The sequence below is a fragment of the Miniopterus natalensis genome, chromosome X (assembly GCF_054644295.1).
Source record: "Miniopterus natalensis isolate mMinNat1 chromosome X, mMinNat1.hap1, whole genome shotgun sequence".
In the NCBI taxonomy this organism is placed as follows: Eukaryota; Metazoa; Chordata; class Mammalia; order Chiroptera; family Miniopteridae; genus Miniopterus; species Miniopterus natalensis.
This window is the reverse complement of record NC_142103.1, coordinates 94,987,832-96,141,264: the sequence shown is the minus strand read 5'-3', so window position 1 is coordinate 96,141,264 and position 1,153,433 is coordinate 94,987,832. Positions and strand designations below refer to the sequence as shown.

At 39.0% G+C, this 1,153,433-nt stretch overlaps 6 protein-coding genes, 1 long non-coding RNA gene and 2 pseudogenes across 11 annotated transcripts; 5 read left to right on the top strand and 4 right to left on the bottom strand.

Moving 5' to 3' along the window:
- Positions 1-171,820: 171,820 nt before the first annotated feature.
- On the bottom strand, positions 171,821-173,574 carry LOC107526808 (lysine--tRNA ligase pseudogene; annotated as a pseudogene).
- Positions 173,575-198,905: 25,331 nt separating this feature from the next.
- Positions 198,906-639,859, bottom strand: LOC148090631 (uncharacterized). Its single transcript, XR_015713686.1, has 3 exons — positions 639,835-639,859; positions 624,185-624,228; positions 198,906-198,934 (listed from the first exon to the last, which is right to left on the bottom strand). It is a non-coding gene; the product is annotated as an uncharacterized LOC148090631 (long non-coding RNA).
- Positions 639,860-640,317: 458 nt separating this feature from the next.
- Positions 640,318-877,192, top strand: CNKSR2 (connector enhancer of kinase suppressor of Ras 2). Of its 4 annotated transcripts, XM_087829496.1 has the most exons (22): positions 640,318-640,717; positions 686,253-686,416; positions 696,269-696,471; positions 708,728-708,815; positions 729,648-729,689; positions 743,160-743,279; positions 749,980-750,039; positions 753,853-753,921; positions 768,192-768,338; positions 778,083-778,216; positions 781,623-781,834; positions 793,233-793,322; positions 794,892-795,106; positions 817,155-817,203; positions 818,950-819,122; positions 821,896-821,969; positions 822,254-822,325; positions 828,893-828,960; positions 834,914-835,014; positions 838,056-838,590; positions 872,286-872,482; positions 874,814-877,192. In XM_087829496.1, the coding sequence occupies exons 1-22, from the start codon at positions 640,654-640,656 to the stop codon at positions 875,027-875,029; spliced, it is 3,093 nt and encodes a 1,030-aa protein (XP_087685622.1). In that variant the 5' UTR covers positions 640,318-640,653; the 3' UTR covers positions 875,030-877,192. The 4 variants fall into 4 exon arrangements, with proteins under 4 accessions (XP_087685622.1, XP_087685624.1, XP_087685623.1 ...); XM_087829498.1 differs by lacking the exon at positions 768,192-768,338; XM_087829497.1 differs by lacking the exon at positions 793,233-793,322.
- A 1,040-nt stretch (positions 877,193-878,232) lies between these two features.
- Positions 878,233-880,173, bottom strand: KLHL34 (kelch like family member 34). Its single transcript, XM_087813402.1, has one exon. The coding sequence runs from the start codon at positions 880,171-880,173 to the stop codon at positions 878,233-878,235; it is 1,941 nt and encodes a 646-aa protein (XP_087669528.1).
- Positions 880,174-919,599: 39,426 nt separating this feature from the next.
- Positions 919,600-967,178, bottom strand: SMPX (small muscle protein X-linked). Its single transcript, XM_016199384.2, has 5 exons — positions 967,006-967,178; positions 963,559-963,615; positions 952,252-952,338; positions 946,314-946,462; positions 919,600-920,009 (listed from the first exon to the last, which is right to left on the bottom strand). Exons 2-4 carry the CDS (start codon positions 963,595-963,597, stop codon positions 946,328-946,330), a joined length of 261 nt encoding a protein of 86 aa, XP_016054870.1. The 5' UTR covers positions 963,598-963,615; positions 967,006-967,178; the 3' UTR covers positions 919,600-920,009; positions 946,314-946,327.
- Positions 967,179-1,021,085: 53,907 nt separating this feature from the next.
- MBTPS2 (membrane bound transcription factor peptidase, site 2) lies at positions 1,021,086-1,064,074 on the top strand. 2 transcript variants are annotated; one of them, XM_016199374.2, is made up of 11 exons: positions 1,021,088-1,021,266; positions 1,028,584-1,028,732; positions 1,030,519-1,030,750; positions 1,036,995-1,037,098; positions 1,038,900-1,039,027; positions 1,047,288-1,047,406; positions 1,048,301-1,048,481; positions 1,058,753-1,058,847; positions 1,059,209-1,059,404; positions 1,061,325-1,061,400; positions 1,062,662-1,064,074. In XM_016199374.2, exons 1-11 carry the CDS (start codon positions 1,021,192-1,021,194, stop codon positions 1,062,882-1,062,884), a joined length of 1,578 nt encoding a protein of 525 aa, XP_016054860.2. In that variant the 5' UTR covers positions 1,021,088-1,021,191; the 3' UTR covers positions 1,062,885-1,064,074. The 2 variants fall into 2 exon arrangements, with proteins under 2 accessions (XP_087669478.1, XP_016054860.2); XM_087813352.1 differs by lacking the exon at positions 1,061,325-1,061,400 and having other exon boundaries at positions 1,021,086-1,021,266; positions 1,062,682-1,064,074.
- YY2 (YY2 transcription factor) lies at positions 1,039,035-1,044,124 on the top strand. The gene is made up of 3 exons (XM_016199375.2): positions 1,039,035-1,041,095; positions 1,041,513-1,041,906; positions 1,042,339-1,044,124. Exons 1-3 carry the CDS (start codon positions 1,040,733-1,040,735, stop codon positions 1,042,980-1,042,982), a joined length of 1,401 nt encoding a protein of 466 aa, XP_016054861.2. The 5' UTR covers positions 1,039,035-1,040,732; the 3' UTR covers positions 1,042,983-1,044,124.
- LOC107526799 (thioredoxin domain-containing protein 5 pseudogene) lies at positions 1,048,864-1,051,069 on the top strand (annotated as a pseudogene).
- A 40,285-nt stretch (positions 1,064,075-1,104,359) lies between the features above and the next one.
- Positions 1,104,360-1,150,321, top strand: SMS (spermine synthase). Its single transcript, XM_087813328.1, has 11 exons — positions 1,104,360-1,104,429; positions 1,125,746-1,125,866; positions 1,129,291-1,129,381; positions 1,130,121-1,130,185; positions 1,134,562-1,134,737; positions 1,135,485-1,135,639; positions 1,136,317-1,136,406; positions 1,143,056-1,143,170; positions 1,143,955-1,144,034; positions 1,147,796-1,147,911; positions 1,149,770-1,150,321. The coding sequence occupies exons 1-11, from the start codon at positions 1,104,381-1,104,383 to the stop codon at positions 1,149,807-1,149,809; spliced, it is 1,098 nt and encodes a 365-aa protein (XP_087669454.1). The 5' UTR covers positions 1,104,360-1,104,380; the 3' UTR covers positions 1,149,810-1,150,321.
- The last annotated feature ends 3,112 nt before the right edge of the window (positions 1,150,322-1,153,433 follow it).

The following is a 1,153,433-nucleotide window of genomic DNA, read 5'->3' as shown; positions in this document are numbered from 1 at the left end:
ACCAATGTTACACCTAAACACATTGCACATACAGAGAAGTGTTACCAATACTGTTTCCACAGAGCTGAGAAGTTGTAAAATGTTAATTGAATGGAAGAATTTGTTCTTTATAACTTCAGTTATCTCGGTTATCTCAGAAATTGAGATTTAAAATTCTTCTGCCCTACATATTGTCCCTTGAAAATGCAAAATGAAAGTAGTAGTTGTTGCTGCTTTAGTATATGCAGGTAAATATTAGTTCAGGTAAGGAAGGAATGTATTACCTAAGTGGGGGGGTGGGTAGTGTTCTCATTACACTGGAGAGGAATTTTAACTGAAAGAGCACTTTCTAAATTTCCGGATGAGCCCACAGAAATAACAGACAGTGAAGAGTCACAGACTTTTTTGAACAGAATTTTGTGGCAAAACATGTAAAACAGGGAAAGCGTTTCATGTTTTATCCATGTGCTCGGTTGTGCCAATATTGGCTGAATGTTGCATAACAACACAGTAGCTGTACTTACCGCAGCTGTCGTTTAAGGAATGTGGCAGATTTGCTCAACTTAAAAACTCTTCCAGCAAAAATTCCATTTTTACTTTAGGAATTTTACTTAGAAATTGGGGGGAAGGCTCAGAAAAATGCAGAGTTGAATGCTCACTGCTATTTACTTGTCCAGTCCATCTCTCCTGATATTTGGGCTAGGGGAGAGCACAGCTAGGGCAGGATCCCAGGGGGTTGGACAGGGATGGGGGAGGGGTTGCACTGTGTGAAGTTAATGGGCAAATAGAATGAACTCTGTTGGATTTGGAGGGAGACACTCACCCCAAAACAAGACGAAGTACAGAAAGAGGCCATCTGCCCAGTGAGGACTTAGGAAGCCAGTGGCAGGAAAGTGAGCCTGTAGGAATTCTGCAGTCCAAGTGCTCTTTTTATACACTTGCCTTGCAGGCTCTCATGGGCAGTTTGTGCATCCAACTCTCCTCTCTCCCTTTCTTCACAGCTCCCTTTCACCAGTTGACCTGGTGTGGAACTCTGAAAATCTAAGAGCTCACCCATCTGGAATGTTAAGAGGCAGCATCTAGATAAGACGGGTTTGGATTACACGAGAGGAACAAGGCTGCTTTTTCCTCATCATTTCTTTTTCTTCTATAGACTTAGGTTTTGTTTTTTAAAAATATATCTTTATTGATTTCAGAGAGAGGAAGGGAGAGGGAGAGAGAAACATCAATGATGAGAGTCACTGATTGGCTGCCTCCTGCACGCCCCCCTCTGGGGATTGAACCCGCAACCTGGGCATGTGCCCTGACCAGGAATCGAACGGAGATCTCCTGGGTCCTAGGTTGATGCTCAACCACTGACCCATGCCCGGCAGGACTTAGTTTTTTTTTAATGTTGTAAAATACACATAACGTAAATTTACCATGTTAACCACTTTTGCTGCTGTGCAAGCATCACCACCATCCGTCTCCAGAACATTAAAAAATATATATATATCTTTATTGATTTCCGAGAGAGGAAGGGAGAGAGAGAAACATCAGTGATGAGAGAGTCATTGATCGGCTGCCTCCTGCATGTCCCTGACCAGGGATCGAGCCTGCAGCCAGGGCAGGTGCTCTGACCAGGAATCGAATCAAACCGCGATCTCCTGGATCCTAGGTTGATGCTCAACTGCTGAGCCATGCCCAGCTGGGCCATCTCCAGAACATTTTCATCATCCCAAACTGAAACTATCCCTATTAAACACTAACTCTCCAGTCTTCCTCCCCCGAGCCACTGGCAAACACCCTTCTGCTTTCTGTCTCTAGGAATTTGATGATTCTAGGTGCTTCACATAAGTGGCCTCATCATTTTTTTAAGAGCATAAAAATCTTTCACAGTCCTATTTGCTATGTACTTGCTGGCTGAGGGCTACTGATGGGGACATACAGGAGGGGAGTGTCCAGTTGGGTCAGTGCTAAGTGAGGACACACTGTATATTGACAACACACACACACACACACACACACACACACACACACACACGTGTTCATGCAGACCACTAGGAATGGGTGAAGAGGAAGCTGCCATTTTAGACTGGTGTTTGGGATGGAGAGTCTCTGTATTTCAGTTACTCACTGGTCGACAGAGGAAGCTGAATTTTAAAAGCTGTTTAATGAGGGAATGGTGAGGGCTGGGCAAACAGGATTAGTCACAGAGCTCCCAGCCTAGGTTATTTATTCTCTGGAGGAGCCCAGCGCTTGTGAGTGGGATGGATTGCCGACTGGGAAGCTGAGTAAATTTGACCAAGAGGCCTAAACCGAAGGGGAAACTGGTCTCTTTATGAGCTCTATTGACACTGAATAGAATTGTGGGCTTAATTCCAATTTGTTTCCTAGCAAAATAAATACACAAATATCAAGGGCACTTCCTTGTTTTCAGAAAGAGGAAAGAGTTGAAGTTATTATAAGTATAAAAGGCAAATGAAAAGGAGATGAGTGGTTTTGAGGATACGATAAAAATATCTTGGTAGGCAGTTCCACGTAAGTGTAAAAGGATACTCTGAAATCTTTCCTGGCTGCAAGGGCGAGGAGGAGTGAATTACATTCCCCAGAAAGGTTGTGGGTGTGATTATATTCGTGAATATGCTGGGCTTGGACATCAGACCAAGTTACAACATAAACCTTAGCAATAACGTTTGTTTTTGCCAAAATCACGACAAACTCATCTTTTAAAATGCCAACATTACGCTAAAGTCTAGATCCATATGTGCATGTCAATATTTATTGAGTGGATGAGTGAGCAATTCATATACTTTAGAATGATAAAGAGTTCCTAGTTTAAAGAAATCCTATACATTTTAAGATGCATTGACAAATTCTGTTTCTGAAAATATTTAGTTCTCAGATCTCATTGCTGCATTTGCTTTAATTAGGGATCTTAAGACTATGATGCAGGCCCCTTCTTGTTAGGAGCTAAATTGTTACAAGCAACATTTTGCACTTTCAAGCAGAGAATAGCCTGTCCACAGGCAGTGTCCATCTGATATTACATATAATAAACCAAACATTTAAAAGTGAACTGAGAATTCAAGGTCTGTTCACACTTCTAGTTTCTTGTAGCAGTTTTGATCATTTATTATTCATTTAACATTTTCATGTCCTGATCCCTAAAAAAATAGCACATGTATATTATAGGAAATTTAAGAAATAGTTATAACAAAAAAATCACTGGTAATCCACTATACAGAGATAAATATTGTCATATTCTAATGTAGTTTCTTTAGTTTAATTGGACATATATAGATGTAGATGCACACTTTTATATTTCTCTTTTTAATTTAACAGTTTCTCATGAGCATTTTTCTCACCCATTAAAAAGTTTTTAAACATGGTTATATAATGGCTGTTTCATTCCATTATGTGGCTGCACCATACACTATTTAACTATTCCCCTGGTGCCAGACATTTAGATTCTTTCAAGTTTCTGTTATCAGAAATGGCTCTTTGATGAGCATTTTTGCCCCCAAATCTTTGACTTTCTCCTGAGGTCAGAAACCCTATGACTGGGAATGAATAGTTTTTAAAGTTCTTAAAACATTGTGCTACATTCTTTGCCTCACTTACACTCCCACCAGCAGAGCATGAGAGTGCCTGTTAGTGTTATCCTTAGTACAGAGTAAGCACAAGAATTTGAAAATAAACTTTTCCACTTTGGCAGGTGTAAAACGATTATCTTAGAGTTGCTCAAATTTGCATTTCTTTGCTAGTTAGGTTGAAAAACTTCAATATGTTAATTGGTTGTGCTTCTCCTGAAAATTGTCTATGTGTGTCTTGGCCCACTTTTTTCTGTTTGTTTGCCTTTTTTATGCTTGATAAGAAGTTTTTTTGACACTAAAAATATAGTCATTTGTCACCAGTACTAACCAACAGAAAACTCAATAGGAAAAACCAGATGTTCATAATACCAGTACAAATTAGAATGTTCCTGGGAGGATTTTATGGAGAAAGAATTTTAAACTTTATTGAAGCATCCAAATACATGCAAAGCTTGCTACATTTATACTTAGGAAGACTTAATATTCTGTAGATATAAATTCTCCCTAGGTTAAGTTGTAAATTCAGCATAATTAAAAACAAAAAACTTTATAGGATTTTTTTGGGAGCTCAACAACTGAATCTAAATTTAATATGAAACAAAGTACACAAAAATCTTAAAGAATTTTGAAAAAGAAGAAAAGATGGTGGTGGTGGGGGGAGAGACGCACTCTATCAGATATCAAGACATATCCCAAAATCACAAGAATTTGAAAAGAATGGTATTGCCATAGGAACAAACTAATCTGTGAAACAGAATAAAGACACACCCCACCCCCAAAAGAGGCATTGATATATTAAATGGCTTGTTTCACAAATCAACTGGAAAAAGTCCAACTATATTCAATAAACTGTGTTGGAACAATTGGCTCTCCATATGGAAAAAAGTTAAAATTAGATTCCTACATCATATCCTAAAATAAACTTTGCTACAGTATAGTCCTAAAGATTAAAACAACAGTAACAACAATAACAACAGCAAAATAAATAATGCTCTAAAAGAGAAGAAAATGTAAGAACAAGGTTATGATGACCTTGTGTATGCAGTTATTATCTCTTGCCTGCACACTACAGTACTTTCCAATTAATCTCCCTGGTTTCTCTCATGCATCCCTGCACCTGTTCTCTCCACTGAAGAATTTAGTGACCCTTCTAAATTTAAGTAATATAAGGTCTCTTTCCTGCATTTCTATACTGGCCCACAGGTGGTCCCTGCCCTGACTACCTCTTTCTTTTCATTTCCTACCACTTGCCCATGATCACTAAATTTCAGCTCCACTGGCTTGCTGATTGTTCCTCAAATACTTTAAACATCTTGACTGTCACAGGGCCTCTTCTCTGGCTTTTCTCTCTGTCCTTGATAAGTGCATAGCTCTCTCTCTCTCTTTCTCTCGATCTCACTCTCTCTCTCCCTTCCTCCCTCCCTTCCTCTCTCTCCAAGACATAAAAAGCACAAACCATAAAGGAAAAGATTGATAAACTTGTGAATAAAAATGTAAAGTGTCTGGCACATGATATCACAAAACAGCTGAAAGCCATATGATGAAGGACAGAAGATGTTCAAAACTGATAAAGATTAGTATCCAGAACATACAAAGAGCTCTTACAAATCAATAAAAGACAAATAATGGAATAGTAATGAATAAAAAATATGGCTAGACAATTCACAGAGGAGACACTAAGGAGTATCATCCCCAGGGATGGAAGAACAAAGGGAAAAGGTTGGAATTTTTAAAATGTAGTGTCTTTGAGCTCAAAGATAGCATAACGAACTTGTACTGGGAGTGTTGAAATAACTGCAATCTGGATCTACTATCACTACTAGTATGAATCATCACTACTGGGGTAAAGAAACATTACTAGATAAATGCTGACAGGCACAGGAAGTAAATGGGAAGAAGCATTGACTAGTCTTTCTTCCTAGACTTTTAGTATTCTTCTTCAGTCCTCTACTGGCAGAGTCAATATAGGGAGCTGCTGGCAAAGGACAAACTTGGTTTATGTATCTCAGCCTCACAAAGTGGTATACAGGAGACAGGGTTTGAAGTTGAGAAAAAATAGCTTAATAACTTACAATCTCCTATTTTGTTAGTCTTTTTGGGAGACAGGGTCTTGCCTTTAAAATGGGGTCAGATATACCCTCTCCCCAACCCTGGCAACTAGAGTGTGACCTAAGCTATTTGAATAGACTTTGAATCTTGAGAGAGTGATGCCAAGACTGAGGAATAGTTGAAAAATTACTCAGGGTTGAAATGGCCATATTGAGAGTCCAGAGGTGGGAGTGTCTAATGCGTGGGGGTGGTAGGACCAGCGGTGGCACCTACTAAGATTGTTTTTGTGCCATAACTTTGCTGAGCTCCTTCTTGCCTAGTTGCCCTTGTGCTTTCCCATCATATGAGGCTATTTCCAGACTTTCTTTCTATACTTGAATGACCCAATAACCAGTATATTCTTTTTCTGCTTACTTACATTTAAGTATTCAAACTGATAAAAATATCATGCATGTGAATCTTTAACAAATGACTGGAAACAAACATTATAAAATGTCACCAGTTAGTTGTTAATGCCAGATGATGGGACTATAGGAGTTTCTTATGCTTTTTTTTGTTTTGCAACTTAAAAATCTTTCAAGAATATACAAAATTAAAAATTAACACCTGAGAATTACTTTTAAAATCTCATAAAAGGCAGAAATGAGCCCAATACCCATATATTTTGCTATATTTTAAAAAGATGGATTTAACCTCAAATATATCTGAAAATTAATTGGTAATATAGGAGGTGAAGCCTATTCTGGAAAATTTCCCCCCAAATAGTCAATTTTCCCAGTGTCTAATTTCCTAGTCCCATTTGCCAAGTAACACTAACTCGAATTAGTTTTTGAAAGTCATTATGCTTTTTAGGGATATTTTTCTGGTGTTTTATAAATCTTTTAGTAATAGGTTTGGACAAGCTGTATTTGTACCAGCCAGAGCTACACACCTTTTAAACTCTGAATTCCCACTATTTCTTTATTTCTATACTCTCCGATTGCATGTTGGGTTGTCCAGGAAGCAGGCTGGGAGACAGAGTTTAGTGGGCAGGATATTTATTAAGTGTGCCCTTGGAATCAACACCCATGGAAGGGAGAGAAGGAAGCAGGAGAGGACAGAGGGAGAAGTTGACCTACAAAGTGGGTCCAATGACAGCTTAGGCCAACCCCACAGGGAGCTGTGTGACTAAAATTGCCCATCTAGTTGTCCTGTGTTGGACCCAAATAGTCAGGCCTTTATACCCCTGCCCTTCCAGGGCATGGGCCTCCCTGGAAAGGGTGTGCCTCAGCAGAGAAGCTCTCTGAAGCTGAGGTGGTCCCCTGGAGGGGCCAGCAGCCCTCTCAGCAGCAAGGGCATCCAGCCCTTCTTCTGAAGGGGACTTTGGATTGTGAGGTTCCCTGTCCACCACATGCTCTAACATTTGAAAAGCATATTCTGTGTCAGGCTTGTGCTGAGGCATGTTCACATTAGTTATATCACACAATTCTCACAGCACTTTGAGGTACAGGTTGTGTTTTGTATTTTACACATGAGGAAACTTGGCTTGTGTTTGTTTTTCCTGATGAAAACCCAGCATGGGGCAATATTTCACAGGTGGCCAACTACTTGGAGCAGCCTACTTGCTTATGGAGAGGAAGAGAGACAGCCAGCTCTTTACTGGGGAGTGTCACAAATTTGGACTTGATGTTCTGCTTTTAACTTCCTCTTTTACCCTGGGGTAATCACTCTTCTCTCCTTGACCTCACTCCCTCTTTCATTTTAGTTTCTAATTTTAAAAAAAGATATATAGTTGAGCCCAGCTGGGCGTGGCTCAGTGGTTGAGCGTTGACCTGGGATCCAGGCGATCCGGGTTCGATTCCCGGTCAGGGCACATGCCCGGGTTGCAGGCTCCATCAATGACTCTGTCATCATTGATGTTTCTATCTCTCTCTCCCTCTCCTTTCCTCTCTCTGAAATCAATAAAGATATATTAAAAAAAAAAAAGATATATAGTTGAAATAAGACTAGTGTGAGCTGTAATTCTCCTTTCTCTTTTCCTGATAAGGTTTCTGTAATGGGGTGCATTGTCTTCATCTGATAGGTTGCAAGCAGGTTTGTACCAAAGAATCAACGTCTGCTCCTCTGACTTGTTGCCCCAGAATTGTTTCCCTGCCCTTTATTGTATTTCTCATTAGTCAGCAAATGGATGTCCCAGCCATATGGAACACAGAGGTGACTCAATTTGTTATCTGATGATCCGGAAAGTTAACACCAGCAGGGCAGTGCTTTAGTATCATCAAGAAAAGCAAATTGGTGCTTATTAGAATGTTGGAAGCCATTTCTGCTAGGAAAGCGGCAAAATCAGCTTTCTATGTGAGCAGTTTGACAAGAGACTGAAGAAAGCCAGATATCAGGAGAAAACCAGTGAGAATGAGGCAAATTCAAGATGGCATAGAGCAGGAGAGAAGACTGGAGTGAATCTCAGGACTGGTTCTCACATAGTTGTGAGGCCAAAGATAGCTTTCTGGGCCTTGATTTCTTTCTTTGTAAAGGATCCTCAAAGCTCTGTATTTGTACAGAGAGTCACTTGGAGTCAGGCATTATATCGGTGAAGACACAAAATTAAAAAAAAATTGTATAAAAGCATGAAAAACAAAGCAAAGGGATTGTATTAGATGTTCCTATTACTTTTGTTCTTTTAATCATATGAAACTGCTAAAACAGTCAAATTCTTTTCATATTAAGATTTGATGATCATGTGAACTGATGGGAGAGGGGGGATTACTCAGTATTCAGAAAATGAAGACTCAGTAAATTTTATTTCTGTGAGTGTTATAAAGTTCAGTCTTGAGATAGCCATCTTTACACTTGAAAAAGGTATTTTCACACTGAAAGATTCTGAAGAACTTGGCACACTATAGAGAGAATTATAAATTCTTAGACATAGCAGATTGTGGCTCATGTTTACTAAAAATGCTAAGTTGGCCCAAACAAAATAATGAAAAAATAATCATTCAGATGAACAGAGGCACAAGAAGTGGAATTAATTTAAAAATATACAAAGATAAAGACTTTGTAGAGATTCTCTGCTACAATAATTTAAAGGAAATCTAGGCTCTATCCTTTATTTAGCAAAGTAATGCCAATGAGCTCAAGGACATTAGTGCAGTGCCCTAGCTTCAGATTTTAGCTCCCAATTTACTAGCTTCATGTCTTTGGCAAATCTACTGAAATCTCTTCGAGCCTTAGTTGGTTCAACCATAAAATAGAGATAATATTAGTACCTATCCTTTTGAGGAGCAAAAACTCCTGCACAGGGCCTCACAGAAAAATAGGTGCTCAAAAATATTAGAAGAATGTAAGTCTGAAATGAATGCCTTCATTTTTCTAAAGCTATTCTGAAAATGGTAGCAATTGTAGAACAGAGAGGGATGCAAAATGAGGATGCCTGACTAATGTGACTAAAGTCATCTACAAACTCAATCATGGAGATTTTAGCACAGGGAAGAGAAGCCAAGACTGGAAATTCTATATTCTAGTCATTATGCCATTTTCTGCCAGAACCCCAAAGCTTTATTACTATTTCCTGTCACTTTAAATATTGCACTAATGGCTATGTCCTCTGAGAATGAATTAACAAAATTCTGTCTAGACTCCTGAGCGTAGAAATCACCTATTTTTATAAAGATTTTAAATGGTTACATTTCGAGTAGACACACATGCAGCAGGACATTCATGTAATTGATTTTCTTATCTTAGGAAAAAGGTTAATCAAATGCCCTGTTTGAGAAAGAGAGAGAAAAACAGTCCTTACTGTTTGTGCTTTTAAAAAATGCTTTCCTGGCATTATCAGTTGGTTGACTCAAAATATGACCTTATCCTGTGGGCTATGAACCAAATCCTTTTGATCTAACTCAAAAATTATATGTGTATATTCCTCCCTCCCTTAATTTTGGCTATTTCACTCTGTAGTATTCTAAGACAACATACCTGTTCTGAATTATACAGAATGGAATGTTTCTTTTGGCTCCTTCCTTTTTCCTTGTTGCTTAAGTAGTTTGTTGTGTGTAAATATGTATGTACGAGTGTGTGTATGAATAAAATCCTATGATAACACTTCACCTCAAATGAATGCAGTGATGTGGCAACCTGACCTTTCAGGAACTTGGTTGAGAGCTAATAAATAAGTAAAAAAGACCGCTGAGTGTCTAAACTAGGTATCACTCAACCCCTGCACAAAAGCCAGTGCATTTTACTTTAGCAAAGCTTCCCAGACCCTTAATCAGTGCTGCTTATTTATTTGTACTTAACACCCAATTCTTATCCACATGATTATCTGCCCTCACTCCTACCCACCAAGATTCACAACAGATTAGAAGCAGTAAATAAGAAGTGTTGTTCTGGGAAAGTAGATTCATGGGGTGGGGGTGGTGTGAAGTTGGAGCTGGGGGCATGTGTCACTGCTGATAACTTGTAGGAAGGGAGGGAGAAAGACAAATTTATAAAGCAGTCACAAGGACTAAAAATGCAGAACAATCTAGGACTATTTATTGTTGGGAAAAATAGACTCTGAGGGCATCAATTTTATTTGGAAGAGAACAATTGTTAGAATTCATTATTCTTTTTAAATCTGAAATCAATAAAGTTCAGGTGATGTTTAGAGGTTAAAAATGCATGACAGTAGGTAATAAGATTTCAAAAGATTTCAATCCGAATTGCTGAAAAAATTTTAGAAAGGCTTATGGAGCCATAATTTACATATAGTTAAATTCATCCTTTTTAGGTGTACAGTTCTATGAATTTTAAGAAGCATATACAGTTGTGTAACTACAGTATGTAACCCTTCAAGTCTGGCTTCTTTCACTTGGCATAATGCCTGAGATTCATCTATGTGACCTGATTAAAATTATAAAAAATGTTTTGTACTTAAAACTGGAAGAACCTGCTCATCACCAAAGGTTTTCTGATAACTGAGATTTGTTCTACATAAAACATAACATAACATAACATAACATAAAAATAGTGAGTTCTCTCACGATAAATCCACACTGTGGGAAAACAGGCAGCAGCATTCACCATTGGTGGGGAGAGTGAATTGGTACAAACTTCCTTATTCTTTCCTAAGATTTTCCTTTTCTCCTTGCCTAATGAACACACCAGAAGCCAAGTGCCAAGCATATTGTCTGACATAAAATAAGTGTTCAATAGATATTTCTTTCCTCTAAACTTTTCTGTTCATCTGTTTATACACCACTTTCTCTTTTTCTCCATACCCTTTAATACTCTCCCTTCAAGCTGCTTTATAGGTCAGCCAAGGTAAGTAATTCTGATAAGAGTTGCTCATTATTGCCCCAATTTCCTTGACTTGTAAGAGGTGTTGTACAAATGTTAGTCTTTTTCCAAGCCTCTGAGTCTTAGTCACCTGTTGAAAAGTTATCCAAAGAAAATAGGGCTCACAGTTTTGGCCTTTCATACTGTATTTATTTACATGTATGTGTCAGGTCCATTTTAGGATGCCAACTGACTCACCCTCCTTTGAAACTGCCCTTGCGGAAGGAGAGGGCGCAGCCTGCCATGACTGTATTGTGTAACCTTTGGCCTCAGTTGATTAGGCTGGGAGTGGACACCTGATCTCAGGGGAACCAACCATAAGCTTTGATGGCTTAATCAGATAATCTCTCTTGAGAAGTGAGACAGAAGAATCCAGAGACTCTGTGGTGGACTTCTGAATTAAAAAGTTATATAGACCTGGCTCCCAAAAGTGGTGGCTGAAAGAAACTGGAGTATGAACCAGATTTGCTGCGAGATCTTTGGGGCCCATGAGAGGTCCCAGAATTAGTACCTGTCCCTGACATGCTAGTTGCTGCCTCCTATGGACAGACTCTACTTCCTCTTTGGATGTCTGCCTGTGGGCTTGCCTGTTGTATCCTTAGAGTCACTACTTCCTCTTATTCATGTGAATGTCAATGGCTTCCAGTTCACTACAGCCAATATCAAGTAGGATAATTGCCTTGCATTTAGGATTTTTTTGTATCTTCTGATAGAAATGTACTCATGTATAATAGAATCTTCATGGAACATTTAAAAATTGCAATGTAATGAGTGTATTATTTCTTATTACTATTGTCACAAGTTACCACAAATTTAGTGTCTTAAAAGAACAAAAATTAATTTTCTTACAATTCTGGACATGAGACATCCAGAATCAGTTTCACTGAGCTGAAGTCAAGGTATTGGCAGGATTGCACTCCTTCTGGAGGCTTCAAGAAAGAATCCATTTCCTTGCCAGGCCAGTGTGGCTCAGTTGGTTGGGCAACCTGAAGCTTGCTGGTTTGCAGGTTTTGGGCTCAATCCTTGGTAGGGGGCATGCAGGAGGCAGTCAGAATCATATCTATGTTTTTTTCCCCCCTCTTTCTCTCCCTCTCCTTCCCTCTCTCTGAAATCAATAAAGATATATTTAAAAAATCAATTTAAAAAATCAATTTTCTTCCTTTTTCAACTTCTAGAGGTCACCTGCATTCTTGACTGTGGCTGCTTTCCTCATATTACTCTAACCTCTTGCTTCACTTCAACCTCTTCCTTCTGTCATCATATCTCCTACTACCTTTGTTAACCTTCCTGCTTTCCTTTTATAAGGACCCTTGTAATTATATTTAGGACCCACTCAGATAATCCAGCATAATCTCATCATCTCAAAATTTTTAGCTTAATCAATCACATCTGCAAAGTTCCTTTTGCCATATAAGGTAACATTCACAGGTCCCAGGGATCTGGATGTGGACATATCAGGGGCCATTATTCGGCCTACCACAGTGGAGACTGTCAGTCTTACAAGGTCAGAGTATATCAGGAAGAAGGATATATTACTGAAGTGTGTGAAACTGAGTGAAAAATGGGGTAAGAATTAAGGGACAAGCAGACAGGAAGTCTTATAGATTCTGAGCCCCAAAGGCCAAAAGGGAGAAAATGGAAGTATATTGTTGTACAGTTTTTATACGATACATGAAGTGGCATATTACTTGAAGGTAGTCTGTGATAAGTTAAAGAAAAATACTATAATCCCTAAAGCAAACACTAAAATAAAGACTTAGCTAATGAGCAAATAAAAAAGGATGGAATAGAATCATAAGAAAACTGAACCAAAAGAATGCAGAAAAAGAGGGAAAAAGGAACAAAGCACAGATGGGAGATATAGAAAACAGCAAGATGATAGATTTAGACCAAACTGTATCAACAATAAGATTAAATGGTAAATGGTCTCAATGACCCTATTGAAAGGCAGAAATGATCACATTACATTAAGAAAAGCAAGATCCAACTATATCAGAAATATGAAGAAGCATGTTAGTTATATTTATTTGATTTTTTAATTATTTATTTTGTTATTTCCTTTTAAATATGGCTAAGTATACTAGATGTAACTTGAAGTGAACATCTTATGCATGTTTTGTATTGAAATTTTACTCATTGGGTGAAATTTAGATGTATATTTATTATTACAAGACTGTAAGATCTAATCATTTTAAGTACAATAATTATTAATAACTTTAAAATAGCTAAATAAGGAAACAAATGTACTAATAATAGGAATATTAAGAGTGTGTTAGCTTAGTAAGTTTAGAGACTTCATTATATCCTTTTTGAGTCAATAAATATTTACAAAAATGTAAATAATAATATAAGGAGAAACTCCAAAATCACAATTCATGAGATATCATCCTCAATCCCTACACAATGAAGAATGTAAAGAGCATGAAGATAAGAGGAAATTATGTTAGAAAAAAATGAGTTACCTGAAAATATCTTGCTTTTCCACCAGCCTCAGCTGAAAGTGAGCATTTACTGAATACCCCAAATTATTATTCCTATACTATAATGGCAACTTTAAACTTTGACAACTAAAATTTCTTAATAATAAAACTATAATTATATTAAAATTTTGGATTAAAGTCTTGATTTATTCTTGTATTTCAGAAGTTCATTCTGTGATGGTGAAAAACAATTTCAGCCCGAATCAGCTTGGCTCAGTGGTTAGAGCATTGGCCCGTGGACTGAAGGGTCCCAGGTTCAATCCAGCCAAGGGCACATACCTCAGTTGCAGGCTTGATGCATGGCCCCAGTTGGGCAGTGTACGGGAGGCAACCAATCAATATGTCTCTCTCACATTGATGCTTCTTTCTCTCTCCCCTCCCCCCCCTTCCACTCTCTTTGAAAAGCAACGGAAAAAATATCCTCGGGTGAGGATTAAAAAAAAATTCAAACAAACAAACAAACAAAACAATTTTAGCCAAAACACGCATTCAGTGTGATTCTAGTACATGGGTATATGTCCATATCCTGTTTTTAAACTAAACATTATAATATGAGTATGAAATACCCTAAGTCTCTAAAATGCTTTTATAATATGATTTTAAATAACTTTAAAATGGAATCATTTGACTATATCACAATTTAATTATTCGTTTATCTGGCCATTTAGTTTTTCCCAAATTTCTGAGTGATTATAAATGTTCTGAATGTCTAGTACAGCATATCTTTAACTTCATCTCTGAACTGTTTCCTTTACAGAAACCCTGTGCTAATTTCACTCCTACAGCTAATGTATGAGTGCCATTTTTCTAAAGCCTTGCCAGCACTGACTATTATTTATTTTATAACTTCTGACAATTTGATAGGCAGAATGGGCATCTCATTATTAATTTAGTTTGTATTCTCTTTGGTTACTTGGTCAAATTCATTCTTTTGTGTCATCCCTATTTATTTCTTTCCCTGTTGTCCAATTGATGTTAGGATTTTTCAGGTTTATTTACAAGAGTTCTCTGTTTATATAGTAAGGATATTAACATTTACTCATCAAAAATGAAAAATGTTGACTTATAAATGCCTTCCATATTCTCATGTGTTAGCTACTTTGATAAGGCTCGGATGGAGTGGGTAGAGAGGGAATGTGAGGGTGTTTACTGGGAACATTATTAATGGGGGAGCTTGTGAGAGCAAGCGGAAATTCAGTTCATCCTCTATACACCTCCAGAATGATTCTCCTAAAATAATACTGTCAACATGCCTTCTTCTGCTGAAAATCTCAACAGTTATCTTTATCAGCCATCTAGCAAAGCATAATTTCACCTACCAGGCACTAACATTTCTTCATTTTTTGGCTCTAAATATTTATTTTCAAATTGTGTCCAACCCAATCTAACTCTGTCCAGACTAGTGTAATGTGTAAATGCTGAAGGTATACAGAAGACAAGGTCTTTGTCTTAAAGGGGCTCAGAGATGAGATGGAAGGGACAAATAAACAGAAACATTGCAATTCATGATATAAATGTCATGCCAGAAACATGCAAAGTGCATTGGTGATTGGTGGCCTGAATGGAAGAGAGAAGTGAGGAAATCTTACCAGAATAGAGGATGACTAAAATGCATCTTGATGGATGGGTGGTTTTCAGTCATCCACCCATGGGTTGTGTTGGGGGGAGGGATAATTTAAGAGGGAAAATCAGGTGAGACTTGGTTCAGGTCCAGTAGAGGGATATACGGGAAAGTGGTCAAAGATGAGGTGGGCAGAGTCCAAATAGCCTGTTTTGTCAAGGGGGTTGGATTTTAACCAGGATAGTGGAGAGCAACTTGAGAGCTGTAAACAGAGGACTGACCTGATCAGGGTTATGCTTTTGAGAGGCCACCCACCCTGGCAGCATCCTGGAAAATCAATCAGAGGAGAATATTTAGAGTGACTATAAGTTGGCTTTAGACGGTCTCAATTTACACCTGTTGTCTAGGGATTCTGATCAGTTTAGCGTTTGTCCTGGGTTTTTCATTTTTATATGAAGTATTTTAATTACAGAGCATTAAAATAAGTCTGGGTGAGTTTGGTAGACATCCATTTTGTACTTCAACTTCTATCAGGGTGTTGTCTAGTAGTGAGATACATATCCACTGAGCAGAGGTCTTATTTTATTGTGCAGTTAAATGTGGAATAAGACCAATGATAACCTACTTCTCTTTTCCGAACCTTTTCCAAATGCAAGGTAGAGTTAACACCTGGCTTTCAAAGAAGAGGAGCATGCAGGCTGCTCCTGGATAAAACAAAGTGGGTTCAGACATTAGCAGCCGGGGGGTTTGAAGTCCTTCTGGTCTTAGGTGGTGGTGGGAGAAATATTTGAAACTACTGTCCCTGCCAGCCTCTTTGTGTGCCAGACAGTTGCTATGACTCATGATGAGAGGCCATCTCTTGGCAGTGTCAGTGGGAAATGTGGGACATTACCGGTGAGATGTATGTGAAGCATGTGCAGGAAATAGGAGCCAAACAGTGTTGCTGAGGATGTAGAAAGGGTAGTTTGAATACTTTTGTAACAGGGGTTTTGCTCTTCATTGTACAGTACAAACCTACATGTATTTCCTCATTTATTGTAATATCTGCTAAAGCTTATTTTTTCTTAAAATAAACCTTTCTGATATCAATGAACTTAAGGGAATGTTAACTGAAAATTTAAACATTGAATCTGAACCTCTGAAGAATGTTGATGTTGAATGTAAAAGCTGCACCAAGTATTTGTGCACATTTATCACCTGTTGTGGAGGCCACAGAGATGTCACTCACTACGTGGAAAACAGAAGACCCAAAGCTGCTGAAGAAGCATTATCATCTCCTTCAAAAGGTAATCGTCACTGTGAGGAGTCTGCCTGGAGATGGTGATTTACCACATGCAGCTGCAGATGGTGTGCTCTGACTGCTCCTAACATTTGTGGGCCCCGGCAAGAGGACAAATGAAGGCCCACATTCCATTAGGTTTAAATATTTACAAGTTATAAATCAAGCTGGCAAACTGTTAAATAAAATATGTTCTATGCTCCTACCTTGACAAAATACCTTCATTAAGACAAAAAAAAGTGTAAAGCTATGGTTTTTATATGGAGTTGGCAAAAACTCAAAGCTGACTGAACTTAAATATTAAACATGTCTGAATGTTGTCTTGATGGGCTGACAAAGTTAGATGAGTAATACAAGTAAAGTAATATGTAATTCATGAATTATTGTATATTTATTCCATAAAATTGTTTTTTTCTTTCATTTCAGAAAACCCACTAATGATATTTTTATATTTGAAATCTTCATATAATTTGTTTTCTATTGACAGTAAAGCTCTAAAGGACTAAAGAATAAAATCTAATTCTATTAAAATGTATAAATCTTGAATATATGTTCATTCAAATATATAAATTATGGAGAATTAAAAATAGAAAAATTTAAAGTTACTCTTAATGTTTTCAAAAAAGATATTTTTCTTTTAAAATATTCAAAATTATCAGTTAAAATTAAAAGGGAAAATACAAGTTATAATTAATGCATATCATTAATTTTATAATCAAAATTACATAAAGATTAACATTTCAGTTTAAGTCTGACATTGAAATTAAAATCCACTATATTAAGGAATTTTATAAAAATAGAACTATTCGCAATTTTAGGGTTCACGCTTCATTCATGTTATAGCTAGATTTGTATGTACTTATACATAAATACATAAAACTAAATAAATAGACATGTATGTATAGATATATGTATACACACACCAATTTAAGAATAATATGAATTGTTTAACATTGGAAAACATTACAAGTACACATTAAATTATTAGTACCTTTGGGACCAAGAAATGGAACAAAAAGAAAAGCAAGGCAATGGATGCTCAGTACTAATTGGAAATAATACTCAATTAAGCATAAATCTACTGCATTCTTGCTATCTGCAGGGAAACATTTGACAAGTTAATTAATTTGCCTTTTCTCTTAATAAGTCCTTCTACTGCTCAGCTTCTTGCACTCTGTAACTGTTTCTCTGATTTTAGCAAATGCATTTGGATATAGTTGCTTTTTGTTTCTAAAACACTGGGAAAGAGCTGTGGAAAAGAGATTCTTGAACTTTGAAAGGTGTTAGTCTTCAGTGTGAATTTTCAGGGGTTTGGTTCATAGTCTAGCAGCACTGAGTTTTGGATCTTGAGTGACAGAGCTGTCCGTGAGTTTTGAAATGTACTTATTTTTGTATCTGTTTGTGATATGCAGGGCCTCTAACATTTAGAGCCCAGGGTAGAGGTCTTTCTTGTCTACATCTTAGGGTGTTTACATATCACTTTGTGCAGCATGTATTTTCATTTAGATCAAACAGCTGAACCTCATTCCAAGTTTTCTTGTGCACACAAGATTAGTGAAGCAACAGCTATCAATGTGTTGGCTCCATTAGAAGATGAAGTTCACAAAGAGTTAAGTGATACGTTTTAAATTAGTGTCATCAGATATTTCGAGTAAAAAATCAGTTCATTCCAATTATAGTTTGAACTTGCATCTGACTCAAATCAAATACAGCTTTTGGAGGTTTATTTAAAAGTGAAAGATGATCACGGGTGTAAAGTACAACATAAGGAACATAGTCAATAATAGTTTAATAACTGTGTATGCTATTAGGTAGGAACTAGACTTACTGGGTTGATCACTTTGTAAGTTATAAAAACATCTAATCACTATGTTGCACACCTGAAACTAATATAATATTGCTTGTCATCTGTAATTAAAAATATATTTTTTAAAATGTAAAAGGTGAAATGTCTGCCATTATTGTTAGTAAAGTCATAGTAAATTCATTTAAAAAGCTCAATATTTGAAGATAAAATATTTGTTTTTAGGGTAATGGTTAAAATACAAATTTTGGTGCAGCACAACATCATGGTAAAAACAATGTTCTTACTAAAATTAAGAAATCTATGGAACGAAAGTATACTTGGAATTAATAAAAGTGCATACATAATTTATAATTAATTATATACAAGGAAGCTGTAATAGTCTACCAATCAAAATAGAAGATGCAGTTGTTAAACTTTACAAATGCTTCTATTTATACAATGTTAGAGTAACTACAATGTAAGATTTTTATGAGAAAGTTGAGGTTGAATGAAAAATACTTAGTGTGACAGTATGTGCTTTCTCTTTTTCCTGGTAATCATCAGGTGGATTTTAGAAATGTTTGAGGCTTTGAAGAACTACTTTGTAAATCAATCTAAGTGTCCTACATTGTCACTGAGTGTTTTTGTGAGTCTTCTAAATCCTATTTCATTGTTTTCTCAAAGCCAGTTGGAAATCCTTAATCAAAGCATTCAAAGAATGTTCATATTTGAAGATTTTATAAAAATAAAATCATTGCAAACAAAGCTTGCAAACAGAAAAACAATGAGATTTATCTATTCAAAACAAGAGGGGAACTAAACAAACATGTGGAATTTAAGATGCCTGAGTCAAACTCTTCAATGATTTCCCAGTGACTTTCCATTATCCTTAGAATTAAGACTGAAATCCTTCAAATCCCAAACAAGTGACCTATAAACAGACTTAGAAGAAACCCATTCTCAAATTAAAGAAAAGAGCTGGGAATAGGCAATACCTAGTTTTTAGGTGATACAAGGCTAAGATGTGGTCACCAAGGAGGCATGAGACAGGAATGTGGGTGCTGGGCTGGGCTAAAAGCACAGGACTAGCAGCAAAAATTCATTCAAGGTTGGCAAGCAAGTGGCCTGGTGTTAAATTGGGGTGGTTTGGAGAGCGACCCTGGAAGTGAAGTGGGACAGGGAATCAGGCAGAGCAGAGAGTCCTGCCTACACTTTCACTTTTTCTGAATGCTGAAAACCAGGGCTAGGATTAGGCAAGAGAGCTGCCAAGGGCACAAAATTTAACGTGGCATTCACTCTCAGATATGTGCAAGTACACCTGAGACCCTGAGAGTGAGTGCTTCCTTAAATGCTGTACTCTAGGTGCTTCTCTTTCTTCACTAGTCCAGGTTCTGCAGAAAATACTTTCTATACCTTAACAAGGGTTACCAAGTCTAGTTGAACATCAACTTCACCTCGGGGGAGTTATTCTTAAGTTATTTTTTAAGGCTGATTTTAAAATGCAGACTCCTATATCACCACTTCAAGTATACTGAATTAGAATTTCTGAGGGTAGAATTCAGGGACATGTATTTTTTAAAAGTACTTAGGTGATTCTGATGCATGAGGTCTATAGAATCATCTGGCCTTTAGCACTTAAATGGTGTTCTTCATGTCTAACCTCACCCCTTGATCCTGTCAGGTAATTGAGTGAAGTATATTAAGCACACCCTTTTGGCATATGCAGTCTAAACCAACTGAGAAATAGGTGCAGGATCCATTGAAGAATAGCATCACTGATAAAAGAAGAAACCACAAAGGAAATTTAAAAATACTTGGAATTGAATGTATCGAAAATTGTGTGATGCATATAACACAGTACCTAGATAAAAATTTATAGCATTAAATGGTTATGTTAGAAATAAAAAGATTCTCAAATCAATGGGCCATGCTTCTACCTTATGAAATTAGTAAAAGAAGAGCAAATTAAACCCAAAGCAAGTGGAAAGAAGGAAATAATAAAACTAAGAGCAGAAATCAATAAATTAGGAAACAGAAAATATTAGAGAAAATCAAACTAGAAGCTGGTTCTTTGGAAAGGTCAATAAAATTTATAAGCCTCCAGCCAGACTAATGAGAAAAATAATAAAATGCAAATTGCCATATCAAAAATGAAAAAGGAGACTTCACTAAATAAATATAGACATTAAAAGGATAATAACCAAATATTTTAGACAGCTTTATAGCAATAAATTTGATAAATTATATGAAAAACTTTGAAAGGTATGAATTACCAAGAGCTCACAGAAGATATAGAGGGTGGCGCAAAAAGTAGGTTTACAGTTGTGAGTATGCGAAACACAGTTTATTCTTGTATTATTATTTATTAATTATTGTATTATTTTCCATATGAACGACTGTAAACCTACCTTTGTCCCATCCTGTAGATAATCAGAATAAGTTTATAGCTAATAAATAAATTGTTTTTACAGTGAATCCTCTTCTACCCAAAAAGCTACAGGTGAATTCCACCAAGCACTTAAGGAAGCAATAATACCAATGCTATACAAAGTCCTCAATCACATAGAAGAGGAAAAAGATTTTCTCAACACATTTCAGATGCCATTGTTATTCTTATACTAAAACCACTCAAATACATGACAAAAAACTATAGACTAATATCCTTAATAAATATCGATGCAAAATCTTTAACAAAATAGTAGTACATCAAATTCAGCAACATATGAAAATGATATTATACAGTGAAGAAGTGGCATTAATTCCAGGAATACAAGCCTGTTTCAACATTTGAAAACAAATCAATGTAATTTACCATATTAACAGATTTAAAAAGAAAAAGAGATCATTTCAATGTTGCAAACAATTTTTGACAAAATTCAACACCCATTTTTATAAAAACTCTAAGAAACCTAGGAATAGAAAGGAACTTTCTCAATAGCTAAACTTAATGGTGCAAGAAAGACTGAATGCTTTTCTCCTCAGGCCAAGGACAACACAAGTATATTTTCTGTGATCATTTCTATTAAACGTTGTACTGGAGGTCCTAACTAATACAAGAAGGCAAGTAAAATAAATAAAGGCATGCAGACTGGATAGGATGAAACAAAACTGTTCTTATGAGCAGATGAAATATTCATCTACATAGAAAATCTATCTACCAAAAGAATCTACCAAAAAAGCTACTAAAATTCATAAGTGAATTTAGCAAGGTTGCATGATATAAGGTAAAAATGCAATATACTAAAAGTAAACAACATTATTTACACTACCATAAAAACATGAAATACTTAGGTATAAGTCTAACAAAATATGTACAAGATTTTAATGCTGAAAATTATAAAACACTGTTGAGAGAAATTAAAGCATACCTAATAAATGAAGAGATATCATATTTATGAATTGAAAAACTCAATATTAAGATGCCACTTCTCTCTGACTTAACCTATAGATTCAGTGCAATCCCAACCAAAATCCCTATAGGATTTTTTGATAGATGTTTGCAAATTGATTCTAACATTTGTATTCATGTGCAAAAATCTAACATCAGCTTTATTGCTAGATAAAATAATGCTGGAAAACATTTATTGAATGTTTACTGTGTTCCAGGTATTGCTTCACATATTTTGAATGTATTAAGAAATTGAATTCTTACAACTCTCTAAGGGAGGTGAAATAGTGTTACCCCATTTTATGTATATGCAGACACAAAGAGGGCAACTCGCTTGTTTGAGTTTACCAGTTTTTGGCTTGGGAAGTTAGCCATTGAATCCAGGCAACTGGACTCCAGAGTCTGGCCATGTAATAACATGGAATCACTACTTTCTGTACCAATTAGCTATTACTACAAACCACCACAAAATCTCAGTGGCAAATAATAATAAGCATTTAGTTTTCACATGCCTTCAGGCATGGCTTTGCTAACTTTGGCTAGGTTTATTTGGGTAGCTCCAACTGTAGGTTGAGTTCATGTCTGCTCCACATGTCTCTCATCCTCCTTGAATTATTGGCTTAGTCATGGACTACTCTACATGGCAGTAACAGAAGCAAGAAATAGGGCCCTCTGTTAGAATTAAGGCCCACATAAATCTTTCTATCATTTTTACCTTTAACTGCCCAAGCAAAGGGGTAGCAAGAGCAAGTAGAAAACTGCAGGTCTCTCATGGCAGAACAAGGAAACCTCACCCTAGTATGCTTATAATGGGAAAGAGACAGCAAGCTCTGGAAATTCCTCCCATAGGCAGGATGTCTCCAGAAAGTCAAATACAAGAGGAGGGGCCATTTCTATCAGTGACATTCATATCACCTGAGGAAGATTAACCGATGTCAGATATTTGTCTATATTCCTAATTATCTAACAAGTAGAGGAGTGAAGGGTGCAAGCATCCTGTCCCCCACTTTCCTGAGGACATAAAATTGTTAGAACTTTCTATTAGGGCCAAGGAGGAACACAGAGAGGAGCTTTTTGTCTTACAGAAGGTGAGAACTGGGTTTTATTCTTCATAACATCCCCTTTCCAGTACCTAACTGAACTATTAACATAGAAGGGTCTCAAGAAATATTTGTAGTTGAAGAATAAGAGAAGCTATTGTGTTTTCACTCTTGAAGAAGAATCTCCAAAATTTCCTTCTCTCAAACTTCACTTCATGGAGATTCTTCTTGGCTTGTCAACAGACACACTTGTTTGCCTTCTGAAGAGTATTTTGGTCTTGTTTCAGTGGCCCCAAGTTCCTCCAATATGGCACAGAAAGAACTTGTCGTACTGGGGTTTAGACTTGATTGCAAAACTAGCCCTGGCTAGCAAAACTGGCAAATCCTGCTTAGTGCGTGTGTACGTGTGCATTTTTTGTTGTATTTGTGTTTGTGGGGTGTGTGTGTGCGCATGCATGCAAGCTTTGATCGGGGTTTATGCAGGAAAAAGAAAGGCAAGATGTGGTCCAGCTGTATTGTTGTGGCAGGACTTTTTCACGTAATTATCCATGGAGGTTTCTGCAGTGTTCCTTTCCCTCCCTGGCTTCCTGTATCTATAGAATGGCAAAGATTTACTGAGTCTCTCTAGCTGTACTAAAGTCAGCACTGAAACAGTTTTAGACAGCCCATTCTGAGGTGGGAGGGTGTAGGATGGGAGGTAAGGAGGCCTGTGCCCTATAATATAAACAAATCCTTAGTGGAAGGAATTTGGTGTAGGGAACTAGTAGTGCCTACTCCAGATGTTTGGTTATTAGCAATAGCTTCCAGTATGAATTTTCTAAGAAATCATGACAGAAATGCTAAGGTTTTCAGGATAGAAATGTAGTTTCCATTCCCTCTGGGTTTTATTTTTAGTTAATGGACTATACAAGCTCACTGTGCATCAGACCCCTCTTATCCTCCTCTCCAGACTCTCAACCTCACATTTCCTGGCTCTTTGCCATTTGCGTAGCTATGGCAATCGTCTCTGTGGGCCCAAGTGGTCCGCTTTGTGGAGGCTAAGGCCTAGACTCTTTGGTTCCTCTCACTGTTCCCAACTCAAATACAACCAAAGGGTGTGGGATCTGGTTTTCCCAGTGACAGTCACAGAACTTGGGTGAAGCAACAGGGAAGTGCGGGTGAGTTAATGCCACATGGAGTGAACTTCGATCTACAGGAAACAGGAGACAGAGGTAAGCTAGCAGCAAATCCCCTCTCCATTCCTTCTTTCCATGGACTGTTCTTTGACATCACTTTTTTGTGTAAAGCCTGTCTGGAGGCCTCGTGTATGGCTAAGTGATTGGCTGTGTCTTTCTGAGAATCAGTGTCAGCTCAGAAATGCATCCTTTTATATTTGCTGTTAATCTTTCCCTGCCTCACTTCCCTTTCCTCCTCTCTGTGCTGTCCTAGGATTGCACCCTCTAATACAGTATTAGCAGTTAAGCCTTGATTCAGGCTCTCTTTAATAGAGAATATAGGCTAAGATAATATGGTTCAAAGTTTCTTAAAAGCAACATTTCTGATGAATTGTGTGGCTAATGTGGCCTAGATCTGTGGCTTCTTACTTCCTACTCCAAATGTATATACTTTGGGGTTCACATTAGGGTATGCTCATATGACTGAGCTTGCAGAACAGACTCAATAATCAACCAGTTATGAGACCAGAGGCCTGCCTCTGACCTAGTCACAGATTGGACAGACAGTAATAGACAACACAGGTATCCCACTATGGGGATACCTTGCTTGGTGTTTCTTTTGCATAGAGTCAGGGAGTTAAAAGGTAGGCAAGAGCTAGAGGTGCCCATGTGCCTGAGTCCCAACAAATGAGAGGGAAAGAATAATGGGAAAGCCCTGTTGGGTGGGTTTATATAGTGGGAGCTGGAAGCATAAGTGAACCCTGGCCCCCATATCTGATCTATGAGATGGGCCACAAGACAGAAGTGTGGAGCTATGTTCTCTCACATTAGAGGCTTGGTGGTCCTGCCCAATGGTAAATATGGCCAGATTAGGCTACCACCACTCAGATTAGCCTCTCCTCTCCTCTTGGAGAGAAACAAGAGATTAAACTTGAGATGGGGGTGGAAAGCCCATTCTCTGGGGAAATCTAAGGAGAGAAGGATAAGCAGTGCTCCTCTAGGAAATGATAATCTCATTTCTTTCTTTGAAATGGTACCTAGAATTTTAAAAAACATCAGAGATATATGTTAGAAACAGTATATCTGGATTTCATTAAGTCATGTGACAAAGTCTCTCAGGATATCTTTGGACTAGGCTTTGTCATCTTTGGCACTATTGACACTTTGGGTAGAATAATTCTTTTTGTGGGGCTTGTCTTATACATTGTAGGATGTTTAGCAGCATCCATGGCCTCAACACATTAGTTGTTAGTAGTACCCCTCCCCTAGTTTTGACAACTAAAAATGTCTCTAGACATTGTTAAATGTCCCCAAGTGTGCAAAATTGCCTATGCTTGAGAATCAATGATTTCAATGTTGATGTGCCCCACAGTTTTATCTCTGGTCATCCTATTGTTTCTCTGTACACTCTTGGTGATTTATTCACTTCCTGTATCTCTTCACAGTGCACACTATCACCATGTAACCAAATTCCCCAAGTGAGGAAAGGAGTCATCTTTCCATTCCTCTCCTTTATCACCACCACACTGAATTAGTCACTCCACTTTCAATCCTGCTTCCTAATAGCTCTTTAAGCATCCGTTGTCCTCCAACTCCAAGAATCCTGTCTTAGATAAAGCCATTATAATTTTTTGTCTAAATTAATCTCCCTTTCTCCAGTCTTACTTCGTTCCTATCAATTCTCTACACAATGGGCAAGAATTTTTTCTAAAACCTGTATCCCTTGCTTAGGCTTCTTCAAAACTTCCCCATAGCCTTCAGAATAATAACCCAAGCTTCATACTTTGAAAACAAGGCACCTTGTGCAGGATTGGAAGTAGGGTGAGGCAGGCAAAGCATCTTGGGTGTAAAATTTAAGGAGGCACTCACTCTCAAGGATTGTGCAAATGCAGGGCTGACACTTGAGAATAAGTACCACCTGCAATTTTACTCCCTAGGTAGATAGCTAGCCCTAGTCCTGTTGCTTTGTCTTTGCGCTGACCCCTGTGGGTCTCTCTGGTCACATCTCTCATCACATCCCCACTCAAGTCCTCTTTTCTAACACAGTGAGCTGCTTGCAGTCCCCTGAACTCATCTTATTCTTTTTTGTTGTTGTTGTTAATGCTCACTTGAGGATATTTTTTCTATTCATTTTTAGAGAGAATGGAATGGAGGAAGAAAGGAAGGGAGGGAGGCAGGGAGAGAGGGGAAGAGAGAGAAACATTGATTGGTTGCCTCCCTAATGCACCACACCATGACTGGGACAGTGATCCAACCTGCAGCCCAGGTGTATGCCCTTGACTGGAAATCGAACCTGTGACCCTTAGCTATGCTGGCAGGCACTCAACCCACTGAGCTACACTGTCCAGGGCTGAACTCACCTTATTCTTATCGTTGCTACCATAATACCTGCCTGAGCAGTGGATTCTTCCTGATGCTTCCGGGTAACGATAGAGGGACAGAAACAAAGAAGATATTGGTGTCATGATGAATCCCAAACATTAAGTGTGCAGTAAATGTGATTTTTTTCATTTTTAATGGTTAAATTAACATAATATAAAATTTATCATTAAATGTACAATTCAGTGGTATTAAGTGCATTCATATTGTTGTGCCATCATTACCGCCATCCATCAACAGAACATTTTCCAACTTGCAAAACAAACCATTCCCTCCATCCCCTAGCCCCTGGCAACTACCACTCTACTTTCTGTCTTTATGGTTTTGACTACTTTAAGTACCTCATATAAGTGGAATCAAACAGTGTTTGTCTTTTAGTGATTGGCTTATTCTACATAGCATAATGTCCTTAATATTCACCCATGTTATAGCATATATCCCATTGTATGCATATTTCACATTTTCTTTATCTATCCATCTATCCACAGATACTTGGGTTGCTTCCATGTTTTAGCTATTGTGAATAATGCTGCTATAAACATGGGTGCGCAGATATCTCTTTGAGACCCCGCTTTCAATTCATTTGAGTATATACCCTGAAGAAGAACTGCTGGGTCATACGGCAATTCTGGAAAATGTGATGCTTTAAGCCTAGTTCAAAGGTATTCATTTTGATAAAAGCTCATACAGGTAAAACAAACAAAAGTATTGAAATCCACCTTTTATTACAATCATTGCCATAGCAACATCATATCTCGTAGCATATGGTTGCCATGGTATAATTTACTTTAAAATACTTCAGCGAGATAGTATGGTATATATTTGTGCATGTTAGTTTGGATTTATACCGTAGGGGCAGTTGTTAACATTCAAAGTCCTCTAATTGAGGATATTAATTCCAGGGATTATTCTCCCTTGAAAGACACATATCAGAAATCAACATTCCCAAAGCAACTACTATAAGCCTTAAAATATCTTTATCTCAGGTCAATATTACAGCCTCTGTTAATTAGCCTAATGGATGTTAGAAATAATTTCTCATTGGTGAAATGAGTGGTATTCAAGTGGTATTCATTAGCTAGAAATATTGTTTAGGACGTCTGCCCTTGCACAACAGAAGTACAAGAATCCAGTGAAGCCAATAGCCCACAGCCCTTTAGAATGGCCCACTAGGCATCAGATTCCAGACTGGTCCCTTGTTGAGCCACTTATGAGGGGACTTGGTTTTCTGATTCTGACTATAATTTTTGGTAAATTCAATAGTCCCAGTATCACATGTGGACCTTTCATGAAAGGTGCAGCAGGAAGAGGCAAAGGGTCACTAAACTGGGATTTCGCTGAACTTCCAGAACAGATTGTTTGGCTGCCTCGGTGTCTCCTTGGTATGAATGTCTGTACGAGCGTCAGAATTTTCTCTGACACTTTCTTTTAGTACAGCACACTACATGATACTGAATTTGTTGGAGAGGAGACCTATTGCCCTCACCTACTTCCAACTATTATAGGCTACTTCTTTCTATCCCAAAATCCTAAAACCTATGACTCACCAATTGCACAGGTCAATTTGCAGTAGGTGCCTTATTGGAAGCAAATGAGAAGGCAAAGCTGGCCAAGCAAACAATCTCTGTCCCAATTTGCATATGCTTGTCTGTTTGTCAAGGAGATCTCACCTATCCTTTGGCCCTTAGCATCTTGTAACATATAGCCCCTGCCCCAAAGAACTGGGGAAAAGTCATCCCTGTGAAGCTAGGTACTCCAACACCTTGATAACTTCTTCCCATATATTGGCTCCCCAAGGAAAAAATAACGCTCAGGTAAATTAAAAAATTACATATAGATGAAAGGTGAAGGTAGAATATTCTACATGTTTCTTTTATGGCCCTAGGAAATATAAGATGTTAGCTGTACTAAGCTTAACTGAAGAGAGACACTGCATATTAAAAATGTGCCTGAAAGAAAGAACAGACATTTTATGGTGCCATAGCCAAGGATCATTGACTTACTTAAATGGAAAATCATAGAATTTTTAAAAACAATTAAATGGAGAAAAAGCAATATATGATTCAAGTCATAGTTAACATTTTCTTTAATTGCTTAATCTGTGACCATATTTTTTGAGCAGCAAATTACAAAGACTGAAAATTCATGATATAATTATAAAGTGAGAAGATTGACTTTCGTATATTGCTCGTAGAGTAAGTCTCATGGATTACTGTCATAATTAAAAATAACTTGAAACAGCATCAAGAGGACACATTTTAATGATATGCACATAACTGCTATTGTGCTGTGTGGTGATTTAGCTTAAATAGTAAATAGATCACTTAAAAGATATAATTAGTATTACATTTACAGAGTTGAATCAATTTCTGTGCTTTTCTCTTCTCACTCTGATGCAGATTATAGATTTTGGAGAATCAAGGCTGACAGTTTCCTCTCATCTTTTAAATTGCCTCATGCGCACATAGAAAATGGTACCTACTTAAAACTGAGGCTGGGCCCTGGCTGAGTGGCTCAGTTGGTTGGAGCTTTGTCCTATACACCAAAAGGTTTTGGAGCCAATTCCTGGTCAGGGCACATACCTAGGTTGCAGGTTCAGTCCCTGGTTGGGGCATGTATGGGAGGCAACTGATTGATGTTTCTCACATCCCCCCCCCCCCCCCCCCCCGCCTCTCATCAATACACATTTCCTCTGGTGAGGACAAAAATAAAACAAAACTGGGCTCAAACATACCAACATTTGGGTTCCAATGACCCTCATTCATCAACCTTAGAGGGCTCAAGGTGGAGGCTCCTATGCTGCCAATCCCCACCTTGGGGTCCCTGTGTCAGTTTTTAGTCTGAGTTTTAGCATCAATACAGTGAGTGTGTCATAAGAAGGAAGGTGTACCTCTGGGGTACAAGGGAGATTGCTAAAAATAGGGAGAACCTGAAATATGAGGAATAGTAGGCCCAAGGGCAATTCAAGTAGGCACTCTCTTCTCCCTTTTACTCTTTGTTCAGTCTATCCCCAAACTATCTTGGAACCCAGTGCAGGGAAAACACAAAATGAAATTGAATATTCAGTGTACTTGTTTGGCACCAGACAGCTATGAAAAGCCGCCAAAGTAAAATTTTTATGTCAATATGTTTTAACAGTTATTTATGGATAGATTAAGTGTCTTGGTAAGTTTTGGGAGCATCAATTAGTTTTTTTTTTTAAAAAGCCTTCCCTGGTGGCTCTCTTGGGACTCCTACTCATGGGTCCCAGACTCTACACCCTCAGGTGCTTTCTACTCCTTTGAGAATGCCAGTCTAGGCTTATCACCTTCAGCTCAATGGCCCAGAGTCTGTAACCTCAGGACCTCCTTGATGCTACCACCTTGGCTAAAAGCTGATACAAGAAACCCAAGGTAGAGAGCGACAGCAGAATAGTATATTTGAGGAGTATGGAGAGCCTTCATCATGGGCTATGGAGGATTTGGGAATCAGGGACAAAAGAAGCCCAGATAGGTGTGTTTGAACTCAGCCTTAGCTGTTAAGTGGGTATTGTTGTGTGTGGCAGTGAGTGCCATTAACTTTGTGCCTGGAAAAAATCAGATGGGTATTACCTCTGAAATATAAATTGCTGAAAGTCCTGGAGTATGATAGTATTGGGGTGGAGGCTAACGGGGAGAGAAGGGGAGATGAAAGGGTGTTTTTGTTTTACAGTTCTACCAGGGAACATCCAATGGAAACACCTAATGAATAATTTCCAGGAGCTAAACTTAGTTGCATGTATATTCCAAGGCTAGTATGACAACCTATGGCTAGTTAATTGAGCAACGCTTTTGGATTCAAATCTAACTGGGTAACTTTGGAATAGTTTCTCAGCTTCTGTAAGCCTCACTTTCATCATCTACAAAATAAGGATGCATCTAAATTTATTTAATGAAAGAATGTACTAAATCACTGAAGATTATAGTATAGGGGAATTGTGGTAGTCTATTATATCCTTAGCCCCCATGTACCATGTCTCCCCATGTTCCTACTCTTGTGTAGTTTCATTCTTGAATCTGGGGTGGCCTTGTGACTCACTTTAATTAATGGAGTGTGCTCAGCATCTAAGCCTTAGGAAGACCTGGTAGTTTCCATGTTTGTGCTCTTAAGAGTTCTGAGCCACCATATAAGAAGTCTGGCTACTTTAAACTGAGTAGAACACATTGAGAGACTATGTGAAGTGAGAGAAGCCTTGAGACTACACGGACAGAGGGTGATCCCAGCATCCTAGTGTTCCAGCTGAGCCTAGCCCTCAACCAACCTGCTGGTTGAATGCAGGCATATGAGTGAGTGCTGGTAAGACCAGCAGAAGAACCTCCTAGCTGAGTCCAGCCAAGACTGTGGAATTGTGAGCAAACAAAATATTTGTTGCTTTGAGACATTAAGGTTTGGGGTAGTTTGTTACATAAGAATAGATAACTGAAACAGGGAACAGGAATGTTATGCCATTCATAAGGTGTGTATCCCAGGCTCTTCTTGAATACGTTAGGCCATTTAAATGCTCATAATATGCAGTTAGGTAAGACTAAAATATTTGAGTAGCCCCTTCAGACTTATGATTTTTGAATATAGTGTATTTGTGGTCTACTGATAAAAGACCATGTCATTTCTTCACTAACATCAATAGTCGCTATCATCAGAGGAAAACTATCACTAAGGAACAAAATTTTCCTATTAAGGCTTTCTGTGTAGATGCAGGAGAGAAGAACAAAGCCACTGAGATGTGGTTGGCAGGTGGTCAGCTAGGCTCATTCACCAGGTCAGTACCTTTTCTTTGCTCTCTGGCCTTGTAGCATGGGAAATGCAGTCTTGTGCCTTAGCCTTAGCCCAATTACATATTATGAATGCCATGGGTATTTAGGGTGACTCAGGAATAGTTGTAACCATAAATGTTAAACCCATGAATGAAAAGTATAGTAAACTGGGGTAGGTGTAGTTATTGTCTACTTAATATAACTGCCCTTGCCTCCCCAATATTCTTGTAGCAGAATTTATTTTGCTTATGGAAAATCCATTCTGGATGGATGTTGTGGAGACAACCCCTGATCTTTGCTACAGAGCTGAGCACATGATCCATTCCGGCCATTCAGCAAATGTTGGGTTCCCCTGGTAAATGTTGGCAGCCTGTTAGCAGTTGGTGGAAGTCATGTGTCCTTTCCCCCATAACCTGACTCCCAGATAGTATCCTACAATGAAGGCAAGTCTTAGACTAACTACTACAAAATGTACAAGTATTTATTAGCAAGCTGCCCCGAACACAGCACTGAGTCTATTCTGTAGTTCAGGGAAGTTCCATTCTTTCCTACACTAAAAATAGCACCTTGCATGAGAGTCGTTTGTGGATGCCACAATATTCTGACAGTAGGCAGGTCAGCCCTGTAAGTGGGCCTGGGGACAGGTTCTCCTTGAAGGGGAGTGATACAGGGCAGGGGTTTCCATCCATCAAGTGCTACCTGTGGCATTAGACTGCTGGTCTTGCCAGGTTCTCATGAAAGGGTGATGAGGCTGCTGCAGCTTTTCTAACCATTCTTTATGCTAATTAGAAAACATTCTATGTGTAGATACTGAGCACTACATCATCATATCCTTTGCTGAATATTTTCTGTTTGCCTGTCCAGATTGCACCCTCCACCCTTTCTCCCTCTGCTCTCTGGGCTGACCTACATGGATTATATGGATGGGCTTACATACCTTCTGGCTTCTAGTTGGGTTTGACTAATGGTGAGCCCATCAGGTGACTGGGAAGAGAGAGGATAGTGGGGTTAGGGTATTTGTTCCCCCAATTCTATTCCTGAAGGGCTTCCTCAAGCAGGCTGTGCTCCATCTTGAAGGTCACAGCTCCTGTCAAGGTGGCAATCTCTACATGACTTCCTCCTTCCAGGTTCTGGTAACTGCTTCTTTCTCTTATCCCTTTGAGCCTAGGGTGAAAACAGCTCTGTTGTTACTAGATCCCAAGTACTATACTATTCTTTGAGGTTTCCCTACACCCTATCCACACCTTTGTATACCATACCTTTATTCAACCCTTCTTGAATTATTTTAATTTAAATGGGCTTTTTCCTGCTAGAACCTTGGAAAGGTGCTGATTCCTAATTAAAGTACTTCTATGGTAGTTAATCAGTCCTGGGGTGTTGATTCCAGATTAGAGGATTTCAAATGCTAACCCCTAGGGTGAAAATTAGACTTGATTTACACACATATTTCACATGATTCATACGGAAACAAACAAATCATCATGTAGATAATTTAACACAAATCTCTGTGGCAACAGTGATTGGTTCAAAGATTACAATCCTAGATAGACCAATTGGATCTTCCCCAGGAATTTTTGCCAGGACAAATAGTAAATGCTGTGATTGCTAGATATAAGGTAGGTAGGTTGGTCTTGAAATTCTAATGGATATATCCGCCACCCAGAGAGAACTACGTACCAGAGGTTGAAAGTCAGTAAGAGGAAGACAGAACCGAGAGATATATAAAAAGAGAAGAATTCTTGGTTATATAAGGTGGAGCAAAAATAGGTTTACAGTTGCGAGTACCTGAAACACAGATTGTTCTTGCATTATTATTTATTAATTATTGTATTATTTTCCATACAAACAACTGTAAACCTACTTCTGCCCCACCCTCTATTATTGGACTCCTGGATCCAGCTATGCTTGAAGCTGAAGATATCTTTTTGAATCTCTCAGTTATGAGAAAAAATATATTTTTTTGGTTTGTGTATCTAAGCTGATTTGAGTTGGAGTTTATTTCACTTGCGACAGAATGAGTCTTGACACATACATCAAGGGTCTATTTCATAATGTTCTCATATCTTTTGGAGAAAAGGCTACACCTGCACAGATACCTGAAATGAGTTCAACCAATGGAGGCAACTGTTAGATTTTGAAAGAAAAGATAGATATGTCATCAAGGAAAGATAGCTAGCTACCCAGGCTGGGGTTTAGTAGGCTGGTAAGATCATCAGGAATCTGCACATTGAGACTTCAATGTTGCAGGTCCATAAAATTGATTGTTAGTGTGATGGAGGCTAACCAAGTTTGGGAGGGTTGGCTTCTGCTAGATATTCTCACAGAGACTGATACATAAATCTAAAGAGAATTTACAATAAAAAAATCTGACTGTTAAACAAACCAAAAAGTTTGTGTCTCTAGTTGGTGTGGTCTCTTTCTTTTGGTGAATCTGTTTAAAAAAAAAAAAAAAAAAAAAGCCAACTTATTATTATTCAGAAGCCTATGGAGAGCAAGGAATCAGAGCTTGTACTGCAGGGATTGAAGACCCAGGGTAGGGGTGAAGGAACAGGGAAGAGAGGGTCAATTGCTTGAGTGCAATGGATAGTGTTTCTAAGCTCAGACTACCTGAGGCACCCATCCTGAGATAGGGGTTGTATATAAATTCCTTGTGGTCACTGTAAGAAATCACCACAAACTAGATGGCTTAAAACAAGAGATATTTAATCTCTTACAGTTATGGAGGCCAGAATTTCAAAATCATTATCACTGGGCCAAAATTAAGTTGTCAGCGAGGCCACACTCCCTCTGAAGGCTCTAGGGAAGAATCCATTCCTTGACTCTTCCAGCTTCTAGTGGCTGCCTGACATTCTTTGGCTTGTGGCCACATCACTCTAATCTCCACTTCCACCTTCACATCACCTCTTCTGTGTGTGTCAAATCTCCCTCTGCTTCTCCCTTAGAAAGATACATGTGATGGAATTTAGGATAATCTCCCCATCCAAGATCCTTAATGTAATTACACCTGCAAGTCAATTTTTCTCACATAAGGTAACATTCACAGGTTCCAGGGACTAGGATGTGAATATCTTTGAGGTAGAGGGGCATTTTCCAGTCTACCACAGGGTAGATCTGTTGAGTGGGGTAGATACCTATTCTGGCTGTTCAGAGCCCCTTTATCCCTGAACAGTTGTAGAGACATTAACTGATTCTTGCTTTCTGACTCTTTTTCTAGGCTCCAATCTGAGCATCCCTTTTCTGCTATTAAAATCTTCTAAACATAGAATAATCCTTGAGATCATTCTTAAAATCTTTTTGATGGGATGTGGGTGTCTTTAAATACAAGTTTTTGGGTCTATATGGGTTACTTTGGTGAATGCTGATCACATCTGTTACTTAGCCTCATGCCTTTCTGGATGTGCCTAATTGTCACCTCTCCATATATTGACTGCAACAGACACTCTGGAATATCTAACGTGAAAATCTCTTTCCATCCATGCTGCCATTTCCTGCCTCCCTACTCCAAGACACACACATGCATACAGTTTCTTATGATTCTGAAACCTTCTGGACAATTCCCCAACTTCTGTAATTCTTTTGGCTTGTTTAGCTTTATAGTCAGAATTTCATGTTCACCTTTATTAACTGTCAGTTTGAATAAGATTTGGCTTGTTGAACATTCCCAGCCAGCTTTGAATTAATTAGGCCTACAAGCATATGAAACAGGCACACTTGTTATGTTCTGATTTTCTCCTCCTTAGCATAGAAAATTTAAGATACCTATGATGCTGGGCAGCTTTCAGAAAAAATACAAGCCATTCTTTTAACCTTGGCAGGCATGATAGCCACAAGGAAACTGCCAGCATCTGCTTGCAAACTGAAAGGGTAGAAAACAGAAGCCATAAATTTGACAAGCTCTTTATGTTCCATGCATGAAGGTTGACAATAAACAAATCTTGATTAAATGCTTACTTGTGCTGCTATTGGCTTTCAGAAGAAGAACATATTTCATTCCTCTCTGATTGTAGACTACTCTTCTTGGGACTCATGCTTCCTATGATCAACGAACAGGGCAGGTTTGATTCAATATTTAATGTGTAAACACACGGCTTAGTGTCAGGGGTCACCACTTCTGGTCACCAGGCCCCAGTTGAATGCAGTATCTCCATTCAACAGAGGTCTTTGTATTGGTTTACAAAGGTTGAGGGACTTGAGCTAATTTTTGTTCTCTCTTCTACTACATACTATTGTCTCTATTAAGTAAATAACTTAAATCGTATTCAGGTGACCTTGGAATGCATAGTTTTACCTGTCGACAAAAAATAACTTCTAGAGAGAATTTATCTGATGCTACCTTCTTGCTTAAAATATTAATCTTTGGCTCTTTGTGACTTACAGATAGTGTGTACTTGTTTTCTTATATTCATGTTTCTCGACCCCCTGCCCCCAGGATACCTCTCCAATCTTATCCTCGCTAACTACTTGCTATTATGCAATGATCCCTGAATATTAACTTCCACCTCCTTCTTTCCCCCCTCTTTTGCCTTCTCTCCCTCCCTCCCTTTCACCCCTCCCTCTACTCTCCTTCAATCCCTTCTTCCTCTCTATTCCTTTCTTCCTTCCTACTTATAGAATTTATAATGGTAGACAAATTACCCAGCTTGGCTTGAGGGGGTCAGAGAAGTCTTCAGGGAAATGGTGACTTGTACCTTGAGCTTTGAAGGATAGTCATGGCTCATCAGGTAGACAAAGCCAAGGTGTTTATTGTTAGCAGACGCACCACCACCAATGGAAGAGCAGGGTAAGAAACACAGCACCTTTCCTCCCTCCTTTCTCCCTCTACACATATTTACTGAGTACCCATGAAGGGTGAATACCACTCTAGGCCCCAGAGATATAGCACTAACCAAGAATGACAATATCCCTGAACTAGGGTAGCTTATCTGCTAGTGCTGGAATGGCAAGTGATTTACTGAGACCAGCATGTCTTAAAAATGTGTCCAGGGGCACATGAGACACTATGAAAAGTGTTTGGGAAATGTTACATTGTGAATACTCCTTTGTGCTGGAAGTTCACAATGTATAATTTCATAGTCAAGCTCCTGGGAAGTTCTACATCAAGGCCCTGTTATCTTCATTTACTCAGAGTTTCCCAAATGTGCTTAAGCAGGGGAGAATCATTTTAAGTAACAGTTATTAATATCACACAAAGCTAGTCTTCTAAAGGCATCTCTGCAGGAAATACTCTAGTGTTCCATTTTTCCAACCTCTTTGCCTATTATATCAGTTGCTTATTTCATAATAATGCTGCATAAAAAGTCACAAAAGTGCAGTGGCATACAACAATAAGCACTTAGTGCTTGCGCTTCTGGGGCGGCAGGCTAGGTAGCTCGGCTGATCTAGGCTGAGCTGGCTCATGTGTTTGGGGGCTGGCTGGGGCAACTAGGGTGAATTGTCTTGGCCCTCCTTGTCTCTTAGTCTCCAACAGACTAGCCCCAGCATATTTTCCTGGTGGTGACTGAGGTATAAAAGGCAAGTGGAACTGTGTAAGCAATTTTTAAAATCCTTGCTTTGTGAAGTCTTGCAACATCCCAATGTCCAAAGCAAGCCACATGGCTGACCCAGAATCAAAATGGCCAGGGAAGGGGGGGCTACAAAATTACATGACAAAGGGTGAGGATACAGGAGGGGGGAAGAATTGTGGTCACTTTTATAACCCAGCTCAAGTGTCACCTCTTCCATGAAGAATTTTCTGACTTCCACACCCATTTTTTCCTTCTGAGATTCCTGACTGCATGGCCAGTCCTTACTGCAAAGTTTAGCATTTTCTAGAACTCTCTTAAGTTCTCAGTTTGCTTCACATTGGCTCCCCCGATTAGATGACAAATCCCTTGAGGGTAGAGATCATATTTTACACTTCATTTTTATTTCCCACACCACCTAGCACAGTACTAGGCACACAGGGGACATTTACCAAAGATGAATTAATTGATGTCAGAAATCTCACAGACACATAGGAGCCAGGGCTCCAGGTCAGGCTGGTGGGTGCCTGGGGGGCTACTCCTGAATGCCCATGCCACTCAGGTGCTACCACCCAGATTTGTACCCAACTACAGGGCCTGGATCAGCTCTGGTGGGTTGGGGGGGGTAGCTCTTGCGTCAGAAAATTGCCAGAAAAGCCCTGCTGCTGAGCCGGAAATTGCTCCTGTGTGTGTGCATCTTTGCTCTTGTTGTGTTCTCAGCCCTCACAGGGACTCTAACCACTTCCCCTGAACTTCAGGCCATACGCAAACCTCACCCCTCTTGTGGTAGTGGTCCTCCTAAATTTGGGCCACTCAGCTCATTCCTTCCTGTCTTATTGTGGTCTTCCTGTCTCTTCTGACTGTGGAGGCCCAAAGGCCTGCTCTCAGTTTCCCTCCCCAGCCAAGCTGCATTTCTGACTGTACAGTTGCATGGTTGGAGAGGAGAGTAGTATGAGAAAAGCACTATAGGTCTGTGTTCCCTAAAGTGACCATGGACCAGCAGCTGGGGCTACCCCAGAGTTCAGGGGTAGCCCCAGGCAACAGCCTGACTGGGGGCTCTAGTTCCCTAAGAGCTGGTTAGAGATGCAGGCTCTCCTGAACCAGGCTCTGCATTTTAACCAGACCCTGGAGGCACAGCCCGTTCTGAGAAGCAAGTCTGAGAAGAGCTAGCATCTGGTCACAGCTGCCCAGCCCCCAGCTCCCCAGAATTCAGCAAGTCACTTGGCTTCTCTGTTTCTCATTTGTAAACTGAGGGAGTTGGACACACTGATATCCCTGATGTCAAATTAGATGCAGGTCATTATGCTTGCAGTAATTCAGATTACTTTGTCAGATAAGTATAAAAGTATGGAGAGTGGCAGAAAATTATATTCTGTACAAAATCAACAACTTTTAGAGTCAGAAGGTACTTGATTAAGCACCTCCTTTAGCTCCTGATTTTTTTTTTTTTACAGAAAAGGAAACAGGTCACACAACTACTTAGCAACAAGCCTTATTGGGGTGAATGTCCATCTCCTGCTGCCTGGCCCCTTGCTACTTGAAGTGTGGTCCCTGGTCCAGGAGCACCACTGCCATCTAGACACGTGTAACAAATGTAGATTGCTGGGTCTCGGCCCAGGACTTCTGAGACAGAATCTGCATTTATCAAGCTCCCTGGGTGATCTGTATGCACAGCCAAGTTTGAGGAGCACTGGGCTCAATAACCCAGTCACTGGGAATGCTTGAAGACAATGGAGGCCCAGAACAGAAGTGTCAGTTATTTCACAAGCAGTAAGAATGCTGGTGCTAGAAGCAAAGAAACCTGGGTTTTGAATCTCAACTTGCCACTTTCAGCCTTGTGATTTTCAGGAAGTTACTTAACCCTTTCTGAGCTTCAGTTTCCTTTTCTGTAAAATATGTAAAGCACTAACCTGATGCCCAGCACTTGGGAAGTACTTAGTAAATGTTAGCACAACAGGACTGAGTGATTAAAAGCACAGATTATGTAGCCAGACTGCCTGGGTTTATAATCATTACTAGCTCTGTGACCTTTAGCAAGTCACTTAACCTCTCTGTCCCCCAGATTCCCCTCCTGCAAAATGGGAATAACAATAGGGTTATGATGACAATTTCATGGGTTAATATTTGTAATGCATTTAAACAGTGTCTGGCATATAGTAAGAGCTAAGTGTCTGTTAAAAAAAATGATCATATTGTTATTTTATAGACTTGGTGAAAGGAGGAAAGCCAGGCATACATAAATTGTTTTTTAGCTTCAACAGGAGAAGAGTCTATTTCTCCCTCATATAAAGGACTTCAGGAAGTACACAGCCCCACGCTGGCCTTCTGGTATCACCAGGAGGACCCAGGTGCTTATCTTCTTTTGTCATCCTTGTCATGTAGATTCTATCCTCATGGTTGACATTGGCTTCTGCTCCTCCAGCTCTCACACCATGTGCCATGGCAGCAGAATGAAGAAGGGACTCTCTATTAGTTACGTATTGCTACATAACAAGTTACCCCAAAAGGTAGGAGCTGGAAATAACAAACATTTACTATCTCAGCAGGTCATAACTGGGACCAGCTTAGCTGTGTGACTGTGGCTCAGGGTCTTACAGGCCACAAGTAAGGCAGCAGTTGGGGTGGCAGTCATCTCAAAACTCAACTCAGGAGGATCTGCTTCCAAACCCACTCACGCAGTTGTTAGCAGGGATTAGTGGCCTTATAAAAAAGACCCCAGAGAGCTCCTTTCTCTTTTTACCAAGTGAAGTTACAGCTAGAAGGCACCATCTATGAACTAGGAAGTGAGCTCTCACCAGACACCAAATCTGCCAGCCCCCTGATCTTGGACTTCCCAGTGTCCAGACGTGTGAGCAATAAATTTCTGTTATTTATAAACCACCCAGTCTCTGGTATTTTGTTATAGCAGCCCAAACAGACTGAGACACTGGGAGACAAATAATTTACAAGGAGGTTGTTGGAAGGCAGCCGCATGGTATGGAAGACAGGACGTGGTTTGTGGCCCAATTCCATTTGTCCACGCGCCCAAATTTCAGTAGGATTCAGGATCTCTGAGCTCCATTTTTCTCCTAAAATGGGTACAGTAGTGGCTACAGGTTTATTTGGTAGATGAGAGGAAATTCTCTGATGTCCTCAATAAAAATCTGTGAACTCAATCCCTGGCAGGGAGTAAGAGCCAACATTATGATGTGGTCTCTCTTCTTTCCTTTTATCTAAATAATATGTAGAGAGATGATTCATAGTCATAATACTTTAAAGTAGTTTCAGAACTTATAGGGAACTAAGGTATTCTAAAGTTGGTTCTGATTTCATTGAGTATTTGTATTTTCTTTTGTTTTATTTAATTTCTCTCACTGTGTCAGTTTACAGCAAGTTACATGATTCTTGCTCCATTCGGTGTTTATTGTCAATCTTTATTTTTTCTTTATTGTTGTTACATTGGTTTTTTTTTACAAATGGATTTTGTCATTTGAACACTCTGGTTCTTTTTGGTTTTCTTTTGTTTTGGCTCTCCTTTTAATTAAATATTCCTGACAACTTCTTGCTTCTGAAGATCTGAGGAGATCAATCAGAATCCATCATTTCAGGTGTGCCTCTACCATAGGGAGGAACTATGACTTTGTGCTGAGGTGGCACGCTGCTGAAAGCAACCCTGTATCTTTCTATTCCTGCATGTGTGTGTGTGTCCCCCACTCTTCTCCCCACCTACCTCTGCTCTAGCAAAATGTGCAGCCTCCCTGTTTAGCTCCTTGTTTGAAATGCCTGCCGTTGCGGGGGGAGGCCCCCGCCCCCCACTCCAACCTCAAAGGGAGTTATTCTTTTGGCTGAATGTAAGGCCCCTTCTCTGAGAGTGGGACTAGATGGTGGTACAGAGGAGTTGGGGAAGAAGCTCAACGGTGAAAACTAGCAGGCCTTTTGAGGGCCCTGGGCCTCCATAGGCTGATGACCCAGAGGCCTCTGTCTTGGGCCCTCTTCTCTGCCCGGGCTTGTTTGGTTTTAGCTTTGGCACTTACGAGGAGTTGGAACACCCTCCTGGGAAGAAAGGGCCTTTTCTTGGTGGCTGTGGAGTGTGTTGTTCTTTTTTGTTTTTCCTTGTGGTGAGGGGGGGGGTATAAAAAGTCATCTGGTCGCCTTGAGGGAGCAGCCTGTCCTTGGTCTAGTTCTGGCATATCACTTGGGGCCTGGTATTAGGCAGGAGACAGAAGTCACACCAGTTATTTAAACAGTGAGGTTTTCATATGAAGACATTGCTAACTAGGTATAAAGTTGTTAACTACGCAATAGAAAGGGTAAAGGGAGAACTTTAAGGTGTCATGGGTCATGGAGGTAGCAACTGCGGGAAACAGCTCCTACCCTGGAGGCCCAGGGAACAAAGGAAGCTGCTGGAAATAGGAAAGCCTAGAAACAGGGGAGGGGTCCCACATGCTGCAACTCAGACCTCTGAGGAGGGACACGGCTCAGCTGATGCTGACATCTTTAATGTCAGAGGAGGGTCTTGTGGAGCCAGACATGGACCCCTGAATGGGGGGATGTCGTGTTGGCAGAGCCGAACAGCGAGCAACTGGCAAAGCAGAAATATGGTTTGTAGAGTCCCACTCCCGGCATCAAAGAGCAGAGCATGGAAGGGCAGCTTTGGGGCTGAGAGGGAATGAATGGACACCACCAATGAAGGCATAAATAAGTGGAACAACAAACTGATGTCTCTCTCTAAAGTCAATAATAATAAAAAATACAGGAAGGGGGCCCATTTAGGCTAATTTCAGGTGGTTTCTCCTGAAGGTGATGCTGTATTGATGACCACCATTTTGTGACAAGCCCACAGGGTGTTTACTCTCCAATTTTCTATTTAAGAGGTGAGGAAGAACCCCAAACACACACATGATCACCACACAGGCTCTCAGTACCATATCCATGTTTTTCGAAGGGGATCATCTTGCCAAATTAGTTTGATGAGAAAGAACATTATCCTCAAATAGCCTGAATTACAAGACCACACTTTATAAATTGAAGGTATAACAAACAGGGTGGTGGCCTCAGTCAGAAAGTGGAAATCTGGGAACATCTTGAGAAAACAACAGCCAAAGAATGAAGTCAAAGCAGCTGTGGCCAACATCAGCTCTTGGCAGTCTGCTGTGGGATCTCAGGTTGGTGTTGAGCCCAGTAGCTCCAATGGTGGACCCAACCCCCAAATTCCCTCTGCAGCAGGCGTTTGAGGCTGTCCTTATGCTTCCTCATCACGAGTGCTCTCAAGAGAGTGGATGCAAAGGTGAGCAGGTAGTTAAAGATAAATACTGCAATTCAGATACCTCAAGTTGCAAAATGGAAGCTATTTCTTGCCTAGGTCATTTATGCTTTTCATTATGGTGTCCACAGGAAAACCTTCCTCTTGGCATCTGAAGTTATAGGGTTTTAATTCCTTTCCCCATTCATATGCTAGGAATACTATTTCATGTATGCTCACCACAGCCTTCTGAAATAGGAGCAAGATGACTTTTTGTGGGTCAGATTTTGCAAATGAGAGACTGTGACAGAGAGAGATGTTAAGTGACTTCACAGGATGCTAAGGTGGCAAAATTGTGATATAGTCCCCTGGTCCAGAAAGATAAGCATCCTGAAGACCCTGGAAATATGGATGCTGGATTCTGGGGCCCATTGCTTTAGATCAGAGTTCAGCAAACTTGCCCTGTAAAGGGCCCGATAGTAAATATTTTTCACTTTGTGGACCATATGGTCTCAGTTGTAGCTACTCAACTCTGCCATTTCGGCAGGAAAGCAGCCACAGTGTGTAAACAAACACGTTAGGCTGTCTTCCAACAAAACTTTATTTATGAACAGGCAGAGGGCTGGCTTTGGCCAGAAGGCTGCAGTTTGCCGACTTCTGCTTTAGACCAATGGCAAAAGTGGAACACGTGATGCATTTACTTGATTTAATTCTTATAGGAATAGAGAAAGAACATGAGACAGAAAGGGAGATGGGAGGTGCAGGGTACACACAGGTAGGCGGGAATAGGAGAGGTGGATGAGAGGGAAGAGTGGGAGATAGATAAAACTGATGGAAGGAGACAACAGGGGAAAAGAAAAAGAAGGGATAACTTAAAACAACTTCAATTTTTTGAGACCAATAAAAGAAAACTGAGTTTTGAGGCTTCCCCAGGACTGTGTGAAAGCCAATGAAAATTTTTTTATCATAGTTTTCCCATATAAGATGAGTTCTCTTTCCTCAAATCATTTTATTTTCAAATGGCAAACTTAATCAGAATAGGCACAGTGAAGTCTGTGATATGAAATTGCTGTCGAGTTAGGCCTGTGTAAAAAGAATTGTCCAACTGACTCTGTCAGCTTGCTCACAAAAATTTAGAAATACATAATTTATGACCAGGAATGATGAAACCTAGAAAATATTTCCTAGGAAAAAAATATGTTTTTGCTGCCTGAGATAAAAAACACGTCCTTTGTTATTAACACACTGGTGCTATGATGTCTTTACTATTTCAGAGATTAAAGAAGTGTTTTGGAGATGTCAAGTGGTTGGTGTTGCTAAAGCTTTTGGAAAGTTTTGGAGACAGTTCTTATTGTTTTGCAAACATGTCCCCCCTTCTCCATACTTTGAAAGATGATTTCAGATTTCTTTAAAAAGCTTTTTTTCTTCATAGTTTCCTTATTGGCTTGATTGCTTTCCTGCGCCAGCAAGAAAACTATCTGAGCCAGCAGCACAGAGACTTAAAAACATTTGAAGAAGCAATTCATGCTGCTACTTTAGACAATGTGTTTTTCTAAAAACACAGGAACCTGGGGGCTGGGACTTTGGACAGTGAGCCAAATCAACGGGACATTTATCATGGTTGCACTGTTTTTCCATCTCTACTTTAGAATTTTGGAGTATGCCCTGTATCCAGAAGTCCTGTGGGTATTAATGCTTCCTTTTGCTGGGGGTAGTGAGTGCAGTGGTTATGGGCACTGGCTTTAGAGACAGACCACCTTGTTTTTTAAATGAATAAATGCATAAATCCATCTCTAAACTGACTTAAATTATTAGTTAAATTGAAGTGCTGTATGACTGAAATGCTGATATACATATGCTGGTCACATTTTATTTTATTTTTATTGACAATGGTTAATAAAATTATCTAGGTTCAAATGTACAACTCTATGATACATCATCTGTATAGGGTGTCTTAAAAATGTATACACACACTTTGGATAATTATAAAGGCAGTGTTTATTAAAATACATTTCATTTTCAAAATTGAGCTATTAGCTATTCAAGTGTGTATACATTTTTTTTTTTTTGGACGCCATGTATATTGCATTGTGTGCCCACCACCCAAACTCAAATCATCTTCCATCACCATATATTTAACCCCCTTTACCCTTACTAACCCACACCCCCTTCCCTCTGGTAACCACCATAAGGTTGTCTGTGTCTCTGAGTGAAATTGTGATGTAGATATGCTTATCACATTTTAAAGTAAGCAGAATTTGTTCATTTCTATAAAAATTTCATTGTTTTACAAAGTAAGTACCTCCTATTTTATAAATGTACCAAGCCCTCTTTTCAAATCGTTTGACCACCATTTTTACAATACTTTAAAATAAAGCTTTATAATCTAAGATCTAATTCTTTCTGGTTTGTTATCATTCTTTTAGAATTTAAAACAGTGTCTGTTTACACTAGTCCACTGGGCATTTAGTGATTACAAGAGAACCAAGGATGATAGGAGAAAAGGGATGACAGGAGGCAAGGCTAGCAGCTTGGAATCATACTCTCTGTCTCACAAATGTCAATGCCCCATAGCAAATGTCCTTTAAATATAGTATCTTAGAGTTATACATTTCTTGACAGTTTTATTACTTATTATGACTATCAAAGCTTCTAATAATAAATGTAAGTTTCATTTGGGGACAAAGGGAAGAAAAACCTCAACAATCCCAAAGCACACCCCCCTCCCAAAAGTTTGAAGCACCAACTGCCCATTTTATTAACACTTTTGCCTCGAGTTAAATGTGGCACAGCCAGGGTGGTTTTAGCATTGAATTTGTACATCCTACAATTATAGAAAAGTATATGTATACTATCAACCACGGGGCACAAGCTGTGCCTAGATTTCCAGACATTACTTGGCACTCTGGAATTTAAGAGGACAAAGGAGGCAGCACGAATAGTAGAGGTGTCATTGTTGACCCCCTTCAAGAAGCATGTCCCTGTCAGGTGGGATTAAGGCTAACTAAATGTCAAGGCACTGGATCAAGCAGGCCTATTCTCTTCCTGATGGGAAGCAACTATTGATTTCTATGAAGCCTTCTTTTGGCTGGTGGACACATGAGTAGGTTGTTAGCTTCATTTTCATTCCCAAGAGCTACAGAGAGGAGGAGCTTGGAAACCAATCAAGAAAGGCTATAATGTACATTAGCAGATAATGACAATAACAATTTACCATTTATTAAGCACCTAGGACATCCCAGGCACTTTACCTATATTACAGCAAATCCTTATAACAACTTGGTATGGTAGAGATTCCTAGGTTCAATTTATAAACAGAGAAACCAAGGCTCAGAGAGGTCAAGAAACTGGCCCTAAGTCACACACAGCTAGCAAATGTCTTTTAGAATTGGAACCCAGCCTGTCTGCTTCCAAAGCCACATGTTTTCCACTTGGCCAAGCTGCCTCCCAGTTTTCTCTCTAAGGACAAGTGTTAGTCCTTTGGTGACTTATTGCTATGACAGCCTCAGAGAGCACCTGGACTTCTTTTTCAAACTGAGATATTTGAACCACAAGGCATACGTGGTGACACGCCAGGGTAAGCAGAACCACATAATAAACCTGATGCATCTTTAATGTCAAGTAATTCATGATGCATATTTTTATAAAAATAAAAATTTTAACATGATAAATATATTTGCTGCTTTTGGAGACTGCTTTGGGCTAAATCATCAGATGCCAGGTATGGGGGGGGGGGGGGGAAGAAATCACATTCATCCTTCTCTGTCTTTAGAGGTTTTCTATAGGAATTTTGCAAATATTGCAATAGTACAGGAAAACCTGGTTGTGTGGGTGTATCAACCAGCAATCAGTCAGGAAGACAGAATCCACTCTAGGTCTTTTACAGGGAACTTAATGGTTTATCAAAGTGTTGGTAAGGCACAAGAACCTCAAGGGGAAGATGAGAAAACCCCAAGAGCAGTACCTGCAAAGGGCTACCCTAGAGATTAGAGGAACCGTTGCTGGGACTGGGGGAGCAAAAAGGAAGAGGAGCATACATTTCACTGAAATTGTTCAAACACTGCTTTTGCTTTTGGGATCCTGTCACTCCTGAAAGCGCCAAAGGCTACTGGAACCTGTAGCTGCCCATGATGTCAGATCTGCTACTCTCACTGTAGCCCTGTTGCTGGCAGCCACCAGCAACTGGCCATCACCACAGCTGCTGGAAAGATAGAAATATCTTTCTGCTGTGCCAGAGATACCACCGGAAGCAGGAAAAAAATGTCTTCTCCCTGTCTTCCACCTCCTGATCTCCTATTGTTTTCTCCCATTGGCAGAACCCAACCAGAAGCCAACAGTCAAGGGAGTCTGGGAAATGTAGTTTGCATGTTTCTAGCTCCCTCCAATAAAGAGATGAGTAAAAGAAGGGAGGGAATGGTGAAATTAGGTAATTGAGCAGCCATGGCCGATTATGTTAATATTAGCATAATGTATTTTCACAAAGGTTCCCTCTATTTCTTCCTCATTTGAGAGAAGCAATTACAGGTATTCCTTGTCTTTTCTAATCTATTTGGTTTCTGAGTTCACATAGTGAGGGTTTGTATAACAAGTTCAGATAGTGAAGGATACCTATTTATTTTAATGGCCAGCCTTTATTAAATGCTCCTCATACATAGAATAATGGAAGTCTTCATATATAGAATAATGAAATCCTAGACATCCAATGGATTCACTTCTAAGTCCAGCAAGCAATCATATGGTGACCTTATTGAGAATAATTTCCTTAGGGGAGAGTTTCACGCACTATACCCTACAGTTATATATATTCTGAAAACCAAAAACAAACAAACAAACAAACTTTCCATGGGCCAATATTTTCTTTTTGGTAAATGATGTCTATTACAGCCTCCTTTTGTGTGTGTGTCTGTGTATGTGTGTGTGTTTGCATTGATTCTTCCCCCTCCCCAGTTTTATTGATATATCATTGACATCACATTGTGTAAGTATAAGGAATACAATCTGATGATTTGATAAACTTAAACATTGTGAGATGATCACCACAATGTTACTTAACATATCCATCACTTCACATAGTTATCATTATCTTCTTGTGGTGAGAAATTCTAAGATTTATTCTCTTAGCAACTTTCAAATATATATTACACAGCATTATGAACTGTAGTCCCCATGCTGCACACATACATTACAGGCTTTGAAAAGTTCTGCAGGAGACAACCCAGTTTAACCTAATCCCCAATCTTGTTCCTTGAAGCCTCTTTCACTAGCAGCTGGCAGGATCCTATGACCTACTACCATGGGAAATCCCCCATCAGGTATGTCTCAGCCAAACTGTGAGATATGTCCAAATTTTCCTTCAAGGAATCATGTTAGCTCTGAACTTTATTCCCTAGCTCCAGCTTTTCTTGTTTTGCAACTTCAGGAAAATTATTCTTCACCCTCTGAGCCTTCATTTCTTTTCCTACAAAACAGGGCAAGTAATATCTACTTTCTAGGTTCATTCTAAAGGCTAAGTGGGAGTAGATGAAAACACTATGGCAAAGTGTAAAGCACCACACAAATGTAAGGATCCCAAGCTTCTCTAAGGTCTATTTGAGATCCCCAAACTGTAAGGTTGTTTGTGATGCCTGTCTGTGGCAGGCTATCTTGGGCAGAGTCTCAATTCTGGATCCCCTTCTTCACCTTCCTGTGATTCAACACCTACCTGGGGCTTCTCACACTCTTCTGGCTCCAGGCCTCAGGTGAATCCTGACAGCCATAACTGATTTCCTGGCCCCTCTTCTCTGTTCCACTCTAAACCATCCTAGACACTGTTGCTACTGACATCATTCGAAAACAGATCTTTTCATTCTCATATTTAAGATAAAACTTTCATGAACTTCCCTTTGCTTACTACATCAAGTCCAGCTGTTCTTAGGTAGACAGTCAAGACCCTTCTCTAACCTCATCTGCTCCTCACCTCCAGGACCAAAGTTCTAGTCATATGGTCCATCGCTTGCTCTCTGGTAAACATCTAAGAGACCTGGGATCAAATTCTGACAGAGCCACTATTTGCTATGTGACCATGCACATGTTACTTAACCTCTCTGTGCCTCAGGTTTTCTCCATAAAAGGGGATAATAACACTTGTTTTATAGGATTACTTTTCAGCATTACATGAAGTAATGCATATTAAGTTCTTAGGACAGTGCCTGGCATTATTAAGTGGTAAAAGAAATGTCATCCATTTACTATGAATATTTTTGTTACTATTAGAACCTTATAATGTCTTTCTCTTCTGCTACTGCCTCTTCATTTGGGGATATCTTTCATCTTAGCTTCACCATTTCCAATCTCACTTATTTTCTTTTTTTAAAAAATATGTTTTTATTGATTTGAGAGGAAGGGGAAGGGAGAGAGACATAGAAACATCAATGATGAAAGAGAATCATTGATTGGCTGCCTCCTGCACGCCCCCTACTGGGGATTTAGCTGGCAACCTGGGAGTGTGCCCTGACCGGGAATTGCACTGTGACCTCCTGGTTCATAGGTCGACTCTCAACCACTGAGCTACGCTGGCCAGGCTCACTCATTTATTTTCAATGTAACTTTAGCAAATTATTTTGGTTCTCTCAGCCTTCATTTCTTCATTTACAAAATGGAGAAAGTCACATATACTTCACAAGATTATTCTACAATTTCCTGACTATTCATCTCCACTTTGACACTCCATGAATACTATAATCTCCTAGGACTTTGTACTTCATTTTTAGTCTTTGTCATAGCACAGTCTAATTATAATTTACTTTGTTGTTTCTGTACATGTATAGACTGGCATCTCCTTAAAAGTGAAACTGATGTCTTCATCAGAAACAGTGCAAGGCAGCAAAGTAACTTTGCTGAATTGAACTGAAATCCAAATTCATTACATAGTTTTAGTTGACAACATAGGCTAGTATACTTTATTTGCATATTTTTTTACTGTGGGAAGGGAATCTCCAAAGTTGACATTTCAGTCTTCAGTAAAGAGGCTTCTAGGGGTTCCCAGCAGCATCAGCATTAATGGGGGGCTTGTTAGAGTGGCAGCATCTTGGGCTCCACCCCAGCCCTATTCAATGAGAGTCACTGGGGTGGATAGGAACCTGCATTTTGATAACATGCTAAAGTCTGAGAAGCACTGGTGTAGACAGTTTGAAGGAGGGCATCTTAATTTTCTTCATTTGACATTTTATAGAGGACTGGCTATTTGTAAGTGTACCATGTTTTCAAATAAGCACATTTCTTAGAATCCAACAGAATTTTCTCTATTTCCTCAAGGTGTGAGGAGCACTAATTTTTATTGGTTTATTTCATCTGTGGAAAATTTTAGTTTAAAAAAGAGAGGAAAAAAAAGGGTAAGAGGGAAAAAACCCCCAGCCTCCACTGGTACGTTGTAGATCAGGGCTATAAAACTGCGACTTGTTTTTGTAAGAATGCAAGGCTATTGACTGTATCCTTGAAAGGGTTATTTTAAATTGTTAGATAGGAGAAAATATCTTAGGTTTTCTCTTTTAGTACTCTGAAGGCTTTATCCTTCCATATTGAAAATGAGGATTATATATTGTAAAGAGTAATGGTTCATAGCTGGAACCTGTTATAAATGTCATCTTCTCGGCTGTGGGAGTAAACACTTCAGAGCTTAGATACTAATTACTGTCACATGAAAAGCAGGAGACATATTGTGACGTCTCGGGCTGTCAGAAAGCCCTTCTTCTTGCAAATGGCAGCACTTCACAGGGACATTTACACAGTACAGTTTATAATTTCCATGGGTGATCTGTTATTTTAAAATACCAACAGGAAGATTAAGAATGTGTTGACACAAAACCAGCACCAACCAATGCCCTTTGGCCCTCCTGAACTTGAACCAGAAATCTTCCTCACCTTTTAAGGAAAATTATAATCTGCCAAAATAGAAAAAGGGCCTATAAACAGAGTATGTTCTGTAAGAAGTTTAAGATAATCCAGAAGTTTCCTCAAGCAATTGCAGGCTGCAGCATGATTTGTTTACATATGTTCGCACTGACTGGATAATTTGGGCATAGTTTGTTTTTAATAGAAGAGTAGGACAAAGGATGGCTAGCTCTAGAAATATTTTTGCCCAAAAGTTTGATCTGTTCCTGAATTCTGGACCATTTTGGGGTCTCATCCTTTGGTAAATTTCCAATGGAATTATACAAGGTTTTTTGGTGTGATATGCATTACCTAAGGACATTGGACTTCACTAAGCAGATAGAACTAAGTGGGATTAAATGAATTAATATTTGTAAAGCAGATTGCACAATGTCTGGCACGCAGCAAGTGCTGTATAAATGTTTGATAAATAAATGAGAAGCTCTACTTTGAACTAAGGAAGGTTTTATTTGTGCTTCTAGGAAGATTTTGGATTACAAAATGGATGGATCTTGAAAGAACGGGTCCATTAGGGTTTGGACTGTAGAACCCCACAGTTCAGTTGGCACCAACAATCTTTTTTCTTTTTTTCTTTTTTTTTTTGCTAATGAATGCCATATATGCCAAATTTCTACCTGGGATTCCTTGTAGCAATGCAGGAGAGCAGAAAGCACATTGCATCTGTGGTCTCATTCTTGATAGTACACCCACTTATTAGCTTAGGAGTTTGGGCAAGTCACTTCAGCTCTCCATTTTTCTCAGATGTAGAGGCTAACATGAGATAATGTGTCAAAGAGTTTTATAAACTTGAAATCAGTATTTACATGAGTGGTTTCATCCTTAGATATTTACTTCCAATTCTGCTGTGAGGGGCAGCCCACATATTTGGTGAGTCACTGAATAGCTTAAGAGTTAAAATATTTCTCAAAGGGGTGGGGGGATGTCATAGCAGGGATGTCAGGAAACTCCCTTTGGGTGAAATGGCATGGAGGTAGGGAACAGAATTAATCAGTTACTACCAGTAAAACCTTGTCAGAAGTGTTATCTAAGATATTTCACAAGTGTCTTCTTCACTCACAATAAAAGAAGTTAATGAAAAACATCTATTGTAATTGTCCCTGCTTTTTGTCTACCCAACATCCATTCTGCCTTCTTTTCAAACAGAACCTCAGTTTTTTCAGCCACGTAACCTGGGGGAAGCTGATCTCATCCACATCTCATCAGGGATAGCCTGATGTGTTTAAGATTATTCCCATTCTCCTTAAATAGACATGTGACCTAAGCTGGCCAATGAGACTGAGGAAAGCCTACTGGGAGTCTTATTGAAAAAGTTTCCTCACTCTGAGAGAGCCACAAAAAGATACACTCTCTTCCCCCTGGAGTTGCTGTGCTGTTGGACATGCTTTGCACTGCTGCAGCTACCTTGCTGCTTGCCCAGGGCTGTAGCCAACACTGAAGATGCTAAGGGGTGGGGTTGGGTGGCGGGGTGGGGAGTAGAGTTGAAGACATTATGAACTGAAACCACTCCACTGACACAGAACTTCCCATGTTATCTCATTAATTACCACAGTCATCTTTGAGGGGGTGGCATTATCACACTGTATAGGATGAGGAAACTAAGAGGTTAAATTGCTTAACGTCACCCAATATGTAGGTCGAAGATTTAGAACTCAAAACAGATCTGTTCAACTTCAAAGGCTTTGCTCAAGTTGTTGTGGTCTCCTAAACCTTGCCTCTGATGAAAAATGGTCAAGAGGCAGTCTATTTACTGTAGCCATGAAGCTAGCAGATCCTGGGAGTTGGACAGCGTGAATTTTTTTTCTTCTTAATGTTGGCTTTGCTGCCCAACATTTGACCTTTCTGGACCTTCATTTCATCATGTGTAAGACAGTTGGACCAGATGTTTACTGAGGTTCTTTTTGGCTCTAAGATCTTTTGAAATGCTTGGTAAACCACAGGGAGGGATACGAGAAAAGAAATAGCATACATTCAGTATCTCGAGAAAGGGCACTGGGCAGAATTTCCCCTCTCAGCCTGAGGTTCAGGGTTGCAATGCCTGAGTGATGTTGCTGAAGAACAACAGAAGGTTCTATGTGGCACTAAACAGGACAAGCCAAACCCAGATAAGTGTTCTCACTATGGCAAGAGGAAAAGAGTTAAGAAGAGGCCAGATGAAAGATATTTTCTCTAGGGTCCTCCTCATGAATCCAGCCAGCTTGACTGCTGAATTCCTGATGAGGGAATGAGGTTCTGAACAGCATTTGTGCCATCTTTTACTTCCTTCTTATTCCTGCAGTGCTCAAAACAAGGAAGGGCACGGTGTACCAGGCACTTTTAAATACTTGACTTCTGTTCCCTTTTTATTGCAAGAAAAGTTGTTTCCATGATATTATCATCAGAGATAGCCATAGTGCTTAGAGAATCTTAGGTCAGGAGTCATCAGGGAGTGATTCCTTGGAGGAGACACTGTAGACCCTCACCGGAGCTAAGAAAGGACATGGGACACTTAGAGACAGTGTATAAGCCCCATTAAGCCCCTTCCCCACTTATATTAGTTTCCTAGGACTGCTGTGACAATGTGCTGCAAATTGGGTAGTTTAAAACAACAGAAGGTTGGAAGGCTAAAAGTTCCAAACCAAGGTGTCGATAGGCCTATGTTCCCTCTGAAACCTGTAGGGGAGAATTCTTCCTTGCCTTGTCTAGCTTCTGTGGTTTTCCAGCAAAATTTTAGCATTCCTTGGCTTGTAGATACATCAGTTTAATCTTTACCTCCATAGTCACATGGCCATATTCTCCCTGTGTGTGTCTTCTTGTTATAAGGACACCAGTCATATTGGAATAAGGGTCCGCCCTACTCCAGTATGATCTCATCTTAATTAATTACATCTGTAATGGCCCTATTTCCATATAAGGACACATTCTGAGGTATTGGGAGTCAGAAATTCAACATTTCTTTTGAGGGGACACAATTTGACTCAGAACAGCACCCATCTAGGCAAAATCCTACCCCTACCTAATCAAGCTCCTGCTATATGAGGCTGCATGTTTGTCTATTTGCGTCTACTTTTCTTCCTCAAAGTAACTTTTTATGTTTCTTGAAAACTGAATCTGCCTACAAGAAATTTTGGGGGGGGGGGGTTTGAACGAGGAGCTGGATGTTCCTGGAGCAGCAGCCAAAGGATGTGGTCCCCCAGACCAGCACTTCTCAAATATTAGTATGCACACAAATCCCTTCAGGATATTGTTAAAAAGCAGATTCTGATTCACTAGGTCTGAGGTGGGGCCTGCAATTCTGCATTTCTAACAAGCTCCCAGGTGATGCTGATGCTCCTGGCCCACAGAACAGTAAGGCTCTAGATCTAGATTAGATGGTGGTCATATCTATTTATGCAGAACAACTAAAAATTATCATTTTGGGGAGGTTTCAAAACTTCAACTGTATGTTAGCCAGAAAAATCCCAGTAAACTAAGTCAGAGTATCCCAAAGTGAGAAAGAACAATTCAGTGACTTTTTTCATTTAAGAGTAAGTCAGAAACATCTGCACATATTCATCTGGATGGATACAGTCTTTTCTAATTCCTGAACTGTGGAGATGCACATGTCAGAAGCTTTCATTCTTAGGACTGACAAACTTCAAGGTTTAGGGAAACCAAACAACTTCCCCTTTCAGTGTGCTAGAAAAACTGCATTTGGGGAAGCTTCAGGCCAAGTTTGACGTGGACTGCCCACTTCCTGCTGTGAGAAGTCAAATGGCCAGATTTTCTTGGGTCTCTGTCCTGTTGTAGGCTCAGTGCTAGGGCCCACCCAGAAGACCTCTGAAGGCCACATCTGTGGCTTTTCTCCCACCCACACCTGTGACCTTCCTCACCTTCCTTCCTTACTGCTTTCCTTAGACCCTCAATGACTCCCAGACGCTTCCCATCCATGCTGGTTAGGGCCTAGGCCAGCATGTAGAAGGACCAGGTGGATGAACCAGGGTATATCCCTTGGAGGGCCCAGCCTCTGGATGAACTTGTACAGAGAAGGTTCCAGAGAAGATGTGATGTCAGGGGCTGGCAATTTGGTTTTCCAAAATCAATAATGACCTAATTATTTCCAGCTCAGAAACACCCATGCACTATTGGCTCTCTGACAACACTTAGTGGGAAGTTTCTAGGAAGATAGCTTTCTGAGTGTTTGGCATGATGCACCTTTTGGGTCAGAATGTTTGTTAGTTTACATGGTCAGCATTCTGACTATAGGGTTTGTAATAAAAAGCCAACTGTGTCAGACTACAAGTCCCTGTAGCAATTTCTTATAGTGGAGAGAAAGGGGAGAAAAAGAACAGCACAGAGAGTTTTGGCTACCTAGTGCTGAGTAACAAACTACCCCAGAACTTAGTGGTTTAAAGCTATAGTTATTTTACTTGCTTGTGATTTTGTGGGTCAGAAATTTGGAGAGGTAGAGTGGGGATGGCTTGTTTCTGCTCCACAATGTCTGGGTCTTGGCTGGGTGGCTTGAACAACTGGGAATTGGATGAGATGGTTCAGTTGGTGTGATATGTCTGGGCCCTCAGTTCTTCGTCATGTGACTTTCCACATGGCTAGTTGGGCCTTCCCATGGTGGTCTCAGGATAGTCAGATTTCTTAACCTATTGTTGGCTTTTCCCCTAGATAGTGGAAACTGCCAGTCTTTCAAAGGCTTGGCCTAGAACAAGTACATTGTTTTACTCTGCCATGTTCTATTAGTCAAAACAAGTCACAGACCATGCTTAGATTCAAGGGGAAGGGAAGTAGATTTCATCTCTTCATGAGAGAAATGGCAAAGAATTTGTGGCCATCTTTAACCTACCACAGAGAGAGAAGTGGAAAGAAAATTTTTTATTCATGTTCTATCCAGGTTCTGATCAGGTTAACTTCAGCCCAAGCAGTCAATGCAATTCCCTGTGATTCTTGACCTCTTCTTCCCCGTGACCAATTTTTAACTTTGTGGTAGCAAATCAGCAAGTGGTCTTTGAACCCTCAGCTACACACGGTCACTCAGTCTTTTTATTTTTACTTTTCAAAACTTTCACTTTTTCTGCCTTCCAAAAGCAAGTTGTTTCTAGATGAAGGCTTTAAAAAATCTTTGTCATGTATTTTTTCTTGTTTTATAAAAATCATTTAAGTGATACATAAATACATTTTCACTTGATAAATTATGACAATATTGTAGCACACACAGTAAAATGTAAAAATGTCTCTTCACCTTGACTCTCCACCTACTTGCCTTCCCAGAAGTAACAACTACAAACAGTCCGTTTCCCTTTATATCTTTTTCTATACATATATATTCAAGCATATGTACATACGCATATAGAATTTTTCTTTCCTTTAATGAGACCCTACACTATGGGTTATTATGTAAGTTGCTTTTGCCATCTAACAATGTCATGGTGATTGTTCCATATTAATATATCTATCCACTGCTTTCTTTTAAACTGCTGTGTATTATGTCATTGAATTGATGTGGCATAATTTATGCAATGACTCTCCTGGTAATGTACCTTTAGTTGTTTGTAATCGTTTTTCAGTGAAAATTGAAATAAGTATTCTTGTATATATACCTTTTTGTACATGTGCAGATACTCTTATAAGATAGATGCCTGGATATGTAATAGCTGGGTCAGAAAGTATGGGCATTTGCAAATTCAACAAATACAGACAGCTGTCTCTCAAAATGTGGAGTACCAAATTACATTCTTCCAATATATTTCTCCACACCCTTGACAACACTGGCTGTTACTAATGTTTTTAACTCTTCCAGGCTGAATGATGGATGAAAATGGTATGTTACCTTTGCACTTATTTCTTATAATTGTTTCTTTCTCTGAAACATCTTCTGTTAAAGTCATTTGCCAAGTAGAAAGATATGTTCTTTATATTTTTGATAAACATTTGTGGGAGCTCTTCATATATTAATCCTTTGTTATTTCCTAAAGGTAAAATCCCAGATATGGAATTGCTAGGTCAAAGGATTTATCTAGGCTTTGACATTTCCTAATTGAGTTTCAGTAAACCTTCTTCCTTCAGATTGTACTCTTGGAAGGGAATAATTTTATACTGTTGATAAATTCAGTCTCATTTCTTGCCAGTATACAAGCTCTCTGTATAAGGGAAATAAAGCTGTGCACTGTACACTAATACATTTTAAGGCTGTTGGTGCCTACCTGTGTGGAGCTACTTCACATGTAATTAGCAAACTTCTTCCTCAATGTAGCTGAGCTGATAGGTGGATCATTGGCCAGGAAAAGAGCTGAGAAAGATTGTTCATTCAATGATTGTACACTTTTATTTTTGTTCCTGAAGATTTATGAGGGGAATATAGACTCTGGTTAGTCACTGAGCTATTTGCTGAGTACCTACTATGAACCAGTTACTGCTGCTAGGATGAGCTGAATCTCTGAATATGGCAGTACAGTTGAGGAGGCCATTCATAGTTCCAGGTTTTTTTCGGTGTGATTTGAATTTTATGCTTTATTAGGCTGGGTTAGAGAACTGTATCATTTAACCACTAAGTGTAGCTGACTAGCCTCCTAACTTCAACATGGCTCTTGTTTTCTCTATTCACATCAGGTACAAAGGCAGTTAAAAGTGTTTCTTTGTTAGACATAGCCGTAAGTGAAAGAGAAAACATTAGTAAAAGTTGAAAAAGCAGATAACTTGTGGTGTGTGGACATGCACAGGAAATAAGCTACTCTTAAAGGAAATATGATTTAGGAGATAGCCAGTAGCTTGCACAAACCTTTTTGTTGTTTGCAAATTTAGAAATCATTTTCTGGCTATATTTTAGATACATTTTATGAAAAACTGTTCCTATAAAAACAACTGTAGTTAAATGATTTGAGTTTCAGTTGTCTGAAAGTTTAAAAAAATCTAGAACACTAAATTTTGTACCGTGAGTGACTGGAGAGTTGTTACTACTGGAGGTGGTTTGTGTTGTTGTTTGTTGGGTAGATTAGAGACCTGTTCAGTTCACACCTTCGAAGCAAATGTGGGTAACCCTGCACATACACAGCATGGGTGTATTTGCAGTCCATGCTCATTAATTGGAGGGACACAGCTAATCTTAGTATGATGCAGGCACATGGGATTTGAAGTACGAGTATTTTGAGTCCTGGCTCTCTTCCTAATTGACTGTCACCTTTGGGAAGTCACCTAAATCTCAGAGCCTCATTTTCTTATCTGTAAAATTGTAGATGCTGGCCATAGAATATTGTAAAAAACCTAACAACTTTTGGATGGAAAAATACTTTATAAACATAAAAGTGCTTTTCCAATGTGAGTTTATTATTTTGCCATGGGCTAGGCACTGGGTTAAGTGCTGGAGTAATGAAATAAACAAGACCTGGTTTCTGCGTTACAGGAGTTTATAGGCCAGTGGAAATGATGGTCAAGATAATGTCTAGTCCAGTCAATGCTGTGCTGGAGGTGGCTCATTCAGGCTCAAGAGCCAACTGTTAAATTTTCAGGAATTCTGTGAGTGGGTTGTTAAACAGAACCATTATTTAAAATTAAGTTATATAGTTGATTCCCATTATTCATGGATTTCATATTTGTGAATTTGCTTACTTGCTAACATTTACTGGTAAGCCCCAAATCAATACTTGGGGCACTTTTGTGGCCATTTGCAGACATGCGTGTACAGAGTTGTGAAAAACTCGAATTGCCTGATGTGCACGTTGCCAGCTGAGGTTGAACAAGGCCTTCTTGTTCCAGTTCTCATACTGTAAATGAGTGTCCTTTTCGTGGTATATTTAGAGCCAGGTTTTTTTACATTTTTGTGCTATTTGTGGGTTATTTCACGGTTTAAAATGGCTCCTAAGTGTAGTGCTGAACTGTTGTCTAGTGTTACTAAGCACAAAAAGCCTGTGATACGCTTTATGGAGAAAACACATGTGTTAGATAAGCTTTGTTCAGGCATGAGTTACAGTGCTGTTGGCCGTGACTTCAATGTTAATGAATCAGCAATACATACTAAATAAGGTGTTATTAAACAGAAACACACATAAAACAAAGTTATGCATTGATGGGTTGACAAAATGTTTTGACCAGAGGCTTGCAGGAACCTAACTCTGTATTTCCTCTATAAGCCGTGATTCAATATTTGCTAATTCAGTGTTTATAGCAACTTTATAGAACACAACTATTGTGAATAATGAGACCTGACTGCATATATTTACATAAAATGCATTATAAGTATATCCTTATATAAATAAAATATATTATGTTAAACAAAAGGTAATAATTACTCAAAACTTCATACTTCCTAATTATTTTGCTGCTTCTTACTGTTATCTATGCTTTTGAAATTATTTATGTGTACTTTATCTGTATAGAAATACTACATAGTGGAGGGTGCTACTGTGTATCTCCTTCTAAGCCCCCATATTCAGTGCTGTCAAGTTAGTAGTTTGACATTGGCCTTGTTGGGAGTATTTACACCATGGAAATCAGGAAATGCTACAAATCAAAGCTCTGTTCCCCTAGCCCCCTGCCAGTTTTTAAACATTTACCAGTACACAACTACCTTCAACTTTCTTTAAGAGCCTGTCCTTGGGCTACTGGAGCCAACCTTCTGACACTAGGAGAGAGTCCAAAGTTATTGATAGTTTATTTCCCCTACCTCTACCTCAGGTCCATTAGCCAATGACTGACTGGTGCTCTCATGCTTCGAGGTATGATTTGTACTCTAGAGCTCTCCATGGAATTCACAGGAGCTGAGAGTCCTTGATGCCTGAGATCATACCCTTGTTAGGCTTCCTCCCCTTCCCTGTCTTGCTTCCCTCTTATCCTTACTGGTTTCTCCTGGGAAGTCCTCCTTGTAGACAAACACGAGTCTCAGGGTCTGCTCTTAGAACACCCCATCTAACCTTAGAAGAAAGTCATGGGGTCAGTAATGGGTGTGTAGGTATCTTATATAGGCCCTGAAGATCTAGTGGTAGATCTTAATTTTCTGGTTCTAACTCTTCCTTAAGAAGGCATTGCTTTTCAATGTTATCCAATTTATATGTTCTGATGGCCTGCAAATAGTGTGAATTAAAAGTTCTTCAGGTTTTAAAGTTGCAACTTACGTGCTTAATGCATTTACATTTTCATAAAATATAAAGGATTTCTGGAGTGTCCTTTCCTCAGCCTAGCTTGTGGGTTTGCCTCTGCTGAGCTCAGCTAGTGGCCTTGAACTCTGACATGCAATGATAAATCAAGCTTTCATCAAGTTCTTAGCCTGTTGAGAAACAAAAACCGTGTAAGCAATGCTGCAATAACTTCCTTTGAAATTCTAATTTGTTTTACAGGGCTAAAAAAATGTGATAAGCAGTCAAGAAGCCCATTGTGCTGTTGTACACAACTGGAGTATAATTTTCTAAGTAGTTTCTTTATTTTCAAATTATTCTTAATATAGAATTAGCAAGTGCCATTTCAGATGCAGGATCTAGGGTAATTGTGCAGTAATTAAATGCTTGCTTGGAAAAACAATTTTAGATCACTGAATTGCATTATTGCATTTTGAAAAGCTGAAAGGGGCATTCAGTCAGGTAGAGCCTGTGTGTTTGTCTTCTAAACCAGACTTCTTATAAATTATTCACACCGGCAAAGACTGAATTTGAAAAGGAAGAAACTTGGGGCATAGGGCAATTATTGCTCTAACAGTCATTGTAGAATTCAGTAGGCCTCATAAAAGGAGGCCTATCTTGATGATTCATTGCAAGGTTTTGAGGATTAGGAATAAGTGCCTCCTTAGTAAATCTTATTTTAAATTGAGACCACTAACAAATTGGGAGAGGGTGTGGGGGTTTCTTACTCTCTTGGATGCTGCCTTGGCTCAAACAGTCCTACAGAAGAAAGAGTTCCCATCAACTTCTGTTCAAATACATAATTTAGAAGAAAGTATAAAGCTATGATTTCACAAAGTATAACAGAGGTGAGAGAAACATTAGTATAAACATTGGGCATCACATATATTGTTGATTTCAAATGCATCATTGAGGCTTCTAACTACTTTTCATTTTCTCTGGAATATTTTTATTGAGGAATAATTTACCTACAGCAAAATGCACAAATATTAAGTGTGTACTTGATGAATTTTCATCTACACACTCATATAACTACCATCCAAATAAAGATATAAAACAATTCCATAAGCCTGGTAAGTTTTATCTTGATCCTTCCCAAATAACAGCCTCTCCCAGAGGCTTTTCTGACTTCTAACAGCACAGACAGTTTCACCTGTTCTTGAAATTTATATAAATAGATGTACTCTTTTGGTTTGGCTTCTTTCACTTATCATAATACATTTGAGACTGCTGTTTATTCCTTTTTATTGCTAGGTAGTATACAACTGCACAGATGTACCTTAGTTTATTCATTCAATCTTTTGTTGATGAATTTTTCACAGATTTTGCCTACTACGAGAAAAGCTTATATAAACATTTGTGTAAAGGTATTTTTGCGAACAATGTACAAAAAAGACTGTTTGGATACTTATTTTTTTGGATGTATATGCCCAAGAGCAGCATTGCTAGGTCTATCTTTGAAATTTACCAAAAAAAAAAAAAAAAAAAGATACCAGTTGGAAGGGTGTAGAAAAAGTAATTGTCTCTCCAATATCTGTTCTTGGCAAGGTGAGAGTACAACCTTGTAATGCCTGATAATGCTGTTCTAGCAGTTAGACTTGAAATATAGCTCAAGTTATTGCTTAGCCATGGGGAATCGGAGGAATGGAATTTAGATTCTTTCTTGGTGAGATGAATACAGGCACTGTGTGTCTGAATAGAAGTATTCAGGAACCCTTGCAAAGGAATAGTACCTTGTAAAATTGGGTTAATTTGGGGTTTATCACTTGGAAACAGGACAGTTGGTTCACCTTGGGATCACTCATGGCCAAAGATAAATTGTGTTGGGGGAAGGGATCAAAGCAGGATGGATTATGAGACCTCAGTGCACCCAAAGTACCATGGGGCTACCAGAATTGCCTTGGTTGGTCCCCAGGGGATCACATTCAAGACTTGTTCTTTACTACCAACCCTCTGAAAATGGAACTGGGCTGTAGACCAGCCTAACCTCAGAGCAGAGGGCTGGTAGGCTTGTGAAGGGGTAATGGCGCCCCCTGGGGGATACTGAAATGTTCCACCTGTAGACATAGCTTCCTTGTTTGAGGTCAAATTCAAATTGTGTTGAGTAATACTTCAGGCATGACTACTTCAGTAACCCTCTTCAAAGTTTTCAACATAAATTTAAAATATTTTGGAGTTTTATTGCAAACAATTTAATTCAGGGAAGGTTTAAGAGGAATATATATGATGTTTAATCTCTCTCAAGAGGGGAGGGGCAATCCTTTTTGGTTGATTTCTTGTTATTTCTGGTAGAAAGGCTTCACATGATTGGATGATTTCTAATTTTTTGCTTTGTTAATGAAGGTGATAGGATAAGGTGATAACTTCAAAGTTCTACAGGCAAAATGCCTCTACAAAATGACTATGAGCCTTTTCGTGTCTTGCTTGCTAGGGTGTAAAATTGAGTGTTTCTGAACCCACGCCAGTACCACCCTTCCAGTGAGCATTTGGAAATGAGTGGGAGCATTTTTCATTGTCACAATGCCTGGGGGGCGTGCTAGTTCCATTTGCTGGGGTAGGGAAGGGAGAGAAAAGGTCTAGCACGAAGAAGGGTTGCCTCATCCAAAGAGCCAACAGGACCCCTGTTGAAAAACACTTTTTTTCTCCTCAGGCGACCTGGAGACGTTTACATGCAATTCATATTCAGAAGGTTTAACAACATGAGTAAAATATGTCAAGTAAGTGAAAGTTAGCAGACTTAAGGAACTTCTTGAGAAGGAAGGAGTAGAAGTCAGTCAATTCTTGGACATTTTGCAGAAATGGGGCAGTACTTAGCAATGACCTTAAGTAGGATATGGAATTGGGGAAATTTGTTTTCCATGCTCCTCAGCATTTCTTTTTTAATTTTTCTCCAAACTTGCACTGATCCTGCTCTCCTCCCATGTTTCTTGGGATTAGGAAGCAGCTGATAAATTCATTAAGTTGTAAGAGTTTTCTCTTACTCCTCTGAGCAGGATATCAGGAAGGGGGAAATCTCAACTATTGGAATTTGGGGTGTGGGAGAGGAAGGTAGGTGTTTTGGCTGTGAGATCTTTATAGAACTTCTTAAATTATTCCTGGGAAAGTAATAACTTACTTTCCTGTGAGCTTGGCTTTCCATGTAGGAACAAAAGTATTCGAATTTGCTGTAACCATGGCAAAGAGAGGGAAGGACGGACTAAATACCTTGGTAAATTTATTGGTATATGAACTAGTTAAGCAAGACTTTTGAAGTATTGAGTTTAGAATGTGCTATGTACTTTGTAAACATTAAATACTATGAAATTCTGATGCCCTTTTATTATACTAAATTTTCCTTATATTTCTCATAGCATTTATCTTAGAATCTTACACAAAATATCCATTCAGTAAATTTGTTCCAAATGAAACAGATGATCAGCATAAGAAGTTATAGTGGAAATTATGGGATAAGGTCTCATGTTGCCATATTTATCAAAGGGCTGAAATGCCTCAACTTGGATGGAGTTATCCACTGAGAAGAAAATCTTGCTGCAGCCTTCTTTCTGTTTCCATTAAGCATTTACTGGGAGGGAATTGTTATTTCATTGTGAGCAGGATTGATGATGGATCCCCCTCAGGCTTCCAAATGACATGGAATTATTCTGTAGACATTTACTATACAAAGGAAGGGTTGGGAAACCATCGCTAGTGTCATCATTATTCAGTGCCCAAGCAAACTAGTGATTATGAGGATCTAATTCCAAGAGTCCCTGGGATTATTGGACCCAAGATTCTAGGATCAAACTTTTAGGGATATCCTTATCACTTTCTTCCTTAGTTGGAAGAAAATCAGAAATGACAAGGTATTAAATATCTACCTACATTTATTGAGCAACTCTTGTGCCCTGGGATATATGCTATATCCCAGGGGCATGAGATTGAGTATGACCTAGTCACTGCCTTCATGGTGCTCACAGTATAAGGAGGGTGTTGGCCAGTGGGTCTGAACTTTGGTAGCAGATTACCATCACCCGGAGAGCTTAAAAAATCCTCATGCCTAAGTTGTACCCCTAGTTCAATGAAATCAGAATCTCTTGGGGTAGAACCCAGACCTCAGTATATTTTAAAGCTCCCTGGATGATTCTAAAATGCAGCTGAGGTTGAGAAACATTAGGAAAGGAGGAAAAAGACAAATCTATAAAGGAAAATGTTAGATTAAAACATGAAAAGTGCTGCATAGAGGTAAAAACAAAGTACAGCTAGAGAAGCCCAGAGAAAGAAACTAACTCTCACACCCTTCAAGAGAAACTCTACCATCAGGAGAATTCTCAGAGTACTGATAAATGGTGATCCCTGTAAATAAGAATGAGGGTGGCATCCAAATAATTTTCTGATGGATCACATTTCCCTTTGAATATGAACCTTTATTGGTGATTTTGGGAGCTTAAAAATGAGTTTGTAATTTGTGCAGTACACTTCCCACTCCTTCCTTATTCTTGCCTCCCTGACCTTTCTTTATTACAAACTCTGGCACATACGTGGTATACTGAATGCTACGGATCGGTTAGTGGTTACTAATATATTAAAATAAAAAGGGGAAATGAAAGATTACTGTTTATCTCTGCTTGTGAATAAAGCATATTAACATAGTATGTGGTGTGATCACGTGGCTAAGCCTAGACCTGAAAATAATAATGAAAGACTCATTTGATGTATTAAATTGTCAGCTCTAAATACATTAACTGTGATGCTTGTAATACCCCTCTAAGAAAAGTATGATTATCTCTGGTTAATAGATGAGGAAACTGAGGCCCAGAGAGGATAAATCACTTGACAAACCCACATGTCTATTTGGTGGCATAGGTAGGATTCAAATCTACGTCAGTCTGACTTGAAAGTGCTGATTACCATTTTGCATTTGAGCTTGTTATATCTAACTGACTTAGTTGAGGTGGGAATGTTGATGTATTTATGGGATACATCTCAATATCACACTGAAAAATTGGAGTTTGTAACAAATTTAGCATTTTTATCAAAACCACCACCACCACTATCACTGAGTGTATGGGTCTGTTGGATGAACTCTTGAATAACTCTCAATGGAAGGGGGAGGTATCTTGTAGAGAGAAGTGATTTGAGGATTCACTGGATGGTGAGATTATAAAAATGAGAGTTATAAAGTATCAACTGGATTTTTAGTTAATAAAACATAGGACAAGATTTAATTGTCCATTAGGAGGAACAAGCTTCCAGAATCTGGAACAATTTGGCTATAAAGTAACTGTACTAACTTTTCTGTAGAGACTCATTGCCACATGATCGTTAAAGTGATCTGAGCTTTTGAAAAATAAAAGCAGAATGAAAACCAATGTAAACTCTAAAAAGTAAACAAATTAATAATAATAAAAAAACAGAAGCCAAGTGCTATGGACTGAATGTCTGTGTCTCCTCAAAATTCGTATGTTGAAATCCTAACCCCCAATATGATGATATTAGGATGTTGGGCCTTTGGGAGGTGATTTGTCTGTGAGGGTAAAGCCCTCATGAATAGGATTAGTTTTTTATGAAAGAGAAACCACAGAGAGCTCCCTCAGCCCTTCTGCAATGTTATGATACAGTAGGAGGATACCTATGTATGAAGCAGGCCCTTACTAGACAAGGAATTTGCCGGTGTCTTGATCTTGGACATCTTACCCTCCAGAACTGTGAGAAATCAATTTGTTTTACCGTATCCAGTCTATGGCATTGTTATAGAAGCCTGAACTAATTAATGCTTAGGTGTACCCATTTTTCCTTTTCCTCTTGAAGAATGCAGGTGAATCTAGTTTTTAAAGCTTTGTTTTAAATTCTTTTAGGCAAGTAATACTTAGACAGTAACCCCTGTGTTATTCTAAGGAATTTACATTTCCTTCTCTCTTTCTGGCACTATTCAGGCAGCAGTGAAACCTTTCTCTACAGATCTCCCACAGGTAGGATGGTCATAGCAAGAAAATAGACAGACATGACATCTCACAGCTTTTGAGTTTCTAAATAGACTTGGAGAAAAGGCTTTGAGTTTCATCAGGATCATTTTTAATACTAATAGAGCCAAAATTTATGCTATAAACTAGTAGTTTGCAATCTTCTCCTGGCATCAGTATCACCTGGGGGTGTTTTAAAACCTACCAGTGCCTGGACTTCTAAAGAATCAGTTTTAGTTGATTTTGGTGGGGATATACATATATACATGTACATGTACATATACATATACATCATATACATCTCCAGATAATGCTAATGCACAACCAAGGTGGAGAACCAATGCCTTAAAACAGTTGTTCTCCAAGTTTGTTGCATGTTAAAAATCACCTGGAGCTTTTAAAATCCACAGTGCCAAGGTTGCACTCACACCAATGTAATTAGAATGAGTGGAGGTAGGAGGTAAGTGCCTTAAACAGCAGATTTGGGAAGAATTTCTGATGAGAGTTTTATTGAATTATACTTAGATGTTTCCACAGGTTGGCAAATGAGAGGAGAGGTAAAAAGCAGAGAGAGAGCGAGAGAGAGAGACCAAAAGCTAGTGTGAGCCTAGACACTGATGTGTTATTGAGAAGGAGCTCTGTGACAACTGTATCCTGCATCCTCCATCCCCATCAAGTTGTGTAGTGAGTATGGACAGTGACATGCTGGTAAATGTTTAATAGAAGACTACCCAAGAAAAAAGCCCTGATTTTTTAGTGTTTTCCACTTTATGTGGCGCAAATACTCCCACCATGCATGGCCAATTTCAAGTTGCCAACACAGCATCATCAATTGTGGTGCTGGAAAGAGATATAAACAATTGGCTCTAGGAGGTACCTATAAGCTGCTCCAGCATACCACTGGATATAAGCATGATAAATCCTTCAAGCAAATTTGGGAATCTGAAGGCAGGAAGACTTGTACTTTATTTCCAGGCTTGAACCAGAAAAGAGATGAAAAAGACTAAGGTTTCCTCATAATGTGCCATCTTGAGTAGAAGTGGGGGCACGTCTAGGAGGGTCTAGGTAGCAAGGGAATGACACCACTTTGCACATTTCTTGTCACTTCCTAGTGATATAAGAGAAGATCCAGATTTTTCTGTACTCTTGAGAGGATTATGGAAGTGGATAAATATGAGCTGGAAGAGCTTAAGGGGCCTTGAAGTTAGGATGAGAAACCCATGAAGAATTTTGAATGTCTGGCTACTAAAGGGCACAGAGAAATAAGCTACAGATGCAAATGTGGAGGGTGCCAATAAGGACAAAAGCCAACAACAATTGAGAATCAGAGACCTCCTTCAGAAGCCATGATGCTACTAGCCTCTATGATTTATAGTCAGAAAGGCCTGAGGAAACAGGAAAGGTGACAGCTGTTAATCATTGCAGTAATTAAACGTTATTACAGGAAATACAGCCAGAATCTCTCTTGCTATCTCATTTCTTGGCAGAACCAAAAGGGGAAAAAACACAATTTTAGGTTTGTCTTGTTAGAGCTATTGAAATGATGCAGTAGGACACTTTTCTCTTTTCTTGCTTCTGAAAGAAATAACTAGCAATCTTTTGCTAATTTACTCTGACAAAGAACAGCATGACCCAAGTTCATTGTGGCGACTTTACCGGAAGGTTGATGTAAGTAGGACAAGATGGAACATGTTCTGGCCTTGTACACTGTGATTCTTATATACTGTCAGTGGTAGGAGCAATTTTGTTAGGAGAGGCTGAACAACAGAAGGAACACCAGATTGAGGATGGGTAGGTCTATGCTGTCATCCTGGATCCATACCAGCTCTGTGATCATGAGCAAATCTGTTTTTGTAAAGTTTTATTGGAACACAATCATGCCCATTCATTTACTTATTATCTATGGCTGCTTTCACAGTCCAACAACAGAGTTGATGAGCTGAAAAAGACTGTCTTGTTTGTAAAGCTGAAGATATTTACCATCTGGCCCTTTATAGAAAGTTTTTTGACTCCTGATCTATAATGAGATTATAGTCCATACAATTATTTAGGTCCCAAATTGGAGTTATCCTTATTCCTCTCATACTTCCTTACCAATTCTTCAGTAATCCTTTGAGCTCTTAGAAAAATATTCTGATTCTGATGTCTAATCGTCATCACTGGACCAAATCACCATCATTTCTCTTTATCCCCTATCATCTTTTGCCTGGAACAATGTCCCTGCTTTTACTTGTGTTCTGTTTACAATCTGTTCTTAACATAGCAGGTGGAGTGATCCTTTGAAAATGCCATTCAGATTACGTCACTTCCTTGTCCAAAACCTGCAATGGTTTCCTACTGCATTTAGAACAAAATTGAGAATTCATGTCATGGCCTCTGAGGCCCTACATTATTTTCCCTGCCCCAAGGCCATTCCCACCATGTGACTGACCTCATCTCTTTCCATTCTTCCCTTCCTTCTCTCTGCTCAGCCACATTGGCCTCCCTGCTTCTTAACTCTCCAAGTATGTTCTTGCCTCAGGACTTTTGCTTTTGCCATTCTCTCTAGCTTGAATATACTTGCCTTGGATATCCACGAGTTAACTCCTTTACTGCCTTCAGGGATCTGCCTGAATAGCATCTTAGACAAGACCTCCTTTACTGGTTTATCTAAAAAAAAAAGACCCCCAGCCTTCTCTATCCCCTTTCCCTGTTCTTTCTTCGGAACACTTATCTATTTGGTTATTGCCCACTTTCCTCATTAGAGTGCACTTCTAGATTCTGTATCCCAAGCACAGTGCTCAATAAATATCTGTTGAATGAATCTGTTGAGTGAATGGATCTCAGTTTCTTCATGTGTAAAATGAATGAGAGGGCCATCTGGCTGGAGCATCTGTTACTGAACTGGTTGCCAGGATTGTTTCTACTGATCTGACAGGCTAAGTGGGCATCCCTTTCTCCTTATGTCAGTCCCTCCCAAAGCCTATGGGCAAAATGGTCAAGAGTATCTGAGTCTTGATGCATGCTTGCTTGCTTGCAATTCAAAACAAGCTCTTTTCTCAAGGGGCCACCACAGTAATGCCTTTTCTGCCTACCACTTATAGAGGTAGAAAATAGGTCTCAGTCCATTCTGGGATGGAATGGGGCGGGGCACATTGGTACACAGGGAACTGGAGGCAGAAGCAATTGAGATTCCTGTCACAATATTCTTCAGTGGTTTCCCATGTAGCAAGATACATGCCCTATAATTATGCTTCTCAAGCTGCAACGTGGTGAGGAATCCCCAAGGGATTTTGTTGACATACAGAATTCAGTAGGTCTGGGCTGCATTTCTAACAAGGTCAATGTTGCTGGCCCATGGACCACACTTAGTTCTAGGCTTGGCTTGTACTACACAGCACTCTAAATGAGCTACTGAGGATGCATCTTAAAAAAATATCTTGGGCAATATAACATTATCACACTTAAAGTCGAAATTATGCTGACCTGATATTTAGTTAATATTCAAATTTCTCCATTGGTTTCCAAAATGCCCCTTAATGAATCAGAATCTACTCTAGGACCACCCATTGCATGTGGTTATTTCTGTGAAGTCTTTTTATTCCAAACCAGTCTATTTTTCATGACCCTGACTTACTGATGGGCAAGTGATCCATAAAAATATTTTACTTTCTAGATTTATGTGGTTGTTTCCTTGTGGTATCACTTTGTTGAATTTAGCTGTATTTACTATAAACTAGAAGTTGACTCTAAAAGCCTGATGGGTATACATTAAATATTTGCCACTGGAATAGTCACAGATGATGGGTACATTATATCCATCACTTAAGGTGACATGTGATATCTGCTTGTTATACCATTAGTGATGCAAAGGCTGAGGCCTGGATTAAGGTGAGGACAGCTTGATCCCTCTACCTCAGAGATTTTCAAGTGGTGTGCCGAAAGAATTTTTAAAACATACGATACCTGACTATTTAGTCAGGGACACTGAACTCTTTTTCCTTAGATTATCAAATAAAAAATGACAACAGCCAACACAACAATAGCCATCCAGTGTGAATGAATCAAAATTATACCTATTTTTTTGTCGGATTGGTAAAAAATATATTTTTTGGTGTGCCACAGAATTTTAGTAATTAGTTTATGTGTGCCATGAGATGAAAAAGATTGAAACCACTGCTCTACCTATACTCAAGTTTTACCCTTTGAGACCAGAGCTGTAAGATTGCTTGGTTTTTCTTTGGCACCATATGAGTGTCTCATTCTTCATCAACCATTCTCCTTAGTTTTTTCCTTTTTAAACACCAATTGACAATCCTTGCCTGAATCAATAATTTCTTTGGGGGCTGCAAAAATGATGATCATATAATTCTAGTATTCCTTTTATATGTATTAACCAGTATTGTTCTGGGATGAAGAGCTGTCTTTTATCAATTGGGGTTATTTGGCTACTTTCCAGAATAAATGCTTAACTCTTTTTCTTTAATCACCAACTTTCAAAGGAAGGCATTGTTAAAGGGCTGCCCCGAATGGTGCCAAATGAATATTTTTCTGGCTTTCTCTATTTTGATTTATGGATTTTCATAGATTCAATATATTTCAAATAACTGCATTGTTCATTTTGATGCTCATTTGTCACAAGTTTGGCCAATAGGCGGGGCACTTTCAATCTGATTCCTGTGTCCTTTTGACAGGACCCAATTAATCTTTAAAAGCTCTCTTTCTTTCTTGCTCATAAGGTGTCTTAGACTCTAATTGTACCTTCTCTGCTCCAGGCCTGGAATCAGCCATTTTTCCAAGGACTTGCTGGTTCTGTTGAATGAGGAATGGGGTATTAGAGGGGAAAAAAGAAGCATTTCAAGGTTATGTATTATAACTGGGGTGACATTGCTTCTAGGGCATTTTAATGCAGAGCCAGAATGACTTCATATTGATATATCCAATTAACTTTAACATCACTGTGTTTTTACTTAATTTTGATTTTATAATTTTCTTTCTTTTACTCTGAAAATCTTGATTCTTAACATAATTACTTTTTAAAAAAATCTTACAATATTAAAAATAGTTTCTGAATAAAAATACCAATATTATTTATATCAACAATACCAAATGATTTAAAATTTCCTTATGACTCTTTTTCACCTTAAATAAAATTTCCCCCTTAGACTGAGCTTTTAAGAACTGAGTTTTGGTTAGATATTAGAAACTGTCAATGTTACTTGAATGAATAGTTTGTTGAGTAAATAAACAGTTTTCATTCCTACATATTTCATACAACAGAACAAAAATGTGTTGGGGACATAGGTGAGTTTTCAAGTGGAATTTTTTTTTTTGTTAATTGTCACCCAAGGACATTTTTTTCCATTGATTTTTAGAGAAAATGAAATTGGAGGGAGGGAGGTTGAGAGAGAAAAAGGGAGAAAGAAATATCGATGTGAGAGAGATACATCAATTGGTTGCCTCCCATGCCCACCCCTGCTGGGGCCAGGGATTGAACCTGCAACCCAAGTATGTGCCCCTGACCAGGAATCAAACCTGTGACCCTTCAGTGCATGGGTCAATGCTTTAACCACTGAGGCACACAGGCCAAGGCAAGTGGATTTTTAAAAACTCAGTTTCATTTGGTAATCAGTAGCTGTTTGAAATCCATAAGCCTGTTTGCATAAAATTTTAATTTATTTCAAATATATTAATGTAATTTAAGAAGACGGTTTATGCATAATCCTGAATTTGGATTGAATCCCTGTTAATAGGATTGTGGATTGAAACACTTTCTTCCTCTTTTCTGTTCCCATTAAAAGGCATGAGGAAAGAAGTCATAAATTGGGAGGCTGTGAAAGACTAGGGCAGGGTTTGCCCCATCAAGGTATAAAGAATTGTGAATGATGCTGAAACTGCATATACTTCACTTATCTATTTCTATCTTCATAAATGAGTTCTTATCTTAATCTTCTTCTCAAATGGAGCACAAGCATTTAATCATTGGTCTTACATAGAAATATTAGCTTTCATGTGATAGAGGAGAAGAAAAGAGAAATGGCTTTAAGAGAAAAGGATTCCGGGATCCTTCTGATATTGGTAGGGTGTTGGGGATTTTTCTTCCTATCCCATAGGGGTCAATAATCTAGCAACTGCTTTTTGTTTTACTCTGCTCTGAGTCAGGAAGGACTTTCATAGTCATATCACTCATGCTTCATTTAGCAATAAGGTTTAAGAAAGGAATGTCAGTTTAACATGTAATTTAACTCTCTGTTCCTGACAATAACCAGTGGGTGCAATTTATTCATCACACATCAATACACCTAACTCATAACAACAGGAAGTTTACCAAAGACAGTCATTTGAGAATTAAAGGAGTCTATACATGCTGACAGAATAAGCAGCTTGAAGCATTTTCTGCCAATTTATTATTGACCCAATGACTCTTTTGAAAATTCTCCACTCAGCAAGAGAATACAAGGAGATGTGAAAAAGAAATTGTTCATGGAGGCAATCTAGAAGCTATTTTACTTTGGGATATTTTTGGTGTATTTACCGGGCTTGAGGCATCCATCCCTCTCTCCAAATTCAGATTCTCTTCACTTCCTTTATAAGCATAACTTTGGGTCATAAGCTGTGTGGCTAATTGGAGAATAAGAATTCATTTTATGTACCCTGGCATAATTGTCAGAGCCTGACCAGGATAAAAATACTCATTGCTTTTTTTTCTTTTTTAAACAATGCCTTTCTTGTGTCTCAGGGTTGTTGCTCTTTGATTAAGTGCATTGCTTACAAGAGGCAGGAACTGTTTCTCATGCTTTCAGAATCCCTACCATGATGATAGACAATGTGGTCGACTTTCAGGGGCTCAGAGGTTCAAAAGTGAGAAGCATCTCTCAAAATGTAAGGTCACAAAGAGCAAGTGCTACCTTCTTTCCTTGAGACAATTGTCCACTCAAGGTGGGATTCCTTATCCCTAGAAGACTTTCTCTAGGAAACTCCTCCTACAGTGAGATTTGGAGATAGCCAACTGATCAGAATCCAGCACTTCACTCTACGTATTGTGACCATATTTTCCGAACTAAAAATCAGCACCGGATCTGGCAAGATGATAAAATATTTGAAATTGGGACTACTCTAGAAATCCTCCACATATGGTTGCCATACCTTGATGTCTTCAGAAAACCCAAACTCGATTTGTGTTTGATGTCATCTGGATATCATATGATATCATATTCTTTGAATTTTCCAAAAGTAAGTTGGGCTCTTTTTGATTTGAGGGTTAACTATCATCATATAGAATTTGCAATAAGTAATATATGCGATAGTAGAATATCTGTAGTGTCCTTATTTAGTTTTAGTGTTTTTATTTGTATATTTGTCTTATGTTTTCAGTTATATTTTAAACTCCTCAAAGGCAGGTCATTTTGGATCTGCCATAGAACCTAGAATGGTAGACTTACTGTTTAATGATTTAATATACGTGTTTTCAGCACCTACACTCCCTCCCCAAATCCTCAGTGACTGAAATTTCTAGCCATACCTTTGTTTTATGTGGCCATTCTCTTCCAATATAACTTCACTATGACATAAATGCAAGTAGCTTGTGGAGCTTAGCATAGTAAGGTGGCTAGTAAGTGCAGGCTGAAACAAACATTACTCCTTTTATAGGAAAGAGTCTCTGTGCAAAAAATTAGGCCTTTGGAGCTGGTGGTCTTTGAATAAGTGTCCTTGTCATCTCCAGTGAATGGATTGCTCTCATAATAATCCATAGATGGAAGAAATGGGCTAGAGCTGTTAGTCATCCATCTAATGCTTTAGGCATTTTAGAAATGGTAACAAATTGGGCCCTGTTATTGCACAATTTTTCTATTAGGTGTTTGAAAATGTCAGACAGGAGATGGAAGGCAAGGTATGGCACACCTGCCTCCATTTATGCTCAACACCATTCATTGCTTTCTCTCTTTACAAGAAACTGAACAAGGAACCAAGGCAGAGGCATAATATACCTTTGTGCTGATGCTTTGAGCCTAGATGGGACAGGAGATGAAAGAAAGATATGAAAAACTGAAGTGTCTGTGATGCAAGAAAGAAGGCTCAGCATGTAGAGGAAGAATTCATTTGAGCATGAATGACAACTTAATGTTTCTATTAAACCTTCACTGAAAGAGATGTGACTTGGGTTTACTTTTTCTTCTAGTTCTTGTGTCTTGGGGATATGCAGAGAATTTGCTAGACTACATTCAGATTAATAGGAATTCATCATTACTTAACTAAGAGCAGCTGCACCTTTGAGAGAGGGAGCTGATGAGGGCTAGAAAGGGAGTACAGAGGGAACTTCATGATTTCATTGGAGCTATTTAGATTCTGTTCCACAGTGAAAAAGCAAAGTGAAAATTAACATGTTTTTCTGAGTATTACATTGAAAAGAAAAAAAAAAATCATGCTTTTTAAGCTTTGAGGAGGCATAAAGATACTCATCATCTTACCTGTAATTAGCCCCTGAAACAAGAAGTACTGTCCCTTCACAGAGGTGGCACATTTGCTTTGCCTTCCCCTGAGCTGGGTGATGTTTCCATGGAGAACACTGATTGATCTTTGTGAGATCCTGAGAAAGCAGCGTGGGTTTTATTTGCCCCATAAAAAGCACCAAATGTGGAAAGTGTACTTAGCATATGTGGATGAGCATGCAGTCTCACAGCACCTCTGTTTTTGAGTCAGAGCAACTGCATTTAGTTCACAGCTTCCTGTGCTGATCTGCAGCTTCATTTATGAAGTCAAGAAACCCAGCCAGACCCCAGCCACATCACACATGTGTTAGAAAAACCTCTAACGAGTAAAAGTTATTTCAGGAAAAGGTGATATATAAATTAGGTGATAGAAGATTTTCAAGTTTCATTAGAACAGGGTTTTTCAATCCTGGCACTATTGACATTTGGGGCCAGGTAATTCTTTGTTGCGAGGCAGTCCTATGTATTCATTGTAGGATATTTAGCAGCACCCCTGGTCTGTACTCACTAGGTGTCAGTAGCATCTCCTTACAAGTTATGACAATCAAAACTGTCTCCAGACATTGCTAAGTGTCCCATGGAGGGCATAACTGTCTTCAGTTGAGAAGTACTAAATTAGAATTAGATATGGAATAAACATTTGCTCCCAAAGGCAAGTGACTCACCTGAGAAACATAAAATTCTGAAGGCTTAACTGATGATGATTATTTATCTTTGTCAAAACCAGACTCTTGCCAAAGCATAAGTAAGTAGATGGATAATTTTCTTTCAAGGACTGAGAATTGACAAGAAGCTGTATGGTTCATTCAGCAATGTCAGGACATCATTTGGTTAGGCAGGTGATCTTGACACTACCTTTGAAGGAGAGCAAACTCATCTCTGTTCTACACTTAAGGGAAAAATCAATATTCACTGTGGAAGTACTAAAGGGAACAAATTCTATTCTCTTAGTTTGCTCACACACACACACACACACCCTTGCCCTTTTTATTCAGCTCTCTTCTTCCCAGCCTTTATTTCTTGAAGAACAAAAATTGGGGGCTATGTAATTGGCTTTTAAAAAGTGTCATCAATAAAGATATATTTAAAAAAAAAAAAAGTGTCATCTCACCTGCTCAACTTTTGGAATCAGTGCTATTATGGTTCTGAGTCTCAGAGTTGTTCCTTGGGCAAAAATGTGATGTCAGGAAACTCCATGGTTTCCCAGACTTCATTTTTCTTAGCTCTTTACCCTCCCTTCACTTATGCCTTTTTTTTTTTTTTTTTTTTTTTTTTTTTACCTTGTGTTAAATATCCTCTGCAAATCCACCTCCAAGTGCCTCAAGTGCCTTCTTAATCTTTCTTTTCTCTCACTTTATAAAAATCAGATTTTGGGGAAGGAGGAGAATCTGATTACCCTTACACATTGTAGCTAAATAATATCTCTTTTGTCTTTTGGAGACTGGCATGCACAGTCTTTTTAAAAAAGTCTTTAAAATTGACATCATAAAATTACTTTTTTATATATAGTTCTATGAGTTTTAATACATGTATAGGTTTGTGTAACCACCACCACAATCAGAATACAGAACATTCCATCACTTTTAAAAAAACACCCCTTGGGCTGCTCCTTTGCAAAACCCTGTCCCCTACTCTGGAACCCTGGCAATCAAAGATCTCTTCTCCATCCCTATACTTTTGCCTTTTTCAGGAGGTCATGTAAATTAAATTATACAGAAAGTGACCTTTGAGAGTGGCTTTTTTTCACTCAGTGTAATGCCTTTGAGATTCACCCATGCCACTGTTTGTATCATTAGTTATTTCTTTTTCTTGTTGGGTAGCAGAGATGTACCATAGTGTGATCACCCATTCTCCTGCTGGAGGAATTTGGGTTGTTTGCAGCTCTTGGCAATTATGAGTAGAGCTTCTATAAAGATTCCTGTATAGATAGATCTTTGTGGAAACATACGTTTTCATTTCTCCAGGGATGGCAATACCGGATCACATGGTAAATAGCTTTTTTTAAATTTTCCAGAGGAATTTTTACTTTAATTAGGTCCAAGAATGAATTCAACATTTAAACTGTAATGATCCTGTAAGTGTGGAACTTCAGACTATGCTTTTGAGATTTAGAGTAAGATTGTGTGTATGTAAATGAGTGTACATGAGTGTGCCTGACTGTGAATGTGTGTGTGTGTGTGTGTGTGTGTGTGTGTGTGTGCATATGCTGGGCATGTTAAAGCTTGGGAGCCCTGAAATCACTTCACCTTAAATGGGTGGTCTATTCTTGCTCACCTTGTGCTTGTGGGTCAACATGCCAATTTTTCTCCCAATGCATAAATCCTGACCCATAGTGTCAGTACAGGAAGAGCTATTTAAATTGGATGAGTGTTTGACAAACCACGGTCTGTTCTTGATGAGTGGATTTCCTTCCATCTCTAAATCCCATAACTATGACTGCGACTCTGTGCTTGAATCATTCTCTAGCTACATCAATTTCATGGTTGTCAGCAATGCCTAATCCATCTTCCATAGTCTGGAACTACTCAGGCGGCAGACTCCCTTGAGGTGGGAGTACTCCTTGTATTCACTAAAGTACCTGCCATCCTCGGGGTGCTTACAGTTTGTGTCCTAGAGAATTATTTAATTTTAATTTTTACTTCAAGAAAAGTCTTTGCTGAAGGAAAATATGAGCAATGCATCAAACAATTCTATTGATATAATTTCTTTCTTTTTAAAAATGGCTTTCATCACCAAAGGTTTTGTTCCAAAGTTCCACATTCAGATTTTGCCCACAAAACTATTCTTTTTCATCCTAAATATCATTGCCATGTGTAGCTTATGATAAGTGGTCAGAAAATGTTTGTTGAGCTGAATGGGTGAGAAAAAATAATCTGGTGAAAAACAATAAGATCGATATAATTATAATAATTTTCTTCCTTCTGTTACTGTTATTTATACTATATCAAGCCCTCTCTTTTTTCTGAGCAAGACTTGGCTTTAGATGCCAAATATGTTTATTACCTATGTTTTTTTATTAGGTATTTAAAAAAACAGTTTTAATATGACCCAAACTCCTGAATTGATTATGTTGTGACCAATTCAATATATAGTCTAAAGTAGACAACATTAATACGTTCATTGGAGGGGGGGAAAAAAGATGCCAAAGTCTATAATATTGATAACATACTATTTTTTCCTATAGAGAATAGTAAGTACAGAAGCTTAAAACAAAATTTATTTAGTAGTTTGTATGAATATTTTCTGTTTGGGGGAAATGTGACTAAGTGGTCAAAGAAATTGAAGTTAAATGTTATTTTGCAAAACAAAAACAAAAATAAGACCAAAAAAAGAGACAAAACCCTCCAAATAAATAAATAAGCAATATTTCTAGCTTCATCTTTTTAATGACTAGTTTTTCCCTAAGTGAGTAAAGTTACAATATTTATTTTGAAATTTTTAGTAAAATTTGATTAGGTAATTTATATTGTAAGTTCCAGAGCTCACTTGTCTTTGTAGTGACTCCTAAATTTTGAAAGATGGATTCATGATTATTCTATAAATTGGGACATTTATTTTACTACTCCAGTTACCAGATAATACCTACTCATCCTTTAAACTTGAGATAAAATGCCACCTTCTCAATGAGATTTTCCCAAACCATCCCACATAAAATTGTTCTGTTATCTATATAGCACAGTTCTACAGTAACATGTTTGAATTCAGGCCCATCTCTACCAATGGTCTGTGAGCAACTTGAGGGTGGGACACGTCTTATTTTCCTTTGCAATCTTAGTTAGCACAGTGTCTGGCACATTGTGCTAAGTACATATTTGTCACATTGAATAAGATACCTGAGGTATAATGATAATCTTAGCCAACATTTCAGGTTTTTGCAATGCATTTATATATGTATGTATGTATAATACATGTATCTGAGAAACTGATAGGTGGTAGAACTGAGTGAAAACAGAGCTGCTTCCTGTAGTTGTATAGATCATATGGGTGGATTTTTTTTTAAATGTGGCTGATAAATTATTAGCAAGGAAAACAAGTGAGTTTTACAATATTTTGTTATAGAGAGAGGTAGGTCTTCTTTGATCAACTTGAAAAGACAAGGGCCCCACCCAATTCACTCTGTTAATTTGATATCAAGAGTTCTCTGAGCATGCCTTGAGCCAAAATTTCTTCATGAAATGGCTTTTTACATTGCAAAAATAATTCTGTCACCATAACCCAAAACTACTCTGGAAAGTGATGGAAAAGGTAGCTACATGGGAAGCATTGCACCATGTGGACAGTGATGTTAGCAATGCAAACGGTTTTCCCTTCAGTTTTTAAAATTGCTTTTAGAAAGGGGAAGGGGGAGGGAAAGGGAGAAGGAAGGAGGAGAGAGATTGATTGATTTGTTGTTCTACTTATTTATGCATTCATTGGTTGTTTCTTGCATGTGCCCTGACCAGGGATCAAACCCACAACCTTGAAGTACTGGAACACCGCTCTAACCAACTGAGCTAACCGATCAGGGCCCCTTTAATTGTTTTTTGTTTTAAACGCTCACCTGAGGATATTTTTTGCCTTTGCTTTTCAGAGAGAGTGGAAGAGGGAGAGGGGGAGGGGAGGGGAGGGGAGGGGAGGGGAGGGGAGGGGAGGGGAGGGGAGGGGAGGGGAGGGGAGGGATGTTGATGTGAGAGAGGCCCATCGATTGGTTGGCATCAGCACGCACCCCGACAAGGGCCAGGGATGGAACCTGCCTTTGGCCGGAATCGAACACAAGACCCTTCAGTCTGTGGGCTGACGCTCTAACCACTGAGACAAACTAGTCAGGACAGGGCCCTTTCAGTTTTATTTTGCAGATCAAGTTCACAAAATTCCGAATGAGATAATAGAGCTAAGGGCTATGTCAAATTATTTCAGCTGAAATGAGGGGATAGTGATGACAATTTAGGCCGACACCTAAATATTATTGTTTTAATTCTAGGTAGAGATTTGGCCTTTAGCATTAGCCTTCCTCAGGTGGCTTGCTGTGATGTATATGTCTGTCTGATATGACCTTGGACTAGCGGTGAGACTCCCTGGGTAGCTATGCCAGGCAGCTGGCCAAACTGTTTTGGAAAGAAGTAGTCTGGTTAGATTCCTTCTGAAGGAGAAGGCCATTCATGGAAAAGTAGACTTTTCTTACTGGAGGATGACTCTTGGTAGAATGGGGTAGTAGGCTGTTGGTGCTCCACTCAGGTGCTCTTTACTGGGTTGGGGCATTATAGTGTGAGATTTGGCAGCTATGGCTCATAGTTGTACACTTCTTTGAAGAATTATTCTTGGTCAGTTGGAGCTGCTTTCCTTGGAGTTGCCTGGAATATTATGCCCTTTTCCTAAGGGCTGCCTACAGCCAGTGACTGCCTGCTTTGGGGGGAGGGCAGAAAATTCTGTCCCCACTTGCCTCAAGGTAGGGCAACTCTGTGGTGCCATTCACACTTCAGAGTTCCTTGTGGGATCAACCCAAGGCTAGACTTCAGCTGAAACTACATCTTCACTTGTCTTCTTCTGTCCTACCCTGTTTCCCTTTCTTCCTTACTCCTGAGAATACTAATAAAGTAAATCACTTGCACAAAAATCTCCATTTTAGGTTCTGTTTCTAGAAAAGCCAACTAAGACACATAGTTCTGACTAAATGAGCTAGCACAACAGGGTACTAAAAGGATTATCTATGTGGATACTGAAATTTCCAAGAATTACAACAGGAGTGATGTTGTAGAAAAAGAGTTATCTGGGTGTAAAACTCACTGAGGATGAGACAAAGAGACTTGGGGTTCAAAACAGGACTCTTCTTACTCTACATCTGCAGTGAGAAGCTTAACATGGATGAAGAAAAACCTATAACTATACCAGTGATTTGCACTTTGAGTTAGTGATTGCAAAAGTCATGTGAGTTCTAGGTGCAGCCTGGTCATCTTACCACAATTCCAATCAACTTGCTGTCTCAATTATCTGAATTTGTTATTCTACCTACTGAAAAGATAAACTCCCAATATTAGTGGCTTAATCCAATAAAAGTTTATTTCTTCTTATATAAACCCACAAAGACTATTTCTGTTGGCATGTGGCTCTATTCTAGGTGAAGGTTTAGGGATCCAAGACTCTTTCCCTCTTGTCACCTTGCAATCTTTGATTCATGGTTTCCAAGATTTCAGCTTAGGGAAGGAGCATGGAAGATAACATGTAGGAGGATTTTATGGGTGCATGTCATTCTCACATTTCATTGGTTACTTGATTACTGCATACCAGATATTCCACTCACCAAGTGACAGTTTATAAGTCCCCCGTGCATTTGACACAACCGTGGGGAAGGGGCACCAGTAAATTGACTGGAATTAATTTTCTACTATTGACTGAATGGGGACCAAAAAAGAAAATTAAGTTTAGCTACAGAAAATAAGTTAAATGCCTTGGCAACCTGGGTTTGTATACTAAGATTCATACATTCTGTGTGTGTTTGAAATGGTATCTAGAGGGGGTGGTTTTGGAGTAGAGGGGATAAATGAAGTAGAAGGAGCATAGAGCTGAAAATCCTGATGAGAAAGTCTATAATTGCATCCAGTGGGTGGACAGTGATACAGTAGTTTTTGCAGCCTTTAATAGTGAATTTCTAACAAGGCTCCCACTAATTGATCTAATGCTTTTGTTAGAAAAGGATACAGCCCCACACCAGAGTGCATGGCTTTGGGGAGTGGATTGTGGGCTGGATTCCAGCCCCTACCACCCCTTTCACCAGGTGCTGTTGTGCAGGATACACAACATATGTGCATGGTATGTGGCAGTCCTGTTACCATATGTGGCAGTTCTGATATCGAAGTAACTGCTTTGGCTCTTCCCTTGTGCTAGATTGAATTAATGGCCATATATATATATATATTTTACTTCTTCTTGTGTCCACACCCTTTGCCATGTGACTTTGATGTTCTTCCCACTAAAGAGGTGGACTATATTTCTTTGATGCTTGACATTTTTGGCTATGTGGTGAGCTTTTGTCAAAGGAATGTGACCAAATGTGAGATGATCCAAAGGTGCACTTGCATGACTGGGCTTGCCCTCTTATATCTCTGCCAACACTTGGAGAAGCACGTGTCCAGGCTAGCCCACTGGTCCCAGGAAGAGCATGAGAGACATGTGGAGCAGAGCCAAGTCACCCAAGCCAAGCCCAGACTGGATCCACTGATCTTCAGTCACCCTTACAGATGTATAAACAAGCCCAACAGAGATCAGAGCCACTCAGCCAAAGCTTAGCCTAGATCATCTGAATTCCTGTTGACTCATGGGCTAAATAAATGCTTATTGTTGTTTGCCACTGGGATTTCATGGTTGCTTGTTGCACAGCATTACTGTGGCCATACTTAACTGGTACATCCTCTTTCTCCCCAAGAAGCCCTAGGAGCATGGAGCATACACATTGCTGCTTCTGCCATGACTGCCCTATTTTATTATGAATTTTCATTCCTTTTCAGAATCAATGCCTATCTACATCTGTATCAGAATCAGATAAAAACACACATTAGAAAAGATTTAGGGATGCCTGATTTAAATGGCTCTGATGAGAAATTAAAGCTAATATTAGGTTCTAGAACTAAAGGAAAAAAGCAATCTGAACTTATGATCAGATAATTCTGATAAAAGCAGTGTGGGTAGTGAAGAATAGGTGGAGGGGAAACAGGTTAACCTCTCTATTCTTGGTGATGAAGATTTCTCAGTGCAATAGCATGTCAGTTCATAACCTCTATTTATAATTCCTTTCATGTAGCATTTGGATATATAGTGTAATTTTAGCAGGCCATAATTTTCTATTTATGGATAGAAGAGATGTTATTTTTCCACCTTGTTAGAATACAGGAAATTAATATATCTAAAGTCCCTACACATAATGAGGAAAAGTAAAGGGACTCAATAATTCTTGACATGTGATGCCTTACAACATTTCTATTTCCGTCCTATTTTCTTTGCCGGCCTATGCTTGTAAATGAAACAGTCGATGATACTTTTCTTGTCACTATTCTCATTAAAATATATCTCTGTCATTCTATCTAGTGACATTGAATAAATTTATTAGCTAAATAAACATTTTAGTCATCAGTGAAACTCTTCCAGCAGCAGATAAAATACATTAGATTGTTAGGTCAGAAGAGAGCACCCTGTAATAGCTGTCACCACCATGGAAAATTTCAAAAATGACTATTATTTTTTTCTTTTATAATCTTGAATGCTTTGGGGACCAAGTAGCAAGTCCACCCACAGCTATTGTCAAGCATATTTCTTTTCTCATCAGTAATGAGGAGTGATCTTTCCCTTGCCTAAATTTATCATCTTAGAAAAAGATTTAGAGATTTGTTTTGCAATGTTAAATTTCTTCTTTTTGAAAATTCAGTTTCTAATCTAGTCAGGACCTCTAATATTAATATTAAAAGGGAATGTCTATATTTTTAAAACCTAAATATGTTTACTACATTGAATTTTCTTTCCTATAAGATTTGATTTTAGCATATATGTCTTTTAAAAGTCCAGTTTTTCCATCTTTTCTGGTTATGAGCCAGTGTAGCTCATGAGAAGAGATGGTTATGCCCATAAAGGAAATTGTGCTCTTCTTGCCTTGTGGATACCTTGGGTTAAATCTTGCTGAACCTAAGGTCTGACCATACTCAGACCTTATTTAAGCTGAATGGACATAAACATTTTATTTCCGTATGCTAAGTGCTATAATGCATAGCAACACTGTTGTAGGTTGGGTTTCCCAGGAAGCAGTTCCTGAGATGGAGTTTAGAAGGCAAGTTATTTATTAAGTAGTGCCCTAGGGATCATTATATTGCCGCTCAATTTCTCCCTCTGTCCAATTCTGCTTCCTTCCCCTCCCTAGCACTCAAATTTCATTAGTTTGCATAATATTTAAAATTAAATAACATATCTACAATTACAACTGAAATAAACAGATTTGAGAACAAAAACCCAACTAATTTTTTTTTAAGCACATAACTTAAAATATGGGAGCTGAATTGTGTGAGTGGACTGGAAGGGAGCCTGTTATTTGTGGGCAATCTAAGTGTCATGGGCTTTGAACACCTTGATTCGCAGAGGGAATGACAAGGTCAGTCAGTCAGTCAAACTGAAGACTTGTAAGGAGACTTCTATTCTACCTCTAGTTCAGAGGCAAATTGTGTTGTCTTCAGCTGAATTCATGCTTGGATACAACATAAAGCACTCATAATACGATTTTACCTGTTTTAAAACATTAGTAATTCAAGACATTAATGAAAGAAATTGAAGGCGGTACGAATAAATGGAAAGATGTTCCATGCTCATGGATTGGAAGAATAAAGAAAATGTCCAAACTACCCAAAACAATAAACAGATTCAATGCAATTCCTATCAAAATTTCAATGGTATTTTTCACAGAAATAGAACAAACAATCGTAAAATCTGTATCTAACAGGAGATCCTGAATAGCCAAAGCATATTGAGAAAGAACAAAGTTGAAGGCATCATACTCTGATTTCAAACTATATCACAAAGCTATACTAATCAAAACAGTATGGTACTGGCATAAAAACAGACACATAGATCAAAGTTTGAGATTGACTTGGAACAGAATAAAGAACCCAGAATAAACTCATGCATATGTGTTCAATTAATTTATGACAAAGAAGGCAAGACTATACAATGGGGAAAGGACAGTCTCTTTAATAAGTGGTATTGGGAAAACTTTACAGCTACATGCAACAGAATGAAACTAGACTGCTGAAATTATCTTACCCAACACACAAAAATTAACTTAAAATGAATTAAAGACTTGAACGTAAGACCTAAAACCACAAAGTTCCTAGAAGAAATCATAGGCAGTAAGCTCCTTCATTGGTCTTGGCAATGATTTTTTTGGATCTGATGCCAAAAGCAAAGGCAAGAAAGGAAAAATAAACAAGTGGGATTACATCACACTAAAAAAGTTTCTTACAGCAAAGGAAACTAGCAACAAAATGAAAAGGCAACCTATGGAATGGGAGAAAATATTTGCAAATCATATATCTGATAAAGGAATACAATCCAAAAAATATAAAAAACTCATGCAACTCAATAGCAAACAAAACAAACAAACAACAAACAATCCAACTTAAAATGGGCAGAAGATCTGAATACACATTTTCCAAAGATGACATACAGATGGACAACAGGTACGTGAAAAAATGCTCAATATCACAAATTATCAGAGAAATGCAAATCAAAATTACCATGAAATATCATCTCACACCTGTTAGAATGGCTATTATAAAAAAGACAAGAAACAACAAGTGTTGTGCACTGTTGGTAGGAATGTAAATTGGTGCAGTCACTATGGAAAACAGTTTGAAAGTTCCTTTAAAAATTAAAAATAGAGCCCAGCCGGGCATGGCTCAACGGTTGAGTGTCGACCTAGGATCCAGGCGATCGGGGTTCGATTCCCGGTCAGGGCACATGCCTGGGTTGTGGGCTCGATCAATGACTCTCTCATCATTGATGTTTCTGTCTCTCTCTCTCTCTCTCCTTCTCCTTTCCTCTCTCTGAAATCAATAAAGATATATTTTAAAAAAATTAAAAATAGAGCTACCATATGATCCAGCAATTCCACTTCTGGGTATTTATCCAAAGAAAGCAAAACACTAAGTTAATAAGTATAAGCACACCCATGCTCATTGCAGCATTATTCACTATAGCCACAAAATAGAAAAAACCTGTGTCCACTGATAGATAAATGGATAAAGATGTGATTTATATATATAATATGGAATATTATTTAGCCATAAAAAGAATAAAATCTTGCCATTTGTGATAACATGTATGACCTTGAGGGTCTTATTGTAAGTGAAATAAGTCAGAGATAGACAAATATTGTATGATCTCACTTGTATGTGCAATTTAAATACAAAAACAAGCTCATAGATACAGAGAACAGATTGGTGGTTGCCAGAGGCAGGGGTGGGAGTAGGTTAAATGGGTGAAGGGCGTCAAAAGGTACACGCTTCCAGTTATAAAATAAATAAGTTCTGGGGATGCAATGTAAGCAAGGTGACTATAGTTAATACTGTATTGTATATTTGAAAAATTGCTGAGAGTAGATCTTAAAAGTTCTCATTACAAGGAAAACAATTTGTAACTATGTGTGGTGACCGATGTTAAGTAGCTTGTTGTAGTGATCATTTTGTAATACATAGAAATATCAAATCATTATGTTATACACCTTAATCTAATATATGTAAACCACACCTTAATAAAAATTAGAAATTCATTTTTCTTATTGTTGAGTAGGAATTCTTGTGTTAAACAGTTTCTAGCATCTGAGGGGGCCATGGAGTAGAAGTGAAAGAGAAAGACATTTTAGAGAGAGAAGCAGAATGGGGAAGGCTGACAAATGGGTCATGCCTAAAGTTCAAGTTTGACTTGAGTAACAAGGCAGAAACATACAGGACCTTAGGGCTGGAAACACATTGGCAGGGATGTAGGAGGGTGTTGTGATTGTGGGTATGTGAGCGGGGAGGCGGTCTGAGATGGGGGTAACCTTAATTTTTTTTATTAAGACTACTTTTTTGGGGTTTTATTTATTAAACTATCTTTGTTGAAAATATTACAGATGTCTCCCTTTTCCCCCATTAACCTCTTCCACTCCCACCCACTCCCCACCTTAACCACACTATTCTCTGTGTCCATGGGTTATGCATATATGCATATAAATTATTGGTTAATCTCTCCCCACCCCCCCACCTTCCCTCTGAGATTCATCAGTCTGATCCATGCTTCTGTGTCACTGAATCTATTTTGTTCATCAGTTTATTAAGTTTTTTAGATTCCACATGAGTGAGATCATGTGATGTTTGTCTTTTTCTGCCTGGCTTATTTCACTTAGCATAATACTCTCCAGATCCATCCATACTGTCCCAAAGGGTACGAGATCCTTCTTCTTTATAGCTGCATAGTATTCCATGGTGTAAATGTCCCACAGCTTTTTTATCCACTCATCTACTGATGGGCACTTGGGCTGTTTTCAGGTCTTAGCTATTGTAAATTGTACTGCTATAAACATAGGATAGAGGTGCATATATTCTTTCTGATTAGTGTTTCAGGATATATTCCTAGAAGTGAGATCACTGGGTCAAAAGGCAGCTCCATTTTTAATTTTTTGAGGAACCACTATACTGCTTTCCATAGTGGCTGCACCAGTCTGCATTCCCACCAGCAGCGTACCAGGGTTCCCGTTTCTCCACATCCTCACCAGCATGTGTCATTTGTTGATTTGTTGATGGCAGCCATTCTGACAGGTGTGAGGTGGTCTCTCATTGTGGTTTTAATTTGCATCTCTCTGATGATTAGCAACACTGAGCATTTTTAAGAGTAGTTTTAGGTTCACAGCAAAATTGAGGGGAAGGTACAGAGATTTCCATATACCTCCTACCCCCACACATGCATGGCCTCCCCCATTATCAACACCCCCTACCAGAGTGTATATTTGTTACAATTGATGAGCCTATGTCAATACACGGTATTATCACCCAGACTTCATAGTTTACATTAGGGTTCACTCTTGGTGGTGTACATTCTGTGTGTATGGACAAACACACAATGACATGTATCCATCATTATGGCATCACACAGAGTATTTTCACTGTCCTCAAAATCCTCTGCATTCTGCCTATTCTCCTCTCCTCTCCCCACCGCACCCCACCCCACCCCACCCCACCCCATCCCCTCCCCTCCCATCCTATCCCCCTTCTGCAACCTCTGGCAACCAGTGATATTTTTACTGTCTTCATAAGTTTTTCCTTTTCCAGAATGTCATATAGTTGGAATCATACAACTTTTCAGATTGGCTTCTTTCACTTAGTAGTATACTCTTAAGGTTCTTCCATGCCTTTTCAAGTTTGATGGCTCATTTCTTTTTAGTGCTAAATAATATTCCATTTTCTGGATATACTGCTGTTTATTTATCCATTGACCTACATGTTGGTTGCTTCCAAGTTTTGGCAATCATGAATAAAATTGCTATAAATTGTGCAGTTTTTATCGTGGACATAAATTTTCAACTCCTTTGGATAAATACCAAGGAGCAGACTTTAATTTTTAATTTCATTTACTTCTAAATTGTTTGAGACTTTTAATTAATGATCTGCATTAATTTAATAATTAAAGTTATTTAAACACTTAGTTGCCATATTGAATAAAAATGAGTGAAAAATATACATTATCTTGTGAATGTACCATACCAGGAACATGGGATAGAATCATTGCACTGGATTTTAGCACGAAAGTGTCAGCTTAGCCAATTGATCAGAAAACACAAATAATGTCTTACAATGGGCAATAAGGCATTATTCTCTCAAATACACATTTAAATTAAATGATTATGAATGGAATCATTTTTGTACTGAGCTATTATCTTAGAGATCAGATTTTACAAGAAACAAAAAGCCCAAGAAAGCATAAAATTTGACTAAAGCAAGTTCCTAAAATCATGGAAATTTTCATATTTAATAGGGAAGCAAATAAATTTCAATTAAGAATGAGAAATACTACAGAGATCAAATGCTACCCTGAAAGTACAGTTCTATTCAGGCAATGATGCTTGTTTGTGAGATGGGACGGGAAAAGGCAAACGGCTCCATTAGATGAATGAGCACTCACTGTGTTTTTTTAGTGCATTTAAAAAAATATTTTGAGAGAGCTGCTTTCAATGGCTCTTTCCCTTCTCACTTAGCGACTTCTGAGTCATCTTTTTTTCCAGGTGGAAAAGCTACAAGTATTAGCATAGTATTTCCTCTATACTTAGTAAGGGTGTATTTTTGATGAGATCATTGATCCTCCTCTTTAGCAGAGGGAGGCAAATAAACTTACCAGAGGCAAAATATCAAGGGTGTAAGGGCAGGGGCAGGGTGACAGGAAATGAGGCATGTGTAAGTAGACACGGAGGGGAAGTAATATTACTGTGTGCTCAACTACATGTGCCTGGCATTGTATTTACTTTGCTTCACTTAATCTTCCTAAGAACCCTGATCTAAGTGTTGTCTCCATTTTACACACGAGGAAAATGAGTCTCAGAGCATTTAAGAAACTTGTCTAGGTTGCACAGGGAGCATCATAACAATGTGCTGCAGATCCAAAATTCTAACCCAGGTGGATCTAGTCTCCAGCACATCCTTTTCCACTACAGCAGGAGGCTCTGGGTAAGAAACTGAAGGTGGAAAGTCAGGTAACACGTGTATCTGGGGCTGGGCATTTGACAATACCTCATTTAAAAGCATTTAAAGTCTAATATTTTAAAGACACCATAGAGGTTAAACTGGATGCATTTGCAGAGCTGAATTTGCACCAAGAATTAGATGCAACTTCTGCAAATAAGGCTGAAAGAAAAATTACACAGGACATTCAATACTTTTTTCTTAAATTATTTAAGGAACAAGATGGGGGTGGTGGTGTAAGTAAATACCCAGGCAAATGAGAGAAGGCAGCTTTCACTTCACAGAAGATATTTAGTGCAGAATGATGTGTCATATTTTAAACACACATTAAGTGATATTGTACAGGTTAATGGATAAGGGGTGACAATTTCAATGGCTGTCAATGGCTCTTTTATTTTAAGGAACATATGACATAAAGTTTAAATAAAAAATATTTTTGATTTATGGGACTTTTGGTGAATGTGACTTATACCAACCAGGGTTACTGAAAATGTGGTCCCTGGACCAGCCCCAGTCTACAAAGTGTTACTGGTGTGTGATAACTACAGAGACTGAGAATCAGCAAGTAGAAATATGTATAAAAATTGACATTACTATAATATTGTGTGATCATTGGTTTGCATTTTGTATGCTTTTAAATATTTTTCTATTAGTTTCCTTTCACTGTCCTTTATAAAGTTATTGGTCTATGACAATAATAGCTTCAGGAGCACTGATATATGTGACACTTGAATATTCTGACTCTTACGCAGCTCTTTGTTAAATGCCTTGAAGGTGTTATTGTTTCTCTTGTTTTTTTGTTTCTTTTTAATATATCTTTATTGATTTCAGAGAGAGGAAGGGAGAGAGAGAGAAACATCAATGATGAGAGAGTCATTGATCGGATGCCTCCTGCACGCCCCCGACTGGGGATCGAGCCCGCAACCTTGGCATGTGCCCTGACTGGGAATCGAACTTCGATCTCCTGGATCCTAGGTCGATGCTCAACCACTGAGCCATGCCTGGCTGGGCTCTCTTGTTTTTAAATGGAGTTTTATTTTTATCTTGTGTCTGGCTAGAATATATACTTCATATTTACTTATCTAATTTTTTATATAACAATGAATGATTTCAGTATCCATAATAAAGCTCTTTGCTGTTCAACTGTAACACAGAATTTGACTTCAAATGATTACTTCAACCCATAGCTAAGTGCTCCCTAATTATGTTTAAAAGTCTCAGAAGTTGTTCTAAAATATGTCTACACCATTGAAGGGCCTAGCACCAACTATTTCTCTTCTCAAAAAATTCTAGAGCTCTTGGCTGCTGTGTTCTCGCTGCGAGAGGGCTGATACAGCGCTGGGGCAGAGAATGATGGCTCACCCACAGGCCATTAGGTCACAGCAAGCTACATAATGATATTTCTTCTTTTATGAAGGTGCCCAACAAGGTCATGGGCCAACCACTAGTTATATCTCTGGGCCACTTCTAAGGGACATGATGTATCACCCTTTTCTTCTTTTTCTTAAGGCCTTCCTTTCTTTTACAAAGCTAGCACCTTCTTCAGGAGTCCCTCCCAAACAGGTTGAGGGGTTGGATGGGGTCTCTTCAGCTGCCACTGGTTATCACTGAAAGCAAGAAGTCAGATTCTTTGCAACTTAAAGGGTCTTTCTTGCCCCAGAAATGATTGCAGGGCATTACCCAGAAGCTGCAATCCTGCTCACCTTCAGTACTTGTCCCCTGCTGGTCTGGGGGATCCCTTCTTCTGAAAACCTTCTATTTGTATGTTTTCTAACTAAGAGTAATTTGATGTTTGGACTGATACTGAATTTGTTTTGGTCCATGGTAATAGCATTATTTCAAATATATATATTTCTGAAAGTAGTCCGCTATTTTTGTGTGTGAGTGATAACAGTATATTTTAACTTTTCGTGGAGTGTATTTTCATAGTAATCCTTTCTAATCAGCTTTCTATCTCCGTTAGCCTTTCAGTGATGCAATTATGGTAAATTTACAGGATATGGACAAATTAAGTACTGTGGTACAGTATTTTATAAACAGCTGTAATGCTAAGAGTCGATGGGCGTATTTTTAAAAATTCTTTGGAAGGGAGCACATGAAATGTGATTATACATTGAACTCCGGTGATTCATCAGAGTAAAGGACACAATTGTACAGAATATCTGTGTCAATCATGGGGCCTACTTTTAGCAGTCAGAGCACTCTGGTAAAACTCTTTCTGACCTTCAGATTGTCATGTTTTATTTACAAGACAAGAGTGTGGCATACTTAACTGATAATATCGCTTCAGGGACTCTGGGATCTGAGCACATGAAGACATAATACAAAGAACCTATTCTTTTAACCAATGATCTTTGTACTCTCAGTAAGTTTGTCCAGTGCTCAAAGCCTCTGCAATTTGCATGGAATCTGTAACACAAATCAAGTCTATAATTTAATTCAGCAAAGAGGGCAAATGTGTGTTTAACATGTAGTGATTCAAGTCAGATTAGAACATTTGTCTTTGGAGAAAGGCTCAGAGTCATATTCTTTTTTTCTTATATTGAAAGGCCCAGCATTTTAAAATCTAAATTGTTGAGTTTCCTTGAAAAATACTTATACGTAGTGTGAATAACTGATCTCAAGGATTTACACAGCCAGTTAGACTACATATCCCATGAGTTCAACCAATATGCATTATTCTAATATTTCAGAGGTCTTAAAAACTCAACATCTGATATGAAAATAAGGCTTTTCCAGAACAGAAAATATCAAAGTTGTTACCATAGTATTTGTTAGTAGAAGTAATTGATCACAGGGTGATTTTTTTAATCTTGGCTTTTTCAAGGAGCTGGATTCTGTGATCCTTCTTAAAAGCTTCTACTGTGAGCATTGTTACTTTAAATGGTCTGCTTGCTATGTTTAGCTACAAGATGCTTGACAAAGAACAGTGCACATGCTTGATAAGCTCTTCATAAATTTATTATAAAGCAATATCTCCTTGCCAGTCCTTGAGTCATTACTTTCAACATCAAGCTAAGATACAAATGGAAGGTGAATATAAAGCTTATGCAATTATTTGAAATGACTAATATATATCATAGGGAGGGGATGTTAATGAGAGTAAATGAAATAGCATTTGCTGGCAATTTAATGTGTGCTTTTATAAAAACAAGAAGTGTTTAAAGTTGATTAGGATCTGCTAAACCACAGGTGAGCAAGTGATGTCAAAATAAATCTAGATTAAAAACTATTTTCACTGCATTTTCTAAATATCATTATATATCCTTTACACAAAATTTAATCAAGTCTCTCATTTGCAGGTGCTGTTAAAATTACATTCAAATAATATTCATTGATTACCCCTGTACTAGGTACCACTGAAGATATGATCTAATGCTTAGCAAACAGAATTTTAAGTACATGGTTGTGATCATGTTTAGTGATCTAGGGAAGGGACTGAATTCCTATTAAAATTCAACCCTCATTAAAATTAGAATTTGTGGTTTCAATAAATCACTTTATAGATTATCAAGCTAATGTGGTCACAAATCATATATCATCCATCTCTACTGGTCTCTGCCCTCCAGGATCTTAAATATAATTGGGAAGACAAGACATACAGACATGAAAAGTGAAATAATCACCCTAGACAGTGATATAAGAGCTATCCCAAAGAAATACATGATTGAGTATCAAATGATGCTCCCTGTCTCTGAACTAGTGACATTTATTGCTGTATACAGAAGAGATCAAGCCAAGAAGTGCTACAGGAGTCGGGGGGGGGGGGGGGCAGGGAAAGAGGGGGAAGGGGAGAGAGAGAGATGGCTTGAAGTACACAGAGAATTTCATGAAGAAGGCAGGGACTGGAGATGGCCCTTTAGGGTGGGTGGACTTTGCAAAGATAAAAAGGATAAATTGTGTCCAGTAGCTCTATGGTTTGAACCCAGGTTCTCAATTATATTTCTGCCTGGTTTTATTCTTGGTATTATTCTTTCTACTCCTGTGGAAGTCTGCTGACTGCTTAGCAACATCCACATTCTACTCTTCTTTTTGGGCTAGAGTACATTTCCCAGCCTCCATTGCAGTTCTGTGTGGCCATGTGGCTGATATCTAGCCAATGAAATTAGTGAAAAATGTATTAATTATTTACCCTGAAACTCAGCAGCTTAAAACAACAGACATCTGTTATTTCAGTTCCTGAGGGTCAGGCATTCAGGAGTATATTATATTAATTAGGTGGTCTGGCTTAGGGTCTCTTATGAGACTGCAGTCAAGGTGTGGGCTGGGGCTACAGTCATCTGAAGGCTTGCTCAGGACTGGAAGGTCCATTTCCAAGCTGGCTCACTCACATGGCTGTTGGTGGGAGGCTATGGACCTCTCTGTGGTGATACTTGAATGTTCTTATAATATGGCAGTTACTTCTCTCAGAGTGAGTGAGTCAAGAGAGTAAGAGTTAGCCGTGGAAGTCACACACTGTCATTTCTGCACTATCTTATTTGTTATACAGGCCAACTCATTCTGTGTGGGAGGGGGCTGTGCATGATCAGGAATACCAGGAAGTAGGGCTCACGAGTCTATCCTGAAGGCTGGCTACCACAGGAAGTGATATCTGCTACTTTCATGCTCAGTCCCATCTCCTTTCACCTTCCACTGGCTGAAATGAAATGACTCTCAGGGTAACTTGGGATCCACACGTTGAAGGTAGTAGTGCTGCCATCAGCCTGTGTCCTGAGTGACTGCATGGAGGAGAATACCCTGTTGATCTGTTTACCTGCTGAGTACCAGTAAGTGAGCAAGGCATAAAGTTCTACTGTATCTGAGCCATTGTACAGTTTCTGGTCAATTTGGTTCAGTGGTTAGTCGTTCCTAACTAGTATAATTCCCATGCCCCGAATCTTTACAATGTCCAATATTGAAGCAAAGTCAAGCACCACAGAGTGTTGAGGGAGTGATTAATTATCTGTATTACTAAGTTCCTTTGTCCTGTGGCACTTTTTCTTATGCTTGTTAAAACTTTTCAACAAGTTTCAGTTGAATGCCCACCCTGTGTCAGTCCTATTTCGAGCAGCTAAGGTCACAGCTGTAACAACACAACACAAAGTCCCTGCTTCACAGAACTCACATTCTTATGGAATATCTAGTGGATGCCTCTTGAAGAATGTACCAAACAAGTTTGCTAATGTTCTTATTCAGAGGTTCAAATATATAAAAGCATTGCTAAATCTACTGATTTGATGGGGACCTGATAGATTAATATTTCCTCTAATTGCGCTCTAAACCAGTACTAGCGCTTTCAAACTTCAATGTGCACATGAATCACCTGGGGATCTTGTTAAAATGTAAAATCTGATGCAGTAGGCCCGGGGTTCTGCCTGAGACTCTGCATTTTTAATAAGTTCTCAGGTGATTCTGTTGGTCCATGGATCACACTTTGTGTAGCAAGGCTCCAAGAAACACTAGTTACTGGATGTTAAAGATATCCTACATTAAAAGGATTTAATGTTCAAATAAATGAAAAAATGTAGTCCCCAAGGAGAGGCCAGGCCAAATTACCCTGGTTCCTGATTGCTTTCTAATTCCTGGTGCCAGTCCTGTCAGAAGCCTAACAGTACTTTGTACCATGTGTTCTGTGAGCTAACCCTCTATCTTTTTTTTTTTTTAAATCCTCACCTGAGGATATTTTTTCCATTGCTTTTCAGAGAGAGTGGAAGGGAGGGAGAAAGAGTTAGAAACATCAGTGTGAGAGAGAGAGAGACATTGATTAGTTGCCTTCTGCATGCTCACTGGGGCCAGGGATCTCGAGTCTGCAACTGAGGTATGTGCCCTTGGCCAGAAATGAACCCAGTACCCTTCAGTCCACAGGCCAACACTCTAACCACTGAGCCAAACCAGCTAGGGCCTAACCGTCTATCTTTATAATAAATTTACCTTTTAAAATTTTGGCTACTTTGAGAGAGTTTCTGTACGTTGTGGCCTAAAGAAAACTTGAGTAAAGGCCAAAAGACTCAGGCACAGGGAATGAAAGAGAAATGTAGCCATGCGCAGAGCTGGGGACAAAGTCAAGCACAATCAAGCCGCAAGAGCAACATAAACCAATAGCCTTAAATACCCTGCACTCTTCTGCCCTCTCCAAGCCTATTTCCTTATTGATAATAGGATTTGCTGTGAAAATCAAATGGGATAATGTGCTGGGACTACAGAGCACTGATATTCTATTTATCTCCGGTAAACTATTACCTACACGCTAGGGTTTGTGAGAATAACATGCGATAATGACCATAAAGCAATTGGCTGGCTCTCAACAAATGTTAGCTGCTGGATTTGAGAGAGAAGGATTAAATGGCTTTCCCCTTAGACAGAGGAGCCTGGCTTGTTGGAAACAGAAGCGAGCAAAGATGTCCCCGGAGAGCTAGTGAAGGTCATCGACAGAGGCTGCCAGAGAGAGTAGGGATAATGAAGGGACAAGGTTATTCACATTCTATGCTAACGCTGGCATCTTGGACACACTATAACAAAGTCAATTCCTGAAGGAATATCCTACTTCAACCAAGTAGTAGTTGCTTACCAAGAAGAAACTGTTCAGTTATTCTTAAAACATGTATGCTCACATTATTATATAAAAAATTGTCAGTCCTCTATAATTCAAACTTATAATTTTAATATATAATTTTAAATTATATATAATTTTAATTTTATATAATTAAAATTATATAAAATTATATAAAATTATAGGGCTATAATTTTAATATATTAACTATTTTCTGTTTATATACGTAGAAGAAACAGCTGAATTAATAGAAAAAACATTTAGTGAAGATTCTTATATGATAGTTTGTTTACCTCCTATTGCTTAAACTCCCAAGCAAAGATTCAGTTTCAATTTTCAAGTATTAACTTTATTTTCCATGCTTGTGTATCTTTGCATCCCCAACTCATCAACAAAGAGAGAAAAAAAAGATATCAGGTGTTCTCAAGGATACATGTTCTGTGTCTTGACTGTGGGGGAGGTAACACTACAGTGTGGGTTTGTCAAAATACACCTAAAATGTGTGAATTTTACTGTATGCAAATAATACCTAAATAAACCTAATTTAAACAAAGAAAGAAAACACACCCTTGGAATACAAAGTTTGATGTTGTAAGAGCCCATAAACAAATTTTAAAAATCTGGGTTTTTTTTACTGAACTAGGAAAGAAAAGTTCCAATGTTATAATCCAAATTACCATAAAGGAAAATCTCCTTGACCACTACATTTCAGTTTGACATTTCAGTCATAGCCTTTTGCACACTTGGCCCTCACCAGCTAGGCAAAGCACAAAGTGAGGGCCCTCGCTTAGAGCCTTCTCAGCAAGATGAGACACAGAAAGAATGCTTCCTTAGCCAAGGAGGCCACCATAGGTCTGTTCAAATACAATCTCATGAAACATGATGTTTTGAAAATAGTCATTATAATTTTCAAGACTATTCTGGTTGTGACTGACAGAAATTCAACTCCTGCCTAAGTCCTCGCCTAGCTCACACCCTCTCTTCATTCAGTTCTCTGCTCGAATGTCCCTCTGCAGAAAGAACCCCCCTTGTCAATCCTATTCCAATAACCTCACTCTATCCGCTTACTCTGACTTGCTTTTTTTCTTCATAGCACTTGTCCCTATGAGACATTGCTATATATATATATATTTGTGAGTTTAAAGTCTAGTGAGGCAGACAACTAACTCACAAATATAATTGGTGCTCTCCCCCACTAGACTGTAAGCTACGTGAGCGCAGAGGGCTTTTTCCCCCTAGTAGCATCCATAGCCTTAGCCCTATAGCAGTGCTACGTATAGAGAGGCAAATTGATTAGCATCTGAATCCAAACCATAGCAAAATGTAGGAATAACAAGAACTAGGGACTTGAACACACCGAAGGCTCACTTTCATCCTTCATCTGCCATTCTATCTGGCATCCCCTCCATTTTCTCAATAATCCACATACTGGCCGCTTTTGAAGCGCCAGGCCTACCTTATCACAACTCCACAACCAGAGGACAAAGCGCTTCTCTCTCAGCTCCACGTCGCAGTACATCTAGGAACTGTTCTGATTGTAGCTTCCTCCCAGAGACATCCAGAGAAGGCCAGGACAAAGCCGCAGTATCTCATTTCTCACTCTCTGATCCAGCTTACTCTGTCAATTGTGGAGATATTGTCCATTTTAATAATGATGCTTTCGAGCTCTGTAGTAGATGCCATTAGAGCTCTGCATGTTATCCCCTTGGATCCCTTCAGCAGTTTTGCATACACGTGCTCCCTGAGTGCGTTCTTGCTCTGCAGCAGCACCTGTATCTCCTTACTGGAGGCCTGTCCCCTCTGCCAGCACCTGCTGTGCTATGCAAAGAGACAGATGGAGGTGGCCCCATGGGTAGTCCTTGACCAACCAGTGATAGTCCAGGAGTAGCAATGCAGACAACTCTGAGGTGTGACTTCCACTGTCCCCAGAGCTCCTTCGGGGCCAAGCCCAAGTTACCTTCCGTGGGCTTTGCTGGCTGCTGCACCCCAGCTTGGTCTCCTTCTCTTCCTAGGCCCCCTTCCCACTTCCCTACTTCGGAATGCCTACTATTAAATCACTTTCAGGCTAATTCTCATCTCAGCGTCTAGATCTGGGAAACCCAACCTACAAGCTCCACCTGGGCACTTAGCTTTCCACCTGTTTGTCATAAGTTGTTTTGAGAGTAGGTATCTTTTCACAGATTTGTCTCCACTCCACACATGTGCACTACAGAAATGTTTACTATTGCTTTTAATATGGTCCTATCCTTAGAGTTCTTTCCCATTTACCCTTTTTAAAGTTGAGATCCTTTCATTGTTTCTCAGATATGCTGCTGATTTTCCCACTATGCTAATTACTGATGGATGGCTCGTCTAGCCACCTTAGCTAATTCAACATGTTAAAGAAACATTCTTTGTATTTTCCTGTCTTACTTTCCATATCTTTCTTCTCGATCTCTATCTCTTCAATATTAGGTGCTTGCTCAAGATATCTCAAGGTCATAGTTGACTTCACCTTAATTTAACAGTCAAATCATTATTAATCATACTACCTTTGCCTAGTTGACATCTCTCAAATACAGAAATGTAAAAGAGGGAATGCAAATGAAGCCATCAGAACACCCAGGGGTGTCTTCGAGTTTTAGCTAGTTCCTAAAACATTATTTAATTTAGTTGAATTCAGTGGGACTTTTAGTAATTATTATCAGATGAATTTATATACACATCATTGTGGAGAAAAAACACACAAGTCCTTAGTATCTTTGATTGAGCCTCAATTAAGATAAACATTGAAACTGGAGGCTACAAGTTTCAAACAGCAGTATGAGAAAACACGAGGAGAAAGTTTAAGATATTGATAAGCATTTTTGACAATGCGAAACACTGGATTAACCATTATCTTTTGCTTAAACATATAAGGAAGAAGTTTAGCAAGTATTTATTTACATACCAGTTTCACAACATTTAAGCTAATTTTTTACTTCTATAATATCATCATTATGAAGTTGAATTTCTAAGGCTACTTACTTAAAAAGACAAAGAGCATATCTATAATATTGCAAGGTTTGTTTTGGCAACTCAAAAGACTGCTGACTTGTAACCCTGAGGCTATAAATGTTTATGAAAGAAACTGCAAGTTACAATATTTTGGGGTATAAAATTGCACTCATTTGCTTAAACTTATAAACTATGTTTGTTTTGTCCCAGGAGGTTGATTTACTCACCATCTCTTTGATAATTGATCTGCCATTTTTGACTTTACTTATACAGCTCTAATTACCTCAACAAAAGAGAATGTGCTAACTAGCTTGGAATTAAAGATGTATTAGAAGGCATTCCTTGGGAAAAGTGATTTTACCAACAAAATAAAAATTACTCTAACGCAAGAACTTTAAAACACAAATACAGATCACTGCTCTGTGTAAAAGTCCCAAGCCAGAAACAATCCAAATACTGCCTGACTATAATAGGCTGGATAAATATACTGTGGTATATTTACACAATGGAATACTATACACAACTGAGGATGAACAAACTACAGTCAGACATAAAACGTTTTGTCTCATAAACAAAACCTTGAGTGAAACAAGTCAGACACAAAAGAGAACATACTGTACACTTCTGTTAATTTAAAAGTCAAAAACAGGCAAAACAAATTTTTAGTGTTGGGATACTGCTTATCTTGGGGAAGTAATGCCTGAAAGGGGGCATAAGAGGGGTATTCTGGAGGTGCTGATACTGTTTTATTTCTTGAATTGTAGGTTTATTTGAGTAGTTTTCTATATGCTACCTTTCAATAAATGTTTTTAAAAACCCCATGCAATATGAAATCTCTATTTTCAATGGCACTTTATGTACCCAAAAGAAGTTGATTAGTCTTTCAGACCCAGGAAGGATGCCAGATACCAGGAATATTGAGGTGAGTCCAGGAATCAGTCTAATTCTTTGTTCCAACAGGATTTAGCAAGTTGTTATCTGTCAATAAATATCTAGGTAAAGATGATTCCTCTTTGGAATATAAGGGGAGGGAAAGATTAGGGAACAACTTCTTATCCAAAGAAAATGCTAGAATTTACAGTTGGGTGCTCTCATCACCACATTTATCAAAGGCTATTTCTGTAAAGAGCAAAACAAAGACTAACCCACAGCGTTTTAGCGATGCACAATAAAGCAAAACGGAAATTATGGTTTTGAAATCCAAGGACAATGATGTTTCGAGGTTAATGCTTTTTCTCACTTCTACAAGCAAAAAAGTTTGCTAAAAAATGAGAGGGAAAGGAGCCTTCCTTAGGTGTTAGAGTAGGAATAAGACAGCGCTTCTAAGATTCTTTGTGTCTCCAAAATCCAGACACTCCAAATGCTTTATAGACTAAGAACTTCTGCCTGTTTTTAGTTTACCAAAACGCAAAACCTGCATGGAGAACTGTGACATGATTTGATGTCTTTTGGCAAAAGAGAAAATACTCCATGAAGTCCTTTTCAACTAAGCTTTGAATGTAGTCAGTGTTTATGCAGAATGAGAATTCATGACTTAAAAAAGTTGAATCACAGCATGGAATTTTAAAACTAGGTATTTATTGACGGATAGCAACTTGCTCAGTCCTGTTGGAATGAAGAATTAAACTGATTCCTCCTGGAGTCACAGCCCAGGCCTGGTGAACTGACATTTTACCCGCTGAACTGGAGGGTGGGCAAGTACTTCATGACATGACATTAAGATGTCACCTTCTCTCACCCCCTTCTGCACTACGTGTGCTCAACTGGATATATCATGCCAAACTTGGGGTTACAGCTTAAACTGGTAACCCCATTTGGCAAAGTGTTAAGTACGTAACTGGAATTTCAACATCTGTGTAATTGTTTTGTCTTTCCTGAACTCATTTTCTGAATTAATTCATCCTTGCAAAATGGAATCTTCAAAAGATGCTGCTGAAGATTTAAAGTTGGCATTTTCTACAATCCGTTAGTTGTAACACATTTTCTTCTTGATCACTAAAAAGTAAAGACAGTGATCCAAACTATCTGAGCAGAATAATGTCTCCCATGGTACACACAGGGACTAGACTGCAGGATTGTGCCACCTGGCATGTAGTAGGCACAAACAAATGTAAAATATCTGGACTTCCCTAACCCTCACTTGGGTTAGGCCCCTGGTTTCACAGGTCAGTGCAAGCTGGTGAAAGCTATGTTGTTTGCTGGTTGGCTTGGCAGTGCCTGTGTATACACTAGGGAACAGGCCTACCTTGGGAGGCATTAGGGTGGGGAAGTTTTGTTCTCTTCTTCCAGCAGCAAGCCATGGTTTATCATCCTGTCTTTAACAAATAAAGTTGAAAAATGGAAGCAATCGCAGTTTTTAGAATCAACAGAAGCAATTTTTTTTGTTAATCCTCACCCAAGGATATTTTTTCCATTGATTTTTAGAGAAAGAGAGGGAGGGAGGGAGGGAGGGAGGGAGGGAGGGAGGGAAACATATAGATTGGTTGCCTCCCACACATGCACTGACCTGGCTGGAGACCAAACCTGCAACCCAGGTCCATGCCCTTGAGTCGGAATTGAACCTGAGACCCTTCAGTGCACAGGTCAATGCTCTAACCACTGAGCATGCCAGCCAGGGCCAGAGATTTTTTCCCACCTGGATTAAGGGTGTAGAAAGGGCAATAAGCAACTATTTTCTGGGCACTTAAGCTGAGGGAACTGCTTAAGCTTGGAATCATAACTCTGGAACCAAAAGATGGTGATTCAAGGCAGAGGAAAACTGTAGGCAGCAAACAAGGGTGGGAAAGGGGGTTGGGGAGGTGCACTACAAATGGTGAAACTGTAGGAAATGGAGGTATTTACAAGACTAGGGGGTGAGGTGATCTGTTTACTTAGCTAACTTGCAGACTTAATGTTTATAATATTGCTGTATGTTAATCAACTCTCTCTGTAGCTTTGAGTTGAGAAGGCATTTCCTAGGAGTTGGTTACCTGCCTAAACAAAGTGAAACACAAGCTAGACTCCTCCTTTCACAAAAATAACTCAGGCCTTTGGTGTCAGAGGATCCTCAAAGCCAAGGGTTACACTAGTAAGCAGTCTCAGCCCCTAAGTTCTGAATTTCAATTCTTTTCTCAAAACAGAGGCACTATTTCTAAAAGTCATTTGTCCTAGCTTTAATATTTACCTAAATCAATCTTTTGGCTTTTGGGGGCTCAGCCATTCTCTTTGTCTATATAACAGACTTACTGGCTCATCTTGAAGAGATTCAGACTAGATGAATAATTGCCTTGAAAAAAACAGAAGTAATGACTCATCATTCTAAAAATCCATACTGCTTGGCATTTACAGCACTCCTACTCTGTATCACAGGAGATGAAAAAAGAAGTTGTTGTTTGTGCTCTCTGAAGAATGAATCTTCTTCCCATCCCTGGAAGAGTAGGTGCATTATCAATGGAGCAGACCATTTCAGACAAAACTTCCAGTCCTTTCAAGGACTTTGGCATCAAAAAGTACAGGTTACCATAGGTTTCAGGTTTTGGGCCCACAAGAACCTTTTGGGTACAATGCTAAGGATCCAGCAATGGCTTTAGTGGCAGTGCTGTAATTAGGATACACAGCTTTTGCTTCCTGCTCCTTACAATTGGCCTATCCTCAGGCTCTTCTCAGAAATCAGAAAGATTAGTAGAATTAAAAAGGCATGAGTATATATGCACCCCTATGTTCATAGCAGCACAGTTTACAATAGCTAAGGTCTGGAAACAGCCCAAGCGCCCATCAGTAAGTGAGTGGATAAAAAAGCTGTGGGACATTCACACCATGGAATACTACGCAGCTGTAAAGAAGGATCTTGTACCCTTTGGGACAGCATGGAGGGACCTGGAGAGTATTATGCTCAGTAAAATAAGCCAGGCAGAGAAAGACAAGTATCACATGATCTCACTCATATATGGAATCTAATGAACAAAATAAACTGATGAACAAAATAGATCCAGAGACATGGAAGCATGGAACAGACTGATGAATCTTAGAGAGAATGGGGGTAGGGGGCGGGAAGAAATTAACCAAAGAACTTACATGTGTATATGCATAGCCCATGGACACAGACAATACTGCGGTGAAGGCCTGGGGTGGGTATGGGTGCAGGGTATAAGGAGACAAGGGGGGGGGGGGAAGAGGGACATCTGTAACACTTTCAACAATAAAGGTAAGTTTTAAAAAAATGCACATGCATGTATTCTAATGAATTAATAATCATTAAAATTTGTAGAACTATAAAAAAAATAAAATAAAAAGGCAAGAGAAAAGGCATAAAGATTAGAACTTGGATCTTAAAGAGATCCACTGGGGACACATTGCATGAGCCAGGAAGGTCCTAAGAACTTCTCTATATCTCAGTTGTGGTAAAGAAAGGTGAGTGGGGAAGAGGAAAAGAGATGGATCGCAAATACCCTTTGTGCAGCAATTGACTAGGTGTTCAGCAAAGCCTCTTCTCTTCCCTCTGTCACCTTACTATACTACACTTCCCAGCCTCCTCTACAATTGTGTAATCCCATATGACTGAGTTCTGGCCAATGCAATGTGGGTAGAAAAGCCACATATGCCACTTCTAGGCCTGGGCCTTTTAAAACCTCCTGTGCAAGCAACCTCTCTTAATCTCTTTCTCTCTCCATCTCACTCCTCCCCACCATCTGCTCATTGAATTGATGCTCAGAGTAATCTTGGAATGCCTTCTTTGAAGATTTTAGAGCCTTTTTCTGCCTGAGGTCCCAAATGACTGAGAGAAGAGAGGCCTCCAACCCCAACTCCCTGCACGAACTCTACTTTTTTATGATGAAGAAATAAACTTGTTTTGTTTAACCATCAAGATTATGGGGTTTATGTACTATAACAGCTAGCTTTACCTTAACCAGCACGGAAGTCAGTGTAACAGAAGAAACACTTTCATACGGCTGTTGAAATTATTATTCACATATACTTGAAGACCTGTTTAGACATTTTTTCTAGTTTTTGACTGTGATGACATTTATGATTCCCCAGAAGGAAGGGACTTCAGACACAGGCTAGGACCAAGGCCTAAGTACCTAGAGAATGGGTGGAGTTCCTTTGAGCACAGAAACATGCCAGAAAGAAAGAAGACCAAAGGTGAACACATTTCTCCTGATTACAGAGATGCAGGAAGAAAGGGTGGCAATCCCTTAAATTAAGGAAAAAGAGATTATTCCCAATGTAAACAGCCAATATTTAGTGGAAAATGTATATTTTTAAAGGATAAAAACACACCTACATAACACATGATCTTGACTAATCTCCAAAATTAGTCTGATATTTAGCATTGAGATATTGAATTCCCAGATACTTTTTGGTATACTGTACATTTATTTCTCTGTTTCACACCATTAATTATAAGCGAGGTTCTGCTGTTCTAAATTGTCACATCCTCAGACTCATTTGTTTATCCTGCTTCAGGGTGCCAGCAAGCCAAAGCCAGCCCATAAGACTTGCATCAGAAGCTACCCAAGGCATCTGCAGCCCTTTTGGGGCTTCTGTAGATCACCTAGATTAGTCTATCCATCCTCATCACTTTTCTTGGTTTCTTAACCACTTTTTAATTTAATTTCTCAGTTTCTACTTTCTGCTTAGCCTTCCTAGGTCAGTCATCTAATACTGTACATCTAATACTGTACTGGGGTCTGGCATGATCCTAAAACAATGTTCAATTGTCAAAAAATGTACAATCGTCAAAGCCAGAACATAGGCTGGCCAGTGGAGATATTACCATGTGGTCACAGCATGACATGTGGCAGCAATGCTGATTATAATGAGCTCAAAGAACATGGTCAGGCTGTGCTACTTCAGGCACATTTCAGTGTAAAGGATACAGGTCATTTACAGAGCTGCCTAAGCTTCAATTTTAGCCATTAACTCTATCCGACAACTATCACTAGCCTTTTACCAATGCTATTACAGAGGAGCAGAGCCATAATTTGAGTTTCCTGTGTCATGCCTTTCTGTGCCTTACTGTAGCAGGTGCTATCAGTGCCCTGACCATTTCTCTTTCACATTACTGTTATTTTCTGTTGGCTGCTTACGGTGAACACCCGTGACTCTGCCTGAGGGCTTGTTTTATGGCTACAAAGTGCTGAAGAGTTAACGTCCCCACAAGTAGCCTTCAACCAACAACTTATTGGGAGGTGGCAGACGAGTGCCACAGTTGCCTTAACCCTCAGGTGGAATAAGTCTGATATATGTTCCACATGGTCTCCAAGCTTTTTCTAGTGGGATTGAGCTCCAGTTGCCCAGAGTGGTGACTGGCTTGCTAACACACTATTAATTGGCTTCCTTTCCTTCTCTACCTCGCTTCCTCAATCCCCTGCTGATGCTTCCTGAAATCACCTTTCAAATAAACCACTAGCGCCCAAATCCTTGTCTCAGGGTCTGCTTACAGAGGTACCCAAGCTAAGAAACCTATTCTCTTCTGATTGTAAAATGAAGCAGAGAAATGACCCCTAATAAGTTAACAAAAGAAGGAAGGAAGCAGTGACAGAGGTCTATACAGGGTGGGACAAAAGCAGGTTTATAGTTGTGAGTAAGTATAACACAGAATTTATTCTTGTATTGTTATTTATTAATTATTGTATTATTTTCCATATGAACAACTGTGAACCTACTTTTGCCCCATGCTGTATATTACATAGAACAAACAATGGAGCTCCTTGATAGTGGTTATTTATTTTTCTAGACTTGTGCTGTCCAATACAGTAGCTACTATTGACATATAGCCATTGAGCACTTAAAATGTGGCTAGAGCAACTGAGAAGATAAATTTTAAATTTTATTTAAATTTAACTCAAATTTAAATAGCCATTCATGGCTAGTGGTAGTGGATTAGACAGTACAGATTATGTAACACTTTCATCATCACAGAAAGTTCTATTGGGCAGCAGTGGTGTGGAGCAAGGGTAAGAAATTTTTTTCTGTAAAGGACCAGATAGTAAATATTTTAGACTCTGTGAGCCATATGATCTCTGATACAACTACTCAACTCTGATTTTGTAGTGTGAAAGTAGCCACAGATAACATGCAGATGAACAATCATGGCTGTGTCCCAATAAAACATTATGGAAACTATAATTTAAATTTCATACAATTTTCACATGCCACAAAATGTATTATTCTTCTTTTGATTCCCCCCACCATTTGAAAGTATAAAACCATTTTTAGCTCATGGTACTGTACAAAAACAGGTGGTGGGTCACTGTTTGTCTTGTTCTAGACCAACTTCATTGTTAACTGTTAGTGGGGGAGTTATTATTAAGTTGCCTCAATAATACAAAACAAATTTTGACATCAGTGACCAAAGTATCAAACAAGCTGTTTATTCTAAATTAAATCAACCTTTGAAGACAAAAAGCTTTGTTCAGAGTGTGGATTACTCTCAACTGAAGCTGGCAGGGGTAAATTTTTTCTGATGTTCCCCCCATGGTGGTCACTGAGAATCATTAGGGCTGCTTTTGAGAAAATCATTGAGGCCCAGGTTGTTCCTGTCTCCCTCCTCTGGCTATTTTGCTCCTCACATAGAGGAACCCAATGGTGTTCTTTAACCTCCTGATTCCTATTTGTTTGTTCTGTCTGCTACATTTCTTTCTTTACCTCCTGCCCTTGCCATAAAGATCAATGCTTGGGCCTGGCAAAGATTCGTGTAAAGCTTTAAATGGCTCCCAGCATGATAAAAGGTTAGCTTTCAAAAACACAGTGTTCTCAGCATACAAAGCCATCAAATAGCTAATTTAATCTTGAGGTACCAGGAATTAAAGAAGTGTTATCTATACAACACAGACAATTCTTTATTTTCGAGACCTGATTCAGAGCCAGCTCAAATCAAAATGGGGAGGCGATGGGAGTGGGACTGGGAGTGTTTCCAGCTGGCTAATTTAACACCACAGATCTCTGTAACTCAACAGAAAATTGGCCACATCAAGCTAACGGATAAAAAATGAGGTACCTGGCAGGGATCAATAAAGTGGTAGAGGAGAACTGTTTCTGGAAAAGACTGAGCTATCTGCTTTGTCAGCTCTCAATAGCTTCCAGAAGAAATGATGGGCACTGACATTTTGTCAGTTTTGCCAACAGAGCCCAGAGATCCAGCTGTTGCCTCTGATGCTAACTCTTGCTGCAGAGTCAAAGGTCTTGAGGCATGAAGAAGCAGGCTTTTTTTGCTTCCTTTAAAAAAAAAAAAAAGCACGGTGTTTCAGCAAAAAAAAAAAAAAAAAAAAAAAAGTAAAGGTAAGATCCTCTTCAGTTGGGGTTTAAAACAGCTACTGAAAGCTCTTTATAATCAATAATATAGATCTCATTATGGGGCCTGCATTAAAGAGGTAGGAGCTATGTTAACTTTATAACTTCCTTGTGGGAAGAACAAGCAGAGGTTGACCATGTGTGTTTTTCTCTCTCATACTGAATGCACATAGGACAGCAGAAGCAGCACATAGCACATGTAAGCTACTTTACACACTATTATGTTATCATTCAGCTCTCACAACAACACTATGCTTTTTTCAGAGGCGGGGAAGTGGAGCCTGGAAGAGGTCAATTTGGCCAAGCCTCTTGATGAATGGATGGTGGAGTCAACCTGAAACTCAAGTCTTAACCAAAACTCCAAAACCAGCCCTAGCCTGCTCTTCCATGCTGGGTGAGAGATTCTATTGTGGATAATGATGAAGAATGGGCCTACCTTTGGTGCAGGTGCTGGTGGAAGGCCATGGGTAGACCTAGAGAGCCCAGGCTGGGTGCTCCTCAGCTAAACCCTCAAAATATTATGGAAAATCCATGAACACATGAAATAGGTGTTGTTGTTTTTTTTTTTTTTGAAGTCCTTACCAATACCAGATGCACCGATTGACTACTCTGTTAGCCTCCAGGAAAGCAGTTTACCCCAAAAACGTACAAATGAGATTCCTCATCCCCAAACTATGTTTTCTAAATTTAAAGTTTGTCATTTTGAGATAAGGGTAGATTCACATGCATTGGAAGAAATAATAGGGAATTCCTTTTTGCCCTTTAGCTAGTTTCTTCGATGGTATTGTTTACTTAAAAAAAAATTTCTTTAAAAAATTTCAGCTTAATTGAGGTATAATTGATATAAAATTATAAGATATTGAAAGTGTACATCACGGTGATTTGATATATGTTTACATTGTATACATATATCTAGTTAATGATCAGGTTCACCACTTCACATGTTCATCTTTTTTCCTTTTTGGTAGAACACTTGAGTTCTACTGTCTTAGTGAATTTCAAGTATACAATACAGTGCTGTCAAGTATGGCCACCGTGCTGTACCTTAGGTACTCAGATCTTATTCATCTTACCGCTGAAAGCTTGTGCCCTTTTACCAACCTCACCCTATTTCCCCCGCCACAAACCCCGGCAACCACTTTTCTACTCTCTGTTTCTATGAGTTTGACTTTTTTTTAGATTCCACATATGAGATACCATGCAGTATCTGACTTTCTCTGCCTGGTTTATTACACTTAGCATAAGGCCCTCAAGGTCCATCCATGTCGCAAATGGGAGGATTTCCTTTTTTCTGTATTTACTTTTATAGTAAGTGAAAAATTGTTTCATTGCTAAGGGGAGAAAAGAAACAAGGGGGCAGCTGGGGATAAATGTGAAGTCATGAGAATGGTCTGCTAATTAATTTAGCAGAGTTGAGCAAGTTGAAATGATTACAGGAAGTAATGAAAGTCAAGAGAGGGGACTGAGTCCTGTAGGCCAGAAAGTTTCCTGCTACTCTGTATTCTGTACATGCTCTGCTCAAATAGCAGAGAAGAGATGCATATTTCATTTCTTTTTGGGGGAAAGAGAGATTTCCTGATTTATGTAAATGTAAATGGATTCCCTACTGGACAGAAACATGGGTGGGATAATAGTTCTGGTGTGCTAGCTTCACCATCTCTCTTTTCTGTCCTCCCTCGACATTTTAGCTCATGGGTGAACTCATTTGGCCACTTCATGCCCAAGTGGGTGATACTTAGCAGGCCAACTTTATGCCACTGATTTGTTCATTACCCCCAGTTATCGTCTAAACTATATCTAAAAAATAAAAGAACAGGCCGACTCTCTGTAATTTCCTTTCCTCCTTCATCTTCACACAGAATATTTCATTAACTCCCTTTATCATTGCGATATAACAGCAACACATTTCTGTTTCATTTGCTCATCTTTAGTTCTAAAGCAAGGGGATATTTTAAAAGGCCATAATAAATAACTTTCTTTTCAGATGAGACTTTAACTATTACTCAACTCTTACAGCATTTTCTTGTTTACAAAGCATATAAATATTCCCACTGGGTATATAAATATGCTGAATATATATTCCCTCTCACAGGAGGGTCACACTGGATAAAGTCACTCAGGAAGCTTTATTCTGATCTATTTTTGTGAATTTATTCTACATATTCTACATTCATGTTAATGTGACGATTCCCCTGTAGTCTAAAATAGGACATACTTATTCTTCCTAGAATTGAGGGACACAGTTCTACCTGAAAAAAATGTATCAAGATATCCAGGGATAGCACCATAGGAACAAGATTTTGAAGCAAACCACACTATTTACCTTTTTCTTCCAAAATTCAATACAAATAAAATATAAAAGACATCAGGGAATTCCACCCCAGGCCCTGAAAAAACCCCCCTTTGTCCATAATTAAGAGTATAAGAACCCACCTCTCTCTCTTCACCCCTCATCCCATTTTGCCTTTTCCCAGTTCAGGTACGTGGTCACCTATTGCACTGGGGTGGTGGGAGGTACAATTAGATTTGAAGGGGTAGAGGAGAAGCACAGGACCCAGGCAAGCATCTTAATTTACAGTATCCTATGAACAATTCTGATGTGAATTCTCAAGTTAAGGCTTCAAATCCACTCTTCTTAATCATAATCTGGAGCTTGTAGACAAATTGAAGGAAGTAAGGAGAAAATAGTTGTGTCAGTTAGCACTACATTGGACTGTGTGTAATAGTAACTTCCTATAATGTAAGAGAAATAAGAACTCTAGAGGTAGGAGTACAAGATGCCACCAGGGATACAGGTTTCTTTCATCTTTCCATTCTGTCATCCTTGGGCTGTGGCTGTCATTTTGAAGCTTGCAAGATGGCTGTTCCACCTCCAGATGCTGTGTCCACATTCCAGAGAGGAAGAAGAAAAGACACTGAGTTTGTCTTTCTAGTTTGCATCTTCCTATCAGGAAAGCAATAGCTCTTAGGGAAGCCTCATCCAGTTGACATCTGCTTACATTTCATTGGACAAAACTGGGTCACACGTGCACAGCTGTAAGGGAGTCTGGGGAGGTATTTTTAACAGGACACATTGCAGCCCTGAACAATAACAGGCTCCTATCAGCAGAAAAGTATGGAGAATGGGTAGGCAGCTATTAGTACCCAGTGAAAAAGCTAAGACAATGTCGGTCTTCATGTCTACAATTTTAGAGGGTTAAAAGAGAGGCCTTGAATTCATTCTCTACAACTTTTGGGAAACATGCAGGGCAGTATAATGCATAGTGTCTAGAGCTAAGGCTTTAGACTCTGGAACATGTGTATTTAAATCTCAGCTTTACTTGTTATCAACGGTGACCTTGAATAGATTACTCTGTTTCTGTATTGTCAGGAGTACATTTCTTATGCCTACACGAGAGGGCTATTTAAGGATTACATGAAATCATGTTTTCACAGCGCCCTTTCCTCCATTCTCCTACATGACTAATTCCAGCAGGCACACACTCATGATTTCAAAGAGGAGAACAAAATTATCAGCAGCCCATAAACAAGAGAAGATTTAGATAAAGCAAAGTAATTCACCCTTAGGTTTCATTCTCATGTAGTGTGAAGTCAATTAAGTACTGAAGACATGATGAAATGACAACAGCATCTACCCTACAATGTCTGGTCTCTGTGTGTTTTGATTCCATGCAGAAAATGTTTAGCTGAAGACGATGAATATAATGGTGCCGAAATAGGCTCAGATACTCTAAAGTCCAGAACTTTCTAGCAAATAAAGTTTCCTTAATTTCTAACAAAACTGTTTCTAACAAGTATTATGACATAATATAGTGCCCAACTTAAGTGAATAAACATTCCTCATTATCTTCCATGCAATTTTCGAGAATGATAATGAACCAATTGACAGAGGAACATTGTCCAGGGAAACCAAAAAATTAACAAGAGCTTTGAAATGCCCCCAGTGGCTTTGATCCTCAGTGACATATTCTGTACTCAAATACACACGAAAACTTAATTAGGTTACTTAGTTAGATATAATTCCACCAGTTCTAAGTTCCTTATATTTTTATATTTCTATTAAAGTAATTTTATTCTACATCACAAGTCAGGAGATGGTTTGCTATGCATTTAAAGGAACAAACAGCCTGGCCGGGCGTGGCTCAGCGGTTGAGCATCGACCTAGGATCCTAGGAGATCGAGGTTTGATTCCCGGTCAGGGCACATGCCTGGGTTGCGGGCTCAATCCCCAATGACTCTCTCATCATTGGTGTTTCTATTTCTCTCTCCCTCTGCTGCCCTCTCTCTGAAACTAATAAAGATTTAAAAAAAAAAATAAAGGAACAAACATTCTTTGACAGTATAATTTTAAATGATTAAAATAGATTTATAATTTTGAATAGTCTTCACAAAATTTCCCATGGCTAAAGAATTGCGTCTCTGGGTCACGAACTCCATAGTCCCCCATAGTAAAGAACAATTATGCTAGAGCAGCTACTAGTGGTCAGCCATAGGCCAAACACCTGTTAAGCTTCTCCAATGGAACTGCCATATAGAGTGTGTTCTGTGTGTCTGTCATGCCCATAAATAACACGGTGTTTAAGGGGTGGATTAAACTTTAAGAGTTTTATTGGTCATTTTGAATGCATCCAGGGCAGGGTCTGAAAACTGTATCAAGGAGCAATGATGGAAGAAACTAGGGATGATTAAAGTAGGGAAGCAGAAACTAATGGGAAATGTGATCACTGTCTTTAGATATTTAAGTGGCTCTCAGACCCAAAAGAATAAAATATAATCCTATATTGCTTCAAAGGTCAGGAGGAAGACGGATGAATACAAGTTACCCAGGGAGGGCTTTCAGTTCAGGGTAAAAAAGCACTTTTCCAACAAGGAAATGAGCAGCCTTATAAGGATTGAGCTTCTGTGCAGTAGATAACCATCCAGAGGCGTGGGGATCATTTGTCAGGGATATTGCATTTGGTGGGAGGATAGATTAATCTAAACGTCTCTTCCAATCCTGAGTTGATTCTAACAGTCACAGCGCTTGGTGATTCTGACTTTCCAAATTCTGAAAGAAAATGCCTCTAAATCTAAGATAGGAGCCACACTGATCTTCCTTTGTTTTCAGTACACTTTAGGCTTGGAGAATTTTTGAGCATTATTGTTAGGGTTATTGGATTCTAGTGGCAAAAATAAACTCTCTTACAGAAGTCCCCAGAGCCCTTTAAGAAAGTCTACTTTGTTTTGATGAGGTTTTGGTAAGTGCTCTTTTTTATTATGTGAATCATAGACATCACTTTTCCATGTCCACTTTTCTGTCTGCTACCCTGTGCTCTGAAGAGAGAGGACAGGGGGCACCTCACCAGGGTCCCGAAATCTTACCCTTTAGTCCATAGCTCAATGTCACAGATGTATGACATTTTCTTGTGATCTATAACTTGACCTACAATGGGCCAAGAAGGACTGGATGAAATAGAGGCTAGAGGCTGTCAGTTCAGAATTCAGGCTGTCACCTCACTCTCCCTTCTCCTCCAGGCTCAAAATGTTTTTGCAGAAACAGAGAGGATACGTATTCTCAGTAACATTAACACAGAATGCCAAGCAAGACATACATTATACATGTGAGTTTATAAAATAAGCACAATATAAAAGGAATGAGTAACCTTGTCTCCTGCCACCAAAGAAGTAAAGGAGAGTAAAAATCCTTTAGTGGTTTGAGCCAGATCAATACTGAACTCTCAGGCAGGAAATTGTGGTGCTCTCACACACAAAGCTCCTCAGACATCGCCCGCACCAGACTTGGAGCCAGACATCCTGACAGAGGCTAACATAATGGCTCATAAGCGGCGAACGGCTCCTCAAATTGCAGCGTCAATTCTCCCACAATATCTGTAACTCAGAAGCCCCTTTGCAAAGGAAGTCCAAGATGAAAGAGCACTAAATATTTCCAAACGGGTTTTAAATCTGATTTGGAAGAATTACATACCAAGGAACCGAGAGAGATGAGAGAAAGAGAGAGAATGGGACAGAGAGAGATAGAGAGAGATATCATGTAAATGAGATGACAAACATTGTTTATTTCTTTGGGGAATTGGCAATATAAAAAGTCACAGAAAACTGTTAAGTAGAATTCCCATTTTCAAAGGGTGGAAGATGATAGCTTTCACATAGTATGGTTGGGTGAGCTTGATATTGATTTTCAGAAACATTCTAGAACACATTGTTAAAAGAATGATTTGCATGTCCTTAGAAAGTGATGCAGTAGTTTTTGGACTCAGCAGGGGTTCATGAAAAAGTCAAGTGAGACTAATTTTTTTCTTTAATAAAGTTGTTAGATCATTATAATAAAGCAAAGAATGCAGTGAGCACTATTATTTTTAAAAGAATCATCTTTACTGAGGTATAACTTATGTAAAATCAACTGTACCCATTTCAAGTGTATAGTCTGGTAAGTTTTGAAAAATCTGTACACCCATGTAGCCATCCCAATAATCAAGATATTGAACACTCCATCACCCCAGGGGTTCTTTCATGCCCCATGGCAGTCAAATCTCCCTCAACTTCTGGTCACAGGAAAGCACTAATCTGCTTTCTGTTACTATAGATCAGTGTAAATTTTCTAGAATTTCATATGTGAATATTTGTGCCTGGCTTCTATCACCCACCACATTGTTTCTGAAAGTCATCCGTGCTGCTGGATGTCAGTTTTATTGCAGGTCATACCCCACTGTGTGACTATGCCATGTTGTGCTTACTCACCTGCTGATGGATATTTGTGACTGTTTTCCGTTTTGAGGTACAATGAATAAAGCTGCTTTGAGCATTCAGCTGTAAGCTTTATGTAGACATATGTTTTAATTTCTCCTGGTAAGCAATGGTCTTAATGCCAAGAGCACTCAAAACCTTTAAGCATCTTATATGCAACGGTGAGCAAGATGAAGATATGTGAGCCAAGTGAAAGAACGGTTCACATATACATATGTATGTGTGTGTACACATATGCACATATATATAAACATCACATAATAAAGTAACTTTGTCAGTGACTATGCTCGTGGGGTGCTAATTAATGGATCAATGCCAACACGATGAGAGGTTCCTGCTCATCTGTTGCGGGAACCTGCCCTCAATATTATCATATCCGGTATTCTTATTATGACTTGTGGGGCCAGAATCACAAAATTTATACATTCTGTGAAGCTAGAAGGATTAGCTTAATCAGTAGCAGATCCAGGACTTATAAAAATCTTAAGATGATTAAGTAATGCTTTTAATCAACTAAAATTAAATTTGACAGGGATAAATGGGGAGGTATCAGGTATGAGTACCAAAAAACAACTATCCAAGTTCAGGGTAAAGAAAATATGACTCAGGAGCATAAGTGTAAAGAAACTTGAGGTTTTCAGTGGGTAATAGCTTCAATGTTAGTTGACAGTCATACCATCAAAGAAACCAAGCTGATTTGGGACTGCGTTGATAAATGTAATATCTGGATGCAAAAAGTAGAGTTTCTTCTCTACTCTGTTCCACCCAGAGCACACGTATTGGGTGGAATTCTGAAATCACACATACTGAAGTACATATGGAGGAAATGGGCCAAGATGGTGGTTATTCAGGACTGTGTTATAGGAAGACAGATTGAAAGAAAACTGAAGATTTCTGTCTTAGGAAAAAGAACATTGTGGCGGTGGGGAGGGGAGGGTATGGTTATAACAGCCTTCAAAATCTCAACAACTAATCCATGTAAATGGCATCGGACTCATTAAATGGCTCTGAGGGCTAGAATCACAGCTTGGGAGAAGTTAGTAGAAGACATAAGAAATAACACCCCAGTTATTAGACTGGTCCAGAGAAAAATGTTTTTTCCTCAGAAGAAACAGAATTATTGATTACTGGAGATGTTCAAATATGGATCCAATGACCTGGAATGTTACCTCACCTGTAGAATGGGCATAATGATACTAGTATAAGTGGACCAAGGATAATGTATGTGAACATACCTCTAAAAATAGCTGCCATATTTTATTAGACTTAATTGGTTGACACGTCTGTCTCAATTCAAGGAACACATCCAATTTATATTTTTATCTGGAGCATCAACTATTGTATCTAGCTTATGAAGGCATCCAATGAATTTTTTTGAATGGGGGAGGGGGGTGAATGAATCACTAGAGGTAACAGATATAAGAGTACTTTAGAAATGAAGAATGCACAACACCAATGTTGTACAATAAATTATTAATAATTAATTTACTCCTAAAATTCCTGTCAACTCAGGTTATCTATATTCATAATTATAACAACAATTTATCCTCACCATATGGCTTTACTGGTGAGTTCTTTCTATCTAGCAAGAAACAGATAATTTTCATGCTATATAAACTGTTCAGTAACAGAAAAAAAGGGACAAAAACCTTTCCCATTAATTTTTAGTACCAAATTTATTTTATGAAGTTACCATTAAACTTATCCTAAAACCTGATAAAAGCCTCAAAAACAAAAATTATAACCTAATCTCAGTATGAATATAATGCAACATAGTAATATAGTAGTAAGTCAAATTTAATACCATATTAAAAGAATAATTCACATTATCCCATGGATATAAGGATAATATAATATTAGCAAATATATTAATATAGTGTATCATATCAAAATGACAAACAAGAAAAAAACCACTATTACTGTAATAAATGCTGAAAAGGGAATTAGTAATTCAATAGCCATCTCTGATCTTAAAAATAGTTTTAAAAAAGAAAGAAAAACTAGCACAGCATTAAAATTAATATTAATCTCAGAATAGAAGTACATATCCAATTAATTGTGATACACCAAAAGAATTATTATTTAACATTGTTTTAGAAGCTCTGGAAAACTAAAACCAAAATGCCAAACAACAAAAGCAAAAGAGACGTAGTAGGAATAGTTATGAAAAAAACCCCAAAGAATCAACTAAAATGGTTATAATTAATGAGATTTCAGCGTAGTGGCTGGAAAAAAAATGTACAAAAATAGACAGGAGAAGAAATAAGATGGCGGCGTAGGTCACAGCTGCCCCCGCCGCCTCCCGCAACCACATCAAAATCACAACAAAACACAGAACCACCATCGCTCAGAGCCTCCTGAGACCCGGCTGCACAGAAGCCCCGCAACCAGGGAGCTGAGGCAGCACCGAGACCGGGAGGAGGGGGAGACGCGGGCGGGGCGGGGCTGGATCCCGGAGACGCGGCCGCGGGCCCACAGCCGGTGCCGCAGGGAAACCCGGGAGGGGATCTCGGCGGCGGGGGTTTCCCGGAGGAGGGAAGGGTCCCAGCCCCACAGCAGGCCCCAGCCCAGGGCTCCAGGGCCAGGAAGAAAAGTCCCCACAACTCCAGGGACTGTCCCTGAGGGTCGCGGAGGCTGCGGGAGCCCCAGGCTTTCCTCTCAAAGGGCCCGGCACGGACTCACTCGGACGCTCCCTCTGAGCCCAGCGCCGGGCAGCGGCCTGAAAGGACCCGGGACACTCGGGGAGGAACTAACCTGCCTGAGATCCGGGCGAGAGGTGGAGGGCGGCTTCCTCCCGGGCAGAAGGGCTGGCGGAGGCCATGGCTCCTGTGGCGAGTCCTCCCCGCACAGCCGGCGGGCAGGCGCCATGTTTGAATCGCCAGCACCTGACCCTCACCCTTGGCCCCGCCCTGTGACTCCCGGAGGCCCCGCCCTCCCCACCTGCAGCTCATCCAGGCCATTTCCAGGGGCTTTTCTGTGCAAGTGGCCTATCGAGCCTCATGCTTAGGACTTTCCTAAAATCTCTCAAACAAGCAGCAGCAGGCCCCATATGGCTGGATGGCGGCCCCAGGCCTGGCACTAGCGGCAGCTGCACTGGCTCATAGCTGGGCCTCTCCTGGGCACCTCCAAGCCCAGCACAAGGAGCAGCCAACTACGGTTTGCTGTGTAGCTCATGCTGGTGGCCCTGGGCAAGGCACTGGCACAGGCTGACTTTGCACCTCCCGGGAGGCCCCAGAGACAGTGCACCTGGTGGTCAGACTCGACCACGCTGGATTACAACCCTACCGCATCCACGAGTGACACACTCAAGGGGCGCACTTGGTGAACACCAAAGCCCCACTGAAGTAAATCCTGCTCCATAGGGGTGTCTCCAGCACAGCAGCTCTCTGGCTGTAGCTGCAGCGGGTCCTCACAGCTGATTGGCCTGGGGGCCAATTCCTCCCAGTGATGCCAACAGCAACCAAGGCTCAACTACAACAGGGCAGTGCACACAGACCACACAGGGGAGCACCTACAAGGCCCAGCTCAGGTGACTGGGGAGGCTGAGCCATTGGACCCTACAGGACACCTACTACACAAAGCCACTCTACATATTCCAGGAAACATAGCAGCTCTACCTAATACATAGAAACAAACACCAGGAAGCAGCCAAAATGGGGAGGCAAAGAAACATGTCACAGAGGAAAGAACAGAAGAAATCTCTAGAAGAGGAACTAAATGAAATAGATCCAAGGAAGCTAACAGATACGGAGTTCAGAATTTTGTTTATAAGGATGTTTAAGCATATTATTAGGGAAATAACTGAGAAAATTGATAACATAATAAAGTACCAATTTGAAATGAAGACTACACGAACTGAAATGAAGAATAATTTACAGGGAATCAACAGTAGAGTAGAGGACACTGAGAATCAAATCATCAATTTGGAACATGAGGAAACAAAAAACACCCAACCAGACGAGCAAAAAGAAAAATGAATCCAGAAATCTGAAGATAGTATAAGGAGCCTCTGGGACAACTTAAAGAGGCCCAACTTTTGTATTATTGGGGTGCCAGAAGGGGAAGAAAGAGACCAAGAAATTGAAAACCTATTTGAAAAAATAATTACAGAAAACTTCCCCTACTTGGGGAAAGAAATAGACTTACAAGTCCAGGAAGCACAGAGGGTCCCAAACAAGAGGAACCCAAAGAGGCCCACAGCAAGACACATCATCATTAAAACGCCAAAGGTGAAAGACAAAGAGAGAATCTTAAAAGCAGCAAGAGAAAAGCAGTTAGTTCCCTACAAGGGAGCCCCCATACGACTGTCAGCTGATTTCTCAACAGAAACCTTGCAGGCCAGAAGGGGGTGGCAAGAAATATTCAAAGTGATGAAAAACATGGAACTACAACCAAGATTGCTCTACCCAGCAAAGCTATCATTTAGAATTGAAGGTCAGATAAAGAGCTTCACAGATAAGGAAAAGCTAAAGGAGTTCATCACCACCAGACCAGCACTACAGGAAATGTTGAAGGGCCTTCTTTAAGAAGCTAATGAACAGAAGAATCTGACAAAGTAAATAGATCCAGAGACACTGACACATGCAACAGACGCATATTTCAGAGGGAAGAAGGAAGGGGGTGGAGGGTGGGAAGAGATTAACCAAAGAAGTTATATGCATATGTGCATAACCCATCCACACAGTCAATAACAGGGTGAGGGCCTGGGGAGGGGGTGGGAGCAAAGTGGAGGGGGTCAATTGGGAGGGGAAAATGGGACACCTGTAATACTCTCAACAATAAAGATAAAGGGGAAAAAAAAGAAGAAAGATACATAAAATTTTAATAAATTTCTTAGAGAGATTTAAAATAAAAAATAAAAATAAATAGACCTGCTCTATAACAGAAATAACCAGTCAAAAGAGATTATGGGACAAAAGAATCCTTTTGAAATAGGAAAAAGAACATCAGTACTAGCATAAACCTAATAAGAAATGTTTAGGAGCTTGTCAGATATAAAAGAAGAGATTAATGAATTGAGAGACCATTATCTTAATGGATGGAAAACACTAAATCTTTTAAATATATCCATTCTTTTCTAATTATTATTTAAATTTGATGTAATTAACATAAGCACATTGGAATTTTTGGGTAAGATGATAAAATGATTCTAAAGTTCATATGAAAAAATAAATAGATGAGAATAGCTGAGAAAATATTGGGGGGATTATAGTATTGTTTCTATGACAGATATTAAAACCTATTGCAAAGCTTCAATAATTAAAACACTGTGATCCATTACAAGGAAGATATCATATAACAATGGGCACAAGAACTCAATAAATAAAGAAGTTGGCTAGTAGGTACCGCATTTGGGGGAGTGGGCAAATCAGTTTCATGTCAGATTTTACTAGATGTAAAATAAATGTGATGCAGAAATACAAACCATAAGACACTAGAAGAAAATATATTTAACTATTTACCTAATCTCTGGATAGGAAAGACTTTCAAAGTTCAAATATAACAGTAATAATCTTAAAGAGAGAAAGGTTAGGTTTGACTTCAGGAAATATTTGAACTGATTTTTTTTTTTCTTTTTTAAAACCCTTGTGTTGAGGGCTGACTTGCAATAAATCACAGTGGGGGAGCTGCTCTGTTTTGTCTTTTAAACTGTTTCACTCATGTGGAATCTAATGAACAAAATAAACTAACAAACAAAATAGAAAAAGACTCATAGATACAGAGAACAAACTGAGAACTGTGGGGGTGAGGGCAGTTGGGAGGGACTGAATGAAAGAAGGTGAAGGGATTAAGCAACAACAAAAATGACAAAAACTTCGTAGATACAAACAATAGTATGGTGATTACCAGAAGGAAAGGGGGGTAGGGGGAGGTAGAAGAGGGTAAAGGGGGGATAAATGGTGATGGAAGGAGACTTGACTTAGGGTAGTGAACACAATACAATATATAGATGATGTGTTATGGAATTGTACACCTGAAACTTATTTTATTTACCAATGGCACCCCAATAAATTCAATAAAAAATTGAAAGGACAAATGGCAAGATGGAATTTTTTTGCATAAATATAGTAAAGACAGCATTAATTTGTAGAAGTGATTAGAAATACTGCAAGAACCAGTAGAAAAATTGGCAAATGATGTGGACAGTTTACAGAAGGGAAAGATAAATGGTCAGCAAACAGGTAAAAAAAAAATTAACCTCATTGGAAACTGAGGTAACGAAAGTAGAACCAATAGTGCAATTTTTTCTTACAGATTTAACAAGTTTCTAAATGGATGAAAATCCTCATTGCAGCAAGGGTGTGGTGGAAGACACTCTTGTATTCTCTTGGTTTTTGATAGGTTCATTTTGAACATGTACATTTGAGATGCCAGTAGAAAACTGGTGAGGACACCCTGTTGGCAATTGGAAATTAGAGCTTGGAGGAGCAATATGGGTTTCAAATAAGTGCAGAGACATCAACATATACATGTTTGCTAAAGTCACTAGTGTTGTAACGTTGGACAATTTAGTCCCTCTGATTCTCAGTTTCCTCCTCAACAAAATGAGGATGACAATGGTGCCTCATAGGGCTGTTGTAAGAATTAAATGAGCTAATACCGGTAAAACACCTAACCTAATACATAAATGTTAGCTATTATCATTGTTAATTTTATTATCATCGATTATAGTAACCCAGGGAGGATGGTTAAGGTGAAAAAAGGAGGTAGCAGATGCTGTTGGTGCGCCAACAAAATCCCTCAGCCCTTACATTCTAGCACACCAGCCTGACTTCCAACTATTGATTGGCACCTGCAACTCTTTGCCTGCGAGCAAGCGAGAAGTATCAGGGAATTGATAGAGCCTTCAACCAATATCTGATGGGGCTGGTGGAGAAATACTTTAACTCTCACTCCACAAGCAGGATAATTCTGAGGGATGTGTTCTACGTGCGAGTATGCTCCAGGTGCCCACAGTTGCTAATGGCTCGATATCACACCCTTTATTGGCTGCCTTCCCTTACCTGTCTCACTTCTTTACTCCCCTACTAAGATCATCTCCTCGAATAAATGATTTGCATGTAAATCCTTGTCTCAGGGCCTGCTTCTTGGACAACCAAAATTAAGACAGACAAGAATGAAACCTGGTCTGCAATAGTATTGGAAGGATGATTGGGGGAAGAGAAGCTCATGATGGAACTAGAGAAGAAATGGATAAAGAGAGGTACTGAAAAAAGGTGGAACGTGTAGTCTAAAAACCCAAAGTAAAGGACAGTTTCCCAAATGAGGTAGGAGGAAACAGTAGCAAATGCTATGGAGATGAGATGCAAAAAGAACTGGAAACTGTCCATCTGAGTTGGCATCTATGAGGTGCTAGGTGACCTCTGCCAGAAGATTTTTGGTATAGTGGTAGAAGAAGCCAGATGGCAGTGGGTTGAGGAAGTGAGTGGGAGGTGGAAAAGTGTAGGCAGCAAAAGTGTAGGCTATTCATTTAGGAAGTCTGGCTGTGACAGGAGAGAGGAGAGAGAGAGAGAGAGAGAGAGAGAGAGAGAGAGAGAGAGAGAGGGAGAGAGAGAGATGAATAGAGGCACACAACGGAATCTTATCTTTACCTTTAAGATGGAAAGACTTGAGTATACTCTAGTTTGATGATGAGGGGGAAAAAAAAACCCCAGTTGAAATGTGCTTAAAAACATTTCATTCTTGATATAATGCTTTAACCACTACCACATTCCAAAAGTTGCCCAATATTCTCATTTTCACCAACAACCTTTTATTGCGCACCTATTCTCTGCAAAGCACTGGTAAGTATTGAGAAAACAAAGAAATATAAGATATAATTCCCTACTTCAAAGAAGTTATACTCTAGTAGGGGAAGTGAGCTATCAACATATCAACTTATTAAAAATTTAAGAGGTTATTAAAGAGTTTATTAAAAATTTAGATGATAAAATGAGAGGTACAGTTAATAATTACTTTAGCAGTTCAAAGGAACATAGGACAGGTGGGGAAGCTTCATGGGTTTGCGGTACAGATGATTTGGCAGAAAAACTCACTGGGGAGAAGGGTCCAAAGGGGGAAATTTAAGAGAGGTAGAAGTCAGTAACAAACATATCTGGAAGGGGATTGAATGTTAAACTAAATTTTAAAACTTGGACTTCATTTAGTAGGCAAAAAAAAGAGCCATTTAGAGTTTGTGAGCATAGTGAAAAACAGTATTTTGGAGAAAGTCTTTTGAAAAGCGTGTGTAGCATGGTTTGGAGAAGAAAACAAAGGCAGAAGGGCTAGCCAAACAGGGAGGACACGCAAGCTTGCACTAGGATAGGAGAGGAGAGAGGGAGATGACAGAGAAGGGACCTTTCATATTGTGGACATTATTCAATTTTTTAGATTATAAGCTATTTGTGCTATGTGTTGGTTATAACTGGAGCCCATATCATGTCTCAAAATGGCATGTAACATAAATGTTTCTGAAGAGTTGAGTAGAGAAAGTAACACATGAATAAACGAATGCACAGCAAATGAATGAATATTATAGGAGATGAGCCACCAGGTGGATCTGGGGGCAAAAAGAAACCAAAGAACTGAGGGCTTCCAAGCGTGGTTGACTGGGGAAAATAATAGCATCATTGACTGAATCGACTGTCACCTAGCAAGTGTTCAGTGAATGTAATCATATGTATTTATATGGTGTAACCCTATTATTTATGATAATTATCTTATCCTGTGGATTTATAAACATCTTATATATTTATCTTATATATTTATGATACTGAAAAGAGACAAAGTTGGAAGGCACTTCACCCCTTTGATGGTTTAATAGAGAGGTTGCCTGGCAGGTCTGAGTTAACTCAACAAATGCCAGTTGCTAAGTTCCAGAGGTTCCCCCTTTCTAACCAGGCCACTTCCTCAAACATCAACATTCTATTGTTACACAATTCCTGAGGATTCCCTACACCCCATTCTTTATAAGCATGTAGGGTATAATGGGAGGTGGGATCTCTCTTTTGGAACCCTGCCTCACCAGCCCAGCCAAGGCTAGCCTAAGGTACACTTGTCTATGGGGTAATGAGAGCTTCAGGGATGGTGTTCACTCTTTACTTCTCTGATGTAAGTTTTTATTCAAGAAAACCTTAATATATATTTAAGTCACATGGTCCTCGTGTGTGTGGGACTGAAAAATCTAACACATCATGAATAATACATAACACACATATAGTTGAGATTTTAGAGAGAGAATGCTTTTGAGGGAAATTTTAATTTTAGACATGATCCAGAGAGCTATCATCTACAAAAATAAACACTAACCTGATAAAAATAATACAATCCTATTTAAATCCATTTGTAAATAGTCAAATCTTTTTTTTTTTAAAACCTCACCCAAGTATATTTTTTTTTCCATTGCTTTTCAGAGGGAGTGGAAGGGAGAGAGAGAGGAGAGAGGGAGGGAGAGAGAGAGAAGCATTGATGTGAGAGAGACACACCTATTGGTTGTCTCCCGCACTCGCCCTGACCGGGGCTGGGGATCCAGCCTGCAACTGAGGTACATGGCCTTGGCTGGAATCGAACCTGGGACCCTTCAGTCCGTGGGCTGATGCTCTAACCACTGAGCCAAATTGGCTAGGGCTAGTTAAATCTTTTAAATAGAGAAATTCTATAAAACTTTTTTATGAAAAATAGTCATTAAACATGAATTTCAGATCAAATCAACTTATACCTCTTTATTGAGTGCATGTTAATGCTTGGCGCTGTTTCATAAGCAACAAAGGCAGAAAGAATGACAGAATTAGAAAATCACCCATTTTCAAAATTTTAATGAAATAATAAATCTAGAAAAATGACAATCAATGGATGCTAAAATCATTAGGTCTGAGGTTATCAACTTTGGCTGCTCTTTGGTATCACTTAGGGGATTTAAAAAATGCTAATGCCCATGACACCCCCACCCCCCAGTAATTCTGATTTAAATGATGATGGGTGTGGTCCTGGCATTGGGAGTTAGAAAATCTCCGCAGGTGATTCTAATGTGTAGCCAAGGTTAGGTAAAAAGTCCATAGAAACCAGACATTATATGCCTGGGTGATGCTGTGGGATGTTCCAAGTACGCCCTAGGAAGTCATCTTGCCTAAAAATGATTGAACGGAAATGTAATCAAGTCTCTAGATATAACTCTCAGCTTATAAGAAGTAGCTGTCTGGTAGAAATCATAATTATATTTAAATGCATCTGTAGATATATGAATCATTGTTATACAGAAATTATATAGGGGATAAAAGAACAACTTAAATAGAACCAAAAGGAAGCAAACAACCAAATCCTAAATGTTGGACATTCTATAAGACCAAAAACTCAGTTTCTCCATTAATGGCATGTCAAAATAAATAAAAGAAAGAAAGTCAGGGACTGTTATAGAACCAAAGAGCCTTAAGAAACATAACAACCAAATCTAATGTGTAGGCCTTGTTGGCTCCCATGCCAGAGATCTCTTTTCTCCTCCAGATCTTCTCTCTACACTTCTCTCTAGTCTGGGAAGTTAACCTGCATGGGTTGTACCTTTAGGCTCCCTTGCTCTCTGGTTTCTGGTTGGGTTGGGCCAGTGGAAAGTCCTAGCAGGAGATCAGAGAGGGGAAGAAAGGGCATTCTGGGGATTTATTCCCCTGGCTTCCTCTCTGTGAGGTCACCTGGGCTGGTTGGATCTCTCCATGGAAGGACACTGTTCCTCTCAGTGTGGCTCACCCTACAGACTGTCACATTACATTCTCAGTCAGTAACCTTGATCTTGTCTTCCTTACTCCTTCACACCTAGTTGTGGTAACAGCTCCATTGTTGCCCCCCCCCCCCCGAAGATTACTGCACTATCCTCCCTCAGTGCTTTTGTAAATAAACCCTCCTTGAATTATCCTAGTCAGAGAGTGCTATTTCCTGATGGGACTGATACAGATCCTCATTGAATGAAATTAATTATCTGATACAATGAAGGAATTTTGAAAGTGAAGTAAACATTAAAAGCTATTTAGAAATTATTGTTAATTTTACGAGGTGTGATGACATAGTGGTTAAGTAAAATAAAAAAGCCTTACCAGCTAGAGATACATACTGAAGTATTTATTGATAAAATGATATGTGCAGGATTGTTTTAAACCTCCTGCATTGGAGAATTGGGCAGTGGGATGGAAGGTAAGAGAAGAGTGTGGGGTGGGGGATATATGAAATAAGATGATAAAGATGTTGATAACTGAAGCAGTCAACATTTGGGTAATCTTGGTTTATCTTTCTCCCCCACCCCACTTTTTTCTTACCTTCCATCCCACTGATAGAACCTAAATGGCTGAACCTAAATCTGATCAAGGGTATAGATATGAGGGCTTATACTATTTTCTCGATTGTGTGAACAACTGAAAGTTTCTATAACAGAATGTTAAAACAGAGCAACCAATTTTCCTTATTCTTTTCTTAGATGAGACCTAGTTTGCAATATTCCACTGGAGAGAAAGGAACATGGAATCTACCTTTACATCAAATGAAGGTTTTAAGAGGTGTATTTAAAGTGGGGCAATATCAATATGTTTCTACACTTTATTCTTTTCTGCAGAGAAAAACTGATGAGGAAGCTGCATACATATACTGTGTGTGATTTTCACTTGTTCTTTAGATATTCAGATGGCCACCAAATTTCGGCAATCTGCCTGTGAGCATCTACAAAGGGAGGGAGAGTGAAGAGGGCCTGATGGGCCAAATGTGCTAGGCCTGAGTTCCTATTGTCAGCAATTTGTGTGCTATTCAGTCAATCTGCAGCCTCAAGGACAAAATCTATTATTGCTCAGAGCTTCCTTTGTGTTTTGTTTTGGATTTTTCTGGTAATAGACACTAGTAATGCATAAAAATCATTATTATTTATAATCCTTTCAGGGGATTTAGTTGCTCCTGGGGCAGTACAGGAAGCAAACATAATTTCTTCTGCAACAAATTTTGCCCTAACCAAAGAAGCAAGGTGTTGGATTGGTTCTACTTCGGTAGTATTTTTACTTCTCAAATACCGTAGATAAAAGAATTTTGCAGATATTTGAGAAGAATGAATAAATACAAATTGAAAGACGTACATATGTTGCCGCTTCCTTTTATATGAAGCAAGTAGTCAACAATAAGAAAAATCTGAGTGTAAAGAATTCTATTGCATGCTAAAAAATAAAACAAAATAAAAATAAAGCCAAGGGATAATGTTTGTTGGGTTAATAAAGTTGCTTTGTTTTCTTATAATAATAAAAGTTGGCAGGACTCCACTTACATTAAAGTATTTCCTGGCATAATGTTCTTCACTCTGCTTCCCCCACGCCCGCTTTGCTAAGCTTGTTTTATTGACGTTTCTGTTAATTGATGGTTACTAGATATAACCACAAGGCAGACAGATTAGGAAGGAAACGTTGAAGCTTGTTTATACAACAGAAAAATGCTGCTTTTTAAATTGCAATATTAATATAGCAACCTCAATTCACCAAAATAAATGTAGTATGAACACAAAATCCTCAATTCACCAAGATATAAAGCGTACTTACTGCAACTACAATGTAAGTTGTAAATGTGGGCAATAAAGATCAATACTGGGGAAAACAAGTTGATCCAATGGTATTTTAAACACTTACCCTCCAGAATACAACCAAAAGAAAGCCTCTATCTTCAAAATATTTCTCTACCAACTATCATTTGCAAATGCTGACTAGGATATTGGACTGGATAATATGAACTTAGGCATCTGGTGAAGGATTTTGGACTCAGTCTGCTTGGGTTTGCATCCTAGCTCCATGACTTTATAACTGTATAACTGTTGTCCAGTTATCAGATCTCTCTGAAAAACTCACTCAAATTCTTTATATGAGAAACAGGAATGGCAATAGGAGGCTGTTGGGAGAATTAAATAAAATAAATAACTTAGATGATGGGACTTCAGATCCTCATGAAGGAATATAATCTAGAAAGGGAAGAGCTAGACCAAATTAAAGAGTTGGCTACTTGCTTGTTTGAAGGATAAAACTATTATTTTGTCATCTTAAATAATTTATGGAACAAGTTGGGGAGTAGGTAAGTAGCTAATGAACTAGCAGGACAGGCGAGATCAATCAGAACAACCAATATATCAAAACTAGCAACAGTTTTAGAGGCTGATCCCATAAATAGGTCTGCTCCTCTCTTCAAAAGAAAATGGTCAGTCGCACTGATTTTGAAGTTGTTTTGGCATCAAGAATTATGGAATCTCATCAATTCAGTTAATCATTATTTGGGATCAGCAGGTAATTTTAAACTAAGGTTCAACATAAAAAGTGATAGACATTCTGGCTGATTCTGAAGCAGGAATGAAGTTATCAGAGTGAGTTTGAATGTCCTGCCATAGTTATTTTATTAAACAAAGGAGGGCTAACATTGAGTCAAAGTACACTAATACTTAAATAAAAACCCCAAATGAATCACAATTCACATTAATTTTCAAGCGCTGCATCACTGTGCCTTTCAACATCAAGACCAAGCCATGATTCAGAGGCAGTCCACTGGTGAGTCATCCTCTGCTGATATCTGGATGGGTCAGAACAGCGTGCGTGGGTTGAGAAGGAGGAGGGAAAGAGGCCAAGAGCTTCCTTTGGTGTGGCATGGCAGAGGCCAGGGTCCAGGATCAAAGCCCCATGACCTAGGAGAAGGACCTACCAAGCAATGTCCCTGGTTCTCAGAGAAATCAACTTCCAATTGTCCCCTGAAGGAGACTTTCACATGCCCAAAGGATGCATAAGTCCTTTGACAAATCTGGAGGCTTTCTGGGTAGAGAAAGATACCGTTTCCAACCTAGAGGAACAGTCAAATGGTTCTGATCCCTGATGTTAGAGAAGGGGAATGGCTGAGCAAAGAACACCCAAGACACCATGGCTAGAGGTGCCTACAAAGTGACACATCCCACTTGGTGCTATAACACAGCCAAATGAGCAAATAAACTACTGCAATACAAAGGTCCTCTGAGAGAGATCCCAGTTGTCTCATTTCAGCTTGGCATTTCACTTTTCCTCTTCTTTCCTCCCTGATCTTTCCTTCATCACACTCTATCCCTTCTACCTCTGCCCGGCGGCCCTGTTCTCTGGGATCATCTCTCTGTCTACTCTAATGGTGAGTGCTTCCAAGTGCTACTCCCAGCCCACTATCTGACTACACAACAGGCCAGTCTCTCTCTCACACCTGTATATACTGAGAGGCTTATGGCCTATGAAAATTTTGATTCCTCCATGGGTCATAAACCTATGTTAAACCAGTCACCTCCACAGAAAATCAGGACAAGAGGTACTTCCTGAACCTCTACTGTATCAGGCAACAAAGAGTGCTTGCCATAGTGAATTCAAACACAGGCCACGATATTACAATATCTGGCTATAGGAAACCAAACCCTGAAAAGAGAAAGTATCACAGCCTTCAGTTTGAACGACCTTTGCAATTGCAATTCTAGTTTTTCAGTTACTAGAATGCATATACCAATGCTTGAGCTTTTGGGCACTACTTCTGTGTATTCCATTCTGTGTACCAGCACCCGTCAGAACACTGAGCCCACAACAGATATTTTGTAAATTATCTTTGATGTATTATAGACAAATAATTAATCATTGAGGCGATAGTTGGATAACTTCCCCATTATAGAAACCAGACCAGCTCTATATTATATGTATTTATAGATCACAACCTAGAGAACTTGTTATAGTATTATGTGAGTTAACTACTGTTGCATCACAAGCCAGCCTAGACATTGGTGGTTTAAACAACAATTATGTTATTGCTGACAAGTCTGCAGCTACCTGGGTTGGCTGATCTAGGCTGGGCTCTGCTTGGGAGCCTCAGCTCCCCACGTCTCATCCTTAGGCATGTTCTTCTTATGGAACAGTAGAACCGCAAGTAGGCAAGCAGAAACATGCAGGCTTCTTAAGGCCAAGGCTTTGACTGGCACTCTGACACTTCTACCCACATTCCTTTGACCAAAGAATGTCACATGGCCTAGCTCAAGGACAAGGGGTGGCAATATACATTCTACCTTTATGAAGGAACTCAAAAGTCACAGGACAAAAGGTATGATACAGGGGCAGTGAAAAATTAGAGCTAATAGCGCACTTTATCACAATTACAATTTCTGAGAGCATGGAAAATTTGACTACAGAAGAATACTTTGTTGATAAACTAGGAATGAGTTTTGGATGACATCAGTTGCAAGGTACTAATTTCCTTCAGCTGTTTATTCATCAACTTCTCACTACTTCCAGGAGAGTCACAATGGTTGAAGCTAAAATTTGCCGTGGTTGAGTAAATGTGTCTTGTAAGAGAGTAATGAGGTATCTGGTTTTGTATTGCATTTCCTCTCTCCCCACCGCCACACACTAGGTAATGCAAAAGATGTTGGCTTACTTGTCCAGAGAGATGGGTTTAGCATGAAATCCTAAACCTCCTAAAAGTTCCAACTGCTAAATTATAGCAGCTTTTCTATAGACTTTAAAATTTGTTCAGTCAGAAGCCCATAATAACTAAAACCTTTGAAATGTTTTATTGATCTTTTCCTAGTTTAATTAGGTCATGGTCTTCCAAAGTAACAATACAAGTTTGTGTTTCTTTAATCTACAATTCTACTGAATCTACCAATCTGATATACAGATGTAGCAAAATGCAAAGAAAGTTTATCCACAGTTTTCATGGTTGGTATTTTCAATTTCACGATAAGATGCAATGTGAAACAAACTCGAATTAAAGTACCTTCAGAAACATCTTGCTTTGGCACTGGAACTTATATAGATAGCTACCTTGCTTCTTGTGGCAACTGGGATATTTATATATGCCAAAGAAAAAAACTTTCTCCCTGTGCTCAACTTTGAAAGCTCTGTGCTCTACATGAAACAAGTGAAAGATGGCGTATGGTGATTAATTAGGGGTTAAGATAATTAGAAATGCTACAAAACAAATTATCCTGGCAACTTTTCTGTAAGAAGTTAGTTTATAAATCTCTTGTCTTATTTGTATACAGGACAAAGAGAGTACTTTAGCTCCAGCAGTATTCATGTTCTCCCCTTGAGAAGGATGGCCTCTGCAGTAGCACACACATTTCAGGTAATAGTAAAAGGACATCAATGTCACCCTTTAACAGAAAGACAAGCTGAAATATTCACCCATCCAGCTCTTTCCAGAGTGCTTTACTTCAGGAAGATCTACAGGACTGCAATAAGAAATTGATGTATTAAAGATCCTACTTATGTTACATTTACAGCCAAACTCAGGGAGAGAGCTAATGGCACTCTAAAAATGGTCATTTTGTCAGATCTTTGGTGTAAATTACAGATTACACACAGGAAACCATGACATCAAAAACCCAGTGACAGCACAGACAGTACCTGGCCAGGGCCTAGCATGGATGTTTGGTACATAGTTATATTGGTTCATTTGATTAAAACTCCTGGTACCATCAGCCAGAAGGGAGAATTAGAACTAGGCATCTTTTTAATTTTTTTTTTCAGTTCAATATATAAAAATCTATTCCCATAAGTGTAGCCATGAGGAATGAGGCAAACATGATTAAAATTCATGAGAGGATCATACAACGTGGGAGAGATACGGAAGAATGCTGGTCTGAGATTCAGAGCACAGCTAATAACAATAGCTAGCGTTTAATTAATGCTCATGATGGTACCTGGAACTGTGCTGAGTGCCGTGTGTGCCTTAGTCGATCTCATCCTTCCAACAACCCTATGACGTAAGTGCTGCTGTCAGCCCCGTCTTACAGGTACAGCTGAGAGATGTTGAGAAACCCAACCCGTTCAGCCCCACAGCTGGAAAAATGGCAATACCAGCATCCATCTCCAGAGGGCAAGCCCTTCCCAATTACACCACAGTGTCAAAGTGTGCTGGACTCCAGCCCTGATACGTTGCTAGCTAGAAGTGTGTCCTTGAACGAATCAGTTCTCCTTCGTGCGCCTCTGTGTCTTCATACAGAAATGAAGTAGTCGGACTAGATCGATGGTTTGCAAACTTGGCTGCAAATTAGAATCTTTTGGGATGATTTTATGAGGCAATTTGTTGAATACTTACTGTATGCCAGGAGCTTTATATACAACATCTTATCTGATTCTCTCAACAGTAGTCTGGGGTATTAAGGAAATGGGGAATACCTGATCTCATGGAGGAAAAATTGAGGTTGAGAAGTTTGGTACCTTGCTCACAGGGGCAGGCAGAACTGGATTCAGGCATTTTGGACTGGCGATCCTGGGCTCTGGTCCTGGAATGAAATACTCTCATCTTTTATTGCTTGGTTCTTTTCTCCCTGTTTCCAGGCTCGCCCTGTTCTAATCTATCCTCCCCATTATTTCCTAAATGCTCTTTCTAAAATGTGTACATCTTATTTATAGCTGGAAATCTGACATTATGACTTCAGAGCTTTCTGGATATTTTAAACGCCTTACTGTGGTGCACATGACACTTCAGGATCTGGTTACTTCTCTAATCTCATTTCCTGCCAGCACCCCCACCCCCTACTTTGTTCAGGAGAAGTGTGTCATACAGCATCTGTGTCTTCACATATGTTGCTGTTTCTTCCCAGAGTGTCCTTTTCATCCCCTCCCCCTCCCCCCCATTCCTAGCTTAAGTCCTACTCGTCCTAAACTCAGCTCAAGCATCTCCTCTTTCTTGAACACTTTTCTGGCCATGATGGGGAATGTAGCAGCCTGCCCTTGTTTGTTCCCACAGCACCCAAGGGCCTCTGTTAAGTTAGTTGATTTAAAAGGTCACTTCTTGCTGAAGCATCTTCTAACCCTTCCATGTATAATCAACCCATGTGTCTGAATCAAAGACAAAGAAGGGGAACTGGAGAGGAGGAGGATCGGGCCATTTGTCCAAGGGTCACTATGTCTGCCTCTTGCACCTTGATCCCAGCCCCATCATCTTGCGCCTACCTCACTCGCGGTGGTCACTTCCTGACTGCTCCTTCTGCTCCTAGCCTACAGGCTCTTCCCAGCACACAGGGCCCAGTGAGCCTTTCAAATGTAAGGCAGACAATTTGACTCTTCTGCTCAAAATCCCTCAATGATTTCCATCTCCCTCATAGGCAACATCCAGGTGCTAACATGGGCCTTTAAGGCTAGACATCAGTGTTTCTCAAACGTTCGCTTGCATATGAATTACCTAGGCATGTCGTTACAATGCAGACTCTGACCCAGTAGGTCTCGGGTGGGGCCTGAGATGCTGCATTTCTACCCAACCGCCAGGTGCAATGGATGCTGCTGGTCCTTGGACCCCTCCCTGAGTAGCAAGCTTCTCCTTGACCTGCCTTCCCAGCGCTCTGATTGTCGGCCTTACTCTCCCCGTGCTCTGCACTCCAGCTTCACTGGCTTCCCTGTTGTTCAAAACACACACTAGAGATGTTCTCCTGCCCAGGGCCTGTGCACTAGCGACCCTGTTGCCTCGCCCCACCTACCTACCCGGCTAACACTTTCTTCGCACCTTCGCCCAGCTCCCGCCTTTCCAGCGAGCCTCACCCTGGCCAGCTGACTTAACATTACAGCCTGCCTTCTGCTGCTTCCCGCTCTGGGTTCTGCACCCCTGAAACTGCTTCTCTTGCCCTTCTGCTCTTTGCTGTGTTTCTGCATAGCTCTTATGACTTGGTGACAAACTTTATAAATCTACTTATGTGCCGCATTCATTACATTGTTATCTATCTCCCCCTCAGTTCCACAAAGCCAGTTCCTGAGGGGCTCCCTCTTTGTGTGTCGTGTTCCCTGATGTTCCCCAAGAGTCCACAACATCTGCCAACGGATACTTGAATTTTGAATCAGAATGCAGTGGATGAGTGAGGAGACATCCAAACAACCTGGCGTGGCCGCGGGTCCTCGGCTGAGTGTATTTTCCCCGAGTGCATTTTGCTGGCTGCTCGGCATATTGATGTGAGACGCTGCTGGGCACATTCCAAAGGCTTTTCTTGGTCAAGCCGCGCCCGAGCATGTTGTGTTTGAGGCGTTTCACGGCTTTCTTTCTTTATTTCCAGATGACTTGAAATAAAGTGTTATCTTCTCCTAACAAACTTGCCATTATCTTCAGAGACAAATTCCAGGAAAGAAATAAAGAAATAGTGTTTTCCATTACTGCCTTCCGCCTTACCCATGACTCAGACATGTAAGTGCCTCTTCCGTGCTTCACTGTCTTTAAATTTAGGAAAGCAGTTAGGTGCGTCTTCCACGATGGCAGCTGATGCCCTATTAAGCCATCCTCCTCCCTTCATTTTCCTCAGTCCTCCCACATCACTAAGCCTTAACCAGGCGCTGTTTGATTGGCATCACAGTCATCATTTTTATGTAACTAAGATTATACCATGGAATACTGACATAAGCTAACTTCACTGACTTAGCTCTCGAATTGATCTCGTGCACAATGCACAAAGATCATAAATTGCCTCGAATTTTGTTTGTATTTTCTACTTGTCTGTCCTCAAACGAGTCGACTCTTAAATATTAGGCTGAACCATATGAAATTGCCAATATTCAATGATTTTGACTTAGAAATTTCATATGGTTCAAAAGAAACATAATTAGGAGAATTTCTTCCTCCCTTCAGAGAACAATCAATTCCTTAAAAAAATACATGAGCCTCGTGAGTTGCAAAGCAAAAGTTTTCTGAAAAATAGGGCGCTTAGCCTTAGGGAAGAGAGATCACTCTTGTCCTGGTCCCTACGCATGGTTTCCATCCTGACCGCCATGGGCCCTCTGAGCAAGCTCCGGGCAGGTAATGAAGCCTATCTGACAACCAAGGCTAAGTGAGGCCAGGAGGGGGTGGGCTTGTGGTGATCTCTCACACAGGATAGAAAGACTCTCAGTCTCTTAGACCGCTCAGAGAAATTAATCCATATATATACTTTAAACTTTGTCACCAGTCTTCCAATTTTGTTTTCTTTAGGTTATGTTTACCTATATAGATTTTTAGCCATTGCCAAGGAATTTGTGCAGATGCTAACCTCAGGCCGTCTCCCTTTCCAGGCAAAGTAGACAGAGGTGTGCTGCCTGCAAGTCTATTGTGACAGCATTTCTCTGCCTCCCTGTTCTTTTGGGCCATACTGGACTGATGCTATGTTCTATTTATATGCCAATGTGTAGCAAACTACCTCAAACACAGTGCTGGAAAACAACTGTTTTATTATGCTTATGGATTCTGTGGGCCAGGAATTAGATGGAGCAAAGCCCAGATAGCGCCACAATGTCTGGGGCCTCAGCTAGAACACTCGAAGGCCAGAGTGGACTCCACAGTTGGGGTCTGAAATCATTTGAGAGCATCTTTAGTTATATGTCTGATGGTTATTGCCGGCTCTTGGTGTGACCTCACCCAGGCTATCAGCTGCAACATCTACACATGGCCTCTCCAAGCACTCTAGCCTGTTTCTCACAGCACGAGCACCTCAAGAGAACCAGGTGGAAGTTGTATCACCGTCTATGACCTAGCCTCAGAGGTCACACGGCACTGATTCTGCTGCAGTAACAAGCCTACCTAGATTCAAGGGAAGAATACAAAGGTTTCCCACTTTCAATGGGGGGAGTGTCAAAGGCACATCATAAAAGAACTATGTGGGATGGGTAATACTGTTGTAGCTCATAAACACTAGCTGTTATTATTAGGCGGTCCTAGGAAATTTTGGTTCTTGAAATAATTATTCCCAATGATTGACTTTCACTTATTGAACATTTTAAAGCATAATAGGGTGATTTTTGCAAACTTATGTGCCATTAAGCATTTTTGTTCATTTTTCAAAATTAGAATGATTTTTTACTCTATTTTTACAATTTCTAATTCTTTGAGTGCTTAACTGTGTGTAGAGGTATCAGCTGTCAGCTACAAAAGTGGCCTTCCATCAGAGAAAATATCAAGGTCTATTTTTCATTGAACTCAAACAATAACTACATTGATCACTGATGGCCCAAAGCCCATGGAAATCATATGAAGATCAGTGTTTAGATACAGTTATTCTATCTTTCTTATAATTCAGGAAGAGATTTATGTCTCCTCTTAAGCAGCAAGGCAAATGTCAGATCAATCCACCTTCAGGCCAGCAGTGTAAGCAACCCAAAGCTTGTCCTTGCATTCACATTGTGCTTGCACATGCTTTGTATTATAGCTTCAATCCTGACAGCAAACGTTGTCTGAATGCTGGATACATAATGTCAAATACGGCTAAGAAAACTTTAAATATAAAATAAATGTTTATGCAAGGGTAGTAAAAACAGTTTAAGCAAACTAAATGAACAGTGATGGCTGAAAAGTGAAAGGATGAAAGGGCAAATGAGAAGGTAGACAAAATTACTCTTATAAGTATGTTTAAAATGTGTGCAATTACCCTAGGTTGCACAGAAATGACAAAAACGAACTAGGTATTGTAAATTTAATTCTTACACAAATTTGCTTTTAGACAATTCATTTAGAGCTAAAGGCAAATGCGCCCGGCCGGCGTGGCTCAGTGGTTGAGCATCGACCTATGATCCAGGAGATTGTGGTTCGATTCCCACTCGGGGCACATGCCCAGGTGGCGGGCTCCACTCCGGGTGGGGGGTGTGCAGGAGGCAGCCCATCAATGACTCTCTCATCATTGATGTTTCTCTCTCTCTCCCTCTCCCTTCCTCTCTCTGAAATCAATAAAGATATATTAAAAATGAGTAAATAAAGGCAAATGTAATATTTTATTAAAGCATTTGCAAACTAGCATAGCAGGAATAAATTGGTGAGTATGTATTATAAATGAAAAGAAAAAAAGTAGTGTGAGTGTGTGTGTGTAGACTCAAACTTCTGGAGAAGAAATGCATAAATATGGTTTAAAACACTTAATGGAACATAAACCCACCCATACTGTAATCTCTATACCATATCTGTCTCGTTTAATATTCTATCACCATTCTATAAATATTTCTTTAATTATTAATATTGTATCAAATTATCAATATTTGAAAAAACAAATTTGGAATATTCAGTTTAATTTTTAATCTATATGTTTCTCTAATTGTGTTCAATGCAAACTTTTTTCAACCATTTATTTTCTATCAATTAACCTGTACCCATGATAGGCAAAACACTATCATAAATAAAAGATTGTAAGATATAATTCCTGGCCTTTTTTTTTTTTTGGTAATTTAAGGAGAAAATATGGGGAAAAATTCTTAATATTTAAATAATAGGTCAAAATACATAATATACTATAATGTATTCAGTCATTCTCCTGTTGACATTCAGATTGCTTTTCTTCTTTGCCCCTATGACAATGCTGTTTACATATCATTAAATATCATCTTTTTTATGCAAAAAAATAGGTCAAAATAACAATAGGAGGTCTGTCACAAAGCTCTCTATGATTAATTATTGAATCATTTATGACCTTCCATTTTTTATAATGTGGTATATTAGGTAATATTAAGCATTCCAATACAAAACACCGAAAACCAATGCTTTAAACATAATAAATATCTTTTTACATAAACAGAGATAATAGGAAACTTAGGGAATTCTCCCCAAGAACCAAAAATGAAGAGGAAAACTGAAAAAGGAGAATTGCAAGGGGGGTTACTCCCAAATAGGAACAGGCACCTACACTTTAGTCCAGAGCAAAGCATGAAGGAATGACTGCATAACGCTACAGCCCTCAAAGTGCTATGCCATGGTGAAAGGGTGAACACAAGTAAAATACACCCGCTGCCAGCAAGAGGACCACTCTGTTCTCCAGGTCTCTGAAAAGTTGGGATCTTAGCTTTGTTCTCCATTGATTTTCTGCTTCAAATATATACTCCCTTTATAGTCCAGTAAACCTCAACCTATGAAATGAATATAAAAAGTGATCCTCATCCAGTGATTCCCCTGGCAGAAGTAAACACCAATCTTGTCTGAAGAGCCACATCCTGGAACCAGACCACAAAGGATTCCTACGGATAAAGCCCCACTAAATATGGAGTCACTGTGCCGGCCCCCCAAAAACATTAAGCTACATTAGCAGCCAATATGACCAATGGTTAGATTAGATCTTTGAATCTTTCGGATGATGAGATTATTAAATGTGTACTGTGAAGTATGAGTAAACATTTTCAAAAAGAAGAAAAACATGACAGAATATTAAGGTACCAGGCAAGTTTTAAAAAGAACCAATTGCTTTGCTTTAAAACGAAAAATGTAATTATAAAAATACAAACTCAGTGGATAGATTAAACCACATATCAGACAGAGCTAAAGAGTGAATTAGTAAAATGGAAGCTAGAACTGAAGAATTGATTCAGAATGTAACACATTTTAGCAGCATGGGAGAAATCACTGTAGATTGGCACAGAGGAAGCATTGCATAGGAGGTGGAAATTTAGTTGAATCTTAAAGGCTGTGTAAGAATGGATAAAAGAAGGTATTTCAGGGCAGAGGTGTGACATGAGCCACGTTTCAGAGACTAAACTCAAAGCTTATTTAGGTCACAGTGAGTTGGCCACTTTGACTGAAATGGAGAGTTTGTGCAGGGAAGCAGAGAGATATAAAGGCTGATTGTGAAGGTTAGGGCTTATGCCTAAAGCCACATATGGAATTCTATAATCACATAAAATTAATTTGTTTAAAAATAAAGGAGACATAGTGTCTGCTATGCTGACACTGTGGTCCTTTTGACATGCAACACTCAAACTTGGCTAGCCTCCCTCCACTGAGCATGCACTGTGTATACCTTCTTAAAATAGAGGGGTCTTGAAGTCAGTCTCCTCCTTGCCTTCCCTCTCTCCACACAGCGGTACATCTCAAAACCTTTCAGGTTGAAATCTGCATGGAAAGAAAAACAGAGTCCATGGAACTTGTAGTTGTGCCAGGCTCAGACTGGTGCTAAGCAGTTTATAATATCTTTTCTAGTTTTTAAAAAACTTTGTTATCTCCTTAAATTAATTTACCAAAATATAGAACGCTTGATTATCTCTAAATTCCTTTCAAATGTGATGGGAAAATGGATCCCAGCACTGGAAATTTAACAAGGCCTCAGAGAGGGGGAGAAAGCAGATTTGAGATTTCTTAACAAGGGGTTAACTCAGCTCTAGGTGAATTATTTATTCACATGGCTTCCACCTGTACAAAAGAATGTAAGAGCCAGCCCTCCGAAAGGGAGGACAGACTCACTCCAGAGAAAGTGGGAAAGGTGTCAGTTAAAACTTACTCAAACAATTTCTGAGCAGACCGATTTGCACAAAGCTGCTGACACTGAGCATTAGCAAGATAAAATCAAACGGCAGGGAAACCATGCACCCATATTGGGCAGATAAATAAATGGGTAGGTGAGGAAATAGAGAAATCAATAATAGAAAGAAGGCAGTTAGAAAGGAACACAATAATGAATGAATGAAAGGAGGAGTAAAAGGCAGAAGGCCCCGTAAGTCTGAAAGAATAAGGAGGATATTCCTTGGGTGTACTACAAGTTATAAAATACTTTATAAGGATATAAACTCCATAAAACAAGAACTAGTAGGTTAGGTGATAATACAATAGAGTGAGAAGGAAAGAGAGATTGCAGAGATTAAGAAATTTACTTATCATTACACTTTAAAAATTGATTTGGGACAGCAAGGAGAAGAATGCTTAGGGTTGAAAATAGGTGAAAAATATTTGAGAAGGTCGTAGTATATGCAGAGGTGGAAAAATGAGTAGAACAGGTGATAGATATGGAAGGACAGACAAGGTAATCCAATGTACTAAACAATTATGTTCCTGAAATGCAGAAGGATAGAGTTAGAATACAGGAACATTTTCTTGAAATGAAGGTAAATGGAAATATTAATATTTAAAAGGGTACCCTTTTGTACCAGGGGAAAAAAGATACAGAAAAACTGACATACAATATTGAACTCCAAGTTTTAAAAAATTCAGATAATTAAAAATAAAGAAAGTCATCTACAAGGTGAGGATGGGGTAGAGTAATCAGACTTCAGCTTTTTCACAGCTTCATTAGGGTTGCCCAATACAGCAAATTAAAATACAGGATGCCCAGGTACATTTTAAAATTTAGATGCAACATTTGGAACATTTATAATAAAAAAAATTCACTGTTCATCTGAAAGCCAAATTTAACTGGGCATCCTGTATTTTATCTGGCAGTCCTAGCCACATTTAAACATCAAAAAGCAATGGAACAAGTGTGCAAAGTTCTGTGCAAAAGAAACTGGGACTTGAGTATTGTACACAACTGATCTTTTAATTAAAAAGGCAACAGACATCCCTGTCTTGTTTCTGATCTTAAGGGGAACACTTGTAGTTTTTGTCCATTGAGTACGATGTTGGCTGTGGGCCTTTATTACTTTGAGGTAGGTCCTTCTATTCCCACTTTGCTGAGAGTTTTTATCACATATGGGTGCTGGATTTCATCAAATGCTTTTTCTGAATCTATTGGCACGATCATGTGGTTTTTATCCTTCATTTTATGTGATGTATCACACTTATCGATTTGCACATATTGTACCAGCCTTGCATATCCACAAAAAATACCACTTAAAGGACCTGAATATACACTTCTCCAAAGAGGACATACGGATGGCCAAGAGACACATGAGAAAATGCTCCATGTCACTAATCATCAGAGATGCAAATTAAAACCACAATGAGGTGTCACCTCACACCTGCCAGAATGGCTCCATCAACAAACCAACAAACAGTAAGTGCTGGCGAGGGTGTGGGGAAAGGGGACCCTAGTGCACTGCTGGTGGGAATGCAGACTGGGGCAGCCACTATGGAAAGCAATATGGAGTTACCTCAAAAATTAAAAATGGATCTGCCTTATGACCCAGAAATTCCCCTTCTGGGAATTTATCTGAAGAACCTAAAACACAAATTCAGCATTATTTACAATAGCCAAGATCTGGAAACAGCCCAAATGCCCATCAGTAGATGAGTGGATAAAAAGCTATGGGACATTTACACCATGGAATACTACTCGGCCATAAAAAAGAAGGAACTCTTACCTTTTGCAACAGCATGGATGGGCCTGCTAAGTGAAATAAGCCAGCCAGAGAAAGACAAATACCATATGATTTCACTCATATGTGGAATTTAATTAACAAACTGAACTAACAAACAAAATAGAGACAGACTCAGAGAGAGCAGGTGTGTGTGGAGGGGCTTGGGGGTGGAAGGATTGAGGAAAAAAAAGTACAAGAGAGAACACATGGACATCGACAACAGTGTGGTGATTGCAGGGGGGCGGGGGTTGGAGGTGGGAGAGGGTATGGGGCAGTAAATGGCGATGGAAAAAAAGAAAAGAAAGAAAAAAAGGCAACAGGCAGACACGAGAGAATCAAGGACTATAACTTCTCAACGAGGAAGTTCTGTTAACCGTGTGGTGAGTAAAATAAAGAGCTCAGGAGAAGCCAGGGTGAAAAGGGTGCTGAATCTTGCAAGCTTTACAGCACTTTGATTTAGAGCCTCACACATTGCCATCAGTTTCCCAAGTCTCTTTCTCTCTCAACCTAGCCTCCCTTCCACCGGTAGCACCATTCTCAGGACACTTTCTTCACATGGTGCCCTCTAGTAGCTCTAGATTGACCCTCTAGCAGTTTGGCAACAGCTGTGGAAAGAGGGTGCTTTTTCTTAAAAGCATTTCCAAAAACCTCCTGCCCTGGTGCTCCTTTGCTTTTATTGGCTGGACTATGCAATGAGCCCACCCCTGGCTCAATGATCATCACCATGGAAACAGGTTACTGCGCTTATTGGCCAGACTGTGTCAGCTGGGCAGAGGAGGGATCGGCTCCACAGAAATCACTGAGCGGAGGAGGAATGGTCTGCCCAAAGAAATTCAGGGTACTGTGACCAAAAGAAGGGGAATGGACTCTGCACAGATGAGAAAAGCAACCATTTTAAAAATTACAGATGTCCTCCATTTTCCCCCCACCGTTGCCCCCTCAACTTCATTCCTGCCCCCACCCGAGGCCTTCCCCACACTATCGTTTGTCCATGGGCTATGCATATGTGCATATAAGTCCTTTGATTAATTTCTTTCCCTCCACCCTCCCTCTGAGATACATCCATCTGTTGTATGTTTCAATGTCTCTGGATCTGTTTTGTCTATCAGTTTCTTTGTTTATTAGATTCCACATATTAAGTGAGATCATGTGATGTTTGTCTTTCTCTGACTGGTTTATTTCACTTAGCAAAATCATCTCCAGGTCCCCCCATGCTGTCCCAAAAGGTACGAGATCCTTCTTTACAGCTGCGTAGTATTCCATGTGTAAATATCCCACAGCTTTTTACCCACTCATCTAGGGATGGGCACTTGGCTGTTTCCAGACCTTAGCTATTGTAAATAATGCTGCTATGAACATCGGGGTGCATATATTCTTTCTGATTAGTGTTTCAGGATTCTTAGGATACATTCCTAGAAGTGGGATCACTGGGTGAAATGGAAGCTCCATTTTTAATTTTTGGAGGAGCCTCCATACTGTTTCCCACACTGGCTGCCCCAGTCTGCATTCCCTCCAGCAGTGCACTAGGGCTCCCCTTTCTCCACACCCTCACCAGCATGTCATTTGTTGATTTGTTGATGGAGCCATTCTGACAGGTGTGAGATGATACCTCATTGTCATTTTAATTTGCCTCTCTCTGATGATTAGTGACTTTGAGCATTTTCTCATGTGTCTCCTAGCCATCCATATGACCTCTTTGGAGAAATGTCTATTTAGGTCCTTTGCTCATTAAAAAAATATCTATCTTTATTGATTTTAGAGAGAGGAAGGGAGAGGGAGAGAGAGAGAAATATCAACGATGAGAGAGTCATTGATTGGCCGCCTCTTGCACGGCCCGCACCAGGTACCAAGCCTGCAACCGGGACATGTGCCCTGACCGGGAATCGAGCCACGATCTCCTGGATACTAGGTCGACGCTCAACAGCTGAGCCATGCTGACTGGGCCCATTTTTAAGTTGGATTGTTTGTCTTCCTGTTGTTAAGTTGTATGAGTTCCTTATATATTTTGGATATTAACCCTTTATCAGATGTGTCCTTGGCAAATATGTTTTCCCATACAGTGGGCTGCCTTTGCATTTTGTTGATGGTTTTTTAAGAGCAACCATTTTATACACTGTACTGTTACCTCCCCAACTGAATTATAAATTTCATGAGCATACAAGCTCTGTATTACACTTCTTTTTATCTCACACAATGACCACCTCAGTGTAGGTGCTCAAAATATTAATTCCCCTTGATATAACTTCCTTTATTTGTGAAATGAAGGGCTTTCAACACTTGAACTCCAACATCTCTCCAGGTTTAACCAAGTTCTATGGAAAATTCCACGAAAGCATATCACATGGGGCCCCACATCAAGCACTTTTTGTATACTCTAGAGTAAAACATTTGAACATTACTTGTAGGTATAGTTCACCACAGACAGTTTTACTTTCAGAAATATCGAACGTTTTACAAAGTTATATTGGAAGAGTATATTCTTATATGTCTTCAAGTCGGCGATTCACAGTATGAAGGAATAGTTTTTCTAATCATGCACAGATATTTTCCTAATATTCACATTTTCATTGAAATATGTGCACTTTTCATCACTTCTAAGCCTCTCAACAAGAGAGCCTTACGTTTATCCATTCCCCTCCCACTAATGTCTATTTCAAAATTCACTGTCTTGATTGATTACCCTGCCCCATTTGCTCAGCCAGAAACTTTACCAACCACCTTCCTCCTTTCATCCCCATCTGATTGTCCACCAATTCCTATTAATTCTACCCCCTAAATATATTTTAGATGTCTCCCCTGCTCTAAATTATTGCTGCCATCCTCACTGCCACGGCTCAACTCCTATATCCCCCCTGTTGTACTTGTCATGTGAATATACAGCGCTAGGAGAACAGCTTGAGCCAGTCAGCTTAGTTCCAACCTGGCTCCAGGGCTTCCTCTGTGTGTGTCTGGGAGAGTTAATATAACCTCTCTGAGCCTCAGCTCCTTCTTCAGTAAAATGAGGCTAAAAATAGTGCCTCATAGAGTTATTGAGAACATTAGGTGGGTTAAAACATGGAAAGCACTTAGATCAACGTCTGGCATGTAGTGGGCATGACATAAATATTAACTATTATTATTGTTATTGGTTTTGTTTATAGCAATTTAATTGGCCACTCCCTCCAATATACTGAGAACTTATCAACGGCAGGTTCATACTGTTATTCATAGTATTTAAAATAGTAACATTAATGTTCTAATCACTAGCTCTCTGCCCAGTGGAGGGGCATTCAAAAATCGAGTTCAATGAATTTCACTTGTCAGACTACGACAGTTCTACAAAATGACCACTAGGTGGAAGCAAAACCTTTTATAAAATAAATTCTCACCAGAAACTGCTGCAGTGCACAAAGATCTATGCCTTTTGTCTCATGTATTCGTCCATCCCTTCATTGTCGTCAATAACAAAATAACCCCACCACCACCATCATCATCAATAACAACGGCTACAACAAACGCAGCTCATAAAGAGGTCCAAAACTTTGTATATTAAACACAATCCAGAATAAAGGTTTGGAAAGACTTTGTTGCAGAATTTAGAAATTATTAGTAAAAAAATGCTGAAAAATATCATTGAACCAAAAGCCAGCTGCCACGCACCCATATTTACATAACAATAATCTCCAAAGGCCAGTCATAGGGAAGATATAGACCCCAGCTCTATAGGGAGTGGTACCGACCAATTGTCCCTGTGAATGACGCACCCGTCTTCGTTACTAACAGAGACTTGTTATTTTCCTATATTGTTTCAGATGGAGGTATTACAGGTATTTGATGACTTAATTTCTAGGTTTATTTCCCCCTTTGAGACTTTCTCTCTCATCTTCAAATATGTATTTGGTGTCTTTCATTTGTAGCGAGAGGATTCATTTCTTTCTTCCTTATTTCCAGGGGTCCCCAGCCTTTTCTTTCCCCACATGATTCTCATGTATGAGATCCTCGCATCGGTGACAGCTTCCATTACATCACCGTCATTACTATTGCATTATTGTCCCCGGAGGTTCTCAACGAGGAGGGGCAGTGCCAGCGGGATCCTCCGAACGTGCCCGCGATGCGCTGGGCGGGAGCCCGCAGCTTCCCGCAGTTGGCCCCCTCTGGCCGTCAGCAGGCCGGCACTTTCTCTTACAGTGGGACTTGCTCTCTCTCTCCCTTTAAATATTCCTGGACTCGTTCACTTTTCTACTTTTATTTTTCCCCCTCTCTTTTCTTTTCTCTCCCTCTTAACACTGCAATTGTCTCCTTCCTACAACGCAGTGCTATCTCAAACGCATAACAAGAGCGCATCGATATAAATTTGATTTCAAAAGTGAAGGGAGTTTTCCTGCATACTAAATACGAGTGTGATACCTTCGTGGGAAGGGGTGATTTGCACTTGAAAGCAATGCTCGGTCACTGCTGTCAGCCCCCCAGACTGAATGAGCATCGACTGGACGCGCAACCAAAGTGCGGCGACCTACTTAGGCTCGGCTCCAGTCACGCGCTTGAAAAATGACTTGGACTCCAGGCTCGCGCTTTTGTTTTCTTATCACAGTCTCTTTCCCAGCAGAGAGAGGTTTTAGTTGCCTGCTCATTTCTCAAACCAAATCTCCATCTGAGATGAACACTTCTTCCTTTTTAATTTCTTTATTGTTGAAAGTATTAGAGATAGCCTCCCCTCTTGCCCCCACTGACCCCCTCCACCCCGTGCCCCCCCCCCCCAATTCTAGTCCAGAATCTTGGCAGCTGTGGCTCAGGTGAAGGCAGAGGAATTCCATTTCTCGCCCTGCCCTCTTTTCTTCCCACACATGGGCAACTGAGGGGGCTCGGGCAAGGAGCAGGAAGGGTGGGTGTGGGTCACCCTCCTGTGACCACAGCCGCTCCGTTCGCCCCAGTCACCGAACACGTGCTGCTGGGGACGGAAGCAAAGCAGCTAAAGCCACCCCCGCGCCCTGCCATCCTGAAGGAGCTGAGGAATTTCAAAGGAAGGCACGCTTCTGTGTTCCCTGGGGCATCGTGAAGCCCGCTCCGTGCTTCCATTTCAGATACACAAATGTGCAGAGAGCGTGCTCCACAGCGTGCTCGCCGCCCCGCACAGGGTATGCCCAGCGGGGCGCGGGAGGCTCTCCAAGCGCGTGGGTGAGGCCGCGCCGCTGGCCGCTGCTGCCTTATGTAACGCGGCGCGCTTGCCGAGGGCCCTGCGGGATCGCTCGCGGGTGCGTGCTGCAAAGCCTGCGCGCAGTCCGCGTGGGTGCCAGACTCGGGCAGCCGATTTGATTTTGGATTCCTTCTGCACGCAGAGGCTAAGCTGAGCATCGCTGAGGAAATCAACGTGGGCGCCTGTGCGCAGCGTGGTGTGGAGTGACTGGGCCGAACAGTGCAGGCCGTTCAGGTGGCCCGAGCCAGGCGTGGGCGGGTGGGGACAGTGAAACCCAAGGAGCAGGGGAGGCAATTGGGACGGGAAATTCTCTGGCGATGGCAGCGAAGATAGATCATTGGAATTCTCTCCTTATCAAATGGAACCAGGGACCGGAGAATGGGAGACTGCGGCGTGGAATGCCTAATAAAGGAATTGTTTTTCTCTCACTGCCCTTTTAATCTAAATACAGAAGTAAACACATGCAAGCAGATTGCAGAGCTTTTACAAGGAGGCAAAAAAAAAAAAAAAGTAGACAAGACACAACAATGGAAGATTTGCAGCTGAAGGCATAACTCACTGTACTGTATTTTTAAAAAAAATCCTCATTCATTTTTAGTCAAAACAGTTTTTAAAAGTATGTCTATTTGCTCCCGAATTCTTGTCTATCTTTCCAAATTGAAGTGTCTTCGCACTGCTTTTCACAACTTTGGCAAGAGTTTAACATAAATAGCCCAAATCTTTACACCGATGCCCCTTTGAAGTCGCCTTATTTGCACTTCTGGGTAACTGTGCCCAGCAACACGGTATTCGGAGAGCTCCCCAAGTAACTGAAGGGTTTTCGGTTTCGCTTGCACAAAGCTCCGTGAGAACTAACACAGTTCTCAGTGGGTCCTCCATAACCGCTAACTTATGACTATAAAGTTGAACATTAATGAGCTCTCTACAGATCTCTCCCCAACCCCACCCCAAGAAGTATTGCTTTGAGGTATGATCATTCTGTTTACTCCTCCCAAGAGCCAAACGTTTCTGAGGTTCATCAGCAGAGGGTGCGCTTTCACAGAAAATGCGCAGGTTCTCTGCTCCGGCTGATCGCTTCCCCTCCCGTTGGCAGGATGGAAGAAACAGGTTTTATTTGGAGGTATTTTCAGTTCAAATTCAAGTTCTAGAACTTTGGTTTATTATTAGACTGTTCTCTTACTTGGGTGGAAGGGAGGAGAGAAAAACAGGTGTGTCTGCAACCATTGTGTTCCATCCCAATTTGGGGATGGCCTCAGAAACTGTTTTTAAGTTTTCAACCATAATCAAAATGAGCTTGAAGTAGCATGGATCTGAGAGCTCAGGCTCCAGCTCCTCTAAAATGACAAATTGCTTCACGTTACACAAGAAACCACAAAAGATTCACACCCACCCTCGCCTCCCCCAGGCCTTGTCCTTTTGCAAGTGATTTGCAATCCGAGACAAGTGTTACATAACCATGAAGCAGAAGCCTGGAGCTTTGGCTTGTTATTTCTTTCGGAGAAAAGACATTAAAAAACTGTAATTATAGCACTATCCTAAATGCCTGTGAGAAAAAACATTTCTGAGGGTTGTTAGAAACGTAGGGCAGTGGAACTGATCAAAATTTGCATCAGTGCTAAAAACTGTGACCATCTGCAGTTGCAGGTGGGGGGGCAATTTGAATGAAAAGACACAATCTGGTGGGGTGAATGGAAAAGCTGCAGACCTTAAGTCGGGGAAAGCCGGATCTAATCCTAGCTGACTGCTAACTAGTTAGCTGAGTGTCCTAAAGTTAGTTACTTAACTTCTCTGGCTTCAGTTCTGCAAGCTGGCAAGTAGATGATGTCAGAATTCCTTCCATTCTAGCAAGTTATCCTTCTTCCAAAAACAAATGTAGATGACATTATTAATTGGATTTCTCATGGAGGATACAGAAGTACCACTAATAAAGCAACCATTTTGCAGGATATTATATTATCTCAAACTTTCTGAAGTACTCTATATTTCATATTTATGAAAATAGCCAATTATTTAGCAATAACTTCTTTAGTATTTTTTTTTTTTTTTGACAATGGGCCCTGGGGCATTTCACTTCAGAGAATGCTAGAAAGGAACTGTAGCATGGTAGAAAAAAACATGCTTGGGTTGGGACCATGGATCTCACTTTTATTTGCTGTCTGACCTTGGACAAATTACTTAACCATCCAGACTTTTGAATTTTTTTTTTGCGGGGGGCAAAGTGATGGAAGGAGGAAAAATGATGGGAGGAAAGTTTGAGGGAAATAATGAAAGGAGATGTGACAAAAACTTGGGAATCAAAGACAAGAGAAGATGATTAATTTTAATTTTCCCTACCTGTCTAGGCCAGCCTAGACCCCTCTCTTGCAGACCTCACTATTATCAATCTAACTCTGAGCCACTTTTCATTCCATCCCTGTTACTGTTGTCTAAAGCCTATAAAACTTGGGGCAAATAGGAATGGGTGCTTTGGAAGGGCCATGGACACACCCATGAGCTTTTGATTTTTAAAGTGCAAGAATCTCCTAGGGCTATAGTGAGAAATAATGAGCCACTTGGATGGCCTGGCACATAGTGAGCCATCAATACATGGGAGCGCTTGAGTACCATTAATATTTATCATTATTACTACAATGTCCAACCTATAAAATTGTTTAGAGAATTAAACCCCAAAGACTATGCAATGTTTAGCTCTTTTGGTTATACTGACTAACTTAGCAGCTTTAGAATTGCAAAATCTTGAATGAAGAAATTTAAGGAGGGTTTCTCAGAGGTAGGATCCTGTCTTTGAAAATGACCTCATCTTGGTCTGCAGAAGTTGGAGTTTGGGGACTGTTAAGAGCATCTAGCCTTTGCAGCCTAAGGAAGCAGTGTGGGAAGGTCGGTGGGGTCCCACAGTTTCTGGTGGTAGCACCCCCACTATCATTCCTGTGTCTTTTTGAAAGTGCACATTGCTCAGCTACAGACAGAAATGAGGGAATTACTGAAAAGAAAAAAAAAAAGTGAAAGCCAGTAATGAGAAATCCCAAGTGGTTAAGCTGAGTCCAGAGGATGGTGTGTGCAGCAGTGTAATTGAATGTGTGTGCCCGGGGGATGGCGATTTCTCTCTCTTTTTAGTTTCCAGGGCCATATGCATTTATACGAGGTGTCCTTCGCGCCCTGCACACATCCCTTGGTACTCACATTTACTCGATGCAGCTGCTTTCTGTTAAACATCTGTAACTTTGTGGGGTCTTTTTCTGACCAGGGAGTGTGCTCAGTCCCGTGCTCAGAGCCAGCTGCAAGTGCTCCCAGCTCTCGACCAGTGCTGGACATGGGAGCTGTTGGAGAAATGCCTGTTTCCTCGCCCACTGGTTGGGTTTACTCCGAGGTGTGTTCTAGGCTGCCTCCCAGAGCTCCTCAGAGGATGCACATCCTTTGGGGCTTCCTTCCCTTCACTGTGCCATGTCTTCCCTCCGCTCTTGGTATATATAGAGCACTGGCACTCTAATCCTTACTTCTGGGTTTGCTTCTGGAAGAATACGACCTAAAGATACCAGGTATAGACTTCTATTTCGAAATTTTTATGTGATTTTCTGCATACAGAACACGAGTTATGGTGCCATGCAGATCTATGTCTGAAAGTAGGTACTGCCACTTATCAGCTTTGAGACCTTGGGCCAAGTTCTTTAACCCCTCCAAGTTTTGATTTGCTTGTCTGAAAAATGAGAACTGTATTAATACCTGGTCATCAGATTGATGTGATGATTGTATTTGATTCTGAATGTGAAGTGCCTAGCACAGTGTCTGGCTCATGTCAGCTTTCAAATAAATATTGACAATCACTGCCTATTATTGTTCTTATTCCCCTTCCTAATGTACATAGGAAAGCTCTTTCGTGGGCTGCAAAAGATGTCTTCTGGGCTACTATGGAAATCAGAGGAGAAAAATGATGATTTGTAGTCTTTTCATTCCCGTGACGGAACATAATTTCCACAGTAGCATTAAGCTTCATTTTTAAAAAGTGCTATATGAGCAGGAAGAAATGTAGACACAAAAAAGAAATGTCAGTGAAAGTCATGTATCCCAGTTGGGCTCTGAACATGATAGGTGTGCAAGTGGGAGCTAGAACAGTGAACAAAGCCAGCATCTGAGGTGTTATTTTTAGAAGCCTGAGAAATGCTGGGGGAGAAGTAAGAGGGGAAATACTCAGCATTTATGTAACACATTTTCAAGTAGCTCTGAAAGGAAGCTTTATAGTTAATAGAGTTGTTAACAATTGGGATTTAAAGCTTAAAACATAAATAAGAACATTTAGCCAATTTGGGGGTATTTTGTTTGGTATGCTGTACAATATCAGGTTTGGAGAAGCTGTATGCAAGGATAAGTACTATACATGGAAATCAACATAGAACTGTTAATAAATTCATGTTGATTTTGTTTTAAGACTTTTACTAATGATTTTTTCTCCATCCTATGGATTGAATTTTATCTCTTCCTGCATGACACCACCATCCTTCTTTGCCCATTAGCTTATCTCTTCTTTGTCTTCCCTTTAGAAAAATAGCATTTTAAAAATATATATCTTTATTGATTTCAGACAGAGGAAAGGAGAGGGAAAGAGAGAGAGAGAGAAACATCAATGATGAGAGAGTCATTGATCGAGCCCGCAACCGGGGCATGTGCCCTGACCGGGAATCGAACCCCGATCGCCTGGATCCCAGGTCGATGCTCAACCGCTGAGCCACGCCCGGTTGGGCTAGAAAAATAGCATTTTAACTTTAGTGCCTTTGTTCCTGTTGCTTCCCTACTTACAGCATGCCTTTCTGTTCATTTTCCTCTGATAGAAATTCTACCTTTCTTCAAATTTCTTCTATTACTGGGAGCAGCAGAGACTCTTTACTTTGTTTAGTAGGCTAGAAAGAGAAACTGAGTCCGTGACATGAAGGGCTTTGTGTACTGTTGTCTTTAGCCTCCAGCCATTAAAGCCACTGGAAGTCTTTCAGGGGGGTAGTCACATTACCCACTGTGTGTCCTAGGAAGATAGTAATAACCATGGCAGCGATGTGAACAACAGCTTTAGAGAGGAAGACACTGGCCCAAAGTTGGGAGGCAACTGCGATGGTTCAGGTGCAAGGAGGTCAGAACACAAGCTACGCTAAGAGTAGAACCAAAGAGGCAGAAGGGTTGACTTTGAGAGACCTCTGGAGCACTTATTTGAAAGAGGCTGATAACCAGTTGGATGTGGGGAAATGGGAAGAAGAGAGGGTAGAGGTTACTGTGGGGGGCAGCGGTAAGCATTTTATTTAGATGCCTGCTGATTGCACGTTCATTTGCAGCTGCCCCAGGATGCAGCCAGAGATGTGAGCATGAACTCCCAGGTCAGGACAGAGGAAGAGATGCTGATTTGGTAGTCTTCTCCCAAAAGCTGGTAATGAAATCATTTGGAAAAAGAGTGAGCAAGAAAGGAAGGGGTCTTTGGCCAAAGCAATAGAAAAATGCAAGATTTAACAGGCTGACGAAGGAAGAGATAACAGCAAATGAGACAGAGAAGCAGTTTGAGAGGCGGAAGGAGAACCAGGAGCGTGTAGCCTCAGATGTGGACACGGGGTTTTCCAAAGGAAGGGGCTGCCAGACAGCATGACAAGTGCCACACCGTCACAGGAGATGAGAACTGGGGACAGCCCAGTGGATTTGATATGTTGGTGACAGACGCCACTGCTCGGTAGATAAAGGCATAGACATCAGATCACAGGAGACTGAGGAGGGTCTGAGAGGGGAGGAAGAGAGAGGGTGGAGCTGAACTTCTCAGAGGACTTTGGCAGCAAAGGGTCACGGCCGAACCAAAGCTAGAAATAACAAGCTGGGGGCGTTTCTATGTGTAGAACCAGCTTCTATATTGACCTCTGCTAGGTGGTGATTTGGCCCTATTGTCTAAGTCTGTCCAGATCAACAGAAAGGCTGGGGTGAGGCAAAACAGGATCAAGAACCCCCAGGGCGATGAGTCCTGCCAGGTGCTGTTACAATAAATTGTTTAAAAAGTAGAACAAGAGAATTTGAAGGTGTCTCCTACGTTGTGTGAACCACATTTCCTTTTGTTCCTCATCACGGAGGGGAGGAAAATATAATCATGCCCTAAATTCTCAATTGTGTAAGTAGGGATATAATTTGCATACACAGCCCAGGTAATGCTACTGGGAAAATTGTGTCTGAAGTCTTAATGAGGAAATTTAAACAGATGTGATGAAAGAATTAAAAGTAATGTTAGCCTTTGCAGCCACTCAATTCCAGGCATAGCAATTTCTTCTTTTATGAATGTGCGGAGACTTTGATGACTAAATTAAAAGGAACAGGCAACCTAGGTGTTGGGGTAGCGGTGAAATCCTTGACTTTATAAGAGCTAATGATGAAAGTAGAAAAACATACACTTTCTTTGGATAAATTACATTTTAGAGAAATTATTGGTTTTCCCAATTTAATTTGACGAACAGTTTTAGAGCGCCCGTGGTGTCACAGGCACCATGCTCTCTCTCAGCACTGGGGACATAAAGAAAAATGAGACACAATCTCTTCCCCAAAGTGTTTAGATCCCTGCCTTAGATGTCTAGCTCCTAATCAAGTCACATCTCGTTTCTAAAAAATATTGGGATAAAAACAAAAGTAACATCTTGCCTTAAAAATACTGAATCTGGACAATGACCAATAGCTACTATATCAAAAAGAGGCAACCAGATATTAAAAGCATCCTAATGGGAGCACAGAATACCATCTATAAAGTTTTCTTGTCAAAATATCAACCAGAGTCTGACCAAGCCTCTAGATTTAACTACAGATTTATAGAAAACAGTGAAATGCATTAAACGATTCCATAGAGATGCAATTAGCAAAATACAGACTATCAAAACTCTAAGAAAAAACAACATGCTTTCTTGAACAAACTTGCACTGAAAAATGAGGGAGGGAGGAAGAGAGAATGAAATAGAGGCTAGAGACTGAGAAAGTCTTAAAAAACATATTTACTAATTGCATAATATGAACCTTATTTTGATTCTAACTCAAACAAATTGTAAAAAAGACAAGATTAGAGAGAATTTGAATATTTGGGTATTTAATAATATTAAGGAATAATTGTTATTTTTTTGGTGGGAATAATAACAGTATAGCTATTTTTTTTTTTTTAAACAAAAGAATAACTGTTTAGAGTCACTTGCTGAAATAAATAAGGGTAAAATAATATGATGTCTGGGATTTGCTTAAAAATAATCTCAAAAGAGGGGGGGAGTAGGTAGGGGAATATAAGAAACATATTTGGCCTTGAGTTGATAACTTAAGGGCCCTTCTTTCAACTTTTGCTTGTTTAAAAGTTTCCGTAATAAAAAGTTTTCGAAAATTGGCAAAAAATAGATCTAGTGTCATTCAAGATGATTAAATTTAGACATTTCCCCCAATCAGTGCAGTAGTTATAGATCTACTATGTGGCAGGTACAAGGCACTTTTGTTCACATGGGTTGGGAAGAATGACAAATTTAGCTACGTTTCCCATGGCTCAAACCGCGACATCACTGGCAACCTTTTATCTGTTTTTCTTTCATCTTGAAGATGTTACTTCAGACGGCGATGTGAATTTTGGCATCAAGTGGGCTGAGAGCAGTGTTATGAGGCAAAACAAACTCAGAAACAGGGAGTATGAAGAAAAGAGGGAGATGCTCTGCCCTCACATTACCCAGGTCTCTTTTCCCCTTTTCCTGGGAGAGCCTTAGAGCCTTTCAATACAGTGACAAGGAACATTCCAGTCATTTAATTCTGGGTTAAAGATTTTTACAATATAGAATGAAATATCAATAATAGTGCTAAATATTCAACAGGCATAGTCTAGTTTATTCCTCAGAAGAAGCCTATGAATTCGATATTATTCCAGTTATTATTATTTATATCTTACAGACTTGAAGAAGATAAGTGTTCTGTGCAGGGCCATATAGCTAGCGGTGGAGCTAGATTTTAACCTGGATCTTTCTACCTCCTAAGCCTTTGCTCTTTATTACAACACCAGAGGCCTCTTAGCCTTTCTTTTCTATATCTTAGGAGTTCTGATGAAGACAACCCAATAGATTTAGGAGGTCAGTGTTGCTCCAATTTTCCTGCTTTATGCTATTTGCAAGTTCTCCAAATGCTATTTCAGCAGGAAGCCTGGCTCTTTGGACAGAAGCCTCCCAGAAGCTCTGTATGGAGCATGACCATTATGCAAACACAGCTTACACGCTGGATGTGAATTTCCAAACATGTCTTTGGCCCAGCGTGGGGCTCACTGCTCAAGAGAAATCTGTTAGTTTGTGGTCTGCACACGGTAACCAGGCTTTGGAAATCTGCTGTATCTAACTGGGTACAGAATTACCAGGACATTGAGGACTTCCCTGTGGAAACTTGTTCCCCACCATCTGCATTTGAATTCGTAATATATTTTGCACACTTACATTTATAGAATGAATGTAACATGTTATCATTAGAATTATCCTGTCTAAATGTGACAGTACACGGTTCAGAATGTGGGCTTTGGGATCAGACAGGTCTGGTTAATACACACAACTTAATAGCTGTATGGCCTTGGGCAAATTATTTAACTTTTCTGAGGTTTAGTCATTTTATCTGACTAATGGAGATAATAACCTAGTGCAGTATAGTTGTGAGGATTAAAGGGCATGCCATGGTGCCTAACACATAGTATGAACTCAATAAATGGTTGTCCTTGTTTGGTTTAGAATTACTCTTTACTGCTATGTTTGCTATTTCCTTGGCTTCTGGCCGAGGACTTTAAGGTTGAAGATGTTCTCTGTGCAAAGAGCCAAATACCCAGGTGTCAGGTCTGGGGATGAAGGACGTGGTTGGGGTAAATTTAAGTGGAGAAAAATGAAGACAAATTTAAGGGAAAGGTTAATTTTTTAAAGGTGAGGTTCAGTAATACTGTGGATCCTGATTCAGCCAGGGAGAGGGAATTTAGAGGTGAAGTTCCCTCCCTTCATGATTGTTCCTTAGAAAGCAGGAATTGCCAGCCTCCATTTGAGTCTTTATAAAGTCTGAACTAATTTAGTTTCAATGGTAAAGTACTGTTTGGAGGAAGATTAAAACAACCTAAATCAATATTAATTTGTGAAGTTTATACAGGTCTCTTTACAGATTAGGTAAAAGAAAAGAAATGTAACAGATTTAGTAATTATAGCTGGGGTCAGGACTATATTATAATCATTTCATATTAAACAAATCTTTTCATCATCACTTTATAGAGCAATGTACTCAGATGATACTTTGAAGAGCTTGTGATCATAACGCCCATAGGAAAAATAAGTTTTAAAAAGGTCTGCAAAGGGGTACTTTAATTTGAGATGAAATTCCAAATATATGAAATCAAAAGATGCTGTATGTCAATTGCTCAGAATGAATTGAAGCAGATGTTTTAAAAAAAATAACTATAGTGACTATGATGACTCTGAGGCATAACTATATAAAACTGTCCAAGATGAATAAATTATTTTCTGACATGAGTTTGGAAAAAAGCAATATTTTAATAATACATCATTTTATTTGTTAAATATGTGTGTAAAATTTAAAAATTACAACATTATAAGAAGACATTTAACTACTTAATCTGTGGCTCTACAAGTTTGTTATTTAAATTAGCTTGATATTTTTGGGGGGTCAGAATTTTCTCTTTGGAAAACAAAGGTGTAGCTTTAGATTTGGGCATATGAAATAAGCAAAGTTCATGGTAAACTAAGGGGACAACCAAAAGGAACACACTCAACTGGTTAGGATGAGCAGTTATTCAGGGCCTGAGTATTCCAGAAAAATAAAGAGAGCATAATGTGAGGTCAAGGGCATGGACTGTGGAGCTAGTCTGCCTGGATTGGAATCTCTACATTGTCACCAGCTCTATGAGGTTGAGTTAGTTACTCAGCTTCTCTGCATCTCAGTTTCCTCATCTGTAAAGTCAGAATAACAGTAATGTTTATCTTATATGTTGTTGTAAGAATGGAATGAATTAATATTTTTAAGGGGCTTATAATGAATTAATATTTTTAAGGGCTGCATACATAGTAAGAACCTATGCATTAGATAAGATGGAGAAAGTAAACCTGTATCTTTCCTTGATACAATTGGCCTTACCCAGGAAGAATTTGTACTTCTGTTACCTGGTCTCTGTGTTAAAGGATATATATATGTTTGTTTACTTGTTTATTTATTTGCTTTAGGAGAACTAAAGTAACTTCTTTTGCAATGGAGAAGATTGCATATGTGCATGAGGCTAATGGCTTAATGCAAGATGGAGTACAGGGGATAAGGAGGGACTTGGGCTTCTGGGGTCCGACTTGAGCCCCCCCAGATCTGGGCCGCCTCTGCTCAAAGCTATGCTCTGTCCGTGTGTTGCCAAAAGCTTGTCCTGTGGAAAATAGCGAACGCCGGCAAGGACGCGGGGTGGCTGAGCACTCATATACTGCTGCTGGTGGGAGGGCCAAGTGGCACACGCGCTTTGGAAATCTGTATCTTCCACAGTTGAGCACATGCCCACCCTCTAACCCAGTAACCGTATATGTAAATGGCATATGTACGTATACACGTGAATGTATACAACAGAAATGTATGCACGTGTTCACCATGAGTCGTGAACTTGAATGTTCACGATAATGCCACTCATCGTCTCTGGATGTTCATCAATCGGGAAACGGGTAAAGGCATTTTGTAATATTTACACAACAGGATGCCATACAAGAACAAGAATGAACTATAACTCTGTTCAACCACATGTGTAACTTTCTCAAACTTAATGGTGAGGAAGAGAAGCGAGACACAAAAGAATGCACACTGCGGACTCTATTTATATAAGGGATAAAAAGCAGCAACATGGATCTTTGGGGACAGGGGTCAGGGCAGGGTGGCGGCAGAGAGGAGTGACTGGAAGCAGCACACGAGGGGCTTCCGTGACGCTGGCAATGTTCTTATTTTTGACGTGGGTGTCGGCTACTTGGGTGTGTTCAGTTTATGAGAACTCCCAGAGCTATATACTTACGATATGTGCACTTTTCTGCATGTATATTATATTTCAACAAATGTTTTAAAGAGGGGACACAGGTAATTTTTTCACATTCTGCAAACTGGGCATTGAGCATCTGGAGTTATTAATGCTGCCGCAATCTCCACCTTCTATTCTAATTTCGTAAATGTTTTTGTTTCTATGTGTTTATGTCTTGTCTCCCTAATTAAATTTTAAGCTCTTTGATGGGATGACTGTGTCTTGTTTTTCTTTGTATTCCCGCAGTGGAGGAACAGTGTGCATGCTCATTAAATATTTGCTCATTTATCAGCGGGAAAAGCGGTCGTGCCTAGCTACCCTGTAGAAGGGTATGGTTTTCCTGTCCAATTGCAGCAAAATCTTTTAATAATTATGTTATTTAATTTAAGACAGTCTTGGAATAGAGTGGCTATTTTGAGCTCTTAACCTTGTGTTTTAGACAATCTGATGTGCCAAATGCTTTGACTAAATTCTCCTGAGGTAAAGTGCCAGCTTTGGAATAGATTTTCTGAGAAGCCAACTTTGAATGCTGGCAGAATGGAGTGGCTGGCTGCCAGCTGGGGGTGGGAAAACTTACTCTGAACTTCGGTTGACTACCTCGTTAAGTTACTGTGCCATGGATGAATTCTCTAGGGTTCTCCAGGCAGGGAGGGAGAGGGAGAGAGGGAGGGAGGGAGAGAGGGAGGGCAGGCGGAGAGGGAGAGGGAAGGGAATGAGGAGGGGGGGAGAGGGAGAGAGAATAGGCAGCTTATTTGAGGAGCAACTCCAGGGCCTTAGTCACAGTGGGAAATGGTGCTGGCTTAAGACACTCTCTATGAAATGAGTCAGCCTGTCAGCTTACCCATAGGACCAAGTTTCCACCAGTGAGCTGTAATTGGAGAAAAAATTTACATTAAAATGAGAGCAATCACTTATTCTACCCCCTTAAGGTAAAAATAGCTCTTGGTGGGAAAATTTTATATCACAAATAATGCACAGGAAGTTACACTTGTAAAACTGTGAGGACCTACAGGTAGGAATTTTTTTTAAAAATCTCCTTTTTTACTTTGCTTTGAACAAAATGGTTGATTCTTTTCAAAGTGACATGTAAAGGAATCTTTCCAGATCCTGGGTCACTAAATATTTATGCTGGGGAAAAAATGTAGACAAATACAGATTTTCCTGAAATCTGTAATTCTTTTAATGGATTCCAATTTGAGGTGCTATTGTGATTCTCTAGGATAATATTTTTCACTTGGAAACTCAGAGCTAACTCTGCCTGCTTTTGTAGTCAGCTTGTAGGAGCAGCAGAAGGAAAAAGAATGGTGTCCAGAGTGATTTTGTAGAATGCTGCATGGATTTCTTAGTTTTGTGGACATTACTTCTGAGGACATTACTTTTAGGTTTCTTTACAATTCACTATTTATTGTCCTTTTCTTAAAAATACTCTCTCTCTCTCTCTCTCTCTCTCTCTCTGAAGGCAGAATTACTGTTGGCAAAAGTTCAGTTGAAGCTGCACTGCCTTTATTTGGGACCTGGGGGGAATTCCTAGAGTGCCAAAATCTTGAACAAATTTCTAGGAGTCTGGAAAATTCTGGAAGCCATTAGAGAAGGCAGAGGGGCCCTGAAAGTGCAGTGAGAGCTAATCAGCAACTGTGTACCGCTGGTTGACACTGCCTCCATATTTCCTTCTCCGTATTCCCCATCCAGAAAGTGTGACTTTGACAGTTGCTAGGCCAAGGCATCAATGCAGGTTGAAGATGACTAACTGCTCCTCCCTTCAGAAAAAGGGAAACTTCAGCTGATGTGGAAACACCTATGAACGCAAATTGTTTTCTTCTTTTTAGGTAAAGTAGGAGAGATTTTAATTGATTCTTGACTCTTCCCTTATACTTCCAAAGCTTACCAGACTTGTGCCCTAATGTATAGCTTTGGATTTTATTGTTAGTTAGAACAATGCATTTAAAGAGCTATGCTTTTGAAAACCATCTTTCAAGAGAGCCTATTGTCACCTCTGTAGTCCCAAATGCTAATGAATGGGCAGTCTCGTGGTCGGATGAATAGTTATTTAAAAAGCATTGTGTATATAAAGCAAAAACATGACAAATTCACCAATTTACACAGCTTAGGACTCTGAATATTCAGCAGTTAGTAATGAACTTCTGGTTTTATGGATTTCGTAGAAGATGAAACAACTGAGATGAGAGCAGACATTTCAGGGTGGAGGTGGTGGCAGGTTTTTTGTTAAGTTCAGGGGCTTTTGAGGTGGGGTGTGGGGACAGAGGGTTGCTATAATTATCAGGAGACAGCACTCTGTTCCACAGAGGTGTGTATGGAAGAGTCCATCGATGCCATGTGTCTTTGACCCCGACGCCATGCCATCAGAAGGAACCTACCCACCCGGGGTCCCTTGCGTGCTCTGTTTTCACATCTACCACCCTTCTCTTCCACAGCCTACTCTCTCCTTTCTCCTCAGTCCTGCTTCTTCTCAAACTTACCTGCCTCACCCACATTACCCTGATAGAGGACTCAAGCAGACAGAAGCTTCAGGGTCATTTAGATAGCTTTACTCTGTAGTTTTCTTGATTATAAAATAAGATGCCAGAGGATTGTTTCCTAAAATAACTATCTACAAGGTTAGATGGGTTTTCCATGCTACCTTCAGATTTAGATGAGACTGACACTCATTCCCTGCCACGGGGATGCGCAAAGCAGGTGACCCCATGGTCCAAGGGGTTTCAGGATTGCTATGGGCCAGGGAATGCCATGTATTTGTCAGTCTTCCTCTTTCTAAATGGAAATGTCTTTATGGTTGTCCTGTCACATTCTACTCGTTCCTAGGTATGTTAGAGTAGGGTTCAGCCAACTTTTCAGAAAATAATCAGATAGTAAATGTTTCAGGCTTTTGGGCTATATGGTCTCCTAGCAGCTACTCAATCTGCCATTGTAGCATGAAAGCAGCCATAGACAACACGTAATAGGCCTGTGCTTTCACAAAACCTTCTTTACAAAAAATAGGCTGAATTTTTCCTGCAGGCTGTATTTGCTGAGTCCATACACATTTTCCTTTTCATTCTGAGACTTCTATTATCAGGATTTTATCTTTAAACCTCTATATCCTGTGATTTTTATTTTATAATTTTATGATTTCTTTTTTTCTTAGCCTTTTCTGTTGTTTTATGGCAAAGGACTCCAATCTGATTTATAGTTCAGTAATTTGGGTCTATCCTGCTCCATATCCTAGCTATTAATATCCTCTTTGCTATGATTATATTTTTGGTACTTAACCATTTTCACTTGGTTCTTTTTTAATATTTTTATTGATTTTAGAGACAGAGAGGAAGGGAGAGAGAGAAACATCAATCGGTTGCCTCTCGCACTCTCCTTACTGGGGATCGAGCCTGCAACTCAGGCCTGTGCCCTGACCAGGAATCAAACCAGGGACCTCTCAGTGACCTCTGCAGTGCATGGGATGATACTCAACCAATTAAGCCACACCAGCCAGCACCACTTGATTCTTTTTAAAGTCTTACTTTTACTACTTCATAATTCAAATAACCCTCCTTATCTATTTGACAGTATTTAATATGCCATCTGTTCCAGTAATTCTGCTTCATGTGGTACACATTGTTTAACTTGCTGGCTTTCTTTTGTAGATGTTGTATTACTCAGAAATAAAATTATTTTGGTCAGTGTGACTATGTTCCTTGGGTACCAGTGTCTCTCTCTAGTAATGTATACCAGGGATGGATGAAGCCCAGGCTCTAGTTGTTTATGTCCCTCAAAATTATTTTAAGGAGAGAAGAGTAGATGAACCCAAGTCTGGAATACTTCAGAAACCACAGAACCAATGCTGGCCAACTCCATTTGCTATCACTCCACAAGGCAACTCTTCTTATCCTTCTAAATCCTTTCTTTAATTACTTAAAGAAGCCACACTGGGAGGTGGTGGTCTCCTTAAATTGTAGTCTACCAGTTCTGGAAATGCAGAGAGGAAGAAGGGAGGAGAGACTTCCTCTGTGGCTCTGGCCAATCCATACCTGTTTATCAACTCCTTCCTGCAAGGATGCCTATGCCCTACCTTGACACGGTCACTCTAGGCTTTTTCCACCTTTTGTGTGTGAAGAGGCATGATCATATTGAGAGGATGTGGGCAAACAGTAAGAGGAGAACTTAAAGGCTCTCCCTCAGTTTATGTAATTCCTGCTGTGTTTGCCTGTCCACTTCCCCAGGCCGTCACCATTCCCAGAGGTACAAATTCATGACTGCCTATGGCCTCCCAAGGCAGTCCAAATAGGTTTTTTTCTGTTAATTCCTTAGTTCCATCCTTTCCTCTCACTTGTGAAGTTTCTCCATGGTGATTTTGGGGACGGGGAGCCAGCAGCCTGTTTAAGTTCTCCATCTTGTTAAGAATCAAAAACTCTCTGAAGCTATCTTTTATATCTACTTTAAGACCTGTTTGGCCAAATAATTAATTAAGGGATGTGTGACAGCTACATTAGTCCCTTCTCCAAAAGAAAACTTGACTTATCATTGGTAAGTCAGAAAGGAGAAAACAGGAAAAAAGAAAAGAAAGACGGTAGATGGATAACAAAATATGAGAGCAGAAATAAGTCTTTAAAAAATTGTTTTAGACCTTCCCAAGGAAAAGCTCATGCTCACTCTTTTCTCTGACTCAAACTCCTAGGACTCTGAAAGGAGGCATGAAGCCATGGAAAATCCTACATAAGATGATAACATTGGTTAATGTGCTCATGAGCTACCTTTCTTGTTAAAACTATTAGGATGGAAACTTGGGAGATACACTAGCTCCCAAGAGTGTATAGTGAATTTCAGGCACCGGAATCAGGATGTGGAGACAACATTCTGGGCTGGGCGCCCTTTTATTGGTACCCCTTAAATTATACTTCAGGTGAGTATCACTCCATTCATTGAGAACACTGGTTCTCATTACACATTTGTACCTTAAAAAGCTCTGACTGGAAGAGGGTTTATACACGTTTACAGGACCTTGTTTTCCATACCCTTGAGCCACTGGCCATCTGAGAGAGAACCACATTTCTAAGAATGAAGTAGTCTTAATATAAGAGTAACTGTAATAAATGTAAGTGTTCTAAAGTCACTATTAAAAGCCAGAGACCATTAAATTGAATTAAAAATAAAAAGGATGAAAAGATATACCAAGTAGGTATGAGCTAAAAAATCTGGGGCAGCAGTCTTGATATCTGATAAAATAGAAATAAAGAAAATCTCTTGTAAGAGACAAAAAGCCCTTTGTATACATGCAAAAGTTACAATAGAACCAGAAGGAAAAAGGAATTACGAATATATACTTTCTAACAATGTATAAAGGAACTACTCACAATACTAATAAATTATTTAACAATTTATTGAGCTGTTTGAATATACTCCTTTCTAAAATTGATAGATCAAGCAATCAAAAACAAGCTGAGACATGGGAGGTTTGAATATCAAATTAATAATCTTCAGCCATTAGACATTAATTAAATTCAACTCAATGTATTTTTTAGCACATTCTCAAAAATTGACAGCATAATAGGCTGCAAAGGAAGCCTCAATAAATTCCAAAGTATCAATATTAAAAATGTACATCTCCTACAATAATATAATAAAATGAGAACATAAAATAAAAGAACTGCTAAAAATTCCTGTGGGACTAGAAACCGAATAGCATACTAAAACCCACTTTGGTTAATAAGTAAAGCATTAAAATAAAATTCAAGCGGATTACAATGAAAACACTACTTGTCGAATTTTGTGGGACAGAGAACAATGTCCTCACCTAGAGGGAGACTTAGAGCTCTTAATGCATTTATCCAGAAACTAGAAATGTTGAAATGGAATGAGCTACAATTTTGTTTTTAATCCTTACCTGAGGACATATTTTCATTGACTTTAGAGAGGAAGGGAGAGAGGGAGAGAGAAAAACATTAATCGGTTGCCTCCCGTACCTGACCAAGTGGGGAATGACCCTGCCACCCAGGTGCGCACCCAGACCCAGGACAGAGCCGCCACCTTTCGGGGCAGGGGACGGCGCTCCGACCAGCGGCCACCGGCTGGGGCAAAATGAGCTACACTTTTAAGTCAAGAAGTCTTTAAAAACTATGGCTAAAATAGAGACTAAAAATAATAAAAGGGCATAATGAATAACTCTAAGCAATTAAATTTGAAAACTAGGACAGTAGATTATTTTCTGTGAAAAAATTTTAAATGCTAAATCTCACCTAAAAAAGAGAAGTTGGTGAAACAGAGCAAGAAGCATTAAAAAATTATGGCAATTAAAAACTCCCGTTCCCTTTCCAGGACCATATATTTTTATAGGTAATTTCTACTAAATCCTAAAGGAATAGTTAATTTTTATTTTAGATACATTGCTCTGAAAGATAGAAAATATGTCCATTTTATATTATGAGGCTAATGAACTCTGGTTTCCAAAACTGAACATGGACAATAAAGGGAAAATATTACTTATGGGCCTATCTCACTTATAATTATAGATGCCAAAGTCCTAATTGAGGAAACTGATGCAGAAAATGCATTTGATAATTCAAAATCTTTTTATGATGTATGTATTCACAAAGTAGGAAAAAAATAACTTTCTTTACTATGGTACAGGTTATAAACCAAATTCCAAAGCAAATATTATAGTTAATTGAGAAATCTTAGAGAAACTTTTAAGATCAGGAACAAGGGAAGGATGCCTCCATCACAGCTACTACTGAACATAGTACTGGAACCTGCAAAGTTATAAGAAAAAAAAACAAAAACAAAATAAGTTCATAAAAATTGGAAGGTAAGCAATAAAGCTATCTTTATATCTGTAGAAAAACCAACAGAACCAAGAGACAAGCTTACTAAACACAAGATCAACTCATGAAATCAAAAGTGTTTCTCTATACCAGCAATAACTGCCTAGAAATGATTTTTTAAAAAGATACTGCTTATAATAGCAAAAAACCCCCTCAAAAATAAAATACCAAATACACACAACAAACCTAATAATAAACCAAAAAATTCCCATGAAGCTGGGGTTGACAAACTATGGCCTATGGACTAATCCAGCCAAACATCTGTGTAAATAAAAATGTATTGGAGTACTAGACACACTTGTGAAATATTGTCTATGGCTGCTTTCACCCAACAGTGGCAGAGTTGAGTAGTTTTAACAGAGACTGTATGGCCCATAAGGCCTAAAATATTTACTATCTGGCCCTTTATGGAAAAAAATTTGTTGACCCCTACTCTAATGTATCTAGGAGTAGACATAACCAAAAATATGCAACGCCTGCATGGGAAAAATTTTAAGCTCTATTAAAGGACAGAAAAGATCAGAATAAATGGGAAGACATATCTTGCTCTTAGATTGAATGACCAAATTTTATTAAAATGGCTGTCACCTCCAAATAATTAAAATCAATTATGTAATTGATGTGAAATAACTGTTTATTATACAATTAATTATATAATGTACCCCAAATCCAGAATGAATCCGGATTTTTTTCGAGCTACTCAATAACTTTACTCTAAAATTAATATAGAAGAATAAAGTTCTGCAAATACCTAAACCAACTTTGAAAAGAAGAATAACGAAGTGAGTACATTCAGATATTAGGACACACTACGAAGCCATAGCAAGAAAAATAAATGTAGTACTGGTGTAAGAACAAATAGATCAATGGAATGCAAAAGAGAACTCGGAGACAGACCTTGTATAGATGGGAATTTAATATATGATGCAAATGGCACTGGAAATTAATAGAAAAATAACGGAATGTTTAGCAGATAGTATTGGGAAAAACAGCTCATTATATGGAGAAAAAGGAAACCGGGACCCTACTTAATACTATGTTCAAAAATGAACTCCAGATACACAAAAGAACTAAATGCAAAAGATAAAGCTATAAAGTTGAATTTAATTATATAAAAATTTAAGACTTCTGTGCAATGAAGAAGATACGGACAAAGTAAACAGTCAGATATATGATAGACTGGGAGAAAATATTTGCAGTGCCAAATTTAGGAGAAACTCCTGGTAATAATAGGAAAATGATACCATAGTAGCAAAGGAAGCAAAAGGAAAAGAGGAAAGCAAATGATTCTATCAGGAATATGAAGACATGCTCTAGATCATTAGTAATTAGTAATTAGAGAAATGCAAATTAAAACGAGGGATATCATTTTGCACCTATCAGGTTGGCAAACACGAGAAAGGTGGATAACACTAAGCCTGCGTGGAAATTGGAAGCGTTATACACCACTGGGGGGGGGGGGGGGGACTGTTGCCAACATTCTAGAGCAATATGGCATCTTTTACCCAAATTAAAAGTCTGTATCTATTATAACCTAGAAATCCCACTTTTGCTTATATATCCCAGAGAATTTTCACAGAGGTCTGTAAGGCAGCCACATTAGAAGGGGCTCATCAGGGCGTTTATTTGTAGGGGAAGTGGGGGGTAATCCGGATGGGAAAGCCCCCCCAAAGGCCCTTGCCCTTGCCTGCGCTGTGCATGGTTAGGGTTTCCTGCACTGCCCAGCGCTTGTGGGTGTCAGTGTCAGTCTGAGCCAACCGAATTTATAGCTCCCACAGATTTCTTTCTCTTCTGGTCTATTACTGACACCCATCACAGACTCCTGATAGACCGTGGAACGGTTATTTTTATATTTCTTCTTCAATGGTTTTTGTGAGAAGTAAATGTGTTCGCTCAATTATCTTGAATCAGAAGTCTGAAAGATTTATTATTTACTTTTTAATTTTGTGCTTCAACACTCCTAATCTAAATTTCAAACTCGGAGTTGTTGAAATAGCTTTCTTAAATATTTTAAGCTTGGCTTCTGAGAAAATTGCTTTAAATTCAGAACTCCAACAAGTTGAGACAGATCTACTATTTGTGGGTTTTTAATATGCCCTCACAATCAACATCCTTGGTGCAAATTTGAGAAGACTAAGCTATCTTCAAATTGCTTTAGTAGTTGAAGTGAAATTAAATTCATAAATCAATAAAGAAAGCAAAATTGCATAAAAGCAGTGATTTATTTATGCATTAAATGCTAATATTGACACATCTTATACTTCTTTAAATGTCAAAAGTTTTCTAAACTTGTTGATTATTTTAATCTCATTGCTACTGTGCTTGTAAACGTATTTTTAAAAAATGAACTTTAAAAATTAAAATATAACATTTTAAAAAGTGCATAAATTGAATTGTAAGTATGCAGCTTGATGAATTTTCCGAGTAAACAGACACATATGTAATATCCAACTAGATCAAGAAGTAGACTTTATCAGCACCCTACAAGGGCCCCTCATGTGAATCACAGTCACTTTCTTCTCTTGTCAAGGTAGCCAATATCCTAAATTTTTAAACTATAGATTTGTTTTTCCAGTTTTTAAAGTTTAAATAAATGGAATCAAACCATACATATTCTTTTGTGTCTGGTTTCTTTTATACAACATTATATTTATGAGATTCACCCATGTTGCTGCGTGTAGATGTAGTTTATTAAAATTAATATTCTACTGTATTAGTGCACCACAATTTATTTACCCTTCTAACATTGATGAATATTTGGGTTATTTCCGGTTTTGAGTTATTAAAACCAGTGTTGCTCTAAATATTCTTGAGATATCTTTTGGTGCACATGTATAGTCACTTCTGTTAGTGATGTACATGCCTAAGAGTGAAAGTTCTGTGTACAGGAATACATATGCTCAGCAACTGGAGATGTCAAACAGCTTCCGCAAGTGGTTGTATCAATGTGCATTCCCACCAGCAGTGTATGAGAGTTCTAGTTGTTCACATGCCTGCCAATACTTGATATTGTTAGTCTTTTAAATTTTAGCCCTTTTATTAGGTATATAGTTGTATCTCATGGTGGTTTTAATTTATATTTTCCTGGTAACATTGAGGACATTTTCGTGTTTATTAGTTATTTGGATATCCACCTTTTGGAAATGTTTATCCAAGTCCTTTGGCACATTTTCCATTGTATTGTCTTTTGCCTACGAATTTGTAGAAGTCTTCTTTCTCTTTTTCTTTCTCCTGCCCCCCTTTCTCCCTCCTGTTTCATATTCTTTTAAAAATATAGTCCGAGTTTGAATCCTTTACCATTTATATGTGTTGAAAAATATTTTCTCCTGGTGTGTGGATTTCTTTTCACTATTTTAATGATGGAGAAGCTCTGAATTGTAATGTAGTCCAATCTATGAATAATGTAGTGTAGTTTTTTCCTCTAGTTTCCAGATCTCTGCCAAAATTCTCCCCTTGCAATTTAATTTTTTGAACACATTATCTGGATCATTTAAAGCCTGTGTCTTATAACTCCATTCTCTAGATTTCCTATGGTCTTTTCCCATTGTGTTTTTTAAAAAATGGTTTTTAGTTACATCTTATCTCCTTAAATACCTGATTACTTCTAATTGAGTGCCAGGTATTTGCAATAAAAATGTTATAGATGTTTTGATGCTCTGTATAAAGCAAACTTTCTCCAGAGGGGATTTATTTTTACATTTTTCAGGTAACTAGGTTTGGGGATGTTCCCCCTTTCCCAATCAGGAATTGAGATGACTTAAAGTTATGCTTTAATCCTTCTGATGGCTGTTTTATTTCCAGTTCACCCTTCCTCCTAGAGTGTAGCCATTTGTGGTCTTGACTGACAGCCTGAGATATTTACCAGAGCCCCTTTTCCTGGGCAGTCTGAACTCCAATTTTGTCCCCTTATGCTCTGTTTTGCTTAGCTTTTCAGCCTCTCAGCTGCTGCTTTCATTTTTGTAATTGGCAATTGCCTTAATGGTAAAAGTATTCCCAAATGCCTGTCTCAAGTCTCTTAATTTCCATCTTTTTCTGGACCTTGACTCTGCAAATTCTCACTGCCTTGGTAGTTCTTTGATTCATTCAAGCTAAGTTTTTTAAAAATCTTTTTTATAGCCAAGCTTTTCTAATTGTTCTCAGCAGGATTGTTGGTCGGAAACAACACAGTCAGCTATTGCTCCAGAGGAAATGATTGAAAGTAAAAATCTGGTCATGCCACTTCTTTCCTCAGAAACCTTTAGTATGTCCTAACTTCTACTCACTATCCACTCCTACCTTTATTTTTGCATATTTTTCTGAACCAGGCATACTATTTTATGTTTCCATGACTTTTCCTATATTTTGTACTCTGCCTGGAGTTTTCTTCTGTCCTTTCACTGCCTCAAAAACAAACAAAAAAACCAGAGTCAATTTCTTCATAAATCATGTTCTATTTTTTTCTTTTTTTAAAATCCTCAACTGAGGATATGCTTCAACTGATTTTTAGAGAGAGAGGAAGGGGGAAGAGAGAGAGGGAGAGAGAGAGAGAGAGAGATGTGAGAGAAAAACATTGATTGGTTGCCTCCGGTATGCACCCCGAATGGGGATCGAACCCGCAAACTTTTGGTACACGGGATGACGCTCCCACCAGCTGAGCCACCCGGCCAAGGCAAGCCATGTTCTATTTTATCTCCTTCCTTAAATTCCTTTTCGTGTTGGACCTCTTATTTCATACATTCTATTCTAGTTATAACTCTCATGCAACCTTATAATTGTTTGTTCATATGTTTGTCTTCCTCACTAGAATGTGAGCTCTTTTTTGGCCCAGACCATATATTATTCATCTTTTTTATTTCCAGCTGCCTAGTACAGTATTTAGCATCAAAGAGGTATCACATAAATGTTTCTTTACACTGAAATGAGTTGGGCTGCAAGAACACATCCTCTAAGCATGGTTTGGTGCTGGGGTTACCCTCCCAGTCTGTCTAGTCTCAGGAGTTAGTGAGGGCCTTGCATGGGCCTGGCCAACCTAAGCGCCTCTCTCCCTCCTGACTGGTTTTACAGAACCGGTTCATTACTACCCCTCACTGTGGATTGTGTCTAAAGGCATCGGAGGCTGGTCGATGACTTACACCAGGCCTGATACTAACTTTACGGACATTTTGGCCTCTGTCTGAATTGTTCAAAGTCCAAACTTTAAAGTACAAAGTCCTTAATTTTATTTCTCTGTTTCAACACATTTGTTCTTATTAGATCTCTATGGTTCTTCACAAATATTTTTTTTAGCCCATCCTGGTTTTCAGCAGAAAATGGACATCATCTAGGTTGAGTATTACCTGAAAAACTCTTCCCTACTGTGTAGAAGTCATCTTCTCTGTGCTTATCCCCAATATCTTGCTGTGCAATTTGTCCCCTCTGTATCCTTTCAGCCAGCAAGGGTCTGGTGATTTCCTAGTTCATCATTTCATGGCATATGAGCGACATGGCACTCAAAAAACTTGGATGCTCATCAAGGCAGAAATAAATATTAAAGTTAGAATGTGGTTCAATATATTATTTATTGATTCATTTATATTCTTCTAACCTTCAGAAATGGTTTGAAGCAGGCTAGGTAATATAAAACAATGATCACAAGATAAAAATAAATGAATTTTCAAAAACAGAAAAGGAGAGAAACTCTAGCAAGAACCCCTTGCTATAAGAAGCCACAGATTTCACATGCCAAATTTAGCTCTGTGCCTCCTGGTGGCTCAGGGGAAAGAGAGAAACTCAATAGGCATTATAACCCACATTTTCTCTAGTTAGAACCCATTCGGTATCTCCTGAGAGACTAACAATATCTTTATGAAGACACCTGAGAGAAATAGATCACTGGATTCTTTGTGTTAAGGGGTTTTCAGTAATGTCAGAAAATTTTGTTTAAATGTTTTACCAAAAAAAACAAACAAAAAAAAAACACAAAACACACATACCAAAAAAACACCTAGGATTTCTTGATTTATCTCTTCCTTGGTCTCAGTGGAGGCTAATGTTTAGTGTTAAAATATTGTTCTATAAACACAGTTCTAGAGTGACGGAAAGGTAGGCCAAACATGTAGGTTTCTGATGATTTAGTTTAACCCAAGGATGGAAGTGGAGCAGCTTTGGAGGCCTGCTAACATTCCCCAGTCTATCAGTTTCTAATCCCAGCTAAATCATCTGACTTTTTAAAAACTGAAGATGTTACGAATCTCCAATTTTGGTAAACAGTAGTAGAAATATTTACACAGGTGACTAAAGAAACATTGAATCTGATTTAAATCATAATAATTAATTTTCTTCTCTTACTGTGAAAATGAACAATGGCAGATATGGTTTGGATTACTGTTGTGTATTCTATAGGATTTGGATTACCTTTAATAATCACCACCAGTGTGAACAATGGGTAGATGGCACTGTGACAGATACTGAGAATGTGGTAGTGAACAGGACACATGGAACCTGCAAGTCCCATAGTTAAACATAAGAACACATACAGATGTTAAAAGGATGTACAGTGTATCAGATTCTTATTGGTTCTATCACAAATTACCACAAACTTGGTGGCTTCAAAGACATATTTATTACAGTCATGGATGCCGGAAGTCTAAAATGGGTCTCAGTGGGTAAAATCAAGGTGCTGGCTGGGCTGCTTCCTTCCAGAGGCTCTAGGGGAGAATCTGTTTCCCTGCCCTTTCCAGCTTCTAGAGGCGGCCTGCATTCCTTGGCTTGTGGCCTCCTTCCAGCAATTGTATCACTGAGATCTCTGCTTCCATCATCATGTGTCCTTTTCTGACAGAATCACCTGCCTCCTTCTTATATAAGGTCCCTTATAATTACATTAAGCTCATCTGGATAATCCAGAATATTCTTTAATTAGTCACATCTGCAAAGCCCCTTTTACCATTCAGGCAATACATTTGCAGGTTCCAGGGATTAAGATGTGGGCATTTTTGGAGGGCCATTGTTCTGCCTTCCACATAGTGTAAGCACACAACAATTGCTATGGTCTTTATATTCATCTATGTATATCTCTATCTGTCTGTCTGTTAGTCTATCTATCTACGTATCTGTCTGCTGGCCATGGCCTTTATAAATATGGTCAAGTTACTTAAAGTTTAGTTTTCAATTTTTCCATCTCTATAATAGGGCAATAACATCCTATTCAGAGGAATGGTTATGAAAATTAAATAAAGTGAGTATGAAAGCATTTACCACTATACCTGGCACACAGTAGGTACTCAGTAAATTTTATCTGAATGAAAATTTAAATCTAATACCTAAAACCTATATACTACAGAGAGTCTAAATTCAACTTGTCAGACTCTTTTGACAGAGAAAAAGATTTTATTCTTCTTTTAGGTTGCTGCATATTTGCAAAAGATAATACTAGCTTTGTGCCCCTTATTTGAGAGCTAATCATATAGTGAAATATCAAACACTTTGGCATTATCTTCCACAAAATGTAAGGGTAAAACTTAAAAATAGGAAACTAGAAAATCTCAGCAATAGTTCTGGTAGAAATGACTTGTAACTATGTAGCACCTTGCTTTTATTTCTGGGACACTTTCTGTCTGAAGAGCTTCAACTCCTTGGGGCACATCAGCTAATTCTTACGGCAGCAGGTGTATCTGGTGCAATGAGGGAACAGGTAGTAGCAAAGGGAAGAGGGGGACATGGGGCAGGTGTGACAAACTAAACTTTGTGTTTGGAAGCAGTTCTTGGCAAAGGTGAGAATATTTTTAGGTAATCTTTTCTTTTTCCTGTGGAAGTCTGCAATACTCTAAAATTTGCTCCATTCTTACAGCCTAGAAATAGAACCCTAGAAATAAAATAACTGCACGTTGGTGGTTATTGTGGGCTGAGAAGTGAAAACCAAGAGTGGTGGCTCTAAAACTTTTACTTTGTGATTTCTATGCCTCACCTCCTCTGGTTTCTTTGAGTCCCAGTGGCACATGCCGACACTTTTCTGCTTTTTTCTGTTTTCCCGAATGCTCCTCCCCCATACCAAAATACCTCCATTTAAACTTTTATTTGGACCACCACTTAACAGCAGTTCAGAGTTCTATTGGGCTGTGCTCTTTCATGAGATCTCAGTAGATTTCAAACCTTGGTCATAAGACAGTACTGATAGACGATTCAGATGGCAAAGGAGACACATTGTCTCCATTTTCATTGTGTTCAAATTGCTATTCCCTTTAAGTCATTTAACAAATTTTTATTGAGGATCATTCCAATAAGCTATTGGTGCTAGATATTAAACATACAGCAGTGAACAACCTAGACATGGCTTCTGCCCTCATGATCCTTATAGTCTAGTGAAAGAGACAAATAATGAATAAGGAAACTAATATGTAAATTAGATAATTAAGGTTGCTACAAGTACTAAGAATGAAATTAGTAGGGTAACAAGATGGAATGCAATAGGATGTAGTTTAGAAGAGGTGGGGACTTGGTTTGAAGAATAGGAAGAAGGCTAGTGTGACTGGAACATGATAAGGTGGGGCAGGGTTTTATGAGATGAGCTTAGGAAGGTAGACACTCAGTGATGCTTAGGAGTTTGGATTTTCTTTTAAAAACAATGGGATGTTATAAGAGGGTTTTAAATGGGGGATAATAACATTATCTGTATTATGGTTTAAAGATCACTCTGACTTCTAAATAGAAAACAGTTGAGAAAGGGACAAGAGTGGAAGCAGGGAGATCTACTAGGAGATGTTGAAGGTGAGAGATGTTGGTGGAATGGACCAGGGGAGGCAATGCCAGTGGGTAGAGTGGGGATGTTTTTGAGGTCGAGTTGGAAGGAGTAGCTGTCAGATTGGTCATGGGGGTTGAAGGAGAGAAAGAAAACTTGGGTAATCCAAGATTTGACTTGACCAACTGGGTGACTGATGGTGCCATCTACCAAAGTGGGAAAGACAGGTGGAGAAATGGATTTTGTGGAGGAAGGGAATTATGAGTTTTTGGTCTAAGTCAGTAATTTAAAGAATCTTAAAGCAGCCTACCTGATTTCCAAAAGGAGATGTCATGTCAGCACAAGATACAGTTTGGGATTATTAATATATCAATGGTATTTAAAGCTATAGGACTGCATGAATCCATCAAGGTAAGACAGGGAAGAGGACTCTGGGGCTTATAAACATTTAGAGGTCAGTTGGTGAAGGAGCAGCCAGTTAAAGAAAGTGTGATGTCATTGAAACCACAAAAGGAAATTATTTTGGGGAGGGAGTGATCAACTGTGTTGAGTGTTGCTGAGGGCACATTAAGTTTGAGGACAGAGAGGTGACCCCCAGATCTGGCAAAATGGAGCTTGCTAGTGAACATGAATAGAGTGGTTTCAGTGATGTGGTGGGGAGAGAAGCCACGCTGTGGAAGAGTGAATGGGAGGGGAAGAAATGGGGTAAACAAATATAGACACCAGTTTGAGCTTTCACATCCTTAGTGTTATTATCTTTTTGAAGCTTGTTGGGATGCCTTGGAGCAATCCTGGGGGATGAGTAATGGTATGGGGGAAAGGAAGAATGTCTATCCCTAATTGAGCAATATTTGTCATAAAAGACTAATTCAAGTATATTTGTCAATCATATTTGTATTAGAAGCTCTTATTACCTTATTTTTAGGGTAACAGGTGAATCTTGTCTTAAACCCTCTGTCCTCTCTCTCTTCTTTCCTAATTTTCCCCACTTATCCCTTGAATAATATATATATATATATATATATATATATACACACACACACACACACACACATATATATATGTGTGTATATATATATTTTAAATATATCTTCATTGATTTCAGAGAGAGGAAAGGAGAGGGAGAGAGAGAGGTAGAAACATCAATGATTAGAGAGTCATCGATCAGCCACCTCCTGCATGCCCCTGACTGGGGATGGAGCCCGCAACCCGGGCATGTGCCCTGACCAGGAATCAAACCCCAATCACCTGGATCCTAGGTTGACACTTAACCACTGAGCCATGCCCAGCAGGAATGAATAAAATATTTTTGGCATGTGCTCTATATGTATTATAAACGCTCTAGACTGTCTTTTAGTTGTTCCATTTTCCTCTCCTTTCATAAACTTAAATGAAATTCTCTTTCTTGTGGTTTCCAAGTATGAGCCTATTACCTTTCCCTTTTCTGCCTTTTTCCTCCTGGGCTTTGTGCAGAGTTCCTTTGGCTAGGTCATTTTTGTATGTCCATTATATTGCTGTCACATTTTCCCAAATGAGAACACAATGCTGGAGTAATGTAGATATTCATGGAACAGATTGAAGGGATTGTAGGTGGTTGCTGACTCTAGGGTGAATATTATGTTTGATTACTACCCTTTCTCAACTTTTACCATCATGATCAGTGATTAATGACAAGATTAGACTAGAACTATAAGAGGAGAATAAGAGCTTTCTATGGGACATGAAAGAAGGTTAAGTTTGCATACTGTAGTTGAGATTGCCATGCATTGTCTTCTTCCCAGGCACACTGCTAGATTACATTTCTAAGCCTCCCTTGCCATGAGACTCTTATGTGGCTATGACATTGAGTTTAGGCCAGTGGAATAAGGGTGGAAGTGAAGTGATCATCTTCCAGGCTTGACCTATAAAAACTTCTAGAATGATTCTCCATGCTATCTCTTCCCTCCCAAGGTTCAGATAGAGTATCCTGCAGTACACACCAAGATTTTGGAGTTGGTAAAGCCACAAGATGGAAGGAGTTTGAGTATCTGAAGACCATAAGGAAGGCATTCTTAGACCTAGGAACATAATGTTTGGACTTACATGAACAAAAAATCAACTTACTAAGCCATTGAGATTTTGGGGTCTGTGTTACAGTTGCTGATATTTCTGACTCTAATGCACATTTCTTGTATGGTTTTTCTCTCTATAAATTTGGTCATTCCTCCTCATTCCCCTGGAGTCCCCTCTTCTCACTTTATCAAATTTGACAGCTACTTTGATGACCTGTTTTCTATTTTTTTCTAACATGAAATATTTTCTGACCATTTCAGCCTGAGGCAGTCTCTTCCCTCAAAAAAATTTTTTTATGGGCAAGAGACAAATGGTTTATTTAGTAATATGAAGTAAAAAAGGAATTCTTAATTCCCTTTCTCTTCCCCAGAGACTGAACTGTGATAGTCAGATAGATAGCAACATACTAGAATTTCCTTGCAGTCCTTGATCTTTTGCAAAAAGGTAAAGATGCCTGAATTATAGCACTTGCAATTATTTTCTAGACAGAAGTACCAGCTGTTGTGTTTTCCAATGTACCAACATTTTATTTCCTGTCTTTGGGTTTCATGGCAGGAAACAGAAGTACTTCCTTGATGTTATTTGGGTCTGTGAGAAACATGGTGACTAGGTTGATGCCCATGCTCCAGCCAGCTGTGGGGGACTGACGTATTTCTGGGCAGTGCAGAAGTTTTCATTTATGAACACATATTTCAGGGCAGTGCAGAGTTTTCATCATCACCCGTGGCCTTAGCCTTGGCCTGTTCTTTGAAATGCTGCCACTGCCTTGTGGGGATCATTCAGCTTGGTGTAGGCGCTGCATATTTCTTTCTTCATGACAAAACGCTCAAAGCACTCAGTCAGACCCTCAGTGCCAAAGGGGCTCATTATCTGTGGGTGATCACGGATGAATGTAGGATTGATGCGTGTCACCTCCAGGAACTCCCAACAAGCTTATCAAGGAGCCTGGCTATGGTCCGAGGTGGAGGGCATTCAACATATTTTGGCACACAAATATCATCAAGAATTTTGTGTCTTTAGTTTCAAGGTTAGTTTCTGGCAGCTTCACCCCCGGTGCTTTCTCAAGCTCTTCTACTGCGCTGATTTTCCAGGGAGGTGGGGTGAAGTCAATCTTGTAGGCTTTGCCCTCAGGGCCATCTGGATGGTAGGTGACCTTGTAACGGCTGGTAATGTGATTTTCATCCCTGAAATTATCCTCTGCATGATTTCCATGAGATCATGATAGCCTGCATAGACCATGTAGAACTCACAGGTGGTGAACTCAGGATTGTGAGTCAAATCAATTCCTTCATTCTGGAACTGGTATCCAATTTCATAAACCTGGTCAATGCCACCAACCACCAGCATCTTATGGTGGAATTCTGGAGCAATCCTCATATATAAATTCAAAGGTTCAGCTTATTGTGGTAGGTCATAAAAGGTGTGGCCACAGCTCCCCCTGGAAGATGTTCATTATAGGAGTTTCAGTCTCTAGGAATCCCAACTCATCCGAGAAACTTCTTATGTATGTGATGATCTTAGAGCAGATGATAAATTTCTGCCTCACAAAGTCTTTCAGGATCAAGTCCGAGTATCTCTGACAGTATCTTGTTTCCTTTCTTTGAGGGCAAAGTGAAGATGAGGCAACATGCAAGTATGTTCTCATAGGGAATGTTGCTCAGCTCACCCTTCTTGGTTTTTCCAGGATTCCCCTGAACTCCAATTATGTCTCCCTGATGCAGTTTGTTATTGATATGAATGAACTCTTCTTTCAGATATGTAATACCTGGAATTGACCATGACTTGCAACTTGACCCCCCTCTCCTCAAAGGTCATAAAAGATGAGCTTTACCCCAGAAGCTCTTTTGGCATGGATCTTACCTGCCACCTTTAAGGTGATTTCATTCAGATAGTCCCCAGGCTGCAGGTAACTGTGTTCTTGGATTAAGTAAGTTAGCGAGACATCTACATGGAACATGTGTGTTACCCACTGACCTTCCGTTGGTGCACTGCTTTGCTGCAGATCTTGTAGAACTGGTTTGGGCCCAGGCTCTCCTCCCTGGTACCCACATCATTGTCAGTGGTGTGGTTGGTGGCAGCAGCACTGGCCTGGCTTAGCTGATTCTCACCAAGCTCCTCCTGCTTGGCCTCCTCTGGTACTTCCTTCTCAGCTTTCACGTGTCTCTTTACCTCATTTTTGCTCAGTTTTAGCTCACCACTGTTCACGTTCACCTCAGGCCCCTGCGCCACAGCCATCTCTCTGGAGGGCCTGACCTGAAAGGTTTCCCTCCAAATTTCTACTGTGACTATCAGCTTTAAATAATGAAAAGATCACAAGCTCTGAATACCTATGTTACTTTGGATAGGTTACTTAACCTGCCTGAGGTCACTTTTCTTTTTCTGAAAAATAGGCAAGATAACAGCCCATACCTCACAAAATTGTCGTGAGGTTTAGATGAGGTGATAAATGCAGAGGGCTTAGAACAGTATGTGGCATGTAGCAAGCACTCTATCATTAGGGTCAGTCTCCTACCAATTTAGTTTAATTCTATATACAGAACTCCTAATTATGTCAAACACTGGGCTAGTGCAGTGGATATCACACTGTGTACCAAAGATTGGGTAATGTATTATTGGGGATATGAATATGCCCCCAAGGAGGTCAATTACTTTTCATGTCCCCATAAGTCAGCAGACCAAACAATTAATATTGCTTGAAGAATTGTTTAGGAATATTTTTATTTCTTCTCCAAAGCGGAATTCCTATAGGCTGTAGGGGCATAACAAAACCCCTTACCTCACAGGGCTACTGCACAGGTCAAATGGTAGAATATATGGAAGTGTTCTGTAAACTTGAAAATATGAAGCAAATGTTTATAAAGATGTCAATTTTCAAATCATTAAAGTTCCTAAATGAAATGTTCAACTTTGTATGATTTTGTCTTTTCTCCAAACAGAATATAAAAGCTTGTTGTAGGTGAGATAGGCATTATTTCATCTTTGTAAATCCCTGGTATCCACCTTGGTGCTCAGTAAAGAACAAGCACTTGATAACGTTTTATGGCCTAAATTTTTGCACAATGAAAACCTTTGACATTTTCCCTTTCTGGTGATATTCTGTAAAGTACTACCCATATACTGGGTGGGGGATTTGGTTGCATTGGTTTCAAGAGGAGAAACCTGTTTAAGGCATGTTGTTGCTAAGCAGAAAATACACTTTCAAAAAAATATTCTTAATTCTCTGAGCAAAACTATCTTGAGTTTTAAACACCAATTTTCAATGAAAAATCTGACAGGCAAGGAATGCTTATTGAGCTCTTGGTCTGCTCTGTGCATCTGTACACAGTGTTGACTAAGCTGTTAATCCTTCCATCTTTACAGGATATTTTAGGGATGCTCATGGTGAGGTCATGCATATCCATTTTTGTAGTGTTCTCCCACTCTACCCACTCACCATGTGTTCTGGTGCTGTGATATTTTTGTCCACTCTCATAGTACTCTCTCCTTCTTACCTTCTTTCCTTCCCTCAGACCCAGGAAAAAGAAAGTTGGTTCTTCAGTGTTTTCCCCAAATTGAAATGTGACTGAGATTAGGAAGTAGGGCAGTGCTATTTTTCTTCCCCACCTCAGGTTGATGTTGAAATGACTCAGAGGTAACAGCTTAATATTCCGTAAAAAAACAATCCTTCAATTGAAGAAAAATTATATCAATGATAAGAAAAAATATTTGTTTATCTGGAAGAGATTTTCTTATATTCCCAACTTTCACTTTTAAATTCTTTCTGCTGTTCCTGCCTTTCATGCAACTTCAGATATGCAGAAGGATTTTCTAAAGGAAAAAAGTATCTAGTCATGCTCTTTACAATGATTCTAGGTGTGATTTAAATTAAGATGTATTTGTATAGAATTGAAATAAAATCTCTTTGTCGTTGGTCCAGCACCAAGGACAGAGAAATGACTTCTAGTTTATTTCTCTCAAGAACAGTTTGTTAAGTCCTCAGTTCACCTTGCCCTGATATTACATAATTTCATGCCAGGCTTAACCCAGAACTACTGCCTCTCTGCATTTACTATTTTTTTTTAATATTCTAGGTATCATTTTGAGATCAATTAGACTCTCATTTCATGAAACAACTTTTCAAACTCAATTCTCTCACTTAAAAATTATTTTGAAATTATTATAGATTCACAGAGAAGTCCTGAATAGCCTTTACCCAGTTTCTAATGCAGGTTTGTCAGATAAAAAACAGAATGCTCAGTTAAATTGGAAATTCAGAGAAATAACGAATACTTTTTTTTGTATAAATATTTTTAGTATAAATATGTTATTCTAATATTTGGGACATATTTATACTAAAAATTAGTTGTTTATCTGAAATTCAAATTTAACTGGGCTTTTTAATTTTATTTTTTTTTAAATTAGGCTATATCTTGCTACAGATATAGTCAAATTATTGTGTGTTAAGGTTACTTGGGGTAGTTGTTCTTTGTCCATGTTTTAACACCAACTGGATAGTTATGTTCATGTCATTTTACTTTTTAATATTTTAGGAATTTCTTTTAATTTTAATTTTGTTTTGCAGAATATCTAAGTGTTTCTAAGGTTGGATTTACATGAATACAATTTCAATGCATTTGTTCTCTAAACTAATTGAAATTAGTTTGCTCATTTTCATGTTTTTAAAAAACAGATGCACTATCATTTCCCTAGGTACCACACTTTTATGAATATTTTATGAAACATCTTTATGAAATAGAATGATTCCATGAAGACAGCCTGTATAACACTGCATAACCTTCTTTTGAGTTGCTTTAAAACAAGTCACCTTGTATTCAGCCTAGAGATAAACTGGAATTTCATGCTAATTAGCCTCCTAGGTCCTTTCATTTTGTACAAGACCAAAAATATTTTCACAAAGTCCTTAAATGGGAAACCAACAAGGGAATTTTGCAAATGTAATCCTAATTAAGATATTTAGATTTTATTTTTATTTTTTACATACAGTTGTTTTAAAATGAAAACTTTATGAGGACCTGGCTACTCCTGCGTTGACACTAGAATCTCCCTGGTGACTTCAGCACAGGCCAGAAAAGCCACCCAGGCAGACCTGAGGAGCAGTTTATAAAATATGCCCTAATGTGTTTTTGTTATCTATTATCTATCTATTATCTATCTATCTATCTATCTATCTATCTATCTATCTATCTATCTATCTATCATCTATCTATCTATCTATCTATCTATCTATCTATCTATCTATCTATCATCTATCTATCATCATCTATCTATCTATCTATCTATCTATCTATCTATCTATCTATCTATCTATCTATCTATCATCTATCTATCTATCTATCTATCTATCTATCTATCTATCTATCATCTATCTATCATCTATCTCTATCTATCTATCTATCTATCTATCTATCTATCTATCTATCTATCTATCTATCTATCATCTATCTATCATCTATCTATCTCTATCATCATCTATTATCTATCTATCTATCTATCTATCTATCTATCTATCTATCTATCTATCTATCTATTTCTCTATCTATCTATCTATCATCTATCTATCTATCTCATCTATCTATCATCTATTTATGTTAATCCTCACCTGAGGATATGTTTATTGATGAGAGAGAGAGAGAGAGAGAGAGAGAGAGAGATGTGAGAGAGAAACATCAATCGGTTACCTCCCTTACAGGACCCTACTGGGAATCGAACCAGAAACCTTTTGGGGTATGGGATGACGCTCCAACCAACTGAGTCACCAGTTAAAAAAAATCTGAGTTATTTTAAACAACTCTATATGTAGTTTTTCTGTTTTGGAATTGTGAGAACAAGCAATGGATTAATATTTCTTAAAAAACTATTTGTGGGGATAGGAATAAACTTAATGATAATTCAATTAAAAAATTAAACATGAGTTTTTAGTAAAAGTCTTTTGGGTATTTATGAATATTTTAATTTTAACAAGAGAAAATGACAGTTTAGGTATAACCAATACTTGTTATCATTTGGGTAGTTTTCTGACTATCTTCTTGCCTTCCATCTTTGACTCTTTACCCTTTCTGAAAAGATAAACCTTAACTTTTGAAGTAAAGGTATATTTTTACCTTTCTGGTCACTAAAGAAATATATCCTTATTGTAGAAAAATAAAAAGTGATTAAAAACCAAAACTTCTTATAATAATTCCATTACCCAAAGAAAATTGTAGCTATCATTGATGAAATTCTTTCTATGTTTATTTTACATAGATGAGATTAAATTTGCATGTATTCAATTTTACTTTCTTTTTCTGTTTAACATTGAAACATAAGCATTTTTATTTTTTATTTATATATATTTATTGATTTTAGAAAGAGAGGAAGGGAAAGGGAGAGAGAGAAACACTGATGTGAGAGAGAAGCATCAATCGGTTGCATCCCTTATGCACCCGGACTGGGACTTGAACCCGAAACCTGGGCATGTGCTCTGAGCAGAAATCAAACCTATGGCCTTTTGGTGCATGGGACACAATGTTCAACCAACTGAGCCACAGTGGCCAGGGCAAAACATAAGCATTTCTAAATATTATTAAAAACTTTGTAAATAATTTACTGGTTGACCAAGTTAATATGATCTGTGTGTGAAAAATTTAAAGAAACTTTAAGATAAACCAAAGAACTTATATACTTATATGCATAGCCCATGGACACAGACAATAGCGTGTTGTAGGGCTGGGGGTGTAGGAGTTGGATGGAGGGGGGTTAAGGGGAGGGAAAATGGGGGACATCTGTAATACTGTCAACAATAAAAACATATATGTTTAAAAATATATTTTAAAAAGAAACTACATCTAAGAATAATATGCCAACAAATTTGGAAACAAATTTTAAAATGTGATTATAATCTTCCAAAGAAAACTTTTGGAAAAGTGCACTTACTGATTATTCCCATCTTGGAGTTTTATAAATTGTGAGAAATCCGTACTGACTTTTTTTTTTTTTTTTTTTTAATCTGGATAGTGTTTAAAGATTTTTTTAAATTATTTTTTTAAAATTTACCTTTAAAATTGTAAAAAGTATTTCTTGTTGAAAGTATTACAGATGTCCCCTTTTCCCCACTGATCCCCTCACTCTGCATCCGCCCTACCCCCAGGCCTTCCCCACACCACTGTCTGTGTCCACGGGCTCTCTGATTAATCTCTCCCACCCACTCCCCACCCCCACCTTCCCTCTGAGATCCCTCAGACATACTGATTTTTAAGTCTTTTTACATCATAAAATTTCAGCCATATGTCTTTACACCAGTGGCTTTCATTTTGGTCCCTGAACCAGAAGCAGCAGCAGCATCTATGAGCTTGTTAGAGATGCAAATTTTTGGGCACCATCCCAGACCTACTGAATTAGAAACTCTGGAGGAAGTACTCACAGATCTGTGCTTTAACAAGCCCTCCAGGTGACTCTGATGCACACTCAAGTCTGACAGCCACTGCTTTAAACTTTAGAGTAATTCATAAAAAGATGTCCTCTTTTATCATTTCATTAAAAGATATTAATTAACTAGTCAGTTAATTAATCCATCAAACATTTATTGTCTATAAAAACACGCATTGTTCGGATATATAGTAGCAAATAGAAACAGTCCCTACCCTTATAGTTCTAACACTGTAGTTGGGGTGGGGTGTGAGACAATAAACAGATAAGTAAAACACGTAGAATATCAGATAGTGATAAAGTACAGTAGAGAAAAATAAAACAAGAAAAAGGAATCGGGAGTTCTGGGGGTGCTTTACAATTTAAGCGGGATGGTTAGGATGGGCTTTACTGAGAAGGTGATGTGAGGGAGCTAACTGTGCCAAGACGTGGGGGAAAAAACATTCCATGCGAAGGGAACAGTAAGTGGAAAGGCTTGGAGGTGGGACGGCACTGACCAGTTTGAGGAACAGCAAGGACGTCGGTATAGCTGAAGGTGAAAAGGGTAATAGGAGATGGGGTCAGAGGGAAGGGAGCTATGGGGGCATCTTGCAGGTGGCTGTCTGAGTAGGATGCTCAAAGCTGGGATGATGGAGGGGCGATGCAGTAGATGCCATGGGTGCCGCACCCAGATCTCCTCTGCCAGCTGATGCATCTCTTCCCTAGCTGTTTCGGGTGCTGCCTGCTACAGCTGCTCACAGTTGCTCCTTCTGCAGCAAATTTGCTTAGCAGGAAGCACCTTTCCAGGGAGGTATATTCTCCTTACCCACTAATAGGGGCATCGCACAGCCAATGACTGACACAGGGGTATAAAAATCCGAATCCCTTTCTTCAAGGTGGGACTAACTCTGCGGTGCCATTTATGCTCCAGAGCTCCCTGTGAGTCAGGCCAAAGCAAGTTTCCAACTGAGACTATGTCCCTGCTTAGTTGTTTTACCCCTTTCCTAGCCTGCCCGCCTCATTTCCTTTCTCATAGGGCTCTCCCTCAATAAATCCTGTGAAGAACAATCCTTGTCACAGCTTCTGCTCTTAGGAATCCCAACCCAAGACAGTTGGTAGCAGGAGTGGTCCTAGAAAACAGACTCTAAGGATGGGACTCTGGAGTTGGATCACTCAGCTGCTCGATGGCAATGAGGACCTCAACGTGGTGGAAGGTGGAGTACTGACAGTCCCTGGCATGCTGGAGCTGCATAATTGCTAAGTCAGAGAGTGGGAATCTTAGAATTCTATCCGCCTCATCAGTATTAGAGCACTTTCTTGTGACACAGCTTTTAAAACCCAGGTGCAATCCCAGGAGAACTTTTTAAAAATATGTATCTTTTATTGATTTCAGAGAGAGGAATGGGGGGGGGGGGGAGAGGAGAAACTTCAACGATGAGTAATCATGCACGGAGGAAAGGGGAATACTAAGATCTTCCCAGGGCTGTTTGACAGAGAGTCCTAGTTGACAATGATACTCCAGGGCCCAAGTGTCATTATGACCTCCACATATTAGTGTAGGGGTGTATGACGCCAGGTAATAAATGGAGTCCTGGCTCACAGTGGGTCCACCTGAAAAGCGTAAACAGTATGACATACACAGTAGTTGGCAGCCTTTACATTGGGTCACTGACCTGAAACTACACCCTACTCCCCAGCTAAGACAGCCAATCACAGACAATATTGGATCTTGGGTGGAAGGGATCAAATTATGGGAAAAAGAATATGAGTCTTTTAAAAAATCTTTCTGGCAGGGGGAACTGTTTTATTTTGTGAGGAAAGCATGGATAGGGTACCAGTTGCTTTTTTCTTATTTTTCCCCCGCCATCCATCTGTTTTGTACTTAGCTGCAACAATAAGGGTTCTGCCAATTTTAGTTTTTTATGGCATGTGTGTGTTCTTCTTGCATCTTCATAGACATTTTCATGGGGATCTGGAGGGTGCTGTCTTTAGACAGGATTGTTACCCAGATGTCATTTAAAAATATGTGACTTAAATAGCTTTTAAAAGAATTTAAATTTATTATTAAATCACATAAAAGAATGAATTCTGGCAGGTAGATATAAATGGCTATAGTACTATATTCTTTTGACATGCCACAAACAAATCTCCAGGGAACTCAATTCACCATAAAATAGTTGCAGTTAAATTCCTTCCACCTGCATTCACCTGAAGCTTTTGCAGGACTGTAACAAAATATCTTAGAAGTATTGTCTAAAAGTCCACGATTATGTGATAAAGCCAAAAGGTGAGGAATATTTGAACATTATTCTGCTGTAGCTTTTTTGAGACCTACTTGTCAGCAGCCTGTGCCGTGAATCATTCTCAGATGCCTCTTGTCTTAGCTTGGGGTAGTCTTTCGTTTTTCACACTTACTGTGGGCATGGCCATGGCATGGCAACTAGCCAATAAGAATTTATTAAAAACTTACAGGGGAGTCAATACTGTGTGTAGATGGTGACTGGTCCAGGAAATGTAAGCCTTTTGAAGGTGATGATTTGTCAGAAATAGAACCCTTTAATTCCTCTGTGGACATATGATAAAATGTTTCCAGTTTGGGTGCCTCCCATGACTCTGTTCTTGCCATTTACTTAGTCACACCGCCAAGTTAATGTTACATGCTTGTCGGGAGTGAGGCCATTGAAAATGGTTATAAATATGTGTTAGCTGGCTAGGGCTGCCATAACAAAGCACCGCAAATTGAGTGGCTTAAGAAACAGAAATTGATTGTCTCACAGTTCTGGAGGCTGGAAGTCTGAGATCCAGGATGTCAGCAGGGCCATGCTTCCTTTGAGGGACTAGGGAGGATCTGTTCTAGGGCTTCCCTCCCGGCCTCTGGTAGCCCCCCGCCTCATGGCAGTCTACCCCCAACCTTTACATGGTGTTCTCCTTGTGTGTATGTCTGTGTCCAAATTTCCCCCTTTTATAAGGACAGTATTCATATTGAATTAGAGATCCATCCTACTTCAGTATGACTTCATCTTAACTAATTACATCTATAACAATCTTATTTCCAAATAAGGTCATTTTGTGGTACTGGGAGTTAGAACATTGACATGAATTGGGGGGGGGGGGGGGGCGGGACTCATTCAACTCATGACAGACTCCCTTCCTTCATATTCAGACCAGTGGTTCTCAATATTGGTTGTACATTCAGATCTATTGGGGAGTTTAAAAAATTCTGATGCCCAGATTGCACCCCAGGCCAAGCACATCAGAGTATGTATGAGCCTCAGGCACCAGCACATTTTAAAGCTCTCCAGGTGATTTCAATGTGCAGTCAGTGTGAAGATCCACTGTACTTGAGCACCCCTCACCAAGAAGAACAGAAATTCACCCAATTCTACAGATAAAATCTTAAGAAAATAAAATTACAGTAACATATTTAAAAATGTCTCCTTGTTGTTAGTAGAAGTAAGATTAATTTTAGAATCAGGACAAAAGTTTTTGGAAAAGTGGGATTATAGGTGTTTTTTTTCCTTTTTAATTTTTTTCCTACAATTAACATGGAATTCTTGAACCAAAATCCACCAATCAATAAACCTTATTCAAAATAAGAAACACATCACCCTGGCCTGTGTCGCTCAGTTGGTTGGAGCATGTCCCACGCACTGGGAGGTCGTGGGTTTGATTCTCAATCAGGGCACATATCTAGATTGTGCGTTCAATCCTGGGTTGGGGAGGGGGTGGGAGGCAACCAATTGATGTGTCTCTCTTTCCCTTCCTCCCTCTCTAAGATCAATAAAAAAATAAAATGAATAAAAAACATCCCTTTTTCTTATTCTTAACTATCATGTACATACATACATATAAGCATTCCTTCTAGATTTAGTGTCATAAAGGGACCTTGATGAACTCTTGGCCCTACTATCTAATTACTGATAAGTCAAAGAACTATAGGTGACTCTTTTTAAAACAAAATGATCATTTATGATAGCAGTTCACCAATATTTAACTGATTTATAGGTAACAAACTATGTTGCAAATCAGCTCAGATACCTAGGCATACATTTCAAAACCAGTTTGTTGTAAAGGTTATTATAGGAAAACATATTGCAGCATTATTTACAATCACCAAGATATGGAAGCAACCTAGGTGTCCACTGATGGATGACTGCATAAAGAAAGTGTGATATAAATACACACACACACACACACACACACACACACACACACACACACACACACACACACGTGGTGTCCCTCCAAAAAAGTATACACACTTTAACAGCTGATAACTCACTTTTCACTCCTTTTGGGGTTTAACTGACACTGACTGTATAATCATTCAAAGTGCGTACACATTTTTTTGGTAAGATTTAGTGGGGATACATTAATCTTGCCATTAGTGACAACATTGATGGACCTAGAGAATTATGTTAAGTGAAATAAGTCAGACAGAGAAAGAAAAATACCTCATGATTTCACTTATATGTGGAATCTAAAAAACAAAATAAACAAAACAAACAAACTCAGATACAGAGGACAAATTGATGTTTGCCAAAGGGGTGGGAGTGGGGGTGGGGGTGGGGGTGGGGAGATGGGCAGAAAAGGGTAATAGGATTAAGAAGTACAAACTTCCATTTATAAACTAAGTCATAGGGATGTAAAGTATAGCAGAGAATATAATTAATAATATTGTAATAACTATGTATGGTGACTGATGGGTACTAGACTTATTATGGTAATCACTTCATAAGGTATATAAATGTGGAATCACTGTCGTACATCTGAAACTAATATAATATTATATGTCATACATAATTAAAAATAAATTTGAAAAACCAGTTGTTCATATATCTGAACTATATTTTTTTCTAATAATCTATTTGTGTACCTTGACAGAAATACCACACTGTCTTGATGACCATGGCTTTATAACAAATCTAAGACTTCATAAAAATTAAAAACTTCTGTTCTTTGAAAGATACAATTAGAGAGTGAAAAGACAAGCTGCAGGATGAGAAAAAATATTTGCAAATCATATATCTGATGAGAGACTTGTATTCAGAACATATAAAGAACTCTAAAACTCAAAAATAAGGCAACCCAACAAAAATGGGCATAAACTTTGAACAGATTCTTGTCTAAGAAGATACATGGATGGCAAACCAGCACATAAAAGATGCTAAACATCATTAGTCTTTAGAGAAATGCAAATTGAACCTACCACGAGACAATACCATAGCCCCAGTAGAATGGCTGAATTTAAAAGGACTGACCATACCAAGCGTTGGCAAGGATGTGTAGGTACAAGAACTGCCTTACACTGCTGACGGGAATGAAAATCATAAAGCTAATTTAGAAAACAATTTGGCAGTTTTTAAAAATATTAAACGTATACCTAGCATATGATCTAGCCATTTTACCCCTAGGTATTTGCCCAAGAGAATGCCTTGTCCATACAGAGACTTACGTATAAATATTCATAGAAGCTATATTTGTAACAGCCAGAAACTGGAAACAACTCAAATGTCCCTCAACAAGTTAATGGATAAACAAACTGCAGTATACAATGTGGTACATAATGGAGTACTACGCAGTAATAAAAAGGAACAAATCTTTGATATATACATCATGAATAAATGTTAAATTTGTATTCTGTATGAAAGAAGCCATACAAACAAGAATATTTACTGTATGATTCCATTTATATGAAGTATCTAGAATTTCAAACTGGTCCACAGTTGACAGAAAGCAGATGGGTGGTTGACTGGGCACATGAGGTGTAGAGGGCCGGGGCAGAATGGGCAGAGCGATGGCCAAGGGGCACAATAAAACTCTTGGGGGTGATATATATGTTCATTATCTTGACTGTGGCTATGGTTTTGTGAGCGTATACACATGTCAAAGTTATCAAATTTCACACTTTAAATATGTGTAGTCTGTTGTTCCTTTTTATAGGTACAGTATAATCATACCTCAATAAAGCTGTAAAACCAAAAGCAAACCAAAACTATTGGAAACAATCCAGTGGTATATGGTGGGGGACTGGTTACATAAATTATGGCACATTAATACAGTGGAATATTTTATAGCTATACAACGAATGAAGAAAACTTTACATGCTATATAGAAAGTGCACTGAGATACACTGTTAGGTAAAAAAGTAAACTGCAGAACAATGTCCATTTTGTATAAAAGAGGGGAATAAGAATATGTACTCACATTTGGTGATATAAAGAACAGAAACTCTGGATGGATCTGCAAGGAACTAGGAGTGCCGGTTGCCTGGATAGGAACATGTGGGCTGAAAACTGGGAAGGTGGAGGAAGGAAATAGAAACTCTCACCATAAACCCTTTATGGGCTGCGCATTTTCCCCTTCAAAGAATAAAAATGCTATTATCTCTAACTTCCTCCCTCTGCTCCTCCCTCTCTTTCTTCTCTTCCTTCCTTCAGCAAACATTTATAGAGTGCCTACTGTGTGCCAGTATGCTGATACAAATAGAGGATACAAATACGGGATAATTCTGTGCTGATGTAGCCTTGTAGTCTGTGGGAAGAGAAATATTAATCAAATATTCACATGCAAATGTGCAATTATGGATTGTGAAGTTCCCAGAAGGGAAGGAAGAGGGTGTTATAGTAATGTGTATGAGAGAACCGGCCTTTGTGGGGTTGGGGGTGAAGGCAGAGAAAGCTTACCCAAACGACTGAAGCGGAATCTGACTGGTTGCTGCATGGGGCTGGCCACGGCGAGCATGTGGGAGAGCGAGGTACGAGATGAGGCCTTGTTGAGTCTGAGTCTTTACCTTGAGGGCAATGGGTGGCCACTGAAGGATTTCTAGGAAGAGAGTGGTGATGTGTCAGTGGGACCTACAGATCAGACAATAGATAAAAGGGAGGCAGCAGCTGGCACAGGATATGAGTTGGGAGGCTACTATAATAGTCCAAGCAAGGCCAGAATTTTTGCTTTACAGATCAAGGCTAGGTCTGGTTTGAGGGCTGCAATCAATGGGGGGAGGGGGACATATGTAATACTTTAAACAATAAAGATAAATTAACAAAACAAAACACTTTGCTTTTAACAGTGCCATTGGATCCTGAGAGTTCTCTGCAGACCTGGCTTGGAGAGATTTCCTCCACAGGTCTTGCTGGAAATCCACAGGCTGGTTTGTTGTAATAGTAATTCACCTAAGACACCTTTCTTTAGAGTTGCAAAGATCTACTGCCTCCTGTACACCCACCAGCGCCCTTGAGAGCTGAGGGACTAAGTTGTGCTCTTCAGATCATTATCTCCTTCCACCTTGGAGGCATGCTTGAAACAAATGGGAAACTTATGACTTCTTTTTCTGCATGACTGGAAACTTCGTATAGTTTTTTTAGTGCTTTACAATTTCCTACTAATGGTTCTCCAGGCTGCAGGGAATGCTTTATATTGTTAACATTCTTACCTGCCAGGATCTTATATCCTTTAAAACCTGGTTTTTGCCTTCTAGGCTGGATCTGAGTCTGTAACAACTGATACGGCTAATCAGATTTCCACAAGACTCCCAAACACAGTTTCCTTTTTCTGAGGCTCTCCTGGTTCAGGAGAAAATTGGTAGGTTCCCCATTTGCACTCGTTGCATTTCAGATTGCTTTAGCAATTTTAATCTTTCCTTAGCAAGGCCTGCCTTGGGAGCCAGGTACAGGCATAGATTAGTGAAGCCCCCTAGGTTGACATAGTGATTCACTTCGGTTTCTCCTAGGGTGACCAACCACCCTGTTTTGTCCATGACTGAGAAGTGTCCTAGGATATGGGACTTTCAATGCTCAAACCAGGAGAGTTGGTCATCCTATTCCCTTTTATCATAAAACCACTTTGAGTATATGATATAAAAAGGTATATAAGGTTACATATATTTGAGAGAAAACCAAACCAAGGCTCCGAGAGGGTGACTTATTCAAGGTCACACAGAGCATTCTTGGTAGGGCAAATAGGACATAGTTTTTGGCTTTATCTTTTGAGAAGACATAAAAAGATAATATGTAGTAACAAAGGTCCATATTATATCCATGTGGCTGCTTAAGGAAAATCACTTTCATTTTCATTGTACATTTAATTAACATACTTATGATGCCAATATTTCAGAGACAGAGATGGAAAGAGGAGTGAGGGAGGGGGGGAGGGGGAGGGAGAGAGAAGGATATATCATGAAAAACAGCCCTACTCCTTACCCTACATACCCTGTCAGCAACTTCCGGAATTGACTACCCATCAGAAACACCAGGGGAGCTTCTAAAACACAGGGGTATGTATATTCCACTCCCAAAGACTGCTTTAATTAGTTTGAAGTGGGGCCTGGATAGCTGCAAGGCTGAGAACCTCCCCAGGTAATTCAAATACACAGCCAGGACTGATAATCACTGTTCTAGATCAGTGTCTCTTAAACATCCATGAGCATATAAATCACCTGGGGATTTTTGTAAAATGCAGATTTTTAAAATTTATTTAGCAGGTCTGGGGTGGGGCTAAAAAGCTCCCCAGAGATGACCATGCTAATATAAAATGATTGCATTGCTATAAAAATAGTTTGAAGTGCTTAGGTGATGGGTCTAGTCAGAAGTATTGCTTTGTCAAGTATATTTAAATAGACGCATTCAAACTGATGGGTCTGTCCTCTGTGGCCACTAACATGGATTTTTAAAATACCCTGCCTTCAAGTTATCACTGGTAGCTCCAATGTGGTGTCCATCGTTCCTTGGATTCTTGTGTGTGCAGAGTTTATCCTACCTTTGCTCCTTGTAAATCCATGTGGAATTGCACACACTGTTGCAATTCAGCAGGCCAGCCTCCTGTTTGACTGTCTCAGGGTTGGCCTTTTCCTCTTGGATACCACTGAGCTACTCAAGATCCTGGAATGAATGTGTTACCCATGCTAAGATTGGAATCTAGAGTACAAGTGTACAAGAATTGTGTACTTGACCTAGAGGGAGGCCTCTCCCAAAGACCAAATTGGGTGGTGTAGACATCTCTTTCCCCTTTCCTGGTTCCAAAGAGATATTTGGCTACCACTTGCTCCTTTATGGGGTCTTTTAGACTAAAGCCATCGGGAGGTGATTCAGAGAAGTGCTTTTCATTTTCACCCCCAGCTCCATTTGGGTAATGGGGTGTAATTCTGAATAAGTCTAAATAGAGGAGTGAATGAGACTGCAATGTAATGGAGGTGCAGCTCAGACATTCGAGAGCCCCTCCACTCTGACTGCTCAGAGTGAAATAAAGGAATGAAACTAAATAACATTTAATCATCATAAATCTAAGTAAAGGTCATTACCATTTTTTGCTTGGGCTCTCTTTTGTAGTATTCAATATGTTAGGCATAGAAGATCTGCTAACTTGCCCACCATTACATCTCTGTAATACTATTTCTTGTGTTACTCACCCATCCCCATCACACTCTTTGCTTTCCATGTGAGACAGGGCCTATTTTTCTCAAATGTTTCTTTTAAAAAAATAACAGTGCCCCTGGATAACGTTAATACTAGTTCCAGTTCCTGAACTCTGCCAGCCATTTCCAGGAAGCACACCCCCCAGTGACAGCCTTCCACGGCATCTATTTTCCCCTTGGCTGATTCATAGCCAGATGTATATCTTCAGCTGACATTTAATAACACCAGAATGTTCTTATGAGTAGGAGGAGTAGGTGACTGCTTCTGGGGACATGACTCAGAGGACTGGGGAAACCCTCCTTTTACCAAAATGCTTTCCTATCTTTTGTCTGATGCCTAAAATTCTTGCTAGAGAGCCCTCTCCTTTTTGTTAAGGTTCTAGTTCTTGTTAAATGCTCTGAGAGGGGGCACCACTCTAAACCAGAGCTTCTCAAACTTTAACATGTTTATGAATCATCTGGGACATCTTGTTAAACTGCAGATTTGATTTCAGTAGGTCTAGGGTGAGGCTCGTGAGTCTATGTTTTAACAAGCTTCCACGTGGGGCCAAGGTTGCTGGTGGGTGGACTACACTTTGAGTGGCAAGGTAGGATCAATGGTTCTCAAACTTGGCTGCACATGAGAACCTCCTGGAGATATTTTACCAATCCAGAAGCCTAGACTGTGCCCCAGACCAATTAAATGAGACTCTCTGGGGGTAGGACCCAGACATAAGTATTTTTTAAAGCTTCCCAGGCAATTCCAATATGCAGCCACATTTGAGAACAAGTGCTTCAAACCAGTGATTCTCAGCCCTAGCTGCTGATTAGAATTATCAAGGGAGCTTTTAAAAAATACCAACGCCTAGATCTGCCTGAGATCAATTAAATCTGAATCTCAACCGGTGGGATTCATTAGTGCTTTTCAAAAGCTGCCTGAATGATTTGAATGTGTGGTGAGTTTTGAGAACCAATGCTCTGTTAATCAGTCTTTGTAACTTCATGTAGATAAAATCTCTGATAGGCAAGATTTGGTGGTAGTGGTGGGGGTGGGGGAAGGCAAGAGGTGGAAAGCTCAGAAAACTGGGGCCACACAAAGGGCAGGAGTGTGAAGAAATCTTTAAAACGGGGAAGGTGGGAACCTGAGGATTTTGCACACTGTATAATTTTGCCCAGGGCTACCATGGAGGGTGTTGGCATTGGAGGATTTGGGAACATCTGATGATGGTACTGTCTTGCTGGCTAGTTGGCCTGAGTAGTGGGCAGGGTATAATGTAAAAGGAGAGCCTACTAAAATTTGAAATTGTTCTCTGAATTAGATGCCTTATGAGGGTGATCAATGACCCTAATTTACCCAGAACTGTCCCAGATTTAGCACTGGGCAAACCTAGACAGTTGATCACCCTAGGCTCACCTTTGCGGCTGTGACCCAGATTTTGGAGTGTGGCCACCACAGAACAGTGTTTCTGGCTAGTCAATTGGAAGAAAATTGACCTCCTTGAGTTCTAAGTGCTTTTTGTTTATTGTTAATGATGAGGGCCAGACGTTGTGAGGGTGGTGGGGAATTTGGAGAAACCTGTTCCTGGATGCCTGCTTGAGGACAATTGGATAGCTGATCTTCATTCTTTTAAGTTATTTTTATAAAGGACTTGTGGTGCCAACATACACATACCACTGTTGGGCTGCCACAGCATTGACCTACATAGGCATCGAGGCCAAAGAGATTCTGAGGAGATGAGAAAAAATCATGGTCTGTGCCCATGAGCTCTCGTCTGACAGATGAACGTAACCTATTCAGAGAGTATTTTCAAAGTACGTGGCTTGAATGTAGATTAATGCCATGCAAAAATGAATATGCAAATGTTAGCAGGACACCGAGGCCCAAAGTAAAATGCCACATCAAAGGAGGATGGGGTTAATTGGGAAAGACCTTTTTGAAGACATGAATGTCACTTTATGAAATGAGGATAATGTCACATTTCTAAAAAAAGAAAAGGCCCAAACACCAAAACTAAAACCAAAACAACTCAAAGTGCTCATTAAAGGAAGGAGATAAAGACTGGATGATTCAATGTCCATGTTCTAGTTTATAGACTTCAGAATATAATCTGAGGCCATCTACCCTCAGCACAATCGAAGCCCGATTTTAAAGCTACTTCAATTTGTATGATCAGGTTGCTGGTAGTTAGTTTCCTTGCCTTAGAAGCCACCAGGGATTTCTTACCAGAATTGGCACTTTGGGGTAGACTCTAGAGCAGTGGTTCTAACATTTCAGTGTGTGTCAGAATCATCTGAAAGACTTGTGAAAGAGAGGCTGAGCCTTAGCATGCCTCCTCCCCACTACATTCTGATTCAGTAGGTGTGGGGTGGGGCCGGACAATCTCCAGTCTAGGTGATGCTGTTGCTTCTGGTACAGAGACCACATTTTGAGGAAGAATGGACTAGAAGAGCATTGTCTATAAAACTACTCTTCTAGTAGTTTTGAAGAGTAATGAAGCTCTTTCTAGAACAGACCTTGCCACTTAGAACATCACAACTAAAACCGAAGGATGTAAAAGTCGAAAGTCAAGAAAGCTAGATGGCACCTGGGGAAACAACTGAAAATACCGTTATTTTTGTTTGTGCCTAGAACTATAGCTATCCACTAAAAGCATGGTGTTTCTGGATTTTATGTATGTGCAGTTAAAGTGACTCCTACCATTGTGGCTTAAAAGTAAGGAACATCCTACTGTTTAAAATGAGGAAATAGTTTTTTCATGAGTGATAACATGGTCACCAAACTCTATTCTGAACATATATATCAGAATGTGTCATAAGTCCATTCTCTCCTTGAGAGGGTCATCTTATTTGATAATGATTGGGACCAATGGATTTCTTAGCAGTTTAATGATGCCAATGAGGTAATCAGTTGCTCAGGAAACATTGCAAGACACATTTCAATTAAAATGGTATATTTTGAATTAATGCAAGATAGAAAGCTCTGCTTACTCTCTTAGGTTAGCTCAACTACAATACCTAAAATAAATGCTTCTAACTCCTGCGGGAGAAATGTAAGCAAGGTAGCAGGCTTTTTGGTCACTGATACCCCATTCATTTTCTCATTTCTTTCTTCCCAATGGCATTCCAATTTTGTTCAGGTATCTGCAAGCTATTTATTTGGGAGGTGATCTCTGTTAGAGAGTGGGGAAGTGAGACAGAGAAAGGAAGGAAGCCAATAATGGAAACATTATCAAGTGAGTGAGCACTGTGGAGCTCAGTCCTGCTAGGGAAGTGTGATGATGATAGAGAGCATACTGTTGGGAGACAATTCTCCATGCTGTTTATACACATCTTGTGGCAGCTTTTGTCCAGCTCTATGTTTTCAAGGTTGTTTGCACAGCAAACAGCCTTGGAATATAGAGACAGTGTCTCCATCCAGGGCCAGAGAGCAGATGTGTTTCCTGACCAGGAGAGTAAAGATAATGCTTCTCTGGGACAATGGTTGGGTAGGTTTTGCCTGATAGCCCCTTATAAGATTAGCAGGTTCTAAGCTTGGGGTCCTTCAGCTATGACACAGACCCTCTGTGTGCATACCATCCACCTAGACCACTTCACATCACCCCCATGGGATTTGTGTGTCAGGGGGAACCAATGAGAACATGAAGCTCATGCAGCTTGCTCTGCAGAAATGAAATGTTTTTTCTCAGACCCAGAGGACTCCTGTATTCTGCCAGCATCCATGGAACTGTGGCAGGTTAACCTGCTAGTTTGCAGGTGGGAGTAAAATCTCATACCCTTCACAGTCCTTGACAGATGTCTCAGACTAATCTCTCCTGAGCGATGATAAAGCTGGGGTATATAATAACTCTTAGTCATTGGTTGAAGCTGATCCCAGGAGGCATCAAATCTCCAACATGTCCAGCTTTCTGCGTAAACAAACTGAGTGACCCTCTGCAAGTTTGGAGAAAGCCCTCAGACAAAGAGATGTAGATGTTGCCATTTTGAACTGGCTGTTGCACACTGCAGTGGTAAGGCCTGGTGGATATAGGTAAGGCACAGAAAGGGTCTGTTATACCTCCCCTGGGGCCACATACCTCAACTTAGAAACCGCCGGCGGATAGTACAAGAGGGGAAAGTTACAAGATAAAGTCATAAGAGGTAAGGGTCACCAGATCATGACAGATTTTGAAGCCATGTTAATTAATTTGAGTGAATGGGGAGCCATTAATTTTTAAAGATAGGGTAGCTACTACGTTGTATGTTAACTGTAGTTGAAAAATAAAAAAATAGTAAATTAGAGTAGCTACTATAATATTGAGCATCTACGATGCATCAGGCATCATGCCAAGGACTTTAAATATACTAACTTAAATATTAATTTTCACACCACTATTTTCATGATTTTACATATAAGAAAAAAGTTTAAGAGAATTTAAGAAACTTGTTCAAAATTAAACACAAATATTCATTTTTCCATTTATTCAATAAGTGAATGTGCCAGCCTTCAAGTCCAGCTGCATTTTGTCTGAAGCCAATGGTCTTTCCACTGTGCCATAGCTACCTCTTTTCTTCAAACATTCTACACATATGAAGAAATGAGGTACAATTTGCCCAATATGAAATGATTCATTTTAAGATTTGTGACTTTACATTTTATTTTTGAATAAGAGAAAGCTTATGTCTTCATTAAATTGGTATATATAATGTGACTATGAAATAACATTTATTTTTTATTTAATATAAACATTAAGCTAAAGCCAAAACCAATTTGTAGTTGATCAATAAGTTCCTTTAATTCAAGCTCAAATATTCAACTATTATATTTTTGAGAAGCATTCCAATCCAAGTTACCTTCTTATGTTAAAAAAACTCTAGATATATAATGTATGTTTAAATAGAAAAACTCCAAACATGTCCATTTTCATGTTTATCTAAGTGAATCCTATGATTTTATTGTCATTAGTCATATCTTATTTATATAATAAATGATTATGCCCCAAGAGCAATATCCATTTATTCTGCTAATGGCTCATAAATAAATTTCTTCTCCATTCCTAAACACCAAAAAATCCTTTTGAGATGAACTCTTCCATGATTTATCTTAGCTCCCATGTGAGAATATTGAGAAATGTTGGCAAAAGAATAATCCAGTTATTTTTGAGCTAAATATGGAGATGAAAGTAAATAGTGTCCACATTTTGAAAGCTAGCTAGGTGTTGGATTTTTTTTTTAAACATTTCCCAAAAGTATTTAAAAACAATGTGGAAATTCAAATGGAAAAATTCTCTATATAAATATGCTTAGTGCAAAAATTTTGGATTTTTTAATGAAAGCCTTCTAGATTACAAAGCATTTCTTGGAGTGTTTTTCCCTTCATGCTTTTCTTAGGGTGACTAAATGTTACTGCTACATTGAAAAGGAACATTAAGTATAAAATTCAAGCTTTTACAATGAAGCCATTACTGAAGCTATCCATTTGGTCACCTACATAGTTTTGCAAAGTCACATTTTTTTAAAATTTGCAAATGAGAATATGTCCAGACTCTATTAGTTTAGAAAAATTTATCTATTTTATACTGAAGTATAAGGTATACATTTATGACAGGTTCCAGAGTTCTTCTGAGGAATACATTTACAGTAGGCAGGAATTAAAGTTTGCCTTAAAAATTAATTTTCAAAATGTCTGTGTTTGCTTTGTCATTTCCAACTTTGTTGAGGTAGGGGCCTGGAGGTGGTAGAGCTAACAGGAATTAAGCATGCATATTACGTCAAATAACTTAAAAATTACTTACAAATGCCTGTGGAATTTGGTTAAAATCTACATCTGCAAGTGAAAATTATGCTGTGAAATGAAGGAATGTAGCAAAGGTCAAAGCTTCCTCAGAAAACTGAGAAGTCATGGTTGGCCTTCAAGAATACCAATTTTGTTAGATTGTCTCAGTTCTATAAAGGAACTAGGATGTGTACTTGGGATCTTGAGGTTAATTCTCCAGACACTGGGATTATCACCTCCCTCTCTCCCTCCCTCAAGGGAAGAAAAGCTAAGGTTGCCTTTCATCGTTTGGGCCAGCTGTTCTGGAAAGCTGGGAAGTTGTCTGAGGTAAGGAAGCATTAAAGGATAACTGTCTGACTTTGTGACCTGAGGTTATGTTTTGGGAAGGAGGGCCATTAACTAAGGATACAAGGTAGGGCCACGTGAAGAGTATTCTAGGTGATGTCTTGGGACCTTTGTCTTAAATGTCTGAGAAACAGAACTATAAATTCAGAAGAGGTGGAATTACCTAGGGTTGCTGGCCAGGGTAGCCCTGCCTTCAGAGGAAGTGTTCTACTTGAGGCATAAAAATTTGTGAGAGTCATCAGAAACTGACAGAATAAGTAGTCAGCAACAGAGGCTGCGACTCCAAGGATGAGAGAGTGGATTTGGCCAGCAGTGCCTGGTCAGGACTCACTTAAGTGACTGGAGCCATGGAGACTCCCAGATTTGTCTGGGCCTCATGCCTACGCTTCACATCCATATATACAACTGCCCAATCCCTCAGAATTCTGAAATTCAATGTTTCCAGAAATGAACTTGTTGCCAAAATTAACTTTCATTCTGGATTCTCCAGCTTGATTGGTGTCTGGCTCAGCCATCTGCCCAGTCAACCCGTCCATCAATCCTCATATCCAATCAGACAAACTCTTCAATCTTTCCATTCCCCATACTCATGTCTGCCACCACTGCCTTGGTCCAGGACCTTTTATTTCTCTAAACTCCAGGTAGCTATCAAGTTGTTGGATTAAAAATTCTGTATCACTCCAGTGCTAAAAAGTCAGTGGCCTTCCCATTACTGCCTTTGCATCGAAAAGTAGTGTGCTGGTAAACCAGTTCTATTTTTAAAAAGGCCCTAATGTGTAGTGTTTGCAAATTTCCATAGTTTAAATACTCCCAACAAGGTCAATTTCAAGCTACCACAGTTTAACAGCCAGATCATAACATTTCTGAATATTTAACAAGGGGCTGCTCACTGACTCCAGCAAACCCAGTGCATCAAGCCTTTGAACATGTGGTACCTGCCCACTTATCACTAGCGAATCCTTCCCTCAGACTTTATGTTCTAGGATGCAGTTGTAGCTACCTGCATATTTTAGGCTATTTTTTACCTGCATGCTTCTGTTCATGCTGCCTAAAATTCTTTACATAGCCCTCCTTTTTCACCCTCTCTTCGGATGAATCTCTTACCCTTTTCATTTAGCTAAATTCTTCTATTCCTTCAGGACCTGGTTTAAAGACTTCTGCCCTTTACTCTCTCTGTCTTTTTAAAATGAAAGTATAATTGACATATAACATTATATTAGTTTCAAGTGTGCAACATAATGATTTGGTATTTGTGTACATTGTGAAATGATCACCACAATGTCTAATTACCATCCATGACCATATAAAGTTACAAAATTTTTTCTTGTGATATACTATCCCTGTCTTAATTGGGGGTAGCCCAGAAGTAGACCCAGAGGTGGGGATTCATGTCATTTATTAATAGTTGCTCCCCAGGAAAAACTAATAGGGCAGTGAGGAAGAGGGACTGAGAGAGGAAGGAGGACAAGCGAGGATGTGATACTGCATGGAGAGGATCTTTGGCTCTATTCCATTGGGGGACTCCTGGAGACACAGTAGGGTACACATCAGTTATCTTGATCAGAGCAAAGGGGCTGGTGTACTTATATCTCCACACCTGTCAGTCATAGGGCTGCCTTGGGGAAGTAAATTCCCAGACACTTCAGCTCCCTGTGCATGGCACAGACAAAGTGGGCTCCTGCAGCCTGAGACACAGTGCTGGCTGCTGGGAATGAAAGCAGCCTGAAACGGATGTGCACGAAAATGACAAAGGGATTCTAGCAGATACTGACTAGTGCCTGTCATGTCCCCTGCTCTCCAAAACACACATGTATGTACGTGGGGACACACACACACACACCCCCCTCAGGCTGGTTTGGGCTCCCCTCCGCAGTACTTCTATAATGTGCAGGCTATATCACCATCATTGTAGTTACCTCATGTTTTAAATAATTTCTTCATGCATCAGTGTCCTTCATTTTACTGTGACCATCTTGAGGAAATGAATCATTGTTTTTGTAGTACAGTGCCAGGCACACAATAGGCATTCAATAAATATGTATAGATTAAAAGCACAAGAGAGGAGAGCATGATGGGGTTGGGGTTGGGGTTGGGGAAAGGGCATGAATGGAGCAGAGTCTCAGAAAGGCTGGATGGGAAGCTAAGGCACATGAATCTTGGAGAATAGCCTTGGTCTTAAGCTTTGTCCAAATCCCCAACGTTCGGCATGACCTACAAAGATAGCGTTAACAAAATAAATTTGGAAAAACTGGGAAATGGTTCCCCAGGCCCTCTGGGGATTAGCTCTGTTAATTTTCCTTTCAAGAAGCATTTTAAATTATCAGGGACAACTAGAAATTATGGGTAAAATGTTGGCATTGTAAAAGAACCTATGCCTGGCCTCCAAGCCAAAGGTTAGAGGAGGTTTGAACGCATTGTTCATGGGGATTTCCCTGAAGTCTGATTAGCATCTAAATATACTTCAATCTGCAGCTTGACTGCTTGCAACGTGTAATTATGGATATTACTAGCATGTCTAATTTGACAAGTAATGCCGGGGGCACACGTGAAATGGGAGCTGTACCATTTGGCCAATATATGCTGCAGAGTACAGTTTTGCACGGCCACCAGGACCACCTGTGTGTGCCAAACAAAACCTTATGAAGATGACAGGTACGGGGAGAGTCAGGAGAGAGTAGTACTTGTTCCTCCTTCTTGCCTCGCAAATTAATAGCTTTATGTAATTGGTTAAACTACAAGATCCATGAGGAAAACCCAATTCTAATTGCCACTGTTAAGAAACCATTCACTGTCTGCTGTCAGATATCGGGATGTTTGTTTCTTGCCAATTCTGTTCTGGAACTCAAGGCAACTGAACCGATGGGAGGTGAGTGGTGTTTGAGTGGCATGGACTCAAGGAGGACAAGAGGAGGTATGATAATTATTTGGGGAAAATTATAAGTATCCTAACAAGAAAAGACTAAAAAGTATGAAAAGAGAAATCTGAGATTAGACCTAAAATAAATTATAGTATTTTAAATAAATTTTGCTAAAATTCTACCTTTAGTAAAAATCCATTTTCTCCTTGGCCCTAGTTGACTAGTGGCCTTACCAATTTCTCAAGGACTCAGCGCTGGAACTTTGAGGCCATCCATCTCTTTTAGCCTCTTAGCTAGCTATGGAGGGCTTCTTTCCTATCCCTTCAGAATGTCATGTGCACAACTCTGGCCTTGGGAGAGATGGAGCAGGGGTGTGTTGCCATGGACTTGAGGGTTTGATGGGCTATCCTTGCTGTGGGTCTGGAAGGTGGTTTGGTCTTTATAGTCCGCAGTCAAATTCAGCCTCCTTAAGAAAGCATTACAAGTCTATTGGTTGACATCTACAGGCCTAAAGGAATTGGTTGGACAGATATTAAACTAGGGCTTTGAATGTGGGTTTGAGGAAGAAACGGGAAGAAGCGGGGGGAAGGCAGGGGCAGAGATAGGATGCTGGCAGCACAATATCTATTTCGCTGTTTTGATAAGGTCTGGTTTGATGCTGCGTAACATCCACCCTGGCGTGTGCTCTTCAAGAGCACATCTCTCTATCCTTTCAAATCCACTAACCTGCCCAGAGATGTGGGATTAATTTATGCCCATACTTCTTTCAACCTCTTTCATCATTTCACTCCCATGTTCAATATATCTGATCTCCCCCTGGTTCTTTACCTGGGCCCACCCATTAGGCACTGGAAAATAAAAATCAAAATAGTGGCTTTAATCTAGAGTGGCTACCCCCCAACCCCAAGACAACTCCCTACTCCCACCCTTAGTTCTTTATCAAGATCCCACTGCCTTTTGCCCTTCTGGTCCCAGGTACCTGGCAGTACATCATTCTCCTCTCCTCTCTTACAGTTTTGTGCCCTTGAGTTTCCTCTGGCATCTGTATCTTGGCACCCCTTTTCCAGTTTCAGTTCTGTTTACTCTTGGCCTCAAAAGTGCTCCCTGTTGCATGTTCTAGCCCCCATCCCTGCATCTTGAAGGAAAGGAAGGAGAAGATGTTCTTGTCTAATTCCCACTGTAAATCTGGGAGCTAATTATGCCAAAAGAGCCATGTGGCATTTCAGTGAAAGACTGAAAGTATAAGGTATGGTGTTCCATGGTTGGTTCCATTGAAATACCTGTCTTCATAATTAGAGCCACTCTTGTTATATCACCTGCCTTTTGACCTCAGTAAAGGGTATATTAGCTTTAATAAACTGTTGTTTGCCAGCTTGTTTTCAATATTCACTAAAAATGTCACATTTTCTGGCTTAGTATTTGTAGCCCTGTTGAGCTTTTTGCTTCTCAATCTGTTTCCTATTAAGAACAAAACCTGATGAAAATGACCTCCTTAAGAGAGAGAATCTCGAGCAGTACTTCTTAAACTTGGAAACCTATAAAGATCACCTGGGGGATCTTGTTAAATGCAGATTCTGATTCTGTAGGTCTGGGGTAGGGCCTGAGATTCTGCATTTCTAGCAGGCTCCCAGATGCTGCTGCTGGTCCAGGAACCACACTTTAAGTAGATGTCAGACTCTTCAGCCATGATTAATGAACAATAACGAAGCTAAGGAAGGTTGGGTTTAAGACCCAGAATTTCAACAAACACATATACTATATGTACCTTGTTTTGGAAAGGATCTCGTAGAACTCTGCGCCGCAGGCAGATAATGGCTAACTGGAAAATTTCTTTATGCATCTTCTCAGAGATCTCTTCTGATGGTTCTGAAAAAGAGGAAGGAAGGTCAGAATCTTGATCCAGAAACATTTCTGTCTGCAGGAATATTTTAAGTTGATGTTGCCTGCAGAGTTAGAGCTGAACTAGCAACTTCCTCAAGAGATTGGTTTAGGTGTTTTAGATCCGAGACCCTAATAGGCACAGAAGTAATCAGTACCAGTCAAAGGTTCCTCAATACAGCATTCTTCCAAACGGTAAGTACATTAATATGTAATTAGAATTGGTGGCAAACAAGTCAGTGACTGTTTCTCATCTTTTTTATTGACGTAACACTGGTTTCTAACATCATGTAAGTTTCAGGCTGTGCAACATTATGGTTTGACATGTGTATGCACTACATTGTGCTTACTACCTCAAGTCTAGTTCTCATACGTCGCCATGTAATTGACCCTCTTAATCCATTTTGCCCCTGCCCCCGTATCTCCCTTCCCTCTGGTGTCCACCAATCTGTTGTCTACTTCTATGAGTTTGTTTTGGTTTGTTTGTTTATTTGGTTTTATATTCAACTTACTAGTGAGATCACAAGGTATTTATCTTTTTTCATCTGACTGATTTTGCTTAGTATAAAGAATTCACAATAGATGTCACGACGGAGCTCAAGGAAACTCAGACAGTTCAATGAGTTCAAGAATAAAGTTAATTAACAGAAGAATACTTTACCAAAGAGATTTTAACTCTTAAAAACGCATCTCCTATTTTTGATCACTCAATTCCCTCCTTGAGATATTTCTTTTAATTTCAGCTATTGATCACAGATATTTTCAAAGTCACTGCAGAGAACCTAGTAAATCCTACCTTAGTCTAGCAGTGAAATTAGCCTTAGGCATGGTAACTGCCTTTTCAACTCCCTCTCACCTGCTGCATATCCAGGTGATATAAGCAGTGGAAATATCAGAAAACAGGACATGACCCAGAACTGGCCACAGGGCCCACTTTTCATGACATTGTATTATAATCAGTTCTCTCTACTACTATGTCCCTCCCTCCTCCTCTCCCTTTCCTCATTCCATTCTCATCTCCCAGAAACAGTTCTCTTTTATCTTCCTGAGCTCAGCAGATAGCACAGTGGCTGGAAACTCAATAAGAGTGTGATGATGAAGTCAGGCTTTTCCTCCCAAGTCTTTGCTGAAGGTGCCCGAGTTGCCCAAGGCAAAGTGTATCATGCAGTCCCAAAGTGGAACCTCTTCCTTTTCTCTGTCTCATTCATCACTGTTAAAAAGGTGCCTCATAATGGAATTAAATGAGAAAAATCTCTTTAGGTTATGAATGGTGAAAGTACGAGTTTAGAAACTTGGAGTTTCAGGGAATTTTGCTGACCTTTCAAATTTGTAGGGGTGATTTAATTTGTTGACCTTGTCTCCTCCCTCCAGGCTGCTTTATCTGTTTTTCTCTCCATGCTTTAAGCAGGAAACAGAGGCAATATAGTCCCACAAACGTTCAGTTTATTATCTTCCATGATTACAGCTAAAGTCAGTGGGAGATACCACAGGTCTGCAGTACCCAAGAAATTCCCAAGAAAAGAGACCCTGTTTAACCCAGATTCTTACCCTCAGGAGGTCATCTATCCTCTGAAGAACAAAGCCTCCGAAAACTTCACTGAGATCTTTGTTCCATGCCTAGTTGCTGTTTAATTATTTGCATGTGGCAATTCTATTGTATTAGTATCATGAGGAGTAGGTCCTAGGGCAATGAGAAATGGTTCTATCTTTGATAAGGTCTCAGGGTTACTTACTTAATCTCCAGCTGAGCTCTTGGTTCATCTCATTGTTATAGTTGCAAGAATCTTATCTTTCTGTAGCATTAAATTGTTTTTTCTAGATCCCTCTGACCCATACACTTCCCTCCAGAGCTATTTTATTCATACTAATTAACCTTGATAAGTTTTCCTCCTTTAATATACTAAACTCCTCTTTAGTATATTAAATATACTAATTTAATATACTAAACTCAATAACATACACTTGGGATCCATTTTGGACTTTTGGACCAAATGCCATTCCCGGCAGGCGAGTATGGGGCCACCTACCTGCATATCTTTAACTCAGGATCCATGATTCTGACAACTGCATATGTGAGATTCTTGAAGAAAGGGCCTGTATCCTACGCCTCACTCTGTCCCCTATAGTACTTCAGCCCCAGTGATCCCTTGTTTTTGTTCCCCCAAATTAAAATGGCTTCACTATTTATTTCTCATTATAAACATAATTCATGCTCAGTTTAAAATGTTCAAACAGTACAGATTAGTATACTGAAGTAAGGAAAACAATACCTTAAATTTCACCACCTGGAAATTAATCCGGTTCACAATCTTCCAGGTCATTTTCCATACATAGACACAATTTTAGGCAATTAGAATACGCTCTTTTGGCCAAATAATATCTTGTTATCATTTCAGCAAGCACAGATATCTAAATAGGTATTTATTTGCATTGAATTGAATTGCTATATGAACAGAAACCTAAGGCTGTTTATAATTCCTATAACTTCACCTTATTTTTCGAGTTATCCCCCATTTCTTTCTCTCCAGTCCCTTCCCTCCTCTCTAACGGCCCCCCAGCAGCCCTGAGGGGCTGCCTTGGCTGCTGCCGTTGCCAGGGAAAGGAAGGGAAGGAAGGAGGTGCAGGTGGTCAGGCAGCGGGAGGCATGTTCCATGCTGTCACTTCCAGGAGAATTGGCCCTCTTTACTCCTGCCAGGTGGGAGTTGAAGTGACGTCAATCTCCATTTTTATACTGTCTCCTTATTTTTCTCTTCTCCCTCCACCATTTGCCTCCTTCCCAGGCAGCAGAAGGGAGGTATCTGCAGAGCGCTATCTGCACAATCGTCAGGCTCCTCAGGCGATGATGATTTAGGGGGTGCGCAGCAACTCTTTGAGCCATGCTGGTCTACTCATTGCAGACCAGGTGCAGCTTATGGCTGAATAGGAATCACCTGGGGAGATGGTTAATAATACAAACCCCTGCACCTCATTCCCGGAGATTCTGATTTTGTAGAGCTGGGATGGTGCCCAAGGCTTTGCAGGTTTTTGTTTGTTTGTTGTTTTAACAAGGTCCCTAAGTGATCCTGATGAGCAACCAGGTAAGCCCATGCTCTACTCCCTGGCTACTCAAGGTGTGGTCCATAGACCAGCAGCAGCAGCACCACCACCTGGGAGCTTGTTAGAAATGCAGAATCTCAGGCCTTACCACAGACCTACTGAATCAGAGCTTGTATTTTAACAAAAGCCCAAGGTGATTCGTATTGCATATTCAAGTTTGAGAAGCACTGCCCTACCCCAGGGTTACAGAATTGGCAAATTCTTTGTGGGGTTAAACTAAAAATATTGTAACTTACTTGATTCCAGCCTATTGATCTGTTGGTGGGACTTCACAAAACATACCTACAACTTATGGCAACATTTTCCCAAAAGAGAGGTGGTGATATATAGTACAGGTAATTCCAAGTTAAAGGAAACTCTCCATCATTTGGAACCTTGGCCTATCTTTGATTTTATGCATGAAATCATGAAAGAAATCAAGGTTTGCATGAGTATTTTAGATTAATGGTTAAAATTGGACCATGTTTTTCTCTTTAGAATAATTTGACCTCTTAGTTCTTAAAAAAGCTCTTGGTAAAAAATTCAAGCGGTTCCTAGGTAATGTTTGCACCAACTTATGCATTGCTGATGTCTAGCCAATAATTGCATTTCAGGAGAACAAAAACAGCAATTCAACATTCATTTTAAATCAATGACCTCATGCCCCCCACCATTTCCTGTGGAGACATCGTTCAGGGAAAACTTTGGCTTTCTATGTGGCTTATGAAAACCTTTTGACAAAATTTTGATTCACCTCGATTTGTCCCAGAAAATTTATCCTTTAGCATTAGCATGTTGAGCATTCAAATTATTGTTCCACTTCTGGTTTTGTTTTCTCCTTCAGGGACATCTTTTTTTTCTGTACAGTTTTTTAGTTTTTTTTAAATCCTCACCCGAGGATATTTTTTCCATTGCTTTCCAGAGAGTAGAAGGGGGAGAGAGAGAAAGATCCATGTAAAAGAGACACAGCGATTGGTTACCTCCCGTACGTGCCCCGACCTGGGCCGGGGATCGAGCCTGAAACGGAGGTACATGCCCTTGGCCGGAATCCAACTCAGGACCCTTCAGTCTGCGGGCCGACGCTCCAACCATTGAGCCAGACCAGCCAGGGCTCTGTACAGTTCTTAAAGTCCATAACTTCTCTGTGCCTTTGTGCTTGTTTCAAAACTCACTCTCTGGATAATTTTCCAAACCTTTGCAACACTGCATCTGTTAGAGATGGAGACCTAATAGGGTGCCCCCAATCTGGGAGGAGGTAGGGTGACTATGGTGCCAATACAGTGGCTCTGTGAGGCCATCAACATATTAGGCTTCTTTTATCTTCCTGCTATGCCATTCGTAATGTGTATCTCTTGTCCTTGGGTTTGCAAGATGGCTTCTGTGCTTCCATCAATTGCATCCATCTTTTGTGAAGGAAGAATACACAAGGGAAAGGACCAGTTTTTAGAAGTCTGCTCTTTTTAACAAGCTTTCCAGGCAGCCCCTCCCAATAATTTCCACTTATATTTCAGAAGCTAGAGCTGGGTCACCTGACTACCCCTAGCTGAAACGGAATCTGGGCACATTGCTACCCCTGACTCCAGAATCGGAGTTCTGTAACCAGAAATAAAGAGAAAATGGACATTAGGTAGGCAGTTAGCAAGACCTGCCACTACCACTAAGTTTAAGTAACTCATAAGGCATTTGTATTTTAAAGGGGAGCAAAGCCTTAAGCCAAATAGAATTTCTGGCGTTAGCTACTGTGTACTCAGTCTTCATGTCTAGAGATGAGAACTTTCTGTTGCCTCTCAGCTCTCACTCTGCAAAATATGTGCCTGCTCTGCCAGGGTGTAGGTTATAACCTGCTTAGATAAGAAACCACAGACTGTGAAACTTACGTTTCCTTGGCTCAGCCTCCAGCTGTGCCCTGCTCTGATCGGGGAAGTGATGTTCCTAATTGAAATCTCTAAAACAGAAAGATCCTGCAAACCCCTGCTTTTATTTTGAGACGGTGTTAGAATAATTATCTTGAATTGTGTTTTACATGGCCAGTTCATTGTTTTTATCTGATTGAAATTCTAATGCAAAATGATATATACTTCATTTTGAAAAATGCCATGTATTTTGATCTCACTCATATGTGGAATCTAATGAACAAAATAAACTGATGAACAAAATAGATCCAAAGACATAGAAGCATGGAGCAGACTGAGGAATCTCAGTGGAGAGGTGGGGGTGGGGAGAGATTAAAGAACTTATATGCATATATGCATAACCCACGGACACAGACAAAAGTGTGGAGAAGGCCTGGGGTGGAGGCAGGGTAGAAGGGATCAATGGGGGAAAAAGGGGGACATCTGTAATACTTTCAACAATAAAGATAAATTTTTAAAATAAGACATGTATTTAGGAACAGATTGATAGTTTCCAGAGGGGAGGGGTGTTGGGGGACTGTGTGAAAAAGGTGAAGGAATTGAGAAGTATAGATTGGCAGTTACAAAATAGTCATGGATATGTAAAGTACAGCATAGGGAATATAGTCAATAATATTGTAATAGCTATGTATGGTGCCAGGTGGGTACTGGAAATATCAGGGGGATCACTTTGTAAAGTATATGATTGTCTAACCACTATGCTGTACACCTGAAACCAGTACAATATTGAATGTAACCTGTAATTGAAAAAAAAGAAAGAAATGACATGTATTTAAAGTAAGAGCTTAATAAATTAAATTCTTACTAAGTCTCAATGATTAATAAGGATGCTCTGCCTTTTCTGTCTGGATGGGTCCTTAATCTGGCACTTATGTTCTTTCTGGGGGAGAAGACCCTACAGGAGAGAAGGATTGATGCCACCCAGGCCTCATGCATAGTGTTGAGAGAATGGGAGGCAGGCCTCTAGGGTGAGTAGACTTGGATATCTGTGGAATATAGTGACTTCTATTTAAATAAGTTTGGTGATCAGGTCTTAAGATTGACAGCAAGAGAAGCTACTTTTTTTTTTTTTTCTTTCTGATTTTAGGGACGAGAGGGAGAACTGTGAATAATGAACATAGAAATCTCAGTGCTAAAAAGGGTCAGAGGGCTAGGTAGGGTCAGACTGGCACAGGATGCTTTGCATGACTAAGACAAAGCACCAGGTAAAAAAAGATACTTGAAAGGTCTATCAAGAAGGTGAGAAATTGCTGAGGCCAGAGTTTCAGAAACAAAGCTCAGGTAAGGGTTTGGGTCAGAGTCCCTGTTTTCTGCTACCCTGTAACTTTGAGGCATCTGGGTGGAACTCCTGGAGTCTCGGAGTCTGTGGGACTTAATGGAATTGTACTTCATTGCAAGTACACTGAATATTTCAAGTTTGAGGAAAGGTCATCATTAAAGTTAGTATCACCGCTTAACAAACCATCCCAAATTGGTGGTGTAAATTAAAACCATCATTTTTTTATGCTCAGAGCTTTTGGGGGTCAGGAATTCAGAGAAGGCACATTGTGGATAGTTTGTCTCTGATCCATGAGGTGTGGGTCCTCAGCTGGTGTCTTGAGTGGGTGATGGCTAGAACCATCTGGAGGCTTCTTCCCTCACCTCTCTGGAGTCTGGGCTGCAATGATTCAACGACTGAGCTCAGCAGAACTGTTGATCAGAGGACCTACGCATATCCTTTCTATGTGACTTAGGGTTCTCATAGTATGATGGCTGGGTTCTGAGAAGAGCCTCTGGGTGATAAGACTGCTCCAATGGGCAAGCTGCATGGCCTTTTACAACATAGCCTTGGAAATTACATAGCATCATTTTCACTCTTATCTTTGTGGTCCAACCAATTACAAGCCTGACTATATTCAAGGCAAGTAATCTTAAAGCAGCCCCCTCCTGACAGAAGTGTCAAAGAATTTGAGGCCTTTAAACAAACAAACAAACAAAGAGACAAACTAATGCCCACTTCCTGAACTTGGAATCTTGGCTGTATATTTTCTAGCTATTTGACCTTGGGCAAAAGATTCAACTTCTCTGACCTCTACTTTTCTCATTTCCAAATAGTAGGTGCCCATCTCACAGGGTTTGGGTTAGGACTAAACGAGATAAACTTATATTGAAACATCTAGCACACTGCCTAGAACATAATGGGCTCAATATTGCTTGAGTCTAAACCTGAAGAATGCTTGGGGAACACCAAGCCTAAAGTGGGGGTTATCTTCTCAGTTACAGAATCAGGAATTAAGTTAAAAGATGTGTTGTGCTTTTAACAAATGCACACCCATTTAATACATACTACATGCCAGGCATGTCCTCCGGGCCAGGGACATTCCTCACTGAAGAATTATACTTGCATCCAAATATACCAGGCATAATATTTCAGGTGGTTATGGACACAAGTATTTTCTAAGCATCTTCTCCTACCTCCCACCATAAATACTGCCCAGAAGTAAACTTCTGAATCAGGTTCTTCTCCTGGTCTTGATAATTTATGAATCTGTAGTCCTTTAACAGCTCAACTGGGGCTCAAGGGGCTTAGATGGCCTCAGTTAAATGTCTGGAAGTTACTTCTAGCTGTTGGCTGAATCACATTTCTCTCTCCTGATCATGGCCTCTCATCCTGAAATATATGTTGGACTGAGCTTCTTCACAGTCTCAGGGTTCCAATGCGATGGCAAGACTGAAAAATGCAAGGCTTCATAGGCCTAAATTCCAGAACTAGCAAAGATTAGTTTCTACCACAGTCTATTGATCAAAGCAAGTCACAAGGCTATCCCAGCTTTAAGGGGTAGGGAAATACATTGACTTTCTTCTTGAAAGGAGTATTAAAGTCACATTGCAGTGGGGAATGGACCCAGAGAAATGTGTCATTGGGAACCATTATTATGATGCTCTACCACACTTGTTATTTAATTTGATTATGAATGGAGTTATCTTCTAGCCATTTGCATTTCCTCTTTTTTAGATTGTCCTTTGGCCAATTTTTGTGTCATATCTTAGGGTTATGTTACCAATTTTAAAGAACTCATTATATACTATGGATATTAATTTTAGTCTCTCATTTACTGCAAATATTTTTCTCAATTTGTTGACTTACTTTTTATGCTATGTTTTATATTTTATATTTCTTCTTAGTCATTTTAAAAAGTACTTTTCAACTTAAGAAATCTTTCTTCACTCAAAAATCAGATACCTATTCTAGCTTTTATGTAGTTTAACTATTTATGTTAAAAATTTCAATCTACTAAAGTTAATTTTGGTACATAATATAGTAATAGTTTAACATGATTTTCTTATATAACTGTCAATTTCTACTCTACACTCCTTACGGAAAAAGCCACCCTCTCCCAAGTAATTTGTAATATCTACTCAATTGTATGATAAATACTTATGGCATCCCAGAGTTTCGTTCTTGTATTATTTCTTCTGTTTCATTGCTCTCTCTATAAACCTTTTACTGGTATCTTATTATTTCAATTATTTGAGGTTTATAAATAGCTTTAACATCTAGCAGAGCCAGCGTGCTCTCATTTCACTTAAAAAGTTTTCTTGGTTATTTTTTGCTTATTTGTTCTTCCAGATGAACTTCAGAAATATTTTGTCAAATTAAAATCGATCCTCATGAGATTATGATCAGGACCACATTACCCCTCATTTGGGAAGAATGGACATCTTTACAAGATGAAGTCTGCCCAAGCAGGAACATGGTATCCAAGTCTTCTCTTATTTCTCTTAATAAAAGAAATCTGTATATATTCCATGCATTTCTTATTATATGTTACTTCTAGGGTAATTTTTAGGCTGTGCTATTGCATTTTCATTATATTTCTATCTGCTTATTACCTAAACTATTGATTTTTTTTATAATTACCCTGCATCCAGTCACTTTTTAGAATGTGCTTATTAATTCTAATAGTTTTCCTATTGATTCTCTTGCCTTAACTAGGTGTGCAATCTTAATGTCTGCAATTAATAAAAATTCTTTCTTCTGCCTGCCAATAGTCATACCTCCTTTTTTTGTTTAAAGTCTTATTGTATTGGCCAGAAACTCCAGAACAATATTAGAACTTGTCTGATTTTGCAAGCAATAGCAAAGAGGTTTTATAACCAGAAACTCATGCCAATGTTTCAAATCTTATTCTGTAATATAGAATATGTATGTAATATGTAATATGTTCTGTTTTGCCTTTCCCAATGCCAATCCTGTTGTTTATCATTTTATTGACTTTTTTTATTATTCCTCTGAGTATATGAAGAATATTCACAAATTCTCTAAAAAAGACCTACAGTCACATAAAGAAATTATTAAACATTTCTTTATTTTTCTCCTTTCTTTTTCCTTTCACTTATCTACTTCTTGTTTATCAAAGCTTCTCATATTTGTGATTTTCCCTGGATCACTTCCAAATTTTCCACATGTTTGTTTAACTATGGAATGTGGAAATGGACCCCATGATTTGGGAAGGGATTTAATCTTGTGACTAATTGGAAGGATTAGTTCACAGTTCTTACTAGTTATCATTTCAGTGTTTTGCTTGTTTTCTAGTGTATACTGCCTAGCCTTTTATTCGTTATGGAAACTGGGTCTTTATCTGACATAAAATCACATCTGGTTCAACTGACATTTACTTCCCAGTGACAAATAGGCTTATTGCCAAAAGCTGTCCTTAGATCTTCAGTCCCTCTTTTACCTCACTTCTCTGGATTTTACTCTTTACAGCAAAACTTTCCTAAAGGTTAGTTTATACTCTTTGTCTCTACTTCCTCAGCTCATATTCTCTCTTTAACCCATTTTAATCTGGGTTAAATCTTAACTCTCCACTGTGTCACTGGAACTGCTCTTATCAAGTGGTGGTAGACTGGGCTTAGTTGTGACTCTTGAATGGAATGCCTGCATATGGCCTCTCCAGTGTGACAGTCTCAGGACAGTTGAAGCGAGTAGCAAAGAGACCAAGTGGAAGCTGCATGGTCTTTTTATGACCTCACCTTGGAAGGCATCTAGTTTTACTTCCACAGTATGTTATTGGTTGCAGCAGTCAAAGCCCACCAGATCAAGAGGGGGGAACTTAGACCCCACTTCTCAATGACAGGAATGTCAAAGAATCTGTGTCCATTTTAAACAACTATCACAGTGCTGTGTGACCTAGCTCTTAGGGTGTCTCTGACCTCATCTGCAGCTTTTTTTCTGCCTTGCGCACTCTGTTTGAGTCACACTGGAACACTCCAAGATGGTCTGCACTTCAGAACTTTTGTTCTTGCTGTTCTCTCAGCCTTGAATGTTTTTCCTTCAATCCTTGAAAAGCTTACTCCTTCGTTTCTTTCAAATCTCTGCTTGAATGTTACCTTCTTATACAGCCTCCCCTGACCACGCTGAAATAGCACCTCCTCTCAATGACTATCTCCTTACCCTCTGTTATTTTCTTTACAGACACACCCAGTCCTTTATTCTATTTATTTTTTTTAGTTGTCTATCAGTATGGCATTCACCAGCATATAGGTTTTATGAGGACAAACATTTAAACTGACGTGTTCACTTATGCCTCTAGCACCTTGAACAGAGACTGACACAGTTGCTCCATCCTACTTGTGTGTGTGTTTAAATATCTTTACTGATTTCAGAGAGAGGAAAGGAGAGGGAGAGAGAGGGATAGAAACATCATTGATGAGAGAGTCATTAATCGGCTGCCTCCTGCATGCCCCCTGCTGGGCATCGAGCCTGCAACCAGGGCATGTGCCCTGACCGGGAATCGAACCCTGATCACCTGGATCCTAGGTCGATGCTCAACCGCTGAGCCACGCCCGGCCGGGCTCCATCCTACTTGTTAAATGAATGATTGAATTCGCTTGCATGTTTTCCATTTTCTCTGATAATCCTTCTTTTTCATTTCACTGAGGAGAAATGTATTTCCAGTCCTTCGTCTTTGGGGGAGGTTTTCTACCACTGTGGCTCTTTATAAACTGGCAGGCATTTGATTTTGAAATATTTCTGTGGCATCCCTTAAACTTTTGGACAAACACTGGATTTGAACAGCAGAGTCTATTTATCTGGTCTTTGATTTGTGTTTTAGTTTGTGCTTTTGTTAGGCTTTGTTTGTGCTTCTTCTTTAAGCCCCAGCTAGATAATAGCTTTCAGTTTTCTATGTGCCAAGTAAAAACCTGAAAATGATTTTAAAAATTTCCACTAGAAATATATTTACAAAAATAAAACCTTATGGTAATTGCTTACATAAGACTGTGTTAGTCTTAATTAAGTTGCCTCAGGCCCTGTTATAGCATGTGCTTTCTCTTACCTGAAGAATCCTAGGAAAAAATGTATATATTTATATCCTACTTCATTCCAGCAAAGGATTTGAGGCAGATTATACTCACAATCCAAGAAAATTAGTAAATTGGGGCAAGGTAAAGTAAAGTTCCAAAAAGTAAAGTAAGCATTTGCCTTCATAGAAATATTCCAGTTATTACAGTGAAACGTAAAAAAAGACCAGTTTGCAACAGGATTTTTTTAAATTGCAAAAGTGCCATTTGGGTGTTTTAATTACAGGAGAAAGACAATAATGAAAATGAATCTATTTGTGCTCTGATAGATTAGACTATGAATGGAATAGACTGATTTTTTAAAAATATGCTTGAGAAATATTGGGCCTTTCAAAAGATTTCTGGGTATCCTTATTTACTCATTTTATGTAGATCAATTGATAATATTTTTATTAGCCTTCTGAAAATAAGCATTCTGAATATTCTGAGCGTTACCTTTGGATCCAATATATTTTATTGTCTGTACCAACATTTGCAATTCTATTGTATGAGTCTTTATTGAGTGCTTGCTTTGTGCCTAATTTTTGGCTATTGCTCTATTTATGGATTGACGTGACATAGAAATTAAAAGAAAATTCAATAAACAAACCCTAATTCAGTTCAACCACAATTTGGTGGATACTTACTGTATGAATCATAAACTCAAGTGCATCTACAGACCAAGCAGATAAATTAGTGAAGCAAAGAAGGTGTATGAAAAATCAGTTACCAGAAATGTAAGCAAGCTTTCTTTATTTTTACTGAAATATATAGATAACATAATAAACAGATATACTAATGAAGATTATATTTTACCATATATGTGAGGAAATGCAAATTGAAAATAGGCATAGCTATTATGAATTATTTTCTTTCATGTTTCATTACTCTTTTGATTTGGAACTGAAAAACAGATACCTTAACTTCTGCGAAAACATGAAGTGTCAGGTCTTATATTTCACATTGTGAGATACTGGGTAGAATTCAGCCTTGAAACTTCTAACTGATTTTGATATTTAATTGAATTCAGTTTCATAACAGAAAGAAGCTCTTCACAAATTGATAATTCATTTTAGACATGGATAGGATCGTTGCACAGTGTTCTCATATTTAGGACAAATAAATGTCATTATTTCACTTTTAGTATTATATTACACTGCAGTTCAGTAACTTTCTATTTGAAGCTCTCAATTCACACTATCAATGCTAGTTAAGGAAGATGAACTGAACAATGCTAGCTTATTTTCATAAAGTTTCAGATCAAAAACATATATTTGGAATTTGTGATTCAATTTCACACTTTTGGGAATGTACACCTGGTGCTGGCATTCACTATTTTTAATAAAGGAGAGTAGGTGAGATTATTCTCTGACAAATGAAACTACTAAAGATCCATTTTTGTGTGATTAATGAACAAAACAAACTGCTCCATTTGCTAATGCCTTTGGTGAGAAATATTCAAAATATTTAGGAAGGTCATAAGGTCAAGTTTTGATCCAGTTTTTGCCACTAAGTTGAGATGGGCATTTTTCCTTAGGTGACATGAACCAGAAGATATCATTATTAAAAAAATATCATTCAAAATCCATTCATGATTTTAAAACAATTTTCAGCAAACTAGGAAACTATTGAAGCAATACAGATCTTTTTGCCCCTGCAGTTCCCTAACATCATTTACATATGCTGGTGACATCATTACATATTAATGATGCATCATCCATCTGCTGACCATGTCTCTTTCAGCTACTGTAACTGTGCTTTGTTAATGGTGGTCACAAGTGAAAGTCTTGCTTAGAGTATGCAGGAAAATGTGAATGAGCCATTTTCTGGCCATGTTAAATTTACCCCCCAGAATTTTATAGTGCAAAGGTAAAATAGCATATCAATCAACCGTGTCTTTTTTTGAACTCTTTAGGCCATCATTACTATATTACTAGAATTAAATCTTCATCAGTGTGGACTATACCCCTGCTGTGCATTCACAATTAGCAGGGGGCAGGAGAGTGGAGAATAGGTGAGGGGCCGAGGGCTGAGCAAGAGGAGCAGTCCAACTTGTACAAGGTTATGTCTGTCCCCCATTCCACATGGCTTGAGACTGATCTGGGACAGCAAAGAATCACCACAGAGTTTGATCAGAGGCAAGAGAGGACATGGATGTAGTGTGTTGGCATTGTGGCACGACCTCCCTTTGTGTACCCCAACACCTTTGCAGGCTGCAGTGTTGGGGTAGGGGGTCACCTTGGGTCCCAGCAGAAGGACATAACAGGGTAATGGGTTAGTGCAGACAACCCTGCCACCCTCAAGTAGTCTGTACTGGAAGAATCATTGCTCAAGGGTCAGTGGTAGACCACTGGTAGCTCATAGATACTTGTCCTGTGTGTGATATGAGTGAGAGCCGCTCCAAACCAGTGACTCAGCACCAATCTTGTACAATTTCATGATGGAAATATCATGGTGGCTGGTGGGAGCATTATGTTCACCAGGCTGCCCTCCTGGAACTAAGACCTCAATACCAGTCATAGATATAATTCCCCAGAGCTCTTTGGGGCACCTGGTTGACCTCATGCAAGACGTAAGACAGCAATTCAAAAAGCAACCAGAAGGGAGAGACAACAACCAGTGACCCGGTTACACCATGGTCTGGGCAGCGCTACTGGTTGGGCCAGTACTGGCCCTGGAGGGGAACTGAGAAAATTTCCAAGAAGGCAATCCTGAAACCCAAGGCCTTTTATATTTAATATACATTCTTTTATAAAATTCCCAAGTTGTTTGGTGTCAGACAATTAAATTAATATATAACTATTTCATAGCAGCATTATTGATCACATCCTCTCAAAATAAATCCTACGGAAATCACACTCCTTTTCCAGTTTACTAAATGCTTACACAGTGTGTTGGTTAAGAGCACATATTCTGAAACTAGAATGCTTAGATGGAAATCCCAGATCTTCTACCTACTGGCTTGGTGACACTGGGCAAGTTACTTAACCTCTCTAGGTTCTAGCTTTCCCATCTATTTAATTGGAAAAATAATAGTACGTACCTCATACAGTTGTATTGAGTATCAAATGTGTGGATACATGGAAATACCTAGAACCCTGCTAGGTGCATGAAAAGTATTTTGTAAGTGTATGCTATTTTTGTTTGCCAGTGGTTGTCAGTGGGAGCGAGTTTGCCCTTCAGGGACATTTAGCAATGTCTGAAGACAGTTTTGGTTGTGTGTGTGTGGAGGGGTGCAGGAAGTGTTACTTGAATCTTGTGGGTAGAGGCAAGAGATGCTGCTAAATATCCTACAGTGCGAGGACAGTCTCTACAACGAAGAGTTATTTGGCTCCAAATGTCAATAATGCCAAGGTTGAGAAACTGTTGTATACTATTGGCAGTTCTTACTGTGGTCTGTTTCATAATGGGTGTCTTTGGCTATATTCTTTCAACACAGGTGCACTTTCTTTGCAAAATAAACGTTACAGTCTTCATTTCTATAGGGAAATACGCTCTGTCTCATTTATCGTGAAATAGGCTACCCTCTTATTTAATCTATCATATAAATAGTGGGTACAAGAAATATTTCTGGATCCTCTTAACTCTATTACAAATGCAATAGAGCAAGAACAGTAACAATTGTGAGCTAACAATTGGCTTCAGTGACAGGAAGAAAATAGAGAGTGATGGGGTGATAGGGTGGCCAAGAGCTCGCCTTAGGTCCTCGAAGCACTCGAATCTTGAAATAAACCACTTACTTTCTTTCCTGCCCCTCCCTCTTATGTGCTAGAGGGCTTAGTGACAGTTATTGTTTGAAGGGGGGAAAGGTGATGGGGGAAAAGGTGAACTAATGGACAAAACTCCATCAGTTGATATTTCAAATAAATGTACTGTTTCATGCAATTGCAAAAAAAAAATCAAAAAAAAATCATGAGAGTGAATCACAACAGCAACCAAAAAACGGTATGTGTGTCAAAGACTGGGTAAATTTCTGGGAGTTCTTTGGTCCTGAATGAAGCCTACTCATAGGGCAGAATGTTCTCTATGTCCTTGCTACTCAAAGTGTGGTCTACAGACAAGCATCATTATCTAGAGCTCGTTAGAAAGGCAGAGTCTCAGGCCTTGCCCTGCACTTGCTGAATCACAATCTGCATTTTAACAAGATCTCTAGGTGATTTATATGCCCATTAAAATTTGAGAAATGCTGGAATGCTCTGTCTCTGGCACATATGGTGTGCAGGTTAGCTTTTAATTCAGGAATAGACCTATTAATAAGCTAAAGGTGACAGGGGGACGCATTTTTAATCAATGAGAAAGCTATTTCCCCTTCCATTAAGTAATTTACATACCATTGAGTTTATTTAAAGATTCTCAAATGATCTGATTTTATAAGATATGATCTTTTCATTAAACTGATGTTATGGTTAATGATTTGTGTCATATTTGTAATTTCAAAGTTAAGAATGAAGAGTATCAATGCTTTGAAGAGGTAACAAAGTGTGTTCTGCTATCTTTGTAACTTGCAGATGGAAAGAACCCCACTTGCAATCCAGCCATGGCATCCTATATTTCTGATCTCTGTAGTGTGCATTTATTTTCAGATATCTAGATATGATAACTCTAATCTCCTATACACTTAGCTGACTGCCAGAGGCTGAGACTGAAAGAGAAGTTACAGTAAAATTGAATGGTGTTAGAAGAAAAGACACATTACTTCAATTAAGTGCAACTTCCTTATTAAATGAATCGGACTTGTAGACTAGCAGACTGAAAACCACGTTTCCATCAGAAACCCAAGTGTGAGAGTGTCCCTTCACTCTCAGGGACATTTGAGCCATTACCAGATGCCTGCTTCTGACTTTCATTGCCTTCATTTTTTATCATGTCCCTACTCCAGGGAAGGAGAAAAGGGTGGGTATCTCAATCTCTGGCAAGGGGGCCAACGGGTGGGGTGTGCAAATGATGAGCTGCATATTAATAATTGCATGCCAGGTCTAACATCACTGTCACTTTCTCTCCTACAGTTCCTGATAACTCTCCATAGCCTTTTACTCATATTACTTACTGAAACTACAGTAGATCCCAGAGAACTTGACACAACTGCAAGTTGTGCAAAACTTGAGGCAGATATAGAACTCTGGCTTTCTAACCAGAAAACAAAAATATTCCCATACACTTCCATATTGGGTGATTTCCAAAATACTGTAATCTGTGTGCCTGGGAAATGGTTGCGTGTTTTGGGCTGCAAGCCACCAGTGAAATAAATTTTAACTTTATCTGCTGCTGGTGAAGGATAATGAACATTTTCTTGTGAAATTTGGGGCCTCTCTCTACCCAGCAGCTTATACACTTCTACTGTGCCAGCCTCCATATACTTTCATTATCATTATTAGACACAACATCTAAAACACTATTAAAATAAATCTCATCTCAAATTGCCTTCCTGAAGTGAAGTGAGGAGATTCTGGCATCCATAAATGCAGAAATGTACACTGCAATCGGCTGTGTGTTGTATCAGACCAAAAAAATAAAATGAAGAACATATCAAGCTTGAAGGTTCATCAGGAGCTTCTAGATAATTCTGCCACTGTTTCCATTTTAGTAGTCTCTCATGAAACATTGGATCTCATTAGGCTTTCAGCTCTTGAGCCCCAGGATACATTGTATTTAATTAATTCTTCTTGGCATAAAACTTTTCAGAAGCTCTAAGCACTGGTAGCCAAATAAAATTTCTCAAAGGTAATCTCATATTTTCATTTATCTTTTAATATGCAAACTCAGATCTTGGAGGAGGTGTGGGTGCAGAGAAATGTCTATAGATATCTTAGAGCCAGTATGAAATCTGGTTTAGAGATAGTCTTTATTGCTGTTAAGTGATTGTGAGCAAGATGCATGCTCATCTTTAGATAGGGTAGGTAGCATGGCTAAAGATTGTTGAAACCTTTCTGAAATAACAGAAATCTGGGCTGAATATGCCCAAGCTGTGGCCTGTCAACTATTTATAGGATTTTAATAACCTCTTTGTTATGGGTTCTTTTCCTGTCTTGTCCACTTGAAATTGTCACAGACTGGACTGTCATTTGAATATAGGGTTTTAAATAAGTAACAGCAATAATAACCAACAGTGCTCATTTCCCTCTTTTGAACTTATTTCACAAGATGCAAGAGATGAGAAAACATTTTTTCTTTAATCAAGGTCTCTAAAGTTAAAGCTTCAGAAAATTAAAAAATCTCCCCAAACAAATTATATTGGTTGAACATGTTTATCATAGGAGATTAAAGAGAAGAATGGGGAAAAGGCAACAAGGTGGAGGTAGTTATGGAAAAGAGCATGAGGCAGCTTTTGAGGTGATGATAATGTTTTCTTTCTTGATCTGCACCAAGCTGGTAACAGGGGCATGTTCAGTTTGCAAAATTTTATTATGCTATGCACTTATTACTGCTATATTTTTTGATGTGTGTTTCAATAAAAAGCAGCAAACAAACAAAACACCCAAACATGTAACTTATGAAGGTGGTCCAGGTAGAACCAGGTATCTTGAAGGCAAAGCCATGGTGAGGGCAAGGGTAGGATAATGTCACTTAAAATGGAGAGAGGATGCGTTAAACAGGCCTGACCAGACCAGTAGCCAGAGTTTCTGGAGGAAAGTTTGGGATGGGAATGATGGCTTACAGTGGGGAGGGAGAGTGACTCGAGATGCTAGAACTCAAATGGACTTGAAACCAGACGTTGAAACAGGAAGCCAATTTAGGAGCCAAGTATGCCTGGATCACAGAATATTGCTAAAAGGAGTTTAGCAGGAATTAGCACAGATCTGAGCAGCAGAGGAAGTAGGGGTGGGTCTCTTCTTCCCAATTTAGTAAGTGGCAGAGACCCTAGCTAGGGTCTTGGATGGGGCAATACTCATCTAGAAGGTATAATTATCAGTTACACAGAAAACATTGGTTCTCTAGACAGTATGTTCTCTGTGACTCAGTCTGGTTTATCTTGGCATTTCCTGGAGCACTCCCAAATGAGAAAGAGTCCCTTTTGGGTACCATTTGATACTCCAGCCCAGGCAAGGATCAGATTTTGTGGCCATCCCTACCAAACAAGATGTTTGGATGGTTCTGCCAATATGTCGCTCAACAAATACTTGTTGAGCACCTACTATGTGCCAGCAGCTGTTGTATGTGTTGAGGAGGCAATGAACAAAGCAGAGAAAATCCCTACCCTTTGATGCTTACACCATGTTGATGATGTCTAATATACCACAGCTGAAGGGTTTGACTTAGAGTTTAATAAGCAAAGAAAAAAAAAATCTGAGAATCATCAAAACATGACAATGGCTAAAATATACACAAGTGTGCCCAATGGTTAACCTAGGCATGTGTACACATAAAAAGGATATCATACATAGGGATGTTACTTGCTAACCACCAGTCCAAGGAGAGTGTATTTCATAGGGTCAAAAAGACCCATGTTTAAGGCTTAAGGTTTAAGGCCTCTCCCCCTTTCTTGCTGAGTGAGAGTGAGCAATTTGCTTACCCTCTCTAGGTCGCATTTTTTTTCTCAATGAAATGAGAATGATTTGGTAACCTATATTCTAAGGTTGTGATGAGGGTTAATATGTTTATCTTAGTTACTAACTCATAATAATTATATTTATAATTATGCAATAAAAGGTAATACATCCTGAATCCCCAAACACTTTCAAGTCTTCTAGCTCTCTTCAGCCCCTCTTTTCATATGAGTCCCATGTAAACTTTCTCAAGTTCTCACGCTCTCTTCTCCATGCTGTGGGATGCTCAGGGTCTGTCAGACTATTTGTAGGGATTATTCCAGTGGGGAGACCTATAGTTTCCTGGGTCCCTTTCTTTTTGAATCCTTACTCCATTCAAATTCTTGGTCCACACTCAGTAGGCCATAGTGTTGCCTCCTGCATCCTGTCCCATGCTCAGGCACTTCCGTTTCACCTTCATTCCCTCCAAATATCACTAACACAAGGTTGTTGGGTGCAATAGACTGTAACAGAAGATTTGGAGACAACCAAGGGAGCTCAGTTGCCCAGACAGGAGCACTCTCTTCACGGGGAATTCCTCACTGACCATCTGTCCTTCCCTAAAACTTGTCTTCATCCCTGACTTCTCTTTATATCACTCTTCATATCCAATCCACCAGGAAATCCTGTCGCTTTTATCTTCAAAATATACAAAGCATGAACCTTTTTGTAAAACTCATGTTTTCCAAGTGCCTAGGACAATGTCTGGCATAAAGTAGGTGCTCAATAATTATTTGTTGAGTAAATGAATAAAAAAGTACTCAGAACAGTGCCTGGTGTGAAGAAATATGCAAATTTAAATTTTTATTAATATGAGTTTTTATAGTCTGTAATTTAGCCTTTCAAGTGGTTTTGTCAGGAGTAAGTTTTCTCTGTAGAAAACTGATTGTCCTAAACCTCACACTTTATTAATTAATTAGCACTTGGGTGTACTATCCCGGTCTTGCTTCCCCAGGATTGGTCATCTTGAGTGTTTAGTAAAGTCAGTTTCCCAGGTTTGCAGACCTACAGAGGAGAAGCTGAGCCCTTAGTGACCCCCTCATAAGGAACAGGTCCCTTGTTAGGATGAGCTTGAGACTAGACGAAAAGCCTCTCTCTTTAGCACAAGTGTCACATCCATAGGTTTAAATAGTATCTGGTTGACTGAAGAAAGGGACCATCTGAACTGTCAGGTGTTTGCAATTAAAAATAAAATTCTATAACCAAGACGCCATTATCACAAGTTCTACATGTGTTAGACATTTTAGGTTCTACCAAATACATTGCAAAAGGCATCAAGAATATGAGAAACACACACATTTGAATTTTAGTTCAGTGAGATAGCTTTTCTTATGGCTCTCTCAATGAAAAAATTTAGACACATATTAACATTGCTCTGCTTAAATTCTTTTTTATAATTCTCTCTAAAATATATGAAACATGCTTCCTTAGTCTAACATTTCAGGACCCCATATACACTACAGGGGTAGAAAATGTTGGACCTGAGACCCCAAGTTGTATTTTCATTCCTTCCATGTGTGAATTTCATCTCAGCACTCTTCTCCATGGAACATTCCAAGCAGTTGGTATCGATTGATCCTTTGCCTCCCTATATAGTCTATATGGCAGCCAGAGAGAGCCCCTCTAGAATGTAAGGCCCACAGGGGAAGAGGACTGTCCTCCTCTGATCAATGTGCTCACCCGAAACGATCTTTCTCTCTCCCTCGCCCACCATATGCCAGCTGTGCTGACCTCCTTGTTCCTTCAACACACTAGAAACATTACAGCCTCAGGATCTTGGCACTGGTTGTTACCTCTTTCCATAATGCTCTCCATAAGCGTAACTTCATAGGCAACTTCCTTCAGTTTTTGCTCAGATCTTACCTTTTTAATGAGGCCTATCATGACCAACAATTTAAAATTGTAACCCCTTTGTGGTAGGCAGAATAATGCCGCTCCCAAGATGCTCACATCCTAAGCCCCAGAACCCGTGAATATGTGACCTTACATAGCAAAAGGGGCTTTGCAGATATTATTAAGTTAAGGATCTTTAGATGAGGATATTATACTATCTGTGTGGGCCTGATGTAACCCCAAAGGTCCTTATAAGAGGGAGGCAGGAGAATCAGAATTAGAGATGTCAACATAGAAACAGAGGTAAGACAGGATAACAATGTGAAGATGTTATCTTGCTAACTTGAAAGATGCAGGAAGAGACCATGAGCCAAGGAATTGCAGGCATTCTCTAGAAGTTGGAAAAGGCAAGGAAATGAATCTCCTTTAGAGCATCCAGAAAGGATGCAGTCCTGCTAATACCAATCCCTAGATTTTAGAACTTCTGACCTGCAAACCATAAGATAGTAAAGTTGTGTTTTCAAAAACTATTATTTATGGTAATTTGTTACAGCAGCAATAATAAGCTAACACACTCCCCACTCCATGTCATTCATCAACATCTATTGTACCATGTGTTTATCATGCCTACTGTTCATAGTCTCTCCTGCCTCACCCTCTGCCCCCCAAAAGGGGAGATATCCTTGTCTGTTTTATTTATTGCTGTAAACCTGCACTTAGAACCTGATATATAGTAGGTGCTCAGTGAACATTTGTTGAATTAATTAATTGGTTAGTTCTTAATCTATTCTTACCCTCTGAAATTACTTCTCACCACTTAAAATGAATCATCATTATTAAGCACATGTACTGTACATAACTGTATGTGCTATACTTTTTTACAACTGGCAGTGCAGTATCACCACAAACACATGAGTAATGGCATTGTGCATTATGATGGTTATGTCACTAGGGGATAGGAATTTTTAGGCTGCATTAAATATTATGGTACCACCACTGTATATGTGGCCCATTGTTGATGGAAATGTCGTTATGTGGTGCAGTTATATAGTTATCCCCCAGTTTTGCACTTAAATTCTCTTCCCTTTAGTATCAATCAGTTTTTAGTCAGAAGGCAGAAACCACATAGTAATTAGAAGTTTTATATAAAGAATCATTAACTAATAAAAGGGGACTAACTACTAAGGGTAAAGAATAATTCTAAAGAATACAGGAAAGCAGATAGTAGGGGCAGCCACCACCCTTAGGGCTGAGGCAGAGTACCTAAGACAAGAACAAATTTGGAAAAGCCCCCATCAACTCCCAAGACTTTCACTGAGGTGCTGCAGACAGGGGCCAGCAAGCAGGAAACCGCTGGCTGGGGTGCCAACACAACTCACTAGGAAGCTACTTACTGGATGCTCATGAGACTCATGGGAAGTTGCCCACGTGGTGCTACAAAACCACTCTGACAAGCTGCTCTCTGGTCTGCTAGTGGAATTTTCTGGGACTCTCCCTGTAATAATGCCACTGAGCCTGGCTAGGAAACCACCTGTGGAGGTGCTCTGAACCTCACTGAGGAGTGAGCACTTCTGGGTGTTCTGTATGCCACTGGCCACTGAGTGCTGCAGAAGCAAGCAAGAAACAAAACAGCACATTAGGAAAAGGACCCCCCCTTTGCCCTGCATGTACCTCTAGCACCTTTATTGACAAAACCTAATACTGCACCATCTGGCAAAGGAGAAATGTTTATGGGGTCCAGCTCCAGTGTCACAAAGCAGGGCAAAGCAGGGCAAAGAAGGGTAGATTTGGAGCTGAGGGGCAATACACTGACAACTGGCACACCTTTGTAATTTCTCTTGAATGTCAGAATATGGTAAGCTCCTTCTCCCAACCTCCCACCATGGTTTATATTAGCATTTAACATAGTACTGACCAAATGTAGTAAATTCTTGATTGACTGTAAATAAGATTTTCCTGAACTCTTATTTGCTCAATAGCTGAGGAAGGTGATGGCATCATCCTCTCCCTCTGTGTTATCCTATATCTGAAGTCTAATGACAGAGCAGTTCAACCCTGAGTGAACAACAGCTGCCACCAAGCTAGCAATTTCCAACTGCAAACCAGGCTGTGATTTTCTCCTCAGCGATTATGCCATCTTGGATGTCATTTTCAAAACGCTGAAGCCAAGCTGGGGTGAATTTAGATTTTGTTTATTAAACTCTCACTTGGTGGGAAGCAGTCCTGTCAGCTGCTGATTTTCCCAGAGTCAATTTTTACTCAGGCTTCCAAGGCCAACCCATCAAGAAAGTATGTTCCAATGCATCTCACCTTCTTCTTTTGTCATAAGGACTTAGATGGTTCACAGACAAATCCTTTCAGAACCAGAATTACTCAAACTGCACAAATCTGCTTTGTGTCTAGAAGGAGAGAGTACAGTCTAAGAGTTATGTTCATTTTAACCTATTTCGTGGCTTCTAGAGGCCTTCAAAAGCCTTATTTTATGTGATTTCAAGCATCACCTCACTCCAGGGGCTCTAGTAAGTGGCCTAACCCAAAAGTAAAATTTCCTAGCCCTGGTTTTAACACCAACCCTAGTCCTCTCCAGTCTTCCCTTGCCTATGATTAATATATGATTGTATTCTTTCCTTACCCTGAATATAATGTTTGCCTCAAATATTAGGCTGACGTAAGTAATTGTGGCCCATATTTGTTTCTTTAGAGGCAAAATGGTTCTAGGTCTTGAGTTAGACAAATTTGTATGAGCTCAGAGTCTATTATTTATTACTTATGTGACCTTGAATATGTTACTTTGCTTCTTTAAATTTCAGATTTTTCTTTGGTAAACCAGTGCCAGTTGAGGGAAATGGGGCAAGTTATACTCTTTAAATATTAGTTTCCTACTTAGTAAATAGGGACTACTGATGATATTTACTTCAGAGGGCTGTTATGAAGATAATGCTTATAAAGCCCTTAACCAGTGAATGTTCAATAAATATCAACTGTGAATATATCACAAACCAGACTGTCAATCTTTCTAGTCCAAGCTACCATCACCTCTTCCCTGAACTACTGCAGGGGCTTCCTAACTGGTGTTCCTGCTTGCACTCCTGCTTAGAGTCTAGTCACCACACAGCAGCCTGAAAAATCTTTTCTAAACATAAATCAGGTCTAGTTACTCCCTTATTCAAAGCCCTTTGTTGGTGTCTCATCACACTTTCAACAAAATCCAAAGCCTAACAAGACCTATAAGGCCCTATGTGATTTGGCCTTGGTCTAGTTCTCTGATCTTCTCTCTTATTGATTTCCTTTATCCCTCACTTTCATCAATTCATGATTTTGTTGTGGTTCCTTGACCATGTAGGCATGTTCCAGTTCAGGGACTTTTTATATGCTGATCTCTCTCATTGGAATGTTTCTAATCCCAGACATTCGCATCACCCATGATTTACTCCGGCCTTTTATTCAGGTCTCCCCTCAAATGTCTTCTCAAAAGGTCTTCCTGGGTCACTGTATGTAAATGACTCCTATCTCCCATCCATTATTCTCTAGCCCCTTACCTTATTTTCTTCATGCCATTTATTGGTACCTAACATTATGCTATATATTTATTTATGATCTTTTGCTCCATTAAAATGTAAGTTTCATGAAGGCAGGGACTTTGTTTACCATGGTCCAGTACTTGCCATATATTAGGTGCACAATAAATATTTGTTGACATAATGAATATTATTGTTATTATTCATGACTTTGAGTCTTGTGGAATTTTGGATCTTTTGTGAAGTTCTCGTTAGAGTGCTAATGTTTCTAATAGTGGCCAATTCATCCCCTTCTTGGTAAATGGTATAAATCTTAGCTGAGATGCCCAGAAATGAGATACACAGCTTGACTCCAAGTGGGGAAGAGAGAAGTGAAAAAAAGAGTAAGGAAGGAAAGAGAAGCCCAAAGAAAAATCTTCACCCAATTTATTATTTTGTCTAGAGCCATTCCTGTATCTTTGTTCAAACCAGGATTTTATATGCGAGAAAACCTCATTTTCTCTGCCTCCTTTTCTGAAATATACTTTTATTCTGCCAGGACAGTATAAATGTAAAGTCAACTGCTGAAGAGAAGCCAATTCTAACATTTTTCAAGTTGTCTGAAAACAAAAATGGAAGAACTCAGTTTTTGTTCTTGCTTTAGCAATGGAAAGCGTGGCCTGGTTTATCACCAAACAAAACAAACTAAAATACTAAGTCATAGTGAAAAGTATATACCTGGGTTTCTGAAACTTCATTCCTAGGAATACTATGGTTGAACTGTATGAAACTGCTGATGTTCAACTCTTTTTGACCTCCTAAAATGGCAATTTCATATGGTGTATTATCATATGTGTGACAGTATTAAAATTTAGAGATTATAAAACTCAGAGAAATAAAGTTGTGACTCTATTTCTAACTAGGAAAATTAGCTTATATGAATAAGAATAGACTAGGTTATGCTGCAGCAACAAACACCCCCAAATCTCAGTGGCTTAATATAATAAAAGCATATTTCTTGCTCATGCTTCATGTTCCAATACAGGTCAGCAGGGGGCTTGGTTTCACGCAGTCACTCAAAGATCCAGGCTGATACAAGTATCACCTTCTTGTAGCTGTACCATTTGGAACACGTGGACTTTTTTGGGGGGGGATGACATGAATTCAAAAATGAGGGAATTTTAAGTGTCTCAGTCCAGAAGTGGCCTATCCCACTTCTGTTCTTATTTTATTGGCTACAGTTGGTGGTACGGTTCTTGCAGGCTCATTTGCCTCCTTCATACTATCTGTAGCTGAGGCCATCCTCTCCACAGCTTTTTCTTTTCTTTTTTGAGTTCTCAACTCACACCACAGTGCCACCCTGGAAGTCCTGGATGGCTCTTATTTCTCAGAGGGCTCCTGAGGCTTATTCTTAAACAATGTAACATTTATGGATCTACTTTCACACTCCTTAGCTGGAAAGCAAGGGAGACTAAAGCTTGCTGGGAGTGGGAAGTGTGGAAAGGAAATTAGGTGTACAAAGCCATTTTAGTTCTTTCTGCTTAGATACATTCTACTGTCATTTCAACCCTCTGTGTTTGTCACATGGTGGTCCAGGGAGCTTTGCAAGCACGTGTCAAAAAGAGGTGAAGTGGGATATAAACCTTTTTCTTTACTAATTTCTCTGGGGAGTTTTATCATCCTTTCTCTATAGATTTTTTAAAAAAATGTATTTTTATTGATTTCAGAGAGAGGAGGGGAGACGGAGAGATAGAAACATCAATGATGAGAGAGTCACTGATTGGCTGCCTCCTGCACGCCCCCCACTGGGGATGGAGCCCATAACCCGGGCATGTGCCCTGACCAGGAATCGAACACCGATCTCCTGGATCCTAGGGCGATGCTCAACCGCTGAGCCACACCGGCCAGGCTCTATAGATTTTTTTTGTAGCAGAGAGGGAAGCAGTGAAGAAAATGAGAAAACAAAATCCCACCTTGGCTCCAAACTCTCTTGCCCTTTCCACCTATTATTACTCAAGTTCATCATGTCTTTTCTATATAGCTGGAAAATGCTCCTATCATTACACAGCCTTCAACCTATGATTCAGATAAAGTCTCTGGCCTTTCCCTGTCAGACTTTGGAACATGACAAGGAAAGCCAAGTTGTTATAATCTCCAAACTCTTTTTCTCCAGAAGCCTAGCTTTTGCAAATAGAAAGCTCTTAGGTAATTCTCCCTGCTAAAAACTTTAAAGCTTCTATTTTATAATTAAAGTTGAATAGCAACTTCTCGGTCTAAGTTGGTTCTACTATACTTTTGGAGCATGACTGACAATGATTAAATGGGTTAAAAGCAAGTCATAGGACTGCCAGGAACAACGGAAAATTACTGGGAACTAAATACAGTAAACTTCATGACACCAAGACCTACAATTACTTGGATTTGAATTAATGACTGGTACTCACCGTCCTCACAGCTTGTTTCTCACCCAGAGATGGGCTAAGTTTCTATTCTCCTCAGAGTGGGGCTGGGTGGGTGCTGTTATGGTGAGGGCTGGTAAGAAATGGCAGCCTACCCTGTCTGAGGAAACTATGAGTTAGACGGTGGGTGCCTGAGTTTCCAGTGTACTCCTGGCCCATTTCTCCATAATGGTCCAACAAAATTTGGGCTAACAGACAGGAAAATGCTTTAAAAATTCTGCTGTCCTATGTACTCACAAGACCCAGTATCATTCCTATGAGTTACTAAGTGGACAATGAAATTAAGAGATGCTAAGACATGGCCTAAAGTGGGACAGATTTGGATCATACAGCTGAACTCCTGGAACTCCCATCAGGCCAGCTGCATACGTTTACCCCACACTTTTCATTAAACCTGCAACAATATGGCTCTTCACTTCACAGTGGATGTAATTACCTTATCCATTTATTTGTTACTTGTTTAATGTCAATTTTCCCCACTTAGAAATGCAAGCTCTATGGTGGCAGAGACGTTGTATATTTCTAATGCCTATCACAAGCCTTGGACATGGTGGGAACTCAATCTATATTTATTGAATGAATGAAAGAAATGAGTATAAATGAATGAATATCAGGAACTACATTGGAGTATGAAGATTAGTTAAGCAGGGTTTCCTGCACTTTTCTTTCTGGAGTTCTTTGGAAAATGGGTGAAGTTTAAGAGGAGAACAAATCATTTAATCTCTCTGGATCTCAGCCACCTCATGTGTAAAATAAAGAAAGTTGACTAGAGAAGTGCTTCTCAAACTTTAATGTATATCACCTGGAGAATCTCCTTAAAATAAAGACTGATTTAGCAGATCTGGGGTAGATTTTATTACTAAATATTCCAGCTTCCTTAGTCCTCAGTTGGACTATTCTGAGACATGTTACATGCAATTTCTCTGAGGGTCTCCAGGGGGGTGGAGCCATAGCTGCCCATGGTGCACTTTCTACTGGTTTCCCTCTTTTTCTTTTCTCACTCTACCTACCTTCTCATTTACGCTCTTAGGGAACACCTACTAAATAATTACAGCCAAATCCTTGCTTCAGCATCTGCTTTTTGGAGAACCCGACTAAGGCAATGCTCATCAAAATTTCAGCCACTCCTATGGGCAGCTGGCTCTGGGACTCCAGTGTGCATCCATGAGGTCAGAGCTGGGCTGGTGGCCCAACTGTTCTGTGCTCAGGAGCAATTCTTGATTGTGGTCACTGACCTATAGTCCACAATTGCACTTCCTCACCTCTGCTTCCTGAGGCTGCAGGGACCCCCTTGTACATCAACTTCTGGGAGCCCCTAGGAGTTGCTGTGCCAATTATGGCCCTCATAGGGCTTTCCTATCTGCTCTCAGATCCTAGCACGGCCACATTAGGGCTCATACTACATCTCCTACCACACATGTTTCTTTAACTTATTTTTCCTTTAGAGGTGAAAATGGTTGACTCACACCATCCACACAGAACATGTTCTCTGAAAGAATTATCTGGTGGTGGTTCTGGTTAAGGGCTTTACTTTCCATACCACAGTGTAGGGAAGTAATTACAAATGCAAGATCTGGAGTTAGACTGGGTTCAAATCTCATTAGTACCACTTTCTGGCTGTATGAGTGTGGGTAAAATAATTAAACTTCTGTGTGCCCTTTCTTTCCTCTACTGTAATATAGAGATGATAATATCAACAACCTTACAGTATTATGAAGATGAGATGTATTAAAATATGTAAAGCATTTAGGATAGTGACTGATATGTAGTAAGCTGTCCATAAATGTTAATGATTATCTTAGTTTGAGTTCCCCCAAAGTACATCTTGAAATAAGGATTTCAAAAATAAATTATTTTGGAGGTGATTGTGAAAAACAATTATTTTGGAAGTGATTGTGAAAAACAATTATTTTGGAGGTGATTGGTGGGGAAGTAAGACAGGTAAGGAAATAAGGCCATAAAGGGTACATTATCAAGCCAGTTATCATTGTGGGCAACTGAAGCTCAATCATATTGGGAAACTGTGGGACACAATGTAGAACATGCCTCAGAGGTATCCCCATTAGGGTAACCAATTGTCCTGGTTAGAATGAGGCTGAGAGGTTTCCTGGAATGTGGGACTTACAGTGCTAAAAGCAGGAGAGTTCTGAACACACTGCAATGAGTTGGTCACCTTTAAAAGAAGGAATATTTATGCACCAGCTCCACATACTTCATTGGTTAAAGACTGATTCCAGGGGTAACTTTCTGGCACTTACAGGTTACCATCCATGTAGACTGACCAATCACCTATGACCAGAGAGTTACAGGGATTTACACTAAGTAGCATTTGACTTTTATAGGTGAGTGCAAGAAGATATGGGTGGGGCACCAACAGCATCTACTATAGCTCTTACTATTACCCAACTCCTTCTGCAACACCCTTCCCCCACTCCTGGAGTATTTGGTATAGGGTGGTAGAAACTTGGGATAAGAAATACCACCTTTTAAACTGGCTCTCTTTTTCTATTGATTTAGAAAACAGGGGTGCACTTGCATTTTTTAATGATCGATGATAAAATTCCCCTAGGCCTCAGTTTCCTCACCTGTAAACCAAGATGAGGATTGGATGATCTCTCAAAGACCCTTTCTAACTGTATACATTTCTTACTTAAGTATTAATTGAAATTATTTGATACTTTTGTAAATGTACTTTCAGGTTCACCATGTTACAAAATATAGAGTACATTCATTGTTTAATCAGAATGTGTGTCCACTGCTGGGGAATTCAAAGAATTCTGTCACCCTTGAAAAGTAAATCATAGTCATCAGTGTCTTCTGCAATTAAGGCTATTACAGAGAGTACAATATAATTTACATCTGCAAACTCCGAACTAACTAAAGTAATGGGATGTCAACGTTCATAAAGTATCCAGTGAAGGCACTTTTGTTGAAACAGCAGTAATATAAATAAGGGTGTGGAAGGTCTGTGTGTCAGACCAAAAGAGTTGTAGAGCTGCTATTGACAGTGTGAGCTAGCTAATCGAGGATGGAAAGTGAGCCAACCAAGTAAATATTCTTATTTCAAGAAATGGTTCAGCAATATCTTTCCTGAAGTGGACCAAAAAAATGTTTGAGTAATAGACCATTTATTCTTATTCTATTCCTACACTCCCAGCCCTTGGCCCACTCACTGCCTTAGCAAAGATTCAAGTATGCCTCTATGTTTTCTGATCATACTCTGGGGTAGTATAATGTGAAAAACAAGTAATTCTGAAAGTTATTTTTATTGTAGCAACTAAGAACTCAAATAATATATCTTTGTATTTCATTTTTTCCTATTACTTTCTATATCAGTTAGGAATGCTTTTAGGTGCAAGTGACAAAACATTCATCTAATAATATCTAATATCATGATAATAAATGTTGTATATTCAGTCAGAAGTGCGTGACCAGTTACGCCACTCAGTGATGTCGCCAAGGTCTCGGGTCTTCCCTGGCTTCATCTGCCCTGTTATCTTTAGTGTATTCAGTGATGTCTCCTCTCATTGCAGCATGGCTGGCTCAGCTTTGTATGACACCGTCCTAAGCAAGAAACCTGGAAAGTGGTAGAAAAGGAGGCTTTTTCTCTAATAATCTCTCTTTCAGAGAAAGAGGGGTTTTCCTACAAAGCCCAGCAGATTTCTCTTTATGTGTCATTGATCAGAACAGGTCCATATGCTCACTCATAGAACAATTACTGGTAAAGGGGTAAGGAAATTCCACGTTTGTCTGAGATTAATCACAATTCATTCCCTGGGGTAGATACTGTCATACTCTAAATTTCAAATGGTTAAAAACATGCCTCTTATCAAGCTTAAAGTGAACACATGTCAAAGGTAACTCCTTAATGAGGGAGCCATCAAAACAGTAAAACTGGTTCAAAGTTGGTTAGGAGAAAGTGATAGATGGGGTCAAGGAAAGAAAGAATGTTGAAATGCAATTGCTAAATTAGTTATAAAATTTATTAATATCCTAAACTATAAAACTAACCTTAGAAGTTATCTTTTTTATTAGACAGAAATTCCTTGCAACTTATTAATGCTCTACAAATCAATATCTATTTTTACAGAGCCAAGATTTAATTGTAACTCAAATAAATGTACATTTCCCTAAAGAATTAGGTACTCTTTGGTTGAGCCTATTAGACAGCGAAAGACAGGCAGTCATTATTTTCCTTTTTTTCCAAGTTTGGGATACTATTTCTTAACAGCACATAGCTAAAAGAATCCAACTGTGAGGTTTTCTTAGCAAAAACGGAGGATGTGTTTCTTGGGAAGGCAATCAATAGCATCTGCCACAAATCTCTTATTTCAAATGACTAAATATCATCAGGTGGTTTTAATAGTTTTTCTCTAATATTGCTTTTAACATGGACAACGATGTCAATCCCTCTCTAGCTGTTATCATGATATCTTCTATTTTTAGTATTATTAGAGTATTATATTTTGAGTAGTATTTCAGTGTCACCAGGAGTAATTTTTATTGGCATTTCAATCTAGGTTGTAATTTTGGATGGACATGCTGATTTCTTTACTCAGCTTCCTTGAAAGTAAAGCATTATCACTGATGAAATGATTATGACAACAGGAGGCATTTCTTGATTTTCATTAGAGCATGTTTTCCATTTTGATTTATTTTCTTTGAAGATGACCCTTAAAATTTATCTCCAAGAAGAGATTGCTTTTTTCTCTCCACAAGCTCATCTATGGGTAACTAAATCCCAATGACACTGAAGTTTCCCAGTGACTTGTTCTGTGAAGGCTTGTTTTGTTTTTCTTTCATTATTTCTTTCCCCTACTGACTCAGTAAAGCCAAATCTAGGCCTGTATTTAAAGACTACCTGTGAATTCCACAGTGACCATGTTGATCTTAGGGAACAACAAAACTTGCCTCCAGTTTCAAATGGCTCAAGCAGAACTGGAATACTAGTTATAAGAAACCAATGCTGTCATATATTCCATTTAGGATAAGATCCACTGTTAAGGAATTTGTCTTACAGTGAAGCTTAGAATTAGCAGCTGCTTATGATGAAACAGGTGACCCTCTCTCTCTAGTAATTTCACTTGCAAGTGAGCCATGCCACATGGGTTCTATAGAAGCATGTGAGAAACGTGTGCTTAGTGTTCCTTCTATGGCACCTCTTAAGTCTGCCATTCTATTTTTGTGGCTTAACAAAGAAGATTCTAATAAATGAGAATTAAAATCTTGTTTCAAACACCCAAAACCAGTTAGGCAACATTTGGGGGAGGGAAACATGGATGGTGACTCTTTCCTAAAATCATATTTCTATATTCACAAGTGAGGTAGGCTTCTTTTCAATGGAAGGAAGAGCTAGAAAAATTTCTGCCTTTAAGGAAATTCTTCCTGAGGATGTTTATTGTGTCATTTCTGGTTGCGCTTTCCTCATTAGACCAGGTGACTATTGTGTCAAGAGAAATGTAAAGAATAAAATTGGAAAGGATTTAGGATAATCTCAGCAGGTGTGACACTAAAGGAGGGAGCTTACCGGAGAAATAGTTTCTTGACTGGCCAATATGAAGGGAAATGGACGTTTAATCTTTCAAGGTTTGATTTCTTTTTTCTTAGTTATAAATATGAAAAACAAATATTGAAGAAACTTAAAACTCTCCTTTATATCAACCTTTTTATTTTGGTTTTCTATTGTTTTCCCTTAAGAAATGCATTATTTAAAAGAAAGTATTAATTTGATGTGAAGTGTGGGGAAAGGATCAATTTTAATAACATTCTTTTATAAACAACATCATAAAATAACAATGTCTCTCCTGCCTTCATATTACATTACTTATCAAAATACTGCTTTTATTTTTTCCAGGTCTCTTTATGGTCCCATATGTACATATAGACACTTTGTGTTAGACTGCATGTCAAAGATAGAGTTTGTATTCTACTTTCTTCATTTAATACTGTATCATGTCACAATTATTTTAATTGGCAGTCTTACTATCTGGTAACTTGCATAATAGTTTATTTGACCATTTGTTAGACATTTATGATCTTAACTAATATTTAATGCTGCAGTAAAAACTCATACATGAAGTGTTTTTCTATTTAATAGTATTTGTTATTTAGCAGATGTATTAGGATAGTCTGGGTTATGTTTCAGTAACAAATTGACCACCTAACATCAGTGGCTTAATGCAATAATGTCTTGTTTCTTGTTTATGCTACATATTCATCATGGATCAATGTGGGAAAGGTCACACCGTCCTTAGGGACCCAGTCTGATAGAGTTATCACAGTGTTGTAGCTGCCATCTAGAACATGTGTCTAGCTCAATTATCATGGCAAAGGAAGAGATGCTTTCACTGCTTCTATCAGGGAGTGACACATGTCCCTTTGTTCACAACCCATCAACCAAAGCTAATCTGTAAGGGAGTTGGGAAATAGAATGGAGCAAATAGAATATTTGGAGAACATTACAGATTCTTCAAAATAAGGGGTTTTGGACAGGGAAGATTATTTTCTTTCAATGAATTCCTGATTTGTTGGAACTGCTTATTCAAACAAAGGAGACATATATGTACTTTTGGAAACTTGTTTGCAAAGTGCTTTACAAAGAGATGTTTGTTTTTTGGGGTGGCTGGTGGTATAGAGAGTTAGTAAAGAGCATGGACTGTTTCTTTGTGATTTTATCAAATAGGTTTTATTTATATGATACACCATCTGGGTGTCTGATATTGAATAAATGTTAATGTTCTTTTTATTTTTGTGGTACTAATAAACATATTTTAAAACATTTTTGAGAGCATTTTATGTAGTTTCACTCTGCCAAATGCTATGGTATACAAAACTGATGGTTCTGATCTAAAAGGAATATATCTTAGAGCTATGGAGATAAATATGTATGTACATAGATAACTATTATTAACAGTAGGATAGGATAAAGGTCAAAAGTAAAGAAGAAATGTATGGCTCTGAGAACATAAGAATAAGCCAATTTCACCTGGGTGTTTGGGAAATCTTCAGGGAGGAGAGGTTTTTGAATTGGGCCTTGAAGTGTAGGGAAGGCTTCAGTTGGTGAGGCAGGAAGAAGAACATTATAGAAAAAGGGCACAAAATGAGTCAAGACATGGAGAGGAAGAAAGGACCTTTTGTTTTTATGCTCTTCTATAGGCATTAGGAAGACAAGAGAGGATTTCGAGTGGGATAGTGACATAATTTGATTAGTGTTCCAGCCATATGGAGGGTGGATTAGATGGGAAAGGATGGGATAAGAGAACCTACTTGGAAGGCACTTGTAATGATCCAAGAGAGAAGGATGAAAGGAAGACAGGTTTGTCAGCACTGGTTAAAGTATTAGTATTGGCAACGTAAAAGGCATGGCTCTGACTATGATTTGGTGTAACAAGCAGAAGATGGATGAAGAAGAAGACAGATTATGAGACAAAGCTTGTTGGGTAAATTCCATTTGCTTAGAGAGGTAAGAAACTGTTGAGAGTAAGAGGATTGGTTGGAGACTTGAGGAAACCATTAAAAGTTTGGAACTGCAATTTCGGAGAATGGGCTAGAGACATTGCTAGGGATGAGTGAACAGCTGGTCAAGAAGCTGAAGGAGGAAGTTGGTAGTACCAGGTGTGGGTCGAGTAAACAGGCATCTCAGGCACTGTTGGTGAGAGTGGAAAATGGCAGAATATCCTTGGAGGACAATTTTATATTTACCTATTGAAATTTAAGCAGTGTATTTACTTTGATGCAGAAGTTCCTCTTGCATGAATTTATCATGTATAAATAATTCTGCAGAATTATTCCACAGAAATCAATGTATGAGATTGTTCATTAAAGAATTATTTAAAACAGCCCTGGCCAGCATGACTCGGTGGTTAGAGCATCGGCCTGTGCACCGGAGGGTCATGGATTTGATTTCCAGAGTCAAAGGCATGTACCTGGGTTGCAGGTCCGATCTCTGCCCCATGTTGAGGCAAGAGTGGGAGGCAACCAATTGATGTATCTCTGCCACATTGATGTCTCTCTCTCTCTCTCCCTTCCTGCTCCCTTACACTCGATCTAAAAATCAATGGAAAAAGATCCTCACTCCTTGGGTGAGGATTTTTTTAAAAAGAATTATTTAAAAAATAATTGGAAATAACAAAAATGACTATTCAATAGGGAATTGGTTTAAAAGCTGCAATACAGCCCCACAATGGGATCCCACTCAGATGGGGGTCTGTGTTAGATGGTGTGGAGATATGTATTGATATATAGAGACAGGGACAATATGTTGTAAAATAAGATTAATTTACAGTATAATGTGTGGTATGTTGGAAAAAAACTCACCTAACAAAACCATGTGTGCTTATATATGCATATTTATAATTTTGAAGATCTGCATACAGGGTGAGGCAAAAGTGGAGTTTTGACATTATTCTCAGGCTGAGAAAAAGGAGAGAAAAGGAACTATCTCCTCCTGTGGTCCTCTCTAAAGAGTGAGAAACCTTTTCAGTGGTATCCAATCAGAATCACTGGCCAAAATTAGGTCACATGCCTATTTTTAAACTAATCTCTATCAAGGGGAATAAGGTTATCCTGAGATCATGCAGATCTTCCCTTGGAGTTGGGCGGCGGTACTCATGTCCCCTGAAGCACATGGCTGCATGGGGGCAGGGTGAGTCCCTGAACAAAACTGAAGTTCTACTATGAAAGCAGATGGGAGAAATGGATCTTGTGTAGGACAGAAGTATTGGTTATTTTTTCATCTTCAAACCTGAAGCTCTGCATATTTTCCCTGAGAAAAAATAGTAGCCCCTGGCATCTGGGAGCTGGTCTGGTACCATCAGCTGGGCCTTGGTGTTGTGCCAGCTGGCTGGGCACTCAGAGCTAGGTTGTTATATTCTTGTTGAATATAAACTATTTCCCAGAACCCCAACATCAGATGAGCCTTCTCTATGGCCACAGTGGATCAAAACAAAAACAAGATCACCCAATAATCATGTTTGAACACAGACAAAACATGAACGTTGCCTAAGCTACAAAAATGACGAAACATGTCCCTCTCCCAGCTAGCATGAATGACTACTGCTTCTTCACCAATCATAGCTTTATTCTCACCTAGTCTTCCCTCCTCCTAGATAAGATTTATTATGACACACAATCATAGAATTACCACTGTTTTCTGAAAGCACCCAAATTAGAGCAAAGCCTTGCTTCCTGAAACTCCCCTTCAAAACACCTGACACAGGCACAAATCTTAAGATAAGTCTTTTCTAACATTCTTTCACTGACATTCCCAAAAGTTCCCCACGGTGCGCATTTTTCTTATTGCAACAAATAATAAACCCAGTTTGTTCAATTACAACTTGGCTCCTTTTGGCCACAATTCTCATGGAGACCTCAGCTGTGCTATTCTATGTTGCTTTGGGGAAACACCACTCTGAATTATGGACCCTAGTTTATCCTATTGTCTGCTTGCCATGGCCCCAAGAATTGACTGGTCAAATAGAGAGACAAGAGAAGTAAGGATACATTTGACAAAATGAAGCATGGCAGGATCAAGGGCAATGGATTCTTGAATTAATTCACATGATTACTTAGAACAGTGTCTAGCACATAGTAAATACTCTATAAACCTTATACTTCATCTTTGTACTTATTACTATTATTACCACTATAAACATAATGGCAAAATGCTGATTCAGTTTTCACTGAAGAGTGGGAGAAGTTGAAGGTAGATGGCTATAGCCACAGATGGAGATTTAGACATTGTAGGCACCCCAGTTCCAGATGATGAGATGTAGAGTGTTTCTATGCTTGTGAATTGCCAAGCTGGAGTTGCTAAGCTGGAGCTGAAGAACAGATCAAGAAGCTATATGAGCATTGCCCTGGCCGGGTGGCTCAGTTGGCTGGAGTGTTGTCCCGTACACCAAAAAGTTTCAGGTTCGATCCCCAGTCAGGGTGCACAGGGAAGGCAACCAATCCTCTCCCCCCCTCTTCCTCTCTCCCTCTCAAATGAATTTTAAAACACACAAAAATATCCTCAGGTGAGGATTTCTTAAAAAAAGAAGAAACTAATCCTAAGAATCCTGAAACACCCATCAGAAAGACCTTATGCACCCCTATGTTCATAGCAGCAAAATCTACAATAGCTAAGATCTGGAAACAGCCCAAGTGCCCATTAGTAGGTGAGTGGATAAAAAAAACTATGTACGTTTACACCATGGAATACTACGCAGCTGTAAAGAAGGATCTCGTACCCTTTGGGACAGCATGGGGGGACCTGAAGAGTATTATGCTAAGTGAAATAAGCCAGGTGGAGAAAGACAAATATCACATGATTTCACTTATATGTGGAATCTAATGAACAAAATGAACTGAGACACAGAAGCACGGAACAGACTGATGAATCTCAGAGGGAAGGCAGGGATGGGTGAGGAGAGATTAACCAAAGAATTTATATGCATATATGTATAACCCATGGACACAGTCAGTAGTGTGGTGAAGACCTGGGGCGGGGGATGGGTGCAGGATAAAATGGGTCAATGGGGAAAAAGGGAGACATCTGTAATTCTTTCAATAATAAAGATAATTTTTTTTTCAAAAAAGAAGAAATTATGTGAGTGTCTAAGTTTAGGTTCCCTCAGAAGGAGACCCTGAAAAGAACTTTAGTGTTTAACATAAATGGAGGATGGGATGGAAGAATTGAGAAAGTCAGTAGATAAGTACAATGAGGGGAGTAAGACTATATTATAGACAGATGACATGTATTAAGTAACAGTGGATTGAGATAGATGATCCATAATTTGTGCCATTTTTGTAAAAAAGTAGAGGGATAGTGATATGGGAAAAGCATGAGGAGTGAGGAGATTCCCCATTGCACATCATGGGGCAAAGGAGAACTGACAGCCTCTCATGGAGATGGTCCCAGGAGGAGAGGTGTCCTCTGGGGCAGGGTCTGAGAAGAGAAGAAGGCAGAGGGTCAAGGGGATTTGTTTACTATCGAAGGGAGGGTTTCAGAGGACACAGGGTGGGGACTTTGAAAGGGAGGGAAGGGAGAGTGGCCATACCAGGGAAAATGTTAGAGCAGTAGGGAATGAAAACGCTGAGTTCAGATGACCAGAAGGGCTTCTCTTTTGGGTAGTGCACTTGGATCACAGCAATGTGTGGCAGGCTCAGCTGTCCTCTGGGTCTGGGGAGGGGCAAGGACACTGTGATTGTCCCTAGGAGGCAGCCAGGCCTGCATAAATTTTTATTTTGGAGGGAGTCCTGCTCCAGGCAAACAGCCTGCAGCCTTGCACACTGTACAATAATTAATTAATGAATTCATTCAATATAATTCAACATTTAGAAAATGTTGGCTATGTGCAAAGCTGGGTTAGGGACTACCATTTTATCAACAACAAATGGGTGGCCTGCTTTAAGGAAAGCAAGCGCTAGTATGTGAAAATGAAATTCAAGGTTGCATTAGCACAGAATTTTTTATTTGTGGAACTGATTCATGGTGGGGTTCCTCCCTGAAACTGTGTTTTGGATGACTTTTAAAAATCTACCTATTGTGAAGAGATGCCTTTATATGAACTAGATTCCAACATTGCCCCTCTTTCCCCCACAGTCCTGTAATGGGCACATATTAAAATACAACTGGTGAGGGAGTACTGCATGGCAGTTGAGAACACAGATTGGAATGTGGCTCCACCACTCAGCTGTTGGCCTTGGGCAGCTTACTTTGTTTATATATGCCTGTTTTCTCATCTATAACATGAAGATAACATTACCTACTTCACAGGATTGTTATGAGGATTAAATTAATTTAAAATTATTTGTAAAATTTTTAAATGATTTGTAAATAATTAGTTAAAATTACTTGTAAAATGCTTAGAGCAGTAAGTGGTAAATAGATGTTAAACAAAATTGAGACATATAGAAAATTTGCAAGCAGGAGCAACCAGCTCACGTTTACTTAAATTTAAAAAGGAGGTTTTTACATTTGTTTACTTGTCAACTGTTTGCCAGGCTCTGGGGTAAATAGCGGGGAATATAACAGGCATAGAACCTGACCACGGAGTGTGGGAATGGTGGCTGTGGCAATGGCCATTCTTTTCTTTTTACAGCAGGGAGCTCCCCTTGCCCCCGTACCTCCCCCAGCTGTTTGAGAGCAAGAGCAGACACTGTGTTCTGTGAGGCTGAACAGCAAGATTCTGATGTCAGGGGTGACGTGAGGACACTACACAGATATGAGCAAGTTCATTGGGAGCATTCCCTGGGGCCTGCTGTCTCCATTCACTGACACTGATGTACAGTGACTGCCCTCTGTTTCCCCTCCCTAACCAGTGCTAACTGTCTTGGTCTGAGTGTTTCTGTGACTGTGAAGGCCTTGACATCAGTGCATCTTCACAGAGAATCCAAGTATAACAAGGAGAAAACAAAGAAAAAGCAACTCAATAATAAAAAGATAAATAACCCAATTTAACAATAGGCAAGGAATTTTAATAGATGTTTCTCCAAAGTGGTGAAGATGTGGAGAAATTGGAACCCTCATACGCTGCTGGTGGTAATGTAAACTGGCTGTGCCATTTTGGAAAAGAGTTTGACATTTCCTCGAAACATTAAAAATAGAATTACCATAGGACCCAGTAATTCCACTCCTAGATATATTTCCAAGAGAAAGGAAACATGTCTACACAAAAACTTGTACAGAAATGTGTTCATAGCAGCATTATTTATAATAGTAAAAAGTGGAAACAACCCAAATGTCCATCAATGGATGAATGGATAAACTTACTGTGATATATGTGTACAATGGAATATTTGGCAATAAAAATGAATGACTTACTAATACATGCTATACCACGAATGATCCTTGAAAACATTATGCTAAATGAAAGAATCCAGACACAAAAGACTATATATTCTATGATTCCATTTTTATAAAATACCCAGAATAGGCAAATTCATAGAGACAAAAAGTAGACTGAAGGTTGCCTGGAGCTGGGGTAAAAGTTCGGGGCAAATGGGGAATGACTACTAATGGGTATTGGCTTTCTTTTTGAGGTGATGAAAATGTTCTAAAGTGGGTTGTGGTGATGGCTGCATAACTGCAAATATACTACAAACCACTTTGAAAAGATGAGTTTTATAGTAAATTACATCTCAAAAAATTCCTAATAATAAAGAAAAGAAACATTACATCTGATTGAAGCCATGCTAAGCTACCATACATAAAGATTAGAAACCAAAGCTCTCACCATTTTCCTTCCTTGTTTTTATTTGGGGAATGTTAATGACCAGAAGGAATCTAGAAAAGTCCCTTACTCCATTCTCTTTTTCTAGACAGAGAGGTAAAACATCTAAGGATGTGGATTTTAAAATGCAGCCCTCCAATTTTTAATATCCCCACATAATTAGATTATGAAATTCCCCCAAAGCAGTGGAATATAAGAACAGTATAATAAGGGTGTGGGGCGCACTTAAGGTAGGTGCAATATTGAGATTTACAAGAAACATATATTTGGTCATTCACAGGACCAAAATATATCCCACATATATTTGGTCTTTGTCTACAATTCCTGGCTCATGACTCCTGAAAACACTTGGAATTTCCCATGTTGAAAGTATAAAGGTATTTGTTGTTATTATGAATAAAGTAACTTTTGGCAGCACCTAAGAATGCCAGGAAAACCAACTATGTGATTGGGTTGGAACTTTCAGTCCCACATCTGATCCTGGGGAGTGGGAGGGAGTGGAGGTTGAATCAACCACCAATGGCCAATCAGTTGGTCAATTATGCTTATGTAATGATGCCTCAATAAAAACCCAAGAGGATGGGTTTGGAGAGCTTCCAGGCTGACCACATGGAGACGCCAGGAGAGTGGTGCAGTGGACATGGAAGCTCTGTGCCCTTTCCCACATAACTTGCACTATGCTTCTCTTCCATCTGCTGTTCCTGAATTATATATCCTTTTGCAATAAACCAGTGAACTACAAAGTAACGTATTTCTCTGCATTCTGTGAGCCATTGTAGGAAATTAATTGAACCCAAGGAGCAGGTGTGGGGGCCTCTGATTTATAGCCGGTTGGTCAGAAGTACAGGTTACAACTTGGATTTGCGATTGCCATTCTGAGTTAAGAGGGGTCATTAGAACCTCCAATCTGTAGCTAGTTAGTCAGAAGCACTGAGAGCCTGGGCTTGCAGCTGGCATCTGAAGTTTGTGTGTATGTGGCGGGGGGGGGGGGGGCAATCTTGTAGGACTGAACCCTTAACCTGTGGAATCTGATGCTTTCTTCAGGTAGATAGTGTAAGAATCAAGGTGAATTCTCAGACACCCTGCTAGTGTCTTGAGAAGTGTTTGTTGTTCTGGAGGGAACCCCCCTCCCACATTGGAATTGGGTCCAGGAACCCAATTTAGTAGGGAATTCCTCATGGGATACTTAGGTTGCTGCTACTGGGGAATTTCATTGCAGAAAAGTTATTCTGTTGCTAGGCAACACTGCAGCTTGAATTGAATTCAGTTATCAGAATGCATCACATAAACTCATGATTCATATTCCGATCTCCAGTAAGACGAGTGCAGATAAAAAGCATTCTTTAAATTAAAAAAGGATATAATCACAGCATTAAAGAAAATAAAAGCCATGACTCACTTATATACCCCTCATTTAAAGAGAACTATTATAATTTCTGTATATATTACCAGATGCCAATTGTTCACAAGCACACATTTTTCATGATTTTAATTGCAATGCTCATACTATCCAACAATCTGTTTTTTCCTTTCATGTATTATAAGAAGGTCCCCCATATAGTCATGAAGTCTTTCTAATGATTATTTTAAATGGTCTCATAGCATTCCTTTTGGCTCATGTTCTATAGTTTAAAAACATTTGCTTTGTCACTGGACATTTATGCTCTTTTTTATTTTCCCCCTTTTGTAGAAAATTCCAGAGCACATAGCTTCTTGGAGAAGAATGTATAATACAGGAGCTCGACAAGTTAAGTACCGCTCTTCAATGACTATATTTAATTAGCCTCTGTTTTTTTATAGCCATTTGGAAATCACTTCGGAAGCACATTTAATCCATCCAATCAGTCATTTCTCCAGAGTGGGAACAGTCTCAATGCTTGGTTGAGTCTTAAAGCTGTCTGTGGGCCTGGCAGAGGACTGAGGGAAGCTTTACATTTTTGAGATTGCCAATTCCGTGGAATGTGGCATTGCACAGGAATGAAAGGGAATTCTCTCCACCGAAAGAAATAGTGCTCCCTCAACACATGAAATTAAGGTGCAGAAAACTGGTCAAACACAGATCCTATGAAGTTTTAAGAGTGTGTGTTTGTTTTTTAAGGGATTAAGGAAATAAAGGGAATTTTATTGCCTTTAGTTTCAAGATTGTCACAATTGCTAATTAGAGGTCTCAAAAGGTTTGTTTAAGATTGGGGCTTTTCTCGTAAATATTTTATGGTGTAACTGCCTCATCTCCTTGCTTCACTTAAAAAAAAGGTACAGATTAGCCATCTAATAAAAGTGCCAACTGTTTCATTTAAGAATGTTTGATGGCTGGGGATTTCAGATATATAACTTCAATTATGGCCATTATCAAGGCTTTCAAAAAGAAATATTTGAAAATCATGTAGAAAAAATTGAAATTGTTTCTGCCAAGTTAAAACAAAAATGGAAATCCTCAATTAGAATGTGTGTGATATTTTTGAAAAATCTACTTTGTATCAGAAAAGTAATATAATTCTGTTGTCAAAAAACCAAGCTCTTATCCCTTTGGCCTTTACCTTTCAAAACTAAAATGTTGCAAATTGATTTTGAAGTGGGAAGCCCTGCTAATGTCAGCTGAATGCTTACCCTGGACATTTTTGCCATTTCAAATAGAAAAACTCTATAGGCTTTCTTCTGATTCAGCAGCAGCCTGCTTAGCATTAAGAAAGGGCAAGCCAGACTCTGGAGTCAGGTAATTATGGCTGAGCTCTTGGATATTCTCTTTGGGAGATAACAAGGTCGGGTCTTCCCATGTTACAAGAAGCCAGGACGAGCTTGCTGGCTGGCTGCATCCTGCATTTTGAAAGCAGTTCAACCTGGAACACTTTCCAAGCATCAAATAAAGGTACAACGCTTGCCAAACAGAGATTGCTTTGAAAAGAAGCTGAGCAGGAAAATGGCTCTCAACAAAGGATCTGCAGACATCTTTGAGCAGGAGGCATGTTAATCATCCATGATCACAAAGATGCTTTCTACCTCAGAGCAAACATTGGTGAAGGAGCTAAAGCGTCTTGTGTACTGGAATGCAAATGGCTCCCCAAATACATTGAATTAGAATTTTATATCTAGTTAGCAGTAAGTCTTTAGTACCTTTATTTTACTTTTTTTTAAAGAGGTAGAATCCACCCTTTTTATGTGTACAATTTTGTATTTTGATAAACACATAAAGTCATGTAACCACCACTACGATCAAGATCTAGAGTATTTCCATCACCCCAGAAAGTTCTCTCATTCTGTTTCATAGTCACTCCCTTCCTCTTCCTCCTGTCTCTGGCCACCACTGATCTATTTTCTGTCTTAATAATTTTGCTTTTTCCAGAATGTCATATAAATGGAATGCTATAGGATATAGCCTTCAGAACTCTGGCCTACTTTTATTTAGCATAATGCACCTGAGATTCATATATGTTGTTACACATATCAGTAGTTTATTCCTTTTAATTGCTTAACAGTATCTCATTGTACGTATATACCTCTTTGTTTATCCATTTACCAGTTGATGGGCATTTCAGTTGTTTTCCTCATTTTACTTTGACACTATTTTCCTTTTCCACAAAGGTGTCAGTTTACAAAGCTCTTTTACCTTCACTTATGTCCTGTTAGAAAAATATTGGCATTTCAGTTTTTTCTGATAACAATTAATCAGGGCCATGGGGAGCTTAAATGGCTTTAGATATTTACCAGCTAGAGGTAACCAATTTCTCTCTCCCACACTAACGTTCTATCCACTATACAATGCCACTTCTCTGGTCTGAGATGAATATTGTCACTTGAAGATCTCTATCCACTGGGATATAACAATGCACTCGATGTTTAACAGTCTTGGGAAAACAGGGACTCTAATTTCTCAGAGAAATGAGGATCCAAATGCTGTCGATCAGTCTTGGTTACATATCCTGGCTCTATCAGTGATTACCTCTGTGACCTGGAGAAAGTGTCTGAACCTCCCCGTGCTTCAGTTTCTGTATCTGAACAATGTTTTCTACCATAGTGGCCTTTGAGCCTTGTGATAATGAAGTGAAATAATGTGTACATGATGTGTCTCACATAGCGGCTGTGACATACTAGGCATTTCTTATATGTTAACTTTCTTCTCCCCATTGTATGCACACACACACACACACACACACACACACACACACACACACCTGTCCATTTGTCTAAAAACAAAATGCTGGCAGACTGTGGTGCAATAAGGGAAAAGAATTGGTGGGTAATAAAGCCTATAGTTGGAGAGAAGAAGAAATGAGTCTGGAATAGGGCTCCCAGTCTTTCTTTTCGAGCTGCAGTACTGATTGATGTGAAAGCCTTTCCCACAGACTGCCTCAGTTTCCTCTAGTGGCTGACCTGACTTGGGAGGAAGCCCTTATGGCTGCCATCTTTGGCTCCTTCCCATCTTCTCTTACCCATAGTCTTTGTTCTCTTCAGAATGAGGCTCAGGGCTGATCTTGGATGGAACTGTGGGAAAGACTCAGTTTGCTGTGGTTCTTTTTCCATTCTTACGGTGCCTTCTACTCTCAGTTCTTGGAGGTTGGTGGGCATTTAGGGTTCCCTGACTCCCCAGAGTACTTCTCCATGTCTTATCCCTGGAAGGCCCCTGGCTCTGTGCTCAGACTCCCTTTTGCCACCATCAAAACTGCCCAATTCTATCATTGGAAAAGACCCGATAAAATAATTCACAGGAAGCTTTTGACTTCCTGTATATAACTTTCTGTAATAACTAATACCTGGTTTATGTACCTATCCTTTTCATGAATACTTGCATTTTACCAGTAGACACGCTAAAGGAAAGGAATGCTAATGGTAGAATTTCAGGCAGTGTGTCATAGTAGAAAGAACACTGGATTAGACATCAGGAGATCTGGGCTCTTGTCTTTGCATTTTAACCAACTCACTCTAGGATCTAAAACAAGTGTCACTTCCTATCTAAAATGGTCATATAATACCTGTCTTACCTCTTCCTTAGTTCTTTTTGGAGCATTTCACATAATCCTATAAGTCAGCCACTTATTCAGCCCAGTCCCAAGACCAACTCTGTTTATTCACATACCTAAATACTCTTTGGATGTGGCATTTTCATTCAAGAGTACCTCTTTCCAGGTACTATGTTCTGCTTCTTTGTTCTGTGTGGGTAGTTTGACCCTAAGTGCCACAGTTACCACAGTTTTTTATCTCTTTTCTGGGCAGCAGCCATGATGGTCTCTCTACAAGGCCACTGACCACTCAGAGGAACTACTGGTCTTTCTCCTCTTAGTCATCAGCTGTGACTCAATGTCCCAAGTCTCACCTCAGCAGGGTCTGGGGCATTTCTACCCCCCACCTTGTCAAATGAACAAGGAATTTGTACTACAAAAAAATAGTGATTTGTTGAAAAAGGAAAATAAAAATGAAAATTGACAAACCAGAGAAACTTTGATTTTTTTAAATGGAGGATTAGAGGGATAATTTTTCCACAAATGTGTGATAATAGTTTTAAGATTCATGTTTGAAAAATAGGCTTTTGGAATAAAGATCTGTGTACTCTTAGTACATTTTTCTGTATAATAAATCCTGTCCTTTTGAATAGAATGGAATGTAATTTAATACCTTAGAAAAAAGTCCTGAGGCTTTTATTTTAAAGGCAGTGATATTGCTACAGGCAAAGTAATTATAACCATTAACTTCTCAAAATGTCAGTGGAGGCTTTGGCATCAAAATCCCAGAGGAATCCCAAATTGTCTAACCAGTTTTAAAATTTTAAGAATTGTATTCTTGGAAGGAAAAGAAGTACTTAACAGAGAAGGTATTCAGAAGTCTACATTATTTAATGCAAAAAGTCATAATAATTTAAACTTCTTTTTAAAGAATTCATTCTTCCATTGCTTTGCGGCTTTGTCTTTAGAGTATGTTTTATATGGTTTGCAAATAATTAACATAACCCCTGAACATTACGAGCAAATCACCATTTGGGCTGTATGATGGAGTGTACCACATTTTATTAATAATTTTTTATTACAAAGATTACCCCTTTAGTAAAATAAAGCAAATATATTATGGGCAAAAACCAAATTTTTAAATAGAAAATAAAAATAACTTGATTATTACTGTGATTAATTACACTCCTCTATGATTTCTTGTCCTATTTAACTAATGATAACCTAAAATGCAGTGATTAAAACTGAGGTGGGGAAGAAAATCCATTCATTCACTTTATATTTACTAGGTATTTAACTAAATATAATGGTGGATGTCAAGCAGGATTAACAACTTAGTTTACCTGGTACTTTTCTGGTTTTAACACTGAGAATCCCATATCTGGGACACCTCTGTCCCAGGCAAACTGACGTGGTTGGTCACCCTAAATAAAGTTAAAATGCCTCATAAAACCCTGCTCCCAAAGGGAGGGGGTGGGGGTGACTGAATAAAGAAGGTGAAGGAAATAGCTAAAGAACATATATGTATACCCCATGGATATGGACAATAATTTGGTAAAGGAGGATTCCTGCAATAATGTCAGCATTAAAAAATTTTTAAGCCTGGCCGGTATGGCTCAGCGGTTGAGTGTTCACCTATGATCCAGGAGATGACGGTTCAACTCCCAGTCAGGGCACATGCCCAGGTTGCAGGCTTGATCCCCAGTGGGGGGCGTGCAGGAGGCAGCCGATGAATGACTCTCTCATCATTGATGTTTCTGTCTCTCTCTCCTTCTCTCTTCCTCCCTTACTCTCTCTGAAATACATACAATTTTTTAATAATAAATAAAAACAAACAAACAAAAAATCCTACTCTCAAGAAGTCTCATCTATGGAGAAATGAGATATGTGTAATGAAATGTTTATTAACAAAGTAATATTTAAATAATAGTACTGATAACATACTGTTGACATTAATACAGATTATCATTATATAAAATAAGTAACACAGTTTTTAAAAATATTGAATCTTGGGGAGGCAGTTCAAGAATTGAACATCTGCAGTGTAGTAAGTAGTAAGGTAGTTACTGTCTTCCCCAGAAAAATTATATCTTCCTCAGAAAACTGGACTTCAGATAAATTTAGTAACTTGTAGAAGTTATAGTTTCAGTAAAGGGCTAAACTAGAATTTGAACTCAGATCTTTTGGATTTTGAAATTCACAGGCTTCTCACTGTCCCAGGAGAACTTGGAGATCACAGTTTTAACCCACCCACCCCCTCTCCATGTATATATATAATATCAGCTGAGGCCTGGCCTAGTGGCCTACACGGCTCCCAATAGCACTGCAGTGACAGAGCTGAGAAAAACAACAACCCATTTCTTAGCTTACAGTCCAGGGCTGATAGCACCATGAAGTGACAGGTCACACGGCCTAGAGTAGGCAGTGAAGACTCAAGTGAAATAATACTATTTGGGCTGTGGCTCTTGTTTTTCTTCTCCATCTAAGTCTCTCGGTTGGTATCTTCATCCACCTGGTGGCCGGCACCATCCAGGGGCTGCATTTGTCCACCTGCCAACTAGCCTTAGGGCTCACCAGGTGTGGCCTCTCTGGTTTGAACCCATTATCCTGTTTAGGGGTCTGTTTCTGCCTTTAGGCTAGTGTTTGCTAAATGTGAAATCTGACGTCCTGAGTCATCATCAACTGGGGTATATATTAACAATGCTGATTCTTGCACCCCCACCCCTAGTAGACTAGAAAGATGAATTCAAATTTTTTTCACTATGAAGTTTAAGATACTTAGCTCTAAGGCCAAGCACCCTTTCTTGATTCATGTCCTAAACTATGGAGAACATAGCTGCTTTATTGAAGTGCTCAATCCTACGGTCACCCAACCAGTGGGATCCTGACACCTATGAACAGGTTCATTTATCATTCATTCATTCATTCATTCGGCCATGGAGCAAATATTTTGTCAATGCCTTTTATAAAGCAGTCACTTTGTTCCCCAAACATCTGCATTAGTCCCTTAATTAAGGCTTTAATTACTGCTCACTGTCTGGATTTCTTCATGCAGTGCTTCTGGCTTCATGGTCCTTAATCCTAAACTTGAACTTGCCAGAATGGCCTTTTCGGTCATTGCTTTGATTATCTGGCTCCCTGTAGTGTCAGTTCCTACAGTTCTTGAAGTCCTGGTCATACCAAAATGAGTGGGTTTGCTTCAGATCCCTTCTTGGGCCCTTTCCTCAAAAACTATGTTTTTGTAAGTGACCTAAATTTTATCAAGAATAAACAGGGTACAATGTAAGCCTGACTCATGTGTTTGTAGTGATACTGGTGTAAGCAAACCTACTGCCTTGCCAGTCATGTAAAAGTATAGCACATACAATTATGTATAGAACATACTATTTGATAATGATAACAAATGGCTATGTTACTGGTTTATGTATTCATTATGCTAGACTTATTGTTATTTTAGTCTACTCTTTCTATGTTAAAAAAAGTGTGATGTAAAGCAGTATGCCATGTTCCATTTGCAGCAGCCTCATACATCTTGTATTTACCATGTCTCTTGATGGCATCATTTTCTCTTGTGGTTAATTTAATCTCATGTTGTTTTGTACAGTAACATGCTGTACAGTCATTTAGCCTAGGAGCAATTGACTATATCACAGAGCTTAGGTGTGTAGCAGGCTATACCATCTAGATTTATGTAAGTGTACTCTATGGTGTCCACCCAATGATGAAATCTCCTAATGATGCATTTCTTAAAATATATCCCCATCACTAAATAGTGCATGACTGTATAAGCGCATTAGCAAGATAACTTTAAGAAGGACATTATATTATATTTGAGTTAAAGTGTTTATGAAAATTTAAATAAAAAACAAGGAAGAATAATGGAGTTGAAAATAGGATACTTTTTTGTCTAATTAAATTGTTATGAGAGGAAGGAAAGCTTAAGGCCTTGGGGGCAACACCACTGACAACAATTCTCTATACAGGATGAGCTAGCTACCCCCAAATCATTTTTCCCTCACAAATATTGATTGTAACTAAGTGTACTGGGTTGAATAGTGTTTCCCTCCCCCCCAAATTCATGTCTATTCAGACCTCAGAATGTGATTTATTTTGAAATAGGGTCTTTGAAGATGTAATAAGTTAAAATGAGGTCATACTGGATTAGAGTGGCCCCTAAATCCAATTCATTGGTATCTTTATAAGAAGACCATGCAAAGAAATACAGATACACACAGAGGGAAGATGGCATGTGAAGCAGATGTAAAGATTGGAGTAATACAGCTACAAGCCAAGGCATGCCAAGGATTGCCAGCAACTACCAGAAACCAGGAGAGAGGTAAGGAAGCCTTCTTCCCTACAGCCTTCAGAGTGAATATAGCCTTGCTGATACCTTGGTTTCAGACCTCTAGCTTCCATAGCCAAAAGAGAACAAATTTTCTGTTATTTTAAGTCACCGAGTTTGTAGAACTTGGTTATAGCAGCCCTAGGAAACACACTGAGTATCTATTTCATCTCACAGATGTGCAGAATAGTGACTGAAGTAGGAATCCAGTAACTGACCAGTTTTAGAAGTTATTATTTCTGCCCCCAAATTTCAGGCATTTAATATCACACTATGAATTTTTATAATTAAAGTGGAATTCAAGTTACATTTTATTTGAAACATTTAAGATTTAATTCTTGTGTTCCTAAAGTTCTTTCTATAATGACTAATTTTAAGTTTTGCCTAAATATTGGTTTAAATACTTGGCCATTTTTAGTCCATTACATTGCAATTATGGAAGCTGCAAGAATCTGAAAGTGTGAGCTCTCATGCTCTTTGGCATTGAGTGTATTCCTGGGAGAAAAACATTCTGCAAAAAGGGAATGAAGGCCAATTAACAAAGTCACTGAGCATACTACTGCTTGAATACTGTTGGAAAGGTGATAGGAAGGCATTGACAGGCAGCTCTGACCAGAAATATGATCCTTGAGACTTCTGGGAGGGTCATTACTTTCATTATTTACATTTATTTGTAGCACGTAGACAGCTCAGATAGTCTTCATAAATCCTTCTGATATAAGTGGATGTTAGGAAAGAACAGTGGGCAATAAAACAGGCCACTGCACCCTGGCCGATTTGGCTCAATGATTAGTGTCGGCCTGCAGACCAAAGGGTTGTAGGGTTCGATTCCCAGCCCTGGTCAGGGCATCTGCAGGAGGCAACCAATCTATGTGTTTCTCTCATGTCCACGTTTCTCTCTCCCCCGTCCTCCCTCCCTTCCACTCTCTCTAAAAATCAATGGAAAGAATATCCTCGAGTGAGGATAAAAAACAAACAACAACAAAAAAACAGGCCACTGCTTTAGTTTCTGAGCATGCATAGGTTGGTTCCACAGGGCTGCTGCTGCTGGGCTGAAGCAATTATCAGAGGGAGCAATGGGAGGAAGCGTGCACCACAACACCCACACTTTATTGCCTCTTCCCAGAAATAATGATGTCCACAGAGGTTCCCTAACTCTCTCAGTTCACACCACCCTTGAGCCTCGGTAATTTTTTCACAGGGCATATAAGTGAAAACAAATACCTGACAGTTTCATTTATTAAGTAGTTATGTGCAAATAACTTAATAAGTATTTATATTCTAACAACTTAGCACCTGTTGGGCACTAAATAGCTTTTCAACCTTTGGAGTCACATTAGACACTGCAACCCTCATTTCTTATTTCACATTGATTTTCATGTAGTACTTGCTTTTTATTGCAGCAACCACTGGAAACGCAGCTTAGCAAAATATGATGCCATCAAAAGGAATGTAGTGATCTAATGATGACACTGAACTATCCCAAGCTAAACATTAACATGGTGTCCAACAGATGTCACAGAGATTCTGTTGAAAATTTAAAATCTCCCATGGCAGCAGTGTAAATTTGCTGTGGTACCCTGGGGAACCACGCCACATAGTTAAGAATATCTGCGATGTCCATAAGGAGATACTTATGACATGAACTATGCCAAGGTCATAATTTCAGTCTTGATGTGGTCAGTTCTGTCTTCTACCTTAGAGACTGGCGCTGTATCCCCAGTAGGAAAATACACAGTGTAGGGTGATCCCAAGAGAGTATGTGGTATGTTTTTGCAATTCATCAATGCCTGTCCAATGGTAAGCTCTCAAAAGATGGTAGTTAATATCATCACCACTCTTTGACAATACAAGCACAGAAGCATATCAACTCTTTTTTTTCTCCCCTTGGATTTTTTTTTTTAATTTTATTTTTGTTTAAAATATTACAGCTGTCCCTTTTTCTCTCCAATTACCCATTCCACCCCGTCCCATCCCCCTCCCCAGTCCCTCTCCCCACCATTGTCCACGTCCTTGGGTTGTGCATAAATGCATATAAATTCTTTGGTTACTCTCTCCCCCTCCACCCACCCGCCCTCCTCCATCCCTCTGACATTCGTCAGTCTCATCTATGCTTCCATGTCACTGAATCTATTCTGTTCATCAGTTTATTAAGTTCTTTAGATTCCACGTATAAGCGAGATCATGTGATGTTTGTCTTTTAATGCCCTGAGTGTATATGTCCTTATCATAGAAAGAGGTTCTTTTGTTTGTTTGTTCCTTCTCTGATGGTTAAGAAAAATGGTTCATTGTGATGTAGAGAATGTAACTGAGACAGATTGTCTTAAGGTGAAAACATGGGCAAGGTTCACCTCCACTTGGTGATGCACATTTGAGCAGGCATTACTGGCCCCTTTTCACTACCCTTCCCTCCTGACTTCCTAGCTCTGCCAGGGATAGTTACACAGATAGGGAGTCATGTGCAGACCTATAGAGAAGAATGGCAAGAGGTAGAGAAGGTAGGCATTGGGATGGGGTGGGGGCAGAAAATCAGTGGCAAAAAAGAGAAAATATCAAAGAGAACACAGATGAAGTTGCAATGCCATGACATAAAGGGGTTTAGCGATAAAGGGGTTTTTAGAAGTAGAGAAAAATAAATGAGGATATTTTTATAGAACCTCACATATAATTGTTTATATTAAGATATAACAATTATCTAATAATCAAGTGGTTATATAGCATATAATTATATAATAATTATGAGGATATAAATTGACCTATTTCTCTATAATTTTCTGCCTAGAACCACTATGCTATCCATACCCACTGAGATGAGAACTGAAGAGACTTTAGTTCTTATATGAACTGTATTCATTACTACTTATGTGGCCTTGAATAAAATACTCATAAGAATATAATTTAATTTTCTATAAAGTGAGAAAATTGGTAGATAATTTCTGGAATTTTTACTGGATCCTAAATATAAGATTCTTTAATTTAAGAAATCTTTTCATTTATACATTTATTAAAAAATACTGATGAAACTCAAAATGGATAAAAGGCTTAAATGTAAATCGTGAAACCATTAAAAATCCTAGAAGAAAACATAGGCAGTAAAATCTCACACATCTCACATAGCAGTATTTTCACCAATACATCTAGAGAAGGGAAACAAAGGAAAAAATAAACAAATGGGACAACATCAAACTAAAAAGCTTCTGCACAGCAAAAGAAACCAGAACCTACTGTATGGGAGAACATATTCACCAATGACACATCTGATAAAGGGGTTAATTTCCAAAATATATAAAGAACTCATACAACTCAACACCAGGAAGACAAACAATCCAATTAAAAAACGGGCAAAGGCCCTAGCCAGTTTGGCTCAGTGGTTAGACTGCTGGCGCATGGACTGAAGGGTCCTGGGGTCAGTTCTGGCCAAGGGCACGTACCTCGGTTACTGGCTCGATCCCTGGCCTCAGGGCGCTTGCAGGAGGCAACCAATTGATGTGTCTCTTTCACATGGATGTTTCTCTTCCCCCACCCCAGCCCTTCCACTCTCTATGAAAAGTAATGGAAAAAATATCCTCAGGTGAGGATTAAAAAAAAAAATGGGCAAAGGACCTAGACACTTCTCCAAAGAGGGCATACAGATGGCCAAGAGACACATGAAAAAATGCTCAAAGTCACTAATCATGAGAGAGATGCAAATTAAAACGACAATGAGGTATCACATCACACCTGTCACAGCAGTATCAAGATCAGTGTTTGACCAAATATATGTGTACTGTGACCCAGTCAAGTTGACACAAAATTAGCCTTCACAGAGGACAACTACCTGTTGATTAGGGACAGGTCTTTTAGAACACAGGTTTTAAAGAAAGAAGTTCTATATCATTTGAACCATTATACTCTTGTTCCAGCAGCTAGTATTACCTTAACTAGCAGACTACAAGAAACCCACCAATTACTTTTGGTAATTCCAATTTATTTATTTGCAAATGTTTACAGTTTTGTACTGGCTCCCCGATGTGGAAAGCTAGAAAAGGGGCAATTTTATAAATCTAATAAATAGCAATGATGATGATTTATTGCATCTTTCCCTAGAAATGTTAAACATTTTAGAGTAGCATTATCTGCGTGGTCACCAGTAAGCACAAAGAGGCAATCTGTTACTAATTGGTAGCCTAGTGGTCCAAGGAAGTTAATGCACTTTCTAAAGTGATTTGCTCCTAGACAGTAATTGATTTACTGGCATTCCATGTCTCTACATTTGTGGAGCCCTTGGTGCTAATCAGGATAAAAGTGCTGAACTAATCTTTACTAAACTGCCAGAAACATTTTATGTGCCTCCCTTTTAGATGCAAGGCCTCTAAATTCGGTCATTTACAATATGTTTTACAGCATATCAAAGCATTTACTTTTCTGATGTGAGCTCTTGTGAAGGGTAGTATTTTGCGCAGGAAGGTGATGAGATATAACAAAAAGTCAGTGACCAAATGGCTCCTTATTTAAAGAGAAATGAGGGGACATAACAGAAAGGATAAGTAAGGGCTAAGACAGATTCCATATTTGTAAGATGGTGATGTTTTCTATTGTCTGTTTTGTGCAGGACTGAGATGATAACACTAAGGTTTTACATCATTTAAATTAAATTGTCAACTCAACTCCTTGATAGAGGCTTCCTCTTAACTATTCAGTGTGCTATTAAGATTGCTCGTAGATTTCCATAGTGACATGGTAACTACTACTTGCCAGCCATCGAATTTGTGTAAACATGTGTTAATCCTGAAATAATTTCTTTTCTGTGTGTTGGGTCAGAGACTGGCTGTTACATAGACCTCGTAAGTGGCATTGCTGAAACTAAAGACAGTTGGAGATAGAGTTTGCTTTGCTGGTGGGGAAATCACTTAAATTGTAGGTTGATTCAAAGGACCTTCTGTTCTCTGATGTCTGTAGGGGCACAAGTGAAAAAATACAAATCGGCATCCCTCTTCTAGACAAAAAAAGAGAGAGAGAGAATAGCCAAGACACTGGTCAAAACTCATACATTAAAAGTAATTCTTTTTCCAAATTGTTGACCTAAAAAATGGGGGTCATGGTGTAGCGTGTGGTCCTCACAGTGTGATTCCTGGACCAGCAGTCTCACCATCACCTGGGAACTGATTAGAACTGCAAGTTCCCGGGCCTCACCATCGATCTACTGAATCAGAAGCTCTAGGAGTGAGGCCCAGAAAGCTGTTTGAGAACCGGACTTTGCAGTTAGATGAATCTGTGTTAGAATGCAGCTCCATCACTTAATATATGTATGATTTTGATCAAGTTTCTCCCTCTCCCCAACCCCTTTTTATTTTTTGTTTGCTATTTTAAAAAATAACTGTGTATGCTAAAAAATTAAACCACATAAAAGGTCTTAAAATGAAAAATAAGTTTCCCTTCCCCTAGTGCTTCTCCCTAGAGGTAAACACTTTGGACCAATTCCTTTTTTAATGTGTTTTTCTGGTGTTTAATAGTATTACTTTAGATAATAAGCATATAATTGTATTACTTGGTTTATTAGTCTTCAATATATAATCTGTTAATGCCCCCTTCTGAAAAATGAGGAATTTGGCTCACTTATACCAGCTGATAGCAACTGATATTACTATGTTATTATTTTCACATAATCTAGGTTTATACAATTGCATTCTGTAACTATAATTGTCTTTGACTTTGCCCTTAGATTAATTCTAAAATATTAAAGAAAAGAAAATCACACTTGCAGTTTTAGATTTATGTAAATATTATTCACTACAGAGGATTCCTCCTATAAAAAAATCCATATAACCAGACTTCAGAGAGGATTTTAAAAGCATCAAATTCTAGTGCTTCCTTCAGATCAGAGTCAACTGCCATTGTTTCTTCTATCACAAGTTTTGATATAATTCTTTTTTTGCTAGAATAACTTTTGTAAGGCATTTTTTTCGTACAAATGCACAGGTAGCAAATTATCTGCATTTTCATATGTCTTAAAATGTATTTCTATAAGTAATAAGCATAAAATATAGGTTCCTAATCATTCCCCCTCAGTTTTAAAAACATCATTCCACTGTTTCTCGAAGGTATTTTAACTTATTTTTAATCCTTGGAATTCTGAAATTACAATAATTCACCTCTCTCACAGAGTAATTTTATGAATATACTGCTAAATACACCTGTATTAGTAAATAAACCTTCTATATTCTTTCCTTCTTTTTTATTTTTTACAAATGGTAGTATTCTTTTTTATTTAACATTTCTTAGCAACTTTCCAGATCATTACCTGAAAGACTTGCCCCTTATTTTGACAATTTTATAATATTGTTTATATGGGTGTGCCTTATTTAACAACCAACAAAAAGCTGCATGTGTTGGTCTCCTTATTTAAACTCCCTAGATCTGTTTCCATATCTTCAAAACAAAATTAGTAATATTTACCTCCTAGTTCCATTGTGGGAATAAAATGTTTTGCACAGCACTTAGCCCACATAGCACTCTATAAGATTGAGCCCTTATACTTTAAGATGTGACTTTGCTGGCAGGCAATCTAGACTTATAATTCCTAGGCTCTTGTATCCCCAATGGCTGACTCTTCTCATTGAAACAGGATTATTCAATCATTTGAAGAATATTTGCATTAATATCATGTGATCACAAGCATCATCCCTCAATTTTGCCATCCTCACTGATATTAAGGCTATATTTAGCTCCAACTTTTTCACTCTGCCAGAATGTGTTTACATATTTCCATATTTAATTTCAGTATTTTACATTTCTCTGTGTTATTATTACGTTTATCTCTAGTGATTTTTTTCTTTCCAAAGTAATTTCTTAAAGACAAGGTAGATCACTCTTTTGGATGTTTAATGTGTGGTGAGATAAACACTGAGATGCCTTCTGCTGTTTGGAAATGTGTCCATTTCACTGACAGACGCCTTCCTTGTTGGAGAAAATTACACATGCCATGTGTCTACCTCTTTAATTTACACCTAGGGCACCCAAGGAGCTGGGAAGAAGGTCATTTGGATAAACTGAAGTGGTATTTTCAGTCTTCTTGCTGCTTTCTTACACAAAACGGTGGGTGCTACCCTCTGCTCAGAGACTGCAGTACTCCTGGGAAATGTAAAAGAGGGTACTTACTGCTTTTGCCCAGTTAGGGTCATTTTGGGGCCAGTGTCTCATGCAGTAATTTCAACCCTACCTGAACATCAGAATCACCCAGGAGTTTTAAAAAATCCTGATGTTCAAAGCCCCAGATTATTTAAATCCAAATATCTGGAATTGGGCTACAGGCATCAGTATTTTTTTGTAGTTCTCAGGTGATTCTACTATGCAGTGAAGGCTGAGAATCCCTGCTCTAAATCCTCTGGTCCTGTTGAATTTAGTTTGATATTAAGATGCTACAGGAATATATTAGCACTGATGACTAAGAAGGAGGGAAATCAATTTGCAAATCCCTGCGGAATTATTGTTAGGTACCCACCTGCTAAAGACAGAGGGATAGGTAATAATGTCTTTTCAAGATGCCTTCTAGTTGGAGGGCAATCTGGCAGCTTTAAAAATCTTCATTTTAAATAAGGTCATTCACAGTGCAAATGAATTAGCAGCAATTTGGGGGAAATCATCTTTTCCTTCAATATGTCATTTTCCAATCTTCTCGGTGCTTGTTCACTTCATATTTATTTCAGCTGCCTTGACCTTGTTTGATCTGGCTGACTCCAGGCCTCTTTTCTTTCATCAGGGGAGTAGGAGCCTGCTCACAACTCCCGTCCCAAATGTCTCTCACTTTGTAAGACCTGTCTTCTAAGTTCCATGCTTCTAGGTTCGTCTGCTAACATAACTCTTGGAGATCTCCCAACTCTTGAGAAAGTTCCGTGTGAGCCTAGTGTCCTTCAGGATGAGAGCTCAGATACAAGGACCAATGTTTGTGGTCCATTGTGACAGCTAATGCTTTGTGTATCACATATTTTGAGGTAAACCATACTACTTTTCAGATGTAATGATTTTCTTTCTAAGTATATCTTTTTTCATTGAGCTATAATTGACATGTAACTCTTTGTAAGCTTAAGGTACACAACGTGTTGATTTGATACGTTTATATATTGCAACACAATTACCACCATAGCTTTAGCTAACACCTCGATCATGTCATATAATTAGCATTTCTTTTTTTGTGGTGAGAACATTGAAGTCTCTTAGTAATTCTGAATGCCCCCCTTCTCTTCATGATCTCAAATCTAGATTATTACCAATCTCCTGGTTGGTCTCTTTTAAATCCAGTCATCTATGCTGTTGGCAGGGTGGTTGGGCTAAAATGAAAACCTGCCTCTATTGTTCTCTCACTTTGTACTTAAAATGAACCCTTTAACAGATCACCACCAAAGATGTCCAAGTATTTTAACATGGCACTCAAGGCCTGTCTTATCTCTCTTTTATCTACATCTCTACCCTCATTTCTTCCCACTTCTTACCTTGCACTTCAAGCTTGGTTCTCAGGGCAGTTTAACTCATTTGGCCTTTTCTTTGTCCTTTCTGTCTGTAGTGGCTACTTTTTTGGATTCACACAGGCATTACTGCCTCTTTCTGACAGGCTTAGAAAAGTAACCAATTCTCTGTGTTCCTAAAACACACTGGACAGATTTTGACAATTGTACTTACTACATTGTTTTATACTGGTTTCTTTATGGGTCTTACTTACCTCTCTTAGTGAGCTAGCTCCTTGATGCAAAGGATTATATTTTATTCATTTTATTTCACAGTGCCTGAAGATAGGCACTCAACAAACTTTTGTTGAATTAATAACTAAAGGTATGGATATGTTTTTTAAATTGTATATATAGTCTCCCGTTTAAAGTCTCTGGGAAGGCATTTATTTCAGATCTTAATAGGAGGAAAAGCTAAGCTTCTGTAAAATTGATTTGTCTTTATCTGTGACTAGTTACTTGATAATAATATCATATAGCTGGTCATAACTTTCATGGGCCTTTAAAGCCTATTTCTCTGCTAAGGTATAAGCAACCTGAGGTCAGGGGCGATATGCCTCCAGATAATTCTATATCCACCTCTAGCTCAGTGTCCGATACAGAAAGGTGTTCCATAAATGTGTAGAAATATTAAATTACACATCAAATTACAAACCATAGTATACAAGAGGGGAGGCCATGGAGGTGAGTGTCTTAGGTTTGAGTTCCCCAGAAACAGAGCATGAGACAAGAATTCATGTGACAGTGAATTAGTAGGAAACAGTACATAGGCCACACTTCAGAATTGTCCAGTTAAGTCCAAGCCCAAGGGGTCTGGAGTATTTGCTCTCCCCCAATCAGGCCTAGGTTAGGGGCTGTGGACAGAAGCCCTAAATCCTGAGGCACTCCCGGCTTTCCATGCACATAGGCAAAGCAGGTTCTGACAGCCGGGGGGCAGTCAGCCAACAAGGACACACAGGTGCTGGCTGTTGGGAAGGAAAGCACGCCCACCAGGAGCAGGTGTGCATAAAAACGGTACGGGCACAGCACTGTCAACATGTGCTATAATGATTACTGTCTAAATCTAGACATGGAAAATTTTCCAGGACTCTGGATCATTTGGACCATTCAGGGTTCATGCTTGGACCCCTCCTGCAAAACCAAATGGCCCTGGCTCGATGCGGTGCAGGAAGAGTAGAAGGGATGGGGCCAAAGTTCAGTGAAAGCATTCTGAATATGGGACAGTTGTCACGTTGCCTTCAGTTATGAAACCAAGTTCCTTCAATTGGGGTCATGGGATCACAAAAGTGTCCATGATGATTAAGTTTAAGTTTTAAGCCAAAGGATTCACCTGTTCTCCCATAGAGTAAATGCTCCTGGCCTAGAGCAAGGAGACTATGTGGTATATACAATCTCTATTAGGAAGCCCTTGGGTATATGAAAATCTAATACCTCCACTTGCTGTGGTCAAATTCAGTTCAGAGGGTGTAGAAATCACCTGGTCATGATGTTAAAATGCAGATTCTGATTTAACAGGTCTGGGCTGGGGCTCAAGATTCTGCATTTCTATACACTCCCAGGTGATACTGATATTGCTGGTCCAAAGGCTACATACACTTGGAGTAGTAAGGTCCTGGGCATGCTTAAAAATTAAAATACAACACAACAAAAACACAAAAAGAACCTAAATATATGATTTGAAGTTTAGAAAGAAAGGAATCCAAAGGAGGGTGCTTCCACCTTTTATTTTAGCTTTATTCAATGTCCTAGGGACTGCTGACCTTGTTTTCCAGGAGAGGGTCTTTAAGAAAAGATGTTCTCAGGGACCATTAATATATGCAGTTAAAAGCCACTTAGTGGGGGATGGGTGTGGGGGGCTGGATGAAAGAGGTGGAGGGATTAAGAAGCACAAATTGGCAGTTACAAAATAGTCACAGAGATGTAAAGTACACCACAGTCCATTCTATTGTGATAACTATGTATGGTGCCAGTTTGGGTGCTGGAAATATCAAGGGGAACACGATGAAATGTATAAATATATATGTTTGTTTAACCACTATGCTGTACACCTGAAACTGAAACAAAATAAAAATGAAAGTAAAGAAAAGGCACTTAGTGAACTCTCACTAATATGTTCCCAGCCAGAGTGTGCAAACTGAGTTACGAAGGTTATAACTTAGGAAACTTAGTTTACAGTTTCCATGTTGCCCATATGGAAGGCCTCAGAAATGGGAACAATGTAAAAGGATTCTGGGGTTTGCTTTTCACAAAGTGCATGAAGGCTCTTATGAAACAGGAGCTCCTTTGCTTTCTGACTGATCCTGGAATAAATTCTCCATCAAGGCTGTGACCTGTGTAGGCTGTGCCTGGATTAATAGGTATCCCCTATCCTGGGTAATGAAGACTAGAGAGAATAAAGCTGACCATATGCCACATATTATTCTGAGTTCCCCTAAATTCCCCCACTTCTAAGCCTACTCACTGGGCTTTGTCTCTTTTCCATAAACACTGATCACATTGGCTTGAGCCACATCCATTGTACATGGAGAGGACATGCATGCCTATTTTTTCCCAGAGGCTCTACTCAGAAACAATGATTTATGTAGAGAACAGAAGGGCATTCAAGCCACCTAAAGTAGGGAGAGATAATGAGGACAACCATGACTCATGGATTTGGGCAGATGAGCTTAATTACTTGGTTTCGGAGTTGCTCTGAATTGTCTGAGTAAACTGGCTCCACCACCAATCCTGTCTAAAACAGGGAACTATATTTCCCACAATATTTTTTCCTGTATGATTCTGGGTTAGAGTTTGCTAAGGGAAGGTACTCCTGTGAAATTTGGAGGGTAGAAATGAAATAGAAGCTATAATTGTTGGGATGTTGTGGAGCTTAGTGAAATGTACTGGATTTTACTAATTTGGCAGCTTCACAGATCTTTCCATGAACTCCCACATTAGTGGCCAGAGTGGTGGCTTCTTGGATTCCCTCACTTCCTCCTTCTCAGCCCATTTCACCTACTTCAGTGCTTTAAGTGAAGTCCTTAGATTGTCCACCCTCTGGCTATAGCCCCTTCCAGATCTTCACTCCCTCAACTCCTCCCATGTTTGTTTGTCTTGATTTCCATGTTAAATTTTCTAGTCATAAATGTGGTCCTCTGTTTTCCTCAATAAACCTAGATTGACACAGGAGTTCTTAATTTTATTGGGTTTTTAGCGGATGAGAAAGGTATTTAAATGTTTTGTTGAATTTCATTGGTGGTGAGTGCTTAGTATCTTCTTCTCCCCCATTTTATTACTTTCTCCCTCTTCTACTGGGCCAGAAGTGTCCCAAATTAGATTCCTGAAGAAGCAGACCCTGTGATGGAGTTTACTATGCAGGATGTTTGTTAAAGAGTCCCCATGAGATAAACACTTGTGGGAAAGAGAGGGTGGAAGGAGAAGTGAGTAAAGGAGAAGTCAGCTTCAATGCAGGTCCAAGGGTAGGTGTGGCCAGCTCCATGGGGAGGTCTGGATGATATAGGACCCTTCATAGTTGTCCCTGTTTGGGCAAACATGGCCAAACTATAATAGTTTTACACTGATCAAAACTATGCCACTATAGGAAGGAGCACTAACTGGGGTAAGGAAGCTTTTTTTCAGGTGAAACAGTCCCTGAAGTGGCTGCCAGCCAAAGGCTGGTGCAACAGCACTCCCAGAGCTGGGACAAGTGCCTCCTTGAAGGGGAATCTGGGTGGTGCATCATACAGTTCACTCCAAGAAGTAAGTTGGACTGTGTTATAAGTCAGTATTAGAACTGTAGTTGTGAGGAAACGGAAATGGGGTTTGTGAGAGAGGGAGAAATATGCATAAAAGTCTGAAGACAGAGAACACTTGACATTTTGAAAAATAACCAACAGTCCTAGTCTGACTAAAGTATGAAGCGAAAGACATTTGACTGCATTCCATAAAGACAGGAGATGATTCTTGGGAACTCAGGGTCTGGATCTAGATGTTGATCATGACTGTGGTCAAGTTGTTCTTGGAACACTGGAGTAAAAGTGAAGTCTTCATAGAGGCCAGCCCAGATCATCAGCCCCATTTTTGTCAATGCCAAGCTCTCCATACCACTTTAAATTCTCTAGCTCTCTCTGCCACGGTATGAGGTAGGAACAGGACCACTACTCTTGGCGAATTCCTCTGAATTCAATATGTTTCTTCATCTCCCTGATCGGCTGCGTGTCTCTGACCCTGTACTTCCCAATAAAGACCACCCTGGCATGTGGCTCTGGTATGGAATTTGTCAGTACTTTCTGGGCTTTCCCCTCCCCAACCACGCACAGGTTCCTTTTCTCTTTCATACACTTTGCTTCAGCTTTTGATGACAACCACCCTTAGCTTTAATTAAGGATGGTTTTTTCTGATGCAATACAAGAGGGCTCATCCTCTTGCCTGCTATAAGCCTTTTCTACTACCCTTTTACCTCATTCACTTCCTTAGACACACAGTTTGCATGATGTAGTGGAAAGAAGACAGTCCTTGAATTCAGACAGACCTGGACCAGAATTCGAGGAGCCTCACTTTCTACTGATGCAATATTGGGCAATTACCTTAACCTCTCTGAGCATCAGTTTACTTATTTGTAAAACAGGGAGGGATGTTGTGAAGATGAAATAAAACCATGTGTGCAAGCATTTGGCATAGGATAGACACAGGAAAGGCTACTGTCCCTTTCCTTTTCTAATCTGGGGTTTTAGAAACTAACCCCAAACTTAGGCTGGGTGAGGAGGGTGTTTCCTTTCTTGAGAGCTATTGGCCCTGCTGTTTTTGTCTTGCTTCCTTTCCTCTCCCAGTGGCCATTGGCAGAGCTCAGCTCTCTTGCCCCACTGGAGCTCATATTATTAGTTCTTTGACATTAATCCTAGCTGCATCACTGAGCTGGCTTTATTCCCCAGTCCAGTTCTGTTAACAGGATTACTCTAGGCATTTCCTAATCTTGATGTGTGATCAGTACCTCTAGACACAAGCAGCACTAACCCTCCAAATGAAACAGGCACTACCGAAGTAGCACTTCAGGTCTGTCAAAAGAAGGAGAACATGTTTGTATTCTATGGCCAGATAGGTCATGATGGTTCTAATTGGCTCTCCTGAGTGTTCTTGTAAGCTAATGTTCTTCAGAGTGCTGCAGAATTGCAGCCTAATTTAATTTCCCCCCTGATCAGTTTACAGATCTTTATAAATGTAGTCTGGACAAATCAATGTTAATAACAGCTAATGTTTTGAAGCTAGACAAGTGGGAAAAACAAACTGAAGCTTCACTTTTCATGGGCATGATTTAGATTTCCCAAGTGCTTTTCAGAGGCTGCTAAAGCTCCAATTAAACCTTATCCCTTGCCACCTATATTACTCAGGGATTTTTAGAACCGATAGGATAGATAAATAGATGTATAGATAAATTAAGGAATTGGCTCATGCAATTATAGAGTATGAGGAGTTCCAAGATCTGCAGTTGGCAAGCTGGAGACTCAGGAGAGCTGATGGTGTAAGTTCCAGTCTAAAAGCTGGCAGGCTTAAGACACAAGAAAAATCAATTGTTCAATTTGTGATCAAAGGCAGAAAAAGACCGATGTCCTAGCACAAGTAGGCAGGCAGGGCAAGTTCCTTCTTACTAAGATATTTTGTTCTGTTTAGATCTTCAGTCATTTGAATGAGACCCATATTAGAGAGGGCTTTACTCAATCTATCGATTCAAATGTTAACCTCGTCCAGAAACACCCTCACAGGAACACCCAGAAAAATGTTTGATTAAATATCTTGGGACCCTATGACCCAGTCAAGTTGACACATACAATTAACCACCACACTGCCCCACCCACACTCCCCAGTAATGAATAACAATTGCTTATGGAAACTTTGGTCCCAGGGGAAAAGCCTTCCCCTTAAAGTTGTGAGTAGTTTAAAAGTAAGCCTATATTTCAAATGTTCTTTTCTAATTAGAATTAAAACAGCAACATCATTTGCACAATCATTTATGTTATAAAGGATGACTAATGCTTGCCAATAGATAGGCAGCTTTGACTCCCACCAGCCAATATTGTTTTCCTGTTTGCATGTCTACTGTGGAGACTGAATATTGGGAGTAATTAGAAGTCAAATTACTCATTCTCATCAGAAATGTAACCATCAAAAAGATATTTCAAGCAAATGGTAACTAAAAGGGGAAGGGTAGCTTTACTTATATCAGACAAAACAGACTTTAAACTAAAATTGGTAAAAAGAGACAAAGAAGGTCATAATATAATGATAAAGGGGTCAATACATAAAGAAGACATAACAATTGTACTATTTATGCACCCAACATTGGAGCACCTAAATATATAAAGCAAAATATAACACAGCTAAAATGAGAAATAAACAACATTACAATAATAGCTCGGGGCTTTAAGACCCCACTCTCAACCATGGAGAGATCATCCAGACGGTGACTCAATAAGGAAATAGTGTATCTTAACAACACTATAGACCAAATCAACCTAACAGACTTATATAGAACATTCTGTTCAACTCAGCAGACTACACATTCTTCTCAAGTGCACATGGAACATTTTCTAACAGCATCTTGAGACAAATGAAAATGGAAAAACAACATACCAAAATATATGGTAAGCAGGAAAAGCAGTTCTAAAAGGGAAGTACATAGCAATAAATGCTACATCAAAAAACAAGAGAGATCTCAAATAAACAACCTAACTCTAGGCCTTAAAGATCTAGCAAAAGAAGAAACTGGGCCCAAGTTAGCAGAAGGAAGGAAATAATAAAGGTTACAGCAGAAATGAAGAGAGAACAGAAAAACAATAGATAAGATTAACAAAAGGTAGAGTTGGTTCTTAGAAAAGATAAACAAAATTAACAAACTTTTAGCCAGACTAACCAAATAAAAAAGAGAGAGGACTCAAATCAACAAAACTATAAATGGAAAAGGAGACATTCCAACTGATACCACAGAAATACAAAGGATCACAAGAGGCTACTATGGGCAAGCATATGCCAACAAACTGGACAACCTACAAGAAATTAAGACATTTGAGAAACATGCATCTTATCAAAATAGAATCAGGAAGAAACAGAAAATCTTAACAGACTAATTACTAGTAAGAATGTTGAATTAGTATGAAAAAAATCTCACAGCAAAAATAGCCCAGTATCATATTGCTTCAGTGGTGAATTTTACCAAACATTTAAAGAAGCATTAATTAATGTTAATCCTTTTGAAATTCCTTCAAAAAATTAAAGAACAGGAAACAGACGAGAGACAAGATGGCGCCGCAAGGAACCACATACCCGCCGCCTCCCGCAGCCACATCAAAATCACAACTAAAATACAGAACCACCATCGCTCAGAGCCTCCTGAGATCCGGCTGCACAGAAGCCCCACAACCAGGGAACTGAAGCAGCATCAAGAGCGGGAGGAGGGGGAGACGCAGGCGGGTCGGGGCTGAATCCCCGAGATGGGGCCGCCGGCCCACACCCGGTGCCTCGGGGAAACCCAGGAGGGAATCTTGGCAGCGGGGGTCTCCCAGAGGAGCAGCGGTCCCAGCCCATAGCAGGCCCCAGCCCAGGGCTCCAGGGCCGGGAAGAGACATCCCCACAGCTTCAGGCTGTGAAACCAGCGGGGACTGTGGCTGAGGGTCGCGGAGGCTGCGGGAGCCCCGGCAGCTCCTCTAAAGGGCCCGGGACGGACTCACTCGGACGCTCCCTCTGAGCCCAGCGCCGGGCAGCGGCCTGAAGGGACCTGGGACACTCGGGGAGGGACTAACCTGCCTGAGATCCGGGCGAGAGGCGGAGGGCGGCTTCCTCCCGGGCAGAAGGGCTGGCGGAGGCCATGGCTCCTGTGGCGAGTCCTCCCCGCACAGCCGGCAGGCAGGCGCCATGTTTGAGTCGCCAGCACCTGACTCACACCCTTGGCCCCGCCCCGTGATTCCCGGAGGCCCCGCCCCTCCCCACCTGCAGCTCATCCGGGCCATTTCCAGGGGCTTTTCTGTGCAAGTGGCCTCTCAAGCCTCATGCTTAGGACTTTCCTAAAATCTCTCAAACAAGCAGCAGCGAGCCCCATATGGATTGATAAGCGGCCCCAGGCCTGGCACTAGCGGCAGCTGCATTGGCTCATAGCTGGGCCTCTCCTGGGCACCTCCAAGCCCAGCACAAGGAGCAGCCAACTACGGTTTGCTGTGTAGCTCATGCTGGGTGGCCCTGGGCAAGGCACTGGCACAGGCTGACTTTGCACCTCCCGGGAGGCCCCAGAGACAGTGCACCTGGTGGTCAGACTCGACCACGCTGGATTACACCCTACCATATCCACGAGTGACACTCAAGGGGCGCACTTGGTGAACACCAAAGCCCCACTGAAGTAAATCCTGCTCCATGGGGGTGTCTCCAGCACAGCAGCTCTCTGGCTATAGCTGCAGCTGGTCCTCACAGCTGATTGCCCTGGGGGTCAATTCTTCCCAGGGATGCCAACAGCAACCAAGGCTCAACTACAACAGGACAGAGCACACAGACCACACAGGGGAGCACCTGGAAGGCCCAGCTTAGGTGACTGGGGAGGCTGAGCCACTGGGCCCTACAGGACACCTACTACACAAAGCCACTCCACAAATTCCAGGACACATAGCAGCTCTACCTAATACATAGAAACAAACACCTGGAGGCAGCCAAAATGTGGAGGCAAAGAAACATGTCACAAAGGAAAGAACAGAAGAAATCTCTAGAAGAAGAACTAAATGAAATAGATCCAAGCAAGCTAACAGATACAGAGTTCAGAATTATGGTTATAAGGATGCTCAAGAATCTTAGCAAGACTATTAAGGAAATTAGTGAGATTATCAATGACATAATAAAGTACCAATCAGAAATGATGGGTACACAAACTGAAATGAAGAATAATTTACAGGGAATCAACAGTAGAGTAGAAGACGCTGAGAACCAAATCAGCAATTTGGAACATGAAGAAACAAAAAACACCCAACCAGAAGAGCAAAAAGAAAAAAGAATCCAGAAATCTGAAGATAGTATAAGGAGCCTCTGGGACAATTTCAAGTAGCCCAACATTTGTATTATTGTGATGCCAGGAGGTGAAGAAAGAAAGAAATTGAAAACCTATTTGAAAAAATAATGACAGAAAACTTCCCCTACCTGGGGAAAGAAATAGACTTACAAGTCCAGGAAGCACAGAGGGTCCCAAATAAGAGGAACCCAAAGAGGCCCACAGCAAGACACATCATAATTAAAATGCCAAAGGTTAAAGACAAGAGAGAATCTTAAATGCACCAAGAGAAAAGCATTTAGTTACCTACAAGGGAGCATCCATACAACTGTCAGCTGATTTCTCAACAGAAACCTTGCAGGCCAGAAGGGAGGGGTAAGAAATATTCAAAGTGATGAACAACATGGAACTACAACCAAGATTGCTCTACCCAGCAAAGCTATCATTTAGAATTGAAGGTCAGATAAAGAGCTTCACAGACAAGGAAAAGCTAAAGGAGTGCATCACCACCAGACCAGCACTACAGGAAAAGTTGAAGGGTCTTCTTTAAGAAGAAGCTAATGAACAAAAGAATCTGACGAACTAAATAGATTCAGAGACATTGAAGCATGCCACAGACGGTCATATCTCAGAGGGAAGGGGGGTGGGAATGGGATGAGATTAACCAAAGAAGTTATATGCATATATACATAACCTATGGACACAGACAATAATGGGGTGAAGGCCTGGGGAGGGGGTGGGAGTGAGGTGGAGAGGGTCAATGGGGGTGAAAATGGGAAACCTGTAATACTTTCAACAATAAAGATAAATTTTTTTAAAAAAAATAAAGAACAGCTAACACTCCCAAACTTATTATATGAGGCCAGCATTACCCTGATAACAAAGCCCAAAAAGGACACTACAAGAAAAAATATTGACAGGCCAATATTTCTGATAAATGAGGATATAAAAATTCTCAATAAAATACTAGCAAATCAAAATCAGCAGCACATTAAAAGGATCATTTACCATGATCAATTGGGATTTATCCCTGGGACTCAAGTTCGGTTCATCATACACAAATCAATAAACATGATACATCAAATTAATAGAATGAAAGAAAAAGTCACATGATCATCTCAATAGATGCAAAAAAGCATTTGACAAAATTCAACATCCATTCATGATAAAAACTCTTAACAAATTAGGTATAGGAGGAAAGTACCTCTACATAATAAAGGCCTAGTAGGGCAAGCTCACATCTAAGATCATATTCAATGGTGAAAGGTTGAAAGCTTATCCTCTAAGATCAGGAACCAGACAATGGTGCTCACTCTCACCACTCCTATTCAACAAAGTACTGGAAGTCTTAGAGCAATAAAGCAAGAAAAAAATTAAGGCATTATAACTGGAAAGGAAGAAGTAAAATTATCTCTATTTGCAGATGACATGATTATATATATATATATAAAATCTTAAAGACACCACCAAAAAAACCCTGTTAGATCTAATCAATATATTCAATAAAGTTGTGTGATATAGAATTAACTTGCATAAATCAGTAACATTTAGCCCTAGCCAGTTTAGCTCAGTGGTTAGAGCGTCGGCCCACAGACTAAAGGGTCATGGGTTCCATTCCAGTCAAGGACACGTACCTCAGTTGCAGGCTTGATCTGTGATATGTGCAGGAGGCAACCAATCCGTGTGTCTCTCTCACATCAATGCTCCTCTCTATCTCTCTCCCTCCCTTCCACTCTCTCTAAAAATCAATGGAAAAAATATTCTTGGGTGAGGATTAACAACAATAACAACAAAGCTGCCTGGCTGGTGTGGCTCAGTGGTTGAGTGTTGACCCATGTACCTGGAGATCACAGTTCCATTCCCTGTCAGGGCACATGCCCTGGTTGTGGGCTCGATCCCCAGCAGGGGGCGTGCAGGAGGCAGCCCATCGATGATTCTCTCTCATCTTTGATGTTCCTGTCTCTCTCTCCCTCTCTTCCTCTCTTTGAAATCAATAAAAATATTTTTAAAAAAATCAGTAACATTTCTATACACCAATGATTTTCAACCTTTTTAATCTCATGGCACACATAAACTAATTACTAAAATTTTGTGGCAGACTGAAAAATACATTTTTTTGCTGATCTGACAAAAAAGGTATAATTTTGAACCATTCACACTGGATGGCTATTGTTGCGTTGGCTGTTGTCATTTTTTATTTGGCAATCTAAGGGAGAAGAGGACAGTGTCCCTGACTATGTAGTCAGGTATTGCATGTTTTACAAATCCTTGTGGCACACCAGCTGAAAATCGCTGCTACACACTAACAATAAATTATCTGAAAAAGAAACAAAGGAAATTATTCCATTTACAATACCATCAAAAACAATAAAATTATTAGGGATAAATTTAAACAAGGAGGTGAAAGATCTCTACACCAAAAAATACAAAACATTGATAAAAGAAATTGAAGAAAAACACAAATGAAAATGTATCCCTTGTTAATGGATTGGAAGAATTAACATTGTTAAAATGTCCACACTACCCCAAACCATCTACAGATTCACTGCAATTCCTATCAAGATTCCAATGACATTTTTTAGAGGTAAGAAAAACAATCCTAAAATATATATGGAACCACAAGAGACCCCAAATAGCCAAAGCAATTCAGGGAAAAGACAAAGCAGGAGGCAACACACTTCCTGATTACCAGCTATATATAAGGCTACAGTAAAGTAATCAAAACTGTATGGTATTGGCATGAAAACAGGCACATATATTAATGAAAAAGAATCAAGATCCCAAAAATAAACCCATGCATATACAGTCAACTAATATTTGACAAGGGAGCCAAGAATACTCAATAAGAAAATACAGTCTCTTCAATAAATGATGTTGAGGAAATTGGATATTCACATGTAAAACAATGAAACTAGACCCACATCTTACACCACTCTCAAAAATTAACTCAAAATGGATTAAAAACTTAAAAGATGAGAAACCATAAAACTCTTAGAAGAAAACAGGAAAAAAAAAAAAAGCTCCTTGACATGGGTCTTAGCAATGATATTTGAATATGATACCTAAAACACAAGCAATAAAATAAAAAATAAATAAGTAAGATTATATCATACTAAAAAGCTTCTGCACAACAAAAGAAACAATCAACAAAATGAAAAGACAACCTACGGAATGGGGAAAAATTTGCAAAACATATATCTGATAAGTGGTTAATGTCCAAACATAAAGAACTCATACAACTCAATAGCAAAATAACCCAAATAATTCATTTAAATAATGGGCAAAGGAGCTGAATAGACATTTTTCCAAAGAAGACATACAAATGATTAACAGTTACTTGAAAAGATACTCAAGAGCACTAATCATCAGGGAAACGCAAATCCAAATCACAATGAGATATCGCCTCACACCTGTCAGAATGGCATAAATAAATAAACAAATAGCAAGTGCTGAAGAGGATGTGGAGAAAGGGGAACCCTTGTGCACTGTGGGTGGGATTGTAAATACAGTCACTATGGAAAACAGTATGGAGTTTCCTCAGAATATTAAAAGTAGGACTACCATATGATCTAAAAATTCCATTTATGGGAATATATCTGAAGAAAATGAAAACACTATGTTGCAGAGATATCTACATCCCATGTTCATGGAAGCATTATTTACAATAGCCAATATATGGCAACAACCTAAGTGTCCATCGATGGATGAGTAGATAAAGAAGATACATAATTGATATTATTTGGCCATAAAAAGACGGAAATCCTGCCATTTCTGACAGCAACATGGATGGACCTTGAGGGCATGATGCTAAGCAAAATAAATCAGAAAGAGAAAGGCAAATACTGTATTATCTCACTTATATGTTGAATCTAAAACAAAAAAGAATCCCCCACCCCCACTAAAGTCACAGAAAAAGAAATGAGATTTATTGTTACCAGGGGAGGAAGGGGGGGAGGCGGATAGGATGAAGGTGGTCAAAAGGTGCAAACTCCCAGTTATAAATAAGCACTGGGGATGTACAGCATGGTGGCTACAGCTAACGCTGCTCTATGGTATATTCGAAAGTCGCTGAGAGTAAATCCTACGAGTTCTCATCACAAGGGAAAAAACATTTGTTTTTCTTTTTTGTATCTATATAAGATGATGGATGTTAACTTATTGTGGTGATCATTTAACAATATATATATAAGTTAAACCATTATGCTGTCTACCTTAAACTTATACAGTGTCATATGTCAATTAAATGTCATAATTGACAAAAAGAAATATAATTGCCAATGTCTCCTTTGAGCATAATTTCTGTCAGGGTAGTTTCAGTTGGAATTGGGGGAATGTGGTAAGTTACATTAATGGCCCCATTATTTAGCCCTTTCCTGTATCCATGTCCTTTACCTGGCACCTTTGCTGTTCCTTCCATTAGAGTCAGTCTATTTCCCCACCTCTTGAATCTGGGCTCAGCTATGTGACTTGCCTTGGCCAATAGAATGAGATAGGAGTGATGGTGCCCCAGTTCTGAGCTCAGACCTCAACAGGTCCAGTTCTGAGCTCTGTGTGTTTCTGGTAGCTCTCCTTCACATCGCCATCACTGTGAAAAGGACATATCCAGGCTATCTCACTGGTCCCAGGAGGCAGATAAGAGGCATGTGGAGTAGAGCTGCCCCCTAAGGTGCCCAGCCTAGTGCAGCCTAGCAGAGTTCCCAGATGACCTGGGGACATCTGAAGACCCCAGCCAACTTGCAGGTGGAGATGCATGAATAAGTCCAGCCAACATCAGATGACCCTGGCCATGTGAACTGTAATAATAAATAAATGTTGTTTTAAGCCACTCCATTTGGAGCGGTGCATTATGCAACAAAAGCTAACTGAAACAGGAGGACTATTTTAGACTCAGTGTTTTAGAAGTAGAGATTTTGAGTCAGCATGCAATGGTGAATTTTCCTTCCATTTTGCTTTCCTGGATTGGACACATGCCTATCATATTGCAATTTATATCAATTGTGGCACAGACTGTTCCTTAATCATCAGCTTTGCCCTCTCTCTTTCTCTCTCTCTCTCCCTCCCTCCCTCCTCCCTCCCTCCCTCCCTCTCTCTTGTTTGTTTGTTTATTAGCACAAATACTACATTTCCTATCCTCCTACCCTCTTTTGCAGTTATGTCTTGCCATGTGATATATTCAAGTTAGTGGAATATATGTTTCTCTACCAGGCTGATCATAGAAACGTCCCAAGTGTTTCTCTGTTTCCTTGTCTGCATGCCTGGGTGTTGATATTCAGAGAGACTTTGAAAGCTGCATATAAAAGGTGTCACGGTCTACGTTAGCCTGGTCGCTGACAGACTGCATGGCATAGTGCCCACTGCTGCCTGGGAGAAACAACCGTATTGAACGGCTATGTGAATGAGAACTACGTTTTAGGATGTTAAGCCATTGACACTTTAGGGTTTACTTGTTAGTGTTACCTTTATTAATACATCAGTTAAATAGGCAAAATCAGGAAAACTTGCTCCTTTATTTTTATTTCCCTCCTCCTGCCATTAGTATATTATATATGAAGTTAGGATATTATCTAATATATTGATGTCCATGTGCTGATGGAGAGGGATGGGCATGAAATCTTCAGTATCAAAATCTTGCATTATAAGCTAGGCCCTTCCCTGGTTATGTGTTGGGTATGTTTTGGGTCCTAAATGTTATAGGGTGTTGTCTTAGTCAATTTGGGCTGATTTAACATAATATCATAGACTGAGTATTTACGGTATTATGAGAAGTTTATTTCTAACAGTTTAGGAGGGTGGGAAGTAAGAGGTCAGGATGCCATTTCCCTAATAATTCTGTTGTTCTGGAATTGGGCATGGGGTTTTAAAACGTGGCAGTGTGAGAAAAGATTTTCGTAACTTACATACATTTTTTGCAAGATGCACTCTTTTGAATAAGTTTGCAAGTACGCCTAATCTTGATTTCCTGAGGTGTCCAGTAAGACAATATTTGACAAAGGAGGCAAGAGCATACAATGGAGTAAAGACAGCCTCTTCAATAGATGGTGCTGGGAAAATGGGACAGGTACATGCAAAAAAAATGAAACTAGATGACCTTCTTACACCATACACAAGAATGAACTCAAAATGGATAAAAGACTTAAATGTAAGTCACGAAACCATAAAAACCCTGGAAGAAAACATAGGCAGTAAAATCTCAGACATCTTACATAGTAATATTTTTGCTGATACATCTCCTAAGGCAAGGGAAAAATAAATAGGATGACATGAAACTAAAAAGCTTCTGCACAGCAAAAGAAACTATCAACAAAATGAACAGGGAACTCACTGTTTGAGAGAACATACAGTGTATCACCAATGATCATCTGATAAGGGTTAATCTCAAAAATATATAAAGAACTTATGCAACTCAGCAAGAGGAAGACAAACAATCCAATTAAGAAATAAGCAAAGGATGTGAATAGACACTTCTCCAAAGAGGACATACAGATGGCCAAGAGACACATGAAAAATGCTCAACGTCGCTAATCATCAGAGAGATGCAAATTAAAATGCTAATAAGGTAACACCTCACACCTGTCAGAAAGGCTGCCATCGATAAAACAACAAACAACAAGTGCTGGCGAGGGTGTGGAGAAAAGGGAGCCCTCGTACACCTTTGGTGGGAATGCAGACTGGGGCAGCCACTAGGGAAAACGGTATGGAATTTCCTCAAAAAATTAAAAATGGAGCTGCCTTTTGACCCAGCAGTCTCACTTCTGGGAATATATCCTAAGAATCCTGAAACACTAATCAGAAAGAATATATGAACCCCTGTGTTCCTAGCAGCATTATTTACAATAACCAAGATCTGGAACCAGCCCAAATGCCCATCAGTAGGTGAGTGGATAAAAAAGCTGTGGCACATTCACACCATGGAATACTATGCAGCTGTAAAGAAGGATCTCTTACCCTTTGGGACAGCATGGGGGGACCTGGAGAGTATTATGCTAAGTGGAATAAGCCAGGCAGAGAAAGAGAAGTACCACATGATCTCACTTATATGTGGAATCTAATGAACAAAATAAGCTGATGAAGAAAATAGAACCAGAGGCATGGATGCATGGAACAGACTGAGGGATCTCAGAGGGAGGGGGTTGGGGGGAACTGGATGAAAGAAGGTGAAGAGATTAGCCAAAGAACATATATGCACAGCCCAGGGACACAGACAACAGTGTGGTGAAGGCCGGGGTGGTGTGGTGTGGGGCTGGATAGAGGTGGGCAAGAGGGGGCATGGGGGACATCTGTAATAGTGTCATCAATAAAAAGGCAATATCAATGAATTTTTCTAAGTGTGTTTTGCAAGTCAGCCTGGATTCTCTTTCTCATCAACCCTGGAACACCTCAAAGTGCTTCTCAAAGGCGATTCTGTTTCTAGTCAAATACCAGCACCCTTGATGTTTACTGGATTGTCACAAATGTGGGCCCAGTAGCGGTTCATGTTTTCTCTCCTGTTTGGCTGCTGCTCATTGGCTTTCCAATGAAAATGGAAAACTTCCTCTGCCTTTAATAACAAAAGTCCTGTTTTCCTTGCCTTCAGCTCTGTGTTAGAAAACACCAGATGTGTATGAGGCAGTGGGAGGTCCAATTCTGTTCTAGGCTGGCTGGTTATTGAAAAGCAGTGAAAAGGAGTCTGAAAACCCAGCTTCCCAAAGAATCACAAAGCCTTTGTTTCCTTACCTACAAAGCTAAGTTATTTTCTTACGAAATACAGTAGCAGTGATTTCCAATGAGAACTATAACTTAGGACACTCAAAGCCAAATTTTATGTGTATATGTTAGGGATTGTAGTGGCAGAGCCATCATTACTTTGTAATATAGTAATTGTGCTCCATTACCCCATTGGAAATGAAAGGACACATATGGCATGTGAATTAGGAATAACATATGAAAATTTTTCATATAATTAAAAATTAACAGTCTTCCCTATCAGAATAATTGCTATAACTTTGTTATATTTTTTATGGGTTAGATTCAGTGCAGTCAATTTCTAGTTCTGTTTGCCCAGCACTCTATGGTTTTCAAAGTGCATTCTTATACAGTTTTATGCAATTCTCATAAACCTAGAAATTTTTTGCCACCTGTTACATATGAGGGAACTGAACCTGAGGTGAACAAAAAACTCCTGGTTAGTGTTGGTACTGAGATTTGAAATTCACAGCCCCTCAGTCTGGGGTTCAAAACACCACCGCTCTCATTAAGTGACCAGGGACACAGCAATTAAGGTCGAGCCTTCTAGTATGTGTATTTCAGTGTGTATGCGTGTGTCTGTGTCTACATGTGTGTTGTGTGAGGCACTTAAAAGTACTTTCTTATCTTTTTAAGTTCAAACTATGGTCAGGAAGTTACTGAGCTATCACTGTTATAATTATCTTTTCAATATAACCCTCACTGTCATATTGAATGGTATGACAGGGAGTGGTTATACAGGCTTTTTAAAAATATATGTTTTTATTGATTTCAGAGAGAGGAAGGAAGAGGGAGAGAGAGAAACATCAATGATGAGAGTCATTGATCAGCTGCCTCCTGCGCGCCCCCTGCTGGGGATCGAGCCTGCAACCCAGGCACGTGCCCTGACCGGGAATCGAACCGAGATCTCCTGGATCCTAGGTCGGTGCTCAAAAACTAAGCCACGCCAGCAGGGCAGTTATACAGGCACTTAAAGCTCAGGCTCTGAAGCCAGGTTACTAGTTCCCACTTCCTTATTTTTCTCGCCCATAATGTAGGGATAATAGTAGTATATTAGTTTGCTAGGGTTGCTGTAACGGAATACCACAAGCTGAGTGGCTTGAAGGACAGAAATTCATTGTCTCACAGTTCTGGAGGGTGGAAGTCCAGGATGAAGGTGTTGGCAGGGCCATGCTCCCTCTGAAGCTGATAAGAAGGATCTCATCTAGGGCTTCTCTCCCAGCTTCTGGTAGTCCCTTGGACTGTGGGAACACAACCCCAGTGTTCTTCCTGTGCCTGTCTGTCTCTTTACATGGTGTTCTTTTTATAAGGACACAAGTCATATTGGGTTAGGGACCTACCATACTCCAGTATGACTCATCTAAATTAATTATATCTGCAACAACCCTATTTCCAAATAAGGCCACATTCTCAAGTACTGGGGATTAGGACTTCTACATATAATTTTTTAAAATCCTCACCCAATGATATGTTTACTGATTTTAGAGAAAGAGGAAGGGAGAGACCAACAGAGCAGCATTGATATGAGAAACATGGATCAATTGCCTCCTGTACTCGCCCTGACCAGGGATGGAATCTGTACCCTGGGTATGTGCCCTGACCTGGAATTGAACCCACAGCCTTTCGGTGTACTGGATGACCCTCCAACCAACTAAGCCACGTGGCCAGGGCTACATGTGATTTTTTTTTGGGGGGGGGGCCACAGTTCAACCCATTATACATAATATCTATTTCATTTGGTTATTGTGAAGATTCAATAAAACAATGTCTGAAAAATCCTTATGGGAATATAAATGGAGTGCCACAGTTCAGAAAAGTTTGCTCTTATTATTTTTGTTGTTGAGAGTTTGCATTTATTTGATTGAAGATGGCAGAAAGTACCAAAGTTGTAGTCATTTTGAGAAAACCAAGCTGCTTGGCATCTCTCTCCTCAACCTTAACTGTCCGCCCTTTCTGTGCTCTGAGTCAGTGGGAACAGTAAGGGATTGCTGGGGATTGTTGTGTCCAGGGCATCATGGTGGGAATCACCAGACATCTGAGAAGCTTCACTCTTTCTGTCTATTATTTCTTTGAAGGGTATAGATTTGACGTGGCTATTTGAGATGAAGCCCACTTCAGACGTGGCCAGTTGATTTCTATTTGATTCTCAATGTACATGAATGACCTTGAGTGAATTAACCAGCCCCTAAAAGTCCTTCTAGGAAATCATAAGTCTGAAAGGGAAATAAAACAATACATTTTATTCCAATAAATTTATGCAGGTCCACAGTTACACCTCCTCAGACAAATAAGAATCAATTTTATTTTTGAAAAAGTCGAGAGGAGATTTTGTAGCTTCTCTCACTGTCAGCAAATATTGAATTTAATCTAAATCCCTCAAGATCCACTTTAAACCCATTTTTTTGTTTGTTTAGTTCCAGTCTACAAACAGAATAACTGGTCATTGTAAATTATATAAAACATCCTCCAGGTACATGAGCTGTTTCTTCTGCTTTTGAACTCACCGCCCTTTATGCTGCGGACTGTCCACTTTATCATAACCCATATGTGTACGTGGGTTGCATATCTTCATTTCCAGGCCTGAAATTTTCTCCTTTCTTTGAGTATCACTTTCTCCTTCCGCCCACAGGCAGTTTCCATTTGGACATTCCACTAATATGTTAATTTAAACACTGAACTTGGATAACCCTATTAGTTCTCAGATCCTATGGAGTTTTTCTCCTTCCCCAGATTCATCACACTGAAGTGGTGGCTTGTTCTCCTCTTTTGTCCTTAAATCGAACTTCAGGTACTGCAGATTCTTCCTTTTATTTTCCCCTTCTTCCATTTCCTTACCATTTCTGCCAACGGTGCTGAAGTCCAGGGTTGTTTCTGCACTCGGGCAATAGTTCCTAGCTGTGTCCGAACTTCCCATCCTCCTGTTATACTTTCGGGCATCTTCTTCCAGAATCCTGGCTCCTATTATTATGAACCTGCTATGATTCTGAATTGTCATGCACAAGTAAAACTTCCAAAGGCAAGATTACCCAACCTCTCCACACCAACAAAACACACCAACTCAGTCACTGAGTTCAATAATCATGCAGCTATTTATTAATCATCTCCAATGTTTCATGCTCTGTGCTAAGTGCTGGAGAAGAAGTTAATGATGAAGTACTGTCCTAGTATCCTTGTATATGTGACTCATTTGTTTTTCCATTTGAGCATATGCAAATGCCATTGCCCATACCAGAAACGACCTTCCTCCTCATCTCTGAGAAATTATATCACTCATCCCTAAAATTCATTTCCTTCTTGAAGTTTTCTTCAACTAATTACATGGCTTGGATCACTCCAGCCACAGCTGGTCCCAATTCTTAAAACATCGGTATAGCTGCCCTTAATAATATATATGTGTTACAAATGCATATGGTTTCCTTTATTTGATTGGTCTCCTTAATTACAAGCCCAACTGTTAGAACAGAATAAAGTTGCCCAATAATTCTTATTAATAATGTGACCTCACATTTTATGAGACTGAATTCTAGAACTGTATCTGTCAGGTCTAGTTAGGAGACAGAAACATCAGCTGTTTCAAAAGAGAGTATTTAATAAACAAGTTGTTAATCAGATATTGGAGATCCAGAAAGGCAAAAGGGGGACACTGAGATATTGCAAGGTTGTAATTTCAGGAAGCTGCTCCTACCCCTAGAACTGGGGAGCACAGGGAAGAGGTTGGGATTGTTAAAATTTAGTAATTCGGAGGAAGGGGTGTTGCTCAGCTGGTACTGATATCTCTGAGGGAGCTAATATCACTGTCAGCGTGAAGAAACCTCACTGGACTGATGCTTACAGAAACAGAGAGCAAATGGGGGTGAGCAAGCCCCTTCTCCCTCCTCCATCCTCACGGACTCCCTCATGCACCCCTTATTGGCAGAGTCTAACAGGGAGCAGCTGGCCAAGCAGAAATGTAGTTGGCAAAGTCCCAGCCCCTGCCTCAAAAGAAAAAAAAAAGAACAGGGAGAGCAGGGTAGGGTGGGTTTAGAGCTGAGAGAGAAAAGCTTTATAGCTAAGCAAGTGACTTGGGAAAATGATTTAATGCGCATTTGCCCATGGAAATCTAAACTATCCTACCCCTCACCCATGACCTTAAAGCATTTTCTATGCGTTTTACTCCCCCGAAGATATTCATCATGTTTGTGTTTTAAGAGAATAAGAGCAATGTGCAAAATCAGCACCTAGTAGGAATCTTTAAGAATTTGTTAAAGGGGTTTTCATGTGTTCTTGGGAGCAGAATCAGTGGGGGGTACCCCGCAAAGTTTAGCCTTACCTGCTGCACTGCACTGCACAGCCACTGTGTTCGGGGTGAGCTTGGAGGGGGGCTGGTGTCACCTCACTGCAGGGAGCCGGTGACCGGACAGCGTAAGCCAGGCCACAAAGAGAAAACATGTGCTTTTCTGCTGAGCCGAAAGCGGCTGTTGGAGAATTTCCCTGAGCCTTAATTTGTTGCCTTTTCATCTTTATACTGCGTGTTGAGGAAAGGTGACGATTGTTTATTCTTTGTAATTTTTTCCATTTCTGGTTATGCTCTGCTCAGAAGACTGCAGCTTTCAATTACTTAGGTAGGAGGTTTTCAGATTACCTTTTAAAAGACCTTTTTCTTAGTACAAAAAAGATACATGTTCATTGTAGATAATTTATAAAATAGAGTCAAAGCAAACAGAAAAGAATAAAAATCACTTGTAATTCTGCTTCCCAGAGATAACCAGTATTAATACTGTGAACATTGTTATATGTAATTTCATATGTGTATATAAATGTATACATTTTATATATACACAGATACTTTACAATATATACTTTAAATATGCTTAATTATATATTATATACTTAAAAGTAGTATATATATTATAAAAATAATTATTTGCTGTTTCTTTTGTAATCTTCCATTTAACAAAGTTTACTTCTGTACTAAAATTTCTAAATTGTTTTCTGTACTAAGTGTTATTCCTGTTCAGTCCTCTGGGTTACATTCTGCTAGCTATGAAGTGAAAATAATCACACAAAATAGTCATGTGTACTCCTTAGTACCTTATATAAATTTGTTTCAACAATTTTCTGCATATCCCAGTCATGATCTGGTATCCTAAATAATTAAGAAATATGTAGGTGAATGAGAATTTTTTAAAAGTATCAAATATGTAGGTGAATGAGAATTTTTAAAAGTCACAACTTAAATTGGTTTTAAACCCTCTCCCATTTGTCAAAATTCTACCAACTTCTCATCTTCATGAAGATCTCTCTATCTGGAGGTGCACGGGGCCTAAGCAATCAGTGAGTCAACAGATAAGTTACAATTTTGGCAACTTATCTTCATAACATGCCTGCCATCATATTTTAGTTCATTGTGGTTCTTTATACAGAGAATTTTGCTCCCAGTGTCCCCTTAACAATATAGATCAAGAGGTAGGTCCAAGATGGCAGCGGAGAAGGACACAGAGCTTACCCCCTCCCAAGAACATATCAAATGTACGCCTATATTTAGAGTAATTCCTCCTGAGAGACTACGAAGGGTCTATTGAACAGCTTCTGCACAACAAACAGAGAGAACCAGCGCGGGAAATGGGGCACCATGAGAGCTCTCCAGGAACTGAGAGAATGCTCCAGGACCCAAGGGACTGGTGAGCACCATTGCTCATATTTCCCCTGCACTTAGATAGTGGTGGGACCTCTCTCCAGGTGTTCTAACTGACCTGCAAGGATGTTGTAGCATGTCCACAGCCACCCCCTCCCAGAGCTAGCTCCAGCAGTAACAGGATGGCACCACAGCACGCACACACAGGGCCTCTGCAGCAGGAAACTGACCCTGGTACAACAGGCCACTGCTGTGCATGCATAGGGCTGTCCCACCTGAAGGGAGGGTGTAACTAGCAGGGTACTGTGGGGCCTGCACACAGGGCTTCCCTGTCTGGAGAAAGTGTGAAGCTAGTAGGACACTGCTGTGCATGCATATAGGACTGCCTCAACAAGAGGAACTGTAGAACTAGCCAGACATTGAGGTGTACACACACAGGGCAGCCCCAGCTTGGGCAACAGACAATGAAAGCAACAGCATGTGCCATGCACACACTGGGCAATCCCACATCAGAAGGGCAAGGAAGCATGCCCACATTAGGCTGGCCCTCCTGATTCCATTCTGGCGGTGAACAGCCAGAAAAACAGGGAGCTACCAGATGCACAAGTACACCAGGTTGCCACACCTGGAACCTGCTCCTGCCCTCGCAGCCCACCATTCACCACACATGCCTGCCCTGACTCCAGCTGGTCTGCCAAGACCAGCTGGCCACAGTCTACACAAAGGCCACTTCTTACAAGACCAGTTTTCCAAGATTGGCAGAGAGAGCTATTTAATCTAATTCACAGGAGCAAACACCGAAGGTCAGACACAGCGGAGAGACAGAACAATGTGTCGCAGATGAAGGAACAAGGCAAAATCCCAAAGGGAAATTCTAATGAAACGGAGATAAGTAATTTAACTGATAAAAAATTCAAAGAAATGGTCATAAGGATGCTCAACAAACTTGAGAGTAGAATAGAGGAACTCAGAGAGAACTTCAACAAACAATTAGAAAATATAATAAAAAAATCAATCAGAGCCTGGCTGGGTGTGACTCAGCGGTTGAGCATTGGCCTAGGATCCAGGAGATCAGGGTTCAGTTCCCGGTCAGAGCACAGGCCCGGGCTGTGGGCTCGATCCCCAGCAGGGGGCGCGCAGGAGGCAGCTGACCAATGACTCTCATCATTGATGTTTCTCTCTCTCCCTCTCCCTTCCTCTCTCTGCAATCAATAAAGATATATTTTTTAAAAATATATGCTTAACATCACTAATCATCAGGGAAATGCAAATCAAAACTACAATGAGATGCTGTCACACCAGTTAGAATGGCTGTTATCAAAATGTCAATAAATAACAAGTGTTGGCAAGGATATGGCGAAAAGGGAACCCTTGTGCAATGTTGGTGGGACTGCAAATTGGGGCAGCAATTATAGGAAACGTGGAGGTTACTCAAAAAATTAAATATAGAACTACTATACAACCCAGCAATTCCACTCCTGGGTATTTATCCAAAGAAAATGAAAAAAGTCATTAGAAAAGTTACATGCACCCCAATGTTCATTGCAGCATTATTTGCAATAGTCATAATATGGAAGCAACTTAGGTGTTAATAGATAAATGAATACACACACACATACACACACAATGGAATATTATGCAGCAATAAAAAAGAATGAATCTGTAATTTCTGATAATGCAGATGGATCTAGAGGATATTATACTAATTGAAATGTCAAACAGAGAAATACAAATACCACATGATTTCACTTATATGTGGAATTTTTAAAAAAATAAAAAAGGAACAAACAGAACAAAACAAAAACAGACTTGTAGAAACAAAGAACAAACTGATGGTTGCCAGAGCAGAGAGGGGTGGAGGGATCATGTAAAAGATGAAGGGAAATATAGTCAATAATAATATGATAACTTTGTGTGGTGACAGATGCTTACTAGACTTAGTGTGGGTTTCACATCATAAGATATAGAAACGTCGAATCACAACGTTGTACACCTGAAACTAGTATAATATTGTACGCCAACTATATTTTAATTTAAAAAGTAAATCAAACACTTAAATTAATCATTACATAGAGGAAAAAGAAATAGATCAAATTAATGCAAATGACAATTTATTTAATCCAGTATATGCAAACATCATTTCAATATATAATCAAAATGAAAAATATATTATTGAGATATTTTATATCATTCTTTCATGTTGAATCTTTGAAATTGGCATGTGTTTTATATTTACAGGATATTTCAATTTGCCTGCTAAATTTTCATTGGGAATACTTGATCTGAGTGTAGATTTTATATAATTTACAGTTGAAAAAGTAGATTCACATACCTAAATTGTTCCAAACTTACTTAAAAGTTTTCCAATAACTGGAATCACGCAAGTACCAACAAATCATCTGCTTTTAATATTTGCATCCACAGTGACAAAAGTGGTTTATTGTTTTTAGAAGAATCGATTTGACTTGAATAAAAAGCATGTCAGTTTCAAAACTACATCTGTCCAAGTTAAGTAAATTCACTGAATCTTGTGTCAACTCAGTATGATTAGTAAGTTCAAAGGGATATTGTATAAATTAAAAAAACTCTTAATTTATAAAAATGAAATAAATTTTTCAACATTTTCTGTAGTTTTTTGTAGCCAACTTACACAATACTGTCAATTACAATGTAAATCCTCTGCGTATTTTCCATGTTAGAAAAATGTGAAAAATCATTCTTAGTGATTTCTATTATAAAAAGTTTTAATTTCAACATAAATTCTCATACCTATCTATCTCACAAATAAGCTTTTCCTTTCCTTGGAGTTTCAAACTGAGCTCATTCCTCAACATCATTAGCCATCAGAGAAATGCCAATCAAAACCACAATGAGATACCACTCCACACCTACTAGAATGGCTATAATAAAACAACAACAACAAAAAAAAAACAGAAAATAACAGTGTTGGCAAGTATGTAGAGAAACTGGGCCCCTCATATGACTCAGCAATTTCACTTCTAGATATATATGCAAGAGAAATGAAAACATATGTCTACCCAAAAACTTGTTCGTAGTGGCATTATTTATAACAGCCAAAATGTGGAAACAATACAAGTGTCATCATCAACTGATCAATGTACAAATAAAATGTTGCTTATTTACATAATGGAATATGATTCAGTAATAGAAAGAAATGAAGTACTGACACATGTTACAACATGGATGAACTTTGAAAACATTATGATAATTGAAGGAAGCCAGTCACAAAAGACCACATATTGCAAGATTCCACTTATATGAAATGTCCAGAATAGGCAAATTCCTAGAGACAAAAAGTAAATTGGTAACTGCCAGGGGCAGGGGAAAGGGGAAAGTTGGGGCAAAATGGGGAATGACTACTGATGGATATGGGACTTCTTTTGAGGTGATGAAAATGTTATAAAATAAGGTTGTAGTGATGACTACACAACTCTGTGAATATGTGAAAAAAACACACACTGACTTGTTCCCTTTAAATAGGTGAATGGCATGGTATGTGAATTATATCTCAATAAAGCTGATATAAAAAGTTTATTCATGTGCAGTGTGATATTGGTGAAAAATGTAAATCCCACTCCCATTTTTGTCTTTGGTTATTGACTATTTGGCAAGTATTCCTTTTGCTTTAAGAAAATCTTGAATTTGATTTAAAAGTACAGTATAATAAATCTTCGCAAAGCTCTTCCATAACTCAGCCAATAAGCACTGGCAAAGAACATACAATCATTGTCTTCTATTTCTGTCAACAGTTCTATAAACTGGCAATGATTCATAGCATTTGCATGTGTACCGAACAATTTTAATAACTGTATCCATGACACTTTTCTTAGGTTTGCTTCAGAAAACTGAGCACAAATATTTTCAATATGTATTATATGGTGGAACAAAGCAATAAGAGAAACATCAGTCTTTTGTTTAAAAATTCAATAAATCCCTATTTTCTAAACTAACACAGCTGGGGCATCATCTGTTATGATATGAATTTTTCATATCTAGCTGAAATTCTTCTTTGACAGATGTAAAAGATTTAAAAATATCTACACCATGAATTTGAGTTTTAGGCTACTAATGGATATAATTTCTTTATAAATTTGTTAAGTCTTTTGAGACAAACTATACCCAAATAATTATTGGGCAGTGTCACATATATTTCATGACTCACGTAAAGCTACAGAAAAGTGCATGCAAGTTTTCAAATTTTGCATCAACTGACCTTTGAAATTCCTAGAAAGTTCTCGTATTCCACAGGTAATTATTTGGTGGCATAACTGACAACCTTTCACTTTTTGTAAAACATCATTTTTAATATTTTCCTCATAATTTGCTAACAATCTCCAACACTGAAATAATAAATCTTTTACTGTTTCTCTATCTAAAAATGGAAGATTTTTTGTGGAAGAATCCAAGCAATTATATAGCTGGCCAAAGTTATAAATCATTAAAAAATTTTTGTTCGACATTTCATTCTGATTTCAGGTGAACCATTTTAATGTATCTTCTTTTTAACAATTGATACAAAACTTCATATCAAATTTGCTATGTATTTGCTGAAAATGTCTCTTAATATTTTCTACTTTATTTCCTTCTAAAGCCTTTTCATTTTGTTCTTCTGCAGCAAATTGCAATAGCCATTTACTGTGAAATTTATGGCATACTTCTTTCAATTTGTTTCTTTTCTGTTCTGGTCATAGTACTAGTTTCTGCATCTCCTCTCAATTCTGTTTCAGTTGTGTGCCTTCATATTAAAAAGGAAATTTTTTCCATACTTTTTTAAAACTGGAAATGTAACTTGATTATAATTAAAATAAGTATTTCAATTTAATTACCAATTATTATTTACACAGCTATTGCTGTAACTTATGGTGTCCACATAAAATATTAAAATAAGCAACATGTTCATTCAAACTGTAGCAATTCACTGACACTGACTAGATCGGTGATATGTGAGTGTGTAATACTAGAAACTGGACACACGCCCACCACGTTCACTACAACACAAATGATAACATGATGCAATGTTAGAATGAAATACATTACTTTCTCATTCTACCTTATTACTTGGGAAATTCTTGATTCATCCTGTAGCCCTTAGCCTGTGCATGCCTTCCTGTAGGATACTTTCTCTGCTTTTTTTCCCACAAGGATGCACCAAACTGCTTAACTAGTACATAAGTAACAAGGGTCCCAGATTGATTCTTAGAAATTTATAAATATGTCTGATCATGACTTTCCAACTGGTGGACAGGCCCTTTGGGAGCCTGATCACCCTAATGGGAGAGAGAGGCGGGCCTAATGAGGGCAGTTCAATGAGTAATAACTTAGGGATTTCGAGGACATGGGGATTTTGAGTATAGCATGGTGTTTGCCATTCAGATTTGTCCCTTAAACTAGTATAGGCTCATAGGGAAAGGAGGGCTCATACGGTAATTAAAAATATAGAATCCTTAAATATCTGTACGATATTGGAGAAACCAGGATCCCACCCAACAGAATGTTATGCAGAGGGCGTGTACTACTGAGCATCTGCCATGAGAACTTCAGTCCATTGGGCCGGGACACAATGATCCCTGGTCAGAGTCCATATCTTCACAAGTATATGTAGATATCCCAAGAGGACTTCTGGAGATCTCCAAGGCATACTTTAAGGAAGCCTGAGGTTCCAAAGAGTATGTGAGAGTAAGATCCAGTGGAACCTTGTACCACTGCTTCGTGGCTCCCTTTGAACACAGGTTTTACTCTTTAATAACAGATTACCAATGTACGTGTCTGGTCATACCTGGAAAAACCTAAGCTCCAACAATTTACATATATTTTCCCTACTTGGCTCTTAGCTCCTTAAAAATAGGGATCCTTTTTTTTTTTTTTCATTTCTAAAAATTAATTGTGATATTCTTGGTGTCAAATATTGTTGGGAACACAATAGGTATAAAATAAACGTTTAATTGAATGAAAGAATGAGCACATTTTTTTTTAAATCCTCATGGAAGGATATTTTTTTCCATTGCTTTTCAGAGAGAGTGGAAAGGGGAGGGAGAGAGAGAAACATCGATGTGAGAGAGACACATCAATTGGTTGCCTCCTGCTCGCACACCTACCAGGGCCGGGGATCAAGCCTGCAGCCCAGGTACGTGCCCTTGGTCGGAATCAAACCCAGGACCCTTCAGTCTGTGGGCTGATGCTCTAACCACTGAGCCAAACCCACTAGGGTGAGAATGAACACATTTTAATTGGAGCCATTTGAATCAATATCCAGCCTGATTGTTTAATCCAGAAAAACCAGTGTTAGTGGACATTTCCAGCTATGTGGGAAGAGAGATTATTGACATGGTAGACCAAGAGAGGGATATATTTTTCCACAGGCTAGATTTGCCTCAATCCTGAAAGAATATTGTCTAGATATGTAAGTTTTCTCCCTACACATATAAAGCTTTCCCTGACTCTTAATGAAGGAAGGGAAGATGGCCCTTGTGCATATTTTATGTCCCCAGGCTTTGTTATCTGAACCAAAGATGCTTTGTTTGAGAGAAAAAGGACTTTATCTGCGTTTCATTTTTTTATAAAACCCCTTTCACCTAGCATGCAAGGGCTTTAAAAAAAAGACCAAAATATTATAGAAATGAAAATATTATTTTTCACTTCATAAACACCACAACAGGGGATGACAACAATGCCCATACACTTTCTTAACCTGCCCATGAGTGTGTTTGAATAAAAAACCCTAAGAATTTCCTCAGTAATGATTTCAATTCCAGATTCCATCTCTGTGCTTTGCACTGAGGTAGAAAGAGAGTCTCATTCGCAGGGATGAGTTTGATGATAGGATTGAAAAAGGTATTTCCACAGGAAACCAGTCTGGTTCTACCAATATGAGTCCCAGGTCTCAACAGCTGCCAGGAGGTAAGAGCTGTAGCTTTCTCCTGACAATACAAATGGAGTATTTCTGCAAAACTGCTATGGCTGATGAAACAGATTCATTTTCCACTGATTCAGTCATTGAAGGCTTCAAATTCTCTGTGGGCGTTAGAGCTTCTGTTTCCTAATGGTGGAGAAGAGAATGTTTTGTTTTTTCAGGATTAGCTTCTGTAGGGGTTTTCAGATACTCAGCTTTGAATAGTGTTGGAAGACAAAACTTTTCACCGACTGTACATGCTCAGAACTCTTGTGTTCTCCGGGGTTAGGTTACTGGTTCCTTGGATCCTTGGAATTTTTAGTTGGCTTATGCCTTCAGATTACTTTGTTTTTCCAGAACATCACTTGTCCAATTAAATTTAATTACCATTTTTATCCTTCTATGTGTCTCCTTCATGCACTCATTAATTCATCCACTAGATAGTTATTAATACCTACTATGTACAAAGTGCTACAAGATCTCAAGATGTGTTGGATACAGTGCCTACCTTCCAGTACCTTGAAACCCAGAGGTCAAGAAAAACATATGCACAATAGGTATTCCAAAAAATAAATGAAAAATACCCACAAAGAAGTGCCAAGGAGAGAGGAATTACTTATAGTTAGGGAAGCAGAGCTCTGTGCAAAGTTGGTATTTGAAAGGTGGAGGAATTTCAGTTGAATAGAATGGAATGAAACATTGTTTAGGGGAAAATATGTAAGGATTTGGTTTGACTGATTTATAGAGCCATTGCTACACTGAAGCTGATTGGTACTGACTGAGAGCCCATTGTGTGTATCTTTCCCAACTTCATGTTCAGTGATGTCATGTTGGTAGCTTAAAGTTAACCATGGAATATTTACACCATAAAAATCAGGAAGTGCCATAAATCTTTTTTCTGTTTGTTTTATTCTTGTTTGTTTTTTGAAAGCTGGTCTACCAGCACACCACCAGGTATATGGCATTATTATTTTTATTACTTCAACCCTTCTTGAATCTATGCTCTTTGCCCTGAAACTCTGACATTCTTCCCACTAGAGGCAGGAGATACTTTACTGCCCCATCGATCTTGGGCATGGCCAGGTAAGCTGCTTTGACCAGTGGAATGTAAGCAATGATGATATGAGCAAATACTTGAAATGTACTTGCTTAGCTGAGCTTTGTGCTTGGGCATCCCTTTCTTTCAACATGAGAATAATATTTTCTTGGCAACTTGCTATTTCTTGAAGAATGAGAGATACATGGAGTAGAGGTGCACTGAACCAATAGCAGGGAGCCAACAAAACACATCCAAGATTAGCAGAGCCCAGCTAACCTATAGACATGTGAGCCAGAAGTAAATGCTGAGATTTTGTAGTTGTCATTTACAGATCAATAGCTAAATTAATTGTGTTAGATTCCTATTACTGCTACAACAAATTACCACAACTTTAGTGGCCTTAAAAAATACAAATTTATTCTTTTTACAGGTCTGGAGAAGTCCAAGATAAGTTTTACAGGGCTAAAATCAAGATGTTGGGAGGTCTGGATCCTTCTAAAGGCTCCAGGAAAGAATCTGTGACTTGCCTCTTCCAGTTTCTAGAGACTGTTGGCATTCCTTGATTCATGGCTGTATCACTCCAATGTCTGCTTTTGTTGTCACATTGCCTTCTCCTGTCCCTGATCTTCTGTCTCCTCTCATGACACTTGTGATTACACTGGACTCACCTGGATAATCCATGATAATCTTCCTACCTCAAGATAGTTAACTTAATCATATCTGCAATATCCCTTTCACTATGTAAGGTAACACATTCACAGGTTCTGGGGATTAGTATGTAGACATCTTTGGGGTCCCACTGTTCAACCTACCATACTAATATAGATGGAGACTAAAACATGCATTTGGAATGGTGGAAAATATACTGGAAAGATAAACTGCAGTCAGCTGGTACTGATTCAAATACACACTTTGTGGCATTCATTGTGGTTTCATCTACGAGATTGATTTTCTCAATGTCGTGCTTGAGGAAATATAATTTGGTGGCCTTGAGCAGAATGAATTGAATTGGGAAAAAACTGAAAGGAGGGAGGCTAGTAAGAACATTAGTCCAGTAGAAAATTAATGAAGAGCTGAACCAAGGGTATAGTCATAGAAAAGGATGGGAGGGATGCTTATTTTAGACATTGAGGAACAAATCTAGAGTTGTAAGCTTGGGAAAATGTTGATCACCTGTAATAGAAATAAGAAAATCAGGAACTGGGGCTAGGATAAGTAGGAGTTGGGAATTACATGTGGATTGGAATGCATGAATTATTTTTAAATGTTGAGTTTAAGGTGCTTGTAAGATATACATTTTTCATTAATAAGACCATGAGCTACTTCAGTTTGGTGACCCGCCAGTGTCTATAGAGTAATTGCCATTTTCTAGGCTCTCAGTACGTGTTTATTGAAGGATGGAAGGAGGGCAGGAGAAAGAGAGGAGGAAGGGAAGAAAGTGGTGAGTGCCTGCTCTCCCTTTCCCCACTCTGGCTGTCAACCAAATGGATGGTTTTCAGGGTGTGGGGAGCAGTCTGAAAAGCAGATACTCTAGTTACTCTAATCCCAGTGTGGAGAAGTGTTCTTCTGGGGTGTGTGTGTGTGTTTCCCAAATGGAGATTCCTTATAGGCAGCTAGGCCAATGAATACTATAAATGAATATGTAGCCAGATGGTACTTTACCAACACTGACTTTGCCAACACAGAGGGAGAATCAAGGAAAGTGTTGGTTCCGGAAGGTATTACAAGTGTGCAGGTCCAAGGTAATCTTTATGCATTTAACCTAGATTTTTTCACTTCTGATCTCATCCTTTGTCTGAGACACAAACCCTTCCCAAACTCATTTCAGCCCACCAATAGCTTTAGCTCTAATTATTCTGTTATTTGAATTTTTAAAAGGGCAATACCAAAAAAACTATTTGAACTAATAAATAAATTCAGTAAGTTGCAGGACACAGAATCAATATAAAGAAATCTGTTGAGTTTCTATACACCAATAACAAATAACCAAAAAGAGAAATTATGAAAATAATCTCATTTACAATTGCATCAAAAAGCATAAAATAACTAGGAATAAATTAACTAAAGAGGTGAAAGACCTGTACTCTGAAAACGGTAAGACATGAAGAAAGACATTGAAGAAGATACAAATAAATGGAAGGATATACTTTGCTTATGGATTGGAGGATTAATATTGTTCAAATGTCCTTACTACCTAAAGCAATATACAGATTCAATGCAATCCCTATTAAAATAGGAATTACATTTTTCTCAGTATTAGAACAATTAATCTGAAGATTATGTGGAACCACAAAAGACCCCAAATAGCCAAAGAAATCTTGAGGAAGAACAAAATTGGAGGCATCACATTCCCTATTATAAAACTATACTACAAAGCTCCAGTAATAAAAACAATATGGTAGTAGCATAAATACAGATATATAGACAGATCAGTGGAACATAAAAGAGAGCCCAGAAAGAAAACCTCACTATGTGGTAAATTAACCTACAACAACGGAGGCAAGGATATACAATGGGGTAAGGAACAGTCTCTTTAAAAGTGGTGGTGGGAAAACTGGACAGATACATGCAAAAAATAAAATTGGACCAGTTTCTTATACCACATACAAAAATAAAAATAAAAATGGAGTAAAAACTTAAATGTAAGCCCTGAAACCATAAAATCATAGGAAGTAAACTCTTTAACATTGTTCTTAGCAATATCTTTTTTGATATGCCTTCTGGGGCAAGGGCAAGAAAAGAAAAAACAAACAAATGGGACTACATAAAACTAAAAAGATTTTGCGTAGCAAAAGAAACCATCAACAAACGAAAAGACAACTTACTGAATGGGAGAAGATTTTTGCAAATGATACATCTGATAAGGGGTTAATATCCAAAATGTATAAGGGACTCATGCAATCTCACACACACACACACACACACACACACACACCAAACAACCTAAGTAAAAAATGAACAGAGGACCTGAATAGACATTTTTCCAAAGAGGACATACAGATAGCCAATACACATTTGTAAAGATGCTCAACAGCACTCATCATCATAGGAATGCAAATTAAAACCACAATGAGATGTCACCTCACACCTGTCAGAATTGTTATCATCAATAAATCACCAATCACAAGTGCTGGCAAGGGTGTGGAGAAAAGAGAACTCTTGCACACTGTTGGTGAGATTGTAAATTAGTGCAGCCACTATGGAAATAGTATGGACTTTCCTCAAAAAACTTGAGCTGCCATATGATCCAGCAATCCCACTTTTGGGTATTTACCTAAAGAAAATAAAAATATGAATTTGAAAAGCTATATGCACCCCTATGTTCACTGCAGCATTACTAGTAATAGCCAAGATATGAAAACCACCTAGATGTCTATTAATAAGTGAATGGATAAAGAAGATGTGATATATATATATATAATGAAATATTATTCAACAATAAAAAAGAATGAAATCTTGCCATTTGTGACAACATGTATGATCCTAGAGGGTATTATGCAAAGTGAAATAAGTCAGACAGAAAGACAAATTGTCATATGATTTCACTTATAATCTAAAAAAACAACAAATAAATAAAATAAAAATCCCCAAACAAATGGATAAACAAAACAAAATAGAAACAGACCCATAGATATAGAGAACAACCTGATGGTTGCCAAAGGGGAGGGTTTGAGGGATAGAAAAAAATAAAATAAAAAATAAAAAAACCAACATGATGGCATTACTGAAAGGTGGGCGGCTCCAATGCCAGGGCATCTGGGGTTGGTACATACACAGTTTCAGTTTCCACTGGGACCTTAATTCTATTTGGTTAACCAGCCACTCTGGTTTTCTTTCTTTGGTTTGTCTATCTTCAACAACTCACTCACCAAAACACTCCCCCTTCTAAATGTACTGTTTTATCTCATTTTATTTCTAATTAATATTGATGTTTTCCCCTTCTTCAAAATTAGAGGTCCCCATAGCTCCATACTCTGATCCACAGTGTTGTTGATACAATAGGATGAAGGAACCCTGATAGTTTAGCATTCTAGATGACAAGGAACAATATCAACAATGTCAAATGTCATGGATAAATGTCAGTAAGAGAGACAATTGAGACAAGACCAAAAGATTTGGTTAGTGGCAGAAGAAGGCCAGCCATTCACTAGTGACCTTTAAGAGTAGTTTCAATAGAGGCAGGGGCTAAAATTGACTGGAAGCCAAAGGGAGAGGATACTTTTCTGAGATGTTTGATGTTGAAACATAAATAAGACTGTTTAAAGTGGTAGTAAGATAGTTGAAAGATTTTTTTCAGGACAGTTAAAATCATATTTCATATATATTAGCCAATCATATAGTCTCAAAATGAAGCAATTTGTGTCACCAATAATTTGTGGGTTTTTAAAAAATAAAATAGAAATATTAGAATGTTTTAAACCATATGTGGTTATTGTTTATTTCCTATGTGAAAGAAGTCTTAAATTAAAACATTCTGATCTATTGACATTTATAGAACTCCATGTCTGTTTTTCAGCATGAAGGACTGAGGTGACACATAGGAATTTATTTGAACAGACATGATAAATATAATTCCCCTTCAAAAGCTTTTAACAAAATCAAGTACAAATTAATCTTGCCATTTCTTTGGTTGGCTTTATACTTGAAAAAAATAACGAACACCCTGTTTATTATTTTCTACTGCTTCAGGAAAAGTTCCTCTGATTTAAATTTGAGTGAAGGTTACATGAGAATGCAACCTAAGATTGAATTTGTGAGGTTTTCATCAAATTAGTACTATTCCACCACAGAAAAGTCTTTCTCAGTACAATATAATTACCAAAAGAAGTTTTGGTTTGCTTCATGCTGAGAGAGAAAAACATTGATTGAACATTGATGTTAAAAGAAATTGAAAACTGATATTAAAAGAGATAAACAAATGTAACTGAAAAATAAAAAAAGATTTAAAAAAGAGATAAACATTTTCCTTCCAGAAAATACTAATTGAATAAACCATTATTTCTTCACACACCATTAGCTTGCTAGAAACTCCATGAGGCTTGAAGCTCAACAAAGCTTTAGGATTCTGCAATGTGGTAAAAAGAGTAGAGCCTGGGCATCCAGAAGCTGAGTTCTTGTTCTGGCTCTGCCATGCAATTTCAGAAATCACTTGCCCCCAAATTAAGAATAGTTATCATATGTCCCAACAAACCCCCTTCTGGGTATCTACCTGAGACATTTGAAAACATTTATTCACAAAGATATATGCATCCCGATGTTCATTGCAACATCACTCACAGTGGCCAAGACATGGAAACAACCAAAGTGTCCTTTAATAGATGATTGAATAAAGAAGATGTGGTACAGAAATACAATGGAATACTACTCAGCCATAAGAAAAGATGAAATGCTGCCATTTGTGACAACATGGATGAGTCTTGAGAATATTATGCTAAGTGAAATAAGTCAGACAGAAAAAGCCAAGAACCATATGAATTTAACTCATATGTGGGATATAAAACTGAAAGCAACAAATGAACAAACAAGAAACACAACCAAACAAAAACTCATAGAAATAGAAAACAGTATGGTAATTACCAGAGGGAAGGGGGGTGGGGATAGTAAAGGGTAAAGGGGTCCAATAAATGGTGATGGTGAAGTTGAGGGTGAAGGGCACCAGGGAAGGGCCAACAGCTGCAGTAGGAAAGAAAAGAAAAGGCTTGGACCAAATCCAGGGTTCTGACAGGCCCTCCTCAATCACAACCCCATGCTCTACCCCGCAACCGATGTTCTGTAGAAACATGAGGCCCTTCTTCTGGACTAAAAAATCACTCACTTTTTTATATGATCCTGTGATTGCTCATTCTGCTCAGCAATTGGAGAATACCATCTGTGACATGTGGGGAAGAGATCTCAAATGATGTCTAGTGTGACTGTCCGACTCTCTGACTATAACTGAAGCTCGGGGATTGTGTCTGCTTCCTTCCCTGAGTGATGCTAAGTGTCTCAGAAAGTGCCTGCATGTAGCATGTGTACCATATATAGTTGAATGAATGAACTCAATCCAAAATCATCCCATATATCTGAGTGGGCCCAGGGCTTCTCTGTTGCTCCCAGAGATCTCTAATCTGGCCACACCAAGGTCAAAAACCAGGACCAGATAGATAGCACCTCAAACTCCTTGACAGGTTGCTTTCCAAGTAATTTTCCAAACTCAAAATGGTCACAGGCCAGTAAGGAAGGAGGAAGATGGCTTTTCACGGACTAGTAGAAATTCATAAAGTAGAACAACCACAGCAGGTCCAGCAGTATATTCTGCAGGACTGGGCAGCGGGTAAGCACCAGCCACACCTAATCCAATTAATTCCACCAAAACTACACAAGATTCATTTTCTATTACCCACTTTTCAGAGAAGCAAACTGAGGCTCAGAGAGAGGATTGGATATTCCCAAGACAAAAGCTGGGTGGGCAGAGTCACCTTGTGCCATGGAGGGGACCAAAGCTAGGCCAGGATGTGTTGAGTGGTGTTGAATGCCAGATAGGTAAACACATAGGTCGTTATATAAACCATGATTCTACATGGCAAGTCTGGTACCATAGACACTATGGGACAATTCTGTATTATGCCTTCTGGAAGGTCCCTAATGTGCAAGTCTCATCCAGGGACAAGCTGATGTTGAATTCATACTAAGTGAAACAAGAAGAGACATAATGTAAGCAACATCATCATGAACCACACACACACAAAATCAAGATCAGGAGCTCACTCAGGAACTGCCAGCCATTCCAGGTTGTTCCTCTAGTTCTCAAATCCAATCAGTCTCCAAGTTCTGTTGATTTTACTCCTCATGATCACTAGGTTTCATCTCCTTTGTTCTATCTCCATTACTTTCACTCCGGTCCAAAGCACCATCATTTCTAACCTGGATTATTTTTATAAAGTCCTTTATTGTCTCCCTGCATTATTATTGCTGTCTTGTCTGTTCTCTACCTTATAGCTAGAATGTTATTAAAATAATCATAATTTTAAAAATAATAAAAATAAAATAATCACAATAAAATATTATTATTCATTTCCCCACCCCTCATTTAGACTCACTGAATGGCTTCTTATTTTTCTTAGGATAAAATCTTTACAAGGCCTAAATCAGAGTCACCATCTGCTCTGGTTTACCCAATTCAATACGTGTTTATGCCTGTTGTCCCTGTTTAATTATTATCAGCACCTGGTTCACTTTCAAAAGTATCCTGATTGACTAGGTGATGTAACCCCTGCCCACTAGCTCTACCTCATTACATGCCACTGTCTCTCTCACTGGGTTACAGCCTTACTGACCTTTCAGTGCCTTAGATTTTATTTTTCTTACCTCATAGCCTTGGTGCAGGCGTCCCTGAAATGTGTTTTCCTCTTTTCTTCACCAAGGTAACTGTTACTCATCCTTCAGATTTTATTTGATCTCATTTTAAATGTCAAGTCCTCCTATTACATGCTCTTAATACTCTCAGTACTTTCCTTCAAAGCTACCACCTTTGTAATTGCATATAAATGTGTGTTATTATTCAAATAATGTCTGACACTTCTCTCCCTCCATAAAACAGCAGAGGAGGTACCTGTTTTGCTCTCATTAAATTCCCAGTATCACCCGCAGAACCTGGCCCAGAGTACACAATCAATATAAATTCATAACGTGAATAAGCTGGTGACCATGCTCAGGGCACTCTGTACATTACACCTCCTACAAGGTCTAGATTGAGATTAGAATTAAATGATTACAAATTGATTAATGTCTTATATAAGTCTTTGTTGCTCACCACAATGTAATCTCCAAGACAACAGAGCAATAGGGACTAGGGCTGGCTACCTGGGAGGCAGCACATTGTAGGCTTCAAATCCCAGCTCTAGCCCTAACCGTCTGGATGGCATTGGGCATACAGACCCACCTTTAAAAAGGGGGTGGCAAGGATACCTATTGCATAGGTGTGTTGTGTGAGTCTTACAAATTAGAACAGTGTCTGGCACATTGCAAGCACCATGTGAGAATTCTTTTCATTATTGAATACTATATTTTTGGTGTTCAGTGTGGTATCCTGCTATCATATGTATATATCCAATAAATATTTATTGAATTATTTGAGGGACTAAATCCTCTGCTGTCTAAAGTGGCTATAGCCACTCCTGTATTTACTTACTCATTGAGCTAAAGTGAGAGCAAAAATTGTCCCTCGCCTAGGTTATATATATATATATATATATATATATATACACACACACACACATATATATATATATATACACATATATAATTTTTAAATTTTATTTTTGTTTAAAATATTACAGATGTCCCTTTTTCTCCCCAATGACCTGTTCCACCCTGTCCCATCCCCCTCCCCAGTCCCTCTCCCCACCATTGTCCGTGTCCTTGGGTTGTGCATAGATGCATATAAATTCTTTGGTTATTCTCTCCCCCTCCACCCACCTGCCCTCCTCCATCTCTCTGACATTTGTCAGTCTTATCGGTGCTTTCATGTCATTGAATCTATGCTGTTCATCAGTTTATTAAGCTCTTTAGATTCCACGTATAAGCGAGATCATGTGATGTTTGTCTTTCTCTGCCTGGCTTATTTCACTCAGCATAACTTTTCCAGGTCCATCCATACTATTTCCCTTACCTGGTGAAAGAAATAGACTTACAAGTCCAGGGAGCACAGAGGGTCCCAAATAAGAGGAACCCAAAGAGGCCCAAACCAAGATGCATCATAATTAAAATGCTAAAGATTAAAGACAAAGAGAGAAACTTAAAAGCAGCAAGAGAAAAGCAGTTAGTTACCTATAAGGGAGCACTCATAACACTGTCAGCTGATTTCTCAACAGAAACCTTGCAGGCCAGAAGGGAGTGGCAAGGAATATTCAAAGTGATGAAAAACATGGAACTACAATTAAGATTACTCTACCCAGCAAAGCTATCATTTAAAATTGAAGGTCAGATAAAGAGCTTCCCAGACAAGGAAAAGCTAGGGTTCATCACCACCAAACCAGAATTACAGGAAATGTTGAAAGGTCTTCTTTAAGAAGAAGAAAAAAAGATAAAAAATATGAGCAATAAAATGTCAATAAATACATATCTATCGACAACTGAATCTAAAAATCAAAATAAAAGAACAAGTAAAACAGAAACAGACTCATAGATACAAAGAACATTTTGATGGTTGCCAGATGGGGGGTTGGGGGGTTGGCGAAAAAGGTAAAGAGATTTAGAAGTACAAATTAGTAGTTATAGTGTAGTCATAGGGGTGTAAAGTGTAGCATAGGGACGATAGTCAATAATATTCTAATAACTATGTATGGTACCAGATGGGTATGAGATTTTTCAAGATGATCACGTAGTAAGTTTTATAATGTCTAATCACTGGGATATACGCCTGAAACTAATATAATATTGTATGTCAACTATAATTGAAAAAATAAAAAATACTGATTAATAAATAAATAAATAAAATAAAGCATAAAAACCAAATTAAAATGAATTGTCATCACTCCTTCCAGTCTGGGACTCTTATAAATACCCAATCTGCCTTGGACATATCATTGTATCTGGGAAACCTCTTCTTTTATTAAATTTCTTCTATTGTTTCTCCTGTGCTGATTGGCCCTATTAGATTGCAAAAGGATTCTTTCCATGGAAGAGGTCCAGCTGGGGAATGAGCGGTAGTTACCAGTCATCTTTTGTCTGTTATCTGGGCTGCTCTTGATGCTATTGCAGTGAGTGGGCACAATGCACTTCAGATGCTGGCCATGTGTGAATGTGAATAGAAGTTTGTTTTGGTCGGGTTGCCCCAGAGGCAGGCTGTCAGACAAGAATTGAATGTACATAGTATATTAGGGAGGTACAGGAACATTGGCTGAGAATGGGGGTAGGGTAATACAGGAAAGGGAAGATAGTTAATCAAAGGCGTGTTTTTTAAAAACCAGCTAACATTGTGGACAACTGAAGTTTATACTCATTGGAAAACTTGGGAAATGGGATCAAACACACATCGCGGTATAACCCACCCAAGAAGCCAGGTATCTGAAGCATTTATACCCACCAGCCATTTGTTCAAGGCTGCCCTTGGAGGAATATTGGTTCCTAGGTAACTATTGGGGGGGGGGGGCAAATTTGGTTCCAGCAGCCCCAGGCCAGCCCTTTTGTAAAGGTACATGTAGCAGCCATTGGAGGTCAAGCTGGTATGCATGGACGTGGCAAGGAGCTCAGAGAGGATGTGTTAGATATAATGTGACTGTGGCAGAAAAAACCATCTCTTACTCTCAACACTGTTGTGAAATCAGGTTTAAAAAAAAATTTCTAGCTCTTTTTGTGTAGCTCTTATTGTGCCACTTTTCTCACTGCCATTTCTTTTTTATCCCTTTATTCTACTCTCAATTCCACATGCCCTCTTCTTTTCCATCCCTACTGGCATAACTGCGCTGCTTACATCACATTTTTCCTCTTGGTTTTTCCCAAATGGAAACCCCAAGCTTTTTGAGTCTTCTCTCAGAACAAAACACCATTATGATGGGTGATAACATGATTATTATTGTGGTGATTATAACATTTGTTGACTGAATGCTCCATTGGTCACTGCTCCCGGCTGTCACAGAGATGGCTGAGGAGCCACTAAGTCAGAGTAATGAGTAATAAAAACTGAAGGCTCTTTCCAGCCCGGGCAGCTAGTGGCCCTGCGTGACTTTGCTCTGGATCTGTGCCACTCTGCCTCATCTATAGGGCATTGCTTGGAAGGAGACGGACTCTTGTGTCCGATTAAACTGATGATTCTTGGCTAGAAAAGTAAGATTCTTGAATGATTAGGACACTGAGGCCCAATTTCATATCTGACACTTTATCCAGGACTTCTGATCTGCATTCTACTTTCAGGACGATGACGCCTGTTAAAATGCCCTTGGGTGTGATTTTCATCATTTAATCATGCTGTCATATCTGTTTGCTCAAGAATGCTGACCTTGTTTAGAAATTACAGTTGCAGTGTTACCAGATGCACATACTAATAGTCCACTAGGGCGAGTTCTCATGTAAACGGAATGCTGTGATATGATCTCAGGGACACTGGGATCCCCACAAATATATAGTGCTCACTTGCTTCTCAATGCCTGAAATTCCTTAAAAAGAAAGAAATCCTTTCATGCTACAATGAGGGGGGGGGGGGGAGAGACAGAGACAGAGAGAGAGAGAGAGAATTGTAGAAGAAGATTTGCCTGTATTTTTATCAAATTGATAGATGTACTCAATTTTAAAAAACACAATTAGTACTAAAAAGCTTGTAAGAAAATATAGCTAGTGTTCCGCTCCTTCATACACACAAGAACCATTCCTTAGAGAAAACTTTCAATTCTTTGAGCTATTTCTTCTATTTGCCTACATAATTATATACAAAATGTTTATAGTGTCATTTCTTATTTATCTATTTTATACATTACCTATTGACTTCCTAAATGGAAGATCAGAATTTAGTATTCTTACACATGCCCATACTGTCCCTCTCCTCATCTTTCCAATATAGTTGTATCATAACTTTTGATGAAATGAATATCCTGTTAAACATTATTATGACAATGTAAAATTGTTCACGGTTGAGGCATATAGTACGTAATAGTTATATTTTCTTTATTGCACATATTTTCTCTAGGTAATAATTGCCTTGTCCTTATATTTGCTTAGCTTTCTGTGAACCAATCACTAATTCTTCCCCAACTCTTCTATCGAGTTGTAGATGCTTCTTAATACCACAAGAACATCTGGTAATCTATCAGTACCATTTCTCCTCTCACCTCCCACAAGACATCTGTTCTAGAGTCTCCCATTATCCTAATTCATTCTGCACTGATTATTCTTTAGACCAGCTGCATGGCTGTCCTTTCACAATTTCCTGTTAATAAAGGAATTCTCCTTTCTCTACTTTGTTGACTTCCATGTTTCCTGGATCCTGTCTTGCACTTTAAAAAAAAAAAATTATCTTTATTGATGAAAATATTACAGATGTCCACTTTTTCCCCCATTGACCCCTTCTACCCTCACCCACTCCCCATCCCAGGCCTTCACCTCACTATTGTCTGTGTCCCTGGGTTATGCATTTATGCACATAAATTCTTTGGTTACTCTCTCCACCCCCCTCAACCCCCCCCCACCTTCCTTCTGAGATTCGTCAGTCTGATCCATGCTTCCATGTCACTGAATCTATGTTGTTCATCAATTTATTAAGTTCTTTAGATTCCACATGTAAGTGAGATCATGTGATGTTCGTCTTTCTCTGTCTGGCTTATTTCGCTTAGCATAATATTCTCCAGTTCCCTCCATGCTGTCCCAAAGGGTACGAGATCCTTCTTTACAGCTGCGTAGTATTCCATGGTGTCCTTATACACTTTTAATCATTTTTCTGATATTCACTCTACCTTATGAGATATTTGTGCCTCCAGTTTGCCAGACTTTCTGGGGTTCTACAGGGCAAATTAGCTTGCTTCTTGTTGGCATTTTTCTTTGAAGCTTTCTGCTCTAGTGTATTGTTGCCCTTATAGAGATGGTCAAAGCTGTTTCCCCAGAACCCCATTTGTAGTTCTTCCCTCAAGAAAAAGAAAAGGAAGGAAGGTAGGCCAAACAGTTTCCTTTTAAGGAAAGGATGCAGAGACAGAGGTATACATACCTCTTTGCTCCCATTCCATTCGGGTAATTTAGTGTCATGACCACACTCACTTGCAAGGCAGCATGATAACTGTAGTTTCTGGCTAGACTATGCCCTGAAGAACTCCATGTGCGGGGGGAAGTGAGTACTAAAAGAAGGAAAAGGAAAATGCAGTCTTGGCCACATGTAGGACTAGTGTCAATCCCTTCCGCATACAGTTGGTTGCCCTGCCCACCAAGCAGAAGCCATGTGCACTTCTAACCATCTGCTGCCCTGGGCTTATGGCTGGGCTATACTGACCATCAGTATCCATGATTCCAAGCACTCCTAGTTTCCTTGGAGGCAATTTGTTTTGTCTTTTTGACAGAAACATGAATCTAAACAGATGAGGCTTCCAGTCACATAGGGAATTTTAATAGGTTGCCTCCACTCATAACCTGCCAAATACAGTAGCTTCTCTCTTTTCTATACTTGGAGAGAATGAGGCTACAATCTCCAAACTGGTACCTATTTTGCATGCTATAAGAAAGAACATACTATGTTTAATACAAAATGGGGGGAAATTCTGTCTACTACCCTTAAACATGGATGTGTGTAGGCATTATCTGAGGACATTGTTAAAATGCAGATTCTAATTCAGTAGGTGTGGGCAGGGACTGGGATTCTGTATTTCTAACAACCTCCCAGGTAATGCTAACTTCGCTATCCAAGAACCACATTTTGGTTAGCCAGGCACTAAGTACTTTCTCTGTTAATATCCAGTTACTCTCTGCTTTGAGATCAGACAGCTCACATTGGATGAGAATTCATATATGTCTAAAGAAGACAACAAATACATTTCCTCTGATAAACAAAGGAATTTTTGCAGCTTTTACTGTACCCAGGAAATTTAACAAATAGTAAAACTGAATGATAAACAATGATGGGTAGGTTACAATCCCAAAAACGATGCCTTATCACCGAAGTCAGAGAAATAATAATTGTCTAAAGGCTCCAAAGATAAAAACTTCAGCTTGCTTTTCTCTTCTCTTAATTAATAAACATGAACATGTATTCAAAGACAAAGACTTTTTAAACTACTTTAAGCAACTAGTCTCTGGTTTCAGTGTGTCTACATTCATGGGCAGTTCTGATGGCTGTGGTGGCTGCTGATTTTTGGAAACTGTAGTTCAATATTAGAGAACATTACTTATCAGTGGAGTCAGGCCAAGATTAATGAATTTTTCCCTTAAAAACCTGAAGTATAAAGTATTCTTTTAATACATTGTTCGCTTCTTTGCTTTATGCTGGCTGTATGACTTACTGACTCCTTCTATAAGACTGTCCCCTTAGGACTAACTTGCCAGAGATACTAATTTCTACCTAAAGACACTGTTGAGTGCAAGTCTCTCATTTTTATTTTCAGTTCTTATTTTCTGTCCTCATATTGAGCAACAGGAAGGAAGGGAGACAGACATTTGGTTGTGGGAGAGGGAATTTGTTAAATTCTTATCATTGGAAAAACTGGTTTTATTTGCTTCTCATGAAGTAATCTTTAAGTAAATGCTTGAGAAAATGGCCATTGAAAGAAAGCTCTACTTATCAGCAGTCTTGCAAAGGGTTTTGTGTTATTTTTAAGGTGGGACAGAGTAAGGGGTTAATTTCCTTTGAATTTTAAAACTGAAGTGTAACATAAGAAAGTACAAAAATAAGCATGCAGCTTGATGAATTTTTACAAATTTAACACCAATAATGTAACCAACATTTATAAAAATAAAAGATTACCAGTATTCTTAGAAGCCTTGCTCATGCCCCCTTCCAGGCACTTATACCTCCTACCTCCATTAACAAGGGAAACTATCTGACTTTAAATGCCATTAACTGTTTTTGAACTTTATATAAATGGATTATGCTGTGTATACTCTTGTGTCTGGTTTCATTCACTCAATATTATGTTTCTGTGATTGTTTTGCACATTTGTCGTATATTTTTGCATATGGTTATATTTGTGCATTTTCATTGCTGTTTATTATATTTTGTATGACTACCACACAATTTACTTATATATTACTGATGAACTCTTATTTTTTTCCCATTTTGGCCTAGTACAAGTACAGGCACTATGAATATCCTAATATATTTCTTTTGGAAAATATATGTAATCACTTCTTTTAGGCATCTAGGAATGTAATTTCTGGGTCATAGGGACAGATGTATGTGCAGTTTAGTAGACACTCTCAGACAGTTTTCCAATTTTGTAGGCACCAATCTCAAGCAGCATTTTAGGTAGAGGCTGTTCTAGAGAAGGGTTAGACACTAAAATGGAGTAATCAACTGTTGGGACAATTTTTGAATGGAACACGGGGGCAGGTGAGATATTGGATATAGGGAGTTATTTCTCTCCATGACTTTCTTTAGATGCCACAAATTTAAAAAACAGAATGGGGCTTGAGCAGTTGAAACACAGGGCAGATAGAGGGTCTATCAAAGAGAAAGTAAGGCAGTATTGTGACAACTGGGATAGATCGATGAAAATAACAATGTACCTATATTCATTCTTAATCTTAGAATGCACGACCAGCTAACAGAACATGGTGCTTAAATGCTTGAGCTTTGTAATTACATTGCCTGGGTTTGGATTCCAGATTCTCATTCATTCACTGTTTGATTTGTTTTTTAATTCTCACCTGAGGATATTTTTTCCATTGATTTTTTAGAGAGAGAGGGGAGGGAGGGAGGGAGAGAGAGACAGAGAGGGAGAGAGAGACACATCTATTGGTTATATCCTGCACATGCCCAACTGCCCCAACCAGGCTGGGGGATCGAGCCTGCAACCGAGGTATATGCCCTTGACCAGGAATCGAACCTGGGGCCCTTCAGTTGCGGGCTGATGCTCTAACCACTGATCCAACCTGGCCAGGGCTGGCTGGCTGTGTGATTTCTGAGCAAGCCATTTAGCCATTCTGAATCCAGTTTCTTCATCCGCAAAGTATGCATAACAAAGTATGCATCACATTTCAGGGTTGTGGGGAGGATTAAATAAGATGCAGAATGTAAAACCCTTAGCAGTCCCAGGCATATAGCCTTAATAATACAGAGATAATAATAGTACCAGAAAACATTTATTGAGATCTCACCATGTGCTAATGTTTTTGTAACTATATTTCATTTGAACATTAAAACAGTCCAGGGAGATAAGTTCCATTCTTATTCTTATTCTCCAGATGCAGAAACAGACTCAGGGAGGGTAAACAAAGAGCTCAGTGCCAAACCTTACTATATAATTACTATAAGTTAGTTTGCTCTGAGTTAATTTCTTTAAGTAAATAATAAAATGCATGTTAAGGAGAGTCCCCCAAACTGGGACTCTCACACATTGCTGGTGGCAGTGTAAAACAGTACAGCTACTTTGGAGAATGACTTGTCGGTTTCTTATGAAGTTAAACATACACCTACCGTATGACCCAGCCATTCTACTCCTAGGTATTACCCAAGAGAAAAAAATAACACATCCACAAAATGACTTAAAATTGTTAACAGTTTCATTTGTAACAGAAAAAAAATGGAAACAATTCAAATGTTCATCAATAAATGAGAAGACAACCAAAGTATAGTATACTTATATGTGGAATACTATGCAGCAATACAAAGGAATGAACTACTGATATGTGCAACAATACAATGAAGCTCAAACACATTATGACTACTGATGGGAGCTAAACAAAAAAGTTATACTGTATGATTTACTTATATAAAATTTTTAAAAACACAATCTAATATAGAAATCGATCTTTCGTGATAGAAAACACATCGGTGGTGCCTGGGCCTGGGCAAGGAAGGAGAGATGGAATGCAAAGGGGCACAAAGAACCTCTGGGTGGAGAGATGGAAATGCTCTATATCTCATTATGGGGGTGGTTTCATACATGTATATTATCAAAATTCATAGAAATATTCACTTTAAATGAGTGCAGCTTATTTCACGTAAATAACTCAATAAAGTTGTTTTTAAAAGTGTCTCTAGGAGCTGGCATTGACCCTGTATCCCAATCCATGATGGTGGTAAATAGTGGCAGGGTCATTGCTACTCTCATGAAGGCTGAGGTTGCCAATTTTACCAAATTATTGAGTAAAGTACTTTGCATTATGGCATTTTCCCCCTGCTGCCTGCTGCAAAGCAGTCTCCAGTTTCCGATGGGGGTTGGGGGAGGCCTATCTTTCAAAGTAAACAAGAAAGCAAAAGAGGCATTCTTTGTGATATAACCCATAGTCCTGTAAAGTAGTTGCCAGTGTTTACATTTTTATACCTTTTTCTGTGCATGTGGAGAAGAACTAATTACAAGTGTCCCTAGGCCCATATGTGTCCTTTGACCTCTCATAATACTTATGCATATGCTATGCATTTTTATTTTTCCAAGGGTAAGCAAAATGCTAGAATTCTTCCTCATATGAAATTCAAATTAGCTCATAAATATTGCATTCTGAATTGGGTACTTTACTCTAAATAACTTGTGCTTTTTTAATGGCTTATTTCAAAGAAAGTTGAACAGTGATGCTGGAGTACACATACAAGACAGGCATGAAGTACTTATGCTTTAGATGCTGTGAAAAGACAGCTGAAATAATGCTTTCCTTCCTTTCAGTCCTGTCTATAACAACTGCAATATGGCTGTCATTGTAGTTTCTCCTTGAAAATTTTGAAAGGAAGAATTAGATCCACAAAAGAAGGAAGAGAAATGGCATATATTGAGCAGCTATTATGTACCAAGCACTGCATCATTTGTTTTACAAAAGTTATTTCATTCAAGTGTTCCAACAATACTGTAAGGTCCGTAGTGTTAGCCCCATTTTACAGGTAAGGAAACTGTAGTTCAAAAAAGTTAAAGGACTTATCAAGACACCCTAAAGCATTTGCCAATTTGAAGGCAGCAGTTGAAAGGCTGAGGTACTAAAAAGAAAATTTAGGAATTTCATGGGTTTGGGGGACAAAAGCTGGAGTTCAGGGCTTTACAAGGAGGAGGAACTGTTGTAAATACTCATGAGCTTCGGTCAGAACTCTTGAGGAACTATGCCTTAGGTATAAAGCGTGAACTGGTACATCAGCAAGATGGTGGAATGAGAGGTTCCTAAATTTTCCTCCTCCCATGGATGCACTGAATAGATAGCTACACATGGATCAATTCACTCAGAAAAATCCAGAAGCTAATTGAGTGACTCCCATGAATCAGAGGACTGAAAAAATACCCACATTGAAATGTGCAGGAAAAGATGAGACACACTCATACCATAAACCCCACTGTTGTCACGGTGCCTTACAACTGGGAGGGAACCCCAAATTCCCAGCTTCTCCAGAGAAGAAGTTTTACAGATGCCACCCAAGGGGCTGGCTCCCAAATCACACAGCTCAAAGAATCAAATGCGCTTGGCATTCAGTAGTCTTCCAGGACAACAGAAAAAACAAAGAAGCAGTTTTTAAATGGGTGCATGAGCTTGTCCCACTGGTATTCCACTGGGCCCAGCCTCTAGTTTCTCCCTGCAAGGAGTCTGACTGCACACTTTCCGCTGCTGCCCAAGAGTCAGGCTTCTAATCAGATTGCATCTGGGAGCTGATTAGGATCCTCCTGGAGCCCGACAGGGCTTGTGGGCAATTCATGTGTTTTCTCCCCGTCTCTCTTCATCCATAAAACCAGGTCTCTAGCCTCTCCCTGGAAGAAGCTTGTCTTTTACAGCTGCCACCTGAGGGACAGGCTCCTAAATTACCGAGCTCTGAGTGCTGAGAGGGCTCAGCATTTGTGAGGCCCCCAGGACCACAGAGAACAAAGTACTGGTTTTATATGAGCACAAAAGTACCCAGCATCTATTCTCCTTGGATCAATACTGAGCAAGTAGGCAAGAAAGGCCTGTTCCCTATCTCCATGGTAGGGGCTAGACTGCATGGCTGACATCCAGATATTCCCAACAGCTGCCTGAAGGTTGGGCTTCCAATTAGCCTACATCTGGGAGCTGACCGGGCAGGCAGGTAATAGTCCTTCAGAAACCTGAATGGGAATGTGGGCATTTCCCCCACTTTGGGCACAATGATGGGACTTGGCCCACCCTAATCTCCTAGAAGAACTAAGAACAAACATAGTATTATGGACAAACACAAAGGTTTGACAAGCACCAAAAATTTGGGCCAAATGATTGGCAAGGTTTATCTCCCATGTGAGGCCAGTCTATCAAGATGGGGAGAGCTGGATGTTTTGTTTAATATGCAGAAAACAATACAGAGAGTTAACAACATTGAAGAAACAATGTAATACGTTCCAAGCAAAAGAACAAGGTAAATCTCCAGACTCTAGCCATAATGAAACAGCTAAGTAATTCACACAAAAGAGAATGAAAAATAATAATCATAAAAATACTCACTGAGGTCAGGAGCAAATTCATGAACAAAGGGACAGAATATACTAAAAAGTACCAAATAGAAATAATGTATTTGAAGAGTATAATAACTACATGGAAAAATTTGATAGAGTGGTTCAAAAGCAGACTACATAAAATAAAACAAAGAATCATCAAACTCAAAGATAGGTCAGTGGGTTCCTTTTTCTCCACATCCTCACCAGCACTTGTTGTTTGTTGATTTATTGATGATAGCCATTCTGGCATGTGTGAGGTAGTACCTAATTGTCGTTTTAATTTGTATCTCTCTGATAATAGTGACTTTGAGCATTTTGTCATATGTCTCCTGGCCATTTCTATGTCCTCTTTGGAGAAGTGTGTATTCAGGTCTTCTGCCCATTTTTAATTGGATTCTTTGTCTTTCTTTTGTTGAGTTGTATGAGTACTTTATATGTTTTGGAAATTAACCCCTTGTCAGATATATCATTGGCAAATATGTTCTCCCATACAGTGGATTCCCTTTTCACTTTGATGCTGGTTTCCTTTGCTGTGCAGAAGCTTTTTAGTTTGACGTAGCCTCATTTGTTTCTTTTTTCCTTTGTTTCTCTTGCCCTAGGTGATGTATCTGTGAATATTCTGCTATGTGAGATGTCTGAGATTTTATTGCCTATGTACACAGTGGAATACTATGCAGCTGTCAAAAAGGAGGATCTCTTACCCTTTGAGACAGCATGGAGGGACGTGGGGAGTATTATGCTTAGTGAAATAAGCCAGCCAGAGAAAGATCAGTTATCACATGATCTCACTTTTATGTGGAATCTAATGAACAAATAAACTCACAAACAAAGTAGACCTAGGGACATTGAGGCATGCAACAGACTGACATATAGCAGAGGGAAAGGGGTGGTGGAAAGAGATTAAAGAAAAAACTTATATGCATGATGAGAATACCAGCAGGAGAATAAGGAGAAAAATGAGCAGAAAACTTATTCAAAGAAATAATGGCAGAAAACTCCCCAAATCTAAGGAAAGAAACGGACAACCAGATCCAGGAGGCCTAAAGAACACCAAACAAGATGAATCAAGGGACTCACACCAAAACACATTATAATCAAATTGTGAAATGTTAAAGAAAAAGAAAGAGCTCTGAAAACAGTAAGAGAAAAGCAACTTGTTACATACAAGCAAACTCCCCTAGATTATAAGTGAGTTTTTCAATGGAAACCTTGCAGACCAGAAGCAGAGTTAGACGATATATGCAAAATGCTGAAAGAATATAAAATTACCAACCATGAATAAATTAGCTAGAAAAACTGTTCTTCAGAAATGGAGAGAGAGGGTCATTGGGGAGAAAAAGGGACATCTGTAATATTTTAAACAAAATAAATAAAAATTAAATAAATAAATAAATAAATAAATAAATAAATAAATAAATAAATAAATAAATGAAATGGAGAGAGAAATATATTCTCAGACAAACAAAAGCTGTAGGAGTTCATGACCACTAGACCAGACTTACAAGGAATGCTAAAGGGATTTCCTTCAGGCTGAAACAAAAGGCTATTAAATAACAACATGAAAACATATGAAAGTATAAAACTCACTGGTAAAGGTAAATATATGGTCAATTTCTGAATACTCTAATATTGTAATGGTGGTGTGTAAAACACTTATAAATGTAGTATAAAGGTTAACAGACAAAAGTATTAAAAGTAATTATAGCTACAATAACTTGTTAATGGATACACATATAAAAAGGTGTACATAAATTGTGACATCAAAAACATAAAATGTGGGCAGGGGAGTAAAATTGTAGTGCCGTCGTATGTTATGAAAGCTAAAAGAACTTGTTATCAGCTTTAAAATAACTGTTTAAGATGCTTTCAGCAAGTCTCATAGTAACTACAAACCAAAAACCTATAGTAGATACACAAGAGATAAAAAGAAAGCAGAAAATCATCAAATAACAAAGGAACACAGCAAGAGATAAAGAAAGACTTTACAAAACACCCTCAAAACAATTAAAAGTGGCAATAGTAAGCCCTTACCAATCAATAATAACTAAAAGTAAATGGCCTGAATTCTCAAAAGACACAGGCTCGATGAATGGATTAAAAAATAAGACTCAATTGTATGTTGCCTATAAGAGACTCACTTCAGCTTAAGGTTACACATAGATTGAAAACAAAGGTATGAAAAAGATATTTCATACCAATGGAAACCAATATAGAGCACGTGTAGCTGTACTTAGACAAAATAGGCTTCATGTGAAAAACTGTCACAAGAGACAGAGGAGATCATCATATAATGATAAAGGGATCAATTCATCAAGAGATTATACCAATTGTAGCCTGGCCAGTGCTGCTCAGTGGTTGAGTGTCAACCTATGAACCACGAAATCACAGTTTGATTCCCAGTCAGTGCACATGTATAGGTTTTGGGCTCGATCCTCAGTAGGGGGCATGCAGGAGGTAGCCAATAAATGTTTCTCTATCATCATTGATGTTTCTATCTCTCTCTCTCCCTTCCTCTCTCTGAAATCAATAAAAAACATAAAAAAGTGAGATTATAGCAGTTGTAAACATTTATGCACCTATCACCGGAGCACCCAAATATATAAAGCAAATAAAACACATCTGAAGGGGTAAATAGACAGCAATACAATAATAGTAGGGAACATCAATACCCCACTTTCAATAATGGATAGATCATCCAAACAAAAAATCAGTAATGAAATATTGGACTTGAACTACACTTTAGACCAAATGGACCTAACAGATATATATATATATATAAATAAAACATTCCACCCAGTGGAAACAGATAAACATTCTTCTCAATTGCACATGGAATATTATCCAGGATAAATCATTTTAGGCCACAAAACAATTTTTAACAAAGTTAAGATTGAAATCGTATCAAGTATTTTTCAACCACAATGGATGAAACTAGAAATCAGTAACAGGAGGAAAACTGGAAAATTCCCAAAGATGTGGAATTTAAATTACACACTCCTGAATAACCAATGGGTCAAAAAAGAAATCAAAAGGAAAATTTAAAAATATTCTGAGACAAACAAAAATAGAAACACAACTTATGGGACATACCAAAAAACAGTGCTCAAAGTGAATTTTATGGTGATAAATGCCTATATTAAGAAAAAAGAAATATCTCTAATCAGCAGGGAAATTCAAATTAAAACCACAATGAGATACCACTTCACACCAGTCAGAATGGCTATTATCAAAAAGACAATAAAATAACAAGTGTTGTTGAGGATGTGAAGGAAAAGGAACCCTCATATACTGTTGGAGAGAATGTAAACTAGTACAGCCACTATGGAAAACAGTATGAAAGTTCCTCAAAAAATTAAAAATAGAACTACCATACAACCCAGCAATTTCATTTCTGGTTATTTATCTGAAGAAAATGAAAACACCAATTCGAAAAGACATATGGACATCTATGTTTATTGTAGCATTATTTACAGTAGCCAAGATGTGAAAGCAAACTAAGTGTCCATTGATAGATGAATGGATAAAGAAGATACATATAGGCGTGGGCAAAAGTAGGTTAAATTACCAGTCATCATTACCTAAAGATAAATCATAAGGATATAAAACAATAACAACATAATCATACAAATAAATAATACAATAATTAATAAATAATAATACAAGAATAAACTGTGTTTTTTTGTACTCACAACTGTAAACCTACTTTTGCCAACCCCTTTATATATAATGGAGTATTATTCAGCCATTAAAAAGAATAAAATCTTGCCACTTGCAACAACATGGATGGATCTATTGTCAACTATACTTCAATTTAAAAAGTAAAGAGATTGCAAATAAACAATCTAACTTTACACCTCAAAGAACTAGAAGAAGAACAAACTAAGCCCAAAGTTAGCAGAAGGAAGAAAATAACAATAATCAAAGAGGAAATAAATAAGAGACTAGAAGGACAACAAAAGATCAAAGAAGAGTTGTTTTAATAAGATAAAATTTGACAAACCCTTAGCTAGACTAAGAAAAAAACAGAGAAGACTCAAATAAATAAAATCATAAATAAAGAGGACACATCATAACTGATACCAAAGAAATACAAAGGATCATAAAAAACTATTACGAATAATTACATGTCAACAAATTGGATAATCTAAAAGAAATGGATAAGTTCCTAGAAACATACAACCTATCAAGGCTGAATCATAAAGAAATAGAAAATATGAATATATCAATAACAAGTAAGGAAACTGAATCAGTAATAAAAATTCTCCCAATAAAAAGAAAGTTCAGGACCAGATGGCTCTACTGGTAAAAATATATCAAACACTTAATCTTTCTCAAACTCTTCCAAAAATTGAAGAGGATGGAACTCTTCCAAGCTCATTTTACAAGGCCAACATTACCTTGATAGCAAAGCCAAACAAGGATACTACTAGAAGAAAAGAAAACTACAGGCCAATGCTCTTGATTAACATAGATGAAAAATTCCTCAACAAAATATTAGGAAAACAAATTCAACAGCACATTAATGGGGTCATACGCCATGATCAAGTGGGATTTATCCCTGGGAAGCAAGGATGTTTCAACAAATACAAATGAATCGAAGATTAACAAAAAGAAAAATAAACATCATACAATCATCTCAATAGATACAGAAAAAGCATTTGACAAAATTCAATATTCTTTTACAATAAAAATTCTCAGCAATTAGGTATAGAAGGAATGTATCTCAATATTTAAAAGGCCATATATGACATGCTGACATCATACTCAATGGTGAAAAGCTGAAAGCTTTTCCTCTCAGTTGAACAAAAAAAATTAAAGTTATCTTAACCTCTGTATATATTATCATATCTGAGCTGGAAGGAATATAAAAATTTGACAAATTCTAAACCTGTTGATGAAAAGGCAATCTACAGAATGGAAAAAAATATTTTCAAACTATCTGGCAAGGGGTTACTATCTATAATATATAAGGAACTGTACAACTGAAGAGCAAAAAACCCTAAACAATCCAAATAAAAAATGGGCAGAGGACCTGAATAAACATTTTTCCAAATGGCAATAGGTACATGAAAAGATGCTGAACATCACTAATCATCAGAGAAATAAAAGTCAAAACTACAATGACACATCACCTCACACCTGTTATGATAGCTATTATCAAAGTGAAAGATAATTAGTACTGGCAAGGATGTGCCAAAGGAAATAAAATTATATCTTAAAGAGATATATGCATTTCCATGTTCATTTCAGCATTATTCATAATCATCAAGATTTGGAAGCAACCTAAATGTTCACCAACCGATGAATATATTTTAAAAATGCCCCCCCCCCCCCACGCTGCTATTTCTGACAATATGCATGAATCTGGAGGACATTATGCTAAGTGAAAAAAGGCAGACACAGAAAGAGAAATATTGCATGAGCTCACTTATACGTAGAGTATATATTTTTAAAGAGCTAAACTTACAGTAATAGACATTGGAAGAATGGTTACCAGAGGCTGTGGTATGCGTGTAAAGGGGAAATTTTTTTAAAAGAAAGTAGAATGGTAGCTGCTAGGAACTGGGAAGAAGGGGTCATGGGGAGTTGGTTAAAGAGTTTAGAGTTTCTTTTTTGTGAGATGAAAAGAGTTCTGGAGATGGTAGTGGTGGTCGCACAATATGAAGGTACTTGATACCACTAAACAATATACATAAAAATGCTTAAGACAGTAAGTTTTATGTTACCTGTATTTTGCAACAATAAAAAAAGAGTGAACTGGTAGTGGACCAGCTCTCACAAAATTTAAACCAACTTCAAATAGGCTCAATCTCAGACAAAATTAAGACAAATTGTCCCTATCTTAACTTCCTGCCAGAAGCCAAAGTAGATAACCTCTGGAGGAAGATAACACCATTTAAAGCCCCAAATTATTTCTTAACCATTTAACAATCACAATGTTCATGGGTCAATTAGTACATGTGCAACCAAACATGATAAAAGACAACAACTTATTTGAAAATATATCAGGAAATAGGGACAGGCCCACTAGAGATCCAGAAATTGAGTTTTTAGCTATATTTTAAAAATAACTTTAATATGTTCAATAAATTACATGACAATGAATTTCTGGAGCAAACTGGAAGCTATAATAATCAATTAGAAATTCTAAAACTGAAAAGTGTAAATACTGAAAATAAGAACTCAATAGATGGGGGATTTTCACAACAGGTTTAGAATTTGTCAAATTTTTATATTCCTTCCAGCTCAGAAATGATAATATATACAGAGGTTAAGATAACTTTAATTTTTTTTGTTCAACTGAGAGAATTTTATTTTATAGCGAAGCCTCTGAGTGTTAATTTTCCATCTTTTGAACATTGGAGGTAATTGTGTTAATGCAGCTACCCGTGAGTGGAATAATAAAATATATAGTTATAAACACATTTAAAAATGACTATGCTCATTACCGAGCCTTCAGAAGTTTGTCTTGTCTGATGTTTTGCAGTTGGTTTAGCCAAGAAATCTGAATTACTCACACAATGCCACTGAAATGATAACTCTTCATGATTGCTGTATTCATTTCCATTATCGGTAGCAAAAGGAGAGAAATTGCTCTTGCTAACACTAATTTGTAGGGAAGTTAAGTGTGAGCTCCGAACCTTGAAATCAGATTTTTTAAGAAAAAGAATTTAGCTTTACAATCCTTGAAGAAGTGCAATTTTCCAAAATTACCTTTTAAGTCCATTCAACTAGTCCATTAATCTCTTTCCTAATTAAAAAATTAGAACTCATGAATGGTTTTTAAATCAAAGGTATATCCAATTCTTAAAATCTACAGGTTCAGAATTACTTTTATATATTAAACCATTCTTGTTGACATAATATCAAAATTATACCATCCTCTCCACTTTCCCCCAATAAAATGCCTCTAGTTCACAGTTTCTAATGTCAGCTAGCTGAATCAGGTGATTGCAGGTGACACACTCTATTAAAGGCTTATGATTTGATTGGAGATTATGTACTATAATTGAGGCACATCTTATTTAATCCTCAAAACAAATCTGAAAATTTAATATTATTGTCATCATTTTGAGGATGGGAAAATGGAGGGGTTCCAGACCCCTTCTTATCATTCCTAATGGCACCTAGTTAATTAGAGGTAAACCTGGGATTCAAACCTGCATGGGAATAGTTAAATTCTACCCCTGTGCTTGAATGCCTATTTCTACTCCACTGTCAGTTAATCACTAGAAACATTTTTCCTCCTCGGGTCTACATTTCTTAGAGAATTTATAAAGATGAGTAATTGAATGGCACTAAGTAAACACCATCCTAAAGAATATAGTTCTGCAGGCCATGTTTTCATTCTGAAAACCATTTTGGGTCTAGAAAGCCAATTTGAATGACTGTTTCTTTTCTCACGGTTTATAATAATTGCAAGGAAATCATTCAGTTCAGAGTTGGGCAAGTTACATTGCCTCAGGTGTATAACTTTACATCATGGGCCCAGTAGGCTGACAGGGAGAACAGAAATCTGTTCGAGAATAAATTAAATCACTGTCCTCAAGGAAACTGCAATCTAGTAGATAGAACTTGATTTTCAATATATATAGAAACACAGATTTAAACATGTAACTTAGGATCATTTTTAAGTCCAATTTACATCTTCTCCTTGGGGAATCTTGGGGTTCTTGAAGCATAACATAGGGGCACAATTTGCATGAGGTTTTCTAAGCATTAAAGTCAAAGGGGGATTTTGTTAGCCACCTTTATACCCACACCCAGCATATACTTAGATTGAAAAACTTCCCAGGAGGCAATAATCTTCATGTTGTTGTTCCTATAGAGAGACCCTTGGGAATGTCTGAGGAGCAAGCTCATAATGCCCAGTGATTTGCTGCTAAAGGATAGCCCTGGTTTCTTTCTGTGAAGGGCCATTGCTGGCAGCTTCCTCACCATTAAACTGTGAGTTATTTAATTTCCTCAAAAGTAGAGGCAGCAAAATGAAAGTGACTCGAACCTGGACATTTTTAAAAGAACAGTAAAAGACCTTAACAACATTGCCCAATGGAAATGGCCTAGAGTGTATCCTCAGCTACTCATCCCAGAAGAAACAGCTATGGAGAAGGTGTGTGGGACTTGTAAAAAGTGTGAAAGAGGTAGGCCTGAAAGAATCAGGATCCCAGTACATCTAGGAGGGCAACTGAATATATGTAATAAAAAACTTTATTATTTGGGTCTCAGAATTTTCAGTAACTGAGGCTAAGAGAAGACATAAATAGATTTCTTCTTAAAAAAATTATTTTATTGTTGAGAGTATTACAGATGTCCCCCATTTCCTCCCCTTTTGTCCCCTCTCCCCATCTCCCACCTCCCCCCAGGCCTTCACCTGTCTATTATCAGTGTCCATGGCCTATGCTTATATGCTTATAAGATATCTTTGGTTAATCTCTTCCTGCCCTCCTTCCAGCCTTCCCTCTGAGACCTGTCAGTCTGTTTCATGCTTCCTTGTCTGTGGTCCTATCTTGCTAGTCAATTTATTTTGTTCCTTAGATTCCACAATATAAGTGAGATCATGTGATATTTGTCTTTCTCTGCCTGGCTTATTTTGCTTAGCATACCTTCCAGTTACATCCATGCTGTCCCAAAGGGTAAGCGATCCTTCCTTTTTACAGCTGCATAGTATTCCACTGTGTAAATGTCCCACAGCTTTTTTATCCACTCATCTACTGATGGGCAGTTGGGCTGTTTCCAGATCTTGGCTATTGTAAATAATGCTATGAACATAGGGGTGCATATATTCTTTCTGATGGGTGTTTCAGGTTTCTTAGGATATATACCTAGAAGTGGGATCACTGGGTCAAATGGCAGTTCCATTTTTAATTTTTTGAGGAACCTCCATACTGTTTTCCATAGTGGCTGCCCCAGTCTGCATTCCCACTGGCAATGTACTTGGGTTCCCTTTTCTCCACATCCTCACCAGCACTTGCCATTTGTTGATTAGTTGATGGAGCCATTCTGACAGGTGTGAAGTGATACCTAATTGTGGTTTTAATTTGCATCTCTCTGATGATTAGCGACATTGAGCATTTTTTCATATGTCTCTGGGCCATCTGTATGTCCTCTTTGGAGAAGTGTCTATTCAGGTCCTTTGCCCTTTTTTAATTGGATTGTTTGTCTTTCCAAAAATTTATATGGAACCAAAAAGACTCCAAATAGCCTCAGCAATCTTGAGAAAGAGGAACAAAGTTAGAGGGATCACTATACCAGATATCAAACTATACTACAAAGCCATCGTAATCAGAACAGCCTGGTACTGGCTCAAGAACAGGCATATTGATCAATGGAACAGAACAGAGACTCCAGGAATCAACCCATACCATTATGGTCAATTAATATTTGACAGAGGAAGCAAGAGTATACAATGGAGTAAAGATAATCTCTTCAATAAATGGTGTTGGGAAAATTGGACCGGCACATGCAAAAAAACTGAAACTAGACCACGAACTTTCACCATACACAAGAATAAACTCAAAATGGATAAAAGACTTAAATGTAAGTTTCAAAACCATAAAAATCCTAGAAGACAACATAGGCAGTAAAATCACAGTCATCTAACATAGCAGAATTTTTGCCGATACATCTCCCAGGGCAAGAGAAATGAAGGAAAAATACAAAAATGGAAGTATATTACACTAAAAAGCTTCTGCACAGCAAAAGAAACCAAAATGCAAAGGGACCCCATGGTATGGGAGCACATATTTGCCAATGATACATCCGATAAGGGGCTAATTTCCGAAATATACAAAGAACTCATAAATAGATCTCTTGAGAAATGGATAGGATTGTTCAGGAAAAAAACTTCCTGGACAAGATGAGCCTTCAAATATAATATGATAGACGCACACAGAGAGACACACAAAATACCTTGCTTCATATATTGATAACTCATGCAGAAGGTAGGAGAAAGGGGGGAGAACTAGAGGCCAGGAGTGGGAAGAAAGAAGCCTTCATTGTAACAAAGAGCAGCCAGTTAATGAGGCAATTCCATGGGGGCAGGCTGGATGCAACTTCCTGATGTTTGCATACATTCTGAGAGCTTCAAAGTACCATTGACAGTTTTAAATAATAAATAATGATAAGAGGAGTTTAAAGGCATGAGGTAGACTAGAAGATCACTCTCTGATAATGCGTGTCCTGGCTATTGAATTCCAAATAACCACAAATTTGGGACTAGACTCTTAAGGTTTAGAATTATCTATTAAACCCGTATTGTCAACATAATTTCAAAATCATGTCATCCTCCATTTCCTCCAATATAATAACTCTAATTTAGTTACTAATGTCAAGAGAGAAATTATATGTTTTCAATTTTAATTAAACAATAGAAACTATAAAAGTTCCACTTTATGCCATTACAAAATAACTGATCCTTGACTTACTTTCTTGTCAAGAACAAACAAATTTGGACAAAATATATGTAGCAACTATTTTCAGGCAATGAATAGGCAGTGCAGTACTATAATCCTTGAGAGAAAGGAAATACACAAGGTAAACCCCATAATCATCTCAGCTTTCTGTCTTGCCTTACACTAGGAGGTGGAGCCCAAGCTGAACATCTGCTTTAAAGAGCCAGAAATTAGAGTTCTGGGCTGCTAAAGAAACTGGAATTTGTGGGACTGAATTAACAACAACAACAAAAACAGCAACAAAAAGCTGTGAAAAAGGGGGACATCGAAAGTTTGCATGGTTCCAGGGTAAGAGCTGGGCTGCATATAGGCAGAATGTGACTCTGCTGCGCTTATCAGAGGTTGTATGTTATTGGGTTCATTGCTAAATGGAGATACCAGGGCTTATGCATAAAAGATATTGGTGCTAAAAGATATTGGTATTCTGGCCTAGTCACAGAGGAGAAATCCCACTGAGCACCTCAGGCATTCAGTGAGAAACTCACACCGCAGGAATAAGGCAATGCCTTAAAGTAAGAGATAGGAAGTTAAAGATTCATTCTACCAGAATAAAACTAAGCCTAATAGAACCTAAATATTCAGTAATTAAAGAGATTTTTCAGAACAAAATGCAATGCTCTTTCAAAGATGACATAATCTAGACTCTATACAATTTATCACTTACAAGTTCGAGCATACAAAATAAATAAATAAATACTATGGCAAAATAAAAAAAGCAAAAGGGCAGGAAAATGTGTCCCATAGTCACAAAAGTAGAAAGGTAGCAGTCAATAGAAACATACCACGAGAAGATACAACTGCTAGAATCAGCAGACAAGAAATTTAAAGCAGCTGTTATAAATATATTTCTTAAAACCTAAAGGAAAAGATGTTCATAATGGGCGAATATATGGGAAATCTCAACAGATAAACAAAAATGATAAAAATGAACACTAAGTGTTTTATAACTGAACAAAATCACTACTCTTGTGCTTTGGGGCCATTATTAAATAAACTAAGGGTTATTTGAACACAATCAGCACAATAACAGGACAGTTAAATCAGATAACCAAGATAGCATATGAAGCATGGGTACCCTGGACAAAGGGGTGATTTACATCTGTGTGGGATGGAGCAGGACAGTGCAACTTTTCACCACACTACTCAGAATGGCACACAATTTAAAATGTATGAGTAGTTTATTTCTGGAATTTTCCATTTAATATTTTTGGACCATGGTTGACCGCGGGTAACTGAAAGTGCGAAAGTGAAATTGTGGATAAGGGAGGGTGGTGGGCTAATGTAGATGAAGAAAGATATTTGACAATAAATAAAACAGCATAAATGAATCTCCAAAACATTATGTTCAGTGAAAAAAGAATACATACTTTATGTTGAGGACAGACAAAGCTAATCAATGATGATAAAAATGAGAACAGTGGTTGTCCACTGGAATGTGGAAACTGATTGAAAGGGGGCATAAAGGAGGTTTCTAAAATGATGAAAATGTTTTATATTTTAATTGAGGCACTGGTTACATGGGTGTGTGCATTTGTCAAAACTAAGCAGAGTGTGCCCTTAATATCTGTGTGTTTCACTGTATGTAAATTTTACCCCAATTTTCAAAGTCTCTAAGGGAAAATGATTTTGGGGCCAGATAATGAGTTTGGACTTTATCCTACATGCAGCAGGACTTCAATGGAGATTTTTAACCAGGGACTGAATATATTTATATTTTAAGGAACACATTTCTGACAAAAGTGTAAAAGAAAGATTGGAGAGGGGTGTATCTGGAGGCAATTACAAGTCCAGAGAGTAAAGTGATGAGGCATGAAACTAGGGCAGTGGAAGTGGGTGTGAGAGAGTTAACAGAGGGGAGAAACATCAGAGAGTCAGTATTGATGGAAATGTGTGATGTGGCTGGAGAGAGATAAGGAAGAGTTCAGGATGGTTGCCATTTGCCAAGATAAAGACCACAGGTGTGTTTTTATTGGGGAGAGAAAATTAAGTTTTAAGGGAACAGGGAATAGGTTCAGACTATAAAAATATGACCTGATCGCTTTCACAAAACCCTAAATGCCTTCATGTCTTAATCTTAGACTTCTGTCATTTTGCTCCCTATATACCACTGATAATGCATAAGAGGGACAAAGGAGGGTAGGCTTGATGATAACTAATTGGTGCCAATTCTCATCCTGTGAGAAGCCACTTTAGGTTTGAAGAAATACAGCAGAGGTCACAACATAGGGCAGTGCAAGTGGCACATTTAACTAGCTTTAAAGCCTGGAGCTGGCTGTTGCAGAATGCTAACTGGCAGATAGCATATATGGCTCCAGTTTTATGACACATTATTAGTCATTTGACTATCAGGTGAAAAAACAACTAAAACCTTCCTGCTTCTTGTTCTATGGATAGCTGGGGCAGCAGATGGTGGGGCGAGTCCTTAAAGTGGCATTCAGGGTGGCAATGGTTGAATGTGTCTCTGAGCCCCACAGTTTTAGGTTGAAGGAGCATCCAATAGAACGTACAGAACAGCTAACTTTAACGTAAAACCAGGGAAGGATCATTTTATAAAGTATATGATTGTCTACCCACTGTGTTGTACACCAGAAACTAATATAAAATAATATTGAATGTAAACAAAAAGAAAAGAAACAAAGACAAAACCAGGGAAGAGGATCCAGGGGAACTTAGAGAGAAGAGATGGGAGAAAAATAAGCAGAGAGCAGTCTAGAGTCAAGAAAGGGCATCAATAAGGAGTGTGCTCAACAATAGTGAACGGCGCCAAGAGGTCAGCGGGATGAATACTTGGGATTGCTTATTAGATTCCAAAATTAGGATGTTGTGAGAGAGAATTAAGGACCATTTCCCACAGAGCTATCCAAGCTGGACTTCAGGGAGCTCAAGAGTGTAAGGATGAAGTGTAGGCATCAAATACACCTCTGATTTTGGAAAAGCTATGGGGGGAAAAGAATGTCTGTCTGAGGGGGTAGTAGCTTGCAGAAGAAACAGAACTCAGGGATATTTATTTAGAAAATGAAAACTTAAGCATGTTGGACAGATAAGGGAAAGGATCAAGTGGAAAAGAAGGCAGAGGCCAAAGGAAGAATAAAAACAGAAACGGGGAAGCAGGGAGCAGGAGAGAGAATAAGAGAGCCAACGGTCAGCCGACTCCCAACATCCTGGGCACCGTGGGTCAGGACAAGAGGAAGCCCTGTCCTCGGCAAGCTTCTCAACTTCCTCACCCTTCTTCTGTCTCTCCAGGCTACACTTACAGCTACTTCCTGCTCAGTCACAAATGAGTGGTCCACATACACTCCCCAACTCAACATACTCATAATGCAAGAACTCACTCTTTCCAAAACATTTTTTCTCACATGCTTTTCATATTTCATCCAACCACACCCTCCTCCCTGTACTGGTAAATAAGGGCCTACATCTGTATGTGGTGCACCAGGAACGTTCAAGTGTAATGAGAAGATACAGGACTTGAGTTAGATCATAAGCACCCCACAGCTTTTAGGGACTAGGCCCTCTGATTCACCCATATGGCTTCTAACCAATTCCAAGGAGCCTGTTTCTCATAGTCTGGAGCCTAGATCCTTTCCTATGGAGCTTCATAATCAATGCAGACCTCAGTTTAAAATTCTCCAGAAGCTGGAAACTTCCCTGTTGACTTCAGCTGTCTTGAAAATGCAACCCATCTGGATCTTGGCTGATGCTTGAGAGGCCTGAGCACCCATCCCATCCACCGATGGAATGATAAACGTGGCAGAATTATGGACAGCTAAATCCACACACCTCCTATCCTTGTTCCACTTGATCACCTCCCCAATATGTGAAGGCTCAAGTCTTCTGACCATCTTATGCCACACTTGCATTTTCAGAATGTTCTGTGCCTTCTCATTCCCATTCCAAACTCCTGCTGACCCCTCCCTCCAAAAACTTTCCATGAACCCTTAAGGACTCCCTTTTCTGTGGTTAAAACATTTTCATATTTGCATTCTCTTATTGGAGAGTCCCTCCATCTCCTTGTTGAAACTGAGAGCCAGGGCTCTCCCCAAAGATTTAGCTTTACCTAAATCCCTCTCAAGTGGGGTCCACTCCTTTTCTTGTACCTCTTTTGTTCCCCCTTGATGCTTTCAGGACATTGTTCTTCTATCTTCTTAAACAAAAAAATCACATTGATTTTCATGTCATTGGCTCATTATGGAAGACTGAAATTCAGCCTTGTTTTCAGTTGCTCTGTATGCTCACTTATTTATTTTACATGAAAAAGAACTTTTCCAAAAGAAGTCTTTAGACATGTTCCTAGTTCTAAGAGAATCTGTATTTTCTTTTATAATGGCTAATTAAAGCTAGACCAGTGCAGTTGTAGTAAGCAGGTTAATTATTCCAAGAATGAGTAAGTTCAACCTCCAGTGGTTATTTAATGTTAAATGCAGCCTCCATAGTGCACAGCAACTCAACCTACATAGTTCACAACTTAAAGTGAACAAATCCTGCTTTCTATGCAAACATCTCAACAAATGTAGTTTCTAATAATAAACATTGATAATTTCAAGGTTACAAATCAACAGGTTCTTAGAACTATTATTTAAAATCTCTCAATGTTGTATGTAAATCCTCTGCCATTTTCAGTAATTAGAACTAGGCAGAAATTTTACTTTATGATAAGAATATATTGCATGAATATAGATTTAACTCAAATTTTATGCTAATTGGTATGTAACGCTTCCCCAACCTTTATTCTTCTCCATCTAAATAAAAGCTAATGGGTAATGTAGTGCAGTGTCAGCACAAACTACTTGTGTCCACAATTATTTACTTAATGTGTGTGTTCCATTAAGATCTTCTAAGGCCTTAGAACCCATGAATAACTTTATACAGGTGGAATCCAGTTAATGTAATAATTATTCATTTTAATTTCCACAGGCTAAACCACTCTTTCCCCTTCCTCATTGCTACCAAACCCCTGGTCCTCCCCTTATTCCGCTTAAGATATTAATACATGTATCACTGATTTCCTGTGCACCCAAACATCTGCCTTTGTCTTGAAGACTACATAAGACACAAACACACAGTGTTATGGGATGAATTGTATCCACTCCAAATTCATATGTTAAAGTTCTAACCACCAGTACCTCAGAATGTGACTGTGTTTGAAAACAGGATCTTTAAAGAGGTAATTAAGGTTAAATGAGGTCATTGGGGTAAACCTTAATCCAACAGGACTGGCATCCTCATAAGATAGATTAGGACACAGACACACATAGAGAGAAAACCATCTGAAGACACAGTGAGAAGATGGCTATCTACTAATCAAGGAGAGAAGCCTCAGGATAAGCCAACTCTTCTGACACCTTGATCTCAGACCTCTAGCCTCCAGATATGTGAGAAAGTATACTTCTGTCATTTAAACCATGTGGTGTTTAGTATTTTGTTATGGCAGCCCTAGCAAACTAATACAAATAGTACTTACGATGTGTTAGACATGGTTTTAAGTGATTTAACTCTATTAACTCACTTAATCTTCACAATATCTATATGAAATGGGCAGATGAAGAAAGTGAAGTACAGGGAAATGAAATAACTTGCTAAGCTTACACAGCTTAGTCAGAGTCAGGAGCCAGGTTGTCGTATTCCAGTAAAGGAGCTATTGACAATGATTCTTGAATCCTGCAAAGCACTGGGTATACCATTAGGCTTTATTTAGGAGAAGTATAGAGCTTAGAGACTAGTTATGTAAGTTACCCACTGTATTCTGCTCTGTTTAGTGACCTCAATATCTATGTGGATATTTAGCCCACCAATTTCATGACCTTGAGTCTACCTCTGACTACTGTCCTATTACTCTTCCCCCACCCAGGGCCAAAGTTTTAAAAGTTATTCTTACCAGAATGTCTCCATTTACTTCAGTGTTGCACCTTAATCCAGTGCAATATGGTTCCTATGCCTACCATGTCTCTGAAGCAGCCACTACTTAGGTTATGTGCAACCTCCTTTTCACTGAGTGCAATGAAAATATTTTGTTTTGTTTTTTTTTAATTTTGAATACATAATACATACATATGAAAAATATTTTAAAAGTTAAAAAGGGTAGAGTGAAAAAGAAGTCTCTTTCTCCAACCCATGCTTTTCAGCTTAGTTCCCTTCTCAAGAAGCAACAGGTATCACCACTTTTCATGTGTGTGTTTCCTTCAAGAGATATTTTATGCAAAAATGAGTAAAACTATCTTTTTCATAAAAAAATCATAAATTGTAGCATACTGAAAACACTGTTCTACACCTTGAAGTTTTCATATTCTGTTCCTTGATATTTTAGATCTTAGAGAGCCTTCCATATTAGTTCATACAGAGCTCGCTAATTCCTTTGAGCAGCTACATAGCATTAATTCTATGACGTTACTAAACCCATCCTCTACAACAGCTGCATTGTTTCAGTATTCACAATCAATGCTGTAATACATTTCATCAAACACATATGTCAAGAACATGTTGGATAATAAATACATAGAGGTGGAGTTGCTGGGTCGAAGCAATTTTTGATAGATGCTGCCACATTGAGCTCCATGGCAGTTGTGCTGATTTTTGCTGCCACCAGCAATGTTTGAGAGAAAATATCCGATGCCCTATCCAACGTAGTGCATCAATTGTGTCTCTTTGATATTTCAATTTGCATTTTTAAAAATTTTAAATAAGTCTGAGTATTTTTAGTAAGATTATGTATTTAAAAGTCATGAATGTTTCCTTCGAACTGGCAGTGCCTAGCAATGGATACTTTTTGAACTTTATCTAATATGACTCCTGTTCAGAGCTGAATGTTCACAGCTGCTTTCTTCTGGATGTGCTCTATTTTCTCAGCATCTGTAACACTTCTGGCTGAGTGTCCCTTCCTCCTCTCTGAACCCTTCTCAGTGACCCTGAGGAGCTCTCCACGTTCTTACCTCTTAAATGCCGTTTCTCTGGGCTCTGTCCTTCACAGAGCAGGGAACAAGGTGAGGCAAGAAGGCCCTGGGGCCCAGACCAGGGAGGCGCTCACTCGAAGGGCCACTCAAGCGCGGGGCAAACGCTTGTATGACCTGGAGTGTGAGCGCACCGAGGAGCCGGAGATCATGACAATGTGCACATCCTGGGAGTTGTCTGCAACTTTCCCCCTTCTTCTTGCTGTCTTGAATATTTCCTTAAAACTGTTTTTGCTTTAACCAATTAGCACTTTAAGATTAAGGAGAAAACGAGATTTGGAATCCTAAGAAGTTAGCGTTATGTAACTCGAGGTGAGTCATCCTTCTGTAGTAAAAGAGGAGAGTCTTGAGGCTTATTACAGGTTGTCAAGGGTGGCAGTAGGTGAAGATGACACAATTCTTCTTCCCTTTTCCAGTTGCGAGAAAAGAAACATATTATGATATGATATGGCACATAAATTTGAAATAATTTAATTCTTGAGCATGGGTTTGCTAAAGAGCTCAGAATATAAATTTGCTAATTATCATATTATGTCATGTGGTTTCATAATGTTATATGTTACGGGCGTGTTTCAAATAATAGTTTCCCTGCATTGTTTCTGAACACTACAGTTCTATGATTAATACTCAAAGCTGAAATAGGAAAAAATTGGTCTTAAAGTCTCTTACCAGATTTTGACAATAGAAGCTTTTATTTTATGACCAGGACAGTATTAGATTGAATACAAATCATTAGAAAAATTTCTGGAATTTGTCTTTATTTTATAAGATTGGACTCCAAAGGTTAGTACTTACTTATGCTGCTGTTATATTTTCTTAGATACTAGAATGAACTTATATAAATTTATAAGTTTTCATAAGAAGTGGTGTCCAGCTAGAGTAGCAAGATTCAGAGGGTCAAATTTTCAATGACTTTCATAACTAGATTGTCAGATTGGATCCTACATGTCATATATAGGGCGTTCCAAAAAAATGTATACACATTTAACAGCTGATAACTTTCTTAATTTTCACTCCTTTTCAGGATTAATTGATTTGAAGCAATGGGTGAAGGCAGACTAAGCTTTGAAAAAAGAAAACTTATCCTAAAGTGTCACTAGGCTTTTTTTAATGGGGATACATAAAAGATGAAGTTTACGGTACAAAACTGGCAACAGTCGACAAATTGAGGGCGCACAAATACTGAAGGAAATGATTTCTGATGTTTGTGATTCCACTGCTTCAAGTTATCAGCAGGGCCTGGACCAGAACGGTCATCAGTTTGAAAACTGATGTTGACAAAAAAATTATTCATTTCTATAGATTCTTTTCAATTTTGAAAATGAACTGTATGTTAATAAACACTGACTTTATAATCATTCAAAGTGTGTATACATTTTTTGGGACACCCCGTATTTGCTCCTTTTATAAAAATATAGTTTCTTAAATCAAAATAGCAAGGGGTTACTATTTAAAATTAATTACTTTCTATCATAAAGTATTCATTTATTATACATTTATATCTGAATACCTTTTGATATTTTTATCACTAATCATTAACTACTAAAACCTATTGCTTAATTTTTATCTTGACTCTCCCTCCAAGTCTCTATAAACCAATACGAAGTGAAATATTTTCTTTGGTTCAGATGACTTCTGGGCCATACACATACATTTGATCCTGCTTTTTATTTAGGGTTTCCAAGATGTTCGATTTTAAAAATTCTTGCATGTAGGTTTACCTCCTTTTAAAATCTTCTCTTTCTGCAACTTGATCTTTTGTAATTTGACTCTTTTATAAATAATTTTTGTATCATTTTTTTTCTCATTTCATGACTACACTGTTTTCTCTTATTTCTCTAAGGATATTATGGCAGTTTATTGAATTTATATGTGTATAATGCATGCTTTTTTCAGGTTGTATTTTTTTCTATTTGTCAGTTTTGGTCTCTCTTCTAAATTCAAATTCTCTATTATTTTTTAAAACATTCTTTTAGTTTTTACTGTAAAAGTTTGGCCTTTCCATTTTAAATTCTTAAGTTACCTGGAACTGATTGTGGACAAAAACATTCAATTTTATTATTTTTCATATGGATATTAAACTGTTCCATCACATTTTTCCAGATTTATTACGATATAATGACAAGTAAAAGTTGTATGTATTTAAGATGGACAACTTCATGTTTTGATTTCCAAATCTGAATTCTTTTCAGAATTGAGTAAACTTTTATTGTCTACTAATTTTCAAGATGGTAGACTAAAAACCCAATTAGGAGGAGTTCTGTTTCTAGAAGTGATTTACTAGTTTGTTTCAGAACAACTATCTTGAAGAGAAAATCTAGAAAAACGGAATGAAATGTGAGAAACATTTTCTTGAAGGCATCAGAGTCACCAAGACCAAAGAGGGGTAGGCAGGAGGGTCCTCCTACCACCAGCAGGCGTTCTCCATTCCCCTTCCCCTCCATCAAGCCTGCCCTGCTCTGTGTTCTGTGCAAAAGGCAACCTCACACCTAAACACTGGCATTAACAATTGACTGGGGTGGGTGAAGAAATGCACCCTTTCACAGACATATAAAGATTTCTCTAAGGTTTCATGATGCACTCTTAAAAAAAAAAAAATAAAGGCAAGGGGTGAACTGATTCTCATCTTCTTTTCTAGATGCAATAAATAAGAAATATTTGGTGTAGTCATGTTGACACTGGGCATAAATTGTAAGGGTTCCCAATTTCCTCTGAGTTGAAAATATGTAAATAATTCTTGTCCTAAGGAGGGGCATGGTTAGGAAACCTCATGCCTCTGGGTTCAGGGACCATTCCAGGGAAGTACCTGTTCACCAGTGTGACTTATGCTTTGTGGGTTCTCCACACTAGAAATTCCTTGTAAGTTGTTACTTGGCAATAAAAGAGAAAGAGTTCCCAGGCAAAATAAATGAAATGGCCTGTTTAGACTGACTGCCAGAGCAAGAATAAATCCTCTCCAGAGCAATATAACATCATCTAGACTAGAGCCTCAAATTATCTATAAAATTTTCATACACAATGTCTAGCATTCAATGAAAAATAAGCAGTCATGCACACAACAAAAATTGATCAAAGAGTAATAGAAAAATAAATGAACAGGAAAATTTGAAAAAGTAGTAATCAGGCATGGACATTAAAATAACTATAATTAAAATTTTCAAGAATTTAAATGACAACATGAATTTTAATAGGGAACTGGAAAAGAGAAAATATTTTAAAATTGAAATTCAATACATTAAAATGAAAGATCTGAAATTAAGAACTCAATAGACGGATTCAAGAGTATATTAGATACAGCTAAAAAGAGAATAATAACCTGGAAATTAGATCACAAGAAAATATTCATACTGAAGTGTGGAGAACAGAAGGATTAAAAATATGGACAAAAGCATAAGAGGCATATTGAACACAGTGAAATAGTCTGACTTTTCATTGACTTCATTTTCAGTCAATAAATATGATTGAAGTCCCAGAAGAAGAGAGAGAAGACTCAACAGAAACAATGTTTGAAGAGGTAATTTTTGAAAAAAAACACACACACACAAAAAAAACAAAACCAACCAAAAAACACATCAGGCTATAGCTTAAAGAAACTATGGAAATCTAAAGCAGAAAATATACAATGCGATCACAATGAGGCATATAATAGTAAAGCTGCTGGAAACCAAAGTCCATGAAAGTAAAATGTTTGATGTGATTTGAAATACAATTATGATTAAAATATATAACAACACAAAAGGTGGGAAAAGGGTAAATGGAGTAAAATAATTCCATGTTCTTCTTATTTTGTGGGAAGTGGTGCCACTTTTCATTAGACTTTAAGTCAACAGTGTATGTTGTAATTTCTAAGGTAAACACTAAAGATTATGAGAATAATGCATTGCTGAAAAGCAATAAAAGAAAGAAAATAAAAATACTCAATATAAAAGAAAGAAGGAGATAAAAAACAAACAAACAAACAAACAAACAAAAAAACAAACCCATAGAGATGGAACACATAGAAAACAACAAAAAGGATTTGATACTTAGGCTCATGTCACCATCTTTTCTGGAATGCATGGACTGTCTTATTTAATCCTTACAACAACTCTGTGAACTAGCTACTATTATTATATCCATTTATACATGAGTGCTTCATTGGGTCTACCATCTCTCTCCAATGAAAAGGAAACCTTACTCTTTGCAATTACCCAGTAATACAAGGGTGATATTTTGACAGAATCCAAACAGCCTGTTGCCTAAAAACCCAACACAGTAGCTTCAACATTCTTGTACAAACCAATTATTACATTATGTTTACAAAAGGGTGATTTTTTATTTTTGTCAGTCCTTCTACATGTATTACCTGACATAATTCTGTAGAAAAGAGCATTTCGTATCCCCTTCTTTTCCTTGAACATCACTTGGACCCACGGATTTTTACTTACTCAGCATTGCAATAATTTATGGCCATTATTCTTTGTGATGGTTAAATTGTCCTAACTTTCCCCAGTAGGAGCTCCTTCAAGCTGGGTCCTATGTTCTTCCCATTATCTTTGAGTGTTTTCTTGCTTTCTGGCACAATATATCATTTCAGGCTCACTCCTATAATCTCCCTGCCCCAGACTTTAAACAGCCATTTATCAAAGGAACACTGTTTCCTCTCAGAGAGAAATGGTATTTGACACCAAATCTGGGCATTAGGTATGCTCAATGCCATTCAGTGTCATTGTCTCCAGACCCCTTCACTGGAAAGAGCCAGAAGAGATATTTTTCAAAAAATAATAAATTCATTTAGACATTTTCATTTTCATTATTCTGACGGATAACCGAAAGAAGAACTGGATTTGCAGCTGTGCCTCCCATCCTGTGTCCTTCATGAGCTCTTCTCTCTGTTGGTCACAGGAAGACGTTGTTATCTGCAATCTTATCTCTGTCTCTTCCACACTTTCTGACACCTTTGGTTCCAGAAAAGACTTCAGGGACTGTTTTCCAGGCTGTCATTTTTTTGCTGCTGTTATTTGCCCCATTTCACAGCCAGGGTAGGTCTGCATACCAAATAACATCCTGCAACATCTCACTATGCTACATTCATATTTGCTAAACAAACATTATATATGAAAGACACAGTTTGGCTATTTGGGAGGTCTGGAATCTTCATTAGCTTCCAGTCAGAATTATTTTCTGTTCAAAGGCAAGCTACCACTTTATTATCCTCAAGGGTTCTCATATAAAACTACATCTTCCCCAGCTTCACTTTATCTTGCTCTTATTTTTCATGAACATCTTGTTTGCATTTACAAAGTCATTACCACAAAAAGGGTGAGTTTAATAAAAAAAATTGCTAACTGTCCTTCATATGTTTGGTGTTGTTTTTATTTAAACATTGTTTATCATTTTCACAGTAATTATAATGGTAATTGGATCTGTTTTAGCTCATTTATAGCACTTATTTAAATCCCATTGCCCTGGTGGCTTCTTTTCGTAATATTTCCTTTCCTATAGTAGTAGGAATAGGAATTACATAATTGTGACTTCTCTTTCCTTACTCTTGGGTTTTTTCCTTCTTTAGTTTGTTGAAAGGATCTAGAATCTTCAGGTCCAATTCACTGATCAGAGATCCTTTTCCATCTTCCCTACAATATTTCTAATACTCATTTCCTTTACTCATCTTGTTTACCATCAACGATCCTCTCTTTCCACCTTTAGCGCGGTAGTTAAGACCCCAGTTTCTGGAGACAGTTTCTAGCTAGGTAGCCTCAGGCAGGTTACTTAATTTTTCTATGTCTTCGGTTTTTTATATGGAATCAGGGATAATAGTAATCTTTACCTCATAATGTTGTTGTGAGGATTAACTGAACAATGTGTAAATCATATAAAATGGTGGCTTGCATTGAAAAAGTTTCAATAAATGTGAGCATCCTTTCTTATTTTACTTACTAGTGCATATAACCTAAACAGCACCATGAAAAAGACACCTGTCTTCCAGGATCAAATGCCTGACCTTTACCCCTCCACAAATAAACTCAACAGGGTCCTACCAACTCCCTTCTTTATGCATGTAGAAGGCAAAAATGGTCTCAACTGAGTACATGACAAGTGGGAGATACAGGTAAGGAGGCAAGAGGAAGGGTGCAAGTGAACCGCTGTTCTCTTCTGGGGATGTTGACCTTGTCTCTCTATGTCACTTCTTCCTGTAGGTAGGGTTGCCAGGTAAAACACAGGAAACCAAATTTAATTTGAAATTTAGACAAACAGATTTAGAAATCTTTTGTTATCATTGACATCTTGCTTTGTATTTTAAATATTTAATTTTCTTTATATTTTAATGCTTTTGACACCCTAAAATATACTTTCTCGCTGGGGAGAGATTGGCCCTCTCTGAGCTAGCCAATTCTTAGAGATAGGCAAAGGGCCTGAACATGTTTTCTGATGTGCACAGTAACCAATCTAGAGCCATACCTTCTCTATCTGGCCTGTACGCCCCATGAGATCATTCCTCTGCCTTTACCATCCCAGGGCCAGATGCCAGGCAACTAGAGACCGCCTCTATAGCCCAAAGCCCAACAAAATTATTCAACTTAGCCTGTCTTAAACTGTTCACCCTGTCCTGCCATGCCTTTCCTTAGACACTCCAATAAAGGCAGTGGCCTAAACCCTTCACTTGCTCCTGACTTCTGCCTCCTGACCATTCCGGTGTCTTTACCATAAGGCCTTGTGCAGTGTGCCATGCCTCTTGTCTCTAGGATCTGTGAGTATAATAAACTTTGCTTTTTCCTGAGCCTCTGCTCTGTCTCCTTTTGTGGCCACACCTGACTGCCCATCTTGTAAAAAAATACAAAACATAACTAACAAAATATTTTATATAGTTGTTTGTCTGAAATTCAAATTGAAGTATGCATCAGGTAATTTTATTTGCTAAATCTGGTGACCCCAACTGGAGGTCCCATGACACAGGCATTATTTCTCCGAGGATATCACGATTTGATACAAAGGGAAGCTGTAGCAGTTGCTGTCACTCTGCTACTCACTCCCTTGGACCTGACTGGTCAGCATGCTCCAGCCTACCTCTAGCTGCCAATGTCTGAATCTTTGGGCCTGAGGGCTTTTTCTGAAACTGGAAAGGCAGATAAAACATGCTGATGAAATAATCCCAGCCTCCTCCACCACCTCAGTAGCCCTCAACCAATGGCTGCCAGAAATTGAGCTACAAAAGCTCCAGCTCCCTCAGTCCCTGAGTGGAATAATTCTAAGGAATATATTTTACAGCATTTCCTAGAATTTTCTCTCAAGGTTAAGCTCCAGTTGTCCACTGTGGTGGTGGTTTGTAATGGAAGCTTCTCCTGAAAATATTGCCTGCACATTCCCATATTCCTTCCTCATTTCTCTGTCAGTAGTCCCTATGATTCCAAAATACACAGCTAGCAATAGAATCCTCAAATGAGGGTCAGGTTCTTGGAAACCTAACTAAAATCTGAGCTCTTAGTTTCTCCTTTGTTTCCAGCATCTTCCTGATGACATCTGTATTATGTTAGTCCCTTTGGTCAATATTACTACTTGAGTGGAGTAAGTGCATGGGTTTTGTTCTTAAAAAGCAAATAAAAACTCTTCTCCAATTGCTATATTGTTTGAGAACAGTGTTTCATTTTTCATATCTGGCTTGCATTTTAGTAATTATTTGGTCTGCTTTTTTGACAAAGAATAATCTGTTTCTTTCTCCAGGATGCCAAGAGATTGGCTTGAAATTGGATATTAAGACCAGCTCTAGCACAACAAATGAAAGGCCTTCCACCGCTGCTTGTGAGGAACTCTAAAAAGGGTAGGATAATATGCAGCAAAATTATTGCCTTTTTGAGCTGGCAAAGAATATAATTAAAATAAAGAGCTGACATCTTATGTGACAGAGTCTGAGTAGGAAGCATAGCATTTATCACCTCCTGTTTGCTAGCTTTTCTTTGGGGAAAAAAGTCAGCAAGATTTAATCTTGGATGACGCCTACTCACCTGGCTTGGCTTTAGCTAAAAAAACATAAAAATAGTTGGGTGTGATATACAATTTGGCCATGTTATATCTTAAACATCAAAACCAAAATTTACTTTCCCAGAAAAGGGATGATCAGAAAAGTCACACTATATATGGAAAACCAATAAAGGTGCAAAGAATGTTAAAGAAAATGGGGTCTGGATTGTTGTCAGTGCCTAAGTGTGAGGAGAAATAGCAACATCTGTCCTTCAGAATTATATCAGGAGGCTCCTGAGGCTGAAACTCAGTGTGTATGTGGATTCTTAGGAAAAAATTTATTGCATGGAGCAGAATATGTGTGAATGTTGAAACAGTTTATACAGGAATCTTACTGTGTTTATCTTATAATATATATTTTTTTATCTCAAATAATTATCCCTAAAGTGAAACACCCTGAAAACATTGTCCTGCCTCTCTACTGAGGAGTATGAACTAAATGTGCTGAACTCTGGGGTCTTGCTGAAGAACTCGTCTAAGAACACAAGATCCCGCAAATCTGGGCCTCATCTCAGACCAGAGCATCCTTTCTTTCCTAAATACAGTCTCTGAGTGGGAGGTTCTCAATGTAGTACTGACGTAGGTGTGAACATTCAGTGTTTAAAGTCATGGGAAACAACTTAAATTGCTTTGAAGTTTTTCAAGCTTTAAAAATGCTATTTTGGATTTTTTAAAAAGGAGGGGTGGGAAGGAGAAAAAGAGAAACAGCTTGTTCACTGGGTAGCTTTTTTGTCTACCTGCTTCGCCTACCCCCCAACTCTCTGGAAATCAACAAACGATTTTATTGGCACTAGTACAACTAGTCAGCCGGTACCAGAGAAAATGTACTTTTTGATATGTGCTTTTTGTATTGGTGACTACAGTGAAAAAAAAAACAAGAAAAAAAACCAAACACCCTTTTTAGTGAGGTCTTCTCTTGTACCAAGTAGAGTCACAGCCATCACCAAGAGAAGCTATATTTACAAGGCCATGTTCCCTTGCAAGCTCGCTTGTACAATCTGTTCCTGAACATTCCATCTGGCATGGATTAAAGAGATTCGAGACATGGGCTTACTTAAAGCAATACATTTTGATTTTCAACCAGAGATTCACATTCTGAGGAATAAAAGAAATAGTGTCTACTCCTATTTCTAATAAGCTTTTTGAATTCCTTTATTTAAGTTATTGATCTGAACTGATTTTGGTGTCTGGAAAAGCAGCAACAAAGATGTATGTATACTCTAAAGGGAAACGGTCTGGGGCTGAAACTGGCCATCAACCCACCCACAAATGATGTTTTTCAAGAACAGTATTTATCAAACCTCAGGCTTATGAGGGTTTTCTTTATGTCCTGATTCTGCCGGTTGTTTTTGTTTACATTGATTGGTGGATGCAGATTGTTTCCGTCTCCTTAAGTATATCTATAACGTTCATTTGGAAAGTGAATAGCAGTAATACTATTGCCTGGCAAGTAGTGGGTGCTAAATAAATATTTGTTAAATGAAAGAACACTTTACATTTTAATGACATTATACAGTTTTTCCAGTGCTGCAATCATTGCTTCATTAGATTCTCACAAGTAGCTAGGGAGAAAAACTGAGGATCACTAATTCTATATATCCCTGACAAAAGTCACCCAGCTGACAAGTGGCTGAATTAGGATTTAAACTCAGGTTATATATGGGACAACATACCTTGACTCTACCAGGCATGGAGACATGGAATGTAAGGCACCTTTGGGGAAGAACGACTAGTTCAGTTTGATGGCAATTTAGGGCATTGTTATGTAGAAAGAAAATAAGAGACTAGTATGGAATGGTCAATTTAGACCACCTTGTAGAGGACCTTGAACGGAAGGCTACTGTGTTCGGATTCTACTCAAAAGGCAATAGGAAACCATCGGAAGTTTTCTTGTTTTCTTTTTTAAATTGACTTTACTGGAGTGACATTGGTTAATAAAATTATATAGGTTTCAGGTGTTCGATTCTATAACACATCATCCATATATTGTATTGTGTGTTCACCACCCCAAGTCCAGTCTCCTTCCATCACCATTTGTCCCCCTTTCCCCTCTTCTACCTTCCCCCCCTTTCCCTCTGGCAGTCACCATACTGCTGTCTATGAGGTTTGTTCGTTTGTTTTGCTTAATCCCTTTACCTTTTTCACCCAGTCCCCAACCCCGTCCCCTTTGACAGCTGTCAGTCTGTTTCTATTCTGTTTGTTAGTTTATTTTGTTCATAGTGTATTTGTCTTTCTCTGACTGGCTTATTTCACGGCTGCCTCCTGCATGCCCCCCAGCAGGGATGAAGCCCGCAACCTGGGCATGTGGCCCTGCTGGGAACTGAACCGGCAAACTTTCAGTGCATGGAACAATGCCCAACCAACTGAGCCACAGCAGCCAGGGCAAGATATTTCCTTCTTTTTTATGGTTGAGTAGTATTCCATGGTGTAAATGTCCCACGGCTTTTTTATCTGCTCATCCACTGTTGGGCATTTGGGCTGCTTCCAAATCTTGGCTATTGTAAATAACGCTGCTATGACACACAGGGGTGTGTGTATTCTTTCGAATTAGTGTTTCGGGTTTCTTTGGATATATTCTCAGAAATGGAATCGCTGGGTCAGAAGGCAGTTCCATTTTTAATTTTTTGAGGAAGCTCCATACCGCTTTCCATAGTGGCTGCCCCAGTCTGCATTCCCACCAACAGAGCATGAGGGCTCCCTTTTCTCCACACCCTCGTTTATTTATTGATGATAGCGATTCTGGCAGGTGTGAGGTGGTATCTCATTGTGGTTTTAATTTGCATCTCTCTGATGATTAGTGACTTTGAACATTTTTTCATATGTCTCTTGGCCATCTGTATGTCCTCTTTGGAGAAGCGTCTACTCAGGTCCTTTGTCCAATTTTTTAAATTGGATTGGTTTTGTGTGTTTTTTTTGATGTTGAGTTTTATCAGTTCTTTATAAATGTTGGATATTAACCCCTTATCAGATGTATCGTTGGCAAAGATGTTCTCCCACTTAGTGGGTTGTCTTTTCACTTTGTCGATGGTTTCCTTTGCTGTGCAAAAATTTTTTAGTTTGATGTAGTCCCATTTGTTTAGTTTTTTCTTGTTTTCCTTGCCAGAGGAGATATATCAGAAATAATCTTGCTATGAGAAATGTCTGAGATTTTAATGCCTATGTTTTCTTCTAGGATTTTTATGGTTTCAAGTCTAACATTTAAGACTTTAATCCATTTTGAATTTATTCTTGTATATGGTGTAAGAAGGTGATCTAGTTTCTTTTTTTTTTTTTTCATGTATCTCTCCAATTTCCCCAACACCATTTATTGACTAGACTGTCTTTACCCAGTTATATGATCTTGCCTCCTTTGTCAAATACTAATTGACCATATAGGCATGGGTTTATTTCTGAGTTCTCTATTCTGTTCCATTGATCTATATGCCTGTTTTTATGCCAGTACCATGCTGTTTTGATAACTATAGCCCTGTAGTATAGTTTGATATCACGTAGTGTGATTCTTCCAACTCTGTTCCTCTTTTTCAAGATTGCTGCGGCTATTCGGGGTCTTTTGTGGTATCATATAAATTTTTGGAATATTTTTTCTAGTTCTGTGAAATATGCCATTGGTATCTTGATAGGAATTGTATTGAATCTATAGTTTGCTTTGGGTAGTATGGACATTTTAATGATGTCAATTCTTCCTATCCATGAACACAGTATATGCTTCCACTTATTTGTATTTTCTTCAGTTTCTTTCTTCAGTGTCCTATAACTTTCTGAGTACAGGTCTTTTACATCCTTGGTTAAGTTTATTCCTAGGTATTTATTTTTATGCAATTTCAAATGGGATTGCTTTTTTAGTTCCCCTTTCTGATAATTCATTATTGGTACATAGAAATGTAACTGATTTCTGGATATTTTGTATCCTGCTACTTTACTGAATTAATTTATCAGTTCTAGTAGTTTTTTGGTGGAATTTTTAGCATTATCTATATACAGTATCATGTCATATGCAAATAATGATAGTTTTACTTCCTCCTTCCAATTTGGATGCCATTTATTTCTTTTTCTTATCTGATTACTGTGGCTGGGACTTCCAGTACTATGTTGAATAGGAGTGGTGACAGTGGACATCCCTGCCTTGTTCCTGATCTTAAGAAAAACACTTTTTGTTTTTGCCCATTGAGTATGATGTTAACTGTGGGTCACTGGAAGTTTTGAGCAAGGGATTAGTGTTATCTTTTAGGCAGATTATCTTTTTCCAAGATGGACTGGAGCAGGGGGAAATGGCAGCAAACAGATATATTTCTTCCTCAGAAACAGGAAAAAAGAGAAGTACTGACACTGAAAGGATTTGAAATGGACAGACAGGAAGTAAGGATGTTGTGCTCAAAAGGATCAGCCTTTATAGTCTCAGGATATGATTCCTAATGTGAGTGGAAATAGGATAGGTTTAAAGCTTTGTGGAAGCACTTTAGAACTTCTCATATGATCAAAAAATAAAAGAGATTCCAGACAGCAGTTAAGGTTTCCATGAGGCTAGATGCCATGAATTGTGGTGACCCCCATTGACAAAGTGTTGAGCCTTTTAGCAATATAGTCAGTGGAGTAGAAAAACCAGAAAACACAAAGATTAAAGGAATAAGGCATTACATTTAAGGATTTCCCACCTAGAATATGTGCAATTAAAGTTGGTAACTAAAAATTAGGATGACAAGGTAGAAGAATTGAAAAGGATGAAAGACCAGGAGGCAGTCATGAAGGGATCAAAGCTCAGGCTCATTATGTGAGAGGATGTGGAATAGGGAATTGTAGAGCCAGAGGAGGGAATTTGAGAGTTTCGGTTCTTAGAGCCTTTTTGAGAAATGACAATTTCAGAAGTATAGTGAGTGACTAAAATGCAATAGAGATGAAGGTGACTAGGGTTTAGGGAACCAGTATAATTAATAGAGACCAGGCTAATAGAAGAGTCATCAGCAAGGATGGTGACATCACCAAAGGAAAAGAGAAGAAAATCAGTAAAACTTAATTTATATAGAAAAACTTAATTGAGATGAAAGACAAAATCAAACCGAATTTCTTCATGTTTGACTATTCATCTATCTCCTGCTCCAACCCATCCAACCTTCAACATTCATTGCCAGGTTATAGGTTTCCATGAAAAAAATTTACTCTTAATCACTTTTTTTTTTTTAATTAAATTTTATTTTTCAGTTGCAATTTATATTCAATATTATTTTGTATTAGTTTCAGGTGTGCAACATAGCAGTTGGACAATCATATACTTTACAAAATTATTCCTCTGATATTTCAAATACCCACCTTACCCCCAATACCTCTCCCCTCTGGCAACCAACAGCCTGCTAAACACATTCTTTAAAATCATAGAAAATGAAAACACTAATATGAAAGATATATGCACTGATATGTTCATTGTAGCATTATTTTCAATAGCCAAGATATGAAAACAACCTAAGTGCCCATGGATGGATGAATGAAGAAGTGGTATTCACTAGGGAATACTACTCAGCCATGAAAAAGTGAAATCCTACCATTTGTGAAAACATGGATGGACCTTGAGGGTATTATGCTATGTGAAATAACTCAGATAGAGATAGACAGATACCATATGATTTCACTTATATGTGGAATCTCAAAAACAAAACAAATGAACAAAATAAAACAAAACTCAGATATGGAGAACAGATTGGTGGTTATCAGAGGGGAAGAGGTTTGGAGTGTGTGAAATAGGTACAGAGGGTAAATTATGTGGTGATGCATGGTAACTAGATTTATTGTGGTGATCACTTTGTACTGTATATAAATATCAAATTATTATGCTGTACATCTGAAACAGTTATGATATTATATAACAATTTCATCTCAATTAAAAAATCACAGGAAAGCTTGTTTTTAGTTTATAGAGGGGAAGAAAAGAGAACATCCCTGTTTTCATGAATGAATAGAATAAGACTGAAACAGTACACTTATACAATTCTTGGCAGGGAAGAAATTGAGGGGTATACCAAAATCTGTGAAGCTAAAGTAAGCACAAAGATAGTGAAGATTGTAAACTGAACTGGAATGGACTCATTGAGACTTTGTAGAAAAAAATTCCAATGGTTATTTCTTAGAATAAATGTAAACTTGCTTAAAATTCATTAGAAAGGAAATAATGGAACTGTAGAGAAATCACAACTAATATGCCCAGGGTGGCTTGAAAAAATCTCAAAGCTTAGATAATGATTCTACTACAAATTAATGTGGGCTGCCATTGTTTGTTTTCCAGCAGGCCTTTCACTAATATCAACGCCAGTCTCCACAGTGCCGAGTCCATTTCCCTGGAGCCCCAAACTACTCCTTCCTTGCTTCCCCTGTCCTCCCAGCACATCCACTCTTCTCTGACTTCGTTGGGAATGACCGGAAGTCATACACTGTTAGTTTCTTCACACTTTCTCCACACCCTCACCCTCCTTCAACCTCTCTCCTGCCTTCCACCTCAGAGCCAGAGGGTCTCCCCCACCTCGCTGGGGGAGCTAAGCCTCACTATTCCATGTGTGTCCTTGTTACCTCCCTTCCAAGCTCCTCCCTGTTGATCAGCTAGTTCTCAATTCCAGGGCAATCACTTTCTCCCTCTGCCATGGCATTCCTGTCAACCTATTGAAGTGAATCTCTCTCTTCTTTAAATATATTTTTATTGAGTCCAGAGAGAGGAAGAGAGAGGAAGAAAGAAAGAAACATCAATGAGAGAGTCATTGATCGGCTACCTCCTGCGCTCCCCCCACTGGGGATGGAGCCCGCAACCCGGGCATGTGCCCTGACCAGGAATCGAACCCCGATCGCCTGGATCCTAGGTCGATGCTCAACCGCTGAGCCACACCCAGCTGGGCTGAAGTAAATCTCTTAAAGCTATTCTATATCTAGTAACCCTTTCCTTTCTATCATTCACTTCCCAACTCCTATGTATTAGGTTATGGCTCAAGGAATTCTGACATACCAATGGCAACCAAAGTGAACAGATTCATAATTAAAATCTGAAGGTAATATAATTCTCTACTAAAAAATAGAGTGTAACTTTGCTCAAGATAAGTTGATGTTTGGCTACTTACAATTGCAACCAACTATATTATATAAACAACTGTTTATGAAATATATATACCTGCAAAGTATATTATAGATTTAAAAATGGCTAAGAATTTTCACATACATGTTATGATTAACTTCATTTAGTAGGAGTCCAGATGAAATCACTTCTTGCTCAGTTTGAATTTCACTAAAGCTTTGGCATCTGAATCAATTTGAAGAATGTTAGCCTCAAGCTGGAAAAGACTTAATTGCTTTTGTAAAAATGAGACAGTTCTGACAGAATAAGCCCTTAACTCTCTGGCAACTGATCATTGGAAATTAGAAGTATTTTCCACACTGTGGTGAGAACTGCTTCCAAAAATTCTATTCCCAGAGAATGGAGATAATACAAATTGGGGGAAGGGTGGTTAGGAGGTGTGTTTTGTTTTTGTTTGTATGTGGATTCAGACTAACTTATTTCTCACACTTAAATACCAAAAATATTGGAGCATTATTTTGATAAGTGGTAAGCTCCTTACCACTGAAGTTAGAATGACATGATGATGGCAAAGGTATTTTTGGTCTGGTAGACAGTGAATATCAAAAAAAAAAAAAAAGGAAATATAGCACTTTTAGGAGCAGATGGCAAAGCTTTCAAAACTTTTTGAGCCTTTTCTTTGCTTTTATCAAAAAATTAATGTACTAAAATCAGATGGTGTAATGACAGTGAGTACTATAGCACCTAGCAGACGCAATAGATATGTGGAGAGATACTAATCATGGATACCATTTGTTAAGACCGAATAAAAAGAGATTACACATGGTTCCAATGTTTAAGTCACATCATCCTGACTAATACCATTTGGGCCACTCTACAATGTGTCCTTAATATCCATTAATGTTGAGGTGTCATCTGATTTTAATGTCCTCTAATGTAGTGTCATCTGATTTTTTTTATTTTTAAGACATTTTCTTTTGAGCTAATATTAGGTTTACAGAAAAAGTGCAAAGATATTACAGTGCTCCCATATAACCTCTACCCAGCTTTCTCTAATGTTAATATCTTAGATAACCATGCTATATTTACCTAAACCAGGAAATTAACATTTTGGTACAATACTATTAACTAAACTGCAGACCTTATTATATTTCACCAATTTTTCTACTAAAGTTCTTTTTGTGGTCTAGAATTCAACCCAGGGTCTCACATATCATTAAACTGTTATTCTCCTTAGTCTCCTCCAGTCTGTGGCAGTTCTCAGTCTTTCCTTCTCTTTCACGACCTTGACACTTTTGAAGAGTATTAATCAGTTATTTTGTAGAATGTCCCTCAATTTTTGTCTGATGCTTTCTCATGATTAGATTGAGATTAGCATTTTTGGCAAAAAATGCCACAGAGTTATGTTATGCCATTCTCAATGTTTCATATTAAAGGTTTTATGATGTCAATATGTCCTGTTACTGGTGATGTTAACCTTGATCTCTAAAGTGGTGTATGCTGAGTTTCCACACTATAAAGTTGCCATCATTCTTTTTATAGTTAATAAATATCTTGGGAGACCGTGATTTTTAAAGAGCAAAGTAGGCAAGATTGCTCATATGTTTTCACACCTTTAGGGTAGGAAGACTAGTAACATGATTTTGAACATAGACAAGTTTGTTACAGGGGAAGAAATACTTTCTCTACAGGGAGTATTTCTCTTCCCATTTCCTACTACCATTTGCTCTTACTTCATTTATTGGGAAAAAAAATAAAAATCACATATTCAACCCTTATTTGAGGAAATAGTAATCATTTATTTTGGAAATAGTAATTTATTTTGGTTCTACTGCAATACATTTTAGATATGGCATCAGATAGAAGCTCTTAGAAGTCCTTGATTGTTTCTATTTCTTATTCATCATTTCCTGAATAGTCATGATCTTTTTTTCTGTGTATGTAGGGAAAGAAAGACTTTACAAAAAGTCATTCGTTTTTTTTTAGATTAAATATAAGTCTCATCTAAATTATAACAATATTAGCCATACTGACCAAATACAAATAAAAATAGTGGAATGGCATGATTCCTTCCTTCAAGTTCCACTTTCAAGGTTGACTCTAAGTGTTATTGGTTTCCTGTTCTTCAACTTTTCCAATGAACTTGTTTATTCCTTTGTTCATTCATCCATTCTTCATTCACTCATGCACTTATTCTATTGGCTGAGTGTTTACTAAGTAAAAGACACTGCACTAAATGATTCAAGAGATAGAGAGGAGTAAGAGACTGTGCCTACCCACAGGGAATTTACTATTCACTCTTCTAGTAGCATAAAAAAGCTATAATGTGCTATTATATTATAGCTATTGGGGATTATTTGTTTATCTTGTATATGCAAAATCTCAAAAGGGAAAAAACTATATGTTACATCCTTCCATCTGCTCTTCAAATTCCCCAGAACAAAAGTGATGGGATATTCTGTCATGGAAATGAGTCTATGAGACTAAAAATAAAGGAACTGGATAAGAGGACAAAATAGATGAGTAGGAGATTCCCTCCTTTTTTGTTTTTCTAAAGTAGTTGGGGCCTCAGCAGACACAGCTTGGTGCCCCAATTAGAACAATCAGAGAGATTCTGTCTGAGAAAGCTCAGGATTTGCTCTCAGAGTCTCCAAGTGTCACACAAGAACCAGCTTGGAAAAGACAGTGGATGACTCCCTCATCAGTGAAGTACCTAAACAGGGTCTGAGATGGAAGAGATTTGGTAGGAAAGTACAAAGCTAGAAGCACTGAGCCAGATGGAGAGATACATGGATCAATAACCCATTATTTGTTCACAGGTGTGCCTTTCCTGCCAGACCACGACTCCTTGAAGGAAGGGAGCCTGTCATCAGTAGCACTGTATCATTAGCACATGATACCAGGCCTGGCCTGCAAACAGGACTCAGAAAAGGTCCTGTGAATGGGCAGTTTCAAACCTTTGTGAACCTCTAGAGTCTCTGACATATATACACACTGTGGATCCAGTTTTTCTTGATGTTATTTGTAATCGAATCATATGTTTTCTAAAGTCCAAGCTAAGTGTGGATATGAATGGGTTGCTCTGGGATTTCCAGAACAATGACTTTTTATTTTGTGAGACTCCAGCCAAGTAAAGTGTAACTCAACCCTTCTGTCATATAACTTGATCCCTTTTGACCAAGGACAGACATTTCTGACCCATTAGACTAGGATAGAGGCATAACCTTTTGAGCACACTCATACCATTCTGTGTTTTCTCTTTTACAGAATTCATCATTTTTGTAATTATTTCCTTAACGTCTGTATTTCCTGAGAGAATGGGAGCTTCCTGAGGACCCAGAAGTGCATGGTATCTTATTTATAGCCATCCTTGGCACATGCCACCTAGCACATAGGGGACATTTAATAAATACTGTAATTGTTGCACAAATGAATGAACAAAAGGTATAAAGCACAGAACAAGAGGTGTATAACCAGAAAGGTGTAAAGGATCATGGGTAAATAGAGAAAGGGGAGGCTATGTCCTGTCAGGGGGGATATCAAGGACCTGCCTTTAAACTTGGTCTGGAAGGACAATGGGAGTGCAGAATAGGAGCGGTGGCAGCAATGCAAGGCAAGCCTTCCAGATGAAGGGGCAGCAATTACGGGGTTTGGTTACTTGGGCTGTAAAGTAGGGGATATGAAAATGAGCAGACAAAAATAGGATTGGAAAGGAATCGTAATCAAGATACATGTGAAGGAGGGGTTGAGAATTTAAATAACAGAAATATAATTATGAAAATATGCATCATTGTCATCATCATAATTCAAGTATAGGATAATTATCTTATTTTTTATTGTTTATTGTCATGTTTGAAAGCTTCATTGTGTGTGGTTCCATTGAAATATATACAATAGTTTCTTTTAGAGAAGAGTAAAACTGAGTCATGATACTATTATTATAAATTAAAACAAATTTTAAATATGATCAGAACTTAAATGTGACAGAAAAAAACAGAGCAGTGTGGTTAACGGTGAACACAGGTTGTGACACTTCTTTGAAATAACTATTTCTGATTTGACCTCATAAGATCACCTCCTTGACATGACTATGCATGTCTCAGAGATTCAAAAATTTTGAGATGCTTTCCAGCCCATCTCTGACTAGCATTTCAAATATGACAGCATAAGAGTCACATTCCCCTTGTTAGAGAAAAGATACCGTTTGACAAATCCTAACAAGTTCGTGTTAGTGTTGTTGCTGTTTTTAAAATACAAAACCTAAATACCTCTTTCTATACTCTAATTTTTTATTGAGATATAACTGACATACAACAATGTGTAAATTAAGGCGTACAATGTGTTGATTTGATATATTTCTATATTGCTATATGGTTACCACTGGAGCGTTTGTGGTTCCCAGAGGCTGGGAGGTGGGGGGATTGTGGGCATGTTGGTCAAAGGGTACAAACCTGCAGTCAGAAGGTGAGTAAATTGTGGAGATCTAATGCACAGCGCTGTGACCACAGCTAACTTTCTTTCCTTCACTCCTTCGGGAAGATGGAGGGTTATCATTTCACAGTTGTCAATAGTGTTGTTTTTCACATACACGCTGCCCTGTACCCAATCACACAACATCCCATCAAATAACCCTCCGGTTTTAAATAGCCTCTTAATTCAAGAGGCCCACAGAGAGAATCGATATGACTTTCTGTTTTCATTTTACTTGCCTTTCCTAAAAATGTGCAGAGAAGTATAAACTTTGTGTAGGTTCCCATCACAGCGTGTGGAGTTCAACACCTTCCCACCACCCCACCTGAAAAGGTGAGAAGCCACACAAGGAAATGGGACGAGCCACTCAGCGCCACTCCACGAGCAGGTTAAAATGCCAGCCTTGCAGAACGAACATATGTGAGCTCAGAATAAAGACCTCTGCTAAATTCACGCAATACGCTTTATACACTAATAACATTCATCACGGTCTTTGGAATTCAATAATTATTCATGCTTTCCTAATTCTAATTTTTGGGGGGGCAAACAGAAATAGTTCTTTATAGCAGCATGTCAGGATGAAGGCAAGTGGGATGTGATTTTTTTCAGGTGTGTCGTTTAGAGAGAGAGCAACCTGCCTCTGAAGGTCGGCAGAAGTATTGCTTTTTCCTGTCAAAGCACTGGAATTAAGTGAAATGGATTTGAAATAGAAGAACATATTGTACTGTACTTCTTATGGAAGAAAACATATCCCTATAACACTTTGTTCAAGCTAACATTAGGCATGGTAATTAAATTCAGTGGTTGTTCCAAGATTAATAGATGCTTTACTTCAAGTACTTTGCTAGCAGAACAGAATCAGATGGGAGCAAAATGAGAGAAAAATGAATCTCATCCTTTTCATTTCTTTGAGCTGCAGGAAGGCACTTTGCAGCTAACCCTTTGCAAAGACCCAATATGCAGTGTCCTGAGGTGGTCCACTCTCCTTCTGATGCACGTAATTCCCAAGCACACTGACTATAAAGCAATATCCTTTGACCACCAGCTAAGTTCCACCTAGGCCTTTGACAGGATATATCATCATGCATATTAATTGTCAACATAATTTAAATCTGAATTCAAAACTCTCAGCTTGTGTCAATAAAAGTGATGTTCATTTGGTTATGTTGACTAGGGACTGACTTTCAATTTTCAAAGGAAATACTGTGTTCAGGTCAAATCAATTTATGATTTGCTTACTTATGAAAAGGCGCCAAATTGAGTAAGTTTGCTTTGCCTAGATCTTTTTTTCTTGTGAAGATATTCTCTAATCACTAATATTGGAACAAAATAACATTATATACATCTTGGTGGGATGTACTCAGAAAGGCACTTTACTTCTGTGGTGTTCTGGTCAAAAACACATAATCTAAGTATAATCGTTAGAAAACATCAGACAAATCTAAATGGAGAGTCATTCAATAATTATTTTAAAATGTCAGTGTTGCTTTCAGTTTTATATGCCATATGAGTGAAATCATATGGTTCTTAATTTTTTTCATCTGACTTGTTTCGCTTAGCAAGACAGTCATAAGACCCGTTCATGTTGTCACAAATGGCAGTATTTCATCTTTTCTTATGGCTGAGTAGTATTCCATTGTATATATGTACATCTTTTTAAAAAGTTTTTTATTTTTTAATTGAATTTATTGGGGTGACATTGGTTAATAAAATTATAAAGGTTTCAGGTGTACAATTCTGTAATACATCATCTGTATACTGTACTGTGTGTTTACCACCCCAAGTCATTTCTCTTTCCGTCACCATTTATCCCCCCTTTACCCTCCCCTGCCTTATGTACATCTTCTTTATCCCGTCTATTGAAGAACACTTTGGTTATTTCCACGTCTTGGCTACTGTGAATAATGCTGCAATAAACATAAAGGTACGAATAAATGTTTTCAAATGGCAGCATTTCATCTTTTCTTAAATTTTTGAGGAACCTCCATACTGTGCATTCCCACCAGCAGTGAATGAGGGATCCTTTGTCTCCACAACCTCTCCAACACTTGCTATTACTTGTCTGGTTGATAAATAGCCATTCTAACAGGTGGGAGGTGGTGTCTCAGTGTAATTTTGATCTGCATTTCCCTTACAGCTAGTGAAGTTGAGCATCTTTTCATATATCTGTTGGCCATTTTTATGCCTACTTGGGAGAGGTGTCTGTTCAGGTCCTCTGCCCATTTTTAATTGGATTGTTTGTTTGGTGTTGAGTTGTATGAGGTCTTTACATATTTGGGATATTAACCCCTTGTTGGAGGTGTTGTTTGTAAATATCTTCTCCCATCTGGTTGGTTGCCTTTTGGTTTTGTTGATGGAACATCGTAATTTTTCATACTATTCATGTAATTCTTATGTAAGGTTAAAATTATTGCTAAATAAAAAGTTATACATTCTCTACACTTGGCATTAAGCATCGGCTATTTCAAAATTCTAACTTGCCTGCCTTTCATCTTGTATGCACTGAAACTATGAGCAATCACACCAAAAATTCTTAACATTGCCAAAGAGCTATAAAAAATTATTACCTGTTTTTAAATGATGCAAAATTCACCTAAAAACTGTTGGATTTGAAATAGGATTCATTGTTGTCAGCTTTAGATCTATGGCTTGAATGCGAATTCCACACAAAGATCAAGTTTACATACACATTCAGTGGATGTTACACATATTCTCTCCCACTGTTCCTGAGAGTTTTTCTTATGTATTTGGTTTGGCAGCTTAATTCGGTGTGTTTCATTTTGAGGATCATTGAAAATGGAAATACTTCATCTAAGTATCATGTTTTTAAAGGAATTTTGGTTTTATTATTTTTAAATGACATAATTTGAGACAATTGCTATTCTTAAGGAAACTTGTGGGTAAGTAGTCCCAATGTTTTAGCAGAGGCATTACTGACCTATAATGGGCAAAGGTCAGAACTGATAGACAGTGTGTGGGACAAACCTAACCCATGACAAATTATCTTACTTCCTGCACTACTTTCAAATGTCCCGCTGGACATTCAGGATAGTAAAAGCTTCTTAATAATTATCAAATGTAGAACATAATCCTATTTCTTAATTTAAAAAATTATTTTGCACAATTTTAATAACAGTATTTTCCAGTAAATGCTACTAATTGTAGCACTGAGAAAAGATTGAGCCCAGCCGGGCGTGGCTCAGCGGTTGAGCATCGGCCTAGGATCCAGGAGATCGAGGTTCGATTCCCGGTCAGGGCACAGGCCCGGGTTGCAGGCTCCATCCTCAATATTGGGCGTGCAGGAGGCAGGCGATCAATGACTCACCATTGATGTTTCTGTCTCTCTCCTCCTCTCCCTTCCTCTCTCTCTGAAATCAATATATATATTTAAAAAGAATGAATTTATCTTGTTTGGAACTTTACTATAAACTGTTTACTAATCTGGAAAATCATACCACCAACGGGAATGCCACTCCTATTTGAATGGCCAACATAACACACTTGAGTCAGTCTGTATTATGTGCCTGTCCCCATTATAAAGGTTCCAGGAATACACATGAATACAGTGGTGCCTCGGTTTTTTAATGTGATTCTTTCCGGAGCCCATTCGGATTCAGAAACGTTTGCAAACCGAGGGATCTGCAGCCGACAGCTGGGCCTCAGGACCTGCCCTCAGCGGGAGCCGCGGGGCATGTTTGACTCCCGAGGCGGGTTCAAAAACCGAAGCATTGCCCTCCAGGTTTACAGCGTTGGTAAACTGAAATGTTCGTCAACAGAGATGTTCGAAAACCGAGGTACCACTGTCTAACTATTGAGAATTTATTTCAAAATATCAAAAAATTATAGTTTCAACAATATTCTATGGCCTATTATTATTGCTTTTTCAAATTGGAAATCGCCTTGTCTGGGATCTTGGCTTTATTATAATTATTATTATTTACTTTATTTTTTAGACAATTTTAGGTTCTCAGCAAAATTGACCCAGAGTTCTTACGTACCTCCTTCCCTGCACAGCCTCCCCACTGTCAACATCCTGTGCCAGAATGGCACATTCACTGTCATCAATGAACCTACACTGACACATCATTTCACGCCAAATCCTTAGGGTTTAAATTAGCATTCATATCAGTGTACACTGTTCAGTGGGTTTTGACGGATGTATAATGACGTGTACCCACCATTATGGTATCATTCAGACACTATAGTATCATCCTATTTTCAAAAGATTAATTGTGGGAAGGTGTTGAATAGTTTACTGCCCTAAAAATCCTGTTTTCTGCCTATTCACCCTCCCCCTCCCCCATCTCTGGCAACCACTGATCTTTTTACTGTCTCCATGGCTTTGCCTTTTCCAGAAAGTCATATGGCTGGAATCAGAACCCTGACTAATACATACTGTATATAGCATTTCAGATAGGCTTCTCTCACTTAGTAATATGCACTTAAAGCGTCTTATTCCTTTAAAATCCTAATTTATTTATTATAAGTAGGAGTAAGCATCTGACTCTAGTGTGATTGTGCCCAAGCATTTACATTTGAAATATATTTTAAACTTTATTTTCCTTTTATTTCTTGTTTAGATCACAGGATATTATGTAGATTTTTTAAAGCTGCCTGTGAAGACAGATTATATTATCCTTGAATTTCTTCTCAGTATAGCACAGTGGGTGATATAAAATATTATTTTAAAAATTTAATTGCTTTATTAAAACTTTTTTGCAGTGTGAAGACAAGGAACAGTGAAAGGGAAAAGTCATCTCCTTATAGAATCACCAATGGCAAGTTGACTGAGCCCACTGTGTAGTTTTTCACTGACTACTCATCCTATTTTCAAAAGATTCATCGTGGGAAGGTGTTGATTCCAACAGCCCTGCCGATGAAGGAATCACCTCCAAGCAGCTCCATTGGGAGACTGAGCACAGCTCGAAGACCCTTGGCTGGGGTCTCCTACCACATCCTCTGAGCATCTCTACTCTAAGCGAGCACTTTCCTAGCAATTCTGCAGCCTGTCTCTTGGACCTGTTAGCTCAGGAGGGATTCATTTTTCCATACCCTTCAGAAAATGACAACTGAAAACTTGAGCGGTCAGGCTTTTTTCTGGTAAGAGACATTGTCTATTACACCTCTCATCTTTCCCCAGTACCTTTGGAGGCAGAAAAATATGCCCGATGATAAAGATATATGCTCCCCCTTGCAGAGCTACCCAAATGCTGAATAGCTTTCTCAGTACTGTGGGAGTAACCAATGGTGTGGCCCCTGTCCTGTCCTCTCTCAAGAAGGTGAGGTGAAAGGACAATCTCCAGTTAGGAATATAGAAAGGACACAGGAATACAGGCACACTGATCCAAGAGCAGTGCTTGAGGTTTGTAGTTTTATCTTCATTTGCAGAGGGACGCCCGGCACGCCCCCAAGAGGCTCACTCTCCTCCCTCTCAGTAGCCCTGGTTTTCTCTTTTTGGAAATCGCCAGAAGGCATAGAATCTTTGAGCCAAGAACTAAGCATTCTTTAAATTCAGTTTGGGAAAATATATTTTTGTTCTAAATAAGGCTTGATCTCAGCTAGACTCTCTACTTTATTCTATAATCTCTATTCTATAATCTCTAGAGGAGAAAAAAGTCTCAAATAGTTCCTCATGCTACTCTGTCATATAAGCCTTGCCAACAATACTTTTCTTGTAGACAACCACCTGTCACCCTCCTAGATACATCCCTTCATCCTGTTTGTGCCTACTCTTTTTAGGGACTGCCTGAATTTCACCTCCCTACCCCCACCACACACACACACACACACACACACACACACACACACACACACACACCCCATATCTTGGCTTTCACAGCTTCCCACTCCAGTTCTTTGTTTACACCAACCATTAGTCTGATCTCGCTTTAGACTTTGGTTTCCTGCATCGATTTGTTCATTCATTCAGTCACACAAAAACAATAAGCACCTTCTGTGTGCCGGGCCCTCCTGAAGTTAACTCCACTGCCTGTGGCAATCCCTGTGATCTCAGGAGAGAAACTCCCTATTCCAAGCCTGGCCCTCAGAAGCCTCTCCGGTCAGGCTAGCACCACTTCCTTGAACACCCTTTGCCGGTTCCAAGTCCCGAATTCCGCTTCTTTGCTGGGCAGATGGTCACAGTACCTTGCTTAGGGTTTGTGAGTTTGCTTATTTGGAGGGCTGCATTTGCTGTTCACTTCCTGACACTGTTCTATGAATAGAGAGATAACCCCAAGTCACAGGAAACTACTCTGTCTGTATCAGGTAACCGCTGCTGCATAACACACCACCTGCCGGTCAGCGGCACACGCCACTCATTGCTTATTCTAGCACTTGCATCCTTGTGCTGGGGAGGCTCTGCTCTAGGCTGGGCAGTCCGCGGTGCCTTAGCCGCAGCAGCTCCGATCCACACGCCTTTCATCCTGCCTTGGGAGCAGCAAAGATAGGTATGCCCTTCCCCGGGGAGCACACAAATGAATGAGCCTAATTGTGCAAGCACTTTTCAAGACTCTATCACATTGGCTAATCCTATTGGCTTATGCATGTCACCATGACTAACCCCGGGGGTGAGGAATTGTGTCCCACCTATGTTAAAAAGGGCCGCAAAGTTACATGACAAAGGGTGTAGATAGAGGTAGAAGTGAATAATTGGGGTCACTGATAGAATCTTTTATACTTCTTTCCTCCCCCATGTCTGCTATAATCTTTCCCTTAGACTGCATCCACATATCTCCTGAAATCACACTTCAGTTTGCCATGCATTCTGGACATTAGTAAAGGTTTCTTTCTCTGGGTAACTTTTCTCTTAATTTGCATTTAGGCTGCTCAAATTCAGTTTGTTCAACTCACAGTCATGTTCACATCTTTGTCTTACATAGTGAAACGCCAAAGTCTAGTACAAGCGTATTCTTAATACTCATAAAATGGGTTTTAGACTACAAAGCAGCTTATGGAAATATGATTATTAGAGACATATGATTATTAAAGGATATTCTAGATCTGAATTTTTAAAATTACTTCATGTGCTATTTGATTAGTAGAAAGCATTCTGCCTAAGTCTATGCCTTTGTCAGCTTTGAAAATGCGAACAACCCCAGGACACTCAAGAAAATGTACAAACTTGAATGGTGGGGTTTAAATGGACACTTGGCTCTCCACGCATTCTTTCATTGGGTGACCATGAAAGAACTTGTAATGCTGGGATGGTGTAAGCCGTTGACATGAACTTGAAGTCCTATCTCTTGCAGGCTGATTCAAAGAATTCCACAGAGCATCTCTGTACTAATGTTCTTGCTAAGTGGGCATGAGATTTTTTGTGTGTGTTGCACAGGTAGCGGTAGGACCAAGTGTGACCTTAGGGCAGTGTGACATGGCGAAAATGTCACTGAACTGGCAGCTTGGAGCTCTGAAATCTAAAACCTTATTAGCTGCGTGCACTTGGATGAGTCTCTTAACCTCCCTGAATCTTAGCTTTCTCATTTGCAAATATAGGCTAGTACTAGACATTAAGGCTTTGCTTAGCTTTAAGATTCTATGATCCTAGGAAGTAACGTTACACACGTAAGAACTGAAATCCCTTTCAGGTGCTCCTAAGCGTATCGTAGCTGCTAAAAGAAAATGTGGGGATTTGCCAGAGTTTTCTCCTCCTAGTTATTAATTATGTGTGATGGAAAGATAAGCTGGACCATAGACAGCTATCTCAGTCCTGCTGTATCTTGAAGCTAGACAAGAATATATAACTTACTTAATACAAACTCATCTTAGCCACTAGAAAAACAGCTTAAAATATATGCCCTACTGATAGTGGGTTAGCATTATCAGGTTTATATAGAAAGAATCCTTTTTCCCATCTTAACAAATGCAGGCTGTAAATGATATCATAAAGGCCTTGCTAATGAATGGTAACTGGGGTGTCTTTCACCACCTCAAGAACTGACTTTAAGCAATCAATGATGGTTTATTTTTCAAACCCCCAGTGTTATTATTTTAGTTACAAACAGAAAGGAATTGCAAAGATATTGTAATTGATTTGCTGGCAAGTTTACAGCCTCTATCAGTGATTTACTGGGTTTATATGGCTCCCTGTGAATTTCAGCAGCTAGAATTATCCACTTATTATTTCCCAGTGCATTATGTTGGTGGTATGATAGACTGTCTTCAGAGTCAGGTTATGTCTTCCATCTATTTCTCACTACCATTAGCGAGTTAGATGTTTTTAGACTATAATTACTGCCACTTGAGCTCTTAGAATCCACACATTCACTCAGTAATTCAATGGAGCTCTATTACGAGAAGCCAACTATTTTGGACACCTGGGAGTAAACAGTCATTATGAAAAAAATTAGTTTTTTTCCCCACATTACTCTATAAATAAATAATGTCAGAGTACTTTGTACATTGTAAAATGCTATGCAAAAGCATGTTACAATTCTCTGTTTATTTCATCCATTTTTTGTTGTTCGGATGGTAAAATTAGCAAAATCTTTGTCCATAAGCAAATATTGGCTACTCTAGTTTTCACCACCAGGCTGATGTCCCCAAATGCCACCTTTATTAACACACTGAAGTTATAAAATTTAAACTTTGGGTCACAACAATTCTTTACTGTGTTTAGTATCTTTAAATGTGTGTGTCTCTATAAATAAGTGAAAGCTTCATAATGCAAAATAACCACCATTTCCTGATTGAAGCCCCTTTTTTGTCCTTTCATTAAAACCTCACTCTAATCAAATCCATTGAGTTTTAAGTTCAGTTTTTCTAGTCTCTTAAATTTTAAATGACCAAGAGCTGTATCTGTGGAAATACTTTTTAAAATTTAGTCCTCTTACAAGTGCCCAGTGCCAGCATGACTCCATAATCCTGTCTTCAGGACTAGAAAATTGTTTAATGTTTCATTTTTGGGTCCTAATTCTCTATTTGATAAAATCCTTTTATTTTTATCCATCCAAGATGCTGCTCTAAAATCACTTCTAGCTTTTTATATTTGTTTAAATTTCTAAGGAGACATTGTATCAGAGAAACATGATATGTTATCCAGTTCCATTTATATTCTTCTGTCAAACGAATCTATATTAAGGAAAATCTACTACATCTGACACCCTCATTGGTTCTATTAGAGCAAAAGCAAAATTGATATCCTAATTTATGTCCTGCAGCTTAGACTAGGGTTTTTAAACTCAGCAGTATATACATTTTAGGCCAGATAATACTTTGCTCTGGTGGCTGACCTGTGCCTTATAAGATGTTTAGCAGCATCACTGGCCTTGACCCACTAGATGCCAGTATCATCTGCCCCAAGTTATGACAACCAAAAATGTCTCCAAATGTCCCTGGGGAGCAACATTGCCTCTGAGACCCTCTGGCCTAGATATATCAATCAGGCTATTCTTCAGCTTAGTTTTTATATTTTTAAAGGTGGAAGCTTTGATTTGCTCAATTTAATCTGCAATGCATAATCATCCTCTGTTACTAAGGCTACAGAAGCTGTTCTATGCCTAGAGCAAACTGTTCATCTGCAGTAGAGACCACCTACTTACACAGGCTTACTGTGTGCCGTTGCTATTTATGTTATTGACTGCTACTCATACATTATCTCATTTAGTTCTTTGTCTCACATATGAAGAAACTGAAGCAGGAAACCCTATTTCTTAGGAGCTTTTTATCCAGATTCTAGACAAAGCAAATGTTCTAGTCCTTTAAAAACCCTAAGCTGTTTTTGCATTCTTTGCTATGCTCATTTTGTGACCTTCAACAACTTATTAAACATCCGAATGCTCTAATTTTTGTCAACAGTGTTGTTATTATTATCATTATTATGTATATAAACTATAGTTAAGGGAAAAATTATTCTTTGGTTTAGAATTCTACCTGAAAACTCCCTCAAAAGGATCTTTAGATTTCTACATAGCTTACTGACTCGCTATTTTATAATACTAGAGTTGATCCTTTCGTTTCTCCTCTCTGTGGAGCTGTGGACATACTGGACACATAGACACTCAATAAATCCTTGCCAACTGACTGCATAAGCAATCATGAGTCAATACAAACTGGTTATCTATAGAAATTCAAGGTATCTTTCCTAAGGCTATTAAAAGTGCTTGATATTCCAGCAGCTGATGGCCCACTGTGAATACTTACACTTTGACATATTCTAGTAGCTTACTTCATTTTGTTTCTGTTATGGGCTATCAGCAATAGCTATCCCTCGCCTAGGCCTCAACTGACATTAACCTTAAAATCTGAGGCAACCTGCAGACAAAGGGGAAAGAGGGAGAACTCAGTCATCAATTTAGTTACATGGAGCTGGCCTCGAGACATTGAACTTCATCTTGAACTCTTCTGTCTTCACTTCCTCAGGCTGTTGTGTGTGGTCTGTTGTCTCCAAGTAATGATTAATCACCTTTGAAGGCCCCTGATGTGTGGTCCACGGCAGGGGAGGTATTACTATGTCACCAAAATGGTGAAGGATGGTCACAAGAAGGCAAGCAATAGTCAGCAGTATTGCTTACGACTAAATAATTGATAAATGGCATTGAATGTTTTCTCTGGAAGATGAAGGTGAGGTTACGACAAGGCATTGGCGGGAAGGGTAAACATCAGGAAGAAAGGCACTGGGAATTTTGGACTAACCTAGGCAGGAAATGAGTTTAGCTGCAGTGACACCCACTTTTGACAATGCCTGCACAGCATGTGGCTGGCAAAGCGCCTGGACAGGGAAAACATTTTGACTACATTTCTTTGAAGGAAAATAAGGAGCATTAGATTACATTCTCAAAGGCAGATCTGCAATCCGTCTCCTCATAGGGCCTAATAAGTGAATGCTTTTGGCTTGGACTGCATCTGAGTCTCAGCGGCCTGGTTCCATATTGATTATTAAGTGTTATTTTCTGTCTAAATGAAGCTACTTTTTAGAAATGCATTGTTAAAGCTGTATTTCCAGATTTGGGCAATGTTCATTATGAAGAGCCATGAGCCTTTTGTCCTCAAATCAATTAATGTTGTTCCTTAACACTGCCAAAATTAAACCATGCAAAGCTAATTGAGATAGTGTTCATTCTTCTTGCCCAGACAAGCAGAAGTTTTTAGGGTCAAAAAAATGAAAATTATTCTCTCTCTTATGTTATAGCAAAGAGACTGACCGAGTTTCATTTCCAGCAGCCCTCCCTTGAGCAAATACAGTTATAAACAGGAAACATGAGCCTAAGTACTCATTGGATGAAGAACAGTTGAGCTTTTCAGTAAGGAGATGCTCACAGACATGTATTCATGTGAAAAGCAGGTGTTTATCGGGACACCTTTTTCAATCACTTTGTAAATTAATGTTTTAAAGTCCTCAAAAGAAACACCATATGCTAGTCAAACCATCTCCTTAGGCAGCCTAAGAAGCCAGATCGAAAAATTAAACCAGCATTGGTTGAGTCAAGAGATACTATTGTTAAATGCAAACACCAACATCAATCTACAGGACAATTAGGAGCTAAAGATCATACCCATCTGAAATTTTCTTATCTGTAAAATGAAATGATTTAAAAAAGATAAAATATAGAATGCTGACCACATGGAATAAAAAGTGGTACTTAATTACTTCAGAATCATTTTTTCCTTTCCCCAAATATATGATGTCTCATATATGTACATTTATTTATATTTATTTAATAATAAATATGTATTTATTTATTATATATATTTTTATATAACAAATATGTTATATTTATTTGACATTTGAAGATGTTTCTGTGTCTATAAATATTTGCTATAGCACCTTATAATTAATTACTGTTTGTATTTTTTGTTTGATAGTTTTAATTAAGCACTTTGGCTGTTCTTTAGTAACTAATAGATGCATAATGTCCACATTGATCGAATGTTCAGTAAGGAATTTGGGATTAGTCCATGTGCTTCTAAAACAGAAATGCTTTAAGGTAATTTTCCAGAGCAGTGGTTTCCAATGCATTGGGATTCTGAACTGTAAGTTCCTTCCTTCCTCCCTCCCTCCCTCCCTCCCTTCCTTCCATCTCTCTTGTCTGGAACATAAGCTTCACATAAGCAGTATCCTTGTTGGACTGATATACCCACTGCCAGAACAGTGCCTGGCACCAGGTGGGTGCTCAATTAAAATCTCTTCAATCAATGAATGAAGGAGCATGTACAATGTGCCACTAGAACACAAGAATGGACCATACATACATGGTCTCAGTTTTTACAGATTTTTACTGTCCAATAAGAAAGAAAGAAAAAAAAAAAAAAAAGCATGGTGATTTTTACCTAAGGAGAAATAGACGATATTCTGTCTAACTTTTTGTCAAGTGTATGAGGCACTGTCATAGGTACCGATCATCACTTGGTGAACTATTATAGTGATTAGGAAAGCTCCCCCAGAAGAACTGACATTGAGGCTAAGACATGAAGGATAAGTAGGACTTGAACAGATGAAATAAAAGGTGTTCTAGACAGGGGAAATGCCTATTGAAGGCTCAGAGGTAGAGAGCACTGGAGGATTTTAAAGAATTTCAGGAATGGTGGAAAATAGAGGGTGAAAGGGAAATGGCAAGAAATAAAGTAATAGCTGTCCCTCATAAAAGAGTTGGGACATTATCCTAAAAGTAGTAGGGAAGACTTGGAGGGTTTTAAGAAAGCCATCCAATTGTACTGGCAACATTTGTTTAAAAGACTATCATTCCCCTCAAATTGCTTTACTTTTGTTGAAAAATCAACTGACTGTATAAGTGTGGTTCCATTTCTGAACTCCTATATGGTTTCACTGATTTATTTGTCTAATTTTACATTAATACCACATTGTCTAAATCACTGTCATTTTATAATAAGTCTTCAAATCAGGCAATGTAAATCCTCCAAACATTTTTAATTTTAAAGGTACAATGTATATGTACATTAATGTAACAACTACCTAAGACAAGCACAGAACTATTTCATCTTCCCAAAGATCTCTCTCATGCTATCCCTTTTATAGTCACCTCCAGCTCTCTACCTACCATCTCTAACTCCTGGCAACCACTCATATGTTCTCTATCTCTATAATTTTGACATGCCAAGAATGTTATATACATGGAATTAGGAAGAGAGGCCTTACCAGAAACTGACCATGTGGACACCTTGATCATGGATTTCTAGCCTCCAGAATGTCAAGAAAATAAATTTCTGTTAAGTTATACAGTCTGTGATGTTTTGTTCTGGCAGCCCAAAAAGACTAGAACAGCTGGCGTAAATATTTTACTAGTTTGAGTTAAATGTAGAGACCTTTCCTTCTTTTACATTCCTATACCCTCCCTATTTATAATATAATTATATTAAATATTTTCCCTACTTACACTGATAATCACATCAGTCCATGTTATAATTTTTGATGCAACCCTCAAACATAATTTAGAAATCTCAAGAGAAGGATAATCTTTTGATTTAACTTATATTTTTACTGTTTTCCTTGTGATGTCCAAGATTCCTTCTTTTATCATGTCTTTTCAGTTTAGGAAACTACCTTTAGCCATTCTTTTAAGGTCAGTCTACTAGTAAAAAATTCTCTTAGGTTCCTTGACCTTGACTTCACTTTAATCTCCATTCCTGAGGATATTTTCACTGGATGTAGGATTCTGGGTTGATAATTCTTTCAGCACATGGAAAATGTCCCACTTCCTTCTGGTTTCCATAGTTTCTGATAAGAAATCCGCTGTCATTTGAATCCTTTGTCCCTTACAAGTAATGCATTGCTTTTCCTCTGGCTGCTTTCAATATTTTATCTTTGTCTTTACTTTTCTGATATTTAATTATGATGTACCTTGTATATTTCTTTGAGATTATCCTATTTGAGGTTAATTCAGCTTCTTGAATCTGTAGGTATTTTTCCTTTTGCCAAGTTTGAGAAAACTCAGTCACTATTTTCTTCTTTCTTTCGTTCTTTCTTTCTTTTTCTTTCTTCTTTCTTTCTTTCTTTCTTTCTTTCTTTCTTTCTTTCTTTCTTTCTTTCTTTCTTTCTTTCTTTCTTTCTTTCTTTCTTTCTTTCTTTTTCTTTTTATTATTGAGTGAACATGTGTGAAGGTGGGTAGGGCATGATGTATATAAAGAGAAGGGGTGGGAACAAATAAGTGTCTCACTTCAGTAACTGTAAAGTAAAAGGGATAGTCAAATATAGAATTCTGTGGTCAATAGTTTTAAGGAGTGGAAAACATTAAATTTGAGGTACCTGAGGTATATCCAAGAAGAGTTATTTTATAATCAATTGTTCTAAAAATCAGAAGAGAAATAAATATAAGGTGGAGAAATATGTGTGATTGGATTCATACACATGTAGGTAGTAAAAATTCATGGAGAGAACAGTACTGTCCAGGAAGAGTGTGGATAGTGACACATTCTTAATCTTTAACCTGGTATTCCTTTTAGAGAGCTAAGTGATTTGATGAATCAGTGACCAAGCAGATATTTCAAAATTGAAAATGAGGAATGGGCTCATCTTTTTACCTTATATTTCAACTCTTTATTCATTTAAAAACTTGACAGAACTCAATTAATACATATTTAAATATATTAAATTACAAAAGTAGTGATTTCTGAGATGTTAGATAACCCCAGACTAATTTTTCTTTTTGTTTCAAGGTAGGCAGACCCACCTTCATAGTACTCATGAGGAATTATATAGTCTAAAATCTAAAATATGAAGTCTTCAACTTTCCAAAACTATGGTAAATTCTGATTGCTGGCATATAAGTTAATCAATTCATCCTTGATATGTTTGTATAAGAATAAAAAATGATGTAGAATTCAATTTTTTAAAATAAGAAAACAACTACATTGGAAATTCTTGCAGTTTTAAGTATAGAATTCAAGTTACCTAACTGCAAATGTTCTGTGTTGCGAAAAGTATTCCATTGCTTTGCTTTAGTTATTCCTGTATAAGTCATATAGCTTTAGTGAAGTAATCTAAACGCTATCACTTCAGGTGGAATGTTAAATTCTCAGTTTAATAACGTGAAAGGCAGCCTCAGTGCTACAGAGAAATTATTTGGATACTAATAAATTTTTTTAAATGTTCTGGAGGGTGGTGGCTGATTTATCACTGAGAGAATATGGGAGTGTTGCAGAGACTGAGCTTGCATCCTGGAGTCTAGGACAGGTAGCAGTAGCGGGCTCCCTGTAATGGGGCTTAAGGATCATTGGGGTTTGATAATCAATTGTAACTTTTTTCTCTTTTTTTCTGTATTGTAATTCCCTTAGAACACCTGAATTATTCAGTAGTTTGGAGTCAGCTTTGTGTTGGTCATGCTTATGGGACTAGAGGAAGTGGTTGTGGCCAGGTTTGGGGTGGGAAGTCTGGAAAGTTTGGGAAAATGTCTAGACATGATTGGAGACCAAGTTGCAACTGCATTCCTAAGAAACAGCTGACAAACAACATCCAATATTGTTATTTTCTGAGAAGTCCTTAGAATCAATTGGGAAAGAAAAAGATTCCAGGCAGAAATTTTACTTGGCTAGTCAAGGAAGGAATAATCCCAGAAAACTAGAAAACTAAGCTTACTTTTCCAAATTATCTCCAAATTATAATGACTGCAAATATTTAATTATTTGGATATATAATTACTCATTGTATCCTTTTGTAAATCAGCTGAGAAAAAAACACAATTTGAAGCTGTTAATACAGTCTTACCTTTTAATTGCACATATTGTTCATTACTGATTATAATACATACTTTATTCAAGAAGGCTTACTAGACTTTAGAACTGTCCATTCTTTAGGGATATTGATGCACACATTTTTGGATTTTTTTTACTGTCCCCATTAGCTCCTAATCACTAGGTATTTTCTTCTTGGATTGTTGGAGGAGCAAATTTTGAATCTTTCCTGGCCTACTATAGTGAAAAGAACACAAGTACTAGAAGGAGAGGAACCTGAATGCAAACCTGGCTGAATGACCTTCAGCAAATCCATCCGACTTGACATTGACTTTATCTTCTGGCTATTCCCACCTTAAGCATTTTTCTCAAACTACTCCCTAAAACATCAATCAGATACTTAAAGGCAGGCAAAGTAGAGTTGCCTTTTCAAAGTACAGTTTCAATGTTTGCGGGAAAAGTAAGATTCTGGACAAAAGACTTTGGAATATGGAGGATCACAAAAGCTCATTCTGTGGACCCAGAAATCAGTCTTTAAAAGCCTTTCAATAAAACAATCACCCAGTAATAAAATATAAACACTTCCTCTAAAACTTCCTTACAACGTCTTTAAGAAAGTTAAAACAAGAAAAATTCATCTGTGTTTAGAAAATAAATATAACCCTTAACTGAATAACTGACAGCTCTCTGCCCTTACTAAAATGTGATACCTTCCAAATAGCAGCCATATGAATGTAAAATGTTCGTTTGTATCAATAGATGGCTTGGTTTAGCAGCAATATGGCTAAATAATTTCTGCAAAATCTGCAATGCCTATTTTGAAACATTCAGAATCTTACTTTGGGGGGCTCATTGCATGGTAATCAGCTCGAAGGATGACATGAAATCGTTAATAATGAAGGTATTTAAAATAGGACTCAGGCAAGGCTGACTATTTACAGAGCTGCCTGACTGGTGTGAATCTGCACAGAACTATTTCTGGGCTTTTGTTTGCAATTCATGGTAATTTACAGAGTAAATGGTTCAGGATTTGCAAAATGGAACTACAGTCTATATAGACTTCAGAGGGCTAAATGGAAGTTTCCCTATTTGACACAGACAAATTGGAATGTGATGAATAGCTGATGGCTGGATTTTTATGCTCTTACATAAAATTTAATTTAATTGTTTTTGGGTTTTAAATCAAATCATTGATAATGTGTGAAAATGAAGAAAAGAAATTATTTAGCCTTTGGGGATGTATTTACCTTTCAGTAGTTGTTATTTAATAGACAAATTAACTTATTTGAAATATTGAATTCTCTATGACTATCCCATCCACCATTACTATGGTGCAATATGATGAAAAGAATGCCATAAATGTTTGAATATGTGCACAGAATATCAACACGGTACACTTATTGAACACCTAGTATGCTTTAGGCATTATGCTAACTATGTTATGTACATTATTTTATTTCATCTCTATTCCAGTTCTATTTCCACTTACCAGCCATATACCCTTAAGCAAATCATTGAATATCTCTGAATGCTTTTATCATCTCTATAGTAGAAACTTTAATAAGTATCTTGCTTTCTCATTCATTCATTTATTAGTGCAACAAGTATTTACACACTGCGTCTTACATGCCAGTAGTTGTATTACGTGTTGAAGGTACAATAGTGAATAAGACATCACCACAGCCTAAACGGAGCTTATAGTTTAGTTTTCTAAATATGATGTATGTTAGAATATAGGTGCATATTTTTTCAAACATTTGTTTAAAAAAATAAAAATATTTTAAGGTGACACATTTAAAAAAGTTGGTATTGGGATCAAGTGAGATAATATACATGAATAGTACTTGGTAGGTGATAAAAGGATATAAGCCTACTTTTAATGAAAAACAGTTTTAATAGTAAGTCAACAAATTCCTTATGGATAATAAATACTTGTAGGCTAATGTTTTAGATTAAACTCTGAAAGAATGTATTTATGATTTTATTAACTTGAACTGCAAACTATTGCTGGGATAATTGAAATATGCTTAATGGTCATAAAAGACTGCTGCTCATTAAGAGTATAATGTGAGAATAATGTTAACACAGTAGTCTTCCTTTAAAAAACAAATTGGACCTGATTGTCACACTAGTTAAAAATACTATTCAATGAAGAAGCTTATGTGTAATTTGGCTGAAAGCATTTTTATTCAAGGAGAGCTAATAATGTTGAATGTCACACACTGTATAAAGAATTTTAGAGATGGAAGATGTACTACAAAAGATATAAATTGATTGATTCATTCATCCATTCATTTATTCATTCAATGAATAATAAATCCTCGCAATCCAAAAATAATTTGGAGGCCAAAGACTGAACTCCTTAAACCCTTCACCTATAATGGCAGGTAAAGGAAGGACATGGAAGCTGGTGGACAGTTAGAAAATACAACAAAATGAGACCATCTTTTTTTTTTTTTTTTTTAAATAGAAACTGGATTTTTGGTTTTCCTTTCTTTTGGACTTTATTTTGTCATGGTTTTATCAATTATCACAGATAGGTTGTTTGGGTTTTGACAGCTGATTCTCCTGATTTTTGCTCTTGATACACAGTAGACAGGGAACATGAGTAACCAGTGAATCTTCTCCAAAACTTTTTCTTTGAAATCTCTTTGCAAATTGTTCCCTTTTATGTATTGAATTTCCCCTAAGATAAGGCTGACAAATTCCATTGTGAAATAGCTATAGGTTAAAGGAGGGAATAGTAAACTATGGCTTAAGGGCCAAATCTGTCCTGTCCAACTGCCTATTTTTGTAAATGAAGTTAATTGGAATATACCCACTAACATACATTTACATAATATCTATGGTTGCTTTCACACTACAAAAGCAGAAGTGACTACTTGCAACTAAGACTTCATGGTCTGCAAAGCCAAAAATATTTACTGTATGACTCTTTACAGAAAAGTTTGCCAACACCTGAGTTAAAGAGTTAACTAACATTAAATATTTGTGATCATTTTACAGATATATAATGGATTTATACTATTTATCTAACAATAGTAGTTAATTATATTTTTAAATTCTTAAATATCATTCATAAGTATTTAAAAAACAATAAGTGGGCATTTTTCCTTCAAAGACAGAATTTTATCAAGTCTTCCCTCCCCCAACTTTTCCTACCATTCCTGAAGCAGCAGGGAGTGCTGGTTATTTAAACATCTTAATTATAGTACTAAAGAAAGAAGGCACGATCATTTCTCTCCTAATTGTTCGGCAAAATCATTGCCTTTTCAACAAGGATACTGAAGTAATAGCTACAGAGTAATATAAAATAACTGGTGCATGATATTATCATATTAAATTATATATTTCATAATTTTAGCATAACTGAACCTAAAGTTTAATATGGAAACTATGCTTTTAATTTGAAAGCCCCAAATCTTATAAGGGAAATGATCATTCTTATTAATAGAACGTAATCATAAAATTTCCACAATAATCACAAACTATTCTGGGTGAAATGTACAGTTCTATTCAGTGCTTTCAAAAGGAGAAACGTCAGATATTGCTGTTCAGACAATAAGTACTTCAAATATATTAATTTAATATGGCAAAAGCAGAAGTTATTAAAAAGAGTGAAGATGTTATATTTGCCAAGTAAATCAATGAATCATAACACCACTTAGTTCAGGTAATTCACAAAGTGATGGCATCATTTGTTTTCAGGGACATGAAGACTCTCTTTGTTCTGAAATATTTTCTGACTTACCTGTGAATCCTAGTGTGGTTACACAAGGAGTAGACATTGTCCTGGACAAAATGAAACATCCTCTTGACTTTGGTTGACTATGCTTACTTAGTTATCCTTCTACATTAAAAACTTGTTCTTCTTTGCCTCCTTCACCTGCTTGATTTTCTTCACATTTCTCCTAAAGGTGGGCATTTTCCAAAGTGCTTCATCAGTACTACTTCCTCATTAAAAAAATTTTTTTATATATAATTTCAAAGTTAGAGAAAAGTAGCAAGAATAGTACAAGGAATTTCCATATCTCTTTGGCCAGAGTCACCAATTGTTTACACTTTGCTCAATTTGCTTTATCATGTTCTCTCTCCATTCTCTCTGTATGCATATATATACATATATACATATGTATGTGAGCACATATTTTTATTTTTGAACCATCTAATAGTGTAAGTTGGAGACACTGTGACCCTTTACTCCTACATACTTCAGTGTGCATCTTCTAAGGATAAGTACCAAAACATTAATCATTAATATGAAAATATTAACTAATCCACAGTCCATATCCAAATTTCATCAATTGTTCCAATAATGAATTTTATAGCTACTTTTTCAGTATAAAATCCCAATCTAGAATCATGCCTTACATTTAGCCATAATTTCCTTTAATCTGGTCTAGTTCTTCAGTCTTACTTTGTGTTTATTGACCTGGGCATTTTTAAAGAGTATAGGTTAGCTATTTTGGAGAAAGTCCTCACTATGGGTTTGCTTGATGCTTTCTTAGCAGCCATCATTTTATTCTTTCCAAAACAACCTATCCCTAGATGTCATCCAATTCCCTAGCTTCAACATCTTTCCATCTATGTCACCAGTTCTGTTTTCCATTGTCTTAAGGATATACTGGGGCTCCTATTTCTGGTAATGCAGCAGAGCAGCACTCTTGGGGAATAAAACAAAAGAAATCCCTCTAACATAAAACATCATGATAAGCTTGAAAAATATTATTTTAAATGCATAGTTGAGCACTCAGAAACTAAGGAAAATCCCAGAGGACAAAATAAAACGAGATCTGAAAACTACAGTAGGAAGCTGTCTCTGGCCTGAGGGGCAAGATTTGGGGTCTGAACTGAAATTTCTCAGTAATTCCTTACAGGATTACATAGTCAAAGAAAGGGTAAAATAGAAAAAAAAAAAATCTATCAGCAAGGGTTTGGAAAAACCTTAATGTGCATCTTGGTCCTTTCCAAAGTCACCCAGTCCCAGCAGAAAGAACCACAAGCTGTGAAGTGCAGAAGAAAGATTCAAACAGGGTACTCAAGGCCAGTCACAAACAGAGTCTGACATTGGCTTGCACCTGAAACCATCCAAAAGCCTGGGAGTCCTAGAAGATCTACCTAATACATAGAAAGAAATCCAAATAGGCAGGCAAAATGTGGAGACAAAAACCAAACACACACACACACAAAAACAAGCCCCAAGTGAAAAAACAAAAGAATTCTCCAGAAGAAGAGCTAAATGAAATGCAGACAAGCAATCTATTAGATATAGAGTTCAGATTACTGATCATAAGGATGCTTAACAGCATGAGAAAAGACATGGAAACTATGGAAGAAATTAAGAACAACAGAGTACAAATAAAAAATATATTGGAAGGTAAAAACAGCAGATTAGGGGAAGCTGAGGACTGGATTAGCGAATTAGAAGACAGGGTAGAAAAAAATCACTCAATCAGAGATCCAAAAAGAAAAAACAATTAAAAAACAGGAAGACAGTTTAAGGGGGCTGTGGAACAACAGGAAACATAACAATGTTCGCATCACAGGAATGCCAGACAAGATCGAAAGTAAGCAAGGGTTAGAGAACCTGTCTGAAGAAATAATGACAGAAAACTTCCCTAACCTGGTGAAGGAAAAAGTCACACAAATTCAGGAGGCACAGAGAGTCCCAAGCAAGAACCCAAAGAGGCCCACACACAGACACATCATAATTAAAATGCCAAAAATTCAAGGCAAAAAGAGAATCCTAAAGGCTGCAGGAGAAAAGCAATCTGTTACCTACAAAGGAGCCCCCATAAGGCTGTCAGCTGATGTCTCATCAGAAACTCTATGGGCCAGAAGGGAATGGCATATTAAAAGCAAGGATCTGAAACCAAGACTACTCTATACAGCAAGGCTCTCATTCAAAATACATGGTGAAATAAAGAGCTTCCCAGACAAAAAAAGGCTAAAGGAGTTTGTCACCACCAAATCAGTATTGCAAGAAATGTTAAAAGGGCTGCTGTAATAAGAAGTTGAAATAGAAAGAGAAACATAGGCATAAAGAATTAAAATGGCAATAGATCAGTATCTATCAATAAAAACCTTAAATGTAAATGGATTAAATGTTCCAAGCAAAAGACATAGGGTGGCTGAATGGATAAGGAAACATGACCCAAATATATGCTGTCTACAAGAAACCTACCTCAGAACAGAAGACTTACACAGACTGGAAAAAACAAAACAAAAAAACAAACAAGAAACAAACAAAAACTTCTGGAGGATTTTAAAGGAGAGATCCACAGCAATACAGTCATAGTAGGGGACTTTAACACCCCACTTACTTTACTGGATAGATCTTCCAGACAAAAAATCAACAAGGAAACAGTGATTTTAAATGACACACCAGATCAAATGGGTTTAATTGACATTTACAGAACATTTCACACCTAAGCTGCAGAATATGCATTCTCTTCAAGTGCACATGGACATTCTCAAAGACAGACCACATGTTAGGACACAAAATAAGTCTCTACAAGTTCAAGAAGACTAAAATCATATCAGGCATCTCCTCAGACATTTACACCATGGAATCCTATGCAGCTGTGAAAAAGAAGGATCCCTTACCCTTTGGGACAGCATGGAGAGACTTGAAGAGCATTATGCAAAGCGAAAAAAGCCAGTAAGAGAAAGACAAGCATCACATGATCTTACTCATATGTGTAATCTAATGAACAAAATAGATCCAGAGACATAGAAGCATGGATCAGATTGACGAATCTCAGAGGGAAGGCAAGGGTGGGTGGGTGGGTGGGGAAAGATTAACCTAAGAACTTATATGAATATATGCAGAGCCCATGGACACAGATAATAGTGTGACAAAGGCCTGGAGGGGGGGTGCAGAGTGGAGGGGATCAATGGGGGGAAAAGGGGATATTTGCAATACTTTCAACAATAAAGATAACATTTTAAAAAATCTCTCAGCAGCAGAAGATGACAAAGAAATTTGTTTGCAGTGACAAATTGACCTGGGCTCTGGATACAAAATAATTTTTTTAAATACCTGAGAATTTGAGACCATAGGCTTGCTTCTTACAGATTTGGGGCTTAAATTTACACAACTTACATATTTTAGGAAGCCTTAAATTAGTGTAGGAAATTGAAGTGGTCCTGAGTTTGTCTAGCAGAAGAAAATTGAAAACTTCAGAAGGGTCATACTCCAGTCTTTGGAGGATTCCCTTAGATAACAACCAACAAAATATAAGCTCATAATCCATGATTAGATAACATATGGCAGAGAAAGCCTACCATAGACAAGAATTAGAATTTCACCCTCCAAAAATTCAGATAATAAAGTTATTGACTATGTACCACAAAATGAGTCCACTTAAAATGACTGAAGAATAAAGTAAAAGTAATAACAGGACTTAGTATAAAATATTCCCAGGCATATTTTAAAATCCCTAATAGAACTTAAAGAAATAGAACAGATTCAGTTAAAAAGAAAGATATGAAAATATTATTGTGACCTCTATAATTTTATTAACCAATGTCACCTCAATAAATTCAATTAAAAATAAAATAGAAAATTTCAAAAAAATATTATTGAGATTTCAGCACAGAGATGTAGACATAGCAGATATACAAGATATTAAGAGGCATGGAGAAAAGAATAAGATCTAGCATATTTCTCAACAACAATAATCAATTAATATCTTCTGCATGCTCAGAGAAAATAACTGTCAACCTAGAATTATACAATGCATTATTATTCAAGACTAAAGGTGAAATAAATATAAATATTTTTTTCAGACAGAAACTGAGAGCTTACCAACAAACCTTCATTAAAATTACTTCTAAAGTACATGCTTTAATAAAAAGGAAAATAATCCCAAGGAAAGGATTGAATGCAAGAAAGAATGGCAAGCAAAGAAACTGGAACACATGTAGCCTAAAAAAATCATTGAATAACAGTAACCTTAACCTGTATACATCCTAATTTGTTTAAGTTCAACACACTCATTTACTTCTACAGTCTTCTGAAACTCCACTAAAACAAATAAAAAGGAAATTATTTAAAGGTATGAATCCATAAGGACAATGCAAACAGAGAAAAAGATAGCAATTATGTAAGATGGAAAGCAGAGAAATAAGTATTAACTAATTTAGCAGACCTCAGAGAGCTTAATCTTAAACCCAAAGCAATACGATTTGTAGCACAGAACCCTGAAATGGAGGTGTGAGTTGCCTCTGGAAGTAGAGGGCCATGTCTAGTGCAAAATAAGAGAATTTGTTGAAGGTTATTTAAAAAGCAAATTCTTACATCCCCTCTCTTCTATTACCCAACAAGGCAACCACCCCTATAAATGCAGGTCTTTTTCATTTTTATTTTGGAGAGAGTAAAACAGAGAGGTTCTGAACTCAAAAACAAGGGTATACTGTATGAAAACAGAGGATTGCATCCAAGTTTACATAAGAAATGTTAAGACCTTTGCCTTTCTTCTCCCACACAGCACCCAGAATGCACATAAGTAGCCTTATGCACTCCAGCTGGGGTATTGGAAGTTTCTTCTATGGGTAATCTGACCAGACTGAGAGAAAAAAAATGACACACATGATTCTTCAAGAAAATGTCTCAGCCAGATTGTCGTAGAATAAATTCAAGCATATTGAGAAGAGATTTATATAACAAAGGAAAAGTTTGAGCTAACCTTTGTGATGAGTATGTAGAAAACTAAGCATAATACAACACAAAACAAACAAACAAAAAATATTAACTTCAGAGAAAACAAAACCTTTTTCCAAGAAAGGAAATGTGGCTATCTGGTCTCAGATGGATTAGGGTTTGTGTAGTCATAGTAACATAAGTGTTGAATATTGGTGTAACATCCTGTCTTTTATATGGGAAAGACAATAGACAATCTCTAAAACCAAAAAGTCAAGAAGCAACAATATTTATTTAGAAATGAGTAGGTAAAACCAAAGGAATTATCTAACTGCATTCAAGTAGTCCCATCCGGCCTGGCCTGGCTCAGCGGTTGAGCATCGACCTAGGATCCAGGCGATCAGGGTTCGATTCCTGGTCAGGGCACAGGCCCAGGTTGCGGGCTCGCTCCCCAGTGGGGGGCGTGCAGGAGGCAGCCCATCAGTGACTCTCATCACTGATGTTTCTCTCTCTCTTCCTCTCCCTTCCTCTCTCTGAAGTCAGTGGAGATATATTAAAAAAAAAAGTAGTCCCTTTTGGGGTTCAGAAAATTATGGGGATGGATAAGACAGGGCACAGCTATTTTTCCCAAGAAGTCTTATAGGTTAGACTCTGTAAACCACATACATAATATTGATAAAAATGAAACAAATTAAAATTTAATGGTACAAAACCAATTAATGCCTACCTTGGGGATTAAAAATAAGATAGAACTAAAATACTGGGGGAAATAACATGTAAGAAGAGAGGGGTTGAATGGAATTAAAATGTTTATTCTCCAGAGGGAGATACTAAGTTTGATCTTTGTTAATGATATGTGTTAAAATTTTAAGGAATGGAGACAAAATATATAACTTTCAAGCCAGTAGAGAAAAGAATTACATTTATCAAATGCATACATGTTATATATATTAAAATGTACAGAGAAATATGGATATAGATGAATAAGATTGATATAGACACAATAGATATAGAATTATGGCTATCACAAAGTGAGGGGTTTACTATAATATTTAGTATCTGAATCACTCCAATTTCTTATTAACCAGTTAATTCTAAATTTGCTTTTTTAGCTGGAACAAGGGCACGCTGAATGGATCATCAGAATCATTTTTTATAATGATAATAATAGCAATGAGTTGTGATGTTTGTCTTAAATTTGCTTCAAAGGAAGAATAAGAGACTTTTCAACTGAGTTTATATAGTATGAAAAGTAGTAAAAATACCCCTGAATTAAGCCACAGGCTCAACCTAGACGCTACTGAGATTAGATTACATTTGAATAACAGACATCAGATATACCATGCCTCATATATGCAGCTTCTTTTGAAGGAAATCAAAGATTTTTGTTGCTATTTTGTCATTAGATGCTATTGTACAACAAAATCCTATTGAATAGTGGAGTTATTTCCATCAAATCACTTATTTTAGTTCTAAATCAAATTTTAGAACTGTGGAAAAAACATAGGAATGGAATATTCTTTGTATTTTTAATACATACAGCATCCATCAAAACTGGTATATTTTATAAGACCTACAAGCAAGATAGGAAGTCACTTGGGAACTTTTGTTACCTTTTCTCCTGTTTTGTTTGTTTGTTTTTGTTTTTTTTTAAGGTAGTTTTTTGTGTTTTTTTATTGTTCAAAATATTACAGACGTCCCCTTTTTTCTCAATTGACCCCTTCCACTCCACACCCACTCCCCCTCCCCAGGCCTTCACCACACTATTGTCTGGGTCCATGAGTTATGCATATATGCATATAAATACTTTGGTTACTCTCTCCCCATTTTGATTCTGACTACAGGTCATTCTTTGTGCATTTTATACCCAGTATGAGTCTTGTCACATAGCAACCATTGGCTGTGACATTTAAATTACCAGGGACAGTTTAGCATCTACTGATACCTCGGCCCCACTCCCACAAATTCTGATGTCACTGGTCTAGAAAGACACCTGAGAACTGGGATTTTTACCTGCTGGGTGGTTCTAATACATACATAGCAAAGCCTGAGAACCAATGAGTTTAAGGGTCCAACTTAGGCTTCTTATGACTTCCAAATCCCTGGGTTTCTAAGGGCTTTCTAAAAGTAAGAAGGACATTTCTCCGGTTAAAATTAATAATGTTTAAAAAAGGGCCTCCTTTTTTTAAATAATATGTTTTTATTGATTTTTAGAGAGAGAGGAAGTGAGAGGGAGAGATACAAACATTGATCGGCTGCCTCCTGCATGCGCCCCACTGGGAATAGAGCCCACAACCCAGGCATGTGCCCTGACTGGGAATCGAACCATGACCTCCTGATTCATGGGTCAATGCTCAACCACTGAGCAACACCAGCCGGACAAAGGGCCTCCTTTTCTTTCTTCCTTTAAAGTTAGTTAAGTCTGTAATCACTCTCCCTCCCTCCCTCCCTCTCTCTGCCTCAACTTGTTTCCCACCCACTCTACTTTCCCAACCATTTAAATATTTGCTATGATCCCAGGCAGTACAAAGAGTGGACACCCAGCCCAACTTCCCTCACCATGACTCATCCTAAAAGCTGTTTGCTGAATGGGGCTCTGGTTTTTGTTTCAGACTTGGTGCAGGGGCATCCGCAACCCTGCACAACAATGCCTGTTCTTGCTCTACACCCCCTCATTCCCCGCCCAACCACCTACTCTCTATTTAAAACCAAACCAGAAAAAAAACAAGGCATTTGTCCCCAGCAGTATGCAAACCAGTCATGCTTTTCCAACATATGCAGGGCTAGCATTTAACAATCCAGGATTCATGAAACTAGTTCCCTAGGCATCTATCAAATATACTATAGCCCTCCGAGAACATTCTGAATTTCCACACTCTAAGGATAGGATAGGGCTTTCACAATTATTATAAAAATGATATACAGGATTCTCACATCTTCTCATATTTCTAGGCAGCAGATAAAAGCCCCTTTTAGAGATATTTGCTGGGCATTTGCCCCAAACTCTCCCATGAGAGCTCACTTAGACTGTAATTCAGATAGAGTTATATATTTAGTAGTTAACTACAGAGGGAAGGAGCATGGTAAGAGTTTGGGACAGAGAGCTAGCGCTAGTCTGCCCAGTGGACTATGGTGAAGATTCCAGAATCAAATACACTGACAGGTGAACTCTAGGAACTAGAGGGTAACTAAGAGACAGTAGGTGGTAGTCCTTACTTCACATGGGAACAGTGAAGGAAGAAAAGGGGCTGACAGATTTCTGAGGTACAGCAATGAGAAATGCAGCACTAACAACGGGAAATCCAGGCAGTCACCACTGGGTCAACCTCTTGGTGACCTTCACCCCATTCCTTGAAATGGGGAGGGGTGTGAGATGGTTTGCCGTGGCAGTAGGACAAACGAAGAGTACAGTAGGATCCTAAGCCTTCAGGCAATTGGACAAGGACCCTTTAAGTATCATTATTAGCATGTCTTTTGATCTTAGTTTAAGACATAGCTATGAACACTTGAGTCTTAACATTTTGTGTCTCAGCTGTCTCATCTCTAAATTGGGTGAAGTAATACTTGCCTCTCAAAAGTGTGATACGGATTAAATGACATAATAAACATAAAGCTATTAAATAGCATCCATGGTAGACTTTATGCAAAAAATGGCCTCAATTATCTCTTTCTCTGCATCCACAGTCCATTGTTATGTGACTTAGTAGCTCCTTATATCAAGAGATGAAGTCTCTGTCTTCGCCCCTTGAGTCCGGGCTGGTCTTGTGACTTGATTTGGACAATGGAGTGCGACATTAGCATTCCACACCTAGGCCTCAAGAGGCCCTCTTGCTCTCTGGGAACTCTGCTGCTGCCATGTAAGCAAGCCCAGGTTAGCAGGCTGTCGAATGACAAGCATGTGGCCTAGTGGCCCTAAATATCTGAGGACAGCCAGCCAACCCCTCAGCGTATAACCACTTAACCAACAGAAAGTTGACTGCAGCCATGTCGGGAAGTCAGCCAAGACCAGAAAGACCCAGCTGAGCCCATCTTCTCTTGCCAATCCAAATTTTGAGATAAAATAAAAATTATTGCTTTAAGCCACTGGAGTGATTTTTATGCGACAAAAGTTAACTGATACACTGCCTGGCACAGGTTAAGAGTCCAATGATGATTGCTGCTGTTATTAATAATAATATTAACTGAGTGCAAGATGGGAGACTTGGAGTTAACTGAGACACACACATGTATACTGTCTAGTCTAAAAAGTGGTTCTGTACAGTGTAAGTTTTTAAAATTGATAACACTATTTCAAAATTGGGAGACTTTTCATAAAATCAGCTAACCTAGGTCTCTTCCCCAGACACCAGTTGCAAGATCTGAGTAGTTGCTGCCCCTTGAAATGGGGCAAGTGTTCCCTGGATGCCCCTGTTTTCACCACTCCATGTGGTTTTTAAAACACAATTATTTACTCAACAGGTAATGATTCAGTTCCTAGTATGTGCCAGGAATTGTTCTAGGGTCTGAGAATACAGTGACAAACAAGAAAAGCAAGCCTCCTACTTTCACATGGAGTTCACATGAGTGTGACAGCTGTGGACTGGGATTGGGGAGCGGGGGTTGCATAGAGGCTGAGAAACAGACCATACCTCAGGAGAAAATTTTCATTTTGCTATAGGAAGCCAAAAATAAGTCAACTTGTTCATTTTTTCTATAAGGACAGCTTAGAGAAGAAACCAAATGTGACTTCTTGAGAAGGGTATTGTGGTCTCATCCAAGCTTGGAGCAGTTTCTTAACTGAGGCTACTGACATTTCAGACTGGATAATTCTTTGTTGGGTAGAGGGTGTGTCCTGTGCATTTTAGGATATTTAGCAACATCCCTGGCCTCTACCTACTAGATGCCAATTGCACCTCCATGTTGTGACAACCAAAAATGTCTCTAGACATTATAAAATGTCACTTAGGTGGAAAATTGTCCCTAGTTGAGAACCAATTACATAGAGTGAATGATTAATATGATAAGCCAAGCTGAAGGAGTGAAGGTCTTTGTTTGCCATCTGCATTGGCTGGGATAAAGCTAGTTGATGTAACAAACCCTCAGACTTTAATATCACAGAAACTATTTCTTGCTCACACAGAAGTCCACTGTGGAGCTCCTAATCAGCAGTCTACATGGCTTCCAACTCTCCCATGTTCATTTCCATCAAGCGAGCATATGAGGAAGAACATAGAGGACAGCACCTTTTTAAACTGGTAATGCAGGAGGCTGTGTATATCAATTCTGCTTGCGTTCCACTGGCTAACGCTTAGTCACATGGTCTCATGAGAGGCTGGGAAATGTTAGTTCTAGTTATGTGCCCAGAAACAAGAGGGGAAAGGTTTGGAGAGGTTTGGTGTACAGCTTGATTTCCTCCATCATTCTTACACTAAACTACATTGGTCACCACAGAGAACATTCCTATAGAAATTATAAATAGAAATAAATAAACCTTGAGTCTTTCATTGTATTCTTCATTTTAAGGGGATTTACTGACCTTCACATTATTAACAACACGCTGGTAATAGAGGTTGTTGTTAAAAGTCAGGAAGATCAATTTAAAAGCCAAAACCAAAACAAATATATTTATATATACAAATGTCAGAAGCAGGCATAAAGACTTTCTTTCTGAAAGCAACAATAGAGAATTAGAGAAGCCCCTCATGGGGCATAGAAAGGCTATTAACTTACTCATGGGGGGAGGGATGAAAGAATGTTATTGTTGGCCTAGAGAGTGTCAGTGGGATTTCCATCCATTTCCCTTGGATAAAAAGCCTATGCGATAGCTGCATGAGTGCATATTTATGTCATGACATTTCCTCATACAAGAAAATTGGCTTCTTTTGTCTAAGTTTTGCTGGAGAAAAAAAAATGACTGTTATGTGAGTAAATTGAAATTATAACAGCTTTCACTTCACCTTTTGTCTCTTTCCCTGTGTCTCACAGGTGTCGAGCACACTGAAAAAGTCAGGCACATTCTATGCCACAGAGCTCCTTTCAGTACAGTGCGAAAAAAGAGCTATATCCAATGGATGTGCAGTGCAAAATGTGACTTCCTGTCCCTTTCTTGTGTTCGATATGCAATCTATCCCATTTTCATAGCATCTCATTATTATTTGTTTTAGGTACAGAAATCATTTTTCACATGATGTTTCTCTTCCCCTCCTCATTTTGGGCAGTGTGGGGTGGAGGCAATAAAGAATACGCTTACTCATTTTTGATTCCCTTTAATTTTGTAATTCACCAGTCCCACCAAATTGGAACTAAATTTTTAACAGCTGCTGTGAAATCATTTTAATATCCACAAACTGAGACTTGGTGCTTCAAAAAAATCACCTTCTCAAATATCCCTTTTCCTGGTTGAGTTGAAAATCTATACTTCATGTTGTTTTAATGTTGATGTGCAATCATCCCCTCTAATTTTGTCACACAGTGTGCTCTACAGGAAGCCCCCATTGCAGGAGATTTATGGGACTCCTGGTGAGGGATTCAATCAGAAATGGGGGGATGTAAATGAGCAGTGGGATTGGTGCTATCTACCTTTACTTGTTTATTAGAATTTTCTTGAAAGAACTCATGCTTCAAGTTTCCATATTAAACAAGAAAAAAACAGAATCTGAGGTTTCCTTGATTTTATGATTAAGAAAAAATTGCACTGCACTCTCTTCTTTATAATCATCCTTTTCGACTCCTAGCTCTAAAATGCAGATGCCCAGAATAACAAATTAGCAGATGTTTTCTTTCTAGTTATATCACAGGAGCTGCTTCTTCCTACTTTAGTCACTTCTAAAGAATGGTGCAGGCAGAGTCTAACATGAATAACTATGATGCCACATCTTAACCATAAAGCTGTAAATGATGACGCTGTATCTACTTTCACTGTGCCCCTACTATAATATGAACTTTAATAGGAAATTTACATCTAGAGTAATTCTTAAAACCACCCTCCAAACTTGCTCATGTTATGTGCATTTTATAGAGGAGGAAAGTTAGGTACAGAGAAATTAAGAAGTTGGGCTAGAATCACACAGTGGTTATTTGGTGGTATAAATATTTGAATCTAGGTTGGTCTCCTGCTAAGACCTATGCAGTTTTTAGTTGTCCACTAATGTCAGAGCTCCTTTTCTTTTTCAGTTGAGGATATTTGGAAGTAGGCCTTTGAGAAAATATTATGATGTCAATGGGTAGCGCTGAAAATTATGGTGCATCCAACAGCAGACTTTTTCTTAAGTAAGAGTTAGATCTAGAGGTATTTGATGTTCTTTTGGAGTTCCACGACTTTATCATTCAAAACTAGCCACATCCCTATTTGAGTATCTGTGTCTAAAGGAGTTTGGACTCAATTCCCATTCTAGGTTTACATTTTGCAGAATGCCACGAGTAGTTCCTCTACTCAAGGCTTTTGCCTTAGCTTGCTACTCTTTTTATCTAAAAATAATAATAAAATTCACCTTGCCTGGCCGGCGTGGCTCAACCAGGTGATCAGGGTTCGATTCCCAGTCAGGGCACATGCCCGGGTTGTGGGCTCGATCCCCAGTTTGGGGCGTGCAGGAGGCAGCCGATCAATGACTCATCATTGATGTTTCTATCTTTCTATCTCCCTCTCCCTTTCTCTCTCTGAAATCAATAAAGGTATATTTGTAAAAAATAAAATTCACCATATTTGTTAGGTGTTTAATATCTCATTTTTATATAATGCTTGTTAACCCTGTGACTGAAAATTAATGTACATTCAAAATAAAAATTTAATTTCTTACTAGCATGTTTAATTTCATACCACCAGAAATGCCTCACGTTGATCCTGCTCCCAACATAATCCATATTCTGTTTCTTTATGTTGAAGTACACCTGGGAGATATTCTTGCAATAGCAACAAAAGATATAATTTGTAAGAAAGAAAAAAAAGTGTTCAGACACAACAAGCAATAGCTTCTCTTGTGAAACAGTTTCTCCTTTCCCCAAGAACTTGAAGTAGTTGGAATCAATTAAATTTCAATTAATTACTGTGCAGAGAAGAGTTAACACAGCAAGCCCATGATTGCTATACTTTAAACAGCCAGCTCACAAAGTTGGCCCTTGGTGGCAACAGAGAACTTGGATTTTGAGTGTTCCTACCACCCTAACTGATAAGAATACCTCAGTGTCTCTAAACTGTTTGTACAAACAGTATAGTTTATGCAGAATACATCCTTTCCTTCTTGAAGTTTGGAATTTTGGTATGCACTAGATATAGAATGCCTAAGTGACCAGCCTCTAAGAAACACCCTGTGTACTGAGTCTCAAATGAACTTCCTTGGTAAATGACATTTTTATTAACCTATTCACAATATATAAAAACCCCATATAACTTAACATCAAATAACCCACAAAGATTCCAATTAAAGACTGGGCAGATGACCTGAATAGACATTTCTCCAAAGAACACATATAGGTAGACAACAGACATATGAAAAAATGCACAACATTCCTAAATATCAGGGAAATGCAACTCAAAAATCACAATGAGGTATCACCTCATACCACTCTTAATGGCTATCATTAATAAATCAACCAACAAGTGCTGGCGAGGTTGTGGAGAAAGGGGACCCTCATGCACTGCTGGTGGGAATGCAGACTGGGGCAGCCCCTGTGGAAAACAGTATGCAGTGTCCTCAAGAAATTAAAAATGGAGCTGCCTTTTGATGCAGGAATTCCACTTCTGGATATATATCCAAAGAAATGCAAAACACTAATTTGAAAAGATATATGCATCCCTCTGTTCATTACAGAATTATTTATAAAAGCCAAAATATGGAAGCAACCTAAGTCTCTATCAACTTTCAATTTAATAAAGAAGTGGCACATATATACAATGGAATATTACTCGGCCATAAAAAGAATGAAATCTTACCATTTGCCACAACATGTATGGACTTAGAGGGTATTATGCTAAGTTAAATAAGTCAGACATATAAAGACAAATACCATATGATTTCACTTATATGTGGAATCTAAAGAATAAAATAAGCAAACAAACAAAATAGAAACAGGCTCATAGACACAGAGAGCAAACTGATAGTTGTCAGATGGGAGGGGGGCTGTGTGAAAAAGGTGAAGAGATTAACAAGTGCACATTAGTAGCTACGAAATTGTTCCAGGGGTGGAAAGTACAGCACAGGGAATATAGTCAATAATATTATAATAAGTATGTACGGTGCCAAGTCAGTATTAGACTTATTGAGCAAATCACTTCATAAATTATATAAATGTCTAACCACTCTACTGTACACCTGAAACTAATATAACAGTCAACGTCAACTGTAATTAAAAAATTAAAATAAAAAACATTAAGACCAATTCAGTTATCCTTGCAAAGTACGATTTTTGTGATAAGTTAGTTTTTTGTTAGTGTGATATTTTGACAAAATATCAGCTAATTATTTCTCCAGAGAGTATAATAGATACAGATATTTTTATTTTTATCCTCACCTGAGGATATGTTTTACTGATTTTCAGAGAGAGATGAAGAGGGAGAGACAGAGAAAGAGAAACATCAACATGGGAGAGAAACATCCACTGTTTGCCTTCCATATGCGCTCCAAGCAGAAATTGAACCTGCAGCCCGGTATGTGCCCTGACCAGGAATCAAACCCGAGATTCTTTGGTGCATTGGATGGTGCTCCAACCGAGTCACACCAGCCAGGGCAACACATATAGATCTTTACAGCTGTGCCTGAGGCAGTGAACAATATTTTACATATTATAAGACATTTTAGCTAAAATTTAGTGTCATCTTTTTCATTTATGCATTTTCTTTTTTTATTGTTGAGAGTAAAACAGATGTGCCCTACTTCCCCCCATTTGCCATCCTCACCCAGACTATGCACCACCCCAGGCCTTCACCACATTGTTGTCTGTGTCCATGGGCCATGCATATACGCATATATGTTCTTTGTCTAATCTCTTCCCATCCCCCCCCCTTAGATTTGTCAGTATATTCTATGTATCCGTGCCTCTGGGCCTATCTTGTTCATCATTTATTTTGTGCATTAGATTCCACTTATAAGTGAGATCATGTGATATTTGTCTTTCTATGACTGGCTTATTTTGCTTATTAGCATAATAATATCCAGTTCCATTCATGCTGTCACAAAGGGTAGGGGATCCTTCATTTTTATAGCTGCAGAGCATTCCATTGTGTAAATGTACCATAGTGTATTTATCCAGCCATCTACTGATGGGCACTTGGGCTGTTTCCAGATCTTGGCTATTGTAAATAATGCTGCTAAGAACATAGGGGTGCAGATATTCTTTCTGATTGGTGTTTTGGGTTTCTTAGGATATATTCCTACAAGTGGGATCACTGAGTCAAACAGCAATTCCACGTTTAATTGTCTGAGGAGCCTCCATACTGTTTCCACAGTGGCTGTCCAGCCTGCATTCCCTCCAGCAGTGCACTAGGGTGCCCTTTCTCCACACCCCCGCCAGCACTGGTCATTTGCTGATTAGCTGATGGAGCCATTCTGACACGTGTGGGGTGATACCTCACTGTCATTTTAATTTGCATTTCTCTGATGATGAGTGACATGGAGCATTTTTTTCGTATGTTTATTGGACATATGTCTATATGTCCTCTTTGGAGAAGTGTTTATTCAGGTCCTTTGCCCAATATTTTTAAAATGTTTTTATTGATTTTAGAGAGAGAGGAAGAGAGAATAGATAGAAACATTGATGAGAGAGAAACATCAACTGGCTGCCTCCTGCACGCCCCCTACTGGGGATTGAACCCACAACTAGGGCATGTGCCTTGACCTGGAATCGAACCAGTGAACTCTAGGTTTATGGGTTGACACTCAACCGCTGAACCACACTGGCTGGGTTGCCCATTTTTTAATTGGATTGTTTGTCTCCCTGTTGTTGAGTCTTATAAGTTCTTTATATATTTTGGAAATTAACTCCTTAGGTGTATCATTGGTGAATATATTCTCCCATACCGTGGGTTCCCTTTTCATTCTGTTGAAGGTTTCTTTTGCTGTGCAGAAGTTTTTAGTTTGATACGGTCCCATTTGTTAATTTTTCCTTTGCTTCTTTTTTAAATTAAGAATATAATACATTTTTAACACAGATTTTCTCAACTACCATTTCACATCCTCTAAAGGTTTGTTTTTTAATGTGGCACAAATTCATTTTGCCAAAAGAAATATGCACCTCCTCTTAAAGAAGCATATTTTAATGAAAATAATTCCATAAATAACAGAGCAATTTATAATGCTTCTTTTTATAGATAACATTCTTTTCTGTCACATAAAAAGATTTGCATTTCCACTCTCCTCACTAATCTTTGGCTATGCAACAAACCACCCCAAAACTTAATGGCTTAAACAAAAGCAATTTATTATTTATGATGATTCTATGTCGACTGGGCAGTTCTTTTGCTCTATGTAATGTTAGCTGGGCTCAGTTATGTGACTCCATTAGCTAGTGCCTGGTCTTACATACAACGACCATGAAGGCTTCTCTCTCATATCTTGGCTTTGATGCTGATTGTCACCTGGGGTGCTTCAGTATTACTCTATGTAGACTCTCTCACCACACGGCAGTTCATCCTCTAAGGCCTTGCCACATGTCTTCCTTTTCCACCATGGCAACTGGGTTCAATGACACAAAAGTATAAGCTTCCCACTGGCACAGTGGCACTTCTGCTATATTCTGTTGGTCAAAGAATGTCACAGACCACCCTAGGTTCCAGGGAAGGAAAGCTAGACCTTAACAGCATGCAAGTATAAGGCAAAGAAAATTTTTCACAGACATCTTTAGAGACCATGTAGCACAGTTCTTTCTACCTACAACAATTAAAATCTCTTCCATACGCAAAATATACTCAAGTTCATCTTCAACAATGTCACACCACTGTAGCATTAACTCAAAGTCTAGGATCTTGCAATCTACAACAAGTTCAGGTGCAGATCCTCGGGCACATTTTTTTGGTGTGCAGCTGCTTAAGTACAGTTCCTCTCAAACAAGAAAACTGCAAATACAGGTCATCTGCCCTCCATGCACTCACTATACAAAAGTGAGACAAGAACAAGAAAGTCACAATAGGCACATTCATCCAAAAAAGGAAGCCATGAAAGTTACATAGTAGGCTTAGGCTCACAGCACTTATAACATCTGCCCCTCCACATGTCAGGGGCCCCTACTCTGGGAAACTTGTAGTTTTTCTATTTATCAAATTATAAACAGTTCCATTAGACAAAAGCCTCACCTACAAATTGTTGCTTAATAGGCTTTTTCTACATTGGGCCTTCAGTCAAAGGGTTATAGGACAATGCCCTTATGGTTTTTAAAAGCCTCTTTGTCTAGCTGAAAAACGACACTTGAGGCACTGCATTAAATTGTTCAGTTTCACTTTTGATTTGATAATGACCCTGAGGCTACAGTTTACTGTTTCACCTGAGTCCATTTCAAATTTTGAGGGTCTTTCACCAGTCCCTCTCTCTATATGGCAGCTCATCCGTCAGTTGAGGAGATCATCTTAGGTCATCTATATTACCTCGAAATTCTTATTTAAAACTTAACAGTTTCTCCTTTAGCTTATCTTTCTCTTGCCAATTGATATCTTCAACATTCTCTCTGGAAATTTAGCCAATAACACAACTCATTGGGTTCCATTTCATCTTCCAAATTACTTCAGGCAAGAATCTTGCCAAATATTCTGCCAATGCATAAATGATCCCCCTTTTGCCTGCCTTCAATAGCAAATTCCTCACTGCTTTTCCACCCTCTGTTCTCTGCCTACTCTCAATGTCAATGTCACATGTCTGAAATTTTTTTTTGCAATACCACAGACTAGGTACAACTGTCTGTCTCTATTATTTACTGATAGGTAACTAACTACCCCAAAATTTAGTGGGTTAAAACAACTATTATTTCTTATGATTATATGAGTTGAGTGGTCTATGTAATAGAACATAATTATGTTTTATGTAATGGAACATAAATATTATGAAATGGTTGGATCATTCATGTGGTCTCATGGGCTGGGCTGGGAAGTACAAGATAGCCTTTCTTGCACTTCCGGGGTCTCAGTGGTCACTGTCAATTGGGGGATACAGTTATACCCAGTGTATCCTCTCCATATATGGCATATCATCCTCTGCATCCTCTAGGGCTTTTCTCCATGCCATCTCTCTCCAGCAGGATAGCCTGGACTTCCTTATGGCATAGCTGGGCTCCAAGAAAGCAAAGATGAAAGCTGCCACTGAAGGGCTTGGCCTACAATTGGCAAAGTTGCCAGTCAGCCTACATTCAGGGAAGAGGAGCAGATGAGAGCAGTGGGAATGGCATGTGTGTGTAGCTTGGGGAGATGTTGCTGGAAACCAGATTTGGAGGCTATCTACCCACATTCCTTAGCACATAGGAAAGACTTGGCATTTTCAACTTTCAGGTTCAACCTTCCAAAACCTGTGAATACATAACCTAATGTATTGTTTCCAGGTAGAAAGGAATCCATTACATGTACATAAATGTCTTATGGAAATCTTATAACATGCCTGAAATTATTCTTTGAGATGGAGTATTCTTTTAAGTATACAAAGCAGGTAGGAATGGAAGTGTGACTTTACCTTGGAATTCGGTCAATCTTTTTTTTCAATTTGGGTTTTGGCTGTGGCCTTTGGAAAGCTAAATAGCCTTTTGCTCACTTTAATGTCATTTGAAAGATTAGAGGTTGCCATTATATATACTTAGTATAATAATAACAGCAAAATAAGTAATAATAATACAATTACAGTAGGATAGATAATCAGCATTCATTGTTAACTTCTTGATATTCACTTCTAAATGTAGATAAGCATTCTAGGTATAACACAGAGTTTAAATCTCTGTACACTTTATCTGTTGAAATTCTCACAACCAATTGTGATATAAATGTGTATTTATCATTGTGGAAGTAAAATGCTATAATAATTAATGATGATTGTGAAAGCTGTTAATTTTTATGTACAAAACAGTTATTAAGAACTTCAAAGAGTTAAATGAATAAGGAGAAAGACTGACAGTTATTGTAAATATTATGAAAGTACATGAGGAAAAAAACTTTAGAAAGAACTTTTTTCTTTTTGACTAATAATTCTTTATACATTTTGAATAATAATAAAAGACTGAATAATAAAGATTAGATTACATATTAATTCTAATTTTTATAGAATTATTTGGTATATGAACAATTACACATCAAATAAAATAACCTTTCAAGAATTATTTAAAATGTAGTTATTTACTTCCATTTAGGTGGAGCATTCAAGACAAAAAATGCTTTTGAGAATTCATCACATCTTGGGAGGATGATTTAAAAACTGAATGTTGCCCAGCCAGTGTGGCTCAGTGGCTGAGCGTTGACCCATGAACATGGAGATCATGGTCTGATTCCCGGTCAGGGCACATGCCCGGGTTTCAGGCTGGATCCCCAATTGGGGGTGTGCAGGAGGCAGCCGGTCAATGACTCTCCCATCATTGATGGTTCTCTCTCTCTCCCTCTCCCTTCCTCTGTCTGAAATCAATAAAAAGAATTCTGAAAACTAAAAACTGAATGTCAATTTTGCCACCTCAAATTATCACAAGCAGAAAAAACTAAAAGATAAACAAAAAGTGAATAAATATCTTTTGATTCTGATATAATAAAGAATATAAAGAATAGAGAGAAAGAAAATGTTAGAAATGCTGTATCTAAAACCTATTTTGTTCTCACCATCATACTTCAAAATAAGAGACTTTAAAAAGAATGCACTTAAGAAGACAGTCTTTTATAGTTTTAAGTATTCAGAGCTTAAAATTTTAAAATAAAAATAATATATATATATATATTTTAATATATCTTTATTGATTTCAGAGAGAGGAAGGGAGAGAGAGAGAGAGAGAAACATCCATGATGAGAGTCATTGATTGGCTGCCTCCCGCATGCCCCCTGCTGCGGATCGAGCCCGCAACCCGGGCATGTGTCCTGACTGGGAATCAAACTGTGATCTCCTGGATCCTAGGTCGATGCTCAACCACTGAGCCACGCCCGGCCAGACTAAATAAAAATCTTATTTAAATTATCTCTATAGAATGCCGAGGAAGGTTTAGGAGGTACCCGATGAGGCTCCTGCTGTGGCTGCTGCCAAACCCTGTAATCAGGAGTCTGCACTACTGCTGCCGGGGATTCTAGACACTGGGTACCGCTGCTGACCCTTCCCTCTTGCAAAGCTGCTCTGGACTGGCTGCGACCAACACTGCCAACCACTACCAGATTTAGTTTTTAATGACCAGGGCTTCATTGTGTCACTTGCTCCAGTGTGGTGACTTTGGGGGGAGGAGGGTATGGAGGGACAAATGGGATGGAAGGAGACTTGACTTGGGGTGGTATACACAATCCAGTGTGTAGATGATGTCTTGTGGAATTGTACACCTGAAACCTGTATAAGTGTGTTAACCAGTGTCACCCCAATAAATTCAAAAAGAAAAATAATAAGAATAAAGATTTAAAAATGTAACAACAGTTTTTCCTTTTTTTCCTTTCGTGACTGTTTCTGCTTTTGCAAATTCTCTGCATAGAATTCACCTCCAATATTGTTTCTTTGATTGACAATTTTATTTCCATTTTAGATAAGTTGAAAGAGACACATAGAAAATGGAATACTCATCAAAGAATGAAACTTTATTTTAAAAAACAGAACACTTGCATCACAATGGTCAGAAAGAGAAACGCACTTGCTATTGTTGTAACCTAATGTTAACAGCTTGTCTTCATAAATGGTATTGTACACCAATATTTATGGAGGGAGAAACAAAGGCAGAATGAAATACACAGTGGTTGCCCACAATGATTTATAGAGTAAGATAATAAGAGCAAAAAATGCCCCTTTATTAAATAAAATTGAAATGAAGCCAGAGATAATTAGAAACCAAATGTGAGAAGAAATAATTAATTTAGGATGTATCCTGAGAGTATCAACAGAATATGTTTAGGGCTGTTCTTTTCACACATAAGTTGAACAGGGGAAGTGGATTAAAATTATCAGTAGGACTAAATGACTCAGTTGTTTGGCTTAGCTGTTTCTATTGGATTATTTTTTTCTCCAGATATTTTAACCAATTACTCAGAGATTGTCATTCATTTGAACCATGCCCTCAATTGTTTGCATCAAAAGTTTTCTCAAATGATCCAGTATGGCACTGGGGCATACATTTCCCATATATTTTTTAAATATATCTTTATTGACTTCGGAGAGAGGAAGGGAGAAGGAGAGAGAGAGAGAGAAACATCAATGATGAAAGTCATTGACTGGCTGCCTCCTGCATGTCCCCTGCTAGGGATCAAGCACGCAACTTGGGCATGTGCCCTGACCAGGAATTGAACCTCGATGCTCAATCTGTGATTTCCTGGATCATAGGTCTATGTTCAACCACTGAGCCATGCCAGCTGGGCACATTTCCCATATTTTTGAGGTTTGTAACTAGTGCCAGGAATTTCCAATAATTTCATCTTAGGCTAGAATAATATGATTTCTCAGAACTTTGAAATTTGCCTTTGAAATGACCATATGCATATAGTTTCCATTTTGCAAAGATATTGTATGAACCAAATGAAATAATATCTGTGCAGACACTTCATGAAGTACTATACACATATTAGCATGAACTGTTTGTATTATGATTAGCATATGAGGTACCACGTGCATATTTAGAGCATGGACTATGGGATCTGACAGGCCTAGACAAAAAACTCATTTTTTCCAAGCATTCGCTGTGTGGTCTTGGGGAAATTACTTAACATTCCTTAGCCTCAGTCTTCTCATCTGGAAAACAGAGATAATAATGCTTTAATTTGAAGACAGAGTTAAATAGAAGAGGATATCGATGATGATGATGATGATGATGATGATCTACTAAAATTTAGGTACCTTTTTTGTATTTTTCTACTCTCAGTCCCCACTATTTATTGGATAATTTTTCTTAATTAGTAATATTCAAAATCATATGACAATACCATTCAGGGCTCAAATATCCACCTAAAGAACTCTTGCAGACTATTATCTTAATCTGTTGGCACTGGACATCATTTTGTACTTTTGTAGGTATAATAAAAAATAATGGTATCCCCACCTCAAAGTTCCCTATTAGTTCATCACTATCAAAATTAACAGTCAGCTATAGCCACAAAAGTGCTGCATAACAAAGCCCCCCAAAACTGAGAGATCCAGCCTGGCCAGAGTGGCCCGGAGGTTGAGCATCAACCTACAATCCAGGAGATTGTGGTTGGATCCCAGCAGCCAATCAATGACTCTCTCATCTTTAGTGTTTCTATCTCTCTCTCCCTCTCCCTTCCTTTCTCTGAAATCAATAAAAACATTAAAAAAGTACTTTTTAAGAAAACACCCAAAAACTTAGAGATTCACATTCACTGGCGGTGGTTCAGCTCCAATTGTTTATAATCCTCTCTGGACTAGTGGGCTATTTGGGGACATATACTTGTTATAGCAATGGTATAGGTGCATGAAGTGAGGTAGAAATATATGTGATCTCTTAAGGCCTAAGCTCAGAACTGGCACTCCATCACATCTGTCCTATTACCTTGATCAAAGCAAGTCACATGGCTGAGTTCAAAGTGAAGTTGGAAAGGAAAATATAATCTGTTCCTTTAGTGGAAGATATAGTAACATCACATGGCAAAGAAATTTGGATACAGGGAAGGGTGAAAAATCAGGGCAACAATGGCAATCAACCACACTCATCAGACTGAAGTCCTTGAGAAAAGAGCCCAAGTCTCGTTCATCAAGAATCAGTGTTTCTGTACCAAAGCCTGACACTGATTCATCAGTCAGTCAACAAGCATTGTACTATTGCTGAGAATATGCAGCCTAGAAGAAAGACCCCTCCATCCGTATAAACAAGTTCAATGAAGAGTTATAGAGGACTGTAACCATAGCCAATATGGGTTTCTGTAGGAAGACAAAAGAGGAAGTGGTAGGCACATGTAATAGGAAACAAGTAAGTGTTGAATGAATTTAAAAAGGAAAGAATGCCTATTCATGCTGCTCTAGGTTTTGAGTAAATTGTTGTGTAGAATTTGGAAAAGTAGTAATACACAGGCAATGGGGAGAAAGTGGTAATAACTATTTATCACCTTTTAACCTTTTCAGAAAGGACTTGAAATTCCTTCCTATTTATGGAAAATCCTACATATGAGGCTTACCACTGAGTTCTTCTACCACTACAGAAGCAAAATATGCCAGACAATCACTGTCTCAGCCTCCCCTGCAGCTGGGTATGGCCACATGCTTTTCAATCATTTGCCAATTCTCCAGACTCTGAATCTAATGACCAAGGAAACAAAGCCAATAGGGAATTCATTTGTGTGCAGATAATGCTGTATCTCTGTTCCAGGAGTAGCTGTGGCCACAGCTCCAAGCAGTAGTGTAGTGTCCAGCGTCGGTAGTGTTAGCTATGCAACCCATTGCGCTGAGTCTAGTGACAACAATAACTATATCATCACAGGGCCAGTTCTGCAATTTTACTTTGGGCATTCATCTTGACTCCAAACTTGTTTCTTTGGTTCTCATGGAAAATTTCAATATAAATTTCAATTTAAATGTACTCCTTTGCTGGCTCAATTAGTCAGAATTTGCTTTCATTCTTGCAGCTAAGAATGTCTTATCAGAGGGCTAGACCAGAAATTGAAGAAAAAGTCAAAGTCAGTACTCAGGTAAAATGAGATAATAGTAAATGAAAGAAAGATGAGATGTTAAAACCTCTGGCAAGTGATGACTGAGCTTGAAGAACTCTAATAACCAAAGTCCTTAGCTTCTATCACAACCAATAATTTATATCAATGTTTGGCAGCTTTGGCTGCACTTTGAATCACCAGATAACTTTTTAAAAATACCAATGTCTAGGTCACATTCCAGATCACTTACATCATAATCTCAGGTAACAGTATTTTTATAAAAGCATCCCAGATGACTAAATGTGCAGCCAATGTGCAGCCAAGGCTGAGATAAGATCGATTAGAAGAGAGCTGAAACCATAGATGAAAAACAAAACAGGTGCTCCCGGATGGAGTGAGGAATGAAGGGGAGCAATCAGAATTGAGAAGCACACAGAATGAACACGCTGCATGAACGCACTGAGTCATATGCCATGCCTCATGCAAACTGCTGACTTTGCCATATCCCGTCATTTTTAATTCTGCAGTGTTTATCCAATCTACTCTTCTCTTCAAATCCATCTTCCGCCTTAGCTCAGGCCCTTATCAGCTCTCATATGGCCAATTGTTATCACCGTCCATTTGCATTTCCTACCTCCATTCATTCTTACCTCCAATCCATCCAGACTGGAACAATCTTTATAAAAGGCAAATCTGCCTGGCCGGCGTGGCTCAGCGGTTGAGCATCGACCTAGGGTCCAGGAGATCACAGCTTGATTCCCAGTCAGGGCCCAGGCCCAGGTTGTGGGCTCGATCCCCAGTTGGGGGCGTGGAGGAGGCAGCCGGTCAATGACTCTCTCATCATTGATGTTTCTCTCTCTCCCTCTCCCTTCCTCTCTCTCTGAAATCAATAAAGATATATATTTTTTAAGAAGGCAAATCTAATTGTGTTACTATCCAGCCTAATCCTAATGCAATAGATCTCTGAATACTATCAGATAAAACCCAACTTGTTAATATGGCTTAAGAACATTTATGCTCTGTCCCTACTTAACTTCCCAGCCTCATCTTTGAGCTCATGTTGGGTCCCCAGCCATTCTCCAAGCACTCACCTGCTCCCAAACATACCATTATCTTTTACATCTTCATGCCTCTTTGGTGATGCACTTATTCTTTCTCTGAATCAGGTGTAAATGTTTGTAAGGATTTTTTTAGGCATTTGTGGTTTACTGCTTAGATATTTTGACCCATTCACTGCTTAGATATTTTGACCCATTCACTGAAAAAATTGGAAGTTACTGGAATGCAGAAAACCTGCATTCTGATCTACAAAATGCTTTCTGATGATTTTGACATGTTCAATGGTGATGAATTTGATTGACTGAAAAGAGTGCAATAGATGTTTACTTAACTCATGGCTCTCTTTCTCGATCTTGAAAGCCAGAAATGGGGGAGGGGAAGAGATAGAGGATAGGAGTAGAAGGTCTTTCTCACATTCAGCTCTCTGAGGCCCTCATCAGCCTCACTCTTACACTTTTAAGGTTTCATAAAATTAGATTGGGCCCACAGATAATTCAGGATTCATTTCCCTATATCAAGGTCCTTAACCTTAATCACATCTGCAAGTCCCTTTTGCCATATGAGGTGACAAATTCACAGGTTCCAGGAGTTAGGTCATGAACATGTTTCTGAGTCCATTATTTTGCCTGCTACCATAGCTAATGTCTTATATGAATGAATTTAAAAATTATATGCATATTATTTCCAAAGAAGAAACGGCAAGAAAAGTATAAAGAGGTTGCTTCTAGGAATGTGACTGTCTTGTGTGCTTGTGGGTGGGGACAGAAGATTTGAAATAATGCTTCTGCTTTATTAAAGGCCTCTAAACACTATTTGTCTTCTTAAACCATGTGCAAGTACTACTTTGATAAAAATTAAATGATATTATAAAGGGAAGATTTTCCAATTACTGTTTCAGAAAAAAAGGAAGTAAGGTTTAAAAAGAAGGATGTTTAGAAGGAAATAGTCAATGCCTCCGTTGTATATAACGGCCTATCTAAAATTTAGGAAGGTGCATGCTTCTATTTTTATTTTTATTTTTTTCTATGTATTGTAGGGAAATTCTGATTCCTAGCTGTCAGATCTTTTACGTTTAGTTAACCACACTTATGAATAAAATTGGGTGGTTGTGCCTAGATGCCATGTCCTAACGTGGGATATTGCAAAAAGACACGATTCTTCTCTTTCTTCATATCCTCAAAGTGAAATATTGCAGCTCTTCCTATCAAGACATGCAGTTCATTTCCCTTCCCTCTGAATCTGAGCTAGCCTTAGGATTCCTTGCCACTGGGATGAAGCAGAAATGACATTGTGTCAGTTCTGAGCCTGAGCCACAAATGATCTTGCTTCTGTTCTCTCTCTCTCCCGGACTTTACCCTGAACTATAACAACAAACCTGGGCTACCCTACTGGAGGATGAGAGACTTCATGGAGCACAGACAAGCCATCCCAGCTCAGGCCATCCTAAATCAGCCTTCCTCTGGCTACCTGGTTGCTAACTGCAGGCACATGAGTCAGCCCAGCTAAGCACTGCTCAGCTGAGCCCAGCCCACATTGGCAATTGCGAGCTAAATAAATGGTGGTTTTCTAAGTCATTTTGTTTTGTGGTAGTTGGTTACACAGCAACAGCTAAGTGATTTGCCAAAGTACTGCCATATTATAATTATAAGCTATGTACCAGAGTGAAAAGAAAAAGCCTGTTTAGCTTCAGATCTCAAATTTATAAAGGAAAAATGCCATTTTCCCTCTTGAAATGTTTTATTATCAATATTTTATTTCTGGTAGCATTCTATTCTGAGTTTCTAGAACAATTTAAAATTACTTTTATTACAGTGCTTTCTCTATCCTCTCAGAATCCAATTTGACTTCCTAAATCAGAGATTCATATTCAAGAGATAGAGATTAAGAGGACCCCTAGTATAAACCACACAATTATGAGGGCAGTAGAAATATGAGAAGTGTTTGATTATTTCTGTAACCACATAAAGTAGCAAGTCCTAGCTCAAAGAGAAATTAACTTTTCTTTATGACATGAGAAAGAGTTAAAGATAGAAAAGAAGGGTTTCCAGGATTTTTAGTAGTACTTTTTGATAATAAAATTATTACATTCCTAGAACAATATAAAGAACAACATAACAGTCACTTATAATCCTGTTTCCCAGAAATAGTTACACATTTTTTTAATGCTATAGATATAATTTTGCAGTTTTAAAATCTTTTATAATGCTTTATATGCTTTTTTTCCCATAAAAATACATATTAAGCAATTCCCCACTAATTTTTTCAGTAAAATTATTTTAATAGCTTTATAATATTCCATTCTGTGCCTAATCATTGTTTATTTTAGTTTATAATCCAATAAAGTGATGTATAATTTAGGCTCTCTTGCATTGCAAATTAATATAAATACTATGTCAATGAACATTATTGTACATAAATCTCTCTACATATGTTCATGTTTCTGGTTACTTTATTAAGATATATGCCTAGAAGTAGAATTATCAGCAAAAAGAATATTAATGTTTTTAAGGTTTTAGAAACATATCAAATTGTCCTCCCCAAGTGATGGCATCAGTCCCTATTCCTGGCTGCAGTGAATAAGAGAGATTCTTTCAATACACCTTCACCAGTATTAAGTATACACTTATTTAAAATTCTGGGTTATTTTGAAAAACAAAAAAATCTTACTGATCCATTTTGTATTTTTATTGCCAGTAGTGTGACTAGTTTTTCAGGTGTTTATTACCAATTTTCATCTTCATATTGGAAGAATTTTCTAATTATGTATGTAATTTCCTTCATTCATTGAAAACATTTTAATTCCTGTTAGCTCTGTGTAGATTAAAGATTTTAATATTTGTCTCTCACATTTCTGGCATATAGTATTCCCAGCTTATTATTTGATTTCTAATTTTGCTAAACAGAAGTTTTACACTGCTATATAGACATATCTATTGCAATTTCTACTTGATTTTTTGTTACTTTCCATTTTAGTGTACTTTAGCCCAAGCTCAGATAATTATTCAACCATTTTCTTCTGCGTTTTTATGTTTTAATTTTTTTCAGCTTCTGAATATTTAATCAGTGGGTCAAGCATAGCTTCTAGTTATTATGTGTTTAGGAATAATGAATTACCCCAGGTGAACTGTGGTAGAGGAATCTTTTTATTCTCTTCTTTTAGGGAATATATACTTATGAAATTGTGATAGTTTAACTTTAACAGTTGAATTTTTCTGTCATACCGTTGGGCTTTTTCTCTCTAATCCACAGAGATATAGCACTATCTCCAAGAGAGATGACCTAGATTCATTCACTGTCTGACAAAAGCCAGTTGAGAGGAGTGAGATCTTTTTCCACATCAGTGATCAATCTGACCATTGTGATAAGAAATTGGGAACATATGTATATTCAAGAGAATGGATGGAAAAGATAGCATGTGAAAGTTGGCCTCAACGGTTTTTGTTTTAATAAAATCACTCTAAAGCATGCAAATTTCCTCCTTTTAATTGCTTCTTAATGGCTTCCTAATATAACAAAGGACTTTATTTTCTCAAAATATTAGCCAAATCTATCCTTTATTGCAATATACTTGGATATCACTGCAATAAAATTTGAGCTAGAGTAACATAACATTAACAGCATTGGCGGTTTTATAGAAATTATTATGCATTCTCTACCTACTTCCAAACCTAGAACAGTTTACAAAAATTTAGATACTATGAATCCAATGAATCCATAAAAATTAAAGGGGAGGTACCAAGTAATGGGAACAAGGGTTGGGATGGACATGGGAAAGGCAAGAATGGACTAATTAGAACAGAAAGGGAAGCCAAAGGAGGTTATTGTTTAATTAATCTAACTCTAAACTTCCTGGAAGCCAAAGTTAAAAGAAAGATATAAGAGTTACACAGCTATCTAACAACGAGAGACACACAAAATCACCAGGAGACGCCAACCATAGCTCAGAACTCTGAGAGAAACTGAACACGAGTTGGGAACTGAACAATACAATGAACAGTCTCTTCAATAGCAATCCTCCAACAACTACAGACACCTTTATATGCCCATTTTTAGAATGGCTTTATATTTTTAAGCAAGAGCCTAACGTTAATAGTTTGGTGAAGGCATGTCTTGAAGAAGCAGTTGAGAAGGCAATATCGAGCAAAGGGGTGATCGGGAATGAGGACCTGGAGCAGTAAGGAGCTAAGGTAAGGGCTAGTAGAATGAGGATTTGCAGAATCGACCCAGTGGTGCAGTTATACGTCACCTAAACATCACGGAAAGGGAGAGAAAGCCAAGCTGTTGGGGGTAAGGGAGAGGGGGAAAAACTGTAGGAGGCTTACACTGGCTCCGGCATCCAGCAGGATCCTCCACGTGGCTCAGAAGTCGGCGTTACTAAGGTCTGCCATGCCTACCCCTCAGCCGGGAAGGGCAGGTTCCCTCCTTCTAGGCAGGGATTACGATACAGAGTTGAACTGAATTTAGGTGAAGAGAAGTGATTTATGAAAGTGATCATCTTTTAATAGTTCGGTTCCCTCCCTTCTAATTTTCCTGGATTACTATCTGACCCCACATCTCTCCTTTTCTTCCTTATTTTATGGCAAAAATAGCTACTATTATTAAATATATAGAAAATGAAAGAGAATATATATTCATAATTACATTACTTAAATATCATTCTATATTAAAATTGGATAATCTCTTCTATTAATTCCTTTTTAACTTTTTACTATGGAAAATTTCAAACATATAGAAAGTAGAGAGAAGGTTATAATGAATCTATTAACTGTCCCTTTGCTTCACTAGTCATTGACATTTTTGCCAAATTTATTTCATCTCTCCTATTTCCCACTTTTCCCAACATTTTATTATAAAATTTTTCATATATAGAGAAAAGTTGAAAATTATAAAATTAAAGCTTATATGTCCACCATGTAGATTCTAGAATTAATCTCTTTCTACATTTACCTGTTTTATAACATCTACCCATACCATCCATCCATCCACCGATCTCCCTTATATTTTGATGTATGTCTAAGTAAGCTACAGACATCCGTATATTTGCTCCAAATGCTCCAGTTAACATATTAGTAATAGAGTTCAGCATTTGTTTACAGGTCCTTATTTTGAAATAAATTTTACTTATATTAAAATTTACAAATCTTAAGTATACCATTAGAGGAGTTTTGAAATATGCACACACCTGTGAAGCCCAAACTCCATTAAGACATAGAACCCTAGAAAATTCCCTTATGCCCCTTCCCAGTCAAATCATGCCTCCACCCTGACTCCAAGAAACAACCACTTTTCTGATGTTTTTCACCTTAGATGATTAGCTTTCCCTTTTTTAGAACTTCATATAAATGGGATCATACAATGTGTGTTCTTTTGTGTAAGGTTTCTTCCACTCAGCAAGCTTGTGAGATGCACTCATGCTGTGTGTATAAGTAACTTTTGTTTTACCACCCCACTTAAAAAATTTTTGATGAAGTATTTAAAACAAAATCCCAGACAATGTCCTTTTGCCCATTAATACTTCTATTTCCTCTGTCTTCTCAGAGGTACATGAGTGTACTCTGTCTTTTAAATGTTTTCTAGAGAACTGTTTCTTCCCCCTCTCTTGATCTTCCAAGAAACTTTTTGCCCACTTGTTTTCCCACCCCAATTTCTGTCTGCATCACATTGCAGGCCCTGTATTCCTCCACTCCTCTGTGCTCTATAACAGGGACTATTTTACACGAATGATCCTGTTTTCATGGCTCCTTCAATTCTGTCATCCATAGATGGAGAAAAACCACAGTGGTTTAAGATAACAATTTTTACATTACCTGAAAGCCCCTCCTTTCCCCGACTATTTTGGTAAAAAACATTAACAAAGTTGTTTTATACCTTCAGTCAATTTGAAATTATTTTACTCTCAAATTTCCAGAGATAAGCTTCTGACATGAACTAGCAGCAGTTTAATTGTGAGGCTGGAAATGAACAAGGTTAGTCTGTGTTCTGCTCCACTACAGATGTCAAGTTAATTTGTAGAAAGCCCAGAAGGAGCAGTCGGGGATTTGGTTTTCATCAGCACTGGAGGGAAACATCGGCTATGGAGAGAGTGTTGGTGTGTCCGCGCCCTGCTAGTCTTCCCCTTAAAATCTGATGCCCAGAATAAAATGCACCCTCTTGGGGGGCCACATGCGGTGGTAAATACATGCACTTCCTCCTTTGTTGGAAGCAGAAAAATGCAAATGACTTATTTCTAAAATATTTTGGCACCTAAATTTTAAGGAATTATAACATAAATATCATGATTACATTTTAAAATATCTCTTGTATAACTATATACTGTATTACATAGTACAAACAATATATGCTTTAAGCAAAAAATAAGTAGTGTATTTTTTGAAAATACAATAGCTTGAATCAACTCACCATAAAATATGCTAAAATATCTAATCTGGACACATTTATAAAAATGAGCTTCCCAGGACTTGGTAAGTTTTCCCTTTCTCTATTTAGAAATGGCCATAACAGGATATGTAACAGCACAAAATTGTTATGATAACGGCATTCCACTGTGATGTAAAAAGAAATGTCTGTTGAATATAAAATTTCTCATTTCCCATTTTTCTGTCTTCTTTTCCCACAAGGTTTCTGTTGTGTACCTTAGCAAATATTTGTTGAAACAATAAGTATAAATAAATAAAATTTTAAAAAAGTGGATTTAATAGAAGATAGTCCCAATTACCTGGGACTATCATTTAGGGGTCCACAGAATATATCTAGGTTCATTGTCACTTTTGATGTGTTCAAATTCATTAAGTATGCAGAATAGATGAGGCTCAGCAATGTTTAGTGATGCATCCAAGGTCACACAGCTGTGAAAATCAGGACTCGAACTTGGTGATCTAAGCTTACATCTAGCTTCCTTCCCCTTGTATCAGATATCTCCATGAAAGACAGAAAACAGACGCACACAAGTGACAGCACGAGACCACAGACAATGAGTGCTGTATACGTAACATAAGACCCCACTCATCATAATCAGGTGGAATTATCAGGAAGACGTTTCTTAATGACAGAGAAGAGACTGGCTGAATTTCTCTTCCATTCCAAAATACTTACGACATCTGCATTTGGATTCGAATAAAATGTGCGAATGTTTCAGGTTTGTGTATCCTTTGTAAACATAATTTCCTGTTGGATTTTAGGCAAATTCTAAAATGACTTCCTGAGTATTAAATAGCTTGTGAAGATCAAGATCTTGATGAATTATGTCTAATCAGAGACACAAATCCAAGACATGAATTTTAAAATTCCCCTCAAATACATGTTTCCAAGCAGCAGAGGGAAGATAAATTCACAGGAAAAATATTTGGGGGTTTTCCCACTCCCTAAATGGTCACAAATTCTGCAAAAGATCAAAAGTCTAACAAACAATATTGCCTGTTTGTACATTTTGCCCTCAGGCTCACTTTTGGACAGATTTTTAAAATCCTTTCAAGGCTTTAAGCAAAGGATAGCTAGACCCATCCTAGATGTTATTCCTGAAATAGGGGCTGAGGGCTCTGCATCAAGTCGTCCTTTCCGATATTTATGATCTGTTGGTTACTGTGGGATCCTGGGCTCCAGGAAATGAGGTCATTGGGCTTCTGCAGCCGTTGTCCTAGTTGTGCAGGTTTCTCCATAGTAGGGCAAACAACACAAGAGCACAGCACCACTACCAGAGGAACAATGTAGTAAGTCTGGAATTACGGTCAGAGGAGGTTTGCTTTGAACACCTCTATCAGTCCTCCCCAAAGCATTGCTTAAGGCCCTTTGGTAATTCCCCAAACCCTCCATGGGGCCACTAAGCACCAGGGGCAGTGCCCTTCCTGGTCAGTCTCGGCTCAAAGCCCCCAGAAAAAACCTTCTTTCCCCTGCACACCAACGCCCCGGGGACAACTCATCCTTCTCAATCCTTCCCATCAATTTTATCAGATGTAAATCTAGTTCTTCAGCTGCCTCTGTGGACACCGTGAAGCCTGGAAGTGCTGGCAGGCATTGTCCTCAAGCCCTTACCCCAAAGCTGGTGCACCAAGTATGAAAGGAAAATCAGATAGTGAGGAGATAGAGAAATAGAAACAGTTAAAATGAAGTAGGAAAAGTGGTAAGATGGGGAGAAATGTCAAGATGTGAGTGAGAAGAAAGGCATGAAAACAAAGAGGCTTATGTGTGAGAAGGTTTCACACTGCCTCCCGGGAAAATGCTCCTTTCTGTATGAGTTCTTCAGAGCCTTTGGAGATGCTCAAGAAACACTTGTGCACATACCTCAATCGAATACATTTATTTCACTTATATTAGGAAAAAATAAACTTTCAGGGTGCCAAAGTGATCGAGCTACTTAAGTTAACAGGCCAGCTTTTTACAACAGGCAAGCTTACACTGTATTTAAGGATACTAAAACATGTACTTTTATGATAACCAACATCTAGCATTAGCCATCCATATTTTCTTTTTATAGTAGAAAAAATGCAACAAGGTTGGCAATCTTACGACTCTGTATTTCTCGTATTTTTAATCATCTATATTAGGTATCAATAATCTCATGGCCAGTATCATCCTATAGTCATTCTAAAGCCAAAAAAGGGGTCAGACTGATATTATACATTTGCTGATTTTTGTAACTGATAGATGTGGTAGGTATGAGGATGTCAGTATTTATGGGTTGATATTTTTATGTTGCTGGCATCTCTCTACTTAACGTTTGGTCCACTGCAATAGAAATTTATACATTCCTGTTTTTCCTTGGTATTTGCTATGAAATTGCTATGTTCCTGGGGAAAACAGCTTTAGGTTTCTGGTAAACCCCACTTAAGTCCAGTGAAAATCATGTCTCTAAATGTGGAAGGGCCCGCGAGGATGCTTTCACAAGCATTTCCCTTGGTTCTTCCAGCAGCCTCTCCCGGCTGGCTTTGTCCTTCTGCACTTGAGAAAACGAAGCCCCACGTTGCAAAACAGTCACAGAACCAGGATCTGAAGTTTTATGTTTCTAATCCCCAAATATGTGGTCCTTTCACTATACCCTATGACCTCGTTCTACAAAACAAAGTGCAGTTTGTCTTGTTTAGAAAAGAAGTTACACACTATGCCAAAATACTCCCACTTTTGGATTTGTCCAGCAGCAGGGGGAGATGCAACTAGTATGTTCTGTAGCTTTTACAAATCAACTCCTGTATGTGCTTCTACTCAAAGTTAATTGGCCATTTAAAGCCCTTAAGCATTAACTATTCCTACTAAAAGGATTTTCCTTTTGTGGTATTTAATACCCCTGGACAAAACTTCAACAATTATACCTTGATTCAGAATTCACATTGAAAAGTGTGTTTATACACAAGAAACTATTGCAACTAAAGATGTTTTATCGTTATTTTGATTTTTGTTTGTGGCTTGTTTTGGCCCCATGGGTCTCCTTTAAGGAGAGTACATTTGTATTGTTACATTTATTTGGTAGGAAAATGAGACACAATTTTTGATGGGTTGCCCTGCAATAGGTTTTCAGAGATTTTATGGAAGAAATAAGCTGAAAATAAAGTAGAATACTTGTAATCCCAAACATTGCAACCTTAGATATAAATTAAGTTTCTGCAAAAGATGACTATTATGGACAATTTAATAATGATAATGTTGTACTTTAGCTAAAAGCCCAGAAATATAAAAATTAGAAACATTGGGACTTAAGTAAAGGAACAAATCTAGACTATTTAGAGCAGCTGCCCACTCTACACTATTTTCTTCCTGAAATTGCTTTTATAAACATAACAACTCATAGATCTTTCCTTTCTCCATGGAAACCTACTTTTTTCTAACAATAATTCTACAAAGCTAATTACTTCCACAAAGATATATGGTGCAGAGAAAGGTATTGATCTTGACAATCTTGAGAAAATTAAAGCATTGAAAATATTTTCTAGAGGACTACTGGTTTAGGTTAAATTCTTGTGGGAATATTTAAATATGATATACTAATATGATGCAGGTAGGTGAGCACTTCTGGATTACTTAGTGTGTCAAATACTTTGAAATAGCCAGTTGCCACCCTTCTGAATTGGAAGACATAATATGTCCTTTGTGACAGAGAAGGTTATTCTTCAAATAAGAAATAATTTCTCAAGTGTTACAGGTGGACATATGGTTGCATTGATCTGAAAATGCTTAACTGACTTAGACATCCAGAAAGTGGGAAAATAATTGTGATGGTCAAAGGTTAATTTGTTGTACTGCAATACTTGGCACCAAGAGGTACATTATAATCATTTTTTGGTGCCACAACTGTGTATTAAGTCCAGCAGTGGGTGTGCAGTTGATTATATGCCAGTGGCAGGCTGCTGAAATGCTATTTTAGCTGGGGCCAGCTTGCAGTTCTTATAATAATTTGACACCTCTGCCCAAATTTAGTGTCAGGAAAGTTGAAATATCATTTCTGAGGAAGAGTTTCTGAGGTATGGGGGTTGTACTTTGTGAATTATCATTTGTTAAATTTAGCTTTAGAACAAAAGCCACATAGTTATTCCAGTTGTATCAATTTGATCCAAATACTTATAAGTGGTCATGAGCACATACAAAGTTCCTGGATTTTTGTTGTTGTTGATGAGGGTCTCCCTTTGGAAAGTGACAAGAAAAGGTTATATTAGCTTATATAGAGCATAGGTTTATCACTGTTTAGTGATTTTTGGGGGGTGCCATTTCATCTTATTACATTTTATCTCCTATTTATAAAATAGTGATAATCCAAATTCCTGAAACCCTATACATTTTCTAGAACCTACCTTATTGGCAATGTTCCTTTTATACTTGAACTCTTTTTTGTGAGTTGGTTGCAAATTTAAGATCACAATGCACCTGTCTTTTTTCCCCTCTAGTCCCTACTATGTACTCTTGCACTGCTCCCCCTGACCCCCCCCCCCACCACACAACACTTTCCACTCAGTATATTCTGATAAAAATGCAAATCTGATTATACTTCCTCTACTTCCCAAACACCAAACACCAAAGCCCTCCTCCCAAGACAGAGGCCTGGGAGACTGATGGCCTTTGTCTAATAGCTAATTGGAAAATTTCAAGAGGTAATTTCAAGCTTTAACCAGGTCTTTATATAGCTGAGTGGTCATTAAGAGGTATATAGCTTCATAATGGGCCATTTCTTACTCTTGGCAGGTTCAAGAAGATACAATTTGAGAGAAGGGGATAATAGGTAGAAACTAACAACTCTTTGCATAATTATGTGCTGTCCTAACTCCATTGTGAGAGAGATGACCTTGTAAATATGGAACCTTAGGGAATTATTGTCTTTCCCTTCTTCTGAAGCTTGTTTGTACTGTCTCTGGTAAATAGTGTTTGTCCTCTGAAGACTATGAGTGTATGTGGATACACATAAGTATGTGTTCCAACAGTTAACTATTGGACAATCAGAAAAATAGGGACTTGTATGCAACTCATGCTGGTGGGAGGAGCTCAAGTTAGAATATATGACTGGTGTCAATGGTTTCTATGGGATTCAGAATGTCAAAGATTACCATGGATTGTCCTCTGAGAGCCTAGGTCACAATTGTAGGCTGAGTAACTCAGATTTAGGGAAATTTCTGGGATGAGAAATATATCCTGGGATGATAACAAGACCTGTGTTCACTGGAAAGATGTCTTGAAAATTCAGTGAAGATTTGCAAAGTGGATATTAGAAGAAGGTTCTCTTGTAGAGGACGTGAATCAGAACTTGGGTGTGGAATTTGCACGCACCTCCCCACATTATATACTGGGACCTTTTCCCTTGGGTTATGGGGATAAATGAATTTGCTATGCTCTTTTAGATGTTTTTCTTCCCTGCTTCACTGTAATTCTGAACCATTTAGGGAATAATAATTTCGTACAGCTTTAAAGGGTGGAACTATTGGGATAAGTGGACAGAACAAACGAGGGAAATGTTTCCTGCCTCATTACTCCTTTGCTAGGCGACATACAAAGGTGCTACAACCCATTAGGAAACTCTACCTAATGTCCAAGCTGTAACTGCAGCCAAGTGAGCAGGAGTGAGGCAGCACTGAGAGGGGGGCGGCAATTTATAACACTGAGGAAATTTTTATGTGGACAACTCAGGAGCCAAATCAGACAAACCCTACCCTCTTCCCAAAATGTGGAGGAATTGAACGCTTACTAAAGATTTCACTGCCGTTTGCATTGATGATGCTACCTTCTGATTAGCGTGGACAAAAAAGGTGCCATATACTAAACCTGACAAGCTCAGGGGAGGCCTGCTAAACTCAGAGACCTAAATCAACCACATAGGATGGTCTGAAATGAAAACTTCTTAACTAAAAGCAAGCTATGGCAGGTAGTCATGTACTAGGCCTATATCTTCCCTGACAAAGGTCAACGTTTACCTTAACTAAGCTTGTCTATTGTCTTTTTGCATCTACATAACACATCTTTGGAATGTCAGAGTAATCCCCTTTTTTTTTCCAGACCCTTCAGGGCACAATCTCCCACCAGAACAGGAGACCAGAGAACCCCTCATTGTTATCTTGTATCACAAATACCATCTCTATGTGCTGTAAATATGAATTGTTAACTATTTGTACCCACCAATATAAAAAAAGTATTTGTCTCTTCGTTTTTCTCTTTGTCTAATCACAGAGGCTTCCCCGCTTTGCTTTCTCCCGCCTCCCTAATCTACCACCAATGGATTTCATGTAACCCTCCTATCGCGTTCTCCCTTCATTGTAATGTATAAAAGAAACTGCAAAACTACCAATCTATGCAGCATTTTCTCAATCTGTTGAGATTTTGCTTCCTGGCAATTGTTGTCAATTTGGCTCAAATAAACTCATAAAATTCTCTACAGGTTTGGACATTTTGTATGTCGACTTTAGAATCCTTCGATAGCTTCCTATTGCCCTTAAGAAAATGGACAAAACACTTAGAGTTGCCTACAAGGCCTCACTAGACGGCACCCCTGTCTTCCTGTCCCCCGGCCTCTTCTAGGTGCTCTGAGGCATCATTTGCTCTCCTCCCTTAGGGCCTTTCTATGGTGATTGAAATGTTCTTTATCTTGATCTGATGAGTGATCAAGAGAAGATTTGTACATTTTACTCTATGGTAACTAAACATAAAAAAGTCTTGCTAGCCCGGCCGGGCTTGGCTCAGCGGTTGAGCATCGACCTAGGGTCCAGGCGATCAGGGTTCGATTCCCGGTAAGGGCACAGGCCCAGGTTGCGGGCTCGATCAATGACTCTCTCATTATTGATGTTTCTATCTCTCTATCCCTCTCCTTTTGTCTCTCTGAAATCAATAAAGATATATTTAAAAAAAAAAAAAAGTCTTGCTATCACTTTAAAAAACACATTGTAATCATTGCTTCCCTAGTCTTTATTTATATAATTCCTTCTTTTTTTATCTCATGATTTTGCTTATCTGTCTGACAGCCTGGTGCTATTTTTCAAATTGACGCTGAATTTACATACAGTAAAATGCACAAATCTTAAGTGTATAATTCAATGAGTTTTAACAAATAGATATACTTTTATATTGTAAATAAGGTATAAATTTCTCTCTAAGCACTAGTTTGGCTACATCCCACAAATTTTGATACGTTGTGTTTTCATTCTCATTCAGTTCAAAGTATTTTCTAATTTATCTTGTAAATTCCATGATTCATAGGTTATTTTTAAAATAACCCCTCAAATATTTGGAGTATTTCAACATATCTTATTAGTATTTATGTCTAGTTTAATTCCATTGTGATCAGAGAACAAACAGAACTCTGTATGATTACACTCTTTTTTTTTTTAATCCTCACTGAGGATATTTTTTCCCATTGCTTTTTCAGAAAGCGTGAAAGGGAAAGAGAAAGAGAAAGAGAAAGAGAAAGAGAGAGAGAGAGAAAGAGAAACATCGACGTGAGACACACACCCATTGGTTGCCTCCTGCATGTACCCTGACTGGGGCCGGGATCGAGCCTGCAACAGCGGTACATGCCTTTGGCAGGAATCGAACCCCAGACCCTTCAGTCTGCAGGTTGACGCTCTAACCACTGAGCCAAACCGGTTAGGGCTGATTTCAATCTTTTGAAATGTATTAAAACTTATTTTATGCCCCTGATAACAGGTTACCTTGGTCCTTTGCCCAGTTTTTAATCAGGTTATTTGTGTTTTATTTTTGACTTGTAAGTATTCTTAATATGTTCCTAATAATAGACACTACTTAGACATATATTTGCAAATACTCCCTCCTATTCTGTACGTTGTCGTTTTACTTTTTTTAATAAATTCCTGTGAAGCTTGAAAGTTTTTATTTTGATAAATCCAGTTTATCTAGTTTTTCTTTTCTTGTTTGTGCCTTTGCTTATCTAAGAATCTATTGCCTGATCCAACACCATGAAGATTTACCGCCCTGTGCTTTCTTCTAAGAGTTTTATAGTTTGGGCTCTTAACATTTAGGACTTCAATCCATTCTGGCTAAATTTTTATATATGGTGTGAGGTAAGAGACCAAATTCATTCTTTTGCATGTGAATATCCAGTTGCCCCAGCACCATTTGTTGAAAGGATGGTTTCATCCCCTATTGAGTGATCTTGGCACCCTGTTGAAAATCAGCGGACCACAGATGTGAAGGTTTATTCTGAACTCTAAATTATATTCCATTGATATATGTCTATCTTTATGCCCATAACACATTGTCTTGGTTACTTTCGATTTGTAGTAACTTTAGAGATCTGGAAGTGTGAGTCATCCAACTTTATCTTCTTTTCAAGATTGTTTTGGTTACTCCTGGTTCCCTGTATTTACATATGGACTTTTAGATCAGCTTGACAATTTCTACAAAGAAGGCTGCTGGGATTCTGATGAAGGTGGTTTTGAATCTGTAGAGCAACTTGGGAAGCATTACCACCTAAACAATGTTATGTTTTATAATCCATAAAAATGGTATGTCCTTCCATTTGCTTAGATATTCTTTAATTTCTTTCAACCATGTTTTATGGTTTTTAGAGTGCATATTTTACACTTATTTTGTTAAAGTTCTTCCTATTTTATTCTTTTTGATGCTACTGTAAATAGCTTACTGTAAATGCTATTGCTTTCTTAACTTTATTTTTGGCTTTTCACTGCAAGTGTATAAAAATACAATTGATGTTTGTATATTGATCGTGTATCCTGCCAACTTTTTGAACTCATTTGTTAGCTCTGATAGATTTTTAGTTATTCTTTATGAATAGCTATATACAATATAATCTCTGAATAAAAATATTTTTACTTCTTCCTTTCCAATATGGATGCCTTTTATTTATTGTTCTTGTCTAATGTCCCTGCCTAGAACCTCCAGCACAATGTTAAATAGAAGTGACAAGAGCATATATCCTTGTCTTATTCCTGATCTCACAAATACATATTTTGTTAGCTATTGGCGATTGTAGATGCCTTATATCAGTTTGAGGATGTTTCCTTCTATTCCTAGTGGGGTTTTTTTAGTGTTTTTATCATGAAAAGGTGTTGGATTTTATCAAATGCTTTTTCTGCGTCTATTGAGATGATCCTGTGTGGGGGTTTTTCATATTAATTCTACTGATATGGTGTAATACTTTAATCATCTTTTGGATGTTAAACCAAGCTTGCATTGCTGGGACAAATCCCACTTAGTCATGGTATATAATTCTTTTTACATATTGTTCAGTTTGTTTTGCTAGTTGTTGAAGATTTTTGTGTCTATATGCTTAAGAGATTTTTGGTCTGTACTTTTCTTATGATATCTTTGTCTGGTTTGGGAATCAGGATAATAATGGCCTCATAAAATGAATTTGGAAGTTTTCCCTCCTTTCTTGTTCTTTGGAAGAGTTTAAAAAGGATTAATATTCATTCTTTTTAAACTATTTGCTAGAATTCATCTGTGAAGTCATGTAGGCCTGGACTTTTATTTGTAAGTAACTTTTGATTACTAATTCAACTCCTTACTCATTATGCATGGACACTTTTCAAATGATGTGTATTTTGCTATTGTTAGATGTAGTGTTCCACAAATATAAATTAGACCAATGGATAGTATTGTTCAAACCTTCTGTATTCTTATTGATTTGGGAGCAGAGGGATGAAAATTACTGAAGGCGGTATGTTAAAATTTCCAATTTTAATTTCTGATTATGGCTTTTTCCATTTTCCCCTTTAGTTCTGTAAATTTTTGTTTAATATGTAGTGAATCTCTGTTATTAGATGTATACACACTTTGGATTACTATGCCTTCTCAATACATAGACCTTCTTCCTCATAATAAAATGTCTATTTACCCCTAGTAATACTTTGTCTTAAAGAAGTCTACTTTGTCTGATACCAGTATAGCTGTACCAGCTTCCCTATGCTTCCAGTCACTTTTTGTTTCTTTCTTTTTATGGCCAAAAGCCTAGAAGAGATGCTTAGCTTATTTCATAAAATTTTTTAAGCAGTAATCCCTAGTAGATTTTATTTTATATGGTCCTGATCAGGTCTTCAGAACACCATAGAATATTATTTTCCCACCATGGAAATGAGCTTTCTGGTTACTGCCTCTCTTATGTTGTGCTAAGCCTTAAGATGGTGACTAGAGATACTTATTTGATGAGATTTGAATGATGTTTCCTTTCAATAATGTAATCTTCTTACTAAGATTCAAAGAAAATCTATATGGATAACATACAGAGGGTTTGTGGTGAGATTTAGCACAAATTGAGAGGCCACAGAAGAGTCCTCCTTGTTTCTAGTAATTTTGAACAAACAACTGTTATCATGATTTGAAGAGACTGGTGCCCAAGAAAGTGACTCTAAAAGGTCATAAAGGAGAAAAGTTTCAGCATGTATGCACGTTTTGAATAATGGAGAACAATGTTTTTCTGGTGTTAAGTCACAAATTTGAGAGTGGTTTCCTTCTGTTTAGGCTAAGAGAGCTTAAAGTCAGATTCATTGCAGCATGGCAAATGATGTGGCATTGTGATATAGTTTGCCTGCAATTTATATACTTATTGATGTATAGCCACAAGTGAAGGACTCTATAATGATAGCTTTATATCTTAAAAACCTCTCAGTAAGTTAAATGAGAATACATTGTCTATTCACAACACAACAATTTGTACCAAATATCTTATTCATAAATCTAATCTGTAAGTCTAGTGACATGACACAACAGGCTGCAGAAGAAACTGTGAAACATGTCCATGGTCATATGTATTCAAGAAGAATGGATAGGAGCATGGGCACTGGAGTTAGACAGAAATGGTTTTCTGTCTAGTTGTGTGCCACGGAGCATGTCACTTAATCTAAGACTCAGTTTTCCTAACTATAAAATAGAGATAATCATGGAATCTGACACATTTAAAAAAGAGAGAGAGATAATCCATTTGAAGTGCTTAGTACAGTCCCGGACACATAGTAAACATGTAATAATTTATAGTTATTACTTTATTATTATCATCATTATTATTGTTATTACTACTACTGTGCTTCAATGGTCTAATCACCAATGCCATCATTAAAGGAACTTACAATAGATATAATTTCATGGGGAAAAAATGAACACAAAAAGAATATATGAGATGAAAGAAAAATGGTGAGCATATAAAATTATCAACATGTATGTAAAATTAAGCACACATTGATATCAATATTATATAATTTGCAGGGTTAAAATTCAAAATAGAATTATGTGGTTGTATGGTCAATAAAAACATAGGAGTTGTAAGTAGGAAGTGATTAGCATTTAAGTTTTAAGGTCCTTGTATTATTTGGGAAGAAAACAGTACTGATCTACTTTAGACTTGATAAGAAAGTGTATGAAAAATTCAAGGGTAATCACAAAAAGAATAGAAATAGAGTATATTTTCCAGTCTACTAGAAGTGAAAAAGTAGGATCTGAGAAATAAAAGGAAAAATAAAACTCAATCAACGCATATGAAGGTAAGAAAGGAGAACTCAAGGGCATTATTCTTATGTGTACTACTTAAGCAGTGAAAAAGATACTCAATAAAGGTTGCTTTTTTGTTTGATAGAGTAGGAAATGTTGAATAAGGTGGTTTGGTTCAGAAGTTCAATAATTAAATGTCTATATATACATGGAATATTACTCGGCCATAAAAAAGGTTGAAATCTTACTATATGTGATAGCATGGATGGACCTAGAGGATATTATGCTAAGTGAAATAAGTCAATCAGAGAAAGACAAATACCATATGATTTCACTTACATGTGGAATCTAAAGAACAAATAAACAAATAAAATTGAAACAGACTCAGATACAGAGAACAGACTGACAGTTGCCAGAGGGGAGGCAGAAGGGGGATATGGTGAAAAAGGTGAAGGGATTAAAAAGTATAAATTGGTAGTCACAAAACAGTCCCAGGGATGTAAAGTACAGCATAGGGAATATAATCAATAATATTGTAATAACTATGTATGCTGCCACTTGGGTCTGGAAATATCAGGGGGAACACTTTATAAAGTATATAAATGTCAAACCACTAGGCTGTACACCTGAAACTAATACAAAATAATATTGAATATAAAAGTTAATTGAGAAATAAAATTTAAATTAAAAAGTTAAATGTCTCAATAATCCAGACATTAGTCGTTTGCAAATTGGAATACAGGCAATGATGTCCTGCTCCACAAGCTCTCCTTCACCCGCCTCTCCCAATTGGACAGACCTTGCTCCAGCTTTAAGGGAATCAGACTGAACTGAACGGGATCCTATTGAACCTAAAGCAGTCCAAAAGGCCTGGCTAGGCTGGGGCCAGAGAATCCCATTCTCTTAGATACTCCATGTACTGAAGATTACTCTTAAGATCCTTACTGGAACCAACTCCTAATTCTTCCCTAGAGAGGATCTAAATTATTTCTTCAGACCCAGATTGCTGGGTCTTTCCAAGGCAGCAGACAGGTGGTGAATCCCATACCCCCACATCACACTAGAATGTAACATCCATAAGAATGGGGATTTTCATCTGCTTCATTCACTGTTATATTCCCAGTCTATAGAAGGGTGTCTGACACATAGTGGGTGCTCCATAAATATCTTCCCATCAATATCTTAATAAGTAGTACAGGTAGCATTCTATTTGCTAAAGGTGACACCATGGAATGCTAGAGATAAAAAGATTATAGAGATCATCTTGTCCAATACCAGTAGTTTACTTAGCCAAGAATTTGGCCACACATTCTGCCTGGATAATTTGCCAGACGTAATAAGCATAACAAAGTGTCGCAGATTGCAGAAGACACTGGCTATTTGTTCACCAGTGCTCATGTTCTCTTCCTCCTTGTCACATGACTAAACTACATTTCCCAGGATCCCTTGCAATTGAATTATGGCCAATGGAATATGAGCAGAAGTGAGGTACTCAACATCCTGCTTGACTCCTAGATCTTCCCATGGTTTTCCATGTTCTCTTCCTTTGTCTGATGTTAGAGTCACCTGATGGAAGAAGCCATTGGTCAATTGCACTCCCTGCAGCTGAAGATCTGAAAGGTGTATTCTCACAGCCACGATAAGAGAAAAGGGGGATATTCTTAGTAATTTCACTTGGCCAGCAGGTGTAAATGAGAACTGTTCTAGTGTAATAAGGACATTAGGATACTTTTACCATGGCCCACACTCTAGAAACATAATAGGTAAGAGCATGAGCTTTGTAATCAATGGAAATGATATGGAAGCCTTTTTCAAACTAGCCTAGCTATCACTGGTTCCTTGGGCGACCTGATTAGCTTCATTAAACTTCAGTTACTCACTGATAGAATGGATATATAACTAATGTACTGCATTGCCTGCATGTTGTGTGGAGAGAGAAAAATTATATATAAGAAGCAATTGACATAAAAAGGACTCACTCAGTGATAATATTAACATTTTCTAGTTTATCTAGAGAGTCAATGAACATTAAAATAATACAGGGTGGGGGAGAAAGTAGGTTTACAGTTGTGAGTAAGCAAAACACAGAGTTTATTCTTGTATTATCACTTATTAATTATTGCATTATTTCCCATACGAACAACTGTAAACTTACTTTTGCCCAACTCTGTATATTGTCTATGCCTTCCAGCTCCAAATTATACCATGCAACCCGAGGTGTCAGCACTGCAGAGTTGAGGACTGGACAATGACAGACAAACCTCTTAATCAGAAATAACTGGCTAGAAGAGTTGATATTTGAAAAATGATTAGCAGAGCAATCTTACTGCTATGGAAATGACATTATTTTAGGGGTATAATCAGTTCTTTGACAAGACTGGCATTAATGGGTTCTCCAAGTTAGTTCAGAATTATTTTCTAGCCTGATACAAAAACGACTGACTTTTTAATTAGACCCTCCCCTACCCTTCCCATGTTTGAGCACAAGAGACAGCACTTTCTGAACCATTAGAGTATAGAGACTGGCTTTAGGTTGTAGGCATTTTTAATCTTCCTGCAGCAATACACAAGAAAAAAAATTAATGGAATTATCTATAAGTCTGTACATTAAGGATATGTCAGGGGGATTGTTTTTGCTAATATGCATCAATTCAGAGAGAACACTTAAAATTCTTTTTACTTTTAATTTACAAAAGTTTTCTTTTTGCAATAATGTTGTAGTTAAGCCCACTCTGAAAATATAGCCGCCATGCTACTAAACCTGACAGATTTTTACATTCTTAATTAGCTAAGAATGCCCCTTTTGAACTTGGTTTAATTCCAGCTATTAATTTACCCCCTGGAGAACAAATCTGCCAAACATTCTCATTACCTGTTCCTGTGAACAAGCAATTCACCCACTGACATCCCCAACACCCTCTCTACCAGCTTTTGGCTTCTTGTCTACTGATCATTCAGATATATCTGATGATAGAAGATTGTTTTTCCCTCTAAACAAGGCATTTTACTAGTCTCTTTTTCAACAGCTTTATTGAGATATGATCCACATACCACACAATTCATCCATTTAAAGCGCATATAATAAGTGGCTTTTAACATATTCCCAGAATGGTGCATCCATAACCACAATCAATTTTAGAACATTTTTATCAACCTTGTACCCCTTAGCTGTCACTCCTTATTCCCCCATTCCTTCCAGCCCTAGGCAACCACCAATATACTCTATATTTTTATGGATTTGCCTATTCTTGACATTTCATATATATGGAACCATACAATATGTGGTCTTTTGTATGACTGGCTACTTTCAATTATCAGTGTTTTCAAGGTTCATCCATGTTGTAGCATGTATCAGTACTTCATTTCTTTTTATTGCTTAATATTCCATTGCATTTATATACTACATTTTATTTTTTCATTTATCAATTGATGGGCATTTGGGTTGTTTCTACTTTTTGGCTTTTATGAATAATGCTGCTATGAACATTCGGTACAAGTTTTTGTGTGGACATATGTTTTCATTTATCTTGGGTATATACCTAGGACGAGAATTGCTAAGTCATATGGTAACTCTAAGTTTAACCATTTGAGGAACTACCAGACCACTTTCTAAAGTGGCTGAAACATTTTGCATCCCAACCGGCAGTCTATGAGAGCTCCAATTTCTCCACATCCTCGTCAACATTTGTTATTATCTGTCTTTTGGACTATAGCCAATCTAGTGGGGTGAAGTGATAGTTCATTGTGGGTTTGACTTGCATTATCCTGATGGCCAGTGATGCTCAGCATCTTTCCATGTGCTATTGGCCATTTGTATATCTTGTTTGGAGAAATGTCTATTCAGAATCTTTGCTCATTTTTAGATTGGGTTGTCTTTTATTATTGAGTTGTAAGAGTTCTTTATATATTTTAGATATTTTTTTTTATCAGACATATGATTTGCAGAATTTTTTTCCCATACTGCAGGTTGCCTTTTCACTGACAAGTTTCTATTAAAGCACACATGATTTTACTTTTGATGCTGTCTAGTTGATCTTTGTGGGGGTTTTTTGTTGCTTTTGATGTCATATTTTGTCTAATCCAAGATCACATATATTAATGTCTGTTTTCTTCTGAGATTGTTATAGTTTTATTTTTTAATTTGTTTTGATTTATTTTACTTTTTTAAAAAATTTATCTTTATTGTTGAAGGTTTTACAGCCTTTTGCCCCTCATTGACCCCCTCCTCCCTCTTTCCACCCCCTCCCCAGGCTTTCACCACACTATTGTCTGTGTCCATGGGTTATGCATATATGCATACAAGTTCTTTGGTTAATCTCTTCCAACCCACCCACCCCCAGCCTTTTCCCTCTGCTATTCGTCAGTCTGTTGCATGCTTCAATGTCTTTGGGTCTATTTTGTTCATTAGATTCCATAAAAGTGAGGTCATGTGACATTTATCTTTCTCTGCCTGGCTTATTTCATTTAGCTTAATACTCTCCAGGTCCCTCCATGCTGTCCCAAAGGGTAAGAGATCCTTATTGACAGCTGCATAGTATTTCATTGTGTAAATGTACCACAGGTGTGTTTTTGGTTTGTTTTTCCATTCATCTACTGATGGGCACTTGGGCTGTTTCCAGATCTTAGCTATTATAAGTAACGCTGTTATAAACATAGGGGTGAGACTGTTATAGTTTTAGCTCTTACAGTTAATTATGTGATCCAGTTTGAGTTAATCTTTACAAATGGTGTGCAGTAGGGATACCACTTCATTTTCCGTGTGGACATCCAGTTGTCTCAGTACCATTTGTTGAAAAGACTATGCTTTCCCCTATTGAATTGTCTTGATACCCTTGTTGAAAATCAGTTAACTGTAAATGTGAGGGTTTATTTCTGGACTCTTAATTTTATTCCATTGATCTATAAGTCTATCCTTATGCCAGTACCACACATTGTTGGTTATCGTAGCTTTGTAGTAAATTTTGAAATTGGAAAATGTGAATCATTTAAACTGACTCTTCTTTTTCAAGACTGTTTTGGCTATTTTTGGTCCCTTTAATTTCCACATGAATTTTAGGATGAACTTGTCAAATTCTACAAAATAGTTAGCTAGGATTTTGATAGGGATTACATTGAATCTGTAGATCATTTTGGGGAATATTACCATCGTAACAATATTAAATCTTCTAATCCATGAGCATGAAATGTTTTTTCATTTATTAGGTCTTTAATTTCTTTCAACAATATTTTATAGTTATCAGAGAATATGTTTTATACTTCTTTTGTTAAATTTATTATTAATTATTTTATTATTTTTGATGCTATTTTAAATCTGTTTCCTTAGAGAGGCTTTTATTTTTAGTTGACAGTTTCACAAAAAGCTATTTCTTTGAACTTTAGGTTGAAAATTTGAGTAAAAAATTGTTACAAATATAAGAAAATTTTTATTTTACTTTTTTAATATATCTTTATTGATTTCAGAGAGAGGAAGGGAGAGGGAGAGAGAGAGATCGAAACATCAGTAATGATGTCATTTATCAGCTGCCTCCTGCGCGCCCCCTACTGGGGATGAAGCCCACAACCCAGGCATGTGCCCTGACCGGGAACTGAACTGCAATCTCCTAGATCATAGGTCGATGCTCAACCGCTGAGCCATGCTGTCCAGGTCAAAGGAAAAATTTCAATTTTAGCTTATCCATTGCAGAGGGCTGCTTAGGCAGGGCAATGTCCTGTCACATCTAAAAGATGGCACAGTGTCCCAGTTGCTAAGAGTGTTATTACCAATTACTCTGTTTGCAAAGCAGCTTCTCTTCAGACTCAGGAAGCACATGAGGTCTGTGTTCGTCTCCTCAACTCCTCTTTCTTTAGAGCCTCATGCACAGCTCTCCTCCTCAGAGTTCTCTTAAGGCATGCCAGCTTTCTTGAAATTCCTTGGTTAATCAGAGGTCAAGAGTCTGGTCTCCTCCCTAGGCTTGCTTGCCTTTGCTAACCAGAACCCTGAATCTTTCATTCTCAATTACCCACCCTACCATGTCTCACCTCAAACATTCTGTGTTATGATATTTTGCTTAGCACAGAAGTCAGCCTAAGAGGGTTAAGGTATTTCCTTTTCAGAGACAGTGGCAGACCATGGTGAGGGAATAGTGGAGGCAGGAGATGTGGTTACAAATGCATTATCATAGGTCTCAGGGATGCAAAAGGACTTCAGTGAGCAGTGCAGTCAAACACACAGAGGGAACATCCAGGAATAAGGTCAAGGAAAAATGGCCATAAACAGGAGTCAAGGCAACAACAGTCAATAGTGCAGGCTGAAATGTGATTATAGGCAGGAGTCAGGGCAGGGTCAAAAACTAAGACAGTCTGCGGCCTGAACAAAGGACATAACTCAGTGATGAAGCCACACCTTGAGAAGGTAGCAAGAGAACTGATATTCAGGTCAAAGCTGCTTTCCTTAGTCACTATCAGTTCACCTCCTTCTCCAAGTTCCTATATAGTCTAGGCTTCTAGAATCAGTCAAGTTTCAGTCAGAAAAGAAGGATCATTAGAAAAGATCTAGCCCTGTCTCTATCTCTATTTCCATCTTTAACTCTATCACTATCTCTATCCTTATTATTATCTCTATCTCTATCTATATGTATGTATTTATATCTATATCTATAGATAGCTATATTAAGGGGTTTATTATAGGGATTTTACCATATGTAATTGTGGAAGCTGATTAAACAGCCTATGTGAGGCTGTTGCTTCTAAGTTTAGTCTGGTGCTGGAGCCCAAACTCTCATGGCTAGCATTCAAAGAGGGAAGACAAACATGAGGAAGGTCAAAGAAAGGTAAATTGGAATCTGCAAGGCTGAGCTAGAACCCATACTGATGAACTGGAACCATGTTGGACTCTCACCATGACCTTTAAGCTTCCAGCTTCGATGATGGGTGTTTCCTACGTAAGCTGGCACCCATCATCTCAGAGCTAAATACCCAGCTGTTCCAGGAGGTAGAAAAGCTGTAGGAGTCAGGAGCTAGAGGAGCTCTAAGGCCAGCTGTTGTCCCACATCAAAAGAGAGAGATAGCAGATAAGGGAGAACCTGTGAGAGCTGCAACAGCAAACTACCTACACTGATCTCTCAGGAGTAAGAAGAGGATGGCTCTGCTTCATTTGTATCTTCCCAATACAATATAAGACATTTCTGTGGCCTACCCTAATCCAGAGCTATGCAGGGAAGGAAACTATGGAGAGATATAGGTCCAGTTTAGTTAAGTTGACATTGAACAAATCTATAATGCTTGTCAACACAGATCATGTTTTCTCAGGCAAAAATGCCTCCTTATTTTTCCAGGAGCATTTGATATGTCATCTTAAGAAAAGAGCCCACACTCTGTGGGGTTCATGTTCCCAGCGGATGGGTAGAAATTACCTCAAGGCCTTCTGGGGTGAGACTCTTGATATCTGGGATCTCTACTGGATCCCTAAGAACTTTTTCACTTAATGAGCTACCTTAAAAGACTAAAGAAATAGAGCTAAAAGGATGGAATTTCTCAGTTCAACGACATCAAATAGGTCTTCACTCATAAAGCTAGTCCTTTATGTTCTCATGGATTATGGTACATGGTCTCACACACATTTTAACCACAAGCTACCTTCCTGTGAAATATACTCTTTAGTAATGGGGAATGAAGCAAGTAAAGAGGAAGAGGGTTGCTTGATATTTATAACTGGCCTTCCTTAATTGATGTGACCACAACCCTAAATAGGACTCAGAGTGTCTTGTTGAAGAGCAAACAGGAGTAAAGTGGCAGGACTACCCATACTCTCCTTAAGGCAAATGAATTATCTTCCTTCAGGCATCGATTTAGGGTATGTTTACACTGTAACAATGAAAGCACCCAGCATTACCCATTTTCCTTTCTGGTTTTGTCTGTGATCATTGTTAATGAATGGAGGTAGAAAAGCACAACAAAAAGAAAAAAAAAATACTGGCTTTGGATGGTTATATAAAACTAGCTTAGAGTTTGAAGAGGTTTCAAGAATAAAAAGAATTATAGGTTAGCCTTGCAAATTGTCAACGGCCCTGGGCCAAACATGATTTATGTGTGCAGTAAAGGTTTCAGTTTGTTTCTTGTTCTGCTCTAGGATTCCATCTTTCTTCTAGTAAATATGACATCCCCCCTCTATACATATAAACCTCCATCACCAGTGACTTCGAAAAAGAAAAAAAGAGTTTTGCAATGTTTGGATCTTGGTAAGTTTTGTATGTTTATTTTCAACAAATGGCCTGAATGGATTTTCTCAATAAACTACAAAACAAATGAGCAAAAATTTTCTTCTTAAACACAGTGAACAAGATCATGATTTATTTATTAGGAATGGAAAATATATTCTTCATCAAAATATATAACTTGAATCTTTCTCTGGAGTAAGTAGTTATGATAACTGAATACCTGCATTTTTTTTACCTCTTTGCTACATAATTCTCCTTGTTAGGAACTTCTTCGGAACCAGAATGCCCTATATTCTTAATGACATAGAGAGCCAGAAGTATCCCTCTAGTTTTATCCTTGTTGAAATCCCATTAGAAAAGATACTCTATTAATACATTTCCACTGAAAATTGTACACCTGATACTTCAGGACATTTAATAATTAAATGAGCAGCATGACTCCCAAGTAACTGCAAAACTACTTGACAGCAACTGACAAAGGCCTATTCGTTAGGTCCAGCAGCTTCCAATCTAAGAGAAAAAGGTACCAACATCCACTCAGAGAATTAGGTGGAGGGGGCCACAACTGAAATTACATGGATTGGAGAAAACCAGGCAATAGGAGCACAGGCCTTCTCTAAAGCTCTCTTGTAAGTGGGAACTGGGAATACTTTACACAGTGATTTGGAATGCTAATCCTGTTCTTGTGATGTGTGCCATGTATTAATATCCTAGCCCAATGCCTCTTTTGACCCGGTTGGGGGAAGAGGCTATGTTTGTTTGTTTTATTTTGTTTTGTTTTGCAAATTCAGTTTCTGGTGAGAAAAATATGTTTCTTAACTTTAGAAAATACACAGTCTAAATACTGGGCTAATGAAAAGTCAAGGATAGTTAGAATTAGCGACCAAGCCACTAGCCTTTCTAAACTGACACTAAATACATACTGACTATCCCCTAATAGTCCCTCCAGGCCTGCTTATTTTCACCCTCCATTGGAAAACATACTTTTGACTTTATTTTCTTTAGATCTCAAAGGAGCTCTGGCTGGTTTGTGGAATTTTGCCTAAAAGAGCAAAACTTGACCTTGTCTACATTTCAGTAGTTAGTAGCAGTAATTACCACAGTTGTAACTTTATCAGCTATAAATGTTATACACATGAGGATATCACACAGTTGAAATTCAGAGAAACCTGCAGTTTTATTATACTCTATGCAATGTATTGTTCATAGGAGTTGGATCTTAGTGAAGTAACAAGGACAGTTTGATCAAATCTCTTCCCAAGAGCTATTGCTGTCTTATTTTTTATAGAATTCAGGAATTTTCCTTCTCAATTTCAAGAGTTTACTAAAACCAGAAATGAAATTAGTCTAATAATCCCATTGCTCTAGAGTAACATTCTTAACATCTATCCATATAAAATTCCACTTACAATTAAGATCAGCAGTGACTGGTTTTTAATTTTCTTTCACCAGAAAATCATTGTTTGTTAAAATGGCAATTCAAAAAAATTTTCAGCTGATAGAATGGAGAGTCTTTAAAGGAAGTAAAGGAATTAATATTGGGACCACAGGGTCCTCTTCCTTCTTGATAACCAAAGGAAGAAAAATATACTAAAAAGAGTGTGGGCACAAAATTGAATATTGATCGTAAAGGTTTTAAAACTCAGCTGTGCCACTAATTAGTCACAACCTTGGATCATCCAAATTATGTCTGTCGGTATAAGTTTCCTCATCTGGAAAATAGGGATGATCTTTGCTTGGCCTGCTTCTCTGGGTTTTGATGGCCTTATGAGGAAGAAGAAAGTACTTTGCCAACTGCAGAGCATCATATGAAGCTTAGATGTTATAATGTGAGGCTGCCTATATATGACAAGGCCATTGGGAGTCAGAAACACCTCACGATAAACAAGTCTTTGGCCATGGTTTTCTCTAAATCAATGGTCCTCAACCCTAGCTGCATAGTAGGGAACTCTAAAAAATACTAATGCCTGGGCCCCACCACCAGGGACTCTGACGTCATTTGTCTGGGGTTTGGCCTGGGCATCAGAATTTCTAAAAACTCCCAGGTAATTCTAACATATATCTAAGATCAAGAAACAATTGCAGAGTAAAGACTTTTGGATGCCAGATTCCTGCCTACACCTTGAACCGCTTGTCTGGCTTAAACACAGACCTGAAGAAAGGTCCTCCTGAGGCTTCATTGGACCCAGCCACAGGAGGTGAATCACTGAGATAGGATCAGAAAATTTACATGTAAGTTCTGAATTTGTCACCTTTAAGCTGTGTGACTTTGGGCAATTAATAACTTTGCTGATAATAATAACAACATCAGAGCTAGCACTTATTGTGCACTGGCTATGGACTAGTAACTAGACACGGTAAACATGTTTAGTCCCCAATAACAACCCAAAGTAGGCGTTATCCCATTTGACAGCAGAGGAAACTGGGGCTTATACATATTCAGTGACTTACATTTTTCCTTATTTGCAAAATGGATATAACAATAACCTGTCATACATAATGATCAGATGAAATTACATACACAAAAGTCTTTGTGAATTAAATCACAGTATATAAATTCAGTAAACACATAGTGGTGTGGAAAAACATGAGATTTAGTTTCAAACAGACTTGGGTTTCTATCCCAGTTCTGTTCACTTAAGAACATTTTAATCTTAGGCAGTTTACTTAGCATCTTTTTTACTGTTTTGTTTTTTTTTTAAATGATATAATGGAGATAATACTACTTTTACAGGGTTGTTGTGGCTTACAGTTAATGCACTTAAAGAGAAAAGCATAGTGCCTGGCACTACAACTCAATAAAAGCAGTGATTGTCATTTCAACTGTTTGCATCTCTAAGATCAGGTAGTTTTTGCTCTCACTTAAGATTAATAGTTATTGAATCTGAAACTCATTTTTTGTCTTTGTTGTTAGTATTATTGAAGTTCTGTATTTTGAATATTTCATTCTGGATTTTGAATCCTTTGGGTTGAGCTTTTGACCCTGTATAAACTCCATCTAAAAACCTTTTGGTCTATGTCTATAGTAAAACAGAGCCTCGTGCTTGGTCAATGTCTTATCAGTAAGAGAGGACTAATGGTACGTCTCTATCTTCATGCGGCCTGGAAAGTCAGCCCACCTTAACCACTGTAATCCTCATCGTCCTGGTCAGAGTATCCACTAGGAGCGTCAGGATTTACATAGCCATGTGCAGACCCCACGTTTCAGCCCCATTCTGCATAGGAGGATTTCAACTATGTCCAGTCACTAGAGCCTTTTCCCCATTCCTTGTTCCTTTATAAAAATGAAATAAGTTTTTAAACCACTACATTGAGACAAATTACTTCACTAACTGAGACAAATTTTACTTCACTAACAAATAAAAAAGGTTTAGAAGCCAAAACGTAAGCACCATAGGGTAAACTAGCAATTGGACAAGCAATTGTCCCCTTATGTGTGCTACGAAGTGAGTGGCTCACCTTAGCACTCTGAATAATTATTTAAATATTTTGTACCATATATGTCAAAAGAGAGTAACAAGGAAAATAATATTTACTTACTGCTGCTTAAGGAGCCACCATAAGACGCTGTTATTAGCAAGTGTGTCATGACATTTACACAACTCACATGCTCCTTTGCTTCCATTTCATCACCAAATATCTTTAATCCGTACCATAAACAGAACACATGAGGGATACAGGTTCCATGTAGGATGTAATCCCTGTGCTCAAGGAGTATGTACTTTATTTGGAAAGACAAGATTCCACATAGATAATACAAAATCAATATATAATTAAATGATTGTTGCTGTAGTACAAATGAGGTAGAAGTGTTGTTTGCATTTTTATGAATGTGAGATCAATGTGGGACAGGGTGACTTGGGAAGTCTTTGAGGAGATGATAAAACATGAGGTGGATCTTGAAAAAAAGAAAAGATATTTTGGTAACAGGGAGGGCAAAAGCATTCTAGATGACAGAAATTTTATGTAATGTACAACGACTATATGACTATGGAATGTTACAAGTTAGTATTTAGTCAACCTTAGTCTCTCTGTCTCTCTTTCTGTCTCTCTCTCTTTCTCTCTCTCCTCTTTTCCCCTTCTCTTAGTCTCCTCTCTCACAGAACAAGGCCAGTTGCTAAACCAAGTAGAACTCTGAGGGGAACCAAAATGTTAACTATTGGCTTCCATAGGGACCGGACCTGCCATGAAGAGAGGCACTAGCTTTCTAGCAGGTACCTACTCCCACCATGAAGACATTTATAACCAAGGCAGAGAATAGATAGCTTGCATGCTAGGGGTCAAACTTCCTTCATCAAGGTGTTGTATGAAACTACTCATGATGCAGGGTCTCTTAATGCCATATTTTCCTATCTTGATTGTCGTCACTGTGCTCCCCCAAATACTCAGACTTTTAACTGTTCTGACATCAATAGCATGGAGGCCCGTAGAGTTATCGTCAGCCTCTGCCCTGTCTGTGTCCCATTCTGGCCTTGGACAGTCAGTGCAGTATGTTGACTGACTGCCCATCTGTCTGTTTCTTCCAGCTTGGTCTGAGCACATTACCTGTGACTATGGCTTTGCTTCTATGTCCAAGCTACACACACTCTCCTTTCTTTCTACATTAATTGACTTCTGTGACCCCCCAGTGATGAGTCTTTTCTTGGCCATACACTTTTCACTCTCAATCTCACCCACGGCTCTTACTGGCCATTCATAAGTTTGGGTCTCCATCCCAAACCTCTCTTCTAATTCCAGATGTATAGAGCTGAATGCTGACTTGATATCTCATCAACCTACCTGAAAATATATTCTCCCCCTCTCCAAAATTTGTTCTTTTCATTCACTTTCTCAATCCATGGTGCCACAATCTGCCTGCTTATCTCTGTTAAGATTTGTTGTGGCTGTGACAGAAACCCAAAAGAACAGTGGTTTAGACAAAATGGAAGTTTATTTTTCCTGCATGTGAATGAGAGTATTTCAGGGCTGATTTGGCAGCTCTGCAATTATCAGGGACCCAAGTCCTCTCAATCTTGCTGCTCTGCCCTCCTGGATATGCAGGAAAAATAAACTTCCATTTTGTCTAAACCACTGTTCTTTTTAGGAGTTTCATATAGCACATTCATTTGCAACCACTGACCAGAACTTAGTCACTTGGCTACAAAGTATTCCCATTAAAATTCAAGGCCTCTATTACTAGGAAAGAAAGGCATAATGTGTTTCTGTGAGACAACTAGCTGGAAATATGGAAGTCATTCTCATCTCCTGCCTTTTCCACATCCGCAGCCTCTGAGATCAACATTTCTTACAATTCTATCTCCTAAATTGCTCTCAAGTGTACTCAAGCCCATCTTTCACACACACTATTATGAAAACCATCTGAAGGGTTTTCTGAGTTGAGTCTCACAGTCCTCTGTACATTCAATCCATTCACCTCAGGTCACTAAAGTTTTCTTCCAAACATGCAAATTTAATGATCACCTTTATTTAATTCTCTATTGCCTTCAGAACAAAGTCAAAACTCCTGGTAGTGGTCTAAAACTCACCTCTCCTTGAATTTACCCTACCTTCCATTCATAGAAAACTTGCACTTCCTGGAAGATAAGACACTGCTTCATGCCCCTTAGCTTTTCCATGCTGTTCCCTTCTCCTAGAATGTCCTTTTCTCTTGTCTCTTCCCCTCCCAGTCCCTGCTCTGTGAGGTCTCCTCTGACTCTCCCAGGCTGGATTTCATGGCCCCGCAACACCTGTGCCAGCCTCCATGCAAGTGCATTACCTTGGCATTTTAAGTTTACAATTCTAGAACATCAGCTCCAAGGCTGTGCCTTATTTATCTTTGAGCCCTTAACTTCTGAGAACAGTGCCTAGTCCAGAGCAGCGGTATGGTGAATGTTTACTGAGCAAGCAAATGAACAAAATCAAATACCTAAACTTCTTAGAATGAACAGACTTTGAGAGAAGGCTTTAGGACCTTTCCTATATATGAAGTGAACATATACTTCATATAACTTAGCATATAAACTTAGCATATACTTCAAACTTAGCATATAAACTAAAACCATTTATTTGGAGTATTTGATCTTTTCAGTTGCCCTCTGATTGCCAACCCTGCTATGGGTAGTTGATATCATTTGATACGTGAGTTCTCAACATGGAGTATTTTTATAATTTGCTCAAAATTCAATGTAAGGCATGCAGCATAAACAAGAATAAAAAGCCCGGCCGGCATGGCTCAGTGGTTGAGCATTGACCTAGGATCCAGGAGATTGCGATTCGATTCCTGGTCAGGGCACATGCCCGGGTTGCAGGGGCGTGCAGGAGGCAGCCGAACAATGACTCTCTCTCGGCACTGATGTTTCTATCTCTCTCTCTCCCTCTCCCTTCCTCTCTCTGAAATCAATAAAGATATATTTAAAACAATAAAATTAAATTTAAAAATAAAAAAGAATAAAAAATATAATTCTCACCAGGAAGTCTATTGATAAACATCCTGGACAGGAGTCAGACAACCTTCCTCCTAGAGATTGCTCAGCAACTAGCGTGGGCAAGCCAATCAACTTTTCTGGGTTTCAGTTGCCTGAAAATGAGAAAATTGAAAAAAAGATGATGTCCAGTTTCTCCTCCAGCTCAAACATGCTATAATTGTGTAAAACCATACTCTGAAAAGACGGTGCATGTGTTTTGTATTACAGAAAATTTTCTGATTTGGGAAAACAAACAGGATCTCTTGAAAGAAAGATCACGAATGCAGAGGAGTTAGGTCAAGGTAAAGATGCTCTCAAAACAGGAGAGCGATAGGGTTGTGGTGGAAAATGAGGTTTGTGAAGCGGCCTCTCTTTTCTCCCTCTATCCATACACTGTCCTATTTATTTTTTAGGGCAAGAGATGAAAGTAGGTTGGACTGGGATGGGGATGGGAATGGGCAAGGGGCGTCGCGCAGCTGCAGTTTCCTTTCATGTCCCCTTAAACCTGGTGACCGGGTGGAGGAAAAGCTAATTGAGGTGGGGTGACTTCCGCTGCGCCTGAGGGTCCCAAGCCCTTTCATCTCCCCTTTCTCTCTGAACATTTCAAATATGCACCATGGCAAACACTAAGGCTGCAGCCTGGCTGGGCTGGGCTGGGCTGGGCTGGGCTGGGCTGGGCTGGGCTGGGCTGGGCTGGGCATTTTCTGCTGAAAACATGTGCTTTCTAGCCTCTGGGGCCCGGAGGCTTTGGGAGGGGAGACTGAGGACTTTGACAGCCCCCTTCTCTTCCAGGTGAAAAGGCGGCTGCCTGCCTTTGGCATTTCCATGTTGGTGGTTTGACAGACATGAAGGGGGAAATACCTGTGACTGAGGAAGCAAATGGGAGGCCGATTCCTCCTAAAAGAGATGGTAACTGCACTCTCTGAGGAATGCAGTGTGACTGGGAGTGTCTGAACTAGCCCCCAGAAGGTTCTAATGGGACTCTCTCCTTCGATACATTTTTTAAGCCTTGAGGCTCTATCCTAGGAGGCTACATTTTACCAAGTATGCTCCTAAGATGGTTAACAAGTAGCTCTTTTCTTAGCTCTTAGCAGGCAGGAGTTTTCAGTTGTTGCAACACTTACCCCTTACCTTCTCTCCAGGATGTTTGGATTCTTGGTTGGGTTTTGTTTTGCTTTGATAGTTTATGTAGTGAATGGATGAGGCAGTCTTTAAAAAACACCCCCCAAGCTTCCAGTTTCCTCACTCCTTTGGAGAACTTGTCTAAAGAGGAGCGATTTGTTCTACCAAATGAGTGATCGTGGTCCTTTGTAATAGACTTTACTGCAAATAATTACCCATGACCTCTTCACCCCGGACTGGATTGCCTGCCGTATTGTTTGCAAAGTACTCCTTTTTCAAACCCTAATTTCTCTGCACTTGAAAGCCGGGCATCTGGACACATCCTGCCATCAGCGCAGGGCCAGTGGGTACATTCTCAGCCTCCCCAGTACCAGCTTTCTCTGTGGGGCTCTCAAGACAGGTGGCTGATCTTCCCAATGCCTTTTACATTCACCTGGCCAAGTTCCCTCTAACTTTTACATTTTGTTTTGTCTGTTTTTTAGATGAGTACTACATTCACATGGTGCAAAAGAAAAAGATACAAGAGTATCTGGTGAACAGTCTCCCTCTTACTCCTGTCACCCAGCCTGTCCTCCTCTCTGGAGGTAAGCCCTGCTACTGGCTTTTCTGAACCCTTTCAGAGATCGTCCATGTTTATCAAGCCACTATGTATACAGGCTCTTTTTATTTCTTTATAAAGCAAAATGGTAGTGCCCTATCCACACCTGACCCCTTGCTTCACTGACATATGTGTCTTAGAGCTTTTGCCATGATTAGTTCATATACATACACCTCATGCTTTTTTAATTTTTTTAATTTTTTATGGTTGCATAGTATCACGTGGCATGGACGTGCCATAAGATATTTAACCAACTATGAGGCCATTTTTAACTTTTAGAAATACACATGCAGACGACATTGCTGCAGAGAACAGCATCATTGCAGTTTCCTCCCCCCCCCCCCGTTAGGATAAATGTGGTACCTGTGCCTCCTCCCAGGGACACTAAGTTCGGTGCTGAACTTCCCTGTAGCCCGAAGCCTGAAGAGCTCCTCACCCCTCTGCCACCAGAGCCCTGAGAACTGTGTTTTATTTTTCTCCAGTGAGAAAGCTGGATTTCTAACCTCTCAACCTATATTATTTTATTAGCAATGCTGCTTTTAGTTTCTATTATTATGCTCTGGGCATGAGAAAAGTTTGTTTTACCATTTCCAGACCACATAAGACTCTGACATACCGGTGGGATGTCACAGCAAGTAACTGTCATATCACCCTATTCCCTATTGAAATATGCATGTGTTGTCAGGCAGCTTCACTTACCTAGACACACATCACAGGTTACAGAGAAATCACTGCAGCACCCAGGTTTGTTCTAGGGGTTGGATAATAACATTCTTTATATTTAATGGTGGGTATCATTCCCTTCACATAACTCAGCAATACACATGGGGCCCAGACTGAGGTTTCCAGAGTGGGAACCATCTGTCTTTTTCATCTTATCTCCTTCAGTGCCTATTACAGTGCCTGGCATCTAGTAAGTATTTACCGTAGGCTAAAGGATTTGGGTATTTGGGAAAACATAATAGAAAAGATAAGTCATGTTGAGTTTTACATAAGGTCCTTGTATCTGTCAGGGTCTGATCACAGAAGCAAAACCATAAACAATTATGTAAAATAAGGGATTTCTTATAGATATTTGACTTTACACAATCAAAGAAGCTGATTAAATAGTTTTTGCATGTCTGTTGCTTCTGCACCAGACACTGGGTCTGAAGTCAGCAGGACAGGCAATCAGGAAAGAAAAATGGAGGTGAGAGCAAGCTAGTACTTGTGTGAGTCTCTAACTGCCCGCCAGCTCCCAGTTCAGTGATGCAGCAACATGAAAGCTGAACACGGACTTGATGCAGGAGTCAGAGAAGGTGAAGACATAGTTAGAGCTAGAAGAACTGCAGACCTGACTGTTGCCCCCAAAGCTGCATACGCTGGCCCATTAGTGGGAGAAGCTGTAGAAGATCTGGCAGGAACTGGAGGAGCTGCGGGCACAGCTGCTGCCCCATACGAACAGGGTGAGCTAACACATCAGTGACAATATGTGGGAATTGCAACTTAACCTGAAATGTAACTCATCAATATCAGGTAATAACCCAATATTACCCAAAATAAGGTTCTCTAAAAAAAAAAAAAAAAATATTCAGACTATAAATTAGCTTCCCGATTTAATCTTCAAAATCTATAGAAAGGCAAAGAGGAATGTTATATCTTTCTGCTGCTTCCCAAAGATGTTACTTTAATCCTTACGGGAAACCCATGATTTTACTGGGACTATGATAAACACCTCCCCTGAAAGAATCTACCTTTTTTCCAGATTATATCATAGAGTGCAGTTTAGGCAGGAAAAAAAGACAATCATGTTTTTCCAGTAGCTATTTCTTCTTAGTCAATTATTTTTCTCAGTCCAATCAAGGTTTAAAAAAAAGTATTGTGTTTATGAGCTCTGGTTTTTCCTTCTTCTTGAATATACTTTCATTTTATGCATATATTTTCTAAAAGCAGGAAAACATCCTGATAGTACATCTCAGAGAATTGATTAATGCTTTAACAAGAAGATATTTTCAACACATTCCAAAGTTGCTCAGTTCTATTCAGAAACTGGTAGATTGCACTGTTGGTCTGAATTTTTCACTCCTTCTTGTGCCCCACCCTTGTTGTATGAGTTTGCAGTTCCTATGATTACAGGGACAAAAGATATTTCCTCAGCACTTGATTTTGGGCTTGGCCATGTGACTTGTTTTGGCCAATGGCATGCATGTTGACAGAAGTAACAGGGGCCAGTTCTGACCATGGGCTTAAAGTGACCTCTTGTCTTTTGTTTGCCTTCTCATACCTCTGACCTCCCGTGGGAAGAGCTTGCCCCAGGGAGTGCATCCCCTCAGACTAGTCCCCAGAAAGAGCTGACATGGAGTGAAGCTGCTATAGGTGACCTGAAGATGTGTGAGAATAAATGACCCCTGTTGGAAGCCAATGAGTTTTGGGTGGTTTGTTACATAGCATTTTTGTGGAAATACTTGTTCCTTTTGTGGAAATAACTGTTCCAGTTATCTTTCTAAGTAATCCCCCCACCACAACCAAAAAACAAAATGAAACAAAATTTAGTGGCTTGCAACAGCAACAACCATTTGTTTGCCCACAAATCAGCAGTTTGGGCAGAGCTCTGCAGAGAAAGCTCATCTCTCTTGATGGGGCAGCTCAAATGGGGCTGGAACACCCACTTCCCAGAGGCTCACTCATGTGACTGGCAAGTTGGTGCTGGCTGCCAGCTTCAGCTCACTGGGGACTCTCTACATATACCTTTCCTTGGGTTGCTGGCTTCCTCACACACGGTGCCTGTGTCCCAAGAATGAGCATCTCAAGAGACAGAAATTGAAAGCTACCTGTTTCTTAAGGCATGGGCCCAGAAATTGGCCCAACCTCACTTCTGCCTTATTTTAGCTGTCAAGCCTTCACAGGGTCCATATTCAAGGGCAGGGTGTACAGACTTTGTTTCTTGAGGAGTGTTAAGAATCTCAGGACCATGTTCTAAAACTGCCACAATACATAACTGATAGACACTTTCAGGCATAAACCCTTCTACCAGCAATGGAAAATATATCTTTGGGGGTAACAAATGAAAAGTAAGGAGTTAAGCAAACACTGAAGAAGTGCATGAGAAATATCACCCATCTTATACACTTCTTAGAAGTTCTATAGTTTGTAATCTAGCAACAGAGCAAAAGAAAAGACCAATATTTGTGTGGCCTACTTGGCAATTAGAAATATTAGAAAGAATTTTGGATTTGAGGAGATGGAGTAGGAATTTGATAAAACAATATTTGGGCCACTGTGATGTATGAATTAAAAAAAAGGAACTTTAATCAGGTGATCTGGCTCTGTCTCTATTCTGCACTACTTTTGTGTTACCTCTGGAACACTACTTAACCTCTCTGGGTCTCAGGTCTTTTATCTGTAAAATGAAGTGAACAGGGTGGTATTTGAGATTTCTTCCTGTTCTGACACTGTATGAATCATTGTCATTTTCTTTATGACTCTGACATCTAGATGATGGCCTGGACGTTCTATATTTAACGCCTCAGAATCTATTTTTGTTACATGCCCTCAATAATGAATGGGATTCCTTAGTAAAACCAAACCTTACACGGTCTGTGCAATAATGAGCTTCAGAATAAGGATGGCCAGGCTGAGTGGGACAGCCACACTAGTGGCTGAGCACTCACTTCTCCCTGTTATTGGAATAAAGAAAACATATTTTCTTCCTCCACTTCAGCACAGAAGAGGCAGATTAATATTTTCAAAAGGAAGTTTACTAAAAACTAGGGAAACAAAACAGAAACAAGTGTCTCTAAAATACAAGCAGTAAAAATATCCATTTCTAAATACAGGAAATAAAAGCAATAAAGAGTTTTGTGGAGCTGAAATCTTATGCTAAATAGCAACCTCCACTCCCTGTGGTGCTATGGATTAAACCTAATAAAAACTGTGTTCAGATCCCAACTCTGCCATTTAAGTGATTTACCCTAGTTAAGTTACCTAAGCATATTGAGCTTTAATTTCTTCATCTCTAAAATGAAGATAATCATACTGCTATGGTCTGAATGTTTGTGCCACCCCCCCAAATCCATATGTTGAAATCCTAGCCCCCAGAGTACTGCTATTTGGAGGTGGGGACACTGGGAAATGATTAGGTCATGAGGGCAGGGCCCTCCTGAATATAATTTAGGCTCTTATAAAAGAGACCTCACAGAGCTCCCTTAGCCCCTTCCACTGCGTCAGGACATAGCGAGAAGTTGGCAGCCTATAACCAGGATGAGGACCTTCACCAGAACCTGACCATGCTGCCACTCTGGCCTCTAGACCTGTAAGGAGAAAAAAACCAGACTGTTGTTTATAAGCCATCTTGTCTGTGGTATTTTGTTAAAGTAGCTTGGGCTAAGATAATACCTATTGCTCACAGTTGTTGTTAGGATTAAAGTAGATAATATAGGCAAAGCAACAGGCTCATAGAAAGTTGACTTGGTTTGGGGTCCACGAAAAGCAAACCCAAAGACAAGAATTCCAGTGTGTGTGGTTTGTACGGGAAATGCAAGAAAAATACCCTGGGAAGCGGGGCAGAGAGGGAAGAAAAGGCACTCAACGAAGAGCATGGCATTAAGACAGCTGCCAGAATGGGTACTAAATCCCACTGCAGAAACTCTGGGGACCAGTATAAAACACATGCTTCAGACAGCCCTACTCAGGAATGAAGGAAGCTGTGGTGCTTATACACCCACTTCTGTCAGTCTTGGTTGAGGGCTGCTCTGGGGGTTGAGAATTCCCCAGCAACTATAACTTGCTGTGAGAGGGGAGAGCGGTCCTCTGGAGAAAGCCCTCAGACAGATGGAACTGCCCGCAGGTGGGAGTTGTCCAGGGTACACTGATATGTGAGGTCCAAGGAGCATGGGCAGTGCATGGATAGCATCTGCTGCAAAAGTACTCACCAAATGTTCTTTCCTTCCTTTTCTCCCACCAATATAAATTGGTGCCACCACTCTCAATTTCCTTTCTTCCAGATTCTTAATTTTACTTTCTGATCAGAGAGGCATTCCTGTTTCACCATTTGAAACAGTGACTAATATCAATTCATTGAACTTGGGTATAGAAGCTGCTGCCATAGGCCCCTTTTCCCTTTCCCACTTCCCCTGTCCCAGGGCCATAAGCCAGAGCCAGCTGAACTTCCATCTGAAGACTGACATGTATAAATCCCCACAAAGCACTGTTAATGGAGAGTCCTGAGGAATGTCATTAACTTGGCCCAAGAGTGCCATTTTCAATGCCAAGGCTATGAAGTCCACCATGCCCCTCCACCATGCCCCTCATACTGTCCACATTAGCACCCAAATGCAAATCTCTCTGGCCTTCCATTCTCTCTTGTACTCCCTTAGGCATACTGCCCTGCTCTTCCTTTCTTGTTCTAGCTGCGACACTTCCTTCTAAATAATTTAGCTCTACCCTTTGGAGGTGCCCAGTAGCCTCTAACTTGTCCCTGACATTTTCTCCACGTCCTTGCTTTACTAGAAATTTCATTCTTCTTGTCCTACAATTGGGAGCATTGCAGAATTCCACTTCTGACTCTTCCTCAGAATCCTCTAAGACTGAACTACATCATTGAACTTTCTCACGAAACCATGCAGACTGGCACCACTCTATATTTCTGATCATCAACATTAAAATATCATATAGATCCTTGGTTTAGTCCTCCTGGCTTTCTGGGGTTTTTGGTCCATGGCAACTATTTCCAATATTGTCCACTTTGCTTATATACTCCTGACTCTCTCCTGGGCCATCATTCTCAGCAAATGACTTTGTTTCTTCCTTCACAGAGAAATGAGAGGGCATTGGTCAAGACTTCCTTATATGTCTTGTCATCAAATCAGTCCTCATTCTTTTTTTTCTGCTATTATGTTGCAGGGGAGGCTAATGCCTCTGTTTCCCTATTCTCTAGATCCACCTTTTCCTACCTTATCAAAAATATTGCTGTTTTTTTAATCTTGCTGTCTTAATTCTGCACTCGATCTCCAATCTTGAAGCTCTTCATTACCAATCAGCACTCAAACATGCTCAAGTCAAATTCATCCAAACAAGACTAAACACAAAAACAAAAATCCTCATTCAGTTCAATTGTATAGTAAAGAATTTGGCCTTCCCAAAAAGAAGTCTGGCTTTTATCCCTGGCTCCTGGGAGGTAACCTCTGAACCCCTGGAATTTTTCAAGTGACAAGAGTATCTCTGTTATTAAAGGTGGGCTCCTAGGACAGTGCGATAACAGCACAATCTCCAGAGACAGGGGTGCTGGAGACAGAGTTCAACTGCATCGACAACCAATAAATCAATCATATCTACATAATGAAGGCCCAATAAAAAAAATCTCTGAGCTCCATAGCTTGGGTGAGCTTCTTGGGTTGGTAATACTCAGTATATTTTCACACATTAATAATGGGAGGGTAATACATCCTGAGGACAATGGAAGCTTTACATTTTGAACCCTCCCAAACTCTGTCCTATAGGTCTCTTTGGCTGGTTGTAATTTGTATCCTTTCCCTGTAATAAATCATAATCATGAATATACTGTAGTAGGTTTCAGTGAATTCTGTGAGTCTTTCTAGTGAATTTTTGAAACTGAGGGTGGTTTGCAGAAACACTCAAACTACAGTGGTGTCAGAACTGAGGGTGAGCTGTGTGGACTCGTCCCTCTAGCATTGTAGTTGACCCTAACTCCTTGTAGTTGGGGACAGACTTGGCAGTCTGAAAGGCTGTGTCTCTAATGTTGCAGTTTGCCCATATTCCTCTTCCAGCCACTATTAATGTTTCTTTCCCCTCTAATAGCTAATTTTTTAAAATTTAAGCTTTTTACTGTTGACACTAATATAGATGTCCCCTATTTTCCCCCATTTGCCCACCTCCACTCAGCCCCTACCCCGCTCCCTTGGCCCTCACCACACTATTGTCTGTGCCCATGGTAATAGCTAAAATTTTTGAAAAAAATAACTACAAAGCCCATCTCCACTTTCTTTCCTATTCATTTCTGAACCCACTGTGATTGGTTTCTGCCCAACACCAGTCTGAGGATGCCCTCGCATAGCTCACCAATGCTCACCTTGTCTCTAATCCAATGGACAGTGAGTTTCTCATCTAATCTTTCAAAACATTCACTGCTGCATCCTACCTCTGGCCACTACCTCTCAGCTTTCTTTTTGGTATCTCTTCCTTAACTCGTCCCATATATACTGATGTTCTCTAGAAACTCCCTCATGATTTCATGCACTGGTGACTCCCAGTCCTATATCTTAGCCTTAAACACTCTCCTTAGCTTCACTCAAATATCAACATATCAATTCGAATTTAAGCTAGATTGCATTCATTGCTCTATTCCCAGGGCATAGCATAATGCCTGGAATATAGTAGGCACTCAGTAAATATCTGTTGAGTGAATAAATATATGAATTAGTGTATCACAGGGATGGGGAAAAAGTAGGTTAACAGTTATAATACAAATAAATAATATAATAATTAATGAATAAATGCTGTTTCAGTACTCACAACTGTAAATCTGCTTTTGCCTACCCCTGTATGTTTCACAGATACTTCAAGCTCAATATGTACGTAATTGAACTTATCAATAGATCCCTAATTCTACTCCTTTCCTACAGTTCTCTGCCTCAAATAAATGGTGCCACCATCCTCTCAGTTGCATAAGCTAGAATTTTGGGGAGTTATCTGTGACTTTTCTCTCTCCATCGCCTCAACATCCCATCCATCCACACGTCCTGTCAATTCTTACTTCCTAAAAATCTTTCAAATCTATCCACTTCTCTCTACCTCACAGATAATACATTAGGCCAATCACTATTATCTATCACTAGGACTACTACAGTAGTCTCTATATTGTTCTCCCTGTCTTGGGTCTTGCCCCACCCCTACCCATTCTTCATACTGCAGCCAGAGCGATGCTTCTAAATACAATGCTGATAATGTCATTCCCAAGCCTTCAGGCACTTTTTTCCATCCTTGAAATAAAACCTAAATCCATTAATGTGGCTTACAAAGGACCAGGTACCACCTTGAGCTCAGTTTTAACCCTTCCTCTTACCTCTCACCTTAATTTTTGTTCTAGTCCAACTGAAGTTATTCAAACCATCACACTCTCTCCATCTCTTAGTTCAGGTCATTGCATATACTCCTCTGTCTCTGGAACACTCTACATCCTTTAGGAATGAACAACTGAATCATCCTGGCTCCACTGACAGACTTACTTCTGTACCCTCTTTCCCTCTTCCCATCCAGTTTCAGGTGATTAGAGTCTCCCTTTCCATTCAAAGGTAGCATTTCCACATCTACTCTTGATTTTACTTACTTCTATTTACTTTAATATCCTGTTTAATCAATTATTTCTTCTGTCCTATACCTTCAATTTCTCCCTCTCTGGTGGCTCTTTCTCTCCTGCCTATAAAGAAACTTAGGCGCCTCCTAATCTAAGAAAGTTCTGTTGACCCTAGATCCCCTCTCTGACAACTGTATTACTCTCTCTGTCCTTTTGAACCAAGCTTCTTGCAAGATCACTATACACTCATTGTATACATCTTCTCATCTTCAACTCACTCCTCAACCTACTGCTTCTTCACTACTCCTCTGAAATGACTCACATAAAAGCCTTTGGTGACACCCAGCAGCCATTCCTCTATGGTGTTTCCCTGGACATCTCTTCTACAGTTTACCTGTTGAGCACTGATTCTTTGCAACTCTCATTTTGATTTTTACGTAGTTATTTTCCCTACATTGAATCAATTATCAACTCCTGTCAGATTGGCATCCAGCAGAATTTTGAGCCTTTCCTTCCGCCTCCATGCTGCCACTGCCCTGACTTAAGTGTTTACCATTCTCAGCTGGTTATGACAAAAGCCTTCTAACAGATCTCTTTGCTTCTAGTCTTGCCTTATTAAAAATTTATCCATTCTTCCTCTGGTCAGAAACGCTATCTATTGTGACATCTTACTGCATCACTCTCCCTAAAACCTCAAATATTTCTCCATTGCTTATTGAATAAAGGTTAAGCTTCTTATTATGGCATATAAAGTCCTCCATTATCTAGCCTCTGACTACCCTGCAAGCTTACACCACTTCCTACTTCATGCTTTATCCTTTAATAACACTTAATGGTTTATAGACATACATAGTACATGTAATCCACACATCGTACCTTTGATAATTCTGTTTCCTTTGTCTACAATGTTTTTCCCATCTTTCTTTGCTTAAGGGTCTCTCCTTTGAGATCCCGTAATACTCCAGCAATGTTCCAGATATTATTTAGCATTACAGTGAAATGAACTATTTAACATCTGTCTCTTCACTAGACTATAAGCTCTTTAAGGACAGGGACCCTATCCTCAGCAGCTAGTATAGTGCCTGAAGTGAGCTGAGATCTCAACTTCTTGGATAGCCAGTTCTTTAATAGCAGTTCAGTTATTTTTAATCAATGACTCTTGTAGTTGGTAGGGGACTTTTAGTTCATTCAGTTCAGCCTCCCCTCAGAGGACACTCCTCTAAATAGAGGCTAAGATAATTCAGTTAAATGTGATAGACCATTCCAACTCTGGACACCTCTTATTTCCATACATATGGTCCCGTCTGGTGAGAGTGGAAATTGATACCAGTTTTTTAGGAAGAAATTTAGTAACAGTTTATATGTGCTTATATTTTTATTATGCTTTATATTTTTATTCCTTAAGTGTTTATATATTTATTTCTAGCAGTGTCTCTTTCAGAAATTTCTTCTCTAAAAATTATCTAAAAATATGGGGAAATTTTACTACATAATAATATTAATCATGGAAATACTCATAATAGAGAAAAATTATAAATAGGCAAAAGTAGAGGAATTGTTAAGTAAATTTTGATACAGTCATAAAATAGAATTTATATTATGTCATTTTAAGTGAAAAGCCAACATATAAAATCATTTACTCAATATAATCTTAGCCATACAAAAATGTTTAGGAAAAAAACACTGAAATGATCGTTGGTTATGGTTGATAGTCTCATCATTTTATTTTCCAAATTTGCTACAGTAAGCATGGATTCTTTTTATAATAAGAAAAATTGCAGGTTTGGTTTTTTTTAGGTTTTGTTGTTGTTGTTTTAAGGAACTATTCCTCTTCTCTTCAGAAGCAAGTCTCATCTCTGAATTCTGCTGAGTCCCCCCCTTCCTGCTACTGTGTTTTCATAATTTATCCCGTAAGCATAGCCTGTCACACCCAGAGTAGTTCATCTCTTAAGCCCAGTGCAGTACATGTGTGTCCCTTACTTGCTCCATTTTTGCTCATGCCTTTGCTATTCTTGCCTTGCAGCAATTTGGAGTGCACCGGCCCCATCTCTTCTTCCATAAACATGCCTGTGGTTTTATGCTCTCCCCACTCCCCCCAACAGAGTTGAGTAAGTGAACAGTTCCTGACTTGAAGGGTCTCATGTCCCTGGTAAGAGAGTCATGCATGATAAATATAGCAATAAGTGTGTGCCCAAGATAGGAAAAAGGAAGAGACTGATGCTCTCTGAAGGTATCAGAAAAAGGCTTCTCTGTATAAATAGATGCAGGACCCCTGTGATAAGATTTTCTTTCTTAGATTCACAGCTTTATAGCTAATACAGAGCTACTGAGAATTTAAGAGAACACTCTCCAACCCAATATATTATTTTACAGATGGGAACACTGAGGTACTCTGAATTCAAGTGATGTGGTCAAGGTTTCATAACAAATTATTAACAGACTGGGGACTGGACCTCAGGCCTTATAGCTACCATGACCAGTGCTCTGTAACTCAGTTTGCTAAGGAGAGGATAGCTGCTTTCTGAAGCTTTTCAGAATCAGAGCCCTTAAACCAAAGCAAAGCAAAACATAAACAGCAAAAAATAAAGAAGAATCTGCAGAAACTAATAAAAACAGAAACACAGTGGTTTCTGTTTGAGGAAAGATTTAGGGACTCTGAGAACTACTTTGACCTTGAGGTTACTCCCAGAAGGCATATTGGAAAAACAAACAAGAGTCAATTACTATTTTGACTCCAATTATTTGGGGGGGGGGGGAGGATTGAAACCATTGCCTCCTTTCATCTCTTGAATACTGTTGACTAAAGGAGTTTCTGATTAGAGCTGTTGGTGGGGAATGCTGAGCAGCTCTGGGCAAGGACCCTGCATTCCAAACTGACCCTGCTCCACCAGGAACAACAGGGTGAAAAGAGTCATTGAGCACACATTCCAACACTTTGCTACCCCCTGGCAAACAGTGCATTTACAAAGATTGCTATAAAAGGTATTTATCTAATTAGAGAGTGTTTCCCCCCTTTTATTAGTAAGCAATTAGACCACACTTTAGTACATTAAGGAGGTTTTGTAAATCCAACTGCAAGCATATAAATTCTGTAATTGTGTAATTGTACATTGGGCACAAAACCACAGATTTTCTTCTATTTTGGCTTGACCATTTTTTAAAGCAATTTAGGGTTTTTAAACTAATGCTTATGTGGTGAGTGTTTTTTAAAGCCTAGAATAATATATGTAATTTAGACATTCTTCAGTCTTAAACCCAAACCAGAAAATAACACAAATTCCACACCAACATATATCAACTATTTGTCTGTCCTTCTTCATCTTAAAGCCTGGGATAATACTTCACAATGTACAGTGGTAGCATAGTATCATTCTTCAGCATAGAAACCATAAAATTCTTATAGCCAAATAATTCCACAGATTCTCATTTAAACATCTGTAGCTCATATGCAGTGACTGAACTGATCTTAAATTATGTTTGCAAGACAGGAGTGAGAAAGAAAAGATCACTTTAAATATTAGCTTTTAGGTCAAATATGATATTAGGTTGAACTATATAATATTGTCAACATTTGACCATTTTTTAATTTACAAAAATATTAATTTCCTATGGTTCAAATTCTACTATATATGTTGTCCCCACTTTTCACAAGGACATCTTAATACTGAAAATGAAAACCATCATTGATTCGCACCCTTAATAAACAATTCATCCACTATAAAAGGTGTCAAAAGACTTTATAAGATACATAGATAACATATTACTAACAGTTTTACTAGTAGATGCCTGTGGGACCTTGGATAAAACCCTAGGTTTTTGGGACCCTCTGTTTTCCTTTCTGACAAATGAGTAGACTGTACTAAAACTCAAGATTTTTTAAAATTTGCATAAAAGCTATATCACTAATCAAAATAAGGACGGTAGATAACAAGGCTATTATGTTAAACAGTTGAGATCTATGCCATTATGGAAACAGATCATGGTATTGCATTTTTACGTGCTCTAAGAAACCCTTTCAGTGCATTAAATTAGACCATAAAGAACCAATTCACCTCACCGATGGATGGAATGACGATGGACAACACTAATGAGAAAAACAACCATTTACTGATTCACGTTCTGAGTCACACACTTAAGCACCTTTTACACATTATATTAATTCTTACATCACATACATAAGCAGTGTTGTGCAGGTAAATGCTTAACAAAAACTACCCCAGGGGACAAAAAGCCCTGATTGGTAGTGTTTGTTGGTTTTCATGGTGTGAATATTTTCACCTTGGTGCATTTCCAGCTACCAATCTGACTTTCCTGAACATGGGGGTGGGGGAGGGAACATGTACAGTGCAGTAGGACACTACAATGCAGTATTTCCACCAACCTGATATAGCAGATACGACCTCAAGAGCACAGATAATAAAATGTGATGAGATATTAGGAAGTGATGAGTATTGAGTATTTATTTTTTATTTAATATAATTTTAAGTATAAGTTTATATAGTTTACTTTTTAAATAATGGCTGTGCTTAATAATCACATCATAAGATTCCTGAACATTTTTAAGTTTTCATGAGCTGAGGGCACCACTGTATGTCAGGTTGATTTTACCATCCAATTTCATTGAAAATAGGGAACAGTGATAAAGGATTAAGTAACTTGCCAAGGTTATTCACTAGTAAATCCAAATTCCATTTTGCCAGACTATTAACATTAATTTCTTAATTCTGAGGAAGCTTCTACAATGAATTTTAAAAACATAAATTTTATATAATCCAAGAAATGTATTTTTGATTATAGGTAAAGAGGCACTAAGCAAGGCAAAAGTGAAAGGAGAAAGCAAGATGAAAAATTTTAAAAATGTCTTCTAGAAGGAGACTGTTGACAGAAAAGATGCAGGTCATTGGTGACAGGTTTCTGTTTTATTACATTCTCTAAGGTTCGTTGGAAAGAACTAGGAATTGCAAAAAGAGAAGCCAGAGCAGTGAACAAGCCAATCTATTTCAAGATATCACCAAGGGGTACTGAGGTGTGAAATCCCCGAGAGAGGGGGCTCACCAGTCTGAAATGCTTCAAGAAATGCTGTCTCCTCTGTACACCTCTACTGGGGTCCCTACAGACTGTGACAGACACTGCCACACTTTTCCCCAATTACTGGAACCTATTTTCTCCAGATAAGAGAAGGAAAACTCTAAATTCATATTGATAACTTTTTGATCCCTGGCTAATTTCCACTATAGTTTATAAAATAATTTAAACAAATTTCATTGTTATAGCATGTTACCTACTCATAGGTTTTAAGCATTTTGATTAGAAAGTGTTTCATTGGTACCACTGGCTAAGTACTGTGTGCTGAGGATGAATGGGGCGAACTTTCAAGAGGACTCAGGCTTACTCTGATACTTACCAGACACTAGGATCGGTGTCTGGCTATAGTAAGTGCTCCACAATCATTAGCTGTTGTGATTCTTATTTAGAACTGCTGGGTTTCTGGCGAGTGCCAGGTTCAGGCTGTGGGCAGGGTTTTCTCGGAATGCTGCCACTCAGATTGTACAGTTCTCCTCATAGGCAATGGATTAGCCACGGGCTGCCTGAGTTTGCTCTTTCCTAGGGCCGTTGTGGCCATGTATTCAGTTGGTCTTTGGTGCACTTGGATTTTTGGTGTAGGAAACATTTCACTTAATCACTTTTGGAAGCCCTTTGCAAAAGCAATGTTTTCTCCCAAGAGAGGTTTGGCTCCGGTTGTCTTATGATTTGGGCTCATAATGTTTCTGGTTGATGTTGGGTGATGTTCCTTGATGTGAAAACTGTGCTCTTCATAGTGCAGTCTGTGTGTCTTTTCACCACGGCTGAGATCAAAGTAAGTTCTTCGTGAGAACCGATAGATGATTTCTTTGATGGTGAAATCTTGCTTTTCAGTGGGTTTCTAAAATTTATTGAAGGGCTATGTGAACAAATCAAAGTAATACATCTTTCAGTGTTTACAACAAACTGTTAGTTAAGCTTCTGAGCTTCATTGGAATTGATGAATGGAAATGGTCTTTCTTTATAACGGACAATGAGAACAGTGAGCAATCTAAGAAAATTCTCCTTCTCAGGCTTTCTGCCTCAGAGCTAAACCCTTTAGATTTATCTCGCACTTTACTATAATGTCTTCCTATAATTATATTGAATTCATGTTTTTACTAAACTTGTAACAGCCTTATCAGAAATGTCAGCCACTTCAATAACTGTTGCCTTGAACAGATATAATTTTTCACCATCATAGCAGCCATTTCAAATCACATCCTTTTAGAGCTAGTAAAGGACGTCACTTGCATTTAGCATAAACTCTTCATTTCACAGGTGAGGACTGAAGGGTCCAGTGAGGGTAAATGCCTTGCCCCAAAACTTACATCAGCTTCTTACTAGTTTTGAACTTGCATTTTTGAATGAGTTGTAAGTAATGTATAGAATATTATCCATTTGTAAGATGGATAAACTTTTCTTTAGAATTTTAACTTCCTGGAAAGAATTTTTCAAGAGGGCATAATATGACATCATCTAATCAATCATATTGTCTTGATAGGTAATAAAACCTTGGGTAGTGATTACTGAAAACACAAGATTAGAGAGAGAAAGAGAGGGTGCCTAAGCTGTTCTAACACAGTAGCCACTAGCCACATGTGAATATTTTATATTTTAAATTATTTAAAGGCAAATAAAATTAAATTTTTATTCCCTTAGTCCTACTAGTCACAGTTCAAGGGTTCAATAACCACATGTAGCTAGTAGCTATGATATTAGGCAGCACAGAATAGAACATTTCTATTATCCCAGAAAATCCTGTTGGACAACACTGGAAGGCTGGTTTGGACCTCCACTGAGCTTCCGATTTTGTTGGGGCCTTCCCAGCTTGAAAGGGCCTTCATTCTTGAGGTAGGTGTGAATTCAGACACCAAGTGAATCTCTCAGGGAACAGACAAAGGCTTTCTGTGACAATCTATTCAGTTTCTAAACTGTACCACCACTGCCTGACAAAAGAAGGAGGCTCCATATCTTACCTCCTGGCCCATCTCACCCCTGCCCTGTTTTGGGGGTGAGGGTGCAGAAAAAAGCGCAAAGAAGGAAGGGGAGAGGGTTTGGCATTTTGTAGGTATATCCCAAACTTTCAGAACCTTAAGTTCCCTACCCTCTTTTATCCCCCCCTGCCCCCCCCCCCCCCCCCCCCGTTCCCAGTCCCTCCAATCTCAGAAGGTGATACAGGTGTGACTTTGATGAGGTCCAGCTACTTTCTTCCCTTCCAAAGCTAGAAGAGGTGCTTAAACAGATTCAGGGGAAAGAGATGAATGAAGGCAGGAGCCTCCATCAATCCCTAATGTTTGCTGAGGGCCCTCAGGATGCTTAGCCCAATCATTTCCACTGAGGGTACAGAGATGGCTAAAATTGCTTTATTGGGACTCCTAGTTCCATGGGCCCTTTTTCATTTTCAGTTCTCCTAGCCCAAAGGCCTGAGACTGGGCCTGGCTGTCAAGAGCCTTCACTGCCTACCTAGGCAGTGCCTTGTTCCAAACCAGACAATGGATCTTTCCCCACCCTACATCAGAAACACCAGAGTTCACAATAAGGGGTTAGTGACTTAATAGGTCTGCCTCCTCATAATTTACATTTCAGAAGCCACCTCCACACCCTTCCTCCTCCCCTTCTCCCACTCCCGGTTTACTGCCCAGTAAAATAAGGAGTTAAAACTAATTGATTTTTTAAGTTCCTTCCTAGCATGGAAGTTGTCAAACATGCTGTTTCTGGGGAAATGCTCACGCCTTAGCCCAAAGCAACATTTGCCTGGGGGCAAACGCGACCTCCTGGCATTGAAAGTGCCTTCTTCCATGGGCATTTTTCCCCAAACTGCACTTTTATTTATTCTCTCTTCCTTCGTGTTTCAGTAGATTCCCAAGTCAGCAGAGGAAAAAGCCCCCAAAATACTCTCCCGGTTTGGGTTGTTAAAACTGGGATCCTGAAAGCACTAGACAAGAGTCATAAAAGATGGAGAGGTTGTCCCCTTGGCCATTACCACACCCAAACTAAACCAAGGTTTTGAACAATGCAGTCCTTTCAGAAACACCCAGCACAGAGCTCTTTCAGAACAACACTGAAAAGTTAAGTGTTTCCCATAGATAATAACAATAGCTGCCATTTTGAGCAACTATTGTATGCCAAACATGCCTACTTGACTCTTTAAAGGCACTATCGCATTCATTTTAGCATCATCTCCATTCTACAGATGTAAAAAATGTTCAGATAGTCCTGGTAATTTGCACTGATTCACACAGCTAATATTTTGGAGCTGGGATTAGAATAAGACCTTATCAACTGGTACAGTTCATCTGTTTTACACTCTGCCCTTAATTTTCAAACTATGTTCCAAGGAATCCTAAATATCCTCTGAAGATGTTAAAAGCTGGTGTGGGGCTTGGGAAAAGGTGGGAGAAGAGAAAAGAGAGGCCACCTCTATCCCCTCTATGTCCCACTCACCCCACTCACCCTCTGCCCCAATTTAACCCCATCAGACACTCTTAGCTGTTTTAAATCCTGGGATTGCATATATATGCTTTCTCAGCTTTAAAAAAAAGTCAAAACACATTGTACTAGGGTCTGCTTTCTCCAATGTCCTTCTGATACCATTCCGGCAATAGTTTTGTCCATTTATCACTAATTGACATTTACATGTTAATTTATCCCACAATTGAAGGATGATTAATAAAAATCATTGTACATCTTTAACTACATTGCCTTAGTTACATATTTTAAAATGCTCTGGTAGAAATTGATTATTCATAGACATGTGAGGTCGATTCATCAGAAAGGAAAAGAAGGTGTCTGGGCCACTGCTGCTCGCTTTCTCTCTAAAAATAAATTAGGTTTTGACAAGATGATCATTTGATGTGTGTGATGGCCCCTGGCAAACAAAATATATTCACTTTCATTTTCTTCCAAAAGGGATCATTTTCTCAATCAGAAGTAATGAGATGGACTTTCAAAGAGGGGTTTGTTCACTCTTTCTTCTCATTTTTTAACCTCGTGCAGAATTTATTGCTTCATATTTTTCTATTAGGTGTAACTGCTTGGAAGCCTGAATAGAGGTAAGTTTCAATTCATTTTTTACTTCCTACAGTGGTATTTAAAAAAAAAAAAAAAGTGTGCAAACACTAATCAGAAAGAATATATGCAGCCCTATGTTCGTAGCAGCGCAATTTACAGTAGCTAAGATGTGGAAGCAGCCTGAGTGCCCATCAGTAGATGAGTGGATAAAAAGCTGTGGGACATTTACACCATGGAATACTACGCAGCTGTAAAGAAGAAGGATCTTTAGGTCATGGTGATTGTTGGATGTCTCTGTCAGGAATGACTCTGGCTCTTGTATCAAAGAACTGATCTTTATCTAGAGTAGAAAGCTGACAAAAAGGTTGAGGGGGACTGTGAGATACTTGGTCATAACATGAAACTGAGAAAATACACTCTGGGGGAGACAAGGATATGATATTATTTTCTTGGGGAAAGTGGCATGTTTGTTCACTGTAAATAAAGTGTAAATTTTTTCTTGGTTATTTTCAATGATCCTCAGGTAAAAGAGAAAAGGAAAATGGTGATTCCCTGGAAAGGAAAGGAAGGCTCACTGGAGAAAGGCACCCCCAACACCTGGGGGAATCATAACAGGATCCTTCCAAGAGGCATCCCAGCGGTACTTTTGTCAGCGAGCACAGAGCCTGTTCAGGCTCAAGGAAGCTGCAAGCACTGAGTGGTACCAGAGAACTGAGAGAGTGTGATGGCAGTTGTAGGAGGCATTCAACACCAAGAGAAGGATGAGGCTCCCCAAATAACCACGGAAAGCCCTGTCACTTGTATCTTCAATAGAAGCCTTACCACATAATTGAAATAACATTAATTACCAATGTCAATGAATATACACTAATGAGGCATCTAGAGGGTACAGCAAACAAGTTTTCTTCTTTCACTGTGGACTGTCAAATCATCTCATTTGACCCTCAATACAACATCGTGGAGAAGAGGAAATTAAAGTTCCCAGGCGGTCAGTAACTTGCCCACGGTCACATAGCTAGGCGATGGTGCTACAATTGAACCCAATATACATCTGGATCCAAACCCGATACTCTTCAAACTTTTCTACCACCCCTCAAATAGGAAGTTAGGAAGACATATGAAAGTTTATGGAGATCGCCAAATTCATGGTGGAAACAAAAGTATGTTACAGGATTTCCTTCTCTTTGCTATTATAAGGATTATTTTCTAATGTTCTAAGAAAATGTTCATACATTTAGCCAGGGGAAAGGAAAATAGGTCCTGCTCTTTGGTATTAATTTCTTTTAAAATTTATTAAAAATAAGATCAATAAGCACAACTTATAATGAATATTTGACTTTCAGATAATTTTTCTTTGCTTAACTCTTGATAGAGAATCAATCTTCCCCAGAGGAAAGATGAAGAAAAGCCAAATTAATCAAGAACCAAACAGCAACTTAATTTAATGTGGTTTCCATTAGAGTATAAAACACTCACATTGCTCACTTTTAAATTTAAGTGCTGAGAACACAACATTTTTTCATAAGAACAAATAATATTAAGTACTTTAAGTTCTTTATGAAGGCTGGACAAGTATAAGATATGGTAGGAAAACTACTGAAGAAGGGTTGAGCTATTTATGAGACCCTGTCTCTGACAAGCTTTCAGTGGGTTCTGCTCTAAGTCCTTGATTACGGTAGTTCCCCCTTTATCCATGGTTTCATGTTCCATGGTTTCAGTTACCTGCAGTCAACTATAATCTGAAAATATTAAAGGGAAAATTACGGAAATATAAACAATTCATAAGTTTTAAATTACATGCCATTCTGAGTAGCATGATGAAATCTCCCACCATCAACCTCATCCTGCACAGGACATGAATCACCCGGCATCTCCACACTGTGTATGCTCCCTGTCCTTTAGTCACTCAGTAGCTGGCTCTGTTATCAGATTTACTGCCATGATATTTCAGTGCTTGTGCTCAAGTAACCCTTATTTTACAAAAATTATGGAAGACAGTTCTCAGATGGAATGCAGCGTTAAAGTCACCCATATGATCACCAAAGAATTACAACCTCTGCAACAAAACTTTAATGAATAAAGAGAAAGAGAGAGAATACCTGAAAGAATATATGCTGCCTTATGTTCATCGCAACATTATTTACAGTAGCCAAGATTTGGAAGCAGCCCAGTGCCATCAGTAGATGAGTGGATAAAAAAGCTGTGGGACACAATGGAATACTACTCAGCCATAAAAAAGGAAATCTTACCTTTTGTGACAGCATGGATGGACTTGGAGAGTATTATGCTAAGTGCAATAAGCCAGTCAGAGAAAGACAAATGACATGATTTCACTGATATGTAGAATCTAATGAACAAAGTAAACTAACAAACAAAATAGAAACAGATTCATAGACACAGCAAACAGACTCACAGCTGTGAGAGGGGAGGGGGCTTGGGGAGGTCTGGGTGAAAAGGGTGAAGGGATTAAGCAGAAAAACAACAACAACCAGCTCATAGACACAGATAATAATATGGTGGTTATCAGAAAAAAAAGGGAGTGGTGGGGAAGTAGAAGAGGGTAAAGGGGGGATAAATGGTGATGGAAGGAGACTTGACTCTGGGTGATGAACACATGTTACAATAGATAGATGATTAATTATAGAACTGTACACTTGAAACCTATATAATTTTATTAACCAATGTCACCCCAATAAATTCAATGAAACATTTTTAAAGAAAGAGGTGACATAGAGGCTGAGTCAGAGGTGGGTGGCAAGCCAAGAGAGGAGTTTGAAGAGGGGAACTGGCTGGCAAGGACGTCAAGCTAGGTTAGTTTGTCATTCAGTAAACCAATTTGATCACATTAATACCAAATGGACAATAGCTTAGTTGTAATATATGGATGTTTATGGACAATATAATTATGAGCCTTTGGCAATCAAGCAAAAGGGAAGTTAATTGAAGGCAAATAGAGCAAAAATACATGACCGCTATCACTAGCATAAGCCACAGGCTACCAGAAGTTAGACAAGTATAGCGTGTCTCAGGAACATTTTCTCTGGGCCTGGGACAAGTTCTGTTCTATAAATGCTCCCAGTCATCATATGTGGTGGCACTCTCACGCACCTACAGATCCTCCTTCAATGAAGAACTTCTTCACCCAGATGCTGAGAGTGCCACTGGAAGACAGCTTTCAATTGCCCCCTCAGAAGTCGCCTTAGCTGCTGAGAGCAGCTAGGCCCTAGGCCCTGGCCTTCTGAAGGGTGATGCATTCCAGTGACTAATGGAGATGGGGGTACAAAGGCCTAGCAATCTAATCCCAAGGAAGGCCTCTCCATGAGGTCACCCTAGCTGTCATTGCCTACCTCGCAGCTTCACTTTGCCCAGTTCTGCTTCTTTTCACTCTCTTCCACAAAATACTGCTTAAGAAACCTCCTGGAAGTAAAGTACATCTCAGAATCTGCTTCCAAGGGTAACCACCCTGTAGCGTCATGCAATCGACCTTTATCGGTTAAGTGTCTGCAAGTCACATTTCAACTGGCTTAAACAAGGAAATGTTGTTATCTCATATTACCTCAAGTCCTGAGGTGGGGCTGTGCCAGGGTTAGTTAATTCAGTGACTCACTAATGCCATCACATCCCCAAGGTTTCTCTCTCTCTGCTCTCCCATTGTTAGCATGGTGGCATTGCAGGCAGGTATGAAAATGTCCTGAAGAAGGAAAAGGACTGATACTTCCCAGATAAATCCTTTCTAAGAACAAGTCATCATTTCTTAGAAGCCCTCTCTGGCTGACCTCCCTTCGGTCACTGGCCAGAACTGGGGCTCACACCTCTCTTCAAACTAATCACTGGCGGGGGGAATGGGACGGCTTTTTACAGAAACTAATCAAAATTTGCTTCTGAATCTTTTGAGAGATAGACATACCCCTGAAAAAAAAAGGGGGGGGGTTTAACTACATTGCCACACCCTAATGTGTGTTTATTCAGCATTTTCCTTCCAAGTCACTAATTTTACGTAACTTAAAATCTAGGTTAGGTAGCTGGAGGGAACTGTTATTTTTATATAAGGCACCTGGATGGGCCTTCTGTGAATCTTCCCACAAGGACAATGAAATGACTTTTTTTTGCTGGGGGCTGAGATATGTGGTATCGTTTTGTAACCATCAGTGAGTCTACTACATATTAGATGTGCGTGAATTTTCACCAGGGCTTGAGTAGAGTGGAAAGCAGCAGCACCTGACATCCTGTACCGTTTAGTGAATGTGGAAGAGTTTAAGAAGTATATTTTCAACTATGTCAGTCTCAAAAAGACAAATACTGTGTGATTCCACTTATATGTAGCACTTAGAATAGTCAAATTCATAGAAGGAAGTAGAATTGTGGTTGCCCGGGGCTGGGGTTAAGAGGGAACGGGGAGTTAGTGTTTAATGGGTACAATTCAGCTTTGGAAGAAGAAAAAAGTTCTGGAATTGGATGGTGTTGATGGCTGCAGAATGTGAATGTACTTAAATGTCATTGTATACTTAAAAATAGTTAAAATGGTAAATTTTATCTTATGTATATTTTACCAAAAGTTAAAAAAAAAGAAGCACATTTCCAGACAACACCTGTGAGAAGAAAGCCCAACATCTGGGGTTTAGCAAAAAAGATTTTTTTATTAGAAAAGCTTACCTACTCACTGGAACTGCTTTAGCTTATAAATACCTACTGTAAGTATATTTTATTTTGTTATATTTGTAAAATAGCTTTGAGTATTTTAAATGATTGTGGCTGCTAGCTCATCATGTAACAAAATTCTAAAGAAAGGTTTAAATTAAAAGGGTTACTTATTCCTAAATAATGTTTCATTATTTTAATAATAGACTTCAACCATCATTTTCAGAAGATAAGATGAGTGGCTACTTATCTTATTTAAATCTTATTTAGGTCCACATTCATATTATTTCCTGAATTATTTGCAAATAATAAGCTGTGTTAAGGCAAAACAAAGGATAAAAATTGGATGAACATATTAACTTTTTTTAATAGCTTGACTAGGAGTTTCATAAATCTCATCCCTAAGCAAAGCATGTCACTATAAATAAATTCTAATTTATCTCCGGCTGAGGGGAAAAAAATATTCCATTAAAATATTTTTTTAGCTATTTAAAGCCAAAAAGGGTATGTCTATTGATGTAAAGCAAATTTTCGCACTAGGAAGAGGCTGTTTTAGGCAATTTCTAAGGGCTTTTTCAACTCCATGATTCTGTGATACGCTGAATCTTTGAAAATGATTCTTGGAGGGAGAGGGAGTAACATCAACAAAGTGGCAATATAGGAATGTCTAGTGCCCATCCCCTCCCAGAAACATCAATTTGAACAACTATCTGCACAGAAAAATACATTCACAAGAACTAAGGATTCCAGGTGAGGGATTACACCATCAAAGAGAAGCACAGAAATAAGAAAAGATACATTGGGGATGAAAGGACAGATCAATCCACATTACCCTATCACCCCTCCTCAAGCCCAGGCAGCCCAGCATGGAGGGAGACACCTTCCCCACGGGAGGAGAGGGGGAGCTTCGTCTCCCTGTGGATGCCAGTGCCAGCCTGCCCCAGCAACAAGCCAATTCTGGTGGTGCGAGGTGGTTCCCAGTGAACTCCCATGAACTTGGGCCCTTGACCCACCCAGGTGCCTGTTGGCTCCTGAAGCCTCTGTGGCTCCTGTGACATCAGGCTTCCAGAGGGCTACCACACACCCAGGCTTTGAACACATTCCAGCACCAGTGGGCTCTTCAGTCCCTGAGTTGCTTTGGTGGCACAAGTCTCCCAATTAGCCTCCACAAACCCAGTCTGCCAGATGGCCTTGGCATCAGGCTGAATAGAAGGGACCCATGCTTTCACCCTACCTCAGCACCAGACCGGCTTCCTCAGACTTAGAGTCCAGATCAGCTCCTGTGACCCAGGCTTTTAGCTACCCTCCAGGCCAGCTTACTGTGAAACCAGGCTCCCAGACAATCCCAGTACCAGGCTTGTCCCCAGACACCAAGACGCTGGGCCTGCCCCAGTGGTCCCTGGTGCTTGGTTGGCCTGTGGGCCCAGGTTCCAGTTCTGTCCACACAGACCCAGGTCTCAGGACCATCACTGCAGATTCAAGTGTCAGACCCACCCCAGTCAACCCAGCTCCAGATCCCTCACCTGTTGACCCAGGCACCAAGGTGGTCCCCATGTATCCAAGCACCAGGCCTGCCCACCTGCTGACCCAGGCACCAGACCTGCCGACTCAAAGACTCCAGTAGCAAGCCCCCCACAGACATCACCAAGAGTTCTCATCATAAGGAAAATTTATTTGTTCACCTTTCTCTTTTGTATCTATATGGGATGATAGATGTTAACTAAATTTATTGTGGTAATCACTGCACAATGCATAAAGGTGTGGGCAAAAGTAGGTTTATAGTTGTAATACAAATAAAAAATACAATAATTAACAAATAATAATACAAGAATAAACTCTGTGTTACACATACTCACCACTGTAAACCTATTTTGCCCACCCCTGTCTAAGTCAAATCATTATGCTGTACACCTGAAACTTCCACAGTGCTATATGTCAATTATATATCAAAAAACTGGAAAAAATAGAAATACCATATGATCTAGTGATCCCACTTCTGGGTATATATTCAATGGCAATGAAATCACTATCTTGAACAAATATCTCCACCTTTGTTTTCACTGCAGCATTATTCACAATAGCCAAGACATAGAAAAACCTGAGTTTCCACTGATGAATGAAAGAGTAAATAAAATATATATATACTGGAATATTATTCAGCCATAGAAAAGATGAAAATCCTGCCTTTTGCAGCAACATGGATGGACCATGATGGCATTATGCTAAGTAAAATAAGTCAGACGGGAAAATACTGTATGATTTCACTTATATGTGGGATCTAAAAAAGCCAAACTCTTAGAAACAGAGAGTAGAATGGTGGTTGCCAGGAGGTAGGGGTAACGGGTGTAATAAATATGGAAGATATTGGTCAAATTGTACAAATTTCCAGCGACGAGATCTAATGTATAGTAACTATCACTAAGAATACTGTATTATCTCTTGAATGTTGTTAAGAGAGATTTTAAATGTTATCATTACAAAAAAGTGGTAATTAGGTGAAATAATGGAGTTGTAAACTACCTTATAATGTTAATCATTTTGCAATATATACATGTATCAAATCATTGCATTGTATACCTTAAACTTCCATATGTTATATGTCAATATCTCAATAAAGCTGGAGAAAAAAAGAACAGAAAGAAAGAGAAAGGAACAGCAGTGATAGGCTGGTCAATTTTTAGCTGACAAGCAGTGATTCATTGTGTCTGCCAACTCCCACGGTCAGTTCCCACCACAGTCAATTTTATGCTACTGAATAGAGCAGGGGAAAGAGGTGCAGTGTTGGCTGTGAAACCACTGGCTCCAGCACATTACCAATAAACCATCTGGTTTGTTCTCGGATACAGCTAACTACCTCTTGTTAATGGCTAAGATTTTGTCTGAGACAGAGTGGCTGATAGCAGGGTGGGTAGGTAGGAGGGACATTTCTATATAATAAAGTGTGCTATGGTTCAGTGGATTCCGTAACAGTGAATATTGTGGCGTATAGTATTCCTATTATATTAATGAGGAAATTTGCTATGGCCTGCTAAAGAAAATGAAAGGCTCAATGATGGAAATTTTTTGTCATCTTACCAAGAGTGGAATTTAGTAGTTCATTGTTAGGTTTGCAGCTAAATTGATCAAGATTGGCCATTCATGTTATGAACTTAATCTCCATTTTGTGTCTTATATTTCTTTAGTTGCAAACAATAATGTGAGGCAATCCATTTTTCTATTACTATATGTAGACAGATTTCACTGCGTATTTGAGAAATAAAACATCCAATTCTACTTCTAAACAAGAAAGGAAATGACTCTCATTAGCACTGAATAGAGATATACTTTTGAAGGAAATTTCAACATCACTATGGTTCATACAAATAAATCAGTATTTCTCACATAGTCTATAAATTAAGACACTATTATTGTGAAGTCAAATACTACTCCTAAAGTGGTTTGTACTATTTATTTCCATTATCCCAATTAAACTCATAAAATCTAATAGCATGACAGATGCTGATCAGTTAGTATTTTGAGAATTCAAGAATAGAATAAAGAAATGACTGAAGACTGTTTTAGAGAGAAACCTTCTCTTGAATGTGTTGACTACCTGAAATATGAGCAGTGTAGCAGGCTCTGTTGGTGCCATCTGCATGCTTTTGATACTCGTTTTACTCCAGCATGTGGGGTTATGTGCCTGAGAATTTTCTCTGGCTACAGCAGTGTGCCCAGCCCATGGAAGGGGCAGGCCAGAAACGCCAAGGAATTAACAGTCCTGGGAGCAGTTGTCTACCAATGATGACTAGCAGAGGTAAATAAATATCTCAGCTGCCTTTCCCCTTGGTGGGTGACTGAGTTGTCCAGACGTCCTAGTCATGAGTGAGCCTGCAGTATTGTTTATAGCGGTAACATGCTCATGAACATACCTGTACTGGCTTCTTCTCCTTCTCTGTCCCAAGTCCCCACTCCCCCACTAGCGCTTCCTGGGATTACTTCCCAAATAAACTACCTGCCCTGAAATTCTTGTCCTAAGGTCGGCTTCTAGGGAAACTTAAACTAGGATAATAAATAAGTGAGAAATAATCTCATAGGAATCTAAGAACTGGCACTGGAATGAGTTTCATGGTAAATGGGTTTGGCACTGAGATCTCATGAGTGTTTACTAATGAGGTTCCATCATTATATAAAATACACTGGTTTTCTTTGTGATTCTATTCTCCTCTCCCCTCCAAAATAATTTCTCAACCTCTATTCTACGGCCGTTTTCTCAGCTTTGGAGCTCCTACTTATTCATATATTTGAATTACTCATAATGTTGACTCACTCCTGGCCTATCATGACCCTCCCACTTCTCTCTACTGCATGAATTTTCAGTTTCGGGCTTCACTGTTAATCATAGGACTAATCTCATTTTTCAACTCAAATGGTAGAGAGTGGAAATCTAACATACTCAATCTTTTAGCAGAGCTAATTACAATAGATTAGTGATGCACAGTTAGGCATCATCCAATCCAGGATACTTATATCACAGCGAAAGAGGCACTGTTAATAATTAGGCCAGAACAACAGGCACAAACCAGGACTTTCTGGGCAAATTGGGATGACAGTCCAGTGGGCATATGACATTAATCAATTTATACTGGCTTCTCTAAGATAAGTTGTTCAGTAATTGTCAAATTAGCCCTGACTTTTATGTGTGTACAAGGGGTTGGGAGATGGCTGGAACATGATCACCCATTAACGAGGCCAACGATTTTCTAAGAAAATAAAAATATGATAATTGTTAAGTTATAGAGCATTCATACTATAGGACTATAAGGACCTTTAGAGACCACCAGTGTTCCTCATACCAAACTTTGGGAACCATTAAAACAATCCAGTGTTTGATGCATCGTCAGAATATATTCTAAGGCTGAAAATAACTTGGTCATGACTTCAACTATGGCCTCTTGTAAAGATGCAAAGCCATCTGGTAAAACAATTCCTCAACACAATGTTTCAAATCAGTATTGAAGTTAAAGCACGAAGCCTATTGTATCCAGTCAGTATTAGGATTGTCTAACACAAATAATATTGGAAGCCAGTGACATCTCAGATTGACATTATTTGTTAGGATGTAATTGAAATTAAAGCATTCATTCATGTATTCATGGCTGTCACAGATACAGTAAATGGGAAGGGAAGTCCTTGATATTACTAGGGGAGCAAATGGCTTCTTTTGGTGTCACATCTTTGAAAATTAAAGAGAAGTTTGTCTGATCACTGTTCTGCATTAATGTATTATAAAAGATGTATCATTCTAGATTGATCTTCTAAATATACTCTCTATAGTTATTTCAGTAAGATTATAGATAAGGTCCATTTCCTTCTACTGAGTTTCAGGTAACCAAGGCTTTTTTCTACTACAGGATAACAAACCATATAAGCTTTCAGTAATTCTCTGGGTATGTAGAGCAGTGACTGGATGAGATAGCAGTCAGGGTCCTAGGCTCAAGTTTTGTCTCAGCTACTTAAATTTGTTCACGTGAGAAATGAGCAGACTAAACAAGATCAGACTTTCCAACTGGGCTCTACTGTCCCATAGAGTTCCATGTATCTGAATGGGACACGAGATAGGAGGGGAAGGAGGAAGGAAGAGATTCCCTTTCATGGCTTAAGCAGTCAAAAATGTCAGGTTTCCAACACAAGTTTCAACCAGATGATGGGTTTGATGTCCTCTATGTCCATGACTTCAGTAACCCTCTCTAATCAGAGAGCTTCTACATTTATATCTCCAAAATGCCTCATCTGAGCATTCAGTTGCTTACTCAACATCTCCAACTGGATGTTCAGAAGCCTCTTAAACTCAATATGCTCAAGATCAAATTCTTGATCTCCCACAACCAAATGGTTTCTTGTTATGTTCCTTATCTCAGGGGGTAGCATAAGTAACCTTTCATTTGTGCAATCCTCAAACTAGGTGTTATCCTAGACATCTATTTCCTTACTTCAATCCATGCTCCCTCTCATATTCTACAAATCTGACTTTTTAATATCCTTTTAATGATTTCACTTCTCTCCGTTTACCCTGCAACCAATATAATCCAAACTGCTGTCATCTCTTGCCTAGATCATGGCAACAGTTTTCTAACTGGTCTCTGCTTCTTTTCTAAACCCTGTTCTTTTCAATCCATTCTCCATATTTAAAGCAGGTTGATCTTTTTAAAAACTAAATCTGACCTTGTCACTCCCTTTATTAAAATATTTCAGTAGGTCACCATTGTTTTTAGGATAAAACCGAACTCCTTTACATGGCCTATATATCTGGTCTTTTTCTTATCTCTTTCTCTAGCCCCATCTCATTTCACATTCTCTCCTTCATGCTTCAGCTACCTGAGTCTTCCTTTCATGTCCTTGTATAAGCCATGGTCTTTTCTGCCACAGGACCTTTTCATGTGTTATCTTCATTTGAAATGGTCTTTCTGATTCATCCAATCTCTGAACATCTTGCCTGGTTAATTCCTACTCATAATTTTTAAAAAAACATATATCTTTATTGATTTCAGAGAGAGGAAGGGAGAGGGGGAGAGAGAGAAACACCAATGATGAGAGAGTCATTGATCAGCTGCCTCCTGAACGCCCCCTGCTGGGGATCGAGCCCGCAACCCGGGCATGTGCCCTGACCGGGAATTGAACCCCGATCTCCTGGATCCTAGGTCGATGCTCAACCACTGAGCCATGCCCGGCCGGGCTCCTACTCATAATTTAGACAGTTGTTCAAGGGTTGGTTCCTAAGGGAAACTGCATAATCCTCATTTTGGCTCATATTCCTGTTATCTGCACTTTTATAACCACATTCCTTTCTGTCTTCAAACTCAGTCCACTCATTTATGTTATTTTATCTATAAAATCCTCCGACAGTTCTAACTCTGAGAATGAGCCTATGATAGATTGTATTTTCCAAAGATGGTTGCAATAATATCTCCTATCCTATAGGGTTTTCTACGAGCCCTTGTGACATTTCCATTAATAGGTAGAGTTTAGTTCCTCTCCCTTTCAATGGGAGCATGCCTATAACTGCTTTGGCCAGTAGAGTACGTCAGAAGTAACACTGAATAACTTTCAAAGTCAAGTGAGAAAAAGGCAATGCAACTTCCTCCTTTTTCACTGGAAAACTTCATTTTGAACCCTCAGGTACATGTACAAAGTCCAGCTACCCTGAGGATCCTGTACTGAGAAAAAGCCAAGCCACATGGAAAGACCACATATAGATGTTCCAGCTGGCAGTTCTAGTCTTCATATCATTCCAGCCAGATGCTAGACATATGAGCAAAAATGTCTTCTATAATTCCAATCCTAGCCATTAATTTGCCTCCAGTCATTGAGATTTCCCAGCTGAGGTCCCAGACATCATGGAGTAAAGATCTCTGATGTGCTCCTATCAGAATTTCTGATCCACAGAATTCATGAACATAATAAAATGGTTGCTTTAAGCTGCTAAATTTTGAGTGATTTATTACTCAGCAAGAGTAAATGAAATAGAGGGCTGTGTCTGTCTTTCTTAGAGAGGTGCCCCAATTGTGTAACACAATGTCAGTGATACCCAGTAGGTGCTCAATGTATATATTTATGAAAAGAATAAATAAAGGCACGTGCCTTAGAATAAATAATGCAAGTTATTCCCCCAACACCTTGCAGAAAGTGCTTTTCCCTCATCTTGTGAAATCATACAGAGCCTTTAATGGCCAATCATGGAACATTTAGTTAACATTTTTAGTGAGTTCTATATAAATCTATGTATAATATAAAATCTCATGAAAAGTAATGAGCCATCAAACTGCAACGTTTTCATAAATTCTGCATTTAACTGAGCTCTCTTCAAGTTTATTACAATTATTGTTGTATCTTTATTTACCAAGCAGTTTCTTTATCTGTCTATCCATCTCTTTATCCCCATCAAGGACTTAGTGATTTTAAGTGATGGGGACAAGATCACTAGCCTTACAAGCTGAGAGCATTGAGGATTTAACTTCAAGAGTTGACTATATCAGAAAGAAATTAAGTTGTAGAAATTGCGAAATCATTACTGCCAATATATTAAAGGCAAGGTCCAATGAAGATGCAGAAGGAAGTATCCAAGAAAAAATAGAAAGATGCTTTGCCATATTGGACAGATAACCTTTTAAGCTGCTAGAAGGTGACACATTTAAGGAATTACTAGTAGCCCACAAGTCTGTCAGTTCTGTCTATTCTGATTAAATGGTGATACTGTGTGGAAAGGAAGCAAAGGCAAAGGAAGCTCTGGGGTCAGAAAGAGGTAACTCAACAGTGGTTCATCCCAGAAAAACCCACTTTGCAGAAAGAAGAGAGGGAAAAAAAAGATCTATAACAGCCCTCTGAAAAGGTGTTTGGAAACAGACCAGGCTAACATTGAACAAAGATCTCAGTGAAAATCATCAGCTGAGTGGATAGCTCTCAACTGTAAGAAAGGTGCAAAATATATCTTTATATTTCTGGATGCCATGTAATATAATTGTGGAGATATCGCACATGGAAAAATTATTCAAGAAGGCTAATCCATTATCCACTAAATTAAGGGAAGTTCTAAAAATTAAAGTCCAATTTCTGCTTTTTACTCGTGTTTTTTCCATCTAGATCGTACTGCCTTTTCTTAGGTGAGACATGAGAGTGGTGACTGGTCTTGTTATTCAGCAGCCACACTCGGCATTTATGACCTAATTGTGCTAGAGTTTATATATATATATGAAACATATATGCAAAATATACATGAAACATATATATGCAGATATATATGTCAGTTATATTCAGTAGTTGTTCCATGTATATTTATATATTTATGCAATGAATAAATGACCATGTATTTGCTTACATTACTCTCCTCAACACATTACAGAAATATATATGCATATATATGTATACGTATATATACACATACAATTATACACACAGACAGAAATACAAACACCACATATCCCCTTCCCCCACTCTTCCTTCTGGAAAAATATTCTCAGATACATAAATTTACAAATGTACAGAAACCACTAAGGAAACAAACAGTAGGATTGGCAAAATATATAAGGAAGGTAAATATCAAGTTCATTTCCAAAGGTATGTGTATGTAGGTTGCCGTGCCTGTTATTTGCCTGTTTACTCTCAGATCCATTCCTTGCCCTTTTCTGCCTTTCTCTGTAGGTCAAGGAACCACATATACCAGGCTTCCTTGCCAACTGGCTTCCAAGCATGATAAAGCAATTGGAGGCCCTGGTGGAGAAAGAGGGAGGAGGGGAAAAGCGAGATAATATCTCCCCCCCTTTCTCTGTTCTGGTCAGTGTCTCTGGGGGCAGCTGCATCTCTTTCATGGCTCCTGGTCCTGACAGCCTCTCCCTCCATGTCCCTGGCATCCCCTGAACAGGTACGCTCTCGTTGGTTTCCACTGGGTTTCTATGGCTCCTGGGCTCTGGGATTACCACCTTCTCAGTTCTCCCTCCAATCCTTGGGTTAATAGTGTTATTGTGCTATTTCTAACGTCTGGGTTAGCTCCCTGTCTCCTGTTTGGTTCCTTAGGTCTTTGATCAACTCTGTGACAAACTTCCCATAACAAGTTCCTCCTGTTTGAAATATCTAGCACAGTTTCCACTTTCTGACAGCTCACTGTCTGATGCAATTCTTGGTATAGTGGTAGTCCCACAAAACAGATCCTTGAAATGAGATTCTGTTTGCGGTGAAACTCAATTATGACTTCCTTGTGGATGAAAAATATCAGTAAGACTTGATCCTAGTAGACCATGACATCACCGATAACTTGAATGAAGGATATAGTTCAGGCCTATTTATGATGATACAAACTAATATAGATATCTTGTGTAAGATGTTTTAAAAGAGCCTTTAGCTCGTGTTGCATTAAAACAATTCATGGCTGCTTGCTTTTTTCTCTTTTAACTTGCAGACAAATGCTTTCAGTAACAGATGACGGCACAGAGAGGGAAAATTGTTATTCTCTTAAGAACATTTAAGGGTTTGTTTTTAAGGGCTTATCTCTATTTCCATTCTAACAGAAGACCAGGCCCCTACATCACAAGCATGAGCTGCAGAAGTGCATAGGAGTAGGAAAAAAAACATGTACTACAGAATCATGAAAGGCCTTGTTTATAACCCCAAATTTTGGAATCATATAGTATTGAAGAAATCCTTTTAAGATATACAGTTTTTTAGGACAGGAATGTAGAGTGAAAAGAAGATTCTCAATCTAAATGCTGTGGAATATCTACTTTTAAAAAATATTTCACGAAGTGCTCCCCCTGATATTTCCAGTATGCACTGGCACCATACATGGTTATTACAATATTATCATTACAATGTTATTACAATATATTTCCTATGCTGTAGTTTACACCCCTATGACTATTTTGTAACCATCAATCTACTTCTCAATCCCTTCACCTTTTTCACCCAGTTCCCCAAATCCCCTTCCTTCTGGCAACCATTAGCCTGTTCTCTGTATCTGTGAGTCTGTTTCTGTTTTGTTTGTTTATTTACATTGTTCTTTAGATTCCACATATAAGTGAAGACAAATACCATATGGAACATCTACTTTTAATAACTATATCCTATATGTGGTCCTGGAAACATAAGATAGTTACAAAATGTTCCCCAAATAACAAAACACACTGATCCAGCGATATAATTGCTCAAAATAGGAGAGTTAAATGTTTGGACATCCTCAAAGTCAGCTTTCTTGACCATCTGGGAAAATGAAATCCTTTATATCAGGAATGGGGCATTTCTATTTATCATTGGGCCTTAGAAACCACAAATTCTGAGTCATGATAAATGATTTCAGTCTTACTGCAAAATGACTCACAACTTAGAGCCCAGTATATTGTTTTGCAAGCTGTATTAAATTTAGTTGGCTAACTTCCTTATTTAAAAATCAATATCCATAGGGACCTTTAGATGAATTCCCTTCCAGAACAGGTAATATCAGCAAGCAGTCCATGAAATTGGAATGTTTGTAAGCTACTTGGGTAAGACACAGCAGATTTTGTTCCTACTGTGGCCTCAGTTTTTGTTAAACTGTAACTGCCTCTAGCTTCATTACTCCCCTCTTTGACAATCGGACATCGACCGGGATGCTGGCTTGGAAAAATCACATCAAAAGTCCCATGAGACCACTTTTAGGTTAGTCACTAATTTAATTTAATAGAGACTGAGGGTGCAGTATAGAATTTTATTTTGTGTGCTGTATAATTAAATATTTATGTGTGCAGGACTTTTCTAGGCCTGAGATGAGAACAACAGTAGGAATCCCCTATTGATCCACTGTCTTCAAGGTTAACGAGAAAGGAAAACTGCCTCTAGGTTTGCCAAAGGTAAAGAAACACTTAAAGTCAAAACTTACATTATGAGGTTTACAAATATGAAAAACACTAACAGGACCCAGTGTTGCCAAGGGTGAGGAAAAATGGATAATTGTCCTTTCAGAGGGTATTTGATACAGCAAACCAATTTTTAGTATTTTATATTAAGGAAATGCTTACATAGGTATAATAGTCCCAAGGATATTCATCAGAGCATTCAACAATGGAAGGGGAATAGAAACAAAGTCAATATTTATCAATAGGGCAATAGTCAAGTAAAATAGAGTTTATATTTTATTTTGGTTATTTTGGATTTGTGTAGTAGCCACTAGTCACATGTAACTAACAAACACTTGAAATGTGTCTAGATGTACACCTGATTTCAAAGATGCAATAAAATAAAGAATGTAAAATATCTCATTAATTTTTATTTTGAATTTCTGCTGAAATTATAATTTTTGTATATTAAGTGAAGTAAAACATTGTTAAAATAAGTTTCAACTGTTTCTTTTTACTTTTTAAATGTGGCTACTAGAAATTCTTTTTATATATGGCTCCCATTGATGGCTCCCATTGTATTTCTAGGGATAGCACTGCTCTAGAAGCAAAGTTTGAGACAAGGATTTATATGCAACTAATTTATTAAGAAAGTGATTCTAGGAAAAACTGGTAAAAGAGCAGGAAAAGCAGGATAGGGAATCAGGGGAAGCTGAGGAAGGGTGTGATTCAGATGACGTTTCAGTCTCAGTCTGATCCTGCAGGGAGCTCTGGAACATAAATTACATCTCAGAGTTTGTCCCACCTTGAGGCAAGAGGGCTGGGCTTCCAAACTCCTCCACCATCAGCCTTGGCTGGGGGGCCAGCTGAGGGCATGCAAACAGTCGGGCATGTCTAGCTCTCCACTGTATTAAGCAGTCCCAGTAAACCAAGGGACACCCTCTAAAGATTATGGGTACAAGTCATTGGAAGCAAAGCACATGGGAATGATGCGATGGGTACACAGAATAAGTGATAGGGATCTGAGGGGATAAAAGCAGCCCACTGATCCTATCAGCTACACTTTATACAATGGAATTCTATGCAATAATTTTGTAGATTTAAATTTTTATACACAGAAAACATCAGTTAACATAATGTGGTATATTAAAAGCATGTTACCAAACATTATATATACTATGATCCCATGTATAAAAAATTATATACATATATATATATCTGCATAGAAAGGTGTTTAGAAGAATCTCCCACCAAAATATTAATACATTTTAAGTCTGGGTTGTGATATTTTACTCTTTTATTTGATTATTTTTATGGTACTGCAGTAAAATATTATTTATTTTAGTTACTGAGATTTTGATGCCCCCATAAATTTTGTACCCTAGGTAAGCACCTCACCTTGTCTCAGTCACTTGACTGTCCCTAGTCCAGCCCTAATTTGGAGGTGTCTTATGATACAACCTTAGTCTAACTAATCATTCAGCACATAAAACCATCATCTGCATATTAATTTTGAGGGGGACATCTAAAAAACCTTGCTGTAAACCCTTCCTTTCATTAATGGCAACTCATCACTGTCTTTACCTAAATTACAACAAGAAGTAAGACAAAAATGTCGTGTATGTTGTGTTATGATGTTGAGACACAGGATTTTCCTGTTTGGGAACAGTTGGCAGAGCAGTAAATAATTTGACTGTGTTGAAAATGTGCTAACATTTATATGTATGTTAATACAAAGAAAACAAAAGTAAAAACACTAAGGGAAAATTGTTCATACAGACACAAAAGTGATTACTAAGAAGAAAACTCGTAGGTCAGGATTACAAAGAAATCCTGCCACGAAGGATCTTTGGCAGAAATTTCAACATTTATTCTTGACTTCATGGGGTCTTGCATTGAGGTTGATGGAAACATACGTGCAGGATCATGTCGCAGTGCATTTTGATATCATTTCCCTCTTTGTTTGCTCCCAGATATTTAGGTTTGCTGAGTATGGAATATGTTGAGCCCATGGATATGCTGCAAAATGCTGACCTCATCCCTTTCGCATTCACTCTCACAAATACCTCTTCCATAAAAGTCTGCCATAAACAGTTGGCACTATAAGTGGCAAAATAGAAAGGTTGAAACTTAAAGTTTTCTTGGTAGTGGTTTTCTCCTGAAAGCTTTGTGTTAAATTGTGTATGCAGTTACACATTTATTATTATCCCAATGTATTTATGCCACTGTGGTGTTTAACTTTTCCTCCTAACTTTACAGAACTACATATTTTCAAATTGTGTTTCTAGTGTAGATCTTACACTTTACAACAAATCCTTGTGCTAGAAAAAATAGTGATTTATACTCTTGTTTGGACATAAAATCTCAAATAGAGCTGATTAGTCATCTATGAATCAGTTTAAAGTTAATGCTTGAAGAATTTTCTCAAACAATACTATGTAGTTTATCCACAGGGGGAAATATGATATATGAAATGTTTGGTTACTTTTGGGATACTTGTTACATATTGTGAAAACCAGATCTTGAAGGAAGTCCCTTAGAATTAGGTAGCATTCAAAACCAAAAATTATTATATGCCTATTTGTCAAGATCAATACAGCATGAGTGGTATGTGATACTTGAGAACAAATATGTGTAATAAATGGACAGGGTGACTGGCTTGTACATGATCACTTTGAAATGGGCTGAAATGAAAAAGAACTTGTACAGCAGAAAATGCACCCCTATGTTCATAGCAATGTTATTTACAATAGCCAAGATCTGGAAACAGCCCAAGTGCCCATCAGCAGATGGGTGGATAAAAAAGCTGTGGGACATTTACACCGTGGAATACTACGCAGCTGTAAGGAAGAAGGATCTCTCTTACCCTTTGGGACAGCATGGATGGACCTGGAGAGTATTATGCTAAGTGAAATAAGCCAGGCACAGAAAGACAAATACCATATGATCTCACTTATATGTGGAATCTAATGAAGAAAATAAAATGAGGAACAAAATAGAACCAGAGGCATAGATACATGGAACAGACTGACAGAAGCCAGAGGGGAGGTATGTGTCGGGGGGTAAACTGGATGAAAGAAGGTGAAGAGATTAGCCAAAGAACATACATGCATAGCCCATGGACACAGACAACAGTGTGGTGATGGCAAGAGTTGGGGGGGAGCAAAGGCTGGGTGGAGGTGGGTAAAGGGGGGAAAAGGGGGGACATCTGTAATAGTGTCAACAATAAATAAAGAAAAAACCCAAAAACTAAAATGAAAAAAAAGAAAGAAAGTGAGCTCTGTAGAAGATGCCTTTTGTGCTCAGACCATATCTCCTTGGCACACACTGGTCCAGAGTATGTTGAGGGCACTGGATGGAAATAAACACTCCAGTATCCTTGCCCTTTGAGGGTAGGGTAAGGACTAGAGAGCTCTACAGCTTGTTCTACATTGTGTCCCAGAATTCCTTAGTGGTACTGAGCCCTGATTGCTCAGCGACAACATATCTGATAAAGCACTCTACATGAGCTTCCTTTCCTTATTTCAATTCCTATTTTCCCAGGGCTTCCTGGGATCACCTTCCAAACAAACTACCTGCACAGGAACCCATGATGCAGGGTCTGCTTTAATGGATCCTCAAATTAGATAATCTCCCTGGAATAAGTCAATGAAGAAATGAAGGTAGTAATTAATTCAGATTGATCACTCCATCAAATCCCAAATCCTTGCGTTTGATGCAACTTTCCTAGGACTGTTAGATGCTTTACATTCTGTCTTTTACAAAATAAGTTAAAAACAAAAAGGAACAATATCTCATTTTATAGATCTCTTCCCAAAGTGCAAACTGATTGAAAGCAAGTTCTCATGGCTGAAAGCGTACAATCTTGATATAAAAAATTTAGGCACATAATAAAAAGGTGAATAATTTTGAACTAACATTCTCAAAGCTTCTCTGTAATGACAGCTTTTATGGCTTAGCATTGACAAATGAAAAAAATATCCCGCAGGCCAACTGTGTACATTCACAAAATAAACTATCCAACCGTTTGGAAGGGTGTTTTTTACAAATAAAACAGGCCCACTTGAACACAGTTTGTTCAAAAGTCATTAGTAACCTTTGGCATTTCAGCTGGACTTCTATATGCTTGCCACTGGGTTACATTAATATTTGAACAGCACACTAGCAAAATGCAGATGCATCAAGGCAATGGAAAGACAAGGTATAAGAACTCTCTTCTACTCTATCCAAATAAATCATCAAGATAATGCTGAGGAGCCTAGATATATCTGTGTACTTTTTAAAATATACAACAGAGAGACAAGTGAGATGCATTGCTAGAAAGAGAAGTGATCTTTGTATGTCCCAAGTTCAACCCTTCATACCCATATTTGAATCTAAATGCCCTGCTATTTTATTACTATGTTGTATCATTTACCACCGGAAAATATGCTGTATTATTCAGATATCAGTCCAGGTGCATTTTAATTAACACCTGAAAACCCCAGTCATTCGGTATGTGAATGTTCATAGTTGTATTCATGATAATCAAAGAACTGTACACAACCCAAATGTTCAATAGGTAAAGGTGAATGGATAAACAAATAATGGTATATATATATGCAATGAAATACTACACAGGAGAAAGGAACAACATGGATGAATCTCAAAAACATACATTAAGTGAAAGGCACCAGGTACAAAAACCTATATACTGTATGTTCCATTTACCTGAAATTCTTGAAAAGGGGAATCTAATCTATAATAGAAAGAAGATCAGTGGTTTCCTGGAGCCAGGAGAGGACTGACTGCAAAGGGGCATGAGGGAAGTTTTTGAGGTGATGAAAATGTTCTAAATATTGATTGTGCAGTGGTTACATAAGATTGTGTAGATTTTATATGTCAAAAATCATCGAACTGTACAATTATATTGGCACATTTTATTGTATGCAAATTAATCTTCAGGAAAGTTAATTTGAAATAAAACTTATCTGAATCTTCCTCTACCAAAACCTTAACTAATAAAACAGTTATTATTATTTGGTAAGTATGGCGTTAAGAAGACTGAGAACAGTTATATTTTGTCAGTGGTTCAGATAGAATTGAGCACCGCCTTGCATTGTGGGAGCCTGTAGGAGCTATAGGAGCTGGGACAAAAACAAACAAGCAAACAAACAAAACCAAAACCTGATGCCTGAAGGAATTCATCTAGAAGGATGGGTAGAGGGGGAGGAGAAGGAAAGAGTAGAGGAAAGAAGCACATTTGGCCCACTTCAGAATTTTGCCTGCAAACAAATAATACTATTGTATATCACCCTGCTTGGCCGTGCCTAGGGGTACCATTTTTGTGGGAAAGGGGTTGTTGAGGAGGCGCAAAGGTATTAAAACATGGGCATGAATCTCTTGGTGGTGTCTTGAAGTCCAAAATGCACAGATATATTTGGTGTGAAAGTCATCTAGATCAATCTTTCTCAAACTTGAGTGAACATCAGAATAATGGGCAGAGCTAATAAATGTGTAGATGCCTGGACCCCACCTGATGCACTAATTCTGGAGTCAGGCTGAGATTTTGCATTTATAGCAAGCTTCTAGGTGATGTTGATGCTGCTGGTCAAGGGGATCATACTTTTTAAAATTTTCTTTTCTTTTATCTTTTTAAAATATATCTTTATTGATTTCAGAGAGAGGAAAGGAGAGGGAGAGAGAGAGATAGAAACATCAATGATCGCATGTGCCCTGACCGGGAATCGAACCCCGATCGCCTGGATCCCAGGTCAACACTCAACCACTGAGCCACGTTCGGCCAGGCTAAAATTTTATTTCTCAATTACAGTTGACCTTCAATATTATTTTGTATTAGTTTTAGGTGTACGGCATTGTGGTTAGACAATCACATACATTACAAAGTGTTCCCCCTGATATTTCCAGTACCCACCTGGCACCATACCTAGTTGTGAAAATATTACTGACTGTATTTCCTATGCTGTACTTTGCATCCCCATGAGTATTCTGTAACTACCAATCTGTACTCCTCAATCCCTTCACCTTTTGCACTCAGTCCCCCAAGCTCCCTACCCTCAATTTGCATCTCTCTGATTAGTGATGTTGAGCATCTTTTCACATGTCTCTTGGCCATCTGTATGTCCTCTTTAGAGAAGTGTCTATTCAGGTCCTCTGCCCACTTTTTAATTGGAATGTTTGCTTTTTTGATGTTGAGTTGTATGAGTTCTTTATAAATATTGGCTATTAAGCCCTTATCAGATGTGTTATTGGCGAATATCTTCCATTCAGTAGGTTGAAAGGGACCACACTTTGAGTAGACCTGATATAAAGACCAGAGGAATTCCAAAGCAAGGATAGACTTTCATACTTAATTATTGCTGAAAATTGTTCTGTTTTCATGACCAGAGCATATAAGTTCAGAAGTTTGTAGCATAGAGGATTTATTCAAGAGAGATCTGAATTTGTTCCTTGCTCAAATTTAGTCAGATTTCAAAGAGCACTCCTTTGGATTATTTTATGAGAGGAGGTGGTTGAACTTTTGAAAACTGATCCTGGTTTATTACTATTTCTTTCTTTGTCATTAAATTTATTGGGGTAACACTGGTTAATAATATCATATAGGTTTCAAGTGTACATTTCTATGATACCTGATCTGTATATTACATTGTGTGTCCACCACCCAAAGTCAAATCATCTTCTGTCACCATATATTTGGGCCCCTTTACCCTTTCCTCTGGTATCCATCATACTGTGTCTGTGTCTATGCATTTCAGTTTTATATCCCACATATGAGTGAAATCATATGGTTCTTAGCTTTTTCTGACTGACATTTCACTTAGGATACTATTCTCAAGGTCCATCCATGTTGTGGAAAATGGCAGTATCTCACCTTTTCTTATGGTTGAGTAGTATCCATAGTCTATATGCACCACATCTTTATCCAGTTCTCTATCCAAAGACACTTTGGTTGTGTCCATGTCTTGGTCACTGTGAATGCAATGAACAGAGGGGTGCATATATCTTTGCAAATAAATGTTTTTCAGTTTTTCAGGTAGATAACCAGAAGAGGGATTGCTGGGTTATATGGTAACTCTATTAATTTTCTGAGGACCAGCCATACTGTTTCCTACAAGGGCTGCACCAGTTTGCATTCCCACCAGCAGTAAATGAGGGTCCCCTTTTTCTCCACAACCTCGCCAACACTTGTCTGGTTAATAACAGCTATTCTAACAGGTGGGAGGTGGTGTCTCATTGTAGCTTTGATTTGCATTTCCCTTACAGTTAGTAAAGTTGAGCATCTTTTCATATATCTGTTGGCTATTTGTATGTCTTCTTGGGGAAAGTGTCCGTTCCGGTCCTCTGCCCATTTTTTAATTGGATAATTTGTTTGGTGTTGAGTTGTATGAATTCTTTATATATTTTGGATATTAACCCCTTGTCAGAGCTGTTGTTTGCACACATCATCTCCCATTGGTTGGTTGCCTTTTTGTTTTGTTGTTGATTTCTTTTGCTCTGCAGAAGCTTTTTAGTTTGATATAGTCCCATTTGTTTATTTTTGCCTTTGGGGTCAAATTCATAAAATGTTCTCTAAGACCAAGGTCCATGAGTTTAGTACCTGTTTTCTATTATGTGATTTATCATTTCAGATCTTATATTTAGGTCTTTTATCCATTTTAAATTAATTTTTGTACATGAGGACAGGCTGTGGTCTAGTCTCATTCTTCTACCATTTCTTTCTTAGAAAATTCTGTGTGTCATCTGTAGGCATGTACAGGGTCCTCTTGTCCTGCAGTCAGAATGTGAGAGCTCATTGTCTAAACCCTTTCAGATGGAAGTTAATAGTTTTGTGGTCCCCAGAATATGCAATTAGTGAGTTTCACTGTACTGACATTTTTAATGTCAACATTACCACAGCAGATGGGAGATGTCTGCATTGGGTGTCTGTTTCCAATTAAGATCTTTAATTTATGATAAATGAATACATTTCCATCATGCCTGTCTTGCATTCAGTGTATGCTTGGTTGATCAACAATAAAAGATGCTAGGGATATTTTGGTATGCAATGAGAGACTGAGTCAGCCCACAGAAAGAAAGCTCACTATTTTAATTGTTCCTTAAATATTTATATTAAATAATAAAAAATCAGGAAAAGGTAAAAAATGAGCTTTATAGTTCTTTTTTACACAAATGTATGTGAAAATTTGGATAACAGAAATAGGGAAAAGCATTTGTAGGCATCAGCACCCTAACACAAATCCTGTTAGCATTTAGGTGTTTGGACTATGCATAGAATCACTTAGATAAGTATAACTATATATTGATTCCTGAATTTTTACCTAATATACTCTAATCTTTATTTTCCCTGTTTTTATATAGTCTGTTCCAGTTATTTATTGCTGCAAAACAAATCATCCCAAAACTTAGTGGCTTAAAACAAAAGGAGTAATTTGAATCAAGAATCGGCAATTGGGGTAGGGCTTTGGCAAGAACAGCTCAACTCTGGTCTTCTCAGAACTGAGGAATTTAAAATGCTGGGGGCTAGAATAGTCTGACTTGCTCACTTGTATGTCTCTGGGTTGATACTGACAGTTGGCTGGGAAATAAGCTTGGGCTATCAGCAGAAACACCACATGTGACCTCTTCATGTTGCTTGGACTTCCTAAAAACATGGTAGCTGGATTCCAAGGTGAGCTTTCCGTGAGAGTGAGCCAGATGGAAGCTGTAATGTTTTTTTATGATCTAACTTTAGAATTTATACAACACGAGTTCCATCACTTTCTATTCATTAGAAATGAGTGTCTAAGGCCAGCTTAACCATTTCACCTACAGTTACACATTTAGGTAATTTTCATTCTAAGACTGATTAGCATGTTTATTTAGCAGGTCTTCTAGAAATAATTATATATTTCATTATACCAACTAGTTTCCAAGAGAATTTTTGTTACATATATGAGAGTAAAGGTACTTTGATTTTGAAATGTCTTACCAGACCTTAATTGAAATAAGATCCTTTTTAAGAGCTAGGGCTGTTTTAATAGGTGATAACATTAGAATGAGATGGGGAAGCAGGTGGATGTTCCTATCTTTAAACTCTCAAGAAAACAATGCATCCAAAACTGTAAATTCACACTATGAGTCATAGCATTTTCCAATTTAAGATGAACTGTCAAGGTGAATGTCCAAGGGTATTTGGGAGAGGAAAGCCAATTGTATAACAACTCATATTCAGCTATGTCTTTTCTTGAACCCTTTAGTCCACAATCACAGCATTTCTAGAATATGATCTCTCTCAATCTTGACTGAACCTCTTCCTACTGCATACTACCACCAACAGGAAGGGTAGGCAAAGGATCCTCGAACAGAGGGAAAAGCAGAAAGAATATTCACCCTTAGTCTGGTCTAGGAGTGGCCCTCCCACAAGAGAATGATGGCTCCAACCAGTCCCAGCTGCTAGAGGACTTCTTGGAAATTTTCAGGGAAGGTATTCTAAAGAGCTGGGCTTCTTGAGTGGCCTGGGCAGGGGCTGTTTGCCTAGGCTTTAGGGTGGCAGTGAACACAGCTACAGACAATAGAAGGAAGTTAACTGTTGCAGATAAATGCCTTAGGTGGGAGTATGGTAGCAGGTGATATATTGTAGGATAGAAGGATGGCCAGCATCAGGGAGGTCAACAAAGGTGACAGGCAATGACCTGGCAGCAAAAAAATCCTCATGATGTGTCACATGCACGTGAACTCCATGAAGAGATTCAGACTGGAAAAGAGTCACTGGATCTTAGTTCCATCATTCTGAAACAGTGTTCCAAGTTCCAGGGTCTGTGGAGTGTTCTTGACAGTCATTTCTCATTCCTCATCTTTCTTGACTTAGCAGTAGCATTTGACACAGTTTATTATTATCTCTACCTGAAACATTTTCTTTACTTTGCTTCCAGAACATCAAACTCATGCAAGTTTTTCCTTAACTCTCTGGCTGTTCTTTCTCTGACTCGCCTGCTGATTCTTCTTTACCTCCCAGATCTCTAACCATCGAATTTCCCAGAGCTTCATCCTTGGACTTAATCTCTCCTATATTTGTACTCACTCTCTTGATGCTCTTATCCAGTTTCATAGGTTTAAATACCATTTACATGCTCTTGACTCTCATATTCATAGCATTCATATTTCTATCCCAAACATCTTCTCTGAACTTCAGAATCATATATCCTACTACCATGTTGATGTTTCCGCTTGGATGCCTAAGAGAGATCCCTAACTAATATGTCCAAAGGTGAACTCCTGGTATTCAAACCCCTGAACTTCATCCACCCATAGTGTTCCCCATCTTAATTGAGGACCACACCATCCTTCCAATTCTCTGAATTGTTGTATAATCTCTGAAGTTGCAATAAATTATAGATCTAGCCATTTATTAATAATGTGCTTATTTATCCCTGGAAGTTATTTTTCACTTTATGGTGCATTTTGCCTATATACTAGTTCTTGCCCCAAATCATCTTTTTAAAAGATCATCTTAAAAGTAGTTCCAGTGAACAAAGTCCTTAAAAAATTAAAAGTTATTTATTGGTTTGGTTTGGTCTGATGACTTTCATTACTGGTATTTTTTAAATTTTTATAAGATATTTGGCTTTTTAATTCTTATAACTTAAATTCATGCCTATGAAGATTCATGAATTTTTTTCAAAATCTAATAATAATCCACTTCCTCCTATGGTTCACAATTTTTATTAATACTTCAAAGAAATCACTTAAGAAAAATGTTGCATGTTTAATTCTTTCCATTTCACTTTAGTTGCTCTTCTTCTGGTTATAGTCAAGTAAAATTAAAGTTCACAATTTCTAATGAAAATACTATCAGTGATAGTTTTGGATGGTAGACTTGTTTTGTTAGTAATTTTTACATTTCCTAAAATTTATTTCTAATGAACACCTATTAATTTTATATTCAGACATTTATACCGTTTTATAATTTTAATATAATTGTAAATAACAAAGCTGATTTGATTAAAATATATACATGCATATCAATAAGAAATCAGGCTTTTATATGTTTATGCCTTTAGTTTTTATCTAACAAAGAGGCTCTGCCTTCACTAATGAGCTTTACTTCATTTAAGGATAGATAGTAATAGGAAAGGTGGTTGTTGGTAGATAGCCTAGAACTTTAACTCTCCTGTTTGCTGTGATTAGCTCATTTACCTTAACATCAGCCAGAAGGGAGGCACTGGGGACAGTTTGCAATAACAATAGCAGCTCCTGCTGCTCCTTCTAATAGTGGAAGAAAGCAGAGCTTTTCTTTGGCCCCCATCTATCTTTCCAGTTTTTTTAAGGCCCTAGACTCAGCCCTACTTGAGGCAAAATTCTCAGCGCCTTGAACTCAGCAAATCAAGACTAAAGTCCTAAGATGTTACCAGTCCCAGAGGTATTTGCCTCTTAACATTCCCTTCTTTGTTTATTTATAATTTATAGCTGGCTGACTCCTGAAAGAGAACTTAAGATACAGTATTTCAATAAGAAACTCTTGAATACCAGAAACTCCAGAGACTCAAAGGAATGTACTTCCATTGAAGAAATTTCTGGTATGAAGGTATTTGCATGAGGGAGGTATTTTAGGGTAGTCACAACAAATAGGTAGTTGTTGGCCTTTCCAATCAACAAAACTGACCTTGGGGATATGTTATAAAAATTTTAAAGGTATTTGGAAAGTTACTGCAGGAAAAAGTAAAATCCACAAAGCAATTATATACAATGCTTGCCCTCCAACATGCCCACACATAGCCCCACCCCACTCCGGATCATCCACTCTTTTGCTTCCATGTTTGCTTTTGACATAAAATGCTTTAGGAATGAATCTTCTCTCTCTTTTTGTTCTTCTTCAAACCTGCATCCTTTGCACTTATCTTTAAGGATCACGCATGCAGGCCCTGGCCCATAAAGTTGTTAATAAAAATTCACCCTGAGGTGTTAGAGACTGACAGAAGTAAACACAGAGATGCAGGAGCCTACAGGCAAACAGGAATCAATCACTTCTCAGGGCCGGAAAAGATGTTTGCCTTCCAAAGAGGTTTTATTTACCATTTGCAACATGCAGGACATCCAATTTAGTTCTCATTATTCTTATTTTTGTTGTTTTCCTGTCCCACAGTAGCTTAGCCTTGAGGGGGAAAAAAAGATCTGTGTTTCTTTCTGAAATTTAACCTGAAATTAGCTTGGATCTCTCAATGGGACTGACAAAATGTTGGTTCACGGGGAAGAGAAGAAGCCAGTAAAAATGAGCAGAGCCCAGCTGTCCAGGAGAGAGCCCAGGCCCAACTATGTAGCATAGGAATTCAAACCTCAGATAAAGATTTATTTGCTGGTCTAGCCATGAAAAAGGCCTGAACCTGCTCCACACAAACTTTCATAAACACAGAGAAGATGAGATAGTAAGATAAAAATATTTTACTGGAGTTCAATAAAAAATATTTTAAATAATGAATATATGAAATAATAATTTGAATACTTATTTCAACTTTTTAGAAGTATCCCTATACTTAATCTTACATTTAATGTTCATAAACGATTAAATATTTCTGTTAATACTATCATATGATTTTTCTTCTTGATATGGCTGATATGGAGGATTGCATTGATTTTTAAAATGCTGAAACAGCCCTGCATACCTGGAATAAATCCTAAATTATACATTTCTGAATTTAATTTGCTGATGTTTTGTTGAGGATTTTTCTAAGTGCATGAGAGATATTTTTCTATAGTTTTCCTTTTTGCATGGTTTTTGCCTGGTTTTGATGTGTGAGGGTAATACTAGCCTCAAAATGAGTGTAAAAATGTCCCTTCTCCTCTATTCTTTAGAACAGATGGAATAAATTGGTTCTAATTCTTCTTTAAATGTTTGGTAGAATTTTCTGGTGAAACCATCTGGGCTTGGAGATTTCTTTTTTGGAAGATTTAAAATTATTATTCTATTTCTTTAATGATTATAGATCTATTCATATTATCTATTTTATCCTGATTTATTTTGGTTATTTTCAGTTTTTAAGTAATCAGTCTATTTTTCCCTAAGTTTTAGAATTTGTTCATGAGCATGATCTTCTCTGTAGTAGTCTCTGTTGGATCTATAGTGATGTTCCCTGTTTCATTCCTGATATTGGTGATTTTTGTCTTTTCTCTTTAGTCATTATCAGTCTTCCTAGAGGTTTAATGATTTTATTAATTATTTTCTAAAAACTAGCTTTTTGTTTCATTATTTTTCTCTATTGTTTTCCTGTTTTCAATTTCATTGATTTCTGTTCTTATTATTTACTTTCTTCTGCTTACTTTGGGTTCATTTTGGTCTTTTTTGTAGTTTCTTGAGGTATGAAGTTAGATTATTGATTTGAGACTTTTCCTCTTTTCTAATGCAAGCATTCAGTGCCATAAATTTCTCTCAGCATTGCTTTAGCTATGTCCCACACATTTTGATATGCTGTATTTTCATTTGCATTGAGTTCTATGTATTTTTAAGATTTCCTTTGAGACTTCCTTTTTAAGTCATAAATTAGAAGTATGATCTTATTCATGCTACCTCATTGCAAATGGGTGGAATGGAAGTTGAGCTGCCCCCTTGGCCCTGCTGACACTTTTCTGGCCAATATGGGGCACCAATTATCACTGCTTTGTTGTCTTTGAGGGGGTATGTAATTGCAGCTCCCCCCAGGCCCTGCTGACACCAGGGAGAAGGGAAGCAAAGGGCTGAATTATACTGATTTGTTGTTACAGGGTAAAAACAAAAGCTCAGCTCCCAGCTCAGGCCCAATGAAACTGTTGGCCGGAGGAGTGTGATTCCTCCACTGGTGTTTAGCTGGAGTAGTGCAGGTATTGCTAAAAACAATTTGTTGTTAGGTCACCCTTTTCCCAATGCTTTCTAAAGGAGGAACAGGCTTTTCTTGGAGCTTTTTTTTTTTCTCGTCTGTGACTATTGATAATTCTGGGTTGGAGGCTTCCGTATCATTTGAGATATATGGGAGGCAATTAAAAACCCAGGGAACTTCACCACTGTGTCTTTCCATCGGTCACCAGGTCACTAGGCCATATGCCTTCTTTCTACCTTTCAGAGTCTTCTTGTGGTTGTTATGTTATGACCAGGAAGTTCCGGGTATAAGAGGGAGGACCTGGGATGAATGCAGTCATTCCATCTTGACTGGAACCAGTTTATGATGAGTTTTTAATAATAGGAAGGGTTGTCATACATGAAAAGTTGGGAATGACTATTATATTACACTTCTTCATCAGATGTCCTTAAATGTCCTTCTCATTAAATGTCCTTTTCTCTTAATATTGTAGGAAATACTTTTGAAATCTATCATCTCCTATGAGTATAATTTTAATGGTTAATTGAACCATCCTTCTAGTATTAGTACATAGGTTGTTTATAGTTTTTTACCACTTTAAATACTGTTATAATAAATGTATATGAGTATAAAGCTTTTCTCTAGTTCAGGCTATTTTCTTAGTTTATATTCCTATAAATTAAATTATTATGTCAAGGCATAAACATTTTAAAGTCAATTGGCATAACACATTGTTCCAATTTTTATTATATTTGACAAGGGAGGGTATCTTTCTCATATAAAACCCACTTTTAATAAAGCCCCATTTAAATGGTCCTTCTGAACGGAGAATAAAAGTATTTTATATCAACTACATTGGAAAAACTGATGTGAAATGTAGAAAATAGCCCTAATCCAAGGGAATCATTATGTAGTACAAAAAAAGCAGTGTGTGGCTACTTTAGAACCCTCAGGAAATATGTCTGAGAATTTTAGTTCTTTGAAGTAATCCAGAGCCTGCAACTTGTAAAAAACGGTGCCTGGCTGTGTTATTCACGGTGGCTGTTACCGAGGAAACAGAGGCAATGACTTGTGAAATCTGGTTTTGCTAGGAAAGATGGGTTGCCTAATGTCAATTCCAGTTCCTAGTCCCCAGGACAACCAAGCGTCATGGCTAGACCCACATCACCAGTCAGGATAGGCTTAACCCTGTCCCTTGGTTCTGGGTTCTGTCCTTTCTCTTGGAAGGCTTAACTGTGGCTGATTCCTTGGAACTTCAGCAGCTTTACTCTGCTTAGCTAGTTGCCTTTCATGATCTCAGGGGCCTGAAAAAGCAGACAAGCGCTAACTAAAGAGAGAACATGGGTGCACAAACAGGCCAGGCTGCAGTGTATTTGGCAGATTCATAGAGAAACAAGTACTCTGCATTACAAATACTCCTCTCTCTTAGAACTAATAAGTGAATTAAGCAAAGCTGCAGGATACAAAATCAACATACAAAAATCAGCTGTCTTTCTATATACTAAAAACAAACAATTTGAAAAGGAAATTTAAAAATCGTCTAATTTAGGATAGCATTAAAAAGAGTAAATTTTTGAAAATAAACATAATCAAAGAGGCAAAAGACTTATACAGTGAAAACTACAAAACATTGCTGAAAGAAATTAAAGAAGCTACAAATAAATGGAAAGCCATCGTGTTCGTGGATTAGAAGACAATATTTTTTTAAATGTCCATACGACCCAAAGTGATCTACAGATTCAATACAATCCCTATCAATATCCCAGTGCATTTTTATTTATGGAAATAGAAAAAACAATTCTAAACTTTATAAGAAACCACAAAAGATCCCAAACAGCCCATACAATCTTGAGAAAGAAGAACAAAGCTGGAGGCATCACACATTATGATTTCAAAACATATTACAAAGGTACAGTAATCCAAACAATATACTTGCATATAGATAGATATATAGACCAAAGGGAACAGAATGGGGAGCCCAGAAATAAGCCACGTATATATGATCAACTGATCTTCAACACGAGTGCTAATACTACACATGGGGGAAAGGATAGTTTCTTCAACAAATGGTGTTGGTGAAACTGGATATCCACATGAAAAAGAATAAAATTGTACCCTTATTTTACACCATATACAAAAATCGTCTCAAAATGAATTAAAGATTTGAATGTAAGTCCCAAAACTGAAACTGTAAAATCTCTAGAAGAAAACATAGGAGAAAGCCTCATGAAATTAATATTGTCAGTGATATCTTGAATATGGCACCAAAAGCACAGGCAACCAAAGCAGAAATAGATAAGTGGGCCTACATCAAACTAGAAAGCTTTGCAGCAAAGGAAACAACAACAGAATGAAACGGCAACCTATGCGATGGGAGAAAATAATTGGAAACTATATATCTGATAAGGGGCTAATATCCAAAAACTATAAGGAATTCCAACAACTCAACAGCAAAAAAAATACCAAATAACCTGATTAAAAATGGGGAAAATACTTGATTAGTCATTTCTCTAAAGAAGATATACAAATGGTCAATAAGTACATGTAAAGATGCTCAACATCACTAAACATCAGGGAAATGCAAATAAAATTCACAATGAGATATCACCTCACACATGTTAAGATGGTCACTATCAAAGAAAAAGAAAAAGAGAAAGAAAAACCAGAAAAATAAGAAGTACTGGCAAAGATGTAGAAAAATTTGTACCCTTGTGCACTGTTGGTGGGAAAGTACAGTGATAAAGCTGCTATGGAAAAAGTATGAAGGTCCCTCAAAAAAATTAAAAATAGAACTACTATATGATCCAGCAATCCCACTTCTGGTGTTTGTTTATCCCAAAGAATTCAAAACAAAAATCTTGAACAAAAATATTTGTATTCCATGATCAGTGCAGAATTATTCACAATAACCAAAATGTGGAAACTACCTAATTGTCCATTGATGAATGAATGGATAAATGAACTTTGATATACACATACAATGGAACTCAGCATCAAAAACAAGGAAATCCTGTCACATGGATGAACCTTGATGACATTATGCTAAGTGAAATAAGCCAGTCACAGGACAAATACCACATGATACCACTTATATGAGGTATCTAAACTACAGTAGGCCCTCCATATCCACAGGTTTTGCATCCACAGGTTCAATCAACTGCAGATGTAAAATACTCATTAAAAAATGTTATGTTGTTGCTGACATGTGCTATGTAGTTAGGCCCATTATGGTTGTCTGTACTGAACATGTACAGACTTGTTTTTCTTCTCATTATTCCCTAAACAATACAGTATAACAACTATTTACATAGCATTTACATTGTATTAGGTATTATAAGTATTATAGAGATGATTTAAAGCATATGGGATGATGTGTGTCTGTTACATGCAAATTTTGGTATCCTGCAATGGTCTTGGAATCAATCCCCAAAGGATAGCAAAAGATGACTATAGTTAAACTCAAAAAGGCAGAAAGTAGAATGGTGGTTGCCAGGAGCTAGGGGTTGGAGGAAATGGGAAGTTGTTGTTCAATGGTTACAGAGTTTCAGTCATGCAAGATAAACAATTTTAGTGATCTGCTGTACAACAGTGTATATATAATTAGTAATATTGTGCTGTATACTTAATTTAAGAAAGTAGATCTTAGAGAGATCCAAGATGGCGGCGGGTTGAGTGGAAGCTATACTGACACTCTCCCAGGACCAATCTAGATTTACAACTAAAACATAGAAAAACCATCCTGAAAACCAACTGAAGACGAGCTGGAGAGCACCCTCATAACCAAGGAGGAAAAGTGGAGACCACACAGAGACTAGTAGGAAATGCAGACGCGAGAGGACTGGCTGGGCTCCCACAGGCAGCAGCTGAAGGTCGGAAAGGATATCTCAGCCGGGGGGGGGGGTCCCACTGAGGACTCTGGGGCCTAAACTTCCCAGCCCACAGCACCAGAACTGAGAAAGGTGCCCACATAACATCTGGCTGTGAAAAGCAGCAGGGAGAGATGGCTGGAACCGCAGGCACCCTCTTAAAGAGCCAACGCACAACGTTTCGTGTGCCGCCACTCACCTTGGGTTCCGGCGGGGGGGAGTGGAGCGGACTGGAGCTGTTTTGGGAGAGTCTGAGGTTGTAGGCTCTGGATAGTGAGATCAGGGGATGCCCATCTGAATTCCTGGGCCGAGTCATTCCCCCAGACTGTGGAGGACATCTTTCTCAGGCAGACAATTTTCGGCTTTTGCCTGAGGGGGGGAAGCAATTGCCCCACCTGCAGGAAAGCCTCTCACCCTGCCCAGAGCAGTTTCTACAGTCTGAGGCTTGTTAAGAGAATGATAACAACCAGCTGCCCCACCCTATGGAGCTTCTACAGCCTGAGGCTCATTAAGAGAATCAGATTAATCAGTCTGCAGGCAGAGGCAGACCTCAGGGTGCTTTCAGTTTTTGCCTGATCTGCTTGCAGCCCCGGGCCATAGAAAAGCAGACTTTGGTGTGCATCTTGGTCCTGTCCAAATGCACCCAGCCCCAGCAGTGGAGACCTCAAGCCTAGGGTTGTTGATAGCTCCAAACAGGGTACTCAGGGCTAGTCACAAACTGCATCTGATGTTGGCATGTACCAGAGACCCTCCAAAAAGACTGAGAGTCCTAGCAGATCTACCTAACACTTAAAAACAAACCCAAAACAGTAGCCAAAATGGGGAGACCAAAAAACAAGCCCCAAATGAAAGAACAAGAGAAGTCTCCAGAAAAAGAGCTAAATGAAATAGAGATAAGCAATCTCTCAGATACAGAGTTCAGAATACTGATTGTAAGGATGCTCAACAGCATGAAAAAAGATATGGAAATTATGAAAAATGACCAGTCAGAAATGAAGAATGACAAAGCATAAATAAAGAATACATTGGAAGGAATAAACAGCAGATTAGAAGAAGCTGAGGATGGGATCAGTGAATTAGAAGACAGGGTAGAAAAAGTCACTCAATCAGAGACCCCAAAACAAAAAACAATTAAAAAACAGGAGGACAGTCTAAGGGAGCTGTGGAACAGCATGAAATGTAACAATATTCACATCTTAGGAATGCCAGAAAGGTAGAAAGTAAGCAAGGGTTAGAGAACCTGTTTGAAAAAATAATGGCAGAAAACCCTAACCTAGTGAAGGAAAAAGTCACACAAGTTCAGGAGGCACAGAGAGTCTCAAGCAAGAAGAATCCAAAGAGGCCCATACCCAGACACATCATCATTAAAATGCCAAGATTTCAAGACAAAGAGGGAATCATAAAGGAAGCTAGAGAAAAGCAATCTGTTACCTACAAAGGAGCTCCCATAAGGCTGTCAGCTGACTTCTCACCAGAAACTCTACAGGCCAGAAGGGAATGGCATGAAGTATTCAAGGTAATGCAAAACAAGGATCTGAAACCAAGACTACTCTATCCAGCGAGATTATCAATCAATATAGATGGTGAAATAAAGAGCTTCCCAGACAAAAAAAAAAAAAAAAGGCTAAAAGATTTTATCACTACAAAACCAGCATTACAGGAAATGTTAAAGGGACTGCTATAATTAGAAGTAGAAATAAAGAAAATGAGAAACATAGGCATAAAGAATTAAAATGGCAATAGATAAGTATCTTTCAATAATAACCTTAAATGTAAATGGATTAAATGCCCCAATAAAAATACATAGGGTGACTGAATGGATAAGAAAACATGACCCAAATATATGCTGTCTACAAGAAACCCACCTCAGAACAGAAGACTCACACAGGATGAGAGTGAAGGGATGGAAAAAACTTTCCATGCAGACGGAAATAAAAAAAAGCTGGGGTAGCAACACTCATATCAGACAAAATAGACTTCAAAATGAAGGCAGTAACAAGAGACCGTAATACTAAAGGGATCAATCCAGCAAGAGGATATAACCCTGATAAACACATATGCTACCCAACATAGGAGCATTTAAATTTATAAAAAACTTCTAGAGGACTTTAAGCAAGAGATCGACAGCAATACAGTCATACTAGGGAACTTCAGCACCCCACTGACTTCACTGGATAGGTCTTCTAGATAAAAAATCAACAAGGAAACAGTGACCCTGAATGACACACTAGATCACATGGATTTAATTGACATTTACGGATCATTCTACCCCAAAGCTGCAGAATATACATTCTTCTCAAGTGCACACAGGACGTTCTCAAAAATAGAAACAAACTGATGAAAAAAATGGATCCAGAGACATGGATCCACAGACTGAGGGATCTCAGAGGGAAGGGGGGAGCGGGGAGGAGGTGGGGAGAGATTAATCAAAGAACTTATATGTTTATAAGCATAACCCATGGGCACAGACATTGGTTTGGGGAAAGCCTGGGGTTGGGATGGATGGGAGGTGGAGGGGATCAATTCAATGGGGATAAAAAGGGGACATCTGTTAATATTTTCAACAATAAAGATAAAGAAACTTAAAAATAAAAAAAATTTAAAAATTAAAAAAGAAGGTATATATTATGTTGTGTGTTTTTTACCACAATAAAAAAAATACTTACCTCTCAGTATTGTAGTGCTAAGTTTACAACATTTGTTTTGGGAAGCATTTTATAGAGATATATTGGCTTACCATCTTTCTTTATGTAAACATAAAGGGAATTATATATTATTGTCCTCCCACCACTTGTAAAGCCAGCTCATACTGACTGAATGTCTACTGCAGTGTTACTTATAAACAGTCTTGTTTAGTTCTGTAAAGGAATACTGTGATATCACAATATCAATATTATTCATGCTTTCATTGATTCATTTAACAAATATTTCTGTGCATTTGCTATTTGCCTGCACTGTTTAAGGCACTGGAGATACAGCAGAGTACAAGATAAGACAATACAAGTACTGACCTTATGAACCTTAGACTCCAGCGAAGGAGACAGAAAATAAATAGTTTTATAATTTTTACAAGCAGCTATAAAAGTACGATATACTAGAATATAAACTAATATACAATATGATTCAATATAACATCAAGTGGTAAAGTTATGACAAATAATAAAGCAGGATGAGGGAATAGAGTGAGGAGCCATTTCGGAAAGGTCACAGAAGGTCGTTTTGAGTGAACTGAGGGTAAGCCATGAGCTGCCGAGGGAAGAGCATCTCCGGCAGAGAGAACAGCACAGCGAAGGCCCAGAGGGCGAGGGAATGTTCGGGATACTTAAACCACAGCAAGGAGGCCAGCTGGGCTGGAGTCGGGGGAAGGGGGAAAACGTCATGCAAGTGGAGCTTTCAGTTTTCATCTAACCAGTGGCCAAGCTGGTACTTCAGCAGTTTGGGTGACTCCCAAACCCATGCTTATTGCATTGTACGCAGCCATTTATTACAACAGCCTGATTCATTCTCACTGAGGATGGAACAAAAGCATTGACAAACAGTAGTTTCTGGAAGCATTTCGTACAGCTGTATTGGCTGCCCATCCCATTTTCCCACCCTGCCTGAGGGCAGTAGGACAGAGGTTTGAGGCATTTATATGACCATAGCTTTTATTATTATCATTTTTGTTAAGGGGACTTTATGGTTAATAATCCAAAATACAGTCTTAATTTACAAATATAATAATAAAGGACCAATAGCCATTTGGGCTTTAAATTTGCTCCTTAAGAAAAGCCAGGGCTATTTTCTATTCTTATTTCTAGTATCCTGGTGCTGAATGAGGGACACCCTTAGCCAAGTCACACATAATCCATTACCTTCCATTAAGATTGAAAGCAAAAACTGACTCCAAATTTTAGGTTTTGAAAAGGTTAGGAAAAACAGGCATGCATCCAATATTTACTCCTCTTTTGCTAATATTGATGAAAAAGAAAAAAATTATTTGAATATTTTGGTTATCTCCTTTGAGACTCATATTTTCCACAAAATTGCCATTTGCAGTGAAGAGCAAGGTTTTATGGAGCCTTAACCACCATAAGATATGTGTTAATAACAATAGCACATTTATGTTTACTTTAAAAGGTTCCATGTGCATCATCACATTTACATAGTAAACATGCTAATCTCTTGATGCCAGATGACTGATATCTCCTGAGAGTACTGTTGAAAACCTTAATAAATTTAATGGCACTTTGAGAAAATAAATTTTTTAAGGGGCAGGTTAGAAAAATAATTTTTTCTGACCAACAAATTTCCATTTTCTAAAGAAATATTTGAATGAAGTTCAGGATCTAAGATAAATAGGGTAAAACTAATCAAAGAATATATTTTTTGTCATGGTGATTCATGCTAACAACAAAAATAGAAAAATGTTTCTCTGCCCAAGAAACATCAAGGCAGCTAAAGACTAGTACTGATAAATAGATTTCCGTAATTGCAACTGGAAATATTTCTATGTGATTTCTTTTTGAAGAAAAAAATAAGCTACTCTTATGGTTTTGCATCTTCTATACAAACTCTAGTCCATCAGTGTCAGTCAACTGTTTAATGCTCTTTTTAAGAAAGCTATCATTTAAACTCACAATTGTGGAGCAAATTACAAGGGAGCCACAAAAAGACAGTTTATAATTTTCAAATTACAAATAATGAAGCTAGAGAAAATTACCCTATAAAAAGGTGCCTATGTGGCTACAAAAGGAAAGTAATCTCCCTGGTAAGTAAACCAGGAAAATTCCATCTCATGCCTTTTTGACAAGAAAATTTTACTTTTTACAAATATATCATTAACACTCATGTAAGAAGCTACTTTTACCATACAAAAGTGAATATTGTATTTTACTATATTAATAAGGTTCTTAATTATCAAAAACAATTGAAAAATCAAATAAAATTTCATTATGTTAAAATATGTATGTTTTAGAAATAAAATGAGTAGCACATTTTAAAGTCTTCAGAACATGGTAAGCAAAACATAACCAAAGAGTTACTTGGAAAAAATGACATAGCCTACTTCTGAGGTACAAATGTTTTTACTTCCCTAAATTCCTCTGTTACAATGTTATTTAAAACTAAATTGAATGCAATAAGTGAACTTACTGTCACTAAGACTATCAATATATTTGTTGAAAGCTGTAGAGTTTGTACAAGTTTGTTGAATGTAAAATAGTTTGTAAAATGTTTTACAACTCTGAAAAAGGTGGATCCTCAAAACCATGCTCTGAGTGTCAATTGTGTTCTGCTTTTTATGGAGATAAATGTTATTGGCAAGGAAGAAATGAAAATGGGCATGTTTATAATCTTATTAATCTTAGTCAAAAGGATTTAGTATTTAATTCTCTCTCTCCCTCTCTAGTAGAATGACTTTCTAAAAAGAACTTAGGCTTTAGAGCTGCACAAAGCTAAGTTAAAACCCTATCAATTCCAATTTCATTTAGGGTGTCAATTTGTTCATCTGTAATGTTGTGATAATAATACTCATTTTATATAAAGTTATCTTACTTAACCAAAATGAACTATGTAAACTTTATAGCATAGTGGCCAGCATGTTTTACAAGGGAATATTTAAGAGCAAACCTTCTACAGTGGTCGGCAGTGAGAGCAGCTATAAGACCAGCTAAAACCAAAGGACTGGCTGGATCATTAGATCTAATTATCGCACTAGGTATCTTCCATTTGCCTCTCCAAATCTCCTCTACCCACTTCTCCACCCAGCTCTGTGCCCCAAGGAAACAGAAACTGGAGCAATGTGCTGGAGTATAGCTAAAGACCTCCTGAGTTATGGGGGGATCCTGCCTTCTCCTATTGTCTTCTCTCCTCTCATGCAGTGGAACCCACAACTGTATGCATGACATCAGCTTGAGAAACAAATTCTAGACTGAAATTCAAGGGACTGCTCCCTAGACCCCCTACAGAACTGGGCTATCAAGGGAGCTGCTGCAGAATCGGGAAGTCACAGCTGTCAGTTACAGAATCATATTGCCCAAGTCACAATCCACGGTTACATGCTGCCTCTCTTCCCACTTAACTCCATTCCCCATTCAAGTTTCGCACAAAAAAGCATCTGATTGGTGGAGCACAAATCACATTCAGAATCCTAGCTTCAAGGGAGGTTTTCAGTCTTTGAATTACAGAAAGGCACAGTAGAAAAGGGTTGGAATAGAAGAGTGAGCCATCCCTTAGCATCTGTTACAGAATGCCATCAAGCTCAAGCAGTTGGTTAGGACTTTCTTTGACATCTGGGGAAAGCACAACTGCAGATCGAAGCTTATAATTAATAGAAGACACCATAAACTGAAGGAAAGGGGTTGACTGGGAACCTCAAAAGAAGTTATATAAAAATCATCTTCTTAAAGATATCAAGTGTAAGGATGATCATGAATGCAATTTATCTAAGCAGTGCAGTCTCTATCTCCATTTCTGATGCTGGAAAGAATCTTACAGCAAAATACCTTAGCATATTCACTAGCATAAGGACAGTTTTAGGACCTAGACCTGGACAACAGGTAGAATGTTCCTTATGCACTCAGGCAGATCTGTGCAGAATAGGAGACAGAACCATTAACTACTTTTCATGAAGGTGTCTCCCGCAGTGATGCTATATATGACTAGCACAGTTCCTACTCAGCTGCTGATTCTTTGGAAAAGAAAGTAAGTACAATTTTTTTAAAAAAACTTTAGACATTTTTGTTCTCAGCTTATAAAAATAAGCAAGGAATCATTGGAATTACTAAAAAACTGGCAATTAATAAAGTAAGATAACTAAATTAAAGAGCACTTATAACTTCAGTGATAGTGACCCAGGACTTCAATATGATTATAAAATGAAATGAAACAATCATATGTATGTACTCTACTGGGGAAAAACTTTTTAAGGAGGAGGAACAGTCGCTCAGCCTAGAATTACATTTGCCAAAGTAGGTTTCCTGGGATTCCAGTAGTGAGTGTTTTTTGGGGTGGTATATTTTGTATTGGTCACGAAGGCCTCTTATTGCGGCATGCCTGGTCTTTTGCAATGTGACTTTGTCATTCTTCCTACACAGAGTTTCAGTCTATTTCTCCACTACCTTGAATCTGACCTGGACTTGGGTCTAGCTTTGACCAACAGAATATGTTAGATGCAATATTTTGTGAGTTCCCAAGCTTAGGCTTTTAGAGGCCATGCATCTTGCACCTTCCGCATCTTGGACACTGTCCTGAGGCTACCACATGAGGAAACCAGGTTAGCCTGCTAGAGGATGAGAGCCTACGAGAGGGAAAGAGGCCAGCACCAAATGCCAGGCATATCACTGAGGCCATCTTAGACCTACCTATCCAGCCAATCTTTCAGCAGAATGCCACTTGAAGTGAACCTAAGACCAACAGAACAATCCAATCGACTGACAGAATCATGAGCAATAATAGATCTATGTTATTTTAATTCAAAAAATAAAAAAGGACTTCCATTACATGCCCTCTTACTGTTAGTTTTAGGATAAGGTCCAGGCTCATTAATGTGGTGACATAGCTCCTTATAATAGGAACCCTGAAAATTTCCACTAAGAACTTAAATTCTGTGTATGATCATTAGAAATGTTTGCCCATTTTCCTTAAGGAAGAACTAAAAAACAGGGGAAGCTATTTAGGCTGCTGTCACCATTTGTATAGCTACAAAACTCAACAAAACAGCTGCCAGTGTGCAAAACAGCTGCCAATGTGTAGAGTATGAAAAAGTGAGCCTTTCACACACAGGGTGTTTTCTGGAGAATTCAGAGAGCTGTGCTGGAGTATGTAGGACAGTGCGCAGAGTTATATGCCACAAGCTATTTCCAACAGCTGCCTTTGTTGGAATCCATGCCTGCTATCATAACATACACATACACACACATACCACAGACAGAGACAAAAACTTTCTTTATGCTTCCACAGAGAGAGGTTTTCTGCTGAATTGATTCTTGTTTAAAGATTGTCTTAAAATATGTCCCCAAATTAACTTGAAAAATAGATCACAAGGTAAAAAATTCTATAAAAGCCACTCTCCAAACTCATAAAACTCTGTTAGCATCCACTTGGACAATCACATTTCCTTGCTTGGCTTTCATTTTCTTACTCTATAAAATTATGTCCCACCTGAAAAGGAAGAGGAAAGAGGTGCCCTGGAGAGCAGCCAAAGACCTCAGGGGTTGCTGAGTGATGCGGCCTTCTCCAGCTATTAGTTAGGCCTACATCCAGATTATGCCTCCTTTATGCCTCTTCTTGCTCTTGGGGTGGTGATAATTTATTAAACGATGAGGAAGGTGAAAATAAATTCCAGTAATCAAGACCTATCACAAAAGTTGCGGGTTATGGAAAGACTGATTTATATGAAAAAGTATGAGGAATGAATGAAATGTTTTGAATTCCTTGGAGGTATCTTTGTTTATTTTCTCGACTTTATCTTCGCCGCTCATTCTTTCCCAAATCACTGAACTTCTAGTCCACCTACTGCATTGCACTCTATTGCTTCTTCTGTGACCTCACAGGAAATGTAATGAATTGGATCAAGACAGCTTGTAGCCATAGACAAAACCTTGGTTTAAATCCATCTTGACACCCATTGCATGCCTGCACCTCAGTTTCTGAACATAATTGGTAGAAAGGTATGCAGGTGGGCTCTCTTTAGATGTATGACCACGAGCCACATGTGAACTCTCAGTGCTGCCTGGAAGTCCTCTTACAGTTTCCTAAGGTCCAATCATTCTCCCACTATCTAACACGACCACGTCACACTGTTGCCCCCTGCCTCAAAACTACAATACCTTTTCCCTGCTTCTCACTTTTGGCTGAGGACTACCACTTGTTTCACTGAAAAGTCAATCAGAAAGAGTTCTACCTTCCACATCTTTCACCACCACATCTTCCAATATCCCTGTATCTGCACCCGCATACTCTGCCTTCTCTGCAGTTTCAACAGATAAAATAACTGGCTCTTATCTCATACCCTTCTCACCACCTCAAGAACAATGCCTCCTTAACTGTCTCCCTTTTGCTGTCATTTTAATCAGCACACAAACATGCTGTAATAAATAGCTCCAATCATAAAAATCTCCCTTGTTTTAACATTCCCTCACCATTTCATCTTTCCATTTTACAGCCAAAGCCTTGGAAAATATTGCCTATACAACCTTCACTTCTTTTTCTCTTTTTAATTTATCCTTATTGTTGAAAGTATTACAGATGTCCCCTTTTTCCCCCCATCGATCTCCTCCACCTCACCCCCAGGCATTCCTCATACGAATGTCCATGTCCATGGGTTATGCTTATAAACATATAAGTTCTTTGATTAATCTCTCCCCACCCACTCCCCCACCCTCACCTTCCCTCTGAGATCCCTCAGTCTGTTCCATGCTGCTATGACTCTGGGTCTATTTTGTCCATCAGTTTATTTTGTTTATTACATTCACATATGAGTGAGATCATGTGGTACTTGTCTTTCTCTGCCTGGCTTATTTCATTAAGCATAATACTCTCCAGGTCCCTCCATGCTGTCCCAAAGGATAAGAGATCCTTTTTTACAGCTGCATAGTATTCCATGGTGTGAATGTACCACAGCTTTTTATCCACTCATCTACTGATGGGCACTTAAGAAGAATGTATATTCAGCAGCTTTGGGGTGGAATGTTCTGCAGGAATAGGGTAAATGTCAATTAAATCCATCTGATCTGGTGTGTCATTTAGGGTCACTATTTCCTTGTTGATTTTTTTGTCTGGAAGACCTATTCAGTGAAGTCAGTGGGGTGTTAAATTCTCCTAGTATGACTATATTGCTGTCGATCTCTCCCTTAAAGTCTTCTAGAAGTTTTTTTAATAAATTTAGGTGCTCCTATATTGGGTACATATATGTTTATCAGGGTTACATCCCTTTAGTATTATGTAGTGACCTTTCTTGTCTCTTGCTATGGCCCTCATTTTGAAGTCTATTTTGTCACATATGAGTATTGTTCCCTCAGCTTTTTTTTTCATTTCCATTTGCATGGAAATTTTTTTCCCCACCTCTTCACTCTCATCCTGTGTGTCTTTTGCTTTGAGGTGGGTCTCTTGTAGACAGCATATATTTGGGTCATGTTTTCTTATCCATTCAACCACCCTATGTCTTTTGATTGGACCATTTATAAGGACCTTCATAAATTAAAATATGTATACAACAAAATCTAGAATGCTTGTGTATTCCCACTTTATGGAGCAGTTTTTCTGATTTGTACTTCATACAACTCACTATCTGAATGTGTTCTGTGGCTATAGTATTTCAAATTTAGTTTACAGAATGTGTTTCAAACAGTTCTGATTTGGATTTTAAAAAGCAGTTCTGTGCTTAAATGAAGGAATGTATGACCTAGTACCCAATAAAAAGAATTTCTCAGTAATAAGTCAGAAACCTTTTAAAGACAGATTTGTCATGTTGGTTAGACTGGTAGGAGTGTTTGAAGGTGTCTTCATTCTGCTGGACAGAACCGCTATGATAACCCCTTCTATTTTCTGTTTGCTTTGCACCCCAGGGATTTTTTTTCCACAAGGCCAATTGAGGGTTTTTCAAGTAGACTTCAATATTGGTGCTCTTTCTTCAGTTCACAGGGGAGAATAGTTAGACTAATCGACAGGAATTTTTCAATCTTATAATTCCATCCATAAATTTTTCTCACGCTGGCTGCTGGGAATGCTAGCAGATGACAAAGTTATTGAAGTGGCAGCAAATGCAGACTAGTGAAATAATTTAGAAACTCTTTTTATTCACATGTGTGGTTGTGGTTTATATTGCAAACATATGCCATATTTACTTTAAGTAAAACTGCTCCTAGTTCACAAGATTGAGTTGTATATGTCAGAATTTCATGGTGTTTCTCAAAGGGCACTATGATTCCCAGATGCTTCACCATCTGAACCAGACTGATGATCTCCCTTATAGAGAAATAAACTAAAATTTACTGAGAACATACTTTATCCTCTTTTTAAAATTTTATTAAGTATTTAAATTACTTACGAAACCCACATTTCATAGATGTGAAAACTAAGGTTTTAGGAGCATGAATTACCTGCTTCAAGTTACACAGGAGCTAATCATACAAAATCCAGTGTGCAAACACATGTTGATATGAGTCTGTACCAAATTAGCAGTTACTTTATGAAACTGGCTTGTAGACACCAGTAAAATTCCAAAGTTGTATACTCAGTACTCTTTTCCTTAACTTAGTATTTTAGAAATGCAGAAAAAGAAAAGAATAAGTGAACACTTGTGTATCAGCCACTTAAATTAAGGAATAAAATATGAAACAATAGAAGTTCTTATATGTTGATTCCCACATTTCCCCCACCTGGGTTTATTATTCCCATGAATGTCTTTTGACTGGGACTGTATTGAATTCTTAGATTGAATTTGGGACAATTAATATATTTATGATCATTGAGTCTCTTCCACAAACATGGAATTTCTCACCATTTCTTTGAGTTTTCCTTACAGTCCTAATAATAACGGTTTATAATTTTCTCCATAAATGTCATGTACATCTTTTGTTAGATATATTACTGGGTATCTTTTTAAATTGCTGTTAAAAATGACATATTTCAGCCCAGCTGGCGTTGCTCAGTGGTTGAGCATTGACCCAGGAACCAAGAGGTCACCGTTCGATTCCCGGTCAGGGCACAGGCCTGGTTGTGGGCTCAATCCCCAGCAGGGGGCGCGCAGGAGGCAGCCGATCAATGATGTTTCTCTCTCATTGATGTTTCTCTCTCTCTATTCCTCTCCCTTCCCTCTCTCTAAAAATCAATAAAAACATATTTTAAAAATGACATCTTTTAAAAATTACATTTTCTAACTTTGTTACTGATAGAAATACAATAGATTTTAATATATTGATATTATCTTAATAAATTTGTTGAACTTTCTTGTCAATTCTAATAATTTTTCTATAGGTTATCTTGGATCTTCTGTATAGACAATTACATATTCTATGCATAGCGGTTGTTTTAGTCCTTACTTTCCTGTTCTAATAAATTTTATTTTTTCCCCTTTATTTGCTTATTGTGTTGAATTATATTAGTAGTCAGCTAATATAGTAAGCTAACCTTGTGAAACAGGATTTTTAAATGGAACTATTTCAGTCTCAGTTTTGGCTGAGGCCCCAAGACAATAAATAGCACATTCCAATGTGAGGTGTGAGACCACCGTGATAGTCCTGTAAAGAAGATAGTTGCAAACTTGTTTTGTGACCCTTAGCTGACCACTAGCCCCCACATCTAAAAGAAGCTGGAGAGGCCAAGTAAAAGAGTGAAAACTGGGGATTGGGAGAAAGCTGTAGGCGTTTTGTACATCTAAAGTTCTCCCAGTGGAAGGGCTTGGGAGCAGGGCTCACATTCACCTCAAGCCTAGGGAAAGAAGCTTCAGTGGAACCACTTGAAGGCTTGATATGTGAATTTTTAAAAATGGTTAGAGATAGCCAGCTTTTTCTTATTTCTAAGCTCTTATTTTTCCATCCTCACTGTGATAGTTTTATGTGTCAATATGGCTAGGGTACAGTACCCAGTTATTTAATCAAACACTAACCTAGGTGTCGCTGTGAAGGTACTTTGTGAAGGTTAATATCTATAGTCAGCTGACTCTAAGTAAAGAAAATTATCCTTGATAATGTGAGGGGGTCTCATATAATCAGTTGAAGGCCTTAAGAGCAAAAACAGTTTTCCGGGAGAAAAAGAAATTCTGCCTCAAGACTGGAGCATGAACTACTGCCTGAGTTCCTAGCTTGCCCTACAGATTTCAGAATTTCCAGCCCCCATAACCACATGAGCCAGTCCCGAAAAAGAAGTCTAGAGAACCCTCTCTGTTCCATCATTTTACAATTCACACAATCATAACCTGAACTCTTAATATCCTGACTTCAAGGAATCTGAGTCACCACAGTAGCCAACGCCACTGCAGCATCTTTGAGTGTGAATAAGGTAGATACACGGCACAATGCCAGAGTCCGCATGGAAAGGCCTGTAGCCCTCTTCAGCATTTTGGTGTTCCTTAACTTACATTATGGAAGTGTGTAGGCGTTCAGACCCAAGGATGATTCTTTGTACCAGGCAAAATATAGAGCCAACCTTTTGGGTGGCATAAAACATTTATTTTTTTCTTTCTTCCCCATCTAAAAGAGTTACTTCCTCTGTCCCCTCACTCCTGAAATAAAATCTTTACATGTACATATTTTTCCCAGTCTTTTCTTCTAGAGGTTTTCCCTTTCATCTAGTTGTAGATTCCTAAGTGAGACCTCATTTCCTCCTTTCTGCAAGATTTGCAATTTACATGACATAGTATCCAATTCAACATCATAAAATTACAAATATAACAAAAATTACATTAAAATGGGGAAGTGCCTTTTTGAAAGTAAGAAAATGCAAGAACATCAGCCAATTAGGGAAATCATGTTGAAATTAATACTTCTATTATAGTTGATAACTAAGAGAGTAAAGAAGAAAAGCATTTGTTTCTTAGAAGGATAGGAAGAAGTAATGGAGCTTACGGCTTGTGATAAATCCTACAGGAGAAAAAAAATAAAGACAGAGCACACTGCTTCTATAAAAATCTAGGAGAATGTGAGTAGTCAACTGCAACTAGGCAAACTCAAACCCATCTACTTTTGACCAGAGATGAATAAAGTAACTGCTTCTTCTCTTTTCCTCTATGTACCCAGAGAGTTAGAGAACTAGGAAAAGTAAGTATCTTCTCCCCTTTGTAAGAAGTAAAAGGGAACATATGTGTTTAGAAATTCCACAATGAGCTTTTTTTTCCCCATCACCACTTTCAGAAACTGCAGTCAAGTGGATTATGAGTTGGACACCAAGGAACTTAGCCCCCGAGGTGGATCTGTCATTCTCTGAATGTTCTAGCCATTCAAAGCATTTTGTAAGAATGCTCAAAATAGAACCACAGCACAGGTCTCTGTGGCTGCAGACCAGGACACTTCACATGCCTCCAAAGCCTGTTTACTTTATTGTTAGGACTCAGAACAATTAAGTTTACTGGTAAATTTCTCCGCCCCCTAGGAAACATCAATATTCTAAGTTAACCTGTTAAGCTGTTGCTGCTCAGCTAGGGCAGGGTGGGGCGGAGGAATGAAAGGACAGTTTCCCAGGCTCTAAACTTCAAAGCTATCTTTGATACCATTCTCTCATCAGGCTCTTGCCAACAAGCCCTTGTACCAGTTTTTCCTTTATATTATTCCTCACATCCTGCCCTTCCTTTCCAGAATCCAGGCTCTCTGACAAACTTCCTCAAGCTAGGAACATTGAAATACCTCAGCAGGCGTATTCCTGTATTTAATCTCCAGTATCCCTTTCAATTTATTATTCCTACAAAACAGAGATTCACATTTCTAGAACATATCATGGTAGTCTCATATTCATAAAACTTCAGCGATCACCCTTTGGATAGAAGATAAAACTCAAACTTTTGCAGAATAGCTTCTTGGCTAACTTCAATAATTGACAAACAGTATAATAGTTTGAATTCCCTTAGCCACACCAGCAGCTTTCTTTGATATTCAGTATGTAAAAGGAGGAGGGAGGTCTAGATATTGGATGTGGAGGCCGGATAGAAAAGGTGAAATGGCGCCAAATCCTAGAGCCCTGGCTCCAAGGTTGAAGTTGTGCTTATGTTCTTGCATTCTTCCTCTTGGGAATGGATGGGGCTTATAGCTATCAGGGTGATAGCTTTCTCATCCTATGGAAAGACAGGGGTCAGGGTTTTAAGACTCAAAGCATGAGCCTAACTGAAAGGCTACAAAACTCACTATGGCAAAGACCGACCTTTTACGGTGTAAAGAACTGCCAACGCCCTGTTCATTTGAGCAGAGCTAGCTTTCCCCGTCTCCTTTCCCACAAGGCTGGTAAGAACTAGGGAGACTCACCTCTCCTTGGCCTAGTTCATTCTAAGTCCCAGTAAGAGAAATGTGGGAAGAGGTGATAGCAACTGCTTACTTTATCTTACTTAGGGGGCTACATTTAAGAAATCAAAACACATTTTTCAGATTGAGTGTTGTTGATCAAAATTTTCTTTGATGAATAATATATTTTTGTGTCTAAGCATGCTTAACATATGAAACCTAAACATTAGTATGGCCTTTGCTATAAACATTAGTATTACCCTTTGGCTATGAGATAAAGTTCAAAAATATTGTAAAATGGCTTCTTGGCTAACTTCAATAATGCACATGCCGTCTAAAATGTCAATTCTCCCTAGCCATACCAGCTATCTTTGAAAAGGAAAGTACCTCTAATAATATTCTGCCAAGGAAAATTCTAATTTACACATAGATAAAGGTGCTGATTTTCCAAGTTTAAGAAACTTAGAGAACTTTTAAAAGATCTGTATCAAATCTCCCTCTATTAATCTGACCCTAACACACTTCAATATTTTTAACTCGAAATTCCCTTAGTACATTTTTTTCCTTAGTGCAATATAAATTTGCTAGCATATGCACAGGTTAGAATTGTGCCTAGCACAGAGCAAGCCCTATTCAAATATTTACTATGATTACTATATGATTATTAAGGGAAAATGTACAATATTTGGATGAAGATATACCTGGATTTTGGATTCTATGTCTGGACTAGCTGGATGACCATGAGTGAATCATTTAATTCTTCTCTGCCTTGGCTGCTTCTTTTGCAAAATAGAGATAATAATAATAACTACATGAAGAATTGTAGCATAAAAGATAATGAAGCTCAAGTGCTTAGTACAGGGCATGGGGCATAGCAAATGCTCCGTAAGGGGGAGTTTTTACTATTATTATTCTTTGCTGTACTTTGTTCTCTCTGCTTCCCAGACTGAAATGCCCATCACACTTACTTCTCTCTCCTTATCTGAACCCTATTCAAGAAAAATCAGTCACAGGGTATTCATCTTTTCCTGAGAAACCAAGACAGAGGACATTTATACTTCCTTTCCTTGCCTTGGTATTTACCTGTAAAGCTCATTTGACTCATACATACATGGCAATTATATTGCATAGTAAGGACTTGATTCCGAATTTGCCAGATATCAAAGCCTATTTTAAACAGTTTTATTGAGATATAACTCACATGCCACATAATTTATCCATTTAAAGTGTGCAATTCAAGGGATTTTTAACATATTTGTAGTTCCATCCATTGTCACAATCTTTAGAACATTTTTATTACCCCCAAAAAATACCACTCCCCCTAGTCGATGACTTCCAGTTCCTCCTTCCCCCTCTAAAGCCCTAGGCAACAAATAATCTCCTTTCTATCTCTACATATTTCCTTATTCTATACATTTCATATAAATGAAATCATATACTATGTGATCTTCTGTGACTGGCTTCTTTCACTTAGTGTAATGTTTTCAAGGTTTATCCAAGTTGCAGCATGTATTTGAACTTGGTACTTCATTTATTTTCATTTCTGAATAATATTTCATTGCTGATGTAAGAATATAACATCAAAGCCTTTTAAATTGTGCTATTCAGTTCTGTGTGCTGCTTCTCAGAACACACTCTCCAGACCCAAAAGGTATGCAAATATTTCCACCCAGCAAAACACATCTTCAGGCAAAATTCACCCACAGTCAATTACTTTGCTGCCTACTTCAATTGGCATAAAAGGTAGTATCAGAATATAATCATTAATTAACTTGAACATTTATTGAGGACTTCCTATCTTAGTTTGGGCTCCCCTAGGAATAGCCCTTGACACAAGAATTTGAGTGCAAATGGTTTATTTGGGAAGTGATACCAGGAAACACTAATAGGGGACTGGGGGATGGGAAGTGAGCCAGGGAAGGGAAGGCACCTAATATAAGACATGTATTTCTGGCAAGTGACACTGTGGGCAACTATAACTTAATTGCACTGAGGGACTCTGGAAATTAGTGTAGAACATGCATTTAACTCAGAGCTATTCCAGTGGAGGGGGAAGCAAGCTGGGGTTTTAATCCATCAACTCTGTCAATCAGTCGTTAGTTGTAGGCTCCTCACAGGGAGTGCTAGTTCTCTGCTTTTCTGGCTTGTCCATTGCTGCAAGCACAACAGGCTCTGATGACTAAAGAAATCCCTTAGGCAAAATGATGCAAGTGTTGGCAACTGGAGGTCAGGCTGGTGTGCTCAGAGAGGGTAGGTGCTGAGGACATGGCAGGGTGTGAACAATGTCTGCTGTAAATATAACAACTATTAATTGAATTTTTCCTATGTGCTAGACAGTTTTCTAGGTACTGAGGATACAGTTGAGAACAAAACAGGAAAATTCCTACCCTCAGGTAATTTATATTCAGGTGAAAAGGTATAGTAAACAACATAGATGGGAAAGGCTGAGTACTAGAGTGAGGAGTGAGTTAAAGAATCTGGGGAGCGCCCCGCTAAATAAGGTGGTCACTGAAAAAGTGACACGTGAGTGGAGCTCAGGGGTCTTATTGACTCTCCAGTCTCCCCTTAAAGATGCTTTAAGATAATCACTAAGTTTGAAGGCTTTTAAAATCAATTCTATATTCAACATTCCAGAGGAAGAGGCATTTGTTGATGCTCAAGGACTCTTAGCAATGTTTTCCACTAATTAATCTATGAGATGGAGACAGCTAGGAAAACATTAGAAAGGGAAAATGTGAAGCTGGGAAGCGATCCCCTCCCCACAATCACTGCCACCATCCTATGTGCCTAAAAATGCATCTTCACTGCAGCCTCCCCACAGACAGTGCCCTCATTCTAGAGTTTCTCCGGCACCAGCAGCAGGCGCCCATGGGGACAGTAACAAGCAGGTGCCTCCAAGGAAAGCCTCAGTGACTGGAGAAAGCCTTACTGTGTGGACAACCCATATGAAATCAGTCTCTCTTCTTCTCCAAAGAATTCGTGTTGGCGAAGGTTATGTTATGTTTCAAATGGTGTGTTTGTTCCTGGCCCGGGGGACACATCCTTGTGGCTCATAAATCCACTATGCTGCAGTGTATAAGTGTGTACAATGGGAGAAACCCAAGGACCTCCTCCTGCCTCCAGAACCTGACACAGACTCCTTAGCACTCTCTTCTGCCTGCTTTTTCAGTCTCATCTCTTGCTGCCTCCCAAGCTGCTACTGGGATGGAGATGGGGAGAATGCTGCTGACACACGGGACCATCCTCAGCTTTTGGAATGGGCCGCCTCTGAAACCTTCCAAGAATATCCTTCCCTGCTCTTTACGCATCTTCTCACACACTTCTCAAGCAGAATTAGCCTCTACCGTTCTTTGAAAGCATCTTTATAATAGTGTTTAGCGTTTAGCTCATGGCGTTGGAATTCATTTTACACCTCTGTTATAGCAGCTAGGCTGTGAGCATTCCCATCCACATTTTGGCAAGCAAGGCCTCCTGCAGTCTGCCCCTTCCTTCTGATCCCAGCTCATTTCCTTTTTTCTGCCCCAAGTCCTCTGGTTGGCCAGTCTTTCCTCTTCATTGTCCCCTTCACTTCTATCAACTCGAACGTGCTCTGTTCATTCTGGCCTTACATTGTGGACCGCAGCTGAGAATTATTCTTACTCCAGCCCTCTGAATTTTGAACCAATTGATAAATGGATAGAGGACTGTAATAGGGGATCAAATTACCAGCTTCATTTCTACTAAGGCTGCCTTGGAGAATGTAGCTCAGGTCTGAAGCCAGAATGTACTTTCTACTTCTTTACTCCAAGTCCAGACCTTGGGACCCACACAAGGGAAGTGGACCAACAGATGAGACCCTTAGCCGCTTAGTGGAGCTTGGCATTCCTCACACCCTGGCAAGCACAGACAGGCAAAGAGAAAAACGTCAGTGATTGCGAATCCACCACTTCAGTCCTGTAGAGAAGCCTGGGCCCAAGGATGTCATAAGCATTCCACCACTCAGGAAAAAATTCCTGTTCCCACCGAGAACACTGTGCGAGGGGAGTAAAGAAGAATTGAAATGTTGGCTTCAATGCTCTCAGTAGAGCAGAAGTTTCCACTTTACGGGCTAAGGCAAGCCTGTGAAGAGACAAAATGATCCCCCTCAACTATGCATGCTCTTACCCATTACTGTTCTATCCAGAAAGCCTCCTCCTTCCTCTCTGCTTTTACAAAACCTTCTCATCATCAAGTCTGAGTTTGAGTTTATCTTTTCCCTGAAGCCATCTCTGATCACCTAAGCCTACAGTTCCCTTCCCTTAAATACTGAATGTGTTCGAAATCGGTCACTTAGTTACATGCAGTTTTTCTATTTGTTTCATACGTATGAGCTGGTATCTCCAATGGGATTCTATGCTCCTCGAAGGCTGTTACAATGCCTAATTCACTTTCCTCTCAGAGCACCTAACAGTACTTTGTACAGAGTAGATATTCAACAGTTAGTTGTGAAAAGTGGTGGGATGAAATGGGGTTAAATAGAATGAAAAAGAATAGACTGCGATAGAATGGGATGGGATGGCATAAAATCGCATAGAGACTGGGGATGGGAAGCTGGATTGAAACAGAGAAAGCCTGGAAGTCAATCAAGTAGATACTGAATGTTTTATTATGAAAATGCAATCACAGTCATTGAAAACTATGATTTTATGGAGTCCTATAGGAGCCCAAACATCATGTATTCATCAGCATTCATCCAGAGGTTGCAGAAGCACCCTGTCCTCCCAAGACAAAAACCTCTCTGTCTTGATGTGAAAGGTGTCTTGGTATTGAGAATCTTCCTCCAGCCCTAATGTGTTTTCTGTCCAGAGAACTCAAGCTATCCCACAAACAATGCCTTATTCTCCAAGGAGTAAGATTAAAGGCAAGTTTTTATATCTACTCCCTGTAACTCCTGAAACTGACTCCAATCAAAATTGAGAAACTGAAGAAGCTTATCTTTGGGGTATCTCCATTCTCCAAAAAGGCTTCTTCCTTTCTCTCAAATACTATCTCCACTTCAAGCACCCAGTTGATCAGAAATTTTGAGTTGAATGGCGCTTTTTTTGGTATCCTTCCTATCACTTCACAAAGGCCTGAGTTAGATCTTACAAGAAAACACAGGTGAGCTGACAACTGAGTAAACAAAGCTGCAGAGAAAAGCCTAGAACAAGAGTCAAAGTTTTTCATAAATGCCATCAGCCTCGACCTGACAAAATACACTCTTTTGCTCTAAGATTATTATACCCATGCAGTTTCTGTTTTTAAAAATATACATTGTTTTCAAGTCAGTAACTATTTTGCAGTTTCTTTCTGTTCTAATAAAATAAGTACAATGCAGTTCCAAACAGCAAGTATATACCTCCAGATTTTTTTAAATGTTCAGAACAAATTTAAGGCTCAAATGCTGTATTGGCAACGTTGAAGTGTTAGCAAAGGCTAGAATGAGATTATAAAATAACAATAATGGGAGACCTCCTAGGCAGAGAGAGTCTCACAGCTATATTTATGACCCAGACAAACTGAGTTCTCTGGCTTTTCTGTAAGGGACAATGATTTCTTAGGATACACACACACACACACACATAATGCTGGATCTCTTACCCACTTACAAATTCGATTTTCAGGGTCTTTTCAAATTACATGTGAACAAAGCAATATGCTATAAAACAAAATCACGATAAATTAGATTTTTTTTAAAATAAAGAAACTACATAGTGTTGCAACACTCACTTGCACCTTGTACCTGATATTTTGGTAAGAAGAAATTAAAAATGTAGCTTAGAATCCAAATTTTTGGTTGCAAGAATGATGTTGATCTATGTCGTGTAAGCAGTGGGCACTAATGACCCCTGTCCTTCCAGGATCCTGACCAACCAAAAGAGTGGTAGTAACGAGAGTACTGTTTTGCCACCTAACAAGGACATCTGAATATAGTGGCTACTTTTCATTGCCAACTGTTGTGTGGCTTTTAATGTGATGGTGTTTATGAAACATCTCTGTGCCACTTCTCACAGCCTTTACCTGCTCGTTCAGCAATGTCTACCACAGCTGATAAAAACAGCAGGAGCAGCACCAACTGCATGCTCAGGCTACTAGAGAGCCCTTTTTTTCCATCCTGTTTTCCCAGGAGCCCAGTTTAATGAGAAAGAACTACCAATAGATCAAGGAACGCCAAATGTATAAGTTCTACAGGAAGAAAAGAACTGGGGGGGCTTCAAAATCATTCTTAACTAAATGCAGTGACACGAAGAGACTGAATTGCCATTGGACCTGCAGAATTTATTTCCAGTTTAGAGGTTTTTTGCCCATGTGAACAGTGCTGCTTCCTCGTGGCCAGCAGTTGTTTATGTGAATGGGGTACAGAAACACAAGCCTGGAGGTATTCACCCCTACGATCTCCTGTCCCTCTATACAGTCTCCCCCAAAAGTGCTGCGGCCTTCTACTCACTCAACAACATATCAATTCCTTTGGGGACAGCCATCCAGACAGGGTTAGAGTGGGCATAAAAATGTCTTGTCTTTTGCCAGGGCTATGGTAATAACTTCTCTCTTCTTTTTCTTACTTTTTATTCTAGACCAGGGATCAGCAAGCTTTTTCTGTAAAGGGCCAGATAGCAAGTATTCAAGGCTTTGCAGGTCCTACACCATGTTTATTGCATATTCTTTTCATTGCTTTTTATACATATTTTTCTTTTTTAAAAATTTATCTTTGCCCGGCCAGGTGTGGCTCAGCGGTTGCGCGTTGACCTAGGATCCAGGCGATCAGGGTTCGATTCCCGGTCAGGGCACATGCCCGGGTTGCGGGCTAAGCAGCAGATCAATGACTCTCTCATCATTGATGTTTCTATCTCTCTCTCTCTCTCTCTCTCTCCTTTCCTCTCTCTGAAATCAATAAAGATATATTTAAAAAAATATATTTATCTTTATTGTTGAAAGTATTACAGATATCCCTTTTTTCCCCATTGACCCCCTCCACCCTATCCTCCCCCTCTCAGGCCTTCACCGCACTATTGTCTGTGTCCCTGGGTTACGCATATTTGCATATAAGTTCTTTGATTAATCTCTCCCCACCCACTACCCCATCCCTGCCTTTCCTCTGAGATCCCTCAGTCTGTTTCATTCTTCTCTGTCTCTGGATCTATTTTGTTCATCAGTTTATTTTGTTCATTAGATTCCACATATAAGTGAGATCATGTGATACTTTCTCTGGTTGGTTTATTTCACTTAGCATCATACTCTCCGGGTCCTTCCATGCATAAAAATCATTCTTAGTTCATGAACCATACAAAAATAGGCCATAGGTCAGAATTGGCTCACTGGCCAAAGTTTGCCAACCTCTGCTCTAGACTATCAGCTACCAAGCGTATTAGTCAGCTACTGGCACATATATATGCTATATAATAAACCACCCCAAAATTCAGTAGTATATAACACTAAGCATTTCTTCTCCTGCTCACAGGTCTGTAAATCAACTAAAGTAGCTCTGCTCACTTCTCAGCCTAAAATAATACATGTGTGTCCTGTTATGCCCATAGTCTCTGTTTTTAAAGGCATTCTGACATGAGAGAATATTGTTATTTTGGAAAAATGTATCCTACTAACAAAAGAAACTCAGTAAAGTTGAGAGTTTTCTGTATGGGAAAGGAGACATCATGCTAGTTGAATTTCTTCTATACTTGCCATCTTTTAAATAATAAAGTAGCTAATATTTATTAGCATATACTATGCAATAGGCACAATTCTAAGCCCTGTAAACATACTAACTTATTTAATCCTTGTAAGTATTATTACCAAACTAAGGCCACTGGTCAAAGTCATACACTAAGAAATGGAAGAGTCTATGAATCACCAGATTGTACACCTCCCAAGAATTCTTTAAGGCCTATGATAAACATCATGGCACTTCTGCTGCGGAGAATAGTAAAATAAATCAAAACAGGAGTCGGTATTCAGATTTTAAAGTCTTAAAATTATTTCTTTCATAAAACTTACCCTCCTGGGGTGCAAGACAAGTGTTCTTATGAATTAGACTTACCATGTTCATAAAACCCACATTGTGAAATCAGTTTATAAAACCTTTGAGCTACTTAAACAAAAGAATGACTGTATAATTATCAGCCATTTTTGTTATGCTAACCAATCGGGTCTTCAGAAAGCTGATTACTTTAGACATGCACATGTGTTGAACACTGAAACACATCTGGCTTTAGCCATTTGAATGTAAATGAAAATCACTTCTATATTTTTTATGACAGCGTATATTGGAGTTAATTTTCTTTGAGATATAATAGACATAGGGTAAACTGTGTAAAATGCACTAATCTTCAGCATTCAGCTTGATAATTTTTACTGTATAAGTACACATTCCCCTCAACCTTCCTTCCCCTCATCTTATAACCATTACCTAGATCAAGATATAGAATATTCCTAGTACCTTCCCAAAGTCCCCTCCTTCTTCCCAGCCTACACTCCCATATACACCTACCCCCAGGTAACCAGCATTTTGTCTCCTCTCTTCCTCAGCTATTCCGCCTCTTTTTGAATTTGATATAAATGGAATTGTAGATATAGACTCCTTTAGGTCTGGCTTCTTTCACTCAACAGAGCATATGAGGGGTTCACCCATGTTGTTATGTGTACCAGTAGCTTGTTCTTTTTATTGCTGTGTAGTTTTCCATTGCATCAATATACTACCATTGAATTATTCATTCTCCAGTTGACAAGCATTTGGCTTGATTTTAGCTTTGGCTATTTGAATAAAGCTCTGATGAATATTCTTATATATGTCTTTTTGTGAACATATATACTCGTTGCTCTTGGGTATGTTGAAGTGTGCACTTGCTGGGTCATAGGGTAGGTGTGTGTCTGCCTTTAGCAGAGTTTTCCAAGGTGATTCTGTAAAGTTACATGTTGAAACACCTAAGTAAGATCTGTAACACTGCTTAGTGGCAGTGCTCTGTTTAATGGCTCAGTTGTAAATAAAGTTTTCACGTTACACACAAACACACAAAATCATATTAAAGTATAATCTTTGGATGCAATAAAACTTTGAGCTTTGGTGTGATCACTAGGTTTGGCAAATAGGCTTAATTATTCCTTATAACGTGTCTCCATCCTCTCATTATGCACCTGATTTGAAATGAACCTCAAAAAGGTGTTTATTTACTGATTCTGGGTGTAAATGCATAGCACTCAGTTTTCTGAGGCCAAGAGCTAAATTCCACTGGACCTTTTCTGTGTGGCCCATCAGTCTGTGCTGCAGATCCGCTCTAGAAATGTAGGAGGGATGGTGCCGGGAATTCCCAGGAAGCGAGGGTGTTCCATTCACCTGGGGAACGAAATTCCCTGCAGCTGCCGAATCAGACCTGGAGACCCGAACAGAGGGAAGCCGTGAGATTCCCGGCTTTCCCCAGGTTGTGCTTTAGGACAGGCTGTCTGGCTTCTGGGGAGCTAGCTCAGGAGAAGCAGGAGGCGGGCAAAAGTCAGGACCTGAGAGAAGATTCCTGTGAGAGGGGAAGCGAAATCTGTCAGAGCAACCAGGAAGGCCTGACGGTGTAGAAAGTTGTGCCAAACTCATTGATAATGATGACTGTCATTAAGATTGTCAGTCCCTACTAGAGACCACCTTTACTCATAGGTCATTAGGTTTAGCCTCGGTCCTATTCTTCCCTCATCAACTTTCAATTACTGAGGCCCCAGCCTGCTTTAGGGTTAAGCTCACAAAGGTAACTGGGAGTCACACTTGTCCTTCCTAAGAGAATCACAATCTAGGCCCCACTGGGGGTCAGGGCCCTTCGGAAACAATGTGGAGCCTAGTTCTCTCTTCTTTTTCAGATGTGGTTTAATCCAAGTGCTGTCACTACTATGAATCCCTCCCCTTCTTCACTTAATGCTATGATTGATGCCTCTTATATAACTAGAATTTGCTCAAAAACAGAACAGGGTGATTATGACGTTGAGGAGCCACCAATTAATTCACTCTAGGAAGTTTGAGAAGGCTGAAGATAAAGAATAGAACAGGGGACACCACTCAGGGTCACGGAGCGCAGGGATACAGTCATGCTCTGTAAGCTAGGAAACCATGCAAATAGGTTGGGATACATTTCAGGAGCACAGCAAACAGGGGAAGGTATCTTAGCCCAGGCCAGGCTGAAGTTCAATAAACCAGTGGCCTCACCCAATTAAATCTGTAATAGTGAGAGTGAGGCTGGTAATTTCCACACACACCAAAATATGTTATGTAATGGCAAAGGGTACTAAAATGGCAATGCCAAAGAAAGCAAGGCAGTGCAGAAGTAATTTGAAATAAATGTCAAAGACAAAGATAATCATAAATAGTCAAAGCAGGGAAGAGCAATGACCAGTCACTTTTGAATGTGTTTGTTTATACTTCTCTACGAAGTACTTAAAAGCAAATGAAAAAACAAAGGCCCCTAGTGGAAAGTAAAGACTCATGCAAGAGAATACATGCATACGTGTGTTTGTTTGTTTGTTTGTTTTGTTGTTTTTTTTTACCAATCAAGGAGAAGATGTTATTAGAGTAGGGCAATAATGAACTCTTGCAAATAGAATGTAAAAGTACATAGTTTATGTAGCTGATTGTTCTGTTCTTTAATTCAAAGGTGAGATATCTTTATTTGTGATACCTATCTATCCTAGATCGATGATCCTAGATCTCAACCCCAGCTGCATATTAAAATTTTGGGTGAGTGGGTGGGCATTAAGAAATGATGCCCAGGTCCCACTGTAGACCAACTAAATCAAACTGGGGATGGAGTTCATCAGAACCCAATCCAACTATTTGTTTACATGTGATCTGCTTTGTCCTTTAAAGAGTTTGATGTGCTTCACAATCCTTAGGATAGAATTTAGTCTAACATGAACTCACCTTACTTGGACTAGTTACTACAACAATTTAGGCTATATGTGACCAGCACTAAGGTTGATGCTACAAAATATTAATTGAACACGATAAGGAATACACAAATGATAGATCTTCTTCCGGCTCTCATGAACTTTGCAATCTAGTAGAAGAAAAATGCTTAATAATCATAATGTAACAGTGACTACAACATGTATTTATGGAAGAGGCACTCACAGAGGCCATTCAAGCAATAAAGATATCACAGACACTTGCAGGAATCAGAGGAAGCTCCATAAAACAGATGCCTGGAATGTAAATCTAAAAAGATAGCTAGTTCTTGACCAGCAGAGATGGAGGGTAGGGCATTCAGAATGCAGGGACAGCACAGTCAAAAGAGCAAAGCCATGTGGGGTGTTTTCCAGAAGCAGTAAGTAGTACATTTGAGCCAGGTTAACAGAACCAAAGGATACACACAGAATCGGAATAGAAAAAACAATTAGAAATATATGATATGTTCAGATTATGCAGGACTTCTAATACTATGATTACAAATTTGAACTTCATTTTCTAGAAGCGGAGATCTTTTTTTGAGCAAGGAAGGCCAAGCAAGTCCTTTGGGAAACCAGTTTGGACACTGGTCTATAGAATTGTTTGGAAGAGAAAGAATTTAGAGGTTGGATGAACAGCAAAGAAGAGGCTATTACAAAAACCTGGGTGACTAATAATGTGAAAAATTAGCCCAGTGGCAGTAGTCATGAAGGAAGAGCAATGCCTTTGAGAGTAATTATGAAGGTAGATTTGACAAAACAAGGAAATTGTTTTGCTATGTGTAGGATAAGGCTGAGGGAGAGGTAAAAAAATGAGTTTGTGGTTTTAAATCAAATAAATGATACCATTTATAGGGATTCAGAATAATAATAGCACTGGCCAGCATTTATTGAGCACCTACGCTGTATCAGGCTAAGTGTTTTTGCTTACTTACATTCTGTCATTCAATCCTCTAACAATCTTATGAGGATTAAATCGTGCAGGTAAAGAAACTGAAGTGTAGAGAGGTTAAAATTTTGCACAAGATCACCTAGCTAACAAGTGGCGGGGGAAAAACTATATAGGAGATGTATGCAACTAAGTTATTAAGCAGTCTGAACTCAAAAGAGAGTACCAAAACTTGTCTTTATTTTTCCTACGCACTGACTTAAAGAATTTGGCCACAATCTCTTTCTATAACCCTTTTTGACATGTCAGGCCACTTCTAAGTTTTCCAGTCCTCTTCAATTATAAGAACAATTCCAGTAACTATAAATTGCTTTAGAATCTTAAAAGGTCTAAATGCAGTTTAAGCTAGTATAAATAAAATTATATCATGTCCAAATCAAGTCTCCTCTCTCCTTCCAGTGAGGATGGGGGAGCACTTAGTCCATTCCATTATTAACTTCCCTGCTAGCTTTCTACTTTTCTCCCAGGCATCATAGATTACTCCAGCTGGTGTCTTGCATTTGGAAGTCACCAAGTAAGAAGCAGATTTAAATATTTTTGGTAACATATGCTCTCAAATCCTTGGGGACCCATATCAAACCCTCCTCAGAAATATCCTCATTCTGTGCTATTATAGGTCTGTGAATTTTGCAGCTCAGCAAACATCCAGTTGGGAGTGAGATGCCTATTTCTATTTTTTTTCCTGACAATTCCAACGTCCTAGGTAGTGCTCTCTCAAAAAACAACCACCCTGAGATAAAGATTCAAGTGCAAGTCGTTTATTTGGAAGGAGATCCTAGGAAACATTGGCAGGAAAGAGGGGAAGTGAGACCGGGAAAGAAAGAAATTCAATATGTGGTGTGTGGTTAAGAAAGCATCAATGAGAAACTGGGGCTGGAAAAACTCAGGACCTGATGTAAAACATCTGCCTCAAAGTTCTGCATGAGCTGCAAGGTAGCTAAGGCATTTATACACAAATGCCAGTCATTGGTTGAGGGCCATTCCTGGGATGTCAGATTCCCTACATTTTCAGCTTGCTCTGTACTGAGGCAGAGAAGCCATCTGTGGCTTCAGAAAAAAACACGCACACACAAACCATTCAGGTGAAGACTACCAGATATTGGTAGCTGACAATAGGCCAGACAGGTATCAGTCATTGACAATAGGCCAGAGCACAAGAGAGAGAAAATTCCCGAATAACCCTCACTAGGTCAACAATTAACTAAAATCTTACAAATTCCCTTCTTCATGGAACACATTTCTTCAGTGAGCTTTCATCAAATTGCTTAGCTTTCTTTATCGGTTGCTTGGGGTCATGAAGGCGAGAGTCTACCTCTTGTTAAACCCTAAGAGGATGCCTGGCAGCATCCTGGCCCTGATGTTATAATGGGGGATATTTAGCACCTGTTGTCCTCAGCTTGGGAACTTTAATGGAAATTCAGACAGCAGAAGTAGTTTTCAACCTCCTATTACAGAGACTTTGTCACACAGAAGTAGTAGGACCAGCTACTGGTCAGTGTTCCCAAACAGCAGAGAGCCAAAATATATGTGCAATGAAGTTCTATTTATAATTGTGAAAAACGAAAATGACTTAAATGTCCACCAAGACGGGAAAGGTTAAATAATTATGGTGCCTCTACATATGGTACTATATCAACTATGTAATACTTTCAGAAAATGAGTCCAATGTATCTTGGAAAGGCTGCTAAGCAAAACATCAAAAATCAAGTTACAGAATATATAATAATCTTAATTATATATGTATACATGTACACACTCACAGACATGTACTTTGATACATATATTAAAATGTAAATATACAATCCATTCTTGCCCCCCTCCAGCAATTCTCTCCTCTTCTAAGGAGGATCTTTATTTGTTTGTGTCTCTTAGATCCTCAGTCTTTGTAGTGCTGTTTAGAAATAATAGGTGGACTCTAATTTTATTCATATCAGACAGAGTGTGGAACTCTGAGGCAAAAAGAAATAGTAGGTGGGATGTAGTATGCTGGAGCGATGCAGAGAGAGAGAGAGAGAGAGAGAAAGATCGCTTACCCCCCCCCACACACACACACACGCCCCAACCAGGGATCAAACCCACAACCTAGCTATATGCTCTAACTGGAATCGAACCCATGACCTTCTGGTGCATGGGAGGACACTCCAACCATCTGAGCCACACTGGCCAGGGTCATGACTTATGTATTTGAACCACTGTTTTCTGATGTATTTTCAGGTTGCCAATTGTGTAATGTCTTCTTTTTTAGTATCTCTCAGTTTAGTCTTCCATTCCAATTAAAGGTGCCTGGAGCTTTAATAACATTTCCATCATCATTCACTTATTCTTTCAACATCTATACATGCCTTCCCTTGGTGCTTTATATGCTATTATTTGCAAAACCCTACTATTTTTTGTTATCATGTCTGTTGTTGAATAAATGCTCATTTTGTCGGGGGGGGGGGATGCACAAATACCACAAAGTACCTTCTGAAATGTTCTATGAGAAAGAGGGAATTCAGAGCAAGAGTAGATTTGTGATTAGAAGTGATGTCACTGAAAGGCCTATGTAACACCAATACGTATTTTCCAATCAGATAAACCTCAGCAAGGCTTCTAGTACCTTCCAAAACTCAGAGAAAAGAGAATATTTAGCACTAATCAAGCAAATTCCTAGCAAATGGCAAAAAGGTAGGTAGCCACGTACCTGAGTCAAAGGAAAGAACGCAAAAGGAAGGTTGTCAAATCTTTGTCTTGAAATATGAATAGACTCCTTTTTTCTTATATGAAGGGGAGACCATTTTAATTAAGACATTAATCAAATTCCCACTAACTCTTTCAAGAAAAGAATGATCTACAAAAGCCAAGAACTTGAGCTACTTAAGAAAAATCTCTTTTCTCCCCTCTTGAAGGGCTTAATGGGAATTCATTTTACCTTCAATTAAATCCAACCTCAGTGTTCACTACAGGCCAGAGGTTTACCCTAAATAATAATTCAGGGAAGCAAAGAAATTTGCTGGATACTCCCAGCAAGAAATTTCATTCCATATTAGTCTCCTGGAGAAATCGCCGGTGGCATTCTCCCAGAGGGTATAAATGGTGGCACTCTGGTCCTCATTTACCTTCCCAGGCCGCTAAAGCCAGAGACTCCTTGTTGCCTCATTCTGCTGGCTGCTCAAATGTGCTCTGAGTCCCTCTGAAAGCCAGCAAAGGTCTTCCTATTCAGATTTGCCTGTCATCAAATATTTGCTTGTGCTCATATCAGCCTCTTTGAAAATCTTTTTAGAATTGTCACTGTGATTTGTACATACCCTTTTCATCTTCAAATGAAATCATCTAGCTTGAGTTTTTAAGGGCACAACATTTGAACAAGGGGTAGTTAGTATTTAAAACAAAACTGAATAGAACAAAAGAACTGCTTTGTGATTCATGGGTGTGGGTGTGTGGGGGTGTGTGGGTGTGTGGGGGTGTGTGCTGGAGGAGGTATGGGTGTGGTATTTTCTGGAAGACTAGAGATTACAAAACGGAGTTTAAACACATACGTAAGAAAAGAAAATTTGGCAGACTTCCATTTCAGCCTGTATGTCAGATTACCCTCTCTACTGAAATTCTCAAATGCCAGGTAAAATAGAAAGGGCATCATCATTGTTGAGCTGAAATAAAAGTAGAAAATCAATGGAGACCAAAAGAAAAGTTAAACCAAGAACCCTGGTAGGGGGGTGGGGGGATGCCAAAGGCACCAGTCAACCTTGCGGTTTTGCCGAACTTTGGAGACTGAGTTTCCTCCTTTCCCAGGGCATTTGAAGTGGGGTCTGCAGCCAGTTATCTCCCACATGTACGTGGGAACCCAAAGGACCAAACCCAGCACAGCCCCGGAATAGCAGTGAGTGAAAAATCAAACCCCACTACAGGGGGCAGACAGAGAGCTGGCCTAGCTGGACCCTGCTACTAGATGACCACTACATGCAGTTATCTTCTGAGTACTCACTATCATAAGAAAGCCCTCTCTAGAGTTTACAGTTCAAACTCACACTACTTATAGAGTCGAAAACCCGCAATTGAAATTTAGGTTCAATTTAATATAGTTCAAGTTTGGTACCACTTCCATCAGACTGCAAAAGCAAATACAAATTTCTTCTGGAAGAGCTCGATTTCAATCCAGACTTTAAAGAAATAGCAAAAACAAAGTTCCAAAGAAAATGAACATCTCAGAGTTAAAAATCACAAAATATAGCAGAAATTAGGCACCATGAGTAAGAACCAGAAAAACTAACAGGCAGTAGAAACAGACACATAAGACTTGAGATATTAAAATTATCAGGTACCTGATGAAAATAGTGATGTTTATAGAAATAAGGGGATGAAAGCAGATATGGAAAACAGCCAACTAGAACTTCTAGAAAGAAAAAACATAATATGGATTTTTTTGGTAACTTCTCACTTTAAGTAATTACAGATTCACAGGAAGTTGCAGAGGTAGTACAGAGAGGCCCCGAGTACCCTCCACCCAGTTTCACCCAAAGGTTACATCTTACCTAACTATAGCACACTGTCACAATTGGGAAACTGATACTGTATAAAGTATGTATATAGGTCTATGTCATTTTATCAAATAGATTCTGTAACTATCATGACAGTCAAGATACAGAACTACTCCATCACCACAAAGATCTCCCTTTATAGACATTTTCATCTCCTCAACCTCCATTCTCCATAACCCCTGGAAACAACTAATCTGTTCTCTATAATATTGTCATTTCAAGAGCATCATAAAAATTAAATCATACAGTATGTGACCTTTTGAGTTTGGCTTTTTAAACTCAGCATAATGCCTTGAGATCCATTCAAGTTGTTGTGTACATCAGTAGTTCATTCCTTTTTTATTGCTGAGCATTTAATAATATGGATGTACTACAGTTTGCTTAATGATTCAATGACTAGGATAATTTGAAAGTTTCTAGTTTTACACTATTGTGAATAAGCTGCCATGAAAATTCATGCACAGATTTCTGTGTGTACATATAGGTTTTCATTTTTTAAAATAAATGCCCAGGAGTGGGATTACTAGGTCATATGGTAAATATATGCTTAGGGTTTTTGGTGTTTTTTTTTAAGAAACTGCCAAACTGTTTTCCAGAAAGGCAGTCACATTTTACACTATAATCCTCACCAGCATTTAGTGTTGTCATTACTCTTTTATTTTAGCTGTTCTAATAGGTGTGTAGTACCATCTCATTGTGGTCTTAATTTGCATTTCTCTAAGGGCTAGTGATGTTGAAAATATTTTCATATGTGCATTTGCCATGTGTATATACTCTTCGGTGAGGTCTTTTGATGTTTTTTTCTCACTTTATGATTGAATCATTTGTGTGTTTTTGGTGTGTTTTTTTTACTGTTGAGTTTTGAGGATTCCTCATATATGAGTCCTTCTTTGGATATTTTTCAAATATTTTGCAAATACTTTCTCCTAGCCTATAACTCATTTTTTTATCTTCTTAACAGGGTTTTTACAGAACAAAAGTTTTTAATTTTGATGGCTTTTAAGATAAAAAGGAAGGTTATTATAGTCACTATATTGCCATATGTGGATAAAAACTTCAGTCCTTCAAGAATATATAGCAATTTAAAATGTATGCATGTCTAATAGATTGCCCTCAAATTATAGTAGTGGACCACCTATAAGTCATGATAAGTAGTTCAAATACTCCAAAAATTAAATTACCATACTCCCCTCAGGAATCCTGACTCTCCCTTTGACTGCCCTATTGGCCTGAGCCAGACAACTACAACCACCGAGACCTGAACCTCTTCATTCGTAGGGGCCACTTTTAGGGATAAAACATCTGTATATGAGTTTTTTGAAGAAGAGGGGAAAATTAGGGAGGGGGAACTTTCTTAACAAAGCCAAGGCCAGAGTTAACAGGCACCAATAATCAATAATTGGCTTTGAGGCAGGGTGGGAACTGGGTGCTGGAGGGCAAGGGGGGGGGGAAAGGGAGAGGGAGAAACATCGGTAATGCTCTCAACACTAAAGATTAAATAAATAAAGTACAAATACTTATTAAAAAAATAATAAGCTTTGTGAATGGTACTGTGATGGGTGAGGCAATAAATAATATCTAGTCCTGATCTTCAAACAGGTTATAATCAAATTAGGAAAACAAGAATTAATGAATAGTTGGGGGATTAAATAATTCCCTATGCACATGTAAAACTCAAAATCAAAAATATAAGAAAATTCCCAATGTAATACATGATTATTAACTAGCTGAATACCATTCAGTAATGCCAATAGAATTCTAAGGGTGGAGTGATTCTGTGTGTAGGGGACTTTGGGGACTCCTTCCGGTACACAAAAATTAGCCAAAGGGAACGTAAGCATGGACAGTTTTAAAGGAATCAATTTCTACATCTTCAGCTCTCCTGCGTATTCTTTCCTAAAAATGGTCTGCATTTCCTTTCCCATGTTTGTTGCTAGAGTCATACTTCTCCCACTTTACAAAAAGAAAAGCCTATTTCTCGACCATTTTGAACTTGACTATTGAGCATTGCCCTGGGTGTGGAAACTTCCCTGGTGCCAAACAAGACGACAGATCGAGCTATTGATTTAATTATTGTAAAAGTAATAACAAATCCTTTGTCAAATCGGTTTCCAATTCTGTGCTTTTGGTTAGATAAGCCAACAGTGACCAGTGGCATGAGCATCCAAATCAAGAGATAAAATTTGGATGTTTGTGATCACAGCCCCTGTGCTGCACAACCCAGAGACCTCAGGAGCTATTGTAAATAGGCAAGGAAACACTGTTTAGTACAAGGAGAGTTATTCCTTAAAAACAAGGCAGGCTTCAAATTATGCGGAGAACAAGGTGGGGTCTATGTTGCTCTTACAAGGCAAAATATATTGACTGACTTAAGAAAAGTTCAGCCAAGTTTCCATAAGGATTTATATTTATTTGGTAAAGTCAGAAAAGGCTACCTGTGACCTTGAGATGGGCAGGATGGTAGGATCTTTACATTCTCTTTTTGTTTGAGAACAATTCTGCAATACATTCCTATCATGCCCATGATCCTTTATCATTAATGTTGTACTTAGAAGCCTGGTGGGAAGTCATAGTTTGGGAAGAAATTACCTTGGCAGAAGGATATCAAGACCTGGAATCTCTAGGAGTCCAGTGGTTGGGCACGCTGTGTAATGTAACCATCCTCCATTCTCCCCAAGCCTTAAATTAAAGTGTAGTACAAGCAAAATACTCCATTCATGATTGCTTTGGGAATCAAGAAAAGGGTCAGTGTTCCATATTAGCGTTGGCAAAAAGGGAAGAGCCCTTTCGTTAGAAATGAGACATGATTTACTTGTGTTGTCCAGCACAGTAGCTGCTAGCCACATGTGGCTATTGAACACTTGAATCACAGCTGGTACCACATGTTGAAATGATAATATTTCAGTGTATTGGGTTTTAAAATATATAATATTAAAATTAATTTCATTTGTTTCATTTTGCTTTTCTTAATATAGCTACAAGAAAATTTTAAACTATATATGTGGCCTTCACTGCATTTTTAATGAACAGTATTAAATAGAGAATGCGGAGGAATGTAGGTATTAGAACAAGAGATAAGTAGAAGAAATGCATGCTTCCCTAAGAATTCTTAGAGATTTTGAAAAATGCTGTCTCCCACAATAAGGGATGTGGATTTAAGTCATTTTACTTAGGTATTAAATTGAGAGTACTCTCCCGTGGTTGAGGATTTGGGAGGACACAACTATAGGGATTACATGAATCAAAAGTTTTAATTCAATATTTATTCATATTTTAATAAACGATACCATTTAAAATTTACTAATTAAAGTTGGAAATAAATTATTTCATTAATTTAAAAATACCTATATAGTCTCATAAAACAAAATAGTATCACGTTGCTCACAAGAAACTGCAGTGTTCTAACTGTACAGATGTTCCCAGTCTCTCCTGTCATATAAAGAGTGAAATTAGCCCTTTACACTTATCCACAACATAATATTTGATACGAGAGAAATGACAAGAGGCAGTCAATAAAATAGTTTGGTAAAGAGAATTGTTCCTGACCTTTCCCCTCCCTGCCTGAAGCAGGAAGTACTAGAAGAAACATCACAGGAGAATTAGCCTTTAGTTCCATAGAAACTAATAAATACAATGACTGCTGCTTGTGCCTCTCCTTCCTCTTACCTGGATGTAGTGGTGAGTAATGTCTGTTAAAAACAATACCATTCCACCCAGGAAAATTCTGAAAAAGAGGTTGCAAAATGATATTCCAACAAATCCGTCCCAAAAAATAGCACTTAGCTTTTATACGGTGCTAGAGATGAGGGAAAGGGCTACGGGACCAACATTGGAAATCTTTTACAACGTGACTCCCCTCAAGAATAGTAAAAGGAATGAGTGTGAAATAGTGGGATTTTAAGTCTGGTGCAAAAGGCTAGTCCTAATTGCAATCAATCTGTGTGGAAACCATGCCTGAACAATGCCCTCAGATTCACTTGGAAAACCTTCCATGCTTCCAATAGAACCCCATTTAACCGGACAACCACTTGCAACAAAATGTCCTATGGAAATTTTAAGATAACCACTCTCGCTGCTTGGAAATTTCTTTTTATATATAACCTTTGGGGAGATATTATGAGGAATATGGTGTATTTCATTTTCTTTGAACTGTTAGAATGGGGAAAAAATGTGTCTTTTAATATAAAAAAGTTATTATCTAGTTAGCACTGGAAAGTGTGCTCAAAATTTCAATTACAGTTCAGAATGCATAGCCCTTATTCTATTATGAGATTATGACAAAAGTCCTACTTACCTCATGCATCGCTCTACCCCTGCTTTTTTGTTGCATTTTCTCTGCTAATCTTTTATTTCTTAATAAATATCTCCCTCCTACTCCTCACAATACTCTCTAGTTCCCTCCAGTCATCCTGGAATATTTTCCTCTTCTCTGGTAATGAGTAATCATAGCACCCATATTCAGAACTATCTTGTGTGCGAACTCTTTGAATACCGTTGGTATTTTTTACAAGAAAGTTACTGTAGCATCCACTTTGGGGTGCCTCCCTGGGAGATTTGTCCCCTTCTTCCTTTCGAACATTATAGGACTACGTGGCTCTTCCATGTGATGCTTCAGTACTTCGGGGAAGGCTGGCTCCCCCCCAGCCTCAGGGGGTCCTCTTGAGTTGATCAAGCCACTAATAGTGATTCTACCGACTACTCGGCTTGGCCAGTGACTGGCCAGTGATATGTGAAAGGAAACCTTGTCTTGTGGTCAGCTGCAGGGGGATACATCTGGGAAGTGTTTCTTAACTAGAAACAAGAAACATGTAAACACTTTTTTTTCTGCCTCTGAGCTTAGATGTAGAAAAAGGTGATGATGAAGCTACTGCAGCCATTTTACAACCATGAGGGGAATACCATACAGAAAATAAAGAACCAGAGTACATGATAAAATAAGTCACTGAACAATTGAAATAATAAGCCATGAAGCCACACTGCCTCTAGATATTTTGTTATGTGAAATAATAACCACCCCGTGGCTTAAGTCATTTTGAGTTGAGTTTTCTTTTACTTGCAGCCAAAACCATTCTAATGGATGTGACAATGTAACACATAACTTTGAAAACTGATGCTTGTTAAGTCATTCTATCCCTGCCTGTATGCCACAATAATATTAATAGCCCTAGTTTCCTTCCATTTTACAGAATGGCCTTAGGAAAATCTCTAAGTTTGGGTTTAAAATGGATAACCCAATGAATAAATAAAAATTTAAAGACTTAAGGTGGAGAGAACAAATTATTCTCTCTCTGTCATCATAAGTTTTATATCATTCATTTTCTCTGTCCAAACTTCTTTTCCATTTTCCACACACTATAGGATTTTAGGTCCACTTTCCCGGCTGCTTCATCAGTCAGAGTTCTCGCTTTGGTCAGAGTCATGCTTGCCTAGACCCCTGAAGCAGCAGATACAGGCTGACCAACATTAGTGGCAGTGGCAGGAGCAGCTGCTACAGATGCTTTCCAGGAAATCTGACAAAGAATTCCCAAAGAACTGGGAAGTTGAAGGGATATTAAAAGCATGACTCAGCTAAGGTTATATGTGACATCTGAGTTTTCTCTCTGAGGACATCCTCTGTACTAATAATGTGTGCAATTCAGAGACTAAAATTTCAGTAAAAAAATATCAAGTATGAACAGAACTCAATGGAGATTATTTGAGACTTACTGAGTCTTTAAAACTTGTCCTTAAAAATTGCCCTTAAAAGAGTAAGTTATTTGGGCAAGAAAGATTTATAGTTGAGTCATTCCTTAATCTTAGCAGATTTATTTCAATTCAATAAGCCTTCACTGAAAGCCTAGTTTGAGCTCGGCCCTGAGCTAGGCAGTTGGCATGAACATAGAAGATAAGAAAGAATTGTTCTCTGCTCTCAAGAAGTTCAAACTTGGTCTCTAATCTAGTTAAAAGTCCTAAAACGAGGTACAAATAGGGTTCTCTGTGAATAGAAAGGGTGGGGTGATCAGTGCTGACTGGAGGACTGGAGGTATATCACAAAGGAGGTGGCATCTGAACTATATCATAAAGGACAAGTAAGATCCAAAGGAAGAACGGAATTCAGGTGAGGAGATTTGGGTGATTCAGAAAGATACTCCTGGAATGACAACTGAGCTGCAATTAGGTTGTGTGGTTTTTATGACTTCACCTTTGGAAGTTAGATAAACAGTGAGACTCATTTTCCCATTTTCCTTTCCCTGACTTGCCAGCTGTTAGAATTTCTTCCATCTTCGGCTATTGTTCAGCTCCTTAGTCTGAGAGCTGCAATTTCAATCTTAATGTCTGTTCTTTTTGTGATAGTTCTTGCATAAAATACATTCTCAGTCTCTTCCATGGTACTTATTCTTGATGCAGGGAACAGATGGCAGAAGTCAAAGTCATTTCTGTTTATGGACCATTTAAGATGCAAGTGAGGGACTTCGATTCTGTGACAGATAACTGTTACAGATCTTTTACATTGTTTTTACTTAAATCATTTGATGGTTTTTAAGGCATAATAGCCATTTTTCCTTATGTATATTTGAACAAGAAATCAGAAATGACCATCTATTCTCGGCACTTTCCTAACCAGGTTTTCCATATTTTAAATATAATGGTATGATTTAACTTTGTACTAATGTAATAATTAAATCCATATTTACATTATTGTTGTTTTTTGGCATTTGCTCAGTCCCACCCCCGCAGATTCTGGTCTCTTCAACATACAATATACATATGTTAGGCATTACTGTTTGTTTGGCCTAGGAAATACATAAATGACAGGGCAAGACAAGCCATTAAATATATATGCCTAAGCAACATCATGATGACGAGCATTGGTCTAGATAAGCAGTGTGGGTTCAAATTCAAGATCTACTACTTGATAGCAGTGTTATCTTGGATAAGTCATTGCAACTCTGAATACCTTAATATTCTTATGTTTAAAACAGGAATATCAATACTTAGTTCCTGAAGTAACTATATAGACTGCCCGAGATAATGTATGCAAAGGACTTCTTAGTATAGTATCAGGCCCATGATAAATGGTTTCTGTACTCATAGGGTGGTATGCTCGTAACTGGCCTGTGAAAGTTAAGAAAAGCCTCTTAGAGTAGACATTATTTACATTAAGATTATAAAAATAATTAGGGCTGCCTAGAGGACATGGATCTACGAAGTGTATTCTGGGCAAAGCGAGCAGCATGTGAAAAGACATGGAGACAAAAATGAGTACAGGTCATTTGAGGAACTTAACATGTTTTGGTATAATGAAACCCAGGGTGAATGTGAAAGAATAGGACTCGGGACAGCAGAGTATGTAGATGAGGCAGAGAATAAGGTGAGGTCAAAACACAAAAGCTTTTCTATGCCATGATGAGACAGCTATACTTTAACTTATGGCAGATCAAGAATAACAGAAGAATTTTAAACAGGAGAGTGACATGATCATGTTTTCACTTGGGGTCAGGGTGGTAAATGTGTGTGTGTGAGGGGAAGGTGTGATAATCCGAGAAAGAAACTACAAGGGACTGAACTAAGGCAGTCAACAGAGAATCTGCAAGAAGAGGAGGGTATGGATCAGCAAGGCCATCAAAGGTAAAATCAATATGACCTTACGACTAACAGAAAAGAGCATTGGATGGTTAGAGGAGAGAAACATCTAGTAAATCTCTCATCTTTCTAAAACTAGGTAGATTGAGAGTTCATTAACCTACATTGTAATAAGAGCTCCCTTTTGAACATGTTGAGCCTGAGGGCTCTGTCAGGCATCCAAGCAGAAATATCAATGTGGTAATTCTATAATTCAGAAGAGACCATTGGACTGAAGCTATGGATTTGTAGTGGTCAAACCTAAATTAATTATGACTTAATTATGACGGCATCTGTAATAAAGAGTCTGAATCCATTTTTGATGTTTGACTGCTGACAGTTTTCTAGACCTGCCACTCCCTCTGCCCCTACATCTAGGCAAGTTGATAAGAAGGCCTGGATGCTCCCTACCTTGGTTCTAGGGAGAGGTACAAACTATGCAAGCTCCAGCCCGTGCAAGGGAGTCCTCATCCCAGCCCCGCTACCCAACCATGATAAAACCCAAAGCCAGCCACCCATCCCTGTTCTCTCAAGCCAGTTTCTGACCTGCTTGAGAACTCATTCTTCTCTCTCCAGAAAGTCTCATTATGTGAATGACAAATCTCTTTCATACCCTCTTGGTGCCTATGTAGTGTCACCAGTGTCAATATCCAAACCAATTTATGTGAGCAGTGGTAGGGAGTGGGGTCCATTCCACCTGTTTTGTATGACAACAACAGAGCCAAATTGTGTCTATTATTTAAAGGTCCTTGCCCGGCCGGGCGTGGCTCAGCGGTTGAGCATAGACCTAGGATCTAGGAGATCGGGGTTTGATTCCCGGTCAGGGCACATGCCCAGGTTGCAGGCTCAATCAATGACTCTCATCATTGATGTCTCTATCTCTTTCTCCCCCTCTCCTTTCCTCTCTCTGAAATCAATAAAGATATATTTAATAAATAAATAAATAAATAAATAAATAAATATAAATAAATAAATATCCAATGTTCTGTGTCTTTCTCAGGATAATATGTAGCCTTTGGAATCAACTAAATATGGTATGTATAATGTTTTATATATATGCATCCATTGAGAGTTAGTAATGGGACGCCCCACCCCCAATTTTTAAAACACTAGTCCATATATTTTCAAAAACGCAGTATTTATCAAATAAATATCCATTTCCTTAAAAAGACTGTGACTCCAGTGGTTACATATTATATCTATATATCATGTATATAAAATATTACATGAGAGTAATATTTGATTAAAATTAAAATAACTTAAGCACCAGAAAATTTTAATAAAGACTGAAACTTACAGAGGTTCCAAATGGTTTTACAAATCATTTCTCTCAATGAAACTTACATTCTAAAACATCATACTTGGGGTTTTCCAGTTATTTTTTTTTTTTTTTAGTGATTCCTCATGAGGCCCACATTCGATTTTTCATTTTATTCCATATCATGTAAATGTCATTATTCTGCTCTTTTTCACTTACTATGAGAACATTTATCTCATAAAATTACATAAATGATGCATACTCTAAACTGGGAGTTAATTTTCTTGAGGTTTAATGATGACCTTGGGTCATCTTTAATACTTGCAAACCAATTAGTAGATGGATTATTATGAGCTTTGCCACTGAAATAATTTAAAATTCTGGACATCAAACAAACTTTTCTGAAATGTTCCTCTTACTCCTGATTGATCACTAAATAAATAAATCTCCAAAGGTGTGGGCCCCAGGAGAATCATAGATCAATCAACTACTGAACTGCTTGAGTGGTATTCACATCTGTGTAAGTCAGGGCAGTTTGGTTGCAAATAAGAAAACACTTGAACCAAACTTGTAAAAGCAAAATAGGAATTAAAGGACTGTATTGATTTACATAACTAACATCCAGAGGCAGCCTGATCCAGAGGCAGGGTTGGCTACAGGCACAGTTGGTGTCAGTGCTCAAAAGGTGTCATCAAGGCTTGGTTTCTCTCCATCTCGCTATTACTGACCACTTATTTTCTTTTCTTTACTCTTAGGCTTCTGTTGTATCAGGATGAGGGTAGTAATACAAGCCCATAAAACCCCTTATGTTCAAGTAAAGCAAGAAAGAATCAGTTTCTTTTCCCCAGAAGCCCTGAGAAAGACTCAGTGTGTTCACAGATTCTTATAGGATCATGGGACCATCACTGAGCCAATCCCCGTGTCCTGGGAAATGCAATATGCCGATTGGCTTTGCCTCGGTCCATATGGGCCACTATAACAAAATGCCGCAGACTGGGTAGCTTATAAACAACAGAAATTTATTTTTCACAGTCCTAGAGACTAGGAAGTCAAAGATCAAGGCGCCAGGATGGTCATGTTCTGGTGGGGGCCCTCTTCCTAATTCATAGCAGGTGCCTTCTCAGAGTGTACTCACATGTTGGAAGGGGCATGGGATTCCTGTGGGCCCTCTTTTAAGAACACTCATCCCATTCATGAGGGTTCCACCCTCATGATCTAAGCACCTCCCAAAGGCCTACCTCCTAATACCATCACACTGGGCATTAGCATTTCAACACATGAATTTTGAGGTAATACAAACACTCAAAACATAGCAAGCTTAATCTTGGCCATTTTCTCCATCTTGGTGCCCCACTTAAATTCATGGGCTATAAACAGAAGACAGGTAAATCCTCAAATAGATTTACAGATAGAATGAATAGATGCCCAGCCACCAAAAAGTAACATCTGTACCCTCACCTGTTTATGCTTTCCCATGAGTATCTTAACTGCACCTCTGCCCCTATAGGCAAGACATGATGTAAAGAATATTATTTCTATATTTAATTTCTGCTAACAGATACTCTTTAAGGGAAAAAATGCTCAAGTAGCAGCTCCCAGAATATATATTGTAGGAGTTTGCTAATAAGACTCCGCATTCTTCCACCACCTGTCATCTTGGGATCTTTCACCATTCATTATCTGGTAGCAGGCCTGTAGTGTACAGACAGAAAAGTCACCCCAGAGGGAAAAGAGTTGTTACACTCTACCCCCCCTTCTGGTTCCACTTCTGTACATTGCTAATTTAATCGGGCACATGATTCATTCACTCACCTTAAGCTTAAGCCAAACCTCATACTATATTTAATGTTTTAATTTTATTTTTCACCCACAAATATATCCATGTATAAGATAAAAGCTTTAAAAGTAGTTGTAGTTACCTTCAAGCCAGTATTGAAATGAGTGTATACTGATTGGAAATCCAAGTTAACATGCAAACTGTCCCTTTTAACAGCCTCGTGGAAACGAGGGCTAAACCAGTGAGGAAACTTGGGCAGACTCATATGAGGCCAGGTTGGCATGTTTGGGTTATCACTCAGAAACTGAAAGCCTTTCATTCCATTATCAAATTTGTTATGATCAATCTCAGAGTTTACAAAGGACAGTGTAAGTAGAGAAGCGGGAGCAAGGGAAAGGAAGGTGGTAAAAGCCCAAGGAAGTTGTAATCACTGTCTCTGGATAACAGAAATTCCAAAGCAATAACCTAGGAGAGCTTTGAAAAATAAGAGAGCTGGCTTGCAGGTGTATTTGACTAAGGTCTCACACAGCTAATTAAAATTCCTTTATGCACAATAGTGACTGTGGGTGGGTGGGGGTTATAATGTACTGCTGCTAAATAACCATTAGGACTTGTTCAATAGCTCATGAGTCACCCCATCTTACTTAATAATACCAAATTACATTTGATTCAGTTATAAAGAACTGCTTAGCTACACTAGTGAAATCCACACTATATAGATAAATGCTTCAATTTGATTTTCAACTTTAAGATAGAGACATGGAAAAATCTGATAATAATATTTGTTGTCGCATATATGCATGGTAAAGTGTGTTCTCATTATCTTTACAACATTCTGATCTATGGGAGGAAGAGAAAAAGTGAGGTGGTGAAATAATCAAGATAATAGTCATATCTAGCAGCAAAATTTTCACCAGACACTGCCATGTAAACACTATTCTGAAAACATCACTTTTCAAGGATAGTCTTATGCATGATAAATAGTTTTATGCAGAATCAATTACTTGGAGCACTAAAAATTATTTTAGACATATTCTAAAATTCCATTAGAGCCTGTGAAATATCCAATAATGAAAGTTGTATTATAGCGCCTTTTAGTATATGCATTATAAATTAGCTAATTGAGAAAGTTATTTCAGGGGAAAAAATAGAATACCATGTGGATTTTTAAGTTACTGATAATTTTTAAACGTCTCATTGTAATTTTCACATCTGATAACAGCAGTTTTAAGTCTTGCTCTCTATTCACAATGAAGATATTGAATTTTCCTTTCTGTGAAAATTTAATAATCATGAAAAATATGATGGAAAAGTTTTAGCATCTAAAGCTGCTCTCCATATATCTTTGATTTAATGAGAAACATTATTGTACAACATTTTTTCCTCATTCAATTAAACCAACAGTTATTGAATGCCTACTACTTGGAAAGCAAATTACTAGAGGCTCTGGGAGATACAAGAACATTTTGGATGCACAGAATTTAGTGTGAGAAAACAGGCAATTGCAAAAATAACACTTAAAACAAGGCAATGCTATAAAAGAAATACCATTATTTTAAAATTAAAGAAGAGCAAATAATATTCTTGTATTTGGAATAAAAATATTTTAAATGTTTATTTTTTAGTTGGCCATTAATACCATCCCTCTGGGTGATGGACAATATTTATGGCCAACTAGAAAAATCCTCTGGAAGCCCTTAAGTGAAAGGTAGTATACCATGGTGCAATGGTTCTCAAATGTATGCGTCAGAATCAGAGAGGGTTTGTTAAAATACAAATTTCTGGGCCCCACCTCAGTTTCTGATTCAGTTGGTCTGGGGTGAAGTTCAATAATGTGCATTTCTAGCAAGTTTCCAGGTGATGCTGCTGCTGGTCTGGGCATCACACATTAGGGACCTCCAGGGAGCTCTAGTGCCAGATCACCCAAGTCTGAATCCTGGCTCACTGTTTACATCTGCATGATTTTTGGAATGTGCCATAGTCACCTCATTCAAAAAATGTGCATAATGAAAGCACTGTGGCAGAAACTGCTAGGCAATGACCAAACCTTTGTTCTCTTTTTTCCCCTAGGCCTACAGCTAGGCAACTGTTCCCAGCCTCCTTTGATATTAAATGTAGACCTGTGACTGAGATCTAGCCAAGGAATTTTAGCAGAAGTGATATGCTTCACTTCCAGGCCTGACTCCTAATGACTCCCACAAACATCCTTCATGCCCTTTCCATCACTTTTGGCTTGCAGCAAATGAGCATGGAAAACTTGGAAGTAGCCAGCTGAACACAGCAGAGTCACAAGGTTGAAGAAGACGGGATCTATGAACCAACACTTGGAAAAGAGCTGCCACCAAACAGCAACACCCATTTGGGTTTTACAAGGTAACACTTGACCTATTTTTCTTGGTATCCCTGACAGGCAGCATGCTATCTGAGACACAGTTACTTAGTAAATAATTGCTGAACACATAAAGAAAAACTTAAGGAATGAATCAGTCTAACAACAGACATGATTAGAGATAATAAACTCCACAACAGTGGAGAAATTTAAGCAAAACTAAATGGTGTCAGTGAAGGGTTCTATAGAAGGTATTCCTCAATAGGTAGAGGATTCAGTAAATCTCCTCTGGGGCTCTTCCAAATAGAAATATTCTATAATATTACACCCTAAATTTAAATGATTAGGATGCAACTTTTGAGAGCTATAGCTATCTCCCCAGCTCCATTATATTCTAGTTCTTTTGTTTTCTTCTTTCCCAAATGTTTCATCATTCCTTGTTAATTAATCAATCAACATTCATTGAACACAGAAAACCTGCCAGGCCTGTCCACAAGGTACTTGGTGTCTAGTTGGGGTGAGTGCTTGTGAATAAACAGACATTTGAAATAGTTAGTAAACAATATCAAAAGTATTATTAAATGCTACAATAAAAAGTTGTTGAGCCCGGCCAGGCGTGGCTCAGGGGTTGAGCGTTGACCTCGGATCCAGGAGATCAGGGTTCAATTCCTGGTCAGGGCACATGCCCGGGTTAAGGGCTCAATCCCCAGTCGGGGGCTTGCAGGAGGCAGCCGATCAATGACTCTCATCATTGATGTTTCTCTCTCCTTCTCCCTTCCTCTCTCTGAAATCAATAAAGATATATTTTAAAAAGAGTTGTTGAGCGAGTTGCTTCAAATGTGTTATTGTGCATGTTAAAAGAATATCAGCCCACTGGACAGGCAATCAGAGGGCTCAAACTCAATTTTCTTTTCTGTAGATAAGCTGTGCAAACGTGGGCAAGTAATTTAACCTCCCTTCTCCTTTCTATGGAATAAAAATAACAATTCTGTCCAATTTACTAATGGGAAGAATGAGAAAAATTAACTGACACGTTAGTAAGCAGGATCTTTTGTTAATAGAGTGCTCTATTTTGGAAACTTCTGTTTCAATTCAGCTTTACTTTGAATTTCTTGTTTCCTTTCTACACAAAAACCAGGATTTTTGTTGTTAGTAATGGTTCGTCTGAGAGTTCTTTATTCTACCTGCCTGCAGTACCCAGAAAACTGCCTGTTTTTTATCATGTTGAAAAAGCACAACAGGTCTCTGGTCCTTCACAGCAAGGAATGCGATCAGAGTTCTTCACGTTGGACTTATGCCCCCTTCAGCAGCCAGTTGTCACCACTGCTGTTGACCTGCCACTTGCCTGAGCTCAGGGTGGATACAGGAAACTCAAATGCTGCAGCAGGACTTGTTGGGCCAGCTGCTGATGACCAACTGGGAGATTACATTTCATGAGCATTATTTCATGTTTTGGTATATATACTAAATATTCTTTCAGATCTAAAGAGATGGCAAAGAACAGTTACAAAAAGGAACACTTAATGTTTTTCTAAGTGAACATAATATAATAATAAATGATGTAAAATTGGGCAAGTTTGCCCTGACTAGATAAACTTCTTCCCACCAGCTGTAAATGCTGCCTCCAGCTGCATTCTTTTCATGGGCAAACAGTTCGAATTTTGTGCATTTTATCAGACTCATTTTAAAACCATTTCCAAAATGTTTCCCTCTGATTCTGTTTTGAATATTTTTGCATCTGTAATATATTTTTTAGATATTTTTCTCCAATTAAACCCTTTGAAAAAGAAATGAATGAAAAGTTCTACTTCAGCTTTTTCCAAAAGTTTGACTCTGTTTCAGATTGGCCCTTAGACCTCTGTGAGTTGTATTTATGAGAGGTCCTTTGTCTGATAATTGTCTTTTGTATCCCAAACTGGTCCCAATGTTATTAGCCCGAGAACAGAGACTCGGGGAAGAAAATTGAGTATTTCACTGTTCTGTGTTCTTAATTTGGCTATAAAAGATGGAATTTTCCATAAATACTATAAATCAGTGCCTCCTAGACTTTAATGTGCATGTGATTCATCTTGTTAAAATGCAGATTATGACCCAGGACTTCTTGGGTAGGGCCTGAGGCTCTGCATTTCTAACATGTTCCCAGATGATCCTGATGCTACTGGTCCAAGGCTCTAAATTTTTAGTCATCTTTTTTCTTTTTATTGCCCAGTCACCATAGCTTCCACCTGTGTCTCAACAGATACTGGACAGGAAACCAGTTGAACCACTTTTCACAACTCTTTACAAAGGTAAGGAGATTTACTTTAAAATAACTTTTAAAATTTAATAAAAATAAAAGTGGGGTAAACACCAAGTAGAAAGATGTCCTTGTAAGAATGGGTCAAAGGTACAAGAGATTCAATTAAGGAAAGAAAACAAATCTATTCTGTATGGCACTCAGAAGTAGAGTAAATAAAATAGTAGAGGTTGCTTTATAAAGATCTATTCTCTTTTGGTTGGTACAACCTCTGGATGAAATCTTCTCCCCCGATGCCAAGAAACATCCTCCACTCAAGATGTCTTGCTTTGTATTGAATTTAGTTGTTTACTCAAGAGTATAAACATAAACAGACAATGGTGCCTTTAATCTCTTTAATCCAAGAAACTGTCTGGTCTCTGTCTCCCAATTTAGGAATCTCTTTCAGCAAAATTCACAGATTACAAAAGATTATAGTGCTTAGTCTTTCTAAATTGTTACATCTCCACTGAAAGAAGGGATGGACTTTTCTCCCATCTCTGACACTGATGTCTGTAGATGACCATTTTCACAATTACCGTCCAGTGGACTAATAGTCATCAGTCATTTCATAGGCAGACTTAAGTTTATTAATGGAAGTGCATTCCACAAACAATGGAAGACCCTCGTGAAGTCCATTAACCCCACAGGGAAGAACAGACACCTAAAAAATGATAGAAGAGATGTAATAAAGGTTTGCTTAAAAATGAAGTTGGCGGTTGTTGTTCTCATTTACCCTTATCTGCTAAGACTGCTCTTGCCCACCTCTTCTTTACCAAATGGCAGGTAGGAAAGGAAAATTTGCATCCTACCTGTTTTCTACCCACCTCTATTCTCCTGCTATTCATTCTTTCAGAGTTTGTTGTAGCATAATTATTCAGTTAGTTTCTATGTTATTGCTCATTTTTATAGACCCACTGGCTAGCGTAGTGCTATGATATATAATGAATGCTCAATACATATTTGCTAAATGAATGAATGAGTGTATTACGCATATGCTAATTCATTATTTAAACCCTTTTGTACCTTTTCCTGACTCACTAAGAGAATAGAAAAAAATACACATTGACATTTAAACACATGTACACTGTAAAACTGGAATGAGTAAACTATTTGGTTTTTATTCAGAGTAAGAGATAAAAATGCATTTATTTTATCAATTTTCTGAGTACCAAAACTAGTGAAATGACTTTTCATACTTAGCAGAATCTCGTAAATATTTGCCCCAGGAAGTGGTTTATAAATCAGAAAGAGGCTTTCCTAACTTAAAGCTAAAAAGCTAATCTCACCTATCTGACTTCAGAGTTCTTGGTACTTTGAAACCATTACTATTTGTGGTGGACTGCAACATGCCCTGATTTCCCTTCAGCAAAGGGCTTGTTAAACTCTAGCTCATGGCAGTGCAGTTGGCAGGCAAGTTTCACCTGTCAGCCTCTTTGTGGGTGCCTCAGCGGCACAGTCATCTGGTTGAATATCATTCCCCTTACCTGATGACCTACATTCAATGACCAATCAATGCAAAAGTAAAATGTTTTGGCCATCTTGACCCAACTTGGGACAACTCTAAAGAGCCACTCTAGCCTCAGAGTGCACTAAGGAGTTGGCTGTAGGTGGGCCTACCTTGTACCTCAAAATCTCCCTCTTTCCGAGTCCTGCTTCCTTCCCCTAGTGCCCCAAGGGCACTCAAAGTTGGCTTCCTGCAGAACTCAACCTATAATATTATTTCCATGCTCTTTATACAAAATACAGAAAACGTTTGTAAATATCCTCTGAGGACAACTGCTGCACTTTGTAGAATCTACTCTGTGAAAGGACACTTGTTCTGGGTCAGAGATATTTAAGAAAAATCCACATTGCTGAGGCTACTGTTTCCTAATTCTTTTTGATTTTATAGTTGTATTGATGACAGAGGGGAGTGGATTAGAAGTCACATTGCTATGGTGATTCCCCTCCAGTGAAAAGAGCCTCATTTGAGGCTCTTATACTACAGGGTTAGAGTTTCTAAATTGACTACTCTCCTGTGATGCTGACATGAACTAAGCTCTGGAAATTTCTCTTCTTCCCTGGATAAACTATGTAGCATCCAGAAACATGTGAATTTGAAAGACCAATCTTAGAAATTCTCTCTGGATTATTAAGCTACCCTATCACCAGTCCTGGGGCTCTAGCCTACTTGCTTTGTAGTCTTCCCTCCCAAATGTATTTCTTTATCTGTTTATATGATGTACTGATAATTTCAGACAGAGAGGGGTAGGGAGAGGTCTCCATGGTGAGAGTTATTTCAGTTGTCTCCATGGAGATCTCTGCATAGCTAATAAATCCACAACTTAATTTTATTTCTTATCTTGAAATGACCAATGGTCTCAGCTTTGGAATATGTGTGGTAGAAGCCACCAATACTCATACCTCAACTTGTAAAGCAAGTAGAGCTAAGCTTCATTGGAGATTCAGTCTCTATTTTTCATTTCTTTTTCTCTTCCTTTAGGAACCCAAGTTCCTCATATGTTTTGTACTTTTTTCCACCCCATCCTTCATTATAAAGAAAAAACTAAGGTATAAATAAATGATAAAGCAGTATATTACTGTCTTCTAAGGGATAACTTTTTAAATGGAAACAAGGGAATAAGTCTAAGGAATTTCAAGAACTGAGAAAGTATGTGAATGGGGGAAGAACAGGAGGAGGTTGGGAAACAAAGCCAATGCATTGGTTACTCTGGGCCTCATTCTCCCCATCTGTAAGGGGATAGTAATATTATCTACCTCTGAGGGTCACTGTGTGTATTAAATAAGATATGACATGTAATGTGCTTAGAACAGTGTTTGACCTGTTTAGTTGCTGTTTTATATTAACATTTATTTTTACTCACAAGGACAATTTAGGAAAAGTTCCCTTCTGCACCTTTAACCTGAAGTATTAAATTACTAAAAGTCTGGTCTTTCATTTACAGAGAAGCTGTAAAGCTTTGCTATTCCAACAGTGGTCTAAAGACCAGGAGCATCAGCCACAGTAGGGAGCTTGTTAGAAGTCTGGAATCTCAAATCCCACTCCAGACCTACCAAAGCAAAATCTGCATTTTAACAAGATTCCCAGATGATTCCTACACACATTAAAGTCTGAGGAGCCTTGAAGTAGGTATATTGGTCCCCAAAAGGGGCTCTGGAATAAAAACGAACCAAACTTCAATTTACTAGCTGTGGGACCTTGGGTGAGTTACTTCATCTCTCTGAGTCTCAGGTCTCTCTTATGTAAAATGTGGGATAATCACATCTATTTGTAGGACTGTTGTGAGGATTAAATAGGAAAATATGTAAAGCACTTACGAATGTGCATGCTGGGCAACTACCAACTACCTTATGAACTGTGGGTATAATTACTCCCAAAACAATCTCTAGAATTTTGAAATGCAGTTTCATGCTTCCAAGGACAAAAAACTTGACTTCAATTAGTTCAGGATTGTTCACACATTCACATTATTTTAAAGATACATAAAAAAATGTTAGGGATCTCCTTATATCAATCAAAGAAAATATGGGACCCGGTCAAGATGGCAATATAGGTAAATGCAGTCCTCACATCCTCCTACAACCACATCAAATTTACAAGTAAACTACAGAACAACCATCATTCAGAACCACAAAATCTAGCTTAACAGAAATCCTAAAACTACAGATACAAAGAAGCCACACAGAGACTGCTAGGAGGGGCACAAATGAGGAATGAGCTGGTCCCACACCCACATGTGGCAGATAAAAATTAGGAGGGATATCTTGGCTGCAGAGGTCCCACCGGAGGAGTGAGGGGTCCCAGCCCCACACCAGGCCCCCAGGACAGGGTTTCAGTGCCAGGAAGAGAAGTCCCCATAACTTCTGGCTGTAAAAACCAGCAGGGATTCTGACTGAGTGAGATGGAGGGCTGCTGGAGTCCCAGCATTCCTCTTAAAGGGCCCACACATGGACTTACTCAGACTCGCTCCCTCTGAGTTCCAGCACTGGGGCAGTAGCTTGAAGGGCACCAGGGACATATGTGGAGGAACTAAATTACCTGGCAACAGGGCATGAGCTGGAGGGGCAGCTTTCCCCCAGAGAGAAGTGCTGGCAGAGGCCATTGTTCCCCACAAAGCCAGCAGGCTGAAGCCATACCTGAGTCTCTATAAACCTTGCTCACCTGGTGATTCCTTGAGACCCCCGCCTCACCCAACATTCGGGTCCACCTAAGCCATTACCACTAGTTTTTCCATACAAATGGCCTGTCTTGGTTCATGCTTCAGACTTTCCAAAAAGCTCTCAAACAAGCAATATCTGTTCTCAGTATGCCCCATACCTCTTGCTAAGTGGCCCCAGCCCTGGCACTAGTGCCAGCCAGCCTCAGTTCACAGCTTGGTCTCTCCTGGCATCTCCAAGCCCAGCACAAGTAGCAGTCATTTGAAGATCACTATGTAGCTCATGCTGGGTGACCCTGGGCAGGGCACAGGTGGCAGCTGACCTCGGTCTGTACCTCCTGAGAGGCCCCAGAGCCAGCACACCTGGTGGACAGCTTCAGATCACATCGAAGCACCACCCAATCACCTCCACAAAGTGACACACTCAAGGGGCAGACTCAGTGGGCACCAGATCCCTGCTGAAGTAAGTCTTGCTCCCTGGGGTCTTCCCCTGCACAGCTGATCCAACACATTGGCTGCAGCCAGTCATAGCTACCGATTGGCCTAGGGGTAAAGCCTGCTCATTGAGGTGCCAGCAGCAGTCAAGGCTCAACTACAATAGAAGGGTGTACACAGTCCACACAAAGGGTGCACCTGGAGTGCCCAGCTTGAGTGCCACAAGATCCTACAGGACACCTACTACATAAGGTCACTCTGCCAACACTGGGAGATATAGCAGCTCTACCTAATACACATAAATATAGGGAGGTGCCAAAATGAGAAGACAAAAAAAAAAGTCCCAAATGAAAGAATAAAACAAAACTCTGGAAAAATAACTAAACAAAATGGAGATAAGCAGATGCAGAGTTCAAAACACTGGTTATAAGGATGCTCAATGAACTTAAGGGGAGAGTAGATGAACTAAGTGAAAACATCAACAAAAAGATAGAAAACATAAAAACGGAAATAGAAAACATGAAAAGGAACCAGTCAGAAATGAAGAATACATTACAGGTAATCAACAGTGGAGTAAATGAACCAGAGGGTCAAGTCAGAGACTTGGAAAATAAGAAAGCAGAAAACATCCAATCAGAACAGCAAAAAGAAAAAAGAATCCAAAAAAAATGAAGATAGTTTAAGGAGCCTGTGGGACAACTTCAAATGTACCAACTATCACATCAAAAGGAGAAGAAAGAGAGCAAGGATTTGAAACTTATATGAAAAATAATGGTAGAAAACTTCCCTAACCTGTTGAAGGAAAAAGACTCACAAGTCCAGGAAGCACAGAGGGTCCCAAACAAGAGGAACCCAAAGAGGCCCACAGCAAGACACATCATAATTGAAATGCCAAAGGTTAAAGACAAAGAGAGAATCTTAAAAGCAGCAAGAGGAAAGCAGTTAGTTCCCTACAAGGGAGCACCCATACGACTGTCAGCTGATTTCTCAACAGAAACCTTGCAGGACAGAACTTGTGTGGCTTTGTCCTCGCCAGCATAGGTAAGTTTTCTGTCATTACAGTGGTGCTTCGGTTTTCTAACGTAACCCATTCCGGAAGACCGTTCAAGTTCTGAAAAGTTTGAAAACTGGGGGATCCACAGCCGACAGCTGGGCCTCAAGGTCTTGCCCTCAGCGGGAGCCACGGGGCATGGTCGACTCCCAGGCGGGTTCCAAAGCCGAAGCATTTGCTTCCCGGTTTGCGGAGTTGGAAAACCAAGGTACCACTGTATACATTTCTCCAAAGAAGGCATATAGATGGCCATCCAGGTGGTTCATGAAAAGGTGCTCAACATCACTAATCATCATGGAAATGCAAGTCAAAACCACAATGAGCCCAGCCAGCCTGGCTCAGTGGCTGAGCATCGACCTAGGATCCAGGCGATCGGGGTTCGATTCCTGGTCAGGGCACAGGCCCGGGTTGAGGGCTCCATCCCCAGCAGGGGGTGTGCGGGAGGCAGCCCATCAATGACTCTCTCATCATTGATGTTTCTCTCTCTCTCCCTCTCCCTCCCTCTCTCTGAAATCAATAAAAATATATTTTTTAAAAAATGTTAAAAAACCCCACAATGAGATGTTACTTCAAACCTGATAGAATGGTTATCATCAAAAAGACAAGAGATAACAAATAATGGCAAGGGTGTGGAGAAAAGGAAACTGTTGTGCACTGCTGGTGGGAATGTACATTGGTGCAGCCACCAAGGAAAACAGTATGGAAGTTCCTCAAAAAATCAAAAAATACAACTACCTTATGATCCAACAATGCCAATCCTGGTTATATATAGAAAGCAAATGAGAGCACTATGTCAAAGGATATCTGCACCCCTATGTTCATAGCAGCATTATTTACAAAAGCCAAGACATGGAAACAACTTAAGTTTCCATCGATGGATGAATGGATAAAGAAGTTGTGAGATATATATACATGTCAGCCATAAAAAAGAAGGAAACCCTGCCTTTTGAAACAACATGGATGGACCTTGAGGGCATTATTCTAACTAAAACAAATCAGACAGAGAAAGACAAATAATGTATGATATCACTTACGTGTAGACTCTAATAAAACAATTCAAAGAAACAGTGAACAAATTGGTGGTTGCCAGAGGCAGGAGGGAGAGTGTAGGGTGGCAGAAATGGGTGAAGGTGGTCAAAAGGTACAAACTTTCAGTTGTAAGATAAGTTCTGGGGATGTAATGTATAGCATGGTGACTATAAATAATACTCTAAGGCATATTTGAAAGCTGCTAATAAAGTAGATCTTAAAAGCTCTTATTAAATAAAACATTTGTAACTATGTGAGGTGGTAGATGTTAACTAAACTTATTGTGGTAATCATTTCACAATATATACATATATCAATTAATTATGTTATATATCTTAAACTTATACAATGTTTTGGTAAATTATATTTCAATAAAACTGGAAGAAAAAATAAAATAAAATAAAATAAAATTAAATTAAAAAATAAAATAAAATAAAATAAACCAGTCATAGGTGCTGCCAGGAGAGTTTCAAACTTTAAACAGCATGTTACAAATCATTAGTTAGCCCACTGCCCTTACCTTGGGCAAGAGTCTGTCAGATGTCCAGGCAGCTCTGAACATAAGCATAGAACTGCCCCAGTATAGCTGTAAAATTTTATCTTCCACAGCTACAAAGGTGGTGGCCTAGAGAAAATGCTGCTTAAGCCAAGTCTTGAAGAATAGGCACTTATGCTCATTTTGAATTTAGTAGTGCCATTTATTTGATAGTCAATAAATATTAAATACTTGTTAGTTGCTATATGGAGAAAGAAAATTCTATGGTGTTTTAATTTTTTTCCCTTTAGTATTTATATTACCTATACAGTCTTTTGTTGGCATTTAAGATTTTAATGTCTTACTATTTTGGGGTTGGACTCATTTTAGAGCTGAGAAGGAAGGTTTATTCTTATAATAACAAAGGCTATATTTTTTAATGCCTTCTATGTGTTAGGTACTTTAAGTTTATTTGATTTTTATTTTCACAATTACCTTGTGAGATATCTATGCCATCTCTGACATAAAGGTAAGGAACAGACCCAGAAAGGCTACATAAGTTGCCTCAAGTCATAGAAATAATAAGAAGTAAGCACCAAATTCAGATCAGCCTAACTCCATAGCCAGTGCTCTACAACTGTAGCAAATTCTGTCCTGCTCCAGTCACCTCCGTTTGGCATTTGTCACCTACTCCATGCACACCAACAGCATTCTACTGCAGGGACCCATGATTCTCCACCTGCACAGGACAGACCAAGATTGCTGGGAATTTAATGTCCCAGAGAGCAGCTCCCAGGCAGGAGGGATGAGAATGGGGGACAGATACCCCTGATTCCTTATGCCTTGGGTACAACAATTCTGAAGTGTGTCCTAGAGGTCCAAGAAAGACTCACATCCCATCCTCCTACTGATCCCTCCTGGGACCACCTCCCCAATGAATCACTTGCATTTCAATCCTTGCCTGAGAGTCTACCTCTGGTGTAACTGAGCCTAAGACAATACCACATTCCCTCACCTTCCCTTCCAGCCTTAGTTCAGAAGTAACCTGAAAGGTCACCCAGTTCAGTCTCCCACCCACTGCATTTATGTACAAAATCACTGACAGACAACCAGCAGACTCTGCTTATAAAATTCCCCCAGAAATAGTGCTAAATATTAGCATAACAACCTATTTTAACTGAAGCCAGTGCTAGCTAGCTGTGAGCTAGTTCTTACTTGTAGAGCTACTCTTTTGTGTGATTTAAAACTTTCATTGTAGCTCAGTACTCTAGAGCTAGGGCAAAGCTATTTCCTCTTCCACTTGCCAACTTATTTCTTATTTGAAGAGAGCTATCCACTCCTCCCAAAGCCTTCCTTACTCCATTTTTTTCAATGTTTAATTTGTAAAGTACCTGATTAAGAGAGAATCAAATTCTGGAAAGAACTTCTAGGATTTTTCTGACATAGCCCCCCTTCTTGAAGCAAGCCTAGATTAAATCATCAAAGACAGATGTAAAACTATGTAAAAATCTGAACTCAATATAATTTTTTGTACTTTTTTTTTCCTGGCCACTGCCCAGAATTTTGTCCCCTTTCCCCCCACCCACAGCTCAATTTCCTAATTATAAAGTAGAAAAAGAAGGCTAATTGGAATTCATCTATGTCACAGCAATTTGCAGGAAAATATTAAAATTCATCTTTAAGGGATTTTCAATTTTAGGGTTTGGCAATGATGAAAAGCACCAAGATCCTAGCGGGGAAAAGGAATGTGATTGCTGGGTAATTCTGTGATCTTTCTAAGAGTAGAAAATGTGTCTTTTTTCCTTTGAAAAAAACTGTCCAAATGGGAAGAACTCAAAATGAACATGAAACTACTTCTGTCATAAGTGTTGGCATTATCAGCTTTCAAAAAACTGAACCACTCCCGATCATTATATACAAATTTACATCATTATGTAAATGTCATCTATCCACCTCTAAGCCTGTTATGATGAATTCATCTATTATTCATCTTTTGGTTGTGTGCTGGGCATTTTGTGTCATGTCTAAGACAGTCATTTTGGAGAGGGACATTTTAAGAATTTTGCTTTCTTAGCTTTCTGTTAGGGTATTATAAAATTCTTGGACTTATCTCATATAACTTCAAAGTGTCCTTGCCATTAACTTTTCCAAGTATGTGTCTCTTAGGCTTATTCTAACGTCCTTCTAGTTAAACTGTTAATTTTTCAGTAAGCTCAGACATACCAAATCAGCCCATTCCCTCTGGGCGATGATGGCCCCTTTCTCAGCATTGTTCCTCAGGGTGCTTCTTACTTTCCCCCTACTCACTTGTTCCTACTAAATAATCTTGTAGCCCTGGCGGGTTTTGCTCAGTGGTTAGAGCATCAGCCCACAAAGTAAAGGGTCGAGGGTTCAATTCTAGTCAAGTGCATTTGCCTCGGCTTCAGGATTGGTCCCAGAAGCCCTGGTCAGAGCACATGCGGGAGGCAACCAATCAATTTGTCTCTCACATTGAAGTTTCTCTCTCTCCCCCTCCCTCCCACTCTCTCTAAAATATCAATGGAAAAAAAAATATCCTCAGGTGAAGATAAACAATAGTAATAATAATAATAATCTTGTATAAATAATTTACACCTTAGACATACCAAAAGGGAAAAAGAAAACCTCTGATGTGAATTGAAAGGTATTATCCACTGCCAAAAGTATTTTAAAAAATCAACCTAAAGATATAGGAGATATATTGAGAAAGGAGTGCTCTTGCCCCCACCCTTGAAATCATCTATGATTACTCTGCACCTACACAAAATGCAGATCCTGTTTTGAAACCTCTGCAAACATTGAAAATCTCTAAGGATGTGCACAGACCATGCTGACCTGATCGCATCAGAATGATGGGAGTGTTTACAAAATCCAAATCCCTGGGATGTCCCACTGTAGATTCTGATTCTGTAGGTCTGGAGAAAGCATTAACGGAGGGAGGGAGAAAGGGAAGAAAAACAGAAAGTGAACAAATAATTGTGGTAAACTCCAGGTCCAACTTTTAGTAATGATATATGAGAAGCTTATGAGATTTCCTCTTCTAAAGCCTGCTCAGAAAGTTTCTCTGCTCACTTAAAAAGCTATGCAGGCCCGGCCAGGTGTGGCTCAGGGGTTGAGCATCGACCTAGGATCCAGGTGATCGGGGTTCGATTCCCGGTCAGGGCACATTCCCTGGGTTGCAGGCTCGATCCCCAGTCCAGGGCCTGCAGGAGGGAGCTGGTCAATGACTCTCTCATCATTGATGTTTCTATCTCTCTCTCTCCCCCTCCCTTCCTCTCTCTGAAATCAATAGAAATATTTAAAAAAAAAAAAAAAAAGCTGTGCAGGGTGCCTGAAGTTTCCTCACTGCAACAAGCATGCATATTTGGGGGTGGGGGAGGTAAGGATGAAAGAGAAGTATGATAATCATCTTGCTTCATAGAAAGCAAAGTACAGTGTTTCCCCAAGTCAGTTATAATTACAAGTCCAGTGGTTTCATATTTAAAACCTAGAATTCATAAAATTAATGTTACAATTAATTAAGACCCTGAGCATAGTTTTTAATCTTCTTCTCTTCCAAATGGACATTTGTTAAGGTTTCTCTGGAGCCTCATATCAGATGGATTAGTTATGGTGCTTTTGTTATAGTATTTCCTGGATACTCTTGGAAAATGAGTCACATTTAGAAGCCCATAAAAATTTTTCAATGGGGATCAAGGAAACTCTTCGCCATAACGGAGCTAAGGCTTCAGGCCTGGTGGTCTTCAGTCCCTTTCTGCCCCCAAGCCATTCCAGCCCTGCTGACAGCCCAATCCGGGTGCACATGGGGATCCAACTCAGACCTTCTAAGTAGAGACCTGCCGTGATCCAAAGCCTATTTGTGTGTGTGTGAAAAATGCTATGTTATCTCTGAGCCAGAGAGATGTCCCCCTGTAGTGATGACAGAAACATCTTTATATTCACAAATGGACTCTGTGCATCAGCTGCATCATTACCTCCTCCTTTTGCCCAGCTCCTCTCTTGGTGCTTTCCTCTGCACGCTTCTCTTTTTCTCTCCGACCACTTGTGATCCGCAGTGTCTTGTTTCCCAGACATTCCGCTGCCTGATCCCGCCTCCTTGTTCTTCACAGTCCTCTCATTCCCCACCCTCCCCACCAGATCTCTGATCTCCATATAACCCATCTTTTCCCCTTGGCCTTACAGACTGTCCAAGAGCAAGCACTCTCACAGCTGGGCGTCTGGCTGCTCTCTAATCTCCAATTTTCCCTGTAAACATCTCACACAGAACCTGTTGTAACAATTTTGTTCTGTGTAATTTAGTAGTACTGCATTTTCTTTGGGGGGAAAAAAAGCTCAAAAATCCATTATTCTATCTTGTTTCCTTTTTTTTCCTCCCACTTTTTCATGAAATCAAAATGCATTTTAGAGCTTCTTTTCATTTCCTAATATTACAAACACAGGGGCACGAAAAATGCAGTGAGTTTTGCCCTCCCTCCGAAAAGAACCCAGAGCTGGTAGCGTGAGCAATTCAGTCCATTTGAAGCTCTATTGAAAGTACAGTGTAGGCTTGTGGTGTCCTATAAATAACAGCCACATTTCCCAAGGCTGTCCATGGTTTACACAGAGGATCCCAATTAAACCCAGAACAGTGGAAGGAGTAAATCTGCCAAAGAAAATGTACTTACACTTTATTGGCAGATTCAACTACGGAATAAGTGAAATTCTAATTTCCTAAAGTCACGGAGCTTCCGCGTCTGGGTGGAGTCAGGTCCTAAATAATAAACACACTCAATCTGACACACTCTACAAACAAGCTTTTTAGTTTACAGGTAGTAAGTTTTTGATGATATCACACATTTAGGGCAACTGAATGTAAATAAAATCTCATCTCCTTAAACCTGAAAGTATGAATTCACTCTTTCTCTCACCTGTTCTTTGATAACTAATACATGGACCTCAACTCCCTACGTAAACCTTTGTTTCTATGTTTCAAAATATTATATTAGGACCCAGGTCAAACACAGTGTGCTAAACTTCCCACCCCTGATGCCCCGACTGGTATGTCCAGGTTAGAGTGTAGGGAAGAGTGTGAGAGATGACAGTGACGAATGCACAGCGACTCTTGACTTTCACGAGCTGGATTATGTTCTGACTTACCAAGAGTAGATGGGTGTGAATAACAAAGAAATGCGGCGACCAGCAGACTTGTCAGTGAAACCCGACTAAGGCCAACATTTGCCCTAGCAGGCTGGGGTGTTCCTGTTTAATGAAATGTCTTGATTTGACATATCGATTTCCAAATTAGTAAACAGTTTTTTGATGAAATATCCATTTCTCTAGTTCTGATGTAAGGAGTTAAGACATTAGTTTGCCTCTCAGCAGGGATTGGATAAGAAAAGTCTGTCTCTTAATTAACAGGACAAGTTCTCTGAGTGATGTCTTACACAAAAGAGTACTTGAATCGCTCTTAGGCTTCTGAGTATGAGTCCTAGATTTAATATTAAGCATTCACATAAGAACTTTTTCCTTCCCTTCCAACATAATCACTTCTTCCTCCATTTGCTTCCCTGAGTTTATCATCCAAGAATATTGGCAATAAAGCGTTGGAAGTATTAAAATGATAACTTTATTCCCTAGGAGTGCCAGCACCGTGACATCCAGGCTGCTCCCATTTGCATGCCATCTTTTAGAACAACACTATTCTTTCAGGAAAGGACTATGGACAACCTTCTAAATCTGGTCTTAGATTTTAAGTACAGATTTTCCAAAATGACCTTAGAGATGGGGTACCTAACATCCTACCCATTAGTACTTATGTTCAGCGTCCTGGAAAAAATGTCCATTTTGCCAATTAGTTCACACTCATTTGGACGCATACCAGACAAGGAGAAAGAAAGGTGCCTTCTAATCCACTAGAACTGAAGGACCAAACAAACAAACTGGAACTGTGATATCAAGTTGTGAATATTTTGGAACTCACTGTGCAAATTATTTCTAACTATTCACAATAGCAGTTTTGCGCAACACATTTAGTAGGCAAATAACACTCTGTGACACCTGGCCCTCTATGTTCATTCACATAATTCCATTAATTTGTTTCACTTAAGTGTGCTTATCCCTTCGTTTTGCTTCTGTTAGACTACTGACTTTTCCCTTGTATTTCATCTAGCTTCCAAATAATCAGCATTCAGCCTTCATCCATTCAATCACCTTACTAGGTGTGAGGACCATATCCCTGCCTTCAACATCCTTTTGAAACACTTGTTACCTTTCTCACTGTTTAAAAATGTGAAACATTCCTGATACACACATTTAGCCTAAGGTAGATGAATAACATTCTATAAAATGAAACAAGGTGTATAACAGTTCTTCAAAAAATAAAAATAAAGTCCTTTGAAATTAGCTCTCCTAAGAGTCTATTAATCCCATATCCATATCTTTTGAATAGTCTATATAAAACACAGTATACTGCTGATATAATCTCTGGACTATTTTATTCTTTAATGAAGATAAACTAAAACTAAACGAGGAGAGAGGTTATCACACAGGGGTGATATCTGAGAGCATAGTTAATGTTTTAATTTTTCCTGAACGCTGATGAGTTGCTTGAATATGGGGCCAGTGGTTTTTAATCCATTTATTTCATCAGAACGCTATTAAGCCCCAGTTTGAGCCAGGTACTGTGGTAGGTACTAAGGTATACAGTTACTAAAGACAACCTTTTACTCAAGTAGCATCTAAGCTAATGCATATAGAAACAAGAAAATAATTATAAAACCGCATGTTGTTACAAGTTATGGGCAAGCTAAGGGCCAGGTGCCAGTTTGGGGCCTGAGGAACGGCCTCCTTAGGACTGAAGGAGTAGGAGTAAGGCAGGTAAGGCAGGAGGAATGGTGCCCCACTGGATTATATAGAAAGGCCCAGATGCTGGAGATAAACTGCGTGTGTGAGTGGCTACACTCCAGGAAGGCCTCCCTCCTCCAGGATGCTAAAAATTGCAATTGGTGTCCTTGCCTCAGTTTTCCAAATAATTTATTTGTGATATTGACCAGTATTGGAATAATGTATAACAAAACTAAGTAGGCATTCTACTGTCTGCATATAAGGACAACTTTAAACTTCACGCACTTGACTATTCTCAAGTGGTACTTGTTTGTAGATATATTAGATGGGAATAGACAAGAAGGCTATTTACCTGATAAGCCAGTTTCAAATTATCAATATGGGAGAAAAAGGTATATTTTAGGAAAATTATTCAGACAGGACCATTGTCTTAGACCAGTAATTCTCAAATTTTAATATACATCAGAATCCCCTGGAAGCCTTGTTAAAATACAAACTGCTGGGCCCCATCCCCAGAGTTTTTCATTCATCAGGTCAGGTCAGGGTAGGGCTGAGAATCTGCATTTCTAACAAGTTCCCATGTGATGCTGATGCTGCTAGTCCAGGACTACTCTTGGAGAAACACTGGTCTACAGACTTCTTTGAAGCCATTGCAGTCACAGGACTGAAACTATCAAATCACATGAACTCTTATGCGTTAACCATAAATCAGAGTTTAACACTCCCAAAAATAAGAGATTGCATTCAAGATGTTTTCTAACTGAAGCCTGGGGACCTTAAATCTCACTCCCCAGGCTCCTACCTCCTTAGCTTTGTCCTCTGGGTTTGTGAAAGCAATATGATTTAAATAATTTATTCCCATACTAAAAGCCTTGTTTTTGACAAGCACACTCTCTCCTGTAGTCTTGTGCTTTCTGAAATATTCTGTTATGTAAGGAACAAATTACTTCCAAATTTAAGGCGAAGTCAACAGCTATTACTCCTGTGAAAGCTGCTGGTGATAGTGTCGAGAGTGCTCTTTAATGTTTTCTTTCGGGTGAAGGATAAATCAGGCCAAATAAACATCAATCTCAGGGTCCACATACTTGCAGTTGAATTTAAATAATGAAATAAATGTCAATATTTTCAGGAACATCTGTCTTTTAAAAAAGGGGAGCCTTTTTTGGCTTCCCAAAACATATATGGCATTTTGGCTAAATGAGCTTTTGCTAATATATCCACTGAGCACATTCACTGGAACCTTCAAGTGAGCCTCAGAGTAGCCTCAGGTTCTTTAAATGACAAAATGTCTGTGGTTAAACAAAATATAAGCAGCAAAGCTACAATTTCACCCAGAAGAGCCTGTTCCCCACTTGCCTTGTTATGAAACCCTGCTGGCTGAGGGAGCCTCTGGTACAATGACTCTGCAGTTATTTTAAGTATCCGTGTGGGAGGGAAGGGGGATGGGGTGGACAAAAGGTTGATAAATTCCCTTATCCACCTCTGGAGGAGAGGAACTCTGTGCAGGACGCTGCCTGATTTACCCAGCAAGAAGTGCAATCGATTTGATAGGCCAGGGAAAGGGGGCTAGGCAGTGGGAAGGAAAAGGGAAAAGAGAACATTAAATTGAAAATATTTCCGTTAGGCCATCATTTTTGAAGCAAAACCGCACAGCAAGCAATGGAATATTTTAAAAAAACATCTTAATGAACATATCACCATTCATTCGTCTCTTTCCTGTTTCAGTGCTCTTGATAAATTGAGCTGAAATATCTGTGTAGCTCTTATCATCTGTGCGCAACAGGGGCTGTCAGAGGCATGATCGAGAGCAGCCCAAGCCAAGCAGAGTAAGAAGCAACAGATTTCACCCTAGGCAACATTTTCTTTTCCTCTAGAAAACACTATATATACTATTTGTGGATCTCTTGGCGAGGTGATCTTTCCTAGGAAACTTGCCCTCGCCAGAACTCCCCTGCATCCAGCCACTTGCTCAAACAGGGACTCCTCTCTTCACTGCCCACCCTCATACTAGGTCAGGAGTCAGAACCCTGCGCTTCTCTCCAAGGCTCCTCCCAGGGCATCAGAGTAGAGAGGGCGGAAACAAATGAAAACAACTGAAAGAACCACCTTCTCAAATGTCAGGACCCTGACATTTGAATCACGTCATTTAAAATGAAGCCTCATAAATTTTAGACCCAAGCCATAATACTTTAAGTTACCATAATACTTAAAGAAAATATCTCTGACAACATAAAAGACATCTGTCAAATGCATAAGCATCAAAAATTAATGAAGCTTAAGTGGATTAGTGTGAGTATCCATGCTATAGGATTTGAGAGAATCTACCCCAAAATAATTATTTTTTAAAATATACTGCAGATTATCCATAGCTAATGGTTCTGTAGAATAAACTCTATTGCTATTAAATCATTAAACCACAAGTGATAACTATTGCACTTTTAAAATTCTAAGGTGCAATATTTTTAAACATTTTTACACCTAAGAGATCAGGACGCATCTTATAGTCACTGGCGTATTGTGGTTTTATTGGCAAATTTTTAGTCACATAAAACAACAATGCAGCTTATATTCAACGATGTCTTTGATTTGGTGATATGTGTAATTATCACTGATAGGAAAAAACTTTAGCATGAAGCATTTCAACTAACTAATCATATTTTGAGTGACTTACTAAGTACAAGGCATTGGGTTTAGGTGATGGGGAGGCAAAGATAAATAAACAGAATGTATCCCTGATTTCAGAGTTGATAGTATAGCAATGGCCAGTCACATATAAATAAATAAGTTAATGCAAAATGTAGTGCTGTGGGAGGACAGAGGAGGGAGAAAGTCATCCTGATCGAGGGATTAGAAAATAAGGCCCAGGGAGGAAGTAATTTTTTAGATAAGTCTTAAACAATGACAAGGTTCCCATTATGTACATTTGGTGCAGGTGGATAGAGATATAGAAGGTCGAAGAAGTAGGATCTAACCTAAAAAAGAGAAGCAAATCCATAGGTTATGGAAATTGCTCAAGAAATATCAGAGAGCTATGACAGCATTAACTGAATAAAGCAACCAGCTGGCAAGCCCAGGGTGGGCAGGGATGGGTGGGGTGGAATTCAGATTGGTGGGGGCGTGTTAAGTTTGAGGCCTTTATAGGACATTGTAGTGGGCATTTTTTTTAATTTTTATTTATTGATTTTTAGAAAGAGAGAGAGAGAAATGGATTTGTTGCTCCACTTATTTATGCACTCGCTGGTTGCTTCTTGTATGTGCCCTGACCGGGGATCGAACCTGCAGCCTCGGCGTATAGGAATGACATTCTAACCAACTCAGTGGCCCGGCCAGGGCCTACATTTGCCATTTTTGAGTGCTCATGCCACACTGGGGGTTCCCCACTGTGTAAGTCTTGTTAGAAGGCAGATCCACTTCCTGCTACAGAAGTAAAAAAAAGCCACATTTGTTTTCCTGCCTCTCTTGCTGCTAGGATACAGTTGTGAGGCTAGCTTTGGCCAAAAAGACATTCCTGTCCTGAGGTTTGAATCTGAAGTTAGTGATACAAAAATGCAAGGCTAGGAAGGAGAGAATTCTTTTAGAGGTGATGGCAGTGGCAGGATCCAGCATTCAGCAGTTTTGCTGAGTGATTTTGGCCAGAGTCCCAGCTACGAAACCTCCCTACAATCTTGTCTGCTTTCCAACCCAGATTTACAGCTTTCCCAAGGATGCTGGGAGATAGCCAATATCTTTACAATATGTTGCTTTTCTGCTTAAATCCGTAAGAGTCAGTTTCTGTGGTTTGAAATGTAAGAACCCTGGTGCTACAGACATACATCAGAAGATGTCTTACCCAGACTTGGAAAAAGCACACAGCACAGAAGGAAAGTCAGCCTAAAGAACTAAACAGAGGAATCATCTGACTCGGATTGAAAATTAAAGCTAAGAGAGAAAATGCAGATACAGAGAAGAGATGGAGGAAAAGAATGGCATTTTGGAGGTGGGGTGTGGATGGAACAAGAACACTGAGCACAACTGAGAGAAGGGAAGGGGCAGTCAGAGGGCCATAGAAAGCACATATCCTGAGGACCTACTATGGGCCAAGTATCTTGCATAAGCTAACTCATTTAATATTTATAAAAATTTAGTAGGTATTACTATCCTGACTTTTCAGATGATGAAATGAGATGCATAGACATGAATTAAATAACTTTATGAAAGTGAAATGAATCAGTGGTGTGACGAGGATTCAGACTTGGATTTGTCTGATTCCAACATCATACTATCTCCATGCCAGGAGCTTCAGTAAAGGACTTCGGCACAGAAGCCAGAGATAAGGCCTTACTTAGTGCCGGGGTTCTCAACGTTGGTCACATATTGGAAATATCTAGGAAGACATGGAAACTGCTAATGCCTGGGTTCCACCCCCAGAGTTTTCAATGTAATTAGCCTGAGGTGTGACCTGGGGATTGGGACTTTTAAATGCTTCCTAGGTGGTTCCAATGTGCAGTGAAAGTTGAGAACCACTGTGGTAGGTACTATTTCAGCAGAGAAGTGAAATGGCTTTGAAGAGTGAGTGGGAAGTTAGGCTACTGAGGCCACTAGCGCTGAAGTCAAGTATTGATAGGGAACACTGCAGTGGGGGGAACAGATTTGGGAGACATGAGTTTCTAGGTGGTTGAAAAGTGAATTGGAAGTGGACACAGAAAGTGATTGTAGACTATTGTTACTGTAATAACTGTGGGGGTGAAGGAAGGTTGACGGGTAGGTAGCCACTCAGGAGGCTTGTAGGGTAAGAACATGCTTTGGAAGGGTGAAGAGCAATGAGAATATCTGCAGGCTGAGAGAAAGGGGCCCATGAGAAGTGAGAATTGCAGATAAAGGGGAGAGGGTTGAGCTCCTGCAGGAGATGAAATCTGATATTCAAGAGGAGAGAAAGGTTAACTTTAGGAAAGGAAGAGGAAACTCTTTAATAAAGGAAGAAAGAATATTTTTTTGTGTCAGAGAGGGATGAGATCAGTGGTGGGAAAATAATCGTGGGAGAGCTAAAGAGAGTGAAAGCATGGGATTGGAAAATTGACTGTAAGGGATGGAATAAAGGAGTCAAAACAAAGGAGTTAAAGAACAGAGATCACATAAAAAGAATCTCAAGTGCACTTAATCATTAGGGTCACATGACTTTCTCAAATAATATTTGTGCATTTTGAGAAAGTGAGAAAATGGATAAGGGAATTTACCCAGAGCGGGGGGGCTGCCCAGGCTGAGTGGTAGGACAAGGGAAAGAGGAACATTGGGGTGCCGTTGAGATCACATACAGATGTACATTTGAAATCTAAGCAATGCTATTTACTTTGACATGAAATTTAGTATACTAAAATTTACATGAGCCCCCATCACTGACTTGGCACTTAAATATGTAAAATACATACATCCATGTTGAAATCGACATGCATTCAATGACAGATCCTGATGGCTCTCTAATAGAGGAAGAACGGGGTAAAGGTGGTAAGTTCCTTTGCTGTATTTGATATAACCCATATGCATGTATTTCTCCAGTAAAAATGATGTTTAATTAAAAAAATAAGAAATGATTAGAAGTGATTAGACCAGTGACCAGATCCCTAAATAATTAATTTGTTAATTCATCTTTCCTGGTTTCAGACAGGCCACATTTCAGGCACTGGCTAAAACATGTAGGTTTAGATATACATAAAAATCACCCCCACAAACATAGACTGTTTGTTCCATTGGTTATGCCTTTTCTAATTCAACCAGGAAAAGTACTTTCTCAAACATGGCTCAAGCTGATGTCTCTGTCCCTTTTCCTAATTCAGATCTCTGAAGTTTTGATGAACTTCCCAATTATTTCTCAAACCTCATTCTAGCCCCAAACCACTTCATAAATTTTATTAGTGATACTGCTTTTGAGAAATGTTCCTCCAAATGGCATGAACTTGGTACTTTGTTCTTTAAAATGTTCTCTTTCAACCTCTCCGCCCCCCATCCCCTTCCTTTGGTCTTTTGGTTAGAAAACTCCTTTAGGACGCCATTGAAGAATCTAGGCAGGCTTTCTCTGGACAAATGGTCCCATAATACCCTGGTCCCACTTCCTATTTCACACCATGCATCCCAGTTGTAATTATTTGTCTAGAGTCTGTCTGCCCGGCTAAACTATAAAATCTACTAGGTAAGGACCATGTCTGGCATATCATAAATATTCAATAAATATTTGTTGAGTATTTGAAAGAGTAATTGTGAATGGGAAACAGATTTTATGGGAGAGAAACCAAGGCAGGAAGGCTCACTTAGGAAGCTATCATAGTTAACAGAGGGAGCAGACTCCAGCTACGTCTACTTAATTCCTTTACCATTTTCATGCACACTGCCCCCATTGGGCTTTCCCTCCCAAAAGCCCGCACCTGCATCTCTAGGTCTGAAGCCTGCTCTCAGGCTGCCAGAGCCCACCCTTTGCCCATTTCCAGGGAGTAGGCAGGGCCTGGGAATTGATGTCCCCTAGGGGCGGCCATAAAGTAACAAAGGACAGGTACCAAACTTAACACTTCAGTTTGCTTGCCTTGTCCAAAACCAGGCCAAAGCAAACAATAAGTTGTTTAGGGATAAATGTATAGGCAGCAAAAGGGAACGATTAGCACAAAATTCAGGATAGTATTAACTCTGTGAGGAAGAGGCGGAGGGCATGATTAGGGAGTAGCATCTAGGGGCTTCCAAGACACTACTAACATTCTCTTTCTTGAGCTGCCTAATGCAGGTATGATGCTCAGTTCACTGTTTTTTGTTAAACTGTATATGTGTTTAAAGGAGAGGGAGGACAACACCAACCACCCAGTAGGCTAAAGGGGAAATATAACAAGAGGAAGAATTTCTCACACCAGAGGAGCATTGAGATGACTGTGAACAGAAGGCAAAGAAAAACAAACAAACAAACAAACAAGAATAAGGGCAAGAGGGTAATCTTCAAGAGAAGTGCTGCAGATTGCACTAGCCTTGGGAAAATTTTGGCTGATATGATCCAGCAATCCCATTCCTAGGGAGAGCCCAACAGAAATAAATACACATGTTCACCCATGGATGTATATAAGAATGCTTAGGAATGGAGTTCCGACACGTGCTACCACATGGATGAATCTTTCAAACACTGTGCTAACTGAAAGAAGCCAGTCACAAAAGGACAAATAGTATAGGATTCCACTTATCTGAGATACTACAAATAGGCAAATCATAGAAACAGAAAGTAGAGTAGAGGTTATAAGAGGCTGGGAGAAGGGAGGAATGGGGAGTTATTGTTTAATGAGTACAGAGCTTCTATTTGGGAGGACAAAAAATTATTTCATACTATTTTCTATGGGTATAAATGGAAAATACAATATTTTGAAAAAAATACAAATCAATCTTTTCTGTTTTGATATTGCTTTGAAAATGGTTTTTAATTGGCAAAAAAGTCTGCTCATTGCCAATGGGGATGAGATGTGGCATTGAATTATTACACATTTCATTGTATAATATTAAACTATTATAAAAACTGTTGGGGATGGAAGGAACTTTAGAGTCATCTAGTCCAACCCTCAAACTAGATACAAAGTCTTCTATGCAACAACATATGATTTTCTGCTTGGACAATTCCAGAGACCCCCGCCCAAGGTTCCCAAATCCGTTGTTGAATCACTGTTATTGCTATAAATTTCTTCCTTAGATGAACTAAAGTCAGACTTCCTGCCACTTCGCCACTGATTAGAGTTCCACCCTCCAAAACATCATAGACTAAGTTAAATTATTTTTACATATGATATAATAGTAGACAGTGTTCAGTGGAATAGCCATGGGTTCAAGTTACCCATCTCTCCTATTAACTAGTTGACCTTATTTTTCTCCTATTACAAAATGGAGTAAAAAGATCATCTTGCTAAATTGTTGTGACAATTACAGATATTATATAGTAAGCACCAGAAACAGATCCAGTTCCTCATAACAGAAATTCAATAAATTGTACCTTTTAAAAAATTATATGTGAAGATAATATATCTCCCCTTTGTCATTTCTTCTCCAGGCACCTTCCAAATACTTTAAAGTACTCTTTATATTTGACAGGCTCTCCAGATCTTTCACAGTCCTGGATCTTGTCTTTTTGATACCCTCCACTTAGATACCATGTCACATTAAACTGAATACATTACACGCAATATTATCTTACTGCTCACTGGACGATTACTTTAATCTAGACCAGTGCTTTCCAATAGAATTTTCTGTGATGAGGGAAAATTCTGTATCTGCACTGCTGAGTATGGTAGCCAACAGCAACATGCAGCTGTTGAGCACTTGGAATGTGGCTGGTGTTTCTGAGAAATTGAATTTTTAATTTAACTTATTTTAATATAATTTAAATTTAATTGGCCACATAAGGCTAGTGGCTACCATATAGGACTGTGTAGATCCAGACATTTTACTGCCATTAATGCAACCTGAACCTGTATGACCATCTTAGAGTCCATTTCATACTGAGAGCTATGGTCAGCTATTTTAGTTTTTACTTCATAAAATCTAGTTTTTACTTCATGGCGACTATTAATGTTTGATCCAGTTTCCCTTCACCCTATAATTATGAAATCTTTTTTCTGAATCACATTGGAACATAACTTCAGGGAACCTCAGTTTCCTCATCTGTATAATAATAATATTGCTTGTATTTTGTACCTTACACAGTTGAGTTAGAGAGTCAGAAATTTAATATGTATGAAAAAGTTTGGAAGGCCATAAAATGCTTTACACAGTAACCATTTCAGCATCACTACTACTGTTAAATGTTATAGTTCAGTCTCTCAAGATATTTATTAATCTGGATGCTATCTTTTACTTGATTAGATTTTGACTGCTTCACGATATATAAAAGTCCTGGGTCCATTAAGGCTCTCCACGTCTCTAGATGCAATCTAGCCCCACAAACTGGCCTCATAAAGCTTACTTACATCAATATTTTAGCTCTTGCTCTTACCTTTTTCACTCCATGCTTTAGCTACACTGAGCTATATGCCCCCTCTTGCCTCTATGTCTCCACACATGCTCTTCCTCCCCCTGAAACTCTGTGATCCCCTACTTGTTCCTCACCTGGGAGAGTGATGTAGTTCTACTCTTAGGGAAATGGCTCAGGGGCTGTATTAGTTTGCTAAGGCTGCCATAACACAGTACCACAGTCTCAGTGGTAAAGTTATTTTCTCACAATTCTGAGGGCTAGAAGCCTGAGATTAAGGTGTCAGCAGGGTTGGTTTATTCTAATCTCTCTCTCCTTGCCTTGTAGATGGCTGTGTTCCAGTATCTTCACATGGTCTTCCCACTGTGTGTATCTGTGTCCAAATTTCCTCTTGTTATAAAGAAAGCAGTTATATTGAATTATGGCCCACCTATTTGTTTTATAGGTATTTTGATAACTACACTTCAGTATAATTGGTTTACTTTGCAATCCTGCATAATTAATTCTACACATTTAAAAACATTATTCTAAGAAGGGAGTTGATAGGCTTCATCATATGTCAAAGGGGCTCATGGCACAAAAAAAGGTTGAGAACCCCTGACTGATGAACCTGACCACAGATGGCAGCCCAGTCAGAGGTGAAACTAAGCCAATTCAGCCAAGGCAAGATAGGTAACCCATGATGTTGGGTATAAAGTTTTTAATACAATGTCTAATTTATTTATAACTTGAGATAAGGGGTCCCCATTGTGTATATTGTGCTTCCCAAAACTTATAAACACTAAGATTCCTTTTCTTTTACATCAGCTCAATCTGGCCTCAACTGTGCCCTCTTTATCAGATCCTCAACTTGGGCAGTGCCTCCTCTCTGCCAACCTGGCCCTCAAGGTCCCTCAGTCCTGAATCAGTACTTTGGATTCCTCAGCTAAGCTTTGTCCCTGAAGAGGCCAATGACCCCAGATTTTTCTGAGGAAAGTGATTGAGTCTGTTGCTTGAGAGGAGGAGGGTACTGAGAGTAATGTGTGTGTGGAGGGGGGTGCGTATAAACTTGGCATTACCAATTTCACAGCCCACACTCCAGCAATGTTTTGCCTGTTCCACCCTAATCTTGAAGTTTCTAATTGCTTTCTCCTACCCCAAAATCCTTGGCAGCTGTATTTATGCTCTTATTGTCCTATCTGTGGAGCAGGGGTAGATCCAGTTTTTGCGGAGTCATGATGCTTATACACTTTGGGGACCTTCTTTAAGAAAAAGGTCACAAAACTACAAGTACAAAATTAGGCACAGGGCCTTAGAAAGGACCGATGCAACTGAGGGACCCTGAAGCTTAAGTTCCTTTCAGTACACCTGCTTTTGCAATAGGCTCTAGCAAACAGAAAGAGGACTATAGTTGGAGTTAGATTTTGAGGCCCTAATCTGTTACTTGCCAGCCTGGAATACTTCCATGATCAGAGAGGCTAGGAGAAATGCTCCAGCAACCTAGGAGCATAGGGACCCAAGTATCTCCACAAGACATCATCCTTAGAAGGTTTGTTTGAGAATCTAATATGACAAGTGATGTGAAGAAACTTAATAAATTGAAAAGTGTGAATAAAATTTGAATTGTGGTTTTATTACATTCTAAGCAGTCGTCTTACAGAGAGGCCTCTCTTTGCAGCCAGGCCCTTGGCCACCAGACACCTCAGAGAAGATGTAATGGAAGCTATGGGCAATGCCCTTCCTCCATGGCTAGACCACAATGAGAGTCAAAGTCACCATTCCTTCTACTCTTTTCCTCTTGATTTGCATCCACAATTATCTCTATACTAACCAAATTTTAAATAAAAAGAAAGTAGAATAGTAAGTTGCAATTTTTCACCTATAAAATTAGCATATAGGTGGGAATATTACAGTTTTCTTAGAAAGCAATTTGAGACACTGTTAAGAACTTAAAAGATGAATATGGATATCTAGCCTAAGGAAATAGAGAGACCAATGAATGTTTCTACAGGCTTATTTATCATTCTGAATAATTGAATCCTATATGTACAATGCTCAATATTGAGTGAATGAATAAATAAATCATCATACACTAAAATAATTATAGTGTGTTAAGATAATGGGCTAATATGCATTTATTAATATAATGCTTTAATAAATGAATGTTTATGATATAAAGTTATAAAAATTATATGCAGTGTTAAGTCTCAAAGTTGAAAGAAAACACAGTAATAGGTTAACACTGATTATCTGAGGGTATTGGTTTTTGAGTAATTTTACTTCCTTCCTTCCTTATTCTTTTATGTATTTTCCAACCTTTCCACTATAGACACATGCCATGATTATAATCAGGAAAGAAATGTTTTTAAATGAAAGAACTTTACTTGTATACATATATACATAACCCATAGACACAGACAATAGTGCAGTGAAGGCCTGGGGAGGGAGCAGGAGCCGGGTGGAGGGAGCTCAATGGGGGGGAAAGGGAGCATCTGTAATACTTTCGACAGTAAAGGTAAATTTAAAAATATAAAAAAATAAAAAATAAGAATAAATTTTAAAAAATGAAAGAACTTGATCTGAAAGTGGAGATACCTATTGCTCATAACAATCTTGGTTTCAGATGCACTTTATTATCAGTATCAACTAACAGACTAAGACTTTGCTGGCAAGTGCCTGGATCAGGTTTGCTAGGATTTAAAAAAAGGCCTCTGTCTGAGGGCAGTAGACAGGAAGAGCTTAGTTTTCTAACATGGGAAAAGAATGGGCAAATGGAGCCTGATTCTATAGCCTGCCTGCCTTTAAAACTGTGTGCTACTTGTGTAACTGCTCATGCTTGGTTGAAGGATCAAGGGGCACCCTGCCGATCCTCACATGGCAAGAACTTAGATGGTAATTTCAGGCCACAACAGATGGGAACTGTAAGCACAGAAGGTCACTCAAAATATTAGTTGCTTTATCTCTGTACAGCTATGAAGAGAGAGAAGTGTTGCAGACCTGCTGTAAGACAGTGCATTTGGTTCATTCCAGAACACTCCTATCAGTATGTTCAAAGGGCAGAGCACATACGAGGGCAGACTTTCAATTAAGTTACTCACAAAAAAACATTTGGACCAAGGGCAAAAAATGACAGCCTGGTCAAAAGTTAAAGAACATTAAACTGGGGGTTTCCATATAGGTGTAATATCACAAAGTCCTACAAATACAAAATGTATATTGGAAAAAGCATGTTATACTGTTGTACTTAGCAATTCAGGGCCTTAAATGATTCAGGATGCAGTTTAAGTGAAAAAATGTTTAAAATATTTGTAGCATAAATCTCAAAGTGCTCATATTTGCCACTGAAAATTTCTTTAGAGATGAATTTTCCATTTTAGGACTGAGATGGTGCCAGCTTTTACAGGTAAAAAGAAAGTGTGTTTCAGTAGTGAAGTATGAAAAATGTTTTCCAGATCTTAATAAGATGATTGAGTCTATGAATAGGGTACTTTTAAATGAATGAAAAGTGATGAAGTCATGGGATGTGAATTAACTTTAGAATACATGAATACATGAAACCAATTCGCCTTTGAAAACCATGGCTCATATTTTTTTCCCTGCCTTTAGCTGAATTTAATGAGGACCTTTGAAATTTTCATGCCTCCATCATTCAAAAGGCCTCTCAAAATATGCTTCATTATGGAAGGGTGATACCATCATAGTCAAGTAATTAGATGAGGGAGAATAAAAAATGACATATAAAATTGAGAGAAAAGAGAAATAAAAATAAATCATTTAAAAGTTTGTAGATGCTTGTTTTTTATTTAGGATAAACTTGAAGAAGGGGTTATTAAAAATAGGCAAGGCATTTATAAATAAGAATGTTTATTTACTGTATTTTTTTGAAACTTCGTGTCTGATGTCTTGACATCTAAGTGATTCATAAACTATTTCTATCATAGACAAGTTGTCAGAGGAGTAAAAAGTGAATGGATTAAGAAATGATCAAACTAGATTATTTTATGCTTAAGTAAACACAACTCTGATATTTTTATTGATGAGAGTATTACAGATGTCCCCCATTTCCCCCCTTTACCCCCTTCCACCCATCTCCTACCCCACCCCAGGCCTCCACCTGTCCATTATCTGTGTCCATGGGCTGTGCATACATGCTTATAAGTTCTTTGGTTAATCTCTTCCAGCCCTCCTTCCCGCCTTCGCTCTGAGATCTGTCTGTCTGTACCATGCTTCCATGCCTGTGTCCTATCTTGTTTGCCAATCTATTCTGTTTCTTAGATTCCACATATGAGTGAGATCATGTGGTATCTGTCTTTCTCTGACTGGCTTATTTCACTTGGCATAATACTCTCCTTTTAGGCCTTACATGACTATATGAAAAATGTTGACTGAGGATATGCTTTTAGGACTAAAACCAACAAAGAATTTGAAAGTTAGAACTTCCAAACTGTATGGACCACTTCCTTAAAGAAAGTAATTGTAAAGCGCTTGTAGACTTGGCCAAGGCTTTCTTGATCACTCAAGCAGTTTAAGTGACATTAGTTTTTGAGTGTAACACCAATGCAGAGCTTGGGCTATGTACCTACACTGTGAAGTGAAGCAAGGAGATAGAGAATCTCTAAATACATTCCTTCTTTTTAAGTGTCTGTGCAATGTAGTAAACATTTCTTTGGGTGCCTATTATGTGTCAAACACTGGAAGACCATGATAAATAATAGAAAGTCTCAACCCAAGTTGCTCATAGCTCATGCTGGCCTGCTTCAGACCCAACCCAAATATGTAAACAAAATGATGTACCCTTTGGTAACCATTGCCTTACTTCTTAATCCTCAACTCAATATGCCCTATGATTCAAACATCTGGTCACAGGTGATTAGATCACTGCTGGACATATGGCCCGGGCTGGGCCAACCAATCAAATTCTCTTCTGAATATAGGAATTAAGACTGGATGTTGAATTCAATTAGGAATGGTGGACACTTGAACAGAAAGGACATGTGAAATCAGAACTAAAGCCAGTATCTTGATAATTAAGCCTCTAGAATGAAACCCAAAATTAATGACCTGACACTGCTTCCCACCAAAGCATCCTGGCTTCTCTAATCAGCCTACTCCCAAGAAAAGCTATGTCTATATCTATGGCTATTAACTCATTTTTCTCCTACCACTTTCTCCTTTCCACCTAAATAAAAATTTTCCCATCTTCAAGGAATAACCTGAAGCCCTACTTCTTGACCATTCTGGACAATTTATTTCTCAGAAACTCTAGTAGTAGTGGTAACTATAATTATAATAACAATGGCAATAATAATAGCCAGCCCCATATACTATGTCTGGGAAACTGTTATAAGCACTATACATATATTACTAATATTTATAATAACAGCTGGAACAATTATTATCACCATTTTATAGATGAGGAAACAGACAGAGAAGGTGAAGTAATTTTCTCACTAAGAGATGAAACAATATATAAAGACCATACATGTTAGATTTCATATACTGTCTCATGTTTACATACACTACCTCCTTTAATCTTTACAGAAACCCTATTAAGTAGCTATTATTATCCCCATGTTGAAGATAAGAAAACTGAAGCCCAAAGAAGTAAAGGACATTATTCAAGGTTACACAGAGAGTATGTGACACTTCAAGATTAAACCTAAATTGTATATCTATGACACCTTGATTCCTAAGTACTAGACTACTTGTAAGGTCTTGAGGATCAGGGCTACATCTTAGCCTTTTGGACACAGTGCTGACAAAAAGAAATATCAATAAACAGAAAATAAAATGCTCTAAAAATATTTGTTCTAATAAGGGGTCTAAAAAAATGTTGGGATGTTAGCCAAAACAATAATTTTTTTACTTATGATAAAAATGAAAATTACACCTTCCTCTGAAACCATAAAGCTCCTAAAAGCTAATTAGCTATGTGTTATTATTTTGATGCATCTCTGCACTTCTTAATCTAACTGCAAAATATTATTACATCAGCCATTCTGTCTGTGGCAAAATAAGGAAGGATAACACAGCCCCAAACGTTGCTTATCCTTGAAAGATTTTTAGCTTGATATTTTGCTATTTGTCTCTTGGCTTATTTCAGCCAGGATAGAAAGGAATGATTATTGTGTGGGTGTTTTTGCCTCATTTCCTTAGCAGTAGAACCATATTTCATCCATCTATCGAGGGTTGAGAAACCTCGGCTTAGCAAAGGAAGTAAACACAACCCCCTTTCAATAGAAAGGAAACAGATCAAGTTGTACCTGACATTCAAGGAGCCCAAGAGAGTCAAGTCTCTACCAATTAGAACAAAATTGAATCTAGTTCTTTCTGCAACTATTTTAAGGAAGGTTTGAGGGTGAAGTTTTCTGAACCTTCTGTTCTGTTGAGAAATGATGGGAAAGCTATTGTAGATAGCCAAGGGATTAGCAGAAATGAGAATGAAGTTTTGGCTCTCAGAATTGAAAGAAAACTTGACGGTCATTTATGTTTAAATATCTTCCACAATGTTTCCACCAGCAGTCGTTGCCTATTCTTAAAAGAATTATAGAAAATGCTTAGATTTCAGAATTGATAAAATTCCATTTTGGGGTGGCTCAGTTCTTATTGGAGTGAAACACTTCTTCCTATCCAGTCTCTCACAGTAATAAATCATTCCTCTAAGGTTACCATAGCTAGATTTTATTATCATTACATTTATTACTGTTTTGTACTTGTATAAAATAATATCACAGTCTGTATCTACTAACAAAATATTTGACAAGGATTTTCTATGCATATAAAATTATGTTAATAGGTACTGTTTATTGGGCCATTATAATAAGAGTTTATAAACATTTATTTATTATTATTGAGACAGGGGATCTTTGAGGCATAATACTAAGCACATTATAGATATTGACTCATAAAATCCTCACAGTCATATGAGGTAAATGTCATGATCTCTTTATTGCAGATGAGAAAATTAAAACTCAAATAAATTCATAGTCTTGCTCAGAGTCCTATAGCTAAGTGGTAGAGCCAGGTTTCTCTAGATCCTAAGTTGGTGCTCAAAAAAAGAAAAAAAACAACAACAACTGCTCCAACAGTCTCTAACACCTCCCAAATCAAGATACTAGCTCTATGCAGAAACTCTATGTAGACACTTCTGTTTATTGAATCAGATGCTTCACTCACAAGGCTTTACATAGTATTTGATAGATAAGCTCTGTGTGTTTGTTAGCTTGTGTATGTATATATGCTTAACAGTAGCCAAGTACTTAGAAAAAATAAAAATCTAACTTCACAAAAACAGGTATTTTGCCAATGCTGCTAGAAATCACCAGGGGTGAGTATCCTCAGTTCACGCCATATTGGCAGACAAGAAAATATCACAACTTTTATGGCTGTAGTGACTATCCCCTCTTTTAGGCTCAAGTACACCCTGAATCACTCTTCTCCACTTTCTTTGTGCCAAGGGGCAGAGAAACATTGATTTGACATGAAGTCAGCCCAATATATCCCATCCAGAGTGGCATGTCCCTTCAGCGTTACAAACCACAAATAATATCTAAAGGTAAAAGAAAATAAGAGAAAGTTTCTGTTCCACCTGATATCACAGTAACTTACTTAAAAAATTTTTCTAGATTTTGAAACCTTATGAAATATGTAGTGGATCACCTTGATGTTGCTTCAGGTATTCTTACAGCCACTGTTATCAATAAGCTTGTCTCTACAGGAGTCATATGTTTCAGTTGCCAATTCCACAAACCTCTAACCAGTGTCTTAAGTCAATATTTTAAAATGTGATTGCTTATTGTGTTACTGTACTGGACCTCATCTGTAAAGCTTATGTAATTGTCTGCTGTGATTATTTGTTTGCAAATTCATGTGGCTTACTGAACACCTTGCAAATTAAGGCACCTTCTTGGCAACAAAATTACTCTCCAAGAATCTTTTAAACACAAGAAGACTGTTCTTTGTTTGTTTTTTTGTCTAGAGATTATAAAAAGAAATTCTACCAAATCTCTTTAGAACTAAGAACTGAGCAGAGTATTCAAAGCTATGGTCCATACCCATTATCTAGTATCTTAGTCATATTTCACATTCATTAGGAATCCCGGATTAGAAAGTGGCTGCTGAACTGCATAACACCCATGATGATGGCTATAATAAAATAAAAAAAAGAAAAAGAAAAGAAAAGAAAGTAACAAGCATGGGAGAGGAAGTGGAGAAACCGGAACATTCATACATTGCTGGTGGTGATGAAAAATGGTGTAGATGCTATGGAAAACAGTTTGGTAGCTCCTCAATAAGCTAAACATAGATTTACCATATGACCCAGCAATGCCACTCCTAGGTATGTAACCAAAGGAATTGAAGGCAGAGATTCAAAGAGATATGTATATGCTAATATTAATTGCAGCATTATCAACAATAGTCAAAAGGTGGAAACCACCTAAATGTCCATCAGCAGATGAACAAAAAAACAAAATGTAGTATATCCATACAATGGAATATTATTCAGCCTTAAAAAGGAATTAAGTATCCCAGCTGGTGTTGCTCAGTTGTTGACAGTCAATCCATGAACCAGGAGGTCATGGTTAGATTCCCAGTCAGGTTAAATGCCTGGGTTTCAGGCTCGATCCCCAGCAGGTGGGAAGGAGGACGCAGCCAATCGATGATTCTCTCTCATCATTGATGTTTCTCTCTCTCTCTCCCCCTCTCCTTCCTCTCTGAAATCAATAAAAACATATTTTTTTAAAGGGGAATGAAGTACTGATATATGCCACAGTATGGATGAACCTTGAAAACATTATGGGAAGTAAAATAAGCCAAACGAAAAAGGATAAATACTGTATTATTGAACTTATATGAGGTATCTAGGATAGGCAAATTCATAGAAGCAGAAAGTAGATTAAGGTTAACAGGGGATTGGGGAAGGGGAGAATGAGGAGTTATTGCTTAATATTTTCAGTTTCTGTTTGGAATGACGAAGAAATTTTGGAAATAGATAGTGGTAATGGCTGCACAACATTGTAAATGTAATTGATACTACTGAACTTACACTTAAAATTGTTAAAATGTCAAATTTTATGTTATTTATATTTTACCATAGTTTTAAAATATTAATAATATAATATACCAAAATGGGTATATTTTATGGTATGTGAATTATAACTCAATAAAGCTGCTAAAACAGAAATTTGCTGCTAGATTAGTAATGGTAACTATGATGACAATGATTGATGAAAATTCTAACAAGAGCAACAACTACCATTTGGAAACTATCATACTAGGAACTTTATAGCGCTTTACTTCTCAATAGTTCCTTAAGTTAAACATAACAGTATTGTCTCACTTTTCACATAAGGTGCAGGAAACTCAGGTACCTCATGCAACTTAATCAGGGTCACTGAGATAGTAAGTGATGGAGCTGGGATTTAAATTGAAGTATATCTGATTCCAAAATTCCTGCTCAAACTTCCTCACCGGACCTATATCCCTTGAAATTTGGAGCAGTTATGTATGTTCCTATAACTCTAAAAAAGGAAGTCTAATGCCTTCATGTGAGCATTTCAAGTTCCAGAATGATGCTGGTCTTAAGCCATATACATCTCTGAGATGAAATCTGAATTGGGATGGAAGCTATGGGGATGTCTACATGTATGGTGGTCTAATAGGGACTGGTAGAGACAGAATGTTGTCAAACTTAAGAACTTGTGTTTTGTTGACAGACTTGAATTTCTAGCATGCTTCTGACACTCTCCAGCTGTGCAGTTTTGTGCAAGTCACTAAACTCCTCTAAGACCCACTTATCTCATCTATAAGATAAAACTAATACTTCTACTTCATAAGTTTGATGTGAGGATTAAGGGCAATAAAGCCTGCAAAGCATTTGAAACAGTGCCTGGCATAGACTCAACAGGCAACACAGGGCACTTCTTACTGTTGCAATGCAGGATGAGATGGGAGCTTTAGTGAAATGGAATAAAGAGGCAGACACTTTTTTCGTTAGGCAAAACACAGAAATTAGAAAATGAGATAAGGTGAATACTAGAAAAAAATTTGTCTTCTAAGTGTTTTGTTCTCAAGAAGAGAAAGAAATTAAAGCCCTTCTCCAGAGATACACAGGACTGGAAGAATCTGAAGTTACCCTTGAGGATAGAGCCAAAAACACGGGGGGAGGGCAGGCAGATGGAGAAGCTGAGGGCCTTGAGGAAGGAGAAAAAGGGCAGAGGCCACAGCAATAAGGGTAAGTTTGTGTGGACTTTTAGGAGTTTATGGAAAGAGAACAAAATTATTTTATCCTACCTTCCGTATACTCGCTGCGTATTGAAGATAATTGTATAACTTCCTTTCTCTATACCTTTTTAATTTTTTTATTTTAAGAAATGAACTGTGTGTGCATGCCATCCCAGACATTACAGGCATAACTAAGAGATAACTAAGGGGATACAAATATTATCATTAATAGTAGGGAGCACCCAGATTCCAAAGATGACTCAGAGTCAGGACTGAAGAACATATACTGGGCCCTCTCAAATGCTTTCCATGTCTCCTAATAATCTAGGTATTAGATGAAGGGGTTCAGTAAATACACGGGCACCCCTCATCCTGATTCACTTTTTAGTTATAAATATAACATTTACATACAGGAATAAAAATTCAAACTAAACAGAAGGATATAAAAGTAAAGTTTAAAATGTTTCTCCTTCCTACCTTTGTGCCATCACCCAAATCCTAATCTCCAATTTAATGGACAGGGTTTTTTTGTGTTTTGTTTTTGTTTTTGTTTTTGTTTTTGTTTTAATATATCTTTATTGATTTCAGAGAGAGGAAGGGAGAGGGAGAGAGAGAGAGATAGAAACATCAATGATGAGAGAGTCATTGATCGGCTGCAGCCCACAACCTGGGCATGTGCCCTGACCGGGAATCGAACCCTGATCGCCTGGATCCTAGGCCAACGCTCAACCGCTGAGCCACGCCCAGCTGGGCTAATGGACAGTTTTTATGCTTAATTTTTCTGGTGGTTACTTCCATTATTCTAAACCAGTAGTTCTCTAATTTCTGAGTACACAATAATTACCTACAAAGCTTGCTGCTTGCTTAAAAAACAGATTACTGGGCCTCACTCTAAATATATCTGGGGTATAGCCAAGGAATCTGAATTTTAAATAACTGCTGTGGCCAAATTGAATCCAGGTGGTTTATGGAATAACTTTGAAAAAAATGCTGTTATAAATTATACCTTAAATCTCTATATTTTAACCAATCAACTTATTAACATTCCAATATTGAAGATGGGAAATTTTAGCACTCAATCCTCTCTCCTTTCCAGCTTTTAATAATTATATTTTAAGTTTTAATTTCTCTATTGATTGCCATTGTAATTTATAATGCAGCTAAACCTCTACTTACTGATCTAGGTACTTTACATGGTATATATTGACTTTTGAGACATAGCCTCTATTACACTTGTCCCCACCTCTCATCCCTCCTCCACCTCCCAGGCCTCTGTCAGCCCTACCATTACTACAATCAAGTTCACTATGACATGATTCTGGCAACCAAGAGCCAGTAAAAATACTGTTACTTTTTATCATTAATGTAAGTCTTATTTCCTTGCGAATCAAGGTGCATGCCTGTACAATAATGACATTGAATATATCACAAAAACATTGGCACTTACAACCTGTGCTACTGTTCCAACTGCCTAGTTTGAATTGGTTCCCTTGTCTTACACTGTATCAATTGTTCTAAATCAAATCATGTATTCATTTGCTTCATATTTGTGTTATGACTTTCTTATACATATTATTTTGTGGAGACTTTATTTCTTAATGACCAGGAAGATATATCCCTTTATTACCATGTCACTAAGACCATATTTCTTAAACATACTACTACTTCCTGGGTCTGCTGTATCCAGTTCCATCCTTGGAGTTCTTTTAATATAACCCTATATTGTACTGCTCTTAGGAGATCTCTCTTCCCAACTTCCTGTTATTTGAAAACAAACTTAAATAAGTATTTCCAGAATGGAAAATTATCTGAATTTTTACAAGTCTGAAAATATCTTTATTTTCCCTTCGTAAATGATTGGTATTTTAGATGTATATAGAATTCTAGATTCAAAATAATTTTCTAGAACTACATCAAAATTAAAAACTGCAGCAAAGGACCTACAGAATGGAAGAAAATATTTTCAAATCATATATCTGATAAGTAGCTAATATCCAGAATATATAAGGAGCTCCTACAATTCAACAATAACAAAATAACGCAATTTTAAAAGGAGCAAAATACTTAAGTAGATATTTCTCTAAAGTAGATATGCGAATGGTCAACACGCATATGAAAAGGTGCTCAACACCACTAATCATTAGGGAAATGCAAATCAAAACCACAATGAGATATCACCTCACACCTGTTGGCTACTATAAAAAATTAATACTGTAAGAGCTCATTAAATGTTAATCATTGTTAATACTGAGATAACAGTAATAGAAGCCACAGAAATAGAGGTAGTATTGGGGGGGAAAGAGACGAAGATTGAGGGGCTGTTCTTGATGCTCCGGAGGAAGAACAAGAGTGTTTGTCCCCAAAGGGTTCTATTTCTAAAGTACCATTCTTTGCACATGTCTCAGTTTGGTCTGAACTCAAACAACACATATGAATTATACGAGAAAACATTTGGTATGAGATGGTGGTATGAGGTGGCATGAGAATCTCTTTGTAGGAAAAGAACAGTTTTATTAAAAGGGGTTGATAAGCCCATTTTGGGGTAGAATTAATCTAAGATTGCTCAAGTTTCATCCAAAATGAGAGAGGGTCACTGCATATAAATATCAAGTTTGGGAGTTTCCTAGGGGAAGGGTAAAGGAGATGAAGCCTCTGACTAGTGGCCTGAAGAAAGGATTTGGGGAAGAATGAAAGCATCGAATGGAAACATTTAAATGTCTGCAGGTTAGAGGAGCTCAAAAAGAACTTCTAAGGGGCAGTGACATACCTGAATGACAATAGCAATGCTTTTCCTCCTCAGAAGTGGAGGCAGTAAGATATCGCATAAGCTGCCCCTTTAGACTGAAGGATGGAGCAGAGGGAAGAAGGGCATTCCAGGGAGCAGGACCAGGAGCAGGAGCAGGAGCAGGAGCAGCAGGCGCATGTTCCTGAAACTGGAACCGGGTTCGTGTAGGCAGACCCCAGGGTGCGGGCTGGAGGTGAGGCAAAAGGTGACCCAGAGAGAAGGTGGGGAACTGACTGTGAAGAGCCTTCAGAGCTATGCCAAGGGTGTAGAGCTTTGAATGTAAATGCTGGGGCTCACTGAGCAGTTTTCAAGCCCAGAATGTATTCCCATTTAATAGTGCAGAAAGAAAAGTAGTGACATATTTTGGGATAATGATTTGAAGCAAGTCCAAAGGCAGGCCAGCAAACTAATTTGGGACTGTTGTAGAGCCTAAGCCTAAGAAGAATGAGAACCTAGATAAAAGAAAGGGCACTGGGCTGGAGGTGATGTGAGGAACTCGACAGGCCCTGGCCGGTGTGGCTCAGTGGTTAGAGCATTGGCTCCCCTGCACCAAAAGGTCGAGGGTTCGATTCCGGGTCAAGGGCACATGCTTGGGTTGTGGGTTTGCTCTCTGCCCCTGGTTGGGGTGAGTGCAGGACACAATCAGTTGATGTGTCTCTCTCACATTGCTGTTTCTCTCTTCTCTCTCTCTCCCTCTCCCTCTCTTCTACTCTCTCTGAAAAGCAACGGAAAAAATATCATCTGGTGAGAATTAACAACAATAGAAGAACTCAAGACAGAATGGACAGAATTGGCTAGCTTTGGAATAGCAGAGTATTAGTTAGGTAGGCTAAGTTGCAGTAAAATATAGACCCAAATATATATGATGATATGAACAATATAAAAGCTTATTTCTTACACATATCACTGTCCTTGTCTGCTGGAAGCTCTCTTTCATTTGGTGATTTGAGTATTTGTGCTCCTTCTACCTCACGGTCCCACTATGCTTTAGAACTTTGTGAGAGTCAGCAGAAGGGGAGAGAGGGTGAGGGGGCACACCCTCATTTTAAAAGCTTTGTCCAGGAAATGGTGCATAACACTTCCATACATATTCCATTCACTAATACTTAGTATCATGGCCACAACATACTGCAGTGGAGGCTGGGAAATATAGCCTAGTTTCATGCCCAGGAAAAAAAAAAGAAATGGATTTTGAAAAATATCTAAAAGTCTCAGAACAATCAGTGAGGCAAAGAGGGAATCTTTGAATAATTCCTAATATTCAGATTAGCTTACTAGGCAAATGGTGGTATCATTACAGAATATAGGTTTTCTTGGAAGGAGGTGGGGTAATGAGTTAAGTTTAGAACATGTCTATGAAGTACGTGTGTGGAGATATCCACTATATCTGTCTATGCTTATCCTTAAGTATTACAGACATAAGACATTGGTCATTATGCTAATTTACTATCTTATAATATGAACATTAAATGTGTAGCCAACATATGGAAGATTTATTTCAATCAAGTCTCTGAAAACTTTTCCAATGAATCCTTCACAGGCACAGAAGGGAAAAACACAACTTAATATTATTCCAAAGCAGGGAGCAAGTTGATCTCCCATGAAAGCTAAATGATATGTTCTATTCAGATTTGGATTATTACACAGTGTACAGTGCACAAGTGCACAGCCATCCACAATGTAAAGAAAAGAGATGCTGAGCATTGTCCCGGTATGGCAGTGCTTGATTTCAAATCATGAGGAACTGGCAGAGAGGTGGGATTGTTTGCTTATTTATTTGTTTATTTTTCAGAGCTATTCTTTGGAAAAAATATGCCTCATGTACGTGAGGGAGGTGAAAAGGAGCTATTAAAGTATCTGATGCCTGAGAGCAGACTCGCTTCAGTTCTGATTCCCTCAGAGTGAATTGCCTCAATGTGAAATCAACTCTCTGATTCTCAAGTAGCCATATTCTCCCTCATGTGTAAAACCAACTATTAAGACTAGCCTGAGTGTTCTTAATACAACTTGGTAAATCATTAAGATTTTATTGTCCTTGATGATTGTCTTGTGGTCAGAAAATGCCTTGTTACCTCCAAGACAGGTTCTTCACTTGAATGATCCAGGTGACTGGATGAATTAAAACATTTTCATTTTTTCACTTTAAAAAATAATAAAGTATATATGTTTATTATTTATAAACCTGGATAATAATATTTAAATTAAGAATTTTCTGTACCTTTTATGTATCAAACTTTGTTTTATTATTAATTGTGTGATAACATCACAGGATCTGGGTGGGGTGGGAGCATTAAATACCTCACTGGAATCATCACAAAATGGGTAGTTAGGTGAGTCTACATATTTCAACACATTCAGTCAGGGTAAGCTGGGATAATATAATTTGTTAATAAAATGACTATCAAACATGCTTAAGAATTTGCAAAAATGTTATCATGTGGACTATAGGACAATAGAACAAAAAAGCAACTATAAAATAAAAACACTATGGAAACCTGCATATCACAAATATACCCAAGAAGCCAGTTCAAGAGAGGGAGGGGAAAGGGAGAGAGGGAGGGAGGAAGAGAGAGAGAGAGAAGGAAAGGAAGGAAGGAAGGAAGGAAGGAAGGAAGGAAGGAAGGAAGGAAGGAAGGAAGGAAGGAAGGAAGGAAGGAAGGAAGGAAGGAAGGGAGGGAGGGAGGGAGGGAGGAGGGAAGGAAGGAGGGAGGGAGGGAGGGAGGGAGGGAGGGAGGGAAGGAGGGAGGGAGGGAGGGAGGGAGGGAGGGAGGGAAGGAAGGAAGGAAGGAAGGAAGGAAGGAAGGAAGGAAGGAAGGAAGGAAGGAAGGAAGGAAGGAAGGAAGGGAGGGAGGGAGGGAGGGAGGAGGGAAGGAAGGAGGGAGGGAGGGAGGGAGGGAGGGAGGGAGGGAGGGAAGGAAGGAGGGAGGGAGGGAGGGAGGGAGGGAAGGAAGGAAGGAAGGAAGGAAGGAAGGAAGGAAGGAAGGAAGGAAGGAAGGAAGGAAGGAAGGAAGGAAGGAAGAAAATAAATGCTTTTTGCCCTTGGAAATAAAAAAAAAAAAAAACTCTTATACCATAATAGTTTGAGTGTTAGAAAAGACTTCAGCACAAATTGCCAAAATGATATAAATGAAAAAGGCTCTCTTGCTTTTCTTCACAGAACAAATATTTTTCTACTCATACCAATGGAAACCCCAGATACTACATCGCCAGCCAATGTGTGTTTACTTCTCCCGGTTATGTAACCCGTCTTTCCCCTAACTCTCACACTCCGCGGGGGAGTCAGAGTTCTACAAACAGCCTGAGATGAAATCATCATTATTATGGCTTTTGCATGCTGAGCTGTGGCTTGGTCCCATAATTCTAAGGGCTAAACCCATAGAGACAAGAAAAGATTAGCAAAGGCTCTTTGCCACTCTCTCTGTGGGAGTCCACTTGGAGGGCTTCTCTGCTGACTAACCCCCATGGAAACCAAGTGCCAGATTCTGTATCACTACAAAACACAAGGTTGCACTACATACCTCTTTATGTGGCTGCCAGATGGAGCTGCCAGTAGGGGAAATGCCTAGGTCTTGAATCTATATTGCTTCTAGGGTTCCAGGGAAAAAGGATAACCCATTACATGTCAATTGATAGCATGCCCTCAGCCCTTGTCCTTCTCGCTCATTGGGAGCTCATTGTTTCAATTAATTTCCACTTCGATTAATATTCATCAAGTGTCCACAGTGAGCTAGGCCCAGCTGGGGGTGGGGGAGCAAATAAGGACAATCACTCCCTCTGCCCACATTTCTAGTGTGGAATGTATTCATCAGTATGGAAATTTCCTGCACCCCCACTGACCTTGAATGGCTGGTCTTCATGAACTCTTCAGAAATAATTATTAAGCCATCTGCCTTATGTAGACATATATGACCCTAGAGGAATTCTAGTGTGAGTAAGAGGTACATCTGCCTGATAGATCTGCCTTTGCCTGTACCAAGGACCTTTTTATAGAGCTCTCTGTAATAAGATGTTTAGAGGATGCCAACAAATCACAATCCTAACTATAGAAAAAATATGAACATTAAATTTTCCTTTGCAAAAAAAAGAAGAGGAAGAATAATAATGTTGATAGTGAGACTGTATTTGGTGGCTAGTATCAGAGATAACCCCAGTGTCCTCTCAGTACTCTGTGGAACAAGCTGAGTTAAAGGATTTCCAAATGTGAACTGATGAAAATTTTCTAAGTTTCCTTTGCTCTGAAATTTATTACATAATATTTATCAGTGGCAGACAGTCAGTGGTAATCCCATGTACACTTTTCAAGATAAAACAGCAAACCTGAATTAACTCTAGTCTGTTAGCTTTAGAGCTATCTACATATGCAAATAAACAAGCTTTTACTGTATTTTCTATATTTGAAACTTGCATATTGATAGGTAGACATGAATATTTTTATGTAAGTCCACACCAAGTCTGAGGTATTTTAAGGCTATTCTGAACCATTCTAAATTATTAATTCTGGTTTAAGGGAAGCAATAAAAATTATTCAGTTTCTATAGGAAACTAATTTTGTTAACTTTCTCAGTAATAGATGCAAAACTCTCTGGGATCCAGTACTTTCTAAATGTCCATTGTTTATTCTGCTAGCTTCAAACTGAAGGTAAAAGTCTGCATCACCAATAGCCCTTCTTCACAGTTAATGGGTGCCTCAATTTTTCATAACATACAATAGTATTCCAAACTAGCGCAGCGCCCATCTTTGCATAATATTCCAACCTTCACAACTGGACTCTAACTAATTCATTTACTGATATCTGGCAGTTAGAAAGTCAAATGTCCTTTTGTGGGAAATTAGTTTGTAGATAGCATACTACAATTATGTCAATGATCTGACATAATCTTATAGTCCACTATGGTGTGGTGTCAGTACAGGTTCCTGCAGAAAGAGATGGCACACTCAAACAAGGTATTAAAGGAAAATTTAAGGTTTAGACCATTTATAAAGGTGTGGGCAAACTTCAGAAAAAGTACCATGGGCTACTGCAGTGTCCCAAGGCTAACAACATCAGGGAGCCTGAGACCTGAAGAAATAAGGGGAGGGAACCATTACTAGAATCTGGGAGAGTATCTATATGGAGACAGCTGTGGCCTTCAGTTAGAGGGAAGCAGAGAACTCCTGGTGATTATGTACAAAGGGAGCCAGGGGGAAAACACCCTCTTCTTATTCCTCCCACACGTAAGTCATTCCCACACGTAAGTCAGCCAGCCTACAAGCCCTGCTTCATCATTGGATGTGTTTGTTTGTTTCTTTTAAATATGTTTTTATTGATTTCAGAGAGAAGAAGGGAGAGGGAGAGAGAAATAGAAACATCAATGATGAGAGTTACTGATCGGCTGCCTCCTGCAAGCCCCACACTGGGGATTGAGCCCAGAACTTGGCATGTGCCCTGACCAGGAATCAAACTGTGACCTCCTGGTTCATAGGGTGATGCTCAACCACTGAGCCACACTGGCTGGGCATCATTGGATGTTATGGGGCATTGTTCTAAAGATAATGACAAGATCTTGTCATGTCACAGCATGAAAGGCAAGATTAATACAGCATGTACTGTACTACGAATTTAACAATTTAAGTACTCTACAGGCACACCTCATTTTATTTCATTTTGCTTTACTGCATTTCACAGATATTGCATTTTTTTACAAGTTTAAGACAAGACCCTTCACCAGCAAAAAGATTACAACTCACTTTACTGTGATACTCACTTTATTATGATGGTCTGGAACTGAACCTGCAATATCTCTGAGGTCTACTTGCATATAATAAGTAGTATACTGTATTGTAAATGCAGTAGTCTATAGCTATGATGTATCCCAGAGCACATACTGATTCAATAGGTCACAGGTATTTACCAATAACATACGGGACGTGTATAAAACAAAATAATTTGTTATAGGAAATTAATGTGCAATTCTGAATCTGCATTAACACATTTGAAAAGCCTAAATATATTTACAACTTAATCTTTAATTTCTTTTTATTTTCCTCCCAAATTTTACTGTTTATGTAGTAATTATAACTTTAATTCAATTCATTGTTCATATCAACACAAGTGGATTATTTCTGAATACAAAAAGTCATTAATCTGACAAAAATGTTCACTTAACTCTAGATCACATAGTTACCTAATAATTAAATACTCCATTGAAAACTTTTTTTGGATATAAAAGATTCTAAACACTATCTACATGCATTATTTCTGCAGCATTAATTACTTTTGGGCTCAACATATTTAACTAAGTCATGATTTTTGGATTAATTTACTTCTGGGCTTTGTCTCTTCCACTTCTTGAGGCATCTCTGGGTAAATAACATTTTGAATAACTCATTCACGAGATGACTCTTTCACTACTGTAATGCCTCCATTAGTATCAGTTGATTCCCATTTCCTCTCATAGAACTGAATGAGGAGCCTCCATCTATAAAAGCCCAGCCATCCCTTGAAAACTTGTTCATTATATTAAATCCTTCAGGCTCCTCTGAAGAGTGCTAACTCTTCAAGTACTCTTCAAACAGAACACTTGACTGCTAATGTGATACTACCCAGGGAGGTTTTAATGGCCAGCCAGGGAGCCAGCCCTCCTGACTGACTCACTCTGCGAATCCACCACTAAACCCCTCATAGCAATCTGTCCACTGAGACCAGGCCTAGATGCTAGGTGGCCAGGATTTTGTAGAATCCTTAAAACAGTGTTTCTCAACCTTCTTTTTTTATTATCACTCTCCACCTAAGGCGACTTTTTACATGCATTTTTCCAAATAACTTCCCCACATCATGACATTTTAATACTAAAATTAACTTTATATCTGTTTATGTACTGTGTGGCCCTTTGGGGGGGCACAAATCATTATAATATCTAAGATTTTTTTTGCTCCACCAAGAACCATTTTGTTCCCCTCGGAGGTAATATCACCTCCATTGAGAACACATGCATTATTTAGAGGACTTGAAGGACTACTTGGAGGTCTCCAAATTACAAGATAGTGGTTTACTAAATTGCTACTTTATCTGAAAGTGAAGGAAGAAGAGTGAAAGATATTGGTGGAAAGGAGATGAAAATAAAAAGAGTACCATGACTTTGCCCTGAGGTCCTAGTTCTAATCAATCAATCAGCAATAGATGTATTGAATTCTGACCACGCTGTGTAAGTATGCTGATATAAAAGATACAGGGTACAAGATTTAAAATAAAAAAGTTTCCATTCTTTAAATATCCCTTCCATATGCACAGGCCATCTTCTGATGTGTCCCATATATTTTCCCTGAATTTCTAACATAATTACATTAAGACTTCAGTCTCTGGAGGGCACTTCTGAAAAACAGTTTTCTATGTACAGATATGCTTAAAAGATGTAAAAAAATCACAAAAATGCAATGGAAGCTTAAGCTTAGCCATTTTGCTAAAAATTCAGGGGAAGGAATGCATGATCTGCTTTCTAAACAGGAGCTTCTAGGTTTGGTGCCAATCTAGGAAAGAGTAATTGCTACGCCGGTAATGCAATTCTCTTCATTTCCAATCTTAGTAATATAAATATTCCTATTAATTCCTGCTCTGTCACCATAGTAACAATGAAGTCTTCCTGGACCTGAATTTAATATGAATAACTAACAGCATTTGGGCACAGGGCTATGTTCTGGGAAAGTGATTCCCAGACACAGGTCAGTTGTCCTCCCACATCAGAATCACCTGCAGAGCTTATCAAAAGTATAGACCAAAAGTGTTACAGCCAGATTTAGTGGAGAAGAATTTCCAGAAGCGAAGCCCAGGGATCAGCTATGTATTTTTCAAAAGCTTTTCAGTTGATTTTGATTCACACCCAGATTTGGAAAGCACTGTGGGGATAGTCAGGATATTTGTTGGTTATAGAAACAGAAAGAAAAAAATGCAAAGTAGTACTCTGACTCAGATTTTGCTAGTCACTAAGTTTGTGACCCTGGGCCAAAAGTTATAATTTCATTGATTTCACCCTCTTCTCTTGATGCTTTCCAGCTCCTCTTTATTCCTAGATTCCTCTCATCCATGAGTCTCTCACAGTCCGAGTTGCCTCAGGGCCTCCCCTACCAGCCTTTGTATATCTTTCAGCTAGTGCTGCCACTAACAACTTCCTGGCTCTTTCCTTTTGTTTCTCACTCCCAAGTACCTGAAGAAGATTAAATTGGCTCAATCCATCACTGTCATCCCTGATAGACAATGTTTGCTCAGGCCAGTAGGACCACTAGGACCTCTAAGCCACTAGACCACTAGAGAGCCTGTAGTTTGGCTGCTTTAGAGCTGCATGCTCTCCCCAGGCCAGTCAGCTGAGACCAGAGGTATGGAATCACATAGTACAGAACAAGGTCAGCTCAGAATCTGGAACCATCTAGGGCCATTTTCTTCAACAAACCTTATGTTTATGGTTATAGTTGCCAATCTGAGGCATTGTATAAAATGGGTCCTTTCTTCTTTAAATTCTATAATATTATTAATAAATAATATCCCAGCCAAGCACATGGATGATGACAAGTATACATATCTCAGTCATCCCAGGTAAGTAATCTACTTATTAAATGAGCTTAAGGAACCATTCTTTTGTGCCTGTCCTCTCACCTCTCCTTTTCTAATGGATCACCTTTCCAGACCATTTGGATATGAGGCACCAGCCTTTGACTGTCATTCCCACTCATGATCTGAACACTAGTATTTCGGTCAGATATTTCAAACTCATTCCTCTGTTTTTTTCAACTTATATCTATATCTTGATAAGTATTTAAAGAATGTGGTCAGGGGCAGCAACTGCTTTTCTTGCTTCCCCTTCCCTCTCAAGCACTTGTTCTCATGTCAAATGTGTCAACTAAATCTGGCACAAACTTGAAGATGGGTTCTCGGATCCATTCTAAGTAAAGCAGATACTGTGCTATGCCATCTAGATCCCTCAGCTTCTGGTAATGTAGCCAAGAGACAGTCCTCAGCTGTTAGCCCTGTCCAGGAATTGCCCTTGGTTGGAAAGAGCTGCTTCACTTAAGGCCATGTGTCTTTCCCAGGGCCAACATGTATCCAGTGAGCGTACTGGAGAAGTATAAAGACACAGCCCCTTTGTGGTAATGCCAGGCAACCCTGAAAAATTGTCCCAGTTTCAGTTGCCTGTGGAGTTGGTAGAAGCCTCTTTGGGACACTATTAATACCCAACTTCTCCATCTGCCCAGTACACTTCCACCCCTTACCCTCCAGGTGTTGATCTGAAGAGCACTCCCAGTAATCCTCCTGCATGTTAATCTCTCTCTCTGAGAGTCTTCTTCCCAGGGAGCCCAGCCTGCCACTCGGAGCCACCTAGGCAATCAAACTGATGGTTCACTATGTCTAACTTATCAATACCATGTCCATGCATACACTTTGCATTTCAACATCCGCTATGTTTCCAGGCCTCATAGAAGTCTCTCTCTCACTTGGCACTAGCAATTTAAAAAGTGGCCAATAATATTAAGTGCATGGTGTAATGCATGTGGAACACTTTGAAAAGGCATAAAATAAGCTTGAAAATGTTCTTATAAGTGAATCAGGAAAGTAAACATATCAAAAAGAAGAAAGACAAAGTGGCATAAAGCTCTGAATTAATTAAATTTTTAGAAAGGAATAGTCCTCTACAGTGTCCTATAAGCAGGATAAGCAAATGATGAATTTTCCAAGACAGTTTCCCATACTGACAAAGCATGAGATGGAAAGGTGTGGACAGAAGAGTCAAGCTGATTCTTCATTCTACCTCAAACAGGCTTTTCAGTGTGTGAGATCTACCATTACATGAACTCAAAGAAAGCCTAGTCTGGCTCTGACAGCCAAGGGACCAAGACTTGCCCTTTAAAAATTAATCCCTAACCTTACAAAAAATTTAGTGCCAAATTTAAGAGGGAAGAAGAAAGAGATGGACAAATAGCCTAATGTCACTGAAGGCCACCTAATGTCATTGAAGTTTCCCCTTATAGTCTAATATCACTGAACACTGGTATTCGTAACAGATGTTTTTTGATCCAGTTCCCAGAATCTCCCTCATACTTGTTTGATCCCTCAAAAACAGTTTTGACTCATTTTAGACTACGCTGTTTGTTTAATCAGTTAAAAAGAAAAAAAAAAAAAGTGTGGATAAGGTTATGCAGAGCACCACTCTACTAATGAAAAATGCATGATGAATGTTCACATTCAAAGTATTGGTTCAAGCAGTGATATCTATCTCCTCATGCTCATTTGCATGGATGTTGAAAAAAATGACCATTATATGGCCAAGATTCAAATGTGAAAATGGCTCTTTGGTTTGCCACCCTGACTACTGTTTGCAGAGTCACTTGGGTCTCTACCCTGCCTCTCAGAGACACTATTGTCCTCAAACTATTGTTCAAACCGGGTTTTCTTGCACGGTAAAGATTTTTGCCAACCCTGTCCAACAGCTGCTAGTTTTTTCCAGCTATGCCCAGCAATGTAGTCCTCTCTTGCAGCTGTGATTCAGAGTTTCTTAAAAGCTCCCTTTCCTTCTCAGTTTGTAGTTACTGCAGTTCTCCATTCAGTGAGGGTTTGAGTGTCTGTTGCCGACCACTGTATAGTTGCACTGGGTTAGCACAAGCATTTCATCAATACAGGTAGATTGACAGTTTTATGGCCCTCTTTTAAATTTATTTGTTTATATAAGTTTTGGTTGTCTATTACTACATAAAAAAGTACCCCACACTTAGTGGTGTAAACCAGCAACAATCACTTATTATTATTACTATTATTGTCACTCACATTTCTGGGGTTGACTGGACTCTGCTAGACACTTCTTGCTCAGAGTTTCTTATTTGGCTGCATGCAGGTAGTTGAACTCATCTCATTTTTCCCATTCACCCATCTGGTGGTTGATGCTGACTGTTGACTGGAACCTCAGCTAGAATTGTTGGCCATTAAATGAACATATGATCTCTCCATGTAGCCTGGGAACCCTCATAATATGGCAGTTAGGTTCCAAGAGCAAACAAGCCAGAGAGAGAAAGCTAGCTGAAAACTCTATCGACTTTTATGACTTAGCCTTGGAAGTAACATGGCATCACTTCTGCTATATTCTGTTGGCCCATACAGTCATAGAGTCATAGAGCTTCAGGAGGCGAGAACACGTATAGTTCCAAATTACTTTTTAACATTAAACAGGACTGATAAGAAGAGAATGTAGAATGGGAAATATTGTTATGACCATCATTGGGAAATACAGTCTCTGACAATGTAACTTTTTTAAAATTACAAAAACAATATATATTCATTGTAGAAAATTCAAAACTACATATAGTTCTAAATTACTTTGTAACATTAAACAGGACTTATAATCTAAGGAAGATAGAAGTACAGTCAACTTTTGGCTGTTTCATATCAATATGGAAATCATATTTTCTAATCCCACTGTTAAGATCTGTTGGTGTTTGTATTGCTTCCAGATCAAAAAAAAAGCAGTTGAGACACAATTTGAATGCTTAAATATTGAGAATTTTGGACACTGTGATGGTTAATGGAGGGTCAACAAGATAAAATATATAAAGCCAGAACTGTCTCAGAAAATTCAGTTTGTGCTTATCCCATTAATAGGATGCTACAGAGGCCTATTCTTTCAAAAACTTTACTAACCCAGAGCTTTATGCCACTTTGCCTTTCTTACCTTTGATTGTTTACTTTCCTGATTCACTTATAAGAATATTTTCAGAGTTGCTTTTATGCCTTTCAAAGTGTTCCATATGTATTACCCCCATTTGACCCTCCACAGTGCCACCAGTCATTGTGTGATGCCAAATGGAACAATTAAGTAACAACTTTGTATTGTCATTTAAAATACTCATTTGCAAATGTGCAAAGGACCTGAATAGACACTTCTCCAGAGAGGACATACAGATGGCCAAGAGACATATGAAAAGATGCTCAATGTCACTAATCATCAGAGAGATGCAAATTAAAACCACAATGAGGTATCATTTCACAATTGTCAGGATGGCTCCATCAACAAATCAACAAATGACATGTGTTGGGAAGGGTGTGGAGAAAAGGAAATCCTTGTGCACTGTTGGTGGGAATGCAGATTGGTGTAGTCACTGCAGCGTTTCCTCAAAAAATTAAAAATGGGGACTTCCAGCCAAGATAGCAGCATAGGTAAGCACAGTACTCACCTCCTCCCACAACCACATCAAAATTACAACTACAGAACAACCATCATTCAGAACCCACTGAAATCAGGCTAAATGGAAGTCATACAACTATGGTATTAAAAAAGAAGCCACATTGAGACTGGTAGGAGGGGTGGAAATGAAGAACAGGCTAGTCCCACACCCATGTAGGGCAGATAAATATTGGGAGGGATATCTTGGCTGCGGAGGTACCCTCTGAGGATTGAGGTGTCCCAGCCCCAACCAGGTCCCCCCATAGCTAATACAACCATTAATAAGCACTTGGACTTATTTTGCTTAGCATGATATTCTCAAGATCCATCCATGTTGTCACAAATGGCAGTATTTCATCTTTTCTTATGTCTGACAAGCATTCCATGGTATATATGTACCACGTCTTCTTTATCCAATCATTTACTGCAGGACACTTTGGTTGTTTCCATGTCTTGGCTACAGTGAATAATGCTGCAATGAACATAGGGGTGCATATATCTTTACAAATAAATGTTTTCACATTTTTCAGATAGATACCTGAAGAAGTTGCTGGGTCCTATGGTAACTCTAGTCTTAATTTTTTGAGGAACCTCCATACTGTTTTCCATAGCAGCTGCACCAGTGTACATTCCCACCAGCAGTGAATAAGGGTTCCTTTTTCTCCTCAATCTCTCCAACGCTTGTTATTGCTTGTCTTGTTCGTAATAGTCATTCTAACAGGTGTGAGGAGGGAATCTCACTGTAGTTTTGATTTGCATTTCCCTAACAGCTAGTGAAATTAAGCATCTTTTCATATTTCTGTTGGCCATTTGTATATCTTCTTTGAAGAAATGTCTGTTCAGGTACTCTTTCCATTTTTAATTGGATTGTTTGTTCTTTTGTTGTTAAATTGCATGTGTTCCTCATATATTTTATAAATCAACCCCTTATCGGAGGTATTGTTTGCAAAAGTCTAGACCCACATGATTTCACTCATATGTGCGATATAAAACTGGAAGCAACAAATGAATAAAGAAGACAAGCAAACAAACACCCATAGACACAGGTAACAGGATGGTGGTTACCAGAGGAAGGGGGAAGTAGTAAAGGGTAAACGGGGTGAAATATGTGGTGACAGGAGATCTGACTTTGCTGTGAAATATACAATGCAATATACAGATGATGTATTATAGAATTATGCACTAGAAACATATTATTTTATTAACCAATGTCACCCCAGTAAGTTTAATAAAACATAAATAAGCATCTGGGGACACACTTTGAGCTCTTGGTTAGAGACAAACAGACTGGAAGTCAAGATACTTAAAACCATACCCCACGGGAAACATTTCAAAGAATCTGGCTGTTAAGCTCTGGAGGTGAATGCGGGGCAGGGGAGACACATTTGATAACTGAATTTAAATATCTAAGTAGGTGTCACATGGAAGCTGGATTTGAATTGTTCTTTATGACCCCAAGGGACAGATCTTGGGCAACTGGGGGAAAGCTTCAGGAAGACAGATCTGAATCAGTGTAAGGGAAAGCCATTCGGCAATGTAACAGCCTCGCAGGGAAGTGGACTGCATATTTCAAGAAGCATTCTAAAGAAGATTAGCCAAGCAATGGGATGGGATTGGGTGGGGGGCAGGGGGTGTAAAGTGATTTTTCAGGATTGTGAGTGTTTGGGTTCTGGGCAGGTTCTAGGTATGGGAGAAGATGCTAAGCTATTAGTTAAGAGGCCTGAGTAATTGCCCTTGCTCCCCCACTAACTGGCTGTATAATTGCCATTTGGAGACTTAATTTCTTTTCTTCTAATGAGACAAGAGTATGAAGAGAAGTTGATAATGATGTCACTGTCTTGAAAGAAACAGCAATCCCATATCAGGTTAGTTTGGCACTAATGTCAACCTTATGACAGCAAAGCTGTTTAATTGAGGCCAACCTAATTTACTAACACTGGAATCTCATATACACCAACATGTTTTAGAGCATTTCTTCTCTCAGTAAACAAGAGTGAAAGTATAATGTACATATCACCACTATGGAGTTTTAAAAAACAGGTTTAACCAAAGGGAAAGCTTGTATGGTAGCTATGCCTGATGCTCAAGGAGAATCAATTTGTCTTTGAGAGTAATTACCCTCCAAGAGTAGCTTTATCCTTGGCTTCTATGAAATACCAGTATAGCTGGAACTAAGTACTACAAATATATTTTTATTAGTTATTAAATAATTAGTGTTATTAAATAGTACATAATGAGCAAAATTAATTGGTAACATATCATTCACATTCTGAGTCTTATAAGAATATGCAGGGATAGCTTATGGCATCCTTGATATCCCAGGAACCAGAGAGAGTCTGCTGTGTTTGCATTACTATTATAAATTTTACAGAGGAAGGAAAACTCTTTCTCTTGATACTAAAACCCAGGACTATGGACAGAAATGAAGCCCCATTTCCTGACACAATGTTTCCATTCCTGAATCAGGAATACAGTCAATTATATCTATCTTTCAGATGCATGGTAGTTTGTAGCAATTTCTAATGGAGAAGTGTATCATTCAAGGTTCAGGCAAGGATGCATAATCCTACTCAGATGATTCAATGAGGAGATTTTAATGAAGGACAGGACTGCTTACAGATGTATGAGTAAGGTTTTAGGGAAACAATCAGGAAGGCTGAGGCATCCTGGCATAAGTTATAGCCGAAAGTCATTACCAACCCTAGGACTGAAGGGGAAAGTGGAAGAAATAGTATTACAGATACCAGTGGGAGCTGACACATGGAGTAGGAGACACCCAGCAGAAGCTGTGGTCATGAAGAGACTCAGCCACAGCCAGAACCAAGGCATGAAGAATGTTGGCACAGGGATGAGATATCCAACTTGTCTCTCTCTCTCTTTCCCTCTCTCTCTCTTCCTGTGATTTCATGCTGGTGCCTCCCTTTAGTGGAATCAACAAAGCAAACTCAGGAACTTGGTACATGTTCAAAATTCCTTGTTGAATGATAATCTCTGAACTCCCATTTCAAATTTTTCCCATAGTATCATACTCTCGTGGGGATGTGGTCTAGAAATGTCTGGTGATGACCACCTAACCTGTAAATAATTCAGTCCACATGCCACTTAGGGAGAAAAATGATTCACAGGGTCGCATTTATTGGCACTTCATCCTCATGTAAAATTCATTCAGCCTCTAATATAGGGTGCTGTAGACAGAAATGGCCTTAGATCTCTTGAATCTCCTACAAATATAAAAGTATCTAGAGACATGCTCAGCAAAAAGAAGAGAGACTACAAATACCACATACAGATATGAGTTTGGCTATATAGATACATGTACGCGGGGAATGTGTGTGCCTTTAGTGAGTATGCGTATACATGTATATACGTACTGAATCTCCTTCACTGACCTTCTCCAGATCCTTCTCCAGGTTCACTCTCCCTTCTCCTCTCCCTGCTCTGTATCCTGAGAGACTGAACAACATAAGTTACATCAAGGGCCTTCCTCACCCTCTGGCTTCTTGTTAGGTTCGGACAATGGGAGGATCAGCAGCAGAATATCAGAGGGCAGTAAAAGAGAAAGGTCAGGAGATTTAGTCCTCTGACTCTCTTTGTGGAATCACTCACTACAGCCAGCTCAACAGAAAGTCACAATTTCTATCATGCAATCCATGTTTCTCTCCAGGTTCTAGCTAATGTTCTCTTCCTTGGCCCCTTCAGTGGTGATGATACCTTGCTGTGACCATTTCCCGAGGTATTCCACTATCCCTGTGTTTTCCCTGTACCCTGCCCACATCTTATAAATGGTGCCTTTATTAAACTCTTCTCAGATTACCCAATTTAAGTGTGCCATCTGTTTCCAGCAGAAACCCTGACTGATACAATATGCCCTGACAACTCACAAAAATTCAGTGTTTTTCATTCTACTGCACCATTTCAGGCTTTAAAAAGTCATACATGCTGGGTAATAATCTAGGTCTATTAGACTGTAAGGTCTTCAAGAGCAGGGATCATACCATACACATGGTTGTAACATTTGCTGGCCTAAATAGCTCCTGCGCCATAGTTGTCACTCAACAATTATTTTGAGGAATACAAAATTGAGCTAAAATACAACATAGCTCTTCCTAGGCTATAATCTTGAACGTACAAGATAAACATTATCTTAACCATGACATAAAATTCACATGATTCTAAAGAATTTGAGGATGTTAACTTGCTGAACATAATACCTATTTTAGTGTCTTCTTCATGTAGAAATAAATTATGTTTAAGGGTATTATACAGCTTAGAGTGTAATTACATTAATCAGAAAGTGTGTCTTCTGTTGGTTCCTTTACTGTTGCCATGGTAGCAACCACATGTTTGTCAGTAGAGAGCACATGTAGAACCCATTCTTAATTACACATGTGGCACTACATTTCAGAGAATGCAACAAATATGGAGGTCATGGAGTGCATGGAAAAGAGATACAGTGAAAAATAAATTTATCTGCAGCTTTCTATCTTTTGGTTATTCCTAAACCCTTTATTAATACGTTATGACTTCTTGTTACACTTTTCCTTTCACTGCAGTAAAAAGATCTCTGCAGCCACCCACCAAATTATAGTCCTCTACTGCTGAAATGATCCAGAACTGTTCCTGAAAAAAAAGTCAGTAAGAAATTAAGTCCTGTCATAACAAAAATACAGTGGAATATTTGTGTCCACTGACAATTTTCTAAGAAAACTGACACACCTTCTGTCTTTTCTCATATCATGGCAAAGCATCAAGGCCTTCCTTGATGCCTTCTAAGTAGTCTTTGTATTACTAAGAGTTATTATTTGGGTTTAAATACCTTGCTTAGCTGTGCAATGTAGTTAATAGCTCTTGTCATTCACAAGGATATTGCCAAGATTAGCTAATTATTATACATTTAAAAAACAAACAAACCAAAAAGCATAATATTAAGGATAAAGAGAATTTCCAATCAAATGTTTTTCATAAAATCAAGGCTAAATAATACTTTTTCTTTCTCTCCCTCTACTTTTCAGATATTATTTAAGGAAGACTACACATTTTTTGGAGAAATAAGGGCTGATCTTTCCTTAATTCTAATTAAATCTATCCAAAGAAGAACCATATGCCAATTCAATCTAGTTGAAAAAAATATTTATTTTATTCTCACAGCTTAATCACATATTTTAACATTAGTTTTGTCCAACTAAACTTAATATTAACATTACTTTTTCTGACTAAACTTAATATTATATTGGCAATAAACTGCCATGCAACAAAACTTTTGCCCCTTTTGGTTTTCATCTCATCAATACTGATTATTTGATTATTTATCCTTTCTATTAACATTTGCAACTACTTTTTATGCACTTGATACTTCCACAGACTCAAAGGATAATGAAATGAATTGTCCCAATTCTCCAAAAACTCATGTCTAGTGGATGAGATAGACATGCAGTCAACTTGTAGGCCAGCTATTTGTGACCTATTGAAAATCTTAGTGGGAACCACTAATCTCTGCTCCCTATGCTCACTCATTCCTCAGCAGCTAGCCCAAGATTGCTCTTGGATATCCATAGATAGTTCTCAAAGGAGCAAAAGAAGTGCATAAGGGCTCCTTAGCCTGAAGCTTTAAACTGGCCCACTGTCACTCCACTGCATCCCATTGGCCAAGGCAAGTCACAAAGCCAATCCAGATTTAAGGGGTAATTATATAGGCTCCACCTCTTGACGGCAGGAGCAGCAAAGTAATAGTGCAAAAGTTGTGAGTGGAGGGAAGAGTGGAGGACTGGGGCCATTTTTGCAATCACCACAGTATCAGATACGTAGTAAGACAACCAATCAAACCTAGCAGGAATCAGAAAAGGCCGAGTATAATCTTGAAAGATGGGGGTTTTCTATAATAATGTCCACTAAAAGACAAATTGATACTTAGATTGACAGTGTAAAACAAGGAGTCTAAAACATATAATTGAGTAATACCCTTGAGTCAAATGTTCCCTTACATTACTTAGCTACACCTCTGAGAAGCAAAGTAAGACCTTTTACTCCCATAACCATTTCAATAGTTAAGAATTCTTTTTTTTAAATTTACCTTTATTGTTATAAGTATTACAGATGTTCCACTCCTCTGTTGATCCCCTCCCTCCTACTCTCTCCCTGCCAGGCTTTCACTGCACTCTTGTCTGTGTCCATGGGTTATGCATATATGCACATAAGGTCTTTGGTTAATCTCTTCCCACCTACCCTCCTTTCCCTTTGATATATGTTAGACTGTTGCATGCTTCAATGTCCCTGGGTGTAAAAAGAATTATTATTTGTCAACAACTGGAGAATCACAAAAATGACAGACTAGCTTATATTGAGTGTTCCATATATATTTCTTTACTAAATAAATTAATTAATGAAGTAACTTGAAAAGTCTATAAAACTTTATTAGGCCAGCCAGGCAGAATCAAGAAAGATTCTGCCACAGAAAGCAGCCAGATCTGGGAAGCCTCTTTATTCCCACAACTTGAAACTGACTCTCTTCTCCCATCAAGAGAAACTGGTCAGCCCTACCTTGGGAAATGCTCTACCTTCTCAGGAAGCACCAACGGAGACCAGTGGGAACCCCAGTGGCACCAAATAAACCAAGCAGACCAAATTACTATAAAGGCTCTGAAAATTAAAACCATTGAATCCAAAGTCCATAAAAGTAAATCAAGACCTGTGTGCTTACCCTGACTGCCTGCTAAAATAAAATATTTAAATAGAACTCTGGGTCTCCTAACATAATAGCAAAATGTCCTGTATGCAATGTAAAATCACACATAATTCCAAGAAGCAAGAAACCCAAACTTGAACAGGAAAAGACAATCAATTGACACCAATGCCAGGACAAGTCAGAAGTTGGAATTATCAAGAAAAAAATTTAAAGCAACCATCATAAAAAAAAAAAAAAAAAAAGTTTCAACAATTACAAATTCCTTTGAAAAATAGTAAAAAAATAATCTCAGCCAAAAAAAAGTTATTAAAGAACAAAATGGAAGTATAAAACTTGAAAATACAATAAGAATTTTAAAAATACCTTACTGGACAGGTCCAATAGTAAATTTGGGATGACATAAAATAGAATCAGTAGACTTGAACACAGATGAACAGAATTTACCTAATATGAAAAACAGAGAGAAAAATACATTAAAAAGAAAAACAAACACAACTTTAGAGATCTATAGGACACTGACAAAAGATTCAGGATTTTTATCATTATAATCTGAGAGGGAGAAGAAAAATAATGAGGCTGAAAGAGTATAAGAAAAAATATGACTGAAAACTTCCTAAATTTTGCAGACACAACTCTACAAACTTAAGAAGCTGAATGACATCCAAGTAGGATAAATACAAATATATCCACACAAAGACCTATCATATTTAAACTCTTGGAAACCAAAGACAAACAAAAAAATCTCTTGAAAACACACCAAGAGAAACAACAAATTACCTATAGAGGAAAACTAATTAAAATGATATCTGATACCATGAAGTGAAGAAGGAATTGGCAACAATATTTCAAGTGCTAAAAGAACTGTTAACTTCAAATTCTATGTCTGGTGAAACTATCCTTCAGGAATGAAGGGGAAATAAACATATTCTCAAATAAAGGAAAACTAGAAGGATTTGTCACTAACTAACATACCCTTTAAGACTGCCTAAAAGAATCTCTTCAAACAAAAGAGATATGATAAAGGAAAAAATATTAGAGCATCACAAAGAAAGAAAGAACAATGAAAAGAGCAAAAACATGGATATATAAAATAAATTATCCTCTGTATTAGTTTTATAAATTATATGTAATAATAAAAACAAAAATAATAATACCATATGATACTCAATACACTCATATTTAAAAGCGGGGAGAGTAAATGGAGTGGTAAATGGAATAAAAAAATGGAAGTATGATTTCACATTTCACTAGAAGTGGTAAAATGATAATTCCAGTAGACATCACATAGGTATATTAAAATACACATATAAATTACTACAAAACTGTAAAGATGTACATTCAAAAACATTATAAATAAATCAGGATGGATTCCTAAGTAATATTCAAGTAACTCACAGGAAAGCATGAAAGAGAAACAGATGAACGAGGACCAGGGAAACAAACAGAAAACAAATAATAAAATGGCATACTTAATCTCTAAAATATCAATAATGACCTTAAATGCAAATGGTCTAAATAAATCCATCAAAAGATAGAGATTGGCAGGCTATTTACAAGAAGGTGACTTCAATTTCAAAAACATAGGTGGGTTGAAAGGGAAAAGATGGAAAAAGACATACCATGCAAACATCAAAAACAAGTAGAAGTGGCTATATGTGTATCAGATAAAGTAAAACTTAAAACAAATGAAACTACAAAAAATAAGAGGAATCCTATATAATGATAAAAGGATTAATATATCAGGAAAACAAAATAATTCTAAATGTGTACATACCAAAAAAGAGCTTAATAATATTTAAAGCAAAAACGTATAAAGCTGAAAGGAAAAGTAGACAAATCCAAAATCATAGCTGAGTATATCAGAACTCCCCTCTCAACGGCAACAGATTGAACCAGTAGATTAAAAAAATCAGCAAGGGTATAAAAAATCTTTATAATGTATTATTTTTTTCATTTATTGGGTTCAGTCTATAGGATCTAGTTGACATATATAGAATACAGCACTTGACAACAGCAGAATACACTATTTTTTCAAGCAATCATGTAATGGTCACCAGATAGAATATATCCTGGGCCATAAAATAATGCTCAACAACAATTTTTAAAGGTGAAATCACACAGACTATGTTCTCCTACCATAACAGATTCAAGGCAGATACCAATAACAGAAAGACAACAGGAAAACATCTAGAAACATGAAAATTAAGTAACATACTTTAATTTAATTCATGTGTCCAAGAGGAATTCTAAAAGGAAGGTGACTTCAAATTCAAAAACAATTAAAATGCAACATGTCAAAATATGTGGGATGCAGCAGCTAAAGTAGTGCTAAGAGGGAAATTTAAAGTATAAAATGCTTTTATTGGAAATTAGGAAAAGTGGCAAATCAACTAATCTAAGTTCCCACTGCAAGAAACTAGAAAAAGAAGAGCAAACTAAACTCAATGCAAACAGAAGAAAATAAATAATAAAGATATGAGTAGAAATTACTGAAATTGAAAATAGGAAACAGGAGGAAAAACAATGAAACATAAAGTTCGTTCTTTGAAAAAAATTAGTAAAACTGACAAATCTCTAGCAAGACTGAAAAAATAAAAAAGAGAGAGGGCACACTCACCAATATCAGGAATGAAACAGAGGCTACCACTAGAGATCATGAAGCCATAAGAATGAAAATAAGGGAATAATACTGTTATAAGTTGAATTGTGCTCCTCCCAAGTAGATGTTAAAGTCTTAACCTCTAGTATCTCAGAATGCGACCTTATTTAGAAATAGGATCTTTACAAAGGTAATCAAGTTAAAATGACTGGTAAGCTTATAAAAAGGAGAAATTTTGATATAGAGACAGAAACACACAGAGGGAGGATGACGTTAAGAGACACAGGGAGAATGCCATGTAGAGATGGAGGCAGAGATTGGAATTATGCTGCCTTAAACCAAGGAATAACTGGGGCTAATGGAAGCTGGAAGAGTCAAGGAAGAATCCTTCCCCTGCAGGTCTCAGAGAGAGCATGGTCATGCCAATACCTTGATTTTGGACTTAGAGCCTCCAGTAGGAGACAAAAAATTTCTGTTTTTCTAAGTCACCCAATTTCTAGTACTTTGTTATGGTTGCCCAAAGAAATTAATACGAATATGAAAAACTTTATGCTACCAGAACTTAAGATGAAACAGATAATCAGAATTGTTCTATTCAGGAAATTGAATCTATAATTTATAAGTTTATAATCTCTTATACCAAAGCAAATCAGACAGACAGTACCAAAAAAAAAGAAGTTACAGAAGAACATCTCTTATGAACTTAAATACAAAATTTACAACAATAAATATTAGCAAAACAAATGCAAAAATGTATAAAAAGATTTATACCATATATAAATATTTTTATATGACCATAAAAATTTATGGGATTTATTTATTTATTTCAGTTATGCAAGGCTGGTTTAACATTTGAAAATCAATGTAATCCACCATATAAACAGCTTAAAGAAGAAAAGTAATACAATCATATCAATTTGTATAGAAAAAAGCATTTGACAAAATTCAATATTCATTCATAATAAAAATGCTCAGCAACTTAGGAATAGAGGTGAATTACTGCAACTTAAAAAAGGGCACCTACACAATGCCTACAGCTAAGATCATATTTCACGGAGAAAAATTGAATGCTTTCTTCCTAAGACTGGTAACAAGGGAAGGATGTCCATTCCCGCTACTCTTATTCAAAATAGTACTTGAAGTTAGATCCACTGCAATAGGCAAGAGAAAGAAATAAAAACATACAGTTTGGAAAGGAGAAAATAAACTGTCCCTATTTATGGATAACATGATTTTCTATTTAGGAAATCACAAGAAATCTCCCAAAACTCCTAGAACAAATAAGTGAGTTTAGAAAGGTCAAAAAATACAATATCAACCACAAAAATCAGTTATATTTTTCATACACTAACAATGAATGTGTAGAATTAACAATAAAATTTAAAATGATATCATTTATAATTACTCCAAAGAAAAATAACTAGTTATACATTTACCAAAACATGTACAGGTTTTGTATGCTAAAGGTTTCAAAATGCTGATGAAAAAAATCAAAGACACTCTAAATAAATGGAGAGACATACTCTGTTCAAGTATTAGAAGAGATGACATAGCAAAGATGTCAATTCTTCCCAAATTGAATTATAGGTTTAACATAACTATCATAATTCCAGCAATATTTTTGTATATATAAGATGACTATCCTAAATTGATAAGAAAAGACAAAGTCCCCAGAATAACTACAACAATCATGAAAAAGAAGAAGAAAGTGGGAGGAATCATTCAACCCAATATTAAGACTTACTATATAGCTACATAATCAAAACAATGTGGTATGAGCAGAGGGACATATGGATCAGTGTAATAGAATAGAGAACCTAGAAAAAGACTCACATCAATATGTTCAATTAATTTTTGACAAAGATATATAGTTATGCAAAGCAATTCAAAGGAGAAAAGACTTCTCATCAACCAGTACTGGGGCAAATAAATACAAATAGGGATAAAAACTTTGACTTAACCCTCACACATAATACAAAAGTTAACTCAAAATGAATAATGAACTTGGATGCAAAACATAAAACTATAAAACCTTTAGGAAAAACCATAGGAGAAAATCTTCAGGATATAGGGGTAGGCAGAGAGTTCTTATACTTGACAACAAGAACACAATCCATAAAAGAAGCAACTATTTGATAAATTTATCCCCCAAAATCACATCAAGTACATGAAAATATGTTCAACATTATTGACCATCATAAAAAGGCAAATTAAAATCATAATGAGATATCTATCACTATACACCAATCAAAATGGCTAAAATTAAAAATAGCGACAACACCAAATGTTGGTCAGGACGTATAGAAGTGATTACTTACTCATTGTTGGTGAGAATGTAAAATGCTACAACCACTCTGGAAAAGAGTCAGGCAATTTCTTTAAGAACTAAACATATAATTACCTCACAAGTCAACAATTACATTCTTGGTATTTATCTCAGAGAAATGAAAACTTTTGCTCACACAAAAACCTATATGCAAATATTCATAGCAGTTTGATTCATAATAACCAACAACTGGAAACAACCCAGATATCTTTCAACAGGTAAGTGATTAAACAAACTATTATATATCTGCACAATGGAATACTACTCAGCAATAGAAAGGAACGAACAAAACAACTGGGATGAACTTCCAGGCAATTATGCTAAATTTAAAAAGCCAATCCGAAAAGGCTACATGCTGCATAATTCCATTATTATAACATTTTGGAATGACATAATTATAGAAATAGGGACTAGATTAGGCACCAGGATGGAGCTATGTGGAGTGAGGGAGGTGAGCACACAGGGATCCTTGCAGTAGACAGAACTATTTTTTTCCTTGACTATTATAGAGGATATGTGAGCATATGTAATACAATTATAGAGAACTAAATACACATACACAAGAATACTGATAAAACTGGGGAAATCTGAATTAGATTAGTAGATCTTACCAATGTCAATATACTACGCGATACTGTACTATAGTTTTGTAAGATGTTATCATTTAGGGAAATTGGGGAAAGGGCACACTGGATTCCTCTGTGCTAGCCTAACAACTACATGTGATCTACAATTACCTCATTAAAAATTTTCAATTTTAAAAAAGAAGGCTACATAGAAGCCACTGAACGCAAGCAGGAAATATTTAGGCATTCTTTGCCTTCCCTGGAACAGAGACCTGTGTTTTTATTGGTATATATCCTTAGGACTTTAAAAACCTCTCATGTTGCCACTTGTGTTTTGCCAGCACTTCCTCTATGAAGTGAAATGTACATAAAGCTTTGAAGTACTACAATTTCCATGTAACAGTAGTAGAAAGAAAAATATCTTCAACTACCTTGTCAGAGTAGAAAGTAAAGAAGTGTCTGACTCAATTGCTCATACTCTCTCAGCAAAATACCAGACTTTCAAGGGAAAGGTTAGGTACCAGTTTTCAGAAATGTTTTTATTTCTCTTCCTTTCCTAGGACAATTTGATTCAATGATTAAAATTTGGAATAAAAAAGACAAAAGAACAAAAGATGAAAAGAGGTAGTAGACTCAGGATCCTTGACCCTAATGTCAAATTCGCTCTTATCCATCTGTGTGAGTTTGAGCACAACTGCTCAATCTTTTTGCATCTAAGTTTCCTGGTAAAAATCAAAGCCTTACACCAAATGCCAAGATCCCTTCCAGCTTGAAAATATTCTATGATCCTATGAAATTTAAAATGTTGGTGAAAATATAGTTGATGGTGTTTCACCCCATTCCTTCATTAGACTTAATTTAATAACATTCTCCATGGTAGCTGCAATTGGCATTCCAAGCATTCCTTTCAGCTGTGTAAATGATGCCCCTCATTCCAGCATAACTGTTCAGGTTTCATTACCAAGTCTCCAAGTGCCAATTAACTTTAAAGCAGCTCTCCAATATGGGCTCCATTACAATTAAATGCCCCTGAATATCCCTTAAATTGAATCGACTGTGCAGGAGAGCAGCTAAAATTTTGGGTGAACAACACTCAACAGCATTTTCTCTTTTCATTCCATTAAAGTTTAAAGTGTGAAGAGACTTGAGAGGGTATCAATCATGTAGCTGCTTCAAGACTTCTTAGCTACTAATGCTTTGGGGGGGATCCTACTAATACTTAGGGGGTCTCTGATCTCACCATTCTCAAGTATTACCCTTGATACAGTACAAAATTTTTTTTTTCGTATGACCACCCAGTCCCTTGAGAAAATCTAGACTAGGAAAACTCTCAGTGGTACCCATCTCTTCTTACTACCTGATTCCCACTCCTTGCCAAAAACCTTAAACACCTTACGGAATCTCCAAGTCAGAGCTTCTTCTTCAAGGGGCAAACCTGGCTGTTGACCACAACTCAATGTGTGGTGTCTAGTTTATCCTCAAATTCATAAATTCAAGTTTTAAGAATTTTTTCTCCTAAATATGCTTTCTACAAAGTGCTTTTCTTTTCGATCCTTTTTTCCACATTTTTCCTTTTCTAAGCCATTACTATCTTACTCATATCTTAGCTCTAATCATTATGTGTTAAAAGATCTTTCAGAAAAACCAAGAGCTAATATGTGTTTGGTGGAACGGAGAATTCATTCTACAATAATGAGCACTCAGCAGAGTAGACTCTCTTGTTTCTTCTTTCATTCTTTCTGTTCATCTATTTTTAAATGTAATATCTGACTTATTTTTCCTGAGTCCAAAGAGGTCCTTTTCTCTTCTTACTGAATATTTAAGTTTTGTGATCCTCTGAATTAAGATCATTGCTTTGAAAATAAAGCATCCTTATTCTATCTGATGCACCCTATTTGGGTTTCTCCCAAAATTATCTTCCTCTACACCAGCCAAATTTATTACTATATACTAGGTGAAATGTTAAGCACTGGGTGGGGGGGAAGTAAACAATTCATAATCTCGCCCTGGCCAGTGTTTCTCAGTGGTTAGATCACCAGACTGCACACTGGGTTCGATTCCAGGTCAAGGGCACATACCTGGGTTGCGGGTTTGCTCCCTGCCACTGGTCTGGGCACGTGCGGGAGGCAACCAGTCGATGTGTCTCTCTCACTTCGATGTTTCTCTTTCTCTTTCTCTCCCCCCCCCCCGCCTTCCTCCCTTCCACTCTCTCTGAAAAGCAATGGAAAAAATATCCTCAGGTGAGAATTAACAAAAAAAATTAATAATCTCCATTTGTGGTCTCAAGGAGTTTATTCTCCTGGTGACACCAATCTGCACCCTCATTTCTCAACCAGAAATATAGAGAAGACAACAGTATATGTACACATAGCAATGCCATTAAAAGCCCACACATCAGCTCACTAGTCTTTCACACATATTTGAAGTTCTTAGTACCATGGTATGACATATTCAGAAACTCAGCAGAATCTTTTTTTTTTTTTAAAGTATATCTTTACTGATTTCAGAGAGAGGAAGGGAGAGGGGGAGAGAGAGAGAAACATCAATGATGAGAGTCATTGACCAGCTGCCTCCTGCACGCCCCCTGCTGGGGATGGAGCCCGCAACCCGGGCCTGTGCCCTGACCGGGAATCGAACCCCGATCTCCTGGATCCTAGGCCGACGCTCAACCGCTGAGCCACTCCTAGCTGGGCTCAGCAGAATCTTAAAAAAAAGACTGAAAAGTGTCTGTAAATGTCCAAAACCATCACTTTTAAATGGAACTACATGCCATGAAGATACTGTTGAATGGAATGTGTTGAGCTGCTTGCATGTGTCACTTAAATGTCTATTACTTTGCTTCTCTGCTTATTTGCTGTCCCGATTATATATAAACCCAGGCCAAAGATATAAGGTTTGGATAATAATTATTGCCTAAGGGTTCTCAGTTTTGTCATAAAATAAATAATGTGTTTATAAAGATTACCCATGTATTTGTACATCTTTGTCTGGAACTATGCCTTCATCCAATTTATAAACAAAAATTATGCCATGTTAACAGATGGTTGTACATGTAAATAACCAAAAGAACAAGAAGAATTGGAAGATTACGTATCACCAGGATTCCTATATAGCCACACGCTCAGGAAGAAAGAATCAGGAGCAGTTCTATAAGTTCAGACATTGAGACAAGCACCGCTACCCTGGCTGTACATTAGAAGAACCACCTGAGGAGATTAAAAAATCTATACCAGTGATTAAAATTTCACTAATCTGGGGAGTGTCTTGGGAATTAGGATTTTTAAAAAGTTCCCCATGTGATTCCAAGATACAGCCAAGATTGAGGCCTATTGCACTAAACAAAATCCATAACTCAGCTCTATTTACCAATCATGTTTAACTACATATTTAAAGTAAATTATTTGAAAGATACTTTTCTGAAAGCAAAAGCAATTCTGTCAGAATAAAATATTCTTCACAGCTGTAGATGATAATATACATTTTCTTCCTGACTATCAATAATAACTCATTTTATTAAAATAATTTAGGTCAAAGAACTACAATGTTTAATATATCTCTTTCTAGCCTGGTTTTTAAAAATCTGACATGGACATATTTAATTAAATGTAATAAAAACAGGTACTTCAATTTGTCAGTGAGTTGCTAATGCTCCATCATTATGCAATAACTCTAAGTATTCATGTTTCTAACTGCTAAAAATGTTATCGACATATTTTATTCTGAGAGCTTATGCAGGGTTAGACAGGACAGCAGATGGTATCATGGCTTTCCTCGAACTGTTTCGATTACTGACACAAGAATCAAGCAATTTTTAAATTTTGTCTCAGTATCCAAATCTTATCAGTTTAAAGATTAGTCATGTTCATAGCTAAGTAAAAGCTTCTTGAGGCAGGGTGTCTAAAACAAAGGTCAGTGTAGGTGAGGGAAGGAAATAGTTGTGACGTATGAGATTCTAGTTCAGTTCACCCCATAATGACTCACTGAAAGCCAATTCCCTATAAATCTGTGCTGTTCATAACATGGTCTAAACCAAGTAGCATAGGCGTCACTTGGGAGCTTGCTAGAAATGCAGCCTCTCAGTCCCCACCCCAGACCTCAGAATCTACTTTTTAACAAGACCCCCAAACGATGCACACTGAGGCTCATATGACCACTATAGGTGATTTGTATTCACATGAAAGTTTGCACCTCACCAAATTTTATAAATTTAGCATGTTACCAAGAGCATGTTTTAAGGGACAGTCTTAAATTTATCTAATTAATATATTCAATAACTATATTCTTCTTAGCAGCATTTTAAGGAATATTCAGTTGATCAAAAGCTAAGGGTCATAAAATAGCATACTTTTCTATAAACCTATTCTTTTTATCAAGATATTTATAGGAAAGATAATTATGAATAATATGGCATAATTGAAATATGTTCTTAAATGTCAGTATATAAATAAAGGATATAATCATAAGTATATTCACTTAATGTACATTCTTAGTTTTAGAATACAAGTCATATTTTTGGTAAATTGATAAATTTGGTAAATTTGGCAAATTGGCCATTTGGTGAAATGGTATTTGACAAATTAGTGTCAGGCCAAATGGCATTTGGTAAATTGATTTTCAGGGATCAGCCTGCTTCCAATGGGTAATAACCACCATGGCAAATCTATCTGTATTTTGACTATACTTCCCTTTTTTCACTTTTAAAACCACGTGAGTAGGCTGACTAATATTTAGACAAAAAGTAGGATTAAGACCAGACCTGGGTCTGAGTTCTAGATCCACTCCCTGTATGATCTTGAGTAAATTATTTAACTTTCTAAGACTCTGTTTTCCTTGTCCACGGGCCTGTTGTGATGATAATAAATCCCTAGTACATGTTAATCAGTCACTAATTCTTGTTTTAGTCATTTTATCATCAAGATTTTTAATTTGTTTTCAGATAAAGAAAATAAAATAAGCAAAGTCACACTGCTATTCTTCATTATATTTACCAACACTGAGAAATAATTTAATTCACTTCTCCAGAAAAAAAATACTGGCAAAGATGATTAATGACTTGAGTCTTTTATCTTGTTTTTAATTTTGTTAACTTGTATCATGACTCCTTGATGCAGATGAAATATCTCCTTTTCTAGGAGGTTGTCAGTCATTCTTGGATGCAGGAGACAGTGCTGTTTGCTTTCAGCACTCTCAGTACCCAATTACAGCATCTACAGAACCTTAGCAAACAGGAGAATGGGGGTAAATGGATAAATGGTTGAAGGCCAATGGTGTTACATATGAATAAAGTACAAAAAATTCTCAGAAAATTCTGAAATGCCTAACACTAATGAGAGATAATTTTGCCAGCTCTCATGCATTTTAACAGATAAGAATTCAAGCAGATAAGACAATTCAAGTTATACATACCAATCTATTCTACAATCAATTTATTCTCTTTATTTTCTTAGATGGTAAAAGAAGTGAAATGAGATTTCCCATTATGAGGAAATAAAATTCTTACCAACCTTCAGATTTGCTAAGATCAGCTCTAGCGTTACTTTTGAATTAAAAGTAAATTATGTAGGTTCAGTGAACTAACTGATACCCTCTCTTTATATAACTCTTTTACAATATGCTACATTAAAGAAAGAGGAGAGAATTACCAATCTATATTTACTCTTTCCTGGGTATTTTACACAAGTTATATTACTTAGAATGGCCCTGTGAGGTAGATCTTATGTCACTGATGAGAAACTAAGATTCAGGTTAAATGACTTGCCCATGAACACACAGCTAGGAAATGCAAAATTGAGCTCCAAACCCAGGTGTCTCTGCCTCTCAAGTCCACATTCTTTGTAATGCCCTTTGCAGCTCTCAAGGCCTAAAGTATATTTAAGAAAGTCCATCTGACTTGTCATAGAAAGAGGGGGTCATTAAGAGGTTGGGGCCATCACCAACTAACATTTTGATCAAGCAAATTACTATACCTCTAGTCCCTCATCTACAAAATTAGTAGATAGATTCTAAGATCTTTAGTCTTCTGTCACTTCTAAAAGGATGTTATGTTATGTTACCTGGTACACAGAACACAGTTCTATATTCATGCCTTGATTATTCATTTAATCATTGATCTATTAATTCATTCACTCATCATCAATTTACTTAAAAACTCATTTACCAATTGTGTTTATTAAATACCCATGTATTTTCCAACACTGTTTCCATACAGATACCATTTGCGCTCAAAGAATTTGTTTTAAATGTTGAGGGAAATGCCAACATAGATGGAGTCTGCCATGACTTAGTCTCTAGCTACCAAGTACACAAAGAGCTAGTTATGTGAAGTTGGGTTGCTTATTAATCTTATGGCACTAATAAAGTTTAGATTTATGCTTAGAATAATAATAATAATAATAATGACATTAGTAACTACCATTTAGTCACAGGTTTCTTTGGGGGAAGATGTTTTATGTTCATCATGTTATTTTAATGGCTTATAAATCAAATGCTTTTTATAGTATTTTATAGATATTGATTCAGCACAGGAATTTGAAAAAGGTAATAAGATACAGAAGGTAGAAAATATCAAAGTCTCAAAATGTGCAGCGGGGTCTGTCTTGTTCAGCGCCAAGTCAAGGCAGAAGTGTCAGCTGTAGCATGAAGACAAATGATATGTCTATTCAGCAATGCTTTAGTTCCACCGACAATTCTCTCCTGACTCAACGGTAAATTTTCATGCATTTAATAGATGCATTTTGCCAGTGATATATAAAAACCACAAAGAATTGACTTAATCTCCATTCAGTGGAACCCCAAAAACTTTAGCCCTGAGTAAATTCATTTCTAAGGAACAGACAGCCTTGGAGTCAAGTGAAGAGAGTCACTCTTGCATTATATCAAAATATTTTAAGCTTGAAGCTGCCACCACATTCCATTGATGAAATAGCAGTCAGCCAGTTCCTCCCAAAAAGGAAAAAAAAATTAGTTGTGTGCCGCAACCAACAAAGCATTAAACACTGCACATGGTAGAACTGATAGATTTGCTGCTCATGGAGGCAGCAGGATAAGCTGTGTACCTAGGTTAACAAATTTAAGGTTTTCAAAGTAATCATTAGAGCTGATTGAGTATAACAAAAATGGATACTCCGGTTGTGAAACCGAAAGCAGCTAGAAGAAATTTTTCTTTTTTCCCCATTGGAAAAAATAATTCATGAAAAGGAATAATGTAAAAAAGTTTCTTTTAGCAAAAACATATTTCTTGTTGATGGAAAATGTCCTCTACTGTGCACTTGCAGAATTTGAACATGTTTCTCAGTGTTTATCAAATAATGGCCATATTTAAGGGCTAGCTTAATAGCTAAAGAATCCAGGCAACCTCTCCATTAAAGACATTGGTCTCTCTCTCCAAAACTTTGTTCTCAGTAACTTAGTGAAGGCCTTGAAATTGCATCAATTTCCCACTGAGTTTAAAAAAAACAAACTTATCTTCCACGGTGTGACTGTTAACATAACTCCAAGAAGTCAAAATAGTAAATATCATCAACAGTCTTTAATCCATAAACTCAAATAAATTAATGTGTCAAATTGTTATAGTAAGACATAGGACACAGACCAAGTAAATTTTGACAAAAGAAGGGAAAATAAGGCCTAGTTCAAGAGCTGCAAGCCAGAACAGTATAACTTAATGGAGAGACTCTGCATGGCAAGGGAAAGCATGAGGACCTATGTTCCTGATGGCAAAAGAAAGGCATGAAAAGAGAGAATGGAGGAAGACAGAGACGAACTGTGGCTATATCTCAATTTTGCCTTTGGGGAGCTCTGGCAATTCTGTTTGGATGCATCTGTATCGCTATATTCTGTTTTGCATGTTTTTCAAAATAAGCTTCCTCATTTGAAAACTTTGGCCTTTTTCAAGATGAAATATAGAATGAATAACCCATCCTTATATTACAATATGGTTATGAAGATACATAGGGGAGCTGCTGATCCCGATGAGAGATGGAATAGCTGCTATTGGGGAAGAAGAGACGAGAATGCCCATTGGCAGAAGTCTATTTTCTCCTGTGGTTCAAAGGTACAAATGCGAATGCTTCTTGCTCTTGAGCAAGCTTTGGGGCTTTGTAAGAAGCTTTCAGAAACCACAAAAAGGACATCAGATTCAGTCCTTGACAAAAAGCTCTTCTCACAGAGGGTTTTTGATATGTCATTAAAGATACTCAAAGAGTATTTGTCAGATGGTCACAGCTATTTTAAACCTACCTAAAGGGTCTTATTTGACTCTTACAGAAAGTTTTGTTTTGTGTTCTTGGTTTTAAGTGGTTTTCTACTATAAGTGAAACATAAAGTGAGCTGTTTTAGCCGTGGCTGTTTTACTGGGCAAAACACGAGGACTTGTGCTGTGAAAAAGGATGTATGACAGGGGAAAGTATGAAATGTGGCAAGCAAGGGGCAATGGAAATGTACCAAGATTAAAACCTACTATCTTTTAAAAACCCACAGATCCTGAAAATATACCTTTTGCAGAATATCCCCTGTATCTGGGAGCAACTCAAAAATCATTAAAGCATTAATTTAAAAGGCACCCACTAAAAGTGAGTGAGGACCCAGTAGCTCAATAGTTAGTAGAGCCTCTGGCCTTCAGAACAGAAAGTTCTCCACAGTGACTGCCTCCCCTTTTCTTATTTGCCATGTGAAATTTAAAAAAGAAAATGTAACATAACTGTGAGGAAGGCACAAAGAAGGCTTTCTGTGTTTGTTTATTGTCTGAGACTATTCGGCATTGAGAAAGGGATCAAATACATAATTGTTGCCATGTTTAACTTAATCTTTAATATATTTTAATTGGAAAAATAATACTAACAGTACATATTGGTCTGAAGTGATCCCTCTTCCAACTCGCTGGCCTAGGGAAAGAGGCCATTCCATAAGTGGTGTGGTAGACAACTTCTAAGATGGTCGCAAACCACCCCTCCTCCTTATAGCCACACTCCTGCTAACCCTCTCTCCCTTCAGAGTGGGCTGGACCTAGTCACTCACTTCTAGTGGACAGAACACAGCAAAAGCAATGGGGTGGCACTCCTGAGACCAGGATTTATAAAGATTCTGGCTTCCACCTTGCTCTTCCTTTCTCATTCGCTTGTTTGCTTTGGGAAAAGACTGCTGCCTAGCTGTGAACTACTCTACTGAGGTGATGTTACAAGGAACTGAGAAAGGCCCCTGGCCAACAGCCAGTGAGGAACTGAGCCTTTAGTCCAGTGGTGAGTGAGAGCCTGAATTCTACCAACAATACCGGAGCGAGCTTTGAGACAGGTCCCTCCCCTAGTCCAACCTTGAGATGACTGCACCCCCAGCTAAGCCATGTCTGGAATTCTGACCCGCAGAACCAGTGAGATAATAAATGTTGTTGTTTTAAGGCGTCAATTTTTGGAGTAATTTGTTATGGAGCAATAGATAAGTAATTCTCAGGCTTCAATATTTTTTCCTGTTGTAAGTTTATCCCATATCCCTTCCTCTATTTTTAAAAGAATATAGGTGTAGCACAAGTATTTTTGGCAGGTGGTAACATAAATGTTGACAGTGATTAACTATCTGGGTTTAAATTACCATCACTATTTTCATAGGGAGTACAGACTTTTACATAACTGTGTAAAGAGCAAACCTAAATCTGATACAGAAAAGTCCCAAAACATGAATTGCGATCTCTTTTGCCTAAAATACAGATAAAAGCAGTATTCTTTTATGCCATCTTAAATTTCAGTGACTTTTATTTGTATTATCATAACTTTTGAGCATCAATAATGATATATTCATTTTTTCCTCAAAGGTATCCTGATGAAGCACTAAGTAAGCATTTTCACAATGGCAAAAAAAATATTGCTGAAAAAGAAAAGAAACAAAAAGATATCTAAGAGACTAAACAGAAGAGTATTAAGTAGAATATTTGCAAGTCTTACATACCATCTTTATGTTGCCTATCACCATGTGGCAAAAAAATATGAATCCCTGTAATATTTTAAAAATTCTTCTTGAGGAACTTTAAATTCATGAACGTTAGCTTGATCTTTCGCAATTATGAGAACAGGCTTTTGAAAATTACTTTGGAATTTCTCTAATTCTAGTTTCAGCCACTCAAGAGTCAGATGTAGATGTAGTCAACCGTAGCCTCTAGCTATAGAACTCAGACCTGGATACTAGATTATTTATTCCCCTTCCTACACAGTCATTCCAAAATCCAACAAAAGAAAATGCCTAACCTTTAAGGAAAGGATTCCAGAATTGAAAGTGCTCATATATAGGCAAACTTATCCTGGTTCCTTAGGCAATATCTTCACTGGTTTTAAAAGCTAAGTGAAATAACCCAGTCAGACAAAGAAGAGTGTCATGTGATTTCATTCATATGTGGAATCTAATGAACAAAATGAACTAACAAGCAAAATAGAGACAGGCTCATAGAGAGAGGCTGACAGCTGTTGGGGTGAGGTGCTGGGGTGGGAAGGGGGATTGAGCAAAAAAAGAAAAAAAAAAAAGAGAGAAAAAATTCATGGATATGGACAAGTGTGGTGATTGCCAGGGGGTAGACGGGTGGGGAAAGGGAGAAGGAGTATAGAGGAGATAAATGGTGATGGAAGGAGTCTTGACTTGGGGTAGTGAACACACAATTCAGTGTACAGACGATGTGTTGTAGAATTGTGCAACTGAAACATGTATAATTTTGTTGACCAGTGTCACCCCAATAAGTTCAATAAAAACAATAAAAAATAAAAGGCATATACTTGTTTTTAGTGGCTTTCAAATGGCAAGAAATAGGTTTTATTTGGTAACTTTATAATTAATTATTTCTGACAAAATGGTCTACCATAAATGTTCTACCATAAAATGAAATTATTAAATAGGCAGGCGATTTAGCATCGTGTTGGAAATTTTCCGTAAATACAGTGGATTCGTTTTGTTGAACACTATTATGTCTAGGTACTGGAATTACAAAGATCAATAAGATATTTAAACAGATAGCTATATTTTTAAGTATGCTCAGGTATGCACAAGTACTTATACAATACTGAAAAAGGAAATCTTACTGAGTAAGAATTAATTATTCAAGTAAATGTGTGTGTTAGTTAGAATGGAGGGATTTAGAGCATTCCAGAAAGAGTTGAAAGCATGAGCTAAGGTTCAAAAGCAAGAAACAGTATGCTATGTTCCAGGAATCTATGCCAGACCAGAAAATACAAAACTCCCTAGCAACCCTGGCAAATACTCTTCACTGGTTACTTCAAAGAGGAACTAAAATTTTATACCAAAACCTCCCCCTTTTAGCCCCACATATGTGTTCCAGTTTATTGTTTATATTTATGAAATTTATTATATGAAGGAATATACATAAATCTCATTCTGAGGGCTCAATAATTTTCAACAACCCTTTTGTTATATGCACAAAATCTTGAATTACAAAACACCTCCAAAATTATAGCTCAATATCTAGATTAGGTCAACCCTATTTGAATCTTCTGAGTATGAAGCCCTTAGAGGTAAGCATCACCCACTGGAGAATACTTCTTCAGCAAGTTTTTGTTTTGTTTTGTTTTTATGGGTGTGCTGCAAGTTATCCAGGATTTTTGCAAGCATTTTCCTTACCCTATCCCAGAACATTGCCATTCTATTCAAGTGCTATGCTTTTCCAAGGCAAAGGCAGCCAATTCTACCCAAAAAGTGTTTCCTTAGTTGCTTAGTTATTTCTAAATCAAGGTCTTTCAACTTTTGGGTCACGCTTGGCAATGTTGTGATGAGAATTGACTGTCCTTGGCCCCACATTTAGCCCAGAGAATAATTTCATGCTGAGAAATAGAAGACAGCAGTCAAAGATATAAATGGAGTGTAATTAAAAATCCCCCAAATTCAGTGTTTGTTTTTAGAAATCTCCCTGATTGCTTATCTGTTTTTGTAACTGCCCAAAAACATTATTTGTAACTAATTTATTGAAAGAATGGTCAGACACATTTTCTTTTATATTATTCATAAGCTTTCTAGTAATTCATTTTTCTGCTATAGAAAGATTTCATTATCAGTTTAACATTTTATCTGTAGATGGCAACTCGGTGGTATTTCAAATATACTGTCATTAAAGTAGTATTGTAATTTTGAGATTTTATTTTTTACTAAATTTATTGGGGTGACAGTAATTTAGTGATTTTAGTGCTTCACATTTTTAATAAGAAAACAGATCCATGTGTAATTAAATGACTTATAGTTAATTTAATTATCAGTATACTTCATGGAATAAAAAAATAAAAACAATACTGTTTCTTTCTCAAGACTCAAAATATTTATTTCCCTTTAAATTAAAGGTACAGTTTATCTCAAGTTATTTTTTTATTTCCTCCTTGATTTCTTTATTAACACATAGGTTATTTAGTAAGCATGTTTTTTTAGCCTCCACGTGTTTGTGTTTTTTCCCAGTCTTCTTCTTGTAATTGATTTCTAGTTTCACAATGTTGTGATCAGAGAAGATGCTTGAAATGATTTGTCTTCTTAAATTTACTGACTTTTATTTTATGGCCTAACATGTAGTCTGTCCTGGAAAATGTTTCACGTACAAATGAAAAGTATGTGTATTCTGCTGTTTGGGGATGGAATGTTCTGTAAATATCTATTAAGTTCATCTGATCTAATGTGTCCTTTAAGGACACTGTTTCCTTGTTAGTTTTCTGTCTAGATGATCTATCCTTTGATGTCAATGGGGTGTTAAAGTCCCCTACTATTATTCTAATAGTGTCAAGCTCTTCCTTTATGTCTGTTAGTATTTGCTTTATGTATTTAGGTGTTCCTATGTTAGGTGCATAGATATTTATAAGTGTTATAATCTTGTTGGACTGATCCCTTTATTATTATGTGATGTCCTTCTAAGTCTCCTTACAGTTTTTGTTTACAAGTCTGTTTTGTCTGATATAAGTACTGCTACCTCAGTTTTCTTTTCATTTCCATTTGCATGAAATATATTTTTCTGTCCCTTCATTTTTAGTCTGTGTGTGTCTTTCAATCTGAAATGAGTCCCCGTAGGCAGCATAAGCATGGGTCTTGGTTTTTTTATTAATCCATTCAGCTATTCTATGTATTTTGGTTGGAGCATTCAGTTTATGTACATTTAAAGTAATTATGTATATGTATGTACTTATTGCTATTTTATTGTTTTCTGATTGTTTTTGTAATTCTCTGTTCCTTTCTTCCTCTCTTGTTCCCTTTTCTTAAACATTGATGACTTTATTCAGTGATTTGTTTGGGTTCCTTTTTTAATTTTTTTGTGTATCCATTATAGGTTTTTGGTTTGTGGTTACCATGTGGTTCATATATAATGAGCTATATTTATGGCAGTCTATTTTAAGATAAGGGTCGCTTAAGTTCAAACACATTCCAAAAGCACTACATTTTCTACTCACCTCCGCACATTTGTGTTTTTGACATATTTTACATCTTTGTCTGGGTATGCCTTAATTTATTACTATAGTTGCACATGTTCTCACTACAGTCTTTTAACCTTCCTGTTAGCTTTATAATTGGTTGATCCACTACATTTACTAAATTTTCTTATTTTTAGTCTGGGCCTTTTCTTTTCCACTTAAAGAAATCCCTTTAACATTTCTTGCAATGCCATTTTATTTGTGATGCACTTTTTAAGCTTTTGCTTGTCTAAGAAACTGTCTCTCCTTCAATTCTGAATAATAATCTTGCTGGGTACAGTATTCTTGATTGTATGTTTTTTCCTTTCATCACTTTGAATATATCATGCCATTCCCTTCTGGCCTTCAAAGTTTCTGCTGAAAAATCTGCCAAAGCCTTATGGGAGATCCCTTGTACTTAAATAGCTGCTTTTCTCTTGCTACTTTTAAGATTCTCTCTGTACCTTTAACTTTTGTCATTTTAATTATGATATATCTTGGTGTGGGCCTCTTTGGGTTCCTCTTTGAAACTCTCATGTTTTTTGGACTTGGATGTCTGCTTCCTTCACCAAGTTAGGGAAGTTTTCACGTATTCTTTCTTTTAATAGTTTTTCTGTCCCTTTCTCTCTCGCTTCCCTTCAGAAACCCTTATGATTCAAATGTTGGTATGTCTGATGAGGTGCCACAGTTCCCTTAAACTAACTTCATTTTTTAAAATTCTTTTTTCTTTTTACTTTTCTAAGTCAATGATTTCCACTACCTTGTCTCCCAGCTTACAGACTCATTCTTCTGCATCATCTAATCTCTTGTTGATTCCCTCTAGTGAATTTTTCATTTCATTTACTGTATTCTTCATTTCTGACTGGTTCTTTTTTATAATATCTATATCTTTGTTGAAGTTCTCACTGAGTTTATCTATTCTTCTCCTGAGATCATTGAGCATCTTTGTAACCATTGTTAAAAACTTTTTATCTGGTAGATTGCTTATCTCCAGTTTGTTTCCTTCTTTTTCTGAGGTTTTACCCTGTTCCTTTATTTTGAATATATTTTTATGTCTCCTCACTGTGACTGTCTCTCTTTGTTTGTTTCTTATGAAATAGCTGAAACAGCAACCTCTCCTGTTTTGAAATATGGCCTTGTATAGGAGCTTCCCCTTTGTAGCCTGTGTATGCTGGGTGTCTTTAGCAGGCCAGCTGGAGTTCATAGCTGTGTTTTACAAGGATCAACCATATTTTCAAATCCACAGTTGGGAATCCACATTTCCAGAGGGTCAGCCTAAGTTCTCGAGGTCCACTATAATGCATAGTGCCTATAGCTAACAATACTATATTGGATATTTAAAATTTGCAAAGAGAGTAGACCTTATGTTAAATGTTCTTAACATGTAAAAAAAAAAAATCTTACCTCCAGATTTATGGTTATGTAGGATAATAAACAATTAAATCAGTTTCAGTTGGGTCTTCTGTTACTTAGGAGAAAATTCTTGTCACAGGTGGGTTATCAACACAACTATAACCCAGTGACATAATGATTTAAAATTAATTGATGGGATATTTTGGCATTACATACACATAACCTCACAAGTTTTCCAGAGAAAAGAACTCTAAGAGATACAATGGAGAATGAAGTCCATGTTCATTCTTCATTGTTTCTTTTCATGGGAATAAGATTAAATTAAGACACGTCTCTTAGATCTAGACATCAGGTAACATAATTCATATTATAAATATAAGTTTTAAAACATAAAGAGCTATTATTTTTAAACTACAAAAAATACTTGTATTATTTTTTGAAAGGAATTCAAGCTTTAGGAGGTATTTTTCCTTTCAAATTAATTTTTCTTAATGCCACACATCAAACTTTGTTTATGAGTGACATTCTGAAATCTACATGTCCCAACAAGGGCTTACATGCAGGTGGTTTATTTTGGGGATATGAAAAGGCTGAAATAGGGAAAGAAGGAAAGGCAATCAAAGAGTGCCTTATTGAGCTAAGTAATGCTGTGGATAACTAGAGCTCAAATCCACTGGGAGCCCTAACAGAAAACATGTAGAATGCACTTCAGATTTGCATCCCCAAAGCCTTCTTGAGGCTTCACTTCCTTCAACTACAAAAAGAGAATTTGTCCTTTTTATGAATTTTAAAATCACATATAGCTCTAAACTTTGTATTTATGTATAAACACAAATGCTGCTTTGATTGACCAAAAACAATATACCAATTCATACTGTAAGCATGAGTAATTTTATTCATGTATTTTGAAACTTATGTCAAACTCCTAGGATATTGTTGCATATAATAATGCACAATTTAAAATGCAGTAGGGAAAAAATTTTCAACTAATTATGTTTTGAGTTTTTTTCTATTTTATTATAAAGAATTTGCTATGCCCAGACAGTGCTGAGAAATAAGCCCAAATGACTGAAGTTATAGCTGTTCCTTCAGTTGAGAATGTTTGGGATATCTTCACTCTGCCAATAATTATTTCATCACATTTTAGCTATAAATTGATTCAGTCATAATAACTATGTGGAATCAAAAGAAGAGAGGGGAAATAGAAACTGCTCTATCTAAAACAAGAGTTTCCTAGAGTGATTTATAAGAACAGAATAATTTGAAAGAAGTTTCATCACAACTAATACTAAAGTACTTGAAATTGTTTATTCTAGTTGTTTACTTCTTTCTTTTCACATATATATACTGCATCACTATTTAATTATTTCAATCCAATGTTACAAGTTCATCTTAACTTACTTAGTACTTGCCACACTAAATAGGTATTTACTATATTTTATAGGATAGAGTAATCCTACAATGCCTTTTAATTTATTAATTCAACTCTATATCTATAAATGAAGTTTTTTTATTAATATGCTGATGAAATTTCCCTTTTAAAGAAACATAAAATACTTGACATATTTCCCCTACATTTTTGGCAATTAATTTTATATTCATAATCTTCTCTTAAGCAATAAAATGAACAAAAACAACTTATCTTTTCACTGTGGGTGTCTCATAATATTTTGCCCCTATTAAAGTCCTTTCCCAGTGTTAATCCCTTCATAATCCATAAGGTAACACAAAATAGTCAGTGGGTTTTTTTTGTGCTGTTCAAAGGATCTCATAACTGAATTCATAATAGAACTCATAATTCTTGGCAGAATTATTTTCATTTTTCTATAAATCTGGAAAAGTGCCACCTAGGGAATTCTGAAAAACAGCCCAAGTGTGAAACAAGAGTTTGCATCTCATCAAAAATTTAGGATTTTGTATGAATTGTTTCTGACAAATGTTTGGCAGACAAACATATATATGTGATGGTTAGAAGGGATTATGAAAGGAAAACAGCTGAGCTAGAAACCTCTTAGTCTCTAAACCATTGGAAAAACATAGAAGTATTTAGACTTTTAGCAACTAACTTCATAGCTTCATTCATATCAACACTTGTACAATCTAGTGTCTGAATAAATGGAGACCCTCTTGGAAGTTTCTCTTTTAATCATATAACTTTTTCAACCAGAATAAATCTATTATGCAGTTTCCTAATTTTCCTTTTAATTCCTCTCCCTAACTCAACCAACCCTGAATTATCCAAAAACAAAATATATGCAAGGACACCAGTACAACAGCAGCATCCAAAAACTCTTTATGAAAGATGTGATATTTCCTATCTGTACCCACTCACCACCCCCTCACCTCCTACCCCCACATTAAAGTAGAATTGTCAAAGTTACAACTAATATGGAATTCTGTCCTCTTTAGTATTAGCGTTGTTTCTTTTACTTCTTTATGAAGATGGGACACCATAGTCTTCTTTATTTAGGGCCTCTAATTGTTTTATTATTAAATATTTTATTAGGGATGTTTTCAAACATATACCAAAATAGACAGAATAGTACAATGAACCCCCATATATCCATCACCCAGGTTCAATAATCTATAACTCTTAATAATTATTTCATCTATACTTCGACCAACTCTCACTTCTAACCTGCCATTATTCTGCAGCAAATCTAAGATATTATATCATTATATTTAAAAGTATTTAACTGCATCTCTAAAAGAGATCTTTTTGGAAAATTTAAATCTTCAGAAAAATTATAAAAAATAGCACAATGAATACCTGTACTTCTTTACCAAGATTACCAGCTGCTAACATTTTTTGCCACATTTTCTTTATCTTTTTCTATATAAGTATATAACAAGGTATCCCCCAAAAATGTATACATATTTTAACAGCTGATAGCTCAATTTTGAAAATGAAACGTATTTTAATAAACATTGCATTTATAATTATTCAAAGTGTGTGTACACATTTTCTTGGGACACCCTATATATGCATAAGTATATTCAAATTGTTTTTTGAGTCGCGTAAGAGTAAATTGCAGATATCATGACCCTTCCCTAAAACGTTTTAGCATATATCGCTTAAGAATAAGGATACTTTCTTACACAACCATTATACAACGATCAAATTCAGAAAATGTAACATTGATACAATACTACTATTTAAGTTTTTTAAAAAAATTTAATCCTCATCCAAGAACATGCTTAGAAAGGGAAAGAGGGGGGCAGGGAGAAACATTGATTGGTTGCCTTCCACATGTGCCCTGACCAGGGATTGAACCCACAAGCTGGATACCTGGCTATGTGCCCTGACCGGAAATCAAACTGGCAACCAGACAGTGTTCAACCAATTGAGCTACTCCAGCTGGGCACAATACTACTATTTAACATAGAGTACACAAATGTCTCCAGTCACCCCAATAATGCCCTTTATAGTAAATATTTTCAATACAATCCAGGATTGTGTTTAGTTGTTATAGCTCTTTAATCTCTTTTTTCTTAAATTTCTTTTAATCTAAAACAATCCCTTTACGATACTGACATTTTTGAAAAACATAGATCAACTTCTCTATGGAATGTTCCTCAATTGTCTTAATATAGCCCTGATATCAACCATCTCCACCCCTTCTCTGTAGGCCTTTGACTTCTTTAGATACATGGATGTCATGGGGATATATGAGGGTGTTCTCACTTAGGAACCTTCACAAAGAAAGCTTTAAGATAAATGTGTTTGGATTTGTGGGGAAGTAGAAAGACAATGTGGAGAAGCAAACAGGGGTGGACACTATGAAGCACAGGCTCAAAGTTATTAAGAATCAAACATTTAACATTTTCATTAGCATGCTTTTTCAATTGCTTCTTTCTAACTATTACTATATTTAGAATTTCACTTGACAAGTGCTCCAAGTAGAACATCTTAATAAGCAAGTATGTGTATCTGATGAGATTTGGTGAGCAAGCTGAGACCACTGCCACAATATACCAGTTTGCTTCCTACTTGCCCTAGGCCTTGTCTTGGCCTCTTAAATTCATCCTCCCACTGCAGTTAGAGGAACCTATTTTACATTACAACACTGACTATGCTATTCCCCTGCTGAAAAATCACCAATGTGATAAAGTTCAAGCTCAATGTGATAAAGTCTTCCATGACCTGATATATCCTAGCTGCCACTCCAGTTTCTTGTATTTCTTTCTCAGCTTCCCAAAGATGAATATGTATGTGCCCAGAAACAATATGCCAGAGGGATGAGTATAGTGCAGTTTCCTAGAGCCTCAGCTTTATACAACAGTTAAGGAATTGCGGCAGACTGTATTTTACAAAGATGGATGACAGAGTACTGTATATTTCACTCCACACTCATTAAATATGAAATTTGTCAATCCTCCCATCAAGAGATAGGTTCTATGTTCCCTCCTCTTGAAATAAAGGAGTGTATGTGTGTGTGTGCCTGTGTGTGTAAATACTTGCATCAATGCCAACCATGACATTAAAAAACTTCATCTTTCAGAACTATCATACCAAGAAAATGGTAAATCCAGTCATATAATCTAGACCTCTAGATTTCAATGTGTGATTCACAGACCCTTTAGGATTTGCAAGGCCATCCACTAAAATATGGGGGAAATATTAGAACTTGGAAATTCCTTTTATATTTATTACCTTATTTTTACAAATTTATCTTTATTGTTGATCTTTTAAGTTTATTTTTATTGTTGACACTATTATAGATGTCCCCCATTTTCCCTCCCTTTGCCACCTCCACCCAGCATCACCCCTCCTTCCTTCTGGCCACCACCACAATGTTGTCTTATCTATGAGTTATGTATATATGTTTTTTGGCTAATCTCTTCACCTTCTTTCATTTGGTTCCTCCCACCACCCTCCCCTCTGACAGCTGTCAGTCTCTTCCATGTATTCATGCAGCTGGTTTTACTTATTTTTTCAGTTTATTTTGTTCATTAGATTCCACATATAAGTGAGATCTTGTGATATTTGTCTTTCTCTGGTTGGCTTATTTCACTTAGCATAATCATCTCCAGGTCCATCCATGCTGTTGCAAAGGTAAGTTCCTTCTTTTAACAGCTGAGTAGTATTCAATTGTGTAAATGTACCATAGCATTTTTATCCACTCATCTACTAATGGGAACATGGGCTACTTCCAGATCTTGGCTCTGGTAAATGAAACTACTATGAACATAGGCATGCATATATTCTTTCTGATTGATGTTTCAGAATTCTTAAGATATATTTCCAGAACTGGGATCGCAGGATCAAAAGGCAGTTCCATTTTTAATTTTTTTAAGGAGACTCCATACTGTTTTCCACAGTGGCTGCACCAGTCTGCGTTACCACCAGCAGCGCATATGTGGCTCTCATTTGTGTATCACACTATATTTTTATTTGACAGTGCTCACATATAACATAGTTTTATAGTAATACAATATGTAAATTTTAAACTAATAAACCTGCATTAGGGAGATTCATGTTTAAATGTTTTTACAATCACAGGAGTGGGCAATTAGAAATGTTTGGAGAGTGCTGATCTAGAAAGGTAGTTGGGAAATCCATTTTAAATAATGTAGGACACATGATACCAAAAGAAAATAAGTATCCATCTCTTTCCTTTTGCCTTTCCTCCTCACAAGTCCTCCAAAAATGTTCATTATTCTCCAAATTAATACTCCCCTCCTAGGATGGCCTAGTCTACACTGTTCTCTACTCTGTAGTTTACTCAATGTCCTACTGGCAAAGATGCCAGCATGGGTATTCCTTCCACTACCTATCCAGCTAACCAGCTACCTCATCCAAAAGTTGCTCTCTCAAGTGGCCTCAGGTCAGGACTAGCTACATACTTGTGAGACCCAAAGCAAAAGAAAAATGTGGGGCCCCTTGCTCAGAAATTATTAAGCACTTCAAGAAAGAAAGAGCAGAGCATTAAACTAAGCACAGGGCCCGTCTGAGCCCTGAGCCCTGGGCCCTGTGCAAGTGCACAGGCCCGACGCCCATGAAGCTAACCCTGTCTAAGGTCATGTACCTTGTTGGAGCCTCCAGGTGTTCTTAGTTCTTTCATACCCCTAGATAATTACTGTGAGGTACTGAGAATTCCCCATCCTGATTTAGCAGGATGATTATAGGTCTTTATAATTATAGTTCCCTAAGTAAAGGCTGTGCTCTTTCATTAAGCTGCTAAAACCGTATGTTTTCTTGAGTCTTCTCTTGAGTCTCATGGACCATCTCTGGATGGAACATTCCTGGCCACAGCAAAGAGGAAGTTTTTAATGTCTTTACAAAAGAGATACATCTCATTCCCTTAGCATTCTCAATACTTATTTGATTAAATTTGAATTAGAATGTCTTTCATATTGAGTAAGAGACAATGTTTTGATGATAATTATTTCTTCACATAATATAAGGCCTAAGTGACCTAATGAATGTAAAAGAATGTGGAGGGCTGTCATTATCACTATTTCATTACAATATAAGAAATACTAACAAATTTAAGTGTAATTACTCTATGAGATTTTAATCCAATTTAAAATATCATTATTACGCCAGAGAGCTGCTTAAGAATGATAAAAGAAAGGTACCAATGTTTCTCCTGAATTTAAAAAAAAAGTGAATCTTTATTAGTAGAATACAAAGAATTGGTCCTAATTAACTCTGGCAAATAAATCAGAGTATTGATTGCACTGCAATAAATATTGACATTTTTGTTCATAAACTGACGTGCAAGAAATTGTGACTTCTGAAAGTAGATGTTAAAAAGTATGCCCCCCCCTTTTAGGAATAGAATAGCAACAAGCACATGGGCATAGGCAGGTATAATGGAAGTCTGAACATAAAAAAATTGAATGATTCAAAGATACAATAAGAGGGCACCATTTCATTGAACTGACGGCTGCCATAAATCCCATGACCTAATTTCATTCCAATGACAAATGGTTTACTTTTAAATAGTTGCTCCATACCATGCTTGCATTCATTTTAAACTTAATCGGGCATGAGTAGAATACAAAATAAAATGTAAACTTTTAAATCAAGGTGAAAAGGTGTCACGTTAATACTTAGAGAACAATAAAATATAGTATTACACAACTTTCATAAAACTATCTCTTATTCTTGTAATAAAGCATTTATATAGCCAACACAAAATTTCTAATATTATATTTTGTTAATTAGAATACCAAAAAAGCAGAATCTACTTTCAGGACATGCTATCTGGCAATTCAGTCAGTGTCAAAATTTATTTGCATTTGGCCAGCATCCTTCTACCCAAACATATAGAAAATAAATTAGTGGAGATGTTTAAAATTATGTTATAATGTAAACATATCAGTAAATGCCCGAGCGTGCCCCTATTCTTATTAGCCACCAATTGAATGTCTATTAAGAGCAAGACATTTGTCTCGTCTCTAAAAAATAATCATAATGCATATCCTGCTAACTCACCAGCTAATAAGATTCAAATGAGAGAATAAATATTTTTTAAAAACTTTAAGATCTACAAATCATTGTGTAGCCATATCATATTTGTATATATCTTATATCCTCAGAACTGCTTTAGCTCTGCAGTTCATCTGAAGTCTGTTCTCAGGCAATTGCTACTCCTTATAGTTTAGGGATTATTTTTTCAACTATGCAGCCTCTGTCTTCCAACTGCTACTATAGCATGGTTCCTCACACTGTGGATAAGCAGGTGAGCATGCTGTCCATCTCAGGCATAATACAAAGCAATTTAAATTTTGTGGTGCTTCTTGATTAATATGAATTATTTACATAAAGCATTATAAAATAAGATTCATCTGCATATGAGAAAATAATCCCACCTAGTCACAACAGTTGAACTTCCCAGCTAACATGACTTAAGTAAAAGAAAAATGGGTAGTAGCAGCAGCATTTTCTTTGAATAGATGACTCATTTCTCACTTGGTGGTTGATTCCTCTGTGACACGAGGAGGATAGCAGGTGAATGTGAATGAGAAAGGTCACTTTGTTCAAAGTAGAAAAAATAGCTGTGATGTGCTTTTCATAACAGTCAATCATATTTATCCATATAAATGTAGATAGTGACAAAGACAATACTAAAATAAAACACATCGTGCTGGATATATAAGGAAAAAGGAAAAAGACCTTCTCCCTGAGGATCAATCCATATATCCCCAGTGGCCATTTAGCTCTCTTTCCAATAAATGGGATCTTATTACCTTATTTTAGTTATACATTACAAATATAATAGGTATGCTTTTAGGGGGAAAGGTACTTATCCAAAGGTATTCTATTATGACAGGTTGGATAGGCATAAATAAGCCATAACCTGGGCCTTATTCAAAGAATTGGTGCCTGCTACTTGTTAAGCATTATAAAGAATATGTACATAATATGGTCTCTAATTCTTTCTAAATATCCAACTCCATTCTGAGTTCTGACATTATACCTTCTGATTCCAAAACACAGCTTCAAGGGACAAATTTTTAAAAAGCGAAGATCATGGTTCGCAGAATAGTACTTGATCCATATCATAAAATCACAAAATATTAAACTGGAAAAGAACATAGTGATCATTTTATTTATTTTATTATTACATATAAGAATACTAAGTCCTAATAAGTTGAAATAACTAATAGAGCATAACCTAAACTTGGGCCTCTGAGATCCTAATATATATGTTCTTTTAATATTTCTTTTATTACTTTTGAAAAATTTTATTAAACTGTTTCCTTCTAGGATTATGGTTAAGTCAGATAGACACTTGATTAAATCTTAAATTCTGGGGGTTTTTTCCAGTAGTTTTTCTCTGCCTTATACACTAACACTATTGTAACAACAACAACAAAAAGCTAAGTAATAAAATATTTGATATCATCCAAACCTCACCCTGACTCTTTCTTCCCTAAAATTGCACTAGGGTCCACTTCAGTTTAGATTTCCTAATATTATCATCTCTGGAGTCTAATCTGAGAAGAGGTAAAAGAAGAAAGGCCTGGTTAGAGAACAATGGGGACCTATAAGTGCACTAAGGCACTCTTAGTCCTCTCAACAGGACTATCTTTCTGAGACAGAGCCATCAAATATTGCAATTTTTTTCCTATGGTTTATACCAGAGCTACCCAGGACATCAATTTAGATTGACTGTTTGGCTGTGTGGTTGTTATAAGTAGACCACAGGGTTTCATTAACAATTGTAAACACCACAATATACCATAGGGCCTCTTTTGGCCCCTGTTTCTTGGTTCATATATCATTTCTACCCTTATCAGTCTCTTTCCAACAATAAACATTTAGCAAGTATTTTTTAAACATCTTTCGTTTGCAAGGAACTATGCTGGCACTGAAAATACAGGGATAAATAAGATAAACCAGGTACCATCTCTATGGAGCCAACATCCTAATCTGGCATGAAAAGAAGGAAACAAAGCTAATAACTGGTTGTGATAAAGAGTTTGAGGGAGATTTAATAGGTAATATGATAGTGCCTGAGTAACTTCCATGAGGTGGCTTAAGTTAAATAAAGGGGTCAAGGGAAATCTTTCTGAGAAGGTAATATTTGAACTGATCCCTGAAAGGATAGGAAGTTGATGTAGCTGGCTTGGAGTGAGCACAGGATAGCAGCAGGAGATGGAGGTAGGCGATAGATGCGGGGCTGATCGTGTAAGGCCTTGTGGGCTTATAGGAAAGAGGTTTTGATTTTATTTATAGTGCAGTAGAAAGCCATTGAAGGGCTATAGAGGAATTGACCTTTTTTATAATCTCAAAATATAACACTAGAAGAGTCTATAGTGATTATTTTGTTTAAATATTTTATTATAGAGATAAGGGCAGTAAAGCCTAGAGAGTTAAAGTGAGTAATAGAAGTGAATTTTTTAAGACCAGAGCTGAAACTTGGTTCTCTTAGCTCTAGAGAAAGGCGAAAAGGTAAATATCAAGGAGTAAAGAGGAGATTTTTTTTTTTTAGATCATTATATAAGAGTAACAAATAACCATGGGATGGCTATGATTCAGGTCATTTTTTTCTAAATGAAGAAAATGGCCAGACAAAGAAATAGCCAAAGGGCTCAGTCCCAAGAACCAAAAAACTATAGCATCTTTTCTCTGGCAGAGGCAAGATGGGACATTTGGGTATTTTTAGGTCACCATCCTCAAAATGTAAGAAATATGCTCCCAAATAATCCTGATTTCTGCTAACAATACACTATGATTGTAACTAATAAGCACTGTGCTATCTATATACCTTTTCGCCCTTACCACCTCTTATGATTCCACTTCCAACACTTGCTACCTACTATAAAGAACTCAATTGATATTAAATAGGCTTCTGAAAGTTTTCTTTAGTTTAATTTCTTAAGCTCAATTATTCTCAAACATGCTTTTAAATACCGCAATAAATATATAACAATGACCATTAGTTCTTAATATTTATTGAAGACTACAATACACTACAATAAGTGCTGAAAAAAAATTATTTTTAAATAGTTGATTGTTTCATACATGCCAAAGAGGACAAAGTTTAGTTTTGCAGAAATTTATTTATTTATAAATTTATTTAGATCTCATAGCTCTTTATGCTTTCAGCATGTTGGGCAACCATACTCATTAGTTGTTCCTCAAATAATACTTATAACTACTTTAGCATTTTACACGTATTTTAGAAATGGAAAAATTGATTAACAGGGACTTGAGTTCCTGGCATGAGTGCAGAATGTCATCTACTAAAAATCCTTCAGATAGACCAGGATTTCCTGGAATCAAGAACAACCTTTGGTCCATGAGTGCTGCCTTAATACCCTGAAAAAAAGTAAACTTTCTACAAATTTGCACAGAAATGATCCACAAGTCCTGACACACCCTTTCCTTGGGAGTAATCTGGGAAATAGGCAATTCCTACTCCCATTCTCTTGACAGTTTACTGTGTTTTATTTCTAGGCTGATGAAGCATCTAAATGGGGAGATGTACACTTCCTATGTTTGTTAATAAAGTTTTTACCTTTAGAAAAATGAGCTGGTTATGCCATGGCTTATTTGTTCTGTCTTTACCTTTATTTATATACTTTTTGTAGGCTCTGCAATCAAGTCATAACCAATCAATATGGTAATTATTATAACTGTTTATTGTTTAGTAGAAAGCAAGGTAAGTACAATACTGATTATAGAAGAAAAAGTAATTTTGTGACATCTTAAATGTATACTATCAACTTAAAAACAAGCACTTTAAACATTGGCCCCACTTATGGAAATTCTGGGAAATTATTTCACAGATACAATCACACAAGTGTACAAAGATATATACACACACACACACACACCCATATATGGATTTTTCACTGCAGAAATTTTGTATAAGCAAAAAAATTACAAAAATCTCAAATAATCTTCAATAACAAAATAGTTAATAATGATACATCCACAAAATGGAATACTGTATAGTCATTTTAAAAATTGAGACTTTGAAAATATCCAAGATGTATTGTTTCCGAGTCACAAAATAGTATCCATGGTATATCTACACACACACACATATATTTAAAAATTCATAGAAAAATATTGAAAGGGTTTCTTACTAGGTAATGGGGTTATAGTAGAGTCTCTGTTTCTATTATTTATATTCCTGGTGTTCTTTGAAATTTTTAAAAATCTAGCATGTACTGCTTTTGCAGCCAAAAGTAAAGATTAAAATACAAAGTATCTGAAGAGTTACTATATCTTAATAAAATATAAGATTGTTATGTTGAAAGTTAACTTTAGGATGCATGGATAAAAATCCTATTTACTTAATGGAAAAATATGAACAGGTGAATAAGAAAACAGAATTGAGGAAATCTAGGGGGGAAAATATAAAAACATAAACAGACAATAGAAAAGACAAGAAAATTAGACTGCATGCTAGAGGTCTATTGTCTGAGAATTAGGAGATACAGAGAGAAGAAAAAAACAGAGGAGAAAAATGGTCAAAGAAATAATACAAGAAAATTTCCCACAACTGAAGGGCACAATTTCTTCAAGGACCCAACAAGTTCTAAATGCAATAAATAAGAGACCCGAATCAAAACAATATTATAGTGAAACCTCAGAACACAGTGGGAAAAGGATAATTCCAAAAGCTTCCAGAGAAAAAGTGCAGTGCACTTACAAAAGATGGCAAATTAGAATGTCATTGCACTTAAAACAACAGTGGAAACTAGAAGGAGACATTGCCTTCAAAATTCTGAAGGAAAATTATTTCCAACCTAAAATTCTACACAAAGCCAATCTAATGCGACAGTTGTATAAAGACATTTTCAGAGAAGTAAGGACTCAAAAAATGTACCTCTCATGTCCCCGTTTTCCAAAAGCTATTGGAGGATGTGCACCACCAAAAGAGGAATAAACCAAGAAAGAGAAAGACATGAATTCCAAGAAAGAAATGATTCCACACAGGAGAGCAATGAAGGAAATTCCCAGGGTGATAGTATAGGGACGTTTCAAGACAGGACTTGACAGCAAACCCACAAAGCTACCCATAAGGAAGAGGGGGACAGTAAGTTCCAGGAAGATCTCCAAAGAGGAATAATGAAGCTGATAATTATCTGTTGCGTTTAAATAAAGAAGATTAACAGGTCTGTGAACTTCTTTTTTCTTTAGCCCAAAATGACTTTAAAATTTTGCCTGAGAGGGGAATTACCTTGTCAACCAAATGGCAATCACTTTGTTGCCAAATGTCATGTTCTTCAAATGTTTTATTCTATGGTGAGAGACCTAGGGATTGGACATGAAAAATAGTTTGTGCTTAGAGTTACCTTCTGCTTTGCTGGTTTGAAAGACTGAATCCTTCACTGTCAGACCTAAGAATCTTCCTGGGGTACTGTTAATTCATTCCTAGCACTGAAAATTCAGAACCAGGTATTTTGTCTTGTCCTTTGAACTGAATGACAATCATGCTCAGTGTTTTCAAGAGTGTATGGTGGGGGCAATATCTGGGGAGGGGTGAAGGACAGTTGATAAACATTTCTTTCTTCGCCCAGTGTCTATAAAGACTTTCCTTCAGTTGTCAGCTATAACAACTGAAATTTTAAATATAAACAAATGTATGTTTCATACTCAAAACACAGCAATGTGACAGGCAATGAACTACAGACACAAACAACAGCTAAATGCTCTCCCTTCATAGGCTTTGTAGCCTAAAAGTAATAATATATTATTACAAGCTTGATGAGTATAAAAAAAGAGAGCACATAATAAAAGGATTTAACCTAATTTAGGCACAAATGTGGAACATATTGCTATGCACAGCTCTCTTTCTCCTTAAACAACCTAGCTAAGTACTCATACAGAAAGCATGTCCTGAGTCAGCAAACAAGGCTATAAATTTTTTCTATTTTTACTGCCTAGCTTCCCAGTCAATGTGCCCCAAGGTAAACATACTGATCCTTCAGAAATACAATATTTAAACTCACTCCTGAAAAATTCCATTTTTCACTGACGGTAGATTTTTTATGCATATTCAAAATAATCCAGTCTAGAATTCTATACCTAGACAAACAAGCAAGCCAGCAAACAAAGCCCTTTCTACATGCCTAATCACTACAACACAAATTTGTCTTTCTCTGTTGATGTCTCATATTTCACAGCTATGCTGCCTCACCATTTTAATTTGTGGCTGCATAGTTTGATATTTTATCTGTTAAAATAAGCAATAACCCTTCTTAGTATTACTGACTTTAGGTACCTGAAAGATGTACCAATTTTGTGATAGGCCGTATGTGGTCAAACTTACTGTAAACCATAAACTTCTTTCATTTAAATAAGAAATAATATAAATAAAAAATGTGATAGTACTGAACATCTATTCTGGCTCAGAAAATGTACACTGAATCCAAATTTTAAATCAGTTATGAAAACCAGACAGATGATTTTAGAATAAAGGCTTGGGCAGTCTTCCTAATTCTGAGAACTCAAAAAAATAATATTGAAATTTCCTGTCTCAAGATTTTCCATTTCCATCAGCGTCTTTGATATCCAAGCTAAACTTTAGGAAGATAAAAACAATGCTAAAGTAAAATCTCCGATATATCTCTTTGCAATATTTTTTCTGACTTATCTCCTCAGGCAAGGGAAACAAAAGAAAAAAATAAACAAATGGGACTACATCAAACTAAAAAGGTTATGCACAGCAAAATAAAGCGTCAGCAAAATGAAAAGACCACCTATTGAATGAGAGAACATATTTGTTAATGATACATCCAGTAAGGGGTTAATATCCAAAATTTATAAAGAATTCCTACAACTCAACACCAAAAAAAACCAACACCAAACAGTCCAATTAAAAAGTGGGCAGAGGACCTGAATATACTCATCTCTAAAGAGGACATACAGAGGGCCAACAGACATATGAAAAGATGCTCAATGTCACTAATCATCAGAGAGATGTGGAGAAAGGGGAACCTTTGTGCACTGTTGGTAGGAATACAGGCTGGTGCAGCTACTGTGGAAAAGAGTATGGATTTTCCTAAAAAATTAAAAATGGAACTAACTGCCTTATGATCCAGCAACTCCATTTCTGAGTATTTATCTGAAGAAACCCAAAACACTAATTTGAAAGGGTACATGTGCCCCTATGTTCATTGCAGTGTTATTTACAATAGCCAAGATTTGGAAGCAGCCCAAGTGCCCATCAATAGATGAGTGGATAAAAACGCTGGGGTATATATATACAATGGAATACTACTCAGGTGTAAAAAAAAGAAATCTTACCATTTGCCACAGCATGGATGGTCTTAGAGAGTATTATGCTAAGTGAAATAAGTCAGACAGAGAAAAACAAACACCATGTGATTTCACCTATGTATGGAATCTAAAGAACAAAATAAATGAACATAATACCATATGATTTCACTTATATGTGGAATCTAATGATCAAAATAAACTAACAAACAAAATAGAAACAGACTCATAGCTGTCAGGGGGGAGAGGGTATGAGGACTGAGTGAAAAAGGTGAAGCGATTAAGCAAAAACAACAACAAAACCACAAACATACAAAAGAAAAACACCTCATAGATAAGAGTATGGTCATTAACAGAGGGAAATGGGGGTGAGGGAGGCAGGAGAGGGTAAAGGGGGGATAAAAGGTGATGGAAAGAAATGTGACTTGGGGTGGTAAACACACAATACAATACACAGGTGATGGATTATAGAATTGTACACCTGAAACCTATATAATTTTATTAAGCAATGTAATCCCAATAAATTCAATGTAAAAAAACAAAACAAACAAACAAAATAGAAATAGACTCACAGATACAGAGAATATACCGATGGTTGCCAGAGGGGAGGGGGTTTGGGAGGCTGAGTGAAAAAGGTGAATGGATTAAGAACTACAAATTGGTAGTTACAAAATAGTCACAGGAATGTAAAGTGCAGCATAGGAAATATAGTCAATAATATTAACTATAAATGGTGTCAGGTGGGTACTTGATATGGGGGGAATCACTTTGTAAAGTATATGATTGTCTAACCAGTATGCTGTACACCTGAAACTGCTATAAAATAATACTGAATGTAAACTGTAATTGAAAAAATAATTTAAAAAATAAAGAAAAAAAGAAACATTGGACACAAAACATTAAATTATAAAAATGTTGCTTGTTCACGAGAGAGATTAATATTCTTGAAAAAAATCCATTATATCTTCTCATATAATACTAGGCTTTACTAACTTTTGTTTGGTGGAAATACAGTGGTTCAGTTTGATGGAAGTGGTCACATGAGTTCTGGAGATAACACTAAAAAAGTAATTTGAAGTCATATTGCAAGTGTGTTGCTATGCAAATGAGTTTGAACTTTACATTAGTAGGTGACAGTGGGAGCCACTGGAATTTAGGAGCAGGTTTATACAGTAAGATGATTTTAAAGCTGTGCATTTGGGAGAATAACTTGACAGTAGTACATAGGGAATTTATGGGAGAAGTAGGGGATGGAGAGAAGAATGGAGGCTGGATGGGGAGAGGGTGGCCTACCACACCTAAAGTGAGGTATAATAAGGGCCTGAAAGAGGAGAACAGCAGCGGGAATACAGACGAGGGAACAGATGCCAATTATAAGTGCAGTCTTGTATCATCACTACATCTACCATGGACCAGGAAAATATCTAGCCACTGTCTTACATGATCTGACCTCCTCAAACATTGCTGGACAATAAGAGTTTTCGTCTAAACTCTCCCAATGTTAATTGAATAAGTATTTCATATAATGGCAAAATGTTATGTAATATTAAAGATAGATAAGTAAGACTACTCTATCTGCTCCTGAGAAGCTGGTAGTCTGATGGAAGGAATGTTCTGTATGGAATTAAGTAATAGAAGATCGAAAGATGCTGTGGCATAATATTTATTATTTCTAAGGCTTATCTTTAAAATTCCATGATGATGTACATCATATGAATATAGTCAATAATATTGTATAACTTTGCATAGTTACAGAGGGTAACTAGATTTATTGTGGTGATCATTTCATTATGTATATAAATATTATGTCACTCTGATGTACACCTGAAACCAATAGGATATTGCATGCCAATTTTACTTCAGTTTAAAATAATAATAAAAATTAAAGATAAAATAATATTCCATGATATATTTTAACACCTGTATACTCATATATGCATTTCTCTAGAGGAAAACAAATAACTAACAATGGCAATTATCTCTGAGGAAGGAAATTGAGTGGCTGGTGAAGTGTTGGAGAAACACTTGCTTTTCACCATGGTCTCTAGTACCATTCAAATTCTGTACCATCTGAATATATTATCTATTTTTAAATATTTTTTAAAATATATGATTCTCTAAATTCTCCTTTATAGAAAATTATGAGCACTTGGAAAAACATAACACATTCTATAAATGAGAAGTAATTATTAAGACAAGTGGTAAGAAGACATAGTTGATTTGGAGGGTAGGTAAGGGAGAGATATGTCACACTCTGATATACTGAAATAGGTATTTGGAATTGGGCATCAATCAGGGATTTAATGCTAACCTTTATACACAGAAGGTTCCTTTTCCTAAAAAGATATTTCATTAAAATCTTATTATGCACATCATATATAGAAGAGTGGTAGGTTTTTAAAGAATCCTGGTATTTTATTTGGAACTAACTAATGAAAAAGTCCAAAGTGGTCGCTTTATCTAATTTTTTAAAAATTGCATCACAAATTAAATTGCCTGTTTGATGAAGACACATTGCTTGACCTTGCATAAATGATATTGTTTAAATAAACAAATTTTAATGGAAAACAATAGTCTGGTATATAATAATGTTTTTCTTCAATTTAAAACAGAGGAATAGAAAATGAAAAGATTATGCAATCATTCTGCAAGTTTATTGGGAAAATGAATGAACATGTGTTTTGGTTGCTCTGCAGAGACGACTTGACCTAATTGAGAGAGAAATGGAATGCCTGGTGACAGAGCTGAATAATTGTCTTTTAGAAAAAAAAAGAGTGAAAGAATTATCCACCTTCCGTATTTCTTCCACATGGAGTTTATGATGACTGTTTCAACCCTGGAAAATAACTCATGCTCCCCAAAACTCCAAAGTGGAGACTCTATTATCAGTAGTTTAATTCAGAGCCTTTAATAGTAAAACAAGGACTTCTTTAACACAATTATCACTGGTGAATCAGGAACTGTCCTTCATCTAGAAAGGTGATGGTTACTGACTCACTATCTGTAGGCATGCTCACTCAGGTTGTTTCTGGTTTGGGTTATCTGTTTTTATTTTTGGTTTATGCTTTTGTTTCATGTTTTTTGTTTGTTTTTGTTTTCCCAGTATCAGTTTAAAATTTTCCTTATGCATGCACAGTCCTTGGCTATTTTCCTCCTGACCAATGCATTGATTTGTTATGGTGAGTTTGTAGCTAGAAACAGATTGATGCTAAACAGGCATACAGAAGGAAAAAAATCCATCAACTCTGCCTCCCTACCCCATAGCCCAAATAAGACACTCCTCCAAATTATTTGCTCATTTCTCTTTAGTTCCCAGGAAAGTGTGAACTCCTTTTGGGAATTACTCTTGTTTATCTCTGTATTATCAGTTTCTAGATGTTGGTTTGTACAGTGGATCACCTAAACGTCAGAACAATTCTATTACTAAGGGAGTATTACCAGCTATTTGACCAGAGTTTTAAACCAAGTTCATGGGAAAATACAGAAGGTGAAAATACTTTATTAATTGAGTTCTTGCCGTTATTGTAGTTTGGAATAGTAGTTTTTTACAAGCTTAATTTTAGAACTAGTACATTATGTTTTATATTCTTTAACATCCAAGAAATGAGACTTATTATAAAGTTGTTTATGGTCAATCACTTTGATAAGATCAGCTTCACAGAAGTCAACAACCATTCATTTAATCCATTTGATAAACATTCACTAAATAGCAGGTTGTGTGCTAAATGTTATGGATACCAGGATGAATTAGAGATAAATCCAAGTCTTAAAAAAAAAAAGCTACACAACCTAGTTGATCGAACAGATTTCTCCCATGAATGAGTTTATAACATGGGGTATTGTGGGATAGCAGAGGGAATACACTTATTCCAGCCCAGTGGGCTCAAGGAAAGGTTCCTAAGTTTAGTCTTAAAGGATGAGTAGAAGTCACGCTCAAAGAATGGCTTGAGCAAAAATGTAATGGAAAGAACATGGTGGGTAGGAGGAAATGTAAACATTTATGTATCACTGAAGCTTAGTGAAGAAAGGAGCAGAAGAAGGTGGAAGAAAAGGCAAGCAGTAGCTAGATAATAGAGTGCCAAATTTTCCATATTATGGAATTTAGAAATAAAGGGAGCGCTTGAAGAGTTTTAAGCAGAGCAATGCCAGGGTTAGATTTGTGTTTTACTAGATCATTTGAATGGGGATGAATATGGATTCGAGGAGTATGCTTTTAGAGACAGGGAAGGCAGTATTGTATTGTAACAGTCTGGGGGAAACACTGAGGGCTCGAGCTTGGGAAAAGGAGACGAGTTCCAGAAACATTTAGCAGGGTTTGGTCACTGATTACATGTGAGCCAGGAGGGAGAAACTACAGCTTTCTAAAGGGGGCCAATAAGTGATTATACTGCTTACAAAGGAGTTACAGGGTAAAAAAATGGGGAGGGGAGAGATTTGGGGGAAGGATAAGAGTGTAAACAGACATTTGGAATTTGAGATAATGCTGAGACATCTGGTTGGAATTGCATATCAGAGTTAAATATGTAAGTATCGCTCCAGGAAGTTTTTGGCCACTGAAACCATGAGAGTAGAGCTGAGGAGAGAACAGGGCAAGTGTTAAGGGAAATAGTATCATGGAAGACAAGAAATGAATTTCAAGGTGGGAATTATCAACATGTCACATGCAGCAAAGAGGCCCAACTGGATAAGAGCTGAAAATGCCCTGTCATGTTTGATAATTAGCAGGTTTATGGAACATAGTAAGAGAATTTTCAGTAGGGAATAAAAACACAAAGCTGATTATATTAGCTTCATTGATAAATGAGAGGTGAAGAAGTAGAAATGAGTTAGACTTTTTTAGAAGTTTATATAAGAGGAAAAAGAGAAAATGGTAGTTCAATTTATTTTTTCATAAATCATTCTTTTGGTGTCGTAGCTAAGAACTCTTTGCCTAATCCAAAGTGACAGACTTTTTTCTTATATTTTCTTCCAGAAATTGCATAGCTTTAAGTTTTACCTTTAGCCTTGAGTTAATTTTTCCATACGGTGTGAGATTTAGGTCAAGGTTTATCTTTTAGCTTGTGGATGTTCTATTGTTCCAACACCATTCATTAAAATAACTCTCCAACCTCAATTGAATATTTTTGCACCTTTGTCAAAAATCAGTTGGTTGTACTCGTGAGGGTCTATTTCTGGACTCTATTCTGTTCCATTGACTTATGTGTCTATAATTTTACCAAGACCATACTTTCTTGATTAGCTTTTGTACTGTCTTGAAATCAGGTAAAGGTGAGCCCTCCACTATTATTCTTTTTTTTCAAAATTGTTTTGGCTATTCCAGTTACTTTGCCTCTCAATATAAATTTTAGAATCAGCTTGTTATCTACAAAATAACTGCTAGTATTTTTTATTGAATTTATTGGGGTGACATTGGTTAATAAAATCATACAGGTTTCAAGTGTACAAGTCTATAACACATCACTGCATACTGCATCATGCGCTCGTCGCCTAAAGTCAAGTTTCTTTCTGTCCCCATTTATCTCCCTTTGCCCACTTCCACCTCACCCCAACCCCCTATCCCTCTGGCAATCACCATATTGTTTTTGAATCTATAGGCCAACTGGTGGAGAACTGACATCTTAACACTATCAAGTCTTCCAATCCAGGAACATGATGTATATGATTTATAATAATACATATTTGGTCTTCATCCCCTCATTCTGTCACAGAGCTCCTAAAATTCTTGGAATTTCTTATGTGATGAAGGTGTCTTTTGTTACATTAATGAGATGACTTCTGGAATGCTTCTAAGTCACCTAAGGATGGGGACTGGTCACCAGAGGAATTAACCACGTGATTAGAGGGCTGAAATTTTTAGTCCCACACCTTCACCCCCATCTCCATGGAGGGAAAAGGGACTAAAAATTTTGTTCAACCACCAATGGCCAATGATTTAATCAATTTTGACATGCCCATGTAATGAAGCCTCCAAAAAACCCAAAAGGACAGGAGTCAGAGAGCTCATTTTTTTGATCCACTTTGAGAATTTTTGTCTTTTAACTGATGCATTTAGACCATTGATGTTCAAAGTGATTATTTTTTTGATCTTGCATGCTTGTTATTGTTTTCTCATTGTTGCCCTTGTCCTTTCTTTCTATGTTTGTCTTGAACTCTTTTCCTGCCTTTGATATGATGTAGTTGGGTCTTACTATTTTATCCACGCTGACAGCCTCAGGCCTTAATTACTAGTGGTTGCCTTAGAGCTTGAAATATACACTTACAATTAATCCAAGTACACTTTCAAGTAACACTACACACTTCTCAGGTAGTATGGGTGCCTTATACCCAGTATAATACCTCATTTATCCATAAGCTACAATCACCCAATATATTCAGTTTGGGAAGTGTCTACTGACATATGTTCAAGCTCACTAATTCTTTCCTCTCCTGTGTCAAGTCTGCTGATGAATCCACCAAAGGTATTCTTCAGTTTTGTTACAGTGTTTGTGATTTCTAACAATTTCCTTTTTTTTCTTTCTTAAGAGTTTCCAACTCTCTGTTTACATTACCTATTTGTTCTTGCATGTTACCCACTTTTCTATTACAGTCCTTTGGATATTAACGATTATTATTTTAAATTCTCACTGTGATAATTCTAAAATCTCTGCCATTTCTGAGTCTGGTTCTAATATTTGGTCTGATTGTTCAGACTGTTATATGGTTTGGTTTGGTTTTGCCTTTTAGAATGCCTTGTTGTTGTTTTGTTGCTGTTGAAAGCCAGACATAATTTATCAGAAAAGGAACTGACATAAATAGGCCTTTGGTGTGAGGTTTTGTGTATACTTGTTTGTGAATTAGGCTGTATTTATTGTTTGCTGTAACTGTAAGTGTGGGCAGCTAAGATTTCCTCCAGTGTCCTTGTCTTCTCTGTTATCTTTGAGTTTCCCTAGAAATTCCTTCTTAAATATAACCTAAGCTTTGCAGTGCTTTTCAGCTGTAATCCCCTATTATTATGCAGGAGCCCTCTTGATGTTATAGAAACATGTGGGGGAAGGAGAAGTATTATATATTCCTATTAAATACACCTTCATTTTTATTAATCCTGTTCCCCTGGGCTATAACCTTTGTGAGTGCTTCTCAGCTTTTTTCGCTTCCTTAATTGAGATAGGAAGGCTAGAGGGGGCTGGAGATGGGTAGTTCCCTTCTTCTGCATTAATTAGGCAAAGGAAAATTCAGTGTAGGTTAGGATCTGGTAAAATAGTTTCTCCTGAAAACAGTTCTTTGTTCATGGGAACAGAATCCTCTGGGCATATTTCAAAATAATTTCTTTTCCCCTTCCCTTGCCAAAAGCGAGAGGGGATTTTTCTCCAATCTTCACCCTGAGAAAATGTTGGATCTCCTGGAGATACATCAGAGAAGTATGAATGACCCTTAAGGCTGAGTCCCTAAGAGTTTTCTCTCTCAAGCTATTCCATGCTTGCTTTCCAGCAATTTGTCAATTACCCTTACATGTTCTTACCATGCTCCAGCTACAGCTTCTGATCCTAGCAAGCTCTGATTCTCTGTATTGACCTGTCTCTCCAGTTTTTAGGGCTATGGTTCCTTTTGACTTCAATTCTCGGATAGACCTAAGAAGAGTTGCAGATTTCCAGTTTCTTCAGCTTTTTTCTTGTAAGGGTGGGAAAGACAACTTACAAGTTCTTTACATGTTGGACCAGAAACTGGAAGAGGATTATGGGGATTGTTTTAGCCATTTTATCAGTCTCTTTTAATTGGTGTATATAGACAATTTACATTTAAGTTATTTATTGATGTATTATGGCGAAACTTGGCTACTTTAGTATTTCTTTTCTGGGGTTTTTTTCTGTTTCTCATTCCTCTTTTTCTATTTTCTTACTTCCAGTGGGGTATTTAAACATTTGTACAAATCCTCTTCTAATAAATTTATAGCATTTTCAAATACATTTCTTTAGAGTTTTCTTAGTAGTTGCTCTAAGCACTGTAATATACATTACAATCTTCTGGTTCAACGTTTTACCACTTTAAGTTTAGAAACATGACTTCCACTTAGGTTCCTTTTTCTTCACCACTTTGAAATATATTTGTTTAAAGTATGTCCTCAACATACGTCATGTACACAGCAGCTAGTGTTATAACTTTTGCTTTAACTTTCAAATATGATTTTTAAAACTCATGAGGATCATCTGTTTTATATACCCCTATTTTTTACACATTCCCATTTTCTTTCCATTCTGAAGTTCCATGCCTTCTATTATCATCACCTTTCTGATTAGAGAAGTTACTTTAACAGGAAGTTTCCTAGCAAATAATTATCTTAATTTTCCTTTGTCCCAGAATGTTTTTATTGAGCCTTCATTCCTTAAGAATTTTTTTTTTTAGCTACAGAACTTGCTGTTGAAAGTTCTTTTTAATTCAGTGCTTGAAAAATATTGTGCCACTTACTCCTGATCGCCATAATTTCAGATGAGAAATCTGCTGTCATACCAATCAGTGTTCCCCTATAAATAATGCAGCGTTTCTCTCTGTATTCTTTCAAGATTTTTTTTCTTTGTCTGTAGTTTTCAGAAGTTTAATTATGTGGCATGGCATGGACTTCTTTGGATTTTTTGAATTTGTGACTTGCTCATCTGCTTGAATATGTAGATGCATTTCTTTTGCAAAATTGGGATTATTTCAGCCATTATTCCTTGGAATAATAGTCATGTGCCACTTAATGACAAGGATGCATTCTAAGAAATGCATCATTAGGCAATTTTGTTTTTATGCAAACATCATAGAGTGTACACATACAAACCTAGATGTTATAGCATACTATACACCTAGGCTATGCAGTATAGTCTATTAATCCTAGACTACAAGCCTGTGCAGCATGTTAGAGTACAAAAAAAAAATGAGATTAAATCAAGCACAAGAGAAAATCATGCAATCAAGAGATGTAGTAAACACAATAAGTATGAGGCTGCTGCCAGCATAAGACAACATAGTGTTTCACAGCAAACTTTTTAAATATAAATACAAAGAGTACACTATAAAATAATAGTTAAAAGTATAGTATTTACTTTTATATACATAAATCAGTAACATAGTCATTTATTTTCACTTTCAAATATTAGGTACTGTAAATAATTGTATGTAGTATTCTTTTATATGACGGGGAGCATAGTAGGTTTGTTTATGCCTATCACCACAAACACATGAGTAATGTACAAAACTGTTACAATGGCTAAAGTGTCACTAGGTGATAGAAATTTTAAGGTCTGTTACAATTTTATGGGACCACTGTCAGATATACTGCCTGTTGTTAACCAAAATATTACACAGCACATGACTCTATTTCAGTCCACTCTCCTCTCCTTTTGTAACTCTGATGATAAAAATGTTCTCTTCACTGTTGTCCCATAGGTCCCTGGGACTCTCTTCAATTTTTTTAAATCTACTTTTCTTTGATGTTCTGATTGGGTAAATTCTACTAATCTGTAGTCTAGTTGACTTATTCTATTTTTACTTTCTCTACTATTGAGCCACTGAGTTTTTCATTTTCATTATTGTATTTTTACTTCTATCATTTCCTTTTTTTATTATTATTATTATAGCCTCTTTATCTTTGGTGAGATTTGCAATATTTCAGAAGAATTCATAATTGCTTATCATAAAATTTTATATCTGTTTTTAAAATGTTATCAGATGATTCCAATATCTAATTCCTTTTGATGCTGATATACATTAATTTTCTTCTCATTCATGGTTGATTTTCCTGGTTCTTGCTGGGATGAGTGATTTTTTATTATATCCTTGACATTTTGGAAATTGTATTATGAGACTGTGGAACCTATTTAATCTTCTTTACTTTACCAGGTAGTCCACCTGTTGAGGTATGTGAGCACTACCTACTCTGCCAGATCCAAATGATAGTTCCTCTCCCTATTCAGCCCCACCAACAGTACCCAGGTAGGGGAATCAGAGCACTACCTGCTTCCACCAGGAAGGAGATGGAGAACATCAGCTGCCCACTTGGTCCAATCATTACTACCTCTACAGGAGAATCAGATAAGTGCTGCCTGCTTGATCCCCACTCAGCCTGCTGACACCACCTAGTGGAAAAATCAGAGTGACATTTACTTGCGCCAAGTGGAATACCACAGAAACCACGGCAGATGAGCTGTGCTTTTTCCCCTTGCTGTTTGTCTGGTATAGAATGGGTATTGCGAAAAAGGGGTTTGTTGGGTTTTTTTTTTGTTCTTAGACCACTTTTTCCTGGTCCTTTGGCTAGAGCGTAAAAACTAGCTTTTTGTGGAACTTTTTTTTTGTCTGCCCGTTGGCAATTCTGGGTTGGAGGCTTCTGCCATGCACTGCCCAGGATATATGGAAGGCAACAGGTAAACCCCGGGACCTCACCACTGTGTCTTCCCTCAAGTCGCAAGGTAACTAGACTGAAGGCCTTCTTCAGTCTACCTTTCATAGTCTCTCTATGATTGTTTTGTTATGTCCAGGATTTTTTAGTTGTAAGAAGGAGGACCTGGAAGGAATCAGGCTACTACATCTTTCTAGAATGAGAATTCTCCCAAAAAGTTATTTTAAGAAGACATTTTCTGTTTGTACCTTACTAGAGTTGTTTTTAAAGGGATTAAATATTTAATTTTACCAAATTCTTTTCCTGTATGGAGGATAATATGTGTTTTGACCTTTAACCTACTGATAGGGTTAGGATGGACATTTAGAAAAACTGCTCATGATGGGCTGAACTATTTTTTCTATGAAGGAGGAAAGGCAATCTATTGACCACCAATTTTTTAAATTTAAAAATGAATTTGAAAATTCACCACTTTTGTAAAGAACCTCAAATGAGGACTAAAGGCTTTAATATTTGATGTTATTAGGATATATATAAAATTGATGTCTAGACGATGCTGATGAATCTAGTGAAGGTAGATACATTTTCCAGTGAAGCTGGAGTCCTCCCAAACAAAAGTATGTACAACTTTACTGGTAACCATTTTAATACTTATATGTGCAATATATTATTATAAGAACAGCTGCTCAGCCAAGTGGCTCCCAATATTTTGTTTCAGCTGTCATCAATATGCTGTTTCTCTGTATCTTATCTGACAACTTCTTAAAGCCTTCTTTATTTCTCAATGTTTCAGAAATATATAAAAATTATGACAGTCAACAATCAACCTTTAATTGGTTCCTAGACAATGGTCACATGTTGAACCATCAAAAAAAGTCCATCCTGCCCAGCCAGGCGTCGCTCAGTGGTTGAGCATTGACCTAGGATCCAGGAGATTGGGGTTCGATTCCCGGTCAGGGCATATGCTCAGTGTTGGGGGCTAGATCCCCAGTTGGGGGTGTGTAGGAGGTAGCTGATCAATGACGACTCTCTCATCATTGATGTTTTTATCTCTCTCTCCCTCTCTCTTCCTCTCCCTGAAATCAATAAAGATGTATTTAAAAAAAAAAAAAATCCTAATTTCTTTTATGCACAAAATTACAGAAAAGAATTTCATTCTTGGATATAAATTAGATACCACAAACAAACCAAAATTGATCAGCTAAGTACATAGAGTAAAACTAAAACACAAATATGTGCCTTTAAACCCATGAATTAAGTAACTAAAATTAAACACAACATATAAAAACTTGATTCCTAATATATATTTTTCAGGGATTTTTCAGAAACAAAAAGGAATCAATTACAGATCCATGCCTCAATATGCATGAATCTCAAAACATTATACTGAGTGAAAGAAGCAAGACACAAAAAATACATACTACATAATTTTATTTACATAAAATTCTAAAATGAACAAAACTAGTAACCTATGATGATGGAAATTAGATCATGGTTATCATGGGGGATATTCACTGAGATGGTACAAAAGGAACTTAATGTGGTGATGTGAACGTTTTGGGTCTTAGTATGGTATGGGTTACACAAGTCTATGCATTTGTCAAAACTGAACAGTACACACAGAGTGTTTAGCTGTATTTAAATTGTAATTCAATAAAAACATCAAGATCTATATATAAGACTAAAATACTTTGAAAGTGTACTGGCTAAATAAGTTTTCTCCTCCCCCATGATAAATGAAAGCCTTAGATATGTAGGGCAAGGCAGGGAAAAAAACTTGATGAGAGAAAACAAGGTTTAGTTGGAGAGGAGGGTTGTGTCCTTCCCTCCAGGTGCTAAATAGAATCCTACTCTGAGTACTTGAAAGAGTATAAAGAAACCTGGGTGAAGACCAAGGAGATGGCAAACCTTTAAGAAAAGTCCTCCAAACCATTAAGAGTCTAATAGCTATTGTTTGCCTGTATTGGAGAGGGCTAGAGAAAACCCTCTGAATTTACAAGTGGGACAGCATGGAGAGTTAGATAGTAGCTAAGAAGAGAAATAATGAGGCTGCAAGAGATCCACAGGTGATACTAAAGACCAAACTAGAGGAATATACATCCAGGGATCCAGTAAGGTATATAGTTTGATTTTAGCAGATGTCAGTATGCAGAAGATAGGCCCAAGGATTAGATAGGAGTTATGTTACAGGAGATGACAGTTTAGGACATAATCAAATCAAATATAACAAGTAGATATGCCCATATTATGGAAAATTTTAAACAGTCTATATATCTACCTCAGGGAGGGGGAGAAGGCAAAACCTGTGGATTTCCTTAAGAAAAATCACAAAGGTGACCAACTTTACCGGGTTGTGACAAAATAAAACTTTCTGAGGTAAACATAGTTTTCATGTCACTAGATAAAGTTTTCTGAGCACTTGAGTTAGAAATTACAGTTATTTGTATAAAAAGCAAAGCTTCTCTTCATGCACCTGTTAAATTTACAGAAAAATTGCAAAAGCAGTACAGAATGTTCCTTTGTATCCCTTATCCCTCACCCTGCTTCTCTAAAGTCAACATTTTACATAACCATAGTTTGATTATCAAGAATAGGAAATTAACATTAGTACACTGTTATTAACTAAACTACAAACTTCATCCAAAATTCACAGATTTTTTTCCACTAATGTCTTTCTTCTGCTCCAGCAACCCATATTGCTATCACAACTGAGTTTTTGCAGCCTGAGACATATGTACTCATAAGAAAACTACATTCTTCACTTCTCCAACACCTTTATACTGAATTGAAAATTTGGGTCAACTCTCATGAACATTTTCACTATGATTATATGTGTACAAACACCTTCTAAAAAGACTATATATGATGAATACTGAGGGAGGAGCAGATTGCAGGGTGATTTCTTCTGTTTCAATGATCCCTTGTATTTGGTTTCATTGTGGTAAACAACTTTCTAAAAGGCTGGCCTTCTACTTTAATGATTTTGCTTTTTTTTTCTGGAAAAATGTTCTATGTATCTCTATAGGTAGTTACAAATTTTTCTTGAATGCTGATGCTATGGCAACAAGTTTTTCTTTTGAAATAATCAAACCTTTTTTTGCTCAAGATGTTGACGTGTCAATACGCTAACTCTCAGTTCTCTTGAACAGGAAAATGTTTTGGACACATATGTTACTTAGATCTGAGGCATATGAATCTACTCACTTCATTCTATCACAAATCAAAAGTGTTTCTACCCGATAAATCAACCCATTCCAATCCCAAGTACCACAGAGGACATTGGTCCTCCTTCCAAACCATTTGAAGGTAGAGCTTAGCTGATGTCTATGTCTGAGGAAGTCATTAAGTATTGGCAAATTCCGAAATATAGGTTCTGATTACACTCATTCAGAAAAAGAAGGGTCATAAAAGCAGAGCATCAAAGTCAAATTGTCATAAATTTCCTTGTTTGAGAATATTTTTCTAACCAGTTTATGGGAAAAGTTTGACACAAGGTCCACTTACCGTGAACTTTTGATTCTCTCTACCAATCTTCAGATATTTTTTTCCAGGCCTTAACTGTAGAATAATATGTAAAGTGATGAAGTGTAGCAAAATTGCCACCTCAAAATATGTTCCTTGGTATATTGATTATTTTGAACTGAAGGCTCTTTTAAACATGCAGGGAGAGGTTTACTCTGATCTCCCCTTATCTGCCTAAAGATAAATCCTCCAAAAGCAACTCAACTGTCATATATTCCCTCCCCAGGAGTTTCATCCACTAGAGAAAACTGACTCATCACAGGAGAGAAGACTAGATATCCACACCACATCCAGACAAACTTTTTCACAAAGTATCATACCTCCGATTTATCCTTTTAAGGGCCCATTAATCTTTCCTAAAAATCACTTATTTTTCCCTGTGAGGCCAACAACCTCTTCCCTTTTCTCTACTAAAATGATATTTAGTACTGAATTCTAAAGCCACCTCTCTTATTAATCTATCTTTGATTACAAGTGTCTCAACTAAGAACTCAGAAGGGTAAAGGGAAAATTATTTTTCCTCCCTTATAGTGATAATGGCAGGTATATTAAATCTAGAGAAACCAATTTCTAAGAAGCACAACTAAAGTGTTAGCAAATAATTTAATTCTTTGAGGTATTCAAAGTAAATGCAAAACACAATAGTACAAATGGCAGGTATCAGCTGGGGCCATCTTTATCAAATGCATACAGGAAATCTTTGTATAAATGTTTGTTTTAGGTGGCTTGTTTTATGATTTATCAAAACAGATAAATTAGTATTAAGATTTTCCATTTTTACATGGCTGTTGAACCCAAACCTCTATAAGATCCTGTCAGAGTCCAAATATATTTTTCATATCAAAACTCAAGTACATTGCATGTTAACAGAATATCTCTCTTACTAACAGTTTTTGAAAGAGACTGAACGACTTACTATTTTCACATATTTATGTTCTAATATACCAAGAAAAATTGGGTTATCCATACAATATTAAAAAGCTATGATAAAAGAGAAACATACTGCATATAGGAAAACAATATCCCTTCCCCCAAACCAAGATCCCAATAGGTACCTAATATAATTTCTGAACAGTACTTTTAAACTAAATGTTAGATTTAGTTAATTCCATGATCTTTCTTATCTTTCTTTGGCTGCAACTCCATCTTTCTGTTCAGGAATAAATTTTGCATGTGACCAGTCTTTCTTTTTCTATGAGATTATACATACCAGAAGTTGTGCTGTTAAGGAAGTAAAGTTGTATATTTTCTAAGCACAGCACAATATTTTTGTGAGATAAATACATGCAATAAATTTTTGACCTCTGCCTCATCCTGTCATGTGAAGATTCTGGCAAAGCCTTGTAGGAACTATAGGTTGCGACGGTGAACCTTCAACCACAGTTTATTTTTGTCCAGTCCACAGAAAGTCTATTTTCATGTATAGAGAACAAAGCCAATGTTTAACTTTTTAAGCCAATTTTTTATGCAGGTACTCATTTAAATATGTTGATAGTGAACTGGTACTTTAGTAATTCAAACATTTTCTTCCCCACTCCCCTCCCTTCCCCTTCCAAAATCTTTACTCATAATCCTGACAAAAGGAACAGTTTACAAAAGCTGAACTTTTATTCACATTTCTATACCCACATCGAAAAAAATGCATGCTATAACTGAATATCTTATGTGTCTCATTTTACAAACATAAATTTACTCAATTATTTTTTGCTCCACTTTAAACTTTTGTAGAATAGTATCTTAAATCAAAAATATAGACTTAAGATAGAATAGCATAGAAACTTATATGGAAACATTACTAAAATGCAGATAAACATATTCTTTTAAAATACACAGCCAAATAAATATAATCAATTACAGTTAAGCCTTCAAAATAGTCATTTTTGAGATGCTAATGTAATTCAGAACGTTTAAGGAACTTTTAGAACCTTGCCTTCAGTAATTTTGTGGCATGGTTTTAAAAATGTCTATTTTATAACTTTTTTTAATTAACCAAAAACAGTATTAGCAAATTGGAGCATCAGTCTTACCGGGCAGACATGGCTTCAAATGAATTTTGACCATCAAAGTTTTCCTAAAAGAAAAAAAGGGTTACAAATTTTGAGGATATTTAGAAGACTATGCTATAAATTCTATGCAATTTGAATAACATTAGCTTACATTTGTATACTTTACAGTGATTTTGAATGCACTTTCTCATTTGAGCCTCATGACAATTCTAATATATGGTCATCACCATATTGCAGATGACAATACTGAGGGTTAGTGAGGTTATAGGACTTGCTCAATATTACAGAGCCTTAAACTTGAAGTTTGGACAGAAGGCCCAACTCTTGTCACTCCTAATTTAGCTCTCTTTCTAAGTTCATCATATCACTTTGCAATGTTACATGTTCTAGCAAACTTCTGATTTTTCTTATAATTTTATATGGAATTATTTTCATACAAATTGTAATAATATAATTATGCAGCTGCTGTATGAGATAATTTTAATGAGGATACTTGATTCAATAAAAATTAAGGTTTGCTACTGAAAACATTCTTAAATTTGCATTTTGAATTTACACATTCAAATTAATATCTAAAGATGGAAAGCCTCAAATCATTACTTCCAAATTTCTGGACATCTGGTACCATAAGAATCATTGTATCAGAACAATCAGTCCTTAATATAACTTTAAAAATCTGGACACATTCAGTTTGTTAAAAAGGACACAACAGGCCCAAAATGGAGTTACTTGTGCTAGGCTCCAAATCACCAAACCAAGGTTTAATACCTAACTTAATTACAGTTTGAGCCTCCACCAGGAATGGAATTTTAAACCAGTCAATCTGGATTTCTCCGGTCAGCACTAGTAAGGTAAACTGCCTGATAGGCCCCTGCTGTCCCCTAAATAAAGGATTTTGCCATAAACAATCATCTCTTTGCTAATGTAACTTCCTTATTCCATCCTCTTCTGTCTCTAAAAGTCTTTCAACTTGTACAGCTCTTCGGAGTTCCCTTCTGTCCACTAGATAGGATGCTGTCTGATTCATGAATCATTGAATAAAGCCAATAAGATCTTTAAATTTACTGAGTTGAATTTTGTTTTTCAACAAAAGGAATTTTTAAAAAATACACCCTATCTCTTAATGGCATAATGTGCCATTAAAAAATAAGATTGTTTTTGTATACTATTAAAAGTAACCACATGCCAGTGGAAAAAGACTTGGCAATTATGTCTTCATACAGGACTTTTGCAAAAAGTTATCTGCTTGGGAAGCAAGAAAATGCTGTCAGGAGTCTCATTATCAACTAATTTCTTCTATCACATTCCAAATCCCATGAAAACTGGGTTAACTTATAATTGTATGACATGGGGAAAAGTATATCTCCTTTAACTAGAAAATACATGCTACTTCAGTCGAGAAATAATATATTGTTCTAAAAATAAAATTTCTGACTTAGAAGACATATGGTGAATCTTCCTGAAGTCAGGGAGAGAGGAGGAGTTGTCATGAAATGTGCTCCATTAGAATTGCCAGGGGGACAGACTGTAATTTCCTACTAACAAATGTCCCTTTTTTAAAAATATGTTTTTATCGATTTCAGAGAGAGAGGAAGAGAGAGGGGGGGAGAGAGAGAGAGAAATATTGATGTGAAAGAGAAACACTGATTTGCTGCCTCCTGCAAGCCCCACTCCCCTCCCCCCGCCCCCACTGTGGATCTAGCCCACAACCCGGGCATGTACCCTGACCAGGAATCAAAGGGGCGACCTTCTGGTGCATGGGACTATGTTCAACCAACTGAGCCACGCTGGGCACAAATGTCCCTTTTATAATGTGGTTGTCCTTATATTTTCTTATTACAGGCACAATTCTTTTACTTTTTCCCCTGTGAATATGTGAAATGTTTCTTTTTTAAATTCCCAGAATTTGTTTCTATTTACTTAGTATAACTCAAAAGGTATATTGTATACCCACTGCATATAAAAATGGAACAAAGACAAAACATCTTTTCCAAAGAGTTAATTCTACCTGTGGGAGTGGAGGGTGACTGATTTGGGAAAGGATCCAGGGAGGAAATTACATTTCAGTAGGATGTCTATGGGTAACAAAGGTACTTGAAGAGATAACAAGAGAAACAAGGCTTTGTTTTCTCATGCAGATAAAACAAAGTGTTCTTGGGAATGGCTAGAAACAGAGAAGTAAATCTAGGTTGGGGTCACCCAATGAGTGTAAAGTGGTATCTCATTGTGGTTTCATTTACATTTCCTTAATGATTAGTGAGGGTGAACATTTTTTCATGTCTTTTTGACCATTTGTATATCTTTTTGGAATACAAGAATAAACTGTGTTTCACGTACTTACAACTGTAAACATACTTTGGCTCCACCCTGTATAAGAAGTCATTGTCAAATTCAATGTCATGGATATTGTCTCCAGTATTTTCTTCTAAAAGTTGTATAGTTTTAGGTCTTACACCTATGTCATTGATCCATTTTGAGTTAGGCCTTGTATAAGGTAAGGGTCCAAATAGGTTTTCTAGCAAGTAAATTTCTGGTTGTTGTTAGGGTTTTGTTTTTTTTTTAATGTTTCCATTAGAGAACAAAAACTTGTAGCTTCCTAGTTCACCATTTTGCTGACATTCTTCTGAACTCTGGTTTCTAATGAGAAAATGGCTATCACTTAAATGATTTTTTCCCTAAAGGTAAGGTGTTGTTTCTGTCTGGCTGCTTTGGGGATTTTTTTCTTTGCCTTTAGTTTTCAGAAATTTGACCATGATATATCTTGGTATGGACTTATTTGTTTATACTATTTGAAGCTCATGCAGCTTCTTAAATCTGTTGGTTTGTGTCTTTTGCCACATTTGGGGAGTTTTTAACCATTATTTCTTTGAGTCCTTTTCCAGCCCTGCCTTCTTCGTCTTCTCCTACAGGACTTCAACGACATGTATGTTAGATCTTTTCTTTTTGTGTCACAGGTCCCAGAGTTTCTGTTCTTTTTTTAAAAGTCTATTTCCTCTTTGTTTTTTAGATTTGGTGATTTCTATTATTCTGTCTAACAGTTCACTGATTCTTTCCTCAGTCCTTTCATTTCTATTTTGCCTCTATATTCAATTTTTATTTCAGTTACTGTATTTTTGTGTTCTTAAATTTTATGTTTCTTTCTTTAGTTTATTGAGATGACACTGTTTAACAAAACCATACAGTTTCAAGTGTCCAACTCAACAAAACATCATTTGCATCCTATGCTCATCACCCAAAGTAAAGTCTCTTTCCATCCCTATTTATACCCTCCTTTGCCTTCTTCCACTTCCTTCCACCCCCCTTCCCCTCTTGGCTATCACCATACTGTTGGCTTTGTCCATGTGCTATATATATATATATGTACACACACACATTTTTTTGCTTCATCCCTTTACATTCTTTTCAACCAGCACCACAAACCACCCCCTGACAGCCACCAGTCTGCTCTATGTATCTATGCCTCTGCTTCCATCTTGTTTGCTAAATTATTTTGTTAATTAGATTCCATATATAAGTGAAATCATATGGTATTTGTCTTTCTCTGACTGGCTTATTTCACTTGTCATAATATTGTCCTGGTACATCCATGCTATCACAAAAGGTAAGAGCTCCTTCTTACCAAGTAGTATTCCATTGTGTAAGTGTCCCACAGCTTTTTTATCCACTCATCTACTGATGGGCAATTGGGCTGTTTTCAGATCTTGTTTGAGATTTTTCTTGCTTCTTGAGGTAGGCCTGCAATTCTATGGATTTTCCTCTCAGGACTGCTTTCACTGTGTCCTGTAGATTTGGGGTTGTTATGTGTTCATTTTCATTTTTCTCCAGGTATCTTTTATCTTCTTCCTTGATCTCATTGTTAACCCATTCATTGTTTAAGAACATGTTATTTAATCCTCAATGTGCTTGAGTGTTTTTGAGTTTTTTACATTGTAATTGATTTTTGCTTTTATACAATTGTAGTCAGAGAAGATGTCTGATATGATTTCAAACTTCTTAAATTTATTAAGGCTTATCTTGTGTCCTAGCATGTGGTCTATCTTAGAGAATGTTCCATATGTACTTGAAAAAAGTGTGTATTCTCCTGCTTTCAGATTAAATGTTCTGTAAATACCAATTCAATCCATCTGGTCCACTATGTCGTTTAAGGTTGTTGTTGCCTTGTTGATTTTCTGTCTGAAAGATCCATCCACTGATGTTAGTGGGGTGTTGAAATCCCCAAATATGACTGTATTGCTGCCAATGTCTCCCTTAATGTCCACCAAGATTTTCTTTATATATTTAGGCGTTCCTATGTTGGGTGCACATATGTTTTCAAGGGTTATAACCTGTTGTTGGATTGATCCCTTTAATATTATGTAATGTCCTTCTTTGTCTCTTGTTGTGGCCTTTGTTTTGAAGTTTATTTGTCTGATATAAGTATTGCTACCCCAGCTTTTATTCGTTTCCACTTGCCTGGAATATTTTTTCCATCCCTTCACTTTCAGTCTGTGTGTATCTTTTGTTCTGAGGTAGGTCCCTTGTAGACAGCATATGTATGGGTCCTGTTTTCTTATCCATTCATCTTCCCTACGTCTTTTTATTGGAGCATTTAATCTTTTCACATTTAAAGTTATTGATAGGTACTTAGTTATTGCCAGTTTATTCTTCATATCTATGTATCTCTCTCTCTATATTTCTTTTATTCTTTCTTCTTAAAGAAGGCCCCTTAAATTCTTGCAATACTGGTTTGGTGATAATGAACTCCTTTAGCTTTTTTTTTTTTTTTTTGTCTGGGAATCTCTTTATTCTACCTTCAATTTTAAATGATAGCCTTGCTGAGTAGAGTAATCTTGGTTCTGGGACCTTGTTTTGCATCACTTTGAATACTTCATGCCAACCCCTTCTGGCCTGAAGTGTTTTTGTTGAGAAATCAGCTGGAAGCCTTACTGGAGTTCCCTTGTAGGTAACTCTTTCTCTTGCTGCTTTTAAGATTCTCTCTCTCTTTAACCTTTGCCATTTTCATTATGATGTGCCTTGCTGTAGATCTCTTTGGGTTCATCATGCACTCCAAGCTGGATACCAGATGGACTTACAAGACCCATTTTCTTTAGCTCCAGCCTATTTATCTAGCCTCCTTCATGCCCTTACCCATTCACTATGATTCAGCCACACTGATTCCCTTTTTGTTCCTCAATTACCTCAAATTATTTATTGCCCCAGAGACCACACACATGCTTTTGGTTCTTTCTTGAATGGGCTATTTCTAATCTTTTTGTGCCTGTAGTCTTCTTATATCTCAAGACTGTGCCTAAAAGTCACCTATTCAAAGAAATTGTCTCTTATCACATTAAGAAGTTTCCTCTCTCCCTCACCCCAGTTGTTCTCTATCACTATACTTTGTACATTTTACACCAGTACTTTTCATGATTTGAATATATATATATATATATATATATATATATATATATATATATATATATTTAAGCCACTTACTTACTTGTGTGTGTGTGTGTGTGTGTGTATGATATTTCCCAACAGATTATAAGCTCCATAGGGTGAGGGGCTACACCCATTATATTCACTAATTTATCCATGGTCCCCTCTACATGATAACCATTTAATTAATGTCTGTTGAATAAATTAATGGAGACAAAACATTATATAATATACAAATTACATTGACACCTTATAATCTAGAAAGATTATAGAAAGATGCTTACTTATTTATTTGCTATGCATTCATATTTCCATATTGTGAAATGCACACAAAATACTTTTGTATATCTCTGTCATTTTGCTTGCTACATTATGTGAAGAATATCTATTTGTATGCTTTGTTTTGTGTACAGGAGTTGAGGATAGCAACCATGTTTTACTCATTTTTTTTTATCTATAGTGTTTAGCATAGGACCTGTACAAAGCAGATGCTCATGTTGAAACATCAATAAATGATAGCTTGCGTTGTACTGCAAAGTATTTGAAATTGTTCCTAAGAGAAACTAAACAAACCAAAATATTTTTTCACTTAGATCATCAAAATAACTAAGTTTCTTTTCAAAATCAAGAAAATGTCAAAAAGCAGTGGCAAACTTGTCTCTCTCTCTTTCGGGATACAGTTCCTGGTCAGTGGGAATAACTGACTTGTTCCACTTGGTATGAGCATCCTAGAAGTCAATAAGACCCATTTGAGAAAGAAAGACAAAATCTATGGAGAAAGAAAGCAATCTTCCTTTCCCGCTGCCCATCTTTATTCCTCTATTATTATTAGCCAAGGATTAAATAATTTGTCTCCTACCTTAAGTGTTCTTACATTTATAATTTTTGATCTATAGAGATGTACCAGTTAACTTAAAAACAGGACCTTTTAACATATCTAGCACCAATTTTGCCAGTTCATATTTGCCACTACCAAGTAAGACTGGTAAGTATTCAGATGAAAATGAAAGGGAATTCCCAAAATCTAGGTGTTTTGTAAATAAATGTTAAAGCTCAAAAGAAAGAGTTTAGCTCCAGGTTTTGTTTTTGTTCTGCAACATTAACAGAGGGTTGTGCTTTTTATTAATTATGGGGTTCTCTTAGGGAGCCCCAATAATTAGGGTAAACAAAGTCGTCTTAATTTTAAAATTAAGTTTCTATTGCCACCGCTGATAATGATTTACTAGGCCAGAGCTGGACTGGCCCAGTGTATCCAGGCAGAGGTTCAGCAGAGCTCACTTTTTTTGAGAGTATTTATGGACTTTCTAGATCAGATCAATGCCAAGTGGTCAAGTAGTACCTAAGCAACAGCATGGTGGCAGCTGCTAGCTTGGCTTATCACATTTCCATAGATTCAACCAATAAGGCGAAAAAAAACCCAAATGGATTTAGTAAGTTTATTATTTACAAAGACAACAATGCAAGATTAGCATGGTGCCAACTCCCACATCCCTAGTCTCATAGGATGATATCACATCAGAGGGGCCAGATGATGAATGATACAAGTGATGGGTCACTCTTATTGAGGAAACAACTCTAAACTACAGCTGAACAGTTCTATAGTCTGAAGCTATACTTGAAGCTGGAGTGAGGTGGAAAGTCCCATGGCTCACTAGAATAAGGGTGGCAAATGAGAAATGGACGTGGGATATGTCCTCACAAGACTGTCTTGCCATGTTCCAGAAATGATCACAGGGCATTTTGCCAAGACATGTAAGCCTTGCTCACATGGCCTACATAGAGATGTGCAAGATTATGAGAGTGCCAGGGCAAAGCTGTTCCACAATCTGATGAGGAGGGGAGGATTTTAAAGCCAGCCTAGTTTAAAAGGTGCCATCATTTTGTAAGTGGTGAAAGTATAATAACATGAGTAGGAATCATCATTAGTGTCTGGGATTGCATCAGAAGATTATGCAAGCAGTAGCGGTAAATTGGAGAATCATTATCATTCATTGTGGAGCCATCTGAATAAGATATATACACAGGTGAGCTGTGAGGAAGGATAGAAGGAAAATCAACTTGTGAAAAAGTTAATGCCCTCTATATCAAAGCTCCATATTCTGAGTCCGGTTCTTACACAGGTCTTAATAAGGCCATGAAGGATATAAAAACTGACAAAACCACCAGATTTTTCTTTCAGTTCTTAGTGGAACAAGATCATTTTTGCACTTAACAGAATTTCCCACTCCTTCCTACCTGAAATTCTTTTTATCACTGGGCTACAAAGACACTACATTCTCTTGGTTCTTCCTATAATTTACTTATTTTCTCTTTCTTTTCTACAGTCTTTCTTCATGAGCGTCTCACACTCTTCTCTCATTCACATTCTTGTTTTAGTAGTGACTCTCAATTCCATATCTTCAGCCCGCACTGAGCTTCACATTCCTATATATGAATGCAGAAACTGCCTACTACAAATCCCTTCTCAGCTATTCCATAGGTCTCACGTTTACAATGTCTAAAACAGAACTAATGTCTCAGATCACTTCCCTCTTCCAAATCTGCTCCTTCTATATTTTATTTTGGATGGAGATGAAATAATTTACCCATTCAACAAGCTAGAATCCTGGGAATTATTCTTTTTTATTATTCTTTTTTATTTTTTAAATTTATCTTTATTGTTGAAAGTATTACAGGTGTCCCATATTTCCCTTCATTGACCCCGTCCACCCAGCTCGCACCCCCTCCCCAGGCCTTCACCCCATTATTGACTGTGTCCACGGGTTATGCACATATGCGTATAACTTCTTTGGTTAATTTCTTCCCACCCTCCACTCCCCTTCCCTCCTTCCTCTGAAATACGATCGTCTGTTACATGGGTCAATGTCTCTGGATCTATTTAGTTCATCAGATTCTTTTATTCATTAGCTTTTTCTTAAAGAAGACCCTTCAACATTTCCTGTAGTGCTGGTCTGGTGGTGATGAACTCTTTTAGCTTTTTCTTGTCTGAGAAGCTCTTTATCTGACCTTCAATTCTAAATGATAGTTTTGCTGGGTAGAGCAATCTTGGTTGTAGTTCCATGTTTTTCATCACTTTGAATATTTCTTGCCACTCCCTTCTGGCCTGCAAGGTTTCTGTTGAGAAATCAGCTGACAGTCGTATGGATGGTTCCTTATAGGGAACTAACTGCTTTTCTCTCGCTGCTTTTAAGATTCTCTCTTTGTCTTTAACCTTTGGCATTTTAATTATGCTGTGTCCTGCTGTGGACCTCTTTGGGTCCCTCTTGTTTGGGACTCTCTGTGCTTCATGGACTTGTAAGTCTATTTCTTTCCCCAGATAGGGGAAGTTTTCTGTCATTATTTTTTATTTTTTCAAATAGGTTTTCAATTTCTTGGTCTCTTTCTTCCCCTTCTGGCACCCCAATAATACAAAAGTTGGGTCTCTTGAAGTTGTCCCAGAGGCTACTTACACTATCTTTATATTTCTGGATTCTTTTTTCTTTTGATCTTAAATTGCTGATTTGATTCTCAGCATCCTCTACTCTAGATTCCCTGTAAATTATTCTTCATTTCAGTTCATGTAGCCTTCATTTCTGATAGGTATTTTATTAGGTCATCGATGGTCTCAGTTGTTTTTGTAATACTCTTACTAATATGATTGAGCATCCTTTTAAACAAAATTCCGAACTCTGTATCTGTTAGCTTGCTTGGATCTATTTCATTTAGTTCCTCTTCTAGAGATTTCTTCTGTTCTTTCCTTTGTGACATGTTTTTTTGCCTCCCCATTTTTGCTGCCTCCAGGTGTTTGTTTCTATGTATGAGGTAGAGCTGCTATGTCTCCTGGAATTGGTAGAGTGGCTTTGTGTAGTAGGTGTCCTATAGGGTCCAGTAGCTCAGCCTCCCCAGTCACCTGAGCTGGGCCTTCTAGGTGCTCCCCTGTGTGGGCTATGTGCACTGTCCTGTTGTAGTTGAGCCTTGGTTGCTGTTAGCATCCCTGGGAAGAATTGACCACCAGACCAATCAGCTGTGAGGACCAGCTGCAGCTACAGCCAAAGAGCTGCTGTGCTGGAGACACCCCTATGGAGCAGGATTTACTTCAGTGGGGCTTTGGTGTTCACCAAGTGCACCCCTTGAGTGTCACTCGTGGCTGTGGTAGGGTTGTAATCCAGTGTGGTCAAGTCTGACCCCCAGGTGCACTGTCTCTGGGGCCTCCCGGGAGGTGCAAAGTCAGCCTGTGCCAGTGCCTTGCCCAGGGCCACCCAGCATGAGCTACACAGCAAACCGTAGTTGGCTGCTCCTTGTGCTGGGGTTGGAGGTGCCCAGGAGAGGCCAAGCTATGAGCCAGTGCAGCTGCCGCTAGTGCCAGGCCTGGGGCCACCTATCAAGCCGCATGGGGCAGCTGCTGCTTGTCTGAGAGATTTTAGGAAAAGTCCTAAGCATGAGGCTCGAGAGGCCACTTGCACAGAAAAGCCCCTGGAAAGGGCCTGGATGAGCTGCAGGTGGGGAGGGGCGGGGCCTCCGGGAATCACGGGGCGGGGCCAAGGGTGTGAGTCAGGTGCTGGTGATTCCAATATGGCGCCTGCCTGCCGGCTGTGCGGGGAGGACTCGCCACAGGAGCCATGGCCTCCGCCAGCCCTTCTGCCCGGGAGGAAGCCGCCCTCCGCCTCTCGCCCGGATCTCAGGCAGGTTAGTTCCTCCCCGAGTGTCCCAGGTCCCTTCAGGCTGCTGCCCGGCGCTGGGCTCAGAGGGAGCGTCCGAGTGAGTCCGCGCCGGGCCCTTGAGAGGAGCTGCTGGGGCTCCCGCGGCCTCTGCAACCCTCAGCCACAGTCCCCGGAGTTGTGGGGACATCTCTTCCCGGCCCTGGAGCCCTGGGCTGGGGCCTGCTGTGGGGCTGGGACCCCTCCCTCCTCTGGGAAACCCCCACCACCGAGATCCCCTCCCGGGTTTCCCCGGGGCACCAGGTGTGGGCCCGGCTGCGTCTCCGGGATTCAGCCCCGACCCGCCCGCGTCTCCCCCTCCTACCGCTCTCAGTGCTTCTTCAGTTCCCTCGTTGTGGGGCTTCTGTGCATCCAGATTTCAGGGGTTTCTGAGTGATGGTGGTTCTGTATTTTAGTTGTAATTTTGATGTGGTTGGGAGATGCGGCGGGTGCAGCTGTTCCTATGCCGCCATCTTGTTTCTCCACCCCTGGGAATTATTCTTGATATTGCTCTTTTCCTAACCTTTTATATCTAATCAGTCACCAAGTTCTCCTGAGTACAGGGGTGGGCAAAAGAAGATTTACAGTTGTGAGTACACAAAACCAAGATTTTATTCATGTGCTGTTTTTTATTACTGTATTATTTGTCATTATTAACCTACTTTTGCCCGCTCCTGCATTTATTAAATACATTCATTTTCTCCATCCCCACCTTTACTGTTCTATTTCTGATCCAAGTCATCTCTTTACTGGTCTATTGCCACATCCTCCAAACTGACACCCTTTTCATCTTGTCCCTCTCAAATGGCTGCCAGTCAATATAAAACATATGTAAATATGACCAAGTCATTTCATTTCATAAAACTCTTCAATGGCTCCTATCTTTTTTGTCTTTTAGTTTGATTTTTTTCTCCTCTGAGCTGGCTCTTGCCCACTCCTCCTTCCTCATTTCTAGTCAGCTCTTGCTTTGCTTTTCAACTCCAGCCATCCAGGTACCTCTACATAGTACTCTGTAGCTTTGTTCACACTGTCCTTCTGCCTATAAGTTCTTGTCTACATTATTCCTTGGCTGTCATCCTTTAAAACCTAGAACAGGCATTTTCCTCTCTATATAGTCTTTCCCCAGCTGCCAGGTACTTCTCTGAGCATGGTCCTGAACACATCTGTCATTGCATTTAACACATTGTCCCATTAAACTAACAGTGAATGTTTGTCTCCCCTACCAGTCTATGAGCACCCTGGTCATCTCTGTAGCCACAACATCAAGCTAATTTTTCTGATCAAATGATACAACTTGGGCTAGCTCATTGGTAGTATTCAAAACATGTTTGTTGAATAATAAGTTTATGTGTTCTTCATTGATGGCTACTAAGTGCACCAGAAAATTCCCTGATGGGCTGGGGCTTCAATGTGTTAAGAAAATGAGGTTTCCTAATCTAGATGGGATCTGGGATTTTTATTAGACTGTGATTAATACAGTAGATAATTCCTGGAAAAAGCCCTTAAAAACCTTATTGGAATAACCTCGACTTGATCCAATTTCTCTTCACCCAGAAATGATTGCTGTGAATCTTGGTCTGGAAAGGACATGACTTGATTTAATACAGTTTACCCTAGAGGCAGAAGAGCAAAGAAAGGATTCTATTAATTTAATTATGGTCTCTGGGTACTTTTCCTTGATAATCTAAAGTGAGTTTTGGCCCACAGCAGCACACTGAAGGCCCATTTATAGTTAAAGGTCTCTTCCTACTTGCTTCTCTAACTATTGGAGGCATAGACAGATTGCTATCTGGTCACTGGTTACATCAGAGGCTTTGGTTCTCTATTCATTTCTTTTATCCATAGCTGTTAGTTGAGTTACACTGCAAGAAAATAAAAACATTTTTCCAGAAATTTTGCTAAGCTTTCTATGAAGCAGGTTTTACATATTGTTCTTGAGAATAACTTGTGTTTTATCAGTACTAGTCTTATCAGAATTGCCTAGCTAATGTTTCTGAACAAGGTATACAACTTGTCCATCATAGAACACCTGCTTTTAAAATTATAGGAAAGGTCTGGACAAAACTAAGTAAAAAAAAAAAAAAAAAAAAAAAAAAAAAGACGGCTCCTATCCTTTCCTCTATTTTAGGACATTGACTACCCTCATAGCTATTCCATGTTGTCACTTCTCACTAATCATTCAAACATGAAAGATAAAAGAAAAATAATTTATGATAAAATGTTACTCATTTAAAAAAGCAAGAAAACTAAAAATTAAACAGACAGCTAGAGCAAAAAACACCATCTAAGCAAACTGGGAAAATCACCAGAACTCTGCAAGACATTTTGTCTAAATGTTATATAATTAAAAAAACATTAAAATATATCTTTCATGGCAAGTCTGAGGTCTGATGCAGAGCAAGCTTCTTAGCAGAAGAAATAGGAAATGAAGATTAAGGCCCCTATAAAATAAACTACGTTGGAAAATGTGAAGGTTAGAGATATTCAGCTTGTAGCTTCAGGAGAAACATTCACAGTATGTACTCCTGTCTTTGGCCCCAAAGAGACAAAGGCTTAAAGGTCCTTCTTCCAGTGGAAGGCTCCTCCCTATCTGAGCCAATCCCTAAGAGTCAGATCCATTGAGCACCTAGATTCTAGTCAGAGGACCTTTGTAAATTCCATATCTGAAGTACTTAGACTCATTATGTATACTATAAAATCTTAATCAGAAATACTTTGGTCAAGAGACTTTAATTTTATATTGAAATCTAGAGGGAGAATAAAAAAGACAAAACTATAACAATTGAATTAAAAGATTATTTTAAGTGATTTATTTTTATATGGTTGCAAACAGCTCACAAGTTATAGGTCTCCAATTAATTTAATTAACTTAATATTTCTCCTCTGCTTCCAAAAACAATCCAAGTCATCTTCCAAAGAATCAGTTTGGCCTTTATATCTAGACTGTTGAAGTATGTGTGACATCATGTCATTTAGTATGTTATGTGTTGATGTGTATTTTATGATATGTATTTTTATATGTATTACAGTGTATTTTTATGATATGTATTTTGTGATAGTATTTTCTCCTAATCTTGGAAATTGTATTGTGTATTAAGAGAAGGCAAAACTAAGCTGCTGAAGTTTGCCTCTAATCACACTATACTACACTTACAAAAATGGGGCAATATGGGGCAAAATTAAGCTGCCAAAGTTTGTATATGATCACATTATACTACACTTACAAAAATGGGGCAAGACATTAACATTTTGAATAATAGGCAAAATAATATAAGAGCTAGTTTATTTGAAAAGTTATGGAAAGAAAAATGCAGGAAAGATTTAGCTGAGTCATTTGGAGTTGAGAATAAAAGTGTGAAAGCAATGATGATTTAATCCTTTCACATTTCTTCTCTCCAAATCAAGAATATTAGAGTGAAAACCCAGTTATGTTCTGAACAAACTAAAATAATTAATGCCAATTACACTGTCAAAACCAAAGACAAAATTTTTTAATGTTTTGCAAGGGAAACCTCAAGGAGAAGGGCTTACTACAAATACCTAAGGCCTTGTTGAATTCTATGATAGTATAACTCCACACCCACATTTTGGCTGGTATTTAGATCTTAGAATTTTTTATAGTTATCTCAGGTGACTAGATTAAATAAATTTCTTACTGTAACATAAATAGGAGGTGAACATGTACAACTTAATTCTGATGTAGAGTATTCCTCAAAATCATTTCTATGGGTTTTTCCCCCATCTTCCTTGGCACTGGTCTTTCCATGAAATACATCTTTCATTTTTACTGCATTCTGGTCTGTGGCATTTGTTCTGATTGATACTCCATTCATTATGCAAACAGCTCTCTTTAAACTTGCTCGCAGAATGATGAATAGTCTGGTTGCTTGTCATGCAAGCCCAGTCAGGATATGCAGTTTGGTGTTTCAGCCAAATTTGTTCACTTCCTACATTGCTGGTTAGGTACTGGTCAGGAACATTCCTAGCAACTCTCAGACTCCTTTGTAGTTAACTTCCTGATAAGACGCAATGGGCCTTCCCCTTCCAAAGTACTGTTCTTTTTGTGACACTGATACAACGCTTGTTAGTTTTAAAAGCTCATATTCTGGAATCACCTTAACTTGGTATTATAATTGTGTGTCATGACCCCAGACAAATTATTTAACCCCTTTAAGCCTTATTCATTAACTTATTCAACATTTATTGAACTATTTGTAATGGACTCTAGGGATAGGAACTGACTGTGATAACCAAGGTTTTCTCAACTGTAAAATGTGGCTAATGATAGAACTGTTTTTGCGGACATGTGTAAATGACTTAGCACAGTGCTCAATGTTCATTATTATTATTATCAGAACTGTTATTTTCATAAAATTACTTTTAACATCTCTCTATGACTGTAACGTCTGATTCGCAATGCATCCATCCCATTGTTTCTGAACACGGAACTACTCTAAAAGTTACTAATGCTGGAAATGATCTCCTCTAGAAATATTGATGCAACATTTGAGACTCAGTTGGAATGTAAGCACTCCAAAATACCTTCCATACGTGGTTAGCCCAAGAAATAATTTCAAATCACAACCATAATCTAGATTATGAAAGGTGCTAGGCCTGTATCCTCTGCACATAGGCTTGTCTGGATAATCTAAGTTTCTTTCCAAAGTTTCCCGGGTTATTACAAAAATAAACATGTCTACCGACAGACCATCTTAAGTTTTACTTGGTTTCTATCACTAGCTTGAAAACATCAAAATAGTTTACCGTGGTTTCAGTTCTCCGTATGGGGGTGAGGTGGGGTGGGGTGGGGGATGTCAGCTCCCGTCAGTTGAAAAAAGTGGCAGCTATTGCATCGCATGAGAAGATGGGTTACTACAGGAACAGGCAGACCTATCGACATTATTGAAATGGTTATATAAATAAAATGAGGGTTTTTTTAATGAGTTTCTGTTTATTGAACGGAGCTATTTACGAATGACAAAGAGAAAATATCTATGTGGTGGTAGAGAGTTTGCATCTGTACTTTCTAGGATTAATTACTTGTGGTTTAAAGTGAAGGCTCGTGAGGCGAACTGACTTTTACTCAGGGCTATAAAGTGGCCTGTGTAAGTGAAGTGCCTAAGTTTTGAAGGATCACTTTGTTTACAATTTGTTGCCACTCATTTTAAATCCCAGTGTTCCCCTTCAGTTCTTACGTGAGAATATCTGAAAACAAAAGGGTATCCTCTGAAGTAGGTACTGGGCACTCTCAGCTTTGGAGGACTTGGCCAAAAACCCCACACAGAGCCCTTCAGAAGGCACGTGGGCCCGACCTGTGGGTGCCGCCAGACCGCGCCAGCAGCTCCCGGCCGGCGCCCCGGCCCTCCTGCCTCGGCACCGCTGCGCTTTCGGCTGGGGAGCCCGGGCCAGGTCCCCGGCGTTCCGCGCCTCCGTCTCCGAAGGCGCGCGGGGCCCGGGAACCACCTCTGGAGCCCACTCAGCGGGGGGGGGGGGGGGGGGGGCGGCAGCGAGGAAAGCCGGGTTCCAGCTGCGACGGGCTCCGCTGTGTCCCCCACCCCTCGGCGGCGGGGCCGCAGGTACCTCCTCAGCAGCCTCAGCAACTGGTGGGCGGCCGTCCCGCCGCCGTCGCGTCGGCTTCGAGGCCCTCGGGGGGCGGGGCTCCGGCCACCAGCACCTGACTGACTGACCGCCGCGGGCTCAGGCTCGCGCCACCGCCGCCGCGCACGCGCTCCTCGCGCTCCTCTGTCCCGGGCCGGCTCGCGGGGCGGGAACAGAGGCTGCGAGCCGCCCGCACCTGCCTGACTGACAGGCGGACCCGGCTCTGGCCTCGTGCAGGCGCGCGCACGCGCACGCGCCGGGGGCGGGACCGCGGGGCCGAGCGGGCGGGGGGCTCGTGGCGCGCGCGTCCCGCACCCGAGGGCTGCAGAGAGATATTTTGGGTGGCAGGAGGCCCCTCGTCATTTCCGCCGGGCAGCTCTTCGTGCTGGGGCTTCACTCCCGCGCGCGAGGCGAGCGGGCAAGTTGGCTGCGGGCGTGCGGTGGCAGTGGCGGCGGCGGCGGCTCCTTCCCGGAGCATCGGACCCTCGGCGGTGCGGGCCATGAACTGAAGCCCGGAGGGACGGAGACCCGGACCGAGTGGCGGAGCAGCCGCAGCCTAGGCAGGGAGCAGGAGGCGCGGCGACCCCGGCGCGTTTTCCTCCCGGTCGCCGCTCCCAGCGCTGCTGCCCGCCGAGTGCTGAGACGCTGCAGCCTCGAGACCCTACACACAAAAGCCGCTTTCTCCGAGCTGCCCGCCCAGCGAGGCGGCGGCCGGCGACGGACCCCACCTGCAGGCAGCTCGGACGCTGAGTTCGTTTTGTGTCTGAGCTCCGCACCCCACGCGGGACCGACCCCGTGCCTATGGCTCTGATCATGGAACCGGTGAGCAAATGGTCTCCGAGTCAAGTAGTGGACTGGATGAAAGGTAATGACCGCTGTGCGGAGGGCGAGGTGGCCCTGGGGTGCGGGGTCCCGGCAGGCTGGAGGGAAGGGGCGCCCGCCACGGCAGAGCCGCCATCGGGGCATCCTCAGACGGATGCTGGTGCGCGGGGGGAGGGGGGACGACGGGGGTCCTCCGGGGCTGGTAGGGGCTTGGGATCTCGGTCTCCTATTGTCTCCAGCGGGTTGCTCCCCAGCTGGAGAGGGGCGCGGAGAGCGCGGGAGGATCGGAGGCTGCAAACCCGGCGGCGGAATCCCAGAGCAATAGCGGCGCATTTTGCCCGCTTTCCGCCTCCCCTGGACGCCCCCAGACCCGGAGGACGTGGCGACCCACGTCTCCTTAGGGAGGAGCCCCCAAGGGACCTGATCGGCTGGTCGCCCCTTCCCGAGCCCCTTTGTTCCCAGGAAACCTGACGCCCTCTCGGCAGCCGCCCCTGCCAGGTGCCCTTTCCAGCGCCAAGTCTCCGGGCAACTTTTAAGGCCACATAATGGGGTCAGGATGCGGCCGCTCCAGTTTGGATCGGGAAGCAAACCCTCTACCCCAGGTTGGGCTGAGGATGCTCGGAGGATGCTCTACTTTGGGGAGAGGAAAACGGGCTTCCCCCGGGACAGCATCGCGCTGGTGTCTGTGGGCTCCCTCCAGCGCATCACCCCGCGTCCTTTGCCTCCTCTGCTGGCCGGTCGAGGCTTTGGACTTCAGGGCTTTTTCTTGGGGGCTCGACGCCAGGTGAGAGGCGATGCGCATTCAAATTCCTCCTCATTTCTTCCATCTTGAAGGCTCTCCCCCCTTTTCTCCCTGGCAGTTTCTAAGAGCCGTACTTACAGACACTCGCCCTCCTAGTCGAAATCCTGGGCTTTTCTCTAGTCCCTGGGCTTTCCTGCCTCACTATCTCCCTCTGTTGTCTGAGTTAAGGGGCCTGTAGAGAACCCCCCCCCCCCCATGACTACTGCTCTCTCACCTCCCATTCCTTAAGATCCCTAAGGTTCTGGGAATGCTGACGGAATGAATGGGACTGAATAGGTGCTTCCTGGCCATACTGGAGAGAGGGTAGAGCTCTGCTCTTGGTTATTCCTAGGCACAGGCTCAAGGTAGGTTAGTCAGGGGCCAAAGGCTTATCATTTATGAAAAATGCGTGTTCGGGAAGGCAGGGGCCCCTTCTTAGGGCTTGCTTAGCAGGCACATTTTCCAAGGTCCAGGTGCTTTAGAACGAAAGGTGAGCTAATTGGAACTGATTGAGAACCGTAGGGAGAAACAATTTTTTCTCTTTCTTTTTCTGAACCTTTTGTGATTCTTGTGGATTTTCCTTTATCCAGTTGCTTCCCTTCTGTTCCCTTATATGCCCATTTCTTTCTCATTGACTTCATTTTCCTTTTCTAATATGTGGAAAGTGCTTTGTAACTGCAAAGCACACAACCACGAGAGTGTGTGTAATTAAATCGAATCCATTCTTTATCGACTGCACCCCTGTGCGTGGTGCATTGTGCTGAGGTGCTATGGGTGCCATGACTAAGACAAAGTCCTGCAGTGGCCCCTCTTTGCTGTTTCTTCTATTTTCATATTTGCTATTGAAATTCGGCTTTCCTAGATTCCCACCAGCTCCCCTCCCCCATTGTCAGATACGGGCAGACATCTGTCTCCTCTGTTTCTCGGCCATGGGCAAAAGAGCGAGGTACATGCAAGAAGCAGGGATGCCTCATTAAAACCCTTGCCTTGAATTTGCCTAAAAGGTTGCTTTAGTTTGCGTATATTACTGAAATTCTCAAAGCAAAGCTGCCTTGGCTCTAGGGAAGTCAGATTACCTTCAAGACTACCTCTCACGAATCCCCTGCTGCCCCTAGTGAGTGCTGCATACTCCATCTTCCTTCCCTCCCACCCTCCCAGTGCGTTCTTGCAGTTTCCCTGTCTACAGTTCAGGTCCACTGATCAGGTAGAACATATGATGCGCATACTCTGACACATATCTTTAGTGTCCCAGTGCACTAGTCCTTTCAAAACCTCTCCAGCCTAAAATGTAGCTGCTTTGAAGTTGGGCTAACATTGCTAGCTGCGGTTTTAAATGACTGTTACATTCAAGTCGAATAACTAATTTTCATACCTGTTGGTGACGCATTTTTGAGCTATTGGAAAAGATCAGTGAGGTTGCCAGGATGGAATTTGTGTATCCTTATACCCATTAGACTGGAAGAGAATAACTGATGTCATTATCTGCATATTTCAAGTCGAAACTGCTTACTGATGAGATTTCCATAATCTTTATTTCAATTTGATTTGAGATATCAGAAAATAAGATTTAAAAATAGTTGGATGAAACGAACATTTCCTCAACTTGTAACTTAGACTGTTACCTAATTAATTTTTCCCTTTCTACGCTTTTCCCAAAATAGATTTTACAAAACACATTTAAAAACTACTTTCACCCTTTCCTCAGATGCAGTAATGTTTAAAAGTCAACTCATTAGACTGTACTTTTGGAATAGCTAAACCTCATTTCATGTTGTATAACAGTGTTATTAAGGCAGTACCAAAGAATGAACAGGACTTTTGAACAACTGCAACATTGTGGGAGTTCCCCAAAGCATGCTCCTAATGTGACAGTTTCATCACCCTTAATATTTGAAACATATAGCATATGCTTTCAACTAGTCCCAATCATAAACAGTTATAACTCTATATAGTAAGGTACATGCTTTATGCTCTTTCTAAGATAGTCTTCTCTTTACTAAATAGAAAAGGAACCATTAGGCACATAAGAATAGTATGGCCACATATTTATACTTCCAGACAATTTATATAAATGATATAGAAACTCAGTAAGCAGAGAGGGAAATGAAGGGGGGGTGGGGGGGACAGGCTGACAAGATTCTTAAGCTTTAGTAGCATATTTTCAAGATTATTTGCGAAGGACCATTTATACACTGCAATTTATTTTGATCTGTTACTTTTTATTAAAATATATTTAAGGAAGATACAGATATTACATTTACATGTTAATTATTGGTAAAGACATAAGGAAATACTTGCATTTTTTGCTCACCCTCAGTTCCACTGTTTGTAAAATACAACACTCACTGAATTTTTTCTTGACCATGAAAATTTGATGTGACACACTGTCAGTGTTAGTTCCAGTAAATATATGAACTCTTCATGAATCAGTAAAATAAGCAGTTATATTCCAGATTATCCTGATGGTACTTCAGGCTATTCAAAAATATTTTATAGACCTTAGAAATGAATTTTATAAAAATATTTTTGAGAAAATCAAAATCATTTAGCATTGAAACCAACTTTTTTTCAATTGGAAATTGCATTCAGTTCTCTTGTACTTTTGACAAAATTTTAAAATGTAAACCTTTTTACAGTAAATGAAAGCAAAGCAGTTATTGGAAAAAGCTATAGGTAGAAAAGTAGGCCAGTAACTTTCTAATTTTTCCTCGGTCTATTAGCCTAAAATTCTTTCTGAGCTCCTGTATGTTCACTTGCAGGGCCTAGAAATACTTCATAATCTGCAGTTGTTTGAATCTACTTTTTTGCCCTCTGAAATGTAGCATAAAACCTCTGAACACTTTAGAGCTCTTATTATTGTTATTATTAATTTTCCTTATCCATGTCACACCCAGTAATTTCAGTTTTCTTCTCACACCTTTTCCAATTTTGAAACTCTTTCAAAATATCCACTTGACTCAGATAAAGTTATTTTCTGGAACCAGTTCCTTTCATGACATTTTCCCAGTGACCTTAATCCTTTTCTGGATCAAATAAAACGGAATATTTTTTCAGAGTCAACCAACAGGCCCCACTTTGCTCCTCTTCTCTGGTCTCTGTGACTTAGCTCCATCCATTCTTGTATTATTGTGGCTCCTAAAATAATCTGAATTTTAAAGATAGCCTCTTCTCAAACCATGCCACAATTAACCGCTCTGCTTTTTCCTGTTTACTATAAACCATTTTCTTTAAGAAGCATTCACTGACTTGTAATTTCTGTCCTGATGACTCAGCCGTCTTGAGGATAGAAAATGAAATACAAAAAGAAAAAGAAAATGAAATACATTATTTTAGGTATAAAAAACAAATAAAACCACCATTTTGCATATAACCCTGCAAACGAGAAAAATGCAGTTATGAAATGAGGTCTGTTTTGTATAAAGGTTAAATGCTGTAAAGGAGAATGTATGTGATAAGGTAATTTTGACAGGTACAATGCTTTTTAGTATTCCCCCCCCCCATAGGACCCAGAGCTGAGGCTGACATATATCTTAATTAGATGAAGGAAAATGTCAAAATTTTGAGTTAAACATTCTTGAGAGATCAGAAATAATTCTGACAGGAACTTGAGAAGTATATACCGCAAGGAAAAAAAGTGTAATCAAATTGGTCCTATCACTTCCTTTGGAAAAATTATTTTTATTCTCAATTGCAATGTGACTAGATAGTCACCAACAATCGCCTACTTTGGACTTGACATTTTTGGAATGGAAATTCTTGTCATTTTACACAAAGACAAAATTTACCTTTTCGATATGTAAAGTTTAGTTCACAAGAAACATCGTTTTATTTACAGTGTTATGAACATTTACTCTTTAAGTTAATATTCATGATTAATGGAGATTAGGAAAAAATAGTACATTGCTGTGTATGTATTCTGGTTCTTATATATTATGTACTCTGTACTTCTTTATGGAAGTACTTTAATGGATTGCTTTAAATAAATTATTCCCTGCCTGGGGAAATTAGTCTCTGTAAGGGAGGGCAGTGACATTGACAAACCTACGCCAAGAGAGAGACAGGTACCAACTACTACATTTGGTAAATTTTAAAGTTTCATGTGTATACAAGCACCAGTGGAAAGTGAAGATGATGATTTTAGTACGTCAGGAAGGAATCCATGGGGAAGGTGGGGTTTTGGCAACTGTTTAAGCAATTTAATTGAGGCATATTTTAAGAGGAGTGTATACTAAATGTAGAGGCTTAGCAAGAAACTCTAGCATTGTGATGGGGTGATTAACCACAGGGGTTGTGTCTAGGTTTGTTTGGTTGAAGGAGTGAGGTGGGCAGTAGAGGGAAAGTGAGGGAGGAACCATGAGTAGGTGGCACAAAAGTACAAGAACAAATCTGCATTTCACAAAGACAATAAAACTCTCATCATGTCCTGAGTTTAAATAAATACCACATTATAAAACTTTGGCTGCCAAAAATAAGCCCACAAAGAATGTGTATTGAATTGGTACAGCTGTTTCAAATCTGTTTCTCAGGAATAATTTGGAAATAATGTTAAAATGAGTTTTTTGAAGATTAATTACATCATTAACATTATGTTGTTGGATATTTAGAATTTTACTGATCCAAATTTGTATATGAAGAAAGAATATAGGCTTTTAAATATTAATGCTGTTCTTAAACCAAATGATAAATTATAATTTTTATTTACAGAACACTGACCTCAAATTAGGACTTAATTTGTTCTTAATGACACTTTTAGTTTTCTGTGTGACTTCCCTATATAGCACCTCGCACATAAGGCTTATTGTGAAAGGCGAAGGGTTAGCTTCTAGAAAGAGTTCTAGAAGGATGGATCATCTGGATAATTTATAAGGGGAGGGGGAAGGGAGGGTAACTAATTTGAAGAAATATAGTCTAAACCTTTTTATTTTTTATGATTTTGTCATGGTTGAGTGTCTGGCTAAAGAACAGCAAATGTAGTGTTCAATATGGGATTGTGGTGTTGAACAACAGTGACTGAATTCACATTATTCATACATACCGTAGGCCCGTGCTCCTTAAAATAGTACATTTCTATGGTTGTGGAAGCCAAAACATCAAAAGAAGCCAGAGTTGATTTTTGCTAAGTATTTTAAAACATTATTTTTATATTAAGTCAAACAGAGGTATTATATTCATGTCATAGAAAGCAAAACTGGCATGATTTAAAAGATGAGACCAGAGGCTTAACAGGAATTTTAGGCTTGCAGCAGGCTGCTTAAAGCTACACTTCCCAGACCTCCCAAGGTTATGAGTCCCTTCAGGATTATGGATATATCAGTGGAAAAGTTTGAGAAGTGGTGGTTGGGTTTAGAAAAGGTAAACTTAATTAACTCTGCTTCCTCTTTTTCTCCTATTGCAAGTGGCAAAACGTCTTTTCAGCCAAGGTCATGATAATTACAGCCTTTTACTTTTGTTTGCTTGTTTTTTAAAATTCATAAACCTGTAGTCAGGATGAACTTCTCGGGAATGATTCTCATCTGATCCTGTTCTTTCACTTCTCACCCCCATTAGCTTAAAAAAGATTGAATGGCTTCTCACTGTTTTCAGGGTAAAGATCAAAGTCCTTAAAATGGCCGATAAGACCCTTGAAGGTTTAGCTATTGCCTGTGAGGTAAGCTTCACTGGCCTTCTTTCCGTTTGCCCAGCACTAGGCCTTTGCACTTAATATGTTCTCTCTTACCTTTGTTCTTTACCCAGTTAAATCTGACCCATCCTTCAGATCTCACACCTCCCCTCCACTGCCTCAGAAAAGCCTTCCGATTCCCTAAGTCACATCATATCCTCAAGTTATATGTTCTCTTGGTGCTGTGTTTATCCTGTTGGCCAGTTTTATTTTTACATTAATTTGTATTGTTATTTGATGAAGGCAGAGGCCACACCATTTTTTGCATAACAAGGCAAAAGAAAGTATATGGTGAAAAGTAGTCAATTAGGAAATATTTTTTGAGTGAAGGAATAAATAAATTTATCCACAGATTTCTTGTCTGTCAGCAAATCTGATTCCTAAATGATCATGCATGTAAAGTCTCTTATAATGCTCTAACGGATACTTCAGTGCCAAGTTGTATATTGTGTGCCAGAATACAGTGGAAGTAGGGTTGTTTTATCCATATTTCATTGTTGTGTTACTCTAACCAATTCAGTCATCTAAATCATGGTTTAGATTCATTTTGTTAAGAAATATTAGTAATATCAATGAATTCATAACACTTCTGTGTTTATGCTATCAGTATGCTGTAAATACTATTTGCTATCATTTAGTAGTCCAACACAACGGGCAAACATTACTTTAAAAAATGAAAACATATTCCTTTTCTTAAGCACTTTCTTTCAGACAAATTTTTTAATTGTTTCTTCATTTTGGTATTTCTAAAAGAACTCTAAGGACATATATGCATAACCCATAAACACAGACAACAGTGAGGTGATGGGGTGAGGGAAGGGGGTGGGGGCTGGGTGGAGGTGGGCAAAGTGGGGGGAGATGGGGACATCTGTGATAGTGTGAACAATAAAAATAAAGTTAAAAAATTAAAAATCAATGATACTAAATAAATAACCTTAAAAATTAAAAAAGTAAAATAACTCTAAAAAATAAATAAAATAACTATATATATTGGAACACATGGTAGATTGAAATTGATAAAATACCTTAAGTTGTCCTTAAACTTTTGTAAAAGTTTAAAAAAAGCTCATATAAGAAATTAAAATGTATTTTTCTCTTGTGAGAAGAAAATACCCTTTATTTTTTAACTTGGAGGATAAATGGAAAAATAGCCCTTTAACTTAAAGAGAACTATTATCTTATATTTAATGTTGACTTTACATTTTTATTAATAGGAATAAAAATAAGATATTTAAAGATGTATCTTAAATCAGTATTTCTTATATAATTTTCCATCTCTCCCTCTGATTTTGAAAAATAAATTTTAATTTTTAAATATAAATTAATTTGGACTAATTTTTTACGGGCTCTTGGCAAGAACCTGTGTAGAGAGTTAGTGTAAAGCATTAAGTTGTTGAATACAGGTGCCTCGTGCAGACTTAGTGAATTACATGCTTCTGGATAGTCAGTAGTAGGCAAGTTATAGATATTTTTCTAATAAATCATTCTAATAAAGAATGCTTAGAATATAAACTACAATAAGTGAAATTTTTAAGACCTTAACATAAGTATGCCAGTTTGTTAACTCTTAATAAAACAATACCTCCAGGCTTAAATATTCTAGCTAGTACTGAAAAACAGTGGATTGCAATTGTACCCGGATTTGAATTACAAATAACTATTAAACATGATAGAAATTTTTGGGCTTTAAAAATGTATTTAGTTTCTTGTTCAACTAAATTACAATTATTAATTCCAGTGGAAGTGTTTATTACCTTAATCTTACTCTTAAAATAACTGCTCTTTCAGTTTTCTGTGTTCATCTGTTGGATATTTTGTCACAACAAAATTGTTTTAAGAACCAAAATTTATTAAATAAACCAAACTCACGATAGCATTAATGTATTATAATTTGCCATGATGGAAACATTATGAAACTAATATCAACTATAACACACTTGCCTGTTTTATATTTACTTGACATTAATGTTCTTGAAAATTAGTCTTACTAGATGGGTTGGATAGTCTTCTGATAACATGATAGATAAGAAGAAACCACATTGTTAGTTGCTTTTAAAGTATTGCCCAATATTTTTTTGTTTGTTTGAACTTTTGGTTTTGTTTCAGCCACATCTGCTATTTTTAAAATGGGCTTGCAACATGTTTTCTCAAGTAATACCTACCAAAAAAAATTAGTGGAAGTCTGGCTTAGATCCTGGATTTTACTTTTTTCAATTTGTTTACCAAAGATTATGAAAGATTCTAATTTCTAGCAAGTTGTGAGGCTTATAATGTAACTTATTAATAAAAACCTTTTAAAAATACTTGCCTTAATTAATTATGCTGAAGGATTAATTTCAACAACATTAGCTGAATTCTTGTTATAATTTTGGTATGTTTTATATGTGTATATGGGAGTTTATTTTTTCCCTGCTGAGTAGAAAATTCATATTTTAATTTTGTGAAATGTATTTATATTTGGCTTTCAAAACAAGCTACTGGGCTATTAAAAACATAAAAAGTGTTGTAGAGTTTTTACTAATGGTGCTTAAAACACACAGTTAGTTGCTCGATGGAGCCTATGTGCAGACCAAGTTCAGTGTGGTTTAGAGCCAATATGGATGGCAGGGGTAGATGCTCTTTCCCCATTTTTCTCTGTATGGTGCCATGGTGTGAGTTTTGTGGCAATCTCTGTTGGCATCAGTGTTGCATTAAATCAGTGACAGGAGGTTTCCTGATGTAGAAGGCTGTCAGACAATAGGCTTTCAGTTTGATATTGAATTGTCACACACACAGAGAAGCTAGTTCTATGGAATATTTAAGGCTAGATAATATTTTTCTTTCTAGTGTATCTCTAGACGTAATACTGTAAGTATATTTATGCTAAAAACAGATTAATTCAGACTCTGTTTATTTGAGATTTGTAATAATTTCATTAGGCTTCAATTGAAGTTTAATCTTTAAATATGTGAAGGAAGGGTTTGCTGATCAGTCTAATAATTCAAACAAGATTGGAAAGAAGTGATTTGACCCAGAAGTACTGTACTTTTCCAGGAGCCATTACCATGCTGTAAATATGCTAGCTAGAAATGAGTTGAATTTTTTAGTTAGAATTTCTGCACACTTAGAATCATGATTTTTGATTTTTGGAATATTTTTGCACACATTCTGTGGTACAGCTTGGTTCTTCCCCTCATTCACACAAGTTGGAAAGGTTTCATTCACTTCACATCTATTATTATTAATCCTTAGAAGTGGGATAAGGGACAGTTATTAACAGCTTTTTACAGGTAAGGTACAGAGAAGTTAAGCAGCTCAACAGAGATTGTACAGCTGTTCAGTGATGAAATTAGGTGGGGCATCAACTTTTTTCCCCCCTCAACTGGATTGAACTTATACTTTCATGGATGAAGGACACAGTTCAGAATTGTACATAATTATCTTCAAACATGACTTTTTAAAAAATTCCTGAATTTTCTGCCCTTTAAAAATTGGCATCATATAGAACATGGTAAAGAACACTGGAATCAGATGCCTGGGTTAGTTATATCCAGGTTCCATTACTCCCTAGCTGTGTGACCTTAGCAAGGGAGAGTCTAAGTAACGTGCCTGGTTTTCTTATTTTTGTGCAATAAGGGTGGTAATATTATCTACCTCATAGGATTGTGGTATGCTTAAAACGATGCCTGGTACATAGTAAGTAAATGATAAATGTCAGCTTTTTATTTTAATTTAGAAAGAGGTTGGTTGCATTCTGTTGGCAAACTTCAGAGGCAGAACTCATAATACATAATATTTATTGCCTGCTTACTACGTACCATGTACTGTGCTACGTGCTTTCCCTGCATCATTTTATGCCTATCCTAATCCTGAAAGGTTGGAATTAACCCTATTTTACAGATGAAGAAGATTTTGCTTAGAAACATTGAATGACTTGTTCTACATACCCAAGTATTTATTGAGCAGGGGTTCAATAAATATTTTGAAGAATAAATACATAGTAAGTGGAAGAAACAGAATTTGAAAAATTTCTAACTGGTTCCAGTATATATATTTCCACCTTGCCTTTTTCACCAGAGGTGGATGTGACATGAGAGGAATCCTGGGAATACTTTCAAAGATGTGGATGGCCTCTCCATCAGACCCACCTTTTCTGGTATGTGCTAAGGTGGGCTATGGTTCTTGGGTCCTTTGGGTCTCTAGAGGGGTGTGTGTGTATGGTGAGGTGTTTCTACTCAGAATTGGGCTTTAGCCAGTGACAAAGATGCCACATAGCACAGTAGTCTTGGTGATATCTTTCTTATTTTGATGTTAACCCCAGGAGTTTAATGCTCTCCTCGGCTTAGTCCAGATTTAGACAAAAGATCTACTTCAGACCATTGCCACTACAACACAAGGCTGAGATGTTTGATTCTAAAAGGATTGTCAATAAAAGTATATGATGCCTGGCCCAGCCGGCGTGGCTCAGCGGTTGAGCATCAACCTAGGATCCAGGAGATCGCAGTTTGATTCCCAGTCAGGGCACATGCCCCAGTTGCGGGCTCGATCCCTAGTAAGGGGCGTGCAGGAGGCAGCCGATCAATGACTCTCTCTCATCATTGATGTTTCTGCCTCTCTTTCTCCCTCTCCCTTCCTCTCTCTGAAATCATTAAAGACATACTTTTTTAAAAGTACATGCCCGACTGGGCGTAGCTCAGCAGTTGACTGTCGACCTAGGACCCAGGCAGTCGGGGTTCAATTCCTGGTCAGGGCACATGCCCTGGTGGCGGGCTAGGCAGCTGATCAGTGACTCTCTCATCATTGATGTTTCTCCCTCTTTCTCTCCCTCTCCTTTCCTCTCTCTGAAATCAATAAAGATATATTTTTTAAAAAGTATTAAAAAAAGTACATGATGCCTGATAATAGATGTCCATAAACAGCGAACATTTTAGTAGAAATAATATTCTGTTATATTCTTTTGTTCATATTTACCTAGCAATTAGTACCACTATCTGCATTTCATCAGTGTTTCTTTGAATAGCAGACTTTATTCAGTGCATTCCTATAGCTTTGAAACCCTTACCTGCCTACTAAATGGTAATTGTTTTCCAAAATTGTTTTGTTTTGTTTTGTTTTGTTTTGTTTTGTTTGGAAACACTTTCATCATAGACCAGTAGCATAGTGAATCACAAAGGGAACTTAAGTGTTAGAGAAAATTTAATCATAATCAGTCAAAAAACTTGTGAAATCATTGCAAAATATGGAATGGTCAAATCGAGCTAGAGATATTTGATCACTTGAGTACCTGTAAAATGGTAATGATAGGTATAATTCCATCTACATTATACATATTTAAAATGATACACATGGTTTTACCTGTGTATCTAAAATATATATGCTCTAGCCTATATTTAGGAACTTATAGTTGGATTCGTTCAGAGTAAAAACACAAGTATTATATTTTCTATTTCTCCTTGTTTTCCTTCAATAGAATTGAGGTGAGTTTGCTTTAGACTGGTGCTTTTAAAAATATTTGAAAACAACTTAAATTGTTCTTTGTTTGTGGAGAGAATGATTTGAAGTCTCCCTTTGCAGGAAACCTACCACAATACTCAGGACCGTAGACATTAAAAAACAACTTTGAACTGTCGTAATTATCAACTATTTTGAAGTGGCCTTAGAATTGTCCATTTGATTATATAAAGCATTCATTATCTTTTAAATCCATATGAGTTAAAATTAATTTTGTTTGGAAATATTTTTGAGAATTTTATTAGTTTTCTTGAAATAATTGTTAACATCCTATGTTAATAAATGCTCTGGTAGGAGATAGACTTTTAAATAGGGTAAGCCGTAAATCTCCATCAGTGTTCATTTTTAGATGTGTGATTTAATGTGTAAAGGAAATAGTTTCTAATTTTGAGGTTTTTTTTTTCAAATGAGGCTGCTTTACCAGCTTCTTCTTATACTTGTGACAAACACACACAGAGAAAATAAACACAGCAGAATAATATCTTGGGATCTAGTAACATTTTTCTCCCTACCAAAACACCAGTAATGAGATCACAAAAATTTAAGGCTTATGTCTAAAATAATAAATACTTTAAAGGTTCGACATCACACATTCACCCCTACAACACTATTATCACACCAAAATTCATTCCTTAATATCCTTAGGTATCTAATTGTTCAAATTTCTAGTTTCATGTGTCATAAACATTTTTACAGGTTTTTTCCTCTAAAATTGGGATTCAAATAAAGTCTACACATTGTAGTCTACCTGATTCTTTATTCCCTACATTGATCCTTGGGGACCCAGTACCCCCTTTATATAACAGACGTTATGTAATGTCCCCTGAAATAAAATAGATAATATAACCTATCTACTCACATAATTTTTAAAAATTCCCTGTAATGCCCTTACTGTAACAAGAAGGGAAATAATTTATAAGTAGGTTTCTATATGTAGGTGCTCAATATGACTATACCAGAAGATACAAGTTGCTATTTTTGCCTTTTTATAATGAGAATGTCTGGATTTAAGAAAAGCAGTATATTCTGAAGTCATTCCATATAAGTACAAGAAAATGGAAGAGTAGATGAACTAAGAGACGCTGGAATAAAAATGAGTGTTAGAAGTAGTACAGGCTAGACTAATTTGATATGTCATCCTAATAATTCCTCTTGAGGAATTATTAAAAGTCATGTGGGAAGGAACCACACCTTTTTGGAGAAATGGCAGATTCTAGGACTGGAGAGGGATTGTTTAAGATGAGGCTGGAACATCTTGTAGTGCAAGAAAGTAAGGAGGTGCTCAAAGAGGGCAAGTTAAAGACGGGAGGATTATGAAAGAGCTCTTGAAGGCTAAAGCTGGAACAATTTGGGCAACAAAAGTGGTATTTGGTTATAACTCAGTGTATAAAATAAACATCCATGATTCCATACTGATATAAATAAATGTCTAAATAAGTAAATACATGAGGGAAAAGAGAAAAATCTCCCATACAGAGAATTCCAAATAATTTATGTAGATACTCTCCTCTCTAGGAGTTGGCACTTAACTCCCCACCCCTTGATTATGGGCTACACTTAGAGACATGTTTCCAAGGAGTAGAGTGTGGAAAGGGGAAAGAGCTTTATAATGGAGAAACCAGTGAACACTACATGTGGACAGGTGATCAGAGTTTGCATTATCAGTGAAAAGGCATGTTGATAGCATGTACCCTTAATATGAAGTGATGAGAATGGCACTTTACCTGGGTGATCTTCCGTCCCAAAACCCATGACTGTACTCTAAGCACGAGAAAAACATTAGGCAAATGCAAATTTAAGGATATTTTACAAAATATTTGACCAATACTCCTCCAAACTGTCAACTTCATCAAAAACAAGGAAGCTATGAGAAAAATCACAGCTGATGTTCTGAATAGGATCCTGGGACTGAAAAATCACATTAGAGGGAAGAAAATACAACTAGTGAAATCGAAATGTTTAGTTAATAGCAATATACCAGTGTTGGTGTCTTATTTGTGACAAATCTATCATATATTATGAGCTATAAGTAATAGAATGTGGATGAGAGATATACAGGAACTCTGTACTATTCTTGAAACTTTTTTGTAGATCTAAAGCTATTCTGAAATAAAACATTTATTTAAATTTTTAAAAAATTAGTTTATTTCAAATTTGCTAATTCCCAAAATAAGCAATATCTCATATGTGAAATAGCTTTGTTTTGCCTCTCTGTGTTAATAATAACGTATTTTCAAATACAAACAAAAAAGTCACTTGGGATACAGACAGTTCTTCAGTGTGGATCTGTTGCATCTATTGATCTAGCAATCATTCGGTAACCCCAAACTCATTACAGATATCACAATGCTCCCAGGAGCAACATTGGCAATGTCCTGACATCAAGAACCCTTCTGCTTTACCTCTCCTGTGTAAACCTCATGCTTTTCCACCTGTGGGGAAAAACACACAGAAGTTTCCTTGAATGAATGGTATGCCTGGTTTCCCTTCTACTGAAATTGAACTTTTATTTGCTAATCAGGAAATGTGTTTAAGAAAAGGAAACAATGTTCATGGGATAGGGTGGAGACCACCAAACCTTAAGTCCATCTCCTCATTTTACCTCCTTGCTAACAGATTTGCAGTTAAACTCTTAGACAGAAGAGTGTGCTGTTCTAAGCGTTGTTAACCAAGCCTGATTCCCAACACTCCTTCTAATTGTAGTTTCTGTTTCCTGCAGACACTGTGTCAGAATGTTAAACAAGGCGTGAAAATGAGCAAATAAATGTTAGGTTTTATAATAATTGATATTCAGCTGAGTATATAAATGTATTTAGGGCAGATATTTGCCTAGGGTAGATATGCTGAAATTGAATATAACTAAGTGACCTTTTCTCATTGTTTTTCTGCAAGAAAGTAAACATTTTTACTTTCGTCATTAAATGCACCTTATTTTCATTGTATTATGGGGTCATGTAGTGTGTTTAATAGCTGAGTTTGGATATGAGGGTGGTTATAACTAAAGGCCTCCTTTGGCCATATCTCCAATAAATTATATTAGATTTTAAAACAGGGCTACTTTAATACTTGCACTTTATTCCTGTATCTTTTTTTGGTTAAGATCTTCCATATTTTCTAGTTCATTGCTATGAAACTTCTAAAAGGAACAATATGTAATAATAAGTAGATAAAACTGTGACTAGGAATTTAATGCATTAACCTGATACTTTTTTCTTGCCACAATAAATTGAACTGTTATAATTATCACAATTTCAACTTGATTCTTTGTTATTAATCTACCTAAGTAAAAGTGTGAAGTTCTGCTGATATTTATGTGAATGTCTTAGAACTGTCTCCCTGGCTTGCTGCTAAATGTCTTTTTGTTTTCCCGATGCTAAGCTCTGTGAGTACCAGCGTAGATGTGCATTAATGTGTTCTTTGTGAAATGCTTCTGCTTTTTGTACAAAGTATTTCTTAAGCTATGCTCACAGGAATGAAGTAGAGTTTGTTTCAGTTGTCTGTTTTGTTTTAGTTAGGTAAGAATGCTTTGCATTTAAAGAAATCTTCAAAAAACAACCTGTGGAGATTGTACATTAAATATCAAGGATTTGAAACTGTCTTTGAGTATGGGAGTGGAAAGGATGGTTTGACTTTCCAAGATTCTCCAGTATCTATCCTGGAATAGAATCTGTCCCAGGATAGGTGGGCAATATTTAGATTGAAGTTCTTTTTACAACTTTCCAAGGATACTTTCTTAAAAAAATTATAAAGATTTAGGATGACTAGCTATTGCGATAATACAGAGATTCTTCTAATAATTAAAAACATAATGTCAAAAAAACATAATGTCAGAAGCAAATTGTGTGATTTGCATTACTTATGAAATGCGGATGGCAAGAAGTAGACTTGGAAGCTTCTTCGGAATGCAGATGGACACGAGTTCTTCAGTGAAGTTAATTAAGGATAATCATTGTATAGTAACCATTATTTTGTAAGCTGCCATGAATTTAGCATTTTACTTTCCCAAGTGAAAATGCCAGATGATGCCTTTCAAGGCTGCTGAGAACATCTTTATCCCCTGTAGCCATGCCAAAAGACTCACTTCTTATCCTATCCCTCTCTTCTTCCATCTCTACATTTCATACAGATGAATGAAAAAAAATTAAAGCGACATCTATCTTGTAGGAAGCACTCTATGTAGAAGACAATACAAATTATCTGTAGGATTGAGTTGGAATTAGAAGTCTCTCTAGTTGTGGTCCCACCTCACTTCTGTCTTGTATTTTCTATGTGTTTAACTCATCTCTTCAATCCTCAGTTTCTTTGTCTAAAAATGGGGATTAGGAAAGTGTGCTTTATGGGGAATTCTGAAGAATAATTAGTCAAGATGCTTTCTAGGTAGAGATGGAGTAACATTTTGACACTGGCAAAATAATTGTTTATTAATTGCTGAACAGGATTTTTAAATTATCTCTATGGAAAAGGATTTTTTAAGGATTCCAATTTAGAAATAAATTACTGGATATAACCCACATAAGTTTGCCTTAAGATATGGTGTACAAAGAAGATTATACTGATTTAAAAAGATATATGGAGTATAAATTTTAGGAGGCTGGCTCTCTTGTGAGAACTCTTTCCCTCTTACTAGTTTCTGTCTTCTGTGTACCTACTTCTCTAACAGCTTTATTGGAACATTTCTCTTCAGGCCATTTTTTTATTTTTTTATTCCAAGGATCTCTTAAGTAATTCTCCCTAATTATTAGAATGATATCTCTCTCTCTCTTCCTTCAGGGAACTCAATACAAAGGTCATAAGGCATTGCTATTGATGGCTCTGCCATCCTCAAGTCTGACACAGATAAACACATCTTAGTAGTAGACCCTGCATATCATGATTCCTTGTACCTCTCAGCATTATTTTACCTAAAGGTTTATGATCATTGAAATTTCATTTCTCAGTCTTTGTCAGAAGATTAGAATATAAGAGTTTTATCATAAAAACCATGTACACAGTGATCAAAATTATTAAACACTTGAATCTGCAGTGAAAATGACAGGTACTTATAAGCACTAGAGCTTCATTTAAGTGATAAGAATGTATTGACTTTTCATAGGAGAAACAGTCAATTGTAAGAAACAAGCGAACCAATTCATTCAAGCTTGGATCACTGAAAACAAGAGAAACCACTGGCAAAACAATGCCTTTTCTCATTCATGTGTCACAAGTGGTATTTGGATTGAGGACAATTGAGAAGCATTAAGCCTACAAATTAGTTCTCATCTTGTGTAGAATGTTATATGGAATGGGTGTTGGAAAGTGTACTTTCCCAAAGCTACTATGCTGGCTTTTTTTTTTTAATTACCAGAAGTTGTGCTTTTCCTGTTAGGTTTCACATTTTGACCTACATTCGTGTTTTCCTTGGAAAAATGTGCTATCTGTCCAACATTGGTGCACTTGTGTAAATGATGTCAACACATAAAATTTGGTAGAAGAATTTTTAAAATATAAAAATTAAGAGCCTTGTTTTAATCATTATAACAATGTGACAATGTTGATTTTAAAGCTTTTGAGAAATATCTTTCACCATGATTTTGTTGCCACTGCTACTTCCTCCATCTTTTGATACTGATATGTTTCTAAATGACGGGACAACAACGTGCCAGATTTTATTCTTATATTCAAACTTTGGATTTTGTTTGGGGGGGGGGGCGGGATTGGCCCTGAGCCATTTATAACTCTTTTTTTTTTAAACCATGTAAATTTTACACTAAATGAATGCCAAAAATTAAATTAAATTTAAAAATGAAAGAAAAAAATTGACATCAGGCAGCTGAGACAGCTTTTCTCCCATCAGAGTTACCTAGGGTAAATAATTTGGATTTCTGCATTCCTTTGCTATAAAAGAAAGTCTGGAGGTATGTTCTCTTTTAAAACTCTAAGATTCTTTGATTGTAATTTTTTTCATTGATTCTCTTATTTGGTTTAGAAGCAATGAATGATGGCCATTCTTGATTTTCTAATTTATATTTACTTTAGTGACCCCTAGTGACAGTTGGACCCTCTGAATTTTTAGAAGGTTTAATTTTATTCTTTGGGTGTTGAACTCACAATACAATATACAGATGATATATTATAGAAGTGTACACTTGAAACCTGCATAATGGAACCCCATTAAATTGAATAAAAATATTTTTCAAAAGAAATAAAATATATTTCTTTTATAACTTAAAAAATAAAATAAAGTCTTTGTAATGTAATAGTTCCATAATTAACTTCTGGATATGGGCAAATGTATTATGGATGTAGTACAAGTATGTCACTTAAATTCTTAGAAATATTTACAGCTATTTTTTATTTTAATTATACTTGATAGGCAAATTTGAAACACAAATACAGTTTTTTGTGTGCATTAATGTCACACATTAGTTAAAGCAGTTGGTAACATTTCTTTTATAAAAAGAACATGATTAGTTGCTCTACACACTGACACTCTTGTTCTCTGTGAAATTAATTGATAGAAAGTTAAAATCAGAAATAACTTTTAGAATTCTCTTGGTTCCATGCCATCATATTACCTGAAAGTAACTGAGCTCAAAGAGGTTAAAGGGCCCTGCCAGGCGTGGCTCAGTGGTTGAGCGTCGACCTAGGATCCAGGCGATCGGGGTTCGATTCCCAGTCAGGGCACATGCCCGGGTTGCGGGCTCGATCAATGACTCTCTCATCATTGATGTTTCTATCTCTCTCTCCCTCTCCTTTTCTCTCTCTGAAATCAATAAAGATATATTAAAAAAAAAAAAAGAGGTTAAAGGACTAAATTTATGTGTCTTTCTAGTATCAAAATTAGTATGACAAAGAACCCAATATATGAAAGCTCAGAAACAATATATTGCATAGATCTTTTCATTGTTTTAAGGACATCTCTGTTAGGAACAGAAAAGAATAAGTTCTTTTGATCACTAGAGTCAAAGCCAGAGCAGGTCTTGATTAGCACATGCAGTAAGTCTACTTTGTAGAATAATCCCCTCATTAAGAATGTTTGGTTTAGATTTTTTTTTTTATCATAATCAAATGTAAGATTCCAAGAGTGCCAAACTACATTTATAGGGAGTTAAAATTCTATTAACTGCCAGAAAAACTTCTGATGGTCTTCTGATCTCTGTGTGCTCTGACTCAGTGATTTAAATCTCATTTTTGAAGGCTTTGTAGATTGTTAGTGTAGTCCAATGCAACAGGATTAAACCCCAGTTCAAACACACAGTAGATTTTGTGGTCCATTTAGAGCTGAATAAGTGGTTTGCTATGCTGAATAATCTATTGCAATTCACTTAGTTTAATAATTTGCCATTTTAATTACAGACAATATACATATATCTAAAACTCTAAATGTGGAATAATTTTTGACCCTATATTCTTTAACTTTCTGTATTACTGTATTTAAATAACCTCATTCATACTACTGGAATTAATACAAGGATGCACAAAAGTAGGTTTATAGTTTGTATGGATATAATACAAATAAGTAATACAATGATTAATAAATAAAGAATAATACAAGAATAAACTGTGATGTGCATACTCAAAACTCTAAACCTACTTTTGCCCACCCCTGTATATTATAAGAAATTGGTCCCTACTAAATACAAATAGCTGTCTTTGATACATCAAAAAAGTGTGTTTCGAAGGTCAAGGCCAATGAATTCTTTTAAAATTTTTTCATAGAGCTTATTTACTGTGGTGTCCTCCATCACATTAAAAAAAAAAAGTTCTCGAAGTAGATATTGCATCATTTGTATGGTTCCCATTCATTTCTCTTTCCAGCATTCCTATGTCTCCATGTTAGTTACAGCCTCGACAGTTGGAATCTCTGATTTGAAAGAATTATTTGCTTAAAATTTAGAGTAACTACAGCAGTGTGACATCTGCATTTATTAGTGGTTTAATAAGGTAAGTAAATTACATAACCATAGTGATATTTCAGGTAATTATTATTTTTTTGAATATATGGATGTCAAATAGGGAGAAGTGGCTACATAAATAAAAGTATTTAACAAAATGGAAATGAACATATTATGGGGTTTTTTTTCAGTGTGTAAAGGTCTCTTGTATTATGCATGCTGTCAAGTATTCAATAACTAGATGAAAATGTAAAGTACTTTTCTTTCACCCCTGAAATGCCATCGTGTGTGTTTTCTATTCTAAATTTCTTTCTAAAAGCATTTAACACCCTTCAGGAATACTTTCTTCTACACATTCAGTTCTAGGTATTGTGTTCTTCAAGATTCATCATCTTTTAACAAAGGCAATATTATGTAACTTGATCGCTTGAGAATGAACTGTGGCATATGCACTTCTTTTGATAGTTACTGTCAAAGATGGAATAACACTTTTCCTGCCACCATAAGAAGCGTGGTCACCCCAGGACAAGCATTGAGTCATACTTCTGGGGCCATTAGGAAAAGTTCACATCATTGGCAGCCACCTGGGCTCTTCATGTTCCATGACAAATGGCAAACTGGCACATGCTGTTAATGGAATGTTTCTCAAATGCCTAAGGCCCAGGAAAAAGGAAACTGAAGTCTCTGACTTATTTTGATCAGTAGTTTTGAATTCTTAATTTAGTTATTTTTTTTCACAAATTTGTAATTGTTTTAACATAACTAAATTTATATTATAACTTGATACGGTAAAACTAAAGCATCTTGTATAGTAAAGACCTAAGGAATTGAGGCTTGTTTCTGTATTTTAAAAATGGGTAACCAGTCTCAACAACTCAGACAACACTGAAATATGACCCTTAAGGTTTTTTTTGATCAGTAGTTATACAGCTGTTAATTTAGCCTAGATATTTGCTGGACTTCTAATTTATATGTGTATCTGAAGTATTTATGCAATTATGCAAAACAGTAATACAATATTAGAAAATTTTGTTGATCGTCCTGATAAATACAGACAAAATGTGGAACCACAGCAACTGTCCATCTCTATCAGAAAAGAACCTTAAAGCATAAATGCTATTTTAGAATGTTTTACTTATATGATTATCAGTGGCACTGTGGTTAAAATAATTATCTTATAAAAGCAAACAAAACCTTTAATTGGATTGCTTTTTTAATATACATCCTTGTTACCCCTTATTTTTATTTTATATGAAAGTTAATTGTATATTCTTCAAATGAAAGGAAATTTGTTTTAGAGACATCTCTTTGTAGTGTTACGTAAAACATGTAATTTGCTAATTATAACAGCTAATTCTGTATGTTTGGGTAATATTTTTATTTGTTATGTGAGTTCTTTCATTTTTTATAGGAAAATAAAACGTGTTGCTACATAATTGGGTATTTTTGAAAGCTGCTCTAAACATTGGAGTCTACCATAAAAACCTTTTAGGATAGTGCAGTTATTTTTCTTAGGGTGATTAGAACACACCCATTCTAATTCTAAGTTTTGCCAGAATTTTTAATATTATTTAATCACAGTAATTTGAACTCTGCTCAGCCCTGCCCACCATCACCATTGTATAACTAGCCACCTCCAGTAATCTGCTCCAGTGATCACTATATATTGCACAAACTACTCCAGTAATCACTATATTACAGTGAGAAAAATGTAGACTTTGATGCCAAATACACCTGGATTTGAAGCCAAATATGCTTAGATTTAAAATTCAGCTTTGCTGTTTATTGGTTGAATGGATTTGGGCGCATACTAATACCTTTGATTTTCAGGCTTCTCCTTTTTGAAAATGAGAGAGCAGCACCTACTTTAAGAGTATTAGGTATAAATGAAGTAATCTATGCAAAAGACATACCTCAGTCTTTGTTATTATTAATTTTTAAATAAACTTTTGCTATTTTATGATTATGATTATTGTTATCACCACCACCAACATTACCTATAAAAGAGGATTGTAGTGTGTGTGTGTCGGGGGGTGATAATGTATGCAAAGACCATAGTAGGAACTAGAAAAGTATTGATGGTTATTGGTTAGCACCAGCTATCTTGCCAGTAGCCTACAAACAGTTACTTACCGTAATTGACACTGAACGCAAATAATCATGTATTTTTGAGCCACTCCAATTTAACCTCACTGAAATTACATAATGAAACGAGAAAAATGAAAGAGTATTGAGAGCATAAAAATAGACATAACGATTGTATAAGAGATTGTTTTACGTTTGAGTCAGAACCAGGATTCTGCTGAAAACTGACCACTGATCTCAACATGGCCTACCCATACAAAAATTTCTGATTATGCAGCTCATGCCTTAATATACTTGGATAGCCCTGTTCTGATCATTAAAAAAAAACAAACATACTTCTGAAATGTAGAACTCTACATATTTTAATTTTGTTATATACAATATTTTTTTCAGACTTAGCAATATCTGAGCTTCAGAAGACTTCATAAAAATATCTGGCACATCCATACAGAAAGATTTTTTGAATGAATGAGTGAATGAAATCACCCCCAAATGGATTAGGAATCTAAATTTGAAAAGTGAAACCATAGAAGTACTAGAAAAACCCAAGATTTTCGCCTCGATTTATATTTTTTAAGGGATTCAGTAGGAAGATTTCCTTTTAAATTGGTGTGCCCCCCATTTTGCAGACGTGCGTATTTGCAGGTAACAGGCATAGAGGACATCGGTCCTCCTTCCGTCCTCTCATCACCCAGGACCTACTTCCTCTTCTTTAGAGCATCACCGTCTAAACTGATGACTCCCGGTGACCATGCGATATATTAGCAATTCTCTCAGTTTTTTACATGAACTTTGTATCAACTTAACTAACTGCATATAATACCAAAGGCAACTCAGATTCCATAATGGGGAGACAGGGAAAGTATGTTAAATTCTACTATGACTATGGCTGATGAGTGTAAAATTGTTAGAGAAAGGAGTCAACTAGTGATTGTTCACTACATACAGGCTTTAGAAGAAGAAAATCTTACATAAAATTTAAAGAAACATCACAAGATTAACTTTAAATCTGTGTTGAATTTTAAAGTAAAGGATATATTTCATTGTACAAACATATTAAATACCTTCTGTGAACTAAGTTCTGTTCTAGAAATACAAAAATTACATATATAGTCCTATAGCTGGTCTTACTAAGAATATGAAATTAAATGTAGACTCTTATCCTGAGGGTCATTATATTGACTCCAATATATGTTTCCATTCTTTATATAGCTGCTATATTATATTTCAGTTAAACCACATGGTCAGAACAAAGAGTAAACTATGGTACATTTTAAATAACTGCTTCCAGAAAATAGCATTTTGTAATATACTATTCCACATAGGGTCTTTCATTACAGCTTCTATATTCATAAATAGAAACATGCAGCAACATTTACATAAAGTAAATCAGAGTGCAAAAATACCTTACGTAGCTGAAAGAATCAGAGTTTTTAATTACTAACCTATCACAGAATTTCATTTAAAAGAAAAAAAGATCAATTCTGGGATAGATATGCAAGAGATGTATCAATTCTTTAAGAAACAGTGGCTTGGCCGTTGAGCATTGACCTAGGATCCTGGACATCGCGGTTCGATTCCCAGTCAGGGCACAGGCCCGGGTTGCGGGCTCCATCCCCAGCAGGGGGCCTGCGGCAGGCAGTCAATCAGTGACGACTGTCATGATTGATGTTTCTGTCTCTCTCCCCTTCTGCCTTCCTCTCTCTGAAATCAATAAAGATATATATATATTTTTTAAAAATCAATATGTGCTCAGGTGAGGATTTTTTTAAAAAGAAAAGAAACAGTGGTTCACTAAAGCTTAGCTTCTTAAAGGAGTAAAGGAAATAAGAGGGAAGATGAGATTTTTATCAGGAGCTAGGGCTCACGTGTATAGTTTGAAAAAGTCCCGTCTTTTATCAGAAAAATATTTAAATTTCATTGTAGCCGTATGTTATTTTCCCCCTTTCTATGGCTACTTGATGTCGTATCTTGCTTAGGAAGACTTTTTCCATCCCACTCTTCTTAAATATTTTCCTATATTTTGTTCCAGTACATTTATTTTTTTGAAACCTTAATTTAGCCTTTCAATATGAACAGTTTTTTAAAGTACAATATATAAAGTAGGGATCTGACTTTGTATTTCCCAAAATGGATAGCCAGTAGTTCTAATACAACTTATTGGGTGGTCTGTCTTTTCCCTCCACTTATTTAAAATGACAAATTTATGAAATATTAAAACAATAAACCTCAATCAGGTAAACTAAACTTTATGGATGCGTCTGTTTCTGGATTCTCCTTTTTTGGTTCAATTATCTATTTTCTATTTCAGTGCAATTTTGAATCAGTGTTTCTTTATAGAATGTTTGCTGTCTGGATGGCAAGTCTCCCTCCCCCCTCCCCCCATCCCCGCCCCAACATGTTACGTTTTTTCAAATATTTCTTGTTTATTGCTTATTTTTCCCTTTCATATGAAATTTAGGCTCAGTTTGTCAAGTCTGTCTCTCACTCGCTCTCGCTCTCTATCTCTCTCTCACACACACACACAAATTTCATTAGGGTTTATGACTGGGATTGCATTGAATTTATAGGCTATTTTGGTCAATATTGAGTCTTCTCATCCAGGAGTGTATATGTCCCCTTCTTTATTTATATGGATCTTTTAATCTTGCAGTGAAATTTGATAGCTGTTTAAAAGAGAATGTCTCCCATATTTCTTGTTAAGTTTATTCTTAGGTAGCCTGTTGTTTTTATTCCCGCTGCTGTTACCGGCATTGGGGTTCTTGGGTTTCCCAAAATAGTAATCAAGAGGAAACCCTAGAGAAAAATCGGGGCAGATTTTATTAAGTCTATGCTCAAACACAAGGGAGACAGCACAGAGCAAAGGAAGGTACACGGGACTGGCTGGGGGCTGGCTCGGCTTGGCTGCTTTTCCCCCACTTCTATGGCTACTTGGTGTTGTATCTTGCTTAGGAAGACCTTTTCCATCCCACTCTTCTTAAATATTTTCCTATATTTTGTTCCAGTACATTTATTGCTGGGGGAAAAGTGGACTTGCTGGAAAAGGGCGGGCTTTTTGGAACTTTTCATTTCGGGATCTAGTGACTTACTTTTCTGGTAACTACTTTGGAGCCTGAGCTGCGGGGGCAGGACGGCAATGTAGCTCACTCCCGCCACCCCAGGACGGTTCTGTAGTGGCCAGACGTTGAGAAACTGTGCAAGTGGGTCAGTAGTTTCAACATCTGAAAGGAAGCAGGCAGCTGGAAGGGAGATAACATCAGCTACCTCAGCGTTTTCGAGTAAGGAGTGGAGGGGTGATGACATTCTTGAGGTCAGCTTATCCAGCATGCCTTCTGGCCACCTGGGCTTCACTTGGCTTCTTGGCCACCCAGTATTTTTCCATTCTCGGGTCCAAGTACCTGTACTGTCTCATTGTGAACGGAATTTTTTCATTACATTTACTAATTTGGCATTGCTGTTTAGAGGGAAGCTCATGTATACTGCTCTTGTATTTGACCACTTTAATTAACTTGCTTGTTTAGTCTAATAGTGTTTCAGTTGGCTTTATTGGATTTTCTAAGTAAACAGTCATATTACGCATATGTTGATAATTTCTTTCTCATAATATGTGTAACTCTGACTTTTTCTTGTTTGTTTTTTGTGTGTGTTGACTGGGGCCACTGCTCAATATTGAAGAGTCTCGGCCTTAGTGAGAGTACTTCTTGAGTTTCACTTTTATGTTAATCTTATGATTCTGAACTTTCTAAATATGTTCCTGAATTTAACAAGGTCTGGTTAATTGATATATTGACTATTATATGTGTGATTAAATTTTGTAATTAAAAATAAATATCCCATATTTATATAAATCCTAACAATTGATTTAGAAAAGTTAGTTTAAGGATGATCGTTGGTGTTCTCACAGCCGTAAGGATTTAGCTTCCTGTCCTCTAGGAAGCAAATTTACGTTGAGGATGATTTTTACATATTTCCACTTAGTAACTCAGTTTATCAAGTAACTTGCTTTCAGATTTTATAATAAAAATATAATTTTAGCTGTAAAAAGTTTAAATCTATTTTGAGTTGATAGCGGTTTATTTATATGTAGTGATGATATCATTAACATTTTAATTAGTGAACCATTGGAGCACTTTACTATGTTCCCCCATTATTATTTAGAAATTTCCTGGAAATTCATAAAGCAAGTCCAAAAATAGTGAAGTGGAGAGGTAAGACCATTTGAGTACTCCCAACCGAGCCAGAGTATTCCCTGGTTTCTAACTTCCCCTCCATTCTGTGTGTCAAGAAGAGAAGAGATGGTAGTAGGAAAGTCAGTGTCATGTTTTCGGTTTATAGACAGTGATTTGAAATACAAGCTTGCATTCTTCTTGAGGTCTTCCAAATGTGCAAGGAATATTAATCCTTTTGTTAAAGTAAGGCCTGTTTTTAAAAAGCAAAAGGTAAGTATTATCTGTGGTATTCTCTGTTTTTTCTTTTTTGTTTATTGTCCCATCATGGTTGATTTCCTTTTTTTAAAATTTCTTTTTAAATTACAGTTTACAGTCATCATTATTTTGTATTAGTTTCCAGTGTACAGCATAGAGGTCAGATAGTAATATACTTTATGAAGTGATCCCCCTGATATTTCCAGTACCTACTTGACACCATCCATAGTTATTACACGATCATTGACTATATTCCTATGCTGTACTTTCCATCCCCAGGACTGTATTGTGACTACCAATTTGTACTTCTTAATCCCTTCACCTTTTTCACCCAGGGCCCCAACCACCCTCTCCTCTGGCTACCATCAAACTGTTCTCTGTATCCATGAGTCTGTTTCTATTTTGTTTGCTTGTTTGTTTGTTTTGCTCTTTGGATTTCACATATGAGTGAAATGATTTGGTACTTGTCTTTCTCTGGCTGACTTATTTCCCTTAGCATAATACCCTCTGGGTCCCTCCATGCTGTTGCATTCTTTTTATAGCCGAGTAATAGTCCATTGTATATATGTAGCACCACTTTTTTATCCATTCGTGTATTGATGGGCACTTGGGTTGCTTCCATATTTTGGCTATTGTAAATAATGCTGCAATGAACATAAGAGTGCATATATTCTTTAGAATTAGTGTTTCAGGTTTCTCCAGGTATATACCCAGAAGTGGGATTGCTGGGCCATAAGGCAGCTCCATTTTTAACTTTTTGAGGAACCTCCATACTGTTTTATGGTGGCTGCACCAATCCGCATTCCCACCAGTAGTATACAAGGGTTCCCTTTTCTCCACATGCTCCTCTTATTTTTTCTTAATGATCAAACTATATAAGAGCCATAAATTGAAAAGTTTCATTGATTCCACGCCTCACTGTAACACTTTTTGATTTTGTGGCTTTACTAGGTCATAGAGTAACACTACTCTTTTCCCACTTGATGGACTCTGCCAATACTTTTAGTTGTGGAATATGGATTAGAACTTCTGTTTCTCAAATAAACGTGAGAGCTGTGAGGTATTTTGAAGCAAATGTAAAACCTTAGTTAACATTATATTCTTAAAAATTATTAGAAGGTTGAAATGCAGGATTAAGAAATAAATCTTATTCCAGAAGAAATGCTCCCAGGAGAAATACTCCTAATTTATGTATTCATTAGCTCCCCAAGTTTGAACTAGTTAACCTCGAGCCTGGAATATATTGTAAGTGTTAGAGAAGGGATGCCATAGTAAAGCATTGGAGTAGTTATCATAGACGCACATGGGCCATATTTCCTTCCAGAAAGACGCAGTTTCTCCAGATTAGTTGTATTCTGTTTCCTATGCTTGGCTTTTATCAGTTCTTAGTTTTTCTTTTTTCCTATTATTGTGTTCTTACAAGATTATCACCAACTGCATACCTCTCTTACTCAAGTAGAAATAATAACCTTCTTTTTGACAAGATTTGGGAATTGCCATGAAAAGCAATGAAATCACCTCTTTTTGTATATAAAATTTTACTGGGACGACATGACTTTAATAGGAATGCAAGGTTCCATTTTGAATTCTTTATCATTTTTTGGGGATTATAGCACTGGGAAGTCAGGATCAGAGTGCTTTGATCAGAACTATAGCTGTCCAAACCTTTATTAAGAATGTAAAGTTCCTTTATCATTACTGAATGAATCATACTGTTCCTAAGTGACTTTTAATTTGTGATGCTATAACCACAGAGAAAATGTTTTTTAGGAGGTTTTCTTGGATTGTTGCATATTTTAATGTATTTCATATTTTATTTCTTGAAAAGAAAAAAAATTATTCGCTCTAGATTCCTTCAAAATTTTTTCCATTTCTGGAAAAATACCTTGAATTCAGTAGTCTGCTGTTAGAAGTTACGAGTACTGAATGATTGCCTTTGGGAAAGGAACAGTTTTGACTCTATAAAATTAAAACAGAAAGACAATATGAACCTTTCTCATGTACATTTAGAGATGTCTGCCAATATTTCTATAGCTTTCACCAGGATTATTTGTAATGCTTATCACAGTTTTTTATACGTATAATATTTGCAAAACAGTGCAGGAAATAGCTCTCTTACTTTATGGCTACTCAAGATAACTCTTGGTAAATGCTTGGTTTCTTTCGCAGGTTGATTTACAGCTGTCTTGTGTATAGGCCTGTGTTACAGTCAATGGTAGTATATTTATGTGTATGCAAATACTGTATCTCTCAGGGTCTTTTCACTGAAAATTCACCAATGGAAAGATTTGGGACTGAACTGAAATAGAAGCTTGCTAAAAGGTTGTTTGCACAGCTGCTTTCAGGCAGCGACCGAAGTCTCATAGGAGGGTGAGTGAATAAGCTCTTGTTGGGCCACGTTCAGAAGCTTTTGGGTAGCACTTTGCATAATATAAAGTCGTCATGTGTGTTGGGTCTTTGCCCTTTCCCTAACCTCCCCAAGCCCTACCTTCTGGGTTTTTTCTTTTCCTTCTTGCTTGGTCTCCGTTCCCTTAGAAGAGCTGATTGTTTATCCTTTGTGTCTTGTGGAGGTAACTAAAAAAAATTGTCTTCTCTTATGACATCAGAATTTAGTGATCTTAAATTACATTTCATGTCAGACAGTTTTTAAATTCTTAGAACTGAGCGAAGATGATATTCATGTATCTTTCTCTTATAAACTGCCATCTGTAAAACTAGGCTTTTGAGCAGTAATTTAATCAGGAAAATTATGAGAATATTAAGCTCCATTAACTGTTGGGTGGACAACAGTATGAATCTAGGATTAAATTATAATTTAGAACTTTGCAAATGTCATCTGAAAGTTAATTCTTAAATTCCTGGCAAGCACTTGCAATCTGCTAAGAAACAGATGTTATGGAGGTTAATTTGTGAATAGAGAAGTGATGTCTTTTCAGTAAGGAGTGAGCGCAAGATGAAAAATACAAGTGGGTTTAAGCGAATTGTTTCTCTGACACAGTGTTAGCGAGGCTGTGGTTCCCTCCTCCCTCGCCTTCTGCCCCCACCCCTCTGATTCATATACATCTCTGGAGAACTTTTTCCTACTTCCTTTCTAATTTTCCAGTATTTCACATTCTGACTCACGTGCAAGAATTTGGCATCTGGAGGGAACAAAGGGAAAACGGTGCTTACTGACAACCTTTTCGATTTTGATTGGCACGAGGAGAAACCCTGCTTTGTAGACGGTGATTGCAGTAGAATGCTATCATAATGAAGGATAATTTTACTGCGCAGAGAGGAATTGTGAGAAATATTAAAAGATTCTCCCATTTTAGGAGCTCTTTGAGAAATGCTTAATGGGAAGGAACAGGAGTTTGTACTCTTTGTCCCCCCCCCCCCTTTTTTTGAAGAAATTCCACTGCACTCTTTTATAATTGATGACAACAGTATTGTGAAGGGCGAAACTAATTGTGCTCATTTAGGCCAGTGAATTTCTCCATAGACTTCACATTTTGGAAAATTAGGAAGTTTTCTAAATACCTACCCTTAAAACATGCAATTAGGGATTTATTCAAATAAGCATAATTACAATTAGTTTGGCACAGCCTTTCTTCTTTCCATTTAGTTAAAATAATTTGTCTAGCTTACAGTATGAGAAATTTGATCCTGTGATATATAAATTTATGATGAATATTATTGATCTTTGGGTATCATTATAAATGTATTTCCTAATTGGGACTGCTAAGCCCATAAAGGACATGACTAGATATTTGGCACCATGAGCCTACTCGCATCTATTCATGTGTATTACCAGTCATCATTATTGTCATATTTGATAATGACCTCATAACTTGTTGAAAAAAATCAAGCCTCTTTTTGCCCCTGACAAGCATTGCTCTAGTAATGTCCACTGTTATATAGGCGCTTGTAAGAAATACAAAGTCTCAGGCCCCCAGGCCAGACCAACTGAATTGGAATCTCCAGTTTAGTTAGACACCCAGATGTTGTGTATGCACATGAAGTTTGAGAAGCAATGAGAAATGGACATTGTTTTGAGTTATAATTATTATATTTGTTTTGATTCCATATTTTGGCTATTGTAAATAATGCTGCAGTGAACATAGGGGTGCACTTTTCCTATAAATTGCCTAAAAAAGAATTATTTTTGTGGTATAATAAAAATATATATTTTTAAAAAGAATTCTTTTGAGGAGGTCTTATAAATTTTAGGGTGAAAAATTTTAATCATCCCAAATAGCCCATTTTCCTAGGTCAAGTCAAACTTACATCAGAGGCCAATACAAAGTATCTGGCTTTTAATATAATTGTGTGATAGTATGTATTGATTCAGATACCTGAGAAAATATATAAAATTCATTATCACCACTTACATTTTTCTTAGACAATCCAAAAATGGCTGTGGGAGAAATGTAGGATTCTTGTTATCCTGAAAAATAAATCCTTGTGAATACATTTTAGCTTTGTTTCGAAAGGCCAAAATTCATACCTTTATTTTAATTTTTATATTCAATAAAACTGAGTGATATAAAAATTCGATGGAAAATATATGTTCACTGACAATTAAATTGGACCTAGTATTTAAGAACCTGTTTTTTGGAGTCAGAAATATTTAAAAACGCCACAGGTTTTGTTTTTGTTTGACCTTGTGAAATTATTGAATAGTTAATTATGCTGACGTTCATTTATAGCAGGGCAGTGTGTGTTTGTGTGTGTGTAACAATGGAGGATGCTCCAAACAGTAAATTGGAAATGCTGAGTAAGATTTGTTTTGTATTAGGGAAGGATCATCTGTGGAGATGTATTGAGATCAGGTTTAATAGAACCTGAAAATTGCCATTTGTTTCTGCAGTTACTTTTATGCTAGAGATTTTTTTTTTTTTTTTTGGTGGAAATTATTTCAGTCAGAGTTAATGAATTGTATATATCAGGACTAAAATGAAGGACTTTCTAAAGGCAGTTCTTTACCTATTGCCTTAGTGTTTCTGGAATCACCATTTTAAAAGATGTTCCTACCTTTTATGACATTTTTCTGTGGATTTTGATTTGTTAGCCAGGCGATTATGGATATAGCTGTAAATAACATAAGGAATAGGTTTTCCTTGTAGGTCTTTTCCTTCCCTTCCAAGGAGGAGAGTAAGGGGGTGGGGGGCGGCATACACAGGCGCAGAGAAGTAAAACGGCCAGAGAAATGAATGGCCCACTGGGAAAGCTGTGGCCTCCACGGCCGCGGCTGGGACAGGCCGTGGGGTGAAGGTGCTGAGCGGGAAGATCAGCCCCCGCCGGAGGCGAGCCTCTCTTTGGCAAAGGGCAAACGCACTGAAGCCAGAGACCTCTGCCGAACACGAGTCCGAACCCAGCCCTGTTCCCGCTGGCCGTCGGTGCCCCTCTGCGTCTTGTCCCCAGCCGAGCCTTTGCTGTTCCCGTGTCTAATGCCCTTCCTCCCCCTTTTGCCTGGCTCCCTCCCACTCTTCCAGACCTCAGTTCCTGCCACGTTTCTTGCAGAAAACTTACCCTTGATCTCTCTCTCAGATTTGGTCAGACCCCCCTGTTACGGGCTTTGGGGGCACCAGGCGCAGGTCCCTTCCCTTGCCTTCCCTTGCCTTCCCTTGCCTTCCCTTCCCTTGCCTTCCCTTGCCTTCCCTTGCCTTCCCTTGCCTTCCCTTGCCTTCCCTTGCCTTCCCTTGCCTTCCCTTGCCTTCCCTTGCCTTCCCTTGCCTTCCCTTGCCTTCCCTTGCCTTCCCTCCCCCTCCCCCTCCCCCTCCCCCTCCCCCTCCCCCTCCCCCTCCCCCTCCCCCTCCCCCTCCCCCTCCCCCTCCCCCTCCCCCTCCCCCTCCCCCTCCCCCTCCCCTGACTTGCGCTTCTTTCCCGGGACGCTCTCAGCTCCGCAAGGCAGGGCCATGTCTGTTTGTGCTCAGCTGCTTACTCACGCCCCTAGAGTAGTGCCTAGCTCATAACCGGCAGTCTCATAAATACTTGTCGAATGCATAAATGGAAGTTGGTATCAGGAATCGGAAAAGCAGCGGGGTGGGGACCCTAATACTGGGGACAGGAAGGGAGGGATTCCTTAGCTCAGCGGGCTCATTAGAGAAAAATCACACGGAGGCCTGGGCTGTGGTGGAAGATAGTTATTGATGTCAGAACCAGATTTAACTATGGAGAAATCAAGTGCATTGAGGGAAGCCAAGACTGCATGTGTCTCCACAAGTAAAGCTGGATCAACAAGTTTTGCCCTTTGCAGTGACATGACTCAAGGGTTGTCCCCACAACCAACCCCCCCCCCCCCACAGGAGACAGCTCCCTACTGCTTATGGGCATGTCTTCCCCCAGAAGGGAATCGCTCCCAGCATGCAGACAAACACGACTGATTATTTCCTGTGCTACTGTTCCTTCAAAATGTATCTGCGTGGCACCTGAATACAAATTTGTTTTCCCTCTTGGTATGTCTAGTGTACATATTTTTATAAAAGTAACACATTGTTGAAACAATTTTCGCATGTCTCACACCCAGTAATATTGTCTAGTCATTAAATGAAAAGAGTAAAAAGGATGGCAGCTGTATTAAGTGCCATTGTGATTAGGCAAATTACTTTTTCATGATGAATTAATTACTGTGGGTGAGATACTATATTGATGAGTTCCATGTAAGATTTACTGAATTTAGTAAATCATTGCCTTTGGTGGTTGGTGTTTTTTTAGTCAATGAAAGGAAAATAGTGTTTCCGATAGAGAAATTTGATTACATATGAACATATAGTAATTAGATATAAAATAGTAGCTCTGGCTTTCATATACTCATATATACCTCCCCAAATGCGTAAGCCTAATTAATACTTGAAAGTAGCAAATTTACGCTATTTAAAATGAATCTATTGTACATTTTTATTGTGGTAAAATGTACATCACATCAAGTTTTTAATTTTCACAATTAAATTTTTAAATTATAAAATGCACATGACATCAGATTTACTATCTTCACCGTCTTTAAGTGTAAAGTTCTGTGATGTTGAGGATATTCACTTTTTTGCCACCATCACCACCACCCATCCACAGAAATATTTTCATCTTACAAAAGTGAAACTCTGTACCCATTAAACACTAACTGTCCATTTCCCCCATCCCTTAGTCTGTGCCAACTACCATTCTACTTTCTGTCTTTATCAATTCTGCTGCTCTGCGTAGCTCATGTAAACGGAGTCATGCACTATATGTCCTTTTGTGACTGGTTTATTTCACTTAGCATAATGTCCTTGGGGTTCATCCACATGTTGTTTGTACATTTGTCCGCCGATGGACACTTGGGGTACTTCCACATTTTGGCTATTGTGAATAATGCTGCTATGAACATGGGTGCACAGAAATATTTTTGAGACCTTGCTTTAATTATTTTGGATCTGTATCCAGAAATGGAATTGCTGGGTAATATGGTAGTTCTATTTTTTAAGTAACTACCATACTGTTTTCCATAGTGCATGCACCATTTTGCATTTCCACTAACATTGCACAGGCTTCCAATTTATCCACAACCTTGCCAACACTTATTTTATGTTTTGTTGTTCTTTGTTTTTTAATAGGATAGTAGACATCCTAATGAGCTTGAGATGGTGTCTCATGATTTTGACTTGCATTTCCCTAGTGATTAGTGGTGTTTACCTTTTCATGTGCTTATTGGCCATCTGTACATCTTCTTTGAAGAAATGTCTATTTACGTGTTTTGCCATTTTAAAATCAAGTTATTTGGTGTTTTGTTTTGTTGTTGTTGTTAGTTTATAGTTCTTTATATCTTCTGGATATTAATCCCTTGTCAGATTTATGATTTGCAAATATTTTCTCCCATTCTGTGGGTTGCCTTTTCACTCTGTTTATAGTGTTCTTTGATGAGCAAAATTTTTTATTTTGATGAAGTTCAATTTATTTTTTCTTTGGTTGCCTGTGACTTGTACTTTTTTAAGTCAAAAATCTGTAAAGATGCATTTTGCATTTCAAGATAAGTATGACAGAGGTGTCTTTCATATTAAAGTGTCATTAAATCAAATGAATATATAATGTGTATCCCCAAAACATTTTAGGCACCTGTTGACAAACTATCAGTTTTCCAAAGTTGATTCAAATACAACCCACCTATTCGTTTTTTACAATTATAAAAGAGAGACGCTGCTAGCTATTTTCTCCATAGAATTATAATCCCTTTTGATAAATTGTAACAGCTTTAAAGCCAGTAAATATAAATATTTTTCTGTCTTCATGATAACCAGTTATTATTTTATATACATTGTAATTTTTTGGAAAAAATATATGGCAGCATTGCTATAAGAAACAGTCCATTGGGGATTTGTATTTATTGAAAGGGTTTATCGAAGGCAGTGTTCATTACATCACACAAGGATTTCTTGCCAGGAGAAATCTTTTGTCTGGCTTTAATGCCAGGGATGGATGGGCTTCTCTGAGAAACTGGCTTGCATTTTTCTAATGAATGTTTTTAACTGTGTACTTGATCCTGTTTTCCTCTTCATTAGCTTCTAGACCATTTACAGCCAGTGTTCTAGCTCCTCCCACACTTTAGCAACTCTAATATTCTTCATTAGTATGGATTTTTTATATTAACATTGTTTCCAGCTTCTATTTTAGGACTTAACTATATTTTCCCTTAACCATATTTTTCTCATCTTTTAACTTGTGCTATCCTGCTGAGCTATGTGTTTGTGTATGTGTAAATAATGTACTTAAGTCCCTTTTGATAGTTTAATCTTAAATATGGTAAAAGTATTTTAAAACAATGTCTTTAAGGTTTCAAATGGGAAAATATTTTTGGCATGACTTTTGGTATGGTACAGATGATCAGTTTGGGAACAATCTTTTTCACCCCTCTGCCACCAAATTTAGGGTAAGGATGTGGAGTCAGAGGGACTTGGATTTAGACCTTGCCTTACTGTTTATTAAGTGGTGGTATCCTGAGCATGGTCTCTAAATCTCAATTTACTTATCTGTAAAATCAAGATAATGATAATGTAATTCCTCAGACTGTTCTAAGGATTAAATGAGAAAATATTTGTGAAGTGCTTTAAACAGCGGTTGGCATACAGTGAGCACCAAAAAAAAAAAAAGGGGGGGGGGATTACTGTTAATTAGCATCAACTCTTCAATTTGAAAATAATGGCGTACCATGGAAGCTTAGCATTTTCTAAAAGAAATTAAGACAGAGTAAATGAGGATAGGCCCAGAAGAAAATTGTTATTCCTTTTTTGTTTTATTTGGTTTGCTGGGAATCCTTGTAAAAAATCATATGCTACTTGTTATAGAGCAACTGCTTGATTGTAGAAGGAGGCAGCTGAAGGATGGCACTGAAGGAAGGGGAGTTCTCAAGTCCGCGTGTACTGTATTGGTTTCAGTGACGTCTAAAACTGTTTGCAGTGTTTCTCCTTTCATTCGTTTGCACATGGGTTCAGATAGACTGCCAGGCAGGTACCTTACACTGTGTTCAATTCATCGGAGTATACCAGAATGGAATTCAGTCCTTGGAAGTTTTAATTCCCCCCCCCCCCCCGCACACACACACACACACAGGTCTGGAAGAGTGTAATTTTTATTAACCACTGCCCTATGTTATCTTTTCTTCATTTTAATAACTGTTATGTTTCTATCAGCTCCGTTTACCCCTTTCTTTTTGCAAGCCTATAAATGCAATTTATTTTGAGATCTATATTTTCAGTCTTGAAATGGTCTGATGTGGTCAGAACAGGTTGGGCTCCAGAATCCTCTGGGACTAGGTTTAAATCCTTGCTTTGCCAGTTACTTACTGTGTTCACTTAGGGAGTTACCTAATCTCACACAGCTTTAGTTCCTTCGTGTCTAAAACTGGTGCACAGTCCCTGTTACCTGCTGTAACACTCCCTGTGCGCTCTCCAGCCTCACGAATACCTGTACTGTCCTAAAGGCACATGCCACATGCAGGGCCTCCGCTTCCTCACCGCTCGGCCCCGTGCTCTGTCTGGCTTCTGTCTGTCAGGATGACAGTCTGGTTAAAGTCACTGATAGATGTCCTAATGGTTAAAATCCGGGCGGGCTTCCAACGCTGGCAAGGTGGCAGCTTTCTTCCCCTAGCCCCGCACTGCCAGGCCAAGCCCTTCTCTCCCCTGGGCCCCCACGGCACCACCCTTGACTCATTGCATCCCTTCTCTCTGGCCGCACTTCCTTGGTTATTTTTGTAGCTTTGCTTCTACCAAAGTCTTTACCTGTTGGAGTTTCTTAAGGTTCAGCTCTGAATCTTCTCATTACACATTTTCCCATCGTTCTCAGTAACACTTGTGGCTTCAGTGTGCTACCTACACACCAATGACTTAAATTACAGCGGCGCCTCGGTTCTCGAACGTCTCCCTGGGCAAGCATCTCGGGTCACGAACGCTGTACACCCGAAGGCAATGCTTCGGTTTTCGAACCCGCCTCGGGAGTCGAACATGCCCCACTGCTCCTGCTGAGGGCAAGGTCCTGAGGCCCAGCTGTTGGCTGTGGATCCCTCGGTTTCCGAACGTTTCAGAACCCGAATGGGCTCCGGAACAGATCACGTTCGAAAACCGAGGCACCTCTGTATGTCTCCGGAACAGACCTTCCTTAATTGCTGACTACTCAGCATTGCTACCCGGCTGTCTCAAAGCAACTGGAACCCAGTATGTTCAGAAGGAAACTGCTTCTCCTTTGGCGTTTCCATTGTCTGTGAATAATGTCACCCTTCTTCCCTTTCTGTGATCCAGAAATCTAGGCATCGTCTTCCTTCCCATGGCCTCCTCTGCCTCACGCACCCAGTGCGGCACCAAGTCCTGCCGAGTTGATCTTCCCAGCCCATCGCTTCTCTCCCTTTCCTGCCATCATCCTAGGACAGGAGAACAGCATTTCATACTTAAATTACTTCAAATGTCACCCAACATGCCTCCCTCTTGGCAGCCTTCAATTAATTTACCATACGACAGCTGGAGTAATGTTCACAAAACACTTTTAAATATATTTAAGAAATGTGTTTTTATTGATTTGGAGAGAAGGGGGGAGAGAGAGAGAGAAGCACCTATGAGAGAGAAACATGGATCGGCTGCCTCCTGCACACCCCCTACTGGGGATCAAGCCCACAACCGGGGCATGTGCCCTGCCTGACCTGGTCGATGCTCAACCACTTAGCCACCCCGGCGGGCCACAAAACACTTTTAATGCTGCCTATTTCAGCCCTTCAGTGCCTTTTCATTGCTCTCAGGTTCACAGCCAATATTCTGAACATGGCCCACAGGACCGTGCATTGTCTTGTCCCTGCCCGTCTCTCTAACTCTGTTCTGCTCTAGTCTTGTCCTCATTTCTGCATTTTAGCCACACAGACTTCTTTCAGTTTTTCAAATGTACATTGTTCCTTTTGTAGCACAGGATCTTTGTGTATGTTATTTTTTGGGTATATTATCCCCATTCTACTCCTCCCCTTGGCCTAGTTAACAGTTAAGCTTCTGGGTCATAGTATTATCGTCAGTTCTTCAATTAAGCCTTCCATTCCTGACTTCCACCTCACTGGAGGGTAAATCTCCATTTTTGTATTTCACAGCACACTGCATTTTTCCATCGTAACAATGATCACAGCTCATATTTATACATCTATTTCTACAGTTAAATGATTAATGGTTGTCTTCAATATTGTAGTATAACTCCATGAAGTCAATGGCCATGTAAGTTTTTGCTAAGGATTTGATTCCCAATGCCTAGCACATAATAATCACTTCAGTAAATATTGATTAAATGAAGGAATGACTGAATATGTATCAGGTGCCTACTGTGCTCAGTGCTATGTGGAGGAGTCAGTGATGCTACCCTTATAAAGAAACAGCACAGGTAATAAATACTATTAGGTATAAATTCCATAGCTATTAAGAGAAGAGAAATCTATCTGATTCCAAGATCAAGACAAGACAGAGTTTCAGCAACTAAATATGTAGAAAGGGATATTTTTGGTAATAAGAATCACATTAAGTAAAGAGCTGAGTTGTTCAAGTTGGCTACAGCTTAGGATATATGAATGTCTCAGAGATAATGGGAAAAGACAGGTTAGGGCTTGAACTTGGAGGTCCTTGAATGCCAGAATAAAAGATGAAAACCTTAGGTGTTCTTAAGCTTCCTTAAACAAACAAACAAAAATGGTTATCTGTTAAGTTGTAAAATGAAAGACATCAACTAATTTCTTATACTTGGTCTACCTATGATTCATATTAAAGTTGTTTTTCTGTTAATAAAATATTCTTAGTAAGGACTGTGAAGACCTGCAAAAAGAAAAGTTTCAGTTTTAGTTAAAAATGTTTCGGCAACTGCACATTAATTTGGATGGGAAAGTATCATCTTTGAAAGATATTATATATGAATTCTTAAGTATATAATAGCATTATATAAGTTCCATTATAATAGCAGGCAGTCGTTATTAAACATGTCATTAAAATCATTTTAGACTGTTTTAAAAATTAAAATATGGACATGCAGAATAATTGTGTTATACTATTTAGAGATTATTTTACCTTTACTGAAAGAACATTTAAAGTTGCTTGTGAGCTGTTCTGAAAGTCACTTTGAGAAACACCATTTGTCTAGCTGTTTTACCATATTCTGCACACAAAACTTTACAAATTACAAAATTATGAAACCATTAAAACGTCATTTTGTGTAATGTGCTACTACATTTTAAAGGTTGCTCTCTCAGTCACCATATATCAGTATTTTAAAATTGAGCAGTTTTAAGCAACTTGATAGTGTCTTTTTGGGTTACTTTGCCCTCTTTAGTCAGCCTTGATGTAGTATATCAGTGGATATATTGTAAATACTTTTTGTGAATATTCTGATCTGATGTCATAACAAAAACAGTTTTTATCTCGTAAAATCTATCTGTCTTTTTCTTTACTGTTTCTGGCTTTGGTTTGATACAGAGCCCAGTTTTCTCTAGTACCTTTTTATTTTTTAACATTGAATCTTATCTGTTATGTGGTTGGCACTGTTACCTAGTTTTGATGCTGATACAGTTTTCTTCCTTACTTTTGTTTTCTTTTGGTCATTTAATAGGAGAGGGGCATTTTAAACCAGATAAAATTTACTCTGGTTTAAAATGAAGAATCAGAAACAGATGGTAAGGAGGCTGAACTGTTTTGCAAACAGGAACAATTGACATTTTACCACCAATCAAGGTTTTTTGTTTTTGTTTTGTTTTTTAATCTCTGTCTTAAAGACAACAGTAAGTTGTTACGAGAAAATATTGGACCTGAGGAGAAGAGTAGAAATGGCGATGATAAGGATAGTAGGGCTCGGCCTCCAGGAAGGCTGGAGCCGCAGGGCAGTGATTGCTTCCCTGCTGCATGCGCCAGGCTGCGCACGCCACGTCATACACACTTTCTCAGACTGAATTCTGTTTATAGCCTCTGAGCTCTGCCAATCAGCAGGGTGAGGGAGTCTTTTCAAAGGCAGTTAAATGCATCAGTGCACACTGCCCCAGACTTAGTAGGTACTTAATAAATGGTTGCTGAATGGACTGCTGGAAACACTTTTCCCTGGCCTGGGTCTTTTATGACAACAGTATGATAAGATGATGTCAGAAGTAACTTTTTTCCCACTAAATTATAAGTTTAATAGCATTTTCCAAATGTTATATAATCTGTAATTCACTTGTAATTTTTTTCAATTTTATTCAATAAGATTGACTTTTTGAGTGTTAACCGTTGTATGAGTTTCAACATAAGTATAGATTTATGTAACCAACCCCACAATCCAGATACAAAACAGTTTCATCACCCCCCCAAAAACCTTCATATTCCTAATTCCAGTCAACTACTGATCTGTTTTCTGCTGCTATCATTTTGCCTTTTTCAGTATTTAATATAAATGGAATCATTCAGTATAACCTCTTTCACATTGGCCATTTTTACTCAGCATGATACCCTTGAGATCTATCCAAGTCCTTGTGTGTATCAGTACTTCCTTTTTTATTGCCGAATAGTATTCTGTAGTATGGATACCCCAAAGGTTGTTATTTTTTGCATTATTTCTCACTTGTTAAAGCAGATATTGCTTATTTTTATTGGAATTTAGAACTGTCTATTGACATAGATGATTTTGAAGAAAACCTTTTCTTCTTTTTTTTCGTTGAACAAAATGTAAAGCTGAACATAGTAAAAAGCAGAGCAGAGTAAATATACTTTTACTTACTAAGTAAGAGTGGTGGCTAGCTCTTCTCTGAATTAAGTGAAGAATTTATATGGCTATATTATCCCAGAACTATAAGGGATTGTTAAAGAAAATTTTAACTGCATAGGTTCTAGAGCAAAGTCTCATTTTTCTAGAATACTTCAGGAATTTGATTCATAAAATATTCTGGGTATGTGTTAAGTAGCCTGTACATATACATAGGTTGGCCAGTTTTCCAATAATTAGAATACAGTAAAATTCGCTTACTGTTGAAATGCTACCTAATATAATTTTATCATTTTCAGATGGTTTAGGAAGTACCACAGATCTTAGGTATGAATTGTCTTTTGCTAGATTAGTTATCATTATATTCTATCCTATATATACAAGAAAAGCATGGTTATATGAGCTTTCTGGCTATTTATATTATAGAAAATACTTTTATTGTCTATAGTAGATGTTACAATTAATACCTGAATGCTACCTGACACTGACATCCAGGCCCCCTCCCCCTCCCAAAAAAAAGCCTTAAAAGTTAAAAAAAAATAAAAAATTAAAGATCATTTGAATTTTAACCTTTTGGCAGAAGGAGTCATTGAAGTTTTTTAATCAGGGAGTGGCTTGATCAGTGTTTTTAGAGATGTGACAGTGACAGACTGGGCAGACTGAGGCCAGAGGGAGCAGCTATGCATCAGGGCAGACTGTGCAGCATGACTAAGCTGGTGACAGTGAGATCAGAAATGAAAGGACAAAACAAGAGCTATTTTGAATGAAGAAATTATGTTTCTCACTAACTGACAAGATAAGAGGTTAAACTGGGGAGTCATCCAAGGTGGTTCTGAGACCGGAAAAACAGTGGAAGAAATAGAAATAAGTTTCTTAGGGAGAATGAGCTTGGAAATGAGGCAGTTGAATATGCTGTTATTGGTCATTGATGATCTAGGGGGGGAGCAGTATAAACGAAAAGAAGGGACTGAAAACTAACTTAAAAGTAAGGGCATTGCCTTGAATTTTTCATGTATATGAGGAAGCAAAAGGATACTGAGCTGGTGCATATTGGTTTTAATTTTCTAACCTTATCTTGCAGACGGGACACAGGTCCTCAAATCTCCATATACTGATCTTTGTTCCTCATGGTAAATAGTGAGTTGCAACGGAACTCTAATGAATGAATTTACATTTTTATTCTTTGCTATAAACATCAGTCTTCTATTTTTAGATAAGAGCTCAAGTGTTATGTGTAAAATGATGTAAAAGTAAGATTTCCTGGAGTATCAATAGACATCCTCTAACACCCATTTTAAGTGGGTTTTTAAAATTTTGAACAGTAAATGCAATAATTTGCATATTCCTTTTTTACTTCCACATTATAGTGGATTTATTTATTTTGTTTCATCATTCTTCTGTATTATCATTGATCTGAAAATTTGTGCACCCTTAGGATATCCCTCAAGTGTCACCATTTTATAAATGTTTTATTATTTTTGGAACCTCTTTCTAGATCTATGATTTTATGTATGTTCCTCTTCCTTGCGGATGGTGGAAAGCGGTATAATTTGCTGAAAGAGTCAGAGACATGTTATGATAATGATTTCAGGCCTTCTTTTCAACTGTTTTAAGGCGTGGTCTTAGATAAAATAGTGCATAGTTTATTGAATGTTTCAGTTGCCAAGTGCACAATTTTCTTCATGCTGAATTTGTGAGGTTTATGGATCAAAATTTATTTTCTGTATGTTTTCTTAAGAACAATAGGTGGGAATTTGTAAGTGGAGGTTATAAATTTTACTTAGAATTATTTAGAACATATAGACGAAATAAGGTAAAATTTCATGGAACCCAAGGAAATAATTCATGCAACATTACAGCTTAAAAGTCTTAGGGAAATGGAGTAGGTAATAACATTTTTAAAATGTGGTGTATATTTGTTCTCATTTTATCTGTTACAGTGTTGAAGACTAGTCATATAATCACTAAAGGGTTTCTCATTCTTGAAAATGGGACAGCTGTACTTTAAGTAAATAGTATATGAGTGAGTGAGAGGGATTTTAACTATTGTGTGCATATGCTGCATAGGTCCTAGAGTCATGAGGTTTAGGCCTTTAGCCCTATTTTATAATGTATTCATTTTTGTGATTTTTGTAGATGACTCTTTCTGTACCATATTTTCTCTATACACAAATTTAAGATGTTGGTTTTGACCTTTCAGTCAAAACAACAACTCTAAAATATTATAAGGTCATTGATTACTTATAATTCAGTTGAGAAAAATATATAAATGCACCTTATAGTTCATAACTACATATATTACCATAAAGTGACATTATTAAAATTTTATTATAAAACCCTAGCTGTATGTTTACCACGTATTTTACATTTTTAATATAGGAGCCAAAAGACTCCCTTTATTATGGAGTAATCAACAGCTAAATTAGGTACCAGTTAGTGAGATCTAGCATAAGCCTCTCTTCCTTATTTCTACCCTGTCACTTCGTAAGTGACTTGTTTGGTAACTGTAATAATGATGCTAGTGTTGGTGCTCTAGGACATCCTTTATCATTCCTTTTCATAGAGGGATCATAAGAAAAAACAGCTGAAAATAATAACATTCAGTCATACTATTCTGTAATGAATCAGGACATGAATGTCTCAAAATGCCATGTACCAAACATTTTCCCCCACACTATTTTTAGATTTAGCTTTTATGTAAAATATTCCTTTTTGGCTTTGACCAGGTTATGTAGCATAAAAATAAATGTCTAATGTGTTCAGTTTACACTTATTGAGCACCACTCTGTGTCAGCCAGTTATAAGCCCTGGATTCTCCAAATTCAGAAGGCACGGTGCCCAACTTCAAGGAATCTCCAGGCTATTTATTGGGCACACAGACATGGGGACAAGGAATTATAACATAATGTGGGCATAGTTGTAATGGAATTCTGTGGAGCTGGAGATTGGGAAGTGTGGAGGGTTCTGGAATGAGTCTGTACAAGAAGGTAACGTCTAGGTCAGGAAGAGCTATGAACAGCATGTAAAGGAGTTGAGATTTTATTCTATGATAAATATGAGGAAACGCCGAAAAATTTTGAGATAGAGAATGACATCAGAATTTTTAAGTTGTGAAAGAGGAATTGGAGGGGATCATGACTAGCAGCAGTAAAACTATAAAACTGCTTTAGTCCAGATGAGAGAAATGCATATCTTGACTTAGGAAGATGGCAGGACAGAAAGAGAGGAAAGTATATATGTAAAAGATATTTCAGAAGAATTTAGGACATGGAGATTGGTTGGATGCAGGGCTATAAGGATAAATCTTAGACGGCTCCAATATATTTGGGGTTTGTACTGGGATGGATGGTGGTGCCGTTCGTTGAGACAGCAAATGCAGCCGTGGAATGGAATGAAATGGAAGCCCGGGCCGTTAGATGGTAGCTGAAGACAGTCAGGGAGGAGATTGTTCAGGTAGGACGTAAAGAGTGGGGGGTAAGGAGGCCAGAGGGGGCCCCTGGAATGGAGGGCAGTAGGATTTTAGGACAGTTGGAGAAAGTGTCCTGGGAGAGGACTGAGAAGGGTTGGACAAAGACGCAAGAGAACTTGGAGAGAGCAGTGTACACACACTATTGGAAAACGAAAGAAAGAAGATAGTAGAGACAGACTACAGGGTAACTCCAGTTACATTTAAAAAGCTTGGGAACATAGTAGCTGCGTGTGTGGCCTTGGCGCTAGACCCTGTCAGAACCAGGTGCTTTTAGGACCAACATTTTTCCTGTCTCAGTGGCTACATAATGCCATGGGGCTTGACTTCCCTTGGCACATTTGCTCTGACCTCACCTCTGCTTTCTCTACTGGGGTATAATCTCTGCTTTGCTCTAATTCTAGCTGGGCCATCCTCGCCCATTCTGGCCTCTCATCTCCTCACTCGATATAGTCAAGGCCCTTTAGTTTTTGTGAATTGCCTCATTTTCTTGGTGTTCCTTATTTTAGAATCTGGAGACAAAAATAAAATTTAAAAATTAAAAAAATAAAATAAAATCTGGAGAGAAGTAATCTTCTTTGGCTAGTCCATCATTTATATGAGGACTTTTTTCCCCAATATCTTTATTGATTTCAGAGAGAGGAAGGGAGAGGGAGAAAGAGAGAAACATCAATGATTAGAGTCATTGATCGGCTGCCTCCTGCACACCCCCTGCTGGGGATCGAGCCCAAAACCCAGGCATGTGCCCTGACCGGGAATCGAATCGCGGTCTCCTGGATCGTAGGTCGATGCTCAGCCGCTGAACCAGACCAGCCGGGCTATATGAGGACATTTTTAGGTTACTGAAGCTAACCCATTCTATACCCTAGCCAGTCACTTATGAAGTGCCCTGAATAATCTTGAAAAATGTACCCAGTGTGGATTTCCACTCTTGGATTTGTGTAAAATCCAAATGCCAGTGAATTAAGGAGTGCATTGCAGTGGAGGAAATGAAGGCAAGGGGCTTAATTCCAAAGGGAATAGCAGACAAGTGGGGAACACAAGATCAGGAAAGTCAAGGAAAGCTGTTGTTCTTGTTTTACTTTGTTTTGGGGGATGCCAGCGGTTTGAACAAAGAAAGAATCAATGAATAGGAAAGGGTTGAAATAAAGAGAGCATTTTATTTTTTTTAACTCTTGAAGTAGTGTTAAGGTGGCAGCAGATGGAACTGCAGAGCACAGGGAGATGGATTAGCCTTGCATAGGAAGAAAGATACCTCTCCTTTGCGATGGGGCTAAAGAAGGGGGAGGAGTGAGATGCAGATGAGTCTGGAAGTGGGGGAACCTGCCTGTTAGCACACTGTATGAAATAGGCAACAAAGAGAACTGCTGAGAAGAGAGGTAACGATTTCTGGTAATTGCCGAGGAAAATCCAAATAGGAATTTAACAATTAGGAATATGATGAAGTGATTTTTTTTTCCCCACTGCAGTGCATATATAGATTGAGAGAAGGTAGTGATTGAACTAGTCCAGAGTTGAAACAGGCTTGGTAGGACTTAATGCTTGTTTTATTTTTCCTGTTTGTTTGGCTCAGCTCTTTAGTTTGGTCTTTCATATTTTTCTTTTGCAGGTCTTGATGACTGTTTGCAGCAGTATATTAAGAACTTCGAGAGGGAGAAGATCAGCGGGGACCAGCTGCTGCGCATTACACATCAGGAGCTAGAAGATCTGGGGGTCAGCCGCATTGGCCATCAGGAACTGATCTTGGAAGCAGTTGACCTTCTGTGTGCACTGGTAAGGACATAGAACTGGCTGGAAAGGAAACTGCTTTTTGTCTTGTTTTCTTTCCTTTCAAACTTTTCTTTTTTGTTTCCTTCCTTCTTTCCTTTTTTTTTTTTTAACTAATTTAAATGCAAGTAGAAAAAGCCCTCCCTAATTCTCAAACAACTAGGTGTGCTATTTTGCTTCTTCATTAAATTTGGTATATTATATAATGCAAATTGCAAATTAAAGAGGTTTAGCCCTAGTTGGGTAGCTCAGTTGGTTAGAGTGCTTCCCAATATGCCAAGGTTGCAGGTTTGATCCCCAGTCAGAACATATACAAAAATCTACCAGTGAATGTATAAATAAGTAAAACAACAAATGGATACCTCTCTCTCTTCCTTCCTCTCTCTCTTCCTCCCTCTCTCTCTCCTCCCTCTCCTTCTTGCTCTCTCTCTAAAATCAATAATAAATTTTTAAAACCCCACAATTAACAAAAAGGAGGGTTATAACTCAGCTGATGACATACATTTAGCTATTTGAAAAACTTAAGTTAAAGCTCACCAAAGGAGTTTTCATAGCAGCATTTAGGATATCCAATTGTATATAATCAATTATAAAATCCATTTCCTTCTAAAAGCTTTGATTTAGGATCACAAATATTAATCAATCCTATTTTAGAAAAATTTTTCTTTAAATCAAATTATTTACATGTTCTTTTTAAATACATCCAATGAAAATGGATTATTATACCTTGTATGGTTACTTTTGTGTATTAAAAGAGCAATGCCTAATTAAACAAGAGAAATCAATGTCAAAATAATCCTGGAAGATTCTGTTAGTACATTAGGTATTCTGAGAGGAACATAGATTTTTTTCCATCTTAGATAAGATGACAATAATCTGATTGGTTTTAAATTCTTCCACATATTTGTGAGGCGCGTAGAACTACAATGAGAAAGAACATAAGTCTTATAATAATCTGGGATTGAAATTTGGCTTAGTAAATTACTGACACTTGTAAGTAAATAATTTCACCATAGCCTTAGTTCTTTTATTTAAAACAGAGACAGTAACAGTTACCTTTTGATGTCATTGTAAAAAGCAAATGAGATAGTGTTTGTATAGTGCCTAATTCAGCACCTGACATACAGTAAGCATTCAATAAATAGTAACTATTATTAAGATGATGTTTAACAAGGAATAAGTAGATAATTAAACACAATTCAAGAATCAATTAATGCACTCAGCAGTGTATATGTCAGATGTAAGGTCTAGTTTCTGCCCTCTTGAAAAGCCTAGGGAGAGAGTCACATACAAATAATCAATCACAATACTATAGTATACTTACTAAAATAAAGTATGAGTTAAATATTATGGGGGCACAGAAGAGAAAATAACTAGCTTTGACTAAGATAGATGGGTTTATATTATAAAAGAAATAATATTTAAGAAGCCTCATAGAGACTGAATGAGCATGTGTTTGGTAGATGGAGGAACAGAGGGAATGGTATTTCAGGTAGATAAAATAACACCTACACATGCACACAATAAAGAGCATATCTGGTGTGTTTGAAAAATGGTAAGTTATTTAAGATGACAAAGAAAAAAAAGTGGGAAACAATAGTGGAAAATTAGGCATTAAAAGATAGAACCAGCCAGTAAACCTTAACATCATGATAAGAGAATTGGAGAACGTTGCAAGACTAATAAAATAATTGTATTTAAAAGGTAACTGATGGTAATGAAGATGATGGAATGGAGTGTGCACAAACTGAAGATGGGGAGAATAATTAGGAAGTGTTTAAAATAATCTACTAAGGCTACGAGTAGGGCTTGAACCAGGGATGTGCAACAGGAATAGAGATCTGGTGACTATGAGGGGTAAGGTAAAGGAAGGAGCTGAGAAAGATTCCATCTTTTCTAGCTGCAGAGATAGAGTCGATGATTTTGTAATAATGGACGTAGGCAATGGCAGCGAGAATAGTTTTAGTTGGGAATATAAATCACATTTTGATTTTCTTGAATTTGAGGCATCTCTCTGGGTTATCCAGAAAGAGATACTCATCAGAGAGTTGAACATATGAATTTAGAGTTGAGAAGTGGCTGAAGATGTAGATTTTTGGAATCTCAAGGATCTAGGGATTGAATCCATAGAGAGAGAGGAGATTATCCAAGGAGGGCCTCCTGAATACAGAGAACAAAGGACACAGCTCGACCCTTGACACTTGGGCTGAGTGCGAAGAAGATGAGGTTGCACAGGAGGCTTATGGAATGGTCAGAGAAGGATGAAAACAACTGCCAAAGAGTGGTCTCAAAGGCAATAGGGAGCATTATTTCCATTAAAGGATACCAATAATGTCATCGAATTTCACAGAAAGCTAATAGATAAGCAAGAAAAAAGAAAGACCCGACTGAAAGTTTCTAAAGAAGAGTAGAATCTGAAACCACTTATGTATTTCAGTCTTACCTTAATTGTCATCTCAAAGAGACTTTTCCTGATCACTCCTCCACCCTTGTCTGGTCTAAAATTAACCGCCCAATATTATTCTCTTTCTTAACCCTCATGTCATCTTGTAATTATATATTTATATGTGTTTATCTTTTTTTCTTTCTTTTTTTGAAAGAGGAAGGGAGAGGGAAAGGGAGAGAGAGAAGAAACATTAATGATGAGAGAGTCATTGATCGACTGCCTCCTGCACGTCCCCCACTGGCGATCGAGCCCGCAACCCGGGCCTGTGCCCTGACCGGGAATCGAACAGCGATCTCCTGGATCCTAGGTTGATGCTCAACCGCTGAGCCACGCCCGGCGGGGCATGCGTTTATCATTTTAATGTCTATTTCTTTCACTGGTCTATAAGCTATATGGGAAAAGTGACTATGCTTATTGAACACCTAGCATGTATCACAAATGCTAGGCAACAGTGGATGCTGAATAAATATTTTTTGAAAGTGGTGATGAAAGAGACTTGACACATTTTTCACATGATAGTTTGGGGATCTTCTCATCTCCCTATTCCTGAGATAAGAGAAATCAATTAAGGCCAGAACACACATGTACACTCTATCCCTTATATGGATCAGATCAAAGAAATCATGTATGAAATAAAGAGTATTTGGGGTAAGGTAAGTGTCCACAGTGTTTTTGCATACCGGTCTCCAAAGCTGAGTCAGAGTGGCTATGAAGGTGCAATACAGTGTCTTAGAAATGAGCATCTGGTCTAGCAGGCCCCTATTTGCCACGTCTTCTCTAACAGCAATAGTTGGGTATATCAGAGCTCAAAGTCCAGGGTGTATGTCTTATAAACAGAGCTCCGCATAGATGAACCACTTGAGTGTTAGGCTCCTACACAGCCAGTTCGAAGAAGGAAAGATTGATGATTGCAGTGTTACCAACAGGGAGTCTAGACCTGTAGGCTTTGGAGCTTGGCCCATGAACAAGCTCTGCTGCCCTAAACTTACTTAAAAGAATGACATCAGAGACATGTGTAGACCATTTTGATGTTTGAGCCATGGAGCTATGTAAATCCCTTCATATTCTAAGTTTTAATCCCTCTACAGTTGTAGATTTAAGCACCGTAGTATTACATCATTTTCTTGGGAAAACTTCATTATGTGGTTGAGCTGTTCTGGAAGTTAACACGAAAAAAAATACTAAATTCATTCTTCTGTGTTTATCCAGCAATAAATTGCTCACATTCCCCAGAGAGGTCAAATATTAAACTTTCCTTTTCACTGCTTCCTAACGGTTATACATCAGGAAGTTAAAATTGCAAATATCTTCTAGTTTGTGCAACAGATGTTTTCCAGTGACTATAAAGCCAATCAGTGAGCAATAAATTCTGTTTTACTTTTACATGCCATTGTAAAATTGTGAGGTGAGGTCCCGCATCAGCAGGCTCAGGTGACTAGACCGGAAATTCCGCTGTTGGAAATGGGGAACTATGTCTTGTCTCTTTGAAACTGTAATGTCTCTACTGGCCTTTGTATTTTTTCTTTACATCAACTGTATTTATTTCTTCTTTCAACATTTATATATTCATGTTCAATCAGTGCTACCACAGGGAATACAAAAGTGAAAAAGGCATAGTCTGGGCCTTTAAGATGTATGTAATCTAGTAAATAAGACAAAAGTCGTTGAAAGATAATATAGATTTAAAGACAATCCCAGGGGAGTGCAGAAGGAAATGATGAGCACTACTGAGGGATCCAGGAAGGGTGAGTGGGCTTCGTGTTGGGACTTTCAGGATGTGTAGATGTTCACCAGACAAAAAAGTTGGGGAAAATTTAGGCAGAAGAAATATCATATGTAACGGCAATTATGAAAGAGTATTGGAGTGTTCAGGGAGAAATGAGAATTTTGACTTGGCTGGTGCAGAGTGGGAAGTAATGGGAAGAAAGGCAGCTTATGCTTTGTACCACATTATAATTCTTTGCTTAGATTTTCTGGTCTTTCCTGTCTAGTGCTTAGCACATAGAGTATATTAAATTAATGTTATCCTACTGAATGAAGTTCTCTGCATTTCTCCATAGAACAGCCATTTTTTTCTCTTGCTTACACAGCCTCTGACTGAAGTTTCTGTTCTAGTATAAGAAGACAGAGTAATTACCAAATTCCTTTTGTTTCTTTTAAGCTTTGGAATATTTTCTTCTGCCTTGTCTTAAAGTTATTCCTAATGGGGAATGAATGTATGGCAGCTAATGAAAACCAAAGGTCTGTTTAGTAACTTATTTATTCATGCAATATATATTTATTAAGCACCAACTCTATTGTTTCTACCATGTTATTCTAGAAAGAATTAAGCTGTTCATGATTTGGAGGTATATTAACTCTTTCAAGCTGTTATGTTATCATTTAATATGCTTAAATAGAGAGCACAGTGTATTAACTGAAATAATAAAGCATAAATAAACTATATATAGTTTAAGGTATCACCCTTAATTTATGTCCTAACAATACACCTTTTATTGGGAAGTATAGTGAATCATTTATGACAGGATAAAAAGTTTTCATTTCATTCTTTATGTACTTTTCATATAATAGGTAGGCATTTTGCAGGAAAAAATTGCTAAGATTTGTATCTTTGCAGTATAATTGCTTGGTTCATTTATCTCAAAATAATTTATTTCTAAAAAAACTACATTTGACCAATCCTTTTAGGAATCACTCATTTTTGTTTTGTTTTTTAATTTATCTTTATTGTTGAAAGTATTGCAGGTGTCCCATTTTTCCCCCCATTGACCCCTTCCACCTCGCTCCCACCCCCTCCCCAGGCCTTCACCCCATTATTGTCTGTGTCCATGGGTTATGCACATATGAATATAATTTCTTTGATTAATCTCTTCCCACTCTCTATCCCCTTCCCTCTTCCCTCTGAGGTATGACAATCTGTTGCATGAGTGAATGTCTCTGGATCTATTTAGTTTGTCAGATTTTGTTATTAGCTTCTTAAAGAAGACCCTTCAACATTTCCTGTAGTGCTGGTCTCGTGGTGATGAACTCCTTTAGCTTTTCCTTGTCTGAGAAGCTCTTTATCTGACCTTCAGTTCTAAATGATAGCCTTGCTGGGTAGAGCAATCTTGGTTGTAGTTCCATGTTTTTCATCACTTTGAATATTTCTTGCCCCTCCCTTCTGGCCTCAAGGTTTCTGTTGAGAAATCAGCTGACAGTCGTATGGGGGCTCCCTTGTAGGGAACTAACTGCTTTTCTCTTGCTGCTTTTAAGATTCTCTCTTGTCTATAACCTTTGGCATTTTAATGATGCTGTGTCTTGCTGTGGGCCTCTTTGGGTTCCTCTTGTGTGGGACCCTCTGTGCTTCCTGGGCTTGTAAATTTATTTCTTTCACCAGGTAGGGGAAGTTTTCTGTAATTATTTTTGCAAATAGGTTTTCAGTTTCTTGATTTCTTTCTTCACCTCCTGGCACCCCAATAATATTAATGTTGGGTCGTTAGAAGTTGTCCCAGAGATTCGTTACACTATTTTCATATTTCTGGATTCATTTTTCTTTTTGCTCTTCTGGTTGGGTGTTTTTTGTTTCCTCATGTTCCAAATTGCTGATTTGATTCTCAGCGTCCTCTACTCTACTGTTGATTCCCTGTAAATTATTCTTCATTTTAGTTCATGTAGCCTTCATTTCAAATTGGTACTTTATTATGTCATTGATGATCTCACTAGTTTCCTTAATAGTCTTGCTAAGATCCTTGAGCATCCTTATAACCATAATTCTGAACTCTGTAAGCTTGCTTGGTTCTCTTTCATTTAGTTCCTCTTCTGGAGATTTTTTCTGTTCTTTCCTTTGTGACATGTTTCTTTGCCTCCACATTTTGGCTGCTTCCAGGTGTCTGTTTCTATGTGTTAGGTAGAGCTGCTGTGTCTTCTGGAATTGATAGAGTGTCTTTGTGCAGTAGGTGTCCTGTAGGGTCCAGTAGCTCAGCCTCCCCAGTCACCTGAGCTGGGCCTTCTAGGTGCTCCCCTGTGTGGGCTGTGTGCACTGTCCTGTTGTAGTTGAGCCTTGGTTGCTGTTGGCATCACTGGGAGGAATTGACCCCCAGGCCAGTTGGCTGTGAGGACCAGCTGCTGCTACAGCCAGAGAGCTGCTGTGCTGGAGACACCCCATTGGAGCAGGATTTACTTCAGTGGGGCTTTGGTGTTCACCAAGTGCGCCCCTTGAGTGTGTCACTCCTGGATGTGGTAGGGTTGTAATCCAGCGTGGTCGAGTCTGACCACCAGGTGCACTGTCTCTGGGGCCTCCTGGGAGATGCAAAGTCAGCCTGTGCCAGTGCCTTGCCCAGGGCCACCCAGCATGAGCTACACAGCAAACCGTAGTTGGCTGCTCCTTGTGCTGGGCTTGGAGGTGTCCAGGAGAAGCCAAGCTATGAGCCAATGCAGCTGCCGCTAGCGCCAGGCCTGGGGCCACTGATCAAGCCGCATGGGGCAGCTGCTGCTTGTTTGAGAGAATTTAGGAAAGTCCTAAGCATGAGGCTCCAGAGGCCACTTGCACAGAAAAGCCCCTGGAAAGGGCCCGGATGAGCTGCAGGTGGGGAGGGGCGGGGCCTCCGGGAGTCACGGGGCGGGGCCAAAGGTGAGTCAGGTGCTGGTGATTCAAACATGGCGCCTGCCTGCCGGCTGTGCGGGGAGGACTCGCCACAGGAGCCATGGCCTCCGCCAGCCCTTCTGCCCGGGAGGAAGCCGCCCTCCACCTCTCGCCCCAATTTCAGGCAGGTTAGTTCCTCCCCGAGTGTCCCGGGTCCCTTCAGGCTGCTGCCCGGCGCTGGGCTCGGAGGGAGCGTCCGAGTGAGTCCGCGCCGGGCCCTTTGAGAGGAAAGCCTGGGGCTCCCGTGGCCTCCGCGACCCTCAGGGACAGTCCCCGCTGGTTTCACAGCCCAAAGTTGTGGAGATGTCTCTTCTCGGCCCTGGAGCCCTGGGCTGGGGCCTGCTGTGGGGCTGGGACTCCTCACTCCTCCGGGAAACCCCCGCCACCGAGATTCCCTCCCGGGTTTCCCCGCGGCACCGGGTGTGGGCCCGTGGCCTGTCTTCGGGATCCAGCCCCGACTTGCGTGCGTCTCCCCCTCCTCCCGGTCTCGGTGCTGCCTCAGCTCCCTGGTTGTAGGGCTTCTGTGCAGCCGGATCTCAGGAGGCTCTGAGCGATGGTGGTTCTGTATTTTAGTTTTAATTCTGATGCGGTTGCGGGCGGCGGGGACCACGGTTCCCTGCGCCGCCATCTTGTTGTCTGGAGTCACTCATTTTTAAGCCAAGTATTATAAAACCTAAACACCTGTACATGCTACATTCAAATGAAGAGCTGTGAATAAAATAGCATTTAGAGTGTAAAATATGTTGTACCAATATTGAATATTTTTAGTTAAGTGTTTAGTGGGAATTTGCCGCTAGTGAAGATAGCCACCTCGATTTTCCAAAATGAGAAGTCTTCCTTCCTGCCTTCCTGCCTTCCTTTTTTTCTTTCTTCTCTTCTCTTCTCTTCTCTTCTCTTCTCTTCTCTTCTCTTCTCTTCTCTTCTCTTCTCTTCTCTTCTCTTCTCTTCTCTTCTCTTCTTTCTTTTCTTTCCTCTGTCTCTCTCTCTCCCCCCCCCATCCCCTTCCACTCGCTCCAAAAAAGCCAATGGAAAAAATATCCTCCCTTGAGGATTAACAATTAATTATAATAATTTTAATATTATCTTAAATTTAGGATGCTTCAAAGTGTTTTACTTTGCCTTCAGATTTTTATTTATAAGATTTGTATTATTATTTTAAAATTATTTTTACCTTTTCTAATAAAATATTTGAGATGCTTAAATAGATAGAGATCATTTAAATTAATCTTTTGTGGAGGCTAGTGGCTACTGAGTTAAACCTTGACCAGGCTGACTGATTAGATTCCTCTCTAATAACCTATTATAATTTGAGCTTCTCTAAGAAATTATTATAATTTGTTTGTAAATAAACATTTCCTCATTGAAATCATTAGTACACAAAAATGGAAAATGTGAACATTGTTATACTTGAAGAAAAATGCTTTAACACAGGAAACAAGTTCTGAAAATATTTTTAAGGACTTCAGAAATATTTACATTTAATTGATATAACTGCAAATTATCCTGTCTAGTCATTAGACAGTATCTTTTATAAACTTACAAAAGGATTTCCTTCTTAATATAGTGCCAAACTGCATGAAAGTTTTCAAAGGTTTCACAGATGATCCAGGCTCAGCTGCAATAGATTTTTGAATAGAATATTGTTTTATTTGTGCAAGCCAGACCTTTTATTTTGAAAGAAAAATCTTGCAATTTAAATTAAGCAGTGAAAATTTAATATTCTATGATTAAAAAAAAAAAAAAAAAAGCCATGGCTCCAAAAAAGAATGTTCTTTTAATAAAAATGTAAATTCTCAGTAAAGAACAATCAGACTTTTATTACTATTAAGTCTTTAGTGTTTTAACATACTTTTTTTTTTAAATCCTCGCCGAAGGATATTTTTTCCATTGCTTTTTCAGAGAGAGTGGGGGAGAGAGAAGTAAACATCGATGTAAGAGTGACACTGATAGATTGGTTGCCTCCCCCACGCGCCCTGACTGGGGCCAGGGATCGAGCCTGCAACCGAGATATGTGCCCTTGGCTGGAATCGAACCCGGGACCCTTCAGACCGAGAGTTGATGCTCTAACCGCTGAGCCAAACTGACTAGGGCTAGTGTTAACATACTTAACATAGTGGGGTATTTAATGTTTATGCATCCAAATCTTCTCTAGTCCTTCCTTTTATCTCCTCTAAGTTCTCTTTTCTGAAATTACTATGGAAAAAAATAAACCTAAATTTCAGAGTAGGTACCCCCAGTGGTTGTTGACTTAGTAATATAGCTAAGTTCATGTGCCATTTGATTCCCTTTTTTTACCCCCTCAGTAGTTTATCTTCCATCTTGCTTTATGTGTTGTCACCAGGTGGACTGGTGATTTGTCCCATTACAAACTGTCTACTGTCAGCTCAGCTCTTTAAGCAAATAAACAAATAATCTTTGGGTTTTATAATTTTCTATAAAGTGATACTACTTTTAATTTTACACAAGACAGTAATATATATATATTGCTGAGTAGTTTGATCACGGTCATCCTTTGATCCAGTTAACCAGCCTTTCTTAGAAGTGTTTTACAACTCACAATTAGCTGTTTTAAAATTTAATTGTAACTTACAAAATCTTTCCTTAACGTTTATTTGAGGGGATCATTTATTATTTTTCTAATGTGGATTCTGCTAAATCAGAAATCCTATCTTACTCATTTGTAACTTTTAAGACTAGTTCTATTGCCTGTACACAATAAAGTACTCAGTAAATATTTTAATGAATGAATAAAATATTGACTTAAAAATATTCTCTCTCTTTTGTAATTCAGAATTATGGCTTGGAAACAGAAAATTTAAAAACTCTTTCTCACAAGTTGAATGCATCTGCCAAAAATCTACAGAATTTTATAACAGGGAGGAGAAGGAGTGGCCATTACGATGGGAGAACCAGCCGAAAATTGCCAAATGACTTTCTGACTTCAGTTGTGGATCTGATTGGAGCAGCCAAGAGTCTGCTTGCCTGGTTGGACAGGTAAAATCTTCCAAATGTTTCATAAGTAATTTTTCTTGAACACCAGTTTGAATATAACATTATTTCATGTTTTCTTGTGAAAGGATTGCACAGGTAGAGACACTTGCAAGTACACACATAGCAATACATGAAGTCAATCAGAGGTGTTTTATGTTTATTTCATAGAAAGGAGAAATGTGACAAAAACCTGAAGGAAATAATTTAAATCATCTATTCGGCTTCCATTGCTGCAAAGGTTCTCAAAATGCTTATTCTGTGTTATATCATATCACGGTGATCAACTAAATAAAATACCATTTAACATTTTGACCATAAAAATGAAATATATACTTATGGGGTTGGGGGAAGACAACCTTGTGATAATTTTAAAATCTCCTACTGAGACTTTTTTGTAAATTGAAAAAAGGAAACTGAAGTTTATACTTTGACTCACTTGCCTCTAATGATGATGCTTTTTAACAGTTTGTTTTTAAAAGGAAGGACAAAGAAGGGAAAAATATCTTTGCCATGCTAAGGCATTTGAACTTAATACTGAAGGCAGTGGGGGACTATTTAGAGTCATTGTTGTGTTCAGCTCTGTGAATTTTGAAGACCCCCACTGCCATAACAGTGTTGGGAAAGATTAAGGATAGAAGAAGGGAAACCAGTTAAGAGGCTATTTTAGAAACTAATCATGCTGCTGCTACTGTTGGTGATTCTGATGTTAATACACTCATTTAATAAAGTAACCATAGGAGGGTTGTCTTTATTTTACAAAGAGGAAAACTAGCACTTACAGAGGTTAAGTTCAAAACCAAATGACAAGTAAGTGTTGGAGCCAGGATTCAGTTCAGGTATCTGACTACAGAGTTGATCCTCTCTACTGCTATTTACTGATAGTTTTAATTAATTAGAGAAGTAGCAGCGAGGATGGAAGAACGTTGGAGATATTTATGCAGATAAAGAAGACTTGGTGACAAGTAAGATCTAGAGACTAAGGGAAAGGGAGACATGTTAAATAAAAGATATGTAACTTGGCTCAACCAGCAGATGGTAGTGCCATTATTAAAACAGAAGGAACAGGTTATGGCAGGAGACAAGTGTTGAGTTGAGTGCCAGGCATCATAAATTGTAATGACTGGAGAATATTCAAGTGAGAAGGGCTTTAGAGTACTGCTACTCATAAAAGATATATGGTAGATATAAATTTGGGAATAGTTAGAATATAAGTAATCATCGAAATCAGAGATAATATAGTGGTCTATGAGCAGTTACAGAATAGATTCTTCTTACTGTTCTATTTATTTTCCATAGCACATAAACCCTAACACACTATATAATTTACTTATGTATTATTCTTAATGTTTTTGTCTTGACTAGTCTTTATGTGATTTATGCTTGAAGACAGCAGGGATTTTCATCTGTTTTGTTCAGTGATATCTCAATTATCTAGAAGAGTTTCTAACCTATAGTGGGTGCTAAAGAAATGTATTTGAGTGAATGAAAAGAACTGGGATGAGGAATGAGTTCTGTGGACCACCGACCGCTGAAGGATGATAAGAAGTTTAGCTATGGAAAAAAATAACAAGACATAATTAGAGAGGGAGGAGAGAATTAGTTGAGAGCAGTTTCATGGAAGCAAAGGCAGTAAAGAGGTTTTTTGTTTGTTCGTTTGTCTTCCTGTTGAGATTTTAGTGTTACCTTATTTTTTCACCGTTATTTAGATAAAATTGACATACAACATTGTGTAAGTTTAAGGTGCCAAATGTGACAGTTTGGTACACATTTGTATTATAAAATGATCACCACAATAAGGTTAGTTAAAACATTCATCACCTTACAAACTTACCTTTACTGTGTGTGGGGGGGAGAACATTTAAGATGGGAGTCAAGGGTTTTAGGGGCAAAAGGAAGTGGTCAGTAGCATCAAATGCTGCTGTGAGATTCAGCAGGGTAAGAACTGAAAATGTATAGTAGATAAGGGAATCAGGATATATGTGACCTTACCAGCATCCATTTAGTGGTTTTACTCAGAACTCATGAAAAGTGGAATGCATGAATTGGCTGTGAGTTAAAGGTGAGAACTCCTCTTTGAAGAAATGTTCTGTGAAATGCTTTGTTATTCAGGATAGTTTTGTGTCATATTAACTTCCCCTTTTCATAGATTCTTAATATTTTAGTGGTGATGGAAAAGAGGAAAGGCAAATGATGAGTGCTAATTCTGTATTTGGGAGTGTGACTGGTTCCTCCTCTTGTCATGGGTTGTATGAATATCTTAATTGCTCCTTGGCCGATATACATTTCAGAAGGTCCCAAAATCAATTTAAATGTATTAGGATTTTATCTTTAACTGTGCCCGGTGAAATGTTTAGGCTGTTTGTTTTCCTGACATGTAGCCCAGACTTTTATTAGCAGTTGTTAATGGGTTTGTATTTAACTTATATTTTTATTCCTCTCAAGGAAAGAAATACTTTTAGGTAGCGGAAAATGAGCAAGACAACACTCCACATGCCCTCTTGTTTCATTGTGTCCTACAAACTACAAAGGAAACAAAACACATTAATCAATGTTAGAAAAGCCAAAAGAGCAGATTCTCCAAGACCATCCTTGTGAATCCCTGCTGAAATACATCATGCAGTGGTATAAAGAGCAGAGAGCTGAGAGAGTTGCGTTTCAGCTCTGCCTCAAGCCCTAGGCAACCTTGAACTTAACCTCTGTTTTTATTTTCTTTTTAGAGTAAGGATGTAAGATCTACAGAAATTGAAGGTCTCTTCTAAGCAGTATTATTCTATAACTCATGGACCTTGTTCATAAAAGCCACATGAGGAATATATACAATTTATTTCCCTTTATGCAATCTCAAAGGATAAACACTAACAAAACTTGTTAGTGACTTACAGAATCATGATTTAAGTGCCTAACTCTTCTCTAAATAAATTTAGTTAATATCTTTGTTTTTTTTATTTTAAGTTCTAGAACAGAACTAATCTGTATTTATGCTTTCTTTATATAAGGTTAAGAATATATCTTGTCTTGTTTTATCATTGTTTGCTTTTGAAGAACTTAGAACTTAAGTACTTAATTATAAAAGTTCCATAAAAATGATGTTGACCAAAAATGCTTAATATTTTAATTTGTCAGTATAGATTTGCTTTTTAATTTGGAGGGTTTAAAATGGCCACTGCAATCAAATATTGCCAAGCATTGGATCTTTAACCCCTTAGTGTATTCCTTCGATATATAATATGGTGTGATTCTGCCAGTTTAAATATGGTTATTTTGTTGTAAAACAGCTGGCTTAATTTTTTAAAAGTGATAACTTTTTGCCATTAAAATTTTTATTACATTTTGGGGAGAACTTGAATGCACAGCAATATGATAGGGCTTTATTGCAATTTTTATTTTATTTCACTTGAAGAGGGAGAAAAGAAAAGAAAAATAAGCAAAAATTCTTAACACTAGATACTGCGCTAGATACTTTACATATATCAACTCACTGAAATCTCACAAAGTAGGTATCATTAGCCCTGTTTTATATATGAGACATTAAATAACTTGCCTTAAGTCACTCACCTAATATGGAAATTATAATTTGAATCTATTTTTGTCTGACACCAAAGCCCTTCTTATTTCTCCTTTATCATGTTCCTTTGTCATGCTACATCTCCTTTTTGAAAGCTGACTAATTCTCAAGGATTTTGCGGAAGTGGTCCTTAGGAATGAGGCATATATATGAATTTCTTTGCACTTTGGTACTTCTCCTCAAATTCTAAAGAGTACCACTTTTCTATTTTTGTTCTTCATAATTCAAATTGCTATAGAGAATTTTATTAATTGAAAGTGTGTTTCTTATTCTACTTTGAAGGCATCAATGAGGTATATTTTAATATCGTTGAAAAACTTGAATGTTTAAGGCTTAAAGAGGTAGGATGCTAAGGGAAAATGTTTACAATTCATAAAAAATCCAATTTCAGTGGAGCTTCCATTCAAAAGATTTGTTTTCAAAAACCAGCTCTTTACATTTTTTAACATAAATAAAATGTAACAATTTTTTTTCTCCCATCTTATATATTGACTTGAATGAAATAGCAGACTTTCCCAGAGGAAAAGCCTCAGAGTTGAATCACAGTTGGTAGCTTTACTGTTTATTTTCAATGCATGGTTTTACTTGTCTATTTTTAACCTACATTCTGCTGTTTTTCACACCTTATCCTTCTTGCAGTTTTATATGGCCTTGCCAAGTCAGTCTATACTTGGAGGTTTACAGATCACTGCATGTATCACGTTGTACAATAATATCACTAAAAAATGTTCAAAAGAATTATTTATAGAAGTTTATTTTGCTATTTATAGTGAAAGTTTATTTTTTATCTTATTTTTAGCATGAATTTTTAATTCTGATTGTTTCTGAAATACCTTTCAAGACCATTCTATTTTGAAGGGATCCATGAGATATGTTTTTATGTCACTGAAAACCTTTAAAGTGTTTAAGGCATAAGAGTTAGAGTAAGGCATAACTCTTATGCCTTAACAAAAACAAAATTCAATTAAATAAATTTAAAGATCTAATTGGCTTTATTGAAAGTATGAATTGGGCAGCATCCCATCTAGCAGGCAGGAAGGAACCAGAGGAGTTGTTCAAAATGGAAAGCTTTTCTAGACAGAAGGATGGGGGGAGTTACAAACAAAAGGATAATTTCAGACAAGGTCACCTCCCATAGGGGCCAGGGACTTTAGGGGTCTTATTGGGAAGATTACCTCACTAGTGTTGATCAGAAAAATTCCAGGCTGATTAGTTTAAAATTCCACTTCTGGGAGAGGCTAAAACTGCCATCAAGTGTTGGTTTGTTATAGGGTTTAGCACAAGTTACTCCATTTGGGGCCTGTTGTTTCTTTTTTAACAGATGCTAAAGAAAAATATAAGATTTTTGTGAAGTCTTTTGCCTTATCTAAGAAAAAGGTTGAACTAATATCTTCTTAGATACTACAGCTAATTGTTGTTGGGTCTTATTTCTTCTCACTGCTCACTGCTCTTACTGGGTACCTCTTTTTCCAAAGATGAGCAGTGATGTAGTACTGCCACTGTTCACGGACTGCCCTTCAGGTTCAGCAGTGCTAAGGAATAGTAAGGCCTTCCAGATATTCTTCTTAACTTCCTTAACATTTTAGCTTCCTTATTAGCTTCTAATTTGTTTAGAATTTCTTAATCACTAGTAGTAACCTTTTCATAAATGTAATGCTTTTGTTTGAAAACATACAAAGATTAATTTCTTTTATGACCATAAACCTTTACACTAGAAAGAAGTATAGGAATTGTGTTATCCGTAACAGCCAGTAATTGATGAGCCAAGGATTTCATCTTCTTTTAAAAAACTTCTTGGCATCAAAAAGCCTTCTTGCCAGGAATTTAACTTTCTTTACTTTAAAGACAGTGTGTTCGTTTTGTAAGTAGCCTGAGCTCTACGTTGGGTTTTCTTTAGTTAAGAACAAATTCCTTTCTGGTTTTCATTTTGTTTTTGAGCTGATTATGCTCAGTTCTTCTGTAGAGATCCATTTATTTATTTCATAGATGATCATGAAGTCATGATTGAGTGATCATCTTTGGTAACTCACAGAGATTGGAACCCTGTCTGTCAGGTTTTTTTAATGTATGAATATAGCCAAAATCACCATACCAAACATTAAAACCTGCTGGCTAAGAATGGTTCTTGGTACAGTTGTAAATGATTTGTATTTAAAATGAAAACTTTAGGGGAATTCACTACAAAATAAAATCAGTGTTTTCCTTGGTATATGTTTACATATTCCCCCCAGTTTTCTTGACATTTAATCTTGAGTGAGAAGCATGTTCTATTTGAAATTTGAGTGATCAGGAAAGTAGAAAAACATGCTTTAGAATTCAGTTTGCTGCAGGCATTCAGTCATCAATGGATTTTTCTTTTGGTATATTTTGAAGAACAAGTGAGAATCTTTTAAGTATGGGAAAATTAATGCTGTATTTCACCTCATCACTCTTAAATGAGTTTTCTGGGTTTTATCAACAGACTTTAACCTTTTCAAACCTAGCAATCCAAACTTTCCAAAAATACCAGAAGCATTTTTGAATTCTTAATTAAAATGACAGGTTTTATGCTTCAGTGCAGCAAAAATGGTCTTTAGGTAGTATTTTTTATTCATGATTTTTCCCTAGAAGTGCTTATATTTTACATCATTTTTAAAAATAGTTTTATAGGGGCCTAATTTGCGTTCTATAAAATTCACTTATTTTAAGTGGACAGTTTAATGAGTTTCAGTAAATTTAGATATAGCCATGCAACCATCTCTACAATTCAGGTTTAGAAAACCAAGTCATGCTAAGTAAAATAAGCCAGTCAGAGAAAGACTAAGAATCACATGGTCTCACTCATATGTGGAATCTAAAGAACAAAATAAACTCATGAACAAAATAGATCCAGAGACATAGAACCATGGAACAGACTGATGAATCTCTTAGGGAAGGTTGGGATGGGTGGGTGGGTGGGAAGAGATTAACCAAAGAACTTATATGCATATATGCATAACCCATGGATACAGACAATAGTGTGGTGAAGGCCTGGGGTGGAGGTAGGGGAGTAGAAGGGGTCAATGAGGCAAAAAGGATATCTGTAATACTTTCAACATTAAAGATAAAATTTTTTAACAAGATTTTTTAAGCTGGTCCTACTTACAATTAAATAGGTTAATTTTTAAACTAAGATCATAGATTAATTTATGTATATTTTTATAATTAACTTTACTTGAATTCATAATGTCTCCTGTTTTAATAATATATATAAATAATAGTAATATATACATATAAAAATATACTGAGTTTTTTCATAGGAGTACAGCCTATGAGTGGAAGACAGCTTACAATAGACTGGTATATAGAATCATTTAGAAAACAGAATGTTAAAATCACTGGAAAAAGAAAGGTAATTTAATAAATGGTATGGTGGTACTTAGTTAAGCTTTTGGAAAATAAATAATAGAACACTGCCTGATGACTAAAATCATTTTAGGTGTATCATTTACTCAAGTAAAAAACATAAATCCATAAGAAAATGCAGAAAATATAGACAAAAATGATTTCTAGAAGTAGAAAGGCTTATTAAGTACTTAAAATGTGAACTAAAATAAAAAGAAATATAGTGTTTGTCATGTTTTTAAATTTTATGTAGTCAAAGTAAAAGTATAAGACAGATAAGAAACTGGGAAAAATACTTGCAACAGACATATATGAGGGTTAATGTGTATTATGTGACTATTCAAATTAAAAACAAAAAACACCAAAAATGTCTATTTATATGATCATCTATTACAATTCAAAAAAGAATAAATAGAAATTGCTGAGGAGATGTATGTGACAAACAACAGAACTTCCAAGTACATGAAACAAAAACTGACAGAACTAGAATAGACAAATTCACAGTTATAGTTGGCTACTTCCACTCTCTCAAAAAGTGATAAAACTACTAGACAGAAAGCAAGAATTAGAACTGCTGAACAACACCATCAAGCAACATGATATAATCGACAATTTTGGAGCACTTTATCCAACAACAGCGGGATACAAATTCTTTTCAAGTGCCTATGGAACATTCACCAAGATAGACCTGCATCATAAAACAAACTTCAGTACATTTAAAAGAACTGAAATAAAAATGTGTTCTTTAACCATAATGGAATCTGACTAGAAATCAAACAACACATTTCTTAATAATCCATGGATAAAAGATGAAGTCCCAAGGGAAATAAAAAGAAATAGGTTAAACAAAATGAAATTAAAGCAAACAAGTTTTGTGGCACATGGTTAAAACATTGCTGAAAGGGAAATTTATAGCAACAAATTCTTATATTAGAGAAAAAACCTCAATTCAATTATCTAAGCTCACATCTCAAGAAAATAGAAAAAAAATGTTTTCCAATCAGCTGGCATAAAGCTTCAGTTAAGCAAGATGAATATGTTTTAGAGATCTGTTGTAGAACAGTGCACCCCTAGGTAACAGCACTGTCTTGTACACTTAAAATGTTCAGGGTAGAGGATTAAAGATACACTGACACCCTCCCAGGACCAAACTGAAATTACAACTAAAATATAGAAAAAACATGCTAAATAACCAACTGCAACTGCAGACGAGCTGGGGAGCACCCTCATAACCAAGGAGGAAAAGTAGAGACCACATGGAGACTGGTAGGAAGTGCAGACCTGAGAGGGCTGGCTGGTCTCCCACAGGCAGCAGCTGAAGGTCCCTGGGGATATCTCAGCTGTGAAGGGTTCCCACTGAGGACTCTGGGGCCTTAAACCCAGGCTAGGCTTCCCAGCCAAGAGCACCAGAACTGAGAAAGGTGCCCACATAACATCTGGCTGTGAAAAGCAGCTGGGTTTCTCTCTGCCAGGGAGAGACAGCTGAAAATGCAGGTACCCTCTTAAAGAGCCAATACACAGAAGTTTTGTGTGCAGCCACTCACCTTGGGCTCCGGCAGAGGGAGGGAAGAGTGGACTGGAGCTGTGTGAGGAGTATCTAGGATTGTGGACTCTGGAGATAGAGCTCAGAGGGCACCCCTCTGGATTCCTGTGCCAAATCATTCCCCCATACTGCAGAGGCAGACATTTACCTTCCAAGCAGCTTTTGCCTGAGGGGGAAGCAATTGCCCCACCCTGCTGGAAAACCTCTCTTCCTACCCAGAGGAGTTTCTACATCCCGAGGCTCATTAAGAGAATCAGATTAATCAGCCTGCAGACAAAGGCAGACTTCAGAGTGCTTTGAGTCTTTGCCTGATCTGCTTCTGGACCCAGGCCTTGGAAAAGCAGATTTGGTATGCATCTTGGTCCTGTCCAAATGTACCTAGCCCCAACAGAGGGGACCTCAAGCTGAGGGTTGTTGATAACTCCAGAGTACTCGAGGCAGTCACAAACAGCATCTGACATTGGCCTGCACCAGAGACTGTCCAAAAAGACTGAGAGTCCTAGCAGGCCTACCTAATACATAGAAACAAACCCAAACAAGTAGCCAAAATTGGGAGACAAAAAAACAAGTCCCAAAAGAAAGAACAAGAGAAGTCTCCAGAAAAAGAACTAAATGAAATGGAGATAAGCAATGTTTCAGATATAGAATTCAGAATACTGATTGTAAGGATACTCGACAGCATGAAAAAAGATATGAAAACGATGAAGAAAGCTAAGAATGGCATAGAAGAAGTAAAGAATACATTGGAAGGGCCCAGCCAGCGTGGCACAGCAGTTGAGCATCAACCTATGATCCAGGAGATCGAAGTCCAATTCCCTGTCAGGGCACTTGCCCAGGTTTCAGGCTGGATCCCCAGCAGGGGACGTGCAGGAGGCAGCCGATCAATGACTCTCATCATTGATGTTTCTATATTTCCCTCCCTCTCCCTTCTCTGTGAAATCAATAAAAAAAGAATACATTGGAAAAAAAGAATACATTGGGAAAAAAGAATGCATTCCTCAAGCAGATTAGAGGAAGCTGAGGATGAGATCAGTGAATTAGAAGACAGGGTAGAAAAAAATCACTTAATCAGAGATCCAAAAAGAAAAAACAACTGAAAAACAGGAGGACAGTGTAAGGGAGCTGTGGGACAGCATAAAACATTACAATATTTGCATCATAGGAAAGTCAAAGGAGGTCGAAAGTAAGCAAGGGTTTGAAGAAATAATGGCAGAAAACTTCCCAAACCTGGTGAAGGAAAAAGTCACACAAGTTCAGGAGGCCCAGAGAGTCCAAGCATGAAGAATCCAAAGATGCCCATGCCCAGACACATCATAATTAAAATGCAAAAAATTCAAGACAAAGAGAGAATCTTAAAGGCAGCAAGAGAAAAGTAATCTGTTACCTACAAAGGATCTCCCATAAAGCTGTCAGCTGACTTCTCATCAGAAACTCTACAGGCCAGAAGGGAATGGCGTGAAGTATTCAAGATAATGCAAAACAAGGATCTGAAACCAAGACTACTCTATCCAGCAAGGCTATCATTCAAAATAGTTGGTGAAATAAAGAGCTTCCCAGACAAAAAAAGGCTAAAGGAATTTATCACCACCAAACTAGCAGTGTAGGAAATGTTAAAGGGACTGCAGTAATTAGAAGTAGAAATAGAAACATTGCAAGAAATGTTAAAGGGACTGCTGTAGTAATAAGAAGTAATAGAGAAACAGGCATCAAGAATTAAAATGGCAATAAATAAAGACCTATCAATAATAACCTTAAGGACTTTAAGGGAGAGATCAGCAGCAATACAGTCATAGTGGTTGAACTGAACACCCCACTGACTTCACTGGGTAGATCTTCCAGACAAAAAGTCAACATGGAAACAGTGACTAAATGGCACACTAGATTAGATGGATTTAATTGATATTTACAGAACATTTCACCCCAAAGCTGCAGAATGTACATTCCTCTCAAGTGCACATGGATCATTCTCAAAGATAAACCACATGTTTATCAAAGACAAAACCAGTCTTTACAAGTTTGAGAAGATTGAAATCATATCAAGCATCTCAGATCACAATGGCATGAAATTAGAAATCAACTACAGTAAAAACACTCAAAAACATTCCAGCACATGGAGGCTAAATAACATGTTATTAAACAATGAATGGGTTACCAATAAGATCAAGAAAGAAAGAAAAAACTTCCTGGAAACAAATGAAAATGAACACACAACAACCCCAAATCTAAGGGACACAGCAAAAGCAGTCCTAAGGGAAGTTCATAGCACTACAGGCCTACCTCAAAAAGCAAGAAAAGCTGTAGAAAACTATCTAAGCCTATGACTTAAAGAATTAGAAAGCTCCCCTGTGAAGCCATCCAGACCAGGGCTTTTGTTTGCTGGGAGTTTTTTTTTATTACTGCTTTGATTTTATCCATTGTTATTGGCCTATTCAGGTTTTCTGATTCTTCCTGATTCAGTTTTACATGATCTCACTCATATGTGGAATCTAATAAACAAAAGAGACTGAGGAACGAAATAGACCCAGAGACATAGGAGCATGGAACAGACTGATGAATCTCAGTGGGAAGGTGGGGGTGGAGGAGTGGGTGGGGAGATTAATCCCAGAACTTATATGCATATATGCATAACCCATGGACACAGACAACAGTGTGGTGAAGGCCTGGGTGGGTAGGGGCAGATGCAGGTGGAGGGGATCAGTGAGGGGGAAGAGGGATATCTGTAATACTTTCAACAATAAAGATAAAAATAAATTTTTAAAAAATGTTAAGGGTAGATGTCATGTTAAGTATTTTTACAATAAAGTAAAATTAAAGAGAATAGTAAAATAACATAGGGCTTGAGCAGATCTTTTATGAAAGAGTATGTATGAATAGCAGATATGCACATAAAGTTGTTCAGCATCATTACCAATTAGAAAATTCGTAGGGAAATGGTGATAACTATTAGCTATTGTGATTGGCATTCATAGACGAGAGAGGATAAGGAGTAATGGAAATGCGCTGTGAATTCATTTGGCGACAAAACACTGCTGCTGTCTATAACAACCTTGAAAACAGAGAACTTATACTGGTATATATTATTTATATGCCGCCTTGTTCTTAAAAGGGTGTGAATAATTGGTTGATTGGGCATAAATAATTGGTTTATTTTAAGACAAAAATCTAGGTAAGTTCATTGAGGGGCAGGCTCTGGAGTCAGACTTTCTGGGTTTGAAATACCAGCTTCATCACGTACTAGGTGTCACTTAACCTTTCTCTACCTCAGGTTTCTCATCTGTAAAATGGGAACATTAATAGTGCCTGTCTTATAAGAGTTGTGAAAATGATTTAGTACATGTGAAGCATTTAGAACAGTAACTGGCACATAGTAAGTCCTTGGTAAGTGTTAGCTATCATTGCTAGCTCTTAATTGTGAATATTTCAGAAATATATTGTACTCAAAGTCTTTGCTTCATTTGAAAGTAAATTAAATGTTGTCTTTGTCTAATATACTCCTCTTTTGTTGACTTGTTTTAATGTAGTAAAGAGACCTCGTAAGAAGTACCAAAGAACTTCTAAATATTTAGAACTAAAAAAAGGAGAGAAATTTGATGGAAAACAGACATTATGTTTCTTTAATTTTCTTCCAAGCATTTCCCTCAACTTTTTCTTAACAATGTCCTAAAATTTTTTAACACTATGAACAATTTATTTCACATTATTAAAAATCTTATTTTAGGCTATTGTATTTTTTTGGAACCTTTCAAAAATTGTTCCTATTAATCACAGTTTTTCTTTTTCCTTTGTAGGTCACCATTTGCTGCTGTCACAGACTATTCAGTTACAAGGAATAACGTCATACAGCTCTGCTTGGAATTGACAACAATTGTGCAACAGGTATTAGTTGGCAAACTTTCCATCTGTTAATTCATTAGCTTTTTCATATCATTGAGAAGTATTCCTATTTACCAAGAGTTAAGATATGGGTTGGGAGTTTCTCATTCAAAAACAAATGCTTCTAAAGAAACCAAATATGTAATTATTCATTGGAAAATTATTCATGTAGCCCAATAAGGATTTTATTTAACCAAAGATGTAAAATTTAACTGAACCTCTGGAGGTATCATTACAATAAGATCGTGTGTTTCACACTTTTAGTGGGGTTGACTTTCACAAAATTATATTGCCCTATTTGGATAACAATCTGAGACTTTTACTCCGGGGCACTATCATTTCCTTATTAGTACAATTATTAGTTTCATATATATAGGTAAACATACAAACAAATATACACAACAGCCTTTAGTTCTTACATGACCCACTTCCATGACCTGATTTTTTTCCTTTGAATACATGTAAGTCAGGGATCCCTAAGTCATATGCCTTCAGGGGTGCAGCAGCTCATATAAAAATGTACAAGCCAAGCCTGGCCTGAGATGTGGAGAAATGGTAGAGAGGTTAATTGGCTACTACCTATCCTACAAAAGTTCATTTGAGAGGTCTGAGGCCTACAGCCGCCACTCTGTGAGACTGATGTCAGCCACTCACTGCTCCTGCTGCCTGAGGGCGCAGAGGCGGGAAAGCGGAGGAGGAAGTGTGGTGTGGAGGTGAGGGAGGGGGCACTGCTTGCTGCCTACCTTTTCTCAAGCAACTAAGAAATGTGGTTAATATACATTTACATGCTCCAGCATATTTTATGTTGCACTGTTTAAATCTTATTTGTACCATTTCTCCGATACTGCAGGTTTTAAGATGTCTTTCATTACAAAAAGGATAGTAGCTTTGTAACTTTTAACTCTGGAACACATCAGACATTGATTCTGATTATGTCACGGCTGTGAGAAGGCCGCAACTCATTGCTGGGGCATGCAGGAAGATGGTGAACATTTTATGAGCTTTGAAGTACCCTAACAGTCTCATCGTATGTCTTCATACTTTGTATCAATAAATTTCCCTTCTGAATTTCAAAGGTCTCAACTGTGTAATAGGAAAAAGAGTGGCATTTTAGGACAAGTTCAGCAAATCTTTTCTGTAAAAGGCCAGAGTAAGTATTTATGGCTTTGTAGGCTACATGGTGTAGGCTAACTGGTGTCTGATGCAACTACTCAGCTTGGCTGTTGTAATGCAAAAGTGACTGTGTGTGTGTACATGTACACAAACTGGCGTGGCTATGTGCCTGTAAAGCTTGTTTGACAAAAGTAGGCAAAAGGATGACTTTGGCCCATGGCCCTTAGTTTGCTGACCTCAGTTGTAGGGCAATGCTAGTCCAGTATGGCCTGCTAACCAGCAGCATTCTCATCACAAGGAAACTTGTTAGGACTTCAGATTCTTGGAAAGCAACCCAAAGTACTATGGGGAGGGTCCAGGAATTGGCATGTTTACGAGTGTTCTAGGTGATTCTGGTTTTCATACATTGTTCTAGGGCACAGGGGTAAAAGAGCAATAATATAACCTATGTATAATTTTCCTTATAGTTCTTTATAATCAGTGACATTTCTTAAAAAATCTGTCTTCTAAAGCTCTATTTCTTTTAAGGCATTAAACCTGACCAGAGATTTGGGATGTGGATAACAAATTACTATTAGTTTCTTCCTTTTTACTATGAGAGAAAGACATTCCCTCTGATTTAAGGGTACCTATTGCACAGTATTAGAACAGTAATTGCTCATAGTCTCTTAATATTAGATATGTGCTCAGTATCAATCTATATACAAACACTCATAATAATACAATATTATTAACACTTATCTGCTAGGTGAGAAGATGTTTGATATCTGTATTACGTGTATTATTTAAGCTTTTCATTTATACATATAAGACCCAATACTATTGAAATACTATGGCATTAAATGGGAGAGCCAAAGAACATATATGCATAGCCCATAGATACAGACAACAGTGGGGTGAAGGCCAGAGGGAGGGGGCGTGGGAGCTGGGTGGGGGTGGGCAAAGGGGACGGAAATGGGGACATCTATAATAATGTCAACACTAAAAATAAGTTTATTTTTTCAACATTTCATACCTGAGAAACTTATACTTATTGTCAGTTCTATGAGAATGGCAATCCATCTCATGTCAAACTTCCAAAATAACTTCATTTCCAAGCATAATTATGACAGAAAGTAGGTATTTTTCTTGTGTCTCTTCCAAAAATCTAGATCTGGATGGCCAGTTTAAGGCCAACTCTTTGTTACCTTATAAACCAAGACTGCATTTCTAAATGGCAACTATGATAATATATCTTGCAAATCTTGAAGGAGAGTACTCGGGTGCATTCTTTTTCACTTAATTCATACATACCTAATGCTTTCCCATATCAAGAGGGGTTAAACAAATTATCTTGGGGGAAAGTTACCTTTTAACTTTTATGTATAGAGTGAGGTCAGAAATGGAGTTAACCAATGTCACCCCAGTTAAGTCAATAAAAATAAAAAAGAAATAGAGTTTCCTGTGTTTAAAACTCATGGGTTCCAGAACAAATTTTTGTCACTCTCACCTTCAAGTTACATTGAGAAGAATAGCTAAAATGGTTTTCAGTGTGTTAAGGTTTCCTGTAGAGAAAGGTGCAGTGGTGGAGGTGCAGTTTGTGTCAGATATGACGAACCCACCCATTTTGCTATTTTAAAGACCTACCGTCTAAGTAACAAGTGATTTGGTTTTTGTTTGTTTCCAAAATGTATGAACACGTATTGACAACTACTTCATAGATAGCATATGCCATTTTGGTATTCCCGCAGAGGTTTGTGCGTGCTTTCAATGGGACCTTTAAACCGCTGCACCATTTGGCTCAACATTCTCTTTAGGAGTAGTACTTTGAGGCATAATGGGTTTAAGTTTTGCAATTCACAGGTCAGGAAACATTAGATAGAATAGAAAGAGATTCTTTTGCAGGTTGAACTTTTAAGTACATTCTGTCTTGACCAAACATGAAATTACTCCAAATAATTAAAACACTCCAAATGTACTCAGGATGTAGAAGGACCTCTGTACCTTCCACCCACTGTATACTCTTGTGAAGAGGACGCCTTGTCCTTCTTGGATCATTTTGCTTTAACATTACCTATTTGGGTTTTTTTTTTAAGTTTAGTAGCTTGTAACATTTTCACAGTTCCTTCCACTTGACTCTCATTTTTCCATCACATGTCCTGTTTCATGTGTCACCTTTAAGGTGCTTTGAACAAAAACCTCTATACATTGGTGTTCTTGGTTCTTGCCTTGCTCATCCTATCCCAACTTCTACCTGACTTGATGTCTTAATTCTACTTTAACTAGGTATTTTCTGTTGTACCTTAAAGGAGATAGTAGATGAAGTTTCTCTTAGTAAAGTATATCTTCATAACATCCTGATTTAATCTACTTATAAGTATAGACTTGATCACTTTCAGACTAGTCATTTCAAAGCCCAGCCTTAATTTTGTCACTTTCAACAATTTTCACTAATTTCCAATTTGATCGCAAACTTCTCTCTCTGAAATTCAGTGGGCTCCAAGCATGGTCCTAAAATAACTTAATTTTTATTTTTCAGTACTCCCATGTATCTCAATTGTACACTAGTTCATGTTGATGACTTATTATTCATAAAATAGTTTTTGCATTTTCATCATTTGTAATTATTTATATGATTGGGATTAAATTAAATACACCACCTTTTTCTTTGTCTTTATTTCCCATATATTCTTTGTGCTTTGTTCTTTCTCTTTTCTCTATACTTTTCCATTATTTTTTATGATTCTATTTTGTACTTTTTGTTGACTTATTAGCTATAATTCTTTGTTGTATGGGCAGAGGCAGAATTCCCTTAAACTTTACATAGCATTTCACATCTCGTCTATGACAGTTATATTCTGCTGTGAATAATAATTATCTGATTTTCCTTAGATTATTAACTCCTTGAAGACAGGAACCATGTCTTGCTCATTTTCATATATAGCAGGTTTTCATTACAAACTTGTTAACATAAATTGACCTGAGCCCCAGTTATCCCCTATGGTTAACACATGTTTTTTATACCCTTCCAAGAAAAATTTGGAATTAAATTCTGGAATTGTTTATTTATTTTTATTTCATCTCCTGCATAAAAGCTACATTTCTGTCTCTGCTATTTGTGTAAGGAACCCCAGAGTTACCCACTGCTTTACATCTCACTTTGCTCATTAGTTAAAATGAGAGTTTTGATCTTCATAACCACTTTCTAATGCTAGAATGAAGTGAACAAAACTTCTGAAACACCATGTAAATATATAATGCTAACAAAACATGCCTTTTAGAGGAAACTTAAATATAGGCAGGATATGTTAATGTTTGTAAATTGTCTCTTAAATAATGTATTATTTTTCTACGGTCACATGGTGTCCTATCTGTGGTGCCAAGTTTTTCTGGACTCTGTGGTCTGTTGCAACCTATCAGTAGGAAGGAGGATTTGCATGTGTGGGGGGCAGGTTATTTCGGAAATCTTGACACCTTCTCAATTTTGCTGTGAACCTAAAAGTCTCTAAAAAATAAAATCTATTAAATTTTTGAAACGAGAAAAAAATATGTATAGGAATGAGGATGATTGATAAAACAATGAAATAAAATAGTTGTGTTTGTTTCTTGATATGAAATTGTTGGTGATTTCCTTTTATTTAGACTCTAATTTTCTGTATTTTCCAAATTTGCTAAAATGAATTTTAGTTATCAGAAAACAAAAAAAAAAATAATGCTATGTATATTGAAGAAATACTACTTTGATAAAAGAGCACAGCATAGACAAATACTTACTTTATTTAAAAATAAATTATGTAGTTGACAGTCAGTGCCCGTCTGATGGTCTCATTCAGCCATTACACACTGATCACTGCATTATCTGAATTATGTGCAGTATCCAAAGATGGGAATTAAACTTAAGTTGCCAGTAAAAGAGGCCAATTTGAATTAGCAAAGTGTAGATTTTAAAAAAAAATCTAGGGCATGCATTTATTATCAGGCTTTTAAGAAATCTCATCTGAACAGTTATGGTGATAGTTATGCTTTGAAATATGCTGTACCTCAAATTATTCTTCACTCAACTTTAATTATTTTTATTCCCTTTGCAGCAAGATGAGATGATCAATATCTAAAAATAAACTGTCACAAATAGCCTTTTCCCAATCTTAACTCAAAAGGGTGGTACTATGAAGTAAGTGGAAAGTGCTTCTTAATATTGGCTACTTATATCTAAAGTAATGCTAATGTTAGAGGGGAACAATAATGTAAATTCCTTTTAACAAGGCCTATTTGGAGGAATTTATTTAATCTATCTGTTTTACTTATTTCCAGTTGTGATGTGTTTAGATAGTTATTTTTGAAGTCTTTTAAAGCAATGCCCCCTCTAACACTTTCCTCTTCATATGAGATTATGTATAATAATACATTTGAGGGGAAAAAACTGGAAACTGGTTTTAAAATCTTAAAAGGAAAGAATTCTCACAAAGAACTGAAGCTTCATTTAGAGCACTGTCAGCAACTGAATCAGAAAAACAAGACAGGTACCCACGCATTTCTCGTCAGCATTGAAAATAATTGTGATGATGCCTGCCATAATGGGGATCAGCTGAACCTGAAAGTATTCCTACTGTACAATTTTTATATTTTCCGTTCAAACACAAAAGTGATTAATTAGATTTTCACCAGTTAAGAAATGGGCACAAAATTATGATTTGCAAGGTGAAGCTTTGGTAGAACTTAGAATACTTGAGGCAAAGGAAAGAAGGTGGGGACAGAGTATTGAGAGACTTGAGGCTTAGCCCCCTTGCCTCATGATTATTTCACCTTGAACAAACCAAGTGATTGCTTGTACCATCTACAAACAAAAAATTCTGTGCTTTTGAGGAGAATAAAATTAGATGTATTACGACAGTTCACAAGTGTAAAGTGGAAAACAAAAAGAAAGTAATATTCTGTATAAAATGAGTGAGAAATAGAGACTAGATAGAAGAAATTAGAATAACAACTTTGTTCTAAATGATAAATGTACATATTATTTTCCCCCTTTATTTGGTGTCAGTTTTCTTCAGATGCATATACAGTGAAATCTGAATTACATGCTGAGAGAAAATTTTCAACATGTGAAACATTTTAAGTCAGATTTGAAATGTTGAATACAGAGTGAAAACTTCCTTTTAAAATTCAAGTTCTGCCGATATACTTTTACCTGAAATGGTCTCCTCTAAATTGTATGAATGAAAATTTCTTTCTGTTTTCTTATAGGTTTGCTTATTTTCAACCTTTTTAAATCAATGTTTGCGTGCCTTTGCATATCACTGGTTTTCTGAATACTGTTCAAAAGATATTACTTTCCCTTACCATTTCCAGCTAAAAGCTGGGGGGGGGGGGGGGGAGGGATCAGTAGTCTTTTCACATAAGATGTTATAAAATAACTTTTGAGAAGAAATGCAAAGAAAAAAGAAATTCTAGACACCTTTCTAAAACATCAGTCTATTTTAAGTATGTAATTTTTAGTATGTAATTTTTGCCTACTGCGTAGTCAACACTTTGCTTCCCCACCATCTGAAATTTGAAGAAATAGCATTTACTGTTCAAAAAATCTTAACTGAGAGAATCATCACCAAGAAATGAAAGTTCATTTAGATGTTGAAGGGGAGTTTTTATGGTCCTGGCTTATTGTATATATCAGTATAACAGTTTGTTTGTAGCCCGTTCTATACTCCCCTAATTATTTTCTATTGTTAAATTATAAAAGTAATAAAATCTGCTTTATAGGAAAAATTTATAGTAATGAAAAGAAAAAAGAAATTTGCTTGTAATTCTCCCACCCAAAGAAAACCCCTGATATCATTTTGCCTATTTTATTTCAGCCTATTTTCATGTATATACACATATGTATTTTGAATGTGGTCTTTTCATTATTATGCCATAATATTTAAAAAATTTACTGAGTCATTCAAATTATGTTTTTGTTTTTTAAAAAAGTTCATAAAATAATAATACTAATTTTTAAAAATATAGAAAACTATAAAGAAGAATAGTTACAGTCATCCAAACCTAAGCACCAGAAACAGTTACTACTGCTTTGGTCTTTCCTACAATAAATGTCTTTAAGTTGTTATTCTGACATTCTGACAGTTCATTTGTTTATTTTTGTTCCATATTTACCTGTTAGATATAGTTTCTTTTTTAAATTTTTATTCTAGAAACTGGGGAAAATATTCCTCAAAGATCAATAATGAAAATGTTTAGTTTGATGGACAACTTCCTCTAAAATATGTGTGTATGCTTTCTAATCACTTTTGTTTCCTTTACACCATTTTAAATGCAAATCAATAAACAATTTGTGAACCATATTCTACACATGCTTTTTTAAATAAAATAGTATAAATTAACATATTGTGTGTATAGCCCTCTTAAAAAGTGTATTTCTGCTTGAATTAATCTAACCTGTTTTAATCAGATGGTTATTTACTCAAGGTAAATACCAGAGAGGAAATAAGAACCTTTCTAGGACTTACCGAATTGGTCTTTGTGGTGTACGTTCTTAGAGTGCATATTTGTATATGTTATAAAAAATAAAAAATTTTTAAAAGATTGCAGAACTTTGTAAAAAAGAATAGCTTAGAAGTGACTTTTAAAGTTTCATTAAGGATTTAGCAAGGAAATTTGGCCTATAAGTTTATTGACAATAGCTATTATATTTTTCTTTGTTATATTTCTTCTATATGAATAGTGCCTTCTTAACCTTCATAGTTGACCTTTTATATCATGTACCCTTTAATTTTAAGGCAAAATGTATCAGGCTTCGACATTAAGTTTATTTCAGCTCCTCATCCTTGCTCTGCTTTTTGACAATCTATAAATGTGGACAAATTACTTTATCTCTGACACTCGTTCTCTTCCTCTGGAAAAGTAGTTCACTGCCTCGTTAGATTATTGTAGGGTTGCTGTGAATATTGCAGTTGTTCTTGCTGTTAACCTGGCATTTCGTGGGTGTTTAATAAATGGCAATTTTAGTTACCTTATATAGCAAAAATGCCTTTGGAAACTAAACTCACTTTTTACTCCATAAAAAAATTTAGAGGAGTGATGCTCTGCTTACTTTCAGTAGTTGGTGGCAATGAAGAACAACCTATTTCTAGAATGACTTATTTTTTAAAAGAGGATTTGGGTTGAATTTAGGGCATTCTTTAGATTTTAATGCAAATTGATTACTGTGCTGCAAGTTCTGGAAGATACTTTTTGAAACACCCATGTTCAAATGTAATGCAGAAATTAATTTTGATTATCTGTGAACTTGCCATCCCTATTTACATATTCAAATCACCTAGAGTTGAAAATGGAGAACTCAGAATGTTTAAAGGTAAAAGGCCAGTGCATAATAGTCATACAGAATGTGTGTTGTTAAAGGGATATTAAGATTCAAGTGGTAGTTAAATACATAAAGCTCTAAAGTATGGATATAAATTATACTGGAATAGGCAGAACATGTATTCTTTGGTTCATGTAGTATTAAAACATATAAAAGCCCAGCCAGGATAGTCTCTCATTCATCTGAAACACAATTTTAAATACTATTTTTCCTATATTCTGAGAATTAGTGTTTAAGCCTTCCTGAATCAGACATTCTAGGTGACCTGAAAATTGGCCTGGGCTCTTGGGATTGAAACTGGGGCACTTCAGACCAGAAATCAGGACAAGCTCTATATGTAATTTTTAAACAATATGAGTTCTATTGTTTAGCATACCTGTTGAAGACGATATGAAAGGTGATTCTGTTTTTACTTTATATTTAAACACACAATATATATGTGGTTCAGATACTTAATTGTTTGTTTCTTCAGCTGTTTTAGTTGATCATGAAGAAGCAAAACCAGTATCTTTAAAAACTTTTCTATATAATCCTAATACGGTGAATCAGAAGTTAGAGGTCAACTATTAGGCATAGTACCCAGATAACATGAGCACTTTTTTTCTGAAAACAAATATAAAACTAAAAATATATAGACTTTGCAAAGCTGAGATTATGTTATATGTGTATGCCTAAATTTCTCCAAAGGCCTAGAATATAGCATTATAATCAGAATAGATATGAGCACATACACACGAAGAGAAATTCACATTTTTGATATAAAAAAAATAAAATGATTATTGGTAGCTGCAAATTTTATGAAGGCTCAAAATGAAAAGGAAAATAAGAGTGATGAAATTATTGCATGCTAATTAAGACTTTAGGAAAGCACTATTTAGAACTTTGAGACATAATAATATATTATGTTTCCAGCTTTCTGTCACTGGCTTGACAGATGAACAAAAACTTTAAAATGTACTGTAGCCCGGCCGGGTGTGGATCAGCGGTTGAGCGTCAACCTGGGATCCAGGCAATCGGGGTTCGACTCCCGGTCAGGGCACATGCCCGGGTTGTGGGCTCAGTCCCCAGTCGGGGGCATGCAGGAGGCAGCCGATCAATGGCTCTCTCATCATTGATGTTTCTATCTCTCTCTCCCTCTCCCTTCCTCTCTCTGAAATCAATAAAAACGTATTTTAAAAAAATAAAAATAAAATGTACTGTATATTATATGAAAATGCTGAAACAGATTGTTTATATAGGTTTATTCTATTACAGACCTAGACTATATCATGTGTTATTTGAGCATCCTGCCAAAATACTTTTAAAGATGTAGGTAGCATCACCATTAGTAGTAACAGGACTAGATGTGTGGCATACTGTGCGGCACTAATCAAAATGTTTACCTAGCAAATGGCAGGATGCTATTGCTCAGACATCTGTTGTCTTCAGTATATTACATTTTTAAATTTATGTAATACACACACACACACACACACAATGCATGTTATGAAGCACGATAATATTCATGAATCTGCCATCTAATTTAATAACTAAAACATTACCGATATTGTTTTAGTTACAGTTGGGCTCCTCCCTCATCTCACCACCCTGCCTCTTTGCAGGGGGGGTTCTTTCATTTTTTTCTTAAAATAGTTTCATATACTTTTCTAAACATCTCATTTAATTATACTTGTCCTTGAGCTTTGTAGAAATAGTGTCACTCTGTGTATTACATTTTTCACTTGATATGTTTCTGCATTCATTCCTGTTTTGTTCAGCCTGTACTTCATCCACTTTAACTTCATATTATACTTGTGTGCATATCCTCCAGTATGTTTATTCATTCTCCTGACCACGAACACTTGGATATAGATCTACATTTACATACAACGGGACCTCGATTTTCAAATGTGATCCGTTCCGGAGCCCGTTCGGGTTCTGAAACGTTTGAAAACTGAGGGATCCGCACCCACAGCTGGGCCTCAGGACCTTGCCCTCAGCGGGGCATGTTCCACTTCGAGGTGTGTTCGAAAACCGAAGCATTGCCTACTGGGTTTCTGGCGTCCATAACCCGAAATGCTCGTCCACGGAGACGTTCGAGAACCGAGGCACCGCTGTATATACATAGGAGGGTAATTGCTGGATTATATAGTATGCACAGGCTCATCTTTACAGTTGGGCCACATCCTATTAAGAGTTTTATTTTTATTTGTGTAATGTACATCCATTATCTTCCTACTCTCTGAATTACTGTATTTTTGTCTTACTGTCTTACTGTGCAGTTCACCTTTTCAAGAGACTTTTAAAATTTTCTCGCAAAGACCCCAAAAAGATAGAACCTTTACCATTATTGCTGTATTATGTCTATGGAAGCATATGTAGGAAGCGCTGGGTTAGGTGATTGTTAACCCTTATGGGGATAAAATAGATTTCAAGAGAGTCCCTGATACGCTACTGTTTGCAATGTACTGTGATTATTGTTTTTTAAAGAGTCAAACCAAATAATACCAATCCATTTATGAAAACATGCTGTTTGAGACTTGGTGAAGGGAGGTGTCTGCTTTATGCACCTCTGTGTCTCCAGTGTCTGGCAAATAGTTCGTTGAAAGAATGAAATGATTCATTTCCCCTTAAAATTTCACCCCAAAACACATTACTGAATTTATTTTTTAGACCAGTGGATTTTAATATAACAGGTTATGAAAAAGTCATTATTTGGTATCCAATTGCACACTGTAACATTCAGTAAACTTCCACGTCCCAAGTTTTGGCGTAGTATTGTAAAGAATATCCATAATTATCTGAAAAGGCTCTTAGAATATCTTTTTTTCAACAACGTATCAATGGGAGACCATATTTTCTTCATATACTTGAACCTAACAACATATTGCAGTCGACTGAATGCAGAAACAGATAAAAAATCCCTGGATTTTAAATGTAGATGCTGTAACTCGCTTTGATGCTGATGAAGACCTAAAAGAGAAGTAAACAGAAAATTCTCATTTTTCAAAGTTGATGAAATCCAGGTATGTCGTGATTATTACAGATACATAATTAGTCATTTAACTTTTAAGGCTACCTCCTGGTCTTATCCTAGTCCTGAAACTGCAGGGAGATGAGTTGGGGGAAACAGTGATGACAGGACCAGCACCTGCTATGAAACAGGCGAACTGGGGACGGGAGAGGAGGGGAGGGGAGGGGAAAGAAACTGCTGCGGGAAGGGCCGGAGGCTCGGAGGAGGCTGGGGCTGCTTCGGGAGCCCAGAAAGGTTTCCATTGTACCTGGGCCGGGTGGCGTGGTTGATTGCAGCATCGTCCCATACACCAAAAAGTTTGCGGGTTTGGTTCCCTGTAAGGGTGTGTATGGGAAACAACTTATGGATCTCTCTCTCTCTCTCTCTCTCTCTCTCTCTCTCTGTTTCTCTCTCCCTCCCTCCCCTTCTCTCTAAAATCAATAAAAACATATCCTTGGATGAAGATTTTTTAAAAAGAGGTTCCCATTATTGTCTAATCTGCTCCCACCCTCCTCAAATAAATCCATGTGTTCATTTCTGAGAATCATTTAGAATGCTTTTGTTGTAGCTTAAAATTTCCAATTTTGACCTGCTACCAAATTTGGAATCCTGAGGCATAAAGTAATTTAGAATATGGTGTTACTGGACTACACAATACCAGAGTGGAAGTTAGAAAAATACATAAGTGAAGAGCTTTGTAAAAACACTGATATCTGGGCCCCACACAAGACCTATTTTATTAGATTCTCTGCACTGGGGCTTGGAATCAGTGTTTTTTATTTTTATTTTTTTGTGTGTGTTTTTTAAAATTTATCTTTATTGTTGAAAGTATGACAGGTGCCCCCCCCTTTTTCCCCATTGACCCCTTCTACCCTACACCCAGCCCCCCTCCCCGCCCCAGGCAGGAATCAGTGTTTTTTAAATGATGCCTCAGTTGATTAGTATGGAGCCAAAGTTGATGACCACTGTGCTGTACTCATACTTTACTGGTTTAGTATGAGATGAGTGTGAGGTGAGAAGAAGATGTATGTAATCAAGAACAGTGTTTCCCAGAGGGTGATCCATGGACCATGATTCATCTGGGGAAGCTTGTTAATAATACAAATTCCCAATACTTCACCGTAGGCTGAATGATTGAGAACTATGGATCAGGAGGCTCAACTACTTATAAGTGATAACAGTCCAGAGCCCTCATATTTATAAAGGAGACTAAAGTTTAGAATTTACAGCTGTGGTTATCAGCTGTTTATAGTCCATCTGTGTCATAAATGCATATCCAGAAGGATTAGACTCGTTCTTTGAAACATCAAATGCATTATTAATAAAAATGGTCATTGTGCATTTGTAATGAGGGAAAAACCATTTCTAGAAACGAATGTGTCAACAGACGGGCAGGAACTAGAGTTGGTAAAACAAGAAGGAATAATGATAATTTATATTGTTTAAAATTTATCATGAATCATATTATACTTCACATGTATTATATCATTAAACCATTACAAAAATCTATGACAGATTTTTTATACCTACATAAGATGAAAAACCAAAGAAAATAGAGTTACTAGTTACAGACATGAATTTTTAAGGCATTTTGCCTCTGCTAACAAAGTATATTTTTAATAACCAACGTCACTTGAGTTGGTTATTAAGAAGTTGTTCATTTTTAGATTTCAGTAGATACCATGAACCTTCCTCTTCTCATTCCCGAAACAACAGCAGGACCACTAACAAGTTTGTGGTCATTGAGCCAGTCAAAATGGTGAAGGAATTGCCAAGTCTTTGTGGGATGATTCTAGCTCTGAGTTGTTTGCCAAGGACATTTATCTATCTGAATTTTGAGTTAAACTATGGCATTTTGATTTCATAGTCAAGAAAAATACCAATGTGTGTCTTTTCACCGTGGACATTCTTCTTTGCACTCAGGATACTCAGACAGCTTTTGGTCTTTGATGAGTAGAAATTTAGTTTGGACTGTTACCTTCCATCCATTGCAAATGTTTTATGCCTGGCACTGCTTTATGCCCACAAAGCTATGTGGTGGGTACTTTGAGTATCTTTTCATGGCTCTTTTCCATCTATTGTCCTTCCAGAGAGAATTGGTTTCATTGTACTGTGCTGCTACTATAGATGTCAGTAATATACTAGAATCTGCTCTTCGCTGAAGGGGAAAAAAATGAAGCATCTGGTTAATAACTGGGAATTGAATCCCTTCATTTTCTTCCCCAATATTGCTTTTAATGTTATTTGTTTGAAATGATTGCTAAATGTCTTCCCATTTTGGATAGACTCTAGTGTATTTCTTTAGACCTGTGCTGCTGTCTAATGTAGTAACTATTAGCTGCATGTGGCAATTGAAATGTAAATTTAATTAAAATTAAATAAAATTACAAATTCTGTCTCCTTTGCACTGGCCACATTTTAAGTGCTCCATAGCCACATGTGTCTAATAACTATCCAATTAGGCAGCACAGAAATAGAGCATATTGTTGTAACTCTATAATTGCTAAAAGTCTTATTAGATATGTCTCTGAAACACTACTTTCTCCATTTACTCCTGGCCATACAACTAACTCTTCCTCCGTTTGGCTCCTGAACACAAGCGTTGTCGGAGCATCTGTCCTTAGCTATCTTCTCATGATACTTATTCTTTTTTGAAGAATGTGTTGTTGTTTTCTCTTGTACCTTTAACTGTCCCTTCAATGTAAATATCTCCCAGATCTGGGATCCAATTCAGCTTTTTCAGATGCTTGCTGGGCAGCTTTATGTAATAAGTTCTGTGTCTCAGCCACTTCTAAGTTCACATTTCCCAAATTATTTTATTCTTTCCCGACCCTTTCTTCCTCCTATCTCTACTATTCATTCATCCATTTGCTGAGCCTTGACTCCCTGGAGTAATGTTTAACTTTCCCCTCCCCATGGTTCTCTGTGTGTAATGAATCAGTCACCCAGTCCTCTCGCTCCTGGCTACGTGTAAGTCATCCGCCGTTTCTCACCTTCCCTTCCACTTTCATAACCTCAGTTCAAGCCCTGATTATCTACATATTTCCTACTGAACGATTATTCTGACTGATCTCTCTGCCTCTAGTTTTTCTCCCTTCCAACTCCATAGCTTCTTCCCCATCATTTTCATAAAACATATATTTGATCAAATGCTTCCCATATTCAAGCATCTGTGGGTGCACCCTTGTATCAGAGTAAAGCGCACACTTCGTCTTCCTTTGAGATGAAATGTCTACTTGGCACGTTTTGGAAGGTAACACAGCCTTGCCAAGGTTCCCTGAGACATGGTGTCAAAGTTGCTCTTGTAACTAAAGGAAAAGAAAAAGAGGAAAGGAACCATGAGAAAAGTTAGTAAGAGATGGGTATTGGAGCTGTTCGTTAGACCAAAGAGTTTGAACGGCACTCCCACCCCACCCGCTCCCCAGCATACACACTGACATTCACATCGCTGTTGCACACCAACTGTGGCACTAGGTAAGCTACACTAACTTTGACCCCTCATGAAGGGCAGTCACAGGAAATTGTTAATTAAGTTTTTACTACCCTGGTGGAAAGGGGCTTCAAAACAGACAGTTACAGAAAAATAAAAATCTTACTTACTTTAAAACAAACAAAAATTTCTCCAGCCTAGCATGGGTAGCTCTCCAGAAAATTACCCCACATTATTTTCTAGGCTTTCTTTCCCACTACATTCACCCCACTTAACTTATGCTCTAGCCAAGTGGCATCCTTCCTTTTATTGTGCCTTTATCCATGTGTTTGCACAATCTAAAGTAGTCTTTCCCCGTGGACCCCCAATTTCCAGATTTAAAAGCTATTTAATGACAGCTAAAATATCATCTCTTCTATAAGATCATTCCAGAGTTAACAAGTCAGAATTCATCTCCTTTTTTATGGGATATTCTGTTAGCATTTGTCTTGTCTACCTTGTATTATTAGTTGAACGTTTTCTCCTCCACTGAAGAATGAAATCATGTCCAAGGACCAAGTTTAATTTATCTGTGGTCACCCAATAGTGCCTAACAGGGCACTGCATTTAGAAGATGTCCAGAAAACCTTTTTGGTGACTAGAATTGTGACTTGAGTGAGTAGATGAATAAATGAATGTGAATATAACACTAACTCACTTTGGGAGTTAATATGAAGATACTGTGAAAGCTTGCTGTAAGCATGTGATGTATTCTGTGTGAAGATACCATTATCAAAGATTTGCATAGGTGAATCACTTAAATATTACTTGTAAGCAAAACAGTATTTGTATATTCTTTGTACAACCATACTATAATAGATATATACTAAAAAGAGACATGAAAATTATACAGCATTTATAATTATAAAGTTTCATGAAATATAATTTTATTGCATTCGAGACATACACTGTTTTACTTCACTCTATGCATGCAATATTAATAGCCTATGTACTGTTTTTATGAAAAAAAAATATATATATAAACAAACATGATAAGCAATATTACTTAAACTGAGCATTATGATTCCCAGGTGCTTAAAACTCATTGCCAAAGTATGGAGCATCAATAGTAGCATATTGGATAGAAATTTTTCTATGTATTTTCATCTGTTTAGCAATTACATCATTGTTTCACAGAAAAGATAACTGATTATGATCCTGTGTGAGCGTATAGCTCATCTGTGGGAGAGTTTCTGTGCATGCTTATTTTCTAGGAAAGTGATCAAAATTGAAGGCACACTCCTGATTTTTATGAATATTGTCTTATTAGGAATTTGGTGCACTTAAATCTACATCACATGGTTTGTAGAAGCATTATATGGCAGGGTAAAGAAGAAATGGAAGTGTTATTTTGCATGTACAATAAAAGACAGCATGAGCCCCTGAAGAGAACTCCAGGGAGTATATAGTGGCGTAGCTCTAAATCCAATTTTAAAAACCTAAATTTAATCCTAACCTAAAAATAACTAGAACGTCAGAGGTGTACCTTTCCATAGTGTGAATAGGTTCATAAAATGTAGATTTCTTCATATTCAGTGCCATTTTCTTTTTAAAACTTGGGGTATGATCTTTTGGGAAAAGATTTGGCCGCAAATATTAATAAAGCCCACACTTGAGAAGCAAAAATTTTAAAATCACATTTTGATGGAAATAAAATAACTTTCTAATAAGATGAATCCCCCAAAGTACCTAGGGCTATTTAAATATTTAGCATGATAAAATGAACTCCATAAAATTATAGCTTCCCTAAATAGAACATAGTCATTTAGTTTCTATTCTTCCTAATACAAAGTAGCAGGTTAATATGCAGGTTTTATTGTTCTGTTTTGTTGTTTTGTTTTTATTATGCCATGTCTTGCCCTTTGTGAAAGCCTGTGGCTTTCAATAATGAACAGAGCAATCTGGCTGAAGAAAAGTGGAGATACAATCAAGTAGAAGCAGTTATTCAAAGTAGTAAGCTATTAAATAAAGAAAGAAGTTTACTAGAAGGAAAAGAAACAATCAATTGGGGGAATGTGTAATCAAAACACATAGCTCTAAGGAAGAAGCTGAGAGCCGTTTAGGGTGAACCATCAGATACCATTGTCAAATACATTTACTGTTTTATGGATTCTATATAGTTGAACATTTTTGGTCGTATTTGGTTTGGCATTCTTCTGTAACATGATGTCCTATAAAATAAATTAAGTATTTCTCAAACTACCATCTTTATCAAAATCATCTTGGGGGCCTCCACTGTGAATCTACTAAATCTGTATTTCTGGGGATACACCTGGGAATTTGCATTTTAACCCACTCCCCAAGTGATTGTTAGATATATGCAGAACTAAAATCTGAACATTACTGCAGTAGCTATGTTTGAGTGTAATTCCATTGCTTTTGTAATAATGCCTTTTTTTTTTTTTTTTGCATAAAGACCTATTTTTCTCAAGACCCAATTAAAAGCCAACTTTCCTGATTTTTTTAAAAGACAGTTCTTTCCTCCTCTGTAATCCTAGCCCTATGATCCTGTCTTTATTATAGTAATTGTGGGTATTCCAAAAGTCTTAGTGCAGATTCAAGTTTTAATAACTTCCCATGTATAAATATACTACAGATATCATTTGAAAATTAAATTAGTTCCATTTCTTTTATTATTTAGTTTTGTTTACTTCAAATAGTTTTTAATATTAACATTTGTATGTGACAGATTTTATTTCTCTTTTTTTGCTTTTTATTGAATTTATGGGGGGACATTGGTTATGTAACAGTTTTTTAGACCTGTGGAAAAACTCAGCCACCTCAGTCACCTGATATATCACCCTTAGACTTTGTCTTATGGGTCTTGTCAAAATTGTCAAATATGCATCAGTACTTCATTCTTTGAATAATTGCAAGGTTAGGATTACAAATGTAGTCCTTTTAGTTATTGAGGACCAACAGCTGATGGAAGTTTTTGCAAAGTTTGAAATTTGACTTGAGCAATGTATAGTACAACACAGTGGTCATGTTGAATTTTAATAAGAAATATACTGATATTTTGAAAATTTAAGTAATTTACTTTTCACATGTTTATTTGTATAATTTTGTGACATTTATACTTCTAAAGTTATTGAAACTTAAAACTGCATGAAGACTTTGGAATTCTACGTATTTTAACTTATTTGTGTGAACACCTGTCTCCTTAAACTTCACTTCCCTAAGTCAGGAGTCATGTTTTATTTATTTTTGTATCCTTAGCACAGTTGATTAATATTTGTTGAATTAAGAAGAAAAGTACATCTATTATACATTGTCCAATTCATTTAATATGTTCAATATTATTAAATTATTAAAGATATTTAGATATATTTACTATATTTAAATTTTAGCAGCAGAAATTTTAATATATTTAGTATTTAATTATATTTACTGTTTCATCCTTGCATTTCTTATCCTTTGAGATGTTTAATTTGCTCCATCTCTGGCCAGTGAAAACGTCTTCATACTGACTTCTCAGTCTTACAAACACAATCCACATAGTCTTTAGTAGCTTTCTATCTTGTGTAACAATATAATCCAGGCTCCTCTAGTACATTTCCTATCCCAGATCAGAATCAGCCATTTTCCAGGAAGGCCTGGGAAATGGCATTTGAAGACCACTAACTGTGGGGAGTTTATTTATTACTAGGTTAATCATTTCTATGCCTTTTCAGTGGGCAGAGCTAAGAAAAACAGATATACATATATGCGTACATAAGACATCAAGAGACTCGAGGGTTTTTGCTTCTCGCATATGTATCTGCTTTCTCCCATGCTAAAACTACTCACCAATGACGCCAAGAGTGATAGAATGGTAGTATCACATAATTGTTCAATTGCTTCATCCTATAAAACACAACAGTTTTAACAAAACAACAATAGAGTAACTACTACCAACAAACAGTGTGATTGCTGAAAATAGTATGAGATTTTGTCACACAGTTCTTTTTGTTATATTGCTCTAGGGATGTTCAAGTCAAGTATTTTAAAGAGACCTGAAATATTCTGTGTGATTATTACGTCACCAGCAGGATATACATTTAGATCACATTTACTTTTCTCCTTGAGGAGAACCCCTTTGAAGTTTGAACATTTAACCATCCTCTCTGATGCTAGGAAGGCAGGTAAATGATGAAACGTGCCTCCTTCACAGCTGAAGCAAGCTGCAAAGGCAGCATAGGGAAACTGGGCAACTGCCCAGCTTTTTTCAAATCATCTCTTCCCAATGTAATTGTATTGGAAGTTAACTTTGTAAAATTGGGCCCTTCAAATTCAGATGAGAGTACACATGCACTTTCCAAATATAAACATTATATACCTTGGCTCCTCTGTACGTAAGTCATACTTAATTATTAAGAGTTGACTTTATGTAAGTATATAGACAGAGATATGGATGTATTTGTAACACACTTCTCTGTTGGCACAGGGGCCGTTCAGAATGGCAAGGCCCAATCCTTAAGTATTTCTACTACTTTGTGAAATGAGTCAAATCTAGAATAGATTGGCGAACAAGATAGGACCACAGACATGGAAGCATGGAACAGACTGACAGATCTCAGAGGGAAGGCGGGAAGGAAGGTGGAAAGAGATTAACCAAAGAACTTAGAAGCATGTATGCACAGCCCACGGACACAGAGAATGGACAGGGGAAGACCTGCGTGGGGTGGGAGATGGGTGGAGGGGGGTAAGAGGAAGGAAATGGGGGACATCTGTAAAACTCTCAGCAATAAAAAAAAACAAAACAATTCAATGCTATATGTCAGTTATATCTCAATAAAAAGGAAATAAAATAATTAAAAAAAAATAAAATCTAAATTTAACTTTAAAAATTCTGCCCCTGATAAGAATCTGTACTTCCTCTGACAAGGTATTGTAGTGAAATGGCATTATGAAAAGCTATGCTGAACTAGATTCCTGTTTGTTACAATTAAGCTCAAGGGGGAAAAATGAAAAGGACTATTATTCCTTGAAAGATGCAGTACTGTAGAATATGGATATTTTTTTCAAAATTGGATAGCCAAATAATAATTAACTATATTTTGAAATAAAGATGACTGGTTTAAAATTTTTAAATAAAGATGCAGAACAATAATAATTCATAGTTAAAATATATTTATCATTTACTGTATGCCAGATACTGTGCTAAGCCATTTATCTCATTTTCTCATTTAACCCTCACAGTACCCTGACTAGGTTTCTACTAATATCATGCCCATTTCATAAATTCCTTGAGAAAACTGAGCCAGAGAAATGAGAAGTTTCTAAGCAGAGATCACTTTGCTATGTTACCACTTTATTATAAGGGTATCAATTCCAAGTAAAAAGACAATGGTGATTTTTTAAAAATAATTTTTAAAATAATTCCAGGGACTCAAATTTAGGCAAGAACTATAAACTTGGTATTTATTTTCAGTGCATAATATAAAGTATATTTAATAGCTTATAGTAGTTGCAAATATAAAAGTATTTTGGTATGACTGTTGAAATAAATGTTAGTGTATTTAATATTCCTATCTATAATAAATTAGTTTTTGAAATGTAAAGTTTAGATAGAAAATTGGTGCAATAATTTTCCAATGTTTGTTTTTACATCTATTTAACGTAAATTGTCATTTATTTTATGTGTTTGAAATTAGTGGAACTACAAATCAATATTTCTCTCTCTCTCACCAATCAATCAATCAATCAATCAATAAAAATAAGCTAAAAAAGAAAATACATTTAAGGAAAAATGAGAATATCCCTGTAACTGACCATCGGAGCTAACCACTATAAATATATTGTTATATAATATTCCAGATTTTTTCCCATTATTGCTGCTTTTGCTTGAATTGTCAAGACTTTTTCAAATTGTAGTATAATTCATAAGAAAGTATTTTAAGATAAATGCTTGATTTTTCACAAAACTGTCTGTGTTTATTTTTTTAGGATTGTACTGTATATGAAACAGAGAATAAAATTCTTCATGTGGTAAGTATACTTGGATTTATTTTCATCTTCATTAGAAAATATTTATTTGTTTAACTAGTAATTAATAAAAAGCTATAACCTATAAAAAGGTGAGCCCTGTATATTTCATAGGATAAGTACAAAAGAATCAAGACAGAACAGGTTATATTATTTATAATCATTGTATTGTATCTTAATAGAAAAATGATACAATATTTTAAGTTTGTAGGATGTAGCAGAGTTGGAATATAGTAAAATAAAGAATCTCGAGAAAAGAGAATTTGAAATCAGAATTTTTCATGGTTGATTTGTGACAAGAGATCAAAGAAAAGTATTTTGTTGTATAAAGGGGTAATTCACCTTTATCATTTGTATGAAATAACTCATAAAATAATCATACTGCCTTTACTCTGATTCTATACTCACCAAACAAGCTTCCAAATTTAAATTTGGCCATATTTGTTGAATCAATTAATGACTTTGCAGATATTTTCTTACTAGAAATGGAGTATGAGTACATCATACTTTGCAGAAAGGCATATTCTTTCTTGCTAATGAACATTTGGCTGCTTTTCTTTGTACATCCATGTCTTGGTTGATACTCATCAGCCCTAATAACATCTTCGCCTCTATTAGAAATGAGTGAAAGTATGTATCATGACACTGAAGCCGTTTAGAAATGAATGGGATATATTTACTTTGGCAATTTTGCATTCCAGCTAGTGAGAATTTAAAGATCCTGTCTGACATTAACCAATCAATTCAGCTCAGAAAGCGCTTGTATTTTCATGTTTTTATTCCATTTCCCTTCTTGGCCTTTTTACATAATGATGGCTTTTGTGTTACTCTTCTCATAATAAGAATTAATTTTTTAAAAAATAATAAATTAGCATACTATACCACTTGGTATATGATGCTGGGATTTTAACTGCTACTGTCTTTAAAACACTCTGCTATCTTCATGTTGAAGCACACATGAAGGTATGTATTTTGATCTATATATGTTTGTATTTTGATGTATATTGAGTCTTCTATAAAATGCAGAAAAAATACTTCATTTAAAATAAAATTTTCAAAAAGGTATCCTTCCAGGTTTTCTGTAGTGTAAAAGAAATCACTGGGAGTCTTAAGAACTGTGTCTGAATCCTAGTCTACCACTTTCTAGCTCAGTGGCCTTAGTCAAGTGATTTAATTTTTTTGAGATTTTGTCTTTTTTTTAAGGTAAATTTTAACAATTTTTTTGTTGTTGAGATATAATTGACATATAACATTGTATTAGTTTCAGCTGTACAGCATAATGATTCAATATTTGTAAGAGACTTTGTTCTTAATGTGTAAAATGAGGATATTAATATCTTCTAAGTATAATTGTTTATAATTCTTTTCAGTATTTATTTGATTATCTTTTATTTCCTTTTTCTTCTTTATATGCACCAGAAAATAAAAAGCCTGAGTGTTTATAACTTATTTAGAATCAAATTGTGAGTTAATACGTTCTCCTTATTTCTATAGTACTTGAATATGTGCACTTACACAACTGAGTAGAGATTATAGTAGCTTGAGATATGCACTAGAATATCATCTGAGCATCACCTGTCTCATCCCAGACCCAATCCCCATGTCTTTGTTTTGTCTGGAGGAGAGGGGGGCAGTTATCAAGAGGAAGGACAATTTAGCACTTAAATGAAAACCTGCTCTGTCCTAGGAATTCCACAGGCAACCCAAGCGTCAAAGTACTCCTCAACGCCTGGCGAGCCGTGATCGCTCAGGACAGTTTGAGGTGTGTCTTTTCCTGAAATAGATCTCTATTTCAGGGTGAGTGAACAAAAAGAATGGGCCAGAACACAGGAAGTATTCTCTCATATATTACAATAAAACCATTCCCTGTGCAGTAAGTTTGTTAAGAACATCTACTTAATGTTCTCAATAAGAATCGAATGAGCACTGTATTAAAATAGAATACCATACTATAAAGAAGGGAAGGCCACTATAAACTGAGTGTAAAAATGAATCAAGAATACAGTCTGTAAATCCAAAAACGTGGAAGTAGAAATTAAACTCTGCTGAAAGCAGCAAGAAGCAGACTGGATATTGCAGAAAATTGAAGCAATGGGACACAAGGTAAACTTTAATGATACTCAGATATTTAACAAATTAATAAAAAGCAAAAAATGAGAGAAGATAATAAGTATAGAGGGTTGATTAAAGTTAACTCACTTTCAAATAATTATTTTCTGAGAAAGCAATAGGAAACAAGATATGGTAGAATAATTTAGGGATAAAAACTGTGAAATTTGGAGTACTCAGCAAAGTCAGAAAATTTACTGGCAAGAACAATTTTAAGACATTTTAAAATAACATTTTACAGTTTCTGTGGCAAGAAGCAACTGTACATTCATTCAACCAATGGGAAGGAGAAGTGAGAGGTTTTGACTTCAAAGAAACAAAAACTAGATTATATTCAGATATCTACTCTAAAACTAACTTCCAGAAGACAGTGGAACAAAACCTATAAACTTTTGAAGAAAAACAATGACCAAAAATGTTTATATCTAACTAAATTATTCATGTGTAAAAGCAACAGGAAGATATTTTTAGATCAGAGCAGTCATTAAGTACCCTTTTGAAAAATGTATTTGAATAAGTTTACCATATAAATGAAGTAAAAGTGGAATTCCAAAATAGGAAAATTATGGTAACAAAGGACTCTTGAGGTTAAATACAACCAAATGAGATGGTGTTTTAGATGCTGTCATTCACGCTGCTATAACAAAAATACCACAGACTGAGTGGCTTAAACAACAAACATTTCTCACAGTTCTGGAGGCTGGGCAATCCAAAATAAGGGTGCCAGCACATTTCGTGTCTAGTGAGGGCCTATTTCCTGGTTCATAGAGGATCCTCACATGGTGGAAGGAGCTAGGGAGCTCTCTCTTACAAAGACACTACTAGTACCATTCAGGATGGCTCCACCCTCATGACCTAATCACCTCTCAAAGGCTACACTTTCAAATACCATCATATCTGGGGTTAGGTTTCAGCATATGAATTGGGCGGGAGGGGGGGATGACTCAAACATTGAGTCTATAATACAAATTAAGGAGTAAAATAATATCTGAGTGCTAACTACTATTTTTAAAATGTGGATTGTTAATGATAAATCAAAAAGATAATGCAAATTCATTAGATTTATATATTTTTGTAAGAGACAAGCTCTTCATCCTTAAATTAAGTCACAGAAACTACCATTACTTTCCAGTGCCAATTATGCTCAGAAAACAAGGATTTTCTATAAAACAATAATGAAATACAAATTTTCACCTATCAATTCATAAACAAAAACACACATAATTAGCACTCACTAAAAATATCCAAATGCTGGTAAATATCTGATGAAATTAGAATGGACATAGCTTACTGCTAGGTATGTAAATTAATAAAACCTTTTAAGTTTTAGGCAATTTCAAGGCTCAAAAACATTAATACTAACATTTATGTAGGATTTACAATATGCCTCAGGCACTAGTTTAGGTGCTCTGTATAAACTTACTAATTTGGTTCTCATAACAACCTTATGAAATAGGTATTATTTCTGTCATCTCCAGTTTACAGATGAGGAAACTGAAGCACAAAGAGGTTAGATAACTTTCCCAAAGTGACACAGTTGGAAAGGATTTATGACGAGATTTCAACTCTGGGAGTCTGGCCCGAGTTTATATTCCTATACAATCTTGGGAATTTAGTCTAAAAATAAATTGTAAAACACAGTAACGTTTTCTATAGAATGTGCTTATAGCAGCATTATATGTAATAATGAAAAATAGGAAATATAGAGTAATGCTTCAGTAATCTATGGTACATTCACAGGATGAAACATTTACTATTCATAGTTATATTTGAAATTATATTTATGAATATATAATTTATGGATAAATTACATTTATAAGTATACCTGAAATATTTGTGTGCCAATGTTAAGGGAGGATTCTAAATGGTAATGTTAAGTAAAAAACAGATTAAAACCATTATAAACAGACTAAATCATCACTGTTGAAAATTGAAAAAGGAAATATTCTATATTTATTGCATTTGCTTGGTAAGATAATATCTTATTTTTTGGTTTGTTTCAAATATCTTTCCAGTTTTCTTCATTTTACACTGCTTTTATAATGAAAAATTTTAAAAATATATATTTATTCTATTATACTTAGAACCTTGATGGCTTTTCATGAATAATTTTATGGTACACATAGTGAAATAGTCAAAAGTGACTTGAGCAATCCTTAAGCTAGTTTTCTTCTTCACCTTCCCTATCTTAAAAATTGGGAAATTAATGCTTAAAATTAGAAAATAGTAGACTCTGAGGACCAAAAAGTCAGGTAAAAATAGAGTTGGTTGGTTACAGTGGTGGACAGAGATGTCTGTTAGCATGAAATGTGAAAATGAAAAAAAGGAGACTGGATAGCTTGGGTTTCCTTGGAATTTGCCATTAATTATAATGGGACAGCTGGTGTCACCATAAAGGACAAAAGAAAATGTAGATAATCGATGTACTGCATGTCTGAGTGATTGTTAACTGATGATAAATAGTAATATATTTCACGTCTATTGATCTGATATTTTCCTCTCAGTTAGGCTTTGTTCCTTATTACACATTCCCTGGTATGTTGGAACCCATCTATTTTTGCTCCCAATATGTTTATAAAAATGATGAGGGTAGACTGCTAGTACAGAGCAAATGCCATATACAGGATCAAACTGTTGGTTAATGTAAAAGGTGTACTTGAGCTGCGTGCAATCTGATTTAAACAATGACTTTAATGATCACGCCTGGCCTGGGATTTCCAGGAGTTATTGAAGTAGACAAGTGCTGCAGGCTCGCCAATGAGAGCAGCAGGGATATGACAGCAGAGTAAGTCTGCTAAAGCACAGGATCTGAAATGGCTTCTCAGGAGTGTTTCTTCACATCCAGACTGTGGTGAAAAGTGGGAGCGAAGCATGCTAACTCTTTGTTTAATTTCATAAACATTCTGTGTAATTTTTTTTTTTCATTTTAAAAATATATGAGTTCTTTACTCCTGGGCTGAGATTATTATGCCTTCCTTCTCTGCTGTCTAAACTAGAAATGGCTAAAAGTGCATAGAACCAGTAGTTAGGTCTAAGAGCAAAAGCCTGAAAGAGAAAATGAAGAGATCATTTTAGACTTTGCCACACCATCTATTTCAAATCATTTATGTAAGCATAGCTTTCCTCTCCTAATCGTCCCAAACCTGGAAGATATAAGTACTAGGGTAGCAGCATTCCCTATAACAAAATAAAAGTGAACATATTACTATTTTATCTTTAGCAATTTCTTGAACACTGATTTCTTGAACGTTATTTTTAGCGACCTCATAAAAATAATTTTACATTGACCTTAATGTCCCTGATGCTGTGAAAAGGCAGCTTTGTCAGTTAGAGCTGAACTCTTAAAGCTGTGGTCTCAGGCCACTGCAAACTGAAATTTGTTTTAGGGCTAACATTTTGGTTGTAACTATAGCATTTGAACATACACGTGATGGTCAAGCATCATTAAAACATGAATTCTAGTACTGAGTTTTGTACATTGAAAGCATTAGATGCTTCTTTATTTCTATAGATGATGTCACCCTTCTATCTTTACTCCCTTCACTGTCTTTGTGGTCAACCTAAAGAAGGGTGCTAACAGTATTACTGAAATAGTCATTGCCTTCTTGTGCTGTATTATATTATCTTCAGGTTTTGACACTTTGGTGGTTAATTGCCTTATCAGTTATTTTAAGTGTAAATTAAGGTCTCTACAACCAATGTTCCATGCAAGAAAGAAACCCAGATGGAATATGATGGAGGGAGAAAATGGTTGTCTTTTCTGGGACAGAAAAAAAAGTGTGTATATCCTAGCATATGTATGTACTAAAGGGAATGTGCCACATGTAGAGAATAGAAATAATGTTTTTAGTGTGTTTTACGATGATTTGGTTAGACACTCTGTAAGTCGGTATATTTATATTGTTCTTGCTAACATTACATTTGCTGAACACATTATGCATTGTTAAGTGCTTTTATATTCAGACTGACTCAGTGTACAGTCCTTGTTCTCAAAAAGTATTTGTTTTTGTTGGGGAGCCGTAGGCAGAGTAATGTAGTAGAAAGTGCACCAATTTGATAGTTAAAAAGATTTGGTGTCCTGACCCCATTCTGGCACTTACTAGCTGTTTACAAAGTAAATTACCCTTTCTGATTAAGTTGAAGGGTTGCAACTTCTGTGTTTTTTAAGGTGTAAATATCATAATTCTTCGATGACTAACTCACAAAATCAGTAGAAAACAGTGTGTCCACATAAATTGAAGGACTATCTTCATCTGAAACCATTCTTTATGTGATGGAAGAGACAGGATTTTTTTAAACTACAGTTACAGTCACTGTAAATATAAAGATTTCTTCAACAAGATAATTTAATTCATCTGGAGACAGAAATCACACAGTAACAAACAAGGGAAGTTCAACCTAAATAATTACTAAACTATGATAGAAGTGTACCTATACAGTAAAGAGACTCTAAAGCACACCCTAAGACTGTACCCAAGGAAGGTCACTGTCCCCCAGTCTGATGTCAGTACTCATTGGAGCAGTAGCATTGGAGCTTCACTGGGTCACCTAAGCCAGAGCTGGTCCACAGTGGCCAGGTGAGCAGGATGCAGGCAAGTGATGCTGGTGGGAGGGCTCACAGAGCAAGTGTGGTGCAGCTATGGGTATGAAGCCACGAGGGCCACAGGATGGTTGTCACTGAGCCAAGGATGAGGCTGCGAGGTCACTGAGGGACCACATGGTCTGAGAACCGCTGGATTTCCCACATACATGCATCGCTGATGGACCATGCAGCAGGAGCAAGGAAAAGCAAACAGCACAAGGGGACCTGGTGGAGACGCCGCCTTCCCCCTCGTGTCCCTCCAGCGCCCTCTACTGACAAAAACTTAACATGGCGCTCCCTGTAAAGCAGAAGTGCTTGAAGAGTCCTGTCCATTATCACAGAGCAAGCACTGAAGGGTGAATTTGGAACTTAGAGCCAATAAATTCATAACTGACACAGTGCTATTAGCTCTTTTCTCTATAAAAGCACAGATGGCAACTTTGAATTTCTCAGCTATAAGTGAAAACATTGCTCCCAGGTCTCTGCTTTTTGTTCTCTGTTTGCCCATAAACTGTATATATAGTGCCTGGATTTTCCAGAAGCTCATCCAATTATAATGAACTGCTTTACTCCTGCTATTTGAATCTGAAGTTAAATGAAATAATCTTCCTAATAACCTACATTTTAATTGAGCCACTGATATGTCCAGACCCTTGTTAATCTTGAGCCTGGAAAGTAGCATGCCCTCTAATGAGTGCTCTCTCATCTGGCTGGGACCCACTGCAAACTTGCCTGGCTCCTGTTTCCTGCCCCCGAGAGAGCAAGCAAATAGAATGGAGATTTTCCCAGATCCAGTTCTGGTTTCCAGCTGACTATTTCCCTATGAGAAATCAGAAGAATGCTAGAACTGCTTGTCCCATTTTAAATTCAGACCAAGATATCTCAGGGCAGTAGTTGGAAGCAAGTTGCAAGTGTTCAAGGAGTCCACTTTGTGCTCATCAGTGAAGGTACACACTTGGGACTGACCAATGGTCTCTCACAGGTTCGTACTGACCTCATCATTCCTAGATGATGATTATTTTGAAGTGTTATTGCTGCTTTTTATTATCAGGTACACAAGAGCTGCATGAGTAATGTCAGTGATGTCAAAGACAAAGATAAATATGCTACCAGAAATACTCTCCCAGGTTGTGAAATCCTTGAACATAGTAGTTGGCATTTGAATCATGCAGCAGATAATTAGTGATTGTTGAGTGAATGAATGGCTTAATGAAGTGGTGGTTGTCATGGTGGCTGGCTACAGGCAGAGGTGACAGCAGTAGGAGTGGAGGTGGTAGTTTCTTTTCATTTTGCTAATTGTTTTGTGTTTTTTCCTTCACCATCAGACTTTGAAACTTGAAGAGATTGTGGAGTTTTCTAGGCCTTGTTGGAACAAAATTCATATGACCTTTACTAATTTGCAACTACAGTTGCTTTCTGAAGCTATCTGAAACTCTTAATTTTACTGTATACACGTAATTTTTACGTTGGGTTAAAATTGAATTTTTTTTCTATTATATTAGTTTTTAAGTTTAAAAAACTTGTTTCTCCATCAATTCTCTTTTCTTATATGAACAAGAAATTCTTCTTGTGTTGGGGAACATGTATATAGAATAATGCTTTGGAATATCAGTTTAAATTCTCTTTGTGAATTTTACTCTTTTGTTACCTACAGTTGTTCACTCCTGTGTCCTGTTAGGGAACCATCATAATCAGAGATGTAGCATTGCTAGCTCCGCAGAGATCTGGCAAGTACTAAGATACTAAGAATACTGTATTTCCGAATGACGCTTATATCATTTAGAGTTCTCACTATTTAATATTAGAATAAATGTATAATATTACAATGTTACAATATTACAATATGTAATATTGTTCACCAAATACAATGCCAATGTCATCTTAAATTGGCACAAAGCTGTATGATTTATAATACTGAATTATACTATTTCTTTAAAAAATACAATAGCTTAAACTTCACATATTAATCTAAAAAGTAAAACAGTAGTACCTGATAATCTCAGCGATAATGAAATAATGCTATTCAGAGATAATGAAAGAAGGCTATCTGTTGTTACTGGTTAATGTATTAATGTAGGGTTGCTGTTTTTTGAGTGAACAAAATAAACAAACAAAATAGAAACAGACTCATAGATACAGAGAACAGACTGACAGAGGGGAGGAGGGTTGGGGGGCTGGATGTAAAAGGTGAAGGGATTTAGCAAAAAAAAAGAACCACCCCCAGTTTCATAGACACAGACAACAGCATGGTGATTACCAGAGGGGAAGGGGGTGGAGAAAGGTAGAAGCGGGGAAAGGGGGGATAAATGGTGACAGAAGGAGACTTGACTTTGGGTGATGAACACACAATACAATATACAGATGATGTGTTAGAAAATTGTACACCTGAAACCTATGTAATTTTATTAACCAATGTCGCCCCAATAAATTCAATACAAGTTTTAAAAATAAAAATTAAAAAGAAGTATCTGATAAATTCAGTGATAATGGAAGAATGCTGTTCAGAGATAATGAAAGAATGCTATCTGCTGCTATTGGTTAATATATTAATGTAGGGTTTCTGTTGTTTGTGTGTTTTTTTATCTCCACAGTAACTAAATGTTGCTTTCACAACTGTTTCAAAACCATTATTTATTTTATACTAAACATGCTCTGCTCAGATCATTTTTCCCTTTAGAACTTTTAGATTTGGGTGAGCCAACCATACACATATATTCAAATAGATATAAAATATGGTGTTTATATATAGAACAGACTGTGAAGACTTTTTATCTCATTCTGAGAATATGCTCTATTCATTATATTAATTAATATTTAAAATTAATATAAAAACTGAAGAGAAAAAAATCTCAATACCATTAAATCCATCCTGTGAAACTTCTGTTTTAAAAGTTTCCTAAGTCATAGCTCGCCCTGTCTGTTACTGCTATTCAGTCACTAATTCTTTTCTGGACATCTTGGCTACATTATAACAGAATCCAGAGGGTCAGTTATGACATCCATTGCATTTTTATGTTCCCCTTAGTGTTATTAAAGGCATATTATTTACTAGGTTTTCATTTTAGTTTCAAATTATTTCTTCTATTTTTAGAACTAAAGATAAATAGAATGTAAAATATTTTAGTATAAATATTGCAAAATAGCAGAAGAATCCCCCTTATACCAGTGGTTACCAGTCATCTTCCATCTAGATTAGAGCGGTCCTTTACGTTTCCCCAGACTGTCCTTCACGCCTCAGTTCTACTGCTCCTTATCTAAAATGCATTCTAAATTGGAAGGCTCACCTTATATTTCATTATATTATGTACTTTAAACACGTTATATAACATCCATTTAATACAGACATAGATTTTTAACAATACAAAATGAAATTTGTTAAAAACAAGTTGAGATTTAGGGATCAAAATAAGATATGGTAAGCATAATGATTAAGAATTCAGGTCCTTCTTTTACCAAGGCGATGACCTTGATCTATTTTTTTAGTCTTTTTCATCTGCTAAACTGGCTATAAAAATACCTACCTCAGGAAATTGTTATAAGAATAAAAGAGATAATGACTGAAGTATTTAGCATTGTGCCAGATACATGGTAGGTGCTCTATTGTATTGATGTTAACTTATGCTAATAAAAAGAATGTATTTTTCTTGTTGTATTGTAGTTAATTATCTTTTTCTAGAATACACTTATTAGGTAGCACAGTAGATAATACTTTATTTTAAAATGATAACAACATAATATCACATGATTTCACTGAATGCACAAATTTGCTTTTTAAAAGAACATGGTAAATAACTTCCCTGGAACTTTGCCATTGTAGTCTTAATGTGGTTTCCTGCAGTGGCTTGATGTATGCTGCAGTAATGAGTATAGAATTAGCATATAAAGCCAGACCATTTTATACCCCTTCTAATTGGCTTATTTAGTCAAGTGCCAAATGCTGCAATATAAAAGGTTCTACTGCATTATCTCTAAAACAGGCAGCAAGGTTCTAGTGGAGTTTCTTTTCTAAGCTTTTCTGTTATTACTTTCCACGATCTTTAATCTATTAAATCCCGGTAGCTTTGCTGGTAAAGTCAATGTTTTACCCATCTTTTGTATTCCCAGCAGATCTAGTACATAGCAGGTATTTGGCAAACAAAATTACTCAAGAAGAGGAATTTGAAACAATGTTTTGCAACTTAATACAGTGGATTTAAATGGTATTTTCTTTTTCGTAAAAATGTCTCCAGCCTAGTATTTCTGCCTTTTTTTCCTTCTACAGCACTTCTAAGTGTTTCCAGTGCCTGAATAGGGGGCTACTGTTGCTCATCACCAGCGTGCCATATGAGGCTCTGAATGGTGTAGTAGTGCACATGTGTTAAGCCATTTATATACATCCATTACCTTCCTATTTACTGCTACATTGGACTCTTGAAATATGCTTTAACTTGTAAAAGCCACCAAGGGTCCTTTATAGCATGCATATTTAGGACCTTCAGGTTATTATGCGATCCAAGTGTCCTATGTAGAAGTGTTTCAGAATTAACAGTGTTATCTGCCCCCTTGAGATAAAGAGAGCATAAGAATGAAGGTGTAACCACACATGGGAGGAAGTGTTTATCTCCCTGTAAAAAATGGAACTGCAGCCAGTTTTTACACGTAAAGTGCTGCCATTCTGTCCTTTTTCCCATGGCTGCTGATGAATATTTTTAAGAGGAGTTAAAAAAAAACAAGCACCACACCAAGACTGGGTCCCAGAATGAGCTCCATAATACATGAGACCTAGAGCCAAATGAAAATGTGAAGCCCCTTGTTCGAGAACAAGAATTCCAAGATGACAGCAGCACAGGCGAGTACTAAGTGCAGGACCCTGTGCGACTGCCTAAGTCACATGCCCGTGAAGCTGGCCCTGGAGGCTTCCCCGTTTGGGCAAGAGCAGCAGGTATTCCTGTTGGCACTTTGGTTAGCAACCCTTCAGGGTCATTTGTATCTGAGAGCGCTGAGACTTAAATGGGAGAAAGAGGAAAGAGCTGCGAACTGTCCATCGTGGCCGTGCAGTGTGATTACTGGTCATTGTAAGGTGGTCAACAAGGTCATGGGATTAAGAGTAATGACATAATTCATCCCTTGAGTAAGGACTGAGCCCTTGGAGGGTGGAGAACTCAATAGGGGGGGAAAGGATTTGTTTAGTGTCTTCTTTTGATAGGAGCCATCTCGGGCTCTTATTTTCAAATATATTATTCTCTTTTTTCATGTAAACCATAGAAAGTAATTTTTATTACTCCATTTTCGACATGAGGAAACTGAGCCTCAGGGATATAAAATAACTTGCTCATGTCACACAGCAAGTGACCAGCAGTGTAGTGATTGCCCACATCTGTCTTTATATAAAGCCCAGGTGCTTTCTGTGGGTATTGCTACTGTGCCATCTAATGCCTGCCTTTAGGGGCTGATAGCCACAATAAAAGTGCAGCCTTGAAAAGTATGCAAAAGGCAGGAGCGTGAACAAGGGGGGGAAACTTAGCCTGGCAGTTTCTGTCTTGGGGAAAAGCTGAGCCCTGCACAGACTGAGACCATGGCCCAAGTACAGAATGCAGTAAACAGAGTCCTTGTTGTCCTGTCCAGGCGGAAGAAACTGTCTTCCTTACAGTAGGGTAATGCAGTGGTCACAGAACAAATGTAACATGTTAGAGATGGATAGAAGGTAAGACCTTGATTGCTGCAAAAGAATAGCTCCTCCTGTAGCGGGGGGGGGGGGGGGAGCGGGGGGGGCGGCGAAAACCAAAACACAAACCGCCCTCAAATGATGGACACCAGGCTGCCTTAAGTACAATGAGTGTCTGTGAAAGATCTAAGGGCCAGCATATTTTAGGACAGCATATTCCAAGCTTCATTCACTCATGTTCCACTTTTTTATGGGTTTAATATCTGTCTTAATCATACCATTACAGATGTACCCTATGTTAAATCTCTGATTATCCTTATCAGTGTGACTGGATTTGCCCTAACAAAAGCACTAGCTCTCTTTCCTCAGCAAGCCACTCTACTCATCGTTAAAGCTCATTTGCTCTTCAGTTTATTCAGCTCATATTTATTGAGTACTTTACATGTTCTAGGATTTGCCTGCCTGGTGTGGGTGGCAGGTGTGAGTGGGGTGGAGGAACAGTCAGAGATGAGTAGGACACGTTCCCTGCTCAGGAGGGTTTCAGAGTGTCGTTGTCATACAATCTTAGACTGTTCATGGACTGCTGAGAATGCAGGATTGAAGGAGTGCCAGATTTTGCCTGGAGGCGGTGGGAAACTTTATACAAAGGTAACCTTGAGCAGGAAAGTCTAGATGAATAATTAGGAGGAGTTCATCAAGCGGATTTGCCAGATTTATCTTCCCTGTACCTTGGCTGAAGTTTTTTTTAACTATTCTGATCATGAAGTAAAAGACATCAAGTTTTTCTAAATTATTGAATTCAGTTCAATGCGAAGGTTGTTATCAAGAAGTTCTCAGATTATTTAGATTGTTTAGAAACAATCATTTTATTTTAGGTCTGATGAATCAAATAATGGAACTAAAACATAACCATAACTCTGTTGTATATTTTGATGTATAGTTCTTGGAGCCATAATTTAGAATATCAGTGTGTTGTGTGCATGTATTTTCCACCTGAATACCCTTTTATATAGATTTTATAGAATAAAATGCCAAGTACTTCTGTTATTGTTGTTTTGTTTTGTTTTCTTGTAAAAACGTGATTTATGTGTTACTTACAACATTTGTTTATCATAATTTTTTTCTTTTTTGCTTTCAGTGTAAAACTCTTTCTGGAGTCTGTGACCACATCATATCCCTGTCATCAGATCCTCTGGTTTCACAGTCAGCCCACCTGGAAGTGATTCAGCTGGCAAACATCAAACCAAGTGAAGGGCTGGTAAGAGATGCCATGTTTTTCCAAGCCACCATCCATCAGCGGATAGCTAAAGATGTGGGCAAAGCAGCCTCCGAATGTGGGAATCCATGAATTTTAACAAATTTTGAACATTTTGGTATTTTTTTCTAGAGGAGCTAAGGTAGTAGGAGTTTGTCATAAGAACTTTTATGAAGATAAATGAAAATTAAACGTCGTGATTTCTGAATTACCCTGTTTACTTTGGTAATAATTTAGCTTTTATTGTAGTCTTTCACCTCCTACCAGAGTTCCTTACATTTAAAGGAAGTTTAAATTCAGAGTTTTATAAGAACCACAGTGTTAGACCCATGCAAGTGGGTGTTTTGTTTGTTTTGCTTTGGTTTGTTCTGGTTTTAGTAGGTCTCTCTTCCCTTAGGGTGGGTAAACTAAACAAATGTGATATTCTTTATAACTCACTTCCATTCTGTCCTATAAGGATGACTGAACAGGTGGATCTTGCCAAGACTAGGCTAACATCCATGATACACATTTTTTATTATGTAATAATAAAGGTAAACACCTTTTGTATTTTGTTCACCTGATTAAAAATTGTATTGCTTCTAAATGTAACCCAAGGGAGAGCTTCTGTGTGTTAAACCTCTAGAAAGAAAGCATATAAAATTAATATTAATGAGGGAAAGACAAAAGACACCTACAAAAGGTCTTCTGCCAGTTTCAAGACAGAAAAAAACAAAAACAAAAAGCTGGTTGGAGAACTTCTTACCTACAGATAATTTCCCCAAGGGTACAATTAACGATATTTTAGAAAATAGAAATCTTGGAAATTAGCATTAATAACTTAATTCAGATTATATATTATTAAAGATCTTTAAGCAGGTTTAACTTTTTATGTGGTGCTTCTTCTTTAATTAAATATGTATGTATACAGCTCTTTCAGAGGGCATACCCTTCATTGGCCACCAGTGATTTTTCAGTTTGAAGCCTAGAGTACCTTTTCTTCTGATATTTGGAAAACTACTTTTCAGTAACCATAGTTCCTCAGGCTTTTGTGGCTTTTACTGGTGTCTTCCTGAGAAGATGGAAATCAGAATATCAGACATAGCCAGCAAGCATGCCATCACTGTAACCTGTAAGTGTTATATCTGACTTTGATTAGTATTAAGAGCTTATTTAGAACATTTAGATACTTATTTGAAGTAATATTTATGATTTTAAATTCTTACCATTCCTTTTAGTCCAGTTTTATTTAAAGCATCTTCCAACCTTTAGTATTAAACATTTTCCTTTCTACAACTCCCTTTTCAGTTGTTATGAAGGAAAAGAACCTGTCTAAACATGATTTGTGAAGTGGGAAATTATGAATTAATTATTATATTAGACTAGGAATCACGACGCATGGGTACAAATCACACAAATACTGCTGTGAGTGTGACCTGTGGGAGGTGGGGGAGTAAATTTAACTTCCTTGGCCTTGATCTGTTCATCTGTAGAATTTTGGGAGCAGGAAGGATGGAAAAGATCGTCTTTAAAGCGCTCTCTGGTTTTATGAGTCTGCAGATCTAAGGATGGTATTGTTCTGAGAACAGAGCCTGATTGTTTTCCTCTAATTTCTACTGAAATCATGGGAGGAGAGGAAGAATAGCTATGTGAAGTGAGTCAACACAATGCTAGTTCATGGAATTTATGAAATCTTGAGTTTTGTAAATGAAGTTATAACTCCAGGCAGGCCTTTTATTTTTTAAATTTGAAAGAGGTAGATCAGGGTCTGCTCTTTGGAATAGTCATAAACATAAAAGGCCAAGAAGTGGATTCAGTTAAATAGCCTGAGAAAGAGCTAGAAGAAAAGAGAAATGTTTGCTTACCATTTGCCAGGTATTCTCCTCACATCTCTGTAGAGTAGGTATTAATCTTCTCATTTAGCAAATGAGAAACTAGAATCACAGATCTTCACCACCTTGCTCTGTATCACATATGGATAATATGCGATAGCCGCAGGGGTTAAGTCCCGGTAAAGTGCCACAGAGCACATCTGAACAAAGCTTGTTACATTGCCCCACACTGAAACTTGGGATTGCTAAAGGGGCTGTGAGAAGGCTAGGAGGATGGCTTTAAAGCTGGACCTAGCTAAGAGATTCTTTTTTAAAGGACAAGTCAGCAGCACTTCATTGGGAAGATATTTCAGAGGGAGGGAAAGTAAAAATTAAAACGTTGAATATTCATAAAAGAGTTAACTACAAAACTGTTTCCTATGGTTTATGTTAAAGGGGATATGACTAAATGGAAATTTCACATGACTTATTTGAGGTATCATTTTTTTAAATCAGCAACTTTTAATTAAGTTTACTGAGTCACATTTGAATCAGTAGATTTGAGGGTTTGGGGAACATTTAGCTTGTGCTTAGCCATGGGAAGTATCTAAATGGTAAATGAAGGAAAGAAATAGAAAGAGGTGGGAGAATACCAAGCTTTAATGAAGTTTAATTAGCTTATAAACATCTACAGAAGGTCTTCTGCCAGTTTCAAAACAGAGCATCTCTCAGGCAAAAGGTAGCTGCTTTGTTCTTCCACTGATAAGGTGGATAGATTGTTCATCAGCTCTCTACCTAATTAGTCAAGTCCCTTAGGATTTCTTAGAGAATCCTGAGCATTATAAGGAATGGTGGGAAACATGCTTAGTTATGATTTAAAAATATGAAACTATGTTCTAAAGTGCTTTTAAACAACATTCAGCAGAAAATTAAAGAAGGAAAATGACAGCGAGACATTTGTGGACTAGATCAGAGCCAAGAGAAAGGTTGAAGAGAAAATAAAGGGCATTAAGAGGGCATCTTCAGGGAAGCCTCCTGTCCTCAGAGAGTTCTTTTGCTATTTAGGCACCTGGACTTTCTCCAAATATGCCTTATTTCATTGACTTGACTGTGAGGTTTCTTAAGTTTCTATTGGTTAACCAACGTTTGGAGACAGAGTGGAGCAAATGTCGTTTTGGCAAGATAAGCAGGAGTTGGAGCTGTTCAAGGCAGTTCCAGTATTAATTAATTGGTTTTAGGGGGGGAAATAGGAAGAGCAAAGGTTTGGATGAAATCAAAGCACATATTTGTCTCAGTTCCAGAAGAAGAGCTATTCGAATTACATCTTTTTGCTGTTTGGCCCTTTCTCAGAGGTGAACAAGTGATTAGATGTAGTTCTGTAGACGCTACGTTATTCAGAAATTGATTAGTTTGAATCTCATCCACTTATTTCTTTTCTTTTGGTGCCTGATTTTTGGCCATTTTTCTCATTAGTACTACTAGAGGGAGATCAAAGGGTGAAGAAGTTAGTTTTGATTATTAAAAGCAGTTACAAAAAATGGTCTATTGAAGTTAGAAATGAAAATAAAACAAAATATCTTTATTATTTGTACCATTTTAAAAATGTGCTTTATTTCTATTCTATTGCTCATAACTATGAAGTTGCTAGAAATGAATTCTGTATACATAGCTAGGTCCTTCTTTAAGCATTTAAACATTTTTATCCATCTGAAAAAATTAGCTTTAGTATAAATTATATAACATTTAATTATGTATAAATAATGATGAGATCTTCTTCCTATAACAAATATAACCTGCTTTAGCTTACAATTGCCATTTTTAAAGTTCCTGATATGCTCAATACTTACACACAGATTTTATCTCCAGAGTCATAACTAGATTGTCTCCAAGAGTTTTTCTTATCCCAATAGCTATAATGTCTTTTTCTAAACATTTATCTTAGGACACTAGACTTTCTCTATGACCTAATTATTTATGAGATTATTTAGAGCTCTTGTCAAACACCTTAATTCATAATCAGTAATGCACAATGTTGAAAGAAGTGTGGAGAGAAACATTCAACTTTGGCTAGTTGTCAGAAGAGATGGATGATTAAAGTAAATTTGTAGAATATCAAATCCAGTTACTCTTTATAACCACATTGCACATAGCACATGTGTGCTGATCATATATGCATAACCCATAGACCCAGACAGCAGTGAGGCGATGGCCAGAGGGAAAGGAGGGCAGGGGCTCGATAGGGGTGGGCAAAGGGGTGGGAGCAATGGGGACATCTGTAATAGTGTCAACAATAAAAATAAAGTTGAAAAAAGAGTTCTTGGTATTTAAGAATAAATGTTAAACAGTGACTATTTGACTTTAAAATCTATAGACACCAAATATTATATTCTGATAAGAAAAGTGAACGTGCACAACCGTCCTGTTACTAAATCAATAAATTAAGAGCCTAGTGTTGAGAATGTGGTCTGGAGTCAGACTGCCAGGGCTTAAAAACTGGCTTCACCACCTTGGGCAGATTCCCCAGCCCTTTTTTGCCTCAGTTTCCTTATCTCTAAAACAGAGGTAATGATAGCGTCTGCCACAAAGGCTGCTGTGAAATAAATGTAAAACACTTAAAACAGTCCCTGGCACATTGTAACAAGTCAATATTAGCAATGATTTTAACAAATAATGAGTGATGATTGATTTGTATGTCCAAGCAATATATAGTTTTTTTCGCTGTCTTTTTCCACTTTTATCTTCTCACAATCCCTCTATTTAAAAATACTAAAACAGAAGTTAGTGTTTAGCTCTTACAAATATACTTTAAGATCCTTTATTAAATTTATGTCATTTTGTTCATTCTCAGGGTGAGGGGAATGATTTTAAGAATCTCGTCCTCTCCTTTACTGAGTTCTATAATGGCACCCTTATATTTATTTACCTTCCAGTATACAATGGAATAAATATTAACTTGAAAAGTATGTTATACACATGTCACCAATGTAAGCATGAATATTACCATATGGTCATAGCCAAGTACTACTAGCCAATTTCTTAATTAATTTCTATTTGTACTTGTGTTGAGGTTAGTAATTTATTTTATATAGTGATGAACTTTCATTTAAGAAGCTAGAGTTCACAGGTAAGTAAACATCTTTTAAAATTACATTCATTTTGTTTCACATTAGAGACCTGGATTCAGCCATTTTTGGAACTGATACCAACATTTTGGACACAATGAGATTACTGAAATGTCTTTTCAGAAATAAAACCTATATGGTGACTTCTTAATAATTCCCTACCATCAACTTTACTGCTTCTTGTTTGTATTTCTTACGTATTATCAATGAAAGCACATGTACATTCAGGGATTTAAATATATAACTAACATAAAGGTAAGGGAAATTAACATATTTTCAAACTTCAAATTTATTAAAATTAGTATTTTTTTTTAAATCAATATTTTGAAATGCAAAGCACTTTTATGGGTAAAGCTCAGGTAATTTTTCCCAAAGAGAATTTAATATAACAGAATCTTCCTTAGAAAGGAAAAAAAGGCCATTCGCTGAATAATCTATTATTTTCTGATTTACTTAAATGAAAATATTTTAATATTTAAAATGTGAATACTTTCTTATGACATTTTTTCCTTTAAGGTCCTATCACTATCCATAATTTAAAGTTTTTGTTTGCTCTAAAAGCTTACACAATTTGCCCGGCCGGGCGTGGCTCAGCGGTTGAGTGTCGGCCTAGGATCCAGGTGATCGGGGTTCGATTCCCGGTCAGGGCACATGCCCAGGTTGCGGGCTGCAGCCGATCAATGACTCTCTCATCATTGATGTTTCTATCTCTCCCTCTCTCCCTCCTTTCCTCTCTCTGAAATCAGTAAAGATATATTTAAAAGCTTACACAATTTCAGGATTTCTGGATAGTCTTTACATTTTAATGAAGCTTTTTCTAAAATGACTTTATTTAAATGGAAAATGGAATCTCATCCTCTTTATTGGGAGGAGTGGTTGCCACACATTACCTCTTAATTACTGAGATAGAGATGATTGGATATAATTATTAAGATGTCATAATAAGAAATAAAGGTAGAAAATGCAGGATACCACAAAAGAGCAGGAGAATAAAAGTTGATATTAACAGTATTTTATCGCAATTCTGTCTCTAGTTAGTTGTAGTTGAAGCGGCTCTGTAGAAGCCTACTTTTTATCATGTAATGTGTACTAGTGTTTGAATTTTTCGTTGTAACTTTTATTTTGCCACAGAACATATAATACAGATTTGGGGGGGAAGTGAGGTCTACTCCTTCTTCAGGGTATTGCATTATGATGCTGCATTTTACAAGTTCAATAGGCAGTTCACTTACCAAGTAGTTATTTGATTAAGCTGTATACAGCTTTTTTGGGGCAAACATTAGAAGCCAGAACATTCAGATAGGAATTTCTTACCAGTTTAAAGAGAGCATTATTGAATCATGGATTCATTCCCGGGGCATGTGGCAATTTTAATTTGATAGGGTTCAACCGTATTGTAATAACTATGTATGGTATCAGGTGTGTACTGAAAATATCAGGGGGAATACATTGTAAAGTTAATGATTGTCTAACTGCTATGCTGTGCACCTGAAACTAATACAAAATAATATTGTATATAAACTGTAATTGAAAAATAAAATTTTTCCACATTGTGGCCTGGAGGGGAGGTGGTAGTGGATGCCAGGTGGAGGGGATCATTGGGGGTGAAAGGGGGGTATCTGTAATACTTTCAACAATGAAGATAAAATAAATATAAATAAATAAGAAAGGAAAAGAAAAACTTTTAACAAAATAATAATTTGATAGAGTAATTTTTTGTAAATGAGATTAGGATATACTTGGAAATATTCCAGTGGCTTCACTTTTTTTCTGATGCTGTCTTTTTCTTAGGGTATGTATATTAAGTCAACATATGACGGCCTCCATGTAATTACTGGAACTACAGAAAATGTAAGTATTGTAAGATTTCAATTTTTGGTTTGTGTTTTTCCTTCTGTTGTTAAACAACTTATATATCTCACATAATTACAGTTGATTTCTGAGGGCATGAACTAATTAGGAGATAAAACTGAAAAGACATTAAGTTAGTAAGTGCTAGTTTAGAGAGAATTTCAGTCAGTTTATTTAGCGATTTACTTAAAGTAAATAAGATGTTTTCTGTTTGCAGCCAGAGATTTGTCTTTGTTAAATATTTTCTGGTTCATGACAAGTTATTGTGACATCTAAAAGAATCCACATCTGTCAAATAGTTTCTTTATATTAAGAAACTTAGCTCAGATGAGAAAGAATCAGATAAGTCATGCATTATGAATACCTACTGTATGATTAGCTTAATTTAGTGGAGGGAGCATGGTATAGCTCGGTGGCTTTCACAGTGAGGACCTCTCTGCACCAGCAGTATCAGCATCCCTTGGGAAATTGGTAGAGATGCAAATACTCGGAACCCAGCCTGTGGGAACGACTTCTGGCAGTGGGTCAGAGTGAGTCCCTAGTCCTAGGTCCTACAGCAGTTCTGCAGCTTAATAGCAGTGTAATTTTTGGCAAGCCACTTAACCTCTCCTTAATTTGATTTCCTAATCTATAAATTGGAAATAATATTATATGCACTACATCTCAATAAGTTGTTGTGAAAATCAAATAATCTAATAAATGTGAAAGACTATGCTATAAGAGCTACAGAAATGTGAAGTCATCATGTTGGGCATTAACACGATCAGTATAATAGATCTGAATTGCATAATAAATCATTATTCCTGCATTGGGTTGTCCCACATTTCCATCCTACTCTTTTAAGGAGGTGCAGAGCTTTGAATTTTTTCCCCTTTTAGAAATTCTGACAAATTGCAGGTTTATGCTGTGTTCCTTCAAAGAAGACTGAGGCAGAATTAGTTAATCTCGAGTTTTTATTGATCTCAACATTTTACTAGCATTTTCTTTTAAAAAATCAATATTGTCATCAAATTCTCCTATTACTTTAATTATTTACTGGTTCTCTCCCACCCACTCTGCTTCTCTTGGTTTCTGTGAATGATGAAACACAATAATATGTTAGAGTTGGTACTAAGTAGGAGTTATATGGGATCAAGAATATCATTTAAATGCATGTGGTGAACTATTTAAATTTTTTCAATGCAGTGAGATATTGTAAACTATATGCTTTTATTGATTGATCATTCTCATATACTTGTGTATTCATTTGTTCCTTTTAACAAACCTTTGTTCAGATCTGCTGTGTTTCAGGCAGGGGGCTAGGTATTGAAAGAATTTCAAAATTAAACTAGCTTGTTGCCCCTAAGGAGTGCAATTAGTGGTTTATCTGTGAACAGGCTGTGAAATGTGCATAGACGGACAAAGGAAAGAACAGCAAGTACTGCCAAGTGAAATCAGAGAAGGAATCACAGAAATTGTGATTTTGAATTGTACCTTGAAGAATTGGTAGGAACATCATCCCTGTATTGTCTGTTGTCTAAAAAATAGTTGAGCACTATGCATTGAGCATGTTAATTACTCAGTATTTACTCAGTCCATTTGATAAATGGACAAGTTATCAAAGAAAGATTGCTTCTGTGAGTTCAGATATGAACCAAATATTGATAGTCCGTCACTTAATTCTTCTTTTCTCTTGAAAATATTTTACTATCATTGGTACTGTGAGTAATTTATCTTTAGGAGATCTGTGTTGAATCTTAGGAAAGCTGCTCACTAAAGTGAGTAAGTTATTTTGCTTTGCTGTGCACTAGTTTCTTTGTTTTCTCATATGGAAAATGAGAAGTTTAGACAAAATGATCATTAGGATCCCTTTTAAGACAGGAAGTCTATAATTTATAGGACTTAGTCCCTCTTTTACTTCTTTGTGCAAAAAGTTGTTTCAGTTTCTTTTGAATTTTATGTATCAACTATCATTTTCTTCTAAATCATGTTTAGAGCCATTAGCTTGATATTTTTCTTTCATACTGTCCTTTGAAAAGATCAGTTGTGAACCAAATAGTACAAGGACCGACTGTAGTTACAGCCCTATTAAAGTAATGATTTACAGCCCGGCCGGGCGTGGCTCAGCGATTGAGCATCGACCTAGGATCCAGGTGATCAGGGTTCGATTCCCGGTCAGGACACATGCCTGGGTTGCGGGCTCGATCCCCAGCAGGGGGTGTGCAGGAGGCAGCTGATCAATGACTCTCTCATCATTGATGTTTCTATATCTCTCTCTCCCTCTCCTTCCCTCTCTCTGAAGTCAATAAAGATATATTAAAAGTTTCAAAAAAAAAAAAAGTAATGATTTACAAACTTTTTAGAATTGTTACATGGCACTTGTCTGATTTGGTAATATACTCACCTCCTAAATATGCTATAAAATAAATACAATTTCTTCTCTTGTTATGACACCATTCTTAGGGTTGGGTTAATATCCTAGGTGAACTACCCTCTTAACAGTATACTTATGTTACTACTTCAAACTGGAATTCCTTATGATAACCTACCATGTTGTCTTGAATTCTAGTGTAAGGCAAATACTTGTTTTGTGAATTTTAAAATTTGTTGCATTGAGATTAATATTGTTTCTACTTCTTTGTTTTTGAAATAATTGGAAATTGGAAATGAATTTTAAAAAAGGAACTAGAAATCATTTTAAAGGAAATCATATTCCAGGGTCTCAAAAGTAGCATTTTACTTTGCAATTCTATCTTCATATCATTCTTCATTAGGTTTCAGTAGGTTCTAATGAATAAATATTACAGTATTTATATTTGTGTTTGATAAATTAGCACACATACACATAAATGCACAAATATATTTTTCATTAAAACACATTTTCTGTATATTCAAAAGTTCATGCACCTTGCAATATGTATAATCAATAATTAGTAGTCACGAAAGGAAAATAAAGAATAGTATTTTAAATTCATTACCCATACCTATATTATAAAATTTCTTTCTTAAATCTCATTTTAGTTTTCTAAAGACTTCCAAAACTTGTCAACGTTAGTTTACCAAAGTTGATTTTTTTGCTCTTTTGTTTGTTTTTGTTCTTAATCTCTTACAAGAATTTTTAGCAAGTGATGAAATTGTTACCTCTTGTGGAAATGTAGGCCTTTTAATTTATTTAATGTGGTTTTGTTTGCCAATATATTACACTGTATAAAACATATGAAATGAGGTGTTCGCATAGTCAGACATTTAGATAGAGAATGTTAGGTAAGGTAACCTTGAACTGAGGGCTATTCATCTTTTCATTTGTTTTTCTAAGTTACTCAGAATGGATGGCATTAATGATTAAATAAATTAGTAATTTAATCGTCAGTTGACAGAACTTTGATGCTGATCATAAGCATATCCTTGAAAATATTTATTTGCTGAAGTGAATGTGAATTATTTGTATTAAATAGAAAAGGTCAAATTTAAAAAGATAATGTTTTGAAATGTATTTTTGAACTATTTGGCCAGTCAAGCCTAGTGGAGTTGTCTGTATAAAGTTTGCACTGGGTAATACCAATTATTGTTTTCCCTTAATGGTCTCAGAAACATATTGGTCTTTATGACATAAATATCTATATATTGTTTTGCATTTCTACTTTCCATCATTAGTTATACATAGAATGCAAACAGTATATTAAATACTAGTAACCTTTTGTTAATGTAATTCCTTGAAGACTATAATTAAAATATTGATCTGGTTTAAAGAGGTGAACTTATTATAGTGTTTCAGAGAGAGGAGATGACTGATAAAATTTATATTCTTTGTCATTTCTTTTATGTTAAATTTAGTCACCTGCAGATCGGTGCAAAAAAATCCATGCTGGCGATGAAGTGATTCAAGTTAATCATCAGACTGTGGTATGTATAATTACCTTATGAGTCAGTGGGAAGAACTAATATAAAGACTTGTTAAAGCTTTAGAAGAATATCAGTGAAATGAAATGCCTGTTTGTGTATACAAGGGTTGAATGACCTTTTAAAAAAAATAACTGAATGACTCTTCCTCTTAATTATTTGATGGAATGTAAGGCATAGTTTTCAAAGAACATGAGGAATTTGGGTGGTGGCTGAGGTTAGATATGCATTTCTATATGGACAGCTGTGGGATAAGATTATACACCACATGAACTGGGATAATAATTTTGGAATAGAAATTAAAGTCATGATGCATACAAATTCATCCTTTTTTGATATAACTTTTAAGCTTTATTTTACAAAGGATCGAATTACCTAGTCGATATGTTTTGTAACAGCATGCATTCATTCAAATACTTTAACATTGATTTGTTCATTAAATTGTCTGGTATATTGATTTATTTTAAATGTCAGTTTTCTAAAAATTAAACTTTGATTGCTTTATGAACCTCAGGAATCCCTTTCTAGGCTAAGAATGACAGTGGCATTCTGTGCCTATGGTAGATTTTCAAGTGCTGTTTTTCTTAACCTCTGATTTAGAAACTGAACATCATATGATTTTCATTTTAGTCTATTTTATGTCTCAGTTGATTCACTTTATTCTCCTGTCTCTGCCAAAATAAAATGATTTGTCTAAAAAAATGAAGATAAAATAATCTGATTACTAATATCATAATCCTCATTTGAGAAAAATGGTTTTATTCTGGTAAATATTCTTATAGCTCATTAACCCTTCAGAGTGAGTCATTATTTCTTGTTGTACCTTTAACTAAATTTGCTTTTGCATGTTCTAGTCATAGAAGAAATTTTTAAAAGAAAGGCTATATTTTGGGGGTTAGAAGACTTGTGTGAAAAATCTGATCTTTCTCAGTGATTCTGATCTGCAGACAGAGGCCATTTTAATTCTGGCTTTGAATAAATCGAAAAGTTTGTGGTATTTTGGAGATGCTCAGGAACACTGATAATTAAAGTTATGATGTTTCTTTAATGAGTTCATTATTTAAGTGAATGAAAGTTAATGAAAGTTTAAAAATTAAACATGTGGGTATAAGGTTAATAGGAATTAATGCAGAATGTTGGTAATCGAAAAGGTCTTTTCACATTATGACAGTTTTGATGATGAGAACGTTCTCATTACTAGAAACTATACAAAGTGATATTCCTGATTAAAGTTTCTTGTCCCCTAGGATGAGGATTTGGGTGGTGGGATAAAGCAGCTGCTTCATTAGACAGCTTCCCCCTCTTCTAGTGTTCATGTTGCCTCTGTTTCTCCAGTGTGACCTTAACAAACATGACATCTATTGGATAGTCGGATCAATTTCCAGTTAGCCAATTCTAAGAGGATGTAAATTAGTATCTAATGAAAAATAAATTATTTAAAGAATACTCTTTGTGAAGCAAAGATTCTGATATTTATCAAATGCATATGAAAGTTCTTTAAAAGCTAGGAGTGAACTAATAAAATCTATATGGATTGATAATTTTTAAATACTGTGATAATGTATATCTATATCTTTGCATCACAAGAATATTCTAAAATATTGAAAACTATACAGAATAATGGTTGGGGGAACTTTCTTCGTTTTTGCTCTGAAATTGACTTATGGCTTTAAGTGAGTTAACTATTTAAGCATCATTTTACCTTTTTATAATAATCATCATCATAGCCAAAACTTGCTCAGTTCTTATAGTGTGCCAAGCATAATGTTAAGTACTTTACTTATTTTATGTCATTTAATCCTTACAGTGATCCTACAAAGAAAAGTGTATGTGGAAATTGAAACTCAGAATGATTGTTTAACTTACCCACAACTAAAAGCTCTCTGAGTCTAAGGCCCATGCTCATACTTTCGTTTTATTATACTCCCTCCCCAAACTCAAATTATAAATTTATCAAACAAAAGGGGAAGAATTCTAACAATCATGTAAGTAAATCTCAGGATTCAGTGAGAGAATCCTGCATTTCATATAATGCAGCCTTCTCTGCCCTCTTTTTCTTGCTGTAGCTGGCATTGTGGTCTGTAGAGCGCTTTTAATTTTTTAGTAGGCAATATACAGAGGTGGTAAAATGTAAATTTTCTGGGGTTTGTTACTATAAAAAAATTGGTAGGTAGATAAATTAGTTGAAACAAGTATAAATTATTTGTAGTCTGCAATTACCCCTTCTATCCCTATATTCATTACCAGGGACATTAGAGGTTGATCATGATATAATAATTACATTGAAGTATGGCTTAAAACATTTGAAGTACATATTTAATATTTTTAATCCAGTAATTAATTGACCAAAATAGTGAGATATTGTCAATGTTATATTCTATAACAATTTCAACTCAATAATGAAAAGAGTAATAGTATTATATTTTGAATGTTATTAGTTCAGTTAGTAGTTAGTATTTTTCTGTAATTCCAAAATTTCCTACTGCTACTGGTAGTAATATACAACATAAAATCTGGTAACTATTCTTGTTTTAAAATATATAGAAATACTATTTTTTGAAATCGCTAGTATGGTATATCTTCAAGATGTCCAATTAGATGTGTGTTTCAAGTTTGTTCTTTTTTTAAAAAGTATATTTTTTATTTGAAATGAAACTGGGAGTTTTATGTCCTTTTTCATATTGCTATATTTTTTATTGTAAGTGGCTTTTAAGCTTTTCAAATGAACATACTTCTGTGGCTGAGAAACTGTGGCTGCCAGGTAGGAAGAAGAAAAAAATCATGAACATCCAAGCAAAGCAGACTGAGTCCTATTGCATGTCTTCCCCGCCAGTGAAGATCCAACTCCTCAAAGGCTGCTGGACTCTCCCAAGATTTTTTCCACTGCATCTGCCACTACATCCCTGTCTCTGGGAGATACCTCGGCATAGTTTTGAATCAGCAACTCTGCCCTCATGATGCACTTTTAACACGTTTTTTAGCTGATGAGACTATTTAATATTTATAGTTATCTATTGGAGCATATTCCTAATGAATTTGTTAAATTTTCATGTTAACCCTCCTTTTGGTGTGTAAGTGTTCTAAAGCTTCTATCCAAAACTGATATTTTCTTATTAGGAATATCAGTTGAAAAGAGTGGGATATGTGATGTTAAATCCAGCATTTGGAAGATTTTCTTTTATTTTGTATAAATATTAAAAATATTTCTATTATTTTGAAAGGTCTTCTGGAACCTGGTGGCTACATTCTTTCAAAAACCGGTTTCATAGAAGTGGCTCTAAAGGCTACTGGAATGGAAAATAACCAGGTTGGGGTAGCCAAGAAGACAGACTGCAGCAGTCAGTCAGGGTGCTGGGCATTGGTTAGGGAGGGGTGGCGGATGAGTCCTGTACGCTAGTGGTTCCAATGACCCCCAGATAGCCAGCACCATTGAGCAGGAGTTAAACTGGCGATGGCGGAAGGGAGGGAGCGACGCCGCGGAGAAGTAACAACCTAAAGGACTATTGTGTCACCTGGGAAGGCCACTCTAACTTCACTTATGTAATTCTCAAAGGCGCCTCCCTTGCTCTCCTGTTCTCATTCTGGTCTCCCATTTTTTACTCTCTTCTCTCCCTCGTGTTCCTTCAACCCCAGAATAACAGTCGAGATTGATTAAAGGGAGAGCCAGCAGGCTCAGAGTGGAAGGAGGGGGTGACCCGTTGCAGCCCAGCTCTCCCTGACCTTCCCTCTCCCCTGCCGCCCTGCCGCCTTCCGCAGGACAGGACGAGCGGCTCTGTGAGCGGAATCAGTACTGTGGCATTGGCTAACCCCAGATGTGCTTCCTCTCTCTATTTTTTTAATTTACTAAATTGTCATCTTTATCTTTTTAGGTTTTTCTTATTTTATTTTCTTCCCATTTCCTTAACCATCTTCATCTGTTCTCACTTAACTATTTCTCTTCAAATTTTTTTTTGCCTATTTTCTTCTGTTCTCCTTTCTCAAAGAAGAAAGCCCTTATTCTTTATACACAAAATATTGAAAACTGAGACCTCAAATAGCAGTGTTTCTGGTGCACCCTACATCTTATTTGGTAACTATAAGATGTTGCTGGAGTACAGAGATGAACTATATTAGCATGGTGTTTAACGTATTGCTTAATAAGTAGTTATGGTAATACCCTCAAATGACTCTGTTAGGATTCTAAGAAATTGCTGTTCTAAAACAGCAAGTGAACTGTTCTCTTTTAGAAGGGAAAAAATCCTGAAGAGACATTTACCAAATGTTAAAGGAAACAATGCATCATAGATTTCAGTTATTCATAGTAATATTTTATCTCAGATTCTACTTTATATAGTAGGTAGTTTATGAGATGATCATAGTTTTTTCCTTTTATTTTACGTAAACATTGTGGATTTGATGAGAATGTGTGGAAACTGGCTTTGAAGCGCCACATAATGATATAAACAATATATTTTATTTTGCCTAGAGAAATCAATTAATTAGTTTATTGTCCAATATAATATTCTATTATTTTCTGTTATTAAACTAAAGTTTATTATCATAGGTTTTTATATAAAGGAGATTAAGTTGTATGGTGACTTAATTACAGTAACTTCCTATTAACCGGTTTATTTTCTCTGCAGATCTCTGCATCCTGATTTGTTTCTTTCTTATTTATGAAGTTCTTACTAGCTTCCCCAGGAAAAGAGTAATTGCTTTTAAAAATGGTTACTCCAATTTTTTTATTTTTAGACTACATCTTTTGGTTTCAATATACATTTAATGTGATCTAATTATTTTACATGGAATTTTCAAAAGGTTTCCTTATAAGTGATTATTTTGTATGACTAGGATTCTACTTTTTATTTTAAAATACACATACTTCTAATATCTTTGCAAGAAGAACAGAAATGAAATATAGGAAGAAATGGCTGAAATGTAATGATTTCCAAATATATGCAAACCCAAAATTGTTTTAAAATTTAACCCATGTAAAAATCTTCATAAAAATTTTTTAGTTAAAAAACTGTATTCTTATGGTTCTTTCAAAATATATTATTGATTTGGGGGTAGGGGGAATGAGGTTCTGGGGTATGATCAAAGATTTGCTCCCACAGCCTTTCACTCTGATGTGATTGTCTTCCTCCTACGTCTCCCTAGCAGAGGCCTTCAGACTCACTCAGTTTTATGTTTTGGAGAAGTTAAAGGACACCATGAATGATGGTGAAAGACAAATAAAATTGGCTTCTGTTTAGTTTTCTATAGCACATACAAATGTAAAGCATGAAGCCCCCAAAATAAACCATTGGTCTTCAGAGAGTGCAACATTACCAAATATCCTATTGAAATGGAAAAAGGGAAAGAGAGCTTGTATTGAAGATGCTAAACTACACCCACAGATTTTTTATCAGCTTGACACAGATACATAGACATCAGCAATACAAAGGCTAAAGTTCCTATAAGTGATAGGTAACAGAAAATAATGTAACAGGATATGGAAATGTATCACCTTTGGTGAAAAGTATTTGGGTGATTCATAAAACTTGAAGGAAAAAATTATGATTACTCTTTATTCCTTCCATGAGCTTTCTCATGAGTCCAAAAAATATTCTGATTTAACTCTCAGAACTTTTTGGTTATGCAGAAAAAGACTCCAGGAAGGTGATATGCAGTAGGTGAAAAAAAATTACTAGCTTCTCGTAGTGTTCAACTTTCCTTTCTCTTGTGCAGTCCCTGTCCATTTTTAGCAGTGAGAAATTATGTTCTCTGTGCTTCCTCTTTATATATAATACACACATATAGTATATATATGACTGTGAAATTTACAGGGAAATATTAATTGCTAAAACATGTAAATTCAAATTGTGAGTAGCTCAGCCTGGTCCAGGTTTAACTGTAAAATTAAGCCAGCTGAGGAGGAGACTACGAGGTGACTAGCGGCTCAACAAATAAAGATGTAAAGTTATGGAGTTTTTTCTTAATGAAAATAAAACTTTTAATTTCCATATTTCTTTACAAATGCACGTTCCTTTTATCATTTCCCAAGGTAATCTCTCTAATCACATTTGTGAAAATATCAATACTAAGGTTTTATTTAAATAGAGACACCTTGGCACACCTCTGAATACTCTGAATTAACTCTGTAAATTACTTTGCTGGAATTAAAATCACTCTTTTGCATATATTTACTTAACCAAATACATACCTTTCAGCTTATATACCCTTATATTTGAACCATGGGTAATTCTATTCAGTAAATGAAAGACTGTGGAATAGTAAAATTAGGAAATCTCCAAATAAACTATAGGATAATATTGTAAGACTTTCTCAGTCTTATTTTGTGGGGAGAATTTAATTTACGTGAAAGTGAAGCCTATAGATTGTTACTCAAGATTTAGTAGTTCTAGGATCTTTGAAAGAAATTGTGTATCAAAATTCATTACTTATGAAATATTTATAACTATATGATATTCCACATAGCTTGTTATGCTAAAGAGGCAGTCATCAGCATAACATGCTGAATTGATTAAATATTTCAATAGCTTTTTAGTCATGCAAATTAACAGAACACTAATAAATATATCAGCACCAAAAAATTTGGCAAACACAGTGTCATTAGTCACAGTGTAATGGGTTGTGTATTGAATTAAGTCTCTTCAGTGCTTTTAAAAAGAGCAGAAGGAAGTTTCATATAGGCACATCTCAAGTATCTGAATTTTCCTTTGTGAAGAGATATTTAGAAATTGCAGCATATGAGTAAGGGCATGTAAATACATAGGAGCATGTGTAAATGTTAATGAATCTGATACTTTGTCTTATGAAAGATAATACCTTTGAAAGTATTTTAAGAAATGTCCTATCTACTTGTGTTTACGTCTAGAGGTGCTTGCTTGTATCTCCAAATACAACTGTGACAGAAAGGTCTGGATTGATAGGCTTAAATTCTTACCTTTATGCTTATTTATAACTTTGTCCACTTGGGACCATAAAGTAGAGATTCTTTACATATATTGGTCAAATAATTCACCACCTGTTGTTTGGAAATCAGATAGGCTAGGGCAAGTCTTAAAGGGGTCAGAGACAGCTTCTTCCCTCTGTGTAGTACCAAGAGAAAAGGAAGTCTCTCATCTCTTCAGCACCAACCCCAAAGCCTCCTCTGCATCTAATCCAGGCAACCCATTGTCCAAGGACCTGCCCACTTATGTTACCCTTCACCCGGGAACCTCTGGTGTCTGCTTCAGCCTGATCAAAACAATCACAAGCCTCATTCTCAAGAAAGCAGAACCCCTCTGGCTTTTAACACTTGGGATTACCTTAAAGATTTTCTTGAGAAATTTTTATCCTGTTGTGTTGTATATAAAATACATTTCAACGTATAGGTTGGGGATTACATGGAAACTAATAAGTGATAAACTAGTAACTGCTTAGAGACACTGACTTTTGCTACCTTGGACAATAAGGAAGATATTATTAGTAGTTCAGCATATGTGAAAAACATATTATCTGTAGCTGATAATCAGACATTTTGTGTAAGATGCATATAGTGGTTTTTAGAAGGTTTATTCTAGCCCATGAATGTAATGTGAATGAAATAGTCTATTAACATATTGAGGAAGAGAAACTTGGACTATTTTCAACCACTACAAAATATTTTTCTGGGAAAACCTTTACCAGTGTCTACATAATGTGTATGATAAAGCAGACTCTTTCATTGACAAATATAAATTATATACACTTTTATATTCCTTGTCAATATCACATCACTATGAGAGTATTCAAGATATCAATACTATTTTTAAAAATATTCACGTATAAGAAAGCTTATTTGGTAACTTGGAATAAAGAATGTCTGTTATAGTTTTAGTATCAATTATATTACATTTAGAGAAAATTTAATAATACATCTTGGTTTTACACACAAAACTAAACTCCTTTTGTGTTTCAAGGCACGTTATTGTCTGTGGAACATGTATATTCTCATGTGTCCATGTCATCTCAGTAGTCAAGTTATTAACTAATGTGTCTACCATTTTAAGGCACCTTACTGATTGCGGGTTTATCCAGACAAATAAGACTCAGCTTTTATTCTCAAAAAATAAAAAGGACCCACAAAATCCAGTTTGTGAGGATGGGTGGAGAGGAGTTGGGGTGTGAGGAAAAGTATATAACTTAATAAGAGGCAGTGTGTTTAAAAATGTCACTAGAAAGGTACAGCGTGCTATGAGACTCACATGAGGAAAATATGGTTCTACCTTTAAAAGGCTTTATGATGGATATTGCATTTACTATGAGCCATTCTGCATAAATAAGATTTTATAGGTGGGAGAAAAATTGCAAGCAGAAGAAAGATTGTTTCTGCAAAGACATGGCCGCAGTTAGATGCACAGTATTTGACGAGAACATGTACTTACTCCACCAACTCTTCCACCCATACCGAACTACTGACATTTGCTCAGACTAGCGATATTTTGTCCATGGCTTTCTTTACTCCCTCATTTCCCACATCCCCTTCAGCTGACCAGCTCCTAAGAGATTCAGCCTAGACTATTATGAAAACTTCCCTGAACCGTCAAGGATTGGTTAGTGCCCTTGTTGGGGGATCAAATTGCACCCTCCGTTCGCCCTGTTGAGGTGCTTTTCTTTCTTTTGAAGGCTTATTGACTTCTTCGTGTCTCCCCCTGCTCACTGATGAGGCACAGGCCGTGCTGCATGCACTGTATTATCCATAGTGCACAGAAGGCACACGACTTACTGATTTGAGAACTTACATTACCGAATCGTAGCGTGTTAAACACCTAAACTGCCTGCAAGCCCATCATACAGTACAGTGGTTCTCCAAGTGCGGTTCCCAGGCAGTAGCACCAGTGTCACTAACTTGTAAAAAAAACATGAAAATTATAGGGCCCCACCTCACACCTACTGGATCAAAAGTTCTGGAGGTTGAAACAGCAATCTGTGTTTTAACAAGCCTTCCAGGTGAATCTAACACATGTGGAAGTTTGAGAACCACGTTAAAGAAAAATAATAGACAGCTATGGCCAAATTGATGAAGGACCTATTTGAGGAACTGATTTTTTTAACTGGCTCGAGGGAGGAATACTCACGGTAGTGGCCTTTCGGAGCTGCAGAGAAGCAGGAAGACCAGTTAAGACTGTTCAAGTAGGTACCCAAAGCACTAAGGCAGTGAGAAGAGGCATTAGTTGCTAGGATCTATTCTTTAGACACAGGGGTTTCAAAAGGGGCGGGGGCCTGCCGGTGTGGCTCAGTGGTTGAGCGCCCTCCCATGCACCAGGAGGTCACCAGTTCCATTCCGGTCAGGCCACGCGCCCGGGTTGTGGGCTCGATCCCCGGCAAGGGGCGCGCAGGAGGCTGCCAGGCGCTGTTTCTCTTTCATCAATGTTTCTGTCTCTCCTCTCCCTTCCTCTCTCTGAAATCAATAAAAAATATATTTAAAAAAATAAGATAAAAAGGGGCTGGGGGAGGTGGTCACAGGTGAGACCATACTCCGAACTTGAAAGGGTAATGGAGAACTTTTTGTTGTTGCTGTTGAACGAGAGTAGGGATAGCGAGTCTGATTTTAAGGTGTCACACTCAGCTGACCTACCATGGGATGTTTGCGGGAGTACGCTTGCTCGCATAGTGCCTTGTGCTTTAGAATCAGACGGTCTTGGATGTGAATTCTGGCTTGACTACTTACTATATTTGAAATCTTGACCAAGATTCATCTACTTGTGCTTCAGTTTCCTCCCGTGTAAAATGGGTTTAATAGTTGACCTCATAGGGCTGTCGTAAGAATGAAAATACATGTAAGTAAAAGGGATGTAATATAGATGTCAGGACTCTGGCATAGTGAATTATTGGCACTTGATTACTCAGTAGACATTAATATGGATGAAATGGACTGTTGTAAATATGTCGCTAGAGTTCTTTATAGGAAACGGGTGATTAGAAAGATTTGAGAGTCATTTGCAGAAAGTTGTTGGTAGAAGCCCTGGGAAGAGGAGATTATTGTGTGGAGACCACATGAAATCCTAGAAAGGGGTCTAATACTTAGCCTAGAGGAGATACCTACACTTACTGATTGCGAGGAAGAAGAAGAGATGGAGGACATTCAGGAGAGATGTACCAGGACTACACGCCTTTACTTAAGCTATCTGTTGTGACAACAACTATTTGCATTTTCCAACCCATTCTGCGTATTAGAGTCGGAATGTATTGTGACTTTGGAAATCTAATCATTTAGCCTGTGCAAGAATATTGAAACATCTTTGTTTGATGTTGAGTTCACTATTTCACAAAGTAGCCAATTCCCTATTGGGTGTCTTTGATTATTAAAATTTTTTAATATGTATCCATAACCATTATCTCTTAAGATATTTTACCTTATTTAATTCCTTCCCATATTAGTGGATTATACTCCTATGTTAGTGTCCACTAGGATCCCTTCTTCCTTCTGTCAAAGCTCCCTCTGTCTCCTAGTAAAGAAATATTTTCCTTGCAGCCAATGTATGTAAGAATACTTAAAACTCATTTTTCAGATTACTGTTATATCTTCACATGGTTTCTAATTCAGGTCTATCATGACTAATATTTTAAAACTATAGCCAGAAACTTAAATGAGAAAATGGAAAGCTAATCTTGGAAGATGGTTAACATACATTGATATATTTTACCTATTTTGATGTGTGTATATCATTACATTTAGCTCCTAACTAAGTTAGGGGGCTCCAAAATTTCTTGAAGTTGTAATACATACTTCCCTCACTTTATCATACCATCTGTGATATCATGTCCCCCTATAATTTGTCAACCATAAGTATCTTAATAACAGTTAGAGAGAAATGAATTAATTTCAAGAATTCACTACACTTCATTTTATGGCTGAAGATATATTAGGATATGACAGAACCAGAACTGGGAATCATTTGTCCTGGAGCTCTAGGACTGTGTCATATTTGCCCTTGAGTAGAACATGATACAATCCAATAAATGGGGACAAATGTTAAGAATTATATGTAGTAGAGAAGATAGAAAGTAATGAAGAAATGATCCAAATTAGGGAGTTTGAGAAAGTACTAAGGAAAAAAGAACTATTCAAGTAAGAGGCATGAGGTCTGGTTGCTGTTTATGTGTATACAAGTACTGGGATGGGAATGATAGAGCTAAAACCTCCCTGTTTTATTGAACAAAAATGTTACACGAAGTCTGAATTATTCAACCAGCTTTATTTTCATTTAGTAATTCTTACGTGAACCTGACCTAACACTTAGGTATCTACTGAAATCATTCATTGAATTAATAATCAATAGATAATATAGCTATTGACTTACTGAACACAACTGAATAATAAATTGGATTTATTTTGCTAATCATCTAGGAGTATAATGGACAGAGCAAATATGATTTCCCCATCACTACCTTTTACTGTTTTAAATAACGTCTTTCTGGTTCTGACATTTTATGGAAATTTTCTATCCATAACAAACAGTCCTAATTAGGTAATTTATAAAATTCATGATCTTTTAATTGGAATATTACTATTCATGGACTAGATACACTTATATTGTTCATTTTGTTGTTTATAAAATAACTCATGTTTATTGCCAAGACTTTAAGAATAAAGTCATAAAGAAAATATATATTGTATTCTTTACTACCCTTTAATTTAACCACCATTAATGACGTATATCTTTCTATTATTTCTATATATAAATTTTTTTACAAAAGTAGAATTTAATTAAATTTGCTATTTTGGAACTTAATTTTCCCACACAATTTTTATATCCCTTAGTAATGGACATTTACATAATGTACAGTTCTTGATTGGTTTAGACAGTACTGCAACACATGTTGCATATTTATCTCTGCTTTTATCCAATCATTTCATTATGACGGTAGTGGAAGTAGAATTTGGGAGCCTAAGATATATACTTCATATGTATCTTGATGTGTATTTGTTTACTTTGTTTAAAATGTTTTTAATGTTATCTCAGTAAGAGTGGAAAAAAAAAGTAGTAAAATTATATAAATTTTTGCCATTAAATAATATTTAGCTATAAAATTAAAATCTAACCAAATTATGACTTTCTCATCCAAAAAAACAGTTCCACTTTCTCATAAAACATACTATTCTATTATTTGGAATTATGTGTCAAAAAGAGCATAGAAAAGTATAAAGGAACAGGATAAACCAAATTGCACTGAACATTACACAGGAAAACACTATCTAGCCTTAAATATTTCTAACTCGTTATAATGATTATATCATAGAATAAATGAAAGAAATTGGTGAATGGACATCAATGTGTAATTCATCAAAAAGAGGTATGCTGAAAGAAAGGGGATTCATCTTACTGCTGCTTTAATGTAGTTAGCATTCATCAGAATAAATAAATGATAAAATGTAGTTATCAATAAGTTGTTCATAAACTCTGTATAACTAGTACGTTCTCTCCCTCCAAATCTGGAACTCAGAATCTGCTTCCCATAGTTTTTTGGCGAGCAAAATGAACACTTGGATTTGAACTCACTTTGCTTTTAACTCTTGGCTTATAGAAGTGGCTGTAGGGACACTACTTAGCTATCACAATAATCAGAATCAATGTATTACACTTTTGGGCACATAATAATCCCACTTATATATAACGGGAGACATTTGACCAATTCCATTACTTTCGTTGATCTGCATTAATGTGACTTTTTAAAAAATTGGCAGCTTGTTCATATTAGGCAAGTATTCTAATAATCGTTTTGATTCACATCTGAGAAGCCCTGAGGTTTTAAGCATTGTGACATCTCGCTTCTTTTTTGTCCTAACTCTCTCCACCATCACTCAGTTCAGCTGTAGTAGAGGTGAAAATTTAAAGGAATGCTCGGCCCCTTTATACACCAAAGTCTGTCGTTGTTCTGCGGTGGCTGCTGCTGGAGTGGCTCTGTCATAGCCTCTGGGGGTCTGTGCTGCTTTCAGTGGAAGTGGCCCTTCTTTCCAGCTCGAGCATTATCTTCCCGGCAGAAACGGGAGCAGCAGACAAAGGCACCCATCCCCTTTCACTGGAGTGCCAGGGAAGAATCTAGGCCACTCTTAAGACCATTTGCTAAGTCCTCTGTGCAATCGGGGATAAATTTTGGCCCAGTGTATTTATATAACACATCCTGGGGAAATCTGATACATTAGAGTTGTGATAAAAGGTTGTTGTTGTTTTTTTCTTTTAAATGTTAAATGCATTTTTAATCCTTGAAATAATAGATATTTTGAAAGTGTTTCTTTAAAGTATAGTTCTAGGATTTCAGATACCTAATAACTGCATAACTAGTCCATCTTAAAAGCAAACCAACAAGAATTATTCTAAGTTCAAAATATTAAAAGGGTGATGAGTGAAATAATTTAATAGTTAACAGCCGAGCCAGGTTCTAGGACATTTATCAAGTACTTCAGTTTATTTATACACTATGTTTTGAGGAGGTATTTAAATAGAGTGGCTTCATTAACTATAGAACATTTTCTTTTAAGTCTGTAGAGTCCTTTGGAACACATTTTCAATAGCTGCCGTGTTGGAGTAGTATTACCTTGTCATTTTTATTCTACCTTATAGCATGGTGAAAGGTTTATTTTATTGACTATCTCCCATGCACCAGACGTTGCCTTGGTGCGTCAGTGCTGGCTGTTGGTAGTATAATATCAGTCTAATTTATAGACACTATATCACGTACAGTGATCCCTCGGGAGTCGAGCATGCCCCGCGCCTCCCTCTGAGGGCAGGATCCTGAGGCCCAGCTGTGGGCTGCCGATCCCTCGTTTCCAAACGTTTCAGAGCCCAACGGGCTCCAGAACGGGTCACAATCGAAAACCGAGGCACCACTGTATCTCTAAAAGATGGTGATGAGAAAGCATGTGCGGTTTATAAACTCAGGACACTGCCAAATCCTTGTTTTCAGGCATGCCTATTTTAAAATGGTTTGTGAACAGAGCTTGGATCTAGATCTTGCACAGCATTAATGATGACATAATTTCTTTAAACTCTAAATTACTCCATTGGTAGGATACCGATTTACTCTCTGCTTTGACGTGGTAAATGTCCATTAGCTTATCATAAGGATATGGACTCTAATGCAAGACATGGTTAATCAACTCAAACATAACATTTCTTTCTTAAGTATATATCTCCTGAAAATTGGTAGGATGGTGCACCAATTATGTGATTTTCATTTTTTTACTAATCTTATTAAAGGGGGAGAACATTAAATCTTTGAATACTGTACCTCAATTTTATTGTAATGATTTTGCTGGTTACCAGGTGGGGTGGCAGTTGAAAAATTTGGTGAATGCACTACGAGAGGACCCGAGTGGTGTTATCTTAACTTTGAAAAAGCGACCTCAGAGCATGCTTACCTCAGCACCAGCTTTACTGAAAAATATGAGATGGAAGCCCCTTGCTCTGCAGGTAATGAAGCTTAATCATAAGTCATACACCATCATTTTAGCCATAGATTATCTCAGTAATGCTTCTTTATTGTGCCTCATCTCAGCAGCATATGGATTAATCTTGTATGCTTTTGAAAATTTGTTTGTAAAATGATCTCTTCACAGCTTATCCTAATAGGCTTAATTGTGATGAAATATGAAAGTTTCTATATTAAAGCCCAAATAATAAAGAACTTGGCCTTAATTTGTAAACATTTTAAAGCATAATTCCAAACAAACCACAAGTTATTTCAAGCCAAACTATGGGTAGAAATTAAAAAAAAAAAACAACACAACACTAGAGGTTTCATATTTGATATAATCTTCTATTTAAAAGTTATACCCACATTCACTTTCTGAAGAAACTAGGTGATAGTTTATAGAATTCTTCTAAATCAGGTCATAAGATCGTAATAGTTACTTATGAACAGTAAGTAAAGGAAGTTTTAGATAGTAATTAAAATGTACCAACTGCATTCCCCCTGACTGATCATTTTTCTCTTTTCCACCCTCTAGGGTGGCAAAAATAGAGAAATTGTTGCATTAGAATTTCTGCATTTTTCCTTCAGCATGAAACATCACTCTAACTATTACTCTGGATGTTGATAAATTATATTCATTAAGAAGCTGAGTTATCTAGGAAGTTATATAATTCTGGTTGATGAAAGACAAGGAAGCAATACATTTTCTTCCATTTCAGTCAGGATACAATCTTTAAACACATATCCTGTGTATAGAAGAAATTTTTGTCCTTCATAAAACCTGCATATTAAAAATAAGAGACTATTACCTTTCTTAGAAGTATAATTTTTAAAAATTTAAATTACCAATTGAAATAGAACACTGCTCATTCAGATTAAAACGAAAAGCAATGTATGAAAATACCATTTTTATCACCATGTAAATTATTGTTAAGTTCTATGTTAGTACTTTATATAATTCTTAGATATTTTTTTTCCTAAAATCCTAAATTCTCCATTGCACACGAATGGCCTTATAGATTATAATAATTTCTAATTATTTAAACCTTTACTACTTATTTGCATCAAATTTTCATTATACTTAAATAACAGACAACATAAAATGTTCTAACATTAAGGTCTTTAACATTTTCATGTGAAACTTTCTAATTTTCAAATGAATATATGTAAGACTGTATTAATCTGTCCAAATACATTTGACTTGCATTATGTTTATTATTAGAGCGTTTTGATGGTCATTCAGAGCCAGAGTTCAATGTTTGACTCATTAAGCCGTAGATGAATAGATCAGACTTTGCCATCACATCATTTATTTCCTTGCTGCATTGTAAGTTGCTTTGTTCTTCCGCTCTGTAGTTTTCGATTGACGTGCCTTCCCTTAGGGGCCTTCTTCAAGGTCTGAGAGGCGGGAGCCCTGAAGAAGAGGCCCGCACTTTCAGCTCTTAGGTTTTTTCTCTATGTATGTGTAGTTAAATTTAAATTTTTCTCTCTGGTCTCTTCTGTTTCGCTCTGAACACCAAAAAGACATTAGCCTCTTGCTGATCCCTGAACTCTGAGGGAGTATGTCTAGAAAATAAATTGATAATTTGGTCCGCTTTTAGACTCTTTTGCACAAGCTCAAACTGGAGAATTAAGGTAATGGCAGAGAAGAATCACTCTTAGGTGAAATGCTGGAATTACGGAAAGACTAACCTTTTCTGCTACATATACATTTGGTATGTGTATTTAAAGCTGGAGAATCAAGGTTTTAATTTTTAAAATGACCTCACATCATTCCTTAATTAGAATATAATTATAATAGATTTTTAAGGCACTGTTTCGAGGTCCATTCCCAGATGCTAAAAAATGTGCCTCATCAGGTCACTAGTTATATCTACTCCTCATTGCCTATTTAGTTACTCTGAGTATGTTTGTAGGCTTACCTTTTCAGAATGCCGAAATCACGTAAAAGAAAGTCAGCATTTATATAAGTGCTTATATGTATCGACATTTTTGTAAATTTGTTATTTCAACTGAACTTAGTTCACTGATATGTATTGTCTAAGCTCAACCCCTTATAGATAAACAATACTCATGGGAGTGGGGGTGGGGGAGAGACCTGCTTTCAACTTTGAAAATTGCTTCAGAGGTTGACTTTTTACAGAGCAAAAGGAAGAGTATTTATTTTTTAAATTTTTATTGAATTTATTGGGGTGGCATTTAATTTAAATACTTCCTAATAGCAGAAAAACAAGATCTTTAGGAGTAAGGGCAATGGTTAAGTCCTCTAACATATACCAGCACCCCCAGATCTCCCTAGAACCTATTTTGAAGACCTGAAATTATATCATCACAGAGTTCTTTCTTGATCTTACTAAGGCTTTGGCCTGTGCCGAAATACAAAGACACTGGGAGTGTAATGGAAACTATCTGATCAGAATTTTTATAGAATGTAGATTTTGATACAACCAAAGGTGGATAAAACCTGAGGGTACCAGGGTCTGAAGACTGAAGGTAGACTTCCTCCAATGGGGAAAGTCAAATAAATAGTGGGATGAAGGTCTTATAGGTGGTCTTGGATTCTTTTGTTACTGCTTAACGCCACATATTTTTCCTAGAGGCTAAGAAAGGGCCTCAGATGTGGAAAAAGTGCTTAAATCCTCTGGCAAACACAAGTATCCTTATTGTATTCTTGCTTCTGACATATGTACAAATATGTTGGAGCTAAAATGTCCATTAATTCATCTAAATATAAATATTCAGTGTTCAGAACTGAAGAATTAGACATTAGGTTATTTCTTTTTTCATAGAGTATACCAGTAGTCTAGTAAGAATTATTTAAAGTAGAAGTTACAAAAAGAAACAATTGGTAGCATTTATTTAACTCAATATGTTCATTTCATCTCTTTCATATACTCTACCAGGTTTAATTTACCTAGTAGCATTTTCAGATAAAATATGGCAAAGTTTGTGTAGCGTGGAGGTAGACAGTAATACATGCATCTTAAAATATAGAACTGTACTCTAACTTAAGGAATAATTTTTTAAAATAACAAAGTAAATAATTTGTACCTAGACAAATAAAGCATAACTTTATCTACCCTAAGGTGGAAGATTGTTAAGGAATATCACATGTTTTAATGAAACAATATTTCTAGAAATATTTTTGAAGGAGAGTAAATTCTATTATTAACCACAATGATTAATTTTGATTTGGAATTTCTTTGAAAAATCATTCATGGAATTATAGCCAAATAAACAAAAGCATACAATTCAGCTTCATACTCACAGAGCAACTTCATTAGTACATTTCATGAAATTTGGCAGCTCTTTTGTTAAATTCTTGGTTTCTCAAACATTTTGCAATAGAACTGAAAGATACCTGAGTCAAATACTACAAGCAGATTTAATCTGGCATTGAATTGTGTTATCTGCATTCCTTTACAAATAGTAGAGATGTTTTGCCTAAGATACAATCTTTTATTCTGAGAAAACAAGCCTGGGATTCCCTGTTTTCTGAGAGATGTTTTTAAAAACATGTCCTGGATTTTGGTAAGCAGGGTGATTGTTTAAGTCAAGTTCTTCCAATTCAATGAAAAAAAGTTACGTAACTGTGGATAAACATCAAGGTATATTTTTTATGTTTGTGGTTTTAAATTAGTGTGCATATGTCAAATATCCATGACATTTTCTTCTTAAAAGAGATGTATGGCTGCACACTAACAAGAATATTGGTTGAAATCATTACTAGGAATCAGCAATTTTTTAAAACATTAAGAACCCAGTATTTTTTGTCAGAATACATTTCAGAAATGACCACTAAAGTCAATGCTGGAATCCGACATACTGATACAGGTTTCATTAAACCCATTTTTATATAAAATAACATCAAACTCTACAATTATAATGACTCATGTTCCTAAACTGTATTCTAGCCCATAAGTCTTATAACTTGTGATAGTTTCTTGTGTTGTTTTGTGCTTTTCATTTAAAATTTTACTGCTAAGAATTTTTACAGGATATTTAATTTTGAGCAGAAAATGAAATGGAAAGCAAATAGTCATAGAAGTTGATTCTGTACGTCAACTGGAATAACCACTGAAGAACACTAATTGATTTTGTATTTCAAACAGATATGAATGGTTGAAGTCATTCTGTAAAAATCAAAAAACATAAGCGACAATAAAATTTATTTTAATATCAAAGTCATGATCGGGCTGACTGGAAAAACCTTTAGTTAACAAAGTTTATGTTTCTGAGAGTTGTATTTTAAAAACATGTTTTGAAGAGGTAGACAACTAGTATTAGGAGACTAGAAAATAAAATAAATTTAAACTAAAAATGTAATTGTGCTGACTGGGAGGCAAAAACTATTAACACGTTTTACATGCTCAAATTAGTAAATAGCTACAAGCCATTGTCAACATCAATTTTTTTGTTCACTAATGTTTAAGCAAATTAACTAAAGTAACTCAATCACATTTGTGTTATCAGCTAAATGCTTTCAAAATGTTAACACTGATGACAAAAATATTTTTTAATTTCTTTACTCTGTAGTTTCCCATTCTTTCTTTTAGTTGTTATACTAAAACTGAAGTTGACTATAATTTGAAATAATTGGAAGTCCAGTTTTAATGCTGCAGTATTAACTATGCCAATAGGACTGGAGAACCAAGAATAAACACTAGTGGTAGTCTCAGTACAATGTGCAAAATGTGTGATTCAGTGGAAAAAGCCATTTTGTCGTGTGACTCTGAAGTCTATATCAGTTGTATATTGTGTAACTATATGCATATTTTATGCACATATGTTTGTATTTTTTTAACATATATAGATAAGGTTTCCTTATCAAACCTGTGGTCAGAAAAGATAATGTTTGTTTTCTTGGTAGTCTGATAGGAAAGGGAAGATTACATGCTTATAAAAGAGGACTCTTTTGGTATTTACAAATTTGTATTCTAGAAAAAGCTGTGAAAAAACTGCGAGTGGGAGAATTTTGAATATGTGTGTTTCTCTTAGGTTCTTTTCAAATGATTTACTACTTAAAAACTTACCCAGGAGAAAGCATTCCCAATAATTTTCCAAATTAAGCCTAACATTCTTTATATGGTCGAGAAACTTACAAGATTGTATGCAACGTCTTGCCTCCCAAAATCCAGCGTACATTTTCTCCAAAGCATTTGTTTAGATGATTAAGAAGAAAGTTGCTAAGATAAAACAGTATCCTGGTACTTGTGTTGGGGAGCACAATAAAAATGTGTTCGAAATAAGTAAGGACTTGCGTGAATATTCTGTGTGGTAGACTAATGGGGTATTGTAACGCCTTTGAGTCTGCCTAATTCCTCATTTTAAATAAATTAAGGGGCCATGGTGGAATCATTCTATTTCCATGGGTATTTCCCCCCGAAAGACAAAGCGAGCTCTCTGCGCCCCTGCGCCCGTGGATTTCTGAGACCCGCGGCATGCCACGCACTGTCTCAGTCTTGAGCGCTGGGCCGGTCCTCACGCCGTCAGTTCATCAGGACTTTCCGTAGCTCTGTGAAGGCCGGGGAACTCCCAGGCAGAGGGACAACTAAATTAAGACTTGCTTGCCGGGAGCTGTTCAAGTGTTAAACGGTTCCAAGTGAAACCTCAACGTCAAGTGTGGCTTCTTTAGTGTGGAAGTGCTTTTCCTGCAGTCCTTAAGACCTCATGGGTTTCAGGGGTACATTGATGTCTTCCAGATGTGCTCAGTTACCTTAGAGATGTTCGAATTGGGGACACAAGCAAAAGACCCTCATGAGCCACGAGAGGATTTAAAGTGAGATTTCAGTGATGCCTTACAAAAGCTGAAAATTTTATTTTACAATAATCACAATCTCGTAACGATGTTTAATCTGAATGAGTAGGATCTTATTACTAAAGCATCATTCATGAGTCAGAGGAAGATTTCTGAGTCCTTCTGACCGTAGTAAGTTACCATTCATTGACCTAATGTTACAAATGTACATTTAGAGAGATGCATATGATCATTTTATTTAGGATTTGAATATTTTAAAAGATGCATGCCAGTGCCCCTAGAAATAAACCCATCATAGACTTCTTTTAGAAGAGTAACAACATATATGCAAATGCATCTTCCTTGTTGGGGTCTCACTGATCTGCAAGGAGAGCTTTATGTCAATAGGTCCATTTAGATCTGAAAACTAAATGTTATAAACATGTCCTTCCAGAAAATAAATCCCTTTGGATAGAATGCAAAACTGGGTCCTTGTCATACTTGATTGCATACCGTAATGAATCAGGTTATACTGAAGCTTCATGCTTCAGTAACAGATAAAGTCTTAAAAAAACTTTGCATTTTATCCACAAGTATTGACAGTTCTTAATTCTCTTCCCATACAGATTTTACCAATATAAGAAAAGAATCAAAATGGCAAGATAAAAAACGTACCCTTTATTTCCACTTTTTTTTGTAAATTAAAATTCTTTATGGTACAATCGTAACTGCTTTTCTTATACTATGTTATGAACCACTGATTGAAAATAAAAGCTAGAAGAAGCTATCCTTCTGTATTATTATACTTACATATTTAGAATTTTTTCCAAAACTAAGGACTATGCCTATTAAAATTTGAATTGAATGCTGAGAAAAGACTTTTGTTTTAGGGAAGCTTTATTTGTCACTAGCCGTATTTGCACTCACTTAAATGGTTATTGGTGGTCAATGTAATTTTAATGCCACTTGTTACAGCTAGGAATTTCTCACTGGTAATTTTAGCTAATGGCATCACTTATCCTGTATTTGATTTAACCGAATTTTGCCTATTTTTCTAATGTTTTTAAATGCCTTTTTCATTCTTTTAGTCATTTAATTTTGTACTCTTTCAATTCTTGTCCAAAGTTAGAAAAAAATTTTAAGAGATTATAATTTCAGGTTATTACAAAGACCTCCTTTTGGATTAAGTAGCTATTTCCATTTTCCCATGAAGCTTCTACTTTATACTTACTTTTCATTGATTAATGTCTATTTTTTAAATGAGACTCTCAAGAAGAATGTCCACTTTTTAGCTCGAATTAGCTTGACAAAATAGTACAAGTGGTAGACAAAGATATACTGAATATATTTACCATGCACTTTACTTGGTACAGGGCATACTGACTAGCCAGATGATGTATGTATGATCAACCAGTTGAAATGTTTTGTGTGATTTGCCAGTTAATAAAATAACTAACCAGTTTAATTAACAATAGGATTGACTAATTTTTTTTCTCTGAAAGAACAAGTTGTTCTTTCAAGTTTTTTCCCAACCAGTTCAATTTATTCAACCAGCGGGCACAATCAAACTTGTTATCTGTTTAAAAATATTTAAGAGTCTTTTTCTTCTCCACATTTGCTCACTTAGCTAATCACATTAACCAGTGGCATTGATAGCAACTCCATGCTGAACATAGAAATCTAGAAAAAAAGTAGCAATTTGTAGGAAGTTGACATGGCTAATATTTAAATTTCCTGGAAGAGGAATGGCATAAGTACCCTATGTAGACAATCCTGGTAATAGTCCAGGCAGAATAAAATACTCTGTTGATCCTTACCTTCCTTATACGTCACAGGAATTTTTTAAATATACTTGCAACCATTGACTCCTACTATTTTCTTCCTTTATCCCGCTTTGTTTGGGGAGGTCAGGGATAGGTATGAACAACAACAAAATTATCTATAGTTCTGTGGATGATAAAATAAAAAGGAGAGAAGTTTTCAAAATAGAAATGGTGACCCTAAAAGAGAGGAAAGAGAGTAAAATTTTAAGTTATTTTTTCTAGTGCTTATGTTTTTGGAACTTTTTTTAAGTTCACTTTTAATATTGAGATATTTTAAAATAAAAGAGATATTAGAGTATTTAGAAAGCATCCTGAATATAAGTTTTTTCTCTCACAGTGCATCTGCTGGAAAGTTTTATGAAGTAATGTGCTATGTAATGAGTGTTTTCCTTACATTTCTATAATGATGAAATTTTGGTCTGACTTATTGTTTAATGTCATCTGTATTTGATACCAAGATTTCCTGACAGAGGGAAACAGTTATAAACAGAGTCACATCACAATGATTACTTGTTCTAAAGAACCCATTATTCAAAGGTCTGTTGTAGGGGCATGTAGTACATCCCTAGAGTACAATCTTTATTTCTTCAGACCTCATGGTGTTCATTACTGCAGGTGTCTCCTTATTACCTATATAATCTCAGGATTTCCCATTGCCAAGATTTTTATTTCTAAAAGACACACATAGTTTCACTGGACACTATTCCAAAATCAGCACAGTTAACCATTAGTCTTTACTGCATATTTTCTTAATATCTCAAAATTCCTCAACATATAAAGCTTCTGACTTTTTATATCATATTAGATAGACTATTATCGAGTCCCAAAATAAATGATCGATTATTTTTCCTTCACTCTTAAATTTTTATTTTACATAGTTGTAAAGTTTAACTGTCATTTTGGCAAGGTGTGCGATTTCAAGCTGTTGCGGTGAGCTGTGTAGCAAGGAAGCTGAAAACTGTGCACCGAGTCCTAAACTGTGTAGCCTACCCTAGTGACCTCCATTGTACAGTGTATCTATGCTTGGCTTTTTGAACACATTTTGATTATCTGTACAAAAGTATTGTCGCGATATGAAATAGTTGTAATGCCATTTTTTGAGTGTCCAGCAGCACTTGTTAAAGTAATAGAACTGTGGGTCTCTATAGCTGTGCTCAACCTGTTTCCACACTGGCTAAAATGGCAACATCTTGTCATGTGAAGTGCAGATCATTTTGTGATGATTATTTTTATATTTGCAATTGCACTGCAACGCTTATTTTTAATGTTATTGTATATTTAGCTAATCAGTAAGACCTGTAAGATAAACATGAAAATTTGTGAATTTTAGTTTCATTTTAGGATAACTTCTCAAAACACAAGACCATTTTCGAACACTGCGAAGCTTTGAATTGGGAGTGCTCTTAATTCAGTACATCCTGATGTATTGCTCAATTTACTATATGTATCATCTTAATTTTAAAAACTTATGCTTAAATACAGGAACAAAAACGAGATTATTTTAAACAATGATAAATGTGTGCCTATGAAAGGTGAAATGATTGTGTCACACTAATCACCATACTTTTGAAGATGTACCATAAAATGACTTTGAGAAGATAGTTGTGTTTACATTTACCAAAAAAGTAGATTCTCCTACAAAATACTCTCTCCTAATGGCCTTTCGTGGTCTATTTTTGTAACCTTTTCTGAGAATCTGTGACATTCTGCTAACTTAGGAGTATAGTTTATCTTTTGGGGGGAAAGATCTAAAATATCTTTCTTGTATATCAGTCAGGATGTGAGTGAGCTAATTGTTTTGAAAGTTACTCTTTATCATCACTCTTTCAAAGGTGGGATTCTAGCAAAGCTAATTTAATTTAAATATGTTTCTGACTGTGAGATAAATCTTCCCATTATGAAACACTGCATAGTACTATATAAATTGCTTTTATGTGGTTATACCATAGAATAAGGTGAGTTGGGAACTAAGTGGAAACCTCTAAAGTAATAAATTATCTGTGTTTGGAGATTCAAAGGAATATCCCTGTGCTAAATAACATGATTCTTGATTTCAGCCAAGCTCAAAAAGTTTGCAGAAATAGATCATTTTAAAATGATAACTATGTGTCATTGTTGTTGTTGTTGTTGTTGTTTTGTGTGTTGTTTGTGTGTGTATGTATTTTCTTTTTCATTTTAACCAGCCTCTTGTACCTAGAAGTCCCACAAGCAGCGTTGCCACGCCTTCCAGCACCATCAGTACACCCACCAAAAGAGACAGTTCTGCCCTCCAGGATCTCTACATTCCCCCTCCTCCTGCAGAACCATATATTCCCAGGTACAAAACTAACCATCATGTTGTTCTAGGCAGCTTCTATCCAAAGACTAACCTAAGTGCATGTAAACTGTGAAGTAAATTCTCAAGAAACACCTTGAATAGTTACTCAGTTGGAAATTCTAAACACATTCTGGGAAATCATTGCATTACAGAGAATGTGTTTTAGTTAATAACTAATTACTATGTATTAAGTACTTGCTATGCATTAGATATCTTATAAACATCTCATAGAATAGGAAAGAATAGTAAATTACTATTCAATAATAATTAGGATTACTTTAATAAGTGAAAAATAAGTGAGGCTCTCTGGTGAAAAAGCCCTTGGAGATCTTAGGTTATTTGAAGCATGTCATATTTTTTTCTAAAAGAGAATGTTATAGGTAACTTTTATAACTTCTTAAATGTATGTAATGAGGGAAGGTTTGTTTTTGTTTTTTTGGATGATGAAACTGTGTCCCCCCCCCCATACTTCTGTATCTACAATTTTCCACTCCAATTAGTTCATTAACGTTTCTATAAGTAGAGAGACTTCGCAAGAAAATGACTTGCCTTTAAAGTCTATGTGTTAGATTACTTGAGGCTGGATCCCCATTTCATTTCCAAATTCCTACTTGAAATTCCTGGCAGATGTGGAAGAGTAGAACTTGGTGCTGTAAAGCATTCTGTCCAAAAGCATTCTGATATCCAGCTTTCTGGGATAAAAAACAGTACAAAAGGGACAGTTAATACCAATCACAAAGAATTTGATTCAGTTTTTAAATTAGCTGTGCATTCATTCAAAAACAGTAAGGTATCTTGTTTTCAAGCCATACTTAATATTAAATTTCTTTGATATATAAAAGAAATAAAATGCTTTGTTTTTATTCATTTTTATTCTTTAGTGCCCCCAGTGTTTCATTCTGTTAGGCATCATGGTACTGACATTTACGATCTAAATGCTACATGACAACATGGCATGTTTGCAAATGCTGTGTTGTCATTTAGTAATGAAACTATGGTCAGTTTTATAAACATTTTAACTTTTATTTTTGAGAATTAAATGTAGCTGTGGGGAAGTAGTTTATGAGAATATATAATTTACTAAGCTGGCATTCCACAAATATTTCTGATATATAATTTACAGCCTTATATTAAATTTACAATCAGATATAAAAATCTATCTGATATCCTAGTGAAACACAAATTGCATTTTAATTCTATTAAGATAGTGTCAGACTTTCTGAATACTCTGGCATGAGAAGCAATAAAAGTATGTGTGTTTCAAATAGGAAGTGAATCTTTCTGGTTTGTTTTCAGTTTATTTGGAAAGATTTTTATTTTACCGAAAATGATTAAGAGGCCTTAGAGAGCTATATGTACAAATAAGCATCAGAAGAGTTTTTAAATGTTCTTTCCTTTTCTCTTAGCTGGGGAGGCACTTGTTTAAAAGAACATGTTCCCTAAACAGAAAGTACTTAAAATACACTTCAGAAGACAAAAGAGTAAAATGATCCAGTTCTCTCTTCTGAGAGTGGTGTAGACATGATTAAGGAAATATAGAAATCAATAAAAAACTTGAACATGCTATTGAAAAATACTAGAGAATGTAAGAGGTCGAAGTATCAATGTAGTGGTACTTGTTTGGTCAGTACTGTTTGAAAGCTCCATGCTTTCCAGTAAATTCATAATTAGAATGTATTATTTCATTTTAATTGATTCATAGCCTAGTGTGTAATTTAACAGAATATTCTAAATATATTTTGAGTCAAATTATTAGATACCCAGTCGCACAATCATTTTACATAGCATTTTCAGAACAATCCATGCATCAAATTTCCTTTGTACCACCACTTTGGATAAATTATCTCCATTTTCTGGTTTGACTTGAAGTTATAGTCATAAAAGTTTTTGAAGTTGTCATTCTTTTTATAGACATAGACTTGGCACTTTCTTTTCCATTTTCTTATTTTGATTATGAATGTGGTTCACCTGATTTAATTCACCAGAAGATTTCTTTTTTTCTCTATTAAAAATTTTGTTTTGTGTAGGATAGGCGTTTTTTGTTAATTTGAACTATAAATAATAAAAATTTTCTCATCTTAAAAAATCCTTTAAAATGTTTTCTCATTTTAAAAAAATTCTTTAAAATGGTAGGCCTAGTTGTCCAACTGGGTCGAATTTTTTTTCATGTGATTGATTCTTTGAACACATTTATTCCAGGAAAAAAAAAGTGGTTGCAAAAGTGCCTTTATATCTAAAAGAGAAAACCCTCATGTGTGTGAAGTGAGTGAAATTTTGTCAGTTTTTATTAAATGTCTTATGGCTACATAAGGTTTCATTATCATAGTCTATATGCATTTTTCTAATATGAAAATCAAGAATTTATAGGTCTTTGCACAACTTTGAAGTTTAAGCACTAATTTCTCTTATGAATTTCACAATGAGCCATTAAATATAAAGTCCAATAAAACAGTACTCTAACTTTTCAGTTCTGTTAAATCCCTTTTAGAGCAAAAATACAGATTTATTATGAACATGTATAACTATATAACATTAAGAAAAAGGAAACAAATATTCCAAATATTATTTGTGGGGGCTTTTTTCCTGATTAGTGAGATTCTTTATTCACTTTGGCATTTTTCAGATTGTATATATAGAATTAGCATGTATTAAATTCTGCAAATAAACAAATTAAATATTTTTAAATGATTTTTTTATCTTTACAGCAAGATGAATTAATACCTTGAGTTACTCAGGGCTCAGGTGTGAATACACACACAGGCGCACTCATGTGCACAATACATACATCAATTCTTTTTTTTGCCAAGTTTGTTTTTGCTTATCCTTTTTAAAATGCAACTTTATTTGAGTGAATTACCTATAAACGTGTGTAATGAAACTTCCTTGTTGGTATAAGGTTCCTCTTTCATATCATTATGGTGTTAGTAAAACCAGCTCTTCCAACTTTCTGGCACGGCGTGCACCCCTATAATTAGCTCCTGGTGGACTAACTAGGGCGAAACACCCTCAGATCCCAAGCTGCATTAGGTTATGTCACTGGCCTGATGGGAAAGTCTGCCCAGCCCAGCCGGCGTGGCTCAGCGGTTGAGCATCGGCCTAGGATCCTGGAGATCGGGGTTCGATTCCCAGTCAGGGCACAGGCCCGGGTTGCAGGCTCCATCCCCAGCAGGGGCGTGTAGGAGGCAGCAGATCAGTGACTCTCATCATTGATGTTTCTCTCTCTCTCTCCCTTCCTCTCTCTGAAATCAATAAAGACATTCTTTTTTTAAATTGCCCTATAAACCCCCAAGTTTGGAAAGATGAGAAGATACATTGAATGGGAAAGATATTATTATTATTTTAGATACTCTGTGATTTTTCCCACCCTGACACTTGCCTCCTTCCTTCTCCCTCACCCTTTCTTTAGGGACGAAAAAGGAAACCTTCCTTGTGAAGACCTCAGAGGACATATGGTGGGCAAGCCTGTGCATAAGGGATCTGAGTCACCGAATTCGTTTCTGGATCAGGAATATCGAAAGAGATTTAATATTGTGGAGGAAGATACCGTGTTGTATTGCTATGAATATGAAAAGGGAAGGTCAAGCAGTCAGGGAAGGCGAGAAAGCACCCCGACTTACGGTAAGCGTGCTTAGCTTGGCGTAAGAACATGTCTGCAATGGGAACCTACCTCGGTTTCCTTTCATAGGCTTTTGAGTTATGAAAATGACTTGGTAGCTTTTGTACTTTGTAACTGATCTGTGTCTGCCGTGTGCTTCCATGTGAAATCTCAACAATGTGAGGCATGCCATTAAAAATTACACTCTATTTTCCAAAGGTAAGTAAGAACAGTAGGTAGCGTTTTAGCTCATTCATGGTGTATGGAAACCTTTTTGAATCACGTGTAATTTTTGTATGTCAAGTGTTGCTAAATTGGAATAATTGAAGGCGGTTTTTTTCTTTTTTAAAAATGAAAGCTTACTGTTAACATGAGTTATTTAAAATAAAATCATCGCCTTATTCCTCAGGGATTAAAAAAAATCTTTAGGTAGACTCTTCTGGGGAAAATCTCATCTTGATATTTGTGTTTTTTAAGAAGCTTCAGAACTTGAGTGGAAGTGGAGTTTTTAAATTTATTTTCATTGCTGAGAGTATTACAGATGTCCCCAACCCAACCCCCCCCATCTTTGTCTCCCTCCCATGGACACAGACAACAGTGAGGTGAAGGTCTGGCGTGGGCAGAGCCAAATGGAAGTGAATTTTAAATAGGAAGGACACACTGTATTTAAAGTAAAGATGGGCCTAGGGACTTTTTTAGCTTTGACTTCTATTTTTCCATGCATAATCAAGAAAGTAACCTAGTCACAAACACTGAAAATTGATATAGTGTATCTGAAATATTGGCAGAGAAAGTTACCTAAAGTTAAATAAAGCCTCTTGTCCTAATGCAAGGATAAATGGGTTTCATTGGAAGTCTGTGCTACTCCCTTTCCAGTTTTCAATCTAATCATTTTTACTGAGGAACTTATACTTGGGGAAGGACTTCTGTAGCTGAGCAGAAGGAAATTGTAAATTCCTCTTTCCACCTGTACCCCTTACTTGTCCACCATGGCCAAATGCCTCCCCACTGTGGTCCCAAAAGATAGGTCATTACTAACCCAACAAGTAAGAGGTAGAACTGGGATCCAGCACCCAGGGTATTTGTTGATTCTGCCAGTGGTACTAGTTAACTAAATGTGATGAAAATAATTTGCTGAGTTGTGGGAAAATATTTTCCAAAAATTGTATTACTCCTTCCAAATTCAAACATTTGATTTAAGGCAAAAAGAACTAGGTCTGATTTTGTATGTTCTTGTCTGTGTTGTTTGGCATTTACTGGCACTGTAATGAACATGCATTTATATAGACATGGCCTTGAGAGACCTTAGGAAAAGATGGCTGAATCGAGGAGTAAAATTAGCTACAATGTATTACGCCCTTTTTAAATCAGAGAGCATAAAATGGGTTTCCTAAAAAGGTAGACAAGAATAATTTCTGGAAACACAAAGACAGTAGGGGAAGCAACCTAGATTAGTGGCCACTAGCATTGGCGGTCATATCAGCCATACTTGGTAATCCCCTCTGCCTTGTAATTACTCCAATGTGGCCCAGAGATGTTCCTCTAGGCCACAGTTTTCTCATTCATTAAAGATGATGATAATATCTGCCTCACAGACTTTTTGTTAGAATTTAATGATAACACATTATAAATTGCCTAGAAAGTGGCCAATGTGTGCTAGGTATTTATTTTTGCTGTTGAAACTTTAATGTTCCTAAGAGAATTGATCTTAACTGTTCTCACCACAAAAAAAGAGGGTAACTATGTGAGGTGATGGATGTGTTAAATAGCTTCATTGTGGCAGTCATTTCACAGTGGGTACGTGTATCAGCTCATCGCATTGTGCACCTTAAATATATACAGTTTATTTATCAAGTATACCTCAATAAAGCTGCACAAAATAAACTTAAAGATCTCAACATGTAAGTAATAATAATAATATCAGCCAATTTAAATTATTTGGAGAATAAGATGGGATAAATAACAAGTTCAAAAAAAACTTTAATGTGACAATAAAAAAGGGAGACATGATAGCACTAAATCACTTTAACTATTTGGTCTCATCTGCTCCTGTTTCAGAGGTAAAGATTCAAATTTGCAGAGATCAGTTGCTTGGCAACTTTTCAGTATGCTAATGTCTCCCATCAGCTCTCCCTTTTCACTGTGCAGGCACTCCTGGCCCTCGCTGCTCCATCATCATCGCGCATTTCTATGCAGAGAAACCTGCTAAAAAGCTGGCATAGTTAGCTGAGTCCCTTTGTGGCCTTGAGTAGCCATATTTTACAAGAATAGGAGGAAATCATATTTTTTCACTATAATATCATAGAATAGTATTGGTTTGAAGGAATCCAGACCTTTTCTGATTTATTACAAACCTAACCTCACAAAAAGCTCATGAATACATGCAAAGCCAGTGTTTTAGAAATGTTCCTCGTAAATGCTATTGTGCATTGAGAAAATTAATTTCTGTAACATTGCACCTGAACATTTTGCACTCAAAAACCAAGTTCTATGTCCCTTTTGTATACATGAATAGCAAATGGCTTGAAATGACAGCAACATACAGAGGGTCTATAGGCAATGATACTGTAAACTGAGTTTTACCAACGTGAGGTGAGGATGTTGTCTGTAGGTTACAGTTTCTATGATCATACTTCAGTATCTCCTTTCTTTTTGTCTTACAACTTCATTCTATCTTTTGGGCAGTTTAATTATAATTAATAGCATTATTTCAAACATTCCTTAAAGTATCAACTATATATAATACATTCGCACTTAATTCTGAATACAAGCCTACTCTCTTTCCTATGGTTTTTTTGATATAAATTATCCTCCTTATCAGGTAAAAGTCTAGCTGTCATTTATCAGTTACTCTGGAAAGAAAAGAAAATAGGATTGTCTGTGTTCAAGTAAAATATACCACTTTCAGTGCAGAACTAACCATAGAGATATGAATTAGAGAATCAAAAATGCAGAAATATGAGATGTGTACTATACTTACAGGAATTGTATTCCTTTTAATTTATTTAATATTTTTCATAAAGACTGTATGTTGGTTAGCTTCACAGAATAATTTTGAACATTAAGCTGATGGTGATAAGGGACCATGTATTTGATGGAAAGTAGTTCAGCAATATTTTGGCATAGAAAAAGTCTGTTCCTAATGTAAAAATTAGAGTAATCACCTAGGGAAGGCACACTTTCTTAATTTGTATAATTTAATGGATAGAAATAGCAGAGCATGAGTTTTGAGGTCACATAGACCTGAATTTCGTGTCACAGCTTGGCCCTTAATAACTGATTGACCTTAAATTTGAGCCTTAACTTCATTATGTTTTGGTTTCCTTATCTGTAAAATGGGATAGCAATACTACTCATAGTGTTTTTAAGAGGATTAAATGAGCTATAATGTATGTCAAATACTTACACTATTCTTGCCTCATAGAATGTGCTCAAGAAATGGTGCCTAATGGCATAGTAAAGTGCTGCTTCTCATAAATAAAAACGTCCCAAAGATCATCAGATGTGGGAAATGTGGGTGGATCAACTTAACACTTCCTCGCCTCCTATGGAGGGGCTTAGCAAAGGACAAAGGGCTGGACGTATCCCCTCAGTGTGGTCCCGCTGCCTACCCAATAACTAGCCATTCAAATTGTATCAATTAAAAGAAATATGAACAGAGTTTGTCCTTTTCTTTGGTTTGGTTTTGAAAAGTAGAAGGAAGAGCATTCAAATAGCTAATAACACCAGGAACTGCCCTGATCCAAGTCTTTTTTTAAAGTTCCATTATGGAAATTACTAGTTCATATGCTGGGCAGAAGGGCCTTTTTATAACCTCATAGCATAAGAATTCTGAAAACAATTCAGCCCCCACACGTTGTTAAAGTTGAAGATTAGGTGCTGAAAAGTGATAGAGGGAAAGATAATAATATGTAATATAAATAAAATAGTTGGAGTCTCTCAAAGAAATGAAACCTGGCAAGAAGAGATCATCCTGAAAGCAACTGAAGCTACTAGGTAATGGATAAACCGTAAGATTAAGAAATAAAAGATCTTTTAATAAAGTTCCAGAGTATTAATATGTGGACAAAATGGAAAGATTAGCAAACCAAATTGACAAAGCTGATGCAGCTATCAGAGGGGAAAAAAGAAAATCTTCAAATGAATTACTCAACAGAAAGATATGAACTAGGTGAGATAGTGCGTCCCTTAAAGACAAAAATGGGAAAGCCAAGAATAGAAATAGTCTCAATGATTTTCAGCTGGGGTCAGTATTGTCCCCCAGAGCACCTTTGGCAGTTTCTGAGGACATTTGCAGTTGTTATATCTGGGGGTCGAGGTGCTGCTGGCCTCTAGTGGGTAGAGGCCCTGGATGTCATTTAAACATCGTACAATGTACAGGACAGCTCCCAACAATAAAGAGCGACCCAGTCCAAGACGGCAGGTGCTACTATTGAGAAATCCTACCTAATTTAAGAAGAATAAACTGCTGACAGATTGACTACAGAAGCAGGTAAATATGACTAGAAAATCAAAGAGCCCCTATATGACACAGGGCCAATTGCCTTTTTGTTTTTATTCAGATAATCTATAAATGTACATTTATTTACACTTAACACATTCTCTGGGCAGAGTAGTATAAGGTTGTGAGTGTCTGGGATGACCTGCCCTGCTCTGCAATAGAAAACCTAATCATGACAAACACTGGAACGGGAGGGGATCCATTGTCTTTAGTTGAAATCAGAATGCATTTTCCCCTATGGGGGGGAAAAAGTAATAAATGGCAGCTTAGTAAAATTTAAATAGAGTGGTTAGTGTTAGCTCTCAAATCACAATGTGGTTTAAATAATCCAGCATTTACCTAAATATGTTCTTCAGATTACTAGTTCTGAAAGAGAATCTTTGTGAAAGGAAGAGACTATGTGGTTAAATGATATTGAAAAGTAGTGCATATTTTACCCCCCTCTTGGAGATCAGTAAATGCACATTAGCATACTAAAGGGTTTGAAAGTCTTGTTGAATTATTGTTTCCCAAATGTATTTGTACATTTAATCTTTCTCAGTTTTGGTCACAAAATACTTGTTAACTTTTCAGTGGAACTAATGTTTGATGAAATGTATTTTGGAAAATGCTGAAATAGACTTTTGCAGCTCCTTTTAAAGACACATATACCAATGATAAATTTTCTTTGTATTTTAAGTTCCGAAGAACTGTCTTACAGATAAGCATTTGGAAAGACTTCTATTCTTAAGTTGAACCCTGCCCCCAATAGATGGCTTGTTGAATGTCATCTTCATTTTGATCTTGCAGAAAAGCCGTTTTTAAAAGTAAATCTTATTTGTGATAAAAGTCCCAACTAAAGTAATAAATAGTAACGGGAAGGATGTGCTCATGGTGCTCTATACTCCAGGCTCCTTGTAGAACTACTGGTATTGCTGCAAAACAATTTGCCAGAAATCATGGAAGAAATAGATCCTTGAGGATAGGAAATGTCAAGTGTTACATCCAATCTTATTAAAGAAGAGGTAACTAAAAATTGCACACTGATTACCTTAATGACTGAAGACATTAGAGGAAATAGAAGGGGTCAACAGGGACCCCCAACAATAAATGTAAATTAAAAAAACAATATACAAACATTTCAAATATACATATGACAACCTAGCATTATTTTAGAAGTCACACCATGTCAATTTGTTTTCCATCTTTCTTAAGGGATGGACAACAAATGTAAAGTTACATCCACAGTGTATGTTCCAGTCCTCCATTAGCTCTTCAGCTAGCCTTTAAGAATTTTTTTGCAAGAGTTGCAAACTGAATGGGAGGACACTTAAACAAAAGCAGTAATCATACATGTCATAAAATTGTTTTTGAAGAAAGATGAATTGGATTTTTCTGTAAATGCGATGGTTTTGAATTCGCCACCGAACCAGGTTGATGTAGTAAAAGGAGCACTGGGATAGGAAGCTGAAAGTCTGGGTTCGCAGGCCACCTCCAACACTGACTTTCCGTGAAATCCTGAGAAATTAACTCTGGTGTGTCTTAACTTTTCATCTCTACCCTTCTTGCTAGCTTCACTGACTAACATGATCCCAAAGAGAATAATACTTGAAAGGAACTGGAAAGTTATTGCAAGATGTCATTTTGTTTATCTCAATTGAGAGTCTTCAGTTGATGGTCTTAATCCCTGTCTTTTCTGCTTTTCATGAAAAATGGTGACTGTCTTCCATATGTTTGTAAGATTTTCAAGACACTGATTTACTAAGATTTTAAAAAAAACAGATTACATTAATTTGTGGTTATCTAACTTGAAAACAGGATGCTTTTACCCAAATAATATTTGCATGCCCATGTCATCTTTCTTGCCCATATCTATTGCTGAGCATAGCAAGGGGCAAACGTACATTGGCACAGCTCATTTCATACCCACTTACAGGAGGGCTTCGAACTCTTTTGCCACTGCGACAGTGTTTACATCGTATGAATCCTCCTCCGTCTTCCCACGCCCCTCTAAGGTAGAATTCTCTCTATGCACGGTGACATTTCAACTAAGAAAAACCTGGCTCTCTGACTACAATGTGTATTGCAGATTTGTTCTCTTGGTAGAATGTTTACAGAAGATATTTTGGTTCAAAATATAATTAGCCATGGCATCAAATATTAAATTTTCCATTATTTATTTATTTATTCATTCATTTATTGATAAAATTGAATTGATTGGGGTGACATTGGTTAATAAAATTACATAGGTTTCAGGTGTGCAATTCTATAATGCATCATCTGTACACTGCATTGTGTGTTCGCCACCCCAAGTCAAGCCTCCTTCCATCACCATTTATCCCCTCTTTCCCCTCGTTCACCTCCCCACCCCCTTTCCCTCTGGTAATCACCATGCTATTGCCTGTGTCTGTGAGGTTTTTTATTTTTCATTAGTCCTTCACTTTTTTTACCCAGCCCTACAACTCCCCTCCCCTCTGACAGCTGTCAGTCTCTTCTCTGTCTATGAGTCTGTTCCTATTTTGTTTGGTATTTTGTTCATTAGATTCCAATGAGTGAGATCATATGGTGCTTGTCTTTCTCTGACTGGCTTATTGCACTTAGCATAATGCTCTCCAGGTCCATATAATTTCTGATGCAGTTTCAAATTTTCCCATCCAACAATTTTTATGTTACTCCCCACTTAAAGTCTAGATCACTTTTAGAAAGCAATAAGAAAATTCAAAAACAAATTGTAGCAGTTTTTAAAATATGGCCATAAAGCCATCGTGGCTCAGTGCTAGAGCGTCAGTCCAAGCACTGAAGGGTCTCGGGTTCGATTCCAGGTCAAAAGCACGTACCTCTGTTGCAGGTTCGATCACCCGGCAATCAATCAATGTGTCTCTCTCACACTGATATTTCTCTCTCTTTCCTCCCTTCCTTCTACTCTATCTAAAATCAGTGGAAAAATATCCTTGGGTGAGGGTTAACCAAAAACAAAACCAAAAAAAGGAAGTAAAAATATGGCCATAAAGATCAAAAGTGCCTGTTCTTACTTATTAATTCAAGATATGTTGTCTTTATCCTTAAAAAATTACTGACTTTCCATTTAATTCAGTTTTATTCCTCTTTAGTGGTTCTCTACCTTAAATAACCTTGGGATGTTTTCCTAGAAATGCAGTCAACCATCTGAAAGTAATTTTTCTGTCTGGAATGTGGGGAGTTTGATGGGTGTATGTGGCATGCTTATAGCTTAACATTCCTTACTGCACTCATTTTCATCAAAATATTGGCTAAATTATTCAGAACAGATGTGTATATATGTATATGTGTATTTTTTTTTCCTTCTTAGACTGTAAAGAAAGCTTTTTTGTGAGCATTAAAGGTTATGTCAGATTTAAGAAATTTCTCTGCAGTCTTTTTCAACTTTTGGCAACTGTAAGAGAAAACATTGTTTCTCAGGTGTTGTTTATCGCCCTGAAACTTAATGATTTTACCATGTTTTAGGAGAGGGTTTTTAAAAAGGACACACTTGAAAAGGCAGCCATTCAGTAGTAGTTCAATAGACATCATGGGTAACTTAATATGAGAATGTTTCTAGATAAGAAATCAGGAGGCAGGACATCTAGTTCTGACTTGATTACCAAACAGTTTTCTAGGGCTCAGTTTGTTAGAAAAATGTAGGGGTTGTTTGGGTTGGCCTACTGCCTTAGAGAAAAGGGAGGGAGGGGAGGAAAGGCTAGGAGGAGGAGAAGACCAGAAAATTGACAGGAAGGAAGGAGAAGGAAACTACGAAAATAGAAACTGGCAGCATATCTTGGACTTTTTGGGTCCAACGTATAAGGAAGGTTCCCTGTTTACTTTCTTACCGAGTTATCAGTCAAGAAATATTGAGCAGTTACTATGTTTAAGACACTATATATTAAGTGCTGGAGATACCACAGGAAATAACAGTGAAATCTCTCTCCCCTCGTGAAATTCACATTTTAGAAGGGGGTGCAGAATTCAAGCAACTAATTCGTTTCCACTATAACGAGCATGCTATGAGGAAAAACGACTGAGAGCAAATACAGAGAAACCCAACCTAGAGTAAGAAGTCAAGGAGTGTCCCTGAGGAAATAGCATTTTTTCTTAGCTTTAAAGGATATGTGTGAATTTAGGAAGAGAAGAGAAAGAGAAAGCTAGAGGTGCCAGGTTAAGAAAGCATTTCAGGGAGGAAGTAACCCTCTTTGTCAAATCCTGGTGATAAATTTAAAAAGCCAAGGGTTCTGAGAATTGTCTTTTGGACTTAGCAACGTGGAGGAACTTGCAACATTGACCGAAACAGTCCTGGTGAGGTTGCGGGGGAAGGAGCGTAACTGGGGAAGGTTCAGGGGAGAGGAGAGTGCACCTGTAAGTGTGGTCACACGTGTAAGCGCGGTGTCCTTCTGAGCCTCCCATGTTGTCACAGATGGCAGGATTTCCTTCTTTTTGGCTGAATGCTATTCCACCGTTTGCATATCTCGCGCTTCCTTGCCTTTCGGCCCCTGCGGGACACTTAGCTTGCTTCCGTAGCTTAGCCATTGCCAATAGCGCTGCCGGGAGCGTGGGAGCGCAGATACTGCTTTGAGATCCCCGTTTCCTTTCCTTCGGAGGTACACCCAGAAGTAGGGTTGCTGGATCAGATGACAGTTTTATTTTTCGTTTTGGAGGATCCTCCATAATGATTTCCACTGTATACCTGAAATTTGCAAGAGAGTCAAAGTTAAGTGTTCTCACCGCACACATGCACATACAGAAAAGGTAGCAGTGCGAGGTGAAGGAGGCATTGACCTGATTGTGGTGATCATTTCACAGTGTATGTACATTAAGTCATCACGTTGTATACCTTAAAAATCATGCACAACCTTAATATATGACATTTTTGTCAGTCATACCTCAATGAAGCTAGAAAAAAGGAGAGGAAAGGGAGAGGAAGGAGACTGAGAATGTAAATAAGGCTAATAGGCGTGTTTCTGTAAAGGGGAGCAAAGAAATTAGGATGGAGTTGGGTGGTAATTTGGGGATGAAGAGAGTTGTTTGTTTTTTAAGATAGGAGAAATTGCAGCCTACTTGTATGCTAATGGGAATCATTGGGTAGAAAGGGGAAAATGGATGCCGCAGGAGAAAGGAGAGGGTTGCTCAAGACATGCCCTGAGTGGGTACGAGGAACTGGGGTCCAGCCAACAGCCCAGTAAATGGGGACATCCCTAATGTCCAGCATCTTTCCATCGACACATTCAAAAGACACTTAATGAACACCTGCTCTGGGTCAGAATCTTTGCCAGGAGCATTCATAACAAAGATATAAGTCCTGATTTCTGCCAAAAAGTAGAAAAATCTATAAACAGACAGGTGCAATATGCAATACACTATAATAAATATTGCATGTACCAAAAGCACTAGAAAAGAGCTAAGGGTGATCAGGAGAGTGAGCAATTAACTCTGCCCAAGGGAATTGTAGCATTTGTAATAGCACCAAAGATGCTTTATTATCTAAGGAAAAGTTTAATTTCAAGCAATTCTGCACACCAGTATTAAAACAGCAATTACGTATTAAAACAGTATTCTTAGATAGATTATTATAAAGCACTCCATCATTGTCAATATTCTTAAAATTACATATATTCTTCTATTTGTGTTTAATTACAGCTATACAGGGTGGGACAAAAGTAGGTTTACAGTTATGAGTGCTTGAAACACAGTTTATTGTATTATTTATTAATTACTGTATTATTTTCCATACAAACAACTGTAAACCTACTTTTGCCCACCCCTGTATATAGTTTATAATAAAAAAAGCTACTTGCCGTCAATTTCAGAATAAAATTAAAACCAAATAGAAAAATACTGATCTTTTACCTCTATTGCATTTATTAGAATACAGTAAGAAAAACAGCACACAATTCCTGCCTCTATGGAGATCCCAGTTAGAAAGCTCAAGGATTAAACAATTATTACTTATAAAACCTTTAGACAGTATGTGGCATATGCTAAATGATATATGTGTTAGTATTATTATCAGGATTGTCATAATCATCATTATTATTATCCAGTCCTGTGTGAGCCTTCGCTTTACATTCCTTCAAAATTTATTAAGCAACTATTGTATGCCACATATTGTGCTAGGTCTCCTTTTTAAACTTTTATGTAATTTTTTGGCTCTTTTGTACTTCAGGATTTCAAGTTGATCAAAAATAATACACTGCAGCCACACCAAAATGTTATCCTTGAAGTCTATGCCATGAGCTCCGCTTGCTAAAGTAAAATGTTGTTTAGTAAGAATACAGACCCAGAGGGAAATGTGACAGGGCAAAGCGGTGAATACTTGGATCTTGAAACTAGAATTACTTATTCACAATAAAAAGGAGATGCTTGGGGCAGACCCAGGTATAGGCCTTGAAAGGGAATCTGGATATATTGCTGAAGCGTGGTGGTATCCAAAATGCATGGTAGGAGTTAGGTGGCAGTAAAGGTGGAAAGTTAGCATTGTGGTCTTCCAATGTGAAACAGCGGGTTAACGTCCGGGCAGGCCAGGCCACACACAAGGGACTACTTGCTGTCTTGGAGACTGGCTATCAAGATATAGACAGGTGGGCACTGAGAATAAAACAGAGGTCCAGTTACTGAAAATGAAGTAAAATCACTAAAATAATGAACCTCGTTGTAAAGGACCACCCTCAAAGTCTGGGGCTCCTAAAAGAGCAAACCTAGGCTGTTCTTTATTATTTACAAAAAGTACCTTATGTTTGAATTATCACCTGGCCAATTGCCACAGGCAGTTTCACCTTCTGGCTCAAAACACACATTTTTCATCTACACAAACGCCAACCATAATGTTGCATACGAGTGAGTGTGTTTTGCAGACTGTAGCTAAAATCCGTGTAAGTTTAAGCAGACATGGGGAAGAAAAACAATGTGATGTGAATTTTGTTCTCTGTGTTTAGGCAAGCTACGACCTATATCTATGCCAGTGGAATATAATTGGGTGGGGGACTATGAAGATCCAAATAAGATGAAGAGAGATAGTAGAAGAGGTAAGTGTTCTAGAATTTCAGTGTAGGCTGGGTTGTTGGAACAAAAAGCAAATTTAAATGTTTTTTAAACAGGATGTTATGGCTTCAATAGAAAACTTTTCATTCTCTCATTGACTCTATGGTACGCCCAAACCAGCTCAGACCAACAGCTTGACGATCTTGAACTGTTATTAAGTAGATATCTTCTCCAAAGGCCTCCTAAGGGATTCACTGTAAAAATGAATATCTCATTGTTATTCAAAGTTAATATTTGGAAAACAAGGTCAGAAGTGTGAAACTGCATAAAAGTTTTGTAAATAGAGTTTGTGATCAGTCCCCATTGGTCCGCAATGCAACCTCACCACTTTCATATTAATACAACCTTAAGATGAGCAGTGAAGCACATGGATAAAAGCTGATGGAAACTGGGCCAGTGACTCTAATGAAAACTATATAGAAATGGAAAAAAAAATGCTTTGCTTTTTTTCTCTTCTGTTTGCTGTTCAGGGTTATCTTCTTACTTGGGGGTGGGCTACACTTGAAGTATCTTCCAAAAGTAAGTTTTTATGTTCGCTTTTCCTGCTATTGAGGTGAGCAGTGAAGAGAACAACTGAAAGTCTCACTAGTAAATGGGATTCGCCCAAGTGTAGGTATGGTGGGCCCAGTGGTTCATGCTGCTACTTCCACTTTCTGGAATTGAGAGCCATTAAGTTGTAGATGAAAAAATAAGACAAATCCAAACAAAGCCGAAATGATTTATAAAAGCCTAAGCTCACTAAGCTTTTATCACAATATTTTTAACCCATTTGCCTGTTACTTCTACCAATGTACAGAATTTATTTCATTGCTACGCAGATGCACAGAGCACGCAGGGATAAGCAAGCACGAATATCTGCTTCATTAGTCTTCTTAACACTTGTTTTATGGAGCAGGCATTTCTGAAAATGTTGCTAAATACAGGAACATTGACAAACTTCTTTACATCTATATATTCATTCCATTTTCTAAACTTCAGTTTCTAACCTCATTTGTTTTTTAGAGGTAGTCAAGAAAAACATAAAAAGAGAAACGCTTACCATATGCCATCTCTGAGTCACTCTTTTGGAACTTCATGTGATAGTGACAACTTGGGGGGTAAAAAGCCTTATGAAGTACTAAGTGCTGGCTATCAATTTAAGCATAGATTTTATAAACTAAGTTTCCTGAGTATCGGTTCATAATGTAGGCTTTAACTTCTCCAAGGATGCTGCCTAACCTGCCATAGGTTGGTGTTTGTCATCAACTTTTAACACAATTCCCCTGAGGGAGCTTGTTAAAATTCGTATGAGGCACACACCCAGAACTTCTGATTCAGGTTCTGCAGGTGATTCTGATATAGTCAGTCCGGAGATGAAACTTGGAGATGTAATCTCTAGGCTGTCCATTCCTTATTGCCCTATGATCGGTTACCTGTATTTCCACCACGTAGGTACTTTACAAATTAAGTCAAGTTACATTTCTAAAATGAAATCTAATAGCACAATTAGGAAAGAATGGTAAATTTGGAATATTTGCATATTTATATTGGTGTATTTATCTCTTTTTATATAGAAAACTCTCTACTCCGATATATGAGCAATGAAAAAATTGCTCAAGAAGAATACATGTTTCAGAGAAACAGCAAAAAAGACACGGGGAAGAAGTCTAAAAAGAAGGGTGATAAGAGCAATAGCCCGACCCACTATTCATTGCTACCTAGTTTGCAGATGGATACATTGAGACAAGACCTCATGGGCACCCCTGTGCCGGAGACCACACTCTACCATGTAAGTAAAATTTCAGACTCTATTATACAGCTTTTATTTGGAGACTCTTTTGGCTAAATTCCAGATTATTTATTTTTATCCTGTTGTCAAATTTCCACAAAAGATCTTAAGCTTAGAGTTTATGCCCTTAAAAAAACATACAATGGCTGTTTGGGTTGTCCTCCGGTTGGTATGTTCAAGGAGTTCATGTGTCATAGCAGGTTAGATTCTTAATGAAATAACCTAATACGCACAGACTTGGTAGGGAATAAGTCTTAGCTGATTAATCATCGGTATAATAATACACAGTAAATGAGTAGCTGTAGAATTCAACGTTGAAGGTAGAATTTTTAATATACTCATGATTTTATTTAAAAATGAGCATCTACTAGACCTGGAGCATAGCGCTCAAGGTAAAAACGGGAAGGCATGGCACACCGTCATACGGAGAGAATGGCACCCCAAGGGCCTCGGTGTAACCGACCGTTGTAATAGGCGCGGGCGGGAAGTGTAGGAGGAATATGGGAGGAGGAGAGCCCTAGCCTCCTGGGGAAGTGAGAAAAGGCTTGAGAGTAGGAAGCATTTGGATGGCGAGCGAAAGAGGAGCAGCAGCATTGCGGGAAGACATGGAACTGTGCCACAAATGTGTGTGACTGTGGCATATCCTAGGACCTTCACATGGCTAAGAATTAGTGGTTCATTAAAAATGAGGGAAAGCATGTGAGGAAGGGGCAGGAGATGGGCCTGGAGACGTAGGCGAGCCTCGAGCAGGAATTTTATGATAAAGTACTTAGGCTCTTTCCTGCAGTAGTAAAGAGCTATTGAAGAATTTCGAGCTGGGGACTTGCATGGCGAGATTGGCCTGTTTATCTCTCTGGTGCAAAGCACTGATCAGGAGGTATGAGGCAAAGGTAGGGCCATTAAGCCAGGCAGAGGATGGTGAGAGACTAGGACAGTGGCAGTGTGGAGGCTGAGAATGTTAACCAGAACATTGAATCACAAAATCAACCCATTTTATATCATTTTGGTTAGAAGGGAGTTTGTTGTGCCAATGGGGCCAGAGCTCCTTCAGGACCCCTTGAAAACATGGACTACACTTTTCAAGTAATTTTAACAGCTGTGCTTAATGCTCAGAATATCAATTTTTTAAAAATTTGGCATTGCTGTCGAAGGTATTCCATTTAGGCATACAAAGTGTGAAAGATTTAATGACATACTTCAGTTGCTTTTCTGAGTAAAATTTTAAAAGCATCTCCTTATTCTGTAGCTCTCTCATAAAACTGGAGTGTAGAAAAATATTTTCATTTATTTGGGTTGAAGTGGGAGTGTACTTCACTTTCCTAAGTGCTCATTCTCTAACCTCTCCTATCCCCAGTTAATACCCCCAAGCCTCTTCCTCTCCAGGAGAGCAGTGCCCATGTCTAAACCTGCCCCTTTGAATGCCTGACAAATCAAATTACTATTTTTTCCACAGAAATTTGCAGTCAGTCTGAAATCAGTATTCTTAGCTGTATGAAAGGGGACACTTTTGCTATCACCAGTTCAGTGTCTGAACACTGAGCATAGTGCTCAAGGTGAAAATGGTAAAATCTGGTGTCCCAGTCACAAGTAACAGCCCGAAAGAAACCTAAAGATAAGAGCCAGCTGGCCTGCTCGAGAGGGAAGCTGGTAGTGAGAGGTGGGGCTGGAGAGGGAAGAAGAGGCCACTTTCCCCAGAGCATGGAAACTCCTCACGCTGGTGTTCACCCTAAGAGGAGCGTTACACTATTGAAGGCGCGTTTAAACGCTCAGCTTCCGCCGTCCTGTCACGCACATCTGGACAGGAGTATACTGCGTGAGGAGGGAACAGAGAGAGGAGTCATGTGGATTTTGAGCTGTTAAATTATGGAAGATAGTAAAAGGGGAGTCAAAAGAGTGTGAGTGTTGTCCAGGAGCGTAAATTGTTACCATCTTTCTGAAGAGCATTATTTAGTTACATGTGTCAAGAACCTCTTGTGGCAACTTCACTTCTGCAAATTTATTCCAGGAAAGAAATCATGTAGTCTACTTTTGCCTCCTACTTTCATTATTGTGTCCCAAATCTGTAATGTGGTAATTCCCAGGTATTTATCCCAGTTGATTTTTGACAGAGGTGCAGCACAGGGTAAGGAATATTAACGATGGGGGGAGTCCTCCCATGTAACACTGACCCGCTAATCCCAGAGTAGGAGGCTGGACACTTTCTAACTCTATTCTCTGGTTTAAAAGAAGCTAAGGAATTGTTAGCCTCACCATGCATGTTGGATGCCTATAACCAGTGTTCAAAAAGAGAACATTCTTTGGTGGGTTTTTTATTAGATTCTCAGTTCCCTTGAGGACCTTACCTTCTCTTCTTTAGTACTTTCTCAGTTATCAAGGGAGTTTCCATATTTGTTGCCTTTTGAATCTCACAACAACCATATTTGCAAATGGCAAAACTCAAGCAGAAGGGTTAAGTGATTTGCCCAGAGCCGTGTTGCAAAATAATGTAAGAGTAAGGACTGTAACCCAAGTCACCTACTCCAGTGATTTTTCCACACTCTACCCTGGTACACCATGCATGGCTAGGCACAAATGAATTTGTGCTTTAGCGACTGAATGAGTGAATTTTAAGAAACATGAGGGTTCCTAGGTTTATTTTAATAACATCTTTAGTACCTGGATTGATTTCTACCCAGATTTCTCTTTTGCTCTGTCACTATTTTTTTATGAAGTTTGGAAAGACATACAGAGCTGCTGCTGCTATGAAGCTGAGCCTAGAGTATTATAGTTCAAATTGCCTGGACTTCGGAGTAAAGGCAATGCAGACTTAAATGATTGCTGCTTATATTTCACAGGAATTCCTGTTTGTTTGTTTTTCTGTTTACACATGCTTATTTAAACATGAAAAAACTTTTCCTTATGTTAAATTTCCTGAAGCACAAGATCAATATGTAATCCAGTCACCTTCATGATGAACAACTGATCTTCATTCTTACAGGCTGCTATCTCTGCTGTAATACTAGCTCCGTGTGGTCTGAGTTCAAATTCAAAATAAGTTCAAATGAGTTCAAATTTAGAGAAAATTTAGTTGAATTTAATAGCAGGATTATATCAGCATTAAATACTCTTAAATAATTTACTAAAGGGTTGTGTGTGTGTGTAGGGTGTTCCTTACAAGCAGAACTAGATTATAACCCCTATTGGTCTGTTTTGGAAAGCACCCCAATAAAAACACACAAAGCAACAGAAATACAGTTTGGCTTTAGTGTTCAACTCACTCCTCTTAGCAATCAGAGCAGAAATGTTTATATAATAATAAAGAAGATTTATAAATTTATGATACTGTAAAATATAAAATTTTATTAATTCCATATATTTGTTATTCCAGTTTGCATATATTTTTTTCTGAAACTTACTTAAAAGGAAATCATTTACTGTGCTCTAGCTACCCTCATCAGCCACCAGTCTCTGCCACATCTTCTCCTTTGGATGTGCTGTTCCTTCTACCGAGAATGCTTTCACCCCTCCTTTCTCCCTACCTGATTCCTACGAGAACCTACCATTGCAGAGACACTTGCCCTTAGCCCTACCTCCTAAACTAAATCAGTTTCTCCTGTTATAGTCTCAGCACCCTGTATATTTTCTTTAAAGCCTTTCTTATGTTTTGTAATTATATATTTATACATGTGGTTATCTGCTTAGGGTCTTTTCTCCCCTGAACTTGACAGGGAGGGCATGTCCATGACAAGAACAGAGAGTTTCTACATTTTGGTCAGCTCTATATTTCAACACCTAGAGTACGGATAGTACCTTATAAGTGATCAACATAATGTGATGAACACATGAGTGAACAAGTGAGTGGATGTGACAGGAACGTCAGTGTCTTTCTCCGTATATCTCAGTTGATGTCCTCAGCCTGCAAACAGAGCCACCTCCATGTCCGAGGTCAACACTGCCCCACACAAGCAGGCCTTCAGTTGGGGCGCATTCATAGTGGGAATTGCCAGGAACTTAGTACCACAGGCTCATGCCCCATGTGCCTGGGGAGAGCCCTGGGGTTCTGAATGTCTTGTCACATTTGTCTAGTTCATATGACTAAATTCTGCTTTCTTTTATCAATTAATATTCCATTTTACTCTGATTGGAACCCTCCCCTTATTGCCCTGTCCTCCAAAGAACATCTGGCTGGTGTACTGCTACAGACGACAGACCATGTGGAACCTATCCCTGGCCACCCACCTATTTAAAAGGGTATTGGAAGCCCCTAGTAACTTATACTCACCACATTGGGCTCCCTATCAAGGCAGGTCCCAGTCTGCACCTTTGATCAGGGTGATTTACAAGGCTCCTCTGCTCCAGAGATGCCGCCAGTGCAACAAGATTAGCTCCCCTTCAGCCCTGCCCCAGCCCCTCCACTCCAGCTCCGAGCTCCAATTCCAGCTACTTCTTACTTTCTTCCTATCACTGCCATCTCATTATGGGGGTCACAATATGCCTGTCAGCCAAATCTCATATTATGGTATTTTTCAAGAGTATAACTTTATTTTATATACTTACTGATTCTCTGTCTGAAAAATGTAGGGGTTGTTAGCTGCCAGAGCCCTCGTCTGACCTGAGAGCACCTGAAGAAAAGACAGACAGTAGTGTGTGTGTCTGTGTGTATGTGTAATTCAGATGCTGTGGTGAAAGCCTTTAGATAAAGAATTATTAGATTCAGTACCTTTTTTCTACTATAATATTCACATGACAACTTGCTTTCACATTAAAGCTGCTAAACTAAATCGATAAGCAAAATAATAATTTATTTTAAATCTATATGCTGAGATGCCTGAACAAGTAAAATTTTATTAGGAATCCAGGCAACATGCAAGTGTACTTTCATAAACTGAATTATGTAATTTTAGATGGCTAATTTAAAACAGATTTTGAGTAGGTGTTCAAAAATCTGGATAATTCTTTTCATAACATTTCAACATTTGTGAAGCTTGTCTTAGGTATTTAGGACATAACTGCAAACATTCCATTGTTTTACTTCTGATAAGTACTTCTAGCCATTTTCATCAATTTGTAAAGGGATTTTTGATGGAGCTACTGGAGGAAGGAGGTGGAGAGCTGTTTAAAGGCGCTCTTTTTAAAATTTAACAAATAAATAAACATTATGAAACAGACACTATTCTAAGTAATTTACAAATTTTAACTCATTTAATCCTCATAACAACCCTATAAGAAGGGTGCTGGTGCTATCCCCATTTTACAGATTAGGAAGCTGAGGCACATGGATTAAGTAAGTAGTGAGTGATAGAGCTGGGATTTGAACATTAGCTGTCTGCCTCCTAGTCAGCATACTCTATTGCCCCTCAAAAAAATAGCATAATTTAGCAGAAATTGAACGATGTTTCTAGTAGTCTCAACCATGTGTAAAGCCCAATCTATGTGCTGTAGAATATGTAAACTAATATTGCCATTGTCGCCACTAATAATAGCCAACATTTACCAATTGCTTACTAAGTTTCTGTGATAAGAACTTATATACATTATCTCATTGAATCTTCAAATTCACCCTTGTGAGGCTGCTACTATTATACGTATTTTGCAGAACTGAAACAGAGTTTACCTTACTCATGGTCACAGACATGAAAGATGAGTCCAGGTAGTCTGACTCCAGAATTCACATTTTTAGATAAATCCATTTCTGTTCTTAAGGATTTTATCATCTATTAGAGAAGACAGAGCTATTACCATTACAGAGATGAAAAATATGTTATATTTTCAGCATATAAACATTTATAATTAAGTTTATCTGCAGTGATAAAGTTCAGTTTGTGTAATAGCTGCCTAATGTAGATGCATTGTTTCAGCACCAATGAAACTAAAGCAAAAGGGCAGTTGATTTTAGTGGCTTGAAAGCCATCTCTGAGCTAACAGTTGTCTATCACAACCTCCTTCTCTGCATTTTGACTTTATTCACCAGGATGAGTCATGGAACAGTGTGGTATGATCTTTCCCCTCACCACCGAGCTTGCAGATGTGAGACATCCATTCTAAATACTTCTGCATTCATAGTTGTGTGTAGTCTCTGATTTCTATGGATGACTTCATTATTTCTAGAGTGCTAATGCCAAATTCATAGTAGCACTGGCAACTCCCTGCAGGGAACAGCCTGGACTGCGAAAAGTGTTTCCCACTGGGCCACTTCACTAGGGCAGTGATTCTCAAAGTAGGGGCTGTCCTTGGCTAAAAGCCCTTGGCGGCCGAGGCTTGGTGCAGAAATGGCAGGCCTTTCTTTGACTCCTATGGCAAATAACACATAATTTCACATACTTTCATTCTCATTTGTGACTAGATAATGTTTATGAGTAATCTACTAAATGATTTTTAAAGGTTATGAGTTGAGTAACCATAAAAGAATGCATTACTGGAATTTACTGAATATCTTAGTTCACGATTTTTCTGTGAAGCCTGGTATTCATATGGCTGAAAATGCTGTTGCACAGGCACAAGGGGAGATGGCTTCAGTCCCAAGGTTTTTGGGACAAATGCTCTGCATTGTCTTCAGTTACCTGTTGTTTTCAGTTGCTCATTTTTAAATTATAACTTCTTTAGATTTCATCACTATTGATTTTAATTTGGTTTAGATTCCCTGCTTTACCTTACAGCATGCTATGATTCACATTACCCACAATTTTCTAAAAATGATACAATGAATCATCCATACCCAACAGTTCTTGTAGAGTCATACTCTATTTGGAAAGTGGGTACAAATGGACCACGGGGTCTGTTGGCCTGTCTTAGGGGAAGACAGTCAAAAACTGTTGAGACCTACTGTCTTAGATATAGATGAGTGGTTTAAAAAAAAGAAAAGAAGTTGTGACTTTACTTGTCTATATATATGAAACATTTTATGGAATGCAAGTCCGTGGAAAAGTCTAGGAGGAAAATTCACTTGTTTCCTGACCTTTCTATACTAATAGTTATTTTTGCATTCATACTTATGAAGATTTTTTTTAAAACAAATCAACTATCAGCACTACTGCCCTTCCATTTTCACATTCACCACCAAATAGTGTACTGATCATTGGACTGGCTAGACTAGGGTGTTAAAAATAGAAATACTTTTGAGGGGTTTAAAGATTCAAAAATACAAGCTTTCAGTTCCAGACAAGGTGGAGCACACATTCCATTTTCTTTTTCCTCCTAATCACAAAACAGAAGCAACATCAAAAACCTGGACAAAATATATGTCACCTGCCAGAAGACCCTGAAAGGTAGACAAAGAAGAAAGGCAGGCTAGGGACCTAAAGAAAAACCCAGTGAGTTTACTGGGGTTTTTTCTTGCCTACTATATACCCTGGCCCAGGTGCTAGAGAAGCCTGCAACCTTAAAATATCAATAGGCACAAACAAAATAGAGCCCCAAGAAAAGCCTGCTGTTTCCAACGGACCAGGAAAAGGGCGGCCGGACAGGACAGACACCTGTTACCAGTACCTGCCTGTTCTCAAGGTGAAACCATGAAAACAGTCATGCTCTTCCTCCGCCACAACGGGGTCAAAAGGGCCCATTCGCTGAGAAGACATGATAATCTTAAATGTATGTGCACCAAACAACAAAGATGCAAAATGCTAAAAGCAAAGTCCAAAAGAACTAAAAGGAGAAATTGGCAGATCTACAATTATAGTTGGGGACTTCAACACCCCTCTCTCAGTAACTGACGGAGCCACTAAACAAAAACTCAGTGAGGATATGGAAGTACTGAACAACTAACTACCGTCTACCCACAAACGGCGTCTAACTTCCAACAACAGCAGAACACATGTTCTCTAATCATGTAATCAAACTGGCATCAGTAACAATAGCAAGCAAGTCTCCAACCATTTGTAAATTAAAGGACACACCTCTAAGCAATCTGTAGATAAGAAAGGAAGTCACAAGGAAAACTGAACTGAATGCAGATGAAACTACAACACATGCTTAGGAGGAAACTTATACCACTAACTGCTTATATCAGAAAAGGAGGAAAGTATCAAATCAATAACCTAAACCCCCACCTGAAGAAATTAGGGAAAGAACAACAAAAAATATCAGCAAGCAGAAGGAAGACAGTAAAGAGCAGAAATCAGTGAAATATGAAAATAAAAACAGTGGAAAAAAATCTACCCCAAAACTGTGGGTTGTTTGAAAAGTCAAAAAAGAAATTGATAAGCCTTGAGCAAGACTGACAGAGGGGGAAAAAAGAAGATTCACTTTACAGGTATCAGGAATTAAAGAGGCGTTATCACTACAGACCCCATAGATGTTAAAAGAGTAATAGATAAATACTACGAACAACTCTGAGCACGTAAGTTTAACAGTTTAGATAAAATGAACCAATTCCTCAAAACCCTCAAACTACCAAAACTCTTTGAAGGTGAAGTAGATGATCTGAATAATCCTATAACAAGGAATTTAATCATTAAGAGACTTCTAAAAAAATAAGTATAGAAATACTAAAAAAAGAACCAAGCATGTAGCACCAATACTTTTGTATTGGTTGAGTACAGAAGTAATAATGCATTTGACTTTTATTCTGTTCTGTGGTGCTTTTAAAGTGTTGGCAGCCTGTAAAAGATTTGATGTATAGGCCTTGTGACTTAATGGAACTCCTAAGAGACCTTAAATTCATGAATTTTATTAATCGTGAAAAGGTTGTTTCAATGTTTGAAAACTTTTGTCTTATAAATTTTTGAAGCTTAATAAATTAAGCATTATGTAAACAAACAAAATAAAAATATTCACTAATACACTGTCACTTTTGAGAGAGATTTCTACTCACACTGTATAAAACAGACGATTGATAAACTGAAGCCAGTTCTTTCGGTTTCATGTTTGAACGAGTGTGGGTCTCATTCTGCTAGTTCCTGTTTAAATAATGGCTGCCAGGAAGCAAAGCATGAAATCTGGCTTAATTAGTGAGGCAACGTACAAAACAGGACACAGAAGAATTGAATTAGGAATTTATTAAGTTGAGATTTATTAAATTTTAATCTTATTGCAAATTACTTGTTGCCTTTGAGAAAATAAAAACAAATTCCAATGAGAGGTCCTTGGCTTGGTTGATGAGATCAATAATTATGAACTATTTGGGAACATCCCTGCACTAATCAGAGAGGTTAAAGAAGCAGCCCCCCATTCTCTATCCTGTTGTAGGCCTGTATCTCCCAGCTTTATAGCCTCAGAAACATCCTCAAATGTTGTTGGCAATAGGCCTTTTTTGCTCCTATAATCACTACCCATATTACATCGCCACCACAACTCATTTAATGAAACATCTTAAACTTAACAGCATTCCAATCATTTTACCCTTAAAATTCTTTAAAGCTCCTTCTCACTGAAAGACCATAACCTAGCCCTGGCCGGTGTCTCCGTGGTTAGAGCTCGAGGGCACGTACCTCGGTTGCAGACTCGATTCCCAGGCCTGGTCGGGGCCCGTGCGGGAGGGGAGGCAACCAACCAATGTGTCTCTCACATCGATGTTCCTCTCTCTCTCCCACTCCTCCCCTCTCCCTAAAAAATTCAGTGGAAAAAATACCTTCTGGTGAGGATTAAAAAAATACAAAGAAAAAAAGGAAAGAAAGACCATAACCTGTATCAAATTATCTTCCTCACTCAAACTCCTGACGTATTTGCCCCCATGAGAGCATCCTCTAATTTCACAGAACTGTAATCCTGGTGGTTATACCCAACCGTCATCCAAAGATTCCTCTTAACAAACTACATGCCTGGTTCTCTTAGCCCAGATCCCATGTGAGAATGAAGTTTAGGTTCATGAGCTGAACCTAGAGCCTCACTTCTAAATGATATTGCTAAATTTGTTTCCTAGCATCGCTACAAGTATCAGGCTAAGCCAGGACCAGGATCCTAAATAGTCTTGAACCCAAAATAATATGGAATGTTGAAAAATAGATCAGTGTTTCAATTCCTATTCTTTAAATGCAAATGATTTTAGATTAACTAGATGCAAGCTTTCCTGCCGTAGGAAACAGGAGAATAAGTTCTCTTCTCCTGTATTCTTTCATTATCATCAATTTGGAGCGGCCTCGAGAGACAATGGTGGTTATATCTAACTGCAGTGTAAAAGGGCTCAACATTACAAAAGAGAATTGTCTTTTCTAAGATAGTTCCCTAAGATGGCCAAGAATAATGTTGTATTTTTAGAACATGAGCCTTAAGTCAGCTCTGTGAACCTACACACGGTTTGGGTTCAATCAGGGAAACGGAAGCACTCAGTGACGTGGAATGAAGGACTATGTATTAATCAGCTGAGGAGCTAGTGAAGGTTCCTCAGCAGAGCTGGTGGTCATGAAGGAAATCTGGGTGTGAAGCCAGGGAGAGCAAGAGAAACTAGGACCCGTGAGCACACACTGGAACCCTGCCCCCAACTTCAGCAACGAAGCTGGAGCCCTCCACCAGGGGGTTCGCAGGCCCCCTCCCAGGACCTGGAGGAGCAGAAGGCCTTGCCGCCCCGGCTGTTGACCCCTCAAAAGAGGCAAGCCAGCGGAAAGTGCCGGGGTGAGCTGCAGCAGGGGCACACCCTGCACTGACCTTCCCAGGAAAGGGCTGCTGCTTCACTCGTGTTCTCCAAAAGTCACCGAGTTATGTTGTGGCCAGCGCTAACTGCAACCCCCAGGGAAGGGAGTTCTGAGAAACAGTTACAGCTTTACTAAGTTGGCACAGTAGGAAACCCCCACACTGAGGGTTCCCTTTGCATGGGCACTGCAGGTGCCTACCAGGTAAAACCTGCTTTAAAAATTATCTAGTCATGATCTATAAGGATCAGTGGTAAAGTGAAAAATTCTAAATTGTAAATCTGGACTGAGTTCAAAGTGCAGCCTACCTCTATGAAGATGTCATCCCTACAGCCTAATTATTTTAATTTCCCAAAGCATATATTGGAAAATATATCTTCAAATTGTATCTTATCTTCAGTCAAGAGATTGACTAATATAAGTAATAATGAGCGTAAAATGTCTACTTTACCTAAGAGGTTTCTACTTAATAGAACACATTAGAAAAATCTTTAAAGAACTTCTTTGCATACTCAGGAAGAATGCCAGAAGGCTGTGTACCTAGACAACATTACCTTAGCTAATTGTTGAATCTCCTCGACTTAGTTGCATTTCAGCATCATGTCCTTAATTTTTATCAGACAGCTGCTACAAGAAACAGCCATGTGAAATCCACTTGCTTGCTATAAAAATATTTTGAAGATAGCGTGTTTCCTACTCACTTTGCCCCCCATATATATTTTTTATAATTGGGTAAAGCTTTGGCTCCGTGATGACGCCTGGCACTAAGGTAGTACACAGATATTCTTAGCATCCTTCTTCCAACCATGCTACCAGAATGTCCTCGCCAGCGGGCTCACAACAAGCCAAACCCAAACTAGGTGCATCCGAGGCTACCAGCTTTGGAGAAGTGGCAGCAATCATCAGGCCCTGCAGAAATCTTATTTTTCATAACTTAGCTTGCATAAAGTGCCCTCTCTCTCTTACTCAGTTTTCTCATTTGTGAGATGAGAAGACTATGGAAAATGCCATCTAAATTGACAACATAATGATGATTTGATTTTTGCTGCAAACACAGAATTTTTAAAAAACGATTCCCATCAGGTTCTTTTTTCCCTTCTATTAGATAAAATCAATTTTGCTTTTGTAGTCTTAAAATCATGTCCTACTAGATGGTTCAGTGTGGAAGAGAAGGAAGAGTATGATTTATCTCTGTCAATTATTTTATTATAAAATGCATATAATGACTTTTAAAACTTTCTAAACTTAACTTATTTTTATCCAGTATTCTCTTTGAGATTTTCTATTAAGAAAAACTGTCTCCAGATCAAGAAAATTGGAGTAAAACTAGCAGATGTAGAAACATTTGAAGTGGTTGTCTTAAAGAGATAACCGTTTGTCTATTTTATAAGTGCTTGTCTATTATATAGTAGCAAAAATCTCAGAATAAGAGCTTGATATAAACATACTCTTAGCCATAAAGGTATTTAGATAAAAGCTAGCATGCTCAGAATGAATTACACTTACATGGCACAAGGTCGATGATGAGAAAATATGTAAAATATAGCACAGCGGCAAACCTAAAACTAAAGGTAACCAAAAAAAAGCTGTTTCGTTTCAGATTCTTTTAAATAAGCTATTAATTCAGTAGCCAGAAAAAATTTAATAATTATGGCTTAGTCATACGATTGCTGAGAAAATTGTCGTGTCATATACAGTGACTCCATTTGAGATTATTAGGTTTCGTTCATTCTTCATTAGAGGTGATTTTTTAATATAATTTGTTTCTCTATTTTCTTTTACACATAATTGATTTCCTTGTCATCAAGTAGCCTTCCAGAGGCAGATCTGGTTCTCTCCATTTTTTTCTGGTCGTAAATATTTCTTTGTCACAAAAGATGGGCAAGCCTGCACTGATTTCTCTGACACTCAGATGTCGACAGTTTGTCGAACAGAAGTGTAAGGAGCGGGAACTGCCCTAGTTCTGCTTTTCACCTATTCGAACTTTCTGCCTCTATGTGCAAATCTATATTAATTGCACACATTAACCAAGCACCCCAAAATAGCTGTCTCTAATATGGCTGGTTATAAGTTGTTTCCATACCTAGTGGAGCTTAAACATATACTAACTGCCTTCCAATAAATAATTTAGCATTAAGTGTTAAGAGTAACACTGATTATGAGTATACATAATTCTTTTGCTTTGTTGGTTTTTTTGTTTGTTTTTTGTTTAATATATCTTTAATGATTTCAGAGAGAGGAAGGAAGAGGGAGAGAGAGAGAGAGAAACATCAATGATGAGAGAGTCATTGATCGGCTGCCTCCTGCACGCCCCTGCTGGGGATCGAGCCCGAAACCCGGGCATGTGCCCTGACCGGGAATCGAACCTTGATCTCCTGGATCCTAGGTCGATGCTCAGCCACTGAGCCACCCCGGCTGGGCCATAATTCTTAAAACATCAATAATTGGATGTACATTGGTGACTAGCCATTTTCCCCTTCATTTTGAAGTCAGGATCATGTACAGTTAGTGCTCTATGAGATATTCTAAGAGCATCTGGTCCAAACCCCTCATCTCACAGATGAGAAAGCTGAGGTCAAGAGTAATTCAGTGACTTGATTACAGTCAGAGCTGGAATGTGGGCTGGAATATAGAGAAATCGAAGTCGGGTCTCCTGATTTCTTTTAGAGTTGCCCCACGGTGCTGCGCATTCCATTCCTGCCGGAACATAGCATTTGAAGTGTGTCACTCTAACTGGTGTGTTGAGAATAGACTGGAGGGCCTAGGGTAAGTGTGGAAGCAGGGAGAGGGGAGGATCAGGACAGTTCAGGTGGGGGATGATAGCGGCCTAGCCCCAGGCGCCCCAGGGGAAGCGGTGAGCAGGGGTTGGAGTTTGGATATGTTTTGAAGGGAGAGTGGACAGGATGCACTGACAGATTGCATATGAGATGCCTTAACTCATAGCCTCGGTGTCCTGTACACGTAGGTGGTCAGTGACTCTGATTCATGTTTTCCACAGATTATTATATGGCAGATCCTGTGCTAGGAGCTAAGTATAAAGTGGTGAGCTGAGCAGATGGTTCCTGCCTTTGTAGAAACTAATGCAGCAGTTAAAAACCAGTTGAGAAAGCAAACCAAATGATTTTAAGGCATTACATAATAATCAGGAGTGTATCGGGTGAAAAATTGCGTAACGATGAATTAGCTCCGAGAGAGATCTCCTGTGTGAAGAATTAGTGGAGAAGCAGGCTTGCCTTATTTGGGTCCCCGACTTCTTCTTCAGTATCGACATAGGGTTTTTAAATTGCACTGAGTTCAGTTAACACTGTCAATAGGTTTGGAATAAAATGTGATTGCAGTCCCATCCTTGCCTACCTTGGCTGAACCTTACTGCCTTTCTGTAACTTAGTTTCTATCACATTTGCAAAATTAAAATGCTAACATGAGCCTTCCTCTCATGAAGATATTATGACTAATAGTTGCCCAAAACCCAGCAAATCTTTTTTTATCCACAGATTAATATAACATTCTAATTAAAATAAAATTGAATAAAAAGCATGAAAATGGGAGGTTCTTAAGATGTTACTGATTTGAATTATCTCCATTAATATAAGTGTTATCCTTAATATCTTTCTGTTTTATGGAATCTCTTCTTTCCACATAGCAATGTAGTTATATCAGATGTCATGAGAGGTTTGCATAAATGGATATCTTCGTGCCAGAAGCAGTTTTTCTTTTTTCTCACATCGTTACTATGACTACAGATACTTCTTTGGGAGGCAGTACTGCACAGAGTGGGTAGAACAGGTCCTGTGATTGACAGACCTGGATTTGAATTTCGACTCTGCCACTACCTGTGTGGTCCTGAGCAAGTTGTTTATGCATTTGCTCTCAGTGTTTCCAGTCTTTAAAATGGGATTAATGATAACCACTTTAAGGATTTATTTTAAGGATTAAGATTGATAACTGATATAAAGTGTTTGATGCTGTGCCTGACACATGTGCCCTCAGTAAATGAGAATTATTATGATTCAGGAATGACAGTTCCTATTTCCCAAGGATGGTGATTCCTGTTACCCTTCCCAACTGCTCACCGCTAATCACTCCTCTCGTTCATATTTCACTACTTCATAGAAAAAAAAGGAATCACCTTATGGGATCCTGGATAAGATTCAACCACCTCCTTCCTTTACAATCTGATCTACATGGTATTCTTTTGATGAAACATTGACTCTGTCCGACCTAATGAGTTTGACTGACCTTCTCCTAATTCCGTGCAATTACTGCCTTTTTGCTCTTATTTGACTGCTAATTTATTAGCATGATTATTGTTTTTTAAAGCATGCCTTTTATTTTTGAGTGTGTTTGGAGCCATTTGCAGTCAGGCTAATTTCACTGACACCCCAGAGCAAGCTCACCCCACTGCACTGAAAGGCCCAGTTCAGTTTCTCTCATGCACCAGAAGGCCTAGGCCGCCACCGACAGCAAACCTGTTCAGTTCTATGCCGTTGTTTCTTGTAAATGGAAGATTTCTTGATTTAATATTTATTCCTATTAGCATCTTACCCTACGTGCTCATACTTACACAAGAGCCAGGGCGATCCTTTGAAAATATTTCAAATTATTCTGCTGACACACAGTAATGAGAAAGTAAGGGAAAATACCTTCCTTTGTGAAATATTTTCATCTCAAAGGCTTTTTGTTTATTTGTTTATTAAAAAATTAAATATGTGGAAGTAGCTGTCATTTTCCCCAAGTGTTTCAAATTGCTAAGCGCCTTCTTTTCTAACACATAAGGAACAAGCGATCGGTTTGACTAGTCACTGAAGACATCTTGGAACTTTGCAGAAAATTACAGTAAGAGGAAGTTACAATATTGCAACAAGAGAGCATTTTGATTGCAAATTTTTCCATAAGTGTGGCAATTTGCGACTTGAGGAGAATTTAATAGTAGCTGAGCTTTCAAAATGAAACACAGAAACTGTCATTTTCTTCCACAATTAAAATAAGTGCTTCTGAAAGTTTCAGGATAAGAATGGCCCAAATCACCCTCCCCCACACTTCCTCATCTAGAAGGGGGGGGGGACAGAGTTTGAACAGAACATCTGTGGACAAGATGAAAGACAAGTGGCCTTTTCAGGCAAATGCCTGAAAAAGGGATCTTTTATAACCAAACGGAATACCACTGCCTGCATCGCCATGGTCGAGAAGAGGGGTCAACAATACTTTCATAATGGCCTTTTATTTGAGCACATTCTGTTTTTATGGATAGAATTATGGTTTCAACACATCCATTCATAATTCATCATATAATTATTTGCATAAATATCTTTTAACACAGAGTTAATGTACTTTAGCTAGCCACATCTCGAATTCAAATTTGAACTGTTAAGTGCACTAAGAGAGTCCCAGGGCAAGTAATACTAAGGGAGGTTGGATAAGAAGAAACTTAATTATCTACCAAAACAAATGGCCTCCTAAAGAACAGAACTTTCAGTGATACTCTGTACATGGATTACTGGACAAAAGACACCTGGCTTGTTTGTTGTCAGCTGAAGGGCTTTTTCAGGTTAAAACAACCAGCTAATTAAGACTATATCCTATGCTCTTTACTTATGGTTCACTTAGTTTTTATTCACTCAACCAGTCTTTATTGAGCATCTCCTCTGGGCTAGGCCCCATTCTCGGCAGAAGATAAAACAGTGCATAAAACAGATAGAATTCCTCTTCTTTCATGCAGTTATATTTGGAAGGAAAGCCAGGTAATAAACAAGAAATATAAATACTTTTGAAAATGCTAAGTGTTAAGGAGAGAAATAAAGCAGGGAAAGGAAAGTAGGAAGTGCTGAGGGCAATGAGGATAACAATTTTAGATAGAAAAGCCTGGGAGGAATTTTCTCAAAAGGAAGCGCTTGAGTAATGACCTGAAGGAGGTAAGAGAGTAAGCCCCAGCAATATCTGGGCAAAGGACATTTCTGACAGAGGGAAGAGCAGGGGTAAAGGGCCTAAGATGGTACTATGATAGGCATGATCTAGGACTAGAAAGTGTAGCTGGAGCAAAGTTAATAAGGGTAGTGACAGGAGGCATAAATAACAGAGGCCAGGTCATACAGGACCCTCAAAGTCATTGGAAGGATTTGGGCATTTATTCAGAGTGAGATGAGAAGCCATTGCAGAAATTGTGTAGAGGAATGATATTATTTCAATCATATTTTCAAAGGATCACCCTGGCTCTTGTGTTAAATAGAGGAGGTAAGAGCAGAGGTGGGGAAAACAGTGAGGAGATACTTCAGTAATGCAGTTGAGGATTGATAGTGGCTTAGACCAGGGTGCTAGTAGTAGAGGTAATAAAAGAAAAGTCCTGATACAGCTTGCTGGTGGGTTGGCTATGGAATGTAAGAGGGGAAAAAAGACTCCAAGATTCTGGATGTAAGCATGTGGGGGGAGATGAAATTACCATTTTCTAAGGTATAAAAGACTAGGAGAGGAGCATGTTTGGTTGACAGGTGGTGACTGTCATAAGTTTTGAATACATTAAATCTGTTGAGTTAGGCAGCCTGCAGCTCAATCCAGAAGTCCTGGCTAATCATATGAATTCATAAGTTGCTAAAGATCAGAGTTTATAGACATTCCTAGAGAGGAAGGTCAAAGAAATTTTGCCCAGATGCTTCCTATGATAAAAGAAAGTGCTAGTGAACACACTAGCTTTTATTGAATGGTTACTTAGGAAATAACGTAAAAATACATTTTTTAAGGGAATTTACCTTCATAAATGCCTACAAAAGGAATCTATTTTTGGTCATCAATAACATTATGAGCTTATGTTTTAAATTCACACACACGCACCCTTACCCCAAACACATAAAAAGACATGATCATGGTAAAAAATAAGATCTATTCTCCAAAGACCAGAAGAAAGAAAAAAATGTCCAGTGTAAATGGGTCCCAAAGCCACATACCTGGTAGCTCTGAGCCCAGAAAGAGGTAGAGATGGCTGGGAGTCTACTGGTTATCTGAGAACAAACGGACCACAGCTATGTTGGAAAACTGAAGATGGACTCACTGGGTGAAACAAACTAGGGAGGCAAACAGAGCTTCCTCACCCATCAGCAAGGAGGTTGAATAAAGATCCTAGTGACCATGCCCGGCCGGCATGAAATAAACCCTAGTCTGAAGGATCAGCTTGAGACTGCATACAGTCAGAGAGAAAATTTGGAAATTGGAAGATGGCAGAATGAATTTACATAAAAAGCATTCCAAGATACAGAAGGATAAAAAATGTGAAGGATGCCTGGCTGGCGTGGCTCAGCAGTTGAGCATCGACCTAGGATCCAGGAGATCGCGGTTTGATTCCCGGTCAGGGCACATGCCCGGGTTGCGGGCTCCACCCCTGGTCGGGGACATGCGGGAGGCAACCGATCGATGCCTCTCTCATCATTGATGTTTCTCTCTCTCCCTTCCTCTCTCTGAAATCAATAAAGATATATATTTTTTAAAAATATGAAGGATACGTGCATCTTTTGTATACATGAATGATAAATTGAGAGGTGTCAGCATATGTCTAGAGAAAAAAGGACTGGTAAAGACCATTTGAAGAAATAATGCCTGAGAATCTTCAGAATTAAGGAAATAATGCCTTCAAATACAACACAGAATACACACAATGAATGCTCAATAATAGTTAAAATCAATTATAACAAACATTTTAGTGCAATTTCAGAATATCAGGAATAACGAGAAAAAATATTTTAAAAGCTACAGAGACTAAAGGCAAATTATAACAAATGACAGGGTAGCTACAGGTGTTTTAAGAGCAACAATAGATTCCAACGAAAACAAAGTAATATGTTCAAATTGCTGAAAGTTATTCTCAACTCTGAATACTATACCCAGCTAAGCTATTATTCAAGAGTGAAGGATTTTTATATTTTCAAACATAAAAGCCTAGAAGAGTTCACTACGCACAGGCTGCTATGAAAGCATTTCTAACGGATAGACTTACCTGAGCATGAACCTGGAAGAAGAATGATCTGACACTAATAAAAATATAGAAATAAAATACATTATAAATGTTCACTCTCATTAGAAAAACATTCATTATCATGAAAGCAAAGATTCCAGGCCTCTTTTTTCCAGTTAGTGATAGCACCTTATATGATCTGCTGTGTCGGTTGTCTATAGTCATGTTTCTGTTCTTAATGTCTTGCTCTTATTAAACTTTTCATGGTATTTGAAACTGAAAAAAATGATGCCAATTAAATATCCATCACTCACAATGAATAATTCCTTTCTGCTAGTAACGACTACATACAATTATAAACTTGCACCTCAGGGACACTTAATGACACTGTTGCTGATAAGAGGAAACCTTCACTGTTAGGGGCTTATTTATGTGTGTATGAATAGTGGACAGTTTCTAATAGAAGTTTGTAAGGAATTGAATAATGAGACTGTTTCAAGGGTCCCCAAGATCACCCACATGTTTGGTGATTCACTAGAAAAACTCAGAAAACTCAACTTATAGTTCTCCCCACAGATAAGATTTATTACAGTGACACAGCAAGGATATACAGAGGTACTTCGGTTTTCTAACGTCTCCGTGGATGAACATTTCGGGTAATGAACACTGGAAACCCAGACGGAAGTGCTTCGGTTTTCAAACATGCCTCGGAAATTGAACATGCCCCACGGCTTCTGCTGAGGGCAAGATCCTGAGGCCCAGCTGTCGGCTTCGGATCCCTTGGTTTTCGAATGTTTCAGAATGTGAATGGGCTTCCAGAACAGATTACATTAAAAAACCGAGGTCCCACTGTACAGCCAGATCAGCAAGGAAAAAAGATACTCATGGTATCTGGAGAAATTGATGTGCAAGCCTCCTATGGGTGCACCCTCCCTCCTTTCCTCCTCCCCCTTCCTCCTCCCTCTCTCCCTCTCTTTTTCCCTCTCCCACCAGATCATGCAGAGTGCATTCTATCCCCAACAGCAGAAATGCAGTCATATATGTCAAGTGTCTGCCCAAGGAAACCCATTAAAAACCCAGCATCCAAGGATTTTCTTGGATTGATCACATAGGAACCCCCTGCCCAGCAACTATAAAAGTTCCAGATCCCCAGAAGGAAAATGGGTGTTCAGTCCCTAGCTAGGCAAAACCACCTTATTGCTTAGGGAAGCTTTATGTCAATATAGGAAACTATTTACCAGCCAAGTTCCCAGAGGTCAGCCAAGGGTCCACCTTGCAAGCAGGCCCTTCTAAGACAGCAGTTTCAGGCCTGCTATAGTAACTTTTCTGCAAAGAGACCTATTTCCTTGACTGTAGATTTCATTGTTTTTCCTGTTACTTTCAAAGGCATATAATTCAAGTACATGATATTAATTAATTTAATTCAATTGCAACTTTCATTCTAGAAAATGTTACATCATTTGGAAAAATAATGAAATCTCTCAAGATAATTGCATTGTAATATTTATGATATTTACAAAAGACATCTAAGGCTTTGCTTCTTTGAATGATTGTATGCCTAGGAGTTCTTAGGTTTCAACAGTATGTACACTGATTATACTCTGTAATCACAATTAGTATGAGAATATAGTTATAGGGAAAGAAAAGATAATCTTATTAAAAAGAAAACCTGGAGGGCATAAAATATATTTTAGTGTAGAGTTTAAAGTAGATTCGCAGGTTCTAAAGAATTGCCTGCAGAAAGCATAGGAGATGTATTACATAACAATTCTTCTAGGCTGTCTGTTATCCATGTAGCTTCCGAGAAACAAACCACCCCCATCATTGTCATTTTTAAAAATAATGAGCTGTAAAATCATAATGATTACTTGTGGAAACACAAAAAGAAACCCAATCGGTAATTTTACAGCCAAACAATTTTGGAAAAATAACTATATGTAAATTAACTATACTTGAGCACACTAGTCTGAGTTGTTATTTGAGTTATTTTGAAGCAAAGTGCACTCAAGAAAATCAACACAGTACAATGTGTTTTATCTTTAAAGCTTTCTCTCCAAAATTGTGAATTTCTGTAGTCATGGATCCTGCAAAGTTTTACGCACGCATGCACTTGCTCACACATACACACACACATGCAAATGCGCACGTGTTGCTCTGACACTGGGGTGGTTATTTCTGGTTTACATTGTATGGCAGCAAAAGTAGCTGATATTTATCTTGAGGGCTAGTATCCATTCATAATACTGTATTGATGAAAATTATGTTAACCATATACAAACACAAGAAAACTATCATGAAAGTAGAATATTACTCTTATTTTATGAGCAAAGATTCTAAATAAAGTGTGACACAAAATACAAATGTATTATATAAAACCAAGGCCATTGAGTTTTATGTAAACAAAATTCAATTGCCTCTTATAGAAATACCTTTGTAAAGAGAAAAGGCCTGCTACCTAAAATTCATGTGAAGGATTATCTGTGAATTAAAATTACACGTGCTGTCTCTGTACCTGTTAGCTAGCTGATCATGTGAACATATTTAACCTTATTACACCAGTGAACAGTAGAGCCCAGTAGAAGGGCTGGCTGGACCCAGTGGTTTATAGTCGTTAGCGGAAGGCTGGAGCAGTCAGTGCAGTCGGGGGTTTTCTCTTCGGACGTGAAGCTGTTCCCACACTTAGCCTGCAGCATGCGGATAGACGGGCGTCACTGAGGTGGTGGTTTAGCCAGGCCAGTGTGATGCCAGGATTGTGATCCAGGGGAATCACTGTAACGATGTCCTTTGGAAACCAAGCGGAAGACAAGAAAGGCACAAAAGTGTGGCGAGGTCATTGAATTGGAAGCCTCAAAGGTAGATTTTCTAAAAATTGCCGAGTCGGGGGTATTAGACTATGTAAAATGTAGATAGCGGAGGCGGTGGCTGGAGTGCGCTTAAGATGACGCATGGTCATGCTGGTGGGGAGCCAAGGAGTGGAGAAATACGGATCATCGGGCATCAGGGACTGGGGGGCCAAGGTGCTGTCATCCCCTCCTGACGGGGAGTCACCAATAATAGTGAGGGAAGTAGGCGTGAGACGAAAACAATGGCCCAAGTGCCGAAATATTTAGTGACCGAGGAGGAGCACCTGGGAAGGAGATCCGTAGGTGATGGTGGCGTATGTGATAGAATGACCTTCTAAGGAACAAGAAGTAGTCATATTGGCCTGCTTACGTAGTAAGATGTTTCTGAGAATCAAGTGAGATCCTGCCCGCGAAAGCACAATGAACCCTTTTTAAAGGTACAGAGTAGGGCTATAGATATATAAGAGCCCTTAGTTTTACCACTGTTTTGTGCCCCGCTCTCTCTGCTACAAAATAAGGACAGTAATATCCCCTTCTGCTTCCCAGGAGATTAGGAAGTTGAGCGGCATGGTATATGTGAGTTTTTGGGGGGGGCTTTGGAAAAAGGAAGTAATTCCTCTGACCAGGTTTCAGAGCCAGTGTTGAGCTCTTGCGACTTCTGCGCGCCGTGGTCGTGTCCCAGGTGGCCCCTATCAGATAACATTCTTCCTTCTCTTTGATTTCAGACGTTTCAGCAGTCCTCTCTGCAGCATAAATCAAAGAAGAAAAACAAAGGTAAGAAAATGAAATGAACCCTCCACCAGCTTGGTTTGCACTGCGATGCTCTCCAGCGCACCGCACGCCCCCGGCCTGAGACCAGTGCGGTTTAGAAGAGCACGGCCCCCTAGCAAACGCTGCCGACACCAGCTTCTCCTTCAGGCACCTGGGATACGAGGTGCCTTTTGCAGAAAATGATCTCATCGGGGTTTGCGACTGGGATTACACACTTCTGAGTTTGTTTGTTTTTGTTTTTAATTGATTTTTTCAATTTTATTTTTAATTACCGTTTACATACAATATTATTTTGTATTAGTTTCAGGTGTACAGCATAGTGCTCACACGATAATATACTGTTACAAAGTGGCTTCCCTAATATTTCAAGTACTCACCTGGCCCCATGCATCGTTGTTACAATATTATTGACTACATTTCCTATGCTGTACTTTAAATCGCCGTGACTGTTTTGTGACTGTCAATTTGTAGTTCTTAATCCCATCCCAGCCGCCTAAACCCCTCCCCTCTGGCAACCATCAGTCTGGTTTCTGTATCGAGGAGTCTGTTTCTATTTTGTTTCTTTGTTTATTTTGTTCTTTAGATTTCACATATACAGGGGTGGGCAAAAGTAGGTTTACAGTTGTGCATATGGAAAAATCATAACCTTATGATTATTACAATAGCTTTATTAAACTCAAAAGAATGTCACAGTGCAACTGTAAACCTACTTTTGCCAACCCTGCACATGGAATCATAGGGTATTTGTCTTTCTCTGACTGACTTATTTCACTTAGCATAATACTCTCTAGGTCCATCAATGCTGTCACAAGGGTAAGATTTCCTTCTTTTTTATGGCCAAGTAGCATGCCATTATATAAATGTCCCACCATTTTTTTTATCCACTCCTCTACTGGTGGGCACTTGGGTTGCTTCCACATCTTGGCTGTTGTAAATAGCACTGTAATGAACATAAGGGTGCATATATTCTCTCAAATCAGTGTTTCATATTTCTTCAGATGTATTCCCAGAAGTGGAATCTCTGGGTTATAAGGCAGTTCCATTTTCAAATTTTTCAAATTTATTTTTATTGTTGAGAGTATTACAGATCCCCCCCTTTGCCCCCTTGCCCCCCTTCACCTGGCTCCTGGCCCCTCCCTCAGGCCTTCCCTGCACTATTGTCTGTGCCCATGGGCTGTGCGCATATGCACATAAGTTCTTTGGTTAACCTCTTTCCTCGCCTCTTCCCTGCACCCTGCACCCTGCACCCTGCACCGGTGTTTCAGGCTGTGGAGCCCAGCGTGGAGTTGAAACACCTCATTCCTGGGGTGGGGGGGACCTTTGCAACTGAGATACTCCTCCGGATTCTCTACCACCGCATGTCTCTGCCCTTCCCACCAGTCTTGATGTGGCTTCTTTAGTAAATCCTCAGTTATGAGACTTCTGTTCAGCTAGTCTTCAGTTGATTACTCAGGTGCTTGTTTTATAATTTAGTTGTAATTCCAATCTGGTCCTGGGAGAAGGTGAGTGTAACTTCCACCTACTCCCCTGCAATCTTAAATCAGATAACTCAGTTGTGATTAAATTATATGTCACTTATGTGAGGGAAATAGTATTAAAGATTTCTATATTTTTTTATTCTGGTACAATGTGAAAGTAAGAAATTTTAAGGCTAAGAGCCCAGACTGATATTTTGTGATCTCTAAATGAATCTTCTACCTCCACACCTATATAAAATTTAAAGAGCATTTTTACCACTATTATCTTTAGGTCCTATAGCTGGCAAGAGCAAAAGGCGAATTTCTTGCAAAGATCTAGGCCGTGGTGACTGTGAGGGCTGGCTTTGGAAAAAGAAAGATGCAAAGAGCTATTTTTCACAGAAATGGAAGAAATATTGGTTTGTCCTTAAGGATGCATCCCTATATTGGTATATTAATGAGGAGGTAAGACAAAGCACATTTTGTTTTCCCATCCATTCTCTATCTTTAACCAAAAGAATCACCATTTTGAGACATATTTTAAAATCATTTAATCACCTTAAAGCTAATTCAGGAGACTTCTGCTAGTTATTTTTCCTAAGAAAAAGACTTCTTACAATGGTTGTATTTTGGGGTTCTATAAAGATCGTTGTGTTATTTATTCTAATGTAGCTACATATCTGAAACACAGATAAAGTAAACTTTTGTATATCTAATTAAAAATACCAAGCCAATTAGAGCAGTAGCTTAATTTAAACGATTAGACATGTAAATTTGATATAAATTTTTAAATGTCTTGTTCTGTTCAAAGCTCTAAATTTTGTTCTGTTTTTTGTAGGGGAAGGGAGAAAGTCCTTTAATAATTTTAGTAAATTAGTATCACCAGAATTTATTTCCGTTTTTCTTTTAAAAATGAACTGGTAGGCTGGTTTTGAAAGTCTGCAAGTATTCATTTTATTTAGCACAATTTGGAGTAGTGTGTATATAATGCATTTAAATTGTTTTTGTGGTTTCCTTTCTCATTTGCAGTAAACCTATTTATATCCAGAGTAATTATATCACAACCTATCACATATCACAACAGATACACAATAGTATACCTTACTCATTGGCATTCCCTTTACACTACATTTTCTTTGATTCCTTTGCCATAGCCATCTGTCAGTTCACCTTATTAAGTTCTTTAGTAATATTTTCTATTGTTAACTTGTTTCTCAAAAAATGTACATGTTTTACTGCAATATGCTGGTTATATAGTCTTATATGAATACTGTTACGTTATAACATTATTCAATTTGCATTTGAAGATTAATTTTTGAAATGTAGTTTAAAATTATTATGCCTATGATTATAACATCCAGTATATAGAGAATTTTGTGTTCCCTAGACCAGCTGTTATGTTGTTACTTTATATTATATTAGGTTATGTTTAAGAGAGTAGACTTAACACTGCCTGAGTTACTGTGCCTCAGTTTCCATATATGCAAAAAAGGGAGTAATAATAGTGCCTCGAGCACTGGGTTCTCATATGGATGCAATGAATCAATGCACTTACACCAATGCCTGGTACATACTAAGTACTCAGTAAGCATATGCTATTAGTAATGTTTTTCAAATTGACGTCCTATTTCATTTGTGAAATCTTGAATTCCTATTTTGCCATTTAATACAAATGTCTGTATCATCTATATAGAAGGATTTGATTATTTACTATACTTTTGATATTTTCTCTGGCAATCACATAGTTATGTGTGTTCCATTTTAGATACAGTAAGCAAACCATGATTTTACCTAACATTTTTATTCAGTATTTATATACACTTTATATTCCAATCAAGCATTATCAAAATAGATTGTTTCTATGTCTCTTTTTATTTTAAGGTCCCGTGTAGATTTGTCTTCCGTATGATAAATTATATTCTATCTTTCACAGTTCAAGTGATAAAAAAACTGTGGCCCCTTTTTACTCAACAGTAGCTGACTTTCAATCAGAGAGTTATTGTTACTGTGTTAGTTTTGTGAGAGGTGAGTTAATTCAATAGTATACATTCCAAGGAATACCATAGTGTGACATTTTTTAGGAAAAATGCAAAAATTTCTCATCATATCATTATAGGAAGATAATAGCTACCCCCAAAATACTTTAAATTGTTCAAAATTTAAACATTTTACATCAAAGACATCAGGGCAGCAAGGGAAATCAAAGTTGAGAAAAGAGATTTGATACTATTGTATTTACCTTAAGATTGGGGGGGGAACCCCTCATATATTGAAAAAGTTATAATACTGTTTTTTTAATAACACAGACATTTTAGTCACTATCAGTAATACCAATTTTTTTTTTTTAAGTTTTACATATATACATACACAGTAAAAGAATTGAGAGTCTATTTTTTCTTTGAAATAGGAAATGAGGTTTTAATCTCACTCGAACTTGAAATAGAGAAAGGCATGAACTGGTCCAGCACAGATCAAAGTTGGGGAGAGTAGAAGTCTGAGGAGCGTGGCCTTGAGCGTGCAAGGGACAACGGCAATGAAAGGGCTTTGCCAAAGTTAGTCTTAGCATAATTGGGATAATTTGTGTCTAATGTAAGATTTTGGATAATACTTCTATCTTGTTTTGTTGTCCTTCATTAGAGATAGGAGGATTTTATGGATTTCATTTAATTTTCCAAGTGAAAAATAACCTTTATATATAGCATATATAAAGGTTATATAAGTACCAAGTCAGATATTCAAAAATTAAATTAACCTATTTCATTTGTAAAATACTGAATACACAAAATAATTATTCAACTCAGGTTTGATAAGAGGAATTGAGTTAGTAAACTTCCCTGCATTTTACATCGGAGCGTTAAAAATAATCGAAAATGGTGAATTGTAAATGTGGACTAAAGTTATTTTATATGCTATAAAAGTGTATATACATTCAGATTAGAAAATTACATAACATATTTCACTTTAAATAAAAGTTAAAGAATTTTCTGTCTTCATTTTAATGTAAAAAGGATTTTAAAATTTTCTGTATATATTTTAATTTGTAGTACTTGAAATGTTCAAAATATACCTTTAATTTAATGGAATATAACAGATAAGAGTGGAATTCTAATCTCTAAAATGCCAACTTTAAGGAATTAAATGAACAGATTTATTACTATAGATACTTAAAGCCTAGTTATATAATATCCGCTTCGAATCTTTGCTTATAATGTCCTAAACAAGAGTGTTACCTCTTCAGGATGAGAAAGCAGAAGGATTCATCAGCCTGCCTGAATTTAAAATTGATAGAGCCAGTGAATGCCGCAAGAAATAGTAAGTTCCTTTTATTTGGGGAGAAGGAGAAAAGGGGAAGCTTTTGAGAAAGTTTCTAGCTTTTAAATTATAGGTTGTTTGTCTAATGCTTTCAAATTGAAGTAATAAGAAAGCATTTTGTGAGCAGAAAATTGGATTTTTACTGATTCCTGTCATCATGGCAAAAGCATTATATATGTGAACTCAGGTTAGATTGTTGAGGAAATTTTACCCATTAAAATGATTACATTCTAATCTGTTTCCCAATTTGAAATAAAATAAATATACTTTGTTTTCTTTTCCAGTGCGTTCAAAGCCTGTCATCCTAAAATCAAAAGCTTTTATTTTGCTGCTGAGCATCTTGATGATATGAACAGGTAAAGTGTACTTAAATTTCAAAGTAATTACAAAGTTAGTAAGGCTTAGAATTCTAAGTTTTCCACATTAATACTTAGAGAATATCACTGAAGAAAGTTCCTAGATCGATCAAGTTTAAAGTGAAATGTAGTCATACCTAATTTTAAAGAACAGCAGAGAAAGACAAATATCACAGGATCTCACTTATATGTGGAATCTAAAGAACATAATAAACTGAGGAACAAAATAGATTTAGTGACATAGAAACATGGATCAGACTGAGGGATCTCAGGGAAAGTGGGGGTGGGTGGGGGGAAATTAACCAAAGAATTTATATGCGTATATGCACAACCCAGGGACACAGACAATAGTGTGGGGAAGGCCTGGAGCGGGGAGGATGTGCGGGGTGGATGGGGTTAATGGGAGAAAAAGGGGACACCTGTAATATTTTCAACAATAAAGATTTTAAAAATACATAAAGCGATCATTTATATTTTAAAAAAAAAAGTCTAAGCAAACTCATTGACTGTCAAGGTTACCAAAAATGTGCCAGAATCCATATATAGGCCAGGAAAAAAAAACAAAAACGGAAAAAACACACACAAAACACCGCAAATAAGAAAAGATTTTTTAAAAGTCCATGTCAAGAACATGTCTTCAAATTTATTCGTAGGTGAGGGAAACAAGAAAAAAGATACCCACAAAAAAAGCTGACTTTCCTAGTGCTGGGTATTTATGACAGAACATCCATCTCAGTAATTCATGCCTAAGCGAAGTTAATATTTCTTTCTGTCACCTTGCTCCTGTCGCTGGACAGGATTGCACAGCCAAGTGATTGGATGGCTACACGGTTACTTGGTGGCTCTGGGAAAATCTCTCTCTATTTTCCCATCATCTATAACATTCTGCTTTGTGTCTCTACTTTAGCTTTTATGAATGTGATCTTTTCTTCCTTTCCTTTTGCCTCTCCCTTTTCTAGATATATAAAAATTGAATTGAAGATGCCAGATTTCCCCCTTTATCGGTCTTCAGCAGGCAGGACATATTATTTTATATACATATAACATGCCAACAGTTAGTGAGGTTATATATAGTGGTCAAGAGCATGGATTTTGGAACCAGACTGTCCAAATCCCAGCTCTCCTACTTACTATTCTGTGACCTCAGACAAGAACTTGACCTCTCTATGCCGGGTATTAACCCTTTTTAAAAATGGAGATAATAACCATTTGTACCTGCAGGGCTTTCATGAGGAGCAAATAAGCACACATAAAGGCCTACTGAATTTTAAGTGCTATAATATATTTGCTAGCAATATAAATTCCTTTTGTATAGTTAGGTCTCTTACCTCATTTACCTTTTTTGTGTATCTCTAAAAAATTGGTATCCGAGTGGTTTTTTTTAATCCTCACCCGAGGATATTTTTTTCCATTGCTTTTCAGAGAGAGTGGAAGGGGGAGAGAGACAGAGAGAGAGAAAGAGAGAAAGAAACATCCATGTGAGAGACACAACGATTGGTTGCCTCCGGCATGGACCCCAACTGTGGCCGGGGATCAAGCCGGCAACTGAGGCACATGCCCTTGGCTGGAATCGAACCCGGGACCCTTCAGTCCACGGGCTGACGCTCTAACCACTGAGCCAAACCGGCCAGGGGCAAGTATCTGAATATTTTTAACCACAAAATTGCACAGCTTCATAAATTTGCTCGAACACAGTAAATGAACACTTAATGTGCTTTTTTATCAATCTGTCCATTTTCCTTTATTTTGGGGGGTCTCATTAATCTTGTTCTTTGACACTTGGGAGTACAGGCATGGTTTTTCCAAAACAAGGATATGAATACAAGAAAATGGCAAAGAAAGGTATTGAGGATAGTTGATAAAATCTTTCGTTATTGATAAACAAACTGAGCCTTTCATGTAGTTTTCATAACATTCTCTTAATATGTTACCGTTTTTGAAATCTCACGCTAGGCTTAGAAAATGTCCCATTCAGAATTGCATTTTTATGAACTATAAAGTCATTCTTGGTCTGCATTCCCTACCCTGTTTTTGAAACAATTTCAGAAGTCACTACTCTTCCCTAATACTTCTGTGTGTATATCTGGTTCAGGATACCACAGAAGCTAAACCAAACCCATGTGTTTCATTTTGTTACTTTTCCTAAGCAATGAGTCAAAGAAAGACTGGATCTGATCAAATATACTGTCTCTACTTCGTACATTTTAGAGTTCTGTTTTATGTAAACCTTGCCGTGGTATACTACAACCTTCAGAATTCAATTGCTCTGAAATACTGAATATTTTTTAAAAGTTAAGTATAATGAGCTTTTTTTTCTTTCTTCTGTGCTTTTTCTTTTCTATAAACATATTCCTGATGTGTACTTTCAATAGGCAAGTTTTTAAAAACTTACTTGTTAATAGAAATGGGAGAGTCAGCGCTGGGAATGTTCACAGAGGATTAGTGATGGGGAGAGACACCCTCCAACAACTTTGTTCAGTAACCTGATTGTTACATAACAGCAAGATGACCTGGCTGTTCATTCATTCTATATGTAATCTTTTAAAGGCACGTACCTAAGTCTTCAAGAGATGATATATTTATAATACAATTATACTAATTATAAATATATGCTTTATCTGGCTATTTCATAATTTCTGAAGCATTATCATTGTCTTCAGAAACCTTGGTGTAGTTGAATTGATGGTTACTGTGCTGTTACCTGGAGTTCACTATTAAAAGGCTCACCCAAGCAGAGTCATAGAGCTATTTGATTATTAATGATTGATGGCACATCCTATGCAATAAATCTGAATTGAATTATGGTAGCAGATAAAATTATAGATGGGTATGAAGCTTGTGTATCATCCATTATCATGTGTAATCAATAAACAATTTAATACCCTCTTGAAAAAATAAATTAAAATAAAATAAAATAAAATATAGTGTTTTTTGTGACAGGATCTATTAGTTGAAATGAAAAGTAATCCTTTAATTTTCTTCTATAAAATCTGTGTGTATATCTACAACTATATGTATACATACACACATACATATATATACATTCATATCTAGTTACATGCACTCATATCCAAATATACGTGTATATATACACACACATAGAATATTAAAATCTCACCTTCTATTTTTTGAGCAGCATAGTTTGATTGTGAGATAATTGCAAAAACACTTTTAAGAACCCCACCACCACCCATCTGTTCCCTCTTCAAAAATGAATATTGAAACATTAAAAAAAATTTTTCTCATTTTGTGTACAATCTGTGGGAAAGAAACAAAACATCATGTTTCTCAAGTATTCTGAGACTTATTTGCTAATTAACTTGGCCTATATATTTCTCATGTCAGCACATATGCCCTTGTGCTCGTGAGGAGTCCCTCACTGCTATTTGGTTAATTTTTCTACCTTTTCCCCATGGTTCTTGCTCTTTTTTCCCTCTTAATACATTGTTCTCTGTCGGTTATCAACACCTCACTGGCTTGTTCACTGTAGACCCAGTGTCCCCTCACCTGCATCTTCTTGTTTTCTAGCATTAGTGCTGTGGTAAGGTACTGAACTTGGATCTAATATTAAAGAACTGCACCATCACTGGGTTTGAAAATAGTCTAAATTCAGTGCTTGTACCCCTGACCGTTGTACTTTAAAACAGCCTCCCTCAATTCCTAGCACTTTGACATTCTGATTTTCACCTTCTGTTTGTTTTTTAATACACTTGCTGCTACTCAACATATGTGTATTTGTATCCCTGCTTATTGTCTGTCTCTCTCCTAAGATATAAACATCATTAGGGCAAATGCTTTGTTTTGTTTATCTATTTCCTCAGTGCCTGGAACAGTATCTGGCACACATAGGCTCTGAATAAATATTTCTTGACTTATTTAATGCATATATATCTGCTGTTCGTAAGAGCCTGTAAGTAGCAAATCATAAGTGCAACGTGCGCATGGGTTAGCATCTTCCAGGTGAGGTCTTGAGGACACGTTTAGCTAAGATTGGATCAACGTCGGTGTACCATTCAGCTTATTGCAGCTGTGTGCAGTGGCCTGAGTTCATCTACGCACTTTCTAAAGAGTGTGTATTATGAACAGAAATTTTCTTTGTAAAAGTAGTTTAATTCAATTGCCTTGTGAAATGTAGCAATTCTGGAGCTTAATTGAAGGCAAGAATTATGTGTTACTCATTTTTGTACCCCCAAAACCTAACTCATTACTCAGCATGTAGCAGATACTTAATGTCATTGAACTGAAAAATTAAGGAAGCCTCTTTTTTAATTTCCTGATTCATTTTATAAGACCTTATTGTTCTTTAAACTTCTGAGAAAATGAAATTTCAATGATATTTTTTAAAGTGGTAACTATGGAAAACAGTATGGAGGTTCCTCAAAAAATTAAAAATGGAGCTGCCTTTTGACCCAGTGATCCCACTTCTAGGAACATATCCTGAGAATCCTGAAACACCCATCAGAAAGAATATGTGCACCCCTATGTTCACAGCAGCGCAGTTTACAACAGCTAAGATCCGGAAACAGCCCAAGTGCCCATCAGTAGGGCATTCACACCATGGAATACTATGGGACATTCACACCATGGAACACTACGCAGCTGTAAAGAAGAAGAATCTCGTACCCTTTAGGACAGCATGGAGGGACCTGGAGAGCATTATGCTAAGCGAAATAAGCCAGGCAGAGAAAGACAAACATCACATGATCTCACTCATATGTGGAATCTAAAGAACAAAATAAACTGATGAACAAAATAGATTCAGTGACATAGAAGCATGGACCAGACTGACGAATCTCAGAGGGAAGGTGGGGGTGGGTGGATGGGGAGAGATTAACCTAAGAATTTCTGTGCATATATGCATAACCCATGGACACAGACAATAGTGTGGTGAAGGCCTGGGTCGGGGAGTGGGTGGGAGGGTGGAAGGGGTTAATGGTAAACAAAGGGGACATCTGTAATACTTACTACAATAAAATTTTTTTTTTAAAAAGTAGCAAATATGAGGTACTGAATTAAAATTCAATAATAAGTAGTCTTCTAGTGGTATAATCATCATTTTTACCCAAAAAGACTCAGAGCAATTTTGCCCAAGAGTGCTAAGATTTGCCTTGTAGTACAAATTCAAACCATTTCTCACTACAAATGACCTATAGACCAGGTTTTAATTTTGACCTTTTACTAATGATATAGTCATTTTTCAAAGGTTATTTGTCATGATGTTGGTTTTTTGACTTACAGTTTATAATTTTCTGGAGTGTGTGCGCCACAGTGCTGAATTCATTTGATCAACCTTAATTTTATTCCATTTTGCTCTAATCCCTTATTAACTTCCCCAACACACTTGAAGTAATAATTACATTGTAGGTTTCATCAAAATAAAGTTGGACTTTAAGTGACTTATTCTTAAAATTAAAGCCTAAATTTCCATGGATGCGATTTTGTCTATTAAGAACCCAACTTTGCTCCCTTTTCAAGATATTCTAAGCATTGGATGCAGTTAATAGCACTTGGCATAAATGATGAAATATATGAGTCACTTTAAAGAATGTCATCTTCCACTTAACAGAGGAGATAAGCTCTTAGGAGAAAAAGTTCTAAAACACAACTTTTTCTTAAAAATGTATCTCAATCAGATTATCCCACAATTGAACAGTGTTAGCTCTACTGGTGATTCCAAACTTACTCAAGCTAATTCAGAAGGCGGCTTCTTACTTAATTCCCGATTTTGGAAAGTATGTGGATCAAAGCTCATAGTGACCAGTGGGAATTTTCAGATCGCTTTCTAGGTTTTGTGGTTTGCTAATGCGACGCAGGGTAAATAGTTGGAATGGTGAACGTAGGGAGAGCCCTGGTGGGACGAAAGATGGGGATTGAAACAGGTTTGCCTCAGCCCCCCGCCCTGGCAATAGCAGCGCTCCTGAAAGAGAAAAGAGCTAAGACTTCTTTTTAAGTTACTGTTGTTCATGGAAATAAATTTGGGGGGATCTAAGCAGAGGTTCAGTTTGTATATGCTCATTTCGTCTTTGGAAAACCTAATACCCTCGTATTCAGAGACAGATTTCCAAAGCACTCCTACGGTGTGTTTCCCCTCGGAGCGTTAGGCCTGCAGGAGCTCCATCAACACGCTATTTCATGGGAAAACGCATCTGGACGGGCAAGGTCCACAGCTCTTTTTCCTTATCAGGACAAATTATATCTGATGTTTTTTAAAATATGTCTGAAGGAGGATTTGTTCTGAAAAACAAAACAGCAGAAATAGTTGGACTGCTTCTGTATTGGACTAACGGAGTTAATGGGGGTTAGGTAATCTCAGAACCTTTATGTTTACAGACATTGACAGGTTTGCCCAGAGCCGTTCTCTTAAAATAGCATCTTCGGTGTGGGAGCAGTTTGTTCTACAGCAAATGATAGCTCATTGAAGTCTCCATGTGTCAAGAGTAGCAAAGAACACATCTTTTATGTACCATTATTCCACATATTCTTAGGCATCTTAAAATAAATATTTCTAAGAAGTGTAAGAGATGAAGTCATAATGTTTCTGATTTTAATATTTGTGTTTTTTTTCAGGTGGCTTAACAGAATTAACATCCTGACTGCAGGATATGCAGAAAGAGAGAGGATTAAGCAAGAACAAGGTAAAGGAATATTTTTTTACAGTTGTATTATTTTTTTTTTCTTGCTGTTATTCTGCACAGTGATTCACTGCCATCGCTTGAGAGAAAATGCGTGTGTTAGTTTGTGGTTATTTCTCTGCTGGGTACTTTGAATTCAAAGCACAGCGCCATATAGGTGTGGTTTAACAAATTAAACACATAGGGAATGAACGCGGGAATTTCTGGAGTAGCAAATATGAAGTTCTCTTCTGTTTGTTGCCAACTCCCTCAGTTTATTTCCTATAGAAGGGAAAAAAATCTTAAAAATTAAAAAGTCTGTATATTGACTCAATTCTAGCTCCTTGGTGGTGAGTTGTGTTTTTCCTGTCTAGCAGTATCATAGACATTTAAGTGGCTTTTCTGCTAAGAGCTCAGATGAACGGTCTCTTCTTCCATAAATGATCCCATTTGGTTATGTTCTTCGGTTCTATTACTTTGCAACTCTGTGATTTTTATAGAGCTTGCCTTGGTATTGACCTCAGATTTATGAAACACAATGGCATGATGCAGAATTGAAATCTCAGCGAAAGCTGTGGTCACCATTCTGAAGTGGCTTCACATTTCCCAGAGTATTTGCTATACATCACTTGGAAGCATAGTTTTTTGAAATTTTTGAGACATCGTCAAGTTGAAAGAATTTCACAGACTGATACATATATAAACATGGTTTTAGTTGTATATTCGGTGGGTATAGCCCTTTTGTTGATGTGGAGATTCTGAAGACCTTTTGCTTCCTCTCAGAGTAAAAACCACAGCCAAAACTTTTTGAAACATCTGAAAACTAAAGATTAGAGAGATCTAAAGGAGATAACCAGATCCTAAAACTAGTCTGTCAGCATATGTTTAGGGCAGGGGCCAGCGAACTTTCTGTAAAGAGCCAAATAGTAAATATTTTAGGCTTTGCAGGCCATGAAGTTTCTATCACAACTACTTAACTCTGCTGTTGCAGTATGAAAGCAGCTGCTAACACGTGAAGGGGTGTGGCTGTGCTCCAATCTAGAATTGAATTTCATATCATTTTTCACCTTTTAGAAGATATTTTTCTTTTGCTTTTTTTTAACCATTTAAAAATGTAAAAACCATTCTTGATTCACCGGCCCCTATAAATACATGCAAAGAGCCTCATTGGCCTGCAGGCCCTAGTTTACCAAGCCCTGGTTCAGAGCCACGAGGTGACAGAAGGGGGTGGGTGGGGAGGTGCAGGGTGAGGAGATAGGGCAGAGATTTCAAAGAAATAGCAAAACATGGTCCGTGCCAATGGGAATTTGTCATCTTGTTGAGGATCTCAAAAATGCACACTTGAAATTGCTTAAGAAAAATTAAAGAGCAACATAAAGTAAATCAGTACTAATTTTTGCATAATATGCAACTGATTTAAAAAATTTGCTAAGTAAGTGCAAAAAAATTATTTTAGGCCTGAGAAGGAGACAGGATTAATGAAGAAATACTTGCGGGAGAAAGTGACCAGTGAGCCTGATATAAAGTCGGCGGTAGAGCGGGAGAGAAGATACTTTATTCAGTATTAAGTGTTTCTGTGTAAGGCCTTCAGCTAGCACTCTAATTATATCAAGGTGAAATAGGCGCCCGTCATGCCTGAAATTACACTGAATTCTAGTAGAAAGGACACTCCTGGTACAGAAAATGAAATGTAATCAGGTTTCATGGGTATGCGACTGGAGAGACTCCTTCCAGATGGGGAGTGGGGAAGGCTTGATGTTTGCTCTGTTAGAGGAAAATGTGGAGTCAAGGAAGTAACAAAATATTCCTGCAGTGCAGCCAGCATGGATACCTCCCCAGATAGCATGGAAGCCACCTTCATCAAATCAGTGTTCACAGGCAAACCCCAGCCAGGACTAACAATGTCAGGCCAGTTCCTGAGCCACATTTCTTCATTGCTAAAAGTTTATTCCACACAGACAGCACTATGGTGATTGCCAGAGGGAAAGGGGGGTAGGGCAGGTAGAAGAGGGGAAAGGGGGGATACATGGAGATGGAAGGAGACTCGACTTGGGGTGGTGAACACACAATAAAAGAGAGGGTGTATTCTAGAATTATACACCCGAAACCTATATAATTTTATTAACCAATATCACGTCTATAAATACAATAATTTTTTTAATTTTAAAAAAGATTATGTCCCACCTTCATGCTTCAATTTCATTTATAGGCTTAAAATTGTGGTTAGAGTGCTAAAAAATACAAGCCTTCCTTTTTAAATTTCTTTAAAAGGCATAAAACTGTTCTTAAAAGATGCATATAGATATATTTCTGATCTTTTTAAGATGGAAGGATTAGAAGCATGGGCAGTGTACTGATAGGAAAATGAATCTTCGAAAAAAGTCAATTTGTGTGAATATGGAAGCTTGCATTTTCAGGCTTAACTGATGTATTTTATCACTGGGCATTACTTCGAAGCTGGGCATGTTCTTGATTTTAGTGAATTTTTTGTACTGGTATTATATGGCCAAATTTTATTATGGATGAAAGAACTGGTAAGTCATATTACACATGCAGGCTCTAAAAAGTATTAATTCCATGTATTCATACTGCCCTGGTCTCTCATGTGAGTATATATTTTAGTGCCCACTGGAGTATGCTAGACGATTATAGGCAGAAGCTAAGAGTTGCCATTCAAGCCTGTCTTGGTAACGCAGTGCAACCGGAATCTGAAATAATCTGGATTTCCACCTAGAGTGTACCTTCCTCAGGCTCTCTCACATAAGTCAGAAACACAGATCTCCTTCCTCTGCCTGAGTAGTATTCTATATAGAAAACTCCTGAATGATGGTGTCTACTCTGCACTTCTATAGAGTTGACATCTCCTGAGTACCATTCTCAGTACCAAAGTTAAACTGCATACAAAATACAGCTGTTTGACAATCGGGAATATTTCACAGTGATGCAGAGGAGTAACTGCCAAACACTTTATCTATTTAAATACCAAGTGCAGCCTAGAAGTGACTCTTTCATTGACTTAAATAAAAGTTTAGTAAATTACTCTTTAACTACAGAAGTGTAAAGGCTTTGAGGTTCTCTTTCATTATTCGTTGTTGTACTTAGAGATAACAGGGTTGCGCTAAATTCTGCCAAGATCACAATTTGGCTAATTATCTGCTAATCATTTGTCTGTATTTTTCCAGCTTCAAGTCAGACATTCATAACACATTATTTTCAATAGCATATTAGGTCTTTGCAGAGCTTTAATTACACAAAAATAATTAAAATATATTGTGTTTCTTTGATAGTTCTAGATGAAAAAGTCAATTTTTTTCAAATTATCCTTTTCTATCAACATGAGAAGTAAAGTGGAAATGTTCCTGTTCTGGTGATGGCACTGTTTGTTCATGATTATTTACTTCTAAAATTGAATTTACTGCAAGAGACATTAAAGTATCCATTTATTTTCTGCTAAATAGAGAGAGCGCTCAGAAAAATAAATTCATTTGCTCTTAGAATGAAAATCAGACTAGTTTCTGAGCAACAATGTTCTTGTAATTTTCCACACGAATCCAAACAAGCCTGACTACATTTTCTGTGTAGCCTGCTCTTTGGCATCGCTCTTTCAAAGTCATACAGCTTGATATGAGAAATGAAGTTAATCTGCAAAGTGGGGTATTTCAGTCTTGTCTTAGGTAACCCAAGAAAACTTTAGATTGATGGTGCTTAATAATAAACCAAGAATTTCATCAAATAGTGGACTAAAGTTCTTCCTAATTTCGGTGGGGGGAAGGTAAAAAGAGACTCTCCCAAATATTTGTAGTGATAGCTATAGAGATCTTGATAAAATGGTCATTTCCTTCTCAGTGTGCTAACAGGAACACTTGAGGTGCTGACTCCTTGAGACCCTAAGGTATCACTTGCAGAGGTCAGGAGAAACTCAGCAGAGGCGCCAGTTTCTGGGAATAGTGGGAAGGGTAAAAGCAGAGTGATCTTGGCAAGCCCACTGCTTGGGGTGGGATGTGGGAGAGGTGTTCACTCCCTTCACCTCCTGCATGACTTCCCAGTGGTATTTCTAGCTCCCACAAAACCACCCAACCCATGCCCCAGAGTTCGAGAATTCACTTTTTGTGGCTAGAACTTGCTATAAGAAAAAGACTATTGTCTGAGAAGATGAACGGCAGGCATTTATCTCCTATGTGATCTGGGTCAGACTGTCCTGGCATGTTAACTACAAAGGGGACCAGGAGTGCTGACCAGTATTTATTGAGTGCTTTCAAGATGCAAAAGCTCTTGATATATGTTACCTTATTTAGTACCTCCACACACACAACTCTGAAAGGCAGTTATTATTAGCCCCCTTTTACTGATGACAATACTCAGAGAGGTTAAGTAAACATCACAAGAACACAGAGATGGTAAGTGTTATAGCCACAGATTGAGCCTACATCTGCTCAAGTACATAGCTCATGCTTTTCTCACCAGTGTTTTCTGGGTCTATTTCTCAGCAACTACGTCAGTTCCTATATGCAGGAGACTTAGTATACTGGCCTTCACAGGTGTGATCCAATGTAAAAACCAGACATCAAATTTAGGTTAAGTAGTCTTCAGTTATCCTTTACTCAAAGGAAATAATTATATTAGGAATAGAATTTTCAGAGTCCTTGTATTTTTGGCCTAAATATAATAATCTCCATTGCTAAAGAATTTCTTTTCACAGTAGCCAGAGTTATAGGGCAGCAGGAAGGGGGGACCTTAAAGGATTGTGGATATATGTCACATTAAGCATTCCCACTGTGTCATATAAGAGTCCCAGTGACTTAGCCCTCTGAGGTTTAGAGCAAGGCAAATTCTTAGTTCAAATCCTACTTCTACTGCTTTCTATTCAGCATATAGTAAGTACTCAGTAAATGTTAGCTGTACTTATTAATATTAATCAGCAGCACAAATATACAGCACTACAATTTGGGGATTCCTGTGTGGAGAGGGGTCCTGTAAAAATATGTGCCATGATTTTTCACAAAAATCTGAATATTAGTTAAGCCTTCTGATGGTTCTTTTGTGATTTAGATTTTCATGAGAATAAGGAAACTTGTTTTAATACCTTTTCTCTTTTATCATCTGAAATTCATATGGATAATACTTCTGGATTTTTCCTTATAAATCACATAAAGAATTAACCCCGCAATGACAGAGTAGTTGAGATATTATTAGTGGAACAGATTCCGATTATTGGCCTTTTTGCTGTATTTTATTTACTCAATTAATGTATCTTTCAGAGTTTTCCCCTTCTCTCTTGCCTGAGTTCGGCCTAGCCACTTTGTCTAGCAGCTTACATTTTCTACCCTTTTAAGCAGTTCTGGAAGTTTGGAAGTTGCAGCCCACATCAGCAGATTTGCCCTTTTGCATTTGGCAAGAACCAGGGTTTGCCATGTGTTTCCAAGTCGAGGTGGGAGTATGGTGTTACAGAGATTTATGTCAGCATGACTCTAGAAACAGTGATTGTTAGATAACCAGTGAATTGAAGCCAGAAAAGAGAATTGAGAACATTATTTTTGGAGGTGTTTATATCTGTAGAGATCAACAGCAATATATGTATTGCTTTTCTATGGGCGTTCATCTTCAGGATAAAATGGTACGCCTCTAAGAGGCATCATGTGACGCTGTGCATTAATTGAAGCCATAGAATAATTTGATCTGGAATCTCAAATACGCTAAACCTGGTTTGGCTTATGCAATATCTTTTTCTGAATTCCTTAAAATTGTGGTTATGTATAATTGCTTGCTTTAAAAGAAGGTTGGAATTAGTTCATTGCACACCTCCTTCATCCTCAAAACCCAGGTGAAAATAAAAGTTCTTGAGCCTGGGGCAGGGGCGCCGGGGAACAGGTGTAGGAGTGGGATGTAAACTAGCTTTTGTTAGCTGGGATCGTGTGTTCCTGAAAATTTAATAGAAGCATTTAATAGAATATTGATGTATCCATGTGTGAATTTTCAGATTACTGGAGTGAGAGTGACAAGGAAGAAGCAGATACTCCATCAACACCCAAACAGGACAGCCCTCCACCCCCCTACGATACATACCCGCGGCCTCCCTCTGTAAGTTGCCGACAGGAATGTACTTAATGCAGCATCAGAATCTTTGACCTAAAGCATCCCTTTGTATGTTAAAAAAAGGATATGTAGTGAATTGCATGTCAGACCTCAGTTTCTTAGGAGAAAGAAAATAGGGAGTCTAAAAGCAATAAGGGGGAAATTTGAAGTATACGAAGAATATTTAATCCGGAGAAACAGTAACCACAGATTCCAGGCATAATAAATATCTGAGCAGGTGACTGATTGATTGATTGATTGATTCTTGGTTAATATAATTTTTATTTTTTCCATCACCACTTATCCCCCCTATACCCTCTTCCACATCTGCCCACCCCCCTCCCCACCACAGTCACCATACTGTTGTCCATGTCCATGAGTTCTTTCCCTTTTTTCCCATTTTTGCACAATCCCTCCACCACCACCATCAGAGAGGTCTACCTGCTCCCTATGTATGAGTCTGTCTCTATTTTGCTTATTAGTCTATTTTGTTCATTAGGTTCCACGTATGTGTGAAATCATGTGGTACTTGTCTTTCTCTGTCTGGCTTATTTCACTTAGCATGACACTCTCCAGATCCCTCCATGCTGTCGTAAAGGGTAAGATTTTAGCCCTGGATCGGATGACTTTACAGGTGAATTTCACCAATTTTTCAAAGATGAACTAATACCTATCCTTCTCAAACTATTTGAATAAATTCAAGAGGAGGGATGACTAGTTTTGTTAAGAAAACATACTTTTTGTATCAGAGTAGCCTTTGTGAAAATAACCAAAAAAAATTTTTTAGAAAATATATATAAATTCACCTTATCTATTTCACACTAATAAAATTTATTCCTATTTCTTTTAGAATCAACTCATAAAAATTAAGATTATGTCTGTGTTGAATATGTCTTGGCATGTAGCCTTTTCGACAGCCATGGGGTCTGATTTAACATATGTGTTTATGTGGTGCTCCGGGCCTCTTAAACCTGTATAAATTATTCTGTGTATAGACTATACTCTGATCTTCTAATAGGGTAAACAACTCTTCTGGTTTGCTTGGGACTATCCCACTTTATGCTCATTTCCCATCAGAATTAGTGAGAGTGTCTCAGTAGTGTCCAGTTTGGACAACATATTGTATGGTCATGGTACCATGAGAGTCAACTCTGCCTGTCTTGGGACTGAGTCTTCAACATAGGAAATGGACACTAGATTTAGATGACAACAACAGCAAACCTAATTCCACTTCCATATAATTGAAGGGGATTTTTAATGAGAAAGGTGCCGTGCAAGATTTTGATATAATTCTAGGCCTTGGCCTTCTCAACCTTGGCTGTGCGTAAGAATCACCTCTGGAACATTTTAGAAATGCAAATGTTCAGGCCCAATCCAGACATGTTAAATCAGAGTATTTGGGCCTGCACACAGCTCACTGGACTGGACTGTGAGCTTTTTTTTTTTTTTTTTAAATATCTTTATTGATTTCAGAGAGGAAGGGAGAGGGAGAGAGAGAGAGATGGAAACATCAATGATGAGAGTCATTGATCGGCTAGCCTGCAACCCGGGCATGTGCCCTGACCGGGAATCGAACCCCAATCGCCTGGATCCTAGGTCGACACTCAACCGCTGAGCCACACCCGGCCGGGCTGGACTGTGAGCTTTTTGAAAATAGTCTATTCATCCACACATTTCCTGGCCTAGCTCAGCACTGGCACTTACTTATTAAGTGCTTGATAAATGTTTCTGAAATAAATAAATATATGTGTACTTTTATCTCATAACTAAAAAGGAAGCCACAGTTTTCATAACATGTTTGAAGACAGTGTCTCTTACCTAAGGAGAAGAGGAGAAAAGTGGAAAAAATGGAGAACTATTCTATGTGTATGCACATTTCTTTAATAAATGCTAAAGTTTACCTACCAAGTGCAAGGATGAGCTATAGAAATGAAATAATGAAGTCAGTGACAAGATGTAGTTTATGTCCTATTTCCCCTCTTTCCCTAAAGCATCAGGGTCTGACTAATTCCTCTAAAATATTTATAGAAGAGGAAGAAAGGGAAACTGCAGCTTCACCAAACAGCTCTTTAATCATAGCAACATATGAATTTCAAGACGGAAACTATTCACATTGTCAGTAACATGTGAGAAGATAAACTGCCCACAGAAAATGCCACATAACTTTTCCTGTACCCTGAGGGGCAGCATGCACTTTCCCTGCAGCCAGACTTGTCCTCAGCCCCACTGACAATGGTTACATTGACTGACAAATCTGGCCTCTCCTGCCAGAAGAGGGCCTGGGCTGGTCTGTTAGCTCCCAGAGCTAGAGTTAGGCTGGTCCCAGCGGTGGTGCCTGCAAGGCTTTTCCAGCATTCACTTGATTCCAGCCCTTTTTCTTGGTTGTGCTTTTCCCTGTAACGTATATTGCCAAACTTCCAATTCCAGGGATAAAAATACTCCCTTTTTCTTTTGTGTTTATGTACCCTGAAGTGCCTCAAGGCAAATGCTAATCCCTATCAGGGTATGATCTCATGCTACCTACATTTTTAACTCTAGAAAATGCCCCAGAATTGACAGGACCATAAGAAAGCTTTTCCGTGGCGCTCCTGGGAGCAGACATTCACCTGTGAAGAAGAGGGAGGGCCTTCACATCCCAAAGCCGCTCCTTACTCTCGTCCCCCAGCTCCATAAAATCTGGAAATAGGAATTTGGCAACCATTCTTCAGGATTTCAAATGCGTACAGATCTTAAAACCTTGGATTATGTGTTTAGTTGCAGGATAGTCTGTACATAAGTACTCACGTTTTCTCCTGCTTTGGTTGCGGTAAGATTTTGCATCGAGGGGTCAGATGTTTCGTGAGAGCCTGGTGTATGTAGCCGCATTTCAATACCCCTGCATCTCAGGGGTACTGAAATGCAGCTGGGGCCTAACTTTGAGATGTTTGCAAAGTTGACAGCCTTAGCTCTCAGCTGGCAAGTGTTCCCTGGTGGAAGTTGAGGTGTTCCTGGGCCACGGAGGTGGCCTGTGATTTCCGTGGACACTGACCTGGGGCCCCTTTCCGCAGATGAGCTGCGCCAGCCCCTATGTGGAAGCGAAGCACAGCCGCCTCTCGTCCACGGAGACCTCTCAGTCGCAGTCCTCTCACGAGGAGTTCCGCCAGGAAGTGACTGGGAGCAGCGCCGTGTCCCCCGTCCGCAAGACGGCCAGCCAGCGCCGCTCCTGGCAGGATTTAATCGAGACGCCGCTCACAAGCTCAGGGTTGCACTATCTTCAGACTCTGCCCCTGGAGGACTCTGTCTTCTCTGACTCCGCGGCCCTGTCCCCAGAGCACAGGCGGCAGTCCACCCTCCCGACGCAGAAGTGCCACCTGCAGGATCACTACGGGCCGTACCCCTTAGCAGAGAGCGACAGGATGCAAGTGCTCAATGGCAACGGGGGCAAGCCGCGAAGCTTCACGCTGCCCCGAGACAGCGGCTTCAACCACTGCTGTCTGAATGCGCCGCTTAGTGCCTGTGACCCGCAGGACGCCGCGCAGCCCCCGGAGGTGGAGGAAGAGGAGGAGGAAGGGGAGGCGGCGGGGGAAAGCCTAGGAGACAAAAGTAAGTATGTCGGCGGGGACTGCTGGCCCGTGCGCACGGGCTCCTGACCTCTTCAGATTGCTTATTTTAAGAAAATAGCATTTGCTGCCCTTTTTTCTTAAAATAATGGTCTTGCTGCATAGGAAGCTAGGGATCCCTCGGTGTCCTACTTTCAGAACTTCAGTGAGCGGGGGAAGCGATGGATCCTGCATCCCAGGATCCCCAGAGCTGGAGCAAATCACTTTTTTCTCCACTTACCCACTTGCCTTTTAAGGTTAATGGTACCCATTTCTTTGTCTTCCTCCCCTTAGCCACTTCTCACTCGCATGCATCGTCCCCTTGGTCCACAGTGTTGCCCCCTGAGTTTCGGTTAAGAATCTGTAAATGCTTCGAGGAGGGCGTTAGCAGAACCTTGGTTGAAAGAGTAAGTGAACACCACACACACACACACACACACGCACACAACTTAAAAATCCAAGTTCTTCCAAGAAAAATATCTCACACAGTATTTCTACTACTTCAAATAGCCACATTTATGTCTAGAAACCAATTGGCCAAAAACATCCATTTACTTTCTTGGATATCGATTACAAATTTCAGTTTATGTGAATCAACTCCTAAGAGAGAAGTCAATTACGCACCTTCTGTCTTGCTAGCATTAAGAATACATTTGCGAGCTATCAGGTTCTTTATACACCACACCATAGCAAACGTCTGTTTATAACTAATGTGATACACCGGGTCAGAAACCCAGGCTAGTGTAAGGAAACGGCTATAACTCAGTTACCTTATTTAAAAAGAAAATCTAGGACCGGCTATAAATCTTGAATGTTAAATTTCAAAACCAGCGTAGAAGAAATAGTATTAAACTGATTACATCTTTTTAATCAAAAGGAAGTCTGGGCCGGTTAGTGCAGATGGCCTGAGCCAGTGCTGAGGAAGCCACAGTTACTGATTCGGTCCCACTTAGGGCAGGAGACTACTCCTTTGAAAGAATGCAAACAGCCTGTATTCTTCAGCCCATTTCATGAGTATATGGACTTGGGTTACAGGACATATTTGTGTAAGTACTTCATCACAGCTGGAAAAAACTAAAAGCTCACAGGTTAACAGCCAAGAGCCTCCTGTCGGTGTCAGGTTGGGCTCATTTCAAATGAGGGTCCTTTGGCAATTATTAACAAGAAAATACAGTGAAATTCCTTTTATGGTATGGATATTCATTGCACTATTTAATGGGAATTAAATTATGATTTAAACCATCAAAATATGAGTTGCTTCTTATAAAATTCATCTGTTAAACCAGTTTCCATTGTAAAGCATATTTTAGCCATAATCTCCATCAGGAGCATTCTAAAAGCTATACTTTTGGTGCACGAAAGGTAATTACCATGTATTACCTGCCAAGCCCTCTCAGCACTCATATTTATTAGAGATTAGGGAAGAGTCTTGTGGAAGAAATATCTAGGAGCTATGTTAGGCCTCTGTAGGTGTTCTGGAAAACATGATACATTTTAATATGGTAATTATCAAAATGATTACGCTGTTTTCTAAAATTTAACTGAAGGTGAGTTAGAAACTGCATTTGGACTACCATCCAGGTACTACACAGCTGCTATAACTATGTCAGGTTTGTTCAGTACTACAAAGCAGAAAGCATGTGCTAGGACCTGAAAGGAAAACCCGGGCCCTATGCTCACCCTTCCTTCAGGCTCCAGTAGCCCACAGAGCATCTCTAGGTACATGCCTTTCAGGTGTTTTTTTCCTGGTGTCTCTTTTTTTCCTTTTGCTGTTTTGTTGATTTGATTTATTTTAGCCATATAGGCATACTCTGAAGCCAGTGGGTTTTTCCTTCAGGTTTCCAAATAACTTAAGTGAGCAGTTACTCGATACTACTTTCCATCTTTTTCAGTGGCTCTCTCTTTGTGGAATAATTGCGATGACACAGAACAGCCCTAGAAAGTGTGTCAGTACATTTGGTATTGCACATTTGGACTTTACGGTTCAATATTGTGGGGCAGTTCATGCTATTTCAGTCGGCCCTGCTTCTCCAAAGGTGGCCGTGTAATACCTTCCAGCGCCCCATTTCTTTCTGGGTGTTTTTCCATAGATCTTGCCACTTGATGTCTCAGTGTCCTTCAAGCTGTTCTCAGCAGAGCAGTGCTTTTCACGCTTGCCTAGAAGATGCTTCTTATTAAATGGAATGTATGTTCACCTTCCTAATTATTGTTTTTTCTGTATTACTGTTTCTAATCTTTTGGACTGTGCAATTTGATGAACACTTCATTTGGGAAACATCAGCTCTAAAATCAGTGTTTTCAGAAAAATCTCTAAGGTCTAGTTAAGGGATGTTGTGTTCATGACTGCCCTGGGCTGGCCATTAGGAGTAAATATTCCATGCTGCTTATTCAAATCAAGCTGCTTGGCGTTATGTCAGCAGAGTAAAAATTATACCAGGGAAAGAAGCCCCCGCCATTCCGCCAGCCTCAGAGCCTAAGATGCACAGCGTGCCCCCCGTATGAGCCCTCACTGTGCTCCTGCACTGGTCAGCAGGCAGCCGCTTGTTTGAATCCCAGCCCAGCAGCCGTGAGTCACTGACTGTCGCACTTGGGGCCAGCGTTCGGCCTGACCTACTAAAATGAATTTGCGCTAATCAAGCCCCGACCTGCAGAGGAAATAAGTTCCATGTCTCCAGCTCCAAACATTTTTCTCAGTTTGCCAAGAAATTAAAAATAGGAAGTGTCAAGAGAGTGGGCAGAAAGAATAATGGAAGAAAACGTGACAATACAGTCTGTCTTCTGCTTTAAGGGTGAAGAATTATGTCATCAACCAAACCCCATTCTTATCATTTATATTTACTTTAACTTTATATAATATAACATATTATATATTGTTTACGAGTTTACAAAGCAATCGAGAAGCAAGATGTACCTAAATCTGTGGCCTAGGTGATTTTTTTCAGTCTCCTTGTAGATGTTCAATTTGGCCCCGCTTATGAAGCGTAAATTTAGCCTTCTTTAGAACAGACTTCAATCTGTGTTCTCATGATTGAACGAACTTTTGTCTTAGTTTGAAATTCAGTTTGAAAACCATCATACTGGCTTTTCTCAGGCTGAACTCATTTTAGTCCAAAATGGATGGTGCTAAAAGTACACAAATGAGACCTGTCTTGTTTTCCTTCGACTGAAAAGTCAGGTTGCATATTAATTATCCTGACCTACTTCACTGGCATTTGGGAGAAGACAAGTAATTTCCTATTATCCCAATTAGCAGTTTTGAAGCTTACTGAGGTACAGGACTTATAATACTTCAGTTAAATTAAATTATAAATTATGTCAGCCTATGCAGGTTTCAGTGAGTATAAATCATAAAAGTGTGGGACAAAATATAAAGATATATTTCATTCTGAAAGCATCTGCCATAACACTAAAATACTGTTTTGCTTAATGCAGCTCGAAGTCTGCTGGAATAGTTTTCTCTCCTTTGCCATGGTAGTCAATTTAGATGAGGTTTTCAGAAACTTTATCCCTTGATCTTGCTGATTTCCCTCCTGGCCGTTGTAAGAGTATTCTTTACTGGCCATACATTCTCGGTGCCTCCGTATACTCAATGAAGTTATAATGTGCTCTCTTTATTATCTTGGATATAACCTACCAGTATTCTCACTCAATTTACACATTTATTAGGTTGGTCTTAGAGATCTAAAGCAAAACCTAGTAGCTATCATACACCTCAGGTTATCTGGTCAAGATATTTATTGATGTTTTCAAAATGAGATCTGCTGAGAAATGTATTTTAAAGGTATTTTTTAAAAATCTAACATCCTTTGCACACCATTGGTAACATAAGAGCTGCACGAAATATGCAGCTCAGTGGCCTAATATCTTAAATTATCTAAGCTGAGAGGCTGGATAATGGCTGCCAGTTTAGTGCGGAAAAGGAGAGATCATCCTCTTCAATCATGTTAAAGGGTCCTGGAGTAATTTCCTGAAGAGTCTCTAAAAGCCATGAATATTATTTTTGAGAACATTCAGGTAGGAAGTGCATGGGCAAGGGGAAGATATTTTTAAAATATGAAATTGTGTTTAAAGAAAAAATGAGCAAGTTGAAAATTAAAAAAAAATGTTGCAGTACTTTTTATAGTCTTATTTATTGTCAAGATGAATTATGAACAAGCACAAAGAATTTAGAAGAGTATAATCATCAACAAGATCTTAAATTATAGTTTGGCTCTAAAGGGAATAGGTGGAAAAGATATATAAGCATTGTGAATCAAAAGACATTCATTAAAGTTAGAAAAAGAATAGCAGAGAACCTTAAATATGCCGCTTTTGTGAAGTTTAAGGGCACCATTCTTGGCTGGTTATGTAATATATATATATATATATATATATATATATATTTATATATATACTTATATAATATAAATATATATATATATATGTATAAAAGGAACACAGAAAAATCTAGAAAGTAGTAAGCAAATACTCTCTTAATACCACATTGTCTGATTTTTGAAGAAAGGCTTAGGCAGACATGAAACACTAAAGATCAGATATAGAGTCTAGCCATAATCCTAATACTGATTATAGGTTGGATTTTTAATCACACCTCCCTCGTTTTTTGACTTCAATAATGAGGAAAAGTTATCATGTGAATTTATAGGAAATTCAGAGGCAGGTTTGTTCAGGAGCGAATTGCATGGCTCTGCAGTGTCAGGACTCTAAGTTAACTTTTCTGTAAAGCCAACAGCTCCAAGCATCACTTCTCATAAGACAGCATCCAAAGAGCCAAAGACCAGGCCCTATCTTTAGTCCTTTTGTAAGATCAAGGAAAACTTCCTGGATCCTTCCAGCAGACTTAACTCTAGATTTCATTGGCCAAGGTTGCACCACATGCCCATGCCTAAATAACAAGGGAAATGGAATGATTATGAATAGACTAACCTTGATTTGTTTTTAAGATCAAAAAGAAAATATACCAAACTGCTTATCTACATGAGCCTCTCTCCTATTATATATGTTATATCCTCAAATAATTTGTTCAAACAGTGTTTCACTCTTTGAAATATATATACACAAACACATACCCCAGACCACATCACATCATTTAAGCCTTGGCACTGAAGGAATGCTAGATATCTCAAAGGGGATAAATATGACATACTGAACATATAGCTAGTTAGATGTAATTACTGTTGACTTTTGAAATGAATGAGCATATTTTCCTATAAACACTAAGTGATCAGAACTTATAATACAGTCTGTGGAAATGTTCCTCAGTTCAAATCCTTGTTTTTGTCACTCTGCCACTTGCAAGTGGTATGACTGATCAAGTTATTTACCATCCCTAGGCCTCAGTGTCTTCATCGTTAAATGATGGGGCGCAGGTACTTATGAGGTTGTGTGAGGAGTGAATGAGGTAGTGCCAGAGAGCACTTAGCTTCCATATCTGACACACTGTAAGTCTGTCCAATAAGCATTTCTTAATTTTGTAACTTATGTAGATGTTATGCAGATTTGCATCTAGACCAAGAGGGTGATTACAATACTTAAATAGTGAATTAGCCCTTGCAAACCTCGCTATATAACATTGACCTGACTACAGGACCTACCTTTGTTCACTTCCGGCCGAGTTGAACCGGATGAAATGCTGTTCTTGTAGTTCAAAATGGTGAAATGTCAGCAATTTTATATACCTCGACATGATATATTAGCCATGTTCCAGGAGCTCAAACTAAAAATGTCCCTCGTTTCACATTCTTATCACTCACTGCTCCTTCCCCTTTTGACATTGACCATTTGGGAACCCAAAAGAAACCTTGTGTCCCAAATAACACTAACCTTATGACATGTATTTACTGAAATGTATATTTCTAGGTCTTGCCGTTCAGGTCTCACTCCAGATATTTTCCCCTCCAAGAGCCCTACCCTGATAGCCCAGTCTGACCCAGATGCCCCCCACCGTCACCATGCATCGTCTGGTATTTTGCTCTGTTTTATATTCTTCACAGTTTTATCACTATGAATATAATATCAGCTATTATCTACTGGTTTACTTTTCATCTTTACCCACCAGAATATAAGTTTCTTAAAAGCAGGGATTTTATTCCTATCTTGTACACCCAGTATCTAAGTATGTGGCCCACAGTAGGCCAGGTCCTGTTGGATGAGTGAGTGAGTGAGTGAGTGAGTGAGTGAGTGAGTGAGTGAATACATAGTAGCTAAACCCTTTTGCCACCAGTTATTTTCCATTTTATTAATGATATAATAGTGAAAGCTAAAGTTATTCTTTTATCCATTGTGTGACATAAAACAGGAACCAAAACATTGTAGAATTATGTGGGGGGCATTTTGCGAAGGGAAGAGCAGGACTGTGTGCGCCCAGCATACCACAAAGCTTGGAGGCTAATAACTAGAATTACTGCTCTGTATTACGGCTCGTTGATAGTCACCTTCCCTGTTGTGGAAACCCTTCTCTTCCTGCCTGTTTCGCGCCCATTCGGACAATGAAGGCCCCGAGAAGTGACGTGCGAGATACCCAGCTCACTGTTAGAAGCCCTGTCTCCCAGCGCCCCTAGGCAGCTCTTCTCCTACCACAGTCTGCAGCCCGTGTGGAAGGAAGGCTGCCCCCGTTGGAAGATGCCCATGGCCTAGCTTCGTCCTGCTTTGTTTGTGAAACCTGTTGAAATTGCAACCTGTGCTTTAGGGAGCAGTCAATAGCCCTGCATCGGCCAGGACAGTAACCCCAGGAATGTTAATAAGGAGCGGGTCAGGTTTAAAGGCCAAAGAGTGGATCCTAGAGGCTGCAGGGTTGCATAGCGGGAGGTGCGGCCAGGTCAGAGCCAAAGTTGCATGGAAGCAAGAACACAGAGTTCTGGAATGGGCTGTAGAACCGCTGGTGGTCAGAGTTTACCTGTGGCTTTTGACTTCAAGTTAGAGAACACTCACTAAGCCTTCTACTAAACCATCTCCCTTACTTACTTTTTGCAGTGTTCTCACAAGTTTCATTCTCCTGGCTCCTCAACATCCTATGTTTAGCCATAGTCTCATCTTAGCCCTAATGTATGGCCTTAATAGCTCAATCTTTTATGCTCTGAAATTTTTCCTTTAATGGAAAAATATTCTCATTAATATGCCATCCGAGAAGGAAACGGTGCCCATTACTATATATATTTAAGTGCAAAAGTGACAGTTGGTCATAAAAAGAATTTTAATATTTAAACCTCATACTTGAAATCTTCTAGAAGGTTCTTATCTCAGGAATACAGTATGACAATTTTGTATATTTTTTTTCTATTACAAACACAAAGTATGCCTATAAAATTAACTTTCTGGATTATTTCATAGAAATTGTACAATACGTGAAAATAAGAGTGACACTTATTAAACTCATTAATTTCAGAACTATAAATTCTTTAACACTCTTAGTCACGGATCACCTCACATTTCAATGTCTAGATTTAGCCTAGTAAAATGTAAACTAAACCTCCATATTTTACTTTTGATTTATTCTATTAGTATATAATCCAGTTAGTTCTAAGCATGTATTCATTCACTCATATACATTTATTCAACAGACGTTATTTTACTTCAGGTTAAGAGTATATCTAGCTCTTGCATAAGTCTACTTACAATAAAAATTTGTAAATTATCTTTGAGAAATACAGAAAATCTTTCTGATAACATGAGACAGAGCAAATAATTCCAAGTATACATCATCTTTGCTACCTTGTGCCAATGATTTTCTCTAGTAACCAATTTATAATGTTATAAGAATTATTCTCTGAGAGATGGCATAAGAAATTATGTTCATTTTAGGACACTCTCACTTCTGCAAAATTTATAAAACTGACTAGAATCAGATGAGATCACTTTTAGAGCTATTTCTGATTTGGCTCATTTCTTAAACATTATGGTTGGGGAAAATGCACTCTGGTTACTCAGCTGTACCGGTTAATGCAAATCAAATGTCTAATAATCTTAATTGATTTCTACTATAAAATTAGGAAGCATCTTCTCAATCATCAAAGAAATATTATTCTATGTTCAGTGTAACATTATATTGGCCATAATGTTGTATTGACATACTGGCCATAGGTTAAAATTTCTTGATGATCAGGAAAATGCTTCCTAATTTTATAGTACAACTAATACTGAATTTGATTATCAGAAAAAAAACATTAATATTAGCAAAGCATCAGATACAGAAAATCATACTGTATTCCGAATGTCTATTTTAGGGAAACCTGAACCTTAACATACACTTTTTTCACACTGTTAATCCCTAGTCTTCCATGATTTTGAATCTGATTTATTTTTATAAATCATTCATAGAATATATTGACTTAATACCTAAAATAAATTCATTTAAGACCTCCAATCTTTTCCATCTATTATTTTATTGGTTCCTTTAGCCATAATTTTTCCTTAAATTGTTGTTGTTGGACTAATTTGGAGTCTATCCTGTGACTTATGAAATGTGTGTTTTAAAGCAATCATTCACCTTCGGTCTTGGTGAGAGGAAAGAGCTCATGACTTCAGTACCACTAAGCTTAAACTTGATACCTTGTCCTCCGCGCATCTCAGCTGTTTGCTGTTTGTTCTCTAACAGCGCCAGCGCACACGGTTTTCACGCGTTTTCTAAGAGCAGGGAGGAGGAGCCGCTTGGCGTCGGTGCGGCGTGAATCCCAGCCTCCGCAGCCCTGGCCGTGGCAGCCTCACCTCGCTGGTGCTCTGTTGTCTTCTCACGCCCCATGTAGTTGCTGGGCAGCGGGTTTTTTATTTGGCAGCCTGGCTTCTAAGTGTCGTGATGATCTTTTATTAACCTAATTAGGATTGTGCCTCAGCACTGGAGATAGGAAAGATGTTTACCATTCCAAGAATAATTCTGTATAAATGCCGAAACAGCTCTGCTTACATAACTAAGCAAAAAGTTAGCCTTAACTTAGAATGCTTCTTTAACTGTAGGATACCTTTTATTTTCTTGGTGTTACTGTGAGTAGCTTCTCTCTGGTAAATACTATAGAAGCCATTTTAAATTCTTTACATTAAGGTGAAGAATTCATTCAGTGGATAAATTATTTTTTATTGCAGTAGGCATATAACATGTGCCATGCTATATGTAAATGTGCATAGTAATTAGCCATCTCACTGTTGAACTTAGACTTTTAAATATTCACCCTGTCACCTAAGACAGAAATACATTTTATATATTTCAAAAATTGTTATTGAGATTCTGCTTGAATATTTTAGGGACTCAGAGCTTACCTCCCAGGCCGCCAGGGCATTCCATGGTGGACAGCCCTAGTTAAAAAGTTCTTCCTTACATTGTTACAAAAGCTGACTTCGTATAAATTTTCTACTTATGCATCTTGACATTGCAAATTAGAAAAATACAGAGCAAGTATTTGAAAGGCTGACGTGTAGACAAGGAATCAGACAGTCTGACGTTCCGGAGGGTGTGACAGGTCGAAGGGTGTGACAATTACCTCGCCTCTGCTCTCGCCGCAGCCCCTGCACGCTGCATGGCTAGAACTATACAATGGGGTTGTATTATCGAACATAATTTGCGTTGTCTCATTTCTGAGCTAGATGCATATAATCACCTCGACTTTAAATCTCTGACATGAGTTCTCGATAACTCACTACCCTGGTTTCCCTCTCCCGTACACCTTGTTTCCTTTTAGTGTCCCCATGCCAAGTGTGCTGCAACTATTTCAGTGATCTGGACACCATACTTTTATTTACATGTTACATTAGTTTAACCTACTCACTGCTGGCTCATATAATGCTTTAAGGTTAGCAAGTCATAAATAGCATCGCACACTTATTTATTTTTTAACCTAAATGCAATTATTTATATTTTTTCCAATAAAGTTTTAACCTCTCAGGGTTCACCCAGCAGTGTTCAATTCTGTTAAGACTGTTCGGAGTTTATGATGTTAATCATTCCTCCTATTGTTGAGTAACCCTCCAACATTCTAAGCATCCTTTCTGTTTTTCACTGCTTTATTAATTAAGGAAAGAACATTTTAAAAGAAAACAATTTAAAGAAAAAGGAGCAATGATGGAGGTTTACAGCGTTCAATCTGAGATTGTATGTGTTAATTTTGTTCAGTCATTCGAAGTCCTTCTCTGGACTCACCTAATAGTAATATCATTCAGTTGATATTTCAGTACTTTATTCATAAGGATATCGTGCAAAATTCCATCATATGCCAGGCACACTGCCAGTAACTTTCCCCTTGTCTCCCATCCTAGAGCTACTGTCCTGGGGGGAAAAGGCCATTTTTAAATGTTTAATTTGTCTTGAATCCATGTTGGTCCTTCAGTTGAAATTTAAAAATGAAACTCCTCCCAATCATAGTGTATTCTAAAACTTCACTATGTACCTATGTGAGGTTTAGGATTTGTTTTCTGTGGAACCCACGCTGGCTTTTGTTCGCTTGAAGAAGGGAACTCTCTTGAAGCACTGAGTCTCAAGGCATTCTGGCAGCCGCCTAAGCTGATTTCCAAAAAGTTCCTTCAGTTCCTAAGTTATTCTGCTGCTTCAGAGGAACCACAAAGTGGCTCTTAGTAGTCCCTTATATTGAGAGCATTGATGTTTTAATTTCCTAGTGTGAGGACTTTTCTCCTTGTAGAAAAAGCCTAAAATATTGAAGCCATATGCTTCTACTTTCTTTTGTTATTTTTGTGTTAAACTCTATCTTCAGTATTTTCACAAGCCTCACCTGAACATTTGCCTTCCTAGCACTCTTCTTACAAGCAATTGGTATTTTCTGCTTGTGAATCTCTAGTAGCCTTTTTCCATCTTCTCTAGAAATCTTCCTTAAAATAGAGCTTTTTCTAAGGAACTTTCTTCTGACTACATTGACTTCAGCTGTATCTCCTTTCCCTCGCTCGTTGGGACAATTTGAGTTTGTATTACAAGAATTTCATTTAAAAAACAACAATTGATCATTGAAAAATTGTCTTTGTCTGTCTCAAGTTTTAAAATCATATTTCTTATCATCTAAGGTACATATCTTACTGTGTGTTTTCTCTCCTCACCACTAGAAAAGCATAAACAAAATACAGAATTTCTTCTAGTCCCCTTCATGTCTAGAGTACCACTTAGTTCTTCCCTATTGTTCAATGTTAGATTCCCTCACAGATTTTTACTCATTTCTTTATATTTTTGAGACATGAAATGATCAGGGCTTTAATGCACACAGCAATTGGTTACATGTATTAGTCTCTTATTAGTGCATTGTACCCTATAGTTAGTATATTGGTGACAAGCAAAAAATATTGGAGCTCAGGTTTCATTGCATTATATTTTTTCATCTTGATACGTTTTCATAGAAACTGATCTGCCAGCTTTTATACTGCAAATAATGGGAAAACGAGCTAGAAAAATTAGCTGACTTCATTAGGACAGTTCTCAAGATTTTTAATCCTTTGTTTTTGCATCCTTCAATAAATACCATAATGTGCCAGGATAGAATATTAGAGTCATACAGACCTTAGCTGTTTACAGGATCTAGTAAGAGTAAGAAAATAAGAATACCAAAGTTTTCTGGTAACTTATTTTTTTTACCAGAGTCCTCTTCCTGATCGGCCATATTCCTGATCAACTGCTCTCAGTGGTTCCTAAGAATTATTTTTTCTACACTGTAACCCAGATCACATCTCCTACCAATTATAGCTTGAAATTATAGAAACAAGTTGCATTCAAACCTCTTCATATTAAGTCCTTTTTTACAAAATAATGTCTTGGTAGGAAATAAAAACCCTGTGCTACCAATTTCTGCTCTAAAAAGCTTATGGGGTGGTATCTGAATGTTTTTGTTTATTGAATGATCTTGCTATAATGTATCCAGTGCTAGAAATATGCTGCCTGTCTATAAAAACAAAGGATATTTCTTTAAGTTGCCCTCTTTCATTATGATTTTTAGGGAGTACATGGTAAGATTTTATAATGTATGATTTAGTGAGAAGTAGCATTGAGCTGCATTGTTCATGTTCCTTGAGATTTTAACACCTAGCTCATGATATAGCTCTCCCTACTGAATAATTAACCTAGCTAAAGGTAAGCACAAACGAGCTAGATTTAGCCTGTGGTTCACTGAGCATGTGTGTATTAAACAAGGTTTATAGCATGTACTTAATTGTATTGAACCAAAACTAAATAAATATTAAATAAAACCATTTAGGGGATTTATAGCTTATAAAATCCTGCATACTGTTAGAAGAAGAAAGACACAGGTATCCAAAAATTGGTTTCTAATAAATTATAATGTGGAGAATAAAAAAAGAGAATGGGATACCTATTCTTCTATAATTCCAGCTAAAATTAGCGATCCTACCCTATTATTTTGAACAGTGAGTTTATAAATGACTTTCAGGTTTTTAGAGTGTAATAAATACACCCCAACAATGATAGTGAGGCAGCCAAATTATTTGAATGACTTACTGTTTAAGCATCAATAATATTTCTGCTGGTCGCATGGAATCAGTCTTTGGCTTCTGAAGTGTGTACATTACTAATATTCAGAACTGCCTTTTTAGTATATTGAGATGAGTGACATCGACTAGGAGCTTTAAGTCAGTTAAACTTTTTTCACAAAATACAGAGCTATACTATTTCATTCTGTGTCTTAAGTTTCAAAAAAGAAAGAAGGACATAACAGTTTGTCTTTCTTGACAGTCATCAAAAGCTTGCTAAGCAGGGCTTGGTTACCAGCCTAAAGGTGAAATATTAAAGCAGTTATAAACCAGATGTTTTTGCCCAGCTGGGCGGGGCTCAGCGGTTGAGCATCGACCTAGGATCGAGGTAATTGGGGTTCAATTCCCGCTCAGGGCACAGGCCCGGGTTGCGGGCTCCATCCCCAGCAGGGGGCGTGCGGGAGGCAGCCCATCAGTGACTCTCATCGTCGATGTTTCTCTCTCTCCCCCTCTCTCTGAAATCAATAAAGATATATTTAAAAATAAACCAGATGTTTTTAACAGGTCATCTGTCTGACCAACAACTACAAACTCAAGACCATTTTGTCGTATTTGCAGGTGAGATTAGTGGAGTTAAAACAATAATTGGGCCTATAACGTTATAATTCTCGTGGCTAAGGAATGAGGAGCAGTGTGGGACCCTTTTCTGGTATAAAAAGGGATAGGCTGCCCTTAAGTTTCCTATTGTGACTTGTTCCACTGGTTTGTTTCCAAATTAAGTAGAATTATGATGTATCAATTTATCTACCTGACTAGGCTTTTATTCTATTTATTGCTCAATATCTACAAGCAGAGCTTGTCTTAGATTGCAGATATCCGGCATGCTTGTATATTCCCCCAATAGCTCATAATTCAGGTGGCTATTGCCCAATTAAATGAAAGTGTGATAGAAGCCACTAGATTTGAGGAAAGGAGAGAATACTAACTCCCATGTTATAATGGTCTCCATTGATATTATAAGAAATCGGATATTTTTTTTAGTGATTGGAGAATGCTTATTTAGAATTAAAACAATCTTAACTCAGTTTTCAAAGTATATTATTAAAATAAAAGGATGTTATATTATAAAAGTTTAAAAAGGAATGAATAAATGGTAAATCATTCAAATCTTTGGGGAAACTTGGACTACTCTTCTGTTATTACTCAATACTTTATGGAGGTACAAAAATGCATAGATATGTAATATGGCATTTTAAAATGTTAAAGTAGTATCTAATGGTTATGTCATAATGGTATCTATTTTGCCTGATTCATGTGCTCCAGAAACCTAGCCATTCAAAATCTTCTTGAAGAAGTAAGTTTTAGACATAGCAATAAAACCATCTCAAGCACTTTGGCTGTAGCCCTTCCAGCATCTCCCCAAGGTAGCAAGGTGATAAGATTTTTTGGCAGTAGTTCCTTCTAATCAGCCTCTGTCAGCAGAAGGCTGTTAGTGGCTTTGTAGTGTCTCTTTGTTAACATGGTAATCTAGGACGTTCAGAGAAAGCGCCCTTTAGCAGTAGATAGACTATCGCTTCATAAAAGGTCTAGTTCATTCTCCCTGGACAGAACATTCTCCCTGGATATAGCATTCTTTCATCTCCGCGACTTAACTTCCTGAGGTTCCCCACTCTACCACATTTTGTATCAAAGACTTACACAGATCTTACTAAAATTGGAAAAAAATCTAGTGAAGTAAAGCATTTTACCCAGTTGTTTAATATTATTCTTTATTCAGAGTTCAGCTTGGACCTCATATAATTGTACATTAAATTAAAATGTACTTTAGTGATTTAATTCAATTTAAGTAATACTTATGGAGCAGACACAAGGTCCTGAGTACCCACTCTGCTTAGTGCTAAAAGAAAAACAAAGATTTTTAAAAATCACGGAATTGATAATTTTGTCATCTAATGGGCGAGAACATCCAAATGTAATTTATTTGCAACAAATGTGCAGCATATTAAACGTCTTAAAAGATGAACATGTTAAGTTCCACAAAAGCACTTAAAAGTTCCTGATTATTTCCACCTTGTCAGACATGGCCTCACAGAGGATGTGACATTTAAGCCAGACAAGTAAAATTTCACCAGGAGCGAAAAAAAAGTGGGGGGGGGGGGGTTACGTTCTATGTATTAAAAAAAAAAAAAAATAGCATCAGCAAGGGCAAAAAATGAAGGAAAACAAAGAATAATTTCTAGAAACATGGCATATAATAATGGATAGATGCAGATAAGACCAAAATTGTGCTACAAGTGAAATATGAAGGTCCTGGTATCCCATATTCAGAAGTTTGGATTGTATCTTTAAAAAAAACCATGGTGGAGAGCCTTTGGATGTGTCAGTAGGAAGGGGACGCATTCGGATGTAAGCTTTAGAAAGGTCCCCCTGATGGCAGTGTAGCTGTGTTGGTGTGGGAGGGTGCAGGCGAGAGGAGGCCAGTTAGGAAACCCTCAGCGGCCCAGGTGACAGGCGTCCTGTCCCCTCTGCAAACGTGGAGGCGAAGTTACCTACTCCGCGAGAGTCACAGGTGGGGAAGGCGTGGAAGGATTCGCTGGGCCTGGGGCACCCCAGCGGGGAACGGGACAGTGAACTGACCGCGTGATGGAAAGACGGAAAGCACAAGTTTGGGGCGGCCCGTCCTCAGGCGAGCCCCGTGCCTCGCCATGCTCAGGGCAGCAGGTGGCAGAAGGCCGCGGCGCGGGGGCCTGGGGGCACTGAGCTGGGGGGCTGCGTTCTGATGAGATGGGAGGGGAGGAAGCTGTAATCGGGGAGCCGCAGTGCTTCAGAGGTGACGTGGTTCACCGTGATGACAAGCTGACGTGTGTGATGTTTTGGGATTTGACAGCAAGATTCCAGCACAGAGGACACTTCTACAGGGTGTCCCAAAATATGCCCACATGCTTTTTTCTGCTAGCTCAATTGGTGTTTCTTTCTTTTCTGATTGAACCCTTTGGAATTAATAATTATTCGACATGTGTATACGTTTTTCCGGGACACCCTATATTTCAAAACAACTTCCGTAGCCCTCTTTACGTTTATATCTTTGAAAAAAAAACTTTTGGAACACTTTGCGACATTAAGCTATCTAATGGCAAGAGGGAAACACCAATTAATATGGAAAATAAAACTCAATTATATTAATGATTTATTATATATTTCAATTGTTTAGTAAAATATATCCAATGAACGTAACTTGAATTATAAGGAAGTGAAAATTGAAGATATTTTAACTTGCTACTTCCATTCTAAAGTAAATCTCAATTAACTTATTCCAGTCAGGTTTACAGCATCATTAACTGGTCAGGCTTGGAATAAAATAATTTTAAATATGACGTTAAGGACATTCTGAATGGAATGATTGAATTAGATGTATTTGTCCTTTTACTCTCACTATCGTCTCAGGAAAACTCTTTATCTTTCCTATGGACTATATCTGTTGGTTGAATGAAAGACATTTTGATGATTTATATTTTCTGTAAAAGTATGCTACAGAGTCTGGGCTTGAGATGTAATCTGCAAGGCCAAGCATGCCCGTAAATCTGAATCTTTCATTCTTCTCTCATGTAGAAAGAGAAGATATTTTTTTAGAATTGCCTCCCCTAAGGAAAAACCAACACACACATCAGTAGTTTCGTGTGTTTTGTTTAAATCTTGTAGGTTTATTGAACACATTAATGTATCACAAGGAATAGCTAACTTTCTAAATGAGTGCTAACTTTTCTAAGGCACTATTCTAAGGTCCTTGCATAATATAACTCGTCAAATCCTCACAACAACCCTAAGAGGTAAATGCTATTGTCCTTAACTTGTAGGTGAGGAAACTTAGTTTAAATAGCATGATCTAGGACTCCCAGCTAGTTAACGGCAGATAGGAGTTTCAGACAAAGACGCTCTGACAACAGAGCGGATGCCCTCACTCACTTATTGCCCCCTCAGATCTATCATTTTAATTCAAGTTAAAATTTAGCAAAAATGTTTCCCTTTTTTCTATATATATTAAACCTATATAAAGGAAGCTAAAAATTTTAGGTTTTATCATCGCAGGTCAAGATCACCACAATATGTTCCATCAAGTAAAGCAAAAACCTGCAAACCACTTTATCTTTTATTACTAAAAATTGTGATTAGTGTGCTTTTCAATTGTAGCTAACCAGTGTCCAAAAACTATGTACCATGATATGTATAAGCAGTGAAGCAATTTCACCACTTGAGTCAAAACTCTTAGTATTTTATACTTTGACATGATTACTTTCATAGGTAATTTGTGCCAGGTTAATATTGGGAGATATCTATCTCCGTCCTAAGAATGTCTTGAGACCAATTTGAAAATTATTTCATGTGGTGGCCAAAGTTGTTATTTTATTTTTTCCTCCCAAGTTCCACTTTATTCATCTTCTTTGGAACAATCCAAATTTTTCTGCCTTTTTTTTTTTTGTATCAGCTACAGGATCTTTCTATTTACTTTTTAATCTTTTAGGAGGTGGAAAAGCAACAGATTTAGGAGTAAAATTGGGAGATGCCACTGACCTTCCCAGTTCCTACTCACAGATGCAAAATCTGTTGTGCTGTGTTTCAGCCCCTGATAAAACTCGAGTTCCTGTCACCTCGTCATTTCATGTGCCCTGAAAGGAACTATTTAAAAATACAACATTCACACTTTTCATGTTTCCAACTTCGAATTTCTCACTTGTATTATGCAGAATGTAGTATGAAATGAAAGTTCATTACCAAAGTGAACTCTAGAGAAATTCTCACGCTTTCTACATATTCAGCTCCCATCTCCTATTTAAGAAAAGCAGATTCAGAACGAGTGAGTGGATTGCTTTGAGCGCGTGTATCCTGGCTTTCGGTTTGCCGTTCTGGTAGTGACCCATGCGGGTGTGCTGGGTGGGGGCCAAGCACAGAGGCCGCATTTGATTTCAGCTTGTGTCTCCAGCGAAAGCAAGGTACCACGGTTCTTCCCACTTCCCAGGCTGCCTTTTATTGCTATGGAGACTACATCTACCCACACAACAAGATCTGAGACCATTCCTAGTATGGCTAAAACTAAGACCTTGGTTCCCAAGGCCTATTCTATAATTAAAGTGTATTGTTTGGTTAAAGAATAGTTCCTGCTGCTGCTTTTGAAGTATTTATTGATTTTCCACAAAGAGAAAACAGGCTTTCTAGTGCTGTGCTGAAGATTTACAATAAGGAGGAAAGAAAATGTCATCCTGACATTTTCCTTGGTCATGTTCTGGTTTGGTGTGTAAATATGGTGTATATTCTGCATAGTCGATCACTGTGGAGTAATGTTTCATTTCAAACTGTGTGACAGTTTTCCTAAACAGTAGTAAACACATTTAATGTCCATTTTGCAGTGGTCCTAAAATGCTACTTTTAATTCTAGTTTGGGATTGTCTAAATTTGTCTCTAAATCCAGTATTGGTGTCTTTTATATTAGTTCTGCACTTGCTCACAATAATATCAATATGAGTAAAGTTATTCTAGACCCTTCATCAACTATAAATCCAGTTATAGCACATCCAGATAGAGCTTATGAATTATCTGTGGAAGGTCATACACACCAGTACAGCTGTATTTTAATGTGTTCTTTTCTTAAATTTTATTTTATTGTGGTAGCTCATATATATATATGGGGGGGGGGGATTTCACTGGAGTTTACTTTGGTAATGAACTTTCATTTCATACTACATTTATATATATATATATATAAATACCAGTACCACAAAAAGGCAACACTTCTACAGAATTCTTCATATTCACATTTGTGATAGAGATATTATACCATAGTTGCTATTATTTTTGCCCCTACCTCCCCCCCAAATGGCACCAGTCAAAAGAGATGGTAAGGAACTTGAGAATCCCAAATTCACTCCTTGATTTACACATCCTTACAAATTTATATCTCTAGTTTGATGGTTGTATTTTTTCACCCTAGAGAAAGCAGCATAGTCCTTAACACAAATACACTAGGAATCCCAAAAATGCCTGACTTCGATGAAATATGGATTTCTTTTTTAATTTTTAAAGGATATTATGAATAAGCTAGCACCATAAAGTTGCTGTAAATTAATTTACAAATGGAAAACAATTTTATTAATATAAATGGAATTTTTTGTTTTGCTCTCTAGCAGGAAGTTGGCAATTCATTGCTATATTTGAATACAAATTAAGTTTACCATACGGAGAACCTTCTGACATTTCAAACATCTGAATTTTGCAAAAGGAACTCTCGCCTTAATGAAGTTCCTGTGTGATTCTAGTTTTCTGTAATTACACTTGTGAGTGTGAAATTCAACATGTGATGCTAAATGTAAAACACACGTATAGCTAGAAACCTTTTGCAGTAGTTGCGAAGCCATAAGGAACATTGAGAGTCAGCATATCTCTAACTCTTTAAACTTTCTTTAAGAAGACAGTGCTATACAATTTTGTCAGGAGAGGAAAAAATGAAACTCAAATAATAGGCCATTTTAAAAAAATATGTATTCTTCATATGTTCTTAGATTTCATCGTTTTCCCCAGATACAAGATGAGTTTGCTGATCCAAAATGTAATAAGCAGGAACTTCACAACAGCTAAGATTGAGTGTGAATACTTATTAGTCTAATTTCTGAGTTTTTGCAGAGATAGATGTGTGCTTTCATCCATGCCATATTTCTAACATGATTTTAACCAAATTGTTCTTCTTGTCATATATACACAATACATTTTAAATACCTTAAAATGTAATAATTTAAATATTACAATATGTAGATGACTTTAACAATGGGGATTTATGAGGACAGTCTATGATGTAATTATAGATTGAAAAATAAGAGAGAATATGAAAACCATTAAGGTGAGAAATTAGATTTATAACAGATTTGAGAAAAATACAATATTCTAATAACTAACACTTAAGGTACTGTTTTAGGTTCTTACAAACGTCTCTTACATTTTCTTTTTAACTTTCTTGGCATTTACTTTGCTAGGGAAAGTATTTTTGTTGTCCTTATTGCTAAGAAATTCAGTTAGCAGTGCTCCCAGAGCAGCTCCTCCTTGCCAGAACGGTTAGTGAGTAAATGATACCAAATGTCAGGTTGGTATGCCAAGGAAGTTAGTAAGAAGGCATTAACATTTAGAAGTTATTGAAGGGGGAAATCAATATTATAATTCTTTATAATATTTTGAGCTCAGCCAGAATAAGTAAGCAGAAGCCTGTTTCACAGCTCCTACAATCATGTTACAGCCTGAGAGGAAATAACGTCTTGAATTTTTAAGCACAAAACCAGTCCTTTTCTTAGTCTCCCCCCAACCCCCACACGCTCACCCCGCACCCTTTGTTGTACTCTTGTTGAAAAGCATGTAGTATTTCATTCACTTCTGCAAATCAGCACCTCTGTTTTTGCCTCATTTCATCTGGAGGGATAGCATGTTACTGAAGCTGATGCCGAATGACTTTTTTTAAAGCAATTCCACCAAAATCAGGATGGCAGATATCCTTTAGTTGTATACATTTTACTTTGAGGATGGTGTATGAATTGAGAATACAAATTGGGTTGACTCTATAGAGCACACGTTCACAAAGATCAGTGTTATTGTTAATTTGAAATACCTTCTGTTTAAGTCTTTATTTATTTTAGATCAGATTTTCAAGAATTAAAAAGTTGTGCCATTGACTCTCCTTACTAGAGAAACTGGGCGGTAAGGACAGTTCGCGTGGCATCCGCGTTTGCCGTGAGCAGGCGCTGATGGGGTGAACATGCGGTGGGGGTCTTCACGACCCCAACTCCCCGGGCGCAAACACCCTTCTCTGTGACTCCACCGGAGTACCCAGTCTGACAATTCGGGTCATGGAAGTGAAATCATTTTTACCACGCGCCCACTTAAGTTGTTGAAAAGATTGGAACTGCTTTTTAGAGCGCTTACCCGGTAGGAAAGAGGATGTCCTGGTAGGGTTGGAAAGATCAAAGAACCCACTGGAAAAAATAGGCAAGAAAACAAGCGCGATATAGTTGGTGTCGATTGGCCCTTTGATTTTGGCAGCCGGGACGCAGGTACAGGCGAAGCGTTGTGTCACCTGTGACTTCCCTGTTCACCCCACTGGCAGTTCTCACTGGCACTTCACGCCAGTTGTCATCCAGACAGAATGTGATCTGTTTAATTATATCCTTTAAATATAACCATGTAAGGTGGTAGTAGAGGTTAAAAATTCTCATAAATTAAAAATATGCATTGAATATCTCTAAAGTATTAGGGGATAAAAAGTCTATTTCCTATAGTGTGTTCATGTCTCAGACGTCAGCTGTGTTACCTCTGTAGCTATTTCATTTGGAAAAGAGAATTTTAAAGAGATTATTTTAAAATAAGTAATTATTCATCATAAAATAGGTTGCAACAGCAACCCATTCTGCCAATAAACTGCTATCTACCCATGTTGCTAAAAGAAAAAATTACCAGGGATGATTATATTTTTGCTAAGGTTGTCTCATTGGAGTTTAAAATGGTTCTTTTATTAATAATCTCAAAATAACTTTATGAAATGTTTAAAAATAGGGGTGAATTAGGAAGGAATGATTTAAGAGTTGATTTAAATGTTTTATAGGGAAGGAAAATAACTTTTCCTCTAGCCTGTTATGTTCTTTGGTTGGGGCCTACAAATTAAATTGACAAAAGATTAACAGGAGAAAAGGCATATAAATTGTATTCGATGTTAATATTTTAATTTTTACTTACACAGAGGCCTTCATAGAAAAGAAGTGAAGACAGAAATAAGCTGTTAGACCTGGAGCCTTCAATATCATTTTAACAAAAAGTGATCAGTTGTAGAGAAGGGACAAGATAAAGGAAAAGGGGTTTGGGCGTCCAGGGCAGTAAATTGTGGAAAAGTAAATATATGGGGGAAGCGAACATAAGATAAGGGTTATTTTTGTAAGATTTGCTTGTGCTGACCGACCCATCTTGATCCCAACTTTTTGTCTCCATTGATAAGGATTGTTCTTCTGGTATGGAAGAGGAGAGGAGGAACACCTTCAGAGGGGGAAACATGTCCTGCTTTAAGGCAGATAGAGGAACAGCCAAAGATCTTCCTATGTTTGCTGCTGCTTAATTACCTTCAGCTCAAAATAATTCGTATGCCAAAGTGGCATATTTTGGGGTGTATTATCATATCCCCTTCAGTCTTAGTCTATTGTAAGCATCATAACTCAGCTGTTTTATATTTCATATATATATACATATATACATTCCTTTTTTGTCTTCTTTAAATTTGCTGTGAATTTCAAATATTTTTACTTTCTATGTATGTTTAATTAATTAAAAGTAATATAGCCATATAACATTATTAATATAATTACATATAGTATGATTACGTCTAATATACATTAGGGTAATTATATAATTACATTTTAGTTATATAATTGAATCTCTGTGTATGTATGTATGTGTGTATATATATATACACACACATATATATTGTACTTAATAAAGTAAAGCTGTATTTTAATGATAACTCTTAACTATAAAATTTTAAGACAAAAATTGGGGAAGGGATTGTACAACTATACCATGAACTCTTTGAGGTCAGACTATCATCTTTTCAATTGTTGCTAATATATGTTTCTTTTAAAGTGTATTTTAGGTGTGCCTTTATTTCAGATAGTGGTTTTTAATGCAGATAGAAAAAGCCAGAGTGTGTGATAGTCTCATAATAACTAATTAAGTCCTAAAGGCACTCTAAGGTCAGAATATAGCACTAGGTACATTAAGATGAGATACTACCTTCATAAGGAAATGCTCTCTCTCCTGTGAATTATACAGAGGGTGGAATTGTGATTTGGCAATTTAGAGGACCGTTCTAATTATCTAGAAACAGTATTACCTTATCTGTTTTTGCCTGTGGTTAGGTTCATCAAATATTTTATTTTACCAAGAATTGCTAATTAAAGATCTCCAAAAGTGCTATAAGTATAGGCACAAACTATATTACTTTTTACTATGTACCGCTTTATTTTGAAAAAGAATACTTTATCGTGAAAATTTTACTCCTCATTTATAAAATAAAAATAAAGACTTGTCAGTTCCTTCCTTCTATGATAGTAAATTTAAAAATATGCAAGCAAACAAATTTTTAAAATCTGATAACTCAAACTTTATGAGAAAATAGGCCCTCAAAATTCACAAGTCTCTCTTGGTCCTAACATTCTGAACCAAGGTATCGGCCCACTCTTTTCAATACCTGCACTGAGTAAAGTAAATTATCACTGAAAATTATCCATGGTGTTAGATATTCCTGTTTTCCAAAAAGGAAAACTTAAATATGAGCACATACATTAGAAGAACAGGAGTCTCCAGATAATGTTACGGAAATACGTTTTTTTAAGCACACAAAACAGTTCTGTTCTCCCAGGAGCTCTGCAAGTGTTCCTTTTGATAGGCTTGGATGTCCGCTATTGGTGACCTTTGTCATCTGCAAGCAGCTTAAGACCAGTAGTCAGTGACTTTGCCCTTAAATTTGCCCTCAAGCTCACTGATAATGGAAGTAAATAAATGGAGCAAAGTTTCCTCCTAGAACTCAGACAGAAATGGGGATCTTTCAAAGTGCGATTCTGGCTTAAGGACTTCTCATTTCCATCTTCACATCGTTTCTTCTCTTGCACTCACTAAGGAAGAGTTTTCCTCTTGCAGATAGTTCAGCCCCACCCTTATCCTATAATCTAACCCCCAGGCATTTGATTTAGGATCAGCTGCTGTTCCCAGCAGGTACACTATTAGAAGCCTGATTATATTTCTAAAACTTGTATTTCTAGAATTTCTATTTCTGCTTATTATTTGAGCCGTCCTTAGTGGGGAGATTTTTTAACTTATAAAAGAAAAAGGGAAAGAAACCTGCTCCTCAACATACCCTATGTAGATTCAGCCTGTGAAGAGCCTGCAGGGAAGCGCATCCCCACGGGGGTAAGTTGTCCTGTGCGCGCCTCGCCAGGCCCTGCACCGGGCTCCCACGCAGAGCCAGGGGTTAGCAGCAGGGAAACAGGGTCTGGTTCTTTTTTTCCACCCCAGCTGTTTGCCTCACAATCGGTGGTTTCAGTGATGAGTGGAAGCTCGATAAACATTCGTTAAGTAATATGCCAAACAGAAATATTACTGATTTTCTCGGGGTAGCATAGATAATGTTGCTCTTGTTTCCAAATGCAGTTGATTAAAAGCCTGGTAAATAGTGAGGTTTATTTTACTAGCAGAAAGTGGGAACTCTTTTTATGCTTAGGATATTGGCCAAAAGAAAGCAATCAAGAGCCACAGAATTTAAGTTTGTTCTTTTAAGGAATATGCAATTTCTACTTGTTCTTTTAAAGAAACCGGAAGAAAATGAGTTTGTCGTTATAATAAATAACTTCAACCGGTTCCAATATTTTGACTATTTGAGTGGGGATAAATGAAGTTGTCAGGAGCAAGAAAGCCCAAGAAAAACACAAAGATAGAGAAAAGGAGAGTGTTGAGAACCAGAAAGGGACTTGCAAAAAGTAAAAGACATAAATATGAGACTCACAAAAGAAGACAAAGATAGGCTTTCATGGAAGAGTGTCATTATGAAGCAAGTTTGTCTTTGTGTTTTAGAGATTTCGTGTAGGTTAGCCATGTACTGGTCCATCATATCTGACCTTCCTGGCCTGCCAGTGCTGCTCATCTTGAGATTCAGGACGTACACACCAATGCATACAGTTGATAAAATGGGCTTGAGTCTGGGAGTATCTTTATAGTTGTTCTGTTTGCCTCAAGAATAAAGAGGAGCTATGTAATAGTACGTAAAAGAGTAGCTTTAAAGAATTTGCTCTAGTAGTTTACCAAGGCCTCGTTCATTTTGCTGTATTCTCAGTAGGCCAAGGTATTTCCATCCGATTCTATAGCAAAAACCTTGAAGCTGTTTGAGCTGTGTGATGCCATGCTGTACTGGTGATGGAACTAAAAATAAACTGCTGTGGGACATGCCCAGCACAGGCCTCTGCCTCACAAACTGCTTGTACATGTGGTACAAAAATCAGCATCATTGCACCCAGCCCTGCCCAGGGTGCAGCCTGGCCCAGTGTGACTGGCCTGAAGCGGGTCTCAGCCTGTAGTGGGGCACAAGAATCACCCAGGCTGCTTGCTTAAAATGCAGAGTCCTGGGTTCCATACCCAGAAGCTCTAATTCAGTAGATTAGGCTCCAGAAATCTGCGTTTGACTAGCAGACCTCCACCCCAGAGATTGCGCAGCCAGTGGTCCTGATTACTAGTTGAAGAGACACCTTGCCCTAGGGAGTTATCTTCTCTTAGGCTAATACGTGGTGGGGCAAAAGCAGATTTACACTTGTGAGTATGCAAAACAGAGTTTATTCTTATATTAGTGTTTATTAATTATTGTATTCCATACAAACAACTGTAAACCTACTTTTGTCCCACCCTGTGTATACAGTTTGGGAACTGAATGTCATTTTGAAGTAGCAGACCTCCCCACCATCCTGCCCTCTGGCAAAGCACTCAGCCGAGGAGGTGTTGCCAACCCCATGGAGTAGAATTCAGCAATGCTATAGAAACAGCACCCTACATGTGACTAAATGTGACTTCATTACCAGGGCTCTAGTTCAGTTCCAGTATGGCAGAAGTGCTCTAGAAATTAAACTACTCATGTAGCATTTTCTTTCTGAGGGAAAATGAGGGATGTGTTCAAAACAACAACCTGCAAAACGTTTGAATTGCATCGCTAAAAATTAGGAAGAGTTCCAACTTAGAAATGAGCTTGAGCCCAAGGTTAGACTGCTTGTGATTTTTCTGTTTGAAATTCCATGACCGTGCCAGAGGGGAGGGGGTGGGGGTGACTGGATAAGGGAGATGAAGGGAGTAGCTAAAGAACATATATGCATAAGCCATGTGGTGAAGGCCAAGGGAGGGGGAGGGGGGCGGTGGGGGGAGGGGGGCAAAGGGGTGGGGGATCGGGGAACATCTGCAATAGTGTCAACAGTAAAAAATTTTAATAAAAAAAAGCTAGCATTCCAGTATTATAATTTCCTTTAAAATTAGGTATTTTGTTTCATTTTACTTCCTGATGAATATTATTTAGTTACCAGCTTCTTTTCTATAAAAGAACGGTGTGATATAAAAATTAGTTCTGCTGATTTCTGAACTATGCTGCATCCTGTTTTCTAGATACAAAGCCATGGGCTACTCACACCCTTCCTGTTTTCTGAGGGAGGTGGTAATGAATGACGTTCTTTCTCACCTTGTTCCTTCTTAATATACTCAAAAGCTATTACAGGATGTTGCAGATAAAAATCTGCCCTAGGCCAGAAAAAAAACCTTGTGCCTGTTCACAATATTTGGATTCCTCAAAATCCTAAATAAAATGAACTAAAAGAGACTACAGTTTATTTTACCCCGGTTGTTCTTTGTTTCCCAGGCCATTCAGAAACTTTAGTCTCTTCTAGTTTCTTAAAACCTTGGCGCGTGGCTTATGTTCAGGGGTAAAGTCACCCTTTCATCACGGTGACCCTCTTAGAGCTTTGCATTTCTCTTCACTTGTGTTGGTCAGCATGTGGCCTCCTCGCTGGAGCCACACTAGCTGGGCTCTGCTACCTCACCAACTAGCATATGGTTAACAAAGACATCAGCGTAGTTAGATACATCAGGGGAGTTAGGTAGGTAGGTAGACCAGAAAACGTTTCCTCATAATTCTTTATCGGATGAATTTGAGGAAAGGTCTCATATAGAAATACAGTGTAATTTTCTTGAAAGACTGATCACTTTACATGTGTATGGAGAATACTTTTAACAAACTTTTCTCATTAAAATTATAGATGTGCATATACAAGTACAGAGGTGGGGAAAGATGTATCTGCCCTGTGTATTATTTTGTATACATAAGATTGGCGTTTCCAAATAACCAAGCTTAAAACAAGAAGTGTCCCATTTGTAGCCAAATAGACTTGCATGCCAACAGAAAGACATTATGGTATTGAAACCATATGCAATTCTAGCCATATGTTTTCTCTTTCTCTGTATGGGTATTGCATGATGGTATTTCTAATACAAATACTAATGTGCTTTAGTAATAATGGCACTCGCAGGTCTTTCATCGTATTGTATCACTGCTTTATCATATTAGGCTAATACACTGCGAGAGTGGGTAGAACCTCTCCATGCCCAATCGGATCCACTTCTGTTGGCACTCAACCCATTGGACTCACAGATTGCTAAGCTAATGTTTAGAGAAGTTAGATCGGAGAGTCGGCACGGCACAGACTCAACAGCAACCTCTTGCAAGCAACTAAAATGGCCTCGTCCTTGCTGTTTATAAGAGAAACCAGACTTTAAAAAAGCTTAGATCATCAAGTGTTTTGGATTGGGGGCCTCCCTAAAGGGATATTAAGAGGGGCAGGCCACTCTTAAGAAGAATGCGAGCTTCCTACACTGGGACTAGCGTAAGATCAAAGCCAAGCAAGATGGAGCACAGTGACAGAAAACTGCCATTTCTGTGGGAGGACAGAAGGGAAAGGGTATTGCCTGGGGAAGGGCTCTGTGTGGTGACACCTCAGTTGTGTTCTCCTGACACCAGGAGAGGAGAGGGATCAGCTCCGATAACTAGAAAACCCTGGCTGTCTAATGGACTCTTTGGTGGCCTCTTTAAGGCAAAGCAGAGGAAGCCAATTCTGTGTATTAAGTGTATTTTGCATTTTTAAAACTTGACGTGCTGTATTGTACTAAATTAAGTGTAATCTCTTAAGGTAAGGTGTCCACAACCTGCTCTGAAACTTACTGTGTTTATCCTATTATAAAGTGTATTCAGGTGCAACACAGAGACTGCTTTTGGTGACACTAATGAAGACAATTCCTCATGCCAGGCTTTATTAGATTCCTCCGCTAAAATCTTAACTTCTCCTTATTTCTTGGCACTTGTATACAAATGGTGTTGCCTCATAGGACAGGCATGAGCTATTCTTTTCTGTAAAATTTTCCTAATCTATAGGCTGTGGTTTTCACTTTTGAAAAAGTATTTTGTCTGGATGTCTTTCAAACTAGCTTCAGATATTATTTAATACTATGTAACTGGGTCCCTTATGGCTCAATATTGCTTATTTTCCTTCTGTAGTGGATGTGAAATTTCCTTTATTTAGTTGGATAAGATACTCTGTAATAATTTCAATGCTAATTAATGGATATTTCATACTGTGCAATGAACAGATAATTTAACATTGTATTTGGAAATGTTTTTTTCTTCCTGTCGCCGCAGTGTGTGGTATTGCATAATGTGGATACGTGTAAAATATAAATTACTTAAAAATAAAAATATGACCGATTGGTATCAGATCTTTTTAGATAGCTAAATAATTTGCTAAGTATGCTTGATAGTAAATATCTTTCTAAAGAGAAGTAATCTATGCTTCTTTCTCACAAATGGAATTTGTGTTGTGAATAAAATCACATTGATCTGCCTTACAATTGCCTCTGTGCTCTAACCGTTTTAATGTGTTTTTTAAGTATATATAAAAATGATGGTTCTGGTATGTAGAAATCCATCAAAAAGCATTTTGTTGGTATTTAATATTAGTGGGATTGTCTTGGGTCATTCTCCCTGTTGAAGTGATAGTGAAATTTTATGATATGAAGTATTTTAGTTTTTTCTCATTAAGGACTATAGTGACTCCACATTGATTTTTAAACATAATCATCTCTTAGCTTTGATTTTAAACTGTCCCCTGTATGAATTCCTACATAAGAATCAGGCACCTTGACCTGCATGTCCCTGTTAGTTAAATTTTCTAAATTCTGTAGGTAAACCTAGAATTGGCCATTTATGTCTGTGGTTGTCCTTCAAAGAACCTTTCCTTTGGGTCAATAAATCAATGCCAAGGACACCAAGATTTTACCATCTGAACTATTCATCATAAAAACTACTTGTAGTGCCCTGGGAATTCAACCACTGTCATATAGTTGCTGCATTAAACCACGTAATTTGGCAGAAATGACATGCTTCCAGAATGAAGTACAGAATAAGCTCCAGCTCTGTGGCTTATGTCACATCTTTATAGAAGTAAGAAGGGCCTGACAGACACTAGTATGGGCTATACTTGATTTTGGTGAAGCACAAGGTCATTCTTGCTCAGGGATAGGCTTCACATGTTCTTTAAAAATACACTTGCAATCCTGGTCGATTCACTCCAACTGTCCTTTTAAAAGTAGGGCTTTTTCCCTCATTAAAATTAATATTTCACCAGAGAGGTCATTGTCATTTTGACTAAGAGAAAAAACCAAATTACTTTTAATAATGAAAAGGGTAGTTGATGACAGAGCAGTGAGTAAAAGCCAGCTTTTAAAATCTTACGCTTTTTTCCTGGTATGACCAGCTGCCCTCCCCCCAGCTTTACAATGCTAGGCATAGCTAGTTGACTTATATAAAAGCATGAATTAAGAGAGCTAATATTTAATTATAAGGCAATTCATATTACAGTGTAAAGTCCTAAATACATAATCACCTTTAGCATAAAACCTATAAACATTAAGCCCATCTACATGCAACCCATTAAAAGTTTAATTGTCACCTTACACATAAATAAGTTGTTCGTCATGGTGCACTGGTAAATTAGTATTCACAGAAAATATCCCCGGTGTCTCAATGCAAATGTTTAATTGACCTTCATGACAAGAATAGTGCTCCACGTGCGTGACACCATTAGCCTGGAAGCCTTTGGGCACTCGGTGGCTGCACAAGAACGGATGCCTCTCACATCTGACTGGTGACTAATGCTGCTATGTCCAGCCTTCTCTCCCCCTTGTGACTTAGCCTGTCCCAGCTCTCTGCGCTCATTCCCCGGCTGTGTTGTGGAAGGAACAACTGTTTCCAAGAAGACATCATTGTCCAATTTTAAAAGAGCACGGTTCCCTTCCAAAACATGTCCCCAAACATGTTGGCTTGGTTCTTCAAGAGCCCGTTTGGTACACCCGTTTTGTGCTCTTTTCATTTTTTACTCTCTTTCAACATTGTCATCACAGTCCTGGGGAAATGGGGACAACACCAGAGTGAAATTTGGGGTCACCAAGTTTGTGTTCTCTCCTTAATTTTCACCGAAGGAACATGAATGAAATTGTATAATAGACTGTCGTAAAATTTGCGCAACCACCTGACAGGGAGCCCTCTTTGGAGTTCTGTGTGTCTAAAGTAGAGAAAAGCATCACTCAGTTTAAACCTTGGGTACATGAGGCCCCGTGCCAAACAAAAGCCTGGGGAATGCGAAGGAGAGCGAGGGTTTTCCGCTCGGGCGAAACCACAGCCTGGGTCTCTGAAGGCGGGCACACACGGGGCCATGGAGGCACAGGAAGAAAAAACATTGGAATTTGTCCTCAGGCTTTAGAGCTCATTTTTTTCAAATTTCTTTTTTGTGTCTGTTTTATAACATGCATATCTATTAACATAGAGTAATACATGTATATAACTTATCAACAGCAGAAGTGTTTTAACTGATAAATGTGCACAATCAAAATTTGGAAACCGCTGGGCATGAATGTAAGGAAATATGTCAACTGAAGACCTTCTGGTATTTGAGAAATGCATTATCATCTGCTAATAAAAGATTTGCAAGAAAGTTCCACCAAACTATTATTTTGCATTAGCTAATCTTTTCTTTGACCTTTTTTATCACTACCTGGAGGTCACATGCAACCTGAAAGTACCAAACAATGAGCTGCTGTGGTGCTCGCCTCGTAGGAGTAGGGTCACATATGACACGGCCAGAAATGGCCCTCCCTTGGCACAGATACAAGTTAATTCATCGGTAACTTCTTTGTGATCCTCAAACCGGTCAAGGAAATTTTATATAGGAAAGAAAGCTTTAAATGTCCCCTTTGCTTTGATAAAATTGCAACAGAAAAAAAATGTGTTGCCCGGAAAAGAAGTAGTTCACATTGTTGTAAATATAAATGCAATGTGGGAAGGAATTTACTCCTGCAAAGGCCCAGCACTCCTGAATACGTGAGATGCCAATTAAAATGGCATTGTAGGAGCAACACACTTACTCGCTAGGAATCACGGAAGGTTCCCGTGTGTGTCTGTGGTTTGCCAACTTTCAGAAACACGCATTCAAATCGCAAACGGGCCGGTTTCCGCCGGGGCTGCAGCGGCCGACCTGGCGCTGGAAGGACGCCGGGCGCCTGCCTGCTGGCCCGGAGCAGGCCTCCTTCTAGAAGAAAAGCGAGGGCTTAGCAAGAGAAACCAGAAGAGAAGTGAGAAGAAGACGAAGAAGAGGGCAGAAACAGAAGAAAATAAGGTGCTTTCATATTTTCCGTTGCAACGGTAGCCCCAGTTGACTTAATGGGTATACATCTGAGAAAAAAGGAAAAAAAAAATCAAGGAAACCCATTGAAAACTATAAAAGAAAATAAAGGTCTGTTTTTGTCTTGAATGTTGAGTTCTGTGTTGTTTGGACTGTTGAGCACAGTGAATCAGATTGATAATGGGACGCTGCCCCTCACCCCTTCCTTTGAAAAGAAAAGGACTCTGTCTGGTGTTAAAATGTTCGGTGATTGGTGGCATTTTGTGGCAGCCTGGCATCTCAGCCCCTCACCCTCCCTCATCCCGCTGCTGTGTCGTGCTGTTTCCTATGTGTGCGGGGGGGCTTGCTGGTCCGGGAGGAGCCGCACTCCATCGGCACAGTTGGAAATGTTTGTGTTCCGTCTCATTGTGATTTCTTGTGCAAACGTGCTACCCCGAGATAAATCTATACTCAGTTATCCTTGCATCTGTCAAACCAGGTTCTTTGTAGAATTATGTTGTCCTTTGGTTGAATGCTTTTAGTCCCCCCTTAACGGCAAGAACAGAAAAAAAACACCACCTTTCAGGTTTTATTTACTTAATAGCTATGTTTGTCACTTTTATATTAAATTTTACTTATCCTTAAAGTAAAACTACACTTAAACTTTTTCATCTGGCCCAGTATTCCACAAACTTTTAAGAACTGGGGAGAAAGAAAACTGGGTAAGAATGCTTTTTAGAAATATATATATATGCCCTACAGTTTTAGGTAATGTGGAAGAAGGTTATTTGTAAAATAAAAATTTACTATGTAAAAATACTCTGCCTCCCTTAAATCCTAAAACTATAAACTGAATCTTTTTTTTTCTCCACCTTCTTTTAAGAACGGAAAACTAATAATACATCAGGCCACCCGATGCCTAATCTACCATAATTCGCATCTGCTTGGCCTCCCATTTCTCTCCCACTCTCTGCTCTATGAAATTACATCCAGCTTTAGGCGCAGTCTTACCTTGAGGCTAAAAGAATGACAACAGCTAAATAATTCCTCGGGGTCCTTTCCTGGCCTATGATTTTATGAAATGGAATCGTGCTGTTCAAATGTATCCTTGTTTTTACAACTCCACCTAGGTACCCTGAACGACCTTATAATGCGTGCCTTCCTGGCTTCAAACAATTCTCAGTTAAAATTCCCTAGCCCGTTTCAGTCTTGCTTTTAACCCACAAAGCAGTTCCTCCTCTTTACAGTCCTCCCCACCCACCCGTCTCTCCAACCCCCCCAGGTGTTGCAAACATTCAAGGGTGAGCCAACAGAGAATTTAAAAGCTGTTATTTAAAGAGATTTTTGTATTTTTTAGATTATAGTTCTAACGCAGATAGATGATTAGGAAGTTAAAATGCTTGGAACTAGCAATAGCATGTGCTGATGATAATTAGAAGAAGAAAGGAAGAGGGAAGGAACTTTCCAAGGGAAGGACTCAGTAATCATACCGACCAATAGTTGCTAACCTCAGCAGCAGAGCCAAAGATCGAATATGAAACGTAAACGAAGCTACTTTTTAATTGTAAGGGCGATGATCCCTTTAAATTAAGGTACTGTGTTTGTGGGCTTTGGGGGTGGTTTTAGGTACACTCTAAAGAAATTTAAGAATGCTGCATTTTAAGGGAGTCTCACAAATTCATTAACATTTACTGTTAAATACACAGTTGAAATGATTATTAACAAAATTGGCAGTATCAAATTTTTCTTAAGATTGTGGATTCTGGAGCTTGACTACCCAGTTGGAATTGTAGCTCCACCAGTTACTGTAACCTTGACCAAGGTACTTCCCTGCTACGAAATGAAAACCAAGCAGATCTACTCTTAGTTTTCTTGTGAGGATTAAGTGAGATAATGAACATTAAGCATTTACTCTATAGCTTGGCACATACAGATATTAACTAATATTATTACCAATTAGAGAGTCTTTTTGAAGTAAGTCAGAAAGCCTAAAATATTCACAGGGACCACGGTAGAATGAAAAACATTCCGTATTTAATCCTTGGGCCAATACAATTAGTACTCTTCAAATAGGCCTCCGGCTCTCTGTTAAAAGAAACGTGAAACAGCCCTAATGCTATCTACCACCGCAAGCAGAATCCAAGTTCACCCTTGGTGATCATTGCTGAGAAAGATTTGACACCAATATTCAGGCAAAGAACAAGGTGGGAGTTTGTTCAAAATGATCGAAGGTCCTTTCCTCAACTAGTCTCTACGATTTTTTTCACAAAAATATTTCATTGGAGTGTTTTCTTCCCAGGTCTTACAAATGCTAAGTAGCTTCTCTCAGTATGTGCCAGATTCTCCTTAATTTGCATATAAACATATTCCCATCTTTCATTTAATTAAAGCATTATTATTGATAATTCATGATCGTTTACTATATTTACAATGTGGCGGGCATTATTGTGGCAGTCACATGAAAGCTAATAATAATCGATGGCACACTATTGGAAGATTTTTATAATCAAATAGATTCCAATGGATGCCATTCCACTTTATGAAGTCTGGAAAAATGTAAAAATCAGTTTATTGCTAAACCAGGAGAGCTCTATTAATCAGTATTTCTATGCTTACCAATATAACGATAAGGAATATTTCTTGATGTTTTATGATAGTAAATTATGTGCAGGATTGTTTCTGTGTTGTGTACCTTTTGTACTCTAATTCTTTAAACTTAATGGACTCAAGATATATATGGTGATTTGCTACTAAGAGCGTATTTTGTTAATCAAAGCATCCTATTATTTGGTCATTCTAAAACAATTGGCTGCCTGTAGCTAATCTTACCCAGTAAACTAGCGGCTGTGGGTTTGTTGGGAATTTTTTTTTTTTATGTAGTCATTCTTTATCCTGTTTTTTCAGATGATATTTTAGTAGATTTTTGGAGTGTCAAATAACTGTTTATTACACTGGATTCATTTCTCTCTCTTTTTGGACATTGCAGGTGAAAGTAGGGAAGAAAAGTTAGGAGACTCATTGCAAGATTTATACAGGGCACTGGAGCAAGCCAGTCTGTCACTGCTGGGAGAACATCGCATTTCAACCAAGATGGAATACAAGCTATCATTCATAAAGAGGTGCAATGATCCTGTGATGAATGAAAAGCTGCACAGGCTGAGAATTCTCAAGAGCACTTTAAAGGTAAGCTAGGAAATGGGAGGAGAAATTTATTTCAAGGGATTGATTCCCGAATTCACAGGCGATGAGCAGATGCTGTAGATGAAGAAATAGGAAACAGGATGGGGGCGGCTGGGGACGGTACATAAGCAGGAGGAACCTGAAGCTGGGCTGTTCTGACAGCAGAATAAGTGTATTAATAAAGAGGAAATAATCTTAACTTTTCTTAACATCTCAAAGCACTGCCTAAATGTTATGTGACTTAGCTCAGGAGAAAACAGGATGTAATTAATTATTTTTCCCCAAAACTGCATGGCTGCTGTTATTGCTCAGTCTTTCGTTTTCCTAAGACAAGTGCGCCATGTAGTGTAAGTAATACAGTCATCAGAAGGACACAGCATGCGTGCAGAGTGCAGTAGTGGGTGCTAAAAGGGTTTGCAATATTTTGGGACTGTTTCCTGAAGCACATTTGAAATGAAGCCACAGTGATTCGTGTTCCATGTAGAAATTTTGTAATTGTTTGTTCTCTTTACACTATCCGTTCCCAGTGCATATGTTACTTCCCTGTTACACATTTCCACAAGTGCCTACATTGTCTCCCATCTTCTCAGGCCGGGAACAGATTGGGGAGGGGAGGGGAGGGGAGGGGAGGGGAGGGGAGGGGAGGGGAGGGGAGGGGTAGAGGAGCCGAGAGGCAGGAAGTCCCAGGAGGTAGGACAGTGAGCGCCCTCTGCATGTGTGTCTGGTGGGGAGAGGGCCCGCCATGCAAACTCTCCTGCAAGCACCCACTGCTCCCTTAAAAAATCAAAAACAGAAAAAAGCTATCCTATAGAGCAAAAGGTCAAAGGGCTCCTTCGGAAAATATTTCAGATTCATAGTATGTTGCTGAGGTTTTGTGATTTTGAAACATAGGTATCAAAAAGAGAAAAGAGAAAATGCGTTATTTGAAAAAAATGTCCTGTAGCAGGCACTGGAGTTTTCAGAGTAAATCAGCTTTCAGTTGGTATTCATACAAGTACTATTGCAAATCCATGGGACAACCTAATGACCTTCTGGTAACTAAGAGCAAATTTTTTAAAAGATGTATAATATTTGTGAGGATAATTCTGGTGACCAATCCTACTCCAAAGATACCTTTACCCTCTCACCTAACAGACCCCCCCCCCTTCCATTCAGGTCAAAAAGCCCGGTTAGAGCAGCAGGCGTTAGAGCAGCAGGCGGGCCTTTCCAAGTGGGTCAGGCTCACATATTTTAAAGACCTGGTCCTGTCCCTCTTTCTCTCAATCCCTCAGCCCTATCTTTTATGCTCTGTAGATTCCAAAGCAAAACAAAACAAAAACGTTTTCTTCTAGTGGCAAAGAGCATGTTCCATTAGGTGAGTACTGATGAGTCACTGGGTGTGTGACGCTGTGCTCTACTCTGGGGCAAAGCAAGGTGACAAAAAGCCACTGTAAAGAAATGCCCCTCAGAAGATGGTTTGACTTTGGGTGCTGGGCACACAATGCAGTATACAGATTATGTATCATAGAAATGGACACTTGAAACCTACATGGTCTTATTAACCCGTGTCACCCCAATCAATTTAATTTTAAAAAAGAAATGCCCCTCATTGGGAAAAACAAACCATAGAGCTATATATTTTTCAGTGTGGGGAATTAATAGGAAATGGAAACCTCCCATTAGAGGCCTAAGCAACCATGGTGTGTGGTTCCTGGAATCGTAACAGGCCCCTCACCAAGCACGGGGTGACTTAAAACATCCTCGGACCCAGTCCTGCTCACTCTGTCTGGCCCCAAGGACCAAAACAACTGCTTAGGCATGTGGCTGTCTTCTCACCTCAAGCCTGGCTAGCCCAGAAGTGTGTCTTCCCACTTTCTTCAGAACATTCCCTAGATTTCTCTGCCCCTTCTTTGGGCCCATAAAAGACAGGGACTGGCCACCTAGCAGGAAAGAAAGGACAGTGTAAAAAAAGTTAACTTAAAACAAAATGTGGTACGTGCACTCAATGGCAGTGATAATGCGTTATGGGGGCATCGATGAGGGAGAGAACATTTGTTCCAACTGTTGAAGGGAGGCTTCAAGAAATGAGAGGCATTTGAACTGGATCTTAAAGAACGAGGCAAGTTTCCATAGCAGAGATGAAAAGTGAGAAAAAGTAAACCACAGACAGTGGGCAACGCAAGGCGTGCGTGGGGGGTCTCAAAAAGTACGCTAGGATTTTAGTCCAGATAGCTGGGTTTGGATGCAGGAGAGCCATTTCTCATGGGCTTCTTAATTTTTGCCTACTAACTTTGTATTTTAAACTTGAACAGAAGTCTGTCCACATCTTAACTATTGAATCCTTTTACTTTTCAGGCCAGAGAAGGGGAAGTAGCCATTATTGATAAAGTCCTCGACAATCCAGACTTGACATCTAAAGAATTCCAACAGTGGAAGCAGATGTACCTCGATCTTTTCTTGGATATCTGTCAAAACACCACCTCAAATGACCCATTAAGTATTTCTTCTGAAGTAGATGTAATCACTCCCTCTCTAACACACACTCACTCGTACATCGAAACGCACGTGTAAGTGTATTCTGACTTCAGGCCATCTGGTACCTTCTGATACTTTGAACAAGTATATAAGGTAGTTTTTATATCAATGTGTGGACACTTGACAAGCTATACTTCAGTGTTACTAAACTATATGAAACAAACCATATATGGTCATAATACCATTGTCTTTAATGAGCATTTGTATATTTTATATGCAGTTAGTGCTCAGCTTATGTTTACCATGTGCAAAATTAACTGTCTTCAATGATTTAAAATTAACTTTTGGAGACTATTCTGAAGACAGGTGGTCTTCAAGTAGAAAAACACACACAAAATGGCAGTTTTCTATCTAAGGTCATCTTTTCTCCCTTTAAGTTAATTTTATATAAAAAAGACTTCAAAAGTAAATCACTTTTTTTCAGGTGCAGACATCCTTGTGGGTGGGCAAGAATTTCAACCTTTTTTATATTTATTAAAATGTTCTAAGAATTTTCTTAAACATTGCACAAAGTTTAATGCTGTAGTTTTATTTTTGTGAAATGTAGATGCGCCTACAAGAGTTAAGCAAAATAGAAAAGCATCAACATAAGAAAAGTTCAGGTATCTAATATTCGTCTTAATAGTCTATTAACTTGTGAAAGCTGGTTAATGGGAGTACTGTTCCACATCTATGGGGACACTTACTGGTGTATCAGGGCAAAGCTTTGTAAGATGTTTTTGTAACTAAGACCAAAATTGAAGATAGAGCTGCTTTATTTTCTTGGTTTAAATCTTCCTTTATTTTTGTAGTGATGATATGCTGATTGTGTACAGAGGAATTTGAGAGTGGATTTTTTAAAACACACTTAACTCACCCAGAAAGGCAGCTAGCAGATATATATATAAAATTTCAGTCCAAGCTCATGTTTTATAAACTGCAACTCTTAAAAAAACTACAAGGTATAAACTGAAATGAATCAACTTTCCAGTTTCCAGTTTTCCCGCTAGTCCATTAATTAAACTTACGGAATTATACTTCAGGCAGGGAAATAAAAGATGTTTAATTACAGGCTGATGTGTATTATAATAGAGAAAGCAATGTGAAAAAATTACAATGTACCTCTCTCCAGAGGAGCAAGAGGATGACGGCCATTCAGAGATCTTTTACGTTGAATCAAATGAAAGAAACAATTTATAGAGGTTTTTCCCGGCTTCGTGAATTGTTCTGTCAAGTGGATGAAGTCTATGAGAATGTCCTGTTCATATAGTTCCACTTACGAGCATCTCGTTTTGAAAGTGATCACAGCATGACAATGACTGTGCTGCTTTTTAGTGTCTGGCTGCACCACGTCCCAGCCACAATCTGCTGTTTCTTCCGGAGGAAGGGAGCCTCCTTCCTGTCCTGTACCCTAAACTCTACTTCTAATCAGCTTTATCCCGTTGCCTGTACAGCGCAGTGAATGTACTTTCATCTCTAAGAGTTCAGATATAGCCAGTGAATATTTTTGCTGTAGAGGAGAAAGTAAAAACTCCACAGCGGGGATCTTTTTCTTTGCTTTTGAAACCACCAGTGAATCACTGTCGTTTTGCAGACTTTGCACAACTGTACAGGAAAGTGGCCTTTCTACAGCACATTTTCAGTAATCCTATATTTAGTCAAAATGGATGAGAAACCACGTATTAATGTTTGTATGGAATTTTGGGTCCAGTGTAATATTTTTATCATTTAAAAAAAACCTATTTGTAAAAACATTTATTTACTGCATGGATATTGACGCACATTAAATTTGTGGGATTTTGTATATGTAAGACAAACAAAGAAAAAAACCCCTCTTGTCCTAAAATGAAGTGTGCTTGTTACAGGTATTTAGGCTTGTTGATGTTTCCTAGACCAAATGTGTACATTCACTTAACAATTTCTGTACCTGATGGATGGCTCATGAATACAGTGGCCAGGCTGTGCCCTGTAAACGGCAAGCAGTTGGTGGAAAGACTAGCTGTGTTGCTACCAAGCAGCTTATCTTTTTGTAAAGTCGGCTCTGTTGTTTTCAATGGTAAAAATTAAACTAATGAATTTTCAAAGACCTGTGGCTAGCCTAGCATGAAAGAGACCTTTTAACATTATATATCTGTACATTTTATTGCATTAGTTTCCAATCTAGGAGAGAGGCAGCACTGTAAACTGAAGTCAAATAAATTCATGAATCCTTATAAAGCACCTACTTTGTTCACAGAGTTCTCACCCTATTCCTTTGTGATGCAGTGACGCAGCCGCCACCCTCCTTCCCCCTCCCCAGAGAAGAGTTCGGACTTTGCGGCCCCTTTGGTGGCACAAGCCCCCAGTTCCTGTTCAGTACACAAGCGTCTTCTCTGAGCCCCGCAAAATCAGGCAGGTTTCCCATTTCCCTGACATTTCACCTACTCCTTCCTTTCTCTGATTCTTAGGGGAAATTGGGGGAGGAGGGCCAGAAAAATAAGTTGCTTTTTTAAAAAAAAAAAAAAATATATATATATATATAACCTACAGCATGTCTGCAGAATAAGCATTTAAGGAAGATGAAAAAAATAAGGTTTTGTTTTTGTCAGATGTTCCACTTAATGGAGGAGCCCGATTCTTATGGGTAAGGGTTGCTGAAATAAAAGTTAAAAGCAATGAGCCGCCTAAATTCAGGGCGAAAGCAGACAAGGGGTAAGTAAGGGTGAAGGACAGAAAAACTTCAGCCAGGTTATTTTCATAAAAAAGAAGAGATGCTTTCTGAGATCTTTTCCCCTCTCAGCGCCATATTTATATTAAACCAGAGCAGAACCATGGTTCTGGACCGTAAAATCCTGTCTCCTTACTTAACCAAGGCGCTTTCCCTTCACTGTTTATTCAGATAATGCCATCTTCTTGGATTATTTATTACAGCCTTCCTAACTAAGGATTGCCTGGGTCTTGTGTGTAACTTATGGTGCATGTTTCTGGCCGTTTGTTTGGCACAAGTGTAATCACTGTTTAGCGCCTTAGGGAAACACTGTGAGGAGGAAAATAGGGCCATATTTTATTTTTAAAAGCCCACCCCTAGCCTGGCATGAGAATTTCTAGAAATCCCCAGCTCGCCTGAGCTGATTCACATGTCGTCCTATTTGACCCCTCCTGTCTCCCCTTTTCAGCTTAAAGGGAAATGCTCCTCTTGGGCCAAACCCTTGTTTCCCTCCTCCAGCTTCCGAAGCCACTCAGTCCCCAGCGTCCCGTCCTTAGGACAGGCCCCCTTGCTGCTAACCCGCTAAGCCCGACACTAAATCGGCGGCCTCTCCCGCCCCGGCGTCCGTCGCCTCGTCCGCGCCCTCGGCCAGCTGCAGCACCGCGCACTGCAGGCCGCTCCAGGCCCAGGGCAGCGCGCAGCCGATGTCCTCCCAGCGGTCGCGGTCCAGGTCGTAGCCCACCACGTTGCGGGTGGGCACCTGGCGCGAGTCCCGCCACTTGACGCCGCCCAGCAGCAGCGCCGTCTCCTCCACCACGGCCAGCCCGTAGCAGAAGCGGTCGTAGGGCAGTGGCCGCAGCCGAGTCCACTGGTCGGTGCCTGGGTCGTAGCGCTCGATCTCCGAGAAGGGCTCGAAGCGCCCCAGAAAGGCGAACACCGCCCCGCGCAGGGCAGCCATGTGGTGCCCGAAGCGCGCTGTGCCCATAGGCGCCCTCTTGCTCCAGGCCCGCTCCCCCGGGCCCAGGGAGTACAGGTCCCTGAGACTGCTCGTGCCTCCTTCACCTGTCCCTGCCTTGCCCCCGGAGATGTACACGACGCCGCGGTCCCCGACGGCCCCCGCGTGGCCGTGCAGGGCCCGCGGCAGCGCTCCGGCCGCAGTCCAGCGGTCGCGGCGCAGGTCGTACATCTCCACCGAGGCCAGCGCCTCGCCGCCCGCGCCCAGGCCCCCGACGGCCAGCAGCCCCTCGCCCACCGCGCCGCACCAGAAGTGGGCCCGCGCTTCCCGCATAGCGGGCACGGCCGTCCACGCGTGGAAGCGCGGGTCATAACGGTGCACTTGGGCCGTGACCGCCCGCGGGCCGTCGGCCGGGGGAGGGGAGGCGCCGCCGGAAGGGCTCTCGCCGCCCAGGACGAACAGGAAGTTCCCCGCGGCGCACACGCTGTGCCCCAGGAGCGGTGCGGGGAGCTTGGTAAGGCTGCGCCAGCGGTGGTTATACACGTCGAAGGCCACCACGTCCTGGGTGAGCTCCCACTCCTCGTCCTCCTCCTCTTCCTCCTCCAACTGCTCCTCTTCCCCCTCTGGCTCCACTGCGGCCCCCCTGCCCGCCCCCTGGGGAACCGCGACCTCCTCAGTCACCGCCTCCCTTGCCCTGCGCCCCCCCACCAGTAAGATGCGGGTTTGCGGGCTCCGGACGCTGGTCTGCTCGCCCTGCAAGAGCGGCTGGCGCGAGGGCGCCCTGTGGTAAGTGAGGGCCTGGATGATGAGGCCTTTGACGCGAGCGGGCAGCACGAGGCCGGAGCCAGAGTACACGGGCCCCAGCACGTCGGGGGGCACCAGGCCGAAGCGGACGCGCTCCAGGAGCGCGGCGCAGTGGGCCAGGCGTTCGGCCTTGGGCTCCTGTCGCAGCCAGGCCAGCGCCAGGCCCAGCAGCCGGGCCTCCGGCACCCGCGCCACATCGGGGGCACCCAGGACGGCCCTCAGCGACGCGGGGTTGAGCTCCAGCAGCCCTACGGCGCCGGCTCCGCGAGCCAACAGCTCGCGCAGGTTGCGCGCGATATAGCGCTCGGCTGCGTCCAGCGTGTGCGCCAGGCCGAAGCGCGCGGCCACGTTGGCAGCGAAGCAGCAGTTATCCGGAGCCAGCAGGCGCTCCAAGTAGCGGCCGCACAGCCCCAGGGCCTCGGTGACCTGCAGGTAGCTGGCGGCCTCCAGCGTGTCCTCCACGGTGTCCATGGAGAGCGGTAGCCAGGCGGTGTAGATGAAGTCCAGCAGACGCTGCAGGCCGGCCGCCGACGGCACGTGCAGGTGAATCACGCGGGCCCGGGATTCCTGGGTGTGGCTCTTGAACAGGGCCCTGAAGTAGTCGCTGGAGCAGGCGAGGAGAGACCTGTGCGCCGGGAACTCGCTGCCCTCCGTTTCCAATGTGACGTCGCACAGGAAGCCCTCGGCGCGCAGGGCCTGGTAGCCGGTGAGCAGCGCGGCGCCATGAGCTTTGCAGTAAGATAGGAAATAACTCATGATGCCCGGGGCGGGAAGCGGCCAGGCGGGGACTGGGGCCAGCCGGGCGTGGCCGGAGGCATCCTGGGACCCCACGCGCGAGCTTCAGGGGCCCATTTTTTCCTGCTCAGCTTAAAGCCAGGAGCTCCTCCATCGGGGTTCGCAGATCTCCCCGTATCCCTCTTTGAGCCAATTCGGTCGGGGAACTGCTTCCAGAAGCTCCTAGTGGTGGAGGGCACGGAGTCTGGAGTCTTCCAGAGAGTGCAGGGTTTGGTTTCTGCGGCTGCCAGCCCGTTACCCAAAGCCCCCACACCAGCCCAGCTTGGGGAGCCCACACCTGCGCGCCAGGGGCCTCGGTGGCCGCGCACCATCACCTGGAAGGGCCGAGCTGCGAGTGGACCTACTCCCGGAGGTGCTGGATCTCCGACGGCCCAGATGCGCAGATGTCGCCCGGCTGGGGGCGTCCCGGGAGTAGAAGGCGAGGGCTCTGACCTCTCGCGGGTGGACAAGGAGGACGGGTCCTGCGGGCACCCGCGAGGGCCAGGGACTACTGGCTACGGGGCAGGGGGTGGTGAGCTTGTTCCGAGCCGAGGATCAAATCAAAGCCTGGGGGATTAGGGCGGGGGGGTGCGGGTCAGCGCGGCCGGTCGGAGGCGTGATTGGGTGCCGCACATAACAGGCCAGTAGCTCACAGCGACAGGAATAGCGCGCCGCCTGGGCCTCCCCTGCGCGCCCCGCCCCGCGCCGCGGCTGCTGGACGCGAACCGAGGGCCCGGCTACCAGGGGAAGCGGCCGGGGCCTGGAACCTGACTCCGGTGACCCGGAGAGCCGCCGGTCTCCAGGGGGTCCCGGAAACCCGGCTGGGGTTTGGGGAGAAGCGTTCACTGGAAAGGCAAACCCACCCCATCCCACCCCCCGCCGTGCCCCAGTGTCTAACGGTGTCCGGGGAGGGGCGCCCGGCTGGGCTGGAGGAGTGTCGACCCCCGGCGTCCCAGGAGGGAAGCCTGGGCTCCCAGCTTTCTGCTCTAAGGAGGCCCCAGTGAACCCGGCGGGACCGAGGACTTAGCGGCGACTTTGCGCGCCGACACCCCGGAGGCCGCGGTGCGCACGGAGCCGCTGGCGGGAACCACGCCCCGGCGCACCCAGCTCCAGCCCGCGGCGCTGGGTAACTCGCCCTCGCCGCGCTCGGCTTCCGAGCTGCCGCCGCACTCCGTGCCTTTCCCGCTCGCCTCACATTCCGCATTCGGGATTTGCTCCCATCCTGGCCCCCTCCCCCAGCGGGGCGCCCCCTTCCTGTTCTTGGGCCCTGCCCGGCTCATCCCTTGTCGGAGCGCACAAGGAAATTGTAGGTGACTTGAGTTTTCTGCCTTTGAATGACCACTTGCTTTAAGAAAATAATTCGTTCCGGTTTCTCTCCCCGATTTTCCAGGCTCTGCCCTAATTACTGCCTGCTGTATCTTCCGGGCCAGAACGAGGTAATGGGCGGTAAGGCTGCAAAGCCCAGTAGAGGCTGGAGTTTCCGAGCGCCCCCCTCCCCCCCATGAAGTTATTTTTATAAGATGCACCCAGCACTGAAATGATAACTAAAACCACCCCAATCTTGAGACGTTAAGAAAATGTTTCTCCCATCTCCTCCGTTCTGCTCTTAAACAAGTAAATAATCACTGTAACTTTTCTTGCCAATTCGGAAGCTACTCTGTGTTTTGCTTTCATCTAGAATGGATTTTTCTATTTTGTAATGCAACCCCTCTGGCAACCTGCTTTAAGTGAATCTTTTGAGGGTATCTGAAATAGCTTGCATTTCTAACAATTGGGGTTATATTTAATAGGGGGAAAAGCCCAAGAAACGATAAAATTCTATCATTTTTTTGCCTGATATGCCATCAGTACTTACAAGGTCTCCAATTAGAAACAATTCTGGAAGTGCATAAAAGTATTAGTAAAATGCTTTCTTGTCAAAGATGGAACTACCTTATGACTTAAATTAGCCAAATTATAAAATGCAGGCAGGGGTTCAGGTCAAGGGCTTGCTTAAAACTCCAGAGGCTAAAAGTAGTCCAATTTGAATTCCTAATGTTAGAGCTACAGATGGGTTCATGGTCGATTTCTCTTTGTTAAGTACTAAAATTCTTAGTGCAAATGTAAAATACCAGTGTGGTTCACTGTGCACGGATCTGAATGGTGATATTAAATGGTCTTTACTCAACCTAATAGAATTTTGCTAGAAGGAATATTTAAGATCCTTTAGCCAAACTCTCTCCCTTTACTCCACAATTTCTTGTTTTTCTTTTCAAACAAATGTGGCAAATAAGTCCCAGAGAGAGTACAGTTTGTCTGGGTGACTTGGATATTGAGTTACGAAATCTGGAGTCTAGGGCTCCCTCCCTACTACATTATGTGACCTCATGTATGATAAAAATAAAATAGTGCAACACAATTTACTTAAACCAAATTTCAAAGTGATAAAGTTTAAATACAGCTATTTAAACTGCATATTTTTAACCCCAAATAGGATCAGACCTGTCCATCACCATGCATTCAGGTTGAATTCAAAATGTCACATTTGAGAATAAAATGCTGGGGAAGACTTTAAACTCTTGACATCAACCATCCAGTTCTACACACCAAGTACGTGTTCATTGCTGGCCCAGCATGCCACCTTAACATGTTTTGCCATTGAGGATATAATGAACTGTGTCAACTGAAAAAATTTTCACATTGGGTATGTTTACAAGGTCATGTTTAGAAAATGTAACTGTCAGTTCATCCAAGAGCATTGTTGTCCTTTGAGTAATGTTTATGGAAAATATAAATACTTTAATTTCCGTGCAATATTAAGCATGCTAAGATTTTTTAGTTCTGGCAGGTGTGTGTTAAGTTGGGTCACCTAGAAGCAGGTCCTGAAATCCAACCTGAACGCATGGTGACATGCAAATGTGACAGGATCTGATCGTTGTGTTGAAAATGATCTATCAACCCCTGGAGGACAGGGGCTGTTTCTTGACCTTTGCATCTCCAGCCCCTTTCAGGTCTTTGGCATAACTAATGCTGAGGTGAACAGATACAGGGAATGGCAACATGGGTGGGAGGAGTAACGAGTTATTAAGAGGAACTTGACTGGGACAATTGCATCTTTGTCTCCGGCTCCCTTTCTTCCTTTCACACAGCTGGAGTTGAAGACACATCCTGTTAAGGCTGTGAGCTAACATCCCTAGGAATCAGGTGGGTGACTGTGGGTGGCCTCTAACTGGGAGGTCTAGGTGGACTCAACTCTTCTGAAAAGGCCCAACCGCCTCATGCAGCCACCGTTACAACCTGGTGCTGCCCTGCAGCCAGAGTTCTTTACCTACACAGCCCCCTACGGCTGTCACCTCCCGTCAGACACAGGGCCCCGGGTGCCCCTGCAGCCCCTCCATGCGGCCCAGCTACACACTCCGGCATGCCTGTTGGGACCCTGAAATTTGCCCTGAATCCCCCACCCCTTGTCGGGACTGTGGCCTGCTGTCCATGATCCCTTCCATATGTTGCACCTCCTGTGAGAGAACCTAGAACAAAAGCCCTCCAAGCACCCACCTCACTTCCCACATCAAGGTGGCACTGCTAGCTAGCCTGGGCACTTCACTGTCCCTGATTGGCACTACCTAGCCAAACCTAAATTCCATAGTTCTCACCTGTAAAATAATTGTATGAGTTGAAGAGATCCAAAACTACAAATGTTCATGTACAATGGGCACTTAAAATATTTTTTGCAAATGTCCTTTTTTGGGGGGGGGTAACAGCTTTATTGAGATATAATCCACATACTATACATTTTAAAAATACAGTTCAGTGGTTCTTAGCATTTTTACAGAGTTGTGCAACCACCGCCAGAGCCTAATTTTGGAACATTTTCATCACCTCAGAAAGAGACCCCATACCCTCTGTCATTACCAGCCCCCAAACACTAAGCAACCACGTATCTACTCTCTTGGAATCATACAATATGTGGTCTTTTGTGACTGACTTCTTTGACTTAGCATAATGTCTTCAAGGTTCACCCATATTGGAATGCACTGTTGAGGAAGAAAATAACTATATATAATAACAGCATTGGGAATCTTTTCTCAAAACCATAAAACTCTAAAATGTGCCTGTTTGATATTTAGGATCCAGTTTGGGGCAGGTTAACTCTTTATCACCTATCATTACTGGCTCCTTTATGCTTCCTTCCAACACATGGCTTCTGGCAACCTCCATGGAGAGCCTATTATTAGAAATTGACTCATTAACTAAGCTAATTGTGAAAATGTGATTACAAGCAGTAACAGACATGCATTAGAAAACAAATCCCATGTTATCTTCACCCTCTTCCAAGACCTTTTTTTGTGTGTGTGTATGTGAAATGTATTTTATCTTTGTGACATGCAATTCAGCAAAAGGGTTCCAAGGGGAGAGTGTGTGTGTGTTAATCATGAGCAATTTTGACATTCTGGACCAGCTGACAGCTTAAGGAGCAGTGTGGTGGGTGAGGAAGGACTGGGCTTTGGGGTCAGACAGACCTGGGCTCCAATTTCAGATCTGCCTCAGGTGACTGTAAGCAAGTGACTTAAATCCTATGAGTGTCATTTTATTATTTTAAAAAGGTTACTGACTCTACACTCATAGCACTATTAAAATTAGAATATATATGACTGCTCTTGCCACGGGTACACAAAACAGAGGTGAGTTTTTCCTTTGTCTACCTCCTTCGGCTAAAGCCTTCTGGACACTCATAACGCGGGAGCCCGAGCAGTCAGGAAATGTAACAGAGCGGCGGTTCTCAGTGGTCCCCTGCAGTTTCACCTGGGAACCTCCTAAGAAGTGTAAGCTCTTGGCCCAACTTCAAAGCTACGGCACCAGAGCCCAGCGGCCTGCTTCAACAAGCCCTCCTGGTGGTTCTGATGCTCTCAGAAGTGTGGCCGAGGATTGTTAGGAATTCCTGCTCATTCCGAATTCACTATTCTCAATTTGTTACGGATGTGCTGTCAATATCCCTACCCCCACAAAAGAGGAAGCTCACTAGCTCCAAAAGGTCAGAGGTCAAAGACTCAGATGGGAAAAAATAGTGGCCTCTGCCCCATGTCACAGGACTGGTCACATTCACAAAAACAGATTGTGTGCCTGTTTGATTTTCTGTACCCCCCCACAAGATGATATTAACAGCAGGCCACTGAAGATGATGAAAATGATGACTCGGTAACCAACACATTTTCCCAAACAAGGTTTCATTGAATACTCAGATCAGGAGGTACCGGTGACCCCAATTTCCTGTTTGGATGCCACATTTTAAGAGGTTGGGGACTGGAAACATTCTTTCTCATGTAGGGAGCAGGTGAAGGGGCTAGAGATTTTAGTCCAAGAGAAAAAGACCCTCTGGTGGTTAAATGATCGCTATTTTAAACTTTGAGAAGTGGGTAGAGGTGATCTTGTGGCCACAGAAGGCAGACCCAGGACTAGTAGGTAGACGTTACAAAGAGAAATTTGACCACAGCATAAATAAGGAACTAGCAATTTAGAGTCTTGAAAGAAACCATACAAGTAGTAGAATGTGCCAGGCCATAAGAAAGTACCCGAGGCTTGGAGAAGCTAGGGAACCTGTACAAAGTGACACAGTTTAGTAGACAGAGTCTCCCACCTGTGCACACCTGTCCCGGCCCTTACACTCCCAGCAGACAGCACCTGCGTCCCCTTGTGGGCAGACACCCTTGGGCCCCTGGAGCCCAGCCTGCCTGTGCACGTGAACAAAAGCACCCACAAATTTATATCTCCCAGCAGTGACCCTGGGCCAACAACTGATGAGCAGGGTGGCAGCTCCCTTTCCAGGTGCTCCCCTATGGGATTGAGCCACAGCCATCTTCTGTGGGACCCTGCTTGGTGTCACACACCTGCTTTGACCCCCTTCCCTTCCTAGTCTCACCCCCACACACACATCTGTCTTTTCTGGGAACACTTACTAATAATTGACTTTCACAGGAATCCTCATCTCAGAAGGAATCTCTGCCTGCCTCTGAGTAACCCAGCCCAAGACACACAGCTGGTAGGCTTCTCAGAAAGGAGTGGCACATACTACATCACAAAACGCCATCCGTCACCCACTTGCAGACATGTACAGAACACACCAGATGTGCTCTATGGACAGCAATGTGTGCCCAGTGGCAGACAGGGACCTAGAAGCCAGGCATCTCCCCTCCACCCCTTGGGGCTTTCAGGGTTCTTGTGGAGAACTACATGAACTCCAGGGTCCTTTTAAGTCCAGCACACCAACTGGCCCCTGAAGTCCCGTTTTACTTCTTCCTTTCCAATGTGGATGCCTTTTATTTCTTTTTCTTGCCTAATTGCTCTGGCTAGAACTTCCATGTTAAATAGAAGTGGAAAATGCTGGGAAGTGCTGTAACAGGAAAAACAGCAACAAGTGAAGTTACCCATGCAGTCATATTCTCGGATTAACATAAACAGTATAAAGGAATTTTGCAAAATACTTCTTTCACCCACAAATCCTTGGAGATGAAGACAAAAATAAGTGAGCCCGGCCGGGCGTGGCTCAGCGGTTGAGCGTTGACCTGGGATCCAGGCGACTGGGGTTCGATTCCCAGTCAGGGCACATGCCCAGGTTGCGGGCTCGATCAATGACTCTTATCATTGATCTTTCTCTCTTTCTCTCCCTCTCCTTTCCTCTCTCTGAAATCAATAAAGATATGTTGTTTTTTAAAAAAAGATGTTTTTGTTTGTTGTTGTTTTTTTAAATAGTGCTTATTGAGGGGAAAGGTATCAAAGAGGAGTAGTAAAGCGCGTGCAGTCCCCCCGAACTTGCATTCTCCCAGTGCTTGCCATGTTCCAGCACAGAGGCCCTTCCCTCCCCAGGATGCTCCACATACTGTGTTTCTAGGTTCAGGAGGCCAGGGGACATCAACACAATGATGTAACATAGCAGAAGCTTCTTGGGTGGACGAGTGGCCTTGTTAGAAAGAGGAAGCATTCAGACCCAGTAGCTGGTATCAGCCTGTCCTTTCACTGAGGTAACCAGGCCAACTGAGCCAGATTGTCCCTAAACTCCTGCAAGTAGGGAAGACGTCACCCCCCAGAACCATCAAAATGCGTCTGCCTTCACTGGTTTTTGATGCATCTAGAGCTGAGACCAAGTTTCTCAAAATTGCTAGATAATCTGGGTTGCCACGACCGGTTTCCTCCACCAAATAGGAAATAAGAGCTATTCCTCCACTTTGGAAACTCATCACCCATTATGTGGAAACCCAAGATTTCCCACAAGGCCTTGCTCAAAGGACAGCTTGTCCAAAGTCTTCCCTTCCATTGGCAGCTTTTCATCCTATTCAGCTGGAGGCTCTTCCAGCCCCACCATTCTAACTGGATGATGCCAGTGATGGGCTTGGAGACTCACTCCAGCTCCTTGTCGGGCTCTCCTGGAAACATTTTAAATTTCGAAAACATTTTGGTCATTTAGTTAGCCCTTGATCAGCTATCACAAATCTGCTATTTCTCTGATTTGAGTCTTGGGATCTTACAAAATAACTTTCTATTTGTTTGATGCATTTTATTTATTAACTGATTTATTCTTCCATAGTGAAGTGATGTGTTAAACAGGAAATATGAATAAGGAGTTATATCTCAATTGTCACACCCTAAAATCTGTTGAAGCCAAAAGTCTCCCGACAGCCTTCAGTGGCTTTTCCCGTGGGTTTTTCTTCTCACGGGAATTTCTTTTATGATAAGCTTAACATTTCTCCAAAGAAAATGTTACAATACCAGAAACTTCAAAGTTGACATTTACTTGGTTTTTACAGGAGGAGTATTTAAAATTTACACAAGGCTTACATCTGAACATCTTCAAGCTTTGTAGGTATGAACCTCAAAGGGTAACTCTAAAAGCAAAACTTAAGGCCACTGCATTTTCACAGGTAAATAGAAGCATGTCCAGATGACTGGCTCTAAGTCAATATGCTCAAATCCCTGGAGCCTCGCTGGGTTAATACCCCAGGGGCCACCTGCTAGCCAGGAGAAGCACATTGAGTGAGCCACACACCCAGCATGCGATTCACCACAAGGAGCAACACCTGAGCAGATAACTATTTACACCTCTGTCCCATAAAACTTACCCAGAGACTCCCTCAGGATCTTGCGCTAATAGTTTAAAGGACACTGTGCCATGGACTCATCCCCAGCCTTTCATAATGAAATGGTTTTGCAAAGTAAAAACATTTGACCACACCCCTCCTAATAGTGGTCCTGCTCTTCACAGTTATCCTTTGTGAGAAAAGGAGAGCAAAAGCTTCTATGTCCTTGACAACACACACAAAAAACTGGTTTTGAAAATCTAAACGAAACAAGACAAGGAAGTGTAAAAGAGAAAATAAAAACTGTCCACATTTCCACATGCAGAATAAATTGTTAATATCTCAGCATATTTACATCCATGGCTTTCTCATTCACTCTCTCTCTCTCTCTCTTTTATTTATTTATTTATTTTAATTTATCTTTATGGTTGAAAGTATTACAGGTGTCCCACTTTTTTGCCCCCAATTGACCCCGTCCACCTCACTCCCACCCCCTCCTCAGGCCTTCAGCCCGTTATTAACTGTGTCCATGGGTTATGCACATATGCATATAACTTCTTTGGTTAATCTCTTCCCACCCTCCACCCCCCTTCCCTCTTTCCTCTGAAATACGATCATCTGTTACATGTGTCAGTGTCTCTGGATCTATTTAGTTCGTCATATTCTTCTGTTCATTAGCTTCTTAAAGAAGACCCTTCAACATTTCCCGTAGTGCTGGTCTGGTGGTGATGAACTCCTTTAGCTTTTTCTTAACTGTGAAGCTGTTTATCTGACCTTCAGTTCTAAATGATAGTTTTGCTGGGTAGAGCAATCTTGGTTGTAGTTCCATGTTTCTCATCACTTTGAATATTTCTTGCCACCCCCTTCTGTCCTGCAAGGTTTCTGTTGAGAAATCAACTGACAGTCGTATGGGTGCTCCCTTGTAGGTAACTAACTGCTTTTCTCTTGCTGCTTTTAAGATTCTCTCTTTGTCTTTAACCTTTGGCATTTTAATGATGATGTGTCTTGCTGTGGGCCTCTTTGGATTCCTCTTGTTTGGGACCCTCTGTGCTTCCTGGACTTGTAAGTCTATTTCTTTCCCCAGATAGGGGAAGTTTTCTGTCATTATTTTTTATTTTTTCAAATAGGTTTTCAATTTCTTGCTCTTTCTCCCCTTCTTGCACCCCAATAATACGAACATTGGGCCTCTTGAAGTTGTCCCAGAGGCTCCTTATACTATCTTCAGATTTCTGGATTCTTTTTTCTTTTTGCTCTTCTGGTTGGGTGTTTTTTGTTTCCTCATGTTCCAAATTGCTGATTTGATTCTCAGCATCCTCTACTCTACTGGTGACTCCCTGTAAATTATTCTTCATTTCAGTTCGTGTAGCCTTCATTTCAAATTGGTACTTTATTATGTCATCGATTTTCTCAGTTATTTCCCTAATAGTCTGCTTAAACATCCTTATAAACAAAATTCTGAACTCTGTATCTATTAGCTTGCTTGGACCTAATTCATTTAGTTCCTCTTCCAGAGATTTCTTCTGTTCTTTCCTTTGTGACATGTTTCTTTGCCTCCACACTTTGGCTGCTTCCAGGTGTTTGTTTGTATGTATGAGGTAGATCTGCTGTGTCTCCTGGAATTTGTAGAGTGTCTTTGTGTAGTAGGTATCCTGTAGGGTCCAGTGGCTCAGCCTCCCCAGTCCCCTGAGCTGGGCCCTCTAGGTGCTCCCCTGTGTGGGCTGTGTGCACTGTCCTGTTGTAGTTGAGCCTTGGTTGCTGTTGGCATCACTGGCAGGAACTGACCCTCAGGCCAGTTGGCTGTGAGGACCAGCTGCAACTACAGCCAAAGAGCTGCTGTGCTGGAGACACCCCTATGGAGCAGGATTTACTTCAGTGGGGCTTTGGTGTTCACCAAATGCGCCCCTTGAGTGTCACTCGTGGCTGTGGTTGGGTTGTAATCCAGGGTAGTCGAGTCTGACCCCCGGGTGCACTGTCTCTGGGGACTCCCAGGAGGTGCAAAGTCAGCCTGTGCCAGTGCCTTGCCCAGGGCCACCCAACATGAGCTACACAGCAAACCGCAGTTGGCTGCTCCTTGTGCTGGGCTTGGAGGTGCCCAGGAGAGGCCCAGCTATGAGCCAATGCAGCTGCCGCTAGTGCCAGGCCTGGGGCCTCTTATCAAGCCGCATGGGGCAGCTGCTGCCTGTTTGAGAGATTTTAGGAAAGTCCTAAGCATGAGGCTCGAGAGGCCACTTGCACAGAAAAGCCCCTGGAAATGGCCCGGATGAGCTGCAGGTGGGGAGGGGCGGGGCCTCTGGGAGTCACGGGGCGGGGCCAAGGGTGAGGGTCAGGTGCTGGCGATTCAAATATGGCGCCTGCCCGCCGGCTGTGCTGGGAGGACTCGCCACAGGAGCCACGGCCTCCGCCAGCCCTTCTGCCCGGGAGGAAGCCGCCCTCCGCCTCTCGCCCGAATCTCAGGCAGGTTAGTTCCTCCCCGAGTGTCCCGGGTCCCTTCAGGCCGCTGCCCGGCGCTGGGCTCAGAGGGAGCGTCCGAGTGAGTCCGTGCCGGGCCCTTAAGAGGAGCTGCTGGGGCTCCCGCAGCCTCCGCGACCCTCAGGGACAGTCCCCGCTGGTTTCACAGCCCGAAGGTGTGGGGACATCTCTTCCTGGCCCTGGAGCCCTGGGCTGGGGCCTGCTGTGGGGCTGGGACCCCTCGCTCCTCTGGGAAAGCCCCACCGCCGAGATTCCCTCCCGGGTTTCCCTGCGGCCCCGGGTGTGGGCCCGCGGCCGTGTCTCCACCATTAACCCCCAATCCGCCCGCGTCTCCCCCTCCTACCTGTCTCAGTGCTGCCTCAGCTCCCTGGTTGTTGGCTTCTGTTCAGCCAGGTGTCAGGAGGCTCTGAGCGATGGTGGTTCTGTATTTTACTTGTGATTTTGATGTGGCTGCGGGAGGCGGCGGGTGTAGCTGTGACCTACGGCCGCCATCTTGCTTCCTCTCTCTCTTTTTAAAAGATATGTCTTTATTGATTCCGGAGAGAGGGAGAGAGAGAGAAGCATCAATGATGAGAGAGTCCTTGACCGGCTGCCTCCCGCACGCCCCCTGCTGGGGATGGAGCCCGCAACCCGGGCCTGTGCCCTGACCAGGAATCGAACCGTGATCTCCTGGATCCTAGGTCAATGCTCAACCGCTGAGCCACACTGAGCTTACCTAAAGAAAAATTAGTCTTCTTTCGTCAACATAATACATACTTATTTTGAAGAATTTTGATAGTTTAAAAAAGTATAAAGTTAAGGAAGTTGACATTCACCCACAAAACACCATCCAGAAGCAATTATCACAGACATTAGGTGAGTTCCAGACAAGGGCTGAGGCTCACATGAAAAGATAAGTAGACAGGTAAACATATACAGATAGGCTGGCTTTTAAGAAAATGCTAATTCTTAATTAAATAGTTAAGTGCTATTTTAATTAAAGTGTTACTTTTAATTTTACTTGACTACCACAGAAAAAAAGATAAATTGAAGTGAAACTAAAGAATTCCTAATCGATATCTCTTCATCACATGATATTATTTCCTAAGAGACTCCGGAGTTTAAAAAGAAATCTAAATTATCATGAAGCGGTTGGAGTTGGGATTTTTTAACTACCTTTTCCACTTTTAGGCAGAATTGACTCCTTGCTACAAACAATTAGGGTGCTCGTACTTCGCACCACCTCACACCTCTCTTTCCCCACTTTCCAGTGTCCATTGGTTGTATTATTATTTTCTCACTGGTGGTTTAGAGCCTTCACACCCCACCCTGTGACGGCTGACCTGTGAAGTCTTGTGACTGATCCTTCCTGAACTCCGACGATGGGTTTCTGGTGCTTCTGGTGTTTCCCACCTTCTGCAGTGTGTAACTGAAGCCCCCGGTTCCGGCCACATTAACACCACTAACACTGGCCCCTCATGTGCTGGTGGTGGTAGAGTGGGGACAATTCCCTAGGTTGAAGGGAACTTATTTCACTGTCATTCCCCCCACACTTACATTTCTCACCCAACCAGGTAAAGTGTCCTTCTTTCCTCCTGGCACCTTCCATAATTCATAATGGTGGGGCTTGTCACTTTAAAGAGAAATAGCATCATAAAAGAGAAGAAAACCATGGCTTAGGAAAAGTGTATGAAATATTTCAAAGGACAAAGCAAGGAATTTATCTAATAAAAGACAGTCCTGATGAGGTACAAAACCATCAGAGGAAATTTTGCTGTTAGGTAACACGGAAATATATCAATAAAATACACAGCATGGGGTGGAGGGATGGTGGGAAGGAGACCTAGGAAGATCAGTGACAATACTTTTAAGCTAATGAGTATTTTAGATTTAAAGTCTGCAAAAAGTAACACCAGACATTTCTCTGTCCTTCCCTACCACCCTGTATATACGGTTCTGGGATGAATAAAATCTCATCCCTAAATTAATATTTTAAAATGATGATTGATTTATTTACATGTATGTTTTAAGAAACATCTGTCTTCAAAAATAAACAAAAAACATTCAGCAATTCCAGTTTCCCCAAAGCACTCATTTTTTAGAAAGTCAGGGAAGAATGATTCAGATGCCCTGGAATATAGTAATGCCAAGATCTATTTTCCATCTCACTGGAAACATCCCATTTTTGAAGGACTGACTGCCCCAATGCTCCATTCAGAACTGTCTTTGGTGTGGTAGGCCGCTTTCTAAGATGGCCTCAGTGATCCCTGCCTCCTCATGTGCATGCCTTTGTGCATTCCTCTTACCTTGAGTGTGGATGGGACCTCAGACTTGCTTCTACCAAAAAATACATATATGTGGCAAAGGTGATGGGATGCCACTTTCATGATTAGGTTACAAATGATTGCAATTTCTGTCTTGCTAATTTCTATTGACTTTTCAGTTTCCAGGTTTTGATGGACCAAGTGGCCATGTGGGAGAAGCTAAGAGCAAGCAGCCTCAGCCAACAGCCAGCAGGGGACAGAATGCCTCCCACCACAGAGTAAGCTTGTAAACAGGTCCTTTTCCTAACACACATCCAGACGAGACTGTAAACCCAGGGCTGCCAACACCTTGATTGCAACCTCAAAGACTGTGAAGCCATGCCCAGGCTCCTGACTCACAGAAACTGTAAGATCGTAAATGTGTGTTGTTTTAAGTCACTAAGACATGGGATATTTTGTTATACAGCAGGCGATAACTAATACAGTTGGATTAGCACACACTATTCCACACCACCTCTAGGCAGTTCACCCTCATGGAGAATCACTAAGCCAAGGCAAAGCATGTGAGAATATGAAGAGTAGTTACAGGGAGTTTACAAGGAGAGAGTGCAGTTAATGTAGCACAGATTTGTAATTCAATTGGCTGTGACACATCACCATTGCTTAAAATTAACATTTTATCTCAGTAACTTACACCTGTTTCTTTTATTCCACACTCTTCTTACTATATTCTCAGTACAATTTTTTTAAATTATTGCTGGAGTAGCTTCAATGTATAACTACAGATAAATGGCCAGTCAGGAGCAATTAAGACAGTTCTAGCTTTTGATAGTAACGTTGGGATGCTCTTGTTGATTTGGCTTCTTGATAGGAATTCCAAAAAAAATTATTTAGCTAAATTTTTCTATTTTTTTACTTGAGTTTTCAGCATACCTCTTACCTTCAAACAGTTTAGTTCTAATACATGTTCTCATAAAATTTACTTCAAAATCCTGTCTTTCAAATGAGGAAAATAATACATCTCTCAAACATGTCAGGGTATTAAAGATGATGCTTAAGGTAGCATGGAACTGAAAACTACTATTAAATTCGATTTTATCACATCTGCTCTTGTGAGCCATTATCCCATCACTCTCTTACCCGGACTCTGGATTATCCACAGCCACCCAGAGAACAGATAGTTCAAGCTTATCAAGTGTTTCTTGACTGCAAGCAACAGTCACTCTGGTTCATTTAAATGCACACGGAATGATTAAATGGTATCTGGTGGCTATAAAATCCCTAGTTGGGCCAGAAAATATGCTTGGGAGTCTCTGAAGCCAAGAAAGATGCCCCAGATCACAGCCCAGTGCTGGAACCACCCAGATAACCTCAGTGTTATCCCTGGGCCTTGGACACCCTGGGTACCACCATGAAGACCACCACCCTCCTTGGAGAAATGGCTGATTCCAGGCATGGGGCAGGGAAGGCACAAGGTGGACCTGGAGCATCCTGAAGTGCAGAAAGCAAGGAAGTACTCAGAGAGCAATTGGGATACATCAGAAGGACAGGGGCTGGCTGGAAGGGACTCCCGGTGGCTGAACATGGGATAATGTGAGGATCACAGTGAGTAATGATGGTAATAGATTATAGCAAAAGGAGACCACTGAGTCCACAGTGATACTCTATGTAAAAGTGTAAGGAGGAAAGCTCTTTTTTACAAAGGAATGTCAGCTTAGACTTTTAGAATGAATGATAGATTTAGAAAATCACCATTTTACAACCAATAGTGTAATAATTGATTCAGGCAAATGTCATCAAAGGACACTAAAAACAATAAGTGAGAGGTCCAGATATTCGTATCATCTCAAAGTATCACCTCACAGATTACTTATTAATTTCAAAGGAGAAAATATATCTTTACATTAAAGTGATGGTGGACCCCACCTTCAGTAAATGATCAAACTTAGCATCTCTGGGACAAACTGATACCATATGAAAAATGAAAAATAAAAGAATGGGAAAGATATACTGAAAATAAAACTCTCTGGGCATATGAATGCCAGACAAAGTAGACTTTAAGGAAAGAATTATTACTAGAGATAAGACAATCCATAATGATAAGAGAATCATCTCAACAGGAAAGCATAGTGATCCTAAATGTGAATCCACCTCTAGTAACATAGCTTTAAAATTTATAAAGGAAAACTTGACAGAACTAAAAGTAAAGATAGATCAGTAATCGTAGTTGCACAAATTTAAACTTCTCTCTCATTAACTGCTAGAACAAGATGGAAAAAATCAGTAGAGATATTAAAAAACTTAAATACAGGTATACCCTCTTTTCAGAAGTTCACTTCATGCCACTTTTATGAAAGACCTACATCAGTATCTGTTTTTGCTAACTGAAAGAAATCAGAAGAGGATTTTTATTTTTACAAAAATTGGCAAAAATCGAAAATAATGTTCAGGATTTGTTTAGCAGCGAGCCAGCCATTATAGAAGCAGCACAAAGCACAGCAGAGAGAGTGGCCCCGCAGGCAAGCTCCTTCCCATGACCTATACTCAGCATACAGCCACCATCGCTTTGAACTGTGTCTGTGAACATCTGTGCTTCATCTCAGTTTATTTTTTGTGCCTCTGTTAGCAACATGTGTCCTAAAGTATCAGAAAAGCCTAAGAAAGCTTGTAAGGGTATTAGGCTTAGCATAAAACTAGATGTAATTGTTTCGATCTTGGTGAGCAAAATAAAGGCATTGTATGTGTGATCAATTGGCCTGGGACCACCATTTATACTATTTACACACAAAGAGAAAGAATCTCGAAAGCTGCCAGAATTACCATTGGTTCTGTTAGTAACAAAGTGGTCTCTTAACATCCAGCAATGGGTAAAATGGAAAGTCTATTGCTTGAGTGGATGGATGGGTAAAGTCGTCCAGGAACTGAGCATGAATCATTTTTGTGAGATTTTTGCTACAATTGACAGGGCTGCAATGACTGCAGAAAAGTTTGACTTTAATTTTGAAAGGGTGCTTTCTACTTTACACAGGCAGGTTTGCAGGATGTTTTGAGTGCCTACAAAGAAACGTGTATGATCAAGAACTGCATGAGGCTAAGCAGTCAAACATACTGTTGTATTTCAAGCCTTTCCCGTCATCCAGAGCACACTACGAAACTCAACCTGGGACCTCGAGGCAGGCAGACATGGAAAAAAGTATGGGCTTTAGTGACCTACCTGCCCTGATGGATGTAGACGCCTAGATGTTAATAGATGACCCTCTTCCTCTCTCTCTCACACCGCAGTTTCCTGTACCTGCCACCACCACAGCCTCCGGCCACTCAGCCTAACACACCATCATCACCACCTCCCAACTTTACAGCATGCTCACTGTCTTCTCAGTTCTGGTAAGTGAAATTAACTGTACATGCATCATTTCTACTTTATACAGGCTGTGTATTTATCATATCATTCCTGCTTTTACTATACGTTAATGTTAATTTAGCTTTCTGTGTTATTTGGTGTGGTTTGTTAGATTAATCTTTGGGTCTGGGAACGCTCAAAATTTTCCCATGTCAATTAATGGTAATTGCTTCTTTGCTTTATGCCATTTCAACTTAGGAAAGATTTCATAAGAACATCCTACTTTTGGATAGGGGGAGAAACCTGTACATTATTAACTAACATGACTTAATTGACATTTGTAGAATACCTGTGGAAATCTCATGGGCGTTAACCAAAATAGACCCATATTCCAAAGCATAGTCACCAAAAATTAAAGACTGAAGTCATACAGAGTAAGCTCTCAGACTACAGTGGATTAAACAAAAAATCAGTAACAAAAATATACCTAGGGGGAAATATAAGCAAAAATTTACGGTTGATGAAAAGCATTTGGGTCCCTGATGATTCTGCCATGGTCCAGAAGAGTGCTGAGACTGGCTGAATGATACCTGTGGGTCATCATTTTTCCTTCCTGCCAAGTAGGAGTAGAGTTCCTGAGATGGGACACATGGGTAGTGTGACAAGGTATGTGCCTCCAAGCAGCCTGCAAAGAGCAGACTCTTTAAATCGCACCACCAGGTAATTTGCTGTTGCCCTCATCTGAGAGAATTAGGAGGAAGAGTAATGAATTTCTTTATCCAAAAATAAGAACCTTCTACTTTCTGAAATATTTGCAAATTAAGTGCAATTGACTTCAAAATTTTATGGGAGAGGAGCTCTGAATGGGTATATAAATACAATAATATCAGCCATTAGTTGGATGTATAGGGGTTCGTTACACTATTCTGTCTGGTACATATTTTAAGTTTTTCCATTAAAAAAGTTTTTTGAAAGAAAAAATCACAAAGAATTGATCTGGGTAACTGGTTTGAACCATGTGGGTGATAAGTATCTCTTAAAAACTGTCCTGGGCAGAAGGTAAATGAGAAGGGACAAACCCTTCTTCCCTTTTCCACATCCAGAAACGTTATCCACAGGAGGATGTTTGGAGAACAATGGAAAGATACCAGCTGGTTCTGAATGAGAATGTATGGGTTGCCCTCCAGATGAAATTGGTTTCCAATTGATTTAGAAATTGATTCTAGGGTCAGGAGTTTTAGAGGCAGCATCATAAATAACTGGCATCTTGGAACTTTGTGTAATAATCACTCTTTTGACATTTTCTCCTTCCCAGTTTGTATTTTTAAATGTATATAAAATTTCTCAGCCATGGGCTTAATGTTTTTTTCTTTCTGCATCTGGTGCTCATGATACTTAAAAGGCCAATTCTCTATTTTTAGCTCTTGTGGGTTTTAGCAATACTTCCAGATTCAAGGGATAAGATTGCTCATTAATATTTGTTTAGAGGATGAGGTAATTCCACAAGCCAGTGCATGACAGTCAACAGGGTGTGGAATCTTATGAAATTATGCATATCAACTCTAATGAGAGGAAGAAATTCAATAGAATTATGCAAAATTATGGTGATGTTGATATGATATAGCTTATTAATCTCTTATGAATTTCATGAATTATTGGAGCATATATATAGCATGTGGGTCATGCTTTAATAAGCACAGTGTTGGGTATTAATCAAAATCAAAATAGTGGAGATTTCTCCACTTGTATTTGTGAAACCAAAAGATGCATTCAGCGTAGTGGCTGTATTAAAACAGCCTTCTATTTATTCATGTTTTCATTCATTTGATAAATGCTCATGAAGTCTCTATTAGTGGACCAGTCATTTTATTTTTATTAATGTCCAGTTTCCAAATATCTCTGATACCTTTCCTTGAACCCTAAAAAGAATTAGTAAGGGAAATAAAATTTTACACACGGAAAAACTGAATGTTAGGATTCAATTTGGGAGCAAAGCCATCTACAGCATTTGCTGCCTGCTTGCCCCACACTGAACTCCACAGTGGGTTCATTGGGAAGAATAAATTGTAGCCTGGCCCTTACAGAAATCATGATCTAAAAATTGCCCAAACTCTTAAATGTGGCTGACAAGGTTCTTGGTGATCTGGTTCTCCAAACCACCCATCCCCACCATCAGTTAGTTTTCTGTACTTACCTCAGGTCACAGAATGTACCTTTCCCTGTGTCACCTCCTAGACTCCCACATACTGCTCCCACTGCTTGCTGCACTTTGCTCCCTTCCTCCTGCCAGCGGCTGACTTTTGGGTCTCAGCTGACTTACGGATCAGCCAGGGTGCGCTAGGTCATCTGCAGTGGCAAACTTCCCGTCTCAGCACGTTAAAACAACAGAGCTCTTGGTTCCGTTTCACACGAAGGCACCTGCGGGCCTCGCCCGTGCTCGCGCGCTGCCCTCCTGCCCTTGCAGCGGGGAAGGGAGAGCGGACGCTCCCACCAGCGGGGTCTGCTCCCCCCTGGAAATGACACGTGTCAGTTGCATTCACAGCCCGTTTGCCGAATAGCAGCCAGGCCAGGCCCTGCCTACCATCAAGGGGACAGAAACATAAAACCTTTCCAGGTGCCAAGAGTGACAAAACTCAGAATTGTCCATAAACAGCACTGGTATTTATCATAAGGTCCCCTTCCCATGAGAAGCCCTCCCTGCCCTCTAAACAGATAGGGCTGGTTTCTTGAGGAACCTTAATTTCTCTGTTTGGTTTTTGTCCAATTACTACCTCTCCCTTCCTAAAAGCATCTTAACCAGTCACTTTGATTATCAGAACAATTTCCATTCGGCTTAAACATTTAGCCCTCTTTGCTCGCAAATGTCAATCTCAAGGTCAATTTAAAACTCATCTGACGCCTCTGCACCCAGGTCAGGCTTGGAACAAAGGATGGTGCACAGCCTTTTTCTGTATGTTACCTGCCTTCCTGTTGTAGAGACTACCTTCCCCACATTGTTAGGGCAGAGGAAAGGCAAAGGAAAACAGCGGATGTCCCTTCTTTTTACTGATTAAGGTGACATTCCCCTTTGGTTTTCCCTGCTTCTCTGGCCAACACTGGCAGGCCAGCAGCAGACATTCATCTCAGCAGGCTCCTCTCAAGCTGAATCACATAGAGCATATATGTGGGTCCTGCAGAGGACCAGTGTGGGTCTCCCCTACTGCATTTTTCCTAGCCTGGGAGACTAGTCCTCACGTGGACCACTTTCCCTCCCACCCCTCACCTCCACAAAGATGGCGCACCCTTTAAGGCTCTTTCTGCAGGGGAACCCTTTGGTGGACGAGACCAGCAACATGGCTCAGGCCCAGCTACCTTCCGAGGGGTCCACTCAGCCCACAGGAATCTCTACATTCCTTCCTACCCCAAGTTGTGGGTAAGCGAGCAGGTCTACTACCATCTCCTTTTTCAATCCTGTCACCTTTTGCCCGTTCGCTTTGCTCTTACCCAGGGACGACAGGGGCTGATTGACAAGTACAATGGCTAAGCTACTGTTCAGCCAGAAATGAAATGTCAGTCAACTTCCCACCGACATTCGTGCACAAGCCATTCTCTTGGCTTCGGCACACAGGGGAGAGAAACCAGCCTCTCTTTTTGAACACCGTGCTAGCCCAAAAGGCCTCCAACATCTCTCCCTCTTGGTCATTTTATGTAGACTTGGGGAATAGAGTACGTCTTAACCAATGTCCCTCAGCAAGCCCTGAGGTGGCTGTTCCTAGACTGTGAACACTTGACCTTAGAATGCGGGGTCCTTGGTGTCTTATCTTCAGCATAACTACAACACTCTGGGACATCAGGAGAAACCTTAGACTTCATGGAGTTAAACTGCCCTTTGCAAGTGCTCCCAGAGCCCCTATGCTTCTTGGATCTCAGTCCCATTATATCATGTGGCTCTTGCTTGCTAAATTATCTGTCTCCCCCTGATCTAGCCAATCTTGGGACTTTCTGACCCATCCTGGAGACCAGCTCAGCACCTAACACATAGTGAGTGCTCAATAAGTACTTTTTTTTACAAGACCAGGCCAACTAACTTTAGTGTAGTAAGGTTTTAAGAAAAAGTTTTAAAAGTATTTGAAAGAGAAGTTGTACCTGTTTTTAGAAAGAAAATGGAAGATATTCCAAATGAGGGAAATAATTTGAGAGGTAACTGTGCAGATAGAAAAATTCTGTGCCTATGAATAGAGTTAGGCTTATTTTAATAGAACAAAATGGTGATCACATACTGTAATAAGAATTGGGTTGCTCTATAGAATACATAGTTTCATATATTAATTGTGTACAGTCATCTGCCTCCCTTGTATATATCCAGTGAAAAAATTGTAAGCTGTCAATATCAAAACATATGGCCTCAATTGTTATGGCAGGACTAACCTTCACCCACTTCCAGAATTTTTAGAACAGGTAAGACTTTTCAGGTAGAGATAAGCAAAGAATATTGCATCATATTACCTCACTCCTTACAGCTATTGATGCAGTTGCTGAACAGTATAATTTCCACTTTAAAGTTACTATTGGTTCCCTCTAGTAACTCAGTATATGCTGAGTGAATTCTGAAATCAGTCAGGGCTACAATTATGGTCATGGAAAATGCCCTGACCAAGCTTTATAAATGCCTAACTAAAAGCATTATTTTGCCTGAAATTCTCTGTATACATGTTTGGGGTTCTTTTGTGAGAATTCCATACCAGATGTAATTTACCTGTACTGGGCAGGCAATTGTAAGTAATTCTCACAGAGATTTTTCCAGAGTTAAGGAAAATGTTTGTGTGTTTTGAACTATGTATTTTTGAAACAGAAGGGTAAAGCTGATTTTCTGATTCACCTCTTTCCACAAGAAATTTTCTTCTTGGATCATTCTGTGCTGTTTGACTCCTTTTGAATGTCACATGATCAGTAGACTGCTTCATGACTGTCGTGAGAAATGGCAAGACTTGAGTGCAGATAGACTCAGTTAATGGTGTCTGCACTTGGAAGGTTGCCAAGTGATACTCCAGTAGGACCAGAATTTTCCTTTAGACCTGTCCTTGACTGGTTGTGGTTGATGGCGACCTGCAGAAATAGGTTATTTAAAGAATCTGTTTTACATCATTTCTGGTTGCAAACTGCCATTCTCTCTCCATTGTTACTTTTTGGAGTGAGAATTCAAGCTGACATTTCAAACAGCCTTGACTTTTCCCTTGGTGTTTCCTTGAACTCTTTTTTCTAACAGCCTAATAAAATCTCCACATATTTCCCCGAGTATTTATCACACACGCACCCATGATTTTCCCCCTTTGGCCCGTGTACATGCCTGTCATGAGGCAGTTACAAGCAAGACAAGAAAAGGGGCAGCCTTTCAGTCAGACAGGCTTTTAATGCTAAGAAGGAATTCTTAGCTGATGCCTCTCAAACTCTCAATATTCATTGTATGAAGGCAGAACTCCCTTGCTATCTGAATCTAATCCATTCCTGAAAACATGTTGGATAGCAAATTTGCAGATAAAGGAGCTTATATTCTATGATTTTAAATGGCAAAAATAATGTATTCCCAGCCCATCCAAAAGCCACAAGCAATTTTCTCAAATATTACTACAATACTCTCAAAGCCCTCTATAACCATCCACCGAGGATTTCTATGTAGTATAAAAACATTTAAAACCTCAACTACCTAATTTTTTGTGTACAATACTCCATTATATGGTGGAGCAGCACTTTGCAAACTTTGGCATGCATCAGAATCGTGGGGTGTTTGTTGAAGCATAGAATCATGGGACCCAGAATTTCAGATGTAGCAGGTCTGGGTTGGGAACCAAGAACGAGCATTTCTAACAAGCTCCCTGGTGATACTGCTATAGCTGGTCCAGGATGACATTGAGAGGAGGGCTGCTATAGAGGATATGAATTTCATCTTTCTTCCACACTCAGCAAATATTACTGAAATATAAATATCCATAGTGGAAATAATATGTTCAAGATGCTTTAAATAATGAATGAAAATTACACTTAGAATAATGAAATGAAAGAATACAGCAATTTTCAAATAATGGTTATTGACCAATGGAAGAGTTGCCTGAGCAGAGTCCGGTGGCCAGAGGAAGGAGATGGAAGTTTCAGTCATGGTTGGGCTTTGGGGTTGAGTGGCAGACGCAGCAGAAAGGCGGATGCCTTGCATCCTACAACTCCCAATACAAGCAGCTGGAGGCCAGCTTTCTCTGATTGGCCTGCAAGACTCCAAAAGTGGGTTTAGCTCTGAACTGTCCTCTGAAGCTTTGGATAAAACTATGTGAAGGGAACAAAAGCTCTCAAAGAGGACATCTGTTCGTAGTCTCTTTGCTTAAGGTTATACAGCTCTGAATAGCATAAGACAGGGTTTGTCATTGCGTTTCTGCAGTGCTAGACCTTCGATGTCATGATCACACTCACTACAGCAATTGTTTTGAGGATGCGATCTACAATTTCTTTTGAAGATTCAGCACATGGATCCTCTCCCTCCCTTTCTTCCAAATGGTGATGAACATGAAGCTCAGTGAGGACTACTTTCTGAGAAGATGCTTTCACTTAGTAATTGGGAATGCTGACCTTCTGAATATTGATGGCACACATTTAAACAACACGTATCCTGATCATTAGGCAGCTGAGGTAGGACTGCAACACAGTATATATCCTCTTACCTGGACTGACTTACAACTTAAACGGCATTTCTGGTGTTTTCTTGCTGATTTACAATAGCAGGTTTTTGATTCAGACAATAAATCTGGAATAAACATTTTTGCAAGTCATTTCAATGAGTAGTTGGATCATAAGAGTTCAGGTAGTGAGGGATGCCTGGTTGAATTAAACCTTCACTGTGTAACAGGCATAGGCCTGGGGAGTGGGTATATAGTAATCAACACAATAAATATGGTGGTGCCCTCATTCCCTTATAGCTAGCGAGACAAACAATAAACCAGCAAAGGAGTAAAATGTATAGCACTGCAAAGTGTGATAGACAGAGAGAAGAAAACAACAGATGCTATTCAAGGGACTAATGTAGAGATGGAGAAGCAGGGAGAGCTCTTCTGAAAAGGTAACGCTTTCTTTTTGTTTTTATGGAACATTTTGTTTTGAGTTTTCTATGGAAATGTTTAAAGTGCAAAACAGTGCCAAGAAGAAAATAACACCCACCCACATTTCCACCATCCAGAAATAACCCCTTAGCATTGTGGCATTGTTATTTCCAATTAAAGCTTGTAAGAGATCTGTTTCACTGCTGGGAAGAGCAGTGGATTTGATGGAGAACTCAGGGTGGCCTGGCTCAGTCTAGTTCCTGTGGCTACACAGTAAAGGGAAAGTGAAAAAGGATTTGGGGTACAGCAGAGCTTGGAGATGATTGAGCAAGTGAATGAGGGAGGGGGAACCAAATAAGAATCCCAAGTGTTGGGCATAATCAAATGGACAATGGTACTGTCATTAGGGAGATCGGAAGGAGGGGTGCAGAAATAGGTTGGAGGTGGGGAAAGGAGACCAAGGGTTCAGTAATTGTGAAGACACACAGGAAACACATAAGCCATTAGAGAAAAGGTTCTGAGGCACAGAAGAGGGTATTAATTTGAGGGGTTGCATACAGATGCTATTTAAGGCCTGGAGAATGGAAGAGATCACCTGGGGAGAAAGTTTAGTGAGGAGAAATAAAGCAGGACTGAGCTGCAAGAAAAGACAACTTGGAAATGGATTAGAGGAAGAGCAACTGGGCTAAAAGAATGAAAATGACTAATCACAGGAGTAGGAGGAAAACCTGGTAAGTTCTGTGGTAGGCAGAACAGCGACCTAAAAATATTCATGTCCTAATCCCCGCAACCTGTGAAAGTATGACCTTAAATGGCAAAAGGAACTTTGCTGCTGGAATTCAGGTCATGGACCTTAGAGAGGGAGAGCATGCTGAATCCCTAAGTGGACCCAATGTGGGCACCTGGGTCCCTAAAAGTGGACGAGGGAGGCAGAAGAGCTGGTCAGAGAGACACGATGACGAAGCAGGAGAGTCAAAGCGCTGAGGGACTCGATCCACATATCGCTGCCTTTGCGGGCAGAGGAAGGGGAGTGTGAGCCGAGGAATGCAGGAGGCCTCTAGAAGCTGTGAACTCCCTCAGCTAACATCCAGTGAGGAAACAGGCCCTCAGCCCTACAACCACTTGCAACTGGAGTCTGCCTCCAACCTCAATAGGCAACAAGCAGCTTCCCCGGAGTTTCTGGAAAGGAACCCAGTCCTGCCAACACCTTAATTTTAGCCCGTTGGGCACTGTGCCAGACTCCTGACCTACAAAACCATAAGATAATACATTTTATCATTTTAAGCTTCTTAAGTTTATAGTAAATTGTTATGGCAGTTAATGCTCAAAATAATACTGGCTATTATTATTACCCTTTTTTTAGACTGTCTTCCTGATTCTCTTTCAATAAGTATGGTAACGAGACTTGCTTCTCTCATTTGTGGCCTGGGTGAGCCCTTACAAGATTAACTAAACTACTTATACCAGATAACGTCAGAGGCAATGGCTGATGAGTCTTCCATTATGTCAGCCCGTCTTATTACTGCCCAGTTCCCCGCTGATGGCACAAGGATGCCGTCTGCGTGCTGAACAAGGTGTGCTACTGTCTCCTCACCTCAGTTATGCCCAGGCCAGCCTCAGTTCATCATCAGAGTTCCCATCCCCTGCTAATGCCTCCTCTTCAGAGAGGCAGACTCACATAAGAAATAACAAAAATCTCGAGATTGTTTTGTGCTCCCTGCCTAAATGTCAGGCTCTGACAATTATTCCTTCCCTTTCATTCTTTCAACATGAGTAATGTCATAGTTCCTGACAGCTGGAATTTACTCATCTGTTAAACAGAGCCACCCAGGGACAACCTGCAGCTCTTTGTCTTAGAGCAGTGCTTCTCAGCCCTGGATGCACAGTAAAAGGACCTGGCAACGTTGTTGTTTTTTAAATATGGATACTCAGGCCCCATCTAAATCAATTGAACCAGAACCTCTGGGCATGGGGCCTGGGCATGGGTACTTTTTTTAAATCGCTCCAGGTATTGGCAAAGTGGTGTTGGAGAAACACTGCCTTAGGGCCTTTTCCCTTTCCCTGCTGAGAGCCAGGGAGGCACCCATTGTACCCAGATGCCAATTAAAGTCTGAAACCCTGCAGAGCTAATGGACAGAGGGGTCCACAGTGCAAAGCTCTTCCATAGAGACTGTGAGAAGAGACATCTGAAGACAGAGGTCTCCAAGTGGGGATGGAGGTCTCAGATGCAGCTACCTTCACTGGAGATGCTGTGCTCTGGGCCATCAGAGAGACAGTAATGGGCTAAAGCTTGAAAAGTAAAGATATTTCACTCTTTCATAAGCTTTATTCAGGATATATATGTGTGTGTGTATATATATATGTGTGTATATATATATATATATATATATATATATATATATATATATATATATATATAGCTAAACAAGAAAAGTTCATTGATTCTACTTTCACAACATGGCAGACAAAATGCTATCCATCTGTCTTTGTGAGCTTGGGCTTCTATAACAAAATACCATAGACTGGGTGGCTTAAACAGCAATTTATTTCTCACAATTCTTGAGGTAGGCAGTCCAATATCAAGGTGCCGGCTGATTCCGTTTCTGGTGAGAACTCTCTCCCTGATATGCAGATGGCCACCTTCTTGCTCTGTCCTCACATGGCTAAGAGAGGAAGTTCCAGGGCCTCTTCTTCTTATGTGGGCACTAATCCCATCCTGGGGCCTCCACCCTCATGACCTCATCTAAACCTAATTACCTCCTAAAGGCCTCACCTCTTAACACCATCACATTGGTGACTTGGGTCTTCAACATATGAACTTTGCGGGAACACAAACATTCAGTCAATAGCACCATACAATTTTCTGAAAATTAAAATGATCCGTGTCTTCTAGGTACCCCTGGAAACCCACATAGCCAGAACTTAATGGCAGTGGTAGGAAACCTGGTCTTTGGAGTCCTTGCCTAAGAGTGACAGGACTGCTGTGGTAGATAGAATGTCCCCCCAAAGGTGTCCATGCCCTAATCCCCCAGAACTGTGAATATGTTACATGGCAAAAGGGGCTTTGCTGACGTAATTAAGACTGTAGGTCTTATAGGGAGATTATCCTGAATTACCTGGGTTGATTCAATCTTACATGTGAGTCCTTAAAAGCAACAAACCTTCTCTGGCTGGAGGCAGAGAAGATGGTGCCCAAGAGAAAATAGGAGAGACTCAAAGCATGACAAGGACTGTGCACCATCACAGGAATGAAGACAGACGAGGCAGCACCACGAGGGTTGCACACAGCCAGTAAGGGCCTGGGGCCCTATAACTAGAAGGAACTAGAACTAGAACTAGAAGGAACTGAATTCTGCCAACAACCCGAATAAGCTCAGAAAGGGATTCTTCTCCAGAACCTCTTGATTTCAGCCTTGTGAGACCTGGAACAGAAGAGCCGGAGAGCTCACCCAGATTTCTAAAATACAGAACTATAAGATGATAAATGTGTATTGTTTCAAACTGCTAACATTGTGGTAATTTTAAAAGGCAGCAATATAAAACTGACATATCTGCCAAGGGATGTTTTGAGCTATTAGCCGATTGATAAGCAATTTTAATGTCATTAACTTTGATTGTTGAACACAAACCACACGTTGAGAGATGAGAAACCTGTCATGTTTTGGTGGTCAATTTACTCTTGGAACATTCAGCCTTACTGTTGACTTGCCAAAGATGAGTTATGTGGTGACAACTTGGATTATATTCCTTTCCACAAAGTCCTCAAAGAGAATAAAGGGAAATGCTGATGGGTGTGAGAAATGATGATTCCTGGCCAGGCTTGTAAAAATATGATACAGAGCTATTACTACTGCCAAAAAAAAAAAACCTCAAAATGAATTGCATGGTTTGGAACAGAGGTTTAACTATCATCAAGACAATTTTCTCCTGTAATAGACCTATGAGAACAGTAGGGACTTTTGAGTAATTTATCTTCGTTCTTTCCCATGGATGCAGCTGGGCGCATCCACAGCCTTTATGGTCTTCTCAATCTCCCAGCAACAGATTTCTAGCTCCGAGCCAGGGGTCTCATTAGGAAATGCCTGCATTCTAGAATCACAGCGTGATCCTTTAAAAGGCTTCCTTCTGGGCATATTTTATTAACAGAAACCAACTCTACTTACCTTAAACAGAAAATGAATTTATTAAAATAATTTATGGAATAGCTCACAGAATTAACAGGAAGGTTGGGGAATCGGCTCTGAAAATGGGCAGGAAGCAAAGGAAGCCAGGCAGTTGAATCCACTGCTAAAATTACATCATAGGAAGAGCGATTAAAGAAGCGACCTCTGAGCCGCAGATGCTGCCCACGGCTCTGTCACTTCTGGAGGCTGGCTACCATGGTAGCTGCAGAGAATTCTAGACTTTCCTATTTCTATCTCCAGATCCAAAATCCAGTATGAAAGGATTTAATTTTTCTCAGTTTAGATAATATGAAAAAAATTGCAGTCACCAAGGGTCAGGAAAAGCACATATTTTCGTTTCCTTAGGAGGAGGCAGAACTGTTCTTCCCTCTGAGACTTATACTGTGGGCCATTCTCCAGACATAGAAAAGGGTGGGAGGAATAGCTCTCACCCCTTTAGCTCTCAAATATCCCTGAAAATGTATCTTCTCATATGTCTAAAAATATTTTTTTAAATATATACATGTAATAATTCTCCCACTTCAAATAATGCAACCTACCCTATTCCCAAAGACAACAACTCAATATTTCATCAGTTACTTTTAGCTGAGTGAGATCTATTTCTGTCATAATCTCTTCTTAACCTCCAGCACACTCTCTGTGCAATAGGGGGTAAAGGAAGAGGAAAGAAAGGGTAATAAATTAAAATGTGTAAATATATACATGGCACACTGAGGAAGAGAATCTGGGTAGGGGCTGTGGTCCTTGTTTGTGCAGCGATGATGGGTATTTACAGCGTCCCTCCCATGTAGCTCATCCCATGTGCCCATTGCCTTCAGCCCCACCTTGGCTGGCCTCAGGGGTGTGCTGGTAAATGTTTACCAACCAGCTCTCTGGAAAAAAAAAGTATTCATTATAAATTGTACTGACATAAAGGATGTTTAGCACACAGTTTACAACTAATAATAAAATATACGATGTCCTTTATTGTAAATTCCATATATAGCTGCAGTTCAACCATGATTTGGCACAACCAGACTACAAATAAAGGCTTATTAGCATTCCGTTCAACCAAGAACTTGCTTGACCCATTAACTATTGCATGTAGTTCTGGCATAGATATTGGTTGATAATTTTGTTTGCATTGACAAGTAAGAGGAAAGTTAAAGAAATGAAGATATATGATGGAACTTCATTTATTTGTCAATGACATGAGCAACTGCTTTACTAAATCAGATAAATTTTCAAATATTGGAAATCACCTCAAATTTTTGTGCTATTGACAGTGTAATAGCTATAGATACAACCTGATTTTAAGTTTAATCTGTAGTAGTAGTATTTTCTCCATTGCTTTCTTAAGTCTAGACAAGCAACAAAACGCAGTATCATGACTTGATCCATTTAAAGATTACATAAACAAGCTCGCATAAATACTATGTAGGAATGGAGGAGCGTTGCTGTGTATACTGTGCCACTCCATTTGTTGACATCTTTACAAGTATGTGATAAGTGTTACTTAGTGATCTATTGACAAAAATTATTTTTAATGATGGTTCAGCTCCCAGCTCATAGGTTTTTCAATTTTGTTGAAAGCAAAGATTTAGAACTGTATGGTTTGAGAAATCAATTGTCATCTACTCTTTGCACCATTTACTTTCTCCGTTTTAGAAAGTATACTGCAAAGACATTACTATGACCGACAGCTATTAATTTCACTTGCTCTTTCTCAACAGGCATCTCATTTAGCCTTTATACTTTAAAAAGTTTAGCAAATACTTTTAAGAATTTGCCAATACAGTATTATTTGCAAAGTAATCTTATATCATCACATGCTTTAACTATACAGTATTTTCATCAAAAGCTTAGAACTGCAGCTTTAGCTCATCCAAGTTGCAGAAAATGTATCGTCTATGTAGGAAAGCCCATCCTCACTGTCAAACCAATTAGTCAAATCAGACTTGCCTCTGTCGTTCTCTATGTGGAGTCTCATATTGGCATGGGCTTCTCGCAGCGTGGTGGTCTCAAGGTACTTGCTCTTCTTACCAGGCAGCTGCCTTCCAAGAGGTAGAAAGTGCCCAGCCAGTTAAGGGTTACACCTAAAAGTGGCCCAGTAGTATCTCTTTGCCCTACTCTATTGATCAAAGCAGTCACAGAGCCCACCCAGACTCAAGGAGTGGAGAAATAGACTACCTCTCACTAGGGGAGTTATAAGGTTGCATTTTAGAACACCATTGGCATCATGATATCATTGCAGCCACCTTTGGAAAATTCAGTCTGCCATAGCCAGTTTCTGAGAACATTTCATCAATACTCAGGAACTGAGGAAACAACTTGGGGATAGATTCATTTCCCACAGTCCTTACCATGAGGTGGACTCCTGTCTAACCTTCATTAATCATAGGACCAATCTGACTAATGGGCCATAGTAACTTTCAGGGTCCTCAGGACTTTGTGTTATTGTAGAGCCAGTATCCAACAACCCCCCATAGACGTATGTATTTTCCTTTTCCTGGTGCACATTTACTGTGGTAAATGATGGAATCTCTTTGATGAGGGCTAGAAGGAAGATCCAGGATGTGTTGGGGGAAGTCTTTGCAGGGTCCTTTCTTGGATCGTATGGCCTCCCCTTCACTCAAGGAACTTTGGTCTTGGAGTTGGGTGACTCAGGTTTTAGAATTGGATGAGAAGCCTCAACTCACTATTTTTCTCTTTGGGCACATGTCAGACCTCTGTTAACAAGATACAGAGTTTTGCTATTATTGTAAAAGTCAAATAGGGCCTTAGTAGACTATCCAGGATTTTCAGACCTGGAGATCCCATGATTAGTCAATTACTGCCAAAGATTCCTGTGGTTCAGACTCTTCTGATTACCACTCTGGTAAGCATGAACATCTTGCTTCTGGGATGGAGTAGTGACCCCTGACCTCTCTCACCCGAGGTATTCCTAATATATTGATATGAGGAAGCACGTTACCAACTAGGGGTTGCAGAGGGCACTTCACACAAGTTAGGGAGGGCTGGGAGGTGGGTACTGAATAGGGGCTATGCAGAGCAACGTGGAATTGAAGCACAGATGGGAGTGACATACATGGTGGGCTAGGCCTCTTGTGATGAATGGAGTTTAGGACACCATGAGATTAGTCCTAGTGGTCTCAAGGCAGATCATGGTGATGGGGTATGTGTTGGCGGGGGTTTGGGAGCCTATAGCTGCTTGCCTCTTCTTTCCTTCCAGGAGACAAATGATCACATCTCATGAGTGAGGATTTTACTCTTGACACTACTAAGAGAGATGTAGCAGCCCAAGGAGGCATGAGTCCTCAAAGAGTATATTATTCTGGGTGATTATAGATGATGATTTAATTTTCTGGTTTACAAGTGGCTGCCACAGTCCTCCAACTAGGACAAATAACTCATTCTAGTCAGGTCCTATTTTCCTAAGGCTATTTGTTGCAACTCATGCCCAGATAGCAATTCCTGCATGAGTCAAGGTTTATGTAGGCAAGCAGTAGGTTTTGGATACTTCACATATTCAGTGGGAGTGCTGGAGAATCAGACTTGGAAAGAGGGTAGGAGAGAAAGGGGTGGGTATGACAGAACTGTCACCAAATCATTCCACCAAGTCTTGCCTCAGGTACTGCTGCCATGAATGTGGGCAGGCCACTACTGCCAATGTGGAATCAATTCTTCATAAATTTTAACTGTCCACTGCCCCTTGGCCCATTCTTAAATGGCCTGCCTTTTAGATGTGCCCAAGCTCGCTCTCTCCATGGAGGCAAGTACCTGTCCTCTCTGTGAGGGGAGGCCGGAAGAGATGCAGAATGACTGAACATTTAAACATAAAAAGTGAGTACAGTTGCTGGTCCAAAATGAAAATCTATTCCAGCAAATAACTTACGGGATCCCATATTCATTTCCATAGAAGAACAGCCTTCATAGTAGTCAAAGTTTCAGTGAGTAACAAAATCCCCAAAGTACAAGAAATTGGTTTTGCTTCCCTCCCTCAGAAAAGTAGACAGGCCAAATCTAGAGTGGTGGCTCTGTGCACTTAGGCTCCTATCAATGCACAGCTTTCACCTCATGGTCCAAGATGGATCCAACCATTACATCATCTGCATTGCAGCTAGAAGCGAAAGAAAGAAGTAGCTGAGCTCTCCCTTCAGGGATACTTACCAGGAATTACAAACACTGCTTTTGCTTAATGACCCTTAGCCAGAATTTAGCCACTGGCCCACTGTGAGCTGCAAAAGAGTGGCTGTGAAGCCAGTGAAAATTTAGAGGTTTTATTAGAAAAGGGGGGAGAATGAGTATTGGGGGACACTTAGCTCTCTTTGCCACTTTCAGGACACATTTTCATTTTCCAGTGGAGAAACTGCCTTCCACCTTTTCAGTGCTCTCATCACCCCCAAGTCTCTGTGGAGCCAAAGCCCCTAGACCGAAAAGGCCTGCTTGCCACCCTTCAATCTCAGGGCTTCTCAGGACATCACATAACGATCTACTAAACCACATTTTCATTGCTGAAGCTTCCATTTCCTATTCTTCCTTGATGCTCTTACCTCATTTGCCATTTTCACCGCAGAGCCCAGCAAGCTTCCAAGTCATTGATATTGATTACACATTATCTTTAAGCCCTCTTTCTCTTTCACTCTTTTTATCGATATATTCAAGTGCGCCTTTTTCCTGAATTGATACTTAAGCCCCAAGTCATGTACGTGTTTGCAGTGACTTACAAAGAGCAAGAATGACAGAAAGCCTGGGGTGCTTTGGGGCCATGGGGTCTAACCATGAGGATGTTCCATTGCAGCTTTGAAAAAAATCCTAGGAGATGAAAACTTGCTGCTTTTACAGAAAAGAGATATCTGGATCTGATTAACTGGTTTTCTAGGGACACATCTATTCTATTTTATTTTTTTCATTTTTAATAATGCATGTTTATTAAGCACATAATAAAGTGACAGACATTGGGAATACAAAAAATGACAGACTTGTCTTTGTAGGCTGCAAATTGGGGAGGGACACATCCATCTTAAAATAAAAACAAGCCTTCATAGACATGATCAACTTGTACATTAATTATATATGGAGAGCAAGTAATATTAATCATGTAGTATTATCTATATTTGTAGAGATATATTTACACATTTATTTATATAGAACTATATTTATTTCCTATAGATAGATATATGCCTCGCAGGCTTTATCTCTATGTCATTATCATGAAAATGTAGTTGGAAAAATGTATAGGAGGGGGGATATTTGTGAAATTAATTGACAGAGGATGTCCTATAGAATTTCTGTTTTTAAATTATTTTCATCATCAGCCCTGTTTCCAAATAGGTATTTTGTAGGAAAAAAACAAGGATGAGACTTCCCTATCCCAATGTTTTGCCCCTTTCTTATTTTTAGCAGGAAAATACCAGGAATGATTCACTTCCTGAATTAAAGTAAAAATGTATATTTAGCCAGTTATATCTGCAGTAGAAAATGTGTCTGTGACCTACTACAATAAGAATTTTATATTTTGGCCATTCGTACACAGAAGCTGTGAAGGCCCTGTGCCTCGCCCATATGCCCTCGGCTCCTGCATTTCAGCACATACGACCCAGTTCCCAACCTGCCGATCACTGCATTCCTCTGTTGGGGGGCTCCCCCCCCAGCACCCTGCGCTTTGCCTGCTGCTGCAGCAGGCAGCCCTCAGTCAGTGATGGGGGGAGGCTGGTGCATAGGTGCCTCAGCTCCCTCCCCGGAGCTGAGACAGCTCCAGTTACCCCCAGTGGTAAGGGCTTCACAGCTTCCCCCTTCAGCTGCCTTCCTGCCTTTCTCTCCCCCCCCCCCCCAGTCCTGTGCTGGTGTTTTCTTCTCTGCCCAGATAAGCTACCTTTGTTTGAACCCTTGTCTCAGAGTCTGCTGCTGGGAAAAGAAAGGAAAACAGAAGCAAACAAAAAAATGCTTATTGATGTGCTTAGTACTCTGGACTTTTGCCTAAATCATATCATAACTTCTGATTTAGATAGAGGAATGTGGATTATGTGGGATTTAAATTAAGTCAAAATGATTTGAATTGTGGTTTAAATCACTAGATCTATAGATTTATTTTTAAATTGTTGGTAATTTTTGCCTAGTTCTCCATATACTCATCAAATATGACCCTCAGTATAACCCTCAAACATACTCTTAAAAGCTCAGCTTTGAAAGCGTCTGGGTGAAGAGACTCCACAGTGCAGAATTCTCTCCTCCAAAAGTTTCTAGCCCTGTGCTAGATCGAGGCTCATTGCCTATTGATTTGGCTGTACGTTTCATTTTGAAAGCACATGCAGCATTTTAAGTAATTGTGACTCTTTCTAATAGAGCAGCCAGGGTTTAAATGCAGCTCAATCTGAGTTCAGAAACCAAGCTCTTAACTGCATGCAGAACCGTGGTGCTGGAGGGAGGGCTGCTTGAGCTGCTCTGCAGGCTGTGGCTGTGTTAATCTCACTGGAGTAGGGAGAGCAAATAAAGGATTAAGAAAGGGCTGGTGTCTGAGTCACCCAGGGCAGTCCCAGGTCACATGTGCATCAAGACTATGTGACATTTAGATGTCTCAGGTCACCCCAAGCCAGATTTTCTTTTAGTCCTCGCTTGGACTGTTCACATGCACTTGGAAGCTCTCATGCACCCCCCTTACCCTTCAGAAGAAAATAGATGATGAGTGTTCGATTAAGCATGAAATAGATAGGCTTGCCCTGCTCAGCCAGACCACAGAGAAGCCACGGAATCTTCTTCAGTGACCCCACAGACTCTAGGAACAAATGCACTTTCTCGCGCTTTCTCCCTTCTCTTCCCTCCCTCTCTCGTCTCTTTGTCACTGTCTCTTTGTCATTGTCTCCCTCCCTCCCTCCCTCCCTCCTTCCCTCCAACACACCTTTCTCTTTACTACCTTTTATACAGCAAGAAAGCTCTGAAGTTTAAAAACAGACATGCCTCTGTTTGGGTAAAGTCATATGACATTTTTTGCAGCTAGTACCTCTCTCATATCTGGGTCTCTGTAGAGTTCCCAGTACATCAATAACCAGGTCAAATGCATCAAGCCTCTCAAGGAACAGTGAGTTGTCCTAAAAATCTGATTCCCAGAAGCACAGCAAGTGATTTCAGCTTAAATATTTACTAGAATTAAAAGTTGGCAAATAACCATGATGTCCAAGGCCTAGAGATTGTTACATAACCATCCTTCCTTCAGTGGAGACAATGAGGTCACATGTTTGCCTGTCTAATCACTGATCAGGGACATGTTTGATTGCAGATAATGTGCTCACTGGCCCACAACTTAATTACTGAGTGTCTGAATCAACAAAGTTTTCAGATGTAGGTCTTGCCTAATGGTGGATCTGCTAGAGATCATTGCCTCTGTTTGGCCTTTAAACGAAAGTTCTGGGGGATACAATGGGCCCTTGCCAGTGCTGTTCTCTATGACCTCTCATTGAAAAACATGCCAATTCCCACGGTTTATTTTCCAGCCAGCAATAGGCATTATCACTTATATCCAGGGCCAAATGGAATGAATGACTCTGGGGTAGCAGATATTGGTAAAGCCCCTGGTGGAAGCATGCTCTCCAAGGAAGTTAATGGCACAATTTGGCATATCTGCAGCCAGAGTCCAGTTATCCAGAAGGGGAAGGTTCCAGAGCATCGGGGAGGGGGGGATTTCTTTCCCAAGCTGGTAGAGAAAACATGCTGGGAAAAGTCTAGGGAAATAAGCAATAAGTAAGGTAGGGCCAAAATGTTGAGTCTGTGGGTCAGGGCCCTAGTAGTCAACCAGGATCTAAATACAGAGTTTGGAGCCTAGTGGGTCTCTCATTAAGGGACATCTCTTCTGGCTATTTCCTCCTTCCAAATTCCCCACCCTATGCGTATATGGTTTCCTGGGCTCCAAATGGAGCTCCCACCCTCCTCTTCCTAGGCCATCATTATCATAACCAAGATGCCTGACAATGACTTCAAGATTTGGGAAAAAATAAGTTTGGCATGGGTTTTTCTTGTTTTTGTTTGTTTTGTTTAAGGTTTAGGGCATCTTGGTCTATGCACAGTTATTATTTAATCACTAGAAAGAGCTATGCCCATTTCCTTGCCTGCAAAATTAAATAAATGCAACATGCCATTTTATTTATTTATTTATTTTAATATATCTTTATTGATTTCAGACAGAGGAAAGGAGAGGGAGAGAGAGAGATAGAAACATCAATGATGAGAGAGTCATTGATCAAGCCCACAACCCGGGCATGTGCCCTGACCGGGAATCGAACCCCGATCATCTGGATCCCAGGTTGACACTCAACCGCTGAGCCACACCCAGCCAGGCAACATGCCATTTTAACAAAATTATAATAAAGTTGGATTCACCCAGATTATTTTAGGACACTAACCAAGGACTAATTTCCAATACTGTGTAGAAAGTCCATGTCCCAGTAGGCATCCAGCTCCCTAGACATTGAGACGTGTTCCCTGGCTTCTTCAAAGTCCTGTCACCCCCTACTGAATGCAGAGAAACTCGGTGCTGGCCAGGTGAGGAGGGTGAGGATTGTCTGAGTCCAAGCATCTTTCTGTGTGTGGCCAGAGCCAGAAGATAAAATATAAAACAAAGCAAAACAAAACTAGAAATAAAGCACAAAAACTTTCCCCAGGGTTTTTTTGTTTGTTTGTTTTTTTCTTTTTCCTTCTTTTCTTTTTTTTTTTTTTTGGCCTGAAGCTTGACATTAGCTATAAGGCAGTGTGGCTTGTGTGGGCGATTGGATTGAGCATTGGCCTGTTCCAAAACGCTGCTGAACAGAAATTCCTCCAGGACCCTGTCTTGTCTAGTGCACTATAGATGCATGAGGAATATTAAGGAGCAGGAATTGTTTCTAGAGAAGCCTAGAACCTTCGTTCTGTATGTCTAGAGACCAGAAGCAACCCACACACCAGGGTAAAATCCTGCCTGTACCTCCTCCCTATCACTCTGCCCAACTTGTGATCAGATTTGAAAATTAGAGTTTATAGGGCAGACCTGCTTTTGCTTTGTGGCTCCTCTGCAGGCACCTGAAGCCCAAGGAGAAAATCCCCTTTCCTCCTGGAATCTGCATCTTCAACATATCCTCATTGATCCAAGGGAGGGCTGCTCGTAAAAAAAAGGGGGGGGGGGGCTTATTACCTGGTAGCACAGTCTCTCTTAGTTGGGGGTGGCACTAAATTATTTTGCAGAGAAGTCAAATGTTATGGGAGCTATTTTTCTCCTATAATAAACAAGCATATGATTGAAGGATATGAGGCCAAGAATCTGAAAATGATTGCTTAATTGAGGTTGTTTTTCTTTCTCTAAGCAATACTTTTAGATGATGGTGTTCTTAAGGCTGTAATCTTATTTTATAGCTGAATCCCATCTTTTATAATCAGCATAGTTTTTTGACAGTGTGATTTGCCTTCATCATGGAATTTAAGCAGGTTTGGGCATTTGCTTAGAGAAAAAAGGAACTCAGTGTATGAGCTCTAAGGGTTTTCTTTGCCTAGCCACATGCTGGCAAGTTGCCTTATCCTTAGTGGTTGCTCTGAGCATGGCTTGTTGACTGAATACACGATCGTGTCTGAATGTTATGACAATAAATCCTCTCCTTTGGAGAAGCACAGACTTTTCATTAACGGCCTGTGAGGCAAAGAGCTATCTGTGGGCTACACTAATGCAAATATTCAGCATCAAGTTAAAAATCCAAGGGAGCATTAATTATCAAGTTAAAGGCAGTTTCTGTTTCAAGCTAAGTTTAAAGCAATGAGATAATGTCACACATCTTCAAAGGGAACTAGTTTTAGTTGATCAACCTGGAGTCCCTGAATCCAATGAGACCTGTTCTCTTCCCCAGGAACCTTTCCATGTTTTATCTCTGAGGGAGGACCCTAATTTTACATCAGCCCAAGAATGTAGGAGAGGGGGTTTCACAGGATGGTTCATTTCAATTAGTGGTGATGCTTATACGCGCCTAATCACAATGGGAGGCCTTTTGTAAATCCTCTGACTGCTCTAGTGAAAACTGAGGATGCATTTGAGGAAATATCATCCCCCACGCCCTGGGCCTAACTTGTAAAACTCTACTCTGTCATTCACCTACTCGGGAAAGGAAGCTAAACCTTCCAATCTGTGCTCTTAAAGTGTAAGGATCATAAAATATGAGTGGTTGAGAAGATTCTTGAGAGCCTTGCTTGTTTCACATGGCCTCTGCTCCAAAGGGAGAAGCTTTTCAAGTGTCCCACGCAGCTCTGAACCCTGTGGTGCCTTCTGTCATTGGTGCCTTAAGCACAACATAAGGAAATCCCATGCCAAGGAGGAAGGGAGAGGTGGAGAGGGAAGCAAGGTGATTGTCTAGTTGAATGTGCTCTGTTCCTGCCAGCACTTAGCACAGAGTCTGCCTCAGAGAACGTGGCCATGCAGTGTGCGCAGAGTGACTGTCGTATGGTATTCTGGATCCTTACCTGTCAGCAGAGTATCTTATAGTCAGTACTGGTTACAGCATGTGCGTTATAAACTGGCTGTTGTACTTTATGCTTTACTTGAAATACTCAAATCAGTGTTGTTTATAGTTTTTTACTCTCTCCTAATGAACCTTCAACTACTTGTACCTTGTTTTCCTTCATGGAAAAGTTGCATAATAATTGATTGCTTACAAACCTGTAAGAAAAATAAGGCTGTTTCAATGTGCTGTATGGGCTTTTAAAGAGCCATTTAGCAAGAAATGTGAATTTTTAGAATTATGACCTCACTGAAAATAAATTTTGTCTTTTCATATATTATATGTATTGTCCAATGAATGATGGACTATAGACTTGCTAAATCCCACATACAGTGAATTTGAGTCTTAGCAACAACCAAAAATACATATTAAACATAAATCTCTCAAAAAAATCCATTGAATTTGTCTAATGATTCTGGTATGTATCATGCTGCAAATTTGACTTGAGGGACTGCATTAAAATATGAAAACAGTTTTTATAACATCAAACCATAATTTAGTTTTGAAACTGGACATGGATTTACTTATATATAAACAAGTGGAACACTGAGGTAAATTTTGTTCCCCTGCCCAGCTCCCCTCATTAGGAAGGCATGGAATGGCCCAAGGCAACACAGTGCTCTAGGATTTAGAACCTGCTGTGCTGACAGGTGATCAGGCCGGCATATTTGGTTCTGATTGATACTCCCCGCCCTGTATGTCTGTATCAGATTGAGATCACCAGGATAAGCCACATCCCAACGGGAAGTCTGGAACCCATAACCAGGTGGGAGCCTGTTCAGAAAAACCTGAACCCCTGAGACGCCACCAAATTTGCAGCTAGTCACATGTGTGCGCAGGGATGGTCCAGCTTTGGAAAGCTGATCTCTATGAAACAGAAAAGCTAGACTCATTTTTGCTTGGGATGTTTAGAAGTACATCTGATTTTCTTAAATGTCAGGCACTGAGGAAAGGATAAAAGTCATGGTGTTGGGGTCTCTATATACCAGGTGCCTTTACAACAGTGTGGTCCTGAAAAACCGGTGCCTCAAATCTTCATAATGTGAAGTTGTCTGGTGATCTGGGAAGATCAGAACACTGTAGAGGGGCACGGGTGATTCCTTTTGGTTTATGATCATGTTGGCCATTGATTCAGTTTCACAGAGAATCCCCATCTTAGCAGCAGGAGACACAGTTGATCTTTCTTAGGACGACTAAGATATGATCTGTCCCTCTCTTCTGTTCTAATTCCTCAGCTTTATTTTATTGTGCCTTGTAATGAACTCCATCCTACCCAGGCAAAGGGAATTTCTGACCCTCTATGGAAGAAAAATGCACTCCCCATAAAGGTTATCCTTGGAGGAGAAATATCAATGATGCCCAGTTCCTCAGGCAATATTTAACTTCACTTGCACTGACCAGTCAGCTATAGTTTTACCCCGGTACCCAATAATTCAGAATTAGCATCCCCCACTTAGGCAACGTGTGGTTTGGCTGGCTCTTATATCTCATTTCTGTCTATGTGGGGGAATATGTAGCTCTCTAAAAATATGAAAATTAATTTAGTCTTGATTCATATTTTACACTTACTTGCATATTTATTTGAACTCATAAAAAGTTTATTGACATAATTTAGAAGGTGAAGAACTAAAATGCATTCCAAATAATGACCAAAATAGTGTGGGAAGTAGCTTAGAGAGCTTCCAGTCAAAGTCACTGTTATACATATGGCCATATCCCTCTCCATAAAATATTCCTCCTCAAAACAACACCTTCCAAGAGGTGAATTCTTGAACTATGTGCCCTGCAAGATGCCAAACACGAAGACAAATTAAAGTGAGAGGTGCAGCCAACTAGAAGGAAGAGATATAAATGTACAAACAGGACATTTCTGCTAGAGCCTCAGGCATTCAGGAGGTTCATAATCTTCATACAAATATATAAAATTTTTAGTGAGCTATTTTCATTTTAATCTGTTCTCCTCCTCTTCAGTTCTTCACATGAAGCCTGCAAAAGAGAAACCAAAGGAAGAATTCGTTTCATTTTCATGAGATATTTTTAGGGGCAGCTTGACTTGTGATAGGTACAAGTCAAAATCGAACTTGGACACTTCATCTCTCAATTCCATGAATGTAAAGTGAACTATGAGTAGAAAGTGTGACCATCAACTGTGGCTCTACTGATTTAAGTAATTTCAAACTATGTGAGGACGGCTTCCTTCTGAAGGATTTAGAGTATGATGCTAACCTTATGGTTATAACTTGCAAGACCTCCGGTGCCTGTGGTCAATGTGCAGTCATGGCTCCAGCTCTCCACTCTTCCCTCCACCTACCCCACGGCCGTGCACATTTCAGTGTCCTGCTGTTGTGGAAGGGGTGTGATTCCTCAGAGCTGAGTTTGGCCACATCACTTGCTTCAGCCAGCAGTGAGCCCAAAGCAATAGTGTGCCAGTTCTGAGCCTAAGCCTCAAGAGGTATCACATGTTTTTGTTTACTCTCTTGTGCCTCTGCCATTGTCCTGAGCAGGGTACACCCAAGCTCACCTGCTGATCCCAGAAGATGGATGAGAAACATGTGGAGCAGAGCTACCCCACCTAACGTGCCCCAACCAAGCCCCATCTAGCCCAGAGCCCCCAGCTGCCACAGATGCGTGAGTGAGCCCAGTCTAGACCAGCTGAGCCCCGACATATGAGCCAGAATAAGAAATGACTTTGTTCTAAGCCATTGGATTTGGGAGTGGTTGGTTCTGCAGCAATAGCTAATTGATATGGTGCCATTTCTTTTAAAAGCTCTTGTAGTCAGGGATCACTGGACATTATTTACACATTTGTTTTCCATTTTTCTTTTATGTCATTCGTTGTCATCTTTCCTTATGTGAACAGGTTGAACCTTTTCTAAGAAATGAAATGCTCACACTTTTTTCTATTACAAATGGCTGAAGAAAGAAAACTCCACAGACAAGGCTCTCCCCTGCTGTGGCAGACACTGTGATGTGGCTCTCTCCATATCCATCCATAGTCACACTCACCCTTGCTCTTTACTGCAAAGACTAGTCGTCAGATACTCCACTTCTCAGGCTCTCTTACAGCTAGGGTGGCATGGGACCCAGTTTTGGCCACTGAGCCCTGAGGGGAATTCTACAGTAGAGGTATTTTAGAAAGCTTTGCTGTCTTGTGTATTTCTTTAGAGATTGCAAAGCCTGTTGTGTCTTTCAGCCTTTATAGCTTTGCTGTGATGCAGTTTGTGTTATACTCATTGTTGAGATGAAGTACTTAGAGGTTCAAAAAGCAAAGTGAGTAGCTCAGAGTCTCATTGCTGGTAAATAGAAAAGCTGGGATTTGAACTCAGGTGCCCTAATTCGGGCTCCTTCTGCTCCACTAATAGAGAAGGTTTGGATGGTTCTTGATCCAGTGGGAAAGGTAGGAAGGTATTAATGATTGCAGAACTGAATAACATTATCACCAGCAGTCAGCATAGGCTCTTCTATTTCTCTAGCATTTTTTTGGAAACTCAATTTTTGGTCCATGCCTGTCACCAAGAGGAAGCAAGATACCACCTCCTTCCCAGTCCAGCACTTCGGGGTACAATGTGTTTTGTTGACCAGCAGCTCCACAGCCTCACCCTGGCCCACCATGTGACCACATTTCCTCATACACCCTGCACGGAGTTTGCCGGTCACTTACTGCCTCTGTAACATGACAAGAGCCTTCAGGCCTCTCCCTCTTTGCTTATAACTCTTGACTAAAATGTCCTCCATGACTCTTCATGTAATATGCTGCATTATAATTATTAACTAATATGCATAACCTCCTTCCTCTCATTGCTCTCCTGCCGTAGCTGTCCCACCACTAGGCTGTGACCTTCTGAAGGGTGTGAACATGTCCTACTCATTAGTACATCACATTGCCTAACATAGCACCTGACACATAGCAGGGGCCTGAGGGCTGATGAGTTGGACCACTCACTGGAAAAGTGAGAATGGGACAAGAACTGGAGTTGGAGTTACGCCAAAATCACATTCTCCAACGTGAAACAATAAGAATGAGTGAGGGACCACAGATGCAGTAAATCAGGAGTGTTGACAATATGCTAAGTCCCCACAGTGCTGCAGGTCTGCCCTAGGCCCCAGCCATAGCCCCATCACAGCTATGTGTGTGCTCAAGCCATTTTACTGCTGTGGTCACTGTCCTGGGTGACATATGGCCAGTGTCTGGCTAAGCAAGAGGCCATGACAAGCTGCCCTTGAAGCTGAGACATTCCTTCGGCTTCTCTGAGCAGCGTGGAAGGGGTGATGATTCATTGCAAATTGTCACTGAAGCATGTTCTGTGAGGTGTGATTTCTCTCCGAGAAGTGACCAGACTATAAAGCACCATCTGCAACCCAGAAGTGGGAACCATTTCCGTAACAGGCTTGATATGGACTTTGACCACCACATATCTATCCCAGGTAGTGAATTTATGGCCATACTACAAAATTTAGTATGAGCCATTTGCAATGACTCTTCAGTGAATGTTTAAAAGCCCTAAGATGTCCCTCTCGACTGGTTCAGCTTGTGGACCTCTCTGACTTTGAGACTCTTGGAAATATAGAGAAACCTTTATCCAGTTTGCCCGGACCACTGAGGTAGCCATTTATTCAAAAAAGCAAAGGCGTGGGATTCTTTATGCCACACTGGCCCAAGGGAGCTGTCCTCTTCCCCTTTGCTCACGGTGTCTGTGAGCTAAGGGAAGCCTGGGAACCTGGCTGGGGGGTGGATGCTGGGCCAGTGCCATCAGCCTGTGCTCTACGTGGGGGTGGAGGAACAGCTAGCTGATGGTGATGTTGCCAGTTTTGAATATCTACGCTGTGCCAGGCATGCCACCACTAACTTTACACCGTCACCTCATTTAATCTACAAAGTGAACCCAATTCCTCCTTGTAGAAGGAGCCAGGCAGGAGGTAGCAGAGGGAATAGAGCAGTCATTGCAGTTGGCTTTCTACAGACCACCCTGCACACACCTCCAGCTCCCCTCTCCCTCCCATGTCACAGTAGAATCCCAGAGGGCCCAGCAACCTTGGACACAGGACACTGCTGATGGATAAGGTCACACAGGGACCTTCCAGAAGTGAAAAGCCCCCAGAGGACTAGCATTTCTGTCCTTGGACTTGTGGGACTCAGTGTGTACTCAGATTGGCCATGTGTTACTGAAATACAAGAATCCAAGAATCCAGAGACTCAGGTCAGGGCTTGAATTTAGAACTGGGAACAATGGGAAGGGATCCAGAGCTAAAATTGCTCAGGCTGGAAAGCTCACTTGTTTGTCAGGTTGTTGGAATGCAAGTGTGTTGGGCGGTATCCTGGGCCACACTGCAGTGCTGCCTAGACAACCAGCTGTCGGCTATTCTCCTGTGTCCTGTTCTCTCATAGGGGACATTTGTGAGAACAAAGGGGAATGCGAGGCAACCTGCTGAAAAGTCACTCTCCAGGTACTCCAGCCACCTTCTGTACCCAAAACACAAAGACACAGAAGCCCCACTTCTAGTTTGGGAAAGGCTCACCTTGGCTGGTGCAGGGGTGATGTACCCAATATCTCCCTGTGTCACCCTATGTCCAGGCTGAGGAGCATGTGATGTTTACGCCTCGCCACGACCCATTTATAGCTGCGTTACTCATAGTCGCCATGGCCCTACATACATCATTTAGGAAATAGGCTCCACTCAACACTTGTCTGCATTTGGTCCTTTCAACACACACTCGGGGGCAGTGCAATGATTATTTCCTCCTACGTGGTGCTAAATCATAGAGCCATAAACACGATGACACTCAGAAATAATCGAGAGAAAGGCCATGCCTCATATTCTGTCCAGTTCCATAGGCAAGAGCTGGCCATGCACCCAGAGCAAACTGGTTGAAGCTTTGGAGCTTGTTAGAGGACATTTGTGGAGCCCTCTAGTTTGAAGCACATTCCCACACATTGTCCCGTGCACTCATCATGACCATGTGAAGAGGAAGGCAGTGCACGCACCAAGGTCAGAAGACAGGAAGCACAGACTGCAACTGCACCCAGGCAACTCCAAACTCAGAACTCTTTCTGGTATCCCAAACAGCCACTCAGAAAGTAAAAGAAAGAAAACTCTAAGTAAAAACTTTTCTTAAACTATGAAACATCCACTAAAATTGGCTTTTGCGTATGAAGCCTTCTGTGGCTAACATAAAAATTGAAATGTTTCAACTAATGCCTACTAAAAGTAGGAAAGGCGTGAGAGTCTCAAGGAGCAGGACTTTTTTGCGGGGGAGGGATAATTCTGCACCTGAAATCAAGATTCGAATAGTGTTATGTGCTGGACGTGAAGAATTTAAGTCACCTTAAGGCAAAGGCAAGTTGCATGTTCAGGCCAAATTTCATTAATGTAAATTCAAAAAGTTTCTTTAAATCCTATTGTACTGAGAATTTGTTACATCAGATATCAAGTTAGAGCTGGGGGCCGAGCAGCTGAGACACTGAATTTGAGATGTTGGTGGAGAAAGGGGCATAATCCAGACCACTGGCAGATCCTGGTTTTGTGGTCAATTTCTCTCCATCCATCAGAGCACAGACCTTCCTGTTTCTAAAGGAGCCAGTAATTTCACTGGGGAAACACTGACCCAAGACTTATCTAGGGAAGCACAGCTCAGTAACGCCCAGAGGTAGATGAAATAATAAACAAGCCAAGTAAATTGTTGTCTTAATTGAGAAGTTCTCAGAGTTCCTGAAGACAGTGAAACTTCTTTGTTGTTTAGGCCTGAGCTTTCAATGTCTAAAGACAACGGTGCTTACATCAGAAATACCCAGCATCCTCCTAGAGCTGTCTAGTAACAGTCTGTGGTAGCCAAAGGTTCTGGAACATCCAAATGGAAAACCAATTCCTTGACATAAAGTTAACAGAACCTATGAAACAAATGTAGGCTTCCCTGTCTCTCCCGTAGGGCATCCAGAAAAGCACGTTGTCATGGCAATCACCTTACAGCTGATAGACTTTGCTAATTTGTTGTTTGTCTTTATGGTAACAATGATGGTAGTGAGTCACCCAAAGATTGAGAATCCAATAAAAACCTGGCCTTTGACGTATCATCAGGCAAAGAAATAACTATAAATCTTTATAATCTTCTAAAATAGTAAAACTATTTCGAAGATGAATGGAACTAGCATTTTAGTATTGCTCCTCATTTTAGAAATTTGGAAATTAAAATCCAGAGGGTCAAGTCACTTGTCTAAGGTCACACAGCTAGTTAATGGCTGCTCCAGAATTAAAAGCCTGTCTGGAGCTCTTTCCCCTACACTAAACTCTTGCAAAACTCATATAAAATAGGCATAAATAATCTGTATATATTGACAGGGCATTAGAGTCACCTTGCATGAACAAGTGATACATGGAAATACATCTGTAGTACAGCAGTAATTTGACTTCCCATTCTTTTTTTTTAAGCCTCACCTGAGGATATTTTTTTTATTGCTTTTCAGAGAGTGGAAAGGGGAGAGAGAGAGAAACATCAATGTGAGAGAGACACATCGATTGGTTGCCTCCCGAATTCACCCCAACCTGGGCTGAGCCTGCAACCAAGGTACGTGCCCTTGGCTGGAATTGAACTCGAGACCCTTCATTCCGCAGGCCGATGCTCTAACCACTGAGGGAAACCAGCTAGGGTTTGACTTAACATTCTTGTACTTGTGCTAATGAACACCAAAATTTAATTTTTAAAAATGTTATGCTTTCTCCAAATTTAGCAGGGTTTCTCTTCAATATTTTTATAGAGTAAAATGCACAAATCTTAAGTGAACAGCTTAATGAATTTTTTCGTGTGTATATTCCCACGTATAGCTTTTATTTTTACATAGCTCTTAAATCCTACTGTATATGCCAACATATCCTCAAGGTCTTGTTTGTTTGAGAAAAACTAGTTCCAGGAGACAATAAAACAAGTTTCACTTTTAAATGAATGGGAAAGCAGGGGAGGGGGAAGAAACAAACTTTCCATGGTCAGATAAATTGAGAAATACTGGGTTAAGCAAAGATAAACCGTTTTCTTAGTTTTAGGGTTCCTCAGAGCTTTAAATATCCAAATGCATATTGTGTGTTGGGTGTGGGGACGAAACCTTGTAGAATTTTCAAAATTTAGTCAATCACTGAACCGTTTTTCCAGTATTTTACTGTTTGTATTCTTTTTTAAAAAAAAATTTTTAATCCTCACCCGAGGATATGTTTTTTTATCGATCCCAGAAAGAGAGGGAGAGAGAGAGAGAAAAACACTGATGTGAGACAGAAACATTGATTGGTTGCCTCCCAGAAGCACCCTGACAGTGGATCGAACCTGCAACCTAGGCCTGTGCCTGCCTGGGAATTGAACCCGCAACCTTTTAGTGTGGGGGATGATGCTCCAACCAAGTGAGCTACCAGGCGGAGCTGTTTGTATTCTTTTTTCATTTATTATTCAATATATTACAAATAGTGCCCGTGTTTTATCAGGTGAATACACCAGAGTTTACTTAATCAAAATCATCGTATTGGACACACAGTTTCCTCATGAACTTTGCTATCATAAATGAGCAAAACTTTTTCCACATGAGCATTTTCTGCAGGATGGCTTCCGTCAAGGCCAAACTAGGCTGAGCCTTTCTCCATTTACAAAGACCCATGCCCTCAACACCCAGGCTAGTACAGCGCCTGCTGTGCAGTGACACAGTATCCACTGAGAGAATGAGCAGTGTCTGTTTCATGATCCTTTTTCCCGCTCACCTCTGTGACTTTTATAAGAGGAAAATTGATAACTGTTTCACTGAGCATACCTTTGACTACTAGTGAGGCTTTACATTTTCTCATGTTTCTCTACTAATTGCACATCCACTTTTGAGAACTGTGAGCTCATTTCCTTTATCTGTTTATCTATTAAGGTCTTAGCATTTTGCTTCCCAGTTTGCATGGGCTCTTTACATAACTGTACAGTTCATGCAAAACAATTTTCTTGATAGAGTTTTCTATTTAATGTTTTTTTCAAGTACATACTTTTTTTAATTAGCAAGGTTTTGTGAGATGATTTTGATAGCTCTTACTTCTTTGAAATGCTATGTGGGGAAACTTAATCAATGACTTCATTTTCCCCCAAAAATCATTGCAACAGTTATTTTAAAAACTAGTTTTAGACAAGCCCTGACTTTTGAAGCCATCATCGAAAGACTTTCATTTTATTGTCTTAAAAGTTATAGGAAGTCAAAAAGAAGGATGTTTAAGGAAAGGAAAGAAACATCGCTTTGGGAAATGTGGGTTCTTGGCCTGGCCAGGCGTGACTCAGCGGTTGAGCATCGAGGTTCGATTCCCGGTCAGGACACAGGCCCAGGTTTCGGGCTCGATCCCCAGCAGGGGGCGTGCAGGAGGCAGCCGATCAATGGCTCTCTCATCATTTATGTTTCTCTCTCTTCTCTCCCTCTCCCTACCTCTCTCTGAAATAAAGACTTTTTTTTTTTAATGTGGGTTCTTGTTTATAGGCTATTGTAAATCACTCCCAAAGTTGTGAGGTTTTTTTGTTTTTGGCTGTTTGTTTGTTTTTAACCACACAGAACAGGAGCTCCACTTGGCTGCACATTTGAATCACCTAGGGAGTTTTTAAAACTCCCAGAGCACAGGCTGCCCCACACCAATGACATCAGAGTCTCCCTAGGCCTTTGATGTGCAGCCACAGTTGAGAACTACTGACCTAGAAGCAAGCGCTTGTCAGATGTCGTTAAATTACAGATTCTGACTCAGGAGGTCTGGGGTGGGCCTGGGGTTGTGCATTTCTAGCAGACCTCCAAAAGGATACTGTCGTTGTTTGTCCATGGACCACATTTTGAGGATCAAGTGTCTAAAGCAGTGGTTTTCAAAGGAGGGCAGTGGGCCGTATCTTGCCCCCTGGTGGATATTTGGCAATACGTGGAGATGTTTTTGGTTATTATACCCGGGAAGAGGGAGTGCCACTAGCATTTTGGGCATGGGAGCCAGGGTTGCTCTAAGCATCCTACAGTAGTACCCAGGATAGGCCCACCCCAGAGTTATCTGGCCCAAATGTCCATAATGCTGAGGTTGAGAAATGCTTCTGTGAAAGACAATGATCCCAAACCCGAGCCAGGACAACTGTGTGCTCTGGTGTGATGAGTGGGCCCCTTCTGGGAAGCATTTCTGATAAAACATGAGTGATTTTTCTGATCAACTTTAATGAGATAAAGAGTCCCTTCTGGGAAATTAGATTTACCTGCCTTGCTAAATAAGCCTTGTCACAGAGTTTAATAACCACTTGTACCTGGCCTAATAATGTTATCTAACTACATTTTTTCCTATTCTAAGTCTTTGAACTGGCATTTGGAAACCTCTTTAGGCTACTTTGAAATAAAGCTTTGGCATGTACTTACGATCAATTCATCAGAGAAATTGCTATAAATGCCCTTTGCCTTGCTGGTCTCAAAGCTGCTTCCTAGGTGGGACCCTATGTATACATTCGACTAATGTTTACTGAGTGCCTGCTGTGAAGACATTTTAGTGCAGACCCTGCCTTCAGAGCCCAGCTGCGTCCTAGCTCTGTCACCTGGGGCAAGTGTTCTTCCGAAGTATAGGAAAATAATAGTATCAAGCTCACAGGATATTTGTGAGGATAACACATTAAAGCGTTTAGCAAGATGCCTCCCACATAGTAAATACTCAATAAATGTGCATTTCTTTTTACTGTTATTCAGAGACAAAGACCCACAAAAAACCTATACATCAACACATCCCTTTCTCCCCCTCTGCCTTCCAAGCAAGATTCAATTTTTGTCACCTTGGCTTCAAGCTGATGGTTGGCGGAGCTCTAGATGGGTGCAGAGGAGAAATGAAAGGAGTGAGTAGGCCCTAGGTGGTGTGGCTCAGTTAGTGTCATCCTGTGCACCAAAGGGTTGTGGTTCTGATTCCTGTTGAGGCCATATACCCAGGTTGCTGATTCTATCGCTGGTGGAGGCATGTACAGGAGGCAACTGATTGGTGTTTCTTTCTCTCTCCCTTCCTCTCTCCTAAAAAATCAATAAAAAAGCATATCCTCAGGTGAGGATTAATGTATATGTATATTAAAGGAGTGAATGGAGTTGAAATTACAGAAAAAAGAAGGGTTGGGACAATCAGGGGATAACTGGATTTGGGGAAAAGAATGAAGAGAGATTTGTGCTAAGAAGTTTTTAGGATGGCCTGGCCAGGCGTGGCTCAGTGGTTGAGCATCGACCTAGGATCCAGGAGATCGAAGTTCGATTCCCGGTCAGGGCACATGCCCGGGTTGCAGGCTCCATCCCCAGCAGGGGTCGTGCAGGAGGAAGCCGATCAATGACTCTCTCATCACTGATGTTTCTCTCTCTCTCTCCCTCTCCCTTCCTCTCTCTGAAATCAGTAAAAATATACTAAAAAAAAAAAAAAAAAAGGAGTCTTTAGGATGAAGGAATCTTTTTTTCTAATGTATTTTTTAAAAATATATCTTTATTGATTTCAGAGAGAGGAAGGGAAAGGGGGAGAGAGAGAGAGAGAAACATCAATGATGAGAGTCATTGATCAGCTGCCTCCTGCACGCCCCCTGCTGGGGATCAAGCCTGTAACCCGGGCATGTGCCCTGACTGGGAATCAAACCGTGATCTCCTGGATCCTAGGTCAATGCTCAACCGCTGAGCCACGCCAGCCAGGCAGGATGAAGGAATCTTTGGGATGGTGATGAATCAAGAGAATTTTTAGGTAGTCTTACTGTGTGTTCTACAATGTAAATGTCTCTTAGATGAAGACTTGCTTTCCTTTTTGAGGCCATTTTTGACTATCAATTTGTTTCTTTTTTTATATAAGATTAAAAAGTTTTCATTTTTCTTTTTTTAATTGAATTTATTGGGGTGACATTGTTAATAAAATTATATAGGTTTTATGTATATAATTATACCGTACATCATCTGCATATTGTATTATGTGTTCACCACCCCAAGTCAAGTCTCCTTCCATCACCATGTACCCCCCTTTCCCCTCCTCTACCCCCCCCATCCCTCTGGAAATCGCCATATAATTGTCTGTGTCCATGAGTCTTTCTTTGCTTCGTCCCTTCACCCATCTCACCCAGCCCTCACTCTCCTTCCCCATGAAAGCTGTCAGTCTGTTCTCTGTATCCATGAGTCCGTTTGTTTTAGATGAGGCTCTGTGCTTAAATTGCCTTAAGGGTGGAAACCAGATGCCTGGTATTATTTTAGTTGTATTACATGCCAGAAAATGTTTTAGGCTCTCTGGATATACTAGTGGACAAGTTATCTCCCTTCATGGGACTTAACATCTAGAGAGAAAAGGCAGGCAATAAAATAAGTGATGGCAATCCACTCCTCCATGGTGATGGATGCTGCTGTGATGGGTGAAACAAAGGAATCAGTGAATGTTTTATCCACTTTCAGGGGCTATGAAAAGGCTTTTCAGAAATCATATTAAAAGTGAGACTTGAATAATGGGTAGAAATTAGCCAGCTAGTGGTAGGGGAGGAGAGATTGGAAAAGAATATTCTGTGCATGTGTAAAAGCCTAAAGTCAGCATGGCACCTCCATGAACTGGGAGAAGTTCAGTAGGATTGGAGTAAGGAATGCCCTGCATGGGCAGAAATGCAAGATGGGGGAAAACTGGTGAGTCTGAGCCAGTTAATGCAGGCCCTAAGGGTAATGGGGAGCCACGGAAGGATGCTCAGCAGGGCAGTAACATTATCACTTTTGTATTTTTTCTTTTTTTGAAAGATCTGTTGACTGTAGGGCTCTGGCATCTTAAAAAAACAAGAGAGAAAAGGCTTTGAGGAGGGAAGTGCACAGGTTACTTTGACAGCTTTGGGCCATTAATGCTGCAATTGTTCACTGAGGTCACCTGTGTGACAGCAACAAGAATAGTGGATAAATGGAGCTTGTAAACCTTCTTTCAAGATGAAGAGAAGGGTCAAACATCAGAAACTCATAGCACTTGACCAAGGGCTCTTGCCTGAGGATTCAGAAAGGAGACCCTTCACCATTAGCAAAGGCCCAGGGGCTCCTCACTTCAGCATTTTAGCTCCAGACCTCAAACAACTATGAAGGACTTAGGAAAATACCCACAGGTCACACAGGCATTACTTGGAGAACAAAATACAAGACAAATTGCAAGTGACAACAGTTGGCTGGGGGGGCAGTGGGGACTCAGGCTGTTCTCACCTGTCAATTTGCAGTATTTTGTAGGTGAGGAAGAATAAGCGTTTCACTAAAGCAGAAATGGACAGTCTGTCTGATCCCATGGCTTAATTTATTGAACAGGGGAAGTAAACCTTGGGAGGGAGATGGATCCGTTCCTAACGATTTAACCATTAACAAAGCCCTGCTATAAATGGAACTCATAAGAGAAGGTAGCTTGTTGGAAGGCAAAGGAGTGGGCCCCATTAGACAAAATAGGTCAGGCAGGGAGAAAGTCATCATATCTCCTGACTGGTTAAGTTGATCAGAGATGACAGGCCTTGTCGTTTTTTAACTGATTGAAAAGAGAAAGAGAATATACAAGAGGTTTCTTGTTGTTGCCCTTCTTAGAAGATGGCTGTTTCAGAGAGGATCTTGAAAAGAAAAGAACTGATAATATTTATCACAATTTTGAATTTTGTGCTTCCAAATCTGTGTGTGGGCGTGTGCTGGTGTGTTTGTGTGTGTTTTCAGAAAAACAACTCTGTGCCTCTCAGAGGGAGTTCATGTGGCTGGATCACTGTCTTTCATTTGGGACTAATGAAACAGCAAGTCCTGAGAAGCATGGCCTTTGTATTGGTTTGATTTTGGGTGATAGTCTCTGCTTTTTTCATGTTTCTTGTTTTCTTTTTTCTTATGGTTGTTCTTGTTTTCACCCTCAGAACAAGCCCAGGAGAGGGAACAGCGTGCAAAAGCTAAAATTTATCCCTCAAACACCGGATTTGCCCCTCCTAGGAGGCTCTGCTTTCTTTTTTCTCCTTCTGGAGCACCTCATCCCTAATGACTCAAGGAAGTAAAGAAAACCCTTTTCCAAGTGTTGAGAGTATGCATTTTGATTATAGGTTATCTGTTTTATAAAGGCTTTAAAAACACTAGGTAAACTGGCTTTACATATGGAAATAATCTTTCTATCTCCCCAAAGATAAACAACATTTTGTGTTTTAAATAAATACAAGAAATTGTGGGTGGTAAAGATTAGTGGTGTTGAAAGGAAGCAAATACTGAAATGTTAATGTTGTGACTTTGGGCAGACCTCACTTCTCTGGACCCCGGCTTACTCATCAGTTTGAAAAAAGAGGGGTAGGCTGCAGTTGTAGGTATCCTCCCAGATGACTCCCAGTGAGTCTTACCTCCTGATATTCACACTCTCGTGTAGTTCCCTCCAACACTGAGTAGGGCCTACTCGTGTAATCAATAACATATCACAGAAATGATGGAATGGGACTTCCAAAGCTAGGTGATAAAAGCCATTGAGGCTTCTGCCTTGCTGTCTCCTAGATCACTGGCTCTGGGGGAAGCCAGCTGCCATGTTGTGAGGGCACCCAAGCAGCCCAATGGCAAGATTCACATGAAAACGCACCGGTGCCTCCTGACTACAGTCATTGTTAACTAGTCAGTAGCATGCATGCACCATCTCGAAAGTGAATCTTCCAGTTTTAGTCAAGGTTTTAGATGACTGCAGTCCCAGCCAACATCTTGACTGCAACCTCATGAGGGACCACAGGCCAGAACCACCCACTTCAGCCACTTCTGAATTCCTGACCCATAAAAACTCAGAGATAATTTTTATTATTATTTTAAACTGCTAGGTTTGGGGTAATTTCTTACACAGCAATATATAACTAATAAAGTTGCCTTAGGCCAAGACCAGCTCTTATAATTTACGTTAATAGATAGGTGTTATTGCTCAGAATCATAAAAAGTTGGCATTTTCACCACAACCAGATCTTAGCTACAGGGTAGGACCATGTTGCTTTGGGCATTTCTGAAATGGTGAGTAGCCAGACTCTAGAGACCTGGCATCCTGAGAACTCACAGATTCAGCTTTGTGGGAGCAAGCCAACATAGCTGGCTGACCCATCAGTTACTCCTTAGCATATCACACTGAAAGCATAATCCACTTATGTTATGTTTACAACCAGAGACTGAACTTGTTAAAAGAAACTCCAGTGGAATGGGCACTTCCTTGAACTCTCAACTTAATGAGTCACTACAAAGGATGCAACTGGGATTGTTTGGAGGGAACAGCAGCCCTGGCAGCTTTTAGAGTGAGATGAATTGGGACAGGGATTAAAAGTTGCTAAATTCATGGGTAAACCCAAGTGATTCTCCAGGGTAAGGGGCATATCTGGAAAGCAGGAGTATAGAGAGGGCCTACTAGGCTATGGTGTCTTGGGTGGACTAAATGACATTGTTAGTCCTCTGACCTATGAGAATATGACTCTATATATTGGTGGCTAGACAAGGCACAGCATACTCATCAGTGGGGACCAGAGTGCGCTCAGCTCCTTCTCAGCCCATTGTGGCTATTGTTCTTGACTCTTGTGGCAGCCTGGATAACAGCATCTGTTTCCCATGTCCTGTCCCAAACAGGCTGTGGCTCACCACCGGATCACCCTCTGAATAAGTGTACACCTGTGCTGCATGGCTTTCCAAGAATGCTTGGCTGTTTTCCTCATTTAGAGGCTTTCATTGCAACAGCCTTGACATTCAACACAAGAAATACATTTCCAGGCAAAAAAGATTCCATTCTGCTTTGTCCAGGGAGGATCTGAGAAGCATCCTCTAACTCAGCTCTTCTGACCCCAGTCCTTAGACTCTCCTGGGTGGTCTCATGAAATATACCCCTCCCTGAAAGAATTAATTTGCCAGAGGTGGGGCTCAGGCAAGTCCAGGTGATCACGGTATGCAGTTAGCGCTGGGGACCATGGGTCCAACTCAGCGCAGCGATTTACTGCTGCCCGGCCCCAGGACTAAGTTAACTGGAGTAAGTGTAAGTCCTCTTCGCCCAAGGCCCATTACCGGACAACTCGGTTATTCAGAAACTGGCTTCAGTTCTTATGCCATAATATTTGAGAAAAGCTATACAACCGCCTGTCAACCAGCCAAGTGGCTGTGATCCTGGTCCTGCCTTGCATTGGACTCCAGCAGTGTTCAGATTTAATCTCTTTTGTGTTTTGTTTTCACTTCCTGGACAACCGTAACAGGATGCTTGAATGAAGATGATCAGCCCCAGCTTTTTGGTCTCTGCCCATATTTGAAACTTGGCAAGTTTTTCCTTAGAAATATCTCCATAGAGATTAGAAAAAATAATTCACCTTCTTCCTTCCCTATCATTGCATCCAGAGATCTCTCTGTATTATTTCTTTCAACTGCATGTGAATCTAGAATTACCTCAAAACAAAAAGTTTAACTAAAAGAAAACCAGATGGCAGGCTGCATTTGGCCCCTGGGCCCTGGCTTGCCAACCCTTGAACTGTAGCAGTGTCAGAACCTAATAAACAGTTACAGAAATTAATCTTGTAGCAGTACTGTTAAGTGACTTGTAGGAAAGTTGATGTCACTGGCAGAAGTCCTCATCCATATTAGGAATGTCCCCAGAACTTGCATAGCACATTTCACCCCATGGAGCTTTTCCTACCTGCTACATGAAGAGTCAGCCTGGGGAAATGGTTAAGAGGCAGACAGTCTGAGTTTGAATCCTGGCTGGCCCACTGTCTAGTTGAGACAGCTTGGGGGGAATCACATAACCTCTCTGTGCCTCAGTCATCTCACCTGTAAAATGGAGCTCTTATGTATACTAACTCATTTAAGAATCACAAGGTAAAATACTTGGGACAGTGCCTGGCCCTTGGGAGCACTATTATAAGCATTAATGATTGTCGTTTCATTGATGCTTTGTAGATCTGAATTTCAGCAAGGAAATTTGACCAAGTTGCTCACTATACCTTTGGATACTAGCTATAAAACTGTGGACCAGGTGATGGGATAGTTAGGGGATTTTGAATGTCCAGACCTAAACTATATGAATTGATGGCTCTAAGTCAGTGGGTCTCAAAGTGTGGCCCCCAAACCAGCAGCAGCAGCCCCTTGGGAACTTGTCAGAAATGCAGATTCTCAGGCCCACCCTAGACCTCCTGAATGAGAAACTCTGATTCTGGAGGCAGGGACCAGCAGTCTAAGTTTCAGAAAGCCCTCTAGATGATGCTGATGCACAAGAAAGTTCAAGACCCACTGCTGTAGCCCCGGCAGGGGGGGCCAGCTGATTGGAGCATCATCCCATGCAACAAAACAGATTATTGGTTCAATTCTGGCAGGGCACATACCCAGGTTGTAGGTTTGATCCCCGATTGGGACACGTACAAGAGGCAACCGATCAATGTTTCTCTCTCACATGGATATTTCCCTCTCTCTCCCCCTCTCTCTCAAATCAATTTTAAAAAAGTGTCTTCAGGTGAGAATTTAAAAATGTATTAATAATAATAAAAGAAAAACCACTGCTCTAGGCCAGTCTAAAGAGTTTTCCACTGCTGCACCCAACAGGATGCTGTCCTTGGTGCTGCCTTGTCCCTATCACATCAAGATCTCAGTTAAACATAAGGACAAGCTTGTTTCTCAAACTGGCAAATCAGACAGGCAGAGTCAGCCTGGAGGAATAACTACACCCTTGGGTGCTAGAATGTGGACCGGAAATTATCTCAGTCGGTTGGAAGTGCTGTCCAATACTCACAAAATTGTTTGATTTTTTAATAGAGATAGCTTTACCTAACCCAAGTTCCTAACTCAAGTTTCTTGGCATTTAAACTCCTACATGTTTGGTGCAGTTGTCAGTGGTGATGTGGGTATCCAGGCACTGTGTTCCTTGGTAGCGTTGTGGCCAAGACTACAGGATTGCAGCATATTGAGCGCGAGTACAGGAGCAACTTCGTGATGTCATTTCATAATGTCACCTAGTGAGGAAGGGTACCACCCCAAAGGGAAAACTGAATCTGCAGCCAGTATGGAGGGGTGGCAGCGAGATGCTGAGGAGGCTCAAGGCTCGTTCTAACGCAGTTGCATTTTACACCTATGCCGATCTCCAAGTATTATTAGCGGCTTTGTTTTATCTGAGCCCCGGACTCTTCTTCCCATGCGCTCAGAGTCCCTGCCAGTGGGGCTCTGAGACCAGCTCAGTTGGCAGTGTGACCTGCTCCTGGCTGTGGAAGCAGGTCTATAATTGGCCCATAATTGGATGGGATTTGGCTCAGAATGACTCCCAGGCTCCCTCTCTCCCAACAGATAACCAGCAGTGAACTTCATATATGATTCTTCAGGGAGTCTGGGATGTCATTTCTTGGTTATTGGTGACAATGGAGAGCTTTCCAGAAGAGTTGATCTTTAGGGTGATGATTTGGGGGCATCTTAAAGTGAAGTTTGCCCATTTGTTTGTCCCCTGGTCTTTCTGAAATTAAGACATTTCAACCTGATTTTCAAATCCAGATCAAATCAGTCTCTCTCTCTCATCTCTGTGTGTGTGTGTGTGTGTGTGTGTTGGTTGTATGTTTATATGTGTATAAAGGAAAATATGATTTTTTAAAATTAGGCAGCAAAAAAGTAAATAGAGATGGAAATTGTGATAGTACATTTCCTTTAATACATCTATAGATAGAAGTGGATAGATTAACCTTAGCTATCTCTCTATGTCAGTGAGAAAAGTCCTTCTGGGCAGAAGCAGAGTCATTATCTGTTCAGTTCTGGCCCATGGCACAGGCTGTAACTAACCCCACCTTGGCACCACTATAGACTGCTTGGTGATTTCACTTTTCTGATTAAAAGGGATCACACCCATTTTCTACAGATGGACTTAAACTAGGCTTAATTAATAATTAGTCTTAAAATGAACTTTCTCTGGAGGGAGATGACATATCCCACAGTCTTGCACCCTGTGTGAAGTTGGAGGTCATGCAAGAATGAACTGCAAATTCTATTCCTGCCCTACCTGTTTCAGACAACTGTTGTGAGCCTCAAAAAAGAGAATAAACATAGAAGTACTTTGGAATTCTTAAAATCAACTGCAAGGGCTTCTTAATTAGCCTCTAGTTAGAAGATGTGATTTAGTTTTTGCCACAAAACTCCAAATAAGCCTTTGTTTCCTCATTGCCCGGCTCATGATGCCCCCTTAAGTGGCTATTTCACAAAGTCTCCAAGCCACCATCTTCTTTGGCACCTGTATTTATTATGGACTACCTACCGATATCACTCTTATTGCAAAGTAGATATTACTTAATTATCAAGTTAAGTAACATCAGAAGGAGGGAGAAGACACTTCTGGAGGATAATAACAGGTGAAAATTGGATGTGAATGGGACATAAGCCAGGACAGGATGTCATATAGAAGACACCTAAGGCACTTCTGGATGTTTAGATCAATGTGGATCTTGTTTTAGTTTCCAGACTCTAATAGTACATAGTCTGTGTACAAAAGATTGATAAAAAGATAAGATTTCTCTTTTCGGCCATTGAGCTCATTCAAAATTCTCAGTAAAATGGTTTCTGAATTGCCTCGTTTCACTTTTCCTTGATAGGAAGAGAATGGCAGTTTGACTCTTGAAATATTTCTTAAACTGATTTTCTTTGGACACAGTGTCTGCTGCAGGTTTTGAAAAATGGGACTGCAGTGCCTCCTCCAGGACAAAGAGGTTACTTGCAGGTTAGAAAGCATCTCACAAACTGGCTTAAGCTCAAAGGATTCATGGTAGGTGGTGACTGAGAAAGAGATCCTCCCAGATGCTTACAAATACTTCAGTGAGCTCGTATTAGTAACAATTAGAGGGATTTCATTTTCAGTGAGCTTTTTCATATTCCCTGGGGAAGTATGGAGAGCCACTCTTTAGAGAATACTTCCTTCAAAAGCCAACCAACCAACCTCTGCCCTTGGGAGAAAGGGGCACAGGGCATCAGCAGGTTGTGGGGACAACAAAGGGAATGAACACTTTCTGGATTCCAGTTCATGCCAGGTGCCCCATCTGAGACAACTCACTCTCTTTATGGCTCCCTCTCAAGATTGGTATTAACATTTATATTTGTAAATGTGGCTCAGAGTGATCAGGATTGTGTCCAAGGTCACAGACATAGCTGGAAGGAGAGCATAGGTATGTCCCACTCTACCCAGCATATCAGTGCCCACTGTCATAAATTAAGTTCCTTCTGATGGTAACATGCTATCGTTAGTAACTAATGGCTACCACTGTGCTAAGGATTTTATACACACTATGTGATTCGGTGTTTCTCAGCTTCGGCACTGTCAACACTTCTTGTGGGCTCGGTCCTGTGCATTGTGGGATATTTAGTGGCATGCCTGACCTCTACCCACTGGATGCTAATAGTACCCACTCTAACGTGTGACAACTAAAATGTCTCCAAACTTTGCTAAATATCCCTAATGAAATTAGTCTCATGAGGTGGGTATTTTTATTGTTTTTCAGAAAAAGAAATAGGGTGATTATGTCATATCACAGACCAAGGGGATAGCAGAGCCAGGACATGAACTTGTGCCTGAATCACCTCTAAAGTGTATGCTCTTCAACCTTCTTTCAATAGAATATCTGTTTTCCAACGTCCCATCTAGAATCTTCATCACCTACATTCAGAGGCTGTGTCTTGTTCCTTCATTCCTGCTGTAGCCATTATGTGCTAATGTCCCTGCTCACATTCTCACTCAGCTAGATTGTGGGGTCCTTGAAGGGGGTCGTCTTGTATCACCAGCCTCTAAAGTCGTAAAGCCTGGCATGCAGTGAGTGCACAGATGTTCACTTACTAAATGAGTGAATTCATTTCGGTTCTTTAATCCTTCCCATTCAAATCTAGTTCATGCTGTGAACCTGCCTTATGAAGAAAAAGGTTAATTCAGCCAAGGTAAATTCCAAGCAGCTCTCATACAAAATGATTAGGAAATGAAAATCAGTTGAGGCTGGATAAATGTATACCTGAACACTCAGAATTTAATAAACCCATTTGGTAAGTTTTCAGGAATTATTTGTTGCCTCTGGAACTAAAGGACAGCCATGATTGCTATCATTTGTATCCAAAATTGGAAATCAGGCAAGAGCTAAGCAGTAAAACGTGTATTACTTGTTATGGATTTGGCTGTGCCTGCTACATGTCACGGCTGGTCTTCTGGGCTGGAAGGAAGGGCAAACATCCTTTGTACAGAAGGCATCCAATGACTTTAGGGCAGTAGGACATACTTGCTTTCTGCTGTTATTTTCCACAGTCAAGATGCATGGTTCTGAGCAGCCTTTGTGCCACCTGCCTGGATGAAAGTGACTCCAATCTGTCAACTACTTAATAGAAATTTCCTTCGGTTAGAAGCCAATTGACCAACCCTGCCTGGGATTAAAGCAGCCACCACCACGCCATCTGCATAAAGCCCTAAACCAAAGAGTGTAGGATGTTCAGTTCTCGGGCAGGGAGCGGTGGCAAGGGAGTACAAGAGAAATGTGTGGGTCCCAGTTTAGTCCTAATTCCTTCTCCTTCTCAAATGCCACAATGTGTGGATGGAGTTCAAACACACAGCATTGTCACGGTGCTGCGAAGCCTGATTAGACAGCCTGGAATTCACTTCCCCGGTTTGCTGCGTGGGCTGCACGCAGCGTGATCAGGAATGATAGAAAAGGCTTCACGGGTAGGAGATGGCTGTCTCATGATGACACAGAGCCGCCCGCGAAGCCCTCACTCATCCTGCTCATCCTGAGGCCTGGCGTTCCTCTGCGGCAGTTTTGTCAGGACTGGGCCAGGTCCCTGTCACCCCCAGCACTGCCACAATCACTGCAATTCTGTTTGCTCCTTTCTTCTCCAGCCCCCATTTCCTTTCTTTCCTTCTCTTCCTTTGCCTTTCTCTCAGTCTCTCTCTCTTTCATGCTTTCTCTGACATTTACAGTCACTAACCCTTCCTTTTTCTCAAGACCCTTAAAAAGAGCCCATTGTTTGTGCTTCCATGCTGTGTGCTTCCCATGCAACTGAACCCTTGTGGACGCTGTGTCTGATTCATATGTGTGTCCCCAAAACTGTCATCCTCAGCACCTGGTCTATGCTTTTTGCTGAATAAATGTTCATTGAATGGATGCATGCATGGATGCATGGATGCATGAATGAATGAATGAATGAATGAACGAACGAACGAACGAACGAACGAACGAACGGATGAATAAATAAACCAACATGACAGAGTTGTGGAAGTAACATTTTGCAGTCTCTTTAGCCTTTGCTTGTTTTACTCTGACCTAACACAGTGAAGTATTTGTAAAGCCTCGACGACTACAACTAAAAGAACATTTTTAAAGAATGCAATGGGTGATAGCGATTGAAAGAACTGGCTGTGGAGTATGACAGATGATGGTTTGCATCTCATCTCTGTGACAAGCTGGGTGACCTTGGTCAAGTGACATAAACTTTCTTAGCCTTCTTTCCCCCCATAAGTGAAATGGGCATCATAGTATATACCTCATGCATTCAGCATGAGAAACAAATGAAATAACATATGTGAAACACAAGACAAGATGTTGGGCATATCATGAGCGTATACTAAATTGTAATGCTAATGATGACAATAAATGTGACGACATTGATGTTGGTGCTGATGATTACTAGTGCTTAACATTTTTTAAAAGACTTGATGAGCTGCTGAGATAACCTACCACTTTCTGAAACATTTGAGGTAAAAAAAAATAACTTACAAAAAGTAGTTGTGTTTAAGGCCTAATACTATAACCCAGGAGTATTTCATATGTACCTATACCATAAATATATATTCAAACCTCAGTTCTTGAACTTCTCCCATCTCGAATAATTCGGTTCTCGACCATGAACCAAGTGGTTCATGGGAAAAATGTCTCAGTTGTCAACCTGGCAACTCTTTCATGCTGATACACCAAGCATGACAAAAATCGTCTCTCTCAGACCACAAAGGAAAAAGTGCGCCAATATGAGTCACTTTACTGCTAAATCTCTCCTTGTTAACATCTCAGGAAATTGTGCTGTGAATTTTTTGTGGGTTTTTGTTTTGTTTTGTTTTGCTTTTGTTGCTGGTGAAATGGAGGATTAGCACAATTTTAAAACAAAAAGAAACCATCAAGAGTGCTAATGTTGCTAAGGGTATGAAAGAAACAATGATCACAGGCAACTGGAGAAAAACTCTTGTTGATTTGGATAAACGAAAAGCAGTTAGCCAGTGACAGCATTTCAGAGGCAATAATATGTGAAAAAAACGAAGACCTCCTGAAAGACACCCCTGGAACAAGTGCTGAAAGTGATTCGTTTAAGGCTAGTAGGGGGTGGTTCGATAAATTTAAGAAGTGTGTTTATAGATTAAACAGTAATTAGTCATGTACTGTATATAAAAAAAGTTAAACAAGGAATAATTTGGGGATCTGGAATGAATTAATTCAATTTACATTATGCTTAATGGGAAAAAAATGATTCCGTTTTTGAACAAATTGCTTCTCGAACGGGCTTCTGGAACAAATTAAGCTTGAGAACCAAGGTTCCACTGTATTTAGTTTACCAGTTGACAAAAGAATCATATTTGAGTGCTTTATTCCTAAGTCTCTGATTACTGTGAAGAGATTATAAATATTGGACAATTAATTACTGTTCTCTTTTATTAATGTTTTAATTTCTGTAACATGTAACACATTGATTGCTCGGAAAGGAGTTTATAATAAGTTGGTCCTGACATCAACCTTTTCAGTGGGTAAATCAGGATTACTTACTCTCAGCACTATTAACATTTGAGACTAGATAATTCTTTATTGTGGGGGTTTGTCCTGGGCATTGTGGGTCATTTACTAACATCCCTGGTGTCTCCCCACTAGATGACAGTAGCAGTTCATACCTCCCCCTAGTTGTAACAACTCAAACCTCAAATTGTCTCCAGACATTGCCTCCCCCCACCTCCCACCAACCACTGAGATAGGGTAATGAGTTCCATTGCATTGGGAGCAGGACAAATACCAGCTGTAAGTGTCCTTTAACCCATGGAAATCTATGTGCCAGTGTACAAGGTTCTACCGAACTGGGTCCTGAGTCACCTCAGCCTTCTACCAAGCTGGCTGGAGCAGATGTACTTCTCTGGTCTCGAGTGTACTCCCTGAAAGCTCTCTCACCAATCCCAACTCCCCCACCCCACCCCACCCCGAAACCATCCAGGTAGCTTCTGTGTGTTTGCTGTGGAGAGGCTTTTACAGCAACTACCACAATCAGCTTAATGGTTCCTCACTGTTACCCTCAACAGTGCTTTACCCCCACACAGGCTGTAACCAGGGTCTAGAACAACAACTTTGCCAGGCAGAAAAACAAATGAATAAAACCTTGATGCAGTTCAGAACCACTGCTGAACCCATCTTTATCTTAACCAAGTGGGGAGCAGGAGAAAAAAAGCATTACGATTTGAAAGAATTTTGGCTTCATTATAAAGTGGAAAATCTCAGCACAAAAACATTTCCTTCAAAGAAAGTGAACAGAGCTTCTGTAATTGGGTCAAAATGGGATATTTCAAAATCGAGGACAAAAAAAAATGTCCAGCAAACCACAGTGAAGACATTTGGAGAAGTTGTTGGTGTGTGTTTTTAAGTTTAGTTCTATGGAAAACAATAAATATGTCCTCTGTCTTCTGGCAAAAGGAAAAGGTTATGAAATCATGATAAGTCAAAGACTATGAGAAATAAATCATCTTGTTTCTGAAGGCTGCAAAACAACATAAAAGTACTTATATAGCCAATGTAAACTGGAAAAGATAGGAAACCAATTCCCATTTACTAAGTACTTAAATTTACCCCATTCCAGGAGTTGTGCCTGGATATAATTTTCAAAATACATCTCCCTAATTCTTCACAAGTAGCCTATGAGGAAAATGCTATTTTCTGCTTTCAGTGAAATGAAGAAATAGAGACATAGAGCTGAAAATTGCAAAGGTAGAGGGCAATGAGACCAAGTCTTCATGGCCCCAAATCCCATATTGTTAGCAATTTTGTTGTATTTATCCCATATGTAAACCCAAAGAAAAAGACTGGAGAGAAGCTATCTAAGTGACTACTGTATTATGCTAGAATGTTGATCTTATGGGCAATTACTTAATTTCCCAGCTTCTAATACATTGTTATAGTGTTTATATCAGTAGATTTTTAAATTTACTGTATTTTATCATTTAAAAGGGATGATACTTTTATTCACATATCAATTTAATCATCTGTCATTTATGTAGATATAGATCATTTACTCTAGGGTGATCAAGGGCATGTTTCCCCAATAGGGAGTTGCTCATATTGATTTGATTAGTTGGTTATTGATTTGAGATCTTTCTTCGTTTTTAATAGAGGCATTTACAACTATAAATTTGCCTCTAAGCACTGCTTTTGCTGCATCCCACAAATTTTGGTATGTTGTATTTTCATTTACATTTGTCTCAAAGTATTTTTCTTTTTCTTTTTTTCAATATATCTTTATTGATTTCAGAGAGAGGAAGGGAGAGGGAGAGAGAGACAGAAACATCAATGATGAGAGAGTCATTGATCGGCTGCCTCCTGCACGCCCCCAACTGGGGATTGAGCCCGCAGTCTGGGCATGTGCCCTGACCAGGAATCGAACCCCGATCACCTGGATCCTAGGTCAACGCTCAACTGCTCAGCCATGCCCAGCCGGGCTCAAAGTATTTTCTAATTACCCTTGTGATTTATTCTGTGACTGTTTATCCAGGAGTGTGTTAAGTCCCCAAACTTGTGAATTTCCCAAACTTCTTTCTGTTATTGACTTTTAATTTCATCCATTGTAGTCCAAGAACATACTTTACATGATTTCAGTCCTTTTAAATTAATTGAGATTTGCTGTATGGCCTGACATATGGCCTGTCCTGGACAATGTGCCATGTGCACTTGAGAAGAACATGTACTCCACTGTTGTTGGATTCTATTTCAGCTATAAACTGAATGTTTATCCCCCCCTCCCCCGAAATTCATACCTTGAGGCCTAATCCCCAGTGTGATGGTACTTGGAGGTGGGGCCTTCAGGAGTTGTTTAGGTCATGAGGAGCTTTTATAAAGGAGACCCCAGAAATCTCCCATGCCCCTTCCACCATGTGAGGACATAATGAGAAGGTGGCCATCTATGAGCCAAGAAGCAGGTTCTCACCAGACACCGAATCTGCCAGAGCCTTGGTCTTGGACTTCCCAACCTCTGAAACTGTGAGAAATAAATTTCTGTTCTTTATAAGCCACCCAGTAGATGGTATTCTCTTACAGCTTCCCAAACAGACTAAGAGAATTTCCTTGTTGATTTTCTGTATAGTTATTCTATCAGTTGTTGAAAATGGGGTATTGAAGTCTCCTGCTATTATTTTTGAACTGTCTATTTCTCACTGGAAGCAGATGCTGCTCCATCTTACATGTCCAAAGCACTGTAATAGTAATAATCTGGACTTTCAGCCTTGGGTCTTATGGTTTTCACAGTGTTTGGCACTGTGGACTTATTCACTCAATCTTCAGACAGTGAACAATCTATTTGATCAAATCATTGAACAATACATGGTGAGGATAGGTGACAAAGTGGTGGCCCAAGAAGGGGGAAATCAATCCAACCAGTGAAGGGCTAAATGATGTCTGGTCCAGGGTATATATTGCTTATGAGTCCACGGAATTATTCAATGTTAAGAAATGCTCTCCCTCTCTAACCACAAACCATGACCATGAAAGTCTCAAAATATGACTTATTTGCTGGAGAAGAATTGATGAGTCAGAGGCAAGCCAGCTTAATACGTCTCCTAGAAGAAATAAAAATCATTCCTTGGCTTAAAACAATGCTGTACTCATTTTGCATTCAGGTCAATTACCCTGACAACTTAGGTTTTCACATTCCTGTAGAAGGACAAATCGGCATTATTAGAATCTGTTCAGGAGACAAGAATCATTAAATTCCTCTCTGAGAAAATCAAGTAACAAAAAAAAATTTTGTTCTGGTTAGTCTGCAACATTTATGATATTTCATCGAGTTGATAGTGTTCCCTGTTACTGTAACCATAGATCCAAGGCTATGAAATCAACCTCACTGCCGGATAACACTACAAGATCACTTTGGAGCTAATCTGAAAACAGCATTCCTTTGAATCTTCAAAACCAAGTTCTTCTGAAACTCGAACTGGAGTTAAATTTAGGTTGACGTGGATTTCATAAAAGCAAAACCCTTTAAAGTTTGCATTAAAAATTCATGTGTCTAACTGAAAAGCCTTGGTCGGGTGATGATAATAAATATTACAAAAAGTTAATTTCCCTTCTCTGGGCTCTCTCACAAGAAAGCTCTGCAGCCTCATCCCGAGCACATTGGAATATTTCAGCTCAGCGTGGCAGCACAAGCAGGACTGCGTGTAATGATGCTCAGGCACCAGTTGGCTGCATTCTGTCATAAATAGTAACCAGTGTGTGTAGCCACGCTGCGGGTCAGTTCCTGCTGGTGTCACTTTGTTCTTGTCCAGGTTCCTGGCATTAGTTCTGTGGTCATAAAATCCACTGTGTTTTGTTCTTACCCCTTTGTTCTTTTATGCAACTGTGTTGAAAATACTAGATACTGTTTTGCTCTTTTAACTTTAAATGGCTTCCCTCTTTCCCTGCACTATAAAGAAATCCTTTCAGTAGAACTGCCTTGCAAATATCCTAGTACGTCTGCATACGCATGGCCCAGGAAACACTGCCATTATTCATGGGGTTGTCCCACAGGGCATTCTGTTCTTCATTATGTCTGTGGGAGAAGGCATGACAGGCCCCACTGCCGTGCTTGCCTTCACTATCCACATGGTCAGAGTCCGGCCCCCTCACACCCAAAGGGAGCGCGCAGTCCTTCTGTAAGGCGCAGTGGAAGAAAGGGGCGCGCAGTATAACAAGTAGGTGACAGCACTACTTTGAAGTCAGGCCCCCTTTTTAGGATGCATGATAGATGAGGAAAATCAGTCTCTCTAAGACTCAACTCAAGAATGGGAGCAATAACTGGGTATCATGAGGCTTAACAAACAGTGGTTATAATGTTCTTCACACAGTACCCGGCACATGGTAAATGATCAATAACTGTTTTCAGTGTTCAGCACATAGCAGATGATCAATAAATACTGGTTCAGTGAGTGAGTGGATGAAAAAACAAACGATGGACAAGCAGCCAGATGAATACCTGTTCTATGTTCCCAGTATATATTCTTTCCCTCTAAACTTAAACTTCTGCTTAAAAATGCAATAGACTGTGCATGGTGGGATCCAGTCATGTTGGATGAAGTAGACGAAGGAAATAGTTTTTCACTCACCTTTGTTCTTCCAACTACTGTTCAGCTTTGGGGACATATTTCAGTTCACTTTTAATATTCTGGATCTCCGATAAGTTGACCGCAGGTCCTGGAAGTTTCTTCGCTCCTGGAATTGGCTTCTTCTCCTCATCCGAGGTGGGAGGAGCACCCTGGAGAGAAAGAAAAGAAAGAAGAGAGATTCAACTCACCTAAAAAGACATTTGGTCTCTCTGGGTCATGGACATGAAAAAAAGTAAAGCAAGAATAATGTCAGAGTGTAAGTCTAGCACAGTGATTTTTTTCTTGTGCTGTTGAGACACCCTCAGAGTTTCAAGAAGATCTCCTGAAGTTTGTAGAGGAATGTGGAATAAAGTTGGAAGAAGAAAACAAGTAATTTCCACGTGACTTAGAAAACACTAGAGTACTGTTTCGTGTCTGATTACTAATAAAAATTACCACTAGTTGAAAGGATTCGTGTTTCCAATACAAGCAACTTGCCAGATCAAGTTTAATTTGGTATCATATGATCATAATGTGCCTGAACAGCAGAGATTTGCAGAATGTTAGTGCACGGCTGGCTCTAACAATAACTTAGTCTAGGAGTTTTCAATTTTGTTGTTGTTGTTTGGGGTGCAGTGACTGCCAGCCTTTGTTCCAATGACATCTCTGCAAAGCATAAACAAACTGAAACTGATATAAAGCAAAACCTTTTTGAATGAGAGTGGGCTAAGATGGAGCCAAAGAGGAAGCCTAGCTGTCCCCTCCTGCTTTGGAAAGTATTTTAACTTTTCTGTCATACTGTGGTTTTATTTTGCTGCAGCTGCAGGGCAGGACCACATTCTATACCTTTTTGTGGCTCCTCCAGCACTTGGTACAGAAGTGCACGAGCATACTTGTTAATTGTTATTTAGCTGATTAACCCTGAGAATATACAGTGACAAATCTATGCCTGTATGTACACATTAAGAGTGACTATAAACAATAAGATCAGTTGCTGTGTGTGGCTCCTGGAACGCCCAGCTCATTACTAGGGAAGAAGGTTGTTCGTGAGCTCATTCCTCCAATTTGCTGGAGGTTCAGGGGCATATTCTCTGGACCCTGAAAGGAAGGTGTTGGAGGAGCCTTTGATCGCCCTGGCAGCCGGGAGAACACGCCTCTCGGCTCAGTTTCCTGCTGGGAGGGTAACTGAAAGCTGGCTCCAGCTGCTTTGTCCTGAATCCCGCCCACCACCACCCTGAGGTCAGACTTCCCGGGCTGCTCTTGGCCACTGGCTGAGTGCCACAGGATCCTAAAGCAGCTGCTACTGGGACACATCAGTCTCCTCTGGGAGGGACTTTGGCTGGAGAATTTTCTTTAGAACAGCACTGAGATCTAAGATACTTTCGCCCAGCCCTCTGTCCCACTATCCTTCACCCGCATCACTATCCGACAACCCTCCAATTTTCCTTACAAGCATTTTCCCCAATTAGTGTTTTGTACTTCTAATCCCATCTTTGGGTCTGCTTCTTGGAGGACCCTAACTAACACAATCCCAATGTGAGACTGGCAGAGCTCCATCTGCTGGGCCGACAATTGAGTGAACCAATCCAGTTCTGGGGGAAAGGAACGGGAAACCACACGTTTGCTGCCAGCCCAACTAGGCATCCCTGTAACCTGAGCATTAAAGCTGATGCTGTGCCTCCTTCTGGCCCCTACATCTAGTTCTCACATTGTCTAGACCCTAAAGTGAAACGGAAGAAAGTGCTCAACCTTCCTAAATTCGAACCAGTTACTTGATAGACATGTCCTTTATAGAAACGTTTTTAAATTGCTTATTTGAGTGGATGAGTAGAAATCTAAAATATCGAGGTGCTGTTCTTCTGCTAAGGGCCAATTATTTTTCCTAGAGCCATTTTCTCTGACTCTGCCACAGTCAGCTAGCTGATGAACTAGCTAACACGTCAGCCACACAAGATGATAAAGTAATTCAGTGTAGACTGTGGCTGTTGTAAACGCCTGGAAAATATTGTTTCCCCTGGTCAGTGTACAGAGCCATAGGATCACCTTTCCTGTGTACACATACATTCATCATTTATAAATGCAGGTTTAGAAGCAATAATGAAAATTGCTAAACCTCCACTCGGAGGTCCAGGTATTCCAAAACGTACTTTGCTAGGCTTTTGGAAAGAAATCTTAAACAAGGCTATAAAATTTTGGGGTTTTTTTTAATATCTGTAGCAGTGAAATGAAAAATGTTTCCTTAGTTATAAATGTTCCCATGGTTGTTAGGTGGGTAGATCTTAATAAAGAAGCATGAAGAAGAAAAATGTTTCTAATTCCTTCTGTTAAGTTCCCAGGTAAGTCACATTCACTGTCTTTGTAATATCAAAGTGTGCTGTATTAAGACATTTTACACTTGTGTCTATGTGCAAAAGTTTATTATGTGAATATACACAGATATAGGATGATAATATTTAATACCAGTCACTTTCCTCTCAAGTTATTAAAACCTCAGTGCACTGTGCTTTTTATTTATCAAGGTAATGGAAAATTATAAGTGGATATATTTAATAAGTAGATATGATATTAACTCAGGAAGGAGGTTAGTGGTGGTGCATGTTCTTAACTGCATCTTCTTTCATCTTTCAAAAATAATGGCAATCTAAGAATTTGTTATTATAAGTATTATAATAAATTAAGGTATGAACAAACAGGGTTCCAGTTGGCTCCATTTGAATAACAAGTGCCTTTTTTTTTTCTCTTTCTTTGTTTTCTTTTTTTTTGTTTTTTTGGACGTAGATATTTGAATTGAGAAGAGACATGGAAGACATTGTTTGATTTAGATAAAAATAGCTAGAGAAAAGGCTTATCAGCCCCAGACCATTTCCAGTTTTAGGAATGGCTGTTGTCAAGGGAGGGATTCCCTTTGGGGGTGATGGAGTATTTGTAAAATTTAGCACAAGGGTGAACCATTTTCTAGCTATCTGGCCTTCATGAGCACATACCCTATTGGGTTTCCCCCTAAACCCTCCTATGTGTTCCTTCATGCTCAAATTGAAGACTTAATAATAACAGAAAACAGACTGCTAGCTGTTCTAAGTTACACATACTAACTCATTTCATCTTCATAGCAATCTATAAATGCGGTACTCTTATTAATAATCCACATTTTACAGTTGAGAAAAATGAAGCACAGTGACCATGCAGTTAGGATGTGGTGGGACCAGAATCACATAGTATGTTTGCATCTTGTAAAGGGTCCAGATGGAGAGGGAAAGAATTAACAGAAAATCTCAGCATGCTATATTGTGGCTTAAAAATGATGGAATTTCAGTCAAAAGAAAGATTTAGGAGGCAGAGTAGGAGCTTGTCAGTACCTTTCAAATCACTTCAAACAAGCAGCCTCCTTGTTTTATGCAAAAGATAAGCCGTGCTTATTAGGATTTGGCTGTTAGGCCTCTGTGTCGAGCACAGGCCAAACTCTGGCTGGGCTAAGCAAACGGACGGTATGCTCCAGCTCTGTGAGCAGAGCAAAGGGCTGCAACCACTGGGGGGCTGGAGATCCAGCCAGTGCTCACAGGCCTTGTCAGGCAGCCCCAGGCTGGGCCTAGCTTCCTACTGGGGTGCACCCCTTCACATCTGAGATGATATCAGGAGTGAAGCTGGGGAGCAACTGGCTGTGGCAGAGGCAGCCTGTTCGTTCAGGGATGGGATGGTATGATCCCTGCTTTACCCAGTGATTATCATAATGCAAGGCTAGGCAAGGAATCCTAAATCTAAGAGGGTAAGCAATTCCAAATTTGCAAACTAGATAATAATAAAAAGTGTGGCTGTAAGTTATTCGGAATTCAGATTCCATTTTCCCATTCAAACTATGTCACAAAAGGTGGCCAGGACCTCAAGCAAGCCCACAAATTCCTACTAACCCCACCTTGTAGCCAGCCAAGCTGCCTAACTGCTCCCCTTACAGTGTTGTTTCCATGAGAAACTTACTCTAAGATCCAGCCCAGAACTTGAGTCATTAGATCCCACCCTTCCCTAAGACCCCACAAGTCTCGAGAGATCATTTCTGCTCTTACAATAAGGGAATACAATCCCTAATTCCACCCTCCGGACCCATGAGCCCCAGAGGAAAGGTGTAGCTCAGTTCAAGAAACACTCCTGGGGCCTCTGTGGATACCTCATTCCTCTCCACCCTGGGAAAAACATTGGTTGCCACTTGTATACGTGGCTGGTCATAAAGTATTCACAAACAAGGTTGTATCAGTGTGTGGCTATTTTAGAATGTGCTGGAACCATCAGATTGAAGACAAGGCAGGAGTGAGAGCACAGTGCTTCCCCAACCCCCTAACAGGGACACATGGAGCAGAGGGCCATCTGTAGCACAGAGGGAAGCTGAAATGCAAGCCTCCAAAACAAGTGTTACTTCAGTCAATTTAGTGAGAAGACAGGGTCAAGCTACCTTCCAACTGAGTGCCATGGTAGTGACAGACACAGCTTAAGAGGAAACACAGGAAGAAAATCTAATTACAGGTAAACAGAGGTGTAGGAAGGATCACACTGCTCACCCTTCTAGCTCCCCATGCCTTTTTCTTACAACGTGCAAAATACAAGGCCCAGGAGTCCTTCGTGAAAATTGAATAAACAGATCAATTGAACAATTATTTATTGAATACCTGCTAGGCTATGCCATGTCTGTTATATCACCAACTCTTTCCTCAAAGTGATTCTCTAAGGAATGGAGGGGATCATATTTTGCAGACATAGACTCACAAATACTTGAGCAAAATCCCGGAGAGAGAGCTCATGATCCTTAGTTAACTGGCTGTCCAAGTTAACAGCACCAGAGCTGGAGATTATGTACCATAAGAAAAGGGGTAGGGTAGGGTCCTTTTAACTTGTATGTTCAAAATTTTTGCTCATCAAAGTAGACTTAGTAGCTGAAATTCCAGAACTTGGTGATATCACCCAAATATTCCATCTTCTCCTTTCAAAAATTATCTTTCTATTTATAAGAGGCTGGAACCACTAACTCAGGACCATATCAGGAATTACTTACTGGGAAGGGGGGGGAGGTTAGATGAGAGACAACCAGTTTTATTAGGAAACTTTGAAATAGTGCTCTTTTGGGGCAATTACCAAAAATGTCACCAACCAAAAAAAAAGCTTTTTTACCTTTTTAAAAAGATAAAATACAGTTTGTTATGTCTTATGGCTTTATTTAATTCCATTTTCCTTGTCTTGTGCTAATGACATGCTCCAAAACCTTAATTATCTTTTTTTCAGAACCAGATCTTCCAGGTTTTATCAGAAAGGTCACAATTGGGGATGAAATACAAACATTTGGGGAAGGAACTTTTCTGTATTTATTGTACTCATTATTAATTTTAGCCTCTGTTTTAGAAGACCAGGTATTTGCATTTGGAGGAGAGGTAAAGAATTAGAGGGAGGGGAAAAATACAGAAATTGATAGGCTCCCTTGCAAAGTCTTTTTTCAAAGGAAATACCCAGAGATTGAAGCTTTCTGTTCGAATTCACAAGCAATTTAACGTGCTTATTACCTGTGCTCCCACTGGGGTTCATCACTCCTCAGAAGCTGCACTAAATGTGTCCTGCTTGGTTCAATAAAACCATGGAGTGAAAACTTACCAAGCTAGTGACTGTTGTGGACCAAGGACGTCTGAGAGGCTATGCACCCCCCCCCACCCACACACACACACAGTCAACAAACTATATGTTAGACTCATCTTCCAGAAGTGTGCCAGGCGCCTGTACCTGGCCGAAGGAAGCAAGGGGCAGTGTGTCTCGTGCTGATGAGCATGGCATCAAAGGAATGTATGTCCTACGTGAGGACTCCTTGGCCCGCAGCCCTTGGTGGCCTCCCTGCCCTGGAGAGCCAGCCCGCAGTGCGCCCCTGCCCCGCGCGAGCCAGGATTTGGGGAGAAAGACGCTGCTGGGCTCTGCCAGCTGCTTTCCTCACCTCCTCCGTCTCTGGAGTGCATTCTTTTCTTCTAGGCGGTTGCCCAGCTCCTGGCCGAAAGGCTCCCATTGGGATATTGATGTTTGCCTAAAAGAGAAAATAGGGAAGATTTAGCTCAAGGAAAGGAAGACATTGTAATGATACTCTGAGACGGTAATCGGTGTGAGAAAAAACACATCTGAAAAGTACATCTTTAAAGCTTTTTACCTCAAGAAAATTGCTGTAATGGTAATACAAAAATATACAAAGGCAAATTTGACTTCCATTTATTACAAATTTCTGTTATTCATCCTTAGGTCTGTGCAGTGATTTCACAATTCTCTATTCAATGGAAGAATTTGAAGACAGTTTGTTCTGGCTGTTGCCCTCCTGTGGTGCTTTATATTTTTCTCTCTCTGGGATGAGAAAGGAACAAATAATGATAGGAAAGGAGGAAATGCATCCACAGAAGCCATCCCACACCTCAGCCCTCCTTCAGGTTCCTTCAGATTTACCATGGGAGGGGGCAATCGCGCCTCCTGAGCTGCCTCCTCCTTTCCATAGTGGCCTACGGCTGTTCCAGCACTTTATTTAAAGCCTAGAATTGACAGTATTCTGCCTTCTTCCCAACACACCATTGTGAAAAAAGAGTGCTGAAAAGTTGTTTGTTGGATCGCAGTTCATAGATTCTTGTCCCTCATTAAAATAACATACTAATGGCCATCCACAGTTAGCAAAAATTACCTTCTAATAAAAGTAAACGATGCTAAACCTTAAATTATGCAAGCAATATACTGACAGCAATTTTAAAATTATCTTTATTGATGAAAGCATTCCAGACGTCCTTTTGCCCCTCTTGGCCCCCTCCAGCCGCTCCCCCCAGGCCTTCCCCGCACTATTGCCTGTGTCCCTGGGTTACGCACATAGGCATATAGGTTCTTTGGTTAATCTTGGTGAAGAGAATATGTAAATTTGAATTTTGTCCCTATTTCATCTGATTTCAAAAGACAAGCATGCTTAATGCAAACCAGAAACATCTTCAACCAGGAGTATCACTCACATAAAACAAGCGTTAAAACTTTTTAAGGCAGAACATATTCTTCTCCACTTGAGATAAAATGTTCATTGCCTTATGAGTAACTGGATATGTGGGCTTGAAAAGTTGAAATTGCACTTTGATGTTATGCATGAAAATGATGCCTGAGCAAAGAGACTAAAGTATTTTACTTTATGACACAGCGTGGATGACTTTGGTCCCACACCACATAAAATTACTAGGAAGCGTGGTCAGGTCCGCGCGGAGCCGCCTGATGTGGGCCCTGCTGCCAGGGGAGTGTTTAACTCAGGACAGGGAGCATGCAGTGTGCACGCCCAGGCAGCAAGTGCCCTTCACCTAGGGGCCCATTCCCGACCAGAATAAAGCTGGTCCCACAGAAAGGAAACGTCCCAAGTGTTTGTGGGGGCTGTCAGGAGAGGCATTTCACCATTCCGAGGGCCAAGAAGACAAGAAGTATATTTGATCAGGATGCACCATATATGCTGAAATATTAGGACAGCACAATGTTGGAGGGAAGCATTCGGGAAAGCCTAAGGCCGATCCTTCCCGGCTACTCCTCTGCTTAATGGAAATATCAGGAGGCACAGAGTGGGAGGAGGAGGGGACATAAGGTAAGGGGGAAATATGTCTTACATGGTGGCAAATACGATAACATACTTCATGGATCCCAAGATGTATCCCTTTTAATATCTCTGAAATCGGAGTGTGTCTTTACAGCGATGGTATCTTAAAATTTTAATTGGCATGTTTTATTTCTTAATATATAAAATAATAGTTTATAATTGAGTGTCACAGATTGAATGAAACATCATTAGGGTACTGAAATAAGATCAAAACAATGTAAATAACACCCACAGGAGGTGATCTCTATTGAACCAATAACTATTTCCGTTACTATAGACAATTTGGATGAAAGAGAGGAAAAGTCAATATAGGTACTGTCCGGGAGAAGGTTAACTGGTTAGATCAGCACTACCATGACCCATTAATTAACTTTCTACAGGGGACATCTTCCCAATGATGAATTCAAGTTAACATTGTTTCTGTAAGATTATGGTGCTGAACTAACCCATTTAATCAAGTGTGTATGCTCTATAGTAGGTCATAGTTTTCGGTAACGGAACATGTAAAAGTCGCCCTAGGTAATGTTTCGATGAAGGACATGCAATGGGACCCTCACTGGTTTTGCTCACTGGTTAAAGCATCAGCTGGCAGAACGGAGGGTCCAGGGTGCGATTCCTGGTCAAGGGCACGCACCTGGGTTGCAGGTTCCATCGCCGGCCCCAAGAGGGACACAAGAGGGAGACAACCAATCGATGAGTCTCTTTCATCTCTCTCTCTCTCTCTCTCCCTACCCCCCCTTCACACTCTCTCTAAAAATCAGTGGAAAAAATATTCTTAAGTGAGGATTAACAAAAAAAAGGACATGCTATAGGAGTACTGCCTTTTCTTGCTTAGAGATTAATCTTGGCCATGCATGTACCCTCTCCTTGGTACATGGGTGGCTTATGGTAGTGAAAAGAGCCCAGTGCTAGGAGTTGCTACAGATAATCTGTCACTGAAAAAGTGGCAACTGCTCTGGAGCTCTTTTCCCCCATTTGTAGTAGGAATGTTAGGCTTCATCAGTGGTGTTCAAACCTGTAGCCACAGAACCCTTCCTTCAAGTAAAGGATTGCAAGAACATCTAAAATGCAAACTAGGTGGAGGTGGAGTTGCTCTGGCTGAGGTGGTAGGAAGCCCAGAACCCCATCTGCTTCCCCCAAGCCCAGAGCCATGAGCATTTCCTTGGAACTTGGGGAGCCAATCTGACAACCATTGAAAGAGTTACCATCCCTAAGTGGATGAGTGTTGATGTATACTTGAACTATTTGCCTATTAAGTTGTCTGTAATTTATTTTAAACTACTTTAGCATAGACAGTGTGATCTTTTATATACGTGCAGTTTGGTTTAAACTGCAACTCTGGGGGCATCTATTGCTCTAATTGGGAGCTCATCCTCCTGGGGTGGTTGGGTGGTAAAATATCACTAAGGCCACACTCCCAGGATTGCAACTTGAAGTGCTTCTGTTAGCCATATCTCCACCAACACCTGAGGCCTCGATGTTTGAAAAAAAAAATGAAAAAACAGCTGAAATATTGGAATGAGCATTAGAAATAGTTTCTATTCATCAAATTAGAGGAGGTTAAGATATGGAGATTGGTTAAAATACTTTGGAGACAATCCCCTCCCTGCTGAACAGAGTGTAAGTATCTGATGCCTGTAGATTTCATCCTCAGAGACAGCTCAAGGGGTGATCCCCAAATAGGCCTGTCTCTAGCCATTGCTAATGACCATTTCCAGCGGGCTGCTGCCAACTAAGGGCAACAGAACCCCCACCTGCCTCACGAGATGTTTATGCGAGGCGGCCGTCATTCGCAGCACTTAAAGGGACAAGAGCTGAGCCTTGATGGAGCTCACAGACACACTGTATAAATGGTTTTATGCTTGCTTGCTAATGAATGTGCGTCTAACAGATGTCTGTGTGTGGCAGAGTTGGGTTTGAGACTAGCTTTCATCTTAACAATGTGGTAAGGTTGTGTGACAGTAACTACTCCCCCCAGGCCCATCTACCACAAACTACCTTGTTCACCCCGAAATCCCAATATTTAGCCTAGTCATCACAACACTTATATCCTCACAACAAACTTCTGAGGTTTGGACTGTCTTCATTTTACCGACAAAGAAGAGACTGAGCCTCAAAGCAATTAGATGGTTTTCTCAAGGTCACACAGTCTGAGGAAAACCCAGGATTCCAAAGTGAAACTGCCTGACCTTAGGGACAGACCTTTCATTCCATCAAATCCTTCTCCAAAGAGCTCTTTTCACCTAACCAAAGCTCTAGCCACTCTAAAATTCTCTAAACTCATCCTAAAATTGCAGGCTTACACTTTGAGAATGGCCTTGGAAAGGGGCACACAAATGGATAATTCCAGCATAGGTGTCAAAGAAAAGCCACATTGAAAAATAAGCCATTAACTCACTGACTTGATGTTTTTTTCATCTTTAAAGCACCACTTAAGAAACCAAGAACCTAAATGGGTTTTTTGACAGCAAATATTGACAGGATCCAAAGCAGCCTAAGAATGCGTCAGGTATCCAATCATTACTATGAACACCTGAAGGGAGTGTCAGAGGCTTGCTTGCAAATGGCTAGAGATGATTCATTAATATAATTGTAGGGCGGTGATATCTAAGGGACAAACTATAGACTAAATTAGAGCCGTAAGGAAAACGCCTTATAACTTGAATTTGATCAAAATACCTAGACTCGCAGCTCTCTGTTTTTACTCCATCGGCTACACAATTGATTCATCTTGTCTCTTTCACCGACTTCTGTTTGAATGCAAATAAAATACCTTCTCAATGATTCAGTTTTTCCATCTGCAAATTGGGTATGATATTTGCCACTCAAAATGAGTTTTGGAAATGAGCTACTTTTTTAGGAAAGACTAAACCAAGACCGAAAAGTCTAATATCGATGACCTGGAGTTAATATCATGACCTGGAGTTAATATCGGGTTGAACTTCCTTCTCCGTATAGAGTCTGTATAAATGTAAAGGGGGCAGGCTTTTGTCTTTTCGTTTTGTTTTTTGTTTGTTTTTGTAGCACATACCCTTGCATTTCTTTTTCCCCCTTGAGGTTTGTCCATCTCAGATGTTTTTAAAGGTGCCCCTGGTGCAGCAGATCCAATGCGCCGCTTTCCCAAGCTATACGTAATTTGTTGCATCCTCGAAGTTGGGAATGGAAAAAATCTACTAGATCATCTTTTGCCAGAACAGGATCCGGTTCCCTGATAATAAGCCTATCTGATGTGAAATGAATACTACATTTGATCTCACCAGGTAAAGAAAAGCAGAAAGAATTCCCTGTAAGGTAATTCCACTACTCCCTTAATTATTTGTACTGTTCTGCTTGGCTCCAGGCTTCGGGCCCAAGGGTTCTGGAAACAATATTCCCTCCACAGGCACTCCTGTGAGACTTACAATGGAACGACATCTTCTTTCCCCCGCGGGGCTGGATTCTGATAGCCGCCAGCCTCAGGGTACTGACAATCCCAACCCACTTTTCTTTCCATGGCCATTGTTCTCGCATCTCCCCCTCCCTTTTGGTCCCCACTCCGTCTCTCCTTTTAGTGCTGAGGCCTTTGGAGTTCCCTCCCTTTGCACTTTTGTTCAGATGACCACCCCGCCCAACCGATTCTATCTTTAGTTTTCAAAGGTCCCCAGCAGCTCCTGCCAGAATCTATAGCCTCACCCTCACCATTATCCTGTGGGTGGGCGGAGGAAACAATATAGGGCTGCATTTCGCAGTATTTCTTTCTGCACTTCCCTAGTCTTACAGGCGCAGTCCTTCTCTGAATCGAGCAGGATATGGTCTTTTGAGATTTCTAGCATTTTCCACTGAACACTGGAAAACTGAACACTTTCAGGATGAGGTATGTTTCCTCAATAACCGATTAGAAAATGAGATTCTTATTTGATATATTAGCATAAATTAAGAGAGACAGACACATGTGCCAACTAAAACATAGTCCAACCTATTTTAAAATAAAATTCTATATCAGTAGAATGCATAACTCCTTTTTTCTTTAGGTATTCTTGAAACATGGAATGGATTCAGAATACTCAAAACTTTCAGACTCAGCCTAAGAAACTCCCACTCAGATACTGTTCTTCGCCCGTGATGTTTTCTACCAAAAGGTTTTCTTTCTTTTTATTCTGTTCTCAACAATTTCTGTTCTCTTCAGTGATTTTCGGACTCAACTGTAGTCTCGTCATCCAGGGAAAAGCAGACTTTACAGAATGTCCTATACAGCTATTAAGATAATGTGTACTATCGGTTATGCTCTGAAGTATGTGTGAATGTCAGCCTCAAAAAATGACATATTTTAGCCAGTAGATGACTGCTTGCCTCATGTCACCAATATGGAGCCCTGGTTAGAGCAGCAAAAATTACCAACTGGAAGTAGCACTGAGCCCCTACAATCAGACTGTTACATTCAAGTTCTGGCTACACTTTAAAGAGCCCAGCATTAGAAATCATAAACAATGCATTATAGTCATTTACCTAAGAAAGAAACAGTAGGCAGGGTCAAAGAAAAGGCCTTAACTTTACATTGAAACAAGTGGCAAAGGAAAGTTTCTTTTTTATGGTTAAATTTAACTAAAATATTAAAAGGAGGCGTGTATCATTCATCACCCTTTTTAGTTTAATCAGTGTATTGGCTTAACTGACCAACCATGGGTGGTGATAGTGTGTCCCTTTGTACTAAGGATTGTCACAGCCCTGGAATTGTTTTTGCACTGGAAATCCTAGACTGGGCGCACACAGAGTCCCTAGCTCCTGGCTGTGAATTTCTTCTTTCTGTCAGGCCCTTTTATTCTTCCGGAGCCTTTAGGCCCCGGGCAATGCGGAGGAGAGCAGCGATGACAGTGGGGGAGAGAAAGGAGCATCAGCGCTCAGGACATCAGATGCTCCGCTCTGCGGGACTGAGCAGCGCTGGGAGACCTCCCGGCGCAGGCCTCGCACAGTCATTCCTTTGAAACGTATGATGGAGTCAGGTTTAGTTTTACAAGCAGTTTGATTAAGTCAGTTAAGTAGAGAGGTGGGACTTCCGTGGCCATGGTCCTGTGTATTTCGAGACTGTGTCCGTCACTGAGTCACTTTAATTTGTACCTGTCATTCCTAGCCAACTTACATTTAAGATTACAGTAATCAGTGTAGGCTGTTAGCTTCTTCGCTGAATGCTGACACTTTCTAACGCTTTCTGTTGAGCTCTTTAAAAGGGAGGACCCAGCCTCCATAAAATGGTAATTGTCCCTCAAATAGCCTTAGTACTTCCGATTATCCTTTAGATGGCCTGCACCAGCTCCCCCATCCTCACTCTCCGTGCCAAGGCAAGGAATGTAAGTAATGAGGCTACGTAGTGCTGCAGGCTGGATCCAAACGTGTGCTTTGGTATCACACAGCTTGGGTTTGGGTCCTGACTCTCCTACTTACAAGCTGTGTGGTTCTGGGTGAGTTCTTTCTCTTCTCTAAAACTTTCATTATAATCCATAGAAATCCCATTTGCACTGTGCCAAGTACATAGTAAACCGTGAAGAAATTGTTACTATTATTATCATCCTAATAATAAACCTTGGAAGTTATTCTCAAGAAGTTCATAGACTATTAGAAGCTGGACAGAGGCTTAGAGGTCATTTAATGAAACAGCCTCCCTTTGCAGATCACGAGGACCAGGGGAGTGAAGTCCCAGAGCAGAGCTAAGACTAGGGTACAGGACTTTCCCATTTAACCACGAAGCTCTCAGACCTCAGGGGAGAAGACAAAGAATACTCAGCTTACTTTGACCAATGGTGGAGAGGAAGGAAAAGTGACAGCCAAGAGACCATTGGCTCTGGGTGGGCTGAGGCCCTGGGGAGGCCCATTGTGTTTTCAAATGAAGTGTTTTCAGGAGGAAGGGGAAGGACAGGCGAGTGCTGCCAGTGGCCAGTGTCACTCCGTCTCATTAGAGAAACTCACCAAGCGGATTGCTGATGGCATTAGATTTCCCTGCAGCTCTAGCTTTCTCTACCACCTGTCATGTCAAATTCTTTCATCTGAAGGGATCAGACCCACTCTACCTAGTGTACTGACGTTACCTTGGTTGCAAATCCACTCCCATCAACAGTGGAGTTTAACAGTCAGCCTGGAGAATATAGAACCGGGGTCAGCAAACTACAGCTCATGTGCCAAATCCAAACTGCCACCTGTTTTTGTAAATAAGTTTCATTGGCGCACAGCCATACTCATTCACTTATGTATTCCCTATGACTGCTTTTGTGCTATAATGGCAGAGTTGAGTAGCTGGAACGGAGACCCAATGATCTGCAAATCTCCAAATATTTACTTTCTGGTTTTTTACAGAAAAGATTTACCCACATCTGGTTTAGATCCTTATCAGCTGCTTTGGAGACAAAGGCCCTCTCTAGGCTACGAAAGGATCAACTGACTTCTTAAGGATATATTTATGTCTTTGGCATAAATGAGATTTCATTACTACAACTGAAAAGAAATGTAGACTTACATAGAATCCTCTTACAATTCAAAGGCCATCTCTTCTTCAGTATGAATGTGAAAGACAACTGTCCATCTCCACTAAGGGTGGGTCCAGTTCTGGCCTCCCTCTTATTCTGGAGCATGGAAGAGATGGAACCAGTTGGAGAGAAAGCAAGGCCACTCTGTGCATTACTTGGATAGTTACAGAAGCCATCTCTTAAGGAATTTGTGCGCTATAAACCAGGCACTTTCCATACATTATATTGTTTACTCATTACAAAAATCTTATTAAATAGTATGATTGTTACCATTTTACAGAAGAGTAAACTAAGATGACAGAGTAAGTGAGTGGCCAGGCAGAGATTTGTAGCCATTTGGCTCCATGCTGTCTGACACACATAGGTGCAGTAAGTAATTCAGCTAACTAAATGCCTGGCTGTTAGAAAAACTGTTGACAGTGGCTAAGTTTTGTTCAATCCAGACAAAAGAGAGATCTAAGTCATTACTTCAAGAAGTTTGCCCTGCAAAATACTAACCTGCAAGTATTCATGAAAATGGTCCAATATATTTAGAAAACATTGCACATATTACCACCTTCTTGGGAATCTACGAAGCCATCAGCAAGTTGTGCAGTCCGAGAAATTCCGCAGTAAAGGTCCTATTCAACTCTGCTTAATATAATGTTTCCCAAACACTTTATCATGGAACCCTTTAAGTAACAATAGCCCATAAAACTCGTATTCCAAGAGACATACTTTGGGAACTTTTGAACTAGATGATGATGATGATGATTGATAATAACGGCTAACGCTTATTAAGCAGTTACAATCAACCAGGCACTGGCCTAAGCGTTTATATGTATTAGTTCATTTAATGCTCATAGCAAACCTATGAGATCAGCACTGTGATTAATTCCCCACTTGCCAGATGACGAAGCCAAGGCACAAAGAGAATAAACGCATTGCCCAAAGTCACACAGCTAGTAAGCGCTGGAGACTGAGCTCCTCAAACACAGGGCTCAGCTGTCAACTCCTCTTTGCATAGCGCCCACTTAGCGTGCCGGGCACAAAGTAGGCACCCAGGAAATGGCAGTTGTACTAAATTGGAGATAAGATCCTAATAAAAAGGAGAAGCAACTAGAGTCTGTTGAATAGAACATCTAAGATCTTTGAGTGGTATTTACACAACCAGGGCACTCCCTCATCCACTGAGGTTTCTATTTGTTCTAGACAAATAGCCATTTGTATAGTGTAACAATTTTCGCATTTTATTTAATGGATCCTACTTTAGGTTAATGCAGATATAATAGGAAAATATCAGATAGTGCAGATCCTGTTTAACCACAAGAAATAATATTTCATTTGAAGGTACATTAAATTAGGTTTTGTTGTGTGGCATTAAATATATTGAAAGAGGCAATACCACATCCATAAGGAACCACTGTTGGTAGAGTGGATGGATTTTTTTAAAATGCAGTATAATAACAGCTATTGAGAGCAGTCAATAGAAAATATTACAGACCTAAAAATATATCAAGGTCAAAATTATTAGATAAAATACTGGTGAATTTTCAGTGCAGATCTTAGGGAAGCACTAAGGGAAAAAAGTCAACACACTTTCAGCTTTAAAAAGAAGAGAAGCAAAGGCAGCCTGGAAGGACTGTGTTTTTGTGTCCTGCAAAATGAAAAGGAAATTCATGTTTCGCACTGTGGGAGCTTCAAGTACAGTGCATTACTTCTCATCACTTTCACACAGATCACTCCTGAATGATAGCATCATAACAGTTGACACTTGGTGAGGGCTAACTATGCTGTTCTAAGCATCTTGTACGAGTAGCCCTGGGAGGTGAGTACTATTATTCCCCCCATTTTACAGATGTGGAAATGGAGGCAGAGAGGTAAAATAGGTCAAGTTGTTTTCCCATGATCCCACACCAGTACAAAATAGATCAGGGACTCAGACTCCAGTAACCTGGCCTCAGAGCCCATGCCATTAACAGCTCTGCACCCTGGGTAAAGAGAAGGTTCAAAGGCCCCAGGAGGCCCTCAGATCTGGGAAGCAAAATAAATTACACTACCAGTGTCGCTATGTCACAGGCTCACTAGGTGGACACCAGAGGGCCAACGTGGCTATGTGAAGTTGACTCCTTCCTTGCCAGTATGCCCTTCCTTGGTTTGTTCTATGACACGTTTCCAGAGGTGGTTGTTGATCTTGCCACTTAAGAAGTCCATCCATGTAAAGCTATGCATTAGTCACCACAGGTAAAGACCTGTCCCTTCACTTTTCTCTCCCACCGGTGTGCGCTAGGGTTTCTAAGCCCACAACCTGGCCACGCGCACGCCCCTCCAAAATACCACCACTCACTTGTGAGTATGTTTATGCAGACCCCAAATATTCAGGAACTGCCACATGCTCTGCAGTATTCAGCACAGTGCAGGAAAAAAATGTCTGAAAGTTCCTTTAGAGAAAGCACAGATGGCTCCATGCTCATGGGAAGGAAAGATGGAATTTTACAGTAAAGCATGCGGCCAGCATCCCAGTGTGGGAGCCATTTGAGAGCTAAACACAGAGCCCTTAAGAGAAATAACAAATTGGTGAAAACAAATATTGAAAGTTATCTTCATAATTATATTTGTGTTCCCAAATTCCTGCTTCCCTCTCCCCTTTTTGTGAGTGATGCATAAGTCAGTTGAAACAACCAAAGAATTCATTTGCTGGGAGGGCTTGATGAGACATAATAGCATATGTACTTTAAAAGATAAATACCCAAGCCTTGGGAAGAACACTTGACAAGAAAAGTATATTATTTACAGAAAGATGTATTTTAAACAGATGGCTCCACAAACTCAAATGGATATAAAAATGGAAATTGAATTTCTTAATTCCCATCAATGAGCATATAAAAACTTACACATCAAAGAACATACACACTACATTTTTGTAGAACATTTCATTCTCATTCATAAACTTTGATTGTCTTATAACTCAGCACAATTAAACAAAAATAGCTTCTTCCTTCTTCATTGTACCTTACCGGCCTTATATCCTTTCTCAAGTGTACCTTAAATGAGTCTTTGTTTTCTTCTTGAAGGTAATCATCGGTTAGGGTCAAAGAACTGCAAAAAGTCTGATTTACTAAGCAAACAGGCTAGAAGTCAGAGCTGATGTGAAAACACAAATATGCCTACTTACCTGGATGGCTCTGACATTGGAAACTGGCTGTTTCGACATATTCACGCAGTCTTATCCCTAAAAAAACAAGTACGAAACTGTTAGAGGTGGCGGCATTCAGATTCTCGGGCTTGATAAATTAGAACTTAACTCATGATTCAACTGGGCAGTCACCCCTTTCACTGGCCATATATTCTTTCAGTCTCAGTTTCCAAAGTTACTTAGCGACTCTCCTTCCTAAAGCCTCAGGGAGAGGCAACCCGAGAGCGCCAGATAAATCATTCAGGAGCAGAAACGCTGAGCCGCCGCGCCCCGATGCTAACGATAGGCCATCAGCGACTTGAAAGGCGCTATCATCTCCTTCCCTGCCCCCTGCCCCCCGCCGAGAGCCGCGGAGGAGAGGCAGTGGGAATAAAACACCTTTGTTTGGGGCCTCGGAGGCTTTCCGCTGGAAACTGAACTTTTGATCTGAATTAGTTGTTGCCAGGGCCACGCGTCAGTCAACCGAGAGCGCCTCCCCGCCGCCGGACACCCAGAGGGCAGGGGCCCGGCCTCGGCCTCCGCTGGACGCTCCCCGCTCGCCCGGCCACGGAGGGCGCGGGCCGCTGCCCCACTGTGTGTCCAGAGCCAAAGCAGCCCCAGAGGGCAAGCAGAACTGACGCGACCGTGTCATGTCCCCAAGATGCAGTGGCGCTTCCTTCCCAAAGGGTCTTTGCTTTCTTTCAGCATATGAGACCTGGCTGGGGCCGGGGCGAGGCAACAGCCCGGCTCTGTATCAGTGTCCTTATCGCTCGGCCCATTAAATGTTGCCAGAACAGAGCAAAAAAGTTAAAAACTCGGTGAATTAAAAACATGCTGCCTTTTAAACTGAAACTGTCGGATGGGTTGGCTGACTTTCCCTGTTGATGCGTGTACGTGTGCGCGCGAACTGCTGAGGGGATGAGCCCAGGGAGCAGCGCGGCCGCGGGCCACAAGTCCTGTGTAAGCGGGACTGCGTCGCTCACTCAAATGAATCTCGGGCTTCATTTCCACTTCCTCAAGCTTTACCTGCTTCACAGGTTGTGGTAAGAATCAAAATGACATAATGCTCCTGAAAATGCCTCGTGAACTATAAAACGTGATACAAATATTTATTGTTTTACTGCCAGTGCCCATAGCTAGTGACTTTTTAGGACAACTGAATACTGGTCTACAGCTTTAAGCACAGCGTAAGAATTGACGTAGTAGATGCTCCTCAATATTTTAGAGATAAAATATCTGAGAATTCTGTGAAAACTTACCCTTTTTTTTTTTTTTTCAGATCTTCAAAGTCTTACTCTCTATTATATGAAGTTAAATAATTACATAAATTTTTTCAATCTCTATAATTAGTACATCCAACTATATAGCCTTTGGAGCCACATACATGAAAACAATGAGATTTTTGAAAAGTTTCACGTGAATGTTTTGGTTATTTAGAAATATAGCCTCCATGCATAAAGGTAGAATTATTTTCAATATGGTTAAAAAATTAAAAGCAGCAACAAATTAAACAACCAGGAATGCATTTTGCTCTATATGTTTCAAATAGGTTGCTCTTTTTCCTGCAGTGTCCAAAACTCAACAAAGAATCTTTAATTTTTGGATCTAGGACACACAGTTCAATTTCAAAAGGAAAAGCTTGGTAGTTTAGTTTTTAATGTCTCTATTCCTCAAAAGCCATTAGAAGTCATACAAAGCAATAATTTGCACAGGACTCTAAATATCTCAGCATATAGTATACTTTATGTGTGCAAAACTAAAGTTTAACTAATATCACTTGGGAACTTCTAAATATATTTTGCCCGGCGATTTGAAATGTGGGAATTGGGAATTTCTTTATGTTATTACAATAACAGGTTGAAATGGGGGGAAAATCAGGTAATGAATGTGCTACTTATATTGCATTGAAATTTTTTTAATCAGGCTGATTTTGTGCTTGATTTTTTTCACTGAGCTGCATTGATTTGTATTTCGTGGACCTCTAAGCTTAACAGATGAATCTTCCGTGGGCCTTGTCTCTGTGTAGCTTTGGTATGATCTCGTTTGCACAGGAATTGCTTAGCATGTATGTCAGTCCGCGACAGGGGCAGCGCTGGAAAGTTGGTCAGCTCCCAGCTCGCAGCCCTGCAAACAGGCTAGATAACATTTGTGTAAGTGCCTGCTGTCCTCATTCACGGAGAAATCAGGGCAGAGCAGGCGATGAGTAAAAATAGACAGTGCTCCCGGCTGCGGCCCCGGCCGCCTCGCCCCGCAGGGAAGCGAGCGGGGGCGCACCTCCCCCAGCCGCGCCTCCGGGCCCAGGCCGCCGCCGCTCTGCCGGGGCGCGCGGCTCCGCACACGGCGCTGTTCCCGCGTCTCCCGCTCTGGCTACCATTTGGGAAGTGGGACCGGCGTGTGTTACTTTTACAAAGCCCGTATCTGTGATGGAAACGCTTGCCGTTGTCGCGGCAGCTCTGCAGGTCCCTGGGACCTTGGGCGGTCTGTGTGCCGAGGCAGGGACAGTGCCTCCGCCGGCTTTTCGCTGCAGCCCCCAGCGCTGACTTCTGGACAAGACCCTTCAGCTTACTCAGATTTTGTCAACATTAGTGTCACTAATAAGACTGGGTTCACAGGAAAGTAAATCAATATTTGCGGAGAAGGGACTTTGTTTGTTCTTTTTAAAGGTCAATTAAAAGGCCAAAGCGAAATCTCAAAGGGAATTATCTTCTGTCCCGCAGCTAAAAATAATTCTGAGGAGGGTGTGGAAGGATGGCCCGCTGTCTGGACTGGCCCCTTATTCACTTGGCATGAAATCCCCGGAGAGGGAAGAGGCACTTAGTGTTCCCACGGTTCAGAACCTGTGCCCACAATGAGCCAGGAGTGTTGCCCTCTACCCTGGGTAGGGAGCAGCGTGACTAACGTGGGGTTTGTGAAAAAATGGGGCTGGAGTATTGATCTATAGGTTGATAGAACTCTGTCATGGAGGGCAAGCCTGGTGCTTAGGGAGAAGAGAAAAGCATTTCAAACTTGAACCGTGAAACAACTCTGGCAATAATTTGCAGTGAGGCAGACCAAAGAGCTAGCTTATCTCTGCCCCAAATTCTGATGATTTCTAGGCTTACAGCCCGAATCGGTCTGCAGCTGACAGACTGTAACCCTGGCCATAAGAATCAAAATGACATAATATTCAGGGTCACAGTCATCATACCTGGACCATGGAAAGTTTCTTAATGTCACTACCAATACAAACTACTTTTAGTTCAATATTCCTTCAACCACACACACACACACACATACACACAATTTATAAAACAGAAGCAGCAACATCACCTATGAACAGTGAATCTGCAAGGAAGTTACACACCCACTGGTTACGAGCCTACCAAGCTATAAGTAGTCACTTCAAGTTAGGTACCAAGGAAATGTCCTTCAAAAGCCCAGGCGCCCGAGCTGCGTCCTTCCGCTTACCTGCTTTGTGTATTTGTTTACTGCCTAAGGAAAGCCCCAGGCAGCCAGGTGCAAGAATACAAGGCTCCTCAGAAGGTGAAAGGGATGCTTGGTGTCCTCTGAGCTGCGATCTCAATTCCGATGCTTTGCATGTGGCTGAAATAGCTCAAGTGCTCGGTGCCTCACCCGGGATTGAGAGCTGCTCCCGGCTCTGGGCTGGAGGGAAACTTGGTTTAAGGCTAAGTGTTAAAGAGAATTCCTGTCATAGCTCACAGTTGTTCTTCCTAAATATAGAGTTTGATACAAGCCATACGCTAGCTGCCTCCGAAAGGCTTGACCGTGCTGAAAGCAGGGCTCAGATGTCAGCCGGAAGGTGGCTACGGAATCTTACTGCCCTCCTAATCTTCCAGGAGATGCTGGCTGCATTTTCTCACGTATTCTGAGGGGGCACAGTGAAGTTTGAAAAGTAGGAAAAGTTTCTATCTTTAGCTTTATTACCTGGAGGCCAGAAGATAAGGAGTGTTCAATAAAAATAGGAAAGAGGCAGCATGGCACCCAGCTTCTCAGCAGGGCACAGACATCACAGAGTATTTGAGTCCTAGCTTGGCCACTTAGGACCTGTTAAAGTTATTTCAGAATCACTCAATAGATGGTCACCAAATGATGATGATTATAATATTCTGGTGAACTGTAAGACATCACCCTTTTCGTAGGTCAAAAGTGGTCACATATCAACTGACTGCTGTGGTTCTAGGGCCCAGAGTCCTTGCTCTCTCTGCTGTACTGCCTCTGCTGGTAGCGATGACTTTGACCTTAGCGCGCAGGAGAGAGCAGACTAAACAAAATAAAGAAGAAATCGATTTTAAGTATGAAAAAGGCCAGGACCAGGTATGAGGCAAAACGCTTTTTAAAGAGAACACTGCCAAGTCCTAAGGCACACCCTCATTATTTTTGTTCTGGGTTTTTTGAGGGGTATTTTTTATTAGGGAGTTCTTGGGCTCATTATTTTTAACACTACTGAATTTTTTTTTTTTTTTTTTTTTTTTTTTTTTACTTCTGCAATCTCTGAAAGTTCCTTTGCATGGAACTTCCCTTCAGTAGAAGGATTAAACAGAGTGGACACACTTACAATGCATCCACTGGATGAAAGTAACTCCATGTCTCAGTCCCTGACTGCATGGTCAGCCACTGGAACTCTCACCAGCAGCCACCTCCTACCAGCCCTCTCGTTATGTGAAGAAAAGACGCTCCAATTAGTATGAGTCCCTGAAGTCAGGTTTCTGTTCCCTGCAGCTGAATGCATTTCAAATGGAAGCAGGTGGGTAAAAAGAATACCAGCTTTCCAGTAGCTTAGGAGGTCAGCAGATAACTGTGGTTCATCACAGTTTGGGGTTCACCAGTAAGTTCTATTCATGTGCTGTTTTAAAAAAGTGTCTTTAAAATTTAGTTTAGATAGTATACTTTGAGATCATATAGCACCAAAAGTGAGTTATTTTCACAATGGGGAAGAATATACTGAGCACCCTAATATTTCCCCAGATGGTTGGCTAATCCTATACGTTCAGAGCTCTTCACCAGACAATAGGTGACATCACTCCATGGATGAACGACAATGAGCCATTTCTGATCCCTTGCCTTGCACTCAGCCCATACATTTTGCCACAGACCTTTTGTTCCCAACCATCCCCCAATATCTGGTGTTGTACATTGTCAAGGAAAGTATTTCTGGCAGCAATGCCTTGTCCACAGGGCTGGCCCAACATGGGCATGGCTGCCTCTGTGGGAAGAGCTAAGGTGAGCTGCATAATCAGACTCCTTTGGTCCTAAGTGACAGAAACCCAAAGTGAACTAGTTTAAGCCAAGAGGAGGTGTGGCAAACACTGTTCATACCTTTCTCAAAATCTCCTCGCCCACCTGAGTTCTCCTACAGCCACAGACAGCTCCCAGAGTGCTGCCAGCTTCACAGCTCAAAAGCCGGACTCTCTCTGCTTCTCTGCATTGGTGCTCTCCCCATCTCCAAGGCAGGCTGCCCGGGTGTGCTACAGGCATGACCCATAAGTGCCAGGGAACACACCCCCCTAGGGACAAACTTCAGTCAATGGAGATGAAGTCGGTGATAAAACCTCCCTGTTCTCTGGTGGAATGATTCCAACATAGTCTTGGTTTGGGTTGCCTCAAACCCAGACACTGAGACAAAGACTTGGTTGCAGGTGGTCTGTTTGGGTACTGATCCCAGAGAATACATGTGAGGAAGTGGGAAAGTGGGACAGGGAAAGGAGAAAGCCAGTAAGGTGTAATAATGAGCAACTTCCTGCTGTGGGCAACTGGGGCTCAGTACTGACAGTCTTGTGGGAGCTCCTTTGTAGGTAACTGTCTTTCTCTTGTCGCTTTTAAGATTCTCTCTTTGTCTTTAACCTTTGCCATTTTAATTATGATGTGCCTTTGGGTTCATCTTGCTTGGGGGTCTCTGTGCTTCCTGGACTTGTGCGTCTTTTTCCTTCACCATTTTAGGAAAGTTTCCTGTCATTATTTTCAAATAAGTTTTCCATTTCTTGCTCTCTTTCCTCTCCTTCCTGCACTTCCATGATGCAAATGTTGGTACCCTTAAAATTGTCCCATAAGCTGCTTACGCTATCCTCATTTTTTTTTATTCTTTTTCTTTTTGCTGTTCTGATTGGGTGTTTCCTGCTACCTGGTCTTCCAAATTTCTGATTTTATCCTCTGCTTCATCTACTCTATTATTGATTCCCTGTAATTTATTCTTCATTTCTGTTAGTGTATCCTTCATTTCTGACTGGTTGTTTTTTGTTTTCCATGTCCTTTTTTAGGCTGTTGGAAGTTCAAGGTTCCTTGAAAATCCTTATAACCATTGTTTTGAACTCTGTATCTGGTAGTTTGCTTGCCTCCATTTCATTTAGGGTTGGTTTTTTTCTTGCGATTTCTCTTGTTCTTTCACTTGGGACCTGTTTCTTTGTCTCTTCATTTTGGCTGCTTCCCTGTGCTTGTCTCTATCTATTAGGTAGAGCTGCTACATCTCCTAGGCTTCATAGCGCAGCCTAATGTAGTAGGTGTCCTGTTGGGCCCAGTGGTGCAGCCTCCACATCACCCAAGTTGGGTGCTTCAGGTGTGCCCCTTGTGTGGACTGTGTGCAGTATCCTGTTGTAGTTGATCCCTGATTGCTGTTGGCATAACACTAGGAACTCAGAGCAAGTGAGTCCAAGTAAGTCTATGCATGGGCCCTTTAAGAGGAATGCTGGGACTCCAGCTGCCCTTCATCTCACTAAGCCAAATCCCTGCTGGTTTTTACAGCCAGAAGTTATGGGGACTTCTCTTCCCAGCACCAGAACCCTGGGCTGGGGATTCTGACATGGGTCTGGGACCCCTTGCTCCTCAGGAGGGACCTCAACAGCCAAGATTTTCCTCCCGATTTTTATCCACCACACGTGGGTGTGGGACCTGCCTGTTCCTTGTCTCTGCCCCTCCTACCAGTCTCAATATGGCTTCTTATTATTCCTAGTTGTAAGACTTTAGTTCGGCTTAGATTTCAGGCAGTTCTGAATGCTGGTTGTTTTGTAATTTAGTTGTAATTTTGATGTGGTTGTGGGAGGTTCTAAGTACCAGGTTTACCTATGCCAACATTTTGACTGCTCATCTTATTAGTAATTTTCTAATGAGTGTTGAAATGGACTATTTTCGCAGGGTTTTGATGGCTTATAAGTGTACTTAGAATTACATTTTTCTGCATTGTCACATGAGACCTCTATAACCTGGCTCTTTTTCAAAAATGAGGTAACTCTAATCCCTTTGGTGACACATGGTAGATGGGGGAGGGTCCTCCTCCAGGATCTGAAGCAGTAGCCACCTGGCACATGTACCAGAGATCTGGAATGTAATGGAAATGTTACCATGGCCTGTGTGCCCTTGAACAAAACTTTTCATCAACTAGAATTTCACGCAAGGTCAAGATTTGTAAAACTGGGGAGAATCACAATTACAGCACACTGTGTGCAGGACTTCTCCAGTTTCCTTTCCTTCCTGCTCTAAAAATGTTGTTTGTTTTTTTAACTAAACTAGATCTGTGAACATAAATGAGACCATAAACTTGTAAAAACCTGGGTCTTCCTAGAGAAAAAGAAGGAATAAAACCCTAACCTAAAGCACGTCACAGAGACAATGCTGAGTTCAGCACACTGTCTCCAGTTCCCCACACTATATTTTCCAGGCTCACTCACAGTTAGATAGGGGTCATGTGACTGAGCTCTGGCCAACAGGATGTGGGCCCAATTAGTGTAAGCTAGTGCTACTCAAAGAGTGGTCCATGCACCAGTGCCCATTTGCAAACTGTTTGTTACCAGTTTGCAATGAGATAATACAGAAATTTAAAAGTAAGCCATTAGGCTACCATCAACAAATCAACAAATGACATATGCTGGCGAGGATGTGGAGAAAGGGGACCCTAGTGCACTGCTGGTGGGAATACAGACTGGGGCAGCCACTGTGGGAAACAGTATGGAGTTTCCTCAAAAAAATTAAAAACGGAGCTGCCTTTTGACCCAGTGATCCCACTTCTAGGAATATATCCTAAGAATCCTTAAACACTAGTCAGAAAGAATATATGCAGCCCTATGTGCCTAGCAGCACAGTTTACAATAGCCAAGATCTGGAGATAGCCCAAGTGCCCATCAGTAGATGAGTGGGTAAAACCCTGTGAGACGATTACACCATGGAATACTACGCAGCTATAAAAAAGAAGGATCTCTTACCCTTTGGGACAGCATAGGGGGACCTGGAGAGTATTATGCTGAGTGAAATAAGCCAGGCAGAGAAAGACAAACATCACATGATCTCACTCATATGTGGAATGTAATGAACAGAAGAAACTGATGAACAGAATAGATCCAATGACACGGAAGCATGGATCAGACCGATGACTGTCAGAGGGATGGAGGAGGGTGGGTTAGTGCGGAGTGATTAATCTAAGAATTTCTGTGCATATATGCATAACCCATGGACACAGACAATAGTGTGGTGAGGGACTGGGTGGGGGAGTGGGTGGGAGGTGGAGAGGGTTAATGGGGAGAAAAAAGGACATCTGTAATATTTTCTACAATAAAAAAAAAAAGACAAAAAAATCCCAAAACAACAATTCTCCTTTTTCTTCATCATTAAAGATTGTTGTAAGAGTGATTGCATGGTACTTGACACACAGAAGATGTTAAGAACCTTAATTCCAGTTGTACAGAGGCTCTGCCCAGGGTCCTGCATGTACCTGTTTGTGGGGGTTTTTTGTAAATAAATAAATATTTTTTAAAAAGTGAAAATAAGCCATTAGGGACTTTATGTCACTTTGACATTGCCCCCACCTCCAAGCAGCATTTCATTTTTCTAGTAATTCATTTTTGTTGCATTTTTAGAAAAGTGCTGGACTACAATGGAGTAACTTTTCTTTAAAAAACCTGGTCCTCAGAAAGTTTGAGAAGCACTGCTGTAAGCCATTCCGGACTTGGCCCTTCAAAACATCTTGTGCAATCCAGATCTTCCTTTCTTCCTGTAGCGACCTTAGAAGCCACCAGTCCTAGATGTTACAGCTACAAAATGGAATTGGATCGCTGGACGCACATCAGATTCTGGCATGAGTGAGAAATAAACATTTACTATGTAAAGCTACAGAAATGTGAGCTTGCCCAGGATTGTTTGACTTATACAAGGGATTATTGCTCTCATTCTTGAAACTGGGCCAGTTGGGGCTGGAGGACCCACTTCCATGATGGTCGCTCCACTCCCATGTCTAGCGCCCTTTGTCAGGGGTGGCCAGGAGGCTGGCTCAGCTGGGACTGTCCGCCAGAATGCCTACATGAGGCCTCTCCAGGATGGTGGCCTCAGGGTTGTTGGCTTCTCACATGGCGATTCAGGTTCCAATAGTAAGTGATCCAGTAAAAAGAGCAGAAACTGCATGGCCCTCTAGGCCTGGCCTTGGGAGGCACATCACATCACTCCCGCTGTTCTGTTTGCTGAAGCAGTTACACACCCACAGACCTCTTTCTCTATGGGAGCAGTGGCACACAATTTCTGGCCGTACTGAAAACCGCCTCACCATGATTATAATTTGGAGCAGCCGCAAGCGGTGGGGATCCAGTTGGCACAGCCGGCGGGGCTGGCCTCCGTAGGAGCAAGAGCAGTGACCAGTGTGAGGGTGTGAAGGGTGTGACAGGAGGGAGACAAGGAATGTGGGTGCAGAGGCCAGCAGCTTGGCCGGCTTGCCGGGGGAGGGGAAGGACGTGCTCTTCTGATTGAGAATAATTTTTCAGTGAAATAAGAAGCAAGGTTGGCAGCTGAGAGTGAGATGTGAGGAAGACTTTGGAGTTCTGAGAAGGTTTAAAATAGCTCTTTCAGAGAGGGGAGGGGATTTCTCTGAAAACATAGTAAGGCTGTGAGACAGCTCTTGAGGCCTAATTAAGGTTTGTGGTCATAAATTTCAAGTGAGACCAGGATCAATTTTCACTGGAGTATGTATTATTTTTATTGTTAATACTTTCTTAATAGTGTGTGATTTCAGTTTTTACTTCCTCTTTCATTCATTTATTATATACAAGAATTTTAAAAATATTTGTAAGTTAGTAGTACCTTTAATACAAATACAAACCACCAAAATATATCAATCATGAATCTCTAAGTACTGACAATATTTTGTCAAAATATAGAGAGAAGAGACTATTATAAATACCAAAAAAAATTTTTCGGCAAAACACCTCTTCAGAATTTGGAAAACCATCTGCTTAAAAATGGATGTAAAAAGTTGTAATATTATAGTTATTAAACATAACTGAATATATACGTACACACATACATGATTATACATATGTGTAGAATATATAATACATGATATATAATATACATGTATATACATATATATATACACATACACACACACACACATAAAGTTTTAATTCAACATTCATTTCTTACTGCCATGGAATATTTTTAACAGTGTTAAGGTACTTTGAGACCCAGAAAACCTTAAATATCCAAATTTAGAAATTTCATACTACACAATCTCTGACCCAGGTGCTGAAAAACTAGAAATTAACAACAAAAAGAAAGAGAACTATTAAGAAGACTCTAAAACACTCTTCTCAATAACTTGGGGATTGAAGAAAAAAATAAAAATTCAATCACAACCCTTTATAAATTAACCATAGTGAAAACAGTCCAAGATGAGAGGAAAATTCATAGACCTAAAGCTCTATCTCTTGATGGAAGAAACTGCAGGAGAGTGACACCATGTTTTTCAATCTACCACAAGGCAAAAAATAGGAAGGCTTAGTTATGTAGCTAGGAAACGGCTGCAGTGTACACCTTCTCATCCAGATAAAGCCTTCGAGGCCCTTTAGTGAGTTCACATACTTCCTGCTTAGGAATAAGCGACTCGAAGACGGGGTCAGCAGCAGTCACAACTTCGTCCAAAACAATCACTAACATCTCATCCTGTCCAACCTCTTACATCTCAAGGCTTTGGCCAGGCCGAGAAAACATCCTGCCTCGCTTCCAAGGTCAAGGGAAGAGCAGCACAGGAGACGGGCTCCGTCCTTTCCTTTTTTGTCCTGTGCCCACATGAATAGCCCTTGTTTCCTTTTTGAGTGTCTGGTGATGGATGCTCAGTTAGGTTCGCCCTCACGGGCCCCACCCTAATTCTCTAGAACAACTGAAATCTCTTTAGGAGTATGTATAAATACTCAGCGTAGGTCTGGAAGTTACACATGTGTACAAGGGGCACAGGAATAGGTGCTTGGGAGACTGAAATGCTTCACCGAGGCAAGGAATGTGAAGTAGGCCGGGAAATGCAGTGTGCATATTGAATTCACAGGAAATGAGTCAGTTCGGTATAAACCGCTGGGCATTGGAAAATAAGATACGAAACATGTCTTCAAGGAACTGACAGCTGATAGGGCTCTCAGACAGCGTTCATTAAAGCTCTCCCCTCAGTGGTGGAAAGAGCTGAAAAATGGAGCGAGCCCATGGAAAAATGTATGTGGGATTATTTGAAACGTTACAAAGCACCAAATTCTATAATATTATTTTCACTATTACTTGATCGTAATGGTTTCCCTAATGATACATAGCAGGGGTCAACAAACTATGGCCTGCTGCCTGTGTTTGTAAATAAAGTTTTATTGGGACACAGCCAGGCCCGTTCATTCACATACTGTCTCTGGCTGCTTTCCCTCTACAAAGGCACAGCCTGCAAAGCCTAAAATATTTACTACCTGGCCTTCAGAGCAGAAGTTTGGCAACTTCTAATCTGTAGTGTCATTCAAATGTTTCCTGGGCCACTCAATTCTGTCTTCTTTCTTTCCCCTACGGGAAAAAACTTTTCATGTGTGAAAATGATCACCCTCATTTCAAATAAATTCTTTATAAACATGTGAAAAATATGGGACGGGATGGTCTTAACTGTTCCAACAATATATATAATTATAGTTATATATTAATATGGCTCCTGTCTGTAATGAAATTTTCTTCCTCAAATTCCAGAGACAAAACATTATTGCTCTTATAAATGAAAAATGTATTCTACATGTAGTAACTTGCTTTTTTCTAGATGAAAGCTTTTTTTCCTTGAATTATGACTGTCTTGTAGAAGAAATAATTGCTGTGTGTCAGAGTGACTTGCTTTATTCTGTTTTAATTATTACCAAGCAACCTCATCTTAAGTTCCAAAGTCCTAACTTCTTTTAATAGACATAGAGGTATTGTCTGAGCTCCAGGAATTTATATTAAGCTCTCACAAAGTCTATCATGAGTGTAGCCTGCACAAGCACGGAAATAGAACTCTGGGACAGCTGCAGTAGGCCCAAGGTTGGTTTCAGTTACCATTTAATCTTTGAATAGAGCAGATATCCACCAGTGGAAACCCCTTTGAGAAACTAAGGCATTAGCTGGCACTGGAGTAATTCCACATATGCCTTTGTGATCGTCAGGAGACTACAGCATGAACCCTCTTCCCTGCCAAGTGGTACTTCGTATGTGTTCTAAAGTCATCCCTCCACCTAGAACCAACAGGCTTGCTGTCCTTCGACATTTGAATTAGGGTTTTTTTAGTGGGGGGAGCCTTCAGTTTATTTTGGTTCTAGACCTTAGGAAACCATTTCTAAGGCCCTAAAGAAATGAGAACCAGGCAAATGTCAGCTCTGAAAATCCCAAAGATTGTCACACTTAAATATCCACAGTCCTCTTCGTTACTGCCGTTTGGACACGTCACTCCCCAAAAGTCCCTGACTTTTCTTCTAATAGTTTCTTCTAATCACCATCCACTGAGTGCTTTGGGGAGTGAGGTTACCTTGTATTGTCCCAAAATAGACGGGAAGAAGCAGCATAGGCCAGGAAAGGCCTTAGAGAGATCCATTAACACGAGAAGATTTGGGAAAGAAGATGAGAGGGATGTCTTCAGGCCAAAGCAAGGAAGAATCCTGTTTGGTTAGAGAAAGGTGCTAGAAAGATTCTTGCTAATTCTGAGTACAGTGGTGCCTCGGTTTTCAAACGTCTCCGTGGACGAGCATTTCGGGTCACGAACGCCTTAGACCCAGAAGGCAATGCTTCGGTTTTCGAACCCGCCTCGGGAGTCGAACATGCCCCGCGGCTCCTGCTGAGGGCAGGATCCTGAGGCCCAGCTGTCAGCTGCAGATCCCTTGGTTTTTGAACGTTTCAGAGCTCGAATGGGCTTCTGGAACGGGTCATGTTGGAAAACCAAGGTCCCGCTGTATATTTTATGTCCACACTTTATCTAAAGAGTTTACCTATTAGCAATCTACTTCTGGGGCACAGCCAAAATTTAAAACCACAATTAGCAATTTTCCTAGTAGTAGATGTTATGAATTGAATTGTAGCCTCCCCCCAAATTCATATGTTGAAGTCCTAAACCCCAGTATTTCAGAGTGTGACCTTATTTGGCAATAGAATCATTGCAAATGCAATCACTTAGATGAGGTCATACTGGAGTATGGTGGGCCTCTTATCCAATATGACTAGTGTCGTTTTTAAAAGGAAAATTTGGGCACAGACACAGGCACAGGGAGAATGTCATGTGAAGGTGAAGGCAAAGACCTGGGTAATCTTTCTATAAGCCAAGGAAAGTCAAAGATTGCCGGCAAATCACCAGAAGGTAAAGAAGAGGCCTACAACAGATCCTCCCTCCCAGCTCTCAGGAAGAACCAACCCTGCCAGCACCTTCATCTTGAACTTCTAGTCTCCAGAACTGTAAGATTAGAAATTTCTGTTGCTTCTGCTCCACAGTTTGTGGTACTTCGTTACGACAGCCCTAGCAAATTAATACAGTAGAGTCTCCATCAGATTCTCAGTCAGCATCTACATGTCCATAACAGCACCCCTCGAGATCACAGGGCATCCCCCTGGGTTCATTTCTTCTGCAGACCACTCTGGAAAGAACTCAGGTCAACTGTATTGTTAGTGTTCCTGTATATAGTAACGGTTAGCTCACTTTTTCATTCCTCTACTAAAGCAGCTATTTCTCAGCTTAATAATTTTCACTTCTGACTTCCAAACTAAAGTTCTTTGGTCAATTAAATAAATGCGTACATTCATTCCCTCATTGGATTACAATGAGTGTAATATTGGGGGGGGGGGGGAGACACTAGTTTCAAATACAAATAACCAGAATACTCACATGATACTGTTCTGAGTCAGGGTATGCATAATTACCTCTAGCTTATCATCTCGATTTCTGCTTCATAATTTTTTTTCTGATGAACAGTAAATATACAAGGACCCACCAAACCTCTATATTTAAAGAGTTTTGCTTCATCAGGCCAAAGAAATCTCAACTATGAATTATTCAAATTCTCTGTCAAAAAGTAAAAATAGGGTAATAAAAGAATCCTAACAAAAAGATTAACAGTCAAGTTTGTGAGAGAAAAGGGTTTGGAGACTTCGGCTACGACCAAATTCATGAGCCATGAGTAAAATGGAAAGGATGTACACCTAATAAGGCTAAAGCCCATCTAGCGCACCCTATATTGAATATGGGAAGCGATTTGTGGGATCACTTATCCAGCTGCACAACCTTATCAGGTAGAGAGTACTGTTCTTTTCCCCATTTTATAAATGTAGAAACTGAGACATCGAGGAATTAAGTTAATCGCCCAAGGTCAAGAGCTAGTCTCGGTGAAGCAGGAGCAATGCTCAGGCAACGTGACTCCAAAGTCCACACACTGCGCCCTCTGTGACACAGCTTCTCGACAATCTAGCAATACAGGCTTATATTTCTTTACTTTCCTTCTACATGTGGGAAGTAGCAGACAATTTTTTTAAAAAGACAAAAAGCCTGATGTCATTTCCAGACATTGAGGGTCAGGAGTTCAGAAAACTGATTATAGTGCTTAGAAGCACTCACTTATCATATTTCCTAATTGTAGGTCCACCATCTTTTTAAATTCTGGCTATAATTCTGAAAGATAGGACTTATTTGGTTTTTAAAGACAAGGGATCCATAAAGAGATTCTGTATGCACTTACCATGAATAAGATGAGGTACAGCCCAGCCAGGCATGGCTTAGCAGTTGAGCGTCGACCTAGGATCCAGGCGATCGGGGTTCAATTCCCGGTCAGGGCACAGGCCCGGGTTGCGGGCTCGATCAATGACTCTCATCATTGATGTTTCTATTTCTGTCTCTCCCTCTCCTTTCCTCTCTCTGAAATCAATAAAGATATATTTAAAAAAAAAAAAAGATGAGGTACAAAGGAAATCTGACATAAGTCGGAGACTCCTTGCTTTTCAAGGCGACTGACAAACTTGTAGGCAAAGGCACCGGTGACACAGAAATAGATTAATCCCAATCCCAAATCCAAGGCCAAAATGTGAAGACAGTGAAGCTCAGGTTCTGTGTCCTGACACCTCTTGTTTGGTGCTCCTATCTTTAATAAAACCACCCATAAGAATTTAAAAAAAGAAGGAAGAAAGGAATCATCTCATTGAAAAGTTAAAATAACGCATTTTCAGGAACAATTTGGAATACAAAAGTTCAGCCTGGGAGAAACATTTGGCAGCCCAGTGTGAACTATGTGGCTCGCAAGATGTTAACTGCAGTTGGCGCTTGGGAGGCTGGTGTGAGGTGCTGTCCTTCATCTCAGAGTTGCTGCTGACCTGCTTTCTTCCTGACCGCCCCCCCCCCCCCCCGAAAAGGGGAGGAAAGAACTTTGCATTTGCTCTAAGTATTTACCACAGTAGTTTTAATTAAATGTTTCGAAGGATAATGTGCTTTCATGAAAATTTAATGGCAGTTGTCTTTAAAGCTCACACTGTATATCAGTGAGCTATTCTGACCTAGATTGAAAAAAACTGGGGCCTGACTTTTTTCTATTAATATAGTAATAATCCCTCATGAATATTCCTAATACCTTCATTCTCGCTGTTTTTACACATCTCCCTTAGATGGAAGTATCTTAAAGTTTCCATTTCATCATGGAGGAAATAGGCATAGTCAATTTCAAACAGGTAATGCAAATTTTTACCAAACTTGGGTCAGTTCCCTTCACTGATTTTTGTGTAAACATATTTAATTCTCAAATGGAACCCAAGTCAAATGAGTCCCAGTCCTTGAAGACTACCTAACACATCGATTCTTTCTTTCCACTCCGTAAGGTCTCTCTTTGTCTAGTAAAAGCATTGTCTATTCAGTCAGTAGCTGCTCAGATTTTCTAATTTCAATATGTTGTTCAACAAATATTTACTGATACCCTTCTCTGTGATAGGCAATTAACTAGACCTGGGGGGGGGGGGGGCAGTGATAAATAAGAAGTGTGCTGACCCCTGAGGGTCTCGGGGTGAGAGGGACAGATAAACCTAACGGGATTGGTGTAATAGAGGCAGGAACTGAATGCTGGGGAAGGGCTGAGGAACTCACCATTAGCCTGTTTAAGGGATTTAAGAAAGACTTCAAAGAAATAATAATTTTTGGATTGGGACCTGAAGGACAAGTAGATTTCCAGGTTGAGAAGCCTGGAAGAAAAAACTCCAGCTTTGAGATTACAGAATGTTCAGAAAACAAAATTAATTAAAAATCTGAAATGTAAACCTAAACGTATTAGTCAAAAAATTGAATGAGAATAATACAAATAAAATGCATGAAAATAACTGCCGCTAGGAAGGGGAGAAAAAATGGGGATAGAGAGTCCAAGTTTATCTATAATGATTACTTCTATATATTTAAAATGTTTTTGATAAGATGTTAATCATTAGCAATTATGACTTATGGGTACAAAGGTATTTATTATATTGATCTCTGCACTTTCTACATTTCTAATTTTTTTCAAAATTAAAAAGAAATAAATAACACCAAAATAGAATACAGGAATTTATTTTATTTATTCTGAAGTAGAGAATGTTAAGGTAGCTAATAAATTCAATTAGAAGAAAGACAGATTAGCCTTTACCTATTCCTTATACGAAAACGTTTCCCAACTCATCAATTGTAGATCTCCTAGGACATCCTGAAATTTTACTTGGTCTACCTCCAAACCATTTGCCGAACCAAGACCTTCCCTCTCCAAACCTGAACCCCCACCCCTCCAACTTCCACCTCCTCAGTCAAGAATATAGAAATTAAAATGTATAAAAATAGATAGCAACTTAAGTAAAATGACATCTCAGGGAGGAAAAGTTTCATATTAAATTACTAATGAGTTGATTATATCAGGTAGGTCAAATTCTATAGGCAAAATTATAGGACAAGACTGAAATGAAAATAGCTCTAGGGTTCTCCTTTTACATCATTCTTTCAGTGAAAGACACCCCAAATACCTCTTTTCACCCCCTTCACCTTGTTGTTGTGTGGAAAGTTATTATGATGAGTGTGCCTGGTATTCCTTTGATTGATATTCTATTATCATGAAAATAATAAACAAATTGTTTACTGTGACAATCATTCTAACATAATGAATGTTCTCATTATTTGTCCTCCAAGGAGTAGTTTGGCTATATATAATTGTATTTCCTCAAATTTCAGTCACTTTCTAACTTTTATTGTCACTCCTCAGATTTCTGATGAAGACTTTTCTGACTAGATCCATTAGATATGTCTTCCAAAATGTGTTTGTTAGCGCACCTGTAAAACAGTTTTCATATTCCAAAACCAGCTTCAACTCAATTTGAATTTTGTTTAAGCCTACAGATATTTTTGGAATTCATGCTTTCATAGAACACTTCACTTGGGAAAGGAATACAAAGAGAAGTAACTTCTGTCTTCCTAAAATTTATTTTCTGTTTGAGGGAACCAGCATATAAGTGAATACTTAGGATGTTTTGTGATGAGCACTATACTGTAACCAAGGTTTGCACACAGCATTACGATGGCACTGAGGAAAGGGGGATTAATTTGACTTTGCAAGGTGGCTTTACAGAGGAAGTGATATTTGAGCTAGGTATTGAAGGATGAGTTAGCCACATGCAAAATATAGTAAAAGCATGAAGGGAAGAAAGGCTAGATCTTGAAGACAAAGAGCTGGGAAAGTGACATAACCAAATATGTGTTTTGGAAACTCATCAGTGTTTATATCTGGTAGCAATGTGAATCATTCCCATTCCCTCATTCTTTACTGTAACCCTAACCACCAGGGCATTACACAGGTTTTCCCAGGAAGGAGAGGATCTAGCCTTAAACACCAAAGGAGAGTGCCAGAGAGGAAGGAGGAAGTATGAGGCATCATCATATGAAATAAGATGATGAGGAAAACTGAAGAAAGCTGAGGGAGAACAGAGTATATGCAGACAACCAGTGGTTAAGGTCAAGAGTATGGTATAACTTAACTCTGCTGTATACTGGCCAGACTTCCCACCATCAGCATCTTTAGCCCTTTGCTTGAGGGTTTTCTCTGGCTGCTATAGCCTACTCTGTCTGCAAGCTAGAAGTGGCAGAGAATTCAAAGCCCCTGGGAACAGCCCTCAACCAAAAACTGGCAAGAATTGGTAGATCAATACTCTATTTCCCTTTCCCCTTGAATGAGATAACTTTGAGATATGTGTTTACATCCCCAACCAAATTAAGCTCTAGTTGTCCAGAGTGGGCACCTTAGATAATGCATCCTTTATTGACTGCCTTCCCTTCTGTGTCTTACTTTCCCACCCCCAACTGGAATTCCATAGGATCACCTCTCAAAGAAATGACCTGTACTTGAACCCTCGTCCCATATGTTGATTAGAAAGAAAGTAGGTGTGAGGGAACAAATGAGAATGGAGATATGAAAGGTTGAAAAGTGAATATAAAAAATTAAAACAACAAGAGGCAGGAAAGATGAAAAGAAAACTTGTCAAGTCCTAGAAGAGATGAAACAGAAGAATCTAACCATAGATCTCTCTCTCTCTCTCTCTCTTTTAGTTTATCTTTATTGTTGAAAGTATTACAGATGTCCCTTTTTATTCCCTATTGACCCCTCCTCCTCACTCCTGCCCCATCCCCAGGCCTTCACTGGACTATTGTCTGTGTCCATGGGTTATGCCCATGTGCATATAAGTTCTTTAGTTGATCTCTTCCTGCCCCCCACCCCTTCCCTCTGAGAACCCTCAGTCTGTTGCATGCTTCCATGTCTCTGGATTTATTTTGTTTTTTTCAGTTTATTTTGTTGATTAGATTCCACAGATAAGTGAGATCATGTGATATTTGTCTTTCTCTGACTGGCTTATTTCACTTAGCATAATACTCTCCAGGTCTATCCATGTTGTCTCAGGGTAAGAGATCCTTCCTTTTTAATGGCTGCATAGTATTCCATTGTGTTAAAACAGAGGTTTTTAACTTTGGCTGCACATTAAAATCACAAACAAACCAGTACCTAGATCCCACACAGAAATTCTGATTTACCTGATCTGGATGGGGTTTGGAAACATCTGGTATTTTATTAAAATTCCCCATATGATTCAAATGTGCAGCAAGGTTGAGAACCACTGCCTTGAAGGGACAAAGACATTGTTCAAGAGGTGCCAGGGATACAACAATTATAAACATACAGAGTCTCTCTCCTGCCTCTTCTGCTCCTCAAGCCCTGCTTTGTGCTGCTCTGGTATTTGGTATCATGATCAGGGGATTAGGTAGAAATGCATACTTGTAAGAGCAAGTAGCTGAAAGTGAATGGGAAAGGAGGGAGAAATAGAAAGAAAGCCAGCTGAGTATTAAATAAACTTCTGCATTACTCTTGAAAGCTTTACAGTTAGACTGAGTTTTTCTTTTAAGTATGACCTTAGCATGATCTAGTATTTTTCAGGTTCAAAAAAATAATTTATAGAAGCATTTGATCTAAAAGATCTGCAAGAGAGATGAGCAGAACAAATGTGCCTAAGAGAACATATGGCTGATCTGGGAGTTCCTTTTTCCTCACTGAGGACAGATCCAGTAGACTAGATGACCATTATTCATCATGATCTCTATTGTACTGGTTTAGGGTGGAAAATAACTTCCACTTGATTTTGGACAAGCTTTCAAGGAAAATAATAACACTGGTCAGAGCTTGTTGAGGACTGGGTTGGCAGTGAGACTCAGGATGGGAAGAGATTGAGGATCAGCCCCAAAGATCACCACTGAGTGAAGAGCCAAGGGTTCTTGCTTTAATGAACAGGGTAGAAATAAACATTGTAACAAATGCAAGTCTCAAGAAATTTATCTCCTCAAAGAGGAGGACAACAATTAGTGGCACATATAACATATATTAGTATCCCCCCAAAAGAAATCCACATCAAATTTAGAACTAGAAGAAAAATCAAGTTAACTTTCATTCTTCAATTAGTCATCATTTGTATCATTAAATTACCATTTTAGAGACAATTGGTGGTGAATGACACTGTATGGTGCGTTGGAAAGAGCTGGACTTTGAAGTCAAACACACCTGGATATGAATCTCAGGTTACTAGGTGTGTGTTATGGTGCCTGTTTCATTGAATTGTTGCCAGGATTAAAGGAGATAAAAAAATACAGAGCATGTGCCTGCTGCATAGCAATTGCTCAATAAAATTAGCCAGTAGTCACTATAGTAGCAGTAGTATTAATATTAATTACTAACCTTTCTGAGCCTCACTTTCTTCATCTGTAAATGAGAAAAATAAGACCCACTTTGTAAGGGTTTTGAGAATAAATTTACAAATGAAATAACTTATTTAAGATACCTAGGCCAGTGTATGGCTCAAAGTAGACATTCAGTTAATGTAGCGGTCATTGTTATTGGTGTGCTTTTGTTTGCCCAGGACCGAATGATCTTCCCTCATTGACCCCAGTCCCCACTCACCGGGCATGTCCTCAGTATCTCTGGAGGTGGGCTGTTCGGCCAGGGTGTCTGGACCGTCGTTATTGCTTTACCCCAGGGCACGTGACCTGCAATCAGAAATGTGTACCACGCTCGTGAAACAGCATTATGAAAGCTAGCTTGGTCCCATTCCAAGTTCTCTTTCTCTCATTCCTGCGGCACTCTCCCCCCGCTGGCGCACTTTTTTAAAATTGAATTTATTGGCACTCTTTAACTGCTACCAACCTCCTTTAAGTCACTGCTTAAATACAAGTATTTTTATCTGAAGGAAGGAGGGAAGATTATTGCTTAAGACAAAGTCCTCAGACAGTTGCATTCAGAGATCGTAGCATGGTGAAATCTCTACTCTAGACAGGGCTGTGCAGTCTTTTGCTTGGACAATGGAAGGAGCAGCCCAAGGCATAGGTAAAATGGGGGGACCAAAATCCTGGGGCCACAGGATGAGCCAAATGAAAAACTGGAGTGGTCAAAATTGAGACTGCTTCTTGTGTTACAATCTATTTATAAGCCTGAAGTAATCTCCATTTTGTTGGAAGGGACCTTTACTCTTTGAAATAAAACAAATCTCAGCTTTGGTTAAACACCTTTATTGTGAATTTATGAAGCACCTGAATCTACAAGATGTGGCTCCTGAGAAAGCAAGTTGTACAGAGAAATCTGGCTCCTGATGACAGCCCCAAGCACAGAAGGAATAATCTTTTCCTGTTCCACTCAGGTTGCTCAGGTTGCTATCTCTTTTATTTATCTTCAATTTCTTTTTGTTTTAATGTTAATTAATCCAAACTAGCAATGAATATAAAATATACATGCCCTAACTCTTTAAATTAACAATTAAATCCTATAGGACTCCCATTTTCCACTTCCTGTCTGTTGTTCCAACTAAACACAATTACAAAATGATACATAGCTTGATTCAATCAGCTCACTTAAAAAAAAAAATCATACTTATCTTTCCTTCTGGATAGTAAACTAATGGATGTTCATTGTAAAATAAATGTAAAAAATTCACAAAAGCCAAGGAAGAGAGAAAAATCACTCATGGCCCCACCGGAGAAATAAACACTGTTACATAGACATTGGTGAAGATTGTTCCTGTACGTTTCTATGTATTTGTATGTTTTATTTAATCAGGATCATAGTAGACATATTGCTTTTGTGATCACATTTCAGAATCATTCAGCGTCTTTCTCAACATGATTCTTCTGCTGCATAGTATTCCATCAGATGATTAATTTAGATAGCCAGTCTCAAATTATTGACAGTTGGGGTTGTTTCTAGTTATGTTTGCTATTTCAACACTTCAGGGAACATTCCTGTATGTACACTTGGGCACATTCATGATTATTTCTCCAAGATAAATTCCTAGGAGGGAAGTTTCTGTGCAAATGGCATGTTTATTTTCAAAGGGCTTCTAAAAGGATATTTTTATTTTGTAGAACCTACCACAAGCACAACTAAATGACTATTCTTGTAATTATTTTTCAAATCACTGACTTCCCAAATAGTCAGTAAATGCCAACATTTTGGCTTCCAATCTCTATCTTTCTCACTGTCTTTCCCATCTGAAAGAAGTGTAAAAATCTTTAGTCAAGAATGTGTGTCTATGTTTTTAGTTTGGGAAACATGGTAGCCATACCATATGCCATGAAAGCAAACTGTTCAGCAAAGGCCCAGATATCTGCGCACCTACTACAGATGTTGCCTATGGCCAGGAACTTCTACAAGGGGAGGCATCTCATATCAGCTTACCTCTGTCTGCAAACACAGGGTAGCGTCTGGCACAGAGCAGAGGCTCAGAAACTACTCCCTGAGTGAACGAATGAACGAATGATCATCTGGTAAGGATTACATCGATTTACATTCCCGCCAATAATGAGAGGAGCTTATATCTTATAACCTCATTCAGCTAACATTTAGGCAAAAATTCTACATATTCCTTCAATGCACAATTGTTTAAAAAATATATGTCAAAAGCTTAAGCAGATAAAACTAAAGGAGTCACTCGGTCTCACCAAAGTTAAAAGCATGTGATGTTAATTTACCTGCTTTATATGTGTCACACTAGAGAGCACTGTCCAATAAATATGATGTAAGCCACTTATGTAATTTTTAATTGTCTAGTAGCAGCATTTTAAAAAAATAAAAATAACTGAGTGAAATTAATTTTAATAATGTCTTTTATTTAATCCAATATATCTAAAATATTACCACTTCAGCATGTAGTAAATATAAAAACTTATTAATATGTTACCTTCTCTTTTTCATATTGTCTTCAAAATCCAGTGCAGAGCATATTGCAACTCAGACATTACATTTTCATCAGAAATTCTTGACTTGTGTTTAGATTTCATAACATTTACACTTGTTCCATACTCAAAGTGTTCCAAATAGTCATACTCAGGTTGTTCCAAATATACTACAAAGTTTTCCAATAACTGAGTCAAGTATCACTTTTTAAATTTTAATTCAAATAAAATAAAATTCAGTTCTTCAGTGGCATTAGTCATACTTCAAATGCTCAATAGCCACATGTGGCGAGTGGCTGTTGTATTGGACAGCATTGCAGAAGCCAGCCTTTTAATCGAGTGCCTTGTATGGCCCACTCACATTTGACAAGTTACTGCATGAATTAGACCTTACTATTCCTGTTTTCAGATGAGGACATGGAGGCTCTGGGAAGTTACCACTTATATAAGATCACACAGCTAGGAACTAGCTCAGTCTCATTCAAGGCTTTTAGACCCCAGGAGCTGAATCCTTTCCCCTGTCCCACTAGCTGGAAAACCAGCAAAACAGAACATCTGTGTTAGGTGTGCAAATATCAGGGACTTTCCTAGACACTTTGCTTTCATGGCATATGGTTATGGCTACCATGTTGCCCAAATTAAAAACACAGTCACATGGTTTCGACAAAAGATTTTTGCACTTCTTTCAGGTGTGAAAGACAGTGAGAGAGACATAATTTGGAAACCAAAATGTTAGCATTTGAGCACCTTTCGGTAGTGTATGCAGTGGTTTCCAGCTTCTTTTAAGCAGCAGAAACATTCTGTTCCTAATATCTTAGAAAGAACTCCAATATATGAAATCAACAAAAGTGAAGCTGCTCCTACGAGTCACAGTGAGGACTCCGGAGGATGAATGCCCACCGCACATCCCCCTCTGCCAGCTCCTCTCACCACGGCAGCCCTGTAGGAACACCCAGAAACCCACAACCCCACGAAACAGCCTTTAAAGACCTGTTCCGAAAGGAACATTGCCTTCAGAAAGATGGAGTAGCTGTACTTTTCCCTATTTCACCCACTAAATACAGCTAAAAACCCTGGACATGATATATAAAGCAAATGTAAGAAGACTCAGGTAGGTAGAAAGAAGAAGGCAGACAGGCTAAGGCCTTGGGGCCTGAAGAACAGCACTGCGGTGAGTTCCTGCTTATGAGTCTGTGATGGGCACAGACACACCTGCCTGCTCTTGGGGGCCTCCTGCCTGGAACGCCCATCCCACCTTTGCCACCGCCCTGGGTGGCATCATTTAAACCCCAAATCCGGTGTCTCTGACTCCTAGGCCCAGGCGGTGGTTATACTACGCGGTACAGTTACTCACCTGTGTTGATCGAGTTATCCCACCTTGGGGGGATATCTGTTTACAAGTATTTGCGGGGGGAAATGTGCCACAGTGCTTAGGGTTTGAATCCCACTGTGTCACCTACTTACCCTACTTTGGGCAAGACCTGAAGCTCTGTGGCCCATCAACTTCTCCCTCACGGTGGGTTACAATCTCAGTAAACTCTAAAGTCAGGTGAGATAGGCCCGGTAATGCACCAGTCCCCACACTTGGGGGCAAGAGGAAATCTGGTGCAGTCCCGTGTCCCCAGCACTTGGCACCGTGCTTCCCACGCCATGCTAACCATGGCCAGTGTAGCATGACAATTACAAGCAAGGGCTTCGGAGCCACACAGACCTCTACCACTTACCAGCTGTGTGGCTTTGGGCATATGACTTAACTTCTCTGATATCAATCTCATTGTTTATAAAATGAGAGAATTAGATGATATAATTCATAGAAAGTACTTAGCACAGTAGCTGGTGCATAGTAGAGACACTTAAAAAACTTAATCTCAAAATAAATATCTGTTTAACTGAATTGAACTGTCAAGAGGTTGCAGTTGAATCTAGAAAATGGACAACGGTACTTCTCTGAGTAATCTGAATCCGAAGTCTACGTGGGGTTTAGAAGGAAATATTTGCCCCCAGAGGACCCGTCATAGCTGAAATGTATAATGTACTATTTGAGGAAGACAACTTTCTTTTACTTCAGACTCAGCCTCTGGGGGAGAAAAGATGTGAATTGCTTCCCTTGTGGCAAAATAGGTGAGCCAGAGGGAGGGAAGGAAAAGCTGTCCTTTCCATCCCCTCCTTCTGGATAAAGGCAGGCCACTGTGCAGAGGCTGGTGTATGGCGCTGGGCCCACTGAGGGGTATTGATTTGTTCTTTCCAGGAAGAAATGCACATTTTTCACTTTTTAATGGACTGTCTTGTTCTGGAAGGTAACTGCTGTGACTTTGAAATAACACGCAGTGTGTTTTAGGTGTTGGCTGCTTTGGAAGGAAGGTGCGCTGTTTTGATTAAGTGGGTACACAGGAGAGCTCTGTTCTGGGTGCCAAGATTAATGGCGGAAATGTCCTTAGGCCCGTTCTCTGCCTGTTCCTCGATACACTCGTGGCGCACAGTCTCCCCAGAGCTCATTATGACGAAGAACTCGTTCTGTGATACTGTCACATGGGTCACTCTGTAGGGTGCTTTGAAACCTTCCTACTCCAGTGTCGCGTTTCCAGATATTCCCACATCACTGATTCTGTCCTCGCAACAACCCGGTTACTAGCAGACTGGCCTGTTACGCTGCTGAGAAAACTGAGGCACAGGCGGTGGAAAACGGAAGACAAAAGGAGCGGGAGTTAGCCAGCCTGAAAAGGGGGGAGCTGCAGAGGCACTGAGGACCGAACTAATCGCTTCGTTACGTAATGCTATATGCAGGTAGTGCTTTTCCTACTAAGAAACAGACAGGAAAAAAGAGAGACATTGAAATGCTGAGAAATCAGGTCACATACTTAGGAACACTTCTCCCAAATATACTGGCGCCACTTTATGGATTAGATTCCAAACAGTTGTGCTAAATAGAGTTCACTTCCATATCATGAGGTGACTCATAATTATCTCTGTAGATAACCACCTCGCGCCTCTTCAGTGAAGAAACCTTGTGATCTCAGGACGTTTACTATGTAGTAAAGGGGATTTGAAAGTACACAAAACAGAATATGGAAAGTGACCTCGGGTTTTCAGAGGAGAAAGAGGCCGTGGGAGAAGCAAGCGATCCCGGGACATGTTCCATGAATGGCACCTGAGCCTGGGGAGCGCAGATTGGCGCAAACAGAGGGGCGCGGGCACCAGAGGCGGAGCGCGGCGCTTTCGCAGTGTCAGAGTGACTGCAGCTGGGCCTGTTACTTTTGAGGCCTATGTTAGAGTGCTTGAGGAAAGGACCGCGAACTTGGTCGTCTCACAATGTGGATTCTCCCCGCTTGGGTTATGCACTGTGCACACTCAAAGCGGTGTTTGTGCGCTTTCTGGTAGCGCTGGTCCAGTTCTTCGTGGCTGGGATAAGGCAGAGGAGAGAACCTTCCAACCAAGCAGGTTTGGCACCATCCAAGATTTGTGCAGCTCCATTTGCCGCTCGGTGAACCCAAGCACGGACAGCTGTACAGTCCTGGGCTGAGAGCTCACCCAGCCTGGCTTTGCCCCAGGCGGCTGTCCTGCTGCCTGTCTTCACTAGATGACCTTTTCTCTGGTTGCGCTGCTCAAGGGATAAACCTGGAAACGAGGTACAAACTCCCTTCCCAGCAGGCTGTCGGGCAGGGGGATTAGGACACCACCTGGTCTGCGCCCTCACGGAATTACTGACCGAAGTGGCCTGGAATGGCCTCTGCTGTTATTTTTAAGCCAAGTAGTTGGGAATTAGTCATCACTTTGAATTTAATATGCATGTTTCTTGGCTCCTAACAGAAAACTTTGCTCAGTACACAGCAATATACTTACCCTTGTGTGCCACATACAATAAAACTGTACTGTTTTGTAACAGTTGCTCATGTGTTGGTCTCCAAAAGGGAATTGCTTCAGAGATCCTTTCCCACAGGTAGGCTTGGGTCAGAATGAGCCCTTATCTATATACTTTCCTTCACAAACCAAGAGCTATCCGGGCTTTCTCCCTGTATCCACAGGAAGGATATAAGAGGCTTTCTAGCTTGGGAGGAATGCCCAAAGGATCAAGCTTGTTAGTTGCCAGGCTCCTACTGCTTCCTGGATGGCTAGTTTGGCCCCGTCCTCTACTCTACCCTGCTACTCGGTTCCTATGGACTCAGCTTTACTGCACAGCTGCCGTTTGACTGCCTCTCACCTTCCTGGCTGCTCAGTCTCTCTGTCTGCTCAGCTCCATCCTTCCTAGAGTTCCTGCAGCGCTTCCACAAAGAGACAGTTCCCTGGTTCCTGGCCCCTTTTTCTGCCCAACTGCAGCATCTCAGGAGAATCACATGGTGCATCTCTGCATCTCTTCCAACCCATTCTTCTCCTTGCACTTGGCTCTGATCCTTGCTTCAGCCCTCTGGACATGTCCTATCTTCACAAACCCCTACTGCCTTGTTGGTACCACTGCCACCATGTCTGCATGTAAATACCACATGACTCAGCAGTGCCACCCACGGGTATATATCCAGAAGAACTGAAAACAGGGACACGAACTGATCTTCTGCACGCAAATGTTCACAGCAGCACTGTTCACAATAGCCAAAATGTGGGAACAGCCCAGTGCTCAGCGACAGATGAATGGATAAACAAAAATGTGGTGTATCCATATGATGGAATATTATTCGGCCATAAAAATGAATGAACTGACACATGCTACAGAATGGATGAATGCAAAACATTATGCTAAGTGAAAGAAGACAGACACAAAAGGCAAATATTATATTATTCCACCTATATGAAATATCTAGAACACAGTGGTGCCTCAGTTTTCGAACATCTCTGTTGACAAGCATTTCCGGTTAAGAGCACCGTAAACCCAGAAGTCAGTGCTTCGGTTTTCGAACCCGCCTCGGGAGTCGAACATGCCCCGGGCTCCCGCTGAGGGCAGGATCCTGAGGCCCAGCTGTGGGCTGTGGATCCCTCGGTTTTTGAACGTTTCCAAACTCGAATGGTCTCTGGAATGGATCCCATTCGAAAACCGAGGTGCCACTGTAGACAAATTCATAGAGGTAGAAAGCAGAATAGTGGTCACCAGGGGCTGGGGCCGGGAGGGGGAGAATGGGGAGCTGTTGTTTAATGGGTACAGGCTTTATGTTGGGGATGACGGAAAAGTTTGGGGTACAGATAGTGGGGATGGGCCCACAGCATTGTGAATGTAATTAATGCCACTGAATTGTACACTTACAAATGCTTAACATGACAAATATTATGTCTATTTTACCACAATTTTTAAAACTTAAAAAAAAGTGCCTGTTACCAGCACAGTATGAGTTACCCCAAATGGGCTTTCTTTCTTCTGGCGCCCCACACCCACTTCACCTCTCAGTACATCTGTATAGATAGTAATTGGCACTAAAAGTGCTCAGATGTGAAAAACAGATGAGCTTACGTAAGGATAGAACTGGCTATGCACTGAGGCCTCGCCATTTCCAGCAGAGTTTAATCAACAGGACTGCCACGGCCTTGAAAGGGAACAAAGACAAATACACTCCTCAGGGAAAGTCAGGGACCGCGTTTGTTAGGATGGCAGAGAGAAGCAGCAGAGGCATTGGAAAGGGGGACGGCACCTACACATGCTAGGAAGTGGGGACACTAAGCTCATCCTCGCAGCCCACCCTGTTCCTCAAGCTTCTTTCTTGCATCAGCACAATAGGAGGAGAAACCTCATCTCTGAACAGCCCTTCTGTCCCTGGCACCGTTGCTTCCCCAAGAGAACAGTGTCTCTGGAATTCGTCCAAGGGCAAATGGATTTTTAGGGATCAAAGGCTTAATTCACATGAAAAGCAAGGTTTACAGCTGGGTAGAATTACTGTTTAGTGCTTTATTTTCTCCTTTCTGCAATTTATTTCTGGTGTGTTAGACAACACTGGGGTGAATTAATGTGATTTTTTTAAAAATTAAGACTGGCTCCAGTGAAATTTTCATTATACTCCCCAAACCTCAAAATTAAAGACACCATGAGAAATATCTCTTGATGTTCTAACTGATTTCTTTAAGGTGTACGCTATAATTTTTATTGAGTCTCTAAGTTTAAAATTTACTTTGTAAAATATGTAAATGGCAGTGTCAGGCAAAGGCTTGGCTCTCCATTTCGCGCACGGAGACTAGAAGCCTGTGGAAGGAACTAAGGAACAGTAGCAGCATGCTTTGGTTTGTTTGTGGGAGAGACGGGACTGGAGCCAAAACCTCCCAACTCTTAAAATCCAAGCCTCTTTTCCAAAATACCATTCTGAACAGATGCAATGCAGGAACTAAGATCAGGTTTCATGGCCAAGGTCAAAACGATAGGTCAGCAGCACAAGAATATCTGAGGAGTGACAGATAAAGCGCCTAGAACTCAAAATCTAGGGCTGAGAGGAGCTGTTTCTGGGCCTTGACCTTCTGGACTGTGTGGGTCCCAGCCAGCATGGGCCCAGGTGGCAACCATGCTAGAAGAGTGCCTCAGTAGAAGACCTATCATGGGGGCATGAGTAAGGCAGAACTGGGCAGGCCTGGGACAAGGGGAGCTGACCTTGCTTTGGGTGGCCTGTAGTTCAAATCAGTGTTCCAAATAAGAGGAAAAGCTTGGGTCTGCAAAGACTTTCACACAGAAGGAGTGCAATTCAGGGAACAGGACACCAGGGCAAGAATCGCTGGCCAGAGTCTGCATCTGAGTACAGGTCAGTGGGGCATCCTTGGGTCTCAGGCAGTGGCTGAACGTAGTCAACTCCAGCACCTTGGAGAGAGAGAAATGCAGGAGCTGGGAAGGCTCTCGAAGTCCGGTCAAACAAGAGCCTGGTTCCTGGCCAAAGGGTATGCAGATGTGGGGAAAAGACAGCAGTGCAAGCACACAAACTAGACACACTGGTGAGAGTTAAGGTATCATTTGGGGATACTTCTGGCTCTAAGTAACAGAAAAACAGCTAACACTGGCATAAACCTTCCAAGCATTTGTTGTTTACTTAATAAAGAGTCCAGAGATGAGCAGTCCCAGGGTCTGTTCAGCAACTCAATAAGGATATCGAGATTTCAGGCTGTTTCCATCCTTCCCCTCTACCATTCCTCAGCATATTGGCTTCTTTGCCCTTGGACTTGCTATCTAATGGTGACAAAATGGTTGCCACAGCTATAAGCATCATTTCCTCACTTAACTGCCTCCAAAGGCAGAAAGTAGGGATAAATATTTCTCATATAAAGTATCCTTATGTCTCATTGGACAGAGCTGTGTCATATAACTACCCACAAGAACATGTAGTATTTGACTTTGCACTTCTACAGGAGATGTGGGCAAAGAAAAAAAGAGGAGTGGTTATAGGATAACCAGCCAACAGCATCTGGCACAGAAGCTTGATGGGATGTTCCTGAGCCCAGCTCCCCACCCCACCACCAAGCATCCCAGATACCAGGGTTGGGCAGCCAGACCAATTCCAGACCTTCATTTCCTAGTGAGGATCGGCTTCTAATACTCTTATTCAGATGGCTCAGGACCTCTATGAGACTAAACTTTCTATTGAAGGTCTTTAGCATACACGTCCTTTTGGAACAATCTTCCTAGCCTAAACCTACATGAGCACAATCCTTTCTTCACATGAGCAATAATAGTGAAGTCCATCGTCATGCCTTTCCAGGAGCCTGGCTGCTGACACCAGTTCACTGTCCATTTTTGCATGGATGTCAGGAACTGCCAGGCCTGCCCTGGCCCCATTCGGGTGAGTGGAGGCATTACCATGCTGGGGCTGCCCAAGCCCCACCCAGTGCCAAGGTTTAGTGAAACTGCCCCCTAAGACCCTGGCCTCCTGCAGTGCCCCTTGTAAGTCCAGGGCCTCAAATTAGTTCCTGTGATAGGCTTTCTAGGTGTCTTAACAACTGAGTGTCCCAGTAAACCAGATGGACCCTCTCCTGACAGGTGCAATTCCAAATCACAGCAACCGTAACCAGAGGAAGTAGTGACAGCTAACACTTATGTAGCATTTACTATGCACCAGGAACATGTTCTATGCCCTTTATATATCCACCCTCATTTAACCCTCACAAGAACCCTGTGAGTATGTGCCATTTTTACACCAATTTTATAGATGAGGAAACTGAGGTACAGACAGGTTAAGGAACTTGCTCAAGGTCATACAGATAGTAAATGGCAGAGCCAGGATTTGAAGGTGGGCAGCCTGGCCCAGAATCCATGCTCTTAACCACTACACTGCCTCTTATCTGAGTTTGCAGTGCTTTGAACCAAACAATGCAAAAATGCAGCTCACAGAGGCAGCAGGAAGCACGCGGGATTGGCCCCCAGAGCCCAGCGCCTTCGCCCAGTGCTGTGGCGGTAGGTGGTGGTGATGCCCACCGGGCAGCGAGGACCACTCCATCTGGGCAGTGGCATGCTGTGCTAATATAAGCCTAAACGAACAGTGTCTAATCCAAACATTTGTACGAAGAGCAGTCCCTATAGCTGGACTGCTCTGGTCCAAGCAAGATCAGACAGGCCCATGTTAGGATAGAGTTGTCACTTGGGTTATACTTAACATTCCTACATAATGGCGCCTTTGTGAACTTTTTATAATACATAAACAAAACATCTTGTTTCTCCTGCAGTTACTTCAGAGAGATTTTATGGCTGCCTGCCTAATGCTGACAGAAAATAGCTTTTGTCTTAACTGCCGGAGTCATGAAGTACCAATATTTGCAACACAAAGCTTGCTCCTATCTGTTTTAATTGCTTTGTGCCTTTTTTGTCTGTGAAGTACCGAATATAAAATTCATTTTAAGAAGGCTTTTATGTACATAGATTTCCTTTGGGGATCCTTTGAAAGGTTATTCACGACTTTATGAAATGTATAAAATTGGGGTTAAAATACAAGGAATATTTAATGACCTGGTGTTTTGAAGTTGTAATGAATTACCCTCTGACTTTGGCAACACTTTGAGGTCGCTCAGCCTGTGTCAAGTGGAATGCCAAAAATCTAAAAGCTCAAAAATAATATTTCACCTATGTTGGGTGTTCGGAATTTGCTTCTAGATGACATGTGAATCACAGGGCAGGTGTATACAATATTTTCATTCGAAGGGTGATTCTCTAATGACATAATCCAATTCTGGGGCTGCCATTACCTCACTTAAAGTTGATTCACTTCAATGACACACAATGGGTGACATTAATGACATAATGTGATAAATAATCACCAATGGTTACCCTAATTCAGCCTCTTTGAGTATTGAAAACTTGATTATGAAAAAAATGAGCGATATGGAATGAACACTTTGTTTTGTATTGCTGAGCTAGAAACTGAAATTTAATAATTTAGGATACAGTCCAAAAGCCATCATCTTAAAAGTCCCTTCTGCCCCAGATTAAGGATAAAAATGCCCTCCTGTGAGAGACTGGGCCACATGCAATGGTCCCATGTAAGGAAGAACCTTCTAAGGCTCCGGTACAGAGCTAATTCTCAAGATTGGTCCTACATAAAAAAAATGCAGTCAGGAAATTTTGCCTACCTGCAATCCCCCATGTCCCTCTCTTGGCCTGGCCCCCTTCCCCTCCCTCTCCCATCTCCTTCCCTTAGTTACTCTCTAGTGGGGGAAGGGCTCAGGGAAGGCCTCCAGGTCACTGCCTCTTTTCTAAACTCCTGGCTCTGATGTTCTGTTATCCAGATCGATTAGGTCCGTTCAGACACTGTTCAGGCAACGCAGACTCAAGGAAATGAATTGTAGCGGCATCCCAAATGAATAGCTTACAATAGAAATGGAGTTTCCAGGTAGACCAATAGATAATAAATTCCCCCACTTGCAAGATGGCCTGCTTACCAGGTGGAAGAAAACTAATACCTGCAGTCAGCATGGGCTGCGTTAGAGAACAAGACAACTACAAAACTTCAGTGGTTTACAACCAGCTAAGGGCACTTCTCACTCCACACTACATGTCCAGCACAGCTCTGCTCCATGTCATATTCACTCGTAGAACTACAGCGGCGCCTCGGTTCTCGAAGGTCTCCGTGGACGAGCATTTCGGCTCACGAACGCCGTACACCCAGAAGGCAATGCTTCGGTTTTCGAACCCGCCACGGGAGTCAAACATGCCCCGCGGCTCCCGCTGGGGGCAAGATCCTGAGGCCCAGCTGTGGGCTGTGGATCCCTCGGTTTCCGAACCCGAACCGTCTCCCAGAACAGATCACGTTCGAAAACCGAGGCACCACTGTATTTCTTAGAAGAACTCTAGGCTTAGAGTCAAAAACAGGATTCCTCTTCCTGCTCTGCTGCCTAACCAACTCTTGACCTTGAACAAGTCACTTCACCTCCCTGAGCTTCACTTTCACAATCAGGAAAATAAGGGGACTGGATTCCATGACTCTCAAGGTGCCTTCCACCTCTGAGACCAGAGGTTCCTGATGGCTAGACTAGGGACCCTCTTATCACCCAGGGCCTGGAGTACACCATCAAAGACTTTCTCTAAAAACTCAAACACTCTTCTGGCTTTATCAGAAAGTACTTTATTTGGGCTATTAAAAGACTGGTGCATCAACTGGTGTCTGAACCCCAGAACACAGTAGGTGATTCGAGTGACTCTGGTCTCAATTCTCCCGGAGAATTGAAAACAAGTACCATTCTAGAGGCACAGGAGAGAAGTTAATTCATTACATACAATGGATGCCCATGGCACACGGGAAATCTAATTCTTTCTTGGAACTCTTGTAATTGTCACTTGCGTCAATCTGTTCTTTCAATTTGGAGGAGCTCGGCTCAAGCCTCCCCAAACCTTGTGAGAAATTCAGCGCTGTCCCCAAATGCCTTTGAATTCCTACCAACTCTTAATTTCCTGACCACCTCTTGAGAAGATTTCCAGCTCTTGCTGAATCTCACTCACACATTTCTTCCTATTCTGTTATCTTGTCTCTGTCCGGGTGGAAAATGCAGCCCCTCATCCTTTATCTGGTGGAGGGAGCTCAGCTGCCCAAAAGCAAAAGGACTCTATGTCATGTGTCCCAAAAGTTAAAAATCCAACTAACAAAATAGACCCGGAGTGCTTTATTCCCTCAACGTTTAATCGTTCTGTTCTGAGTGAACAACTGTCATTCTCTCCTTTTTCTAAAATTTATTTTTTTATTGTTGACAGTATTACAGATATCCTTTAAATAGTCTCCTGAATCTTTTTCCAGGTGAACACTCATTCTATTTATCTGGCTCCCTTTGTTTTCAAAATGTACACTTGAATTGCTTTTCAAAGTTTTATAAATTTGCTTATGAATACAAGAGCCTCCGTTCCCTGTGGAACCCAACACAATTTCTGGAAAGGGATAGGAGGAGCGGGGTGAGGCATCTTGGATTGCACTCATGCATAAGAGAAATGGTAAAAGTGATGAGTTAAGAACTGAGGCCAATTGACATTTGGCTTGGTCTTATACTGCCCTCCTCCTTTCTTCTCACATGAATATTTTTTAGTAAATGTCAGATGTTTCTGTTTCAAAAAAACGCCGAGTCTGTGATCTCATTTCCACATCAGTTTCAACAGAAAACCTTCCAAAAAGGCATAGATTATAGTAAATACCGAGTACTGGACCACTTTGTGTCAAATGTCCTCCACCCTCCCACCACTGGGAATTTTTCAGGAATCCGGCCTCCTCCCCCATGGCCTGATGGCCGGCACACTCTCATTCTCAGCCTCACTGTCACCCTAGGCCTTGCTCACTTGCTCACTTGCTCTCAGTCTCCACTTCCCCTTCTCCTCTTCCCTCCATCTTCACTCACTCCAGCAATTCCTGTCCATCTATGTTGGCAACCCTGCCTATATCTTTATTGTCTCCTTCCATTCAATGTCCAAGTGCTTCATTTTACATCTCCCAAGCAGCCTATCAAAGGATTTTAGACCCTCCCCTAAACTCTGTTAGCCCCTGATGTAAACTAATTCACACTCTGCTGTGCTAGATTAAAAGGAATCATTTGGTAGAGGTACAAATACTACTGCTAGGATGGGTTGGACCAACCTTAGTAACCAGATCACCAGGTTTCCTATCAGTGATCTTAGCCTCCCAGTATCTGGGAACTGGGCTTCCTGTCTGTTCTGGTTCTTTCTTGTTGCATACAACACACTCCAAATCTGAGGGGCTTAAACAACTATTTACTCTCTTTCACCAGTCCCTTGATTGACTGAGCTCAACTGGGCGGTTCTTCTGTTCCACATGATGTCAGCTGGGAATGCAGTTAATTGGGGGCTCCACTGGTCTGGAACATTCAAGATGGCTGGCAGGAAATGGCGGCTGTCCACTGGGACCTCAAATGGGGCTGCTGACCAGTGTACCTTAGCTCTCCTTCATGTGACATCCCCATGTGGCCCGAGCTTCTCACAGCATGGTGACTGAGATATGAGAGAGAACATTTCAAGAATGAGCAGCTCATGAGCAAGAAGCATAAGCTGCCCACCCTCTTAATGACTGAGCCCAGAATTCCCAGAATGTCAACATAAAGCCAGTCGTAAAGCCAGTCCAGATTCACAGGGAGGGGGAAAAGTTCTACCTTTGATGTAAAGTGTGGCATGTGTGCAGAGCGAGAGAAGGCATCACGAAGGCCATCTTTGGAGACTAGCTAGCACACTGTGTACAACTCCTAGGCATTTAGTGCCTGCTTCTGCAATACCTGCTGTCAGATCACTGTGATCACTAGGTTTCAGAAAATCTTCTAATTATCTGATATAGCCCTGCCATACTGACATTTTAGATTTTGGGTTATCCAAAGATAATATTCTACTAGTTCCTTCCTTGTAAATGAACCTTTTGGTTTGAAATTTTCTTTGTAAAGCTCCTAGAATATTTTTTCTGCTTATGTTTTTATGTTTAGACCCTGACTATATCATTCAGCATCCAGTCTGGAAAATAGAACCCAGTCCAGTAATTTTAACAGAGAAAATTAACATAGGGATTTTATAAATGAGGTATTAGAGAGTCATAAAAAAGGGGGGAGGGACACAGAGGTAACACAAAGACAGTAATGCAAGAAGCAGCTACCAGCACTGGGACTCAGGAAACAAGGAAGAGAAGTCAGAGTTGCCAGAGCCCAGAAGCTCATAGGAGGGGCCCGATGGAGCTGGAACCCAGACCTCTCGGGGGGAAGTTGCTTGGCTGGTGCTGGTGCCTCAGAAGCATGAGGCTATGGCCTCAAGGAACTGGGACCTACACCTTTGAGGAGAACACGATGAGGCTGTTTCCAGAAGTGCTAAAAGCAATCTGGAAAGTAAAACCAATTGGTGCTGTAACCCTCTACTGCTGATAAAGTGAAGTGTCCAGCTGATGCTGGACACAGGAAGAAGTCCTGTCTTCTCCAGCCTTGTGGTCTCTCTCCAGTGCTCTTCCAGGCAGGGACAGCTGGCAAAGCACAAATGTTTGCAGAGCCCCTGCCCCAGCATCACAGAGTTTGAAGTTTAGACACAATGGCTTAATAACCTTCATACTGCTTTACTCTGAGTGGCAGGAATTTTACTGAGTTATTTTCTTTCCATGAATGATGGTTATTATATCATTTATGGGGCTGGGGGGAAGGAGTACAGGAATTGCTAAATCTGTGAGTGAAATGTAAACCCCTGGGGCAGTTAGTGAACACTGGAGGGCTCTAATCAGTAATCCACATTCCAGGGTAGCTATGCAAACACAGCCCTTTGAATCTGCCCTGGGGCTTTTATATTAACTTAAGGGGTGTTAGAAATGATTTCTCATTGGTGAAATGAGTGGTGTTTGAGATGTGTGATGGGCCAGAAAGACTGCACAAGCCCCACAGCTCTGGCATAAATGAGGAAATAAGAATCCAGCACAGCCAGCAGCCTGACATGCAGGCACAGCACTCCACTTGATCTGGTGCCCTGCTCCCTCCGTAAAGGACAAGGGGTCTGATCTGAGTAAAAGGCCAGCTCACCTGTCTTCAGAACAGCACAGACTGTGGCTTGGATTAAACCTTTGGGGCCAGGTGCTTGTCAGAATGCTTAGGAAAGTGACAGTAAGGTCACTGAACTTACAGGAACACATCACCTATTTGGTGACTGTTCACTCTAAGTACTTGTGCACTTGGCAGAATTTGGTCTGTGACCTGCATTTACAGTGCTATCCCACCTGGTTATGGGGAAGGAGTCCATAACTCTCATCTGTCTCTGATCATTAAGTATTTCCTTCCCGTTATTAACCAAAGAACCTGGCGATAACCAAGCAGCCACACTGACTTAGATTCATTTCCAAGAACTCTAAGAGCGCTGCTGGTGGTGGCAGCATCATCCGTGAGAGAACCTCAAGAGCGTGGTCAGCAGATCATCCATCCATGAAAATTCTCCTTCTGCAACTCTGGAAACATGTGCGCTGAGAAGCCATGTCCTCACCTTACAGTTCATGAGCCTCCAGTATCCCAGCGCCCAGAACAGCACCCTCCCTCCAGCCCTCAGCCCTGTCTTCCTCACCGCTGCCCTCACCCAGGCCCTGCCTGCTGGGCTCCTCTCTGTGGCCACTGGAACAATCCCCACCTGCACTTTGAGGGTTCACTGTCCTGTGGATGACGCACTGAGCAGAAGGGAAGTCCTCAAGGCCACTGTTAAGTTCAAGCAGCTATGCTGAGAATATCATGGCACCTTTTGAAGTAATTGTGAAATGAAAGGCCATAAGACAAAGGATGGAAGCTCTTACACATTTAGGAAGAGGCTAATCATACAATCTCGAGTTCACATCCCTGCTTGGGCGTGTAAAGTGTTGTTTCCAAAGTCTCATCCTGTCTCCCACCACTCCCCGACACACACATATGAACACACACACTCTTCCCAAAGGATCTCATCAGAGAAACAATCCATTTGATGTTGCCAAGCATGCCCTTAAGTTAGCCAGGAAAATCAAGCCACATTTCAAAAGGATTAGGTTTTATATAAGAAATTCAGGAAATAAAAAATCAATAAATGCACTAGTCTCTACTGTGACTAAGATGATTTGGGCCTTTGGGGGAAATGGAAGCTATCTGGCACCTTTGGTAGTGATTTCTGTTCTCCTCTTTGGCCAGGATGGGATCTTCCAAGGCATTCGTGCAGTTCATTAAATATGTTATTATGTTGGCTTATGTTTCTCTTTCAATTTAAGAACTCAGCTCTTAGAAAACATTGCCTGAAATGAGTCCAAGTAGTTTAGGCCTCAGAAGCAAATCCATTTTGACTAATAAAAGACTAATTCTCTAAATAAGCAAGATGGCTTTTCTTAAATGAGAATCTAATTTTGAAATCCTATATACCTAAATCAACAGTTTACTAGCATAGACATTTCTAAGCCTATGCAACTTGGATCAGGTTTCTCATCATCAGAAAAAGGACTAATCTCTCTATCATCGGAATTCCAAATGAGCTACAAGAACACGGGCCTCAGCTGGCAATTTCCTCTCAAAGTCAACAAATCCATGTGCTAGGACCCTGGAAGATTTGGGTGTCTCCCATGACTTTTCCCATCCCACCTATGCACACCCCTGCCCTCCCACCCCACACCACTCACCAGCCTATCACTTTCAAATCCTTACTCATCCTGCTTGTCTGCCCTTACTGGGGACTAGGAATGGCTCCTGTCTGTAATGAAATTTTCTTCCTCAAATTCCAGAGACAAAACATTATTGCTCTTATTTTCATGCAGAACTTACAGTCAGGTGTGACTGATTGACTCTCCCAGGCCTCAAGCCAGAATTGCATAAATTGACATACTCTAAAAAAGAAAATTAGCATATAACATCTGGGTCTCTTCACTCAGAAATGCATCCATTAGGAATTAGTCTTCTGGTTATAAAGAAATAACTTGGAGCAGTTTATCTTACAAGGCAGATCCTACCATTCCTTGGGGGGTGGGGGGGAGCCCTTGTCCCTTGGCATCCAACCAGCACAAGAGCTGATCATTATTGTGACTGCATCCTTTGAACTGCTGCAAACATTATCAGCCCAGTTTAGGTTTTTTTTTTTTATTATAGCCACAGGATAGTCTCTCTTCAAACTACTAGGGTCACCTGCAGGCTGCCATGTAATGCAGTATGTGCATGACAAAAGTCTAACAAAGGGGGATTTGTATAATGAAAATCAACAGCAGAGAGGACTCTGAGAAATGCAAAGCTATGCACATGTGTATTCCATCGCCATGTGTCTTTGGGGCATGTCTATATACTAGGTGTTTCAAAAGAAACTACTCTGAGCAGATCCTCAAACCATGTTGTATTCTTACTCGTTTGTTCTCACTCCTGTATACATTCATTAAAGAAAAACAAAATCGGTAGTTCCTACAGGCAAGGCACTAACTATATTAGGTGCTGGGGACAGGATGGCAAAATAGAGTCACAGTTTCCAACCTCATGAAGGGAGATAGTCAATTAAATACGAAAAACAATACCTTGTGCTAAAGGCTCTGATAAAATCAAGCACTAGAGCTTCGGTACTGCAGAAAAGGAGCAGGTAATTCAGCCCTACAGCAGGTGACATTTCCACTAACAGCTGGGAGGAGTACATGTCTGGCGTGAGTAGGGGCCAGAAGGCAGAGAGGAGGAGGGAGAGGGGGCTGGGTTAGAAGACAGCAGTGCGGAGGAAGGCTGGAACAGGAGGCGTGCCCTGGCGTTGGACCTGAAATGCCAACAGGAGACTAGACTAAGGAGAATGCCGCGAGTGAGGCAAAGAAGGTGGGGAAAGTAAGAAGACAACATATTGTCAAGGGGTGGACTTGACCCTAAGGTCAAGGAAAGTGGGTTTGACTGAATTCCCAATTCTTTACACCCTTCCTGTTATAGAACTGGCCCTGGCTTCATGGTGGGCAGTGTACATCCCTGTCCCTTGACTTTGGGTTTAGCAATGTGACTTGCTTTCACCACTGGAACGTTAGCAGAAAGGCCAGCAGAGGCTATGCCTTCTTGCCCTTTTGCACCCCCGGGGTCATCTATGAAAAGGATATGCTTCAGGTCATGGCCACTCCTTCAGTTGAGGCCCTAGGTCTAGTCCGTGAACTAGACTTAAAGCCAAAGAGAAGCCTGAGGTCCTACCCCAGGCTCAGTGAGCCAAGCTGCCACCAACCCACGGACCTGAGAGCATGAGAATAAATTTTTATTTTGGTAAGCCACTGAGATTTGGGGGCTGTTTTACAGCAACAACTGACTAAAACACAAACCCATGGCAAAAGTTTTCACAGGGGAGTATCAACATAAACATTCAAACCTGTGAAGAATTTTCGTGTTTATTTGAGCCAAACTGTCAACAATTGCCAGGAAGCAGAATCTCAATGGATTGAGATAATACTTTGGAGAATGGCAGTCTTGCACCTTATTTTATACATTACAATCAAAAGAGAAGATGTGAGTTACTTGAAATTCATTAGTGATAGATTAGGGAGGAGGTAGAAAGCAAAGGGAGGGAACCTCTGGGATTAGATAAAAAGCAAAATGATAGACACATATATTTTTTACATAGGTGGGTACAGGAAAGGTAATAGTCAACAATAAACATGATAAAAATAACAATGAGTGGATTGGTAGTCTCTGCTCTGGTGCATTATTTGTGCCCTGAAGGGTCTGGGAAAGGGGAAGTCACCCTGACATTCCAAAGGTATGTTATGGTAGAAGCAAAAGACAATAGAAAGGCTCAGTTAAGGTAAAGATTGACCTTTGTCAGGGAAGATTCTAGCCTAGGACATGACTACCCACCATAACCTGCTTTTAGTTAAAAAGTTTTAATTTCAGGCCATCCTTTGTGGTTATTTTAGGTCTCTGAGTTTGCAAAGCCACCATGCAGGCCTTTCCTGAGCTAGTCCACAGGACTGACATGGTCATAGTTGTATTTTATAAGGCTCCCTGGCCCCATTATGGAAAACAGATTGAGGGAGAGAAGACCAATTGGAAATGGTGCAGAGACCAGTTGGGAGATGGTTTTGTTAATCCAGAAATAATGGTGGTTTTGCCTAGGATGTCAATGGTATGGGGCAGAAAGAAGCACTGGTTCCTGTTTAGTCAACAGTGTTCTTATTTTGTGTGGGGGGGAGTTTTTTTTAATATAAAACCTATTTTCCTCTAAGACCAAGATAAGCACAATCTAAGATGTTAGAACTCATCAGCCTGTTTAGCAATCCAGCTTCATTTGTTCATTCTACCACCATTAATTGAACGCTTGCCAAGTGTCAGAATAACAAGATATGCCATCCCTGCCATCCCAAAGCCCAAAGTCCAGGAAAGAAAGACAGACTTGTAAACAAATAATTGCAATAATGTGTTGGATGTACTGTAACAAAAGTGAAAATAAAACCGACAGGAACATAAAGGAGAATATAGTCCTTTATTAATGCTCCTGGAGACATTTATATTTATTCCTGTGGACAGAGGCCTTTGTTTAATTCACTAACATATCTCAGGTACCTAAAAGAAAATGCCTAGCACCCATAATTAGTAGATGCCTAATAAATATTTGGGTTTTGTGCTTAATTTTCCAAACTTTGGCTCAGATTCACCCTTCTCTTTCTGGTCTGGACTGCCTCAGATAGGATTCCCGTGAACTGAGATGATGGCCAGTAGTTTCAAGTCACAAAGAGGGTATAGGGTGAGAAGACATTGCATTGGGCCACCAATAGGTTGCTATTGACTTTTGAGGGCAGATAGTCAATAGAGTGCTGGCATAACAAACCACACTGCCAACACAAGCTTCCTCATCCTGCCTCTTTTGGTTTTAAGTTCTCCATCAGTGGGGAATAAAACCTTCACCACAAGCAGTGGAGATATGGGAAAGAAGGCACATGGCCAAGAAGGGCTAGTCGGATGGCTACTGCCTCAATGGCCTTTATCTTAATGGATTCTTCCTGGTTTAAGTCTGCCCCTCAGTTATTACCGTTGATGAGCTTTATCTCGGAGATCCTAATTCTCACCAACCCACAAAAGAGTAAATATAACACACCAATGTGCTTCATGACTAATTTCAATTGAGAAATACAACTATGAACTTTGTTAATCTTATCTGCCTAACCAATACATTTTTTTCCTTTCACCCAAGCTATATGAAATGTCTAGGTATCAGAAGGTGACTTGAAGGTGGCTTGAGGTATATCAAATTAGAGCAAAGAAAGAGGGTATAGATGTTTTAAATGGAATCAGGTTTTCTTAGCCTGACATAATATCAGGGTTTGAAGTGTCATTTTGAGTATTAGACCCTTGAGACTCACAGGGGACCCTTTCCCCAGGACATTGGCTAGATAGGTACTGTCCATGTTTACCTAGCTCACCTTGCTTCTATCTAGGGCTCCAATGTTGGCCAATCCTTGTTTCTGATTGACACTTGGATTTCCACAAAGCCTCTGAAGGTGATTCCCTATGTCAGGGCCACGAGGCTTTCCCATGTGGAATGTTTCAATATGAAAGGGTAGAATAGACAAATGCAATTTGTAAAAAAAAAAATCAAAAAAAAAAATCAACAAGTGAAGTAGTGTTAAAGAAATTAAGATTTGGCTGGCTCTTCTTATAAAGCTGGTTGTAGTACCATAATCCTGGCACACTGATTTGAATTGGGGAAAGTTTCACAACTGTTTGAACAATCTTTGGTCTTCCAATGAACCACAAAGGAATAAATCATTCTGTCAGTGGTGTATTCACCTTTACATATCCCCCAACTAACCCCTAATCAACTAAGCAGTTTTTCAAAATGAAATTACACGGCACTGGATAAAATGTAAGCACAAGCATGTAAACAGTATCACAAAAGATCAACATTCTTGTCACGCTTAGCCTGTGGACTTCTACGCACACATTTACTGCTATGCTGGTTATTGAAAGTTTTCAATGGACAGTTACTTCAGAATCACCTGGGAGGGTGAAAAGGACAGTTCCAACTTTCTATTTCCTAACTAGAAGAGGAAGTCCTTCCACATTTATTTAAAATCCTTGATTGAATGGTTTGTTATTATTTCTACTGCAATTGGTACATGGTTGCCAACATGTCATTTGTCTTTTGAGGTATCTGTCCTCTTCAGATGTCTGGTTCTTTTGACCTATGAACTCATATTCCTATAGAGGTACTGGCTACTTGGCCCCATGATATCTCCAGGTAATGGCTGAAGGCCAGCCCATAATCTAGGTCAGTTCCAAAGTTCAAGGGAAATAGTGAAAAGTACTCCCAATATTCAAGTCCTTATGCAAGGCGCCAACTATATCGTGTGTGAGGGACAGGATGGTGAAATAGTCACCTGTTGACTATGTCCCACTGAGCAAATTATTGGGTCAGGTACTTTGAAACACAGAGAGAAGCAGCACTTGGAGAAGGCAGTCTCCATCAGCTCTGAGGGGCCACAGGGAGCGGGGTGGTTGCCTGCAGTCCGGCAGTCCAGCCTGTCTTCAGCCACTCTGCACTCCAGGAGCACCTGGGCTCTAATCAAATTTCCCCCATACCTCCCTCCCCCAGACACAACCGTAGTTTGGTCTGGTTTGAGAATATTTCCCTCAAGAGAGTCCTGCATTTGCTTTTGCCAGGAGCCTGGCAAGTGTCCCAGCCTGGGACCATTTCTTACACTAATCTATCAGCTGGGGTTGCCAGACTACCCAGGTAATGTAAATTCAGACCAAAAACCACCTGAGGAAAGGTGGTGATTATTAATTCGAGTGGAGATATAGATATATATTGTTTTGTTTTAGTTGTTTTTTGTTGTGTGTTTTTATTTTTACCTCAGCTAGTTGGATGGCTTTGCTTTCTACTCCAGTGTAGCCCAATCAGTGTCCCAAGTCTGTACAAGGTTCTTAGTTCCAATTCCCCATCTTGTCTGCACCCAGAGCCTTTTCTACAGATCCCCAAAGCAGTTAAAACCCAAGTGCAAAGATAGGAGTACTTGGTTACAAAGATTGGAGTACTCTCTTCCTCTTCCAGGGGAAACAATGTGTTATCAGCCCCTTACCATGTGGAACAGGAGATGCTGCCCTAATGTTGGCCCTGACATATTACCCTTACTGTCCTAACTATGGGTTTTAAAGAACGCTCGCTTCATTTTATCCAGCACTTCTAGATGTTCTGTAGCAGAAGGGCATTCAGGTTATCCAAACTGCTACATGGCCTGAACCGAAGTCCTAGTGAAGCCTAGGGAGCATATAAATATGGACAGATCCACACTTCAACCTCAGAATGTCCCAGCCTTGCATCCAACTGAGGGCAGGGACCAGGGCTATATTGAAGACACCCACCCCCAAGTGATTCTGATGTATGTATCCACTTAAGAACCACTGGAACAGAAAACAAGCCTGGATCATTATATTTTGCAGGAAATTAGTCTTTGCCTATTTTTAAAAAGAAATGAGAGCTTTATTGCCGTCTACAAAGATAAAATGCCTTTGCTACAGATGATTGCCTTTTGATGGCTAGTGCTTTTTATAGCTAATTGAATGCAAAAAAGTTTGTTGGAATTATGTATCACTTATAGTGGATAATTCCATTTTCTGAAAAGGTAAGAAAAAGTAGATATTTATATCATGTTTCCTACATGAAAACTTTCCTTGGCCACAATTTTGCTGGGCTCTGAAAATGTTTTAAAACTTTGCATCATTTGCTTGGGCCTGGCAATATGCTGAAAACCAGTATCAGAAAGTTTGACCTTTGGCAGTTTTTTAGCTGACTGGATAATAATTCAGCAATTTATAATTATGTCACTGATAAGATAACTATAAATAAGTAGATGAAAACTTTCAAGTACCAAGTACAGCTGCTATCTAGTTTGCAGTACTCACCAAAACCCATTAAATCCAAATGGATAAAATGCCCATTGTGAATATTGTACAGCAGATTGGAGAGAATTTGTATAGAAGGTGCAAACTACATTTTTCAAGTCACCTATCAGAATTATTGTTGACACAATTTATGTTTTGTGTAAATGAAATAAAAATTGGAATTAAAAATTAATTTTTTTGGTTATCAAAAAATATTTTAAAAATGCAGAATTTTCTTCTCATTTATTTGGACAATCCTCATTATCATATCTAAACAGTGTGCACTTGTCCTAAATTCAACCAATCAGAAATCCTTATTTCATGCACCATGGTAAGTGTCTCATGTAAGGCATCTCATTTATTCTTTGCAAGAAGCCCCTGAGCATGTCATCCACATTTTACAAATGAGAAATGAATTTGAAAGATAGGTAGTAGAGTTGCAATTGGAACCCAGGCTATCTAACTCTAGAGCCCATTTTTAACCACAAAACTACATGACTCATATTTTTAAAAAGAGCCCTACTTAAGGAACATTCTAGGATCACAATGTTTAATAGCAAGTTTTATTGACTAGACCTCCTCCAAATATATTCCAAATCCAAATACCTTTCCCTCCTTCACCACTGTCTCTCCCTGGGACACTGCAATAAAGGACCTCAGTTGCTCTCATGGCACAGGGTGGTCTCTGGATCAGCAGTATGGGCATCACCTGAGAACTGGTTAGAAGTGCAGATTCTCTGCCCCCCAAATGCCAGACCCGCTGACTCAGAAATGCTTGGGGTGGGACTAGCGAGCTATGTTTTAACAAGCCCTCCAAGGGATTCTGATACACACTCGAGTTTAATGACTGTGTAAACACACTGAGTCTAACAGAAAGATGCATTCATCGTCCAGTCTTCTGACAGCTTTGCCAACTTTATACAGTCTCTATTGAACCAGCCATCTTTTAAGAGCCACTCTCTTTACAGAATCAAGTTTTGCCTTCAAGAGCACAGTGATCTTCAATTCTTCTCAAATATGTGCTTTCTTCAGCAGCTGAACTGGATCTGCACAAATCCGAAACCTCAGGTCTCCTGTGACCCTGATAATTTCCAAGGCTTCATATACTCAGTCTATGCACAGAATCCTTTATACTGAAGCCAATTTTAACAACAAAAAACTTCAAAGAAGTTCTACTCTGCTTATGCACCTCAAAGAATATTAAAGGTGACTAAAATTAAAGGAATGAAAATCCTTGTATGTCAATAATATCTAAATAAAGCTAGACAAAAATTAAAAATTTTTTAAATATCAAGTCCAGGCAAGGATATAGAGCAACACAAGCCCTCTTGCATTGCTTGTGGGAATATGCATTAGTACATCCACTTTGGAAAACTATTTGGCAGCAATCACTAAAGATAGAGATAGACATAGCTTTGTCCCAGTAATTCCACACCTGGACATATGTTCAACATAAATGAATGGTTATGTCCACCAGAACATATATACAAGAATGTTAATAGCATTATTATTCATAAAAGCCAAACACTGGAAACATCCAAATGTCTGTCAAGTATAGAACAGATCAATTATTTGTGAAATACTATACAGCGGTAAAAAAAAAAAAAAATTCTGCTTTTGCTACCTACAATAACATTGCTCAATCTTACAGATGTAATGTTGAGTGAAAGAAGGCAGACACAAAAGAGTACATATCCTATGATTCCGTTTTTATGAAGCTAAGTGAACAGACCAAAACAAATCTGTAGTGACAGAAACCAGAAGAGTAATTAGTTCTTGGGGGGTGCACGAGAAAGGGGGTAAGGAAGCTGTGGGGTGATGGGGTGATGGTATGCTCTGCATCTTGATCTGGGTTGTGGTTAAACAGGTGTAGACATATGTAAAAAATCCATCTAGCCCCATCCTTAAGACTTGTGCACTTCACTGTACATGAGTAACATCTCAACATTTTTAGAAAGTGAAATCAACAAAGAATATTAAAGGGGCTCCAGATCATAAGTGACAGCAACAGCCCTGAAGTCAGCTCTCCTCTCCTCCCCAGTTCCTTCATACACATACTGCTACAGCACCTCTCACTGACCAAACCCCCAAGCTCTCTGACATCAAGCAGGTAGTTTTTCTTTTATAGCTCCCTTATTTCAACCTTAACCCCTGGTTTGACTTGCCATTTTACTAAATCCTTTCCTCTTGCGCACCACCTCACAGGTCCACCTCTTTCTAAATCTATTTCATTCTCCCAAATCCGCATCCTGAAAGATCTAAAATAGGGTAGCAAAACCAAAATTCTCTTTATTAGAGTTGTAGGGAAAGAAGTAGAGAATGCTCAGACAGTAATGTATCTTGCCCCTCACACACTCTCAGTTATGAAGTTAATTGAACCTTCCTAGGGAAAAGATACCACTGAGTAGTTATTTCTTTTTAATGACAGTAGGTACCAGAACAAACAACTGACTTTTCACCTAGAATGCAATAAACTTTTGTCTTTCTCTTCTTAGCATTATCTACTAGCCTAAACCAGGAATTCCATGCAGTATGTTTTTTGCTGAAGATGGTAAAAATAAAATTGGGAAGCAGCATAGCGTCTAGAGAATGGCAGAAGAGCCAAATTGCAGTTTCCTAAAATATGAATATTGGCAGCACACACCAACTTTAAAAGGAACTGGTCATGGGCACAGAGCACAGAGGTAATCAATAGCACTTCCCTGGAGTAAGTCCCCAACATTAAATTTATAGTCCTTGACCATTTTTTCTCAGCCTGGGGTCTGAGAATATCTGGGGTTCAGCAGATATACTCTCAAAGATCTACAGTAACTTATCCTTTGGGAGAGGCCCATAGGAGGTGACTAGGATCTGGGAGCAGGGGAGAATAGCAAGTTATTATTTAATGGGTTCAGAGTTCTGTTTGGAATGATGAAAAAGTGCTGGAAATATTGGTGAATGTACCTACCACTGGGAATGTACTAAAATACCACTGCATCGTATACTTTAAAATGGTAATTTTTATGTTATATATAATTTCTGTAGTTAAAAAAAAAAGGCATAAAGACTTCCATTTCCAGCAATATGGCATATTACCCATCCTGGAAAAAAATTCCTAGACAAAAATACACAAAATAATGGGTAAAGCATTTTAAATATTTCATAAATGCATATTTGAGGTAGTAGAAAGTAAGGGGAATCTCAGGGGTTTTTAAAAAAATGCAGGATGAAAAAACAAATCCAGAGAGGTGAGTGAGCTCTAAAGCTGGGGCTGCCCTGATAATATCTGCTGGCCTTACCTATTTAAATGAGCCTCAGTAGGGACAGAAGATAAAGCCCAGAGTCTTGGAAACTAGACCCTCAATGACTGAACTAAAATAGACCAAACACCCCCAGAGTGTGACCTTAACAAAACCTGCCTCTCTTGGCCTTGGCTATAGATAGAAAAGTCTCCCATAAAATTTTCTGATTATGAATTCGCCTCTAGTAGGTTTCAAACCTATAAGTCTTGGTAATTCCTATTGCTCCTAGAGCAGGCTTATTTTCCATCATCTTTTTTAAAAATGTGTTTTTATTGATTTTCTCGAGAGAGGAAGGGAGAGGGAAAGAGAGAAACATTGATGAGAGAGAAGCATCAATTGGCTGCCTCCTGAACGCCCCCTACTGGGACTGGAGCATGCAACTGGGGCATGTGCCCTGACCGGGAACTGAACTGGTGACCTCTTGGTTCCTGGGTTGATGCTCAACTGCTGAGCCACACCAGCCGGGCCATCATCTTTTTTAAAACTTTGAAAAATCATCATAGATCAATTTTTCAAGTAGAACACACACAATTCATTTACCTGTTCCTCTTATTACATATTTTTCAGACCTCTTACCCCATTCCCAACAGTCTTCCTTTGGGTACTTTCTGGCTTGTTCCAGTATCCTCTTAAGGGGTGACAACCATAATGGGAAATAGTAACACAAATTTGGCTCAACCTGTACAGAATAGAATGGGACTGCTACCACTCATGGTTGGTATATTAGTTATCTACTATGGAATAACAAATTACCCCAAAACTTAGTGGCTTGAAACAACATTTATGATCTCATTTGTTTCTGTGGGTCAGGAACCTGGGCACAGACAGCTTAGCTGGGTCCTCTGGCTCAAGGTCTCTCACAAGGTAGTGGTCAAGTTGTCAGCTGGGGCAGTACTCATCTTAAGTCTCAACTGGGAAAAGGATCTGCTTCCAAGCTCATATATGCAGTTGTGGGTAGGATTCAGTTTCTTTAGGTTATTGGTGTAAGGGCCTCGGTTCCCCACTGGCTGTTGGCCGAAGGCTACTGTTGGTTCCTTGCCACATGGGCCTCTAGACAGGACAGCACACAACAAAATAGCTTGCTTGCTTTATCGGACCAAGCGAGGGGGGGAAGGTGGAGAGAGAGAGAGTATTTTATAATCTAAGCATGGAAGAGACATCCCATCATTTTTGTCCTATTCAGTTTGTTAGAAGCAAGTCACTAGGTCCAGCCCCCCACACAAAGGGAGGGGATTAAACAAGGCACGATTACCAAGAGGCAGGGGTCTTTGAGAACCATTTCAGAAGCAGCCTACCACAACTGGACACCACGCTTTTAATCCAGAACCTAAAATTGTGACCTAAAATACCCAACATTAATGATTCTGATGTAAGCGACCCCAGGTTAGTGAGGCCCTTAGGTACTTGGGAAAAGTGAATGCCAATCCTGTCAAACTCACCTTAAGCTTGGGCATTAAGTACTTCTACCAGATATAGTTCCAACAAACATGAGTATGTAATAAAAAAGAAAAAACGCAATTCACCATGAGCGACAATTAGCAGAAACAAAGGATCAGACCTGCTGATACTACAGATACTAGAATTATCAGATACACAATATGTATATAATAAGCATGTTTAATCTGTACAATTACAGTATGACTAAGAAACAACAGTTTAAAAAGAGTAAACTGGATTTGAAACAAATACAATTTCTAGACATGGAAACTAAAATAATTGAAATTAGAAAAATCAGTGCATTGTTCAAAACAGCAGACTGGACACAGCTAAAGTAGAAATAATGAGCTAAAAATAAATTTCAAAAAATTACCCAGAATGCAGCAAAGTAAAGACATGGAAAATATTAAAGAGAGGGAAATAAACACAGAGGATAGAGAAGCTGTTATATCTAATTGGACTTTCAAAATGAGATTTAAAAAAACAGGGAGAGCATTCAATGACAGAATGGCTGAGAATTTGCCACATTTGATGAAAATGACAAATCCTAACATTCAAGAACCTAAACTGAGCTGGTTATTTACCTAGCTTTCAGCTCCACACCCATCCTTCTGTTTCCTACAAGGCAACATGGGAATTGGGTAACTGCAATGCCTTCCCAGCCTCCTTTAGCAGCTGGCTCCCGCCTGGACTCCACCAATAGGAGGCACTGGTATGTAATCATAAGGTAGACGGAGGGTAATAGCAGGAGTTCTCTCATTTTTGCGCTCTCCTTTTTTCTCCTCTGTCTCCAAACCCTTAGCAGCAGCACTTCCTCCAGTCTTCCAGCCCCAACATCCCAACCATTCCTGAGATAATGCCTTCAGCCCTAGGGATATGCTAACTACTTTCTGCTTTCTAACCTCCTGGCTTCCTCACCTTTGTTCCTCTTTTAACCTTCTAATATATGTGTAGCCAATTCCTTTATGATTTCTTAAACTATTCAGTTTATGTAGAAAAGCAATTTATTAAAAATCTCCATTGCTTGGCTTTTCTTAGACTATGCTATTGCAACAAACTCTAAAATAAGAACTGTATTTAATTTTTTGTTACTTACTTACACTTAAGCCATAAGCCTCATGAGAAAAAGTCTCACTAGGGAATTCTTCACATCTTGCAAGGGTTAATTAATGGTAGAAAGTTTGGTTGTTAACCTAAAATTTTCATAAGCAGGAAAAATTCCAAAATCTTGTTCAACAGCATCCTTGATAAATCATCTTCAATTTAGATGTAATAAAGAATGTAAAGAATAATATTAAAGTGTTAGAGGAAAACAAGTTATCAAAATTTTATTCCAACTTATCAAACTTCAAAATACTAGATTTTATGAGAAGGCTTTAACAAGAGAATTACATATAGTTCTATGTCTAGGGAAGCTAAAACTTAAAGAAAATCTTATTGATGATATTACTATAGACCACAAGTCAGTATGCTTTCTCTTTTAAGGTCCATATAGTTAATATTTTAGGCTCTGCAGGCCATTAGGTCTCTCTCACAACTACTCAACTCTGTTGTTGTGGTGCAAAGGTGCCACAGATAGTGCAAACAAAAAAGCATGGCCGTGTTGTAATAATCTTTATTTACAAAACAGGCAGAGGAGTGGATTTGATCCTCAGACCATAATTTTACAACTCCTACTATAGACTGAGTTATTTTTAGTAGTTGAAGATGAGTTTTTATATTTGCTGAGGCTATAAATCCTAGTTGTTAAGTTTCTCCTAGAAAATGTGTTATGAAATCACTAATTGAATTATATTCTACTGTGTACAGAAAAGCTATGATATTGTTAAATGTGATACTTTATCTTGGACGTCAAACATTTGGATATGCAGAAACAACTACAAGTCATTTAAGTCTGATGATGTGGTAAATTAACTAGACTCTGCTTCTGTTTAATTGTTGAGAGATTGTTGAGGTCTCATACAGCTATAACACAATACATTCTGGATGAAGAACTATTTATAGGATGGAAAATCAGTTTTTATTTATTTATTTATTTATTTATTTATTTATTTATTTATTTATTTATTTTAATCCTCACCTGAGGATATTTTTTTTCCATTGCTTTTCAGAGAGAATAGAAGGGAGGGAGGGAGAGTGAGAGAGATAGACAGAAACATCAGTGTGAGAGAAACACATCAATTGGTTGCCTCCTGCTCACACACCAACTGGGGCTGGGGATTGAACCTGTAACTGAGGTACATGCCCTTGGCTGGAATTGAACCCGGGACTCTTCAGTGTGTGGGCCAACGCTCTAGTCACTGAGCAAAACCGACTAGGGTGGAAAATCCGTTTTTAATGTGTCAATTGTGATTGATAACAGAACAAACGTGGTAAAGGCTAAGAGTGATTTGGGAATCATAAGGATACAATGTTTTGTTCATACACCATTATTGTAGTCAGAAAGCAATTATAACTGTCTCCAAGCAGAAAGATAGTGGTCCTCTTCATTATACTTCAGGCAAAGACAAAAATACACGATGTCCAAAGATTTTGGAATTCCCTTGTCATATATTCAACAAGATGTTTAAACAAGATGGAATAGCAGCCCTGGCCAGTATGGTTCAGTGGTTAGAGCATGGACCCCCACACCGAAGGGTCATAGGTTTGATTTCCAGTCAAGGGCACATACCTGGGTTGCAGGTTTGAGCCCCGGCCCCAGTCAGTGTGCCTGTGGGAGGCAACCAATCAATGTGTCTCTCTCACATTGATGTTTCTCTCCCTCTCTCTCTCTCCCTCCCTCCCTCCCCATCCCTCCCTCCCTTCCACTGTCTCTAAAAATCAATGGAAAAAGATATCCTCAGGTGAGGATTAACAACGACAACAAAAAGATGGACTAGCAGCCACTACATAATTAAAAGCCATCTTGAACAAAACCATAATAATAAGCTTTTTAGATGAAACAATATGTCTTAACTTACTAAAACTTCTGGCAAAGAAAGTACTTTGCTTGCTGGAACCTGAGGAAGAAATAACCAAACCAGTGCTCTCAGAGTGCAGGAATTTCTTACTTTATAGCTGCTGAAAAGATTCTCTTATTCTACTCCAGGAAGATGCTAATATGATGCACATGAAGTGAAACTGAAATGCAGATGGAAAAACCAAGACCATTGGGTTTTTGAAAGCCACATTTTTAAAACCAAGGTTTAAGGACAAATTTTATTCATGTGACTGTGTAAAACAGGAATTTTAGGCAAACAAATATATTAGGAATGAAAAACATAAGTGAGGACAACACTTTCAGAAAGATTCAGAAAATATTTTTTTCAACTGGTACTAGAAGCTTCTATTTGAGGGATTGATTCAACCAAACTGCACCAGCATCAGCAACCAAAATGGAGATCAATGTTTACTTTAATTGGTTCCTATTAAAGAGAAAGGAGAGCTTAATAATTTTGTGGCAGCATCAAAATAGCAGTATCCCATAATGGTAGCACTAACCAAACATTATCTGCTACTGTGCCCTCTGTAGGTGAAAGTGTAGGGGAGGAAGAAATTTTCCTCTGTCCTTCTAGGTTCTTTCAGCTGGTCTAATAATGACATCTGACAGATTAGCAAGAGAAAATAACCCAATTTAATTACACATGTATGTATGGGAACCCCACACACATCAGCAACTCAGAGACCCCATATACGTGAGAGTTTCAGGGACAAAACGGTAAAATGAGGTATAAATGGCATCCTGGGCTAAGAATGAGGTAAGATGCCCTGAGGCTTCAGAAGGGAGGAGAGTCACTTGCAGATAGATAAGAACAAATGTTCAGTAATTAATTTGCCCTGGTTATAAAAAGTTATTTCTGGTAATAACTCTTACTATGGGCAGGGCCCCTAATTTAAATTCTTTAAGGGAGAGGTAAAAGTTCTCTTGAGCCTGCAGTCTTGATTGCCTTTGGCTCAAATCAATCCACATGCCAAGTAGCACATCTTGGGGACACCTGTTTTGAACCCCTTCAAAAGAGCTCATCTATTTATGTGAGATAACACTACTGTTTATTTCCAGGTATATTCTCTACTCTTAGGTATAGAAGATTACACTTCTAATGACCTTCAAGTCAGGCACAGGTATTTGACTACTTTGGGCTCATGAAATGTGAGAGTAACCTGTGAATATCTGGGCCATAGCATTTTGCTACCAGTGGTAAACAATCTAGTCCTCTCTTTCTCTGCTGCAGTGAAGGAACCCTGAACCTCATTTTGAGACGTGAGCATGATAAAATGCTGGAGTCTCCATCAGTCTGCCAGCCCATAATGGATACATAGCACAGACAGAACTAAATCTTTGTTTTTTTGAGCCACTGGGATTTTAGGGTTTGTTTACCCAAACATAGCCTAGCTTATCCTGACTGGTATAATTTAGTGTCATAAATGGAGAGTATAATGATCCCAGAAGCAAACTACCAGCTTACACTGATGAGAAATAAATATTCCTGAATGAAATGTCAAACTTTAAAAATCTGAATATTAACTTTATTTTTTTTAATCCTCACCCGAGAATATTTTTTCCATTGCTTTTTTTTTTTCCAGAGAGAGTGGAAGGGGGAGACACATCAGTTGGTTGCCTCCCTCACGCACCCTAACCAGGGCCAGAGATTGAGCCTGCAACCCAGGTACGTGCCCTTGACCGGGAATCGAACCGAGACCCTTCAGTCCGAGGGCCAACACTCTAATCTCTGAGCCAACCTGGCTAGAGCTGAATATTAACATTTTAATAGTAAAACTGTAATAATAATTTTTAAATTAATAATATCTAATTTTAATATTCATGGTGATTCTGGTATCTTAGAGGTATAGTCTATGATAGTGATATTCTGCTTCAGCCAAGTATTGATTTTTTTAAAAAATATGTTTTTATTGATTTCAGAGAGAGGAAGGGAGAGGGAAAGATAGAAACATCAATGATGAGAGAATCATTGATCGGCTGCCTCCTGCACACCCCCCACCGAGGATCAAGCTCCCCATCCGGGCATGTGCCCTGACTGGGAATTGAACCATGACCTCCAGGTTTATGGGTTGAAACTCAACCACTGAGTCATGTGGGCTAGGCTTGATTTTTAACATGTAACTATTTTGCATTCAGCCAAAATGTATATTTGGTGCCCCTCTAAAAAATATTAAATAAAAATAATATGAATAAAGGCTTGGCTATGTGCCCTTTACTTAAAAGTTACTTGACTTGCCAGAAACCTGAAATGATTTGTAAATTAGGTCACAAATGTATTCTAAGGAAGAATACCTTTATCTTCTGGAATTCAGACTTTTTTTTTGCTGCGATCTTGCATCCTCTATCTTGTCTCTTCTGCTGCCACCAGCTGGCTTCCACTACTGATAAATTCCTGAAACCAGCAGGATTCAATTCAATGTTTTGTTTTGACTGCTGGGTTCCTGATGAGAACACAAAGTCAGTTGAATAAGTAAATTTTTAGGTTTGGAACAGAAAAACACAATCAACTTATTTCCTACATATTTTGGGTAATCAGATAGCCACACAGCAGCTGGTACTTTTCCCAGCAAGTGGTCCAGACAAGGCTTCAGGCTAACAAAAGAGAAGACATTTCAATTCTTAAGTTAATATTCTTCTCCCAGGGAAGAACAGTATCAAAAACTACAGGAATTATATAAGAGCAAAGGTCAGTTCAAATACAATAGTGTACCAATAGTCTTAATGTAGTTTTAGGTTTAAAAAACTACAAGTACAAATTCTACAAACTTATACAAATCATCGTTTGAAAGTAATTTCAATTTATTTCATGCTTCTTTGATCTTAGAAATTTTTGAACAGTAAACGTATTTCAATTTTTTTTTCAGGCAATGTTTCCATCCTCAATGAGGGGAACTAAAAATTTTGAAACTTAAAATTATTCAAAATTCACAAAATGAGTAAGTGTAGAAGAAATTTCAGTAAACATTCAGGTGATGCTTTTTGTAAGTATGTAGCATTTATACTTCTGAAATTATCAAAGCCTAAAACTGCACTATGACTTTTGGGACACTTGTACATGGAAAACTGTGAAGTCATAGGATGCTTGAATATAAACTCTTACAATTTACACCCAGCTATGTCTAAAATAATTGAGAACATTTTGTAATAACACATATACACAAGGAAATGAGCCATAAGGTTTCTCAAAGCTATAGAGTTATGGTGCTAAATTATTAAAACTTTTGGAAAAGTATGGACAGTGAGGCAAACTAGTAGAAATATCTGTAATATAGGTCTAGTATTACACTTTATTTTTACTGTAGAGGGTGCTTTAAAGGTGCATTTCTATTTGGGATACTTGTTCTTAAGATACTATGCTCTTGATATTTGGATGTTATGCCTTTTTTTTAGAGAGAGAGAGAAATATCAATGTGAGAAACATGGATCCATTGCTTCCCATATTCGCCCTGACTGGGGATCAAACCTGCAACCTTTTGTGTATGGGATGATATTCCAATCAACTGAGCGACCCAGCTAGGGTGGGTATTAGTATTTTTATTGATGATGCTTTTCCAGAAAAGTTAGAACAAGTAACTTTTAAAGGTTGAACATTAAGAGAATGTAGGAATACACTCATAAATATTCGTTTTCCCTCCCATTAGAGACCGTCTCATTCAGTGGTTCTTAATCTTGGCTGCACAGTGGAATGATCTAAGGACCTCAAAAAATTACTAATGCTTGGGTCCCATGCTGAGATTCTGATTTAATTGCTCTAAACTACAGAACTTTAAAAATAAATTTTAAATGGACTTTAATAAGAATAAATATGAAATTCTAGGATGAGGGGTTTTTTAAAAAAAAATGTCAAGTTTAGGACCTATAGCAATAGGGCTTAACAACAGTTCCTGTGGAATTAAAAAACAAAAACAAAAAATTCCACAAAAACCTGCTCTGGCGGGTGTGGTTCAGTTGGTTGGAGCGTCGTTCTGTGCACCCAAAGGTGGCAGGTTCAATTCCCCTAGCAGGCACATACCCAGGTTTCAGGTTTGATCCTAAGTCAGGGTGAGTATGGGGGACAACCAATCAATGTTTCTTTCTCACATTGATGTTTCTCCCTCCCCCTCCCGTCCCTTCCTTTCTAAAAAAATAACAGAACAAAAACACACACAACATATCCTCGAGTGAGGATTTGAAGGAAAAAAAAGTTCAATAACCTGTAGATCCATGAAAACTGAGTAGGTCTACAAAATGGCTACTAAAGCCACCACCTTAAATACTATCTTCAGTTATGGGATATGACCAGGAAAAGCACAGTAAACAAGGGTAAGGTTGTTCTGCATGTTTAAATCTTTGACTTCTCCATTGATAAGTGTTTCTAGAGATTTATTCATTCTGCTCTTCCTGTTACAGAGAGGTAGATACCTTTGCAAGTGAAGGTTCCCTTTAGGAATATAAATATCTCTTACATAAGGGTAACTTCTAATTGGTTTTCAGAGCTTTACAGTTCTGAGTAGGGGAAACAGTTTATCCGCATATTATTATTTATTATTGTATTATTTTCCATAGCAACAACTGTAAACCTACTTTTGCCCCACCCTGTATTTTGTTGAGCAAAATAAACCATACACGAAAGAGAGCCTATTGTAGATTCTATTTACATAAAGAAGGGAGGAGGGGATTGGCCATGAAGGAAATTCCTGAGATGGAAATGTTCTTTATATTGATTAGGGTATACAAATAGTTATTAGAACTCAACGAAATGGACAGTTGATTTCTGTATTATGATTTCGCTTTATGTAAATTACACTGCAATAAAAAGAACAAATGAAGGTAATTAATTTAAACCTGAATACCTACAACAAGATCTGGGATGTGCGGACGATAATTACTTCTGGTGACTCCAAACTCTCACTAGATTAAAAAGCAACAGTAAACCCGAGACCAGAACCTGAGAGAACGAGGAGCCGACAGCAGGGAGGGACAAAGCCTAAGAAATCGCTAGAGGGCCTGCGGCAGCAGCCCAACCGACACTGGGACGACGGCGCCCAAGTGCCCCACAAAAATAAACCCCCACGTCTTTGTTCCGGCGCGCATGCGTCCGTCCGTGTTCGACCGGAAAAGGCCGGAGGGAAACGGCGCCACCGCGAGAAAGGAGCCGGTAGCAGGTTTGTTCCTGCGCGGATGGTGTGGTTGTAGGCGCCGCGCGTTCGGCGGCTTGCACGGCTCGCAGGGAGGAGGACGCCGGAGCTCGCCTTTCCTCCGCTGCCCCCGCCGCTGCCATGATCCCGGTGTCTCTGGTGGTGGTGGTGGTGGGCGGCTGGACTGCCGTCTACCTGGCCGACTTGGTGCTGAAGGTGAGGGCCTCGGGTCGACGGCCCAAGCCCGCGGTAGCCAGGACCGGGGCGCGCGGCCCAAGGCCTTTTCTCTTCTCCTTCCTCGTGCCTCCGGGGCTGGAAGCCATGCGGCTGATGCCCACGTGCGGCCTTCCGCGTGGCGCCCGGGCCCGTGGAGTGAATTTTGGCGGGCCGCGGGAGGGGTGTGGCGGCCTGCACAGCAGCCGCAGTCGCAGTCGCAGTGCCGGGCGGTGCACGCCCCGCAGCCTTCTGGTCCGGCCCAGAGGGGACGGTAGTGGTCTTGGGAGGGCCGGGGTACTGCCATAATCAGCGGCAGTGCCCCAGGGAGGAAAATAAAATGTCTGCCTAGGAAAGGCATTGTTTCTCCTCATCGTCTTTGAGGCCACGACCCTGAAGAGACTCTGGCTTTGGAGTGAAACTAAAGTAGTGATTTAGATCAGTGGTCTCAACTTTAAAGTACACACGATCATCTGGGGTTCCGGTTAAAATGCACATTCTGATTCATCAGGTCAGGGGCGGGGCCTAAGATTCTATGTTTCTAGCCAGTTCCCAAGTGCTACAATACTTAGTAGCAAGGGTTTAGATGCGCGCGCGCGCACACGCACTCTGCGTTCATGGACCATTCTCGAGTTATTTGAGAAGTGTGGCAAAAATCGTGAACATCTGACCACATCGTTCGAGCAACCATTTGGAATTGAATATTGGAGGATGGGGGTAACTATGTGTGGAGTAAAATCATATAAATTCTCAAAAATGTTTAATAAAAATTCCAATTACGAATAGTAAAATCACGTCATGAATACTGTTTTAAATAGTTTAGTTTGTGAGTTTTAGGTTTAATAACAAAAGGGAATGATACTTGTTTCTTTGTTGCATTTGAACTTGCAAAGTGAGGAGGTTACACGGTAGAGTCCTTAGAGCAAGGGCTGGGCTCTCCCACTTCCTAGTGGTTGTGACCTTGGGCAAATTAGTCTCTAGTGCCTCAGTTTCTTCATCTTTAAAATAGGGGTAATAATAGCAAGAGTTTCTTAGTATGGTAGAGAAGATTATATTAGTACATCCACACAAAGCCTTGCTACTCAACCTGAAGTTCAAGGCCCAGCAGTGCCTGTGTCATCTGGAAGCTCTCAGAAATGGAGACACTCAGTCCTCATTCCTGGACTATGGAATCAGAATCTGCATCCCGTGAAGGCAGGACTCCCAAGTGCTTCCTTTGCACACACTTGGCATAGTGCTTAGCCTGTCCTAAGCGACACAGACCACTGCTTCTTTAATCAGTGATTTTGTTGCTTAGAAAAAAGCAAAGCCACGTGATTTCTTCATGTTGCATGTGTGACAAAAGTCCAAAATAAAAAGAATTTTTCAAACCTCTGGAGTCTCTGGTCAAGTGTGAGGTGATCAGGATGGCACATTATTTTCAGTAACAGCCCCTGGCTCCCTAAGACAGCTCTATTCCTTGAGCAAAAAAAAACCCTAACTCTCATTCAGAGTATCTGCCTAGGGAATGCAGAGACCTCAGAGTTTTCAGAGCCTGCACTTTCTGCTACTCTGTTTCCAACATGGTCTGCTGTTCCACCCTTGATTCTTCTAGGATTTTCTCTGAACATCTGCTGGAGGGGTGTGTCACTCTCCTTTTCCAAGTCTTGGAAAACAAGCAGGTTTAAATAACGCTGTGTAGTTTTCAGTATATAGGTTCTTCATATCCTTTGTTAAATTTATTCCTAGGTATTTTATTCATTCTGTTGCAGTTGCAAAAGTAATATTTTTCTTTTTTTTTTCTTTTTTTAAAAATATATCTTTATTGATTTTGGAGATTGGAAGGGAGAGGGAAAGAGAGAGAGAGTTGAAACATCAATGATAAGAGAGTCATTGATCGGCTGCCTCCTGCACACCCCCTGCTGGGGATCAAGCCTGAAACCCGGGCATGTGCCCTGACCAGGAATCAAACCTTCATCTCCTGGATCCTCGGTTGATGCTCAACCGCTGAGCCACACCCGGCTGGGCAGGAATCTTTTTCTCCTTTCTTTTTCTGAGTAGAAAAAGAATAAAAGTGGTGAGAGTGGACACCCTTGTCTTTTTCCTGATCTTAGAGGAAAAGCTTTCAGTTTTTCACCATTGAGTATGATATTAGCTGAGGGTTTGTCATGTATGGCCATCATTATGTTGAGATACTTTCTTTCCATACCAATTTATTAGTGTTTTAATCATAAATGGATGTTGTATCTTACCAAATGCTTTTTCTGCATCTATTGATAAGGTCATGTGATTTTTATCCTTTGTCTTGTTAGTGATTGATTTGCATATGTTGAGCCATCCTTGTGCCCCCAGAATGAACCCCATTTGATTGGGATGTATTATTTTTTTAATGTACTCTGTTGTATTAAATTTGCTAATATTTCATTTAAGAATTTTGCATCTGTATTCATTAGAGATCTTGGTCTGTAGTTTTCTATTTTTGTGTGTTATCCTTGTCAAGTTTTGATATCAGGGTTATGTTGGCTTCATAAAATGTGTTAGGATGTATTGCCTCTTCAATTTTTTGGAAGAGTTTGAGAAAGATAGGTATCAAATCTTTGAGTGTTTGGTAGAATTCACTGTTGTGAAGCCTTCTGGTCCTGGACGTTAATTTTTTGGGAGGTTTTGGTAGTTGTTTCTATTTCCTCACTGTTGATCGATCTATTTAAATTTTCCAATTCTTCATGATTCAGTCTAGGAAACATATATTTTTAGAAGCTTATTCGTTTCTTCTAGGTTATTGAATTTGGTTGCATAAAATCTTTCATAGTATCCTAGTATGATCCTATGCTGTCTGTGGTAACTTCCCTTTTATTTCTGATGTTGTGTATATGAGTCTTTTCTCTTTTTTCCTTAGTGAGTCTAGCCAGGAAATTTGTCAATTTTATTAATCTTTTCAAAGAACCAACTTTTTGTTGTATTAATTTTTTGTATGTGTATATTCTTTTTGTTCATTTCTGCTCTAATTCTTGCTATTGCCTTTCTTCTGCTGTCTTTAGGCTACTTTTGTTCTTTTCCCAGTTCTTTTAAGATGTAATGTTAGGTTGTTTACTTGGAATTTCTCGTTTCTTGAAATAGGCCTGTGAAGATGCTTTCACTGCATCCCAAAAGTTTTGATATGTCCTATTGTCATTCTCATTTGTTTCTCTATATCTTTTTATTTCACCTTTTTTAAAAGTTTATTTATTTATTTATTTATTTATTTATTTATTTATTTTAAATATATCTTTACTAATTTCAGAGAGAGGAAGGGAGAGAGAGATAGAAACATCAAAGATGAGTCATTGATCTGCTGCCTCCTGCACACCCCCTACTGGGGATCGAGCCCACAACCCGGGCTTGTGCCCTGACCAGGAATCGAACCACGATCTCCTCGCTCCTAGGTCGATGCTCAACCGCTGAGCCACACCTGGCCGGGCTTGACTTCACCTTTTATTTCTTCTGTGACCCAGTCATTTTTCACTAGTATGTTTAATCTCAACACATTTGTAGGTTTCTTTACTTCCTTTTTGCAGTTGATTTCTAATTTCAAAGAATTGTGGTCAGAGAATATGCTTGGTATGATTTCAATCTTATGTTTGTTGAGGCTAGTTTTTGTGACCCAACATATAGTGTATCCTTGAGAATGTCTCATGTGCACTGGAGAAGAACATAATCTGTTGTTCCTAGATGAAAGGCTTTGTAAATGTCAATTATGTCCATTTGGTCTAATGTGTCATTTAAAGCCAATATTTCTTCATTTATTTTCTGTTTGGATGATCTATCTAGAGCTGTCAGTGGCGTATGTAGGTCCCCTATTATGATTGTGTTTTTGTCAGTTTCTCCCTTTAGTTCTGTGAGTAGCTGCTTTATATATTTTGGTGCTCCCTGATTGGGTGCATATGTATGGAGAAACATTATGTCTTCTTACTGTAGTATCCCCTTTATCATTATAAAATGTCCTTCTTTGTCTCTTGTTACCTTTGTTATCTTGAAATCTATTTTGTCAGATATAAATATGGCTGCACCTGCTTTTCTATGGATGCTATCTGCTTGGAGAATCATTCGCCACTATCTTTTGTCTTTGTAGCTTAGATGTGTCTCATGAAGGCAGCATATGGTTAGATTTTTGGTTTTGTTTTTTTTTTATCCAGTCTGCTACTCTCTGCCTTTTTATTGGTGGCTTCAGTCCATTTACATTTAGGGTAATTATTGATGTGTGAGGATTTCCTATAACCTTTTTATCTTTTGTTTTCTGATAGCTCAATGCCTCCATTGGTTCTTTTCCTTTGTGCTTCCGTCTGTTGTTTTTGTTCGGTGGTATTACATACTTTTTTTCCTCTGTTTTCTCTTTTTTTAACTTATGTGTCTCGGTGTTGGGTATTTCGTGTGTGGTTACCATTAAGTTTATGAAAAAAATGTTTCAAATACACACTACTACTTTTTCTTTTCAATGCATTTTATCTCCATGTTCCTTTGCAAATTTAGACCTTCATCCCCTCCCCTTTTATGTTTTTGTTATCACAAACTATCTCTGTTTATTCTGTATGGTTTTTTTGGTGATCTTACTCGTAGTTCTGTGACTTTTTGCTTTTTGTTTTAGATAGAATAACCTCGTTGAGTGTTTCCTGCAATGGAGGTCTTTAGTGATAAATTCCCTCAGCTTTTGCATGTCTAGAAAACTCTTTATTTTTCCTTCATATCTAAAGGATAATTTTGCTGGATATATTATTCTTCACTGATAATTTCTGTATTTCAGTAGTTTGAATATTTGGTTCCACTCTCTCCTAGCCTGTAGAGTTTCTGCTGAGAAGTCCAGTGATATCCTAATAGGCTTTTCTTTATAGGTTACTTTCTTCTTTTCCCTGGCTACCTTGAGAATTCTCTTTGTCATTAAGTTTTTTTGTGTGTGTTGTGTGTTTTTTCTGAAAACAGAGAGCATCTTTTATTTTTATTTTTTTATTTTATTTTATTTTTTAAATTTTATTTTTGTTTAAAATATTACAGATGTCCCTTTTTCTCCCCAGTGACCTGTTCCACCCCGTTCCTTCCCCCTCCCCAGTCCCTCTCCCCACCATTGTCCATGTCCTTGGGTTGTGTATATATGCATATAAATTCGTTGCTTACTCTCTCCCCCTCCACCCACTCGCCCTCCTCCATCCCTCTGACATTCGTCAGTCTCACCTATGCTTCCATGTCATTGAATCTATTCTGTTCATCAGTTTATTAAGTTCTTTTTGTCAAGTTTTCACGGTTTTAACACAATGTGCCTTGAAGAAGGCCTCTTTGGATTGAGGTGTTCTGTTTGCTGCTTTGATTTGATGGTCTAGCTCTTCCCGTAGATTTGGAAAGTTCTCGTCAACTGTTTGAATAGGCTCTCCATCCCCTTCTCTCTCTCTTCTTGTACTGGTATGCCTATTCTTATATTGCTCTTTCCGATGGAGTCAGATAGTTCTCATAGAGTTCTTTCATTTTTCTTTTTAATGCTCAAGTCTTTCTCTTCTTCCTTCTGTGTCATTTTTAGATTTCTGTCTTTAATATCACTAATTCTTTGCTCCATCTGGTCAGCTCTATTTCCTGTGCTTGCTAGTTCATTCTTGATCTCTCTTATTGAGCTCTTCATCTCCAGGATTTCTGTTCGCTTCTTTTTTAAAGTTTTAAACTTTTTGGTAAAGTACTCATTTTGTTTATTGATTTGTTTTCTGAGCTCATTAAATTGCCATTTTCTTTCTGAACTGCCTCCTTACCTTGGTTATTCATGGTATTTGATGGATTCCTTCTCCGTCTAGGCATCTATGTATGAGTGGCATTTCTCTAGTAGATTGATAAGAAGTCTTTCTATTGTTTTCCAGTAGGTGGCCCTGAATCATCAGTATTTTTAGTTGTTTTGCTCTTCTCTGGCTTTTCAGATCTCCACGGGTGGTGGGACATGGCCTGTGCTTCCTGGGAAGGTGGGTGCTTCCCCTGTGATCTGGCCGTCCCAGTCCCAGGGGACCAACCCTGTAGGGGAACTAGGGGGGTGATGTGGCTCCAAATCCATGAAATCCCAGTGCTGTGCCCTGCAGCCATATGCTGCCAGCAGTGTAGCTTTAGTGTGTGGTGGTTGGGTGATGTGGAGGAACCCGGCTGCCTCTTTTGTTGCTTTGCTCTCCTGTCAGTGACAACCATTGGACCTCTGCATTTTCTCCCCTGCGCCTCCACTCAACCCTGGGATTAGCCACAGAGTGTGCCTGTCACTCAGGGAAAAAGTGATTCTGTAGTACCAGCTCTTGGGTTTGCATATAATGTGCTCTGCAACCCAACACAAAGGGTGGAGGGAGGTGAGCTCTGGGAGGTTAAAGGGCTGCCAGGCTCTGTGGCCTTGTTTCTCTGTCTGGTATGCCGATTGTCAGACAACCGAAGGAATACCTCTGTGCTTCGTCCCTGCCCAGGTCACTGGGCTCAGCCGCAGCTCTTACTGCCCACTCCTGCAGGAATGCTCTTTAAATCTCTTTGCTTCTCCCAGTTGAAGGGAATGCCAGCCACAATCTGATGCCTCCCCTTTCCAGGCTGAGCCCTGCAGTGAGCTCCCAGCTCCCCAGTCTCAGCTTTTTTCCTTTCTAGCCTTCCTGGTTTGCTCCCACTTGCCCACCTTTAGATATTTCAATGTGAGGATTTCTCAGACATGTTTGTGCATTGAGCAGGGAGCCCTTTATTGAATTATAGCTGTTCAAATTGTTGAAACTTCAAGGGGAGAGATGAAAGGGGATCTCTCACAGCACCATTCCTCTGATGTTACCCAGTACAATATTTTTTATATTGATTTGAGTTGAAAATATATTTAAATTAATTTGTTTCTGTTTACTTTTTAAATTTTGGCTACTAGAAAATTTAAAATTATATATGTGGCTGGCATTTGTGGCTCACATATTTCTATTGGACAGTGCTGTTCTAAGCAGTCAGCAAACTTTTTCTATAAAGGATCACATAGTATTTTAGGCTTTGTAGGCCACAGAGGGTCTGTTGCATATTCTTGTTTTTTTGTTGTCTTTTTACAGTCTCTTAAAAATAAAAACCATTCTTAGTTCACAGGCAATACAAAAACAGGCTATAGTCCAGATTCAGCCCATGGGCTATAGTTTGCCAGACCCTAACTTCAGCAGACCAGCTAGCGTGAGGCCTTTCCTTTAATATACTGAGGAATGAACATAAAGCTTTAAAATTATTAGCATTTGGGAAGTCAGTATCTTGCTTTCCTATAGAAAATACTATTTTTTAATTTTCTTAAACATTATAAATTGTTCTTCAAAATTGAATGATGTTGAACTTTTCTTTCTCTCTTAGTCATCTGTGTATTTTAAGCATTCTTATGAAGACTGGCTGGAAAACAATGGATTGAGCATCTCCCCTTTTCACATAAGATGGCAAACTTCTGTTTTCAATCGTGCCTTTTACAGTTGGGGACGGCGGAAAGCAAGGATGCTTTATCAATGGTATGCTTCATTTTCCTTTTTTTGTTTGTTTAAATTAGTCATTGTGATCATGAGAAATACTTGTTAACTGAACTGTTTCCATCATTTTCCAGACTACTGAGTTTTAAAATGTTGACAGTGTAAAAACGTTCTCATTTTATATTAACTTATGGGATTGCATCATTGTGCTTTTGCATACATTAAAAATCAAGGTTCTATATCTTTTTTAATCCTCACCTGAGAATATGTTTTTATTGATTTTTAGAGAGAGAAGAAGGGAGAGATAGAGAGAGAAACATCAGTCAGTTGCCTGCCATGTGCACCCCAACTGGAAATCGAACCCACAACCTTTTGGTGCTTGGGATGACGCTCCAAGCAACTGAGCCACCCAGCCAGAGCAAGGTTCTATATCTTGATCTGCGTGGTAGATACATGGGTGCATATCTGTAAAAACTCAGTGAGCTGTACACTTCAGACTTGTGCGCTTTATTCTGTACACTGTACACTAATAGAAAAGCAAAAAAACATGGAACATTTTTCATCAGGAAAATAATCCTGGAGAATTCTCTCCCCCATCATCATACATAGGAACGTGGGTCCTAGGAATCATAGGACACCCAAAAGTCTGCAGGTTTCCCCTATACTTCTTTCGTGATACTCTTCCAGGGGAAGAATTTTTAAAATATTTAACAACCTGTAAGGCGTATGCACAAACCACGTGGGAAAATGACTAGCCAGATTGCATTGTTGGGGTCTTGGAGCCCTCTTGCAATGCCAGGCACACCCTTTTAGTTTAAAAAATAAAAATATCATGGAGTTTATGCTGTTCATGGTTAGGGGGCTTACGATGATCTCTGGGACACCCTAGAGACAGACAGGTTCTATAGTTGAGAGAATTTCTAATACGGGAGTTAGGAGGACTTTGTCTAAATTTCTTTTTGTTAAAAATTTAGCTCCAGGTGGCGTAGAGCTAAATGTAAATAGATCATCAAAAAGCAGTAAACACACCAGCAAATTAAAGCAAATAAAATAAAAAGCAGGAAATAATAAAGAGCAGAAATCAGTGAAATAGAAAATATATAGTAGGGAAAATCAGCAAAGCCAAAAGTTGGTTCTTTGAAAAGATTAATGAAATTGATAAACCTCTACCATGACTGATCAAGAAAGAAAGATAACACACATAACTAAAGATCAGAATTGGAAAAGGGACCATTAATGAAGATTCTATAGACTTTTTTTTTAAATGAAACTATTTCGAATAATTATTTGCCTGTAAATTTGACAGTTCAGATGAAATGGACAAGTTCCTTGAAAAACAACTTATCAAAAAGTTAGAAAATGTAATAGATACAAGGGTAACTTCTAATTATTAAAACAGTAAAAGAAAAAACTATCATTAAATTTTACCATGTTAGCATAAGCTCATCACAAAATACAGCTAAAATAAGATGCAAATAATAGAATTGGTAGATAAAACAGAATGGATGTTTTATGTCAAAAGAACTTCCATAACTATATGAGAACAAGATCAAAACAGTGCTATGTAAATGAGCAAAAGACGAAACAAACTTCTTATTAGGAAGAATATTCAGCCTCTTCAGTTATGAGAGAAATGTAAGTTACTAGAATGGCTTAAAGACTGCAGCCTGCATTTTGGTTACAGATTGGAAGTTCGGGCGGAAAAAAGAGATAGAGCTATTGACAGTTTTACAGAATTCGAAGCCATGAAATGTGGCTGGTTGGTGAGGTTTTTAGTTCATGAATTGTGAGGAATTGTACATTTATGCAATTTTTTCCTCTTAAACAGGTTCAATTTTGGAATGGTGTTTGGCGTAATTGCCATGTTTAGCTCTTTTTTCCTCCTGGGGAAAACGTTGATGCAGACTTTGGCGCAAATGATGGCCGACTCGTCCACTTCCTATTCTTCCTCCTCTTCTTCCTCTTCCTCCTCCTCCTCCTCTTCCTCCTCCTCTTCTTCCTCCTCTTCCTCCTCCTCCTCCTCCTCCTCACTTCACAACGAACAGGTGCTACAAGTTGTGGTAAGTGCCTTCGTTTTGCTTTTAAGCCGCTGTTGAAACGTAGATAAAAGATGCTTCATTTGCATAGCGTAACTCCTAGCCATAATATGCAAATAAATGAAAAGTCTCGTGATCTCTCAGATTACCTGCCTAAACAGAAATATTAGTAAGAATATAGCAAGGAATTGCTGCAGTATGTAGTGGTAGCAGTAATAGTGATGACAGAACAAATGGACCATCATTAAGCCTGATTTATTACGTGTTGTCTTCTTGAGATGTTAAATGATTGCTACTATAAAAGAATAAGCCTGATGAGTTAAGATCTCTAGAATGTATAAATAAATTTCATTTTTATCCTATGCAGTGTTCCCTTCCCCTTTCGTCTTCATGGCTTTCATACTCTAACAGATAATACCCTTTTTTTTGGTCATTGCTTTATCAGTTTTTTGGTTTTTTTAAATTTATCTTTATTGTCGAAAGAATTACAGATACCCCCTTTTTTCCCCATTGACCCCTTCTACCGGCACCCACCCCCCACCCAAGGCCTTCACCACATTATTGTCTGTGTCCATGGGCTATGCATTTATGCATATAAAGCCTTCAATTAATCTCCCCCCTCCCACCGCCTTCCCTCAGAGATTTGTCAGTCTGTTCCATGCTTCTATGTCACTGGTTAACTAAAGGTATAAGACCATTTTGAATGATCACTGTGATTTTTTTTTTTTTAATCCTCACACAAGGAGTGAGGATATTTTTTCCATTGCTTTTTCAGAGAGAGTAGAAGGGAAACAGAGAGACAGAGAGAAAGAAAAACATCGATGTGAGAGAGACACATTGATTGGTTGCCTCCTGCACAGGCTCCTACTGGGGCCGGGAATTGAGCCTGCAACTGAGGTACATGCCCTTGGCAGGAATCGAACCCAGGACCCTTCAGTCCATGGGCCAGTGCTCTAACCACTGGGCCAAACTGGTTAGGGCGTCACTAATTTTTTGATGTGAAGAATAATGTGCTGAGTTGTACTCCTTTGTGAGCTATTTATAATAATTCTCATTTTAAAGCACATAGATAGCCCTATACCTTTTCACTTCCTGTCTCTAGAGTTGGAAGGGTGCTTTATCATTGGCTAACTTTTATTTCAAATTTTTTCACTTAAAGTTTTCATTTTCATGAGTCATGGATGTTATGTTTTTAATCATATTCTTATTAATGGAATAGACGAAGAGTTCGTGACAGATTTTTTTTAGCTCATCTCTTTGTGGCTTCTATAGGCTGGGTCACTATGGAAAAATTGAGAAGTCATTTGTAGAGAATGATAAAGAATCTCTCCTATGGTAATAGCTCTTTCTTAGAGTCTGAAAGGATTCTCCAGGTGAGGCCTCAGAAGAGATGATTTGTTTCTTCAGCAAACATTTAATGAGTGTATTCCACCTGTTGTCCCTGTGTTGAGTCCTGCTTATACAGGGAACGAAATCCAATCCTAACAGTCATGGAGGTTTTAGTCTAGAGGGAGAGTTGCTGTGACTGCGCTATAGTTTGACAGAGCATAAGGTGCTGTGGGAACAGAGAGAAGGCATTCTGAGATGTACCTGGCGCTGGGGAGAGTAGAGGAGCGCTTCAAGGGAAGGGTGAGGAGAAGCCACCTAGCCTGGGAAAGGAAGATGGCAATTGAGCATCCCAGTAACAGAGGGAGCCATATAACATGGAAAGGCTAAGGAAATAATAATAGTAATAATAAAACCTAATTGATATACAGTGCTTCCTGTGTGAGGGTTTTGTGCCCATTTTATTTTATTCTTGCGGCAAGCTGGAAGTAAGTTTCACAGATGAGAAAACCAAGGCACAGAGATGTTAAGTCACTTGCCTGTGGTCATAGCTGGTATATGGCCACCACTGACCTCAGAGCCATCATGCTCTACTCCCTTAAGAAAGATCAATAATTCTTCAAGCAACCGTAAAGTAACTTTGACCTATGTCTAGGAGGTATGTGGTGGAAGGTATAAGGTACGGGAGATAAGATGGACGATACAGGTAGGGCTGAGTTATGAACAGGGCTATCCTAAGAAGGTTTGATTTTGCCTGAGATAACAAGTCGGTGCAAAATGAACCAAAGTAGGGTTATATGTGAGATGGGGAGACCATTTAAGAGGCAGTTGGAATGATTCATGTTAGAAGTGATAAAGATCTAAACTAAATTAGTGGTAAGAAGAATGAAGGGGGTAAATTCAAGGGATCTTTTGGAGTGGAGTTCTCAGGCCTTGGCCATTAATTGAGTGTGAGGCTGGAGGAAGAGTTTAGGATAACTCTCAGACTATTCAATTGGTTATTGTTTGCCAGGAAAGAATAGTAGAGAAAGAACAGATTTGGAGGAAATGTGATCAGTGTCCTTTCCACCTACTAGGATTAGAATGGCAAATTTATTTCTTCTTTTGGCTTCTCAGTTTATTCATAGAGCTCACAAAAATACTGACTTTATTAGGAGAGTCATACTTTGGAACCATCAAGAAGTCAGCTTCCCTCTGTAGTCCACTGTGCATATTTGTGTATATTTAAGAATGTTATTATCTCCTGACTTTGATATGAGCTCTGGTAGCTTAGAGAACATACTTTCTGTTTACTCTGTCATTCCCTACAGTCTCGTTCAGTATTAATTCCCCAAAACCTGGCACTCCGTTGTTGAGAGATCAGTATTCTGGTACATCTAATACCCTGTGTGATCATGGCCAAGACAGATGGGCAGTCGGGTACTGTTGCCAGAAAATAAGACCTGCCATCTGTTGGTATAGTCACATGCTCAGATCCTTACTTTATCTCATTATTACATCTATAAAATAATAAAAAGAAAGAACCAATGTCCTGTTGCAATGACTTTCAAACTTTTTATCTCATGGCACACATAAACTATTTACTGAAATTCCGTGGCACACCAAATAATAGATTTTTTGCCAGTCTGACCAAAAAAATAGGTATAATTATGATTGATTTACCAAAATAGTAATGATAATAATTATCTACCCCTTTTGCTCCAAAGTAACTTTTTAAAAAATCAGGTGCCTATATTTGTATATAAGTATTTCTGATACCAAGAATTAACCAGTCAAATGCAAGATTATTATGTGATGTGACCAATAAGATATAACTCTATTATATGACCTATATATTTATGGTTCAAGGCAGGCATTCACACCAGGCGGCTATTGTGTTGGCTGTTGTAATTTTTTATTTGACAATCTAAGGCAGGGTTTGGGAACCTTTATTTCTGCCAAAAGCCATTTGGATATTTATAACATCATTCACCAGCCATACAAAACTATCAGCTTAATTGACACAGAATTATTAAACATTGGATTATTTTATAACAAATAAATTTTTTTAAATTAACTATATAAAAAGCTCCTAGATTTATTGAATTTTGAGTCTGCCTCCGATTGCCTTGGCAGGGCTAGACCAAATGATTTCTTGGCCATATACGGCCTGCGGGCTGGATGTTCCCCTCCCCTGATCTAAGGGAACAGAGGTCAGTGCCCCTGACTAAATACTCAGGTATTGCATATTTTTAAAAATTTTGTAGCAGTAGTTGAAAATTGCTGTCCTATTGGATCAAGTCTACTAATTGATTTAACATAAAGGTAACCAGGAGACTTTGTGATATAGAGGGAATATATATGAGAATTAAATCTTAAGTACATAAATTTAGAGAGGGGTCAGAGAAAAGGAAACTACTAATCTGAATAGAAAGACACCTAACAACATGGCAGCAGAGCCAGGTATGTAGAAAAACATACACCGATATTCTTGAAAAGAGGCGCTTAGTAGGGCCTGGGTAAAGAGAACTTTACGTAATGAGCATCATAAAAGTGTCCTAAATATAGAAAAAATAGTATGAATTGAGCTCTTTTTCCTAACATTTATTATTATGAAGAATTGAAAATAAACACAATATGTAACTTACAAATGGTTAAATTATGAGATTGTCATTCAATGAAATATTATGTATAGGTTAAAAGTGATAATTATGAAAACTAGGGAAAAGACCCTTGGAATTACTTATGAATTTAGAAAGCCATCTAAGCGGCATGGTTTGAATCTCCTCTTCAGTTACGAAAGGGGGCTTAAAAGTGAAATTCCTCTGCTGTGCCCAAAGATATATTCCAGTTGAATTAAAATTAAAACATGAACTCATAAAAGACCTAGAAAAGAAAGAACAGGTTTCTGTTTATATGAACACAGAATGAGGGAAACATAAGCATAAAACTAATGGCAGAAACCATGAATATTGATAGATTTGATTACATAAAATTTTTATATATCAAACAACTAAAAGAAAAAAAAAATTAAAGGCAAAAAACATGTAAGTACATCTGTGATGTATTACAGAGTACTGATAATTGATATTTGAAGTGATCTTATAGATGAATAAGAAAAGTATGAACACTCTAGGAGAAAAAATGGACAAGTCATGACTAGGCTACTCTCAAAAGACCTCTCGGTGGTCAAAAGTAGGGAGAAAGCTCAGCTTTAATAATGATCAAAGAAATATACATCAAACAATGGGATGCTTTTTATTTCTTTCAAATTGCAGATTTGAATAAAATGAGCGTGCCCAAGGTTATGGAAAGGTCTGCTATTAGAGAGCAGTTTGATATGTATGAAAGTCCTTTAAATTTTGTGTAATAGCATTTGTTATCCTCTCTGTGAGGCATAATTTCAAACATTGGACAAGGATTTTTTCATGTAATCCTTAAAATTACCCTTTTATGTAAATGTGGTTATTTCCATTTTAATAATGAGGAAATTGAAGTGTTAGGGCAATAATCGAACTTCCTCCAGATCACTTACCTAGTTAGTGATGGAGTTAGAATGTCTATCCCAAGAGGTATTTCTCTGGAGCCTGGACCAACCATGCCTGTATATTTTACCCTGCCAATATTTGGGTATATGTGTCCAAATATGTTTATTATAGTACTTATAAGAGCAGAAACTTTTAAAACAGTTAAATGCCTAACAATCTATTCCATAGAATACAATGCAGCTATTAAAAACATGTTGAATCAGAAAATGCTCATGGGAAAATGTTTGTGAAACTACTAAATGAAAGGGTCAGATTTCAAAACTATATTTATAATAAAAGCACAATTTTTTAAAATGTGCAATGAAAAGACGGGAAGGACAGGCATTAAAACATTGAGAATGGTTTTGTGTGTGTGTGTTGGGAGCAAAATTATAGGCTTCTATTTATCTTTGAGTTTTCAAGTTTTCCTGCCTTAAATGTATTTTATATTTAATTTAAAACAATAATTAATAACAGAAAGAAGTAAGTTCCTCCAGAAGGATACCGTCAGGGTCCCAACTCCTGGACTGTGAGAAATAGATGCTCAGTATAGTACTGATGCCTGGTATGCTCCACTTAGCCTAATTTATAGAATCTCTCCGTAACCAGTGATTATTTATCTTAGGAGCAGATTCTTGGGTATCTAAAAATAAGTTACCATGCAGCCCTTAAAAGGCAAACTTCCCTTGCGTATGCAATGATGTATATATGCACAACATCTTAGGAGGACATGATTGTAAGACAGCTCTTGATTCTTAACAGATCCTTAATGTGTATGTATGTTCCAGATGCCTTACCTTCTGCATTAAATTTCAATTTTAATATAATATTTATGTATCACTTTGCTACTACCAATGTACTGGACAAACTGATGGAATCAAAGAAATGGAGGGCTTAGTGCTTCCATACCAAGAAGGCGCTTTATTACACTGCCTTTAATTAACAACTCATATAACTTGAGAATACTAAAAGGAAATCCATTGATGGGGGATGGGGATATCCTATATTACTCACATAAGTACTTGGAACCCTGCAATAACAATATAGAGGAAGAACTAGGGATTATAACAAGAATTCCCAAATCAGGCTTCCAGCTGACCCTTCAGTGTCACTTCACATTCCTTGGCCCCTGGCTCTTTGCCAGGCTCTCTAATTCTTTCCCGTGATGGAGACTACAGGAAACTAAAATTTCAACTTTTAACCTGGTGTTTCCTGTTCTCTTTAGATTGGTGTTTTGCTTATAGTTCAAAAGCTGCCTAGTTCAAAAACCTAGTGTTTTTACTTTTATTATGATAGAAATGAAAAAGTGAACCATTGATATTCACATTACTTTTAGTTTATAGAGCTTTCAGCTTGGAAGTTTAAGCTTTAATACAAAGTAAGCATCATAGTTTCTTGGTGCCCAAGTGTGTATTTATCATTGTGTCTGTGAACAGGTTCCTGGTATAAATTTACCCGTCAACCAGCTGACCTATTTCTTCGCTGCAGTCCTCATTAGTGGCGTCGTACATGAAATTGGACACGGGATAGCAGCTATTAGGTAATGATATTTACCTTTTTCTTTCTACTACATGCTAAGAAGCTTTCATTTAGGAGGCTTTATTACTAAAATCTGCTACATTTGATATTTTTCTTTCTGTGCATATTACCCAGTGTATATCCATGATTATTATTTTGAGGTACCTTCTGTTTTGCAGAGGAGATTTATATATTGATGAATATGCTCAGTCAACCATGTGCATATCTATAATCTGGGTCTTTCTATCCTTTGCCCTCTGCCAGCATGGTTATATCCTCATGGTGCTTCAAGAATTTCATCCTTAGTACTTTCTTTGGCTTATCAGCTGAAATACTTTCCTACTTCAACTCATGGTCTCCGCTAGTTAGAGCAAGTATAGTGGTACCTCAGTTTTCGAATGTAATCCGTTCCGGAAGCCCATTCGCATTCTGAAACATTCGGAAGCCGAGGGATCCACAGCCGACAGCTGGGCCTCAGGATCTTGCCCTCAGCGGGAGCCGCGGGGCATGTTCGACTTCCGAGGCGGGTTCGAAAACAGGAGCATTTCCTTCCGGGTTTACAACGTTCATAACCTGAAATGTTCATCCACGGAGACGTTCAGAAACCAAGGTACCACTGTACACTGAAAGCTCTGGGTTTGTTAACAAATGTCATAGCCTATCTAGACACCCAAGTAGAAGAAGATAAGGGAGGATGAGTCCTGGGACTTGCTTCGAGTATCATGCCCTCTTTTTGTCATGACTACCCAAATGTATTATAATTATAGCTGACTATTTTAAAGGTTCCTAAACCTATAAGATCATGATGAGGGAGAAGGTGAGTCACAGCTCCCCCTCACCGCCGATAATTACTGCCATAAGGAACGCACATGTTGATGACTGTGTTTTATCCTTTCAGTGTGTGGGCCCAACAAGAGTCTATAGACTGACAGTAAACCATTATCTTGGCAGAGCACATACTGTTATACAGGTGTGCCATGTAGTGATTTAAGTGGGTGGCTGCTTTTATTTTTTTTTTATCTCTTTCACCTTTGCTTCCACATTTTTAGCATGCAGCCCTTAGGGTTTTACATATAAAAGCATTATTATTAACAGTTTAATAATTCACAGTATAATGTGGGTAATTTTTTTTATAAAATCACAACTGCCAAGATAAAGTGAATTTTACAGTCCTCATATATTTAGTACTAAGCGATAGCACAACATATTTAGATAGTGCTTTTTTTTTAGAGTATTCAGTTTTATGAGGCTATTAAGTGTAATTCCATTTTTAGAGAATGAATTGATAAGTAGTTCTCCTAAGGGAAGGCTGAGCATTATGTATTTTAATTGTAATTAGTTTAACATTAATTCAACAGGAATAAACTTAGATAAATCTCTACCTTCATTTATAATAGCTAAGAAAATATAAATATTTAGATAATTTGCTTGAATTATATTTTCTACTGTGTCCTCAGAAAATAATTCAGAGTAAACTATAAACATGCTTTTTAGTTTCTCTTAGAAATATTAAATTTTTCTTTATATATGTGACTAAATTCAAGTTATTTAGCATACTGGTTTCTAAAAATTTTGAAGTTGTAAGTCTATTTCAGAGTGCTCTATTTTATAAAATGTAATTTCACAGATGACTAAATCTGTACATTATTGTAAATACATATAGATTATATCATATATGTAGGTATAACTTTTTGACTGTCCAGAGAGACTTGTTTTTCAAGTAAGAATGTGAAGTACAGTGGGAAGTTTTAAGATTACATACATTATTAATTTGACAAATGTAATACTAGTAGTAAATTTCTTTTTCTTATGTGCTTTCTTAGGGAACAAGTTCGATTTAATGGCTTTGGGATTTTTCTCTTCATTATTTATCCTGGAGCATTTGTTGATCTGTTCACCACTCATTTGCAACTTATATCACCAGTCCAGCAGCTAAGGATATTTTGTGCAGGTAACAGACTTAAATTTTTTTATTCATCTATGTGTTGTTAGTGGTTTTATGGAAAGTACATCACAAATGAAAGCATCTCATCTTTTGGTTGATAAATTCAGTTTATAAGAATCTCAGTCAAAAATAGTAGAGCAAAATAACTTATATTCCAGTTTCTTCATTAAAAACAACTAAAACCAACATAATTTTAAAAAGACAAAGTACAATGAGCAGAACATACCATGTGAATAGAAAATATAACTAAAGCATTAAGTGAGACAGAGGAACACTTAATAATCATGGAGTATAATCCACAATGAAAATGTAATTGCTGTGAATCTTACTGTAGCAAGTAACAAACCATCAAAACAAAAATGGAGACAGCACAAAGGAAAAAGGTGTAATAAAAGAGACTCATATCTTTTGACACATGGCACATAGGTATGAAAAAGTCAGATCATCGAAGCTGTTAATAAGAAAAAAACGTGTCAAACTCTGTACCACAATTTATTTCCGAGTACTCGTGAAACATAAAATTGTCCAATTTCGTTCAAAACCAGAATTGCAGCTTATTTAAAAATAGTAATGAAATAATGTGTAAAGTTTTGCTAAAAGGAAAATTCACTGCCTTAAGTAGTTATTATGAAATAAGTGAAAGTAAATCAGTTAAGCATTCAACTGAAGAAGTGAGAAAAAAACTATAAAGCAGTTAAGAAATGATGTAATTTGTAAGAATATAGGCAGAAAATATTAAATTGGAAAAAAGAAAAATACCAACTGTTAAGTCCAAGAGTTAGTTCTTTGAAGAAAAAAAGATTAAACAGTGGGAGAAAGCTTCTATAGACAGAGTTAGCAGTCAGATTGGGGAATTACAACGGATAGAAAGTTAAAACAATTATTAAAATGTTCTTTGTTCATCCCTGCAAAACATTTTCAAAATCCTGGATGATTATAAAAAAACAATAAGTAGCCTAAATAAACCCCAGAGGAGATAGAAAAATATATACACGTGGGCTAATTACAATGGGAGAAATTAAGAAAGTTGAGGAAGAATGCCTCTGAAAGTTTCATAGGTGGAATTCTTTCAAATCTTGCAGGGAAATATTTTTCTTTTTAATTCCAATTTAATATAAACTTTCCGGATCGCTTAGAGAAGGAAACTTAAGATTTTTAAAAAAGCCCAGTATCATACAAATACATCGTTTAAAGCACCAGAAAACTCTACAGTTACATGGTATATCTAAGCAAAGCAAGGATAGTTCAACATTAGGTAGTCTTTTTTAACCATTAGGGGGGAAAAGTCCTCATCTCAGCAGATACTGAAACAGATACTGAATAAAATTCAACATCTATTAATGGCTAAAAAACAAAAATCTTTGGTAAAAGTAGAAATAGCTGGGTACTTCCTAATGATATAACACTTAGAAGCATTCCTATTAAAGGACAAGACAAGCAATCCCACTGTCAATTATCACTGATACTATTACATGGTCTGTAAATGTGGGTCAGTGCAATTGAGAGGGAAAAAAGAAGTGTATAAATTTTAGAAAAGCCTCCCCCACCCCAATACTGTTATACACCTGAGGAGGGAGGTGGATAAAATCAGTGGAAATGAAATATAGAAAAATTCGGTAAAGAACCCGGTTACTGAATTAATATTAAAAAAATCTATCGCCGGACGAGGGGGGAGGGGGCGGGAATGGGTAGCGCTTGAAAGTACGTGGGTATGAGCGTGGGAATGAGCGTGGATACGCATGCGCCGGGTGCCAGGGTGTCAAGAAGCGCATGCGCTCGGTGCCAGGATACCCAGAATCCCCCGCATCTAACGCCTCTAGTGCTTCAACTGCCTGCGCGCGCACACGCGCGCCCCCGCGGTTCTGCCTTCGCGCCTTTCTCGGGAGCTGGAGCTCAAGCCTTCGCCTGGAGCTTGCGCTCTTTCTCTCAGCCTCCTTTTCGCGATTTTCCGGCCCTCCCGCGCTGCCTAGTAGCGAAAGCCTCTTTCGAGCTCTCAGCTATGGCTTCAAACAACATTATTTACATCACCACGGAAAACTCGGAGGTGGCTACCGAGTTTGTGGAACTGCACCAGGTCCATCTAGAGACTTTCACTGTGGAGACTATCCCTTTGGAGAACATTGCTCTGGAGAATATCGCGGTGGAGACTATCGCGGTAGAGAATATTGCTGTGGAGAATCTCGCCTTGGAGACTTTCGCGGTGGAGAATCTCGCTGTGGAAAACATCGCTTTGGAGGGGATCGCGGTGGAGAATCTCGCTTTGGAGAATATCGATTTGGAGAGTATCGCTGTGGAGAATATCGATTTGGAGAGTCTCACTGTGGAGAGTATCGATTTGGAGAATCTCAATGTGGAGAGTCTCGATTTGGAGAGTATCGCAGTGGAGAATCTCGAGGTGGACAATATCGATTTGGAGAGTATCTCTGTGGAGAACATCGCGGTGGAGAATATCGCTGTGGAGAATGTCGCTGTGGAGAATGTCGCTGTGGAGAATGTCACGGTAGAGACTATCCCCGTGGAGCCCATGGCAATGGAAACCATTGCATACGAAGATATCAGCGGCAATTGGGTCCACGGTGGCCACCACACCCCGCCTCTGATTGCGCTGCAGCCGCTCATGATTAACTCGAATGAAGGGGACCACGACCAGGAAATGATTATGGTGCAGACCCAGGAAGAAGTGGTGGGCTACTGCGAGTCAGACAGTCTACAAGATAACTTTCAGGAGCAGCAGGTGGGGGTCCCAGTCGAAGAAGACGTCAGCTTCCAGCAGACTCTGGCTTCCCTGTCAGCCTCCTCGTCGTCATCGACCAAGAAGCGCAAAAAGCCCAGCAGCACTAAGAAAAGTGCCACCAGCAATGTTAAGAAAAGCGCCACCAGCAGCGGTAAGAAAAGCGCCACCAGCAGCAGCGGTAAGAAAAGCGCCACCAGCAGCGGTAAGAAAAGCGCCCCCAGCAATGTTAAGAAAAGCGCCCCCAGCAACGATAAGAAAAGCGCCCCCAGCAACGATAAGAAAAGCGCCCCCAGCAACGATAAGAAAAGCGCCCCCAGCAACGATAAGAAAAGCGCCCCCAGCAACGATAAGAAAAGCGCCCCCAGCAACGGTAAGAAAAGCGCCCCCAGCAATGGTAAGAAAAGCGCCCCCAGCAACGATAAGAAAAGCGCCCCCAGCAATGGTAAGAAAAGCGCCCCCAGCAACGGTAAGAAAAGCGCCCCCAGCAACGGTAAGAAAAGCGCCCCCAGCAACGGTAAGAAAAGCGCCCCCAGCAACGGTAAGAAAAGCGCCAGCAGCAGCGCGGCGGGGGAGGCGGAGGGAGGCAGCGGCTCTGAGGGAGGCGGTCGAAAGTGGGAGCAAAAGCAGGTGCAGGTCAAAACCCTAGAGGGTGAGTTCTCCGTCACCATGTGGGCCCCAGTCAGTGAAAGATACCAGGAGACTGAGGGACAGACTGTGGTGACCTCACCTCCTGATTATTCAGAGTACATGACGGGAAAGAAACTTCCTCCTGAAGGAATACCTGGCATTGACCTATCAGATCCCAAACAGCTGGCAGAATTTACTAAAACGAAGTCCAAAAAACCCAAAGATGATATTCCAAGAACTGTAGCTTGCCTTCAGCCGGGCTGCGGAAAGATGTTCCGGGATACCGCTGCTATGAGAAAGCATCTGCACACCCACGGTCCTAGAGGCCACGTATGTGCAGAATGTGGCAAAGGTTTTGTTGAGAGCTCAAAATTAAAACGGCATCAATTGGTGCATTCTGGAGAGAAGCCCTTTCAGTGCACATTTGAAGGCTGCGGAAAATGCTTTTCCCTAGATTTCAATTTGCGTACACATGTGCGAATCCATACAGGTGACAGGCCTTATGCCTGCCCCTTTGAGGGTTGTGATAAGAAGTTTGCTCAGTCAACTAACCTGAAATCTCATATCCTAACCCATGCTAAGAACAAAGATAGCCAGTGAAAAGGAGAAAAGACCCTTTTTTGATTCCTACATATCAAAGGGTCATGTTTTGACAGATTAGTTAAAGGAAAAAAGAGGTTAAAAAAAGTTTTAAAAAGGTTAAAAATATATATAAGATTACACTGTTAAGATGTCATGTTTTGATAGAGTAGTAAAAGTAAAAGGTAAAAAATTAAAAGTGAAAAAAGGTTGAAATATATATGGTTACATTACGATGCTTTATTTTGTTCTGTAATATCATTTGAAAACATGTTTTTGTAAAGTTTGATCCCAACAGGATAATTCATCAAAAGACTTTTTATACAACTGTGCTAAAAATGGGACTTTTCATATTCAAGTTTACCTTTTTACAAATTTTAAAAGTTCTGTATTTTCCAAATGTTCATGTTTATGCTTTTAAGAATATGTTTAATAATTCTATGTGTGGTTTTTTTGGAGGTTGATAACTTTGCTCACTGTAGATTTTGTTTAAGAAAATGAACAGTCACATGCATACGTATTTTCCTGTTTAAAAAAGGGTTATATAGGTTTTGTTTGCTATCTTAAAATTTTGGTTGTATTCTTTTATAGTAACACATTGTGTATAACTATTTTAGCTGCATTGAATGATGTATGTGTAATATTGAATATTAGATGTGATTAATAATATTAGTCAATTTAAACCTATTTTAGTCAATTTAAACCTATTTTAGTCATTTTAAACCTATTTTAGTCATTTAATTTTTCTCTAATACTGCCAAGTAGTGTTACTTAGTGTAATTTCTTTGTCTCTTCAGTTAGAAAGTGATGCTCAATTGTAGTTGTATTGTTTATATAATGACTTTTTTTAACACTTGATATGTACACCTTCTGTAATTGTATTAGAAAAGGCAAAAGTGAAACACCTGTTTTAAAGAAAGAAAAAGACTTGCCTATATAAATACCATAGCTAGAAAATAGGGAGGATGCTACTGGCATCCAGGGAGTAGAAGCCAAGGATGCTGCTAAACATCCTACAATGCATAAGGAATTATCTACCCCAAAATGCCACAATAGTAAGAAACCCTGCTTTAGAGAAAGTAAAAGTTGTAATGGATTTCTTTGATGTACTTATAAACATTAATGTACAAGACGTTGTTTAAATAAAGAAAATATGTTTTCAACCATCCGTGTTGCTTCTTAGCCATTATGGGCAAATTGGGAATCTAGTGGGGTGGTCTGGTACAAGTTGCATCCCTGTCAAAAGAGAGGAGGTTGCCCAAATAATCAAGGAATCAGTGCTGCTGTGTGTCTCCCTGACTGTTGTTTGGAGGGAGAGGTAATGAAGGTGCAAGCATCTAGGTAATCCTGGTGGATTGTTTCATCCTGACTTGGGGGGGGGGGCTAATATAGCACATGGTAATAGTGACAGATCTAATCAGTGGGGATGGAGTATTTTGTGGAATTGTGTTGGGACTAGCAACTTGGTGGGTGGTGGGGTTATAGCTGTATTCCAAAATTAGTATCATTAGAGTAAATTTCAGTGGGTCAAAGAATTAGTGTTTTTGTTTTGCTTTGTTTTAATTTTGTTTTTTAAATGAAACTAAGAAAGCACAGGTATCTTCTATAATCTTCAACTGGGAAAGACTTAATACAAAAGAGCAATTTGACCACACCAAAATTTAAAATGTCTGCATAGCAGTACTATAAACCAAGCCAAACAATAACCTGGAGGAAAAAATTAAAATACCTCTTACAAAAGACCAAATTCCTCAATATATACAGTTCAAATAATAATATATACAAATTAGTAAAACAAAACAAAAAGCAATCCAGTCAAAAAATGTAAACAGGGAATAGATAGGAATAGTTCTCAGACAAAAGAAATAGAAATAGTTTTTTAATAGACATGAAAATTTTACAGGCTCACTCATAATTTAAGAAATAGAAATTAGAACAAAGAAATTTTATTTTTCACCTAGCAGACGGCAAAGTCTGAAATTATGATAGCATCCAGTGTTGTTTTGAAGGTGGGGAAACATGTCAGTTATGAGAACATAAATTAATGCAAACTCATTGAAGGTCAATTTTTTTTAAATATATCTTTATTGATTTCAGAGAGAGGAAGGGAGAGGGAGAGAGAGAGATAGAAGCATCAGTGATGAGAGAGTCATTGATCGGCTGCCTCCTGCACACCCCAACTGGGGATCAAGCCTGGAACCCGGGCATGAGCCCTGATCGGGAATCGAACCCCAATCACCTGGATCCTAGGTCGATGCTCAACCGCTGAGCCACGCCGGGCCCTGTGAAGGTCAATTTTAATGTACATATTTTTTGACCCAACAATTTCATTTCTGTGTAATTTTCTATACCCTCACAGATGCATGTTTAATTAGATGGATAACTATGAGCAAAGCTGTTGAAGCATTGTATGAAAAAGTTAAAACGGCCTAAGTGATCATTAGTAAGGAACCTTCTAAGTCAATATGTTAAAAAAAATGATTTACTCTGTAATGGAGATAAGAAGTTGAATAGCTATGAATGTGCACATAAGGGAAAAGTCCAAAATATATAAAAAGCAAAATATGGTTTCTGATAATTTGATACCTTTGATGTTTTTAAAAGAACTGTGTATAGAACAGAAAAGACTGTTTACCCATGTGTCCTGGACTAGACTTGCTCTGGATATTTTTGGAATTTTAACATCTTAAAACACTCAAAAAAAGGTGGGGGACATCTTACAATGTTAATATGGTATGTGAAACATGTATTAGCTAGGTATCTGGCTGTTGTAATAGCTAAAAATAGCAGGCCTAAACTCTTATAAAACATTCCAAATGTAAGTAGCTCAGCACTGATATGATAATTCTATGTTTTGGAGGACTCAGGCCTTTTGTGTCTTTTTAACTTACAACACTCAAAAAAAGGGGGGGGGACATCTTACAATGTGAATATGGTATATGGGGAACATGTATTAGCTAAGTATCTGGCTGCTATAATAGCTAAAAATAACAGGCTTAAACTCTCCAAATGTAAATAAATCAATACTGATGATGATTCTAGTGATTTGAGGGACTCAGGCCTTTTCTGTCTTGTTAGCTCTACTATCCCCAACATGCAGCTTCTATGCTATGGACTTAGGTTTAGCTCCCTCATATAGCTACATTCCAGCCAGTAGGACAGGGATATTCCCATCATTTCTACTCACATCCTCTTTTTCAAAACAGCCCTATGACCACACTCAGCTTGCTGAGAGCCTGGGAAATGTCTTTAGGTTACATTTCTATCATTATAGAATGTTGGTTCTCAACCACTGATGCTATCACTCTCCTGGGAATGTTTGGAATGTGTGGGGTGGGAGGTACTCTTTGGTTGTCTGACAGGAGAGTAGTAATGGTATTTAATGGATGGAGCCAGGAATGCTAAATATCCTGTAACGTAAAGGATAGACTTGCACAACTAAGAATCACACTGCTCAGAGCAGTAGTAGTGCCCTGACCCTGCACTACTGCATATAGGTATGGAGGGAGGGCTTATATAGCAGCGTGCTAGTGTATGTTCAACACTTGGCTCTGAAGCAGTGGGTGGGGAGCTCTGATAAGTAGCATTTGCTGGTTTCTATATCATAAATATGTGGTCCCACCATGGCCTATTTCAAGGTGCCAACCCAAAGTCCTTAAAGGAGGAATTAGGAAGGGATTCACACAGTTGGCTGTGGCAAGCTGGTAGGAGCAGGCTCCAGGACATTACTGGGTTCATCTAACCATCTCTGTTACATATATGGTGGAGGTGGTTATAGTCTGTGACATGATGTTAGATACATACTCTATTTGGCCCGCTAATAATATTCTCCATAATAGTTTAATTCTTAAAACAGTCTTTTTCCAATACCATTTGGATTTCCATACCCCAGTTCAGCAAGAATGTTTATTCCATTTTAGCTTTTATTTGAATAGTTCTGACATTCCTTTCGAAGATCACAGGTATGTTTACATTAATAATGTATACATTTTCTGAAAAGAGGCAATAGTAAGTAGAAGATATTCATTCTATTTGTTATACATATATGTATATATATCAGGTATATATAATAGAATATAGATTTTATTGGTATTAAATCATATTAGCATGCAGTCTTCCTAATGTGGTATTAACATACTTTTTTTAAATTTTAATATGTGAAATGGAAGAGGTGTCTAACTGAACATCTGTCTGCTATACTAATAAGTAGATCTATGCCTCACAGCTTCTGGTTACTAATTTATCAGAATGCCCAGGAGTTATGAGGTCCAAATACCTATGTCGCTCCTGCCCCTGGTCCAGCTTATTTCTTTTTTCCCTTTTCAGGCATCTGGCATAATTTCGTCCTTGCGCTCCTGGGTATTTTAGCCCTTGTCCTCCTCCCTGTGATTCTCTTGCCCTTTTACTACACTGGAGTTGGGGTGCTTATCACTGAAGTTGCTGAGGTAAGTAGTGAATTACTTGGGCAGTTTTTCCACCAAATTTTGTGAGGTATCACTTAACGTTTTATGTCAGGAACTTTTATACAAGTTCTCCTCATAGAATGCTCCGTTTCTCCTGAAGAAATTATTGGCAATCCTTTCAAATCAAACAAGTAGTTTTGTGAAACACATTGTCTTTTTACAAATACCAAAAATTATTTCTGTTCTGAGTTACAAAGATAGTATAAAGATTTTTCTCCCTGTAATTTGTTGATAAAATATGTTATTTACCTTTACTGTTTATTTTTATAACTCTGCTTTTAAGTCAAATGTCTTTTGACATTTGAAACCTAGGCTAGCTGGCTAGCCAGAACATGTCCTGGGAGCTTGCTTAGGTCTTCAACTCTGTATTTCACCCCCTTAGTAACTGCTACTGAGATATAGCATCAAGTCTTCTATTCAGACTTGGGAAAGAGGAAAATTACCTTCCTGAGCAACTGGCTCACATATTCGTTGCGCTGACAGTATGCTCTGCTTATTTGGGATTGTGTCTAGATAAGGACTTTTCTTACAATTTTATTCACTGAGGATATAGGAAAATGAAGGCGTGCTGATGACTACTTTAACAAAAAAGTTTAATTAGCAGTGTACAAAAAACTTTTAATCTTACAGATGGCAAGTGGGTTTTTGTTTTTTCAGTTGCAAAAAATCCAAAATCTTGGTGAGTTAGGAAAAATACCTACAATTGTTGGGTTTTGTTTTAATTTTGTAGGATTCTACATCTTGGATTCAAAGCTGAATTATTTTATGTATATTCAAAATAATCTATTTAATTCAGTGTCTTTAACGATTATTTGCTCAGATTAATCATAGCTTGTTTTCGCACATTATCTGATTTGTTTTTGCCCTCTTCCCAAGGATTCACCTGCAGTTGGACCCAGAGGTCTTTTTGTGGGAGACCTTGTTACCCACCTACAAGATTGTCCCGTTACTAATGTACAAGATTGGAATGAATGTCTAGATACCATCGCCTATGAACCCCAAATTGGTTACTGCATAAGTGCATCAACTTTACAGCAGTTAAGCTTCCCTGTTAGAGGTGTGTATATTTCCCTCTGCATAATATAATGCTTCAGGCAGCAGTACTTGCCATTCACCAATCTTAGATTATGTCTATAGATTCATTTTGTTCTAATTTCTTTAAAACAAGTCAGAAAAGCAATAATAGGCCCAAACTAGTAAACATTCTTGGTGAATCGGGTACTAATATAGATATGTCTCCTTTATTATTTATTGTTATTGAACCTCTAATTTCATAGCATAATATTTGAGTTTTAGGACTCTAGAATCTAATTATTTCTGCATTAAAAAAACCAAAAACGTGTGCTCTCTGCATGGCGGCGGGCAGCTGCCACTGAGACTGGCGGCCGCTGCGAGAGCGCGCCAGCCCCGCCTTGTTGAGAGCGCGCCAGCCCCGCCCAATGTCGGCGTGCCCCGGCCACCTCCTCCTAACGCTGCCCAGGCCGCTGGACCTGGCCACCCTGCCGCGTCTGCTGCTGCTGCTTGGCCATGGCAGCGGCGGGTGCTGGGGCACCAGGGCCTAGGAGCCGGGCCTGGCGGGGGATGCGGCGGGGGGGGGGGCGGGCGGGGGCTGCTGCGGGGCGGCGGGGGGGGGGGGGCGGGGGCTGCTGCGGGGCGGCGGCGGCAGCGGGGGGGGGGGGCGGGGGGGGGCGGGCGGGGGCTGCCGCGGGGCTGCGGCGGGGGGGGCCGGGCGGGGGCAGCGGTGGCAGTGGACCGGCCTATAATGAGGTCGGGCAGGAGCTGCATGCCAGGCGCCTGTACGCGGCCGACGTGTTCGTGCACGAGATCCCAAAGCCCACGTGGCTAAAGTGGACTGCACAGCCAGCTCAGAGGTGTGCTCTGCCCAGGGGGGTGTGAAGATACTCCACCTTGAAGTTTTTCAAGCCTGGCCAAGAATCTGTGAAGTACCAAGGCCCCCGCCACTTCCAGACACTGCAAAACTGTATGCTGCAGATGCTGAGTGAGGAGGCCCCCACACCAGAGCCAGAAGTAGAACCACCTAGAGCCTCTGAGCTCAAGCAGGGGCTTTATGACGTGTGATGTGAGCAACTTTCAGCTGCCCATCACACAGGGTGACCACTTTATCAAGTTCTTCGCTCCATGGTGTGGTCACTGCAAAGCTCTAGCTCTGACCTAGGAGCAGCTGGCTCTGTGCCTTAAACATTCTGAAACTATCAAGATTGGCAAGGTTAACTGTATGCAGCACTATGAATTCTATTCAAAAAACCAGGTTCGTGACTTTCCTACTCCTCTCTGATTCTGAGATGGTATAAAGATTGACCAGTACAAGGGAAAGCAGTATCTGGACCACAGAGAGAGTATCTGGAATCACAACTCCAGAGTATGGACAGGGGTGTCCCAGAGACTGTCCAGCCCTCAGAGGCCTGGGTGCTAGCACCATTGGAGAAGGAATAACTTTCATCCAGTTTTATGTTCCGTGGTGTAGTCATTGTAAGGATCTGGTTCCTACTTCGGAAGAATTCTAAAAAGAAGTTCCCTAGTTTGGCAGAGGTCAAGATCGCTGAAGTGGACTATACTGCTGGGCGGAATACAGAGGTGGGCAAGCGTAGGTTTATAGTTGTGAGTATGCAAAACACAGTTTATTCTTCTATTATTATTTGTTAATTATTGTATTATTTTCCATATGAACAACTGTAGACTTACTTTTACCCACCCCTGTATTTGCAGCAAGTACTCTCAGTACGAGGCTATCCCACAGTTACTTTTCCACAGAGGAAAAAAGTCAGTGAGCACAGTGGAGGCAGAGACCTAGAATTGTTGTATCACTTTGTTCTGCAACAGGCAAAAGATGAATTATAAAAAGGCAGGCGCAAGTCGCCTATCCTGCCTGGCCTCCTGGGCCCAGTGTGAAGAAGCTAAATCATGCAGATGCTGAGTTTCAAGTGGCGGTTATTCAGATAGGTGAATGTACTAAACTTGTGGTATCTTTGTGTGTTTTTTAAGCCAACACGCTCTACAGATTCTTAAGTTTCTTTAAACATGTAACTATTTTCAGTGGCAATCTATCATCCTCTTTAACCTTCTCTTGATGAAACCTTAAATGGTTTTCTTTGAGACTAAAATAGAGTTGAGGAAAATCAAATTGCCGGACTATTTTTGGCTCCTGAATGATACTGGTGAAAGCATCATCGAAAGCATAGTTTTTGAACTGCTCATGAGGCTGGACAGGTGGCCATGCGGCAGTATTGATGTTCCTCTGATCTGTAGGTCACATCGACTTATTAATAATGTGGTTGGTCTGTAGCTTGGAGCAGATTTAAAAACAAAAACCTCATTAACTCTGGAAGATACCTTCATGGCCACTCCTGGGTTTTGTTTCTGTTAATACTTCTCTCATCACGAGAGGCTTGCCATGAGGAAAGCAATGGTACTTTTGACATGGACCTGAGTAAGATAATGCTGACGCCATAATCTTATGTGTGCATTCATATTTGTCAGATAGTGTTCAAGGGATACTTCTATTTGTTTCTCATGGGTGAAAGATTTCATTAATTAGGCTAATATGAAGTCAAGATCCATGTAAAGATTCTTAAGATTTTTTTTATATTTTTTTATTGATTTCAGAGAGAAGAAGGGAAAGGGAGAGAGATAGAAACATCAATGATGAGAGTCATTGATCAGCTGCCTCCTACAGGTCCCCTTCTGGGGATCGAGCCCGAAACCCAGGCATGTGCCCTGATCAGGAATTGAACCGGGATTTCCTGGATCCTAGATCAATACTCAACTGCTGAGCCATGCTGGCTGGACAAAATTTTTAAGATTTAAAATCCATGTTTAAGAGCCCTAGAGTTTGGCTCAGTGGTTAGAGCATCAGCCCTCAGACTGAAGGCCCCAGGGTTCAATTCTGGTCAAGGGCACTTACCTGAGTTGCAGGCTTGATCCCGGGCCCCAGTTGGGGTGCATGTGGGACCCAATCAACTCACATTGATGTTTCTCTCTCTCTCTGCTCTCTGAAAAGCAACAGAAAAAATATCCTTGGGTGAGGATTTTTTTAAAAGTTTATAAAAAATAAAATCCATATTGAAGTCCATGTTTAAGATTTGATGTCTCCCATGGAAAATGTAGGCATGGAAAATTCCACAAGGCTTGTTCTGACTATTCTATTAACTTGTAGAAAGATTATGGTTATGTCTGCAAGAGGACTAGAGAAGATTTTCCAGGTCCTGGTATTGGGGACCAGGGCAACCTTGCAACCCCACTACAGTGCCCTAATTGGAAGCAGTTTCCGTTCTGCAGCTAGGTAGTCCTTTTAGAGGCTCACTGTACATCGTCTTCCTTCACAGAGGTTAACCATCATCTTTACGAACAGTGGGATTAACTTGATCTAGAAACCAAAGAAGGAAATAGGCAAGACTGAGTCAGAGAAAAAATAGGCCATGCTACCATCAACACTAGCATCCTTATAATTCATGCCATCCTGGTTATTAAACATTTTTACTATCACCCTTGGAAATAAGCAACCATAGATTTAGGCTCCCTTAAGATAGCTAAATGTATGTTCTTTGCCATCGGTTTGTTTACACTATGATACTCTCTAAATAAACTTTAAAGAAAAAAAACTTGGGTTAAGTCAGCATTCAAGCTCAGCCATAACCAATTAACTAAATTCCAGTAATTAAATATCCCTTTGCTGTATGGACGATGGCTTGTCCAAAGCTATTTGGGGTTGAGTTATGTGGCAGGCATCCAAAGGAAGTAATCTTGGCTTCCGAAAATATCCCCTGAAGTCAGATCTGTTGTTCTGTATAGCAGGTGGCAGGGTGAAGCAAGTTTATTCTCAGAAGCTGCCAAATTTATTTTGAGTTCTTTCAGCTCTGATAAATCGGCCTCGAACTCTTTATATAAAATTATGGGGTCCCAAATTATTGAAAGTGTTGGGAAATACAAATTATGCTCACAGACTATATCTTTAAGTCAAGAAATGCCCTGAATACTTGTCCACATTTACTGGGGTTAGGAAATGTGATTAATAATCAAGAATAACTTGACTAAACTGCTGTGTGCAACAATGGCAAAGAAGTAAGAACTTATTTTGAAAGTTTAATTTTGCATGTATAACCCATTTTTAAGAACTTTATATTGTAAAAATTTTTCAAACATACATAAAAATCAAGAGAGTAGTATAAGTGAACTTATGCATCCTTCTTTCAGCTTCAGGCAATTGGGTACTTTAAATACTACCTTCAGTTGCCTCACTTTTGGGGGTAGTATTTAAAGTACTGTACATCCCAGGCATCCTACCATTTCATCCATAAGTTTCAGAATGTCTTTAACAGATGATGACTTTTTAACATGACCACAGTACTGTTATCACCCCTAACAAAATTAACAATAATTCCTAACATCTAGTTGGCTTTCCCTGTTGTTTTATGTTTTTCCCCCTAGCCATTTATTTATAGTTGGTTTGTTTTAGTTGGATGATATGCCTTTAAGTCTCTTTTAACTTGTAACAATTCTTCCTGGCTTTATACATATATATATATAATCATTGAAGAAAGCTAAGTCATTTGTTTTGTTGGATTTCCCATATTCTGGATTTGTCTGGTTATATCTTATCCTCATGATGTCATTAATATGTTCAGATATCCCTCAGATTTCCTCTAGAGGCTTGATTATATTCAGGATCCATGGCAGGTGGGAGTGGGGGCAAAAATACTCCTAGGTAGCACTCATTACTTCCGGTTGCATCCTATCAGGAGGGAAATAGTGTCTGCTTGTTTCCCTCCTGGTAATGTTTATTCGGTAAGCTAACCTGATTCTTTAAGATTGAAATATTTGTCAATTTTTCCTATTCTCAAGGGCCACTTACCATCTTCCAAAACTTTTCAGTTGACAGAAGGTTGGTATGTAACCCACAATGTGTTCTTCTCTAAGAGAAATAATCCATTATTTCTTACTTCTTAAGTACTTTATCATTTTTCTCCAGTTTCTGTAAATTTGGTGTACTCTGTATTGAATTACAAGAGCCATAATGACACAGTGATCAGAGTTCTCTTCTTCAATATCGATTTCATCTCCTTAGGAGTGAGTGACTTCATTACTCAATACGTGTTGATTTTACATTGTGATTATATCTGATAAACCTGTACCTCTATTTAACCATTTTTAAATTGAGTATATATACTTAGCCAGTTTACAGGAATCTTAATGACTGTAAATGTAATTTGAAGTATATACTAGATTAATGTTAATGGCCGACTTGAGCACCTGGGCCTTGGACATTTAAGAAAGCTATGAATTGATAGTATTTTACATGTATCTAGGTACCTATGTTATCTTTCATTATGACTGGAGGAGAATGATAGAGCCAAATATGCTAATACAAAATGGCCAATATTCCAGAAGTAATTCATGTTCAATTTGAATGGAATTCAGTACACATAATTAAAATTCTAGGAATGTATACCACTTCAAAATAATAAAGCCACCTTGGAAAGATGTGACTCTGTGAGTGGTCATAAGCTATCCCAGCCAATCACTTCTGACCCATTGTTTCATATCCCAACTCTCCCTGGTATATTATTAAAATTATAAAGATATTCCCTAAGATTATTAATTAAGATATTAAGTAGACTACATCTTCTCAAAATATTAAGATTTCTGGCAAATAAGAAAAATGTAGTTAATCTACCTGAAATGACTGTTTTTTTGTTTGTTTGTTTTTTGTTAATACTCACTCGAGGATATTTTTTTCATTGATTTTTAGAGAGTGGAAAGGAAGGATGGGGAGATAGAGAGAAACATTGATGTGAGTGAGACACGTCTGTTGGTTCCCTCTTGCACATACCCCCACCAGGGCTGGGGAACAAACCTGCAACCCATTCCCCTGCAACCCAGCATGCCCTTAACTGGAAAGGGAACCCGTAACCCTCCGGTGCCCAGGCCCATGCTCTACCACTGAGCAACACCAACCAGGGCTGAAGTGACTATTAAATTGTTGAGACCTTTCTTTTTTCTTTCTGTTAATCCTTCCCTTTTTGATTTTTAAACATGAATCTGCTTTCATTCTACCTCTGCCCTTGGTGCATGCGGCAAGCCTAAGGAGCTTATTCATATACTCCTTGGAGACTGAACCACCTTTCCAGGAAGCCTGAAAAAGGACATTGGGGGGGGGGGGGCTTGGAGCTCTTTGCACCTGTGATAGATCTCTGGTCTATATCCATTTGGAATAGAAAACAAAAACTTTTCCCCCTTTCACATTCAAGCCTTTGCTTTAAGATTGCTGGGTGGCCCTAGGCGGTTTTGCTCAGTGGTTAGAGCTTTGGCTCTTGGACTGAAGGGTCCTGGGTTTGATTCCAGTCAAGGGCATGTACCTGGGTTGCAGGCTTGGTCCCTGGTCCCAGTCGGGGTGCGTGCTGGTGGCAACCAATTGATGTGTCTCTCTCACGTCAAAGTTTCTCTCTGTCTCTCCCCCTACCTTTTACTGTCTAAAAAAATCAATGAAAAAAAGTATCCTCCAGTGAGGATTAACAACAAGAAAAGATTGCTGGGTGTTCATGTGCCACTTAGTGATTTGGAACTAAAAGTTACAGGCAAGAACTAGTGTGGCTCTTTGGGGGAACTATTTTCCTCTCTTTAGTTTGAGGGGACTTTCTTCATATCATATATACACAAAGCAAAATTCCTTTTTTCTTCTCTGAAAGCATTATCTTGAGTAAAAAAGACTACAGTTAGCAAGTCCAGCATTTGAACTACATTTTAAGAGAATATTAACTACTGAAGGCAACTGCTCCCTAAAATGAAGCTGTGAGCCCAGACCCAGGCAGTCCCCTTGAATAGCCTGTATTCCTGTTCAGAAGAGGTGAGGGTGTATGCCCATAACTGCCTGGCAACAGGAGTATTATTCTGTCTTACATATCGTTAACTAAAGTGAGAAAAGACCCTTCCCAACCCTGTTTAAGATAATAAAAGGAAAACTACAGGGATCTTTTCCACATGTTTTGAGTACCCAGATTGTTTTTAGGCCCATATCTTCTGTAATGTTTGGGAGAAAAGTGTCTGTTTTCCTATTTTGAACATCAAGTAATAATCTAAGATTTCTTTGCTATCCTGAATTGAAAAGAGAATGTATGTGTGTTTTTAATTTTTAAACTACTAGGTGATGCTGGCATAAAATCTACTGTAGAACTACGAATAAATAGGCTTGCCTCTCCCTGTGGTGGAGCTCTAACTGCATTTATGTGTTTAATGAGCTAGGGTAAGAAAATTGTTTAGTTCATTTTAGTGATATAGAAAGTAGTAGGAGCCCAGCGGTTGAGCATCGACCTAGGATCCAGGAGATCGTGGTTCGATTCCTGGTCAGGGCACATGCCAGGGTTGCAGGCTCGATCCCCAGTCGAGGACGTGCAGGAGGCAGCTGATCAATGACTTTCATCACTGATGTTTCTCTCTCTCTCCCTCTCCCTACCTCTCTCTGAAATCAATAAAGACATATTTTTTAAAAATAATGAAAGTAGTAGGAACTATGACCTATAGATTGGAAAAGTCTCTTTCCAGCCTTATTCGTAAATTGCCTCCGTTCTAGACTATTCTTTGAAAACTAGGTGATTTCTATGACAACTGAGGGCCCATCTTAGGGTACATTCAGAATTTGAAGGTTTTCCCTATAGTGGAATTATGAAACGGATCTGGTCTTAAATTTCCCTAATTGTCTCTTAGACTGGGGAGATTTAAGGGACAATTCTAGTCTTCAACTCAAGTTAAATTGAACCTATGAATGCCTCTGGGACCTTCCGTTGCAATCTCGAATGCTCCTTCCAAAGCAGAATTGGATTGGCCTCTCATGGTTAATAGAAGTACCTTAAGGAGAAAATTTTCTGTGACATTCAGCAACTAGTTCTTTAATATGACCCAGTAGAAAAAATTCTAAAATAAAATATTTTTTAGACCCACAACTTTTTAAAAATTGATAAATAGAAATGTCAAGTTTACTTCTCACATGATAACAAAATACTTAACTTTTTATTGGAAAATTCTGCATGTCAGAGATACTTAATCTTGTCAGGACAGCCACAGCCATGGATTCATGTTTCGGTTGGAATAATCACATAGGAAGAAGCCATTATCCAGAGGTTGAAAATTAGTGGTAGCCTAGAAGCCACTTCCAGCCTCTGCAAATGTATTTGGTTTGGCTTGCATTGTACATTTTAAAATTTTAAGTGGCTGCTAATATTTAAAATTCAAGAAGGTACAGATGAAGATCCAGATTTCTGATTCCTCTTGGAATAAAATGGACAAACTGTCAAATCTGGGCCCCAAGTTGAGTGGCCTGGCTGTTAAATCCCTTAGAATAGGATATATGTTTTCTAATTCATTACAGTTCCCCACACACTATCCATCTATTTAAAGTCCTAATGATTCCTTTATTCAAATGAGTAAGGTGAGGAGGAATTAGAGTCTGCACTCAAGTGGGAACAGATAGAGAGAAAAATGATGACGAGGTAAATATTGGTGGGACTTGGCAACTATACTGACGGTTTGAGCCTGGATTGATTTTTTTTTTTTTTTTTTTTTTTTTAATTCTAAACAGCTTTCTGCCTTGTTCTTTACTGTTGGGCTGAGGCACAGGTTTGTCAGTGCCATTTGATACTCACAGTTTGCTTTCATATTCTAAATATGATTTGTCACCCCAAGTTTAAATATCTATTCAGTTATAATAAGGAAACAAAACTACCCATACAGCCAACCATTGCAGAGAAAATGATGCATTGGTTAGTGTGCTTCACCTGTTCTGTTCTTCACTTTGTGTTGGCCAAGGAGAAAGAATAGTGGCTAGGGAAGATCTAGTGTAGCCAGTACGAGATATCTTCCTTAAATAACCTAGTTTATTTATTTATTTATTTTTTAAATATATCTTTATTGATTTCAGAGAGAGGAAAGGAGAGGGAGAGAGAGAGAAACATCAATGATGAGAGTCATTGATCAGCTACCAGCCCGCAACCCGGGCATGTGCCCTGACCAGGAATCGAACCCCGATGGCCTGCATCCTAGGTCGATGCTCAACCGCTGAGCCACGCCTGGTCGGACAAATAACCTAGTTTAGAAAAAAAAAAAACTATTTAAAAACAAGCAAAAGTCTTTGGCTGAAATACCGGAGTCCTTATAAAATCACATTGCATATCAACTAACATTTTCATGGCAGTGTTCCTGCAGACACTCTTGTAATAGAAAAGCTTTTTTGAGGGGGGGGGGGGACTGGAAAACGTACTTTTTTTGTAGTGCTGTAGTGACTTTGTTCATGCCCATCTGAGTATGTCAGTGTGAATATAAGATTCTAAATTTAGTTGGTCCTTGCCATACATCAATTTATGCTTTCCAAGTGTGATGTGCTGAATGCAGGAAACCTTCCAAAATAAATACATGGAAATCTTTTCTTGTGCTACCTGCATCAGTGATTTAGCTTCCTTATTCTGCCCCAGATACCAGTGAAGCAGTCTGCCAAAGAACTTTATAAAGTATTTTTTAAAAATATATCTTTATTGATTTCAGAGAGAGGAAAGGAGAGGGAGAGAGAGAGAGAAACATCAATGATGAGAGAGTCATTGATCGAGCCCGCAACCCGGGCATGTGCCCTGACCAGGAATCGAACCCTGATCGCCTGGATCCTGGGTCGACGCTCAACCTCTGAGCCACGCCCGGCCAGGCTGCCAAAGAACTTTAAAACAATAAATTAATAGTGGGAATAAACAGTTGTTTCTGTTATCTTTCAAAAATGGTAACTGGATTATTGGTGTGCAGGAAAATGTGTACACATCTGTGCGGTCAAATTGGCTGCCCTGGTTCCAGGAGGAAAGCCCTAAGGTAAGCCTGGAGATGAGATAGGTATTGATGTAATAGTGATTTCCTTAGGGATGAGAGTCTCTCAGGCATCCTTTGGCCCACTCTGCTAATACCACCATGCAGGAGCTCAGTAGTGATATCGGATCAGTGGCATTAGGACAGCTAATAGTGGCTCATTAAATATTTGTGCTTGACCAGCTGGAGGTATTTTAAAGCCCACTGAGACTCTGGAGCTCCAGCTTTATGAGTGGGTAAGTTTATATGAAGACAGCTAACCTAGGGTAAGTGCTGCTTGATTTCAATTTGGACGTATATCTTTTTGTAATGTAAAATCAAACTCTACAGTGAGTAGCCATCAAGCTGAGCTCTAAATTATCCAGTTGTTTCTGAATTCATATGCATTTTCCTTACTGTTTTTGTCTTGAATGCAAAATTTTTATTACAAATATAATTCTATATAACAGATTCTAATAAACTATTTTTCTTTAGCATACAAACGGCTAGATGGTTCGATTGAATGCTGTAACAACCAAAGCCTCACAGATGTGTGCTTTTCCTACAGAAATAATTTTAATAAGCGTTTGGTAAGTTGTCCCTGAAGCTTTCTTGCTTGTCTAATACAGTTATTATATAATAAGCAGATAGAGCTAAAATGGAATCTATGAAAACTTCTCCCTTTTGCTTTGTATCATTTTATTAAAATCTACATTTCCCATGTCACATTTCATCTGAGAATCTTTAAAAATTTATAGTGGTAATATCTTATTTGGACAAAGTAGTATACTTGAATCTAATTTATTGTAAGTGTACATAAATGTCATTTCTTTTACATGAAATTCTTTCTTAATATGCTAGGTGACATTAAAGATATTGAAAGAATGTAACTTGGTGATTTTCTTTTAATAAATCATTTTTGGTAGTGACTAATTAATATTTTATTCATAGCATACCTGCCTACCTGCCCGGAAAGCAGTTGAAGCCACCCAAGTTTGTAGAACCAATAAAGATTGTAAAAAAAGCTCAAGTTCAAGTTTCTGCATAATACCTTCTTTGGAAACTCACACTCGCTTAATAAAAGTGAAACATCCACCTCAGATCGATATGTTGTACGTAGGACATCCACTGCACCTGCACTATACAGGTGAGTATTATGGTGGTAGACCCTCAGAAAATCATTAAGATGACATATATTCTCAGTGGTAGAAACTCAGTACAAATCCTTGCATTTGTTTGTTTGTTTTTTCTCTTTAATTTTTTAAACTTTATTGATTTGAGAGAGAGAGAGAGAGAGAAACATTGATTTGTTGTCCCACTTATTTATGCATTCATTGGTTGATTCTTATATGTGCCCTGACCGGGGATCAAACTCACAACCTTGGCGTATCAGGGATGATGCTTGTAACCAAGTGAGCTACCCTGCTGGCGCTGCATTAGTTTTATTTGTTATAAATTTGATCACTTTTCAAAGTCTTGTTAACTTGTTCTTATTTTTAATTTAAAAAAAATTATCAGTTACAGTTGACGTACAATCTTATATTAGTTTCAGGTGTTGCTAACATTCTTAAGCATTAAATAAAATTTAGGCAATAGGAAAATAATCTGAATTTACAAAAGCAAGATGGAGCTGAACCCCAGGTCTGCCTTTGGAGAGTAATACATTTTTCCTTCTCCTCCACTTATGCCCAAGTCATAGAGCTGGCCTCTCAGATAGTCTGTGAAAGTTTATTAAATTTATCCAAGCTCCCAAAACAGTCGTATGAGCAGCATACCCCAGAGAATACCAGGCATCGTAGGGATATGATGATAAAGTAATTTGTGCGTGATATGAATTTTATGTGAGCATAATTTTAAAACTGGCAGCATAGTTATTTGAACAGTGTACAGCTTCTCCATATGGCTGAAGATCATATAGTCTATCTCATTTTGTTGTATAAGCCTTTTTATATTCCTTTTTAAAATAACTTACTGAAATATAATTCACATACCACATAATTTATGCTTTTAAAGGATACAATTCAGTAGTTTTTAATATATTCAGAGCTGTGCAGTCATCACCAAAATCTAGTTTCAGAATATTTTCACGTCAAAATGAAACCCCACTCACATTAATTAGTCATTTCTCCCCAGCACCCCCTCAGCCTTTGGCAACCACTAATCTAATTTCTATTTCTATCAATATGCCTGTTCCTCACATTTCACATAAATGGAATATTTTGTGACCAGCTTCATTCACTTAGCATAATGTTTTCAAGGCTCACTCATGTCTAGCCTGTTCCAATACATCATTTTTATGGCCGAATAACATTCCATTGTATGGACAGAGCACATTTTCTCTATTCATTAATCAGTTGATGGACATGTGGGTTTTATGTTCCTCTTTAAAAGGCTCTCATTGCTTCACAGTCATATCCTAAGATACCACCTGGGTCATTCTTATTTTTGAGTTTTACAATAAGTGACTAGAATACAAATATTAAATACATCCTCAACAAATGAAGGAAGGTCCCCTTTTAGGGTAGTTCAGAAGTGTGTACTGTGTGTTCTACTTAATCACAAGAAAGTTTTTAAATATTTTGAACAAAAACAGGATTGTGGAATCCACAGAGTGGAAGAGACTCTAAAAATTCTCTAGTCTTAATCCTTCTTTTAGCAAGGAAGGAAAAAGAACGAGACCCAAAAGGTTAAGTGCACAGTAGTTGTAGTGAATGTGACTAAGGTTGTACCTCTCTGAAAGGGTAAGGACTCTTGATGTAAATTCTGTGTTTATTGCGTCAGTCTCTATATTTGGTATTCCTATTTGGTATATAGCCGGTTTTCTCTTATTCTCACCTCAAAATATAAGTACACACTGGGACATGAATTTCTGTATTCCAGTATTTTCATGAGATGTTAGTAGAATAATTGATTGTTTTTATATGTGGGGCATAGGCTGTCCTTTATGATTGGGAAAGGCTTTCTCAATCAGTTTAATAGGCTAGCCCAATTTTTGACTATATGGCAAAATTCATAATGTTTATCTATATGAATAATATGCATTATTCCTCTTATTTTTGTTTTTTAGTGAGCATCACCAGTTTTATCCCACGTTTTAACTTTCTAAGCATAGATCTGCCTGTGGTTGTGGAGACGTTTGTCAAGTATCCTTTCTGGTGTGAAAATGTTTTAAAAGTGTGTTATTTGGAACTTGAACAGTCTTACCTTGAATAGAGCATGCATAGACCTTACAAATATCAATTAGTAACAACTGAAAAAGAGACTTTAAGTTGAAAAAGATCAAGTTGTATGTAGGAGGGAAGTCATCAGAGGAGAGAGATTGAAAGGGAGGAAGAAAGTTGAAGCATTTGGAAGGGATGGAGCCTGGGATACAAACCTAGACTTGAATTGTAAAGGAAGAAAGCTTCAGTTACTAATGAGGTGATGAATTCCGCCTCTTCTGAGCTTGTTAGCTCTGAACAAATGGAGGAACGCATAAGAGAGAGCAAACTGGTTTTCACTACTAAAATAGCAATTCAGAGGGCAAAATCTCTTGTGTTCTTTAGCATGTTATCTTTGCATATACAAGATGAAATTTTTTTTAAAAATTATGTAGAATTTGAATAAACTGAACAGCTCAGAGGGTTTCTTTTTGCCACTTTTAAATCTTTTTAATTTCTTTTATCAGTGACACTGGAAAAAATGAAATAAAAAACAAATGAGCAGTTACTAAAAAATATGTACAATCAAGATTGTATCTTGTAGATAGTAGCTTTGTCTCAGGGATTTACGCTATAACCTTATAGATGATGGTAAAATGGAGTTATATAGTTATATTTACCCTATAACCTTATAGATGATGGTAAAATAGAGTTATATAGTTATATTTACCCTATAACCTTATAGATGATGGTAAAATGGAGTTATATAGTTATATTTACCCTATAACCTTATAGATGATGGTAAAATAGAGTTATATAGTTATATTTACCCTATAACCTTATAGATGATGGTAAAATAGAGTTCAAGGGGCCAAAATCTTTGTTTCCTAACGTAAGGTAATACTTGTAAGGTTCAAAAATAGTTTTATTTCTTATTCCTTCCCAAATTCCTTTCCTCGTTGTATCATTAAAGAATTAAGAAAACTTAGTCTTTCTAAGAATTCATTATAGAGTACCTTAGTTTACAAATGGTCGGCCTTTATTTTTCTAGTCAAGGTTTTTGAACTTTGAAATACTTTGTCATTTGTTTTAAATAGTAGCGATTTAAGAAGGAATGGCCTGTACGGGTGGGCACAGATTCAAAGAAAGGAGGGAAGTCACCTGTAATCTCCAATCTAGTCCTAATAAAATACCTTCTTCTGACTCCAGGAAATGTGGCTTCCACCCAGACCTCGCAGTCGGTTCCTTAACTGATTTTAACCAGGTACCTGATCTCTCTCTCAGGAGCTCTGGCGATCGTTAATGCAGTGCCCTGCTTTGCTTTGGATGGGCAGTGGATTTTAAACTCTTTCCTGGATGCTACCCTTACCTCAGTGATTGGGGACAACGATGTGAAAGACCTGATAGGATTTTTCATCTTGCTTGGCGGCAGTATACTTTTGGCTGCCAACGTGACCCTGGGACTCTGGATGGTTACAGCTCGGTAATACTTGCACTCATCTGACAGGATCTCTGAGTTACAACATACAATACTGAAACCATTACTCGGTATGAAATATAAAATGTTCCCTTAAAATTGCATTTTAGCCAACAACTTTTAAGCTCTTTCTATATCCAGAGTATCCAAGCTCTAGGATGGGGATAAACAGAAGAAATGCAAGGTCTACTCCTTGACTACATTTTAGTTTCAAAGGCTGAACTTATAAACTGCAGATGCTTGTGGAGCAGTTTCTCAACAAGTGCAGATTCTTGTTAAACTACGCGTACCGTGTCGCAGTATTTTAAAAGGAGAACAGAATTGGGTAAAATTAATTGAAGGGAACTTGTTGAAAAAGCATCATTAATCCTGATTTGAAGGAGACCAGACTTTGGCCAAGTGGAAGGGTGAACATTTTCTTGGCCCATATCTCTTGTCCTTTGTCTTGTTTGAAAAGTATTTTAAAATTTAAGGGTGTATTGTTTTGTCCTCTGATAACTGAGGTTTGACTACAATTAAATTAATAAAATTTTTTAAAAGAATCTGCTGACAGGAAAGGGAAAAATCTTTGTCAAATGATGCCAAATAAGTGAACAAAGTAGGAAATAGGACCTGCAATACCTTGAAATAGGTTTTTGCCCCACAAGAGTTACCTCTTTGATAATGCGTTTCCCACTCCCTCACAGCAGCACTCGGCCTTGACACTTAGAATGACCTGTAGGAAGTGTCTCCCACTTGCACCATATGAGCCAAGGCAGTTAGGGTTGAACCTCAGAACTGAGCTGGATCTTCCAACAGATCATAAGACACATCATAGGATGTCTGCAGTCCTGGTTACCACTCTCTCCAGAGCTTTGAAGCTTGGAACCCTTCCAGGGTAGACATTTTCTCTTATGCTGCTGGGGTTATCTGGGTCCTGGCTCCCAGGTTCCTGTCTTCAAGGAGCAACTGCCTTAAGCTCTGAGCTATGCTCTGTCCTCACCAGCAGCTCCCATGTTTGTCTCTGTTGGGCAATAAAACATCTAGTCCTGGCTTTCCATCTTTCCCCTGAGCTACCTCTCTGGGTCCGCAGAACACTTGGTAGTACAGTGAGAATGGCTACACCTGAGTACAAACGTGGATTTGCCAGAGCCTGGGAACCGACTCGTGCCTGAAAAAGCCCCGCCTAGTTCGAGGTCTTTTGGACTGCAGATGCAGCCCTGGGAGAGCTGGAAAGGCAGCAGGCCACTGTGGTTTTAGAAGTGTATGGGATGCTTTACTTGGATGACCAACATGTCCTCATACGCTCAGGAACACTAATAGTCATGTATCCAACTTCTTCACTGAGGGAGATTAACCATGGGGTTCACCTTTTCCAGATCATTGTGTTGCTCTTCAGGCACTAAAACTTTTAAATCATTTTTAACAAACTCTTTAGGTTGTATTACACATTTGCCTGCCTTCTTAAACAAATTATATATTGAGTATGATTTTAACCTTTAATTAGTGACTTGAGGTCACCAGTTATTAGCAGTACTAAAACTGTGCAAATTATTGGTTTATCCCAGGACAAACGCATTTGTTCTGTTTTCAGACATTCATTCAGGATCAGAGTGTATTAGCAGAGTAATGTTCAGACCTGTTCAGGAAGAACTTGGGGAATACCGTGAAATACTTGGATAATTAATTCGATCACATGAACTAAGCAGCTTACTAATGATAATGTTGTATATGTGCAGGTAATTTTTTAGAAAACAAAAAATTTAATAGAAGAAATTCTTCCCATTAATTTTTTATTTTCTGAGTGAAAAATAAGTCCCCAACTACATCATTTTCTTGTAGGTTTTAAACACCTTGGGCTGTTGCTCCATAGGGTCAGGATTTGGGAGCCACTCTATTACGGTATTGAGCAAATCAGTCCCATTCGTATACATGGAAGAAAGGAAAGAAATGTTACGTGTTGTCTCTTCAGCTTGATTGTGGGCACTTCTAGAGCAAGGACCATGTCATACTCTTTGCATCCCTGACACAGTGCATGAGACATCATAAATACTTAATAAATGTGGTTGAATGGGTGACGATTAGTGTTATTTATGGATTAGGAAAGCATGTATCTATTTAAGTAAGCTATACAAACTATTGAATATTTACTGTAAATATATGTTAACATAAAAAAAAACTCAGAACGTCTGTGTGTCCCTGGTAGATTATCATCTTTATGAAAATAATCCATTTTGTTTTCTGTTGAGCAATTACAGAAATGAATTATTTCGAGGATTTGAAGAAAGTGTTCTTTCTGTGTCGTCACTTTGTTCAACGAAATTTTATTTTCAGTGTTCCTACTCTGCATTGTTTACATTTTTGAGGATTTTTAAAAATCACCTACAATCTGTAAAGAATGTATATATTCTTTTCAGCATCTCAGTTTGAAAAACCATGCGGTTAAACTTGACCTTTTGATAATCACTCTTGTAGGTCATTGTCTGTTTTAACATAAATTGTAAACATGTACGTCATGGATATGTGGTTCTCAGTCATCAGTTCGTCCTATGGTATTTATTGACTGTCCATATACTAGTGGTGCACAGAGATTTTTTCTCTAAATCTTTTGACTGTGCTGTAATTCATTCTTAGGATTTAACTTGAAGACACCATAGTTTCTGGCATTTGATGTTTAGTAATAAAAGAATAAATGTGTACCAGCATTCTATGTTTTATCATCATCTGTGTGTTGTCTTTTAAAAAAAATTGTATTATTTTCTATGAAAATTGTTTCCTTTACATGCAGTACCATCTTAGTTGTTTTTACTATTTTTATTTTTAGAGAGAAACATCAATGTGAGAGAGAAACATTGATTGGTTGCCTCGCATACGTGCCCCAACCAGGGATCGAACCCACAACCTAGGTATGTGCCCTGACCGGGAATCGAACCCACCACCTTTTGGTGCACAGGACAATGCTCCAACCAACTGAGCCACAAGCCCTGGCCGATCTTTGTTGTCTTTAAATTCTTGATTCTAAAAGCAGCCTTTAGTTTTCACTCAAGCAGTCTGTATGTGAAAGTTGTTGGAAAGAAGTCTTTTTAAAATAACATTCCTGTGCTCTCACTACTGTTTTGGAAATGGCCTGTTTATGGATGAAGAAAGACGACTACAGTGGTGCCTCGGTTTTCGAACATCTCCATGGACAAGCATTTCAGGTTACAAACACCCTAAACCCAGACGGCAATGCTTCAGTTTTCGAACCTGCCTCGGAAGCCGAACATGCCCCGCGGCTCCCGCTGAGGACGAGATCCTGAGGCCCAGCTGTGGGCTGCGGATCCTGGGTTTGCGAACTTGAACAGGCTCCAGAACGGATCACGTTCGAAAACCGAGGTCCCGCTGCATCAGGTTTCCTTTCATTAGTGTCCGACAGAAGTCTTCTTTAAGTTAGTCTATGTTTTTAGGGATTCTTGAAAGAAAAGTGTTTCGACTCTGACATTTGGTTCTTCTTGACCTTTGGCCCTCGTGCTTCCTCCCTTGTCCACAGAGCCTACCTCTCTCCCATAGGTACACGTGCACACACATGCAGGCACACGCGTGCTTGCACGCACACACTCACTCTTTCTAGGTTACTAAAGGCCGGATGAAACAGGCTGCAAATTCAGCCTGACTCCTGATTGCCTGGCCTCGTTCCCCTCCTCTTTCTTGCTTCTGATCCCATCAGACCACAGTTAGAGCCACGAGACTAGGTGACTGTTTATCTATCTAAACCACTTTTGTTATTAGCAGCTTTACTGAGGTGAAATTACATACCATGCTGTTCACCTGTTTGAAGTGTGCAGGTCCTTGTAAACCATTTTCTTTTAGTGACTAATCAACCAGTAGTATACATATGTTTAGTATAATCGAACCTTTAAATGAACACGTGATAAAAGACTGGGAAGGGTTTCTGTGATGTCACAGCTATTTCAACTTCAAAGTGGTTTTAAGCACTGGAATAGAGTGGAATAACTTTATATTTAAGGTGAAGCATGTGATATACTGTCTTTGAGACAATAAGCCTTTTTAATCAGTGCATTTGCAAGCTACCCTTATTGTTTAGGCCATACTAATTTGAATAATCCATTGTATAGTTATCAGACCACGGCAGACTAATTGAATGAAAGGAAAGCCTCTATTTCAGAACCTAATGCCACAGCAGATTATACTCAGGGTGGAGGCAGAAAAAAAATGGCTAAAGGAAGTCGCAGTTCTAATTACCAAGCAGGTTATATTGTTTGTGTAATTTAATTTCCCATTAAAGAGAGAAAAACACCCTCATATCTTAGTTTTATTTAGATAAAATTTTATGTATATTCAGTAATTGCCCCTGCCTATTAACTGTTTCTCAAATTTTCCTACTGAAGCATTCCTGACACTTTAGAGGAGGGAAAACCCAGAGGAAGCTAAGAGTAGAATCCTGTAATTGGCTCTCCATCCTATAAAGTTGAAGTCTCACTTTATTTTAAATTCATGTGTTTTGCACTCCATTAATCAGGCCTCATAAAGCCAGTTCTCTTAAAGATACGAAACTAAATTATAAAAGAATTAGACGCAAACAGTATTAAGATTTTCTTCATGTCTAAAACACATTGGTAGAAAGTCATTTATGAGATACGGTGTATAGACTAGAGACAGTCTATGATGGTGTTTTTGTTTATTATTGAAATGAGAAATAAAGCTAATGTAGATTGTAATTACAAAATTTTTTAGAAAGTGTGTGTTGCTATAAGGTTGCCTGCTGCCCTTTATCAAAGAGCTCTCTATTTGGAGTAGGGAAGACACTGAATTTCACTTAGCACTTCCAGATTGCTCTCCAAATGGCCCTCTCAGCAAAGCATGAGGCTTCCCTGTTTCCCCACACCCTTACCTCCACCTGAGTTGCCTGACTTCCATGTTCCGGCAAATCTGTTGGGTACAAAATAGAATTTTTTTCTAATTTGTATTTCTCAGATTGTTAATAAAGTTGCACATCCGTGTACTTGTTTAGCCATTTGAATTTTTTATTTTTAATCCTCACCTGAGGATATTTTCCCCTTTGCTTCTTTGGAGAGAGTGAAAAGGGGGAGAGGGAGAAAGAAACACCGAGGTGAGAGAGAGACATCGACTAGTTGCCTCCCACACGTGCCTCGTCCCAGGGGCGGGGAGCGAGCCTCCAACCCATGCCCCATGCATGTGCCCTCAATCAGGAACCCAAGACCCTTCGGGGTACAAACCGACGCTATAACCACTGACCCACACCAGCCAGGGTGCCATTTGGATTTTTTCTGCTAATTGCTTATTAATATCCTTTGCCTGGTTTTCCATTGAGTGTTCTAAATTTTTTTTATTGATCCATAGGAATTTCTTGTATATCCTATATTAGGGGTAAAGAAACTACATCCTGCAGGCCAAATCTTGCTCACCACCTATTTTTGTAAATAAGGTTTTATTGGGTGGAACACAGTCACATTCATTCATCTATGTACTGTCTAAGGCTGTTTTCGTGCTACAAAAGCAGAGTTGAACAGTTGCAACAGAGACCATATGCGCCACAAAGCCTAAAATATTTACTAGTAAACTGTTGACAGAACAATCCATGTTCTAAATATCTGTCCCTTACCCGTTTTAGATGTTGCAAATAATTTTTCCAGTCCATCACCCTTCTATAAATTTTATTTATGAGTTCCTTTGTTGAACAAGGATATTTAGTTTGATGTAGTCAAATCCATTAATTTCTTGATTCATTGTTTATATTTTGTGGGTCTTACTATAAAAGCCTTACCCTGTCCCCAAATCATAATGATAGTTTACACTTTCTTCTATTTGCTTTAGAGTTGTACTTTCACAATGAGGTCTTTAATTTCTAGAATACTATATGGTGGGAGGCAGGAAATTCAGGATTTTTTTCTGTATAGAGTAAATGATCTTTAAAATAGACATATTAAGTATTTTCCTTTATAAGATTGGTAAACACAAGTTTTACATAAACTTCTTCATATGGTGTCTGGCATCCTCCAGTTATTATGTACTTAAATTATGTCTTTTCTGAATGCAGAATAATGACATAAATGTGACATAAATCTAACTAGTGTTAGATCTTGCCTCCCTTTGGTATGCCTTCTTGGTTTCCAGTGCCTTCAGGCTGGCTCTGGTTGTCCAGAGTATCTCCCAGGCCGTGACCCTTTTAAATATTTCTTCTCCCAATCAAAAGAACCTAAAATGGTAATATTTAAGGTGTTGGCTAAGGATTTTGTTCCAAATAACTCGTGTTCATGGGTGTTTTCATTGATAGTAACATAGGCATTTAAATTTGGTCTGACCCAAACAGTATCTTAAAAGGAGGCACTATGACAAACAATATAGGAGAGAATTCAGGAGAGGATGGACTTTGAGGACTAAATCAGACAATAGGAAGCTACCTACTCTGTACAGTCTAGGATATTGTATTTCAAAATAAGCTTTTTAAACATGTTTATTTTCATTTGCTTTTTTTTTAGTTATAAAACAAGCTAAACTTTTTCTAATGTGTGTTCTTTTGTAGATTTTTTTATCAGCATCCTTCGCCCATTTTTCTCTGCAGTAATAATTACCTTCTTATACTTTTCATAATCCAGGACTCACAATATGTTTGCAAACATATTTGACTGTACCATGGCTTCTTTTACAGGTCCCTGACTTTCATTCTTTATTTCTTCCATTTCAATCACTGTTTCCATCTTTAATGGCTTCTAATTTTATTTCTAGGTTTTATGTATCACCAGAAATCTACAGTGGGAGGTAGCACTTTGCAGTTTACAGCATGTTAACTTCTCCAGTTCAAGGCACTCCTTCTCTGTTATGGAAATACCTAGGAAAAAGCAGTTTGTAGTCAGGAGTTTGCTTGGAGAGTATAGAACTGGAACAGGAGGAGATAGTGTAATTTTTTGGCCTTTGTAGAAAAACAAATCTTACTAGAAAAGAAATACACTTTTATTATAGAAAATGTGTTAAATCAAAGCAAATTTTAGATAAACTGGTAAGGGGAGAGAGAGAGAAACATCGATGTGAGAGAGACACATGGATTAGTTGCCTCCCCCATGCAGCCCAACCAGGGCCTGGGATCAAACCTGCAACCCAGGTATGTGCCCTTGACCGGCAACGGAACCTGCCACCCTTCAGCACACAGGCCGCGCTCTAACCACCGACCAACACCTGCCAGGGCGGTAAGCTACCTTTTAAACTTGACAGTGTATTAAAAGCATTTTTCAATGTTATTAATATTTAAGTGTTTTATGATTGTTTTCAAACTTTCAAATCTTTAATCGACATGCAGTGTATTTTGATGTTGGTGCACAGTAGGGATATAACCTTGTGTTTTTTTATCCCCAAATAATTAAACAGTCATGATATTTCATACCAGCCAGGAAAAGGCCTAAATTTGCATCCTTTGGAGAAAATAGATATAATAAGTGAAATTTCTCTCATTTGATAAATCATCCTTACTTTTTCAATTCAGTAATACAATGAATTGAGAATATATCTCATGTATTTTAATTGAATAGAGTGCTTATATTATTTTTTGCTTTAAAGTATTTTTATTGAAATAGTGTTTCTCATTCCTAAACAATATAAATTAGCAATCTGGAGATTATCCTTAATATATATAATTACCTAAGGTACTGTTTTTAGCAACTTCTGTATTAAAATATTTTTTGCTTCTTAGAATTTCAAGCTTTAATTCTTCTCTGTGGATTATTTAATATTAGTCTTTAAAGGTTAAAAAAAAAAAAAAGATGTCTTTGGAGTAGATGCCTGATTTTAAAGTATCTTCATCTCCTTTAGTTATATAATGATTAAGTATGGAACACTACATTCCTTGTTTACTTTTTTAAATATATGCATTAATTTTTTACTCATAATTTAAAATCATGAAAAAAGTAGGTAATAAGGATACTATAAATTTGTATTTTGTTTCTTATAAAATTTTAACAACTTTTTCTATTCATAATAAACGATCAGTTTCAAAGAAGTTGGTTGAGCCTGCTTTTCCCCCATTTAAAATGCTTTTCTCCTGAGGTCATTGTGGTTGATTTTTAAACTTGCCAAATTCTAGAGTATGACTGTTGTAAATATGCTTCTCTAAGTGATGTTTATTGGATTAAAAAGGTTCCATTTTCTTACTCATCCCCATTCTACAATCACTGAAACTGACACATATATTTTTTCATTCATTTAAGAAATATTTGTTGCACACCCACTGTGTTAAGGGCACTGTTCTGGGCTCTGAGGATACAGCAGTCAGACATTTTTTTCTCTTTTGTATTTTTTAAGAAAAAAATACTGTTCATGTTTGAAAACAATAATATACACTGAGTACTACTAAGTGTTGCAGGCATGGGGTGGCAAAAGATTAAGCTAAGGTTAGCAGAGGCCAGGCCTTAGAAATGTGCTAAAGACAGTGTAGACTTGAGCCCAATCACAAATAGGAAATCATTGAAAGTTTCAAGCAAGAGAGGGCCACAGTCACATTTGCATTTCGGGTAGATCACCTTGGCCGAGAGTAAACATGGATTAGAGGGAAGCAAGTCTGGAGGCAATGAAATTGGTTAGGAGGCTATTTCAATTCTCCTGGCAAGAGATGATGGTGGGATAGAATAAGGTGGCGGTAGAGATGGAAGGGGTAGAGGAAAACCTCAGAAGTAGAACCCACTGTATTTGATGGTTACAGGTAGTTTTGGTTCAGGAAGGGGTCAAGAAAACTTCAGGTTTCTGGCTTGGACAATTAAATGATGGCAGTGCCATTAACAGAGGACACCAGAAAAGGAGCAGTTTAGTTTGAAACTCTTGAGTTTGAATGCCTGGGAGGACTTCAAGTGGGCCATTTGGATGTATAGGTATGGAACTTGTGAGAAATTAGTTGGCAATATCATATATGAGCGCATGCACCCACCCCAAATATGTAACTGAACCTGTGGGAGTGGAGAGAGAATCCAGGGAGAATGTAGAAGAATAAACAGGGAGGAGAAGGTGTCCTAAGGTAGAGCTCTCAGGAGCACCAGCATTTAGGTTTAAAGGGTATAAGGCAGAGGAGACAGAAGGAAGCTTCAGAAAATTAAGAAAACCTTAAGAGTATATCCCTCCACCTACCTATTCTAAGGGCTCACTTATCTTTCCAAAAGATTTATTTGTTTTTCCATAAGTATCCTTTCTTTCCCATCTTCTAAGAAGCCATTTGTTCTAGAAGGGCCCCATATCTCTCCTCATCCCCTATTAAGATGGTGCATAAGCCCCAAATACAAACGTCTCCTTGAGTCACATTTCTTTGTCAACTTCTGGCCTGTGTATGTAATTAAATCTGGTTTTTCTCTTTGCTAATCTGTCTTTTGTTAGTTTAATTTGTAGGCCACAAATCATTAACTCAGAAGGGTAGAGGAAATGTTTTTTTTCTCTCTGACAGAGTGAAGATGCATAATGTTTGAAACTTATTCTTAGATGGTTCAGAGAGAAAGAGAATGAAGCACTTATGTCAAAACAGTAACCATCGTAGAATCTGGATGGAAGGCATGAGGTAGCTCTTTGTATTCTTGGACAGAGAGAGAAAATAAAGCAAATGTGTCAGAATGGTAACAATTATAGAATCTGGATAGAAGGTAATGAGGGAGCTCTTAGTATTCTTCCTGAAACTTTTGTTTGAAATTATTTCAAAATAAAATGATTTTTTAAAACAGAACCAGCTTCTGCATTTGTTGATCATCTCCACCTTTTTTTTAATTCTATTTCCAATTTCAACACCTTTTAATTTCACAACTTCCTATGAGTGAAAGAATGAGGGATTTGAAGAACAGCTGCTTTTTGAGTTTAGGCAAATTATACCTCCGTGTCTTAATTTCATCTTTGTAAACTGAGATAAGCACACGGTAGGCACTCAATAAATGTTATGCCCTAATGTAGTATTAACATGCATATTTTACATTTTATGAAAGCTTCCCTCATTACCTTCACGATAACAACTTATTTTGTATTGCACCATACATGTAGCTAAGTGGCTTTTTTATATATTACCTCTGAATTCTCCCAATAACCTTAAAATCAATAATTTTATCTACCTTATCGGTTAGAACATTTTATGAAGTTAAATGACTTCACTCAGATTTCTCAGTAGAAGTGCAAGGATAAGAACTCAGGTTCTTTTAGCCCAAGTCTTGTGTTCTTTTTGTTACATCATAATATGATATTTCTCTTCAAGTGTTTTGTATTTTTTAATTAATCTTTATTGTTGAGAATATTACAGGTGTCCCATTTTTCCCCCCCATTTGACCCTCTCCACTTCGCTCCCACCCCCTCCCCAGGCCTTCACCCCGTTATTGACTGTGTCCATGGGTTATACATATATGCATATAACTTCTTTGGTTAATCTCTTCCCACCTTCCACCCCCCTTCCCTCTTTCCTCTGAAATATGATCATCTGTTGCATGAGTCAATGTCTCTGGATCTATTTAGTTCGTCAGATTCTTTTGTTCATTAGCTTTTTAAAGAAGACTCTTCAACTTTTCCTGTAGTGCTGGTGTGGTGGTGATGAACTCCTTTAGCTTTTTCTTATCTGTGAAGCTCTTTATCTGACCTTCAGTTCTAAATGATAGCTGTGCTGGGTAGAGCAATCTTGGTTGTAGTTCCATGTTTTTCATCACTTTGAATATTTCTTGCCACTCCCTTCTGGCCTGCAGGCTTCTGTTCAGAAATCAGCTGACAGTCGTATGGATGCTCCCTTATAGGGAACTAACTGCTTTTCTCTTGCTGCTTTTAAGATTCTCTCTTTGTCTTTAACCTTTGGCATTTTCATTATGCTGTGTCTTTCTGTGGGCCTCTTTGGGTCCCTCTTGTTTGGGACTCTCTGTGCTTCCTGGACTTGTAAGTCTATTTCTTTCCCCAGATAGGGGAAGTTTTCTGTCATTATTTTTTATTTTTTCAAATAGGTTTTCAATTTCTTGGTCTCTTTCTTCCCCTTCTGGCACCCCAATAATAGGAATGTTGGGCCTCTTGAAGTTGTCCCAGAGGCTCCTTATACTAGCTTCAGATTTATGGATTCTTTTTTCTTTTTGCTCTTCTGGTTGGGTGTTTTTTGTTTCCTCATGTTCCAAATTGCTGATTTGATTCTCAGAGTCCTCTACTAAACTGTTGATTCCCTGTAAATTATTCTTCATTTCAGTTCGTGTAGCCTTGATTTCTGATTGGTACTTTATTATGTCATTGATGATCTCTCTAGTTTCCTTAATAGTCTTGCTAAGATCCTTGAGCATCCTTATAACCATAATTCTGAACTCTGTATCTGTTCCCTTGCTTGGTTCTATTTCATTTAGTTCCTTTTCTAGAGATTTCTTCTGTTCTTTCCTTTGTGACATGTTTCTTTGCCTCCACATTTTGGCTGCTTCCAGGTGTCTGTTTCTATGTATTAGGTAGAGCTGCGGTGTCTCCTGGAATTTGTAGAGCAGTTTTGTGTAGTAGGTGTCCTGTAAGGTCCAGTGGCTCAGCCTCCCCAGTCACCTGAGCTGGGCCTTGTAGGTGCTCCCCTGTGTGGTCTGTGTGCACTGTCCTGTTGTAGTTGAGCCTTGGTTGCTGTTGGCATCACTGGGAGGAATTGACCCCCAGACCAATCGGCTGTGAGGACCAACTGCAACTACAGCCAAAGAGCTGCTGTGCTGGAGACACCCCTATGGAGCAGGATTTACTTCAGTGGAGCTTTGGTGTTCACCAAGTGCGCCCCTTGAGTGTCACTCGTGGATGTGGTAGGGTTGTAATCCAGCGTGGTCGAGTCTGACCACCGAGTGCACTGTGTCTGGGGCCTCCCGGGAGGTACAAAGTCAGCCTGTGCCAGTGCCTTGCCCAGGGCCATCCAGCATGAGCTACACAGCAAACCGTAGTTGGCTGCTACTTGTGCTGGGCTTGGAGGTGTCCAGGAGAGGCCAAGCTATGAGCCAATGGAGGCTGCTGCTAGTGCCAGGCCTGGGGCCCCCTATCAAGCCGCATGGGGCAGCTGCTGCTTGTTTGAGAGATTTTAGGAAAGTCCTAAGCCTGAGGCTGGAGAGGCCACTTACACAGAAAAGCCCCTGGAAATGGCCTGGATGAGCTGCAGGTGGGGAGGGGCGGGGCCTCAGGGAATCACGGGGCGGGGCCAAGGGTGAGGGTCAGGTGCTGGCGATTCAAACATGGCGCCTGCCCGCCGGCTGTGCGGGGAGGACTCGCCACAGGAGCCATGGCCTCCGCCAGCCCTTCTGCCCGGGAGGAAGCCGCCCTCCACCTGTCGCCCAGATTACAGGCAGGTTAGTTCCTCCCCGAGTGTCCCAGGTCCTTTCAGGCTGCTCCCGGCGCTGGGCTCAGAGGGAGCATCCGAGTGAGTCCGAGCTGGGCCCTTTGAGAGGAGCTGCTGGGGCTCCCGCAGCCTCTGCAACCCTCAGCCACAGTCCCCACTGGTTTCACAGCCCGAACGTGTGGGCCCTGGAGCCCTGGGCTGGGGCCTGCTGTGGGGCTGGGACCCCTCCCTCCTCCGGGAAACCCCGCCGCCGAGATTCCCTCCCGGGTTTACCCGAGGCACCGGGTGTGGGCCCGCGGCCGCGTCTCCGGGATCCAGCCCCGCCCCGCCGGCGTCTCCCCCTCCTCCCGGTCTCGGTGCTGCTTCAGCTCCCTGGTTGCGGGGCTTCTGTGCAGCCGGATCTCAGGAGGCTCTGAGCGATGGTGTTTCTGTGTTGTGATTTTGATGTGGTTGCGGGAGGCGGGGGGACCGCGGTTACCTGTGCCACCATCTTGTTGTGTCTTCAAGTGTTTTTTTAATCATAGTAAACTACACATAACAAAATTTACCATTTTAGCCATTTGAAGTGTAGTTTGGTGGCATTAAGCACATGCAGGTTGTTGCGCTACCGCCACCACCTTCCCTCCCCGGAACTGTCCGCATTGCAGACCTGAAAGTCTCCCGTCAAACGCTCCCCCTCCCCCCGCCCCGCCGCCCACCCTTCTACTTTCTGTCTCTGTGCTTTGACTTCCCTGCGCACCTCACGTAAGTGGAAGCACTCAGTTTTGGTTCATTTGTACTGTCTTATTTAACTTAGCGCAACGTTCTCAAGGTTTATCCTGTTGTAGCATGTGTCCTCCTTAAGCTTTATAAACGTCTGTGCCCATGACATTCACCTATGACCTCGTGTGTCTGGTTTCCTCTCCTGGTTTATAAACTCCTTGAGGGCCACCCTCATAATGTCTAGTTCCTAATAGTGCTCAGTGAGCTCTCTTGTGGATGGATGTGGGCCACTCCAAAGTGGAAAGTGATCCCTTTTTGTGCGTGTACAGTCCAGTTTCACTCCTGTGCTCAGCTATTGGAGACCAGGGGACGGATGAGCATAATTACTCCTTATACTGTTGCAGTGGGAGACAGACACAACTTAAGAAGTTTCCACAGGTTGCAGGCATGGAGGGCATGGGAATTTTAGGCATGTAGAGTTAGCTCCCACTCACTATAGAAGGTTGTATATACAGTATTCTTTAAAGAGTGAGAAAAGGTCTTGTCTTTTAGTGCGAATTCGGCAATTTTCCCTCCTCTGAGGAAAAGAAAAGTGACTCATCACATTATGGTAAGAATGAACTTTTCAGATGATTGATCATCAGTCTTTGGAGTCATCTGAGTGCCCTGGAAATGCGTTTGCATTGTCATGCTGTTTGCTTATTACATAATTCGTGTAAACATTAAAGGCTAAAAAGGAGAAATTGAACAGGAAATATTTTGGGTCCGTGTTTTTGCTCTTCCGCCCACTTTGACTTTCAGAAGGTTAAGACTTTAAGTTCCTTCCCACTAGCATGCCCAGGCTTCCAGAGGTTCAAGGGCAAACCTGACTTTGGAGCCCAGAAGGGAATGTGGCCAAGTCAGGAGCAGCTCCAGGAAACTCAAATGTCTTCCTCTCCTTGTCTGGCAAGAGCTGCTGCTGGACCACATGCCACTAGTCCCACTCCTGAAGCAGAACATTTAATGAGTGACCGAAAAGCAGAGGTCACCTCTCAGGAAGAAGGCTATGCTTCAACTGGCTTTCCTCTACTTCAGGCAAGGGCACCCAGAAAAGAAGCATCCTGAGGGATTCACCCAAGTGTTTTCGAGCCAGGACCTGTATTTAGCGCACTTTGGAGAGTGATGGGATGAATAACTGAATGCAACCTGATAAATGATTTTCCTTACTGTGTCTGCAAAAATACCACTGGGTCATATTTTTGACCATTGCTATCTCTGTGGAGATAAAGCAACACTCAGGATTTCAAAAGATTACCCTTACTAAAGGGAAGTCAAACCAGCTTTTATTTTAGCAAGCTACTTATAACCTTAACCTACTTGTGGTTGTTTTATGTAGTATAAAATTTTTCTCATACCAAATTGGTATGAGAAGCTCATTTTATTTTTTTATTTTTTAAATTTATCTTTATTGTTGAAAGTGTTACAGATGTCCCCCTTTTTTTCCCTCATTGACCCCCTCCTCCCCACTCCTGCCCCCTCTGCAGGCCTTCATCAGACTATTGTCTGTGTCCATGGGTTATGCATATATGCATATAAGTTCTTCGATTAATCTCTTCCTGCCCTCCCCCCTCCCTTCCCTCTGAGATCTGTCATTCTGTTGTATGCTTCCATGTCTCTGAACCTATTTTGTTTGTCACTTTATTTTTTTTCATTAGAATCCACACTGTTTTATTTTTAATCCTCACCTGAGGACATGCTGGGGGGGGGGGGGGGGACAATGTGAGAAAGAAACATCGATTCATTGCCTTCTGTACGTGCCCCGACCAGGGATCGAACCCACAACCCAGGTATATGCCCGGACCAGGAATCGAACCAGCAACCTTTCCAGACACAGGATGACTCTCAGTCAACTCAGCCACTCTGGCTGAGCTTGAAGCTCACTTTAAATTTTTAAATCAAAACAGGAAATATAGAGAAAAGGGAGCTATTTAGAATTTTCTTAGAATGTTGGTACTATCACAGGTTTTTAGACTGAGGAGCATTCTACTAAAATATGAGTTGGCATACACTTTTGGTTACCTACCCAAAAACCGTTCCTCTCTCTCTTTTCCCTTCTAGCAGGGTCTGTGCCCCATAAAAGAGGCTAAAAATGCCAGATACTCTCTCTCCCACCCTCCTTGCAGGTAGGGCTGGCCATGTGCCCAGATCTGGTCAATGAGCCTTTCAGAGCAGCACTCCTTCTAGAAAGATTTTCCATCCAATGAAAGCAAGCTATTCAAGAACTTTCTTTCCCACCTCTTCCTTCCTGTCATTTCGTGGGCTCTGGGAGCTGCGGAGGCCTTATCGCAGCCATTAAGCAGTAGACAAAGGTGAATGTGCTGAGGCTGCAACATACAGGAGTGGAGCGAGTCTGGCTCATCCATGACACTGATTAGCCTGGGATGGCTACCTGCCTCTCAACTCCTTGTTAGATAAGACCATGTAACTCCCTGTTTTTACTTGGATGGTGTCGTTCACAGCTGAAAGCATCTTAATTGATCTAAGGAGATTTTAATACAGTCCAGGAGAAAACTATTTCATGCCAAATATTTACTAATTTTCCCTCAGATATTGGGAGGGCATGTTACTGAGCATAAGTATATGAGGAAATCCTTATAACATTGGAATAAGTGGAGGCTCCAGGATAGAGCCCCCGAGGGTTGCCCTAGCGACATCTTGAGTATTGTAGAGTTGGAAAGAGTTGTTCATTGTGTACGAAGAAAGACGCTTCAGCCATGAAGATAGATATTAGGGGGAAATGTTGCCCAATTTTATTGACACAGTTATTAGAATACAATCTGAAAATAATCAGTTTAAATTTAAGACTGCCAATCTTTATTAATCAAGGTTTTTCTTAAGGATTCTAATTCAGATGTGGCATTTATTCTGATTGTAATGAGAGTTTTAAATTGTCCTATTTGAAATGCCATGTGAATCTTCCAGATTGAAAGTAGAATTCATAAGCAAAGCAGCTTTGAAATTGTTTCTGTAATACCTTAGAAAATTCAGATAGCTGACCTTGTATTTTACTTAATAACACAGAGACGTTTAGTGAGAAAATATAGTTATTCACAGGTAGCTACATAATGAACAAATCCATCTTGCTAGAAAACGATCTTCATTAAAATTTTAGATTTACTGTAATTTCTGTGGAACTCACACATTTGGTTTACAGACTTGGAACACTATACTTAGCAGTTGATGTCCATTTTACTTTCTGTTATTTGTTGAGATAAGACACTTTTCTCAAAGCATTACAATTTCATTGAAAAATGAAATGAATATGAAAGTATCTGTTAAAGGATGTTAGTGTCCAAGTGCTCCATCTTTCCCATCTATCATTCATTTGGGCATAACCAGAGTTTATTAAATAGAATTAAATATACCACATGTACCACACCAGTGCTTCTCAACTGGGATGATTGTATTCCCCAAGGGACATTTAGCAGTGTCTGGAGATGCTTGTGATTGCCACAACAGGGGAGGGGTTGGGGTTGCCACTGGCATCTAGTAAATAGAGGCCAAGGATGCTGCTGATCAACCCACAATGTACAGGACAGCCCCCCAAAACAAAGTGATCGATGTACAATGTCAGTAGTGCCAGGGTTGAGAAACTGGTCCACACCAAGCACCTTGATGTTTAAAATGTAACACAAACTGGTTCTTTATTCATTAGAATTCATAGAAAGAAAGGGTCATTATCATTTTAAAGTCATCTCAACAGTTTCTCAGGAGAAGCATTGATTCTTATAAGCTGCAAAATATTAGATTGAAGTCTAGGTTGTGTGTATTGTTTGTTTTCTATTACAAATTTCTTCTTTTGATGTTATAATATTTTCTTTCAAGCCAAGATAGAACTTAGATGGACCCTTCCTTCCTGGAACTCCCTTTTTTTTAAAAAAAATTGTTTTTTATCTGGTCTGTCTGGCGGGGAAGGGGTTCAGAACAGACCTCCCCAAGATGTGCCACTGTGGCATGTGAATTAATTTGAGCTGAAGGGACTTGAGACCCTGTGGGCTCAAGAGAAACTTGTATCTCTCCCTTAAAGAATTTAAAGTGGTATTATTACCCATAATAAGTGCTATCATCAGAAATAACTTTTTATGACCTATCTGTAGGGCAGGGCAAACTTCTAATTACTGAACATCTGGTCCTGTTATCATCCTGATACCAACCTTCCTCCTGTTTGAAGACCCAGGGGCCTTACCTCACCCTTAGCTCAGAATGTCATATATCCCTCATTTCCCCTTTCTGTCTCTGAACCTCTCATGTATGTGGGCTTAATTACATATACATATGTAATTAAATTCGGTCATTTTCTCTTGCTAATCTGCTTTATGTCTATTTGATGTTTAGACCAGCCGGAAGAACCTAGAAGGGTGGAGGAAAATTTGTTCCTACCCCAGTGGTGAATCTGAACTTTATTAACATTGCAAAGAGTCCTCCCCAAGGAGTGTACTTTAGATGTGAGTTATGGTTATAAGAAAGTCACTTAAAAAACTTTTTTGTGCCTTAATATTTCCCTGTCTATAGAATAGACACTTACCTTTGGTGTAGAGATGATGTCAAAACATTTCACTTGGAAAGAAAGTCATGATGCATCCAAATCTAAGACAGAAGGTAAAGAACACCATGTTCATGTTAACCTTTGTGTTATTTGTAATTTAAATGGTTTTTCTTTTTAATTGAGAGTTGGCAAACAATTTTTATGTCTTTGAAAGTCTGACTGGAACACAGAGAAGGAAATTTGTGTTCTTTTTAAAGATCTCTAAGGAAGATTATTCTGCAGTCCATGAGGCTGTTCTAACACAGCCTATAATTTGTCACGATAAGACATGACGCATTGCATTGTAGATGGATATAACTAGTTTGGAAAGCACTTTAACAATATTTATCAACTAACCTCAAAAATGCCCATGTCTTTGAAGCAGTAATTTCTGGAAATTCATCCTAAAGTAATCATCCTAAATATATACTAGGCTTTCTACAAAGAGATGTTCCTAAAGTGCTTTACCCCACTGAATGACTAGAAACTACCTAACTGTCCAACAACCAGAATCGTGGAATGGATGTATCAAACTGACTAACTTGGCTCAGCTTTATGTACACAATATTAAAAATTGTTTTTACAGCATACGTGATAACATGGGAAAATATTTCTGTTAAAAAATAAAACAGAATGTGCTCTGGCCGGTGTGGCTCTGGTTGGAGTGTCGGCCCATGCACTGAAGGGTCGCGGGTTTGATTTCCATTCAAGAGCGTGTACTTGGGTTGCAGGTTTGATCCCCACCCCAGCTGGGGTGCCTGCAAGGAGGCAACCAATCGATGTGTCTCTCTCACATCGATGTTTCTCTCTCTCTCTCTTTCTCTCCCCCCTCCCTCCACTTTCACTCTCTCTAAAAATCAATGGAAAAAATATCCTCAGGTAAGGGTTGACAAAAATACAAATCAGAATATGCAACTTTGTTCACTGCATGATTATAATAGCATAAGAAAAGAAATCAAGCAAAATCCTATGCACTGGTATAATCAAAGCTCTTTACCCAGAAATTCCACACCTAAGAGAGAATCCTTGAAAAATAATTGACTAGAAGGAAATTGATCACCATACAAAGAAGTAGAAACAACCTTAATGGTTTTTAGTAAAAAAGTGTAAACAACTCAGATGTCCAACAACTCAAATATAGGAGATTAGTAAAATTAATTATGGTGCATCTATGCAATAGAAAAATTGTATGCAGAAACATGTTTATTGACTTGGCAACATGTTTATTGACTTGGCAACATGAGTGAAATGCAGATTAAGAGGAGCGCACACGTTAAAATTTCCTTAAAAGACTAGGAAGGAGTAAGAATACAGCGGCGCCTCTGTTTTCAAACGTCTCCGTAGATGAGCATTTCGGGTCACAAGCGCCGTAAACCCTGAAGGCAATGCTTTGGTTTTCGAACACGCCTCGGAAGTCAAACCCGCCCCGCGGCTCCCGCTGAGGGCAAGATCCTGAGGCCCAGCTGTGGGCTGTGGATCCCTCGGTTTCCGAACGTTTCAGAGCCAGAACGGGCTTCCGGAACAGATCACATTAAAAAACCGAGGTCCCACTGTGTTTACAGGTGTACATATAAGTCTGAAAGGGTGTTCTCCCCAAAGGTAGCTATTTACCTTTGAGTGGTGAGATTATTAGGTGGTGTGTTTTTTGTTTTCTTTTTCCATTTTGCTTATATGTATTTTTTCGTATTCCTATAGTAAGTATAAATTACCTGTGTTTAAAAAGAGACAAAGGAAATACATCAAAATGATAGCAATGACTGCAGAATAGGATGATGGATCTTATTTTTTTACATTTTGTTTCTTGTATTTCCCTATGTGAAAAATAATGTAAACAGAGCCACTTTAAGATGGAGTCAGAGCTGCCATCCCAGAGAAACTGTTTTGCACATCTTCTCAAACCTTTGCAATGTTAAAACATTAAGGCAAAATAACCTTTGGACTGGGCCTAAAGCAGCATTGTATCCCAAACTGTTTGGAAAGATGAAAGGAAAGCAGACATTTGCAGACATTGGTTAGAATTATCACTGTGTTAATTAGGGGAAGCAGAGATTGTAACCCCAAAATATGTGTTTTTTTAAAAAAAATATTATTTTAGGTTGGTTGTTTTTAAGAAATGAAAGACTCAGGGTGTTCATAGCCACTGAGTGGCTGTCTAACGCCAGCACCACCTCTAGCTCCCGAGTTCCAGCCAAAGGAGAAGGGGAGGGTAAGTAAGGAGGTCTCTATACCATGGTTCCTAGAAAGCCCACTGCCCGCAAATCCACCAGTGGTAAACTACCAAAAAATCACCTGGCTACAAAAGCTGCTCCCAAGAGTGCACCTTCTACCGAAGGAGTGAAGAAACCTCACCATTACAGGCCAGGTAGTGGTGCACTTCGTGAAATTAGACATTATGAGAAGTCCACTGAACTTCTGGTTCACAAACTTCCCTTCCAGTGTCTGGTGAGAGAAATTGTTTAGGACTTCAAACAGACCTGCGCCTCCAGAGTGCATCTATTGGTGCTTTGCAGGAGCAAGTAAGGCCCATGTAGTTGGCCTTTCGAAGACACCAACCTGTGTACTGTCCACGCCAAACGTGGAACAATTATACCAAAAGACGTCCAGCTAGCACACCACATGTGTGAAGAACGTGCTTGATGTTCCTGCATTTATATTAAAATTTGTGTGTGAATTTCATTTGTGTGTGAATTTTTAAAAATATGCCCTGGCTGGTGTGGCTCAGTGGTTAGATCGCCAGCCCGGAGCACCAAAGGGTCATGGGTTCGATTCCCATCAAGGGCATGTACCTGGGTTGCAGGTTTGATCCCTAGCCCTGGATGGGGCACGTGCAGGAGGCAACCAATCAATGTGTCTCTCTCACATCCATCTCTCTCTCCCTCTCCCCCCTCCCTTCCTCTCTCTCAAAATCAATGGAAAAATATCCTCGGGTGAGGATTAACAGCAGAGTGTGCGTGTGTGTGTGTGTGTGTGTGTGTAAATATCTGCACTTATAGAAATTCCTTCCTTCTATTCATGTAATAATTCCCCTTTCACATAAATACTCCTCACCTTCACTTCCTAATTGGAACATTATTTGGGTTTCTGTCTGAATCTCCTTCCAGAACAGTTATTTTTTTGGATCTCAAATAAACACTTGGTGCCTCACACCGTGACTTTTTTATTTTTAGGTTAACACCTAATTGTCTTTACTGTTTTTGCTATGAAAAAATACACACATATAATGAGATGAGCCATTAGAAGAGAGCACCATGTAGTGTCACCTTTAGAAGAAATGTCTTGGGTGAGCCACTTCATTAAAATACCTGTCTCAGATAGGATCGGCTAAGCTCTGTTGTGGTAACAAGCCCAAAGAACACAGTGTACTTCCTACTCATGCTACATGTCCACCACAGGTCATCCGGAAGCTCCGCTCCTCGTAGTGACTCAGAAGCCAGCATTGTTGCTACATCAGAGGAAAAAAGAGCTCTAGAAAGTCACACATCTGGCAGCAGAATGCTCCACGATTAATCACATGGTCCTAATCCAACCCAGAGGGGCCCAGGAGATAGATGGCACAGATTATATTTGGTGAATGGCACCTAATAACACAGCCTCAAAATAAAATCAGCAAATATTGAAAAAAACTCTAAGGAGACATCAACAAATTTATAATCCAAGTGGTGGTACTTCTGGTACCTGCTAGGGAGTCTGTAGCCAACTTGATCTCGTTAGATGCAAGCATTGCAGAAAGCACACAGGTGTGTCAGGTGGAGACCAGAAATCACAAGGAAATAAGACAATGCTCTTTGTGAAATCAAAAAGTAACAATGCATTTGTTGATTGTGTATGGCAGAAAAAGGGTAGAGGAGCATGCAATACATACATAGGTGGAAACCTTCAAATTACCCACGTTACACTCAGCTGCTCTGAGAATGTAGCTTGCTTAGTGCTCTAAGTCTGCTCTGACCTGCCTTACAAGCTCCCATCTTCTACGTAGAAGTGGGGGGAGGGGGCAAGATCGAGTCCAATTTATTAATCTCACTTTAATTCCAAAATTTCAAATGTCTTTGTAGTTTAAAAGTCTCTACTTATATGACTCAGTTAAGTACTCAACAGGTAAGCTCTGCCCTTCCCTCTGGTCCTCTCCGAGAAGGCATCTGGGAGTTTGAGGGAGGGGTGTGGTTTTGTGACCTCATAGTAGCAGATGTTAACCTTCCCAAAGAACAGCAGGGTCCGGACCTGCCCCCTCCTCTCCCTGCCTTCCCAGCAACATCCCTAGCATACTTCCTGCCCTAGTACTTCGACCTGGAAGGAGGAGATCCGGACAATTTTGTCTTGAGACCTCCCTCTCAGACTCCATTCCCCCTCTCTTTCCCGCACAGCTGAGTCCAGAAGTGGGAGGGGGCACTCACCCCTCTCTCCTTCACAGCCTGGGGGGCCTCCCTTCTATTCTACACACAGGGCCTATGTATTAAAAAGGAAGCTTTGTTATTTAGAAATCCCTTTCCCCAAAAAAGCCTAGATTTTATGTACATTGTCTCACTAAAAAGAGGTCAAGAAAATCAGCTTTGACTGATGAATGGCCCCTCTGCTCTGGGAAGCACCTGCTTGTCCTTTCTTTCCTGGGACAATAAGCTTGATGACTCTGTCAGAAGGCTACCAGGAAATAGGATTTAAAGGGTAGAATCAAAATGCAATTGTTTAATTCTTATAAAATGTGTTCCCCAGAGAGGTGAAATTGGATGAACTAAAGTAATGAGATTTTTTTTTTTTTTTTTGGTGTCTTGTGAGATCTTTTCTTCATAGAGACACAGTGTAATTTTCAAAACACAACCCTAATGAAAATATAGAATGAGTGCATGCCACAGGTTTTATGCATTAATGAGGGAGCCAGCAGAATAGTAAATCCGGTACAAAGGAGAATTCAAAAGACAGAAATGTGTATGTTCAAAAAGGAAAAACACACTGCAATAAGTTTGCTAAATTAGAAGCAACAAAAGGGCAAAAAACCCCATAACCTCTGGGGTTATCACTTCCCTTGCACAGACTCAGAATTCTTTTGCACCTCCACTGGACAAAAATATACAAGTTAACATGTCCGAGCCTTAAGCAACAGGGCATTCCCCTGGAGAACTGAATAATTCTTGGGTGGCCCTTTACATAAAGGCCTTTAAGTAAAGCTTAGTCCAAAATTGAAAGAACAGGAAGTCATCCTGTTGCCTTGTTTTCAAGTGTTAGGTAGTTTTTCTTAACATAGTCAAACATTGCGTATATCCCACCCACCTTAACAGACATAAAACCCAGGCTGGTGAGAGCTGATGGAATGAATGAATTTATAAAGAGCCTAGGGAAATAAAAGGGGGTGTGGGGTAAAGCAAGTTCAGGTTTCTGCCTTAGAATATGCATCTTTAAAAACCCAAAATTGTGATGTTGTTCCAAACCTACAGATTTTAGAGATATTACTCGCAAATTACCCATTCCTTAGAATCATAGTCTAGATAGATTTAATTAGGCCTAAATGATTCCATTACTAAAGAAAATTAATCTGGTTAAATGAAACCATACAGGCCTGCGATAATTATTTTTCAGTCGTCATAGGTTACCCTACCCCATGAAATGTATACTAGCCTATTCGGTTACTGACGTGGCAAACATTATTTCATCGATAAGGCATAGTCAGAGTTGGTTTAAGTTTAAGGAATTTGGCACAGTTTACATGTAAACCACTTTCCAACAGACAGTAGTTTCCAGAACAGATCTATTTTTTTTAAATCTCATAACAGCTCATTTGTAATACCATCCTCTCTATTCAGATGGTTTTTGAAGTATCCCTTGGTTAGAGAGAAATAAAAGAGAACGAATATTATAAAGGAACAAAGCCTGCTCTGACGAGCAGTTTCCCCACGGAATTTCATTTTCTGAGTCGAGAGTAAGATCATCTGATTAAAAAGCTCACATTTTCTGAACCTTTCTGTTTGAAGTCTATGCTGTGTAACATGAGCATGTTTCCATATTAAGGTTATTCAGCTGTGGGGGGAAAAAGCAGAACTCACACAAAGCTTTTCCTTTAAAAGTTGAAGAATGAGAACTCTAAAGGTGTTGCTCCCAGACTGCTTGGCTGTTTTTTTACCCCCTGAAAGAAAGCAAAGACAAACATTCGGGAAAGCATTGTAACTCAAAAGCATGACCAAAGCTAAGAAATTTAAGTAACCGTGTCACAGAAACATGGGAACATAGATTCTGTTGGCTAATCCAAATAGATAATTAATCATGCTCCTGACAGTGTGGAATGCAGATAGCCAGCTATTTGCAGAGACTTTAGCAGGCAGGCTGAATTTTTGGAATACTGGAACCTGGAGTGGCTTGAGTAGTTGTTAAGTCAGTGATTCTAAGATCTACAGATTTCTTAGACCAGTAAAATTTCAAAATAATGTTGAAGACTAACGTACTGTTAACATCTTTATTTTGCCAAATAAAAATATTAGGGGGAAACCCTTACTATTTATAATTGCCAACATTTTGTAAGAGATACAGCTTCACAGATTCTTTTTTTTTTTCTTTTTTTTGAGACTAGTTCATAATTGGATTGACCTGTGGATCTAGGGTCACGATATCTTTAGGTGACCTGACTTCTTTGTCAAACCTTTCATTAGTGACTAACAGGCACATGAAGTACCTGTCCGTGACTGATCAAAATGAATGCTACTCCTGAGACAGCTAGAGTTTGGCTTTAGATAGGGATTGGGTTGATTAGGATAATCCTGTTTTAAGGAGGATTTTTTATTTTCAAATGGAGAGGAGACAGGAGACTTAAACACTGACCAACTTCTGACTGGGGCTTATGTTCTCTTTTCATCTGCCCTACCTGACCTTTAAACAAGAATCAAATCAAATTCCTTTAATACCTGTTGCTAAGAGTTCTGGGCTAGGCTTTGGGGCAAAATTTCTCAAACTTAAATCTTCATAATTATAGGCTGGGAACCTATCAAAAGTGCATATTTCTGGGGTTTAGTGCCGTAGGGTCTGAATGAAGCCTGAGATGACAGCCGTGGAATCTCAGTTTTAACAAGCAATGACATGTGATTTTGATGCACATGGTCCGTGAACCTAATCTTGAGAAACATTGTTCTAGAAATTATGAAGAGGTAACACTTGTAATTTAGCAATGGCACACTAGCTAATTCAGGTCGACCTTCCTGCAGAACATAATGTATTAAACATCTTTTTAAAAGCATCAAAAGCTAACAAAATACTGTTAAATTACTGGGATGAGATCCAGCAGAGAATGGAAATCCAGAGGGAACGAGCCTGGCAGCCTGGACTGTTTTTGCCTTGGAGTCATTAGCTGATCCTGAAGAGACAGTCGGTAGGGTGAGCTGTCTTTTTAGCAACCTCACGGGCTCACTGGAACAAGAGTGAGATCAGGACCTGACAGGGGTGGAGGTCTGGTAAACCGTTCCCCATTTTATATGCACACGCCCATTAGGAGTGAGAATGAACTGGAAATGGCTCCTTTAGAAAGTTTCAAATCTTGAACTTGAACTAAGGTGATCCTGGAAAAAAACCAAAGAACATCTTCTCTAGAGGGATTACATCAACCTCGGCATTGAATTATTTCTACAAACATTTTTTCATGTATAATGTCCGGCACACAATCAAAGACAACTAAGCCTTAATAGGAGACAGAAAACCATGAGCAAGAACTACTAGGAAAAATAAACAACAAAACAGACTCAAAGAGACTCCAGATACTGGGTAAATCTCCCTTGAAGGTAAGTGTGGTCATATGATCAAGTTTGGACCAATGGGATGTGAATAGAATTGATGTGTATTTATCTCCCTAAAGATGAAGATGCTTGCGCTGATTTTTTCCCCCACCAACTTGGAAATGGCAGTAATTGGAACAATTCCTTGGGCCCTAACAGGGATGCTGAGAATGGCAGAGCTGCCCATCAGCCAAGGTCCCTATATGTCCTCATGGAACAGAGCTGCCCTGCACGCCCTGGACTGCTACATAGGAAAGAAAGAAATTCCTATCATATGCAAACTCTCGTACTTTGGGGTTCCTTTGCAACAACAATTTTGCCTGTGCCTTAACTAATGCATGGATGTGTTATGGAGCAACACAAAGGTCAGTTGGATAGGTGGGAGTGAGGGGGAAGCAGTTGTTGCGAGGCTTAATGGCAAGGTTAGGGGTCAGGATTTGAAGGGCTTGGTAAGGTGAAGCAGTGCCGAGGAACCCGACAGGTGGCGGTGCCATTAGTGGTGATGGGGAAGCTGATGAAGTGGCTTCAGTTACCTCACGTGATGTTTATAATTTTATGTCTCCTTTCTCCAGAATTCCAAGCCCATATTTCCAAGGGCTGGACACAATTTCTCTCTGGAGGTCAAATAGGCTCTTTGACCTCAACATTTCAAAATTTAGCTTTCTTCCCCAGAGAGCCTTTTCTTTTTCTTGTATTGCCTGTTCTGATTAATCACCGTATATCACTCTTCACCCAGTTGCTCCCCCTGGAAACCAGGATCCCCACTGATTCCTCCTTTATCACCACGCTCAATTTCTCATAAAGATCTCTCCTTCCATTCTTTCCATTTATTTCTCTATTCCCATTGCCAGTGCCTTTACTCTTGTTTCTATTATCTCTTAGCCCAAATGTTGCCTTATCTTCCTTTTTAGCCGACCTCTCTGATTTCAGCTTCCCTTATGCTTCACATTGCTCTCAGGGCTATTTTTCCAAAACAAACTTGACCATGTCACTTCACCTGTTTATAAACTTCCTCCCATTTCCTATAAGCCAGAGAGCCCAGATTCAGTACAGATCTGGTCCCCTTTAAACTCATATCAAGCCTCTCAGTGTGCTCTGGGCCCTGAGCACACTGGGCCTTGGCAGTGTCCTCTCTGCCTGCAATGTCCTTGTTTTCTCCTCATTTAGTGAACTTCTATTCAGCCTTCAAAACCTTCCCAATATGACTCATTGGAAAACTTCCCCAGAACCTACTAGCTTAGTTGCTTAGTTATTCCTACCTCAATATCTGATGGATGAATGAATGAATGAATGAATGAATTAAAGTACTAAGAACTGACTCCCAAAGAACACACCCAGCAGAAGGGCAGAAAATTTCATAAGTTTAGAATTTTACTGGGAAGGGAACTTAGAGATTTTAAAGGTCATCTAAATGTGTTTACAGATGAGGTTCAGAGAAGTTAAAGGACTTTCCCGGGATTAGACAACGGAACTGGAGCAAGACATGGGTTCTCTGTTTCTGGTGCTTCGTCTTACATTTTGTTGTGAAAGTATTCAATGGTAATTTCTAGAGAAGGGTTGGTTTGAAAGGCTGAGTTTAAAGGTTTGGCTGTTTTAGCTTGTGGACAAGGTGGCGGCACTTCAAGGCAGATAGGAAATGATCAAAATGTCAGTGTAACATTGTCACAGAGATAATCTAAGCTATGAGCTATTTTGCCAGCAGGATGGAAAGAAATCCTGTTTATACACCAATGTGGGCATTGACAACTCAAAAGAGTGTTCAGTCCAGGGGCTCGACTTATTTTTTTGAAATGCCCAAGGGCCCTTTCAGTTTGGCTTTTCAAAATAATGTTTTTGAATGCATAAAACATCAATAAATAAAAATACAAAGGAAACCAATTACATTAAAATATGGCTATCGAGGTATTAAATATTATAAATGTGTGATGCATGTACTTCTTTATTTAATCTATTAAATCACAAGATCTAGCAGCAGTCTAATAATACCATGATTTTTTAAGTGTCAATGAGTGTAAATGATATTTCCAGATATCTACAACAACTATCATGTAATATGAAAGTATTTGTGATTTCTATTAATGACAAGGCACAGGTCCTGCTAATGCAACTGTGGTTTGATGCTTATATTTGCAGTTGAAGGAAACACTTCTGTTAGAGATCAATGAAAATGAAGAGGAAATGTTTTTCAAGTTCATTGATCTCCTAAACCCAGGTTGAGAATCCCTGGGTTAGTCCAATCTCTTTATTTTAATGATGACGAATCTTTTATCTGAAATATGTAAAATGAGTTCAAAGAAAACGATTGATGGAGTCTATGAAGTTGACATCTCTCAACTCAGCACACTTTCCTCCAGGAGCTTGGGCTTAAAAACAAAGAATTGGAAAAGGGAGGTTGCTTTTTGCGGGGGGAGCTTGACTATATTCTTTAATTGTGGAGGAAAAGACACTGGGCAACTCAGAGGTGATAGGAGTCCTCCTGAACCCGTTTAGATTCTGAACAACAAAGACGGCCTAGCTACTCGGAGGAGCTGTGGGTTAAAGAAATTCTCTTCTACTGTAGAAACAGACTGATGTTAAACCACTTCTGCTTTCTGCTCAGTGTCCCTGGTCCCTAAGTCCTGCTTGATGCAAAGGGCCTCAGGGAGGGGAGATATAAGAATAAAACCCAAATTAGTATCTCAGGAAATTATCCTGCACCACACTGAGACCAAGAAGAAAGAAAACATGATTACTTTTTTAATAAATGAGAACAATAGGAAGTATCCATGCATATATATAAATATCAAATCATTATGTCGTACACCTGCAACTAATGCAGTGTTATATGTCAGTTATATCTCAATTAAAAAAAGAATAATGTTGACTTTTGGTTTGGGATACAAATCCACCTGAATTCTGGTTATTTTTAATTTTGCTTTTTTAAAAAATTCATTTTGTAGGTTGTAGAGTCAGACTCGAAAATATTTGTTAAACCAAATAATTGACTAAATATGGCAAAACTTATTGAATCCATGTCTCTATCATTAATTTACGATGCCTCCTTTGTCATGTACTCGATTATTATAAGTACTAGTGTGTACTTCTTGAGTATATAATTCTTCAGTTCTTGTGCCTCTCCACTCATGTACTATACTGAGACTCATTTAATTACATCTCTGAAATTTGTTTCACTTGAATAATTATAATAACAATAAAATAATAATAATATATATTAAAAGAAGTATGAAAATGCCCTTTAGAAGAACAGAATGCCCAGCCTTGAACTGAACTGATATTGTCTGGAGGTCCTGGACAATTGAATGCTTTCAACCATTTTGGAGCATGGTTGAAAATAGATTTTTCTATTGGTAAGAAATAGATTTTTTTCATTGGAATTCATCACATGTATGCATGGTAAGAAATAGATTTTTTTCATTGGAATTCATCACATGTATGCATGCATGCATACACATACATGTGATTCAAACAAAAGTTTCCCCAAACGAATTTCTCTTAATAAGTGATGGGGCCCACCGATATTTTTTTGTTCTCTGCTGGTGCACAGGCTGGCACTCCAACCACTGAGCCGCACCGGCCAGGGCTCAATTGTTATGTTAAACCACTCTATTCTGTGGTGGTTTATCATGCCGTAATAGATAACTCAGACACCATGACATGGCACGACATCACAAGGCACTTAATGTCAGTTTGTCCCATTATCAGTGATGAAAAGTTGGATCATTTGCTTAAGGTCTTGTCTGCCAGATCGATCCATTATAATGAATAATCTGTAAGGTGTCTTATCTTCTTTTCTTAGAAACTCTTGCTACAGGAACTTAAGCCCACAGTAGCAACAGCGATGGAGGGACCCTGCTTCAGAGTTACATCTTCTCTATTGAAGTACCTGCCTTAAGGCCGCAGGAAGGTGAGCACCTATTGACTGATGACCCAGCGGGTGGGCTCCACAGATGGCAGAGAAGCTGGAAATCCAGCTGTGCTGAAAACACTTGATTCTATTTGTGGTTTAACAGCATCTGTGCTTAAAAGGAATGCTACAAACTCTGTGTACGTTTGCCAACTTCTGATTCGGATCCCCAGATCACGAGATTTTGAGAAAGAAAAAAGCAAAGAGGAGTCCTTTTATTTTAAGCTTTTCATATGAAGTTAGAATCGGGTGCCCACTGAGAAAGAAGTCTATTAAGGACACTGCTTCTTGCTTTCACAGTAATGCAATTGTTTCGTAGTTATATAAACTAGTCAGTCAGGTCTATGTTGTCTTCTTGGTTCCATGTCTTTTAAATTCTGGTTTTAAATATATTATTTCATCACATATTGAAACAATTAAATCATGGTCCTCTTATATCCCAAACTTATAGATGTTCTAGGATGGATGCGGCATAGTAGATGCTGAGTGTGTACATGCATCAAAAAAATGAATACATGGGGCTCCCATTCTTTCATTCATTCCTCAGTATGTTGTACATCTGAAACTAATATAATATTGTATGTCAACTGCAATTGAAATATTGAAAATATATTTTTAAAAAGAACGCTCTCATTTGCATGGCACTCAACCAAGTGGATGTGCACTCCTAGCAATAAAATCTTGTTCAGCATTGCCCATGGCCGGTGTGGCTCAGTGGTTAGAACATCGGCCAGCACACTGAAGGGTCACGGGTTTGATTCTCGATCAAGGGCAAGAACCTAGGGTGCAGGTTCTGTGCGCCCTGGTTTGAGCACGTGCGGGAGGCAACCAATCGATGTGTCTCCCTCACGTTGATGTTTCTCTCTCTCTCTCTGTCTCTCTCTCTCTCCCTCCCTCCCTCCCTCCTTCCCTTCCACTCTCTCTGAAAAATCAAAGGAAAAAATATCCCGAGGTGAGGATTAACAAAAAAAATTGGTAATGTGATTTACATGTTTTCTCATGGAATCGCACTGCATCTGAACAAGGTAAATTTGAAGCTCCGTTGAAAGGAAATGCTTATTTATGATTGAGCTAGACAGGTATAAGACTTTATGCTGAAACTGAAACTTTGCATGATTTAAATCAATAATGATTATTTTATACATTTTCCTAACATGAAACAATATGCAGAATATTGTAATTGTAATAGACAGCATTAAGTAAATTGGCCGTAAAAATTGTAAGGAAGCTTTGAAGAATGCTTTGTTTATATTGATAAACCTAGAATTGTTTCTCAAATAACACACTACTCCTTTGAGTTTAACATTAATACTGAGTTGACACAAATTAATGAATTTATTTAACTTGTACAGATGTGGTTTTGAAACTGACATGTTTTGCTTCAAAGTCAAATCAGTTCTTCTAAAAAATAAATAAACTAGTTTTGTCTGTGTGGATGTAAGTATTAAAGGAAAATGATTTTTGGTCCTCAGTTCAGTTATAGGAAAATTTTTAGGTATGTTAAAACAGCTTGCGTATGTAAACTTACTTTTTTCCGACTGTAAATTTTATGAAATCTAAATACAGATTAAATACTTTTCATTTAAATGGGGCATCCAAAGATGTGCTGTAAGGATAAAATACACACTGGATTTCCCAAGACTTCGGATAAAAAAGAGAATCTAAAATATCTCATTAATAATCTTCTACATATTGAAAGGACAATACTTTGACTATATTGGATAAAATAATATACACTATTAACATCAATTTCTCCAGTTTGTTTTTCCTTCTTTTTTTTAATGTGGCTACTAGAAAACTTAAAATTTCACACATGGCTCTATTGGACAGCACTGCTCTGCATCAGATAACATAGGACTACTTATTTGAGAATAATCCAGTATGACAATGAAAGAGCATGGAATAATTCTTTTATTATTTGATAAATAATCTTAATCCCAAATTTAGGATAATTTTCTTAACTTTATGGGGTAGTGAAAGACCATGTTGTGTCTGAACCTTGCAATAACTTAGCAGGTTTAGAACGTGTGTCTTTGGAGGAATAATAGGAGTTGAGTGAGAAAACGAAGGCCGAGGTCAGCTTGTGAAAAGTGTTTAAACCGTACGTAGCATTTGAACTTCATGCCGTATGCAGTTGGCAGCCACTGAAGAGTTGCAGCAGGGGAGTTGTTATATCGTTAGAATTGTATTCTGGAAAGAGAACTACGGAAGCCTGTGGCGCAGGAATTGCAGGGAGCCAGTTATGACTGCAGAGTATGGAAGGAATAAATGCCCGCATTTAGGTAACGGAAGATCGGGGGTCCAGGAAATGACCAGATGGATTCGAGAAAGATTGGATGAGGAGGGAAAAGTCTGAATGGATCCGGAGTTGGGAGTTTGCAGGGACAAAGGACAAGGGCTTGAGGGGTTGAGGACTTGGTGACCAACTGTAGGGAGAGAGCAGAAATGAGGTGAGTGATAAAGTGAGGAGGAAAAGTCCTCGGACTGAAGGCCTTGATGTGATCAAAGGATGGGCGCTGCACACATTCTGAGCGGCCCTGACTTTTACATGAACCTGCCTCCTCCCTCTGCCCCCCAAAAGCATCCAGAATTACCAGAGCTGAAGAGGTTCATGAACAGACAGGGCATTGGCCAAGCCTCCCACAGAGAACCCGAGGCAGGCGCTGCTTTTGGTGTCAAAGTTGTCAGCATAGGTGAGCTGTGACCTGGAGGCCTGGCAGTGAGTGATGGGGCTGGAGAATGCATTAACCTCTGGGGGTTTTTGGGGGTTTTTTTATTAAGCCTGTGAACAATGAGCTGAAAGTATCAAAAAGGCGACCTTCCTGTTTTCCTCAACCCTGCATTTTAAAAGGCTGACTGTTTCCCTGAAGTCAAGCTTGCCTGTTACCAAGACATTTAATCATGTCTTAAGATGCCACTGTGTCATATACAGCTCAAGAGCTTGGCTTTTCTCCCTTTTTTAAAACATTCTTATGTTTTCTGTATATTCACTGTTCTTGATGACTTTTCATTTTAATTTTAAACGCACTCACAGAAAAGTTGCCAAAAGCGTACAAGGAACTCTTGTACACCCTTTACCCAGATTCAACCATTGTTGACATTTTACCTGGTTGGCCTCGTCAGTTTCCCTCTCTTTTTATTTTTTAAAAAATGTTTATTATGTTCAGGAGCACTTTTAAAATATATATCTTTATTGATTTCAGAGAGAGGAAGGGAGAGGGAGAGGGAGAGAGAAACATCAATGATGAGAGAGTCATTGATCGGCTGCCTCCTGCACGCCCCCCACTGGGGATTGAGCCCACAACCCGGGCATGTGCCCTGACCGGGAATCGAACCCCGATCTCCTGGATCCTAGGTCGATGCTCAACCGCTGAGCCACGTCGGCTGGGCTCTCCCTCTCTTTTAAAATTTACACATGCATATATAATTTTTCCCAAAGCATGGATTAGTTGGAGACATTATGCCCCTTTACCCAAAATGCTTCAGGGTGTAATTCCTAAGATCAAGGACATTCTCTTATGTAATCACAGTACACTGACCAAAGTCAGGAGCTTTAACGTTGCTACACAGCTATTGTTTAATCCACAGTCCCTGTTCCTCTGTTGTTGAATTGCCTTCATAATGTCTCCAATGGCTACTTTTCTTTCCTATTCCAGGATCCAATCCAGAATCACACATTATGATTTAGTTGTAAAATCTCCTTAGTTTATTTTCACCTGAAACAGTTCCTTGGCTTTTCTTTGTATTTCTTGTCCTTGAAATTTTTTGAAGAATGTAGGCCATTCATTTTGTGGAAGTTCCTTTAGTTTGAGTTTGTCTGATGTTTCTTCATGATTAGGTTCAGGTTGTACATTTTTGGCAAGAGGACCACAGAAGGGATGTTAGGTCCTCAGGACATCATAGCAGGAGGCACATGATGTCGGTTTGGACATACTGGAGATCTTACCAATTGTACAGCAACAGAATGTTCTTTAGCTTTATTTTTCCCATTTGGCAGGCGTCTTGCATTGCAGTACAATTTCCTCTTTACAGGAGCATGTTAATGGGAAGTTTCTAAATTATTTTTTATTAGTTGCAAATACCCAAAGTGCAATAACCTGGTGTTTTTTAAGGAAACAAGTTAAAATAACATATATTCATTTTCACTTATGGAGTTTGAATGTCGATAGGTATACTCAGATTGAAACAAAATCTACTATCTCAGACAAAATGAGAAAACTATATATTTGTAAATAATTTAGGGAAAACGTGATTTAAGATTATTAAAGGACAAACTTCCTGATGCAATGAACATATTTTTATTACTTTATTATTTTTTGAAGATCTAATTGGCTTTATTAACTGAATCATAAATCAGGCAGCATCTCATCTCCCCAACGAACATATGTTTAAAATATCAATATTAATATATCCTTAAAGTGTAAGACCCTTATGATGAACATGGTGACATGCCAGGCAATCTACTCTAAAACCAGAAAAAAACTATGGCTCAGGGAGGGCTTAATTATCCTTTGCGGTGTGGATCTTAACAGTAACTGCTGCATAATGATTTTAGGCAGATTTTCAGAGACTGAAAGAGGGGAGTCATGGGACTGGTTGTGCCAAGAGGATGAAGCTGAAAACTGAGCCAAAGAAGAGTTTAAAATAAGAGCTGTGTCAACATGCATAAATTCTCTTGCTTTGAAGACACTGCAATGGGATCCAGGAACAGGAAAAAAAAATATTTATTGTTTTGCCTTTGCATGCCAAAATGTAATCTCTCTTCTTCTTCTACCCTTTCCTTAAAACAACAATTGTCTGCATGTAGGATGAGTGTGTTGTAAATGAACCATTCAGGGTTTTTTTCCCCCTGCTCTCATTTCCAGTACTGAGCGGCAACATGATAGATTAGAAATTCTCCTTACTTTGGAGTCAGACTGATCCACACTCCGAGCCGTGTTCTGCCACAGACTGGCCTCAGTTTCTGTGTCTTTAAACGGGGAATAAACTGGGCTAGGTTGGGAGGACTAGAAATAACATATATAAAGAACTCACAGTACTTTACAAACACTGTGGCCCGTAGCGTACATTCCATAATGGAAGTGGGACATGAGGACAATGTAGTTTCAAGAAAAGAGCCCTGGTCTGGGAACTGGGGCATCAGGGTCCTGGTCCCTAAGCCTTCAATTCCCTAACAAGCACCCGACCTTGGGATGCTCCCTCAAACTTGCTGGATTTTAGTCCCATTGAGGAAGGAGTGTTGGCTGGAGAGCAGTGCAGGCCAAGTGCAAGGGCACTAGCCTGCTGCCACTAACGCAAGGTGCAGAGTGCTGCATTGGACAGCCGACTGCTATGCTGTGGGCACAGAGGTAAGCAAGCAAACAGCGGCCAGCTCTGCCTGGCCGGGTGGCACTCGAGCCGGGCCTTGAATGCTCATGGGTGGGCATTTCCACTGGAGAAAGGGGTTTCAGGTGAGGACAGAGACCCAAGGGTCCAGCACGCGGAAGGCATGGAGCTGCCACGCAGTGCGAAACGGTGGCTCCCATCCAGTCCCGCTGCAGTCAGCTTCTGGGAGGGACTGCCTCTCACTGTTGTGTTGTATCAGATGCATTTGAACACAGGTGGACCCTCTGTGGGCTTTGGAAATCTTTTAGCTCTACTGTAGGGAAATGGTTACTGAGGTGGGAGTTTCCCTCTAAAGCCCCAGGTACCCACCATTTCGACTGGGGCAAAGGAAACTACCAGTTAAACATCAGCCTTTTTAAATTTTATTTTAAATTTATCTTTATTGTTGAAAGTATTACAGATTTCCCCCCTTTTCCCCATTGACCCCTTCTACCCTGCACCGGTGTCCCTGGGTTACGCATATATGCACATAAATTCTTTGGTTAATCTTTCCCCAGACACCCACCCACCCCCTTCCCTCAGTCTTAACTCATCAATAATTAATTCTTCCACGGGGCTTTCCAGTACCAGGCACTGTTCTAAGTGTTATACTTTGTTCATTTATTTAAGCCTCAGAACAACCGTGTGAAAGTGGTGCGGTTACCTCCCGCCCTCACAGATGAAACAATTTAGAAAGATTAAATCTTTTGCCAAAGGCTACCTGCAAACAAATGGAATAATCTAGATAAAGATCCAGGCTGGCCAACGAAAGGCCCTGATCGGAATCCTTCTGTGAACTGCCGCTCCAGAGACCATGGAAGAAAGGAGTCAATCATACGGAAAAATACATATTGAACTAACACGAACAGTTGAGAGTTTAGTCCCATCTTCAAGTATTAGCTGCATTCAGACAAGAAGCCAGGGCATTACTTTTTGGACCAAAACACACTCGATTATTTGCTTTGGTAACACTTTTGATTGTGTGATTACTTGGGGGGCTTAGGAAATGCGTTGCAACAATGAAGTCTCTCCCCCACCCCCATAACGTGCCATCCTTTGCCAGAAATGAGAGGGAAAAAGGGAGTGGGGTGGGCTGGACAGCGTGTCCTGTGGAGAAATGAGGGCTTTGTAAAGAGTCTCCCGTGGAGGTTCTGTGTCTTCTCTGGGCTGAGTGATGGAGCCTCAGATGTCCAATCTTCCCTGAGTCAGGCCTTCTCAAACTGGAGGAACCCCCGGGGCCGGGGTGCGGGGGTGGACACATCTCAGGCACTGAGAGTACGTGGGTGGGGAGCTTGGCTGCAGGGTAACGGCAGGAACTGCCTCACCATCCTTTCGTGTTCTACGTGCCAGTTCTAAAAAGGCCAGCGGGGACACACATGAGGATTATGACTGGCACTCGGGGCGTTGGCTTGAAATGTCTTGAGGAAAGTCTTTTTTGTCATTTACTTTTATTAACTAATCCTCCAGAAAATTCTACCGATTAACTCTTGAAGACCTTCCGAATGGGCTGTGGACTGCCAGGCACCCTGGGGATCAGGGCTATGAGTCGAATGATGGGGAACAGAGTGCCAAGTCACATGGATTGGCCATCGCCCTCATCTCCCTTTCCCAACACCTGACCTCAGAGAACATGATCTCTCTGGGGGTATCTGGGGTGTCGAGCGTGATGTTCTATCCCTCAGTTCATTTCCAAAGACACAGATATTGAGGGCCTACAGTGTGCCAGGCACAGTGCCAAGCACTGGGAGTGGAAGGTTGAAAAGTCAGGAGTCCTGAAGGGGCTTGGTGCCTAGAGTAGGGCGTGCCTTCATAATAATACCACCACCATTCTCATCATTGTAGCCCACTCCCATTTATCAATTATGTGTCATGTGTCAGGCACTGCCCCCCGTACTTACCGTATATTTATTCATTTAATCCTCACAGAAGCTCTATGAGGTGGGTACTGTTATTAGCTTCATTTTACAGAGTGGGGGGAGGAGGCACAGAGAGGTTGATGAACCTGTCTGCTGTCACACAGCTAGTAAGAAGTGGGGTAGGAATTCATCCTCGAAATTGTTTGGTAAAGACAGGCAACAGCTCCAGAGAGGAGAGAGGCAGGACACCCTCTCCAAGGTCACACTCCGTGGTGGGGAGGAGTGCCTGCTGGTGGGAGGCAGCAGACTCACACACCTTGGCTTTGGGGAGTTGTAAGAAAAGTGGCGACAGTTTGAGACAATAGCCAGGGCCAGGAGAGGCAGTGCCATGAAGGAGTGAAGAGCCTGACTCTGGAGCCACCTGCCCAGGTTCAAGGCCCGGCTCTGCCACTTTCTAGCAACCCAACCCCTTTATCCCTCAGTTAGCTCCTTGGTAAAATGGTGATAACTGCACCTATGACTTTGGGCTATCCTAAAGATGAAGGAAGTCAGTGTTTGAGGCTGAAGAATGCTTTTCTCTGGGAAAAACACAACCATGAGGCTAGTTTCCCAAAAGCCTTCCATTTTGCTCCCCCCCCGCCAAGTACCTCACTTCAACTTCCTCCCATTAGGCATTTATTTGAAATTTGCTTCAGGTAATGAAGTTTGCGTAATAAAAATTTCTGTACAGCTTTAGCTTAAAAATTTGATTTGGCTTCAAGCTTTTTTTTTTTTTTTTAAAAAAAAAAGGAGGTAAAATTCACATAACATAGAATTAGGCATTTTACAGTAAAAAAATTCACTGGCATTTAGTGCATTTACAGTGTTGGGAAACCACCACCTGCGTCTACTCCAAAGACGTTCTCATTGCCCCAAAAGGAAACCCCACTGCCATCAAGCAGTCACTTCCTTCCTCTCCTGCCCAGCCCCTGGCAACCACTGACCTGATTTCCATCTCTACGGATTTCCCTATTCGGGACATTTCAAATGGAATTATGCAGTACTTGTCCTTTTGTGACTGGCTTTGCTCACGGGGCGTGTTTTCAAGGTCCCTCTGTGCTGCAGCTTGGGCCCGAACTTCATCCTTCTTGTGGCTGGATAATCTTCTGCTTATCCGCTCATCTCCTGGTGGACATTTGGCTCTTTCCACCTTGGGACGGTGGTATATGGTATATTGTGCTGCTATAAACATTCGTGTACAAGTTTTTGTTTGAACACCTGTTTTCCATTCTCCCCGCCACATGCCCCAGGGCGACTGCTGGGTCCTGCGGTAACTGTGTAACATTTTGAGGCACCTCCACACTGTTTTCCGCAGGGGCTGCACCAATTTACATTCCCACCAGCAGTGTACGGAGGTTCCAATCTCCACATCCTGGCCGGCACCTGTTATTTTCTGTTTTAACAGTTTATTTACTTCCATTAGAGCGGTCCTCGGGGGTTTGGCGTTGTACCTATTGTGGTTCACACCGCTTCTTGACTTGGCAGGGGCACCCTTGGCTTTACATTGGCATCTCCTGGTTTTTGTTTCTGCGGGGGTTTTTTTTGTTGTTGTTTTTTTAACAAGCCCGATGCCCAGGCCGGGCTTCATGGGCTGGGGCTCAAGCAGGCATAGGTTTTAAAGCTCCCAGGTGATCCAGTGTGCAGCTGAGTTGAGAAACACTGGGCCAAAGATTCCAGATCCCTCTCGGTTACACACTTTTTAATCAGAAAGTTAATCGTGTTTAACTAGCTGGGTGAGGCCCACATTCATCTGCAAAATGGTGTGGGGGGGTCATCCAGATTCCTGCCAGCCATTCTAACCCTAATAACTAAGGCCAGGCTTTTAAAGAAAGGAAGTGACTTCATCACGGCTGCTCACAGTGGGCAGGGAGGTGGAATTTCTCCAAGGGCCCCAAGTGGACTGGTGAAAAAGCGAAAAACAGTACGGTAAAACAAAAAGTACTGGCTTTGATGGCAGGTGCAGCTGCTAAGGGCTGCCAGCCCCCTACCTCTCTTCACAAGGAAGGTTGGGAGCAGCAGAACAGTGACTGGCCTTGGGGATCTGACAGCCCGGGGAGGTGCCCAGTTAGCATTTGGCTTCCCTGTCTCTGCCATCAGCACCTTCTAATGGAGGGCTCTTTTCCATTTTGACTTCCTTCTTCGCAGTAGGTAGTTCCTGTTGCTAAGGCCACACTGAGGACAGTGTGGCTCTTCCTTGAGTTCAGAAAACTGTTGCAGATGCCCAAGTTGGCCTGACTACCAATAAGCAGGTGGGTCCATGTGAACATGAGTTTTGGACAGGAGTAATACCTGGAACTAAACAGGATTTTTGCTTAGGGGGCACCTATGGTTTTTCTCCCTAAGTGTTGATTTCATCTTATTGACACTGCCCTCCAGTCACACCCCCCAGGAACACGCCTGGAGAGGAACCAGCAGGTTTTCTCCTCCTTGCAGTGGAGGGAGAGTGCACACCTTGGGGCACCGTGAGGCATCGCAGGAAGGGGGCGTCAAGAAGGGCCATGGATAGGCTTGGGCCCATATCAGGTGCTTTGGGGAGCGTTTAAGGAAGCTGGGCATTGCTCTGGACTGGAGGGAGGGGTAATTCCATGATTGGGGTCTTAGTAAATGTCACCTGGAAGCAGGGAGGACTACACAGAGGCGGTGATGGGGAAAGAGGCGGCAGTCACTCATTAGCCAGGATTGGGGGATGTTTGGTGCCGATTGTGGTCTGGACCAGGTTCACATGTTCTCCATGTTCAGACATGATTATGGAGTGGTCTTGCTGTGTCCTGATCGCAGGATGGCCTTCTCTGATGATGTTCTGGGGAATTGCTTATGTTCAACAGGAAAGTGCCCGACCTGCTCCAGGATGGCAGGAGCTGCTTTTCTCTGCCTCAGACCTCCCTTTTGGCCAAGAGCAGATAAGGTCGGTCCAGAGGACATTAATCCACGATATCCACATTTTCGCCATTGCCAAGATTTTGTTGATTAGGAGGTTGCTTCCAGAAAGCAGGCTATAGCTGGGTAAGTCTCTCTTACTTTCTTGTTGCAGGATCCTGGCAATTTCCACAAATGGTAACAAGCAACTCCCACAAACAAAGGGATTATTCATCCTGTAACAAGTCTTGAAACCAGGGGCCTAGATTACAAAACCCAGGCAATAAAAATATGTTCCAGAATCTAAATAGGTACTCATAGCTCAGTTGGGGATTTAAAGAGGCCTCAAGCCCTTGGTTCCTATGTTTTACCTTTAACAATCTTGCCAGGATTGTGTCATGGGTAGGTGACACATGCATTGAGAACATCCTTATAATAATTCCTAAAGCTACCCCAACAATGCTGGTTCCATATTGAGGTCCATTTATCTCCGTTGTTCTGCACTTCAGCATTTTTGTTAAACTCCACTTTTGCTATGGCTGTCTGATTAGTTTGTGGCAAAACAGCTCAAGGATTTTCATTTCTGTCTATTTTGCACCTTGCAGAAGCAAGGTGAGGCACTAGCACTTGCCTCTGCCTCCTGCACAGCAGGACACAAGCTGCTGAGCAGGACTGGTTACATATTTTACAGGCCTAGTGCAAAACAAAGATACAGGGCTCCTTGTTCAAAAATTAGTAAGAATTTTAAGACAGTGAGCAGAGCATTCAACCAAGTGCAGGTGTTCTGAGCTCTGGACACTGTGCCACTGTGCAGGTACACGCCCCAGGCTCACCCTGCTGCTGAGTGGGGAGAGGCACAGTTGAGGCCTCTGGAGCCCCACTGCCACTACAATGTGGCCAAGGAGAACAACTTGGGTTCCCAGTGACCTGACTCCAGAGGGATGGCAAGGACTGGAGAATATCCCAGGAAGAAAGCAGGAGCTGTATTCTGAAGTATAAGGACTGAAAGCTGAGATAGCAGAGTAGCTTTAAGGCCAACTGAGAACCTGGGAACCACAGAAGAAAGGAAAACATGCAGAGCAAACAGGTGGTCGTGGGTGGGGAAAAAAGAATGCAGGCGCCAAAAAGGGGATCCAGTTCTTAATAGGATGGTGTGTCGATGGACACCAGGGAAGACATTGCCCAGTTCTTGTAGAAGGGCGAAGGACTCAGCCAAACAGCACTAGGGGCTGCCTGCAGGGGCCATGACTAGTATCCAGGTTCTTCTGCTTTCCTGGAGGTATGCGACTTCCCTGATCGAAAACGTGTCCAGCCAGTACAGCGATTCACGTAGAGCTTCTGAGCGCCAGGAGAGGCGCAGAGGACTGATGGCAGGATGGAGGCTTTAATGCTCAGCCACTGGTGTTCTTCCCCTTACCACATCTTGTTGAACACCAGCCATAACCCAAAGTCAAAGGCAAGCCCAGAGCCGAAAGCTTCACTGCCAGGGATCGAGGCACCAGTGATGGAGGCGCAGCTCGAAAGTCAACGTTACCCCCTCGCGTGCTTCCCCCCCCCATTCCCATTTTGCATGAAAACGTAGGTAACTTAAATGCCCAAAGCATTCTCTCTATTGGGTCCTGCAATGCCAAGCTGACCCTTGCTAATAAGGATGGCGATCACAGTCTAGTGGCTTTAACTGGAGTATTTGAAGAGTTAAGGAAAAAGGCGGCAGTGCAGTACTTTAAGGCTACAGAGCGGATCCTGGCATTTTATTTTCTCGACTTGGCCGGGAAATAAGAGGGGCCTTGGGCTGGGGGCTGGCCTGGGAGAAGTACAGGGGGTGGGCCCCCCGGAAGTCGTGCTGCGCCGTTTAAACCTAAGGTGACCTAACGGATGGCGGGAGCGCCGCCCGATCCTGGGCGCGGGGCGCGGCCATTGGTGACGCACGCCGGGGAGCGCGGCGCCCACGTTTCCCCCGCTGCCGCGGCGAGGCCTCACCCCCCGCGCTCCGAGTTCGGGGCTGCGGGCGGCCGCGCTTCCTCCCTCCCGGAGGCGGGCCCGACCCCGCCCCTGCGCCCCGGGTGGCTCCCGGCGGCCCCGCCCACCTCCTACCCTCGGCCTCCCCGGCGCGGCGCAGTCCCCGCCGGCCGCAGGCTGACCCGTCGCGCGGTCCCCCAGTTTCCCGCGGCCGCGTCCCCCAGGCATGGCCCAGGGCCTCGCCGCACTATGGCAGCAGCACGGCACAGCACACTCGACTTCAAGCTCGGCGCCAGAGGTGAGGGCGCGCGGCCGCCACCTGCCCGGTCGCCCCCGCCGCCCGGAGGGCTGGGGCCGGGCGGAGCGCACGCCGCGGGCCGAACAATGCGCGCTGCGGGACCATGTGCACCGGCGGCCGGCGGAGGCCGCGCTGCGGCTCGCGCCGCGCTCCGTCCTGGTCGCTGCGCGGGGCCTGGAGGGGCCGTGCCGGGCGCCCCCTCCTAGCCGAGCCGCCCTTCGGGGCCGGGTGGTCCCCCAGCCCCCCAAGCGGGACACCCGTGGGGCGGGGGTGCAGGGGCGGCGGCAGAGCGAGGGGTGGACGGCGCAGAGCCGCCCGCGTGACCTTTTCCTGTTTTCCGCGGGGGGTAAATTCCCCCCCGGGGATGGGGACTCCCCTCGCGGGAGCTCGGGCTGGGGAAGGACCGCTCCGCGCTTGCAGAATTCTTGGGCGACTGCGTAGGAGATGGATCCCCCGGAAAGGGACCGGGGACGGGAAAAGGAAACGATCATTATTTATTGGGCGGGGGGCTTGAGGTCTGGGCGCGGGAGCCCGAACTCCCCGAATCCGTGAGGCTCGGACGACTGGGAGGCGACCAGAACCCAGGGCTGGGGAAGTCGGAGCTGTGTGCGGGAATTATGAGGGGGAGTGGTGCTTTGTAGGCTTTTCTCTGGGTGCTTCTAACATGGGGGGAGGGGTAGGACTGCGGGTCTTGTTTTCCGTGGCTTTTAAACCTCTGAGAGCTGTAGACCTGCGTCTGCGCTTCCCGAACGCCCCCTGGGAGCATCTCGTCCATATCCTGCTCTTTCAGTGTTTTCCTTGAATTGGATGGATCAGTCCTTTTTGTTACCATTGAAGACATTGACTTTCTCACTTTCTCTTCCCGTTTTTTGAACTTCTCAGTACTTACTTTGCATTTTCTCCCCCAAACTTAAAGGATCTCCGAAGGCACGAGACTTAATAAAATCACTGAGGACTGGAGCAAGGTCTAGGTTTGAGCCCTGCCCCTCGTGATGGGCTCTTTATGTGACTTTGGCCTTGGTTCTCAGCCTGAGTCTCATGTTCCCCTTGGAAAAAACACACAAATAAATAAAAATAAGTGGGGTGTGGGGGGGAACAGCGCGGGCTTCATAAGGCTTTTAATATTAAGAGAGTTGCGGTAAAACACTACAAGGTTGTTAAGTAGTCTCGTATTTGGGTGGCTGGGAAGTGCCTTGGAGAAAACAAAGCGTTTTTTAGTTCCCACGTTTCTTAGGTGAGGATGGAGGGAAAGGAGACAGCTGGGAAGAATCCATAGATAAAATGGTGATTGGGGCGTGTAGCTTAGATAGCTAAGGTTTTGTTGAATAATTACCCTGCCAGCTAAAGCTGGTAGTGGTTAGAGAAGGTTCTAGCACTCAGCCAGGAGGCGAGGAGGGTGAGTGAGGCTTGAGGAAGGAAGAGTGTGGTTCAAGGTCACCTGGCTGCTCAGAGGTGAGTCCGACCTGACCCTGGTGGTAAGCACCTGAGAGCACTTGCCTGCGCTTGGCATGAATTTCTGGGCCCTAACGAGGGTACTCTCTGGCGAGGCCCGAAGATTCCGGCGCTTGACTCGGTTTAAGCGGCCCCGCCTGAATCTGTACCAGCTTTCAGCATAATTCAGGTGTTGCCTGTGGAAATGATGGCCGCTTCTGTGTTCTGTTGTGAAAGTGGGGGGAAACCTTCACATAACTATGAAGAAAAAGTGAGAGAACTTGACCACTTTGGGCTGACACTGGCCAGAGAGGGGGAGAGAACCATGGGCTGGCAGTTTGGAAGGGAGTAGGAGAAACTGGCAGGTTCAGAGTTGGCGAGGTATGGAAGTGACATCTAAATAATTTAGTTGTGCAAAGAGAAAGTAAAAAAGGTGGAGTATTCCCAGCCAGTTATTCTTAATTCCCAGCCCGTTAATCTTAAAGGTGAGAAAGTTTTGATGGCAAAGTGAAGAACATTCTAGAAAGAAAGAATACTAAGGAAGGGTGTGAGTGTGCATGCATGCATCTATGTTAGATCGAATTCCCTAGAAGAGTGTTTTGGCAGTAAGAGAAGTCTGATTCTTATAGTATTCCCCCCCTCATTTATTATGGGGGGGAGGCGTGTCACCTTTGCTTGTCAGTAGGTAGCCACACTAGTAAAATAAGGGGCTCTGGCTAGACTAGGCTCTTCTGAGTTCTTTTGGTTTTCATTCAGGGGCACTTAGAGATCTACCACCTGTGAGGTCTCCAAAAACATTTATTTTAATTGATAATAATGAGTCAAAAAACACTACTCTTGGCATGAGTATTGGATGTGACTCAAGGATGAGTCAAATGCCTGTGGAGACTGGATTTATGTTCTTTTTCCCATTTGTCAGTAATTTTTCCTAATGCTGCAGTTCTATGATGTGATTTTAATGGAATTAAGCTTGAAACATTTAGTTATGTTACTGTGATTCCAAATAGCTTGGTTACCAGTGCAAGCCAGGAGTGCACAGCAGCCACTGGGCACTAAGGGCAATTTTAAGTTGGGCCTGGTGGTGTCTGTTTAGTGTGCTGGCTGATGAGGTAACCCGGGAAATTTTAATGTTTGCTTCAAAAAAAGTCTCATTTTTGGTCATCTTGTAAGTGAAGTATTGGACTCTGAGGACTCTTGAGCGCAGAAAGCATTTTGTGATTTCTCAACCTGAGAGGCTAACAAGAATAAACATGTCCCGTGTTTGTATAGTTTAAGCATCTCTGAACCGGTGGAGGACACCTGCTTTGTTTGTAGTCGGGCGTGCTAGACAGTGAGTGTGCGGGGTATACAGAGGTGGGTGAGGTGCCCATGGCTTCTGCCTGCCCTTTCAGAGCACAGTCTCTAGCTGGCCAATTAGCCCTGGAGGGCCTAGTGATCCTTTTGATGTTCATGTCCCTCTAGGCCTGGAGCATCTTTGAAGGCAGAACTCCAGGGTCTGTCTCTTGGAAACAGTTCTGGAACATCATAGATGTTTGATAAGTGCTGGTTAAATGGGCCAGATTGATATTATGGTAAAAGTGGAAAGCTAGTTCAAGTCCACTAGGGAAAAACAAGGCCCACATTTACATTTAGAATTGAGGATGGGTCCTGAGTGGAGAATCCTGGCTAATGCTTTTTGTCTTTTGGACCACTGATCTATATATAGCAGGGGAGGAAAGTGACTGTCACTCCAATTCATGAATTAGTTTCATAATAAAAATCTTGTTTATAATAAATTAAGAATAGAAGGTTTAGGCTAGGGGTTCTTAACAACTTGTGCCTTTGACCCTCATCAGGAAAGCCTTTGGAGCTCTTAAAATAAGAATTTTAAATGTATAAAAATAACCCAATTCTTTAAAATGCAATTTGCAAATTATAAAACCCCAAATATGTGGCATAGTGATGTGTGCTGCTTTAGTAAAATATCAAATAACACGGCCTAGTAACTTCCGTAATTTTGAAGTAGAACAGAGAAAATCTATAAAAGCTATGATGTGATAGGAAAAGCTGTGATTTTATCGGTGACAATGGCCAGATATAGTTGATAATGTGTGTTTTTACAAGTATAATTGAAGAAAATGCTAAATTTCAATTCATAAAAATAAGGATGTGTATTTTTTCCCATCAAGTTTACAGACCCCCTGAATTGTATCCCCTGGCCGCTTGGAAGCCCATGGACTCTGAGGTTCAGACCTTTAGGAGCTAGAGAGAGAACTGGACTGCCTTTTCTTTCTTTTTTTCAATCCTCACCCGAGGATATTTTTCCATTGCTTCTCAGAGAGTGGAAGTGAGAGAGGAAGGGAGGGAGTGTAGGGGAGAGAGGGAGAGAAAGAGAAAATTGGTGTGAGAGATGTATTAGTTGCCTATTGCATGCGCCCTGACCAGGGCCAGGGATTGGGATCGAGCCTGCAACCAAGGTACCCTTCGCTAATTCAACAACTGCAAAGCCTCTCAGTTTAAGGCAGTGATTCTCAGCAGCCCTGTCTCCCTCTTCACCCACCCCCAGGGACATTTGGTGGTATCCAGAGACATTTTTGGTTGTCACAACTGGGGAGATGCTACTAGCATCTAGTAGACCAGGGATGCTGTTAAACATCCTACAGTGCTCAGGAACCCCCCTCCCCGCACAGCATTGGCAGCCCAAAATAATAGTGCTGGAGTAGAGAAACCCTGGTGTAAGTCTAACTAGGCTGTTGCAGTAAATGGGATGACACACCATCAGCAAAATTCCCCTGGTTCTTTTTGGAGTCTCCATTATGCACAAATGGATAGGCACGAAGGGAGAATGGCTTCCTGCAGGGTTTGCACTGGAGTTGGTTAGGAGCAGGTGGCTGCCACTTCCTACCCAACTTAGCCTGTGGCTTCAGGTGACCCTCCCTGATTTCCTGTACCTTCAGCCCATCCACCGGGCTCCCTCTCCTGTGCATTTGTTTAGCTGCTTTCTGGTGGAAGCATATCATCTTCTGGTGTCTTAAATAGCTATAACGATAAGTTAAATCCCTCAACAATCCAATTTTAAGTGCATCGCGTGTGTTTTTTTTTGTTCAAGAGTAGAAAAAGCTTTCCACTTATCCTCTCAGCATTACCATTAACCCTTGTCCACCATTGTGGGGGATGACTAAGTGGGAAAATGCCTGCTTGGGCCCCACTCTAGATTGACTGAATCACAGTCTGGGAGGGGACAGAGATCCTGGAATTTGCATTTTTTAACCCCTTTTCTTCCAGTAACTCTGATGCTGATTAAGTATCATAACTACTATAAAAAGATCCTCATTAAAAACAAACAAAACCCCCGGAAAAAACCTTGCCCTGGCCAGTGTGGCTTGGTTGGGTGGAGTGCTGTCCTATGCACCGAAAGGTGGAGGGTTGTTCATTCCCGGTCAGGGCACGTTTGGGAGGCAACCGATTGGTGCTTCTCTCTGACATCGAAGTTTCTGTTTCTCTCTCTCTCCCCCTCCCTCCTCTCCCTCTCCCCTCTCTCCCCTCCCCCTCTCTCCTCCCCCTCTCTCCTCTCCCCCTCCCCTCCCCACTCTCCCCCTCCCCCTCTCTCTCCTTTCCTCCCTCCCCCTCCTTTTCTGTCTCTAAAATCAATTAAAAAAAAAAAAACAACCCTAAAGAAAACCCCCTTGTATCAGATGGCTTTGGAGCACCCACCGGCCACCACCCCAATCAGCAAGTCATGAGGTCCCACTACACTCTCTCAAATCCTTTGCTCACCTTTTTCCTGGCTGCAGTTCTTGGCTACAGTCTCCCTTTTTGTCTCCATTTTGGGGAAGGGCTTGATCATGAGGAACTCAACAGATCATTTTTTCTTTACCTATTTTAAAACCCTCCTTAGTATCCTCAATGCCCTCTGGAAAAAGTCGGACTCCTTGGCAGCATTTACAAGGTCCATTTCTACCTGGACTCCTCAGGCCTGGACACACACTTAGGTCTCACACTCCTTGTGCTTCCAAGCAGCCTGGGCTCAGAAGTGAACAGCTTTGGGGGAGGCATTGTTTCACCTTTAGGTATTCTCTGGTAACTTATTTGTGTTTGAAAATGTCTTTGGCATGCTTTTTAGCTTCGAATTTTTTAAAAACTCCTTTCCGCCAACTTTGCAATAGGTTCCTTTTGTACTGAAAATTTTTAATGTTGACATAATTGCAGGTGTCCCCTTATTCCCCACCCTTTGCCCACCTCCACCCAGCCCCTGGAGAGTTGGAGTATGGTAAAGTCCATGTTTGCTCATTCCCCCTTGTTTTACATGGCGGGGATAACAGCTGTTTAAGAATTGACTCCATAATCCAGGCATTTGGAATGATCCCTGCTAACAAAAGAGAAGTACTTTTTCAATTAATCTGAAGCCCTGCATGTGATGTTTTTGAAGGAGACTGGTTTTCCAATTCAGTGACCAACCCGTAGATAATTCGTCTTGTAGGGTTTTTTTGGGGGGGCAGGGGGCAGTTTTATTTTGCAACGGAGAAGTTATCAATTTGGAATCTTTTTTGCATCCCCTTAATTGTATCATGAAGTTGGCTATGTGTGAATGGGCACTCGCAGGCCTTTGCTACCTTCTTGGTAGCTGTGGGTTCCCATAGCTTTGAAAAGTTAGAGCTTCTGGCATCACACTTGATACCGAGTAAGGCTTTATGATTGGAATTGAGACCACCACGGTTATACTAATCCTCGGTAGGTAAGGATTAGCTAGAAAGTTACTGGATTGTGGTTGGGCGTCTGTTTTAAAACGTGTTCAGTAAAGCTATTACTCAGTTTAGTTTTTGGAGTCATGGATCTTCCGGGCATTTTAATCCACCATTTCACTGCAGTTGTAACCCAAGCCTGCTGGTGTGCCCTGTGGCTGCAACCACCATTTCATGGTAGTTTAATTACAGGCTCAGTTCTTTTGAGAAGTTGGGAAACCTCCTCAATTGAATCTGCAAACCAAATATGTAAACCATTGCACAAATGCTCTTTTAAACCCTTACAACTGGGCACTTTTCCACACCCCAGAAAAAACAACTCTGGGGCCCCAGGTTGTGGTGGGCCTGGATTTCATTAAACCGATACTGTCATCTGTGTTCCGGAAGGAGCCACTGAACTGGTGCATACTTGTGATCAAATGTATTTACATGCTAAGCCTCAAACGCTATAGGAGCTGGTAAGAGCCGGCAGCAGGTAGTATATTCTAGATTCCTGAGCTGACTTGACCCTCCGGGTAGTTTCACTTGCACCTTAATTTCTCTCTTTGCCTGAAGGTGCTAATGATACCCAAATCCCACACACTGTGTTGTTGGGTGGGATGTCCAATAAAATGTTTGGAAGAGTATCAAATGATACATAGAATACTTAACACTAATTGCAATACTTAGGGCTGAGTACTTTGAAATTGTGCCAGTGGATAAAGATGCTCAGTTATGAAGAGGTGTGAATTTAAGATACTGAAATATAAGGAAAGTTCTGTTGGCAAAGGGAGAAGCAGAAGATAAGGGTGGGCATGTGATTTGAATGTTGGTCTACATATATAAAAGACCTCCTTGAGTTAGTAAAACAGGATTTTTAAAAGGTGCTTTGATTTTTTAAAATATTAATTCCATGGATTTGTGTTGCGTGGTTCTGTTTTCCTAGAATAGGAATTTTTGCAGTGAGAATCTTGACGAGTTTTTAGAATATTGTTATATTTCACCAAGTTGTTTCTTCCAAAGGACTGCAGATCATAGTGGTCAAGCCACACTGATAGGCTAAGGGGACTTCTGAATTTCTATAAGTGAATATACAGGGTGTCCCCCAAAAGTGCATACACACTTTGAGTTATTGTAAAGTCAGTGTTTATTAACATATAGTTCATTTTCAAAATTTAAAAGAATCTACAGAAATGAATAATTTTTGTCAATGCCTGTTTCCAAACTGATAACTGTCTGGTCCAGGCCCTGCTGATAATGCAAAGCAATGGAATCGCAAATGAAGGAATCATTTCAGTATTTGTGTGCCCTCAGTTCGTCAGTTTGTACTGTAAACTTTATCTTTTATGTATCCCCATAAAAAAAAGTCTAGTGGCTCTTTAGGATAAATTTTCTTTAAAGCTTAGTTTGGCTTCGCCCATTATTTCAAATCAGTTAAACCTGAAAAGGAGTGAAAGTTAAGTGAGTTATCAGCTGTTAAAGTGTGTACACATTTGGAGGGACACCCTGTAGGCTGTATCTCAAACTTGGTTCAGCATGGAACTCTTTTCCTTAGAGTAGTTTTCAGGACCAGTGCCTTGGATCATGCTTTGGGAAACAGTAATGGCGTTGGTTTTAGAAATAGTTTAATACTGAATTTTTGAACTACATAATGCTGCAGCTGGTTTATGTGGCCCCATTTGTTTTGGGGTTTTGAGGAAGAGGGTTGTAGGCGTGTTTGTCCGAGTGTTTGATGTTCCTAAGTGGAGTTAGTCTAGGTTGGAGACAGAGAAAAGAGCTTACCATCGACTGATTCCCTTTGGTATGAAGTGCAAGAATATGATAGGAATTTTTTTTTTTAAGAAAGCATTTTGTGAATGTTAAATTGTTAGTGGATTTCCTGTGTGGTTTTTCTTTTTTTTTGAATAAAGGTCTGGCAACTTAAAGAAACTGCAGAAGCTGTTCAAGTAATGGTTTATGCATTTGTCTTTTTACATAATTTTCTCTTTAAAAGCTCTTTGCTCATTTTAGATTATGTAGAGGGTGTAGGGAAATATAAAGAAAGAGGGCACCCAGATCTGGAATCCTGTCACCACTAGCTGCCCACTGTTGATGTTTTGATATATGGGACCAGTGCCAGCTGTAGGTTTTTTGTTGATGCTCTTTATCAAGTTGTGGAAGTTCTCCTCTATTTCTATTTTTCTGTGAGTTTTTATTTTGAATGTCAAATACTTTTCTTGCATCAATTAATACCATGTGATTTTTCTTCTGTAGCCTATTAATATGGTGCATTACACTGATTTTTAAAAAAATACTGTACCACCCTTGTATACCTGGAATAAATCCTGCTGGGTCGTGGTATATAATAGTAATAATAATTATTGTTATTTTTGTTAATCCTCACTCGAGGACATTTTTTCCATTGATTTTTAGAGAGAGTGGAAGGGAGGGAGGGATAGAGAGACAGAGACATCTGTGTGCGAGAAACACATCGATTGGTTGCCTCCCGCACAGCACGTCAACCGGGGCCAGGGATCGGACCTGCAAACCAGGTATGTGCTCTTGACTAGGAATCAAACCCATGACCCTTCGGTGGGCAGGCCAGCGCTCTAACCACTGAGCCACACTGGCCAGAGAGAACTTTTTTTATATTGTGGAGTTTTTTTGTTTTTGTTTGTTTTTTATTTTATTTATTTATTTATTTTTTAAGTTTTATTGTTTAAAATATTACAGATGTCCCTTTTTCTCCCCAATGACCCGTTCCACCCCGTTCCTTCCCCCTCCCCAGTCCCTCTCCCCACCATTGTCCATGTCCTTGGGTTGTGTATATATGCACATAAATTCTTTGGTTACTCTCTCCCCCTCCACCCACCCGCCCTCCTCCATCCCTCTGACATTCGTCAGTCTCATCTATGCTTCCATGTCATTGAATCTATTCTGTTCATCAGTTTATTAAGTTCTTTAGATTCCACGTATAAGCGAGATCATGTGATATTTGTCTTTCGCTGCCTGGCTTATTTCACTCAGCATAATATTCTCCAGGTCCATCCGTACTGTCCCAAAGGGTACGAGCTTCTTCTTCTTTACAGCTGCGTAGTATTCCATGGTGCGAATGTCCCACAGCTTTTTACCCACTCATCTACGGATGGGCACTTGGGCTGTTTCCAGATCTTAGCTATTGTAAACTGTGCTGCTATGAACATCGGGGTACATATATCCTTTCTGATGAATGTTTCAGGATTCTTAGGATACATTCCTAGGAGTGGAATCACTGGGTCAAAAGGCAGCTCCATTTTTAATTATTTGAGGACCCTCCATACTGTTTTCCATAGGGGCTGCCCCAGTCTGCATTCCCACCAGCAGTGCACCAGGGTCCCCTTTCTCCACACCCTCGCCAGCACATGTCGTTTGTTGATTTGTTGATGGAGCCATTCTGACAGGTGTGAAGTGATACCTCATTGTGGTTTTAATTTGCATCTCTGATGATTAGCGACGTCGAGCATTTTCTCCTGTGTCTCTTGGCCATCCGTATGTCCTCTTTGGAGAACTGTCTATTTAAGTCCTTTGCCCATTTCTTAATTGGGCTGTTTGTCTTCCTCTTGCTGAGTACTATGGGCTCTTTGTACACTTTGGAAGTTAGCCCCTTATCAGATTCATCCTTGGCAAATACGTTTTCCCAGACCGTAGGGTTCCTTCGTATTTTGAGGCTGTTTTCTTTCGCCGTGCAGAAGCTTTTTAGTTTGATGTAGTCCCATATGTTTATTTTTTCCTTTGTTTCTCTTGCCCTAGGAGATGTATCAGTGAAAAGTCCACTACGTGGGATGTCTGTGACTTTACTGCCTATGTTTTCTTCCAGGATTTTTATGGTTTCGTGACTTACATTTAAGTCTTTTATCCATTTTGAGTTTATTTTTGTGTATGGTGAAAGTTGGTGGTCTAGTTTCATTCTTATGCATGTATCTGTCCAATTTTCCCAGCACCACTTATTGAAGAGACTGTCTTTACTCCATTGTATACTCTTGCCTCCTTTGCCAAATATTAACTGACCATAGTGGTGTGGGTCTATTTCTGGGGTCTCTGTTCTGTTCCATTGATCTATAAGCCTGTTATTGTACCAATACCAGGCCGTTTTGATTACAGTGGCTTTGTAATATAGTTTGAAGTCTGGTAATGTGATGCCTCCCACTCTGTTCTTTTTTCTCAAGATGGCTGCAGCTATTCGGGGTCTTTTTTGGTTCCATATAAATTTTCGAAATATTTTTTCTAGGTCTGTGAAATATGCTGTTGGTATTTTCATAGGAATTGCATTAAATTTATAAATTGCTTTGGGTAGTATTACATTGTGGAGTTTTTACTTGCTGAGGATTTCAAGGACTTGCTGGGGATTTGTTACGGGTTTTTTGTGTTTATATTCATGATGGGTATTGGTCTGGTTTGTAGGTTTCTTTTCGGGCTGTTTGTGGTTTTACGTTAGGATAATAGATTCATTACAGTGAATTGGGAAGAGTTTTCCCTTCTGATTTTCTGGAAGAGATTATGTAGAATTGGTGTTAATTCTTCTTTAAATGTTTAGTAGAATTCTCCCGTGAGACCATCTGGCCTCAGGATTTTTTTTTTTTTTTAGTTTTAAAAATTATACATTCAATTTCTTTAGTAGTTAGAAGGCTGTTCAGATTATCTCTTTCATATTGGGGAATTGAGGAATTGGCCCATTTCCTTCTCAGCTTGTCAGGTTTGTTTGTGTAGAGTTGTTTCCCTTATTATGCTTTTGGTGTTTGTAGTGATATCTCTTGTTTATCCCTAATACTGGTGATTGTGTCTTCTCTCTGTTTTCTTTGTCCGTTTTGCTCAGGTTTGTCGATTTTATTGATTTTTTTTTTCCTTCAAAGAAATACCTTTTGCTTCATTGTTGGGTTTTTTATTATTATTATTATTTTTCAATTTCATTGATTTCTGCTGTTATCCTTATTCCTTCCTTCCTCTGTGTTGGGTTTACTTTCCTTTTTCTAGGTTCTTGAAGTGGGAGTATAGAGACTTTAAATATTCTCACTCTGTAGTGTGGGATTCTGTTAGCTGCTAATATCACTTCCATGTATTCTTAAAAAAAAAAGCACGGGTCCTAATTATGTAGGTTATCAGCTGGGTTCCCCCCTACATTTAATAAGTTGCTAACTTGAATGTAGGAAATATTCCTGAGATTATTTTAGTCTCAAATTTTAAGAACATCACTTCTGGAAATTCAGGTTGAGTTTGCCTGTCAGTTAGGAATTTAGAGTTGAAAACACCTTAGACCAGGAGTCAACAAACTAAGGCCCTTGGGCCAATTCCTGTTCTTGAGCCTATTTTTGTGTAGCCCTCCAGGCGAGAATAAGTTTTGCGTTTTATTTATTTTTATTTTTAAAAATATATCTTTATTGATTTCAGAGAGAGGAAAGGAGAGGGAGAGAGAGACAGAAACATCAATCATTGATCGGCTGCCTCCTGCAAGCCCCTGCTGGGGATGGAGCCCGCAACCCGGGCCTGTGCCCTGACCAGGAATCCAACCCCGATCTCCTGGATCCTAGGTCGATGCTCAACCGCTGAGCCACACCCGGCCTGGCAAGTTTTGCATTTTTAAAGGGTGGCATAACGTACATAAACACACACATTTGTCACCGAGACCTGAGTTGGCCTGCAAAGCCTGAAACCTATTCTCTGCGGCCCTTTACAGAACAAGTTTGCCCCCCCGCCCCCGCTGTCTTTACACTAAGTCTTGCTTCAGAGCCATCTGGAAAAATTTACCAGTACAGATTCCCAGGCCCCGCATGGCCTTTGTCTCATCTGGAACCCATCATCGCACACCCCTTTCTCTGCGTCTGGGTGTTTTGACTTGTGTCCTTTGTCTTTGATTTCTGTGCTATTCTGTGGTCACGCTTCGTTTTCCAGCACCTTCTAGATGCTGTGTAATCTCCTTGGAGGTCCATTCTGAAGGAGGCACACCTGAATGTATTTGCTGGTAAAAGTCAGAAGAGGGGAAAGTGCCGGGGCCACCTCGGGAACAGCTCTGATATAAAGGTGATTTCTGACATCACAAAATCCAAACTCCTTCATCTCTGGAAATGCTGTTTTATTTTTGATTCACAGCCTGGCATAGAAACTTGGGCGGAAACCCTAGAATTGTTTATGGAAACTCAAATGGAAATAGGTCTGCCCTGTAAAGGATTCTGCCCACCTAAAGTTAGTGGGAAGAGAGCTGGATATTCCTGCTACCAGTTAAGTGCCAACCCCACAGTTACTGCTTTGGGAAAGAAAGCGTGTTCTCCTGGGTTGAGCTGAAGGAAACCATTGCTTTCCGACCTCAACCCAGCCTGGAAGAATGTTTCCTGAAGCCCTGTGACATGAGGGCAAGGGGAAGGTGGCAGGTGGCAGCTGGGACCCCTTTCACTCCTCTTGGTGGACTGCGGATGGCAGTTTGGAACTAAAGCTAAGGGCTGGTCATTTTTTCTGGTTCAGGTGCCTTAAGTCTCCTGTCCTCTAACCTCAAACCCTACAAATCCCCTCTTGCCATCTGCCATGTCCCTTTTATGATGCTACTGGGCCTGCTTTTGTGTCACTCCTTGAACTTCTTCCTGTTGGGTTGAGTGTGGTCCCCAGAGAGGAGGGCTCTTCTGTGTCCCCTGCCTTGGTGGTCTTCCCCTTTTCCACAGCTCTAGCCGAGTTTCCTCCCCCCCGTCTCTGAAAAGACGTTCCTTGAGCCCATGGAGTCCGAGGATGCCTTATGTTGCTCAAGTGATTCTTCTGGGGGAGGGCAGGTGGCCCAGTGTTTAGCATCTCATGATCACAAACTAAGTGTTACCTGCCCCCCAAATGAAAGCCAGGCTTTTTCATAATCTCCCCTTTCTGTGCCTTATTTTATAAATCTTGGTTAGCCTCTCACGTGGGCTACATAAGAATGTGAGGACGAGAGTTTCAGCCACTTGACAACTAACTGCGTGGAGGTGCCACCCTCTCTGTGCCGATTGAGTCTTGTGGGGGAAATGGGTTTGGCAGGACGAAGAGGGTATAACACTGTATTAGTGTTTGGGTTCCAAATTAAAGACACATTAGGATTGTGTCTCATAAATTACATTTTTTATAAACCCTCTTATTTCATAAGGAGATTGGCTCCTGGAGGACCTGGGTTGGTGTTATTTTGAAGTACAGCGAGGCTCCTGCCCCCTTTCCAGTAGGTGTTGGGGGTGATGGGAAATTCCCCTTTAACTGCCCTCCTGCAGCTGGAAGGGGAATGCCTGGCAATGAAATAATTAGCAGCACATTTACCATATGCCAAGTGTACTGGAATGTGAGTTTTAAGAAGTAGTCATTGTGGCTGGTAATGTAAACAGTCCCATATGGTTCTCCTTAATGCACCTCTGCCTAAAAAGAGCTTGGCTACTTCTGTGTTGTGCTGTATGGCTCCCAATCTAATTTACATACGTCTTTTTCTTCCTTTCTGTATGTCCCTTTCTGCATTTTGCAGCCCCACCTCAATGTTGTAATTTTCATTTATTTTTTCACTTATAATTGACATTTAACATTATATTAACTTCAGGTGTATAACATAATTTGCTATTTGTATATATTGCAAAATGATCACCACAATAAGTCTAGTTAACATCTATCATCACACAAAAAGTTAAAATTCTTTTCTTGTGATGAGAACTTTTAACACCCACTTTCCCAGCAACTTTCAAATATACAAGACACTCTTATTAACTAGTCACCACGCTGTATGTCGCTGCTGTGGTTGAACCGATGCATTGAGATTGGCTGCAAGTGCACATTATTGGCAGGAAAGCCATCTCCAGCACCTGGGACAGTGCCTGCACACAGGAGCCACTCAGACGCTTGCTATTTGGAGATGGGTTGTGACTGGTGGGGATGGGTAGGAAGATCACCCCTTGAAATCTCTTTAGACTGGCACTTAGGCCTGGCTTATGGTTGATTGAAGGGGAGAAACCCACTTCTGGAACACACTGTTGCTTACTTCATAGTAACTGAGAATCTAAAAGTTCAGCTTGTGTATTTGGGTTTTTTAAAAAAATAGTTTATTTCTTTTTAAAAAATATCTTTATTGATTTCAGAGAGAGGAAAGGAGAGGAAGAGAGAAACATCAATGATGAGTCACTGATCAGCTGTCTCCCGCACGCCCCCTGCTGGGGATCGAGCCCGCAACCCGGGCATGTGGCCTGACCAGAAATTGAACCCCGATCTCCTGGATCCTGGGTCGACGCTCAACCGCTGAACCACACCTGGCCAGGCACAAAAAATAGTTTATTGATTTTTAGAGAGGGAGAAAATCAATGTGAGAGTACAACATGGATCGGCTGCCTCCTGCATGCCCCCTCTGGGGAATGGAGCCCTCAACCTGGGCATGTGCCCTTGACTGGGAATCCAGCCAGCAACCTCCTGGTGCAGGGGATGACACCCAACCGAGTCACACTGGCCAGGCTGTGCATTTCAAGTTTTGAGGGGACAGCTTTACTGAGATGTGACTCAAATGTCATACAGTTCCTCTATTTGAAGTATACATTTCAGTGATTTTCACTGCAGTCAGCCCTACCCATCTGCAGATTCAGCCAACTGCAGATAGAAAATATTTGAAAAAAGTTCCATTGTTGCTGACTTAACACAGATAGACTTTTTTTCTTGGACTTATTCCCTAAACGAGTGATTTTCAACCTTTTTCATCTCATGGCACACATAAATTAATTACTAAAATTCTGCTGCATGCCAAAAAATACATTTTTTGCAGATCTGATAAAAAAAAAAAAAGGTATAATTTTGATTCATTCATGATGGATGACTATTGTCTTGGCTGCTGTCATTTTTTTTTATTTGACAACCTAAGGGAAAAGAGGTCAGTGCCCCTGACTAAATAGTCAGGTATGGCATGTTTTAAAAATTCTCCTGGCACACCAGGTGAAAATTGCTGCCCTAAATTAAACAACATAACAACTGTTCACATAGCACTTACATTATACTGATATTATAGGTAACCTAGAGATGATTTAAAGCACATGGGAGGATATGCATAGGTTATATGCAAATGCTACACCACTTTGTATAAGTGACTTGAGCATTCCTGGATTTTGGTATCCATGGGGGGTCCTGGAACCAATCTCCCTTGGATACCAAGGGACCATTGCATGTTCAGAGTTGTGTGACCATCACCACAATTTTAGAATATTTTCATCACCCCGCACAGAAACTTGTACCCCTTAGGCATCAGCCCCATTCCTCCCAGCCCTGGCACCCACTAAGTTGCTCTTCCTGTTTAGGGATTTGCCTTTAATGGCTGTGTCATATAAATGGAATTATACAACATGTTGTCCTTTGTGCCTGGCTTCTGTCACTCAGCATCGTGTCTTCAGGGGCCAGCCACATTGGAGCGTGTGTCAGTGCTGCGTTTCTTCTGTGGCTGCACAGTAGTTCAGGGTATGTGTATACCATACTTTACTTATCCATTTATCCACTGGGCGGATTTGCACTTTTTTATCATTATGAATCATGCTCTGAACATTCCTGTTGGCTTGGGTTTTGTGTGAGGAGATTAACCATCTTGCTGCTGTTACATAAACAACTGGACATGGGAATGTAGGAGTAAGCTGCTGAAGACGGGCCTGCGGAAACCACCTACTTAACCTTTTTTTAGTCCCTGGAAATTCAGTAGGCCTCTGAATGTGTGAGAAGTCTCCTGATGCACAGACACTAGATTAAAATTTAGAAATTAAAACAATCTTAATGTCATTTTATTTATTTTTTAAAATATTTTTATTGATTTCAGAGAGAGGAAGGGAGAGAGATAGAAACATCAATGTTGAGTCATTGATCAGCTGCCTCCTGCACGCCCCCTGCCGGTGACTGGGAATTGAAACTCGGTGCTCAACCGCTGAGCCATGCCGCTTGGGCTTAATGTCATTTTAAATGTAAGCTCTTTTGTGAAATATGAAGACCATTTCTGTATATCACTTGATTTTAGTGATCTGTACTTGCTGCCGGTCATCATTCAAGTTTTTGGTTACACCTAGCACATCCCGGGTAAGTTCAAAAGATATTCTCTAAGCCTTGGGCAGTTGTGAGCAAGCTGCTTGTGCGAGAGGGAGCCCATGAGGAATGCTGTGCTCTTTTTTTAGTCTCAGAGGCGTTAAGCCAGTGGTGGTGGTAACCCTGGAACAGACATGCTTTAACTTGATGTAATTTACCTGGAGTGCGTTTTAGTGTACAGTTCGCTTGAGTTTGATCAGTGCAGTGGTCATGTAACCACCACCCACTGTCAAGAGTAGGACCTCTGAGCGGATTTTTAAAGCAGATACTCCAATGACTTCAAACTGTGTTGGAGTCCAGAGGTCTAGCAAGAAAACCAGAAAGCTGGTTTGTGTGGGAAGGGAAACTGCACAGCCCAACTGTGGCTTTTAGGTGCTCTGATATTCGAGTCTCGGGTTTGGAGGAAAGGATACCTGCATCTCTGCATCCTCTTGTAGTGAGCTGCTCATGCAGGTGAGACGGAGTGGGGGTGGGCCCTGCCCACAGATGGGCCCTCTGGCCTGGACTTAAAGGGGAAGTGTGGGTGGGGGAGGCCGACCAGAGGGAGTGGAGAATCAGGTAGGAGGAAGGCACAGGGCTCTGGAAACATCAGGGTCTGGGGAGTAGGAGATGAGCTGGGAGGAGGCTGGGCTTTGGGCTCCCCGCTTGGGCATGGTGCAGTGATGGGATAATTAACCACCTGTTGGAGCTTAAACACCTGAGCTGTTGTGGGAGAGACACCTAGGAGACAAAGAAATGGAGGCGGGGGCTTGATGGTGGAATTTCCAGCCCGCATAATTAAAGATAAGCTTGGCAAGAATAGGAATTCATCTCCTAATTTCATAAGCTGCTTGAATTTATGAGAGAGAGAGCAGAAAGGAACATGGCCACAAATTGCCTCTTCTACCCCCTAATTTCACAGATGAGACTAGTGCAGCTCTGGCCCCTGGCCTGGCGGGCTGGTGGCAGGCTGGTGCTGTCTGATTGCCCTGAGGAAGGGGGGGCATCCCAGCACAGCAGAGACTCGGGATTGGGTAGCTTAAAGAAAGTCCGCACCATTTGTCCTAAGTTGTCTTAGTTGAAGTTTTTTTGAAATTCTTATTTATTGATTTGAGGCAGAGAGAGAGGAAGTGGGTGGGGGGGAGAGATTTGTTGCTCCACTTATTTCTGCATTCATTGGTTGATTCTTGTATGTGCCCGCAACCTTGGCATATGTGGATGATTCTCTAACCAGCTGAGCTACCCGGCCAGGGCTTAATTGAAGTTTTTGAGGTTGAAAAAGACTTCAAGGTGCAAGTCAAGGTCATTGGTGGAGAGAGTCAGGAGTTTTTCTCGGTTGCTTATTTCCCACAGGCAGCCTCTAATGGAATTCACTTTGTTAAGGGGGCTACAGTATTTTAGCCTCTTAAAGCTGAAGAAGTGGGAATACAACTGAAACCTGTTTTCCTGCCTTTTTGCCAGGGTGCCTGGCATCTTAGGTTTTTATTCAACAAGAATCCCTCAATATGTTGGGCCACTAAAGTTTGGTGGGTACAGCTACTCTTAATTTACGCCTGTCTGATAGATCAGTGATGAAATGGCAGCACCGGACCACAAGGGATGGAGGGAATGAACACTAGCACCGGCTTCCTTAGAGATCAGTGGGGTGGGCGGTTGGGCAGGATGCAGGTTCCAGCTGGATGCACAGATTTGGGATTCGGCCACCTGGAGCTGATGGTCAGGGTCAGACGAGTGAGGTTCATTCTCTAAGACAGGCCCGTAAATGGATCCCCGGGCGAAAATGAGGAAGGAAACTGAAACTTGGGCCTTGGTCCCCCCCTCCCTCCCCCACATTGATTCCTTTTAAGTTATTGTTGAGTAAACACACACAAAGTAGGCAGTGATCTGGAAATGGGGGCACTGCGTTTTCCGGTGGACAAAGGACACATTTTGCCCTGGGACAAGGCCGCTGTGGTTCTGAGCACTTTGGAAGGCTCTGAGTAGTATGCTAGTTATTACACATCATTCTTGCCTGGCCAGAGTTTTCTAAGAACTTTTGCCAAACAACATTTTATTAGCATAGTTTGGATTTCTATGTCTACTTGAAAGCAGTGTGGTTATGTCTCTTTTAGCATTTGAGTCTCCTTTGGAATTTTCTGATTTGCAGGCATTTATGACATTGTTATCTTGTATTCCCAAAGTTGGGGATGCTCTGACCCCAGGCTCATTTTCTTTCTTACCTTACCGGAGGATATTTTTTCCATTGCTTTTTAGAGAGAGTGGAGGGAAGGGAGAGTGGGGAGGGGGGACAGACAGACAGACAGACAGACATTGATGTAAGAGAGACACATAGATTGGTTGCCTCCCGCATGCGCCCTGACTGAGGCCTTGGACTGAACCTGCAGCCCAGGTACCTGCCCTTGACTGGGAATCGAACCCAAGATCCTGTGGTCCCTGGGCTGACACTCTAACCACTGAGCCACTCCGGCCAGGACCCCAGGCTTATTTTCACTCATTTGTAGAGCATCTAGTAGTTTTCAAGGGATTTTGTCCCTGGGCATTTGGGATATAGGGTCTTTTTTCCGTAAGATGGGGGACTAACATTTTGTGGGTATGGCTGGATTTACCAAAGTCCTTTGAAGGACAGGATAGTCATTTAAACCATATTGTCAACCTCATTTGAGGAACCCTGATAGAACCAAGTACATTTTGCGTGGCCATGTTACATGCTCCTTACTGGAGAGGCATGAAGGTTGAAATAACCTTTTGGTGACTTGAGTGTAATTGGTTGGAGATCGTGGGGATTTCTTTTTCTTTTTTGTATCTAGTGGTTTAGATCAGTGGTTCTCAACTGTGTCTGCATATTGGAATTTCCCAGGGATCTTTAAAAAATACACCTGGGTCCCACCCCCCAGATTTTCATTTAATTGGTCTAGGTTGTGCCTTCAGAATTTTTAAAACTCCCCTGGTGATTTTAATGCGTGGCTAGGATTGAAAACCACTGGTCTAGATGTTCTAGAAACTCTGCAAAGTGGAGCTCATGTCTTTGGCTTTCTCTTTTCACTTTAAAACCATGATTCTGGAAAAGAGATGCTGGGCAGTTATTTCTGGCTCCCCTTTCTGGAATCTTCTCCAAGGCAAAGGCTGGGAGCAGGGTGGGTGACAAGGGAGTCCCCAGATCAGCAATAAGGTGAATGTGAAGTGAAGTAGACAGTGGGCAAAATGGCCTGGTCTTCGTGTTAGTGGCAGGGCTGGCCACACTCAGTGCCCATGGGGACCAGGCGGTGGCAACAGCCATAAATAACATTCAGACCTGGTATATTTCTTCTGAACTGGGGGGTAAAGCCAAAGTATAGAAGTAAGTAGCATATCAAATTGGATTTCTTTTGTATTGTGTTTTTTTTTTCTTTTCAGTTTGAACCCTGGCAGGAGGGCCTCCATTAGCCCACATGGTACCTTTGCTAACTGTGCCAGTTAAAAAAAGGGGCCGGTTGTCATCCTGGGCTTGGCCAGCAGTCAAGGGCTTTGCGTGTATCACACAAAGACAACCCCTTTCTCTGGCCCAAGGGACAGAGTTTGCCCCAGCTCAGCCTCTGGGCTGGGGTCTTCATTCGCTGCACAGCCTGGCTGGTGACACACAAGGTAGCCCTGCCTGGATTGTCCCCTTCACCAGCCTAGGGGTTTGTGGTCTGTTTCGTAATGTGCCAACAGAACCCAGTCTTGAGGCCATTTACCAGGAGTGATGACTTGTTTTATACACTTTCAAAACAGAAAACACCTGTCCTGGCCAAGGAGGACTGACTGATTACCCAGCAGCTTTCCTCAGGGCAGCACCACTGGGCGTGTGGGCTCCGCGTGCTGGGCTCGCTCGTATTTACCACTCTGCCCTCCAGGCACTGCCATGGTGGCCTGACCTCACCAAGCTTCCTTGACACCACCAGCTGAACAAGCTCAGCTCTTTTCATCAAGCTTGAAAGCAGAATTTTTTAGGGGGGGGGGGGGTTGGGACTCTGTTCTGGGGATATAATTCACGCCTCCCCTTTTAATGTCCCAAACCCAATTTCAGAAAAGTGAAGCCAGCTAGATCATTTTCTGCCAAATGAGTTTCCCAGAGGCAGTTTTGCTGGGAATGAGTGAGACTCATGTTAGTCGGTGCTTGTGTTCCCATGGCTGTGTGGCATGGCTTCTGCTCCACTAGTCTCTCCTCGACGTGGAGCTCAGTTCTGTTTGGTTGTCCAGGGGACCACACGGACATTCTCTGGCCCTGCCCAGGTCCCTCCTGTGGCCTGCCTGGTGCTGCCTTCTCAAAAGGAGGAGCAGCCCCCTTTCTTGTGGGTGAACCGCTGTTGGTGTTTTAATGGGGGGAGGGTGTTGAAGGCCCTTTGTTTTCTCAACTTCTTCCTCTCTGAAATTGCTAGTACTACACAGGTCTCTGGGCTGTGTCCCGCTCGTCTCCACCTACTCCAGTTTGGGGGCTTGGGGTTTTGGGGGTGTGTTCTGTCACCTAGTTTTGTTCTAAATGTTGTTCGTGAGTTTGGGTTGTGGTCCCTAATTGCTCTGTGTTTGGGGCTTCAGAGGATTACAAAGTCATGCGCTCACTGCCATTTTTGCTACTCCATTTGCTCCTGTTTAAAGTGCAGTTGAAGATAGGAATTTTGGTGGGTGTATTAGTCTGCTAGGGGCTGCTGCAATCAAGTATTAAAAATGGGTGGTTAAAAACAGAAGTCTGAAAACAAAGTATAGGCAGGGCCACGCTCATTGTGAAGCCTCTAGGGGAGGGTCGTTGCTCTCCCATTCAGCTTCTGGTGGCACCAGGTATCCTTGGCCTGCGGTGTATCACTCCAGTCTACCTTTGCCACCACATCACCTGTGCTTTCTCCCTGTGTCTTCTGTCACTTATAAAGACACTTGTCATTGGATTTAGGACCCACCTAGATAATCCAAAATGATTTCATTTCTAGATCCTTAAATGCACTTTATTCTATTGTGTTACCTGGTTTTTGGTGTAGCCTCTCATTGCAGGGTCCAGAGTCTATATAAAGCTCATGACAAAGGGGATAAGTGAGTGACTCTGGCTACTCTTTGTTCAGATTTTCTCATGAAGTTCAGTCATTAAACTGTGTCCCACTGGCTTTCCTTCTGAACGTGAGTCATCTGACCATCTCGCCTTCTTTCCCCTCTAGCTGACAGCGAGACCATTCTGAAAGGCCTCCAGTCCATTTTCCAGGAGCAGGGGATGACCGAGTCGGTGCACACCTGGCAGGACCACGGCTATTTAGCGACCTACATAAACAAAAACGGCAGGTGAGACGGCCTTGAGCGCTTCTCTTTACCCTGGAGGACTTCAGGAGTGGGGAGGGGTGCAAAGGGGAGTGGGGGGTGGTGTCTAGGGATCCCCCCCCCCTTCGACAACTTCTAGGAGGAGGCTAGAATTCAGTGCTTCTCTGCCTTAGCTGCACAGTAGCATCGCCTGGGAGCATTTCCACGAAATGCCATGCCCAGGCACTCCCCCCAGAGACTGAGGCCGCTGAGCGTCAGTATTTCTCCAAAACCCCAAAGGCGGATCTACTGTGTGACCCAGAACCCCTGGGCAGCGTAAGCAGTGTGAACTGGTAGGTGGTGATCCGGACTTGGTTAAAACAGGCTCCTGGGCCCCTGTCCAAGAGTGTCTGATGTGGTAGGCCTGGGACAGCACCCCATACAGCATTTCCAGCAAGCTCCCAGGGGCCGCTGATGGTGGCTTGACCCCACTGTGAGATGAGAATGCCAACGAGTAGCTTCCCAGGAAGCTGGGGAGACCCAAGAGTTCAAGTTTTTTCCCTTAACACTTACAGACTATCTAGACGATTAAAAAATGTAGATGAAAGTCGATGTACTCTGAGAACAGGAAAGGAAACCTAAACTAACAAATGATCGATAACAGAAGGTGCTAGTGCATTGAGCTTTTGTGTTCCCCTGTACCCAGACTGGTTTAGGATGCTATTAAGATTCTTAGTCATTTGCACTATTAATTTAAAAAGGTGAACTCCTGGGTATTTTTTATAGCTTTCACTCCATTCCCCCAATGGGTACAAAGTCCTAAAATCCCACGCGGCTTTCTTAATGTCCCACATTCTCTCCCTCGTTTTTCTATTAAAAGAACCCCTCCCCCCGGCTTGCAGAGGCCCAGAAAACAGTGCTGTGAGAAGAGGGAAACTTACTTTTGGGGCCATCTCCCCTTCCATTACTCTTTTTATAAGTCTACTTGGCCCACCCTTATGGCGGAACTTGGCATTTCCTCTCCTGATGCCTCTCAGAGACATCTTCCCCCTTCTCTCCCCAAGCCCAGATTTGTGTTTCTAACTATGTAGCAGTGTCCATGTATGTGTGTAGCAGATACCTGGAGTGTATGTCTAGAGTTAGTTCTTCCTCAAGGGTGATCCAGAATCGATCCCCTTCCGCCCTCCATGGTCTGGCCCGGCTACCAGCGAGGCTCCTGGAAGCAGCAGGCTGAGCTGTCCGTGGGCCCTCCAGCTCCTCCAGGCTCCCATTCAGCCCCCCTCCGCCCCAGCCTCTCTTCTCTGCCCTCCCTGCCGCCTCTCTCACTGTCCTCGCTGCGGTCCATCCTTGGGGGACCACAGCAAATCGGATCTTGACACTCTGCCACCTCGGTAAGCTCCTCCTGCACTCCAGGTGAAGCCCTGCATCTCCGACCATCTCCCCAGGGCCTTTGCAGCCCAGCCCCGCCTCCCTTGCTACTGCAGTTCTTGAATCTTCTACCCCAGACACCAATTCCAGCCATCCAGAGGGCTTAGAATTCTTCCTGGGAGAGAGTTTTTGAGTGAGAAGAACTGTTTGGAAATGCTTCTATAAGCAAAACAAATAGAAACGAGCGTGCTTAGTTAAAAATCTTATTTTCTCCATTGATCTTATTTCTCTACATGGTCAGTTGGGACCCATCCTGTGGTGCCTGACCATGGTGCCTGTCCCTAAACCTCACTTTTCCTGCCCCGGCACCTGCTCTGGGGATGCACTGCAGCGACACACCCTGCTTCTGGCCTGGCTCCTGGTTAATGGCCCCTTGGTCATGCCAAGGTCCTGTTCCTCAGCCACCTTTTTATGCATTTTCCATATTCCCCCCTGGTAACTTCTTTTTGTTTCTGGTTTTAATCCCTTCAGATGGGTGCTTGACACCCCACCTTCCAGCATTCTCTGTGTCCCCCTGGTTCTCTGGCAGAGGACTCTTTGCTCGAACCACCCAGGTGGTTAAGGGGTCCCCTTCCTTTGTGCTGCTGGCGGTGGTGGAGGGGGAAGGAAAGATGATCCGCTCATTCAGAGGCAGATGAGTGTGTGGTGTCCTGGACTTGAACTTGATTTTGAGGCCATCTAAGGGCTGAAGGTGAAAATTAACTAGTTACATTTATTTTTACATCCAGGCACACTGCCTGTATTCTCTGAATAGAATTAATCATCTAATTTAGTATATTTCAGATCTTTATTTAACCATGACTTATAGTAAGAGGTAACTATTTTTTTATTGTATTTTTAAAAGATTTTTTTTAGAGAGAGAGAGAGAGAGAAACATTGATGTGAGAGTGAAACATCGATTGGCTGCCTCCTGCATACCCCTGATCGGGGATCAAACCCATAACCTGGGCATGTGTCCTGACTGGGAATCAAACCGGCAACTCTTCTGTGCATGGGCTGATGCCTAACCAACTGAGCCACACTGGCCAGGGCAGTAAGAAGTAACTTTATATCGTCGCATACACATCTGTGTATGTACAATACAATTACCCAACATAACTGGGGGGAAAAAAGTGCTCCCTCAAATAATTAACTCTTATTGCATGTGATACTGTCATATTTTATGTCATGAAAAATGCTGGTCAGATCCACTAAAGATTTTTCTGTAAGGAGCCACATAAGGTCCCTGTCTGTCACATACTCTCCTTTTATTAAAAAAGAGCTCTTTAAAAACATAAAAACCATTTTTAGAGTGCAGGCTTTACAAAACCTGCTGTGGGCCAGGTCTGGTTTGCAGGCTGGAGGGAGCGTGCTGACCCTGAATTCAGTGAATTTAATCACCACCTGCCTGCAGTCGGAAAAACCCGGCTGGTTTTTGTTTTTTTTTGTTTTTTAAATTGAATTTATTGGAGTGAGATTAGTTCTCAAAGCCATACAGGTTTCAAATGTACAGCTCAACAAAACATCATCTGCGCACCGCATCGTGCGTCCATTGCCCCAAGCAAGGTCTCTTTCAGCCCTCCTTCCCCCCCCCCGGGCCCCCCCCATGCCCTTCCCTCCGGCTCTCACCACACTGTGGTCTGTGTCTGTGTCTGTATGTTACGTATATATGTTTTTTGGCTCTGTTTTGAATTGTGACTGTTAATGGGGACAACCCAGTCGGCCCCTGCCACCATCCCTCCCAGTGGTCACTAAACTTGGCTGAATCACCTGCTGGGCAAGCTTCTTAAAAATCAGATTCAAAGGACTGACTACTGAATGACTTTCTGGGCCCAAGAACCTGTTCTGAAAACCTTAGCATTTGGAGACTTTAATCTTCGCTGAGTGATTGGTTGCTTCCCTGCCACTAAGGAGTAGTTCTAATAAGAAAGCAATAGGGTTAAGTGTGTAACTTCGGGGGAAAAGAGAAGTGGTCTTTCCTTTGAATTGGGTTGGCATATTTTCTTCCTTTTGAGTGCCATGATACAATTCCTAACCTTAAAATTATGCTTTTCTTTTATAGCTTTGCCAATTTGAGAATTTACCCACATGGATTGGTGTTGCTGGACCTTCAGAGCTACGACGGCGATGAGGAAGGCAAAGAAGTTGACAGTGTTGGTTTTTACTGTTATTTATTCAAGTGTTTGAGGTTCACAAAACCAGCACCATTTAACTTCCCAGTTAACTGTAGATGTTCTTCCCTCCACAATAAGTGTTATTTTAAAAATATGTTTTTATCGATTTCAGAGAGAGGAAGGGAAAGGGAGAGAGAGAGAGAGATTAACATTGATGAGAGAGAAACATTGATGAGAGAGAAACACTGATGAGAGAGAAACATCGATCGGCTGCCTCCTGGGGATTGAGCCGGAAACCTGGGCATATGCCCTGACCAGGAATCAAACTGACAACGTCCTGGTGCATGAGACGACACTCAACCAGCCAGGCCACACCAGTTGGGCCACAGTATGTGGTTTTAGAAGAGAAATATTTGTTTTTAGCAACCTGGCTGCCATCTTTCCCTTGACCTCATGAGGACTGATTTTACTTTCCACCGGAGGGAATGGAATATAAAGCTTTAGCCAAGATGGTGTATCTGCATTCCCCTTGAGCATTCCCCTTTCCCATTATTGGTAACTTAGACTGAGGTTCGGTCAGCACCATGAGGACTAGTTGGTGTGGGAGTGGAGAACTGGGCCTGTCCGGAGGCTGCTGTGGGAATGGGGAAGATGTGTGTATTTGGGTATCTGCCAGTTCACACAGCTCTGCCAACATGGTCTCAAGCTCCTGGTCTAATTTAGCTGTTCCACTCAGCCTATTCTAGAAGCCCATTGATTTCTTTTCTTTTAATTGTAGCTTTTGAACAAAGTAGAAGAAAGAATGAAAGAATTGAGTCAGGACAGTACTGGGCGGGTGAAGCGGTAAGTCCACTCCTGGATGTCCTTTGATGTTTGGTTAAGTGATAAAATAATCGGAACAGTGGTGGTGTCCCTGAGCTGTGTCTGCCGAAGATGCAGCCAAGATCAAAGTCAGCTTCTGCTTTTGGCAACATGGTAGACTGAGCTCGTGGGCCCCTCACCGCGCAACAAGACAAGACGTGTGAGAACACACACGCTGACCGAGAGAGACATGCTGGATAAAATGAGACAGGCAGAAAGGAGATGTGGAGTGATTCCCAGGAGCTGGGAACTCTGGAAAGCAGAGAGCCGGGCGAGGCTGCCACCTCAAAGGGGAGCTAAACAACTTCCCCCTTCCTGTCCAGTAAAGAGAGAAGGTCACATGTCTCTGCTCAGAGTTCTGGGCTCTAGAATAGAGCTAAGCAGTTAAGAGATTTATGACAGGACAAGGTGGTAGAAAATTTGCCTCAAAGTTTGTAAGTAAGAAGACTTTGCAAGGTGCTAAGAACCAAGAGGCCACCCACTTGGAGTAGCCACAGGTAGGTTCTCTTCAAACGGTAAATGAAGACAGTTAAGCTTTCCCTGTCCAGGTATATAGCCACTATGCCACACGTGGCTATTTAAAATTGTTAATAAAAATAAACAGTTCTTCAGTCTCACCTCACTACCCTCATGTCAATAGCTAATGGCTAATGACTGCCATATTGGACAGCACAGAAGTATTTGCCAGTGGTGTCAGATGTTAAGAGCTTGACAGAAGTAACAGTGTTAACATTTGTTGGAAGGAATAGAGTCTGGTAGGTCTTGGGAATTAAGAATGGGAATTAATGGATTCACAGCAAGTAATTCTCATCAGTTTGCTCTTGCCTGCCTGCCTGCCTGCCTGCCTGGGTGCCTCCTTATCAGGCCCCCAAAAGTTAGGAGGCTTGTTCCTTGCTCATAAAGGCAAACACATAGATGTAGAGGCTCAGAGGGACTTTACCAACGTCACACCATCACTGATGGAAGCATCTGGAATGCAGATTTCTCTAGTTCATGGCCCTTTCCAGAAGAGGGAATCCTTTTTGGCAAGAGCTAGGATGTGTAAGTACTTCATGGCTCAGCATGCTAAGTTTGCTCAGTCCATAGGAAAGCTCCAGGGCCATGTACCAGAACTAGGAAGGTGTTTAATCCCTCTGGTGGGGGCAGAGAGCAGGAAACTGCGAGTGAAAAAAACATGGCTCAGTGTGGAACTTGCCCATTTTTTTTTTTTGATCAGAGCTCCCATATTTGTTTACTTTGTCCAAGTTCAGTTTATGTATTCTCAGCTCCTTCCCCATCCTTAAAAAACACATCCACACCCACACTGCTTTCTGGACTTTTCATCTTTTCCTACTTCTGAGAGTTTTCCTTATCTACACCCGTTCGAATTGAACGGGTTCCCACTGTGTTGTAAAATGTCTGAACTTGGAGATGATGAATTGGCCAACTTCAAAATGCCTCTGAGTTTTATTGGTCTGATTTTTATCGGAGTTAATTCTGGGAAGGAGGAAACAGATGGAATGCAGTTATGGGCCTCAGCATTTGTGAGAAGTCTGGTTTGTTTGTGTCTTTCTGGTCTAGGAGTTTCTGAAGGGACAGTGAAGTTAGGCTTTAAATGTTCAGTTCAAAACGCAGACCTTGGTTTTGCTTGTCACTCTTTTTACATGTTTTCATAAAATCAGGGTGGAGGAGATGAGAAGTGCTTAGAAATACATTGTGGTAGGCCCTTTGTTATTGGCTTCAAAAGGACAAGGATGGTGCCACTTTCTCCCCCCGGGAATGACATTATTAGAGTCAATCATTAACAAATAACTCAGTACCATCTGAAATAATTACTCCCCTGTGGCCAATGAAGTAAATGTGATTTTTCATCTACGAAGCCATGGGGTTTCTTAAAAAAATGTATTTTTGTATTCTACTTTTCAAAAGAAAAGGTATGGGAAAACAAGCTCCCATCAGTTTTGTTGCAAACAATTCTTGAAATTTACACACTGTACTGAGGCCCAGGGCATATTCTGCCTTTCTTTTCTTTAAAGAAACAGAAAACTTTTATTGATTTTTAGAAAGAGAGAGGAAGAGAGAGAGAGAGAGGGAAACATCGATTGGTTGCCTCCTGCATGTACCCTGACTGGGAATCGAACCCACAGCCTGGGCTTGTGCCCTGACTGGAAATCAAACCATTGACTTTTTTTTTTTTTTTAATTTTTATTGATTTCAGAGAGAGGAAGGAAGAGGAGGAGAGAGAGAAACATCAACGATGAGAGAGTCATTGATTGGCTGCCTCCAGCACACCCCCGACTGGGGATTGGGCCCGCCACCCAGGCATGTGCCCTGACCGGGAATCGAACCCCGATCGCCTGGATCCTAGGTCGACGCTCAGCCGCTGAGCCACGCCTGGCCGGGCACCATTGACCCTTTGATGCACAGGATAATGTCAGCCAATGGAGTGACATTGGCCAGGGTCTGCCTGACTTTCTACCATGCAATTTTGATTTTTAGCAGTGGTGGTTGAAACGAGTTGTGTAGGGCTCCAGAATGTTTCCCATAGCCCATCACAGGGAAATAGATGCGCGGCCTGGTAGGATGAGTACTTTGTCAAGGTATCATCTTCCCCATCCTGTTGGAGATCCTTGTTGTTTCCTTGCCAGTCTTTACAAACCACTGTGTTGCACCTGAGGAAAGAGCCCAACCTTAGCCAAGGTAGTGTTGACACAACTGAGATTGGGCATTGTTTCTTTTCAGTGGGTTTGTGCATAGTTCAGTAAAAGCCTTTTGCTGGCTGGCTGGCTGGCTGGCTATCGACCAGGAGGTAGGTTGCTGCCCCTGAAAGCTGGGAATTGATACATGTCACCTTCCCACCTCACTCCACTCTCCACCACTGGCCAGGGGTGGAAAGAGGCTTCCCCCAAGTCCTGTTTATCTTGAGATGGGGAGAAGTGTCCTGACTCGGGCTCCACATTTTACAAGAAAAACCTCTGGTCTGCCTAACATTGCAGCAGCTGAATTTGTTTACCTGAAAGATGAATTGGTTAAATCAGAAGCTGTTAGCATTAAATGAGAGTTTATGAGAACTTGCTCTGTAAATCTGTGTTCTTTACGGATGTTAGTACTGTTTCCACACAGGAAGCCTCATTAACTTGTAACAGGTCCAGACTGGACTCTGGGAAGCAGGTGAGCTGGGAGGGGAAAGAAACTCATCAGATAAGTCAGAGACCGCGTCTCCCGCGTTTGAGGTCTCTGCGGCTGTTCTGCTATCGTACACCACTGTGTCTGAGAACACGTGACTTGGAGACGGGTTGTGCCCTGTGTGCAATGAGTTCTCATTTGTTTGTGTTCCAGTTAGATTTGCCAAGCCCCTTTTCCAGGTCTGTTTTTCCCTGTCATTTAGTGTCCTCTGCTGGTAGTTTCTAGTATATTCACCCTATCTAAAATACTGAGCACTTTTGAAAGAATGGAATCAGAAAATTATCAGTTTGCAGCCACTCCAGTAATATTGGATCAGGCAAGAATCTTTTAGATGCCAAAGCTACTGGTGAAGGCTTGTCGGGAGGTCAGGACCTTCACCCAGTTTCGGAGGACCACCCCACAGCTTGCTTAGTCAGTTCAAAGAGAAAGAAAGGTACTTTTGCACATGGAGAGATCCGGTGCCATCTACTTCAACCAATAATAGGACAGTAGCATCATCAATAATAGACAAGCACACATCTCGTGTCCCTGATGTGATGCTCGTGTGATATATGTCAGCCTGACTGTAATGAAGATCATCAGGCAAACCCAACTGGGGGGTTTTCTACAGAACACCTGGTCTGGACTTTTCCAAGATGTCAATGCCATGAAATGCACAAGGGAGAAAAAAACCTATTCTAGAATAAATGGGGGTAAGAAAAGGAAAGAAAAAAACAAAACAGCAAATTACAGTGTGTGATCGTTTGTTCAAAAGCCGAACAGCTATAAGGGACATTATTGGTACAACCGGAAACACTCGAAGACGGATTCTGAACAACATAATGGTACCATGTCCACGTGTACCTGCAGGAATGTGATAGACGACCGCGTGGTTATGTAGGCAGCCTTAAGAGTGTCGGGTGGCGTGTGATGTCTGCAGTGCCATTTTCTCCTTCAGTTTTTTATTAGGAAAACTTAGAGCCTGCCAGGAAGGTGTTTAAAAAGCAAAGTCCTGTGCCCAGCAGTTGCTGAGATTTGGCGCAGCCGTGCAGGTTAAACCTGAAAGGCTGAGCGTTCCATTTGCGGGCGCTCTTTAGGAGCCGGCCCAGGGTCAAGCGGCTTGCTCCTGCACACTGCTCCCGGGTGCACCTTAAGGCAGGCTCACCGTCAGCGGCATTCTTACAAGGCTCATTCCAGTTTCCTTCCCCCCCCAGATTACCACCCATCGTTCGAGGAGGGGCCGTCGACAGGTACTGGCCCACTGCCGACGGCCGCCTGGTCGAGTACGACATAGACGAGGTGGTGTATGATGAAGATTCGCCTTACCAGAACATTAAGATCCTGCACTCGAAGCAGTTCGGAAATATTCTCATCCTTAGTGGGGACGTTAGTGAGTATTCCAGCCCTGCCCCAGTTGCAGAACAGAGCGATGGATGTGCTGAGTTACATGGCTTTCCCGACAAGTAGCATTGCTGTAGATTTGCCCAAGGTTGTCCTTGGCCCTGCTGTTTTTAGAAATGAGCGTTTCTGCCGTAGTAACCTGCGGATTGTGTGGGCCTTCATGTTTTATAGCTGAGCCAGGAAACCTCTGTCTTGATATTCTTTTCTCTTAGTTTCTTAGTGGTGAGTATTTGGGTTATATATCAAAAAGTATATAAATTGCTCATTAAAAGATCTTTTTGTTATGGAAAACCTCACATCTAAGTAGACAGAATAGTATGGTGAACCCTCATATACTCACCATTGGGTGTCAGTAGTTCCCGACTCCTGGCCAGTCTTGTTTCCCCGAAACCCCTGTCCGCTTTGTTCCTCATATTTTGGAGCACCTCTCAGATGTTGTATTAGTTCATCTGGAAAGACATAATTGCTTTTAATTATTCACATCAGTACATCCTTAAGACCAGGTTTTCTTCCAAATGACTTAATGTATACACTTACGTCACCCATGTGTGTAATCTGTTGTATTGGAGTTGATGAAAACTCCACTATCCAGAAGTATACCTTCCTCCATTGTCGACAGTGTTTAAAGGTCGAAAGGGAAACATCTTAGGCTGGAACCCAGCCCTTCCCAGTGCCATGAGTCGGGTGGCGTGTGGGTTTGGGTAGGGTCGTCATTCGGGGTCTGTTTCCTCCCTAGATCTGGCGGAGAGTGATGTGGCGTATACCCGGGCCATCATGGGCAGTGGCAAAGAGGACTACACTGGCAAGGACGTGCTGATTCTGGGAGGCGGAGACGGGGGCATTTTATGTGAAATAGTCAAACTGAAACCAAAGATGGTCACTATGGTAGAGATATCCTTTGTTAGAGGAAATCAAGTTCACTGGGCTGCTTTCCTTTCTCCCTCCCTTTTTGTCTTATGACTCCAGTTAATGTTATGAGGTAAATGTGTGATAACTAGTGCCTCCAACAAACATTTCAATTTAGTACCAATGGCCTCTTTTATGAGGCCGCTGACAAAGAAGCAGAGACAATCTAGTTGCAAATTAAAGAGCAAGCGACTTTGGCACCATATCTGTTGCTCAGCAGTTGCCGAAATAAGAGTCTTCATGAGAAGGAACAATTTACTTCCTTTCGAGTGTCCTTGGTGCAAAAGTAAAATCTTTGTCTTATCTTTTCTAACTTGATACCCAAATTAGTGTTATAAAACTTTCGTTTGTCTTAACCTTTTTTTAAAAAAATATATCTTTATTGATTTCAGAGAGAGGAAGGGAGAGAGGGATAGAAACATCAATGATGAGAGAGTCATTGATCGGCTGCCTCCTGCACGCCCCCCGCTGGGGATGGAGCCCGCAACCCGGGCATGTGCCCTGACCAGGAATCGAACCCGGATCGCCTGGATCCTAGGTCGATCCTCAACCGCTGAGCCACGCCTGGCCGGGCATTAACCTTTTTTTTTAAACTATTACTATTTCAGAATTCTTTGATATGTTTAAATTCAGGGTAAATTTCTCCTTAACCTATTCTGAACATTGACCAAATGGTGATTGATGGATGTAAGAAATACATGCGAAAAACGTGTGGTGATGTCTTAGACAATCTTAAAGGAGACTGCTATCAGGTAATTATGTTTTCCAGATAATGTTTTTAAGTGAACTGATAAAAGAATTGATCTGAATTGTGCCTTCCTAAAACAACTTTAAGTATAATTGGTTAAGAAGATAAATAGATCATCTTGTAGGGGAGGAAAAAAAATTCTCTCTACCTTTCTAGTTCTTGGCTGAGACTCCTGTAATCAGAGACAGATTAACGAGAAAAGCAGATGTTTATTAGCATGTATACCTCATTATACGGGGGAGATACGCAGAAAAAAGTGAATAACAGAGTAGCTTTAGAATTTAGGCTTAAATATCATCTTAATAGGGAAAGTGGATGTAGGTGTTTTAGGGGTGAGTAAAAAACTTTTAGAAAACATGGATGGGCCCTTAGAAGAGGAGCCATGATAGTTTGTGACAGTTTGTCTGAGTCCGCGTAGTGTCAGTCTTCTCTCCTGTGATAAGAGGTGATCTTCCCTGGTTGAATCCTCCGGGGCGGGGAACGGATGACAGCTGAGTTCCTTTTGGAGGATCTGTGTTGAGGCAGATAAGGGGAGTTCAGAGAAAGCCTCTCTCTACATTTGCTGTTTTTCAAGTGCCTTCAGCTTGAAATAGTCAATATGCCAGTGCAGCATATTTTGAGGTGGCATGTTCTGCTCCCCTTGGTTCTCTCTGTGACTTATGTGTAGATTCATATTTAGGGCAGATGTGTACTTATAATAAAGAACTCTATAAACTCTGAATTTAATAACATTCATTCATTCGTGTTTAAAAGATGTCATGTACCTTTTTATGACCTGGCAACCACCACTTCTGTCTCTCTACCCTGTATAATCTCTCTGTGTCTGGGTCTTTCAGACGGAATTCGCTAAGCAAACTGGTTTCTGTGCTAATTCTACTGTACTTGCAAGTTCACCAATCATTAGTATATAGGTTACATTTTGTATTGCATTTTAGGATGCATATGTTTGATGTCCACACCGATAGTACTTGTTACAACAAGATAATCAAGCAAATACTTATTTTATTTGAACAGAATCTTGTGTATCTCCAGATGTGTAGACAGTTTAGGTGAGAGCTTCAGTTTGTTGATATGTCAGTTACTCACCCCTACCCCATCCTTCCTAAAATGTGTGCATCTAAGTTTGATTTCATGGTACATGCATGTTAATTTTTTAAGCTGAGAGAGGAATTATTTCTACATTAAAATACGACTGTTTTTGTGGGCAAAAGGAAGTTTAAAGAGGGAGGGGAGGTTGGGTTCTTCAGAGCATGACAGATTTTTTTCACAATGAGCTAAATGTTACCATTGTTTACAAATAATGCTTACATTGCCCAGGGTGTTTTAACATTTAATGCTCACACCTGTACCACGTGGGTATTATTTCTATTTTATGGATGAAGAAGATTAAGCTTAGAGTTTAAAGGACATTTATTCAAGGTTGCAGGGTAACTTTAGAGGAGTGATTCAGATTCGTAGTTCCTTATATGGCTTCCTTATATGGATTAAGAAAAATACATAAACAGAACCCCAGCCTAAACCTGCAGTACTGTGCAGCTGTGCACTGTTATAATTAAAGGCCATATATAAGTGGGAAGATTTACTAATGGCCCTGGAAAAAAACCTTTCCACTTGAGTGTCCATCTGAGGGCAGAGCACCAAAGGCAGAAGGTGACATAGTCAGACATTTTAGGGAAGGGAAAAGTAGTATTTTATTTGAAATGGCCGGGCTCTTGAGGAAGTCGGTTGCCTGAACGTATCCTTTTTTCCCCTACCACCTTTCTGGAACAGAACAACCACCAGGGGGAGCCCAGAAAATTCTTCTGAGGCACAGAGTTTTTCCCAGCTCTCAAGGTGTGCGAGTGCCTGCTCTCCTGGGCAGCGGCAGACAAGCCCTTTAGGCATTAAAATTCTACTTCCATTAACAGATCACCAGGTCTTTGCAACTGTTTATCATTTGAAAAACAGATGATTACTCTGTTAACCTGTCTTAGAAAATAGAAAGTGTTCCAAAGCACTCTACTGAAATCATTAAAATAGTACTAAAAGAATACTAAAAGTCGATTTCTGTGTATGTGCAAGGTTTCCAATGAAATAGTAGCAAATTAAATCTGGCACTTTGTTTAAAGAATTATATACTATGCACAAGAAAGTTTTAGTTCATAAATGTAAAAATATGAACCTTAAGAAATCAACATAATTTATTATATAAATAATTTAAAGGAGAAAATAATTTAATAGATGATAAAGCATTTGGGAATATTTAGCCATTCTTTTTTTAAATAAAGATATTTGTATTATGACATGCTCCAGTTGGCTGAAAAGTATTCATTTTATTTTATTTTGATTTTTTCCATTTATTTCCTCTGTGCCCTCTTCCATCCCCACCCCCACCTGCAATCACCACACTGTTGTCCATGTCCATTTCCATGAGTTCTTTCCCTTTTTCTGTCTTTTTTGCTCAATCTTTCTACCCCTCAAACACTCCTCCCCCTACCAGAGCTGTCTGTCTGCTCTCTATCTATGAGTCTCTCTCTTGCTTGGTAGTTCAGTGTGTTCATTAGATTCCACATATGTGTGAAATCATATGGCACTTGTCTTTCTCTGACTCGCTTATTTCACTTAGCACAATGTTCCCCAGGCCCATCCGTGCTGTCACAAAGGGTAAGGGAACCTCTGTAGTAAAATAAAATGGCAAAGAAGGGAAACTACCTAAATATAATAGAAACTATCAGAAACCTAAAGATAATATGGTATTAAATGGTGTCGACACAAAAAATAGTCAAACCTGTAGTGAATTTTTATGAGTTTATTTGAGCCAAACTGAACAACAATTGCTGGGAAGCAAAATGTCAGTGGATTGAGAAACTGCTCCAGAGATAGGGCAGTTTTGCAGCTTATTTTATACATTACAATGAAAAGAGGAGGCGATAGGAGGGTTACATGAAATCCATTGGCGGTAGATCAGGGAGGCGGGAGGAAGCAGAGGGGGCGATCTCTGAGCCTGGATAAAAAGTAGACCATTCTTCTTTTACATTGGTGGGCATGGGATAGTTAACTGCTAACATAACAGTAACAATGAGGGGGTTTGTGGTCTCTGCTCTGGTAAGGTGAGAGGTCCAGAAAAAAAAGATATTACCCTGACATTCCAAAGGTATGTTATGAGGTGCAAAAAGAAAACAGGCTCAGTTAAGGTAAAGATTGACCTTTGTCAGGGAAGATGCTGGCCTAGGACATGACTACCCACCATGATTCCCTTTTCCCTAGGAGGCTTTCATTTCAGACCCCGCTCTGTGGTTACTTTCAGTCTCTGGGTTTGTAAGGCCACCTTGCAGGCCTCCCCTGAGCTTGGCAGGTTTGGTGTGTGGCCCCTTTTCGCCCACAAGGCAAAATACTTAAAGCATTTTCTCTAAAACTAGGAACAAGGTGAGGATGCTTATCACCTTGATTCAGCATTGTTTTTGAGGCATTACCGAATTAACTCAGCGAGGTTGGAAAATGAAAAGAATATAAATATAGAAGGAAATTATTTGCAGATTATATGAATGCTTAGAAGATCCGGGAAACTCATCTAGAAATCTAGTTGAATTCATGAGAATTTGGTAAAGTGATTGGATAAAGGCCGACTACAAATTTCTTCTGCTATACTAAATGCAAAACTGTTTGAATGGAATTTGGGAGTGGAAGGTAGGTCTGAAATTCTATTCAGAGTAATGACCAATTATTAAATACCTAGGAATACGTTGAACAAGAATCATGAGTATTGTGAGACTTGTAAGAATTATGTTAAGATCTATTGAAAGACGTCAACTGAAGTTTGAATCCATGGAGAGAGATTACATTTCGCAGATGAAAATATCAGAACAATATCTTTCTTCCTAATGATAATTCTAATTAGAATCCCAAAGGAGGTTTTAGAATTAGACTAAGTGATTTGGAAGTTCACTTGTAACAGCATTTCTAAAACTAGCCAAGAAAAAAGTTTAAAACAGTCATAGTGAAGGGAGATTTGCCCTCTTGTAATCAAATAGGAAGTATGATGTTGACACAGGAAAAGACAGATAAGAATGTCACAGAGGCTTGAACACATACAGCTAAAGTGTGGCCTAAGGTGTGTTGACTCAGCTCAAAAGAGTCAGAAGGTTCTGGCCAGCAATAAATGACAGATGTGTTCAAGGGTATTAGGGTCTGCAAACCAGAAATTCAAGTAGGCAATACCGAAACTTTTCCGAAGCGGAAAGAAAAGCTGAGTTTTTATAGTAAAAAGTATGTTCTTAAGGAGAATCAGTCCTGCACTCTTAGCCCATGAATTGGTCCAGGATGGGAAGCTTCACATGTCCGGTGATCTGGACAGGAACAATTTCTTCTTGAGGTCGCTCAGGCGGTCAGCTGAGGGTGTGATGTGCGCCCCGGCGTTGATGCACAACCAACAGACGTGTATCCAGGCATCGGCGCGGGACTGGGAAGTTCAGAAGCTTTAGTTCCCAGGCCAGTTAAGGAAAGAGTAGAATTGTTTCTTCGTGTCTCAGCCTACTTTATTTTAATTTAGCAGCTTGACCATAGTGACTCCATTTTATGTATTCACTATTCCTTTACACTAGTCATCATTTTGCTTGGGAAGAGGAGATTTAGTTGATTTAATAAGTGATGCTGACATAATAGGCTGTCCATCTGCATGAGAACAAAGCTAACTAACCTTAGAAGCCATAGAAAAATTAACTTCAGATGATTTAAGCTCTAGATATAAAAACTAATACATATAGGAAAATATAGGAGTTGGGAAACCTTTTTTAAAAAGGACAAGAGCCTCCGAAACTGTAATGACAACATAATACTGTAAACAAAGTCAAGAGGCAGGCTGAAAACAATATTGCCAACAAACAGGACAGGGAGCTAATTCCTTTCATAGCACAAAGAGCCCCTGCAACTTAAATTTAAAAATTAAATAAAAATGGTATAAAGGGTGTGGACTGGTGCTTCTCAGAAGACAGAAGTCAAATAATCTGTAAACTTAGGGCAAGGTGCTTACCCCTGTTGGTGGCCCAGGAAGTTCGTGTGAAAATATTAGCAAGAGACTTGACAACAGTATAAGAAGAGGGACAACGACCAGTGCTGGGAAGAATGAAAGGAAACAGTTGCTCGCATACGTTGCTGGTTGGAGTGTGAATTGCCGTAAAAACTTAAATACACGTGCCTTTATGTCAGCAATCCAGTGTTTGAGCATCCGGCCCACAGGCGGACAGGCATCTATACGGGGAGGTCCGTGGTGGCTGTTTGTAGAGGCCAAGCTCGAAGATGATTAAGTGTAGAACATTTTTAGTGGAATGATACAGTTTTTACAAACATCATTACCTAGAATGGTGTTAGGTAAATATTTCCAAGTTCAGAACAGTGTGTGTGATCCCAGTTTTACAAAAAAACAAGCGCTTGTGTTTATTTGCGGGTGTTTATAAGAACCTGCATGAGCATGGGGGAAAATCTGAGCATGTCAACTGGGATTGATAAGTAGATTGAAGGCAGCTGGGGTGTCAGCGCCTTCTCTGACTTTGCATGGTTGTACTTGAATTATATATTAAGTGAAGCACAGTACAAAACATTAGGCCAGTAAGATTCAGTTACTTAACAAATGCGACTTTGAGGATATGTGTGAGAACATTCATACGAAAAAACCTGGAATAGATTATTTAAGGGTATTGTGGCAAGCTTGATTCCTGATTTATCTGTTATATGTGAATTTTTTTACATATGTATTTTGTAACTAGAAAAATAAAAGACAAAGAGAATAACCCCTGTCTAGTTCAGGATGTTGCCTAGAAGCAGATGTGTTCCCAGCTTCAGTGCTTCAAAAATAAGGCAAAGCCCAAACTTAGTTCCTGAGTTGACTGTAAAGCATCTGTATGAGAATCCCAGCTCTTACCTGCTGTTCTCCCCTCATTAATAATTCTGGTTTGGGAGCTGGTATTTATTACATGGCTTTATTACTGGCAGCCCTCGAAAGTGTTAGAGGAAATTGAAAAACCGTAGGTTAAGAGTTTGGAGTAAGATTAAAAAAAAAAGCACCAATAGACAACGAAGTTATTCAGTCCTCGTGTGAAAGAAAACGAAAAGTAGATGAAAATACAGCGCTAGTAGGAGAGGCAGTGCAGGTGACGGAGGGTTAAAAGCATGAGCTTGGCTTTCAGAGGGCTCTAGGTGGACTTCTTGGCTCTGTCTTATTGGGTGCCTTTGGGCAGCTTTATGACCTCACGGGTTGGTTTTCTCCATTTTGAGAGCAGGAATAACAGCCCTGGCCGGTGTGCTTCAGTTTACTGGCGGTCATCCGCGCACCGGAGGGTCCCGGCTTTGGGTCTCGGCCAGGGCGGGCGCAGTAGGCAGCCAAGCGATGTTTCTCTTTCTCCCTCTTTTTCCTCTCTAAAAGCAATAAAAAGCATGTCCTTGGGTGAGGATTTTTTAAAACCAGGGATAATAGTAGTACTTGTAGAGCTGTTTAGATTAAACGAGAAGGCACATGAAGCAAGTAGTAAGCACTTACAGGCCTGGGTGGAAGTCATTTGTGTTCGCATGGCAGGTGCTGTGGTTGTCAGCTCCAGCTCACATTTGCCCTTCCTCTACAAGTGTTTAACTACTTCCATATGTGTTGGCTCACCCATGTCTATTCCTGTTCTTTCTGGAAGGTTCTAGTAGAGGACTGTATTCCAGTACTGAAGAGGTACGCCAAAGAAGGGAGAGAGTTTGATTATGTGATTAATGATTTGACAGCTGTTCCAATCTCCACAGCTCCGGAAGAAGGTAGATTTTATTTTGTTCTGTTTTTAACCAAAATAATGTTCATGGAAATGTTTTTGTTGGCACCATATGAGAATGAAGGGATCTTAAAGATTATCTAGTTAAGATCCTTCATTTTTTTCAAGGTAGTTAAACTGAGGCCCACAGTGGAAAGATGGCTGTATTTGGCTTTGGTCAAATCCTGTCCTGCCCCTAAATGAGCAAATTAACTCAGTCATTTGAAATAAACATGAAATAAAATAACTCATAATTACATCATTAAGACATGAGCTTGTTTGATAATTTATTTGCATTTGGTGATGGGACAAACGGGTGACCTGCCTAAGCAGCACCAGAGACGATTCCCTTCTCAAACCACACGCTCTGAATTGCTGCTGGCTTGGGGTTTCAGTGTTAATGATTTTGCTGTAACCTTGTCTACCTGCTGAGCTTGCAGGCTGGGTCCCTACCTGATGGCCCTTGCAATTTCTCTCTTGGGATGCTGCTGCTATCCCCCTTAAAGCTGACGTCTTGCAGATTTCAACCACTGCCCCTGTGTCGAATCTTTATTGGTGTTGACTGAGCAGTGCTAAGTACGTGCACATTTGCTTTTGACCTGCTTGTGTAGGTGCACATGTGTGCAAGACACCCAATTTGTATATTCATAAATGACAATACATTTTCATTTATTACTAAGCTCTTGAATACTAGGTCTTAAACTCATGGCTCTTTCTTTGAGTATTGATGCATTTGACTTTAGCTGCACGCAAACCTGTATTTATAAAACCTAAATTTTTTTAACGTCCAGATTCCACATGGGAGTTTCTCAGACTGATTCTTGACCTGTCCATGAAAGTACTGAAACAGGATGGGAAATATTTCACACAGGTAGGCTACTTAACCGTTTCCTCTCTCAAACTCCCAATAAGCATTTTCTAGTTTGAAATGTGAACGCACATTCATGAAATTTATGTCTGTTAAAGATAGAACAGCAGAATTGGATTGTGTTCTTTGAAGCAGTACGTTCATAAATAGCCGACCTGGCATCTGCTGGGAATTGATCAGTTCTATTGTGTCTTGTTACCTTAACCTTCTGTGTTCGTCAACCTTGAGCTTTGGCTGTAGTACGAGCTGCTGCCACGAGATGGAGACACAGATTGTGATTTCCCCCTTTAGAGGAACTCCACATGAAAGCTGCTCAACCAAGTTAGCTTATTCTTGTAGAAGCAGCCCAAATTCAGTGAGCTGGGGGATTTTCACAAGCGGAGTTAGGAAGAAAGTGCGACTGTTTTCTTTCGTTGAGAGTATTCGTCCGGTAGACTGCCTTCTTGGGGAACTGCTGCCTCAGTATGGAGGATTAATGAAAACACTTCTTTAACAGAGCACAGCCCATTCGTTAAATATTAGCGATCCAGGCTTCACTAACTTGCCTTTGCCAACTGACTTTTACGAAAAGTCGAATTATATGCTCAGCGCTGTGCCAGTTTCCAAGAGTTGTCCAAAAGATGTATCAAGACGTGTTTCTGGTCCCTGCGTTCATTACAGTTGGAGACTCCAGGCGATCTCATTTCGTCATACCCAGGATCACACGGTACATTCGGTGGTTGAGTGTCTGATGGCACAGGTGACATTCCCGTGGACTGAGGGGGCGCAGGCCTTGGAAGAAGCGGTGGTCGAGTCAGAGTGCAAGGTGGTTTGATTCTGGACGTACTGATGTAGTTGCCACAGTGCAATATTTTTTGAACTGCCAAGTGATAAGCTCCGAAGACACTCTTGATTTACACCCAACTCCCTTCCCTAAGTGTGTCGCTTAGAACTGGAGTAAGGTTAAAGATGGGATGTAAGTGTTGTTTAGCCTGTTACTTGGTGATTGACAAAAGCGAAATGTTCCTGCCTAAAATTGCTTGCATCATAGTAGCAAGTTCATAATGTCACTGTGGCTGCATGAGGACCACCTTGTCAGTGGGCCACAAAGCGGAGGAAAGCATCCTGGAGTGCCTGGGATTGGGCTCTGCTGGGTGGGGGATTCGAGTTTGAACCTGGGGAAGAATTGCTTTCGTAGGGCTAGGAGGTAGATCGCGGGGCTTGCCCTTCCTCCCTCCTCTCCCATTCATTCCCCATTAAAACTAGGTTTTCTTGTAAAGTATGTGACATTCGTGTAAATTAGTACTGTTGACACATCTCCATTCTTCCTTAACCTGTGCCCACCTTCTAGAAGTAACCTGCCTTTAGTGTCGTTGGGCATTTTTTAAATTCCTGTGCTGTTCTTTATAGATGTTTCACATATGCGTGATATACAGTCATTGTATTTAGTTTTGCTTGCTTTTGAACTTGAGAGAAGAATGGTGTGCTTAAGGATGTATACTTCTGCACCTGCTTTCCACATTATGGAAGCAATACATGCTAACTGTTAGGTTTGAAAGACACAAGCAATACAGAATCTCAAGTAAAAGACCAACCGTCACTTACCCACATCTAACATGGGACAAGGAGCACTTGCTAGAACCGAAGCTCCTGAGTTGGGATTTACCCCCGGGGGTGCCCCCCCACCATTGCCTCATTATTTCCTTTCTCTCGTCCTTAATAGGTGCTTAATTCTTTGCTACTAGATTTTTGTTCTATATCTCCCATGTGTCTGTCTTAAGAAAAGGGTAAAAAAAGTAGTTCTATTTAAATACACAGGAAAGTGGAATGCATTATGTTACTTTTTTGGGTAGGTCTCTATTTGTGGTGAGTTTTTTTCTTTTTTTAAACTGCTTTTTGACAGTGTTGGGGAAGAACAAATTGAAAGTATCCTATTTCCTTACCGCATTCTCTGTAAGGAGGTCCTCCCATGTACCCTCTATCAAGAGACAGCGTGGTGTCAATTTTAGGATGGCAAGGGAAACCATTGAACTGTGCGCCTTGGTGGCATTTCCATTCTACAGCTTCCCCAGGGGGGATGTGCTCTAAAAACAGCCAGGCAGTGTTTTCTATTTGTGAGTCTTAAATTACACATGTGGTGTTTATATGCTCTCATGCTGAACTTGATGTTGAAACCAAATTATATGCTGGCCAAGGACGCTTCGGCCAAATCCCACTGCAGGACCCTAGATGATGGGTTACTAAACTGGCTGGCGCTGAAGGACGACGTCATAGTGAGCGAATGTGCTAAGTTAAAACCACCAAGGCTGGCTCTCAGAATAGTTCTGTCTACCCGCTTGCCCAGGGCTGGCTGGTTGATTGGCTTTGCAAGGCCATCCTCAAAAATGCTTACATCACAGGCTGCCTTTGTTTGTGAACAATTTTCATCTTACATTGTACTTGGCTATTTTCAGGCAAATGGATAGTGAAGTTCTTTTGAAGAAATGGCATCATTTCATTCATTACATTCATTAGTCCTCCAAATGTTAAGAACTTCAGTGGTTAAAATAGGTGACATTAAAAAAAGAAAATAGGTGGTGCTAAATGCGCATCTTCTTTTCTAAATCCATTATGAAAGCGCTTGGGGGAAAATTGTGCTAAAATGATAGACTCTCCCCCAGCCTTGTGGATGAAAATCTGTATTTTAGCAAGATCACCTATGATTCATTTGCACGTTAAAGATTGAGAACCACTGTTTTCCAGTATAATGGTTCTCCTTCAGAGAAGGCCCCAAATGGCATGATCCTGAAACCCCACTTCCACAAGAACTGGCAGCTATGCATTTTCATGTGGTTGAACCAGTCCGCATAGAAGATCCGCAGGTGCAAGGCCCGGCCAGCCAAAGCTGCCCTGCATCCAGACCCATATGGCCCATAGTGAGATGCCCCACAGTGAGGTACCACAGCAAAGTGTGAGTCGGCAGGGGCTTCAGCTTGGAGGAGGTAAGGGTGGCCAGCATACATAAAAAGGGCAGCCTGGACCATTGGGATCCCAGTGGATACAAGGAGGTGGAACAAGTCCCCCGAGTCCCTGCAGACCAACATATACTGCTCCAAGCTCATGCTCTTCCCCAGGAAGCCCTCACCCCCAAGAAGGGGACAGTTCTGCTATATCTCACTGACCACCCTGATCTACTGGGGAGGTAGATCAGTGGTGGCAAGAAAGGGAGGAAAGTTAGAACAATGAAGTCGAGAAAATGTTTGATAAGAGTGGAACTGGGCACTATCCTAAGTGTATATATCCTGAATAGACTTTTGCTCTCTTATGCCTTAAGTCTTATTTGGGGGAAAGCATGGGGGGTGTGAATATAGTTCTGTGCCAGTATCTTAGACTCTTATGAGGGTCGTAATTTAAGCCGTTCTGATATTATCTTTTTTATACATTATTCTCAATGCAGCGGCGACTACTGGGAAGATTTACCTTGAATGGGTTATGTGTGTGAATCTTTGCTATTGCATGGTGTTGATACAATGGCTGTCACTAATGAGAAATTGGTCTCCCTGTGTTCTATTGCTTCATGTTTTCGTCATTTGAGATGGCTTGGTAAATGAGGCAGAAGGATATTGAGCTAATGGATGTAGAAATAGAGCTCAGTGCAATTTGTGAAAGTACAGAAACCTTATCTCGTTTTCAAAGGTGAACTTTATGGAAGCCAGAATTGTTCCCATTTATTAGCGACCTTCCAATGAGCGGGACCCTCAGTGGACTTAAGCATTCCATTGTTTGCTTTTCTCTCTTTAATTTAGGGGAACTGTGTCAATTTGACAGAAGCCCTGTCACTCTATGAAGAACAGCTCGGAAACCTGTATTGTCCTGTGGAATTCTCAAAGGAGATCGTCTGTGTCCCTTCATACTTGGAATTGTATCCTTTGACCATATCATTGTGTTGCCAGATCAGAAGGCCAAGTAAATCCCATGCGAGTTTAACATTTTAAATCAACATTATTAGCACCGTAGTATATAAGGCCCCAGTTTTCAAATGTGGCTGCACATTGGAATCCCCTGGGAACTTTAAAACTACAGATTCCTGGGTCCCACCCTCAGGTTCTGGGGTGTGGCCTGCCACAGCTGCCCAGGTGGTTTTGGTGTTCAGGCACCACTAATTCTCACGGGCAGTCCCCAGAGCTGGCGTCACCTGGGAACTAGTTAGCCATGTAAATTGTTAAGCACCCCCCAGCCAGCTGCCCGGTGAGGAGAGCCGGGGGTGGGGCCGCTGACTGGCCGAAAGCAGCCCTCCAGGGGATCCATGTGCACTTGAAAGCTTGCCGCAGCAGTTGCAGGCAAAAAGACTGAAGGCATGCATTCCACTTTTATATTCTGATTATCCTACCTTAATAATTAGTTTCCATACTTCACTTGATTCTGATTGGCAGTAGAAATCCTGAGCTAAAAATAAAGCAGGGGATCTCAAAGTTAATGTCGGTGTTCACCCTTAGTGCCATTTAGTAAAGTTAGTCCAGAGAAATAAGAAAAGGACCCAGGAAAAACCGGAATGAGAGCATTGTCACTGGACATTTACAATGCTGTTTCTTCCTTCTGCAGACACAAGCTTCCTTTTTTGCGGTGGCAGTTTCCTGGCATTGCTGCTGGCCTGCAGTGAGGCCCCGGGTGCAGGCCCTGCAGGTTCTGACAGAGAGGAGGCCGTGACCCCCCCAGGGTCCTCCCTGGGGTGCATTGAGTGCTCTGTGCTTGCTTGGCGGCCATGTTCTTCCTTGGTCTGTGGCAAACTTGGACACCTCTCCCCCTACCAACTGTCTCCCTTCATCAGGGTTCCTCTCCAGAGCATTTTTACAGTCAGGTCTGTATTTATCTGTAGAAAGACTTTAGAAATCAGTTGACAGCATTTGGGAAAAAGGCTCAGGCTCTTCTCCCTTCTTCCATCTTTTTTTTTTTTTTTTAAATCTTTTTGATTTCAGGGAGAGGAAGGGAGAGGGAGAGAGAGAGAAACATCAGTGATGAGAGAGTCATCATTGATCGGCTGCCTCCCGCACGCCCCCTGCTGGGGATGGAGCCCGCAACCCGGGCCTGTGCCCTGACCGGGCATCGAACCGCGATCTCCTGGATCCTAGGTCGATGCTCAACCACTGAGCCACGCTGGCCGGGCAGCAGCTTTTTTTTTCCCTTCTCTTCCTCCCACCTCCCACATCCCCCCCACCCCATTTCTCACCTCCCTCTTGTTTTTGTCCCTCCCTCCCACCCTTCTTTTTTATATGAATTTCCCAAAACATCTTAGAGATCTCGAGCGCAGTACTGTCACCTTTCATCCACCCCCCTCCCAGTGTCCCAGGCAGTGAGTGTTGAGGCTGCAAAGTGGTTTATTGGGCCTTCGTTCTCATTGCCACAGTGCTCTAAGCCAGCAATTTTCAACTGGTGCGCCCCAAGAATTTATAAAACCTGTAATACCTGACTGTTTAGTCAGGGGTACTGACCTCTTCTCCCTTAGATTGTCAAAAAAAAAAAAAAAAGACAACAGCTAACAACAGCCATCTGGTGTGAATGAATCAGAATTATACTATTTTTTTTGGTCAGATCAGTAAAAATATATTTTTGTGTGTGCTGAAGAATTTTAGTAATTTATGTGTGCCAGGCGATGGAAAAGGTTGAAAATCGTTGCTCTAAGCTATGAAACCTTCATCTTCCAATTTGTAGGCCAGCAAACTAATTTTAAGTGATACCTGTTCTTTGAATTACCCGCTCTCATTCCTTGACTCCTTGTCCAGGTGGGTCTTTTACACTGTTTGGAAGAAAGCTGGACCGTGAAGATCAGTATCCCCCAATTATGCGTGCTACAAATAGCCTTCCTGACCTTCGTGTGCTGTACATGCCATCAAAACGAGTCAGGCAATTGATCACGAATTCCTTCAAGTTTTCTTTTTTTTAATTATTATTTTTTTAACTTAAAAAAGCAAATGGAAAATGTATATTTTGATGAACTAGGGTGTTATTTTTTGAAAGTCAGCTGAAGGATGATTAGCTAGCATAGCAAAGGCTGCTACATGCACTGAACCCCTAGAATGTGATTTTCGTTACTTTTTTTTCCTTCTCTGTGGGCTGTTTTTGTTTTGTTTTGGTAGACTTTGAATTTGGTTGTTTGGAGGAATGAACATCATTGTTTGTTGTTTTTTTTGTTTTTTGTTTTTTTCTGGATGGGAGTTCTTGATGGTGTTTCTTTCCCAAAAAGTGAATTGACTTACATGATTAAAATTTGGTGCTGATATGAAAGTTAAAAGAAATGAATTAGCAAGGCTTTGATTAAAATTACAAATGAGAAATTTAATGTGTCTGTTCTTTTATTTCAGTTAGGTCCCCTTTTTCTCACTTCTGACTGCACAGAACAAAGGTGTCCGCTGGTCTTTTTTTAGTTCCCTTATATCACTCCGGTGTCATTTATCTCTTTACAATAGGATGGCCTTAGGGCCTTTTTTGAACAGTAGTAATGACTTCCATTTACCATTGTGGTAAATGATACACACAACCTATTACATCCACCAGTTCTTCATTATAAAATTGACCTGAGGATAGGAAAAGATTTGGCCTTACTGTGAAGTTGAAAGTCAAAGCTTATTTCTGTTCCCCCTCTTGCTTGTGTATTAGGTGTGGAAACAAAGATCATTTTGGGTCGCTGCTTTGAAGCTTTGAGAAGATTTTTCGATGCACAAATAGATGATAGTTTGTAGAGAGCCTGCAATAAGAGCAACTTAAACTCCCCTAAGGAAGTGCCTAGCTTGGTAGTGTATTTGTGGGAAACAACCCACATCAGAGGTGACAGTATATTGACTTGGATTGTTAGACATCACCGGGTTATTCTGTTGTGTTTTTTTTTTTTATATATAAAAGGTTTATGCTTTATCAATGGAAAAGTTCATTTATGGTGAATTTGCAGTAAGCAAAGCATTAAAAATGAAATATCCGGTGTCCCTTTTGAGATAGAATTAGTGACAACCCAGAACATTCTTCCTCCCAAGACAGGTTCATGGTATCTGGCAGATGGTTTTTAAAAATGAGTGTATGCCTACTTTTTTCCTTTCTTAATAGATTGGCATGGAAGAAGAAACAATAGTGTAATAAGAGGAGTTAAAATCATGTTGGAACTAGATTGGCTTTCAGCAAATATTTTTCTTGTGTATAGAAGTTAAAAATGGCATTGGTAGACATTAAGAATCCTACTCACCCCTCAAATGCTTCTATATGCTTTGCAAAGGCTCTGTGAACTGTAAAATTAAAAAATAACGGTGCTATTACTGTTAGAATTTTGTTTTGGGTTAATAGAATGGGATGGTTCCCATTTTAGAAAAGAAACCAAGTATATCTGGTGTCTGGATAGAGTGGTTACTAATATGTGGGCATGGCTTTGTGCTTCAAGACTAGCTTGAGGCCAATGCTAAATCCACTGATATATCTGGCGACACACAAGTCCTGCCAAGCAGGAGCTGAGAGTTAGAAATGAGGTTGATCAGGTTGTACCAGACCATGGAAGATGCATTCAGGGAGAGAGAAGGAATGTGTGGGAGGAAGGAATGGAAAGAGAGATTTTTATTTTGGGTGAGAAGTAAATTCTGACCCTACCCATTTCTTCATATTGGAGAAAGGATGATACCTGATTGTTTTTGAACATTTTTGTAATTATTTTTAAAAGAAAAACAGGCAAATTCTGACCATTAGAAACCACCTCTACTTTTGCTGCATTTTTAAGGAAATGTGATAAGATCTAAGCACTTGTATTACATTTTAATGGCTATAGTATTATAGTCTCCTTTATAATCTAAAATCGAATATGCTGTAGTATCATATAGCCCCTTTTTAAAAGACAAGACAAATATGGCTGTAGTTTAAATTCCATCCAACTCATCAGCAGATATAAAAAATTGGTTTATTAAAAAAAGAAAATGGTGTTTTCTTCTGAAAATGTGATTGAATATTTTAAAAATGTGATTAATCATAGTGTGACCGGGCTGGAGGAAGGCTGGGTTGATGGTGCTTTTACTGGGCTGGAGTAGTGCTGGTTTCATAATAAAAATGTGCTAGTTTCCCGTGCAGTTGAATAGTCCCCTCCTAGTTTGCATTAGCTATTGCTGACATAAGAGTTCACATTTGTCTTGATACATTGATAAATTTCGTTCTGCCCCCACGATGCGTGGGGCAGGGTGAAGGAAGGGTGTGAGTGTTGTTATATACCATTGGCCTATATTTGAGGTTCTAGAGCAGTGCTGCTGAAAGTGAAGTCCTTCGGTGGTTTTCTAAGCACTTTTAAAAAAAAATGTCTGTTGATTTCAGAGGAAGGGAAAGAGAGAGAGAGAAACATCAATGATGAGAGAGTCATTGATCGGCTGCCTCCTGCAAGCCCCCTTCTGGGCATGTGCCCGCAACCTGGGCATGTGCCCTGACCAGTATTGAACCTTGACCTTCTCGTTTATAGGGCGATGCTCAACCGCTGAGCCACGCCAGCCGGGCCCTAAGCACTTTTTTTTTTTCCTTCTGCTGAACTGTTTTGTTCCTGACAAGGCTTTCTCTGTGAAGGAAGCAGTTCATTGATACTGTGGCTCAAATTCCTTCCCCAGTCTTGGAACAACACTTTGCTGTTGGGCCACATTAGCTGCAGTGTGGCCTTCAGGAAACCCTTAATCTCCTTCTATCACCCTATTGCTGAGTGTCTTTTTGTAGCAGATAATCTTTTACATTGCTCTGCTTTGGGTTAATAAACTACTTTCCTTTACATTATCTTGCTCAGCCTTAAGATATCTTTGTGAATTCAGTGTTAATATCATAGAGTAGGCGAGCAGTGAAAATGTAAAGTATTCCTGGGTCCAATGGCTGGTTACCACTTGAGTCTAGATTCTAGCATTTGGAATTTGCTATCTGGAAGCCGACACCAGGGGCTTATCGTTACCTGCACCTTGGACTCCTTTGACACCCTGGTAAAACCTGTGAGCCCCTCCTCAGAAACAGCTTATTCAGTACATAAAGAAGAAGTAATTACAAGGAAACAAGTTACATTGTTTTTCAAAACTTTATGATTTAGTATTTGTGCTTTAAGAACTTGTTACGCAGCTGGACTAGTGGTGCGTTGAATACCGTAATTTTGAAGTAGTAATGAGCACAAATATTTGTAAGATCTGCAGCAACTGAAATGTAATAACGCATCTGATTTCTGTTGGCAGAGTCATAGGTGCTGCCAATACTGACATGGTTGACCACCTACGTTCATGTTTAAAGGAAATGCAGAATTTCAGTTAGTGGTTAGTGAAAATGAAGGTAGAAATGTTTTCCCATCCAAGTTTAGGGACACACAGAATTCTGTCCATAGACCCCAGGTTAAGAACCCCTGACCTACAGTTTTTGCTTTCATCGTATTTAGGTGGTGGGGAATGGTAGCTGGGTCCTTCC

Bases quoted from the DNA above. Each gene is read 5' to 3' on its own strand.
- CNKSR2 (XM_087829496.1), top strand. From the start codon at position 640,654: ATGGCTCTGATCATGGAACCGGTGAGCAAATGGTCTCCGAGTCAAGTA. The intron at 729,690-743,159 runs GTAAGTATACTT...TTTTGCTTTCAG, and splicing joins AGAATAAAATTCTTCATGTG to TGTAAAACTCTTTCTGGAGT. The intron at 838,591-872,285 runs GTAAGTATGTCG...TGGACATTGCAG, and splicing joins GGAAAGCCTAGGAGACAAAA to GTGAAAGTAGGGAAGAAAAG.
- KLHL34 (XM_087813402.1), bottom strand. From the start codon at position 880,173: ATGAGTTATTTCCTATCTTACTGCAAAGCTCATGGCGCCGCGCTGCTC.
- SMPX (XM_016199384.2), bottom strand. From the start codon at position 963,597: ATGTCGAAACAGCCAGTTTCCAATGTCAGAGCCATCCAG. The intron at 952,339-963,558 runs GTAAGTAGGCAT...TTTCTCTTTTAG, and splicing joins CCAATGTCAGAGCCATCCAG to GCAAACATCAATATCCCAAT. The intron at 946,463-952,251 runs GTGAGGAAAGCA...CTTTCTCTCCAG, and splicing joins GCACTCCAGAGACGGAGGAG to GGTGCTCCTCCCACCTCGGA.
- MBTPS2 (XM_016199374.2), top strand. From the start codon at position 1,021,192: ATGATCCCGGTGTCTCTGGTGGTGGTGGTGGTGGGCGGCTGGACTGCC. The intron at 1,021,267-1,028,583 runs GTGAGGGCCTCG...TTTCTCTCTTAG, and splicing joins TGGCCGACTTGGTGCTGAAG to TCATCTGTGTATTTTAAGCA. The intron at 1,058,848-1,059,208 runs GTAAGTTGTCCC...TTTTATTCATAG, and splicing joins ATAATTTTAATAAGCGTTTG to CATACCTGCCTACCTGCCCG.
- YY2 (XM_016199375.2), top strand. From the start codon at position 1,040,733: ATGAGCGTGGGAATGAGCGTGGATACGCATGCGCCGGGTGCCAGGGTG. The intron at 1,041,096-1,041,512 runs GTCCATCTAGAG...GTCGCTGTGGAG, and splicing joins AGTTTGTGGAACTGCACCAG to AATGTCACGGTAGAGACTAT. The intron at 1,041,907-1,042,338 runs GTAAGAAAAGCG...AGGCGGAGGGAG, and splicing joins GAAAAGCGCCACCAGCAGCG to GCAGCGGCTCTGAGGGAGGC.
- SMS (XM_087813328.1), top strand. From the start codon at position 1,104,381: ATGGCAGCAGCACGGCACAGCACACTCGACTTCAAGCTCGGCGCCAGA. The intron at 1,130,186-1,134,561 runs GTAAGTCCACTC...TTCCCCCCCCAG, and splicing joins AGTACTGGGCGGGTGAAGCG to ATTACCACCCATCGTTCGAG. The intron at 1,143,171-1,143,954 runs GTAGATTTTATT...TTTAACGTCCAG, and splicing joins CTCCACAGCTCCGGAAGAAG to ATTCCACATGGGAGTTTCTC.